Genomic DNA, 1,153,433 nt, shown 5'->3' with positions numbered 1-1,153,433 from the left:
AGGCTACGTGCCAACGCCGCCAGACGGGTGGGAGCAATGCCGACACGTTTCGGTCATCCAGGTAGGAATTTCCTCTTGTACGTCCGCCACCCGAAGTCGTGCACAACATGGTTCGACTCCGTAATGCGAGTTCTACTGCAAACACATACTCCTTAATATTTGACACAAACATATTATTTTGCTAGTGGTTCAACGTCGCACTAACACACTGTATGGTTTGGCGACACAAGGATGGGAAAGAGTAAGGACTGGGAAGGCAGCGGTCATGGACTTTATTAAGGTATAGCATTTCCCTGACGTCAAAACGGGAAATGACGGAAAAGCATCTTCAGGGCTGCCGATGATGGAATTCGAACGCACAATACATAACCCAGATACGCGACCCCAATCGCTCAGCCAACTCACTCGGTAGAAACATGATACTTGGGACATCTTACATTAACTGTAAAATTAGGTAAGACTTACCCAGTATTGGTTGTAGTGTAAAATAATTCATTAATATCAGCCACTGGGAAAACTGCAGAAGCTGCTACGAATCTGATCGTAGAAGTGTAAGATTGAAATCCATTACCTTTTCAGTCATCGATCCTTTCCCTTTACATACAGGTATTTTAAAACCTATGTATGTTCACAGGATTATTGCGTATGTGTGTGTACGTATTTACGTTGAGTCCTCAGCGTAAAGGCTGATTGGAATCTGAAGAGGCGTTGCAGGGAAATGAACAGTGAGATCCGTCCCCGTTACATGTCACATTCAACCAGAAGGTGCCATTAATTATTAGTGGGCCAAACCTATTGAAATACCATCCTCTCAGGTTTACTTGAGCGTACGGCTCCCTCATGCTCACTTGGTAATAATCAGTCATCGTCGTATGCGGATTTAGCTGCATTGAAACGTGAAGTGCAAACAGACCGCCCCGATATCTCGTGATTTTACTCCAAAGTTTTCAGTCTTGTCATGCTTTCCTTGTCAGTGCGTTGTGTTAATAGGTAGTTCATTTCAAGTGATTCATTGAAATGGGCAATCACTATGGCTGAAACGACACCAAACGCATCACATATACCTCAGGAGTTCCAAACTCCTTCTCTTAAATGTATTCGTACTGCCGTGCACAGTGAAGACAGCAATATCATAGCAAAAGTGGCGAAAAGTTTTGACTTTGAGAAGGAGAATCGCCATTTAATTTTCCCGCAACTACCTACCTCTTATACGGTAATATATGTTTGCAATATCAGGAGAATTATAAATCATTTTGTGCCATAACAACGAATCTTCAAACTGAGATTTACTTACTGCTATTCCCCATTCCCCACTCTCCCTGGTTGGGAATCTGCGGTTATGAACCCTAAAGTGGCACTCTCCTCCCTCCCCTGTACCCACTTTCCCGCAAACTCAGCGCACAACAGAACTTATGCGCATAGTGCCTACACCAACCAACCCTATAGGCAACACTTCCTCGCCATTCATATCCGGGAATGGTTGTATACTAACACTCATAACTCATTCTCTTCCATACTGTCAAAGCCAAATGTGACACCGAGAGAGTTCGATAAAAGTAACAAACTTGTTTTAGCCATTACCAGAAAGATAATTAAGTTCAAACACTGTATAATGTTATCAGTCCGACTCCTTGGCTGAATGGTCAACGATGAGGCGTCTGCTTTAGAGGGTTCAGGGTTCGATTCCCGGCCGCGTAGGGGATTTTAATCGCGTCTGATTAATTCTCCTGACCTGAGGGCTGGGTGTTTTTGTTTGTCCCGGCTCTCCTCTTCATATTCAGACAACACGTCACAGTACCATCCACCACAGAAACACGCAATATTGATTGCGTCCCTATATATTGTTCCCTTCAGGACTCTGAAGTTCCGGCCAGGCGAAAGCCGGTCTCGAACCCAGAGTACAGAAGTGAAAGAACTCTCACAAGCGTGAGCTGGTGCACATAGTCTTACCTGAACACATTTCTTCGCTCAGCCGGATAAGAGCGCTCTTCTCAGGGATAACATGGGGATAAGTGGGCAACAAAAGATAAAATACTAGGATATGTGACTAATCAGGTAAGAATTCGCTAAATTAAAATAAAAATATCCAACAGAAAACATCGCTGCATTCAAAGTTTAACAAACAGGGATTTATTACATAAAATTGAATTTATTTACAAAAATAAGAGCTTTTAAAATGCTTGGGTCAAGATAATGTTGAGCCGATGACAACCAGTTCACTGCCTTCACGAAAACAGCTGTGCTGTAACAAGCATGTTACAATTGTGTAAGTAACGACATCTAGAAAAACGGATATCTGCTGAAATACACATCTAACAGTAATTCCCATAAAACTTACTATGCCTCGTACCATCGAACCCCGGTGCAAACAAATATCACCACATAATGTACAGTGTCCTGACTCGGTCACGAACCCTAGTCCCATGAAGATTAAGGCGTATAATATTCATAAACAAACACTATAAAAAGAACACAACCAACATATCCAAGGGTGTCAATATCAAACGGGCCAGTGTAAAAATTAACGTAGAGCAAATAGAACATTAAAAATCTCTCTCTCTGCTTTCAAAACATCAAGGCCGTATCTTCCTCTAAACACACTCGACAAGCTGCAGACGGCAATATGACCAATTCTCAAGACTGTGACGTCAGGCACAGCACCCTCACCCTCCGACCACTTCACACGCGACAGTCCACATAATTTACGAGCTCAGCTGTGCTGCAGGCCAAAAAAAATCTCGCCTTTCAAAAACACCTCACGTAATCTGCTGCTAAAAGCCCTCTTTTAAATATACCTGGGCTATCCGCCCTCATCTCAATATCACCCGCACTATCACAAATCTTACTTCCGCCTCTCATGGGCTCAACCTTGGTGCTATAAAAACACAAATCACTAATCGATAGTCACATGGCCATAATACGGCATCTCCAATACATCAAATACACTCTCTAACTGTGCGGGGCTTTCTCATATCAATACATACAGTTGGCTATATGCTTAATGCTCATATCTCTCACATATTCGGACTTGCTCGCTCTATCAGTGAAGCTAGGTGAATTACGGGTTCCATCCTGGTCACAACTATACACGTCTACGTCTGCAGAGACAAATGCCTGAACGCGACACAATAAAAAGTGCCTGCCTGTTAGACTAATCTACTATGACCAAAGGAGTTCGACCTGACCCAAAAAGATAACACGTACGCTAATATAATACTATCAAAGAAAAAAATAAACACGCCAACAAGGAATCTACAAACAATCATCTACCCTAATGTACGGGGTTCGAGCTTGAGGCCTAGCTCTTTATTACCAAGAAATATTCCTATTCTAATTAATCTGTTGACTGACGGCCCCCCGATTCCTATCTAAATTTAAATGACATGCTTGAAACAGAATTGGAAAGCTCTGACCTTATGTTATTGATGACATGACGGAGCGGCCCTCCCTGTGGACCACTGAATTTACCACATCATGGCAGACTGCGGCGCTTGCATCAGATACTGTTGACCACTTGGAGACATTCTTTCTTGCGTGACTCCTTCGTACAGCTCCTTAGATAGTTGAAAGATGTCCCCTTCGACGTCGCGCTGATCAGGTGCTCCCAGCGTTCCTGGATCGATGCCCGTTGTCGTGTTGGCTTCAGCTCCTGGTTGTTGCTTCCTCGCAATGATGATGTCAAAACTCGTTCTGACTTGATGCTGGGGTAACTGAAAACAAATTCATTCATTACAGACTGTCCAAACTCGATGCCTGTTTCCACTACTATCGTGTCTCACACGTTACATTGACCAAGTCTTGTTCAGAATATTAAACCTGGTACACAATAGTTTCTTCACTACTCTTAGTCACTGTTATTTCATCCCTTCACTCGGACAACATGTAGTTCTTGAATTACTATCCCGAGCCAATATTAATTCTAGCCTTTCGTCAGTTATACCTTGACCTCACAGAAATATGAAGCTACTAGTTCATCAGTCTCTTACAGGCAGTACCTCATCTCCCCATAGCATACCCTCACAGGTAAAATCAAGAGTTCAGCTGAATATTCAAGTTGATTACTTACTTCCTCGCAGTTACAGTAGTACTAGTAGTATGTGCAGCTCGAAGACAAAGCGTTGTTCTCAGTACCAACACGCAGTATGATGACTCGTTCTAGCAGCCTTCCGGTCAAAGAATGAGACTGATATGCCAGGCGGCCTTATTTTTATAATCCAGTTTAGCGTCATCACGCCGCTTGATCGCGTGCAGGATACGCGCGCCCGCGACTCGAAGTTTCCCCGCACAAAGTACGTCCAGTGCTCTATTTAACGAATGCATTTATTATTGCAGCCCTAATGCATATCAAAATTAAGCAGAAATTATGCAGGTTGCAATTCTTGTCTCAAATCCAATGCAACTCTTCCGTAACCAAAGATATTAATTTAATTCTTTCTTCCCTCCTAATGTACGTTTTGCCGGGATCTAGGAAGCGTCCCCAATCTTCATCAAGAGGCTTGGCTTGGGACATAACTCCCTTTAATGAGGTTCTGGAGATTTCTCATAATGACGCTCTAGCTCACTTCACACAAGAACGCTTCTTCTGGACTCTTTTATGAAATATACTCTAAGACAATGACTTCGTGGGTGGTCTTATATAATACCAATATCCAATACTAAAATCAATACTCTTGGCCCATGAACAGTACTGTTCAATATCAAGGGTAGACGTCAGGAAGGGCATCCGACATAAAAAGGGGCAAAATCCTCATGTGTTGGTTTTACGTCCCATTTACGACTTTGATGGTTTCCAGAGTCGTTGAGATGCTGGTAGTTTGTCTCGTAGGATTTCTTTTACATTCATGTAAATGTCACAACTCGAGGCTCGCGTAATTGAGCACTTTCAAATAGCCTACTACCGGACTCAGCTGGGATCGAACCCGCTAAGGTGGGCTCAGAAGGCCAACGCTCGTCCGTCTGAGCCACTTACCACGGCGCAAACAGCGATGTATGTGAGCAGATACGGTCTTTAACAACTCACAATATCATACCGCTATCATAGCTTTCGTCTTCCTTTGAAAACCACTAGTGTGTGTTCGTGCACATGTCAAAGTGAGGTTGTTATCACATATTATACGGCTCAACTTTACTCAGGGTAGCACTACTTTGCTACTGGAGTTCATTAGTTGAAACCACTCACAAGAAGAAAGCAGTCTCGCAAGGCATATATCAGTCCGCCAAGCCCTCTGCCTACGCATTTCATTTATTAGAGGGACTGGGTGAAAGGGTAATTTCCACTGCTCCTAGCAAGGTTAATTTGTCTCTAGATTCTCAACAAGACAGTCACAGATCGAATCTCAGCCAATGCCTTTTGGAATTTTGTAATTAAAAGTCACGTCCTTATGGTTTGGACTCCATGTTAAAATGGAGATCCTATGGCTATGACCAGGATTTTTTTTAAATACTACTGATGGCGTTCGGGCTCGGAAGACCATCCGGCCAGCATTTACAGATCTTCGTGGTTGAAAAAGAGTCATGCCTTATAACTTAATAAAAATTACAAAAAAAGCAAAGCAAAGCAAAGTGACCTCCGTACAGGCCTTGAAGGCCCTTGAAGGAGTGGAAGGTAAAGGCTTCCACCATTGTTAACCTCGGCACGTGATGGGGTAGAGTGGTTAGCTCTACACCCGGCCGCCTTTGCCCCCAGGAATTAACCTGGTACTCATTTTTGGTGTAGGTTGAGTGAACCTCAGGGCCATATGCACATCCGGAAGTGGAAATGTCGTTTCTTAAATTTTACTACTTCCTGACGGGGATTCGAACCCAAGTCCTTCCGGGCGAACCGAGCACACCTTTACCGCCTCGGCCAGGCAGCCCCTTCATAATAAAAATTACAGTCTGATAAATATTGACAATTTACGGCGCATAATTATGGAATTAGGTCTGATAAGAGGTTGGCAGTGGGGTATTTAACTTCACTAAAGAAGAGTACAATTGGTTCTGCTGTTGGGAGTACTTCTTACATGAATGACAGTAGATGTGGTTCAAGTCGGCTATCTCTCTAGGTTCTTCTGAACAGTGAGGGGTGTCTAAGACCTCGATCCTGTGTAGATGACTCGTATAGCGTCCATGACCCAGACGCATTCTTATCAAAGATGAAAGGTGTCTGCGTGTTAGTTCAAATTTCATGAACCAGATTTGCGTTGGAATGGTGGGCTGAATTATAGCGTAGTGCTTTCGTCTTGAATGTCCAGGCTAACAACTGTAACGTAAACTGTAGTATTTTGCTTACTTGCTTAATTTACAATAATAATTTTCTTATTTTAGTATTATTATTTTATAACATTCAGTCAGAATTACTGTCATAGTTTCCTAGGTATCTCTGAAGGGGCGTACTACAGAAATGAGGAGAGAAGTAGTTTCCCGTTGTTTTCCTCGCTGAGGTAGATGTTTCTGTTACATACAAGCCCGCCAAGCCCACTGCCTACACCGTCCGACCGTATGAATGACACCTTCATACCATTTATTACAAGGACTGGGTGATTAAGGATTGGCATTACAGATATCGCTCCTATATCAGTGCTTTCATGTTTACAAAACCAGATTATAAGAAGACTGATCAGTAAGCGCAACAAACTTATTTTAGCCCAAAGTGCATAATAAATAGTATATCTCTCCGAAGTTGGGTCACGGCCTTTGAGTTTTGTATGAGTCTGTAACTATATGGGTAGTGTAATCATTTCGTCCTTGGATTGTGAGAGGTCGCCGGCATATGTGGCACATGCAGTGAGTGAACAAAAGCCGAAAGGGAAATCACAGGATATCAACGTAGTCAGGGATCGAACAAGTCAATTTGAGATCTAACCCGACCGTACTGCAATACGCCTCTTGAAGTCATCAGCAATGTAGATAGATTAAGAATTAAAATGGTAATCTGGTAAGTGAGCGGCTTTGCTGCTCGAGCTCCTTTGTTGAACCCTCTCATGAGAAGAAAGCAGTCCCGCCAGACACATCGGGATGGGGAGAAAGGGAAATTGCTACGGCGGCTGAATCTGGTGCCCCTACGTTCTCTAAACATTTACAACGTGCAAGGATTTCAAAGACACACATACTTATCATGTTCTTCGTCTGACAGTCTATTTACGTTCTTATAACCTGAATAAAGATTTTCAGTTTGGGGTAAAATGTATACAATTTGCATTTAATGTGGTTCATCCAAACAACACTTAAGCCTTTCTGTTGACAAGTATAATTTTTTCTTCTTCTTTCTTAATCTGTTTACCCTCCAGGGTTGGTTATTCCCTCAGACTCAGCGAGGGATCCTACCTCTACCACCTCAAGGGCAGTTTCCTGGAGCTTCGGACTCTGGGTCTGGGGATACAACGGGGGAGGATGACCAGTACCTCGCCCAGGTGGCCTCACCTGCTATGCTGAATAGGGGCCTTGCGGGGGATGCGAAGATTGGAAATGATAGACAAGGAAGTGGGAAGGAAGCGGCCGTGGCCTTAAGTTAGGTACCATCCCGGCATTTGCCTGGAGGAGAAGTGGGAAACCACAGAAAGCCACTTCCAGGATGACTGAGGTGGGAATCGAACCCACCTCTACTCAGTTGACCTCCCGAGACTGAGTGGACCCCGTTCCAGACCTCGTACCACTTTTCAAATTTCGTTGCAGGGCCGGGAATCGAATCCGGGCCTCCGGGAGTGGCAGCTATTCACACTAACCACTACACCACAGAGGCGGACAGAACTTTTTCACCTTTTATAAAATTGTAGTACAGAGTACACGTTGTGCCCATCCCCTTCTTCCCTTTCCCACCTCATCTCCACACTCGCACGCATGGCATCCAGCTCATCTGCGTTCTTCCATTGCAATGTGTCTATGGTACTTGTCCAGCCACTAAATCATAATAAAAGTAAATTGTGAAATGAAGCTACAAGAGACGTGTTGTGCTACATCGATGTGTTGTATAATTTTATAATACCACCTCGTCACATCCAAATTGATAACTTTCTGAAATTCTCGCTTTAAGGAAGGTACGTGCATTTTGTTAAACAAACGCGTTAGTTTAGCCATGTATTTGCAAACTGTTACAACTTTCAATAAATGTTTAAAACTGTTTACTGTTCTACGAAAATTTGAGTTTTCCCGGTACGTTCACGTTATTGACAAACATATTTTGCCCTATTTTCAGAACTTTGCTATGTCTGTACTTACTTTCTCTAAGTTGGGAATAGCTACAACATCGTGTGCTAACGGCAGCACGAGACAATACGTAGAGATCCTTGCAGCAGGGTGGACCTTCCTACACGCATGAATCACGATTGCTGCACAGATGCACACTTTGCACCTGAATGATGAGTACTTGGATATTATATTATATACGGAGAAGCGAGGTGTAGTGTACGAGAAGCACGATGCATGTATTAAGAGGAATTCCTTGGAAGATGACTGCCGACTGTGGATATGTTTAGAAGAGCTGTACGTCGTCTGCATGGAACAGAAGGGTGCTCTAGTTAAGCCTGATGATAACAGAGAAGCTGTGCTCTATATCAGGGCCTCTCAGGGTGCATACGCGTGGTGCATGCACTGTGCACGGTGCAAAGACGACTTCGCTTGGTTGACCAGAGTGCAGACCCCTCCACTCCTCTCTCCCCACACCTGTCTCGCCCGTTCGGCCTGTCTCCGCGTTCCTCACCTTCACTGCTGTTTCTCCTCCACTGCGAAATGTTTACGTGTGGTGAGCGGAGACGCTCAGTTTTATGGGACAAGGTTACCAGTGTTATTAAAAAAGTTTAAAAAAAGTTAATTAGAAATACACATACATGTTTGAGAGGAATGTAAACATAATTTTTAAAAATGCAGAACCCGTAACCAAAATGAAAATGCTACAGTACTGGAACAAACCTCATTTGTGGATATAGAATGCTCTTCTTCAAGATGTTTCAACTTCCTTAATTCTTTCTCTCTGACGTTTCCTATGATTTCACAATAATTTTCCGAATGTAGTCTGTTGTAGTGTCTTTCAACAGACGATTTTCTTACGCACGTAATTATCGTCCCTATCGTCCCACAGATTAAGCATTTGGCGTTATCGTCACGACAGACATAAAAAAAAAAAAAAAATACGAAAGTTCCCAGTTGGATTGAAATGGACTTTCGGAAGTCTTTGCTTTCTTCGAAACAGGTTGCTCTATTATTTTGTTGTCGTGCGCTTATCTATTTCACTGATAAACACGTCGTCTACCACCAAACGCTTCGTCGCTCTCAGCACACTACACCATCCGAGTCAAGCCGAGTTGAGGCGAAGCGTACCGATGCACAGTGCACAGAGCCTATGCACCTCGCTCTGCACGCGTGAGAGTTTGGGCGTTTGAGAGGCCCTGCTCTATATTATAGAAAACAACCCATATACCGGCTCACAGTTCGGCTCCATGGCTAAATGGTTAGCGTGCTGGCCTTTGGTCACAAGGGTCCCGGCAGGGTCGGGAATTTTAACCACCATTGGTTAATTTCGCTAGCACGGCGGCTGGGTGCATGTGCCGTCATCATCATTATTTCATCCCCATCACGACGCGCAGGTCGCGTACGGGAGTCAAATAAAAATACGTGCACTTGGCGAGCCGAACATATCCTCAAACACTCCCGGCACCAAAAGCCATACGCCATTTCATTTACCAGCTCACAGACCCCTGCACATGATCTGAACATCGGCAAGACATTTGAAATAAGAATATGGCAACGCAGTGAGTTCCATCCTTAGAAGATATTCAATGGGCGCGACTTATAAGTACAAGTGTTCGAGGACATTAACTCTGAACTGAGGGCGGGAAAGGTGTTTTATCAATCTCATGCGTTCAGCTGTGGAGCAGCACGACTCGTTGGCTGAATGGTCAGCGTACTGGCCTTCGGTTCAGAGGGTCCCGGGTTCCATTCCCGGCCGGGTCGGGGATTTTAATCTTCATTGGTTAATTCCATTGGCTCGGGGGCTGGGTGATTGTGCTGTCCCCAACATCCCTACAACTCGCACACCACACATAACACTATCCTCCACCACAATAATACGCAGTTACCTATATGTGGCAGATGCCGCCCACCCTCATCGGAGGGTCTGCCTTACAAGGGCTGCACTCGGCTAGAAATAGCCACACGAAATTTTAAAAAGCTGTGGAGCAGACTGCGGAGCTGGTCAAAAAAGTCAAGCACTATATGACTGAGGAAGTCGTTTCAGTGATCACGGGGTACTCCAATATCTCCTGGCCATCTGCCTGGACAGCAGTCATCTGGCTCATTATATGGGCTTTATGTGTCATAAGGTTTAGTTTCTTCAGTGTCCTCCATATGTCATCCTACGTCAAAGGGACTAACCTAGCACTCTCTGACCTGACTCAAGGAATTCTGCACCGTTTCCCTCTTGTTTAACCTTTAAGAATATGCAGTGAAGTCTTACGGTGAGAACCTCCCATTCAGCATTAGATGCGTGATGTTCTCTCAAGAAGAGACATGACGGAATTTTATAAATGTTAGGTTCTTCAGTCTGCCGAAAGTAATTTTAAGTAATAAATTTATAAACTACGTAAAAGAAAAAATTATGGTAACAGTATTACACATGAATAAAGAAACTACTTAATTAAAATAACAACTTCAGATTCTAACAAATCACACTCGCATATTTAGAAAAGTATAAGCATTTATGCTTATTTCTGTTTAAATTCTTATGAACTTGAACATCTGAAACTTTATTTAATGACGTCCTGAAGTGCTGGAGTGGAGAGGGAACTGGACTTCATTAAGATAAGTTCCAGAAGTTCAAGTTCATAAGTGCTGGAGTGGAGAGGGAACAGGGCATCATAAAGATAAGTTCCAAAAGTTCAAGTTCATAAGTCCTGGAATGCTGGAGTGGAGAGGGAACAGGATTTTATTAAGATAAGTTCCAGAAGTACAAGTTCATAAGTCCTGGGGTGCTCTAGTGGAGAGGGAACAGGGCTTCATTAAGATAAGTTCCAGAAGTTCAAGTTCATAAGTCCTGGAGTGCTGGAGTGGAGAGGGAACAGGGCTTCATTAAGATAAGTTCCAGAAGTTCAAATTCATAAGTCCTGGAGTGCTGGAGTGGAGAGGGAACAGGGCTTCACTAAGATAAGTTCCAGAAGTTCAAGTTCATAAGTCCTGGAGTGCTGGAGTGGAGAGGGAACAGGATTTTATTAAGTTCCAGAAGTTCAAGTACATACGTCCTGGAGTGCTGGAGTGGAGGGGGAACAAGGCTTCATTAAGATAAGTTCCGGAAGTACAAGTTCATAAGTCCTGGAGTGCTAGAGAGGAGAGGGAACAGGGCTTCATTAAGATAAGTTCCAGAAGTTCAAGTTCATAAGTCCTGGAGTGCTGGAGTGGAGGGGGAACGGGATTTTATTAAGATAAATTCCAGAAGTACAAGTTCATAAGTCCTGGGGTGCTGGAGTGGAGAGGAAACAGGGCTTCATTAAGATAAGTTCCAGAAGTTCAAGTTCATAAGTCCTGGAGTGCTGGAGTGGAGAGGGAACAGGGTTTCATTAAGATAAGTTCCAAAAGTTCAAGTTCATAAGTCCTGGAGTGCTGGAGTGGAGAGGGAGCAGGATTTTATTAAGATAAGTTCCAGAAGTACACGGTCATAGGTCCTGGGGTGCTGGAGTGGAGAGGGAACAGGACTTCATTAAGATAAGTACCGGAAGTACAAGTTCTTAAGACCTGGAGTGCTAGAGTGGAGAGGGAACAGGGCTTCATTAAGATGAGTTCCAGAAGTTCAAGTTCATAAATCCTGGAGTGCTGGAGTGGAGAGGGAACAGGGCGTCATTAAGATAAGTTCCAGAATTTCAAGTTCATAAGTCCTGGAGTGCTGGAGTGGAGAGGGAACAGGGCTTCATTAAGATAAGTTCCAGAAGTTCAAGTTCATAAATCCTAGAGTGCTCGAGTGGAGAGGGAACAGGGCTTCATTAAGATAAGTTCCAGAAGTTCAAGTTCATAAGTCCTGGAGTGCTGGAGTGGAGAGGGAACAGGACTTCATTAGGATAAGTTTCATAAGTTCATGTTCATAAGTCCTGGAGTGCTGGAGTGGAGAGGGAACAGGGCTTCATTAAGATAAGTTCCAGAAGTTCAAGTTCATAAGTCCTGGAGTGCTGGAGTGGAGAGGGAACGGGACTTCATTAAGATAAGTTCCACAAGTTCAAGTTCATAAGTCCTGGAGTGCTGGAGTGGAGAGGGAACAGGGCTTCATTGAGATAAGTTCCAGAAGTTCAAGTTCATAAGTCCTGGAGTGCTGGAGTGGAGAGGGACCAGGACTTCATTAGGATAAGTTCCCGAAGTTCAAGTTCGTAAGTCCTGGAGTGCTGGAGTGGGGAGGGAACAGGGCTTCATCAAGATAAGTTCCAGAAGTTCAACTTCATAAGTCCTGGAGTGCTGGAGTGGAGAGGGAACAGGACTTCATTAAGATAAGTTCCAGAAATTCAAGTTCATAAGTCCTGGAGTGCTGGAGTTGAGAGGGAACAGGGCTTCATTGAGATAAGTTCCAGAAGTTCAAGTTCATAAGTCGTGGAGTGCTGGAGTGGAGAGGGAACGGGATTTTATTAAGATAAGTTCTAGAAGTACAAGTTCGTAAGTCCTGGGGTGCTGGAGTGGAGAGAGAACAGGGCTTCATTACGATACGTTCCAGAAGTTCAAGTTCATAAGTCCTGGAGTGCTGGAGTGGAGAGGGAACAGGATTTTATTAAGTTCCAGAAGTTCAAGTACATAAGTCCTGGAGTGCTGGAGTGGAGGGGGAACAGGGCTTCATTAAGATAAGTTCCGGAAGTACAAGTTCATAAGTCCTGGAGTGCTAGAGTGGAGAGAGAACAGGGCTTCATTAAGATAAGTTACAGAAGTTCAAGTTCATAAATTCTGGAGTGCTGGAGTGGAGAGGGTACCGGGCTTCATTATGATAAGTTCCAGAAGTTGAAGTTCATAGGTCCTGGAGTGTTGGAGTGGAGAGGGAACAGGATTTTATTAAGATATGTTCCAGAAGTACAAGTTCATAAGTCCTGGGGTGCTGGAGTGGAGAGGGAACGGGGCTTCATTAAGATAAGTTCCAAAATTACAAGTTCATATTTCCTGGAGTGCTGGAGTGGAGAGGAACAGGATTTTATTAAGATAAGTTCCAGAAGTTCAAGTACATAAGTCCTGGAGTGCTGGAGTGGAGGGTGAACAGTGCTTCATTAAGATAAGTTACGGAAGTACAAGTTCATAAGTATTTAAACATGAATAAACATAAATGTTTATACGTTCCCAGACAGTAACATACATTCTTATACGTGTCTAAATATTTGAGTGCGATTTGATAGAATCTAGTATTCTTTTAAGAACGAAATATATAACTCTATTTTAATTAATTTGTTTCGTTTTCAGGTATAATACTGTGACACTATATTTCCTTGCAGGTAGTTTATATATTTATTACTCAAAATTAGTTTCGGTAGACTGAAGAACCCAACAGTTTTAAAATACCTGAGTCGAAACTGAAAAGAAGTAGCTTCACATATTACAAAAAATGTGACGGAATTGATACAAAATTCTTCGAAATTCTTACATTTTTTTGGTTTTCATGTTATAGATAAGAGACAGTCTTTCAGGATAAACCTGATTTTGCATTATATGCTGCCCATTATCAGCTTAGAAATACAGCAGCGATCTGAAGCTACGAAGAATATTGGTCAATAAGTTTTGGATACGAATGTATAATGTTTGAGCCACCAGAGATGCATTTATATTATGATCTACACTAGCAACCAGACCATTGATTGAAAGCGTGATCTGTGGATTATTGAACACCAGGATATATTCCCGCCTCTAGTTTGTGAGCCGGATGTAATTTAAAGCGTAATTGCGAATAACTGTGTGGAAAGCTATTTTCGTAATCGAATATCATCAATTAGAATTTTTCACATGTTATAATGAAGGAGGAGGGGTTATTTTACACAAATAGTCACATCTGTCCTAAAATGTAGTTGATTCTTGTAGTACTGTAAGAATTCAGATCCTTGGAAGATCTACAGGAAATCGAACAAGTAGTTTACAATGAACCCATGACCGAACGTGACGAGCGAGCAGATGCTCTCATCCTACTAAGTGATATACGAAATTTCAGTCAGTTGCTGGTTGAGTGTGGGACATCGGGAGGCACTGAGAATACTACGTGACTGCACGAAACATGTAATAATACGTTGCATGCCTGAAAGGCAGACTTTCCATAATGAAACTACGTTGACTACGCGTCAATTTCGACTTTCCGTTTAGCTCCAAAAGTAAACCGAATCTCACTTGAGGGACCTGTAGCTGAGTTCTGAATTAACTTCATCGGATAAACAATAAATGTGTCACCGCAGATGTTTAACTGTAAATGCCGGCATCGTAGGACATGGAGCAAGGAATTGATTATCTCCACCCTTCGAACATCCGATTACCTATGTCGGGTTTGAACCCGCGATCTTGGTTTCCAGAGGCAGGCCCTCTACAACTGATCTCCAGAGGGAGCTACCGTAATAACAGTGTTGTTAGAATAACCTCATGAACTACCTGATGTTAAAGAGATTCGGTTAGGGGCGAGCAGCTGTGAGCTTGCATCCGGGGGATAGTGGGTTCGAATCCTACTGTCGGCAGCCCTGAAGATGGTTTTCCGCGCTTTCCATTTTCACACCAGGCAAATGCTGGGGCTGTACCTTCATTGAAGCCATGGCCTCTTCCTTCCAACTCCTAGGCCTTTCCTCTCCCATAGTCAGCGTAAAATTTATCTGTGTCGGTGCGACGTAAAGTCAAATGTAAAAAAAGAGAGAGAGATTCGGATTCGATCGTAAAACCTACCTCAAAGACAACGGTAAACCTTCTAACGGCCTTAAAAATGTTTACTGCTACTTATATGGGGACCAGGCGAGTTGGCCGTACGGTTAGAGGCGCGTGGCTGTGAGCTTGCATCCGGAAGATAGTGGGTTCGAACCCCACTGTCGGAAGCCCTGAAGATGGTTTTCCGTGGTTTCCCATTTTCACACCAGGCAAATGCTTGGGCTGTACCTTAATTAAGGCCACGGCCTCTTTCTTCCAACCCCTAGGCCTTTCCTATCCCATCGTCGCCATAAGACCTATCTGTGTCGGTGCAACGTAAAGCCACTAGCAAGAAAAACTTATACGGCGTGATTCTACAATAATTATGCAAACGCGAAAGCGAAGCGATTGATTTTGGGACGTATGTTTATATGACCTGTTTTTTCTTGTTTTGGTGTAAGAAACCCGTCCCTAAAGTTTGTAAACGTATTTTAGAATCATCGTGTCAAATGTCGTAAATAACCTCCACGAGCTACTGAGCCTCAACCGTTTAATTTTATAGGAAGACACTTTCTGAAGTTCCGCTTGTGACACGTTCCTTGTGTTATTGCAGTGCGTGGGTGGTCATGATACACAGCAGATTTTGATACTCCTCACAAATAAATGACAGATGAATCAAAAGTAAGATCAATAAACATTGCAAACCATTGAACTACTAAACACTACTCCAGAATCGCCTTTTTCAACGGCTGTTTACGAACTGATATTGAACACACATAAAGGCCATAACACAATGGAACAACAATGAATGATCGATTCTTCCAATATACCTTGCAGTAAAATTCTAGCAAATCCTTAGTGTGATTCGAATATAAAATCGGCTCTCAAATATGTAAAAATAGGTTCTAAAATATGTTTTAGGCAGCTTCAATTTTACGTATTTTAATAAGCACTTATCAGTTAAAATAATTTTTTTCCTAAATTGATAATAACTCTAAATGCATACAAGTAGTAAGGCAATAACATGTTAATACAATATTTCACATACACAATGGTTCACCACATTTTTGAGTTTTTATCTGTAAATAATTAAAACATTGAATTACAAGCAAGTTACTGCCCATAATTTGATGCACAGTAAATCACCAGCACTTCTTCTAGATTTTCTGTTGTGAAACTACACCGCTTGTCTGAAAACACTAGCTTGTAGGCTGAGAAAGTCTGCTCAACGTCAACAGAGGTTACAGGGTTGTATTTGAATTTTGGTACAAGACGTGGGGAGATGTCACATTCAACGTTGGTTTTGCCAATCAAAACATCGGCCACAGCATGAAGCGTTGACAGTCCTGGGTTCTTCTGCAGTACTTGATTAAGCTTGTCCCGAATTCTATCCCCAGCGGGGCCTGGATCTAAGCTGGTTTTTTTCTTTCACCTCTTCTAACAAATCCAATTGTTTGTAAACAGGTTTCCCGGAAGACTCAAATGCAGAAATAACAGGGACCAAAAAAGTATAATGGGACATAATGTAGACAATTTCTTGAGAAATGGTTACATCCTTTAGAACATTTTTGGCCGAAGTGATGTACATGGCATCTTCATTTAGGGCGAGAACAAAACTTCTGATTGCATCAAAATGTTCGCTGCAGTACACAATGGCCTGAAGCCAAGTCCCCCAGCGCGTAAGGATGGGTTCTGGTGGCAGTGGAAGCATTTACAAAAAATGTCTTAGTGGAGAAGATCATCTTGTTGACTCGAAGAAATTCGGCACGTATCTGCTCAGCCACGCGATTTATAGCATGAGCAAGACAAGTGACGTGAATCAAAGCAGGGTAAAATACTTTCAGCAACTTAACAGCAGCAATTATGTAGTCGACTGCATCAGTAAATACAAAGCACCTTATTTTCATCCATGTTATTCGGGAAAAGCACCTTGAGATCTTTATTTACAAACTGAGCAACTGTCTCCTGATTGGTTTTAGTTAACTGTCTGCTGCAGAGCAAATATGGCGAACACGGCATGTCGGGATCTAATTTTCCGACTATCAAGTGGGCAATATAACGACCTCGAGTGTCAGTAGTCGCATCGACAGAGATCCAGATGTATGAGTCTCCTATATCTTCCCCTATCCGCCTAACTGTGTCTTCGTAAAGAGTGTCCAAGTAGTTTTTTTTCTTAAAGTTGATTCTGATGGAATATTCAGATGACAATATTTTTGTAAAAAACTTTTGAAAGAAGGATTTTCAAGTGAGTTGAAGGGAATAGTTGCCGACACAAGAGCTCTGCATAAGTCCGCATGGAATTCGTCTTTGCTTCCCTTATTTAGCGATTCCGTTGTTAATAATCTTTGTTTAAGATTTGATATTTTTTGCAGATTTTCCTGATGTTTAATCCCCTGGACATGTTGACTAAGATGCGATCGCCTTTCACTCGACACCTAGAAACAACGACAACTATAAGTAGTCGCAAATATGGTGTAAATCGTGCAAGTATTGCCTCCTTTATTCCCGGTCGGCTCAGCCGGAGAGCGAAAGTCCCAGTCGTGGACAGTTCGCTGTCGGGCCTTGCTTGTTTTTAAAGGGCAAGTAAGATACAAGGACTGACGACAATCAAAGAAACATTTTAAAACCACAGGTTTGACATTTATTAAAACTAACACTCAAAGAACACAAATGAACAAAATTTACACATAAATCTTGATGGATTTTGTTCAAAACTCTTCTCCACAAGTTGTCTGATATGTTACACCTTCGTTCTCCACTCATACCGAAGCTTGAATTTAACTGACATATACAATAAATATCCGTTAGCACACATCTGGCTGGAATAAAAAAATTGAATTATGCTGGGAGAACCTCCTCTTAATAATGGTTGGATTATTAACAAATTACAAGAAATTTAAATAGCAATAAGCTTTTCCATGGCTCATAAATTATCCGATGCCATCCTAGGCTATTCTTGACTGTCCAAAGCTTTCGTATACTATCATGATAGCGTCTACATTCACAAAAAGAAAGTTTACATTTTATGAAGAAATTAATTAATTGTGGCGTCATTAACATTCACAAATACTATCAGAAATATTATAACATTGTCGTCCTCCTCGTGGATAGATTCCATTAACATTATTACGTTTATCTAGCGTGAGTCTCACTGAAATATGCTTCTGAAATATTTCATTATATAAATTTACTGAATCATCTGTGTTCAAGGCTTTATCACCATTAAAATACATTCACAAGAATTCGTTATTTCCACGAAACTCCTTCTAAACTGCTCTGAATAATATGTGACATTAATCATTTCACGTTATCTGACGCCTCAAAAATGAAATTAACAATCTACAAAATTTGGGTACCATGCCCATACGATTGAAATATTACGCACTTATTCATTTTCGGCTGGTACCTTAACGTTAATTTTACGTAAATTTTAAATAAAACTCACTAAAGGTTTTAACCATCTCAAACTAAATCATCACAAACAACGTTGGGCCCAACATGGTGAACACGTGGCCAGGTCAGAACCACATTTCAATAAATCACAGAAAAATGTAATTAACTACTACACTCATTCCACACTCACACGAATGATACACGATTATTATTTACATATAGTCAATCAATCACTACTGATCTGCATTTAGGGCAGTCGCCCAGGTGGCAGATCCCCTATTTGTTGTTTTCCTAGCCTTTTCTTAAATGATTTCAAAGAAATTGGAAATTTATTGAACATCTACCCTGGTAAGTTGTTCCAATCCCTAACTCCCCTTCCTGTAAACGAATATTTGCCCCAATTTGTCCTCTTGAATTCCAACTTTATCTTCATATTGTGATCTTTCCTGCTTTTAAAGACACCACCCAAAATTATTCGTCTACTGATGTCCTCCCACGCCATCTCTCCTCTGACAGCTCGGAACATACCACTTAGTCGAGCAGCTCGTCTCCTTTCTCCCAAGTCTTCCCAGCCCAAATTTTGCAACATTTTTGTAACGCTACACTTTTGTCGGAAATCGCCAAGAACAAATCGAGCTGCTTTTCTTTGGATTTTTTTCCAGTTCCTGAATCAAGTAATCCTGGTGGGAGTCCCATACACTGGAACCATACTCTAGCTGGGGTCTCACCAGAGACAAATATGCTCTCTCCTTTACATCCTTACTACAACCCCTAAATACCCTTATAACCATGTGCAGAGATCTGTACCCTTTATTTACAATTATATTTATGTGATTACCCCAACGAAGATCTTTCCTTATATTAATACCTGGGTATTTACAATGATAAAAAAAGGGAACCTTCACCCCATCAACGCAGTAATTAAAACTGAGAGGACTGTTCCTATTTGTGAAACTCAAACCTTACAATCGGATTCTGGAATTTGACTATTACGTTCTGATTTTTTCTCTTACTCATGGAATTTTAAGATGACGGTATCGGGTAAATATCAACTCACGACCCTCACAGAAATGTGATTAAATATGGGCAATCACTTATTCAGAAATAACAGAGTTTTCACAAAGTTGATCATCAAGAATATCAGCGGTTCAATATTCAGAAGAATTGTCGAATACTAACACGCACATAAATGTCGGTTAAACATTAACACCATCGAACCACGAAAAAATTATTATTACTTTTAAATCTTACTCACGTCATTTAACACGTGGTCCAAAATTTTCAGAAGACATGGTTCACAAGACACATACTTCCCAAATAAACTGTACAATTAATCCCTCAGGATTCTGCCGTATTCCAGGCTCATATTCCACTTAATAGAGCACACATCAAACATTACACAATAAGAACGAGTATAATTTATTACTCATGACCCTTAGAAATTAGTTTAATCCGATCTACAACTTTATTATTATTATTATTATTATTATTATTATTATTATTATTATTATTATTATTATTTTTATTATTATTGCTGGATATCAGTTTCACAAAAATCTCAATTCGACATTGAATTTGATGACACTAACTCGCATAAAATCCAATGAAATACGTGAGATGAAATTCACTCTCAATTCAAAGTGTTAAATATGACGTAATTTTGTCCCACATGAGTTCCAACATTTGAAAATGATCCCAAATAAAATCATGTTTTATCGGTGAGGTCTGTCATTTTTAAATAGCACTCTAAACTGTCGGAGGGACATTCAGAACCATATTAGAAGACACACCCAATCTAACTACACTTATAGAATCCAACAAATCACACACTCACAACATAACAACACTACCATTACCCATAGGAAAGAAGAATGGAAATATTGTCAAAAATTTCTAATCTAATAGAAATACTGCCACCAATGAGTAAGTAAGTAATATTTCTACAAAGATTAATAGAAAATCATTATAAAATGGTACTTAAATTTGTGATGAACGTGGATCTCTCCGTCGATGACTGAATCTGCTCACATAGTGATCTGCTTACATTGCAATCTGCTTCCAGTCATTATCTCCCCCATGTCAGATAATGCCTACATCTTAATTCTTCATGTCGACAGCAAAGTCCATATCCATAATCCTGTAGATTGCTCCTTCGGACGATGGGTGAAACATCCTGGCGAAGATTATCGAACACGTAAAGGCCCTCTTCTCTCTTGACTGGATGAGAGCTGAAACTGATACAAAAACTTTAGACTGTGTTCTCACACACTACCACGTGGAAAATATCGAAGAACAGTACGTAACTTAGTTCTCGAAAATCTGCTTCACTCGACTGTTACCAGAAGATTAGACAGCGTTTATTCCTAAAACACAGGTATATGAGCATTTACACCGGGTGGGTGTGTCTCGTAATTGGACATCGTACTTTCACCTGATAGATTCTCATAATTCTAGATATTACTGTCTCCAGAATATTCCATCCGCGCTGCTAATTAGAGCGGCCTTGAAAGTTTCCAAGGAGGTCACATGACTCAGCTGGCCGGTCGATTGAAAAATCAATACTGTGCTCCCAGCCTGTCTGCATGAAGACACGACAGAGTTGGGACAAACTTGTAATATTTCACCCTTAATGAAAGAATGATAACATCCCTTTTCCACATACAATAAAATGTTCATTGTAGGCCAAATTGGAAGGGGACGGTATATAGGCCAGGTGAAGATATGCACAGAAGACTATTCAAATTCATAGGGCCATGTAGCGCTTCCCGATACCTCCAGTAGACATGCACCCTGGACTTTTAAGTGACGCAGTAGAAGTAATAATTCCATGTGACTATTCCTATCCTGGTCCAGCCTTTGTAAGGCAGACCCTCCAAACAGGGTGGGTGGCATCTGCCGTGTACAGGAAACTGCGTGCTTTTGTAGTGGAGGATTGTATTGTGTGTGATTTTCAGAAATGTTCGGACAGGACAAATACACAGTCCCCGAGCCAGGGGAAATAACTATTTAAGGTTCAAATCTCCGATCCAGCCGGGAATCGTACCCGGGGCCTTCTGAACTGAAGGCGACTATGCTGACCATTCAACCAAGGAGCCGAACACAGCGGAGGTGAATTTAATTCACTTCTTTTCCTGTTTTGTTATGTTCGGTTAGATTATGTTGTCCAACAATTTTGTCACTACCGGTACTGATGCCCACGCATGGCTGAATTCCGTGTTTTTTCCTCCCTACATCTACTGTATGCTTATCAAAAATCATTGCTGTATATATTTACAATGTGTGTAATCTGTTACACACTTCCTACAATTGATAAAAATGCATATCTAATTTTTTTTACAATTTCCACCTCGTATTTTTAGGTTCCCTATGGCAGCATGATAATTTCATTTTTCAATAGTTTGTACTATTATTACTCTTCTAAAACCTGCTTGAAAATTTGCCTTTCTCCGACATGAATAGACCTTACAGTACCACATAAACATGGCCAGCTTTTACTATTCTATAAACAAACAAAAAAAGAAGGATCGGGATGCACTACAATCCCCAGTTCATATTTACTGATATACTTCGTTTAGTGTATCTACGCTGAATTGATATATAAAATGTATAAAACATATTACAACAGAGAGATAGAACGCCTACGTATTAAGTACGACTCTCACACCAAAGAACGTACTTCAGAGTGAAATATAAAACAAATTTCACTTAACTCTTTTTTTTAATGCTATTTGCTTTACGTCGCACTGACACAGATAGGTCTTATGGTGACGATGGCATAGGAAAGGCCTAGGAGTTGGAAGGAAGCGGCCGTGGCCTTAATTATGGTACAGCCCCGGCATTTGCCTGGTGTAAAAATGGGAAACCACGGAAAACCATCTTCAAGGCTGCCGACAGTGGGACTCGAACCCACTATCTCCCGATTACTGGATACTGGCCGCACTTAAGCGACTGCAGCTATCGAGCTCGGTCACTTAACTCTTTGCCGCAAACGTCGCAGAATATAATTTTTCAATCCGACGTGAAATGGGGGAAACTCTTGCAACCACTGTTTAATTAAGGATGGCTTGGAAGCTGCCACTTTCGGCATAATGCACACAACCGAGCAAACGGATGCACTGAGAGTTTCTCACAGAATGGAATGAAGAGTTTCGTTTCCAGCAGGTCAATGGACACTGTCCCCCACCTCGTGAGACACAGACTAAGGGACAAAGGGAGTATTCACAGCGGGAAGTTCTTAAGGACTTCCAGGGAGTGGTAATTGGTTTACAGCTTCACTTTTTGTCTGAAAAGAATTTCAAGAAAATACTATTCAAGATACTGAAAACGAGTCGGCAAATATTTAAGTTTCTCCGACTAAATTAAAAGCGTTTTTAGTCGATTTAGTGTAAAAATATAGCAATTATAGGTTCTAACGCAATTTTAGGCATTTTAAGGCACTATAGGACCACCGTTCCTAACCTTATAAATACATGAAACATGTAAATACAAATTCATTTTATCTCTTAAGGAACAAAATAGGTTTTTGAATAAAATCCGAGGTCTAGTAATAACATTAGTACGGAATGTTAGTAAGATACGTTCTGATTGGACGAAAGCAGTAACTGCACCAATCTATAAACAAGGGAGCAAGAAGGATCGGAACAAGTATCGAGGTGTTTTATTGATCAGTATACAAGGCAAGGTATTTATGTTGACAATTGGGCTACAGTAATAATAATGGCGCATGGCCTCCGAAGAGGGCTGGTGGAGGTCTTTTTCTAGTAGACGGCCTATTGGGCGACCTGCATGTCTGTGAAGATGAGAGCCCTACCTATGATGATTTCTAATGTTGAATACGCCGCACATACCCATCCCCGAGGCATTGGAATTAACCAATTAAGGTTAAAATCCCCGAACTGGACGGGAATCGAACCCGGGACCCTCTGAACCGAAGGCCAGTACGCTGACCATTCAGCCAACGAGTCGGACTGGGCTACAGTAAACATTTATGACAGAATGTGTTCTTGTTTCAAGGTACTTACCGGGGTTAGATAATATTGTTTATCCGGGAGATAGTAGGTTCGAATCCCACTATCGGCAGCCCTGAAAATGGTTTTCCGTGGTTTCCCATTTTCACACCAGGCAAATGCTGGGGCTGTACCTTAATTAAGGCCACGGCTGCTTCCTTCCAACTCCTAGGCCTTTCCTATCCCATCGTCGCCATAAGACCTATCTGTGTCGGTGCGACGTAAAGCCCCTAGCAAAAAAAAAAAGATAATATTGTAATTTTGCACCATTGTTGTTTATAGTTTACATTAATCATCTACTGAAAGGTATAAAATGGCAGGGAGGGACTCACTTAGGTGTAAATGAAGTAAGTAGTTTTGTTTATGCCGACGATTTGGTCTTAATGACTGACCGTGCTGAAAACCTGTAGTCTAATATCTTAACGTATCCACACAGACGCACACGAGATGCTGCCAGTTGGTACAATTATCTTATTTACATTGATCTACAAATTAACACACACATAACCTTAATCAGAGTATCAAAACACTTCACTTCGAGAATATCAACAACGCCGCCATTATTAAAAAGAACTGCCAAAACTTCAATATCGAAGTTACAACTTTAAAACACAGTTGAAAACAGATAACTGCGTATTTCAATATGGAGACTGCAAATATTGCATGTCAGCCCGGGATATATACTTGCTACACCATAACTCTACTAAACAAAAACTATCTTTTACCTTCAAGATCGTCCCCTTCATATATGTGTGCCTGGACAGGCTTCTAGAAAGTTGCATTACAAAATATATCTTCGTGAAAATTCTAGAGTGTCTAATACACAGATTACAATGTACAGAATATTCCCAATCACTCTCGTGCATATACCATTTTGGAAGTTACAGTGTGTTTCACAATAAAATTAAGGATTACAATTTATATATACAGGTAAGAATAAATTATAATATTAATTTACAGGTATTCTCATTAACGGAACTGATATAAATGTCCATGTACAACGCATGTTTCATAACATAACCTCACACACAATACGATCATTCAACTACGTAAATAATAATCATACTAATACTAAATGGATGCACATCACTTCATAGCCATACATACAAGTAATAATAATCTAAAATAATAATAATAATAATAATAATAATAATAATCATCATCATCATCATCATCATCATCATCATTCGAGCTCGATATCTGCACTAATTATCCATGGGTAAGGGAACATTGTTTTAAAGTTATACCTGTTATCGCACTTGCGTCAATCTTTCAACTTGAATATAGGTGCAGTAAGTATGATATGAAATTAGCATTTCCGAGACTAAAGTGATGTCAGTAGGGAAGAAATCTAGGAGAATTAAATGCCAGGTTGGAAATGCAAAGCCGGAACCGGTAGATCCATTAACGTATGTAGGATATGTATTCTCCAAGGATTGGTAATACAGTAAGTGAGATTGCATCAAGATGCAGTGAAAGTAATGCAGTGAACTCGCAGTTGCGATCAAGAGTATTCTGTTAGAAAGAAGTCAGATACCGGACGAAACTATCTATACACTGATCTCAGATCAGCTTCGCTGTACGGGAGTAAAAGGCGGGTGAACTCAGCATATCTGATTCACAAGTTAGAAGTACCAGACATGAAGGAAGCGAGAATGTTCACTGTTACAAGCAGGTGGAAACAATGGAAGGATGGCTCTTGGAACAGGGAGGTAAAGGGTAAATTAGGATTGATATCGATACACGTAAATCGGCTTCTGTGGTGGAGTCGTGTGAGGTGAATGGAGGACGAGAGGCTACCTAAGAGGTTCATGGACGTGGTCATGGAGGGTGAAAGAATTAGAGACAGACCAAGTCGGCGATGTTTAGGCTCAGTTTCTAATGTTTTAAAGATAAGAGGTGTTTCATGTAGATAGGATACTAGCATTTACCCGCGGCTTTTGCTCGCGTGGATTTCGTAAAATAATAAAAGTAATCGTTCGTCGGTACTGTACTATGACTTTATCTGAAAATCCCTAAGGTATAAATATTCACCGATAAATTTAGTTTCATTTAGCCCGGAAACTCTTTGTAAATCACGTCTGTGTTATTGCCTTTTGGGGCTAAGATGATCATGCAACATATAACTGTACAAATCGCAAAAAGTTTACTTTTAAAGGAGATTCCAAATATCTATCTCCACGTCGTAACATTTTCAGTTTTTGAGATAGGCTATAAGAATCCCCATAAAAAGAATTTAACCCCTTTATCAGTCCTTCCCATTTTCCAAAAACAAAAGGAAATACATGTCCCTTTACTTTTAAAGGAGATTCCAAATACTAATTTTCGCGTCTGTAACATCATCAGTTTGTGAGATATAAGCCCCCTCATTAAAAATTATTCATTTCTTTTTCACTTCTTTTCACCCCCCGTTAAGTGCCTTTTCCGAGAACAAAAAAGTACGTGTTCCTGTATTTTTTTTGCTAGTTGTTTTACGTCGCACTGACACAGATAGGTCTTATGGCGACGATGGGGCAGGAAAGGACTAGGAGTGGGAAAGAAGCGGCCGTGGCCTTAATTAAGGTACAGCCCCAGCATTTGCCTGGTGTGAAAATGGGAAACCACGGAAACCTGTATTTTCAAAGGACTTTACAAATACGAAGTTTCATGTCTGTAACATGTTAAGTTTTTGAGATATACTGTAGATGTACCGCTATTCATTTCCAAAATTCACCTACTTTTTCAATTCTCTTCAACCCCTTAAGTGGATTTTCCAAAAAGAAAAAGTACGTGTTTCTTTATTTTTAAAAGATATTCAAAATACAGTACAAACTTTCACGTCTGTAACATCTTCAGTTTTTGAGATACAAGTATTCTCACCATAATAATTCAACTCCTTTTTTACCCCAGCCCCGTTAAGTTGATTTCTCCCCAAAATGTGTTTTTTTAAGGAGATTCCGAAAACGAATTTTTACGTCTGTAACCATCAGTTTTTGAGATGTAAGTATCCACATAAAATGAATTTAATTATTCACTTCCTTTCACCCTCCCTCCTTAAGTGAATTTTCCGAAATCAAAAAATACGTGTTTATTTATGAAGGAGATTCTAAATACCAATTATCACGACTGTAACGTCTCCAATTTTCGAGATACGTGTCCTCATAAAAGGAATTCAATTCCGTTTTATCTCTTCCCCCCAAGTTTATATTCCCCCTAAAGTGCGCTTTTCTTTATTTTAAAGGAGATTCCAAATACCAATTTTCACGTCTATATCAACTTAAGTTTTCAAATGGTATAAGTATCCTCATACAAATAATTCAATACATTTTTCAATTCTTTCACCCCTTTAATTGGATTCTTCAAAACCAAACGAATATGTGTACTTTCTTTTTGAAGAGGATTCCAAACACCAATTTTCATGTCTGCAACATCTATAGTTTTTGAGATATAAGTAGACTCATACAAATAATTTAACTAATTTTTCAATTTTTTTACTCCCGACTAAGTGGATTTTCCGAAAACAAAAAATATGCATTTCCTTATGAGATTCCACTTTTCAGTCCTTTCTACACGCCCCTCCCCCAAGTGTCTTTCCCGAAAAGAAGTACTTGTCTCTTATCTTTGAAAGGGATTAAAAATACCAATTTTCACTTCTGTAACATGCTATGTTTTTTATATAAATTGTAGATATGCTCACCCTAAAATTTCACCCCCTTTTTTGTTCCCCTTAAGTGGATTTTCCGAAAAAAGAATTCTATGTCTCTTTACTTTTACAGGAGATTTCAAGTACCCGTTTTCAAGTCTGTAAATGTCAAATGTCTGAGTTATATTTTAGGCCTAGGTATATTTTTTAAATTTCCACCCCGTTTGTCACTCACGTCCACCCCCCTTTTCATTGGATTTTTTCAAAAGCAAAAGAATACGTGTTTCTTTATTTTTTTTTTTGCTAGTTGCTTTACGTCGCACCGACACAGATAGGTCTTATGGCGACGATGGGACAGGGAGGGGCTAGGAGTGGGAAGGAAGCGGCCGTGGCCTTAATTAAGGTACACCCCCAGCATTTGCCCGGTGTGAAAATGGGAAACCACGGAAAACCATCTTCAGGGCTGCCGACTGTGGGGTTCGAACCTACTATCTCCCGAATACTGGATACTGGCCGCACTTAAGCGACTGCAGCTATCGAGCTCGGTTTTCTTTATTTTAAAGGAAATTCCAAATACCAATATTCATGTCTGTAACATCTTCATTTTTTTTAGATATAAGTATCCTCATAAAAGGTATTCAACCAATTTCCCCCTTTTTTCAACCCTCATGATGGGATTTTTCGAAAAAAAACATGTGTTTCCTTATTTTTAAAGGAGATTCCAAATACCAATTTTTACATCTGCAAACTTTTAAAGTTTTAAGATATAGATACACTCATTTTAAAATTTCACCCCCCTTTTTCACCCCCTTAGCGACGGAATTTCCAAAAATCCTCTCTTAGCGAGCACCTACATCTTAGTATGAATGTATTCCCAAAATTTTATTTCTTTATGTCCAGTAGTTTTGGCTCGGCGATGATGAGTCAGTCAGTCGGTCAGTCAGTCAGGACAAGTTATTTTATATATATATATAGATTCTCCAACGATGGTAATACATCAAGTGAGATTGAATCAAGGTGGAGGATTGTGGAGGCGTTTTGTAAATTCACAGAGTCATGCATGGTGAACGCTGAGGGCATGACAGTCTATAATGAAGATGAATGTACGGAAAAGGAAAAAAAGAAAGTAAAAGTTTGGACAAATTTTCACGATTCTTCCAAGGCATAAATTAGCTTGAAGGCTGTAAAAATATTATTAGTATTATTATCATTATTAATAATCACTGAGATTCAGTAATGTTATGGACCAAATGAGAAAAATTGAAAGTAAAATTTTAAAGATATTTTCCAAACTCTCATATGGCAGAATGATTTTATACAGATCATGTTACCATTATTATTATTATTATTATTATTATTATTATTATTATTATTATTATTATTATTATTATTATTATTATTGTGCATTTACCAGAGATCTTCGACTTTGAAAATATGAAAAATCGAATATATGTGTGATGCCAGTAACAATCCTTACGCAGCCAGCCCCATTTTTACATGGTATGAAGGTTTGGCTTGTCGGTTAATTTATATGCCTCAACGAGGTTTGCAGTCCGATATGTAGTATGAAATGGCGTATGGCTTTTAGTGCCGGGAGTGTCCGAGGACAAGTTCGGCTCGCCAGGTGCAGGTCTTTCGAGTTGACTCCCGTAGGCGACCTGCGCGTCGTGATGAGATGAAATGATGAAGACAACACATACACCCAGCCCCCGTGTCAGCGAAATTAACCAATGATGGTTAAAATTCCCGACCCTACCGGGAATCGAACCCGGGACCCCTGTGACCAAAAGCCAGCACGCTAACCATTTAGCCAGGGAGCCGGACTGATATGTAATATAACTTCCTTCTTCAGAGTGGAAAGTGGCGGGAAACTATTTCACACCTGATTTCACTAGCAGCCAGCGTCTGTTCTGGTAGGGTCGGGCTGCATCGGCGCAATTATCTAATTCTTCTATGTCAGGATATACGGGTCGTTTCTTGTCACTTCATTGACTGACTGACAGGGTTCGAAGGAATGCATAACTACTTGAAGTGAACTGCGAAAATATACTAAGTCAAATTCGTTTAACAAAATTGAATTTTAATGAAACCGAATTTACATGAAACATTTGACAACGACAAACTATATCGTCGCTCCTATGCCAAAACCGCGAATGTGACAATGCTCTTCCTATCCATTATTTCCCTTAAGACTGGCCACGCCTCCCAGCCACATATTGACATGTAGTCAATCAGAACTATTTTATTTGAGTTTATCTTCCTGTGCTCTTGTGAAAAGCAAAATGAACCCTTAAAACATCATACTCTAGGAGGGGGTAAATATGTCATCCAAACATACATTCCTGCAGTACGGTGCAGCAAGATTCATGTTCCTTTACACATCAACATAGGAAAATGAACTCAACAAAGTTTGTTCTGATGGACTGCGTATCACGATGTGGCTGGGAGGCGTGACCAGTCTTAAGGGAAATAATGGAAAGGAAGAGTATTGTCACATTCGTGGTTTTGGCATAGGAGCGACCATATGTCACGTGAATTAATATAAGAATTTAAGAATTTAAGAATATAAGAATAACTGAAAATAAACACATCGCTTCTTTAACTTTATTTCCATTTACATACAAAATTATGTGATGTGAAAGCATCCTGAAATGTGAAAAACATGAAAGTCAACTCTGCTTCCAAACGATACCGTGGGTTAATCCGTTTGATCCGTAGGAAATTTTGTTTTCGTAATCGAACTCCGAACTTTCATTTAATTAAGGATGTCTACCGATTTAGGTACCAACGCAGGGGATCATACATGCACCGAATGAACCTTTAATTGAATCTAAACAAACTTTAGTTATCCTGGGCCGCTTGAAGATCATTATCCGCAAAAGTATATGGCTCTAAATGTTAATTTATGTTAATTAGCGAAATAAAATAAAATGGCACCACATTTCGTCACCGTAGTTTAATTAACAAGTGTTTAAATACACATGGGAACTAAAACATGTTCAGAATGAGCAAAATTTCTGATGAAGAAAAATACTTTAATTAACTCTTGAATAAATTAACCTTCATGTTATCTTGAAGTTATTTAACATCAAAATAATTATTTGAAATAAGCAAACGATTTTACAACGACGAACAAAGTAAATATGTATCTTTTTCTCCCTTTTCTATAAAAGTTGTTAATTGAATGGGAGTAAATAAATGTGCGCTTTATTATTATTATTATTATTATTATTATTATTATTATTAAATACATTACTAGCTGCCCCCACGGTGTGGAAACAGCGTGCCTGTCTCTTAACCGGAGGCCCTGGGTTCGATTCCCGGGCAGGTCAGTGAGTTTTACCTTTATCTGAGGGCTGTTTCGATGTCCATTCAGACATTTTCACAGATAATCCCATTTTATTTCACAAATCTATTAAGTTTTCATGTAATCTCTTCCAATTTACCATGATCTCTTTATGTTATTTAACCTTTAATTTATTTCCTATCCTGGCAACAAAAAAACCTGTTACCGTCTTTATTCTTTACGGCTTTGTTCATGAGTGTCTCGGAATATTTCTGCACCTTGTTTCAACTTTGTTCTTCGTACAATTAATTCATGTAAACCGCCTTTAAATATTTACAGCAATTGTAAATATCCATTAACCTGTCATTTACGTATCTTACAATATCTTTGCCACGTGTTCTGATGTTTCTCATGTACAGTTCCCATAGTGCCTTATAACGTTTGAGAAACCCCATAATCTCTCGACACACCGAGCTCGATAGCTGCAGTCGCTTATGTGCGGCCAGTATCCAGTAATCGGAAGATAGTGGGTTCGAGCCCCACTGTCGGCAGCCCTGAAGATGGTTTTCCGTGGTTTCCCATTTTCACACCAGGCAAATGCCGGGGCTGTACCATAATTAAGGCCACGGCCGCTTTCTTCCACTTCGTAGGCCTTTCCTATCCCATCGTCGCCATATGACCTATCTGTGTCAGTGCGACTTAAAAGCAAAATAGCAATATATATATATATCGACTCCGTTCCTTCTTTTCCTAATTTACCATGTTCTAGTGACAGTGCTCTATCACTTTGCTTACGAGATCGTTTTTCGAGAATTATCTGGTAAATTAAATTAATTAATGAAAAAAATTAGTGTGAAGGGGGAGGAGGTACTTGAGTTTTACCTCCGACGTTCCACGAACTGACTAATAAAGTCGGTGGCCATCGGCCTAGCCCTTGAATTCAAGGGGGGGCTACGATTCAGAATTTGTTCAAAATTACTTTCCCGTTTCCCGTAAACAATTACTAGTGCGCTCAGCCATTGCCAGTGGTTCACAAAGGTACGATAATATCATGAATATCTGATTAGGAGAATTCAATAACGTAATAGATTCAATGAGAAACATTGAAAGTAAAATTTTGAGGTTATTTTCCAAACTCTCTGATGGAAGAATTATTCGAGTAGGATACAGAGCATGTTACCAAGCAGATTGTCACTCATCCGTTGAGGACGCAGCGTGCTTTGTAAAGTGGAGTGTAATGTAATCGCTCTATCAGTTTTGTGATAGAAATTGTAAAATTCTTTTCCGCAAAATGTTCTTTCAGTTCGTCATCATTATGTGACCCCCACCACATCAAAACAGGAAGACAATTACAACAACAATTAAGATACACTTTATTCGTTACAACTTAACGATTAACAAAATATTACAAATCTGTTAAATGTGCTTAGTATTTCACTTTCTTAAAGTTTCCTCGAATGTGTTACGATGCATATTCATTTTACAGAGTAAGAACGGTGAACTTAAGTATGCTTGTGATATTCATAGTTAATTAACAATGCCTATGACGTGTAATGAAATCCTGAACCGAAAATAAGTGACTGACCTCAGTGGTGTTTCCAAGTGATTCTGAAGATGGCGAGTTTCGATCCCAGTTTAGGTTGGCGGTAAGTGCATGTGTTTAAATTCAGCTAGTTGGAACGAACGTTAAAACAAATAATGTTACAAACTAAAACAAATTAAGTGCCTAAGATTATGGTTTTAAAATAATGTTTCCCTTTGTAAGAAAATGTATAATCAGTATGTGCACAATAATCCTGCTCAAACTGGCTAAACAGTGCCCACAACAAGGTAATTGGCGCACAGCTCTATACAGCAATGCGCCTCATCACAGGATGCACCCGACCGACTACTACACACTGGCTACCCATTCTGACTAATATTTCATTCCTACCTTTAAGATGATGGCAGTTACTGCTGAACACATGTACAAGAAAGGTAAACAACCTCTTACTATCAATACACTCTAACGTATACGCACCCTCAGACAAGCGGCTAAAATCCAGGCATTCATTATGGTGTACAGCAGGATACCTAATGTCTGGGAACATCGTTGGTAACAGTGTGGAGAAGAGCAGTGGACCACAGAACGTTCGAATGTCTTATCCGAGCTTTTGAGGGCACAGCTCGTCGAGTGAAGCGGTTGCTCGATTGCTCGGCTGGGCTTGGATAACGAATAGTCTAAGGAAAAAGACATTATTTCATGCCATATTTCATAGATGATCACATACGGGATGGACATGGAAGAGAAACACTGCAAATGAGAAGTGTCTGTTCGAAAGGTGCTATTTCCACCTAAAGAACGTTGTGGTGAAAGAGCATGAAACGTAAAATAAAAGGCATATTGAAGGTATCTAAGATCGGGTTTGGTACACCTTTCAAAGAATTGCATTTTTCTGGTCTGGATTGCTCATGGCAATCGATAATATTCAACTAGTGTAATGCATGTTGACGAAATACTGATTTATAAGGGGCGATCAAAAAGTTTCCGTTCGAAGGTCGTACAGTACTGAATCAGCATGCCAATCAGGCAAAATTGCCGTGGGCATTGAGGCACTCATCCCACCGACCCACCAGGTTGAAGGTCCCCATGTGGTAAAACACCGTGTCTTGCTGCGTGAAGAAGTCCGTAACCGCCTGCTGCACATCCTCATCCGACAGGAAGCGTCGACCATTCAAGGCCTTTATCTGAGAAGATCGAAAGCGTGATAATCGCATGGGGAGAGATGAGGACTATAGGGCAGGTGTTCGAGTGTCTCCCGCTTAAGTTGGCGTACCTTCCGTAATGTATGAGGCTGGCCTCTCAGATTGACCGGCGTATTGTATGGAAACACGACCCGCACCGATCTTGGTGCACCATTTCTCAACGGTGGTTTTCGACAGATATGCTGCCCCATACGCAGTCTGCATTCTCCGATGGATGTCCATCGGTGTTTGTACTTCAGCATCCGAAAACAGAATAACAGCATGTTGGTCCTGTTTGGACGCATTTGGTAATTTCGACGCCATAGTCCACGTGGCCGCATTTCACGCACGCACCTCGGCACAATACCACTCCCAAACTATTCCCTTTGCATACTTGTCCGTGCTTATATACCCGCATCGGAGTCGTGATACGTTGCATGTCTGCGCAACAACGCCCTCAAATAGAAACTTTTTGAAAACGCCTTATATTTTATGAAGTAGAAATAGCAGTTTTTGAACAGGCACTTCTGAAATAGAACTGTATGGAAAGAGGAGGGAAATATGGGAAAGCTTCTACACCACAAACGTTATAACTGCTACAGATTAGAAGAAGACTGATTACTTATTTATATTATGTATTTATTTATTTTATTTACTTTTTATTTTATTTTAATTTTATTTATTTATTTATTTATAAAGTGCTGAGATTAGGGCACTTCGCCCTCTCGTACACTTAACCACATGCTAACTTTTTTTTTTTGCTGCATTAATTTGAATTATCGTGGTAATCAATTGCAACTGATGAAGAAACATGTAAGTCAAATAACAAGTAAACAATAATACAATTAATAATGACTACAATTAATATATTACGACACATAATCAGTAGGTTCGCAACTCACGGTTTTCACCATCCAGTGTGTTCCAACAAAATGTCTCACATGCTGAATAGAGAGTGTGTTAGCGAATTGAGATGCAAGACCAGTGATAGACACGTCGTTTCGAACTACGCCAGGAGATGGAACCATACTAACGAAATTTGGTTTATCAACCTAGGTACTAAGAAACGTAAATAGATTTTAATGCAATTTCATCGGTGAATGCTCGGAGAAGGCAATAGAAGAGCCATATCCATCCACCCACACACAACTTAGAACAATAATTCAAACTTGTAGATGTGTAATAAATTCTATCGCAATGCTACTGAAGTGATTAATTAGTTAAACTTGTCATGATTTATTTTGCATTTGGCAGGCTGCATCCTCAACAGCTAACGGTCCGTGAGCATGGAAAATGTAGATTCTGTAGGTGACGTGATCTGAATATATAACTCTTTCTTCAGTGAGTTCGGAAATTATCTTTAGAATTTAACATTCTATGCTACTCACTAGGTCCAGTACATTACAGATTCCTCCTTCTTTGGTGTTCAGTTACTCGGTGCACTAGTAAGTGGTCAAAGTAGATGGGATATCAATCTCAGGCAAATACTCAGTCGTGACTATCCTTATAATCAAGAAATTATGACTACCAAATTAATTATGAGTTCACTCACCAGTATACACAAGTTACCAGACAGACTTCCCACGCACAAAGTACAACATGGGACGGGCCGTTCGAATGAACTTTATTTTCCAGTATCAACTATACAGTACAGTTTAACACTATTAACTATAAGGGGAATATCGTTATTTGTTCATCGTCGGAATCGAAGCACGGAGGTCGGTCGCCGTGTACTACCCGTAGGTAACATACAACTTCAACGCTTAGAATACCAAGCTAAATGTTGAAAATAATAATAATAATAATAATAATAATAATAATAATAATAATAATAATTGAATTCAGTATATTTCCGATAGTCATCAAAACCCGTACCAAAAGTCAGCCACTGCGGCTTTTAATATAAAAAATATCATATTCTGAGATATTTAGTACCAAGATTACAGTAGTAAAAGGAGTTCTTTCGTTTTTCTTGATACAACAGGACTCGCAATATAATAAAATGGAGAAGAATGTGAGTATTAATAAATTCATCAGTAGAGCAGCAGTCAATTGACTGCAAACCATTCGGCAGTGTTCGAAGAGTTACAGTTGTGGTCCGTCGAGTTTCTATTCTAACATGGTGCAAGTCTGCGAAGCGTAAAGATTCCCTGCAGTTTTCCGCTTTCACAAGGTAAAACCTCACAAGATATCATCTGGGCCGTGAAAAGATCATTCCAAACAATTTGAGTTATGATTATGAAAAAAAGAGGCATGTACAGATTCTATACATGAAGCTGAGGTGAGAAGCCATGGAAAGTGACTTGGATTAGAACTCGTTTATGCCCTCTCACGACAGAGTGCAGTAAGTTCCAACCAAAATCTCAGGATTGAAATCCTCGTATCATGACAGAACCGAGATTTGAAATGTGACCAGCAGGTTTTATTAACCCATAGACCAGTTAAGGAAGTTGCTGCTCATAGATCAATATGACATCTGAAACGAAATGGCGTATGGCTTTTATTGCCAGGAGTGTCCGAAGACATGTTCGACTCGCCAGACGCTGGTTTTTAATTGACTCCCGTAAACGACCTGCGCCTCTTGATGAAGATTACACATACACCCAGCCCCCGTGCCAGTGGAATAAACCAATGATGGTTAAAATTCCCGACCCTGCCTGGAATCGAACTCGGGACCCTTGTAACCAAAACCCAGCACACTAACCATTCAGCCATGGAGCCGAACAGTACGACGTCTATCTTCATAAGAAAAAAGTCTGTACTCATGAAATTTTGCCCCATATTTCGTTTTCATCTCATATTAGATTTACAAGTCTAAATTGTATTCAGATTTTTGTCCTTCAGTCTGTCTGTCGATCTAGTCCGGCCCTCGGGCTGAATATTCAGGAGACTGGCCTACGGTTCAGAGGGCCCAGAATTCGATTCCTGGCCGAGTGAGAGATTTTAAATTTGTCTAGTTCACTCCTCTAGCTCAGGGTGTGGTTGTATGTATTCGCCTTAATACACATCTTCAACTACACACAACACATCACTCACAAACATGCAATAGTAAATGCATCCCTAATTATAGAGTTGGCGTCAGGAAAGGCACTCGGCTGTAACATTGGGCAACAAAGGCCAGAAAGAAGAAGTGGAAGAAGGAGAACAGGTGGAGGAAGAAGTCCGTATGTCTGTTTATTTGTTACGATATCACGGGGAAACGTCGCTACAGAATTTCTGGAAACTCTGTATTTAAGTTTAGGGATCGCCGTGTTCTGTACTAGGCTGTAGATTATTTCATCAGTATATACAGTGATGTCTTCTTCTTCTTCTTCTTATTCTACCGCTTTTCCCACAACTTTGGGGTCGCCTATGTGAACTGAGTTGCACATTTGAATTTGGCCCTGTTTCACGACCGGATGCCCTTCCTGGTGGTTGGTAGTGTGATCTGTTGTCTGAATATGAAGCGGAGAGGGTTGGGACAAACACAAACACCCAATCCTCAGGCCAGAAGGATTAATCAGACACGATTAAAGTCCCCGAATCCGCCGGGAATCGAACCCGGGACCCTATGAACAGAAGGTCTCAACGCTGACCATTCAGTCAAGAAGTCGGACAGTATATAGAGTGATGTATCAAAGTAAAATTTACCGACTCGCCCAGGAATCGATTCCTCTGAACCAAAGGCCACTTCGCTAACCATTCAGCCTAGGAGACGGGCTACAGGCAGACAGGCGGACAGAGGGGAACAAAACAGGAAATGCCAAATTTCTCTCTTACTCATAATAATATGAATAATAATGTTATTAGTTTTATGTGCCATTAACTACTTTTACGGTTTTCAGAGACGCCGAGGTGCCGAAATTTAGTCCCGCAGGAGTTCTTTTACGTGCCAGTAAATTCACCGACACGAGGCTAGCGTATTTGAGTACCTTCAAATACCACCGGACTGAGCCAGGATCGAACCTGCCAAGTTGGGGTCAGAAGGCCAGCGCCTCAACCGTCTGAGCCACTTAGCCCTGCCCTATTACTTTTAGATACTCTATATTGAAAACTGCACATAAGTAACATTATAGAAAATGTAATTCCGATCTTAAGTCTCCCATTAATTTTGTCGTTGATGAAGGTGCCTGTAAGTAGTTCTCGTAATTTCTACCCGCAGGAGCACATTGCTGTACGCACGGAGGCTACAGGTCTGAACACCGAGCAAATATTAACTTTTAAGTTTCGGAACCGGTTCGGAAGTCTTCTACTGTGTGGTTTCTAGATTTTTTTTTAATTTCACGTCATTTGCCATGTTTTCTTTTCTTTTGGAACCACAGTCCACATTCGTTTCCGATAACAGGATAGACGGGGAAGTCAAAGAGAAAACCACAGCACACGTGATTATCTCCACTCGACCGTATTGCAACGCACTTCGCTGACAAGCAGTACACTGTACATATTGAAGCAGTCAGCCCATAGAACTACAACAGCGATGACCTTGGCTCACCGCGTACAAATGACAGCACTGCCCAGACCGGTCCGTCCGATGACGTCACGGGCTTCGTATGTTCGAGCCTTTCAAAGACTGTTGCGGTCTATTGCCGAAGCAGCTCTTGGGCTGGGCCGCTGTGCAGGACTCTGCTGTCTGGATCGGTGCTACAATTTCCGTGCGACAAGATGGAGTGGGCTGTTGAAAACACTGTGAATATAATTGAGGATTACCACAATGCTCCGGAATTGTGGAATGTAACTCCGGGTAGTTATAAAATCAATAGCCTTAAGAAAGGATACGTTGAAACGGTTCTCAGAAAAATATGACTGCGGTGTCCAGGAACTGAAGAAAATTAAAAATATGCGTTTGGCTTTCCGCCGAGTGCATAAAGAATTCAGAAAATGGAAACTAGTGGTGCTTCTCCACTGAAAGCAAAAATGTGGTTCGGGTATAATCTACTTACCTTTCTTCTTGACATCGATGCTCCGAGAAAAACTACTTGAACGTCAGGTGACAATGAGGAACGTGAGGTGAATTGATTTTAAGCCACAGTTTTCCTTTAATAAATAGAATAAGTTTACTGCTTATGAACTTTTGTAAGTAAAATTGTGATTTATTCAATGCCTGCCGGGCTGAGTGGCTCAGACGGTTGAGGCGCTGGCCTTCTGACGCCACCTTGGCAGGTTCGATCCTGGCTTGGTCCGCGGTATTTGAAGGTGCTCAAATAGGTCAGCCTCGTGTCGGCAGATTCACTGCCATGTAAACTAACTCCTGCGGGACTAAATTCCGGCACCTCGGCGTCTCTGAAAACCGTAAAAGGGCTTAGTGGGGCGTAAAGCCAATAACATTATTAACATTAGGCCTATTATTATTTAATGCCTGGTTTTACCGTTATTAGCACTGGCAATAATTCGCACTAGAAATAAATAAATTAGAGATAACAATGAAAATAGAATTGAATAATAACAATATTAATCAAACTAATAATTTCGTGTGGCTATTTCTAGCGGAGTGCAGCCCTTGCAAGGCAGACCCTCCGATGAGGGTGGGCGGCATCTGCCATGTGTAGGTAACTGCGTGTTATTGTGGTGGAGGATAGTGTTATGTGTACCGGGCGAGTTGGCTGTGCGCGTAGAGGCGCGCGGCTGTGAGCTTGCATCCGGGAGATAGTAGGTTCGAATCCCACTATCGGCAGCCCTGAAAATGGTTTTCCGTGGTTTCCCATTTTCACACCAGGCAAATGCTGGGGTTGTACCTTAATTAAGGCCACGGCCGCTTCCTTCCAACTCCTAGGCCTTTCCTATCCCATCGTCGCCATAAGACCTATCTGTGTCGGTGCGACGTAAAGCCCCTAGCAAAAAAAAAAAAGTGTTATGTGTGGTGTGTGAGTTGCAGGGATGTTGGGGACAGCACAAACGCCAGGCCCCCGAGTCATTGGAACTAACCAATGAAGGATAAAATCCCGACCCGGCCGGGAATGGAACCCCGGACCCTCTGAACCGACGGCCAGTAGTACGCTGACCATTCAGCCAACGAGTCGGACAGTAGAATTTAATGGCATCATAGTACTAACTACTACAACAACATTAATAAACTGGGTAGGTTCGATCCCGGCTCAGTCCAGTGGTATTTGAAGGTGCTCAGGTACGTCAACCTCGTGTCGGTAGATTTATTGGCGCGTAAAAGAACTTCTGCAGGACTAAATTTCGGCACCTTGGTGACTCATAAAACCGTAAAGATAGTAATGGGAGGTAAAGCCAATAATAATATTGTACAATAATAATAATAATAATAATAATAATAATAATAATAATAATAATAATAATAATAATAATAATAATAATAATAATAATATATCCTACGCACCATATCGTATGAGATTTTCATGCCTATGGATTTCTCGTAAATACGTCGTTTAACAGCATTTTGTAACAATGTTCTAGTTTCTACACTGTTAACACACAACAATTAATCTACTTTGTACTTTGACATCCATTCGCGTCTACTCTAATTACGCAAAGACTTCCAACACTGTTTCATCACAGTCTTTTTCTTCCTCATTATGTCTGCTTATTGTCATAGTTGCCACGAGTTAGCTTTCATTCTCCTGGTACCTATAAGTTTATTAGAAATGTGAACTATAAGGGGGTAAAATAATCAGAATATGGGTAGGGTATTCTACTTAAAACTAATACATTTTTATTTGTAAAAACATGATTAAATTACAGTGTACAAGAAGATTTTAAAACATCCCCTTACCTGTAAGCATACCGATCCTGCCGTGGTACACAGCCTTCATCTGACAAATGTACTGTACTCCATAAACTCATCCCTAATGGCTTTCGTCTTGATAATGCCGACGTGGTTTGTTTGCCAAGGGCTCCATGCTTTTATCAGCCTGGATCACTTCGCGCACTTCCGGGATGATTCATGGGATGCTAGGTTCAGACACTCGAAACAAATACATCAAAGAAGTATAGCTGTCATCAGTAGCAAACAAGTGAAGGGTAAGCAACAGCCTAACTCCTGGCGGTATTGCTTCACAAAAACTGCTATCGGACTGTGCAATCATCGGTCCAATCTTCTCTAACACAAATTCGAAATATTTCTGGCTCATATGTGTAAAACTTTTGAAATGCGCTTTGGTAGTCAGCCAGCAACTTCTCAAATAATTCATGCTGTACTGTACCGTACTTGATTTGATCGAACGAATAATTCCCGCCTCCACAATTCGGGCCGTTTTCTCCTATGGCCGTGCGAATAACAATGTACGCTGCTGCCGCAATAGTCTGCAAAGACATCTTCCTCGGTCAAAGTCGGGTGAGAAACTGTTGCATTGATGGCATAAAGTTTGTAGTTGGCGACACGTCTCCACAAGTGACGCATGCTACAACCGGCAACACATGTAGCATACCATAACTTTCCTGTCCCACTGACAACAAGCCGCATGCTACAGATTGCAACGTTTGTTGCCAGCCGGATGCTACCTGTCACCATTTGCCGCAGGCAGTGGAATCGCACCTTTAGGCTTCGGCCACAGTGCAGGCGGCGAGCAGAGCGTTGCGTTGTGTGGCGGCAAGGATGAGACTCAAACCTGGGTTAGCAAATGCATGTGGCCATAGTGCCAGCGGCGCGTCATTTTGGAGGGGAAGTTGGCTCAAGGACAACGCTGCATGCCGCTAGCCGCTCACTCCTGTTTGAGATTTCAGCTGCGCCGCTCGCAATGACTGTTAGTGAATTAATAAGGGAGGAGATGAAAGTGCTAATTTCTGAAGTTTAAACCTGAACTTTCCTATGGAACGACAGAGAGAAGAATTTCGAAAACCTATTAGTGACAAGGGAAGCCTGGAAAGAGATTGAAACGATCTTAAATATACGAGATAAATTCCGTTAAAAATCAATCACGGTTATGGACATAACAATATGTATTTAATGCAAAATTATTATTATTATTATTATTATTAATATTATTATTATTATTATTATTATTTTACGCCCTATTATTATTGTTTAATTAATATTATTATCCTTTGTCATATATTGCCGATATGAAAACTTGTGTTCGTCATTACATCTGACTTTTATGGGTCTCTGGAAGTTGGTGACTTGCTTCTGCAGTCGCGCCTTAAGTTTTAGAAAGAAGTCAAAAGTTTGAATGGACATAGAAGTTTATTTGAAACATCTTAGCAGGAAATCAATTCAGTTCTCCATATAAGTGATGAAATTCCCCATGCATTTCACGTAATTTATTTACTGGATGATCACGAAATTCTATCTTAGTCCTACGTCGAATTCTTCAGTTTAGATAAAACAAAGACAAACGAGAAAATTGAAACTGCCATCATCTAATCACTACGTGCAGGGGAGACGCCGCGCCGCTGACTGACTCTTGCTAGATGTCCACACAGCCGTTCTCTCCTCCCCACTCTTCAACTTTCCGATAGCGGCAACGCTCCGCTCGCCGCCTGCACTGTGGTCGTAGCCTTAGTCTCTTTGATCACCTGACCTTTTTTCAGCAGGAACGACAGTGGAGGAGTGCTGGTGGTCTAGTGGGCGGATAGTGGTTGATGGGATGAGCGAGACAGAGATAAAGGGATCACGTGAGTTTGAGTAGTGGGGGAAGAAGCTACACATCGGGAGTTCCGTAGTTAGTGTGCATTTGTCTGGCGTGCAGTGATTATTGAATTGTTACGATGTTCCGCAGATCATCATGCGTACTTTCACAAGACTAGTTTTGTTTTGTCTGTGGGTAATTCATTAGGCAAGGGCGAAGAAACATGACATGGAAACTAACGATGATCAATGTGAAGCGTAGAAGTTATATTTTAACACCAATTTAAAGAATTTAGACAAACAATGGGTTCCGAATTACTGCTGCGGCTCGTACAAAACAACTTTGGACAGTAAGTACCTTTGGTATTTTCTAGTGAACGAATCAATAAAAAAGAAAGGGAAGGTTCATTTGAGAATTTTGTTGTCTAAGTTTCTTTTCTTTCGGCATGTTTTAGTGTGGTACAGAACAGGTGAGAGAGCTATGAGATTTGTAGTCAGCAGAGTACCCATGACGATGACTGCTATTCTGGCTCGCGAAGCCAACAGCAGGAATAGAGAGAGTATCCCGATTTGCCTTCATCGTCTTCTTCTTCTGTTTTGCCCGTGCCAATACGCCAGTTCCCTCCTTAACCAACAAGCTAATCTTTTAGCTGCCAGTAAACACTCGTATGCTCACAAAATATTTTTCAGCCGATGGAAATAGAAAAAACACCGTACTTCAGCATGCAACAGGATATAAATTACATGGTGCGAGTTCTAGGTAATACCGAAGACGAAAGCAGAACTTTTGATTTCGAGGCTAAAGAGTGGCATTTGGTGGACGAAAGTGCGTGTCTGAACAGAGGAAGCAGCACACAACTTTTGCGAGTTTCTGCACCAAAGAAGAAGACTTGTATTTATGTCACGACGATAAAGCGTTGTTCGAAGAGATAGGAATGGAATATGAGCCAACTCAATGGCGTCTGTTCATAGACGGTTTCCCTCACAGTTTAAAAGCGGTCCTGCTACATAACGGAAACCAGTACCCCTCAGTCTCTATTGCGTATTCCACTCACCCAGGAAAATTACGACAGTGTAAAGACATTGCTGGAAAAATTAATGTACGAAGACTACAAGTTGGAGGTCATTGGAGATTTTAATATGATATTGTTTCCCATGGGTTTGCAAGGAGTCTGTACGAAGAATCCGTGCTATCTTTGTTAATGGGATAGCTGGGCCGACAACGACCATTACGAGAAGAAGATTGGCCTCAGATATATTAGTTTGCTGTCGGCATCAACAATGTGTATTGTTTAAAGGGTCCTAACAGCTATGTCATCGGCACTTTACTACAACTTTAATGCCGCCACTGCATATTACGCTCGGTCTTATGAATCCATTTGTAAAGGACTGGACCAAGAATCCGAGCCATTTCAGATCATTCGGGAAAAGTTCCCTAAGTTTTCGGAAGCTGAAGTTAAAGCAGGTATCATTGTATGGCCACAGATAAAAATGATCATGAAGTAGGAAGATTTTGTAGAAAAGCTCGATGAAAAATAAAATGCAGCGTGGATAAGTTTTATTGCCGTGACAGAAGACTTCCTCAGGAACATCAAGGCTCAATATTATCACTCCCTGGTCAAAGAGCTAGTGCGCAGTTTTGGTAAAATGTATCTATCTTGGATTCTAATCTTAAGATATTTAACGACAATATGTAAGTAAGTATGCCTTTGCTGGCAAGATGTAGTGTTTACAGTGCTCTATGTCTTCTCGTATGGGCTAGAATAAAATCATTACTTTCATTGACCTGTCTCAGTCTCTTCCTTGGCTTTGACAATATGAAAGTGGCTGAGGTATGAGCGGTGCTAGTAATGCCATTCCTTATGCAGCCAGTCCCTGTTATGAATAGTGTGAAAATATCGCTCATAGGGTCGGTTGGTGTAAGCATTTCAGTGGGCTTGGCAGACTGATGTGCAATAGCAACTTCTGGCTCGGTGAGGAAACAACGGGAAACTACTTCACTCCTCATTTCCCTAGTACGCCTCTTCAGTGACACCTAGGCCATCTATGACAGCTAATGGTGAACCTGTTGAGGATCCGACAAGCCTTCGGGCTGAATACCCATAATACATGTAAGTAAGTAAGTAAGTAAGTAAGTAAGTAAGTAAGTCATTCGAGTTTATTCGTGGCGAAGTTAGGGATCGAGACCCACTCTTACATTTAACCACAACATTTAATTTTTTTAACAGGTATATACTAAATGTAACCGACGATTTCTCATAGGAACAACGAGAAAGGTTCCATAAAGAAATCACGGACATGGAGTGCCGCTATCCAGGATTGTTGTAGAAGAGTATGATTGGAGATTACATTTGGAGACTTCTTCCAGAGAGTCCACTGGAATACGAACGAAAGTTGAAGCCACGTAATTCTGTTTACTTCTCAAGCCAAAGCAGCAATTCACATCTTCCAAATTAAATAATGGTTTTGTTCACTTTTAATTTTCGTTTTTTGCAATGCTAACTTACTTTTATATACATATGCGCAACTAGCCTACTTTGAGTGCACATGTGTAGAATTGTATTAAAATATGTCAAATCTGTCACTCTGTGTAATTTAGGGTCGTAAAAATAAACAAGAACTGTGTGTTGTCATGAAAATGATAAGTCTCGTCCATTATTTGATATGTCCAATATCCTCTAGTTAAAATACGTTGGTAGTTGTCAATTAAAATCTATTTTACTCATCCATTTGCATTTCTTGGGAAAAGTAACAATACTTACAAAAGAGTTATAAACATTTATTTTTCACATCACAACGATTCTACCATGCCTATTCAATTTTAGGGGGACTCCACCTGGCATACTAGACTGCAGATAAGGTTTACTGATCATACGGAGCAAAATTATGGTAAGCAATCCAGGAAAACGCACAGAATTCTAAACTATCAGTGTCCGAACGTAAAAACAAATCAGGATTATTGTGTAATTGATAGAGAGAACCGAGTCATGAACAAAAAGTAAAACATTGTTAACCAGTATAATTATGACTTTCAGTCCAGTATGATTGGAGATTATATTTTATTCGTGGCGAAGTTAGGTATCAAAGCCCTATTTCACATTTAACCACAGCATTTACTTTTTTAACTGGTATAGCGGTATGGAAGTTTGGAAGATATGATTTCACGTTATAGCAAATTCCACATACGTCTAACTGTAACATATAGCAGGAAAACCGGTTTACACTACCCAAAACTGGACTTTCTTTCAGTCAAGTACTAGAAAGAGAGAAATATTCTATAATATCTATCCAGATTAGTGACATTCAGTCTAGTACTAGAAATAGAGGCATGAGGCATATTCTGTACAAACTATCCAGATTTTTTATCTTCAGTCCAGTACTACAATTTGAGATATATTCTGTACAAACTATCCAGATTTGTAACTTTCAATGCAGTACTAGAACTACAAAATCTATCCATATTTGTATCTTTCAGTCCAGTGCTAGGAATAGATATATTCTATACAAATTATACAGATTTGTATCAATCAATCCACTACTAGAAATAGAGACATATTCTACACAAACTATTCAGATTTGTAACTTTCAGTCCGGTAACAGAACTAAAGACATATTCTATACAAAATATTCAGATTTGTATCTCTCAGTCCAGTACTAGAACTAGAGATGCATTCTATACAAACTATTCGGAATTGTGACTTTCAGTCCAGTACCAGAACTTGAGGCATATTCTGTATGAACTATCCATATTTGTATATTTCAGTCCAATACTATAAATTGAAACATATTATATACAAACTATCCAGATTTGTGACTTTTAGTTTGGTACTATACATAGAGATATATTCTATACAAACTATTCAGAATTGTGAATTTCACTTTAAGTTAGTACTAGAAATAGTCATTTTCTATAAAAACTTCCGAAATCATATACTCAGTTAAATATAGATCTGGGTGGTTTTTATGAAAGTGGAGAGCTACCACGTACTAGATGGTCGTCAACCCACATCCTCAAATTCATGCCACGTCTTGTTCACGGAATCTGGACCTTTTGTATTTGCAATCTATTTGTTCTTTGTGCAAAATATCTCCGTGTTCGAGGCCCCATGTGTAAACCGGTTTCCCTGCCATATGTTACAGTTAGACATCTGTGGAATTTGTTATAACGTGAAATCATACCTTCCAAACTTCCATTAAGCGTTAAGCTAACATATTTTCTGTGTTATCACAATCGTTAAATTTTGAAACCATGAAGTAGTGTGAAAAGTATAAACGAGATAAAATAAATTTACGTTACAATCGTGTATTTTTATAGCAGTAACTCGTATAACTTAACGTTATCGTCATGTCGTCTCCGAAACGTAAGTGTGGTATTTAGTTTATAATAATACACATGGAAAGCACCTGGAAATAATGCACGATATCAGATTGATTATATATTAGACAGACAGCGAAATCGAAATCAGATTTAGTCCAGTCACAGCCAGGATCTGATGTCGACAGTGACTAAAATCTTATACTAGCCAAGTGTGACATTAAGCTAAGGATGAATATAAAATCGATCCAGCATAAATGGAACAGGCAAGATTTGAAGAACACTGGCATACAGATTGCATACAAAATGAAAACTAATTATTTAGCAGACGCTCTTCATGACAGTGCAAAATGGGAGGAAATAAGGAATGGTATAACTGAGGCTGCTGATGAAGTGCTGGGAAGGAGACAGTTACAGCCGAGGAAGCCGCGGATGACTCAGGAAGTAATAAACCTTATTCGTGAAAGGAATAAGGAGAGGAGCGGGGAGTAGGGAATAGAGAAAGGTATAAAGAAATTAGAAATTAGATCACAACAAAGTGTCGCGAAGCAAAGGAGAACCATATGGAAAAGACAAGTGAGATTATAGAAAAGGACATGAGTAGAGGACAATCGGAAATTGCATATTTCGATCAGAACCCTAAAACACAAACCAAAAAACCAGAAGCTCCATAGTCAAAGATAAAATGGGAAACGTCCTATTTAACACTGAAGAAATTTGTGATCGTTGGAAAGAATACATTGAAGACCTATACGAAGGAAATTATGTAAGTAATACAACCAGTGTAACCGTCCAGGCTTCTCCAGCCCTACTAATTTAATATAATATCATTTTACGCGATATCATTTGATATCAAGTTTATCCGCCATCGGCAATTATTCGTAATAACATATTTATTCAACGTCAATCATTTGTAATCAAGGCCTGTTGGAATCATATTGTATATATGATAACATCGTTTTATTATTTAAATTATTATATTATGTAGGATAGGAATTCATTATGTTGTAAATACGGTCAATATGTTGAGACATAGTTGTTTTCATTTCATCTCATATTTGCGTATACGGAAAGTTATTCTTAAAGTTGGGATTTTGCGTGACTCATGGGTTTGGCGAAGGCAGTAAACAGCGACCCGCATGCGAGGCTTGCATACCAGCAGAGTACATCATCGCCACGCCTTCTAGACTCGACAAGAACGAAGAGAAGGGGAGATGATAATGCGATCAACGAATCAGATGTTTCGTTATATAGAGATCTGAGATGAAGCTGTTACCTAGAGTGGGGGAGCCCGGTGATATTATCAAGTGCGGAGCGAGATACTTACATTCTCCATCACTACTACTTCTACTGTGAACATCTACTTTGAACGACGTGATTTGATTTTTGAAACAGTGTGTGGTCGCTCCGCGACATAGTTATTTTTGCACAATGTGTTGTCGCTTCGATACAGTATTTAGGTGCGGGAATGTTATCGGATCTGCGTGAGACGAAACAAGCTTACGGCTTGTGTTATTTTCAGTATATATTCTGGACGAAGAACTATGTTTAGTTCAAGTCCACGGAATTTGGTACAAGTCTGTACCGTATAAATAGTATAGCTCAGTTGGATTGAGATTTCTACTAATATGGAAAAATTCATATCTTTGAATTTTCTCCTCTCACGATCAACGCTGATCAGTTTTTACAAGTATAGGGCTAATGTCTAATTTAAAGACTAGGCAAGTAGGGAGTACTAGTCCAGATAGCCCGTACCATATCAGAGAAGGAAGGAAGGAAGGATGTCCATGGAGCATATTCTACATCTAGAAGAAGAGAACGAGTAACCACGGAAACCAGATGACTTCAATGGAAGCTGCAATTGGAGCTTCAATTAGATAAAGCAAGCAATACTATGTTCAGTAAAGTAAATTATAAATTCCTCCACGCTTTAAGGAACTTTTCCGATTCATCTAATTTTTTTGTATAATAAATTCATTTGTATTTTATATTGCGTTAATTTTCTTTCTTAAGCGATACTGAATGGTTAATTATTTAAAATCCTACCCCTGTGATTTAAGTGTAAGTCTCTATGCTAGTAAATATAAATTTTGGTTTACAGTTTTGTTTAAAACTGTAACCCTGGCGCCCAAACATCACATAGAGAAATGGGAAACCATGGAATGTTAATTGTTTCTATTTGCGTGGCAATTTGCGGTCAAGCCACAAATAGTTTATTTGATATTCATGTGTCCCAAGGTAATAACTTTCGTCTCCCCAAGTGTCTTGATGAGGGGTCGAACAGTTACATTTGGCGCCCAACGTGGGGCTCGAAAACCATTAAATATTCGTGGAAAGAAAGCAGTAAAATATAGCCTGTGTTTGTGGGGGTTAAGTGAGTGTCCATATAATTTTTATGTGTGATTTTGGGGGAATCATGGCTGCAGAAGGTGAAAAGGACATGAAAGTACGTAGCGGAAACTTAGTAAAGGGAGGCGAGACGCTGAATTCTAGGAATGTTGTTGATGAAAGCATTGAAGTAGATAAAACGGTAGAGAGTGGTGGGAGCATGGAAAATAGCACAGAATCTGATGTAGCTAGGATGGAGGGCGAGAAAGAAAGTAATACGAATAGTAATAAGAATATTCAACAACTGTTTGTGATGATGCAAGCGATATTAGAGCAAACGAAAGGGACAGATGAAATTAGGAAAGAAACGAATGAAATTAGGAAAGTGATAGATGAAATTAGGAAGGAAACGAAAGGGATAAATGAAATTAGGAAGGAAGTAGTGAGAACGAAAACCGAAATTAGCAGAGAAATAGAACAGACGAAAACCGAATTTAGCAGAGAAGTTAATGCTAAGATGGATGCTTTAAATAGTAATAGTACACGAGAGCACACAAACTATCAGACACCACCCAGAAGACAAGAACACAATCACCGTGGTCAGTTTCAACCGAGACAACAACCTGTAGGTAATTAGTCACACCAGCAAAATAGGAATGTTCAGAGGGAACGCAATGTAGAGGAAGGTACATGCCGAAATCAGGATACAAGGAGACAAAGTAATTTAAACTGATAGTAGACGGTAAAGAGAGATCAGATTATCAGTCTTCAGTACATGTTGCGAGATATTGTGTAATGACGCACATGAATTATGATCTCGATGTTAGAGATGAGTTATTACGGGAGGTGGAAGTGAATCAAGTCGAAGTTGGTAGTAAAAGTGAGAACCCCGTTGTTACGATCGTTGTATGGAGGGCGCAGTGTCAGGCTTTATTGGATTCAGGCAGTCAAAGATCATGTGTAAGTTCGAAGTGGTATGAGGACAGAAAGAAGGAGAATATTGAGATTGAAGAAATGCCTGTTAAATCCACATATATCGTCACTGCTGTAGGTAAAAGATCCAAGCAAATATGTAAACAAGTTGCTATACCTATTTGTATTAACGGGAAGTCGAAAATTAAGATCTGTCTTGTTATTCCGAATCTTATATTTGATGTTATCTTGGGATCTGACTGGCTAAGTTTATACTCAGCTCGGTTAAATTACAATGAGGCGATAATATATTTAAGGTGGGATAATGAGGGTGTTAAAGTCACGTGGGATGCCGAAGTTCAGACGAAAGTGGAGGTTTGTAACATGTGGTGTGTAAATGAGGTTTCAAACGATGAAGAAGAGAGAGCGGATTTTAAGTTGTGTGAAGTGTGGTTAGAGGAGAACCACGATGAGGCTTTGAGAGAAGCGGTAGATAGTAGCAATTTGGAAGAAGGTCAGAGGGACCGATTGTTGTATGTGTTGAGAGAATACAAGGAAGTATTTTCATCGAAACCCGGCAAAACACATGTGTATGAACACTCATTTTCAGTGCTGGATAAAAGTATATTCGCTGGACCGAGATATCCGATACCACATAAGTATGCTAAAGCAGTAGAGAATCAAATTGAAGCCATGTTAGAGGATGGTATTATTGAAGTTTCGAGTAGTGAGTGTGTCAATCTTTTATTGAGAAAAGCGACAGGTCTTAGTTGCAGTAAGATTATTAGTGTCAAGTATGTTCAGGAATTAGGTGTGCCTAGTAGGTTATTATCTGATAGCGGATCTCAATTTACATCGAAGAAGTGGAAGGCTGTGATGACAGAGTTAGGTATCACACATGTTTTTTCCTCAATTAGGAATCCGCAAGGGAATATGTGTGAACGCACGATGAAGGAATTAGGTAGGATGTCTCGATCTTTAGTTCATGACAAGCACACTGCGTGGGTTGGTTCTTTAACGTTGATTGAGGAATGGATTAATATGGTACAGCATGATAGTCCGAAATTCACCCCATTAGAGGTTCATTTTGGCAGCAATCCAAGGAATGAGCTGACAAAAGTACTAGGTATTACACAGGAACCTCAGCGGGACTCTCAGATATATGTCAGATTAGCGAGAGAGAATTTGATTAAAGCGGCTGCGAAGCGAAGCGTAGACGAATGTCAGGTAGGAGATTCTGTTCTGTTACGTGTTCCCATGCTCTCGTCCAGTGAAGAGAAAGTGACGAAGAAATTCTTTTTGTTGTATCAGGGTCCATTCCAGATTCATTGTCGGGTTGGTCCTTGTGCATACAGATTGAAAGATGGTAATCATGTCATGTTGGGCACTTATAATATTCGTTCTCTGAGACGATATATTTCTGCGAATTAAGTGTAATGTCTCCCAGATGTTGTTTTGATAACATTAAATGTACTTGAGTTAGAAAACGTGAATTCATGTATAGGTTGTGAACCTAGACCTGACACCATTGTAGAAGCCATGAGTAACTTGGGATTTTTTTGAAACTGCAGAGGGAAATTAATGCAATAATTTTCTAAGTATATATTTTTTTGCAATGAAAACAAGAAATTGCTTGCGGCCATCTAAGGGAGGTAAGCCACGTGTGATTACGTGTGTGTGTGTGTGTGTGTGTGTGTGTGTGTGGTGTATATATTATGATAACCTGGAACTGCTGAACACTTTGATGGTGAAGTGCAAAGATAGAGTTATTTACCTGTTGTTATGTTGTAAATATTATGAGTGTTGCTGACAAACTTTCGCAAGAAAATTGGCAGGAATTATTACTAATGTTATCTGGTATCGTTGAAACAGACACTCTACAGTGAGATAGAAGATTTGATTATGTATGTTTTTATTAAGTGTTTGTAAGATGTAATGATGTGTATATCAGCCCTTTGGTGTAGTGTGTTATTTTCATATATGTTATATCTGTAAATAACAGGAGGGCGTATGTAACCGTCCAGGCTTCTCCAGCCCTACTAATTTAATATAATATTTTACGCGATATCATTTGATATCAAGTTTATCCGCCATCGGCAATTATTCGTAAAAACATATTTATTCAACGTCAATCATTTGTAATCAAGGCCTTTTGGAATCATATTGTATATGTGATAACATCGTTTTATTATTTAAATTATTATATTATGTAGGATAGGAATTCATTATGTTGTAAATACGGTCAATATGTTGAGACATAGTTGTTTTCATTTCATCTCATATTTGTGTATACGGAGAGTTATTCATAAAGTTGGGATTTTGCGTGACTCATGGGTTTGGCGAAGGCAGTAAACAGCGACCCGCGTGCGAGGCTTGCATACCAGCAGAGTACATCATCGCCACGCCTTCTAGACTCGACAAGAACGATAGAAGGGGAGATGATAATGCGATCAACGAATCAGATGTTTCGTTATATCGAGATCTGAGATGAAGCTGTTACCTAGAGTGGGGGAGCCCGGTGATATTATCAAGTGCGGAGCGAGATACTTGCATTCTCCATCACTACTACTTCTACTGTGAACATCTACTTTGAACGACGTGATTTGATTTTTGAAACAGTGTGTGGTCGCTCCGCGACATAGTTATTTTTGTACAATGTGTTGTCGCTTCGATACAGTACTTAGGTGCGGGAATGTTATCGGATCTGCGTGAGACGAAACAAGCTTACGGCTTGTGTTATTTTCAGTATATATTCTGGACGAAGAACTATGTTTAGTTCAAGTCTTCGGAATTTGGTACAAGTCTGTACCGTATAAATTGTATAGCTCAGTTGGATTGAGATTTCTACTAATATGGAAAAATTCATAGCTCTGAATTTTCTCCTCTCACGATCAACGCTGATCAGTTTTTACAAGTATAGGGCTAATGTCTAATTTAAAGACTAGGCAAGTAGGGAGTACTAGTCCAGATAGCCCGTACCATATCAGAGAAGGAAGGAAAGATGTCCATGGAGCAAATTCTACATCTAGAAGAAGAGAACGAGTAACCAGGGAAACCAGATGACTTCAATGGAAGCTGCAATTGGTGAGCTTCAATTAGATAAAGCAAGCAATATTAAATTCAGTAAAGTAAATTATAAATTCCTCCACGCTTTAAGGAACTTTTCCGATTCATCTCATTTTTTTTTGTATAATAAATTCATTTGTATTTTATATTGCGTTAATTTTCTTTCTTAAGCGATACTTAATGGTTAATTATTTAAAATCCTACCCCTGTGATTTAAGTGTAAGTCTCTATGCTAGTAAATACAAATTTTGGTTTAACAAAACTGTAACCCTGGCGCCCAAACATCACATAGAGAAATGGGAAACCATGGAATGTTAATTGTTTCTATTTGCGTGGCAATTTGCGGGCAAGCCACAAATAGTTTATTTGATATTCATGTGTCCCAAGGTAATAACTTTCGTCTCCCCAAGTGTCTTGATAAGGGGTCGAACAGTTACACCAGGTATATTACAAAAGAACACAAGATAGACGAATGTATATCGGGTCCCTCAATCACACCTTCCGAGTTTAATTCAGCATTACACAGTCTCTGGGAGAAGAAAGCACCCGGCGCAGGTAATATTACGGCGGAACTTCTGAAACGTTCGGGTGACGACATGAAACGTTGCCTTTTTCAACTGATATCAGATTGCTGTGAGAGTGGCATAGTTCCTCCTGACTTGAGTAAAAGCAGAACTGTTGCAATACCGGAAAAGAGGAATGCCACGGACTTTTCAGATTATAACTCTCCTGTCTCATGCTCAACATCATCAAGATTAGGATTAAAGGAAAGTTAGAACGATGTATGGATAATGACCAGTTTGGATTTCGATCAGGGAGGGTTTCTAGGGCAGTAACTCTGGCATTACGTTTAATTCTGGAGAGAACACTTGAGGAGAATAGGAAAGTATACGTGACCTTCATAGACTTAGAAAAAGCTTTTGACCGAGTTGACTGGAAACAACATTTCCTTGCCAAGAAAATGCCGGAATTGATTGGAAGGATATACGCTTCATAATTAATTTATACAGAACGCAGAACAATGATTTTGAAATCACTGGAACAAAGAGAATAGATAAAATAATAATAGGCGCTGGACATGGATGTCAACTCTCTCCGTATCCCTCAATGTGTTCTTCGAAGTAGCTATCTCAGTCATGGAGGAGAAAACAGCTGGTATCAAAATTAATGGTATACAAGCACATTGTATGAGATTTGCTGATGGTATTGCCATAATAGCAGAAACAGGTAAATGTATGTAGGGAATGATCAACATTCGAACAGAAATTTTAGACAAATGGAACCCCAAAATTAATGCAATAAAAAAAACATGGCAATATATAAATCCAAGAAAACACCTAACATACATCAAACTTGGTTCTGATAAAATAGAAGAAGTTTGCCCCTACAAGTATAGTTGTAAATTGAATTTTTAATCGTTTAGGGTTTAGTGTTAACCCTGTAAATAAAGGATATCATTGAATAAATCCAGCTATAATTGCAAATACTGCCCCCCATAGATAGAACATAATGGAAGTGGACAACAACATAGTATGTATCATGTAAAATAATATCAATTGAGGAGTTAGCTGTCTAGAAAACCGAATCAGGAGTGATAATCGAAGCATATAAGAAGCAATGACAAAGAGAGCCTTCCAAGATTAAAAATATCTGCTGACCAACAAACACATAGATATTCAAACTCGGAAGACCTTTGCAAACACCTCTGTATGAAGCGTGTTTATGTGCGGTTTCGAAAGATGGACATTAGGAGAGCGGAAAAAGAAACGACTAGAGGCAACTGAAATTTGGATCTGTCGGAGAATGCAGAGGATAAGTTGGACTGAAATGCAGAGCAATACCGAAGTCTTTAGAGAGATAGGAGAACAACGGCGTCTGATAATTGAATTTGAAAAACGGAATTTTTTCTATGGCGTGTGGCGTCCGAAGATGCCTGGTGCAGGTCTTTCAAGCCGACGCCGTATAAGCGACCTGTGCGTCTATGTGGATGAGGCCTAACTGTGATCAATTCTAATGATGAAAACAGCACACATGCACCCAGCCCCCGAGCCATTGCAATTAACCAATGAAAGTTAAAATCCCCGATCCGGCCGGGAATAGAATCCGAGACCCTCTGGACCAAAGGGCAGCACGCTAACCATTTAGCCATGTATCCGGACAAATGGAAAGTAACATTTTTTGGTCGCATTCTGCGGCGTGAGGAGTTCCTTTGTAACATCATTCAAGGAAGAATTGCCGGGAAAAGAGAAATGGGACGACCCAGAGTGTCTTATTTCGCAAATCTACTTCTGAGGATGAACTGCAAGACCTACGCTGAGTTGAGAAACCTGGCTCAAGATAGACATCTATGGCTAAGGCGATAAGGCTTAACCATTAGAATATAATTATGAACTTCACAAGATACACTGATTATTATTTTGATACTCCCTAAGTGAGAGTGTAGATTTTCTAACATTTTGAAGTGTACGTGACGAACTTCTCAATGAGGCAATGCAAATGCAGCTTTTTAAAATGTTAAGACTATAGTGTAACCCAATTTGCTTATAATGTCGAAGTAAAGGAAAGTGTATCTTCTAGTATCTCTCCTATTCATTCATTACAATGACCCTATGCATTCTCCTCCCTTTTTAACAGGATTGTCCTTTTCTTCATTATGTATTCAGTTGTTCGTCAGATTATTGACGGGTCACAAAATGCCCCACCCTTCTCAGTTCCATTTACTTGACACAAATACAGTTACCTGATATATAGATTTTTCTTTCCGAGTATTCGTGTCCGTATTCCTGATTTATCGAGTTACACTGTTGACTATATATTTTCTATACGTATAGTAATATTGGCACCCGTGTTTTCTAATATTTTGATTCAGAACCATAAGAGACCAGCTATTGCTAATGCTCCGCGAGTACAGTAAACGCTGTGATTGTAACGGTAATAGAGTTCGGACTATTCTGTATGTTGCCTATTACATTGCAAATGTATATTTGGAGTAGTTTTCTCTTAATGGGACATAATTTTTTTTCTCCTGTTGGGGCCTATTATAAAATTGTTTTTCATCTTGAGTTCAGACATCATCTACTGCGGCACAGTACTGGAAAATGTAACATGTATTTGTTGTGAGTGTTTACAACCTGAGCATGACTTATGCCATGTTCAAGAAACTGAGCTGTAAGGGTTACCGCAAGGTAGGCCGTTTGACGGACGTTAAAAATTAGCAATACCAACACTACATCCGGCCATCTCTTTCTTTACCTGCCGGTCTGAGTAGCTCAGACGCTGGAGCCCTGGCCTTCTGAGCCCAACCCGGCATGTTCGATCTGGCTCGGACGGGTGGTATTTGAAGGTGCTCAAATAGGTCAACATCGTGTCGGTAGATTTACTGGCACGTTAAGGAACTCCTGCGGAATAAAATTCGACACCTCGGTGACTCCGAAGACCGTAAAAGTAGTTACTGGGATTTGAAATCAGTAACATTATTGTTAACTTTCTCTACCTGCAACACATTTAGGCAACTAATGATTCCTGCAATAGAGCTGTCTGTTTCCCACTTCATAAATACAAATTCCTTTCATGAACAATTTGTTCTTTCCAGTCATGATTTGATTTTGTGGAAGCAGGTTGTGGTCCATTGTAAATTAAAGGACTGTGGTGTTGTTGTTGCTTAATTTGTAATAGCTAACGAGAAGAGAACTGTTAATAAGGTACTGAAAGCGTATGCACGTGGATTTCGAGACATTGCAACAGACGGGAGCATTTTGTTTTAGAAATACTGTAGCACAGCCGTAAAGGTAACAAGTTCAGTAACATCTTCAAACGACGAAATACAGTCAATGAAGGAGGTGAATTTGAAAACAAAAAAACACTACCCTATTATAACCACAGCTTTAATTCAACCTGGATCAACAGGAAGTAAATTCAGTGAAGTTTTGTGTAAAGCGTTTGTCTCGGCAAACACACCATTGCCCAAGCTAAACAATAAGAACTTGGTAGTTCAGTTTCTGGGGAAGTGTACGAAACAATCAGTCCCAGATGAATCAACAACTGGGAAGAATTATGCTCCTCAGCTTTATAAAGTGATGTTAGTTAAACTGAGAGGAAAGACTGATGGAAAATGTATTAGGGTCTCGTTAGACGAAACAACGGATATGGATCACAGATCCGTAATTAACTTTGAGTTTGGAATGTTTGGAAAGGAAGAAGAGAGAAACAAATAATTATACCTACTAAATATGTATGTGTTACCTAACAATAAGATAAATCACTAAAGCTTTGCTGCATTTCCAATTATTCCTTAGTCTTTTGTGGCCACCACACATTCTTTACGATCATGTCCTCATGGCCTGCACTGATCCTGCACCTTACATCTGAAAAGCCATGGAAGGTCTTGGGATATAATATCCCAAAATGGTGCACGTCGTTAAAGCAGTGCGAGCTTCCTTTCCTGCAGTGAAGGTCGTATTTTCTACTGTGAAAGAGTATTCTGAAGGCTCGAAATCACAAGAAATATTTTAATGGATGATGTTGGTAATGTGCTTCTGCCACCTTCGACAATCCATACAAGATGGGGAAGGTGGCTTGAAGCTCCTGCTATTTATGTCAATGATTTTGAAGTAGTATAAATGGTAGTTGGAGACCTCAATTGTGAAGATGCTGCTTGTTTTAATGAAACACGGAAATTGTTGAACAAAGATGGCAAACGAGGGCAACTTATATTAATTTTCTCCAGTTTGATGGAAAACTACTGTATACACTTAAAATCTCTAAAATATACATGCAAATATGCTCTAAAAGATTGGCATATTCACTAAAAATAAATGGCGGGTTCAGCCATCAAAAAATTGCAAGAAAGAGGAGTGTCCCTTCACGTTAGACTGAAATTGTTGAAGAAATCGAATGATCCTTAAGGAACTTTAAAAATACAAATTTTCCCGGAGAAAATGCAAGATCAAGAATATTTCTTGTGCTCTCCAAGAAAAACAAACCATTGTAGGTGCGTCGATACTAGAAGTTTCTTGGGAGTACATAAACATGCTTGCTGCAAATAGGCCCAACTTTGTGTTTGGCCAGTTGTTGCATCAAACTGTAATAAAGTGTAAACAAGACATACGAATTTCATTGAGAAACTGAAGCATTTAGTTGTAGTACAGTATGTAATTTTATTTTATTTTGACTAAAGTGGTCAGTTAATTATTTTATGATATACATTGCTAACTTACATCAGATTTGTGTTTATTTTCAGTGCATATTTCAATATTTTAGAGCATATTTGCATGTATATTTTGGCGTTTTTAAGTGCATACAGTAGTTATCCGAAGCCTGCGTATAGACAACGAACTGTTTTCGCTGAGGCAACGAGAGGTGAGGATATTTCTATGTACTGTAATCCTCTGGTTAATAATTTCCTGATTGTTTGACCAGAAAATTTATTTCTTAAGTGTGTCTTTCAAATTGTGAATTTTTCTGAGCGAGTTGGATTCGTGATTTGGTCACGTAACTTTCAGCTTGCATTTTGAAGATAGCGGGTTCATATCCCAGTGTCTGCAGCCCTGAAGATATATTCCATGATTTCCATAGTTTCCTTTTCAAACAGGCAGTGAAATAATGCGCAAAAGCGTGTGTTGGTCCTTAATTTTTGTTTTGTTAAATGAGTGGAAATGAGGCCGCGTAAAAAATCTTATGAGAAATGGTATATATAGTAAATTTTGTCTCATATTGCAGACGTCATCACGTAGTTGCTCTAGGGAGCCGGTGTTACTTGCTCCGCTCGGGTCGGGTGTTGGTCACGTGACAAGAGAGCAGCGGACAGGCTGGTTGCATACCGTGTCCGTACTGTACTTGCCGCTCGGAAATGTTACCATATGAACAAAGTTTTAATAATAATAATAATAATAATAATAATAATAGTAATAATAATAATCATAATCATAATCATAATCATAATCATAATCATAATAATAATAATAATAATAATAATAATAATAATAATAATAATGCATTCAGCAGTTGTGTGAGCGAGGTTTACAATATCGTATCGAAATCCAGTGAAGTTGAGATAATTTTGGCATTTGTAAATTTAATTTTTGCGACACCGTGTATTGGAAAGATAAAATCACGGCATGGTATTTTGCTCCTGAGGTCTGGAAAAATTTAGAGAAACTACTTTGAGACCTTATGAAAACTTGTACTTAAAATTTAATCAAACAAGTAGAAATGGATCGAAATTAGGAATGAAATATTTATGAGAATAATTGGAAAGAAAGTTTGAGGCAGAATAAGCCCTTATTTTATGAGTGGAACCTTCCAAGCAGGATGCCGAAGAGAAAAGGCCCTGTAGATTGATGGAGAGGAATTTTTGTCACAGGATGTATGTGTTGATGAGTAATATTTCCTGGACAGGCTGTGTAAGAGGAGCGACATCCTGTAGCGATCCCGAATTATGTTAAACAGAGCGATTGAAAAATGTAAGGGTTGTCAAATCCAAGTGAGTACGTTGTAACGCATATTTTAAGTACAAGTGATATTCGCCCATGATTATTATTTTACGTAAGACAGTAGATAAAGTCAGTTAAGTCAGGTTGACGATTCCCTTTTGATACCAGCGAAAGGCATTTTGTTATAACCGACCTCACGAATAAAATGCACTCTTACGCACGTTCGAGATAATCCTAGCTTATTTAAAATTGAATTTTATTCTGTACATTTTTTGAGGCGAAATACATCGCGAATTGGAAACATAGTGGGTGAGAGGATGAGTTTATCAGATTGAGAGTTTACCCTGCAAATGCTGATGAATGTTTACTTCACTGGAGTGTTTACAATGACACGGCTTGGAGTGTTGACATTGCAGATTATCTGGAGGCTCACACTCTAGGCTATGCCGTGAATATCGTGGAGGGTGTGATTATTGTTTTCAGTAATATGACGTAATATCAGACGAGATTTGAGTCTACTTTTATTTAGCGAACTTCGCTTCATGTGCTTGAATTTTGGTGAGTGATAGACTGAACTATTCAAAACCGTTATTTCATTTTGATTTCACACATTATCGTAGGAAATGGACATAGTTAATATTATTCCAGATTCGAGTTCATTCCTGTAATGGATTTTAATGCATGCGTTCGAATTTCAATGAAAATTAGACTGAAATATCCGGACATTGTTTTAAGTTTTCGATTTCACCCGACAGTATTAGTGATGTATAGATACCATACTGTTGGTTCAACGATAGGTTCGGGATGCCAGATGTACATGATTATAGTTAGAGCTGTGTAGACACTGTAGCGTTGGCTCAACTATAGGATCAGGACAGCGTTCGTACATAGCCAGGTCATAGGTTGGGCATATTCATGAATTTACTTGAACGATGATGGTGACTGTAGTAGTGGATGCAGGTATGGGAGATATTAGCAGGTACTATTTAGGCCACGTTTCGGCATAACCTGTACTAGCTGGAAAATGCTCCCATAATAGCGTTGCATCAGTAGGGGCTTAAATGTAAGGGTTGTCCCACGTGGAAACCTGGCTAATGAAGACTGGTCCCTACTACTAAGCCGCGTGTGTTCTAGCTCGATGAACTGTCATTTTCTGTTTTACATCGTTTTTCTTTCACTTAGAGGTTTATTGTTCGGGCGTATGGTATGTTATGTTAGTACAGTGTGTTGAAACTCAGTTAATAATTTATGTATTGAGGAATTTACACTACGAATGCGGTTTCGATTCGTCAACTGTTATAATATTTGAGTTTACGTTACGTACATTACTTAGGTGAGACGTTGGTATAGTGATCACTTGTAGTTTAGTTGATGGGGATAAGTGTAGGTAGACAGATTTTTAATTGTACTTGTAGTTATGTAGAATTGGAAAGATTTCATGTTGGTTCGTTTTTATACTGTGGACTAGTACTTTAACCAATTTAACGACGTAACTGTTTCACAACCTGAAAGTTGGTTTAGTAAGAAGACGTTTCGTGTGATTTATCACTTTTATTTAACTTCAGTGTTCGGCGTTCCTTCTAAACACATAGTGAGTTTATGATTCGCTGCATTTCGCAGTTGTGTTCCTTCAGAACGATGTAACATAAGATCCTCTCGGATCAAGAGTTGTTGGTTAATTTTGATCATCTGTTTAGGGTGCTGCATATTTCGTTATCGGGATTCATCCGTAATTTAAGGGTGTCACGAGATGACAACACATGGTGTGATTTTATTTCAGATTGTGATAATTGCTGTTAACTTGTAATAAGCATCATGCTTTCAAATAATATTTCGCAACCTATCAGAGCAAATGTTCCATTCGTGGCTTGTTCCGGTATCCGAGAGGATATTGGACTGGTGGATAACCGTAATTAAATGTGAATCTGAAATTCTACTTGTTGAAGATCATATTTTCCACACATCATGTGGGTTAACTCTCAGTTATCGTTAGGGTCAATGTTGCCCGATTTTCAGGTTTTCCGTTCCTTTTCTGGTTTTGCCGTCCACAAATTTCATATTGAGGTTTTGAACTTGAGAAGACGCTAATGTAAATAATTTGAAGATGTTTCCGCCGTTCACGTTATGCAATGTGACTGATTTATAACATTAAATGAAAAATTTAATTTGCTCTTCTTGGTTATTCAGTAAATATGATTGTCATGATTTCGTTCAATAAAATTTTATTAAGCACATTTTTGCTCCTGTTTTGAAATAGTTAAGCTCTCCTCTTAACCCTATCGATCGGTCAATGGAGTGACTGAAAATAATCCTACACAATCCCAAGATCTAAGAATCAATATTGTTCTACCGAAGCAGCCGAGGCAGATGACCGACGAGGGAACGGTAGGTGAAGGGTACAATACTAGTACTGACGAGAACTTTCCTAAATGGGATATATCTACACTTTTTACTCCACAATCACTTCCGATAAATACGGGGATTATTTCTGGTCCGGAGGATCCTAAATAAGTGATACCCTCAACTATGAACAGTGACTAACACTTTAACTAGCTGTGTAGACATTATAGTTAGACACTAGTTTTCTATGCTTAAGGTTTGAGATCGAATTTCAGTGCACCTGGATGAAATTAAAGATAACGTTGAAAAACGTGGGTTAATAAATTTACTGACTCGTTCAGGAAACTCTTTTTAGGTCAAAATTATGACACTGAGGCGAATTTCAAATCGATAATAAGGGGCATTATACACAAAGATTTAAAAGGAAACTGTGAAACTAATACAGACCTCACAATAACGCAAATGATCACACCGATAACACACAAGCATACTCACCAGGAATGAATAAATTGGCAGACGGTGATACGTCATCCTCGAGTGTTCTGTTTTTTCCTATTCATAGAGTTACAGTCGAGATTATCGCGTGTCAACCAGTCGAGTTCGTAGTTGAAGACGTTACGCGAGTAAGTATTCGTTCCGGTTTCTGAAAAAATCGAGAGTTAGATAAACTTTGGTTCAGTCAGCTTTAACAGGCTTGTAAATATGCGGGAGTTACCAATATTTGTTTTCTGTGCCGACGTACAACCTGACTGTCCGGGTACACCAAATGTCCGCTTCTTTGAACCTATGACCTATTTCAATGAATTCATGTGCGGGGTAGGTGCCGGACAGACTTTGAATCTTAGTGAATGTTGATTTTCATATTCACACCTAGGCATACATCTGCAGCGCTCGTACTCATCGGTCTGTGAACTCGAACTATAACAGCTGGGTAAGTACGAGGGCTGTAAATAAAGTAGTGGCAACGTAGTCCAGACACTCGCTGGAGATCAGACATGTGCAAATGCCTTAAAGCTACGAAAGCATAATTACTTTATGTCAAGGAGGATGGTCAACGTGGTCAATTGCTCGACGTGTGGGCCGTAATCAAAATGATGTGGTTCGAACATCGAAGCGATACAGCGAGGCAGGAACTAATGATGATTTGCCTTGCACAGGCCATCCAAGGGCTACTGCATTCGATGACCGTTACTCTCGAATTTCAGCTTGGAGGAACACTGAACGCCAAACATGTTGATTTATAGTGTTCGTGCAGCCACCGGCCACCGGATTTCAACTGAAACTGTGCGATACATCTTGCACGAGTCACAACTTCACTCCTGACGCGCATGGCGAGACTTAGTTCTCAAACCTAGATTTCATGAGGCGCGGTACAGATGGACCCAGCGTTATGCTGAATGGGCCCTTGAGAATTGGCATAAAATTGTCCTTTCCGCCGGTGAGCGTCGCATAAGCCCTGTTATGATGATCACCGGCAACGTGTTTGGAGACAGTCTGGTTAGGCTTCGCGTCTCAGACACACAGTCCAACACGTGCGGTAATGTGGTGGACCCCTGATATTTTGGAGTGACATAAAGTGGGGAACTTACTGCGCTCTTAGTCATGCATGCACAATGCAGGGATGACGTCTTCCGACCCATAATGGCATCGTATCACAAACATTATGGAGGAAAATTTGTCTAAATGGACGATGACGCGCGCATCCATCGTGCCCTTCTCGTTAATGACTTTCCTTGTGATCATGATGTCGCTGGACTACAGTGGTCGCCATGCCTCCCTGACATGAGCCCTATCGAACAGACTTGCGATGTTAGGCCCATTCAAACAACAAGCATCATCATCATCATCATCATCATCATCATCAAATTAAAAGAGGCTATTTATGGACGCTACAACCCATTCACAACTCTGCGACGTCTACACCGAATCACCATTGAGCAGTGGAATAATTTGAACCAACATTACCTTAATTCCTTTCATTGTCTCCTTTAGGCTGCCATTGTTTCCAGAGAAAGTCAAGGTAATAATAACAACATATCGTTAAGATGTGATGTCGTACATCCCGCCTCCAATGTGGTGTTATCATTGCCAAAAGTTTTGACATGTGGTACGTCGTTGTAAGAATCAGTCTGTGTGTGGTACATGTGGAAGGGAAGCTCATGGCTAGAAAGAGTGCACGCCTCCCAACAGATGCACCAACTGCCCTGGTCTTTCCTCGGGATAAAGGCTATTCGGTCTATCTCAGTAGGAATGCACCTATGAAGACACTGGACTTCAGCATGATAGCACAGATTGTATCAGATTCTTCGTTTCATCCTGCAACACCTGAAACTACCGCTGCGCCCAAGGCTGCAGTTGCTCCTGTGAGGAACTCCGCAAAGATCAGAAGCTCGAACGTGGGTTATCCCAGCCTACGACCATAAAGAAGCCTGTGCCGGCTGGGAAATTTAAGCCGGCACAGCAGGGGAGAAAGAAAAAGTCTCCCTCCCACATGAGGTCGACGAAAACCACGTCTAAACCGGCGGAGGTGGCATCGTCGACCTGGGCTGGGAATTCACTTCCCAGCCCATCTAAGCAAGAAAAGAGGGCGGGGAAAGAGGAAGACCTGGCAAACCGCACGGTGCTCCTACAATTTTATAGGACACATATTTTATCCAGCATATGGATCAGCAATGTTAAATGACCTTGTGTAACTCAGTGACATCCACCACAGCATCCCAATGCTAGCCTGCTCACTGAATCTGGTGTGCCGCCTTTACTCCTGAGCTGCCAACAAACGCTATTGTCCTATGCTGCGAATTTGTAACACATACCACTTCACCCAAGCTATCTCTGGGTATTCCGCAATGGAAACCGTCGGCTGTACGCTGCTTATTCACGAGCAACGCAGCCGGTTGGTATACGCTTAGATAGCAGATGTAGATTGTTTGATGTATATACCTTCAATTCTTTGTTTTGTTAAAGGACCAAGTAAGGTACTTTCACGGTTAATATGATGACCTGAAATTCCTGAATCTGCACACTGGCCCAAAAGAGAACACGGATACGTCCAGTCTCTTCCTGTCAATTGTTAGCTGGTATCCAGGTCCAGTAGTTATTTATACGGATGGTTCGAGGGTGGAAACGAAAGTAGGTGTGCGTTCGTTGTCGATAATAAGAGATTTCTTCGTCCTCTACCGGTAACCTCTAGTATGTACATAGCAGATCTCTGTACTATCCCTGAAGATCTGCGGTACGCGCTATCCAATGTACGTCGGCACTTTCTGCTGCATACTGACTGCTTGAACTCGTTAAAATCTACTCATGCAAATTTCCCGCCGCGTATCCAGGACCTGCTGGCCGGGTGTTGAAATGCTAACATCAGAATCAGGTATTTGTGGCTCCCAAGCAAGATGAGTATAGCGGGAAACGATTTAACTGAAAGGGCTTCCAAGGAGGTGGTCACGTTGCCCCCGTTACCTTGCAAGGTTTCAGCAAGTGATATTCGTTCTCAGTTGAGACATTTGGTGATGTCCCATTGGGAGAGGGAGTTGCCACCCCTTTTTCAAATAAACAGAGAACGATTAAAGAAGCTGCGGGGGAATGGAAGACATCCCTTCAGGTTTCACAGAGAGAAGCAGTGGTATTAAAGCATCTTCGGATAGGCCATAGCCGCGTACTCCATCTTAATGAAGGGAGAAGTCCTCCTGCCGTTGTGTACTTGCGCCGGTCATATGAACGTAGTACACGTCCTTACGGACTGCGCGGACCTGACCGATTTGCGCCGTAGTCTAAAACTTTTGAGTACGATCTCCCTCATCCTACTAGATGACGAGCAGTCAGTAGACATTGCCATCCGTTTTATGAGTGGCACTGGCCTGTTTCATCACGTTTAAATGTCAATTATCTTATCGACATCTTCTCGCAGCAAGTGTCCAAACCATCCAAACCGAGTTTCGCGCATTGTCTCCACAATCGGCGTAATGGTAAATTGTTTTCTTATATCAAAATAGAAAATGCGATCCAATCTAGAGCCGCAGGCTGACCATCCGATAATCCTTGTCTCCACGACACTTCTTTTTTACAACTCTTTTACGTCGCACCGACGCAAATAGGCCTTATGGCGGCGATGAGACAGGAAAGAGCTAGGAATGAGAAGGAAGTGGCCGTGGCCTTAATTAAGGTACAGGACCAGCATTTGCCTGGCATGAAAATGGGACACTACGGAAAAACATCTTCAGGGCTGCCGACAGTGGGGTTCGAACCCACTACCTCCCGGATACAATCACACAGCTGCGCGCCCCTCGCTAACTCGCCCGTTCCATGACACTTAACCGATGTTCCGCCTCTAGCTAACGTTCCACATTATAGTGCCGAAAGAATGGTGCAAAGAGAAGGAAATTATCGTATTTCTTGATGCGTCACATACACTATTACTTCTTTCTCCGATTGACTATAGAGCACACAACATATCCCTCTTTATATTCACACAACACATCACACTACTAACCAACATAGAAACACGCAATGCTAAACACATCCCTCAGGCGTCAGGAAGGGTATCTAGCCATAAAACCTGGTCAGATCCACATGTACGACATTCTTCGCACCCGAAACCTCACCATTGTGGGAAAAGCGGTAGAATAAGCATATTTACTTGTACAAATGAACCGCTCTTGAGGGAGAAATTCACGTACTTATGTGTTTCTGGAAACCTACAACAAGTGAACTCACATAAACCACTTAAAGTTATTATTTCCTTCCATTTAATCAAATCCAGTGATAATGCAGTTTTTCACTCATATTAAGGGAGAGATACAAAAATCGCTAACTAATGTGTAGTTAAAGACGACTTCTTTGTAACACAGCAACTCCAAATACTACTTTTTTGCTATTTGCTTTACGTCGCACTGACACAGATAGGTCTTATGGCGACGATGGGACAGGAAAGGCCTAGGAAAGCGAAGGAAGCGGCCGTGGCCTTAATTTAGGTACAGCCCCAGCATCTGCCTGGTGTGAAAATGTGAAACCACGGGAAACCATCTTCAGGGCTGCCGACAGTGTGGTTCGAGCCCACTATCTCCCGGATGCTAGTTCACAGCTGCGCGCTCCTAACCGCACGCCCAACTCGCCCGGTCAAATACTATTTAAGTAAACTTCTGCATGCTTAACATACTTCCATTATAATTTAGAGGTTAATGCTCAGATTTATAGAAGGTGGGGAAGTAACAGACATGGAAGTGGCGAAAACGATCTCTGGTACAAACAGGTAGAAACAATGGCAGGAGGATGCTGAAAGTGAACTCGTGTCCTCGTACCGAGGTGGTGCAGCTCTTTTCAGGCACACCCCCTTTGGAGGTGAGCTGCATGTACCATTTCAACCACATACCAGCCCTCGTGTCATTCTTAAATTTCTGGCAGTACCGGGAATCGAACCCGGGCCCCCGAGGACGGCAGCTAATAATACTAACCGGTACGCTACGGAGGCGGACAGGAGGATGCTGGGAATGAGGAGATAAAGGCTAACGGAATGGATCCGATTGGTGAAGCTGTACTTTAAACCGGCTTCGGTGGTGGGTCATGTGAGGCGAATGGTGGAGGGTAGGTTACCTTGGAGAATAAGAAACAGCCAGGCTGAGTGGCTCAGACGGTTGAGGCGCTGCCCTTCTGGCCCCCCCTTGGCAGGTTCGATCCTGGCTCAGTCCAGTGGTATTTGAAGGAGCTCAAATACGTCGCCTCCTGTTGGTAGATTTACGGGCGCGTAAAGGAACTCCTACGGGACTAAATTTCGGCACTTCAGCGTCTCCAAAAACCGTAAAAAGTAGTTAGTGGAACGTAAAGCAATTATTATTATTATTATTATTATTATTATTATTATTATTATTATTATTAGTAATAATAATAATAATAATCATAAAGTAAAATTAAGCTCGTCTCCTCATCCCGAGGTGGTGCAGCTCTTTTCAGGCACACTCTCATGGAGGTGAGCTGCATGTACAATTTCAACCATATACCAACCATCCAGCCATTCTTAAATTTTTGGCTGTACCGGGAATCGAACCCAAACCCCAAATAATACTAACCGTCACGCTGCGGAAGCGGACATTATTATTAACAATAAGGAACAAATCGTGCTGCCCTCCTGTGGTTCATTTCCAGTTCTATCAGGTAGTCCTCGTGTGGGTCCCATGCACTGGAACCATACCCTAATTGCGGTTTCACCAGATTCATAAACGTCCTCTCCTTTACGTCCTTACTGCAACACCTATATACCCTCACAACCATGTGAAGAGAACTTTAACCTTTCTTCATAACATCGTTATTGTGCTTACCGCAATGAAGATCATTCATTTTGTTAACAAATAAGTACTTACAGTGATCATTGTAAGGTACTTTCACGCCTTCAACACAGTGATTAAAACTGAGAGGGCCTTTCCCCTTGGTGAAACATGCAGCCTGACCTTACATCCCGTTTACCATCATACTGTCTGCTGTCCATCTCGCAACATTGGTGAGGACATTTTGCAGTCGCTCACAATCCTGTAACTGAGTTACTACTCTATACAGTATAACGTCATATGCAAATATCCTTATCTGTAATTCCAGCTTTTCTTACTTATATCACTTATATATATGCAAAAACAAAGGACCAATAATACTGCCCTTTGAGCACCCCACTTAATCATTACAGGATCAGGTAACATTTCACCTACTTAATTCTTTGAGTTCTGTTTTCTTTAAATGTAGCCACCCATTGAACTATTCTTTTGTCTAGTATAGTAAGCCTAATGAATTACCCTATCAAAATCCGCGGATAGGTCAATAGCGACACAGGCCATGTGACCTCCCCAATGTAGAATATCTGCTGTATCTTGCTTGTATTCTATAAGTTGAGCCTCACTGGAATAACATTTCCTAAACCCGAAGTGACTTCTCTCAAGCCAGTTAGTAATTACGCAAGCGTGTCTAGTATAATCAGTAAAAATAATTTCCCATAGCTTACAAATAACACACGTCAAGCTGACTGGCCTCCAATAGTCCGCTTTATGTTTATCACCCTTTCCCTTGTACACTGTGGCTACTATTGCAACTCTCCATTCATTTAGTATCACTTCTTCATGCAAACAGTACACAAATAAGTTATTTCGGATATGACACCATATCCCAACAGATTGCCTTTAGTATATCCTCAGAAATCTTATCAATCGCAGCTGCTTTTCTGACTTCAACTTTTGGATCTTTTTGTAAACATCTTGATTATCATAGGCAAATTACAGTAATTCGCCAGTATTAGTCGCCTCCTCTAGCTGGATATTATCCTACCTATACATACTGCAGACTGAATACTACTGTACCGGGCGAGTTGGCCGTGCGGTTAGGGGCCTGTAGCTGTGAGCTTGCATCCGGGAGATAGTGGGTTCGAATCACACTGTCGGCAGCCCTAAAGATGGTTTTCCGTGGTTTCCCATTTTCACACCAGGCAAATGCTGGGGCTGTACCTTAATTAAGGCCACGGCTGCTTCCTTCCCACTCCTAGCCCTTCCCTGCCCCATCGTCGCCATAAGACCTATCTGTGTCGGTGCGACGTAAAGCAACTAGCAAAAAAAAATTCCTTCCAACTCCTTGGCCTTTCCTATCCCATCGTCGCCATAAGACCTATCTGTGTCGGTACGACGTTAAGCCAATCGCAAAAAAAGGGGGATACTTCTGAGTTCTGGAAGTCCTCACATATGCTCTTCAGTTTTTCATTAACGATCCCTGGAATGTCCTTACTGGAACTTGTTTCTGCCTCAAAGTATCTGTACATAGAATCCCATTCCTCTCGAAAATTCGTCTGGCTGCCAATTAATATTGACATCATGTTATCCTTAGTTGACTTTCCTTTCTTATTAAATTCAATTTCCTATTAAGTTCCTTCAATCTCTCCTTATTCCCGCAACCTTTCCTAACTCTACAACGTTCTAATCTGCAGCTCCTTGTTAATCTCTTTAAATCCCTCTTATAGTATGTTGAGTCCTTACCATTCCTTACCACATTTAAATGTACATACCTGTCTTCACACTCCTCCGCCCCATTGGCTATTTACATTTTTATTTATCATTTTCCACTGATTATAATTGCTTTTATAAAATTACCCTGACCGATCTCGATAGCTGAAGTGGCTTAAGTGCTGTCAGTATCCAGTATTCGGGAGATAGTGGTTCGAACCCCGCTGTCGGCAGCCGTGACGATGGTTTTCCGTGGTTTCCTATTTTCACACCAGGCAAATGCCTGGGCTGTACCTTAAATAGGGCCACGCCCGCTTCCTTCCCACTCCTAGCCCTTTTCTGTCCCATCGTCGCTCTAAGACCTACCTGTGTTGGTGCGACGTAAAGCAACTTGTAAAAAATCCCCATGCAGTCTTATCAGCCGAATGGTATTGCTTAATAGCCCCGCTTTTGCAACATTCCTTTCTTACACATTTATTTTTAACTAAGAGAAAAAACAGCTTCATGATCGCTTATACAATCTATCACTTCAGATTCTCAATAGCGCTCGTCCGGTATATCACAACCACGTCTGGAATATTTTTATTTCTACTTGGTTCCGTCACTTTCTGATTCAGTTGTCCTTCCCATATTAACTTGTTCACCATTTGTCCGATCATGCTTTCTGTCGTTCGCATTCCCTTTCCAGTTAATATTTGATAAATTAAATATCACCTGCTACAATAACATTCCTTTCTTTGTCGTTCCCCACGTAGCTGATTATCTTATCATTTAATTCCGCATCAGCGTCAGTCTGTGCACCCCAAAAACTTCAATTTGCGTATTATCTTCAGAGATAAGCCTTACACCTAGCATTTCATGTTCCTCAGCCTTTACATCTTTGCAGCTTACAAATTCTTCTTTCTCCATTAAGAATACTCCCTCTGCTATCGTTCCTAACCTGTCTCTAAGATAAACATTCCTGCTCCGTGAGAAAATTTTGCGCATCTGTAATAGCACTTCTCAGCCATAATTCAATTCCTATTACAATATCTGGTAAACACACACACATATATGAGTTAATTCAGCATTAACATTTTTATGTCATCGTTACTTGGGTTCATGCTACCCGTACTGCCATCACCGCTCCCTGGTACACTTGTATGTACGTACGTACGTATGTATGTATGTATGTATGTATGTATGTATGTAATTATTACTTGAAAAAATGTTTGTCATGTTTGCGTGTCTTTTCCGCGAAAATAGGAGCTGAACTTTAATTACTGTAATTCATTGAATGTTTATTTTATTGTTTTAGCAAAATTATTTAAAGACTTATGTCAACAACGTACTCTGTAATATACAAGATAATTCTTCAGAAAATGTATTTTCGTTAATCATTACCTTTCATATCAACTTCTCAAATTCCCACGCTACTAATTACAAATCAAATCAGATTACTTCTGAAAGAGGAAAAAGCCTAAAGCATTATGTTCACAAAAGTAAAGTATAATACCATACTAATATCGTCTCTTGTTTTTGAAATTATGATGTGAAGAAAATTCGAGTCTTCGTCACAAGGCGGCGCAGCACTTTGCAGCCTCAGTCTCAGTGGAGGTGAACTTCATGTACGGTTTTAACCATATTTCGACTCCCTTGCCAATCTGCGCTAACCGTTAAACTACGGAAGTTAAAAAGGTGAAGGTCATGTGTAAAATTGTTAAGTTAGCGAAAACGAACAACAAATATGTGACAGAGAGGTACGTAACATGTGATATGCATAATATTCACTAGCATATTTTTTGAATGAAGCCCACAGCTTTGCGGCGATGATAGGAATTGTGCCGGCTGCTGAGGCCTGTCGCACTCCTCTGGAGCAATTATTAATGACTGACAGATGAAATGAAATGATAGTGGAGAGTGTTGCTGGAATGAAATATGACAGAGAAAACCGGAGTACCCGGAGAAAATCCTGTTCCGCCTCCGCGTTGTCCAGCACAAATCTCACATGGAGTGACCGGGATTTGAACCATGGAGCCCAGCGGTGAGAGGCCGACGTGCTGCCACCTCAGCCACGGAGGCTCATGAGATTATTTATTTTTCCCAAATTAAAGACTAACGTATGCTGTATAAGAAAATAAAATGGACAATGCAATTTATTAGCAGATAAAATATACAGTAGTTCAAAAATAGAATGTGCGTGTTTTCTTGTATAAGGTCCTCGCATATAAACTTTCCTCAAGAACAATTAATGAACATATAGACATAATGTTTATTGTAGGTTTGTGTCTACGGGGTTTGTGGCTACACGGAAGGTGAATTATACTTTGATAATAATTAAAATTAAGTCTGATAAAGTATTAAATGCGAGGAACATACAATACTATGCTCTCGTTCGTTTTCTTGAGTTATTATACCTCCTCCACTTCCCCTTCACTTTTGAAGGAACATCTGATGGTTATTCGATCTGAGAATGCATCAATGCAGGGATCTCCTTTTACTACAATGCGGTTTCAAAACAGTAGTATTATCTCATAACTTTTCATGTTTGAAATCTAGCTGCAGAGAACAGGGACTGAATAACATACCACTAAGGACCACACTGTTCGACGAGTTCCGTTGAAATGGAATGTGAACTTTAGAATGACGTTAATGATTAGCCTAATTAAGGGTTTGCTAATTATTTATAGAGGGCTTTAAAATAATAATATTTACATAACTACGACCAACGATTGTTATGATTAACACTAACAAACTGATAGAGCTTATCACGCCAGAGCCCAATTGGCAGCGCTCTATGTTGCACTCCCTTGGATAAGTTCCAACGGTGTGTTCACAGCAGTAATTAGATCGGAGCTTGTGTGTGCATTTGATGTACTTACAACTTTAATAAAACGTGCTATTTTGGCGTCACGACGCGCACAATGCCTCCTGGTTGACACATCAGGGTCATGAAATGTCGAAATTCCGCCAAGGAATGTTTCTTCTTACGCTTGCATCTTCAGCTTTTATTTTGTTGCACTAATAGGTGGTTTTTAACTATTTAGAAAGAGAATTGCGCCCAATCTAAATGCTTAGATAAGCGCCTTATTAATTTATCCATCCTTAGCACTTCGGATTGTCGGTTTTCGTTTAGCGAGAACTGTAACCATACATGTCTAGTATTTACTTAACGTAATACATGTTTTTCTACTTTGATATCTCTTAAACATTGAGGCGTTATCTAAATTTATTAAAAAGTATCCTTCACTGAACCATAAACTGTTATTATTTTCAAAAATTTAATTAAATTTCTCCCAGTTACAGCAGACAAGTTCAGTATGACTGTCCCCTAGATTCTACGGTCGAATCAAAACATTAAATGTTACATGATTGAAAACAGGACTGCAGGAAGATTATGATAAACCCATCTCACTTCAGTGTGGAGTGAGTACAATAATGTTAGCGTATGGGGTCCAAATAGTCCTTGTGAACGTCTAATGAACCAAATTATTAGATGTAATGATATATACCACCTGCAAATGCCTCCGAAACTGCTTTAGAGTCCAAGTATTGAAGTAGGAGGTATATTCACTTTGAAGGTCGTTTTAAGAAGTAGAGGACTCAATGCTCGAGTTTTGTAACTCCTTAGTATGGACATTTTCGTTGTTTTCCCTTTGCGTGTATGAGATTGTATATTTTCACTACGGTAAATTATTCTGTCAGCGGTCTCCATTTGGTCTCATTCAGTGAGGCACGTCTTTAGAAACTTTACTTTTCTTCTAATATTGCTAGTGAACTGCCCCGTAACTCCAACGGTTGGTAACCGGTGAAGATGATATGCGCACACAGCAAACATTACAGTGGAATTAACATATTATATTACTGCAAGTACAAATTAAAGCATTTCAAAACTAAAAAGCCTATAAGTTATAGAGAAATAATTTTCATTTTGTAAACTTAGGAAACAGAATTACTAATACGTCTTCCGCCATTCCAGCATCTAAAGCCAGACCTTGCAGTTGTAAGATACCGATTCATGTTGCAAATACTGCACACGAGTTGTTAAATACTACTAAAAAACCCGCTAGTTGTTTTACGTCTCACCGACACAGATAGGTCTTACGGCGACGATGAGACAGGAAAGGGCTGGGAGTGGGAAGGAAGCGGCCGTGGCCTTAATTAAGGTACAGCCCCAGCATTTGCCTGGTGTGAAAATGAGAAACCACGGAAAACCATTTTCAGGGCTGCTGACAGTGGGGTTCGAACCTACTATCTCCCGAATACTGGATACTGACTACTAAAATGAGGAACAGGCAGAGACCACGGTAGTCTACGAGCGAGGCGCACAGAAATTAGGACCGATTCTCTAGTTCTAGAAAGTAGCAATAAACATTCTAATAATAATTAACTGTCCGCCTCTGTGGTGTAGTGGTTAGTGTGATTAGCTGCCACCCCCGGAGGCCCGGGTTCGATTCCCGGCTCTGCCACGAAATATGAAAAGTGGTACGAGGGCTGGAACGGGGTCCACTCAGCCTCGGGAGGTCAACTGAGTAGAGGTGGGTTCGATTCCCACCTCAGCCATCCTGGAAGTGGTTTTCCGTGGTTTCCCACTTCTCCTCCAGGCGAATGCCGGGATGGTACCTAACTTAAGGCCACGGCCGCTTCTTTCCCTCTTCCTTGCCTATCCCTTCCAATCTTCCCATCCCTCCACAAGGCCCCTGTTCAGCATAGCAGGTGAGGCCGCCTGGGCGAGGTACTGGTCATACTCCCCAGTTGTATCCCCCGACCAAGAGTCTGAAGCTCCAGGACACTGCCCTTGAGGCGGTAGAGGTGGGATCCCTCGCTAAGTCCGAGGGAAAAACCGAACCTGGAGGGTAAACAGATAATGATGATGATGATAATAATTAACTTATATTTTCTTACTCATCCTACAACCCCTTGAAATTCACGAAGTTACGTAACCCGTCTAACACTGATAGTCCTTAAAGTCAATGTTGCTTTGTTTGCGACCAATATGTCAAGAACATAAAGCGAGCCAAACTGGCACAGGAAAAGGCGATTATATACAGTCTTCACGCCAATACGAAATGCCATTTCACACACATGCTGTTATGATACATCCACTGCTAATACCATCACTTTAGCAGGTTGTTCGTCCGGCTCCATGGGTAAATGTTTAGCGTGCTGGTCTTTGGTCACAGGGGTCCCGGGTTCGATTCCTGCCAGGTTCGGGAATTTTACCCACATTTTGTTAATTTCTCTGACACGCGGGCTGGGTGTATGTGTCGTCTTCATCATCATTTCATCCTCATCACGACGCACAGGTCGCCTATGGGCGTCAAATCAAAAGACCTGTATCTGACAAGCCGAACTTGTCCTCGGACACTCCCGGCACTAAAAGCCATATGCCATTTTATTTCAGCAGGTTGTGCATAACGATTTGTTGTGATAGAACCTAAAGGAACGCTGTAAATCATTAATGATTGCTATGTCAGGGACATTTCTAAGTGTAGGTGGAATGCTGAAGTAGTGCGCTTCCTTCTGTCGGCAGCCCTGAAGATGGTTTTCCGTGGTTTCCCATTTTCACACCAGGCAAATGCTGGGGCTGTGCCTTAATTAAGGCTACGGCAGCTTCCTTCAAACTCCTAGATCTTTCCTATCACATCGTCGCCATAAGACCTATCTGTGTCGGTGCGACGTAAAGCCGCTAGCAAAAAATCTTCCTGCGAATAAAATGTATGTTGTTATTGTGGATAAATCGGTAATATACAAGTAAGGTCTTTGAAATCTAAAAATGGATCTACGGTGCGGATCCGAGCTTGTGCAGATGTATTTTTAAGGTATTCGAAGCTTTGCTGTACCTAACTTATTTGTGATAGACTGTGCCCTTTGATGCGATAACACAGTGTTATGTTATGTTATGTTATGTTATGTTATGTTATGTTATGTTATGTTATGTTATGTTATGTTATGTTATGTTATGTTATGTTATGTTATGTTATGTTATGTTATGTTATGTTATGTCGCCTTAACTGCATGGTATTTAAAAATATCTTAAAAGAGAGCTTATTCACTCGTGTAGTAGGACGGAACAGAACTGTTTTTACTGATCTACTGGCGACATATTCCAGTGTTGAATAGGTCTATATATAACTCGTTTATGGAGATACATGCCGAAGTAATTACAGTCACAACACCTGTATCACAAGCGACCTTTTGTGAGAAGAAAACCAACAGCCAATGTGTTCTGACGCCTTGACCGACGCTGTGTTAAACTGGAGCATTTGCAAGGAGACCTCCTGTTAGAGATACTCCTATAATATCTGGTCATAACGGAAAGCTTATTTTAGACGCTGTTCGGAATGTATCTTGTACAGTACACTTGTACATACAACAGACCAGCGTCAGTCGGCCATCTGTTATGCGAGTATTACCTAACAATACACTGTAAATTCCATCCACACCATCCGCAATTACACCATAAGTTTCGCGATCTGATTTGGATGCTTGGGAAATATTATATCAAGTGATATTCCACAAAAGCAGGAGTGATGCAGGCTTTGTATCAATGGTTCTCTTTTCGGATGAACCATGATTTTACAAACATCACACTACATACCATCTAATGCAAACGAATCTTCTCAGGTCGAAGTAAAAATACATTATTTTGAAATGAGTAGATACGTGTCTCCACCACGTCTACAGTTATAGGCAGTACGGTGAAAGAAAATGCTGCCCGGGATTTGAAACTGCCTGTACACAGTCTGGTTTCTTAACCATAGAGGTGCGTGCTTTGTCCACCTTGGCTAGGACCAAGTCTAGCATTCGGTAGGAAGTTCACAGCCCATGTGGTACCTGTTCATAGACTACCGTAAATGTTATTCGCAACTGTGACCGTTTCATACACGTATTCAGTGGTTTCTATTATTGAATTACCCTTGGCGCTAACGATTCTGTCTGTCTTGTCGAGCTTTAACCCAAATATATCGTATTAATCCTGTATAGACACATGGGCATACTGTATAATTTAGGTTGTCTGTAACATGTGGATTGCTTAAAACTAAATTGTAATGGGCTAGTACACCACAATGTACATACTGTACACAGTTCTTATCATATTTTTCGATTAAACGTGTACAGGAATTTTCCGATCTCATAGATACCCATTAACTTGATCCTCTCACAATAAACAGCAAGCGTATGACATAAAAACTGCATTCGTAGATTTACGCAGCTTTTGTCGTTAATATTTATTATTTCTTCTTCTGGGTATCCGTCAAACTATCAACAAATAGCAAGTTCATAATTTTACTTAACCGTTTATATAGTGATCATAGTCATGGGACCTCCAGTTTTCCGTAGAATCGAACCGCTGGAATGTTCTTTTTCATATCAAAAAACTCACATGTATTAGCCTGGATTCAAACTTTGGCCAATTCATGACAACCTGTTGACTATGCCACTCGACTATCACGACCTAACTTATTAAGCGGTACTTACTGTATCAGGATTTTCACCCGTTCAGTGACGTAATAATCCTGCATAGGAACATGGGCATACTGTATAATTTAGGTTGTCTGTAAAATGTGGCTTGCTTAAAACTAAATTTTAATGGGCTAGTAGACAACACTGCACATACTGTGCACAGTTCGTATCATATTTTTCGATCATTTTTTGACAAGGGAATCGGTTGGTGAACAATGGAGATTTTAAAAGTAGGAAAGATCAGTGTATACAGATAAATATGGAATTCAAGTCGGAAAATTGAGTCAAACATTCGTTTATATGAAGAGGAGTTAGGGATTGGAATCATTTACCCAGGAAGGTGTTCAATAATTTTCCAACTTCTTTGAAGTCGTTTAAGGAAAGAGGTAATCAATATTGATAGGGAAACTGCCGTCTGGGCGACAGCCTTAAATGTTGATCACCGGGCGAGTTGGCCGTGCGGTTAGGAGCGCGCAGCTCTGAGCTCCCATCCGGGAGATAGTGGGTTTGAACCCCACTCTCGGCAGCCCTGAAGATGGTTTTTTGTGGTTTCCCATTTTCACACCAGGCAAACGCTGGGGCTGTACCTTAATTAAGGCCACGGCCCCTTCCTTCCCAACCGAGCGAGTTGGCCGTGCGGTTAGGGGCGCGCGGCTGTGAGCTTGCATCCAGCAGATAGTGGGTTCTAATCCCACTGTCGGCAGCCCTGAATATGGTGTTCTGTGGTTTCCCATTTTCACACCAGGCAAATGCTGGGGCTGTACCCTAATTAAGGCCACGGTCGCTTCCTTCCAACTCCTAGGCCTTTCCTATCCCATCGTCGCCATAAGACCTATCTGTGTCGGTGCGACGTAAAACATGTAGCACCGAGCTCGATAGCTGCAGTCGCTAAAGTGCGGCCAGTCCAGTATTCGGGAGATAGTAGGTTCGAACCCCACTGTCCGCAGGCCTGAAAATGGTTTTCCGTGGTTTCCCATTTTCACACCAGGCAAATGCTGGGGCTGTACCTTAATTAAGGCCACGGCCGCTTCCTTCCCACTCCTAGCCCTTTCCTGTCCCATCGTCGCCATAAGACCTATCTGTGTCGGTGCGACGTAAAGCAACTAGCAAAAAAAAAAAACATGTAGCTAGCTAATGTTGATCAGTGGTAAAAGAAAGAACCTAAAAGTCCATTTTAGGCCACCTCTCTTTTTTTAACTTGCACAGGCCTGTCTTAAAATGGCCGGATGAAGTCAGCCATGCTCGCCTGTTCTTTATGCAGGAATGGAGAAGTGTACGGTACTCTTGCAAACACATAGACAGTTATCTTACTACCTCTGAAAAGTGATAAAAATGTGTTCTTTTTTCCACCGAGCGATTCCGTCATTATCGTACCTTGCCGAAAATATTGTGCCAGACAACCTGTTTTGGTCCCGGCTCAGGCAGGTGGTGCTCAAATAGGCCAGCCTCGTATTTGTCAACATATCGACAGGTAAAAGTACTCCTGTGGACAAAATTCTGGCATCCCAACCTCTCCTAAATCCGTAATAAATGTTGTTACTGGATCATAAAGTATTATTATTATTATTATTATTATTATTATTATTATTATTATTATTATTATTATTATTATTATTATTATTATGATCACGACTACCTCTTGTTGCTGCTGCTGCTGCTGCTGCTGCTGCTGCTGCTGCTGCTGAAAGTGAGGGGCTTGGAGCTTCCTGATGATCAGCTTCGTGTTCTAAGTTCATGTGGAATCATCATGCATTTCATTACTCTTACCTTGATAATACCACATCGGCGTATAGGTGAAACGCCTGACAATGTTAAAATTAATCATAAGTTGAGGCAGCCCACACTAGAGGATGTGTTATATATAGTTGTATAGCAAGTGGGATCGGACATCTGCACGGCTAGGGTCAGGTGAAACCCCTGATCTTCCAGATTGGAGGCTCTGAAACAGGTCGTACTCAGCTTAAGAAATACGGGTGACATTATAAAAATGTTAATATCCCAGTCCTGGTTTGCTTCTCCGTCCAATCCCCACTTCGAGTGGTACCAAAGGTGATGCTACAACTGGTTCCCTTTCCAGTTCTAGTCTAATCCAATCCAATCCAATCCCCATGGCACTACAGCCCTTGAAGGGCCTTGGCCTACCAAGCGACCGCTGTTCAGCCCGAAGACCTGCAGATTACGAGGTGCCGTGTGGTCAGCACGACGAATCCTCTCGGCCGTTATTCTTGGCTTTGGAGACCGGGGCCGCTATCTCACCGTCAGATAGCTCCTCAATTCTAATCACGTAGGCTGAGTGGACCTCGAACCAGCCCTCACGTCCAGGTAAAAATCCCTGACCTGACCGGGAATCGAACCCGGGGCCTCCGGGTAAAAGGCAGGCACGCTACCCCTACACCACGGGGCCGGCAAAGTCCTTGTCTAAGCTGATCACAAATATACATATTGAAACGAAGGCCATAATCACACATGTTTTAAATAGATTTCACACCTACTATTTACTCCAGACTATTGAGTATTATTTTCTAAGCTTCATTATGTATCAACAACATATTCTTCACTGAAATCGTAAAGTTTCTTATCCTTACACGACTATAATATAGCGCGATGTCAACATTTGTTTGCCTAGTATTTTTTTTTTTTTTTTTTTTTTGCTATGGGTTTTACGTCGCACCGACACAGATAGGTCTTATTGCGACGATCGGATAGGAAAGGCCTAGGAGTTGGAAGGAAGCGGCCGTGGCCTTAATTAAGGTACAGCCCCAGCATTTGCCTGGTGTGAAAATGGGAAACCACGGAAAACCATCTTCAGGGCTGCCGACAGTGCGGTCTGAACCCACTATCTCCCGAATACTGGATACTGGCCACGCTTACACAGCTACTTAGTCATGTTAACTGAGACTGAAGTTACTCCATTCTAGACCGTCAGAAAAAAAAGGAAACAATAAAGTCATATCCGTTTACACCATGGAGGCTCATGAATGGAAATTAAAGGCATCCTCTAACCATAATCTCGGCATCATTTCCACCGACTACTCATTTCTGTTATAGGCTGGGTGAAATACGGACTCTTTCACATAAATTAAGGTCTGTTCTCTAAATATCTCGTCTTCTTCTCGGCGAATTGAACCCACATTATTTTCAGTGAATCAAACATAGCTTGACTAGGTATTCCATATTCAGCCCTTTACACCATTCTTAAATTCATGGCATGGGCGGTAATCGAATATAAATCTACTATGCTATCCCCTAAACCACGTCGGCGGAGCGATTAACTAGATCGTTACCCAAAAATCCCTTTAAGAACATTATGCAGCTCTCTCCTACGGCGACAGCGCAGTCATGCAGAGCTATTCAGGTAGTGTGAGAACGTCCCGTCGCCTTCCAGCTGGCACCATTACAACAAAGCAGACGTATTATATAAACTTTTGGATTTCTGGGAAGAGAGTGAGTGCTTGCATCTTCTCGAGCTACATCTTGTTTACTTGCATGCATTCCGCGGGACTTCGACGTGCCTAATGTAAAGCAGGTGTTTGACTGATGGCGAGTGGCCGGGCCAGTACACTTGTGGCTTTCATTCGAGATGGCCCACATGGAAGGCTTCTTCTAATCATATAACTGACGTCGCGTTTCTCACCTTCATCGGAGGGCACACTTGGATAGGGTAGAGTAGCCAGTATAAACGGTTCGATCCCCGTTAAGTGGGCTTTCAGTTGAAACTGCGAGCATAGGACTATAGGACGACCACCTCCATCGATGAAAACTGTACATTCTTTATTTTCTTGTGCTTAAAACAGTTTCCCCCGCAACACCATTCATTTCTGTTTTGCTGTTCATATAAAAGTTAAATACTAGTATAATCGGCTGGACCGAGGGACGCGGTGACCGCCATGTAACCGTAAGCTTGCGTTCTAGCCCCTCTTTTAGCAGCCCTGACAAATGGATTTCTGATTTTCATTCCAGACAAATGCTTCTATGTACCTCAATTAAGGCCATGGCCGCTACCTTTCCTGTTCCAGAGTCACTGACAACATACCTACCTGTGTTAGTACAACGTTGAACAAGTGTCAATAAATAAATGGCTGACTTCTTTGAGCAGATGTCTAGACGGTAGCTTCTTGTGATAATATTTGTGGGTTCGGATCTCGTCAATATCAGTAGACGTTTTTGATTCAGTGAGATAAACTACAGTCAGTATCAGCATCCCGAGGCAGTAAAGATGTGCTCGGTTCCCCCAGAAGGACGTGAGTTCGAAACCCGTCAGGAAGTCGTAACATTTAAGAAACGATATTTCCACTTCCGGAGGTGCACATAGCCCGGAGGTTCACTCAGCCTACACCAAGAGTGAGTGCCAGGTTAATTCCTGGAGGCAAAGGCGGCCGGGCGTAGGGCTAACCACTCTACCCCATCAAATGCCTAGATTAAGGATAGTGGAGGCCTTTACCTTCCACCCCTCCAAGGGCCTTCATGGCCTGTTCGGAGATGACTTTGCTTTTGCTTTTGCAGTATCAGCATGTTTATAGACATATTAAAGCATCCATTATAGGGAGATACGTTGGAAGTTCGTCGTTTCCAAGGAGCTATCTGTGTTTCTTTTGCTAGTGGCTTTACGTCGCACCAACACAGATAGGTCTTATGGCGATGACACATTTGTGGTTCAAGGAGCGCTAAACACATAGTGCTTGTAGTAGTAGTAGTAAAAATGGCTTGCCGGGTGTGTCCGACGACAAGCTCGGCTCGCCAGATGCAGAGCATTTTTGAGCTGGCGCCCGTAGGTGACCTGCGCGTCGTTATGAGGATGAAACGATGATGAAGACGACAAAAAAAACAGCCCTCGTTCCAGCGGAATTAACCAATTATGGTTAAAATTCTCGACTCTGTCGGGAATCGAACCTGGGACCCCTGTGATTAAAGGTCAGCACGCTAACCATTTAGCCATGGGAACGTAGTAGTAGTAGTAGTAGTAGTATAACCGAGCGAGTTGGTCGTGCGGTTAGGAGCGCGCAGCTGTGAGCTCGCATCCGGGAGATAGTGGGTTCGAGCCCCACTGTTGGCAGACCTGAAGATGGTATTCCGTGGTTTCCCATTTTCATACCAGGCAAATGCTGGGGCTGTACCTTAATTAAGGTCACGGCCGCTTCCTTCTCATTCCTAGGCCTTTCCTGCCCCGTCATCTCCATAAGACCTATCTGTGTCGGTGCGACGTAAAGCAAATAGCAAAAAAATGTGGTAGTATATACATTTATTCAAAACTAAAGAAATACCTATTCCATAAGGAGGCTGCCAAAAGCAATAAAGCATACTAAAGGCATACCTGAAAAGTCAGAAATATTTACAGGTCAAATAGATGTATGTATACAATGTTTGTCTATTACGCACAGTTGACACTACAAATGCTGTATAGTTGACGTCGCAGAATGGACTGAGATCCTTTCAAGAAATACAGGATCAAATTTCTGTAATATGGATAGGTGCGGGTTAAATCATTGACGGAAAAGGACGAGGCTTTTCGGTATCGTTTCCCTTGCTCCAATCATCAATCCAATTATTTCGACTTTTCCTAATCGATACTTTGGTGGTGGAAGGGGATGATAGGTTCGTAGATATTCTTTTCCTCATTGACCTCATTTGGTTGGATTCCAATTTGACAACTGGATCAATTAGGTAAGCATTCGAAGTATTCGTGAAGGTGATCGTATCGATCCACAGAGAGCTCATTTGACTGATATACGATGTACATCCTCGTGTACGGTGCACCCGAAATCTCGCAGCGTTAGAGCGATGGCGCTACGTATTTGGTAATAACTGGTAATGCGCAAGAATTCCACGTGAGGGCAAGAGCTTCTATCTCGTTGCGATAACGTCAGCAACGGTTATTGTCTGGGGTCCTGCCGGGCATCGCGAGAACAGCTGCCAGTTTCGCTGTCATTTTCAAGACCTACCGCTATTTACTACACGATAGCTCTTCGTGGTGCATTTTCTATTGGTTAGGTGGTGGGTAACCACCAAAAACAGCTATGCCTTCTTCTTTTATTGAGCGATCTCACAACATTTAGTAAACTCAAGATCTCTGTATTAATTTCTAATTTCCTTCGAGTCTAATAATCAATCCCTGGTGCTGTGTGAGTTTTCAGTACGACTTAAAGAAAAGTGCTCTCGTAGAGAAGGTTTCTAGTTTGAACGATGTGTGGGTTCCGGTCCTTACGGAGAGACTTCAGAGCATTATGTTGGAGACTAGACTCCCATTGCGCGCGAAAGAGTCCAAGATCTTTGTACTTCCTATGGCCGTAGATCATACTATCCGGAAGATCAGAAGGAAGGTGAAGAATTTCGTTTCAGCCTGCACAAAGATCGTCCTGCCTCTATCTTGAAGAAATTTACTAAAAAAATTACCAGGAGGCACCGTCTAAAATGGATGCACTAGGGTAGGACGGACTAAAGCGTTCAAATCTGTGACAGTTTTGGTCGGCATGGAGTAAAGGAGAGGATGCAAGAGACTCCAGTTTGATGGGAAGTTCTGTCACTGTTTTGTGAGAGTAACACTTTTCGCCGTCAAGAAAGTTTACTCCAATATATTCGAATAGTTTTATCGGGTGCTGTTCTTCTGATTTCACCATTGTGTGTAGAGAGGTTTCCTTCCTGTATGAAGACCATGAGATGTGGTAGTGAAGATGGACGTTTGAGCATTAATTTCCAAATCAATCTCTCTGAAGACAATAATCACCATTTTACTTAGTTCCGAAGCAGAAGTTTGATCTTTGCCTATGATTAACGTTTTATCAGCAAAACCCAGGACTGTGAGAGAATTCAGCCCAGCTACCAGGGATATTCTCAGAGAAACGGTTTAAAATTTGGTCTGTAGCATGATTGTAGAGCGTAGGCGATAGAGGTGAACTCTGCATGACCCCTCTTTTCAGTTGAATACGCTTCGTTTTAGAATGGTTCACCTCAAACTGCGTCATGTTCCCTTCCTCCAGATATATAATCATTTCAACAAGTTTGGTTGGAGCATAACTCTCAAGTACTCCTCTGTGCTGCATATAGCCAACGTTAACGAAATCTTCTCTAATGTCGTCAAACACTATTGTCGCATCAGTCTTGTCCCTCTTAGCAGCAGTCAGAATAGATTGCAATAAGGACGTGTTGGTGACAGTACCTGGAGATTTTTTAAATCCTCTGTGGTGCCAAACTCTGGCAGCCTGCGAGCGAGGATCCTCTCAATGGCTCTCCTTAATAAACAACATATACAAAATTGGTCTTCAGCTCGAGACGTCAGTTTCATCTCCTGACATGAATGGATCTAGCAAGCTGAAAGCCAGGAGGAAAGTCAGATGATATGTTCTTTCTCGTGGCTATGAATACAATTAATACAGAGACGCAATCGTCTTTCATACTTCGCAGAAGGACGTGGTCTGGTCCAGGCGACCGCTATACCTTTCGAGGCTTCTATAACTTCTTCCTTGGAGACTTTGAGAGGGTAGGTTTCATCTAGAACGGCACGATATTCTCCAGACAAAGCGTTAGGACGGTAATCTCTAGTACATGGGTCGTTGGTTGAATAAGGTTGAGAGATATGGTTTTCAATGTCGCTGGAAAGTAATTCACAGCGACTTCCATCATTATCTGGAATTTTACGCTCTACTTCCTTCTCTGATTATAGAATTTGAAGTGGATCAACTGCTAAGCATACTTAGCCTGCCTTCTGGCCAATTCACCGGCTAGAGATCTCTCGCATTGAGTGACTGTACCACTTACCAACTTCCCTTATAGATCCCAATTAACCATCACCAAAGAAATTCCCTCAATAAACAAATCTACATTTCAGCGGAATTACTCCGTAAACAGAGTAGCTCTTGCTGCTGCAATTCCTTAGAACCGAATTATTCTTTCTTTGCTCTGAATGAATGTCTTCTTCCTGTGACTATTCATTAGAGGCCTGCAACATCTACAGGCATGAATCCCTGTATGGACCCTGTAGAAATGAACGGCATATATCTGAGGCATTGTTATGCTGAATTCGTTTAGGATGTAACATGAAACTTAAGCTTACTTGCCAGAGGTGGGATTTCAGATCTCCACTATATCGTTTCTTGCCATTAACAATTCTCCATTTACCTCTATTTTTCATCAACAGGAAAGACTCTGTTCTCACTTTTGTTCTTTCGGTTTCCATATCTGCAAGCTGGAATTATTATTATTATTATTCTTATTATTATTATTATTATTATTATTATTATTATTATTATTATTATTATTATTATTATTATTATTATTATTATTATTATTATTATATTCATCCGACACAACATATCACCCTACCAACCACCACGGAAACAGACAACAGTGAATATACCCCTCCACACGAGTCTGGCGTCAGAAACTGCATCCGAGCGTAAAATAAGTTTCGGTCCACATGTGCGACACATAACGCACCCGCAACTCCGCCACGGTGTGATAAAAGCACGGAGAAAGAGAAGCGGAAGAAGAAAATTATTATCATTATTGTAGCAGAAGAAGGGAATACGAAGTTGCTGCTTTCAAGTCCCTGTGCCATGGAAGCGAATACCTGGCGATGTCATGGAATGATCTTGAAAGACTGAATGTGTCCGATAATGTTAAAGCAAATCACTTGGAAGGACTCACCCTATTAATTTCACATTCATTTTCTAGTCTGAAATGGATAATGTCAAGGTCAAATCTCACTGATTTGAGATCTGACTGGCTTTCTTTCCGTGCGTTGTGGAACGTTCCGTGTGAATCTTGCTCACACACATCCTGTCAGGGAAGGTAATTCGTGAAGGATAATGATGTTATATATAATGTGAACGTAAATGTCTAGCAGATCTAAGAAGCAATGAAAACTCAATCTTGTTTCTTGGTTGTTTATTTTTAAGGCTTTGTGAACTAGTGTGTTAGAAAGACCACAAGAAAATAATGCCAATTACTCTGTCTGAAGTGTTATGTTTTGAAATAATTAATTTACTGCACGGGTGATGGCAAACTGTAATTATGAGTATGCATCAAGACATAAGCTTTAAGGACAAATGGCTTGCAACAAAACAGCCAGTCACAAACGGATTTCTTTGCTTTCCAAGTGTTGATGACAGTGGTTCTGTAAAATGTTGCTGTCCAATAAATAACCCTCGATACATCACGTTTTGTAGTAAAGAGTTACGTTGTGTTTTATGCACGTGTACTGAATGCATTCCTTGCTATCTCCTGTACTAAATCTTTGTCTACATTAATGTTTGCCACAAAGTAGCATTACGATTGACACTACATTTCTGCACATATCGCTGCACAAAAGATTTCTCTCTACTGAAGGTTACGAGCGACTAATGAATTATACATCTGCGCTGCTAAATCTTGTTGAGAAAGGATAATGGATGGTGTTGATTGGCTAAGAGCATTAACAAACGCCCTGTCTACTTTATTGCATGGTCTTGCGAAGAATTTGCAGCAGGAATGTTGATTGATATTTTATGTTGCGAAAATCGTAAAGGATTTTACTGCTGGTGGAAAATATTTGTGACGAACATAGAGTGTGCCTACGCTCTTCGTGTTGAAAGAGCTTACTCTTTAATGTTGGCTTAATAACACTTGAGGTTAAATAAAAACCAGCCTTTACCTGATTTTTGCCTGTATCCCATGCATAGTCATTAAACAAAACAAGGACAGATTTATGTGTCGTAAGTCTAGATAAGGCATGTGGCATAGTACGGAGGGAAAATATTTTAGTCGAACTGGGGGACTGTGGGATTAAGGGTAGATTATTACGAGCAATCAAAGGCATTTATGTTAACAGTAGGGCTGCAGTGGGAATTAATGAGTTTTTGGTTGAAGATACTTGAATGGGTAAGACAATGCTGTAGTTTTTCACATTTGTTCGTAGTTTACATGGAATATCTACTAAAAGGTGTAAAGTGTTAGGTAGGGATTCAGTTGGGTGGAAAGGGGGTAAGCAGTTTGGCCTAAGTTGACGACTTGATCTTTATGAAAAACCGGGCATTAAATAAACTTGAAAATGTGTACAGTGAGCATGATATGAAAATTAGCATTTCCAAATCTAAAATTATGTCAATAGGGAAGACCAGATTGGGAATATGAAACTGAAAGAGATGGATCATTTCAAGTATTTAGGATGTGTATTCTCCCAGGATGGTGAGATTGAATGAAGGTCTAACAAAGCTGTCGCAGTAAATTCGCAGTTGCGATCAACAACATTCTCTAAGAATGAATTCAGCTCCAGGACGAAACTGTCTTTACACCTGTTACTTTACAAAAAAGCCATGCTGTACGGGAATGAAAGATGAACGGACTCAGGATATCATTCTTATAAGTTAGAGGTAACAAACATGAAATGAGCTAGAAGAATCGCTGGTACAAACAGGTGGGGACAATGTTAGGTTGGTACTCAGTATGAGGAGATAAATGCTCAGTTAGAAATGAACTCGATGGATGAATCAGTACGCATAAACCGGCTTCGGTGTTGGGGTCAAGCGAGGCGAATGTAGGAAGACAGTTTACTTAGAAGAATACTGTTCTCGGTCATGGAAGGTAAGAGAAGTAGAGGGGAAAAAAGACCACGATGGTTGGACACAGCTTCTAATGATTTCGAGATAAGAGGCCACTGAGCTGGTTACAAGTAGAGGATTGTGGAGGCATTAGGGCTTCCATACTGATCATTGAAAAGCGTAACAGTCTGTAATTTATTTTATTTTATTCATTCGTGTCAGTAGTACAAAATATGAAACATCAAAATATAAAAAAGAAGCATGAAATGAACACAGGTACACAAATATGTGTTCATCAAGTGACTTCAAAGAGTTACAGCCCAAAACTTAGCCACTTTGAGAGCACTTGAATTGGTTTGAGTCAAAGCACTCATTGAGTAGTAGGGCAATTTATGTTCTAAAACAATGGGTGCTGAATCAGCATTTTGGAGGTGCCTAACCTCACATGGCCTAGTTTTACTGCCAGATGCCCTTCCTGACACCATCTTCGAGGGCTAACCTCCCATGGTATCGTTTTACTGGCAGATGCCCTTCCTGACGCCGTCTTGCCAGACGCCCTTCCTGACGCTATATTGGAGGGCCTAACCTCACTTTTACGGCCAAATACCCTTCCCGACGCCATCTTGAGTAGTAGGGCTATGGGGATTCGCGGATTTTGCCGACGCCATCTTGAGTAGTAGGTCAATGGGCATTCGCATAAGAGAGCACGCTTAACCTCATGGAGGGGCCAAACTACACAGGGCCCCAGTATTACGGTCAGATGCCATTCCCGTCCCCATTTCCATTCTCACCAGAGGGGGCACATATGACCTAACCTAGTTTTATGACCAGATGCCCTTCCTGGCGACATGTTGGGACCTAACTACACGGGGCAAAGTTTTACGGTAAGATGCCCTTCCCGAAGCCATTCTGGATAGATCTAACTATACAGGTCCCCAGTTTTACGGCCAGATGACCTTCTCGTCGCCATTTTGATCCCCCAGCAGCGGAGGAGCATATGACCTAACCTAGTTTTATGATCAGATGCCCACCCCGACGCCATCTTGAAGGGGTCTAACTACACAGTCGCCATCTTGTCCTAGTTTTACAATCAGATACTCTACCTATCACAATTATTGAGGGGCCTAACTACACCGTCGCCATCTTGGTCATGTTTGACGGTCAGATGCCTTTCCCGTCGCAATTTTGGAGGGGCCTAACTAGACAATCGCCATCTTCCGTCGCCATTTTGTAGGAGCCTAACTACACAGTCGCCATCTTGGACCCAGTTTTACGGGTAGATGCCCTTCCCTCCTTACATACGCCATTTTTGGAGGGCTTAACTACATAAGTCGGCATCTTGGGCCCAGTTTTCGGGAAAGATGTCGCTCACTCCTTACATGCGGTAGTTTGGAGGGGGCTAACTACACAGACGCCATCTTGTGCCCAGTTTTACGGTCATATGCCCTTCCCTCCACATCCTCAATTGACCTAGTCCCCCCCTTGGAGTAGTGACAGAGCTGTGACGTAACAAGCGCGGGTGATTTAAAAATGCACACAACCATCGAGAGGTCTGCTCAAGGCTTTACGTCTCCAAACGACGGACAAATATCCAACAACAACAGCGTTATATGCCATCACTGAGTAGAGGATTAGGAGGCTTTTGGGGCACACAAGCTAGTAATTAGAAATTGTATACTACGACCTATATTACCCTGCTAGGCTGAATGGCACAGACGGTTGAGACGCTGGCCTTTCCGTCACAGACTTTTGCCTTACCTCATACACGACCCTCTTTTTTCCACCACCTCCTCCTAAAATGCATTTCTACTTAGCTGACTACCTGTGGCAGAGTTGTCTCCGACGGGAGTGAGCAAGTGCGATACTAAGGTCATTCCGTTTTAACATGCAGCGATTATGTCGACATGGTTACGCATTTTTAGACTTGTTCGTTATCAATGTAACCCTGTAGTAAACTCAAGTCGTTATAGATGGTATAAGTCTGGATATTTTTCGAATGGTGTAAGGAGGCAAATGGAATGCAATGAGTAGAATAATTTGAAATTTATGAAATATTTCTTGTGTAATTATTTACAAAATTAAACAAACTACTTCCGGTTATAAAACAGTGTTGGTTATGCTGTCGAAAGGTTGCTGTACTCCTTAACAGCGTATTGCGAAGAGGTAGCATGCTTCCAAAATTGTAATGCCCCCTGCAACATTTAAACTAAACAAAAAATTTATTGTTTATGAAATTACATTTTTAAATTTTATCATACTGTGTACCGGTATGTTATGCTTAACAAAGTAGTTAATGCAGTTCTTACCTTGTTGCTATGCATGTGCTTCGTTCGTTTCTGAATTATTATCAGGTACTGTACTGAAGGCAAAAAAGTTCATCCATACACTGTGTACAGTTTATAATCTTCAGATTAGTTCCATCCCAATCATCCGAACCATTTTTACTTCGATGCTTGTAATGACGTTGACAGAGTCTGCATAAAGCTACGTCGATTGACATCTTACTGCGGAGACGAAGGATGTCCCAAAAAGCATCTAGGAAAGGAGCAGCATACGTAGATAATAATCCTGGTGGTAAACATTGAATCAGATGTGTTGGCATCTGATATAATGTTCCATGTTTACAGATAATCTCACTTACTTGCGTGATATAAATAAGATGTCGCGTATTAGTTACACTGGTAGGCGAACAGGATGCACATTCACAGTTTTGTTTGTTAAACAGACGATTGTCTGTAACCGTGTAGACATTTTATTCTTTCTGTTGCATAGTGTATTATGTAGAGTCACACATTAATGTTCATGATAAAGGGCTATCCATATTTATAGTCTTGTAACAATATTCGTTAGCGGATTATAAGTGACATCACTGATATCAATAATTAGACAGTAGGCTGTTGTGTTAGCAGGAATGTTTTGAGATGTTTAAATTATAAACGAATATCGACGAGAGATTCTTTTATAGATTCTTCATGATAAGAGCAGTCGACAACTACAATCGGTGCTTTATTTTTAAATTCTTCAGGTGAAAATAGCGGTCGATCTTCTTTCTTATAATACGTTGATTGGAATTTACAAAATATGTCATAGAGCAATCTAAATTTATTTTTATCAAAATTAATGTCCATATTTTCGTAGAGATACGTAATCCCGTTGAGATATAGTCTAATATTTCTTAATTCACAGTGATCAAACTGTGAGCTATCTTTTTCATGGTTGAATTTTACGATGGGTTTGAATCCACAAATAATATACAATGGCTTTTCAGTAAAACGTGACAATTTAACAGCCCAGCTATGCTTGTTTGTAGGTGGTAACACAGGATAATATTGCAGCTCCCAACTTCAAAAACGTGTAGCTACTGGTGTATCACTTTCCACAATCTAGAGCAATCGAAGTTTACTTATAAATATCAATATAAATAAATATAAATAATGTTACATGTGGTATCCTCCACAATATACGATGAAGTGTAAAATTTCGAGTCTACTCGTGTTTCAGAGAACTGTAATCACTTCGATCACGGATTAGAATTAGCTCCTGTTTTGCGTTGATTATAATACCTCTAAAATTATCTGCATAGCCTAGAATATGTTTTAATGGTAACATACCAGAAAAAGTACCGTCCTGATTAATCGTCCAGTTGTTATTACCTTTCGGACAGCAGCCTGCCATCCGTAAAAGATTACTTTCTTCTCCACTATAAGAAGGCTAGAGTTTCATTGCACTTGTAATACCAACATTCTTCGATCAATCTATTTGCACGTTATTTACTTGATAACGCGCTTCAGAAAAGAGAAAAGCTGGACCATGGTTGTTTATTTGAGGCGTGCTTTGTCCACTTCCATCTGCCTTGTCTAGGCGTCCATCAATATAGAGGTAGCTTTCGTGTGGTAGGGTGTATACATGTTGCTGATTAATGATAAAGCGAATTTCATCATGGTTATTGAGTCCAAACGTAAACGTTTGATCAGAATGAAGCTCACTTCGTACTACACCTTCATGTGTTTCTACTGTGTTCATAACGTCTAGCATTTCTTCCATTTTCTTGTAGTAGCGTATAACTAAAATCTTGGAGAATCTGCTTATGGGCATCTGTTGTGATAGTACATATATCACACCCCCGAATTATATGTAGAAGTTTGAGATATTATTGTCAGTATTCGATTTATTATTATTATTATTATTATTATTATTATTATTATTATTATTATTATTATTATTATTATTATTATTATTATCAGTATTCCATTTGTATATTTTGCTATTTATATTTATAAGCTGGAAGATATCCACATATGTAGGTATGAGTAATTTGTTTTGCATGAGTGGGAAAACATTGCATTAATAACTCTGGTAATTTGAATGAGTCATATGGCTACCCCAGTGTCTGTTGTGATGTACTTGTGTCGGGAAATTCATGAGTCATGTATATATCCCAGCCTGATGAGATGAGCTTGTTGTTGTATTAGGAAAGTTTGGTGATTCATGTAAAACTCCCGAGTGTTTGTTTATCTCTTGGGAGGAAGGAGAAGTTCAGGGCATGTCTTGACAAGAGGTTCACTCATGATTGGCTGGCAAGCACCAATCCAGACGTATCATCTGAGAGGAGGGGGATGTTGATGTCTATAAAGGTTGATCATCCGGCGGCAACCGAGGAGATTGTAAGAAACATTGTAAGGGTGATTGTAGAGGTGATTGTAAAGGAACGAGAAGGAAGACAACTACAACTGACGCACTGTACGGGAAGGAAGTGGTGCTGATACACGATACTGGAGTGACACGGCTGCAATGGACTGGACTTAAAACGTTCGTGGAGCGTAGTCGTGTTATGTTCGTGGAAAGTGGCTGATTGTGGAGAGTGCTTGCGCATTATTTTAGCACTTGTGGCGGCCTAGCATTATATGTTGGTGAAAGCTATCTCAGACTTTCCATAAATTTATATGTTGAGGATCGACAGACGTGTGTATATATCTTTACAACAAATGTTAAAATATGTGAACACAGTAGTACAAGGTACAGTATCTGTGTGATGTGATAACTGCCGATTATGAGAATCGGTAAGTCGAATTAATATAGACACAGTGAAGGGTATTTATCTTCATACATGTACATTGTTCATCGGACTATCTACAAATGGTAGCTTAGTTCTCGCTTTCGTTTTCCCACGATTTTCATTATTTTTGTTGTTGTTGTAAATATGGAGTCTTCCAGCAATATTTTATGTGTGTATTATATGTAAAATGTTGTATGTTGATGAGGTGCTCATGCACGGAATTTGTTCAGAATATAGTTAGCTATTTTAGAATCAGTGTTATTGATAAACCTAGGTGCAGTTCCTACCTAATTAGTCGTTTTCAGGAGGTTAGGTAAGGCCTGCAGCAGATGTACCAGTACGCAGCATTATGTACACGCCCTGGGATATACAGTTTATCATGCTCTTATCTAAATTCGAGGGATCCATTCTGGTGAACTCTGGCGCCCATACTACGGACATTTCGGTTAATTATGCTTATTAATTTTATTAAGTTTTTGAGTGAATTTATTTACATATTTTATTCCTGATTTTAATTATCAGTAGTCATCAACTTATTACACTGTTAACTCGTTGAGTCCTCGCAAATACGTACGTGTGTGGTTCTAAATTAATAAGCAGATTATGTTTATTCACAAGCCTAAGAGTAATGTTACTAATGTGTTTTACAGACACAGGATGATAAAGAACAACTGACGGTTTCTCACGAATAGTATATCAAATTTCCTCTATAATAATAAAGTCGTGCAGGACGTGTGAAGGTTGTTTATTACTATTCATGTCTGTAATAATGTTACAAGTAATGTTTACATGGTGAACATCGAACATTGTTAGAGGTTGATCAGACTCGTAACGTACGTTCGGTATGGGCTCTCTTGGTGAAAATCCAAGGGATGGTCCAATCTAATCGGGTTGTGATTTGAAGTCATTCTTGAATTATGACTCAATAATACATTTATGCGTGATGTTGTTCACAGTAATTGAGAACTTGTAAACATAATTAATAAACTCTCTTCTCTAAACTGTTCAATTAACGTAGTTTTAATGTAGTCAAGAATATCTTCTACTGAATAACTGCCTGATGGAAGCGTCAGCACATACTCATCGTAATAGAACTTATCCATCACGCACATCATAGGATTTACTGTAGCTTTCAAACGACACGAGTCCAAGACTATGTGGCTGATGACCGAGTTCGATCGGTGTATTAAATTAGACAATTTTTCAGGCCTTCTCCGCCTAGAGCGAACGATCTTTCACTTCTGGTCATCACGTGTACATTGTTGCTCTTTGTCTACTGTCTGGATTTGATATAATAACATAAGACGTAATCGCCCGCACATGCGTGTATTGAGATTTCGCACACGGTTTTTGATGTAAACAATGTATGCACTGCTTCCGAAATAACGTATGAGCTCAAATGCAGGAGGTAAGTCTTCATAGGTATCGAAATACCGTACTTTTAGATTTAGGTTTTACGTAGGCAGCGTAATGTGATCCAGGTCCGCGACTGTTGTCTAAGTTAATTACAGCACTTTCACGTTCATATGGGCGCGCTCGTAGTTGATCGCGTATATCCACACCCTGAAAATAATGAATTCCTAGTTGTTTAGCAAACGTAAAAACTTCTTCATGGATTAGATCTCGATGTGGCAGTGCATTCAGTAGACGTTTTTTGGAGATATTTGGATGCCAAACCCCTTTTTGTATGGCGCAAGCTTCATGTGTACGCCTTTGCCTCGTAATTCAATTGCCTCCACTGTCTTGTTACGATGTTCACACTCTTTTAACTCTATCACACCCAGCAAAGACCCTAAAGCTTCTAGTCCAGCAAACAGCGCAGGAAGAAATCCTCCTCGTTTTGGTACAGGAATAATTCGTGCATGTTTACAAAACATTGCTCTGCCCTTTGAGAAATTCTCACTCTTGCTGCTCGTAGTGCCTTAGTAATAGCTACACGCGGATTGTATTCCCCACGTGTAGCTTTCCATGCAGCCTTTACAACTTGTTTCCATCCAACAGTTGTAGTTTTCTTCTTCATAATGTTTGTATATATTTGTTTCACCATTCTCTAAACGACTTTTCTCGTCAAGAGCGAATTATGAACTGGAAGTTACCTATTGTTTCGTTTGATATATATATATATATTATTGCCTGCTTTATTATTCAGTTACCATGAAGATTATAAAACATCAAGACACACTACCTGTTTGTGACATAGTGCCACATCTCTTACCTAGTTCTGGTACAACTACAAAAAACGACATGGACCGTTGTTTCCTTTTTATTATTCGATGTATTATATCTGGCCCATCGGGATGTGGGAAGACAAATCTTTTACTCACACTCATTACCTCTTTAAATAGCATTACGCTTCGAGAATGTTTACGTTTTCGCAAAGTGACTCTATCAACCTCTATATACTGTTCTACAAATTGTAATGCACGATCTGGTTAAAGATGGATTGAAATATTTTCCCTTTAATTCACATGAGCAAGTACCTTCACCATATGATGTGCTTCCTAATTCTCTTATGTTCTATGACGATGTCGCAACAGAACAGCAAAACGTTATTCGTACATACTTTAGTATGGGGCGACGTAAATATGTACATTGCATCTATTTATGTCAAACTTATTCCCGTGTGCCTAAGCAGTTGATACGCGACAACGCAAATATGATTGTGCTTTTTCGACGAGAAAAGCGCAACATGCGGTATGTGTATGATGATCATGTTAACACTGATATGACATTCAATGACTTTAAACGTATGTGTGCTACATACTGGTCATCGCATCGTTACGGCTTTTCAGTTATTGATAAAAAAGTTATGTTCATTTTGGACGATATCGTATGGGTTTTGATCATTTTATATGCATTAACACTGAGTTACAGTCACCGCGTGATCAAAAACCACCACCATATCAAAATCCAGCAAATGGATTAAAAAACATATATTGCGTGCTCGAAAAAATATTCGACGAAAATTTAAATAGCTTAAACGTATTCAGGCAGACACTGATTTATTTTTGAAAACGCAACTAGGTACACCACTGAAAAGAATTTTAATTTTACTTGATTGCCGCAGTCTACTACAAGTTTTATTTCTATGCATTCATCCTATAATAAATAGAAGCGTGAGCTAGAAAAGCTTGATGAAGAAGAAGAGAAGCATGAACAAGAAAAGCATAAAGGAGAAGAGAATCGGAATGAGGAAGAGAAGCAGCATAGGGATGAAGAAGAGGATGAGGAAGAAGAACTTAACGATACTTCATATAAGCGTGTTAACTTTTAAACTACAGATGTTATTGCTGAAAAACCTACTACATCAACACAAGATCTTATTTTTCTGAGAAAATGATCACACCAGAGTATCGTAATCAATTTAAGACTTTTATTTGAAATAGCTACGGATCTCTCTTTGCTCCTTATATAGAAAATCTCTGTACAGGACAAACTGACACAACTACGGTATTCGCCATGAAGACGACTGTTTCTGGATAGGTAATACAAGTTTTAAAACTAATCGCAACAGACTCATCGTAAAAGGTGTTACCTATAAACCTACTAAAGGACTCTTAGAACTTATTTTCTCATAAATACCTGACAAGGATATAATTTTACAAGATTTTCTTCAAAAATATAAACAACGCTTTTTGCTACTGACCCAACACGACGTGTATGAAGCCGTAAATACAAATAAGGGTCACAATTATCGAAAGTTTATTTCTAAGCTGACTCCGTCACATCGACTGACTGCATGTTGTCTTACTGTTATCTTCAAGCCTTTGTTGCCGAATGTAGACGTAAGATACTGGAATCACCCTAACATACTCCTAGAACGTTTACAACTTCTAAGAGTTCGCGCAAGATGCTGGTCACACAGGTTACGAATCAGAAATTCCATAAATAGAGAGAGAATTACGTCATGCGGGTATTATTCAGTAATGGCTCGTCAAGATAAGACTTCGCCTGTAAAGATAAGCATCGCACACGAGTTACATAAACACGCACATCACACCTACTGTCGCAGACGCGTTATTACTCGCGGAAAAGATGATCTCTTAAAAGTAGACTTAGTAGAAATGATTCCATATCCCTCTAGCAATAAGGGGTATAAGTATCTACTTACTGTCATCGATGTGTACTCTAAGTTTGCTTTTGCACAACCTGTGCTTTCTAAGACAGCAGCTCAAGTCAAAAACGTATTTAAACATATTGTTGAACAATCGAAACGCCGCCCAAAGCTTCTTCAAACCGATCAAGATAACGAGTTTTACAACAAGGAGTTTTCTTCTTACGTCAAGTTACTTGGCATTCATCACTACTCTACGTACAGCAATCTCAAGGCAAGTGTTGTAGAACGCTTTAATCGTACACTAGAAACAATGGTGTGGCGAGAATTTGCAGCTCAAGGTTCTTATCGTTGGATTGAACTGCTACCTAGACTCGTATCTACCTACAACGATACACCTCATCGCACAATCGGCACAAAGCTACGTCTTGTTACTAAGAATGCACCACGCTTAGATGCTATTCATCTTGTAATCAAAACGGATGATCCACGCCGCCATCGCTTTAAAAAAAAGGTGATTTCGTTAGCATCAGCAAGCACAAGCCTATCTTTGCCAAAAGATACCCCCCTATCCGGAGCACAGAAATTTTTCAAATCAGGTGTGTTACTAATCCAGTTACGTATTTACTTCCAGATCTCACAGGACAGATTATTGAAAGGATTCTACATCAAAGAACTGCAGAAAACAAAATATCCTGATCACTGTTTAATCGAACGTGTTATTCGACGTTGTGGAAATAAACTGTATGTCAAATGGCTTGGTTTTAATAACATATTCAATTCATGGATTAATAAAGAGCATGTACTTTAAAACTTGAGTTATTTTTATTCTCGAACATCTACTTCTCTTTTTCTTCTATGTCATAAGACAAGATTAAAGTTGCAAGTCAACATTATTACTACAAGTTAATTTAGGACATGCTGTAGGGTAGGATTAATATTGGAAACTTAAACAACACCTTCAATATGTTTCACAATTCGTATTTATTTTAGATTATATATACATTTTTCCTTCTTCAAGTAAATCTGTTCTGTCCTTTCTTACATAGTTTCTACTGTCTTCGCTGTTTAATGCCACCATCCAGTTTTCTTTTCTTTGCACTGGCAATGACAATTGCTGCTATCTTCTCACCAACTGTAGCATTAGGTGACGACACACGCTGCATACCTTTACGATACAGATTTTCATTAGCTACACGTTTTAGTTCAGGATTGTTTTGACGACAAGCAATGTCATGCCCTTTGCAGGCAGCGTCTAACATATTAATACCAGGATCACCACGTGCCAAGCGGACGTCAGGTCGATTTCCAGGGCCACAGTACTGGTAACACGGAAGATGAAGGTCAAAAGGTAGAAGATCAATCACCTTATTGATGAGTCCATGTCCAGCATGCTTCCTCACGTTTCTCCCAGCACGTTTCTTCACCTTTTTTGCGACAGCTTGCTTACTCTTTTCGCAGCCATGATAAGTGTTTATAAGCAAAGACAACTCGTTAGTTTTACGTCACTGATACAGTTTAATGAGTTGACTTGTACGGCACTGTCTCACTGAAGGTCTCCTACCTAAACGTACTTGTTCATGATGTAAACTACACGTTTGAAGCTCTGATAAAACCGGATCTTGAGTCCACTCACGAGGCACCTATCCCAGATCTTCTTTACAGCATTCGCAGCTACATTGATTAAAAATGCCTTTTATAATACATTTAACTCTTCCTCAGTAATGGTGTTTAGTTTCTTTTCGCATGCATAAAACTTTACGATTGCCTTTTCAACTTCGTTAAACTCAGTATCACATAGAAATGGCGTGATGTCTTTACTAATGTTTCCTTCACACTGACGTCATTTTGACACTGCAATTTACATATGTTGTTGACCTCCCGGCATGCATTGCAACACAACCAATCAAAGAGCATGCACATATGGCGTAAAGATTGTGTAATTGTTTCTCCACTACGCTCCTAGTGAAGAGTTTTAAATGACGGACATTCTAATTCATGCATGTCGATAATTTCACATGTTGATGGTAGATACTCTCGCAACCATTCCTTCTTTTCCAATCTGTTTTAAAAACAAGATCTCCTCTCGATAAATGTGCGTTCATGATTATAAATAGAAATCGATAAGGTATTCCTTTTTCTTCCCACTGCAGACACTGACTGACAGAGCAAATGCAACACCAAGAAGGAGTGGTCAGAACTTTATGCCAATTGCAGGGTAGACTGACGTCACTGAGGTATGCTCATGATGTGAAATGCGCCGCTGTGCTGCGCACGTAGCGAACGATAAATGGGACACGGCGTTGGCGAATGGCCCACTTCGTACCGTGATTTCTCAGCCGACAGTCATTGTAGAACGTGTTGTCGTGTGCCACAGGACACGTGTATAGCTCGAATGCCAGGCCGCCGTCAACGGAGGCATTTCCAGCAGACAGACGACTTTACGAGAAGTATGGTGATCGGGCTGAGAAGGGCAGGTTGGTCGCTTCGTCAAATCGCAGCCGATACCCATAGGGATGTGTCCACGGTGCAGCGCCTGTGGCGAAGATGGTTGGCGCAGGGACATGTGGCACGTGCGAGGGGTCCAGGCGCAGCCCGAGTGACGTCAGCACGCGAGGATCGGCGCATCCGCCGCATCCGCCGCCAAGCGGTGGCAGCCCCGCACGCCACGTCAACCGCCATTCTTCAGCATGTGCCAGACACCCTGGCTGTTCCAATATCGACCAGAACAATTTCCCGTCGATTGGTTGAAGGAGGCCTGCACTCCCGGCGTCCGCTCAGAAGACTACCATTGACTCCACAGCATAGACGTGCACGCCTGGCATGGTGCCGGGCTAGAGCGACGTGGATGAGGGAATGGCGGAACGTCGTGTTATCCGATGAGTCACGCTTCTGTTCTGTCAGTGATAGTCACCGCAGACGAGTGTGGCGTCGGCGTGGAGAAAGGTCAAATCCGGCAGTAACTGTGGAGCGCCCTACCGCTAGACAACGCGGCATCATGGTTTGGGGCGCTATTGCGTATGATTCCACGTCACCTCTAGTGCGTATTCAAGGCACGTTAAATGCCCACCGCTACGTGCAGCATTTGCTGCGGCCGGTGGCACTCCCGTACCTTCAGGGGCTGCCCAATGCTCTGTTTCAGCAGGATAATGCCCGCCCACACACTGCTCGCATCTCCCAACAGGCTCTACGAGGTGTACAGATGCTTCCGTGGCCAGCGTACTCTCCGGATCTCTCACCAATCGAACACGTGTGGGATCTCATTGGACGCCGTTTGCAAACTCTGCCCCAGCCTCGTACGGACGACCAACTGTGGCAAATGGTTGACAGAGAATGGAGAACCATCCCTCAGGACACCATCCGCACTCTTATTGACTCTGTACCTCGACGTGTTTCTGCGTGCATCGCCGCTCGCGGTGGTCCTACATCCTACTGAGTCGATGCCGTGCGCATTGTGTAACCTGCATATCGGTTTGAAATAAACATCAATTATTCGTCCGTGCCGTCTCTGTTTTTTCCCCAACTTTCATCCCTTTCGAACCACTCCTCCTTGGTGTTGCATTTGCTCTGTCAGTCAGTGTATTTTCTATCCATTATGTCTGCTTTTTGTTTTAATCTGTTTGCAAACAGTAAGGGAAACGTGGGCTAAATAGTAAACTGACGAGCTATGGTGCCCACAACTCAGTGCAATCCAACACAGCCACCTATTTGAACACAAATTTGTTGCCGTTCACTTTGAAGCCTTGTACATCAACTATTAATGGTTTTGTCGTGATAGAATAAAGCGCACTACTCTCTACTACAGCATCTCAGAGACTAAAGAAATATTCACACTTGCACCATCTATAAAGGCTTCAGTTTACTAGAGAGTGGCCTTGATAACGATCAAGTCCAAATTTGCATAAATATGTCGACGTAATCGCTGCATGTTAAAACGCAATTTTTTAATCGCCCGCGCTTGTACGTCACAGCTCTGTCACTACTCCACGGGGGTACTAGGCCAGATGAGGAGGAGGATGAAAAGGCATCTGACCGTAAAATTGGGCCAAATATGGCGTCAGTATAATTATGCCCCTCCAAAATGGCGTCAGTAAGGAGGGAAGGGCATCTCTCCCTAAAACTGGGCCCTAGGTGGCCACTATGTAGTTAGGCCCTCCAGAAATGGCGTCTGTGAGGAGGGAAGGGCATCTCTCCTTAAAACTGGGCCCAAGATGGCGACTGCGCAGTTAGGCCCCTCCAAAATGACGTCTATGAGGAGAGAAGGACATCTGACCTTAAAACTGTGCCCAAGATGGCAACAGTGTTGTTAGGCCCCTCCAAAATGGCGATCGGAATGGCATCTGTACGTAAAGGTGAGCCTAAGATGGCGACTGTGTAGTTAGGCCCCTCCAAAATGGCGAAGGAAGCTGGCGATTTTGCAGTTAGGCTCCTCCAAAATTGCGACGGGAAAGGCATCTGACCGTAAAACTGGGCCAAGATTGCGGCGGTGTTGTTAGGCAACTCAGAATGGTGACAGGAAGGGCATCTAACCGTGAAACTAGGTCAATGTGGCGACGGTGTAGTTAGACCCCTCCAGGGTGGCATCGGAAAGGGCATCTGATCATAAAACTAGGTAAGGTCATATGTGCCCCCTCTGGTGGTAGGATCAAAATGGTGACAAGTATGGCATCTGAGCGTAAATCTGGGGCCTTGTGTAGTTAAGGCCCTCCATGAGGTTAGGCGTGCTCTCTTATGCGGATACCCATTGCTCTACTGCTTAAGATGGCGTCGGAAAAATCCGCGAATTCCCTTTGCCCTGCTACTCGAGATGGCGTCGTGAAGGGCATCTGGCCGTAAAAGTGAGGTTAGGACCCCTCGAAGATGGCGACTGTGCAGTTAGGCTTGCTCTCTTACGCCAATTCGCATTGTACTACTACTATACTAGGGCTCAATGACCTCGGTGGCAGAACCCGCATAGGTACACTACTAGGGGTCAATGACCTCGTGGGAAAATGCTGATTCACCACCCATTGTTTTAGAACGTACATTGTCCTACTACTTCATTGTACATCTGTATGGGAACAACGGGCAACATGTGAGGTGTTGTATTTTGAAATTCGTCACAATCACATAGAACTCTCTTTGTCGGAAAATGCCACTTATATAAGTTGTCCCTTGTTCTTGTAACTTCAGCTTGCAGTCTGCTCAGGGACTTCCAGATTGGCCAGTTCTCTGTGTGGCCAGGAGGTAGAGAATCCTTCAGTTACATCCATTCATACAAATTACTAGTTCTCTCCTTTCACATAGCAACTCGTGTTTTTGCAACTATTCCTTGTAACGGTTGAGTAGATGCTAGGAAGCTCTTTCTCGATTTTAATCTCTTTTCAGCAGGTTGATATCCGTAGAGCAGGTGTGAGGTCATAGTAGATGATTTTCTCCTTTCATTGTTGGCAGCCACTTCTTTTCTGATATTAGATGGAGCATTCCCAGCCAGATAGTTCACTTTATTGATCGGAGTTGGCTTCAAACAACCTGAAATAATCCTGCAACTCTCATTTAAGGTAAGATCAACCTGTTCTACATGAGTTGACTTATACCACACGGAACAGGGATATTCTACTGATGAATAGCGTAAGGCCAGTGCTGTTGTTCTTAACGTTTGGGAATGAGTGCCCCAGTTAGTCCTTCATGAATTAGAAGCAGCCGCCCGTACATATAAAAATAACAAGGCAGCAGAATTCGATGATAAATGTGTTTAACAAATGAAATACTTTTGTATTATCACGAAAATTTGGTTTCTAAATCTTCACAATCACTGCCTTTCATTCTTGAAGATCCATGGCTAAATGGTTGGCGTGCTGGCCTTTGGTCACAGGGGTCCCGGGTTCGATTCCCGGCAGGGTCGGGAATTTTAACCTTAATCAGTTAATTTCGCTGGCACAGGGGCTGGGTGTATGTGTCGTCTCCATCATCATTTCATCCTCATCATGAAGCACAGGTCGCCTACGGGAGTCAAATCAAAAGATTTGCACCTGGCGAGCCGAACATGTCCTCGGACACTCCCGGCACTAAAAGCCATACGCCATTTCATTTCATTTTCATTCTTTAAGATCCCAAAATTGTAGCGAAAGGCTCGATTAATTGTTATTTTGAAGCCTGATAAAGAATCAAATGACCTCAAAAGTTTTTGACCAACATCACTTCTTTGCCGCCTCTGTAAGATCCTAGAGAGAAATCATCTTGAATCGCTTGAATATTATAGTTGATCATCTTCTCATTCCTCAGCAAGTTGGATTCAGACCAAGGAAAAACTGTACTTCTCAAGTCCTACAGTCTGTAATGAAGATGTATGTATGTATGTATGTATGTATGTATGTATGTATGTATGTATGTATGTATGTATGTATGTATGTATGTATGTATGTATGTATGTATGTATGTATGTATGTATGTATGTATGTATGTATGTACGTATGTATGTATGTATGTATGTATGTAACTCTCTGAAACGAACAGTTTGTAAGGAATAAAGTTTTTTTCAATTCCTGCTACTTGAAAGAATAATATTTCATTCGGTGCAAATATTGTAAATAATTTGAATTTTACCACGACGTAATTTTAATGACAGACTGTAATGACAATTTCACCCTGATGTATCTGAAGTTTAAATTAATTAGCAGCGATCATGACATCCGTTTGGGATACTGAAGTGATGTTGGTTGGGATAAAACTAACATAGTTGATTGACTGGCTGGTACTCAATACTAATTTAGACACAAACGAGTTGTCCATGCGGTTAGGGTCACGTGGCCGTGAGCTTCAATTCATGTGATGGTGGGCTCGAATTCCACAGTTGGCATCCCTGAAGATGGTTTTCCGTGTTTTCCCATTTTCACACCAGGCAAATGTTGGGGATGTATCTTAATTAAGGCTACGGTGGCTTCCTTCACAATCCTAGCCCTCCTCCATCCTTACGTAGGACTTCACTATTCATATAGTTTGTCACACTTGTTCTTAATATCTCCCATTCAAAAACTTTGACAAGTTTGTGTAATAAGAACAATTTTGTAAATGCATGTATACGGGTATTTAAAAGCGATTTAATAGAATATGAGGATGTTCTTAAGAACGAAACATGTCAGCTTGCTATTAACGTATTGTGTTACAGGCATGTTAGAGTGTTGTAAGTTTTATATTTCTTGCTTCGATGGAAGGAAGAATGACTTTCTCGTTAACAACAAGAAATTTTAAAAATCTTGCCAACACTATACTATTACTCTAGGCCAGGCTGAGTGGCTTAGACGGTTGAGGCGCTGGCCTTCTGATCCCAACTTGGCAGTTTCGATCAAGGCTCAGTCGGGTGGTTTTTGAAGGTGCTCAAATACGTCAGCCTCGTGTCGGTAGATTTACTGGCACGTAATAGAACTACCTCGGCGTCTCTGTAAACCGTAAAAAGTTAGTTAGTGGGACGTAAAGCAAATAGCATTATTATTATTATTTACTATTTCTCTATCCCACAGCGGAAAATCCCACCATCCTTGACGTGCCGTATGTTGCCTTCTCTGTAATGCAAATCGTCGGAAATTGTTAGATTTTCATCGTTAAATTTCATAGCTATTCGGAGAATATGCTATGGGTTACTGAACTTAAAACAGAATACGTGGCTTGCTATTCTTGGTAATTTGTTACTTCATTACAATGCCAGCTGTGCATCGCCAACGAAACATTTTGCTACACCTCCTCCATTTCGTCCTATTTCTGACATCTTTGGGTTTTAAACCAATGACGTGCATGTCGGCCTTGATACTGTCAATCCACCGCTTTAAAGGCCTTCCACGTGGTCGTGTTCCTCCCGGATCAACTTGGAGAATTGTTTTAGCAACTGAACCGTCCTACCTTCTTATAACGTTACCGTACCAGCGGAGACGCGCTTCCCTCCCTTTCTCCACAATTGGAGCGACTCCAAGCCCTGGTCGAACATCTTCATTTCTTATGTGGTCACATCGAGTCAGTCCAAGAGTCCATCGAAGCATCTTCATTTCCATCGTATGAAGAGTCTGCTCATACTTTTTTGTCATTGGACGACATTCTGCCCTGTAAATAGCTGCTGGGTGTACCACGGACTTGTAAATTTTTGCCTTTAGATGGTGAGGCATCGCAGAGGATTCCGGTGACTTGTCTCCACTTGAGCCAAACTGCATTCACCCGCGCTCGGGTATCAAAAGTGGCATCACAGTTCGAAGTGACAACTGACACTAGGTATTTAAAATTCATGCTTTTCTGCAAGCCTTGTTTATTGATCCTTATGGTCCCACTAGTTTTGGGGCCAAATTCTAGGTATTCAGTTTTCTGGGTGTTGTGGGGAAGACCATTCTCAGCTAATTTGTCGCTCCAAGTTTATGTCTGGAGTTGGAATCCAAGGCGTGTTTTGGACGAATACCACATCACCCGCATAAAGAAGGGTCTAGGGATGCTATGTCTGTATGTCAGCCGTTGCTGTATCCAAGCAGAGGATAAATAATAATGGTGATAGAGCAGAGCCCTGATGTACACCCACGGTGATATCAAAAGGCGGGGAGATTCCAAGAGATATTCTCTGTTTAATAGTTTTAGTCCTTGTTTAATACTGTTTTTTTACTGGTATGTTATAGTGTAATATTTAAATTGTGTGTTTAACAGACTGGAAGGCTTTTAAGTTACATATAAGCTGCCATCAACCCATAATATGACATGGTGGTCACGTAATGGCTTGGGGCTGCTTTTCTAGAAGTAGACTAGATCCACTGGAACGAACTGAAGGCAATATGGATCAACTTCTACATGGTAGGATCATTGAACAATATACGTACTCTAGCTCAACAAGATATATCATGCGGCTGGTTGTATCAGCATGACAATTATCCTAAGCATACTACCAAAAATGCCGTACCAAGAAGAAATCAGAGTTCTTCACTGGCCTAGTCAACTCCCTGACGTAAATCCTATTCAACACTTATGGAATGAAATCAAAAGGCGTGTTGAACATCATGCGTACATGAACAACAGTGTATATTTCGAAGCTTTAAAAACAGAATTGTCCAAAATACGTGGATTTATGGAGTCCATGTCAACTCGATGTGGAGCAGTTGCACAAACAAATGCAACTGCTGCAGAGCGTATGCTTTCGCAACAAAATAATAGAAGGGATTGAAGTGATTATGAATTTGTAGAATGGTTTTTGTCTTGAGTTACGTTTGTCAAAATAGTTATGGTCTCCACGTATTTTTACTTATATAATATTAGTTGATAAACACATACTTTCTTGCAAATGTAATGATTTGGCTGGGTGTAGAGATGAATGAATTATTTGTCTTGTATAAGCGTAAATGTTGTGCACATAAAGGGGGAGACCAGAGTAATTAAGTATTTTGTCAAAATACTTATGGACGGAACATTATATTCGATAAGGAATATGGCTGAAGGGGAATCGAACCTACTTCTCCCCCGTGACTAAGAGTACTTGTAATTCTGACAGGCACATTAATGTGCTAAGATCCTTGACGTGACTGACAGTGACATGTCTCTAGTATCATAAGTGACATATATTCTCGTGTCTCTGTATGATACCAATTATGCTGATTTAAATGAGATCGAAGTTATATATCTCGAAATGTAATAATGATGATAGAACAATATTTTACGCAATGTTCCTCTTAGCAACGTCGTGATTTATATCTCTTAATTCTCCTTGCAAAGATGTGGACAATCTGGACGCTGTTCTTAAAAGTAGTTCATTTCATCTGTTATTGAGAAAACAGGCTTAATACATTACCTAGCTAAAAGGCTATCGAGATAACCTCATTGTTTCTAATTCTTTCCAGCAGCATAACAGCCGATTTGAGTGAACTAATTGAAAAATGCTCTTAAGCAGATAGATGTATCGAGAAAATAATTCATTTCTGAAATTCAGTTCAAGCACTGGATGGAGAAATGTGCGACCCATAGCACAATTTTCTATCTTACATCGAATGTCAGCCACTTCATGCATGGTGTATTTTTGGTAAATAGTATGGTTAATTGGAAATATGGCGTACTGTTTTTTATCTTCGCTGAATACAGTCTACAGTCTCTACCTAATTATTCAACACATTTTGAGTTATAAGAAAAATGTAGACATTATCATTCACATTTAGTTTTATCTATGAAGAGATTGTGACTAACGAGTTCTGCCTTGCACACACTAATTTCTATTTCCTATTTACTAGACAATGATCACTCCAATTACACAAATAAAGAATTAGTTTCCTGATAATAGAACAGAAAAGACGGGCTTACGTGCCCAGCACAGTCCAGGCGTGTGCTAATTTTCTGGGATGTAGTCAAGAGTACGATCTGCAGGAACGATTTGATCAGTGGCTTAGTTGCTGCCTCCCCACCCGGAAGGCTGAGGTTCGAATCCCGGTCGATTCTGGGCTGAGACATTCATATAAAAAGTCACATGGCCTCAGGAACGGTATCCGGCCTTAAATCCACGACCAAGAACGGGTTATGGTGTTGTTTTTACGTTCAACAGTGGGTGTACGTCAACTGTATGTTAATGAAATTGTTAATAATTTGCGAAGACTAACTTGTTTCAAGCAACAGTAGAATCACATTTTTATTACAGTTACCCTTGTGAATTTCTCACAGAACTGGCCGATACCCCGATAGAGACAGGTGACTCAATTTACACTAAAACTTACTTGTTGAGCAGTATTGATATCATAAATTTTTAGGCTGTTCTACGAGGGATGTAAATAAACTAGTGGCAATACTGACAGAACGCAATATTTAATGAACTAACAAATGAAATTGCATTATATTCCTTCAATGAAGTCGCCTGCAATGTCTATTAGCTTTCCCCAAATGTCGGGAAGCCATTGGGGACTGTTGGCAAAGCGTACTCTGCTGATGATAATGACGGAGCACCCTACTGCGCGGAGTACAGATGCCACGTCAGGAAATCGGCGGCCTCGGAGTGGTTCCTTCAACTTCGGAAACAGGTCAAAGTCACAAGTACTCATGTCTGGTGAATACGGAGGTTGTTCCAAGAACTCATTCCGATCCGCACGAAACGCCTTGACCCATCGTGCAACCGACCTATACAGTAATGCATTCTTATTACAGGCTTCCCGTAATCCCAGACAATATTCTAATGGATTTTTGCCACGAGTAACCTCGATTTTAATCCACGATCGTTGATCACCTTTTGAAAACATGCTTTAGAGCAGTGAAATTGACACTCTTCACTTCAACGCGACACAGCAACAACACTGCCGAATGAATGGCCGTCGAATGCACACTACACATCGATAACAGCGCCATCTGACCGCTCCCATATCCTATCTGCGCATGCCCGATCTCCTGTGCTTGTCTGGACTACGTTGCTACTACTTTATTTACAGCCCTCGTATATTTCCTTTTTCAACATATCAATGTACGTCGTGGAATGTAATTGTAAGTCCTACTCCTGATCGCCTCCAAACTTGCTGTTAACAACTGTTTTCTTTGTTCCAGGTAGGTGCGCTGCTCTCACGCTCGTCGCATCACACAGGGAGAATGAGTGTCAACGGAAGATATCCCAGTCATCATTCTCATTATGAGGTGATACAGTAATTTATCTCGATATTCTAGCCTCCAATAGCCATTTAATTAACCTCTCATGGCTTACACTAACGAAATGCAGCCTTACCTGTCTTTGCGAATAAGAACTTGGTTGCTTGACGAACGAGAATATACCGTTATGAGTATTTAGATCATTATAGAACAGATGAAGGTTAATGTTAAATTTCCTGTGACAGTCATGGTTTTAACACTTAATTTTCTATGTTACTTGATATCCATAGCTCAAATATTCCTAACAATACCTAACTAAGTGTAGTCATTTAAGAGGTACGAACGTAAAAAAGTAATCATAAATGTAGAATTACGCCCTCATTTATTTTAAATTTCAGATAAATACAGCATAATACAATGAGTTCGTCTCCTCTGATAATCAGAAAAGTGAGAAGTAATTTATTTATATTTATTTAAGTAGTTATTTATTTAACTATTTACTTTTGTATTTACTTTTATCTATAGTCTAGTAACTTACAAACACTCTATGATCGTTTCCTACATTACAACATACGTAATCACAATTACGTCGCATTTTTATTGAATTAAAGAATGGTATAGTGATGATAAGTGACTCAGCAAGTGCAGCGTATCTTTGTTCATATTGGCGCAACAGTGTAGGGGCTCCTGGCCGACGCGGTAGAGGCGTGTGCTCAGTTGGCCCGGAAGGACGTGGGTTCGAATCCCCGTCAGGAAGTCGTAAAATTTAAGAAACGAGATTTCCACTTCCGGAGGTGCATATGGCCCTGAGGTTCACTCGGCCTACACCAAAAATGAGTACCAGGTTAATTCCTGGGGGCAAAGGCGGCAAAGAGCTTAATACTCCACCCCATCACGTGCCGACGTTAACAATGGTGGAAGCCTTTACCTTCCAGTCCTCCAAGGGCCTTCATGGCCTGTACGGAGGTGACTTTGCTTTTTGGAGTAACAGTAACAGTAAAAAGGGTGGGCGGAAACAATGTGAATCGGGCATATGAGCTTTAGAGGGTCGGTCATGCTGATAAATAACTTGAAAGAAATATTTCGATATCTCTCACCGTTGTCATTTTACAACCCGGCCAAGTTAGCCAATCAGATCGCTTCGCGGGAGAATTCAAATGGGCTTTGCGCGGTGGTGTTGCTAAATCTGTACATGACACAAACACAGTGTTGGTTTCAACCAGTGTCACCATAACGTATTCGGTCTGGCACGATGCTCTCATCTCGGAGGTCTGTATTCAAACCCCTTCTCTGGCGAAGTTTCATTCTTTGACTGGTGCTCTCCCACCGGTCTTAAGCCACGTACAGATTTATCAAGACAGCCCTCAAAGCCCATTTGAATTCGCCCGCGAAGTAATCTGATTGGCTGTCTCCAGCAGCTGATAAAATGACACGGTGCGAGATATCGAATTATTTCTTTCAAATGATCAATTAGCGTGACCAATCCGCTAACGCTCAAATACCCGGACCATCCTGTATAGCTTGAGCTACGATGTAGAATGGATAAAGAAATTTCTTCACATTTCCTGAGATACGGGATTCATTTTTGGAATCTGTGATCTTCTCTTCATTCTATAAGGTAAATTAGTAGATTGTCCGAAAAATCGTAAAGATTAGTGAGACGTGCATGTTGGAAAATTCTGCATAAAACAGTGTTGTCTACAGACATATTACATTATGTCATCTAGAAACCACCTGCAAGATGTCAGTCAATTAATTTCGATCGCGGACCGCGAAAGCTGAGTGTTCATAATGAGATTCGAACATAGACAAGCAACTGTTGTGTTTGCATCAGACGATGCCTTTTTTCAAATGATAGAAAATACTTTGTAGCTGTGAAAATATAGTTGTGAGAGTTATAAAAATAGCGCCGGTGGTGGATAACAGTTAAGAAGTTGTCAAAGGAGTTATCATACAAAGAATGCTATGAAGTATGTCGTCTGGAAATTCAGCTACGAGCTACTCCCTCACCATCAGACGACCATTTGGATGTGTATTGCTCCCAGAACAGACAGGACTTGGATTGCCGCCAAGAAAACACGAGTCGTCAATGAGTTTGTTGAGTCAGTTCCAGTTATAGAAATGTGTTGATCAAATTAAAGTCCGCCTCTGTAGCGTAACGGTTAGTGTTATTAGCTACCGTCCTCGGGAGCCCGGGTTCGATTTCCCGGTACTGCCAGAAATTTAAGAATGGCAGAAGGGCTGATATGTGGTTGTAATGGTACATGCAGCTCACCTCCATTGGGGGTGTGCCTGAAAAGAGCTCCACCACCTCGGTGTGAGCACACGAGATTGTCCTGCTCCTTGGCTGACTAGTCAGCGCAGTGCTCCTCGGTTCAGAAGGTCCCGGGTTCGACTCCCGGCCGGGACGGAGATTTTAACCTTAAAATATTAATTCATTTGGCTCGGGGACTGGGTGTTTGTGCTGTTCCCAACATCCCTGCAACTTACACACCACACATAACACTATCCTCCACCACAATAACACGCAGTTACCTACATATGGCAGATGCCACCCACCCCCATCGGTGGGTCTGCCTTACACGGGCTGCACTCGGCTGGAAATAGCCATACGAAATTATTATTATTATTATTATTATTATTATTATTATTATTATTATTATTATTATTATTATTATTAAATTAAAGCTGCGAACTTTTTCTTTTAATGGTTCAGTTCCATAAATATTTCTCATATAAATAGTTTAAATAAAACACTATATTTTCATTGTATAAATAATATATTACAAATTTATAAATACTTAAAAGTTATACAACGTCCCCAACTCCTTCAGTTTTGTGCTCTTATTATAGGCTATTTAAATATAAAACAGATAAATTTAACATAATTAATAACATAATCAAATAAATACTAATAATATTATTCAGTCATCCTTGAATCACCTAAGAATACTGAACTGATTGTTTATAAATTATTTGACCACCTCAATCCTTTCTTCAACCCTGATCTAAAGACTTATAAATAAAAAAACCAAACCCAAACCCCATGGCACTACAGCCCTTGAAGGGCCTTGGCCTACCAAGCGACCGCTGCTCAGCCCCAAGACCTGCAGATTGCAAGGTTTCGTGTGGTCAGCACGAAGAATCCTCTCGGCCGTTGTTCTTGGCTTTCTAGACCGGGGCCGCTATCTCACCGTCAGATAGCTCCTCAATTCTAATCACGTAGGCTGAGTGGACCTCGAACCAGCCCTCAGGTCCAGGTAAAAATCCCTGACCTGGCCGGGAATCGAACCCGGGACCTCCGGGTGAGAGGCAGGTACGCTACCCCTACACCACGGGACTTACAAATATGCTTTCCTAATAATAGAGGTAAATATCTCATCCCGTTTTCATACATAGGATATTGTACCATATAGGTGGAGAGATCTTTCTCACTTCTACTAGATTAGTATTCACAATTTACCACAATTCTGTCCGACTCGTTGGCTGAATAATCAGCGTACTGGCCTTCGGGTCAGAGGGTCCCGGGTTCGATTCCCGCCTGGGTCGGGGATTTTAACCTTAATTGGTTAATTCCAATGGTGTGTGTGCCGTATGCAACATTAGAAATCATTACTGGTAGGGCCCTCATCTTCACAGACATGCAGGTCGCCTAATAGGCCGTCTACTAGAAAAAGACCTGCACCAGGCCTCTCCGGAAGCCATACGCCCTTAGTATTACCACAATTCTGAAAATAGAAACATAAAAAAGGGTGAGACACTCGTAGATATAAGGTGTTTCCTAAACCAATGCTTAGAATGAGATATTATTTACAGTACTGACATGGTTTAATAAATAAATAAATAATGTGTAATACATGTACATAAGTTAATTTCCCAAAGTTCATTTATTCTCTCTATCTTCTAGTTAATTAATCAATTCCGGTGACACATTCACTCATTCATGTGCTCACATATTTCCTTTCACTTTGTCACTCAGTCAATATCCCACACACTCATAGGTACATGCGGCAGCTCCTTTACATAGTTTTTTTTTTTTTTACGTACAATTTACATTTTGGAAGAGGTGAGTACTTGGCTGGAAGTTCCATAGCTCTAGCAGCAAAATCGCTTCTGGAAGGCAAAGATGGGAAAAAGGTAACTCCTCCTCCCCTCTGAACTGAACCGTAGGCAAACGATGAGTTGTGGGAGGGATCATTATCTATAGAGGTATTCCAAACAAAGGTACGGTCAGTTTATTTGGCTTGTGTCTCATTCTAAGGGAGACTTTTTGAATGGGATTGGGAATGACGGCCATTTAGCGACATATATTAACGGGATATTGCGCCACCCGTCTCCCATTTGTTTCATTCTCTTCAGAATTATTTCAAAGAAAGGTAATTCGGTTTCATTTATACGTGAAAACACATCATCGACTTCATCAGCTGTAAGTTAGCCGTGCTCTATATGAACCTAAGATTGCAAAGAAGATGGACTTTCAGACCAGTTAAGGTTTACCCTTAACGCTTACCGTATGCCTCCTTTGTGAATAAACCGAGCCCGGTAGCTGCAGTCGCTTAAGTGTGCCCAGTATCCAGTATTCGGGAGATAGTAGGTTCGAACCCCACTATTGGCAGCTCTGAAAATGGTTTTCCGTGGTTTCCCATTTTCACACCAGGCAAATGCTGGGGCTTTACCTTAATTAAGGCCACGGCCGCTTCCTTCCAACTCCTAGCCCTTTCCCGTCCCATCGTCGCAATAAGACCTATCTGTGTCGGCGCGACGTAAAGCAACTAGCAACAACAACTTTGTGAATAATAAAACGCCTAGAAATGCACAGACTACCCAATTTCACAGGTTCTTCGGCGATAAGAATTCATACTCAATGCTGTGCTTAATAGATTTTGTGATCTTCTTTGCCAATTTTGTATTATGTGCAGGTGCATTTTCCCTATTCACTAATTCTGTGATATGATAGATATTATTAAATCATAGCGGAAGAGAATAGAGTATGTTATAAAAATTAGTTTTTCCAAGACTAAAGTGACGTCAGCATGGAAGAAACCTAAGATAATTGAATGTCAGGTTTGGAATGCAAAACTGGAAAAGGTAGATCACTTCAGGCATTCAGGATGTGTCTTCTCCCAAGATGGTAGTATAGTAAGTGAGAGTGAATCAAGTGCAGCAAGCTATTGCAATGAGCTCGCAGTTGCGACAAACAGTATTCTGCAGGAAAGAAGTTAGTTCCCGGACGAATCTGTCTACATACCGGCCTGTTTTCAGACCGACTTTGCTTTATGGGAGTAAAAGCTGGATGGATTCAGGATATATTCGTCTTAAATTAGAAGTAACAGACATGAAACGATCACTGACACAAACAGGTGGGAACAATGGCAGGTGGGTACTCGGAATGTGGAGATAAAGGCTAAGTCAAGAATGAACTCGATTGATGAAGGTTTAAGCATAAACTGGCTTCGATGCTGGGGTAATATGTGGTGAATGGGGCAGGATGGGTTACTTAGGTGAAATATCGACACTATCATAAAGATAAGAGGTATGAAATTAAACAAGGCCACAGAGCTAGTTACAACCAGAGGATTGTGGACGCGTTTAGTAAATTCACAGAGGATTACAGACTGAACGCTGAAAGTTCAAGTATATAATTTAACTAAGTTATTTTCGGCCATTAGCATTAAGGACGTCCGGAGTAGCTGATCGTATACTGCCGTATGTCCACTCTCCAGCCATCAGAAAGAGCAGACTTATCTTCTATGGTCACATAGAATGGACAACAGGAGACTGATCTCAAGAATCTTCAACACCATTTGTACGGGGAAGGGAACAAATGCTAAATGGATGAAACTGGTTCGAAAAGACTTACAATTTTTAAAAATTGATCCCAAGGATATATTCAGCAGGGAATAAATTAAGAATGCTGACCAAATCATCCGACGCTCTCGAGTCACTGGCGGCTAAAACATTGCGTCCTGAAGTGGAAGTGAAGTGGACTCAGGAAAAGAAAGCAACTCACAGTGCAAAGATGAAGGAATACTGTGCTGAGAAGAAAGCTCACTAGAGTTAGGAATCACGTGGTCCAAGGGGCCTCAACGAACACAGAATTCACTCCCGTACAGCGTAGTTGGTCTGGAAATAAGCAGATGTAAAGATAATTTCGTCAGAGCTGTGATGTTTTTCCTAACGCATGCCGTTGATCGCAACTGTGAGCTCACTGCATTGACTTTGCTATAAATTCGGTTCCATTTGACTCACTTTACCACCATTCCAAGAGAATATACATCGGAAATACTTGAATGATCTACCAGTTTCGTATCGCATACCTGACATTCATACCTGTTGGGGTTCTTTCTTGAAACTACTTTAAATTTGGAAATGCTAATTTTCATATCATACTCGCTACATCTCTTTTCGATCTCCAAGGTATTAGATTACAGGCTTTCAGCACAATCTACCATTAATACCAAGTTGTCTGTTCTCTACTATGTTTCCACCCAACTGATTAAGAATTGCGTTAATATCTTATGCTCTTCTCCAACAAACAGTAGGAGAAGAATTTATTTCAATAGATTATGACACGCCGTACTCAACACAGTGGCCACAAGCTTGTATTTGCCCATTCATCTTACAATTCAGTATCGTGGAAAGGTGTATTTCAGAATATTGCTCAGAAATTCTTTAAACAAAGTAATGTTTGAAATACGGCCAAATTACCTACAGTATGCTTACTTCAATCAGGTGGGAGCAAAATGTAGCATCAGTTACAACATTTTATCATTTATATTGTATAAACGGGCTTCCATCATCTGTGGTAGTCTTCTGAATATCACGTTTATTCAATAAATATTACAATCGCACGGTAGGCGAGCACTGTTTGCCGTTCGCAACAATGACGATTCAACTGATTAGATTAAGGTATTATACGCAGCCCTCGACGCCTTAAACTTGGTATATATTCGTCGATTGGTATTAAATATACACATTTCAGTATGTGAAAATGTGTTATGTATTAGTAGGCTGTTGGTAGCACTGACATAAATGAGTTAAGGGAGAATTTTAGTTCTCTAATGTGTACAAATTTTGAATCATATTATTTCTATTATTCAACACACAATTCTGTAGAACTGAGAGTCTGTCTGTTTGGTCATCAGCCCAGAGGCTGGTTGGATCCTCAAATAGCATCACCAAAGGCTATGCAGTTATAGGGAAACCACAAAAACCAATGGCAGTACCAAAATGAGGCGTACTAGGCAAGATGAGGAGTGAGGTAGTTTGCCATTGCTTTCCTCACTGGGCCAGACAGTGCTATTGTAGCACAACTAACCCTATGAGCAACACCTTTCATGGCACTGAGACACACTGGTTGTGCTCTGAATGGCGTTAATCAGCACCATCCACACCCCAGCAGCTTCCATATTGTCACAGCCATGGATGAGACTGGGACTTCAGTGCATGCTACAGTACTGCATCCAACAAGAAATGACAGCAGGCAGGAACTAAGAGTATAAAATGAATATTTCAAGCATACTCGGCGGTTCACAGCACTAACGACTCTATCGAAATGCACAACTTAACGCTTTATTATTATAGTTATAACAATTGTAATTATTAAAATGCATTACGTTCGGGCAAATTGCCTGCGGCAAAATTTGCTTAAAGTGATAAAATTCCTTCTAAAACAGAAAAACTCTAATTTTGAATGACACTACAGCTAACAAAATATAATATTCACATTGGTTAAGACTATGGGAAAAGATTCTAACGAAATGGAAAGAGAAAAATTCTACAATTTTGGGATAAGCCCATATTAAATTACAAGTCACTGAATATACTGTATGTTAGGCAATGCAGTAATTTCTACTTACGTATTTTAACATGAGAACTGCGATATCATTAAAAACGAATTGGAATTACAAAATATTTACACGCTTGTCCATTTTTCTTCTTAATGCAACCTACATTCTTTAAAAGAGAATGAGAGACTACTGTAGATATTGCATTCCAATTTTTAGTCTTCCGATTTTCAATTTTCAAATTTCCAACTGAATATTTACCAAATTTTATCATCTGTCACCTTCCCTTTGTCTTGCGTCCCTATGCTTCTCTCCCTGGCTGTTCAACTCTTTTAGCGTCATCTTATGATCTAAACTGTATACTTGGCATATATTTTGAGCTCTCATCTTTCTAACATTCAATAAATCCCACCAAAGTTTCTCTATCCTTCCTATCACACTACCTCTAGCATTGAAATCACTACGCACGAATCTTGCCACCCTTCTCGGTATCATCTCTCGCTCACTGGCAAGTCTTGTTTCATTTGAGTTCTGTACGGCTGCTCCATATTCCATGATTGGTCCCACAAGTGAGAGACAATTCAGTTTCTTCTCCTTGATACTAGTGTCCCTTAGCACTCTCATTACTAAATTCATGTCCCATTTAGGCCATTTTATTGCGTAATGTATGCTCCAAGATACTAAACAAACCACATTTCACAAGTGGCCCGATCCAGCACAGTACTAAAAACCTTGCTGTATTTTCCTCCTCTTTAACTTTACGAGGCCAGGGGCAGCGTGCTTGCCTCTTACACTGAGTGCCGGCGTTCAGTTCCCGGCCAGTCCAAAAATTGTAAAACTTGACTGTGGGCTGGAACGGGGTTAACTGAGCCTCTTAAAACGAACTGATGTGATGTGATGTGATATAATGTGATGTGATGTGATGTGATGTGATGTGATGTGATGTGATGTGATGTGATGTGATGTGATGTGATGTGATGTGATGTGATGTGATGTGATGTGATGTGATGTGATGTGATGTGATGTGATGTGATGTGATGTGATGTGATGTGATGTGATGTGATGTGATGCGATGCGATAGACAGTGACGAAAAAGTCGAGCCATACGGCTGAGGACCTTGCCAAGCATACCGCGTGGCACTTAATTACCTGCAGACCATCTGGCTAGGCAGCAATATTCGTGGCAGACTAGGACCCTTCATAGGGTATATCTGTCACGGGTTTTCTTCTACACTGAGGAGGCTACATTTTCAAGGTGTTTTTATTTGTTGTCAAGTGTCCACTTATGCAGTACATTTCATTTGGTTTGTAAATCTTAGCCTCTTCGAGGCATGGATCTCTCCCAGTTATGTCAGATAATGATCTGCAAACAGTATGCAGCTACTTCGGATATCGTGGAGCTAATCGGTGTTAAAAGTCGTCCAACGACACAACTCTGTACGACTCCCGACGTTATAGCAACGACGTACTAAATTTGGTGGAAATACAGGGCACTGCACTGCTCGACTTCCGACTTAGAGCTATACGTTTTACGTCACACCGACCAAGAGAGGCCTAATAGCGACGATGGGGTAGGACAGAGATAGGACTGATAACGAAGCGTCCGTGGTTTTAATTATGGTAGAAATTGCAATTCTAAATGAGCAAGAGACTACTAAGACTTAACGATTTCGGTACCCTTATTTATAGCTCTGGAAACCTTGAAGCGTAACTTATAGACTAACAAACTAAAAGTTAGACCTAATACACTGACTGACAGAGCAAATGCAACACCAAGAAGGAGTGGTTCGAAAGGGATGAAAGGTGGGGAAAAAACAGAGACGGCACGGACGAATAATTGATGTTTATTTCAAACCGATATGCAGGTTACACAATGCGCACGGCATCGACTCAGTAGGATGTAGGACCACCGCGAGCGGCGATGCACGCAGAAACACGTCGAGGTACAGAGTCCATAAGAGTGCGGATGGTGTCCTGAGGGATGGTTCTCCATTCTCTGTCAACCATTTGCCACAGTTGGTCGTCCGTACGAGGCTGGGGCAGAGTTTGCAAACGGCGTCCAATGAGATCCCACACGTGTTCGATTGGTGAGAGATCCGGAGAGTACGCTGGCCACGGAAGCATCTGTACACCTCGTAGAGCCTGTTGGGAGATGCGAGCAGTGTGTGGGCGGGCATTATCCTGCTGAAACAGAGCATTGGGCAGCCCCTGAAGGTACGGGAGTGCCACCGGCCGCAGCACATACTGCACGTAGCGGTGGGCATTTAACGTGCCTTGAATACGCACTAGAGGTGACGTGGAATCATACGCAATAGCGCCCCAAACCATGATGCCGCGTTGTCTAGCGGTAGGGCGCTCCACAGTTACTGCCGGATTTGACCTTTCTCCACGCCGACGCCACACTCGTCTGCGGTGACTATCACTGACAGAACAGAAGCGTGACTCATCGGAGAACACGACGTTCCGCCATTCCCTCATCCAAGTCGCTCTAGCCCGGCACCATGCCAGGCGTGCACGTCTATGCTGTGGAGTCAATGGTAGTCTTCTGAGCGGACGCCGGGAGTGCAGGCCTCCTTCAACCAATCGACGGGAAATTGTTCTGGTCGATATTGGAACAGCCAGGGTGTCTTGCACATGCTGAAGAATGGCGGTTGACGTGGCGTGCGGGGCTGCCACCGCTTGGCGGCGGATGCGCCGATCCTCGCGTGCTGACGTCACTCGGGCTGCGCCTGGACCCCTCGCACGTGCCACGTGTCCCTGCGCCAACCATCTTCGCCACAGGCACTGCACCGTGGACACATCCCTATGGGTATCGGCTGCGATTTGACGAATCGACCAACCTGCCCTTCTCAGCCCGATCACCATACCCCTCGTAAAGTCGTCTGTCTGCTGGAAATGCCTCCGTTGACGGCGGCCTGGCATTCTTAGCTATACACGTGTCCTGTGGCACACGACAACACGTTCTACAATGACTGTCGGCTGAGAAATCACGGTACGAAGTGGGCCATTCGCCAACGCCGTGTCCCATTTATCGTTCGATACGTGCGCAGCACAGCGGCGCATTTCACATCATGAGCATACCTCAGTGACGTCAGTCTACCCTGCAATTGGCATAAAGTTCTGACCACTCGTTCTTGGTGTTGCATTTGCTCTGTCAGTCAGTGTATAAAAAAACTGTATATGTCAATGTAAGTATTGTTGAGTAAAACACCTTTAGGGTTAGGAGTATAGTTTTTAGTTCGATCTGAAGATAGGAAACAACGAAAACCCACTTTCGGGGCTGCTGACAGAGCTGACCACTTTCTCCCGAATGTAAACTCACAGCTACATGGCCCAAACTGCGTGGCCAGCTCGCTCTGTCGAGTTATAGCGACAACGTGCTACATTTGGTGAAAATCCTTCAAATGATGTAAGTTTTAGTAGTATCGCTGCTGATAACGAAACTAGTACACTGTACGTTTAATATTTTCTTCCAATTCCATTCTATGCTGGCTTTATTAGTACGTTCAGTTTCTGAGATACGGAAATAACGACGAAGATTTCAGTGACCTCATAAGAACGTACAGGCCGTTTCAAATAGTTGCTAGACGTTAACAGTATCTAAACACACAAGCCTCCTTTCATTTCTCCAGAATGATGAAAGTAGATCAAATAATAATATAAATTGTGATTCGAGCACATGTTTCTGCAATATAGTGCTTTGAATCAACTTTAAGGGCCGGTATTATAATAGTGGTTTAAACTGTTAGTTTAGTTTAAACTTCGGTTTATCTGTTAGTCACGTATTATAAAACTCAATCTTAAGTTTACCTACAGATTAATTTTACTGCCACTCGTCTACCGTTTAAACTGAAGTTTAAGAATACATAACCTTATAACATGGCAGAGCAAATGGATCTCGAAGATATTGAGGTGTTTGAAGAAATACTAAGCGATGATGAAGAAGTGGCTCAAATTATTGAACGACCACGGGCACCACGAGTTTTTCGGGCAAGGGCACGTCACTTTCACATATAGAACGAAACAGTTTTTTTAAATAGGTTTAGGCTTACAAAACAGACCTTCATAACCCTATTTCAGCAAATTGGTGCCGGAATAAAACATGCAACGAAAAGGTAAGAATGTAAAAATGACTTTTTGAGCTGTTTCAATGCCAAAAGTGTAAATTTTAGAAAAATAAAGTAACTTCCTTATATTTCAGAATTCATGCTGTAGAACACCTCAGTCAGCTACTAATAACATTGCGGTTTTATGCCTTCGGTAGTATGTTCATTACAATGGGAGATTTCGGAGGAATTCATAAGGCCACTGTTTCAGAGACTATATAAATATTTCTGTACTAATTGCACAAGCAATTTTATTTCCTTACAAGTAAAATGGACAACGTTTATTTTTTTATCCGCCATTTTGCCTTCAGGAAGTAAACAAAATAGTATCGATAGTCATCTTTTCTCGCAAGTCACTGCAAAACATTATCGATAGTCATCTGTTCTCGCAAGTCACTGCTACCAAGATCGTATATTTCCATCTTCACCTCAGTTTACCTTAGGCCGGCCATTACAAGACTCACCATCGATTTAAACTCAAGTTACAGTTTAACTCAATCTTCAGTTTAAACCTTCATTATAATATTGGCTCTAAGTGGTTTACCATTTAGGAAGTCTCTACTGATGTGGCGTAGTGATGCACTGTAGGTAATAAGCAACTGTGCTTAGAAAATTTTGAAAGTTCAAGAGCTAGTAATTACTGTAGTTGGTTTACAACATCACATACTTGTGTATTTGTCCTAAGACTGCATTAGCAATGTCTGCAGTAGACTGTGTAACTATATATATTTCTGTCTACGATCGAGATAGTTGTTTTGGAACTAAAAATAATATACCACTACAGAGAGAGGAAAATGCCGCCCTCATGGAATCTACCAGAAGTTGTAAGCTTATAAGTTTAACTTTCGAACATGGGCACTGGTACGTGAATACATGATTATGCATACGAGGAGACTATATATATAGTAAATTTTACTGTGAACGCTCGGAGTTATTTTAGTTTAGAGAGACAGCTTATTCGGTATTTAGTACAAAATGCTAGTCCGGCTCCATGGCTAAGTTGTTAGCGTGCTTGCCTTTGGTCACAGGGGTCCCGGGATCGATTCCCGCTAGGGTCGGGAATTTTAACCGTAATTGGTTAATTCCCATAGCACGGGGACTGGGTGTATGTGCCGTCTTCATCATCATTTCATCCTCATCACTACGCGCAGGTCGCCTACGGGTAGTCAAATCAAAAGACCTGCACCAGGCCCCTCCGGAGGCCACACGGCATTTCATTTCATTTCATTTCACAAAATAACATGTTCCCGATTAACGTGATCTATAGCCTTGTAGGTGATACTACTTCCGTGTCACATTGGGCCTGACTGCCTTAATTAGAAAAAGGAATCCAAAGGTCAAGGCTTTTCGGCATTCTTCTATGAAAATTTAAAAGCGAAGCAAAGTATTTGGTAATCGCTCAAACATATTGGAGTAATCGAAATGTACTTTCCGCGTATATCTGCGTGAGATACAGCTCAAAGTAGGAATGGAACTGACAAATAGGGCGGGAAATGACCATATTCAATATATTTAATCGCATCGACCAGAAAGTTGCTGCACTAGAGTAAGGAAAAGATAATAGGTCATATACCATTAGTGCAGTTAGAAAACCGTTTCACCGAGCTCGATAGCTGCAGTCGCTTAATTGCGGGCAGTATCCAGTATTCGGGAGATAGTGGGTTCGAGCCCCACTGTCAGCAGCCCTGAAGATGGTTTTCTGTGGTTTCCCATTTTCACACCAGGCTAATGCTGGGGCTGTACCTAATTTAGGCCACGGCCGCTTCCTTCCCACTCCTAGCTCCTTCCCGTCCCATCGTCGTCATAAGACCTGTCTGTGTCGGTGCGACGTAAAGCAACTTGCAAAAAAAAAGAAACCGTTTCAGTAAGGCGCGTCCAGCTTGCCCCCACTCCGAACATACAGGTGCCTTTCGCCGATGATATTTAATGTCCAAATATATTTTCCTCCATCAGTGACATGCTTTCCATTTCGTAGAAAACGCTGCAATCGGTTCTAGACACGGCATCGCTGAGAAAAGATTGTATTTTTTTCAGGGCAGAAGGCAACACGAGGAAAAATGTAATGGTAATCATGAATGTTGCGGTATGCATAAAAAGACGCAGATTCAGGAATTACAACACAACACAGTAGAGAGGAAACGAGTAGGAAGTTACCTTTTGTGTACTAGCCGATAATGCCTGTAAACTGTCACTGATTGCCTTTTGTGTGTTCACAAAAAATTTAGCCCAGTTACTAGAACGAGATATTCCGGATCAGAAGAAATGTCTACGGAGTGAATTTATCATGGAAATAGATGATACACCCCATGTCTGTAATATGCTAGGCCAGAAGCTAAGTTAAAATATTTTACTGCGCCAGTATCATGATTCAATGATCAAGATGTATTTGCTGTATACAGACTGAGTCAGCTAACGTTACCACCAGCAATATTACTTAAAACACAGGAAATTTTGAAAAACAAGGATTTCATGAAATTAGTGAATAAAATTAATTTAAACATTACTGCGTTATTCGAGTCACGCAGCTCTGAGCTTGCATTCGGGAGATTGTGTGTTCGAACCCTACTGTTGGCAGCCACGAGGATGGTTTACCTTGGTTTTCCATTTTCACACCACGCAAATGCAGGGACTGTAGCATAATTAAGGCCACGGCTGCTTCCTTTCGGCTCCTAGCCCTTTCCTATCCTATCGTCGCCATAAGACCTATCTGTGTCGGTGCGACGTAATGCAACTTCCAACATAAACACTTAATAGTGGATACACCCTTCCACATAGGGTTCAGAGCCGTGGCTCTATGCCTCCGCATTCAGGAGACGGTAAAGGACTGGACCTCACGGCTTTCCCCAACCGTCGGCTGTCCTGAGAATGGCTTTCTGTGGTTTCCCCTTCTCCTGCACAAAGGCCAACGTCGAGACAGTTCCTAGCATAGACCACGGCCGCCAACCCTCGCACCATCTTCGAGCATCTCCTTCACCGTAACAACTCTTCCGGCCTGAGAGACGGCGTTACCGTCTAAGAGGCCCGCCTTCCCCTTCAGGGGAGGAATGAAAACATTTTAGTAGTAGTAGTCCCTGGTTTTATAATGTCCCTGACTTGGCAGGTTCGATCCTGGCTCAGTCCGGTGGTATTTGAAGGTGCTCAAATACGACAGCCCCGTGTCGGTGGATTTACTGGCACGTAAAAGAACTCCTGCGGGACTAAATTCCGGCACCTCGGTGTCTCCGAAGACCTTAAAAAGTAGTTAGTGGGATGTAAAGCAAATAACATAAACTGATTATTATAATGTCCCGGAACGGTATTGATGCAGGTTTTTGTAAGAGAAACTTTCTCACAAAATACTGCAAATCCGTTTTCTTCCTGTTGTATAGTTTAAGAATCTGTCCAAATAATATTATTATTAAATGGACATATTGAAAAAGCAAGGTCTATGGTGGATTACACTCGCTCGAAACTTGTGCACGTCTTTACATTTGAAATATATCCATCACTTAAGCAAGTTGGTCTAGAACGTTATACCTGTGGAACGTAATTGTGATGAGTGTTTAATGTCCCTTCAGGTACTCTTTGCCATAGTAGACACCTACGTGCCGAAATTTTGTTTTGGAAATTGGTATTTCAACCCACTACTGAATCTACTAACATGTTATCTCTCGCAATGAATCATTCTTATATAACTACCGAGTATGTTGCTGTTCGATTACGCAACCTTGAGTGGCGACTAGACTACTTGGCGGAGCATTCACTGTAAAACGAAGGTTCAAGACTGATGAAGGCAGGTAGCTGTGGTTCTCACTGGCGATAATGTTGCGCTCTTAGTCGAACATTACTTTCTTACCAAAATACTCCATGTCCCTCACACAGCTGCAGTAATCTCAAGCTCGACTTCTTACTCTAGGTAATGAAATGGCGTATGGGTTTTAGTGCCGGGAGTGTTCGAGGACAACTTCGGCTCGCCAGGTGCAGGTCTTTTGATTTGACTCCCGTAGGCGACCTGCGCGTCGTGATGAGGATTAAATGATGATGGAGACGACACATACACCCAGCCCCAGTGCCAGCGAAATTATCCAGGTATGGTTACAATTCCTGACCCTGCCGGAAATCGAACCTGGGACCCCTGTGAACAAAGGTCAGCACGCTAACCAATTAGCCATGGAGAGGTAAGATGTGTGCTTGGATCTGTGTTAGCATCTTGGAGACAATCATTGATCGTAAAAATGATAACGTTATTGGTTTTACGTCTCAGTAACTGCTTTAATGGTTTTTGGAATCGCCGAGGTGCCGAAATGTTGTTCTACGGAAGTTCTTTTACGTACCGGCAAATCTACCGAAACGAGCCTGGTATATTTAAGCACTTTCAAATACCACCGGATTGAACCGCCAACTTGTGCTCCGAAATCCAACGCTCTACCTTCTGACTCTCTCAAACCGACTAATGATGACGTCTATTATTGTTATTGTTATAACATTATTATTATTATTATTATTATTATTATTATTATTATTATTACCGAGCGAGTTGGCCGTACGGTTAGGGGCGCGCATCTGTGAGCTAGCATTTGGGAGATAGTGGGTTCGAACCCCATTGTCGGCAGCCCTGAAGATGGTTTTTCGTGGTTTCCTATTTTTACACCAACCAAATTCGAGGGCTGTACCGTAATTAAGGTAACGGCCGCTTCCTTCCCATTCTTAGTCCATTCCTATCCCATCGTCGCCGTAAGACCTATCTGTGTCGGTTCGATGTCAAGCAACTTGTGAAATATATTATTATTATTGTTATTATTATTATTATTATTATTATTATTATTATTATTATTATTATTATTATTATTATTGATGTTGTTTCCTTTCGGCCAACTAAGGATCACGTCATTTCAACTGCTTCCTTTGCGCTGTAATGTTGGTCCAGTATTCCTTCATTCGTAGACGGTGTTGCATTATTATTATTATTATTATTATTATTATTATTATTATTATTATTATTATTATTATTATTATTATTACGGAGTTTCTGTGGAACGCAGAGTTGTAAGAAGATGCGGGCTTGAATGGGTGGACAGCCAAACGACGAGAGCCTCCGTGGCTCAGACGGCAGCGCACTGGCCTCTCACCGCTGGGTTCTGTGGTTCAAATCCCGGCCACTCCACGTGAAATTTGTGCTGGACAAAGCGGAGGCGGGACAGGTTTTTCTCTGGGTACTCCGGTTTTCCCTGTGATATTTCATTCCAGCAACACTCTCCAATATCATTTCATTTAATCTGTGAATTAATCATCGCCTCAGAGGTGTGCGACAGGCTTCGGCAACCGGCACAATTCCTATCCTCGCCGCTAGATGGAGGCTCCAATCATTCCATTCCTAACCCGGTCGAATGACTGGAAACTGGCTGTGGATTTTGTTAATTTAAAACACTAAAATTTGAAATTTTATTTTTTCCTTTCCTTTTTTCTGACGTTAAAGTTGATAAATTACAAGTAACAGTTAAATGGGATTACGATAAGCTCGTCAGCTCTTATAACAATAATGATTTGAAGTCCTTAAAGATGTGGTACCATAGATAAAATTATTAACACAATGAATTCAAAGACATGAGTCTTGTAGCCGAAAAGTTACACTATTTCAAAGAGCACTTTTGTTCCACTCAATTACACTCAAAGAGACTGAGCTGCAGAATTTACAACATTCCAGCCTCTCAAAAGACAAGTTTCTAATGTAAATCTTACATTAGATTACTTTGTAAACAGTTCTTACTGTATTTTCTGCTCGACAGTCTGATTCACAATTGTCTATAATTAATGACACTTTAAACAGAGGCTCATTCTAAATGGCTTTAATGGTCAAAAAGAAAAGGTTTAAGAAATCGGCCATAAACAAAATGTTAGGAGGCGAAACCCTTGCACTCCTTTTCAAATACACTTGAAAACACTTAAAACCCTATATGGGCTTATGGACCGAAGTTACAGAGGCTAAGCCTATACTACAGAGGGTGACTAGATGGTGACAAATATTAAGTTCCAAAAATAGAATTAAAATTTAAAGTTTTAGGAAATCGTAGTCACCCAATACTAAATTGAACGGAAATTGAAGGAGGGTGAACACTCTTTATGAACATTCTTTATTCCCTAAGTTACATCTTTCCCAGCAGGGATTTGAATAGATTCCTTAGACATGCCTGAAAATTACATTTATACGGTGACGTTAAACTTTAGAAATTTACATTAAGAAAGAATTTTGAAACCTTCCCCTGAAGTCAGCTTTCTGGAGCTATCACATATTTAAATGATGTCTACCATTACCTTGAGCTGGTGGGCCTTCCGAGGGCGAATAATTCTCTCCCCTAACTCCACTCTAGACTGGAGCGAAGAGGAGGACAACATGGCCCAAAAGCTCCCAGCTTTTATAGCAGAGGGGAAAGTTCCAGAACTCTCTAGACCGATGGCCTGTACCCACCCACAATTTTGATTGGTTATCAAATACATGTACAAAATTTCTGATTGGCTAATACTTTCAGAAAGAAGAAGGCCTTGTATTGCTGACAACTTCAGCACATTAAAAAAACAATTTACAAGCACTTCAGGTTAACAAACATATAGGATAGGATTTTCCCTTGAAAATTAATTGTCCATCCTTCCACCAGAGGGGGGCAAATAAGTCGACAGTAGAGACATCTGAAGATTAAAGTTCCAAACTTCTTCCAATACACAGTTCAGGGTTTACATTGCAGATGGTTTTCTAAAAGGCGCTCAGTTCAAATGCAAGGAGGTGTACCTCCAATTATTCTTATTCTTATTCTTATTACGGCACTTGTCTTGGACGTAATTCATTCGATCGTGGGTACAACTAGGGAAGACGATCTAGCAGTCTCACCCGCTGAGATGAATAGTTGCCGTGAGAGGATGAAAATTAGCTGGACTGGTCACGAAATTTGGAAGACGAGCATCGTTCCAAAATGTACCAACACTTGGAATTGAAAATTTAGTCTTGGAGAGTGGTATTTTAACCTCTACTAAATCACCTAATATGAAATCTCTCGCAATTAAGCAATCTTATATTCATGTTTTAATGTGATGGAATGTTGTATTGTGGGTACATTTCGAGAATGTTTGGGACAGTACAAATACTCAGTCTCTGACCCTAGGGAATAGACCATCCACGATTAAAGCCGCACGACACGGCGAAGAATCGAATTCAGAACCCCATGTCCCGATAGTCAATAAGCTGAACCTGATGGGTAGTTGTATTGTTAATCTTAGAATGGAAGCAAGCACGGTCTATTGAATTACAATTACGGTACGTTCGTCGACCGGGTTCGACCGTTCGTTTCTGTATTCAACTAATGCACATGCTACGTTCGTTTCGAATACATCACAGTATTTTATCATGGCGGCTGATGTACGCCTCCTGTGTTTGAGGTAAACCGTATCCGAGGCAGCTGTAATCGGCTAAAATCTTTATTTAAAAAAACAAAGAAAATACTACAATGTACCAGAAATGTCTTTAAACTATACATTAGGTACAAAGAAAAATGAAATGGTCGAACCCAGATGAAGAACGTAGTGTTGTTATTGTCATTCACCGGGCGAGTTGGCCGTGCGGCTGGGGACGCGCAGCTGTGAGCTCGCATCCGGAAGGTAGTGGGTTCGAACCCCACTGTCAGCAGCCCTGAAGATGGTTTTCCGTGGTTTCTCATTTTCACACCAGGCAAATGCTGGGGCTGTACCTTAATTAAGGCCACGGTCACTTCCTTCACATTCCTATGCCTTTCCTGTACCATCGTCGCCATAAGACCTATCTGTGTCGGTGCGACGTAAAACAAATAGCAATTTGATCGCCCTTACACCCACGAGAATCTGTTAACCCAAAATAAAAGGCACATATGTTTCCTATGTAGTATCTGCTTGTTTGTCTTGATATTAGCGTATCAGACACGAGCGGTAAACATAACTAATTTAATGAGTTTCAACATCAAAATCCTTGCAGGTAGTTGACGCCAGTTACTTGAGGCTGCCTCCTTCGACCAGACCTTCAGCAACCTGAGTGTTTGTAAGTAATTATATTCTCTGAGTGATTACACTGATAAGAGTGATCGAAATTCGAACAACGCTTTACACGTCAAAAATAAATTATTCTTGCTTTCTATCTGACTGATCGCAAGTTGGACTTATCGCAAATGGGACGACACCGTTGTTTTCGGGTCATCACTCCACAGATTGGTGTGATGCAACACTCCACGCCTCTATTTCCTGTGCTAATCTTTTCGTTTCTAGGTAACTGCTACGTCTTACATCTACGCTGATCTGTTTTTCATATCCATACTGTTCATACCGCGTAGATTTCTCTCAAAATCTTACTGAACATGTCCTGGGTATCTCAGATGTGTCCTATCAGTATTTCTCTCCTTCCGGTCAAATTTTGCCAAACCGTTCTTCTCTCTACACCTCAATTCAACATCTCTTCATTTGTGATCCAACCCACCAATCTGATCTTCCCTGCAGCACCACATTCCAGAAGCTTCTATTTTCCTTCTTTCCAAGCTAAATATTCTCCAGGTTTCCCTTCCATGCAATGCCACGCTCCACAGAAAGGTCCTCAGAAACACACTTCTAATACGCTTAATCTACAGTGGGCGTGGTCAAGATGTGGATGGATTGCCACGCGCTGTTGGTGGGGGGTAAGGGAATGGAGGAGTGGAAAGGAACTGGCCACCCTACCGCACGTAAACTCCAGCTCAGGCACACTTCTGCGGAGATTCAGACCTGCCTTTGGGCAGAATACACCCTTACCTTACTTAATCTACACTACGTTTGATTCTAAGCAACTTCTCACCTTCTGCCTGTGCCAGTCTGCATTTTATGTCCACGTTACTTCTGCTATCGTCAGTTATGTTACTACAACCCGATTAACAAATATTCATCTAACACGTTTAAATTCAATTTTCTAGTCTAATATTTCCTGCATAACTGACTTTATTCGACTATTTTATAGTACATTACCGATTACCTATGAACTGATGTCTCTGTATTTGTAACCCATATATCTTTGCAGTTCCGGTCTAGAAAGCCAAGAATAACGGCCGAGAAGATTCGTCGTGCTGACCACACGCCACCTCGTAATCTGCAGGTCTTCGGGCTGAGTAGCGGTCGCTTGGTAGGCCAAGGCCCTTCCGGGCTGTAGTACCATGGAGTTAGTTAGTTACTGTATATATTTGCAGTTAATTGGTGCTAGTATGTGCAAGTAAATGGTCGTGGGCTATATGTTCAGTACCCTCCCAGCATTGGTCTGGAGCAGAAGCTGGGACACCATGGATGGCTGAGCGTGAGATTTCAACTCACTCCCTTCTCCACTATTATTTGAGCAGTGGCCATTGGTTGGCTATCTACGTCACGCTAGAAAATCCTACATTAAATAAGTCCTTCATCGAATAGATTTTTCTGTGTAAAATTCTTCCCTACAATGATCCTGCATAGGATAATTAAATGGAACACGTAAGGGGAAATGGATTACGTAAAGTAAACATGAATGATTATTATGTTGTCAAGTGGAATAAAACATTACTGTACCTCGAAATAAGTTACTAGATAAAATATTGCAGTTATGTATCCTCTTCATAGTCACAATTTGAAGAAAAGAGCTATTTTCCAGCTGTGATTCTACGCTGCGTTGGGTCCGTTGACCTCAACCGACCACGCCTTTGTTTCTCTATTTAGCCGGGATATTTGATTTTATCACGTGCCGCCCCGCCATTAGGTTTAGCTCGCAGTACAACGTCCTTGCTTGGGAAAGGAAGGAATCCTATCCTCCAGGTTTTTCTGCTCGCTTCGCGTCTCTCCTCCTCCACTCCCCTCGAGGAAACAATGCACTCAAATGACGGGAAGTGGTCGGCATGTGTGCCAAGGAGAAAAGCGCGCTCTTCATGCCGTCACAATACGCACACAAATCAGCCATCGTGTTCATGTAAACAACTTCTCTCTCTGAGTACTGGGTTCGATGTCCGCTTCTCGTCAACATAGTAGCTTTTACCTTTGTGTGAAACAAAGGAAGGACTCTTGAAACTTTCGGACGTTCTATGATATTTAGGCTTACTTTGCTTTCCTTGTGACAGGTCACTTCTCCATGCGTTACTGGCTTCTGCGAGGGCAAATCCGTAAGTACGATTCCTCGTTCAAATTTCCGAAGTTTAAAACTTTCTGCTTTCCTTGGATAGAACGCCTTTCTTTCTTCTCTCCTCAAATATTTGAAATCACGTATAATATTGAAGTCCGGCCACTTTCCTGAATGATCAGAGTAATGGCCTTCGATTCAGAGGCTCTGAGCTCGATTCCCGGCTTGGCCGGGGGTTTTAGCCACTTCTGGCTAATACTTCTAGCCCGGGGATATGTGTTCATCTTCGTCTTAATACATACAGTATATCATCATTCATACACATCATTATCACACAACCAACCACCGCAGTGAAGAGCAATAGTATCAATAGCACATACATCCCTCCACCAAGGTTTAGTGGCAGGAAAGGCACTCGGGTGTAAATCTGGGCTTTATACTCATGAAGTGTCAAATTAATTAATTGGGAAAAGATCAAGATGGAGTAGAAGGGGAAGATGGAGAGGAATTATCATAGCGAAGTAAGTTACATATGTATTACGTTTGAACCTTGCGTGATGGCGCTGAAGGTGTGAAGGTGGGTTCTTTTTTTACTATTTTTTTAATTTTACGCATTGACACACATAGATCATATGGCGACGATGGGATAAGAAAGGCCTAGAAATGGGAAGGAAGCGGTCGTGGCTTTAATTAAAGTACAGACCCAGCATTTGCCTGGTGTGAAAATGTAAAACAACGGAAAACCATCTTCAAGGGCTGCCGACAGTGGGGCACAAATCCACTCTCACCCGGATGCAAGCTCACAGCTGCGCGCCCTTAACCGCACGGCCAACTCTCCCGGTGCCACTGAAGATACACCACGTAAAAATGGCAACATGCTCTCCACGATTATGCAGATGTAACTTAGTACTTGTAATATTCCTCTTGTCCGAAATAGTGAAGTATAGAGTATAGACCTGATGATTCGGTTATCTCAGATTAACAACTGAAATACCCACCTTCTAAATTTTATTTTTATTTTTTTGCTAGTGGCCTTACGTCGCACCGACACAGATAGGTCTTATGGCGATGATGGGATAGAAAAGGCCTAGGGGTTGGAAGGAAGCGGCCGTGGCCTTAATTAGGGTACAGCCCCAGCATTTGTCTGGTGTGAGAATGGGAAACCACGGAAAACCATCTTCAGGTCTGCCGACAGTGGGATTCGAACCCACTATCTCCCGGATGCAAGCTCACAACCGCGCGCACCTAACCGCACGACCAATTCGCCCGGTCTTCTAGACTTACACCTTTATCCTTGTATTGGGCAGAGAATCATTTCCATTTTTCAATATACAGTGTCATGCAACTGACAGGAAACAGAATTGGTTAGAGTCCGTTTACCGAATTGATGTATTCTTCCTGCTAACAGTTCGATGATTTTGTCTCCAACCGCACAGGAATGAAAGGATGGGTAACTTCTATCACCTTAAGCGTACCAATAAAAGGAGGCTGAAAAGGAACAAAAGCTCATTGATCAAAAACAGGAAATTGCAAGCATTGTCGTAGTGAATCCTGTAACTTGGTTTTCTGTAGTTCATTGTTAGTATGGAACAGGAAGCAGTGATAATCACCTGCAATAATAATAATAATAATAATAATAATAATAATAATAATAATAATAATAATAATAATAATAATAATAATAATAATAATAATAATAATAATAATAATTTCGTGTGGTTATTTCTAGCAGGCTGCAGCCCTTGTAAGGCAGACCCTCCGATGAAGGTGGGCGGGATCTGCCATGCGTAGGTAACTGCGTGTTATTGTGGTGGAGGATAGTGTTATGTGTGTTGCGTGAGTTGTAGGGATGTTGGGGACAGCAAAAGCACCCAGCCCCCGAGCCATTGGAATTAACCAATGAAGGTTAAATTCACCGATCCGGTCGGGAATCGAACCCAGGACCCTCTGAACCGATGACCCGTACGCTGACCATTCAACCAACGAGTCGGACGATAATCACCTGTCATATTCATCCTTAATATTTTATGTTTGATGGTGATTTCTCTTGTCCAAGTTCCATTGCAGGAGAAGTAATATACAGAAGATCTCCAAGGAAAGCAAACTGCTGGCATCAGCCTGAAATGAGCACTCCTTGTAATACTATGTAATTTAATATAATCGCTTCATCTTAATTACTTACAGTTTAGGTTTCCCACGATCGTGGTTCATACCCAACTGAGGGAACTGACGGAAGTGTTCGAGATGATTTAGAAAGAAACCTACTAGTCAGACGTCAAGTCATCTCTATTAGCCATGATTAAGAAATATGGGTCATTTAGCTGTACATCTAGTGTATTAATTGAAGCACTTGGTATCATCAGTCATTACAATTGTTAGCTGTCATGGAAGTTACGGATAGTTGCATATCTCTGAACAGGCAGAAACGCTTCTTCTGTCCACTAATTCTTGCTTCTTTTAAAAGTCATGAGGGGGTACATATTTCCATATTTCGGTATAAGTATTATTAAATATCTCGTATTATTTCCATAAATTTTCTATTTCATATAGTACACCCAGTTTGATAATTGCCTAGTTCTTGGCCTAATTCGTCAACTAACGTGTAACCTTACCTGTTCATAAACATACCCTAACAAAAATTAACTTGTTTGTATAAATAGACAAAGAAAATGAATTTCGGAACTGCAAAGTAATCTACAATAAGAACGGATGTTAAATAACTGCCATCATGATCCAGGTGGTAAGATAGTAAATTTCCGCCTTGTTCACCCAGGTTCGATTCTCACCTCTCCTGCGAGTTATACATGATCTGATTGTTTAGAAGGCGAACTCAGTACCTTGATCAAAACTAAGAAGAAAACACTCGTGGCACGTACAGTCCATTTTTTGTCTTGCTTTGCCAAGATGGCTGCCGCCCAGCCAGATGGCCTGCAGTTATTGGAGTGAACGTGGTCAGCGTACCGACATCCTTCATCGTATTGGTTAGGTATCATGACCGGATCCGCTATCTCATACCAGGTACCACCTAAGGCTGAGTGAGCCTCTTTCCAACCCTTAATCCAGAATTAAAATCCCTGAGCTAGCCTGGATTCGAACTCGGTGACTGTGAGTTAGAGGCAGGCACGTTACCCTTATTCCATATACGCTGAGTGGCCAAAAGTCATTGGAAGGGGTGTCCCATTAGAAAATGTGTCGTGTATGAACCCTGAGCATTGCGGCTAGCAGCGGCGTAGCTGAGTAGTCTGTCACAGACACCAGTGTCGTGATGGTGGCAACACGTCACGAGTTAACCGACTTTGAACGTGGGATAATCATCGGCGCACAGCGCATGCGTCATAACATTGCGGAGATTACACGCGAAATCGGATTTCCGAGATCAACAGTGTCGAGAGTGGATCTTCAATTTCGCAGAGAGAATGTTACTACCCGCGTAAACCGCCGCACTGGAAAACCACAGGTGTTTAACGAACGGACATCACGTCGCTTCCACAGAACCATACTCGGCGCTCGACGGGCTCCTGTGAGTCAGATCACCGCCCAGTTGAATTTTGGGATTCAGGAACCCATTTCTACCCGGACTGTAAGGAAGCAACTGCACCGAATAGGCTTCACCAGCCGAGGACCAACTCATGCCCCTTTGCTGACACCTCGACACAGAGCTCAACGATGTGCATGGTCCCGCGATCATCGGCAATGGACCATGGAACAGTGGCGGCGCGTGGTATGGTCCGATGAATATCGGCTCCAGTTGTATCGAGCTGATGGGCAAGTGAGAGGGTGGCGTATGTCCCATAAAGCTATTTATCCTGCGTGTCAACAAGGTTGTGTACAGGCGGTAGGTGACTCAGTTCTGGCCGGGACGACGTTATTATGGTCGCAATTAGACCCCATTGTCCGGCTACAGGGAGCCATGACAGGTTCACGTTATGTAGACGTTCTTTACGACCATCTGCATCCCTTTCTGGCCCTAGAGTACTTTTATGGAGATGCCATATTTCAACAGGACAATGCGTCATGTCACCGCTCTGTGGTGGCACGCAGGTGGTTGGAGGAGCACTCCAGTGAAGTTGTGACCATAGATTGGCCCTCCAGATCCCCCGATCTTAATCCAATCGAGCATTTAGTGGATGCTGTCGATGCTGGTGTACGTTCCATGAACCTCGCACCAACTATACAAGATGCGTGGATTCAGATCCGTCCAGAACGATTCCAACACCTTGTAGAGTTGATGCCTCACCGTATTGCTGCCGCTTTGATGGCTCGTGGAGGAGCAACTCGTTATTAACATCACATGCAGTGTTTGCTCATGGCTTGTGGCCACTCACTGTAAATATACTATAATAATTTACTTCCCAGTCCTTTTTGCTAGTTGTTTTACGTCGCACCGACACAGATAGATCTTACGGCGACGATGGGACAGGAAAGGGCTAGGACTGGGAAGGAAGCGGCCGTGGCCTTAATTAAGGTACAGCCCCAGCATTTGCCTGGTGTAAAAATGGGAAACCACGGAAAACCATTTTCAGGGCTACCGACAGTGGGGTACTTCCCAGTCCTAGCCCTTGATTAATTACAAATGCATATACAACTATAGACACTACAGTCGCTCAGATTATCAGATATACTTCACACCCAATACGTGCACTGGGTTCTCCAAGTCCTTAATATAGGCCAGGCTGAGTGGTTCAGAAGATAGAGCACTGGTTCCCGGAGCCCAAGCGGGAGAGTATGGGTTTGATAATGGCTCAGTCTGGTGGTATTTGGAAGTGCTTGAAATACGCCAGCCTCGTTACGGCAGATTTACCAACTCGTAAAAGAACTCCAGTGGATCAAAATTTCGGCACCTTAGCGTCTCCAAAACCCGTAAAACCAATAATTGTATTATAACTGTGTTATCGTTTACATGAGCAAGAAAAAATATTTAGCCATTTGTTAGTAGGTACAGTCTAGCTTCGAAAACGGCTGCTGATTCCAAGGTTAGATTCCTGGACCTAGCTAGAGTGTAAAGTGAACTAGAACTGGGCAGAACTGAATTTTGAAGATCTCTTTAGGAATCCCAGGAATGTCCAACACGTCAGACGATTCTGTTAAGTATACTAGATGTATCTAAATTAAGCCGACAAAACATCGGGGACGCCCTTCGTGTTATATAAAGAACGATGACTCAATAGGATAGGCGAAGAAAATTGCTCTTTTCGAGAAAAGGAGAGGTTACCTTGTTACTTCCGGGCGTACGATCCAAATTGACGTACTCGCCATATTTGCTGTGCCAGAGCACAAACCGCTGCCCACTGGCGTGCTTTAAAGAAAGGAGGGGAAGTGGAGTGCATGATAAACGGAGACAGAGGTACTGCTCCGCGAGAATCCACAATTTTCTTCGTTCGACTCACAGAGAATTGTATTTGTATGTATCTTACAGACAATATCCAAACAAAACAAACCCAAACTCCATAGCACTAGAGCACTTGAAAGGCCTTGGCCTACCAAGCGACCGCTGCTCAGCCCGAAGGCCTGCAGGTTACAAGGTGTCGTGTGGTCAGCACAACGAATCCTCTCGGCCGTTATTCTTAGCTTTCTAGACCGGGGCCGCTGTCTCAACGTCAGATAGCTCCTCAATTCTAATCACGTGGGCTGAGTGGACCTCGAACCAGCCCTCAGATACAGGTGCAAATCCTTGATCTGGCCAGGAATCGAACCAGGGGCCCCTGGGTAAGAGGCAGGTACGCTACCCCTACACCGCGAATACCTGACCTGGCCGGGAATCGAACCCGGGGCCTCCGAGTAATAGGCAGTCACTCTCCCCTTACACGCAACAGCAAGTGACAGGAAAGTCATTTCATATACAATTCCCTGTGCTTCTCTATTTTTGGTTTACAAATGGAGATACACTTTTAAAAAGCGGTTGACTTCTTTAGATACTTCAGGCGAAGTCTCCAAGACATGAATCCAGTAATCGGTGAATGATTGACATCAGATTGTTGCATGCGTGGACGGCTCTGTTACTTTCAGTTAACAATGAAAACCAACAGCGTAGCGCTCGAATAGTGCAGAGTTAAAAAGCAAGCAGATCCACGTACTGTACACTTCTAAGGCTGTCGGATACATTCTTCGTCCGGTACCACATTGTTCAATTATTTTCTCCGGCAATGAACTAGTCTAGGTTTTATGAAAGCTTACATTTCAAAAATTACCAAGCAATTAGGTGACGAATCGATACCATGCTGTTCTCAGAAAAGGAACAGTAAAATCATCTTGAAATGATAAGAGTTACAATCTTCCTTTATGTGACACGCCACCATTCCGTAATATCCTATGTTAAACTACATCAAGTGTCTTAGTTATTTCATCTATTATCAACAGCCAACCTAAAGAATATCACTTCTTAACGTGGAAAATGTTGTCATTCCTGAGGTGTACGGTGCCATTTATCTCAAGAAATAAACCATGGAAATCTATGTGCAATCCAAGTTTAATCATTTAGTTCGAGTTGCCGTGTGAAAGACGTAAAGTACGGGAATAATTTATGTTTTGTGAAGACTTTGCTCCGTGCCCTCAGAAGAGAAATTCGTCCGACCAGGACTACGACTGTTCAAACCTAAGCAGTTAGATAATGTATTGATAACATGCCATCTATTCCCAGAAGAGGAAATGCAAAATTGTATTCTTCGTAGTTTCCAAATGATATCATGTCCATTAATGCGGGCCGTGAAAGCATCAATCAAAGCATTTTTTTACTTTGTTATGATGAAAGGTTTTCCTTAACCTGATTTCATAAAAAGGTAGAGTTTTGAATGAAGAAACACCTAGCGCTGAGGTGTAGCAAACTGGTCTCGCAGCAGTGACAATTGAGAGATTATGGGACAGTACTGTAACAAGAAATATGGCATTTTTCTGGTGTTTATTTCTTGGAAAGTCTCCCATTGCACAGTAACACAGGACTCTAGGACTTTAGACAGACATTTTACCATTTCCCTTTCTGGTCAGAACGCTTATTAAGATTTTGAAAACTGATCTATAAATTTCGTAATGAAATCAGATTAACCTTTTTAGGAGACCATTAAATCTATCTCTATTCCGCATATAAATGTGAAATACCACTCCCATACTCAATCACTCACTCATCACTAGGACCAGGATTTTGATGACCCCAATAAATGCAAAAAAATAACCTAGCAACTGACCTTAAATATCCTCCAAAATGATTTCAAATAGGCGAGAAAGCGACCCAAAATTATGAAGGAAAATAAATATTTACCCAAAATAATAAAAATGTGCATTGCCCTAATTGCCTTTGACTCGTAATGGAGTGAATACTATTAAAGCCAACAAATAATAATAATAATAATAATAATAATAATAATAATAATAATAATAATAATAATAATAATAATAATAATAATAATAATAGGCACAGAAGGTGCTGCCTGGATGAGACAGTACAGGCGTGCACATGCCCCTGAGGTTCACTCAGCCTACACCACGGCCTGTATGGACATGACATTGCTTTGCTTTGCTAATAGGTACCTACAGAAACCCAAGAGCAATCGACGCGAAATCGGGAGGTTGTGGGTTCGGATCCCACTGGTGTCTGGCTGGCCATTTTTGTTCTGTACTTAACATCTCTTCAACACGTACTACATGTACGTAACACGACCTAATACGTTGAAAGTCTGTTTCGATAATATTTATTACTTTTAAACATGCAATTCTGAAAAGAAAAGTCACTGTGCATCTATATGCAATCGTCATTAGGATATTATGCAATCTCTGTGATCCACTGATATTCTGGATACCACGTGTTTGTCGCGACCTACGTCTTTTATATGCTGCCCCTTTCACATATTTCTCAGAAAGGTATCTGGCGATCTGTACAAAAAAATATCCTCACACAATTGTGAAATAATTTTCCTTCAATGGACAGCTTTAGCTAGTCTTATCATTGGCATTATAACACTTGAAGTGAGTCACACACGAATGAATAAAACTCGCACTATATAAAACGATACTAGCAAGGATGTATATGTATTTTAACACTCGGTCACTTCAACAACCTGACTGAAATGTGCTTTCCTTTTGTTGCTTGTTAAATGATTTATTTAAACATCATCGCAAGCCCTTGCTAACAGGTATAATAATGGCGTGTGGCCTCCAAAGAGGCCGAGTGCAGGTCTTTCGAGTTGACGCCGTATAGGCGACCTGCGCGTCTATGAGAATGGGGCCCTACTTATGATGAATTCTAATGCTGAAAACGACTCACACACCCAGTCCCCGAGCCATTGGAATTAACGAATGAAGGTTAAAATCCCCGACCCGGCCTGGAATCGAACCCGGGACTCTCTGAACCGAAGGCCAGTACGCTGACTATTCAGCCAACGAGTCGGACTGCTAACTGGTAAAGTGTGAAGGCCCTGGTAAGTTCCTTCTCGATCGTTAATAAACAATGGAGTTTGACGCATTTATGGAACTCATAAATATACAAACAAAAACCATTGTACAACGTTCAAAAAATATTAAAATACTGTCTTATATTCAAGGCCACTCTTTGAGTAAAATCTCAAAGGTATGCCATAACTAAGAACCACAATAGAAATATTTTTTCTATTTACAATAGAGTTTGCCGGGCTGAGTGGCTCAGACGGTTGAGGCGCTGGCCTTCTGACCCCAACTTGGCAGGTTCGATCCTGGCTCAGTCCGTTGGTATTTGAAGGTGCTAAAATACGTCAGCCTCGTGTCGGTAGATTTACTGGCACGTAAAAGAACTCCTGCGGGGCTAAATTCTGGTACCTCGGTGGCTCCGAAAACCGTAAAATTAGTTAGTGGGACGTAAACAAATAACAATATTATTATTATTATTATTATTATTATTATTATTATTATTATTATTATTATTATTATTATATAATGGAATCATACTGAAAGTGAGCTAGATTGAAGCCATAGCTCTCAAATCATGGGATTTACCGAGAGATCCTATTTCCACATGTACCAAAAGTACCACAAGAGAACAAAACCATTCCTTATGAGATGTACTTTGCAAATTGAGGTTTATGTTTTGTAGTACAGCCCACCACTTCTCTTGAGGCCAGTAGATGTGTGACTCTTGAGGTTATACGGCATGCTGATCACTGTCTGACAATTTGGACATTGCACGAGACGAGACCTTCACACATGCTTCCGCTTCTGAAAGAGAGAGTGCGGCTAACAATTCGTGCTGCTACTGAGAAATACAAACCATGTGTATAATAGGCGTATTACCCCGCCTTTGCTTCAACCACTGGCACTTGGATCTGTCCACTAGGAACTTAATTCAGGTGCTATAATTTTAAACCTGCACCACCTGCAAGCCTTATAGGGTAAAAAATGGCCTACCGTCAGCTACTGGGAAAGATTTACTGCTTAAACGCACTCTTCCCCTGTTCAAACTCCAATTCGTGCTTGAAGGAAATGTATCACTGTCTGAAGTGTTTGTGTCCCACACTGGCATGAGGAAAGCTTCTGATGATGATGTTGTTTGCCTTGGGTGGTCAGCATATTCTACGATTCACGTTAAATTTGTACCTGCTACAATGATAATACCCACTGCGAGCCCATCCATATTAGAAGCAATGTCTCGTCACTCTCTAGGAATGTGGATTTCCAAAGAGTTCGGATTAGGGTCGTAGAAGGTTACTTTATTTCACAGTTTTCGAACTGAGTACCGAAACTGCTTTAGTTATACACTGACTGACAGAGCAAATACAACACCAAGAAGGAGTGGTCCGAACTTTATGCCAATTGCAGGGTAGACTGACGTCACTGAGATATGCTCATGATGTGAAATGCGCCGCTGTGCTGCGCACGTAGCGAACGATAAATGGGACACGGCGTTGGCGAATGGCCCACTTCGTATCGTGATTTCTCAGCCGACAGTCATTGTAGAACGTGTTGTCGTGTGCCACAGGACACGTGTATAGCTAAGAATGCCAGGCCGCCGTCAACGGAGGCATTTCCAGCAGACAGACGACTTTACGAGGGGTATGGTGATCGGGCTGAGAAGGGCAGGTTGATCGCTTCGTCAAATCGCAGCCGATACCCATAGGGATGTGTCCACGGTGCAGCGCCTGTGGCGAAGATGGTTGGCGCAGGGACATGTGGCATGTGCGAGGGGTCCAGGCGCAGCCCGAGTGACGTCAGCACGCGAGGAGCGGCGCATCCGCCGCCAAGCGGTCGTAGCCCCGCACGCCACGTCAACCGCCATTCTTCAGCATGTGCAAGACACCCTGGCTGTTCCAATATCGACCAGAACAATTTCCCGTCGATTGGTTGAAGGAGGCCTGCACTCCCGGCGTCCGCTCAGAAGACTACCATTGACTCCACAGCATAGACGTGCACGCCTGGCATGGTGCCGGGCTAGAGCGACTTGGATGAGGGAGTGGCGGAACGTCGTGTTCTCCGATGAGTCACGCTTCTGTTCTGTCAGTGATAGTCACCGCAGACGAGTGTGGCGTCGGCGTGGAGAAAGGTCAAATCCGGCAGTAACTGTGGAGCGCCCTACCGCTAGACAACGCGGCATCATGGTTTGGGGCGCTATTGCGTATGATTCCACGTCACCTCTAGTGTGTATTCAAGGCACGTTAAATGCCCACCGCTACGTGCAGCATGTGCTGCGGCCGGTGGCACTCCCGTACCTTCAGGGGCTGCCCAATGCTCTGTTTCAGCAGGATAATGCCCGCCCACACACTGCTCGCATCTCCCAACAGGCTCTACGAGGTGTACAGATGCTTCCGTGGCCAGCGTACTCTCCGGATCTCTCACCAATCGAACACGTGTGGGATCTCATTGGACGCCGTTTGCAAACTCTGCCCCAGCCTCGTACGGACGACCAACTGTGGCAAATGGTTGACAGAGAATGGAGAACCATCCCTCAGGACACCATCCGCACTCTTATTGACTCTGAACCTCGACGTGTTTCTGCGTGCATCGCCGCTCGCGGTGGTCCTACATCCTACTGAGTCGATGCCGTGCGCATTGTGTAACCTGCATATCGGTTTGAAATAAACATCAATTATTCGTCCGTGCCGTCTCTGTTTTTTCCCCAACTTTCATCCCTTTCGAACCACTCCTTCTTGGTGTTGCATTTGCTCTGTCAGTCAGTGTACTTTAGATTGTAAAGATTTCATATGTTTAAATTTTATGTAAAATATACATTGTATATACATGAAGTGGTTAAGTGTAAGAAAGGGCCGGGAGCCCTAACTTCGCCACAATAAAGACGCTTTAATAATAATAATAATAATAATAATAATAATAATAATAATAATAATAATAATAAAAAACTTTTGATGTTTGACCTTTCTCGTTTATTAAGAGTTCCGACGATATTCCTGCTTACTCAATTTACATGCATACAAATAACTAAATATTAGTGAAGAATAATGAAAACCGACTTTTAAAATAAATTAATGTCAAAATAATTAGTAAAAATGAAAAATAAAACATAGCCTAAAAGTAAAAAAGAATTTATGAAAGAATGACTTAATAAATGTTCATTTCTGTTATCATGAGGTCTTGATCAGGATTTATATATAAGTTAGCAATGTGTATGATGGACCAGTTAAAAGATGATATGTCATCAAACTCCAGGCCCTGATTTATCGTTCTCAATGCTATTTTATTTGGTGCAAATAAATATCACACAAGATACATCCACTTCCTTCCTGAAAACCACTGTATTGTCGCTAAGCCTATTCCTTAAGAACACAATTATAAGCAACGCTGCAACACTATTAGGAGAAACACACTGAATCAGTTTGCTGTCGATTTTGAAAACTACAGACATCATCAAGTGCTCATACTGACTCGATCGCTGTAACACACACTCTATGGCCTCTCGGTTTTTTATTTTTCTTATTTTCATGTGGGGGGGGGGCGTCCGACTCGTTGGCTGAATGGTCAGCGTACTGGCCTTCGGTTCAGAGCGTACCGGGTTCGATTCCCGGCCGGGTCGGGATTTTAACCTTCATTGGTTAATTCCAATTGCCCGGGGGCTGGGTGTTTATGTTGTCCCCAACATCCTTGCAACTCACACACCATACATAACACTATCCTCCACCACAATAACACGCAGTTACCTACACATGGCAGATGCCGCCCACCCTCTTCGGAGGGTCTGCCTTACAAGGGCTGCACTCGGCTAGAAATAGCCACACGAAATTATTATTAACGGGGGTGGGGGCGAAGTTCGCTCCCCCCGCGTGGCAATCGACTCAATCGACATTGCCTCCGTATTGCTATTATTTCTAAGAAGAAAAGATATAGCAGGGAAGAGTGGGAATGGTACTACAGGAGTACCTGCCTGTTTGCACGTCAGAGGCGTTACCAGGCAAAGTTTGTGTTGGTAAGGTGGTGTTAAGGCGTGGTATTAAGAGTCAGGGAAAACCACATAGGTGGAAAGAGAAAGAGCCTACTTGTAAAACCTGACAAACTTTGATAGCACATGCAAGGATGTGGTTTCTGGATTTGTCCAGGTAATTGTGTTAGTAGAGAAAAGGAATCATGCACCAGCCATGATCCGTATTCTCGCCATACCAGTTGTCAAGGGATCAGTCCGTCTGGGCACTGCCGTAACTAGCGTGGGCCTTGCCGGTTGCGGAGCCATGCGTCGATAGCCATTAGGGCTCGCTGCACAGCGCCGCCGCCTTGGGGTCCCTCGTACCCAGTCTCCGAACCCGGAGAATGAGGCGAAGCCCGTCCTGGGCGGGGACCTCCTGGATGGGGGTGGGTCATGGCGCCTGACTTCCTTCCTCTCTGCCCGCGCCATGGCCCGGAACACAAGGAAACTGCAATGAGAGGCCGGGTGTCACCCCGCGCAGTTGGAGCACACCGTCGCCTCTTTAAATGTCGCGCAGACCGTGTAGTGGTGATCACCCCTACAATGGTTGCAGCACACTAGGAGGCCACACCTCTCTTGACGGTGGCCCCACTTCAGGCTGCGGTAAAACTGCAAGAGCCGAGGGGGACGTTTCGGTCTCACCTGATTGCCGCTACCCGCTGAGGTCCTCTCCTGACTGGCTCCTCGGTAGACTGCTGTCTGGGGAGCAGTCCTGGGCTGTGTGGCCCTCTCCTGGTCTTCTTTTTCCTGGTGAGTGGGCGGTGCCTGCTTCCTGGCTGGGGTGGTCGCTTCTCGGCTGGGGAGGAGGACTCGTCTTGGTGGCCCTCCTCCTGACCTGACGTCTTTGGGGTTGTGGGTGGTGCCACAGCAGCGCCGGTTTCTCCCTCCTCCTGGATGGTGGCGGTGGCGTCGGTCTTTGTCGACACCTGATTGCGTCCCCTGTCCTCTGGGACGACATCAATATCTGCAGGATGACAGACTCGCCGGCAGGCCGGGCCCTTGTGGCAGCCTCCGAACGCTACGGCACGTCCTCCTCTACTGCCGTGTTGCAGTCCGCCATCTGGAGCGCCTTCCTGGATTGCGCCCTGGTGGTAGGCCCTTCCTGGTAGGCCTTGGTCGGCGTCCACCTCGCAGAGATGGTCCTTGGAGGAGCGGTCTGCATCCATTTCTCAGTGCCGAGCCGCTCGGCTTGGGTCACACATTCGCAGCGTTCTGGTGGCGTTGCTGCTCTTCGGCGTGGTTGGGAGGACTAAGTCGGTATTAACCGCCGTATTCCTCGTCCATCTGTCCTTCCTGGCCGTCTGGGTGGCGGCTTCGCTGGCAGACGGCTTCCATCGGAAGGCCTCGAACATTCCTGGCGCGTCGTTCCTCCCTGGTATCCGGATGATCTGGTATATCTGAGAAGTCCCCCTCGGCATATTGTGGTCTCTGATGATTAAGCCTCCGGGGAGGAAGCTCTCGACGCGCTGGGTAGGGAAGATCCTGTTCCCCTTGGTATAGGGGTGGCGCAACGTGTGCAGGACCATGTCCCGCTCAGTGGCTGCGTCTTGCCCCGGCCTGTAGTACACGAGAAAAGCCTGGTTCACCGGGGTTGCGCAGCTCTCTCGGAACACGAAGCCGAAGGGTGGTGGGGGAGGGCCACACCCGTCCCAAACAGACCCTGTCCCAGCGCAAGATAAAGATCAAGAACTCTTGGTTATCGGAGCAGGCGGCAAGTATCTATGAAGAAGGTATGATAAGTGTTTAAACAAACTTGGCGGCTATGTTGAAAAATGGAGTAATGCATGTAGAATCTGCAAATAAATGCGGTGTTTGAAAATTGTCTTTCCTTGTGTAGTTATTTTCAAACGGCCCTTACTTAAAAAACACGCCTCGTATATACACGCCTTTCCGGGCTAGCGTGACAAAAATATGGCTTCCTATTGAGGTAACTATGTAAAATTCAGGAAACTCAATCGTCAAAAAATTCCAGTGTTTCACCCCAGTGCGACATGGGCTCATCAGTTGGAGATATAACCCTCCTCTAGAACGATGGCACTGCTTTTGTGCTTATCACAAGGTAGCTTGCAGTGATATCACTACCGGCGTGATAACCGGCTAGTGTCTTGGAGAGGTGCGGAGCCCGTGCCGCACTGGGGCGAAAGATTGGTAATTTTTGACGATTTACTTTCCTAAATTTTATTTATTCTTTCTTTCCTAATCCGTTTACCCTCCAGGGTTGGTTTTTCCTCGGACTCGGCGAGGGATCCCACCTCTACCGCTTCAAGGACAGTGTTCAGGAAGTGAGACTTTCTGTCGGGGGGGTACAACAGCGGAGGAGGACCAGAATCTCGCCCAGGCGGCCTCATATGCTGTGCTGGAAAGGGGCCTTGGCTGGGGGGGATAGGAAGATCGGAAAGGATAGATAAGAAAGAGGGAAAGAAGTGGCCGTGGCCTTAAATTACGTACCATCCCGGCGTTTGCCTGGAGGAGAAGTGGGAATCCACGGAAAACCACTTCGAAGATGGCTGAGGTGGGAATCGAAACCCTCCACCCATCCAACTCTACTCAGTTGACCTCCCGAGCCTGAGTGAACCCTGTTGTAGCCCTCGTACCACCTTTCAAAATTCGTGGCAGAGCCAGGAATCGAACCCGGGCCTCCGGGGGTGGCAGCTAATCACACTAACCAATACACCACAGAGGCGGAGTTTCCTTATTCATTGCAATTGATATGTTTGTTCTGGAGAAATGACGAGAATGACGAAACATACTGTAGTTTCAACACTTTCTTCTGTGTCTCACATGGACGCCAGTCTCTTATCTTCTGCTCTCCGAAGTGAAGTGTCGGGGTTTTCTTCTGAAATTGGTGCTGTCACTTTCACCCCAATAGAGAGAGTTCCTGTTGTGGAACCCGAATATTGTCACAGTTATTGGTTAACACACACGCACACACACACACACACACACACACACAGTCATTGGCGTTGGTGAAGCAAGAAGCAGCTTCATGATGTTAAAATGGCGTGCAATTACTTATTAGTAAACTAGCATTAAAGAGGTCTGTTACTTTTATTTTAAGTCTAGAGGCAGGAAATCGTGGCGGTCAGCATGGGTGAGGTCACACTGACTAGTAATTAATGGCATTCAGACAAATAACTATGTTTGTGTCCAGGAGGGCAGAGGTTCGAGTCCGTGATGGCCAGCAGGTACGTTGAACGCTGTCATGGAATTACCTTGCGTTTAATACAAACTCGTGGTCGGTATCCGACTGCATTCCTAGACTCATAATACCGTAGTTCAGTTCATTCTGTGCAGAAACTTAACAGCAAAGAGGGCCACCTTTAAATTTATAGTGTATTTATTAGTTTTTACATAGGGCCGTCCTAGCCGAGCGTCGGTTCACTTGAAAGAACGTGGGTACGATTCCTAGTCAAGAAGTCAAAGCATTTAGAACCACCGGGCGAGATGACCGTGCCGCTAGGAACGAGCAGCTGTGAGCTCGCACCCGGGATATAGTGCGTTCAAACCCCACTGTCGGCAGTCCTGAAGATTTTTATACCAGGCAAATTGTGGGGCTGTACCTTAATTAAGGCCACGGCCGTTTCCTTCCCATTACTAGGCCTTTCCTGTCCCATCGTCGCCATAAAACCTATCTGTGTCGGTGCGAAGTAAAGCAACCAGCCAAAAAAAAAAAAAAAAAAAAAAAATAGAATCGAGATATCCACTGCTGAAAGGCACATGGCCCTCAGGACCAGTCAGCCTACAACAAGAATAAGGTTAATTCCTGGGGACAAAGGCGGTCGAACGTAGCCATACTACGCCACTTTGTCCCGAGGTTTCGATTAGTGGAAACAAAAACCAAGCGTATAGTTTTACGCAACTATATGTATTATGATCATAGCCACGGGATCTCCAACTTATAATAATTAATAGCAATAATAATAATAATGATAATAATAACAATAAGAATGTTATTTGCTATAAGTCCCACTAACTACTTTTACGGTTTTCGGAGACGCCGAGGTGCCGGGATTTTGTCCCGCAGGAGTTCTTTTACGTGCCAGTAAATCTACCGACACGAGGCTGACGTATTTGAACACCTTCAAATACCACGGACTAAGCCAGGATCGAACCTGCCAAGTTGGAGTCAGAAGGCCAGCGCCTCAACCGTCCCAGCCATTCAGCCCGGCGATCGCCAACTTCACGTGTAGTCCGAACCACAGCGAAGTGACTATCCTTTTCAAAAAATCCCACATTCATTGAATAGTGGAAGCCTTTACGGAGAAGGCTATGGCTATACACTATTTATATGTCCGTTCTGTTCCTTGGCTGAATGGTCAGCGTAGTGACCTTTGGTTGAGAGGGCCCCGGGTTTGATTTTCGGCTAGGTCGGGTATTTTAATTGGTTTAATTTTCTCGGCTCAAGAACTGAGTGTTTGTTCTGTACCTAACCTAGTCCAACTCATAACGCACAATACTATCCTCCCCCACGAAAGCACGCAGTCTCCCATACATGGGAAGCACCCCGGACACCGCCCACCCTCGTCGAAAGTTCTGCCTTACAAGGAATGAACCAGGCTAGCAATATGCACAGGAAATTTATATTATTATTATTATCATAATTAATAATAATAATAATAATAATAATAATAATAATAATAATAATAATAATACCAACATGTGAAATTCATCTGTCTGTGCTTCAGGCTTTGAGCAGTGAAAGTCGGACGAGTAGCTTAACGGTTTTCCGATGTCAATTTAACATACATACATACATACATGCGTACATACATACTGAACCCATGACCTACCTCCAAGGGTCTAATACATGCATACATACATACATACATACATACACACACCGAGCAGAGTGGCGACGCGTGGATTCGAACTCCCTTCCAAAACGCAAGTGAATACCTTGACTAGTATACTGACCAATGAAATACCTCCATAGTTGTTGCAGTCTTTCCTGTTCCCTTGCTTATTGAGTGTTTGCTTAGGAGAAATGGAAATAACTTCAAAGGAAAGCAGCACGATGTGTTATGTGTGCTTTCCGACAAAGCAGTAGTGTTACGAAAATGTTGCAAACTTTGTGCAGGGAAGACTTGGGAGTAAGGAAAAGAGATGCTCGACTATGTGGTATGTTTCGAGCTGTCAGTGTAGAGTTGGCGTGCAATGGCATACGTAGAAGAATAAGAGTGAATGGAGCGTTTAAAAGTAGGAAAATGCACAATATTAATTAACGTTCCAGAATTCTCACGAGACAGCCAGGGGGTTTACGTCAGCCAGTGAAGGTAGGATATATAAGACCAAGGTAAGAAACTACACTCGTAGTGTGGTTGCTGCCTGGGAAACTGTTTACCTCCGATCGAGGAGGGGTATTTCAGTCGCCATGACAAAGTACACTGCAATGTATTCGAAGCGTAGGCAAAATGGACGGAATGTTCAGAAAACAATCACAAGATTCAACCCGGAAGGAGATCTAAATGATCATAATATTGGAGTTCAAGAGGACAGAGGGCAAATAATAATTTATAGGTCGATTGGAATAAATTATCAAGGGAAACGTTCGATCATTTTCCCAAGTTCTTTGAAAAAATATATATACACATTTTTTTTTGCTAGTTGCTTTACGTCGCACCGACACAGATAGGTCTTATGGCGACGATGGGACAGGAAAGGGCTAGGAGTGGCAAGGAAGCGGCCGTGGCCTTAATTAAGGTACAGCCCCAGCATTTGCCTGGTGTGAAAATGGGAAACCACGGAAAACCATATTCAGGGCTGCCGACAGTGGGGTTCGAACCTACTATCTCCCGAATACTGGATACTGTGAAAATATTTGGGAAAAAGCTAGATAAACATCTGATAGGGAATCTGCCACCTGGACAACAGCCCTAAATGCAGATCATTGATTGATTGATTGATTGATTGATTGATTGATTGATTGATTGATTGATTGATTGATTGATTGATTGATTGATTGATTGATTGATTGATTGAGGGGAAATTAATGCTTTTGTCCAATCAGAAGGTAATATATTGATTTCCCATCGTAATTAACTGCCACAAATGTCAACAAAAAAGGCGAGGAAGGTGGAGATTGGTTTTACGTCCCACTAATTACCTTTAGGCATACGTTTTTCGAGATGATGAATAGTCGTAGATTTTGTCCCGGTGGTGATGTTTTATGTGCCTGTAAAGCTACTGACACGGAACTTGACACAATTCATCCCCTTTAAATACCACCGGACTGATCTGTGATCGAACCTGTTAAGGTAGGCTCAGAAATCCACCGCTGTACCATCTGACGCACTCAGATCGGCAGTGGGAAGTAAGATAGCAGTCGAATTTGATGTGTCACACGAGTATGGATATAATGGAATAGGCCACGGGACCTGCACTTACCACGTGTGGCCTGAATAACGAGGAAGCGTCTTTTCATTTCGAAAATCGCACACTGGTTGAATGGAATTTGAAATACGGTCGGCTTAGTAAGAAATCAGCGATGATGAGACTGGACAATCATGTCCTCTTATTGACAAGCAGGCCTAAGAAGACTTTCTTTAAGGGCAAAATTCCTGTTCTCTGGTGCATATAGGCCGATGACTTAAACAAAACCTACAGTATCATCACATCTGGTGCACTATATGGCCAAACGTAATTCAAGGGTAATTAATAATAATAATAATAATAATAATAATAATAATAATAATAATAATAATAATAATAATAATAATAATAATAATAATAATAATAATAATAATAATACACAAATTCACAAGGTGATAACTGATAGTGACTTTAAATATTTTGCTTCCTGTTCCCCAAAAATAAAAGAGAAAGGGCTGGGCTGAGTGGCTCAGACGGTTGAGGCGCTGTCCTTCTCACCCCCAACTTGGCATGCTCGATCCTGGCTCAGCCAGGTGGTATTTGAAGGTACTAGAATACGTCAGCCTCGTATCGGTAGATTTACTGGCACGTAAAGCAACACATGCGGGACTAAATTCTGGCACCTCGGCGTCTCCGAAAACCGTCGAAAAAGTTATTGAGACATAAAGAACATTATTATAATTGAAAGAGAAAGGTAATGAAAATGAACATCCACATTCTCTTTCCAGTCTATGAACCGGGTCGGGAATGGAATGAAGGAAGCCGCCATCTAGCGGCGAGGACAGGAATTATGCCGGCTGCCGAAGCCTGTCGCACTCCTCAGGGGCAATGATTAATGACTGATAGATGAAATGAAATTATATTGGAGAGTGTTGCTGGAATGAAAGATGACAGGGAAAACCGGAGTATCCGGAGAAAAACCGGTCCCACCTACGCTTTGTCCAGCACAAATCTCACATGGAGTGACCGGGATTTGAACCACGGAACCCAGCGGTGAGAGGCCGGCGTGCTGCCACCTGAGATACGGAGGCTTGAAAGGTATATTTATTACCGTTCGCAGGAAGGAGAGCTGCTTGCAGACTAGAAGTTGTTGCCCAGTGCTGTAGCTTATGATTCGTGTAAGACTAACCTAACATGTGGGTTAGTCTTTCTCCAATTGCCTTGAGTAATAACACACTGCTGCTTCGTAAATTGTGGGTTGAATTCCAGCACGAAAGCAATCTATCACAGCTTGGTAAAAATGCAAGACTAGACTATTATATAAGGTTGTCGAGCCGATGGTACAGCGATGTTATTATTTTATGCCATTCTACTGGTTCTTTCAGTACAACGGAGTCACAGCAATTCCCACTTCCTGCTCCACGTTCCTTGTAGTTTGTAAAGCTCTAAATCCGATGCTCATTATTCGATCAAATGCTACAGTGCTAAGATTTAAGGATATGCAAATAATTACGTAAAAGTGGTATGAATGTTCAACTATTGTTTAATAACGATTATAGCTAGAAAATGGGGTTTCGATTTTTACAAATATGTGAATTCTTTTCGAGCGTTGTATTGTGAAGAATACCAGGAAATGAACGTATGCTTATATATTTTAATATTTATCACATTCCATTCAAATTGAAAATGAAAAGTTTCCAACTTACATTAGTTCGGTAATGAGCAACGCGAGTGTATATTCTGATATAATAATAATAATAATAATAATAATAATAATAATAATAATAATAATAATAATAATAATAATAATAATAATAATAATAATAATAATAATAATAATAATAATAATAATAATAAATTGATGTTAAAAGGAGTCCGACAAGGAGATGGATTGTCCCTTCTACTGTTTATTCTTGTTTTGGAAAAAGTGATTAGGACTTGGGAGAAATATGTTAAAGGAATAACCCTTGGCAGACTACGTGAAAACAAAATTAATTTGCAGTGTTTGGCCTTCGCTGATGACTTAGCATTGTTGTCCAATAACAGACAGGAAGCGATTGCATCCATTGAAAAAACTCCATGAAATTGCAGCCAAAACAGGACTCCAGATACCGATCAAGTTGGCCGTGCAGTTCAGGGCACGCAGCTATGAGCTTGCATTCGGAAGATAGTGGGTTCGAACCCCACTCTCAACATTCCTGAAGATGGTTTACCGTGTTTCCCATTTTCATACCAGGCAAATGTTGGAGCTGTACCTTAATTAAGGCCACGGTCACTTCCTTTCCACTCCTAGGCTTTTCCTATCCCATCGTCGCCAGAAGACCTATGTGTGTCAGTTCAACGTAAAGCAACTAATAAAAAAAAGGACTCCGGAGATAATACTAGAAATCCCTCTACATGGAAGGATTTCTTCTGTACCTAGTTGAACAACCAATGAAAACCCAGGGAGAAGTCATCCAACCTTACGGACCAAATCATGAAGCAAGGAAAGAAAGGATCTTCAAACTGGAAAGTGTGTACAGACTCACTTGGAACAGATATACAGTAAAACCTGCTCAAAGCGTAACTTGAATTAAACAGAAACTTGTCCACTACACATTGTTTTTTTTTATCCCCGCGAAGCTTATGGCGTTATAATGTTTGTACTTTTGTATCATGCTGAATCTCCTCAACGCGGAACGGAAACGAATAATTAATTACGGTAATATTTTAAAATCTGCTTGTACAGTACAGTGTGGAAAATATTACGAACTGGTGTAGTCCAACTTACAAAATTTGTGCATTGCTGCATAAACTGAAGCATGTGTTTTGACGTCCCTACCATCAGAGCACATGCCTTTCTATTTCTTCACTGTGACACTTCGGGAGCTTCTGTAAGGGAAAGGCCAGTAATCCGTCTTCGAAGATAAACGGGTACAGTGATACAGATGATCGAACGACTGAAAACCTATCGGCAATATCAGACCTGTGTCAAGCAAGAGACGTTCTCTGCGAATCAAGGAACTTTATTCGAAGTGATGAACAACTTACTACACATCACAATTTCGAATCAGCTTCTAACAGTGAGAAGGGCAGAGAAAGAGGAGCAGACGAAAGAAGGAGACGAGCAAGAAGATGAAGATCAAATCAAGATTCGAATCCACGAACAGGCCCTACAATGTATTTGTGACTTACAGCAATTTGCCATTACATCTAGCTCTTCTACGCTTCTTGAAGTGACGGAGTCAGTTCAGGACTGCATTCAGAAAGATATGATTAGAAAGAAGAGGAAACACGTTCCTTTGTTTGATCTGTGGAAGAAAGTTTAGTGCTGTGAAGTGCTGTATAGAGTGTTGCGGTGGAAACAAGTGTATGTGGAATGTGTATCCAGTATTGTTAAATAGTGTATTGTAGTGTTGTGATAGTGTCGAAATGATATACATACTTTGTATCTTGCTGTATGCAATATTAAAGCACTGATAATAATTAACAAATCAGTGTACTACTGTACTACGAACAGCAATCTGGATAGCCGAATGACATTCGTAGGCAGACACAGGTTAGCTCAAAGTAATATGTACAATTTCTGTTTACTGAACCCTTAACTTCCTCTTTGAGTTCTAGACAAGCGACCTGTGTTTCTTGAACCTTAATCTCAACCGTCGCTAGTTGACGTATATTACCTATAGATGCGCTTACAGCCTCAGCTTTGTTAAAGGCAGATCAAAAGTTCATTGTTTTGAACAAAGCAGTTTGCCCTACTCTCGTGTATGCTTTTCAGACCGCCGAAATTAGACAAGTACCGCTTAGCTTCCCGAAAACCGCCGACAAAATGGTAAAGAGCTCCCTAAAGGAAATTTCGCAATTACCCAGGGATACACCCGATCGTGCTCTGTATTCTGATTTAAGATTCAGAGGCCCCGGACTTTTCTAAGCAACTTGGGAAGTACATATGTAACAAATAAGCGCATGCAACGCCCTTCGCCGAGCCAGCAATAGCTACGTTTTAAAGATGCGTGATCTGACACCTGAAACGATGCATTGATCTACAAGCCGTCAACATCACAGATATTAGCCGATTCTCCAATAAAGGCAGTGACCTTCCAAATCCACCGCCAAGAACTAAGAAGCCGAGAAATGGCAAGTTGGTGCTCTTTGCCTCAGAAGGGGTTCGGTGTAGGGTTATATAAAGAGTACACTCCGGCCAATAATTGGATCAGGCATCACTAGGGACTCTCTTGTAGTGAATGGCGAGAGGCAATCAAGATGACATCAAACGTTTCTGCAGTACGAAGTATCCCGGGCAGAACTCAGGACGGAAACCTCTGTCGCAGATGCGTAAGAGAGAAAGAAACACTGGCTCACGTTCTGGGTTCTTGCCCCTACGGCGAAGTACTGAGAAACTCACGTAACCACAAGATAAGGTCAGTGATCGCAGAAGAACTCCGTAGCAAAAACTTCCGTGTACATGAAGAAGTCCACGGTTTGTCTACAACAAGAAGTACAAGACGAATTGACATAATTGCCTTTAAAGATAACGACAAGAAAGGCTTCATTATGGATCCGACCATCCGATTCGAGCACCATGTCGGCCAGTCTACTGAAGCTCATCTTGAAAAGCGAACATTTACGCGCCCACCATCCCGTTCTACATAGAATGAAGTAGAGATTATCGGCCTTATGGTTGGCGCTCGTGGCACAATACCTGCCTTGTTCATAGAATTCTGGAATAAATTTAAAAAATCCGTATCATCGCTATATTTCTATATGATAAAACATTCTCTATCCTGATATGCTTTACTTTGTCCATTGTGGCAACCCGTAATTGCGGGAAGTCGTTGATTCGTTCAATAAATATAATATATATAGAGTCATAAACTTCAAATCCTCACTAGTGTCCTGAATTCTAACCTCTAACTTATGCGTCAAACTCTCACTGCGAACTTTCATGTCTTTCCTCAACTCTCCACTAGAACTCTGCATCCTTGCAGCCAAATCCTTTATCATCTGCTTCAGCAGATCCAGCATCACCTGGGATCCCATTACCACAAACAATACACAAAGAATGAGTATGCTGGCTGTTCAGTGCAGCCAAGATACCCCACACCACTGTAGGGAAGAATTCATTACCGCGTTTTCACATACAAACGCTATTACATTTTAATAAAAATGAAACTCACAACTTTACAACAGTTGTGCTTTTTAAATTTAATTAGTGCGGCTCGTAACATATATTATTTAATTAAATAAAGTTTTGTGATTATAATAAGGATAAATATCCAAAAATTGTTTTATTTCCATGTAATGCATTAATCATTCAACATGCTAACCATAAATCCTGAATGTGATTAAGCAGTATCACTTCCCAGTTTTATAAATGTCATATGGATTAAATTTTAATGAAGCCATAAGTATCGGCTTCCTTAAATGCAATGTGACTGTTATGAATATTAACTAAGTAGTTATGCTCCTCGTTAAACATAATAAATTTTAGCACTCTCAATGGGCGAGCCTGCGTCGCTCAGGTGGCAGAGCGCCGACCTCTCACCGCTGGGTTCCGTTGGTCAAATCCCGGTCACTCCATGTGAGATTTGTGCTGGTCAAAGCGAAAGCGGGACAGTTTTTTCTCCGGGTACTCCGGTTTACCCTGTCATATTTCATTCCAGCAACACTGTCCAATATCATATCATTTCAACTCTCAGTCATTCCTGTCACCATCAAATGACTGGAAACAAGCTGTGGATTTAATTTTCACTCTCACTTGCCATTATTTGCTTAGCTGTGGCTCAGCCTAGTCTTCATCTGGCTTCTATCATTTATAATGTGGCCTTGGCCTAAAATTATTTACTATAATCGTTCTCTTTTTTCGTGACATCAGCCTCCTCATCGTTATCGTGACGTAGGCCTAACTGATGGTCGCCATTTCACTGAACTCTTGAACTTACCGTTCCATAATCGGTCGTCTGCCTCAGCTGCTTCGGTAGAACAATATTGATTCTTAGATGTTGGGGGTGTGTATGGTTCTTTCTTGTCACATCATCGACCGATCGACAGGGTTCAGAGGAGAGTATAAATACTTCAAACGAGGAGAAAAACGTGCTTACTAAAAATATATTGAACGAAATCTCCGTTACTGAATAACCATAGAAGGACAAGTTAAATTTATCACAAAATGTTGCCATAAATGAGTCACATTGCGTAACGTGAACGGCGAAAGTATCCTGAATTATTTACATAAGGGTCTTCCAAGATTAGAAAACGCAATATAAGATATGTGGACAGCAGAAGCGGAAAAGGAAAAAAGACACTAAAAATCGTGCAACATTGTCCCGAACGATAACTGAGAGTTACCCCACACGATCCATGGAAAATCTGACCTTCAACAAATAGAATTCCAGATTTACATTTATTTAAGATTATCCATCAGTCGAATATCCTCTCGGATACCGGAACATCCCCCGATTGGATCCTTAATCGAGCCAAATTAACTAGGCTATCAGTTACTCTGGGTAGGTTATGAAATAATCTTGAAAGCATGGTGTTTATTACAAGTTAACAGCAATTAACAAAGTCTGAAATAAAATCACATCATATGTTGTCATCTCGTGACACCTTTAAGTTATAGATAAATCCCGATGCCGAAATACGCATCACCCCAAACAGATGTTCAGAATGGACCAACAACACTTGATCCGAGAGGATATTACGTTACATCGCTCTGAAGGAACAAAACTGCAAAATGCAGCGAAATATTAACTCACTATGCATTTAGAAGAAACGCCAATCAGTGAAGTTAAATAAAAGTTTGAATCACTCGAAACGTCTTCTTACTAAACCAACTTTCAGGTTATGAGGCAGTTACGTCGTTAAATTAGTTAAATTACAAGTCCACAACATATGAATAAGAACATGAAATCTTTCCAATTCCATATAACTACAACTTCAATTACAAATTTGTCCACCTACACTTTTCCCCTTAAACTAAGCTACAAGTGATCGGTAGACCAACGTCTCACCTAAATAATACAAATAACGTAAAATAAATTAACATATTTTTAACAGCTGACGAACCGAAACCGCATTCGTGGCGTAGATCGCTTATACAAAAAATTACTAAGTGTCAACTCACTGCACTGTTGTAACATACCGTACACCCGAAAAATAAATCTCGAAGTAAAGAAAACAATATAAAATAGAAAATTAGATGCCATCCAGCTTGAAAGCACGCGGCTACGTAGTAGGGACCAGTCCCCATCAGCCAGGTTTCCACGTGGAACAGCCCTTACATCTAAGCCAATACTGATGCAACACTATTATGGAAGCACTTAACAGCTAGTAAAGGTTATGCCGAAACGTGGCCGGAATAGTACCTGCTAATATCTCCCATACCTGCATCCGCTAATGCAGACACTATCATCGTTCAAGTCTATTCATAAAAATGCCTAACCTATGACCTGGTTATGTACAAGCTGCGTGCTGATCCGATCATTGAGCCAACGCTGCAGTGTCTACACACCTCTAACATTAATTCTGTGGCTTGATTCTAAAATGCCAATGTCATTTTTGATCGAAATTGAGATATTAACTGATACAAACGCGTTTTATCCTAAACGAACAGTTAACGTCTAATTAAATAAGCCCTTGCCAATAATGTTAGATTACCAATAAAGATTAGAGACCTGGTAATTTTTTAAGAATACGATAGAAAAAAAATTAGCGTTTAATCAGGTGACTCCCCATAAAGAAGTATAAAGTTATTTAAAGTTAGTTGTTGAAAAAAATAGTTGGAAAACTAAGTAAAACTTCAAATCCTCATAGCTCAAAAACAGGTTTTTTGACATTGGCCCTTTTAGAACCAAGCCACTGAATTATGTACATGGGGCATCCCAAACCGTCGTTGAGCCAACCCTAAAGTGTCTACATGCAGTACCTCCAACACATTCCACGCGCGCCTCGGTCCTATCGTAGAGCCAACATTGAAGTGTCTACACATCTCTGACTGTAAGTATGTACAAGCGGCATCCCGAACCTATCGTTGAGCCAATCCTATGATATTTGCACATCACTGATACGGTCGTGCGAAACCTAAAATACCGGGTGAGTTGGCCTGCGGTTAGGGGCGCGCAGCTGTAAGCTCGCATCCGGGAGATAGTGGGTTCGGATCCCACTGTCGGCAGCCCTGACGATGGTTTTCCATGGTTTTCCATTTTCAAACCAGGCAAATGCTGGGGCTGTACTTTAATTGAGGCCACGGCCGCGTCCTTCGCATTCCTAGGCCTTTCCTGTCCCATCGTCGCCGTAAGACATATCTGTGTCGGTGCGACGTAAAGCAAATAGAAAAAAAACAGACATCGAAAATTTAAAACAAAGTCAGAATATTTAAATTTAATTCTCATTGAAACTGAAACACATGAAGTGAAATCCGCTCCAAAAATTAACTCGAATCTGGAATACTATTAACTGTGCCCATTTCCTACGATAAAGTGTTCGAACAAAAGTTCAGTATATCACTCTTTGAAATCAAACACATGAAGGGAAATTTGCTAAATAAAACTCTAATCTCGTCTGATATTACATGGTACGAATGAAAACAATAATCACAACTACCACGATATTCGCGGCATAACCAATACTGTCAGGTTCCAAATAACCTGCAATGTCAACACTCTAAACTTGTGTCAGTGTAAACTCTCTAGTGAAGTAAACTTTCATCAACATACGCCAGATAAACTCTCAATCTGGTAAACTCACTTTCTCACCCGCAATGTTTCCAATTCGCGATATTTTTTGCCTCGTAAAGATACAGAATAACATTCAATTTACAATAAGCAAATACTGCCTCGACCGTGTGTAAGAATGTGTTTTGCTTGTGAGGTCGATTATAGCAAAATGCACTTCGCTGGTATCAAAATGGAATCATCAACTTGACTTAAATGACTTTAGTTTCCGTACTACGTACAATAAGAATCATGGTAGAATATCGCTTGTACTTAAAATACGCGTTACAACACAGTCACTTAGATTTTACATCTCTTCCATTTTTCAATCGCTCTGTTTAACATAACTCAGGATATTTACAGGGTGTTGCTCCTCTTATACAACCTGTCTCGGAAATATTACACGTCAACCCTGTCATGTATATTCCTCTTCATCAAACTATAGGAATTTTTCTCTTCGACATCCTGCTTAGAACTTCTCATTCAGAAAATACAGGGCTTACTCTGCCTCTAATTTTCTTCCTTATTATTCTCATAAATATTTCATTCCTCGTTTCGATCCATTTCTTCTTGCTTGATCAACTTTTAAGTACAAGTTATCCCATAACCAAACAACTGCATAAGGTCTCAAAGTAGCTTCTCTACATTTTCCCAGACCTTAGGAGCAAAATAGCACGCCGTGACTCTACTACTCAAATTCACGGTGTCACTAAAATAAATTTCTAAATGCCAAAAAGTATCTCACTTCGCTGGATTTCGATATGAAACTGCAAACATCGCTCACTCAACTGCTAAATGCATTATTATTATTATTATTGTTATTATTATTATTGTTATTATTATTATTATTATTATTATTATTATTATTATTATTATTATTATTATTATTATTATTATTATTTCTTCGTTATGCCCAACTAACGCCTTTATTAGCAGGATGCAGTGTTTACAGTGCACTACGTCTTCTGGTATGGGCTAGAATAAATCTGTTACTTTCATCGACCTGACTTAGTCTTATCCTTGGCTTTGACAATATGAAAGTGACCGAGGTATTAGCGATGCCAGTAATGTCATTCCTTATGCAGCCAGTCCCTGTTATGACCGGTGTGAAAATATCGCTCATTGGGTCGGTTGGTGCATGCATTTCAGTGGGCTTGGCAGACTGATATGCAATAGCAACTCTTGGCTCAGTGAGGAAAGCAACGGGAAACAACCTCACTCCTCACTTCCCTAGTATGCCTCTTCAGTAACACCTAGGCTATCTATGACACCTGTTGGTGGAGCTGTAGAGGATCAAACCAGCCTTCGGGCTGAATACCCAACATACAACATACATACATGCCCAACCAAGGAGCACGATTGAACTTATTTAGCTGATGTCGTTGCCTTATTCTTCTCCCAAAATCTCTTCATCTTCTCGCTGTGGCTTTCCTTGCGATCTTCTGACCAAGTTTTGTGGGTGGTAGTGCTTGGATGATGTTTAAAGCAGTGATTGTCGACTAATTTTCTGAACTTAGATCTGTCTACCAAAATGTCATCTGTGATGCCTATTTCCTGAAGTTCTTTTCCAAATTCGAGCAGCCAATTGTTTTCTTACTTTCACTGATAGGGCTTGGTTCAGAATTCTTTTGGTCAATCTCTGATTACTCATTCTGAGAACATGTCCATACAATTTCAAACGTATTTTCCTAAAGGTATCTGAGATTTTCTCCGAGTGTTGGTACAGGTCATGAGATTTCTGTATCATCCAAATTCCAAATGAACAGACTGGTCCAAAAATTTTCCTTAAGATTTTTCTCTCTTGCTTTTACACATCTTTAATTAATTATCTGCCCCCAATGATCAGTGTTTCAGATGCATATTGTGCTTCAGGTTTGATTACAGTGTTATAGTGTCTTAATTTTGCATTTCGGGATATATATTTTTATTATATCTGCCCCAAATGAGTCTGTATGCTCTTTGTAGTTTAGAGACCCTTTTTTTTCTGCACGATTGAATCCTGAAGTTTGGATGACTTATCCCAGGTATTTGTATTCAGACACTTGGATATTTTGCCAGACTGGGTTTTCATTTTTTGTCCATCTAGGTACCGAAGGGATCCTTCCATGTAGTGAGTTTTCTGATATGAGATCTGGATGCAATTTCATGGAGTTTTTCAATGGGTCCAATCGCTTACTCTCTGTTATTGGATAACACTGCTAAGTCATCAGCGAAGGCCAAACACTGTAAATTAATTTTCTCGCGTAATCTTCCAAGGGTTATTCGGTTAACTTCTCTTTCCCAAGTCCTAATCACTTTTTCCAAAAGAAGTATTATTATTATTATTATTATTATTATTATTATTATTATTATTATTATTATTATTATTATCCTTACTTTATCATTATTACATCTATTACCGGCGTGAACATATTTAGCTGATTCTTATTTTAAGATTTAATTTCACATTTTAAGAATGTTAACGCAGTTTTACGCGGCTCGCGGCTACGAAAAACCGAAAATAGGACCTACAGTGTTTCGGAAAACAGTTCCTACAGACATGACAAAATCACCACCGCAACAAACTTATTTTTACACACGCTGCATATACAACGCAGTGTCATGGTTAACTAAGAAATTTAAGAGTACAAGCATTTGCATTTCTAACTACAGAGTATTGGAGCTGTTTTCCGTGGTTTCCCATTTTCACACCAGGCAAATGCTGGGGCTGTACCTTAATTAAGGCCACGGCCGCTTCCTTCCAACTCCTAGGCCTTTCCTATCCCATCGTCGCCATAAGACCTATCTGTGTCGATGCGACGTAAAGCCCCTAGCAAAAAAAAAAAAGTATTGGAGCTAGACAGACCTGTAACTATAGCTGTTGATGTGGTATCATTCTGGCTGCATTTGGCAAGCCAGTAACCTCCGGTACTTAGTGTCTCATGATGATAGGTGGCATTCTTCACTTAGGCCTAAATACTACCTTTCAATTACACTGATTGTGCACTTGTCTTGATGCAACACAAATTCCTTTCTTGACCTTGAACTAACATAATAACAGCTTTTATTATGCACATAACACAAAACAGACCACACTGCTCCGTTCTCGACCAGTCAACTGATGGAAATCGTAGAAAGCTACTACGCCTTGCCATGTGTTTTCCAAACGTAAACACTGGACGATGATACTATTTGTTAGAAGAAACCAACTGTTCTCCCTTACAGATTGTCAAATGAAGCGGGTTAATAACAATTTAAAAGTGCTATCTGGGACTTCACTGTCCCCCTTGAAGAAGTTAATGAATCCTACAAATAGACACTATGATAATCCTACCTGCCAGGAAGAATGTCGTTAATAAAATGTTTTTAATGTTAGAGTGTCTCTATTCCTCCTCAACACTATAACATTTCCATCTCTCAAGCCAACTGGAATTTCAGATTTCCGGGACTATCTTCTAACCACTTTAAATTACTAGGTCCATATCTTGGTGTATATGTCGCAGGTTCACACTCTTGAACTGATGGATTAGGAGTGTGTTCTCTCGTGGATGAGGGAGTATTTATAAGAAATTTAGTGACGCTGGACAACGCGTCCCCTTATTGTGCAAGCTTATCCCATCTTCTTTACCACTAGACTCGATTTTTCTGAACCTCACACCAGAGTTCCGCCCGTATTCCCGATGACAATGGTGTTGTTCGTTGATTTCTCCTGCTTCTTTCACAGGTGTAATTAATTAATTTCAACTTCTCTCCGGACGTAATTAATATATTTTCCTTGTGAAGTGAGCTTTATCAAAATATTCCAGAAATTCTTATTAATTAATTCCTCTCTAATGACATTGTCGAAATATCTCTCAATAGGACTTATTAGCCAAAAATTTAGTATCAATTTCTGAAGTCTTCCGAAATGTTCCATTCTTGCTCCTCTCTCCGTGAATAATAAGCAGGGAACATGAATCTAAATATTACCTGCAGGCTGGCTATTTACCAAAATGGATATGCGCTTCTTCCTATCGCAGCTGGCTCTACATAGCCGTGCGGCGGTTCTTCTGCAATGTAGAATTATGGGCTCAATGCTGTATTGAGTTTTGTGCAGCAATGGTCATGGCTGGTGTTCTAAAGCAAGTAGACGATGTTTTGTGTAATGCAGAAACTTGTCTAATACGAAAATTATATTGTGGCGCCTTGAGATTCCGCTTTGAGCAAGTTGTACTGTAATAAAAAAATCCATATCTGGAAATGCAATTTTTTTTATCAATTTGATTTACGTCGCACCGACACAGATAGGTCTTATGGTGACGATGGGATAGGAAAGGCCTGGGAGTGGGAAGGAAGCGGCCGTGGTCTTAATTAAGGTACAGCCCCAGCATTTGTCTGGTGTGAAAATGGGAAACCACGGAAAAATATCTTCAAGGCTGCCGACAGTGTGGTTCGAACCCACTACATCCCGCATGCAAGCTCACAGCTGCGCGCCCCTAACCGCACGGTCAACTCACCCGATAAATGCTAAAACACTGTAATCAATCCTGAAGCACAACATGCATCTGAAACATTGATCACTGTGGACAGATTGCTGATTAAATATGTAGAAAAGCAAGAAAGAAGGAAAGGAAAATGTTTGGACCAGTCTGTCCAGGAAGAATCTGGATGATAAGGAAATCTCATGACCTGTACGAACACACACAGAAAATCTCAGATACGTTTAGGAAAAGTCGTTTGAAATTTTACCGACATATTCTCAGAATGAGGAGATTGTCCAAATGAATTTTGAAGCTTGTCCTATCAAAGCAAGGAAAAAAATGCGTGCTCGTAGTTGGAAAATATCTTCAAGGAAATAGGCATCATACACATGACAGATCTAAGTTCAGAAAATTAGTCGACCTTCACCGATTTACACATCGTCCAAGCACTACCAGCAACAAAAGCTGGTGAGAAGATCGTAAGAAAAGCCACAGCGAGAAGATGAAGAGATGCCGGGGGAAGAAAAAGCCAACGACATCAGCTAAATAAGTTCAATCGTGCTCCTTAGTCGGACATAACGAAGAAAGGAAGAAATAAAGAAAGAAAAAGAATAATAGTAACGCCTTGCTGAGTGGTTCAGACGGTAGACCAGTGGTTTTCTGAGCCCAAGATGGCGGGTTCGATACTGTCTCAGTCCCTTAGTATTTGGAGATGTTGAAATAATCCAGCCTGAACCGTAATATTGCCTTGAAAAGGTCTTCTTCGTGCTCGTAATCCTATCGTATCGAGGCTGAAGCTTTTGAGCACCTTCAAGAACCACCGGACTGAATTAGTATGGAACGCGCTATCTCGGGCTCGGAAAGTCATCAGTCAAACTTCTGAGCTAATCATCAGGCCCATTCATTTCTAACACACTGATGTTTTCTAAGACAGATATTAATTGAAGGGAAGTCAATCATGTATTACTAGCCTATTTTTTTTTTTTTGCTTTACGTCGCACCGACACAGATAGGTCTTATGGCGACGATGGGACGGGAAAGGGCTAGGAATGGGAAGGCGGCCGTGGCCTTAATTAAGGTACAGCCTGGTGTGAAAATGGGAAACCACGGAAAACCATTTTCAGGGCTGCCGACAGTGGGATTCGAACCTACTATCTCCCGAATACTGGATACTGGCCGCGCTTAAGCGACTTCAGCTATCGAGCTCGGTATTATTATTAGCCTATTATTATTATTATTATTATTATTATTATTATTATTATTATTATTATTATTATTATTAACTTGTGTATTGCTACAACACATATCTTCTACACTGACTGAGCAAATGCCATGGGATAGCGGAGCACTGATGCGCAGGTGTGTTGTCTGCGCATCACACGCCCCCTGTGCCAGCGGCAGTTGTATAGGAGACCTGGTGAGCAGTGGCAGTGCATGTGACAGGTGTAACATGGAACGTTGTCGTGAGCTGCCACCGTTCCAACGGGGTGTGGTGGTCGGTGCCCGACGGATGGGAAGTGCGATTTCGGAAGTGGTGCGGGAATTCGGCTTTACACGATCAACCGTGTCCAGGGTGTATCGTGAATGGTTGAATGCGGGTGTCACCATCCACAACAGAGGAACGACCGGCCGTCCAGCCACCTTCGATGACCGTGACCGGCGACATATGAGACGGATTGTCAATAGTGATAGACGGGCAACCGTGCAACAAATCGCGGCTCAATTCAACACAGGCCGTGCTAGACACGTCTCCCAGTGGACGGTCCGTAGGAACATGGGTTCTATGGGGTATGGGAGCCGACGCCGTACACGGGTGCCACTGGTAACCCAACGCCATCGGACACAACGACGCGCATTTGTCGCCAGTCACCGGGGATGGACACTGGAACAATGGCGGAACGTGATATGGTCGGACGAATCACATTTCAACTGCACCATGCCGATGGGAGGCACCGTGTTTGGCGCAGACCACATGAAGCGAGGGATCCCGCCTGCCTCGAAGGTGTGGTCCAGGGCGCTGGTGTCTCTGTTATGGTCTGGGGTGCATTTTCCTGGTATGGAATGGGCCCCCTAGTTGTTCTGGAAGAGACTTTGAATGGTACGCGGTATGTTGAGCTGCTCGGAGACCATCTCCACCCAATTTTGGCCTTCCAGCGCCCAGACGGTTCTGCGGTGTTTCAAGATGATAATGCGCCGCCACATCGCTCCCACGTCGCCCGGGAATGGTTCCAGGAACATGCAACGAAGGTCCAACGACTGCCATGGCCACCCAGGAGCCCCGATATGAATCCTATCGAGCATATCTGGGATGTCCTGGAACGCAGGCTCCGTGCCATGGATCCTGCACCCACGAACAGACCAGCATTGGCGGCCGCTCTGCAAACGATTTGGTGTCAGCTGCGTCCAGAGGACTACCAGGGACTTGTCGACTCACTGCAGTTCGCACGCTATTAGGTAACTATCCCATGACATTTGCTAAGTCAGTGTAAACGTAACATACAGTAGGCTTTAAGATTCGCTTCAGCTAACAAAATAACCTGATATATTCGCAATACCTTACGACTGCGAATATAACATCTTGGGAAAGCAGTGAGGAAGTTCATAGAGGAGATTAATGATCTCAACTGAAGAGGTTACATTAATACGACGGTTGTTATTTCCAGAAATTAATGTTATCTTTGATTTGGTACCGAGCGGAGTGGCCACGCATGTTAACGCGCTACGGCAATGAAGCCAAGCTCTGCATTCAGGAGACGAGTGGAATGGACTGTCTTGAGAATACTTGTAGTTTTCCGTGGTTCTCATCTTCACTTCCAGCAAATGGCGGTGCAGTTCTTATTCATAGGTCACAGCCGATTCCATGCACCTCTTACCAAATTTCATTCAACATCATTATTTTCATTAGCTTCTCAACTGAGGGTGGCGTCAGGAAGGGCATCCGACCGTAAAAACATTTCATATAATTCCATCTCACCTGAAAACGGGACTAAGAGTCGACATACATCTTTGAACTGGTGGAAGCAGGTGAGATTGCAGTATTACCTGTGAACAAAATGGAGAATTTATTACACTCAGAGATTTAACGAGGAACCCTGAAAGGCGTAAGGGATGTGTACTGTAGATATTATTATTATTATTATTATTATTATTATTATTATTATTATTATTATTATTATTATTATTATTATTACCAATCAAACTTCTTCATCATCATCTTCTTCTTCTAATTCTTCGCCTTCTTCTTATATTCTTCTTGTCCTGATTTACTGCCCTTTTAGCAGTTATCTTGTTCTATGACCGGATGCCCTTCCTAACGCCAACCGCTTTTGCATATTTCTGTGATGGTTAGCAGATTGATATGTTGTGTGTTAATGAAGATGTATATACAGAGATCAAAAATACCCAGTCTCCAAGCTAGAGGACTTAACTAAACGGGGTTAAAATCTCCGACACGACCTAAAATCAAACCTGGGGCCCTTTGGAAAGAAGGACACTACGCTGACCATTCAGGCAAGCAGGCGGACTTCACGACCAAATAGGCCTACCCATGTGCATAAATTAAGGCAGATGTGCGATGGAACGCAATGTTGACTACCTAACATTATTATAATATTACTTTCTTTCTACCTATAGGATTATGTACAACTCATGTCACCATAGGTCGCAATACTGTGCTGTAAAAATGGCCAGAGGCAACCAGTGAATAACGAATCAAAATTGAATCAATACGGGCGTTTCATGTTCTAATTCTTGACTTTCCTTTGGTAAGGCTGAAAGATTCCACGTTATATGAGGTAAAGTCATTCGATGATGGTGACGGTGTTCCATGTTCTTGTAACTTACACGCAACAGAGTATCATTTCTGGGGATATGGAATAGGCTCGGGCTGAGAGGAAATATCAATGGATCCTTCATCAGGAGACTAATGCCATTAGAAGTTTGATATTTTCTCCTAACCGTATGACGAAACCGACGTTGTTGGAATACAGCAAATGACCTTCCTAGGAAATCGAGAGTTACCGCAGCTACGACCATTTTCACGTTCACTACCTACTGATGCTTACATCAAATGCGATTGTACGGCTATAGACTCGTGCTATACAACCTATTGACTGCTGTCCAGGAATTAGTATGAAGCAAGGAACATCAAATTTCGCCTTGTACCATAGGAGCCTCGTACTGTTTATGGACTTGTATAGAAGCTCGGAAACATTAATGAGCCCATAGTATTGTTTAATTTCAATTATTATGATAAACCATGCGATTTGGCCGGGTGGTTACATTCGCACAGCTGTGAGATTGCTTTTGGGAGATAGTGGGTTTAAATCACACTGTTGGCAGCCCTGAGGATGGTTTTCCGTGGTTTCCCATTTCACACCAGGCAAATGCCGGGGTTGTGCCTTAATTAAAACTATTAATTAATTAGCCCTTTCCCATTCTTCCCTCGCCGAAAACCTTCGATGTGTTAGTGCGACGATAAACAAGTAGAAGCAAATATACAGTACATATATACATATATAATTCAAAAACCATCTAGGTACCAGCCCCATGATTTCCCATGACAAACATTATAGGTATAGGTTTAATTGTTTCTGAGAAAAGTGTACTGGTGGGGAACTATTGTCATCATATATTGCATACAATACGAGGCTTTCACTCTTCTGTTTGAGTGACTTTATATGTTCGGTCTCCCATTCTAGTATACAGTAGCAACGGTGGGGAAGAGGTTAGACCAGTCATAATCAATGAATGGAACCATTCTGGAATTGCGTTTTCTTGACCTGAGATGACATAGTGCTGGGTTCACACACAGCCCTCCATGTGTTTGAATCCCGCTGTGTAAGAGGGTGGGTCTGCAGGAAGGATATTCTCCAACATCATACACCACTGTGACGTGGAAACCTTACACCATGTTGTTGGCATCTGCAACCGCGTTGAAGCCCTCCATAAAATAAGACATCCCACAAACCGCCATATGTCAATAAGATTTTTTTCGAATTTAAAAAAAAAATGCCCTTTCTTAAAGTTGTTCTTCTTCTTTTTCTATCGCTTTTCCCACACCTGTGGGTTCGCGGGTGCGAACTATGTCGCACATGTGGATTTGGCCCTGTTTTAAGGCCGGATGCCCTTCCTGACGCCAACCCTGTATGGAGGGATGTAATCACCATTGCGTGTTTCTGTGGTGGTTGGTAGTGTACTGTGTTGTCTGAGTATGAAGAGGAAAGTGTTAGTACAAACACAAATACCCAGTTCCCGCACAAGACGAATTAATCAAAAGCAATTAAAACCTCCGACCCCGGAATCGAACCCGGGACTCTCTGAACCGAAAGCCTCAAAGCTGACCATTTAGCCAATGATTCGGACACTTTTTGCTTTAAAGTTCAATACTAAATAATATATACGCACAAATTATTTCTGTAACTAGTCCTATTCACTTGTAAATTTTAATACACAAAATCAAATTTCATTTGAATGCAAGAAGTATGTCTTACAAAATGTATTTGCATTGAGTGGTGTATCTGATTTTGAAACAATAACGGTGTCGTCTTTCCAATTAAACTGGTATCATCTATTGATTTTTAATGTAAGGGCTAAGTAAAGGAAGAGATGAGTTTCGGCTTTTATTTTGTAATTTGATGTAGATCACCCCACTGAGAAAATCGAGCTTTACAAGGCTTATTCTTGCACTCAAATGGCGATATTCTATGTTACAATTACTTCCTGGATCACCAGCGATACTAAATAACTTGATCATAAATAATCAATCAATCAATCAATCAATCAATCAATCAATCAATCAATCAATCAATCAATCAATCAATCAATCAATCAATCAGTCAATCAATCAATCAATACTGATCTGCATTTAGGCCAGTCGCCCAGGTGGAAGATTCCTTATCTGTTGTTTTCCTAGCCTTTCCATAAATGATTGCAAAGAAACTGGAAATTTATTGAACATCTCCCTTGGTAAGTTATTTCAATCCCTAACTGCCCTTCTTATAAAAGAATATTTTCCCTAATTTGTCCTCTACAATTCCAGCTTTATCTTCATATTGTGATCTTTCGTACTTTTAAAGACACCACCCAAACTTATTCGTCCACTGATGTCCTCCCATGCCATCTCTCCTCTGACAGCTCGGAACATACCACTTAGTCGAGCAGCTCGTTTTCTTTCTCCCAAGTCTCCCCAGCCCAAACTTTGCAACATTTTTGTAACGCTAGTCTTTTATCGGAAATCGCCCAGAACAAATCGAGCTGCTTTTCTTTGGAGTTTGTCCAGTTCTTGAATCAAGTAATCCTGGTGAGGTCCCATACACTGGAACAATACTCTAGTTGGGGTCTTACCAGAGACTTATATGCCCTCTCCTTTACATCCACACTACAACCCATAAATACCCTCATAACCATGTGCAGAGATCTGTACCCTTTATTTACAATCATATTTATGTGATTACCTCAATGAAGATCTTCCCTTATATTAACACCTAGGTACTTACAGTGATCCCCGAAAGGAACTTTCACCCCCATCAACGCAGTAATTAAAACTGAGAGGACTTTTTCAGTTTGTGAAACTGACAACCTGACTTTTAACCCCGATTACCATCATACCATTGCCTACTGTCCATCTCACAACATTATCAATGTCATTTTACAGTTGCTCTCAATCTTCTAACTCATTTATTACTCTGTACAGAATAATATCATCTGCAAAAGCCTTATCTCTGATTCCACTTCTTTATACATATCATTGATATACAGTATATAAGAAAACATAAAGGTCCAATAATACCTGCCTTGAGGAATTATTACAGGGAGAGATAAAGCTTCGCCTACTCTAATTCTCTGAGTTCTATTTTCTAGAAATATAGCCACACATTCAGTCACTTTGTCTAGTCCAATTGCACTTATTTTTGCCAGTAGTCTCCCATGATCTACCCTATCAAATGCCTTAGACGAGATCAATCGCGATACAGTCCATTTGACCTCCTGAATCCAGGATATCTGCTATACCTTGCTGGTATCCTATAAGTTGAGCTTCAGTGGAATAACCGTTCTAAACCCAAACTGCCTTATTTCAAACCAGTTATTAATTTCGCAAACATGTCTAATATAATCAGAAAGAATGCTTTCACAAAGCTTACATGCAATGAATGTCAAACTGACTGGCCTGTCATTTTTAGCTTCATGTCTATCACCCTTTCCTTTATACGCAGTATCTACTACAGAAACTCTCTGTTCATTTGGTATAGCTCCTTCATGCAAACAATAATCAAATAAGTACTTCAGATATGGTAATATATCCCAACCCATTGCCTTAAGTATATCCCCCGAAACCTTATCAATTTCGGCAGATTTTCTAGTTGTAAACTTTTTTATCATACTGTAAATGTCTCATTGTTATCATAACTAAATTTTAATACTTCTTTAATATTAGTCACCTCGTCTATCTGGACATTATCGTTGTAACCAACAATCTTTACATGCTGCTCAGTGAATACTTCTGCCTTTTGAAGATTCTCTCGTACACTTTCCCCTTGTTTGTTAATGATTCCTGGAATGTCCTTCTTGGATCCTGTTTCTGCCTTAATGTACCTATACATACTCTTCCATTTTTCACTAAATTTTTATGACAGCCAATTATGCTTGCCATCATGTTATCTTTAGCTGACTTCCTTGCTAGATTCAACTTCCTGGTAAGTTCCTTCAATTTTTTCTTACTTCCACAGCCATTTCTAACTCTATTTCTTTCCAACCTGCACCTCCTTCTCAGTCTCCTTACTTCTCTGTTATAATACAGTGGATCTTTACCATTCTTTACCACCTTTAAAGCTACAAACCTATTTCCACATTACTCAACAATTGCTTTAAACGCATCCAAGAGTCTGTTTACGTTTTTATTTACCGTTTTCCATCGACCACAGTTATTTTTCAAAATTCCCTCATGCCTGTATTATCAGCCATATGGTACTGCCTAATAGTCCTAATTTTAATACCTTTCTTTCTTTCACAATAATGAATCACCTGGTGACGTATTTCATGGTCATCTAAGGTAATGTGTTTTATCCATTCAACTCTGCATTAAAGAAAGTACTGATAGTAATTATAATGCTCCAAAAAAGAACGCAAAGGCTTAAGAGACATTACAGCAAATAACTACGGTTGTGAAATATGTGTAACGAAATGATAGTTCGAACTGTCGTTCTTCGAATGCAACTGCTAGGCAGCATTGCTGTCGTGGTGAGTTCGCTCCTTTCTCTTGTCTTGGTTTGTCCTGTGAACAGCTTCTTTTTTCATATTCATGAAATATCACAGTTCACTTTAACAGTATTTATAATCTCTTGTGTAGACGTCATAATACACATAACAATAATGAGAAAACTTGGATACTTTATGACGTAGAAATCCAGTATCAGTGATTCTTGGAACATGGATAGTGTCAAAACCGACAACAATCTTTATAAAACATCAAGCCACTTATGGTTACTGCCTTCACAATGCATTCGTATTATCCCATAGCAGTCTTTATTTGAATGCTGCGGATAATTAATTTACGTTGCTAATTCTATACGCCGCAAAATACTTAGTACTCTCCCTTCTTGCTGCCACTACCTCATTTACGAACATTTCATATAATAGCAATGTAAAGTCTCCTCGAATCTAAATATGACGAGGTACAGAGGAGAATCCGGAACTGAACGCTAGATTCAAAGATCAATGTCTTGATGCGTGCGAAGAAAAAGTTATTTTAAGGTGTATCTCACGCAAGATTTGGTTCCGGAAATTAGTTATGAACATTGGTCTGGAACCATTTACTTGAAGGAAAGGTTTGGTATTTTACAGACGGGCCCAGACCTTTCTTAAGACATGAATTCCAAGTTTATCAAACTTTTTGTGACCTCTTTTAAACTTCAAAATTCTTCAGTTCCTTTTCACATCAACAGCTTTTCTTTAAATTTCAGCATGCATACTGTTCTGTTTCGAAGACAGTTATTTAAGACGACGGTTCAGTTTATTTCATTATCACCCCGTGGTTCATGTGATATCAAGTATACCTTTAACCTTCAAGCACACGCGCCAAATTTTAGGACGCAGACACACGCGTGGGGGTGCTTTCCACCCCACATATCATTTTATTGTAAAATATGAATTACTGTATTATTTGGAGATTTTAAGATAGATTATATAAGAATGACTCAGTCTGCGGGGATCCAGCCAGAAAGATATAAGAGCGGGGAGAGCACAGGAGAGTTATTTGTACATTTCACTAGGAAATAAAATGGCCTGGGGTGGATTCCACCCCATACGCGTGTGTTTGAGGGTTAAAAGGAGCTGCCAGATATTTTTTTGATAGTCATAAAGAGGAAAAACATACTGAAGGCTTTCCAAGACATAGAATTTTAAATATATTAAGTAAATTGAGAGAGTTGTACTATAGAATTTATTTTAAAATATGTAGTAATTTCGTTACTTTATGAATGCTGTTGTATGCTGTGTTATGATAGTTTAGTTTGATTTGTATAGAACGTGTCTGAATTAAATTCCCACTACATGCATGCATGATAAGCTGTTGCAATAACCCACCAACGAAGATAATAAAGAGTGGTATAGTACAGCTAAGGGTTTGTGTTCTCAATATTTGTTACCTCTCAGAAGACATTACCTCATAAATTGATGCAATCTGAGTATTTGTCACTCAATGTGATCAGTACGATAATAGTCTTAATTTCATGCTGCCCTAATATAATGAGCAAAGCTGCTAAAGTAATATATGCACAGTCAATTGACTCTGAGCAATACAACAACTTATTTACTAAACAAAACTTCTTTCTAGGAATTAGTCATTCATTCGATGAGAAACTGAAAGATTTTGTCGCAAAGAAGTGTCCACAGTTTGATGATCATCATCTTATATATGAACGGTAATAGAAAGCGATTTAATAAATCAGTATTTGATCAATTCTCTTAGCCTTTACGTGTAAACACCTAACATCTATGGTTGGGGCTATAAAGTATTTGCGCTGAACTTGGGTCTTACTGACATCCTTGTTGATAGAATTCAATAAACTGACTACGTGACACCCAGAACTGTCCAACTGGAAATCAAAATTCGATCGGTCGGACCGTGTAATCTGTTGTGTCAGATACCAATTCAATATTTCGTTTAAATTTGTAGATTATTGACCATTTTAGAAACAATGCATTTATTTATGGATATATTTAATGGTGGAAGAATATAACATTATTCCTCCTAAGGAATGCACACCTGCTGACCATGATCGCTAAGGTCTGACACCGTGGTCAGCCGGTTCGAGTCCCGTTGGTGGGAAACATTTTCACAATCAGGAATTTGGCAGGCAGGGTAAGAGAGGTGGTGGAATACACCAAACGGCGTGCCATAAGCCTGGATTCAATTCCAAACCTCTCCGCAGTTTTCGTATGGAATGCGGGCATATGACGCTCTTGATGATGATTCGTCCTTCGGATGGTGACGTAAAGCCTTGAGCAGACACGTAGGCTGTCTTCCGGCGCCGGGTTTCACCATTTCCCTTCCTGCTATCATATATCGCGTCATTCATTTTATCCCGTTAACTTCTCTGATGAGGTTGACGTCAGGAAGGGCATCCGGACGTAAATACTCGCTAAAAAGATTCATCTCGCTTCATAATCGACCCCATAGAGAAGTGGGGCAACGGTGTACATACTCCTATGAAATCTTCAGTTACACTTTTATTTGCCTCAAAGGCAATCTCTATTAGTGTAAAAGTTATTCTAATTTGCTACCATTTTGATGTAGCTCTATGAAAGTACCTCCAAGAATAATGTTACGGAGATATAATCGGCAATATTAATGAAGCGCAATTACAAGGCAAATTATACTTTTACGTTAAAAAAGTCGTTTATTTATACACTACTTACTTCTACATTCTCACAAGGTAATAATGCCAGAGAAAAGCTAATCAAAAATAATGAACCCCGTTCCAGACAGAACCTTGAAGCTATCTCAAAAGTACTCATGAAATCTACGATGACATTTCTCCCATAGTTACATAGATTTCAACCAAATTTTTAAAAATATAATCTGAGGTTAAGAAAAGAAGAATTCGAAGTTATTGGCCACCGACATCCCATCGCTATCCTCAGTTGTGTACTGAAATTAATGTCAGTGCCCTGTTGAATAAGACGTTCACATATGCAGTGGATCTCCACTTAGGGTACGTCCAAGATGCACGCTGGTTTTCTGAGTCAGACAGTCGGCGCCGAGTCGACATAAGTATGTCCTGTGTTTTTAAGCGGGACTGGCCATAATGCACCTGCGCGCAGGAAGCCTGCGCACTGGTAGTCTGACTCAGATATTTACCGGAATGATTCGTTCATTCTGATTTCAGACAACCTGCCGCGCAGGCTGTTGATTTTCGTGTTGAGTGTGGTAATTCGCCCAGTTCTTCGTAAGCCTGTGTTCAAATTTTAACAAAATAACACAAAACGTATCCGAACTCATTCTGAAATATTCAAAAATCTGTTTTCGTCGACAAGTAACTGTGGAAAAAGGTGTTTGTACTCCCCGTAAATAGATCTTAATTCATTAATTGGATGTATATCACTTCTCATTCGTTTTGTAACATTGTCACTTAGCAGCAATAGAGCTGCAGCCTGTTCTCTTGTTAGTTCCATGCTACACTGATCAGTTGTATTTCATATCTTTTCTTTTGTGGCAGCTCTGTCTGCGCTGACAACCAGCTTTCATAATGGCCACATCCCACCTGCCACTCGGAGTCAGACATTCAGCGCCGACTGTCTGACTCAGAAAACCAGCGTGCATCTTGGACGTACCCTTAGATAAGATCCTCTTTCAATGTGTATGATGACCAAGTGTAGGCATACACATTCTTGTAAACAACTGAACATTTAGGGAAAACTGGAGTGATCAGAAGGGTTCAAAAGGAAGTTTCATGTTTTAACAACTAATTTTCGACTGGCTTCATTCATTTAGAGAATGAATGTGGTTGGATTTGATGAGTGTATGATCCATAAGTTCTCATAAGATCTTTTCTGCTTTAAGGTACATAATTTATCATCTGGTATATGTGCGATCGTACATCACTAGCTACAGATTCAGCGAGTTGTCTGAATTTTTTCATTAGTATATAGCATCAGCGGCGCCTTCGTCATACCTGTAATTTTTGGAAGAATTCTTTCTGCGGATTGTATTGTACCAGCAACGCTGATACAGTAATTACCCTAAGCTAAAACATGAATTATTTCCAGCAATTTGAAGTGCAACAGCCACACAAATTTCAGCGTGGAGGGAATGACGTATATATCACCACTTCCGACTTGCGCCAAGCTCTACGTCACTCTGAGCCAACTTATAAGTCATTATCTTAATATCTCTCTAAAACACACAAATAGAATGAAAACTACACCAGTAACAAGTGCATCCCTACAATACACCTAGGAATTTGAGCTAATTATAAGAGTCCTATGGCTCGTGATTAAATAAATACGAAAGTTGATGCAATACGGACGTGTGGTGATTCAAACTACCCGCCGCCTCACTATAAAATTCCAGAAAGAAGCAGACCTAACACTAGTTCTATCAGTTACTTCTCGCTTATCAAACAGACTGCTGAGGCGATGTCCTAGAGAGACAGCTTTTCATGTGACTATTTAGTGCGTGAGATACCAAGTGGGCGATCCGCCATGCGAATTTAAGGACTTCAACTTAGTACGAAGTGTGACACTCACGAAATTGAATCATTTGCGAAGACAGTATTTGGAGATTTATATTTATTTATGTGCAGTGATATTTGAGAACTTGTGTTATTTATGCAGTTTGAACATTTAACGTACACTATATTCTGCACCATGTGTTCTATAACTTGCCAAAACAGTATTTGGAGACTTGCATTTATTTTTGTGTCGCGAACATTTAAGGGACTTGTAGTTATTTCAGTTGAATGAAAGTTTAAAGGACTTATGTCTATTTCTGCGGCTAGTAATTTAATCATTTTACATTTAAACTACGGCGAGGGTTAAAATAATTTCTACGGTAAACTTAAAGACTTCGTGCTATAGGACATTATTGAGTGTTCAAACAATGAAGTGGGGCCGATGACCTTCGATGTTAGGCCCCTTTAAACAACAAGCATCATTATCATCATCAAACAATTAAGTAGAAACCTCTACACATTCGTAATTCAGAGTGTTCGATGGTCGAAGCGTCGAAGAACAACCTTCGTTAAATGTCTTATATCAACGTAATTCGCCCAGATTTATAAATATTTTGTGAATAGTTACGCCGTGTTTAAAACTGTCATTCAGTAACTTCGCTTGTATACTCTACTCAGAGACGGGTGATACAAGTATAAATGAAAATTGTCATTCAATAACATCGCTCGTGGGCTCTACTGAAATAGACGAATGATGTGAGTATAAATTAACTGTCATTCAGTAACTTCGTTTGTGAACTCTACTGAAAGATACGCGTGATATCAGTGTAAATTGAGCATCTTACCACAGACTGAATACAGTAGCTTGGTGTTTACTTCGAGCAAACTTTGTGGGACGAATTAATCTTCGACAGAGGACCTTCCAGAGAGGGATTACGGCCTAGGTCACCCTGCAACATATCACATGAACATTATCGTGCCCATGTTGGATGGTACTTGCTGTTAGAACTTCATGGTGCCCATGATGCATGGTGATAGAGACGTAGTTAATGTGTCTAGGCGTGTCCCTTCGCAACAGAAGCCAACAGGAAGCGCAATTTTATTGGTGATATTCATTTCAATTTGTTGAGAATAAACAGCTAGTTAAACTTAACGCATGCTCAGTATGAACCAGCTCCAATTACTATACCACATAGGACCCTGCAAACAATTTTTTCGGGCTTTTAAGGCTACCCATTGGCGTGGGCATTTACTGGTTCAGTATGTGATGGTACATCTTTAGTTTTAGGTACAGTGACTCGTTCAGCTCCTGTATTATACATCAAAATGCACATCCATAGTGATAGCAAACTTTCTTCAGTCTAAGTAAGAAATAAGTGAGACTAGTTAAAACTGGACGTGGCTGCCTTGAGAACGTTGGTTTGAAAATCAATCCTGCCTAACCACTGTACAGGAAGAGAACATCATGTGCTCTCTAGCTAGAGCATTTTCGACCGAAATGGGAGTTACGTGACGGCAATCGCAGTTCATGATTTCATGGGTTGGAAAGTGTCATGTCCACAAATATGTGCATCAGAGAAGTCAAAGGAGTTTCCGCTGAAGATCTCTGCCCATCTACTACATGATAGCGAGAGAGAGTAGAGTAGAGCAGAGTAAATGGAGAAAGGAGCGAAAAGTCAATAGTATGGTGAACCAATGATATTCATGTATAAATAGACGACATAGCAATCAAAAATTATTGACAAAGGTGGAATAAAAATATTGTTAAATTATCTAATTAGGTTTGGCCTGCAACAAGTAACTTTCTGCGAATGTTACCCTCATGTTTTAACGATTTAAACTTAAGAAGTGTGGAACTAATCGAGGCCATACACCTTGTTACACATCAATTAGATGGTTGTTTATTTCATTTGCAGAGGATTGCAGTCAACAGTGATAGGCATAAGAGTTTATAATGAAGTCATATGTATCTATTTTCTTTCGCTAGTGGTTTAACGTCGCACTAACACATCGAAGGTTGTCGGTGACGCAAGGATGGGAAAGGGCTAAGAATGGGAAGTAGCGGCCATGGCCTTAATTAAGTTACAGCCCCTGCATATGCCCAGTCTGAAAATGGGAAACCACAGAAAGACACCTTCAGGGCTGCCCGCCCCTAACCGCACGGCCAACTCGCTCCGGATGTATGTATGTATGTATGTATGTTAGGGGTTGTACTGCCCGAAGGCAGGTCCGAACCTCCGCAGAGGTGTTCCTGAGCCGGAGTTTACGTGCGGTAGGGTGGCCAGTTCCTTTCCGCTCCTCCATTCCCTTACCCCCACCAACAGCGCGTGGCAACCCATCCAACTCCTGACCACGCCCAATGTTGATTAACTTCGGAGATCTCACGGGATCCGGTGTTTCAACACGGCTACGCCGTTGGCATGTATGTATGTATGTATGTATGTATGTATGTATGTATGTATGTATATTGAATCCTTAGCAGGAAGAGTGATCTTACACAACAGTTACACTATCAGCTTTCATATAATAATAAGAAGAAGAATAAGAAGAAGAATAATAAGAAGAAGAATTGTTACGGGGTTACCCGTGGAGTAGAAAGAGGTTAAAGAAGGTGCTGAGGTGAATGGGTCTAACTACAGTGTCAAATTTAATTAAAAGCTTAAACTGAAGGTTATATTTTCAGAACTCAAAATTTAACAATTTTTATACCGAGCTCGATAGCTGCAGTCGCTTAAGTGCGGCCAGTATCCAGTATTCGGGAGATAGTAGGTTCGAACCCCACTGTCGGCAGCCCTGAAAATGGTTTTCCGTGGTTTCCCATTTTCACACCAGGCAAATGCTGGGGCTGTACCTTAATTAAGGCCACGGCCGCTTCTTTCCCACTCCTAGCCCTTTCCTGTCCCATTGTCGCCGTAAGACCTATCTGCGTCGGTGCGACGTAAAACAACTAGCAAAAAAAAAACAATTTTTACAGGTACAAGTAGCAAACATTAAACAAGATTGGAAAAAAATCCAAGATTAACAACCTTAACACCTTGGGCTTTAAGCCCTTAGCTTTCCATTTCCTGAGCTACAAGCTCAAATTTACAAAGAGCACAAATTTACTCAAGGGCAGAAATCCCCTAATTCAAAGAACACTTGCTCCCAAAATTTCATCTAGCCTTCAAGAGGCATTCATTAATCTTACAAAAACTTTGAAAGAGAGCTAACAGGCTCTCAGTTTTCCGAGCCTGCTCACGGCAATATCAACTTACAATTTCTGGCCTCTCAAGGCACAACTTACAATTGAAAAATGATTATACAGGGGTATTTAATACCCAACCTACTGGGCCTTCATGGAACAAGAATAACGGTTAAATAAATGGCCCGAACACAAAATGAATGGAGGCGAATACTTGCACTCCTAGATATGAACACTTAAAACCTAAAGGGTACTAGGCCGATGAAACAGGGGCTATTCCCAAACTATGGAGGTGACTCGTATAGGAATTACATTAACCAATTACCGAAAGAAAAATAGTTATGAAATGTAGTCACCTCAAACCAAGATGAAGGGGAGCTCGAGAGGGTACATCACTCTCTATCCCCGATTTACAATTAAAGATTTATGAAGGTTTTTACATTAGCCGGCAGAAAGTTACATTTTAGAAAAGAAGGTTACATAGTTAAAGATTCGGACCTTTCCCTCGGGTTAAACTGCGGAGTTAGCAAGAAAGAAAGAAAGAAAGAAAGAAAGATGTTATGTGGCCATTACCTTGTTGCTGAACTGCCGACCGATGAAAGAGGCCGCCCGCCTCCTGCGTTGACACAAACACTTAGTAAGATGACGATCAATTGGCCAAGAGACGTGAAAAGCCGCAGTTTATATACCCTCAGGGAAGGTTCGAGATCATTCGTGAATAATCAAGACACACCCACAGAATTTTATTGGAAGATTTCAAAAGTAACACTCAAAATCGGAGAAGCAGCCTGTGCTTGGTAGAAAATTAATTACAGAAATTGGAAAATGGCTAGATACAAAACTGGCGGAAAGGAAACGAAAATATTGCCAACCCAAAAATAAATGAACATCAATTAGAAAAAACTTATGAATACAAAACTTCTTTATATCAAAAGTTCTTTCACTTCGCACCAGAGTGCATGATCATAGTTTTTGTAGTGTCATCTGTGGGAAGATGTCCAAACTTTTTGATGTATAGCAAACAAAACTAATAGAAATTCAGTCAGTTCAGGAAACTTCACAATAACAAAATTACATCTTATTTCTGTGGGGACACCTACAGAGTAGAGTTCTAAGTTGGTGTAGTTTCAGTTTCACTGTTTTGCCACTAGAGGAGTTCGTTTAGGCTCTGAATTTAAATGCGCGGCATTGGGGTGTACCTCCCGGTACAATAATGATAATAATAATAGTAATAATAATAATAATAATAATAATAATAATAATAATAATAATAATAATAATAATAATTGCTTTACGTCCCACTAACTACTCTTCCGCTTTTCGGTGACAGCTCTAATAGGAAGCCCAGATTTCATCGAGGATGTACACTAGCTAAATGAAGAGTGAGATAATTTCCTGTTGCATTCCTCGCCGACTTAGGGGGATGTATGTCAATCTCCTAATTCCTGGAATGGCACTACTGTTCTTGCGTCACACATACCTCTATACTGTCAAAGCCAAAGGTGAAACGGGGATGGATTGATGAAAGTAAGAAACTTCCTCTTGACGGATAATACACAAAACGAAAGGGAATAGATTAGCAACACATATGAACGCGATATATATATTTAAAATCCAGTTCCACTGACAATGACCAAGAATGTTTCAATCATTGATAGACTAACCGAAGGTCGTTTACACTGACCATTCAGCCAAGGATACGTTTCGGAACTGTGAAATAATCTACAATCTACTTTCTATTGTTTTGTTACTAATTTAATCGTGGAAGTTATCCAACATTTTTATGGTAAATAATGGGGAAAATTCAGTGTACTTTAAAAAATATATATAGAAATTAAACTATTCACTCGGCATTAAAACCAAAAAGTCACTGTATTGGCAAAGCATGTATCCAGCACTGCTCATAAGTTCAACCTCATAGGTTTATTAGTTTCTGAAATAACTGCAGTCAAAATTCGCCAATTTAACATTGCCAGTATAGGGCTTACAACCTCCCCATCTAGCGCCGCCATGATATAAAGAAAGGCATGTGTTCTCTAAAATTACACTGTAGTAGGCATATTCTTGTTCTTGAGTTCACATCTGACATAAGGCGTTGCGATACCCCAACCCAGGCGCAATGTTCATCATCGCAGAGATGGCAGTGTACTGACAGTACATACAGCCGCTCAAAGAAAGGAATGAGCGCGAGGCATTGTGCAAGTTCCTTGCAGTTACACTTCTCTCAGAAACAATTAAACCTATATATATAATGTGTGTTGTGGGTATTCATAGGATATTTTTCTACACGGGAGGTGAATTACATTGTGCGAACCATGTGACCTTACTACGGCGGGGAGGCCTGATAGCCGAGCCGCACGTGCAACCATATCGGATGGGTGTCTTTTTTTTTTTTTTTTTTTTGCTAGGGGCTTTACGTCGCACCGACACAGATAGGTCTTATGGCGACGATGGGATAGGAAAGGCCTAGGAGTTGGAAGGAAGCGTCCGTGGCCTTAATTAAGGTACAGCCCCAGCATTTGCCTGGTGTGAAAATGGGAAACCACGGAAAACCATTTTCAGGGCTGCCGATAGTGGGATTCGAACCTACTATCTCCCGGATGCAAGCTCACAGCCGCGCGCCTCTACACGCACGGCCAACTCGCGGATGGGTGTCTGTCGGGAGACCAGACTAACGAATGGTTCATCGAAAGAGGGGTAGCAGCCTTACGGAAGTTGCAAGGGCGGCAGTCTAGATGATTGACTGATATGGCCTTGTAATAATACTCAACATGGCGTAGCTGTGTTGATACTGCTACAAGACTGAAAGCTAGTTTTTTTTTTTTTTTTTGCTAGTTGTTTTACGTCGCACCGACACACATAGGTCTTACGGCGACGATGGAACAGGAAAGGGCTAGGAGTGGGAAGGAAGCGGCCGTGGCCTTAATTAAGGTACAGCCCCAGCATTTGCCTGGTGTGAAAATGGGAAACCACGGAAAACCATTTTCAGGGCTGCCGACAGTGGGATTCGAACCTACTATCTCCCGAATACTGGATACTGGCCGCACTTAAGCGACTGCAGCTATCGAGCTCGGTAAGACTGAAAGCAACGGGTCCTACAGCCGTAACTAAATCCCAAGAACATGCAGCTCTCTCTCTCTATCTCACTCTCTCTCTCTCTCTCTCTCTCTCTCTCTGTATGAATGATATACGGAGGATGGCTTCCTTTTGGGTAAAATATTCCGGAGGTTAAATAGTCCCCCATTTCGATCTTCGGGTGGGGGCGAGAGGGCACAATCATCACGGGGACGGATACTGACATACTGCAAATCGGAGCATGAAATGTTAGACGTTTGAATCGTTGTGGTAGGTTAGATCATCTGAAAAACGAGTTGGATAGACTAAAGTTAGATGTAGTTGGTATTAGTGAAGTACGTTGCCAGGAAGAGCAGGATTTTTGATCAGTCGACTACAGAATTATCCACACAAAATCATACAGGGGAAATACCGGATTTGGTTTAATAATGACTGAGGAAAATAGGGCACGGGGTAAGCTACTACGACCAGCATAGTGAATAGATTAATGTTGTCAAGATAGACAACAAACCAATGCCCACCAAAATAGTGCAGGTCTATATGGCTACTAGTTCATCCGACGATGAAGAAATCGATGGCCTGTGACTTTAGATGTTAGGCCCCTTTAAACAATAAGCATCATAATCGTCATCAAGAAATCGAAAGAATATATGAAGGGATAGAAGATTTAATACAATATGTAAGAGGTAACGAAAATCTGATTGTGATGGGAGACTGGAATGCAGTGGTAGGCCGAAGAATAGAAATTAATACAGTAGGAGAATTCGGATTAAGGGAAAAGGAATGCAACAGGAAGTTGGTTGATTGAAATCTGCACCGATCACATTGCTGACCTTGCTAATAGTTAGTTCAAAGAAACAAACCGACAGCTACATACGAGGATGAGACCTGGAAACACTGGAAGGTATCAAATGGACTTCATTTTCATTAGGCAGAGATTGTAAAATCACGTATTGGATTGCAAGACTTTCGCAGGAGAAAAAGTGGACTCTGTCCACAACTTACTGGTCATAAAATGCCGTATGAAGTTGAAGAAATTGAAGAAAGAAAGGAATACAAGGAGATGGGATCTAGACAAGTTGACAGAAAAGAGTGTGAGGTATTGTTTCAAGGAACATGTTGCACAAAGACTAAATGAAAAGGCTGAAGAAAACACAACAAAGAATGGGCAGTCGTGAAGAATGAGTTCAGTAGGGCTGGTGAACAAAAGTTAGGAAAAACGCAAAAAGTTCAACGAAGGTTCTTTGGATAACTCAGGAGATGCTAAACCTGATTGATGAACGAGGTATGTACAAGAACGCAAAAATGAGGAAGGAATTGAAGAATACAGGCGGTTAAAGAATGAAGTGGACAGAAAGTGTAGGACAGCTAAGGAGGAATGGCTCAGAGAAAAGTGTATGGGTACGTCCAAGATGCACGCTGGTTTTCTGAGTCAGACAGTCGGCGCCGAGTCGACATAAGTATGTCCTGTGTTTTTAAGCGGGACTGGCCATAATGCACCTGCGCGCAGGAAGCCTGCGCACTGGTAGTCTGACTCAGATATTTACCGGAATGATTCGTTCATTCTGGTTTCAGACAACCTGCCGCGCAGGCTGTTGATTTTCGTGTTGAGTGTGGTAATTCGCCCAGTTCTTCGTAAGCCTGTGTTCAAATTTTAACAAAATAACACAAAACGTATCCGAACTCATTCTGAAATATTCAAAAATCTGTTTTCGTCGACAAGTAACTGTGGAAAAAGGTGTTTGTACTCCCCGTAAATATATCTTAATTCATTTATTGGATGTATATCACTTCTCATTCGTTTTAACTTGGTTGTAACATTGTCACTTAGCAGCAATAGAGCTGCAGCCTGTTCTCTTGTTAGTTCCATGCTACACTGATCAGTTGTATTTCATATCTTTTCTTTTGTGGCAGCTCTGTCTGCGCTGACAACCAGCTTTCAAAATGGCCACATCCCACCTGCCACTCGGAGTCAGACATTCAGCGCCGACTGTCTGACTCAGAAAACCAGGGTGCATCTTGGACGTACCCTATGGTTGTATGCGCATGCTGCATACAGGAAAATCAAGGAAACCTTAGGATAAAGGTAAACTACGTGTATGAATATTAAGAGATCAGATGGCAAACCACTTCTAGGGAAAGAATGTAAGGCACAAAGGTGGCAGGAATGTATCCAACAGTTGTGTCAGGGTGAAGACGTAGATGACGTGGTTCTGGAACAAGAAGAGGCTGTTGATTCTGATGAAATGGGAGAGCTAATTTTGAGGTCCGCTTTGAGAGACCTAAATAGGAACAAGACACCTGGAATTGATGAAATTTCCTCTAAATTACTGACTGCTTTAGGGGAAGCCAGCATGGCGGGGTTTTTCGATTTAATGTTAAGATGCATGATACAGGAGAAGTGCCATCCGATTTTCGGCAGGATGTTGTTATACCTATTCCCAAGAAAACCGGTACCGACAAGTGTGAAAACTAAGAGTATCACACCTTTAGTTTAGTATCTCATGCCTGCAAAATTGTAACACATAGTATTTCAGAAGAACGGAAAGACAAATTGAAACTGAGTTGGGAGGAAATCAATTTGGCTTCGAGAGGAATGTAGGAACCCGTGAAGCAATCCTGACTTTACGTCTGATCTTAAAGGATCAAATTAAGAAGGACATGGACATTTGATAATGCTGATTGGACCAAGCTATTTGAGAATCTGAAGGTGGGCGGTTTCAGATGTCCAGAACAAAGAATTATCTACAATCTATGTAAGAATCAGTCTGCAGTGATGAGAATCGAAGACTTTGAAAAAGAAGCTGCAATCCAGAAATGAGTGAGCAATGCTGCACTTCGGCCCTCCCCCCACCTTATCAATGTTTGTATAGAACAGTCGATAAAGGAAACTAAAGAGGAATTTGGAAAGGAGATCACAATCCAAGGAGAGGGAATGAAAACCCTGAGATTTGCTGATGATATTGTTATTTTATCTAGAGCCTCCGTGGCTCAGACGGCAGCGCGTCGGCTTCTCACCGCTGGATACCGTGATTCAAATCCCGGTCACTCTATGTGGGACTTGTGCTGGACAAAGCGGAGGCGGGACCGGTTTTTCTCCTGGTACTCAGGTTTTCCCTGTCATTTTTCTTTCCAGCAACACCCTCCATTATCATTTCATAGCATCTGTCCCTTAGGGGACGAAACATGTCCTAGATATTAATAAATTATATGTTGTATTGAATAGGCGGACCACTTAATTATAATATTTAAGTTTATCTTAAATATTCATTGATTTACACATGGTTCATTCATTACATCCATGACCCAGTCAAAGACTGGAAAACAGGTTGTAGGTTTTCATTGTTATTTTATCTGAGGCTGCAGAAGATCTGGAAAAAATTGCTGGATAGTATGGACACAGACTTGTGGCAGGAGTACAGGAAAATGAATAGGTCCAAAACAAAAGTAAAGGTGCGTAGTCGAACGAAGTCAGATGATGCATGAAATATTAGGCTGGGAAATGAAATCTTAAAGAAGTAGGTGAAAATTGTTACTTGGGTATTAAAATAACTAACGATGACAGAAGTACGGAGGACATAAAATGCAGACTAGTGGCCGGTTTCTGGAATGACAGTTATCTCTAGATGCGTAGTTATCAGTGACTTAAGATGGTAATACGTTTAAAATGAGTTTCCGAAACAACAGTTATCGGCTTCTTCACAGTTATCTGCGCAACGACTGGTAACTACAGCAATAGTTACCTCTATGTTAGAACTGATTCCAATAAATACCGATATGAGGCGCAACTGAATACTGTTTCGTACAAGGTCTTCTATTCGTTTCGTAAACACAGTAAGTGATAATTAACTGGTGATCATATATTTACAGTCATGTGTGCTGAAATCGGCAATATTTCGGTCAGTACATTTACTTGCACGTTACCACTGGCTTTAATCTCTGATTCCACTTGTATGGTGTCATCTGCCCCGGCTGTTCCGGTTACAATCTCCTTGGAGCATGACGCCTCTACTGTAGATATATCTTCCAATACGAGAAATGTATCGTCAAAGAAAACAGAACTCGAATCAAAAGGATTTTCATCAGACTCAAATTGGTCTTTCAGTGCAGCTGTAATGTTAAGATTTCTTCCGTCAGGCTTTGAATCATGAGTCCCACCAAGAGTTAGTGAACACCCAATCCGAAATTATGGAGTATTTGCCATTAATAGTTACATTTGTACTAAATAATAAATATCTTAGGTAGCGGTATGCATTTAATATAAGCCTGCTGAATAATAAATACCGATTTTTCGTTGCCTTTTAATGTTATTATATCCTCTAACCGGTGACGTGAGGTCCCAGAGACTCCCAATAAATATAAAACATCTGGGCATCTTTAATTAAAAATCTTCAAAGGAGCTGTAGTTTATGTTGCCTTCTTATCTGTGTCAACACACTTCACAACCTGGGTTATAGCTCGCTACGTTCGATTGAAATTCTCAAGTGTACTTCACGTCAACAGTTAAGAGAGTACTGTATATTTGTCCATGCACGTTGCGTGGCCAGTGTAAGTACCGGTAAAACGTCTCAAATGACTATTCCGTTGCTGTTATTAAGAACTACAAATCCTCAGTTCCAGGAGTACATTATGGAACTACTAATGAAAAATCTAGTGATATGGCTAATTTCTTTTCACCAATGGAGACCGCTGTTTGTAACGCTTTCATGTTGTTCAAGTTGTGCCATGAAAGCTCAGAAAAAATATAACTCTTGAAGGGTTTGGCATCTGATCAGGTAAAATTACATGTCCAAGAAGAATTATAAATGAGCAAGTGCCCAGAGAGATACGAGTAGGAATAATCAAGATTTTGCACGCAAAACTCGGCGCCGAGATACGGAAGAAAAACTGAAGAAACAGCAATCTTGCTGTACATGTCCATCATCCTCGAAGAGAAAAACAGCATTTGCGTGTTTTAAGTGGGAGTTTTCGGTTTGTTTGCAGTCTGCAAAAAAATCTGCAACAGTTGCAGCGAGAACGAATGGATATCGTACCATCAGTGCAGAACTTCAGTGCCGGAATGATAGATTTCAAAATGTGCTGCACGTTTTCATTTATATGATTATTTTTGTTTACGCATGGTGTGTTCTGGATCAGTGAAAAGTGATCAGTTTGGTAATTTCGGTGTATTTGTATAGGCGTAATTTTAGTGACGACAACGATCAACGTGAAACCTAAGATGATGTCTGCGTACTGTGAATAAGAAAGAAGGGGAAATATATCAAATTTTTGCATTATTAGATCGTACATATATTCATATTACGAGAGATTATTACATGTTGAATGAGACTGATTGAGATGACTGTGTACATGTTTGCCATCCAGTTTTCATTATAGAAAATTTCTGCTAGTAAAAGTAATTAGATATTACCAAATTAACCTTAAAACATTCGTGTAGACACATATATTGGAAGACGAGAGATACTAAACATGACTATATCTGTACTGTTTATCACCAGGGCTTATAAATCCGGATTTAATTTTGCGGAAACTCGTTAAAGATAACAGCGCAGTTAAAGTTACAAGCGCATTTAGGTAACTCGTAGGTAACTGTGACGTAACAGAAACCGGCCGTAGGACAATTAGGAAGGCCTTTCTTAAGAAAATGAATTTGCTCACTTCGAGCATTGATATAGCAGTTAGAAATACGTTTTTGAAGACTTTCGTATGGTGCATTGTATTGTATTTAGGTGAAAAATGGACGACAACGTGCTCAGAGAGAAAGGGAATAGAAGCTTTTGAAATGTAGTGTTACAAAAGGATGCTGAAGGTGAGATGGATTGATCGAATCAAGAATGAAGAGATACTGAATCGAATTGGTGATTGGGGATTGATTTGGCTAAATTAATGAGAAGAAGATATAGAATGTTAGGACACATCTTGACATTGGTTTTTGAAGGAAGTGTAGGCTGCAAAATGGTTGGGGTAGACTAAGTTAAGAATATGACAAAGAGATTAGTGCAGATGTAGGATGCAGTAGTTAAGTAGAAATGAAAAGTTTAGCACTGGATAGGGTGGCATAAAGAGCTGCATCAAACCAGTCTATGGACTGATGACTCAAACAACAACGGTAATTAAAAGTAAGTCTAATAAATTGTGAAATGGGAGGAGCGTGATCACGGTTGGCCACAGAGTGCTGACGTTATCTCATACAGTGATACACCGGTACTTGTCCTCTTCTTCTTCTTCTTCCTGTTCTTTATCCCAATTTCCTGAGGTCAGCACCATGAGTGGATTAAGACTAGTTTTACGGTTGGGTCCTATCCTGACGCCATTCCTATGAGGAGGGATGCATTCACTATTGCGTGTTCCTGCGATGGATTGTCGTGTGATGAGTTGATTTGAATATATGTATTTAGATTAACACAGCCGCCCAGTCCCTGAGCTAGTGGAATTAACCAAGCGCAAGTAAAATTCAGGTACAGTTGGGGATCGAACCCGGGGTTGTTCCCCAATTTCACAACATACAAATGCTGGGAGATATACTTTAACTAAGGCCACGGCCACTTCCTTCCCACACCTAGCCCTTTCCTCTCCCATCGTCGCCATAAGACCCCTCTGCTTCGGTGCGTCATAACACAAATTGTAAAAAAATATCACTCACCGACCGCACGCTGAACATTCAGCCAACAGGCCGAACTACCCACCGGCTGATGTGTTAAATGTAATGTATTTCGCATTAAAGATAAGACAGGTGCTTGAAATAAGGCACTGTCTCGACAGTTTTGGAGCCATTATATAAAATCCTCTGTAAAGGTATCTCAGGATTGTCATTATTGGAGCTGGGATTGAAAACCTAGATCTCTTAAGGATGCAGTTTCTAGGCCTATTTTGAAGCGTGAATTAAAGCTCGCAGTTACGAAGTTTGTATGCTGAATGTCACCCTTGTACAAGGACTAATTCATGAAAAGAAATTGAGTCTTAATCCATGAAGTCCAAGGATATCATCTGTGAACGTCCGACTCGTTGGCTGAACAGTCAGCGTACTGGCTTTCGGTTCAGAGGGTCCCGGGTTCGATTCCCGGCCGGGTCGGGGATTTTAACCTTAATTGGTTAATTCCAATGGCACAGGGGCTGGGTGTATGTGTTGTCTTCATCATCATTTCATCCTCATCACGACGCGCAGGTCACCTACGGGAGTCAACTCGGAAGACCTGCACCTGGCGAGCCGAACATGTCTTCGGACACTCCCGGCACTAAAAGCCATACGCCATTTCATATCAGTGAATGCTATCGTTATGTCCCTACATAATGCAGGAAGCTTGCTGATTTGCGTAGTTCACTGTACTTCGCACACACCCGAGGCTTTAACTCCTCAACCACGAATCTGGCAGCGCAGAAATAGAAATGATACATATCACACACATTTAAGCGTTTATTTCAAGTACATTTCAAATTAACTTCGGGAAACAGCTGTTATTTATGTGTCAAGACTCTAACGTTGATAGCTGCTTCATGATAATGGTTATTTATTTCAACCAATTTTATTTATGCCATTAGTTCCAGTCCCATTGCTTACCACTAATCTGAATGGGAGTGCAATCAGTAGGGTATTTCCAACGGAGGCTTGGTGGGCACATTAATACACCTCGAGGTATTCGTTGAATCAGACAACCGAGCTTGCATTCGGGAGGTAGTGGGTTCGAACCCCACTATCCGCAGCCCTAAAGATGGTCTTCCGTAGTTTCCAATTTTCACAACAGGCAAATGCTGGTGGCTGTACTTTAATTAAGGCTACGGCCGCTTCCTTCCCACACCTAGACATTTCCTATCCCATTGTCGCCGTAAGACCTCACTGTGTCGGTGCAACGTAAAACTAATAAAAAATGAGACACTGAGCAGAGTAAATTCCACTAACATTGGCCACGGCTTTACAGCTCCGCATTCGGGAGGTGGTGGGTTGATCCCACCGCCCGCTGTCTTGAGAATGATTTTCCAAGGTTTTCCATTTTTCTCACTAAGGCAGATGCCCCAACAGTTCGTTTTACAATCCACGGCCGTTCCCCTCTCACCTTCTCCGCACCACAAATCACCGCAACACATCTCCTGGCTAGAGAAAGGGCGTCACATTCTATGACGCCCGCCGTGTCACATCGGGGTACGGTATGAAAATACTTTTGCAATAGTAGTTTTAGCAGTGGAATCAGAGCAGAGAGGCAAACGGAATGTCACGTTGAGTAACCGGTGAGAAATACTCGAGTCTCCTTACGGCTTGTGTACGTATGACTTCGAGTGAACCTCTAGCTTAGTTTAGGGATAAGGTGTTGCCATTGATACCGAGATATCATTTGACTGAAAATCTGAGGACAATCCAGGCAACGTGTGTATGTTTATGTCTACTAAAAACTGAGTTCGTAGAATATGAATTCAAAACGGAATGAAATGTTGGTAACGAAGCGAGAAAATTGAGTAAAGAGCAGTGACAAACTTCATATCTTAACAGTATAAGTTAAATGGTTTACGGAACCACAAAGGACGAGGTAGGCCAAGGTGGGACCGATAAATGTCAGTAATAAAAAGTAACTGCAGTGGTCTCGATCTTTGCAAACTAGAGAGTGGCTACGCAGTACGGTGCATGTAACTCTAAGCTTGCAGCAAGGAGATAGTACGTTCTAAACCCACGGCGTCGAAGCCCTGAAAATGCTCTGGATTTTCCATTATCACACCAGGTTAAACATTTCAAAAGACTAGCACCGCTACCTCACCGGTCCTTGCCCTTCCCAACACCAGCGTCGCAGGAAACCAGTACCTGTATCTGCGAAGTTAAAACGCTAAGAAATAAGTCATAAGGTTTCAATATTTCCCAGTTCCTACTTTATTTGTTGCTTTCAGTGGTATTAATTTCTATATTCCTTCTGTATGGGAGGCATATTTTCATTTTGCAACATATAATTTTCATGCCGTTTTTCAAAAATGTGAACCGGGTGAGTTGGCCGTGCAGTTAGGAGCGCGCAGCTGTAAACTTACACCCGGAAGATAGTGGGTTCGAACCCCACTGTCCGCAGTCGTGAAGATGGTTTTCCGTGGTTCCCATTTTCACAGCAGGCAAAAAGTGGAGATGTACCTTCATTAAGGTCACGGCCGCTTCCTACCCACTCCAAGGCCTTTCCTATCCCATCGTCGCCATAATACCCATCTGTGTCTGTGTGACGTACAGCAAATTGTAATGTCAAAAAAGTTATAAAAATGTTGAAGATTCTAAAAAAATATTCATAGTGCAAGAGAGTCCTTAGACCCCTAATTTAAGTCCACACGGGCGCTAATCTTCCTACAATTGAGAAATTAAGTTCTAGTACATCGGAATTTCGGACTGACGATTTTCATAGTCCAATTTTGTGATGACGTCTCGTCTACAAATGTTTATGCGGATGAAAAGTATTTCTTTTATAAAGTTGCAACATTATTTCTTTGTATAACGCTCTTTATTCCGTTCGAACCGAATCTAAATGAAGAAAGCTATAAGCGTTTCAAATTACCCCTGTTTTCGTTGCGCTGAAAGGGTCGATGGGGGTGACAGACTATGGACGCATGTTTTTAATGAGATAACACGCCAAAAATTGAATTTTGTATTCTGATGACTCCAAGTTGGAGACAAAAGGTGTAAAATATCTATTTTCCAGTGCACATTCCCTGCAATGAAACATAGAGTGGTTTAGTCATGATCGGAAATGACTCTGGAGGAAAAATGGCCGGTGATTTTATCAAATGAGAATGGACTGTGACGAAAGAGGGCTTCTTAATTACAACATTATTGATTTTACACTCCAATAACATCTTTTATGGTTTTCAGAGACATCAAGGTACCGAAATGTTGTGCCGCAGGAGTTCTTTTACGTACCAGTAAAACTACCGACACAAGCCAAGTTGGGCTCAGAAGGATAGCTCTGCCGTCAAAGCTACAGAGCCCGGCAAAGAGGACTTCAAACGCATTCCCCAACATCATGGAGCATTATAGAAGAGCCATTTAATTGACAAGTGTTTCTTACGACAGCAAAAGAATGAAATATAGCATTAATCTAAAACTGTGTTGAATTGTGGAAGGGAATGGATTAATGAACATGGCGTGGGCCTCTCAAGTCCCGAATGAAATCTAATTGAACTAATACAAGCTGTCATACAAAAATCATTGATCAAATTAAACTGCTCGTGACCACAGCTTGAAATAATATTGGAGGATATAATACTAATAATAATAATAATAATAGCGAGCGAGTTGGCCGTTCGGTTACCCACCTAAATTGTATGCGGTTGTTGGGAAACCGTAAAAATCGATTGCTTGCTATTGGTCTTTACAATCTGCTTTACCTCGCACCGACCCACATAGGTCTTATGGCGACGGTGTTGTAGGAAAGGGCTACGATCGGGAATGAAGCGACCGTGGCTTTAATTATTAAAATGAACCCACTATCTTCCTAATGCAATCTGACAGCTACGTGACCTAATCCCCGCAGTCACTCACTCGGTGGCTCGCATTTAACGTTCAGAAGTTAGGTATTCGGAGTTACAAGAATGTGGCTAACAGATAGGCTAAGGTGGTTCATCCCCAAATTTCACGTTCGCCACTGTTCGTTTTCCTGAGTCAGTATTTTTTCCTGGTGAAGGCAAGACCAGTGAACTCTCGAAAGGTCATGACATCATCATGTCGTCATCATGGCGTCCTGACCTAATCTCACAGCCACCCCTGGAGGAGCCCTCTCGGTCAGTTTTGTGAGAGAAGGGTTTCCCTCAGTCCACCAAAAAATTGCCGGTATCCTTAACTGTTCTCTTCCTCTTTCTCCTCCTCCTCAGAGTTGATGCCCGAGGGACGGTGGACTGCAGGAGAGACCAGCAGTGGTCACTCCAGTTGAGCAAGCCGAAATGACGGCTTGTATCTTTTATCGGGAGGGGGGCGGCGGAGAATTAACGCCGCTTCTCCGGCGTGGCGTTCATCACAACATACATCGCTTACGACGTGCGCTTAATTCTAAGAGAAGGAGACGGCAGAGGGCGTTGAGAAGTAGACATAATATGGATGTATCGCTTGTCCCCATGTCAAACTTGCTATCAGGCAGATTGGGTACTAGGTTTTGTGGTACTGGAGGTTGTTAGTAAGGCAAAAACAAGACTGCAGAAAAAAGAAAAATGTCTTGATCACTCTGCATATGAATTCCCTCGTCAACGGTGACTTATTAACTCATAGTTACTTCGTGTCTCATTTCTTACATATCCTTATCATTATTTACCTCTTCATTAAGTTAGGATGAATATTATAAAGCAGCAAGACACACTACACGTAAGTGCGTAGTTTCACAGCTCCTACACAATTCTGTTACTCGTGCACAAAGTCGTCATGGAGCTCTGTTTCCTTCTACATTTCGACGTATCATTTCCGAGCCATCGGGATGCGGTAAAACAAATCTTTTGATTACAGTCATTACCTATTAAAATGCCATACTCTTCCAGAATATTTCAATTTTTCATTGTCTCTCTGTCAACCACTGTATTTTATAACCTACCATGCAGTATCTGGTTAGAGCTGGTTTCAGATTTTTGCAATTCGATTCACGTGAGCAACTACTGAATGCAGTTAATGTGCTTCCCAATTCTCTCATGAACTTCAATGGTATCGCTACGGAACCGCAAGACATTATTCGTGCATACTTAAGTATGAGACTTCATGAATAAATAGATTGTTCTTATTTATATCAAACATATTCTCGCGTGTCTAAGCACTTGATAAGTGATACGCCAATATCATTGTGCTTTATTGACAAGATGAACTCAACATGCGCCATGTGTATGGCGATCTTGTTTACGCTGATATGACGTTTAATGACTTCAAACGGCCGTGTGCTACATGTTGGTTTTCACAACGTCACAGCTTCTTAGTTATTGATAAGGAAAGTAATATTCATCATGGACGACATCGCATAGGCTTCGATCATTTTCTAAGCATCAAGACAGCAGTTACAGACTTCACTTGATTAGAAACTGACATCGTGTCAGCATAAGGCAAAGAGATTACGCAACGTATCATTTGTGCACGAAACAATACTCGACATAAATTTAAAGAGCTTAAACGTATACACTAAGATACTAATTTATTTTTAAGAACACAACTTGGTACACTTTTAAAAGAGTCCCTTAATTCTACGTCATCGTCTAAGCCTACTACAAGTTATGAGAACCATGCAAAACATCTCAAGATGCGAAGCAGGGTAAGGAGGAAGAAGAAAAGGAGGATCTCAAGAGCTCTTTAATACCAAAACAAGTTAAGATTTTAATTACAGACGCATTTTATGAAACACCTACTACATCGAAACAAGATCTATTAACCTTGCCCGAGGTTATTATCACACCAAACTATCGTAATCAGTTAAAGCAATTATTCAAAACACCTAGGCCTATGTTTCAATCTTTGTTCTTCATATGGAAAAATCCCCTTACGGGACGAACCACCAGAGCCTATGGTATTCGTTATTATGAAGACGATTTTTTCGATAGGTAATGCTGATGTTAAGATTAATGCCAACAGTCTTATCGTAAAAGGTGTGTGCGTTATAAACCTAACAAAGGTCTCTTAGAACACTTCTTTTCACGGATGCCTGACAAGGATATCATTTCGCAAGATGATCTTAACAAATATACATCGTTTCTTTTTTCTACTGAAGCTAGTCGACGTAATCACAACAGGAAAGATGCTGAAAATGCAGGTAAGAGTCGCAAGTATCGAGATTCTATTTCTAAGCTGTTTCCTTTTCACCAACTTTCTGCACGTGGTCTCAATATCATCTAAAAGCCTTTAATGCCCTGTGTAGGCCTTAGATACTGGAAGGATCTAACCTACTTGTAGAAAATCTACAACTACTAAGGTGTTGGCCACACAGGTCATGAATCACAGATTCTAGAAATAGAGAAGGAATTACATCATGTTCGTGTTATTGAGTAATGGCTCTTCAAAGCAAGACCTCACATGCAAAAGTAAACATTGCGCGTGAGTTGCATAAACCAGCTCGTCGCTCCTACCGTCATAGACGTGTTATCACACGTGCAAAGGTTGATTTATGTCAAGCTGACATAGTAGAAATGATTCCTTATGCCTCTACGTTATTACTGTTGTCTCATTGTATTATATTTAGTTCAGCGGAACCCGTGCGTTCTAAGACAGCAGCTGAAGTCAAAGACGTTTTCAAACGCATTGTTCAACAACCAAGGCGCTGCCCACGTTTTCTTTAAAATGATCAAGGTAAAGAACATGACAACAAATTTTTTCTCCTTACCTCAAGTCACTTGGCATTCATTACTATTTTACGTTTAGTATTCTCAAAGCAAGTGTCCTATAACGCATCTATCGCACGCTCAAAACAATTTTATCTCGAGTATGTACACCCTAAGGCTTTTATCGCTGAATCGATCTCCTACCTAGACTTGTGTCTACCTGCAACGATACGCCTCATCGCACTGTCGGCAAAAAGCTATGTATTGTCACCAAGAATACATCACGCTTAGATGCTATTCATCGTGTGATCAACGCTGATGAACCCCTAGGTCATCGCTTTCAAAAAGATGATGTTTTTCGCAACAGCATGCACAAAAGGATACACCCCTTACTGGAGCACAGAAATTTGTCAAATCAAAACAGTTAAACTTACTAATCCAGATGCCTATTTACTTCACGGTCTTTCAGGACAGCCTGTCAAAGGAGGATTTTACATCTAAGAGGTGCAAAAGACAAACCGTTCTGATCACAACTTAGTAGAACGTTGTAATTCGTTTTCGTGGTATTAAGCAGTATTTAAAATTTCTTGCTTTCAATAACACATTGAGTTCGTGGATTAATAAAGAAGCTCCACAGGTAGCTCAAAACGTTTGGCGCATTTTATTCTTACAGAAAAAATGAACCTATCCTCCCTTTTTTAGCCTAAAAGGAGACTAAACTTGTCGGTCAACATGCTCACTAATGGTTAACTTAGTACTTGGAGTAGAGTAGAATTAGCGTTAAGAGTTAAAAACTAAGTAGCAACTACAATATGTTACACAAATCATATTTATTTCTGCATGTATACATCTTTTTTCATCAAGTGATTCTGCTTTGTATTTTCTTTTATAGATTTTCTGTCTTTGTTTTTAAAACGTCCATCTACCAACAGTTTCTCTTTCATTGCTCCAGCGATGACAGGCGCAGCCATCTTCCCAGCAACTGTAGCTTCAGATGACGTCACACGCTACATAGCCTTACGAAGCAGATTTTCATCAACTACCAGATGTATGCATGAGTATTTGCTGACTTTTGTGGTAAAGAAAACACATAATTTTCGAAGGAATTTCATTTTCCTTTATTAAAATTATTGGCCATCGGCTTCTACATACTTGGCCCATCTTTCAGTAAATTATGAATACCATGCCAGAAAAACTGCTTGTCTTTTGCGGTAAACCATTCGTCGAGCTGTTTTCCAACTTTCTCGAAATTTCTGGAGTGCTGCTCTGCGAGCGCGTGCTCCACTGATGTGAAAACGTGATAGTCAGATAGTGGTAGGTCGGGGCAGTACGGCGGGTGCGGAAGGATGTCCCATCCAAGCGATTCCAAGGTGTCTTTCACTGGTTTTGCTGTGTGAGACGCGCATTGTCGTGTAACAAAATCATTTTGCTATGTCTTCTGGCCCATTCCGGTCGTCTTTCGTTCAATGTGTGATTTAAATTAATAATTTTTTTTGAGATAGCGTTGTGCATTTATGGTTTCCCCGGGCTTCAAGAGTTCATAATACAAAATACCGCTCTGGTCCCACCCGACACAAAGCATGGTATTCGTGCCGGAGCGGTTTGGCCTTGGTGTTGAAGGACCGGCTTCGCCAGGTGACAGTCACGATTTTCTCCGCTGCGGGTTTTCAAAATAAATCCATTTATCGTCACCCGTCACAATTCAACAGAGCAATTATTTTTTGGTGGCGTTGAAGCAGCATTTCACAAGTGGCTTGCCGTTCATTAAAATAGTGTGGGAACCATTTACCGAGTTTATTGATCTTACCCATTGCTCGTAAACGTCTGTTGATTGTTTCTTGTGACAAATTTAATGCTTTTGCCAATTGCTGTTCACTTTGAGTTCAGAGCGTGCACTGCCTTTCACAATGAAATCACTATGTTTAAATTGTCGAAACCATCTCTCACATGCTCTAATCGATGGACGGTGTTCACCATATATTTCTTCTAGCAAACGATGACTTTCCACAGCCTTCTTCCGTTGTTTAAATAAGAAAAGCAATGTGTTCAGCAAATGTTTTTTTCGGGCACAAACGTGGACAAGATCACTCAACGACGCAACGACACACACGCTAGTGTTTGGTGGACTCAACTTCTGTGTGTTGGTAGGTTAATGTAAGGCAAACAAACTTTCATATGTGTCAAATTCATATTCTGCGTACTGTTCGCTGGCGCCATTTCTTTGTGAAATCGGCAAAGACTTATGCATACAACTGGTACATGCCTCAGTTTAGGTTTGTTCTCGTAACAATCAACGTAGGATCTTGGCTGCAAGAAGAATCCAAGTTATTAATACCATGATCACCACGCGCCAAGCGAACATCGAGTCTAGTTTAGGGCCACAGTACTGATACGCGAGAAGATGAAACTCAAAAGAAAGAAGATCAATCACTTTATTGTTAAGCCCATACCCAACATGCTTCCTTACCTTTTTCCCAAGCACGTATCCTCATCCTTTTCTGCGTATGCTTGTCCGCTTTCTTCGCAGCCAAGGTAAGTGTTCACACATGAAGTCAGCTCGTTATTTTTAGAACAGTGATACAGTTTAATGAGTTGGCATGTACAAGACAGTCTTACTGAGAGTCTTTTAGCTAAACTCAGTTGTTGATGATTTAGAATTCGTTCGAAGCTCGACAGAACAGGATCTATTTTCCAATCACGAGGAACCTTCTCCGGTAACTTCTTTACATCATTTGCAGCTACATTCACTAGAAATGCAATTGGTAATGTATTCAACACTTCTTTAGTAAATATGTTTAGTTTCTTTTTGCAAGTATAAAACTTTACGATTGCTTTTTCAATAGCATTGAACTTAGTATCAGATATAAATGGCATGATGTATTTACTCCGAAAAGTATCTTTCTCACAAACCGAAATGACATTTGAACACTGCAATTACTTGTTCACCTACACAACCAGTCAAAGAGCGTACACTCTTGGCATAAAGATTTTTAATCGTTTAATCGTTTCTGCACCGAGCTCTTCGAAAACGATTGTAATGATGGACTTCCTAATCCATGCACATCGGTAAGTCCACATGATGGTAGACATTCGCGCAGCCATTCCTTCTTTCCACAACGTTTAACAAACACTAGATATTTTTCCAACAAATGAGCGTTCATGACCATAGCTAGAAAGTGATCCCCAAATTCTTTTTAATCCATTGCGTCTATCTTTCACATTCATACAGTGAGGGAAAGGCGGGATAAATGCTAAACTGACGACTTTTGGTGACCACAACACAGTACAATACAACAAGGCTACATCTTTGGGTACAGATTTATTCCCATTTACTTCATGACGAAATTAAAAGCATATAACTCTCTAGCAGAGTATCTCATCGACTGAGTAAAAATTCTTGTGCCGGGCTGAGTGGCTCAGACGGTTAAGGCGCTGGCCTTCTGACCCCAACTTGGCAGGTTCGATCCTGACTCAGTGCGGTGGTATTTGAAGGTGCTCAAATACGTCAGCCTCGTGTCGGTAGATTTACTGGCACGTAAAAGAACTCCTGCGGGACTAAATTCCGGCACCTCGGCGTCTCCGAAAACCGTAAAAAGTAGTTAGTGGGACGTAAAACAAATATTATTATTATTATTATTATTATTATTATTATTATTATTATTATTATTATTAAAAATTCTTGCGTATAGCATATTTAAAGGCTTGATTCCATACACACCGAGAAAGAGAGAGAGAGAGAGAGAGAGAGCGGGTGGAGAAAGCGTAAATAAGAGGGAGCAAACAAGACTAAACATTCACGATCGTGTTCACGTGATCATTGCAAGTCAAGACAGCGTGACCATTGTTTGTCACATTTCCTGCCCTGCCATCTTGTCTCACCCACTAGACATAGCTTTTCGTTTCAGGTTTGAAATATATTCTGAACACAAGGGTTCGAACACAGTGCCATGTAAACACTACTGTAGGCAATTATAAAGTTTATTCCATAAGCTCGAAAGTTAAGAACAAAAACTGCGTGTTGGAGCCACCAGAAAAGCATAAAGTCATACGTGAAGGTCAGCCCGGTGGACACATGTTTTCTCCAATAATATGAGTGTAAGGATTAGGATAGCGTCCTTTCCAATAACAGAATTAGCTGACGTTTACAAGAATTGGACCCTTGGACTCAAGCTTAGAAAGCGCTAACCTCTAAACTACTTCAGCCGATGTAAATTCGAGCTTGTAAATTAGGGTTAGTTAAGGAGTCGAACTCAAGTCTGCGAGGTCAGTCAGATATTGTGAGGTTATGTACTTCAGCCGACGATCGAACTAGAACATCTTTCAGTACGAGACTTAGCTGAAGTCTACTAGGCTCCAAATACTCTCTACGTGATCGCAGCAAGTTTTCGATGCACCGCCTCGTGCCATCTAGTTGAGAAACCTGTGCATAGACAAGTCTCTGTCTAGTTCTATGTCAAAGTTCAAAAAAGCGCATTTGGCTGTAAAACCTTGACTTCACCCATGAACACAAACAGAGAAGGGCATGTAGCCGTAACACTGCTGGACTTCTAAATGAAAAATGTACGATCCTCTCTCTCGAAATATAAATAGAGAAGGGCATCTGACTGTAAAACTGGGCCTCATTCATGTACTCAATTAGGAAAGTGTAGTTGACTGTAAAACCTAGACTGCACCCTTGAATGCAGACAGAGACGAGCAACTAGCTTAAAATACTAGGAACTTCATCTGCTCTACTCTTCATCCACAAAACCAGTCAGTTGTAAAAATACGCCTCTTTCATAAAACGCCGCAACAGAGAAGAACTGTAAAACTGTAAAACTAGAGGTTTTCCATGAACTCAAATAGAAAAGGGCATCTCCTGTTAAGACTGCTTCATATTTCCTCAATTGAACCAACTATGTCTCGTTCATAAACCCAAATAGAGAAAGTCAGATGACCGTAAAACTGGGCCTCAAATATCCACACAAATAGGAAAGAGAAGCTGACTCAAAAACCTAGACTTCACTCATGAATCCATGCAGAAAACGGCATCTGGTGATAAAACTGGGAACTTCATCTATGATTCCGAGCTGAGGAAGGTAGCTGGCCGTAAGACCATACGCCCTTCATAATCCCTCAACAGAGAAAGGTATCCAACAATAAAGTTAGAAGAACACGCGTGACATTATAAATCGAGAAGGCTAGCTGACTGTAAAAGTGAGCCTCATTCATCAACTCAAATAGGGAAAGGGGGTTGAATGTAAAAACTACACTTCACACATATACACAAGGAGAGAATAACATCTAGCCATAAAACTTGGAGCTTCATCTATATTTCCAAACAGAAAGAGGTAGCCGGCCGTAAAACTGTAACTCCTTCATAAACCCTCAACAGAGAACAATTAGGTCGGTAACCAGTTATGCTTTCACGTTTGGGGAGTGGGCTAACCTCTACCCTCCAAAATATTGCCAACTGTCGGCCAGTGATCATTCACTGGTTCTCCTCACGGCGAGCTAATAACAAGCTGAAGATTATACCTAGACACGTTATGGCATAGTGATAAGAGCGCCATCTACAACTCCCTCTGTATTCTCCTCCACCTTCCCATTTCCTGTCCACACACCTGCAATAAACTGACTGTGAAATCACTATATGGGAAAATTTGGGGGGACTGGGGGATGGTCCACGGGGGAGGGTCCTCTCCCCCAGTTTATTGGTGATCGGGAGGGTGGTCCAGTCGGGAGAGCCCTGTCCCTCAAACTCGGTCACTAACCTGATCCTTAAGGCTCCTCCGAATCTACATTGTACAGCTGAAGTTGTAGAGAGCGAACTCGTCGAAGACATCCTATCCTGAGCGTTAACCATACGCCCCAAGGACCCAGAGTGCATCGGCTTCTTTGGGAAGAGTCTTTCTCTGTTCCTTCGCATGGCCCCGCTACCGGGAAGGAGAAAAAGCCCAGCAGACACCAGCAGTCAAGAGGCTGCCACCCAGTCGCTGCTGGAGTAGAAAATGACGGCCACCATCGATACGCAGACAGCCAGGAGGCAGAGGCAAAACCAGGTGGGCACGGACTCGGACCAAGGCCGCCTGCCAGGAACGTCAGCCTCCAGCGCGGGCCACCCAGTGCAGGCTCACCATCCGGGCGTAAACCAGGACGGCGCCCCGGATGACGAACTGAAAACGTTAGCTTCTGTCAGAGTCGAGATATCAGAAATGACGACAGACTTATTCGTGTCATTCCACCTAAGTGGTGACATCGTCGAACAACAGGCTCCTGCAATTACTTATGGAGATATTTAAAATTCCTGGCAGCTGTCCCTATACACTCGTAGGTAATACATTTTATAGCTTTACTCCCAGGATTTTTAGCATTTTTTCCCTGGTGGTTTAAAGTCGCCCTCCTGTTGGCCATGGGGTTTGGTTTAGTTTGCTTTGGTTTTAAACGTCGCACAAACACATCGAAGGTTTTCGGCAATGAATGAATGGCCGCGGCCCTAATTATGGTACAACTCTATCACTTGGCTGGTGTGAAAAGGCTAAACAAAAAAAAAAAAAATCATCTTCGGGGCTGCCAACGGTGCGATTCGAACCTGCCATCTTCCGAATATAAGCTCACAGCTACGCGGACCTAGCCGAACGGCTAACTCACTCAGTAGACTTCTTTTCATCCAGCGCAATACTGAGTTTTTCTTTACTATTTTTAGTTTCTTCGGGCTGAGTGTCTCAGACGGTTGAGGCGCTGGCCTTCTGACTCCAACTTGGCAGGTTCGATCCTGGCTCAATCCGGTGGTATTTGAAAGTAGTCAAACACGTCAGCCTCGTGTCGGCAGTTCCACTCGCATGTAACTCTCTCACTTGTTTGGTGTGAAAAGGCTAAACCAAGGAAAATCATCTTTGGGGCTGCCAATGGTGCGATTCGAACCTGCCATCTTCCGAATACAAGCTCACAGCTACGCGAACCTAGCTGCACGGCTAACTTACTCGGTATACTTCTGTGGGATTAAATTCTGGCACCTCGGTGTCTCCGAAAATCGTAGAAGTAGTAAGTGAGACGTAAATCCAATAACTATAATTATTATTATTTTCTTAATAGTAAGGATTTGTAAGGCTGGCGTTAGGAAGAGTATGGGCCGGAAAGAGGGAGAGAGGCAATACAAGTGCTCCGTTTCTCCAAATCCGATGTAATTTCCTGAGTAGTTAGCGATTTCCCTACATTAACTTGAAAAAACTCTGGTACAGTTTCTGACTGCATGTGTCGAGGGATGTGTCTCGTTATTGGGGTCAGATAATTAAGCCCGCTACCACTTCCGGGCCGATAACATTACTGTAGATGTCCCCCAGCCCCAGAAATGAATCAGCAGAAACAACTGAAGTACCGAATAGATCTCCTAGGCCAGGCTACCGGCTAGAACAATTCCGTACACTCACCTCTGGTGGTCAAGGTTGCGGGATGGAATCCCAGCACAGTTGTTTGGCATTTAATACGAGAGACTTGTGTCTGTAGAGTTAATGGTACAATTAAGAAGCCTTCCAGGGAAGGATTCTGATGTTTATTCAGAGGAAAAGATGTTCAATATCCCTGTTGATCAACTGCGGCAGCTGTTGAAGTCTGCAGCTTAAGCTGGCTTCGCGTTGTAGGTTGTGTGTTCGTAAATCTGTATTCGAAAAAATGGCGGCTTCGAACCGTATCGTTAGCAGATAGATTCCCAGAACAACATGTACATTTTTATGAAAGTGTTGATATTGTGTTCATTGCCACGGGATCTCCAGTTTTACGTGGAATCCGAACCACAAGAATGTGGCTTGTCATTTAAAAAATTCCGCATATATTGTCCGCGTTTCGAACTGTCACCACCTTGGTGAAAAGCCAGTGACAATGCCACATGGCTACCACATCGTAGTGTGTTCCTGAGGTTTCCTGTTTGTCTACGAGCAAATGCCAGTCTCTGTCTTAAATAAAGTACCTTTCTACTCCATTCTCACCAGAAGTTCTGCCATAGTTAATGGGTCGTTAAACTGATAGAAATGAATACCGTAGCCTATCCACAGAAGTTCTGGCTCCATGGCTGAGTGGTTAGCGTCTTGACCTTTAGTTCTCAGAGTCCCGGGTCCGATTCCTGGCCGGGTCGAAATATTTTAACTCTAAATGGTAAGTTCATTTGGCTCGGGACCTTGGTTTGTGTGAAGTCCCCAGCATTACTGCAACTAATATATCACACACAACACTATCCTCTACCACACGAACATGCGGTTTCCCATACTCGGCAAATGCCGCCCACCCTGCCGTACATAGGTTGCACCAGGCTACCAGTTATTTTACTGAACCCTTGAGGTCACCTTTCCATTGTTGGTCGGCCACAGCTGCTGAAGTAGAGCAAGATCACATTTAATATACAACCTGTCTCAAAAATTCTTCGCCATCAACAAAATATAGCCTGTCTCAAAAATTCATCTTCATCGCCTATCACAGCGGCATTATTAAATACAGGCTTCCTCTGCCTTCAACATCCATACAACTATTCTCTCAACAAATCATTCCGGCACAATCCATTTCTTCCTGTTTCACAAATTTTCACCTCAGTACTCCCGTAACAAACAACTTTATAAGAATCCTTTCATTTTTATTTTTACTAAAACTTTCGGACCTCGAGAATACAATAACACACCGTGATTTCCTATATCACCGACATACACGATGTCACAAAATTATCTTCCCACGAAAAACATAACTTTATCAGACTTCACTGGATTTCGAGACGAACGCAAATCTTACTGAACATATCTGTTAAATACACTTTTAACATAGAAACATTTTATCCTGTCGTAAATATTATTATTACTATTATTATTATTATTATTCCGACAAAATTTTCTGAACTCATACGATATTCGAAATTAAGGCATTCACCACGACTACATTATCGTTGTCACCTTTCAAACTTTACTCAATTTGAACACTATCTCAAAGAATATTAACGCATTATTTAAACTTCGCATTTTATAGTTTCTCGACGTGAATTTTGCTGTCCTGAAGAGTTCCACACGACGACCAGAACTGTAACACTTTCGCCTGATCATTATTAAATATTAATTCGACACACGCATGGAAAAATTTATTGGGACAAACAAATTATATACTACAACATTGAGGAAAACATGGTCACAGACCTGTAATCGTAGTCTTCCTGGAGATTCCGGCCATATTTAGCCAGGTGTCCTCTTATTCAGCCTTGCATGGCTACAGTAGATATCATCTTCTTATATATATAACTTTAACCACACAGATTTTACACTTGGTACGATTAACACAGCAAGTACCACACCTTCTTCGCGTTTAACATGCGACGAGCACGCTTCTCAACCTGTGACTGCCACTGTTTTCCCAGGACACTGCTTTCGTAACTCTAATGCTGTCCAGGTGTTTCAAATAGATAACAAAAAATCGGCCCTCACCGGCTAGCCTCCAGACTCCCTTTGACAAAAATGAAACACACACAATATTGTAATATGGAGAGAAACTCAGCTACGTATTTTAAACATATTATCTAAACCTTCACAGTTTTCATCGGCGGAAGCTCAGGAGAATTTCTATCACGTTCCATTTAATATTCTACTTGAACCATTGACACGAATATATATGACAAGTTATTTTGAGAACTAAACCTCACACTTTCTTCCAGACGGGCGACGTGGGTTTCACCGTCCAAACCTTCAGACAGTGTGTGTAAAATAGGTGGAGGGGTTTTCTTTATACCTTCTGGGAGGGACGCCACCCTCTGCACGAAGCTCGGTTGTGCAATCTGCTAATTCCACACCCACTGGACCAATTTTCTTGAAATTTATTCCGTAAATTCAGACAGACTTATAATTCATTATGGTGTTAATTTTATATTTTTCCCATACTTGCAACGGGCGTAATTAATTTATTTCTGACATGTAATTTCGCGGTCTTTCTTCAGGAAAATGACCTCTGCACGTGTCGCAAATCCGCGAGTAGGACACCAACTTTCCTCCAGGCTTAACTGCATTTATATTTACCCTGGGGATTCTATCTTCACGTAAGGTTTATTGATAATTTAGATCCTTTATTCCTGGATTTACTATGTCGCCAAAGTCTCTCATTATGAAGGATTTTTCGAAATTGATAAATTATTCAATACTCGAGGTCAACCGAAGTATCCCGGCATTTCACGAGCTCGCGGCTCGCTTGTCACGGCGAGTTCGTTCCCACGAGATAGCGAGGCTCTTGAAATGAAAACATGGCTACTCTCGAAAAAGTTTTTTTGTAGCTGAAAGAAATATCTGGAATTATTTTTCATCGTAGAATTATGGGTTCAATACCTAAAGAAGTTTTAAACAACTGTCCGCTGATGTGTATAGGATTAGCATAGCAGGGGCGAAGCGTCAGGGGAGACAGGGTAGACAGCGTGTACCCTTAATATTCTGTGAAAGAAATATTGTCTAGTTAATTGAACTACTTTTTAGAACATTAATTATTTCCAGATTCGTGACATTATTGTATTCCCCGCTTTTCTTATTTTCGTCTCACTTCGGCAATGCTAAGGCTCGCGTTAGTTACACGAAGAACGTAGGCGAAAATAGACGCTGTCTATTCTGTGTATTTTCCCTTTGATTTTCAAAGCTTTCAGATAGAGCAACACTAACGCTATCTGTAGGTGCTGACTGTGGAAATATGACTTTTCTATAGCGAGATGTCTCCGCCCAGTAGACAGACATACCAGCGTCTCTTCTTGCTCTCATTGGCTAGTATTCAGATCTCTCTTATAAAGGTGCTCTTATTGGCTACCATCTTAGACATGCTTTTAATGTTATAAATTTGAATTTACTTTATTATAAGACACGTCTAAAAAAATTAATAATATTTAAATGTGAAATATAGTAAACTTACACCTAATAAATGAATGACAGCATCAAAACCTTTCAAGTACGTGCATTTTCTTGCCAGCCAATATTAGTTGCGGTATTATAACCCCAACAACTATTGGCTTCCAGTCTTAATAAGCTAGATCAGAGTACGCATACGGAAAAAATTGTTTAACTTGATGCTGCATATTCCGTTAAAGTCAGTTTCTAGTGAACGCGCTATGAATGCATTCAAATGAATTAAAACGTATTTAAGGAATTGGATGACCAACCAGAGACTGTCTAACTTGGGAACTCTAGCTATAGAGAAGAAATTTATGTGGAATTTTAGCAAGACGCCCGACTTCAAGACGAGAGTAATAGATATACAGCATTTGCCGAAATGAAGGACAGGCGGATTAAACTCTTTTACAAGAATATTGTTTAAGGTGACTTGTACAAACGACTATTTATTTCTTATTTATCTTATTAAATCTACATAACAATGAAATATATTGCTATTTTTATTCAAAAAGTATGTTGTTATTTCACAACTCCCGCGGCCTATTACGTCTATATTTAAAAATAAAGCAAGTGCACGTAGGGTTATAGGTTGTTATAAGGTTTGTCTTATTTTCAGAGTCATTAATACACTGACTGACAGACAGAGCAAATGCAACACCAAGAAGGAGTGGTCAGAACTTTATGCCAATTGCAGGGTAGACTGACGTCACTGAGGTATGCTCATGATGTGAAATGCGCCGCTGTGCTGCGCACGTAGCGAACGATAAATGGGACACGGCGTTGGCGAATGGCCCACTTCGTACCGTGATTTCTCAGCCGACAGTCATTGTAGAACGTGTTGTCGTGTGCCACAGGACACGTGTATAGCTAAGAATGCCAGGCCGCCGTCAACGGAGGCATTTCCAGCAGACAGACGACTTTACGAGGGGTATGGTGATCGGGCTGAGAAGGGCAGGTTGGTCGCTTCGTCAAATCGCAGCCGATACCCATAGGGATGTGTCCACGGTGCAGCGCCTGTGGCGAAGATGGTTGGCGCAGGGACATGTGGCACGTGCGAGGGGTCCAGGCGCAGCCTGAGTGACGTCAGCACGCGAGGATCGGCTCATCCGCCGCCAAGCGGTGGCAGCCCCGCACGCCACGTCAACCGCCATTCTTCAGCATGTGCAAGACACCCTGGCTGTTCCAATATCGACCAGAACAATTTCCCGTTGATTGGTTGAAGGAGGCCTGCACTCCCGGCGTCCGCTCAGAAGACTACCATTGACTCCACAGCATAGACGTGCACGCCTGGCATGGTGCCGGGCTAGAGCGACTTGGATGAGGGAATGGCGGAACGTCGTGTTCTCCGATGAGTCACGCTTCTGTTCTGTCAGTGACAGTCACCGCAGACGAGTGTGGCGTCGGCGTGGAGAAAGGTCAAATCCGGCAGTAACTGTGGAGCGCCCTACCGCTAGACAACGCGGCATCATGGTTTGGGGCGCTATTGCGTATGATTCCACGTCACCTCTAGTGAGTATTCAAGGCACGTTAAATGCCCACCGCTACGTGCATCATGTGCTGCGGCCGGTGGCACTCCCGTACCTTCAGGGGCTGCCCAATGCTCTGTTTCAGCAGGATAATGCCCGCCCACACATTGCTCGCATCTCCCAACAGGCTCTACGAGGTGTACAGATGCTTCCGTGGCCAGCGTACTCTCCGGATCTCTCACCAATCGAACACGTGTGGGATCTCATTGGACGCCGTTTGCAAACTCTGCCCCAGCCTCGTACGGACGACCAACTGTGGCAAATGGTTGACAGAGAATGGAGAACCATCCCTCAGGACACCATCCGCACTCTTATTGACTCTGTACCTCGACGTGTTTCTGCGTGCATCGCCGCTCGCGGTGGTCCTACATCCTACTGAGTCGATGCCGTGCGCATTATGTAACCTGCATATAGGTTTGAAATAAACATCAATTATTCGTCCTTGCCGTCTCTGTTTTTTTCCCCACCTTTCATCCCTTTCGAACCACTCCTTCTTGGTGTTGCATTTGCTCTGTCAGTCAGTGTATAATACTGAATAGAGATGTATGCGTCGAAAACAAAATTCCGTATAATAATATGATTAAAAGAGTTTAAATAAAAGAAATCTCTGTCTACCCTCTTACTTAGTTCGCGCTTCGCCACTGTAGCATAGTAACTTTACGACTGGGTGGCACGATTACGATTCGCAACTCTGCCACCTCTGTAAACCAGTTTAAAATGCTCCTCTTGATAATTCTAGAAGTGGATTTTTAATACTTCTCAGTTTAGTTCCATTCATATTGCGGGACGATAGACCATGAAAAATCCTAGCCCAAGTTAATTACAAATACTCAAACCAGCACAGACGTCATAATCAGTCAGACAGATGTCACACACATATGAATTACATGGGCCTGTTGATCATTGTGTCCTAACCCCATGGCATGAAGCAATAACAGTCCTGAGCAAGTGCTATTGCTTCATTTCTTGTGATATTTTGCATTTCCCTTAGGTCAGGTGTCTACTGTCACTGGGAATAAAGGCTGGCACCAGGGCGTTGTCTCAGTCGTATAAATGAAGAGAAAAATTGAAACATAGCCAAATGAAAAGCAGTGCGGTGCTGTAAATATTTCTGGCTGTCTTGCTTGCACTTTCCGGTTTCGAGAATATTTTGTGGTAACGTGAGGAAATTTACTTATGAAAACATAATTCCGCACTATAATGTATTATTTCTCATGGGAAATGTGTCACTAAAATACTAACATGTTTAGATATTAGACATATATATAAGGCGAATTATTTATAAGAAAACTTCTGATATATGGTGCCATACCTTGTTCGTATGTTTAGGAAAATGAAACATTTGTTCCAGCATTTTCATACTTCACTCTGCTGTAAATTTTTTGAAGAATGCTGCTTGTACTTATTGCTGAATATCTAAGATATTTAAATGACTTTTATTAGTCAATCATTGAAAGTGCGTTAAGTAATTAACACACCATTGCATTGTTCAGTCATTATTACAGTATATTCCGAGATTTGGAGATTCTGTAGCCTGAGATGCAAAAAATGATCTGATTGTCCTTATAACGCTCACACTTTATCCCGCTCTATAGACTTGCTGGGCAGGAGCATTAAATTGTGATTCTCCTTTACAAAGTCAGGGCATTCCTCCATGTTCGCTATTATTTTTCTACCTTCGCTGTGCATGGTTGTGTGAGTACATTTTCGAATAGGAGTTTAGAACTCCTGAGCAGTGTTGCCAACTTAGCGGATTTGCAGCTAAATCTGGCGGAATCAGAAGACTGTCGGCGGAGAAATATATCATTTAGCGGACAGCGGATTTTTTTGCGGAATTATAGATTTATTATAGCGGAGTTCAGTGTTTTATCCATATTACGTTTTTTTTTTAAATTTGTAATCCAGTCTGTCTCCGAGCTATTCCATATTTCTTGTCAGGAGCTAGCAGTCACATGAGGAAAGCATGTTATTTGGATTTGATATTATGAGATCATGGTATCATAAATTTGTAATGCGTGGGGAAAGGGTACTTATCTCTTCGTTGACGAATGACGACAGGCAATGACACTGTGAGAGAGTAGCATTTATATTTATGCTATGAAGGAAGACCGTTTAATGAACTGGCCTGTTCTGTGTGTGGCCCTTGAGGTACGGGATTCACCTAGTTTGCACCCGGCGGTAAAACGCCCATAAGTTTTAGCTCGCCGGTTCGCAGGCAGGGGGTTAATCCCAGTGAAACTCACAGAACAGGTGAGTGCAGACATTTACTTTTATTATTATTATTATTTATTATTATTATTATTGCTCATTATTTAAGATCGGATTTCTTGGCGGAATTTTAGCGGATTTTCAGTAGTATTTAGCGGATCTTGAAAATATAAGTTAGCAACGCTGCTACTGAGGTACATGTTTGGTGTCCCTTCAGTCATAGTGATATCCAGTTCACTTAGTCACTTGAAACGATCTAAGGAGAATAAGCTATTAACACTACCCTACGCATTAACATGAAAAGCATAACAACACTGAAGGCTTTGTAGTAAAACCACGAGATTTTGGGGCCGTCAAGGCGCACTTTACGTATCAATGTAGCTAACATCACATACGACGTTGACCGAATATAACCGAGTGAGGACTAGGAAGCCGGGTGCTTAAGAAAACGTGCGCGGATAGTACGCAGCTTTCCGGCGGGGTAAGACACCTCGCACTAGTCTCTCCTGTCTTTTCGTCACATCTCGAGTCCTGCATAACCGACTATGAAGACCATAGATTAATGAAATAGCCTGACTATATCGGCAAACCACCAAACGTTTCTGTGAAGCAACCAAACAAGTATGAAAACCCACCAAATTCTGCTTATGTTTGGTCCTTTCTGTCAATGAGAAATGTGTCCTTTCTGGCTTCCATTGTTTGCCGTAGAATCATACCACCACTATGAGTGAGAATTGTTTTGTTTCATTCATTATGCACTAGTCATTAATTAGTATAATTATGTTAGTTAACACAATATAATAATAATAATTTCGTCTTTCTATTGCTTGCCTGGTACAGCCCTTGTAAGGCAGACCCTCCGACGGGAGTGGGCGGTTTCTGGCGTGTATGAGTACTGCATTTTATTTCATTGAGAATTGTGTTATGTGATGTGTGAGTTGCAGGGATTTTGGAGACAGTACCCAGTCCCCGAGCCAGTGGAATTAACCATGTAAGATGAAAATCTCCGGCCTGGCCGGGGCCCTCTGAACCGGAGGCGACTACGCTGACCATTCAGCCAAGGAGCCGAAGAGTTAACACATTGAAACACTGTGAGAATACAACATGTGCTATATTTAAACCATTTAGAACAAGAATAGATCCTTACGCGTATAGCATTCATGTTATGAGTTACAAATTGCAAATACCTAAGGACACCACCCACATCGTCGCTTAAGACCTAGCACCACGTAAGGTCAAAATACAAATTTTACATCACAAGGGATAAAAACATATAAAACTGTTAAAATGGTTCAGAAGTCTCAGGAATTCGTCTTTTATAATGAAATACTTCAGCTAATGAAATGAAATGTCGTATGGCTTTTAGTGCCTGGATATCCCAGGACGGGTTCGGCTCACCAGGTGCAGGTCTTTCTATTTGACTCCCGTAGGCGACCTGCGCGTCATGATGAGGATGAAATGATGATGAGGACAACACAGACACCCAGCCCCCGTGCCATTTGAATTAACCAATTAAGGTTAAAATCCCCGACCCGGCCGGGAATCGAACCTGGGACCCTCTGAACCGAAGGCCAGGACGCTGACCGATCAGCCAACGAGCCGGAAATACTTCAGCTAATTTTACTAAGAGAAGAAATACAATTCTGTATGCTAGTTACGCACTGTTGAACCACCACATTTGGCTGTAACGCGGTAGTATATCTCTAGCTACGTTATTCTCAGGGGCAAGTTCGGTCCACTATGAAACGTGCGGCCGAGTACATCCAACGCCGCACTAGATATTTGCCCTTGGTACAACCGTCGCATATTCGCCGCTCCAGCCTGCACAGTGCGATTACCGGCCATGAAGAAGGTAGTTGGACTTGTCTATCCAGGTTTACTTACCCTGAAGAGGTTGTGATTTGCACGAGTGATTGTTTCATTACGCTGTTTTGATGATGATGATGATGATGATATTTTTAAAGGGCTTAACACCTAGGTTATTGGCCCCAAAAATGTATGTTTCCACTGTTATAATTTAAAATGGAAGGTGCTGAAGTGAAGGTAGACAGCAATTTTTCTAAAAAGTTATTCTTTGTTTACATTGCCGAATGTTCACCCCACATTAGTAGTATCCTTAAGAGTATATTTTACCGAACGAATTGGCCGTGCAGTTAGGGGCGCGCAGCTGTGAGCATTCGGGAGATAGCGGGTTCGAACACCAGTCGGCAGCCCTGAAGACAGTTTCCCGTGGTTTCCCATTTTCACACCAGGAAAATGCTGGGGCTCTACATTAATTAAGGCCACGGCCACTTCCTTCCAACTCTTTGCAGTTTCCTACCCCATCGTCGCCAGAAGAGCTATTTGTGTCGGTGTGACGTAAAGCCAGTTGTACAAGAAAAACGAACATAATTTGGTCGTAAATATGACTGGAGAAATAATGGATGTGTAGATGGTCTTAGAAGATGGCTACGGAAATCAGTTAGTTGAAATTGCACTGTTGACTCAAGGCATCGTTGACAAATCCATTCGTTCATAAAATAGAGTATATTTAAACCGTTTCTCGGGAACAACATCGGACAATGAAGTACTGATCAATATTTTTCTACCACGCCAAGGATCTATTCTGTATAATAAGAAGACAATATAAGAGAATAACAGATATATTTACCGTATTTTAGCTATCCATAATTCTTTTTCTAGTGCTTTCCTTGGCATCACTTAGGAGCCGCGAAGCCGAAGACGATGATCCGACCACGCACTTGTTTCAGTGATCTTCTTTATGGCACGAACTATATCAAAGAGCCTCCGAGAACAACGCAGAAGAAGAAAACAGCATTGTGACCATTTATTTCTTCGGTCATTCATTTCACTAGTCCTGGCTGAAGCTGTTATCTCTACATATTTGTGGGTAATATAATGAGCTCTTATAACTTTACTAATTTTTCTTAATTTTCTCGCCGGTGAGTGAATATGGGAAAAACTGGATTATCACACTCAACTCTGAGATTCGAACGTCAGACTAATGATATTTGTAGCCACAGACGTATACTGTATATCACCACCTGTACTACCCCTATTCAACTACAGTGTTATGAGCATTATTATTTACACATCACTCCACAGCACCTTGCCTTAATTCATTTTACAATTTACGAATTAATTGTTCAGACATCTTAACTCAAATAACTTAGGGACACTTATAGTTGCAAAATTTAAAACTCAGCAGATACTGATGACACTGAAAATAATGAAATGCTAGTACACCGGCGCGTTAGTACCGCTCTTAATCCTCATATGTTGGAGTAAATTTTCTTCTACATACTTACTCTTAACTTTCTGGTTTGACGTCATCCTCGTACAACGTGTAGGGTACTTTACATCGCACATTCAAAAGAGATTTTCTTGGTGATTACTGTTTCGATCCAGAATACCAATCCCGACGAAGATTAATATCAGTCTCACTAAGATAACCTCGCCTGCTGTATGGAAACGAGGACGATATGACCCCAGGAGTAGTTACTGTTAAGGTATGGAGTATAAGGCATTTGCCGTCCCACAACTATCTGGAGGTCGAGAGAGGAAACTACGAGAAACCATTTACAGTCTGATCGAGGATAAACCAGCATGTGGAGGCATGAACATATCTTGTTCGTAATACGATCGTACATAATTGCAAACACTACTACAGACACCACAGTACTACAAGCTAGCACTCGAATACACAGTGTTGGTGAACAAAAATGCTCCTGATGTTTGTAAATGAACCAATATCACCAATAAGTTCCGGCTCCATGGCTAAATGGTTATCGTGCTGACCTTTGGTCACAGGGTTTCCGAGTTCGATTCCCGGCAGGGTCGGGAATTTTAACCATCATTGGTTAATTTTTCTGGCAGGTGGGCTGGGTGTATGTGTTGTTTTCATCATTTCATCCTCATCACGACGCGCAGGTAGCCTATGGGAGTCAAATCGAAAGACCTGCATCTGGCAAGCCGAACATGTCCTCGGACACTCCCGGCACAAAAAGCCATATGCCATTTCATTTTTATCAACAAGATTCATTTATTGAAGACGCTGAGGTATTTCCAGTAGCCTTTTAAAATATATTACGAAAGTAAACATATATGAATGAACAGCCACAGAACGATCTAATTATCATGTTTAGATCATTACAAACGGCAGACGTTCGTTCGCCTATTCACGTGAGGTCACTGTATGAAACACGTTTACCCGGTGAAATGTTACTTTGAGGACGTGATTTAAGCCAGATTACTTTTCTGACACAGGTGGTGTTTAGATTTGAAATTTTACAACGGTGAGAGAGTTTAAACTGTTGTTCCTCCATGTCTCCATCTGACCGTTGTTTTTAGAAAAACCTAGCATTCTTTAGACTACATAGCTTTTATATTACAAAATACCTTACGATTTTTATCTTACAGTATAGTTCTGCCTAAGTCAGCCATGTGCAAGTTGGAACAGGGGCTGGCCCGATCACAGAGGTCTTACTGGCGTCGCGGGACGTACGTGACAATGTGCAGTAGCCTATAACATTTTTACTAGAATTTTTATAGCCACATTCAATGAACATACACTAACATCACAACAACACAAAAGAATGTTATAACATTAACCAAACTATTTACTTACTAAATTAAAGCAGGAAAATGTACATTTACACAGTGGGAAACTTGGCCCTTCATGCTCTGAACAGTCTCTCAGTGTTCGGTGGTGCCCTAGAAGTTCCAGCAGGGAGGGCATCAGTTATCCTTGCCCTCTCTTTGGATTGAATCCACTTCAGGCATGAGAGAAGTTGCTCACGTAGATACGTGCTGTCATACAATATCATTCTCCTGTTGAAAGTGGATACGTTAGGGTGCTTCTGGGATGGGAAGTATTTCATACAAAATTCTTTTAAGGCAGGTGTCCGTAAACACTCCTTTTCAAAATCCAAATTCAACAAGTTAGAGTTGCAAAATGCCAAAGCACCACTCACGTCAGTGCTGAATGATGAGGAGGAAACAATGTAATTCACTCCCTTTTTACTGAAGTCGCTAAATCTGACATTAAACTCTTCAAACAAATCGGCCAATCAGTCCGCGTAGAAAACGCATTTATAGAGCGATTTATCCCGGTGAAATAGGTTTGGGTCCGCCTCTGTGGTGTAGTGGCTAGCGTGATTAGCTGCCGCCCGCGGAGGCCCGGCTTTGATTCCCGGCTCTGCCACGAAATTTGAAAAGTGGTACGAGGGCTGGAACGGAGTCCACTCAGCCTCGGGAGGTCAACTGAGTAGAGGTGGGTTCGATTCCCACCTCAGCCATCCTGGAAGTGGTTTTCCGTGGTTTCCTACTTCTCCCCCAGGCAAATGCCGGGATGGTGCATAACTTAAGGCCACGGCCACTTCCTTCCCTCTTCCTTGTCTATCCCTTCCACACCTCCCAACCCCCACCAAGGCCCCCCCCCGTTCAGCATAGCAGGTGAGGCCGCCTGGACGAGGTACTGGTCATTCTCCCCAGTTGTTTCCCCTGACCCAATGTCTCATGCTCCAGGACACTGCCCTTGAGGCGGTAGAGGTGGGATCCCTCGCTGAGTCCGAGGGAAAAACCAACCCTGGAGGGTAAACAGATTAATAAAAAAAGAAATAGGTTTGGAAAGTGACAGGATGTTTTATTTCTCTTTTTATTTCTCCTCAGATTCAGTTTTCTTTGATAGGATTTCACATGTTCGTGAAGTTCATGAGCAAATTTACATTGTGTTTGCAACTTTGAATTCTGATCACTCAAGTGACAGGTAATATCCACAAGGAACGCAAGGTCACACAGCCATTTTTCATGGCGTAACTGTATGACACATTTTCTTTTCATGTCCAATAGCCTCCTTTATCAGATTATATAAACGCTGCAACATCTTTCCCTTGCTCAACTATCATACTTCTCAATAATATATGAGATATTCTTCCTCTCTTCACAGTCAGTCTCCCGTTTTGTTGTTTAAAGGGGCCTAACATCTAAGGTCATCGGCCCCCAAGTCAGTCTAGAAATGTTTTAAGTTAGTGGTGATTGAGACCTTTTGACTTGATATAGTTGACACAACACACCATTGTATTCATAATGTGGGAAAATTTCAGTGTTTTGGCATAAGGATTCCCCTGTTCTAAATTACAGTGTAAAAAAAACACACACACGTCATTATATCACTTTCTCTGCTGGGTAACACTCCCTTTAGTTACTATATACGAGTATACAGCACCTATATTTGGTCCAACCATTAGAGCCTCCGTGGCTCAGGCGGCCACTTACCGCTGGGTTCCGTGGTCCAATTCCCTGTCACTCCATGCGAGATTTGTGCTGGACGAAGCGGAGGCGGTACATGTTTGTTTCCGGGTATTCCGGTTTTCCGTCATATTTTATTCCAGCAACACTCTCCAATATAATTTCGTTTCATCTGTCATTCATTAATCATTGCCCCAGAGGAGTGCGACAGGCTTCGGCAGCCGGCACAATTCCTATCCTCGCCGCTAGATGGAGGCTTCATTCATTCCATTCCTGACCCGGTCGAATGACTGGAAACAGGCTGTGGATTTTCGTTTTCATTTGGTCCAACCATTGACGGAGCTCCCTCAGTCTGTATTCCACATACCTTTTCCCATTGCAGCTGTGAAATCAAATGCATGTTTCACCTCCTGGAAAATGTTCCCTACCTTTCATAGGTTGCAAGGCAAGCATTTCATCTGCGCACTAGAGTTCTTTATCCAAACCTCGTACGAAAATAGCCAACTGAGTATGTCCGCGATGTCACAGCTTTCATCCAAAGCTATACAGAATGCCTCGAATTGATTGATAATGTCCTTCATTTTTGATACAATATCGTCTGTCATGTTACCTGTTGGCTTACCAACTGTGCAGCGTGACAAACTGATTTGCGTTAACAAGTTGCTTTTTTGGGGGATATAAAACATCTGCAACTGACACTAAACACTCGTTCATAAGTCAGAATAAGACATGCAACATTTAGCAGTTCTTTCACTTACAATGAAACTAGGACGAATAGTTTCATTAATATCTTTGCTTTGCATTTTAAAGGGCAGTTCCTGATCACGAAAGTTTTTCTTCGGGTTTCTGACTTTGTCTTGGATAAACTGCCCTTGCAAATAATCAAAGCTAAACAAAATAATAAAAACATTTTTTCTTGCTAGTTGCTTTACGTCGCACCGACACAAATAGGTCTTATGGCGACGATGGGAGAGGAAAGGACTAGGAGAGGGAAGGAAGCGGCCGTGGCCTTATATATGGTACAACCCCAGCATTTGCCTGGTGTGAAAATGGGAAACCACGGAAAAACATCTTCAGGGCTGCCGACAGTGGGGTTCGAACCTACTATCCCCCGAATACTGCATACTGGCCACACTTAAGCGACTGCGGCTATCAAGCCCGGTAATCAAAACATACGATATTCCATGTCCACTTTCCTTTTCTTATGTGACAATAGCGTTATTTATGACGATCTAGTAAGGTAGCATCACGCCGCACAGCACACAGCACAGAAGGAATTCACAAACAACAGTAAGCAGACGCTTACACACACGAGGAAACAAAACGAAGGTCATTCCTTTCCGGAGTGCGCGTGTGAACTTCACTTCTGCCTATGTTTGCAACACAATGTGACAAGGCCGGGTTGGTGTCAGAATTTATCTTACAAGCGTTGCCAAAACGACAGAGAAACGTTTCACACTGTGCTATCAAACAAAGAAGAAGAAAACTCCAGTTTAACAGAATACGTAAGAAACAGGCCTACATTTTCAATAACTGATCAGGCGGGCCGGATGGTAGGGTTCAGTGGGCCGGGCTCGGCCCGAGAGCCCGCTGTTGCACTTGGCTGGTCAAAGTGAAACGTAACATCTACACGTTCGTGTGTGCAGTCTGGACTGACAGAGCAGGTCTGTCACATTTACTGGCAACCAAAGTTGTTCACTTCTTTCAATAATGTGTCCTTGGGTAATAACTTCCAAAAATGCCAGTCTGTTTCCTTCTTCATCACACTAATTTTGAATTGTCTCCGCTGGCTTCTCTCCAGTGCGATAGAGGTTGTAATACTGGCCAATGCACAAAGGGTCCCTGGTCAGATTCCATGTCAGGACTATGGTCACGGAACCTACAGTCACGTAAAACTACAGCCTAGCTAGATTCTTTTAGAAACCGAGCTAGTGGCCGCGTGGTTTTGGGCACGTAGCTGTCAGATTGCATTCGGGAGATAATGGGTTCGAATCCCACTGTCGGCAGCCCTGGTTTCCCATTTTCACACCAGGCAAATACTGGGGCTGTATCTTAACTAAGGCTACGGCCGCTTCCTTCCCGCTTCTATCCTTTCCTATCTCCTCGTCGCCTTAAGACCTATGTATGTCGGTGCGACGTAAAGCGAATTCTTTAAAAAAACTTGTAGAGAATAGAACAAGCCAGAGAAACAGCAAACGTTAGCAATTTCATTAGATTTTTTTTGCTATTTGTTTTACGTCGCACCGACACAGATATATCTTATGGCGACGATGGGATAGGAGAGGCCTAGGAAGTGGAAGGAAGCAGCCGTGGCCTTAATTAAGGTACAGCCCTGGCATTTGCCTGGTGTGAAAATGGGAAACCACGGAAAACCATCTTCAGGGCTGCCGACACTGGGGCTCGAACCCACTATCTCCCGATTACTGGATACTGGCCGCACTTAAACGACTGCAGCTATCGAGCTCGGTAATTTCATTAGAAGAATGTGTGGAAGTAAATAGAAGGAAGAGTGACGGTGAAGGCTTGGAAATATGCAAGGGAGGCATCTTACAATTAGACTCTTCAACATAGTTAAATACTAGAAAATACTCCCTAAATTCCATGTATGATTGATTATTATAAGATATTTCCATGAATGTTTGTAAACATATAGAAGTAAATTATATTATAATTACTTTTAAAAACATTTCGTTTTATGTGGTAGACTATATTATTGATTTAGAAGTAACCAACTGTATGTATCAGTAGCCTACTCCATAGGCATTAAAATGATTCCTATGTTAACGTAAAACTTCATTGCTTGCTTTGTAAATTCATAAGCACAAAAATTTTCTTACTCTCTCTCTCTCTCGCCTGAAATTTATACTGCTGGAAATATCTATTTTTATTTTTTATTTTTTTGATCTTTCCTTCCAAGTAATTTTGACTAACAGAAGATATCGTGAGATGCTGTATGTACTGCAGGAAGGTAGATAATGTGACGCTGTGTGTTAAGAAAAGCAAGTGGGGAATGGGTGACGTGTGAGTGTGTCTGATGTTTACTTGCATATCAATCGATGGGCGCCGTAAGCTGAAAATAGTCTTACCGTCCGGCTCTCCGGTATTGTTGAAGCTTGGCAGAGCGGTGCAGCACGCTTGCTGCAGACGCGGCTGTCTATTCTCTCTCTCTGGCGCGGGCTCGCCTCCCAGTTGTGTAACGCGCCAACTCGCGCTGCACTCGGACAGTTTCGGTTTATTGCTACAAATAGAGCCTTGAGAGAAGTGACGACCTCCTCCGGAATTCGAATCTACTCACGCTGCAATTACGAAAGGATCCCACCATCTACCTTTCAATTGACATGAAAGTGGCATTACTAACGTACGTAGGCGTGTGAAGATGCCATAAATGTTAGGGTCAACGTAACCGTTGTTGAATTTCCATGCCTAAACGAGGATCTTACGGAAGAGCTCACAACACTTGAGAAGCACACTTACCCACTATTTGTGTGTTACAGGTTGGCCATCTCCTATCCATTCGTCATGTAGGACGAGACAAGTTATTTGTTTTGAGAAATTCTTGATGTCGAACCGGCGATAATGGGTCGAGAATTTGCAGCGTACTCCTTGTGTTATTATTATTGACCTAATAATCAAAGAACGATATTCTCTGAAAATCAAGTCACCTTCAGTTTATCACTTCCTCTTTTGTTATAAGCGATGGGCTGAACGGCTCAGACGGTTGAGGCGCTGGTCTTCCGAACCCAACTAGACAGGGATTTTTTGCTATTTGCTTAACGTCGCACTAACACATCGAAGATTTTCGGCGACGGAAGGGTGGGAGATTGGGAAGGTAGCGACCGTAGCCTTCATTAAGGTACAGCCCCAGCATTTGCCTGGTATGAAAATGGGAAACCACGGAAAACCATCTTCAGGGCTGCCGACAGTGGGGTTCGAACCCACTATCTCCCGAATGCAAGCTAACAGCTGCTCGACCCTAACCGCACGGCCACTTGCTCGGTACTTGACAGGTTCGATCCTGGCTCAGTCCGGTGGTATTTGAAGGTGCTCAAATACGTCAGCTTCGTGTCGGTAGATTTACTGGCACGTAAAAGAACTATTGCGAGAATAAATTCCGACACCTCGGCGTCTCCGAAAACCGTAAAACGATTATTATTATAATTATTAAGTAGTATTAGGTAGTAGTTCCGGAAACAACACACAGTACGGTGCACTAGGAGGAAGAACCAAGAATATTACTCATTGGAACTAATAGTTATGATGGAAGGGGTTAGGTGTAATTCTACTTCTTTCTTCTTGAATCAGTGCTGACATATTACGTAAAAGTTTGTTACTTGGCATTGCTTGACATTCAGACATACCTTTTAAGACAATACCTTACCGGTATCAGACACGATACTTCTCTGTTCTCTTCATACGTCTCTATAATAATTCTTAAACCGGGCGAGTTGGCCGTGCGCGTAGAGGCGCGCGGCTGTGAGCTTGCATCCGGGAGATAGTAGGTTCGAATCCCACTATCGGCAGCCCTGAAAATGGTTTTCCGTGGTTTCCCATTTTCACACCAGGCAAATGCTGGGGCTGTACCTTAATTAAGGCCACGGCCGCTTCCTTCCAACTCCTAGGCCTTTCCTATCCCATCGTCGCCATAAGACCTATCTGTGTCGGTGCGACGTAAAGCCCCTAGCAAAAAAATAAAATTCTTAAATTACAATGAAGCCGCAAGAACAAAGACAACCTGATTCTCTCTCTATGAACAGACTATTCGTACCAACCCACAGTAGACTGAAGTCGTAAAAATTAGCAATCAAGGTTTCTGCGGATGGTGATTTCAAATCTGTAGCAAATCCCTTGGAAGGAAATATATGTTTTAAGTAATCAAGCAAATGAAACAGAATGGTTTGAATTCAGAAGCATTGTTAAGTAAATTTTACTCAGACAGGCTACTATGATAAATAAAATGTGTGAACATTCACGCATTACCTTCCGGAAAAATGATAAAATAAAATAAATATATCCTGATACACGTTGAGTGTTTGAGTTGTGGCTGTAACTAAAAACAAAGAACGCCTGCCTGGTACGCAAAAATCTTTACTGTGAAGGCTGTAATATTCCAAGCAAGATGTCAGTATCAAGATATTATATAATACCCAGGTCTTTATTTTGGCATTTTCATTAGACATCAGTGCATCAAGGTCACCTCTTGAAATTTCTGTCGTCTCGCTCGTCGTTATTTTGTCCACAGCTGTGAACGATTAATGGACACGATCTGTTATTATTGTATTTAACCTAGAGTTATGATAATTAGAAAAGGTTCATATTTAATCTGGAACAGTTTCTTGGACTTCTAGCGGTGTAAACTGGTCAAAATACTACGGATGTGGTTTATAAGTAGACTAACTCCTTCGGCACTGTCTGATGGGATGGAGGCCATGATCTGCTTCACTGTGGGTTAATTGCCCATTAGACCATACCCCTCAGTGCGGAGTAATTAAGTTTTTCGATTTCAGTAATTAAAAAATAGTGTAAATATTTGCCGTCACTGAACTTCTTTTTTTTTTTTTTTGCTAGGGGCTTTACGTCGCACCGACTCAGATAGGTCTTATGGCGACGAGAACTTCTTTGACTTGATACCAACACCTCTCCTATCCTGCCCCCCAACGGTGAACATTCTTTCCACCACTTGGACTCGAACCAGTTAACCACGGTTTCGACCATATAGACTTCATGCCTTAAATATCATGGCAACCAGGTGGGATTTGGAATTGGTTGTATTACTTTTATTGACCCTCGAGTCGTGTAATGCCTTTTATATATATCACCTGATTGGATTATTATACACAGTTCAAAAAATTAGGGGAACATGTTTTTGAACGTATGCAATGCTCTACAAAACAATACCTCACACCCAGGTATATTACCAACTAAACCTTCATTCTTTACCGTTGAAGTATACAAAAGAACATCGATGGATTCGCGATCATTTTCAGAACACAAACGGAAATGTCCAGATAGCGGTGAAAACAAAGTGGTGGATATTTACCACAGTTGGAGAGCTTCAGTATGGTGTATGTTCTCCACAAGCATTTATCACATCTTGTCACCTACGTGGCATGCTCCTTATAGGTCGACGGAGGTCACGTATCAGGTCCCATTCTTCAATGAGAGCCTCTTCCAGGTCTTGGAGAGTCTGGGGTGGAACAGGACGCTCACGAACATTTCTGTCAAGCATATCCACATATGCTCGATGGGATTACGGCCGAGACTCGCTGCTGGCCATTCCGTCTCTTGAATGTCCAGTTCTCGCAAGACAGCTCTGGTGATACGCGCTACATGAGCCCTGGCATTGTCGTGCATGAGTAAGAATTCAGGGCCAACACCGTATACAGCAACCAACAAATGCTGTAGCAGAATCTGATCGATGTACCCCGCAGTGGTAAGATTAGCACGGACGACGACAAGATCCGTACAGCCATCAATACTGACGCCACCCCACATCACACCATCACATAACCTTGCACTAATCGGTCGCCTTCCTGGACAACATTTGGCATGTACTGCTCACCACGCCGTCTCCATACACGTTGACGTCCATCACGCTGTATCAGGGGAAATCTGGACTCCTCTGTGAACAACACAGGTCCCCATTGGCGAAGTTGCCAGTTGACGTGGGTACGGGCACACAGAAGGCGAGCTGCGCGATGTTGCTGCGTTAAACGGGGCACTCGAACAGGATTTCTGGGTCGTAAGGACACGTCTCTTAACCTGTACCTTACTGTCTGGTCAGACACCGTGACTCCAGTGACCCTCCTGAAGTCTTGTTGCAGTTCTCTGGCAGTTTCTGCACGCCGCAACGCTCAGATGTTCAGATATCGGTCATCTTGTGGGGTTGTCATGCATCCACGACCTTGCCCAACTCTCCTTGTGAACTGGCCTGTCTCATTGTAGCGATTCCACAAGCGGTGAATAACTGACGGAGAGACATTGAGATCCACAGCAACACGACGAAACGTCCATCCTTCCTGGTTCAAGGTGACGGCCCTTGTCACTTAAACCTCGTTAAGATGTCTCATGGGATGTGCTGGTTGACGTACAACGTGCTCAAATCACCGCAGTAGTCTGTGTACCTCACTACAGCACACGGACGTACCGCTATTCACTTTGTTTTGAGGGATCACCTGACAGTTTAATGCATGGCTACGCCTACAGATTGAGTATAACTTCGATTTGACATACCCTGAGCAGCTAAGATCTCAAGGTACGCTGTACGACCATTGGAACCCCATCTACCAAATTAACGTTCACATACCAGATGTTACAAAACATGTTCCCCTAATTTTTTGAACTGTGTAATAAGGATGAACGCACTACACTTTATTCAATGATTCAAAAGGGAAATTGATAAGTAAACTTCGGTGTATATTTCTGCCCTTTGTAGATGTTTACATATTTTCCATTTTAGATTAACAATTGTTGTACATACTACGGATTTTTTTAAATACATAAATAAATATACTGTATACTAATATTGATTAAAACTTCCATTATACTTAATGAAACTAAGGAAGAGCCACCATGAAGGAAAGAAAGAAAGAAAGAAAGAAATTTCAATCTGAATTTAAATATACTCTGCTGTATAGCAAACTAAAGACTTAGCCAATGTGGCGAGTACCCAAGGATTATGGATAATTTCGAACATCTATCGCCAAATCTTTGTATGGCTTTCTGTGGGTACATCTTACAGAAGTGTGCTGATATAGCATCTTTCTCACGATCTTGAAGAATTATTTTCACCGTATCCCTAATAAATGGAAATACACTCTGGATAGCATGTACTGCACCCTTCATAGATGGATAGCAGCGGTGTCAGGTAGTGGTTCTTGCTTCGGCTTCCAATAAAATACTTACCGTTTAGAGACTTCTCTTCTGCGCGTGTGATCAGTCCAATGTCGTCTTGAGTGTATCTATATAAGGATTACCAAGACGAGGGTTGCACTATACTACTAAATAAATAATGCTCGGATACAGACTGATAGTTTCAAAATACAAGAAATTTATTAATGAAATTAAATATTTCCTCACCCATATATGAAAATAAAGGATAAAGTTAAAAAGTGTCTCTTTATAGAGACAGTGTAGCTAAGTAATCAAAGCATGGAAGTTGTTCTAACATCTAAACTTCACAAAAGTTACACAAAAACTCATTAATAAATATTATTAATCTCACTACTTAATTAACTTCCAAGACATGGATTCGCATACACTGATTGTTCATCAACATGACGATTACCGCTTATATGACGTGTTTACATGACATGAATCCCAAACAAGCAAAGTTTCAAAATTGATGTAATAAAAAAGTGTTAATGACAGTTGCAGTAAATTCGCTACTAAAATGACCCATCACCTGGTACAATGTGGGTGCTAGAATTTTAATACCTCAGAACATTCAAAATGATGGAGTCATTGCTCCCAATATGAATTCTTTTTATTACATAAAACATTATTAAAACCTGATTTCCAATTAAACACTGTCATCACTGCATAAACCCAGCGCTCGGAGATTTTAATTTTTCTTATATTAATAAGAATAATAATGTTATTTGCTTTACGTCTCACTAACTACTCTTTTACGGTTTTCGGAGACGCCGAGGTGCCGGAATTCAGTCCCGCAGGAGTTCTTTTACGTGCCAGTAAATCTACCGACACGGGGCTGACGTATTTGAGCACCTTCAAATACCACCGGACTGAGCCAGGATCGAACCTGCCAAGTTGCGGTCAGAAGGCCAGCGCCTCAACCGTCTGAGCCACTCAGCCCGGCACTTACATTTCTAATTTTAACTCTAGGTTAACTGAACAGCTATAATTGGCATTCGTTAATTGACATAAATTGGTCCTATTATTCAACCTTATAAATTTAATTATAAATATTCTGTTCAGTAACACATTAACTGTTGTGATTGTTGCTTGAGAAACATCAACTAATCTAAGAAGCTCTTTACCTAGTTTTACGCGAGCTGTCTTATTTCCTAACACTAAATGGAACACTGTGGGCGACTCTCTCACTCAAGAAAAGAAAGAACAAACTATATTACACTGGGAGTCACAGTCAAACATCATCTACACTTGTTTATTCAAAATTAAAAATACAGCTGGACTAAAAGACATCTAATTTCTAACGCTACACTAATTGATTTACACACAGGTTATTCACGCACATGTCTGTACATAAACACTCTACTGCCGAATTGTTTAAATATCTTATCCTACGAGGCTTGTTAATTTCAGTTTCACCGGGCGAGTTGGCCGTGCGCGTAGAGGCGAGCGGCTGTGAGCTTGCATCCGGGAGATAGTAGGTTCGAATCCCACTATCGGCAGCCCTGAAAATGGTTTTCCGTGGTTTCCCATTTTCACACCAGGCAAATGCTGGGGCTGTACCTTAATTAAGGCCACGGCCGCTTCCTTCCAACTCCTAGGCCTTCCCTATCCCATCGTCGCCATAAGATCTATCTGTGTCGGCGCGACGTAAAGCCCCTAGCAAAAAAAAAAAAAAAAAAAAAAAAATTCAGTTTCCATGGAATTCTAATCACTGAAATTAGCACCTGCCATGACCAAGAGTGTTGTTTTATGGCTGTTCTCTGGGTTTGCAATAATGAGATCAAATTGCGTTACTACTCTCAAATGAAATAAATATGCTTACGACACAACAAAATATATAAACGGGCGATGTCAGCAAAAATTTACATGGTAAAAGGATTAAAAACGTTGTCATGATTAATATAAAAATCCCTACTCAAAATATCCTGGTAAACTCAATTGGGTATTCTGAATAACTCAACCAAGTTACCGTGATTGCTAATATCTATCGGACTAGGTGTGTAATCACACTAAACTGCGATGTTGCGTTAAATTTGTTTTCTTTCTCTTGATCACACGTTCCTTGTATGTGTCTGTGAGCACTTACTTTACATTGTTTCCATTAGCTTATCCGCTGGCATGTAAGTTCGTTTGGTTCTCTCATATAATGACATTGTTTCCCACAGCTTATTCGCTGGCATTATTATTATTCCCGTCAGCTTGTCCGCTGGCATCGAAATTCCTCTTTCTTCTCTCTTATTTCCCTCGAGAAGATTTCATTATAATGCTCCGTAAATCAACTTATATGGACCTCTTCCACAGTCAACAAACCTTGTCACTCAACATCGCACCTATAAGCAGATTAAATGACTCCTTATATAACATTTGCTATCTCAAAATTGGTTTTTGCGGATATTTTCCTAAAAATAATGCACATGATATAATTTACTAGATATTCGCTTGTTATACGGTTCATCCGGTGGTATCATGAATCAATTATCTACTCGGACTGTTCCGTATTATTTTAAGCATCTGAATATTTATCATCAATATTTAATTATGAAATATGCAATCGCTGTATGATGATGACTGTTACCGGCGATCCAAATTATTGTTTGTGATTGACCAGAGCGCCACTGCATTGGCGCTGCGCCACTTCCTGGGGTTGTTTTTATGTCGGAAGTGGTCGGGTACCTCCGCGTGCAATCGGGTGAGTGAGTGAGTGACTAAAGAAAGCAACATGGCTGCCGGACTATGTTAAAATGTACTATGCGGACAAGTTCTGTAAATATCTAAACCATCACGTGAGCGACAGGTTAAACGAATGTATCACGATGTGTATATAGTGTAATAAACCTAGTATACGTGTAATTAACTACCTTTCATCTTTCTAAGTGTATGAACCAGCATGTGGTTCCTAGGACCACGTGTTCTCAGGGACATGTCCGTATGAGGTCGCAACATGGTCATACCGGGCCGGATTCTTGAAAATGTCGTAATGCTATAATATTACGTGGTCCTCCGGTGTTTGTGAGTGTATGTTTTGAGTGCTGACAACCTGTGGAGAGAATTTTTGAGCACGTGTATCATCATCCTTGCGGCATTCTGAACTAGACGAGGCGGACAAAGGATAAGTGCACATCAGAGCAGTATACCAGAGGTCAGTCATTCCTATCATTTTTCCTCTCTTTCCTAGCTCATATCATGGAGTCTAGTGATAAAAACCTGTTAATGAAACAATGAGTGGCCATTAAAGGGTCACTGACACGTATCAGTAAATATGTTGACAAGTTTGTGGCGGGCTCCGATATTAATGCATTACGTAGCAGGTTGAAACAACTGCCTTCACTCTGGGAAGAATATAAGCATGTTCAATGTAAACTTGAGATTAATGACGACGAGAACCACAAAAATCATGAACGGGATAGGGAACAGTTCGAAGAAAACTATTACGATTTGGAGGCGAGGATGACTACACTGATAGAAAAGAGCACAACCCCCGAGCAGAATATCGATGAGTTATCTCAGCATTCTTGCGGTAATTCCAACAGAATTCCATGGAAATACGATTGCCCGTCATTGACCTCCCTACATTTCATGGGCAGTATGAGACTTGGACTCATTTTAAGACACTTTTCAGGCTTTAATTGTTGACAATTTAAAACTATCAAACGTTCAGCGTTTTCGTTATCTACTTTCGGCATTCAAGGGCGAGCCTCATCAATTAATTCAGAACATTTCTGTTTCTAACTCTAACTTTTTAGTAGCTTGGGAAATCGTATGTAAGAGGTACAACAACAGAAAACTGATAGCAACACAACATATCGAGGCTCTATTGTCATTACCTACATGTCAGACCTTAGGAAGTTGAACAACCACTTAGTAAGCAATTTAAACGCTATTCAAAACCTCAACCTTTCAGTGCCTTTACACGAAGCCTTACTCCAGCAGCTGATGTTAGACAAGTTAGATCCCGCTACCCGTAAAGAGTTCGAAATGAAAGCTCCCAGCAATGATTTTCCGAGACTCGCTGAGGTATCCACCTTCTTGGAAGAGAGGGCACAAATGTTGGAATTGATGATGGCAACACGGGAACAGAGGGGGATCGTGGCAAATCCAGCTAAGCACCAGTATGTGAGAAACAATGAAAGCCCAATTCGAGTTAACTCATACGTATCTACAAGAGGAAATTGTGACTTTTGTGACTTAGATCAACCGTTACATCGGTGCGCAGGATTTCTGCAAGCTAACACAAGACAACGGTATGATTTTTTCAAAAGGAAGGGTTTATGCTTTAACTGTTTCAGGCATCATAGTGTCAACGTGTGCAAATCTGTTAGCTGTAAGACTTGCCAACGTAGACATCACACTTTGATTCACTTCGACAGTGCCACACACAATCAAACGACTACGAACAAAGATACCCAAGCTAGTAGAGGTGCTGGTATTAGAGACGACGAACAAGGTCAGAGTAATGCTAGTTACTGCACTCTAAAATTCAAGCCACAGTATCAAGTAATGCTGTCCACTGATATAGTAAGTGTTGCAGACAACAATGGTCGAATTCACCAGTGCCGAGCTCTACTTGACAATGGATCGCAATCACATTTCATAACTGAGTCGCTTGCAAGTAAGCTGAGGCTGCAGCGACATAGAAACTGCATTCCAATTAGTGGTATAAATAACACTGCTGTCACCGCATCTCAAAGTGTTGACATTCGTATCATTTGTAATGTGTCCAGATTTGAAACTGTTATAACATGTTCTATACTCCCTCACATAACGGGCAATATTCCAGTAAACCATATTGATTGTAAATCGTGTCCGGCTCCATGGCTAAATGGTTAGCGTGCTGGCCTTTGGCCACAGAGGTCCCGGGTCCTATTCCCGGTGGGGTCGAGTATTTTAACCATCATTGGTTAATTTCGCTGGCACGAGGGCTGGGTGTATGTGTCGTTTTCATCCTCATTTCATCTTCAACACGACGCGCAGGTCGCCTACCGGAGTCACATAAAAAGAACTGCACCTGGCATGCCGAACTTGTCCTCGGACACTCCCGGCACTAAAAGCCATACGCCATTCCCATTTCATTGTAAATCGTGGAACCTGCCTGAGGATATCACATTGGCGGTTCCACATTTCAACGAGCTAGGACCAGTGGATATGCTCATCGGTGCTGAGATTTTTATGCAGCTGTTTCAAGAAGGGTGGCGGAAGAACTGTGATGAGTTACCCATCTTGAAGAATGCGGTGTTAGGATGGATACTATCAGGCCCAATAAAGTCCCAGGCTCGGACTAGTGAGAAAGCAGAAACTCCACCCATTTCATCATTTTTCCTCAGACAGGACGATGACCTCAACATGAAGATGGAAACATTCTGGTCAATAGAAGAAGTGACAACTAGAAAAATGCCCCTAACTAGGGAGGAGCCGTACTGCGAGGAGCATTTCATAACCCACACCAAACGGGACAACAGTGGACGTTTCATTGTGAGGTTGCCTACGAAGGCAGAAGGTCTGCGACTTGGAAACTTACAAAATAGCGGAGAAACGATTCAGACTACTGGAACAGAAGCTTGAGAAGAGACCTGATCTGCGGGCTGATTACGTGAACTTCATGGAGGAGTATGAGACCCTGGGTCAAATGAAGCTGGCCCCAGATATATGCAAGGATGAAGAGGCATTCTGCTATCTCCCACACCATGCAGTTTTGAAGGCAGAGAGTACCACTACTAAGACACGGGTTGTATTCGACGCGTCCTGCAAAACTGACAACGACGTTTCCCTTAATGACACTCTCGCGGTGGGACCTACTGTTCAACAAGATCTACTATCAATTGTGACAAGGTTCCGCACACATCAGATTGCGATGACGGCAGACATTACAAAAATGTACCGTCAGATCAGAGTAGACGGCAAGGATGTTTACTTATAGCGCATAATCTGGCGAAAACATCCATCCTCAGCGTCCTTCCTAGCCATAAGGTGTATAACTCAACTGGCTGAAGAAGAAGCCCACGTGTTTCCTACAGCATCTCGCGTGCTGAAGCGGGACTTCTACATGGACGATGTAATGTGTGGTAGCGATACAGTGGAAAATGCTATACAGCTGCGTGAAGAACTACAACAGTTGCTGCAAAAAGGAGGCTTCCCGCTCCGCAAGTGGACTTCGAATCACTCTGCTGTACTTGAGACGATACCAGAAGAACTGAGAGAATCACAGTTACCCCTACGATTTGATAAGTAAGACAATATTAAAACGCTAGGATTTCTGTGGCATCCCTTTCTTGATAAGTTCCAGTTTGAGGTTCACATAAAAGAGAACAATGGAGGCCATACGAAACGGAAGGTGCTTTCAATTACAGCCCCTATATTTGATTCACTAGGGCTAGTAGGACCAGTAATCGTAATGTGTAAAATTTTCATACAGCAGTTGTGGCAAGAAAAACTAGGATGGGATTAACCACTACCATCTCCTTTACTTGAGGGCTGGATTAAAATCATTACTGATCTTCCAGCACTGAACAACATTCGTGTCGACAGGTTGATTCTTTGCACGGGAAGAGTCGTCCAAATACAGGTTCATGACTTCTCAGACGCTTCTGAACGGGCCTACGCAGCGTGTGTGTATATCAGCAGTACCAATCAACACGGTGAAGTTTCGGTATATTTGGTATGTTCGAAATCCAGAGTTGCTCCTCTGAAACAACAGTCTGTACCTAGATTAGAAATGTGTGGGGCTCTTTTGTTGGCACGTCTGGTGGATAAGACTACCAACACCCTGAATTTGAAAATCGACAACACTTTCTTGTGGACTGACTCGACAATACTACTATCGTGGCCCGCAGCTGAACCGACAAGATGGAAAATGTTCGTCGCAAATCGTGTCTCTGAGATACCGCAGTTGACTGGAAGAGCCGTGGGGTAATGTTATGCCAGAAGACAACCCGTCCGATGTTCTTTGAAGGGGAGAAGGACCACTCAACCTACAACATAATGAACAATGGTGGCATGGACCGGCATGGTTAGAGCAAGACGCAAGTACCTGGCCCACTAAGGATTCAAACGATTCTGCAAACTAACTTCCAGAAAGAAGGGATACGGTACAATGTTTAGTTAGTGCCACTCCATCTGACGAAGTCACGACACGGTTCTCATCTCTCCGTCGTCTACAGATGGTGATGGCTTATTGCAACAGATTTGTTTTCAATTCCAGAAGACACAACGAAAGAAGAACGGGACCATTATCTGCAGAAGAGCTAGCAATGGGACTTATCAAACTTGCTCAACGTGTGACATTCGCAAGGGAAATTGGTGAGTTGAAGTCGAACTCATCAGTTTCACCGCAAAGTTCAATAAGAAATATGAACCCATTCCTAGATGGGAACGATGTATTACGAGTAGGTGGACGCTTACAAAACTCTTTGAAACCATTTGCAGAAAGGCATCAAATCATATTACCTCAGCGTCATAATGTAACCAAATTGATTGTGGCTTACGAGCATATTCGGCTGCTACATGCTGGTGCAAATCATGTAACAGCTTCTCTTAGGTCCAGATATTGGGTAGTGAGCATAAAGAAAGTGGTACGGACTGTAATTCACCAATGTGTGAAATGTTTCAGACTACGAGCCTCAACAGAAACGCAGCTCATGGGGCAGCTACCTTCTCCTTGAGTGACTCCATCGCGGTCATTCTTGAATACGGGAGCTGATTACGCTGGCCCGTTGTACATTAAACAGGGTACAACCAGGAGCAAGGTCAAGGTAAAATGCTACGTAAGCATTGTTCGTTTGCCTTTGCACCAAGGCAATACATTTGGAATTAGTTCGTGACTTGACCACACAGGCCTTTATTGCCGCCTTACGGAGATTCGCAGCCAGGAGGGGGAGGTGTACAAACCTATACAGTGACAATGCTACTAACTTTGTAGGAGCTAGAAATGAATTGTTGAAGGTGCACAAGTCGGAACAGTGGAAGGCAGAAATGCTGAACAACGCAGCGCAAGAGGGATTCACTTGGCATTTCATTCCTCCTGATTCGCCTCACATCGGGAGACTCTGGGAAGCTGGAGTGAAATCCATGAAACATCATTTGCGAAGAACTGCTGGCAATGCCTGCTTGGCATATGACGAGATGTATACCCTACTTTGCCAAATAGAGGCATGCCTGAACTCAAGACCGCTCGTTAGACTCTCAGACGACCCTGATGAATCCTCATACCTAACTTCTGACCACTTTCTGCTCGGAGCTCCCCTGCTATCCTTCCCTGAACCTGACCTTAGTGATGGTATGCACTGTTATAATTCCAGATGGCGCTACATTCAGGCGCTGCAGCAGAACTTTTGAAGACAGTGGTCTAATGACTATCTAAATAGCTTACAACAGCGGTAGAAATGGTTGACGGGTGAGCCCAAACCTCAGCCTGGAACTATCGTCTTAGTTAAGGACGAGAACATTCCTCCACTCTCTTGGCGACTTGCAATGGTCGAGGAAACTCATCCTGGGAAGGACGGACGAGTGCGTACAGTTACAATTCGGACCAGCAATGGAATTTTGAGGCGTTCTGTACATAAGTTATGTCCATTGCCAGCTCAAGACTGATACTTGCAAATACATTCAGTGTCTCATTTCGTGTTGGTGTTAAATTCTTTGCTCTTGTATTGTAAGATTTTAATTATGATCAGTGTCCTTTATTGTTTGTGTTTAGTGCTGTACTTTTTATTGTAGGATTTGAATTTGTTCATTCAGGTTTCATTATCTGAACATCTGTGTATATTTTTGCTCAGTTATTTTGGTTGAAGTTGTGCGTGTCTCGTATCGGCATAGGTATTGATGGTGAAAGAACTTCATAACATGACTATGTGTTCAATTTAAATTCAACATTTCTTGTAATTTTTAAATGTGATATATTTAGGTGTGGGGTGTGTTTGTGATTGACCAGAGCGCCACTGCATTGGCTCTGCGCCAATTCCTGGGGTTGTTTTTATGTCGAAAGTGGTCGGGCACCTTCGCGTGCAATCGGGTGAGTGAGTGAGTGAGTGAGTGAGTGAGTGAGTGAGTGAGTGAGTGACTGGAGAAAGCAACATGGCTGCCGGACGATGTTAAAATGTACTATGCGGACAAGTTTTGTAAACATCTAAACCATCGCGTGAGTGACAGGTTAAACAAATGTATCACGATGTGTATATAGTGTAATAAACCTAGTATATGTATAATTAAGTACATTTCATCTTTCTATGTGGATGAACCAGCATGTGGTTCCTAGCACCACGTGTTCTCAGGGACCTGTCCGTATGAGGTCGGAACATTATCATAACCAATAATTAGCTCCAGTTGCCTGTCTACATCACTTAATTGATCTCATTGAACACACACAAAAAAGACATGTCCATTATTATTATTATTATTATTATTATTATTATTATTATTATTATTATTATTATTATTATTATTATTATTGTCCATGACGCGATTCGCCTGGTTTAACCTTCATCAAGTGTATCACTGAATTTAAAATCAAACGTTATTCATCTCCACAATCGCGTCAAATAAACACTTACAGCACATTATTTAGACTTAAATGCAGGCCTATGCATTAACTTCTAAATTAGTGTTGCTAAAATTATTTAATCTTATTACCATATTTGTGCGTGAATAGGGAAATATTATTACACAAAGATATTGACTGCGCTCCTAACTATGACACAAAACAAAGCACTAATAAATCTTTATTACCGACAACTCGCGTAATGATAATACACATTTAGTGTAAACTACATCATAGGTTTTTCATGACTTACTCGTTAGATGCAATCCTGTTCACCCCATGGTTCGGCGGCGTCCGTCCTGGTGAATTAGAACATGTTGATATCAATGATGGACATTTCAATGATCTTGCCGTATCCACACCTGGCCTTCATTAAATTGATTTTACACTCTCTACACATGTCTTGAAGCCTTAAATCTAACACACATCTTATAATATACAATATTAGAAGTTATACTTCTTAACACCTTTAATTCTACACTTAGCGATTCTACAGATTCTAATATTGTTAACGCGGATATGTTCTTTCTGCGTTACCGTTTTGGGTCAGCTGTCTTATCCTAATTTCCGACCAGAAATGCGAGTCTGAGTTTCCACATTTAGCTTGCTTCTACTGCAAGGTCGCCTCGTAATATCTCTGTTGTGTCCGGTCGTTACCATGACTTCTGGGAATTCCTCCCCTGCTGGCTTACTTACATTCCATAGACAACGTCAGAAACAGCTTGTACGATTGTTTGCATGACACTCCTCGGCTCGTTTCCTTCTCCAAGAATGAAATGGAAAGACGTTACCTATTACCGGCTGGTTAACATTCAACATGTGTCCCGTCTGCCAGTGAGAAGTTTATGATTTGAGATTATTGTGATGTTTGGGACATCACTGCATGTATTCAATTATTGGACTGTACAATTAATTGATAAGATGTATATATTCAATCACTGGTAGGTCATTTTAAATTAATATGTATGTACGAGGTTTGTCCGGAAAATACGTATAAAAGTTGAATAATAACTTTATTTGACAATTATTCAGGTATTACAATATGGTCCCCTTCAAAGTACTCTCCCTGAGACAAGATGCACTTCTGCCAACGCCGTTTCCACTGTTGATAACATTGTTGAAAGTCTTCAGTTGTGATGCTGTTCAGTTGCCGTGTCGTTTCTCCCTTGATGGCTTCCACATCACCCAAGTGCCGTCCCCGAAGCACCATTTTGCATTTCGGGAACAGGAAGAAGTCACAAGGGGCTAAATCGGGTGAATAAGGCGGGTGGTTTGTCACGGTGATTGAGCTTCGGGCCAAAAACTTACGCACAACGAGCAACGTGTGAGCGGGCGCATTGTCGTGATGAAGGATCCACCTACCCCCTTGTGCCAAATCCGGTCGAACTCGGGCCACACGAGCTCTGAGACTTGATGTTGATGCGCTGTTCCTGAATCAGAGAGAGCTCCATACCGACGGCAGGTGAAAACGGGTAACTTTCAACAAGCAGCCGCACACTGCTACTGACACGCAGAGCTCTCCGACTCGAACTGAGCGTTGAGAAGATTGGCGACAACAGCAGTGCCACCTGGCGGCGCCTCCACGATACGTGATACGTCACCCCGACGGATTTATACGTATTTTCCGGACAAACCTCGTATATATAGGGGGTTTTAATCATCCATTTCACATCATCATTTCGTTTCTTTGTATCGCGGCTAAAACATATTGTGAACGAACAACTTATTGTGTAAAGTATTTCAAAATCATTCGTATTTATAGCTTGCAGTAAATTTTCCAGTAGCCGTAGTGAGGGGACCAGAGTCAGCAGGCTAATTTCAGCCCATTACCAGGAAATGTACGTCATCAAGCTTACGAGAAACCTTACCCTCTCCACACTCTGAGGAGACAGTTGAAGCCTTATGAACGCTTACTTTTCGAAGTTCGCTACCTGACGCTTTATTTCCGCGGGAAAGTTCAGCCTATGTGAATGGACGTAATGAAGCAAGATGATGGATTCACAGCAATACATAGGAGAAGGTATGAGACCTCGAATCTTACTGGACCATGTGATATGGTTGATGGAGGGAGATTTTGAAGGCTATATACTCGACGACAAGAGCTGGTGAGGACACTCGGATTCACATTCAGATTCACATTCACACTCGTACTCGTACTCTTGGAAGACACTCTTGCGACGATTCTACGTCTGGACATCGGGGAAGATTTTAACTTACTTCGCTTCGCATCTGAGTAGTATACTACTCAAACGTTACTCTCATTGGGACCTGTTATCTCAATGACGAGAGGTAAAATCAACGGGCGACCGGTTTTGACTAGTATAGGGCAGGAGAGCTTTTGTTATGAATTTAGTTACGCTACTGTCCCGTAATACAGAAGAATACAAATGTATTCTCTCCATGAACATAACCCATGGTGGTTTTGTTTTTTAAATTAGCACTCATTACGACTTTATGTAAGAAGTACAGTAGGAAGTGTTAAAGGCAGGATAAGTCGTAGTACAGCTAGTGTACTATGCACAAAGCAGAAGTAGGACTGGAATCCACAAGAGATGACGCCGCCTGTACGAGAGATCCATGAATCATCAGCTTCTACATAACAAAGTCTACAAATGGTGAGCTAATGGCATAAACTACTGGGCCGATGACCTTCGATGTTAGGCCCCTTAAAACAACAAGCATCATCATCAAGCATAAACTACTGCAAGTCTTCGCGCAGCAGTTCATTTTTTAGAGTTAATTTCATTCAATTTTTCGTTTGCTTCCGTAAATTCAGATTTCGTTAATACGCCGTTACGTCAAGTTTTTCATCCTAATAAATAGCTGTTTTAATTTGCATCTTCTGAAATTATTATTAATGATCCTTAAATTCCAAGTTAGTGTACTTAATGGTTAGTGTTCCGTCACCCCACCCCTGGGAGTGTTTAGAGTCTCATTACGTATTATTATTATTATTGTTATTAATTATCAACTATCGTTTTCAAGCCATAAGCTTGAAGGCTGGCGCCCATAGGATATTGTTTATGGAGAAACAATGAGATATCATTTATTTATATTAATATTAAGGTGACCTGCCACGTCACAATTTTGTCACACATCTGTGGGCAGAGTGGGTACGTCACATTATGATATAGCAGAATACTGAAACACAACTTGAAGTGCTAATTTCTCCAATGAGGTCTCAAGTTTATCATAACTCTGTTATTCGAAATTTTTCCTTTTATTCATAAAATCATTCGTGTAAAATGAGCAGTGCCGTACAAAAATCAAAACCGCTAGACATTGTCTTGTGTCTGTTCCCCAAGATATTTTCTAAGTATAAAACAACTTATTCACTTGGCGGAGAGCGATTACAATTCACGTCTTAACATATTGACAGTTCCAAGCACGACTGATCTGACAGGAGCTGGTGTTCTCTCAACCTCCCCTCGAATTATGGCGGAAGGATACCACCACAATGTTGTGAATTGAGCTACTTAGAGCATCATTTGTCCATACCAAAAGTCGTATCACTTCACTTCCTGTCTTGCGTAACTCATAAAATCAGTGTGGTTCGGTTGAGATATCTTGACTCAGAAATCGATCGTCTACTTTTTTATGACTTTGATGGCTGGGGTAGTGATATATTTCTTCGCTGACTTGTTTATGTGGCCATGGTACGGCTGTAACCTCCAACCTGTGCATCGGTACAACGCACTATCTAATTATTAATTTCCTGTTACACGATTAACATTGTCACTTGCTCCTAAATTTTCATGTTTAAACCTAGTGTTATGATCACACAAAATCTTCTTTAACTTATCTCACATTTCACAGATCGACTGAATATTTCTGCCCGCTAGTTTTAAAATGGGAAAAATGGTGAACTTTCATTGGCCGAGAGGTGTTCGACGTTCCTCTGTCTGTACGATTCCAAGACAAAATAAGTGGTGTTGGATAGGTTGTTTGGAACTTCTTTCTCTGTCCAACTTCTGTTTCTTTGTCAACCGTCTTGAGGAATGTTCCCCCGTGTGTTCGTTGTTCCTAAACTTTCCTTACAGGTGCAGCGGATGTGGAAAGCTTTCTTTTCAAAGATAATACTTTTATGATCATAATAAACCGTGACATTTGGAGACTCGAGTGGCTTGACACTCCACTCCGGAGGTCTATGCAGTTATTCCGCTGTGTTCGAAATGAAATCTGCTGTACTGGCAGAAATCACATTTAATATTTATTGAAAAAAATATTTAATTTTAATCAGACTCGATCAGATGGGTGCAGTACAGAGCTCAAAACAAATGTTTTGTATATTGTGATTTGACCATGTTCACGTAATGCAGTGTAGTTCAGTGTCCGAGACACATAATGACATTAATCCTAGATTATGTTCGATATTTTTCCGAGAGGAGGCATTTCCTGTCAATCTGTTTAACATAGGATTTATGTTCGGTGGTGTATAGATAAGCACGTGTAGGACTGACCGCGTTCAAATTGCGACATTGCTGCTAGATGGAAGGTAACAAGTGGATATCATCGCTCGAGTGAGACTGACTCCAGAGTATGGAAACCAGGGGGTGAAAGTCTAATGGGGCTTATGGTTCCAATATGTAGCTAGCTTCAGGTAGTTTTAGTCTCTCCTTTTAGATGGCGCTGGAGGTCATTCATAACGTGTAAATAGTTATATACAGGTACACAACCATATATACAGGTTCTGTAGATGGCACGCAAGTAAGTATGAAATGAGCGATGTTAATAATTAAAGGCAGTTTGTCTCGAAGTAAAGTATTTCAAGTATTTCAAGTCTAACCTCAATCAGTGGGCCCTTCTAACAAATTAATTAGTCATATAACGTCAAGCATTGTGGAGATAATATTGCTGCATTGCATCGAATTCGACTTTACCCAATCGATTAACCTTATTCGAACTTATATCGATTTTAATCGATAGTTCCCATGATGCTACAGTATTTGTGTTGTTTGAATTCCAAGTGCTCATGTGCTTGTGATGTAAATCTTTGTTCCTTGTGCTTGTTTATTTGAAATATATCTTCGCCAATCCTCCTGAAATCCCGTATTTCCTATTTGAGTACACATCAGGGGCTGAAAGCTGAATGGTTCTATTAATGTAGTTCTATATATTTCCTGTCTCAGTGCATTTAATTCTGTTATTTTTATTTTCATGTGGTACTTGGATATTGATGTGATACCCCATTCTCTTGCAGATGGTGTCCTCTGCTGTCTCGCTTTCGAAGGGATTTCTTATTTGTTATAATATCAGCTTTGTGTTAATGTGTCAATCATTCATTTGAAGTTAAAGCTGCTTTGAGGTGTGTGGTTATGTTCTTAGTAACATAGTATGCCATTCGAACTAGGGGTATCAGATCATTATTTACAACAGAGTAAGTACTTGGAAATAAAAATATATGAATTACAGTGTGTTGGGCATGGAAGTAGTAGAACTGAATTATTATCGCCGACGGGAGAGGGGGGTGGCGTGGGGCAGGGAAAGGAGGGGGAGGAGCTGTAAGCATACCCGAATGTGCGTCACTGCGCCGGATGTCGCTTCTCTGCGCTATCTGTTAATAATAGCGGTAAGATAGTGCACAAAATGCGCACTGTGGCGCTATCTCTGGTGAGAGACTGAAACCACTAACGCCGAGTGGCTTGGTACCGAAATTTATCATTGAGTTTCATCTCTATTCTATTCTATCCTCTTTGATGGAAACAGTTCAGCTAGACACAAACGGTTGCTGAGCGAGAACGGATGGACACGTCCACGCAAAACAACTCGCAGGGAGGAACGGTATTTGTTGCTTTCATCACGTCGTAAGCCCACTGCTACTGCCACCTCGTTCCACGAGGGCCACGGCAGTAAATGTGTCGGACAAGGCAGTGCGAAATCGGCTACCGAAAGCACCTGATAGGTTAGCGGCTAAATATATAGCCACCGCTGTTTTCTCTCTATGCTCAACTTATATTTTCTGCGTGATCTGAACGATTTTGTGCTGGTGTAGTTTGTGTGGGTGTAATTTTAATCAGACAAGTGTATTTTGACTGCTTATTATCAGAGTTGTTCCCGTACTGGGTGGCTAAATATTTAGCCACTATTCATCTAGGTTCCTTATGGGGATCACTGTAAGTACCTAGGTGTTAATATAAGGACAGATCTTCATTGGGGTAATCACATAAGTATGATTGTAAATAAAGGGTACAGATCTCTTAACATGGTTATGAGGGTGTTTAAGGGTTGTAGTAAGGATGTAAAGGAGGGGGCATCTGAGTCTCTAGTAAGACCCTAACTAGAGTATGGTTCCAGTGTATGGGACCCTCACCAGGAATACTTGATTCAAGAACTGGAAAAAATCCAAAAAAAAAAGCAGCTCGATTTGTTCTGGGTGATTTCCGACAAAAGAGTAGCGTTACAAAATTGTTGCAAAGTTTGGGCTGGGAAGACTTGGGAGAAAGAAGGCGAGCTGCTCTACTAACTGTTATGTTCCGAGCTGTCAGAGGAGAGGTGACGTGAAATTACATTAGTAGACAAGTAACTTTGAGTGGTGTCTTTAAAAGTACGAAAGATCACAATATGAAGATAAAGTTCGAATTCAAGAGGACAAATTGTGGCAAATATTCGTTTGTAGGAAGGGGAGTTAGGGATTGGAATAATTAATTTCCAACATCTTTGCAATAATTTAAGAAAAGATTAGGAAAACAACAGATAGAAAATCTGCCATCTGGGCCACTGCCCTAAATACAGAGCAGTAGTGATTCGATTCTATGCGATATGAGTATGAACTGGGTTTTTTGACAATATGGATGCTGGTGGAACATAGAACAAAAGTTGCATCTGAATTTTGAGAAATTTTACTATGCTAGAAATACAGAATGAATTGGAACAATGGCATGCACAAATTAATAGATGGGTAAAATTTTCGTGAACACTGGCTTACGGACTACATTTGAATAAGTAGAATACAATACATATGAAGGATACACGGGAAAAAGAGGGAATGTCATATTTTCTACAAACGGAGGTAATTAAATTTGAAAGTTTCAATCTTTAATACTGTCTACAATAATACATGTACATAAAGTATTATATTATCTAACGTTAGCCTAATATATTGGTATTGTAAATAGATAATAAAGAAAATATAGAATTAAATTTTATAATTGGAAAAAATGGAAAATGAAGTAAGTACATGTGTGTCACGAAAATAAAGGGGAATGTCGGTCTTATGAACACATTTTCATGGAAATAAAGAGGAATGTCACTTTTAGCAAAACTTAACAAATAACCTGTCAATTAATTGTGAGGAAGTGTATCAATGAATGATCTTCCCTCTTGTCACAAAATGATCTAAGGACGCGCAATTCAGAAAATTTTGCTGCACAGATTGGATGTAAACCTGAAATAGAAATAAATTACAAATTTAAAATCTCAATATTGCCAGCATGTTTGCGAATGTAGAGCAACTTCATGTGCACTAGCTTTTGCACATACATTCATATAATGCCTCTGGAAGAACAAACTCGCTAACTGGTGTTTCTGGGAAGTGTGGAGTTAATTTTGGAGCATTTATAACAGGTCGTTAACAATGGCCACATTGCAACTGCCTCTGTATTCCATGAATCGTAGATGCTCAATGGAGATGGCAAGTTCCCTTACAGGTCTTGTTTTAAAAGTTAAAACGTTTCGGTACAATGGAGTCAAAAACTTGGTCCTCTGACGAATCAACTTCGATTACATGGAAAGGGAAGGGTTTTTTTCTGGCACTCCTAAAATGATCCGCCCATTCTTCTGGCGTTTCAGCTGCAAATTTCTGGTTAGTTAGTGCCATGTTTCTATCGCACCTCTAAGTATGAGTGCCCACGAGTTCGAAATACTATTTTCTCAGACTCGAGGCGTTTGGTATGATGTACTATAAAGTGGAGAAATCTGAAAACAGTCCAGTTCTTGTTCTGTCCACATGCAGAATCACAGAAGATTGCCAAGTGTTTTATCTCGTCCCCAAGTTCACAAAATATAAAATGATGTAACATAGAACACACTTCATCTGCTGCTTTATGTGCAACTGTCTCTGGGTATGTATAGAATACCGAGTGTCCACTAGACAATACATGTATATTGAAGGAGAACAGTGACAGCTGTCTACGGTAACACACGTCGTTAGTGGATAAATTAGGTATGCATAAATTCTTTTGGAAATCCATCGCTATTGCCACATACCAAACTGACATTCCCCCTTTGTTTCTTCTTCTGTGGTGACATTCCCCTTTCATCAGTTGTACATGTATTCATAAACTTGTTATATTTCCGTGAATATTCCCTTTACTTGGTTGTATATTATCTTAAACTGTTCTCCTGACCATAAAGTATATATGGGTAGTGTTAATTCATTTTTGTTTTACATTGACATTCCCCTTTTTTCCCGTGTACCCTTCATATATACCTAGAATGATAGATGAACTGAGGTACATTGAATATGGAGAATATGATATAACAGATGGTACAACTGAGAGGTCAACGGTGAGGAGATCCAACAGGTTGTCTGAGCACATAACTGTTATCAACTGACGACCATTGCTGGGGAGGGTGTACTTGAGGGGGGATTTTGGATAAGGTTTATCCTAGTGCAGCGTGTTCCTGTGGAGGTGGCCGGTCTGTGGGTTCGGTGAGGATGCGGTGATAGTGAAGTGGGGATAGGGTATATAGGCGGGATCGTAGGGTGGGTTGTAGGAACAAGTATGTGACAGGGTTGTTAGGATCTTGGCAAGGATTTTGACGAGACAGATGGGGCGGTAGGAGTCTTGGTTGGATCGGTCTTTTCCGTGTTTTGGCAGAAGGAACATTGTTGATCTCTTCCAGGAGGTGGGACAGAAACCGGAGGTGAGTAGGAATGTTTAGAGGGATGCTAGGAGCATGTGGAGTTCGATAGGGGCTTTACGGGTATGGCGGTACCTAAATTGGTCGGGACATGGAGCGGTGTCGTAGATGTGGACTAGGGCGTTAGTAATACCGGAGGCAGTTATCGGGGTGTTTAGAACGTGGGATGCGATTGTGTGAGTAGGAGAGGGTTAAATGGTAGGCGGAGAAAAGGAGATTCTGGTAAAGGTCGGAATCGGGCTGAGATGAGTAATGGTAGAGAGAAGAAGTGAACCGTTTGCGGAAGTGAGAGGTGAATATCTCCAGATTTTCCTGGATGTTCGAGGGAGATGTTCCATTATGGATGATTGGGTATGGAGGGGTGCTGTGTTGACCGAAGAGGGAGAATAGGTTGCACGAGAACTCAGAATATGAGGCATGGAGGGAATTGAGATACGTGCAGGATTTGGACTAGGTTATCCACCGGTGAGCTTTCAGGTATTTGTAAACTGTCCGCATGGTCTGACGGTGGAGGCGAAAAGAGTAGGGGTCGAGTGTACGGGAGAATTCGGATAGGTAAGACTGGGAGAGTGTCTGGAGGTGCAGAAACGTGGGTGGAGACGGGGTTTGGAGGGCGTATGGAGTGAGGTGGCAATGAGTGTCTTCGGGGCATTTGTTATGGTGGTATGAATGAAGTTGGATAAGGTGTCTACGGACTGGGCATCGGTAGGAAGGAGAGGTGATTGTGCGGGTGATTTGGTAATATGCTCACCGTAGCCGGTCCAATTAGCTTTGGTGTATTTCGGTAACAGACGTAGGGAAGGAGGATTAGGACGTGAGGAGTGTGAGGGTATTTGGAGGAGGATGGGAAGTGATCGCTGCCGGTGCTGGGAAGGTAGGAAATGTTTAGAAGGTGGATTAAGGAGTTGTGAGATATGACAGCGTCGGGGGTTGTTTGGGAAGAAGTGCGGAAGGGACCAGGGAGTGGAATTAGAGAGGAGTTAATATGGTTGAGGAAGTTGTGGAAGCGTAGGTCTCGCCAGAAGAGCGGCTATGTAGGTTAAGATATGCAAGCATCATGAAATGACGGAATGTGTTGTGAATACAGACCATGAATTCTATTGAAAGGGGGTTGATGTTTTGCGTGTAGATGGTGGCGAAGTGCAGGATTCGGGAACGGAAGTATATGGTAGCAATGATGGACTCAGTATAGGAGTGTGGAGGTGGTGGTTTGTGGACGCATATGGGGAGGGAAGAGCGAACCGCATTGGCTGCACCCCCACGACCGTTACCATATGGGTGGTCCGCTCTGTGGAGGGTGAAGCCGGGTAGATGGGCGGGCTGAGTGTCACGGAGCATGCTTTCATTGAGAAGAACTTTGTGGGCAGGGTATTGTAGGAGGGTCTGGAGGAGTAGGTGCTTAGATGAAAAGGATAGGATATTAAGAAAACCAATGGAGATGGGTAGAACGGATCGTCATCTCTCGGTTGTACTATCCATCAAACGAGGGTCTCCAGGCGGTGAAATTGAAAATGTGTATTTAAGATCGAGTGAGTGGTCTGAAAATGGAGGTTGAGTGGTTGATTGGCGGCTGCCTGGTTGTGGGTGAGGACGAGAATGCGGTGATACGGAAAAATGTTGAGAAGGGAAAGGGTGAAGAAGCGGACTATCTCCTCTATGCAAGGTGGTTCTAACAGGGAGTTGGCAGGTTGGGTGGGTGGGTCCACGGTTTTGATGGGAGCAACCAGGTCCGGGCGATTTTCTGGAGGTGGTGGACGGGAGTTACATAGATGGGAGTAGGTTGGGTGGGCTTCGCCTCAGGTTTTACAACGGGGTGGGGACTGGGTGTTAGGACACTGGTTGGTAGCGTGTGGTTGTGTACTGTGCCCACAGACCGGATTTTGGGTCCGGCATTGAGCGGTGCTCTGCTGGTTATATGCCAGACGCCGCTCGCAGCGAATGCGCTGTGGTGGATGGGCCTTGGAGAGTTCCACTCTGAAATGCTGTTTAAATATGGAGGCTCCGGTTTTCATCAGACGATCAACGTCGGCAGTGATTGGCAGAAGTGCGCGGACCATGAAGGTCGGCCCGGTCACATTTTGATGCGAGACACTTTCTGTGCAGGAATGTTCTCAGCGTTTAGTTAATATAACCTCATCAGAAATGTCCGGGTCAACCTCCTGATCACACAGCTGAATAGACTGTGTCTGGGGGGCGGTGGTGAGATCTTATTCTGGGGTTGTATGAGGCGTTGGAACGGGGAGGATGAAACAAGTTGGGCGTCCGGTGGTTAGTTGGGATGCAGTCTTTTATATTGAACACTGCGTGAATCTCAGTGGATTGGTGGTTGTGGAACAAGTAGATGTCGTTGAATCGGCTGATCTTCTGAAGAACACATAATGGCGGTGTTGTGAGCTGGGCTTTCAATTGTAGAGTCTATAGTGTTATTGGTGGTGGTGGTGGTGGCGTTGGTAGTGGTGATCATGGTGGTGGTGGTGGTGGTGGTGATGGTGGTGGTGATGGTGGTGGTAACGGTCATGGTGTTGAAAGAAAGCATGATGATCACTGTCACTTAGAAACAGATCTTGTTGTAGGCACTCGGCTCTTCGGGTGAGCCCTTGAGAGTAAGGGTCTCACAGAACCTAAGCCTTTTGCGCATCAAGTAGTTATCAGATGCGGGAAAACACCCAGCGTGATTTAAAATAAACCCACTGCCGCGGATAATTACTCCTCACTGGGGTGAAAACCCCTCACTCGGGTAGCAAGGCACTCCACTTCGAGGCTGGTACGGCGATGATAGCCTGAGGTGACACCCGTCGCTAATGAACTCAGTCCTCCTCTCAGATCAACTTTTTAAGGAGTAGTGCACTCTCGTGACTGATTACGGTGTAGCATTACCGTTGGACGATGAAGATGACGAAACCACTGAGAGTTATACATGTGATAAGCACAATGGCTTGGAGCGGGGAGGATGAACCAAGTTTTGGGGCCTCGATAGAATTTACTAGCTTGTGAGCTGCTTCCTCACCTTTGACCTGTATGATATAAGAGGAGCAGTGAGGAGCAATTATCCGCCGCAGTGAGTTTATGAGGTAAGATGTTGTTCTCCCCTAGCATGTCGGCATTGCATTGTGCTTATTACATGTATAGCTTGCAGTGGTGTCACTACCGGCGTGCTAGCCGGCCAGTGTCCAGTGTCTTGGGAGGGTGCGGTACCCAACTGATAAGCCCATGCCGCACTAGGGCGGAACACTGATGATATTTTACGATTGAGTTTCCTGAATGTTATTTAGCTATCTCAATTGGGAGCCATATTTTTGGTCATGCTAGCCCGGGAGGGCATATATAGCAAGTAAGATGCAATTCTCCCCTAGTACGTCGGAACTGCATTGTGCTTATCACATGTATAGCTTGCAGTGATGTTGCGATCTTTCGCAGTCCAACGGTTTTCAGCACTGCAAGTCAGGCACGTATTGGAAAGGTGAACTGAACAGATGGACACAAGGAAATCCGGGAGGTTTCACCTCAGGACGAGCATATCGCCAACAACTACCGCAACACAGGTGGAATAATCTGCCCTGAAATCTCTCCAGTCTACTTGGACAGACATAATTATCATGTACCCATATTCGCCTCACTGTCTGGCCACCATAACAGCAACAACTAGTACCACCACAACTACCACCATCACCGAACTCAGCCAATCAGCCGCAGTTGCCTACAACTCGGTGGTAATGTCCAGTTACGCTGCACCCAATTACCAAGCCAGATCCATCCCAGCGCCACCAGCTCCACAATGGGACACCTCCAAATTCCAATTTCAATTTACGAGATTGGCGTCACATTCTACGGCAGCAGAGGAACGGTCTCAACACCAATGGGCACCTCCAACAGCGACGACAATTGACCTTCCGCTACCCATGGACACCTCAGTTCAGAATATTCCTCATAATGCCACAACCACCCGCACTACCTACACTCCTCCCAAACTTGCATTTTCTGCTTTATCCGGTACTAGACGCCCGATCAGTCGTTCCCATTTCCTCCAACCCGCTCCAGCAGGAACACATTCATTCTTACTTTCCAATCCCTTCCCTGACTTCCAGTCACCCCATACCATTTTCTCCACCCTACTCAGATACAACATGCGCTAAGAAGACATAGCGGACATCAGAAGAGCTACAAATGGAGCCATCATACAGGTCAACACGGACGCTGCTGCCAATCTTCTCACCACTGACATAGGTTCTCAACGTCTAGGATCCAGTACCATACTTCAACCCCTCCCAACGCCACCTATAAAAAAGTCCACCTCCTCTCCACGCTACAGATTGCTCTGTTGCGTCATACGAGGGGTCGACCCCTCTACTGCTGAAGACACCATACTCTCCGAGCTCAACACAGAAGCCATCCCTGCAGAACGAGTATTCCGGATCAAGAATACAACGGGTCCAACATACATGGTACGAATTCTTCTACCATCAACAGAAGATATACCGGGTAGAACGGGTACTGGCCAGCGGAGTCTCCATTCACCGACACCACCATAAAGTTGAACCATCTCGTGCACCCCCTCCCTAACCATTAGATGCGAAAAGTGCCTCGTCTACAACTATCATCCCACTACTCACTGTACTGTTCCAAGTCCAGTATTTGGACACTTTAATCAACAACACATTTCGCCCAGATGTCCCAACACACACCAACCAACCCAGTGTCACAACTGTGGAGGCGCTCACCCAGTATTCTCACGCCATTCCAGAATCCGAAATCCACCTCTCCAAAATCGATCAGAACTTATAAACCCCTATTAGGACCATTGAACCACCCACATCGCCCAACCGTTCCCTTTTCTCACCTCCCACACCTGAAGATTTCATCCGTTTCCTAACTAAGTCACTGATCAATATTCACCCCTACAACAGGTCCCTAGTCCTCAGTCACCTACGGGCCGCAGCAAATCAAACATTAAACCTCCATTTTTCGAACACCCATCCCGGCTTAAATTCTCATTTCAACTTCACACCTCTGGAAACGCTGGTCTAAGCTCCCAAAGCTCTCTTGTTTTGTAAATAAGTTCCATCTTCTACGAATCTGCACAACCGACAATGTTGCTACTCGTAGTATGCTTATAATAGGTTTGTAAGTTTATCAAAAGAACAATAATTATGTTACATTGCAGCATCATTACAACGTTCGCTGTCTGTTTCCATATCTGGAATTCCAGGCGTAGGATACAATGGAAAATAACCAAAGCTTTTGTTAAAACTGTAGAATTATAGTAGTTCCACACCAAGATCTGCTTAAAAAAGTGTTGATATATATGATGCAAGCAAACAACTAGTGTCCTTCTTCTATATAACAAATAAAATACAATAAAGATGTAAACCCTTAACCAAACGGCCACAATCTCCCTCCCATCTCTTCCTTCTTCACATACTTTTACCCACTTCCTTCATAGTTCATATCTCCCCAACCCGCCCGCATCTCTTGGCCAGGGAGAGGACGTAACACTCTAGGTGGCCCGCCCCGCCCTTCAGGGTGGGGAATGAAAACATTTGATGTATGTATGTGAGTACTGGTGTTGGTCGGTAGATGCAGAGTGGGTCTCGGTCCGTAAGTGGCCAGGGCTGGTCCATGGTCCAACAGCTCTGCACCCTGAAGGGCCAACCGAGTAGAGAAGGGGTGGCCACGGCTCTACCGTGAATCTACGGCTCTGCATTCGGGAGATGGGATAGTGCTGGATCCCACGGCTGCCCTCAACTCTCAGCTGTCCTGAGAATGGTTTTCCGTGGTATTCCATTCTCCTGCACTAAGGCGAATGCCGGCAAAGTTCCTTGTACAGGCCACGGCAGCCAACCCCCTCACCTTCTCCATGCACCTCCTTCACCGTAACAAACCTCCCGGCCTGAGAGACGGCGTCACCGTCTAAGAGCCCCACCCCCCTCCGCTTAAGTGGAGAAATGAAAACATTTTAGTAGTATTAGTAGCAGTGGTGTCGCTACCGGCGTTCTAGCCGGCCAGTGTCTTGGGACGGTGCGGTATCCAAATGATGAACCCACGCCGTACTGGGGCGAAACAGTGGTAATTTGTGAAGATTGAGTTTCCTGAATGTTTTAAAGAGCAAGTTCAGAAATAATTTATTACGAAACACAATAACACGGGGTGAGGTACGCAAAGTTTCACGCTGATTCTTCCCTGCAAGTGTCCGCTCATTTTCTTATGTAGGAAGTGTACACTAACAACTACTGGAATCAGCATTCTTACTTCATAGTAAAATTTTGACCTTTGAATTTATAAATTGAGATAAAATTTTGCTGATAATTGTGTATTCCTCGGCTTTCAAGCTGGCACTGTCCTGTAGAACTGAGGGACGTGATTAATGCTGAGCCAAATTCCAAGTTTATTTCCTCCTTGTCTTATGCAATATTAGCAAGTGACGTGTGATGCTCCATATTTCCCCAGCTAATGTCAGTCCTGCCACGTATACCAACGACAAAAATAATAAATGAATGTCACTCGCAGTTCCGCGTCTGACTTCAAGCTCGGTATCGTAGCGGAGACTTGCCAGACGTGTTCAGTTTTCTTGGCATCTTTTCTCAGTTACTTCATTTACTCTCGTTTTCTCTTCTCATTCGATCAAATCTATCCACATTGCATGCATACGACACGTAAAATGGAAGCACTTCACAAACACAGTCGTATGTATTGAAGTCAGCATAACTCCTAGTTTTCATTTTTGTTCTTCAAAGCAATACGTTCTGGCGAAGAAATTCACGAAGTGGCATAGCACTCTAATCTTCGTAAGTAGACTGAGGGAAAAATTAATTTCCTATTTATCAAAACACTGGCATTCCGAGGTAATAATCATAATGGCGTATGACCTCCGGAGAGGCCAGGTGCAGGTCTTTTTCTAATAGAGGGCCTATTAGGCGACCTGCATGTCTGTGAAGATGAGGGCCCTACCTAGGATGAATTCTAATGTTGAATACGCCACACCCACCCAGCCCCCGAGCCATTGGAATTAACCAATTAAGGTTAAAATCCCCGACCCGGATAGGGAATCATACCCGGGACCCTCTGAACCGAAGGCCAGTACGCTTACCATTCAGCCAACGAGTCGGACATTCCGAGGTATTAACAGGCTATAAGTGAGCGAGTATATCATACAATCCGCATCACCATTTTTTAGCTCCTGTCTGATACTTCCCAGAGAATCTCGTATAACACTGAGTGTCAGAGAAAGATTAAAGGCTGTTTATAAGTAGACTATGCAAACGGTTATCAATAATAATAATAATAATAATAATAATACAGTCATAATAATCATAATTCAAACCAAACCAAAAAAACCAAACCCCATGGCACTACAGCCCTTGAAGGGCCTTGGCCTACCAAGCGACCGCTGCTCAGCACGAAGACCTGCAGATTACGAGGTGTCGTGTGGTCAGCACGACGGATCCTCTCGGCCGTTATTCTTGGCTTTCTAGACCGGGGCCGCTATCTCACCGTCAGACAGCTCCTCAATTCTAATCACGTAGGCTGAGTGGACCTCGAACAAGCCCTCGGGTCCAGGTAAAAATCCCTGACCTGGCCGGGAATCGAACCCGCGGCCTCCGGGTAAGAGGCAGGCACGCTACCCCTACAACACTGAATAATAATTCAAATAAGCCAAATTCAAGCACTACAGCACGATAGTCAAACCTGAATGTTTATACGCAGCTGAGACAATAGCCACGAAGGGACTCCCAGATTAGGAAAAGAAAGAAAGGAGGTTCCTTTGAAAGATTCTGTGACCCAGAGAATCATCAGACAAGTTTACGTTTCTCTGAGACGAAACCAAGAACTATACCAACAATCAATTGGAAAACATCACCACCACAGTGAAACAGAGCAGATTGATGTTCTACGGACGTATTAAAAGGAAGAGATTAGAGAGACTCGCCAACAGGGTCCTCACCTTCCAGGAGAACAGGAAGACACAAGTCCCACGGTAAAAGAAGTCCACCGAGATTTAGAAAAATCTGGGATCACGGCAGAAGACATAACAAACAGAAAAATCTTCAGACAGGGAGTTGCGGGAGTGAAGGACCTAGCTGATGAGAAAACAAGGAAGAATAGGGATTCTCGCATGAGCATGAGCAAGCCAACGGGTGAAGGAGAACTGGCGGAAGGTGAAGGAGAAATAACTTGAGAAAACAATGGAAGTTGCGTGATTGCAGTCAATAGATGGCTGTAACGAAAAGAATATTAGTAGACAGTACTCCTTAGCCGCAGAGAAGGCAACCTGTCGAGGGGAGGGAAAACCATGAAATGAAACCACCTTTGCAGCGTCTGACCCGCAGTGGGCGGCTGCAAACAGCGTCTGTACCCCGTGTTAGGGGCGGCTGAAATATCATACCTGGCTGTGGGTTGAAAATGCACGCCGATCAAAGATAGAGACAAGAAGTGAAACGAGAGCTCGGAGAAAAAAGCACTGCCTGGAGCCGGTGCTGGATGTGACAGCAGACGGACCATCAGTGGTCAAGCGGTGTACAGGTGGGCCTTGCTCGGGCAAGATCGAGAGAAATCTACAGCTGACGAAAGTTTGATCAGTCCCACAACAATTCCACAATTCGACTGACTGCACCTGCTACACGTGTTTCAACTGCAGATGAGCAGTTCACCGCTCATCCTGGAACAGTAAGGCAACGCATATGTAGACTAGTAAAATGAATGAATGCGTTGTTTATCGCAGTCTATGAATGTGAAAGTGGAGAAAAGAGGATACAGTAATAGATTCCATCTCTTTTTCTTTCCCTTGAAGAGCCTCGCTGTGTCGTCTACTGCTCTGGAGTTACATCCTTAGGAGTACAGACACGGCCTCAGAAAACTCAATACAGAAAATGTCATGGTAATGATCCTCCATGGAAGAGGAGAATCTACGGAAAGGTGGAGAGCAACAGGGTAAATGTAGGAGGTCTCTCTCAGTACAGGAAGAACAACAAGAGATCAAAGCAACCGGTGAAACTAATCAAGAAAATCACTCCAGCACTCAAAATACGGGAGCGACAAACTGACAGACATCACAGACCTTAATATCCAGCGAATGAAAGTGCTTTCAAGTAGACTGCCAAGATACAGAGTAAGCATGAGTGGGTAGCAGACAAACAGGATATTCCAGACCAATAAGAAAACACTCTATAGATCTCTGCTGACAAAAAGTTCAGAAACACAAGAATACGTTCAAGCCAACCCAAAGTTGAAAAATTCTGTTCAGACATCTGGTAAAATCCTGAAAGTTATCAAAGGCATTCTTTTTCTATGTATAACGAAAAACTGAGATCTCAGACCATTGATGATGTGCCAAGTGTGAGAATAACACCTGAGGACTTGAAAGAGTGTCTCCAGATACTAGCGAGCTGAAAATCGCCAGGTTCAGATGGAGAGCATGGTTGCTACTATAAAGTCCTCACAAGCACACATCAAGTGGTATGCAGTCATCTAGAATATCTCCTTGAGAGCCCAGAAGGTGCATCAGACTTCCACGTACTGCCTAAAGACGACGATACCAACAGTCTCTCCAAGTACAGACCATTCACCTGCCTGTCAACTCTGTTCAAGGTACTCACATCCATAGTGACCATCGATATCTACAGTCACCGCCTAAACACTGGAATCCTGACCCACCATGGCGCAGATTCCCCGAAGGGCCATGACCTACCAAGCGACCGCTGCTCAACCCGAAGGCCTGCAGATTACGAGGTGTCGTGTGGTCAGCACGATGGATCCTTTCGGCCGTTATTATTGGCTATCTAGACTGGGGCCGCCATCACAGTCAGATAGCTCCTCAATTGTAATCACGTAATCTGACTGGACCTCAAACCAGCCCTCAGATGCAGGTAAAAATCCCTGACCTGGCCGGAAATCGAACTTGGGGCCTTCGAGTAAGAGGCCGGCACACTGCCCCTACAACGCGGGGCCGGTAGAATCCTAACAGAAGAAAAAAGGCTCTTACAAGGATTCCAAAGAGTGCAAATAACAACTGATAAAAATGACAGTGTGCTACTTGCCCGAGCAACCCACTAGAGGAAAAAATACCACATGTATTATATTGACTAAGAAGGCCTTCGATTCAGTGCCACATAATTATCTCATGGAAATCCTCAGAATTTAAAATGTACATCTAACTATTGTTAACTACCTGTAGTCAGCAATGTCGAAATGGGCAAAACGTCTCCAAATTGTAGAGCACTTTCAAACGAACGAAGAAGTGAACGACAAATGCAGGAGGTGCAGAGAAACAGCTGAGACGGTGGAGCATATCGTGGGTTCGTATAAGGCCATGGCAGGTAAGAAATATACTCATCGGTATGATGAAGTAGCAAAAACTGTGCACCAAGAACTGGGAATCAAGTCGGGACGTCCGGATGAGACAATCTCATATTCTGATCACATACCATCTGATAAGCTCAAAAACGAAAAATTCAAGCTGTACTGGAACCGACAAACATCTTAGAAAGTCTGGTCTGCTGGATGTGATGTCCATCAGGCCTATGTCCAAAAGATTGAAAGGTACACTGACCTCGCAGCAGAAGTTCGAAAACTTAGTCATCTCTGCCCCAGAACTTGTGCTTCAACAATACATGCAGGATCTGGATATCGCCTACAAACTACTACAAATGCAGAAGGCTGTTATTCTGAACACCTATCGCATGACAAGAACCTTCCTGTCACTGCAATAGAGGTCGGAAGAACTGGACAACGGTCCGTCTCTTGATCGGTGAACCACCATGGCGAGTGAAATGTGAATACTAACACTAATAATAATAATAATAATAATAATAATAATAATAATAATAATAATGTTGGTTTTATGCCCCTATCACTAAATTTACGGTTCTCACTGACTGATATTTTCACCAGTGTTTGGTCTACGAGTCTCGGCGAGTAAGATCAGCTTCACTGCGGATTCCTATTTGCAGCTAGCGCTCCAGTATTATCACGTTGTATCTTGAAATACATAAACAGCCATTCTACTTTCGTTTGTTCCGGCTTATACACTGACTGACAGAGCAAATGCAACACCAAGAAGGAGTGGTCAGAACTTTATGCCAATTGCAGGGTAGACTGACGTCACTGAGGTATGCTCATGATGTGAAATGCGCCGCTGTGCTGCGCGCGTAGCGAACGATAAATGGGACACGGCGTTGGCGAATGGCCCACTTCGTACCGTGATTTCTCAGCCGACAGTCATTGTAGAACGTGTTGTCGTGTGCCACAGGACACGTGTATAGCTAAGAATGCCAGGCCGCCGTCAACGGAGGCATTTCCAGCAGACAGACGACTTTACGAGGGGTATGGTGATCGGGCTGAGAAGGGCAGGTTGGTCGCTTCGTCAAATCGCAGCCGATACCCATAGGGATGTGTCCACGGTGCAGCGCCTGTGGCGAAGATGGTTGGCGCAGGGACATGTGGCACGTGCGAGGGGTCCAGGCGCAGCCCGAGTGACGTCAGCACGCGAGGATCGGCGCATCCGCCGCCAAGCGGTGGCAGCCCCGCACGCTACGTCAACCGCCATTCTTCAGCATGTGCAAGACACCCTGGCTGTTCCAATATCGACCAGAACAATTTCCCGTCGATTGGTTGAAGGAGGCCTGCACTCCCGGCGTCCGCTCAGAAGACTACCATTGACTCCACAGCATAGACGTGCACGCCTGGCATGGTGCCGGGCTAGAGCGACTTGGATGAGGGAATGGCGGAACGTCGTGTTCTCCGATGAGTCACGCTTCTGTTCTGTCAGTGATAGTCACCGCAGACGAGTGTGGCGTCGGCGTGGAGAAAGGTCAAATCCGGCAGTAACTGTGGAGCGCCCTACCGCTAGACAACGCGGCATCATGGTTTGGGGCGCTATTGCGTATGATTCCATGTCACCTCTAGTGCGTATTCAAGGCACGTTAAATGCCCACCGCTACGTGCAGCATGTGCTGCGGCCGGTGGCACTCCCGTACCTTCAGGGGCTGCCCAATGCTCTGTTTCAGCAGGATAATGCCCGCCCACACACTGCTCGCATCTCCCAACAGGCTCTACGAGGTGTACAGATGCTTCCGTGGCCAGCGTACTCTCCGGATCTCTCACCAATCGAACACGTGTGGGATCTCATTGGACGCCGTTTGCAAACTCTGCCCCAGCCTCGTACGGACGACCAACTGTGGTAAATGGTTGACAGAGAATGGAGAACCATCCCTCAGGACACCATCCGCACTCTTATTGACCCTGTACCTCGACGTGTTTCTGCGTGCATCGCCGCTCGCGGTGGTCCTACATCCTACTGAGTCGATGCCGTGCGCATTGTGTAACCTGCATATCGGTTTGAAATAAACATCAATTATTCGTCCGTGCCGTCTCTGTTTTTTCCCCAACTTTCATCCCTTTCGAACCACTCCTTCTTGGTGTTGCATTTGCTCTGTCAGTCAGTGTAATAATAATCATAATAACATTGGTTTAATACCACTGGACTGAAAAAGGATAAAACTTGTACTTCGGAAATCCAGGGAGCTAACGTCTGAGACATTCAGCCCGGCGTTAAGTAGTAGGCCTATTGAATACGATGGAGGAGGAAAGAAGTACCTACCTATACTCCTTTTCTCTTCTGACCTAATTCGTCTTCTTTAGGGTTACTGATGACAATATGTTTCCCAGCCCTTATAGCAGAACAATGGTTGTGGGAGACATATATTCTTTTGTGGTGGTCAAGGTTGCCGGCCCCGCGGTGTAGGGGTAGCATGCCTGCCTCTTACCGGAGGCCCCGGGTTCGATTCCCGTCCAGATCAGAGCTTTTAAGTGAATCTGAGGGCTGGTTTGAAGTCCACTCAGCCTACCTGGTTACAACTGAGGAGCTGTCTTACGGTGAGATGGCGGCCCCTGTCTAGAAACCCAAGAATAACGGACGAGAGGATCCATCGTGCTGACCGCATGGCACCTCGTAATCTGCAGGTCTTTGGGCTGAGCAGCGGTCGCTTGGTAGGCCATGGCCCTTCGGGGCTGTTGCGCCATGGGAGGGGGGTTCAAGCGTAAGGTCGCTCAATAGAAAAGAAGACTGGAGTTGAAGTTTGAAAACGTTATTTGCACAGTTTACGACTTAAAAGAAAATCTGCTCAATGAATTACTTACCGAGAACTCTGAGTTCGATGCTAACATTAACGATGCAATAACACGCCGCTCCTGGGTAACTTACTCGATGAGAAGGTATCACACGTCCAAGACCTGAAGAATGCTCTGACAGATTTTATTAATCATTCTGAGTGATGTTTCACGATGCGAGATGAATCTCGACATAAATAACCTCAAGTTGGAGGCACACTCAACAACCTTGTTCTACTTGGCAAGTGGCACATCAGGTCTTTGACTATGATTGTTCTTTTTTTAATTAAATATAATGGAGATTGCTGGGTATTTCAAAAATATCTACATTAGAAAAGGCATTCATTTGCAATATGGACTGATATTTTCCCCAGTGTTTGGTCTACCAGTCTCGGCGAATAAGATCATCTTTACTGCGGATTCCTATTTGCAGCTAGCGCTCCAGTATTATCACGTTGTATCTTGAAATACATGAACAGCCATTCTACTTTTGATTGTTCCTGCTTATAATAATAATCATAATAACATTCGTTTAATGTATTTTCAGTTGCTGTATATTTCGATGATACGCCGGAAGTGGACAGTTTTGTAACGTGTCGGAAGCCAGTGACAATAATAATGGTGTGTGCCCTCCAGACAGACTTGGCGCTGGTCTTTCGAGTTGACACGTGACACCTGAGCGTCTGTGAGAATGAGGCCCGACCTATGATGAATAATAATGTTGAAGACGGCACAGACACTATGTCCCCGATCGTTCCGAATTAACCAATGAAGGTTGAAACTGCGGCCCGTCCGGGCATCGAACCCGGTGCCCCTTGGACCAAAGGAGAGCACGCTAACCCTTTAGCCATGGGTCTGGACACCCAATTACATGCAGATATCGCATTTGAACGCCCTCGAATATCACTGAACTCAGCCGGTACTGAACCCGCTACCTTAAGAAGAACAGGGCAATGGCTAACCAGCTGCACCACTGAGCTCAGCCTTCTTCTTCTGAAAAGTAGTGTCTACATTTTATACTTACCAGTTATTTCTGAGGACCCAGACCTATTTGAAGTTTTGGCCAGCGGTTTAAGGCCGGATGCACTTCCTGATGCTACGTGATTCTCGGATGAAAATATCAACCGAGGATCCGCCGAGATTTGAATCTCGGACGTCTTGTTTGAAAACCATCAACGCCCTCAACAATTAATGAGTTATTCAAATGTTAAAATTATATTTCTCTTTCACGGAATTAAAACACTTTTTTTACATCATCTTGCATTCTATCTATCCAAAATGTATAATCCTGTAAATGGAAAGAAGAAAAAGTTTAGTTGATATTCATTTGATTTCTTAGAGTGCTTTCTACTAGTATTGCATTTGAAAAAGGTGCATGAGAATAGGAAGGAAGAGAAAGAAACTAAGCGGACAAAAGAACAAAGCATAAACACAAGTGAATAGTCAACGTGCTAAGAAACAGTTCATGTCTTGCAGTGAAACTAAAATATCATATTATGCATAAATGAACCAAGTCCGAGAAATCAAGTGCAGTTTATAAAAGTATCTCAAGTTACGAGTCAGAAATAAGAAAGGCACACAGAATTGTAGATAAAATGAAAAAGCAATATTTACCAATGTTTCCCTTCACTCAGATTTTGTTGAGATGTCTTGTATATCGTAGCACGACGAACGTCGCATGCATGGTCCATTAGATATATTCTGTTCTCTTTTACTTGGTCACTGTTTCTGGACCAGGTACATCTGAATTCGCGAGTAGTTTTAGGCTTATTCTTTTGAAGAATAGAGCATTTTCCACAACAACCTGCCAAAGAATTTGAATCCCCTTTTTTCGGATATATAGGGAGAACTTTTTGTCTTTTCGACGAATTCATCGTCTTTATATCTGAGGTCGTCATTCATATTTTGCCATAATGATACGTTGCCCTGCCACACCACCTTGCATATTTTATTAAGTAGCCAGCTCTCCTGTTTCAGTCTTATAACATGTACAGCTGTGGTACAGCATTCAGAGAATGTATGTGGAATGAATGGTACTAGGATTAAGGAGAAAAATGCCGAGGCCTATATGTTATGTACTTTCCTGGCATTCGTCACAGCTTAAAGTGGGAAGTTCGTTCTAGGATTGTTAAGAGTAAAATTTTAAACCCTTTTCTCTTGGATGATGTTCCATGAAGAGTATTACTGGGGTCTTTCCATATTTAGCTCATTCAGGAGTAAGGCATTCGCATACTGAGGCACGGAATGTTGCTTGTATGGAGCTATTTTCGGGATATACTCTTTTACTGCCTGCTATCATTTCTCGATGGATACAGTACTTTTGTATCCATCTCTTGGCACAGGCCAGAGTAAAGTGTAGCTTCCACTGAAGTCCCACTCTCATCCATGGCTGTGAAAATATGGAAGCTGCTGGGGTATGGATGGTGCTGATTAATGACATTCAGAGCACAACCAGTGTGTCTGAGCGTCATGAAAGGTGTTGCTCATAGGGTTAGTTGTGCTACAATAGCACTGTCTGGCCCAGTGAGGAAAGCAATGGCAGACTACCTCACTCTTCATTTTGCCTAGTACGCCTCATTTTGGTACTGCCATTGGTTTTTATGCTTTCCCTATAACTGCATAGCATTTGGTGATGCTATTTGAAGATTCAACCAGCCTCTGGGCTGATGACCTAACAGACAGATACTCTTTCAATATGAAGTAGTTATCCCGATGTATTTTCGTTAAGTGTTTGATATATACATAAAGACTCCGTTACTAGGTCCAGCAGTACCGTGCACAAACCGTTGCAATGTGCAGATAAATTATGTTACATTTTTCCTTCTGGTCAATCTTTATAACATCCGCCCCTGTTTGTTTCTTATGTCTTCTCCTGTCTCATTTCTCTCTCCAGCCTCCACGTGGACACTAACACCTACATCTTGACCGCCTTGCCTCACTTGCCTGTAACTACCTCTCCCTTCCAATACTGCCGTCAATTTGCTTCTGCCATTATTGAATCAAATTCCTGTCGAACACCCTAATTTGTGAATGAAATAACTTGAATTTTCCTTCCTGCCTACGTATAGAATTCTAAGTTACAATAAGGCATGATGAATGTATAATTCAGATTTTATGTAAAATTTATTCTGCAAGGAAATTGTGACTACCATTGACTATTTCTTCAATTATTCCTCGATAAAAAATGGCATTATGAGGTCATACTCCTCTATCAGGTAAACTTTAATGTAACTTGAGAAAGTATAGATGCTTTTTTCCTTTAGTTTATTGAGGAAGGCTATATTAAATTGCTTTCTTATTGAACTGGCTATATTAAAGGAGCTAGTCCCGTTAATTGCCACAGACGGCTGTGTCGTACATCGTACTGAATTAATGACATCGGATTCTGCCACTAGAGAGGCAGCCATTGGTCAATGGGTTAAGGGCCCATAAGGCATATACGGTAAAGATCATTTTTAGAACTGCGGTACATTAGGCATAGTTCCCGTTTCTGCATGAATATTTCTATTAAAAATTCACTCACGGACATCAGAAACGCCTACCATTTAAGTAATTTTCTGTATCGGTTCCAGGTACTATTTATTCTGCAGTACTGAAGTGTTTTGGATGAATTAATGAAGCAATACTTATAATATAAAACTTCTATCAGCACTTCAGTATAAATGATTGTTATAGGTAAGTTTTTACTCCTTAGTGCAAGTGTCGTCGTTTTCCAAACAGCTCCGTTGCATTTCTCCACTTACCCTTTACCATGAGGACTGTGTGGTGAAGTGCGACTGGTGGCTATTCCATGAGCAGTCAGGAAAGCCTCGATCAGAATGAATGTACGCTGGATTTCCGAATACGGCGAACAGATTGCATGAATGCTTCAACACAGTCGTGGAAGGTATATCAGGGTACGAAAGGAAATCTTGAATGTACATTCGCATATTTACAGTAGATGATGTTACAGTTTGTGGAGCTGAACATGATGAAAACTTGGAGAAATTTCTCATCGTGGCTTCCAAGTATAGACTGTCCTTAAATGAAACCAAGTGCAAATTTCGTGGGACTACAGTAAATTTTCTTGGGTACACTATTACGGAGAAAATTATCGAACCGAATCCAGAGCTTGTTCGTCCTCTGCTTGAATTCCCGATCCCTGATAACACGACCTCACTTCGGCAAGGAATGGGTATGTCTGCGCCTTATTCTAAGTTGATTAAGAACTTTTCTCACAAGATAAAACAAATTTCTGTACTTTCCTATTGTAGGTGTCTAATGAAAGACATCGCGGCGAACTCTGCATTGAACTCCATAGATGAAAAAGTTCAGTTAACAGTAGAAACTGATGCGTCAAGCTCTGCAGTCGGTGCGACACCCTCTCAAATGGCAAGACCGGTAGCATTCTTTTCCCGAACTCTTCCTAAGACTGAGCAAAGCCAATCCGCCACTGAAAAACAAGCCTATGAGGTAGTATAAGTAATAGTAGCGTTTTTTTACAACCATTATTTATTCATTCGTTAATGAAATGATATTCGCTATTAAAATATTCCAGATTACGTACAACAGTATTTAACTCGCCCTCCGGTATTACACAACTAGAGGTAGTCGTATGTAGTGGGAACGTGCGGAGAGCTTATGCGAGGGAAGACAGCAGCCAGCTGTGAGCTCTGAGGTGTACCGGCTCGCTTAAACTTTCGCGATCAGTTTTAGCGATGAAATCTGATGTCACACAATTGCACAGTTAACATGACCTATCTCTACATCACATGAACTACTGTAGTTCACTAGAAATGATATTTTCTATTAAAATTTACTATGCAGTTAGAAAACTATATGCGCTTGATGATGATGATGATGATGATGATGATGATGATGATGATGATGTTTGTTGTTTAAGGAGGCCTAATATCTAGGTCATTGGCCCCTATATATGCTCTTAAGACATCCAGGATATCCTCCACCTCGCCAATATATTTAATAGCTTATTTTTGCATGGGGGAAAAAGAACGCCAAGATCGAAAAGAAAGAATAATATTTTGAGATTATAAAACACCATTTGCAAAGTCTATATTCAAAATATGAGAGGTAGGAACAATGAGGGTCAAAAGTTCGCACGATCGGATATAATAGTTCCTGATCATCAATTCACTCGACCGCTTCAGTAAACGCGAAGTGGATGGAAGTTACTGAACACATGAATGCTGGTACTGGGCACTCGGCTGCAATGTGGCGGATTGATAGCTGAACAGTTCAGGAGTTGAAATTTGATAAAGTAGCCCTGTCCCATTCGTGCACCAGATATTTACATCTACCTTGTCCTGTTCGAATCCCATTGACAATCCTCTATTGGTGTCTCCCAAGAACGAAACAATACATCTGCATGGAAGGAGTTTCAATTAGGTATCTGTTAAATACTGAAAAGTGCTCCATCTAAGATGAATATGCTTCATTGATGACTCTACAGAATGGACTGCTGTGCGCTAGGGTGGTTTGTATGATTTCGGTCGTTGGTATTCTGTCCTGGGTATATCCCTCTGTGTGAGTAGCTAGGGGTTATGAGGCATATTTCTCCAGATCTTTAAAGAACCTTCTAATCTTCTTAAAGCTGGAAGTAAATAGTCAACGAAGCCTACGAATTCATTACTTTGGCAAAGAAGGTCCATATTTTCAACTCAGAGATGATACTGGTAAGCTGAAATTGGTATTTCGACAAGTGTTGTCAACAAATGAGAAAACAAAATATGGTATATTCAGACTATTTTAGAAACAAACTCACCATAAATCTAGGAGTGAGGCAGATTTGTAATTTGTCTCTTACTCCATTTATGATGATGATGATGATGATTATTATTTTTATTATTATTATTATTATTATTATTATTATTATTATTATTATTATTATTATTATTATTATTATTATTATTATTATTATTAATGGTTCATGGTGTGGGTTACTGTAGTCATGTCCTAGTTCGTGAACCATGGGCAACGGCAGAGTGGCCTAGTAAGTGGTCCTGAGTGTCGGGATACCAGTTGCTATGGAATGGGAGTGTGCATCTCGGACATATTCTGAGTCATGGCCCCCTTTATGCTCAGACGGCTAGGACTAAACAATTCACCGGTGGTACCTAGCTCCTTAGGGGAGAGATCCTCACTTGGACTATGTGTAGGTAGGGTAGCATCCTGCTTCATGAATTTACCGAGCACAGAACATTTTAAGCTAACCTCGGACCTAAGGGAGTAACGGAGTCCCAATCTCATTTGACAGGCGAGGGACTCCTTGGAAACAACTTGACCAACGAAGTGAAATTCGATGGGGAGGTATCAATATTGATGGAGCTTATCGAAGAAAGAAAGTAGAACTGGCTGAGTCAGCATAGAGGATGCATCTGGATGTGCTAGGAGTAAGTGATATTCGGGTAAGGGGAGATAACGAGGATGTGCTAGGAGACAATAAAGTGTACTTGATAGGTGTTAGAAAGGGAAGGGCGGAGTATGAGGTAGGGCTGTTTATCAGGAATATCACTGCAGGCAAAATAGTTTCTGTTAGGCACGTAAATGAGCAAATGATGTGGGTAGATTTGGCAGTTGGAGGAATTACGACGAAATTTGTCTCAGTGTATTCACCATGTTAGGGTGCAGATGAGGATGAAGTTGACAAGTTTTATGAAACATTGAGTGAAATCATAGTCAGTGTCAACAGCAAGGATAGGATAGTTCTAATAGGCGATTTCAATGCGAGAGTTGGAAATAGAACTGAAGGATACGAAAAGGTGATTGGTAAATGTTACGAAAACATTCTTCAAGCATAAGGCTATACACCGCAACACATGGGAGGCTAGGGGTACCAGATTCATAACAGAATATATCTTAACCGACTTCGAATTCAGGAAGTCTGTTAGGAATGTACGAGTTTTCCGGAGATTTTTCGATGACACAGACCACTATCTGATCTGTAGTGAACTAAGTATCTCTAGGCCTAGGATAGAGAAAGTGAAATATGTCTGCAAACGAATAAGGGTAGAAAATCTCCACGACGAGGAAATTAGACACAAGTACATGGATATGATTACTGAGAAGTTTCGAACAGTAGACAGTAAGCAGGTTCAGGATATAGAAAGTGAATGGGTGGCATAGAGGGATGCTGTAGTAGAAACAGCAAGGGAATGTCTAGGAACAGCTGTGAGTAAAGATGGGATAAAGCGAACATCTTGGTGGAATGATGAAGTGAGAGCAGCTTATGAACGTAAAAGAAAGGCTTATCAGAAATGGCTCCAAACAGGGCCGATGCAGACAGAGGGAACTGTACGTAGATGAAAGAAACAGAGCGAAACAAATAGTTGTTGAAACCAAAAAGAAGTCGTGGGAATATTTTGGTAATAACCTGGAAAGGCTAGGTCAAACAGCAGGGAAACCTTTCTGGACAGTAATAAAGAATCTTAGGAAGGGAGGGAAAAGGAAATGAAAAGTGTTTTGGGTTATTCTGGTGAACTCACAATATATCTCAGTTAGTCACTGGAGAGGTGATGGGAATATTTTGAACATCTTCTCAACATAAAGGGAAATCTTTCTGGTGGTGTTGCTAACAACGCAGCTCATGGTGAGGAGGAAAGTGATGTTGGTGAAATTACATTTGAGGAAGTGGAAAGGATGGTAAATAAACTCCATTGTAATAAAGCAGCAGGAATAGATGAAATTAGATCTGAAATGGTGAATTATAGTGGGAAGGCAGGGATGAAATGGCTTCATACAGTAGTAGGATTAGCATGGAGTGTTAGTAAGGTACCTTCAGAATGGACAAAAGGACTAATTGCACCTATCTATAAGCAAGGAAACAGGAAGGATTGCGACAACTATCGAGGTATCTCATTGATTAGTACTGTAACGGTTCAAATGCCGTTACAAGCATTCATCTGTATTATTATTATTATTATTATTATTATTATTATTATTGTTATTTTTATTATTATTCGTATTATTATTATTATTGCTATTATTATTATTACTGTACTATTATTGTAACTGTTATTATTGTTTGATTCAATTCTATAATCTGATTTCGCTATCTATTAATTATCGCTTGTTTCATTGTATATAATTTATTGTGTACGCGTATGTGTGTATGTTAGCATCAAAATTATGTAGAGCGAGACTTACTGTCTAACATCAGAAATGGATAACTGTCGAGTCATCGCTCTGTCATTGTATGCATTTAGACTATGGGATAATTCCTGGGAGTTTCTACTTTGCCTGAGGCTATTTCAACCTATATGTAATACTTTGGAGCAGGGTGGGAGTTACAGTATATCACATTCTCTTTTAGAAATGACGTGTGTGTGACAACTTATGTCTATATAAAGGGCTGTATCCTATAGCGGCTGTTCAGTTGGTTGGAAGGAGTTGATGGAGAGACTTGCCATGAAGTCAATTGGAAGGAGACGGATGGCGAACAATGATATGGATACGTAATCGTCAGTGACAAAATGGATTATATGTTCGGAGTGTGTTTCGTGTATCTGTTCGATCGAGTTCTTGTGTCAGTTCGGTGACAGCCGAATATTGAGTCGTCGTAATACAGGCTAACAGTAATCAGTGAATTACTTGTGAAGTTGATTGTGAAGTGTGAATATAATTTCAAGTCATGCAATAACTCGTTTATGAAACTACATCACCAAATTAGGTTTGAGATACCTACAGCTGATACCAACTCAAAGGAATACGTCGTAATAACTCTCAAAGTGTTGAAAGTACTGTTATGTGAGCCAGTGAGGGATGAATGTCTTGTACAACTTTTAAATGTTCGGTCAAAAGGACGTCAAATTTAATGCCTACAGTTTTTTTCAGTTGCACTTTCAGAATTTTATATTATATCAAGGACTGTCAGGATCAGATTTTCAGTATGCACCAGGTAATTGAAAAATGCTACGAGATGAATAAACAGTTGTGTTTATGCTTCTTAGAACTAGGGAAAGCATATGACAGGGTACCGAGGGAAAAGATGTTCGCCACACTACGGGACTATGGAATTAAAGGTAGATTATTAAAATCAATCAAAGGCATTGATGTTGACAATTGGGCTTCAGCGAGAATTGATGGTAGAATGAGTTCTTGGTTCAGGGCACTTGCAGGGGTTAGACAAGGCTGTAATATTTCACCTTTGTTGTTCGTAGTTTACATGGATCATCTGCTGAAAGGTATAAAGTGGCAGGGAGGGATTCAGTTAGGTGGAAATGTAGTAAGTAGTCTGCCCTACGTCGACGACTTGGTCTTGATGGCAGATTGTGCAGAAAGCCTGCAGTGTAATATCTTGGAACTTGAAAATAGGTGCAATGAGTATGGTATGAAAATTATCCTTTCGGAGACTAAGTTGATGTCAGTAGGTAAGAAATTCAACAGAATTGAATGTCAGATTGGTGATACAAAGCTAGAACTGGTTGATAATTTCAAGTAGTTAGGATGTGTGTTCTCCCAGGATGTTAATATAGTAAGTTTGATTGAATCAAGGTGCAGTAAAGCTAATGCAGTGAGCTGGCAGTTGCGATCAACAGTATTCTGTAAGAAGGAAGTCAACTCCCGGACGAAACTATCTTTAAATCGGTCTGTTTTCAGGCCAACCTTGTTTTACGGGAGCGAAAGCTGGGTGGACTCAGGATATCTTATTCATAAGTTAGAATTAACAGACATGAATGTAGTGAGAATGATTTCTGGTACAAACGGATGGGAACAATGGCAAGAGGGTACTCGGAATGAGGAGATAAAGGCTAAGTTAAGGATGAACTCGATCAATGAAGCTGCATGCATAAACCACCTTCGGTGGTGGGGTCATGTGAGGCGAGTGGAGGAGGATAGGTTACCTAGGAGAATAACGGACACTGTTATAGAGGGTAAGAGATGTAGAGGGAGACAAAGACGACGGTGGTTAGACTCAGTTTCTAACGATGTAAAGATAAGAGCTGTAGAACTAAATGAGGCCACAGCACTAGCTGCAAATAGAGGATTGTGGCGACATTTAGTAAATTCGCAGAGGCGTGCAGACTGAACGCTGAAAGGCATAACGGACTACAATGATAATAAATGATTGAATGTTGTTGTTGTTATTATTATTATTATTATTATTATTATTATTATTATTATTATTATTATTATTATTATTATTATTATTATTATTATTATTATTATTATTATTAACGACACAACTACAGGTATTCGTATCGGGAAATATCGCGGTGGCAATGATCACTTAAAGTAGTGTGTTAATAAAGTAAATTTAAAACATGATTACCCAACAACAATCTCATAAGAGACCATCTCATGAGAAACTGGAGAGATAAGTTTCATGCAGCTATCTACGTATGTCCTCGGTCAAGAAAGTCAAGCAGTATGACTGAGGATGTCGTCATACTGACCACATGGCGCTCTGATATCTGGATGGGCAGCATTAGTGTTGGCAGGCCATCGCTCTTCATGAGCTGTACGTACCACGGATTTGTTTCTTATTAAAATCAAACAACAATAATACTGAAACGTAGTACTGCTTGATGGTTTGAGGGCACCTGGGCCTGCGTGTTTTAAGGCCCACTTTGTAGGTTCATGTCTAAGAAGCTATTTGTTCTAGACTACCGAATTTTGCTCACCTTATACAATGAACTTGCAAAATGAACTAGGGAAAAGTACGTACATAATATCAACTGCCTGTCTTCCTTAGCTGATCAACATGTACATGTATGTTCAGTCCGTCAGCGATTCCGCTGGTGGGATCCTCAACAGCTGTGCCATCAGCTGCCATAGATGGCCTAGGCATTACCGAAGAGGCGTACTAGGGAAATGACGAGTGAGGTAGTTTCCCGTTGCTTTCCTCACCGAGCCAGACTTGCTATTACATATCAGTCTGCCAAGCCCACTGAAATGCATACACCAACCGACCCTATGTTCAAAATTTTCACACCATTCATAACAGGGACTGGCTGCATAAGGATTGGCAGTACTAGCATCGCTCATACCTCAGTCACTTTCATATTGTCAAAGCCAAGGATAAGACAGAGACAGAGCTGATCAACAGTGATGCAAATAGTAACAAATCACATTTAAAAATTGAATTCGTCGGTGGATGCAGAGTGGGTCTCGGCCCATAAGTGGCCACGGCTTGTCCCTGGTCCAACAGCAATGCACTCTGACCGGCCAACCGAGCAGAGGAGAGGTGGCCACGCTCTAACGTGGCTTTACGCCTCTGCATTCGGGAGATGAGACAGGGCTGGACCTCATGGCTGGCCCCAATCGTTGGCTGTCCTGAGAATGGTTTCCCGTGGTTTTCCATTCTCCTGCATTAATGCGAATGCCGGGACATTTTCTAGTATAAGCCACGGCCGCCAACCCCCACACCTTCTCCGAGCATCTCCTTCACCATAACAAATCTCCTGGCCTGAAAGACGGCGTCACCGTCTAAGAGGCCCGCCTCCCCCTTCAGGGGAGGAATGAAAACATTTTAGTAGTAGTAGTAGTAGTAGTAGTAGTAGTAGTAAATAGAAATTTCTGCCACGGAAGATGCGTCATATTTATGCGTCATATTGAACCCGAGTGACTTAGGCCCATAATCAATCATGATTTGATCGGTAAAATAATATGGTACATTTATTGAAATACAGAGGAGTGTATTTGAAAATATTTCGTTTAGGTAATGTCGAAATCGGAGCGAAGGAAGGACGACAGAGTGGAGCCTGACGGATTAGCTCAACCCGACAACTTTTAGCTACTTCACAGCAGGGAATATCATTAGTTGGCGTACAAGGAAATACAGAGTCCACAAATAAGTCTTGGTCAGAAAGAGGAAGGGGGAGAATCATACAAAGAAAACCCACCACATGAGTAAGACCTTGGGATATTTTTGGTAGGACGGAAATTCCATGACCTCATGGAAAAGTACAGCGGCTGAGTGTACGTTCGCTAGCCTAAGTTCGAGCAGGTGGAGATTTAAATCACGTGACCGCTTGCCGGCCAATAGTAAAAATTTGATGGGAGACTCAGTGATACCATCTTAAGGAATGATGGATGAGATATTTTCGTAATTACAAAAGTATTCAGTAATAAATTAATATGAGTACGCGGATGAATGTAATGAATTTATTAGAGGTCATGCATGGAAAAATAATCAATACTTATTGGCAAATTAAATAAATTGAAGGCTGGATTTCTTGGAAACCGGACAGCTTGAATCTCATTGGCTGAAAGAAGACCACGTTGTCAGGGACGCTTACAAAGGCGCGAAATGTGAGGAGCGAAATCCACCCATATCTCCTAAATCTGTGATCACCTGGAGTTCATATTTTATCCAGCAGATATGCTAGCGGAGTGGATTAATTTGATGTAAATTTTAACTTCCAATTCGGAGTGCAAGTACCGATATTAAAAATCCACCCCCTCCCTAAGGGGCATGACGTCAACAAATCCGCGGGAAAAAGGCTTCATCCATATATACGGAGCTGAATTGACGGTAGCCAGCCACTTGTCTTGAATCGTTGGAGCTGAATTGACGGTCGCCAGCACACGTGAATTGAATATCGGGAGTTGAACTGTTGGTCGCCGGTAACTTAGAATTCTACGGACGTACAGTCATTTAATGGCGCGAGCATCCGCCGGTGTTTGTAAAATGTGATAGCGCTCAAGCATCAGGAATTAGATAATGTTAACGTAGGATAGTGTTTGTTATTTATGAATAATCAGTGACGTAAAGTAATTACCCTGCAAGAGAGTAGTATAAAATATATCACCATAAGTACGTACATAATAGACTGTGTGACGAACAGTACTTTAAGGAAGTAGTAGCCTGTACTTAGCTATACCGAACCGATGTAATGAACACGTCAAGAATGCCGTATAAATCGGGCGTATCGCGACGGGCGAAATAGTTGACACCACGTCGTACGTGTCCAGGTCCATTGTGCGGTAGGTGGACGAAGATTAAATAGTGTAAATATATTAAATTCTTGGGTCTAGGATAGAAATTTGTTGTATCCAAATTAAAGTATACAGTGTTAACGTAGTAAATGGTGAAGGTTTGTGGTAATCAAGATATGAGAGTAAAATAATAATGTGCCAGGAAATCTTTTGTGAAACTACGCCATCAAGGATGGAGGAGTAAAACGCAGAGAGGGGCTGGATGAAGCCTCTCGTCTGCAAAGCTGCAATGGAATACCGATAACTAAGATGAGTACTAAACTGTAAAATATATTTGGGAAATGTTATCGTGATGGGAAAAATGGGAATAATTTGATTATACTTGGTTACCTTCTGTAACAAGATGGGTCGCTTAACGACCCCATCCTAAATTTGTAGCACGGACAGTAGTAAATCATAATAATGTAAATAATCGGGTCTTTTATGTATTCAGTTTGTTGGAGATGTAAATTTGTATATATAGTGTAGTACGTTAAGTCATGCATGCATTCATATTTTCTTTGTAGTCGCTAATTTTCTTTACATTCGATTTTGGTTATGCTAGTTAAAGAAGACCCGATATGTGCTTTTATGTTTTGTCAATTTTAACGAGCCATTTAATGACATGGAAGGAAAATCCAGCTTCGCCATACCAAGAGTGTTTTGTTGAAATTAATATGGTCATATTTTCAAAGTGAAGTTGTTAAATTTGTGAGATGCGATTAATATAATATTTCCAAGTAAATCATATCTGGAGTGTTTAGTGCCAGAATAAATCGACTTTGTACAAGGGGTTATGCGTTAAACATATTAAGAGTGGACTACCGAGTTACAGGCGAAATTATTATTTTTTTTTATAAATAATAATAATAATAAATAAATAATATAACTATTTTTTTTAAAGAAGATATTTTTTTTTAATATGATTTGGAGATAATAATAATTCATGTGATCAAGTGTTGAGTTTATTGGGAATCATTTAATGACGGGAGGTCGTTTTTTTTTATTCGGAATTAAAGTGCGTGATAATTTAATTTGATCGATTAATAATATTGAAATGTAGATCGGTGTTAATAATCCGTACATGTTAATGAACGTGAGGTTTAAATTACGGTCCAATTTTTTTTTACGTATAAATGTCGCGTTTTGAAGTTGCGATTCATTAGCCGGAACATGTAGTGCTAATATTACGAGACCATGATTGTCAAATTTTGGTAAATATAATTTCAAGATGTTACGATTATTTGTGGAGAATGAACTAAGGCATAGATCCAAATGAGATAGAAAATGTGAAAGAATCTGCAGTCAGATAATAAAAGGTCGTACGATGTCCGAAATGAATAAATAAGTCAGTTGATAATTCTGTGAGGAATTAATAAATGAATCGAGGAATATTGAGATAGAGAGGAAAATAAATTCCGTACGAGAGACACTTAGGATATTGATATGAGTGTAAAATGTACGGGCAGTGTCACAGAGAAATACTGAGTTACGCAGCGGGTAGAATTCGAACCCGTGACAGCATGTACGAAATAAATAGACTGCACAGTTATTCGTTGAAATACAACGGATCTAAGGATAATGAGAGTTCAGATTCCACAGAAATGGTCGTATATTGTATTCATTGTAATAACGAGTGAGGACAATCATGATGTCGTGATAATAATAATAATAAATATTGCAGATAAAGGATTGGACCGCCTTAATTAATTGAGCGTTGATAACGATGTTAAACGGGAATCTAAATGATAATATACAACCGATAATAATAATAACAATGTAAGGACGATGTTAAATCACCGCGGTCGGATTAATAATAATTGTCATAATAATAACTGTAATGATGTCGTTGGTTGATCAGTGAATTAATTTGTAATTGCGACCGATATCTTAATATATAATTTGGCGGAAGTGACCGGTTCATTAATGATAATGACCTTTTTAAGTGACGTGAATAATAATAATATCTTGGGTCACCTATTCATTAATAATAATAATAACCACGAGAGGGATATAATAATAATAATAATAATAATAATAATAATAATAATAATAATAATAATAATTTCGAGGATGATAATTTCGTGGATTAAATTGTTTGGTGACAACATCCCTCTAATCGTATGTTGAATAATGAGAGTGATAATATTAGAATCATTTTTTTTTACCGCGTTATTGTACGGTTTCCGTATGGGACGATGTGACAGTCATACTTGCGTGTTTGTTTACTTCGCTCGCGATGCGAGGGGGGTCACTGGCACGGTATTTCCCACCGCTTCTCGTTATCTCATCTGTGTCAGTAGTCTACTAAGGCTAACTGGTGACAATTCAGATCACATGTAAATAAAATGTAAATGCTAATTCATTGGTATGGCATCAGCTGGATATCGTAAGATAGGAACTGTCCGTGGAATCCAGTTTTCGCACTTCACGAGAAACATTACCCAGTCCGAGTACCGGTCTCGGAAAAATGTATATAGCCGGAGTACATCATCTTAGTTAAATCGGGAAGCCGACCGTAACATGGGTTATGCTCGGGCTCCCGATAGAAGGAAGCTATATCCTTGAGTAACGGTTCGATTCAAATGGAATCGATCCGTAAATTATACCTCCAAAATGTCATTTTATTTCAGAAGCAACGCAGCAAGATATTGATACCACTTGCGGTATGGCAAGTGATTTATATATGTAACATGTGTGTAAATTCAAATATTGTTGCCACGTGTATCAAAGTTTTATACGTCAAATGGCGTAATAAACCGCTCCTTCTGGCAAATTATTTCAAAGGAAACCACTCTCATAATCTTTTTATTGTAGTTAGATGATGCCCTTTTTAACGTAACAGTCACTTCCTAGTCCTATCATGGAGTCCTTAAATTCAAGTTACAATCGAGCCTTCCCCCTCTTAATTTTAAGTTGCTCCGTTCATCCCCGTGTTCTATTATGCCGTTATATTTATATTTGATGATTTAAATAATGAACCGACACCCCTGAGATGAATGCTAGTCTGGGACTCGGGAGGTGGACGGGTGCAAAATGGCGCCCAACATGGGGCTTTAAGAACGGCAAAGTGTTGCTTTAAGAACGGCAGAGAGGCAAATTCTATTGCTAATCAATTTTTATATTTTTATACTTTTTTTCAAAATTTTATATTTTTTTAATTTTTGATTTTTATTAATTGATGACCGCATCACGGTCAAGTGTGTGTTCACTTGTAACGTAATATCATGCTAGAATAAGGTTAGTTTCGAACGGAGCTAGATTTGACTAGTGTATTATTATAATCCATTGCTAATCTCTTCAAGTTTGGCAATGATTCAAAATTCAATAAGCTCGAAGATTTGATGTTTCTCTTTTCCCATATGGAATTTAATATTTTTTTTTTGTTATTCAGGACTCCATTTAAATGTCATTGGACATGAGATGAATATTATAAACAGTTGTTTAGGAAGGCTTGAAATGGTAAAAATATTACTGAGCACCAGTTCAAGTTGTTATTTAAAAAGAGGTTGAGATGGTATAAATTAAAATTAACGTATTTCAGGGCAGGAGATTTCCAACTTCATCGTTTTTTTAATGTTGTTGTTGTTGTTATATTGGAGCGGTTTATTGTGAAATCTTAGGCGCAAGCCAGCATTCAAGTTGAATGACCTGCAAATGTAAACAAGTTTAAAAGTCAAAATTTTTTTTTGTCAAATGAAAGTTAGTGTAGGGGTATAATGTTATAGGATAGGGCCTAGACCCAATAGCGTATTCCTTCGTGTGCAGCAAGGCGAGAGGCCGATCGGCCCTTTTGCTTTCTCAAGAAAAGTTATAATGTCTGACGACGGTGGGGAGCAATCCCAGGACATAGTGGTAGAAGGACAGGGAGAGGTGAAAGCTCTCACGTTAGAGGACTTAATGCAAGCGTTGGCTTTGAATAATGTTGCAATGGAACGTAGGTTAGATCAATTACAGGCCGATAGCGTGTCAGTTAAGCAGACAAATGACAAAATCATAAATAAAGTTGATCAAGTACAGGCTAATAGTGTTTCATTAGAAAACAAAATAGATCAAGTACAGGCTAATAGTGATTCATTAGAAAACAAAATAGATCAAGTACAGGCTAATAGTGTTTCATTAGAAAATAAAGTTGATCAAATGCAGGCCGATAATGTTTCAGCTAAACATGAACTTGTTGACAAAATCGACCAAGTACAGGCTGCGAGTGTTTCACTAGAGAATAAGATCGACCGAGTACAGGCTGCGTGTGAAATAAATAAATCAGAACTTAAGGCACAAATAGATGCAGTTCAGGCCGCGAGCGTAGCGATGGGACAGGAACTTAGGGACCAATTAACTCAAGTCCAGGAAGCATGTCACTTCGCGAAAGACGAATTAAAAGTGCACATGGATGCGTACATTACCATCGTTAATGAAAAGGTTGACCGCGTTAGAGATGAGGCTCAAATGGAACGCGCAGAAATTAAGGAAAAATTGAACGCTAGTGTCAAGGAACTCGCCGCTCTACGAGTAATTGATAAAAAAGACATAGAATCACACATAGAGGAAATTCGGGATGAGTGTAGGAAGGAGAATGACATCGTCCGGGGACAAGTAGAAGAAAAATGCGCGCAGATAGCTGGCACCTTGGACAAGCATGACAAGGGCATGAACGAGTTACGTGGGGAAGCCGCACGTACACTTGTCATCGTAGCAGGACTGAAAAACAAAGTCGAAGAACTAACTATAAATTTAGAAGACCGTAGCCAGAGAATAACCAAGTGCGAAGACGCAAACCTAGCGTTGTTCCAGCGGACGGAAGACTTAATTGAACAGGGCCAATCATTCGCCGACACGGAAGTTCGCTTGTTAGAACAATGCAAGGCGTATAATGGGCAAAATTCCGGCACAAAAGAAATGTCAAGTTGTAATCCCGACGGAATGGATGACATGCGAAAAGACTTGGAGATGTTGAAGGCTAGGTTGGAACCATCAGCATCTAGCCAAGATTGTAACCTCCAATATCGCGAATACGAACCCCATGATAACCAGGGGATTCATAAGGAAGGAGGCCTATCCCATGCTGATACACACGGTTTCAAGTTTGAAAACAGAGATGGGTCATCTACGTCATCAAATGCTATCCCGACATCGGTGGTACACGTCATTAAGATGTCTGATGACAAGCCACCAAAGTTCGATGCCCGTGGGCATGTCACCCCGAAAGGTTTCATCCGGGAAATCGCCGGTTATATAAGTGAGAATAAAATACCAGTAGAGCGACAACTGCGAACGGTCGAGAAATTCCTAGACGGAGCACCAGCGGTATGGTTCAGGGCTTTCTTGTATACTTTTGAAGATTTTGAAGGATTTCGGCGGGCTTTTCTCCAAAAGTTCTGGAGTATTCAGGAACAGCAGGAGTTAAGGCTGGAAGTATACTCCAGACGATATTCGACATCTTCACCCACGAAATTCTCTGATTACTTTGTGGCACAATTTCACAAGCTACGGGAGCTTGATAATCCAATGAGCGAAACAGAATTGATTAGCGCCATTGGAAAGCAATTGCCATTCGAGGTCCAACGAATGATGATAGCGTCAAATGTCCAGACAGCTGTCGATGCGGAGGCTTTATTACGTCAATTAGACCTCACAACGCATCATTCGAACCCAAGACAAATTAGGAGCAGGGACCAACAGGTGAATAATATCGAACGGACAATCGAACCGAAGACCACTAGTACGAAGAACCAGGGAACTAGTACTGATCCGGAACCTCGTCGAGCATATAATACGGAGTGGAAGCCGCGACAATGGACGGGACCAAGGAATTTTGCGGAAGGCAACCGGCAAACCAACCAAGGGAACTTTCGAGCTGACAGGGGATACCGTGGATTCCAGAGAAGTAATTATAGGCCGTATCCAGCTAGGAATCAAGGGAACCCGAGATATTACCAGGGAGGATCTCGTCAGGAGAAGGATGACAGATACCAAGAGTCTAGGCGGTATATAGAAGAGCTGAACAAGAGAAAATGGAAGGAGGCGATCCATGATCGGGGCCGTGATGAGGAAGCGACAGGAGCGGAGAGCTTGCAGTTCCAAAGAGCAAGGAAAGGGGGCAGCAACTTAAACCCGAATGCACCGACGTTCGATTCGGGACAAGGAAACAAAGAGATGTGACTGGAAGCAGAGGATGAACGAGAGGAAGCAGATGACGAGCCGGAAGAAGATGATGTCGAAGAAGAGGATGAAGAAGATGACGGAAGGGAAGAAGAAGTCCAAGTAATCCATACACCAATTGAAGCAAGGCCATGTCCAGAGTGTGGAGAGATAGACAGCGACGTGCAGGAATTTGTCAATACGATCCATGAAATCGAAAGACAGAACGAGGAATTAAGGTTCAGGAACCAGATGTTGAGAGACGAAATCAACAGCCGTCGCAGAACAGAGGATCCGATGTCAAATCATGATAGTGATGATATGGACACATCATAAAAAAAAAATCTCATGATGCTCACTAGATTTTTTTTTACCTGGGCAAGAGGAAGATGAACCCGAGTGACTTAGGCCCATAATCAATCATGATTTGATCGGTAAAATAATATGGTACATTTATTGAAATACAGAGGAGTGTATTTGAAAATATTTCGTTTAGGTAATGTCGAAATCGGAGCGAAGGAAGGACGACAGACTGGAGCCTGACGGATTAGCTCAACCCGACAACTTTTAGCTACTTCACAGCAGGGAATATCATTAGTTGGCGTACAAGGAAATACAGAGTCCACAAATAAGTCTTGGTCAGAAAGAGGAAGGGGGAGAATCATACAAAGAAAACCCACCACATGAGTAAGACCTTGGGATATTTTTGGTAGGACGGAAATTCCATGACCTCATGGAAAAGTACAGCGGCTGAGTGTACGTTCGCTAGCCTAAGTTCGAGCAGGTGGAGATTTAAATCACGTGACCGCTTGCCGGCCAATAGTAAAAATTTGATGGGAGACTCAGTGATACCATCTTAAGGAATGATGGATGAGATATTTTCGTAATTACAAAAGTATTCAGTAATAAATTAATATGAGTACGCGGATGAATGTAATGAATTTATTAGAGGTCATGCATGGAAAAATAATCAATACTTATTGGCAAATTAAATAAATTGAAGGCTGGATTTCTTGGAAACCGGACAGCTTGAATCTCATTGGCTGAAAGAAGACCACGTTGTCAGGGACGCTTACAAAGGCGCGAAATGTGAGGAGCGAAATCCACCCATATCTCCTAAATCTGTGATCACCTGGAGTTCATATTTTATCCAGCAGATATGCTAGCGGAGTGGATTAATTTGATGTAAATTTTAACTTCCAATTCGGAGTGCAAGTACCGATATTAAAAATCCACCCCCTCCCTAAGGGGCATGACGTCAACAAATCCGCGGGAAAAAGGCTTCATCCATATATACGGAGCTGAATTGACGGTAGCCAGCCACTTGTCTTGAATCGTTGGAGCTGAATTGACGGTCGCCAGCACACGTGAATTGAATATCGGGAGTTGAACTGTTGGTCGCCGGTAACTTAGAATTCTACGGACGTACAGTCATTTAATGGCGCGAGCATCCGCCGGTGTTTGTAAAATGTGATCGCGCTCAAGCATCAGGAATTAGATAATGTTAACGTAGGATAGTGTTTGTTATTTATGAATAATCAGTGACGTAAAGTAATTACCCTGCAAGAGAGTAGTATAAAATATATCACCATAAGTACGTACATAATAGACTGTGTGACGAACAGTACTTTAAGGAAGTAGTAGCCTGTACTTAGCTATACCGAACCGATGTAATGAACACGTCAAGAATGCCGTATAAATCGGGCGTATCGCGACGGGCGAAATAGTTGACACCACGTCGTACGTGTCCAGGTCCATTGTGCGGTAGGTGGACGAAGATTAAATAGTGTAAATATATTAAATTCTTGGGTCTAGGATAGAAATTTGTTGTATCCAAATTAAAGTATACAGTGTTAACGTAGTAAATGGTGAAGGTTTGTGGTAATCAAGATATGAGAGTAAAATAATAATGTGCCAGGAAATCTTTTGTGAAACTACGCCATCAAGGATGGAGGAGTAAAACGCAGAGAGGGGCTGGATGAAGCCTCTCGTCTGCAAAGCTGCAATGGAATACCGATAACTAAGATGAGTACTAAACTGTAAAATATATTTGGGAAATGTTATCGTGATGGGAAAAATGGGAATAATTTGATTATACTTGGTTACCTTCTGTAACAAGATGGGTCGCTTAACGACCCCATCCTAAATTTGTAGCACGGACAGTAGTAAATCATAATAATGTAAATAATCGGGTCTTTTATGTATTCAGTTTGTTGGAGATGTAAATTTGTATATATAGTGTAGTACGTTAAGTCATGCATGCATTCATATTTTCTTTGTAGTCGCTAATTTTCTTTACATTCGATTTTGGTTATGCTAGTTAAAGAAGACCCGATATGTGCTTTTATGTTTTGTCAATTTTAACGAGCCATTTAATGACATGGAAGGAAAATCCAGCTTCGCCATACCAAGAGTGTTTTGTTGAAATTAATATGGTCATATTTTCAAAGTGAAGTTGTTAAATTTGTGAGATGCGATTAATATAATATTTCCAAGTAAATCATATCTGGAGTGTTTAGTGCCAGAATAAATCGACTTTGTACAAGGGGTTATGCGTTAAACATATTAAGAGTGGACTACCGAGTTACAGGCGAAATTATTATTTTTTTTATAAATAATAATAATAATAAATAAATAATATAACTATTTTTTTTAAAGAAGATATTTTTTTTTTAAATATGATTTGGAGATAATAATAATTCATGTGATCAAGTGTTGAGTTTATTGGGAATCATTTAATGACGGGAGGTCGTTTTTTTTATTCGGAATTAAAGTGCGTGATAATTTAATTTGATCGATTAATAATATTGAAATGTAGATCGGTGTTAATAATCCGTACATGTTAATGAACGTGAGGTTTAAATTACGGTCCAATTTTTTTTTACGTATAAATGTCGCGTTTTGAAGTTGCGATTCATTAGCCGGAACATGTAGTGCTAATATTACGAGACCATGATTGTCAAATTTTGGTAAATATAATTTCAAGATGTTACGATTATTTGTGGAGAATGAACTAAGGCATAGATCCAAATGAGATAGAAAATGTGAAAGAATCTGCAGTCAGATAATAAAAGGTCGTACGATGTCCGAAATGAATAAATAAGTCAGTTGATAATTCTGTGAGGAATTAATAAATGAATCGAGGAATATTGAGATAGAGAGGAAAATAAATTCCGTACGAGAGACACTTAGGATATTGATATGAGTGTAAAATGTACGGGCAGTGTCACAGAGAAATACTGAGTTACGCAGCGGGTAGAATTCGAACCCGTGACAGCATGTACGAAATAAATAGACTGCACAGTTATTCGTTGAAATACAACGGATCTAAGGATAATGAGAGTTCAGATTCCACAGAAATGGTCGTATATTGTATTCATTGTAATAACGAGTGAGGACAATCATGATGTCGTGATAATAATAATAATAAATATTGCAGATAAAGGATTGGACCGCCTTAATTAATTGAGCGTTGATAACGATGTTAAACGGGAATCTAAATGATAATATACAACCGATAATAATAATAACAATGTAAGGACGATGTTAAATCACCGCGGTCGGATTAATAATAATTGTCATAATAATAACTGTAATGATGTCGTTGGTTGATCAGTGAATTAATTTGTAATTGCGACCGATATCTTAATATATAATTTGGCGGAAGTGACCGGTTCATTAATGATAATGACCTTTTTAAGTGACGTGAATAATAATAATATCTTGGGTCACCTATTCATTAATAATAATAATAACCACGAGAGGGATATAATAATAATAATAATAATAATAATAATAATAATAATAATAATAATAATAATAATAATAATTTCGAGGATGATAATTTCGTGGATTAAATTGTTTGGTGACAACATCCCTCTAATCGTATGTTGAATAATGAGAGTGATAATATTAGAATCATTTTTTTTTACCGCGTTATTGTACGGTTTCCGTATGGGACGATGTGACAGTCATACTTGCGTGTTTGTTTACTTCGCTCGCGATGCGAGGGGGGTCACTGGCACGGTATTTCCCACCGCTTCTCGTTATCTCATCTGTGTCAGTAGTCTACTAAGGCTAACTGGTGACAATTCAGATCACATGTAAATAAAATGTAAATGCTAATTCATTGGTATGGCATCAGCTGGATATCGTAAGATAGGAACTGTCCGTGGAATCCAGTTTTCGCACTTCACGAGAAACATTACCCAGTCCGAGTACCGGTCTCGGAAAAATGTATATAGCCGGAGTACATCATCTTAGTTAAATCGGGAAGCCGACCGTAACATGGGTTATGCTCGGGCTCCCGATAGAAGGAAGCTATATCCTTGAGTAACGGTTCGATTCAAATGGAATCGATCCGTAAATTATACCTCCAAAATGTCATTTTATTTCAGAAGCAACGCAGCAAGATATTGATACCACTTGCGGTATGGCAAGTGATTTATATATGTAACATGTGTGTAAATTCAAATATTGTTGCCACGTGTATCAAAGTTTTATACGTCAAATGGCGTAATAAACCGCTCCTTCTGGCAAATTATTTCAAAGGAAACCACTCTCATAATCTTTTTATTGTAGTTAGATGATGCCCTTTTTAACGTAACAGTCACTTCCTAGTCCTATCATGGAGTCCTTAAATTCAAGTTACAATCGAGCCTTCCCCCTCTTAATTTTAAGTTGCTCCGTTCATCCCCGTGTTCTATTATGCCGTTATATTTATATTTGATGATTTAAATAATGAACCGACACCCCTGAGATGAATGCTAGTCTGGGACTCGGGAGGTGGACGGGTGCAATATTTCCTTTTATAATGAAACTTTCTGCAATAAGACTTACCAAAACGTATTTGAACCTACAGAAGTGGACTCTCAAAAGAAAAATATTTGTTCCCACAAATATTTCGAGGTGCTTAGTGCCATACTACACACTTATATTTTAGAGGAAAATATACTTTTGCAACTCTTCCCTGTAGCTTTCTCTCAGTTATAGTACGACTCGTTGGCTGAATGGTCACCGTACGGGCCTTCGGTTCAGAGGGTCCCGGGTTCGATTCCTGTCCGGGTCGGGGATTTTAACCTTAATTGGTTAATTCCAGTGGGTCTGGGGCTGGGTATGTGTGTGTGTGTGTGTGTGGCGTATTCAACATTATAAATAATCCTAGGTAGGACCCTCATCTTCACAGACATGCAGGTCGCCTAATAGACTAGAAAATGACCTGCATCAGGCCTCTCCGGAGGCCATACGCCATTATTATAGTAAGTTAAAGATGAGTACCGGAACTAGTTTAATTCATTTAGCTGTTATGGTTCCTTAGAAAAGTACACCGTACGTCTTGTAGTGAAGTGGTTAGTGTGATTAGCTACCTCGCCCGGAGGCCCGGGTTCGATTCCCGGCTCTACCACGAAATTTGAAACGTGGTACGAGGGCTGCAACGGGATCCGCTTAGCCTCGGGGGATGGTTTTCCGTGGTTTCCCACTTTTCCTCCAGGTAAATGCCGGGATGGTACCTAACTTAAGGCCACGGCCACTTCCTTCCTTCCTTCCTTCCTTCCTTCCTTCCTTCCTTCCTTCCTTCCTTCCTTCCTTCTCTATCCCTTCCAATATTCCCATACCCCACAAGGCCCCTGGCCAGCACAACAGGAGAGGCCACCTACTGGTCCTCCTCCCCAGTTATATCCCGCCGACCGCTCCAGGATACTGCCCCCTTGAGTCGAGTCCGAGGGACAAACGAATCCTGGACGGCAAACGAATTAAGAAAGAAAGAAAGAAAGAAAGAAAGAAAGAAAGAAAGAAAGAAAGAAAGAAAGAAAAGTACACTTAAAAATGATAAAAAGGTCACTTATGTTAACAGACAATTAAGAGGGATTGGCAGTGGTGCCGTCTTATTTAAATTGCTATTTAAAATAAACTTTAGTTGCTAGAACGTGCATATATTATATATCTTTGGTTTCAGTAAACTTACAATATTCCAACTTATCCAGCACAAATACAACATGCTTTCACCTAGGTTTGAACCTGGTATCCGGCTTTTAATAGCCGGCGTCTAATGACATGTCCCTCGGAGTGGCATTTACTTTCAAGTACACAAGGTTAAACCTATGGTGCAAGAGAACATGCCGCAATCTTAGCAACGGCAGTGGTAGCTTTCTCCTCTAGAAGGCATGGTTTCGAGCACTGAACGCTACGTTGTAAGCTGTGGTCTACGTACACTAATACAGAACTTGACATAAAGAGGTCTGTCAGAAAATATACCCGTCATCTGTGTAACATATGATTAATAGTGCTTACGGATAGAAAAATACTCTTTCAGAATTAATAAGAATAATAACGTAATAAGTTTTAAGTCTCAATAACTATTTTGGCGATTTTAGGAGAGGCTGAGGTGCCGAATTTTTCTCTCTTAGGTAAATCAACCGAAACGAGGCTGGCGTAATTGAACATTATCACATACCACCGCACTGAACCACGTTCAAGCCAGCTAATTTTGGCTCCGAAGGCCAGAGATCTACCGTCTGAGCTACCCACCGTGGCAATAAGAATAAAGTTGTGCGTTTTAGACGTCCCACAGTGGTCGGATCGGGCCATTTAGATGGCCATGGAATATGGATTCCTGACGCTCAACAAAGCGTTGATGGAATCCTTGTTCCTCATATTCTAAAGTAATTATTTTGAACGTGGGATTAAGGGAGGTGTTACAAAGGAAGTGCGAGGGATACCAAGCAGCTGCATATCGCGGGTTTTACTCAATCACGTATTCGGCCCCTTGACTTTATGGCCAGCGTTGTGACATTCTCTTCAGAGGGGCCGGGCCTGATTCCCCGTTCGAACGGCGATTTTAATTATAACTGATTAATTCCTTTGGCTCGGGGACTGGATGTTTGTTCTCTCTCCGACATCCCTGCAGATCATAAACCACACACAACACTATCCTCCACCACAATAACATGCATTTTCCCCACACAGGGCAGATGCCGCCCACCCTCGCCGCAGGGTCTGCCTTACTAGGGCTACATTAGGCTACTATCTTCTTCGTCTTCTTCATCTTCTTCCGCCGCTTTTTCCAACAAATGTGGGGCCGAGATTGCGAACTGTGGCGCACAGGGTATATGGCCTTGTTTCACGGCCTGATGCCCTTCCTGTCATCAACCTTATACGGAGGGATGTTATCATATTCCGTGTTTCTGTAGTGGTTGGTAGTGTAGTGTGTTGTCTGAATATGAAGAGGTAAATGTTGGAACAAACCCAACACCCCGTCCCCGAAGCAGAAGAATCGATCAGACGCGATTAAAATCCCCAACCCGACCGGGAATCGAACCCGGGACCCTCTGAATCGAAGGTACCAACGCTGACCATTCAGCCAATGCGTCGGACTGCATCAGGCTACAATAGCCACACGAAATGAAGAAATCGACTCATTCAAGTGATCAAATGCAGTTTACTGAAACAGTACCTGTTTCTAAATGTTTCACGAAGAATTTACGCTCCGATTCAAAGTACTAAATCGTGGAACTCATATTGTTACTCAGCATTATTATGTATACTTATGTATCAAAACAAAGTTTACAATTAGGACAACCGTACATTATGAACACAGTCAATAATTAATAGTCAACAAATTTTATAGGTTTACTAGACTCCGAGTAATGCAGGCTTACGTCCGATTAAGTGATTTAATTTAATTAAGTGATTTAATTTAATTTCAGTTGGTAGAAATACAGGGTTGAAGAGTATCTGTGTTTAGAACGAGATGAAGAAATGGACCTTCTCAAGTTCAGGACGTCATACCTTCCACAGCCTGAACTTAATGTGTTCATTTGTTTCAGTAAATTATGTTCTGTTCATTTCTATATATTTTCCCGCCAGTTTTGAACGATTCCAGTGAAATTCACAGAATGGCCATCTAGTTAGGTCGATCGACCACTGTGCGTCATTTTAACACCTTTAGGATTTATAAAAGCCAAGCTGTTGGAACTGATGTACTAAAAATGAGTTCCGCAATGTTCCAGTAATCTATTAAGACGGGTCCCTTGCATTTAAGTACTCGTAAATATCAATCAATTGCCCTGGGATTCGAATCTCTCGATCTTGAGCATATAAGGCAAACGCCTGAAGAAATTCGCAACTCAGTCAGTTAGATGTAAAAAGATGCATATCATTCACAATAACTTCAACAGGGTGCTCTCCAATCAAATTCAAATTCATATTTCAGTTATGAGCAATGTTAACATTAATGTCATAATATACTATTATTATTATTATTATTATTATTATTATTATTATTATTATTATTATTATTATTATTATTATTATTATTATTATTATTATTAAGGCGTGTGGCCTACGAAGCGGTCTGGTGCTGGTTTCTCTAGTTGAAGCTGTATAGGCGACCTGCGAGTCTGTGCAGAGTTAGCGCAAATAACCTAATGAAAGTTAAAATCCCCGACCCGGTGTAGAATCGAACTCGGGACCCCTTGGAAAAAAGGTCACCATGCTAACTATTTATCCATGGAGTCGGGTATAATAATCATAATAATAATAATAATAATAATAATAATAATAATAATAATAATAATAATAATGTATGTTCAGTCCTCAGCCCAAAGGCTGGTTGGATCCTCAATAGCTCCACCATCAGCTGTCATAGATAACCAAGGCATCACTGAAGAGGCGTACTAGGGAAATGAGGTGTGAGGTAGTTTCCAGTTGCTTTCCTTACCGAGCCAGAAATTATTATCGCATATCAGTCTGCCAGGCCCACTGAAATGCATGCAACAACCGACCCTAAGAGCAACATTTCCACACCAATCATAACAGGGACTGGCTGCATAAGGAATGGCATTACTAGCATTGCTCATACCTCAGTCACTTTCATATTGTCAAAGCCAAGGATAAGACAGATCAATGAAAAGTAACAAAATTGTTCTGGCCTATACCAGAAGATTTAGTGCACTGTAAACACTAGGTTCCGCCAGTAAATGACAATAATAATAATAATAATAATAATAATAATAATAATAATAATAATAATAATAATAATAATAATAATAATAATGGCGTATGGCCTCCACCGAGGCCTGGTGCACTTCATTGGAGCTGCCGTCTGTGGGCAGCCTGTGTGTCTATGAGAATGAGGTTCTATTTAAGATGAATTCTAATCCTAAAGAAGCCACAAACACCGAGGCCCTAAGCCAGAAGAATCTACAACTCAACCGAGAATCGAACTCTTGTTTCCCTAGAACCAAAGGTCAGCCACGGAGCCAGAAAAACACACGTGTACTTGCCCCGAGGTCCTGCAGCTCTTTCTGGGTACACTCCAAGTGATTGCATATACCATTTTAACCACATGCCAGGACTCATGCCATTCTTAAGCCTCTGGTCGTATCGGAAATGTGCATTAAAATGAAAATATCCATAGGCTAAAAGTAGTATAATACAGGGATTCGGGCGCCGCCACCGCCACCGGGCTCCCAGAGGCCACCTCCACCACCACCACAGCCAGAGGCCTCCCAGATGCCTCCTCCACCACCACCACAGCCAGAGGCCTCCCAGAGGCCTCCTCCACCACCCGCGGGAAATTTGAATTTGTAAACAAAGCCACGTGCTTTTTGACAGCTGTCATGGACAACAACGCATCGCTAACCTCAGTACTGCCATCTTTATCGTAGTAGATGTAAAATTCGTCACCTGTCATCGGCAGTGCTGCCATCTTGGCGGGCCTAAACCTTAGTGCTACCAACTTAACCGCACTAGCGTGAGATAAACAAATGCACGTGCAGCTGCCATCCGCCATCTTTAATCCATAGAGCACAGTGCTGCCCTCTTTAGCTACTTACCTTTGAAATGTGGTACGTCACAGCTGTCATCCGCCATCTTGCATCCGAAACCTCAGTGCTGCACTCTTTAGCTAGATACCTTTGAAATGTAGTGGTGGCAAATTCTTTATGCTCTTGTTTGGAAACAAAGCCACGTGCTTTTTTGACAGCTGCCATCCGCCATCTTTAATCCAGAGAGCACCGTGCTGCCCTCTTTAGCTACTTACCTTTGAAATGTGGTACGTCACAGCAGTCATCCGCCATCTTGCATCCGAAACCTCAGTGCTGCACTCTTTAGCTAGATACCTTTGAAATGTAGTCGCGGCAAATTCTTTATGCTCTTGTTTGGAAACAAAGCCACGTGCTTTTTTGACAGCTGTCATCCGCCATCTTTAATCCAGAGAGCACCGTGCTGCCCTCTTTAGCTACTTACCTTTGAAATGTGGTACGTCACAGCTGTCATCCGCCATCTTGCATCGCAAACCTCAGTGCTGCACTCTTTAGCTAGATACCTTTGAAATGTAGTGGCGGCAATTTGAAAAATTCTCTATGCTCCTGTTTGGAAACAAACCTATGCGCTTTTTTGTCAGCTATCATCCGCCATCTTTAATCTAGAGAGCACCGTGCTGCCGTCTATGTGGTGGTGGTAAATTCTACACGCTCTTGTTTGGAAACAAACCCACGTGCTTTTCTGACAGCTGTCAACCGCCAGAGAGCACCGTGCTGCCCTCCTTATGCCGGTGGCAAATTCTACGTGCTTTTTGACAGCTGTCATCCGCCATCTTTAATCAAGAGAGCACCGTGCTGCCATCTTTAGCTAGATACCTTTGAAATGTGGTGGCGGCAAATTCCACGTGCTCTTGTTTAGTAAACAAAGCCACGTGCTTTTTTGACAGCTATCATCCGCCATCTTTAATCAATAGAGCACTGTGCTGCTATCATGCGGGTAATTTCGTCAGCTGTCATCCACCATCTTTAATCTACAGAGCGCCGTGCTGCTGTCTGTAGTAGCGGGCAATTTGAAAAGTTCTGTTACTTGTCATCCGTCATCTTTAATCAACAAAGCTTCGTACTGCTATCTTTAGCTACATACATTTAACATGTGGTGGCGGATAATTTGAAAATAAAAAACCTTCCGTTAGGTATCATCCGCCATCTTTATTCAACAGAGCATCGTGCTACTATCTCTAGCTACATACATTTAACATGTGGTGACGGCAATTTGAAATTCTATCTAGATGCCATCTTTAATCAACAGAGCACCGTGCTGCTATCCCTTTGAATTGTGGTGACGAATAATTTGAAATTCCGTTAGCTATCATCATTAAACATTAGTGCATTCGCTAACCTAACCTCTCATCTACTATCTTGAAGGAGATTATACGACACCTCCTCTACCTCCTGCTCTTCCTCCTCCTCCTCCCCCACTACCACCTCCGCCTCCTCCTCCTCTGTCAAGGCATAACTTTATCGAACACGCATCGCGAAGGCAAGAGTGTGCAGCGATATGCATGTTTAGACTTGCGGATTACGAAAGAAACATAACAAGACTTGAATCGAACACTGCACTCGATGTCGTTAACTTCAACATGTGATTAAAACATTGTCTGGTGTGTTCAGAACACTACATAAGTAGAATCGAACGCTGTACAACATGTTAGGGGATACCTTTGTTCTAAGAAGATCAGATTGAAACATAACAAGACTAGAATCGAACACTGCACTTGATGTCGTTAACCTTAACATGTGATCAGAACATTGATTGATGTGTTCAGATCACTAAACAAGTAGAACCGAACACTGTACAACATGTTAGGGGATACCTTTGTTCTAAGAAAATAAGATTGCAAAATAACAAGACTAGAATCGAACACTACACTCGATGTCGTTAACCTTAACATGTGATCAGAACATTGATTGATGTGTTCAGATCACTAAACAAGTAGAACCGAACACTGTACAACATGTCAGGGGATACCTTTGTTCTAAGAAAATTAGATTGAAACATAACAAGACTAGAACCGAACACTGTACAACATGTTAGGGGATACTTTGTTCTAAGAAGATCAGATTGAAACATAACAAGACTAGAATTGAACACTACACTCGATACAACATGTGATCAGAACATTGATTGATGTGTTCAGATCACTAAACAAGTAGAACCGAACACTGTACAACATGTTAGGGGATACCTTTGTTCTAAGAAGATCAGATTGAAACATAACAAGACTAGAATCGAACACTGCACTCGATGTCGTTAACCTTAACATGTGATCCGATACAACATGTTAGGGGATACTTTTGTTCTAAGAAAATTAGATTGAAACATAGCAAGACTAGAATCGAACACTGTAAGAACATTGTTTGATGTGTTCAGAGCAAAAGTACAACTTCAATGATTTACCTAGTGTAAAAATCAAAAACACACACTGTGCACATATCGCATAGCTATCTCGCCTATCACTTACCTAGTATGAAAATCAAAAACACACTGTGCACATATCGCATAGCTAACTCGGCAACACTTCAAATGATTTGCTTAGTACGAAAATAAAAAATCTATACCGCGTAGCTAACTCGTTCATCACACTGCTAAGACGCTTAGTAATTGCAAATACACTGATATATGTCATACGAAAATCAAGAAAGCACACTGCGTAGCCAACTCGCTCGGGTCACTCGCTTAGTAATTGCAACACGACTAGAACACTGATACACGTTACTTTTTTTTCTCGAAACACACACACGGATAAGAATATTCCGAGGTACTACATACTTACATGTTTTTTTTAAAAAAATTGGGGGATGAAAGATCATAAATTATATGTACACATGTTGTCTCCTCCAAGTTGTAAGACGAAATAGACGCAGTACTGCGAGTTTCCGCTCTAGCTGGCGAACGGAAGTAGCATGATATCTCAGCATAAAAAAAATACGCGTGAGCTTGCATACACGCAAGTCAGACACAATGATGGATACCGCGATTCAAATCCTGGCAACTTATGCCGTCAGGAAGGGCATCCGGCGAGCATCTAGCTGTAGATCCACGATTCTCGTGTTAAAAAGAGCATCTAGTTGTAAAACAGAATCTTAATCCGAGTTCCTTGACGTCAGGAAGGGCAACCGGCCGAAAACAATAGTGTATGATGTAAGAGGCTAGATACTGCCAGTTTTGCGTCAGGAAGGGCAACTAGTCTTAAAACAAATTCTTGTGATTTAAAATCTTAGTTTTGCGTCAGGAAGGGCATCCGGCTGTAAAACAATAGTTCGTGATACAGCGATTTAAAATCTAAGAAGTGCATCTAGCTGTAAAACCCACATTCTCGTGTTAAAAAGAGCATCTAGTTGTAAAACAGATTCTTAATCCTAGTTCTTTGACGTCAGGAAGTGCAACCGGTCGAAAACAATAGTGTATGATGTAAGAGGCTAGATACTGCCAGTTTGGCGTCAGGAAGAGCAACTAGTCTTAAAACAAGTTCTTGCGATTTAAAAATCTTAGTTTTGCGTCAGGAAGGGCATCCGGCTGTAAAACAATAGTTCGTGATACAGCGATTTAAAATCTAAGAAGTGCATCTAGCTGTAAAACCCCGATTCTCGTGTTAAAAAGAGCATCTAGTTGTAAAACAGATTCTTAATCCGAGTTCTTTGACGTCAGGGAGGGTAACCGGTCGAAAACAATAGTGTATGATGTAAGAGGCTAGATACTGCCAGTTTTGCGTCAGGAAGGGTAACTTAAACAAATTCTTGCGATTTAAAATCTTAGTTTTGCGTCAGAAAGGGCATCCGGCTGTACAACAATAGTTCGTGATACAGCGATTTAAAATCTAAGAAGTGCATCTAGCTGTAAATCGCCGATTCTCGTGTTAAAAAGAGCATCTAGTTGTAAAACAGATTATTAATCCGAGTTCTTTGACGTCAGGAAGGGCAACCGGTCGAAAACAATAGTGTATGATGTAAGAGGCTAGATACTGCCAGTTTTGCGTCAGGAAAGGCAACTAGTCTTAAAACAAAACAGATTCTTAATCCTAGTTCCTTGACGTCAGGAAGGGCAACCGGTCGAAAACAATAGTGTATGATGTAAGAGGCTAGATACTGCCAGTTTTGCGTCAGGAAACAAATTCTTGCGATTTAAAATCTCTGTTTTGCGTCAGGAAGGGCATCCGGCTGTAAAACAATAGTTCGTGATACAGCGATTTAAAATCTAAGAAGTGCATCTAGCTGTAAATCCCCGATTCTCGTGTTAAAAAGAGCATCTAGTTGTGAAACAGATTCTTAATCCGAGTTCTTTGACGTCAGGAAGGGCAACCGGTCGAAAACAATAGTGTATGATGTAAGAGGCTAGATACTGCCAGTTTTGCGTCAGGAAGGGCAACTAGTCTTAAAACAAAACAGATTCTTAATCCTAGTTCTTTGACGTCAGGAAGTTCAACCGGTCGAAAACAATAGTATATGATGTAAGAGGCTAAATACTGCTAGTTTTGTGTCAGGAAGGGTAACTAGTCTTAAAACAAATTCTTGCGATTTAAAATCTTAGTTTTGCGTCAGGAAGGGCATCCGGCTGTAAAACAATAGTTCGTGATACAGCGATTTAAAATCTAAGAAGAGTATCTAGCTGTAAAACCCCGATTCTCGTGTTAAAAAGAGCATCTAGTTGTAAAACAGATTCTTAATCCGAGTCCTTTGACGTCAGGAAGGGCAACCGGTCGAAAACAATAGTGTATGATGTAAGAGGCTAGATACTGCCAGTTTTGCGTCAGGAAGGGCAACTAGTCTTAAAACAAATTCTTGCGATTTAAAAATCTTAGTTTTGCGTCAGGAAGGGCATCCGGCTGTAAAACAATAGTTCATGATACAGCGATTTAAAATCTAAGAAGTGCATCTAGCTGTAAATCCCCGATTCTCGTGTTAGAAAGTGCAAGTAGTTGTAAAACAGATACTTAATCCGAGTTCTTTGACGTCAGGAAGGGCAAACGGTTGAAAACAATAGTGTATGATGTAAGAGGCTAGATACTGCCGGTTTTGCGTCAGGAAGGGCAACTAGTCTTAAAACAAAACAGATTCTTAATCCTAGTTCTTTGACGTCAGGAAGGGCAACCGGTCGAAAACAATAGTATATGATGTAAGAGGCTAGATACTGCTAGTTTTGTGTCAGGAAGGGTAACTAGTCTTAAAGCAAATTCCTGCGATTTAAAATCTTAGTTTTGCGTCAGGAAGGGCATCCGGCTGTAAAACAATAGTTCGTGATACAGCGATTTAAAATCTAAGAAGAGCATCTAGCTGTAAAACCCCGATTCTCGTGTTAAAAAGAGCATCTTGTTGTAAAACTGATTCTTAATCCGAGTTCTTTGACGTCAGGAAGGGCAACCGGTCGAAAACAATAGTGTATGATGTAAGAGGCTAGATACTGCCAGTTTTGCGTCAGGAAGGGCAACTAGTCTTAAAAAATTCTTGCGATTTAAAAATCTTTGTTTTGCGTCAGGAAGGGCATCCGGCTGTAAAACAATAGTTCATGATACAGCGATTTAAAATCTAAGAAGTGCATCTAGCTGTAAATCCCCGACTCTCGTGTTAGAAAGTGCAAGTAGTTGTAAAACAGATTCTTAATCCGAGTTCTTTGACATCAGGAAGGGCAACCGGTTGAAAACTATAGTGTATGATGTAAAAGGCCAGATACTGCCAGTTTTGCGTCAGGAAGGGCAACTAGTCTTAAAACAAATTCTTGCGATTTAAAATCTGTAAAACATATTTTTATTCCCAAGAGAATCGAACCCGAGACTGCCGGGTGAGAGGCATGCACACTAAACCAAACTGTAGGCTATAAGTTACATTTTTTTTTTTTGTTTTACAGTCTTTGAAGTTGTATCGGCGCAGTCATTCAGAGCGAGGTGCGGAATGCATGTGTTGGCTGAAATTGTACACGCATCTTCCGGCTGTAGTAACTTGAACGAAGACACTGCGTGGTGATAAGCTACTTGTAACTCACGGAACGTCTTCTTAGCTGTGTACAGCATTCAGCCCGTGTAAGCTCCTAACATAAAATATCATGATTGTACGGAGAGGTTAAAACACAGTGCCAGCATATAGCCCACTCCTATCGAAAGAGCCTGCACGGCGCCGGCATGTAGGCTACTCCTGTTGAAGGGGCCTGTACAAGGTTTAACACATCTCCATCAACAGCCCCTACTTAATGCTGGCTTTTTGCACGCCCTCGAAACTACCTAAGAATGTAATATACAATAGTAGGGAGAGGGTAAAACCCGGTGCCGGCACATAGCCTACTCCTACCGAAGAAGCCTGCACACAGCTTAACGCCTCCATCCGACAAATGAATCAACCTCAACACTCTTGTACTCACAATCATTTTCGAAGGAGTCTGCATAAGGTTTAACGTCCCCATCAACAGCCCTTACTTAATGCTAGCTTTTTTGCACACCCCGCCTCTTAGATCATACACCATAGTTTTACGACCGGTTACCCTTCCTGACTAGGATTTTAAATCGCAGTATACGCGATAAATTTGTTATAGCGGGTTTTATAACTAGATATCCCGGTACCGGCACATAGCCTACTCCTACCGAAGAAGCCTGCACAAGGCTTATTGCCTCCATCCGACAGATGAATCACATTCAACGTCTTGTACTCAAAATCATTTTCGAAGGAGTCTGCACAAGGTTTAACGCCCCCTATCAACAGCCCTTACTTAATGCTGGCTTTTTTGCGCACCCCGCCTCTTAGATCATACACCATAGTTTTACGACCGGTTACCCTTCCTGACTAGGATTTTAAATCGCAGTATACGCGATAAATTTGTTATAGCGTGTTTTATAACTAGATATCCCGGTACCGGCACATAGCCTACTCCTACCGAAGAAGCCTGCACAAGGCTTATTGCCTCCATCCGACAGATGAATCACCATCAACGTCTTGTACTCAAAATCATTTTCGAAGGAGTCTGCACAAGGTTTAACGCCCCCTATCAACAGCCCTTACTTAATGCTGGCTTTTTTGCACACCCGGCCTCTTAGATCATACACCATAGTTTTACGACCGGTTACCCTTCCTGACTAGGATTTTAAATCGCAGTATACGCGATAAATTTGTTGTAGCGGGTTTTATAACTAGATATCCCAATGCCGGCACATAGCCTACTCCTACCGAAGAAGCCTGCACACAGCTTAACACCTCCATCCGACAAATGAATCACCCTCAACACTCTTCAATCATTCCCGCTACTTCGGGAGATATCAGGTTCGAACTCCTACTGTCGGAAGCCGTAAAAAAATAGCAAATGCTAGGCGAGGGACCTGCGCGATCGTCATAACATGATCTAGCCGGATGCCCTTCCTGACGGCATAAGTTGCCAGGATTTGAATCGCGGTATCCATCATTGTGTCTGACTTACGTGTATGCAAGCTCACGCGTATTTTTTGCTGAGATATCATGCTACTTCCGTTCGCCAGCTAGAGCGGAAACTCGCAGTACTGCGTCTATTTCGTCTTACAACTTGGAGGAGACAACATGTGTACATATAATTTATGATCTTTCATCCCCCTATTTTTTTTTAAAAAACATGTAAGTATGTAGTATCTCGGAATATTCTTATCCGTGTGTGTGTGTTTCGAGAAAAAAAGAGTAACGTGTATCAGTGTTCTAGTCGTGTTGCAATTACTCAGCGAGCGACCCGAGCGAGTTGGCTACGCAGTGTGCTTTCTTGACTTTCGTATGACATATATCAGTGTATTTGCAATTACTAAGCGTCTTAGCAGTGTGATGAACGAGTTAGCTACGCGGTATAGATTTTTATTTTCGTCCTAAGCAAATCATTTAAAGTGTTGCCGAGTTAGCTATGCGATATGTGCACAGTGTGTTTTTGATTTTCATACTAGGTAAGTGATAGGCGAGATAGCTATGCGATATGTGCACAGTGTGTGTTTTTGATTTTTACACTAGGTAAATCATTGCAGTTGTACTTTTGCTCTGAACACATCAAACAATGTTCTTACAGTGTTCGATTCTAGTCTTGCTATGTTTCAATCTAATTTTCTTAGAACAAAGGTATCCCCTAACATGTTGTATCGGATCACATGTTAAGGTTAACGACATCGAGTGCAGTGTTCGATTCTAGTCTTGTTATGTTTCAATCTGATCTTCTTAGAACAAAGGTATCCCCTAACATGTTGTACAGTGTTCGGTTCTACTTGTTTAGTGATCTGAACACATCAATCAATGTTCTGATCACATGTTGTATCGAGTGTAGTGTTCAATTCTAGTCTTGTTATGTTTCAATCTGATCTTCTTAGAACAAAGTATCCCCTAACATGTTGTACAGTGTTCGGTTCTAGTCTTGTTATGTTTCAATCTAATTTTCTTAGAACAAAGGTATCCCCTGACATGTTGTACAGTGTTCGGTTCTACTTGTTTAGTGATCTGAACACATCGATCAATGTTCTGATCTCATGTTAAGGTTAACGACATCGAGTGTAGTGTTCGATTCCAGTCTTGTTATTTTGCAATCTAATTTTCTTAGAACAAAGGTATCCCCTAACATGTTGTACAGTGTTCGGTTCTACTTGTTTAGTGATCTGAACACATCAATCAATGTTCTGATCACATGTTAAGGTTAACGACATCGAGTGCAGTGTTCGATTCTAGTCTTGTTATGTTTCAATCTGATCTTCTTAGAACAAAGGTATCCCCTAACATGTTGTACAGCGTTCGATTCTACTTATGTAGTGTTCTCAACACACCAGACAATGTTTTAGTCACATGTTGAAGTTAAGGACATCGAGTGCAGTGTTCGATTCAAGTCTTGTTATGTTTCTTTCGTAATCCGCAAGTCTAAACATGCATATCGCTGCACACTCTTGCCTTCGCGATGCGTGTTCGATAAAGTTATGCCTTGACAGAGGAGGAGGAGGAGGAAGCGGAGGTGGTAGTGGGGGAGGAGGAGGAGGAAGAGCAGGAGGTAGAGGAGGTGTCGTATAATTTCCTTCAAGATAGTAGATGAGAGGTTAGGTTAGCGAATGCACTAATGTTTAATGATGATAGCTAACGGAATTTCAAATTATCCGTCACCACAATTCAAAGGGATAGCAGCACGGTGCTCTGTTGATTAAAGATGGCATCTAGATAGAATTTCAAATTGCCGTCACCACATGTTAAATGTATGTAGCTAGAGATAGTAGCACGATGCTCTGTTGAATAAATATGGCGGATGATACCTAACGGAAGGTTTTTTATTTTCAAATTATCCGCCACCACATGTTAAATGTATGTAGCTAAAGATAGCAGTACGAAGCTTTGTTGATTAAAGATGACGGATGACAAGTAACAGAACTTTTCAAATTGCCCGCTACTACAGAGAGCAGCACGGCGCTCTGTAGATTAAAGATGGTGGATGACAGCTGACGGAATTATCCGCATGATAGCAGCACAGTGCTCTATTGATTAAAGATGGCGGATGATAGCTGTCAAAAAAGCACGTGGCTTTGTTTACTAAACAAGAGCACGTGGAATTTGCCGCCACCACATTTCAAAGGTATCTAGCTAAAGATGGCAGCACGGTGCTCTCTTGATTAAAGATGGCGGATGACAGCTGTCAAAAGGCACGTAGAATTTGCCACCAGCATAAAGAGGGCAGCACGGTGCTCTCTGGCGGTTGACAGTTGTCAGAAAAGCACATGGGTTTGTTTCCAAACAAGAGCGTGTAGAATTTACCACCACCACATAGAGGGCAGCACGGTGCTCTCTAGATTAAAGATGGCGGATGATAGCTGACAAAAAAGCGCATAGGTTTGTTTCCAAACAGGAGCATAAAGAATTTTTCAAATTGCCGCCACTACATTTCAAAGGTATCTAGCTAAAGAGTGCAGCACTGAGGTTTGCGATGCAAGATGTCGGATGACAGCTGTGACGTACCACATTTCAAAGGTAAGTAGCTAAAGAGGGCAGCACGGTGCTCTCTGGATTAAAGATGGCGGATGACAGCTGTCAAAAAAGCACGTGGCTTTGTTTCCAAACAAGAGCATAAAGAATTTGCCACCACTACATTTCAAAGGTATCTAGCTAAAGAGTGCAGCACTGAGGTTTGCGATGCAAGATGGCGGATGACAGCTGTGACGTACCACATTTCAAAGGTAAGTAGCTAAAGAGGGCAGCACTGTGCTCTATGGATTAAAGATGGCGGATGACAGCTGCACGTGCATTTGTTTATCTCACGCTAGTGAGGTTAAGTTGGTAGCACTAAGGTTTAGGCCCGCCAAGATGGCAGCACTGCCGATGACAGGTGACGAATTTTACATCTACTACGATAAAGAGGGCAGCACAGTGCTCTGTAGTTTAAAGATGGCGGATGACAGCTGTCAAAAAAGCACGTGGCTGTCAAAAAGCACGTGGCTTTGTTTACCACGCGCTATTTAGGTTAAGTTGGTACTACTGAGGTTTAGGCCCGTCAAGGTGGCAGTACTGAGGATAGCGATGCGTTGTTGTCTGTCAAAAAGCACGTGGCTGTCAAAAAACACGTGGCTTTGTTTATCTCGCGCTAGTTAGGTTAAGTTGGCACTACTGAGGTTTAGGCCCGTCAAGGTGGCAGTAATGAGGTTAGCGATGCGTTGTTGTCGATGACAGCTGTCAAAAAGCACGTGGCTTTGTTTACAAATTTGAATTTCCCGCGGGTGGTGGAGGAGGCCTCTGGGAGGCCTCTGGCTGTGGTGGTGGTGGAGGAGGCATCTGGAAGGCCTCTGGCTGTGGTGGTGGTGGTGGAGGTGGCCTCTGGGAGCCCGGTGGCGGTGGCGGCGCCCGAATCCCTGTATTATACTACTGCTAAAAAATGTAAAATATCTTTGAGAGTTCAGAATCTATTTTCGACTTCTTTTCTAAGATCATAACATGGGTAACATGACAAGATAATAATAATAATAATAATAATAATAATAATAATAATAATAAGAATAATAATAATAATAATAATCATCATCATCATCATCATCATCATAAAATTATATTACTGCGTCCCACTAACCACCTTGACTGTTATCTGAGACGCCGAGGTGCCGAAATTTAGTCCCGCAGGAGTTCGCTTTCGTGCCAGTAAATCTACCGTCACGAGGCTGACGTATTTGAGCTCCTCCAAATACCACCTGACTGAGCCAGGATCGAACCTGCCAAATTGGAGTCAGAAGGCTAGCGCCTCAACCGTCTGAGCCGCCAAACCTGGCAAGTGAAGAAATATCACATTTTTTTATATATTACAGACCGTGCGAGTTGGGTGTGTGGTTAGGTGCGCGCAGCTGTGAGCTCGCATCCGGGAGATAGTGGATTCGAATCCCACTGTCGACAGCCCTTAAGATGGTTTTCCGTGATTTACCATTTTCACACCAGGCAAATGATGGGGCTGTGCCTTAATTAAGGACACGGACGCTTCCTTCCCATTCCTAGGCCTTTCCTGTCCCATCGTCGCCATAATACCTATCTGTAACAGTGAGGCGTAAAGCAAATAGCAAAAAAGAAAAAATACAGTAATTATCCTTGACTGATTATTCATCGAATAAAGATTAGTAATTAGTATATTGTTTAAAATATGTTGTTCACTTTCAGTGAAACACTGGCAGTTTCTCCAGTTCAGCAATACCTCGGATTTTGCAGAATATACATTTGTAGTGTTGGAGAACTCTCTGCATGTAATTACATTTTCTGAGAACCTAAGGATATCAACCTGATCCGAGGAGTATAAATCGAATCTGTGCACAACCTTCATAGCTGGACCCATTAAGTCATGCTCCACAATAGAATTATTATTGAGAGATCCGAGATCCGACTGCGGACAGTAAGTTTGCGAAACCTTTCCCTTCAGAGGTCGGAGGTCAATCTTCCGAGAGTAGCGTTACTCTTCGGAGATCCGAGATCGACTTCTAGGACCAGAGCTGGGAAATTTCACTGTTCATAGATACTAGATCTCACTATTTAACACTGCGCTGCTATACTTCACTTTTTAGAGATCCCAAATCTCACTTTTAACATTTGTGCTTGTACATCTCACCGTACAGAAATCTGACTTCCAGCACTGCTGCTGTTCAGATATCTGAGTTCTGACTTCTAACACTAGTGCTGGTAAATTTCACTGTTCAGAGATCCGAGTTCTGACTTCTAACACCAGTGCCGGTAAACTTTACTGGTATTAGAAGTCAGACCTTCGATGTTAGGCCCCTTTAAACAACAAGCATCAAGCAAACTTCATTGTTTAGATATCCGAGACCCGACTTCCAGCATTAGTGGTGATAACTTCACTGTTCAGAGATTCACGATCTGACCTCTAACAATAGAGCTGGTAAACATCACTCTTCAGAGTCCAAGATCTCACTTCCAGCACTATTAGAGGTAACTTCACTGTTCAGAGGTCCGCGATCTGACTTCCCATACTAGTGTTAGTAGACTATTTTCAACGCTTCCAATTTTCCCTCTTCAGCGATCCAAGGTGTAACTCCTGAAAGTAAAACAGCGAATCATCACAGCTAAGAGATCCAATAATACCGAGCGATTTGGCTACTTGGTTTGTTGCATGTAGCTTTTAGTTTACGTACGGGAGTTAGTGGATTCTAACCCCACTGTCGGCATCGTATAAGACAGTATTTCGTGGTTTTCTACATTCACATAAGATGAATGCTCGGTCTATACCTTAATTAAGGCCATGGTCCTCCTTCCCAGTCCTAGCACTGACCTGTCGAATTATTGGCATAAGACCTGTCTGGATCGGTGCAACGTAAAACAAATATAAAAGCCGATCCAGTAATGAACATAATAATTCATGTTTTAAGGAGCTTAACATCGTGATCGGAGATTTAACTCTCGAATGTAGCACTGAGAAACTTCGACATCAGAGACAGGAGTTCTACCTCCCAAAAGTACAGCTGAGAAATTTCAATGTTCAGCAATCTCTGACTCTTGAGATTACAACGGAGAAACTTCTGTTTTCAGAGATATATATTTCTTGCGAGTAGTACTGATAAACTTCAGTGTTCAGCAATATCTGACTCTTGAAAGTAATGCTGAGAAACCTGAGTGTTCAGAGATATATGCCTTCCTAGAGTAGCACAGAGAATCCTCAGTGTTCAGAAATGTCTGAGTCTTGAGACTAGCACTGAGAAACTTAAATAATCAGAGATATCTGACTCTTGAGATTAGCACTGAGAAACTTCAACGTTCAGAGATATATGGCTTTTGAGAGTAGCACTGAGAAACCTCAGTGTTCAGAGACGTCTGACCCTTTAGAGTAGCACTGAGAAACCTCAGGGTTCAGAGATATATGGCTTTTGAGAGTAGCACTGAGAAACTTCAATGTTCAGAGATATCTGACTCTTGAGAGTAGCACTGAGAAACCTCAGCGCTCAGAGATATATGGCTTTTGAGAGTAGCACAGAGAAACCTCACTGTTCAGAGATGTCTTACCCTTTAGAGATATCGGACTCTTTGTAGTAGCACTGAGAAACCTCAGTGTTCAGAAATGTCTGACCATTTAGAACAGCACTGAGAAACTCCAATGTTCAGAGATGTCGGACTCTTCATAGTTGCACTGAGAAACCTCAGTGTTCAGTGATATATGACTCTTGAGAGTAGCACTGAGAAACCTCAGTGTTCAGAGTTATCTGACTCTTGAGAGTAGTACTGAGAAACCTCAGTGTTCAGAGTTATCTGACTCTTGAGAGTAGTACTGAGAAACCTCAGTGTTCAGAGTTATCTGACTCTTGAGAGTAGTACTGAGAAACCTCAGTGTTCAGTGATATATGACTCTTGAGAGTAGTACTGAGAAACCTCAGTGTTCAGAGTTATCTGACTCTTGAGAGTAGTACTGAGAAACCTCAGTGTTCAGAGTTATCTGACTCTTGAGAGTAGCACTGAGAAACCTCAGTGTTCAGAGTTATCTGACTCTTGAGAGTAGTACTGAGAAACCTCAGTGTTCAGAGTTATCTGACTCTTGAGAGTAGTACTGAGAAACCTCAGTGTTCAGAGTTATCTGACTCTTGAGAGTAGCACTGAGAAACCTCAGTGTTCAGAGTTATCTGACTCTTGAGAGTAGTACTGAGAAACCTCAGTGTTCAGTGATATATGACTCTTGAGAGTAGCACTGAGAAACCTCAGTGTTCAGAGTTATCTGACTCTCGAGAGTAGCACTGAGAAACCTCAGTGTTCAGAGGTATATGGCTCATGAGAGTAGCACTGAGAAACTCCAATGTTCAGAGATGTCGGACTCTTCATAGTTGCACTGAGAAACCTCAGTGTTCAGTGATATATGACTCTTGAGAGTAGTACTGAGAAACCTCAGTGTTCAGAGTTATCTGACTCTTGAGAGTAGTACTGAGAAACCTCAGTGTTCAGAGTTATCTGACTCTCGAGAGTAGCACTGAGAAACCTCAGTGTTCAGAGGTATATGGCTCATGAGAGTAGCACTGAGAAACCTCAGTATTCAGAGATGTCTGACTCTTGAGAGTAGATTTGAGAAACATCAGTGTTCAGAGGTATATGGCTCATGAGAGTAGCACTGAGAAACTCCAATGTTCAGAGATGTCGGACTCTTCATAGTTGCACTGAGAAACCTCAGTGTTCAGTGATATATGACTCTTGAGAGTAGCACTGAGAAACCTCAGTGTTCAGAGTTATCTGACTCTCGAGAGTAGTACTGAGAAACCTCAGTGTTCAGAGGTATATGGCTCATGAGAGTAGCACTGAGAAACCTCAGTGTTCAGAGTTATCTGACTCTTGAGAGTAGCACTGAGAAACCTCAGTGTTCAGAGGTATATGGCTCATGAGAGTAGCACTGAGAAACCTCAGTATTCAGAGATGTCTGACTCTTGAGAGTAGCACTGAGAAACATCAGTGTTCAGAGGTATATGCCTCATGAGAGTAGCACTGAGAAACCTCAGTGATCAGAGATGTCTGATTCTTAAGAATACACTGAGAAACTTCCGTGTTCAGAGATGTCTGACCTCTGAGAGTAGCACTGAGAAACTTCAGTGTTCAGAGATATCTGACTCTTGACAGCAGCACTTAGTAACTTCACAATTTAGAGGTCCGTGATCCGTCTACCATAGAGAGTAGCGCCGAGATACTTCAATGTTTAGAGATACAAAATCCGACTCCGAACAGGAGGACGTATTGGCTATTGCCAATGGGATTGCCAATCACGATTTCATACACAGTGCGTTAAGTTTATGAGGCGTCACTGTCAAAACTTCTATCCATCCCCTCGCATTGTTTCGACTAATACAATCTCTGCCTAGACCTTTGTTGTTCACACATGCGGACACTGTAGCACAACAATGACTTATAACGAATATTGCAGTCTATCCAGGGTTAAAATGTAGGGTACATACACAGGGTTATTCAGCTAAAATGTCCATATCATATAACTCATGACTCGTTAAAGATATGGACATTCTGTTTTCACCTTCACTAATGTTACCATGGGGCTCGTAATTAAACTTGCAGTAATTTTTTAGGGCGAAAATATCTACTAAAATTATGGTACTTTGTTTTCTTTGATTAACATTAAAACTTCGGTCAACGCAAATTCAGCGCTGTAATTATTTTGAAAATCGGACAAGTAGTTCTCGAGAAAATGGAATGTATTCAAAAATACGTCCTTTGCCAGCCGTGGTCAGCCCTTTTCTACAGATCACAAACCATGTGGCTAATGGGATGCGCTACATATGAAACATAAAATTCCTTCACCTTATCCTGACAGCTAAGTATTCGCTTTATCCACCTCGATGGTGTAGTGGTTAGTGTGATTAGCTGCAAGCCCCGGTGGCCGGGATTTGATTCCACGAAATTTGAAAAGTGGTACGACGGCTGGAACACGGTCCACTCAGTCTCGGGAGGTTAACTGAGTAGAGGGGTTTTGGTTCCCACCTTAGCCTTCCTCGAAGTGGTTTCCGTGGTTTCCCAATTCTCCTCCAAGCAAAAACTGAGATGGTACCTAACTTAAGGCCGCGGCCGCTTCCCTCTCTATCACTTACAATCTTCCCATCCCCATACAAGGTCCTTGTTCAGCATAGCAGGTGAGGACGCCTGAGCGAGGTACTGGTCTTCCTTCCCAGTTGTATCCCTCCGACCCAAAGTCTCACGCTCCAGGACACTGCACTTGAAAGGGTAGAGGTGGGATCCCTCGCTGAGTCCGAAGGGAAAAACCAACCCTGGAGGGTGAACAAATTAAGAAATAAAGAAAGAGAGAAAGAAGAAGTATTCACTCTACTATGACCATAAGTACTGGAGTACACCAGTACTTCTACACTAGGAGAAGAATTTATGGGATCAACTCATTGTAGCTTGCATTACCAGTCCATCGACTGTTTTGATGTACTTCTCCGTGCACTCTATCATGTGCAAACCTAATGATTTTTGTGTAACTACTGTGGCTACATCTGTTTCAAACCAATGTCATATTTCTACCCACAACACTTGAATTAAGCCATTCCTGAGACACTGAAAAAGCTCTGAATAGATGGCCGTGAAATACAGTCTAGGAAATGTCATTACTCGTGGAGACGTTGAATGAAAGGAAGAGTTATAAATAGTCATACATATTATCGAAGCCTGAGTTGAAGGGTGTATATTAACTTCTTGACTGCGAAATAATTCAAAATATAGATTTGATGTGGATCATTCACTTAAACTTTTAAACTATACTCCCTCAGTATTAAATAGGATAAACATTTATGTGATTACATTCATCCACCTTTTATATCACGGCGCTGCAATATCTTTATGGCGAATTTTTTTAATTTTAGTTTTGACAAACAAGGAATTTGAAATTCTAGACGACTTCCATAAATCCCATAAACGATGGGATGCTGAAATTGCGGGGAATAAGACCTCTGGTTTGTTCTATACGTTAGCCAGCTCGCATGATCAAAAGAGTCCTTCTGGTTACAGAGGTTATGTCTAACTTTCGATGCTTACCCAGAGAACTGCGGTTAACGTTTTTGAAGTGAATGATTCGTACCTTCTAAATGAAAAGTGACCAACAGTAATATCTATATATAAAATAAGAGTTTTGTCTGTACATTGCTCAGAATTTGAAAAGAATGGCATTTTTGTGCGGTCATGTCCACAGTAACAAGGAAATGCACTTTCCGTAATGTCTGTCTGTCTGTCTGTCTGTCTGTCTGTCTGTCTGTCTGTCTGTCTGTCTGTCTGTCTGTCTGTCTGTCTGTCTGTCTGTCTGTCTGTACACGCATCACTATAAAACGGCTAAAGGGAATTTAATGAAAATCGGTATGAAAAGTCGAAGAGTAAGTCGCTACAATCTAGGCCATAAATAATTTTATTCACGCTGATTGAAATGGTAGTTTAGGGGAAGGCCTAAATTTTAATTTTCAAATATTTATATTATTAGCGGTCTTATCTCATTGAAAATTGGTATACAAAGTCGGAGAATGAGCCACTACAATCTAAGCTATAAATCATTTAATTCATGCTGAGTGAAATGGTAGTTTAGTGGAAGGCCTAAAATGTAATTCTCAAATATTTATATTTTTAGTGGTCGTATCGATAAATACTACATCACCATATATGGAATTAAATTTCCGACCATTTATGTCTTATACATTTTTACCGTACCGGCTATGATAACACAGATATTCTCGAATTTGTATTTTTGTTGCTAAGTCCATGTCAACGCCGAGCCACGAGAAAATGGGTTAACAGAATTTAATGAAAATTGGTATATAGAGTCGGGGAATAAGAAACTACAGTCTAAACTATAAACAATTTTATTCACCCTGGATGAAATTGTAGTTTAGGGGAAGGCGCTTTAAATGTAATTTTTAAATACCTATGTTATTGTCGTATCGAAAAGTACTACATAACAAAAGTTATAGAGAATACAATTTCCCGCCATTTATGTTTTATTCTGTTTTAACGTACCGCCTATGGTAAGAGTGGTATTTCAGAGTCGGAAGAAAACTAAATGTGAAGGCCTACAATATTGAAAGCGCATAACATTGATCAACAATAACATTACATTGACCATTGTTTGTTGTGATGTTCTTTGTCTCTTATGCTGCCTCCCAACTCCGATAGATGGGATTACTGCTGCGTACCGAGTATAATAGCCTGACTGAATATTGGCGGGAAATAGCCGGGGAGTTAGAAAACATTCTTCTTTAGCATGCCATTCCTCTGGTTCATACATTTTCTGATACAGCTGGTACGTAACACACTGGTTCATCATAGTATTTCAGCTATTTGATCCCTACTCTGACGCGCTGTTTTGAATGAGCAGTGGGCATACTTAAGGCAGAGGCTCACTTAGTAGAGTAGTAGTAGTGGTAGTAGTAGTAGTAGTAGTAGTAGTATGGCCTGGTCTAGAATAACAATTAGGGCTATTCCAAATTATAGCACCACAATTCACTAAATAACTGAAAATTCAACCCTTAAAAGAGCCGTTTCTTAAGAAAAGCTTCTTCCTCTTCATTTTTATTAAATTCTACATTCATTTTCCGACCCATCGCTTACTCCTAGGAAACAGATCAGTAAAAGGGCATAGGTTTTGCCCTGGGAGTCGCCATTATTCGAACCCCTCCCCGCCGAAAAGGGATGAAGAGTGTTCACGGCTCACGGAAGTCTGCGGCTTGGTCATTCCAACTCTGGAACTTTGAACTGTTAGATCGGCAGCTTAGTCCTGTTCGTTACAAGTAAGAATATGTGTGGTTTTCATTTTATCGAGTATTTCATATGAAAGCATTGCTTTTAATCGCGCCATTCCTACTGACGTCATTGTAATGTATGTTCATTTCAGTTGGGAAAACCACTAAGACAGTCTTTTTGAGGATGTAAAAAGGCAGATGGAGAGTGAGTGTCTACCATTATAATGAAAGCTCTCCATCCTGATTGTGACTGATGGCATGCAAGCGGGTCTACCATTACAGTGAACATTCCCTAACTCAGTCTTCATATGAGAAAAGATGTTTGGTGACTTCCCCGTCGCGTTTCTAGGGTAACGTTAAGAGATATGCAATTTTATACAATCTTGTTCACAACGTGTACACTACCTAACCTGGAATTCTGTATATATAGTAGAATTCCGTAGCGAAGCACGGGTACATCAGCTAGTCTAATATATACAATAACATGTCCTGACTGACCGACTGACTGACTGGCTCATCATCACCGAGCCAAAACTACTGGACATTAAAAATAAAATTTTGGGGATACATTAATACTAGAGTGCAGGTGCTCACTAAATGAACATTTTTGGATATTCAGTCGCTAAGGGAGTGAAGGGGGGGGGGGTGAATTGTTCAAACTAATACTTCTATATCTCAAAAACTCAAACATTTACGGACATAAAAATAAGCATTTTGAATCTCCTTTAAAAATAAACAAACAAGTATTGTTTTGTTTTCGGAAAATTCCATTAAGAGGGGTGAAAAAAGTTGAAAAGTGGGTTGAATAACTTTTATGAGGATACTTATTTCTCAAAAACTGAAGATGTTACGGGCATGAAAATAGTTATTTGTAATCTTTAAAACTAAAGAAACACGCACTTTTTGTTTACGGAAAATCCAATTAATGGGGGGGGGGGGGGAGATGAACAGAAGTGACAAAGGGGGTGAATTTTTAGAAAAACTAATTCTACAGTATACGTCAGAAACGTAACACGTAACAGACGTAAGAATTGGTATTTGGGATCTCCTGTAAAAGTGAACAAACTTATATAATTTGTTTTCAGAAAATCCACCTAAGGGGAACTAAAAAGGGGGTGAATTTTTAAAATGAGCTTATATACAGTATATCTCAAAAACTTAACATGTTACAGAAATGAAAACTGGTATTTTTAATCTCTTTTAAAAATAAAGAAACATGTTTTGTTTTGTTTTGTTTTCGGAAACCCACTTGGGGGAGGGGTAAAATGTACTGAAAAAGGCGTTGAATTTTTTAGGATACTTATATCTCAAAAATTGAAGATGTCACAGACGTGAAAATTGGTATTTGTAATCTCCTTTTAAGGTATGCGTATTTTTTGGTTTTAGAAAATCCACTTAAAGGGGCCGAAAGAATTGAAACATTGTTGAATTATTAGTATGAGGATACTTAGGCCTACATCTCAAAAACTAAAGATTTTGCTGACCTGAAAATTGGTATTTGGAATCCCCTGTAAAGGTAAAAAACACGTATTCCTTTGATTTCGGAAAATCCAATTAAGGGAAGTGAAAGAATTGAAAAATTATTAGAATTATTTGTATGAGGTTACTTATATCTAATAAAAATTAAGTTGTTACAGAAGTGAAAACTGTTATTTGGAAGCTGCTTTAAAAATACAGAAATACGCATTTGGAAGGGGGAGGAATCAACAGGTGTGGTTTGAAAAAATATGTGAATTGTTTTTATGAGAATATTTACATCTCAAAAAGTGAAGATGTCACAGACATGGAAATTTGTATTTGGAATCTTCTTTCAAAGTAAAAAACACGTATTCTATTGTTTTTGATAATCCTCTTAAGGAGGGGGTGAGTGAATTGAAAAATGAGTTGAATTCTTTGTATGATGATAGGCTATATCTCATAAACTAAAGATGTTACAGGCGTGAAAATTGGAAAATGTCATTCGCCACAACATGCACTATTGGAGTCCGGACAATCCCCACTGGATGGGACAGGCGGCCCATCAAGTACGATGGGGAGTGAATGTTTGGTGCTGAATTTTGGGGGATCGCCTGAGTGGACCTTATTTCTTTGAGGGCCATTGGATGGGCCCAGGCTATCTGAACTTTCTGCGTCAGGAACTCCTGCTGCTGCTGGATGATGTGCCCTTGCATGATCGTTTGACGATGTGGCTGCAAAAGGATCGAGCTCCACCATATTCGACTTTGCCCGTTCGTAACCATCTGAACGAGGAACTGCCAGGGAAATGGATAGGACGAGGAGGCCTAGGTTCTTGGCCCGCCAGATCACCGGATTTAACGCCGTTAGACTTATTCTTGTGGGGACATTTGAAGAACGTCGTTTACACTCAAGCGCCGGAAAACCCCTACCAGCTCCGGCAACTCATCACGTACGCCTGCCGAGCAATTACACCTGGAATGCTTCAGCGCGAAGAAAAATCTATTGGACAGCGGGCCCGAATGTGCATAGACCAAAATGGTCATCACATCGAGCATTTGCTGCGATAAAACATTGTCAGGGCAGTTGTGTTCCTATTATTTCAGGTCTGTATGTGTCCGGCCTGCTAACTAATCGGCTCTTCTTAGGGACACAAACGCATTCATTCACATACAATTTGCATGAAAGCGGGTACTGAATTTACATTGCGTGCGGTATGTTTTAAACAAATATTTCAAAAATTTTTAAACATCGCCCCGGACTCGAACCTCCCACCGGACATGTAAACCCATCCGCCACGCCTTTAACTACTACACTACGGTTCTCTACAGCACCCTGCGCAGTTTATAGCAAGTATTACGTTTACTGCGGTCACAATATCAATTTAGTGGTTCGCCGGCGTGTCTGGCTCATATGATCTAGAAAGCACACGCATGTCTTCCAGTGTTTAATTCGAGTATAATATTACGGCGTCCTATCTTGGTTAGGCGCTATATACCAAGATATCCGGTTGTGCTGTCTGAGCATACCGGCAGGGCAGATGTTTTCAGGACGGAATTAATATTGTGGGTTGCATAAAACTACATTGGAAGGGACGGTTGAATCACGCTGTATACATACACTAGCAATTACCAGCGGCTTCGCTCGCGTGGATTTCGTGATTTGTTAAAAGTAATCGTTCTTACGTACTGTATCAAGACATTATCTGAAAATCCCTAAAGTATAAAACACGCCGAAAAATCGAGTTTCATTTACCCAGAAACTATGTCTATACCACGTTTATGGTATTGTCTTTTGGGGCTAAGGTGACCATGCATCATAGAACTGTAAATGTGAGGAACAGTCTTCTCGCAAGTCGAAAAAACAAAAATGTTTCTTTATTTTTGAAGGAGATTGCAAATACCAATTTCCAGGTCTGTAACATCTTCAGATTTTGAGATGTAAGTATCCCCATAAAAAGTATTAAACCCCTTCATCAGACCTTTCCTCCACCCTCCCCCAAGTGATTTTTTCGAAAACAAAAATACATAATTATTTTTATTTTAAGGAGATAGAATATGTCCATTATTACGTCTGTGACGTCTTCAGCTTTTGAGATATAAGTATCCGCATAGAAATTCAACTCTTTTTTCTGTTTTTTCACCCTCGTTAAGTGATTATTCCGAAAACAAAAAAATGCATGTTTCTGTGCTTTTAAAGATCTTTCCAAGGTCCAAGTTCGACGTGTGTAACACGTTAAGGTTTTGACATATACTGTAGATATACTCATTTTAAAAGTTCACACGCTTTTTCAATTCTGTTCAGCCCCTTAAGTGAATTTTCTGAAAACAAAATATTACGTCATTGTTTACTTTGAAAGAAAAATCCACATACAAATTTTCATGTGTGTAACATTTCGGTTTTTGAGATGTAATAATCCTCATAGAAGAGAATTCACAAATTTTTCAGCCCCAACCCCCGTTTTGTCGATTCCACCTCCCCCTTCCCCCCTAATGATTGTTTCTTCATTTTTAAAGCAGATTCCAGGTATAAATTTTCATGTCTGTAACATTTAGGTTTTGAGATATAAGTATCCCCGTATAAAAACAACAATTTTTTACTTCCTTTCACCTTTCCCCTTAAGTGAATTTTCCGAAAACGAAAAATACGTGTTTCTTCATTTATAAAGGAGCTTCCAAATACCAATTCCACGACTGTAACATCTTCAGATTTTGAGATATACGTATCCACATTAAATAATTCAATTCATTTTTCACAAACACCTTCACCCCTAAATAGATTTTCCACAAAATTGCGAGTTTATTTCCAAAGAAGATTCTAAATACCAATTTTTACGTCTGTAATATCTTTACCTTTTTTAGATATTAGTATCTTAATACAAATAATTCAACTAATTTTTCAGTTGTTTCACCCCCATCAAGTGGATTTTCCGAAAACAAAAGAATGCGTGCTCCTTTATTTTTGAAGGAGATACCAACTGCCAGTTTTCACGTCTGCAGCGTAATTAGTTTTCGAGATCTAAGTATCCTCATACAAAGAATTCAACTGGTATTTAAATTCTCTCACCCCCTCCCCTTATTTGGATTTTCCTAAAACAACGAACTGCATATTTCTTTATTTTCAAAGGATACTCCAAATACCAATTTTCACGTCTGTAACATCTTCTCTTTTCGAGATATCACTATCCTAATAAAAAGAATTCCACCCCTTTTCAGTCCTTTTTACACCCTACCCTTAAGCGCGTTTTTCCGAAAACAGAAAATACATGTTTCTTTATTTTCAAAAGAGATTAAAGATATCAATTTTCACGTCAGAACCTGTTACGTTTCTGAGATATATTGTAGATATAGTCTTTTTTTAAATCACCCCCTTTGTCACTCCTGTTCACCCCCCACTGATTGGATGTTCCAAAAGAAAGAAGATATGTGTTTCTTAATTTTTAAAGTAGGTTCCAAATACTGACTTTCATGTCTGTAACATCTTCACTTTTTAAGATGTAAATATCCTCATTAAAGTTATTCAACCCTGTTTTCACCTTTTTTTCACCCCTCTTAATATGACTTTGGAAAACAAAAATACGTGTTTCTTTAATTTTAAAGGAGATACCAAATACTAAATTTTACATCTGTAAACTTTCAAATTTTTGAAGTAGAGATATACTCATTTAAACAATTCCCTCCCCTTTCCTCCCCCTAGCGACGGAGTATCCAAAAATCCTCCCTCAGTGAGTACCTACACTCTAATATAAATGTATCCCCAAAATTTCATTTCTTTATGTCTAGTAGCTTTGGCTCTGCGATGATGAATCAGTCAGTCAGTCAGTCAGCTAGGACATGTTATTTTATATAGAGAGATTACTGCTGAACGAATAAAAGAAATTTTAAGTTTTAATGGAAATACTGTCATTCCAACCAAGGAAATGTGAAACGTAGCTTATACGCTTGAACCCTGTATCTTCGTAAATTTTAACTGAAAAATTGTAACGAGTCAGTCTTCTTTAAATGTATAAATATAAAAAATGAAACTCACTCTTTATATCGATTGCAGAAAAAATCAAGCCGGAGATCTTGAAAAAGTCTATATATTTCCCATTATCGCGTTTTAAAACAAACAAATACTGCACCCTACTTTACATTTCACTGAGTAGTGGAGGGGAACTCCGCAGTCACAGTCGGTGCTTCCTTCCCTGCAAAGTGTGTTCGTTCTCTCGCTTCTCTGTGGCAATGCTTGCTAAGTAAGCTGCCAGCATTTACGTCAGACCAGCCCGGTCGCACTGGGCTAGCCTCAACGGGCGCCCAGATGAGCACCTCTGGTTTAGTCCAAGGCTTCATCTATTATCGACAGAAGTTCTATTAAGATATCCTCACTTCATCTAACTTTATAACACGGCAACATTTCTTTTCTGAGCTTCCTGAATCCGACGGCTTTAACTGGATATGAGGAAGAAGAATTTGAAGAAATGCTTTTCTTAAATAACTTTATACGTAATATTTCTTCAATATTTATTACATCAAAAATTATGAATGGGTTAAATAATTACAAAAAAAGTGTTATGTCCTTCTAATGCTATGTACAAGTTTTATTTCAGAATTTCATTATTCTAAACAATTTCGACACACAGTCTGGAATGTAGCAGACACAAAGTGGCTATAATGTTCATTTATTCGATAGGCGTGCTTCGATTCGTGTAAAAGAAGGCAGTAACTGCATTTTGGCGCATTAAGTTCAATTTTCTTTTGGATGTTTGGTAATCATTTCTTGAAGAAATTGCGACATAGTCTTCACTTCACTAATATTTAATTTTAAGTTAAATACTTCAGGATTGCAATGTGCAATAGAGTATTCAAGACGGTACAACGAAACTACATTGTTCAGATTAATACATGTCACTGCTCAGTGATGCAAACAGTTCAGCTTTCTAATGTAAGACTTGTGAGGTGGGAAGTTTGTACATCCCCCTTAATTGTATTCTTCCGCCAACCATGTTCGTTCACGAACTGGCATATTTGTGACAAACTAGCAATTACCGGCGGCTGCGCTCGTGGGGATTGTGTAATTTGTTAAAAGTAATCGTTCCTCGGTACTGTACTAAGACATTACCTGAAAATCCTTTAAGTATAAAAACCACCGAAAAACTGAGTTTCATTACTTCAGAAACTCTACACATTTAAACAATTCACTCCACTTTTCACCCCTCCCACTTCTTCTTCTTCTTTCCGAATTCGTCCGCCTATGGACAGCATTGATATTAAGGCTTCTTCTTCTTCTCCTCCTCCTTCTTCTTCTTCTACTTCTTCTTCTTCTTCTTCTTCCTCTTCTCCCAGAACCTCTTCATCCTTTGACTTCTGATCTTCCTTTCTTTCTCAGATATGACCAATTTGGGTCTAAATTTTGGTGGTTTCTCCTGGAATGTTTTTTGATGCTGTCCACTCGGCTTCTAAATTCTTTTCTGTTGTGAATAATATGCATTGTAATTCCACTTTCTAATGCATCTCTTTTTACCACTTCTACCTACTTCGTCGAAGCTTTCAGTCCAGTGATGTACTTGAATATTTTCTTAGTTAGCCGTTTCTCATCCATTCTTTCTAGATGCCCATACAATTTTAGCCTTCGCTTTCTCATGGTGACAGCGATTTTTTCGGTGTGTTCGTAGAGATCATCATTTTTTTCTCTTCATCCACTCCCCATCAGCATTTTTCTGTGGTCCTAAGATTTTCCTTAAGGTTCTCCTCTCCTTTTTTTGGAGATCTTGAAGCTCACCCCTTTTTTTTCATTGTCAGACTCTCTGAAGCGTAGAGACCCTCTGGCTTTACCACTGTGCTGTAGTGTCTAAGTTTTACCTTGTAAGATATTGTTCTTTTGTTGTATCTTTCCGGCTTAACCTGTAAGCTAATTCTAGTTTTCTAATTCTTGCTCTATTTGCCTCTTAATACAATCCGTTAGGTTCTATCCATTCCCTAGATATTTAAATTTCTCAGTTCTTTTTACAGTCCCATGCTTCACTTCTAACTGTCTCTCCCGTTGATGTCCATATTCCATGTATTCCTTCTTCTCATATGAGACTTTGAGACCCATTTTCTCAGCGATCTCATGTAGAGTATTCAGCATAATTTGGGCATTTTGTCGGTTGTGAGCCAAGAGGGCAAGATTATCTGCGAAAGCCAAACACTTAATTTCTAAACTATGTCCTTTCTTCCCTAAATGTATTCCCCTTATTCCTTTCACTTCCAAGGCTTTTTCCTAGGTTCTAATAAGTTTTTCTAGGAAAAATGTTAAAGAGAATTGGTGATAGGCAGGCCCCTTGTCTGACTCCCGTTTTTATTTCAAATGGTTCAGAAATTTCACCGAAGAATTTGACTTTTGAGAAAGTTCCTGTCGGGGTTTGTTTTCTTAACATTCCTGTCCCTGATATGGCCGGAAATAGAACCCGAGGCCTCCGGGTAAAGGACAGGCATGCTACCCCTTCACCGCGGGTCCGGTAAAGAAAGTAGTGCCTCATCTAAAACTTGACTTGGGCCGTGACGAGGTAGCTGGAAGGCTACAGAGTCAATAAAACATGTCAAATAACTAGAAGTTTACAGTGTCAATACAAATGTGAATTAAGGAAGATCGAAGATTTACTGAAAATTGATTTCAAGTGGATTGTTCTGCTCTATTAATGTAACATTACTTACCCTATTGTGAATGTGTGCGTAAAGCGAAGTTTGTCTGCTTTAATCACTATGGAAGCTATGCCACTTTCAAAATTTGACATTTATTCAGGCAAGTTTTCCCGACAGTTAATTTTCAAGTACAGTAGTTGGACGTGAAATTTCTCTGTTGAGATCAACTGCGCCGTGCGGAATTTCAGCATGTCATGAAGAGTATAGGATAAAAGTAAACATGAATTTCAATCTTGTCCTCGAATTTCCTTTTCCTACAAAACAACAGTATTTTGTTGCCTTCGTAAAAGTCAGTTGATTTACAGATAATTTATAGGTCTATATCCTAATACTTGACTGCTTACAACTTTTACACCCTAGGAATGAAAGCTATTTGACTTCTAAAATTGTATGCATATGGCGAGCTTCGAATTAACGACTCTTTCTTCTTTCCACGAGCTGGTTCAATAAAGGGGAACAGGCGCTCTTCACCCTTTCCGAAAAATCTTCCTTAGTTCCATCTGTATTCATTATTCGGTCATTACTGCACTGAACCACTATGATATTAGCACCATGTAATGAATGAATGAATGAATGAATGAATGAATACACTTCTCTCCCAGTCACGGATGAGCACCAACTGGGGAGAGCGTATTCCTTTATTGTAATCTAAAACATTACATGTAGTTAATTTCAACGTACTCCAAACAAACCAATAAACGAAAGGAAGATACAAAAAAATCCAAAGATATTCAAATTCGTTAACAGTTAGATAATGTTAATAAATGTTGCATACCCCATACATATTATACATCCTTAAAAAAACAGAGAACAGACCCCCCCAAGTCAAGGACAACCGCCCACCGGGAAGGGGAAGAAGGTCCGCCCACCGCGACCATGCCACTCACATGCAACCAGAATTATTAATTACGGTAAAACAAATAAATTTAACTCCACACGACCGATTGGAAACAAAGAACGGACATCCCACTCCCCCAGCCAGGGATGGCCACTAACCCGGGGGAGAGACCGTCCGATCATCTCATCCATCGCTATCACATGCCACTGGTTCTGTTCAGTTTCGAAATGCAACTCACTTTACTCCATTGTTTGCAGTACAGTTTGGTAGTCCCAAAATTATTTTGGCAAATTTACTAACGATTACCTCTAATGCTATAATTCCCTGATCTATTCCCCAAATTTCTGGTCCATACAATACCTTACCTTTAACTACTGCATTAAATATGTTTTCCTGAACTTTGTATTATATGTTAGGCATCTTTTTATCTAATATTCTGATACTAGCCAAGGCACTTATTCTCTTCACTTTTGCTCTTTTTATTTGGTCTGACCATCTACCATTACTGCTTATAATCGTCCCTAAGTACTCGATTTTTTTTACCACTTCTTACTTTTACTTACCCATCCACCACTGTTCACTCTTACAAAGCTTTAAGCCATTTTTACAAACCATTACTCTGGTTTTCTGTGGGTTAACCTTTAAATCCCACTCTTTACAGTAGTTCTCTACCTCATTAATACCATTTTTCATCTTGTTGGGTGTTAATGCGAGTAGAATGATATCGTGCGCAAAGATTAGGCCAGGAATATCTTGATACTCGAGACATGGATAAGCTCCTTTCTCAAATTCTTTCGAGTGGAAAATGTCTTTAATAAACAATAAAAATAATAGAGGGAACAGTTTACCCCCTTGTTTAAGACCCACTTTAGAAGTTATCTCTCCCACTACTAAACCATTTTTAACTTAGACAGTACATTTAAATTCCGAATATATGTTATCAATTGCTCTTATAATTTTAGCTGATACTCCGATCTGCCCCAGCTTGTGGACGACAGGTTTTCTACTCACCTAATCGAACGCTTTTTCTAAATCGATTACAGTAATGTACAACCTGCCTCTGATCTTCTTAATATATTTATCTATTATTGTTTTAACTTGTCCTCATTCCCTTTCTGAATCCTGCTTGTAATCTCGACAGAATCGAGTACTTCTCCGCCCAATTCATTAATTTTTCGCCAATATCCCTGTGTATATCTTACTTAAAGAATCTAGCAACGTAATCCCTCTATAATTACTTGGGTTAGATCTATCTCCACGTTTCTTGTATACAGGACAGATGATTCCTGCTTGCCATGATTTAGGGAATCATGCTCCCTCGAAGATCTTGTTAAATATTTTGACTATACTTAATAGGATAAAGCTGTTTTTGCCAGTTTCCTTCCAGAATTAATTGTTTATACCCGAAATTGCTCCTGATTTCCCCTTCCTCCCTTTCTCTAATATTTCCTTTACTTCGTCGGCTGAAATTTCCTTATCTAAATCAGGCAGGGTGCACTCCAATCATCTCGAGACTCTCATCTTCTGTACATCATGCTTCCAACTATCTTCACCACTTAATAATTTACTAAAGTATTCTGTCCATTCACTACGACTTATATTTACACGAGTTATATTTTTTATAGCCGGCCCCGTGATGTAGGGGTAGCGTGCCTGCCTCTTACCCGGAGGCCCCGGGTTCGATTCCCGGCGAGGTCAGGGACTTTTACCTGGACCTGAGGGCTGGTTCGAGGTCCACTCAGCCTACGTGATTAGAATTGAGGAGCTATCTGACGGTGAGATGGCGGCCCCGGTCTAGAAAGCCAAGAATAACGGCCGAGAGGATTCGTCGTGCTGACCACACGACACCTCGTAATCTGCAGGCCTTCGGGCTGAGCAGCTGTCGCTTGGTAGGCCAAGGCCCTCGAAGGGCTGTAGTGCCATGGGGTTTGGTTTGGTATATTTTTTATCTTTTACAAATTTGATTTATTCTATGCCATACTTTCTTAATATCGTTATTCAGTGCATCTCTGTTTAAGTTGACAGTTGGTTTCTTCTGCCACAAATCTTTAGTTCTTACCAATAATTCTTTGTACTATTTTCTTTTGCTACAGAATGCAGTTCTTGGTTCATGCCCGCCTATTTTTCTGAATGTGTCTAGTGCTTTCATTACTTCTGCTTATTTCGTCTGCATTCTTCTTTGTACCATCCACTATTTCTTTGTATTCTTACCTCCCGAGCCCGCATCTTATGTCCTGCCATCAGTATTGTGTTTTCTATTAGCTTTATCGCCTCGTCCATTTTATTTTCTTTCATTGCGGTCTTAATTCCTGTCAATAATTTCAAAGGACCTCTCTTCGAAGTATTTCTTGAATTCTGCGCTAAGGTCTTCTCTCCATATAAACTTTGTCACTGATCTCTCTTTAATATTACTTTGATAATTCCCCCCACTATTCTCTTCCATGCTTACCATATTTATAATTGAGGAGTGGAAATGGAAAACGACGTAAGTGCCGCAAATGTCATTTTGAGGTTTTTGTTACGACATGAGTCTGTGTGTTGTGGTGATCCCTCTGGAAAGGATTCATGCACCAGAAACATTTATATTCGTTCCAAGCACGATACATAGATAGTGTTAGCATTTCGAGCAGACACTAGTGCCAGAGACCTTGGCCTGGAGAGTGATGCAAGTACCTAGGGAGGTCCGGTCGTCAATGTGTGTAGTGCCGCAGCTCGCACCGCATTGCATCGTACTAGCCAGTGCTGTTAGAGTGGTTGTGTGATATGTTATTACATTGTGTATATGTGTAATGCAGATGAACTGACATGGAACCTCATACGTCTCGGAAGGTTTACAAATCAACGATAAACAAAGAGCGTAAGGAGAAACGTACCACTGGTAAACCGTACACAACATCTACACGTCATGAGATACCTGGCAAAAAAGCGCAATCAGAGCAACTAACATGTAAGTGTAAATATGCTTATAAGACGTCACTACGCGATGCAGGGAGTGTCTGTTCACCCAGTTCTACACTTTGAGCGAAAATGAGCAAGGTACATACTGGAACTTGTGAACGTAAACAGAAGACGACACGGAACATACCACCATCCGTCAGAAAGTAAGAGACTCGTAACAGTGTACTATAGTGTCCAGTGTCCCTAACGAAAGAGGTGAGCATGTGCAAGTGTGCAGTAACCCGTTCAAGGACATTTTTGCTGTGACAAATTGGCGGCTTCGGACACTTCAAGAAAAGAAAAAGGAATGTGTTGTGGTTTATGAAGACGGAAGGGGGAAAAGTGAAGGCTCAAACAGGCATAAGGTTAAGTTCACCACAAATGACAGGGATCCGGTGAAAACCATATAAATTCCTTTCCCCAAGAATGCAGTCATTACGGTAGGAAGAAATCGCAGAAAGAATATCTCAGTCCGGATTTAAGTTAGCACCGGATGTTTACTGCGTTCAAAAAAGTATCCAGACAATAAGATGACATACAAATACTATTGCGGCGTCTTCAAGACCGATTTTAAGACACTCTCCATTGCTAAACCCACAACAGACACTTGCCAGCGTTGTGACAAGCTGCAGGCCGCTGTGAAAGCCTCGTCTTCAGAGTCGGAACGACATAAGACCAACAGTGAACTACAGCTACATGTAGAGCGAGCGGAAAAATCACAAACACTAATGAAAAGTGATATCTGTGATTCTCAGTTACCCACAGTGAGTATGGATATGCAACAGGTTCTGTTTGTTCCGACCCTCACGCATTCCAGTATGTTTTACTCACGACAACTAGCTTGCTATAATCAATGTATACATGATTCAGGTACCAATGACTGTTTCATGTGCTTGTGGGATGAAGGAAGCGGAGGTCGAGGGGGTTATGAAATATCATCTTGGTTATTCGAAGTGATGACGTCCGGATATACAAACAAACGAAGCGTTGTTATGTGGTGTGACAACTGCGCATCACAAAACAAAAACAGGATAATGATAATGACACTCATTTATTTAGTTGCTAAAGACAATTTTGATACTACTGATTTAAAATTCTTAGTGTCCGGACATAATTTCATGACATGTGACAGGGACTTCCGTCTCATTGAGAAAAGCAAACGAGTAGTGAAAGCCATGATCCCAGATGAGCTAGAGGCCGTTATTAAGTCCGCAAGACCAAAAAAAAACATTCAAGATAGTTAAAATGGGTAAAGGTGATTGGTTTGACTTTGGAACTCTTAACAACGAGTACATCAATACTACCAAGCTGCAGCTCAGTAAAGCCTCACATATTAGAGTGAGTAACCGACACCCTAAAGTAATACATGTCAGAACGTCGTTCGATAGTGATTGGGTGTCCTACAAGATATTTAAGAAAATAAAGAAAATGTGGGGGTTTCCTCCCCCATCACTGCTTCCGCGTGTGCAGAAGCATCATTATATCAGTGCAGAACAGAAGAAGGATTTGCTGGCGCTCTGTGACTACTTAAATGTAAAGTATAGAGATTACTATCGTCAGTAGTGTCGAGAAGAAACCGTGTGTTCATAATCATGTACAGTGGAACACTCATAAGCATATATTACCCACTTCATAACACGTCCTGCACGTATTGTATGTTTCGTTTCATAATGATGATTACAGTGTTCTTTAACATGTCCTATGCTGTATTGAACCCATAATTCTACGGTGAGAAAAATATTTTTTTTCTCCAATATTTATTTGGTATTAAGAAAGTACTTTTATGTTTGAAGGCAGCCATGTTGCGCTCCTAAGAGCCCCGATGTCGCGTGGGAAGGTTCTCACTCACGGCAAGCTCGTGAATTGCCGGGACACCTCGGCGGAACTCGAGTGCCCGACAATTCTTTCAATTCATGGAATTATCCACAAAGGAGGAACCCTTACTGGAGGCGATACGATGGGGGCGGAGAAACCCAGAGGAATTTCAGAAATGGATATAATAACCGCAGGGACTGGCGAAATAATCGAACCCAGAACTTCCGCCGTGATGATGATGAAAGGTACCGTGAACGTGCTCAGTACACCGAAGGGTTAAGGAAGGACCACGAAAGGGAAAAATGGAAGGGGGCTATACAGCGCCAGGAAGTCAAAACCGATTGTTTCGGGGCTGAAGGTCTGGAATTCCAGAAGGCACGTAGGCAAGATCAGCGAAACTCCGGTCTGAACCCCATCGTTTGGTTAAGATCGTGACCGAATTTATTCCCGCAACGACCCAGGATTTAAGAGTTCTAAATTGTTCTACTGTAGCAGCCGTGGCCGACCAACGATGGAATGGTAAGTTCAAGGGTTCAGTATAGGAAAGATACTTGGTGTGTCGTTCAGTTACGAAAGGTGCACAATCGTAAAACTTAACTAGAAATGTGTCGTTTGTGTACCCTATTCACGTTAGATAGATTGCAGACTTGCATCACAATGTATGAGAGATAAAATGTGATGAATACATACATATACCACTTAATATAATGTTCCTAAATGCACTGAGCACGTTCCAAAAAAAATGATAGGTCATTCATTATTGTGTTGCGTAACGACCTGGAAAACGTCACATGTGCCAGTAAAGGGAAATGGAGAACAACGTAAGTGCCATATTCGTGACAGTAATTGTTTTGACCGTATTTCTCCACTAGGTACTTTCCGGCACTTAGGTCGTTGTCCATTTCCACTTCTCAATTATGGGTAAGTGATCCAATTCTCCACAACGTTTAACATTTATCATCTTAATGAGTGGTAATGACTCCTTAGAACATAATACTAGATCAATTGCACTACCACCCGTTTCTGTTATAAACGTTAAATTACCCCTTTCACCTCTTGGCCACCACCCATTTAAAATATAGAGTTCTTCTGTTCCACATAATTCTAACAGTTTTTCGCCATAGTTATTGCAACGTTTATCTTGACTAGTTCTTTTTCAAACTATTAATTCCTCAGTCTCTTTACAATAAACTGGTTTTAAGTCTGCAATCCTCGCACTGAAGTCCCCCGTTATTACAATACCTATGTCCTCATGTATATTCTTTAATCCGTTTACTTCTAATGCTAACTCTGTGAAGAATTCCTTGTTTGCCAATGTCGAGCCCTCGGGAGGATTGTATACAGAACCGAAACATAGATTAACATCCCTCTTCTGTTTTACCCTTGTTATCACCCAAAGTATTTCTTCTATATCTAATTCTATTATTTCAATTTTCTCCTTTACTTCTTCCCTTATCAAGGTTAGTATACCACCGGGATATCTACCTTTACGAGCATTCCTGCCCCTTGACTTGCTATACGTTATAAAACCTTCAATATGTACTTCATATCCCGGTGCTATCCAACTCTCAACAAAGGTAATGATATCCATTTCTGCCATTAAAAATTTCACCTGTTCATTTCCCAACTTGTTCAAAAAACCTTCAATGTTGACCATACCAATATTCCATTCTAGCTATTTCTTACTTTTACCCTTAGACGGGTTATTTGTCTTACTTCTAGTTATTCTCTTTTCTTCAGTTCTAGAATACCACCCTCTGGTGAACTAATATTTTCTTTATCTAAATTGTCCTCCTGTCCTTTGACCTTTTCGACCCAGAAGTCTATTACACTCAAGGATTTATCTTTCCCAGCCGTCTTGGTTCTGTCATCAGTTGGGCCGCTCCCTGGATTCGTGTCTACTCGACAGTCAGCTGTTTGTCCACCCTTCTCTACTATGCGTTCGTCACTCTGCAGTCTTCTGTTCTTCTGTAGAGTATGAAGGTCGCTGTTGTCATCAGATTGTACGTTATCAGCCACCGTACAGACAGCTGACTGGCACATTCCTTGCTCTACAGACAGTTGCACTTCCTGGTGCAATGAACTCAACTGTCCATCAATTTCCCGTAGCCGTGCAATTGACCAAATACGCGACCAATTACTGTCACCTACTGTAAGACGTTTGCCTTTAGTCCATAGTCCCTAGCTTTTACTAGATGAAATCGCAAGACTCTCTGTCCCATGACTGTCTCTTTATCCATATCTCATCTCACACAAATCCTTTCTCCTTTTAAGTTCTTCCCATTGAGGATAATTTTGTTCGCCTTCAGAGCCGGAATCAACTTAACTTTAATAGGTCTTTTCCCTTTAACTCTCCCCAGTCCATAAATTTCATCAGTATCTTCTTCTTTACAACTTATCTTTATATGATTATTTATAATACCCAACACTTTACTCGTTAGATCATTCAAATCCTCCTTTTCGTTGTCCGGAATTCCGTATATGAAAATATTTTTTCCTCTTTGCGTCCTGGATGGTCATTTTCTGCTGCCACTTTAATTTTTCCATTTTCCCTTCAATGACCTTCATTTTCGACTTCAATAATTCTATTTTCCGAGAGTTTTCCATCACCTTTTCTGTCATAATACTTATATCTTCTTTTATACAGTCTTTCTCATCTCGCGAATTAGCTCCCTCGTTTGCTCAATCTGGCAAGCACCTCTGATTATTTCCCAAATCTTCTCTATGTCCCCCCAGCTCAATGATCCCGTTGGTCCAGGGTTCACTTCTACGACTCCTATTATCAGAAGAATTGCCACTACTGCTGCCACCATCATAGTTCCCACGAGCCCAGATTGTCGTAGGTTCACCTTACCACTTGCCGTACACACACACTTCACTCGCCCGTGCCATCGCCCTAATGGCCGCGCGATATTGCTCTACAGCGATATTTATTCTTCTCACTCAGTCCTCACTGAACAATACAACCTCTCTCTTCGCTAGCTCGATTACAACTGACCATGTAATGAGAACATGCCTTTGTCTCCGCCAAAGGCAATTTTATACGCAAACGGCGTAGATTTCCCTTAAAATGTATTAAAAAGGCACAGAACAAAAAGGTTTGTTATTGCGGGTAGAACTTGTACGTACTTTGACCTTGCGTAACTCCATAATTCCACATGCCATGCCCTATAGTTTTTCCGAACATATTTACAAAGGTACCTAATTGTATTGATAGACTAACAAATCCACTGTGAATATAATACACTAATTAGAGATATTCCTGGAGGTAGAGAAATTCACGAACTGATAATTTAGGAGCATCCAGTCCAAGTTGTTGTTGTTGTTGTTGTTGCTGCTGCTGCTGCTGCTGCTGCTGCTGCTGCTTGAGTTATCAGTCCAGAAACTGTTTTTATGCAGATCGTCATGCCACCCTATCCCTCTCTAATCTTTTCATATATACGTAACAACTGCATCATACATCTACTCTAATCTGCTTGTCATCTTCATACCTTGGTCTACTCCTATCATACTTACCGCATATACTTCTCCTGTACCATACATCTTACACAATAAATGGAATAACCTCGCTGTGCTGGTTTCTCCTACGGCAGTCAGTAATTCAGAGGGAATGTCATCAACTCCAGGTGCCTTGTTTCTATGTAGGTCTCTCAAAGCTCTATCGAATTATGACCTCAAAATTGGCTCTCCCATTTCATCAGCACCAACAGCCTCATCTTGTTCCACAACCATATCATCTCCGTGGTCGATAGATGCAGAGTAGGTCTCTGCCCGTAAGTGGCCACGGCTGGTACGTGGTCCAACAGTTCTGCACTCCGACCGGCCAACCGGGCAGAGTAGGGGTGGCCACGGTTTTAACGTGGCTCTACGCCTCTGCATTCGGGAGACAGGACAGGGCAGGACCTCATGACTGGCCTCAACCGTCGGCTGTCCTGAGAATGGTTTTCCGTGGTTTTCCATTCTCCTGCACTAAGGCGAATGCCGGGACAGCACGGCCGCCAACCCCCTCACCTTCTCCGAGCATCTCCTTCACCGTAACAAATCTCCCGGCCTGAGAGACGGCGTCACCGTCTAAGAGCCTTCCCCTTCAGGGGAGGAATGAAAACATTTTAGTAGTAGCAGTGTGCGTTTACTCAGATATCCAATAATGCTATGCTACGCGATTTCTCTTGTGTGTTTAACGACACAGTCACTCAGGTTTTTGTGACGATAGGAAAGGAGAGGTCTAAGTCTGGGAAGGAAGCGGAATTAAGGTACAGACCGACAATTTATCTGGTTTGCAAATGAAAAACCGCAGAAAATTACCTTCGGGGTGGCTGATGGGGTGATCGAACTCACCATCTTCCGAAATGCAGAATAAAATTAAGATTTTCATGCAACGAGGGTACTTATTCTGAATACAATTGCCACATTAAGACGATATCTGCCTTGATATTTTGTACACAAAGAACGGACACCTAGGTCTAAAATCGGATAAATAGGACTTACATACCATTAGAAAAAAGTAATATCCGTTTCACTACCTTTACTACTACACCTGACTGTTCGGTATATATGTGAACGATTGTTATCGTTTGTTGAAACACGCATGCTTGTTCTAGGGAAGGCTAGCAGGTTACTGTGAGAACTTCACCTAGTACTGCAGCGACGCTGAAATTCAACCGTTATTTGGAAGGATATGTAATGGTCCCGTTCCATTTCAGCTATGTAAAAATTGTAAAACAGTGTTAAAACAATGGGTTAACTGTCGGAAAGATTTGCGTAGGTGCCATCGTGAACCAGTCCTGTGGTTAATTATTCACCCTCTAGACGTTCACTAAACTGGACGACATTAAAAGCGAGTTGTTATGTGCTTCACAACATACTCAGAAAATCCGTCAATAGAAATTAAAATGACCAGAAACAATAATGTAGCTCAGTCAACTGACAACACTGCCGTTGATCAACATTTGCGTATGAATCCTAAAACTCGTATAGATGACAAGCGACCGCGGTATGAGAGACCATCCCTCGTAGACTGTAGAGTACGTGCCAATTATATTGAACGAGACGTACATTTACCTGCCGTATTATAAATATGTGCCATTACCTACCACAATGTCGATGCAAACGGATTTAACGAATGAGCTCTGACAGCGCAGGTGGAAGTTTTCGAAATGTAAATCCATATTGTTGTGATTCGAATTTCACGTAAAACTAGTTTCTTCTGTGGTTTCTATTCACGTGATTAATAGCCATGTAAAACGTGAAGCATGCTTGATCTGTACAGAAATATATATCAGGTGGCCCGCCAGCGCCATACATTCTACTTGTAAGTGTCCCGTACGCACTAATGATGAGCGGGATGGCTAATAACTGATTTTCACAGGGGTACTACTGTCTGCAGGTAAGTTACGTCAGAACGCGAAGAGATAGAAACGGACGGCCGCTCGCTGGATGTTCCTCAGTGCTGCCCGCGTAATGCGCCTTTGCGTTAGTAACTCTCGCTTTCAGACAGAGAGTAGTAGGCTGGTATTTTTTACAGTAGCACTACAGCCTTTGTCAGCTTATCGACAATGGCTGGTGTATTCAGCAACGACGAATAAACAGGCATAATTTTAATCTATGGAGAATCTGGTCGAAATACAGCCGAAGCTCGCAGATGGTATGCGCAAGAGTGAATTGTACAGTGATTAGTAAGAGACACCAGAGTGCCGGAATTTCGGCTACAAGAGGCTCGACTTGTTCTGCAAGAAATCTTGCACAGATGTCGGTCACATAATCAAAGAAGGCGCGCTTGTAGTTTTACGTAACCGTTGATATAGTTATCATAGCCACGGGTTCTCCAGTTTTACGTGGGTGTTACGTTTCATTTCAAAAATTCCACAAACATTGGCCTCTCAAGCACCTAACCAGCTGCATCATAGAGATGCGCATGGAATGAGAATTGCGTTAGTGTAAACAAAAAAATAAATAAACGGTACATGGAAAAACACACTGAACCCATAATTAAGTTCAAGGGTTCAATACTTCATGAAAGACTGGAAGTTCTCCATCTTGCAATGTGGATTAGAGCCTTAGCCGTAAGGTTAGAAAGGCAATGCTTCTGGACTAATTGTACAGTCCAATGTCGAATGAAGAAATCAAACATTGAACTGGAAATAAAGTAATGTATACTTGCATTGTAATTGGTACGTAATTATACGTTGCTTCTAGACCCCATGTGTTGCACTATATATGCTGATACTGTGAGGCCAAGAAGTTGCGTGTTGTTTGAAGTGACATTAATTGTGAAAGGGAGAAACGGGAACAGGAGTACAAAAACTTTAGTACGTAGTACACGTGTCGGGACGATTTTACAAGTTGCTGAGAGATGATTAAACTATTGGGTTACCTGACAAATTCGAAGCGGTTTATATATTGGTAGTGAAGCAAATTAATTCATCTAAAATTGAGGAACTTCTAGTAATTATTTTTCCACTTCATTTCATGGCTTTAACCCATATTTCTGGCCCATTTAAAATTTCCTCCGCGCTAGAAAAGTGTTCGCTTGGAGGTGAGGAAGTTACGGAAGTGCCAGTTGACAGCGATAATTTCAATAAATGGTAATCTGTTCAAATAATTCTGCAAAAAAGAAGAGGAAGTTGGATGGAGAAATGTCCAGTCAGTGTGGTAAATGTAAGTCATCCCAACACATCTGGCGTGTCAAACTGCAGGTATACGTGGGGTCTTGTGCTATCTTCAAAGAACGCATCGTGGGCTTACAGGAAAAGGATATTCAGTCCAAAAATGCAACCTAATGATATATTACCTGTGGTAAGTCCAACAAATTATTCTCTACATACATAGAAAGTTAGCTAAGTCCTATCTTTGACAGTTCCTCAGCAATGAAGCATTCAGAAATATCTAAGTCCATTAGGCACTAAATTATTTATGCAAAGAAGCATTAAGTAAATTTAATACCATTTGCCAGCATACTTTAGTATTGATTTTTAAGTATGCTAGATGAAACGCGCCAAGACATGACGGTCAATGGCGTAAATATTTATTGAAGGATTTCCTTATATACGACATACCTTGTACTTATTTTTTACATTTTTCTATCTGTCGCACTGACACATATAGGTCTTACGGCAACGATGGGATAGGAAATGGCTAGAAGTTGGAAGGAAGCGACCGTGATCTTAATTAAGGTAGAGAACCATCACTTGCCTGGTGTGAAAATGGCAAACCACGGAAAACCAACTTCAGGGCTGCCAACAATGGGGCCCGAGCTCACAATCTCCCGAATGCAGGCTGATAGCTATGTGACCCAAACCCCGCAGTCACTTGCTCGGTGCATTCCCTGTACAATTATCTATCGGCACCATAGTTGCTTTAAAATATCGCTCATTTAACTGGCCATGTCTGAAAACTGGCTGAGGTAAATAGAGACCTTCACTTCCCTTGAGATGTATTGATCGTGATACAAAATACCAAACGAACTGGAAATTGATGCCTCTTGAAAAAGTGCAAGTGTTTTATCGGGTGATTCAGTTCGAGGGACTAGAGCTGTCTGTCCAGCTTTATTTCCAAATCTACACAACTTTCCTACATACTTCTTACAATTAGGCCCTGGTCTGGTTCCGTCTAGGAGGCGTTGGGAAACGTTCAGATTTCTAAGGGCCTGTACTACGACTGTCAGGTAAACAGCCAGATACGAAGGCTGCAGTTTTGCAGACTAGAAGTTAAATATTTTCTTACGTACTACCAACGGATTTTAACGATGGTATTGTAATACGGAAGATGTAGTAACATTTTTATCGAGTTGGTAATAAGGTTACTGAAAATATAGTGACATTTAGCGCGGTGTTATACGTGTTCCCTGGTGTTTTCGTTTGTTTAGCTCTATTCCTTTTGAGATTGTATTACTAGAATCCAATATCAGACTCTTATTAAGTCCATTCGACACTCCATGTCGTACGATGTCGGCATGTAAAAGATCTCTGGTGATACATTTGGTATTTACCCGACAAAATTAATTAAATCTCAGCCATAGACGCCCAAGAGAGATCCGGTTTACTCTGTCTGCCATCTAGCGGACCTAGAGTAAAACGGAACGTCGAAATTGACGAGCAGACAGCCAGATGGCGTCAAATCGAAATGTCTGCACACGGTAGCTGAGGCCATACGATTATTATTATTATTATTATTATTATTATTATTATTATTATTATTATTATTATTATTAAGCTATAATGTGGAAGTTCAGGTAAAAAACAGAATTAGGACTGAAATATACACATACGAAGAAATGTTAAAATTAATTAACTGTATAACGAAACTGAAACTGTTATAGAAAATAAAAACACTAAAAATGTGACCTGGACCCAAAAGTTGAGATTCAGGTTATGTATCTTTTTTTTTTTTTTTTTTTTTTTTGTACTATTTACGAGGTTGCGCGTTACGGCGAAAGTAAAGTTTATATTCGTGATTAATGCCACTGATCCAGCGTAGGATAATTGATTTTAGCCTATTATTAATTCAATTTATTGTTTGCTTATTGAATAAGTAGTTAGTTTCTTTCTTTCCAATACAATGTGAGAATAGTAACTGGCAAGCATTTATCTCACTTTAGCGTAAATACTTTTGTAGCAAGTTGTTATGAAGTAAAAGAAATATAACCTCCTTAACATCCTCATTCGACGGACGAATCGCCATGAACAACGTCGTATACCTTTACTCCGTATGTGCATCGCGGATAGATTTGGAATATAACCCACGCTTTTGACACGCATTTTAATGATGAGGAAATATGTGCTATTACCTCTAGTACCCTACCACCTATCATTTAGAAGGTAAGAAAATTGGGACTCGAACCCACGAAAAACTGCATACCAGCAAACGATGATGTCCTAACGACCACATCTACCCATGAATCTTCCTGCTGGCTGCTTGCGTGTTAGTGATATAGTCAGTAGCAACAACTCGCTAACTTGGGAAATCTTGAAGAATTCTGTGATAGCTGGACAGGAAGTATGACATACTTTATAAATATATACATAGATTACATTATAATAACTTAATTTCGCACAGCATCATACAGATGTGGATTCATCTTGATGTGTAGCCATCTCGATTCTTTACAGTAGCGTCCCCGATAGGAGAGAAGTCCCAGATAAGAGCGTTAACAGCCTCTCCAACTTCGGCATAGCTATACTCGAGAATATATTCCCAGATTGCACATAAACGAAAGTCGTAGTACGCATTTTCAACCGAACTTCCAGATAAATGCCCAAACTGCCAAATAAATTTATACCGCACTTTTATCTGGCTGTCGTAGTACAGGTCCTAAGGAGTATAACTATGGCTCCGTTTTTTAGAATAAGAATATGTGGGGGCAAAACATTAATTCCAAGGAGTTCAAGAATTACCCAGGAAACGTGTTGATGTTAGTGTATGGTTTTGAACTACCAGATATCAGGCCAATGACTTTCAAGTTAATTATTTAATTAATTAAGAATTAATTAAGAATGGCTACTTTCGAGAAAATGACATCTTTCGCAGGAGTGAACGTTTTGCAATAAATGTTATTCACGACACCATCATGTGATAAAATTCTGGCTGGTAGCGCGATAACATTTGATCCGTCAACATCTAAAGAGCGGTAGCCGCCCTTACCGATTTTTTGTAAAAAATCAGCGAATTCCATTTTTTTGGTTTGCCCGTATATTTTTATGTAAGCGGCGTATTTTGAAAAAGGACCAAAGAGGAGAGTATTTAATACAATTATAAGTCAACATTTGTTTGGCGATAAGGTCCGACTCATTGGCTGAATGGTCAGCGTTGAGACCTTCGGTTCAGCGGGTCTCGGGTTCGATTCACGGCCGGGTCGTGGATTTTCATAGCGTCTGATTAATTCTCGTGACACGGGGACTGGGAGTTTGTGTTTGTCCCAACACGTTCCTCTTCATATTAAGATAACGCACTACGCTACTAACCACCACAGGAACAGGCAATAGTGATTACATCCCTCCACGTAGGTTTGGCGTCAGAAAGGGCATCCGGCCGTAAAACAGAGCCAAATACACATTTTCTACACAGTTCGCACTCGCGACCCTAAAGGTGTGAGAAAATCCGTAGTAGTAGTAGTAGAAGAAGAAGACCTTTTTTGCGATAGACATGTGGCAAAATAGGCAAAACCTCTATGAAATCTCCCTCAAGAACAATAATTTTTCATCCAAAACTAATGGAATATCGTTTACTTAGAATGTATTTTAGAAGACGATTCACACACATTAATGAATGACTATTTGCCATTGGGGCTTTAACCCATATTGAGCGGTGCTAATCGGGATATTCGATAAAAATTCATTCTTGACTTTTGTGTTGTTTTGCTGGAGCATATCAATGATTTAACTAATAACTGAAAGTTGTCCCTGGTTTGTTACGTGTACCATACTGGCCAAATCACAATTGGAAATTAGTACACTAGTACTGTATGATGCAGACTATCGACTCACTTCGCTAACTAAAGGAATGGAAGAAGTTCACAGTCTCAGTGTTAAAATTTCTCCAAAATCACGCAAGCCAACAAATACAGGGTGAAGTGACGTGGAGAAGGATACGTTTAAATTAGTAAAATTGCGCTGAATAGCTTCTTCTCGGCCAAGTGACTAGCTGGCTGGTGAATTCATTTAAAATATTCCGGAGCTGAAATCTATATATATAAAACTAGCAAGATACCCGTGCTTCGCTACGGTATTATACTGAAATTTATAATTGAATGCTTATTGTTTTATATAAAATCCGCCGAAATTCGCGATGTGACACGTATTCTGAGAGAATCCGCCAAAATTCGCGATCTGACTCGTGTTCTAATAGATTACGGCAAGTTTCCTCCCATTTTTCAATCTTTCTTTCCAGCAATCGATTTCGTACTTCCCGGGCTAGGCCCAGGTATTCTACCCGGTCAGTTGGGTCCCTAAGTCTTTGTCATCTTTTCCTATAAGCATTTTTAATATGGATCAAATCCTTCAGGAGATTCGGCGTGGTGTCGTCTTGGGTGCCTTGGCGATACCGAACCCTTGGGCCGGACTGAATTAGTTATTACCCGTCCAGGAACCGTTTCCAGCACGGTCCGCACATTTGACGACTGTCCAGAACATTATTATTATTATTATTATTATTATTATTATTATTATTATTATTATTATTATTATTATTATTATTATTATTATTATTATTAGATGTTGTGGACTCCACAGCAAGATGCAAGACCGCTACTTGGCGGTAAATTACATCTGCCGCCATTGTCATTGTTTCCAGTCATTCTACAGGGTCAGGAATGGAATGAATAAAGCCCCATTTAGCGGCGACAATAGGAATTATGCCGGCTGCCGAAGTACTGCTCTGGGGCAATGATCGATGAATGACAAATGAAATGAAATATTGGACAGCTTTGCAGGAATGAATGATGACAGGGAAAACCGGAGTATCCGGAGAAAAACCTGTCCCGCATCCGTTTTGTCCAGCACGAATGACACATGGAGTGAACGGGATATGTACCACGGTACCCAGCTGTGAGAGGCCGGCGCGCTGCCGCCTGATCAACGGAGGCTCCTTATAAGTACATTATGAACAGTAAAATCAATTGGTCTCACCTCCTTTTACACCCCACCGCCGTTAAGTTTATCCCCCCCCCCACTAAAAAATAAAAATTAAAAGAAGGCGTGTTTCTTTATATTTAAAGGAGACTGAAAACACCAATGTTCACGTCTATTACCTTCAGTTTTGAGATATAAGTATCCCCAAAAAAATAATTCACTTTTTTCACTTCCTTTCACACTCCTCCCACCCTAAGTGAATTTTCCGGCAAAAATACTTTCTTTTATAGTAAAGGATCTTCTGAATACCAATTATCACGACTATAACTTCTTCAGTTTTTCATTTATGTATCCTCATGAAAGGAATTCAACACCTTTTCACTCCCGGGCCCCATAATGGTTCCCCCCCAAACTTCATTAAATTTTCCGAGAATACGTCTTTCTTTACTTTTAAACCAGATTCCAAATATCAAATTTCACGTCTGTAACATCTTCATTTTTGAGATATCAGTAGCCTAATTAAAAGAATTCAACACCATTTTCAGTCACTTTTACACCCCCCTCCACCCAAGTGGTATTTCCGAAAAATAAAAATACACGTCGCTTTATTTTTAATAGAGATAAATAATACCATTTTTTACTTCTTTAACTTGTTAAGTTTTTTGAGATATACTGTAGAAATTCTCATTTTGAAATTTCACCCATTTTTAGTTCCCCTTAAGTGGAGTACTAAAAAAATCACAGATTTTTCTGTTTAACCGCAGTTAGTTGTATTTTCCAGAAACAAAAAATACGTGTTCCTTTATTTTTAAAGGAGATCCAATATACAAATTTTCAGTTCTGTAATATCTTCAGTTTCTGAGATATATGAATCCTCATTAAAGGCATTCAACCCATTTTTCAACCGTTTACGCCCCTCCTATTGGGATTTACAGAAAACAAAAAAATACGTGTTCCTTTCTTTTTTAAGGATATTCTAAAGACCAATTTTTACATCTGTAAACTTTTAAAGTTTTAAGATGTAGACACACCCATTTTAAAATTTCACTCCCCTTTTCACCCCCCATTATTTGAATTTTCCAAAAACGAAAAACTACCTATTTCTTTATTTTTAAAGTAGATGTCAAATACCAATTTTCAAGTCTGTAGTATCTTCGGGTTCTGAAATATAAGTAGCCTCATTAAAGGCATTCAACCCGTTTTTCACTCTTTTCCACCCTTCCTATTGGGATTTTTCGAAAACAAAAAAATAAGGTTTCTTTATTTTTATAGGAGATTCTAAATACCAATTTTTACATCTATAAACTTTAAAAGTTTTGAGATATGGAAATATTCATTTTAAAAATTCACCCCCTTTTCACCCCCCATTAATTGGACTTTCAAAAAACAAAAAAGTACGGGTTTCTTTATTTTTAAAGTTGATCCCAAATACCAATTTTCAGGTCTGTACTATCTTCAGGTTCTGAAATGTAAGTAGCCTCATTAAAGACATTCAACTCATTTTTCACCCTTTTCCACCCTTCCTATTGGGATTTTTCGAAAACAAAAAATACGGGTTTCTTTATTTTTATAGGAGATTCTAAATACCAATTTTTACATCTATAAACTTTAAAAGTTTTGATTATAGATACACTCATTTTAAAAAGTCACCCCTTTTCACCCCCCATTAATTGGATTTTCAAAAACCAAAAAATACGTGTTTATTTATTTTTAAAGGAGATCCCAAATACCAATTTTCAGGTCTGTAATATTTTCAGTTTATGAGATATAAGTATCCTCATTAAAGGCATTCAACATTTTTTCACCCCTTTTCACCCCTCCTATTGGGATTTTCTGAAAACAAAAAGTACGTGTTTCCTTATTTTCTAAGATTCTAAATACCAATTTTTTACATCTGTCAACTTTAAAAGTTTTGAGATATAGAGGCACTCATTTAAAAAATTCACCCCCTTTTCTCCCTTCCATTAATTGGATTTTCCAAAAACAAAAAATACGTGTGTCTTTATTTTTGAAAGAGATCAAAAGTACCAATTTTCAGTTCTGTAATATCTTCAGTTTCTGTGGTATGAGTACCGGTATCCTGATTAAAGGCATTCAACGCAGTTTTCACCCTTTATCACCCCTCCTATTGGGATTTTCTGAAAACAAAAAAATACGTGTTTCTTTATTTTTAAAGAAGATGCTAAATACCAATTTTTACATCTGTAAACTTTTAAAGTTTTGAGAAATAGATACAGTCATTTTAAAATTTCACCCCCCTATTCACCCCTTTAGCGACGGGATATCCAAAAATCTTCTCTTAGCGAGCACCTACATCTTAATATCAGTATATCCCCAAAATTTCATTTCTTTATGTCCAGTAGTTTTGGCTCGGCGATGATGAATCAGTCAGTCAGTCAGTCAGTCAGTCAGGACAAGCTAACTGACTGACTGACTGACTGACTGACTGACTGACTGACTGACTGACTGATTCATCATCGCCGAGCCAAAACTACTGGACATAATGAAATGAAATTTTGGGAATACATTTATATTAAGATGTAGGTGCTCGCTAAGAGAGGATTTTTGGATATTCCGTTGCTAAGGGGGTGAAAAGGGGGGGGGTGAAATTTTAAAATGAGTGCACCTATATCTCAAAACTTTAAAAGTTTACAAATGTAAAAATTGGTATTTAGAATCTTCTTTGAAAATTAGGAAACACGTATTTTTTTGTTTTCAGGAAATCCCAATAGGACGGGTGAAAAAGGGTGAAAAACGGGTTGAATGCCTTTAATCAGGATACCGGTACTTATATCTCAGAAACTGAAGATATTACAGACCTGAAAATTGGCACTTTTGATCTGTTTTAAAAATAAAGACACACGTATTTTTTGTTTTTGGAAAATCCAATTAATGGGAGGGGGAAAAGGGGGGTGAATTTTTAAAATGAGTGTATATATATATATCAAAACTTTTAAAGTTTACAGTTGTAAAAATTGGTATTTAACATCTTCATTAAAAATAAAGAAACAAGTATTTCTTTGTTTTCGGAAAATCCCAATAGGAGGGGTGGAGAGGGGTGAAAAAGGGTTGAACGCACTTAATGAGGATACTTATATCTCAGAAACTGAAGATATTACAGACATGAAAATTGGTGTTTTTGATCTACTTTTAAAATAAAGAAACACGTATTTTTTTGTTTTTGGAAAATCCAATTAATTGGGGGGTGAAAAGGGGGTGAATATTTAAAATGAGTGTGTATATATCTCCAAACTTTGAAAGTTTACAGATGTAAAATTTGGTATTTAGAATCATCATTAAAAAGAAAGAAACACGTATTTTTTTGTTTTCAGAAAATCCCAATAGGACGGGTGAAAAAGGGTGAAAAAAGGGTTTGAATGCCTTTAATCAGGATACTGGTACTTATATCTCAGAAACTGTAGAAATTACAGTCCTGAAAATTGGTAATTTTGATCTCTTTTAAAAATAAAGAAACATGTATTTCTTTTGTTTTTGGAAAATCCAAATAATCGAAGGGTGAAAAGGGGGTTGAATTTTTAAAAAGAGTGCATCAATATCTCAAAACTTTAAAAGTTTACTCGTGTAAAAATTGGAATTTAGAATCTTCGTTAAAAATAAAGAAACACGTATATTGTCGTTTTCGGAAAATCCCAATAGGTGGGGTGAAAAGGGGTGAAAAGTGGGTTGAATGCCTTTAATGATGATACTTATATTTCAATAACTGAAGATATTATTAACCTGAAAATTGGTGTTTGGGATCTCCTTTAAAAATAAAGGAACACGTATTTTTGTTTTTGGAAAATCCAATTAATGGGGGGTAAAAAGGGGGTGAATTTTTAAAATGAGTGTATGTATATATCAAAACTTTTAAAGTTTATAGATGTAAAAATGGGTATTTAGAATCTCCTTTAAAAATAAAGAAACACGTATTTTTTGTTTTTGGAAAATCCCTTTAGGAAGGGTGGAAAAGGGTGAAAAAGTGGTTGAATGCCTTTAATGAGGCTACTTATATTTCAGAACCTGAAGATATTACAGACCTGAAAATTGGTATTTGGGATCTACTTTTAAAATAAAGAAACAGGTATTTTTTCGTTTATGAAAACTCCAAATAATGGGGGGTGAAAAGGGGGTGAATTTTTAAAATGATTGTGTCTACATTTTAAAACTTTAAAAGTTTACAGATGTAAAAATTGGTATTTAGAATCTCCTTTAAAAATAAAGGAACATGTATTTTTTGTTTTCCGTAAATCCCAATAGGAGAGGTGTAAAAAGGCGAATATTTTGTAGAATGCCTTTAATGAGGATACATATATCTCAGAAACTGAAGATATTACAGAACTGAAAATTCGTATATGGAATCTCCTTTAAAAATAAAGAAACACAGTTTTTGGAAAATTCAATTAATGGCGGTTAAACAGGAGTGACATTTTGGGGTGAATGTTTTGAAAGACAGAATATATCTACAGAATATCTGAGAAACGTAAAATATTACAGACGTAAAAAGTGGGTATTTGGAATCTCCTGTAAATGTAAAGAAACATAGGTGATTTGTTTTTGGATACTCCTCTTAAGGGGAACTAAAGAGGGGTGAAATATTAAAATGAGAATTTCTAGACTTTATCTCAAAAAAACATGTTACAGAAGTGAAAAATGGTACTTTTTATCTCTATTAAGAATACAGAAACGTGTATTTTTAGTTTTTGGAAATACCACTTGGGTGGAGGGCAGGTAAAAGTGACTGAAAATGGTGTTGAATTATTTTAATTAGGCTATTGATACCTCAAAAATGAAGATGTTACAGACGTGAAATTTGATATTTGGAATCTGCTTTAAAAGTAATGAAACACGTACTCTCGGAAAATCCAAAGAAGTGGGGGGGTGGGGTGAAAGAATTGAAAAATTAATAGACTAAATTGTATGAGAATACATACATCTAATAAAAACTAAAGTTGTTACAGATGTGAAAATTGGTATTTGTATTTCCTTTAAAAACAATGAAAAACGCGTTTTTGGGGGGAACATATTGGGGGTGGCGGGAGTGAAAAGGAGTTGAATTCCTTTCATGAGGACACTTAAATCAATAACTGAAGAAGTTAGAGTCGTGATAATTGGTATTTAGAAGATCCTTTACTATTAAAGAAACAAGTACTTTTTGCCGGAATATTCACTAGGGGGGGGGGGAGTTTGAAAGGAAGTGAAAAAAGTTAATTATGTTTGTGGGGATACTTATCTCAAAACGGAAGGTAATAGACGTCAACATTGGTGTTTGGAACCTCCTTTAAACATAAAGAAACACTCCCACTTTTAAATTTTTTGGGGGTGTAAATAAACTTGGGGTGTAAAAGGAGGTGAGACCAATTGATTTTACTGTTCACAACGTACTTATAAGGAGCCTCCGTTGCTCAGGCGGCAGCGCGCCGGCCTCTCACAGCTGGGTTCCGTGGTTCAAATCCCGGTCACTTCATGTGACATTCGTGCTGGACAAAACGGAGGCGGGACAGGTTCTTCTCCGGATACTCCGGTTTTCCCTGTCATCATTCATTCCAGCAATATTTCAGTTAATTTGTCATTCATCAATCATCGCCCCAGAGGTGTGCTTCGGGAGCCGGCACAATTCCTATTGTCGCCGCTAGATGGGGCTTTATTCATTCCATTCCTGACCCTTGTCGACTGACTGGAAACAGGCTGTAGATTTTCGATGTACTTATTCTGATCATAAACCGATCATTTTTTATCTTTCCTGGGTTCGTTTTCAACAGCCATCTTTTCCTTCGGAGAACATTCTTAGATTACAGTAGGTTCTCTTGACATATAAATAAAAATTTAAACACATTTGAAATAAACAATAGGAATGAGATTGCCCGTCAAATTGTTCACCTCTATAATAAGGCCAATAATACACGGAAGTATGTCATTCGTATTGCCAGAAATCCCGCACACTTGCCCACGCGCGACAATGGTGCTGGTCAATTGTCAAGAATGACAATGGCAGCAGATGTAATTTACCGCCAAGTAGCGGTCTTACATCTTGCTGTGGGGTCCAGAACATCTATAATAATAATAATAATAATAATAATAATAATAATAATAATAATAATAATAATAATAATAATAATAATAATAATGTTCTGGACCGTCGTCAAATGTGCGGACCGCGCTGGAAATGGGCCCCGTGACGGGTAATGACTAAGAATGCAGTCTGGCCGCGGGTTCAGTACCGCCAAGGCACCCAAGACGACACCACGCCGGATCTCCTGAAGGATTTGATCCATATTAAAAATGCTTATAGGGAAAGATGGCAAAGATTTAGGGACCCAACTGACCGGGCGGAATACTTGGAACTAGCCCGGGAAGTACGAAATCGATTGCTGGAAAGAAAGATTGAAAAATGGGAGGATACTTGCCGTAATCTATTAGAAAACGAGTCAGATCGAGAATTTTGGCGGATTCTCGCAGAAAACGAGTCAGATCGCGAATTTCGGCGGATTATATATCTAAAACAATAAACATTCAATTATAAATTTCAGTATAATACCGTAGCGAAGCACGGGTATCTCGCTAGTCTATATATATAAAAGAACTTGTCCCGACTGACTGACTGACTGACTGAATGACTGACTGACTGACTGACTGACTGACTGACTGACTGACTGATTCACCATCGCCGAGCCAAAACTACTGGACATAAAGAAAGGAAATTTTGAAGATACATTTGTAGTACAATGTAGGTGCTCGCTAAGGGAGGATTTTAGGATATTCCATCGCTAAGGGGGTGAAAATGGGGGTGAATTTTTAAAATGAGAGTATACATATCTCAAAACTTTTAAAGTTTACAGATGTAAAAATTGGTATTTAGAATTTCCTTTAAAAATAAGGTAACACGTATTCTTTTGTTTTCAGAAAATCCCAATAGGAGGGGGAAAAAGGGTGAAAAACGGGTTGAATGCCTTTAATGAGGATACTTATATCTCAGAAACTGAAGATATTACAGACCTGAAATTTGGTATTTGGGATCTCCTTTAAAAATAAAGAAACATGTATGTTTTTGTTCTTGGAAAATCCAATTAATGAGAGGGTGAAAAGGGGGGAAATCTTAAAATGAGTGTATCCATAACTCAGACCTTCTAAAGTTTACAGATGTAAAAATTTGTATTTAGAATCTCCTTTAAAAATAAAGAGACACTTTTTTTAAATCCCCTTAGGAAGGGTAAAAAAGGGTGAAAAGAGGGTTGAATGCCTTTAATGAGGATACTTATATCTCAGAAACTGAAGATATTACAGACCTGAAAATTGGTATATGGGATCTCCTTTAAAAATAAAGAAACACATATTTTTTTGTTTTTGGAAAATCCAATTAATTGGGGTGAAAAGGGGGGTGAATTTTTAAAATGGTATCTATAATCCAAAACTTTTAAAGTTTACAGATGTAAACATTTGTATTTAGAAAATGGTTATAAATAAAGAAACACATTATTTGTTTCGGAAAATCCCAATAGGAATGGTGTAAAAGTGTGAAAAGGGGGTTGAAGGCCTTTAATGAGGATATCTATGTCTCAGAAACTGAAGATATTACAGACCTGAAAATTGATTTCGGGATTTACTTTGAAAATAAAGAAACACGTATTTTTTGATTTTGGAAAATCCACTTAATGGGGTTAAACAGGAGTGACAAATTGGGCTGAATTTTTAGAAAGACTATATCTACAGTATATCTCAGAAACGTAAAATGTTACAGACGTAAAAATTGGTATTTGGAACCTTCTGTAAAAGTAAAGAAACATAGGTGATTTATTTTTCGAAACTCCAGTTAAGGGGAACTAAAAAGGGGGTAAAATTTTAAAATGAGCATTTCCACAGTACCGGTATATCTCAAAACCTTAATATGTTACCGAAGTCAAAAATAGTATTTTTATCTCTATTAAAAATGAAGAAACGTGTATTTTTTGTTTTCTGAAAAACCACTTGGGAGAACTGGTAAAAGCGAATGAAAATGGGGTTGAATCTTTTAATTAGGTTACTGATATCTCAAAAACTGAAAATGTTACAGACGTGAAATTTGGTATTTGGAATCTGCTTTAAAAATAAATAACCACGCATTTTTTTTGTTTTCGGAAATCTATTTAAAAAGGGGGGGAATTGAAAAATTGGTTGAATTATTTGTATGAAGATACTATTATCTCAAAAAGGAAAGATTTTGCAGACGTGTAAATTGGTATTTTTAATCTGCTTTAAAAGCAAAGAAACACGTATTCCCGGAAAATCCAATTAAGGGGGGGGAGGTGAAAGAATTGAAAAATTAATTGAATTAATTGTATGATGATACTTACATTTAATAAAAGCTATAGTTGTTACAGACAGAAAATTGGTATTTGGATCTTCTTTAAGAACAAAGCGAAACGCGTTTTTGCGGGGAAATTATCTTGGGGGCGGGGGTGAAAAGGAGTTGAATTCCTTTTATGAGGACACATATCTCAAAAACTGAAGATGTTAGAGTCGTGATAATTGGTATTTAGAAGATCCTTTACTATTAAATAAACAAATACTTTTTGTCGGAAAATTCACTTAAGCCGTGGGGGGGGGGTAGTGTGAATGGAAGTGAAAAAAGTGAATTATTTTTATGGGGATACTTCAGAACTGAAGGTTACAGACGTGAACATTGGTATTTGGAATACCCTTTAAACATAGAGAAACATGCCTTCTTTTATTTGGGGGTGGGGGGTGAGAGAGTAAATGAACTTAACGGTGGTGGGGTGAGAAAGGATTTGAGACCAATATTGGTTTTACTGTTCATAATGTATTTATTCTGATCATAAACCGATCATTTTTAATCTTTCCTGGGTTCGTTTTCAAGAACCATATTTTCCTTTGTAGAACTTGGTTACATTACAGTAGATTCTTCTGGCATATAAATAAAAATTTAAACATATTTGAAATAAACGTTAGGAATGACATTGACCGTGCAACTGTTCACCTCTATAATAAGGTCAATAATGCACGGAAGTATATCATTCGTATCGCCAAAAATCCCGCGCACTTGCCTACGCAATGGCAATGACAGCAGATGTAATTTACCGCCAAGTAGCGGTCTTGCATCTTGCTGTGGGGTCCAAAATAATAATAATAATAATAATAATAATAATAATCGTAATAATAATAATAACCAAAATTCAACTAATATCACCCACCCTAATAATAAAAAAGTTCTGGACCGTCGTCAAAATGTGCGGACCGCGCTTGAAACGGGTCCTGATCCGGCAATGACTACGATTACAGTCCGGCCGCGGGTTCAGTATCGCCAAGGCACCCAAGACGACACCACGCCCGATTTCCTCAAGGACTTGATCCATATAAAAAATGCTTATAGGAAAAGATGGCAAAGATTTAGGGACCCAACTGACCGAGTGGAATACCTGAACCTAGCCCGGGAAGTACGAAATCGAATGCTGGAAATAAAGATTGAAAAATGGGAGTAACTTTGCCGTAATCTCTCAGAAAACGAGTCAGATCACGAATTTTGGCGGATTCTCTCAGAAAACGAGTCAGATCGCGAATTTCGGCGGATTTGATATACAACGTTAAGCATTCAATTATAGATTTCATTATAATACCGTAGCGAAGCACGGGTATCTCGCTAGTAGCCCGTATTTGGATCTCGAGGGTGGGGGAGCACAGCACGAGAGGGAGTAATCATCAAAACCAAAACCAAACCCTATGGTGCAACAGCCCCGAAGGACCATGACCTACCAAACGACCGCGGCTCAGCCCGAAGACCTACAGATTACGAGGTGTCGTTTGGTCAGCACGACGGATCCTCTCAGCCGTTATTCTTGGCTGTCTAGACCGGGGCCGCCATCTCACCGTCAGATAGCTCCTCAACTGTAATCACGTAGGCTGAGTGGACCTCGAACAAGCCCTCAGATGCAGGTAAAAATTCCTGACGTGGCCGGGAATCGAACCGGGGGTCTCTGTGTAAGGGGCAGGCGCGGTACCCCTACACCGCGGGGTTGGCGTGAGAAAACACCAGGAAGGTGAATACCGACATTCTGCGAATCGGAGCATGGAGTGTTCGAAGTTTGAATCGTTATGACAGGTTAGAGAATCAGAAAAGGGAAATGACTGGGCTACAATGTGATGTAGTTGGTATAAGTGAAGTCCGTTAGCGGGAAGAGCAGGATTTTTGGTCGGGCGACTACAGAATGATCAACATAAAATCAAACAGAGGAAATGCAGGTGTAGCTTTAATAACGAGTAAGAAAATAGGGCAGCGAGTAAGCTACTACTACCAGCGTAGTGAACGGATTATATTCTCACGGTGGATACTAAGCCAATGCCCACTAAAACAGTGTAGGACTTTTTGCCTACTAGGTCAGCGGATGATGGAGATATCGAAGGAATTTATGAAGAGATACATGAACCAATACAGTAAGTAAAAGGATATGAGAATCTAAATTATGATGAGAGACTGGAAAGCAGTGGTAGAGCAAGGAAGAAAAGGTAATGCAGGAAGAGATTTTGGACTGGGACAAAGATAAAGAACAGGAAGTCGCCGGTTAGCATTCTGGACCGATCACAATGTAGAGTTGCTTGGTTCAAACCTGGCTGTGTACGTAGACATGGCCTGGAGACAACGGAAGGTATCGAATAGTCTTCATTATGATTAATCAGAGATTCAGAAACCAGGTGTTGGATTGCAAGACCTTCCCAGCAGCAGACGTGGACTCTGACTACATCTGAAGTTGAAGAAATTGAAGAAAGGAATACAAAAAGATGGGGTATAGACAAATTGAAGGAAAAGACAGTGAGGATTTGTTTCATGGAAGATGGTGCATGAGAATTAAATGAAACGGCCGAACGAAACATAATAGGTGAATAGTAGATAGTTCTGGAGAATGAAATCAGTAGTAGTGTTGAAGAAGTGTTAGGAATAAAGGCAAGATCAAGTAAGGTTCAGAAGATACTAGACCAGATGGACGAACGGAGAAAGCACAAGAATGCAAAACATGATGAGGGCAGAAAAGAATACCGGTGACTAACGAATGGAGAATAAAATATAAGACGGGTAAGGAAGAATGGCTGAAAAAGAAGTACATGGATGTTGAAAGTTGTATGGTTGTATGTTGCTGCATATAGCAAATTCAAGGAAACGTTTGGCGAAAAAACTTGGCATGTGATTATTAAGAGCTCAGATGGAAAACTACTTCCAGGGAAAGAAGACAAGACAGAAAGATGGCAGGAACATAATCATAAATTGTATCAAACGTGCGAAGAGACGATAAGGTTCTGGAACAAGAAGAGACTGTTGATTATATGACATTGTAGACCCAATATTGAGGTCAGAATTCGGCGGAGCCTTGAGAGACATAAACAGGAACAAGGCACCTGGCATACATAACCTCAAACTTACTGGCTGCCTTAGGAGAAGTCAGCAGGAGAAATACCATTCAGTTTTAGATAGAATGTTGTTATAACCATTCCCAAGAAAGCAGGTGCTGAAAAGTGTGAAAACTAACCGCTGCATTAGTTCAGTATATAACGCTTGTGAAATTTTAACACGTGTTACAGAAGAATGGAAAGACAAGCTAAAGGGGAATTTGGAGAACAGCTTGAATTCAAAAGGAATGCAGGAACACGTGAACCACTACTGGCTTTACGTCTCATCTTAGGTGATCGAGTTAAGGAGGACAAGTCCATTTCGTAGAACTACATCATGTTGATCTAGACCAAGCTGTTTCATATTCGCATTCGAGATCAGATACCGAGAAAGAAGGATTATCTACAATATGTAAAAATCATCAGCCTAAGGCGATAATAATCGAGGGATATGAAAAAAGCATCAATCCAGAAACAAGTGAGGCAAGGAGAGGAAATCAAAACTCTGTAATTTGCTCATGTTAATGTTATTTTGTTTGAGTCTGCTGAATGCATTCTTGAAAAACTACAGGCCGAAAATAAATAAATCCATAACAAAAGTAACGGATTGCTGTCGAACGAAGTCAGGTGATGCAGGAAATGATGTCTCAAAGGAAGTAGATAAATGGATAAATATTTACTTACGATGGCCGATGTAAGAAGGATATATATTGGAGACTAGCACAAGCATGGATGGTATTTCGTTCTTTCTTTCTTTCTTTCTTTCTTTCTTTCTTTCTTTCTTTCTTTCTTTCTTTCTTTCTTTCTTAATCTGCGTACCTTCCAGGGTTGGTTTTTCCCTCGGACTCAGCGAGGGATCCCAACTCTACCGCCTCAAGGGCAGTGTCCTGGAGCGTGAGACATTGGGTCGGGGATACAAATGGGGAGGATGAACAGTACCTCGCCCAGGCGGCCTCACTTGCTACGCTGAACAGGGGCCTTGGTGGGGATGGGAAGATTGGAAAGGATAGACAAGAAAGAGGGAAGGAAGCGGCCGTGGCCTTATGTTAGGTACCATTTCCTGGAGTAGAAGTGGGAAACCACGGGAAACCACTTCCAGGGTGGCTGAGGTGGGAATCGAACCCACCTCTTGTCAGTTGTCCTCCTGAGGCTGAGTGGACCCCGTTCCAGCCCTCGTACTACTTTTAAAATTTCGTGGCAGAGCCGAGAATCGAGCCCGGGCCTCCGGGGGTGGCAGCTAATCACACTAACCACAGGCGGACCTGCGGTAGTAAAATTAAAAACATAACACTGAAGGTTGATTATCCAGAATTAGTTACGAATCTAAATTTCCGGACCTTTATTCTTCAACTGTCCTAGTGATCCCTGTAGCCATGGGCAAATCTATTGTTGATGTTCATTTATTTCAGGGACTTGGGACATCGTTACCCATCAAACTTGTGAACTTTCTGAAACATCCGTTTTTTGTAAGGTCTTTAAATGTAATTATTCGGCTTTCGAAGAATTTTCCTTTTCTTCTACTCAGCGAGCTAATTACCTAACTCTGACGTCGAATTTTTGAGGAATTTCGCATATATTTTATGAGGTAATCACTGTCACTAGAAATGATCGACCCTCTCAGACGGGTAAACCTCCAACTCTCCTGGGAATAGACTGGACTTAGTAGTACAAAGCGTTGTGAGGAAATGAAGATGTGTATTAAGAAGAACACAAACACGCAGCACCCGAACGAGAGGAATTAACTGGACGTGATTAAGTATTCCTGGACCGGCGGGGAATCGAACCCGGGGCTCTTTGAACCAAACCGAAGGTCACTATGTTGGCAATCCATTCAAGGAGCCGGACCATGAAAACTCAAAGAAAATTATAACAATAACATCGTGATTCCGAAACTTTCTGTATCGTAGTGTCTAACCTCTCAGATATTCCCCTAATAATCTTTAAATAGACGAGCGTTATTGGAGCTTGAATCTTAACTGAGAAACTCACCTGAATTTCTATACCGAGCGAGTTGGTCATGCGGTTAGGGGTGCGCAGGTGTGAGCTTGCATTCGGGTGATAGTGGATTCGAACCCCACTGTCGGCAGCCCTGAAGATGGTTTTCGTGGTTTCCCATTTTCACACCAGGCAAATGCTGGAGCTGTACCTCTATTAATGACACGGCCACTTCCTTATAACTCCAAGCCATTTCCTTTCACATCGCCGCCATAAGACCTCTCCGTGTCGGTGCGACGTAAAGCCAACTGTAAAAAATGACGTTAACGATTTGTACTTTCTGTGCTAAGATTGTATTTGTAATTTCTTAAGCAATACAGATACCTTTCTTAAGATAAAGTGTAAATTATTTATTTATTTATTTATTTATTTATTTATTTATTTTATTTATTTATTTATTTATTTATTTATTTATTTATTTATTTATTTATTTATTTATTTATTTATGTATTTATTTATTTATTTATTTATTTATTTATATGCTATTCATGAACGGGAATGTGCTGAATAATGAACCGACGTCATTTCTCACGTGAATTATTAGAAATAATTGATGCTGACCCTTTTGATGCCTCCGAAACCACCTCTCACGTTCTAACTTCTGTCAAAAATCTTACTGAGTAAGAATCGCAAAATTTTTCCACAGTCTCCACATCCCAACAACCTTTGTCCTCATACTCTAGAGCTTCTCATGTACTTCATATTAATTCTCAATATCTCATATATCACCATAGCGAAGTAATATCCTGTGTGCATCAAATTCATGATCTTCTTCCCATCAGTGAATCTTGGTTACGGCTTACACTTTCAAATAGTTTGGTAGACCTGCCCGGTACAGATTGTTCAAAAATGACAGGGTTCTACGAACAGGTGAAGGATATAACAGCTTACATTAAATATGACTTAGAAAGTACATCTACATTTGATGACCGTGTAGACCCTGGGTTTAATTGTATGTTTCTAGAAATTGAAACCTGCCAGAAGAAGTGTTTGTTTGCTGTAGTTTATCGTCCACCTGAAATGCCTTTCCTTACAAAATTAGAAAACCTTCTCCAGGATCTCGTAAGCGAGTATAAACATGTGATTACAATGGATGATTTCAATTGCAATATTCCTCCGAATACCAGGGAGGTCCAACTACTTTGCGACATGCTACAGTCATTAAACTTACATTTTATAACCTCGAAAGCTACCCACTTCATCACAACCTTTGTTGGATTTAATGATTATAAACCGTCTCCATAAGTTCTTACTGCATGGATAGCTCTCGGTACCAGGTATATAAAATCATTACTTAATACACACATGACATATACGTTGTCTTAAGAACAAACCAAAATTAGGGACCTAAAAAGAATCAATATCGGTGCACATAAATGTGACACCATAAGTGTACCTTGGCAACGTATTTATGAATTAAATTCAATAGACGACAATATTGAGTTAGTAAATTCTCTCATGTCTGTCTACCGAGCTCGATAGCTGCAGTCGCTTAAATGCGGCCAGTATCCAGTATTCGGGAGATAGTAGGTTCGAACCCCACTGTCGGCAGCCCTGAAAATGGTTTTCCGTGGTTTCCCATTTTCACACCAGGCAAATGCTGGAGCTGTACCTTAATTAAGGCCATGGTCGCTTCCTTCCCTTTCCTAGCCCCTTCCCATCCCATCGTCGCCATAAGACCTATCTGTGTCGGTGCGACGTAAAGCAACTAGCAAAAAAAAAAAAAAATGTCTGTCTGTCTGTCTGTCTGTCAGGCCATCAGCCCAGAGTCTGGTTGGGTCCTGAAAGAGCACCACCAAAGGCTATGTGGTTATAGGGAAATCGAAAAAACCATGGCAGCACCAAAATGAGGCGTACTAGGCAAGATGAGAAGTGAGGTAGTTTAGGATTTTATGACAAGCACACTCCAATACGAGTGCCATGAGTTAAACGTCAACGAGCTGACGGGTTATATGCAGAAATCAAGGACCTTGTGGCTCAACGTGATTGTGTTTTCAGGTACTTACAAAACTGGCGAGTCATGCGAAGCGTATAGATTTCTGAGAAATACAGCTAGTCAGTCAATCAGAAATATTCAAAACGCCATACACACAATCTACAGAACACCGATAATTCATCAATATGATGGCAAAACTTACGGAACCTTGGGATAACTGAGAAAGGATGCAGCTGTGAAATTGAAGCGTTATCTCTCTACTCTCTGAATACAAGTTTCATTATTCTCCCCTCACACAGAATTACCCCGAGGCTAAAAACGCTATAATTCCCAAGCGAAGTACACAAAAAATGTGAGAAATTTATAATGAATACCATTCCCATTAATCGAGTGAAATCAGCGTTGCGCAACGGTAAGGAAATATGTAAAAGTAGTTATGGTGTCACTTCTGAAATGTTTGATGTAATCTTGGACGAAACTCTTCTCGTAAGGAGGCATATCTACAATTACTCGTTGACAAATCGTACGTTACCAAAGCAATAGAAGCGTACGACTGTTCATTCCATTCCTAAAGTCACTACTCCCACCACGTTCTCATATTATCGAACCATTAATATCATATCAGCTCTCTCCATGTCTTGAACGGATCATCCATATTCAAATGTTAGAATTTCTACACTGACTGACAGAGCAAATGCAACACCAAGGAGGAGTGGTTCGGAAGGGATGAAAGTTGGGGAAAAAACAGAGACGGCACGGATGAATAATTGATGTTTATTTCAAACCGATATGCAGGTTACACAATGCGCACGGCATCGACTCAGTAGGATGTAGGACCACCGCGAGCGGCGATCCACGCAGAAACACGTCGAGGTACAGAGTCAATAAGTGTGCGGATGGTGTCCTGAGGGATGGTTCTCCATTATCTGTCAACCATTTGCCACAGTTGGTCGTCCGTACGAGGCTGGGGCAGAGTTTGCAAACGGCGTCCAATGAGATCCCACACGTGTTCGATTGGTGAGAGATCCGGAGAGTACGCTGGCCACGGAAGCATCTGTACACCTCGTAGAGCCTGTTGGGAGATGCGAGCAGTGTGTGGACGGGCATTATCCTGCTGAAAGAGAGCATTGGGCAGCCCCTGAAGGTACGGGAGTGCCACCGGCCGCAGCACATGCTGCACGTAGCGGTGGGCATTTAACGTGCCTTGAATACGCACTAGAGGTGACGTGGAATCATACGCAATAGCGCCCCAAACCATGATGCCGCGTTGTCTAGCGGTAGGGCGCTCCACAGTTACTGCCGGATTTGACCTTTCTCCACGCCGACGCCACACTCGTCTGCGGTGACTATCACTGACAGAACAGAAGCGTGACTCATCGGAGAACACGACGTTCCGCCATTCCCTCATCCAAGTCTCTCTAGCCCGGCACCATGCCAGGCGTGCACGTCTATGCTGTGGAGTCAATGGTAGTCTTCTGAGCGGACACCGGGAGTGCAGGCCTCCTTCAACCAATCGACGGGAAATTGTTCTGGTCGATATTGGAACAGCCAGGGTGTCTTGCACATGCTGAAGAATGGCGGTTGACGTGGCGTGCGGGCTGCCACCGCTTGGCGGCGGATGCGCCGATCCTCGCGTGCTGACGTCACTCGGGCTGCGCCTGGACCCCTCGCACGTGCCACATGTCCCTGCGCCAACCATCTTCGCCACAGGCGCTGCACCGTGGACACATCCCTATGGGTATCGGCTGCGATTTGACGAAGCGACCAACCTGCCCTTCTCAGCCCGATCACCATACCCCTCGTAAAGTCGTCTGTCTGCTGGAAATGCCTCCGTTGACGGCGGCCTGGCATTCTTAGCTATACACGTGTCCTGTGGCACACGACAACACGTTCTACAATGACTGTCGGCTGAGAAATCACGGTACGAAGTGGGCCATTCGCCAACGCCGTGTCCCATTTATCGTTCGCTACGTGCGCAGCACAGCCGCGCATTTCACATCATGAGCATACCTCAGTGACGTCAGTCTACCCTGCAATTGGCATACAGTTCTGACCACTCCTTCTTGGTGTTGCATTTGCTCTGTCAGTCAGTGTATTTTAACATTTTTTATTACAATTTGTTTAACGTCGCACCATCACAGATAGGTCTTATGGCGATGATGGGTTAGAAAAGAGCTAGGAGTGAGAATGTTAGAACTTCTACTTTAATATTTTTGTTACAGTTTGTTTTACGTTGCACCATCACAGGTAGGTCTTATGGCGATGATGGGATAGGATGGAGCTGGGAGTGAGAATGTTAGAATTTCTTCTTTTTTATATTTGCTTTACGTCGCACCGTCGCAGATAGGTGTTATGGCGATGATGGGATAGGTACGGGCTAGGAGTGAGAAGGAAGCGGTCAGGGCCTTAATTAAGATACAGCCCCAGCATTTGTCTGATGTGAAAATGGGAAAACACGGCATACCATCTTCAGGCCCGCCGACAGTGGGCTTCGAACCCACTATATCTCGATTTTCAAGCTGATAGCTACGTGACTGAAGCTGCGCAGCCACATACCCGGCTTAACATAAGGTACTAAACCTTCTCCACTCGGGATTTTAGACCAGTATGCCTTTGCTGGCAAGACCTAGTGTTTACAATGCACTATGTCTTCTGGTATGGGCTAGAGCAATTTTGTTACTTTCATAGATCTGTCTCTGTCTTATGCTTGGCTTTGACAATATGAAAGTGACTGAGGTATGAGCGATGCTAGTAATGCCAATCCTTATGCAGCCAGTCCCTGCTATGAATGGTGTGAAAATGTTGCTCATAGGGTCAGTTGGTGTATGCATTTCAGTGGGCTTGGCAGACTGATATGTAATAGCAACTCTGGCTCGGTGAGGAAAGCAACGGGAAACTACCTCGCTCCTCATTTCCCTAGTACGCCTCTTCAGTGATGCCTAGGCCATCTATGACAGCTGATGGCAGAACTGTTGAGGATCCCACCAGAGGAATCGCTGACGGACTGAACATACATACATACATACATACATACATAGTATTTGTAAAGCCCTTGTTAAAGTCACCGATGACTATGCTATGGATAAGAGAAAAGTAACTCTAATGTCTCTAGCCGATTTCAGTCGTGCATTTGCTAGCGTACATCGTGATATACTTATTACAAAGCTCAGAAACCTCAACATAGCCAATGGTGCGGTGCAGTGGTTCAATTTTTACTTCAGACATAGGCATCAGAGAATAATTCTGGCCAGAGGTCCGTCTTTCTGGAGTGAAGTAACCTGTGGATTTCTTCAAGGTTCTTTGCAGGGCCTCTTATTCTTATTATTATTATTATTATTATTATTATTATTATTATTATTATTATTATTATTATTATTATTATTATTTTCACTTTATATCAACGATATTTTCAAGACATTGACAACCTGTAGTTACCATATTTATGTCTAGGATCTGCAGGTTTACGAACACTCTGACCCACGTAATATCTCAGAAACAATCCTAGAACTAAATTCTGAACTGTTCTCTATGAAACTGGGCTACACAAAATGGAATCATAATCAACCCTGATTAGACAAAGATCATCATAATAGAGCAATAAAAAGCTTTAATTCCTTTTAGAAGTGGAAACCTGCCTCACATTGTGTTGAACTGAGTAAAGCAGTAAAACGAAACCTTGTTTATTTTTGACAAAGGCCTCTCATGGGCAGAGCATGTAAAATTCACCTATGCAAGAATGTATCGGTACCTCCATCCATTGCAAGGACCCAAAAAATTCCTATCTCTAACAACAAAATTTAACTTAATTAACACCCTAATAATGTCCCTATTTGACTACTGTGACGTGTATAACGACCAAAATTCACAGTTAGCTATAGCCTGGCAAATACAAGTAAAGTTGTGGACCACCGGGACCGGCCCTGTGAGCGCTCACTCCACCCGTGTGTAAGAGAGAACACTGCGACTTCCGAGAGAGACAACAGTACTAACGCGCCGTTGCCAAGTCAACAAATGGTAACAGAAAACGCGTCAATCACGGTAAAACGATCGTGTATTAAATGAAATAATAACATGGCAGTTCGAATAAGTGTTGTGAAATGCATTGATTTAAACAGATTTCTGAGGACTGCTGTGTAAGGTTATGTTACTCGTGTAAGGATTCACGTAACACTGACGGGTCTCGGGGTGACATAAGGAATATCCGTCAAATACTTCAGTGAGAAAATAATGTTGTTTAAGCTGTTTGCACCAATATCACCGTCACAATAGGCACTACTCATTGCATAATAGGCAAAAAACAAAAAAATACATATGTATCAAATGAGCACGTAAATAAATATTTCATACAAACATACTTTAATAATTCCCTCAATGGTTTAACCATCTATCCCGACTGTTAGTTTCGTCTTCCCTTGATTGATTGATTGATTGATTGATTGATTGATTGATTGATTGATTGATTGATTGATTGATTGATTGATTGATTGATTGATTGATTGATTGATTGATTGATTGAAAGAAGGGAAATGAACACTTAACGCATGGATCGAATATAAAGCGAAATACTTGTGTGTCCTAACCTTTATGAAGCCATGCATTTTAGGGCGGAAATGAACTACGACCAAGTAAAGAGCATTACTGCTCTATTCCGAAGATGCAATGCCTGAGATTTGGCTGGCAACCGAATCGCTGCTGCTGGAGTCATTTTCGTCTGGTCCGGTACTGCTGTCTGAATCCCTGTCACTTCACCACTAATTCTAACGATCAGCCGTTCATATACATCATCATGCGGCAAAACATCGTACTTTCAAGGAATAGCTCAAAATTTATCCACATGCTCACAAGAATCTTCCACCCATCTGCTTTTACACTGTCAAATGCTTCCATGGTAATCGTTTCTATCTCTGCATTTGACTAGTTTACTTTTTATCAGCGATTTATTTCACGCCACTTTAGAGGTATTATATTAGGTTTAAGTCGCAGTGGTACGGGGTCAACCTTGTAACAGTATGCTCAATAGATTTTAAAAGCTCGTTCACAGCGAACGTTGGAGTACGCCGAAACTCGCACTTTCTTGCATCTGGTGGAAAATCTATGTTATTTTGAGATAGCCACGTCTTCATTCCCTCTTTTCTGCTGCTCGAAGTGGATGGTTTATTTATTTGCTGGCTGTGATACGGTGCGTTTTCCATAACAATAATAGCGGTCTCAGGAATGTTCGACAGTAGCTGGACCTGGAGCCATTTCATGAAGTTTGGCTATTCATCCCGTCATGATAGTCCTCTAATTTTGTCTTCGACTTGAACATTTACAGTGCTCCGGAGACAAAACCTTCCGCACTGCCAGTGTGAACAATGATCCAACTTTGACAGGCACTATCAGTTGTTAAAACACTGGTAGTGTCATCATCCTGCCAATAATTTTTGACGGTGTAAATCGGGTGGAAATAAGTTTCGTCGAGATATATGACTAGTGTCTTGTATTCTCCTAATCTGTCATTTGCCCGCATAGTTCTTGGGAAATATGAACGCTTGAACACGACGTCATTTCGTTCCATAAGAATGTTTTTCTTCTGAGATTTTTAAAATAAAAAACCGATCGAATGCAATGTTTGGCTAAAGATGTTCTTGCTCCCTCCGCACTCAATGTCTTTTTGCAGTACAGCGCGCAAAATTTATAAAGACGGAACCTCTTTCTTCACGGTATAAAATTCCTGTTTTATTTACACTGACTGACAGAGCAAATGCAACGCCAAGAAGGAGTGGTCAGAACTTTATGCCAATTGCAGGGTAGACTGACGTCACTGAGGTATGCTCATGATGTGAAATGCGCCGCTGTGCTGCGCACGTAGCGAACGATAAATGGGACACGGCGTTGGCGAATGGCCCACTTAGTACCGTGATTTCTCAGCCAACAGTCATTGTAGAACGTGTTGTCGTGTGCCACAGGACACGTGTATAGCTAAGAATGCCAGGCCGCCGTCAACGGAGGCATTTCCAGCAGACAGACGACTTTACGAGGGGTATGGTGATCGGGCTGAGAAGGGCAGGTTGGTCGCTTCGTCAAATCGCAGCCGATACCCATAGGGATGTGTCCACGGTGCAGCGCCTGTGGCGAAGATGGTTGGCGCAGGGACATGTGGCACGTGCGAGGGGTCCAGGCGCAGCCCGAGTGACGTCAGCACGCGAGGATCGGCGCATCCGCCGCCAAGCGGTGGCAGCCCCGCACGCCACGTCAACCGCCATCCTTCAGCATGTGCAAGACACCCTGGCTGTTCCAATATCGACCAGAACAATTTCCCGTCGATTGGTTGGAGGAGGCCTGCACTCCCGGCGTCCGCTCAGAAGACTACCATTGACTCCACAGCATAGACGTGCACGCCTGGCATGGTGCCGGGCTAGAGCGACTTGGATGAGGGAATGGCGGAACGTCGTGTTCTCCGATGAGTCACGCTTCTGTTCTGTCAGTGATAGTCACCGCAGACGAGTGTGGCGTCGGCGTGGAGAAAGGTCAAATCCGGCAGTAACTGTGGAGCGCCCTACCGCTAGACAACGCGGCATCATGGTTTGGGACGCTATTGCGTATGATTCCACGTCACCTTTAGTGCGTATTCAAGGCACGTTAAATGCCCACCGCTACGTGCAGCATGTGCTGCGGCCGGTGGCACTCCCGTACCTTCAGGGGCTGCCCAATGCTCTGTTTCAGCAGGATAATGCCCGCCCACACACTGCTCGCATCTCCCAACAGGCTCTACGAGGTGTACAGATGCTTCCGTGGCCAGCGTACTCTCCGGATCTCTCACCAATCGAACACGTGTGGGATCTCATTGGACGCCGTTTGCAAACTCTGCCCCAGCCTCGTACGGACGACCAACTGTGGCAAATGGTTGACAGAGAATGGAGAACCATCCCTCAGGACACCATCCGCACTCTTATTGACTCTGTACCTCGACGTGTTTCTGCGTGCATCGCCGCTCGCAGTGGTCCTACATCCTAATGAGTCGATGCCGTGCGCATTGTGTAACCTGCATATCGGTTTGAAATAAACATCAATTATTCGTCCGTGCCGTCTCTGTTTTTTCCCCAACTTTCATCCCTTTCGAACCACTCCTTCTTGGTGTTGCATTTGCTCTGTCAGTCAGTGTATAATATACTCACTCATGCCACACAGTGCGATGCATTTATTAAACATTTCGCTTCTTAGCCGGGGTGCTTAATTTTATTCCACTCAGCTCCTCTCTAATTTTCTTTACAAAGCTTACCGACTTGACGGTTGCTTCCTCAGCTCGGTTTGTTGCTTGCAAAATTCGTTAGCTCCGAAATATTTTGATGACTACCAATAAATAAATATATATAAATAAATAACATTACTTAAAACTTCATAAAATACTTGAAATAAATTAATATTAATCAAAATAATGTATCGAAATGTCCGTAGTATGGGCGCCAGAGTTCACCAAAATGGATCCCTCGAATATTGATAGAGCATGATAAACTTTATATCCCAGGGTGTGTACATAATGCTGTGTACTGGTACATCTGCTGCAGGCCTTACCTAACCTCCTGAAAACGATTAAATAAGTAGGAACTGCACCTAGGTTCATCAATAAATCCACTGATTCTAAAATTGCCAACTATATTGTTAACAAAATCCGTGCATGAGCACCTGATCAACACACAAAATTATACATATAATACACACACAAAAGATTGCTGGGAGACTCCATATTTACAACAACAACAATGAAAACAGTGGGAAAACGAAAGCGAGAACTAACTAACATTTGTAGATAGTCCGATGAACAATGTACATATATGTAGATAAATACCCTTCGCTGTCTCTGTATCAATACTACTTGCCAATTCTCATAATCAGCACTTCTAACATCACACAGATACTGTGCCTCGTAATACTACGTTCACAGACTTTAACACTTGTTGTAAAGATATATACATTTAAGTAACACACGCTTATCGACCCTGAACATAAATTACGGAAAGTCTGAGATAGCTTTCACCAACATATAATGCCAGGCCGCCACAAAGGTTACAATACTTAATGCGCAAGCACTCCACAATCCGTTGATCAGTCAGTTTCCACGCACATAACAAGACTACGCTCCACGAACGTTTGAAGTCCAGTCCAGTGCAGCAGTGTCATTCCAGTACCGTGTATCAGCACCACTTCCTTCCCGTACAGTGTGTCTGTTGTGGTTCACTTCCGTAGTGATGACGAAGTTTATATAAACATCCGCTTCTCCCTTCCTCTCAGATGATACGTCTGGATTGGTCCTTGCCAGCCAATCATGAGTGACCTTCTCGTCAAGACCATGCCCTGAACTCATACTTGGTCTCAAGACATAAACAAACGCTCGGGTTTATTACATGAGTCATCGAACTTCCCTAGTACAACAACAAGCTCATCTCATCAGGCTGGGATATATACATGACTCATAGAACTTCCCGACAACAAGTACATCTCAACAAACACTGGGATGTCCGCATGAGTCATACAAATTACCAGAGTCCAATATAGCAATGTTTTCCCAGTACAAAACATTACTCATACCCACATATGTGGATATCTCCCAGCTTACAAATATAAATGACAAAATATACAAATGAAATACTGATAATAATAATAATAATAATAATAAATCGAATACTGACAATAATATCTCTAACTTCTACATACAGTGCGAGGGTGTGATATATGTACTGTCACAGCTCTACGAATTTATCTCTCTCTCCAAATCGCAAAAATGATATAACAGTTGCCACAATTTCTCTCCCTTGACTGTGAGCAACTTTATTCTTGCCGGCGGAAGTGGACATTGTGATAAATGACAACTAAAACAAACAGATTAGTTTAACGAACGCAGTCAGCAGAGAAACACGCACTTACGCTGCCGTCACATTCGCTTCTCACATCGAACAAGGATTACAAGCAACAGATACTGCCTAACCTAACCCCATGGCACCACAGCCCAGAAGGGCCTTGGCCTACCAAGCGACCGCTGCTCAGCCCGAAGGCCTGGAGATTACGAGGTGTCGTGTGGTCAGCACGACGAGTCCTCTCGGCCGTTATTCTTGGCTTTCTGGACCGGGGTCGCTATCTCACCGACAGATAGCTCCTCAATTGTAGTCACATAGGCTGAGTGGACCTCGAACCAGCCCTCAGATCCAGGAACAAATCTCTGACCTGGCCGGGAATCGAACCCGGGGCCTCCGGGTAAGAGACAGGCCCGTTACCCCTACACCACGGGGCCGATAAGAAATACTGCGGTAAGTACTGCACTTGTCCCGGGCTCGGCAGGGCATTATTTAGCCAACTCAGTTTCAGAAATAAATATCTGAATGATCCGCCTCTGTGGTGTAGTGGTTAGTGTGATTGGCTGCCACCCCCGGACGCCCGGGTTCGATTCCCGGCTAAGCCACGAAAACTGGTACGAGGGTTGGAACGGCGTCCTCTCACCCTCGAGAGGTCAACTGAGTAGAGGTGGGTTCGATTCAGCAGGGAATTTAATTAATACAACATTACCCGCTGAAGTATATAAATCATTGTTTGCACCCCGAGCCGTTTTTTCTTCTTTGAATGGTCAGCATCCTTAAGATAAATGGAATAACTGGGCGCATGCACTGAATTGTGAAGCATTGAAACAGAATATATTTGAAATATTGTGATGACCCATATCGACTAGTGAACTAGGAATGGATTATGACGTATGTCGGAGTGTTAATTCTACCCTTAAAATGCTTCACACACAAAATAAACACAAGGGGCCTTACGTACAACTTCATGCAAGAAAAATCCACGAATAAGATTTGTGATGATCCTTAATCACGAAAGAAAATCCGAGTAAAAATCAACGTAATAACAAGCTTTACCCCCTTGAAACACTCATATAGCGTTCACCTAAGCTTTACATGCTCTAAAAAGTTATATATACAAATTCTAAAATTTAAGCAGTTTTCATGATTTCCGTGCAAAGTAAAATGAAGTGTACTCAACGTTACTGCGTGAAGTCGTGATGTCATCCAGGGGTACACCTTCGGATTTAAGCCTCCATCAATGAAGCCTCGTTAGCGGAGGGTCTTTGGTTCATCTTCTTCTGGGTCGCGTACATGATGTCTCCAACTGTGGTCTCCTGTGTCGGAAATTCTGGATGGTCCCTGAAGAGATGAATGCAGATACAAAGGCGCGTTCTGGTAGGTTCCTCCCTGTAGATGCTGGCACAATGGCGCATTCTGGTAGGTTCCAATCAATGGTTCGAAGAGCAAACACGTACATATGGGCAAATGGGAAACTGGTTAATGAAGTACTGTCTATGCGTCTTCAATTAACATACTATAGCTAGACCCACTCATTGAACTCAAATGGACTACCCGACAAGCGGTGAAGTCCCTTTATATCGCTACTCATATCCCCTTTTTTGTCATACGACACAATTAATGATTGCCCTTATTTGTATGTGAGCGCTACTCGATCATCAGACATCAATCTTTAGCTAACCTAGCACTTTCTATTAGTTCGGCTAGCGTCCCCTATTACTGCTCCTGCCTTACTTCCGGCCAATAATTATTAATAGAATGTAGTCAGTATCTCACTACGTCCGAGCTATTATCATAAGGTCACCCGTTCTTTAAACATTATTCATGTGAGCCGCCACTGAGTTTAACATTCTGCATCCCCTTAATATGTGAATACTGGAATTACAGGTGCTTATATTCGCACACCACAATCGTTATTTTTCACCATAAGGCCTGGCTACGTTATACGTGTATCGGTTTCACACGACACAGACTTCTGTCTAAGACCTAGAAAATAAATAACACTAAATATTCTTCAGTCGCACTGAATCAAAATATCTGAGCACAATGGTTCACACCGGCCGAAAAAGTTTCTCGACGAGCAAGTAAAGACTGCGGTAGAATAGATCAAACTGGATACTAGGGCGAGTTCGGGGATTTCTGTTATAGCGAATCCGGCCTGGCGGCTGGAGAGGTGTTAGGCTCCGCCCACCTGTGAGAAGTCGCACTGCTAATAATAATCCCTCATAGCCGTGTGAATAGTCATTTTGTAGCTCTTGAATCCTAGTTTCCATTGATCTAGTTTGATGCAGATCGCATCGCTGGATCTCCAGTAATCTTATGAACTTCCTTTTATACATTCGCGCTCCAATCTTTATCAAATGGGGATTCCCTCGCTTCCGTCAGGCGACGGGCATTCAACATCTGTCTAGGATGCGTCATTACCGATACATTTATTAAGTAAGACATCTTCTGACAATTGAATAGCAGAAACTACGCAGATTCCAACGAGTCCTTAAATTTCACAAGCTTGTATCAATTTTATTATTATTATTATTATTATTATTATTATTATTATTATTATTATTATTATTATTATTATTATTATTATTATTATTATTATTTGCGCACCTGAATTGTGGGTTGACACTAATGAACACACAGGGAATCGGTGAGAACTCCAACTCTTGAGTTAGGACACTAGAAAACAGAACCCGCCTCCTGACCTGGATGTTCTCTGTGCTTGGCTTGATGTTTGCTTCTCGCTCTGCAAATAGACAGCGCGATTTCAAGGTTACGATGTAATGAGCTCCATCTTCGTCCGTACGCATACCTCCGAGCTCGCGCAACGTCGCTCGTATCCCGGACTGGGCGAAAAATGCTAATTACGACCAAATATGTCGTAGAATGACGCGGACAAGGGCATATATTTCTTGTAGGACCTCATGACATATCTATTAGCATGGTAGTGAACGGTTACAGTACCTACAAATTTCAACATTGGAAAAGTATTTCCATTCGCAGACTCAGCGAGGGATCCAACTTTCGCCGCCTCAAGGGCATTGTCCAGGAGCGTGAGAATTTGGGTTGGGATACAGCTGGGGAAGAGGACGAGTACCTCGCCCAGGCGGCCTCATCTGATACGCTGAACAGGGGTTTTGTGGGGTGGATGGAAAAATTAGAAGGAATAGACAAGGATGAGGGAAGGAAACGGCCGTGGCCTTAAGTTAGGTACAATCCCGGCATTTTCCTGGAGGAGAAGTGGGAATCCACGGAAAACCCCTTCGAGAATGGTTAAAGTGGAAATGGAACCCCCGTCTACTGGGGCCTGGCCGAGGCGGTATAGGCGTGCTCGGTTCGCCCGGAAGGACGTGGGTTCGAATCCCCTCCAGGAAGTCGTAAAATTTAAGAAACGAGATTTCCACTTCCGGAGGTGCATATGGCCCTGAGGTTCACTCAGCCTACACCAAAAATGAGTACCAGGTTAATTCCTGGGGCAAAGGCGGCCGGCCGTGGAGCTAACCACTCTACCCCATCACGTCTCGAGGTTAACAATGGTGGAAGCCTTTACCTTCCACTCCTCCAAGGGCCTTCATGGCCTGTACGGAGGTGACAAAAATCTACTCAGTTATACTCCCGAGGCGGCTAGGACTGGGAAGGAGGTGGCTGTGACCTTAATTAAAATACAGTCTCAGCATTTGCATGGTATGAACATGGGAAATTACAGCAGACTATCTCTAGGGCTGCTAATCGCGGGATTTGAACTTGCCATAGACCGAACGCAAGTCAACAGTAATATGACTTGTACAACACAGCCAATTCGCTCAATATATTATTATTATTATTTTAATAACAACTAGCCGATGTACCCGTGCTTCGCTACGGAATTCTACATTTGCTAAAGAAGAAAGTTATCTAACTCCCCAGCTATTTACCGCCAATGTTCGGGCAGGCTGTTGCACTCGATACGCAGCAGTAATCCCATCTATCGGAGATTTTTGGTAGCCAAGGACACAAAGAATATCACAACAAACAATGGTCAAAGTAATGTTATTGTTGATCAGTTTCATGAGCTCCTACCCTGGAATACCACTCTTATCATACTCGGTATTGTAAAACTGAATAAAACATAAATGATCGGAGATCATATTCTCTATAAATTTTGTTATGTAGTACTTTTCGGTAGGACCAATAACATAGGTATTTAAAAATTAAATTTTAAGTGCCTTGCCCTAAACTACCATTTCATCAAGGATGAATAAAATGTTCATAACTTAGACTGTATTTTCTTATTCCCCGACTCTATACAACGATTTTCATTAAATTCTGTTTACCCATTTTCTCGTGGCTCGGCGTTGATATGGACTTGGCAGAAAAAATACAAATTCATGAATATCTCTCTTATCATAGCTGGTACGGTAAAAATGTATGACCGAGCTCGATAGCTGCAGTCGCTTAAGTGCGGCCAGTATCCAGTATTCGGGAGATAGTGGGTTCGAGCCCCACTGTCGACAGCCCTGAAGATGGTTTTCCGTGGTTTCCCATTTTCACACCAGGCAAATGCCGGGGCTGTACCTTAATTAAGGCTACGGCCGCTTCCTTTCATTTCCTAGGCCTTTCCCATCCCATCGTTGCCATAAGACATATCTGTGTCGGTGCGACGTAAAGCAAATAGCAAAAAAAAAAAAAAAAAAACAAACAGTATGACGTAAATGATCGGAAAATATATTCTATATAACTTTAGTTACGTAGCATTCATCGACCACTAATAACATAAATGTTTGAGAATTACATTTTAGGCCTTCTCCTAAACTACCATTTCACTCAGCGTACATTGTAGTGGTTCATTCCCTGACTCTACATTGTGATTTTCATTAAATTCATCTCAGCCGTTTTCTCGTGATGCGCGTACATAAAGGGAGACAGAAATTACGGAAAAGTAAAAAAGTCCATTTGCTAGTTACTGTGGACATGACCGATACATAAATACCATTCCCTTTAAATTCTGAGCAATGTACAGATAAAACTCTTATTTTATATATATAGATTATGTTTACAGCTTCCTTCCGGGGTAAAGAATTAATTTCCAATTGTTTAATAATAATAATAATAATAATAATAATAATAATAATAATAATAATAATAATAATAATAATAATAGTAATAATAATAATAATATTGTTTTTATGTCCCACTAACTACTTTTCACGATTTTCGAAGACGCCAAGCAGCCGGAATTTTGTCCCCCACGAGTTCCTTTACGTGCCAGTAAATTTGCCGGCATGAGGCTGATGTATTTCAGCACCTTCAAATACCACAGAACGGAGCCAGGATCGAACCTGCCAAGTTGAGGCCAGAAGGCCCAGCGCCTCAACCGTCTGAGAAACTCAGCCCGGCATTTCCAATTGTTTAAGTCGGGCTATCGCCCAAAATAAGTTGAGTTCTTTTAACGGATTAACCGGCTGAAAAGCACAGCCATTACGTTACTTCGACTTCACCCTACCTATATTGTATTGTCCAAGGGGCGTTGTAACTGCGTTTACTGGAAAAGGGTATGCGATTCGGCCCTCAAATTGTGAGGACTACAAATGTTTTCTGTTCAAAAGCACCCTTCAAAGTATCAGGCAACGTCTAGAACTCAAAATAGAAGAGCAAAAAATGGGGACATGAAATGTTCAAACTGTTGAATATTAAACGCCCATTTCGGTAAGTCTTGTCACTTAATGGATCCACTATTTCAAGACGAGAAGAATGTTTGAACCCACTGTATATGGAAGCAGTTTGTTCGCGGGTTTCTGTCAGAAACAAGGACTGGAGCAAAGAAGAGTGTTGAACGAGATCAGTGCGGTGGAGGGTTAATGCTGTGGCTGTCTTGATGCACCTGAGAGCTGCGCGCAGTGGGGGCGGTTAGCGCACATTCCAGGCCGGTCACTGCCAGCGATGTTGCAATGTAGCGCTCGGCCAATATTAGACTGACTGGCACACGCAGTCGGGCCTGGGCGCCGCTATTCACTCCCCCTCTACAGCAGTCCGAGTTCAGTTTGGGCCATCTTAGTTTTCGGCTCTCATGAGTGCTCACAGACATGGTGCCTTAGAGCAGAAGAGGCGTAACAGGCATAGTAACTGGTTTACGAAGATATTCGCGGTTCGAATTCCGGACAATGCATGTGGGTTTGTTTAAAACTGAGACCCACGTCCCTATGTCTGGATTCTACAAACATGTGAGAGCGCATGACTATGATCACGATATGAACAGTGAAGAAAAGCCAGCTCTTTTTGTTTCTTGTTTGAAAAATTGTTTGCATTAACTCTTCGTAGTGGAGAAAATGTCCATTCCTTGTGGCCCATCATGCACGGAATAGTTCAATTTCTCTTCTTAATTACACATCACAACTTGTCCCTTACAAAAATAATGCATTAAAAATACATGGTTTTGTGTTACTACATCAGTATACATGAACAAAAATGAGTGGTTAATAAGGCGACCACCATGGAGATGTTACACTGAATGAAGCAGGTGGTTGTCCGCCTCTGTGGTGTAGTGGTTAGCGTGATAGTCTGCCACCCCGAAGGCCCGAGTACCATTCCCGGCACTGACACGAAATTTGAATAGTGGTACGAGGGCAGGAACGGGGTCCACTCAGTCTCCAGAAGTCACCTGAGTAGAGGTGGGTTCGATTTCCACCTCAGCCATCTTCGAAGTTGTTTCCCGTGGTTTTCCATTTCTCCTCCAGGCAAATGCCGAGATGGTACCGGTACCTAACTTAAGGCAATGGACGCTTCCTTCCCTCTTCCTTGCCTGTCCCTTCATAGCTTCCCATCTCCCAACAAGGCCCCTTTCAGCATAGCAGGTTGAGGCCTCCTGGGCGAGGTACTGGTCATCCTCCCTAGTTGTATCCCCCGACCCAAAATCTCGCACTCCAGGACACTGCCCTTGAGGCGGTAGAGGTGGCATCCCTCGCTGAGTCCGAGGGAAAAACCAACAGATTAAGAAAGAAAGAAAGAAAGAAAGAAAGAAAGAAGCAGGTGGTCACTGACGATAACCACCATGCTGCAGAGAGTTAACGGAACAGCCAAAGAGTATATTTCATATTATTATGTTACAAAAAACAAGCTTTCTTCAGTTTATCCCAGTTACTCCTGGGGTCGCTGGAGCTACCCAGGCTCATTTTTGTTTTGGCCGGGGATTAAGGACCGGATGCACTTTCTGATGTCACTTGATTCTTGATATGAAAAGCTCGACGCAGGATTGACCGGTATTCGAACCTCAGCCTTTCGATTGGCAAGCCAGCACCTAAGCCATTCAGCTAATCACGCCCCCATAATGTTACTCTGGCGACATTTTTTAAATTTTCGAAGGCTTCTTTGAGGAGCTCTGATTTTTTTCATTCCAAAATATTTTTTATATCTCTTGTCTTCTTCTACTTCTTTATCTATTTACCCTCCAGGGTCGGTTCTTCCCTTGGTCTCGGCGAGGGATACGACCTCTACCGCCTCAAGGGCAGTGTCCTGGAGCTTCAGACTCTGGGTTGGGGGATATAACTGGGGAGGATGACCACTACCTCGACCAGGTGGCCTCACCTGCTATGCTGAACAGGGGCCTTGCGGGGAGATGAGAAGATTGGAAGGGTATAGATAAGGAAGAGGGAAGGAAGCGGCCGTGGCCTTCAGTTAGGTACCACAAACGATATCTATCTATCTATCTGTCTATCTATCTATCTATCTATCCCGGCATTTGCCTGGAGGAGAAGTGGGAAACCACGCAAAACCACTTCCAGGATGCCTGAGGTGGGAATCGAACCCACCTCTACTCAGTTAACCTCCCAAGGCTGAGACGACTCCGTTCCAGCCCTCGTACCACTTTCTTTTAAATTTCTTGGCAGAGCCGGGAATCTACTCCTTGTTGTTTTATGTCGCACCGACACGATAGGTCTTATGGCGACGATGGGATAGGAAAGGGTTAGGAATAGGAAGGAAGCGGCCGTGGCCTTAATTAATGTACAGCCCCAGCATTTGCCTGATGTGAAAATGGGAAACCACGGAAAACTATCTTCAGGGCTGCCGACAGTGGGGTTCGAATCCACTGTTTCCCGAATACTGGATACTGGCCGCACTTAAGCGACTGCAGCTATCGAGCTCGGTAATGCCGGGAATCGAACCTGGGCCTCGGGGGGAGGGCAGCTAATCACACTAAGCACTACACCACAGAAGCGGACCTTTCTTGTCTTTCCGGCAATTTTAAACATGTTGGACCGATTGCAGAAACGGTATTTAGATTATGTTTACTGTTAAACAATGCCTGTCGGGCTCCGTAGCTTGGACGGTAGACCGCTCACCTTCTGAGCCCAACTTGGCAGGTTCGATCCTGGCTCAGTCCGGTGGCATTCGAAGGTGCACAAATACGTCAGCCTCGTGTCAGTACATTTACTGGTGCGTAAAAGAACCCCTGCGGGACAAATTTCCGGCAGATCGGCGTCTCGGAAAACCATAAAAATGTAGTTGGTGGGATGTAAAACAAATGGCACGATTATTATTATTATTATTATTATTATTATTAAAGACTGCCTAAGTATGACTGCCGCACTGCGAAGACGTTAATTATCTCTTAGACACTGTCTAAACTCGATGTTTAACAGGCGATGTTTAAACACCACCGAGGGCACTGTTTAACCTCAAATTTTAGTGGTTAATCACGATCAGGTTTACCTATCATGAAACATATATAATTTGTATTATCTTTTTGAGACGATTCCCTGAAGAAAGGTTAGTTCGATGGCCTCCAATTCGCAGCAATTCATTTGAAATATACCGGGAGGTACAGTTAAAAATACGATTTCGCTTTTCAAGAGATAATATCAGGGATTTATTTCTTGAGCCTGACACAAGTAGCCTAAGTGCACATAATAGCTACACTACAAAGAGGGTTGTTGGGCTGGGGGGGGGGGGCACGGGGAGGGGTTGAATTCTCTTCGCGCTAATTCAGGTAAGTTAGGAAAAGGCAAGGACTGAGAAAGAAGGGCCGTGACGTTAATAACAGCCCTAGTATTTGCCTGGTCAAAAAATGGGGAAACTATGGAAAACAATCTTCCGTGCTGCCGAAGGTGGATTTCGAACCTATGATCTACAGAATGCAAGCCTACATCTACATGGCCCGTACAGCTCGTTCGGTTACATATTACTATAGATTCATCTTTCCTTCGTCAATGTTGCTTAGATTACACTGACCGTAAAGACAACACTGCAATTAAAGCTACACTTAGCCGTACTGTGAGTGTCGCTTTACTCTCGATAATAATAAGAGATTTCATTTCCACGAAAGCGATTAAATGAAATGGGGTATGGCTGTTAGTGCCGCGAGTGTGCGAGGACAAGTTCGTCTCGCCAGATGCAGATCTTTTGATTTGACGCCCGTATGAGTCCTGCGCGTCGTGAAGAGGATGAAATGATGATGAAGACGACGCATACACCCAGCCCCCATGCCAGCGGAATTAACCAATTATGGTTAAAATTCCCGACCTCTGTGAACAAAGGCCAGCACGCGAACCATTTAGCCATGGAGCCCCCGAAGGCTTATCGGTGGGCAACTTCTGCTCGTGTTTAGCCATATTCGTGTAATATGTCTGTCAGACGAAAGACGACTAACGTTTGACGCGCGCACCGACGAATTTCATTGGTTGCGACAAGCAAAGAATATGATAGAATATACTTCTATTTACATTTTCGAACCAATATTGAAACTTAAACGACGTCTATCTAAACACCGGCTGAACATTTTTGATGCAATGGAACATTCTGCGTAACTTAGACGTTACTTAGTTAGACATTGTCTACGGCTTAAAACTAGTCATCGTTTCTTCAATTGGCCCATTCAGTCCTATCAATGTCACCGAGAAACCCACATCACAGTATAGGTGAAACGTCCGACAGTACCAATCAATTGACGCGGTCCACACAGGAAGAAGCATTACATAATTTTAAACATAGTTTCAAGCTACATTTTAAGTATACTACATAAGCAAATCAGTATCTAATCCTTGATATCGTGAGAGTACAGGAAACATACTTTTTATGTTGTCTAGTTTGAGTCCATAATAAACCATACTTTTAACTCGTACATGTTAAATGTCCGCCTCTGTGGTGTAATGGTTAGCGTGTTTAGCTGCCATCCCCGGAAGCCCAGGTTCGATTGCCGGCTCTGCCACGAAATTTGAAAAGTGGTACGAGGGCTGGAACGTGGTCCACTCAGCCTCGGGAGGACAACTGAGTAGAGGTGGGTTCGATTTCCACCTCAGCCACGACCGCTTCCTTCCCTCTCCCTTGTCTATCCCTTCCAACCTTTCCATCCCCCCCCCCCCCCCGAAGGCCCCTGTTCAGCATAGCAGGTGAGGCCGCCTGGATGAGGTACTGGTCATTCTCCCCAGCTGTATCCCCGACACATTTTCTCAAACTTTAGGACACTGCCCATGAGGCGGTAGATATGGGATCCCTCACTGACTCCGATTGCAAAATCGAACCTGGAGGGTAACCAGGTAAAGAAGAAGAAGAAGTTTTATGTATGATACTATAAAAAAAATCACAAGTAAAAAATGTAGAACTTGCTTCATAATACATTGGTGAATAAATGTACTATTACTGTATATTGTTCATTTCATGATATGAAATGTGGAAAGCTCTACCACCAGATGTGCCGCCTGAACAGTCTCCATTAGAAAATCTAGTTCTCTGAAGTAATGGCCGCTTTTTAATATTATTTCTTGATACAAAACCATTTAATACGTTCTCCAGATTCAACGCCTTAGCAGCCTCTAAAGACTACTGAACTCCACGTATTAAGGGGACTTAACATCTAGGAGGAGAAATTTTGGAGGGGCAAACTGGCACTCTGCACCCTAAGATAATTTTTGGAGGTCAGAAAACGTCTTGCCCCCGCCCTCAAAGTCGGCGCCATTGATGTTAACGATTATTGTTGTCTGTGTTCCGTGGTATGTATAATAAACCTATACTAGTTCAACATTTCTCAACTGATGGTTGATGTCACTTGGTAGTCTATTACATAGGACGGGTACATAAGTTATTTTTCAAAAAGTCAACAAATCTTTGAAATATAGTAGGTATATACATGTTTTATATATGTTCACCTCTGTGGTATAGTGGTTAGTGTGATTAGCTGCCACCCCCGGAGGCCCGGGTTCGATTCCCGGCCCTGCCACAAAATCTGAAAAAGTGGTACGGGGCTGGAATGGGGTCCACTCAGCATCGTGAGGTGAACTGAGTAGAGATTGGTTCGATTCCCACCTCAGCCATCCTGGAAGTGGTTTTCCGTGGTTTCTCACTTCTCCTCCAGGCAAATGCCGGGATGGTACCTAACTGAAGGCCACGGCCGCTTCCTTCCCTCTTCCTTGTCTATCCCTTCCAATCTTCCCAATCCCCCGCAAGGCCCCTGTTCAGCATAGCAGGTGAGGCCGCCTGGGTGAGGTACTGGTCATCCTTCACAGTTGTATCCCCGAGCCAGTGTCTGAAGCTCCAGGACACTGCCCTTGAGGCGGTAGAGGTGGGATCCCTCGCTGAGTCCGAGGGAAAAACCGATCCTCGAGGGTAAGTAGATAAAGAAGAAGAAGAAGAAGTTTTATATCTTAGTCTCGTTTCTTGATGCGAGGTCGGGGATGAGGTGAGATGAAATTATACGGCATGTTTTCACAGCCGAATGGCCTTCCTGACGCCAACCTCAGTTGAGGTGTTTATAATAATTTTGTGTGGCTATTTCTAGCCGAGTGCAGACCTTGTAAGGCGGACCCTCCGATGATGGTGGGTGGCATCTGCCATGTGTAAGTAACTGCGTGTTATTGTGGTGGAGAGTAGTGATATGTGTGGTGTGTGAGTTGCAGTGATGTTGGGACAGCACAAACACCCAGCCCACGAGCCATTTGAATTAACCAATGAATGTTAAAATCCCCGACCCAGCCGGGAATCGAACCCGGGACCCTCTGAACCGAAGGCCAGTATGCTGACCATTCAGCCAACGAGTGGGACAGTTGGGGAGTTAACGAAAATGAAATGAATGATGGCGAACGAAATTGGGTAAGGAGGTGGAAGGAATCAGCTGTGGCCTATGAACAGGAACTGTCCCGGCATTTGCCTGGAAGTGAAAATGGAAAACCACAGTAAAAAATTCACATGAAATATGTTCCACTATTTCATTAAAACTGATACATATATTCGTGCATGTTATGAATCTCATTATAAAACCGTATCGGATTTCAGAGTGTAGAGGTACAACATTAATTAAAACCACCTTTCCAATACATAACAAGAATCTTGTTTTAATTAATGTTTTTAATGGTTTTAATTAATGTTATAACTTCTACATTCGTGCATGTATGCCCACATACATTCAGATTTTTCACAGAGCGAGTTAGCTGCGTGGCTAGGGCCGTGTAATTGTAACCTTGCATTCGGGAGATGATGGGCAGAACCCCACTGCCTACAGCCGGGACCCCTGTGACCAAAAGCCATTACGCTAACCATTTAGCCATGGAGCCGGACATTACACCATTTTAAGGATATATACGAAGACACTGACAGTCCGACAGAGTGAGCACAGCAGTCACCCAAATAAAGTGCTTACCTTGTGAATCTGGAAGTTAAAAAACGCGTTGAATCCACAGTATCTTCCTTGTAGGAGTGTTTACCACATACACAACAATTAATTAAACAACATTTCACTTTGGAGAATAGACTGATTGAATAATAAAATAAAAATGAACGGACTTTGTATTTCTTCTTAAAAGTAAAGTATGCGTTCAATCAACAGCCGGAAGAGTAACTTCCTTGCAGAAATGTTTATCACATACACAACACTTAAATAATTAAACAAAATTTCACTTTGGGGAATAGTCAAATTAAATAATGAATAACAATTAACGGACTTTGTATCACTTCTTAAGCAAATGTTTGGAGATTTCCGTTTAAAAACATTATTTGTTCCACGCTTTTCCCGGTCAAGCGATTCCTTCTGTCGGTTATAAGGTGTCCGGCCTTCGAGAAAACTCTTTCGCATGGCGTGGAGGTTGCAATAATACACAGCCGCATTTTAGCAAGTTCAAAGTGTTCTGGGTACACTGACTGCCGTTCAGACCACCACTGAAGTGGATTTCCTTCCCTCTGTAGTAGGGGTTCCTGAAAATATGTATCCACTTCCACTATCGCAGCTGCTCTAGGGTGTGGATTACAATGCAGCCTGGAGACAACCTCATCGAATTCAACCCAGAGACAAGAAGTAGATTCGGTGATTGAAACTGAGTTTTCTGCAGTGGCAGTGGATGTGTCCGACACGTATCCTTCACAGTACCCGACCAGGTTTTATTTTGATTTCTCAGCAGAGTTTTTGTCACAAAAATTCATGTAATTTGAACTGGGGGCCCAATAAAGTTGCTTCTGCGAAAATGGTTCTCTCTTCTATACTGCGAAAACGCCGATTTAGCTCTTCCACTAGCTTCTCGGCCATCTGTTTCACATCACCACGAATTTCAGTGTTATTGGCAAATCTGCAACCCAATCTTTTCAACGACCGACTAAGGGGTATAACTTTCGACGCAGTGACAAGCCTTTCACTGCTCATTTCCTCAATACAATCTTTGAAAACTTTCAGCACTTCGCAGACTTTTGTTATGCTTGCAATGTCGTCTGTGATCAAATTTGGAAGATCCGAGTAATTTATGGTTATAACTGACATCAGGGAATTCTTGCCATCAACCATTCTTTGCAGCATGTTAAAGGTTGAATTCCACCTTGTGATAGTATCCTGTTTTAACGTTAGTACTGGCTCTTTCAACTGTCCCTGCATCTTATTGAGCTTCATGCTGGCCTGCGAAATTCTTTCAAAAAATTCTACAATTATTTTCACTTTGTTCGGAATGGGCTGAATGTATTATCGGCACACTTTATCTTGGTGCATTTACACCCTGGTGCTGAATCGGTCGACCTCGGCAATCTTCGAGATTCGTACTGGCAACCTTTGAAACACAAACTATGAATCGCTTGAGCATCGTTGTGCGACATCTGGCGTACACCTTACGTACTAATACTGTTGTTGTTTACACAGCAAAGCCAAACTATAGAATTCATGCTAGGAACAAGATTCGCATCGAGAAATGCTATATAATGTTATATAATGTGTATGTGACATAGTTGTTGGCTTAAGATAATAACGGTTTAGAAACTTCATATCGATCGATCATATTCTCGATTCAATTCAGATTTCATTTTCATTCAGTTGGCAGCACTACCGGAACCGGGTCAGCTCCCTCCTTACTCCTAACCCCCGTACACAAATGCACCAAGACAAAGTGTGCCGATAATACTGCAGCCGATTCTGAAATCAGGGTGTTTGCAAAACAGAGGATGTGTTTCCAGGCTGTGAGTCGTATTGCTGCCACAATATTAGCAGCATTGTTCACTAACTATACACACAACTTTCCTTCACTGGCCCATTCCATAGTAACACGTTGCAGTTCTTCGGCGAGATTTTCTGAAGTGTGTCTTTCGTCCTACTTAAAGCACTCTGGGAAGGACGATTCCAGCTCCAGGTCTTTAATATAGTGTGCTGTTACTGACAAGTAGCTCTCATTTTCAATTGTAATCCACCCATCCATTGTCAATACAACCACTTCTGCAGACTGAATTTTGGTTTTCACCACTTCCTGTGTTATGGCGTGTTGCTGTTAGAGAAGTGTGTTGGAAATGGTCTTCCGCGCTAGCATTTTATAAGGCCCATTCAGTTTACCCAGGAACTTTTGAAAGTGTTTGCTCTCACCTATGCTAAAGGGAAAATAATCTTTCACCACAGTCTCTAGGAGTGTGAAATCTATCTCCTGATTGCTTTTGTTAGACTGAGGCTTCGAAAAATACATAGACAGTGTTCCTCGATTCTGGGGATGGCTTACTGTTGTTGAAGTGCCACAGTTATCCCGTGTCCGGCTCCATGGCTAAATGGTTAGCGTGCTGGCCTTTGGTCACAGGGGTCCCGGGTTCATTCCCTGCAGGGTCGGGAATTTTAACCTTAATTGGTTAATTTCGCTGGCACGGGGGCTGGTTGTATGTGTCGTCTTCATCATCATTTCATCCTCATCACGACGCGCAGGTCACCTACGGGTGTCAAATCAAAAGACCTGCATCTGGCGAGCCGAACATGTCCTCGGACACTCCCGGCACTAAAAGCCATACGCCATTCCATTTCAGTTATCCCGTGGCACAGACTGCTGTTCGGTGCTGGCAGTCGATGTTGTTAGGTGTGGATCATCCTGGTTATCTTCTGGAGAAATACCGACAGGTGCGGTACTAGGAGGTGCTAAATGCCTGGCAGATAAAGACACTGTTGGGTGCATCATGCGAACATGACGAGCAACATTAAATGTATTTCCTCCTTTGTACGAAATTTGCTTCGCAGAAAAGTTACACTTAGATTTCCCATCACCTAAATCCGCGAAGAAGCCCCAAATTTCATACTTTTCCGCGATCGCGAGTTGCTAGCCATTGTATAACAGTGAAGAGATACAAAAACTGCTTTCGGAATACAACAAAGAGATATTTTACCTGAAATGGTACCAATGGCCCAACATGACAATTTACTTTTTGAATTTCCTGACAAAAATAAAATCGAAAATGAAATTAATGAAAGATTCATCAAGGTAGGTAAATGGATATTTATGGCAGTGGTAATCATATTCATTCTATTTTTGATTGAATTTTAAGAGAAAAAATGTTATGATATGATTGAATATCGTTGGTAACCCTAGTGTTTTCTGCCAGGGTACAGCTAAAAAGGTATGATATGGCAGATAACGACTCTGTTGAGTGCATCATACGAATAAGGCGAGTCCAGATTACAAGTATTTAAATATATTACCTTCCCTATCAACCATCATCTAGATGCTGTAAGCGAGTAACCCATTAGATGTCCAGAATTACATAGCTCTGCCATCTGTTGTTAATATTAAGTATTATGAAGCTTTATTGAGTAAGTGAGACGCTGTGAACGAAGTCCTTGTTGAACGACATACTTAGCAGCTTCGTCAGCCCTGATTACTTCATGAACGAACTATTTCATTTGAACGATTAACAGTAAAGCGTGCAATGAGTGAAGTAGCTCATAGGAATGAACTGGTTCGACCCATCGCTACCTATGGGTGTAAAATCAAAAGACCTGCACCTGGCGAGCCGAACATATTCTCGGACACTCCCAGTACTAGAAGCCATACGCCATTTATTTTGCGAATGAGCAACATGCCTCCATTTTGAGAGTAGTTCAATGGCTTCTTCCACTTCGTAGATGACCATGCAAGTTAGCTGCGTGGTATGAGCTGCATAACTGTAGATTTTCATCGGGAGATGGTAGGTTCGAAACCCGGCATTTGCCTGGTGTGAAAATGGGAAACTATGGAAAATCATCATCACGGCTGCCGATGGTACCTCCCCATTCCGGGCGAGTTGGCCGTGCGTTTAGGGGCGCACGCTGTGAGCTTGCATCCGGGAGGTAGTGGGTTCGAATCCCACTGTCGGCAGCCCTGAAGATGGTTTCCCATTTTCACACCAGGCACATGGCTGCTTCCTTCCAACTCCTAGGTCTTTCCTATCCCATCGTCGCCATAAGATCTTTCTGTGTCGGTGCGATGTAAAGCCGATAGCAAATAAAAAAAGTTCTTCCCCATCCCACCGTCGCCGAAAACCTAACTGCGTTAGCGCGATGTTGAACGCAAGCAAAAGGAAAATCTCATGAGAGTTTAGCATTTAAACGCTACTATAGTCGTAAGAACATGTACTGTAGATCGTTATACTTAACTTTAACACAAATCCTACATCTTCAAACTAAAATGAAGCTTTAGTGCAAAATATGTAAATACCCACCGTACTTTTACTGTACTGTTGAATGTAATTGTCAAAGTGGAAAACAAAGAGCTCACATTAATATTATTTTCCCTACTTCAGTGGACGAAAAGCCCGTGAGTGACAATGCTTTCTAGGTGACTGCCGTCAGGCCCATCCCCCTAGCGACAGGTCGACTCGAAGTCAGTCAAACAGCTCACTATGTTACCAACCTGGGCATCGCGACCAACGGCGCTCTATCTTATGTTCAGTAGCTTCATCCATGATCCTCACAAGCCTGTTTCAATTGCACTCTAGTCTACGTGCCATTTTGAGCAGTTATGGCAAGCTCAAATGCCACCAGAACGCATACAGTGCAGGCGTGAACGTTCTGGTGGATGAGGCAACAACAATACGTTCCCAAAGAGACTTGTAAGCATAGCAGGGCAGATACAGCATAGGTTGGCGACAACACGGCTATATCCGAATGCAAAATTTTACTCCCTTACGTAATTATTTACATAATAATAATAATAATAATAATAATAATAATAATAATAATAATAATAATAATAATAATAATAATAATAATAATAATGTAAACTCATATCCATCATCCTGAGGTGGTGCAGCTCTTTTCATGCACTTCCCCAATGGACGTGAGCTGCATGTACCATTTTAACCACACACCAGTCCTCTTGCCATTCTTAAATTTCTCTGTCAGTACCGGGAATCAAACCAGGGCCCCCGAGGATGATGACTAATAGTGCCAACCGTTATGCTACAGACACGGAAATAATAATAATAATAATAATAATAATAATAATAATAATAATAATAATAATACCGGGCGAGTTGGCCGTGCGGTTAGGAGCGCGCAGCTGTGAGCTCGCATCCGGAAGATAGTGGGTTCGAGCCCCACTGTCGGCAGCCCTGAAGATGGTTTTCCGTGGTTTCCCATTTTCACACCAGTCAAATGCTGGGGCTGTACCTTAATTAAGGCCACGGCCGCTTCCTTCCCATTCCTTGGCCTTTCCTATCTCATCGTCGCCGTAAGACCTATATATGTCGGTGCGACGTAAAGCAACTAGCAAAATAATAATAATAATAATAATAATAATAATAATAATAATAATAATAATAATAATAATAATCGCATTCTCTTTAGTGTGTGAAACTGAAATAGAGAAATACATGCTGATCTGATCGCTTCTATTTTATAATCATTCGAAGAAGAATAATACATACTATATTACATGAGGTCCCGGTCTAGAAAGCCAAGAATAACGGCCGAGAGGATTCGTCGTGCTGACCACACGACACTTCATAATCTGCAAGTTTTCGGGCTGAGCAACGGTCGCTTGGTAGGCCAAGGCCCTTCAAGGGCTGTAGTGCCATGGGGTTTGGTTTTTTTATATTACATGAGGACTGAAGGAAAATATTTCGACAATTCTCCGTTTACAAGTCGACAAGGAAATGTATGACTTCAAGGGCCTAATTCAAAACAAAAATGAGTGGGTGATTCATTTTACAAACTATCCCAGCCACTGAAACAAAACCGTAGTGATTCGGCATGTTTAGAATTATTTCAGTTCCTCAGTTAGTTGTTGCAGATCTCAGGTAGGGATGTCAAACATTTAACTAAGACAAAAGCTAGTAGCGCAAGAGGACTATGTTTCCCACGGAAAAAACAGTTTCCCTCTGAATGAAAGTGGCGATACCCGTCCACCTTTCACTAAGACCTTGATGGCTTCTATCCTATCAGAACAATCACCACCACCAGCAATAGCAACAAGGCAACGACAGCAGCAGTTTCATACACGTATTATTTAAATCCCTCTTGGAAAATGGTAGTCTCAGGGAAATAGTTGACAGTAATATCGGTCAAAGAGTCGTACAGCAGATTAGCGTAGCTCAGGAGCAAAGTTTTCTTATGTTATTTAATTTATTCTACGGCTCTTGGCCATGCTGACCATACAGCCAACTACATACTAGTAGTGACCATAATTGATATAGGCCCACTGCTAGTAACATCTTCTTATTCTACCGCTTTTCCCACGCTCGTGGTGTCGCGGATGCGAACTGTGAAGCACATGTGGAATTGGCCGTTTTGCGGCTGGATACCCTTCCTGACGCAACCCTTTATGGAGGGATGTAATCACTATTGCATATTTCTGTGATAGTTTGTAGTCTAATGTATTGTCTGAATATGAAGATGAAAGTGTTTGGACAAACACAAAGACCGAGTTCCCGAGCCAGAAGAACTAATCAGATGCTATTATAAACCCCGAACCGGCCGGGAATCGAACCGGGGACCCTCTGAACCGAAGGCCTCAACGCTGACCATTTCACCCAGGGAGTCAAACATATACTACTAGTAACTTAGTAGACTGAATTTGGAAGTTGTTCGCAGTTATTTTTATATTTTAGCTTTTTCTCTATTGTGACAAGAAGGCACTGAATGTTTGACGGGAGGAGTTCTGTGTTTAGCTGCTGTATTCTTTTAACAAGTATGGTTTGTTGAACTTGATGGCATGTACAAGCCAAAAACAGGTGGGTTAGGTCATCCAGTGACTGGCCATCGCAAGAGGAATACAGGGACTTCGCGACACCAATCCCGAATAGACGGCTCGTGGAATATCCGTGATTAAACAAGTCAGCAAAACTAAGGAGACTGCTCAACAGACCGGGAGGCAAATTCCGTACGTCTACAATACCAGGTTAATACCAGCGGTCCATTGCCCCTTGTACCGGTCTTATTCGTGGAGGAGAGGAATTAAGGATAGGAGACGGCCGTTCTTTCCTTCCACTTGGCTGAGTTGCGAACTCGTCTTGGCTCCTTGCTTTATCAGATCGTCAAGCACGCAAGAAAGCAGACAGTGGCGCGACTCTAGTAATTAAAATACTGACTTTAAACCAGCCAGCCGCAGGATACTTTGCACGCACCAGATTTGAAGATATGTGCATAGATAAAACAAACAACTTTTCCAGATGAATTCTGGACGGGTGTTTGTGAATATTCTGACAGTCTTTGATGCTAGGCCAACTTCTAGAGCCTGAGGGAATCTCTTCTATAACTGAGGTATGATCGTCGCTGTTTTACAAAAAACTGATGGAACCTTTTTCAGAAATAAATTAATACATTTGAATTCGAATATGAATATAGGCCTGAATAACAAACGTCTCTGTGATTGCCGGGATGAGTGAATGCTGGCCTTCTGAGCTGAAGTTGCCAGGTTCGATATGACTCAGTCAGGTGGTATCTGAACTTTTCAAATACGTCAGCCTCGTGTCGGTAGATTTTCCCGGCACGTAAAAGAACTCCTGCGGAATAAAATTGCTGCACCTCGGCGTCTACGAAAGCCGTGCAATTAGTTAGTGGAATTTAAAACCAGTAGCATTAATTAATCGTCTCTATGGTATAGGACTTGAGTAATAGCTTCTTACCAGGTAGACCCACTGCCACAAATTTAAGCCTAGCGTGGAGTCTTTTAACTTAAATAGCCTATAAGGTGCTGTATGATTTTTCCCCGCTTAACTCAGCTAATTATATTCTATCTACTTTATGTATGTGATCTCCGTCAACATATCATTTTTAAAATAGTATGCAAAGTCCCTTTTTACCATCGCCTACCCGTTAGTGTAACAGGTCATCGAGGGCTAAGTGTTAGTACATTTTTTGACACGGTCCTTCGAATTTAGGTGGTCTCAAATGTCGAAATGCTATGCCAGAATGCGATTCTACTGCCTTTAACGCAAGTAGTGATAACGTGACATGGAGCCAGAGTCGAAACCATGGTAGGCTGCACATATGCATCTATTCAAACTGGAGAACTTCAGTACTAGGCATCACTTATATTTAAAGCTGCTGGGAATGTATGAGCATTCAAACAATTACCACAGTTGTAATGATTTCGTGTGGCTATTTCTAGCCGAGTGCAGCCCTTGTAAGGCAGACCCTCCGATGAGGGTGGGCGGCTTCTGCCATGTGTAGGTAAATGCGTGCTATGGTGGTGGAGGATAGTGCTATGTATGGTGTGTGAGTTGCAGAGATGTTGGGGACAGCACAAACACCCAGCCCCCGAGCCATTGGAATTAACCAATGCAGGTTAAAATCCCCGATCCGGCCGGGAATCGAACCGGGACCCTCTGAACCGAAGGCCAGTACGCTGACCATTCAGCCAACGAGTCGGACACTACAGTTGTAGTAAAGTGAATAAGGGATGGCAGGACAAGATGATACGCGGGACAAGATCATAATCCACTCCAGGCTGATTTTATCACCCTCCTCATAGCTTAAATGGTTTTCTATCGAGCAAGTGTGATCCTGTTGCCATGAAACGTTGCCAGAAAACAGGTGAAATAAGTTTTGTTTACGACTTCAGCTGTACCAAGTGTAATTGAGATAGTTTTAGTCCGTAAAGCTGATGATGAAAGACGCCACTCTATGCAAATATCTTAAACAATTAGCCTCCAATCGTTACTGTTCTAGGAGACAAGACACCACCAAACGTCTCACAATGTTCTTGAAAGGTCTGCAGCGAAGCATGAACAGTATGTACAAACCCCACTTTACCTTGCGCTCGTTCAGTCCTTACGACACGTGCTCTCTCCTTCCGTGCGGGACGTTTGTATGTTGTCTTCAGGTTCATGATGTCAGACAACTTCAGTTCAGATACGACGAACACAGTGAATTAGTGAACATGATGGCAGGCTTCTCGAGCAATGAAATGGGTGACATGTTATTAATTTACGTTCAAGTAAGAGGTGACAGTTATTTTTAAATTTTAATTTCGTGTGGCTATTTCTAGCCGAGTGCAGCCCTTGTAAGGCAGACCCTCCGATGGGGGTTAGCGGCATCTGCCATGTGTAGGTAACTGCGTGTTATTGAGGTGGAGGATAGCGTTGTGTGTGGTGTGTGAGTTGCAGGGATGTTGGGGACAGCACAAACACCCAGCCCCTGGGCCATTGGAATTAACCAATGAAGGTTCAAATCCCCGACCCGGCCGGGAATCGAACCCGGGATTCTATGAACCGAAGGCCAGTACGCTGACTATTCAGCCAACGAGTCGGACAGAGGTAAGAGTGCAAGAGCAAGATGACTGTATCGAGAACGTTTTCCTAATCGAAGCTTTCCAAGTTACCCATATTTCGTCGCAATGCTTCAGAGACTTCGAGACACGGGACGACTACTGACCAATTTTGAGTGTAGAGGCCGCTCACGTAAGCAACGTGTGCTGGCATCCAATAAAAAACCTGGATATGGCCCACGTTGGTCCCAGAAGGAGCACCAGGGTCATTGCATGTGAGATGGATGTGTCTCACTCTATTGTACACCGAACATTTCAGGAGCACCTGTATGTTCCGACCTACCTTTCGTTACTTCTACCCAATTGCTCGCTACTGTATGGTAGCACCCTTCAGCGTAGTCATTTGAAGGTCCAACAATGATAATTGCTTCCCCATTAAATTACTTCTGTCCACATCCTTGAGGAACTGATCCCTCTGACTATAGTCCACAGACATGTGACACAGATTTACCTGTGACGTTCCCTCACAACCCACATTTAATTCAACATCGTAAGCAACCTGGATACACATAAATCATGAATAAAAATTCCTTCATCAATCTTATACTCTAGCTTCATCAGTTTACGGGAACTACCCGAAAAGAATCGAACTGTCTCACTATCGTAATCTAACTTAACCCCTTGACTACCCAACCAATCAGCTCAAAACATCACAAGATAGCCTATACTAAATTAGGCACTAATAAACTTACCTGAAAACAAGCCTCACTACCTGTCTTAATGGAATTGCCACTCGACTCATAATTATATCTGATTTACTGCCTATCGCAGACAAAATGAACGTGTTACTAACTCAATGATATACCCTGTCTTCTTGGCATCATCATAAAACTTCAGATTAACACAAGACTTTTCACTACCTGAATATAACAAAGCCTTGACCTTCTTCTCCCAAATTTCAACTTCAATCACAGACGTGATCATAATAGCTTCAGCTCCCTCGAGATCACAAAACACTTGGTCACACAATAATTTCTCTGATTCTATATTTCACAAATTCACAAACATAAGAACATACCCACTCCGATTTAAAACTGAAAAATTAAATTAAACGCTTCATATAAATGTTGTCTTTTATGACGACTAGCATTAAACACTCTTATTTTCAATCGGCAGTCTTTCATAAAACATTCTATACTTAGGCAAAAGAAATGAACATGTTCATAAGATCCTTCATTTTAGCTGTTCTTTTGGGAAGTGATGTCGAATATGCTGCTTGTAATAGTGTAATATCTATTATTGTAGGCAAGACACGCCTATCCACGATAGTAAGACTTTATAGGTTTCCCTTGTCTGCTAGTTGTTTCACGACGCACCAGCACAGATAGGTCTTACAGCGACGATGGGATAGAAAAGGCGTACGAGTTGAAAGGAAGTGGCCATGGCCTTAATTTAGGTACAGCCCCAGAATTTGCCTGGTGTTAAAATGGGAAACCACGGAAAACTCTCTTCAGGGCTGACGACAGTGGGATTCGAACCCACTATCTACCGGATTCAAGCTCACAGCCGCGCGCTCCTAAACGCACGGCCAACTCGCCCGGTCCCTTGTCTGAACTCGTATACGGTTATTATTGGTCATTTGTAGCCACACGACTTGAGCGATTTTCAGTGATGGATCTCATTTGATCCATGTTTCAATTTGTGAGAAACCATTAAAATAAATAAATAAATAAATAAATAAATAAATAAATAAATAAATAAATAAATAAATAAATAAATATAAATAAATAAATAAATAAATAAAATACTCGTCTAACGCTTGGGCATTAATTGAATTTAGTACTTAAACAGAATGTGGATTTCTTATACTTGGTCATTTAAACAATAAGCAGCAACAAGTACCTTATAATGAATTGTTAATGAAAGTTATGTACTCCTGTAACTATACACTTCTGTGCTATTATCTACTATTTAAATGAAATTAAGATCATATGAGAGACGACAGTAAAACGTGCGTGATTCGGAATTATATGTGACGTATAAAAGGCTGCCGAAGTTTTTCTATGTGTTTCTGTGAGATACTTTCATTTTTACCAAAATATGTTTACCAAAATATGTGTAATCCATAAAATCAGCTCACCGGACAAAAAATTAATAACCGTAGTGCGCACGCACAGATAGATCATTAGCCCTGTACAGATGGCGCAGCGAACGAGTCCCGTGCTCAACCGAACGCGTACTGCCACTACGTGAGCATAAGGCAGTAGCGATCAGCTGTCGAAGCGGGCAGTGAACATCAACATGGGTAGATGTAAGAATGTGACAGAGTGGAAAAAAGGAGCAGTCGTGTTTGGCCGTGCCCATGGCCATACGATGCGTGAAGTTGCTGGATTTGTTGGTGTTTCGCAGCGGACTGTTCAACGTTTCTACAAGCAGTGGTGTACTACACGTGGCCACGAAACACGTCATCAGAATAGTGGTCGGAAAAAGATCCTGACTGAGAGGGACCAGAGACGCGTTTCACGGCGTGTAAACCGAAATCGCTTCCAAACCCGATAGGAATTGCTACAGTCAGTGAATGAACGTCCATCCCAACATGTTAGTGAGAGAACATTGTGACGGGAACTGTGTGCAATGAAGATTTGGAATAGGTCACCTCGCAAGAGGCCATTGCTCACAAAGGCACACAAAACTGCGCTTCTTCAATGGGCTAGAATTCATCGAAAGTGGACAGTAGCTGACTGGCAGAACGTGTACTAACGAATCACGTTTTTGCCTATATTCCAGTGACGCACGTCGTCGAGTGCACGGAAGGCCAAATTAAGTATTTCATTCCGGATGTGTGCAAGGTCATGTTCAGGGCGGAGGTGGGTCTGTGGTGTTTTCCGTGTGTCGTTCGTGTCATAGATTGAGACCGCTCACTGAGGTGACCATTAACATGAACCAGTCTGTTTATTTAAACGTTCTGGATGATGAGGTGTTGCCTTTCAGTCAACATCTGCATGATGAGTATGCTATTGCTACCCCGAATTTTCAAGAGGACAACAGCAAAGTTCATCGGGCTGGACGCATATGTGACTGGTTTTATGAACACTCCCCCACCCTATTATATCTCGATTGGCCTCCAAAATCACCTGACCTTAACCCCATTGAAAATCTGTGGGGCATTTTGGAACAGCGGGGAAAATGCCGACATCAGCATCCCCGCAATTTTGTGGAATTGCGCGATCAAATCCTCAGCGAGTGGCTTAACCTGGATGCGACGTATCTGCACACCCTTGTGGACTCACTTCCTGATCGAAACCAGGCGGTTATCAAGTCCAGAGGCGGAGTTACACGGTGTTAAGTGATGCTTGTAATGATTTCTTCTGGGGTGACTAATTTTTTGTCCGATGAGCTTATATTTGATATTATTTTGTCTGCTAGAACCTGATACCCTCATGTATGTGTTTATTTTTCTCTAGGGAGGTGACTAATCGTGTCGCGAAGAGCTCATAAAAAGAGGTTTTCTGAAATATTACGCGCTAACTACGCAAGAACGTGTACCGGAGAATTAATACAATGAAACTGATGAGTTATGCGTAATTTTTTATAACTGGTACCCAATACTTGTAACTCTTCAAAAAATTTTGATATACAGACCATCAGTAGTTACTGATCAGTAGTTTACTACCAATCGGACAATTGTCTGAAGATGTCCAGAAGTCTTGACACAAAGAATTCAGAACATTTCGTTCGGAATGAAAATGAAATGAAAATCCACAGCTTGTTTCCAGTCATTCCACCGGGTAAGGAATGGAATGAATGAAGCCCCCATCTAGCGGCGAGAATAAGAACGGTGCCGGCTGCCGAAGCCTGTCGCACTCCTCTGGGGCAATGGTTAATGAATGACAGATGAAATGAAGTGATGCTGGAGAGTGTTGTTGGAATGAAGTATGACAGAGTAAACCGGAGTACCCGGAGAAAACCTGTCCGGTCTCCGCTTTGTCCAGCACAAATCTCACATTGAGTGTTTGGGATTTGAACCACGGAACCCAGCGGTGAGAGGCCGGCGCGCTGCCGCCTGAGCCACGGAGGCTCAATTCGTTGGGAATATTCAATGAAAATTTAAGAGTGGAAAAACACCAATGTATTCCGTAGCTTATTAGTATTTAATTGCTTCGTTAATGCCAGAAAAACCCTTGAGGCTAAAAATACGAGCGGGGGCGTCAAATACAAACGGAATTTTATTTTTATTCGAATTCATTTATTGGAAAACACAAGGCAATTACAATTTCTTTTTCCACATAGTTTTATGCTTTGGAAACGCATGTGTCCCAGAGTATGGGCAGCTTTTTGATTCCCTCATCATAAAAGGAACAGGGTCGTGTCACCAGCCAGTTGCGCATGAAGTCTTCCACACTCTCGACATCTTCAAATCGTTGCCCTCCTAGAGCTTCTTTAAGCGGTCCGAACGAATGGAAATCACAGGGCGATTCGTCCGAGCTGTAAGGAGGATGATCAAGTGTAGCCCAGTGTATTTCTTGTAGCTTGGACACAGTTAGAGCTGCAGTATGGGGCCGCGCATTGTCGTGGAGGAGGATGACCTGTCGAATCGGTTGATCTCGTCTTTTGCGGTGATATGCAACCCTCTCCTTGTTCAACAGCTCGCAGTAGTAAGCAGAAGTTATTTTGTGACGCTCATGCAAACAATCAATCAGCAAAATGCCTCGCCAATCGAAAAAGAAACGGTTGCAAGAACCTTGCCCTAGCTGACAGTCGAGTCTTGGCTTTCACTGGTGCTGCCTCCCCTTTCCTCCGCCATTCCTTACTGGCTTGTTTGGGTTTGAGAGTGTAGTGGTGGACCCATGTTTCGTTGCAGGTGACGATACGACTCAAAAATGCATCACCTTCTTCCGCAAAACTTGCTGTAAACCTCTGACAGACCTCCAAAGGTCTCAACTACAGACTTTCGGTCAAAGGGCGAGGAAACCATCTGGAACACACTTTACGGAACTGTAGGTCGTTTATGATGATTGCTTGACAGGTCCCATAACTGATTCCGACATGTTCCGCAATTTCTTATACTGTCGACTGTCGATCGTCGTCAATAATGTCTTTAACCGTACGAATGTTTTCGTCTATAATGCTGGTCCGAGGACGGCGAATGTGTTGCTAATTTTCCACACGTTCTCGTCCTTCCTTGAACGTTTTATGCCAGGCAAACACACGAGTCCTTGACAATACTTGATCACAGAATTGTGCAGTCAATCTCTGGCAAATTTCCGCCGCTATAACTCCTTCACGAGCAATAAATTTTATAATTATGCGTTGCGCAGTGGACAGTCCGATATCGTGAGCGTTACTGACGAAACGGCGGGAAATATCTAACAGCACGCTCTCGCCACTCCTAATGGTCCCGCCTAAGCATAGCAGAAGCGCGGGGCCAGTCCTACCAACTGCTGATGTTCAGGTATAAAAATCCCTTTTATATTTGATCGACCTTCGTACTAGATCATGAAAGTAAGGAATTGTTAGGGGTGTTAGATCAGCCATATACTTCTTCAACAAGTAGCCAAGAGAACACGACTTCAGCCCATCATCATGTCACACAACATTCCAGTGACCGTGAAAGTGATAAAGATGACAGTGCAGTTTCGGATTATACTGACCAGAATGAGGGCCTGGACACTGTAAATTAATTTGTCATGCATCGACATCTAAGTTCATGACTATCTATAGTTCTATTTTAGTTTACTTCATTTTTAGGTTTAGACTAACATTACGACGAGTCACGAACAAAGATACTATTAATATAAATGTGATTGTGCAGTATTTTAACGGCTCCTAAGATAACGAATACCGAGCTCGATAGCTGCAGTCGCTTAAGTGCGGCCAGTATCCAGTATTCGGGAGATAGTAGGTTCGAACCCCACTGTCGGCAGCCCTGAAAATGGTTTTCCGTGGTTTCCTATTTTCACACCAGGCAAATGCTGGGGCTGTACCTTAATTAAGGCCAAGGCCGTTTCCTTCCCACTCCTAGCCCTTTCCTGTCCCATCGTCGCCGTAAGACCTATCTGTGTCGGCGCGATGTAAAACAACTAGCAAAGAAAGAATTAAAAGATAACGAATACATAAATGTATAGTTCCTAATCACTGCATTGACTCATTTTTCTGTTTTATGGTATGAAATAACTTTGTCTCGGTGGATTACAATAATCCCGGTCTAGAAAGCCAAGAATAACGGCCGAGAGGTTTCGTCGTTCTGACCACATGACACCTCGTAATCCGCAGGGCTTCGGGCTGAGCAGCGGTCGCTTGGTAGGTCAAGGCCCTTCAAGGGCTGTAGTGCCATTTTGTTTGGGGGGATTGCAATAATGGACCACTGTGCGAGGCTCAGCGAACCCCGTTCCAGTACTCAGTTCAGCATTCAAATGTCTCGAGGAGCTGAGAATAGAACCCGCGGCCACCGTGTAAGAAATTGACACGCTTCCCCGCATAACACAGGGCTGGTCGGGTGGATGTACAAGGTATAATAAAACCAATCTTGCATTTTATATGACTATTGATATCATGATCGTAGCAACGAGACCTCCTGTTTTACGTGAAATCCGAACCATACGGACGTAAATTTAATTAAGAGTGTTTAATCACCGGCAGCCATAGTGTGAAGCAACTGATGATGTCACACAACTGTCACGTCCTCAAAGACATAAAAATTGGTAATGAAATAATGTATGAATGCATTTATGTATGTATGTATCATAATTCTCTGCTCTAGCGGTAACCGTATCGTTGTTAAAGAACTGGTGCGAGTGGCAGAGAAAGTGCATAATATAGCCACTCAATGAAGTATGTAGTTGGTGGTGTTTTATGTTCGGGGTAAATTATCTCACTTCGTAGTGCAGTACAGCGGTGTAGCACAATCCATTCTTGTACTTCCTTTATATGTGTAAGCTGAAGCGGAAATGAAAAAACGCTGCTATCCTACTTCCGGATTGACACTGGCTGGATTTGCAATAAACGCTTTATTTTAAAGCTGCATAACTTTTCAAACAATAATTGCCACAACTGAAGTGCAAGAAAAGGTTCTTCATAAGCGTTACTAACATTAAAGCACAGAAAACCAAGGTAGTAAAACCTAGCTGCAAATGAACAGCGCTGGTTATAAACCACGGTCAATTGCCACTAGAACAGTTTATGAGGGTGCAGTATATAGTCACTCAGCGTAGTGTATCAAAGCTGTACGCTAACGTGGATTGATAAAGCTTATGTTCCGTGACTGAAAAACATCCGAACAGAAATTTTAGTATAATGCTTGACTCATGAACAGTTGTGTAATTAAAACTAGTGGAAATCTAGTCGGCACTCTAGAACGTCTTAGTTATCAGACATCGGAATTATTACCGGAGTCGTTACTCATCCAGAACTAATTGTACCAGATAGTCAAAAGGGAAGCTTTATTAATTTAATACGCACATAGAAACCTTGTCGTGGACTATGAAAGTGAAATATCTTCTTAAATGCCCATGTTTTATTTTGCTTTGCAAATATTGACACTCAATGTTCAGTCTACTTGGATGAATTGACGATGTCCGGCTTCTTGGCTAAACGGTTAGTGTACTGACCTTTGGTCACAGGGGCCCGGGTTCGATTCCCGGCAGGGTCGGGAATTTTAACCATAATTGATTAATTCCGCTGGCACGGGGGCTGGGTATATGTGTCGTCTTCATAATCATTTCATTCTCATCACGACGCGCAGGTCGTCTATGGGCGTCATTTTGAAAGACTTGTACCTGGCAAGCCAAACTTGTCCTCGGACACTCCCGGCACTAAAAGCCATACGCCATTTCAGTTGATGATTATGTTGAAGAATTATACGCGAAAATCTTATCATAAAAGGTCATACTGAAAATAATGATCAACACTTTCTTAAGAATCACAGTTCACCAATAGTACAAACAAGAGTGCATCATCGCAATCTACAGACTTAACGCAGCGCGTTGATTTATTGTGACACAATGAGCTTTGATTGTATGAGTGCAGGCAGGTGTTACAAAATGACTGGCAGTGGTGTTCCGTTTCGGCAACGAGCTCTCATTGAATACCTTGTTAACGAAAAAATTTCTCCTGTTGAAATACTCACAGATGTCAGCGTGTAAACGGATGTGAGTACATGGGAACCTGCTGTGTTACGAGTTAGGATACAAATTCAAGGATGAAAATATTACCATTCAAGATCAGATTCATAGCGGACGCTCTTGAACTGCTTCCACTGAATGCAGTATGGAAAGATTTGACATCATGGGCGCCCGCAGGATCTTTTCCAGGGGGGGAGGGGCACATTAACAATTTTCTTGAATATAAAATCCAATATAACGTCAGCAACATTAAATTGTTTACGGAAACTTCCAGTTATAACATATGCTAGATGACTGTCAGTAATTTCAGTTTATGAAATAATCTGGTATGATATTAAACAATTGAACATCAACATCTTTAGAATTCCAGGGGGGGCACAAAGGGGGGGGCAAGTGCCCCCCCTTGCCCCCCCTTGCGGGCGCCCATGTTTGACATTATCATTAAATAAGAGGGACGTATCACTGAGGATACGATTTAAAATTTGAAGTAGGTCATAGTGCAGTACAGGAAATGATTGCAAGCTTAGACTTAGTCAATGGGTCCCACGTTTATTGATAAAGACTACAAAGCTCATAGAAAAACCATCACTCAATGCCTTGTTCTGAGATATAGAAACCTGATTCCATCATCATAAACCCGGAACAAAACAGTGGAGTCTGGAATGGCACCATCGTATTCCGCCGATAAAGAAGAAAGTAAATATAGCGCAGTCCACGAGGAAAGTTTTGAGCACTCTCTTCTGGGATGCACATGGGTGCATTACGGTTGAATTCCTTGAGCCTGTGGAAAACATACATGCTCGCCGTTATGTCCAAACACCGTACATGGTCCGTCTTGCACTACACGTTAAACATCCTGGAAATAAGATCATCCTCAACACGATAATATGCACCCTCGTTAGGGAAAAGAGGTGTGAATCAACGCCGTACGCAGCCTACAGTCGGGACATGACACACTCTCACTATCAGCTGTGAGGTTTTGTTAAGGAACAGACGCGAGCCAACGGTACGGAACGACGAAGGACAAGAAGAAAGCAGTGCATCTCTGTCTGCGGGCTGTTAGAACAGGGCATTTTCAAGCTTGGAGCATGTTAGGGAAAATGTGTTCAATGAAATTTATATGTTGAAGAGCGCAGAAAAATCTGTAGAACAAGGTAGTGTATGTCATCATCATCATCATCTGTTTACCCTCCAGGGTCGGCTTTTCCCTCGGACACAGCGAGGGATCCCACCTCTACCGCCTCAAGGGCAGTGTCCTGGAGCTTCAGACTCTTGGTCGGGGATACAACTGGGGAGAATGACCAGTACCTCGCCCAGGCGGCCTCACCTGCTATGCTGAACAGGGGCCTTGTGGAGGGATGGGAAGATTGGAAGGGATAGGCAAGGAAGAGGGAAGGAAGCGGCCGTGGCCTTATGTTAGGTACCATCCCGGCATTCGCCTGGAGGAGAAGTGGGAAACCATGGAAAACCACTTCCAGGATGGCTGAGGTGGGAATCGAACCCACCTCTACTCAGTTGACCTCCCGAGGCTGAGTGGACCCCGTTCCAGCCCTCATACCACTTTTCAAATTTTCGTGGCAGAGCCGGGAATCGAACCCGGGCCTCAGGAGGTGGCAGCTAATCTCGCTAACCACTACACCACAGAGGCGGACTGGTAGTGTATGTACTTTTACAATAAAGACAAGTCTTGTCCAAATAAAATTTGTACATTAGTTTCAATACAACCTTACACAGACTTTCATTCCGATTTCCATTTCCAAGAATGTCTCTTAATAACTCCTAACTCATGTGGGAAACTTCACTAGGTGACGTGTTTTTATATCTTAGTGAAACTCCATCCCCGATGATAATCGGAATCATGTTCGACTCGTTGGCTGAATGGTCAACGTACTGGCCTTCGGTTCAGAGGGCCTCGGGTTCGATTCATGGACGGGTCGGATATCTTAACCTTCATTGCTTAATTCCAGTGGCTGGGGAGCTGGGTGTTTGTGCTGTCCCCAACATCCCTGCAACTCGCACACCACACATAACATTAACCTCCACCACAATAACACGCAGTCTCCTACACATGGCAGATGCCGCCCACCCTCATCGGAGAAATTGCCTTACAAGGGCTGCACTCGGCTGGAAATAGCCACACGAAATTATTATTATTATTATTATTATTATTATTATTATTATTATTATTATTATTATTATTATTATTATTATTATTATTATTATTATTATTATTATTATTATCGGAATCATGCCAGAGTGCCTCGACTTGAAAGGAAAATGTCTCTATTAGCGAGCGAATATGAAAACGCTGTTACTTCTTATGTAATAAGCCACATTACAAAATAACAATTAACATGCAGCTCATAACTTTTCCAGTAAATTCTACTACCTTTGCTTTCTTCTGTATTGACGAATTGCGATACAATGCTCCGCCGTTTTGTTTCTTCTTCATAATGATGAAGTAAGCTTCCATCACCTGTTACAATACTCAATAATAATGAACGGGCGAGGTGGGTAGATTTGGTGGTTGCGTTAATTAGAACTAGGGTAGTTCCAGTGTATTGCCCGTGTGAAGGCTGAAATTAGGATTGGTAGATGAAATGTTTGAGACACTGAACGATGTAGTAGTGATAATTAAAAGGAAAGTTAATGTACAGGTTTATTATACGAAAAGAATCGTATAGGATTGATACTTCTGAAGAACTATGAACTCGACATTTTTTTTCTCACAGACTACAAATATGCAACGTGTGTCTCTTTGGTCACATGACATACGTCTAAGCCGTAATGGATTTCGTTTCCTACATTTTGAAAAACTTGTCTGTCAATGATCACCATAGCAACAGTTATATGTTCCCCGTCTAGTTGGAAGACGTAATTCCCGAAATCACTATCTGGTTGTGGAAGCAATCACAACTGCAACCTATCTAGGTAAGAGGGACTCAACGCAGTCTTCTCACCGAAGAAAAACGGCCCATAGAGCTTTCTTTGTGACAGCACACAAACAATATTCATCTTCGGATAATCCCGTTAGTGTCACAAATTCATGAAACTTTCCAGTGCCCCAGTGCGATTAACATGCCCTGATAAATGGAAAATTGCTTCGTTGCTGAAGATTACGTACCTGGTAACCTCTTAGTCCACCAATGCTTCCTGCTTTTCGATACATAATTCTGACCGCAGACCATAATCTTGCGGCTTGAATTGTTCCGCGAACTGCAGACAGTAAGGTATGAAATGTATTAGCCGTCGCAAAATCGTCCACACTATCTGCAGCGGAAGTTGAAGTTCGCAGTTTGCGCGTCCAGTCGATTTTAGTGGACTGTGCATGAACGTATCTCACTCTCCCCACTGTTGAATCAGATACGCTTCGTTGAACCGTGCGCTTATCTTTACTTACACAAGTGTCCTTAAAACTGCCGATACTACACGACAATGCTCTGTTTACAGGGTGTTTCTTCTCTGTACACTCTTCGGAATACATGATGCACGCTAACAACATACGAACTTCTCACATATAGGCCTACTAACACACAAGACTCTTTTTCCCACTTTGTCAATATAATGCATGGTACTGCACTATTGCTACCGACTGGTGTGTCACGACGCAAACTTGTCGCGTTTACTCCATCTTGTGCAGCACTGCACTTGTGCTACCGACTGGTGTGTCACGAGGCAAACTTGTCGCGTTTACTCCATCTTGTGCAGCACTGCACTTGTGCTACCGACTGGTGTGTCACGAGGCAAACTTGTCGCGTTTACTCCATCTTGTGCAGCACTGCACTTGTGCTACCGACTAGTGTGTCACGACGCAAACTTGTCGCGTTTACTCCATCTTGTGCAGCACTGCACTTGTGCTGCTGACTGGTGTGTCACGACGCAAACTTGTCGCGTTTACTCCATCTTGTGCGGCACTGCACTTGTGCTACCGACTAGTGTGTCACGACGCAACTTGTGCTACCGACTGGTGTATCACGACGCAAACTTGTCGCGTTTACTCCATCTTATGCAGCACTGCACTTGTGCTGCTGACTGGTGTGTCACGACGCAAACTTGTCGCGTTTACTCCATCTTGTGCAGCACTGCACTTGTGCTGCTGACTGGTGTGTCACGACGCAAACTTGTCGCGTTTACTCCATATTGTGCAGCACTGCACTTGTGCTGCTGACTGGTGTGTCACGACGCAAACTTGTCGCGTTTACTCCATCTTGTGCGGCACTGCACTTGTGCTACCGACTAGTGTGTCACGACGCAAACTTGTCGCGTTTACTCCATCTTGTGCGGCACTGCACTTGTGCTACCGACTGGTGTGTCACGACGCAACTTGTGCTACCGACTGGTGTATCACGACGCAAACTTGTCGCGTTTACTCCATCTTATGCAGCACAGCACTAGTGCTACCGACTGGTGTGTCACGACGCAAAATTGTCGCATTTACTCCATCTTGTGCGGCACAGCACTAGTGCTACCGACTGGTGTGTCACGACGCAAACTTGTCAGCACTGCACTTGTGCTACCGACTGGTGTGTCACGACGCAAAATTGTCGCATTTACTCTACCTTTACGGCACTGCACTTATGCTACTGACTGGTGTGTCACGACGCAAAGTTGTCGCGTTTACTCCATCTTGTGCAGCACTGCACTTATGCTGCCGACTGGTGTGTCACGACGCAAAGTTGTCGCGTTTACTCCATCTTGTGCATCACTGCACTTGTTCTACCAACTGGTGTGTCACGACGCAAAGTTGTCGCGTTTACTCCATCTTGTGCAGCACTGCACTTATGCTGCCGACTGGTGTGTCACGACGCAACTTGTGGCACCGACTGGTGTGTCACGACGCAAAGTTGTCGCATTTACTCCATCTTGTGCGGCACTGCACTTGTGCTACAGACTGGTGTGTCACGATGCAAACTTGGCGAGTTTATGGTAATCTTCGCCTATTAATCATAACAGTATATGTAATACATTGGAAAATACAGCGGTTTCAAATCGAATGATTCTTTTATAGTAGCCCTCTAATGTTAATGAGAGATTTCAATGCAAAAATTGGAAATTGAACAAAATTAAATTACTGGTAAGTGTGGGCAAGATGTGGTAGTTCTCAGAAATGGAAGATCTTTACTAGGTTTCTGTGTTAATATAGCATTAAAGAAGAGCGTAATCCCGTATTCAAACCTGGATAATGGTGACCTAGTCACTCCCCCCCCCCCTCCCCCTACCCGCAACTTAGCCACGGGACAGCGATTAGCCGTACCAAGCCGGTGATTCCTTGCGGTTGTGTAGCTAGAGCCTTTCTTCTTCTTCTCTGACCATCAACACACTGTCTAACCAACCAAATCCTGACCACGCTTCACGTTGCTTAATTTCAGAGATTTCGCGGAATTCGGTGTTTCAAGCTAGTTTGGTGGATGCTCATTCTTCAAACATGAAGCACCACGGCTCACATTCTTTCAAGGTGTGCCTTCAGTGAACAGTACTACCTCAAATGATTGTGACGACACGGGTTGTGTTCCAGATCCATAACAGACTTCGGGAATCAGTAAAGATTATACGGCAATTCAGGTGATTTTCAGGCGATGTTGTTATCTGTTTATCAGTGACCTCGATATTACGAGGCTTAAGATAAAGGAAGTGAAGTCTGTTCAAGGATGAGGAGGACAAGTAACCTTTAGGGTAAGTAAATTGGAAAGACGAAAAGATGGTAATTAATGAAGAGTACAAAAGAATTGACCGTTAGCAGGTTCAGAAACGGCAAGAACTCATCTTGAAACAACGGTGAGTAAACATTTGAAAACTGTGCATCGTAATGGAGCGATGGAGTATAGCACAACTTGTAAATGTAAAACGAAGGGTTACTCAATAGCTTCAGACGAGCAACAGGCCCATTTGAGGTGAGAAACTTCACAATGAGCAGGGAAATAGAATCAAACCAATAACTTTTGATTTCTAAAAGCAATTGTGCCTGGACTTCGGAAATAAAAGGGTATTCTAGGTTATGTTGCGGAGGCAACCCACTTGAGATATAAAAAGGCACCTTAGAAATAGGGAAAAAGGCTCATTCGAAATGCTGCTCGATATAAAAGAAAATTATTACCGGTATCATAAGAACATGGATCACATACCATTGGGGTGAGCAAGTTGGGCGTATGTTTAAGGTCGCGAAGCTATGAGCTTGAATTCGGAAGAGAGTGGATTCGAATCCCACCGTCAGCAGTCCTGAAAATGGTATCCCGTGGTTTCCCATTTTCACACCAGGAAAATGCTGGGCCTGTACCTTAATAATGCCACGACGACTACCTTCCCAACTCTAGCCCTTTCATATCCTACGATCGCCGAAAACCTTTGATGTGTTAGTGCGACTTTAAACAATAGAAAAATACCAACATATAATTGGAATGAGATTAATAATAGTAACAGAATTAACCTGGTATCTTGAAAACACGCGTCTTTTCGAAATTCGCTCATAAATTATTAAATATTGCAGCAAGACAGAGAGTAAATTGCTCCTTTGTATTTGTATAGAAGGAGTATTTATATTAAAGAATTGATCATTTTCACCTCAGTGAACTTACAAGATGTTCAAGTACTGTAATGACACCATGGTTGATATCAAATAATTTAGGCTATAGTTCTTTCCGCGAAATCGTTTTAAACTTGAAAATCACTTTGGGTTTCTGAACTTATATAATAATACTAAAGCATTTCACTTCCTTACGGAATAAAACATGCATTAATATGCAATTTTTTGAGAACATTGGGCCGATGTAATTATTCAAAACTTAGATACACAGTGCTCGCTTGTATGAAAAATATTAAGACGCAATTTCCATATGTCACGACCAGAATATTGCAAGAGTTATGATATGGCAATTAGTATTGATGTCGAGGGAGCACTTGAAAGCATGGACTTCCATCGTAGTGAGAGGAAGGGGTAACCAATTAAAGAGAATTTCAGGATTCTAGCTGCAGAATTAATCAAGAGCCCTTACAGAGTGCCAATGTAAATGTTCCGTTATTGGACATTATAAATTTTCCAGCTAACTCATTCCTGGTTGCCAGCGTTTCACCCCAGTGTGCTAAGTTGGGCTCATCAGTTGGTAAATAGCACACCCACCAAGACGCAATGCTAGTGCATACCGTGGAGGCCACTGTGTAGGCTACTTGGAGCCACCGGCAGTGCCAATGCACTATAAGAGACTTTGTCTCTCACCAAAAATTGATGCCTGCCTGGCCATCAGATGATATAAATGTTGATTCCCATAGGGACAAGTATTTCAGATTCCCTATGGGAATCAACATCTATATTACCCTTACAGAGTGTCACGTGTGTGGGAGAATATTTTTCTGGTGCTTTAGAGACGAAAGGATTTCGAATAAAGAAATATCTATTAATTAAACCGCTGTGTAATGCTTACAGCTTTCAGTATTATAAGTGCACTTGTACTTGATGAGACGGAGTAGTGTAGTTTGATGATACTAAGATTCCGTTTAAATTTGGATGAAAATAACGAATGTGAATGTTATTACCGTAAAATATGCTTCTTAAGCTCTACGCCGGGCTTAGTATATTTTCAGATCACTCATTCTATCGACAACACCGACAATGACTTACTTTTGTAACCATTTTCTCTCCAGCAAGTAAGCAGAGAAGACTCCGACAATCATAGAGGTTTTATAAAGAGTACGAGAAAGCAGCACCTTCTTCCTCAGGTAATAGTAATCACGTAGTTCGGTTTAGAAATAGTGGCAGTGAAAGCTTATGAGCAAGAATGTCGTCGTTTCTGCCTTTGATAACAATGGTGTTTATTTTACGTCCCACCAACTATTTCAACGCTTTTCGGACGCGGCGAAATCCCGAAATTTTGTCCCTCATAGTACTTTTACCTGTCAGTAAATCTACCTTTACCAGTCTGACATATTCATAGGACTGAGGCAGAATCGAAGCTGCCAAGTTCGGCTACTCAACCCGGCATTTCTGTTTCTGTGAAGTGTAAATTCCTGCAAGTGTCTCTTACGTACTTCTGATTTGTATGCTCTTATGTTTTTGACATAATTTGGAATGTATTTATGGAGGTAATCCTGTGGCTGCAATTCTGTCCCAGTGGAAGCGTTGCTTTCAAACTGTGGAGCTGGAGGTAAAGGGTTAAATTTGTCTGATGCCAAGTTCTTCCACCCGTCCTGAACACATCCCTCCTCATGGGGTTTGGCGTCAAGAAGATTATCCAACCGTAAAACTGGACCAAGTCCACATGCACAATATCCTCCGCATTCCCGACCCCACGAGTGTGTGAGAAAAATGGTAAAAGAAGATGAAGTAGAAAAAAAGAAGAAGGAGAGCCGTTATTAACCCAGTAAGGCCTAAATTTTTCTCCATGGAAAAAGGACCTTTTAACTGAAAATTAATCCTTATAAAGGGCACAAAACGAGCCTTATCACCGAAAGAAAAACATTTACTTTTATATTAACATGTTGAGTATGTTCAAGTTGAAATGGAAGCTGTCATTATTTTCATCACAAGGTATTCAAGTAAATTACATCCAGGATGAGGATCTCTTCTACGAAGTTATTTTTTTTTTGCTAGTTGTTTTACGTCGCACCGACACAGATAGGTCTTATGGCGACGATGGGATAGGAAAGGCCTAGGAGTTGGAAGGAAGCGGCCGTGGCCTTAATTAAGGTACAGCCCCAGCATTTGCCTGGTGTGATCTACGAAGTTAAGTATCGTTTGTGTGTACAAGCGAAAGGATTAGGATCGTCTTACCTGGAACATATTCAGCATGCCTAGAAGCTCTAAATCGTATATTGTAAAATGAGACGAAGTATTAGGAAACTTGCTTACAGTAGGTTCAAGAAAATGTGTAAAGAAGCCTTTAAAAATTGCATGTAAATTTGACGTGTTCTGTGGCATTTTCAAATACGTAAATTATGGATTAAGCACGGAAATTATGTAGACGGTACTGCGATTTACCTGGGTGAACCTAGAACAGCCCAAAACCCCTGGGTAAATGTGTATGATTATACTGAGAAACAGCTTTAGCCGGCTAATGTGCGGTCATCCAGCCCTCTTTGGATAAACATTTCAAGTTTTCCACACAAATACTTGCTTGTTTTTAAAGGGGGTGTGATAAGCTTAGTGGCATAGCTACTGGCTGCCCATCGGAAAGGCTGAGGTTCTAATCTCGGTCGATCCCATGTCGAGACTTTTATCCCAAAAATCACGTGGGGTCAATGAGACATCTGGCCTTAAAACTCCGACCAAAACCTAAATGATACTTGGTGGCTGTAGCAACTCCAGAAATACACAGGGCAAACTGAGTCCGACCCCTTGACATAATGGCCAGCGCACTGGCATTTGGTTCAGAGGGCCCCGGGCCCGATTTTAAGACGATTCAAGGGTTTAACTGAGTATAGTTAATTCCGCTGACTTGGGGACTGGGTCATCGTGGACGTCTTCACACTCATCTTAGCCTACGCACAGAACATCACACTGCCAACCACCACAGACACACGCAGTAGCGAATTTATTTATCCCTCCACATCAGATTGGCGTCAGGAAATATATTATATTATATATTATTATTATATAATTATACATTTTAAAATTCTCTTTAAAGGAACTCAAGTGTTACAAACAAGTATTTAAATATGTGTACTAAATCACATATGAATTGTCAGCATACTTCGAACTTAAACCTTCTGTCAGAGATTGAGAATATAAGTCGATTAAGGTTAAATAATTTGGAACAAAAGAAGGGGTACTAAGGCGTATCGAGCAAGTTAACAAATAACGAGAAACAAGTGAAATAGCAAATAAACTATTGTTTATGCCTTGTTCGCTTAAAAAGATCACTGCTCTTCTTGACTTATACAGGCAAGATAACCTGGAGGTGTAAAGTGTTCAGCAGCTCGACAGTTACATTACTTTGTTTGACACTTGAGTTTGCAGTTACACCTTTTATATCACTGTCCCACTGCAGTTGACTGAATAGTTGCTAATTGGTGTACCGTTTCTTTATTGACTTCCTTGAGTTTATTGTGACAACGCGAAAAAGTTTCCTTAAAAACATTTTGTTTCCTAGCTTATCCAATATATTTCCACAACCACCAAAAGAATATTTCTTAATTTCCGCCCCCCCCCCCACTGTTAAACACAGCGCATGAGCAGAATCCTAAGAAGGAAATAAACTGGCGTAACACATATATGTTAGTTCACGCTTTACCCGACTCCTTGACATAATGACCAACGTACTGGCATTTGGTTCAGAGGGCCCCGGGCACGATTCCAAGACGGTCTAAGTGTTTAGCTGAGTATAGTTAATTCCGCTGAATTAACACTGTGTGTACTGCCTTGGAGTACTTTAATTACTAGGCCTAATACTGGTCATCATGACTGTCGAAGCCACCTTTGTTGCCACAAAACTAATTCTAACCATAATTCTGTAGTAAATGCTTCAAGTATTCTAGTCAGAAACCGATTTCAAAAAAATTCAGGCTGGATGGAAACGAGGATATTTTAGGAAGTAAAATCAAAGCAATAGACTATTAAAAAATCCAATTTCGACATTGAAATTGAAATTATATTACGTGATTTATCAAAATTTATCAAGAAATTATATCTCGACCCAGTCTCCTTGCTTTACCCCTAGCCTGTATATACCGGGTGAGCCGCTTGCCCCTTATTATTTAGTTTTATGAGTTTAGTTTATTGTTTTACAGTTTCCTTTACGTCACACACACACACACAGGTAGGTCTCATGGCGACGATGGGATAGGAAAGGGCTAGGAGTGGGAACAAAGTCACCGTAGCCTTAGTGAAGGTACACCCCCAGCATTTGCCTGGTGTGAAAATGGGAAGCCACGGAAAATCTTCAGTGCTGCCCACAGTGGGGTTCGAAATTACTATCCCCAGAATGTAAGACGATGACTACGTAGTTTTATGAAACTCAGCCAAAATTGAATTTCTCCTTAATTTCGATATTGCTCTGCATCCTGCATGCGTGTCAACAATGAAAATGAGCGATGGAAGTAGCAAAGGAAAAAAAAAGACTATGCACAATTTTCCCGCCCAATCCTGCGGACCATTGTACAAATACGGTATGCGAAGTATTGCTCTCTGAAATAACACATGTACCCGTAATACTGTCGAATTAATAGGTTATGCCACGTGATCTGTAATGGTAGAAATATAAATGAAGGCCGTAATCGATGGATGGAAACTCTGGCATAGATATTGACTTCCTAGAGGGAAGGGCCGTAGTTTAGTACTACACTTCTAGTGGTTATAATGTACTTTATATTTGTGACTGAGTCGGTAATAAGCCGGTCGCGTGTGGTATTTGAACATCGGTTCGAATCCAACCTTTTATTAAAACGACGTCGTGCCTCATTGTAACGGGGACACCTACTAGGCCATATCACAGCACTCACTGGTATTCATTCACTCACGGTGTATTCCAGAGAAGAGTGCGTAGATATGTTGCTAATTTATAGAGAAACAGCAGTGCCTGTGTCAGAAGCGGTTTCATGACCGAAGACTACAGGCTAACCATTAGATCTTGCGTAGTCTGGTAGAAGAAACTTCAAATTATGAAGTTGTAAAAACTATCACCTATAATTTTACGATGGTAACTGCGTGTAATTTTAATTACTAATACTGGTCATCAAGACTGTCGAAGCCACCTTTGTTGCTACTCAACTAATTCTAACACCGAGCTCGATAGCTGAAGTCGCTTACGTGCAGCCAGTATCCAGTAATCGGGAGATAGTGGGTTCGAGCCCCACTGTCGGTAGCCCTGAAGATGGTTTTCCGTGGTTTCCCATTTTCACACCAGGCAAATTCCGGGGCTGTACCTTAATTAAGGCCACGGCCGCTTCCTTCTAATTCCTAGGCCTTTCCTATCCCATCGTCGCCATAAGACATATCTGTGTCGGTGCGACGTAAAGCAAATAGCAAAAAAAACCTAATTCTAACCATAATTCTGTAGTAAATGCTTCAAGTATTCTAGTCAGAAACCGATTTCAAAAAAAAAAAAAATCAGGCTGGATGGAAAAGAGGATATTTTAGAAAGTAAAATCAAAACAATAGACTGTAAAAAATCCAATTTCGACATTGAGCATAATGGTTGTGTTACGAAATAAACATGGATTTCCAGTGAAACAAATTGATCACCAGTTATTTTGGTTTCGTTACCACGTGCATAAATTATGTGGAAGATATGGAGGCTCTTTTACAGTGCATGACCTGTTGTATATAAATGCATAAGTTACAACATGCTGTTTCATGCCAGCCCTGTCGTCGCCCCCTTCGATACTTCCTAGAGGGGGTTAGTGAGTCACTTGGCAGCTGGTTTTACCTTGTACCTTCTGGAGAACAAAACGGGAATGGTCTGTCTCTAGTCGAGCCCTGAATATCCTAGTAAACCATCATCAAGATATAAATACAAGGCAGCCGCGAACGAAGAGCTGTTGTAGTGTTGCCGTCTTACTAATAAAAAGTCCTTATACAGTTGTTTAACACTTGTATAGTTTTACAGTGAATAAACCCTGTATAAGCGTTGTATATTTTTCTTACTAATAAACGCGGTATACGAATTGTATTACTATACAGCACGTATACACTCGTTCAAGTCGTATGAATCTCTTCCTGCAGTTCACTGACGTATTTCGCACGTTCCCGCCTTTATAATCGCTTCTGTTGGTTATCTACGAGCAAAACATTCCGGAAAGTCGCGCAGTAGCACGGCATATCGAAAAGGCAGTGGTAACACAAAGTGAGACAGCTGGAAATTGGCTTATATTGATATCAACATTTCTTCAGCTTGCTTGTGTAATGAACGCCATGAAAGAAATGGAAAAGCTTAGGAAAAGATCAAGAGCTCCTAACTGGGGTAGTACGGAAAATTTAAGCAATTGTCATTGAATCGGCGAGTTGAAAAAGGGTACACATTCCAAAATTCTCACTTTTCAGGAGAAAGGATAAACTGCTTTGTAGCTGAAAGAAAGGTTTGATCAAAAAAGTTTCTATTAGGCATTTATACATCATATATCTGCGTATTCAACTACAAAGTCTGGAAATCATATTACGTACGGTTTTCAAGTTATACCATTTTTATGTCAAGAAATATGTCCCTTTTTATACTCAAATTTGAGAAAGATCTTGTACGGGCAGATAACTCGCAATTTCAAAAGTATATATATATATATATATATATATATTTGCTATTTGCTTTACGTCGCACCGACACAGATATGCCTTATGGCGATGATGGGATAGGAAAGGCCTAGGAATTGGAAGGAAGTAGCCGTGGCCTTAATTAAGGTACAGTCTGGTGTGAAAATGGGAAACCACGGAAAACCATTTTCAGGGCTGCCGACAGTGGGGTTCGAACCTACTATCTCCCGAATACTGGATACTGGCCGCACTTAAGCGACTACAGCTATCGAGCTCGGTCAAAAGTATATTAAGCAGTAACGCATTATTACACACAAATACGCCCAACCATCATTTCTTTTATAGTTATTCATTGTCATTCCGTCTCATTAAAGTGTTTTACTTTACGAAGATGTGTAGCCTCCATAACCTCTGAATGGTGTATGTCTTCTATGTTTAAAATATCATGAAGATCATCAACGTCATCGTCCATTCTTTCAATGTGTGTTCAATGTTAAATGGATAAGTCGAATATTTTACCATGATTATATTACTACAGACAGTAAATACCACGAAAATAAACTGCTCTCTCGTTTCTTTTTCCGCTACTCGCTGCTAGACATCGCTTATACAAGGGTCCTGATCTCTATACCGTAAGCAATTCAATGAATAGCTGTAACAGATGTATACACAGAAGGCTTATACACGGTTTATTACTAACGAATTTCACATAAACGGTGTATAAACCTTGTATAAAAGTTATACGCCGTTTATTAGTAAGACGGTTGGAGGGTCGAGTACATGGTGGGCGTTCTACCAGTCATTGTTGGAGTTCGGTAGTCGGACTGGGGTGGCAGCCGTGTTGGTTGTCGCCTGCGTCATAGTACGTGAGTAGAGTACAGTGTGTGTACTGCCTTGGAATATTGACTGAAGTACTGTATGTGTACTGACGTCGAGTGAACGATTAGAGCTTGACGACAGTAGTGTTGGTGGTTGTCTGTTCCCCGCCGCAGTCAGAGTATCGTCGAGTACGGACCAGTGTGTGTAATTGGAACGGTGTTAATTGTCGTTGTTGTGAGGAGTATTGTCCTGGTTATCACTGTTAAGCTGTTGCTGTGTAATTGTCACTGTCTAGTTGTTCACTGTGTTTGACTCTGTTAATTACTAGACTGTCTCTGCAGTGGAACCAATGAAGAGCTGTCGTGTGTTGTAGTGGCCAGAACCTTTTTTTTCGAGCCTGTCTGGGAAAGGCTGCTGTGTGTAAAAACATTGAGTTTGCAGGGCTGTCATTCAGCATCACCATCTTCCAGGTAATACCACCGAGCCGGACTACCTACTGTGTGAAGAGGACAGACACTCGTAAATAGGCAGCAATTAGTGAGTGTGGTCATTCGTGGCTAAATGGAATATTGTGTGTGTGTGTGTGTGTGTGTGTGTGTGTGTGTGTGTTTATTGGAACATCATGAAATAAAATAGGGTGATGAAAGAGATCGTGTTTTATTCATAGCAATACTATCAGGCCTGTGGCCCAATGCACTTCGTATTCTTCGACGAAATTCACTGTGAAGTCGAAGTAGTTCAGCAATTCTTTAGTCCAATATCTTCCAGCCGACCCTGTAGCTTGCGAAGATACAAGAGATAATAATGTTGCTGGTTTTACCTTCAGCTAACTACATTTACGGTTTTCGGGAGACGTCGAGGTGTCGAAATTTTGTCGCGTAGGAACTCGTTTACGTGCAGATGAATCTACCATCACCAGTCTGGTGTATTTGAGCACCTTAACATACCATAGCTCTGAGCCGGGATCGAACCTGCTTGCTTGAGCTCAGCAAACCAGGACTCCATCGTCTGATCCACTCGGCCTGGCAGATACAAAATCGTACGTATTTTGTATACTCGTACGTTCAACTCATATCTCCGCATGATATCAAGAAAGTTTCGTTCAAAAATACTGCCGCTAAAGCGTTACGTTCACGATTATTGTTTACTTGATTGTGAAAATTCAAACGCCATATTGAAACAATTAGTTTATCCTGACGAATCGATCGTTGCGTTAAACAAGTTGAAATCAATCACTAATATTTACCTGAATGCGGACAATGCGGAAACAGCAGATACCGATCGTCAACTTTTCGAGAGGCATGCAGAAACTATTCACTATTTTCCAGCTAAAAACTCAACCCTTAGCCCCAGATCAAGTGCTCAGTAATTATCATGTGTTCCTGAGCCTGAAAAGTTCCTCGAAGAAGGCAACCGAAAAGAAGCCGAGGATATGTGGCATCATTCTGCGAGGCAAGGTCATAATAATCTCAATATTATCAATGTCTTAATAACGCTAGAAGCATGGTTACAAGCCTGAGGAATTCAACAGATTTTTAAAATATAGTTTTGCTCTTTGAAGCAATCCTGTTCAGCTATTTCCTGAGTGCATCTTGTATTGATGAAACAGAGTAGTTAACTCGCGGGTGAACTCATGATCCATTAAGGAAGATTTCTCTCAAATTATTGACACAGTAATTGTTTCTGATCCATGTTAGAAGCTTGAGACATCGTTGGTCATTAGCCCCAGTTATTTATGTGTGGACATTATCTGATAAAACGTGTTATTGCGAGTTTAGTGTTAATGCCAGGAAGTGTAATTATTATGCTCGTGGGCAATATTTAAGGACATTTTTAAATTACACTGCAATTATGAACTAAAAGTTTGTACCGATGTTAAAAGTCTGTCATGTAATGTTCCTTACCTGTCCGTATTCCTCAATACAGAGCTGTAAACAAGATCAAGGAATGACAATGTGTAGCACACCGTTGTCGGGTAGAGAGGATCGTTCAAAGTGAAGCTGGTTCGCATTTCATAGCTTTAGGTCAAAGCACCCATGTTGAAGGTGTTATGCGATGAAGAATCGTCGGGAAACTTGACACTGACCATAGTCGGACGTCAGTGACCCGTGTTCTATGCGTCTCACAAATTATCATCTCCAGAGCCTGGCAGAGGTTCAAACAAGGGGAAATGTCAGTCAATACTTCAGCAGTGGATGGTGTCACACGTTTGGACAAAGTAGCCTGTTCTCTTCTTTCAGCCATACATCTCCACGGACATCATAAGCCACGGGTTGTTTCGGTCCACCAGTGGGACTCCATGCACCGAGTACCGATGGAGTACCTTGTTCACTATATAGGAGTCTATTGTCCTGCATGTGTTGCTTCTCTTGTCTATGGAAATACAATATTCTTCATTATCCCTTATTTTTGCAAGTCACTTAATAGATCTCTAGAACTGCGAGAATTAAGATAAGGTTGTTCCAGCATCCTTCTGGAGGAGGGTGGAGAAGCCTGAGGATTAATTTATACTCGTGCTAGCCCCAGTGAGGACGATGATTAGAACCTTACTGAGTTAGTTGGCTTCGTGATAGGGGCCGTATAGCTGTAAGCTTTAATTCAGCAGGGCGTTTTCCGTGTTTTCCTGTTTTCACACCAGGCAAGTGCGTGTGCTGTAACTTAATTAAGTCCACAACTGTTTCCTTCCCAGTCCTAACCCTTTCCTATTCCTTAATCGCAGAAAAACTATTCGCGTTAGTACTACCTCAAACCACCACAAAAAGAAAAAATATATTTGAACATTAGAGTCCAGATATTCTATCGTAACGTCAACTTAACGGTGTACGGCTGATGGAATCTCAGTGTACGAGGAGGGACCCAAAAATAACCGGACGTAATTCACTATGCGCGTCGCTCTTGTAGTTCGGGCTTCTTCCTCTAGGAGGGTGTTACGAAACCCTTTGCATTAGTATGCCAAGACGCGTGGCTTGATGCGGTTGTAGCGAGTTCCCTCTGGCAGTTTTCGTGCGACGTCTTTTTCGACCTCTTCGATATTTTGTGATTTTGTGAACGGTGAATCAAGTCTTCTCCCGGACTGTTTTGAGGCGGTTGCACGAGAGTGTTCGGTTGAAACGGCCCGATTTATGGCAGAGTGGGGACTGGTTCTTCCACCATGACAATGCTCCAGCTCACACAGCCACTTGTGTGCGTGCTTTCCTTGGTGAAAACTGCATGACACCGCTTCCGCATTCACCATACTCACGAGATCTCGCACCTCGTGATTTCTTTTTGTTTTCCCGGATGAAAAGGGAGCTTTGTAGACATTCGGATGGTGAAAATAGAATCGAAGGCGGTGCTGAAAGGGCGAGTACAAAAGGCGTTTCGTGTAGTGCAAAGAACGTTTGAACAAATGTATTAGTGTTAATGGGGTACTTCGAAGGAGACTAACGATTGTAACTCGAAAAAATAAATTCCGCATGTTTTAAAAATGGTGTCTAGTTACATCTAGGTCCTCCTTCATATTAAAGCCTCATCCAGTGTGGCGAGGATCCATGTACTCGCAAGCACGTTGGTCTAACTCGCTCGGTGGCCATACGTAAAACCGCTGTCCGTGGATTCCCATTTCATTTCCAGACAAACTTTAGGATAGTCCTACTGAAGAGCACGGGTTCATTCTTCCTTCCCAATGTTCTCGCCCACTAATGCACGCGCCGTAATGGATGCCACAGTGCACAGGTTTTTATCAGGCAGTATTTACACATTCAGTAAATATGATGCCCCGCGTTATTAAATGAAACGTCTTTGACACATGTGGTCCAAGTGATCTCAGCATATGTGGTGCAGAGATAATGAGGTTATTTACCGATGAAGGCTACGAACCTTGTGAACTCTTAGTCGTAGCCCAGGTATGGGACTGAGCAACAGAATATTTCTGACAAGGGAACCGTTCGGACTTGATGAAACCGACTGCAATGAGACTTAGGAGTAAGATCAATTAATTAACATATACTACACTTGACGGCAATACTCATTTTGCCGTGAAGTCAGCGATAGTGATATAATTGATTGCTGAAGCTGGATGTCTCGGAGCAATTAGCTGTTGATGACCTTGCGTATGCACTGCAGAAATAAACTGATATTTCTATTATAAATTTGCATAAATGAAATAGCGTATGGCTTTTAGTGCAGGGAGTGTCCGAGGACATGTTCGGCTCGCTAGGTGCAGGTTTTTTTATTTGACTCCCGTAGGCGACCTGCGCGTCGTGATGAGGATGATATGACGATGATGACAACACATAAGTCCAGCCCCGTCCCAGCGAAATTAACCAATGCTGTTTAAAATTCCCGACCCTGCCGGGAACCGAACCCGAGACCCCTGTGATCAAAGGCCAGCACGCTAACCATTTAGCCACGGAGCCGGATAATTTGCATAAAAGACTTCATATCGAAAATGAGGTCTTGACAACATGCACAGAACTCCATGTTCAACAAACACATTTTACTAACACGTAAGCTACAATAAATGAATATATTAAAATACTAATGGTTCAGTACTAGTGCATTCTTTGTAATGGAAACGAATATATTATGTGATATGAAATCTGAGTCACCTTCCCCAGCTCCTCGGTTTGCATATATGGTGCAGAGATACTGATATTATTTCCCGGGGAAGGCTATGGACCTTGTCAACTCACAGTCATAGCCCAGGTATGGTGCAGAGATACTGACGTTATTTCCCGATGAAAGCTACGAACCTCACTACAGAGTTATTACAAATGATTGAAGCAATTTCGTAAATTCACTGTAGCACCATGAATTGACGTATGGTCACGAAACTCAACAGTCATGTAGAAAACTCAAAAAGTTTTGGTCTGCTGAAGTCGCACTTTAGACTTCTGCCACGAGAGCGCAGCAGCAGTGAGCAGTGCGCTGTGAGACAAGATGGCGACAGGAGCTGAGAAAGCGTCCGTTGTACTTGAAATGCACTCACATCAGTCTGTCATAACAGTGCAACGACACTTCAGGACGAAAGTGCACGGCCTCTTTTTCTTCTGCAAAAAATCCGTTACAGGACACGTGTATCTGAACATGCTGGAAAATTGGCTCATGCCGCAACTGGATTTCATATTCCAACAGGTGCTCCACCCCACTTCAATGGTGATGTTCTTCAGTTCTTAAACAGGAGATTGCCAAACCGATGGATCGGTAGTGGTGGAGGTGATGATCAGCAGTTCATGTCATGTCCTCCACGCTCTCCTGACCTAACCCCATGCGATTTGTTTGTGTGGGGTTACGTGAAAGACTCAGTGTTTACACCTCCTCTCCCAACAAACCTGCCAGAACTGCGAGCTCGCATGAACTGTGCTTTCGAATCTGTTGATAAGGACGTGCTGCGCCGAGTGTGGGACGAACTTGATTATAGGCTTGATGTCTGCAGAATCACTAAAGGGGCACATATCGAACATTTTTAAATGTCAAAAGAACTTTTTGAGTTTTTCTATGTGTGTGCAAAGCCTTGTGAAAAAATGTCAAATAATAAAGTTATTGTAGAGTTTTGGAATCGCTCAAATCATTTGTAATAACCCTATACTAACATTCAGCAACTGACTGATGCTGCAATCCAAGAGTGGAATAATCTTTCCTAAAAATAGTTGATTTATTCTGTGCTGACAATGAGTAGACACAGTCGTACTCAAGCGTGCCTCAGGGTCCGAGGTGGCTATACGCGACATTGCTCTGCCAAACAATGAATGTTAATTATGTGTTCAAAATTCGACATCACCAACATTGTGCTTTCGCTATGTTTCTGTTGCTTTTGCATAATTGACAGCATGTTGTTTTTCTTTGTAAATACCCTTCATATTGTATAATGTACATATACATACATAAACCAAACCCCATAGCACTACAGCCCTTGAAGGGTCTTAGCCTACCAAGCGACCGCTGCTCAGCCCGAGGGCCTGCAGATTACGAGGTGTCGTGTGGTCAGCACGACGAATCATCTCAGCCATTATTCTTGGCTTTTTAGACCGGGGCCGCTATCACACCGTCAGATAACTTCTCAATTCTAATCATGTAGGTTGAGTGGACCTCGAACCAGCCCTCATGTCTAGGTAAAAATCCCTGATCTGACCGGGAATCGAAACCGGGGCTTACGGGTAAGAGGTAGCCACGCTATTCCTATACCACGGGGCTGGCGTAATACCGTTCGTTCGTTCGTTCGTAATCTGTTTACCCTCCAGGGTCGGATTTTCCCTCAGACTCAGCGAGGGATCCCACCTCTACCGCCTCAAGAGCAGTGTCCTGGAGATTCAGACTTTGGGTCAGGGATACAACTGGGGAGAATGACCAGTACCTCGCCCAGGCGGCCTCGCCCAGGCGGCCTCGCCTGCTATGCTGAACAAGGGCCTTGTGGAGGGATGGGAAGATTGGATGGGACAGGCAAGGAAGTGGGAAGGAAGCGGCCGTGGCCTTAAGTTAGGTACCATCCCGGCATTTGCCTGGAGGAGAAGTGGGAAACCACGGAAAACCACTTCCAGGATGGCTGAGGTGGGAATCGAACCCACCTTTACTCAGTTGACCTCCCGAGGCTGAGTGGACCCCGTTCCAGCCCTCGTACCACTTTTCAAATTTCGTGGCAGAGCCGGGAATCGAACCCGGACCTCCGGGGGTGGCAGCTAATCACGCTAACCACTACACCACAGAGGCGGACGCTGGCGTAACATACATAGCAAAATAAAAAATTCACTAAACCACAATATGCAAAATGTTTTTCAGGGTTGTAATATTTTCTGATCACAATGGAGGAAACTGCCGGATTCCTATTCAGAATCCACTTTTTGTCACGTTGTTAACGGGCTTGCAATGACGTTCTGATGACTTTTACTACAATCTATTCCCTCAACTCACCATGTTCCTTTTAAATGAGGAGCAAAAAGTTTTTTTTATACGTGAAAATTACTTTACTGGAGAATGACTGTTTCCATTGAATGCATGTTGTCTTAATTGATCAACCTACCAAATTTGATTGCAGTCAGTCCTGTCCGACCCAAACAACTTCCTTGTGAGATCCGAGGTTGAACTTCCTGCTTCAGCAAGGGGCACTAACTTCTCTTCACAAACACATCTGTCCTAGAGCTCAGGAACTGTATCTACACGTATTGGATATCTTACAATAACGCAGCATATCAGATAGTTCCCACTTACGCAAATATACTTCGTTGATGATCAAAAAGGTTCCATACCTTTCACATGAATCAGTAGAAACGTAATCTTAATAACCGAGTGAATTGGCCACACAGTGCAGGTCGTGTAGCTATAAGCTTTGCATTCAGAAGGCGGTGGGCACGAAATCCCATCGTCGGCAACTTTGAGATTGTTCGTGTTTTCACATTTCTGCTCAGGCTACGGCTGCTACCTTACCCCTCCCTAGCATCCCGGAAAGGCTGTCACTATTTATGCAACGTTAAACCATTAGAATTCTTCTTACGTCATTAACTTTATCTCAGTTTTACACTACATCCGACTGAAATTAATGTTTTTTTTAGGTGTCATTCATTATCCAAAAAGAATTTAATTAGTCTAAATTAATGTGTCATTACAAGTCACGTATGGCTAAAGAAGTTATATCGTTAGCCGCAGGCGTGTTATAATTGTAGCATTGCTTCTCCCTTGTCACGTATCTCGGTCGACAGATGGGAGGTTATGATTCTCCTCAGTAGCGTCTGCTGTGCACGGAGGCAAAATATCTGGAGCCCGGTCCACGCGGCCATGAAGAGCGAGTAGCCTGTCTCTCCCCATCAAGTGAATTCAGCTTTATAACCAATGAAATCTCATGGTAATTACTTGAATGTTCTGTGATCCTTACATAATATATTTAGTCGAATGACTGAGGCAGTGTTTAAAGCCAGTCTGCACCCTGGTCTAGCAGTGTACCTTCACGTCCAGTTTGCCCGTAATCAATTACCGGCTTTGCCTTGAATTTACTACTGGTTGAAGGATTGCAACAATACATATTTAGCTAAAGTGTACACAATTGAGGTGAGAAGGTGGTCAGTGCTAGGGTTGGATTAAATCTTAATCTTGGCCATTCTATAATTTTGGTCTTTTCCTATGGATAACAAATACAGGGATCGGCCGTTTCCTTATCCATGGCATTCGAAGGTAGGCTCCTATCATTAACAACCATGACATTTTTCTTAATAATAATAATAATAATAATAATAATAATCCACTGTCCTGCGATGGTTTAATTGCCGCCATCCTGTATTGCTTTTTAGGATGACTTCTGCATCCTGAATCAGGATCCTATGTTAATTTTACCCCCATCACATCACATTTTCTGAAAAATCCTATATTATGTCTATTTAACCACATGCACTAATGCACTTCTTACGTTGTTAGGAAGAGTGCTGCTTTAATTTAGATTTCCATATTAATTTATTTTATTATTTAATTAATTCGACGTCCTCCAGCCATCTCATAGTCCTGTATTATGACGCTCAGAGTGTAGAGCCGGCAACTATGTACAACATAGCCGGCAACGCGCGGTATTGGCTGAGTGGCGTCATTTTCTCGTTGTGCATCGTCCGCGATATTCTGAGTTTTGTTTCGCTTGCTAGTGAAAAGACACTTTTGTCTTCATACGCGTTCTATATGTGAGTGACTTGTGTTGTGTTTGAGTCATTTTTTTTTGTTAGGGGCTTTACGTCGCACCGACACAGATAGGTCTTATGGCGACGATGGGATAGGAAAGGCTTAGGAGTTGGAAGGAAGCGGCCGTGGCCTTGATTTAAGGTACAGCCCCAGCATTTGCCTGGTGTGAAAATGGGAAACCACGGAAAACCATTTTTAGGGCTGCCGATAGTGGAATTCGAACCTACTATCTCCCGGATGCAAGCTAACAGCCGCGCGCCTCTACGCGCACGGCCAACTCGCCCGGTATTTGAGTCATCAGTCCATAGACTGGTTTGATGCAGCTCTCCATGCCACCCTATCCTGTGCTAACCTTTTCATTTCTTCGTAACTATTGCATCCTACATCTGCTCTAATCTGCTTGTCATATTCATACCTTGGTCTACCCCTACCGTTCTTACCACCTACACTTCCTTTAAAAACCAACTGAACAAGTCCTGGGTGTCTCAAGATGTGTCCTATCATTCTATCTTTTCTTCTCTTTAAATTTAGCCAAATCGATCTCCTCTCACCAATTCGATTCAGTATCTCTTCATTCGTGATTCGATCTATCCATCTCACCTTCAGCATTCTTCTGTAACACCACATTTCAAAAGCTTCTATTCTCTTTCTTTCTGAGCTAGTTATCGTCCATGTTTCACTTCCATACAATGCCACGCTCCACACGAAAGTCTTCAAAAACATCTTTCTAATTCCGATATCAATGTTTGAAGTGAGCAAATTTCTTTTCTTAAGAAAGCTCTTCCTTGCTTGTGCTAGTCTGCATTTTATGTCCTCCTTACTTCTGCCATCGTTAGTTATTTTACTACCCAAGTAACAATATTCATCTACATCCTTTAAGACTTCATTTCCTAATCTAATATTTCCTACATCACCTGCCTTCGTTCGACTGCACTCCATTACTTTTGTTTTGGACTTATTTATTTTCATCTTGTACTCCTTACCCAAGACTTCATCCATACCATTCAGCAACTTCTCGAGATCTTCTGCAGTCTCAGATAAAATAACAATATCATCGGCAAATCTCAAGGTTTTGATTTCCTCTTCTTGGACTGTGATTCCCTTTCCAAATTTCTCTTTGATTTCCTTTACTGCCTGTTCTATGTAAACATTGAAAAGGAGAGGGGACAAACTGCAGCCTTGCCTCACTCGTTTCTGGATTGCTGATTCTTTTTCAAATCCCTCGATTCTTATCACTGCAGACTGATTTTTATACAGATTGTAGATAATTCTTCGTTCTCGGTATCTGATCTCTATCATCTTCAGAATCATAAATAGCTTGGTCCAATCAACAATATCGATTGCCTTTTCTAGATCTACGAATGCCATGTACGTGGGCTTGTCCTTCTTGATTCGATCCTCTAAGATCAGACGTAAAGTCAGGATTGCTTCACGTGTTCCTACATTTCTTCTGAAGCCAAACTGATCATCTCCCATCTCAGCTTCAACTTGTTTTTCCATTCTTCTGTAAATAATACGTGTTAAAATTTTGCAGGCATGAGATACTAAACTAATGGTGCGGTAGTTTTCACACCTGTCATCACCGGCTTTCTTCGGAATAGGTGAAACAACAGTCTGCCGAAAATCGGATGGGACTTCTCCTGTCCCATACATCTTGCACACTAAATGAAATAACCTTGCCATGCTGGTTTCTTCTAAGGCAGTCAGTAATTCAGAGGGAATGTCATCAATTCCAGGTGCCTTGTTCCTATTTAGGTCACTCACAGCTCTGTCAAACTCTGACCTCAAAATTGGGTCTCCCATTTCATCAGCATCAACAGCCTCTTCATGTTCCAGAACCAAATTATCTACATCTTTACCTTGATACAACGGTTGGATATGTTTCTGCCATCTTTATACTTTGTCTTCTTTCCCTAGAAGTGGCTTTCCATCTGAGCTCTTAATATTCATACTCCTAGATTTCCTTTCTCCAAAGGTTTCCTTGATTTTCCTGCATGCAGCATCTACCTTTCCCAGGACCATACAGCCTTCGACATCCTTGCACTTCTCCTTCAGCCATTCTTCCTTAGCTACCTTGCACTTTCTATCTACTTCATTTTAATCGCCCGTATTCTTTTCTGCCCTCTTCATTTCTAGCATTCTTGTATTTTCGTCGTTCACCAGTCAGGTCTAATATTTCCTGAGTTATCCACTGATTCTTAGTTGGTCTTTTCTTCCTTCCTAACATTTCTTCAGCAGCCCTACTGACTTCATTTTTCATGACTAACCACTCTTCCTCTATAGTGTTTCCTTCAGCCTTTTCATTTAGCCCTTGTGCAAAATGTTCCTTGAAACAATCCCTCACACTCCTTTCTTTCAACTTGCCTAGATCCCATCTTTTTGCATTCTTTCCTTTCTTCAATTTCTTCAACTTCAGATGGCATTTCATGACCAACAAGTTGTGGTCAGAGTCCACGTCTGCTCCTGGGAAAGTTTTGCAATCCAACACCTGGTTTCTGAATCTCTGCCTAATCATAATGAAGTCTATTTGATACCTTCCAGTGTCTCCAGGTCTCGTCCACGTATACAGCCGTTGTTTGTGGTATTTGAACAAAGTATTGGCAAGGACTAAATTATGGTCAGTGCAGAATTCAACCAGCCGACTTCCTCTTTCGTTCCTTTGTCCCAATCCAAATTCTCCTGCTGTACTTCCCTCTCTTTCTCGGCCTACCACTGCATTCCAGTCTCCCATCACAATTAGATTCTCGTCACCTTTTACATATTGTATTAATCTTCTATCTCCTCATATATTCTTTCGATTTCTTCATCATCCGCTGAACTAGTAGGCATATAGACCTACACTATTGTGGTGGTCATTGGTTTGGTGTCTATCTTGACGACAATAATTATTTCACTATGCTGGTCGTAGTAGCTTACCCGCTGCCCTATTTTCTTATTCATTATGAAACCAACTCTTGCATTTCAACTGTTTGATTTTGTGTTGATAATTCGGTAGTCGCCTGACCAAAAATCTTGTTCTTCCTGCCAACGTACTTCACTTATACCAACTACATCTAACTTTAGCCTATCCATCTCCCTTTCCAGATTCTCTAACCTACCACAACGATTCAAACTTCTAACATCCACGCTCCGACTTGCAGAATGTCAGTATCCATCTTCCCGATGATCGCCCCCTCTCGTGTAGTCCCCACCCGGAGTTCCGAATGGGGTCTAGTTTACCTCCGGAATATTTCACCCGGGAGGAAGCCATCATCAGTGCATCATTCATACAGAGAGAGCTGCATGTCCTCGGGAGGTAGTTACGCCTGTAGTTTCCCGTTGCTTTCAGCCGTGTAGCAGTATCAACACAGCTAAGCCATGTTGAGTATTATTACAAGGCCGTATCAGTCAATCATCTAGACTGCCGCCCTTGCAACTACCGAAAGGTTGCTACCCCCCTTTCGATGAACCATTCGTTAGTCTGGTCTCTCAACAGATACCCATCCGATATGGTTGCACCTGCGGCTCGGCTGTCGGCATCATTGGGACACGCAAGCCTCCCCACCGCGGCAACGTCACATGGTTCGCAGAGGAGGGTGAGTGACTTACTGTGTTAATATTCTTATTGGACTTACATCTATCAACATGCCACGACGTGGCTGCAAGAACAATCCAGATACATTCTGCTATGTATGTGGAAGTTTCGTGCCGATGAAACAATATAACTAAGTTCGTGAGAAAGACCTACTGTGCCTAGTTTGGTTTGAAACTTGGAGACCAAGACAAGCCGTGGGCAACACATAAGGCTTGTAGAACCTCTATAGAGCAGTTACGGCAATGGGTGAACGGTAAGCGAGAGCCCCCAGACCACAGTATTCACTGCTAATTCTGTTCTGTGAATGTGAAGGGATTTAACAGCAGCAACAAAGGTAACATTTTGTATCCAAGCAATCTTCGATCTGCAATTTTACCCGTTCCTCATGGCCCTGATACACCAGTACCACAGCGTCCAGAACATTTACAGGATTGTCTCTCTTCTGAATATGACGCAGAAATGGCGGGCACTAACTCTGACTGTGATTTCTTCCCTGAATGCGTTGAAAAAGAACCGATACTTTTCGAGCAAAGCGCATTAAATGAATTCTTTCGAAATCTTAGCCTTACAAAGGACTCTGCCGAGTTACTCGGGTCTAGACTTCGTGAAAGGAACATGTTGGCACCAGGGACGACATTGGTACAGACATCGCGAACAAGAATTCACACCCTTCTTTTCTGAAGAATCTTAAATCTTAAAACTAGGAGCACCACAGTATGACCCTATTGACTGGAGACTTTTCATCGACGCCTCCAGGCGTAGTTTGAAGTGCGTCCATCTTTACAATGAAAACAAACTTGCATCCATTTCCGTTGCTCATTCAGTTATTGTGCGAGAAACATATGGAAATCTCGAAATGCTGTTGTGTAAACGGAAGTACCAGGGACACAAGTGGCTAGCCTGTGATGATTTCAAAGTGATAGGTATTCTGTTAGCTTTACAAGAAGGTTACACACTGCACCCCTGCTTTCTGTGTGAGTGGAACAGTCGAGCAAGGTTACATCACTGGACTCAATAAGAATGGCCACGTGGACAATGGATTGTAGGGTCAAAAAAATAAAACAAGAAACCCTCGTTCACAAGAGCAAAATACTGTTACCTCCGCTTCATATCAAACTAGGGCTTATGAAGCAATTCGTTAAGGCCCTAAAAAATGAAGGTGAATGCTTTCAGTACCTGTGTCATCGATTCCCAGGCATCAGTAATTCCAAAATCAAGGAGGGTATTTTCACAGGTCCAGATATCAGAAAACTTCTTTCTGTGGCTAATTTTGAAGACGTTATGTGCGCTGCAGAGCGATCAGCATGGACAGCATTCCGGAATCTGGTCAAATACTTTCTTGAAAACACAAAGGATTCAGACTACAAACAAACGGTGGATAGATTGCTTGTTTCTTTCCAAGATTTAGGCTGAAAAATGAGCTTGAAAGTGCACATGTTACATTCAAATCTGGACTACTTCCCTGAGAACCTTGGAATGCTGAGCGAAGAGCAAGGAGAAAGATTCCGCCAGGATCTACAGGAAATTGAACGCAGATATCAAGGGAAATGGAACAAAAACATGCTGGCAGATTACTGCTGGTTACTAAAGAGAGAACGTCCAACTACTCCTCACACACGAAAAGCAAGGCGAGGACGTTTCTTATACTAAGGTAGGACATTATAAAATTCAAACCGTAGACTTACCATTCTCAGTACGTTATGAGGCTTAATGCGTGGTAAATTTTGGTCCATGTGGCTGTGTTTTTCTACAGATATGTTACCACCATACACTACATATTTTTATATTATGTTCATAAGTATATCAGTGTTAGATAGGAGTGTTCAGATGGGTGAAAATAATAAGGAAGAAGTGTTCTTTACATTAACAATAGTAATCTTGCATGTGCGCATGCTGCATATTTAACAAATTTTCATTTTGAATTTGCACAAAAACCTGATGTGATAGAGGAAAACTGAGTTTAGTTCCGGAAGCAGCATGCCCAAAATATAAAAAAAATCACTATGTAAACTTCATGCAATGATCGGAAAGTTTGAATTCGCAGGTTGGTGATAATTCTGACACTTTTGGGGTCGCGGGCGTGACCCTGTGTCGCACATGTGGATCTAGCCCTGTTTTATTACACCCGGATGCCCTTGTTAATTGTACCGGGCGGTACACCTCTACTGTGTTTATTTAAAAGTTGCGCCAGTTGAAACTCCTCTTCTGGAGGAAGGTTGAACTTTATCTATTCTATTAATTCTCTACTTTCTCAGAAGATGTCACCACGTGGAAAATTTTGAGTTTTTGAACTGTGTCACTTTTGATGTGTTTTTGTTTCGCTTGAAGTAAGAAGTGTGAACTTTCTCTTCTAGAGGACACTACTGAAGAATTACAATAGTGCAACCTAGTGCGAAATCAAAGAACTAGTTTGTTGGAGAAATTTTTATTTCAAAAGTTTGTTTCTTGTTAAATTTCTTTCTGTTATTGTTTAAGTTGGCTGTATACCCCTCTTTTTCCCCTTAGTTTGGATCTAGCCAATCCCGAATTTCTTTAATTAATTTTCCACCAATAATGTGTTTCTTTTTCCTCTATGTAGGGGTTTCTTTTCCCGAACCAATAAAGATTTTGTGGGAGGGTGTTTTATTTCCTCTAACGCCTAGAATCTTCCGCGAGAGGATATAAACTGCTGATTTTGGGGTCTCCGGGCCACTTCTGTTCCATCTTTCAGTGTATTAAGTACATTGCAGGAGGCGGGAAGCGCCTCTTTCCTCGGCAGCGATCTACTACCAGGTAATGGCCTATTAATATCTTCTTTTCTTGCTAGGTCGGCAGTTTAACTCTCGCGGCGGGTTCAAAGCGTTTTCCATCATGTAACCTTTTCCTAAAATGTAACTACTCTTTTCTTCTTTTCTTGTAAAGTTACATATTGGGATAGAGAGTGCTAACCCTCTCGAGCTCCCACTCACATTTGTTTTGAGGTGAACTTATTTTCTCAAACTTTTCTTCGTTTATGTAATGTAAAGTGTTCTTCTCTAAGTCACCTCTGTAGTATGGGATTAGCCCTTGCGTTAGTGGCCCAGAGCCAGATTAGGTTTTAAAAGCAAAGTGTATTAGGAGTGCAAGTTCGCCTCCTCTCAAGTTGTATTTTAGAGGTCATGTATTAATCTTTTCTCACCTAATAGACCTCAGTAGGTTGGGTATTTTACCCCTGTGTATATGTCCTTTGAGGACGACTTGAAAGTTGAGTTTGGTGTGGCCTGGGAGAGGCTTAACTTTAAGAGCGAGTGGCTCTTTTCTAAAACTGAGAGTTGTATGCCTCGAGGAGGCTTTGCTGTGTAATTTGGAGCAAGGGCTCCAGGGTTTGATTGGGGTCTTCTGCCCCTTTTGTTGAAATTGGTATATCGTAAAGTTGAGCTAGTTGCTCAAGAATTGTATTTTCAGGGCTCGAAGCCCAAATTCTTTAATCCCTGTAATTGTACATTTCAAGTTGTATTTCGGCTACTAAGTACCTGTTCTATTTGTTGTTACCTAATTTTGAAAAGAAAATATAACCTTGTTAAATTTTAAAATTTAATTTCTCTTTAGTAGCTTGAGACCTATTCACCACCCAGCACCTTCTTTCATGCTTAACTACCACAAAAACGCGGTAACAAGTGGTAGCAGAGCGTGGTTGAATGGGTCTCAATTTAGCCCCTTTTGACGGCTAAACATTGCTTTGATTCGAACTCTAATAATTGTCTCAGTTGCTGGAATTTTTTGAGTTTTTCAAAATTGTTCTGTCATCATGCCCGGCCCTCGCGATGTTCTCCTACTTAACTATTTGCGCAAAGAGGAGTTGATATACGAGTTAACTATCAGAAATGTGCAATCTGGAGGCACGGTTGCAACCGACACCAACAAGCTTAGAGAGTCCCTTGATTTGCCCATTTCCATCCCCAATTTGGGAGAGAAAGAAATTGATGATTCTCTTTCCACGATCGTCGAGAATATTACTGGGCTAGCATCTGTAGTCAGCTTTTTTGATGAAAACGATCCGTCTCCTAATCAAATTAAGCGTGTGTAAGGCAGGCTATATCACTTTTCAAATAGAGTTAATGATCTGTTGTCTCTGAAGGTGAATGACGTTCAGAGGAAGCAAGCTAATACGCTCCTTGAAACTATCTCTGAATTGTCTAGTAAAGTCACTCAATTGTTAACTGGGGAAGTTCCTCCCAAATCTGATCAGCCCACCGTTGTGAATGTAAGTAGTGAGGAAGATCCTGCTAAGGGAGAAGGCAATAGGATAACCGTTGCTGCTCAAACTATCTCTGCCCCATTGGACAACGAGTCTGAACGCCGCACATCGTTGAACAATGTACGTGCTGAATTAACTTCCTTGCCATTGAAACCTTTACCTACTATGTCGCCCGGGTTTAGCAGCTTGCCTCATCCATTGGCAATGTTGCTCAGAGGTATATCCAAGTTTTCCGTTAATACCACCAGTGACGTAATTTCATTTTTAAGATTTCTAGTGGAATTTCAGGATCATGCTCTTGTTTTTTCTCTTTCGCCATGTCAAATTTTGCAAATTATCTATCCGTATGCTATTGGTATTCTCTCTGATAAAATCGTAAGAGCCATTGCCGAGCAATCATCTATTGAGGATTTCCATGCCCATTTGCTAGCTAACTTCATCCCGGCTAGGGCCAGGTCCTCCCTGATTCAGAAGTACTATTACCGTGTACAGCGCTTGGATGAAAACTTGGCTGACTTCATCCAAGACATTAAGTTTTATACTAGGGTGTTTGCTCTTCACTTCCCTGAGGATCAAATTGTACAAGCTATTGTGGAAGGTATTTCACCATCCTATAGGTCATATTTGTGTTTCGCGGCGTGCCCGCAAACGTTCTCGGAACTTGAAGCATTGGCAGTCTCAGCGGAAGGAGTTAGATACGCCGATTCTTTGCGTGTCGCGAAAGAACCCCCGCCTTCCTTTAGTAACACTCGGCCTCCACCTCGCCGACCAGTCAATCCCCGTAAATGTTATGCTTGCGGGTCGCCTGACCATCTGCGGAATAAGTGTCCTCTGATCAAGTCAAGTGGGACAAGGAATGGAGCAGGGTCATCACAAGGCTGTTTTAAGTGTGGGGCCTTCTCACATATCGCCAAGAATTGCCCAAACTCAAATAGCACCCCCTCCTGCTCAACTTCTGGTGCAAATTCCAGTTATGCCAATAATAAAAAGTGACTAGTGGCGTCGGCTGAGCCGACTAATCCATCTTCCCGAGACTCAGCCCCTAGTAAACAGGTTGTAAATGCAGAGAACGACCAGCCTTCAAATTCATCGTTTGAATGCCCTAAAGAGTGTCTTAGGATTGCGGCGGATACTCCCGCACCTGTTCCTTTTCTTAAGATTGAGTTAAATAACGAGCCTATAACAGCTCTCTTAGATTCAGGCAGTGTTTGTTCCCTTATTTCGGCTGATTGGTATTCTAAATTGAAATCTGTTTGTAAACTCCCTGACTATGTCTCTTCTCCTGTTCAATATGTTTCGGCTAATTCATCTCCATTAGAAATTCTAGGTTCCATACATGTCAAAATTCGGGTTTTTAAGTTTACATGGAAGATCAAATTGTTTGTGGCCAAGCGTTTGTCTTGCCCCATCATATTGGGAGCGGACTTCATTTCTCACACTGGTCTTGTGCTCGATCTCCAGTGTAGGTCGTGCATATTCAAATTTGCGTCCAATTGTAGAATTCCCTTGTTAAAGTGTAATTCTGTATCATGTTCATCTATTTCGCCTACCCAGGATGAGATGTTGTTAGACCTTAGACATCTACCTGAGGAGCAGGCTGATAGTATTCGGAAACTGTGTCAGTCGTTTCCCGAGGTGTTCTCTGATACTCTTGGTGTTACTGACCTTATTGAATACAAAATTGAGGTCACGGATTCAATTCCTGTCCGTTTTCCACCGTATAGGCTATCTCCACCTAAAATGAAGGCTCTGAAAGAAATCATCGATCAGATGTTGAGGGATGGTATTATTAGGCCCTCTAAGTCAGCGTATTCTTCGCCTATTTTTCTAGTCCCGAAACCCCAAGGAGGCTTCAGGCCGGTCATTGATTACAGGGCTCTCAATCGGAAGGTGGTGTTGCAATCTGTGCCCCTTCCCGACCTTCATTCTTGCTTTTCATGGTTTCGTAAGGCCAAGTTCTTCACCATCTTGGACTTGAATCAGGCCTATAATCAAATTCCCCTTGCCGAAGAGTCTAAACATCTTACAGCGTTTGCCACGGACTGGAATTTATATGAATACAACCGCGTACCTTTCGGGCTCCCCACGGGGGCAGCTGTGCTCACTAGGCTACTAGATAGGGTCTTCTCCGACATCAAATTTGAGTACTTATATCACTACTTGGATGATGTCGTCGTATTTTCCGAAACCTTTGAAGAACATCTAGATCATTTGCGAGAAGTTCTCAATCGCCTTCGTAAGGCTGGGTTAACTGTTAAGTTGTCCAAGGTTGCCTTTGCTAAGCCCTCTATGTCATTCCTAGGGCATATTGTGTCACCTGATGGTGTAGCAGTCGATCATTCTAGAACACAGGCCATCCGTGATTTTAAACCTCCCAAGGACATTAAAGGTATCGCCAGGTTCATTGGCATGGTGAATTTCTTCAGGAAGTTCATTCCTAATTTTGCTAATAGAGCGGCGCCCTTAAACCTTCTTCGTAGGAAAGGCATCAAATTCGAGTGGGGACCTTCTCAACAAGCCGCTTTCGAAGATCTTAAATTAGCTCTCTGTAATGCCCCTGTACTTGCTATGCCTGATTTCTCGAAGAAATTCATCGTCCAAACGGACGCGTCGTCGTCAGCTGTAGCTGCAGTCCTTCTTCAAGAGACTGAACTAGGGAGGCGTCCCATCGCCTATGCATCTAGGACTCTATCGGTTCAAGAAGCCAAGTATTCCATCTATGAGCTCGAAGGGTTGGCAGTCTTATTCGCCTTAGAAAAGTTCCGTCTCTATCTGGAACATGTCAAATTCGACCTGGAGACAGATAATCAAGCCTTAAGCTGGGTCTTAGGTAGGCCGCGTCGTACTGGTCGTATAGCCCGTTGGGCCATCCGTATTTCTGCCTTCCAATTTGATGTACGACATATCAGAGGTACCGAAAATGTTGTTGCTGATGGACTCAGCCGTATGTTTCATAACGACGTCGAGACCCACGAACCGGTCGATAGTTCATCACCTTCCGAGTCCATACTATCTGGTGTTAATGCCATCTTAACAGGTGCTCCCATGCTTTTTAGGGATATTGAGAAATACCAACGTGAAGATCCGACGCTGGCTCCTATAATGGAAACCCTTTCTTCTGGGGAACATGTTGTCCCTTATGTTCTGAGGAATGGTGTTCTATGTTGCCCTTCGAGGCATGATAAGTTGATGAAAGTTGTTGTTCCAGCGGTTCTTGTACCTATGATCTTCAAATACTATCATGAGACCCCATTGGGGGGGCATCTTGGAATCTTTAAAACTCGTGAAAAGATTCGTGAAATGTTCATATGGAAAGGTATGGACGGTGAAATTCGAGAACTTGTAAAAGCTTGTAAATCTTGTTTGATCAGTAAACCCACCATGTCCTCTAAAGTAGGCCTTTTGTCTTCTCATCAAGCGTCGCGCCCCATGGAACGCCTGTATATCGATTATGTGGGACCCTTCCCCCAGTCAAAGGGTAATGCCAACAAGTTCATCTTTGTGTGTGTAGATGGTTTTACAAGATTTTCCTGGTTATTTCCGACTAAGCTGGCTACCGCTCAGTCCACCATTACTTGCCTAAATTCTATTTTTGCTTCTTTTGGTCCGTGCCAATACATTGTATCTGATAATGCTAAAGCTTTTACATCAAATCTGTTTCGTAAATTCTGTTTTGACTTGTCCATCTCTCATGTAACTACATCTGCTTATTACCCTCAACCATCTCTGGCTGAACGGGTTAACCGCAATCTCAGGTCCGCACTTATTGCCTATCATCATGAAGATCATTCTAGGTGGGACACGTCCCTGCATTGGTTAGCTTTTGCTTTGAATTCGGCGGTTCATGAATCTCACAAGTTTACTCCAGCTTCCTTGATGTTCAAGTTTGTTCCCAACTCGCCGCTCTCTAACCTCTGGTCTTTGAATGACATTCTACCCGAGACAATAGATCCGGATAACATTAAAGATCTTTGGAAGAAGGCTAAAGCCAATCTTAAAGTGTCTCATGAAAAGGTTAGGGAAAGGTATGATCGTGGACGGAGACCCACCACTTTGAAGGTAGGTGACCAGGTGATGGTCAAAAATTTTGTTCCCGCGGGCAAGCTTGCCCCCAGGTTTCATGGGCCTTGTATCATTCTCGATTTTCTTACGCCGGTTACCTTATTGTTAAGTAATCCAGCCACCGAGAGGATATTTAGAGTTCACCTGTCCCAGGTGAAACCGGTGTAATTTCTGTGTTAACTTGCTTCATAGTATTTTGAAAGGATATGAAGGTTATATTTTTTTTTTGAGTTTCACTTTTAAGGCATTCTGCCCCTTCTGTAATATTTTGGTTTTAGATGTAAGCCTTATGTAAAACCTGCCCCGACCCGTTAAACTGCCATCCTGTTCTTGCCACGGCCATTACCACGCTCCCGTCTCCTGCTCCACTCTACACAGTGGCTTAATGAATACCATGAATATCTGCACGCCGCTGGCCCCTCACTCTCTCTACAAGCCTGTACCCTCAAAGAAAATGATTGTCCAACACAATTCTGCCGCCTAGCTTTAATGTTTCAGCGCCCCCGCAGCCGCGCAGCGCCGTGCAGCGACTGGGGAGGGGGATGGGCCCCCTCCTCTCCAGCGAGGACGACATGTGCACGGCGAGCCGGAGCTCACCTCCCGGCCAAGGCTGATGTGCGGCGCACGACCTGCTACATGCCCGCAGCCTGTATCTGTTCACCGCGGGCGCGGCGTACTTCAACACCTCTGCTCCCCTCATAGTGCGGGCGAGCGGTATCTCAGGGTACTTGAGGGGTCCGAGCGGCCCCCGTTGGACGCAAGCTGCAATGGCCGGTCCGGCCATTCGACTCAATCTACATCAACTACATGGACAGTCACCTTAAGCGATAACTACATATGGGAATTTAACAACAATATTTGGTGGACATTGCAAAACTTTTCTTCACTTTTAAGCATTAAAGGTTTATCTTCAGAAATTCAACTTCTACAAACATAAAAACTTTACTGCACCTGCAACAACAAAATTTTGAAATTGCAACCAACCAAATTACTAAAATCTTATAAATGCTTCCGCAATTAATCTTAATATACACATCAAAACTTGGACCTTATTTTGGAAACAAAGCTTATGTTCTTCTGTGTTACCCCTTGGAGGAACTTTTGGGGGGGGAGGTCTGTACCGGGCGGTACACCTCTACTGTGTTTATTTAAAAGTTGCGCCAGTTGAAACTCCTCTTCTGGAGGAAGGTTGAACTTTATCTATTCTATTAATTCTCTACTTTCTCAGAAGATGTCACCACGTGGAAAATTTTGAGTTTTTGAACTGTGTCACTTTTGATGTGTTTTTGTTTCGCTTGAAGTAAGAAGTGTGAACTTTCTCTTCTAGAGGACACTACTGAAGAATTACAATAGTGCAACCTAGTGCGAAATCAAAGAACTAGTTTGTTGGAGAAATTTTTATTTCAAAAGTTTGTTTCTTGTTAAATTTCTTTCTGTTATTGTTTAAGTTGGCTGTATACCCCTCTTTTTCCCCTTAGTTTGGATCTAGCCAATCCCGAATTTCTTTAATTAATTTTCCACCAATAATGTGTTTCTTTTTCCTCTATGTAGGGGTTTCTTTTCCCGAACCAATAAAGATTTTGTGGGAGGGTGTTTTATTTCCCCTAACGCCTAGAATCTTCCGCGAGAGGATATAAACTGCTGATTTTGGGGTCTCCGGGCCACTTCTGTTCCATCTTTCAGTGTATTAAGTACATTGCAGGAGGCGGGAAGCGCCTCTTTCCTCGGCAGCGATCTACTACCAGGTAATGGCCTATTAATATCTTCTTTTCTTGCTAGGTCGGCAGTTTAACTCTCGCGGCGGGTTCAAAGCGTTTTCCATCATGTAACCTTTTCCTAAAATGTAACTACTCTTTTCTTCTTTTCTTGTAAAGTTACATATTGGGATAGAGAGTGCTAACCCTCTCGAGCTCCCACTCACATTTGTTTTGAGGTGAACTTATTTTCTCAAACTTTTCTTCGTTTATGTAATGTAAAGTGTTCTTCTCTAAGTCACCTCTGTAGTATGGGATTAGCCCTTGCGTTAGTGGCCCAGAGCCAGATTAGGTTTTAAAAGCAAAGTGTATTAGGAGTGCAAGTTCGCCTCCTCTCAAGTTGTATTTTAGAGGTCATGTATTAATCTTTTCTCACCTAATAGACCTCAGTAGGTTGGGTATTTTACCCCTGTGTATATGTCCTTTGAGGACGACTTGAAAGTTGAGTTTGGTGTGGCCTGGGAGAGGCTTAACTTTAAGAGCGAGTGGCTCTTTTCTAAAACTGAGAGTTGTATGCCTCGAGGAGGCTTTGCTGTGTAATTTGGAGCAAGGGCTCCAGGGTTTGATTGGGGTCTTCTGCCCCTTTTGTTGAAATTGGTATATCGTAAAGTTGAGCTAGTTGCTCAAGAATTGTATTTTCAGGGCTCGAAGCCCAAATTCTTTAATCCCTGTAATTGTACATTTCAAGTTGTATTTCGGCTACTAAGTACCTGTTCTATTTGTTGTTACCTAATTTTGAAAAGAAAATATAACCTTGTTAAATTTTAAAATTTAATTTCTCTTTAGTAGCTTGAGACCTATTCACCACCCAGCACCTTCTTTCATGCTTAACTACCACAAAAACGCGGTAACATTAATAATTATATTATTTGCTTTACGTCCTACTAACTACTTTTACGGTTTTCGGAGACGCCGAGGTGCCGGAATTTTGTCCCGCACAAGTCCTTTTTACGTGCCAGTAAATCTACCGACACGAGGCTGACGTATTTGAGCACCTTCAAATATCACCGGACTGAACCAAGATCGAAAGTGCAAAGCTGGGGTCAGAAGGCCAGCGCCTCAACCGTCTGACCCACTCAGCCCGGCGGATGATCTTATTGACGCCAACTCTACTGTATATGGAGGGATGTATTTACTATTACGTGTTTCTGTGGTGGTTGGTAATGTGGTGTGTTGTGTGAATATGAAGAGGAATTTGTTGGGACAAACACAAACACCCACTCGCAGAGCCGTAGGAATTAGCTATACACAGTTATAATTTCGGTCCCCGCGAGGATCGAACCCGGGGGAGGTTCCTCAGCAGTTCTTTTACGTGCTGATAAATCTACCTGCATGAGGCTGACCCACCTGAGACTCTTGGGATACCATCGGATCGAGCCGGGGTCTGAGCCACCTTGAGCTCAGAAAGCCAGCGCTCTGCCGTCTGAACCACATAGCCCTTCGGTTAACTTTCTAATTCTAGTCCTGCTTTAAAAAAATTCTTCAGGTCATCCCAGTTATTTATGGGGTCACTGGAGCCACTCAGGCTCATTTGGGTTTTGGATTAAGGGCGGGTGGCTTTCCCGGCACCACGTGATTTTTGAGATGAATATCTAAGTCCCGGATTGACCTAGATTAGAACCTCTGCCTTCTAAGTGGGAAGCCAGTAACGAAGCCACTGAAATGATTATGCTACCCAAATTCTAATCCTACTTATTTAGATAAACACTTCTACTCTATACTGGCTGTCAGACAGACTTCTCACACACGGGGCTGTTGACGACGAGATCTAAACACCCTCCATTGAAATAGCGACAACAACTAAAAACTGATCCAAACCCATTTTCTCCAAATAATAATATTATTGGTTTTACATTCCACTACTTGTTCGGTTTTCGGAGATGTTGATGTGTCGAAATTGTGTTCTTTTACGGGTCGGTGAATGCACCGACAGGAGTCCGTTGTATATGAGCACCTTCAAATACTGCCGCACTGAGTCAGGATTAAACCCGCCGAATTGGACACAGAAGATTAGCACTCTGCCAACAGAGTCACTTAATATTTGCCCCGTATGCTTCACAGTGCCTGGGACTTATTGTTTCTAAACACAATCGATTGCACGGAATCTTGCCGATACGTAAAGCGTGATTATAGTTGGTAATCTCAACCCAGAATGCCTCTGCCCCGCCCTTATCTGGTTCTAGCAATTCCCATGTGTTGTTTGGCTGTATAATCTTACCCTTTGTTCACAGCATCGAACGAGGTCAAGATAGCTGAACAATCAGGTTACAAGGTAGTCCGTTTCATTCACTTGAGTTCACTTTTCTTTATTTCTCCCCTTCCGTTTCTTACATATACTTGGGCCCATAGGAGCTGGACTCTGAATTTGAGTGTTGAAAGCTATAACTACGATGTATTTTGTGTTGCCATTCTTCCCTCTACCCGCGGTATACCAACCATGCTTTAATACAGACTGAGTGTTTGTTTTTTGCTATTTGCTTTACGACTCACCAACACAGATATGTCTTATGGCGACGATGGGATAGGAAAGGCCTAGGAAGTGGGAGGAACCGGCCGTGGCCTTAATTAAGGTACAGCCCCGGCATTTGCCTAGTGTGCAAATGGGAAACCACGGAAAACTATCTTCAGGGCTGCCGACAGTGGGGCTCGAACCCACTATCTCCCGATTACTGGATACTGGCCGCACTTAAGCGACTGCAACTATCGAGCTCGGTGACTGAGTATTTAATAAAACGCGTAGGCCTAATAGAATTCAATAAACTTTGAACCGTTCCTAAGCTTGCGGCAACAATGTCAACATTTAAGGTCGGGCTGCAGTGGCTCAGACGGAAGAGCGCTTGCCTTCTGAGCCCGGCTTGGCGGATTAGATCTCGGCTCATTCTGGTGGCATTTAAAGGTAGATTTACCAGCACCTAAAAGAACTCCTGCGGGACAATATTCTGGCATCTCAGCTTCTCCAAAAAATCTTTAAAAATGAGTCAGAAGTGGGTAAACCCAATAACAATATTATCAACATTTAAGACAGATATTGCTGCCGATAAATATTATATCTCAATCATCAACAATAAAATGATCAACTGCCCATATTGGTAGTTGTATTATTTAAAGCCGATTGTTAACGGTACACTTCAAGAATTAATTAACATAGGAAGATAATACATTATCGAGAAAAATCACAATCGTTCAGAATATGTGTTTAATGTAAACCTCATCGCAGTGTTTTTATGGAGTCAGAGTATATGACGCTGTTAATGGTGATAGAAGCGTTAAGGTATCAGCAGACGGCCTTAGTGCTATTCGACAGGAGTAGGCTATGTGCCGGCAGCGGGTTTCATCATCTCCCATCCTACTATCATATATCACGTCATTCAGTTCATCTCATTAACTACTCTGATGATGTTGACGTCAAGAAGGGATTCTAGTCTTAAAAACTCGCCTCGAAGTTTCATCTCACTCCATATCCAACCCCATACAGAAACGAGACAAGGGTTGAACATACGCACCTGGAGTGCATTTCTCCTTTGAGACCCTCCAAACAGAATTTATGCTTACTCCCATGGCTGTGGTAGTATGTTCCTGAACTTTGTTAAATGGGATTTTTTTACGATTTGCTTTACGTCGCACCGACACAGATAGGTCTTACGGCGACTATGGGATAGGAAAGGTATAGGGGTGGGAAGGAAGTGGCCGTAACCTTAATCAAGGTACAGCCCCAACATTTGGCTGGTGTGAAAATGGGAAACGACGAAAAACTATCTTCTGGGCTGCCGACAGTGGAGCTCGAACCCACTATCTCCCGGATGCAAGTACACAGCTGCGCGCCCCTACTGCACGGCCAACTCGTCCAGTGGAGAAATTGTATAACTAGCCACTGACTAATTAACAGAAATAAACCGAAAACATCAAAAACAATATTCGGAAAACAAACACGTAAAGCAATAAATAGCAGCTAACATAGTACCACTCCGAATGATATCACAAAAGCGATCGAGAGCGAGGTAAGCCACGTGGCGACAGCATCCGTAAAATGGGATCGTTGCCATGGCAGCAGACCATTCACGAGCAGCGTCAGTCAATTTTTCTCGCTGTTAGCGCTAAATGTCAGACACGAACTCTCGTGGGCCCAAGTATAGAATAGACCTTTGTTCTTATGTTCGTGTGTGTGCACGCGCGCCGCAATTTACGTTAAGCAATAGCAGACGGGCTAATAAAGGGGTTAGTGTGGTCAACAAATGTTAATAATAATAATAATAATAATAATAATAATAATAATAATAATAATAATAATAATAATAATAATAATGATAATAATAATAATGTCATTTGCTTTACGTCCCACTAACTGCTTTTACGGTTTTCGGAGACGCCTCAACAAATGTTAAGGGAGGTTCTGACAACATTGAAAAACCTATTTTGACAACTACTGGAAGCAAGATGCATCGGTGCAATTCCGTGTTTTGGACTGGACCTTCCTCTAACTGCACTAGGTGTCTCATCTGATGGTTTTTACCAATGAAAACGTCAGCTTTCGTAACATTTTCACAACTTTTTTTTCTATCTGCCTTACGTCGCACCGACACAGAGAGGTCTTATAGCGATGATGGATAGGAAAATGCTTAGACTGTGAAGGAAGCGATCGTGGTCTTAATGAAGGTACAGCCTGGTGTGAAAATGGGAAACCACAGAAACCCTTCTTCAGGGCTGCCGACAGTGGGGTTCGAAGTCACTATCTCCCGAATGCAAGCTCACAGCTTTCTAGTACAAAGTAGCTCACCAGTTGTTCTCGTAAGGCGGAATCACCTCCTCTCCTGCCGTAATATCAGTACCAATAGCTTGGCGAGAATAGATCTGGGAACGATCGGTACAACAGTAAGCAACAGGAAAAAGTAGACAAGCACGGGAGTGAAATGATTAAGAAAGTGCAATTACCTTAACTGAGTACCCACGAAATTACAGTTCAAAATATCTGAGTATCAATCAATCAATACTGATCTGCATTTAGGGCAGTCGCCCAGGTGGCAGATTCCCTATCTGTTGCTTTCCTAGCCTTTTCCGAAATGATTTCAAAGAAATTGGAAATTTATTGAACATCTCCCTTGGTAAGTTATTCCAATCCCTAACTCCCCTTCCTATAAATGAATATTTGCCCCAGTTTGTCCTCTTGAATTCCAACTTTATCTTCATATTGTGATCTTTCCTACTTTTATAGACGCCATTCAAACCTATTCGTCTACTAATGTCATTCCACGCCTCATTGTCTGTTTCCAAGGCATATAAGATCTCATATTAGGAGAGCAATGGTTGTACACCTCTTTGAGGTCATATGCATTAACTTACTCTCCAACCTAGAATTGGAAATATGTGAAATTCGAAGATCTAGGATTTTAATCCAAATGATAATAACGGTTTTCGTAAGTTTGGTTTTTCCTACGTCCCCACACCTTACCTACAATGACTTTAGATAATGAAAATCTTATTCCAGGACTGAGGACACATATCTTAATCTTGAGCCCATAAGGGACTACGAACATCATCACAACAAAACAACGAACAGTTTACATATGCATAGATACAAGGGGGAGAGGAACCAAAAATGCCTCAGTATCAAAACTCTACTCGGAGTTATTCCCCTTATGCTCCCAACTAACAACATCGTGTTTCTTTTTTTAAATTATAGACCAAGGGAAAAGGACAATTCTGTCTTCCATACAACTTGTACCTGTGCGCCATTACGTTGGAATGGACAAGGAACTGGAAAGGAAGTTGGCGTGCAATGACGAGAGCATCACATCGTTTTTTGAAAATGAAATGATAAAACCGGACAAAATCATTGTGAGGATGACTGACAGTAGCATTCGAGCCCACTGTCCAGACCCCGCACTTAATGAACACACTGTTTCTGTCGGTACTATTACTAAATAAATAAGGGAAAAATTTCAGCGCCCCAGACGTAGTTACCGAGCTCGATAGCTGCAGTCGCTTAAGTGCGGCCAATATCCAGTATTCGGGAGATAGTAGATTCGAACCCCACTGTCAGCAGCCCTGAAAATGGTTTTCCGTGGTTTCCCATTTTCACACCAGGCAAATGCTGGGGCTGTACCTTAATTAAGGCCACGGCCTCTTCCTTTCCACTCCTCGCCCTTCCCTGTCCCATCGTCGCCATAAGACCTATCTGTGTCGGTGCGACGTAAAGCAACTAGCAAAAAAAACCAGACGTAGTTTAGTACACCAGTATCGAGAAAGATGCAGGAAGATTAAATGAAGTGAAAGCAAGATTTCTAAGTCTGGAGAGGCACATGGCCCTGAGTTCCACTCAGCCAACCCCAAAAATTAGCACCAGGTTAATTCTTTGGGGCACTTAGTGCCGAGGTAGATGCTCCACCAAGAGCATTAAGGGCCTGTACAAGGATAACTAGGATTATTATTATTATTATTATTATTATTATTATTATTATTATTATTATTATTATTATTATTATTATTATTATTATTATTATTATTGTTATTATTATTATTATTATCCGACTCATTGGCTGAATGGTCAGCGTTGAGGCCTTCGGTTCAGAGGGTTCCGCATTCGATTCCTGGCCGGGTCGGGGATTTTAATAGAATCTGATTAATACTTCTGGCTCTGGGACTTGGTATTTGTGTTTGTCCCAACACTTTCCTCTTCATACTTAGACAACGAGCTGCACTACCAACCACTACAGAAACACGCAGTACTGATTACTTGTCTCCATATAGGGTTGCGTCAAGAAGGGCATCCGGTCGTACAACAGGGCCAAACCCACCTGTGCGACACAGTTAGCACCCGCGATCCCACAGATGTGAGAAAAAGGGTAGTAGAACATTTTTATTATTCTTTCTTTACAAGTTGCTTTACGTCATACCGACACAGATAGGTCTTATGGCGACAATGGGGCAGGAAAGGACTAGGAGTGGGAAGGAAGTGACCGTAGCCTTAATTTATTACAGCCCCAGCATTTGGCTGTGTGAAAATTGGGAACCACGGAAAACCATCTTCAGGGCTGCTGACAGTGGGGTTCGAACCCACTATCTCCCGAATACTGGATACTGGTCGCACTTACGCGACTGCAGCTATCGAGCTCGGCATTACTATTATTATTATTATTATTATTAGTAGTAGTAGTAGTAGTAGTAGTAGTAGTAGTAGTAGTAGTAGTAGTACTTCTTCATTTTCTTTCATAATAGCACAACTTCTTGCTGGTACATTTTAAAATCTTTGTAGGACACCTTTTTTTTCGATATAGAAACATCGTTTACTTTCAGTACCGGTAGTAGAACTTAACGCGCGAATTCCGGACATCTCGTACTATGAGGCAAATATTTTAGAAATAAACGTACAAGTGGCAAGAAGGTACTGGAGCCAAGAAAACCATTCACGTGTTCATGTGAAACTCCCATATTTAACTTTTATTGACGGCGTGCTTTATGATAATATACCGGCTCAGATTTAACTGGTACAGGGATGAAACCTCGTCATGGGCACTGGATTATTGAGCGGCCTTCATTCACGGTCAGACAGCACAATAAAGAAATTTGGGGACGGACGTGGAAGCCAAGCGAGAGAAATATGAACCAAAGAGGCGAATGACCGACAGGAAGAGAGACAGCTGGCTGTGCAGCCTGGCCGCAGAGGTTTTTACTGCACCTTCGTTGGACGTTGATGTTCCAGCATTGTAAAACTAACTGCAGGTTCTCAACTCACTTGGGATTTGACACACTCGAGTGGCCTGGCCTGGCCTGGCCTTGACTTTGTGTCAAGCAGGATTGGATGACAATAATTATATTCTCTTGTCGACCGAAGAAAATCTAGCATTAACAAATAGGCTGTACTGTTTTTAAAACACGTGTATTTCAAACATTCCACTCTTGTGCTGTTTCTTCATTTAAAGTGATTAGTCTGTCTGTCTGTCTGTCTGTCTGTCTGTCTGTCTGTCTGTCTGTCTGTCTGTCTGTCTGTCTGTCTGTCTGTCTGTCTGTCTGTCTGTCAAGTTATGAGCACAGAGGCTGGTTGGATTCTCAAATAGCACCACCGCAGGTTATACAGTTATAAAGAATCAAAAAACCCGATGGCAGCGCTAAAATGAGGCGCACTGGACAAGATCAGGAGTGAGGTAGTTTGCTTGGTAAATCATAATAAAACAGCTCGGTGTGTTATAACCTGTGTTGTCGTGGATTTTGTACAGTACTGATCAAATTAAATTGGTGCTAGGTTTGAAAACAAAGGGTCGGTGACCGTGCCACCCTAATGTTTGCCTGAGGTTGAAGTGCGTATCCACGCGAGGAACCTCCCCTAGGACGACTGGGGGTGGAATATAAATTAATATTTTCGTCACTGCTGCGGTAATTGAAGTTGAGTTTACCCTTTGTCATTTTCTCAAACTAGTCTTAAATTTGTAGCAAAGCCGAGAATCGAAACCGACAGTGTAAAATGGAGCATGTACCAAGGAAATATGTTACTTATTTAGAGAAAAAGTTGAAGTCGTCAAAAATCAATTAAATTGCAGGCAAGGAGAGCCGAATGACATCGCCCCTCGCTTCCCATCAAAGTAACCGTGGTTCAAATCCCACCCAATATACATATCATTTTTGAAATGAAAAGGGACATCCGTGGATTGGGTTTCGCGTAAAACTGGAGGTCCCGTGGGAATGATCACGATATCAGTTGCTGTTATTATTATTGTTATTATTATTTACTGTAGATACTTTTGGTTTTTATACCAGTAAGGTTTTTAAATATGTAATTTGTTGAGGGAAATAACCGGATAAATTATTATTCATTTTTCGCATTTCAGTTCTTGAAGATTGGAAACGCTTTATATTTTTCTTCTTTCTTAATCTGTTTACCCTCCAGGGTTGTTTTTTTCGCTCGGACACAGCGAGGGATCCCACCTCTACCGCCTCAAGGGCAGTGTCCTGGAGCGTGAGACATTGGGTCGGGGGATACAACTGAGGAGAATGACCAGTACCTTGCCCAGGCGGCCTCACCTGCTATGCTGAACAGGGGCCTTGGTGGGGGATGGGAAGATTGGAAAGGATAGGCAAGGAAGAGGGAAGGAAGCGGCCGTGGCCTTAAGTTAGGTACCATCCCGGCATTTGCCTGGAGGAAAAGTGGGTAACGACGGAAAACCACTTCCAGGATGGCTGAGGAGGGAATCGAACCCCCTCTACTCGGTTGACCTCCCGATGCTGAGTGGACCCCGTTCCAGCCTTCTTACCACTTTCCAAATGTCGTGGCAGAGCCGGGAATCGAACCCGGGCCTCCGGGGGTGGCAGCTAATCACGCTAACCACTACACTACAGAGGCGGACTTTATATATATATATATATTTTTTTTTTTTACTAGACGTTAACGACGCATTGACATACATAGGTTTTCGAATACGATGGGATGGGTTTAGGACTAGGAAGGAAGCAGCACTAATTCAGTTACACGCCCGGTATTTGACTGGTGGGAATATGGGAAACATCGGAAAATCATGTTGAGGACTGCGGTTGGTGAGGCTCGAATAAACCATAACCCGGTCACGACTACACGACTTGTAGCTCGTAGCCAGCCACTCGGTATTGAGAGTGCAGTGGTAGTTGTCTCTTTACTGTAAGACCGGAGGCGAGCCTTGGTCCGGTTCCTTGGCTGAATGATTAGCCCTTCAGTTTAGAGGTCCCTGGGTTTAATTCCGGACTTGGTTAGGGATTTTTAATTGCATTCGTCTTAATACACTTCTCTTCACACACGCGCGCGCACACACACACACACACACACAATACCAACCACAGTGAATACACTCTTCCACTTACATTTGGTGCTACGAAGGACATGCGGCCGTAAAACTGCGGCAAATCCACACCAAGTGCCGACCCCAATAAATTGGGAGAAAGGCACGCAAGGAGACTGGAGAGAGTATTGATTCATACTCTAAACTGGATTCCGTGAGAAAAGGGACTACATATAATGTACTAATAATCGTGTGGTCTCAGATACTGGGTTCCGGGCCATTTTAAATGTCTGCAAAGTGGGACTCTACCGAGTTCATTTTTGCGGGTAGTTGCAGATTGCACCACCAGAGGTTTTGAACATATCAACAATTGTAGCATGGAGTGCCAAACTTAATTTCCCACCCTTCAAAGACGGGCTTCTTGAATTTGGGGTCATTGTAAGACTGAAGGTAATTTGGACCAACCATTATCAAAGTCATTACTGGTTGTAAATTGCACATTTCTGCCCCCGAATAGGGAGAGGATTAGGCTACAGTGAAAAGGGAAGTCCGAGTGGTGACTGAAGACTAATAATAATAATGTTATTTGTTTTACGTCCCACTAACTACTTTTTTTAAGGTCTTCGGAGACGCCGATGTGCCGGAATTTAGTCCCGCAGGAGTTCTTTTACGTGTCAGTAAATCTACCGACACGGGGCTGTCGTATTTGAGCACCTTCAAATACCACCGGACTGAGCCAGGATCGAACCTGCCAAGTTGGGGTTAGAAGGCCAGCGCCTTAACCGTCTGAGCCACTCAGCCCGGCCGACTGAAGACTAATCTGCTACAGCGGTGAATGGTAAATCATGTGTAGTCGGAGTGTCCACTGGTTACCACCCCAGCATTTAAGCGAGCAGAAGGTCTTTGAAACAAGATCGTACCAACCTCTGAGTGACTCAAGTGTTATACGAAATAAGCGTGTTTGCCAGATATCTTCATATCCAGCGAGGCAACTAGGAATTCAGATTATCACTCTGTGAGAATTATGTTGTATAAGTGTCACCTCGTGTGTAAGTTATTTGGGCTAAAATTTTTAATGAATTGGTCAAGATCTTCATATGGACGAATAAAACTGAAATATAACATAGAACCATTCCAAGAATGGCTGACAGGAGGATTTGAACCTATAGCCAGTGTGACTTCATGATGGTATCTAAGAAAGGAACGCCACCATTTTTATCGTTACTACGGTGTAGTTTGTGCTTTAGAGTTATTTTCTACCTGTTGCGTTGCATTCTGCGTTACCACTCACACTGTTAATGGACCTTGCTCGCGGATACATCTTGCGGTTTCATTTTGTCTCGCATCATGACAGCTTGACGTGATTTTCGAGGAGTTGAACTATTGCACCGCCTCTGTGGTGTAGTGGTTAGCGTGATTAGCTGCCACCCCCGGAGGCCCGGGTTCGATTCCCGGCTCTGCCACGAAATTTGAAAAGTGGTACGAGGGCTGGAACGGGGTCCACTCAGCCTCGGGAGGTCAACTGAGTAGAGGTGGGTTCGATTCCCACCTCAGCCATCCTGGAAGTGGTTTTCCGTGGTTTCCCACTTCTCCTCCAGGCGAATGCCGGGATGGTACCTAACTTAAGGCCACGGCCGCTTCCTTCCCTCTTCCTTGTCTATCCCTTCCAATCTTCCCATCCCTCCACTAGGCCCCTGTTCAGCATAGCAGGTGAGGCCGCCTGAGCGAGGTACTGGTCATACTCCCCAGTTGTATCCCCCGACCAAGAGTCTGAAGCTCCAGGACACTGCCCTTGAGGCGGTAGAGGTGGGATCCCTCGCTAAGTCCGAGGGAAAAACCGAACCTGGAGGGTAAACAGATGATGATGATGATGATGATGAACTATTGCAGATGTTCATAATGCCATGTCTTAAAAATCATTACTGGTGCATTTCTGTGGGTAACTGATTAATTATATCACATTACTTTGGGATTCTAAAGCTAGCAAGTAAGTAGAACACAGCGATGAACGAGTAATTTGGAGTAGGATTACACCGTAAGTTGCGCAGGCTATTCGGTTAAGCGATTCTACTTTATTTCTGTTTGAATTGAGACACTGTCCGTCCTGGAAATGTTTGGAAATTTTCATAAGTAACTATTCAAGTTGGCAGCAGTGATGGATGCTACTTAGGTCGGACATATTTGCTTTCTAAGGACTAATTTTACACGATTTCAACTGTACCTATTTCCCAAGTTCATGGTTAATCTCATCACGCTGGCTAACACATGAAAGTGATAAATTACACTGGTTGGTCATGAGAAACACCTCCCTGTTGCAAAGCCGAGATGCATCTTGAGAGATGTCATCAGAGAAGTGGCCTGCCAACACAGTTATTTCTGGAGGTAATTTGCACATTTCTGCCCCCGAGTAGGGAAAGGATTAGGCTACAGTGAGAGGGGTAAGTCCAAGTGGAGACTGAAGACTATTCTGCTACAGCGGAGAATGTTAAATCACGTGTAGTCGCAGTGTCCACAAGTTCTCAACTTAGCATTTAAGCGAGCACAAGGTCTTTGAAATAAGATCGTACCCACCTCTGAGTGATGCAAGTGTTGTACAAAATAAGCGTGTTTGCCAGATATTTTCGTTTCTTCGGCGTTTTCTACTATCTAAAGCAGAACGCACGAGTCTTAGTTCTCTTCAGCGCTTGTAAGTTTTTAATTACTAAGTGTGTTGTGGAGTGTTTTGAAAGCAAATTTTCGAAAGTGAGAAGTCAAGGCCCGGCATGGGAAGAACGGGTAAAATTAATCACAGGCACGCACCGTTAATGGATTTTAAGAGTGTTAACGGATAAAAGCAAGAGCTTATCTACAAGTCAACGGCTGCCAGTTGGCAATCCAATAGACGTGATGAGTAGGAAGAGTAAAGCTTGATCAAACACAAAGGGAGCTGGATCAGCATTTTCCCCATAGGTGTCAGGATACATCCGGGGTCAATGACCTCTGAGGGCATCAAGGTCACGGTGAGACGTCATAACCAAACTACCTTTTTTAACCTAACATAACTCTGCCCATCCTAATCTAAAAATCCTAACAAACCTCACAGATTCCATGGAAGAGACTATCGGTCAGGTCAGTGACCGGTTTTGGAGCAGACGGGTTCTCCCTGAACCGGTTTGCTTTGCCGGTTACCAAGTCATGCCGCGATAAATCCTAAGACCTCTGAACAGTTTGATTTCCTGGAGGTCCCTGGTACCCAGACTCCGGTCCCGGAAAATGCGGTCACGTCAGTCGAGGTCTGGAGGGTGTGGGCACATGGCGACGGGCCTCCTTCCTCTCTGCCCGAGCCATGGCTTTGTAAACTGGGCAACTGCGATGAGAGGTCGGATGGAGCCCCGCGCATTTGGCACACACCGGTGCCTCCCTAGGTGCCGTGCAGACTGTGTGGTGGTGATCACCAGAACGCGATTGCATCGTACGTGGAGCCCACAGCTACCCTATCCTTGGCCCCATTTCATACAACGGAAACGCTGCAAGAGGGAGACATTCCGATCTCACCTGACGGCCGCATCTTTTTGCTGAGGTCCTCTTCTGATTGGCTCCTCTTCTGGCTGCCTCCCTGGGTGCAGTCGTGGGTCGGGGCTGGGTAGCCCTCTCCTGTCGGGCCGGCGTCTTCTTATTTCTGGTACGTGGCCGGCGTCTTTGTCCTGGCGGCGACGACGGTCTCTTCTCGGCATAGGATGAGGCCTCGTCCTGGCTGTGGCCCTCCTCCCAGCCTAGGGACCGTGGGGAGCCAGATAGCTTCACTTCGGTGCCGGCTTCTACTTCCTGGCCTGTGGCGGCGTCGGTGGATGCTGGCACCTTCGTGTTTGCCCTGTCCTGTGGGGCACACATGCATCGTGAAGCTGGTGCTTTCAGGCCGTGAAGCTTAGGTAGCAACTTCGGAATGCCAGGCGTCGGTCTCACCACTGCCATGCTACCATCCGCCGTCCGAGGCGCTTTCCTGGGATTCCTGAGATTCTTTGGACCTAATATTGATTTATCAACGTATCTCTTACACCACCACCGCTAAATCAGCGCACGTAGGCCAATCAATGTGACGCAAAATATTATTTTATACGCACTAAAATGAATTTAAAAGAAATGAAATGATGCGCCATTGCCCATTATGAACCACTCTGTGTAACCATAAGCTGCACACGAGACTGGTATTTTCCTTCAGATAAGTATAGGCCCTATACTTCAGTTTATCGGGAAGCTCCAGTAGTGACAGTGCCAAACAGTCCACCGTTTGCCAAACAGTGCGCTTGCTCAACTTCGCATGCCACTGCAGCGCCATTGCGATCTCTAGTGGATATTTCACTTACTTTATGGATACAGGTCTGTGACCTTGATAACGTCTGATGTCATTGACCCCGGATATAACCTGACGCCCGTGGGAAAATGCGAATTCACCTCCCATTGTGTTTAACCCGGCTTTGCCCTTACTACTGTGTGACTATAACTAGAGGATGAACTGTTCTGCTTGTTTGGTAGTGAGCCGACAGGTTATGGATACAGTACTTGGCGGAATGCGTTGCACACAAGTATTGATATGAACAATAAATTAAGGACAAGAACTCGGCAGAATACAGTAAGGAGTGATTAATTAATTAATTAATTAATTAATTAATTAATTAATTAATTTCGTGTGGCTATTTCTAGCCGGGTGCAGCCCTTGTATGGCGGACCCTCCGATGAGAGTGGGCGGCATCTGCCATGTGTAGGTAACTGAGTGTTATTGTGGTGGAGGATAGTGTTATATGTGGTTTGTGAGATGCAGGCATGTTGGGGAAAAGTACAAACACCTATCCCCCGAGCCACTGGAATTAACCAATTAAGGTTAAATTCCCCGACCCGACCGGAAATCGAACTCGGGACCCTCTGGATAAAATGCCAGCACGCTAACCATTTAGCCATTGAGCCGGACGTAAGGAGAGATGAAAAAACGCGTCGGAAACATCTACTCTATGTATTGCACGTAATTCATTGCCATGAAATTAACTCTACTTCAAACCTCAAGTACTACGAGCATATTTTACACAGGAATGCCAAATTAATACATTCATTCTTTTTAATTACATTACTCTCTTTTAATTCAACGAAACATTGCAGTCTTTGTTGTTATTAGATTATTAATTAGAACAGATCCTGCCAACCTGCATTTGACAAAGAATAGCTCTATATTTGACCACTGATAAAGATTTTGCAAAAGTATGAAGCCGTGATTACGTTTTCCAAGTCAGGCTTGTGTAACACTGACAAGTAAGTCATTTAAGATTGGTGAAGTATGATAATTTATCGTATTTTTGTACGAAAAATTTACGTTGGCTACACTCTTGCTTGTAGCAAACAGGGAAAATATTAATAACATTATCGGTGTTACCTCCCACTAACTACCTTTAGAGTTTACGGAGACTCTGAGTTGCCGGAATATTGTCCCGGAGGAATTATTTCACGTGCCGGTAAATCTAATGAGACACGAGGCTTGCGTATTTCAATTATCCCTGGACTGAGCCGGGACTGAATCCTCCAACGTAGCCTCAGATGGTCAAGTCTCCACCGTCCGAGCCCACTCAGCCCGACGATAAATTGTTAAATATCCATACGTAACTCTGTTCATATCTTTTATTTTCAAAGTTTTGCAATGAATAGATTTGATTTAATATCATTTGTATATCAAGGCAAGTGGTAATATAAATTTGTATAATAAATAATACTAGTATGGGACCCTTTTCTATATTTGAAACATATAGGCCTAATGTGTCTTTAGTTGTATTTTCATGTCGTTATATCATCATCATCATCATCTGTTTACCCTCCAGGGTCGGCTTTTCCCTCGGACACAGCGAGGGATCCCACCTCTACCGCCTCAAGGGCAGTGTCCTGGTGCTTCAGACTCTTGGTCGGGGATACAACTGGGGAGAATGACCAGTACCTCGCCCAGGCGGCCTCACCTGCTATGCTGAACAGGGGCTTTGTGGAGGGATGGGAAGATTGGAAAGGATAGGCAAGGAAGATGGAAGGAAGCGGCCGTGGCCTTATGTTAGGTACCATCCCGGCATTCGCCTGGAGGAGAAGTGGGAAACCACGGAAAACCACTTCCAGGATGGCTGAGGTGGGAATCGAACCCACCTCTACTCAGTTGACCTTCCGAGGCTGAGTGGACCCCGTTCCAGCCCTCATACCACTTTTCAAATTTCGTGGCAGAGCCGGGAATCGAACCCGGGCCTCCGGGGGTGGCAGCTAATCACGCTAACCACTACACCACAGAGGCGGACATGTCGTTATATACCTGAGGTATTTCCCGAATTGCAAATTTGTGATGATGGTACACGCAGAAAGTGTTTTTGCTCATCATGTACTTTTTACACTCATTCTTTAAATGTTATTGTTGCAATTAGAAGTGCCGTAACAGTTTTATAAATGACGAACCGTTGTCTTAGCAAATGTGCCTGTACTTTTGGAAACAAAGCAATGCCATCTCTATACTGGCCATGAAGGCTCGTGGAGGAGTAGATGGCAAAGGCTTCCGCTGTTCGTAACTTCGGCATTAAGTGGCTGCGCGGTTTGGGTCACGCAGCTATCAACTTGCATTTGGGAGATAGTGGGTTCGAACACCACTGACGGAAGCCCTGAAGATTGCTTCCCATGTTTTTCCATTTTCACACCAGGCAAATGCTGGTGTTGTACCTTAAAGCCACGGTCGCTTCCTTTCCACTCCTTACCCTTTCCGATCCTATCGTCTCCATAAAAAAATTTCTGTGTCAGTGTGACGTAAAGCAAATAATAATAATAATAATAATAATAATAATAATAATAATAATAATAATAATAATAATAATAATAATAATAATAATAATAATAATAATAATAATAATAATAAGTGTCATCCTCCTGTTGGCGAATAGAAATCAAGTCTCTCAGGCTGATTCAAACACGGCAAGGCAGCTCCCTCCTACTGTTGTCCGACGAATAATTTCACAAGTACGCAAGGTGAATATTGCTAGCGGGTTCTACTAGTTGTGCGACTTTTCTCATCAGCTCGTGTCGGTAACTACGTCATCTGGCTATCTGCTGAGGGCTGCAGATATCGGATATATACCGTATAGAGGCCCTTGAATGCCCATCGTGTTATGCCAGAAGACAAAAATTACTTCTTGTGTATACTCGTAGAATAGCACGGGTAGATGACATGCTCATACATTCCTGTTTCCAGCGACGCGGCGTGACTGCGGACACAACTGCTGGTGCTCGTAGAACATGTTTGGAATTTATGACAGATTCTCTTAATTGACTTTCAGTCCGTTCGGTTGGAATCCTAGTCTTCCTCCTTAAGATAAGATTTATTAAATTTCTACTAACACAGAGACTTGATTCTGATATTGGAACAAGCCGGTGGCAAGGTAATTTGTGTACGTAGTGCAGTACCGTAGCCGGGATCGAACGATGGGGGCGCACAGTGGGGTGGTTATTGTTACGAAAGTCCGCCTCCGTAGCGTAACAGTTAGTGTTATTAGCTGCCGTCTTCGTGGGCTCGGGTTCGATTCCCGGTACTGCCAGAAATTTAAGAATGGTATGTGGTTGAAATGGTACATGCAGCTCACCTCCATTGGGGAGTGTGCCTGAAAAGAGCTGCACCACCTCGGGATGAGGACACGAGTTTACTTTTTTATTATTATTATCATGGTACTGTATTATTAATACTATTATTATTAATCCGTTTATCCTCCAGAGTTGCTTATTCCCACGGACCCAGCGAGGGATGCCACATCTACAGCCTCAAGGGCGCTGTCCTGGAGCCTGAGACTTTGGGTCGGCAGGAGGACCAGTACCTCGCCCATGCAGCCTCACCTGCTATGCTGAACAGGGGCATGTGGAGGGGAGGGGGAGATCGGAAGGGGCAGACAAGGAATTGGGAAGGAAGCGGCCGTGGCCTTAAGTTAGGTACCATCGCGGCATTTGACTGGAGGAGAAGTGGGAAACAACGGAAAACCACTCCGAGGATGGCTGTGGTGGGTATCGAACACCCCTCTACTCAGTTGACCTCCCGAGGCTGGGTGGTCCACGTTCCAGCCCTCGTACCACTTTTGAAATGTCGTGGAAGAGTTGGGAATCGAACCCGAGCCTCCGGGGGTGGCAAGTAACCACACCAACCACTACACCACAGAGGCGGATATTATTATTATTATTATTATTATTATTATTATTATTATTATTATTATTATTATTACCGGGCGAGTTGCTCGTGTGGTTAGGTGCACGCGGCTGTGAGCTTGCATCCGGGAGATAGTAGGTTCGAATCCCACTATCGGCAGCCCTGAAGATGGTTTTCCGTGGTTTCCCATTTTCACACCAGGCAAATGCTGGGGCTGTACCTTAATTAAGGCCACGGCCGCTTCCTTCCAACTCCTAGGCCTTTCCTATCCCATCGTCGCCATAAGACCTATCTGTGTCGGTGCGACGTAAAGCCCCTAGCAAAAAAAATAGCTTCCTTCCCACTCCTAGGCCTTTCCTATCCCTTCGTCGCCATAAGACCTATCTGTGTCGGGGTGACGTTAAACAAATACCTTCAAAAATTATTATTATTATTATTATTATTATTATTATTATTATTATTATTATTAAAATGAAGTGTGATATCAGAAACAAGAAGAATCAATACAACACTTTGTGCTAGAGAGTGGCGTGCTTTCCATGCTTCTTCGTTCTTCAGCTCACTTGTGCTAGGAATGAAATCCCTGAGGTACTCTAATATTCTCCCCCAGTGAGGTTATCTTTCAACCTCGCAGCCGAATAGTGTTACTTCCTGTGGTACAACCGAAGTGGGTGAGCCGAGAATGTCCATGAACCTTTCTGCAACTCGAGTCATTGCCAAGGTGAAGGAGAGAGCACCACCTGCACTCCACATAGCTAGTGAAGTGAAAATGACAACGAAAAATGAGTAGAGTAGAATATACTCAGGAGATGGTGCGGTAGAACAAACGCAGAAAGCAGGGCCAAGGATCCCTACAACCAGCTTATATTGTCATGACTAGGAGTGCGTTCTAAAGATACTCAATAATTACATAAAATGACATAAATTACACAAATTTGCACAGGAAAGAAATTTGCTTTGCCTTTGCTGGCAGGACCTAGTGTTTACAGTGCACTATGTCTTCTGGTATGGCCTAGAGTAATTTTGTTACTTTCATTGATCTGTCCCTGTCTTATACTTGGCTTTAACAATAGGAAAGTGACTGAGGTATGAGTGATGCTAGTAATGCCATTCCTTCTGCAGCCAGTCCCTGCTAGGAATGGTGTGAAAATGTTGCTCATAGGGTCATTTGGTGCATACATATCAGTGGGCTTGGCAGGCTGATATGTAATAGCAACTTCTGGCTCGGTGAGGAAAGCAACGGGAAACTACCTCACTCCTCACTTCCCTAGTACGCCTCTTCAGTGAAGCCTAGGGCATCTATGATAGCTGACGGCGGAGCTGTTGAGGATCCAACCAGCCTTAGGGCTGAAGACTGAACATACATACATACATACATACAAGAAATTTGCAGACTAAGATTGTTCTTAAATTTAGTTGCTTTTGTTCTTCTTCTTGTTTTATCTGAATGTAAGGGACTTCTCGGTTAACAGACATGAGAACACATGTTTGGTGTACCTAGCGACTTAGCTAATCTGTGGGATTCGTGTAGCAGCAAGTTTTCAATCGGGAGACGATGGATTCGAACTCCACCCTGAAAATAGATTTCCACAACAGTTTCCTTCCCAGCCCTAGCTAGACCTTTCCTATCCCAATGTCACTGAAAATCTGTGCTAAAATTATGTTAAACATATACTATGTCTGTTCGGAGCATTGCATCGTATAATAATAATAATATTAATAATAATAATAATAATAATAATAATAATAATAATAATAATAATAATAATGCCAGACCAAGTTTAACCATATACGCACAGGTTATTATCAGTATTTTGTTCGTATGTGCATTGTCGTCCGCCTCTGTGGTGTAGTGGTTAGCGTGATTAGCTGCCACCCCCGGAGGCCCGGGTTCGATTCCCGGCTCTGCCACGAAATTTGAAAAGTGGTAAGAGGGCTGGAACGGGGTCCACTCAGCCTCGGGAGGTCAACTGAGTAGCGGTGGGTTCGATTCCCACCTCAGCCATCCTGGAAGTGGTTTTCCGTGGTTTCCCACTTCTCCTCCAGGCGAATGCCGGGATGGTACCTAACTTAAGGCCACGGCCGCTTCCTTCCCTCTTCCTTGCCTATCCCCTCCAATCTTCCCATCCCTCCACAAGGCCCCTGTTCAGCATAGCAGGTGAGGCCGCCTGGGCGAGGTACTGGTCATACTCCCCAGTTGTATCCACCGACCAAGAGTCTGAAGCTCCAGGACACTGCCCTTGAGGCGGTAGAGGTGGGATCCCTCGCTAAGTCCGAGGGAAAAACCGGACCTGGAGGGTAAACAGATGATGATGATGATGATGATGATGATGATGATGATGACGTGCATTGTCCATGGACGGTGGAATAGTAAGTTAGGTTGAATCCTATTGTAGCAAAGTGAAGGTGGTAATTGCTTGCAGCTGGGCTGAGTGGCTCAGATGGTTGATTCGCTGGCCTTCTGATTCCAACTTGACAGGTTCCACCCTGACTCAGTCCGGTGGTATTTGAAGGTGCTCAAATACGTCAGCCTCGTGTCTGTGGAGTTACTGGCACGTGAAAGAACACCTGCGGGGCAAAATTTCGGCACCTCGACGTTTCCAAAGACTATCTAAAAAGTACTGCAGTTATTGGGACGTAAAACTATAAAATTAATTCATCAATGAATTTGCTTGCAGCAATTATTGTTTATTGAATGTTCGTTTCTGACTCTCGTAATTAGGAGGTAACAAACGCGAAACTAGCGAGAATGATTGCTGATACAAACGAGAGAGAACAATGTCGGATAGTCTTCTCTATGTGAAGAATTAAATGGTTACATGTTGGATATTCAGCCCGAAGGCTGATTTGATCTTCCACAGCTCCGCAAATAGCTATCAGAGATAGTTTAGGCGTCACTAAAGTGCCATTCTAGGGAAATGAGGAGTGAGGTAGTTTCCCGTTGCTTTCCTCACGAGCCAGAAGTTGCTATTACATATCAGTCTGCCAAGTCCATTGAAATGCATGCACCAACCGACTCCATGAGTGATATATTCACACCATTCAAAACAGAGACTGGTTGCATAAGGAATGGTATTACTAGCATCGCTCATACCTCGGTCACTTTCATATTGTCAAAGCTATGGATGAGACTGAGACAGGTCAATGAAAGTAACAAATTTATTCTGACCCATACCAGAAGACATAGTTTGATGTAAACACTACATCGCGTCAGCATAGGTATATTAAACGGTTATTTAGTTAGAAATACGTTGGACGAAGCTGTATGTGCGAACCGACTTTGGCACCGCATGTGAGGGAAAATGGAGGATGATTAGGTTGCCTGCAAGAATCACAGACTTGATCATGGAGGGTAAGAGAAGCAGACAGATACACAGGAGACGTTTATCAGATTCATTTTCAATGATTTCAAGGCTTAGAAGCATGGAAGAAGTAAGGCAACTCTGGTATTTGCAAATAAATGGTCGGACAGTCACAGGAGCTTCAGACTGAACACTGAAACGCATGATCCAGTGCAGAGATCATTTATGTCAGTAATGCTATGTATCACAAGTAGTAGGGCAAGATGGGTTCTAAAACAATGGGAGCTGAATCAGCATTTTCTCACGAGGTCATTGACCCCTGGCAAGGTCATTGACCCCATGACGTCTCGGTCACGTGACCATAACGTCACGAGCATCTGCTACTGTTTACAAACCTGGCCACGACCTCGTGACAGACCCTAACCCCACTTATGAGCACGTGGGCACGACTAACCTCACTGCCGCCATCTTGACAGGTCCAAACCTTACTTTTTGTGAACAAGTGAACGTGGCTAAACTCACTGCTGCCATCTTGACAGGTCCTAACCACGTGCACTTGTTTTAGCGCAGAATTTTGAACGTCCCTTACCTCACTGCTGTCATCTTGACAGGTCCTAACCACGTGCTTTTGACAGGTGTGTGGCGCGGAATTTGAATAAGTGCGTATGGCTAACCTCACAGCCGTCATCTTGACGAAGGCCAAAGGCGGGCACAATTCTGCTCAATGAGCTCCCGCGCAGGCAGGTAAAAGAGCCTTTATACCTGTAAGTTAGATTTTAGTTTCTTAGACACGAATGCACCACGCCCCGGGATGTCGATAGTCAAGATCATGGACGCAGAGAAGTGTGCGTTCGAATCCCGCACAGGCTATGGGGCTTTGTCACGTAGTTTATCAAGGCTTCACTGGCTTTAGCCATCGAGGTGGGATTGAACCCCAGGCTAGAAAGGGTTCAACACGAAATTCAAGAATGTAGTATTTGAGGCTCTTCCCAGTACATCTTCGTTTCATTTCAGTGGCGAGCCTTCCTGCTTGCGAAGATCAAGGTTGATTATACTGCATACTCTAGAGATCTATTGATATCAGAGCAGAAAAGCCTAGTTCTTGCAAATATGTTAATAGAAATACCAGTATGCGCCCCGATGACCTTCTTGAACTTATAAGAATAGTATTAAGGAGGACATTGACCTATATCAATTAGTAATCTCTCGTCCGAATCGTGACTAACTGGTTAGTATTTCGGCGTTTGGTTCCAGGAGTACCCGTGTTCGATTCCCGGCTGCGTAGAGCTATTTGGAGCTTCATGGGTTAATTCTTCTAGCTCAGGGATTGGGTATTTGATCTGTCTTCAGTATAAGATTTCATCCTAGTAAGGGCCACATCTAACGCCGTTTCCACTTATGGAACCAGTCCTGGTAGGCAATTCGATGGATTACGTGTGGTTCTTTCTGCAATATCAGTCTCTTCATTTGACTAAAATTGTCGTCTTTTCGGGGTGAATTTCAATTTGGGTATATAGAAGAAAATCTACCGAGAATATGCCGGGCAAGTAAAGTGGGTGGGGAAGCACTGTTGGCTTCGCGTTCGTCAAGAATTCACGAATCAACAGCGACGCATGAGCTAGCTCGTTTTTAGGCTCCAGGAGTTATTTCTCCTCAAGTTTGGTCTTTTTCTCCTGACATGTTCTCTGTAACCTCTCAGTGATAATACCAGTGGTTCGCCGTTTGACCACCAGGTAAGAATTCATTGTGCACAACAGCTTTGATGTCGAAAAGAGTCCATCTACAACACTTTCACGTTCGACCTGACCAGCTACGCTATCTTCGGTCTCGAAGAGTCGCCATAAACTACAAATATGTCTCTGTTAACGGTTAACGTTTTCCCCAGTTTGCAGCAGAAGCGAATGTTGAAACAATGCTCGTAACACTCAAATATTTCGGCAGTCATAACACATACTCAACACACATGCAAGCTAACAGCTGTCGAGCGATAACTAATTGTTTCAGAAATGAACGGAGAAGAGCTAATTGCTTAAGGATACCGCTATACAGTATCACTTTGACAAAACTGCTAAGACTTCGCATTTGTGTGGTTGTTACGAAATTCTGTTATCTTGTGAGCAGGCGTAGGTTACATAGTACAGAGTGACCTAAAAGTCCGTTAACACCTGACGAGGCAGTACTTCACGGAATATTGGCGGTAGAGAGGTAATAATTGACCCACATGATTGATATGGCATGAGGTTTTATTGAGATGAAAATAAAGTACACAAAGTGACCAACGGATGGCGCTGCACAGCAACACGTCAGTTACAAATGGCCACACATGCTTGCCATGACATGGGGTTTTATTGAAACCAGTAACGGGTGCACAGACATGCCAACAGATGGTGCTGGAGAGCAACACGTCAGTGATGCAGCATGAGAGCCGTGTACGGTATGAAAGGTGCTGTCGTGAGATAGGGGGTCAGATGCGCCTGCAATAGCGGCATGTTGTCGTTACCAGAAAAGGTACTGTTAGTGAAGATTTATTTACTTTATTTTGGTGTTAATAAAACCCCATGACATGCCAATCATATGTGTCAATTATTAGTTCTTTACTTCCAATATTCCGTGAAGTATTGCCTTTTCAAATATTAACGGACATTTGGGCCATCCTGTACTTTTGATGATGATCATGATGATGACTGTTATTTAAACGGACCTACCATATAGGTCCACTATTTTTGCATCTGCTTACTAAGATAGGGCTGAGAAAAATGTACTTTCCACTAAAGTCTCTATCTCAACTGTGACAGTATGGATGTTGCTGAGGAGGGAGTGGCGCTGAGTACATTAGAAGTACGACTAGTGCTTTTGTATTCTATGAATGGTGCTGCTCATGAGATCACTCGCTAGCAATACCACTTTCCATCTTGCTGAAGAAAACAATGACGAAGTTTGTCACACTTTATCGTACCTAGAACGCCTTAATATGGCGCCACCATCAATTTTTGGATTCCCTGTAACCGTATGACCATAAGTGGTGCTTTTTGAGGATTTAGCTAGTCTCTGGGGTGATCATTTTGGAGAGAGCACAAACGATTGCTGTCTATTAAATCATCTCTTACATTCTTCGCGTGCCTTAGGAGGTAACGTTGGGTTGAACACTACTGGGAAATACTTTCCTCTCGGTGAATAAACCTGACCGAGCGAGGGCTGCGCGGTTTTGGTCACATAGCTGGCAGTTTGCACCCACTGTCGGCAGCATTGAATATGATTTTCAGTGGTTCCCCATTGTCACACTAGGCAAATGATTGGGCTGTACCTTAATTAGGACCACGGCCTCTTCCTTCCCACTCCTGGCCCATCGTCGCCATAAGACCTATCTGTATCGGTGCGACGTAAAGCAAATTAAAATTGTGAATATATCTGTATCTTCCTGTATATCACTAAAGGTTCTTTTTCGAATAGAAATCACATAATTTGTTATATTTATTTATTGCGCGTTTTTACATATCCGTCGATAAGAGGGTGAAACATAATTGTTATAGGACGACTAGCTAAATTATGCACGAGGTTAAAAATTATTATTTACAGCCGATGAAACTGAGTAAGGAAGAAAAATCAAGCTATTTAGCAATTTCTTATTTTGGTTTACCTCCGTTGTTCACAAGGTTGCATTGCTGGTAGCTTAATGTGAATACCATTCCAAGAAAATGCGTCCATGTATGGTTCGTTGAAATAGACTTGTAGGACATGAACATGCAAGCAGTATAGTAGTTGTCCGTTTGTGGTTCCTATTTGAGATGTATTGAGTGTATTTACCCGATAATACAGTCCTTACCACGTTAGTGAACGGGATATCTCAACGTAGGCGTATTCTCCAACTCTCGGGCGCAGTTGGCTTAAAGTCCAACCAACGCAAGTTGCGTCTATTTTCACGACCAAATTCAGTCTCTTTCTAATCCTATCCTCCAAAATAATTTAAAATACACACACACGACTACAGAAAGCAATACTCGTAATTTAGGTAATCGAACATGCACAGTCGAGTGACATTATTGGGATCACCTCCTGCCTTTCCATCGGCGGGCATGAAATACATCACGTTTTCTAGATTGTGCAAGCCATACGTTTCGCTGTGGACTATTTGTACCTATATCATTTGCTGCGGTCATGGTTAAAAGGGACGAGTTGCAAAAAGTGATAATCATCGACGGGGTAGTTTGTGACTTTTCGCGCACTGGTGTGGTGAAAATGTACCGCATTGTGAGTGGCAAATTGTACTATTGTGAATTACCAATGTGGAAACTACGTAGCACCACGTGCCATTCAAGTGAAGGTGGATTCGTGGATACGAAGGGGAGCGAGGGCCGACCAGCATGCTAGAGAGTAGAATTTCGTCGACAAAATAAACCAGGGACCTATGAAACTCGTATCTAAAGCGATAGTTCAGCAAACGCTGCTGCGTATGGGACTCCAAAGCAACCGGATGAACGCTGCATGTATATTAAACTCGGTGCATCGGGGAAAAAGGCTTCAGTTTGCGAGAAATTTTTAGAATTAGACGTCTGCTGCTTAGCGAAGGGTTGCCTTCTCCGATGAGTCCCGCTTTCTGCTGAACCGAACTGATGCACATTGGCTTGCCAGGCGAGAAACAGAGAAAAAGCGCCCTGCGACCATTGCTGGAAGATCATGCTGGTGGCTGCAGCGTTTTGTCTGTGGAATGTTTTCGCGATTTTCTCCAGGACCAGTTATCCCTGTGTAAGTCACTCTTTATCCATTTGGTTATAAATCCATCCTTATAGATCACATACACTATCCATACCGATTGTGTTTTCTGTGCGGATGAGATCTTCCAGCAAGACAATATAACATACCACGTGACTGCAAATGTCCGACTGTAGTTGGAAGAGCATGACTTAAGACTTCCAAGTTCTTTCCCTGCCCTTAATTCTCTGACTTTACAGTATCTAGGGAACCACCAAAATCGCCGTGTCCGCTCTATGGGCCCTCCAGCAGCTGCGGGATGCCCTTAAGGTAACACGACTCCAAGTAACTGTTACAGTCTACCAATACCTAACTGAGATATTCCCAGCCCGTCTATAGTCTGTCCCTACTGCAAATTTCGGTCACTCTGTACATTAGCAGGTAGTCGTAGTAATGTGGCTCGAATATTTATTGAACCATGCTGTTAGTAGTTGAAGATTTTCAATAAAATAACTTCATTTTTGCAAATCTCCAGCGTAAAATCATATCCCGTACTTTAACATCAGAGCTTATCTGTTAAATCCATCCTATACTGGAAAACAACGTGGTGATATTAAACTTAGTGTTCTCTTGTTTCAGGTGAGCTATTCCATCAGTACATCCAATCATCCAGCGTCTATGAGGAAGTAGGGACGAGGAAACACGGGAGTCACAGGTAAGACTAAGGGAATATTGTGAAGAACTTCTCAGCAAGTCATTGCAATAACCGGACATTGTAAGACGAGCTTGCTGAAAGTGTAACACACCATAGTCAAGACAATGATTTAAGGCCATTAGAATTTGAAAAATATGCAATGGAGAAAAGGCATAGGCAGTGTAATATTCTTAAGATAAGCACGATACCAACTGCTGTTTTTGTCTTCTGCGGGATGAAACACTTTCATTTTTGAAGGTAAAAGTGAGTCTTGAATTAGACAAGATAATCCGCAGATGGTGGAAATGAAAGTAATGAAAAGGATATTAGTAAAGTAAGTAGGAGGAGATGAGTAAATTAATGAAGAGAACATTAGTTGATAAGTCACGATGTGTGGAATAGCCGATATCAATTATCAATAACGGTCGATTTGCAAAATTCTCACACAAAACCACCGTATTATTGTGGGTTTCTTCAAAAGATTGTACTTGCTATCAAGTGTTACATTGAATAACAAATTCATCCTTCTTGTAATTTCTTGTTTTGGAGTCTCTCAAGTAGGATACAACTGTTCGATTTCACGAGGTAATTAATAACATTCGCCATATGACTTCAGCACAGTCACGCTGATTTCATTCATTTAACCCTTCGTATTTGTCGATACTACACTAAATGGAATAACACAAAGTATAGCTGGTTCTCTCCCAAAAGTATTAACCTTCTAGCATTTTCCGTCACTCAAACTGAGCACTTTTCCACGCAGTGTGACACATACGATGAAAAAAATTCTTTAAAAAAATTCACTTCCAATTCGAGAATAGTTCATATGTGATTCAAATTCTTTCACAAGGTAATTGTGTGTAGTTTATTTTGACGTATCGGGAGAAGCAACTTCCTTTTTCATGATCACTTTGGGAATAGTCACGATTTAGACCCTGGAATCAAAAGAGGAAAATACAAAAGAATTTGTGCTCCGAGTAACGCTGCTTCTGAAGATGTATTCCCGGATAGAATAATTGTAGATTGTTTAGTAATGACAGTAAGTTCGGTAATATCGCATGCATCAAAAGTAAATGGGAAAATATTCAGTACTACTCTTGAATTATTAGATCTTCTCATTTGCCATTTGAAAGCCATCTATGAGAATTCGGCAGTAGGACACTCCCATAATTGTAGCAGGCTTACGCAGGATCATACTATACAAGATTACTTTCTGGTATAATTCGACCCAAGAAAATGACGACGGTGAAGTTATTTGAAGCACATTGGCTTCTAAGAATAATGGCCTAGAAATCTACTACTATTCGATGAACTTAAAATATGAAAACAAATATGTGTCATTCCTCTACGCTTCCTGAAAAGAAAACCTACGACCTGTTTCCCAGTCAGTGACCGGGTCAGGAGTGGAATGAATGAAGCCCCCATCTTGCGCCGAGTATGGGAATTGTACAGGCTGCCGAGGTCTGTCGCACTACTCTAGGGCAATGATTAATGACTGACGGATGAAATGAAATTATAGTGGAGAGTGTTGCTGGAAAGAAAGGTTACAGCGAAAACCGGAGTATCCGGAGAACCCTGTCCCGCCTCCGCTTTATCCAGCACAAATCTCACATGGAGTGACCGGGATTTGAATCACGGAACCCAGCGATGAGAGGCCGATGCGCTGCCGCATGAGCCACGGAGGCTCCCTCTATGCTTCTCATTCATACCTATAGAGAAGGCTGGATTTCAGCGCGGTATTTCAACACAGTGGCCCTGAATGAAAGAAATACCATTTATGGCTTACCCCTCCTTTTATCGGAGGCTCTTCCTGTCCGTTGTTGGCCGGTATCCAGATTCAGTAGTTGTTTACACGGATGGTTCGAGAACAGAAGCGAAAGTAGGCTGTGCTTTCGTTGTCGACAATGGCAGGTTTCTTTTTCCTCCCCGGGAAGCCTGCAGTGTGTACACAGCAGAGCTTTATGCCATCTTTGAAGCTCTGCTGTACATGCGAGCACAGAAATGGTGTCCCGGTATAAACAAAGCATGGTATACCCCCACCTCCACGCTTAACGCATTGCTGCAGGTAGACAGCCCGCTACAAGACTGTTGTGATTGAAATAGGCACAGTGGTATATGTATAGCAATACACACACCCTGCCTTCAGCACTACCCGTTCACTCCCTCCCCTCGTTCTCGGTACTGGATTGGCCTTCGACACTACCCCTTCACTCCCTCGCCACCTTTTCAGTACTGGAGTGGGGCAGTGTTGATTGTTTACGTCGGGACACCATTTCTGTGCTTGCATGTACGCGCTGTCCAATAAGCGCCGACACTTTCTGCTGTGTACAAACTCCTTAAGCTCGCTACAATCTATTGATGTATGTTTCCCTCGGCACCCTCTGGTGCAGCGGATTCAGGATTTGCTTGCCGGGTGTTGGAATGTTAGCAACAGAATCACGTTCATGTGGCTCCCAAGTCAAAAGGGTGTAGAGGGAAACGAATTAGCTGAAAAGGCTGTCAAGGAGGCTGTCACATTGCCCTCGTTGCCTTGTAAGGTTCTAGGCAGTGATATTCGATATCAGCTGAGACATTTTGTGGCAGGCCACTCCTCTCCCAAACAAGCTGAGAGTGATAAAAGTAACTACGAATGTATGGAAGACTTCCCTTCGGGATTCTCGGAGGGAAGCAGTGGTATTATGTCGTTTTCGGATCAGCCACGCTATAGCAACGTACTACTATTTACTGAAGGGAGAAGCCGCCCCAGTGTGTACTTACGGCTATCATCTTACCGTGGTACACATCCCTACGGAGTGCTTGGATGTGGCCGATCTGCGCCGTAGTCTAAAACTTCCGAGTACCATCTCCCTCATCCTACGAGATGATGAGCAGTCAGCAGATCTCGCCATCCGTTTTATGAGTGATAGTGGCGTGCTTTATCGTGTATAAAAGTGTATTTTCTCTTAGTTTTTATTTTATTAACTACGTTTTATTCTCTTGACTCTGTTTTAGTCTGTGTTTGTGTACTTTAATGTGTGATTTTAACTTCTAATTTGAATGATATAAGGCAATGCTTTATTCTACCCTAATCTAGATTTTCTATCATTTTATCAGAAAATAAGGCATTGCGAATTAGATCCACTGATTAATTTAAAGTCGTAATCATCTTTTATCATAATTTGTTTCATATTCTAGTCAGTGGACACATTTTAAAATTTTACGTATCATTACATTTCGTCCCATCTCGTATCACTAGAGACCGATGACCTGAATGTTAGGTCGCTTTAAGCAAGCATCATCATCACCGTCGTCATCATCATCATTTATGGCTTCTTCCAACATACCCGTGTGTTCCTCAATGTCAGAGACCCTGTTTGCTTGCTTATATTATTATAACTCTTCAAACGAAAACATTAAGTGGTATTTAATTTTCTATGAAGATCATCATCTAATTAAAACGACGCGTTTTCAGGAAATTAGTCATCTAGTAATTTAGTGATAGTGATTTAGTCATCTAGTATTGATATTGTAAAATATTGGCAGGGTGTTACTTCAAAATAGTATATTATTAGATTAATACACCTTCGAAAGTGTTCGACTTTTAATTTCATCTTGAGGTAACTGGGAGTCTCTCATCATCTAGATTATTAATTTTATTAGACATAGGCAATTTCAGATTTAAGTACTATTTTTCTCATCTACCAGAGATAAGTGTAAGTTTTTAATTTCAACTTGATGTATTTGGGATATCGTAGGAACAGTCGCAAAATAATTTGAGCATCTTGGAATGAATCTGCATCTTTATTTCTTGTTAGGGCACTGTATATCTAGGTCTAACCCCTGCCCCATTTTCCCTGATATGGGGTTGGGGATGAGGTAATATGAAATTATTTGGCATTATTTTTTGTGGTGTCGGTATTCGAATCCCGCGCGTGTGTAAAGGAAAATGAACCTTACTGTACCGTATTGTAGGAATGTAGGTTTGCATGACATATTTACCCTCTCCTATAGTACGATGTATTTAAGGTTCGTTTTCCTTTACACACCCGCATAGGAAAGTGAACCCAGCAAAAATTTTCTGATGGACTGCATATCAATATGCGGCTGGGAGGAGTGACCAGTCTTAAGAGAAATAATGAATTGGAAGAGCATTGTCACATTCGTGGTTTTGACATATCTAGGAGCGACTATATAACCATGTAAGTGCACAGGTGATGCAAAACATGCTGTAACTTATTTGCTGTACCATAAGTTTTCATAAATGGTACTGGGCAAGATATAGTGTTCAAAGAAGTAAAGTTTTCCATGTTACGAATTCATGTGGTATATGTGACGGTACCTCAAACATTTTTGGAGGCATTTGCATGTCGGTTAGTTTAGCAATATCACTTGTAAATTTTGTGATAAATAGACAGCATGTATAGGTAAACATGGCAAGAGAATCCATTTCTGCTATTAACCGCATTCGAATTGTCACATTGTTTTAAGAAGGATGGTGACTAGTCGATGTCGCCACTCGTGTTAGAGTGTCAGAGAGATGTCATCAGAGTTTCGAAAAAAGTTGACGGAGACGCAATCTGTTGTTGATCGGTATTTGTCACATTCAGTACGTAGTATGCCCACTGCTTCTGCCACTTAGGTCTTCGGAGGGGCACCGGAAATGTGTGTAAGATCACCTACATGATGAAAGGAGGCCTATGCAAAAAGCTTCACCTACACCTCACCATAAGACAGCTCGTGCGAGGTATACAATATCAGGAATAGTAGAAGCGTACGTTCTTTCCTGATGAGGTCACTATACAACAAGATCATTAGAGTTTGGTGACGCGCTGTTGAGAGACAGAACGAGACTTTCTTTCATTCTGGAGCGCCATCAGCAGTGTACCGCAACAGCCAGCTACCTAATAGAGTAGCAGGGATAATATGGCCGCTATTGTTTGTTCAGAACAGATGGAAATGCTGTCTGGATTCAGGCTCTTAGGACATATAATAAACATCAACAAACTATTCTACTTCATAGATAAACAATGAGATGAGGCCGAACATATTCATTAAAGGAAGGGGAAAACAATGCATACACATGAAATTTTGTGAAGAAAAGAGTGCCCAGTAATTCAATAAATTAATATAGCGGTATATGTTTAAAAGAAGATATGGCGCATAGCCCGTAAATACGGGTCAATTACACACACGTGGACACTATAAAGGATAGAGAACAGAACATAGGTACACAGGTTAATGGTACAAACAGAGATCTTTTTATTCTGCAGAGCTTCCCAATTATCATAAAAAATTCAGTTTAATTTCTCCCTCTCAAAATCACTCTTGTGATACGCCGTTAAAACATCAATACACTAAAATATACTCCTCCGTAACTTTTAGTTTTCTTTCTCAAAACACTGTTTACTATCCCGGTTGACATGATAATTTTCAGGTGTAGAGCCTTTGGGACGGGGCCAACATAGCGTCAAAATAGAAAAAAAGGGCAAAGAATACGATAAAGGATGGTTACGTCTACCTGGGTTGCTTGCGCCACGATACCAAAATGTCCTCACACAACACGGAAAGTGGAAATAATGTACAAGTACACCAGAACAAGGGATTAATAAGCTAGTAGAAGAAAATACCAAATGAAGCGTGATAATCACACAATCGTCCAAAGCTCAATCGCTCAAGACATGATATACCAATAGTGGCGGGAGAAACAAACGTAAGGAGACTCTATATTGCCATAGTTGTGCTTTTATTGCGTTCCTGTTACTTTTGCATAGTTGACAGCATGTATTTGTAGTATAACCATCGGAATGTTGAGTCCAACCTTTCGTAAGGGTGTAGTGGCATCACGCGACAAGCCTTTTGGTGATCTACCTCCAGGAGTCTGTGCTTTGGGCATGGTAACTTGCTTGCTGTAAGCTCAGCCTGGTCAAGCTCTTGATCCGGTCCATCCATCGTAACGGTGCACGTCCCATAGGTCTTCGGCCGTCGACTTTTCCCTCTAAGTATTTCCATTGCCTCCTGTCTTCTGGCAATATGACCAAAATATCTGAGTCTTGTTCTAATGCCGAGCTGCTTCAGGATCGATTCATTAGTACGGTGTGCTGTCCATGGTATTCGCAGTAACCTCCTATAGCACCACATTTCTAGAGCATCAATACTGCTGCGATACGCTATCTTCATCATCCAAGTTTCTGCTGCATAGGTCACGATACGGAAGATCAGAGTTCGAATAAGGGTGAGTTTTGCCTTGGAAGTGATGGAGGTGTCCTTCCAGATGCGAGTAAGTTTTGCTGTTGAAATTATCGCATTCGCAATGCGCTTACGGATCTCAGGCTCACAGTCTCCGGTATTTGTGACAACAGATCCCAGATGCTCGATGAGACTGACAACCTCATAATCAGCAATTCTTGTTATGGCAGATCTGTTTTTAATTAACGCGATCTGCAATCACCACTTTGGTCTTTTTATTGTTAATTTCAAGACCGTATTCTCTGCTTCGCTTGTCTAACCTCCCCATGATGGTTTCTAGTTCATGATCATCTGTTGCAATTATCACAATGCCATCCGCATATCTGAGATTGTTAATTTTCCTGCCACCAACTCTGATGTCGTCACTCCAATCCTCGAGAATCTCCCTCAAAATTTACTCACTGCATACATTAAACAGGAAGGGGGAGAGAATGCAACCTTGTCGCACTCCAGCAGTAGTAAAAATATGTGTGAGAACTTGCTATTAACCCTCACTGTCGCAGTGTTCGAAGAGTACAATTGTTGAATCAGGTACACTAAATATGTCGGTGTCCCCATCTCAATGAGTATAGCCCAGAGCTTTGATCATTTCACCTTGTCGAAGGCTTTCTTGTAGTCCACGAAGCACAGGAACATCTTGACATTGTACTCCCTTGTCTTCTCTATGAGCTGCCGGATGTTTAGGATCTGCTCACGAGTTCTTTTGCCAGGACCAAACATGGGTTGTTTCTCTGATATTTGTGGAAGTAAGAAGGTCTTCAGCCTCTCGTTCAGCACCGTGACATGATTTTGCTGGCATGAGAGATGAGGGCTATCGTACAATAGTTTGCACACTCAAGTGGAGAATCTTTCTTGAACAGTGGTACGAAGATGGAGTGGCTCCACTGGTCCGGCCAATTTCCAGATGTCCGTATCTTCTGACATAAATTGTGGAGGATGTCGACACCTAGGTCACCCATGTTCTTTAGGATTTCAACAGTCATTCCATTTTGGCCTGGTGCTTTCCGGTTCCGGAGCTTTTTTTTTATTGCACATTCTGCATCTTCTCTAAGAATTGAATCGTTGGTTCAATGTCTGTTGGGTTCTGATGACCTGGCATTGGTAGTGGGTCATCAGTGAACAGCTTGATGTAGTATTCTCTCCATACTTCAGCGATGCCCGCTACATTTGTGGTGATATTCCCTTGGTCTTCTTTAATAATCTGAGTCTTAGGCATAAACTCTCGTGCTAAGTATTTTAACTTGTCGTACAGTTCTGCGCTGTGTGCACTGCCTGATAGAAAAGAAAATTGAAGCAACCAGAAGAAATGATCCGATGCCAATGTAGCTTCGTGCACATACATACCATGGGTGGGTGTGCAAATGATTAGAGTTGCAATTCTCTGTGACACGTAGAACGGCCACTAGAGTGCATTAGTGTTGTCCATGTTTAATGTTGTTACCGAGCCTGGTAGGTTATAGAAGTGGCGTGGATAGCGTCAGATAGGGTCGGTAGATGCAGAGTGGGTTTCGTCCCTTAAGAGGCCACGGCTTGTCCGTGGTCCAACAGTTCTGTACTCTGACCGGCCAACCGAGCAGAGGAAAGGTGGCCACGGCTCTACCGTGGCTCTACGCCTCTGCATTCGGGAGACGGGTCTGGGGCACAGTGCCGGACTACATGCCTGGCCCCACCTGTCGGCTGTCCTGAGAATGGTTTTCCGTGGTTTTCCATTCTCCTGCACTAAGGCGAATGCCGGAACAGTTCGTAAAGTGGGCCACGGCCGCCCACCCCCTCACCCTTTTCGCACATCTCCTTCACCGTAACAAATCTCCCGGCCTGAGAGACGGCGTCACCGTCTAAGAAGCCCGCGCCCCATTCAGAGGAATGAGAACGATTAGTAGTAGTAGTAGTAGTAGTAGTAGTAGTAGTAGCGTCAGATATTGAGTGATCACTGCGAAGGACACCGATATGCCACGTAATCGTGTGAGACAGCGTTATCAGCACATGCCAGAGTTTGAAAGTGGCCTCATTGTAGGTCTCCATTTGACTAGTTGGTCGAATCGTACAATATTCATCTTTTTGGGGTATTCGGATGTGACAGTGGCCCGATGTTGGACTGCATGGAAAGGTGAGGGCAAGCAAGGTTCCAGTCGACCACGTCTGACCACCAAAAGGGAAGATCGTATTGTGCACCTAGCACATTGTTCATAACAGATTATTAAACGGTTGTTGCACTGTTTATTGGGATCAATTTCTCCATTATGTAGACTACTTTATTCAAAATCCGTTCTCTAAATGCAAACCTACACAAAAGATCACCTGGTTTAAGTTCTTGCACCACAGTACAATTATAGGGTTTAAACTCAATTAACTTCGTATCACTAGTCAATTGCCGTTTGTTGAGAAAGACGGCTAACAGATTTCTTAGGAGAATTTTTCAGGCGTTGTCCACTGTCATCAAGATTTTCTTCTGTTGGTACTATCCGTAGCCTTCTTCGCTTCTTATTATTGATATTACCCATTTCACGATATTTACTAACTAATCTATGAACCGTCCGACCAGGAATTCGAACACCTGGGAATTTCTCTTAAAATAATCTCCTAACAGCACGAGCGGATTCGATATACATACGAATCGTAAATATAATATTTATTATATAATAATTATTTTCCATTTCTTATCACTTCACTTTGTACGCAGGTGTTGATCTCACTGAAACACCAAACAAACTGCGTTGCGAGACAAAGCCGGAACCGGTAGTCCCGACAGGCTCCCCTCCGTCCCAAGCAGCTGTCGGCTTAGTCACTCCCAGCCAGTGTTCCGGTTCCAGGATATTTGTATGACCCACTAATAATTATGATTTTATCTAGAATTTGTTTTACGTCGCAACGACACAGGATAGGTCTTATGGCGACGATGAGATAGGAAAGGCCTAGGAGTGGGAAGGAAGCGGTCATGGCCTTAATTAAGGTACATCCCCAGCATTTGCCTGATGTGAAAATGGGAAACTACGGAAAACAATCTTCAGGGCTGTCGACAGTGGGACTCGAACCCACTATCTATCGGATGCAAGCTCACAGCTGCGCGCCCCTAACCGCAAAGCCAAATCACTCGGTGATAATGATAATAAACATACATACACACAGTGTTTTTTCTGCCGATGTACGCAACGGTACACAGTACCGGCACCTTCTATTCTCAAGTTTAAAAAATGAACTGCGAGTTATCTAGATATAGATATATAAAATAACTTGTCCTGACTGACTGACTGACTGACTGACTGACTGACTGACTGACTGACTCATCATCGCCGAGCCAAAACTACTGGACATAAAGGAATTAAATTTTAAGAATACATTTATATTACAATGTAGGTGCTCGCTAAGGGAGGATTTTTGGATATTCCGTCGCTAAGGGGGTGAATTTTTAAAATGAGTATATCTACATCTCGAAACTATAAAAGTTTACAGATGTAAACATTGGCATTTAGAATCTCCTTTAAAAATAAAGAAACCCGTATTTTTTGTTTTCGGAAAAAACCACTAGGAGGGGTGAAAAAGGGGTTAAATGCCTTTAATGAGGATACTTATATCTCAGAAACGGAAGATATTACAGACCTGAAAATTGATATTTTGATTCTCCCCTAAAAATAAAGAAACACGTATTTTTTTGTTTTTGGAAAATTCAATTAATGGCGGTTAAACAGGAGTGACAAATGGGGTGAGTTTTAGAAATTTCTAAAATTAGTGTATCTATATCTCAAAACTTTAAAAGTTTATAGATGTAAAATGTGGTGTTAGGAATCTCCTTTAAAAATAAAGAAACACGTATTTTTTGTTGCTATAGGGATGAAAAGTGTGGGCGAAATTTTTAAATGGGGATATCTATATCTCAAAAACTTAAAAGTTTACAGACGTAAAACTTGGTATTTGGAATCTCCTTTAAAATTAAGGAAACACGTGTTTATTTCGCAAAATCCCATTAAGGGGGTTGAAGAAAGGGGGAAAATTGTTTGAATACCTTTTATGAGGATACTTATATCTCAAAAACTGAAGATGTTACAGACATGAAAATTGGTATTTGGAATATCCTTTAAAAATAAAGAAGCACGTATTCTTTTGTTTTTGAAAATTGCAATGAATAGGGGGTGAACGGAATTGAAAAACGGGGTGGAAATTTAAAAAAGTATCTTTCATTGGTTAATTCCAGTGGTTCGGGGGCTGGGTGTTTGTGCTGTCCCCAACACCCGTGCAACTCACACACCACACATAACACTATCCTCCACCACAATAACACGCAGTTACCTACACATGGTAAATGTCGCCCACCCTCATCGAAGGGTCTGCCTTACCACGGTTGTACTCGGCTAGAAATAGCCACTCGAAATTGTTATTATTGTTATTATTATTATTATTATTATTATTATTATTATTATTATTATTATTATTATTATTATTACTTATTATTATTATTATTATTATTATTATTATTATTATTATTATCATTATTATTATTATTATTATTGTACCGAGCGGTACACCTCTACTGTGTTTATTTAAAAGTTGCGCCAGTTGAAACTCCTCTTCTGGAGGAAGGTTGAACTTTATCTATTCTATTAATTCTCTACTTTCTCAGAAGATGTCACCACGTGGAAAATTTTGAGTTTTTGAACTGTGTCACTTTTGATGTGTTTTTGTTTCGCTTGAAGTAAGAAGTGTGAACTTTCTCTTCTAGAGGACACTACTGAAGAATTACAATAGTGCAACCTAGTGCGAAATCAAAGAACTAGTTTGTTGGAGAAATTTTTATTTCAAAAGTTTGTTTCTTGTTAAATTTCTTTCTGTTATTGTTTAAGTTGGCTGTATACCCCTCTTTTTCCCCTTAGTTTGGATCTAGCCAATCCCGAATTTCTTTAATTAATTTTCCACCAATAATGTGTTTCTTTTTCCTCTATGTAGGGGTTTCTTTTCCCGAACCAATAAAGATTTTGTGGGAGGGTGTTTTATTTCCCCTAACGCCTAGAATCTTCCGCGAGAGGATATAAACTGCTGATTTTGGGGTCTCCGGGCCACTTCTGTTCCATCTTTCAGTGTATTAAGTACATTGCAGGAGGCGGGAAGCGCCTCTTTCCTCGGCAGCGATCTACTACCAGGTAATGGCCTATTAATATCTTCTTTTCTTGCTAGGTCGGCAGTTTAACTCTCGCGGCGGGTTCAAAGCGTTTTCCATCATGTAACCTTTTCCTAAAATGTAACTACTCTTTTCTTCTTTTCTTGTAAAGTTACATATTGGGATAGAGAGTGCTAACCCTCTCGAGCTCCCACTCACATTTGTTTTGAGGTGAACTTATTTTCTCAAACTTTTCTTCGTTTATGTAATGTAAAGTGTTCTTCTCTAAGTCACCTCTGTAGTATGGGATTAGCCCTTGCGTTAGTGGCCCAGAGCCAGATTAGGTTTTAAAAGCAAAGTGTATTAGGAGTGCAAGTTCGCCTCCTCTCAAGTTGTATTTTAGAGGTCATGTATTAATCTTTTCTCACCTAATAGACCTCAGTAGGTTGGGTATTTTACCCCTGTGTATATGTCCTTTGAGGACGACTTGAAAGTTGAGTTTGGTGTGGCCTGGGAGAGGCTTAACTTTAAGAGCGAGTGGCTCTTTTCTAAAACTGAGAGTTGTATGCCTCGAGGAGGCTTTGCTGTGTAATTTGGAGCAAGGGCTCCAGGGTTTGATTGGGGTCTTCTGCCCCTTTTGTTGAAATTGGTATATCGTAAAGTTGAGCTAGTTGCTCAAGAATTGTATTTTCAGGGCTCGAAGCCCAAATTCTTTAATCCCTGTAATTGTACATTTCAAGTTGTATTTCGGCTACTAAGTACCTGTTCTATTTGTTGTTACCTAATTTTGAAAAGAAAATATAACCTTGTTAAATTTTAAAATTTAATTTCTCTTTAGTAGCTTGAGACCTATTCACCACCCAGCACCTTCTTTCATGCTTAACTACCACAAAAACGCGGTAACAAGTGGTAGCAGAGCGTGGTTGAATGGGTCTCAATTTAGCCCCTTTTGACGGCTAAACATTGCTTTGATTCGAACTCTAATAATTGTCTCAGTTGCTGGAATTTTTTGAGTTTTTCAAAATTGTTCTGTCATCATGCCCGGCCCTCGCGATGTTCTCCTACTTAACTATTTGCGCAAAGAGGAGTTGATATACGAGTTAACTATCAGAAATGTGCAATCTGGAGGCACGGTTGCAACCGACACCAACAAGCTTAGAGAGTCCCTTGATTTGCCCATTTCCATCCCCAATTTGGGAGAGAAAGAAATTGATGATTCTCTTTCCACGATCGTCGAGAATATTACTGGGCTAGCATCTGTAGTCAGCTTTTTTGATGAAAACGATCCGTCTCCTAATCAAATTAAGCGTGTGCAAGGCAGGCTATATCACTTTTCAAATAGAGTTAATGATCTGTTGTCTCTGAAGGTGAATGACGTTCAGAGGAAGCAAGCTAATACGCTCCTTGAAACTATCTCTGAATTGTCTAGTAAAGTCACTCAATTGTTAACTGGGGAAGTTCCTCCCAAATCTGATCAGCCCACCGTTGTGAATGTAAGTAGTGAGGAAGATCCTGCTAAGGGAGAAGGCAATAGGATAACCGTTGCTGCTCAAACTATCTCTGCCCCATTGGACAACGAGTCTGAACGCCGCACATCGTTGAACAATGTACGTGCTGAATTAACTTCCTTGCCATTGAAACCTTTACCTACTATGTCGCCCGGGTTTAGCAGCTTGCCTCATCCATTGGCAATGTTGCTCAGAGGTATATCCAAGTTTTCCGTTAATACCACCAGTGACGTAATTTCATTTTTAAGATTTCTAGTGGAATTTCAGGATCATGCTCTTGTTTTTTCTCTTTCGCCATGTCAAATTTTGCAAATTATCTATCCGTATGCTATTGGTATTCTCTCTGATAAAATCGTAAGAGCCATTGCCGAGCAATCATCTATTGAGGATTTCCATGCCCATTTGCTAGCTAACTTCATCCCGGCTAGGGCCAGGTCCTCCCTGATTCAGAAGTACTATTACCGTGTACAGCGCTTGGATGAAAACTTGGCTGACTTCATCCAAGACATTAAGTTTTATACTAGGGTGTTTGCTCTTCACTTCCCTGAGGATCAAATTGTACAAGCTATTGTGGAAGGTATTTCACCATCCTATAGGTCATATTTGTGTTTCGCGGCGTGCCCGCAAACGTTCTCGGAACTTGAAGCATTGGCAGTCTCAGCGGAAGGAGTTAGATACGCCGATTCTTTGCGTGTCGCGAAAGAACCCCCGCCTTCCTTTAGTAACACTCGGCCTCCACCTCGCCGACCAGTCAATCCCCGTAAATGTTATGCTTGCGGGTCGCCTGACCATCTGCGGAATAAGTGTCCTCTGATCAAGTCAAGTGGGACAAGGAATGGAGCAGGGTCATCACAAGGCTGTTTTAAGTGTGGGGCCTTCTCACATATCGCCAAGAATTGCCCAAACTCAAATAGCACCCCCTCCTGCTCAACTTCTGGTGCAAATTCCAGTTATGCCAATAATAAAAAGTGACTAGTGGCGTCGGCTGAGCCGACTAATCCATCTTCCCGAGACTCAGCCCCTAGTAAACAGGTTGTAAATGCAGAGAACGACCAGCCTTCAAATTCATCGTTTGAATGCCCTAAAGAGTGTCTTAGGATTGCGGCGGATACTCCCGCACCTGTTCCTTTTCTTAAGATTGAGTTAAATAACGAGCCTATAACAGCTCTCTTAGATTCAGGCAGTGTTTGTTCCCTTATTTCGGCTGATTGGTATTCTAAATTGAAATCTGTTTGTAAACTCCCTGACTATGTCTCTTCTCCTGTTCAATATGTTTCGGCTAATTCATCTCCATTAGAAATTCTAGGTTCCATACATGTCAAAATTCGGGTTTTTAAGTTTACATGGAAGATCAAATTGTTTGTGGCCAAGCGTTTGTCTTGCCCCATCATATTGGGAGCGGACTTCATTTCTCACACTGGTCTTGTGCTCGATCTCCAGTGTAGGTCGTGCATATTCAAATTTGCGTCCAATTGTAGAATTCCCTTGTTAAAGTGTAATTCTGTATCATGTTCATCTATTTCGCCTACCCAGGATGAGATGTTGTTAGACCTTAGACATCTACCTGAGGAGCAGGCTGATAGTATTCGGAAACTGTGTCAGTCGTTTCCCGAGGTGTTCTCTGATACTCTTGGTGTTACTGACCTTATTGAATACAAAATTGAGGTCACGGATTCAATTCCTGTCCGTTTTCCACCGTATAGGCTATCTCCACCTAAAATGAAGGCTCTGAAAGAAATCATCGATCAGATGTTGAGGGATGGTATTATTAGGCCCTCTAAGTCAGCGTATTCTTCGCCTATTTTTCTAGTCCCGAAACCCCAAGGAGGCTTCAGGCCGGTCATTGATTACAGGGCTCTCAATCGGAAGGTGGTGTTGCAATCTGTGCCCCTTCCCGACCTTCATTCTTGCTTTTCATGGTTTCGTAAGGCCAAGTTCTTCACCATCTTGGACTTGAATCAGGCCTATAATCAAATTCCCCTTGCCGAAGAGTCTAAACATCTTACAGCGTTTGCCACGGACTGGAATTTATATGAATACAACCGCGTACCTTTCGGGCTCCCCACGGGGGCAGCTGTGCTCACTAGGCTACTAGATAGGGTCTTCTCCGACATCAAATTTGAGTACTTATATCACTACTTGGATGATGTCGTCGTATTTTCCGAAACCTTTGAAGAACATCTAGATCATTTGCGAGAAGTTCTCAATCGCCTTCGTAAGGCTGGGTTAACTGTTAAGTTGTCCAAGGTTGCCTTTGCTAAGCCCTCTATGTCATTCCTAGGGCATATTGTGTCACCTGATGGTGTAGCAGTCGATCATTCTAGAACACAGGCCATCCGTGATTTTAAACCTCCCAAGGACATTAAAGGTATCGCCAGGTTCATTGGCATGGTGAATTTCTTCAGGAAGTTCATTCCTAATTTTGCTAATAGAGCGGCGCCCTTAAACCTTCTTCGTAGGAAAGGCATCAAATTCGAGTGGGGACCTTCTCAACAAGCCGCTTTCGAAGATCTTAAATTAGCTCTCTGTAATGCCCCTGTACTTGCTATGCCTGATTTCTCGAAGAAATTCATCGTCCAAACGGACGCGTCGTCGTCAGCTGTAGCTGCAGTCCTTCTTCAAGAGACTGAACTAGGGAGGCGTCCCATCGCCTATGCATCTAGGACTCTATCGGTTCAAGAAGCCAAGTATTCCATCTATGAGCTCGAAGGGTTGGCAGTCTTATTCGCCTTAGAAAAGTTCCGTCTCTATCTGGAACATGTCAAATTCGACCTGGAGACAGATAATCAAGCCTTAAGCTGGGTCTTAGGTAGGCCGCGTCGTACTGGTCGTATAGCCCGTTGGGCCATCCGTATTTCTGCCTTCCAATTTGATGTACGACATATCAGAGGTACCGAAAATGTTGTTGCTGATGGACTCAGCCGTATGTTTCATAACGACGTCGAGACCCACGAACCGGTCGATAGTTCATCACCTTCCGAGTCCATACTATCTGGTGTTAATGCCATCTTAACAGGTGCTCCCATGCTTTTTAGGGATATTGAGAAATACCAACGTGAAGATCCGACGCTGGCTCCTATAATGGAAACCCTTTCTTCTGGGGAACATGTTGTCCCTTATGTTCTGAGGAATGGTGTTCTATGTTGCCCTTCGAGGCATGATAAGTTGATGAAAGTTGTTGTTCCAGCGGTTCTTGTACCTATGATCTTCAAATACTATCATGAGACCCCATTGGGGGGGCATCTTGGAATCTTTAAAACTCGTGAAAAGATTCGTGAAATGTTCATATGGAAAGGTATGGACGGTGAAATTCGAGAACTTGTAAAAGCTTGTAAATCTTGTTTGATCAGTAAACCCACCATGTCCTCTAAAGTAGGCCTTTTGTCTTCTCATCAAGCGTCGCGCCCCATGGAACGCCTGTATATCGATTATGTGGGACCCTTCCCCCAGTCAAAGGGTAATGCCAACAAGTTCATCTTTGTGTGTGTAGATGGTTTTACAAGATTTTCCTGGTTATTTCCGACTAAGCTGGCTACCGCTCAGTCCACCATTACTTGCCTAAATTCTATTTTTGCTTCTTTTGGTCCGTGCCAATACATTGTATCTGATAATGCTAAAGCTTTTACATCAAATCTGTTTCGTAAATTCTGTTTTGACTTGTCCATCTCTCATGTAACTACATCTGCTTATTACCCTCAACCATCTCTGGCTGAACGGGTTAACCGCAATCTCAGGTCCGCACTTATTGCCTATCATCATGAAGATCATTCTAGGTGGGACACGTCCCTGCATTGGTTAGCTTTTGCTTTGAATTCGGCGGTTCATGAATCTCACAAGTTTACTCCAGCTTCCTTGATGTTCAAGTTTGTTCCCAACTCGCCGCTCTCTAACCTCTGGTCTTTGAATGACATTCTACCCGAGACAATAGATCCGGATAACATTAAAGATCTTTGGAAGAAGGCTAAAGCCAATCTTAAAGTGTCTCATGAAAAGGTTAGGGAAAGGTATGATCGTGGACGGAGACCCACCACTTTGAAGGTAGGTGACCAGGTGATGGTCAAAAATTTTGTTCCCGCGGGCAAGCTTGCCCCCAGGTTTCATGGGCCTTGTATCATTCTCGATTTTCTTACGCCGGTTACCTTATTGTTAAGTAATCCAGCCACCGAGAGGATATTTAGAGTTCACCTGTCCCAGGTGAAACCGGTGTAATTTCTGTGTTAACTTGCTTCATAGTATTTTGAAAGGATATGAAGGTTATATTTTTTTTTTGAGTTTCACTTTTAAGGCATTCTGCCCCTTCTGTAATATTTTGGTTTTAGATGTAAGCCTTATGTAAAACCTGCCCCGACCCGTTAAACTGCCATCCTGTTCTTGCCACGGCCATTACCACGCTCCCGTCTCCTGCTCCACTCTACACAGTGGCTTAATGAATACCATGAATATCTGCACGCCGCTGGCCCCTCACTCTCTCTACAAGCCTGTACCCTCAAAGAAAATGATTGTCCAACACAATTCTGCCGCCTAGCTTTAATGTTTCAGCGCCCCCGCAGCCGCGCAGCGCCGTGCAGCGACTGGGGAGGGGGATGGGCCCCCTCCTCTCCAGCGAGGACGACATGTGCACGGCGAGCCGGAGCTCACCTCCCGACCAAGGCTGATGTGCGGCGCACGACCTGCTACATGCCCGCAGCCTGTATCTGTTCACCGCGGGCGCGGCGTACTTCAACACCTCTGCTCCCCTCATAGTGCGGGCGAGCGGTATCTCAGGGTACTTGAGGGGTCCGAGCGGCCCCCGTTGGACGCAAGCTGCAATGGCCGGTCCGGCCATTCGACTCAATCTACATCAACTACATGGACAGTCACCTTAAGCGATAACTACATATGGGAATTTAACAACAATATTTGGTGGACATTGCAAAACTTTTCTTCACTTTTAAGCATTAAAGGTTTATCTTCAGAAATTCAACTTCTACAAACATAAAAACTTTACTGCACCTGCAACAACAAAATTTTGAAATTGCAACCAACCAAATTACTAAAATCTTATAAATGCTTCCGCAATTAATCTTAATATACACATCAAAACTTGGACCTTATTTTGGAAACAAAGCTTATGTTCTTCTGTGTTACCCCTTGGAGGAACTTTTGGGGGGGGAGGTCTGTACCGGGCGGTACACCTCTACTGTGTTTATTTAAAAGTTGCGCCAGTTGAAACTCCTCTTCTGGAGGAAGGTTGAACTTTATCTATTCTATTAATTCTCTACTTTCTCAGAAGATGTCACCACGTGGAAAATTTTGAGTTTTTGAACTGTGTCACTTTTGATGTGTTTTTGTTTCGCTTGAAGTAAGAAGTGTGAACTTTCTCTTCTAGAGGACACTACTGAAGAATTACAATAGTGCAACCTAGTGCGAAATCAAAGAACTAGTTTGTTGGAGAAATTTTTATTTCAAAAGTTTGTTTCTTGTTAAATTTCTTTCTGTTATTGTTTAAGTTGGCTGTATACCCCTCTTTTTCCCCTTAGTTTGGATCTAGCCAATCCCGAATTTCTTTAATTAATTTTCCACCAATAATGTGTTTCTTTTTCCTCTATGTAGGGGTTTCTTTTCCCGAACCAATAAAGATTTTGTGGGAGGGTGTTTTATTTCCCCTAACGCCTAGAATCTTCCGCGAGAGGATATAAACTGCTGATTTTGGGGTCTCCGGGCCACTTCTGTTCCATCTTTCAGTGTATTAAGTACATTGCAGGAGGCGGGAAGCGCCTCTTTCCTCGGCAGCGATCTACTACCAGGTAATGGCCTATTAATATCTTCTTTTCTTGCTAGGTCGGCAGTTTAACTCTCGCGGCGGGTTCAAAGCGTTTTCCATCATGTAACCTTTTCCTAAAATGTAACTACTCTTTTCTTCTTTTCTTGTAAAGTTACATATTGGGATAGAGAGTGCTAACCCTCTCGAGCTCCCACTCACATTTGTTTTGAGGTGAACTTATTTTCTCAAACTTTTCTTCGTTTATGTAATGTAAAGTGTTCTTCTCTAAGTCACCTCTGTAGTATGGGATTAGCCCTTGCGTTAGTGGCCCAGAGCCAGATTAGGTTTTAAAAGCAAAGTGTATTAGGAGTGCAAGTTCGCCTCCTCTCAAGTTGTATTTTAGAGGTCATGTATTAATCTTTTCTCACCTAATAGACCTCAGTAGGTTGGGTATTTTACCCCTGTGTATATGTCCTTTGAGGACGACTTGAAAGTTGAGTTTGGTGTGGCCTGGGAGAGGCTTAACTTTAAGAGCGAGTGGCTCTTTTCTAAAACTGAGAGTTGTATGCCTCGAGGAGGCTTTGCTGTGTAATTTGGAGCAAGGGCTCCAGGGTTTGATTGGGGTCTTCTGCCCCTTTTGTTGAAATTGGTATATCGTAAAGTTGAGCTAGTTGCTCAAGAATTGTATTTTCAGGGCTCGAAGCCCAAATTCTTTAATCCCTGTAATTGTACATTTCAAGTTGTATTTCGGCTACTAAGTACCTGTTCTATTTGTTGTTACCTAATTTTGAAAAGAAAATATAACCTTGTTAAATTTTAAAATTTAATTTCTCTTTAGTAGCTTGAGACCTATTCACCACCCAGCACCTTCTTTCATGCTTAACTACCACAAAAACGCGGTAACAATTATTATTATTATTATTATTATTATTATTATTATAATATATACACCAGGCTGAGTAGTTCAGACTGCAGAACACTGGCTTCCCGAGCCCAGGTTGCGATGTGCATACATACACTATACGCCTCTGTCGTCTGTTTTATTGTTTCCAAGGAAGCCACTTGCCAGCAAGTTAAGCTCTGAAAAATAATAGTGGACCAGGTTCTGGTCTATTACACACTGAGATTTTAACTCGTATTGTTTAGGGACTGCTGGTTGTTAGGGTAGCCTTAGCCGCATGAGCGTAAAGAGAACAGGATTCACACTATTCCTGAGATATGCGCTCCTATTCCGACTCTCAAAATCAGTAGGCCACGCGCCCTATATCCATGGTTTATGAATTAGGATGTTACTGTACGAACATAAGCCATCATGGAAATGTAACTACCAACTAAAAGATCATCTTCGTGCTGCACCATCATCCAAAATATGAGCGACTCTGGATGAATTCTGTCCAGACACTCTCATCCCCAGCGGAGCAGGGGATGTTCTTTTCACATTCACATTTATGGTTGGAAGTTATGGCTCGTAAACCTAACCGTCAATGATCTTTTTTGTGGGGTTGTGGATGGGAGAGAAGGAGTTTAAATCATATACAGGCATGCCATGTTAAAGGAGAGAGTAAAATCGAGTCGAAATCTTACAAACTTACAAAAATGTGTATAGAAAAAACTCAGCATAATTATTTCAGAAATGAAAAGAAGATAATCTCGAATTGTTAAAAATAGGCCTATTGGCAAAGCATGGAGTCAAACTAGAGGAATGTGAGCAACAAAGCTTACAAGCGAAGGAAGTTATTTTGGAGTTGCATCTTCAACTGAGTCTCAAAACGAGCGCTATCTACACTTCGTCGTTGAGCATGAGAAAACCGCTATGTGAAATATTTCAGCATAGAAAGGTTCTGTCGTCTAAGGTTCAATAATGTGCGAGTTATGTGACAGAATTCTCGCTCTCGGTAACATGTGTGGTGCGGGTTATTCTTTAAACGATATTTGTTCGTGGCGTCGACCTCTGTAGATCTTTTGCTACTACTTTCACCATATGATATGAACCTGGGTGTAAGTGGAATTGCGGAAGTGTAGAGTGTTGAATGTGAGGAAAGGAACGTTAAGGACGACAGAAACACCCAATCCCCAGGCCAGGGGTATTAATCATTACAATTAAAAGCCCCTGACCCGGCCAGGAATCGAACCCGGGGCCGCCGGGTGACAGGCGGACGCGTTGCCCCCTACACCGCGGGGACGGACGTGGTGCGGGTTAGTATTTCTCCCACAACACTATCACATAGCGGTTTTTCCAGGCTTAACAACGATTTTGCTTTTAACCTTAAAAGTCAAATAAGATTGGCTAGTTGCATAACAATTATCCTATATTTACTCGTATTTCTGGAAACAAGTATTTGTTTAACTATCTATTGTCAAAAGAAATGAGTGTTTCTCCTTCTTTCCTTATTCTGTCTGTAATAACGCTCAGCACAGACCCTTTTAATCTTCTGAGTTTATGCGTTTGTTCATTATTAGTGGTCTAACAAGTGTAGTACTAATGTTGCCATTGATTCCTTCACGGCCTGTACTTATAGACACGATACTGTATAGGCTTTTGGGCTTATGCCGTGTCCCAAAAGCCTATACAGTATCATGTCTAAAGTGTAGTACTAGCCAACTCATCAACTGACGTACATGATACTTATTACGTTTCAGCCCATTTCCAACATGCATTATCAATAGGAGAAGTACTTCCTATTATGATGGGATTTATCCAATGATACTCATTTGGTTTAACAGTTGGTTTAAAATGAATTTAATAAAGGTTAATAATGGTTTAGTAACGAATAAGAAAATAGGGCAATGACTAAGCTACTATATCCAGCATAGTGAAAGGATTATTGTTGTTAATATAGACACCAAACCAAGGCCCACCATAGTAGTACACGTCTATATGTCTACTAGTTCAGCAGATGATGAAGAAACTGAAAGAATATATGAACAGATAGAAGGATTAATACAATGTGTGAAAAGGTGACGAGAATCTAATTGTGATGCGAGACTGGAATGCAGTGGTAGGCCAAGGAAGAGAAGGTAATACAGCTGGAAAATTCGGATCGGGGCAAAGGAATAAAAGAGGACATCGGCTGGTTGAATTATTCATATAGTCCTTGCTAACATTGATTCAAACACCACAAACGACGGCTGTATACATGGACGAGACCTGGAGACACTGGAAGGTATCAAACAGACCTCATTATGGTTAGGCAGATATTCAGAAACCACGTGATGGATTGCAAGACCTTCCCAGGAGCTGACGTAGACTCTGACCACAATTTGTTGGTCAGGAAATGCCATCTGAAGTTAAAGAAATTGAAGAAAGAAAAGAATGCAAGGAGATGTGATATAGACAAGTTGAAGGAAAGGAGTGTGAGGGATTGTTTCAACGAACATGTTGCACAAGGACTGAATGAAAAGGCTGAAGGAAACACAATAGAGGAAGAATGGACAGTGTTGAAGAATGAGGTTCAGCAGGGCTGCTGAAGAAAGAGTAGGAAGAAAGGAAAGATCAACTAAGAATCAATTGACAACTCAGGAGATACTAGACCTGATTGATAAACGACGAAAGTACAAGAATGCAAAAAATGAGGAGGCAGAAAAGAATAACGGCGATTAATGAATGACGTGGATAAAATGTTCAGGACAGCTAAGGAAGAATGGCTGAAAGAGAAGTACAAGGATGTAAAAGGTTGTATGATCCTGGTAAAGGTAGATGCTACATATAGGAAATCAAGGAAACCTTTGCAGAATGGAAAACTTGGTGTGTGAACATTAAGAGCTCAGATGGAAAACCACTTCTAGTTAAAGAAGACAATGCATAAAGGTGACAGGAACATATCCAATAGTTGTATGAAGGTAAAGACGTAGAGGATATGGTCTTGGAACAAGAAAAGGCTGTTGATGCTACGAAATGGGAGACCCAGTTTTGAGGCGAGAATTCGACAGAGCTTTGAGAGACCTAAATGGGAACAAGGCACCTGGAATTGATGAAAAGCCCTCAGAATTACTGACTGCCGTAGGAGAAACCAGCATGGCGATATTATTCCATTTCCGATTTTCGGCAGAATATTGTGATACCTAATCCTAAGGAGGCTAATGCTGACAAGTGTGAAAACTACCGCACCATTAGTTTAGTAAGAAATAAACGGACACATGCTGTTAAATTTTTTCATACAATAAAACATGCAACTGTCACACCAGCAAAGTTCTCAAATTTCCGAGAAAGGAAATAGGGTAAATTACAATCCCGGTCAACATTGTTCCCTGTGATCATCTATAATGCCTCAAGTTGCTCAGCGGATCCCAGGCGTATTCACTCCGCGGCAAATAAAATTATTCCTAATTTAAATGACACCTTGGATGTAAGTGATGGGGAACCTATATTCTTAATAATATGGACAAGACAAGGACACTTGTATTATTAATTATAATAAGCAGTCCACGATGTAGGATCAATGAAATATTTATTAAATAAAACTTGCCATGGAAAGACCAGAACAATAAAACGGAAATAAATAAAATTAGTCTTCAAACAATCTCTTGATAAATTCCATGTTGGAAACAAGCTCTTTATGCGCGACGCACGCATTTTACATTAAATTAACTGAGTTTGAATTATCACTTTTATAGATGGAGACTTGGTTTAGATTAAAATGAGTACTCGTATTCCATGTCTGCGCATAACATTGCACTGGAGGCGCTAACCTTAAACCTTACCTGATCGTTTCGGGGAAAATCCTACAAGTAACTATACACAACAGCCTAAGTTACTCCCTCTGGAGCAAACAAATATAAATCGCACATGGATTGAAACGAAAATCACATATCAACAAAACGTCACAAGAAATAAACGGACACATGTTGTTACATTTTTTCATACAATAAAACATGCAACTGTCACACCAGCAAAGTTCTCAAATTTCCGAGAAAGGAAATAGGGTAAATTACAATCCCGGTCAACATTGTTCCCTGTGATCAAATAGGCCTACATGGCACTCGAGATGTATATGACATCGGACTTCACTTCAAGCATAAACTCAACGTTGTTGCCCGAAATAAATGACATGGCAGCAAAAAGTCACACTGAGGGATTAAATTCGAACAGAAATTCAACGTTGTTTCCTGAGATAAATGACATAACTCTTGAAATAAAATGTATCCCTGATGATTTAAATTCAACCACAAATTCAACGTTGTTTCCTGAAATGAATGACATGATATATAATAACACATTGCACTTGAATCCTCACTGAATTGGGAGAATAATAATCATGAATACTGCACTTATGAATCATGAAGCATTGCAACATCTGTGAACGTGGGTGAAATACACAATCGGCCGCTTAAACAAACAATACCCTCCTTGGTAAACAAATATTACCCTCGGCGGACAATAATTCTACGGCGAAATAACACCTCGGAGATCCACGCTCCTAATACAACTAAATAAATCCGGGATTCCAAACCCCAAATGAATAAATGACGCGCTGGCCTCCCGGGTCCAGGCTCATACAAGTATGCTGCAAATCATAACTACCCAAGGCAAGACTATATCGACTAAGCGATATATACGCGTATATTACGCTGGATTTTACTTAAAGAACAATCTTCCGTTTAACTCACAGAATCAAATAATCCCAGTCCTAAATTCGTTTATTTGATTACCAATAGATGACGCTTCACAACGTCCGAATCTCCCAATAATAACTTCGAATGTCTCCTGAAGACCATACTCGCGTTTATTAAATTTCTATAATTATGACAATTAATCTACGTTGATTTAATTAAATCTGAAACATAACCGTAGTGAACTCAAACGGACATATTAAATCAAGATCGTTACTGATTTACATTACTGAAATCTTCCAAATAATAATTATTTTTATTATTATCCAATTGATGACTGAAAATCCAATTAACCTCTGAATAAACATTTACTACGAAATTGAGATCCTGCTCTTTCATAAAATATTCCTCCACCCGAAATTATGACAGCATGGGAATTCATGGAAAGAGTATACCAATTTGTGGATCATGAATCTCCACGAAATGAACATGCACACTCGTACAACAAATTTACAGGAATCTAGACAGCCCTGGCCTGGCATCAAACCTAAGATCCCATGGATCTAGCACACACAAACACGCACACACATATGCATGCGTGATAAAATCTGACTGCATGTTTGCCCTTACAAGTCCCTTTGTTTTGTTACTGAATTTTATATAAATCGTATTACTTAAACTATTTCTCATTACATTTACTTTATATCCGAGATGTACAATGAATCTCCATAACAAACAAGATAAAATAGAAAAGTAAGCAAAGATAATCAAGCAAATTAAATTCACGGTAACCCACTCGGGTTAAACAATGAAATGACAAACACAATGAATTCATGCAATAGTTATTATTTACTGTACTTATACGGGGACATATAATTGGCGCCCATATTTGCGACAAAATTAGCGGTGTTTTACACAACTTGGTGATGTCACAATATTCAATGATTGATTGATATACCACGTCAGTTTAGCGATTCATAACCTTGATAGGAAAATCTATTCCAGAGACAATGGACTGCTACTTTATAGACGTGACATTGCCCAAGAATACTAAAAAGTTCAAATGCAGCCGTCAAAACATGGCTGCTCTTGGATTAAATATGTGTCATATATCTTTTTGCAAGTGCAGGTTTTCGATGACGATGAGTTGGGAAGGAGCTAGGAATGGGAAGGAAGTGGCTGTGCCCTCAGTTAAGGTACAGCTTCAGCATTTGCCTGTTGTGAAAACGGAATACACGTAAAACCATTCTCAGTTCTTCTGTTCATTCGGTTCAAATCCACCATCTCCTGGATGCAAACCTTCATTTATGCGCCCTTTACCACACATATGTCGGAACACTTCTGACGTTCAGCAGGAGACAGAGATGTCGCAACATTTCCGACTTACGAGCGCAAAAGTTACGATTTCTCAAAATTGAATATTTCAAGTTTAGTTCTCAAAACAGAGATATCTAGGAATCCAAAAATCTGTATTGTGTATATCACGCTTAGCTGTTCAGTATTCTGGCCAAAAAACCAAATTAAATTAAATGTTTAATCTTCAAATGAATCTCAGTTTGATTACTTACGTTTATTGCGTAGTTATTTTTAGCAAAATCTCTTTCAGGGTCAGAATTTAAGCATACCTAATGCGGAATGTTCTAAATATTAACTCAAACCTAGTTATTGAAAACGTCACACAATAGCAGAACAATCTCAAAACACTTCCTCCTCATACTCTTCTACGAAGTAACAGCTTGATAAATTTTACTGATAGCGTGCAGAACTTAACGCTGCACTCCACAATCTCGTATCGAAAATTGTCGAAACTTGGGAAGAATAATTCATATACACTAATTTCGTTATCCGCGAGCTGTTTCACTTTACACGCAAACTAGTACAGTAGTAGTTATCACTGAAGTAAAATGGTATTCAAGCTCAAAAACACTGCAATACCAATAGCATAATATTATCAATGTGATATCAAATTGTGCATCTTCGGTACAAAATGTATGAAATCAATGCAAGCATGTCACAGAAAGGTTTTTTTTTAGCTAATGGTTTAACATCGCAAGGACACATTAACGTTTTCCGGCAACGCAAGGATGGGAAAGGGCTACAATTGGGAAGGTAGCTGCCATAGCCTTCATTAAGGTACATCCGGAAGGATATGGTGTCCTTATTCCCGAGCAGAGGGATTCTGTCAATATACGATTAATTCAACGTCATAAACGTAAATCAGGTAAGATGTATAGTCGCTCAAACAAAGAATGAGCAGTCTACATGGTATTGTCAATTCCTCGCATTTAATATAATATGCCCGGCTCCACGGCGAAGTGGTTAGCATGCTGGCCTTTGGTTCAGGGAGGCCCCGGGTTCGATTCCCGGTCTGGTCGTGGATTTTAACTTTCGTTGGTTAATTCCTCTGGCTCGGGGGCTGGGTCTTTGTGCTATCTTCATCATTACAATTCATCTAGGTAGGGCTCCATACTCACAGACGCACAGGTCGATTATATGGCGTCAACTCGAAAGACCTTCTTCGGTTGCCAAACGCCATTTTTATTAGTATATTGTGTATGTATGTTCAGTCCTCAGCCCGAAGGCTGGTTCGATCCTCAACAGCTCTGCCATCAGCTGTCATAGATGGCCAGGCATCACTGAAGAGGCATTCTAGGGAAATGAGGAGTGAGGTAGTTTCCCGTTGCTTTCGTCACCGAGCCAGAAGTTGCTATTACACATGAATCTGCCAAGCCCACGGAAATGCATGCATCAACCGACCCTATGAGCAACATTTTCACACCATTCATAGCGGGGACTGGCTGCATAAGGAATGGCATTACTAGCATCGCTCATAACTCAGTCACTTTCACATTGTTAAAGCCAAAGATAAAACTGAGACAGGTCAATGAAAGTAACAAAATTATTGCTCCAGCCTATACCAGAAGACATAGTGTACTGTAAACACTAGGCACCGCCAGCAAAGGCATATTAGTATATTATCAGACTTGATTTTTATTATGATCAAAATGTATTTCACCTCTCTTATATATACAAAACCTGTGAATACCCAAAATAAACATTATATCCACAGTTTCAATTGTTTCTGTGAGAGTTGTAGAGCGAGGAACTTATATAATATTATCTGCTCATTTTTTCAGCTACTGTACATTTACATTTTTGACAATGTAGCCAACTCTCAGACACTTAAACAAGCACTATACTAAAACAATTTCTTAAATCATATTCTGTTGCACAAACCCCAATTTATCACTTAAATGCTTTTTCCTTAATGCGTATGTTGATCTTTCATTGTTTCTTTGATTTTTCACTAGGATGTTAGCAAAAATCATCTCATTTGCATTCTTTTTTTAACGCTAATTTGACAAATCTAGACCCTAATATTCGTAACCATAATGTTTTTGAAAACATGGTCCTCAAAACTGATGAATAATTTCTTACGTCTTTTGAGACAGTGCGATGAATGACGCACATTGGTGAGGAGTAGAATTCTTAATGACCGTAACTTTCTCATCGTTAGAGTGAAGGGTATGCATGACTTTACCTTGCCTCCAGCCTGTAGGTGAACGAGGTCATTAATCTCTCGGTGTCTGTATTCTACTTCTTGACCTCTGTGAAGAGCTATTGCATTGTAACTGCCTGATAGGAGAATCTATCTTTGTCTTCCATAATCTGAAGATTCTATCGATAAACGTGAATTATCCTTTCCCTCGCCAATGTGAAGGCGACGATCTGCCTACACTAACCGTGCAAGACAGTTCTTATAAAATTACAAGTACAACGTCGTGAAAGTATGAGGAGTATTGCTGCAAACCGTGCTATCTCCACAGAGCAGAATTTTACAGGAACAGTAAAAAACGTATTGCGAGCAGACAGTGCAAGTTATCTCTAAACACTCAAACGGAAGTATAACTAAGTTAAGCGTGTATCAAGAATCCGCTGAAAGTGAAATTACTTAAAAATTGATTTTTATGAAAATTGGAAAAACGTTCTGTATATATCACGGTTTGATTCACATAATATGGTAATCGGGTTGTAACAATAATAAGGAGACATGTAATTTGTCAAATTCCCATGTAATTAAAAGAAACCACTGTTGCTATTACATGAACCATAATACAGCTTTATAAGGATTTTAAAGTGAACACCGTCACTTTTAACAGAAACTTGAGGGTACACTCTTTCCTTTGACAAACTTAAACATTTTGTTTGTGCCTCCGTCTGGCTCCAAGCAGTGGCTCAAAAGTAGTCATGTAATGGTCTACATCGCAATTTCTGTAAAAAAAAAAAATTAAAAAAAAATAAAGACATACCAATACATTATTTTGCAAGTTGCTTTACGTCGCACCGACACAGATAGGTCTTACGGCGACGATGGACAGGAAGGGCTAGGAGTGGGAAGGAAGCGGCCGTGGCCTTAATTAAGGTACAGCCTCGTGTGAAAATGGGGAAACCAGGGAAAACCATCTTCAGGGCTGCCGACAGTGGGATTCGAACCCACTATCTCCCGAATACTGGATACTGTATTCGGGAGATACCAATACTAGAACGTACAGTGTGAACATTGCGTCCCCATTTAAATAACTGATATGACCTGGATTGAAACATGTTTGATAATGCACTTCAATATTATAGGCTCGTATCGTAAAATAAATTGCCATGGTTTCTGCCCTTCATACGTACCTTGCCTCGGATTTTAGCTTCTGTGCTTTCTTTCCTTTCTTTTGTCTCTTTCGGCTCCCTTTAGAATGCTCCCCTACACTAATATCGTGCTCCACCTTGAGACTAAAATGCATGTACTGTTCTATAGTGTTATTGTTAGAGACTGGCGCTTAATCTGCACAGTAGCCAACATAATATAACAAAACTTCCGCTGTATTCAACGTGACCCACTTTGGTTTGATGCTTCTTGTTTTAAGGGGCCTAACATCGAAGGTCATCGGCTCCCCAGTTTGATTTAACTGCATGAAAGGTCACATGCGAAACTATATGAAACAGCATCAAACTCGATTTTACCCAAAGGCTGGCATAATACGGTTTGCAAAAATAGCCCTCATATTTTAAGATATTCCTATTTTATTTGTAATAATCCCCCTCTCCGGATCAGTTGCAGAAGGTTGGACTCACAGCCCCAGGTTCGCGGGTGCAAACTCTGCAGAGGTAGTCCGATTTTGAAGGGCAGAAAAATGTCAGATCGGCACCTCTTGTCATATGATGTCCCCATGTAAAATATCTCTGTTGATACATGTGGTGCTTGAATATCCACATTCTGTTTCCAGTCATTCGACCGGGTCAGGGATGGAATGAATGAAGCCCCCATCTAGCAGCGAGGATAGGAACTGTGCCGGCTGCCGAAGCCTGTTGCACTCCTCTGAGGCAATGATTAATGAATGACAAATTAAATGATATGATACTGGAGATTGTTGCTGGAATGAATTATGACAGGGAAAACCGGAGTATTCGGAGAAAAACCCGTCCCGCCTCCGCTTTGTCCAGCACAAATCTCACAGGGAGTGACCAGGATTTGAACCAAGGAATCCAGCGGTGAGAGGCCTGCGCGCTGCCGCCTGAGCCACGGAGGCTCACATGTGGTGTTTATCCGATAAAATTAATAAAAAATCAGCAAATGGTCGCATCCAGTAGAGTAAAACGAACAGTCGATATTGACATTCAGGCAGCCTAAATGTGGTGAAATAAAACTCCCTGCACACGATAGGTGCGACTATGGCATTATTATTATTATTATTATTAATAATAATAATTTTCGTCTTACACATATCCGTGTTCGTGTCACATTTTTTACACTATAATGGATGCTACATACAAATCTTTGACGGAATATATTATCCTCTTCCACAAAGTGACTTGAAGAGCTTTCATCTACATATAATAGCAATAAATTCAAATCTGCATTTCTTACAATGTTCAGAATTGGGGAAACACGAGGAAGTAGCGTTCAAATCTGATCAGTGCATGTGGAATTTTTGAAATGGAAATTCAGGTCCCCTAGGTTCGGATTCCACATAAAACTAAATGTCTCGTAGCAGTAATTACAGTATCATGTAAAACTATAAAATCCTCATAATTTTAAAAAGTTTGGTCTAGATTTTGGCATAAAGAAGTGTTATAAAGCACTACCTGAGCATTTGCTTGGAGATAGCAAGTATAAGTTTCGGAAATCGGACTACAAATCTCCGAACAGTGCAGCTTTCCAGTTCCACCTTGAAGAATTAGTTTCATCTCTTTCTCTCTCTCTCTCTCTCTCTCTCTCTCTCTCTCTGCTTTTATCCCACCGTATAACTAGGTTCAGTTAATGAAGTAGGAAGAATTCTTAAACACAGCATTCCTGGCTTCTGGACACTCCTCGACCTTACATGTGCATGTTTCATCTCGTTCTCACCAAGCAACAACCACTTGATATCTCAATCCTATTTAACTCCAGATTTATCGAATTAGTTATTGCTTTTTATTGAAGCGAGAAAAGATTACTGAGCTACGTAATTTAAACAACCTCTCGCAGTGCTTAATTGCAGAAATATTGTTTAAATGCATCTTTCACTTCTGAAAATTAAAACTGTGTAGTTAATCACCCATGTGTAATAGTAAACATGCAGACCATATGTTGCACACTAGCCACTGTTTTACCTTTGACCAGTCAGTGAACTCACAGCAGCACGTTTCTGGAATGTGATGTGCGCTCGAGATGCAGAAACCGGACTATTTTAAGGTCTAACGTCGGCCTCACTCGATGGATGGTACAAGCACATTACCTCTCATCATCCATACATTCACTCCATGGAGGACACGAGTACACCATCCCCCAGAATCTACATGTTCCCCTCAGCTATATTACCTTCCAGCGTCTGAAAACTGTAACCGTACTCTAGTTAGTGGGCCATAAAACCAATAACATCTCATTTATTGTTACCTTTCAGTACCAATACGTTCACACCGTGCATGACGGACACAATGACAATGGCCATATTAATGGTAGATTTTTTATATTTCAGTCTTCTTCTTCTTCTTCTTCTTCTTCTCCTTCTTCACTAAGTCACTATTGTTTCTAGTCTCCATCTCCGTACACACGGCATTGCAGTTGAATATCTTGAACTGTTTACTTGATTCTTCTTCTTCTTGCTATCTTGATTAGGCTATTATTACTGGTCGCAGACCTTTTTTACAATTTGTTCTACGTCACACCGACACAGATAGGTCTTATGGTGACGATGGGAAGGGAAAGGCCTAGGTGTGGCAAGGAAGCGGCCGTGGCCTTAATTAAGGAACAGCCCCAGCATTTGCCTGGTGTAAACTGGGAAACCACGGAAAACCATCTTTAGGGCTGCTGACAGTAGGTTCGAATCCACTATCTCCCGGATGCAACCGCACGGCCAATTCGCTCGGTGCACTAACTAATTTGGTGGTGTTTGGAGATATTGAGGTGCAAGAATTTTATAGCATGAGTGTTCTTTAACGTAGCGGTAAATCTACCGACAACAGATTGCCCTACTTGAACACCTTCAGATATTAGCAAACTAAGATGAGATCGAACCCGCCATCTTTAGCTCAGAAAGCCAGTGCTCTGTCGTATGGGTCACTCAGCCTGGAACATGTGTTCAGTACGTACGTTGAAGTCTAAACATTTTTATGATAAACCTACTTATAATCGAATGAATCCATTCGGATACCTTCGAATTTTTAAGATGACAGGTCTATGGGGCTCTTAACATAGACTTGGAACATTTCCTTCTAAACGTGTCTTGTTGTTCTGCCCTCTTATCGTAGTTTCCAAACTTTTCGAACTTATACATGTAAGACCACCATTTAAAAATTATGGGATTAGTGCAAATTATCGCAGTGACTTTTGAGTAGATACTTCAAACAAACCCTTTCGTCGACGACTGCCTCTTATTGTAACCGGTATGTAGTATTCCTTGTCGCCGGGCCGAGTGGCTCAGACGATAAAAGCGCTGGCGTTCTGAGCCTTAAGGTGGCGGATTCGATCCTGGCTCAGTCCGGTGGTATTTGAAGGTGCTCAAATACTTCAGCCCCGTGTCGGTAGATTTACTGGCACGTGAAAGAACTCCTGCGGGACAAAATTCCGGCACCTGGACGCTTCCGAAATCATAAAAGTAGTTAGTAGGACGCCAAACCAACATTATTATTCTTCTTTGTTCGAATCGGCCTACCAAGGACCGTGTTATTTCAGCTGTCTTCTGTGGGCTTTGATCTTTGCCCAGTGCTCCTTCATTTGTTGCCGGTGTTCTTCTTTCCTTTCCTCCTTCCCCGCCTTTCCCGTCTTCAACTTTGGCCTTTCTTGAAAACCCTGGAGGTCTTTTAGTTCCCACCTGAGTAGGTTGCGTTTTTGTATATCTTCTTATGTGGTCCCTATCTCCTGTACGTCCCTTTTTATCTCCTTGAACCGAATTGGATGGGCCCTCTACGTTAAAATAGGTAAATCATTATTATTATTATTGGTGAGCCTCCGTTGCTCAGGCGTCAGTGCACCGGCCTCCCACCACTGGGTTCCGTTGTTCAAATCCCGGTCACTCCATGTGAGATTTGTGCTGGACAAAACGGAGGCGGGATAGGTTTTTCTCCGGGTACTCCGGTTTTCCCTGTCATCATTCATTCCAGCAACACTCTCCAATATCATTTCATTTCATCTGTCAGTCATTAATCATTGCCCCAGAGGAGTCCGACAGGCTTCGGCAGCCAGCACAATTCCTGTCCTCGCCATTTGATGGGAGTTTCATTCATTTCATTCCTGACCCGGTCTAGTGACTGGAAACAGGCTGTGGACTTTCATTATTATTATTATTATTATTATTATTATTATTATTATTATTAGTAGTAGTAGTAGTAGTAGTAGTAGTAGTAGTAGTAGTAGTAGTAGTAGTATTCCTTTTCACGTGTGTAGGTTCTGTTCACTCACTTCTAGAGAAGCATCTGGTCCTGAGGTACACTCGGCCTACACCAAGGATTAATTACCCAGGTTAAATCCTGGGGGCAAAGGCGGGCGGGTATAGAGTTAACTACTCTACCTCTCTTAGTGTTGAGGTTTAGCGTAGTGGAAATATGTACTTCCGTTCCTCCAAGGACCTTCCCGGCTAGTAAGGGGACGGCTGTAGATTTAGATTCTGTTCAATACAGAAAACTGAGTATAGTATAACCACAAACTTGCCGAGGACAAAGGGAGCGGTTTACCGTCAACACAAATTCTGTTAGCGTAGGTTTCACTGTTGCTCGGAACAGTCCGTACAGTTACCAGTGATAGAGAAAAATTGTGGCGCGTGTACTCCACAATATGTTCATACAACTCTCTCTCTCTCTCCGCGCGCGCGCGTGTGTGTGTGTGTGGAGTAAGTTCTCCCCAACGTATAACAGATGTGTGTCTTAAAATAACTGCTATGGACCATGTGGCACCAATAGGCTACTCTTACTACAGTACGAGCTACATACCATCTCACCACAACTTAAAGAGTATGAAATGTACCACGACCGTTCAGCTGCCTCCTTGCCTTCATAGCTGTGCGAGCGGGCTTGATACCGTAGTTCAGAAACTTTGTCACTAGCTTCCCAAGAAATTCACTTTGGTTCGAATTCCGATCAATACAAGCGAGATTTTCAAAGTGGAGAGTCAAATTCCACTCGTTTCTATTTCACATAATACAGTACTGTACGTAAGATCCAAGCTTGCTTTTCTTTAGTGCCGTGAAAATTTTTGTCAAGCACCATGGGAGAAACTAGGAAGTCAGGGATGAATGACTCGGTCAACCAACGACTAAGCCTTGTGGTTTCTACCCGCAGTTTCTTCTCTTTGTCCAAGAAGGAGTACTAAGAAAGTGACTTCTTTCATGTGCCAGTCTACTGTTCTGTTCAGCCCTGAATGAAACACACCTCAACAGCACAGATCCTTGGACCACTTTGGTACTCACGCGGACAGTAACCATGTTACACGCATAAGCAGCGAACGCCTGTACCGACTCTTAGCTTTTAACACAGAACATCAACGAGTACAGTCCATAGAACATACTGATTGAGACTTCGCGATAATTTCTGGATGACAGAGACAGAGACATGCCTGCTGCTATTTGTGGATGAATGCACAATACCACCTGACCGCACCACAAGATACACAAACTCATTTGTTATTTCTTCTGCACGACAGCAGAATACTCTACCTGTCTCTGTCAGATGGGCCTCACTTGCTAGTTTCAGGCTACGTTGTCACCAATATCTAGTGGGTATTATTATTAATAATAATAATGCTAATAATAATAATAATGCTAATAATATAATAATAATAATAATAATAATAATAATAATAATAATAATAATAATAATAATAATAATAATAATAATAATAATAATAGGGCCTAATAATAAAATTGTGTGATTCTATTTCTAACCGGGTGCAGCCCATGTAAGGCAGACCCTCCGTTGAGGGTGGGAGGCAGCTGTCATATGTGGGTAACCGCGCGTTATTGTGGTGGAGGATAGTGTTATGTATGGTGTGTGAGTTGCAGGGATGTTGGGGACACCACAAACACCCAGCCCACGAGCCATTGGATTTAACCAATTAAGGTGAAAATCGTCGACCCGGCCGGGAATCGAAAACGGGACCCTCTGTTCTATTCTATTCTGTCCTATTATATCCCAATCTATTATATTATATATCTGTTCTATTTTTGCATCTGTCTCTTAAGACGTAGTCCAGAGTAAAATATAGCTCCCGCTGAGTTCTCAGTCTTATTTTAATAGCTGTGGCAATATGGAAGCTGCGAAGAGTAATGACGTTCCGAACAACATTATTGCAGTGGGTTTGGATACTATACATGGGTCAGTTCTCAGTGGAGAAAGCAACGGCAAAATACCTCAAGCTTCATTTTGCCGAGTACGTCTCATTATAGCATCGTCATCAGAGTTTGTAGTTTCCCTATAACGGCAAAACTTTCGGTAAGGACCCAACCAGTCTCCTAACTCATGTTTGTAACAGACAGACAGGGAATTTTTAAGATCGGCCAGGAAGATAGTGCGTATGGGCAAATTCAATGTGAAAGTTGGAAATACAACTGAAGGATATGGGAATTTGATGGATAAATATGGGGAAAATATGGAAGCTAGTAGGAATGGGAAGCGCTTACTGGTCTTCTGTGCTAGTATGGGATTAACAGTTACGAATATATCCCTCAAGCGTAACGATTGGGAGAGTAGAGGCATCAGATCCATAATAGACTAGGCCTATATATTAACCGACTTTGATTCGGTTTCCAAAAACAAACAGTCCCTTTTCTCTAAAAGAGCTTCCAAATACCAGTTATCACGACTGTAACTGCTTCAGTTTTTGAGATATATGTATCCTCGTAAAATGAATTCATCTCCGTTTTCATCCCCCCTAACAAATTGATTCACTCCCCCCCCCAAATGCGCGTTTATTTTTAAAGTAGATTCCAAATACCAGTTTTCACGTTTGTAACATCTTTAGATATTTTTGGTATATATATATTCTCATACAAATAATCCAACTGAATTTTCCAATCTTCCACCCCCACCTCCCGTTAAGGGATTTTTCCGAAAACCAAAGAATACGTGTTTCCTTATTTTTAAAGGAGACTCCAAATACCAATTTTCACATCTACAACATGTGAAGTTTTTGAGATATACTGTAGATACGCTAATTTTAAAAATTCACCCACTTTTTTAGTTCGCCTTAAGTGGATTTTCTGAAAAAAATATTTATGTTTCTTTACTTTTACAGGAAATTCCAAATACCAGTTTTCAAATCTGTAACTTTTTACGTATCTGAGGTAATTATCAGATATAGTTTAAAAAAAAGAATTTCACCCCGTTTGTCACCCCCTGTTCACCTCCTATTCATCGGATTATCGAAAAACGTAAAAATACGTGTTTCTTTATTTCCAAAGAAGATTCCGAACACCAATTTCATGTCTGTAACATTTCCAGTTTTTGAGATATAAGTCTCCTCATAAAAGGTGTTCGAACCCTTCCCTTCTTTTTTCATCCCCCTTAATGGGATTTCCCGAAAACAAAAAAACACATATTTATTTTAAAAGGAGATTCCAAATACCAATTTTTACGTCCGTAATTTTTTTTATTTTTTGAGATTAGATACAACCATTTTAAAAATTCACCCCCTTTTCACTCCCTCAGCGATGGAATATCCAAAAATCCTCCCTTAGTGAACACCTACACCTTAATATAAACGTATCCCCAAAATTTAATTTCTTCATGTCCAGTACTTTTGACTCGGTGGTGATGAATCAGTCAGTGAGTCAGTCAGTCGGTCGGTCAGTCAGTCAGTCAGTCAGTCAGTCAGTCAAGACATGCTATATTATATATATATGGATTGCTTGCGCTGAACTGCCACTAGGGGGTGTACATGTCCTCTCATTCATAGATGCAGGACATCAAAGAAGGCCTTACAATCAATGTGAGCAGTGTGCATCACACCGAGAAGTTCAGTGAACACGCAGCATGCCCGACGGCACATTCAACATGCCTTTGACCAGTCAGATGAGTTTAAGAAAAGCCGCACCGTCAGACTAAGAGAGGTAGGTTAGACTTTTCGGGGCATTGAACATTTCTTACTACACTGTGAGTCGGTGTTGGACACGTTGAACGTAAGCGTACACATACGCGTCTGAATAGCTCGGGTTTATGCCGGCGGACCACCAGCTGGGGGGACCTTTTCATCGTGCGACAGGCTGTAAATATTCCACGGGCGTTGCTGTGCACCAACCACAGACAAGTCACAGCAGCAGTGGATTCGCCTGTATCCACCAGTACCCTATCCAGGTGGCTATCAGAGCAGGAGCTGTCGTCGCGGCGTGCCTTATGTCGTCTACCATTTGCGACCTGAGCATCGTCGAGTACGTTTGAACTTCTGCCTTCCACGCGTTGTGTACAGCCGTTGCGTACAAATCTCGTAAGCAACGATTTTATTCTGCTTTCGTGAGCGTACTGGACAGGTTGAGCCGCCCAAGCTCTTCGCAAGTGTTTATGTATGCGTCCCGTGTGAACATATCACAGTACTTGTAGTTTGTCTCGTGTGTGGTTGCATTACGTAAGATAATTTTCTTGTGCTGTTAGTGAAATACAGGGGACACAGTGAATAGTTAATAGGTCTACTGATAGACAGTTGTGCATATCGGGAGGGAGGCCCTCCCAAAGATCAACAGAATAATGGAACAACTCAACATAACTTGCCTCCCCTTAATTCTACTGTGACATCAGCTTTATTAACCTTCAACGAAGAATCAAATTATGACGCAAAAATGGAGATGTGTAATTCCCCAGGAATGGCAGGCCATAAAGGGACAATATTAACTTAAGTGTCACCTTGCGTTTGTTTATCAAATTAGTGCAGATACATCGGATACCTCCTCTACATCCGGTTCAGGAAGTACGATTAAGTCACATCCACTGCAATATGTGAACAGCAAAATGTAATAGATACAAGGAGGATTCTCCTGGCCCATTCAACATCTACGTCAAAGTACAGAAGGGAATGTAGGAAAATTACAGCCTGTAACATTAGGGAAAATGTTATCCTCTAGTATTCTATCTTGCAAACACATGTGGTGAAGGTCATATTGGGAATTAACACAGCTAATGGTTTTTGACGTAACATAAGAGTCAAATAGGCAGAATTCAGATATATTGCTAACTTATTACCATATTTTAGAATAGTGAGAAAGTAAGAAATCATTAATAGTAATAAGGAGAAAAAATAAGCAGAGTTCGGGTAGCCAAAAAGGACAGTCTACTAAAGGAAGATTATGGTGGAGATACTACACTTATTGCTCTCTCGGAAACTTGGATTCAGCCTGAACTGGAACTGTGATTCATAGATTTCAGTATACAACGAGATGATCACCTCGATGGTTACGGTGGTGTAGTCATTCATACTGCATCTCAAATTCCGTATAAATTGATTGCACCACACTTGAACCGAACCCAGTTAGTTCAGGTAGTCACAGTACGTATTAAAATAGCCCCTATACCATTTACGCTGTTCTCGATATACTACATTCCACGATGTGTTCTAATATTCAACGATTGGCTTAATCTTCTGTAACAAATAAATCCCCCTACCTTGTTTGTGGTGACCTAAATGCACATAGTACTGTATGGAGATACACATTTACTGTTGATGCAGGCAATACACTGTTTGATGCACTAGATTAATTCAATTTTACCATCCTAAACGACGGCTCTCCAACCCTGATCCCTCGGACCGGACATCATCCTTCTGCTGTCGACATTACACTATGCTCTTCTATTCCCTACGATATTCTGTCTTGGAAACCTTTAGCTTATCCTGTAGGCTTCAATCATTTTCCAGTTGAAATAACATTCCATAACTGTTGCATCTCCCCGCAGACTATATCGATGGTGTGTGCCAAAGAGGGAGTTATCAACAAATAAGAAGAATATTCAATACGTAGGTGGATCAAAAGGTTAGTTGCACTAATGCGGCGCAGCAGCGCGCTGTGTGTCGCAAACGTGGGCACAGCGGAGAAAGGGACAGATACTGCCCACACGCCTGTTAGGTAGGTCGCTGTGGTGTCTCGTCTTGTATTGTGTGAATAGCGGCCAAATGCAATGGCGCGTCAACTGGACGTTCACTCTAAAAATGAGGTGCCTGCGACAATCCGTTTCCTATGGGCCAAAAGGGAGAATTGCACGGATATTCATCGTGAAATTAGTGCTGTGTATGGGGAGCGGGCATTTCCCGGCAAGGTATCGTAAAGTGGTGTCAGTAATTAGAAGCCGGACGCACGGATATCACGGACAACCATCGCGAAGGCAGGCCCGAAACGTCAAGGACCCGTGCAACGGTCAACAGTGTGAATGCGATCATTAGACAGAACCGGCGCATTAAACTGAGAGAAATCGCGACGCAGCTGAACATGTCGTATGGCAGTGTGTTCGCCATTGTTCACGAGGACCTTGGATATCTTAAGTTGTGTCAAAGATGGGTCCCACGTCTTCTCACCGATGAGCACAAGGGACAACGTTTCCAATCCTCCCTGGCATTTTTGCAACGCTATGCTGCAGACCGCAACGGGTTTCTGCGGTGAATAGTCACAGGCGATGAAATGTGGGTCCACCACTTCACCCCCGAAACGAAGCGAACATCAATGGAATGGGTGCACCCCTCATCATCACAACGAAAGAAGGCCAAGGTTCAACCTTCAGCCGGTAAGGTTATGGCGACAGTGTTCTTTGACATGGAGGGTTTGCTGCACGTGGAATTCATGCCGAAAGGAACGGCGATCAACGCGGCGTCGTATTGTCAAACGTTGCACCGGTTGCGTAAAGTAATTAAAGAGAAGCGCCAGGGGAAATTGGGCGCCGGTTGATTTTGTTGCACGATAACGCAACACCTCACAAGGCCCGCCAAACGAGAGAACTGCTGCAGCGTTTCAAGTGGGAGGTCTGGCAACATCCACCCTACAGTCCCGACCTAGCGCCATATGATTTTCATCTGTTCGGTAAGCTCAAAAGGAGCTCGGTGGTCGACATTTCCAGACCGATGAGGAGGTGAAGGCCGTTATCTCCGAGTGGTTGCAGAACGCTGGAGGAAATTTCTATGCATCCAGCATCGACAAGTTGGTTGTGCGTTCGGAGAAATGTTTGGAGTCTCTTGGAAACTATGTGGAAAAGTGACGTTACAGTGTATGTCATTATAGTCGTGTTGCTGTTGTATAGGTGGTGTAATAAATGGCCATAACTGGGAAGTGCAACTTATTTTCTGATCTGCCCTCGTATATACATCATTTAGATAGCGAGTGGCAAACCTGACTGTCCTTCCACTATGTGATTTTGTTACCACTTTCTCCTTGCTGGGTTTGTCATGGGAATCCATCGTTGATCCATTAGAGGGGCAGAGTCCTTGCAAGACACCTGGGCGCTCTTCATAACGAGCTGTAGAAGACTCGTCATCTGCTGCTATGGAGTAGGCTGGTTTCAGGCGATCAATGGAGACATTCACAGATTTAATTTTTATGGTAACCGTGAAAAATTTATCCGTTTTGGCAGTTACCTGGAAATGACCTTCGTATGGGGTTGCATTGGTTTTTCACTCTATCGATTCTCAGAAATACATGAGTACATTTATTCAAGTCTTTATGGATGAACACAGTTTGGGAAGTTTTGTGCTTAACTTCCACATGTCTGCGTTGCTGTATGTGTTGCTGAAGTTTGGAGACAAAAGTGTCTGGTTCGATCTGAGATTGAGGGTTATCGAGGAATTCACCTGGAAGCCTAATATGCGAGCCATACACCATTTGCGCAACTGAACTGTTCGAGTGCTCCCAGAGAGATGCGCGTTGACCTAGTAACACAGTCGGAAGTGTTTTTGTCCACTTTATAGAGTTGTGAGCTTTGTTAGCAGTTTTATTGTTCGACGCAGACGTTCAACTTTTACCATTGCTCTGCGGGTGTCGTACGTTTAAGCTTCACACCACACAATTCGAAAAAATTCTTAAGGAGCTGACTTTCGAACTGTCGGCTTGGTCAGTAACTAGATTTGCTGGGACTCGAAATCGTGTCAGCCAATGATCATAAAATGATTTTGCTACAGTCTCTGCTGTTATATTTTGCATTGTCATTGCTTCCATCCAGTTGGTGAAGCGATCTATACAGGTGAGGCAGTGGAGATAGCCATCAGAAGGTGAAAGAGGGCCAACAATATCTATGTGAACAGTGCTGAACCTCTCATCAGGTTCATAAAAATGGCTGATTGGCGATTTTGTATGTCTCGTTATTTTGTTTTCTTTTGACATCCCATGCAGGCTTGCGTCCATTTTCTTACGTCATTCTTGATACCAGGCCAGATAAACTGGCAAGTCATCAGCCTAACAGCAGACCTTTATCCATGGATCTGAAGAAAGAATTGTTTGCAAATTCCTTTGGAATATATGGCCTTTTTGAGGTATCGCACCACAGTAACTTTACGGAAGGCAGTGGGTAGCTCATGAACTCGAGTGACTGACTTTCCTCTAGAAGCTGTTTAAGTTTACTGTCTTGACGTTGGCTGTCAGCGACTTTGTCGTAATCGATGACAGTCATAGATGCAATCCGTAACATGTTATCCGCAACGATATTGTCCTTGACACTAATGTGTTGGATGTTTGCTGTAAACTGCGAGATGTACTGCAGATGTCGCAGCTGCCGTGAAGATTCCTTCTCCTGTTTTATTAAATGCAAAAATGAGTGGTTTGTGGTCCGTATATATTATGAGGTTTCTTCTTTCGAGAAAATGTTTGAACTACTTGACAGAGATGTAGATTCCTAGCAGTTGATGGACATAGGTGCTATACACTCTCTGTGTATCACTTAGCTTCTTCAAAGGAATACACTAGGTTTCCAACCTTTTTCTTCATATTGTTGCAGGACACTTCCTACTTCAAGGTCACTTACATCTACTGCCAGGACCAGCTGGTATGTTGGGACTGGAAATGCAAGCAGTGCTGCATTTGCCAAGTCCTGCTTTCATTTTTCAAATTTTATGATAGCTTCTGGGGTCCAGTTAATTTGTCGCTTATCTTTCTTCTTAGCACCTTTCAGACAAGCATGCAAAAGAGAATGCGTTTCTGCTGCATCCTTGAGGCATCGTCTGTAGAAATTAACAGTACCTAAAAATACACGAAGGTCATGAACTGTCAGTGGTAGTTTGTAGTCAACAATCGTTTTCACTTTATCCGGCAAGGGTCTAGAGTCTTCCGTGGTGATTACGGTCCCAAACTTCCGATTGTTCTACACCAAGTACATACTTGGAGACATAAATTCGGAGGCCAAATGCATGTAACTTCTCAAACACAATCTTCACATGCCCACGATGTCCCTCTACTGATGATGAAGCAATTAGGCAGCCGTCAAGATATTGAGAAATAAAGTCTAGGCCTCTAAAAAATCCACAGCCTGTTTCCATTAATTTCACCGGGTCAGTAATGGAATGAATGAAGCCCCCATATAGCGGCGAAGATTAGAAATGTGCCGGCTGCTGAAGCCTGTCGCACTCCTCTGGGGCAATGGTAAGTGGCTGACAGATGAAATGTTAATGGAGAGTGTTGCTGGAATGAAAGATAACAGGGAAAACCGGAGTACCCTGAGAAAAACCTGTTCTGGTTCCTCTTTGTCCAGCCCAAATCTCACATGGAGTGACCGGGATTTGAACCACGGTATTCAGCGGTGAGAGGCCGGCGCGCTGCCGCCTGTGCCACGGGGGCTTCTCTAGGCTTCTAAATACCTCATTAATGAAACGTTAGAAACTGCTTGGTGCAATACGGAGTCCAAATGGCATCACATGAAATTCATATAACCCAAACGAAGTGATAATAGCGGTTTTGGGTTTGTCTTCCTCTGCTACAGGGATTTGGAAATATGTCTTGAAGAGGTCGAGCTTGCTAAATATTTTCTAACACCTCAAATTATGTTGAAAATATTCAATCCGAGGAATCGGATATCAGTCTAGGATAGTTTGTGCTTTCAGTCGACTGTAATCACCACATAGTCGAAAAGTTCCATCCATTTTGAGGACCAGTTGGAGAGGACTAGCCCATTGCGACTTTGATGATCGAATAATTCCACTGTTTTGCATAAACTGGAATTCCTGTTTAGCGATGTGTAGCTTCCGAGGATCCAGCTGCCTGGGCTTGCAATATACTGGTTGGCCTTCGGTTGTGATTAAGTGTTGAATATTGTGTTTAATTTGAGTAGGTGGTAAATTTGGTTTCGTTAAATCTGGGTAACTGGATAACAGATCGGCCAATTTTTGGGATTTTGCCATTGTGCTAACAACATTATCAACTGTGATGGCTGTTACTTCACCCGTGACAGAGAGTTTAGTCTCGCCATGAATTAACTGCTTTTTGTTTAAGTCAATTAGTAAGTTGAACTTCTTCAGAAAATCAGCACCGAATATGCTCCTGCCAATTTTAGCTACTATGAAAAGCCACTGGGATTGTCGACGGAGTCCCAAATAAATATTGAGTGTTCTAAGTCCATAAGGTGTGATTTGTGTGCCATTAGCTGCACATGATTTAAAGTCTGGGTCACAGCTTCTGTTACTGGAAGTGACAGGTATTATTGAAACATCGGCTCCACTATCCACTAGGAAGTGCAAACCCGTGTTTTTGTCACGTACAAATAAATGGGGTTTGCAGAAATCCTTACTATTTTCAGTAGTGGAGATTGCTACCAACTCTACTACTGTTTGGAGTTTTCCAGATTTTTCCACGAGCATGGAGGCTTGCATTTGTCAGGGAAGCACTTATTACCAAATCTGAAGTGGTAGTAACAGTACTTTCCGTTTAGATCGTACTTCTTTTTTCTTCGGTTTCGGCTCGAACTTCGACTGCTGGACCTAAAAGGGCTCATTGAAGCTCTTAGGCAGCTATCTGTGCAGAAAGTTTCGTGATATCGTCCTTAATTGTGGACGCATCAGTGCCGCTATTTTCTACATTGTAAAGTTTACTGCAGGGATTCATTTCAATGATTTTTGTCAGCCATAATTGCAATCTTTTCCACGTTTTCGTCAGATACGATTAGAACATGTTTGATAGAGTCCGGTTATTTCTCAATCCACAAGGTACAAAGCACTTTTTCGGAAACATTCACGCCTGATAAGGACTGAATTTTCCTTAAAAGCTGTGTAGGTTTCAGATCACATAATTCTAGGCCTGTTTCGAACCGTTTTATTTGTTTATCTTTGCATTCCTTAAAGATATTTAGAATCTTCAATCTTCAATATCTAAATATTAACCGCGGAATATTCATTCAGTTCCGAACTTTTAATAATGTCCCAAATGTTTTCCAGATATTTAGGTTCGAGGTGAGACACGAGGTAGTTAAATTTAGTGTCCTCTTGGATAATTCTTAAGATAAAAACTGAGCTTCCACTAAAAATAACAATATTTCCAGTGTTTCTATCTAGAAAGGAGGGATCTTCATGCTTACGTTGTTAGCTTCATCCATCATGTGTCCCGAATGAGATTCATTTGCCGTCGGCGCACCCGTTGTATTGTTTTCATCCATTGTTCTTCACACTTACACTACACTTACGCACTTCGCGATGTTTATTACGCACTTCCGTCACTGAATCACGTCGGGGTCACCAATTATGTAGTGAAGTACACAAAATACGTAATGAAGTACACAACACTCTGAATCCACCTTAGCTACACTTTAATTTTGAACCAAAATTCAGTCGCTCAGAACCATAGAGGCTCAAGTGACACTGAGAAAAATGGCTTCCAAGTTTTTGACATTATGAAATATCATGTAATTATTTTGCCAAAGAGGATATACAAATTGTATTATGTATCTGGACTGATATTTTAAAGAACTTTGAAAACACTGTTTCGAACTTTACATTTATGTATTTATTTTCATTTTAAATGGTACTTGAGTCTCTTTTGGATTTTGAAAAGTTGCCTATAACTGTCACTTGAAGTCCCTTTCTTTGGTACTTAAGTTGCTTTGGCTTTCAGTCACCTTTCTCTTAAAATGATTTTAAAACATTAGAATAGAGGCAAAGTTTAACACAACCTTCAAAATATATAATTCATTTTAATTTAATTTCGTGTGGCTATTTCTAGCCGAGTGCAGCCCTTGTAAGGCAGACCCTCCGATGAGGGTGAGCGGCATCTGCCATGTGTGGGTAACTGCGTGTTATTGTGGTGGAGGATAGTGTTATGTGTGGTGTGTGAGTTGCAGGCATGTTGGGGACAGCACAAACACCCAGCCCCCGAGGCATTGGAATTAACCAATGAAGGTTAAAATCCCCGACCCGGCCGGGAATCGAACCCGGGACCCTCTGAACCGAAGTACGCTGACCATTCAGCCAACGAGTCGGACATATAATTCATTGTAAGAATATGATTTTGTACATAGTTATGACAAGTGTTTCACACATTAACCCAAACACAGTTTCAGAAAATAAGACTATTTGTACTTAAGCTACTATGGCACGATTGCTTCAGATTTAAATGATCATCTGGGTGGGTACATAAGTCGCACCCAGTTTAAAAACCATGATAACAACAACAAATATTACGAAAAACACAATACAGATTAGAACATTTTGGTATTAATACTTAATAAAGAAAAATATCAAATCAATCATCCTCATCACTAGTAAAAAGTCCTCCATCTTCAGCATCCATAGTTGAGTGCAAATGTTTGATAAAATTGCTGTGATGCTGGTGGAATGAAAGGCATCAAGTCATTGAGGTCCTTCAATTTTTGCCTCAATTGGTCTACCACCAGGATTATAAAGTTGCTAATTCTATTGGTAGAGTAAGAAAGCACAGCTTCTTTCTTAATTCTGCTGATTTGAAGGATTCGCTTTCTCGGTGGCTGAACGTAAAATTATTTTTTTCTTCTTCTCCTGCTTTTATATCGACGTGCAAAATGTCGAAACATTTCACCTTTTCACCATCGAGGGTTTTCTTTCTATTAGCTACTCTTCATTCTAAATCATTTGTTGTCTTAACGTCCGTGTCCTTCATTCTAAATTAAACGGTTTCTTCCTGCAGATAACTTTACTACAGAAATCCAATCTGAAGGTGTGTAAATGTGGTTGTGAAACTTCTTACGTTTCTCAATTAATCCCAAGTCTTGATCAGACGGTAGGTAGGAATGGCCAGACATTAAAAAATTATGATCTATTTCCTTCACACTAGTATTAGGATTATTTACAATAAAATCTAAGACAGAAACCGGTTTAAAATTCTTGTTCTGCCAACCACACTCATCACTATACATAATTAAGTGACCTGTTTTCACAAAGTTTGTGACATAATGTAGTAAGCACGATGAAATCTCTTGTGGACCACGTGAGGCGATGCTCTCATTCGAGATGTTGGGATGTCCATCATCAGTCCTCATTTCATGAATATCCAATAAATAACTCTACAACTGTCGCGTGTAATAGCAAGTTCCAACTGAAAAAAAAATTAAATGGCTTGTGGTTCTTAGTGACGGGAGTGTCCGAAGACATGTGCGGCTCGCCAGGTATAGGTCTTTCGATTTGACTCCCGTAAGCGAGCTGCGCTTCGTGATGAGTATGAAATGATGATGAAGACGATACATACACACAGTCCCCCTGCCAGAGAAATTAACCAACGATGGTTAAAATTCCCGACCCTGCCGGAAATCGAACCCGCGGCCTCTGTGACCAAAGGCCTGCACGCTAACCATTAAGCCATGGAGCCGGACGAGTTCGAACTGTAAGTACTGGAGCGGGCAATGTCTTCACTAAATCAAATGCTATGACATGTGCACTTGCATTCAAAGCATCGTTATTCATGGACTGACGAGCTTCTTCTGCCTTTGAATGATGTTCGGCTAACTCTTGTCATAAATGCCTTTTGTTTTCTTCATTGTCAGCAGTCTTAATTTGACTGTTCAATGGGTTATATTATTACAGGTGGGTTAATGGTTCATGATGTGGGTTACTGTAGTCACGTCCTAGTTAGTGAACCATGGGCAACGGCTGAGTGGCCTAGTAAGTGGTCCTGAGAGTCGGGATACCAGTTGCTATGGAATGGGAGTGGACATCTCGGACGTATTCTGAGTCATGGCCCTCCTTGTGCTCAGGCGGCTAGGACTATGCAATCCACCGGTGGTCCATAAACCGGTGGAGGAGAGATGCACACTTGGACTATGTGTAAGTAGGGTAGCATCCTGCTTCATGAATTTACCGAGCTCAGAACAGTTTAGGCAAGCATTGGACCTATGGGAGTAACGGAGTCCCAATCTCATTTGACAGGCGAGGGACTCCTAGGAAGCAACTTGGCCAACGAAATGGGATTCGATGGGGAGCTATCAATATTGGTGGGGCTTATGGAAGAAAGAAAGTAGAACTGGCTGATTCAGCATAGAGGATGCATCTGGATGTACTAGGAGTAAGTGATATTCGGATAAGGGGAGATAACGAGGATGTGCTAGGAGATAATAAAGTGTACTTGATGGGTGTTAGAAAGGGAAGGGCAGAGAATGCGGTAGGGCTGTTTATCAGGAATACCATTGCACGCAACATAGTTTCTGTCAGGCACGTAAATGAGCGAATGATGAGGGTAGATTCGACAATTGGGGGAATTAGGACGATAATTGTCTCAGTGTATTCACCATGTGAGGGTGCAGATGAGGATGAAGTTGACAAGTTTTATGAAGCCTTGAGCGACATCGTGTTCAGGGTCAACAGCAAGGGTAGAATATTGCTAATGGGCGATTTCAATGCGAGAATTGGAAGTACAACTTAAGGATACGAAAGGGTCATTGGTAAATGTGGGGAAGATATCGAAGCTAATGGAAATGGTAAGCGTTTGCTGGACTTCTGTGCTAGTATGGGTTTAGCAGTTACGAATACATTCTTCAAGCATAAGGCTATTATTCACCGCTACACATGGGAGACTAGGGGTACCAGATCCATAATAGACTATATCTTAACTGACTTCGAATTCAGGAAACCTATTAGGAATGTACGAGTTTTCCGAGGAGTTTTCGATGATACAGACCACTATCTGATATGTTGTGAACTAAGTATCTCTAGGACTAGGGTAGAGAAAGTGAAATCCGTCTGCAAACGAATAAGGGTAGAAAATCTCCAGGACGAGGAAATTAGACAGAAGTACATGGATATGATTAGTGAAAAGTTTCGAAGAGTAGATAGTAAGCAGGTTCAGGATATAGAAAGAAAATGGGTGGCATACAGGGATGCTGTAGTAGAAACAGCAAGGGAATGCCTAGGAACAACTGTTTGTAAAGATGGGAAAAGGCGAACATCTTGGGGGAATTATGAAGTGAGAGCAGATTGTAAACGTAAAAAGAAGGCTTATCAGAAATGACTCCAAACAAGGGCCGAGGCAGACACGGATTTGTAAATAGATTAAAGAAACAGATCGAAACAAATAGTTGTTGAATCCAAAAATAAGTCGTGGGAAGATTTTGGTAATAACCTGGAAAGGCAAGGTCAAGCAGCAGGGAAACCTTTCTGGACAGTAATAAAGAATTTTACGAAGAGAGGGAAAAAGGAAATGAACAGTGTTTTGAGTAATTCAGGTGAACGCATAATAGATCCCAGGGAATCAGTGGAGAGGTGGAGAGAATATTTTGAACATCTTCTCAACGTAAAAGGAAATCTTCCTGGTGGTGTTACGAACAGCCAAGCTCATGGGGAGGAGGAAAATGATGTTCGTGAAATTACGCTTGAGGAAGTGGAAAGGATGGTAAATAAACTCCATTGTCATAAAGCAGCGGGAATAAATGAAATTAGATCTGAAATGGTGAGGTATAGTGGGAAGGCAGGGATGAAATGATTACATAGAGTAGTAAGATTAGCATGGAGTACTGGTAAGGTACCTTCGGAGTGTACAAAAGCAGTAATTGCACCTGTCTATAAGCAAGGGAACAGGAAGGATTGCAACAACTATCGAGGTATCTCGTTGATTAGTATAACAAGTAAAGTATTCACTGGCTTCTTGGAAGGGAGGGTGCGATCAGTAGTTGTGATGAAGTTGGATGAAAACCAGTGTGGTTTCAGACCACAGAGGGGCTGTCAGTATCATATTTTCAGTATGCGCCAGGTAATTGAAAAATGCTACGAGAGGAATAGGCACTTGTGTTTATGTTTCGTAGATCTAGAGATTGCATATGAGAGTGTACCTTGGGAAAAGATGTTCGCCATACTGGAGGACTGGGGAATTAAAGGTAGATTGTTAAAATCAATCAAAGGCATTTATGTTGACAATTAGGCTTCAGTGAGAATTGATGGTAGAATGAGTTCTAAGTTAAGGGTACTTACAGGGGTTAGACAAGGCTGTAATCTTTCACCTTGCTGTTCGTAGTTTACATGGATCACCTGCTGAAAGGTTTAAAATGGCAGGGAGGGATTCAGTTAGGTGGAAATTTAGTAAGCAGTCTGGCCTATGTTGACGAATTGGTCTTAATGGGAGATTGTGCCGAAAGCCTACAGTCAAATATCTTGGAACATGAAAATAGGTGGAATGAGTATGGTATAAAAATTAGCCTTTCGAAGACTAAATTGATGTCAGTAGGTGAGAAATTAAACAGAACTGATTGTCAGATAGGTGATGCAAAGTTAGAACAGGTCGATCATTTAAAGTATTTAAGTTGTGTGTTCTCCCAGGATGGTAATATAGTAAGTGAGATTGAATCAAGGTGTAGTAAAGCTAATGCAGTGAGGTCGCATTTGCGATCAGCAGTATTCTGTAAGAAGGAACTCAGCTCCCAGACGAAACTATCTTTACATTAGTCTGTTTTCAGACCAATTTAGCTTTACGGGAGCGAACGCTGGCTGGACTCAGAATATCTTTTTCATAAGTTAGAAGTAAAAGACGTGAAAGTAGCGAGAATGATTGCTGGTACAAACAGGTGGGAACAATGTCTGGAGGGTACTCGGAATGAGGAGATAAAGGCTAATTTAGGGATGAACTCGATGGATTTTGCTTTATGCATAAACCGGCTTCAGTGGTGGGGTCATGTGAGGCGAATGAAGGAGGATAGGTTACCTAGGAGAATAATGGACTCTGTTATGGAGGGTACGAGAAGTAGAGGGAGACCAAGACGACGATGGTTAGACTCTTTTTGTAACGATCTAAAGATAAGAGTTATAGAACTAAATGAGACCATAGCACTAGTTGCAAATAGAGGATTGTGGCGACTTTTAGTATATTCACAGAGGCTTGCAGACTGAACGCTGAAAGGCATAAGAGTCTATAATGATAATGTATGTATGTATGTACGTATGTATGTATGTATGTATGTATGTATGTATGTATGTATGTATGTATGTATGTATGTATGTATGTATGAAAATGCAAATTCAATTCGGTATTGAAGATGGCACGAAAAATGTATAAACTTGGAGGGATAACCTGAGGATCTTTTTCATAACAATGAATTTTATACAAATCATACATTATTTTAACATTTAAATTCGGAGACAAATATCGCCGGTTGGGATTTTTATGTCTGCTGTAGTGTGATTCATAGGCGGAAAATTTTTAATGAAATTCTTGATATTATTAACAGAGTCACATATTGTTTTGTTGTGAGGTACATGCTTACCCCGTCGATCTTGTGGTGTTACCTTTCCCAGCGCTCTAGCAATCCTTGAATCTGGTATGCGCGAAGTCACTTTAAAACACCCTTGCAGACCTCTTTCTCTACACTATTACCATCAAAAAACGAGTAATGCCTTGAATGCTGTCCCCTTTTGTGCGCTTCCTCGAAACATTCACAACTCTTACTCTTCCATGTATGCAAAGTTTGCGGATTCCAATCACCTAAACTGTAATACTGCTGATGAGTTTTGGAACGTTGCTCTATTGGAAAGTTTACAGAGCATTTATATAGGCATTTACATTGTTAATATAAAAATTCTTTTTCATGCATAATTCTTCCACTAACAGTGGTATATTCTTGCCCATAATTATTTAACCTTTTCCTCACAATCTTTCTCAAAATTGTTTCAAATTTCCGCCGTTTTCGTCCTCGTTGATTTTTCGACTGATTAATATTTTCATTTCCATATACTACATCTTTACCATCAAGGCCTACATGTTCTACTATTTCATCAACAATATCACAAAGCACAGAATTTACTCTTCCATCACTTATGGTGTCTTCGTTTTGATCACCAAGAACGTGATACTTAATATAGTGTTTTCTTTTATTCAGAATGCTTTATTGGGCTTCAGTAGCAGAGTGTGTCCACTAAATTCATATTAGCAATAACCACGGTCTTGTGACACGATTAGCTCTGGAATTGTACATTATTGTGTTCATTATCCACTATATCTAAAGTCAGTTTGAACAGATAAAGGAGACACACGAGCTAATAATTATTCGGTTAAAACATATCCCCACCGAGCTCGATAGCTGCAGTCGCTTAAGTGCGGCCAGTGTCCAGTATTCGGGAGATAGTACGTTCGAATCTCACTGTCGGCAGCCCTGAAGATGGTCTTCCGTGGTTTCCCATTTTCACACCAGGCAAATGCTGGGGCTGTACCTTAATTAAGGCCACGGCTGCTTCCTTCCCAATCCTAGCCCTTCCCTGTCCCATCGTCGCCATAAGATGTATCTGTGTCGGTGCGACGTAAAGCCAATAGCAAAAAAAAAATTTAAAGAATATAAAATTAACCTCAATTTTGATCGTATTATTGAATTTTTATATTGAAACTTGCTTATAATATATGCTAAATGACTTTATCAAGCACAAAATGTGAGTTACTGACTTTTTTTCTGTATTTCTGTTGATATCCACATCATTTTCACTGTTCTTGCAGTTTAAACACATATTCAAAATCCGTTTGCCTCTACTAGGCCACTTATTCAGCCACATATTCACAAATAATACAACTCAACAATCAGCCGTACATTCAAACTTCCAAACAGACCTTATTATTTGGTCGGTTGAGTTCCTTTCGCATAAAATTGGAATCCATTGGTTTTTAGAAATTTTCAGTTGAGTAATCTGCATAAAGTCTTTTTGTCTCATTGTAATGTGTTCAAAATAATAAATCCAATTAATAGGTGTTACTTTATCATTTACCTTTAAAAAACTTTAATTGTTAACTGATATAGTGCATTAATGATAATGATATAGTTCATGGAAGTGCTTGCTATCTTCGTAATAACAATAACTCTGTTACTAACTGATCAGTTTAGATATTTATTTTTCCACTAGTATTTCACATCTTAAGCAAACAACTACTCTATTATTTAAACTATCTCATCATTAAATCTTTCCTGTCGATATGAACTCTCAAAAAAAAAATTACGCTGTTATCCCTAAGGTAACTTTATCTTATAATCGTTATTAACGGATCAAATATTCATAAATCAATGTTTATATAACAAAGAGTTACGTTTATCTTTGTGTCACCCCAACAAAATACGGTAAAATACATAATAACAATACCACTAGGAAGAAGGGCGGTATCAACAAAACCTCACACGTATCAGGATATCACTAATTTGTATTTTAATTTTTTTATGCTAGTTGCTTTACGTCGCACCGACACAGATAGCTCTTATGGCGACGATGGGACAGGAAAGGGCTAGGAGTGGGAAGGAAGCGGCCGTGGCCTTAATTAAGGTACAGCCCCAGTATTTGCCTGGTGTGAAAATGGGAAACCATCTTCAGGGCTGCCGATAGTGGGGTTCGAACCTGCTACTTCCCGAATACTGGATACTGGCCGCACTTAAGCGACTGCAGCTATCGAGCTCGATATTTTTTTTAATTTATCCGTGTCCCGTTAATACGAATAGACTTCCAGAAACTTTCTGCAAATATTGATGTATTGGAAGTTGGTGAAATATCAAAAGCTGATTTTCAGTAACAATAAATTGGTAGTTTATCTCTGTCAAAGTTTGGATGATCAGTCATTTAGGGAAGAACCCGAGGAAAAGTGGGAACCTCCCCCTAGAGACAGAAGAAGAAGGAACATGCTGGATTTTGTTATACAGTCATTTGTGATGGAGCTCCTCATTAGAATGACTTTCACTGTTACTACTCGATTCAGTAAGATCAATTGTTCTCCGGCCAGGCTAAACTAAAACTGGAGAGTAAATTCTCTTAACAATTAATTACAAATTACATTCTTTCTCGCACTCGACAAAGGCCTTGAAATGAGATGGTTAAAGTCTTGGAGAGAGTAATTTATGATTCCTCACGCAGTCCATGCGTGATCTGAGAAAGTCGTGCATCAGGTGTGACCTCGTGATTGTGATCTCTGGTACTCGCCGTCTTGTTGAGCAGCGTATGGTGCTCCGGGGTAACCAACTAGTATTCTGTTCTTCTTCTAAGCCTCCGACTTTTGCGTTCTTCTGCTACCTTTATTTTAGGCATGAAACTCCGCAATCATTTCTTGCAGTTCTAATGCATTATTGATAAATAAACTGTATATCGTGCTCTGCCATGATATGTACATTTAGATAGCTCTCCATTATTCATTAAGTATGGCATATCAAGGCTGTCATTCCACGGTTACCCATGTTCTGAGTAGAAATGCCGATGAAATGTAAGCTATTAAATCAGCGAACTGCCCGGGGATCCGAAAGTTTAGTTCCATCTCATTGTGAGAAACCGAATCTCACTACAGAATGAAATCTCAAACATTTTTTCCGAAAGCTTTCATATTAATAAACTGTATGCTTCAGAAATGAAACATTGCAAGTCAAAATAATGAGTCCAACGCCTCCATTTCACTTTTATTCCATTTCACCAAGAGGAAATGCCCTCTTTGTCTTAATTACTGCATTGATGGGATGATAGTACGTCAGTTTAAGTACCTAAGTGTTAATAAAAGGAAAGATCTTCATTTGGGTGATCGCAATAACAACATTGTAAATAAAGGTTGCAGAACCGAGCGAGTTGGCCGTGCAGTTAGGGTCGTGCAACTGTGAGCTTGCATTCGAGGATAGTGGGTTGAAATCCCACCGCCGGCAGCCCTGAAGATGTCTTCCGTGGTTTCCCATTTTCACACCAGGCGAATGCTGGGGCTGTACCTTAATTAAGGCTACGGCCTCTACCTTCCCAAGCCTAGCCCTTTCTCATTCTCCCGTACCCAAAACCTTCGATGTGTTAGTGCGACGTTAAACAAGTAGCAAATAAATACATGTTACAGTTCTCTTGATATAGCCATGAGGGTGTTCAGGGGTTGTAGTAAGGATGTATAAAGGAGAAGGCGTTTAAGTCTCTAATAAAACTCCAATCAAGATCTGGTTGCTGTGTATAGGATCCACACCAAGGTTAACTGATAAGAAAAATGGAGAAGATCCATAGGAAATGAGTTCGACTTGTTCTGGGTGATTTCCGACAAAAGAGTAGTGTTACGAAAATGTTGCAAACATTGGGCTGGGAATTCTTGGGAGTAAGGACACGAGCTGCTCGACTAAGCGGTATGTTCATAGCTACCAGTGGATATATGGAGTTGCATTACATTAGTAGACGAATAAGGCTGAAGATAATTTTGTAAATTAAGAGGGCAAACTGGGTCAAATATTAATGGGAATAACTTATCAAAGTTATGTTCGATTAATTATCACGTTCTTTGAAATTATGTAAGAAACGACTAAGTAAACAGCTGATAAGAAAATTCCCACTTGGGCGACAGCACTAATAGCAGATCAACGATGATTTATTTATTTATTTATTTATTTATTTATTTATTTATTTATTTATTTATTTATTTATTTATTTATTTATTTATTTATTTATTTATTTATTTATTTATTTATTTATTTATTTATTTATTTATTTATTTATTGGGCAGTAATTTTTTTCTAACATTAGCTATTCATGCGTTACAAGGTTTAACATTTTTTTCATCTTTTACGTCATTTTGAAACACGTTCAGAGTGGTTCAAATTTTTTGCTGTACATTCATGATGAGAAAATATCTAGTCTTTATATTCTTAGATTGCTCCGAAAACAGATAATGAAAATATTAGGTAGGTACAATTAAATATCATCAGTGAATACTTTTTCACCAGTCCGGCACCGAATACCTACGTGAATCGTAGAAGAGTAAACATTTCTGTGTCTGAGCTGTTCCTCTTTATTGAAATGTACGATTCGAAACACCAGTCCGAGAAGAACAGCTTAGTGAAACAGCTGAAAAGCTATGGCCGTTGTTTATTGTCGAGGTAATCTCCCAGCAAAATGAGAAAGAGGAGAAGCATTGTACGTTAGAAAACAGTCACCTGTTGTTATCACAAAAAGAAAAATAGATCGAAATTTTACTTGCTTTTCAGTATATATGGTCATCTTGGATGTCTTGGATTATGGAAGCTCTAAGATGCCTGAATGAAATTAACGCGATGGTGGATGTATTCCACTCTTTTAATGAAATCCGTAGACTTCTGTTCTCACATTGCATGCATTTAGAAATTAACGGTATGGTAAAAGGACAATCTCCGAACAGGTTATGGAGGCCCTTGGAGGAATGGAAAGTAAAGGCTTCCATTTCCTCTAACCTGGGCTCTACGTAGGGTAGAGTGGATAGCTCTATGCCTTACCACCTTTGTACCCGGAAATTAACCTCGTACTCATTTTTGGTCTGAGTTTCCAGAAGTAAGAATCTCATTTCTAAAGGTTTCGACTTCATTTCGTGGCGAACCCACGTTCTTCAAAGTCAACCGGGCACGCTCTAATTTCCTTGTTTAAGCAGCCTTTAAAATTCGAGGCTATATTGTCTTATTCTATCTGTCCGACTCGTTGGCTGAATGGTCAGCGTACTGGCCTTCGGTTCCCAGGGTCCCGGGTTCGATTCCCGGCCGGGTCGGGGATTTTAATCGCTTCTGATTAATTCTTCTGGCTCGGGGACTGGGTGTATATGTCCGTCCCAACACTCTCCGCATCATATACAGACAACATACTACACTACCAACCACCACAGAAACACGCAATAGTGCTTACATCCCTCCATAGAGGGTTGGCGTCAGGAAGGGCATCCGGCCGTAAAACAGGGCCAAATCCACATGTGCGACGCAGTTCGCACCCGCGACCCCACAGGTGTGGGGAAAGCGGCAGGAAAAGAAAGAAAGATTGTCTTATTCTATCTGTCAACCTTTTCGAATGTATATACGGTATGGAAGGTAACTGATGCAGCAAATTAATGCAGCGTTAGATAGTGAGTACAGGATTACAATGCCGGAAGTTTCAGCTCTGTAGCTTGCACCGTTACGCTATAAATAACAATGAAATCAGCGATGTAGAGGGTTAATGGCTCGAAACGCAAGGCGATGGAGTGTACAGACATCTAGGAATAGGTGCGCGAACAAATGCTTATTAGTAATTTGTCTTGTATTTCGATACGTTTAGCGGTAAAAATTAAGAAGTTATGATTTGAATGGTAACAAAGAACATGTGGCGACGCAGCTACGATGAAGTCGGCAGCCACATTAAGAGGGTAGAAAAGACTTATGACATAATGCTTACAAGCCGGACAAGAATGGACAGTAGCCAGTGAACACATACCGTTCAGCCGTGGCATAGTTCACATCGAGAGAACATTTAGATATGATTTTAATTGACGACGAAGTACAGCAGAATAGTCGTGCAGCTGCGGAGATATATGCTGAAAGATTTCCACACACAAAAAAAGAGCTACATATCAGCGTACGTACGATCAACAAACTACCATTGATCTGTATTTAGTGCTCTCGCAGATTTACTATAAGTTTTTACCTAGTTCATAATTACACTTTCTATAACGAGAATTTGTTCCATTGTTTTCCCATTGTTTTCCCCTTGAATTCCAAATTTATCTTCATTTTACGATATTTCGTAAATTGATATCAATTTTTCAATCAGTTTCCACAGATCTGAACTTAGGGTTGCCGCCCAGGTGGCAGATTGACCATCAGTTGTTAAAGTACAATTTCCTTAAATTATTTCAAATAAGTTGGTAATTTATGGAATATCTCCCTTGGTAAGTTATTCCAATCCCTAATTCTTTTTCCTATAAACGAATATTTACTCCAGTATCCTGTCGTGAACTCCAGCTTTAGATTCATAATTATGAATGTTCTTACGTTGAAAAATTTCATTCAGGTATATTCGTCTACTAATGTAACTCCACGCCATCTTTCTAATAACAGCTCGGAACATACCACCTAGTCGAACAGCTCCTCTCCTCATTTCCAAATCTTCCTAGCCCAATGTTTGGAACATTTTCGTAGAAGCCAAATCTTATTTTCGTCTCCAGCTGCCGCAGCTCTGTGCAGGCACTCCTGCTTTGGAGTACTCTACATACCAGCCCTCCTGCCAATCTTTCAGAAAGGTACTGGAAGTACACCCTACCACATGCCCTTAACGTGCCAGGCTGGCTACCTCAAGGGTGGACCGTCAGAAGAGGCCCTGGAAGTTTATTCTAACTAAAATCAATAATAATGGACAGGGACGGAAGGTACATAAACTACGAATGAGAACTAGAGTTTATCGAGTAAAATATAATTTATTTTGCTCAGGCAAAGTAATGAAATCCCAAAGAAATGGTAACACAAAAGTAACAAGATGTAAAACATGAAAGGAAAACTCAAAGGGGTCTTACGTCCCTCGCAAATTATTATTGCAAATTACAAGGACGGAAGTCTAGTACGTTGGCCATTTAGTTATGCCGCAAGAGAGTTGTGTTCTCATTATGGTATCATTTATTAACGGGTTGACCAACCCGAGCAGCATGGCGCATTTGTCAGCAGTACGCTATTCCGGCGAGTTTGGATTGAATCCCGTTGGCAGCCGTCTTGAAAATAGTGTTCTCTGGTTTCGCATTTTCATCTTTAGGGTATAAATAAGGATCGGGAATCATCATTATTATTGGAATAAATCAAGTTACACGTAATGTCATATCACTGAATAGTTACCGAACATTCATTACGATTGGTTTAAAGCGTGAAATTACGCCATGTACTGAATTGTCACAAAACTCCGTCAATGCATTAGTATTAGTCGTTCCCCTGGAAAGTGGATATACATTTTGTCATTTTTTATAGTGGACGCTCGACCTTAAAGATAAAACAGCAGGCAGCAACCAGTTTAAACACATTCCCACGTTCTCCGTCAGGCTCATCGGTAGCTACCGTCAGTCGCTGCGCTACATTTCGTGCAATTCCCAAAACACAACTTTCCTCGAGAACGATCCAAGCTACAGCCCTAAAACTTGCGACATCGTGATCCTCGCTCCAATTTGGTGTGTCAGTTACCTTCCATCCCGTACAGTTCTCCGTTCGTGTTATTTTCCTCCATGGTGGCCTTCAGTGCTCAAGATTGCAGGCTCAGTTCGGTGATATTTTAAGGGGCTGAAATATGCCAGCCTCGTGTCGGTAGATTTTCCGGCACGTAAAAGAACTCTCCGGCGGTAGACTGCTGGCCTTCGGAGCTCAAGTTGGCGGATACGATCCCAGTTTAGTCTGGTGGTATTTGAAAGTGCCTAAATACGCCATCTTCTTGTCGGTAGATTTATTGGCACGTTAAATAACTCTTGAGGGGCACAATTCCGGCACCTCGGAGTCTTTGAAAATCATAAAAGTAGTTAGTTGTACGTAAAACCAGTATTCTTATTGTTATTGTTAATATTTTGATATCCTGTAACTGGAATAGTAGGCCTATTGACTCTCTCTGCGATAAACGCACAAAATCTGACTAGGTGTATTTTCCGCCTGATTCACTTGGACAGAATGTGGATATATGTGACTGTCACTCGAGTAACCAGCGACATCAATACCGGGTAGTTTGAATACTTTTCCTCATTCAAAAACATTCTGACACCTTGGTTTGTAGAAAGACTGAAGGAAACAAGAGATGATATAGTGGAATGATACTGCACTGTTAATCCTCGAAATGGTAAGGAACTTATGAGTCACCAGTTCACTTACTACTGCAAGATATTTTAGAAGATTGACGGGCGGAGTGAAACAACTTGAAACCCAGACATACAGCGCTGAACCCCGGAACGCGTGCTTTAAAACCATGGCCGCAATGTCGTTTCGGAAGGTGGATAGATAGACGTCACAAGTTGCTGTACGTCGCACCGACACAGATAGGTTTTATGGCGACGATGGAACAGGAAGTGGCTAGGAGTGGGAAGGAAGCGGCCATGGCCTTAATTAAGGTACAGTCCCAGCATTTTCCTGGTGTGAAAATGGGAACCACGGAAAACCATCTTCAGGGCTGCCGACAGTAAGGTTCGAACCCATTCTCTCCCGAATGCCGGATAGTGGTCGCACTTAAGCGACTGCAGCTATCGAGTTCGGTATATTTCAGTTTTAGGAACATACTGTATATAGTTATAGAAGTCCGTTCGAAGGTTCTGCACGAGGCATTACCGAAGGCCATACGCCATTATTATATTTTGTACAGTGGATTTAATCCTGGAAATCCCTTGAAAGAGCTAGGCGTTGATTGGATAAAAGAGGTGGTCCTTGAATAGAGGTACAAAATATATTGCCTTTATTGGGTTTTCAATCAGGTTTTGGTAAAGTCGTTCGCTAATAAAGGTGCTCTTCTTTCATCACATCTGAGACAAGACAGACACTTTGACACATCTCCACGCAGGGTCTCATTTTTTTTCGGCCGGGTGATTCCACACCTCTACTATTTCACCCCGCCGACTCCAAAAACGCATATCGGCCGGACATCTCGTTGGAAGTCGGCCTGCCACCATGTATACCTGTATCATCGAAGAAGTCAACCTTGCGCTCTCCTAAGACGACAACCAGACCGCCCTCCGTGGGACCGGCGTCCATAGTGCCATACGGCTCTATGACGGCCCCGACCCATCTACTGCTGTCCTTCTGTGTTTCGCCTTTGAAGACGACTGCAATCGCCTCCAAGCAACCGGAGCGCTCATCCAACGCCGCCGACACCGAGTGACTTCTACTCCATCATATGTATTAGACCAGCTGCCAGAAGATGAACCTGCTACGCCTGTTACAACTGCTTCGCCCGTCGTAACTACGCCCTCGCCTCCGTCGCCACCGCCACCGTTGTTCCCTAGTCATACAAACCATGTTACTACCACAACTACTACTACCACCACCACCACTACCTCTGCATCCACCTCCCCAACCATCCCTATTACCACTACAACTCTATCCCATCCTTTACCCCTTATGATATCTACATTCCCCATCCCTCCCACCACTGATCAACCAAGACCTCAGTGTACAACCCCCAGCCACCTGCCGAGGGAACAAACACCGGGACTTCAACAAACATGGCCAATCCACCATCACCACCACCGTCGCCCACCCGCACCAATAACTACAGCTGTGTTGCTTGCGGTGTGGACCCAAGGATTCCTACTGACGACATCGCTACCCACCTCCGCCAGGCAGGACTACCCGTACAACGAGCGTTTCGGATACACAACGCTGATGGTCCAACGTTTGTAGTTCGCGTCCACCTGCCAACGCCCGAAGACGTGAACCTACTCATCACTCATTTGATCCAGGTATATGGCCGTCACCATCGTGTGGAACCCTCCCGTTCATCTCCCCAACCTACGACCCGATTTACTTCTCCTCGTCGCCGAACCCGGCCGGACCCTCCTCTTGTTTACCCATCTCCACCAGTTTGTCCTCCCTTTCCTCCAACTGGTTTCATCCCCCCAACCCTCTCAACGTTTGAACTCCTTCGTCTTCTCATCGCTTCTCTCAATCATATGACAGCCAGCCTCTATCTCCTCATCTTGCACCTTTACCCCGGCACTTCCTTCTAAACTTCATCTCTCCCCCTTGCACACTACCTTTTCCCTCACACCCTTTCGTAAATCATCTATGTACTTATTATTATGTACTTATGAATTAAATAAGGCGTTTGTTCAATCCTTAGGCATACACATAATTCCTATCCCATCTCCTACTTCTTCACATCCTTTACCCACCTCTTTCTTCCATCACATCTCCCTAACCCGCCCGCATCTCTTGGCCAGAGAGAGGGCGTTACCCTCTAGGTGGCCCGCCCCACCTCTTCAGGGTGGGGAATGAAAGCATTGTTAGTTAGGTGATCTTCAGGAGAGTTTCCACTCTACACAGGTGTTGTCTGCTTACTAGTTATTTTAGAATTCAGATACGACCTTCCTACCCTTTAATCAGCGGTGTACCGGGAGAGTTGGCCGTGCGGATAGGGACGCGCAGCTGTGACCTTGCATCCGTAAGATAGTGGGTTCGAACCCCACTGTCGGCAGCCCTGAAGATGTTTCTTCCGTGGTTTCCTATTTTAACACCAGGAATATGCTGGGGCTGTACCTTAATTAAGGCCACGGCCGCTTCATTCCCACTCCTACGCCATTCCTATACCATCGTCGCCATCAAACCTATCTGCATCGGTGCGACATAAAGCAAATTGTAAAAAAACTCAGCAGTGCGCCATTATATAGCATTTTCCACCTTCTATTTTCCGTCTGTATCAATAAGTCCCACTTCATGGCTAAATGATTAGCGTGCTGGCTTTTGGTCTAGAGAGACCCTGGTTCGAATCCTGGCAAGGTCGGAGATTTTAACATTCATTGGTTAATTCCGTTGGTTAGGAGGCTGGGTGTGTGTGCCGTCTTCATCATTGGAATTCATCACATGCAGGACAGCTTCCTCATAGACGCGCAGATGGCCTATGTGGCGTCAGCTCGAAAGACCTGCACCAGGCCTGTTCGGAGGCCACTAGCCATTAATTAATAATAATCGACAATATTACATAATCAGACACCAAGTGTACGCTGATAACATACACTTATACGCGTATCTGCACGGTGAATTGGCAAAACTAACTGATGAAATTAAAAATTACAAGACAAACTAACAAGAAATATGTATATATAAATGGACTGATGCGCATGGACTAAGAATATTCTAAATAATCTAAAATCCCATTCTTTAAATTTTTTTTGCCCACGAATCATAAAACATTTCACTTTACCAAACCTCTACCCAGAAAATCCATCAGTTGAGTTCAGTGAAGCAGTCAGTGATCTTTGTAATACCATAGATGAACATCACTCATCCAAATCACAACGTTATCAAAGTTTCCAGAAAATTATTTGCGACAGTTAACTCACTTAGAAGATTTCGCAGAGTATTTTCTCGGGTAGGCCTACTGAAGGATCGCCTCGTTTGCACTTTGGTATTACCTCCTTCCGATTACTGTGACATCGTGTACAACTACTCTTAATGACAAATCACAATACGCGCAAAACGCGTGTATTCGCTATACATGTGACCTACGATATTTTGTTACTTTGACCGTGTTACACCCGCCTACAGTGAACGTGTTTGATTAAACTCCTAACGGTACCGTCATCTTCGTGCCTTATGCCTTCTTAATCGAATATTCCCTTCGTGCTCACCTCCCTACTTATACTGCCATTTTCACCACCTCTCATCTATTCACATTTTCGGACACGGTCAAAACCTGGTACACACTTATCGATACCACCTCACCGCACATCATCTGGTACACTCTCATCGATACCACCTCACCGTACATCATGTCCGGCTCCATGGCTAAATGGTTATCGTGCTGGCCTTTGGTCACAGGGGTCCCGGGTTCGATTCCCAGCAGGGTCGGGAATTTTAACCATAATTGGTTAATTTCGCTGACACGGGGGCTGGGTGTATGTGTCTTCAACACCATCATTTCATCCTCTTCACGATGAAAAGACCTGCAACTAGCGAGCCGTACCTGTCCTCTGACACTCCCGGTACTATAAAAGCCATACGCCATTTCATTTACCGCACATCATGACACACAAAATCATCGTCATCATCTCTTCAGCAAGACAATAGAATACACCACCCGTCTCTCCCAGACGGGCCTCACATACTAGTTTCAGGCAACGTTGTTACCAATTTCTAGCGGGCAATAGTTAAAGTTCAGGTTTGTTTCTTATATCTACTGTATGCGTTATTTTGTTTTTTACAATTTTGCCTTACGTCGCACCGACAAAGGTAGGTCTTATGCCGACGATGGGACAGGAAAGGGCTAGGAGTGAGAAGGAATTGGCCGTGGCCTTAATTAAGATACAGCCCCAGCATTTGCCCGGTGTGAAAATGGGAAACAACGGAATATCATCTTCAGGGCTGCAGGCAGTGTATATCTGTATGTTATATTAATTGTAGATCTGCATTTCTTCAAGTTTTGTGCTGTGTATAAGTTAGTTAAGTTAAAATTTCGTGAATACTATAGTCATGTTATAATAGCGTACATTATTCTTTTTTGTATTATAATTAATTTGGTTTAGTGGTTGTACGATGTTCCGTTGATAGTTTATTTTAATTGCACAAGTTCAAATATTGATGGATGGATGGATGGATGGATGGATGGATGGATGGATGGATGGATGGATGGATGGATGGATGGATGGATGGATGGATGGATGGATGGATGGATGGATGGATGGATGGATGGATGGATGGATGGATGGATGGATGGATGGACGGACGGATCGTCCTAATGACTTAATCTTTCCAGGTAATCATATCTGTCCTAATCTATCATATTTCCAGCGTATGGCGTATAACATGCTGCATATTCATATCTTTGCCCAGCATTCATAATTACGGATAGGATTCTAAGGCATGCAACATAGTTTCTATCGCGTGTAAATTAGCGGATGATGTGGGAAGATTTAGCTGTTGGAGGAATTAGGACGAGAATTTATTCAGTCTACTCACCATGTGATTGTCCAGATGAGGATGAAGTTGACAAGTTTTATGAAGCACTGACTGACATCATAGTCAGGGTCAACACCAAGGATAGGATAGTGCTGATGGGTGATTTCATCGTGGGAGTTGGCAATAGAACTGAAGGATACGAAAATGTGATGGGTAAATATAGGAAAAATATGGAAGATAATAGGAATATGAAGCGTTTAATGGACTTCTGTGCTACTATGGGATTAGCAGTTACGAATGCATTCTCCACCGCTATGCATGGGAAGGTAGGGTCACCAGATCCATAATAGACTGTGTCATAACCGACTTCGAATTCAGGAAGTGTGTTAGGAATATGGGGCTATTCAAGGGATATTTTGATGAACAGACAACTGTCTGATCAGTAGTGAAGTAAGTATCTCTAGGCCTAGGATAAAGAAAGTGAAATATGACTACGGACAAATAAGGGTAGAAAATCTCCACGACGAGGAAATTAGGCAGAAGTACATGGATATGATTCGTGAAGAGTTCCAAACAATAGACAGTAAGCAGGTGCAGGATAAACGAGAGAATGGGTGGTATACAGGGATGCTGTACTAGAAACAGCAAGGGAATGCCTGGTAACAACTGTGTGTAACGATGAGAAAAATGCGAACATCTTGGTGGAATGGTGAAGCTTGTAAAAGTAAAACGGCGTATCTGAAACGGCTCCAAACAAGGACTGATGCAGACAGGGAATTGCACGTAGATGAAAGAAACAGTGAAACAAATATTGAATTCAAGAAGTCTTGGGAAGATTTCAGAAATAACCTAGAAAGTCTAGGTCAAGCAGCAGGGAAACATTTTGTAACGTGAAGTTTTTAATTCCGGACGTCAGAGGAAAACTATCGTATGTGGCATTTCATTAACTTTACCGGAGAGCAGAAAGAAGCTGCTGAGGCGCATATTTATTAAGGCAGGTCGAATCCACAGTTCTGACCATGGTACTGACTGGACCGGCGTATGGCTTTTAGTGCTGGGAGTGTCCAAGGACAAGTTCGGCTCGCCAGATGCAGGTCTTTTGATTTGACGCCCGTAGGCGTTCTGCACGTCGTGATGAGGATGAAATGATGATGGAGACGACACACACACCCACCCGCCGTGCCAATGGAATTAACCAATGATGGTTAAAATTCCCGACCCCGCCGGGAATCGAACCCGGGTCCCCTGTGACCAAAGGCCAGCACGCTAACCATTTAGCCATGGAGCCGGACCTGACCACGGTAAACTATCCTAAGAGCAAATACGATATGGAGTGCGGCGGACGGTAACGTTGAACTGTTGTATGATCGCTTACCATTGTTTATCGCTAGTTTCCCTTTGCACATACGATTGTACCACAGCTTATCTTAATTTCTGAGAAACGTACACTTATAATAATCTACCCAACAGAAGACACGACGAAACTAAGCCACATACGATAAAAACCTCAAAATGGTCCTTTTTGCATTTACGATTTTTTACTACTGACATCCAGAATTACAAGCAGTGAAAGCAACTTAGCTAGACCCATAAACATAGATGTCCCATGGAATCGATACGAATAACAACATATATTATAGCAGTGTTAATAATCGCAGGCAGTCGGATCGAGTAGGGGTATTTCAGTCGCCTTGACAATGAATACTGCAATGTATTCGAAACGTCGGCAAACTGTACGTGATATGCGTACAAGTACAACACGGTTCAACCCGGAAAATAAATTAAATAAATGAAAGATAAAGGGATTTTAAAAAGGTATCAAAATCTGAACTTCGATGACTAGAATATATTGAAGAGAATTTATATCAGCTAGGCCTATAACACTTTAACACACGTAAAGATACTTTTCTCCAAAAGGTAACAGAAAATACTACTACTAAAATGTTTTCATTCCTCCCCTGAAGGGGCAGGCGGGCCTCTTAGACGGTGACGCCGTCTCTCAGGCCAGGAGATTTGTTATGGTGAGGGAGAAGTGCGGAAAAGATGAGGGCTGGGCGGCCGTGGCCTATACTACGAACTGTCCCGGCATTCGCCTTAGTGCAGGAGAACGGAAAACCACGGAAAACCATTCTCAGGACAGCCGACAGGTGGGGCCAGGCGTGAAGTCCGGCACTGTGCCCCAGGCCCGTCTCCCGAATGCAGAGGCGTAGAGCCACGGTAGAGCCGTGGCCAACTTTCCTCTGCTCGGTTGGCCGGTCAGAGTACAGAGCTGTTGGACCACGGGCAAGCCATGGCCTCTTAAGGGCGAAACCCAAGGGCCGAAACCCACTCTGCATCCACCGACACCAACAACAAATTAGCAATCACTGCTTAAGCATGACGAGTGAATCATTAACGGGGTAACAGTTGACAACAATGAGCATGACCAACCTTACAATTTTAAAAAGGAAATAATAACAACAATATTTGGAAAGAACCTAATACAAAGAACAGAGCAAACATCGACGTTAGGCGGAGAAACTTCATTTAAAAAAAATTGAGAACCAGATCCAAATATAACGAAAGCTAATATTCATTGTCATCTAGCGGCCAGCGCTAACACTAACTAACTGACTAAATAAATAAATAAATAAATAAATAAATAAATAAATAAATAAATAAATAAATAAATAAATAAATAAATAAATAAATATCCAACTAACAAGTTTTCATTTCGTACACTGAATGAGTACGGCGGGCCCCTTAGAGGGTAACGCCTTCAGGTCAGGAGATTTGTTACAGTGAAGATGTTCGGAGGTGAGGGGGTTGACGGCCGTGGCCTATACTCGGAGAACTGTCTCGACATGCGCCTTAGTGCAGGAGAATGGAAAATCACGGTAAACAATTCTCAGGACAGCCGACGTTGGAGATCCAGCGCCTCTCCATCTTCCGAATTCAGAGGCGTAGAGCCATGGTACAACCATGGTCACCCCTCCTCTGCTCGGTTGGCCGGTCGGAGTGCAGAGCTGTCGGACCATGGACCAGCCGTGGTCGTTTGTGGGCCAAGACCCACTCTGCATCCACCGATCCACATTACAAACCACGTACGGCTGTTTTATATGTCCGAGTATGAGAGAAGGCCCAAACACAAACATGCTGACATCACTTGAATGTTCCAGAGCATTCCAGACCCGTCATACAACAGGTGACGTAGGCTAAGGTGAGATGTTTTATTTATTTATTTATTTATTTATTTATTTATTTATTTATTTATTTATTTATTTATTTATTTATTTATTTATTTATTTATTTGATTTATTGTTCAACAGGAATTTCTACCCACTTACAGAACATTTCCATTTCTTATTTATAATGTTATAAATAATTTAGAGTAAAAATTAAAATATGAAACATAATACTATACTTATGAACTATGGACAGTGGTAAGTATGCGTTACAACTTAATATTTTAATTTCTCCTAAAATATGCATTGTTACAATGAATTAATCTAAGGACTAAACTATTCATGATACACAAGTATGTTGCTCTATTTACTTTACATGTTCTCTCTGTGTGAGTCCCCCTCTGACTGACTTTAAGAAGACACTCTCCTCGTGAAATATGTCCACGTTTGGCGTTTTATTAACTGAGGGACATAGTCTGTTTAATAGTGAATTCATATGGTGATATATGTTTGACCTTTTAATAAAGAAAGTTAAATTGCTTCCAAATGGTGCATACAGGTTTATTTGGTGGAGTAACTCTCGGTTATCTGCGATAATGTAGATATTTTACATTCGTTATCGTGCAGCTGTGAGCTCGCATCCGGGAGATAGTGGGTTCGAATCCCACTGTCGGCAGCCCTGAAGATGGTTTTCCGTGGTTTCCCATTATCATACCAGGCAGATGCTGGGGCTGTAACTTAATTAAGGCCACGGCCGTTTCCTTCCCATTCCTAGGCCGCTCCTGTCCCATCGTCGCCATATGACAAAAAAAAACCCATTCGTTAATGTTCTCCTAGTATGAAACTTAGCTATGCCAAAATTTGTTTTTAAGTCACTATATGCCACATATTTCGCACTAGGTTTAGAGGTACAGAAATGCAGATATCTTAGAAATTTAGCTAGAACATTTTCCATGTCCTTTATACGTTTATTACAAGATGGATTCCAGACTATAGATGCGTATTCTATTACTGTTCTAACTAGTGAATTGTATACCTGTTTAATAGCTTTGATATTTTAAAATTTGTTTGAGTTTCTAATTAGAAATCCTAGGTTCCTATAGGCCTTACTTAAAACGTTATTGATGTGTATATTGAACTGAAGTTTACTGTACTATCAAATATTACTCCTAAATCCTTCTTTTCTTCAATTCGTTTTAGGCTGATACTGTTCATCTCATAAGAATGGATTTGTGGTTGTCTATTTCTAGTGAAGATCATTGATTCACATTTCTCTTAACATTGACTTGAAAGAAATTGTGTTTTCCCCATTCAGCAAGTGCTGTGAGGTCTTGTTGTAATTTTTCGTTATCCTGGTTTGAAAAAATCTTCCTGTAAATTTTGATGTCATCGGCATATAACTGAAATTTAGAATTCTTCAATGCAGAACCAACATCATTAGCAAACAGAATGAAAATCAGTGGACCTAATTTTGAACCTTGGTTTGAAGTTACCCTGTATGTGGATGAAGCTACTCCTTTGAAACTAACAAATTGAAATCTATTCCTCAAGTAGAAGTTAAAGAATTCGACCAAGTTAGGGCTAAAACCAAAACTGTGAAGCTTGTTTAGAAGTTTATTATGACCAATCCTATCGAATGCTTTTGTCATGTTGGTGTATATGACATCCACTTGTCCTCCTTGATCTACAATTGGTGACATATACTTTGTAAAGTTCACTAATTTTTTTTTTTCTAGGGGCTTTACGTCGCACCGACACAGATAGGCCTTATGGCGACGATGGGATAGGAAAGGCCTAGGAGTTGGAAGGAAGCGGCCGTGGCCTTAATTAAGGTACAGCCCCAGCATTTGCCTGGTGTGAAAATGGGAAACCACGGAAAACCATCTTCAGGGCTGCCGATAGTGGGATTCGAACCTACTATCTCCCGGATGCAAGCTCACAGCCGCGCGCCTCTACGCGCACGGCCAACTCGCCCGGTCACTAAATTTGAACTTGTTGATTTCCCTTGCTTAAATCCATGTTGTTGTTCTATGATGACTTTCTCAACATGTCGATAGATACTACAGTAAAGTATATCCTCAAACACTTTGCATAAAACTGATAGTATTGATATTGGTCTATAATAATTTATGTTTTCAATATTACCATCTTTGTGAATTGGATACACTCTTGCTATCCCCCACAAGTCAGGAAATATTTTTGTTACAGAGATTTATTAATAATTATACAAAGTGGATAGGCAAGAGCATCTCCGCATCCTTTCACTACATATTGGGGTATATTATCTGGACCAGCACTCCTTTTAGACTGTAATCTTTTTATGGCTCATTTAACATCATCATACCTCCGAAATGTTTAACATGTCAAGTTCCTTATATTGCAGTTTCTCTAAAATGTACTGCGCACTGTTTTCGATGTTAGATTTTGTGTATGTCTTTTGAAGTACGAGGTAAATCCATCGGCGATTTCTGTCTTAGAAGTTAAGGTGCTGTCATTCAGTACATATCTGCGACAATCTTTAATAATGGTCCTCTTTTGCTTTAAAAGTGCCAAAAGTATTTGCTTTTACCAGCTATACCACTTTCTATACCTTGAATATATTCTATATACGTTAATTTTATTTTATTTTTAAGGCTTGTTCTCATTGTTTTGAACTCTGCCATACTATATCCACTACGATGTCTTCTTATCCTGTGATACACCTTATTTCGAATTAGTTGTATTATTTTTTTAATATGTCATATTCAATAAGATCCTTTACTATACTTGGTCAGAGGAACGCAGTAATCAATAATCTCAGTGAATTTATTATAGAAGCACTCTAAAGCACTGTTAACGTCCTCAGTGTCATTCAGTTATGACCAATCACAAGTGTTTAGTAATTCAAAGATTAATTAAAAATTAGCTATATTATAACGATGCCTAAATGTTGATTTACTGTCCAATGTACTCAATTTTCTTAGATTAACTTCTGTTGAGAGAATCAGTGCAGGATAATAGTCATCTTCATGTAAGAAAGGCTGGTCATCTCGCTCAATGTGATTTTGCTCTGTTGTAGAGGCCAGAACTAAATCTAAACAGTATCCAAATTTATTCGGGATAGTATTTCTAAACGTTAGATTCATGAGAACGTTTTGAAGCTGCATTGCTGCCGATCTTGCTTTACTTGTACCAGCGTCCTGATTGTTTCTCTCAAATTGAAGTCTCCTACAATACAAATAGGACTTTTATTTCCTGGATTTATTGCTGATTCATCTATTTCAAAAAATTTACAGTATTGATCAAGGTTAGAATTTGGTGGAAAATACACTACTCCTATAAGACATGACCTACATTTAATCTGAACTTTAACCATTACAAATTCGAATTCACGAGATTAAGAAATAGGCCCTAATCTGATCAGCTTCAAACATTTCATCACCGGCTATAACCACCCCACCTCTCCTCCATTTACCTGTTACGTTATGTTCACTATCTGCTCTAAACAAGCAGTAAAAATGAAATGGCATATGGCTTTTAGTGCCGGGAGGTGTCCGAGGACTTCGGTTCGCCAGGTGCAGGTCTTTTCATTTGACGCCCGTAGGCAACCTGAGCGTCGTAATGAGGATGAAATGATGAAGACGACACATACACCCTGCCGGGAATCGAACCCGAGACCCCTGTGAACAAAGGCCAGCACGCTAACCGTTTATCCATGGAGAAGGACAACACACAGTAATTACTAGGGATGATTTCATCATCATATACAGACTTAGTGAGCCAACTTTCGGTTATGTAGATTATCTTATGGTTATTTTCAGAGGTAGCTAAAAATAGTTCTTGAGTCTTTGTCCTAACTCCTCTCACATTCTGATAACTAATAGTTACCTCTTCTTTACTATTCTACCTGTCTATACAATTATTCCTCACCCAGCAGAACTGGTAACTGGCCGCTTTCCTCTTTGCTCTTATCTGTGCAAAGAGCTTCTTCGTGCCGTAATATACTGCCGGGATCGAAAAAGATGGACACTTCATAGGCGAACTAAAGAAGAGAAGGTACGAGTCCGTTATACTTTCTGGACAGTAATTTAAAAAATCATAGAAAGGGAGGGAAAAGGGAAATGAATAGTGTTTGGATAAATCAGGTGAACTCATATCCAAGGGAATCACTGGGCAGATGGAAGGAATATTTTGAAAATGTTCTCAAAAGTAAAAGGAAATCTTGGGGTGACGTCGCATTGAAACGAGCTTATGGGGAGGGCACAGAATGTTGAGGAAGTAGAAGGATGATAAATAAACTCCACTGTCATAGAGCATCAGAAATAGATGAAATTAGACCTGAACTGGTGAAATATCGTGGTGAAAATAGATAAAATGGCTTCATAGATTAATAAAATTAGTATGGAATGATAGTAGGGTACCTCCTGACTGAACGAAAGCAGTAATTGCACCTATCTAAAAGCTAGGGAACAAGAAGGATTGTAACAAAGGTATTTCATTGATAAGTATACCAGGTAAAATGTTTGCTGGCATTTTTGAAGAAAAGGTGCGATCAGTACTTAAGAATAAGGTGGGTGCAATGCGTGTAATATGAAAAATAGCCTTTCCAAGATTAAAATTATGTCAGTAGTTAAGCAGCCTAAGAGTATTGAATGTCAGATTGGGAATACAAACCTGGAACACGTAGATAATTTAAAGTTTCAGACCGCAGAGGAACTCTCAGGATCAGATTTTCAGTGCGCGCCAGGTAATTGAAAAATGCTTCGTGAGGAATAGACAGTTATCTTTCGCAGATGTAGATAAGGTACATGATAGAATATCAATACAATAGATGTTTGGCGTTCTGGGGGAGTGTGGGATTAAAAGTAGATTAAAAGCAATCAAAGCCATTTGTGTTGACAATTATGCTGCCGTGAGAATTGTTGGCAGAATCACTTCTTGGTTCAAGGTACTTTACAGAGGTCACAAGCATACGAGGCTGAAATCTTTCACCTTTATTGTTCGTAGTTCATATGGATCATCTCCTGAAAGGTATAAAGTGTCAGGGAGGGATTCAGTTAATAAGCAGTTTGGCCTATGCCGACGACTTGGTCTTACAGCAGATTGTGCTGAAAGCCTGCAGTCTAATACCTAGAACTGGAAAATAGGTGAATTGAGCCTTTCCAAGGCTAAAGTGATGTCAGTAGGTACGAAACCTAAGAGAATTGAAGGTCAGGCAGGGGATACAAAATTGGAGCACGTAGATAATTTCAATTATTTAGGGTGTGTATGGTAGTGTAGTGAGATTTAATCAAGGTGCAGCAAAGCTAATGCAGTTGCAATCAGCAGTATTCTGTAAGAATGAAATCAGCTTCTGGACGAAACTATGTATCTTTGTACCAGTCTGTTTTCAGCCAACTTTGCTTTATGGGAGCGAAAGCTGGGTGGATTAAATACATATTATTCATAACTTAGAAGTAACAGACATGAACGTAGAGAGAATGATTGCTGGTAAATACAGGTTGGAACAATGGCAAGAGGGAATGACAAGATAAAGTTTAAATTAGAAATGGACTCGATTTATGAAGCTGCACGCATAAACTGGCTTCGGTGGTGATGTCATATGAGGCGAATGGAGGAGGATGGGTTACCTAGGAGAACGATAAACTCGGTTATGGAGGGTAAGAGAAATAGAGGAAGGCCGAGAAGACGATGTTAAGACTAAAATTTTAAAGACTTAAAGATAAGAGGAATCGAAATAAACGAGCCTAAGAGCTATTTAAGAATAGAGGATTGCGGCAGCGTTTGGTATATATTCAGAGGCTTGCAGACTGAACTATAAAAGTCATAAAAGTCTACAATGAACATGTATATAATAGGTTAGAATGCATACGACCGAGCAAGTGGCTGTGCGGCTTGGGTCACTAAGCTATCAGCTTTTCTTCCGGAGATAGTGGGTTCGAACCCCACTGTAGGCAGCCCTGAAAATGTTCTATTTTCCGGGGTTTCCCATTTTACACTAGGTAAATGCTGGGGCTGTACATTAATTAAGGTCACGGTCGCTTCGTTCCTACTCCTAGCCCTTTCCTATGCCATCGTCGGCATAAAATCTATCTATGACGGTGCGACATAAAACAAATTGTTTTTAGAATGCATACGTATTTGATCAAGTCGCAAGTACTGCGCCCTGGTGGGGGTGTGATAAGCGTCATGCAATTATAATTAGTTATGGAGGAATATATATTTCATTTTCAGAAGCAAGAAGATCGTACTGTACATACAGTAAGAACAGGCCAGGCCGAGATGGTATGGTGAAACATGCACAGAATATTGTCTCCATTGAGATTAACAAAAACAATGAACAGCAGAATTAGAATCCTCAGAAATCGTGACGAGGGGGAAAGAGAAAGGCACGAGTTGTTGACTAGTTGCGGAAGGTTTTCATAGCCCCGGGCAGTCTAGGTAGTCAAAAGAGCGCAGAGAGCCGGGTGCAAATTTCTGAGAAATGATGGCGGGGTATCTCCATGTAACTAGCGGGAGTTGAACGCGGGGTTGGCACTGGAAGAAAAAAATATGAGCCTTCCCGGTCACGTGGTTTAGGTGGACCAATGGAAAAATTCACTTGACCAAAGCAAGGCGACAACTTCGTATTGTAAGAAGCACTAGCGAGGCTAACTCCGTGGATTAAACTGATAGAAGGAAGGGAATTATCAATTCAGAATAAAGTGGAATTTAGGAGCCTTACTATATCATAAAACTTATAAAAAGTTAATAATTGCGGGAGATTGCATGGTGTAATTCTGAGAATTCATGGACGCTATTCGTTGATTGGCTGAAGGCAAAGGAAGCCACAAAAGAGCGCGAAATCCCGAGCCGGGATACGGCAGCTAAATTCGCGAATATATCCATTACCAGCGAACGATAATAGTTGAGAATTGGTATAGAGCATTTGAGAACATAATTACATCATTGGATCATATATTAAAGCCACGGGCCAAACCGCAAAGTGTCGTATGAAGATATCGGGACTGCGCGTCCCAAGATGAACTCCGTTGAACTCGGAAGAGAGGGGATACAAGTATAAATATGAGGTCGTGGACAAGGACTGGTAACTACTTCTGACAAAGTGTTCGGGCGGATACCACGCCAGGGGTGCGTAACTACTTTTGACAAAGCGTTCGAGCGGTCACCACGCCAGGGGTGCGTGACAACTTCTGATATTTTGTTCGAGCCGTGATTACGCCAGAGGTGCGAGTGTGTACTTACTCGTGGAGTAGGGTTCGAAGTATTATATTGTTACATAGTACAGTGATTCCTGACGTGATGTAGCTCATATTACAGTCTTGAGCAGTCTACTAGTATGAAGTGTTTCAAATAGACAGGACTCAGTAAAGCATAACTTACGGAGTGTGAGATTCTACCAACAGATTAGGAAGTGCGTTACATGAGAACGGTCACGAGTGTCACCTAGTGAACAGTAGATTCTAAACTGATACCTGGTCAGCTACACGAACGTGAGACGGGAAATTCAAGTGCGCGCACGGACAGTTGTAAAGGGAATCCCGAGGTATCCCATGTTCCTAGTGTCCGGGAAAGGAATGAAGAATGTATATCTACATTAAGTGGGCTAGATACAAGGCCGAGAGTGTAAAATTTGTGAGTAGAATTTAGGGTGGAAATTATTCCAAAGTGCAACAGTTATTTTATTCGTTTTCATTCAAAATGTGTAAAGTTGAAAAGGGTCAAGGATTAATTCTTCAAGCTGGCATGAATACCAGTGGAATGCAGGGCTAAAGACTGGACGGGGCCTGTGCTTCTCGTCCGGTTTTAGCAGACTACAATGGCAGAGATGAGTAACCTTTTAAAATATTTGTAGATTGCTATCGTTAGGGGGAGGAAATCATATTATTTTATCATGGTAACTTGATTGTGAAACGAGCCGCTTCCGGCTCGTATAAATTCAAAGATAGATAGACAAAGGGACAAATTAATATGTACATGATTACATCGAGCACTCATCATAATTTTGGTTATTAAATAGAGTATAGTAGGGTTGAGTTGTTCATTCAAGTGCTTGAGTTGTTTGATATGATATGGAGCACGTTTCACGTAAAGATAATGTTAATATTCATTTACAGTAGAAGTGCTTCCAAAGTGTTTTTCCGTTATCGGAACTTTTATAGATATTAAGGCATGTTGTTAAGATAATCCAAAGGTAGGATTGCCAAGTGATTTAAATTGTTGTGGGACGGAATGAAGTCCATTGATTTGTTTGTAAATATCGCGAAGTTCGCCAGTGGACAAAATAATAATAATCTGTACAAGTGTCGAAGTAGTACATTAAAATTTGGTAATGTGTAAAGGCGTGTTTAATAATAATCTTTGAGAATAAAGGCACGGACCTAGTTGGATAGAATGATTGTAAATTAAAGTAATTTAAATGTGGAGATCACATGTGCCGTGAATAATTAATTTGGGCATTGAATCCGATTTTAAGACTAATTGTTGATTTAACGTTGTTGGACTCCATAATAATCATAAATAATTTTGGTAGAAACGAGATAGGCATTTTGATAATATGGTCACGCTATGTTTGAAGCCCAGAGTGATTTGAGCCACAAGTTGAGATTTGGAGTTTTGTGGGACAGAAATCCGGCCCGAAATGAAAGTGAATTGTACTGATGTTGATGAAGAAATAGATGGATCTTAAGGCCCACATAGAGGTTGTATTTATATACCGGTGTATTGAGTGGCAGAATAGAGTCCACACACCGAGGGTTAATTAGTGAAAATGTTTTGAAGAGTTCCAATGGATAAATGGACTTCAAAATGGAAAAGGAAGGAATAATTTAACACTTGCAGAGATTGGAGGTATTTGCCCATCTGCGAGGTGTTAGGGGATTTGAGAATTGTCTTAGGAGCATATGGTCTCCATGAATTAACGAAAGTACGAAAATAAGGTTGCGGGTTCGAACACTATTATGTCCCGACCGATGTGAATTCGGATCTTGGTGATTTCTGTTTGGGAGAGAACGTATGTGACTAAATTATAAAGATGGGGAATAAAAATAAAGATTCTCGAAAGAATAATAATACTATTAATAATAATAATAATATTCCAAGTAAATCATATCTGGATTGATTAGTGCCAAAATAAATCGAAATTGTAAAAGGGGTTATGCGTTAAACATATTAAGAGTGGACTACCGTGTAACAGGCGAAATTATTTTTTTAATTAATAATAATAATATATTAAAAAACTATTTTTTTGAAGAAGATTTTTTTATATTTTGGACATAATAATGATGTTGGGAGTTGAAATGAAAAATTTGAGATTTTTAACTAATAATAATAATGAGAATATTTGAAGAAGGAGAAGAAGAATAATCAAAGAAGCTACTTTTATTTATTTCAGATGAAAATAAAAATCGCGAAAAGTTGAAATATTATTCCGAGGATGATTACGGGTTACGATAATCATGATCTCCACAAATAATAATAATAATAATAATAATAATAATAATAATAATAATAATAATAATAATAATAATAATTAATAAAATATTTTTTAAATTTTATTTATTTTTCCTATTATTTCGGATGATGATGATGGATGATACTAGGGAAGTCAGCTGGCGAATTAACGTAATAATATCAATTGGTTGTAAATAAGAAGTTAAGTTAATACTTGTAAAATGAAGGCAAATCCCTACATCTGGACCATTAGGTTAGAGTCCCTTTGTCGTATTCCTTCAACTAACGATTAGCATATCTTGGTTAGGAACCCGGGGAGAGTTTGTAGTTTCCCGGGTTGGTCTCATCTAAATCAAAGTGGAGGCGATAACATGGTCCATGTGATCGGGCCTACTTAGCCAACAGGTAATTGGTCCATGATCAAATATGGTCATGGTGTTAACGAAGGTAAATCTGATACCTTCAGATATCAACGGTTCTACCACCCAAATGGAAGAGTGGTCAAAAGTGATAAATATTATGTAATCATTTTTCAGGAATAATTTGCCAAATTGCCGGCAAATCAAGGGTCAACAGATTTTGTTGTGTGTAAAAATTATTTTGTTTACTTAAATAAAATGCTCCTTTAGCATTTGCAAGGAAACAGTTCCAGGTTCTTGTTCTTGTAGAATAGTAAACCCATGGTGACCGTTTAAATATCCGTCCCCATCCCTAGGATGGAGCCTTCATAATTTCCCTTTGATCTGAATATATATATATAATTTGTGTGTTTTATGATGAGCCTTAAAGTTAAAGATTAGAGTGTCCCGTTCAACACTGTAGTACTGATTGGATGGCGCCCTTACGTTTAGTTTGAGATCTTATATCTCAAAAATATTTTTTATTGTTTATGAGTTGCGATAGATTCGGACCGTAACACTCCCTGAGATAAATGCTGGTTGGGACTCAGGCTTTGAGCGGGTACAGTACCATCTAGCACTTTCTACAGTCACGTAGGTGAGTTACATATATTTTACGGCTTCTCATGGTCCATATTCCTAATAGTTTTGCAAAATCTCACTGTAGAACCGTTGTGTGGTCTAGATGATGCTTTGCATTCTATACTATTGTTATTGCCTAATAATAGTTTTCCCACTCATAATCAAATCAAGGAGGTAGGCAGTGCTATAGTAACCTTGGGCGGTGTCTTACACGATTCGATGTGACAGAGGAAGTGACAGGTTCAAGGGGCTCGCTGTGTACGAAGAAAATACCACTATGAAAACATTGCGCAAAACGCGCTACAAAAAAACAGACAGTGGCGAGGGGTTTGTGGGAAAGATGGGCCGGATGTTCGCTGTTTTTGTTTTGACTCGACGCGCAGGCTCATCCCTTCTTAAACTCCTGCGAGCCTGGCTCATTTTCAGCTGCAGTACCCGTATCACATCTTTCACCCCGTGCAGTGCTGTAGGTGGGCCGGTAACGACAGAGACAAAAACATGCAGTGTACAAGCAAGAAATTATAAAACTCAAAATATGCCTTTTATCTTCATTAAAAACTGAAGTAATTGCTTTTGAAACCTTTATGATTAGTCTAGAGTTATTATAATTACTGGTTTAATTTAAGTATATTACATTTTATTCCTTCGGTGAAACGTTTGTCCGATGATTTCATTCCTGGAAAACTATTGACAGCCCTCTCAAGAGATATTGTGATATCATCATCATCATCTGTTTAACCTCCAGGTTCGGCTTTTCCCTCGGACTCAGCGAGGGATCCCACCTCTACCGCCTCAAGGGCAGTGTCCTGGAGCTTCAGACTCTTGGTCGTGGGATACAACTAGGAAGAATGGCCAGTACCTCGCCCAGGCGGCCTCACCTGCTATGCTGAACAGGGGCCTTGTGAAGGGATGGGAAGATTGGAAGGGATAGACAAGGAAGAGGGAAGGAAGCGGCCGTGGCCTTATGTTAGGTACCATCCCGGCATTCGCCTGGGGGAGAAGTGGGAAACCACGGAAAACCACTTCGAGGATGGTTGAGGTGGGAATCGAACTCACCTCTACTCAGTTGACCTCCCGAGGCTGAGTGGACCCCGTTCCAGCCCTCGTACCACTTTTCAAATTTTCGTGGCAGAGCCGGGAATCGAACCCGGACCTCCGGTGGTGGCAGCTAATCACGCTAACCACTACACCACAGAGGCGGTGTTGTGATATATTTAGTTAATTTCGAAATTTTGCGGCTTGCCCTCGAATTGGTTATTTCACACTAAACTTACCGTGTTGCGCTCCAGGAATTCCCCAGCAGTGATTCGCTTATTAAAAAAATTGTAAAGGTGCTGTATTGCCAGTTTCTGCCACAAAATTTATTTAGCATTGAACTAAAAATATATTACTTATCTCATTCAAAATTGTATTTTGCCACTAAAGTGAGAGATTTCATCACTGTTAATAAATGAGTTTAGGCATTTTCATTTTTGCAGTAACGATTCGTAGTCTGAAAATTTCGGCTTGTCGGTGTAACATAGTAAATGTCTCAAAATAAGTGAAGTAGACTACCAGCTTATCTGGAGCCTCCTTTAACGTAATGGTAAGTAATATTAACAGTACCCCTAAAGAAATGTCCAACTACAGCACTGTTCCCGTGTGTTACCCATCTTGGACGACGAACGGAGAGCGTTTGAGTCTTCCGACTGGTTTGTAGGATAATTAATTTCCTGGCTTGGACAAGAAAGTAGCCTACAATAAGTTGTGGTGAGTTTAGGAACCAATGCTCTTAATCGAACGTTTATCAGCGATTTCAATCTATTAGGTAAACATTTTTTTTTGCTATTTACTTTACGTCGCACCGACACAGATATGTCTTATGGCGACGATGGGATGGGAAAGGCCTAGGAATGGGAAGGAAGCGGCCGTGGCCTTAATTAAGGTACAGCCCCAGCATTTGCCTGGTGTGAAAATGTGAAACCACGGAAAACCATCTTCAGGGCTGCCGACGGTAGGGTTCGAACCCACTATCTCCCGATTACTAACATAAAATGTAGAGCGTTAGGTGGGGTGGGGGGGGGGAGGATCATCACTGGCTTGTCACCAAGGTGGCCGCGGTTCGAATTCCGGCCAAAATATATTCGATTTTTCGAAAGTAAAGGTCACGTCCCTGTAGATCGGATTCCATTGTTGTAATCACATTAAGAGTCACATAAAATACAGGCTTGTTTAAGAATGTATGATGCCCATTTTCAGCTGCAGTACCCGTATCACATCTTTCACCCCGTGCAGTGCTGTTGGTGATAGACGGATAGGTTAGGCTACATAAATGAAATGGCGTATGGCTTTTAGTGCCGGGAGTGTCCGAGGACAAGTTCGGCTCGCCAGGTGCAGGTCTTTTGATTTGACTCCCGTAGGCGACCTGCGCGTCGTGATGAGGATGAAATGATGATGAAGTCGACACATACAACCAGTCGCTGTGCCAGCGAAATTAACCAATGATGGTTAAAATTCCCGACCCTGCCGGGAATCGAACCCGGGGCCTCCGTGACCAAAGGCCAGCACGCTAACCATTTAGCTATGGAGATGGACTAGGCTACATAATTTCACAAAGATAGAAACAAGGCTGTCAGTTCAGTACTACTTAATACATTGGCCGCTGCCAAGGTCTAGGGGCTAGCACAGTACATTCTCACCTGCTTGGCCTATGCAATCTAATGTAATTGTTTTAGCTACTTATTTAACGTGCACTAACACATCGAAGGTTTTCGGCGACGGAGGGATGGAAAGGGCCGAGGGCTGGTAAGGCAAAGGCCGTGGCCTTCATTAAGGTACACGTGAAAATGGGGGAACCACGGAAAACCATCTTCAGGGCTGCCAACTCACTCAGTGTAAAATTTAATTCAACATGAATATGCACACAGTAATGTTGATTTAATAAACCGATAATTTAATATACCGTTATTACATACACGGCAATGTTGATTTCATAACCCATGACCAAGGGAGTCTATGGATGGTTCTGGGATTCTCAATAAGTCCGCTTCACAACTTGGTAGCTTGAAGACTCTGGATTGTTACGTGGTCAGCATAACGACTTCCGCAGACATGTTCATTCCCTTTCGTGGCTGTATTCACTGCATCTCATATCATCTAGCTCCTCAGTTGACTTCACGACACGGAGTAAAACCATTTCAATACTCGGACTACGATTGAAATACTTAAACGTGCAAGGAATCGAACCCAGGGCTTCCAAATGATGCGCAGAGGCATTAGCGTTATACATCGCAATTGGGAAATATCCCGGTGGCAATGGTCACTTACAGTAGTGTGATAATGAGGTAAAGTTAAAACATAATTATCCAACAATAACAACAACAAAAGTACAACAAGCAGTTCCTTGGAAAGAAAATATTACAAGAAATATTACTAGTTAAACATTCTTAAGAATATCCAGTGCTTAACATTACGGCTTGCAATACTATAGGTTGAGCTTACTACTAGCTTAACATTACAAGTGATAATAAAGTAAACTTAAAATATAGCTACCCAAACACAACAGCAGTACAACAAGCAATTCCATGGAAAGAAAATATTACAAGACATACTACTATTTTAACATTCTAAATCCAGTATCATTATTTACAAATTCTCACACAACTTAAGTATTTCCAGGTCCTAACACTACAGCTTAGAATACTACAGGTGGAGCTTACTTCTAGCTTAACATTACAAGCGATAATAAAATTAAAAATATAGGTAATGACCCAACAACAACAACAACAACAACATGAGTACAACAAACAATTTCCTGGAAAGAGAATACTGCAAGAAATACTACTAATTTAACATTCTAAACCAAGCAGAAAGTTACAAATTCAGTGTCCGTAATTTACAATTTTTATTTTTCACTTTACACTAGCACTAATGATCTTCTTAAATGACTTGATACCGGAAGGAAATGTATCAAAGACTGCTGCAGGTAGTTTATTCCAATCCCTTATGGTCCTGTTTACGAAGAAAAACTTGCCCAGATCCGTATGCTAGTTTCTGGTCCTAATTTTATGTTTATGATCATTTCTCGACAAGTACGAGGGAGGTTCCAACCTATTACTAATACGACTCCAACCAGCCCTTTCCGTATAGCTCATATAAAGACCACACAGGCGAGCTCTAGTTCTTCTAGATTCAAAACTTTCCCAATTAATGGTATTCATCCTATTCCCGGTTATGAAACGCATCGCTCTCCTTTCAACTTATCCTAGGGAATTTATTAAACCTATCCTGTATGGATCTCAGCACGCAGATCCATATTCAAGAATTGGTCTTCTTCTTCTTCTTCTTCTTCTTCTTAATCTGTTTACCCTCCAGGGTCGTTTTTCGCCTCGGACTCAGCGAGGGATCCCACCTCTACCGCCTCAAGGGCAGTGTCCTGGAGATTCAGACTCTGGGTCGGGGGATACAGCATAGCAGGTGAGGCCGCCTGGGCGAGGTTCTGTAATCCTCCCCAGTATCCCCCGACGCAATGTCTCACGCTCCAGGACACTGCCCTTGAGGTGGTAGAGGTGGGATCCCTCGCTGAGTCCGACGGAACAACCAACCCTGGAGGGTAAACAGATTAAGAAAGAAAGAAAGAAAGAAAGAAAAAGTTATACAAAATATTGGGAATAGAAGTATTAATTTTTCAAACAGCTCCTGTACGATTTTTAGAACAGTTTTCCTGTTAAAGAAATAATTTATTGGAATTGATTCGAAAATGAACATTACTGAAGACACCTTAATTTGTGAGAGATCGGCATGATTCGATCCAACGATCTCGCGCTTGAGAGGCGGAGCGCTTGCCGCTGCGCGCGCGCTCGTTGTTACGCAAACATAGCTTGCACATAAGGCGCTGAAATTTGTCATTAATTAATTTCTTGGAAACGGCTCAGAATTGCGCCTAACTACTTGAACCTGTTATACACCTGTACATGTACCAAAGGTGGATCGAATCGGTCGCCCATGTACCATAGCCTCCCTTGACAGTGGCACAGCTGGTTAGTCGTTCCCGACTGAGGTCGGTGGCATTTGTGGGTGTTTAAATGCGACTCCTCCGCGTCGTATGCTTCTGGCTAATTAAAGAACAAAATTATCTTATTATCTGTAACACCTCACACGGCTCGCCAAACGTCCGAACTGCTGCAGCGATTCAAGTGGACGATATGGCAACATCCTCCATACAGTCCAGATTTAGCGCCATGCGATTTTCATGTGTTCGGTAAGCTGTAAAAGGATCTCGGTGGACGATGATTCCGAAACGATGACTAGGTGAAAGCAGCTATCCCCAGGTGGTTACATCGCGCTGGAGGCGATTTCTACGCATTCGAATCGAAAAGTTGGTTGACCGTTCCGAGACGTGTTTAGAGTCTCTTGTGGAGTTTGTAGAAAAGTGAACTTACATTGTATGTTGTCATAGCCGTCTTGCATATGTGTAGGTGGTATCATAAATGGCCATAACTTGAAAGTGTAACCTACTTTTTGATTCGCCCTCGTATCTGCCCTACCGAAAAGAGTAAAATTGTTCTTTAGATTTTCCCGTTACCCACCTTGAAGTGACATGCGCGACATGTCCCACGGGCCTTGGAATAAAAATCCAATTTTTCGTAATGATCTGCGTTATTGTCCGTCGTACGATAAATACGTACATGGCATAAAGCAACGGAAATAGCATAGGCCTATATTTAAACTTTTGTTATACACAGCCTTTTGATAGACCTAATATCAAGGAAAATATTTGAGAGTAATCTTCCTATAAATACCAACTCCACGTGATTACCGTGATATCATGTGCAGCTGATAACACAATCCGGAGTGAGATTTGGTTGAAATAAGTCCACCAATTTTCCATGTTTAGGAATATCCAAACGGACAGACACCAAAAAGAAAAGTTCTACCTCATGTTTCCTCGGTGTTCAGATACATTACGTGGTGATAATTTACAAGCCGGGAGAAATATTATGCATCCTCTGATTTTTTCCAATTATGGATCCTTCAAATAACTGTAGTTGTGCGAGTGTGTATGTCACTGGCTGCAGAGCATGAAGCCCGTAGAAAATAGAATTTTTCTCCGTCATTTGAAGATTAAGTGAAATTACGAACATAAAAATAATTAAAATAAAGGGGCGTTTCACATAATATAGTACACAGATTTTACATTTAATCAATAGTGTAAGAGGAAATTAAAAAAACCTTTTTTGGTCTTCCTATGAAATCCCATTCTATGTAGTGATTTTAAATGATATGCATATCGAAACCTGCTCCTGGATGAGTAGACTCTAAACAGGAAGTTTGGTCAGATATATTCAATAGTGTGAAAGAAAATTGGAAAAATCTCCTCTGGTCTTCCTATAAACCCCCAGCCTTTTCAGTGATTTTTAAATATTATGCATATCTAAACCTGATCCCGGATGACTGGACTCTAAATATAAAGTTTGGTCGAAATATAATCAATAATGTAAAAGAAAATTGAGAAAACACTTCTAGTCTTCCTATAAACCCCCAGTCTCTTAGGTGATTTTTAAAAGATATGGATATTGATACATGTTCCTGAATGATTAGACTCTAAATGTGAACTTTGGTTGAGATATAGTAAATAATGTAAAATAAAATTGAAAAAATCTCTTCTAGTCTTCCTATAAATCCCCTGTCTGTTGGGTGAATTTTTGAAAGATATGCATATTGAAACATGCTCATGAATGAATATACTCTAAATATGAAGTTTGGTCTGCCTTTGCTGGCAAGATGTAGTGTTTACAGTGCACTATGTCTTCTGGTATGGGCTAGAGCAATTTTGTTACTTTCATTGATCTGTCTCAGCTTTATCCTTGGCTTTGACAAAATGAAAGTGACTGAGGTATGAGTGATGCTAGTAATGCCATTCCTTCTGCAGCCAGTCCCTGCTATGAATGGTGTGAAAATATTGCTCATAGGGTCGGTTGGTGCATGCATTTCAGTGGGCTTGGCAGACTGATATGTAATAGCAACTTCTGGCTCGGTGAGGAAAGCAACGGGAAACTACCTCACTCCTCATTTCCCTAGTACGCCTCTTCAGTGATGCCCAGGCCATCTATGACAGCTGATGGCGGAGCTGTTGAGGATCCAACCAGCCTTCGGGCTGAGGACTAAACATACATACATACATGAAGTTTGGTCATGCAATCAATAGCGTAAGAGAAAACTGAAAAATGTCTTCTAGTATTCCTATAAACCCATAGTCTAACTTATTTAGAGATTTTTAAACGATGTGCATGTCAAAAACCTGCTCCTGGATTAGTAGACTCTAAATATGAAGTTTGGTTGAGATCTATTCAGCCGTTTACCCGAGATGGTGGAACAAACAGACAAACGGACAAATAGACAAACAAACAAACAAACAGACAAACAGGCACGAATGCTAAAAGCTACAGATATGATCTCTAGTTGACCTAAAACGGATAAATATATCAAAATTTGGCGAAATAAATGATATTACAGACAGCGGAATCCCTAGAATTTTATTTATAAGATTCACTGAAAGACTTGCCATTAATGTTATTTTATTTTAGGTACATAAATATGTGTGTTATTTTATTTCTGTTTTATTTCACTAAAGCAATTCCGGTTTATTTCTCTTTGCTTTACGTCGCACCGACAAAAATAGGTCTTAAGGCGATGATGTGATAGGAAAGGCCTAGGAGTGAGAAGGAAGCGGCCGTGGCCTTAATTAGTAGTGTAATTAAGGTACAGGCCAGGAATTTGCCTGGTGTGAAAATGGAAAACCACATAATTCCGGTTACGGGACGGGTGACTTTACGCTGTTAATATCGGCCATGAAAATTTTTATTATGATTATTGCTTCCTATGGTAAATGAATTTCTTTTCTGCACGTTATGTATAAAAGTTATCGGTGCCTTTCTACTACAGTACATCTTTTGTATCTGCTCTACGTCCCACTCTCATTCGTGCGTTTTCGGGCACTGATAAGCAAAAGGATTAGGTCAGGGAAAATATTGGCATTAGCCGTAATTAAAGTGCAACTCCAGTGCTGGTGTCATGTTAGAATGCAAAGTTACTGATAACCATTTGCCGACGGTGGGGTTCGAGTTCACTCTCTCGGGATTGAAAGTCTACAGCCACATGACCGTACCGCGCTGCCAACTCGCTTGGCGAATAACATGATTATGAGTAAGACAGTTCGAAAATCTCCGTCGCGGTTGATGTGATCGTAGCCCAGGTCCTCCATTTCTACTTGTAATCCGAATAAAAATCTCACATTCATTGACCACGATTCGAATCAAATGCGCCTTCTTCAGAGGCCAGTGACGTAACACGACGGTACACAAACAGTACTTCAATACACATATAAAACATCTGGCATACATACTTCCTTTGTATTCCCTGTTAATAGCATTGAACTTAATGACACACAGTCCTTTGATGCAAGTGATATTTCACATACCTATTAATTTTGTCACATTGTTCACTTTGCCTACGTTTGATTTAATGCAAGTCACATTTGGCATGCTACTTCCTTTGAAATATTTAAATGTATAAATTGAGGTTATGTCCAGAAGTTCGTAGGTAATTTAATACACGACCTTCATCCTTGTAAATTTGATATGCCTCATGTTTACACTTCAATAACTAGCTCGCCGTTTACCTTGTATCATTCTTCCAGTATCAGCTCCCGTAATTATTTGTTACATATTCTCATGTTTCCTTTTCCTTCCTTACTGTGAGCTCGCATACGGGAGATAGTGGGTTCGAATCCCACTGTCGGCAGCCCTGAAGATCTTTTTCCGTGCTTTCCCATTTTCACACCAAGCAAATGCTGGGGCTGTACCTTAATTAAGGCCACGGCCGCTTCCTTCCCATTCCTAGGCCTTTCCCGTCCCATCGTCGCCGTAAGACCTATCTGTGTCGGTGCGACGTAAAGCAAAATAGCAAAAAAATTAAAATTTCCTTCCTTAAGGAGACTTTATAAAGATGAGTCGTACTGTACATTCCCAATATTTCCTGAAATACGGTATGTCATCCTTCCCTTTGGTTGTTAGTTCTCGGATTATTATTATTATTATTATTATTATTATTATTATTATTATTATTATTATTATTATTATTATTATTATTATTATTATTATTATTATTATTATTATTATTATTATTATACACAACTACTATACAAAAAGAACCAGTAGAATTGCAGTAAACACTCATCACCACCACTACCACCAAGTGCAATTCTCAATTAACGTGTACAATAATTGTGTATTACGTCAAACTTGTAGTGGTGGTTAAGCTTTCCGTCTACCGATGCAGTGTATCAAACGTCTGGCAATGGGCAGTGACGAGTTCCTTCTTCTCCTTCATCTTTTCTTTTCTTTTAAATCTACCGACACGAGGCTGACGTATTTGAGCACCTTCAAATACCACCGGACTGAATCAGTTATCTGTATTAATCTCATAAAGAGAGAAATTTGTTAGTTTGCATGTGGACGGTAATCTGAGGATCTATTCAGCCAATTTCAGTTGTATGGGTCATCAGTCTAGAGACTACCGAGTGAGTTGGCCGTGCTGTTAGGGTCGCGCATTCGGGAGATAGTGGGCTTGAACCCCACCGTTGGTATCTCTTAGGTGATTTTTCTGTCGTTTCCCATTTTCACACCAGATACGGCTGCTACCTTCTCATTCCTAGCCCTTTCTCATAATTCCGTCACCGAAAACATTCGATGTGTTAGTGCGATGTTGAAGAAGTAAAAAAACATTCACGCCCTGGTCTACACCCCTACCATTCTCTCCGCTTACACTTCCCTCAGAATTAACTGAACAAGTCCTGCATGTCTGAAGATGTTTCCTATCATTATACCTCTTCTTCTGGTCAAATTTCGCCAGATCGTTCTCCTTTCACCAATTCGATTCAATATCTCTTCGTTCGTGACTTTATTTACCCATTTCACCTATAGGATTCTTCTGTATGGCCACATTTCAAAATCTGCTCTTTCTTTCTGAGCTAGTATCCGTCCATGTTTCACTTCCATGCAATGCGTTGCTCCGGACAGAAATCTTCCAAAACTTCTCTGTAACATTGTACTGTATATCAATGTTTGAAGTGAAAAATGTATTTGGTTAAGAAAGGCTCTGATTGTGCTAGTCTACATTTTACGTCCTCCTTTCTTCTCCTATCGTAAGTTATTCTACGACCCAAGTAAAAATATTCATTCATTTCCTTTAAGAGTTCATTTCGTATCTAATATTTCCTGCAACACCTGACTTCAATTGCACTCCATCACTTTTGATACGGATTTCTTTATTTTCTTGTACGCCTTCTCCAAGACTGTGCCCATACCATTCAACAATTTCTCCAGATCTTCTTCAGACTCAGGTGAAATAACAATGTTATCAACAAATCTGCGTGTAATAATTACTTGCATACACCCTGAATATAGTGTACGATGATGTGGAAGAAATAAGTGTTCACATGTCTGCGCAAAAGTTAGGCTAGAGTGCTAAGAACCGAGGGCTATGAAAAAAAAAACATCAATCCAGAAAGGGGCGAGACAAGGCTGTGGTTTGTTCCCTTTTCTTTTCAATGTTTGTAGAGTATAGAACATACGGTAAAGGAAATCAAATGGGAATTTGGGGAAGGAATCGCAATCCAAGGAGAGGAAATCAAAACTCTAATTTTTTTCGAGTCTGCAGATGATCTGTACAACTTGCTGATTTAAAGGGGCACAGCCTTGGAGATGGAGTACAAGGTGAAAATGAGTAAATCCAAAACGAAAGTAATGGAGTACAGCCGACTGGAGTCAGGTAATGCAGGGAATATTAGATTAGGAACTACTGTATTAGTCTTACTAAAAATGGAGCCCACCAAGTCCGCTTTCCATTTTCCATTTTACAAAAAATGTTCATGCGATTTTTCATCCTAAATTCAACGGTCAGGAAACCATGACTTTCTATGTGTTTTAGCACTTACTAAAACTAAATTGACAAATAAACTGTTATTTCTATTTTAAAAACGGAGCCTACATGCAGGATTTAGATTTACATTTCTTACAAAAAATGTTCATATACATTCGTAACTCTATCAGTTTGCCAGATAATTACGCTTTTCCGTCTTAAAGGAGAATGTCAAGCATACATCTGTTACGTCGAACGTGGTACTGCTAAGTGATCAGGGTGAAAATTGTTACCGATATCCATTACTAGTGCAAGTCCAACAATCGTTAATTTTTTCACTATGTAGAAGAAACTTTGTTAAGGTGGAATACAAGGCGGAAAAGCATGAAAGAATGGAGAAAACGGAAGGAAATGTATCTCTGAGGCCCTTAAAAGAGAATAAATTACCTGATCTATTAGAAATACACGCAATATTTCCTGGCTACGGGAATTGACACACAAAGTAATGTAAAATAAAATAATGCCAATTTCAGAATCATCCGATTAGGGGGAGGGTATCGTTTATTGTACTGTTTTATTTTGATACATGCAGTTTTAATAATCATTTTATACCATATGGCATAGTAGAAAAACATGCAGTAGTAAGACAAATAAGAAATAAAATGTAAAGAAAACAGCGTTAACGTACATTATAACCAAAATTTAACACTTTTAAGTGGTTAGAAATTGAGCAGAGAAATAATAGCCTGAAAGGAGTATTACATTCACTATTGTAAAGAAATCAAACTTGTCGGACGTGCTATAGAGGCCCATCAGATACCCCGAAAACGTGACCCCCCCGAAGTGAATATCACCATAGCAGTCATTCTCAGTCCCTTCATACCAGGCCTGACACCTGAAGCGAATATTAATATTTAAGGGGCGGATTTTAATGAAATGTCATATTTTTGCTTGAAAAGTCATATTTTGGACAAATTTATGACATTGGTCACATTTCTGCTTGACGCGCAATAAAGTCATATTTCCTGACATATTCTAAGGATTTTCATATTGAGCGAATTTTTGTGGTCAGCTATTCAGCGAGGGAATCTTCCTGTAATAGTTAGGGAGTCCATTTGTGGTCTGATTATGACTCTGTATGCGGGAATGGGCAAGTAGCAGGTAACTGGGATTATGAACAAGGGATCTAATGAGGATCACAAAGTGATTGACAATACTCAGGAGAAAGGCATCCTGGGGTGCATACGTAGCTAATGAACTGGTATTTCTGCTTGCTAGAAAATAGAGGACTATCTGGCTTGTTTTGAGACCACTTATTCAGTGTAGTTTCAACGTGCCTAAAGCGAAGTGTTCAGAGAGTGTGACATTAAGGCAGTTTGTTAAGGAATTTGGAGAGCAGAATTCTAGTAGTGATGATGTTATTTCGTACTGTAAACTATGTGAAGTGAAGGTATGTGCTCAGAAACGTTTTAATGTGCAACAGAACTGCGATACAACTAAACATCAGAAGTGCTCAATAAAATCTTCCGCGGCAGAGAATAGGCAGCATTAAGGCCTCATGTGCAGCTACTGCTCCGTCAGAGAACAGATCGGAATTCTGTAAGTATCTCTGCAGGATGATGGTTACTTCAAATATTCCCTTGGAAAAAACTGAACAGTACAAACTTTAGGTCCTTCTTAGAGAATCAACGAATCAATGTATCAACTTTGAGGACATTTTATATCTCGAGTCTCTATGAAGATATTTTAAAGAAGATAAGATCTGAAGTTCTCAATCACAAGATGAGTTTCATTGGACGAAACAACTGACGTAAATGGGAGGTACGTAGCTAACGTATTTATTGGCATTCTGAAAGATGACAATGTGTTTCTCCTGACGTGTGCGGTTTTAAAGGAAGTAAATCATTCCTACATTGCAGTGCTGTTTGATGATGCTATGAAGTTACCGAGGCCAGAAAAAGTAAAAAGAAATAACATACTATTTCTTGTAACTGAAGCCGCCCCGTATAAGAAGAAGGCAGCCAAAGGACTAAATCTACTTTATCCGAAAATGGTCCACGTAACGTGCCTTGTCCATGCTTTGCATAGAGTGGCCGAGGAGATTCCGATCAACTACCCTGAAGTAGATAAGTTAATTGAAAATGGCACGAAAGTATTCCCGAAGGTTCCCCATCGACTTCAATAGCTGAAAAATGTGCTCCTACTCAGCCTCTTCCACCACAGCCTGTCATTACTCGTTGGAGAACTTGGCTCGACGCTGTTCAATACTACTGAAGCAATTATGATTAATTCAAGACGGCTGTTCAGGAATTTGATCCTTGCGATTCATCATCTGTCAAGATTGTGCAAAATTTGTTTACTTCTGCCAGCTTGGTCGGAAATTTGGCGTTCATATAATCGAATATCGGTGTGATACCAAGTGTATTCACTCGTCTTGAAACTGTGGGGCTTCTACTACGTGACACGTTAGATATTGTGAAGAACATTGAGTGTGATTTAAATAAATGGAAGGGTGAAGGAGGCTGAAGAAATATTCTGAAAAACTGCAAAGAGTGTTGTTCTCAAATGAAGGTTATTCTGTGCTTTGTAAGATAACTGACATTCTTTGTGAACACCATACAACATTGGGGGATTTACAGCAGCAGTTTTCTCCGGAGGACATAACCTTGTTCAAATTTGCCCCCATAAAATCGTGTGACGTCAAGGGGAGTTTCTCCAGGTACAGAAACATTCTTTCTTACTACCGAAGAGGTTTCGAGTTCGACAATTTGAAAATGCACGTGATCATCCAGTGCAATTGCACCGCCGGAAAGGAATACCAAGACCTGGTATGGATATTTTCATCGTTATTTTTATAGAAATTTGCCCATTCAGAACTAGTTAAATCATATCATCATCTATTGCTAATTATTTCTTGATTTTCAGGATAAGTGTGCTGCCATATATGAAGAAAAAAAGAACTTTATGATTAACAGAAATTGAATGTAACAAACAAAACTGACAGATGTTCATTTTTTGGCCTAAATTAGTCAATTATAATGTGAGGTCATATTTTTTCCTTTTTCGGTCATATATTAAAGATATTTGGTACATATTTGCTTGCATATTTTGAAGAATTTTAGGTAATTAAAATCCGTCCCTTATTAATATTATACTGTTAAGAATGTGGAAGCTAATACAACGGTGATTTAATTATATGCTATAACTATAATCTACGTACCTATTTGTTCTGGACTACAACAAAATTTATTGTTTAGGTTTCCTTAGCTATATTTCCGCTTCTAACATGTATCTCATGAGATGCTGTATTTTCTAAACATGGCTACACTGATAACCCAACAAACATCTGCATCCACTTTCTGTTCAATACCGTAACAACCGTATACAACTGAGTTGCGTTTATAATTTTCTTCATATCCTCATCCATACATTTTCCTCTAATTTCCTTCTTCTCTAAACAGTTTTTGAAAGATGTGCCAAACGCATTTTTTAAATCATAGTAAACATTTTCATCTTCATTTTGCCTGAGGGCTTCATTTTTGTGTACCCCCATTAACAACCATATTATACCTCTCATTTCCCTTTTTACCATATTATCTTTTAGTCTTCATTCTCCCAATTACACTGCAAAATTCTTCCAGGGTCCTCTTATTTTTGTACTGTGTAGCAATTTGTTGCTTTTAATTCTCCTTAACTCTTAGAATTACTTCTTTTTTTTACATATCCCTTGGTGTTCTATACAATCCCTCTCCCAGCAGTATCCCATTCCTACCGTTTCCACACAAATTGATCTAGAGTTCATAAAGTACATGATGCTCTCCCTCTTTTACCCATAAGTCCTCCCGCACAGCAGTATGCTGGCATTGCTAGAGTTATCTCAAGTTTTCGTAATAATAGCTTGATTGCTTTGTTGCTATTCATTTTCAATGTGGGATAAGAAAGGGCTAGGAGTGGGAAGGAAGTGGCCCTGGCCTTAATTAAGGTACAATCCATTTGGCTGGTGTTAAAATGGGAAACTGGGGAAACCGTTTACAGTAATGCCAACAGTGGAATTCGAACACACTATCTCCCAAATGCAAGCTAATCGCGCGGCCAACTCACATGGTCCTCTTTTCCTTAGTCGAGTCTTATGTGCACGGGTTTACTTAATAATCATGTCTTTTATCCATCTCTGCAAACCCCAGCATTTGCGAGCTAGCTTGGCCAGAGCAATCTCCGGCTCTCACATCTGTACAGAAGTTTGCTAGTCTTATTTCAAGCTGCTGCTTACCTTCTAAAACCGCAGGCTTATTGTAGGAGTGAGTACCTTGAACAGAAGAGTTATGTAGCTGGGAGAAAAGAGCAAGGACTAGGAAGATATCCGTACTGAGTAGTTAAGAAGGACATAAAGAATCCTAAGCGAGTTGGCGAGTTCCTAGTTTTATGAGTGTTCTCCTTTTGCCTTAAATGCACGCGTTTATTTAATAATAGTGTCTTATAAGTTTTCAATCACCTCTATAAACCCCAATATTAGCCTGTAAATATTTTAGTTGTATGTGTCATAGTTTTACTAATCTTCCACTTCATTTTAAAGATTCTGTCGAACTGTGATGCAAGATTAACTCTGCTTTCTACACAAGTTCGGTTTCTAGATGCGAGGCTAAGTGCTGGGATTTCTAAATTTTAAAGTGTTCTCCCTTCTGCTTCTTCTTCTTCTTCTTCTTTTCCTTAGTCGAGTCTGTACGCGTTTACTTATTAATCATGTCTTACGCGCTTTTAATCCCCTCTAAAAAAACCAGCATATGCAAGCTAGCCTGGTCAGGGCAATCTCAGGCTCTCACAACTTCACATAATTTGGCTGGTCTTGGTAGGTTGCAGAGCTCAAATTACTGTGTTCGATCCCAGCGCGACGAGAAAAAAGTTCTAGTTATACGATTTTCCCCTTCTTCAATTCAACGTTGACAGCAATGTTATAAAAAAATTGTAAGTCATGGCATCAATTCCCGTTTACTTAATAATCATGTCTTATATCTTACGCATTTAATCACCTCTACCCCAGCATTTGCTTGTGCAGTTCCTTAGTCAGTGCTGTGAGTCCTAGTTTTACGAGTGTTCACCCTTCCTTACTTGTTTACAATTAGCTTTACCTCACACCGACACAGAGATGTTTTACGGTGAGATGGGACAAGAAAGGGCTAGAAGAGGGAAGGAAGCGACCGCGTCCTTAATTAAGGTACAGCCTGGTTTGAAAATGGGAAGCAAACTTCAGGTCTGCCGACAGTGGGGTCCGAACCCAGTATCTCCCGAATGCAAGCTCACAGCTGCACGCCCCTAACAACACTGCCAACTCACTCGGCCTTATTTATTTTAACTACGATTGTAAAACGACAAAACATTAAGACAGGACGTCATTCCCCCCTGTGGGTGGGGGCGGTAGAATAACACCCACGGTATCTCCTACCTGTCGTAAGAGGCGACTAAAAAGGGCCTCAGGGGCTCTGAACTTTGGAGCGTGGGTTGGTGACCACGGGGTCCTCAGCTGAGTCCTGGCATTGCTTCCACTTACTTGTGCCAGGCTCCTCACTTTAATCTATCCTGTCCGACCTCCCTTGGTCAACTCTTGTTCTTTTCGACCCCGACGCTATTAGGTTTGCGAGGGCTAGGGAGTCTTTCGTTTTCACGCCCTTCGTGACCCTTGTCTTCCTTTGGCCGATATCTTCATTTTTCGAAGTGCCGGACCCCTTCCCTCTTTTTTCCCTCTGATTAGTGTTATATCGAGGATGGTTGCCTAGTTGTACTTCCTCTTAAAACAATAATCACCACCACCACCACCACCACCACCAGGACATCATTCCCGTTTACTTCAAAATCATGTCAGTCTTTATACGCTTTTAGTCGCCTCTATAAACATACATTGCTTTATAATCACGTCAATCCTTATGCGCCTTTAGCCACCTCTGCCAACAAAGGTATAACCCCATAATTTTCCTACAAAATTTGTTACGAGCGTTATCTCAAAGTAGCTTCAAACCAGAAATAAAGAAGATACGTTACGCTGATCATGTGATAGCCTATTGTTTTACTCTTATCAAATAGATCTGTTCGAAGTTCTACGACATAGAAGAGATGTCATTCTAATAACACGATTGTCAAGCAAATGCCAAGGTCGTAATTTAATGACATGATCGCTTCTTTCTATCAGTTGTTCGTTCGTTCGTAATCTGTTTACCCTCCAGGGTCGGTTTTTCCCTCGGACTCAGCGAGGGATCCCACCTCTACCGCCTCAAGGGCAGTGTCCTGGAGATTCAGACTTTGGGTCGGGGATACAACTGGGGAGAATGACCAGTACCTCGCCCAGGCGGCCTCACCTGCTATGCTGAACAGGGGCCTTGTGGAGGGATGGGAAGATTGGATGGGACAGGTAAGGAAGAGGGAAGGAAGCGGCCGTGGCCTTAAACTAGGTACCATCCCGGCATTTGCCTGGAGGAGAAGTGGGAAACCACGGAAAACCACTTCTAGGATGGCTGAGGTGGGAATCGAACCCACCTCTACTCAGTTGACCTCCCGAGGCTGAGTGGACCCCGTTCCAGCCCTCGTACCACTTTTCAAATTTTCGTGGCAGAGCCGGGAATCGAACCCGGACCTCCGGGGGTGGCAGCTAATCACGCTAACCACTACACCACAGAGGCGGACTTCTATCAGTTGTCTAGATGAATATCTTACGATAGCTTCAATCCTCCAGTTAAGAAGATAAGGTACGCTGACAATACGATATGTATCATTTTTTTACACTTATCGGGTAAGTCTGTTCAATGTTCCAGCTATATACCACAAGAATGGCACAGGTATATCAGATCAGTATAAAAAGATTTCTTTCAGTAGAAAAGTTTCCGGCACTTGACTAAAATTAAAGAAAATATCAACTGAATGTGACGTGATCACTACAAGAATTCAGTGTGCATCAAGTGCACTGAGCGTCAATGATAATTAACAGATGATTCACATATGTCGATAGACCTAGTAGTGTGGACGACTAGCTCTTTAACCATCTCCTCCTCATAGATCTAGTAGCGTCCACATGTATGGCCTCTTCGTCTTCTTCTCCCTCCACCTCCTCTTCCTCCTACCTCTAGTAGCGCTCACTGTCCTCATCTGTAGACCTAGGAACGATCCAAATATGTGAACGGACTTCGTAGTGCAGAATACAAGAACTTTTTAACCTCCTCCTCTTCATCGTAATAGATCTAGTAGTGTGGACCGTACTTGCCTGTTGAACTAGAGATGAGTTCTCACATATGTGGACGAACATAGTAGCGTAAATAGTCTCCGATTCTGGTGTGTTCTGAACAAAATATATCGATCGCCGATTGTAGTTTGCTAGAACTCATGTGTTTCAGTCAGCAAAAATAGTGAGTCGAAAGTCAGCCTGGAGTTGCATGACTAGACCACGTAATCACCGCGAGAGTTCGCTCTGAGCACGAAGAAAACCCGTGCACAGGCACGTGTTCTGTGTTGATCTGTCAAATTCAAACACCGTGCGCGCTCATGCTCACACATATGATTAACTTGGACTCTAACTGCGCACGCCCTTGGCAGCTCTCTACATTCAAAGTACATGCTCCCTGTTCCAAAACATACCACAATCTTGAAACATGAATTGCCCTCTATCAACTAACTAGAGAACACTCTCACCTGTCAACATTCTAAACACGCACTCTCCGTTTCAACACATACCACCAGTTTTCACACGAAGTGCGCTCTGTCTGCTATCTAAAGAAGTCTCTCAGCTGTCACCATTCAAAACATGTGCTCTCACTCTCGCCATATCTGACTCGTTGGCTGAACGGTCAGCGTACTGGCCTTCGGTTCAGGGGGTCCCGGGTACGATTCCCGGCCGGGTCGGGGATTTTAACCTTAATTGGTTAATTCCAATGGCACGGGGGCTGGGTGTATGTGTTGTCTTCATCATCATTTCATCCTCATCACGACGCGCAGGTCGCCTGCGGGAGTCGCATAGAAAGACCTGCACCTGGCGAGCCGAACCCGTCCTGGGATATCCCGGCACTAAATGCCATACGACATTTCATTTCTTTTCATTACTCTCGCCATCTTCCATACAAACTCCTATCAGCTATACAATGAAAGCTCTCAGCTGTCAACATTCAAAATATGCGCGCTTCCGTTTAAATCGTAGGTTAATACTGCCATCTTTGAGATGAAGTGCGCTCTTTCAGCTAACTAAAAAATTCTCTGAACTGTCAACATTCAAAATACGCGCGCTCCTGTTCAAAACATTCAGCTGAGCAATAGTGACGGTCTCTATATCCCCTCCAACTTCCCATACCGCCATGTGCTGCCATCTGAGCGAAAGTGGCGGTCTCTATATCCGCTCCACCTTTCCATACCGCCATCTTAAGATATGTGTTGCCACCTGAATGAAAGTAGCGGTCCCTATATGCCCTCTTCCTTTCTATATTGCCATCTTGGACGATTAGCGCCATCTCATACCGCCATCTTATACTAGTAGTGCCATTTATATCACCACCACCTTCCCATAATTCAATCTTATGACATATGATGCATTCTATTACTCCTCCTCATTACCATCGCACCCCCCCCCCCCCCTCCTCTCCCACTCGCTATTTCAAACTGTCTATAAAAGAGCTATCTATGTTATGCCAGGTTTTACATGTAGGCATTTTCTATTTCTGCCTAAGTGGTTTTGCCCTGACCCTTATTCCCGATTACACAGGTATGATACCTTATCACTACATCTGGCCTGGTAGCATGCATAGCATGGGGACAGGCAGATACTACCACAGTATCACATATCCCAATCCTCTCTGCTGTCTCTTTGCTATTAGAATTAATGGTATGTCGGGGGCGATGTAGATTTGAGCTGATCGCCACGTGGGGGGTGCGGCTTCGGGGGACCCCCACCAAAAACAAATACATCTCCGCATTCTGTTTTCAGACGGGGTGCCGTCTGCTGGTCTCTCCAGTGGTCTACCGCTCTCGGGCATCAAGCCTGAGGGGCACTGGAGGACGGATGAGAGGGAAAGCAATGTTTAGGTGGAGCAAGGGACGGTGCAGGGTTAATCCCACTCCCCTATTGTTGTGGGGGAGGGGGAGGTCCATGACCAGCCCCTAACCTAACCGATAGGCTTCTTCATGGGGCCTGTGTGGTTATGACTGAATAAAGGAAATTCAAATCGTCTACACTGTGTCTGTAACCCTGTTGCTCTACTACTTTCGGGCTGAGGGGCGGTCACTTGACAGGCCAAGGCACTTCGGGTGCCATTGGCTTTAGTTTTAGATAGCTGACAAATGAATTCTTTAATGAAGGAAAGTTATTGGTGAGGAGGACCATTATAAAAAATGTAATGGACTAAATGATAATACCGAGCGAGTTGGCCGTGCGCGTAGAGGCGCGTGGCTGTGTGCTTGCATACGGGAGATCGTGGGTTCGAGCCCCACTGTCGGCAGCGCTGAAGATGGTTTTCCGTGGTTTCCCATTTTTACACCAGGCAAATGCTGGGGCTGTACTTAATCAAGGCCACGGCCGCTTCCTTCCAACTCCTAGGCCTTTCCTATCCCATCGTCGCCATAAGACCTATCTGTGTCGGTGCGACGTAAAGCAACTAGCAGAAAAAGATGATGATAACAATAATAACAACAAAATGAATAATTGTTTACCGTTCCTTCAATTGATATAGACTTAAATAGATGTCGGAATGTTCCGAGGACTCATTAACGAAGCCAACGGCATGGAGTTAACCCATTTAAACACCCTCAAATGTCACCGACCCCAACTTGGATTGAACTTGCTATCTCAGGAACAGAAGGATAATGACTAACCGACTGTGACGTGGTTTAGATTGACAGTAAAATCTGAGTCGCAATGTGTTCTTACTGTCACGTAGAAGAAGTTTGAAATAAGCTCCGTGAGGAAGATTAACGTTGAGCACTCACGGGTTTGTTGCGGCGGGGCTCGAGGCGAGGCCCTGCTAGGGCCAGCCACATCGATCCACGACGAAAGCAAATCTGCTGCGCCAAGCTAATTGCCTCATTTACACACAGACAGATACCAGACAGCGACAGAGAGGGGGAAAGTCAGTTTCAATGCCAGCCGCTGCGCCGCGAGACTCTGGAATAGAACACTCTCCTTGCAATTACTTGTCACATGTATTAACTTCCATTTAAAGTAGCCGAGAACTACGGAAGTGTGATGCTCTGCAATAACAGACTTCGTTTATATTCTGCGGGGTTCCTAAACCTCATTCACTTCCACAACAGACGTCACACATACTTACCTATTGACCACTCGTTAATTCGACGCCTCTTAAGTAGTTATTTCTACAAAATATCCTGACTTAAGGTCCAGTCGAATGTCAGGATGAAGGAGAAGCACGTTTTCATGAAGAATTGAAAAAGACTTGCAATTTGTCCAGTCTCCTTTCATTCTTTATATAGCACATGCAAACAAGGAAATAAAAAGTATTTGGATTAATCAAAATTAAAGGAGAGGACATCAAAACTTGCCGATAGCCCTGACACACCAATAGCATTTTGACCTTGGCTTGCCATGACGACTGTTGTCCAACCGTTTGTCCTGCAGATATTGGAATGTGACGTGGTCAGCGTAACAATATCCTCAGCCGAACTGTTTGGCTTTTGTGACCGAGTTAACCGCCTCTCGTATTAGATAGTTCCTAATTTGATTTCACGAGGCTGAGTGAACCCTGTTCCAACCCTCACTTTAAAGTTACCATATCCGGACCGGCCGGGAAACGAACCCAGGGCCTCCAGGTAAGAGGTAAACACGCTACCCCTACACCACAGGGCTAGCAATGTTTGCTGGTGATACTGCTATATTATCCGAGTCTGTAAAAGATTTTGTGAATGGAATGGACATAGTCCTGGTGAAGGTGTAAGTAAATCCAAACCGAAATTAATGTAATGCAGTCATGTGAAGTCAAAGATGCAGGGAATATCAGGAAAGGAAGCCAGGAAGTAAATTAACATCGTGACTGGGCGGTAGAATAACCAATGATAGCACAAGTAAGAAAGACAAAATGTGAAGATATCCAAGCTACGGTCTTCCTTAAGGAAATAATTTTGCTCAATTCAAACGTAGAAATTTGTTTTTGAATACTTTTGTTCGAGTGTGATACTGTAATAATAGTTCAAGATTGCACTCGGCCATGCCATTATTTCCCAAAACTTAACTACCTTTCTTCTTTCTCTGCTACTTTCCCCATACCCCAGTGGCATTGCGAGTGCGATCCGTGTCTCACATATGGGCAAAGATGAATTATACAACCAAATAACCTTCCTGACACCAATCCCATGAGGAAGTACGTATCCGACTTACAACAACTTCAGTGGTTAGTGTTGTACATAATTGGAAAGTTGTGTTTAAATACAGGCACTTAGTAAGAGGGCGACCGTGAACTGAACCCGATACACTACGTATTGTAGGCCGTTGCATCGACCATTCAATCAAGGAGCAGACAACATTCAATGTGTATTACTTCCGCACATGATTGCTCACTGTGTGTACAGCTAACAATTCATACACGTGGAAGAGAAGTTATTTCGAAACCCACCACGGGCGAACCAATATCTTCCCGTCCACAGCAGCCACCTCCTTCGCTGTTGTTCGTCTAACAGGACTTCATGTAGTCATGAGTGATGCTGCGTGGTTGTTAGGCTCAAGGTCGTGGTTTCGATTTGCGGCATAGTCCGTTGCCCTTTAAGAACGCCTAAATGCGAGGCATTCGTGTCAGTGTACGCGGTAAAGAACGTCTTTTCGGGGCGAAATGTGTCAGTCCGGCGTCTCATTAAAACCGATGATGGTTGAATTAACATCAAATACACAGCTTTATTCTCCATACGAAAGCTTGAACGGTGGTGTTATTGATATACAATACTTCTTCCTAGTTAGATTATTGATGTCAATGGTTATACCACATCAGTGAATAGATTGGAACGTATGACATTGTAAATAATGTTAATATATTGGCATGGTCCATTATTATTATTATTATTATTATTATTATTATTATTATTAACACCACCATTTTCATCATAATCACCTGCCCCATGGTGTAGGAGTAGTATGTGCGTTTCTTACTGGAGGTCTCAGATTAGACCTCCAGGTTGTCCACGCTCCTAAGTCCTGGACAGTGTACTAGACTGGTTTCACTCACTCTCATGAGTTAAACTGACATTCTATCTGACATAAGAGGTACCCGATCCCGTCATGAAAGCCAAAGAATACAACTATGAAAGTCACGCTCGCCACAACACTTCAATATCCGCAGACCAGTTGGACGGAAAAAAGTCCATTCGACACTCCATGTCATACGATGTCGGCATGTAAAAGACCTCTGGTGATACATTTGGTATTTACCCGACAAAATTAATTAAATCTCAGCCATAGACGCCCAAGAGAGATCCGGTTTACTCTGTCTGCCATCTAGCGGACCTAGAGTAAAATGGAACGTCGAAATTGACGAGCAGACAGCCAGATGGCGTCAGATCGAAATGTCTGCAAACGGTAGCTGAGGCCAAACGATTATTATTATTATTATTATTATTATTATTATTATTATTATTATTATTATTATTATTATTATTATTATTATTATTATTATTTAGTTGGACGGGAAGCATTTTTCTTAGTGGGCCAAGTCCCTTAGTGGGCTGTAGGTACCACATGATTTATTATTATTATTATTACTATTATTATTGTTGTTATTGTTGTTGTTGTTGTTGGATTTAAAATGACGGCAGAAAGACCTACTGGTAGAGGTTACAGGAAAAGGATCACTCTCCTGCTCACACCGCGAATGAACGTAATTTTGCAGGGTATACAGTTATTTCTCGGTTGAGGCGCTGGCCTTCTGACCCTAACTTGGCAGGTTCGATCCTGACTCAGTCCGGTGGTATTTGAAGGTACTCAAATACGTCAGCCTTGTGTCGGTAGATATACTGGCATGTAAAAGAAATCCTGCGGGATTAAATTCCGAGAACTCGGCGTCTCGGAAAACCGTAGAAGTAGTTAGTGGGACGTTAAGCCAGTAACGTTATTATTGTTAACAGTTACTTCCAACTCCTCAGTTTCTGGCCGGTGGCAAAAATGGACGCACGTTCTTGAGGTGGTGCCTGAGAAAAGAAGTTACAGATCCACGGGCTCTTTTTGCCGGAGAACGTTGATGGCAATTAAGCGTTTAAAAGTAATTGTTTCAAGAAATTGTATACAGAGATTGGGGTAGCTAGTTTAATGCTGCTATGAAGGCGTATGATGCAAACGTCAGTGCCCCTACAATAAAGTAATGTAGTGCAAGCATTCCGATGTTTTATTTGTCACCGAGGTGGTGGCGATTATTGTTTTAAAAAGAAGTAGAATATGGCAAACTAGAAAACTAAATTCTTAAAAACATAAATAAAACGAAGAATTTTGGAAAAGAAGGAAAAAAATATACATAATAGGTTTTCAAAAGACGAAATGGACACTAACAGGCACTAACACATCGGAAGGAAACCCAAGTCCCCTGATTAACAGAACACTTGAAATATATATGTACTGGTACACAAATAGTCCACTCGCACACAGAGCGAATAACGAGATCAGCAGTATTGTCGTTCTCGACTAGTATGAGCTCGAGTGCGTCCAGCAGACCGTCGTCCCATCTTAGGCCAGAGATATCGTCGAATGCAGTGAAGAAGTGGACAATGGTGAAATAGGCACCACATGAACACCCTAGGAGGTATTTCCGCTTTAGGACGTAAGAGTGCGTGGATCTTCCATGGTCTGGTTTCTAAACTACGGTCTCTCTCCTTGAAGACCGGGGAGAGGAACACCTCAGCTTGTTGGGAGTTCGGATTGCAACCCACGCCGAATCCCAGGATGCCAAGACAGTTCGGTGGAGCTGAGAATAAAGTATCCCTAATAGGTACATTCATAGGTCTACGTGGTAGATGAACCGATTCTTTCGTAGCTTGAACCGCCAGTTCGTTTCCTGCAATCCACACATGGCTAAGAAACGACGCGAGGGTGATTATGGTGCCAGCATCCCACAACCTGTCGGTAAAGATGATAGTAAAAACAATTTACAGCGGGAAAATATGAAAGTAGCAAAGGCACCATTGTATTATTTATATGGCCCCCTAAGATGTAATCATTAAGGGAAAACTTTCGCGGTCACTAATTCTCGCTCTTAGAAGAAATGCTTCTCTATTTTCCCCGCTGGTGAGGTGGAAGATCTCTTCGAAATATCTTACAACGGACAAACAAACTCACTGCAAGATACTTCGTTCGCTGGCTAATTGTCAAAGAGGAAAATATTTGCAGGTCGAAAATGAATAAACATCTAAAAGTAAGTCATAAAAATATATGGACATTGTCTCTTTTTTCAGTCAAGACATGACAGTAAAATAATTTTATTTAAATTAACGTGTTCTGTGGACAAAGGGCCAATTATTTGATTCTTTAAACAAAAACCAAACAACGTTGCTATTCATTATTTCACAAAACTCGGTAAAGGACTGTTACTGAAGAAATTTTTAAGGTATACTTATGTTCATAAAAAACAGAACACCTTGAAAGACTAGAGGTAGGAAGTTCATATTCAGAGGACATGTTCATTAGTGTGTTCTGCAGAAACGATTAGCATTTCAGTCACCTAGGTTCAGCATGTATCCTTTTACCTAGTAGGCACTGGGTCCTCCATGGGCACTGGTAACTTGTTCCATGCGTGATTGCATCGACGCGTATAAGGCGCGAATGGCATCCTGGGGTATAGCCATTCATGCTGCATTCACCTGGTCCCACAATTCATCTTTGGTGGTTGGCACTGGGGGAAGCGCGCACCAGTCGTTTCACCATATCCCAGCCTGGCTCCATGGCTAAATGGTTAGCGTGCTGGCCTTTTGCTACAGGGGTCCCGGTTTCGATTCCCGGCAGGGTCGGGAATTTTAACCATAATTGGTTAATTTCGCCAGCACGGGGGCTGGGTGTATGTGTCGTCTTCATCATCGTTTCATCCTCATCACAACGCGAAGGTCGCCTGCGAGCGTCAATTCAAAAGACCTGCACCTGGCGAGCCGAACATGTCCTCGGACACTCACGGCACTAAAAGCCATACGCCATTTCATACCATATCCCACACATTTTCAATTGGCGACAAGTCCTGTGATCGGGCGGGCCAGGGCAAAAGTCTGACATCCTTTGATAACAAGAAGGCACGTGTTCGTGTAGAAACATGTGGTCGCGCATTGTCCTGCTGAAATATGGCGTCTGGGATGTCGTGCAGAAAGGGTATGGCTACGGACTACGGGTCCCAGGATGTCATTCACGTAGGTCAATCTGGTCACAGTGCCCTGGACACGTACCAGCTGTGATTTGGCCTTGAGTAGTCACTGCATGTCTTGTGCGAATGCAGTCAGTGTAATGCCTCTCCCCCTGTCTGCGGCGAACCACAATGCGGCCATCATTTTCAAACAAACAGAACCTGGATGCGTCCGAAAACACTATCTGCTGCCATTCCTGTCCTCAGCGACGTCTTTCCACACACCATTGCAGTCCAGCATGTTTATGCACATTAGTTAAAGGTGGGTGATGAAGTGAACGATGCACCGGTATCGCAGACCGTAATAAACGGCGACGGACTGTCACTCCTGATAGTGTACGATGTGTTACACTGTTCCACTGTTGCGCCAGAGCCGAGGAGGACGCAAATCTCTCCTGCAGTGCCATTCGGATGAGATGTCGATCTTCTCGGAGGGTGGTGTGGGTGGTGCGACCAGACCCGTCTCGTCGTGTTTTCGCCCTTCTGTGAACAATGCTGTACAGACCCGTTGCACTGCCGACGCACTTCGTCCCACATGAGCAACAATTTCCCGGATGGATGCATCACGTTCTCTCATGCCAATAATGCGCCCTCTTTCAAACTCACTCATTTGACGGTATGTTTCTCGCATACGTGTGCGAGGCATCCTGGACATCTGCTCAAGTCACACTGATCCATTACCTTCGGTTTGTACTGACAACGAGAGCCGCAGGCACATTTTACCAGTCGTGGTGGTGCGCCGAGATATCGATGTGGACTTTGAATCTGAGGGCCGACATGTTCCAATGCTAATCATTTCTTCAGAACATACTAATGCATATGTCCTGTGAATATGAACTTCCTATCTCTAGTCTTTCAAGATGTTCTGGTTTTTATGAACATGAGTGTATTTGTGTGGGTAAACGTGCCTTTTTATCGGAACAGCATAGATTAAACAGAAGGACAAAGAGTAACAACTGCGTCACTTATAATATTGGTAATAAGTTTCTATTATTATTATTATTATTATTATTATTATTATTATTATTATTATTATTATTATTATTATTAGCAGAGTCTCGGAACGTGAGTGGCATAGTCAATGGCTTCTCATCAAGGTGGCCGTGGCTCAAATCCCGGTCAGTGCATGTGGTAGAACTTCAGATTCCAATTAAAACTGGAATTCCCATTGCTATGATCATAATATCAAGTCACGAGAAACTACAAGCTTGCTTGCTTTTTAATAATAATACCAAGCAAGTGGCCGTGTGGTTAGGAGTCGTGCAGCTCTGAGCGTGCATTCGGGAGATGGTGGGTTAGAACCACACTGTCGACAGTGCTGAAGATGGTTTTCAGTGGTTTCTCATTTGCTCACCTGGCAAATGCTGTTGTTCCTTAATAAAGGACACGGCCGCTTCCTTCACACTCCAAGCCTTTTCCTATCCCATCGTCGCCATAAGGCCTATCTGTGTCGGTGCGCCGTAAAGCTTCCACAATCCGTACCATCGGCACAAAGTGGAACGGAGTAGTTATCTCCATGCCCTGCCACCTTTGCCTCCCGGAATTAACCTAGTGCTTACTTTTGGTGTAGGCTGAGTGAACATCAGGGTAATATGTCACTGCTGAATTGGAAATCTTTTTTCTCAAATTGTTCTACTTCCTGGTGGGGAATCGTACCCACGTTCTTCCGGGTAATGTGTTCAGCATCTTTTCAACTGCCGAAGGTCTTCAGAAACCCCAAAGTGCTGAATTTCAGGCCCGAATAAAATGTTATTTAACCTGCCATTATATTAACGTACGTCTCAAACGTTGAAGACAATTGGCTCCGTCAGAATTCGTAATAATGTTATTTGCTTTACGTCCCACTAACTACTTTTACGGTTTTCGGCGACGCCGATACGCTGGAATTTAGTCCGGAAGGTCTCCTTTACGTGCCAGTAAATCTACCGATACGAGGCTGACCTATTTGAGCACCTTCAAATACGACCGGACTGAGCCATGATCTAACCTGCCAAGTTGGGGGTCAGAAAGCCACTGCCTCAACCGTATGAGCCACTCATCCCGGCCCGTCAGAATTCGATTCTACGGCCTTGAGTATAAGAGGTAGGTGTATTAGCAAGTAATCTACACTTGCAGTCGTTTATAAAAGGTTACTTCAAAGTTGAGTCTGTTAGTTAAATATCCACCCTGGAGCCCGGTGAGATTTTGTTGGTAATCACGCAGCTTGGAATTTGAGTGTGACTTAGCTTCTTTTAGTAAAGTTAAATGTCAGCTCTTGACGTTTCATGCGCGAACACTTATGACGAAATATTGTTTTCTTCCCACTTCAGTATTCTAAGCCGTGTGAATGCTAACACCATGTGTGGTTGGGTCATTGGTGACAGTTGTTACTTAACCCATCAACTAGCTTGTGATGTTTGGTTTGATGCATCAATTTTGAAGCATTCCTTAGGTTGACAGTGCTGATCTCTTATTTAATTCATCCAGAACTTGTCCCAGTCTGTGCATGTAGTTATTGTTAAACTGTTTAAAAATATTAGTTGCCGGGTGATACTTCTATGAAAAACACAGATTCTTCAACCTTTGTTCACCTCCATGTTTAGAAAAGCTGTAAGTCATATTTCTTATTGTATGTCATACTAGTTTTATAGTCCATACTTAGATTAGAGACTATATTTGGTGGAATTTTGTTTTGTCAACTGATCTCTGGCTGCTGTAGTATTGAAAAGTGAGTTTTACAGTCAGTTGCTGATGTAGCGAGCTATCGTAAATCCGTCGTACCATATTGATATTGCTTCACAGGACGACTGTAAACTATTCCGTATATGTTTCGAGTGTAAGCTTATTATATTTATGTTGACTGAATGTGCCACGTGACCCTCCAACCCCGTACATTCTACTTATAAATGTCCCGCATGCAATAATGATGAAGGGGATGCCTAATCGCTGGTATTCAAAGGAGTGGTACAACGTGCTATATTTCGGATGTCAAACAAATAGCAGTCATTTTACTAAGCAGGTTTTGTAACAGGATGCACTTTTATACACGCCATATATGCAGAAACAAAGTACCCTGTACTTGCTGGTAGGCTCAAGATCAGGCGGTCGGACCGATCTGGGCTAACCTGTCCTCCACAGTGTGTAGGATGTTCTTTTATATTATCAAAGCGAACTTCTACATCCTCCTCGAATGTGGATAGACGTTTTCTTTCGAAGTACAAAAGCGAACTCCTATATCGTCCTTAAAATTAGAAATACGTTCCTCAACCTTTTTCACTCTGCCATCAACTTGTTCAACATGTCCTGATATCATTTTACTGTCGGATATATGTCCTGTCAAATTAGTATTGACATCTTTTTTACAAGTTGATTTACGTCGCAGCAAACAGATAGGTCTTATGGCGACGATGGGACAGGAAAGGGCGAAGAGTCGGAAGGAGGCGGCCATGACCGTAATTAAGGTACAACCCCAATATTTCTCCAGTGTAAAAATGGGAAACCACAAAAAACCGTCTTCATGCCTGCCGACAGAGGGATTCGAACACACTATCTCCCTACTACTGGATACTAGTCGCACTTGAGCGACTGCAGCTATCGAGCTCGGTAGAATTGCCATCAGAAAGCTGGGAATTAACTTGCAAAATCTGGGGCGAGAGTTGTGCATTTTGTGAACTTAACCTCTGGACCACGCTACAGCCTCTCCTGACATTGATGATTCTCCCTCCTCCTATGCTTGATGTAAAATTTGTCTGGATGTAATCCATCAGCGATCAGCTTTCCTTGGAGTCTAATTAGGTTCGATTTTTTGCCGCTAGTAGGAAGTCTGCGCTCCTGAAACTGTTCCTTTGTTTGGCCGACTGTGAAATCTTTGAAGAACATCTTCATGATTCCACTACCTTAAAAGTTGTCTCAACGGGCGAGTTGGCCGTACGGTTAGGAGCGCACAGCTGTGAGCTCGCATCCGGGAGAGAGTGGGTTCGAACCCCACTGTCGGCAGCCCTGAATATAGATTCCCATTTTCACACCAGGCAAATGCTGGAGCTGTGCCTTAATTAAGGCCACGGCCGCTTCCTTCCCATTCCTAGGCCTTTCCTGTCCCATCGTCGCCATAAGACCTATCTGTGTCGGTGCGACGGAAAGCAACCAGCAAAAAAATAACGTTGTCTCACATAATACTTAAAATCGCACTTTACCATCCGAAATAATCGTAACCTCAACGCGAGCAGCACACTTTATGTTCGTACACAATAATCCTGTCACGGACGCCAATTCGACTTAGATACAGCGATGTAGTTAAATATAATAACACCACCACTATCACTGATTACACTTATAGAGCCTGTGTATATTTTCACTCAGTCCGACTCATTGGCTAAATGGTCAGCGTTGAGGCCTTCAGTTCAGAGAGTCTCGGGTTCGATTCCCTGCCGGGTCGGGGATTTTAATCGCCTCGGATTAATTCTTCTGGCCCGGGGACTGGGTATTTGTGTTTATCCCAACACTTTCCTATTCATATTCACACAATACACTACACTACCAACCACCATAGAAACAAGCAATAGTGATTACATCCCTCCATACAGTGTTGGCGTAAGGAAGGGCATCCGGCCGTAAAAGAGGGCCAAATCCACATGTGCCATACAGTTCGCACCCGCTACCCAACGGGTGTGGGATATGAGGTAGAATGTGGCGAGTCGATGCGATGTAAAGCCAATTGCAAAAAATAATCACCTCCGTGTTTTGAAAAGCTGTAAGTCATATTTTTTATTATATGTAGTACTAGGACATTTAATTTCTTATAGTTTAATACATATTGGTTGAGGAGTGATAATTCTATGAGGAACACATTCTTCAAGGTTATTCGCCTCCGACCAGGAGAGTTGGCCGTGCGGTTAGGAGCGCGCGGCTATCCGTGAGATAGTGAGTTCGAACCTCACTGCTGGTAGCCCAGAAGATGGTTTTCCGTGGTTTCCCATTTTCACACCAGGCAAATGCTGGGGCTGTACCTTAACTAAGGCCACGGCTGCATCCTTCCCAATCCTAGGCCTTTCCTATCCCTTCGACGCCATAAGGCCTATCTGCGTCGATGCGACGTAAAGCCAATTGAAAAAAATATTCACCTCCGTGTTTTGAAAAGCTGTAAGTCATATTTTTTATTATATGTAGAACCAGGAGATTTCATTTCTTATAGTCTATACGTGGATTAACGACTATATTTGATGGAATTTTGATTTATCAATTGAATTATGGTTGCTGTAGGATTTAAGAGTGATCTCAATGTATTCGAAATATGCACTTGGTGTAATTTTTCACATTAGGAAGGAGTTCAAAATTACATGGAAATCGTAGAATTAAGCGATTTGTAAACTTGATTTATGACATAAACGAGGTACAATCAATCAATCAATCAATCAATCAATCAATCAATCAATCAATACAGATATGCATTTAGGGCAGTCGCCCAGGTGGCAGATTCCCTGTCTGTTGTTTTCCTAGCCTTTTCTCAAGTGATTGCAAAGAAATTGGAAATTTATTGAACATCTCTCTTGTGTAATTGTTCCTAAGTCGCTGACTAAATTTACAAACATATATAAATCTGAATTTAAATTGAAAAATCTGAATATCTGCATTTAACATGGAAATTATGAAAATTAATATTCATTGAATAAAATACACAATCGTCGAACCTTGTACTCACACTTACTTGTTACCTGCTTACTTACACATACGTTATTTGAAGGGCGCCAGCTACCACTCAGTGCAGCAATAATAGAATGAGACTCTTGACTATCTCTAGGGTGTGGGGTAATAAGCTTACTTTTGACAACATACCATATACTGTAAGTTCTGGGAAAAGGAGATTGGCGTTCGGTTTCCCCATTAATTTTGAGGTTAAGTTATTTTACTGTTATTGAAATAAAACTATGAATTCGTTTGATAGAACAAAATATATTCTTTAAATAATATATAAAAAATAGTGAGTCTTGTTGCGATAAAACAGATGAGAATATGAAATTATGACATTGCAATTGAAAGAAACTAGGCATGAATTTGAATTCTTCTTGACCGGACATTTAACAATTTATACGAAATATTTCCTTCACTGTTTCACTTGACTGTACCTTCAACACTTATGCGTAATTACGACGTATTCTTTGATCTGGTGTTTACTGTAGATGTGTCACGCCTAACTTGGTGATACATCCTTTTGACTGCTTCTTCTCCATATCATCTGACTTCTTTGTAAGTCAATATGGTATTACCTCATAGCAGGTGGTATCCACCTCTGACTCCATGGTAAGCCCTTGCGTCCGTGTCTTCAACTAAGTGACCGACCAACCTTGGCCTCACCTCTCAATGACCAATAATTAATGGCTCACTGAGTCTTCTCCATCTCTCGTTCACACTCGTTGACTGACCGACTGAGGCCTCTTCATCTCGTAGACTTCTTCACTGTTCAGCTTCCGTTTAACTAATGACTGACGCTACAATATGCATCCACCCTTTATAGACGTTGGTTGACTCATCTACGTAATCTCCAGAAATAACAATGACATACTCCCACAACGCCTCAAACCGTTGCATGTAACGGTGAAATCCCCTGGGGCGGCTGAGTCTCTGAGCGAATTGCTAAAAGCTCACGATGACGTAGCCATGACGTAGCAATGACTTGGCAGAATCGCCAGTAGTGCAAAATATAACAACGTCACATCCACATCTGATATATTGAAACTCTCACTGTACAGGTATTTAATGTTAATCTACATATACGTATATATGCATAAACTCAATTACAAATACGCAAGCGACAAGCAATGCATAATCGAATTGAATAATAATTATAACAAAATAATAGTAATCTCACAGATAAAATTATAATAATACGGACATAATAATAATAATAATAATAATAATAATAATAATAATATAGATAAAATAATAAAAATACTGATATCATCTTGTAACGGGATATGAACCGTTACAATTCGCCTCCCTCATAAATAAATCGAAGAACAAAGAATCGATTGATTTATGAACAAAATTATATATATAACACTGACACAGATAAACACTTTAAATGAGTATACAACAATAATTTTCTTTTTCAACATCCATACATTTTATAAAACACCACATATATGAGAATTTTTCTCGCACATTGCCATCGTAGATAACTGTCCGGTGTCCCATTCTCTTTTTCTCTCATACAAATCACAAGAGTATAGCACTTGATTAAATACATACAAATAATTTTACTTGATTATACTACATTCTTCTTTTTTTTTGCTAGGGGCTTAACGTCGCACCGACACAGATAGGTCTTATGGCGACGATGGGATAGGAAAGGCCTAGGAGTTGGAAGGAAGCGGCCGTGGCCTTAATTAAGGTACAGCCCCAGCATTTGCCTGGTGTGAAAATGGGAAACCACGGAAAACCATTTTCAGGGCTGCCGATAGTGGGATTCGAACCTACTATCTCCCGGATGCAAGCACACAGCCGCGCGCCTCTACGCGCACGGCCAACTCGCCCGATATTCTTCTTTTTTTAACATATCAAAACATTTTGTGAAAATTCACTTATATGAGAACTTTTCTCGCATATTGTTATCGCAGATAACTGTCCAATGTCCTGTTCTCCGTTTTTCCACACAACACATGACAATGTAGCACTTGTTCTTCCAATACTCCAATACGACACTTGGTTCACACGCAAATTCATATATGTTAGTTTTATTTTGCCAGTTTCTCACAAAATCATCTTATTATTATCTCAACAAATCTCACGTGACGAACTCCTTTACACATATAATACTATAAATACCGACAACATCCCCTTCCTGATTTTAAAGGCTATGCACTCTTCCCGATAAGGTTCACAATAGTGAAATACCCCTGATACAAAAGAATAACTTCCACATATTTCCCCCCTCTGCAGATGATGAAATGGAACTCTGAGTAGCACTCTGTCACCCAAACTGAATCAATTTTGCCCTTATAAACTTACATATCACAATAAATCACATCCTGCTTAGCAACAATAATTAAAGAATCAACACCATGGCTACAAGATTGTTCAATTATTCCGTAATCCAGCATAATGTTTATTTGTTCTTAGACGTCACTAGCATATTTAAGTTGAATGGGGTACTTACCTCCCACAAATGATGAATGGTCATGTACTACAAATTTATGTTCATATACGTGTTCTTCCTCACCACTAAATACATCTCGATGCTTACCTAACATCGAACACAATTACTCCTCCTGTAATTCACTCAAAGTACCTCACGTCACTGCCTCATACCGACGATCCCTCAGATCCTGGTCGTTATAGACACGTAACACACACTAATATTTCCTCTCACTAGGAACAACTTCACTTACGTCTCACCTATCTTTAAAGAACACACGTTACCAAATACTTACCTCAGACCATCATAATTAACACGTACTTCTTTGCTAGTTTTATCCCAGAACAAACACACACTACCTAAATCAAAGTCTACTCTACTTCCATGATTTGCAACCAAGTCAGCTCCTAAAATAACCGAATACACAAGATCTGGTACAACAAGGCGTGGCTGAAACTTACAATTATCTTCAATTGACTGGTACCGCTATCTTATTTACTCACTGTGACTTACCCAACGGCTGATATAATATCTAATAGTATCACAATTTCCATCGTCGGAGTTATCACCTCACTACTTACATCACATTCCCAGTATTACAAGTACTTACATCACTTTAACAGATCACTTCATACGTCTAACTTACTGCTACCATTAATTACTTCATTATCTACGACTACGTCACTACTTAAATATCTCACTTAACGTTACTTAGGTCACAATCACACTATTCTCTTAAATCTACTTTCACTACCTAACTACTTATACTACATACCTATTCATCTTCTACCTTCGGCCTGTCCACTTAAATTACCCGATTCCCTGTGAATCTGAAATACTCTGGCTCGATAAAGACACCTGGATAACATTCATATTAAGACTATCATAGTCTCTCTGATAACTCAAACCCGTACGCCTCCCATCTTCCGATTTTCTCTGATTACTCTTCTGACCTTCTCTTTCATAACTCAAATCCATACGCCTCCCATCTTCCGATTCTCTCTGATTACTCTTCTGACCCTCTCTCTCATAACTCAAATCCATACGCCTCCCATCTTCCGATTCTCTCTGATTACTCTTCTGACCACTATCACCATCAATACAACTATTAATCCTCTGCGGATCATGATCACTACCTCTCCTCTGATACACGGCTAACATTTTTCCCCCTCTCTCTACTATACTACTTTCCCCAGATGGCATGCGCTCTCTCTCTCGCACGCGCCCTTGCACACATTCCTTCCAAAGCCTATCAATGAACTTGCCTTTAATCTCTCCTAAATTAGACATATTATCCAAGTACACGTGAAACGATATTTTACTTTCACCAATAAAAACCCTCGACAAGATTTCCAGCACATATTCCCATTCAATATTATTATTCCTCAACGTACTTGCAAATCTTTTCTCAACTACTTTTACAACTTCTATACAATTGAACTGTTTTCCAGAAAACCTAGTTAAATCACGATCCCTACTGAACAAACCACTCGCTACTATCACCTCACCCGCCGACTCACCTCTGATTTCCTGCCGTATCACTCCCTGGCAACTCAAAATTTCTTCTTCCGCTACTCTCTCAGCATTCTCTTCCTCTATTCTCACTTCTTCCTGAAATTCTTCCTCTCTCTCTCTCTCTCACCTGCTGTGATAGCATTCCCTGTTCGTTTCGTAGTTCAGTGACCTCCACAAGTTTGCTTTCAATTTGTTCATTTCTACTAATCTATTCCCTCGTCTCTTCCCCAACTGCATTGTTAATCTTGTCCAATCTTTTCTCGACTACCTCATGAATTTCTTCCCGATTACTAGAAATTTTATTCCTTAACAGTACGACCTTATCTGTACATGTTCCTTTGACATGTTCAATTTGAGTATGAAGATCGCTCCGACTCGACTTAATTTCGCCTCCCATTTCTACGCACTCTTCATTTGACTTATTCTAACTTATATTCCGACTTAGATGTTTGATTATTTATCTCTAATATCTTAGCATCTATTTTAGAATTTAGTGATTCACTTAACCTATCTATTTTCTCATTGATCACATTAAAATTTTCTTTATTACTGCCAATTAATTCTTCCATCTGTTTCTTATCATTTTCATTACTAATACCAATCATTTCTTCCGTTTTATTACTTATCTCTTTTTTACTATTTTCGTTACTACTAATTATTTGTTCCATTTTACTAGAGAGTTAATCTGTTTATTACAATTTTCATTATTATTGTCAATTAATTCTTTCATCTCTTTCTTATTATTTTCACTACTAGTATCAATCTTTTCCTCCATACGTTTCTGACTATTTTCACTACTACTAAAAAATTATTTCATCTCTTTCTTATTATTTTCACTCAGTTTTTTATTTTCATTACTGATCACGGTAAATCTCGCAATCAGCAAATTTAGAATATCTTGGTTCATTGCCCCCGCGATTTCCTTTTGGGTTTCAGTGTACTTCCCAATTTCTGCACTTTCCTGAATTACCTCAGAAGCTTCCATCGTATTCACCTGCTCTATACTTTACACTTCACCTTGGATGTTCTTAGAAGCAGCAACCTCATCGTCACATGACTTGTTATTGTCTTCCTTGTCCATCTTTGGTTCACTAGTGATAGCACGCGATCTCAAATTAATTTCCCTCTTCAAATCCCTTGACATATCCCCAAAATACAAATATATATCACAAAGTTACACTCCTGACATTTACCGGTAATAACTCCGTTGGCTTAAATATGCATACTCTTCCCAAAATGAACCTATGATATGCTGTCATTCAGACCAAGTTCTGAATTTATTCGTGCACCACGTTGTGGGGCCAAATGTAATTGTTCCTAAGTCGCTGACTAAATTTACAAACATATATAAATCTGAATTTAAATTGAAAAATCTGAATATCTGCATTTAACATGGAAATTATGAAAATTAATATTCATTGAATAAAATACACAATCGTCGAACCTTGTACTCACACTTACTTGTTACCTGCTTACTTACACATACGTTATTTGAAGGGCGCCAGCTACCACTCAGTGCAGCAATAATAGAATGAGACTCTTGACTATCTCTAGGGTGTGGGGTAATAAGCTTACTTTTGACAACATACCATATACTGTAAGTTCTGGGAAAAGGAGATTGGCGATCGGTTTCCCCATTAATTTTGAGGTTGAGATATTTTACTGTTATTGAAATAAAACTATGAATTCGTTTGATAGAACAAAATATATTCTTTAAATAATATATAAAAAATAGTGAGTCTTGTTGCGATAAAACAGATGAGAATATGAAATTATGATATTGCAATTGAAAGAAACTAGGCATGAATTTGAATTCTTCTTGACCGGACATTTAACAATTTATACGAAATATTTCCTTCACTGTTTCACTTGACTGTACCTTCAACACTTATGCGTAATTACGACGTATTCTTTGATCTGGTGTTTACTGTAGATGTGTCACGCCTAACTTGGTGATACATCCTTGTGACTGCTTCTTCTCCATATCATCTGACTTCTTTGTAAGTCAATATGGTATTACCTCATAGCAGGTGGTATCCACCTCTGACTCCATGGTAAGCCCTTGCGTCCGTGTCTTCAACTAAGTGACCGACCAACCTTGGCCTCACCTCTCAATGACCAATAATTAATGGCTCACTGAGTCTTCTCCATCTCTCGTTCACACTCGTTGACTGACCGACTGAGGCCTCTTCATCTCGTAGACTTCTTCACTGTTCAGCTTCCGTTTAACTAATGACTGACGCTACAATATGCATCCACCCTTTATAGACGTTGGTTGACTCATCTACGTAATCTCCAGAAATAACAATGACATACTCCCACAACGCCTCAAACCGTTGCATGTAATGGTGAAATCCCCTGGGGCGGCTGAGTCTCTGAGCGAATTGCTAAAAGCTCACGATGACGTAGCCACGACGTAGCAATGACTTGGCAGAATCGCCAGTAGTGCAAAATATAACAACGTCACATCCACATCTGATATATTGAAACTCTCACTGTACAGGTATTTAATGTTAATCTACATATACGTATATATGCATAAACTCACTTACAAATACGCAAGCGACAAGCAATGCATAATCGAATTGAATAATAATTATAACAAAATAATAGTAATCTCACAGATAAAATTATAATAATACGGACATAATAATAATAAATAAATAATTTATAATTTCGTGTGGCTCTGTGTAGCCGAGTGCAGCCCTTGTAAGGCAGACCCTTCGACGAGGGTGGGTGGCATCTGCCATGTGTAGGTAACTGCGTGTTATTGCGGTGGAGGATAGTGTTATGTGTGGTGTGTGAGTTGCAGGGATGTTGGAGACAGCACAAACACCCAGCCCCCGGGCCATTGGAATTAACCAATTAAGGTTAAAATCCCCGACCCGGCCGGGAATCGAACCCGGGACCCTCTGAACCGAAGGCCAGTACGCTGACCATTCAGCCAACGAGTCGGACATAATAATAATAATAATAATAATAATAATACAGATAAAATAATAAAAATACAGATATCATCTTGTAACGGGATTTGAACCGTTACACTTGGTATGTTATTCCAATGCCTAACTCCCCTTCCTATAAACGAATATTTGCCCCAATTTGTCCTCTTGAATTCCAACTTTATCTTCATATTGTGATCTTTCCTACTTTTAAAGACGCCACAGAAACTTATTCGTCTACAAATGCCATTCCACGCCATCTCTCTGCTGACAGCTTGGAACATACCACTTAGTCGAGCAGCTCGTCTTCTTTCTCCCAATTCTTCCCAGCCCACACTTTCCAACATTTTTGTAACGCTACTCTTTTGTCGGAAATCACCCAGGTTGTAAATGTTAGTTACAGATCTAGGCCTATCAGTGTACTTGTAGTAGGGGTGTGAAGGGAAGGGCGTATGTCACTAGTAAGACACCGGCTGGTATATGGTTTTCCACTCTAGTGGACCCTCACCATGTTTACATAATTCTGGAAAAGATCCAAAGAAAAGAAGCACGGTTTGTTATGGGTGATTTCCGACAACAGTGTAGTGTTATGAAAATGTTGCAAACTTTGGAATATTGGAAACTGGGAGTACTTGGGAGTAAGGGGACGAGCTGCTCAACTACGCGGTGTGGTTCAAGCTGTCAGCGGAGAGATGGCATGGAATGAAGTTAGTAGACCAATAAGATGGAATTGAAGTTTTAAAAGTAGGGATGATCATAATACAAATCTACACGCGGTGGTCCGAAACAATATGAACCGTGTATATGAGCGTAATAGGGTTGGTCATGATGGTAAATAATTTAAAAAGAAAAAATCGATATACCGCGCCCTTGTCATTTTACCAGCTGCTGAAGTTAGCCAGTAAGATTAATTCGCGGGCGAATTCAAATGGTCTTTGCTGTTGAAAAAAAAAATTTTTTTTTTCTATTTGCTTTACGTCGCACCGACACAGATATGTCTTACGGCGACGGTAGGATAGGAAAGGCCTAGGAATTGGAAGGAAGCAGCCGTGGCCTTAATTAAAGTACAGCCCCGGCATTTGCCTGGTGTGAAAATGGGCAACCACGGAAAACCATCTTCAGGGTTGCCGACAGTGGGGCTCGAACCCACTACCTCCCGATTACTGGATACTAGCCGCACTTAAGCGACTGCAGCTATCGAGCTCGGTGAAAAATTGATAGAGATGGCGTGTGGCTTTTAGTGCCGGGAGTGTCCGTGGACATGTTCGGCTCGCCAAGTGCAGGTATTTTGATTTGACTCCCGCAGGCGACCTGCGCGTCGTGATAAGGATGAAATGACGATGAAGATGACACATACACCCAGCCCCTGTGCCAGCAAAATTAGCCAATGATGGTTAAAATTCTCGACCCTGCCGGGATTCGAACCCGAGACCCCTATGACCAAAGGCCAGCACGCTATCCATTTAGCCATGGAGCCGGACCTCGATGTTGTTAACCCTGTACGCCACTTAAATCCGGCATGAGAGCACCAGACGAAGAATAAAGTTTACCAGGGGAGGGGCTCGAATACAGAACTCCGAGCTGACAGGATCGCGCCAAAGCAAATACGGTACGGTGACACTGGCTGAAACCAACGGTGCATTTGTGTTCGATGCTGATTTCTTGGCGCCGACGTCAGCGGTGCCCCCAGTAGCGAGCCCGGCCCCCGTCGCTAACGGTGCCGATCCAATACATTTCCCAGACAATCTCAGCTTATGCCGCCTCTGTGGTGTAGTGGTTAGCGTGATTAGCTGCCACCCCCCGAGGTCCGGGTTCGATTCCCGGCTCTGCCACGAAATTTGAAAAGTGGTACGAGGGCTGGAACGGGGTCCACTCAGCCTCGGGAGGTCAACTGAGTAGAGGTGGGTTCGATTCCCACCTCAGCCATCCTCGAAGTGGTTTTCCGTGGTTTCCCACTTCTCCTCCAGGCGAATGCCGGGAGGGTACCTAACATAAGGCCACGGCCGCTTCCTTCCATCTTCCTTGCCTATCCCTTCCAATCTTCCCATCCCTCCACAAGGCCCCTGTTCAGCATAGCAGGTGAGGCCGCCTGGGCGAGGTACTGGTCATACTCCCCAGTTGTATCCCACGACCAAGAGTCTGAAGCTCCAGGACACTGCCCTTGAGGCGGTAGAGGTGGGATCCCTCGCTACGTCCGCGGGAAAAACCGAACCTGGAGGGTAAACAGATGATGATGATGATGATGATGATCACAATTAGGAAATCTACAAAAGTTCACTTCACGCATAGTTAACAGGTAATAACAATCCTAGAGGTAAACATTAAAAAACCTACTCGGACAGGGATGGGTACTACAGGTAGTATGAAGATAAAGTTGGGATTCAATGGAAGAAATTGGGGCAAATATTCGTTATCAGGAAGACGAATTAAATATGGAATATGTGCGGCCAGTATCCAGTATTCGGGAGATAGTAGGTTCGAACTCCACTGTCGGCAGCCTTGAAAATGGTTTTCCGTGGTTTCCCATTTCCACACCAGGCAAATGCTGGGGCTGGACCTTAATTAAGGCCACGGCCGCTTCCTTCCCACTCCTAGCCCGTCCCTGTCCCATCGTCGCCATAAGACCTATCTGTGTCGGTGCGACGTAAAGCAACTAGCAAAATAGCATTTCCATCTTCTATGCAATCATTTAAGAAAAGGGTAGGTAAACAACCGGTAGGGAATATGCCACCTGACCGACAGTCCTAAATGCATTGATTGATTGTTTTTTTTTAATTTCGCGTGGCTATTTCTAGCAGCCCTTGTAAGGCAGACCCTCCGATGAGGGTGTGCGGAATCTGCCATATGCATGTAAATGCGTGTTGTTGTGGTGGAGGATAGTGTTATGTGTGGTGTGTGAGTTGCAGAAATGTTGGGGACAGCACAAACATCCAGCCCCCGAGCCATTGGAATTAACCAATGAAGGTTAAAATCCCCTACCCGGCCGAGAATCGAATCCGGGACCCTCTGAACCGAAGACCAGTACGCTGACCATTCAGCCAACGAGTCGGACATTGATTGATTGATTGATTGATTGATTGATTGATTGATTGATTGATTGATTGATTGAAAACTAGGACTGTGTCACCTACAGCATTAAGATGTCTTTCCTTCCTCTCTCTTTCAGTATCAATTACAGTCCCTGAACGAGAGTGAACTGATAACTGCCCCCCCCCCCCCCCTCAACAGCAAGGGAATCTCCGATGAGGCTTTTTGAACCAGAGTGTACGTGCTATTGCCTTTCCATGTTTCCGTCTGCTGCAGCATCGGACTCTACCAGACCATAGAAAAGACTTCCCCGGAATTCTTACACTTGGTAGGATAACGATTTGATCCGAGGTCATTGGTCGGCAGTAGGTTACTACGTCATGCCCTTGGACGTATTTGGAAGATTATTGTATTCTCTAAAATAACACATGCAAAAGAACAGTTGGCAGATATTGGAAAAAATATATGTTCATGAGACATTGCACAAACATGTGTATGACCTTGAACTAAGCCATTTCAATCAACATATATGAATTACACATTGCTTGACGAATAACCTGTTCACGTTCGCACATAGAAACGCCTTCCACTATGTAGGGCATTTCTTTTCTTTCTTTCTTAATCTGTTTATCGTCCAGGGTTGGCTTTTCCCTCGGACTTAGCGACGGATCCCACCTCTACCGCCTCAAGGGCAGTGTCCTGGAGCTTCAGACATCGGGTCGGGGGATACTACTGGGGAGTATGACCAGTACCTCGCCCAGACGGCCTCACCTGCTATGCTGAACAGGGGCCTTGGTGGGGGATGGGAAGATTGGAAGGTATAGACAAGGAATAGGGAAGGAAACGGCCGTGGCCTTAAGTTAGGTACCATCCCGGCATTTGCCTGGAGGAGAAGTGGGAAACCGCGGAAGACCACTTCCAGGATGGCTGAGGTGGGAATCGAACCCACCTCTACTCAGTTGACCTCCCGAGGCTGAATGGACCCCTTTCCAGCCCACATGCCACTTTTCAAATTTCGTGACAGAGCCGGGAATCAAACCCGGACCTCCGGGGGTGGCAGCTAATCACACTAACCACTACACCACAGAGGCGGACAGGGCATTTCTTACGGTTTAGAACTAATCACGGTATTCTTTTGTTTCGGGCGTGGACCTAGAAAGATCTTTTGCCCTTACTTGCACCATATGTTAGGAACCTGCGTGTATTTGGAAATTGTGGAACTATAAAGTGTTGAATGTGAGGAAAGGAACTGATGTTAACGATATTATCTTAATTAGACTAATTTCTTCCTTGGGGAGGAAATCGATCACGAATCTTTGTTTTATACGGGTATCTGATACATTCAATCGTTTTGAAATATTACAACGCAGCATTCGCATTTCCGCTTGGTATGGTGAATCTGAAGACATGTGGTATATATGACAGGAGCAATTACATTCGTCATCATCATCATCTATTTACCCTCCAGGTTCGGTTTTTCCCTCGGACTTAGCGAGGGATCCCACCTCTACCGCCTCAAGGGCAGTGTCCTGGAGCTTCAGACTCTTGATCGGGGGATACAACTGGGGAGTATGACCAGTACCACGCCCAGGCGGCCTCACCTGCTATGCTGAACAGGGGCCTTGTGGAGGGATGGGAAGATTTGAAGGTATAGACAAGGAAGAGGGAAGGAAGCGGCCGTGGCCTTAAGTTAGGTACCATCCCGGCATTCGCCTGGAGGAGAAGTGGGGAATCCACGGAAAACCACTTCCAGGATGGCTGAGGTGGGAATCGAACCCATCTCTACTCAGTTGACCTCCCGAGGCTGAGTGGACCCCGTTCCAGCCCTCGTACCACTTTTCAAATTTCGTGGCAGTGCCGGGAATCGAACCCGGGCCTCCGGGGGTGGCAGCTAATCACGCTAACCACTCCACCACAGAGGCGGACCAATTACATTCGTACCGCAGAATATGTACTACAGCTTAGGGACTGAAGAAAAGGCCGTTATTTATCTCGATTTTCTTTCAACCTGGCAGCAAGCATGGACTAAATTTTAGACCCAGCAATACGCCTTGAGTCATACATCGGTCAGTCACTTGAAGAGGATGTTGAAATCAGAGATATCTACCAGCTAACCGTGCCGTACTACGAAAGAGAATATAATCTGGTCGACATCTCTCTACATGGAATCATGGTCAGCGCTCCGGTGACGGTTACCTAATTCCTTGCGGAATTCGGGGATCGCCTGAAGCTCAACCGGGCTCCCTTGTATGAGACTGCCGTGAGTGCCATCAGAGGGACCCCGACAATACTCCGACATTATCTGTATAGTTTGCCCGCAATAGTGCACAAGTATCCTATTATTATTATTATTATTACAATTTGCTTTACGTCACACCGACACAGATTGGTCTTATAGCGACGATGGTATAGGAAAAGACTAGGTGTGGGAAGGAATCGGCTGTAGCCCTAATTAAGGTACAGCCCCGGTATTTGCATGACGTGAAAATGGGAAACTACGGGAAACCATCTTCAGTTCTGCCGACAGTGAGGTTCAAACCCACTATCTCCCGAATGCATGTTCACAGCTGCGTGACTCTAACCGCACGGCCAACTCGTTCGGTGTATTTTGTTCTTCTTCTTCTTCTTCTTCTTCGGAGGAAGTTGTAATAAAGGAACAACGTCCACTATCGCACAACCACACGCAGATTTTCGGCGACCATGGGATATAAAAGTGCTGGGACTGGGAAGATGGCCTTCATTCAGGTACAATCCTGGCATTTGCCTGGTATGCAAATAGAGAGAATCACAGCAAACTATCTTTAGGGATAGCGACGGCAGTGTTCGAACCCACCATCTTGCAAGCTTACATCTACGTAACCCAAACAGGTGTTACCTCAATGTTTGAATGTCTCCCAGTTGCTTGTGTTACTGTAACATTTGAGTTGGTGTGTGCAATTCTCATGACAAAAACCGTGGAAAATAAATCCAACACAGATTTTATTCTCATCTTATAAACTCATGTTTCCAGAACGAATTGTCTCAAGCCCTCTGCCGATAAGTATCTTCAAATGTATCTCCTAGCCCAGTGCTTTGACCACATTTCAACAGGTTTGTGGGGCGATGTTAGGCCCGTTCATCAGCAAGCAAACAAGTTTCTGTCCCAATGTGCCCCATTTTGAATTCATAAAGAAGAATCACTCACAACTCACCTCTTCCCTCTTGTAGACGGACCAGTGTCATACGACTGATAGTTGCAGGTCACCAAAGTACCACATGACAGGGGTTCAGTTAATTCAACACTGAGTCTATACTGCGGTTACGGTGAATGTAGTACCTCCCAATATAGGAAATTACTTACCGCAATGAAAGGAACTGAATTAAATATTAGGCTAATAGAAAGACACCGAATACAAATATATGCCTCGGATAATGTGTTATTGGAAAGATAAAGGAATATGTTTCTAATCCTACAAGAAAGAGCAAATGTTCCTCGATAATATCAGGTTTGACTGAAATTCACCGGTTCTAGCGTATAGTAATATTTTCTGCGGAAGTCCATAATTGGCTGTGTTATTTGTTGGCGGCCAACATCTTTTTTTTTTTTGCTACTTACTTTACGTCGCACCGACACAGATAGGTCTTATGGCGACGATGGGACAGGAAAGGGCCAGGAGTGGGAAGGAAGCGGCCGTGGCCTTAATTAAGGTACAGCCCCAGCATTTGCCTGATGTGAAAATGGGAAACCACGGAAAACTATCTTCAGGGCTGCCGACAGTTCGAACCTACTATCTCCCGAATACTGGATACTGGCCACACTTAAGCGACTGCAGCTTTCGAGCTCGGTACCAACATCTTAAGTAGCCTGATCACCATCTGCAAAACATCAAACTTAACGTGAACGAAACAAACAAAAAACAAACAAACCCCATGACACTACAGCTCTGATGGTCCTTAGAGTACTAAGCGACCACCGCTGCTCAGCCCGATGGCCTGCAAATTACGAGCTGACACGTGGTTAGCGCGACGAGTCCACTTGGCCGTTATTCTCGGCTTTCTAACCCGGGGCCACTATCTCACCATCAGATAGCTCCTCAGTTGTAATCACATAGACCGAGTGGACCTCGAATCAGCCTTCAGATCTAGCCAAAAATCCCAGACATGGCCAGGAATCGAATCCAGTGCCTGCGGGTGAGATGCTGGCAAGCGCAATCGAAACAATGCTACAAAATCAGGAAATATATATACTTCTTGACAGAAAATAGAGGAACCTTGGTTATTTCTAGCGAGAGCATATATTTCTCTCATTATTAAAAACCGTAGTTATGTTCCTGTTTCAGTGTCCCAGTGAGATCACGAGTGTTCGTTAATTGGAGATGCATTGTCGGCAGTCTCATGAAACTTGGATATACTCTGTTTCAATAAGGCTTGTCGGAGATTGAAAGGAGTAACAAAAGTGAGGTTAATGGTTGTAATAGTTGATTGAACGACTGGCTGTTCACTTTAAGAATCATCGGTCTCATAATTAAAGAAAAGAAGAAGAATGAGAACTCTGACCCCTTGAAAATGAACGTGTCGTGCAAAGACAGGCAAGGCCAAAAAAGTTGCGAAAATGGAAGATAATAATTGTACCAGGGATCCACCTTTCACGGCTACATAAACTGCGCGCCTTCTCAATGGACATCTATGTCAGTGAACACGAACTTTTAAAATCTTTCTGAAATTTTCTTCACCGGTGGTGAGATGGTTCTGCCATCTATTTTCGATGATATCTGGTGAACTAAAAGCTAATTGCTGAAGATATTTTTTGGTTTCATAGCTGGTAAACCTTTCTTCTGATGATTCTTTTTTAATGTACCGAAATTGGCAACACTTCATTGACCTGGTTCCTCATCTAGTGTAATCTGCCTATCATATGTTTGTAACTAAGTTTTCTAGCCAATCAAACCCGGGAGTGTGTATGAAAATTTAGCCTATCCCTATATTGTACTTTAATTTAGTCTGGAACTTTCCCCTACGGAACTATTTAAGCAGAGCATTTTGGGCCCGACTTGTCTGCTTTGCTCCAATTATTGAGAGTGCGACCTCACGGAGGCCAAAGAGGGCTAGGGGGCAGGATGCGGCCGGGTTGAAGAAGATCCAGCGCTATAAGGTAGTGGCAGAATTTACCTGACCATGTGATTGTGCCGGCAAATAGTTCGAGGGGAAGTTTGCAGCAGTTTTCTTAACAACTAATATGTAATCTTTTGTTTGGGATAAAATATAGGACCTTCTGCGCAGTTTTCGGACTCTATTTATATTCCCTACTGAAAAAAAAACATTTAATGCAAGGGAGCACGAGTGGTGACCTCAGATCTATCCCCTTCAACTTTTGAGCTGGATGACTCCAAATTTTGGAAATCTTGTCTCGACTTATGAATTTTCTCCCCATTTAGTCACCCTTTTTAGTATGGGATTAGCCTCTGCATCATTTGGCCTTAAGCCCACGTCTCTTCTGGACATTTGACAGGGTAGATCATAAAAGACTACTGGCAAAAATGAGTGAATTGGACTTGACAAAAGTGTGACTGAATGGGTGGCTATGTTTCTAAAAAGTAGAATTCAGAGAATTAGAGTAGGCGAAGCTTTGTCTCTCCCTGTAATCATTAAGAGGGGAATTCTTCAAGGCAGTATTATTGGACCTTTATGTTTTCCTGTTTATCAATAGTGTGTGTAAAGAAGTAGAATCAGAGATAAGGCTTTTTGCAGATGATGTTATTCTGTACAGAGTAATAAATAAGTTATAAGATTGTGAGCAACTGCAAAATGACCTCGATAATGTTGTGGGATGGGCAGTAGGCAATGGTATGGTGATAAACGGGGTTAAAAGTCAGGTTGTGAGTTTCACACATAGGAAAAGTCCTCTCAGTTTTAATTACTGCGTTGATGGGGTGAAAGTTCCTTTTGGGAATCATTGTAAGTACCTAGGTGTTAATATAAGGAAAGATCTACATTGGGGTAATCACATAAACATGATTGTGAAAATGAAAGAGCGTATGTGTTTTAGTGCCGGGAGTGTCCGAGGACAAGTTCGGCTCGGCAGATACAGGTCTTTTGATTTGACGCCCTTAGGCGAGCTGCTCGTCGTGATGCGGATGAAATGATGATGAAGACGACACATACATCCAGCCCCCGTGCCAGCGAAATTAACCAATGAAGGTTAAATTTCCCGACTCTGCCGAGAATCGAACCCGAGACCCCTGTAGTCAAACGCCAGCACGCCCAACCATTTAGCCATGGAGCCGGACAATCTGACTGTAAATAAAGGGTACAGTTCTCTGCACATTGTTATGAGGGTATTTAGGGGTTGTAGTGAGGATGTAACGGAGAGGGCATTTAAATCTCTTGTAAGACCCCAACTACAGTATAGTTCCAGTGTATGGGACCCTCACCAGGATTACTTGATTGAAGAACTCGAAAAAAATCCAAAGAAAAGCAGCTCGATTTGTTCTAGGTGATTTCCGACAAAAGAGTAGCGTTACAACAATGTTGCAAACGTTTGGGCTGGGAAGACTTGGGAGAAGGGAGACGAGCTGCTCGACTAAGTGGTATGTTCCGAGCTGTCAGTGGAGAGATGGCGTGGAATGTCATCAGTAGACGAATAAGTTTGAGTGGTATCTTTAAAAGTAGGAAAGATCAAAATATGAAGATAAAGTTGGAATTCAAGGGGACAGATTGGGGCAAATATTCATTTATAGGAAGGGAAGTTAGGGATTGGAATAACTTGCCAACGAAGATGTTGAATAAATTTCTAATTTCTTTGCAATCGTTTAAGAAAAGGCTAGGAAAACAACAGACATAGAAGCTGCCACCTGGGCGACTGCCCTAAATGCAGATCAGTAGTGATTGATTGATTGATTGATTGATTGATTGATTGATTGATTGATTGATTGATTGATTGATTGATTGATTGATTGATTGATTGATTGATTGATTGATTGATTGATTGATTGATTGATTGATTGATTGATTGATTGATTGATTGATTGATTGATTGATTGATTGATGTTAGTTGAAAGGAGTACTGGTGTTTCGCCTCCTTGCCTTTTGTTAATGGCCTGCTTTGTGTAGTCTTTTATTTTTATTCTTAAGGCCTTGTAGTATGGGTAACTACGTCCCTGTTTATTGTTTATTATCCTTAGAGTAACCGTGTCTACGTTTGGGTTCTCTTTGGGAACAGTACTTAAATTAATTGTGGAACTTGGTAATAGATAAGCCCACCATTGGGCAACCAGTGTGCAGTATGAACACTATGAAGTGGGATCGCCGTAGAGGTTGCCGTGTGTGAGTAAGATTTTGAAAAGCAACTGATTGCCTGACTGAGGCTAGCCTCTTGTATCTTGGAGCTGAGACTCAAAAATTGTACTCGTTCGGAGCAACTATGCTCTTTTGTATGTAAGTTAATGATCGGGAGTTTCTTCCAATTTATTTTGTACCTGATTTAGGACTTCTAAGTCCAATGCATTGTTGGAGCTGACGAGCTCGTTGTTAACATTTCAACTGTCCATTGTTATGTTGTTGAATTGCTCTTTCTAAATTTTAAGAAAGGAAAGAAAATTTCCAGATTTTGTTAAAGTCAACCCAGGCGCTTCCTATTCTTCTGCGAGCCACGGAATATACGTAACAATAATAACATAAATAATGGCCTCCGGAGAGGTCTGGTGCAGGTCTTTCGAGTTGACGCCTGACAGGTGATCTGCGCGTTTGTGAGAATGTGGCCCTACCTATGATGAATTCTAACGCTGACGACGGCACACGCACTCAGCCCCTAAACTATGTGAATTAACCAATGAAGGTTAAAATCCCCGTCCCGACCGGTAATCAAACCCAGGACAGGCATGCTAACCATTTATCCATGGATCGTGAATAATAATAATAATAATAATAATAATAATAATAATAATAATAATAATAATAATAATAATAATAATAATAATAATAATAATAATAATAATAATGTACTCGTTTAACATCCGCTCTATCGACCATCAGTCGCAACGTGCGCCAAGGTTGTCCTTTTTAAACACTTTTAAATGCCGCTGGATCGAGCCCACCCCCTTGAGATGAAAAATCCAAACCAAACCCCATGGCACTATAGCCCTTGAAGGGCCTTGGCCTACCAAGCGACCGCTGCTCAGCCCGAAGGCTTGCAGATTGCGAGGTGTCGTGTGGTCAGCACGAGGAACCCTCTCGGCCGTTATTCTTGGCTTTCGAGACCGAGATCGCTATCTCTCCGTCAGATAGCTCCTCATTTCTAATCACGTAGGCTGAGTGGACCTCGAGCCAGCCCTCAGGTCCAGGTAAAAATCCCTGACTTGGCCGGGAATCGAACCCTGGGCCTCCGAGTAAGAGGCAGGTACGCTACCCCTACACCACGGGGCCGGCTTGAGATGAAAAAGACAACGATTCGACTGCTTAAGTGGGACCGAGCAAGTGGCCGTGCGGTTAGGGGCGCGGAGCTGTGCGCTTGCATTCGGTTGTTAAGAAAAAGTAAGGTGGGCACAATTGAAAGACTCCGTACGCTTCGTAAATCTAAGACAATCGAGATCGGGAAAAATCACGAGTTGACCGAGAGAGGTCGGCCTGGCACAAGGAAGTGGGGATGACCACCTTATGCGTCTTCCAAACTGGATGTATATGACGCCAGAATGTACTTATGATTCAAGAAACTGACAGTGCAAGCAAAATATCTAAATCATAGTTCATCCAACAGGCGAAAGTTTCTGAAATTATCATATCTTAGAAAAATAGCGCCGCAATACATTTCAACTGTTGCTCTTACCCATTCAGTATTAACACTTTTGACTCAAGAAAGCTACACGATCAGGTAGACGTTCTATATTATTTTATTCTACAAATGGGAGTCTTTATATTACCTTAGCAGCATTTTTATTAAGTAGATCACAAGTAGATCACAGATGAATACGATTGTTTAAGCTGCACATCTTAACACAAAAACTCCTACGTTAGATAGGCCCAGTGTGAAACCAAAGAAGGACGAACCAGTCATGGTACATCTTTCTGTGATTTCATTCAATTCTCGAGCTTAAGTTTGATTTGTTAATTTCTTAGCTCACCGTACTCGTTCACGAGTGATTCAGTAACATTCCAAGGCCATTCACTGAATACATAAATCATTTCAGCCATTAAAATACCACATTCCATTCGCTCACCGCTGCTTATTACATCATGTCGATTAGCATTACGTCGGATTGTGTAATATAATTAGTCTCTGCTAAGACTAGCTGAGAGAAGCTCTAAGCTCTTTCAGACTATTCACGAGGCTGGCACGTATTTTCTCAACACCGAAAGCTCATCTTGATTGATGGAAGGGCAATACATGGCATCGAGTAGAGCAGTCCTGAAGAGCGGCTAGTTTGACTAGCCTTGCAGCTTTTCATTCGGGAGGCTGAGGGACTCGTCCTCACAGTCGGCTATCCTGAGAATGCTTTTCCTTGGTTTTCCATTCTTCTCCACAAAGGTGAATGCCGGGACAAATCATGGCAGTTAACCCCTCATCTTCCCCGCACCTTAAATCTCCTTGGGCCGGACTTGGCGACTCAGACGGTTGAGCCGCTGGCCTTCTGACCCCGACTTGGCAGGTTCGATCCTGGCTCAGTGCGGTGGTATTTGAAGGTGCTCAACTACGTCAGCCCCGTGTCGGTAGAAAGTCACTTAATGAGGTGGGTGAATCCGTGGACATTTTTCATTCACCCCCGTCTAAAATTAGACGCGCCCCAACCTCATGAATGTATGGTACCGGTACTCCATTTAAAATATATAAATATGTGTACGTAAATATCTCTAGATGTAGTTTAATCATGGCAATTATTTAAAAAGATTCGTTTTTATTTATTTATGTATGTATTTACTTATTTAATATGTTGTAAATATGTGTATATACACGTTCATAGGTTTAGTTTAAACTTGATTATTATTTTAGGAAAGTAGTGCGATTTTTTAAAGCATAGGCCTACTTGTTGTATATATTGTCTTATTGAGTCATCTATAAGGGGCTGCCTGGTCGAGGCGATAAAGGCGTGCTGAATCCCCGTCAAGAAATCGTAAAATTTTAAGAAAACGATATTTCCACTTCCGGAGGTGCACATGGCCATGAGGTTCACTCAGCCTACACCAAAACTGGGTACCAGGTTAATTTCTGAAGGCAAAGGCGGCCAGGCGTAGAGCTAACCACTCTACCCCACCAAGTGCCGAGGTTAAGGATAGTGGAAGCCTTTACCTTCCACCCCTCCAATGGCCTTCATGGCCTGTACGGAGATGACTTTGCTTTCGAATCATCTTTAATTGGGCAAATAACCTGTTTATGATCTATCTATGTGTGTATGTATATATATATGTGTGTCTATCTATTTATTTTCTGGCACATAAAGAAACTCGCGGGGAACAAAATTTCGACACCTCGGCTTCTCCAAAACCATGAAAAGTAGTTAGCGGGACGTGAAAACAATAGCATTATATTATTATTATTATTATTATTATTATTATTATTATTATTATTATTATTATTATTATTATTGTTGTTGTTGTTGTTGTTACGGGGTTACCCGTGGAATGCAGAGGTGAAAGAAGGTGCGGGCTGGAATGGGTCTAACTACAAAGCCGAGAAATGAATTAAAATTTCATTAAAGGTTATATTTTCAAAACAGCCAAACTTAACAGTTTTGATATAGAATTTCCAACTTTAACCAATAACAACAAGTAATAAGGTACCAGTAACAAAATTTAAGTCTAGGAACGACAAGATTTGGTGGTATAACAGACCTTAGGCTTCAAGCCATCACTTCACATTTTCTGAGCTCTCAGCTCCCAAACACATATTTACCAAAGGGCAGAAAACCCCTAATAACACGGAGCACTTGCTCCCACCTTCGAATATCAAGCCTCTCTGAGGCACTTTTACCACAAATAAAAAAGCTAACCCGCTCTCAGTTTTCAAGCCTATTAAAGGCAATACCAAATTCTTTACACTAAATTGCCATCAAGGCACCGCTTACATCAAATGAAACGGGGGTATCTCGTACCCAACCTACTGGGCCTCAGTGGAAAAGAACAGATTACTTAAATGGCCCAAAATACCAAGATGAATGGAGGCGTTGCTTGCACTCCTACATGAAACCTTTTAAAACTTAAGGGGCACTAGGCCGATGACACAGGGCCTATTCCCAAACTAGGGAGGTGACTCGTATAAGAAAAAATTTTAACACATTAAGAAGAGAAGAAAATCTGTTATGAAAACGTAGTCACCTCAAATCAAAAATGAAGGGGAGCTCGAGAGGGTAAAGCACTCTCTAACCCCGATTTACAGTTAAAGTAATAAGAAAATTTTACATAAGCCGACACTAAGTTACATTTCTAGACAGGTAGGTTACATTGAAAAGGTTTCGGACCTTCCCCGAGGGTTAAACTGCTGAGCTAGCAAGAAATAAAAATGTTAAACGGCCATTACCTTGTTGAAGAGCTGCTGCCCGAAGGAAGAGGCGCTACCCGTCCCCCTGCTACACGTCCATACACTAAGCTAAAGGTTGAAGAAGTGGCGACGAGCCGTGAAAACCAGCACTTTTTAAACCCTCGGGGAAAGTTCGAGACCTTTCATGAATAATTAAGACACACCCACTCAACTTTATTGGCTGGCTAAAAGTTACACATCAAAATTGAAGAAGAAGAACACGATTGGTCAAAAATTAATTACAGAAATTCTGGATTGGCTAAGTTCAAAACTGGCGGAAAGAAAAGATTTATATTGCTAACCCACAAGTGAAAGAATAAAATTTAGTTATAGGATAACTTATGAGTACAAAATATCTTCAAGAAAAGTTCCTTCACTTCGCACCAGGGTGCATGATCATAGTTTTTTAGTAGAGACATCCGTAAGAGAATGTCCACACTTCTTGATTAATGGAAAACTAAACAAGTTGAACTCCACACAGTATTGACAACTTTGTAATCAAAAAATTTATGGTAGTGCCATCTTCTGAGAAAACTTATAAGTTGATACAGTTGTTAAAGTTCAGAGTTTCTCCTGTAGAGGAGTACTTAACGCGGAAAATTCAAAGGTGCGGCGTAGGGGTGTACCAACCGATACTATTATTATTATTATTATTATTATTATTATTATTATTATTATTATTATTATTATTATTATTATTATTATTATTCCAAGGATTGTGCGGAACGTACAGGAGAAAGAATCTTGATTGATTTAAGACTTTAAAATTGGCAGTTTTATTTCTTTCCCACACTTTTCGTTTTCAGATGTCAACTTTTAACAAAAATAATTCGCTAAGCGAATAACAGAATCTGAGGTACTACAATGAGCTGGAGAACGAATATAATGAATTCATGTAACAATTAAATAATATTAATTAACAATACGAGCCTCATGCTCCTACTTTGCCAATGGGACAAGAGCGACCACTGATCCATTCGATAATATTTCTTACAAGAGCACCTTTGCTCCACAAAATTATCTAGGAGACTAATCTCCAAACCTTATACTATTCCAGCCTTCCAAAGGCACCATTCAACCTTTACATTAGTCCCTTTACATTGATAGGAAAAGCGTCTTTGCTCTAAAATTTTACGCTTAGGAATCTATTTCCGAAAATTTACGCTTTTCAGGCCTATCAAGTCACAACCTACATTTAACAAAATTTCACTGACATAATTGTTCAACAGTCTGGTACCTTTAACATGAAAAGGAATGACATTGATTGTAACAGGGGTAGCACGTACCCATTCTACAAGGCCTTTTCTAAAAACAAAAGGTTAACTTACTGGCCCAAAAGCCAAAATAGAGAGGAAGCCATCTCTTGCACTCCTAGAAAGTTACATTAAATGCATAAAACCCTAGTTAGGCGTGTGGCCCGACGTTACAGAGGCTAAGCCTATACTACTGAGGTGACTAGATGGAGAGAATGTTTAAGTTAACGGAAATTACAACATAGAAAAGGTTACAAAATCATAGTCACCTCAAAAGCCAGTTGAAAGGGAATTCGAGAGGGTACCTCACTCTCTATTCCCTGATTTCGGTTAGGTTCTTTCGACTAGTTTGAAATTTTCATTTAAAGTTTGAAATTTATACTCGAGAAATGAAAAGTTACATTACTATGACTGGAAACCTTCCCTTCGAGCTAGTTTTCAAAGACTATCATATGGTTATACTGAATCTGCCATTACCTTGAGCTGGTAGACCTCCCGGAGATGGATGAAACGCCCACACCTCCTTTATAAACACACTCTAGACTGGAGCGATCACTAGGAGAACCTGGTCCGATATTTTTTTTCTAATTGCTTTACGTCGCACCGACACAGATAGGTCTTTTGGAGACGATGGGACAGGGAAGGGCTAGGAGTGGGAAGGAAGCAGCCGTGACCTTAATTAAGGGAAACCACGTAAAACCATTTTCGGGGCTGCCGACAGTGGGGTTCGAACCTACTATCTCCCGAATATTGGATACTGGCCGCACTTAAGCGACTGCAGCTATCGAGCTCGGTAGGTCCGAAAATGTGCCAGCTTTTATAGCCGAGGGGAAAGTTCCAGAAAACTCTGAGCCAAGGCCCTGACACACCCTCAATTCTCATTGGATAATCAAATAAATACCAGAAGGTTTTGACTGGCTGAAAAATAAAAGTACAAAATTTTTCATTGGCCAACATCTTAAGTTGGCGGGAAGAGATAGAAGAGTTGCAATCTTTAACACACCAGAAAAAAGTATAAACAATTCAGTTTAAGAAACCTCGACATTCAGAATTTATCTAGAATTTTAATAGTTCATCTTTACACCAGAGGGCACAGACATAAGGTTATAGTAGCGACACCTGTTGAGAAATGTTGAAACTTCCTGCACTAGTCGTTGCAAGTCTTATATCTTAGATGTCATTCTCCAAGGCGCTTAATTTAAATGCGCGGGGCGGGTGTGCCTCCGGTACAATTATTATTATTATTATTATTATTATTATTATTATTATTATTATTATTATTATTATTATTATTATTATTATTATTATATCTCCTTGGCCTGACGTAAGGCGTTACAGTCTAGGAGGCCCACCGTACCCCTTCAGAAGGAAAGAAAGGTTGCTAAATATACCTTGGTTACGCACGGAATGTCTCTTTACTGAACTAAAGACCAGCATCATAACCAGTTAGCCAGGAACTGCGACTCTCAGTAATTTCATATAAATAAAGTAATTCTAAAAAAAAGCGTGTTGTGTTAAGTGGCATTTGACGAGATCATGGTCACCGGACCTCAAATTTTCAGTAGAATTCGAACCAAAGTGACGTAAGTTTTCAGTAATCCTACAGCATTACCTGGGATTCGAACCAATGACAATACCACTAAGGTATCATCCCCCTGTGCAATTGCTCCAGTCCATTACGCACCAAGAAGCTGACTGAACGATCTATGGGAAACAAAAGGTAGATCTATTACTTTAAATTCAGTAAAGGCCACCCATTCAGGGGGACAAGGCTAGATTTTTCGTGTGTTTGATTAAATGATCAGAAATAGGAGATGTCTAACTGAACCAATGAAGGCAACAAAGTATTAAATACCAAGAAAAGCCTAATGTACCGTAGGTTGTAACAGGATTATCTCATGGATATGTCCCATTTAAATAAATGAAACATATTACTCGCACTTAGTGATGAATCGGTCGACCTCGGCAATCTTCGAGATTCGAACTGGCAACCTTTGAAACACAAACTATGAATCGCTTATGCATCGCTGCGCGACATCTGGCGTACACTTTACGTACTAGTACTGTTGTTGTTTACACAGCACAGCTAAACTATAGAATTCATGCTAAGAACAAGATTCGCATCGAGAGTTGTTATATAATGTGTGTGTGACACAGTTGTTGGCTTAAGATAATAATGGTTTAGAAAATTCATATCGATCGATCATATTATCGATTCAATTCAGATTTCATTTCCATAAACTTGGCAGTATTACCGGAACCGGGGGAGCTCCCTCCTTACTCTTCAAGCCTGTATACAGATCTATCACTAAAAAGTGTGCGACTAATACGTATGGCTCCTACGTGTAAAGTTTATATGAAGGAATTTTGCTACTTTTTAAATTGTATTTTTGCTTTTTTGCTAGTGGTTTAACGTCACATTAACACATCGAAGGTTTCCGGCGACGTAAGAATGGGAAGGTGTGAAAATGGGAAACCGCGGAAAACCATCTTCAGAGCTGCCGACTGTGGATACTAAATATGAATTTTACTATTGAGAGACCATGAAGGCCCCGAGAGGTTTAGAAGGTGAAGTAGTCCACTACCCGTAACTTCGTCACTAAGTGAGATAGTATGATGGATCTAGGCCTAGCCACCTTTTCCTCCAGGAATTAATCTGATACGCTTTTTTCGTGTAGACTGAGAGATAGGAAAATCTACAAACATAATACAGAGTGTATCTGAAACACGTTTAATGAATTTCAAGACAGTCATCCTTGAAGGAATATAAGTCAGACTGTGTAAACGGCATGGCAGTAGTTCGCTTCAAAGAAGTATGTGGTTGTAAACAAGTCACGAATCTTCTGAACTAGGCAGTGAAAATGACTGGGCGTGCGGCCTTACGGCCACACGTGCGTACTTTCACGCGAAGTTACTGCGTGAAAATACGCCAAAAATTGACCACAGTAACTTGAATGAAACCGGCTAGACATAGCGTGGTATCCCGCAGGAGAAGAGGAAGGGACACGCGTCTTCAAGGTCACCCACTGGACAGTGCTCCCGGGTCACAGTTACTGTCGATTTGCAACTCCTTTGTGTGTCAGTGAAGAGGGCATTCCATTCGTTGACTGGTTTTCACTCCAGCGTTTCAGCTTTTTCTGGCCATACGCACGGGGAAACACGTTGCATTGGTTTGTACTGAAAAGTTACATAGCAGACACCTACAGCGAACTCAATTTTTATACACCGTGTGTTATCTTTATTATCTGAATGGTCAGCGTACTGGCCTTCGGTTCAAAGGGTCCTGGGTTTCGATTCCCGGCCGGGTCGGGGATTTTAACCTTCATTGGTTAATTCCAGTGGCCCGGGGGCTGGGTGTTTGTGCTGTCCCCAACCTCCCTGCAACTCACACACCACACAACACTATCCTCCACCACAATAACACGCAGTTACCTACAGATGGCAGATGCCGCCCACCCTCATCGGAGGGTCTGCCTTACAAGGGCTGCACTCGGCTAGAAATAGCCACACGAAATTATTATTATCTTTATTCAGTTAATTCACAGCTTTTAATTATTTTGAAACAATCTAGTGCTATTTGGAAAACTGAATATTTTTAGACAGTGAACTGATAATTGTGGAGGTTCAAAAATACCCATGAGCTGACACACATCCTATAGGTAACACTCAAAACACTTGCAAGGACGCAATATGGGATGGATCCAGTATTTTCTTGGACATCGATGCTGCCACCGCCGAGAAACAACTTACGCAGTACATAACGCAACAACTGCATTCTTATTTAATGAAATTCTGTTCATAGTTATAACAATTGCAAACAAAACGGGTGAAACCAGTAAACACTCCGAATGTGAACTGCAACGTGAAATCACGCATGTTTAGCAATGGCAGTTTACGATTTCAAGCTGCGTAAAAACACGCTTGATCAACAGTGTGAAAACACGCACGTATCGCCGTAGCCTAGTAGCCACGACAGCGAGTGCGTGGCCAATAGTGGTAGCTTTTTAATACATTTAATCTTCACCGATGTATGACTTCTGCCAAAAAAAGAAAAAAAAAAAAAAAAAAAAGAATACTTTACGAGCTGCTTCCTGGATGAATACAACAAAAGACATTCATTAACGCAGAGTGCATTTGCATAGTATGTTCGCTTAATCGTATAATTTTCCACACGCCGTTGTTCTTCTTCTTATTATTATTTTTACCTTCTTTATTCTTAGTAATTTCATTCCGTTTTAAATTGATTCCTTCCTTTTGCCAGCATTTCAAATAATTACACTAAGTCCTTGTCAATCAAAGGCATAGCTCCTTATTGCAATCAATTTAAGCAATTAATTAATGATGATGATGCTTGGTGATTAAAGGAGCCCAACATCTAGATCATCAGCCCCACCCAATTTAATTGTTTTTAATACATAAGATTAACAACTGTACATGTTTATGTAGTTTGTATTCATAATGTTTTCAAACTTCAGATTTTACTTTAATTTTCTTCCTCCATTTTCTGTAATAATTGTTCTGTGTATCGTTTTCAATGTAGATGCTACATAAAGGGGCTCATTATCCTCAGTGGCAAATTCTAACCAATAAATTCAATCAGTTCAGTTAAATTCAATTCATTTCAATCAATAAATAACAGGAGTAGGTTACAATAAACGGACAAAATCCAGATAACGTAAAAAAACATGATGATACATACTGGTAAAATATATTCTTGTACTACACAGTATGAAAATGACAGAGAAGCAAGCAAGGGAATAATAATAATAATAATAATAATAATAATAATAATAATAATAATAATAATAATAATAATAATAATACTTCATTAAATTATGCCGCGTCATGTTAGAGAAATACTTCTTAAAATTACTGAATGGAAAAGTTTATTATGTTTAATATATAATTTACAGTGTATAAGCATGTATGTCATTAAGTACACTAAATGAGTTCACCGGGCGAGTTGGCGGTGCGGTTAGGGACGCGCAGCTGTGAGCTTGCACCCGGGAGATAGTGGGTTCGAACCCCATCGTTGGCCCTGAAGATGCTGTTCCTTGGTTCCCCATTTTCACAACAAACTGTACCTTAATTAAGGCCACGGCCGCTTTCATCCCACTCCTAGCCCTTCCCTATGCTATCGCCGTCATAACACCTATCTGTCAGTGCGACGGAAGTTAAACCAAATTGTTAATAAGCTAAATGAATTCTACACCGATAGCAATGACGAAATCTGCGATGTTACTGACCGAATGTGAACTACGGCAGTTTATGATAGGAATTAGTCATATAAGTATGATACAGTAGCCCCTTGCTGCGATTCTGTATACAGAAATGACCAAGCTTGTATCATGTTCTGCAGCCCTTAACGAACGTATTGTCCTCGTTGCCCCTTCCCACTTGCCCACATTCCTCTCCAGAAACGTAGAACTAGGCCCCAATTACACTCTGGGGAAAAACATGGGATTTCGCACTAATGGGTTCATTCGCCCTGAAGTAACGGTAGTAACTCACTTACAAAGGTATGTCTTAGCTGAGAGATGAAATTCTCGTGTATGGCGCGCTAGTGGACAAGCATTTAAGCTTATTTTATTCCTTGAGACTGCAATGATTCCTTTCAAAATAAAAGAATTTTAAAGAATATTTCCTTAAGAGAAGAAAGGATCCTTTTTCTTTGATGAAGCCTTCGCTTTTCTTCGTCTTTGGGCATAATGATACGCAGCTCGGTACTAGTTAAAGCGATTTGTATCATCAAATATCCTCTGGATTAAGTTATTACATATTTCTGTCCGACTTAATGGTTGAATGTTCGGCGTTGAGGTCTTCGGTTCAGAGTGTTCCAGGTTTAATTCCCGTCCGGGTTGGGGATTTTAATCGCGTCTGATTAATTCTTCTGGCTCGGCGACTGGGTGTTTGTGTTTGTACCAACATCTCCTTTTCGTATTAGGACAACACACCACACTACCAACCACCACAAAACACGCAATAGTTAACCCTCCACATGGTGTTGGCGTAAGGAGGGGCATCCGAGCGTAAAACAGGGCTAAAACATGTGCTACGCAGTTCGCACCCGCGACCCCACAGGTGTGTGAAAAGCGGTATAAGAAGAAGATTCTGTTTACATATTTCTCGTCAATTTAACAATGTATGTATCTCTACCCCTTAGTCTATTATATACAGGATGGTCCATATGTTTTGTTACCCCCATAACTTTACGTGGGTTTATAATAATATCATGACGAATAGAATACCAAGTGTGATCACTCCGCTCTCTCAACATTGTCGTTGGCGGCCCCGCCGGTGTGTGGCGCTGCAGTCGCAACGCACCAGTTGCATCAACACGTGCGCCAAATTGTCGAAGGTAATAGCGTGCGTGCGTAAAGTCATGGTGATAATTTTAAGGCTTATCGAGGGAATTTGCTTGTTTTGATATTTTCCGAAAGTCTGTTAGTATGTGTGCAGTGTTTTTGTGTGCAATCGACTAGTTTTCTATCATTTCCAGAAAATGTTCTTTTTCGTTCCTAGTTGTAAATCGCGTTACGGAAGGAAGCTTGACGGTAGAAGATTTCTTACACCACCAAAAGAAAATAAAGTTTAAGAAGTGGGCGAGACTTATCCGCGGAAAGATAAGAAATTGTCGGCCAAAAGCAGAATATGTGACCTGCATTTTCCCGCAAATTTAATAATAAATATTACGGATCCGGCAGTGGCACGAGGTTTCTGACACGTCTATCTACAAGTGTGAGTGACATTCTTTTCCAGACTGAAAGGAAAATTCATGAACAACTGTGCTCATTTTGGTCGATGTGGTGCGATATTCTTTACGAGTGTCTTGACTTGATGCGATTTCAGCTGTGCCATCAGGAGCTACCTGTTGTATTTAATACATCTTGGACATTATTCCTAAACTGATCCACGGACTATTTAAAGTGCCAATTCTTCTTCAGACCGAGAAAAATCCGAAGAGATCTACAAGCTCGACAATCTGCTAAGTTTACTCGTAAACTATCTAAATTGGCCTCAAACTAGTTATGGTGGGTAATTTGCCATTTACTTTACTTGAGGAATGAGTCAAGTGTTATTTGCAATCTGGTGTACAGGTGTTTAATGTTTTATGTGCTCTGTTTAAAATGTCTTTTAAGTATGTGAACCAAAATATTGCTTTCGCTTTTCGCTATGTTCCATTTTAACTCGTGTGTTCTCTTATAAAAATCCAAAGATATTTCTTCGTGGGGACTAAGAATAGTATTTACAACTCTCTGAGAGCATTATTCATAAGTCTAAGGAATTAAGCGTTGTCTGCGGGAGCGCGCTTGAACTCGCTGAGTGATCTCACTAGGTATTCTATTCGTCATGATAATATAGTATGATATCAGGTAGTGTGGATTCAACGTCTACCAGGCTTATGTTTATTTTCGTGGCACAAAATTAGGCATCCAGAAGGTCAGTATGACCACCATTATTTTCGTGGCACAAAATGATGCGGCGCCATGTCCTGTGTGATATTTTACGAAGCAAACCTTTGTTGATTGTATGAAAGGCAGCCCTAACAGCATCCTTCAATTGTTCTGTTGTTTGGTATCGTTGTTGTGATATCTTCGCCTTAATAATGCCTCTGAGCGCACTGTCACCGATCCGCGTCGTATCCGCTTATTGGGAAACACTTCATTTACATTTTCCCTGACAGCAATGACATAGTGTGACGGTGCACTATCCTGCTGAAACTACGAATGTAGAAAATTCACTCAGTGGAGCTGTGGAACAAAAAATTCCTGTAAAATGGCGAGATGGGCGTGCTGATTGACTATGCCATTAAAGAAATAGGAGCCTATCAAGAGTTTAGCGGACATAGCGACCCAGAGCATTATATGTGGGGGTTAAGTTCCAGCTCTTCGTGGATTGCAGAGGTGTAAGAAGATGTCGGCGTGAATGGTTTTACAGAGAAAAGATTGAAGTATAATTTAAAACACTAAAATTGGAAATTTTAATTATTTCCATTTTTTCTGACTTTAAACTTGATAAACAACAACAATAATTCAGGAGCTCGTCGGCTCAGATAACAGGAAAGATCAAACTTCAGGTACACAATAATTTTGCAGAATGAGCTTGTAGATCCAAAATTACACTATTCCAAAGAGCACCTTTGCTCCACTCAATTTACAATCTCGGAGGCTGCACTCCAAGACGTACTACAATGTAGCCTCTCCAAGGCGAAATTTTCTTATCCATACACTAGACAAACCTAGAAAACAGAGTTCCCTGTCTTTTCTGCTCGACAGTGTGATCCACAATAGACTATAAGTAAGTAGAAATTAAACAGAGACAATAAGTGCCCATTCTAAATGACATTAGTGGTCAAAAGAAAAGGTTTCAGAAATCGGCCATGAACAAAATGCTAGGAGGCGAAACACTTGCACTCCTTCTGAAATACACTACAAAACACTTACGGTCCTATCTGAGCTTATGGCCCGAAGTTACAGAACTTAAGCCTACACTACAGAGGATTACTAGATGAGGAAAATATTAAGTCCAAAATAGGGTTAAGATTTAAAGTTTTAGAAAATCATACCTACTCCAATACCAAGTTGAATGGGAATTAAAAGAGGGAGAACACTCTCTATTCTCTACGTTACATTTTTCTCAGCAGAGATTTGAATAAATTCCTTAGAATTGCTTGGAAATTTACATTTAAAAGATTATATTCAACTTTAGAAATTTACATTAAGAATGAGTTTTGAAACCTTCCCCTCAAGTCAGCTATCTGGAGCTATCATATATTTAAAATATGTCTGCCATTACCTTGAGCTGGTGGGCATTCCGACGGCGGGCAAGACATTTCTCTGCCTCCAATATGTATGCACTCTAGACTTGAGCGATTAAGAACAGAACATGGACCAAAAGCTCCCAGCTTTTATAGCGGAGGGGAAAGTTCCAGAACTCTCTAGGCCGATGGCCTGTACTCAACCTCAATTTTGATTGGCTAAGCGAATAAATACAAAAATTTCTGATTGGCTAATACTATAATGAAGAAGGAGGCTATGTAGTGCTGACAACTTCAGGACATAAAGAAACAATTTTACAAACACTTCAGGTTATTCAACTTAGAAAATATAAATTTATTTGAAAATTAATTGTCCGTCCTCCCACCAGAGGGGAGATGTCGACAGTAGAGACATCTGGAGATTGAAGTTCAAAACTTCTTCCAATACACAGTTCAGGGTTTACATCACAGGTGGCCTTCTAAAAGGCGCTCAGTTCAAATGCACGGAAACGGTATACTTCCGGTGCAGCACTCCACCCCATAAGTTTTTACTACAGTTACACAGTTTTGAAATTTGGCATTTAATAAATCTTGTAATTTTGAAAGTAGAAATCAAGGTTAGCAAATTTTGTGATGGAGAGTTCATTCTTGAAGTGTTTATGAAGTCTTAGAAGTCCGGTCAGTTATGTCCAAGGTTTAAGGCAAGAACGGCCGCCACTGCCGATGCCAGGGTGGGGTCCTCGGAAACCCCAAGTACTCTCAGATACCTCTCTCCCACTACCTTGAGAGGGGTAGCCATGGTGATAGTCAAGAAGGACCAATTATCATAGTTCTGCCCAATGATGGAGTGGCCGGTTGTGGTACAGCATCCCAGCAATTACTTCTGATGATGGTGCCCAATTTGGCCGTTGAGAAAGAGAATGGGCCGGAACGAGGCGGGCCCTTACCCCGCGCCGTCATCTCTCGCCAGTTGTTACGACATAGCCGCAGATGAAATCAGGGCACTGCAAAAATTAATTCCAAGGCAACAGTAACTGATTTTATGGAGAGTGATTCTTTGTTGGTGGTGCAGTTAAGGTTGGTGGCAAGTAGGATGAGTGCACAGAATTCAGGCTCAGGCTTGGAGGAAGGGGAAATGTAATGGCAGACGGGAAAAGAAATTACTGAAGGGAAGGTTTTTAAGGAAAAAGAAATACAGTTTGAACCAAACACAAACACAAATTTTCATCATTAACAGGGGTAGAAGGCCTCCTCTTTTAAACTTACTTGTAAAAAACGTAAGATTCTAAGCTGCTAAGGATAGATATATAATTAAATTGCCGATGCCATCACTTGGTGGTCTATACTGAAAAGCACAGATTTTATACAGGTTTTACATGGGACAAGTGAACCCTAAAAATCCTCTCCGTCTCTGGACTACTCACCAAGCGGGTGACTGGTTTTAGAAATTCAAGAATTATGCACCGTCCATGAAATCTAGGGGCAAGCTTGCCTGCAGGAACGAAATTTTTTATCATGACTTGATCTTCAATCTTTAAATTGGTGGGTCTCCGTCCACGATCATATCTCTCTTTCACATTCTCATGAGAGGCTTTAAGGTTATTTTTAGCCTTTCCCCACAGATCCCTGATATTATCTGGGTCTACTATCTCTGGTAAAATCTCATTGATTGACCACAAATTGGACAACGGAGTGTTAGGAACGAACTTAAACCTAAGAGATTCGGAAGAAAACTTGTGTGACCCGTGAACCGCCGATTTCAATGCAAAATATCGCCAATGCAGTGAAATATCCCACCGAAAATGGTTTTTATGATGATAAGCAATTAAGGTTGATCGAAGATTACGGTTAACCCGCTCAGCATGAGATGTTTGTGGGTAATAGGCAGATGTAGTTACATATGAGATGGATAGATCAAAACAGAATTTGCGAAATAAATTAGAGGTGAATTCCTTGGTATTATTAGAGACTATATATTGGCAAGGACCAAAAGATGCGAAAATAGCATTAAGGAAAGAAATACTGGACTGAGCGGTGGCAAGCTTAGTCGGAAATAGCCGTGAAAACTGTGTGAACCCATCCACACACACACACACACACACACACACAAGGATGAATTTGTTCCCGCCCCCGTTAGATTGAGAGGAAGGCCAGACATCATCTACTGTATGTATAAATGCTCCATAGGGCGAGATGCTTGATGAGATGACAATAGCCCTACATTCGTAGACAACGTGGGCTTGCTAACCAAACAAGATTTACAAGCTTTAACCATTTCCCTAATGTCGCCGTCCATACTCTTCCAGATAAACATTTCTCTAATTCTTTCTCTAGTTCTGAAGATGCCTAAACGTCCACCTAATGGGATCTCATGGTAATATTTGAAGATCATAGGTACAAGAACAGCTGGGACTACAACTTTCATCTTTTGATCATGCCTAGAAGGGCAAAACAGAACCGCATTCCTCAGAACACAAGGGACAACATGTTCCCCAGAAGAAAGGGTTTCCATAATGGGAACCAGCACTGGATCTTCACGTTGAAAATTTGCTGTATCACGAAATAGTATAGGGGCATCAGTCAAAATGGCACTAATTTCAGGGGGTATAGAAATAGAAAGAGAAGAGCTTTCCTCCGGGTCGACAGAATCGACCTCATCAGAGAACATATGGCCAAACCCCGAAAGGCAACGAGGTTGTATTCGTACAAGTTCCAATCGTAAGCGAAATCAGTCAGATATTTCGATTCTTATGCCAGAGGTATTTGGTTATATGCTTGGTTCAGATCTAGGATGGTGAAAAATATAGCCTTACGAAACCAAGAGAAACATGGATGCAAATCAGGAAGGCGAACTGATTACAATACAACCTTTCGCTTTAACACCATTTTTAGATAACTGGCCTGAAGCCGCCTTGAGTTTTCATTTCAAGAAAATGGGCGATGAATACGCCGACTTTGAGGGCCGAATGATATCAACCTTCAACATTTGATCAATACTTTCTTTAAGGGCCTTCATTTTAGGTGGAGGTAGCCTGTATGGAGGAAACCTTATAGGGATCGAATCCGTTAACTCTATCTTATATTCGATTAAATCACTGAGACCAAGGGTTTCCGAAAATACATGGGGAAATGACTGACATAACTTGCGAATACTATCAGCCTTATAGTCAGGTAGATGTCTAAGGCCTAACGACATCTCACTCTGAGTAGGCGTAATCACAGAAGATGATGCAGAGTTACTTTTTAAGAGGGGAATATGGAAATTACTCTCCAATTTGAATGTGCACGATTTACTTTGAAGATCGAGCACAAGACCAGAATGTGACATAAAATCTGCCCCTAGCATCACAGGGCATGACAAAAAATGTTTGAAAAGAACAACTTAAAATTCCAAGTGAATTTAGAATTACGAATTTTGGTCTGGATAAATTCTAAAATCTCTAGAGGTGAAGAATTCGCCGAAACACATTTAACAGAAGAAAAACTATAATCTGGGAATTTACAACAAACTTACGGCTTTTAGTGCCGGGATATGTCCGAAGACTTCGGCTAGCCAGGTGCAGGTCTTTTGATGTGATGCCCGTAGGCGATCCCCTAGTCGTGATGAGGATAAAATGATGATGAAGACGGCACATACACCCAGTCCCCGTGCCAATTATGGTTAAAATTCCCCACCCTGCCGGGAATCAAACCCAGGATCCCTGTGACTAAAGGCCAGCTCGCTAACCATTTAGCCATGGAGCCGGAATTTGCCCTAATGATGACATAGCTCTTGCAGGAGTGAAATTAGCTAAGAGATCAGCTTGGAATATTTCTATAGAACTTCAATCCACTATGGCCTTTACAATCTTGTCGGACAGGACACCAGCAGTGTATGGGTTAATAATCTCTAAAATTTTGGAATGCGAGATCCTGAAACTCGACAAGAAACCTTAGAAAAGCAATTACATCGTTAGTAGAATTGACTGAGAATTTCGAAATGCCCCCGAGCGACATGGCAAAGGGGTGAGGCAAACTACTAAAACCTGGTGATATTACCTGTGAGGGCACTGGAGGTTGGGGAGGTCAACGGTTGCGTTACTGATGAAGAAGGTTGGAAGTTGTGGTGGATGAATAAAGACTTGTTCAGATAGGGCAGAATCTTGTTTTGGGTCAACAGATTCCCTACTCTCAGAAGACTTAATAGAGTGCTCTTCAGTTTGTACATTTAATGGCGTAAGATAGTCACTCCTTGCACCAGCGGCTCCGGGCAACAGTTGATTAACCTTATTGGACAACTCAGAAATGTGTTCAACCAGAGTGTTAGCCATACTAGAATGATCCTCATTAAGTTTCAGAAACAATAGGTCCCTCGCTCTTTTATAGAAATAGAATAACCTAACTTGAACACGCTTAAGTTGATTTCCTGAGAGTTCACCTCCTACAAAGAAGCTGAAAACAGAGGCAAGATCAGTAATATTGACAGTGATGGTGGATAGAGCATCACCAATTTCTTTCTCCCCATACACCGGAATGTTGATATGAAACCCTAAAGAATCTTTAAGTCTAGCTGCATCTGTTCCAACCGTGCCACCAGACTGGAACTTTCTAATTAAGAGTTCGTAAATTATTTCTTTCTTGCGCAGATACCACGGTGCAAGGACTTATCTAGGAAGATGAAACAAAATTTTGACAAAATTGGAAAAATCCGGAAACAGAAATTTTTTAAGAGTTCGATTCCAAATTCTATGAAAAGCCGTCAAAAGGGGCTTTGTCCAAACCCATTCAACCACGCTCTGCTACCACATGTGGATTGCAGAGGTGTAAAAAGGTGCCGGGGTGAATGGTTGGACAGAGAAAAGATCAAAGTATAATTTAAAACAATAAAATGTGAAATTTTATTTCTTTCTTTCTTCTGACTTTAAACTTGATAAACAACAATAATTCAGGAGCTCGTCGGCTCATATAACAGGAATGATAAAACTTCAGATACACAATAATTTGCAGAATGAGCTTGTAACTTCAAAGTTATACTATTCCAAAGAACACCTTTGCGCCACTCAATTTACACTCTAGCAGGCTGCGCTCCAAGACGTACTACTATCTATCCTCTCCAAGGCAAAATTTTCTTGTCCACACACTAGACAAACCTAGAAAACAGAGTTCCCTGTCTTTTCTGCTCGAAAGTCTGATCCAGAATAGACTATGAGCAAGTAGAAATTAAACAGAGGCAATTAAGTACAAATTCTAAATGACCTTAGTGGTAAAAAGAAAAGGTTGCAGAAATCGGCCATAAACAAAATGTAACACTTACGCTCCTATCTGGGCTTATGGCCCGAAGTACAGAGGCTAAGCCTATACTACAGAGGGTGACTAGGAGGTGAAAATACGAGGGGCGTACTATATTGTTTTACACTTTAGTTTGTGTACGTCTGGGTATGGTTCACATTTCACTTTTGAAGGTGGTGACGTATAACTAGTGTCTTGTTCCACCGTTTTGTAGCAGCACACGGGCAGGGGCCAACGAATGCACTGGTCATAGCCATTTCATAACAACACTGTCAGCGTAGGAGCAGACAACATGGAAAGCAACCATCAGGGACATTGCTTTACGACTTGGTTCCTGTGGAAAAAAGGCGTGACCACTGCAGAAATTCATCGGCGCTTGGTGGCAGTCTGTTGAGAGCATGCGCCGTCACGGAAAACAGTTTAAAACTGGGTGGAATGTTGGAAAACAGGGCGCATATCGGTGGACAAGGGAACCAGTTCTGGAAAGAATGTGGCAGTGTCAACACCAGCCAACATTACACGGGTCGAAACACGCCACCCAAGGAAACAAATGCATCACATTTACGGAAATGGAGGTAGCCACGGGAATTAGCGGAAGCACCCTGCAGCGGAACGTGCATGGCCACTTACAGTTGGGGAATGTGTCATACAAGTGGGTGCCTAGACTCTTGTCTGCAGACGAAAAGCAGAGGCATGTGGACGTGTGCAGAGAACTTTTGCAACGCCATGATCAAGATCCAGCCGACTTCATAGCTAGGCTTGTGACTGGTGATGAGCCGAGAGATCACCGCTGCCATTGATCAGATGGGATTCAAGGTGCTGCCAAACCCACCATACTCTCCCGACTTGGCACAATGTGATTTCCACCTGTTCGGGAACATAAAGAAACATCTGCGTAGTCGCGGTTTTGCGGATTTTTCATAACTGGACTCAGCTGTCAAGGCATGGGTACGCAGCACTCCGAAGGAATGGTTTCAGGAAGGTCTGGAGAGACTGGCAAAAGATGACCTGGGGGTCAACCATACCATACCTCTCGAGTACATTTCAAATTAAGGATATTAAGGTGACTGGTGGAATTTTCGGCTCCAGGGGTGAATAATGATGAAATTTTTGTTAACTGGAGAACATTATATAAATTGGAACAATGTGTTCAAGACAATGTTGTGACCACATTTATAAGATATTCTGTAGGCATACTAAGAAATCATTTAAATGGATTGCATGGCATCATTAACTATCTTAGTGGTATTATTACCTACAAACTCAACTACAATGTCAAACAAATCTATTTAGTTATTCTGTGTCGCTTTGGTACTTCCACTTGGATCAGATTAGATAAATACCAAGTAAGTGACCGTGCGGTTAGTGTCGCGCAGCTGCGAGCTTTCATTCCGAAGATAGTAGGCTCGAACGCCACTGTCGGCAGCCCTGAATGTGGTTTACCGTGATTTCCCATTTTCACATCAGGCAAATGCGGGCCACGCCCGCTTCCTTCGCACTCCTAGCTCTTTCCTATCCCATCGTCGCCATAAGACCTACATGTGTCGGTGTGACGTAAAGCAAATTTTAAAAAAAGAAGATTAGATAAATCAGATTTGACAAGTCAACCGAGGGCTCAATCTAATGAAGCCAAGTGAGTGCTTTTCGGTTTTCCAATTCTACAAACTTAGACAAGCATTTGGGACAAAATCCTTTCTTGTACGTTTGGTCCTCCGGGTATAATATTTCAAAGAAATAAGGTTCCAGCCTACACTGATTTCTGAGCATGTTTTGAACGTGTAAAAAAACATATTAATATATTTAATTGATTTTAATGTACTTAATGTATATTTAATTATATTTAATGTATTCCTGCAACATTTGCGATACGTTTGGTGAAAAATATAGGAAATCTGAAGTACCAAATGTATTGTTTACCTTGCTTTTCCATTCTTAGAGACATTTGAAAAATGTAGGTAATGTGTGTGACTTAATCTAGTAGCATCGATCGAGCAAACAATGCCAGCTTGCAATTATCCGTTAATTTGTTTGGTGCTCAACAGATCGTAAAGGACATACGATTGTAAATCGCCGGCCTCTTGTGTATAGACGATTAATTTTCTCAGCATCTCTCTGAGCTTAATTGCGATGTATCTTTTAGTCCATGAATAGGGGCAGGATATATTATAGCTGATTAAGTGGCATATAATTGTTAGGGGTAGGTTACGTGGAACAATTCCAATAGAGTCAGCAATTCTTGTTGTCTAACACACTGGCTTCTTGACGGGGAATCGAACCACGTCCTTCCAAGAGAAACGAGTACGTCTTTACTGCCTTGCCTTGTCAGTCCTCTCCGAGGGTTCGTAGGGACAATAAAATAAATGTATAAATTGTGAGACTAACAGCTGACGAACCTAGACAAACTACAAACTACTTTCCTAACATTTTAGGAGCATCATATTGAAACAATTTAACGGTGTGATCCAAGCACTTCAGGAAACTGACACTAAAGTTATTGATGGTATACGTAACTGAGAAATGGTGTAACCTACTCTCGAAGACTGTGAGAAAATATGCCATGAATAGGACCATCAAGGTTCCTAAAAGAAAGTAAAAATCGTGGAACCTCTATACATTTTGGTATATTTTGATATAAGCACAGAAGAAAACTTACGAGCAGCCGAGAAGTTAAAATAGACCCCTGTTCGTCGATCACAAATTCACTAGTAACTAGCTTGGATACCCAGAAAAAAATATTTAAAATACGGATTCTAGAAAAGAATACTTCAGACGACTCTGAGATTAAAACTCCACGAAATGTCTCCACATAGGTCATATATGACAATGGATTCTAAGTGAGTAATGGAAGCAAGCAAAGATGACAGCACACCCACGATGACAGAGGAAAGACACTTGTAGAATATGTCGCTTACGTTTATTCATGATCATTTGAACAACACCTTCTTGGGTCGCAGTGGAAAATAGAAAGGTGGAATGCTCCATCCTGCTTCCCAAAGTTCAATAACAATAATAATTATAAGAAGAAGAAGAAGAAAAACAAGGAAAAAAGGCAGAAAAGAAAGATATAGAGTAGAGGATAGGAAAAGAAAGGTGGAACAGCGTCATGGGAGGGAGAAAAGGGAGGAGGAAGCAACTTCTGCAGCCGTCAGGAAAGATAGTGGAGACCAGGAGGTGGGTAGAGCTGAGGCTCTGGCCATGGGGATACCATTGTTAGACATGTGGGGAAAGTATTGTGGAGAAAAGGGAACCACGGTAGAGTGCTATCCAGGAATTAGGTTAAGGCAGACGTTGAATAATGTAGAAGAGAAGGAGGAGGAAAAGGAGAAGATGGCAGTTTTTCACGTTGGTATCAACAACGTAAGGCAAGCAGGTATAGGTACCAACATAGTTGGAGATGTGTGGGATCTGGTAAATACAGTACGGGTGAAGTCTATTTTTTAATGGTATTTGTTCGGAGCGTCGACCTATATAGATCTTTTGCCCCTACTTGCACCATATGATATGAACCTGCGTGTAATTGGAATTGCGGAAGTGTAGAGTGTTCAATGTGAGAAAGGAACGTTAAGGACGGCACAAACACCTAGCCCCAGGCCAGGGATATTAATCATTTACAATGAAAAACCCCTGACCCGGTCGAGAATCGAACCTGGGGCCGCCGGGTGACAGTATAAGTAAGCGGAGATTGTTATCAATGGAATACTGTGTAGGAGGGATACTCATTGGGAGATGATCGGGGATTTAAATGTGATTATGGATTGAGTGTGTGGGAAACTGGGAATGCGATTTCTAGACCCTAATGGGTGGTTGGGAGATACGAATCTGCGGTCAGATGGCTTTTACTTAAACCGCAATGGTACGTGTAAGTTAGGAAGTTGTTTTAGATGGGTTATAGGGAGGTACATTCAGGGATACGGGGTGGACTACCGAGCGATAATAACGGTACAGGGATCTGGAAGTCAAGTCGGTTTGACATGAAAATGTTAGTGTTGAACTGTAGGAGTATTGTAAAGAAAGGAATAGAATTTAGTAATTTAATAGATATGTACTTACAAGATATTGTAATAGGAGTTGAATTCTAGTTGAGAAATGATATAATGAATGCAGAAATGTTCTCACGCAACTGGAATGTTTATCGCAAAGAAAGGATAAGAATGGTACGAAGGGGAGTATTCATTCTTTAATTATGGTAAAAAAAGAATTTGGAAGTTACGAAAAAGTTAAAGATGACAAACATGAAATTCTAGGTGAAAAACTCATCTCTAAAGAAAACAGGCAACTTGTGGTTTTTTAAATGTACTGTGAGATGTTCCTAACTGTCTGACTAACTTTTGAAACATATATTAATCTGGATTAAATTGAAAAATCTGAACATTTGCATTTTTAATGGAAATTATGAAAATTAACATTCATTAAATCAAATACACACTTGTTGGACCTTGTACTCACACTTACTTGTTACCTGCTTACTTACACATACGTTATTTGAAGGGCGCCAGCTGTCACTCAGTACAGCAATAATAGAATGAGACTCTTGACTATCTCTAGGGTGTAGGGTAATAAGCTTACTTTTGACAACATACCATATAAGTTCTGGGAAAAGGAGATTGGGCGTTCGATTTCCCCATTAATTTTGAGGTTAAGATATTTTACTGTTAATGAAATAAAACTATGAATTCGTTTGATAGAACAAAATATATTCTTTAAATAATATATAAAAAATAGCGAGTCTTGTTGCGATAAAACAGATGAGAATATGAAATTATGACATTGCAACTGAAAGAAACTAGGCATGAATTTGAATTCTTCTTGACCGGACATTTAACAATTTATACGAAATATTTCCCTCACTGATTCACTTGACTGTACCTTCAACACTTTTAGTGTAATTACGACGTATTCCTTTGATCTGGTGTTTACTGTAGATGTGTCACGCCTAACCTGGTGATACATCCTTGTGACTGCTTCTTCTCCATATCATCTGACTTCTTTGTAAGTGAATATGGTATGACCTCTTGGCAGGTCCAGGGTTGCCCTCTCTGACTTCATGGTAAGCCCTTGCGTCCGTGTCTTCCACTGAGTGACGGACCAACCTCTTGGTCTCACTCTCTCAATGACCAATAATTAATGGCTCACTGAGTCTTCACCATCTCTCGTTCTCTTGATCTAGTAGACTTCTTCACTGTACTGCATCCGTATAACTAATGACTGACGCTACAATATGCACCCACCTTTTATAGACGTTGGTTGACACAGCTACGTAATCTCCAGAAATAACAATGACATACTCCCACCTACGCGACAGATATTACATCCAGTGGTGAAATAGCCCGCCGGCTGACTCTCTGAGCGCATATTCTAAATAAATACAATGACGTAGCCATGGCGTGGCGATGACTTGGCAGAATCGCCAGTAGTATAACAATATAACGACGTCACATCAAATCTGTGATATATACAACAATTCTCACTGTACAGGTATTGAGTGTTATTCTACACATACGTATATATGCATACATCTAAGTACAATCTTGCAAGCAACAGGCAATTGCAAAATCGAATTGAATAAAACGGATAATTACAATAATAGTAACAATATCACAGATAACATAATAATACGGACATAATAATAATAATAATAATAATAATAATAATAATAATAATAATAATAATAATAATAATAATAATACAGATAAAATAATAAAAATACAGATATCATCTTGTAACGGGATTTGAACCGTTACAGTACAGAGCTGGAAAGGGTGGCGCAGACGCTGACTCGGAAATATTTCATGAGATGATCAGCTAGGGGGCAAACGACACGGAAAGGAACGTAGTTGTAACGGGTGATCTAACTTTATCAAATATCAATTGTCCGGCTCTATGGATAAATGGTTAGCGTGCTGGTCTTTGGTCACAGGGAACATGGGTTCGATTCCCGGCAGGGTCAGGAATTTTAACCTTAATTGGTTAATTTCTCTGGCACAGGGGCTGGATGTATGTGCTGTCTTCATCATCATTTCACCCTCATCACGATGCGCAAGTCGCCTACGGACGTTAAATCAAAAGACCTGCACCCGGCAAGCCGAACATGTTCTCAGACACTCCCGGCACTAAAAGCCATACGCCATTTCATCAAATATCAATTGAGAGGCTAATGCGGAAGACATGAATCATGGCCAACAAATGGCAAATAAGTTAATCTGGGAGGGCAGCTGAATCAGAATGTGATGGAACCAACTAGAAGGAAGAATATCCTGGAAGTGGTGCTGATAAAACCAGATGAGCTCTATAGAGAAACTGAAGTCACAGATTGTATTAGTGATCACGAACCTGTTTTTGTCGTAGTTAAAAATAAATGTCCTGGAAAGGAAGGTCGTAAAAGTAGGACTCTCAGTCAGTACCATATGGCTGATAAGACAGGCATGAGGGAGAATTCGAAAAGTAATTATGGTAGGTGGAAAATGTAAATGTAAATGTAAACAGACTCTGGGATGGTTTTAAAGAAATCCTTGAGGAATGTGAAGAAAGGTATGTACCTTTAAAGGTGGTAAGAAATAGAAAAGATAAGAAAAAAAGACCTGCTTGATTATAATAGAGAAGCAAGGGGACTAAGAATGAGGTACAGGTTGGAAAGAAATAGAGTTAGAAATGGTTGTGGAAGCAAGGAGGAACTGAAGGAACTTACTAGAAAATTGAATCTAGCGAAGGAGTCATCTAAGTATAAAATGATGGCAAGCATAAGAGGCAATCATACATATTTTAGTTAAAAATGGAAGGGTATAAACAGGTACTTTACAAGGCACGAACAGGTTCCAAGAAGGGCATTCCAGGAATCATTAATGAACAAGGGGGTGTGTATGCGAGGATCTACGGAAGGCAGAATTATTCAGTCATCAGTATGTAAAGATTGTTGGTTACAAGGATAATGTCCAGATAGAGGAGGTGACTAATACTAACGAGGTATTGAAATGTAACAAAGATATTTACAATAAGATACAAAGCTGAAAACTAGAAAAACAGCTGGAATTGATCATGATTTCTGGGGATATACTAAAAGCAATGGGATGGGATGTAGTACCATATCTGAAATACTTAACTGATTACTTTTTGCATGAAGGAGCTTTACCAAATGAATGATAGTTGCTGTAGCAGCCCCTGTGTATAAAGGAAAGGGTGATAAATATAAATCCGCGAATTGCAGAGCAGTCATTTTGACGTGCGTTGCATGTAAGCTTTGGGAGAACATTCTTTCTAATTATACTAGACATGTTTGCGAAATAAATAACTGGTTCCATAGAAGACAGTTTGGGATTAGGAAAGTTATTCCACTGAAGCTCAGTTTGTAGGATTCTGGCAAGATACAGCAGATATCTTAGATTCAGGAGGTCAAATGGACAATATCGCGATTGACCTCTCTAAGGCATTTGATAGGGTAGATCATGGGAGACTACTGACAAAAATGAGTGCAATTGGATTATAAAACAGAGTTACTGAATGGGTGGTTACATTCTAGAAAAGACAAATCTCGATAATTAGAGTAGGTGAAGCATTACCTGATCCCGTACTCATCAAGTGGGGAACTCCTCAATGCAGTATTATTGGAACTTGACGTTCTTTATACATACAATGTATGAGTAAAGAAGTGGAATCAAAGATAAGGCTTTTCGCGGATGATATCATGATGTATAGTGTAATAAATAAGCTACAAGATTGTGAGCAACAGCAAAAAGACCTGAAAAATATTATGAGATGGACAACGGGCGATGGTATGATGATAAATGGAGTTGAAAGTCAGATTGTAAGTTTCAGTAATAGGAAGAGTCCTCTCAGTTTTAATTACTGCGTTGATTGGGTGAAAGTTACTTGTGGGGATCACTGTAAGTATCTAGGTGTTAATATATGCAAAGATCTTCATTGGGATAATCACATGAATATGATTGTAAATAAAGAGTACAGGTCTCTGCACATGGTTATGAGTAGGGGGCGGATTTCTATGACCTAAAAATGTATGAAATATGTATGCACTTATGACCTAAAAAATATAAAAATATGACGTATAAAATTCAAAATATGACTTAATGAATAGCATCTACGTTACATAGAAGCACTTTTATTACGATTGCTACAGGCTGCAATTAATTTACAGTTTAAAAAATGTTTAATTCTTCGAAATCTTTAAACCCAAAATCAACTAAAATGATGAATATTCCATGATCTCGTTAATGTTACACTGCATACTCCTAGGCAAGGACGGACTCTGTGGAAGACATAAACGCTACAGTTAAGTTCACTGTTCAATATTCAATCAGTTTTAATTTATACACAAAACATATGTTATTTGAATGAAACTTTCATACCTGATCTATTCTCCATTATCAGAATTGTTGCAATTTATGACCACATGCATCTTAAGATTGTTGAATGAGAATCCCCTCCTGTTGTCGCTGAGTATCGTCTTGTAGCGAGAAAAACTTATTTCGACATCACATGATGTAACGGTAGCGTACTTGAATAGAGTTAAATCACTGGGAGAAAATTCCTGGAAATCTGCAGATGAAGGGTTTCCACAAAGAATGCCACTTATTCCACGCAGGTACACAAGTCCGCTATTTTTTTTTCAGTATATTTTCTAATTTTCTACACACCCTAGATGCTATTGTTCCTTTCGCATGCTTTAATTCCTGTTCAATGCACTTTACAACATCCAGTGCATCGCTTAGTTCTGCACCTGAAACTTCCAGTTGCGTGACTGCTCCAGATAAAGAATTAAAATTGGACTTTATGTAAGCCAGGTCCGCTTTTAATGTAGTGCTTGAAAATAAATCTTGAGTGGTTTTTATGGAGGACGATTCTGTAGGATCAAAAGACTTCACGATCTTCTCCACGACATCTAAGTTGTTGCAGTAGTACACTGCGGCATCAAGTCAAGTCTCCCATCGCGTTGTAACTGGCTTGGGAGGTAGGGGTGGAGAAGGTGCTTCTTCTTGAAATTTCTGAACGCGAAGTGGAGCTTTGACAAACACTTTCTTACAGTTCGATATTAATTTATCAACTTCAGGGTAGCTACTTCTAACTTCTTCAGCTGCCCTATGTAAGGCATGTGCAAGACATGTCACATGTATCATTTTCGGGTATAGCATTTTAAGTCCCTTGGCTGCCTTCACCATATACGGAGCAGCGTCAGTTACAAATAGAAAAATGTGCTCTCTCTTTGCCCCGTTTGGCCACAACAGATTCATTGAATTGTCGAAGAGAACTGCAATGGTGGAATGGTTTGTCTTCTCTAGCACTTCACATGTCAGGAGGAATGTATCTCCAGGCCGGTCGTCCTTCAGCGTGCCAACGATCACATTTGCTACATATATTCCATCCACATCTGTGGTCTCGTCTATTGAAACCCATATCTTACTGTCTCCCACGCCACGCCTTATTATATCCAACATCTCTTCATAACAAGGGGTCAGATAGTCCTTCCTGAGAGTAGATCCGTTGGGAACAGGATGCTTTGTATATTTTTCAAGAAACTGTCGGAAGCTTCGACTGTTAAGTTTCTTTAAAGGGATGTTAGACGTAACCATCATCTTGCAGAGATCTTGTGAAAATTGTGAACTCTGAGAACTTGATGTCGGGGTTTCGAATAGCAGACGTTGCCTATTTTCGAGTGCAGAATATCTAGTTACACAATTCTTATGTTTTACAGTATTACAGTGTTGTTGCACAGAGAAGCGTTTTTCGGCAGTAACTTTTACCTCACACAATTTACAGAATAATATCACTCCATCCGTACTGAATATGTTTTCACCGAACTCGCGAACAAAACTTCGCAACTTTCAACAAATTGAGACTTTCGTTTTAGGCATATTGAAAGGAACTGAATGACTGAAGCTCCCTAATGACCAAGGTCATTCAGTGTGTTGAAGGTGGAAGAGGGAAGGGGAAGGGGAGAGATAAGAACAATGACAAATAACTGCAGAATTACCTCTGCTTCCGTGTAAACGATTGCCCGGTTTCCAGGAATTGACCCAGCTAGCAAACAATAGCTCCTACCTGTTAGAAACATTCCATACACTACTTTATAATGGTTCTTCAGTAGTATATCCCAATCTATCCTGAAAAATAATTTCTAGAGCTTATTCTGATTTTTATAATACGAAATTAAAATGAAAATTACCAAAATATGCCGTTATAATGATATTTTGTTGAAAATATGCCATAAAACTTAAGAAAGCCTAAATATGCATTTATATGCCCAATAAAACATGTTTAATTTTGATCATCATGCTTGGAAACGTGTTGAAAATACAAGACTATAAGATATAATGTTAAGGGAAAAAATATGACTGGTCATAGAAATCCGCCCCCTAGTTATGAGGGTATTTAGGGGTTGTAGTAAGGATGTAAAAGAGAGGGCATATAAGTTTCTGGTAAGTCCCCAACTATTGTGTGGATCCAATGCATGGGACCCTCACCAGGATTACTTGATTCGAGAACTGGAAAAAATCCAAAGAAGAACAGTTTGATTTGTTCTGGATTATTTCCGACAAAGGAGTAGCGTTACGAAAATGTTGCAATCTTTGGGCTGGGAAGACATGGGAGAAGAGAGACCAGCTACTCGACTAAGTGGTAAGTTCCGAGCTGTCAGTGGAGAGATGGCCGTCATATATTCACAATCTTACAGAACAATTATGTCCTCTGTAACATAAGCTTGCCTTCTTTGGAGTTATCCAGGAAGTTCCGAGCGATTTTTACAAGTGCATGTTGGAGTATTCCGTATCTAGTCGTACTGTTTGAAAACATGTTTGAAGTAAACGCTTACAAGGTGACATTTGCCTGCGTGCGTTCCTCGGTGAAGTTATTTACTTAATTTCATCGAGTTGGCCGTGCGGTTAGGGTTGCGCAGTTGTGAGCTTGCGTTCGGTGGGAGGTGGTGGGTTCGAATCCTGCCATCGGCAACCCTGAAGATGATTTTTCGTGCTTTCTCATTTTCAATACAGGCAAATGCTGGGGCTGTACCTTAATTAAGGCCACGGCCACTACCTGCCCCATCGTAGCCACTTCCCATCTATCCGTCGCCGAAAACATTCGATGTGTTAGAGTGACTTTAAGCCAATTGAAAAAACTTATTGAGTATGGTAAATAGGTGAATAATACTTTTGAAATGGAATGCTAGTTTTCGGCGGTCCTACAGTCTAGGGATAGTAAGTACCAGGAGGCCCTGGTTCGATCTCCAGCTAAGTCAAAGACTTTTACCTGGATCAGAGGACTGGCTCCTGGTTCACTCAGCCTAGGTGAGAAAGATTGAGGAGTTGTCTGACAGTGAGATAGCGGCCAAGGTCTCGAAACCCAAGAATGACAGCCGAGAGTATTCGTCGCGCTGACCACGAATCACCTCGTAATCTGCAAGCCTTCGGGCTAAGGAGCGGTCAATTAATAGGTCAAGGCGCATTAGGGCTCTAGTACCAAGGGGATTAGGTTTGGTTTGATGCTATTCTTCTATTGGAAGATGAGAAGCGGTGCACAGGCGTATGCAACATTTGTTATGCTTGTAGAGAGAGAGACCCTTCGTGATGTATCAACAGTTCGAGAAGTTATATTAACTCATTTTAAAGAGTTCGTACAATTATAGAAAAAATTAAACGTGGTAAAATTCAAATGTCCTAGAACTAGCCATCAAAGATGCCTCTGGATCATAGACGTTATTCAGTAAAAACACCAGCAATATCAGTGGCTTCGTTACTCTTACGTATTTAGTTCAAGAGGAGGCACAACCTGCCATTACGGGTGACTTTTTAAAACATGTCCTTCAACCAGTCATGTTGTCAGAAACAAAGCTGACACTGCTTTCAAACCCACCGGCATGATGAACACAGTCGTCAATTGCTGCTGAAGATGCAGAGTAGAGGTTTTTCCAAAACATTCAGAATTTGTAAGAAAAGTAGTCATTTATATTATTACAACCGTAGAAACCTCCCATAAGTTATACAAATATTATGCTGATCTATGGCAGTCTCAATGAAACAAAACAAAACAAAACAAAACAAAACAAAACAAAACAAAACAAAACAAAACAAAACAAAACAAAACAAAACAAAACAAAACAAAACAAAACAAAACAAAACAAAACAAAACAAAACAAAACAAAACAAAACAAAACAAAACAAAACAAAACAAAACAAAACAAAACAAAACAAAACAAAACAAAACAAAACAAAACAAAACAAAACAAAACAAAACAAAACAAAACAAAACGAAACAAAAAAACAAAACAAAACAAAACAGGAATATATTCCATGAAAATGTCAGGGACTCAATTCACACATTCATTACACAAAATAGTCCACTACTGCTTTATATTTCTCTAGGAACCTCCCAAAAGAGAAACACAGACCGTCAGCCGGTTTAGAAGAGTCTCAGCAAATTACATTAAAATCAGTAGCGAAATAAACAATCAGATGCCACTTTCATCAGGTGTTTCACACGCAAACACTCTAAGGAAAACAATATTAACTTCTGGCAAGACAGCGGTGTGTGGGGGATTCACAGCATTCTATTTTGCTTTTGCCAACAGCTTATATCATAATGAGTGAAATTAGCCAGATGCCTTTATGCTTTTATGCTTCTGTCATCTCGCTTGGATGCCGTCTACCACATTTTCTCTTATATTCATTCCTTATTGAATGACTTAATTCCTAAAATATTGGAGTCAGGAGAAAAAATACTTGGTCGCAGTCCATCCATCGTCACTGAATAGAGATACTCCTTCTGCCATTCGGTAAGTGGACATTTTTCAGCACTATACTGCGTGTTAGAATACTACTCACATTAGATTGGAGGATCACTCTCTGTATGTCCCTCTGAATGTCTTCACTTGACAGCACCCTATTTAGTTGTCGCATAGCCCATCTTACCACGCTTATACAATAATCTAGATTTTTATCACCACTACCGAATGGGTGGGTAACTGGTTCAAAAGATAGGAACTACGTTACTAGAATATAGTGTATATCCGCCGTTATGCCCAGATTCATTTGTCTTCAGGAATCAACCTGGTACTTATGCGTATTTTACGATAAGTGAATCCCGCCTTTAGACTTCCTGGCGGGGAATCGAACCACGTCCTTCCAAGAGAAACGAGCATGGCCTTGCTTTGTCAAGGGTTCGTGGGGACCACAAAATGAAGAAATTAACTGGAACAGCTGAAGACCACAGGCCTTCAGCTAATTCGCAGAGAAAGCTAAGACAGACTGTACACAGTGTGTAAGGAAGTGGTAGATAAGAGAATCATATGGAAACTTGAGATATAACGAAGGAAAAAGTGAAGAAAACTATTTCCCATGGCGTATGAGTTCTCTATTCAAGATATTGTTTTCTTTCCACCGAGTGAGCTGCTGCGCGGTTTGCTTCACGTATCTGTCAGCTTGCATTCGGGAGATAATAGGTCCGAACCCCACTGTAGCCAGCCCTGAAAGTGCTTTCCCTTGATTTCCCATTTTCACATCTGGAAAATGCTGGGGTTGTACCTTAATGAAGGCCACGGTCGCTTTCATCCCACTCTTAGCCCTTCCTGTCCTATCTGTGTTGGTGCGACGTGAAGCTTATTGAAAAAAAACAGCTTTGCGCGACATCGCGACCTATTTTTAACGCTTTCACCATCACTGTTTCACATACACTGCAAGGTGCACCGTTTAAAATAGTCGTTCCCACTTTTCTCCTGGAGGTGTACACAAACAACCCACTCAGGATAGACATGGTTGAGAACATGTAAACACGCATTTTTGAACAAGAAGCTCAGGTATACCTTAAAACAATGGTTTTAATCGAAGTTATTTTAAATTATCATTTCTAGAAATTAGTTTTAATAATCTTTTAGTTTCAAACATTTCAAACAATACATGTTCTAGTCTTAGTTATATGGTATCAATTTAAACACAATCCTGTTATAAACCTATCTTAAGTTTGAAGTTTGATTTAGTTAATCTAATCTGGGACGGGGATACAACTGGGAGGATGACCAGTACCTCGCCCAGGCGGCCTCACCTGCTATGTTGAACAGGGGCCTTGCGGGGGGATGGGAAGATTGGAAGGAATAGATAAGGAAGCGGGAAGGAAGCGGCCGTGGCCTTAAGTTACGTACCATCCCGGCATTTGCCTGGAGGAGAAATGGAAAACCACGGAAAAACACTTCCAGGATGGCTGAGGTGGGAATCGAACCCACCTCTACTCAGTTGACCTCCCGAGGCTAAGTGGACCCCGTTCCAGCCCTTGTACCCTTGAAAGTTGGTATTTTGAATTTCCTTTCAAAGTAAAGAAACACGTATTTTGTTTTTCTTCGTGGCAGAGCCGGGAATCGAACCCGGGCCTCCGGGGTTCATGATGATACTTATATCTCAAAAACTGAAGATGTTACAGACATGAACATTTGTATTTGGAACTTTCTTTCAAAGTAAAGAAACACGTAATATTTTGTCTTTGGAAAGTCCAATTAAGGGGGGTGAATTAGTTGAAAAATTAGTTGAATTCTTTGTATGAGGATACTTATGTCTCAAAAACTAAAGATGTTAAAGATATTTGACCTCAAGGGAGAACATATCCTATAAAAGCTGTTCCTATAACTAAAAATAAGATTACGAAAATTAGTATTTGGAATCTCCTTTAAAAATAAAGAAACACGCATTTGGTTTTTTACGGAAAATCGACGTAAGGGGGGGGATGAAAATTAAGTATATAAGGAGTTGAAATATGTTAATCTTAGAAACTGAAGCTGTTACAGACGTGAAAGTTGGTATTTTGAATTTCCTTTCAAAGTAAAGAAACGCGTACTTTTTTTGTTTTCGTAAAGTCCATCAGGAGAGGGGTGGAAAGAAGTAAAGAAGAAGTTGAATTATTGTTATGAGCATACATTTATCTCAAAAACTGAAGGTGTTACAGACGTACAGACATTAAAACTGGTATTCGGAATCTCCTTTAAAAATAATGAAACACGTATTTGTTTTGTTTCAGGAATATCCATTTAAGGGGCTGAAAAGAATTGGAAAAGCGAGTGAATTTTTAAAATCAGTACCGGTATATTTAGGCCTACATTATGCGTCAAAAACTTAACATGTTAGAGACAAGAAACTTGGCATTTGGAAAGTCCTTTAAAAATACAGTAACATGGACTATTTTGCTTTCAGAGAAGGCACATAACTGGGGGTGAAAGGTAGTGAAAAATACTTAAATTATTTTTTGTGAGGATACTTGTATCTTAAAAACTGAAGATGTAACAGACGTGAAATTTGGTATTTGGAATCTCATTTAAAAATAAAGAAACATGTGTTTCCGCTTTTGGAAAATACAGTTAGATGGAATGGGGGTGGGGGAAGGACTGATCAAGTGGTTGAATTCTTTTTATGGGGATAGTTATGTATATCTCAAAAACTGAAGATGTTACATATGTGGGACTAGGTATCTCGAATCCCCTTTCAAATTAAAGAAACATGTATTTATTTTTTCGACTTTAGAGAAGACTGTTTCTCATATGTACTCTTCTATGTCACATGGTCGTCTTAGCCCCAAAAGGAAGTACCGCAAACATGGTTTACAAAGAATTTTCCGGGGTCAATGAAACTAAATTTTTGGGTGAGTTTTTATACTTTAGGAATTTAGATATAATGTCTTAGTATAGTGCCGAGGGACAATTACTTTGATCAAATAACGAAATCCACGCGAGCGAAGCCGCGGGTAATTGCTAGTATATTATATTAAACGGGTTAATATATAGGCCTACTTATTACCATCGTATCTTATGTACACGCAGCATAAAGAGGCTTTACACTTTCAGCAGTTTGTAAACAATAAATCAGTTCGATTCCGTTCAATTCTGCGTGTGTATTAAATGCATCTTTTCATCAGAGACGTAGCTCTACACCAAATGCAGATGAATGAACATGGTGATGATTGCAATTATTGCTCCCCTGAGGCTCTCAATAATTCATTTATTTGCTACTATTTTCTAGGGGTTAACTTCATAGGTCCATGGCTGGGATTCGATCTTCGACTCCTGACACCGCCATGGGTTTAGGACTAATTTGTAATGTGAAATGTTATTCACTCAGGCTCAGGCAACAAAACAAGGAAGAGGATTGGGTTGAAATTCTACTGTACAGCATCTTAGAACTGGTTTTTCTGTAGTTTCACGATTCAGCTTGAAGCAAATTCTGGGACAATACGTAAAATCTGGGCAACGGCCAGTTCTTTCCCACCCTTAGCTCCCAATTAATTGAATACACAAGTACAGATACCAGATCCACCTGACTCATATAAGTAAACGGTGTTGCTGACCAGGATGCCATAGGCCTGTGCAAGCAGCGAATGGCGCCCTTACGTGGTATTTGTGTAACGCACGTTGGATCCAAGGAGAACCTCAGAGGAACAGATATGCACGTTCGGAGAGCGTCAGACAGGACGTAGAGAAGTGGGTGTGTTGACACGAGTATCTACCTTTGCCGTGAATCACATCCTGTGGTCTTGAATTCTACTCGCTACGATGCTAACCTCTTCCGAGAACTCACGAAATTAGCATTTTCTTACGAATAGAGACTGGTAATAATTACCGAGTATTTCGTCTGCTTGGCAATGGTTACTTAATTGTCTACGCTCGGCTACCCACACATGTTTCCAATGGAAAAAAATCATGAAATGTAATGGATTTAGACTTTATAAAGCACATAATAATGACGTATGGTCTCCGAGGAAGCCTGGTGCAGGTCAATCGAGCAGACGCCGTGTAGGCGGCCTGCGCGTGTGAGAACATGGGGCTGTACCTAATATGAATTCTGATGTTGAAGACGGCACAAACACCCAGTCCCCAAGACAGAGTAATTAACCAATTAAGGTTAAATCCCAGATCCGGTTTGGGAATCGAACCCAGACCCCATGAACTAAAGGCAAGTGTGTCATGAAGTAATGGAGCCGGACATGAAACCCACATGACCATCTATTGAATATACAGTATGTATATATCTACGTATATATCTGCGGTATAACTTAGGGCTCTTATTATCTGAAGCATTTCTGAGTGTTCCATCGTCATCACTAATCACATTCTATTCCTCAACTTGTAACTTCTTACCAATGTCCTTGGGAAGGAATTCAGTTGAGCGCTTACAAGAACTGCCATTAAATGCATGGAAAGTATGACTGAAAATGTGTATTATTATTATTATTATTATTATTATTATTATTATTATTATTATTATTATTATTATTATTATTATTAACAAAATAACATATATTAAAGAGTTCAGTCTAGTTTAGTTTTGAGTTCAGTTCTGTTTAGTGTATTTATATTAAATTTAGTTCAAATAAAAACCACAGCCGCTACCTTTCATTCCTAGCCCTTTCCCATCCTTCCGCCGCCGAAATCCTTCTACGGGTTAGTGCGACGCTAAACCACTGGCACCGAGCTCGATGACTGCAGTCGCTTAAGCCAGTATCCAGTATTCGGGAGATAGTGAGTTCGAACCCCACTGTGGGCAGCCCTGAAGATGGTTTCCCGTGGTTTCCCATTTTCACACCAGGCAAATGCTAGGGCTATACCATAATTAAGGCCACGGCGACGTAAAGCAAGTTGTAAAAAAGAAGTTCTCTTAGCTGCAACTAACTGCCCACTACTACTTAAATCAACCTGTTGGTGCAAAATTAAATTATAGGTAAAAATACACGTAAAAGAAATTAAGATATATTCTCATAATGAAAATAAATTAGGATTCAATCTTAACATCTAACATACACCTAGGATTTCGTATTTTTTTTAAATATTTCAGAATCGTATTAGTGTAGTAAAATTTACGTTCATTTACAGATTTTAGACATCTTCTCTGAGCCTTTACACGTATTAGGAGTATTTCATTCAGTTTAAAATGATGTATAATCAACGGACAGCTATAGCAAATAATTTACTGAACTTAACTGTTCGATGCTGAGGAACCTAAAGAGTGGTTGTTGTAAATTTCTTGTCACGATCACGCATTTGATTAATTTGAACAAAGGGCATGGCCAAATCCGAGAGAGTGTTAGATTTTGAAATTCTAACAGCTAACAAAGCAGAAACGTCTGTCTCTTAGTTTCGGCCACCTTGTGGTCTTGTATTCCGATGTTACATGACGGTCTTTACAGTTGTTGGAGACGAAACGAACACAAGCATTCTGCTGATGATGATGATGATGATGCTTGTTGCTTTAAGGGGCCTAACATCGAAGGTCATCGGCCCCACAAGCATTCTGAACTCGCTGTATCCTCGTATTATATTTCTCTGAAATACTGCTGTTGATTAAAATACCGTAATCCAGAATGAAAAATGCCACGGTTTGAATCAGCGTCTTTCTCATAGGGAAAGGTAGATGGCGAAAATTTCCACATAAGTGATGCAATATACCAGACAATAATTTGCTCAAACGTTTAGCGTGGTGCAACCAATAGATTGCATTATCCATAAGAACTCCTAAATTATTAACATTTTTCTGATACTTCAATGTAGATCCCTTCACAGTGTTTGATTAATAGAAAATAATCGGTATCCTAAGAACATAGCAAAGGTTTTACCCTCATTTAATAAAAGTAAGGCAAGTGTTCTTTAACGAGAAGCTTATTACACATACAGGGAGACCTCGCTAGCATGTCCTCGGAGATATGATCCAGCTTCAGTATATTTGGAGGCCATGGCGAGAACTTTCACTGGTTCAAATTTACCGGGTGAGTTGGCCGTGCGGTTAGGGGGCGCGGAGCTGTAAGCTTGCATCCGGGAGATAGTGTGTTCGATCCCAACTGTCGGCAGCCCTGAAGATTTTTCCGTGGTTTCCCATTTTCATACCATGCAAATGCTGGGGCTGTACCTTAATTAAGGCCACGGCCGCTTCCTTCCCACTTCTAGGCCTTTCCTATCCCATCGACGCCATAAGACCTATCTTCAGGGCTGCCGACAGTGGGGCTCGAACCCACTATCTCCCGATTACTGGATACTGGCCGCACTTAAGCGACTGCAGCTATCGAGCTCGTTGTTAGGGATCTCCTGGCTCACGAATTCTCTGAGGTAAACAAAATTCCATTTGTGTTATCTTAACTCCTTAAAGTTAGAAGATTGTTAATTTTGTAATATACTAGCGACCCCTAGCGAGTTCGTATGCAAGGTAGAAGTAAATGCGCACTTGTAAAATCGTAAAGCAGGTATAATAAGTAAATTCTCTTTTGCATACATGCAATGCTGTGCATTTAAGGGTTAATATTTCGAGAGTGCTTTGAAAGACCAACCTTTCTTATGGTCACTGATTCGTGGGGGACTCGGCCAAGCAGGCTGGGTGGTCAATTGTAAGAGAGGTTTGCATGTCTGTCGTATAAGCTTTAGAATGTATTGAGGAGAAGGTCGAGTGTTTGCTCATTATCTCATCAGGCCATGCTTTACGACTCATAAGCGAAACAGTATTCTTATGAACATATCTATATGAAATTTTGAACTGCTAGTAGCGTCATGTGTACGCCCTCTGTGCCATCTGGCGCAATGACAATGATAAGATCTCTTGCTTCGTTGGAATGAGGCGGGGCTCTGTTGTCTGGGATACTCACACCAGTACGACCTTGAGGCAATTGGAGTGTTGTCTGTATGTCAATACAAACAATAACACAAGACCATCTGGTCTGGATTTCAGCGACTGTGTTACGCGATATTTTCCACTTCTCAACCGGAAACTTCCCCAAGCTACCCAGCTGTATACACACCTGATTCTTTATACACACTTGATTATATTAAATTACTATCGACCACACCTCTTTTTTTCTTTGCTATTCGCTTTACGTCTCACCGACACAGATAGGTCTTATGGCGACGATGGGATAGGAAAGGCCGTGGCCTTAATTAAGGTACAGCCCCAGCATTTGCCTGGCGTGAAAATGGGAAACCACGGAAAACCATCTTCAGGGCTGCCGATAGTGGGATTCGAACCTACTATCTCCCGGATGCAAGCTCACAGCCGCGCGCCTCTACACGCACGGCCAACAATCTTACTTCGTATGATACGGAAGAAAGATACAAAGCCCCTGCTCAGGACCCACCAACTTGCCCTAAGAAGCTGTAGTGAATTTCATAGGTATATTCAAGTTCCTTTCTTCTGGGCATCCGGCCGTAAAACAGGGCCAAGTCCACATGTGCGACGCAGTTCGCATCCGTGGGAAAAAGCTGTAGCAAAAGAAGAAGATTCAAGTTCCTTTCTTCTGTTCGTGGCTCTGAGACGTAGGGGTGGTATACGAATGCTTAGTGCATTGTAAGTACACATTTTTGTAGGAATACTTATCTCGTCATTAATTGAATTGGATACAAGCATACTGATGTTACTTTCTTATTACAAAAGCTTCCTTTATCGGCCGTACTTACAGGTAAATTATGCTCTGGTTTTGGACTTTTAAAATGAGACGATGCCCTTGTTTTGGACTTCTAGATAATGGCAACCATATTACCAATGATAGTAGGTTCATTTGGTACATCATATACGACGCGTTAATGCAGTCCTGCAATTACTGCTTAACATACATTATCTTCCAAACGCACATCTTTACGTATACAGTTTTCTCTACAGGCATCAAATCTCCGGAAGGTAGGAATATTCTTTAGAAAGGGACCATACGTACCCATAACACACTTGCCATTGTGAAAATCGAGTTCCTGTACACCGGTAGGACTTGTTATTCCTGCTGATAACATGGTTCTGTGTTCTCTTCTGAGGCTGCTTCAACAACGGTACCTTGTTTGAGTTACCTAACGGAAGTTTGGGAAATTCTACATTTTCTCTGAACTTCGCGTCATGAGTTTTCGTGGGACGTAGAGGTATAGTTCACCAGGCAAGCCACTGGACACACACATTTGCTTGGTGCGGGACGGTGAGTACGTGTCCAGTCGCTCCGAGATATAGTAGTTCCCAGTAGAGTACTTATCCGAAAACTCGATAGTTCAGTAACGAGAGGAGTTAAGCTCTGATCTTAGTAATAAGAAGAGTTGTGTCATATATCAGATTTCCTTCATGTGAGGAATATTATCTCATGCAGTTGTGAAGATCTATCCAGTTATTATGTATATATGTATTCCCAATTCCCAAGCAGTATTAATAAAAAGAATGGAAGTTTGGATGACGTATAATGAAACCATGATGTCTGTTGGAATGATGATGATCGGCTAAACACAGATACGCCGGCTACGTGAGCCATGGCCAGAGTCCAGATGGAAGTCTGTAAATCTTTGTTAACTATTACGTAGACATGTGCTGCTTACCATCTTAACTTTTTTCCTTTATAATATTATATATGTGCATATTGTAAATAATGAGTCAGACAGCTTGTGGAAAGCGTGTGGATAAATTTTTTTGGTTAATGTATTTTGGATTATGCCACTAAATGTCACATTGGTGAAAGGAGTTATGTAAAAGGGGGAGAGATTCATTTTCGTGTGCAAACAATTGTCATGATGTCTCTACATTCTAGCTTGGGAATTGGGAATTATTTCGTTTACTGTGCATTAATCGGGGATGTAATAATAATATTAGTTGGGGAATGGAAGTTTTGCGTGCTCACAAAATTTTAAAGTAAGACAACAATGATGGTAACGTTTTTGGGGGGGTGATTGTTTATTTTATAATCTACGACTTACTTGAACCCCGTACGGAAGAATCTGAATGTTTTAAACCATATCTCATTCAACATCTAGGACGTAAAAGCGACCAACCTGTTAAATTTTGATTTTGTACATCGAACAGTAATGGAGGAATGAATACTTTTTTAAGGGGATGAATGTTTTGAAATATTTATTAACATCACTATTATAATAATAAAGTACGAAATCGATGATAACAGTGTAACGGGACCGGTCATAGACCTATAGGATATTTCACGGGTGCAGCGCGAGCAGTCATCAGGGGGAAGTTAGGAGCCGTGTGTTTGTTGTCGTCACGACATTCTGAGAATGTGGGATTTGCATTAGTGGCGAGATGTGGTGAAATGTCGAAGTTATTTTGAGGTACTTGTCCTGAAGAAGGAAATTTTATTCTAGGCATTTGTCCTGAAGAAGCTAGTGATATTCCAGGTTCGTGCACTGAGGATTCAGCATGTTTGTAGAGATATTATGGACATGACGTTTCCGTGGCTTCGCATTGTCGACCGGATTATGGATAGTGATCTACAAGGTCGTATCGCTCCCCTGATGCATTGCTGACAGTTGTCAAGTAAATTGTTATGTAGGTATTGTTAATATAGGTTTCGTGTTGGTCAATAGAATGAGATTTTCATGTTAGAACTAGCAAAATACCCTGTGCTACGGCTTTAAAATGCATGTTATTATTCACACTTTTATATTTTGGAGAGGCCACTGTCAGCTGAGCCTGTAAAATACGTCCTTTCGTACGTCAAACGGTTTTGGGGGAGTGATTGTTTATATTATAATCTACCACTCACTCGAACATCGTACGGAAGAATTTGAATGTTTTAAACCATATCTGATTTAACGTCCAGCAGGTAAAAGTGACCAACCCGTGAAATTTTTATTTTGTACGTCGAACAGTAACGGAGGAATGAATACTTTTTTAAGGGGTGTATGTTTTGAAATATTTATTAACATCTAGAGTATAAAAGACCACCCTTCAAAAAAAGTTATGTTCGTTCCTGAAACGGTTTCGGAAGAATGGATATTGTGTTTTTGTGAGACGACTACCATCTAAATCTCACAGGGGGAGACATGTTTTGAAGTACCGGTATACGGTATTGTGCACCTAGGACATAAAAGAAAACCCTTCTCGTAAAATTACAACTTTGTACGCCAAAAGGTTTTGGAGGTATGAATAATTTAGTTTACACTTTACACTTCAGCGGTGGAGGGCTTAAAAATATTTCCTATTTCACAGCTAGGATTTAAAATATATACCGCTATTTGGAATTTTGTCTTCGTACGTCAAACCATTTCGGAGGAAGGAATTAATATATTTTTTCGAATCCTAACCCCCATTTAACGCTCTGAGAGTTTAAATTTGTTTCAAACCTTCTGTTATTATTTAACTCCTAGGATATCATTTGACATTTTTACTTCGTAATTCAAACGGATTCACATAAACGTATATTTCTGTAATCATTCCTCATCCCCCAGTCAAAAGCCCTTAACGGTGTATTGTTTTAAGTTCACTTCTTATTTGTATCTTCATAAAAATAATTTGACTCCTTTTACACCCCCTTATGTTGACACCCCCCCCCCCCCAACGAAAAATGCGTGTTATTTGTTTTTAAAGGAGATTCAAAATACCTATTTTCACGTCCGTAACATCCTTCGTTTTTGTTATATAAGTATCCTCATACAAAGAATTAAACTAATTTTTCAATTCATTTACCCACTCTTAATTGGATTTTCCGAAAACAAAAAATACGTGTTTATTTTAAAAGAAGATTCCAAATACAAATTTTCATCTCTGTAACATCTGAAGTTTTTGAGATGTAAGTATCCCCGTAAAAAGAATTCAACCCCTTTTCAGTCCTTCTTACACCCCCTTTAAGTGGATTTTACGAAAACAAAAGAATAAGTGTTTCATTATTTTTAAAGGAGATTCCAAATACCAATTTTCACGCCTGTAATATCTTCAGATTTTGAGATTCCAGTATAATAATAAAAATAATTCAACCCCTCTTTCAGTCCTTTATACCCCCCCCCAAGTGATTTTTTCCGAAAAGAAATACGTATACGTTACTTTATTTTAAAAGAGATAAAAATACCAACTTTTACGTCTGTAACATGTTCCGTTTTTGAGATATACTCATTTTTAAAAATCACCCTCTTTGTCAGTCCTGTTCTCAACTCCCCCCACTCTTCAAGAAGATTTTCCAAAAACATAAACAAATAGATGTTTCTTTATTTTTTAAAGGAGATTCCAAATACCAATTTTCATGTAACATCATCAGTATTTGATGTATAAGTATCCCCATAAAAAGAATTCAACTAGGTTCAATTCTCTTCATACTCCCTACCCCCTTAAGTTGACTTTCCGAAAGCAAAAAGTACGTATTACATTTATTTTTAAAAGAGGGGTTCCTATGAGTCTTGGATCAGGTAATAAATAATCATTCCCTCAAAACCGTTTGTTGTACGAACTGAGGGCGTATTTCACAGGCTCAGCTCACCGTAGACTCTCCAAAATGTAAAATTTTGAATAATAACTTTCAGTTTAAAACCGTAGCGAAGCACGGGTATCTTGCTAGTTTTATATAGAGAGATAGATTGTGTCTGTAAAATAATGGGTTTCAGTTCGTATTTGGTTCGCAGAGAGATCTCAGGTATAAAAGGGTCAATTGAGGGTAGCCTGTTGTAGGTCATGTTTGGTACCGGAATTGATCCGACTGAGTGCTTTCCCCATGTGAATCAGGAACCTCAGCAGTTTAGCATAGTGGTTATCACACGAGAGCGTATTGAACGGGTTGATGATAGAGCGAGAGTCTGGGTTCGATATCACACTTGGACACTGTAGCGTGTTACATTTATTATTATTGAGGGTTTCATATTTACGTTCGACCGTATCCATACGTTTGGTTATGAATCGTGTAAGAATTTTTATTTAACCTTTAAGTAACGTAAGGTAACAGTTAGGATGGCAAGAGGTTGTAGGAGCACATGCATTTCTTTCAGGAAGCTGCAGAGAAGTGTGACGTCATGCGAACAACCAATCATTCAAGTAACAAAACCAGACCGATTAAAACTTTCATTGTAATGAAATTTTAGGACAACCATCGTTCTTTTCTTTAATATTCTACTTATTGAGGGCATGCAGATCAGCGTAACATTCTATACTTAATAATTAGATCTTATCAAGCATAAATTATGATAGTTACTAAAAGCCAAGTGTCGAGTGGTCGTTAACCTGAAAGTTATTTTATTTTCGTTGTGGAAGCTTCACTTTCAAATAATTAATTGTTTCATCAGATTTTTTTGTTGTTGTTGAAATATGCACTCGAGCATTCTCTTAATAATTAATGTTTCATTATTTAATTTTGTTTTCTGGCATGATGATGAAGATGTATATTTGGGACATTCAATCCAACGTTGAGTCGATTTCACTTATCCTTTGGCCATCAGCCCTGGTAACATAAACTCGCAAATGATAACAGTCGATCCACAATGACATCGGAGGTCAATCCGATTCGATTAAGGGCTCTTGTGACTACCAATAATCCTGTGCGATGTTGAAGTTAGTGAGCGGTCCTAACAAGACAAAGTCTGGTGCTCGAATCTTGGGAGCTATACTTTCCAGAATCTTACGGAACAATCCATGGTTGTCAGTGGAATTCGACAGATAGGCTTTCAGGTTGTTGTTATTGTTTTAGGATATCAGGTGTGTTTACGATGGTTTTTCCTCTTATTCAGCCCTTCGGGCAACACTGTAAGGACCGGGCGAGTTGGCAGTGCCTTTAGGGGCGCGCAGCTCAGAGCCCGCATCCGGGAGATAGTGGATTCGAATCCCACTGTCGGCAGCCATGAAGATGTTTTCCCGTGGTTTCCAATTTTCACACCAGGCAAAAGCTGGGGCTGTACTATAATTAAGGCCACGGCCGATTTCTTCCTATTCCTAGACCGTTCCTCTCCCATCGTCGCCATGAAACCTATCTGTGTCGGTGCGACGTAAAGCAAATCGCAAAAAAAAAAAAAAAAAAAAAAAAAAAAGCACTGTAAGGGAACATGGCCATGCGACTCTGAAATACTGAATGAAATTTAGCCCAGTGTGATCATCAGAAATGATGACTTAAAATTTTGATTCTCTGTTCTTTTTAATACATAATGTTTTAAAACATCTCCAAGCCATTACTTGCCTTTAATTTTACATAGTTAGGCACTTAATTGTTCCCGTAGTCATGTCAGCAAGTGACGAAGAACCAGAGAACCACTGAGGAGGTGAGAGCGCTCGCTGAGCCCACCGAATTAGCACGGCGAAGGATTTTATGTGCTGACTGGTCATATATAAGGGTTCAGCATATACAGATTTATTCACCTAAGAAGTTACACAGAAATAACGTCTAAACCATGAAAGATATCGGTATTCTGTCTTCATATTCGTAAATGATACCCAGGGGCTTGTAAAATAATGTGCTACTTATTCTGATGGGGTGATTAATAACCGAGATATTTGCACTAACTAATAGTTTTAAATGGAAGGGCACGAATACATACAGCTGGCCCAAATGTTCAACTGCGTACAAGTTCAAATGTGTAAGTATTTTCAAAATCGTATAGTTACATTTTGAGATACCAATAAAAACTTCATATAGGCTTTTGCGTGCCGCATCAGACAGCGTGCGTTTGGCCAAGGACGTACTGGCACGCAAGCTGTTTCTTGGCATTGATTCCAGCCACAAAACGGATACCAGGCATGTATTGTAAACTATCGTGCTCATAATGTGATTTACCGTAACATACCCTGTGTGTGCAACGTTATTGTATGACTTGCGAACACCCAACGGGGAAGGAAGATTTAAGTTCTTTTGTTTTATTTTGAAATCCACGTGTAACAGGTTGCGCTCAGTTTGGCGTCTTTCTCCACGGATGGGAATAGGAAGGATTTGGAAAGGACGTCCGCCGTGGCCTATCTCAAAGGTATCAAGTCAAAATAATTATTTTATTCCTTTTAAAAACATCAACCCTCCCTGTAATGTCATGAGTTCGCCTGTCATACACACTTTGCAAACTTATCACATGTGTACGAAATGCTTACATAACCGGTATCCATTCTATGGCTGGAATCACACCCAGGAAACTGTTTGCGCGTCAATATGTCCTTGCCCGCCTACACGCTGTCTAATGCGGCATGCTAAACCGCGCATGCTGTTCTTATTGATATCTCAAATAGTAACTGTCCATTTTTGAAAATACTTGCATATTTGAAATTGTACGGAGTTGAACTTTTAGTCCAGCTGTATGAATTTATGCCATTCCATTTAAAAATATGGAGTTAGTATCAATATCTCGGTTACGAATGACTCCATGAGAATACAGTGGCTCAAATAAGTACTGGTCCATTGAGATATGCTGCATGTGAGGATGAGGAATCGAAGGGAATGATGATAAAAATTGACTTATACTAAAATCCTTGATTATTTATCATCTTGTGTAACATGTACATAGTAAGAAAAACATAATTCTTCCATGTCCATGTAACTAAGAAACCATAATTTAAAACAATCATTTTCATTTGCCACCTAAAAGGTATTGATCTGAATTAACATAACGCAGTTTTTTTATCCTTCTGGAACGTTTCAGTACTTCGTAGGTCCTACTTTCCTCTTTATAATCTCAGCTAACCTATTTGGCATCGATCGTACCAATGTCTCCGTAGTTTCCTTTAGTATGTTATTTCATTCGGTGAGTAAGGCTTCTGTCAGGTCAGTTTTGTTTGATATTGCATGTTTTCTCACGTTTTGCTCCAAATAGTACCACAAATTCTGGATGGGGTTGATGTCGGGAGATTTTAGTAGAGATTTTATCCAACGTGGTGTGTTATATACCATCCATAGATTCGTGTTCAGGGCTGTGTGTTTGGGGTCGTCATCTTGAGTAAACGTATACCTTGCTGAGAGTCCATATTTTGTACACTTGATCGAAGATATGTCTTGAGGATGTTAATGTATGCTTTGTGATCCATAGTCTTTTCAATAAAGGCTAATTCACGCACACCATTCGCACTCATGCAACCCCACACCACCAGGGAACCACCTCCATGTTTCCCAGTAGCTGTCAGGTTCTTCTCTTCATGTTCAGAATTCGTCTTCCTCCACACAGTCACTCGTCTGTCTGACCTGAAGAGGGTAAATTTACTCTCATCGGTAAAAATGACGGTCTTCTAATCGTCATATCTGTCATTTCTGTGCTCTTTAGCGTACGCAAGTCTCTTCTCCCTGTTAGCCTTACTGATGTACGGCTTTGTACGGGCTGGTCTGCCCGCATATCCTCTTTCGCGTAGCACATTTAAGATGGTTTCAGATTACATTTGCACTCCTACATCTTGTTGTAATGCAGCTGCTATCTTCGGCGCACTTAGCTGAGGATTTTGGGCCACTTTACGCACAATTTGCAGTTTGTCTTGTACTGATAACTTTGAGGGGCGGCCACTTCTTGGTTTACTTTCTATTGTCTTTGTTCTTTTGTACCTGTGCACAATATCTTTAACAGTTGTAACAGCCCATCCAATAATTTCACGTATGTCCTTGGAATATTTACCTTTTTTTGAAATAGTCGTACTACAATTCTCCTTTCTTCCCCTGTTGTTTCTTTCATTTTCCTTCCCATTGCTAGCTGAACGCGGAATCAATGCTGAATATTACCTTCCAACGTGTCAGGACAGACACAATGAGCCCGAATTGCGGCAGACAACGCTATGTCACGATGATATTGTTTACTAGACCAATATTTGCTTGGCGCGTAATAGCGCACGCCGTGATATTACTGGTCCGTTTGCAAACAGAGTGGATCTCTTTGGCTCCATATTCAACCTACGGATGTACTTGACTGTCCTACTTATCTACATACGTGTAATTCCATTATATGCACCATTATTTGTACTATACTATTCCTTTCATACCACGGCTAGGGGCAGACTAATACTTTTCTGAGCCACTGTACGTAGCACATTATTTTACAAGCCCCTGGATATCATTTAAGAATATGAAAACAGAAAACCGATACCTTTAATGGTTTAGACGTTATTTCCGTGTAACATCTTAGGTGATGATCAACTCCTTTCTAAGGGTGTAATTTAACGTTGTGCATCAATATTTTATTCCTGGATACTAAATAAAATGTAATCTACATGAAACATTAACCGTTAAACACCAGTAATTACATTTCCTTCGAAGTGAAACTACTTTGAAGGAGCATTATGAATTTAGCATGGTATGGAACTTGGTTTACGCAGTGGCTTAACTATTGATTTTCCACCCGAGTGGCCAATGTTCGAACCCTGGTGGATCCTGGATTGAAAGCTCACCTAGCATCAGGAGTAGAATGCGGTATTTAATCCCTTCCCAACAGCCAAAACTAACCAACGCTTCTTACACCCGCATGATTGCAAGTGGAGTTTGAAAATTCTGGAATCAGACTACTTCTTTCGCCACTTTCCTACACCCTGGAGGTTTCCCGGGTGTCGCACACGTGGACTTCGCCCTGCATGGCAGCCGGATGCTCTTGCTGATTGAAACGTGTGGAGGGTTGTACTTATTAGTACGCGTATCTTTAGTGGTTAGTAATGTGGTGTGGTGAGTATGAAAAAGTATGCGTTGGGACAAACACAAATAGCCAGTCCCCAAGTAAGAGAAATTAACCAAAGCTAAAATCGTCGAACCCGTCAAGAATTGAAATCGAAGTCCACTGAACTGAAGGTCGCGACACTGGTTATTCAGCCAAGGAGCCGGACTTCTAAATTTATGGAAAGCCGTGGCTGATATTTCAGTACCAAACTGTGTGGCAGTCCGCCTCTGTGGTGTAGTGGTTAGCGTGACTAGCTGCCACCCCCAGAGGTCCGAGTTCGATTCCCGGCTCTGCCACGAAATTTGAAAAGTGGTACGAGGACTGGAACGGGGTCCACTCAGCCTCGGGAGGTCAACTGAGTAGAGGTGGGTTCTATTCCCACCTCAGCCATCCTGGAAGTGGTTTTCCGTGGTTTCCCACTTCTCCTCCAGGCAAATGCCTGGATGGTACCTAACTGAAGGCCACGGCCGCTTCCTTCCCTCTTCCTTGCCTGTCCCATCCAATCTTCCCATCCCTCCACTAGGCCCCTGTTCAGCATAGCAGGTGAGGCCGCCTGGGCGAGTTACTGGTCATTCTCCCCAGTTGTATCCCCGACCCAAAGTCTGAATCTCCAGGACACTGCCCTTGAGGCGGTAGAGGTGGGATCCCTCGCTGAGTCCGAGGGAAAACCGACCCTGGAGGGTAAACAGATTACGAACGAACGAACTGTGTGGCAACGGAAGTTCTAGAGAATGGCCAGAATTTTCCGGACGAAAATAACTTTTGGCAATTCGTTGACTATCAGGTTTCCCTCTATTTTCATTATTTATTAAAAAAAGCATGAATTTCCACCTTTTAATGAAACGGATTTATAAAAAGAACTTCTCAACTTGTAAGTCAAGTTTGAAAGGGCGGTATCCATTGGCATAAATATCCTTTTTTAACAAAAATATTCCGAAGTGGGGGCCTCCGTGGCTCAGACGGCAGCGCGTCAGCCTCTCACCGCTGGAGACTGTGGTTCAAATCCCGGTCACACCATGTGAGATTTGTGCTGGACAAAGCGGAGGCGGGACAGGTTTTTCTCCGGGTACTCAGGTTTTCCCTATCATCTTCCATTCCAGCAAGACTCTCCATTATCATTTCATAGCATCTATCAGTCATTAATAATTACTTTGGGAGTGGCGATCCCATCATATTAATAGCCTGTATATGATTCATTCATTACATCCCTGACCCGGCCAAAGACTGGCAAACAGGTTGTACGTTTTCATTTTTTCATTTCGAAGTGCTTATAGGCCTACATGTTCGTCACTGCGGAAAGGGACCCTACATAATTTAGTACAGGAGTGGTTGTCTTCGACAGTAACAGTTCAATCGTGGATAGTCATGTCGTCCAGGCACCATGTAGAAAGAAACCTCTTTCACGGGAAAAACCGTGTCACGACCAAAACTCCATACATATTAATAATAGCTTACTTGAAGCAATATCAGCAATGATTACGAGAGCAGTGCGCTTCAACATTGAATTTAAGAAAGCCAGGCAGAGTGACAACTGGTAGAATGGTTGCTTCCTGTGCTCAAGGTTCCAGGTTCGTTTCCTGCTGAGGGTGGTGGTATATTTATATGAACTAATACGGCATCCTCGTGTCCGCAAATTTAACGACACATAAAAGAATACCTGTGGCACCTCAAATTATTAAAAAAACCGTAAAAGTAGTTACTGGGACCTAAAATTATTATTATTATTTTATTATTATTATTATTATTATTATTATTATTATTATTATTATTATTATTATTATTATTATTATTATTATTATTATTATGGCTAAATATCAATTCCAGAAGCCTCCGTGGCTCAGACGGCAGCGCGTCGGCCTCTCACCGCTGGATACCGTGGTTCAAATCCCGGTCACTCCATGTGAGATTTGTGCTGGACAAAGCGGAGGCGGGACAGGTTTTTCTCCGGGTACTCCGGTTTTCCCTGTCATCTTTCATTCCAGCAACACTCTCCATTCTCATTTCATAGCATCTATCATTCATTAATAAATCACTTTGGGAGTGGCGACCCCATCGTACTAACAGCCTATATCTGCTTCATTCATTACATTCCTGACCCGGTCAATGAGTGGAAAACAGGTTGTAGGTTTTCATTTTTTCATTTTTCATCAATTCCAGATGGAATTCGAACCATAGAGAAGTGACTTTTCATGTCCGAACTCGGTTTTGAAATTGTGGTGGTGGTGGTGCATGTTCAAAGGGGCCAAACATCAAGGTGAGATATTAATGATGATATCACTCAGCTATAACATGTAAACAATTACAATGAATTGACTTTTCTATTAGACCAATGAGCTGGTCCCGCGGTCTATGGGTAGTGAGCCTGTCTCATAGCGAGTGGTCCCGGGTTCCATTCCCGGCCACAGGAATTTTTACCTGGATCTGAGGGCTATTTTGAGGTCTTGTGTACCTACGTGGGAACGGTGTCCGGACATTTGCGGTCATCACAAAATCACGGACATTTGCGGTCACTCAGATAAACTTGTGTCCACACACAGAAATTCCCCAGTTGTCACAGGATATTTTCAGTCACTGCCTCATTAGCTTCATCTCGGGTTAATCCTGCTAACCTGCCTGAGCTCCTGCTCGCTGCTTGCAGATCAAAATTTTTCTCTCGCGGGCACTATTTATAGAGACTGATACTTTCAGACACAAACACAATTCTATATCCAAACTTCCCGGTGTAAGTATTTACTGTTTTGTGCTGTAATGGATTTGACAATTACTAATAAGGAAAATGGTTATATGTACAGAAAGTATAGGTAAAGTAACATAAAATCGTCACCTGTGTGTGTCTGAAGAGGAAGAACAAGTCATGCCATTTGGTTGGCAGTAAATTATATATTTTAAAATACTGATTCCCATCACACTTTACCCGGGCTTTGGACTGGCATAATGATTGTATTAAAATCAGCTGTAACTAAGCTTCTTTAATTCTTTTTTTCGGCTTTCTGTAAGCGTCGTTATAATTTTGTTCCTTTGTACATGCCTATTATTACATTAGGAATACCTGAAGCAGCAAGAAGATTACGCTAGTGTTTCTATGTAAGAAATTGTCTTTAAGTAGGACCTGGTGTCACAGGTTTCTTCATTTTTCTTAAAGGTTCTTTCAGTCCTGTCCTCTTTCTTCACATATTTCGTCTTCCTACTCTTACCTTCAAGACTGAGTTCCAGTTACAGGTACATGCAGTTCCTCGCTTCTGCTTCCTTCTTTAAACAAACCACCAAATCGTCGAATCGAGGATGTGGATTTCCAACGAAAGAGCTGATCTTGTGATGACATCCCTCTACAGCATTTGTTGTTCGATGTCGCTTTTTATAACAGGTCCATATAGCGATTGGTATCTCGCTGTTTTCAAGCCATGCGTCTACAAAATAGTCGAAGAAGCCAGTAAGTTTTCCAAAAATGCTAGAGCAGTGCACATTCGGATGTGGAGACGTATATCTTCATACTCCCTGTAGCCGCTCGCCAGGCCAAGTTCCTGTACTTTTCTCCACAGCCACTTAACACTGCTGACGGAAATACTTCTCGTAGGGCTTGTATCATAGCTGCTTCGAAGTCAGTAGTGATTGTCTTAGGATTCCATTGGGGAACCGCTTCCATGATAAGGTGAAGGAAACGAATATAATTTTCTTTGTTTTTGTTATGCAGGAACGCAAAGACGACTGGATAAACGTTGCTTTCATCACTCCGGCCTCCAAGGTCTGCGTGAATGGTGTATATCTGGGCGAACTGTTTGCTGCAACTCTTGAACGTGCCATCAATAAAAAATTGCACACAATGCCTAAGACTTTCTCTACCTTTTTCGGCACTAACAATTATAATTCTTTCTCCCATGCCGTCGTCAGCTAAAAGAAACGGGCTGCCATTATTCATCCTTAACGCCTCTTCATTAAGAATTATCTGAGCACTTGTTTTTTGCTCTACTTGAAGACCGCGTGCCTGATTTCGTTGCTGATGCATTGTTCTTCTTAAAGTTTCTTGAGGTGGCACATCAGTGACAAAGTCGTAGCCCCTGTTATGCAGATCATCCAACTCCTGCACGTAAATCTGTGATAGTGGAATACCTTCTTCTCTTGCTCTCTTCTTTGCCTCTTGAACCTGCTTTTTCACTGTGAAGGCCGCTTCTTCAGGTGGTCTACAATGATGAACGATGGTGTGAAGTATTTCTTCGCCTCTTGTCCTCAGCCGTCCTTTACACTTGTTCTTCTCCTTCAGACACAAACCAGGTGACCATACCAGGTTGACTCTCCCTATACTGTCTGTACAAATAACGTTTGTAAAGTGCACAACGATTTGCCTGATTAGTAACTGTCAACTCCATTACAGCACACAATAGTAAATACAGTACTCACACCAGGAAGTTTCAGTATAGAATGGTGTATGTGGCTGAAGGTATCAATCTCTAATGCCCGCGAGAGAAAAATGTTGATCTGCAAGGAGCGAAAAATGTTCAGGCAGGTTAGCGTGGATACCCCGAGATTAAGCTAATGAGTCCCACCCCCTGCTGCAGTGACCGCAAATGTCCTGTGACAACTGGGGAATTTCTGTGAGTGGGCAGAAGTTTATCTCAGTGACCGCAGATGTCCGGCGACCGCAAATGTCCATGACCGCAATTGTCCGGCAACCCGTGGGAATGACTCAGGAGCTATCTAATGGTGAGATAGAGACCCCGGTCTAGAAAGCCAATAATAATGGCCGAGAGGATTCATTGCGCTGACACGCGTCACCTCGTAATCTGTCGGCCTTCGGACTGAGCAAATGTTGCTTAGCAGGCCATGGCCCATTAGGGCTGTAGCACTATGGGATTTGTTTGCGTTTTTTTTTCTTTACGTCGCACCGACACAGATAGGTCTTATGGCGACGATGGGACAGGAAAAGCCTAGGAATGCGTAGAAAGCGGAAGCGGCCGTGGCCTTAATTGAAGTACAGCCCCAGCATTTGGCTGGTGTGAAAATGGGAAACCACGGAATACCATCTCCAGGGCTGCCGGCAGTGGAGTTCGAACAAACTATCTCCCGCATGCGAGCTCACAGCTGAGCAACCCTAACCGCACGGCCCGGTGTGTTTGTTTTCACTAAACCTGTGAAATGTGAATAAGAGAATGAAATATTTAATGCAGATTAACCTTCTTCCGATATTTCCAGCACCAATACCTAGTATGGAATTCTCACAGCACATTCATTTACTTTAGTGTTTCGTGTTCACTGCGTGAAATGCTGGACTAGAGGGACGCACAACTTATAATTTATTATTTACGTTGTAAAAATCTGTATGGCATTTCTCATTTGAAAATATCTTGAGGACATGATGTTAGACAACTGCCGAACTACTTATTAGCAGACGCCGAATCAGCACCCACGGGTATTATTATACGGTAATTTCATTTTTCCTGAGTCACTCCGCGGCGCCTATGGGCTAGAAAGAAGCAACGTGCCGGGTCTATGAATCGTGAATGGAATTTAATGAAACCGAAGATCTCTGAATTTCTTGTCGGTGAATGTGAGTAGGCGCTATATTTGAATTCATAAATAATAATAATAATAATAATAATAATAATAATAATAATAATAATAATAATAATAATAATAAAAGTGGTAGGCCCTATATATCAATGAATACTGTAAGGATGCGAATACAATTATCAGAGTACGGAGTTCAACTGGACAATGCTTAGCTGAATGGTCAGCGTTGATATCTTCGGTTCGGAGGGTCCAGAGTTCAATTTACAACCGGATCGGGATTTTAATCGCGTTTGATTGAATCTTTTGGCTCGAGGATTGGATGTTTGTGTTTGTCCCAACACTCCCCTCTTCATATTCAGAGTACACACCACACTACCAACCACCAAAAAAATACGCAATTATGTTTATGTCCCTTCTTATAGGGTTGGCGTCTTGGGGCATCTGGTCGTAAAACAGGGTCAGATCCACATGCCTGACACAATCGCACCCGCGACCTTACCAGTGTGGGAAAAGCGGAAGAAGAAGAATTTCAACTGGACAGTGCACCTTAAACATACCCCAATGGAAGTTTCCCACTCACCACGGATATCCCAGATAACTCTGGTAATGACTTTTTTAATTATACAAATTCATATTATTCAAAACGCATGTGCTAAACGGACTTCCAGATCCTATGTTTCTATAAAGCGCTGGCGTATATTGAAAATAAGCTCGTATAGATATAATCGAAAGGTAATGATTTAACAAGGTTAGGAAGTAACATGTGTTCACAGCTATGTAAATTGTAGGAGTAGGTTAGAATGCCTTTGGCTCTTATATGCTGTTTCTGCTGACATTTTCATACGAACGAATCACGAAAAGTTTTATTTCTGCGGAAGTACCGATCACTTTTACAAAGACGACAATCTTATTATTATTATTATTATTATTATTATTATTATTATTATTATTATTATTATTATTGCCAGCCCATTGTGTAGAGGTAGCTCTCCTGCCTCTTACCTCTAGGCCCTGGCTTCTTATCCCGACCAGTCTGATGATTTTAATTCTTGACTGGGAGCTTCGTTCAGCCTGTTGGTATCCGCTAAGATGCTTCCTGATAGCCTATAAAGAGCAGCTGACCCGGTCACTAATACCAAACAATATGGCTGAGTATGTCGTCTCGCTGACCATGTGCACTTCAAAATCTGGGCAGCAGTCGTTTGGGCTGATCAAGGCCCTCAGTGGACTGTACATGTCAGGAGATTTTACTGTTATAGCTATTCTTGACACTTCATGGAATCGTCATTATCATTCACATTAAAGTAATTGCAATTCAAACGTTAGTAAAAACAGTATGAAACTTCCAGCATGAAAGGAGAGTGTTGAATTAAGGATTGATTACGTGAAAGAAAGGAAATGTTCCACTAACTAAAAGGATAGATATTAATATTCATCTATCTATCGTCGCAGAATATAGGACAGTTAGAAGTCAAGGAAGGACAGAAGCTCGACTCTGCATGGCTCACTCGGAAACAGAAATCGCCTCAGATTAGAATTACGTTACCATATAAGGTTTGTCGCTCGGGTCTCTTTCATCTGACGGATCTCGGCGAATGTACAGAAGCTATGTAACGAATGGTATATCAAAAGCAGCGGTACCACACCGTAACGTCATCTCGATAGCAATCTCTGTAGATGACATTCAGGACCTCACACATTGGTTGATGGCAAACCATCATGAGTTTTGAATTCGTAACAATTATACGAAATCATTGGTGGGTTGATGATGATGATGATGATGATCGTTTCATGAGATAAACAATGAGCAAGTCACACCCTGATAACATTACTCGAGGATTGGCCAAAAAGTGGGAAAATTAAGAATTGCCTAGGCCTCACAAACGCAACACCATAAGAATAACAAAAATGACAGTTTAATCCAGTTTGGGTTGGTAGAAAAGATAGAGAAACCTTGCGCAAGTGGGAGCTATGCTACAATCAGTTAAAGCCGTGTGTCTGTAACACAGGTCTTACTAATTATAACTCCCCTAGAATACAATACGGATTAATTTCAAATAATAATAATAATAATAATAATAATAATAATAATAATAATAATAATAATAATAATAATAATGTCCGCCTCTCTAGTGTAGTGGTTAGTGTGATTATCTGCCACCCCCGGAGGCCCGGTTCAATTCCCGGCTCTGCCACGAAATTTGAAATGTGGTACGAGGACTGGAACGGGGTCCACTCAGCCTCGGGAGGTCAACTGAGTAGAGGTGGGTTCGATTCCAACCTCAGCCATCCTCGAAGTGGTTTTACGTGGTTTCCCACTTCTCCTTCAGCAAATGCCGGGATGGTACCTAACTTAAGGCCACAGCCGGTTCCATTCCTTTTCCTTGCCTGTCCCTTCCAATCTTCCCATTCCTCCGCAAGGCCCCTGTTCATTATAGCAAGTGAGGCTGCCTGGACGAGATACTGGTCCTCCTCCCCAGTGTATCCCCCAGACCCAAAGTCTCATGTTCCAGAACACTGCCCTTGAGGCGGTAGAGGTGGGATCCCTCGCTGAGTCTGAGGGAGAAACCGACCCTGGAGGGTAAACAGATTAAGAAAATAATAGTAATAATAATAATAATAATAATAATAATAATAATAATGATGATGATGAAACATCACTGTAATTTAAAAGCATTCGATTGGCCACAGGTTAGGAAAAACGTTTACTTTCTTCTGGCTGAACTGATGTTATGCTTTTAATTTCATATTATGAACTTGAACATTGTTGGAAATAGTTCTGCATGTTTAGTAACTGCTCTGTCGAATAAACTATGTGACTGTGCAATCTGTACATTGTACCTTTAACTAACTGGGGCTTAGGTATTACATTCAACTCTTGGAATTCTAAGGTGTTACGGGCCTTTATTTGTCACTTCGCCGACCGATCGACAGGGTTCAAAGGAAGGGATAACTAATTCAAATGAGAGGCAAAGTGTGCTTACTGAAATGTATTACACTAAAGGTTTCTGCTTGATGATGATGCTTGTTGTTTAAAGGGGCTTAACATCTAAGGTCATCGGCCCGCTAAAGGTTTCAATTGAAATGTTATTTGAAAAGTAAGTAAAATTTGACATTAAACAAAAATATAACAGTCACATTTGATGAAACATATTTAAAAAGAGCCGAAACAAAGGAGGGGCCTACATTACATTATTACAGTCTTCTTTTAAATATAGGAGTGAAATGTGAGTATGCCAAAACCATGAAGAAAACGGAAAAAAATACTGAAAATCGGAAACTCAGATTCCAAATTCTGTGAATTAATCTACACGATCCGCTGCACACCAAATTTACGTTCAATTAAGGCTGTCCATCGGTTATAAATACCAGTGCACGATATCATACAGCTCCAGAACGGACCCTTGATCGAACTAAACTATCTTCTAGTTACTTTGGGTCGGTTATAAAATATTTATTTGAAATCATGGTGCTTTTACAAGTTGAGCTGCAATAACTAAGAAAAATAAAAGGAAATAGTACAATGTCACAACAGGACACCCTTAAATTACTGTTAACCCAATAATGCTCAAATAAGCATTATCACTAAATATGTTCGGAAGGAATCAATAAATAATCAAGAAACGATCTTACTTGATATGTTCAGAAGGAACAAAATGAAACTGAATAAATGTTTAATTACCCACATGTTCAGAAGGAACGCCAAAATAATGAAGCTAAAGAAAAGTGTCAATCGCTTGAAAAGTATTCTTAACAATTCACTTTCAGGTTGTGAAGACTTACAGTCATTGAAATTTATTTAACCACAAGCACACGGCTTATCGAAACAAATAAAAAACGCGAATCTCTTTCTTTTAAATCCTACAACTACAGGTCTGTCTAACGAAGTTGTCTCTTTAATCTACAGTTAAATCTATTAAATTAACATCCAAACCTAAAATAAAATGAACACACGCGGAGAAAAATAAAAATAGTCATAAAGTGCTGATGAATCGAATCCGCATTCGTAATGTCTAAACAATGAAACTCAAGACCAAGTGTCAATGACAACGCATAACCTATCATAAATCCTTATACTAAGCACATAGAAAGAAAAATATATAAAATGTGGAAAGAAAATATAACAACTTGAATACGCGTGGCTTAGTGGTGGGGACTAATCTTCGTAAGCTAGGCTTTCCTGCGGCATGACTCTTACATTTACGCCGACTAGTGCAGCACTACTACAGAAGCACTTCGCAGCTAGTATGAAAGTCAGTCCGCAATATGACCGAATACTGAGTCCTACCAACTCTTTCTATAAACCTAGTCCACCACTTCAAACACTACCATCGTCCAAGAATGTCGATGCTAAAACGAAAATATTTACAGTACCCTGGCCCTATCGTCAGGCCTACATTCACTATTCACAACGTCTGAAAATATCAAATGTAAATGGAAGATAATCGCAATACTGACTGTTCAGTCTGACTATAATTCTATGTCCACTCGGCGAAATAATATTATTAATTAATGTTTTCCAAACACGATCTAATAAGTGGTCGTAATTATGCATACTATGAGTTCAACTAATACAAAACCGACCGAGCTCGATAGCTGCAGTCGCTTAAGTGCAGCCAGTATCCAGTAATCGGTAGATAGTGGGTTCGAGCCCCGCTGTCGGCAGCCCTGAAGATGATTTTCCGTGGTTTCCCATTTTCACACAAGGCAAATGCCGGGGCTGTACCTTAATTAAGGCCACGGCCGCTTCCTTCGAATAGCAAATAGAAAAAAAATACAAAACCGAAATATTGAGCATCCGGAATACCTTTTATTGTTACAACCACCAAGTGACAACTCGACTAGTCAGTAAAATTTATCCATGTTAAAACTGTAACGCAACAACAACATAATAGTGGCTTTCTCAACTCAACCAAGCTCGCCATGCGAATGTTCCTACAGTGAATTTAATCACCAACGTGAAATTAAAACGAATGAAATGTACATCAAAATGTGACCAGCTACATTATTACTGCAACGAAGTCATTATTCACTCTTGAAGTCAGTTTAAAAGCTACTTCTCGAGCTCTTTACAAAAAAACTTTACGTAGACATAACCCGACATGGACCTACAGTTTCACATGTGACCATTCTTTGGGGGATCAACATCACTTGCATTTAAAATGGCACAACCGTGCACTCACTTAAGACGGGCATTTCTTTATTCTTAAGCCAGAACATCTCGCGTTACGGGGCTGCCGTGTCCACACAGCCTATCCCAAAAGTCTAATACATCAATCATCCGCTACAGGGACTTTTTCCAGCACAGCCTGTCTCAAAACTTCGTCATCGTAAGTACAGGGGCCCTCTCATAGCACAGCCTATCTTACGCATTCTCATCATCATCATCATCATCCATTCAGAGGGCATTCTACCTCCTCCTAGTATCTCAGAGCTCATATATTCTAACTACAAATGATCCCAATGAGACAAAAAATCGTCCATATTCCATAAAAACCTGACTATAACATCCATTATTACGTATCGACACTCCTATTTCTCAACTTCGTGAAACACCTCTCAATATGACTACTAATAATATTATTACACTCAAGATGTATATTTCCATTATAAGTGTTATTATTATCTTCATTATTTTAGCTAGCACAACTACATTACGAGAATTTACCATGAATATTAACTTCCAAATTTAGTAATATTTAATTCACAAAAGACGTGGACATATATGACCTGAACCAAACTCCTACTATAAAACACTTGAAACAATCCACACGCAGATGGAAATGCCGCTGACATTATCTACAAGTTAGCATACGGAAAATGACGCCGTTTCCCGTCATTCACAAATTAAGGAGACAAAGATTTACATTCTCACTACAAATATATACACAAAAGACACAGACCTGTTTAGCTGCATGAGGATTGTGAAGCCTGCTTGACTACATCTTAAGCCAGCTGCCTCGGTATGGTTTAAGTCATGGTGCTAATTACTGTAAACTCTTTCATACCTACCTCAGTCACGGTGAGTTGTGATTCATCTTACACAGGCTTTATACACTCTTAAATTACACAGGCTTTATACACTCTTAAATTACACTGACTTTATCCAAAATATGTTGTAAAGAAACACTTCAACTAATTGTTATCATACAGGCTTTTCACCTGACACATAACGTACTTTGCGCCCGACAAATGCTAGCACAACGTGCGCAGACTCCGAAACTAGCATACCACTGAAGTGGTCATATGCTCTTATCACTCGCGGCTGTGGGAATTTGTCGATTCTCTCTTCCCCTAACTGAAAAAACAAAACAATATGATATATCCCAGGTAGCAAAATAACGTTGACTGTCCGCTAACCTGATCGACTGGAGAAATATTCTCCTCTCGCAGAAATTCGTATTATTTATTCACGAAGTAGATATTTCAACGCTATGCTGTTGAGAAGATATTGTTTAACCTATGATATCACGTTGACCAGACGATATTCAGCACCTTATATAAATCTTCCAATTTTGACTACACATTATAGAGTTCATCACCTCAAACACAAGAAATCTCATAAATAATATTCCAGGGGGTCCGTTGTCTGTGATGTCATTTATTTCGCCAAATATTGATATATTTATCTGTTTCAGGTCAATTTAAGATCGCATCAGTAGTTTTTAGCTTTCGTGTCTGTCTCTGTGTCTGTTTGTTAGTCTGTTTGTTCCACCACCACGGATAAAAGGCTGAATAGAGCCCGAACAAACTTCATCTTTAGAGTCTACTCATCCAGGAGCAGGTTTCGATATGTATATACATTAAAAAATTACTTAATAGACTGTTTTTTTACGAAGACCTGAAGAGTTTTTTTTTTTTCATTTTCTCTTACAAACTTCCTATTTATTGTCTAGTCATCACGGAGCAGGTTTCGATATGCATATTATTTAAAAATCTCTGAATAGGCTGGGAATTTATCGGAATACCAGAAGAGTTATTCTTCAGTTTTCTCTTACACTATTGATTATATATGTAATCTGTAGACTATATGTGAAACGCCCCTCCATTTTAAATAATTGTTGTACATAATTTTTCTTACTCTTAAAATGACGGATAAAATTACTATTTTCTACGGGCTTCGTGCTCTGCAGCCAGTCGTACAGTTATATGTAGGTTCCATAACAGGAGAAAATCAGAGGATGCATAATATTTGGCTCGGTTGAAAATTAGCCCCACCTAATGTTACTGAACACCGAGGAAACATGAGGTAGAAGTTTTCAGTTTTTTTGTTTGTCTGTCTGTCTGTCTGGTTATCTATCTGTTTGTAAATTCCTAAAAGTGAAAACTGCTGGACTTACTTCAACCAAACTACGTATTTGGAATCTATCCACTCAGCATTGTGTTATCAGGTGCTTTTGAAGTCATGGAATTGGTATTTGTAGGAAGATTATTCTCAAATATTTTCGTTAACATTAGGTCTATCAAAAGACTGTATATAACAAACGTTCAAGAATATGTTACTACCGTTCCTTTATGCCATGTACGTATTTATCGTACGATGGATAATAACACAGCTGATTACGAAAAAGTGGATTTTTTGTCCCAAGTCCCGTGGGACATGTGCATGTCACTTCAAGATGCGTAATGGGAAGAACTAAAGAGCGATTTTACTCTTTTCGATGTGGCAGATATTTAAGGAAGGTATCATCAACGTCAAAGCGCCACGCCATTGGTCAGAGATTCAATATACAACCTGAGAACCACGGAGAATATTTCGCACAACATCGGACCAGGAACTGTACCGTACAGTAAATTCGGAAATCGTCATCATTCTCTCTCGACTTTGTTCAGCTTCATAATATTTCACGTTACTGCCCAGCGCTTTAGTAGGAAAATATCATTTTAGCATGTCGCATTAAACGTGTGCATAGAGCCATGTTACATCGCATACATTCCTGAAGGAAACATGTAGTCTACTGCAAATTACCGTGCGAAGAACGGGTACAAATGCTAGTTTTAGATAAATTATCTCCGCTCCTGGCAGTGGACGACGTAGATTCGAACTTCTTGGCCGATCAAGATAGAACGTATAGGTCCTCAAAGAGTGAGATATGTATAGAGTGTGCCGAGAACGCCAGCAAAAGCGTCTATTGTTGCACAATAGACGGTCTCTTTTTCACCGTTGGTCCTTTTATGCAGATTTTAACTCCTCAATTTTTGCTAATTGTGATGGTTATATTCTCAATTTTTCCCATCCTTCCAGTAATAATAATTTCGTGTGGCTATTTCTAGCCGAGTGCAGCACTTGTAAGGCAGACCCTCCGATGAGGGTGGGTGGCATCTGCCATTTGTAGGTAACTGCGTGTTATTGTGGTGGAGGATAGTGTTATGTGTGGTGTGTGAGTTGCAGGGATGTTGGGAACAGCACAAACACCCAGCCCCCGGGCCATTGGAATTAACCAATTAAGGTTAAAATCCCCGACCCGGCCGGGAATCGAACTCGGGGCCCTCTGAACCGAAGGCCAGAACGCTGACCATTCAGCCAACGAGTCGAACATCCTTGCAGTGAACGTAGTTACAAAAGCGATGTCAAGAGTACAATCCTAACCTACTATTTCTCTCAGCTATGTTTCCAAGGTTGAGTACAGCTCCACAGACTTTGGGAATTCACAATCAAATCGAGGACTTCTGGTGGAGAAGTAATTTGGACTAAAAATTTATTTTGAGAGAACTGAAGTGAAAATTTTTCTATCCGAATGTTATTGGTGTTCCAAAAAATAACTCCTGTTTTTATCAATGTGATTGTTTAAGGCGCCAACGGTTCATTTAAATCAGTATATTGGCTGAAGGGCCTCTCAGAATTACAGATACTTTAAATAAAAAATTTAATTCAAGCGTTATGGGCCCTTTTTGTACATTGCCATTTTTAGACACAATGTTGAGAAAAAAAGCAATCAGATCAGTTGCTAAATTGTCCAAGATATACTTAAGCAATTATAGAAACATGAGAATAAAAATTATCATTAAACATTAACATGCATTACCATTTTCACCGTTTTTATCACTGTTTTCCATCCCTGTTGCAGGACTGAATGGGCGACATTCATTTTATCGTTATATCTTCAATATCTTGCTTTTAAAATTTTCTTCTCCATACATGAAAGGGAGCTATAATGTAGGAACAGTATGAAATGGAACTCAGTAGCAACCCCATCAGACTTATATATTACTATGACGTAGCTTTGACTCTTAAATATATCCTTTCCTTCAGGTGCCGTTAGAACATATGTTTGCAGTGCTTTTTCCGTATTTCGGATGATTTATCTATCATAAAGAACTTCAAAATAATTGTTTTCATTTTCGCGTATCTACTTCATCCTACTAATCTGCTTGTCGTATTCATACCGTTCTAAACGCCTACACTTCCCTCAAAAACCAACTGAACAAGTCTTAAGAAAACATAAAGGTCCAATAATACTGCCCTGTGGGACACCCCTATTAATCATTACAGGATCCGATAAAGCTTCACCTACTCTAATTCTTTGAGTTTTGTTTTCTATTAATTTAGCCACCCATTCAACCACTCTTTGTCTAGTCCAATAGCCCTCATTTTCGTCAGTAACCTCCCATGATCTACCCTATCAAAATCCGTGGATATCTCTATAGCGATACAGAGTATTAGACCTCCTTAATCTAAAATAGTCTATCTGCTACATCTTGCTGGAATCCTGAAAGTTGAGCTTCACTGGAATACCATTTCCTAAACTCGAACTGGCTTCTGTCAAACCAGTTAGTAATTTGGCAAACGTGTCTAATATAATCAGAAAGAATGCTTCCCGAAGCTTACAAACAACACTTGGGAGGAGTGCTTTAGTGGTGCATGTTGTAGTAAATTTTAAGGTAGTAATAGGGTTCATCCCCCCCTTTGAACAGCATTTGCTGACACATTAAATTTATTAATTACATATTTACTAAACACACTCGTATGTATATACTATATTATAGATAATTCAAAATTGCTATCACCTGCAGGGAACGCCAAAGAATTAATTCTAGGCAGACAACAAAAGTATGATATTGTTCGCATATCTGACCACAGAGAACACACAAAAAAATGACTTGATGGCTGGTGTTATACAGAATCTATGGTGGAAACCATGAACGACCACCCTGGTGTATACGTGTCGGAGAGGACATTCTGATTGCTTCCATTCGTCAGTCGATATTCATACTTGGCTTCTGAATGTGAATATCATATGCTGAGGTAGATTCTATGTTGGAACTCAATGCCAGTTCCTTAATAAAGAAATCTGTGTCTGCTAGTAAATACGCTAGACTGGTCCGGATAGTTTCGGATAACCGGAGTGCTCTTTTAATATAGGTGGGTAATTTTCAAACACTTTAAATTTACAAATATTCAACAAAATGGCGAGAATTTTGAAAATAAAAACGATGTAATAACAATGTGACGAAGTAGAATTTGCAAAGGGAAAGAAGCAGCGCGTTGTTGCAGCGTCGTCGTTTTGGTGCATCTTAGTAGCAGAGCCATCAGCTACGAGTTGTTTTATCCGTAACTTAGCTAAACTAAAGGAGTCTTTTTCTATTCTCTCCAACGTCAACCAGGTCTCTTGTAGGAACAGACGGCGAATATTCTATCCCTTTTTCTTCCGCAACCTATCCTCCATAGCAGCTTACCATTGGTCAGCGCAGGTTGTATCTCTACTTGAGTGCAAGGATCACGGGACCCGGGTATTAAGAGGGGTCACGTAACTAGAAACTTAGCTTCCATCTCAGCACATTTCTCGATTTTGCTTAGAAAAATCCGAAATTAAGGGGAATAACAGCATTCGGAGTAGACATAAGAACCCCTCGAAATTCCAAACTGGGATATTCAATTTGCATAGATTCTCAATCCAGTCGTGGAGCAAATCGGAAGTGGACGATAATTTCGATTATTTGAATGTGTCGTCGCATTTGCGGAGGGCACCTACGTAATAAAGAACGTATTTTCTCTATAATATTGCCTTCAATAATAATGTTATTGGTTTTACATCCCACTAACTACTTTTACGGTTTTCGTAGACGTCGAGATGCCTGAATTTAGTTCCGCGGAAGTTGTTTTATGTGCCAGTGAATCTACCGACACGAGGCTGACGTATGTGAACACGTTCAAATACCACCGGACAGAACCAGGATCGAACCTGCCAAGTTGGAGTCAAAAGGCCAGCGCCTCAACCGTCTGAACCACTCATCCGGGAAATATTGCCTTCACAAAGATATCAATAGCTTAGAACCTATTTCATTTTTACCTAATTCTCTGTACTTTATATTGTTATGAGTTATTAGTATTCTGCAATTTTTCACAGAACTAATTGGATCCTCTGAGAGGTGACTGATAGGGGAAGCCCCAGGGCCTCTCAACTTGGGAACGTCGTTTGGTGACCACGGGGCTTCTAACTTATGCCAGCCTCCTCATTTTCATCTCCCCTATCCGACCGCACTTTCTCTTTCGACCTTGGTTGTATTAAGTTTGCGAGGCCTTCATTCTTCGAAGAACATGAACTCTTTCTTTTTTCCTACTAATTAAGAGAAGGTGGTGGCCCAGTTGTACTTTTTCTTAAAACAATTACCAGGAGCCTTAGATGTTAGGCCCCTTTAAACATCAATCATCATCATCATCATCATCATCATCATCATCAAACAATTACCACCTACACAACTATGAGGGCGATCAACCACGTAATATGCGTCGTGTAGATCTGACCTTTCTTTCGAAAGGTATGAATTTCACCGTTAGTAGCCCTGAGTAATTTTTTTTCGCAGTTTCTCATTTTCACGTTAGGCAAGTGCTGACTGTAAATATTGTTTAATAGTATGTATTTTTATCCCCTGTCCGTTTCCATGGCTAAATGGTTAGTGTTCTGGCATTTGATCACAGGGGACGCGGGTTCGATTCCCGGCAGGGTCAGGAATTTTAACCATAATTAGTTGATTTCGTCTTCATCATCATTTCATCCTGATCACGACGCACCGGTCGCCTACGGGAGTCAAATCAAAAGACCTGTACCTGGCGAGCCGAACATGTCCTCGGACACTCCCGGCATTAAAAGCCATACGCCATTTCATTGATCTCTTGTTTAATAATGTGTCTTCTTACAGGTATGTTGTAGTAAAATCATTATACACTGACTGAGCAAATGTCGTGGAATAGCGGAGCACTGATGCGCAGGTGTGTTGGCTGCTCACCACACGCCCCCTGTGCTAGCGGCAGTTGTATAGGAGACCTTGTGAACAGTGGCTGTGCATGTGCCAGGTGTAACATGGAACGTCGTCCTGAGCTGACACCGTTCGAACGGGGTATGGTGGGCGGTGCCCGACGGATGGGAAGTGCGATTTCGCAAGTGGTGCGGGAATTCGGCTTCACGCGATCAACCGTGCCCAGGGTGTATCGTGAATGGTTGAATGCGGGTGTCACCGTCCACAACAGACGAACGACCGGCCGTCTAGCCACCCTCGATGACCGTGACCGGCGACATCTGAGACGGATTGTCAATAGTGACAGACGGGCAACCGTGCAACAAATCACGGCTCAATTCAACACAGGCCGTGCTAGACACGTCTCCCAGTGGACAATCCGTAGGAACATGGGTTCTATGGGGTATGGGAGTCGGCGCCGCACACGGGTGCCACTGTTAACCCAACGTCATCGGGCACAACGACGCGCATTTGTCGCCAGTCACCAAGGATGGACACTGGAACAATGGCGTAACGTGATTATGGTCTGACGAATCACGATTTCAACTGCACCATGGCGATGGGAGGCACCTTGTATGGCGCAGACCACATGAAGCGAGGGATCCTGCCTGCCTCGAAGGTGTGGTCCAGGGCGCTGGTGTCTCTGTTATGGTCTGGGGTGCATTTTCCTAGTGTAGAATGGGCCCCCCACTTGTTCTGGAAGAGACTTTGAATGATACGCGGTATGTTGAGCTGCTCGAAGACCATCTCCACCCATTTTTGGCCTTCAAGCGCCCAGACGGTTCTGCGGTGTTTCAAGACGAATACGCGCCGCTACATCGCTCCCACGTCGCCCGCGAATGGTTCCAGGAACATGCAGCGGAGTTCCAACGACTGCCATGGCCACCCAGGAGCCCCGATATGAACCCTATCGAGCATATCTGGGATGTCCTGGAACGCAGGCTCCGTGCCATGGACCCTGCACCCACTAACAGACCAGCATTGCCGGCCGCTCTGCAAACGATTTGGTATCAGCTGCGTCCAGAGGACTACCAGGGACTTGTCGACTCACTTCCACGGCGTCTCACTGCAGTTCGCAGGGCCAGAGGAGGCACCACACGCTATTAGGTGACTATCCCATGACATTTGCTAAGTCAGTGTATTTAACCTGTGTGTTCGACAAACTGAAGAGCTTATAAGTTACATTGAACTGCAGGGTCCATAGAATTGTTCGGTTATATATAGGCTACTGCATATGGCACATGACATAGTATATACTAGCGAACGTGTTGGCCGTGCGGTTAGAGTCGCTCAGCTGTGAGCTTACATTTGCTAGATAGTGGGTTTGAACCCCACTGTCAGCAGCCCTGATGATAGTTTTCCGCGGTTTCTCATTATCACATCAGACAAATGCTGGGGTTGTACCTTAATTAATGCCACGGCCGCTTCCTTCCCACTCCTAGGCCTTCCCTATCCCATCGTCGCCGGTGACGTAAAGCAAATTATATGTATATACTATATATTTTTTCATTTGTTGGTTTGACAACCATTGTAATAAATAGTTGTAGCCAAACTGTGAAAATGGGATGGCTTCGTTCATTAGTGCTTACATAGAAACTGAAAGGTAATGAATGGCTTGCTGTGTTCCATGCTTGTTGTTTACAAATAGGTTTTAAATTCTGAGAATGAAGGAGTGCTGTGTGTGGCGGTTAGGGGTGTGGCCGTTTCTGAGGTGCACCTAGTCATCGTAGAATGCAGGCGAGTGCATTGCAGACAGCCATGATAATGCAAAACGAAAGCAGAGGAGTAGGGGAGAGGAAGGAATGGCGAATGACAGACAAGGACACCGACTTAATGAATTCTGCACACTGCATTACCGGGTGATGTAATATGTGTATTCAAGGGTTTTGTGTCTGGGTTGCTAGACGAGGCCAGACTAGACTCCTGTCAACAGCTACGCCCACCCATGGTCCTCTACAGCATTACCATATCAAAGAGTTCCTACACTTGGTAAACACCTTATCAGAATCTGAAAAGTATGTCACAACTTTCCAAAAACCTACTTCATATTAACTAATAATGATGGATTTACGAAGTCATCGAGCAGTGGTTTGTGAGTTCGACCTATCGACAGAATTTCAAATCCAATATTATTGAGCGAAATTCATGACTGTTCTTTCTCAGTTATGTTACCGGTCTACTAAAATTACGAGCACTCTCCTTACTTGTTTACGTTGTTTTTGTTGTTGTTGTTGTTGTTGTTGATGGTGGTGGTGGTAGTGGTGGTATTAATATGTTATACTAGAAACTTACCGTATTCTGTGAAGGGGCGTGGGTTCTCACCAAGGTAGGTGCGGTTTGAATCCCGGCCAATGCATGAGGTACTTCCGAAATGAAAATTCATGGCCGCGTGGTTCCGATTCCACGTAAAACTGGAGGTCCCTTGTCCATTACCATGACATAAACAGTCCCGTAAATGGAGCGAGTTGGCCGTGCGGTTAGGGCGTAGGGTGGCGTAGCTGTGAGCTTGCATTCGGGAGATAGGGGGTTCGAATCACACCGTCGCCAGCCCTGGAGATGGTTTTCCGTGTTTTTCCTTTCTCACACCAAGAAAATGCTGAGGCTGTACCTTAGTTAAGGCCACGACCGCTTCCTTCCCAACCCTAGCTCTTTTCCAACGTTGCGTCGCCGAAATATGTCAATGTGTTAGTGCAACGTCCACCAGCAAAACAAACAAAAATGAACAACAGTCACGTAAAACTACAAGCTTGCCCATGTTGTTTTTTATGTTATCAGTTTCGTAAAATGTCCTTCTCTTTATTCACCTCGATATTAAAGGCGATATTTGGGTAAAGTTCGTATTTTGGTTATATTTTATTTAGTCAATTTATTTCCATTAGATAGTGTTATTTTAAAATTACTACTATTTGTATTGTAACTATTATTTAATTTGTTTATTTATAATAAGAAGGGTCTGCCTGGCCGAGGCGGTAAAGGCGTGCTCGGTTCGCCCGGAAGGACGTGGGTTCGAATCCCCGTCAGGAGGTCGAAAAAGAATTTAAGAAACGAGATTTCCACTTCTGGAGGTGCACATGGCCCTGAGGTTCACTCAGCCTACATCAAAAATGAGGACCAGGTTAATTCCTGGTGGCAAAGTCGGCCGGGCGTAGAGCTACCTCTCTACCCCATCAAGTGCCGAGGTTACGAATAGTGGAAGCCTTTACCTTCCACCACTCCAAGGGCCTTCATAGCCTGTACGGAGATGACTTTGCTTTGCTTTGCTTTGCTATAACAAGTACGTACAATACGATTCTGTTTTTAATATCATTAGGTTAGATTATTCTACCAATATGATTTTTATCATATTTCTTCTTATTGCTTGCATTATTTAAGTATAGTTGTTACTAATAATAGCGTATTAGATTAAGACTGAGTAAGTGTAAGAAAAATGGAATACATATCTAATTTCGGTAGAATGTGTAAATCATCTTACACTTGTGTATACCAGGTGTAACATATATTTTGTGTTATTGTGATGTCTACAGTAACTGTAAATATTTGTATCTGGGACTGGGATAATTAGTTCGAGGCTAGAAACGAAATGTGATCTCAGAATTTGTCTTGAATAAGTACAGGCACACTCGGGGATAAAGTTCGCACGTAATACCTAGGTACTCTCTGAATGTCACTCTTTTACACCAGCATTCCATAACTTACATTTAAAATATGACTTAAACTAAGCTGTTATGGATGTACTGCAGGTGTATTTACTGGTACTGTGTTCATGTTTTATTTAGTAAATCATGAAGTGAGTTAATAAGTCCATTTTTATGTATTCAATCACAAAGGAGGTACATAGAAAAGTGTATCAACATAGACTCTTAAACTATGTGTAGAACCGTATAATGCTCCGCATGATGAAAATCTGTTAGTGTTTTTAGGTAAGGGAAGAGGCATCCTGAACCTGAGTTCACTACTACTACTACTACTACTACTACTACTACTACTACTACTACTACTACTACTAAAATGTTTTCGTTCCTCCCCTGAAGGGGGAGGCGGGCCTCTTAGACGGTGCCGCCGTCTCTCAGGCCGGGAGATTTGTTCAGTGAAGGAGATTTTCGGAGAAGGTGAGGGGGTTGGTGGCCGTGGTCTATAGTAGGAACTATCCCGGCATTCGCCTCAGTGCAGGAGAATGGAAAACCACGGAAAACCATTCTCAGGACAGCCGACGGTTGGGGCCAGCCGTGATGTCCAGCCCGATCCTATCTCCCGAATGCAGAGGCGTAGAGCCTTCGGTGGAGCCGTGGCTACCCCTCCTCTGCTCGGTTGGCCGGTCAGAGTGCAGAGCTGTTGGACCACGGGCCAGCCGTGGCTACTGAAGGCAGAGACCCACTCTGCATCTACCGACGCTGAGTTCACCAGGCCTGGTGTGGGCCTTTCCTCTTCGTTCGACAACTCGATAAATGTGGCTAAGTGTTGATTGCACTTAACATTGCTTGACATCAAAAAGTTTTGCAATCCAGCGTTTCAGCTTGGACCAGACAGTCTCCTGCGCAGACTACAAAATCACTCAAGATTCAGAGGTTTTAGTAAAGGCGAAAACTTAGAACGATAGCAACATGGAGGTCTTTCAGAATGGTTCATGGTCACGCGTGTTATGTTCGCACGGTTGGAGCAGCGGGTGATTCATCGGCTTTAGGTGAAACTCATACATAACGTGTCATTTCAGCGCCTTCAACCACCATCCGACTGAGCCGGGATCAATCCTACTACCTGAGCCACTCAGCCCAGCGAATAACATGTCCGAGGACGTTTTTCGGATATTTATAAGTGTGTCAAGTAGTTGCCGACAGTGATTGAATGTCGTGTTTTGCAACATCGTTGACATAAATGAAGCTGTTCATGTAAAAGACCTTGCTCGTGTCCACCACCGTAGTCTGGAGTTATCATAGTAGCCTCCCGCCCAGCTGGCCTCATTACCACGAATTACAGACTGATTTGAGGTCATACAATGGATTGCCCTCAGCCTCAGATATGAGATAACACAACTGGGAAGAGAGTTGTGCTAAAATCCCATATTCAACTATTCCACTAGTCTCCCTTGTTTCCCTTCTTCAGTTTCAGAGAATGCTAGGATGGCTGTTGTTGTTTTGGTTTGGGTCATCTGTCCATAGATTGGTTTGATGCAACACTCCACCCAACCCTATCTTGTGCTAACCTTTTATTTTAACGTAACTGCTACATCATACATCTGCTCTAATCAATGTGTGATATTCATACCTACCTACACTTGCCTCAAAAACCAACTGAACAAGTCCTGGGTGTCTTAAGATATCTCCCTATCATTCTGTCTCTACTTCTGTCCAAATTTCATCAAATCCTTCTCCTCACACCGCATCAAGTCAGTAATGAAATTAAATGTCGTATGGCTTTTCTTAGTGCTGGGATATCCCAGTACGGGTTCGGCTCGCCAGGTGCAGGTCTTTCTATTTGACACCCGTAGGCGACGTGCGCGTCGTCATGACGATGAAATGATGATGAAGACAACACATACACCCAGCCCCCGTGCCATTGGAATTAACCAATTGAGGTTAAAATCCCCGAACCGGCCGGGAATCGAACCCGGGACCTTCTGAACCGAAGGCCAGTACGCTGACCGTTCAGCCAACGAGTCGGACATCAAGTCAGTACCTCTTCATTTGTAATTCGATCCATCCATCTCACCTCCTGATTTCTTCTGTAACACCTCATATCAAAAGCTTCTAATCTCTTTCTTTCTGAGCTAGTTATCGCCCATGTTTCACTTCCATACAATATCACACACCAAACGAAAGCCTTCAAAACCATCTTTCTGATTCCAATATCAATGTTCGAGGGGAGCAAATTTCTTTTCTTTAGAAAGTCCTTCCTTGCTTGTGCTAGTCTGCATTTTATGTCCTCCTTACTCCTGCTATCATTAGTTATTCAAGTAACAATATTCATCACTTCCTTTAAGGCTTCACTTCCTAATCTAATATCTAGGATCGTATCCGTGCATATGTCATGATTACTTTCTTCCCTATCCTAGACCCAATAAATTACAAATACACAAATCAGTACAGATATATTTAGGGTATAAACGTTGTCATACACACTTAAGAGGCTATAAGCACATAGGGCTGTTAGCCAAGATGTCCCAAGCAGCGGAAGCAACAGTAACAGCTCCGCTTGTTGAGAAGGAGGAGAAGGGAGCGAGCATTTCCCGATAAATGCAGGAGGGGCTGCTTGACGAAATCCGCTTGGCACTGAAGAACATAGGTAAATAAATGACACATAGGCCTAGGCCATAAAGGCCCTTGACCTCCAAAGACGGCTGCTGCCCAGCCAGACAGATACAGGTATTGGAGAGTCAGGAGGACAGCGTGACGACAAGGTCAAACATAACGGTCGGCTTCCGCGACCAGATTCGCTGTCTCTCGTATCAGACCGTCCTTAATTAGTCTCAAGGGGCTGTGTGAAGCTCGTCCCGGCCCTCAGCCCAGATTTAAAATCCTTGGACTGGCCGCGGATGGGACTCGGGGCCTTTTGGCACACTACCTCTACACTAGGGTACGGTAGTGAGATAGTTTCCCGTTTCTTTCGTCACCGAGCCGGGCTGAGTGGTTTACACTGCAGACTGCTGGCTTTCTGAGCCCAAGGAGCCGGGTTCGATCCATGCTCAGCCCGGCAGTGCTCGAGGGTGCTCAGCCTCGTGTCGGTAGATTTACTGGCACAAAAAAATACTCCTGCAGAACAAAATTATTGCACATCGGCGTCTCTAAAACACCGTACAAGTAGTTAGTGGGATGTAAACCACCTACATTATAGATTGTTATGCCTTCCATCGTTTTGTCTGCAAGCCTCTATGAATTAACTAAGCGCCTCTACAACCCTATATTTGTTACTAGCTCTTGGTTTCGGTTAATTCCTCACGTCTCATCCCTAATTAATAACCGGGTATAGCCATCGCTTTGGTTCTTGCACCCCCCGTGACCGCGTCCATCATTCTCCAAAGCAGCATATCCTCACTCATTCGCCCCACATTACCCCACCACTGAAGCCGGTTTATGCTCACAGCTTTAACCGCGCAGTTCATTCCTAACTTAGGTTTTCGTAGCATACACAAGGAATATTCATTCTTACAGACGTCCAAAGTGTTATACAGCGAATACAATACCCTCAGTGGACCTTAAAATGTAATCACTACGTTTTCGACATTTTGCAGTTGGCATAAAATGCAAAAATCACCGGCAGAGATATACATTTCCTTTGCCTGAAAATACATGCTGGCATAGAATATAACGAAATCGTTGATCAACTACCAAAGCAGAGCATCTGAGATGGAACCTATAGCGCTATGGCGGTTCCACATACGGACTTTATACCATTAATACGCAGAAATACTCACGACGATTGCAAAAATAACTGGAACATAACGCAGGAGAGTAATAGACAACACTAAGCTGCTCATCAGCCTCACATACCAACAAGACTCTCGCTGGACAAATTACGTCTTAATAGGAGACACCTTACATCCATCATACACATCCGTCTCGGTCATGGCTGCTACCCAAATCATCTTCATCGAATTAGAGTAGTGGATTCTCCTATGTGTTACCAGTACCAAGAGGAAATTGCCGATCTTAACCACATCATTTTCGGTTGCAATAAATATCGACAAGCACAAGGTATGTTTTAGTGAACCCTTGAACTTACCGTTCCATCGTTCCATCTGCCACGGCTGATTCAGTAGAGCAATATCGTACTCTTGGATCTTGAGGTAGTTGCGAGTTTTTTCAGTCACTTCACCGACCAGATGATAGGCCTCAGAGGAGAGCATAACTACTTCAAATGAGGAGCAAAAATGTGCTTACTAAAATATTTATTCAATGTAAATCACGATAATTCATTTACCAAAATAGGCAACAAATGTTACTTAAAATTTTCACATGCTTAAAGGCAGTCACAATGCATAACGTGAGTGGTAAAGTTTTATTGAAATTGTTTATGATTGTCTTCCAAAGAATGTAAAAGCAATGGAAAACTCGTGGACAGCAAAAACCAGAAAACGAGAATTTAAAAAAAAAAAACGAAAATCGGGCAACATTGATGCAAACGACAACTGAGAGTTAACCCACACTCTCCGTGGAAAATCTGACATTCAATAAGTAGAATTCCAGATTTACATTCAATTAATGTTAGCCACCAGTCGGCTATCCTATCGGATATTGGAACATCCACCGAATGGATCCTTAAGCGAACCAAATCGAATATCAGTTGCTTTGGATAGGTTGCGAAATATTACTTGAAAGCATTGTGTTCACTACAAGTTAAGAACAATTGTCACAATCCAAAAAAAAAAATTACACCATGTATTGTCATCTCGTGAGTTACAGAGAAATCGCGATGCTGAAACACGCATCACGCCAAATAGATTGTTCAGAAGGAATCAACAACACTTGATCCAATGGGATCTTACGTTACATCGTTCTGAAAGAACAGAACAGCGAAATGCAGGAAAACATTAATTCATTATGCATTTAGAAGAAATGCCAAAACTGAAGTTAATGAAAGATGATAAAACACTTGAAAATGTTCTTAGTAAACTAACGTTCAGATTATGAAACAGTTACGTCGTTAAATTTGTTAAAATACAAGTCCACAATATAAAAAAACAAAAGGAAATCTTTCCAATTTTCTATAACTACGACTACAATTACACATCTGTCTACCCACACTTGTCCCGTTAAATTGAACTACACATGGACGGTAGATCAACTTCTCACATAAATAATGCGAATAACGAAAAATGAAAATAAAATATATTAACAGCTGACGAATCGAAACCACATTCGTAGTGTAAATCCTACAAATATCGACTAAGTGTCAACACACGGCTCTATCATAATATACCAGACACCGAGCTCGATAGCTGCAGTCGCTTAAGTGCGGCCAGTATCCAGTAATCGGGAGATCGTGGGTTTGAGCCCCACTGTCGGCAGCCCTGAAGATGGTTTTCCGTGGTTTCCCATTTTCACACCAGGCAAATGCTGAGGCTGTACCTTAATTAAGGCCACGGCCGCTTCCTTCCAATTCCCACGCATTTCCTCTCCCATCGTCGCCATAAGACCTATCTGTGTCAGTGCGACGTAAAGCAAATAGAAAAAAAATATATATACCAGACACCCGAACAATAAATCTCAAAGTAAAGAAAAGAAAATTGGAAAACGAGAGTTCATTGAACTTGAACTCACGCGGCTAAGTAGTAATCAATCACCATTTGCCAGGTTTCCATGTAGGACAACCCTTACATTCATGCCGCTACGGATGCAACACCATTAATGGAGCACCTTCCGGCTAGTAAGAATTATGCCGAACTATGGCCTAAATATCATCTGGTAATATCTTTCACACTCGTATCCACTACTGCAGACACTAACATTGTTCAAGTCGATTCGCAAAAATGCCTAACTTATGACTTGACTATGTACAGACGACGCCCTAATCCTGTCATTACCGGGCGAGTTGGCCGTGCGCGTAGAGGCGCGCGGCTGTGAGCTTGCATCCGGGAGATAGTAGGTTTGAATCCCACTATCGGCAGCCCTGAAGATGGTTTTCCGTGGTTTCCCATTTTCACACCAGGCAAATGCTGGGGCTGTACCTTAATTAAGGCCACGGCCGCTTCCTTCCAACTCCTAGGCCTTTCCTATCCCATCGTCGCCATAAGACCTATCTGTGTCGGTGCGACGTAAAGCCCCTAGCAAAAAAAAATCCTGTCATTGAGCCAACGTTACAGTTTCTACTCATCCTTAAGTCGTATAATACACGCGACATCCTAAATCTATCGTTGAGCCAACATTATGGTATCTAAATATCATTCATACCGCCAGGCGAAATCGAAACATTAACACAATGTCCGGATATTTAAATCTGATCCTTGTTAAACTCTAACACATGAAGTGAAATTCGCTACAAAAATTAACTCGAACCTGAAAATATTTCTATGTTAATTTCCTACAATAAAGCGTGAAATCGAAATGAAACCTGTCCGAATAAATTAATCTGTCCCTCAATACAACCTCAACACATGTAGTGAAGTCCGCTAAATAAAAATAAACTCAGCTCTCGTTTGATATTACGTAATATCACTGAAAATAATAATCACTACCATCACTATAGTCACGGTATAACTCGAGTGTGAGGCTCCCACTGACCTTCCATGTCACCACTCCAAACATGTATCATCGTGAACTGTCCAGTGAAGTAACTTCCCATCGATCTACGCAAGCTAAACTGTAACTCTAATAAAATTCATTTTTCACACCCGCAATGTTTCCAGTCAGCGATATTTTCGTCTCGTAAATATACTGAATAGAATTCAATTTACAGTAATTAAGTATTATCTTGACCGTGTGTCAGAATGTATTTTGTTCGTGAGGTCGGCTGTCACAAAATGCACTTCGCTGGTATCAAATAGAACCGTCACATAGAATTAACTGCCGTTACCTACGGTCTTACATAAAATAATAATCAAGGGAGAACATCAACTTGTACTTGAAATGGGCGTTACAACGTGCTCACTTGGATTTGACAACTTTTACACTGACTGACAGTGACAATGCAACACCAAGGAGGAGTGGTTCGAAAGGGATGAAAGTTGGGGAAAACACAGAGACGGCACGGATGAATAATTGATGTTTATTTCAAACCGATATGCAGGTTACACAATGCGCACGGCATCGACTCAGTAGGATGTAGGACCACCGCGAGCGGCGATGCACGCAGAAACACGTCGAGGTACAGAGTCAATAAGAGTGCGGATGGTGTCCTGAGGGATGGTTCTCCATTCTCTGTCAACCATTTGCCACAGTTGGTCGTCCGTACGAGGCTGGGGCAGAGTTTGCAAACGGCGTCCAATGAGATCCCACACGTGTTCGATTGGTGAGAGATCCGGAGAGTACGCTGGCCACGGAAGCATCTGTACACCTCGTAGAGCCTGTTGGGAGATGCGAGCAGTGTGTGGGCGGGCATTATCCTGCTGAAACAGAGCATTGGGCAGCCCCTGAAGGTACGGGAGTGCCACCGGCCGCAGCACATGCTGCACGTAGCGGTGGGCATTTAACGTGCCTTGAATACGCACTAGAGGTGACGTGGAATCATACGCAATAGCGCCCCAAACCATGATGCCGCGTTGTCTAGCGGTAGGGCGCTCCACAGTTACTGCCGGATTTGACCTTTCTCCACGCCGACGCCACACTCGTCTGCGGTGACTATCACTGACAGAACAGAAGCGTGACTCATCGGAGAACACGACGTTCATCCATTCCCTCATCCAAGTCGCTCTAGCCCGGCACCATGCCAGGCGTGCACGTCTATGCTGTGGAGTCAATGGTAGTCTTCTGAGCGGACGCCGGGAGTGCAGGCCTCCTTCAACCAATCGACGGGAAATTGTTCTGGTCGATATTGGAACAGCCAGGGTGTCTTGCACATGCTGAAGAATGGCGGTTGACGTGGCGTGCGGGGCTGCCACCGCTTGGCGGCGGATGCGCCGATCCTCGCGTGCTGACGTCACTCAGGCTGCGCCTGGACCCCTCGCACGTGCCACATGTCCCTGCGCCAACCATCTTCGCCACAGGCGCTGCACCGTGGACACATCCCTATGGGTATCGGCTGCGATTTGACGAAGCGACCAACCTGCCCTTCTCAGCCCGATCACCATACCCCTCGTAAAGTCGTCTGTCTGCTGGAAATGCCTCCGTTGACGGCGGCCTGGCATTCTTAGCTATACACGTGTCCTGTGGCACACGACAATACGTTCTACAATGACTGTCGGCTGAGAAATCACGGTACGAAGTGGGCCATTCGCCAACGCCGTGTCCCATTTATCGTTCGCTACGTGCGCAGCACAGCGGCGCATTTCACATCATGAGCATACCTCAGTGACGTCAGTCTACCCTGCAATTGGCATAAAGTTCTGACCACTCCTTCTTGGTGTTGCATTTGCTCTGTCAGTCAGTGCATATTCATCAATCGAAGATTGGGTGAATCCACAGATATTAGCAGCAAAGTGTATGCAGTTACAGGGAAACCTCAAACAGCTATGCCGGCACCAGTTGAGGCGTACTATATAAAATGAGGAATGAGATATTTTGCGATTGCTTTCTTCACTGGGCCAGAAAGTGCTATTGCTACACGATCAGTCCTATGAGTGGAACCTTTCGTAACATCCAGACGCACTAGTTGTGCTTGGTATGTTATTACTCAGCACCACCCATACCTCTGCAGCTTCCTTGCTATCAGAGCCGTAAGTTATAGGAGACACAGACTTCAATGATACCTAAATTTTGCTGTGGCCTGTGCCAGGCAGCAATTGCAAAAATACTGTATTGATCAAGAAAGAGCATCAGGCGGTCCACTACAGCTAAACACAAGTAAATTTGATACTATATCTACAGTAAGTACTAATTAGTATACATACAATATATATTATTTTGAGCTATAGACTAATCAAAATTATAATAAGAATTCTTTCTTTCTTTCTTTCTTTCTTTTTTCTTAATCCGTCTAGCATCCAGGGTTGGGTTTTCCCTCTGAGTCAGCGAGGGATCCCATCTCTACCGCTTCAAGGGCAGTATCCCAGAAAGTGAGACTTCAGGTCGGGGCTTACAACAATTTTCACGACAGCCAACGAACCAACTCGTCCCCTGAATGCAGAGCTTGGCTCAATAGCCGTAGCTCGGCCACTCCGCTGGGTTGCACCAATATTGAGTACTAGGTTAATTTTCGTGAACAAAAATGACTGGGCATGGAGCTAACCACTGTGTTCCTCTTAATGTCGAGGTTACAAATAGTGGAAGCCTTTACATTGTATTCATGTAGTGTTCATAGCCTGTACAGGGAAGATTTTCCTTTCTTTCCTTCTTTCTTTCTTTCTTTCTTTCTTTCTTTCTTTCTTTCTTTCTTTCTTTCTTCCTTAATCCGTTTACCGTCCAGGATTGGTTTTCCCCTCAGACTCTGCGAGGAATCCCACCTGTACCGCCTCAAGGGCAGTGTCCTGGAGCGTGAGAATTTGGGTTGGGGATACAATTGGGAAGAATGACCAGTATATCTCCCAGATTGCCTCACTTGCTATGCTGAACAGTGGCCTTGTGAGGGGATGGGAAGATCGCAAGGGATAGACGAGGGAGAGGGAAGGAAACAGCCGTGGCTATAATTTAGGTACCATCCCGGCATATACCTGGAGGAGAAGTGGGAAACCACGGAAAACCATTACGAGGATGGCTGAGATGGGAATCGAACCCTCCTCTATTCAGTTGACCTCCCGAGGCTGAGTGGACCCCGTTCCAGCCCTCGTACCACATTTCAAATTTCGGGGCAAAGCCGGGAATCGAACCTGGGCCTCCTGGGCTGGCAGCTAATCACACTAACGACTACACTACAGAGGCGGTAGAAGGTTTAAAAAACACAATTGATTATTAACAATGTATAAACCTTTGTATTCAATGGGCTAATCTCTGAAACAGGATAGAGTCTGAAATATCCTCAGGAACACAATCTTAATCATGTAAAACACCCATTGCGTTTAGCAATAGTGCGTAACTTGAATTTGTGTGAGCATTTTCAGGAGCGGGTTAAAAACCTTGCTTATAATTAACTAGTTATGATGTCTGTCAGAAATATTTTATTTATCAGCTGGTTTGTAGGAAATCTAGGAGAAAATATGGTTGAGAGAAGCATGAACACTTTAGATTTGAACACAAACACACATACACACACAACCCTTCAATATATTGACGTCACCTGATCGATTTTTTACTTTGTGTTTATAAACATAACGAAATTCCAAAGCCTCCAATATCCCTAACAATAACAACACTAAGTGCAATAGAATTGTTTGCTCTGAGTCGAACCGTCTTAAACCCGAACACTTAACCTGGTACTTATTTCTGTTATAAAGTGAATGAAAAGTACCAAGAGTATAAGTCAAGGAGAGCCATTTGAAATTTATATTCGTCATCAGAATCCGCTTCACACTTTGTTATATCACTGTAATATAGTTCAATAATGGCACACAACATTGACTTGTACTCCTAGGATTACAAAAGCCGAGAAGGTTAACTCACAGCTACCATAATCAAGAAATGGGTAAATTCTGACTTATACTCTTAGTACATTGCACGAAAGAATGAACCTCAGAACCTTGCGACACTCCAGAGTTAGTTGACGCATTTCTAAATTTTCAACTTCCTGTCGGGAAATAAGAGTTCACTTCCTTCTACATGAGCCGAGCTCACTTTTACCACCCGTTGGCCAGGCAAGCCTCCATGAAGAAATGTTTAACTGAATAAAAGACTAAAGGATTGTCCAAACCCAAGGTTGGTAGAACATCAGTGTTGTTCCCCCGTCACGCTGCACTGGGCACGGAGGACGATGCCACCGAGTGAGTGGCTGCGTGTAGCTGTCAGCTTGCATTTGGGAGATAGTGGGTTCGAAACTCACTGTCGGCAGTCCTGAAGATATTTTTCCATGGTTTCCCATTTTTACACCAGGCAGTACCTTAATTAAGGCCACGGCTACTTCTTTCGCGATCCTGGCCCTTTCTTATCCCATAGTCGTCATAATACCTCTCTGTGGGAGAGTGGCGAAAAGAAAAGAAAAAAGAAGACGACGCCGTGTTATTGTTAGTGGCTACGTCACTTGGGCGGACAATACTACCAACCGTTCAGGTAAATCCTCGGGGAGATTGTGAGATTGCTCTGCCGACTTCCAGGCTAGCACAACGAAATCATTGGTTTAACATATCAGGGATGCTTAACAAAGAACTTCTCGGGGCCACTGTTTCATGACAGACTGTTAGTCGAAGTAATAATAATAAAAAATGCATAACTTACAACCATTCATAAGCATTCCTTCCGACTTGCTATTGTATCACAGTTGGTAATTAAATATGTGTGTTGAATTACGAAAGTGACGGCATGCTGAATTCATAACAGCGTACCTCCACCCGTTTACTTCGGAACACTTCGGCAGTTCAATGATACTTTACTACAAAATTAAAGTTACTTCTTAGGGCAAGTTGGTGGGTCCTGAGCAGGGGCTTTGTATCTTTCTTCCGTATCATACGAGGTAAGATTGTTGGCCATGCGTGTAGAGGCGCGGCTGTGAGCTTGCATCCGGGAGATAGTAGGTTCGAATCCCATTATCGGCAGCCCTGAAGATGGTTTTCCGTGGTTTCCCATTTTCACGCCAGGCAAATGTTGGGGCTGTACCTTAATTAAGGCCACGGCCGCTTCCTTCCAACTCGCCATAAGACCTATGTGTGTCGGTGTGACGTAAAGCCCCTAGCAAAAAAAGAATTCCGTATCCTGAGTTATACATTACCACCGGGGACCAGTGGCGGTTCGTGACATTTTACAGTTTTCACTGACCGGCATCACGATACTTTTAGATGAGTAATAATAATAATAATAATAATAATAATAATAATAATAATAATAATAGCTGAATAGAAATCTGCTTGCATTACAATATTAATTAATGAATTAACTACACTACAATGGCATTTATGCACACACATTAATAAGCTAACAGCTAATGCAATCCCGACTATTATGGAACTGCATTCTTTCACTGATCACAATCACAAGTGATAATAACAACATTCATGAAAACAAATAAGCAGTGCACTCCTGAATTTCTCTCTCCTTGCTCAAATTTCAAAGCCTGACAACGTATTTAACAATTCGATCATACTACAAATAGTGCCGTCACGTTATGGTTACATTTTGAATCTTTATTTTAGCTTCTTTATAGAACTGAATTGTTTAAATAGTCACTATAATGGAATTCAATGTTTTGTAAAATGTTTTGGAATTAATCCCTAACAACAATTATTATAAGACGTGGGGGGAAAATCTTAGGTACATTGTAAAGTGGTTGGCGATGTGCTGAGGGCTCCGCCGTTCAGCACTTACACCCGCTTGCGCTCTTCCTTCCCCTGTCAAGCCGGTATCATCCCTCCAGGCTCCTCCCGCATCCCGCACCCCGCACCCTTGCTAAACTCGAAGAACCTACTGAGGGCTCTGCCGGACAGACCATATACCCGCCTGCACTCTTCCTTCCTCTGACAAGCCCTCATCGTTCTTCCAGCCTCCTCCCGCACCCCGCACACTTGCAAAGTGTGGGACCTGCTCAGGGCTCTGCTGCCACAGTCCCAACGCCTCACGGCTAAGGAGAAAACATCGAGCGTGCTGGACAGCGGCCACGGTCTGAAGGCCGTTGCCATTTTCTTGAAAATAGAAAAGCAAAATGTTTACAGCCGAAATAATAAAGATAACATTGTATAACTGAACAGCACACCACTATAAGTTCGACTTCGCTACATTTGCCCATCTCCTTATTAATCAATTACAGAGTGATATAACGATAAATGTTTTTGAAAAGGAAGTGGGGCGACGCCCAAAAGCCCTTCATGCACGAACTGCCACTGTGGGGGACAATACTGAGGTTCTAGGTCCAGGTAAGATTTATTTGAAGAAGGGGAACGGAAAAGGAACTGCAAGTTTTTACCCTGTAGATCACTCGGTGGATCTGTAGTAGAGTGCCCACCGTGACTTCTGATCCCGAGTTCGCGAGTTCCATGCTGCCTGAAGTAGTCTATTTTTGAAGGGTTCTCAACGGTCTTGGACGAAGCGAGTTCTTACGCGGTTCGAAACGTATAACTGTTAGCTTGCACTCGGCAGTGTGTTCAGTCGAATCCCACTGTCGGCAGCCCTGAAGATGGTTTCTCATTGTTTCCTATTTTCACACCAGGCAAATTAAGGCCACGGTCACTTCCTTGCCTGTCGTAGCCCTGTCCCATTCTAGGGTTGCTATAAGACCTATTCGTTTCCGTATGACGTAAAACAAATGCCAAAATCCTCGGTACTACACGCCGTTGCTGTTTGCCTTTTAAAAATCTCTGGTAGTACACTCAGTGTCACTCGGCAAAATTACATTAACTCGGCCATAGGAACCGTCCAGTACAATTCTGCTTTCGTTGCTAGATAGTAGCACAATCAGAATGTCGAAATTGGAAAGCACGCTGCCTAGAAGGTACCGTTTGGGAAGGTATGACAATCGGTAGCAGAGGCCGTACGATTATTATTATTATTATTATTATTATTATTATTATTATTATTATTATTATTATTATTATTATTATTATTTTACATCGTTATGCTCTACTCAGGAGCACGGTTGAACTTGCTTAGCTGATGTGTTGGCCTTCTTTTCTTCCCAAAATCTCTTCATCCTCTCGCTGAGCTTCTTCCTTCGTTCTTCTGTCCAAGTTATAGTAGCTCTGGTGCTGGGTTTGTCTTCAAAGTGGCGATTGTCGATTTTGGTTCTGAATTTACATCTGTCCTGTACAATGTCTTCTGAGGTGTTGATTTCCTGGAGATCTGTTTCAATTTCACGAAGCCAGCTGTTCTTGGTTTTTAATGAAAGGGCCAGGTTGAGAATTACTTTAGTTAGCCTGTTAGTGTTCATTCTGATAATGTGTCCATAAAATTTCAATCGTCTTTTCCGAAAAGTGTGAGAATTTTTTTCAGAATGACAATATATCACCTGGGATGATTTTTTCTCCATATTCCATCTATACAATCTGGGCCAAAAATTTCGTAAAATTTTCCTTTCTTGTTTCCCAATGTCTTTGGTTAAGGATCCGCCACCAGTGATTAAGGTTTCTGAGGCATATAACGCTTCAGGTTTGATCACTGCATTATAGTGTCTAAGTTTTGCATTCCGAGATATTGATTTTTTTATTATACCTGTTCCAAGTGATCCTGTATGCTTTGTGTAATTTGGAAATTCTTTCTTTATTTGCTTCGCGGTTTCAACCAGAGGGCTGAATAATTTCTCCCAAATATTTAAATTGGTTCACTTGAACCATTTTGCCGAATTTAGTTATCATATGTTGTCCATCTAAGTATCGTGAGGTTCCTTCCATGTACTGAGTTTTCTCATACGAAATCTGAAGTCCCGTTTTGATGGCAATTTCATGTAGTTTTTCAATGGAATGAATTACTTCATGCCTATTATTGGAAAAGATTGCTATGTTATCAGCAAAGGCCAGACATTGCACGTGAATTCTGTCTTTATGTAGTCTTCCAAGGGTTATTGCTTTAGTTTCCTTTTCCCAGGTCCTGATTACTTTCTCAAGTACCAAGTTAAACAGCAACGGCGAAAAACCATCCCCTTGACGGACCCCGGTGTTAACAATAAAAGGCTCAGATATTTCGCCTAGGAATTTAACTTTTGAAGTAGTGCCAGTTAATGTTTGATTAATTCTCTTGTTTTTTTATCCACTTGAAATTCTTCTAGAGTATTGAAAAGTGTTTGAAGGTCTATAGAGTCATATGCTTTTCTGAAATCTACAAAAGTAATGAATGTTTGCCTGGTTTTGCGCATTTGGAGGATAGTTTTGAGATTAAGGATTTGTTCTGTATAAGATCCTCCTTTTCGAAAACCTGCCTAGTATTCACCAATTAGATGGTCTGTTTCTCAAGTCTAGTGAGCAGGGCTTTGGGAAAATGTTGTAAGCAACTGGTATCAAGCTAATTCCTCTATAATTATTGATGTTCGTTTTATCCCCTTTTTTTGTGTAGTGGATGGATTAGCGCACATTTCCAGTCTTCCGGGATTTCTTCATTGATCCAGATGTTCTCAAGAATCGAGTGGATTTTTCGGGCTACGTTGTCGGCAATTATACCATCTTCCCCCGGGGCTTTGTTATTTTTGAGTCCATGGATTATTTCTTTGACATCTTCCAGTGTTGGGGGTTCTGAATGTTGATTAGATAAGGGTTTTTCAAATGTGAGTTGTTCTTTAGGGGATTCACAGTTTAATAGATCCTGAGAATAAACTGCTAGAAGTTTGCAGTTCTCTTGATTATTCGTTTCCAATGACATATCTGGGCGTTTGAAGCAAAGACCAGGTGCCTGATAATTTGATCATTCTTCTCTGAAAATTTTTTAGAAGTTTCGTGTATTGCTTTTGTAAAACCTTGATCAATTTCTGCCAGTCTGTAGTGTTCGTATTTGCGTTTTTCAGACCTGATAATTTTTTATGTTTGTTTCTGTATTTTGGTGAATTCCTGCCAGGTTTGTTCAGTGTTATGAGAATTCCAATTCTGCCAGGCTTTAGTTCTAAAGTTTATGGCGTTGTCGTAGGTTTCATTCTACCACCTATGTTTGCGTTTCCTGGGTGTTGTGCCAACATTTCGAGAAGCCTTCAAAAGTATGTCTTTGAGTTCTCACTAATTCGAAGGATTGTGAATAGGAATACTTTCAAGAAAAGTAATAGTGTTCTGTTTAAGTTTATTTTGCACATAGAATGTATTTTTTAAATGCTGGTAAATAAGAAAAAATAATACATTTTAGAAGAAAGAAATAAACTTAAAGAATCCAGTTACTTGGGTGTGTTCGTCTTCGTACATCACATTTCAGCGTTATTTTTGTTCGAAGAATATTTTTCTTATTATTTCGACAACATTGAAAACAGCGCTGAATCAATTTCACACAAGTATGAAATACCGACTGAAATCATAAGGTACCAAAATATTCTATCATAATTTATGTATCTTCGACACTAACCTATTACCATAATAATAATAATAATAATAATAATATTAATAATAATAATAATAATAATTTTATTTGTTTTACGTCCCACTAACTACTCATTTACGATTTTCGGAGACGCCGAGGTGCCGGAATTTAGTCCCGCAGGAGTTCTTTTACGTACCAGTAAATCTACCGACACGAGGCTGACGTATTTGAGCACCTTCAAATACCACCGGACTGAGCCAAGATCGAACCTGCCAAGTTGGGGTCAGAAGGCCAGCGCCTTAACCGTCTGAGCCACTCAGCCCGGCCAACCGATTACCACGTCAAATTCCACGATTTAAGATTGAAAGTAACCTATATCAATACCACGGTGTCCCTCATCATTTTATGTGACGGTACTGGGGCGTATAGCTTACGAACAACATATTCTACTTATCAATATAATAATAATAACAATAATAATAATAAACCAATTTATTAGTAAGCTATTTTTTCTGATATTTCTCCAGTGAGAGTACATGCCTAGTTTGTTTATTAAAAGGCAAATTATCAACGACACTCAACGTCTCGAGTAAAATTTTCATAATAATGTACGAAATATACTATTATTTAAGTTGAGTAACCGTTTGAGTAATACTGAGAATGAGTATTTTTACAGTATATTATTTTCTAGCGTGGAGAATAGTAAAAAAGGAGGGATATACAAGGCTGGGGCGGTCAACTGACTTACCAACGTAGTGCACGAATGAACCATAACGGCGGGAGAGCATACCTAGTCTTTAGAGAGCCCTAGACACGAGGCTGACGTATTTGAGCGCCTTCAAATACCACCGGACTGAGCCAGGATCGAACCTGCCTAGTTGAGATCAGAAGGCCAGCACCTCAACCGTCTGAGCCACTCAGCCCGACAATTATCTAATAATAATAATAATAATAATAATAATAATAATAATAATAATAATAATAATAATGCAATCCAGCAGCTCAGATCTAGAGTAATATGTGCTAACACTAACTGCGGAGTTGATATATGTTATTCTGGTATAATTGCGGATATATGAATCACTCTACAGCCATTTGGAATGACTTTTTACTTTCTTTTCTCGAAATTACACGTGTCTCGCAGTTGTCAGTTTAACGACTTGAGGCGTTGTCTGTTAAGTGTCGCTGCTGTCATGAATGCACGAGTGTTGTGTAGTGTGAGAAGAACGTAAGAAGCAGGCACTGCCCCGGCCTTTTCCCAGGTTATATGCCGCTCAGGTAGCTCGGTTGGCAACGATATGACTTCCCGAGTGCAAGGTCGTGAGTTAGAATCCGGGTTCCGCTACCTCCGTTCAGGAGGTTCGTTGTTCCTATGGAGCACACACTTCGATACGTCAACAAAGGTATTCAAAATGAATTAGGTTACCAATAGGTGCGCTGGATGTTCGGTAAATAATATTGATGACATTTATTTAAAGAACATGAGTGGTAAAGGAAATGAATTTGCGATGTTTCTTTGAACCAGGAATTCTGTGTTATTAAAAGTAAATAACATTCTGACTACCGGCGTCACCAAAGCGGCCGCGGTTCGAATTCCAGACAATTAGTTTGGGATTCTTTGAAATGAACAGTTATATCCCTGTGATTCAGACTGCACAAACAACTGCAACTGAAGGTCTCTTGACTATAATCAGGGTATCAACTGTCACGTAAAACAGCAAGCTTACTAGCTTTAGTATAATAAAGGCTGTATTGAAAAAAATCTTCTTTTCTGGCCTTTTCCTAATTATTTGGAATTATTTCTATAGGTGTATATGGATTGAACCCTGCTTTACGGCCGGATGCCTTTTCTAACATTATGAGGAGGATTGTATTCACCATTGCATGTTTCTCTAGTGTTTAGTAGTGTGGTGTGTTTTGTGTAAGTGAATGTATGGGTATTAAGACTAACACAAACCCAGTCCGGAAGAATTAACGAGGAGCGTCTAAACTCAACGGCCTTATCGAGAATCGATCCCGGAATCTCCTGAACCGAAGACACCTACTCTGATCAAAATTTAAGAATGATGTGTACGTTATTAAACAAAACACTTTATTTGGAACTACTGCCAATTATTATCTATAGTTTACGATCGGAGGCGTTGTTACCATACATTTCGTTGTTTATTTTAGGGGCTTTGGATGTCCTTGATCATCAGTCTCGTGTTCCACTTATACGACTAGATTCGTTGTGGACGTGTCTAAGAACTCGCCTGCTATGCTCAAGGTTGCAGATTTAGTTCCTGCGCAGTCAGTTGGCAATTTTGAGTGCTTAAATATAAGAGATCCCTGGCACATTAAAGAACTTATGTTTTAGCAGCGAAGCACATTGCTGTCTACGATACGGCATTGGTTGAATGGTCGTTAAATTATTATTAGGCCTATTATTATTACATACATACAGACATTATCATTATAGACTGTTATGCCTTTCAGCGTTCAGTCTGCAAGCCTCTGAGAATTTACTAAACGTCGCCACAATCCTCGATTATTATTATTATTATTATTATTATTATTATTATTATTATTATTATTATTATTATTATTATTATTATCCTTTTTCCCAGTTATTTGGGGTCGGCCCTATTTATGGATTTAGCCAGGTTTTACGAACCGTCAACCCTGTTGGGAGGAATGAATGGACTCTTGCATACATCTGTGATGGTTTGTAGTGTAATGTTTTGTTTGCAAATGAATTTGAGAGTTAGACAAACACAAATACACAGACCCCGAGCTGGAGGAATTAAGCAAAGTTAAAATCCGTGACCCGGTTGGGAATCGAACCCGGGGCTCTCTGAACCGAAGGCGGCTATGCTGCCCATTTAGTCAAGGGCCCGGATTATTATTATTATTATTATTATTATTATTATTATTATTATTATTATTATTATTATTATTTACTTGGCGAGCCGACATGTTTAATGTGTGTTTGTTTCACCCAGAAGTACGCGAGTACGTTTCCTCATCAGAAAGTGAGACTTCAACTTCTGAGTATAAAAGCGGCAGGGCATTGAAATAACCACATTATTCCACTTTTTCAAGGTTATGGATAGTGGAAAATTACAATTCCCACTATAGTTTCTATATATTTTTTACATAATAGCAAAGATCTATGGCTGAGTTAAAAAAAATTGCATATAAACACCAAATGCGTCGAGAGAGATCCTTTACATACCGACATCGTGCGAAGTGTAGGGTAGGAAAGGTCTAGGAGTGAGAAGGAAGCGACCTTGGCTTAATTAAGGTACACCCCGGAATGCAAGTTGATGTCTACGCAATCTGAACCACTCAGCCACTTGCTCGGATCTTCGCAGTTGGTGATTATGATTAAATATAATCCTAACTCAGCATTTGCACAGAGCTTATCAGGGTAGGATATATTACACTCTAGGAATAATTGAAAATCTCCTGGGCCCAAATTCTCAAGCTCGATAGCTGCAATCGCTTAAGTGCGGCCAGTATCCAGTATTCGGGAGATAGTAGGTTCGAACCCCACTGTCGGAAGCCCTGAAAATGGTTTTCCGTGGTTTCCCATTTTCACACCAGGCAAATGCTGGGGCTGTACCTTAATTAAGGCCACGGTCGCTTCCTTCCCACTCCTAGCCCTTTCCTGTCCCATCGTCGCCATAAGACCTATCTGTGTCTGTGCAACGTAAAGCAACTAGCAAAAAAAAAAAAAAATTCTCTAGCTGGGTGTCCTTTGGCATCATTAGTACGCTGTTAGTAACAATGCAAATAGTTGATAAAGGACCAGGGTCGCACACTGTGCACTCTAGATACATGGAACAGAGGCGCTTTCAGCACCAACGTCTTGCACATATGTACTGTACATGGAAATGGAGTCGTTAAGGTGCCGACTTTGCTCTAGGCGAGTGTCTCAGACGGTTAGACATTTGAAACGCGGCCTTCTGAGCCCAGCTTGGCGGGTTCTATCCCCTCTCAGTCCAGTAGTATTTGAAGGTGCCTAAATACCCCAGCCTCGCCTTAGTAGACTTATCGGCACGTAGGACAACTCCTGCAAGACAAAATTTCGACATCTCGGCGTATCTAAACAAAAACTATTTAGTGGGATGTACAATCAATAAACCAAACCATACCCCATAGCCCAACAGCCCCGAATCCCTATGGCCTACCAAGCGACAGCTGCTCAGCCCGAAAACCTGCGGATTACTTGGTGTCGTGTGGTCGGCACGACGAATCCTCTCGGCCGTTATTCATGGCTTTCTAGACCGATGTAAACTCAATAACACTATTATACTTTTAGAAATTGATTTTCTATAGTTCGATTTTCTTGAAAGTATAGGCTACGTCTAAGCGACTAAGATGCATAGGCTGGCGAGTAGCTGAGGAATAAGACGATGGTCGTGCGAACAGGGGAGATTTTTATATTATGGACACTACTTTCTTTTGGCCCAGTCTCAGCCAAACGTTGCACGGCAACAATCATGCATGGCACCAAAATAATAATAATAATAATAATAATAATAATAATAATAATAATAATAATAATAATAATAATAATAATAATAATGTTATTGGTTTTACGTCCCAATAACTACTTTTACGGGTTTTGGAGACGCCCAGGTGCCGGAATTTAGTCCGTCAGGAGTTCTTTTACATGCCAGTAAGTCTACCGACATGAGGCTGACGTATTTGAGCATCTTCAAATACCACTGGACTAATCGAGAATCGAACCTGCCAAGTTGGCGTCAGAAAGCCAGCGCCCCAACCGTCTGAGCCACGCAACCCGGCAATATCACAAAATGAAGCAATAATATACCAATGAAATCCTACATAGGCAACATATGGTTTATATCGAGTCCATTGGGTGGCAAATGCAATGAGTAAATACGTAAAATGAAGGTAAATAAATCAGACTTACTGTCTCCACTCGTCGTTGATAGTTTCTATGACTTTTTGATCGTCACCTAAACTACCTCTGCTTTGCTCAAATAAAATTATTTATAGCCTATAGTGCAGTCCCTGTTTCTCATAACTCAAATACAGACTTTAGTAGAATTACAGTATGTTAAGTCCTTTGTTCATAATAATAATAATAATAATAATAATAATAATAATAATAATAATAATAATAATAATAATAATAATAATGGCGTGCAGATTTCCCGAGTTGACGCGCATATGTGACCTGTGCCTCTCTGAGAATGTAGCCTTACCTAGGATGAAATCTAATAATGAAGATGGCATACATAAAGTTTTGGAACTTTGGTGTCTCCAAAAGCCGTAAACTTAGTGGCACGTAAATCCAATAGTATTATGTCCGTTTTCGTTCGTCGTGCAAAAAATTAGCATAGACATACAAAATCACGAACTTGATTGTCTACCATTTGTTACTGTGTAAAATGTTTCAATAGATGTAATATTAATATAAATATTTCAAACCTATGCTGCGCACGCAGCTTGTAGGCTGCCACGAAATAATGATCTATAGGGTAAATGTCTCAGCAATAATAATAATAATTATTATTATTATTGTTACTCAGCAATGATAAACAGATATCAGCGCAACAAGACGGTTAAGACCGAACCCGTCGGAAGGGTGGTACAGAATGTTTAGCTCGGATTAAAAAAATATATTTATTTTATTGGCTTTAGGTAAAAAATACTGGTAGCTAGAAATACATTTAGGACAAACGTAAAGATAAGAAGTAAATTTTAACATGCAATGTATATATACATATTAGAAGTCCATGTTAGTGCATTTGGGTTTCCACAGTTTTAATATTTCTACAATCATAGATTATACTCTGCTCACACAAACACCAGCACCACCACCAAAAACCTAAATGCACTGCAACTACAACCTGTTTTTTTTTTTTTTTGCTAGTACTATATACAGTAACTGCAGATCTTATATTTGTAAACTTTTTTTCTTTTATGAACTCGTACTAATTGCTACATACACCTCTAGTTGCGGGGATGAAAAAACACTGTACGTTCAGTGGGAGTTGAGTTTAAGAAAAATGGTTGTTAATTTTTGACGATGCACATGATAACGACGACGACGACGACGAAGGAGGGTGGCGGCGGGCCAATTAGAGGGTTACGCATTCTCTCTGGCCAAGAGTTACGGGCGAGTTGGGGACGAACGAGGTGGGTAAAAGGATATGAGGGAGGAGATGGAAGAGGATTTGTGGCCTCTTGGCATAAGTGTTTTGTAAATTTATTTTGTTGTTTACAATAATGAATATACATTTTCATACCTTGGTCATGGTTTGTTCAATACAGTAATAGTACTACACTCTCTCTCTCTCTCTCTCTCTCTCTCTGTGTATACAGGGTGAAGCGAAATTCGCGCACTCGGGCGTCGGAGCGCGACTCCTCACATGCCAGCAATAAAAAAATGTCTCTCACAAAAGTTCGTCCTGCGAGTATATCCGGCAGAAAAAGAACGTTGAAGAGTGGCAATCTGGCAACACTGTAACCACATGTAGGGTAACTATCTCTGTCAGCACGTACTAGTCGTGATGTACAGTTGGTGCAGTGGATAGAGTTTTGAGTTGGCATGCAGGAGTTCCAGGGTTCGATCCTGGGTTAAGGCGCACTTTTCATTTGCTAATTTCCATCGGACATTACATACTGTAATACAGCAAGACACCGTTTCTTGGGTCACATGTATCCTACATTTACAAAATTTAGTAACGCTGAACACGTTGTGACGCATCTAGCAGATGAAATGGTGCGGATAAATTCACGACCACGACGTGGAAAGGGCGTCTTTCAAAGGTGACCAATGAAAACGAATGTTCGTCCATTTCTAGGATCGTAGTATGTAAGTGCAAATGGTCTCTAGAGGACCCTCTGCAATCGCTGTGATGACGATTAAGATGCCAGATACCATACCACCTGGACTACATTTACGAAATAAAAAACATACGCCACAAACCAGGATCGACCCCTCGACCTCCTGCATGCTAACCCAAAACGCAATCCACTGCACCAACTGTACAGCAAGACCAATGTGTGCTGATAGAGGTAGTTACCCTACATGTAGTTACAGTGTTGCCAGATTGCCACTCTTCAACGTCCTTTTTCTCCCGGATATACTCGCAGGACGAACTTTTGTGAGATATATTTTTTATTGTTGCCATGTGAGGAGTCGCGCTGCGACGCCCGAGTGCGCGAATTTCGCTTCACTCTGTATATACAGTATATCCGATGGGTTACGTGGTTCAAATTCCGGTCACTCCATGTGAAATTTGTGTTGGGATAGTGGAGGTGGGACAGATTTTTCTCCGGGTACTCCGGTTTTCCCTGTCATCATTCATTTCAGCAACACTCTCCAATATCATTTAATTTCATCTGCCAGTCATTAATCATTGTCCCAGAGTAGTGCGACAGGCTTCGGCAGCCGCCACAATTCCTATCCTCACTGCTAGATGGGGGCTTTATTCAATCCGTCCCTGACCCAGTCGAATGACTAAAAACAGGTTGTGGTTTTTCATATACCAATGTTATGGTGTGCCACTTGTCATAAGAAAAACATGTGTATATCTGTAGAATTAATTTTAAATTTGAATCGGAATGTGAGACTAGTGCTATACTGTGTCACCTGTCGTTAGAGCATGTGCATGAGTGTAAACGTTGTTTAATGAGCTTGCAGGTATGTGAGAGTTTAATGCTATAATGTATCACTTATCGTTAGATGAAATTGTGTTTTATCGGTAAACATTTTGTGACACTAGATCACCTTAAAAACCAGGAATACTTAGTGAATAAGCGATAGTGGTATGGGTTAGGACTTCTTCCTAATACAACAGGGAAGCCGAGAATGAATGTTATTAAAAGAAAAGAAAAGAAAAGAAAAGAAAAGAAAAGAAAAGAAAAGAAAAGGCTTGCTCTTTTTTTGCTAGTTGCTTTACGTCGCGTCGATACAGATAGGTCTTATGGCGACGATGGGAGAGGAAAGGGCTAGGAGTGGGAAGGAAGCGGCTGTGGCCTTAATTAAGGTACAGCCCCAGCATTTGCCTGGTGTGAAAATAGGAAACCACGCAAAACCATCTTTAGGGCTGTCGACAGTGGGGTTCGAACCCACTAACTCCAGAATATTGGATACTGGCCGCACTTAAGCGACAGTAGGCTTACTGAGAGATGGCTGGATTCATTGTATTCTGTATCACTTACACAGCTAGTGAGGAGCATCGGAGCTAATTTATTCCCTGTACATCATCATGGGAGGTGGGATGCCCATCCAGGGCGTCCTCGGTTCAACCGGGTTCAACTTGGTTCGATTCCCCATCAAGAAATCGAAATGTCCAGAGGGCGTATGGCCCTGGGGTTCACTCAGCCCACACCGAAAATGAGTACAGAGGTAATTCTTGAGGGCAAAGGCTCCTTGGGTGTTGCGTGAACCACTCTATCCCGAGGTTATATATTTGCTGTGAAGCCTTTACGTTTCTCTCTTCCAAGGACCTTCGTGGCCTGTACGGCGATGATTTCGCTCTTTTTTTAGATGCTCTATAAATTCAGAAGTTCAAACATAGCCCAAAACGCCTTGTTTTAACTTGTCTTCTCCTACAAATCTCCCGAGTGAAAAACGGATGATTGGTGACAAAGCCTTTACGTAATGTAAGTAGCCGATACAGTTGAGAAGATATGGCGTGACTAATTCTTCTTTGCCACAGACATTTGGCCGAGTCGCCCTGACGAACCGAGAGAAAACATACTTCTGTCACCGACCATCCGGACGAGAACCAGACAGCAATGATTCTACGTCATTTTCTTTTGGGAAGGAAGCGTATGATTTAAAACTACATCAGAAAGGTGAACGACCAAAAACCTTGCGGAATAGAAACCTTGACGGTACAACATAAGCAGCAACACAGTTGGTATAATGAACGTCAAGTATGATAGAGTTGAGCGTGCTTGCGAACGGAATTTCAGCCATTCTTGTCATTGTCGTTTGGGAGCCAAGGACGTCATGGTAATCGGCCTACTGTATGTTACCAACTTGGAAGTGCAATTGGTTGGGTATTTGTCTTCTGGCATTCAACAGACCCGGGAGACCCAAGTCTATAGATTCTCTGATACATTAAGGATGTCTTCAGGAAGATCGATATAAGTGGAAAGGACGCTGATCACTTATTATTATTATTATTATTATTATTATTACGGCAATATTGTGGTTTACAGAGAATAAAGAAGGTGCGGGTATGAATGGGTGGATATACGAAATCGAAAGATCGATTAAAAACTTTAAAATTGGCAGATTTATTTCCTTTCTTAACTTTTGCTTTTTTTTTTTTTTTTTTTTACTTTAAACTTTGCCAAGCAAATAACAATCAAGTACAAAAGTTTAGCTCGCAAGCTTGAATAACACTTTTAGAGAGGTCTAGAATAATCAGATAACAAAATTTAACAACCTGAGCTTGAAGCTCCCTAAATACAAATGTTACTTGAGCACTATTGCTCCATTCAATCAACAGTCAAGGAGACGGATCTCCGAATGTTTTACATCACTGGAAGAGCTTCTTCGCTCTAAAAATGTACATTTTAGGAGGGTATTCTTGAAATTTACAAGTTCCAGGCCTATCAAAGGCACAACCTACATTTAAAAAAATTAAACATTACTCACTGTTTTAACAGCTCAACAGTCGGATTTGCCTTAAAATGAAGTGAATAAAGTTGAATTTAAAGGGGCAAAAAGTACCCATTCTACCTGGCATTTGGAAAAAACAAAAGATAAAAGTTACTGTCCGGAAATCAAAATGGTGAGGAGGCGAACACTTGCGCTCCTTGAAATTTACATGAAATGCTTAAAACCGTATTTGGGCTTATGGCCCGACGTTACAGAAGCTAATCCTATACTACGGAGGTGACTACATGGAGATAAACGTTTAAAATACAGAATTACTAGATAGATTTTAAAGATTACACAATCATAGTCACCTCAATATGAAATTGAGAGGGAATACGAGAGGGTACCTCACTCTCTATCCCCCGATTTCGGTTAAGTTCTTTCGACTAGTTTGAAATTTACATTTACAGTTTTAAATTTACATTAGAGAAAATACAAATTACATCCCTTAAGATCTGAAACCTTCCCCTCGAGCTAGCTCAGAACGACTATCACATGTTAAGCAGGATCTGCCATTACCTTGAGCTGGTGGACCTCCCGAAGATGGATGAGGCAGCCTCCACCTCCGTTACGAACACACTCTAGATTGGAGCGGTCACAAAGACAACATGGCTCACCAGCCCTCGGCTTTTATAGCGGAGGGGAAAGTTTCAGAAAACTCGGGGACAAGGCCCTGAAACACCCCCGATTCTTATTGGTTAATTTAAATAATATCAGAAAATTTTGATTGGTAGATAAATAAATGTACAAAATTTTTCATAGGTCGCCTTACGTTGGCGGGAAGAGATAGAAGTGTTGAAAACCTTTCAACATCAAAAACAAACACCAAAGACTCCAGTTTAGGAAACCTTAACACACAAAATGTATCTTGAATTTTAATAGTTCAACCCCAGTTGAATAGTAGCGACATCTGTTGAGAACTGTTCACACTATGTCCAAAATCAGTTTCCTGATCTAGATGGCCTTCTTCAAGGCGCTCGTTTTAAATGCACGGGACAGCTTTACCTCCGGTACAATTATTATTATTAACTCTTTAATATGTCCGGGCCCGCGGTGTAGGGGACAACGCGTCGGCCTCTCACCCGGCGGCCCCGGGTTTGATTCCCGGCCGGGTCAGGGTTTTTTAATTGTAATGATTAATATCCCTGGCCTGGGGACTGGGTGTTTGTGACGTTCTTAATCTCCCTCTCCTCACACACAACATTCCACACTACCGCCATCCAGTTACACGCAGGTTCATACAATATGGTGCCAGTAGGGGCAAAAGATCCACATGGGTCGACGCCCCGAGCAAATAGCATTTTAACTTTTAAAAAACCATTTAATATCACATTGACATAGAAGGATGTTATCGACGCTACATAGGAAGGGGATAGGACTGAGAACGTATTGGTCGTGACCTTCAGTAAGGTAAAACCTTCTGAGCCCAAGTTGGCAGCTTTGATTGGAACTCAATCCAGTGTTATTTGAAGATGATCGGATACGGTAGCCTCGCGTCAGTAGATTTACTGGCAGGTGAAAAAACTCTTGCTGGACAAAATTCTGACACCTCTGCGCCTTCGACAATTGTTGAAGTATTTAGTCGGACGTAAAATCAGTATTATTATTATTATTATTATTATTATTATTATTATTATTATTATTATTATTATTATTATTATTATTATTATTCACATACGCCTTTGGTAAATACGGCTGATGACCTTGATATCCTAACCTTAGAATAAAGTAATATATATATAATTGATTATTTTCTTCCATTTATAAATGTGTTTTCAATACTCATCTTCCCTAATATCAGCATATTCTGTGGAATTAATTAGCCGTCGTAATTGACCTTTAAGTTCATAACTGTCGAAACAATTTAGTGGGGTTCTTATGAAGATGAATATCCTCACAAAAGCATTCCTAAAGGAAGCGTTTAACCGGTTCTTGTCAGACGGCGTCGTGTGCTCCAAGACCTTACTAGATATTGTCAAGAAGCCGTCAGCAGTTATTGCTGAGGACGTCTTTTGCACTTAAATAAACCAAATTATGGTTGAAACTGTGTACTAAGGTGTCTTAAATATTGCACTAAAATTGTTAAAATATGACCAGAAAATAAAGTGATTACTTCTTACTGAAGGCTACATTAGAAACTTCCATAAAGACAGCAGTGGAAACAGTGACTTGCAGTTCAACATCGTTGAGAAGGTGTATCTCTTACACGGACTATAAGACATCCCACTCCTTACTCATTCCTCCATTGTATATTATTTTGTCCTAGAAATAGTTTACCGTGGGTTTTCAGGTCTCCGTTGAGAAAATCGAATATGAATATGTGATAGCGTATACTGAGGAGAGAAATTAAGTTTACCAGAAACGTATGTTGGAGAGCTAGGCACGAGTTAAAGAGCACGGAAATAGACGAAGAAAGTTGATATGACGTGGTCCTTAGCTGGCCAAAACGGAATAATAATAATAATAATAATAATAATAATAATAATAATAATAATAATAAATTTATAAATGCAATTCTAGCGGGTACGTTGTCTGTAACGTCATTTATTTAGCCAAAATTTGATTTAAGTTATTTATCCGTTTTAGGTCAATTCAAGATCGTATCAGTAGATTTTAGCTTACGTGTCTGTCTGTCTGTCTGTCTATTTGTCTGTTTGTTCCACCATCACGGGTAAACGGCTGAATAGATCTCGACCAAACTTCATACTTAGAATCTACTCATCCAGGAGCAGGCTTCTATATGCATATCATTTAAAAATCGCCGAATAGACTGGGGGTTTATAGGAAGACTAGAAGAGATTCTTTTTTTAATTTTCTCTTACACTATTGAATTTATCACAACCAAACTTCATATTTAGAATCTACTCATCCAGGAGTAGGTTCCGCTATGAATATCATTTAAAAATCACTGAATAGACTGGGGGTTTATACGAAGAGCAGAGGAGTCTCTTTCAATTTTCTACCGGGCGAGTTGGCCGTGCGGTTAAGGACGCGTAGCTGTGAGCTCGCATCCGGGAGATAGCAGGTTCGAATCCCACTGTCAGCAGCCCTGAAGATGGTTTTCCGTGGTTTCCCATTTTCACACCAGGCAAATGCTGGGGCTGTACCTTAATTAAGGCCACGGCCGCTTTCTTTCCAATCCTTGGCCTTTCCTGCCCCATCGTCGCCATAAGACCTATCTGTGTCGGTGCGACGTAAAGCAAAATAGCAAAAAGAAAATTCAATTACCTCTTACAGTATTGATTATATCTCGACTAAACTTCATAGTTACAGTCTGCACATAGGTTTCAGTATGCATATCATTTAAAAATACTAAATAGAATGGGGATTTACAGGAAGATAAGAAGAGCGTTTTCTTCAATTTTATCTTACACTATTGGTTATATCTCGGCCAAACTTTATATCTACAGCGTACTCACCCAGCATCAGGTTTTGATACGTGTATCATTTAAAATTCATTGAATAGACTGGGAGTTCATAAGAAACCAGAAGGGGTGTTTTTTTTTCTTTCAATCTTCTCTTACACTATTCATTACATGTTAAAACCGTAGACTATATGTGAAACGCCCCTTCATTTTAAATGTTATTTGTTATTACATAATTTCGCTTACTCTTCAAATGCAGGTAAAATTTGGTATTTCCTATTGGCTTCAGGCTCTGCTGACGTTGACGTATACCCTCGCAGACGTACAGTTATTTGAAGGATCCAAAACAGGAGAAAATCAGAGGATGCATCATATTTCTCTCTGCTTTAGAATTACCCCCACCTAATGTATCGGAACACCGAGATAACATGAGGTAGAACTTTTCCCTTTGGTGTCTGTCTGTCTGTCCGTCTGTCTGTTTGTATATTCTAAAAGTGGAAAACTGCTGGACTTATTTCAACTAAACTACGTATTTGGATTCTACTCACTCAGGATTGTGTTATTAGGTGCATATGTTGTCATGTTAATCACTTGGAGTTGATATTTATAGGAAGATTATTTTCAAATATTTTCGTTAACATTAGGTCTATCAAAAGACTGTATACAACAAACGTTAAGGAATATGTTATTTCCGTTCCTTTATGCCAAGTACTTATTTATTGTACGACGGATAATAACGCAGATGATTACGAAAAAATTGTTTTTTAGTCCAAGACCTGTGGGTCATGTCGTGCATTTCACTTCAAGGTGGGCAAGGGGAAAAACTAAAGAGTCATTTCACTCTTTTAGGTAGGAGAGATATTAAGAGAGGTAGCATCAACGCCAGAGCGCCGCGCCAGTGATCAGGGATACAATATGCGACCTGAGAACCATGGAGAATTTCGCACAAATTCTGACCAGGAACTGTACCTTACAATAAATTCGGAAATCGTCACCATTTTCTCTTGACTTTGTTCACCTTCATCACATTTCACGTTACTGCCATGAGTTTTCGTACGAAAATACCATTTTAACATGTCGCATTAAACATGTGAATAGAGCCATGTTACTTCGCGTAAATTACTGAAGGTAAGATGTAATCCACTGCGAATTCCCTTGCGAAGAACGGATAAAAAGGCTAATAATAATAATAATAATAATAATAATAATAATAATAATAATAATAATAATAATAATAATAATAATAATAATAATAATAATAATTCTCATTGTTGTTATAAACACATGAATATTTAAAACTATCTTAGACTCTATGTATGTGGTATATGTGTGCGCATATTAAGTCCGCAGCCCGAAAGACTTGAAGGCACTGAAGGATATAGATCTTGGATGCATAGGGAAAGGTGTAACTACTTACACGTTGTCAAAGTCAAGGATGGGACTGAGGCAGTAATAAATTTGTTCTAGCCATACCAGAAGACAGTGTACTTTAAACACTATATATAAGCAGAAATGAGCCCAGAATTGTATTGAAATGTAGCATGAATATACGCTACCATTAAAGCTAAGTGAAGAGTTTTACTTTAAAGCTGGTGCTGGAAATCTTAGACTTTCTCTCCCTAACAAGCAGCATAAAGCGATAGATATTCTCATCTACTTGCCTGTGTTCTGCAAGAGGAATTCTACTACCAATTGGTTAAAAGATATAGTCATCATTTTTATCCATGCACTAAATGGGGGTTGTGATAAGTTCAGTGGCTTAGCGTTTTATTTCCTATCCAGAAAGCTGAAATTCGAATCTCGGTCAATTTCAAAAATCACCCGGCGTATGGAAGGGCAGTCGACTGAGATAAGCTGAAGGAAAGTTTATTATTTCTTCTAGAGCGATTCTAATTCAATAATTATGCCCGAGATACCAAAGTTATTCACTAAGTATTTGTGGTCTTGAAGGTGTTCTTGTATCACGAAATGTTTACGGATAAAGCACTCTGTTATCTAACGAAAAGTGAAACAACATAGAATTAATCTCCCTTATACCTACAAGTTCTCTTTAAAATAACGTTTGCACTTATGCGCATGTTCTAATATCAAGTGACACAGCATAACACTAGTCCCGCAGTCAGTTACGATTAAAATATAAAATTAATTCTACAGACATACACATGTTCTTATTATGACAAATGGCACACCGTAACAATGTTGAACTAGAAGCTAACCGTCCAGTGTCAACTCTCTCACCGTCAACTTGTATGCCGGGGATGGATAACGCACTAAAAGAAGGTCGTGTGCTCTCTCGGCGTTCTCATGGAGTTGTAGTGTGAAAGGATAATAAATCTCTTCTCAATTCTGTTCCCGAAGATGAAACCAGTCTTAAATACTTGGCAAGCTTGGAGTCGAAGCCGGGCCGACCTCATGACTACGGTAAAGACTTAACAGGAAAGACTGCACAAATAAACCAGCAAAAGTAACTTGTGATGGAAATACGTCAGGTGTATCGATGTTGTACTTTAAAGAGGACATCATGATTATAGTCTATGCAGAGTGTCTGTGATGTACTGTACCGGTTGTTCATTACACTCAGGATGAGCGATAGACTGATAAACTTAATATTAATTCAATATAATCGTGCCATCATCGCATATACTCTCCTTTCATTGATATAAAATCAATTTAATGCTGTGTTGCGCACGTTCGTTGGAAGTTTAATCAGAAAAGTTTCCTTAGAAGAACATGCTACTTTTATGGTAAACTTTAACATCAACATACTGTAGACATTGCTAAATCACTGTATAATACCGAGTTACCTTTTTTGCTTACATTAGATTGGTCATACGATATACTTAATCACACACGGCTTTCTTCGCTGTACTATAGAAAAATCTTAAGGGAGTAGGCCTAATGCATTAAATCTGATTAATGGAATAATTTCCCTCTAGTAATACTTTAATGGTAAACCATTGCATTAATGGCCCAAGTACTCTTTGGCGTTATCTTAAACTCATCAAGTTTATTTCATGTAATGATGAACGTCTCCGTCCAGTGAGACTGGGGCTCCTTCTTCACATGTTCTTTAATACGTTTAAGATGCAAATAGTTAAATGGTTGAATTACAGGTAACTTGAAAGATACTTGTGTACAGAGTAGACGCCCAGTACATTGGAGAGTCATACAGCAGAACCTCATAAAGAAATTTACTAAACGAGTATCCCTCCATATCTGTATGATCTCCAGCTGTTCGCGACCGCATATTTTCACTACTTGAAGTGTTGTGTCTTCGTCAGTTCTATATTGGTGTGTAGTAATGCGTAAAAGATTATCTGTATTACTATGGTAATTTGTGAAATTGTAATTATTTCAGCCGAGGAATACGTCGGACGCAGCCAGACTTCAAATAATATCGACTTCTATGCCAATAATTGCGAAAATTCACTATCGAAAGCCGCGAACTACTACGGGACAAAATTCTGGCATCACGGCATCTCCGAAAATCGTAAAAATATTAGTTATCCGGAAATGAAAACAATATGATTTTCAATATTTCCATGAAATTTCTTTCAAGACGTGCCGAATTGCCTGAATACTTTTTTTTTACATAAGTTTATATAATTTGCACGTGAATCAAACGACATGGGTTTTTCACACCTAAGCACTCTTAAATGCTAACTTTGACCGGAATTCGATTTCACAGACTTCTGTTCAGAAGGCGGCCTCACCTATCGAAGATTAGTTTTCATGAATAATAATGATAACAATAAAAATAAGAATTATGTTTCTAATGTCCGTGTAACTAGAGTCTGTCTTAAGAGCCAGAATTTTGCCCCAAAAGGGTTTTTTTCTAGGGTTGGTGAAGATACTGACAGGGGTCTCTGGCACTGCATTCTTTGGTGCCAACCGACTTTGTCGGTAATCGTTCCTGCAACATTTGGCGTAAGAAACGAGCTCCTAAAGAGCTACGCCACCCTTCCGGCCTTATTTGTGTTCGTGTTAACAAATAAATATCCAGCCTAGAATTATTTGATCTTCAAAAGTAAAATTTCCATCCTAAGACCGAGAAACAGGACTTAGGAATATGATAACTGCATAATATGCTCATTAGTAAGATAAGATAAGATCATGTGTCCTCTGCAGCACAGCGACCAACAGGGGATATGGAAAGTAAAGAGTCTGCTCTTTCTTGACTGATCCAGGAGATAATGGAGTAGGCAAGCACTACGCAACAACCGAAATGTTCTCTAGCTGGAATCGGTCGAAGTTAGAAATCACAAGTCGCCTGGAATTTGAGGGACAGTTTAAAAATACCTTCCCCAATGCTGTTTCGAACCTCGATCTTTCTAATTGGAAAGCTAAAGTGTGTCCGATAAGCCACTGCCTGATTCTGCCCCGATTTATTTTTCTACAATTGATATTGCTGGAGTACATTCGTTAACGCGATTGAGGAGATTAACAAATATATAAAATCAGTGTAATATTTAATTTCACTATCCAGTTTAGTAATTTAAGATGAATAGTGAGTAACGTATCTGGAGGTATGCTCGTAGGAAGTGTTTATAACCTGAAGTTTTTTATGATACATGGTGACATATTTGTGGCCGTGTGATATTTCAATTTATTGGTCATCTCTAACAGCGTTAAGGAAAGGAATGCACTAATGTGTAAAACTCTTGTTGGCGATGCACAGCAAGGCCAAGGTCTATTGGTGACGTAACTTAAATTACATGTGTGGTTATGCCGCCAGCAATATCCAGTCTATGCAGGACGCACATCATTTCCGAAAAGTTGTTTTCATAGCACATTTCTTAGTTCATATACTGCATATGAATAACTTTCTTTGGAATCACTCTCTTTTACGAGTACAGGGCAGAAATGTAAAATAATAATGATGATAACAATAATAACAATAATAATAATAATAATAATAATAGTGGAGTGTGGCCTGTGAAGAGGTCTGGTTAAGGTCTTTCTAATTAGAAGCTTGAACCGGAGGACTGTCTTTCCAGTATGGAATCGTATAGGAACATTTGTTTGATTAATTAAACGCCTTGTTTCTTCAGTGTCAGCTTCTTTGCAATGAGAATATGAAGAACACATTTTGCAACACAAACGAAGTACTAGAACATAAAAGGACTATCGATACAAACCGTATTATGTCCACCTCTAGGCAAAATTGAGTTTGGTACGTTTCATATTTTTATGTGCTCTTTCATGCAGTTAAATCAAATTGGATCAGACCGCGTTTAGTCCTAGTGGAAATTAATCTGAAAAACTAGCTGTCTTTGTAAGCCGTATTTTGTCCACTAAAGTATTCGGCGCAAATCTTGTTAAGTCCAGGAATACAATAGAAGTTGTTGTTGTTGTGTTATGTTGGCTACTAGGCAAATTACGCGCCAATCTCTAATAATAACACTATAGAACCGTACATGCACTTTAGTCTCAAGATGGAGTACAATACTGATGTAGTGGAGCATTCTAAAGGGAGCCGAAAGCGACATTACTTACTTCAATGGAGATGCAATATTCACTGTTCTTTCTAGTATTGCCAATTAGTTTTATGTCCGACTCGTTGGCTGAATGGTCAGCGTCCTGGCCTTCAGTTCAGAGGGTCCCGGCTTCGATTCCAGGCCGGGTCGGGGATTTTAACCTTCATTGGTTAATTGCAGTGGCCCGGGGGCTGGGTGTTTGTGCTGTCCCCAACATCCCTGCAACTCACACACCACACATAACTCTATCCTCCACCACAATGACACGCAGTTACCTACACATGGCAGATGCCGCCCAAACTCATCGGAGGGTCTGCCTTACAAGGGCTGCACTCGGCTAAAAATAGCCACACGAAATTATTATTATTTTTATTTTTATTTTACAGAAATTGTGATAAAGACCCTTACATGACCACATTTGAGCTACCATTCCAGCAAAGAGACGGTCGATTTCTTTGCTGTAGCATACCAACACATTTCCTCTACAAAGCTAAAGAGAGTAGGCCTATATGCTACTCACAACAAAGCTGAGCAAGATAGGCGACTTTCACTAATGGTAGCATTTTTCACCAGTGTGCTAATTTTTGGGAAACTTTTGGGTTTGTGTAGAGCGGACTAAATACTATTTCTAAATCACTTCAGTTTGGTGAAGGATGTAGGGAGTGAAGAGGTAGTGATCGCACAAAAGATAAATTTGAAGCAAAGTGGAAGGAAGTAACTGCCTTCATTTGTAATCGAAAAGCCAAAGAAAGTCACTATTCGATAAAGAAATGTGGACGACTGCATCTTTCAACGGAACTAACCATTAACAAACTCTTCAGAGTGTACAATAGAAGTGTGCCGCAGGAACTGTAAGTGAAGAAGTGTTTTCTCAACGTATATTTAATACAAAATTCAACCTAGGATTTGGAACTCCTGCCAAATATACTTGTAGTTATTGTCTTCAAATGTGGCACAAATTCGGTACTGCAATAGGGAAGGAGAAGTATAATTTCATCGCCGAGCTGGGCGGTCACAAATTCAGAGCTAAAACATTCCACAGACTACTGCGCTATGATCCATGACCCATTAGCATGTGATTCGACATGCAGCAAGTACAGCAGCTTAAAGAATTATCCATCAATGAAGCCTGTTGTTTGGGGTAAATAAGTTACTACGCGTTTTGCATTCCAGACGTTAAAAATAAAACTTCTCATTTTTATATCTGGACAGAGAACGAGGCCTGTCGGTAGACAGTATAGGTCGCTTCATGCCTGTACAGTTTTCTGGAAAAGTATACATTCCCACCCTCCATCCTCCATCCCTTCTAGGACAATCGATACTGCGATGGTTTCCGGATGGCTGTGGCAGCCAAGAATTTTATCTACTTAAGAAAGCTCCGCAGCAGTTAAAGAACGTCACAGTTTACTTCCCTATCAGGGCCTTTCATTCCTACCTGTAGATAGAGTTTTCGGTGCTGTTGAGAAACAGCTCCAAAAATAATCTGAGCTATTGACACCTCGGGACTATCAAAATATGTATAAGTCAGTGGGCGAAGTTCATTACGTAGGAGAAGACTGAGATGTGAAAGATTTCAAGTCATTGAGTGAATATTTCAAGAAATCAGAAGGAATTAATAAAATTACCCCTCAATAAATTCATGCCCGTCCTGGAAAGAGGGAAAACGATGATTCTTGCGTCAGATCCATTACAAATTGCACCTACCAGCAGAGTGAATGAAACGAAGATTGAATGACTTGAAGAATATCTTGAAGAAAAGGTTCGGAGGCAACTGGAGACACAAGTACAGTATTTAGAGCTTAACTCGCATATTGTTGATGCACGAACTGCTGTTGGTGACAATGAACAAGATGTCAATAGAGACGTATGTGACTGCTTAGAGCCAAAAGGAGGCTAAAAGAGAATGTGAAGTTTGTCAAAGGAAAGAGTGTACGCTCTTGCTATTGTTAAAAATGTCAATGTGATTTTACACTTTAAATACCTTATCAATCAGAATGATGAAATGTATGTAATAACAACAGTGGTTTCGTATTATGTACATAAAAATTTGGCAAGTTACAAGTCTTCTTATTATAGTTACAAACCGATTACGAGATTGTGTGTATCAAACCGTGTTATGTCCAGAATCGTTTTCCAATTTTAATGAAAAAACAATTTTGAAGTGATTTCATTTTCAGTGGATTCTTGACATACGCCTAACGTAGTTACAATTCTGTTTGAGTGTTTATAGATAACTTGCATTGTTTGCTCGCAATCAATGTTTTGCTGCTCCAGTGAAATTCTCTTCTGTGGACAAAGCGTTGTTTGCAACAATACTCCCCACAATATCTGAAATGAAAGACGTTGTATGACAACAGAGTAACACATGTTGTCCAGTTAAGTGGACATTGTTAGTTTCCTCAAATTAAGATAACAAATCGCATTGGAAAAAAGCATATGTGTTATACAGAGATGCGTTTACTAATTGTGAACTTGTTAATTTGCTTGCGAAGAAAATTTGTTCTATCTGGGGTACGACGAGAGGACGTACCACAGGAACTGCAGAATAAGTTGAGGGCTCCAACAACCCACACACTAATTATAGGCCTACATATAATATATAGCCATATAATCCAACTTTCTTTTCCAGCACATTAACTAGTTTACAGTTCGTAAACGCTTCTCTGCATTAGGCTATCCTTGTATATATTTTCCAGCGAGGCCTTATGAAAACTCAATCAGTCATTTAAGAAAGGGCACTTGTCCAAAAATGCAACCTTTCAAGAGCAGCTTGAACCTGATTTTAAAGCGGAAATTGCTGTGTATATTAACTGTAAATGTTCTAATTATTAGTACTGGTGGTTGTGACTAGGCCACTTGTTAAAATATAGGTGAAATGGCAAGATCGAAATGTCGTCAACCGATAATATAATAAGACATGTTAATTATACAATGAAATAATACGGTGAGTTTATCACATCGGTTGGCCGGCGGGCGCGCCCAGCTTATCTGGGCTCATCACTCTCCGCTCCGCGGCGTGGCAACAAGGACAGCACTTCGCACACTTTATCCGTGTGTGACATGGCATAACAATTAAAATTTAAAAATAAGGATTAAGAAAATTAGTAATTAATAATTAATAAAATAAGCTCGTACTTTATGACAGGAGATGTCGGGAATGTTCTCCTCCTGCATCCACAAACTTCTGGCATCGTTTTAGGAAACCCCGATTCACACGCATAAGTCAGTCTTCCATAACTGAGGCTGTTCCTCTCTGGATATCTTCTTTCGGTTCGTCCCACGTGTGACGGTTTCTTGCATACACTTTGTTTTTTAAGCTTCCCCATAAATGATAGTCACGAGCAGTAAAAGGCCATAAGTCCGTACTAATAACACGATCTTCAAAACTTTTATGTTTTCAATTTTAACATTTTAGTATCCCGCCATGCTGAGCTCTTCGAAACCCCGGCTTCTTGTCCAAGTCGTCTTAGGGATTTTGTAGGTTTATGTTCTAATCTTCCTACGATTTCATTTATTTTTTCCTCGTTAAGTACACGTTTTTTAACACTTCGCTTCTTATCGAGTAAAGACACAGTTCATCTTAATTTGTTTACGAGTTTCCGCACGGTCTCTCTATGTGGAAGGCGTACACCTGGAAATTGTGCTACAAAACTTCTCTGCAAGACTCTGTTTTTGACATAATTATCGTACAAAATTACAGTTTCCTCTACTGTGTGCACATGTCCCGAAGAAACACTTCACAACTCGAAACATTTCGAGCAATAGATCAACACTTAATACGTGTTCTAAGCACGGATCTGAACTGCTAATTGCGGTCATTCCCGTGCTGTCGCTGCGCTGTGTAACAGGAAGTGATGAGTCAACGGGAGGCATATAAGCTGGGCGCTCCTGCCGGCCAACCGATGAGAGAAACTCACTGTAGGTGTAAAGACATTTGTAACAAAAATATATTTTTCAATCACTACACTATACTGAGCACTTGAACTTAGAATTATGGGCTCAATACCATTTTAAAAAATTGCAGTGGTAATACCAATCACCATTAGACAAAGATCATTCATTCAGTCTTCATCAGCACGAACAATTGGCTATGCGAGAAATTCATTGGAAATGCCTGTAAAAATTCTTCACGAATGTTTACCTCCGGACGTTTTAGGTCCCTGATTTATTCAAGTTTATAAGATATTGTTCTTATAGGGTTTTATTTTCACGAAGGCCATTGATGAAATGTTCTGTACATTCAGTTTCTAGTTTTCCAGCAGATTATACAAACCACATGAAGGTTGTGAGATGGAGACGAACTTTCATGCTGCAGGACACTCCCATTCCTCGAGATTCGTCTGATAACGTTACCCTCGTGTAAAACTTTGATCATCATGCAGAAAAGTTAATATTATCACTGGACTTTTCGTGAGTGATGTTGAATTTTCTATGACGTTTCTCTCCTCGTAAGATAAGTTCACAATACTTCCTAACAAACAAATTCGATCAATTTTCTCCGGAGGTAAGTGCCACTTCAAAAATGAACTTTGGACATGCGACAGGCTGGATAAACGCTCTTTGCCTTGCGAGAAAATACACCAGGATATTCACAATATTAATGATAAAACAGATAAATCGGCAATTTGGATATGTGCCCTTTCCAAAATGACCGATCCAGTTGTGATCTGAGGAATCTGATTATGTCCACATGGTTGGAGGAATCTAGCCATCGAATATTTAATAACGTCTTTTATTCACCGATTATGTTATAACTTTTATTTGTATTATTAATTCTGATCGACCGACTGGAAAAATTTCTCACACTCTCTCCGTCAATCAGTTGGATAAGTACTCAAATACGAAATACTCAAAGTGGCTAAATACCAAGTAAGGCGCAATTAGAGTATTCTCACGAAGTTAAATAATAAATTTTTAAAGGCAAGCAGTCTTACTAAGTATCCGATACTTTGTGACTTTTCCTTACCTTGAGTGGCAATATGTAAAATATAAAACGCAATTTCATGTCTAAGTAATGCTTCTACTTTCGTTTTCTCTCAGTGAAAGCTTATAATTACATGGAAGGACAATATCATACACAATGATAGTGTGACAATGACTCTTCTGATTTTGATTCGTGCTCTATTATACCATTTTTCGAACTATCTCTCCCACATCTCCTATACTTTCCACTATTCCCTTTTTGCAAATCTGCCGTTCTGTTAGAAAGTTGATACTAGAAGGAGTAGTTCAAAATAATTGAGACGACATAAGAATGTATTCCAGGTCTAGAAAGCCGAGAATAACGGCCGAGAGGTCTTCGGGCTTAGCAGCGGTCGCTTGGTAGGCCATGGTCTTTCGTGGCTGATGCGCCATGGGGTTTGTTTGTTTGTTTTTGTTTTAAGGATGTACTGTGTTTTTTGCTAGTGGCTTTACGTCGCACCGACACAGATAGGTCTTACGGCGACGATGGGATAGGAAAGGTCTAGGAGTTGGAAGGACGCGGCCGTAGACTTAATTAAGGTACAGCCCCAGCATTTGCCTGGTGTGAAAATGGGAAACCACGGAAAACCATCTTCAGGGCTGCCGACAGTGGGATTCGAACCCGCTATATCCCGGATGCAAGCTCACAGCCGCGCGCCCCTAACCGCACGGCCTACTCGCCCGGTATGTACTGTTTAAGAATGTAGATTTATAAGACAACTAAGAAGAAGACCACGCGAATAGATTATTAATATTAATGTTTGATGTTATATGCCTTACGTCCCAATAACTACTTTTACGGATTTGGAGACGCCGTGGTGCCGGAATTTAGTCCCGCAGGAGTTCTTTTACGTGCCAGTAAATCTACCGACACGAGGCTGCGTATTTGAGCACCTTCAAATACCATCGGACTGAGCCAAAATCGAACCTGCCATGTTGGGGTCAGAAGGCCAGCGCCTCAACCGTCTGAGCCACTCAGCCCGGTAATAGATAATTCGTAGTATGGATTATTGCTATATATTCTACATGTGACAGTTCTTTGTATTTCAATTTAAAATACACTGATGGATATGGAAATATGGACGCTGCCGGGAAATAACCTCCTATGTGAAATATTTCAGCTTAGAACTTTGGCCGGTAAGGTTCTGTCATCTAAGGTGCAATAATGTGTGAGTATGGTCGGTCAAGGCATTCTCGCTCTTCATAATGTATGTGCTGCGGGTCAGTATATCTCCAAAAATATTATCACATAGGAGGTTTTGTCCCGGCAACGACGATATGCTACACCCTTTCCCTACTTGAAACTGAATACATGATCACAGGGTGATAGATCATATTACAAAACGGTGGGATTTGCTTTCCACACACACGCGACATATGCGATATGCGACAAGACATTCCTTCATACAGCTTCCGAATAGTCTCCTGAGGCACACGCGCAGACATCGCCCGATCACATCCCAAGATTTTCAATTAGTGAAGGTCTGGTGACCTTGCCGTCCATACATGGGCACGAGTCTTCTCTTCCTGCATAATTTCATTTGTGTCCGGCTCCATGGCTGAATGGTTAGCGTGCTGGCCTTTGGTTACAGGGTCGGGAATTTTAACCGTAATTGGTTAATTCCGCCGGTATGGGGCTGAGTATGTGCTCCATCTTCATCATAATTGCATCCTCATCAAGACGGGCAGGTCGCCTATGGGCGTCAATTCGAAAGACCTGCACCTGGCAAGCCGAACTTGTCCTCGGACACTCCCGACACTAAAAGCCATACGCCATTTCATTTCATGGCACTTGTTATGCTGCGCACACATGGCAGAAGGTGAGGCCGCTGAACCTCGTTGACTTATCACTAGAAACAGGTAAAATACGGAATTTCATATTCTATTTGCTTTACGTCCGACTAACTATTTTACGGTTGCTAGGGCTAAGGGAACAAGGTTATTTTACAATTTGCAATGTGCAGAATTCAGTTCAGGACAAATATATTCATATTTCATTATATTTGGATAAATGTTCATATTTCTGGAAAATATTTGTATTGATTAACATTGTGTACGATTTTAGAAAGTCCTTTAAATAATGTAATTTTTATATTTTTCATATTTTGCTATTCTTTCTCCTTCCGTTTGTGTTTCCATTAGTAATGAACCGTGCTTTGCAGATGTCGTATCAAGACAATTCTCCAGAAAACACGTCTGAAAAATCTAAATCACTCTTTCCAACAACAGACTGGCAACATCGACTAATTATCTCTTTTTAACTCCTTCCAAGCGGCCCAGAGCACCTGACCAGTCTACTACAAACTAATCAGAACATGATGTGACATTCAATTGTTGCTTCGTAATTTACGGTGATCTGGTTAAGCAGGAGGCAGTGTTAAATCCAGTCAACATAACAAATGATTTATTTTGTTCTCTCAGTGTTAAACCGGGTCGGGGATGGCTGTTTGTATCGTATTCATTCACTGGAATTCATCTTAGATAGGGCCCCATTCTCACTGACACGCAGGTCACCTGCAGGCCATCGACTCGAAAAAAGACCTGCACCAGGCCTCTCCGAGGTCATACGCCATTATTATTATAGTGTAAAGATTTCATGATGGTTTCCCATTTTCACTTCCAGGCAAATGCCGGGACAGTTCCTTTTCAAAGGCCACAGCCGATTCCTTCCATCTGCTAACCCAATTTAATTCACAATCATTCAGTTCACATCTGCATTAGCTCCTCAACTGAGGTTGGCGTCAGGAAGGGCAATTAAAATACAGGAATTTTATCCATCTTATTCTATACACGATGTTGTTAAATCTAAAATTAACACATGGATAGTTTAAAGCATCAGTACATTTGGATCGTCATCAGTAAATAAAAATGTGTTAAAAAGCTATCTATATACAGTGTATGTAAAATAACTTGTTCTGACTGACTGACTGACTGATTGACTGACTGACTGACTGACTGACTGACTGACTGACTGACTGACTGACTGACTGACTGACTGACTGACTGACTGACTGACTGACTGACTGACTGACTGACTGACTGAGAGATTCATCATCGCTGAGCAAAAACTACTGGACAAAAAGGAATGACATTTTGGGGATACAATAATATTATAATGCAGGTGCTCACTATGGGAGGATTTTTTGGATATTCCGTCGCTATGCGGGTGAAAAGGGGGTGGATCTTAAAATGTGTGTATCTATATCTCGAAAACTGAACAGTTTAAAGACATGAAAATTGGAATTTGGAATCTTCTTCAAAAATAAAGAAACACGCATTTTTTGTTTTCGGAAAATCCCCTTAAGGAGGGTGAGAAAAGGAAAATAGGGGTTCGATTACCTTTTATGACGATACTTATATTTCATAAGCTGAAGATGTTACAGATATGAAAATTGGTATTTGAAATCTCCTTTAAAAATAAAGAAACACGATTTTTTTGTTTTCGAAAAAACCTTAAGAGGGGTGAAAAAGGTAAAAGAAAGGGGTTGAATACCTTTTAGGACGATATTTATATTTTAAAAACTGAAGATATTATAGACATGAAAACTGGTATTTGGAATCTCCTTTTAAAATAAAGAAACACATATGTTTCGTTTTTCGAAACTTCACTTAAGGATCGGGGGGGGGGGTTAGCGGGTGTGATAAAAGGGGGTGAATTATAAAAATGAGTGTATCTGTAGTATATTAAGAACGTAACATGCTTCGGACATGAAAATTGGTATTTAGAATTTCCTGTAAAAGTAAAGGAATACGCATAATTTGTTTTCGGAAAATATTCTTAAGGGGAAGAGAAAACGGGGGGAATTTTTAAATTAACATATCTACAGTATATCTCAAAAACTTAACATGTTACAGACGTGAAAATTGGTATTTGAAATCCCCTTTAAAAAGAAAGAATCACGTATTTTTTTGTTTCGGAAAAACTCTTATGTGGGGGATAAAAGGGACTGAAAAACTGGTGGAATTATTTTTATGAGGATACTAATATCACTAAAACTAAAGATGTTAACAGACGTGAAAACTGGTATTTGGAATCTCCTTTAGAAATTAAGGAACAGGCATTTTTGTTTTCGGAAAATCGGCTTAGGTGGAGAGCGAAAATAGGTAAAGTAAGGAGTTGAATTCTGTTTGTGAGGATACTTATATCTCAGAAAATGGAGATGTTACAGACGTGAAAATTGGTATTGTTAATCTCTTTTAAATATAACGTAACACATACTGTTTTCGGAAAAATTACTTAGGAGGAAGGGGGTAAAAAGGACTGAAGGAGGGGTTGTATTATTTTTATTAGGATAGTGGTGTCTCAAAATCTGTGAAGGTATTACAGACGTGAAAATTTGTATTTGGAATCTCCTTTAAAAGCAAAGAAACATGCATTTTTGTCCGGGGAGGGGTAATCAACTTAAGAGGGGCTAAAAGGAGTTGAGTTATTTTTATGAAGATACAAATAATAAGTTGACTTATATCAATACACCCCTCAGGGGTTTTGACTGGGGGATGAAGAATGATGACAAAAAATATACGTTTATATGGAACCATTTGAATTACGAAGTTAAAATATCAAATGATATCCTAGATGTTAAATAACAGAAGGTTTGAAAAAATTAACCCCTCAGAGAGTTAAATTGGGGTTAAGATCCGAAAAATGAAAACCTACAACCTGTTTTCCAGTCAGTGACTGAGTCAGGGATGGAATGAATGTAGCAGAATTGCACCGGCTGCCGAGGCCTGCCGCACTCCTCTGGGGCAATGACTAGTGACTGACAGATGAAATGAAATGATATTAGAGAGTGTTGCTGGAATGAAAGATGACAGGGAAAACCGGAGTACCCGGAGAAAAACCTGCCCCACTTCCCCATTGTCCAGCATAAATCTCACATGGATTAACCGTGATTTGAACCACAAAACCCAGCGGTGAGAGGCCGACACGCTGCAGCTTGAGCCACGGAGGATAAGATCCTAAAACAAATATTTTAATTCCTTCCTCCGGAACGGTTTAACGTACAAAGACAAAATTCAAGATAGTGGTATTTATTTTAAATCCTAGGTGTGAAATAGGAAATATTTTTAAACGTTCCACCGCTTAAGTGTCAAATGAGGATAGCTCCGTAAACTGAATCTCTCCAAAACCGTTTGGCGTACAAAGTTGTAATTTTACGAGAAAGGTCTTCCTCTATGTTCTCGATGTAAAATAGCGTATACTTCAAAACATTCCTCCCCTAAGAGGTTTAGATGGTAGTTGACTTTCAAAACACAATATCCATTCTTCCGAAACCGTTTCAGGAACGAACATAACATTTTTTATGAAGGGTGGTCTTCTATATCCTAGATGTTAATACATATTTCAAAACATACATCCCCTTGAAAAGTATTCATTCCTCCATTACTATCCGACGTACAAAATCAAAATTTGACAGGTTGGTCGCTTTTACGTCCTAGATGTTAAATCATATATGGTTTAAAACATTCAAATTCTTCCGTACGGGGTTCAAGTGAGTGGTAGATTATAAAATAAGTAATCATTCCCCAAAACTGTTTGACGTACGAACTGAGGACGTATTTTACGGGCTCAGCTGACTGTGGACGCTCCAAAATGTAAAAGTTTGAATAATAACTTTCATTTTAAAGCCGTAGCGAAGCACGGGTATCTTGTTAGTTAAAATATAAAGACACTCGTGTGAAAAGTTTATTTTAAGAGTTTAACTTTAAGAGTTTCTTTTAAGAGGCCATCCGACCGTAAAAATGTGCCATATAACTTCTTCTCACCTCGTCCCCGACCCCGTATCAAGAAACAGTACTAAGGGACACACACACACACATACACAGTGTAAAGATTTCTTGATGTTCAAAGACTGTAATAAAACTATAAAATCATTGTGATTTACTGTAATTAATTCGGTACCGGATTATTAAATATAGGCAAAACTTAATCTACAAAGGCTTACTTTTTAAATAATGATATACACTTGATCGAAACGATTTAGTGGCATAGATATTTAGCACTAAAATATGTACTTCATATTTGTAAATTTTACATCTTTTTCTTCCTGGCCTTTTTGAAATTTATTTGAGTCGCATTTGTCTTGTACTTGACCCACATTTATGACCGGATGCCCTTGCTGACGCTAATCATCTGTAGAGAGGTGTATTCACTGTTGCGTGTTTCTGTGGTGGCTGGTAGTGTGGTGTGGTGTGTTGTGTTGTGAGAGGTGAAAAGGAATGGATTAACAAAAACAAACACCCAGCCCCAAGCCAGACGAATTAAACATGCGCAGTTAAAATCCTCGGCAAGGTCGGGAATCGAAACCGGGGCCCTCTGAACCGAATGACAGTTTGCTGACCATTCTGCCAAGGAACTAATTATTAAAATTATTTTTCCTATTTTAGCAAACTGAATTTCTTATTTTGACATTTTCTTCTTATTGCTCCCGTGTCTACTTATCACTGTGCTGTGTTCTTACCTTCAAAAAACACGACAGATAATCCATAACACTTGGTATCCGGGACGTATGGCGTTGACGAATGAGAGCTGGATTGTTGTTTATCCTCATCGGTGTTAAACCCTGATTCGACCATCATCTACATTGGAATCGACGTGAAACTCATCACAGAAAACAAAAAAAGTGTTAGGCCTACCATTCTTGCGACGTAGATTGCACCACAGAAAATGTGCAGGGGTCAAATGAAAACATTATAGAGGACGCCGTTCCCACAGTCCAGGCTCATTCGATTGGCGACGGATTGTTGTTATTACGACAGGCAAATCCAGTGCAGACCTCTCAGACTTCAAGATTCATCTAGGTGAGATGCCATTGTCTCCTATTGAACGTGGGTGGATATGACGATCGTTCCTGTCTCTAGTATGTCTGGAGGGGGGGGGGGGGGCGTAAATACATTGTCTACGTGACTTACGATATGTACAGTCGACAATTATAAATTGACGCATGAAACGTTTTAAAGTCCTCTATCGGGAATCATCGTCCTCGGGTGAGGAAGTACAGCCATCACAAAAAGTGATGCTTCTCGCTCATTGTTAAATGACACGTTTCTGGCGAAATGCGACTGTAAGTACACAATACACTCCTCAAAAACTGCTTTAAACCCATCCCAGAGTCTCTTTACATTTTTATTTACCGTTTTACACTGATCATATTTACTTTTTTTTAAACTCCCTCATGCCTGTTTGATTAACCATATGGTACTCCCTAATAGTCCTACTTTTAAGACCTTCCTTTCTATCATATTTATTTTTAACTACGACAAAAACAGCTTCGTGATCACTAATACCATCTATTACTTAGGTTTCTCTAGAGGTCATCTAGTTTTACCAGCACCACGTATAGAATATTCTTCCCTCTGGTTGGTTCCATCACCTTCTGAATTAGCTGTCCTTCCCATATTAACTTATTTGCCATTTGTTCGTCATGATTCCTGTCGTTAACATTACCTTCCCAATTGACTTTTGGTAAATTGAGATCCCCGCTACGATCACATTCCTTTCCATATCGTTTCCCACATAGCTGATTATATTATCAAATAATTCTGAATCAGCGTCAGTGCTACCCTTTCCCGGTCTGTACACTCCAAAGGCATAAAGATGCCTATAATTTTTAGAAATGAGTCTTACACCTAGAATTTCATGTTTCTCATCTTTAACTTTTTCGTAGCTTACAAATTCTTCTTTCACCAGAATGAATACTCCCCCTCCTACCATTCCTATCTTATTTCTGTATCGTAGAAGGGACGACATATAAAAAGGAAAATCATCTTGTAATTTAATAGATATATACTTACCAGATATTGTAATAGGAGTTGAATCATGGCTGAGAAATGATATAATAATCTTATTTCCGTGAGAAAATTTCTGCATCCATTATTATATCATTTCTCAGCCATGATTTTCCTTTCTTTACAATACTTCTGCAGTTCAACACTAACATTTATATGTCGTCCCTACTTGACTTCCAGATCCCTGTAACCTTATCCCCTCTCCCGAGACCTCCCCGCTTCCCTGGATGTACCTTCCTATAACTCTTATAAACAAACTGCCTAACTTATACGTACTACTGTGGTTTAAGTGAAGGCCAGCTGAGAGCGGATACCTATCTCCTGCCCACCCATTAGGATCTAGAAATCTCACTCCCAGTTTCCCACATACCCACTCCATAGTCTCATTTAAATCCCCAATGACCTTCCATTCTGTATCCCTCCTACACAGTATTCCACTGATAACAATCTCCTTTTCCTTAAACTTCATCCGTGCTGCATTTACCAGATCTCACACATCCCCAACTATGTTGGTACCTATACCTGCTTGCCTTACATTATTGGTACCAACGCGAAACACTACCAATTTCTCATTTCCCTCCTCTTTCTCTTCTAATTTCCTCAATATCTGCCTCAACCTAATTCCTGGATAACAATCTACCCTGGTGCCCTTTCCTCCACATTCTTTCCCCACATGTCTAACAATGAAATCCCCCTTGACCAGGGCCTCAACCCTACCTACCTCATTTGATTCCCTCCCCTCCTGGTCAGCCCTATCTTTCCTGACAGCTGCAGAAGCTACTTCCTCTTCCCGTTTCTCCCTCCCATGACCCTGTTCCACCTGCCTTTTCATGTCCTCTACTCCACATATCCTTTTCCGACCTTTTCCCTTCCTCCTACTTCCACACTTCTCAGCAACAGTTCCCTGTTCTACATCTTCCCTCGCCGGGCTGAGTGGCTCAGACGGTTAAGGCGCTGGCCTTCTAACCCCAACTTGGCAGGTTCGATCCTGGCTCAGTCCGGTGGTATTTGAAGGTGCTCAAATACGACAGCCCCGTGTCGGTAGATTTACTGGCACGTAAAAGAACTCCTGAGGGACTAAATTCCGGCACCTCGGCGTCTCCGAAGACCTTAAAAAGTAGTTAGTGGGACGTAAAACAAATAACATTATTATTATTATTATTATTATTATTATTATTATTATTATTATTATTATTATTATTATTATTATTATTATTATTATTATTATTATTATTATTATTATTATTACATCTTCCTTCTGTTGCTCTACCTGCAGTGACTCGTACCGGTTTCTCACAGACACTTGCCATGAATTCTGATCCTGATGACGACTACTTTGTTTTAATGGCAGATTGTGCTGAAGGCCTGTAGTCTAATATCTAGGAACCTGAAACTAGATGCAGTGAGTATGATATAAAAATTAGCCTTTTCACGACTGAAGTGATGTCAGGAGGTGATAAGGGAACTGAATGTGGGATCGGAGTACAAAATTGGATTAAGTAGCTAATTTCTTCTTTTTAGGTTGTGTATTTTCCCAGGATCTTAGTATAGTAAGTGAGGTTGAAAAAAGGTGCCGCAAAGCGAACGCGGTGAGTTCGCAGTTGCCATCAAAGGAAGTCAGCTCCAGGACGAAACTACATTTACACCGGTCTATTTTCCGACCAACTTTGCTTTACGGGAGTGAAAGCTGGGTGAACTCATGATATCTTATTCATAAGTTAAGAGTAACATACATGAATGTAGCGAGAATGATCGCTGGTACAAACAGGTGGGAACAATGGAAGGAGGAGATGAAGGCTAAATTTGGAATGAGGTCGATTGATGGAGCTGTATGCATAAACTGACTTCGGTGGTAGGGTCATGTGAGGCGAATGGAGGACAATAGGGTACCTAGAAGAATAATGACTCGTCGCAGTGGGTATGAAAGGTAAAGGGAGATCAAGACGACAATGGTGACACTCGGTTTATAACGATTTGAAGATAAGAGGTATATAACTAAACGAGGCCACAGAACTGGTTACAAATGGAGGGTTGTGGTGGCTTTTAGTGAATTCACAGAGGCTTGCAGACTGAACGCTGAAAGGCATAGCACTCGCTTTCCCTTGTAATTAGGAATATTAATTTCGTCACTGTGCCACTGAGGAGAATGCATTCCAATTTACAGTAACTAGACAACAGTGAAAAATATATTTTAAAAATAATTTGTGTACATATTCACGCACACAATAACTGAGAAAGATAAGGGTGAGAGGGGATAAGATGTATTCAGAGAATCTTAATTTATCAGAGTAATTTTTCCGTTCCAAATTTTTAAACAGCATGTTTAGGAATGACCACGAAGATTACAACATTAATAAATAGAGCTGTACTTCCTGTGGCTAACATTCTGGAGATCAAGATTGTAGAGGATTCGAGGCATCGTATAACAGTTTACAAAAGTGTTCTTGTCTCTAAAGCCCCGAAAATACTTAGCTTCCAAGCCTTATGTTATAAAATGTACATAAACAAACGTTAAGTCCACAAGAATAGAAATATTTGTAAATAACCTGGGTTCTTGCTTATAAAATAAGCACGAATAAAGATCTTTGTTGGAATGCTAGTTGCTTTACGTCGCACCGACACAGATAGGACTTATGGCGACGATGGGAAAGGAAAGGGCTAGGAGTGAGAAGGAAGCGGCCGTGGCCTTAATTAAGGTACAGCCTCAGCATTTGCCTGGTGTGAAAATGGGAAACCACGGAAAACCATCTTCAGAGCTGCCGACAGTGGGGTTCGAACCTACTCTCTCCCGAATACTGGATACTGACCGCACTTAAGCGACTGCAGCTATCGAGCTCGGTAATAAAGTTCTTTAGAAACGTAAAACAAAAGTAAGACTGACAAGCTTCATGTTAATTGAGATTCGTAGAGTAGGGGACAGAAAGTAGACTTCTTCTTTATTTATTTCATGTGTTCTGTCTCATCTTGTCTATTGTAATGATAATGCTATTCTGTTACCAGGAGCGTAGCCAGGATCGGGCGGGAGGGTAGCGGGGGTATAGTTATAAAATTATGATAGAACACAATGAAGGTGCTTGCAAGACTTGTCATTGTAAGGACTCTGATAGTATACAAGTGGATTATGTTGATATTCAGACTTACATTAACATACAGAACAAGAACAATACGATCAATATCAGCGAATGGTATGTTCAGTTTACTGTCTAAAATCCAACTCTACCGGGCGAGTTGGCCGTGCGCGTAGAGGCGCGCGGCTGTGAGCTTGCATCCGGGAGATAGTAGGTTCGAATCCCACTATCGGCAGCCCTGAAGGTGGTTTTCCGTGGTTTCCCATTTTCACACCAGGCAAATGCTGGGACTGTACCTTAATTAAGGCCACGGCCGCTTCCTTCCAACTCCTAGGCCTTTCCTATCCCATCGTCGCCATAAGACCTATCTGTGTCGGTGCGACGTAAAGCCCCTAGCAAAAAAAAAATCCAACTGTCCAGGATTCTTACAAAATATATTCAACGGATCTGTTGGTTCTACAATTATGTCTCTGAATCTATTTATTTTATTGTTTATTGTCAGTTTCTGTTTATTTTCTTTCCGTAAAATTTCCATGCGGGGAATCTAACACCCAGTAACCTCCGTTTGCTACGCCCCTATCTATTACCATTAATTTGAGCTAATTTATCCTAATTTCTCTTTATATTTCGAGACTTACATGATACTACTTTTATTTTCCCCTTCTTGAAGGAAGGATTACTCAGGTACATGTTCTCAAAGAGGTTGTTGCTTGTGCCAAACCTGGAGGACATGGGAGGTGTATATCAACATAAATTACCATACAAACATCGTAATTTACATAAGAAAACGTTACTCTAATAGCTCATAAAAGAGTAAATAGGATCTGATAATTCAGTGATACTGTCGCTACCTTACTTCCAAGGCAGCCAAGGCTCAAATCCCGGTTAGTGCAAGTTAAATGGAAATTCTTATCCTAGAGGTTCACTATCGTTTGCAACTGCCGGGCTAAGCAGCTCAGACGGTAAAGCGTTGGTTTTCTAAGCCGAAATTGGTGGGTTGCACCCCTCCCCATTCCAGTAGTATTTTTACAACTTTCTTTACGTCACACCGACATAGATAGGTCTTATGGCGACGATGGGAGAGGAAAGTCCTAAAAGTGGGAAGGAAACGGCCGTGGCCCTAATTAAGGTACAGCCCGAGCATTTGCCTGGTGTGAAAATGGGAAACCACGGAAAACCATCTCCAGGGCTGCCGACAGTGGGGTTCGAACCCACTATGTCCCGGAAGCAAGCCCACAGCTGTGCGCCCCTAACCGCACGGCCAGCTCCCCCGGTTCCGATAGTATTTTAAGGTACTGAATTACGCCAGCCTCGTGTCGGTAAATTTACTGGTGGGTGAAAGAACTTCTTTGGAACAACATTCCGGTAACTCGGTTTCTCTCCTAACCGTAAAAGTAATTAATTGGACTTAAATCAATTATTATTATTATTATTATTATTATTATTATTATTATTATTATTATTATTATTATTATTATTATTATTATTATTATTATTATTATTACGGGGTGAATGGGTGGACAGGGAAATGACCAGAGCATAAGTTAAAGCACTAAATTTTGAAATTTTATTTCAGTCCTTCTCCTCTTCTACTTTAAAATTTGATAAATAGGTCTGAATAAACAATAACAATACAATAATGAGCTTGTCAGCTCCAATAACAGTGACTTAAAGTCCAACAATCAGGTACAAAACTAGAGAGAATTATCAACATGATAATATACGAAAAGCATGTTTGCTCTCGTAACTAGTTTCAATTTTAGCGGAAAAATCAGCCTCGGTTACTTCTTTCCCCCTGCTTAGTTACCTAAACTCGCCCATTGGTTATGTCCGAAGAAGATGTAGAACCCGCCAACGAAATGAGTAGGCCCACAATTAATGTTTTCCATCGGAAATATTTAAAGATAGAGGAGGAGGGGGAGAGAAGGGGTTCTAAATTTCATTCAATCTTGGACAATCATATTGACCTTAAAAATAAAATTCGGATGTAAATTTTATAAGGGGTTCAGTGAACCCATGAACACATAGGACGAGCCGCGTTTGTACATTCCTCCATTCAACTCACATGAACCCACCACCGAAGCTGGTTTGTATGCACAGTTCCATCCATCTAGTTAATTCCGAACTTAGCTTCTATCAACAAATTCCCAGTACTCTCTGCTGTTATTGCCATCTATTAATACCACAGTCATTCTCACTACCTTCATGTTTGTAACTCATGAATAATATATCCTGCGTTCAATCAGCTTTCAGCTTTCACTCCTGTACATTAAAGTCCGCCTGAGAATAGACCTATATAAAAAAGAATACTTCTCACATAATAATAATAATAATAATAATAATAATAATAATAATAATAATAATAATAATAATAATAATTGTACCGGGCGGTACACCTCAACGCCGCTAGTTAAAATATTGCGCCAATTTAAACTCCTCTACAGGAGAAGTTTGGAACCTTGAAAACAGAACTAATTCTACTGTTTCTTAAAAGATGTCACTACGGTAAATGGTGTAATTTTGAAATTTTCTGAACTGTGTCTATTCCGACGTGTTTTTGTTTACTATCTAGCAAGAAGTGAGGACGTCCTCTTCTAGATGTCACTGCCTAAAAACTATAATTATGCACCCTAGTGCGAAGTGAAGGAACTGTTTCTTGAAGAAATTTGGTATTCATAAGTTTGTTCTTTGTTAAATTTCTTTCATTCATTTTTTGGGTTGGCAGTATAACCCTTCTCTTTCCGCCAGTTTTGAATTTAACCAATCAGTAATTTCTGTAATTAATTTTCCTCCAATCATAGCTTTCTTCCTCAGGTTTCCATGTGTAATTTATAGTCTACCAATAAAGTTGAAGGGGTGTGTCTATTCATTCTTGAAAGGTCTCGAATTTTCCAAGAGGGTATAAAAACTGCTGATTTTCTCGTCTCCGGACCACTTCATCGACAACTTGCTTAGTGTGTGATTATGTAGCAGGGGGCGGGAAGCGCCTCTTTCTTCGGGCGGCAGTTCATCAACAAGGTAATGGCCTATTAACATCTTTATTTCTTGCTAGCTCAGCAGTTTTAACTCTCGGGGGAAGGTTCGAATCCTCTTCAATGTAAACCTCACTATATTCATGTAAATTAACCGCAATTTGGGATAGAGAGTGCTTAACCCTCCCGAGCTCCCACTCATGTTGTTTTGAGGTGACTACGTTTTCATACCCGATTTTCTTCTCTTCTTAGTGTAATAAATTATTCTTCTACGAGTCACCTCCCTAGTATGGGATTAGCCCCTGTATAACTGGCCGAGTGCCACCTAGGTTTTAAGAATTTTCATGTAGGAGTGCAAGCTACGCCTCCAGTCAATTTGGTTTTTTGGGCCATTTAATTAACCCAGAGTTTGTTTTCTTCATGTGAAGGCCCTGTAGGTTGGGTACAAGATACCCCTGTTTCACTGTATATGTGCCTTAAGGGCAGTTAGGAATGAAGTTTGTTGTAGCCTTTGATAGGCTTGTAAAATTGAGAGCGGGTCTGCTCTTTTTCTCTTAACATTGTAATTAGGAGCAAGTGCTCCTCGGACTTAGGGGTTTTCTGCCCTTCAGCTATGGTGGTTGTGAGCTGAGAGCTCAGGAAATAAACTTGGGGCTCGAAGCCCAAATCTTGTAACGACTGTAATCTGTAAATTCTTAAATTGTTGATCTGCTACTTGGTACCTATTACACCTTTGTTATTTGTTGTCATTTGTTGATTTTGGAAAAGAAAATATAACCATTGTTAAAGTTTTAAATTAACTTTAATTCTGCAGTTGAGACATATTCCCGCCCGCACCTTCTTTCACCTCTAACTACCACGGATAACTCCGTAATAATAATAATAATAATAATAATAATAATAATAATAATAATAATAATAATAATAATAATCGTATGGCCTCAGCTACTGTGTGCAGACATTTGGATTTGACGCCATCTGGCTGTCTGCTAATCAATTTCGACGTTCCGTTTTACTCTAGGCCCACTAGATGGCAGACAGAGTAAACCGGATCTCTCTTGGGCGTCTTCTCACAGAATACTGTTGACTGTAACTGCGAGCTCACAGCATTAGTTTCTATTTGATTCATTTAACACATTACTGCCATCTAGTAGAAATTACATTCTCAGTACTTGAAATGATCCACCAGTTCCAGGTCTTTATTTCCTGACATTTAATGCTCCTTGGATATAAAAAAATGTACAGGTTAAGCACTTTAGAGAAATGCTAAATATTAAATGAAATCACTCGTGTTGAAATGTCGTGTGACCGCGCTACAATTAATATCAGTATCTATACAAACGGACGAGAAATTTGGCGGTACGAGCATACTGCTGATTCAATATCAGTAGTACGTAGCACCCCTCGGACCTGGGTACATGCACTGATGAGTGTTTTCTTATGTTTATAAAGGATATGTGTAAAGAAGTGGAATCAGAGATAAGGCTTTTTGCAGATTATGTTATTCTGTATAGAGTAATAAATAAGTTACAAGATTGTGAGCAACTGCAAAATGATCTCGATAATGTTGTGAGATAGACAGCAGGTAATGGTATGATGATAAACGGGGATGAAAGTCAGGTTGTAAGCTCCACAAATCGGAAAATCCTCTCAGTTTAAATTACTGCGTTGATGGGGGTGAAAGTTCCTTTTGGGGATCACTGTAAGTACCTAGGTATTAATATAAGGAAAGATCTCCATTGGGGTAATCACATAAATGGACATGATTATGTGTTTAGGGGTTGTAGTAAAGATGTAAAGGAGAGGGCATATAAGTCTCTTGTAAGACACCAACTAGCGTATGGTTCCAGTGTATGGGACCCTTACCAGGATTACCTCATTCAAGAACTGGACAAACTCCAAAGAAAAGCAGCTCGATTTGTTCTGGGTGATTTCCGACAAAGAAGTAGCGTGACAAAAATGTTGCAAAGTTTGGGCTGGGAAGACTTGGGAGAAAGAAGACGAGCTGCTCGACTAAGTGGTATGTTCCGAGCTGTCAACGGAGAGATGGCGTGGAATGACATTAGTAGACGAATAAGTTTGAGTGGTGTCTTTAAAAGTAGGAAAGATCACAATATGAAGATAAAGTTGGAATTCAAGAGGGCAAATTGGGGCAAATATTGGTTTATAGGGAGGGGAGTTAGTGATTGGAATAAATTACCAAGGGCAAAGTTCAATAAATATCCAATTTCTTTGAAATAATTTAAGAAAAGGCTAGGAAAACAACAGATAGGGAATGTGCCATCTGGGCGACTGCCCTAAATGCGGCTGGTGTAACCTCTCCTGAAGTAGCTGCTCCTCGTAACTGTAACTGAGTCGCAGTTGACGTCCGAATTGATCCCCCACATGTTGAATACGACACACGCTACTTGTCATCCGTCCATGCCTCCGGGATATTTCACCAATTCACACGTAGCCGTCTCAGTTCTGGTGTTAACGGCAACCTATACAATGAAACGGTGAAACCATAGTCCGACTTACGCCACCAGTCGTCGAGACATGGAATGAGATCACTTCCGACATCAAAGGGGAAAGTAATTGTGATTGTATCATAGATAATAAAAGCTCAGCTTAACTGCACTTGAAAGTACATAACTCTTACACCACTCAATGGATATCCCGCAAATTTATATGCAATTGCAATTCATTTTAATATAGGAATGTAATTAATATTGGTAAGGCAATCATTGTAGTCAACTATAAATGGGACACATTACAATTTCCCCAACTTAATACATGTGAGGCCAGCATGCCTGCCTCTTACCCGGAGACTACGAGTTCGATTCTCGGCGAGGTCAGGGATTTTTACCTGGATTTGAGGGCTGGTTCTATGTCCCTCAGTCTATGTGGTTACAGTATTGTGGAGCTCCCCTGACGGTGAGATAGAGGCTCCGGTCTAGAAATCCAAGAAAACGCCCGAGAGGATTTGTCATGCTAACTACACGACACCTCGAAATCTGCAGTCCTGCAGGCTGAGCAGCGGTCGTTTTGTAGGCCATGGCCCTTCGGAGCTGTTTGTTGCGCAATGAGGTTTGTTTTTTGTTATATGTGAGCCACGTGCCATAGAATGGCTTCGAACATAAATCGTTTTTCTTTGCTATTTGTTTTACGTCGCACCGACACAGATAGGTCTTATGGCGACGATGGGACAGGAAAGGCCTACGAATGGGAAGGAGGCGGCCGTGGCCTTAATTAAGGTACAGCCCCAGCATTTGCCTGGTGTGAAAATGGGAAACCACGGGAAACCATCTTCAGGGCTGCCGACAGTGGGGTTCGAACCCACTATCTCCCAGATGCGAGTTCACAGCTGCGCTCTCCTAACCGCACGGCCAACTCGCCCGGTCGAACATAAATCTTACTGCATACAATGCAGATGTATTTCTTACCTTACTCCGTGTATATTTCGTACCATTAAATGGATTTCACCCAAATTTACATTCCTGTATGAACATCAAGGAATGATAATATAATCACTTGTGTATGTAAGTTCAGTCCTCAGCCCGAAATATACTTCAATCCTCAACATTTCCAGCATTAGCTGTCATATATAGCCTAGGCATCATTGAAGAGGCGTACTAGGGAAATGAGGGGTGAGGTAGTTTCCCGTTGCTCTCTTCACTGACCCAGAAGTTGCTATTACATATCAGTCTGAAATGCATGCACCAACCGACCCTATGAGCAATGGTTTCACACCATTCATAGTAGGGACTGGCTGCATAAGGAATTACATTACTAGCATCGTTCATGCCTCAGTTACTTTTAAATTGTCAAAGCCAAGGATGAGACTTGAGACAGATCAGTGAAAGTAAAAACATTGCTCTAGCCCATACCAGAAGACATAGAGCACTGTCAACACTAGGTCTCGCCAGCAAAGGCATTATGTAACCACTGTATTTGAAACTCCATAACTCACTCAAAATTTTACATAGCTCTCAGATCATTCAAATAACTCCCTTCTCATATGAAATGTATCAAGGAGAATTTACATATTGTCAAGTCATTTTTTGCAATTGCTGGATCCTACGCGTAAACTTTCAGCTCAGAAAGTTAGTTTCAAATGGAATGTGCTAATATCAGTGCTCTGACTGTTGGGACTATGTGTCTGAACTGTGATATAAGAAACGATAAAACTCTGCTCGGTTCATCCAGAAGTATAATAGGTGTGATTAACTGTCAGTAAGTGGAATAGTCGAAGCATTTACCTTCTATTCCTCCAAGGACAATCATGGACTGTACAGAGATGGATTTGGCTCTGTGACAGAGGAAGCTCAAACGAAAAGAATGGCTGTATAAATTGTAAATAGCGTAGGTAAATTTAGAAAATATTTTATTTATTTATTTATATCATGTACGAATACTTTCAGTTTTATTATGTGCTAGTTACTGCTAGTTTCCAGTGCACAACTCCTTACTCCTTTCACAAATTAGCACTTAATAATATACTGGGTATGTCGGATGCAAATTTGATTCTTCTCACGCTTCCCACTCCTTTCGTTTCCATTTCTCACTTCATAGAACTTATCTGTAAAAATTTCAGGTAACTTCAGTATTCAACTCAGAATGCTTCCAATTTCTAGAGGAGCGCGGTCGCCATTAATGCTAGGAAATCAACACACGTGAGACCTTTATTATGAATACGACAAATGAAGAACTGTTCACTTACAAAAACTGCTTTCCAATCAAAATTGATACACGTTCAGAGCTTAGCATTCTCCGATATGTACGGGAACTTACAGTTATGGGCTACTTACATTCTGTAGATGAAGAGAAGGCTTACGGTAGATTACGGTAGACGGTAGATGCCTATACAAAGGCATTATGGGATCAGTGGCAGGTTATTACAGTCAATCAAAGACATTTACAGTATATTGATAATCGGGCGACAGTGAGAATTGGTCGAATGAACTCTTCGTTTCAAAGCAAACAATTACAACTTCAGAAAAGAAAGTAATACGTAATTTACATGGATAAGTATAAAATGGTGAGAAGTGATTTAATTGAGGGTAAATGTGGTAAACAGTTTGGTCGCAGTTTGATCAATGCCGACGATTCGGAATTAATGACGAACTGTGATGAAAACTTTCAATCTAACACAGTATCTTGATGTTTGAAAACAAAATTAATGCATGAAATATGATAGGATAATTGTTATTTCTAAGAAGAAGGCGATGCCAGTTGGAAGAAACCCAAGAGAATTCAATATCAGGTAGGGAATATAAAACTGGAGTTAGTGGCTCATTTCAAGCACTTTTCATGTGAATTCTCCCAGTAAGTCAGGGCCTCTCAAAAGCCAAAAATCTCACGCGTGCAAATCGAGGCGCAAGAGCTCCGTGCACTGTGCATCGGTCCCGCTCGGTTCGCCTCGGACCAACGCTTCGTCTCTGGGCTACTCGGCTAAGCTCGGCTCAACTCGGCTCGGATGTGGAGCGCTACGGAGCAAGTGAGGAAGAGGGAGACAGGGGGAGCGCGCGAGACAGGCGTGGGGAAAGAGAGAGACAGCGCTGTTGCTCCAAATCGAGAAGTGGGGGTCTGCACTCTGGTCAACCAAGCGAAGTCGTCTTTTGCACCGTGCACAGTGCATGCACCAGGCGCATGCACCCTGAGAGGCCCTGCAGTAAGGTAATACAGCAAGTGAAATCGAATTCATCTGATGTAAAGCTAAACCAGTGAACTCGCAGTTGCAATGGCCGGTGTTCATTAAGAAAGAAGTAAGTTCCCAAAACAAATTGTCATTTTATCATTGTTTTCAGATAAACCTTTCTTTACAATTTTGTTTTACGTCGTACCGACACAAATAGGTCTTATGGTGACGAAGGAATGGGAAATGGCTAGGAGTTGGAAGAAAGCGGCCGTGGCCTTAATTAAAGTACAGTCCCAGCATTTGCCTGGTGTGAAAATGAGAAACCATAGAAAACCATCTTCAGGGCTAGCGACAGTGGGATTCGAACCCAGTATCTCCCGAATGGAAGTTTACAGTTGCGCGCCCCTAACCGCACGGCCATCTCCCTCGGTTTGCACAGGAGTAAAAGCTGGTGTGTTTATATTCGGGAGATGGTAAGTTCGAATCCCACTGCCGGCAGCCCTGAAGATAGTTTTCCATGGTTTCCAATATTCACATCAGGCAAATGCTGGGGGCTGTATCTTAATTAAGGCCAAGGCCACTGCCTTCCGTTTCCTAGTCCAATGCCTTCCTTGCGTCGCCGAAAACTTTCGATATGTTACTGCGACGGTAAACTACTGGTAAAAATGGGAAAGCTGGGTGGGGCGAACTTCAGGATATGGTGATTGATTGATTGATTGATTGATTGATTGATTGATTGATTGATTGATTGATTGATTGATTGATTGATTGATTGATTGATTGATTGATTGATTGATTGATTGATTGATTGATTGATTGATTGATTGATTGATTGATTGATTGATTGATTGATTGATTGATTGATTGATTGATTGATTGATTGATTAGCAATTTACCGGTGTTACAATGGAAAACCATGGAAAACCATCTTCAGGGCTGCTGACAGTGGAGTACGAACCCGCCTTATCCCGAATGTAAGCTCACAACTCCGTGAGCCGAATCGCGTAGCAAATCCGTTCTGTGAAGTAGATTTATTGACATGTTAATAAAACTCTTTCCAGAACAATATTCCGGTACTCAAGCATTTCGTGAAAGGCATACAAATAGAAGGGGTGATTACCCCTGACACTGTTTTTACATATCACTTGTATGACTTAACCCTCATAAGCCTGTCTGAATTATGTGCTGTATTAATAATAATCTATTTATTTTGATGGTAGAAATATGAATTATGTCAGCAAAAATAGAATTATAAGATAAGGATTATAGGACGCTACATCCAGTTTATGCAACGAAACAGCTATGTTGCACTTCTGTCCAAACGAAGACTATGAATATATCTTGACTCACTCTATCAGTTACCAAAATCCTATTCGAAAGTTCGAAAAATAATATGGACAGCATTATAAACGAGAATATAAATTGGAATGAGCATGTCTCTCGTATCTGTGAAAGAGAATATGACTCACTCCACTCCCTAAAGTACTATTAAAACCTACTATGGGGACGTGGCAGCCGAGTGACATGGTTTCTCACCAAGGGCGCGCGGATCGAACCTGAGCCTATGAATGTGGGATATTTTCAAGGAAAAGTTATGTCCTTGTGGTTCGGATTCCACATAAAACTGGTGGGCTTCTGACTGTGAACACGATATTGCCAACAGTCACGTAAGCTACAAGCGTGCTTGCATTTTAAGCGATTACAGTTTAAAATCGGGCTAATAAAACATTAGTCCTTCCGAAATTTTGTGACCGTGATGCTATAATCCTTTACGTAACCAATGAACAAATTGGGAAGGTACAACGAACCATGAACTCTTGCATCATTCGCATTTCCTTTACGCTATGATACACATGTCATTCCCCATTACAAGCAACTTTTTCTCCTGAAATTTGAACAACTAAGAAATCTCCATGCAGCCGTTTAGGTGTTCTGATCCTTAACTGAGATATCTCACCATTACCTGTCCTCAGCATTTAATTACCCGTGTTCTCATTTCCAGCATTATGCATGTTATGTTACCGTCCTTACCATTCCCTTTAGCGGATCAGCTGCTTATAATCGTTCTATTACTGTAGCGGAAACGATATTATGAAACTCAGTTCCGAAAAACCATGAATTATTTAGTCTCCTGTAAGTTTCAAGTCTTTAAAAGATTCCAAACAAGATTCAGAATCAGGTAAACAATAATTACTTGTGTTTGAGCACCGCACTATTCGGCTGCAAAGAATAAGAACCATTTGCAGCAGTTCTTGTAACCCATATTCAGCTTATAAGTGGGGAGAATTTGCCGAATTCAGACCAAGTTTAGACAAAATTTAACCCTTGTAGACTGATACATTGCTGAGTGTTACCTACGTTATAATGTAAGTTTAGGTAGAAGTGCGTTCACAGTATTTATTTTTCCTGGCCGCAGCTCAACACCGCAGTGACTCGTACAAGTTCTCGCGACAGTAGATGGGAAAAGGTTAGGACTGGAACGGTAGTGACCGTAGCCTTAACTAAGGATCGAATTCAAAAAGAAAACTTGGAGCGAATACTTTACAAAGTGTACTTTGTTAGGAAAGTCTAACTATACTCTGAGTGTGTCTCATAGACGCTACTTTCACAAAATTCGAGATTTTATGAACTGTATTTGAGGTTGGCAATGATGATGTCTGTAAGAAGAGAAAACAAGCGAAGAGCGGCTTCCGTCAAGCACTTTCTGTTATTTCCGATCAGGCCTAGCGTTTCGTGATTTTTCTTCTTTCTTTCTCTCAGTTATAGAAAAATCATATGTTCAACTTGTGGAAGCGTGACAAACTGAGGCCTTATCCTGGCAATTAGTACAGATATCCTTCCAATTATTCTGCTGACAGTTGGCTGGCTTACACTTCGTAAGTCAGAAGAAACTAGTTGAAAATTGTCTATAACAAAAACTAAATTAGGCCTATAACTAGAATATTGCACTTATTTATTTAACATAACCTCAATCAGTTACGTCTAAAAACATTAAAGTAAATAATACATTTATAAGTCTAGTAAATCACATTTACGTGGCATAATAGCTGAAAGCAATTAGCAGCTGAATTGGAGGAATATGTAGTCCTCTTTGATATTCTGTCATTAGTGCACCTTCGAACATCACGAAGATGTCTAAAACAGTTCGTTTATCGACTTTGTACCTAATTTTGAATTCGCTAATCCCTGTAGAACTCAGTCGGGTTTTGTGCATCTCATATAACTCGACGAAGAGTATATGGGGCTTGGATAACCTCCTGGACGTATTCAAAACCTTCCACAAACTGGATTATGTTTATCCTCTACAGTCGACTTTGTGAAGTCAAAGTACGGGCCATTGGCGACGTTGAAGCAAAGTCTACTTTCCTCAAAGTCTCGACTATAAATGGGAAAGTGGTACTTTGGGGGATACAAAGTCGACTTTGCCTCAAAGTTTTGTTTTTGAATACGACCCTAAGGTGTAATATTGTGTGAAAATGGGGAAAGAAAGAAAATCACCTTCAGGGCTGCCAACGGTGGTGTCGAATCCACCATCTTAGCTTGCAGCTACATTGCCCATACAGCGTAGCTTACCCGCTCAGTTTAACAGAATTTGTAGAAAACACTGAAATACACTTCGGTCCTGCAGACCATATCGACAACTATAAATATATGAGGGGTATACGTAGAACTACTAACACTGAGAGTCAGTAATTGAAACTTTACATTCTACTGTACAGCACGAAGACAAACTAAATGAAAATGAATGGCAAAATAATAAAAGTGTTTGCTTCTATTTTACAATTCGTTTGTGCCTTTCTTTGGTCTGGGTCAGAGGAGGTCGTGGTTTTGAAGGGCGAGGAAAAGGCTCATTCAGCACTACATGTCGTAAGATGTTGACCATTCAGTGGTTTACTACAGTTCTGGCTAATTGGCATGCAGACATCCTAAATGGCGTCCAATCAAGCAAAGCTAAAACAGTGAGCTCACAGTTGCAATAGCCGGTGTTCATTTAGAAATAAGTAAGTTCACAGAACAAATTGTCCTTTCGTCATTGTTTTCAGGTAAACCTTGTTGCACAGGAGTGGAAGCTGGTGAGCTTATATTCGGGAGGTGGTAGGTTCGAATCCCATCGCCGACAACCCTGAGAATGGTTTTCTGTGGTTTCGCGTTTTCACACCAGGCAAATACTAGGGCTGTACCTCAATTAAGGCCACGGTAGCTTCCCTCCCATTCATAGCCCTTACCTATCCCACCGTCGCCAAAAGACCTATGTGTGTCAGTGTGATATACAGCAAAATGTAAATATATATAATATAAAGTCAAAGTTATCTCCATACAGGCCATAAAGGTCCTGGGAGGGATGGAAGGTAAAGGCTTCCACTATCCGTAACCTTGGCACTTGATGGGGTAGAGTGGTTAGCTCTACGCCCGGCCGCCTTTGCTCCCAGCTACTGCTCCCTGCTACTCATTTTCGGTGTAGGCTGAGTGACCTCAGGGCCATGTGCCCCTCCAGAAGTGGAAATCATTTTTCTTAAATGTTTCGACTTCCTGGCCGGGAATCGAACCAACGTCCTTCCAGGTGAACCGAGCACGCTTTTACCACCTCAGCCAGGCAGCCACTTGTACACACACACACACACACACACACACACACACACACACACACCAATCGAACAACATATGGGCTATAAATAATCATGTCAAGCATTTTAAATGGGAAATATCAGCCATTAATTCCATTTAGTAATAGGTTTATAACCATTATTTAAATAACTGTTGTAAATTTGACGGCCTTTATGCATAATGTCTCTATTATAATCATCTAAAATTCGAATTACATGTCAATGAGAAAAACTAAGTTCATTTAAATTACTAAGAGTCGTAGAACATTAACTAAATTCCTTATTATACAGAACCTCGCATTTCATCGATTTCTCAACCAACCAATCAATCAATCAATCAATCAATCAATCAATCAATCAATCAATCAATCAATCAATCAATCAATTTATCTATTCATCAGTCAGTCAATCAATCAATCAATCAATCAATCAATCAATCAATCAATCAATCAATCAATCAATCAATCAATCAATCAATCAATCATCAGTGATATACATTTAGGGCATCACCCAGGTGGTAGATTCCCTATCAATTGTTTATCTGGATCTGAAATATCAAGGAATGGACATTACTGAAAGAAACCACGGAGAAGAAGAAGAAGAACAAGAACAAGAAGGCCGAGAGATTAGCTGCGTGGTTTAGGTCACGTAGCTGTCAGCTTGTATTCGGGAGATAGTGGGTTCGAACCCAATTGTCAGCAGATCCGATCACTCGGCCGTTACTCTTGGCTTTCTATACCGGAATCGCCAACTCACAGTTAGATAGCTTCTCAATTGTCCAGACAAGTAAAGGAGAGCTAGTAAGAGAAGGCTAGAAGATGAAATGGAAGAAGATACAGATAATCTAAGCTATGGAGCAGGCATGCACTAAACCTGTGACTTTAAAGGCCATTTCCTGAAGGTAATTGTAATCATGTAGGCTGAGTAGACCTCGAGCTAGCCCTCAGATCCTGGTAAAAATCCCAGATCAGTCCGGGAATCGAACCCGGGGCCTCCGGGTAAGAGGCAGGCACGCTATCCCTACACCGCGGGGGCCGGCACTATAGTAACTAGAGAAAATAATAGCAATATTTCGTTACTTCACAAGCTATCATAGTGGTGCTTATTATTACAGTAGTTCATTGATAAAAGTAATGTAACTGGCGACTGCAGTTTATAGTAGAATTCTTTAATCACTTCTAAGCCGTGAAACAGACAAGGGCTGAGTGCACTAGATAGTGGCCCTAAAGATACGGATGTAAGTTATTACGAAATGGAGTGGAGCATTTTGAACATAATAAGTGTCGTGGATCTACGGGTGCTGGACTGTCGAATTCTCGACTATTCAAATGAATAGTTAGACGTAACATTTACTGGGTCTCACGTTCATTATGTACATGCTCTCTCACAAAAATGAAAAGCCGTCCCTGAAAATGTTTTTCCTTGGTTTCCCATTTTCACACCAGGCATCTGCTGGGGGTGTACCTTAATTAAGGCCACGGCCGCTTATTTCTCACTCCTAGGCCTTGCCTATCCCATCGTCGCCATAAAACCTATCTGTGTCAGTGCGACGTTAAGCCAATTGTAAAAAAAAAAAATGAAAATCAATTTTGAATCGTATCGCACTAGAGTGATGAAGTCCCTCTTCCGCTTCAGGGACTTTCAAATAAGGGATCGTTTGCAGACATGAATGCAATCAAAACGACATTCGTCTAAACATCGTCAACAGTAAGAAGTACCGTGAAAGAAAGAAAGAAAGAAAGAAAGAAAGAAAGGAAGGAAGGAAGGAAGGAAGGAAGGAAGGAAGGAAGGAAGGAAGCTGAATTGTCTGAGTCAGTAGGCAGAATGGTAATGAATGTATAAGGCATTAGTGATGTTTGCGTAAGGGAAAATGTTGTAAAAATGACAGCAGATTTTAAGGTGATTCTTTTGAGTGTCACAAGTAATCGAGCACATTGGATTTCCTGCTTATCAATTAGGAAACTTAGCGAATCACACCACAGTTACTGCTAAATCAACTGCAGTACATTCACATATGGAGATATCTGGTGACTGCTAGTATTAGGGTTATATACACTGTTCAGAAAGTATATAAACAAAAATGACTACTGTGAATAAATGTTGCAGTTACAGTATAACTGTTTAAACGTAATCATAGTGCGATTAATAAAAACAATATTGATTTTAAATCATACTTCTCCGGTTTTTTGAGGACACCGAAATGCCAAACTTTTTTTTCAGTTGAGTTGCTTTACTTACCAGCAAATCTTCCAACACGCGGCCAGCGTAACTAAACACCGTAGATCACCATCAAACTGCGCCGGGATCGAACTTGCCAAGTCGGGCTCAGGAAGCCGCCGCTCTACCTCTGAGCTATTCTGCCCTGCGACGGAAAGAAGGTCTGGGCGAGAAAAAAAATTCCGTAGAGTACTGAATCATGTTGTTATGCTGCGCGGTATCATTATGAGTGTAGAGCAGATTTCAACTCCAGGATACCATAAAGTGTAGAAGCGTATGGGAAGGTAATGAACAAATTTAAAGCAGATAAAGGATCTAATAGAAACGAGAACTATTAAAGAATTTGTATAATCTTCTTCTTTATCCATTCGCCCTCTAGGGTCGGTTTTACCCTAGGACTCAGCAAGGGATCCCACTCAACCACCTCAAGGCCAGGGTCCTAGAGCGTGAGACATTTGGGTCGGGAGATACAACTGGGAAAGAGGATCAGTACCTCGCCCAGGCTGCCTCACCTGCTATGCTAAACAGAGGCCTTGTGGGGAGATGTGAAGATTGGAAGGCATAGACAAAGAAGAGGAAAGGAAGCGGGCGTGGTCCTACGTTAGGTACCATCCCGACATATGCCTGGAGGAGAGGTGGGAAACCACGGAAAAACACTTCGAGATTGGCTGAGGCGGGAATAGAACTCCCCTCTACTCTGTTGACCTCCCGAGGCTGAATGGACCCCGTTCCAGCCCTCGTACCACTTTTCAAATATCGTGGCGGAACCTGGAATCGAACCCGGGCCTTCGAGGGTGGCAGCTAATTACGCTAACCACTACAATATTGAGGCGGACTGTTAATGCATTGGTCGCAATATCTCTCTGGTAGACTGGGTTGGGTCCAATCATCATCACGAGGAGGTTTCTCAAGCTTTCTACAAGTACTGTCTACACGATTAAGTAGATTTTAGGCATTTTCACGGCCCCCCTTACACATCATTTCGTTAAGTTCAGACTGGCCCAGATATGCACATAGTCGTCTGCTGCTGAATGTACTTTAGGGTGATCTATGTTCTTCTAATCTAGTAGATTGCTGGGTCACTATTCCCAGTTCAAGGACGAGGTATTTACCTATGTACATACCTTGGTACGCACTAAACAACTATCAAAGTAACAAAGTATGTCACATTTGTTTTACTAATAATCAAGTATTGGGAAGTCATGACAACATTATTCATAGTCTTTCAGAAGTTTACCAACCTAATCTAATCAGTAAATTTAAAATATGCATCTTCCATTTCTCTTGCCTTGTACTTTAACTAGCATTCTTCTCAAGAAGTATGAAAGCGGGCAGACGGGTTCTGAAGGAACATGCACAGTCATTAAAAATAAAGAAACACTTGCTGGACATGTATTGCCAAAGGGCTTCATCGTCAAATGGAAAGCGTTTTTGTAGTCCACTTCCCTGAGTGACCTATAGCGCATGTTCGATGGCTTTATGCGCAGGTGAAAACTGCGAGAGAGCGATTTTCAAACGGCGTGGAAAGGACGTTATGTCTATTTGTCGGAAAGTAGAAAATGCGTTTTCCTATTCTTATAGAGCAAGTATAACCTTTAAAAATTTCACATCGTACCTATGTCTTTATAATCCAGCAGATTGCTGGGTCACTATTCCCAGTTCAACGATTAGGTATATACGTCTCTAGTATAGCGGTTAGTGCGGTTAGCTGTCATCCCCGTAGGCCCGAGTTCAATTCCCGGCTCTGCCACAAAATTTGAAAAGTGGTACGAGGGCTAGACCGGGGTCCACTCAGCTTCGGGTGGATAACTGAGTAGAGGGGAGTTTGATTTCCACCTCAGCCATCCCCGAAGTGGTTTTCCGTGGTTTACCACTTCTCCTCCAGGAAAAAGTCGGGATGGTACCTAACTTAAGGCCTCTTTATTTTCTATCCCTACCAATCTTCCTATTCCCCCCACAACGCCTCTTTTCAGCATAGCAGGTGAGGCCGCCTGGGTGAGGTTTTGGTACTCCCCCCAGTTGTAATCCCCTCCGACCCAAATTCTCACTATTCAGGACACTGCCCTTGAGGCGGTAGAGGATGAGGGTTGGTTTTTCTCTCGGAATCAGCGACAGATACCACATCAAGGGCGGTATTCTGGAGCGTGAGACTTTCGGTAGCGGGATACAGCTGGGAAGGAGGACCAACATCTCGCCTAGGGCGACCTCACCTGCTATGCTGGAGAGATGGGAAGATTGGAAGGGAGAGACAAGGTAGAGGGAATGAAGTGGCCGTGTCCTTAAGTTAGCAATCATCGCGGCATTTGCCTGGAGGAGAAGTGGTAAACCACGGAAAACCACTTCGAGGATGGCTGAAGTGGGAATCGAATACCCCTCTACTCAGTTGACCTCCCGAGGCTGAGTGGACCCAATTCAAGCCCTCGTACAACTTTTCTGATTTCGTGGCAGAGCCGGGAATCGAACCCGGGCCTCCGGGGATGGGATCAAATTACACTAACCACTACACCAGAGAGGCGGACCTTCTCTAGATTTACGAAACGCAAATATAACTATTTCCCTCCTAGCATTCTTTTCACTTATACTGAAAATCTAATCATGACAGCCCCTCTGTGATCTCAAACCTAACTGCTGTTCATCTAACTTACTGTCAACCATGGATCGCACTCTACCTTCCAAAATTTTGGAAGTACCTCGATAGTTGTTGCGATCCTTCCTCTTCCCTTACCGATATTCCATTCTAATCGTAGTACTGTGTTAAGCCTCTCCATCCCTTCCATCCCACTATAGTTCACCATTTCAGGTCTAATTTCATCTATTCATGCTGCTTTATAACAATGGGTTTATCTACCGTTAAGGGGACACGGAGCGAAGGAAATGAAAAATCATTTTTTTGTTATTATTTTGAATTTTGTATCTGTGACCATTTTCCTTTCCAATGGTGTATAAATTATGATAAGCCTCCTGTAGGAAATATTTTTAATTGACTTTTTTGTAATATGATGCATATGTTCAATGCTCACACAAGACAGAAAATTTGACATTTAGACTGATGGGAGCAGTATTTTTGATATATATGCCAAGAGAGAGGTAAATGTAAGTAGATGAGAAAAATAATTGCTATGGAATTTCTGTGTTGCCAGCATTGTCATGGATTTGGTTGTTGACCGTCATTTGTTTGCTTTGTTTATGGTTGATGTTATAACACGTGTTTCTGTTTTCTTCTGTGTTATTTCTGTATTCAGATGATCCATTATGCCTCGTTTTAATACTTGAGTGTTCAAAAAGCGTGTTCATTGGACGAAGAAGGCCAGAGTTGAAGTGGACTTTGCTGCTGACCGTTTAATACCCAGTCCTTCTACTTATAATGTTTGCCATAACCTTGCAACCCAACCAGAGAACTCCAGTTGTGAACCCAGTGTGCTTGTAAATTCTGGGAGGAAGAAACTGGGTGAAGCTAGGAAGAAATATGACAGTTTGAACACCGGAAATGAAAGCTGTGAGATAATTGATATATCACTGTTATCAAATGTACTTGGAAAACATGTGTTGTGTAAACAATGCTTGAGAGAGAGGATGAGTCTGAATGTCAAGAAACACATAGGCTTAGCTGCTGAGCTAGAACTGTTTTGTAAATATTGTTTATATAGTACTACATTCTTCAGTTCCTCTAGTGTTAAAATGGGCAACAGTGAGATCTACAGCAAGAACAGTGGCACATGTTACAGTGTAAATTTAAGGTTGGTTTATGGACTAAGAGCAATTGGTAAAGCAAAGACTGCAGGTGACATGCTGTGTGGTGTGATGAACCTACCAGGTCCTCCTACAAAATTTTACAAATATAATATTGTGATAGGGTATGTTGTTCAGGATGTGGTCCTGAAGTGTGCATGAAGGAGGCTGTAGAGAAAGCTGTTGTTGAGAACAACAATGTGCGTGATTTGACAGTTGCCTTTGCCGGTTCCTGGCAAAAAGGAGGTCACATCTCATTGAATGTGTTGTTTCAGCCACAGATATAGACATAGGGAAGGTTATTGATGTGGCTGTAATGTCCAAACATTGTAGTTGTACTGATGTCAACAATGACCATCCAGAAACCTGTATGGCTAATTACAGTGGATCTAGTGGAGGAATGGAGGTGGCTGGAGTGAAAACTATTTTTGAGCGTTCTGTGTCATGGCATAATGTTAGATATGTAAATTATTTGGGAGATGGAGACTCAAAAGCTTTCAAAGCTGTTGAGGAACTAAAACCTTATGAGGATTATGTCAATATTAGTAAGTTGGAGTGCGTATTCCATGTCCAGAAGCGAAGGGAATGTGGTCCAAACTGAGGCGACTGAGTATCAACATGAAAGGGAAGAAGTTGAGTGATGGCAAAACATTGGGTGGTAAGAAGAGACTGACAGATTCAGCTATTGACATTATTCAAAATTATTATGGACTGGCCATTAGGCAGAACACTGACAGTGTTGAGAAAATCAGGAAGGCTGTCTAGACTCTATTCTGTCACATGTCATCAACTGATGACAAGCCCCAGCATGGACTGTGTCCACGAGGAGTAGACAGCCGATGTAAGTTCAACAGGGGAATAGAGACAGGAGAAACTTACAGTCATCCTCACAGCCTGCCGTATGCTATTATGGAGGACATAAAACCTATTTTCAGGGATATATCAGACATTAATCTTTTGATACATTGTCTCCATGGCCGCACACAAAATTCTAATGAATGTGTAAATAGCATTATATGGAGTCGTTTGCCAAAAACTGTGTTTGTGTCAATAAGGATACTTCATTTTGGTGTATATGATGGTGTGGCATCATTTAACCAGGCAAATATCACAAAATGTGAAGAGCTGCAAGACTGGGGCTGAGCATTGGCTCTCATACTCGTGACGCCATACTGCGAGTCGACTTGGAAAGACTGAGATATGCTGAAATAGCAGTTAAAAATTTGCATCAGAAGACCAGACAAGTCAGGAGAGCTAGTAAGAGAAGGCTAGAAGATGAAATGGAAGAAGATACAGATAATCTAAGCTATGGAGCAGGCATGCACTAAACCTGTGACTTTAAAGGCCATTTCCTGAAGGTAATTGTTTCTAATACATAAGGAACATTTTCTCAGGTTGTGTGAGATATAGATGATTCACATTTTCAGGGTTCCTTTCTAATGTTGTTGCGCACATGCTGAAAGAATTATTATTGTCGTAGGTCAGATATTAAGTATTTTATTAGAGTCAAAATTGGCAGAACTTGCCAAAATTGTAATTTCGAAATTCAAAAATCAGGAAGTATTTCATACCACTCAAAACCGGTTATTTCAGTACCAAGCCAAGATAATTAGATACATGCTGTACAATTTTCAAGTTGATAGCTGTAATAGGTTTTTAGACAGAGTACCTTTGTGAAGCATGATTTAATATTATAAGCATAGGGCGTTCCGTGCCCCCCCCCCCCAGAAGTTACCATACCGACATTCCGTTCTAATCGTATTACTGTGTGAAGCCATTTCAATCCTACCATCTCACTATATTTCACAATTTCAGGTCTAATTTCATCTATTCATGCTGTTTTATAATAATGGAGTTTACCTACAGTACCATTAATTCTAATTCCTCAAGCTTATTTCCACTAACATCATTGTCCTCCTCCCTATGAGCTCGGTGGTTCGCGACGTCAACAGAAGGATTTCCTTTTACGTTGAGAATATTTTCGAATTATTCCTTTCAACTGTCCCATGACTTCCTGGGATCTATCATGAGTTCATCTGATTTTCCCAAAACGCTATTCATTTCCTATTTCACTCCATTTCATCATTACTGTCCAGAAATGTTTCCATGCCGCTTGGCTAAGCCTTTCCAGGTTATTACCGAAACCTTCCCATGGCTCCTTCTTTGGATTCTACAATTCAAAATTTCACTACAATTGACGAAGTATGAAATACTGTACATAGCTCTAGCAATTAACATCTGATTTAAAATGGTCTAAGGAACTATGATACACCACAATTTAAAGTGGAGATTACGAAAAACTTTATAAAGTATGTCACTAGGAAGGTAATTACATACAGACAGATAAATATCAGCAGTTAATGTACTGTTGCATATACTGTACTATACTGTCAGTAAACACATCCTCGTCAAATATCTCCAGATCCGTTAAAGACATCAGTATTACTTTTCATATTCTTACATGATATTTTATCAAAATGCAATTCACGTTTCAGTGGGGTTATTAATAATGCAAGTATCAATACAAACTACGTACGTTACATCCGTCAATACGGCTGTGTTCAACATTAGACAAAATGCAGTGATGTGCATGCTTTTATCGTAAGATCATTTCATTGGTAGCAAATGAATCTTGCACAATATGCTCGTTGAAACGTGGCGCGTATGTTGGATGTTACTCAAACGCGGCGTCTCCTTCAAGCTCGCTACGTAGGCCCTATACAGTTTACATTTGTTTCATCAGTAGGACATGTCAAAAGCTTCAAATGTTTCCGTGCAAACTAGTATTGCACAGTTTTCATAATAAGTAATTATGTTTCTTTTACGTCCCACTAACTACTTTGACGGCTTTCGGGGACGCCGAGGTGCCGGAATTTAGTCCCACAGGGGTTCCTTACGTGCTAGTAAATCTACCGACACGAGGCTGACGTATTTGAGCACCTTCAAATACCACCAGACCGAGGCGGTATCGAACCTACCAAGTTCGGGTCCGAAGGGCAGCGCCTTAACAGTTTGAGCCACACAGCCCGACACAGCTTTCATATTTTATTTATTTATTTATTTATTTATTTATTTATTTATTTATTTATTTATTTATTTTTACAATTTGCTTTACGTCGCACCGACACAGATAGGTCTTATGGCGACGATGGGATAGAAAAGGCCAGGAGTGAGAAGGAAGTAGCCGTGGCCTTAATTAAGGTACAGCCACAGCATTTGCCTGGTGTGAAAATGGGAAACGGTGGAAAACCATCTTTAGGGTTGCCGACAGTGGGGTACGAAAGCATTATCCCCGGGATGCAAGCTCACAGCTGCGCGCCCCTAACCGCACGGCCAACTTGGCCGGTTTAAATAAATTCCTATTCCATTTCCACTTATCAACCGTGACAATGGATTTCTTCTAATAGTGGAATGCATCGTACTATATTTTTACACTATGATGAGTGAGATTTATATAATTACACTCGCTCCATCCGGGTAAGACACAACCACGTGCTTATCAATACGGCGTGACTCATGCCTACCTACCACGACCACGCTGCAACGTACGCGCCACGTTTGGAATACTGACTTGCTCTCAAAGGAATGATTGTTCGTTAACAGCAAGTGCAACGTTGAACTTGTCTAATTTAATACGCCAGTGATGGTGGATGAAATCAGTATAGTTCAACTTAGAAAACGAAGTTTTTATCGATATATCGTTAGGAATAATAGTATGAAACATAGGAACATATTGTTTTACGAATACCTAAATTTCAATTAATATACAAACCTAACGCAGATACTGTAAATTTTAGGCCTGTATATATCTGAGGTAGAGGTTCTTCATGGCTCGTCCTGCATGCAAACAGCTGCAATCGCCAAAATCAGTTTTCTACACAAAGGTCATCACTGCCACACATCCGAGACGTTAAATTTGGATGTTCATGTTAAAAATCCAAACCACGCCTGAGGCTGTAGCTGTATTCAAGTCCTCCAAACTTCTTGCTTAGGCACGAAGGGGGCGTTCCAGAACTATAAGCGGCAATCAAATTAAAATGGGTCACCTGCCAAGAAGTAACGTGTGTTTCACCAGCCTCTTGCGAAGTAGTTTTATGCATCCCGCTGCTTTTACTACAATTTTCAATACATCAGTCCCTCTCTTTAAACCGGGATAATATAACGAGACATGTGTTTGCGGGCTAGAGGAGAGCAGAAATCGTGAGCGCCACTATTATGTCTTTTCACGAGAGTTTAATCCTGATGTAAAGGTGGTATGTCCACGCCTCCGCCAAAGAAAGAGTTGTGATTCGCTGAGCGTGTAGTACCGACCACCACCCCGTCAACGTCTCGTGTTCGGACGTACAGGGCTGCGCATCGCATACGACAACAGTGCGAGGATCTGAACTTCCGAATAAACGACTAAACCTGGATTCTGTTCACTTAGTTTATTGAACACATTCACGATACACTCCTGTGGTCACTCCTGAGTGGTTTTCCTCTTTTGTGCTTCACTACACGCGATGGTCCTACCTCTTGCTCCATTTCTCTCACTATGAATACTGACTCACTGACTGCTGCAAGATGCAGCACCTTGGGACCTGTATTACACCACACCTTGTGCCTTCATTTCTCGTTATTTAATCACTATTTTATTAACACAAAACCATATATATACACCGGTATATATGACACCATTTTTAACTTGATTACGTACTCTTCCAAACTCTCTAAATGTAATACACTAAAATAAAATAAATCAATGCGACGTACTACTTTTCTTCGAGCCACATACAGTCGAGTGAGTGCGACGGTTGCTTCTCCAATCAACTACGTCCATGTCCACGTGCATAGGCAAGGTGCTCCGCCCATTTGTTTACATCAGGATTAAACTCTCGTGAAAAGCGGTATAGTCATTTAATACGGGTACCTCGAAAGAGCCCGTAAAACAAGCACAGATACGAAGAACACGTACCTTACAACAGGAGGTGCACACACAGACTGGAAACTGCGCGCTGTGGAAGTTGTGACCGTGGACGGTGCTCGCATGTTCGAATCTCACGCAAGTATTTTTTATTCTGCCGCCAATTGCCTGGGATGTGATAAGGCTGCATCCTTGATTGCTTAAACAGACATATTTGTTTATTTGGCCCTGTACCGAGCTTGATAGCTGCAGTCTCTTAAGGGTGGCCAGTATCCAGTATTCGGGAGAGAGTGGGTTCGAACCCCACTGTCGTCCGACTTGTTGGCTGAATGGTCAGCGTACTGGCCTTCGGTTCAGAGGGTCCCGGGTTCGATTCCCGGCCGGGTCGGGGATTTTAACCTTCATTGGTTAATTCCAATGGCCCGGGGGTTGGATGTTTGTGCTGTCCCCAACATCCCTGCAACTCACACACCACACACAACACTATCCTCCACCACAATAACACGCAGTTACCTACACAGGGCAGATGCCGCCCACCCTCATCGGAGGGTCTGCCTTACAAGGGCTGCACTCGGCTAGAAATAGCCACACGAAATTACTATTACCCCACTGTCGGCAGCCGTGAAGATAGTTTTCCGTGGTTTCCCATTTTCACGCCTTAATTAAGGCCACAGACGTTTTCTTCCCATTCCTAGGCCTTCCCTATCCCATCGTCGCCATAAGACCTATCTGTGTCGGTGCGACGTAAAACAACTTGTTTTAAAAATGGCCCTGTAATGGGCCGTATGGTCCGCCTCTGTGGTTTGGTACTTAGTGTGATAAGCTGCCATCCCGGATGGGGGACCCACGTTCGATTCTCGGGTCTGCCACGAAATTTGAAAAGTGGTACTAGGATTGGAAGTGGGTAGAGGTGGTATCCCTCGCTGCATCCGATGGGAAAATAACCCTGGAATTTAAATGGATAATGAAATGAAATGGGAGGTGTGTATTGTGGCATAGGGTATTGAGCTAGGTTGACGGAGGATGAGGTCTGTGGTTAGGACACACGCAACCAATTAGATACGTCGTACTTGTTTCAAGCTTCGTATACTACAAGTAGGGCAAAATGTGCCATATTGGAGTGATAACAACATGTGATGGCAGGTAGGTACGTAGCTGCTCGAACTCCCCTCCATCGAGGCAAGTCACAACACAACATAACGGCTTATTCCCTGCCTCGAGGTGTATTCCAGCGACGAGTAGGTGGACATGTTACTCATCTATGGAGAAACTTGACAGAATGCATACCAGCCACAACTCTTGTATCATGAACGCAATCCCAATTGACGACAACCGACAGGCATGGCATTTTCGAGTGTCCAAAGATGTCTGCGGGTTACTGCGTCCCTGGGAAGGATACGGCCTGTTCGAGATCATCCCATGATGTCTGCTCAATGAAGAGGTTGTGTTGGCATAACCTTCATACTAGCACACGGGCCATTGCACAGCAGACGAACATCAGCTGGGCGTCTGTTATGTATGGACTGTATCGCGATTGACCTATCTAAGGCATTTTATAGGGTAGATCATGGGAGATTACTGGCAAAAATGAGTGCAATTGGACTTGACAAAAGAGTGACTGAATGGGCTATGTTTCTAGAAAATAGAACTCAGAGAATTAGAGTATGCGAAGCTTCATCTGTCCCTGTAATAATTGAGAGGGGAATTCCTCAAGGCAGTATTATAGGACCTTTATGTTTTCTTATATATACGAATGATACGTGTAAAGAAGTGGAATCAGAGATAAGACTTTTTGCAGGTGATGTTATTCTGTACAGAGTAGTAAATAAGTTACAAGATTGTGAGCAACTGCAAAATGACCTCGATAGTGTTGTGAGATGGACAGTAGGCAATGGTATGATGATAAACGAGGTTAAAAGTCAGGTTATGAGTTTCACAAGTAGGAAAAGTCCTCTCAATTTTAATTACTGTGTTGATGGGGGTGAAAGTTCCCTTTGAGGATCATTGTAAGTACCTAGGTCTTAATATAAGGAAAAATCTTCATTGGGGGTAATCACATAAATATGATTGTAAATAAAGGGTACAGATCTCTGCACATGGTTATGAGGGTGTTTAGGGGTTGTAGTAAGGATGTAAAGGAGAGGGCATATAAGTCTCTGGTAAGACCCCAACTAGAGTATGGTTCAAGTATATGGGACCCTCACCAGGATTTCTTGATTCAAGAACTGGGAAAAAATCCAAAGAAAAGCAGCTCGATTTGTTCTGGTTGATTTCCGATAAAAGAGTACCGTTACAAAAATGTTGCAAAGTTTCGGCTGGGAATATTTGGGAGAAAGGAGACAAGTTGCTCGACTAAGTGGTATGTTCCGTGCTGTCCGTGGAGAGATGGCGTGGAATGACATCAGTAGACGAATAAGTTTGAGTGGTGTCTTTAAAAGTAGGAAAGATCACAATATGAAGATAAAGTTGGAATTCAAGAGGATAAATTGGGGCAAATATTCGTTTATAGGAAGGGGAATTAGGGATTGGAATAACTTACCAAGGGAGATGTTCAATAAATTTTCAGTTTCTTTACAATCATTTAAGAAAAAGGCTAGGAAAACAACAGATAGAGGATCTGCCACCTGGGCGACTGCCCTAAATGCAGATCAGTATTGATTGATTGATTGATTGATTGATTGATTGATTGATTGATTGATTGATTGATTGATTGATTGATTGATTGATTGATTGATGCGGATATCACATACCCAGCGGTTTCACCCGTATCATCTGCACTTACACCAGGAGCTCCATGGTCATGATTTCGAAGCACGGGTGGCTTTCTGTTAATGGTCCCCTACAGCATGTGGACACTGATCCTGCCTTTTTATCGACCCCTTTTTTTACGTCGCACCGACACAGATAGGTCTTATCACATGTAAAGTTAAGCTAGTAGTAAGCTCAACGTATAGTATTACAAGTACCGGGCGAGTTGGCCGTGCGGTCAGGGGGGCGCAGCTGTGAGCTTGTATCCTGTAGCCCCACTGTCGGCAGCCCTGAAGGTGGTTTTCCGTGGTTTCCCATTTTCATACCAGGCAAATGCTAGGGCTGTACATTAATTAAGGCCACGGCCGCTTCCTTCCCACCCTAGGCCTTTCCTATCCCATCGTCGCCATAAGATCTATCTGTGTCGGTGCAACGTAAAGCAAATTGTAAAAAAATAGTATTATGAGCTATAGTGTTAAGACCTGGAAATACTTAAGTTGTGTGTGATGATACTGGATTTAGAATGTTAAACTTTTAGTATTTCTTGTAATATTTTCTTTTCATGGAATTGCTTTTTGTAGTCTAGTTGTTGTAGTGGTGTTGTTGGATAGTTATGTTTTAACATTATTTTATTATCATTGTAATGTTAAGCTAGTAGTAAGCTCACCCTATAGTGTTGTAAGCCTTAATGTTAAGCACTGGATATACTTAGGAATGTTAAACTAGTAATATTTCTTGTAAAATTTTATTTCCTTGAAATTGCTTGTTCCACTTTTGTTGTTATACTTTTGTTTTGTTAATTATTATGTTAATTATGTTAATTTTATTATCACACCACTGTAAGTGACCATTGCCACCGGGATATTTTCCATTTGCGATGTGTTTGTTAATAATAATAATATTAAATGTAATAAGACCTATCTGTGTCGGGTCGTCGTAAAGCCATTTGTGAAAAAAATAATTTGTCACGACAACGTCCGCTCTTACACTGCCAATTTCGTGAGATATGCCCTTCAGAAATTTGGGTGAGAATATCTTTAATAACCTCACTAGACCCCAGATTTCTCCCCGTGTGATTTTTACATCTTTAAGGAGCTGAAGAAAGACTTTCGTGGACATCGCTTTACATCGGACGACGATGCGTGTTTACTGGGTACAGATCTGGTTCCGTCAACAGCCCACCAGCTGTTTCGAGAATGAGATCGGCGGCCACTTCACCCAGACGGATAAATATCTTAACAGTTCTGGTAATTACTTTTGAGGCACGAAATGTTATAAGTTACTATATATTTGAGTGCCCCTAACACAGGGTGGTCGGAAACGACGTGAACCAAGTATATGAGCGTTAGAGGGTTGGTCATACTGATAAATAACTTGATATCTCACGCCGTTGTCAATTTTTCAGCTGCTCAAGTTAGACTTCTTCACGAGCGAATACAAATGGCCTTTGGGAGGTGGTGCTGCTAAATCTGAAAGTACCGAGCTCGATAGCTGCAGTCGCTTAAGTGCGGCCAGTATCCGGGAGACAGTGGGTTCGAAACCCACTGTCGGCAGCCCTGAAGATGGTTTTCCGCGGTTTCCCATTTTCACACCAGGCAAATGCTGGGGCTGTACCTTAACTAAGGCCACGGACGCTTCCTTCCCATTCCTAGGCCTTTCCAGTCCCATCGTCGCCGTAAGACATATCTGTGTCGGTGCGACGTAAAACAAATAGCAAAAAAAAATCTGAAAGTCCCTTAAGCGCGGCTTGAATGCCACGTCAATAAATCATCATAAAACACAAACACTTCGTGGGTTTGAGCCGGTGTCACCGTTGCGTACTTGTACGATGCGATCCTGCCTATTCGGAACTCCGTATTCAAATCCCTCCCCCGGCGAAGTTTTGTTCTTCGATTGGTCCTCTTAAGCCGCAGCTGATAAAATCACAACTGCGCGACATATCGAATTATTTTTTTCTGTATGACTGCCTCTTGAGCTCTTATACCCAGTTCACGTCCTTTCCAATCATCCTGTATATACAGTATAGTCTGTGGAACCTCACCGCAGTCACAGCAGACTGATTCTGTTCAACCCCGCCTCTGAAAACCAGAAGCAGGTTTTTCCATGCCACATTCCACGTGGTAATGTTTACTGCGGGAACAAGAGGACAGACTGAATCTTGCCAGCTCTGAGGATGCCCGCGGGTTAGATCATGTCCACTCTGTTCGTTATCTGAAGTGGCAGGATATCACTTCCCGAGCAGTTTTTTATACCGGTTTGCAGGATTGATTTCTCTGTTCATAGCGACTGGTAGGGGAGGGTTACGAAAAGATCCGCCGCGAAACTTCGAAGTTACTGTTGTTTCTTTATTTTAGTAGTTTATTCTCAAAGAAATAGAATGTCAGGTAGAGTCATAAATGTGGAGATAATTTAAAAATACATTTCGATAACAGATTATATTAGTTCTCTCATGGTGGCTTGGTGTCATCGTTCACTGTCTAGTCTCTACGATAGGAGCCAATCAATTTGCAAATGTAGTGTGGGGTAAGGTAGTCCAGAGGAATGTTGAAGTGGACTCACTTCTCCCAATGGCGTCTGAACTAACTAAAACTTTTAAATGATATACTGATATCTGACGGGCAGTCATCTATGAAAAAAAGATTATATTAAACGTGTTATACCATTAAGAACATTACGTTCCAGAATTAATCGAAGCACTCTCTGACGTTACCTGAAGCTTCCTCAGATCAAAAGGTGACTACCCATAGAATACTATTTTTCTAACAAAAATCGAATAATTACTCAACGCCTCAGTCCTTAAAGTGGAAACTAGTTTAAAACTTCCAATATTTAATATTCCTTTTGTAGAAGAGATTTGCATTTGAGTTCGCTGAAGGAAATGGACTTATTCAGAACAGGAAGATGGCGAGAAAAGACTGGTGGCAAGCGTTTCTGCAAAGGCGGGGATCTTTGAATGTACCGAGCTAGCTATCTGCATTATACGGTATTCTTACAAGAAACCACAAAAACAACCCGTCCATATATTAGATAAATGTCTTTGTTGGCGTAATTAAGTCCACTAGGCCTTCTCATACACTAAACCATAACATAATTGGTTGAAGAACTTCTTTGTTAACACCGTGTTTTCAGGTCGTTATTTGCAGTTTTATGTATATATATAATTTTTGTGTAAGCCTAAAAGTAAGTGGATTATGTCCGGCTCCATGGCTAAATGGTTAGCGTGCTGGCCTTTGGTCACAGGGGTCCCGGGTTCGATTCCCGGCAGGGTCGCGAATTTTAACCATCATTGGTTAATTTCGCTGGCACAGGGGCTGGGTGTATGTGTCGTCTTCATCATCATTTCATCCTCATCACGACGCGCAGGTCGCCGACGGGCCTCAAATCAAAAGACCTGCACTTGGCGAGCCGAACTTGTCCTCGGACACTCCCGGCACTAAAAGCCATACGCCATTTCATTTCAGTGGATTATCCTGATCAATAATCAGTAGTAAAATGAGACTCACTTGCCCCGCCCTAGTAGACGCCTTTACTCCGTTAGTAGGGGCAACTGAGTCCATGTGATAAATGTTATTGAAGTTATTGTTTCAAGCACACGTATGGTTTATTTACTTCTTTGGATTGTTGAGTAGGTTTAAGAATGTCTTAAGCTACGTTTACTATATTTATTATTAATTTCAAATAATTTTTTCTGGTCGTTTTGCCTTAACTTCACTCACTTGCCCCTCTTTCTCGTATCCTCATGGATCGGGAGTGTTTCGTTCTTGTGCATCTTGACCACAGATAACCAAGTGCCTTCTATCATCTTACAAATAAAGAAACAATTGATAGGTATGTATTCCCGATTCAATTAATTGCCAATGGTATTACGTATGAGTATTCAGAATATGGAGGAAGGATAACCATTTATATGTGATTATGTTATATTTTTAATTAATTGAAGGTAAAATGGTACCTTTCGCGCAGAACTGAATATGAGATTATCATTTTTAGCATGTAAGTTTACAATGAACTTTAACAAGAGCAGCGACAGAACAATCGCTATATAATAAAGTTTAGCAACATTCATACTACCGGGCGAGTTAGCCGTGCGGTTAGGGGCGCACAGCTGTGAGGTTGCATCCGGGAGATCGTGGGTTCGAACCTCACTGTCGGCAGCCCTGAAGATGGTTTTCCGAGTTTTACAACTTTCATGCCAGGCTACGACCGTTTTCTTCCCACATTTAGGCCTTTTCTATACCATCGTCGTCATAAGACCTATCTGTGTCGATGCGACGTAAATCAAATAGTAAAAAAAAGCATTCATATTAAATCGTTGTAAAAACAGAGAGCATGTATTTTGTAATATTTTAGTTCCTATAGAAATATTAAGATAGCCCATTTTTATTCACGTCTTTGAATCGTAAACTTACATGCTCGAGCATTCGAAATTTAGAAATTCTCAGTGTTCTGTTCTATTTTATTCTATTTTACACACCTCTCTTGCGTACTTTACCACAAACAAATTTCCTCCACGCATGTTTTACTTGTGTTACAGGGGGCAACTGCTGGTCCGTCCGCGTACGCAATGGACGCTGTACCGAGCTACTCAGCGAGAAGGTGACAAAGGAGGAATGCTGCGCATCGAACAGCGTTGCGACGGCCTGGAGTACCGAAGACATGGATCCTGGCACGCTCTTCTTCTGGCGAGTGTTAGGCGGAGGAGTTCCATGTTATGCCTGCAAGGGTAGGTAAAGGTCAACTGTTCTTAATTACGAGTATAATCTGTTAATTGTAAGTTAGATAAAATGAACATGGAATTGCATCGTTCCTGCAATTAATTTGAAATATTTATGTAACGAATAATTACACGAGAATTGTACAACTAGCGGCATACGAACATACATTCTCTAGGCATACATTTTTGGTAACTGTTAGTTGTATTCCACTGACTAGCAACATGCATATGTCACTCTCACCCACGTTCCTGGCGCTAGAGCCTATGAAGGGCCCTGGGCTCTGCAATAGCATTCGCCCACTACTTTCGGTTCAGAGGTTTCCTTCTCCAGCCACGGTTCTAGATTTCTTGAGATATTGTCCATCCATCTTGTCCTTGGTCTCCCCGTCTTCGGCGCCCGCCAGGATGTTGGTCAAGGATCATCTTTGTTGCTCAGTCCTGGTCCATCTTTACGATGTGCCCGAGATTCCGAAGTGTCCTCTTTTTGGCCTCTGCGACTATCTCGAGGTCACCATACAGGGCATAGACCTCTTCGTTGGCCCTGATGTGCCACTCGCCTCGATCGTGAACCGCGTCGAAGTCTTCCTCAAGATCTTTCTCTCCCACACCCGTAGAAAGTTCTTGTCGCGCTCGTTTAGGGTCCATGTCACTCATACAGCACAACTGGACGAATTATAACCCGGTACTCGGTGAGTATCAATCTTCTGGACAACGTTGCAGTGTTTAGTAACTTCTGGAAGGCGAAGTAACAGCTGTTCTCAGCTGCCACCCTAGCCTTCATTTCCTCGCTGACCTTGTTGTCCTCGGTCATGAAGGTTCACAGGTACTTAAATTACTCCACTCTGTCGTAGGTGTTACCTGCAAATTCCAAGCCTCTCATGCCGTGAATCTCGCTTTGTCTCAGTTGTTCACCATGTACTTGGTTTTGTCCTTGTTGAACTGCAAGCCCAGATGTTGTGATCCCTCGCTCATGTGCTGCAGAGCTTCCGTCAGGTAGTTCGCATTTCTCTCGAGCAGGACAACATCGTCCGCGAAGGCCAGGTACTGGAAGGTGCTGTTGCAAATGGTACACCCTGGGATCAGTGGTATCACCTTACGTATATCTGATACAAAGCGTTATACCCATTTATTAATATCAAATTGAAGCAATCTGTTGCTTTACAACGTGCATCAAGGTGGTGTTTTGAAGCCCGTCATAACATTTAAAAAGGAAACAGGAAACGGACTGTCCGTGCGGACGAAATGACCGCAGGCCGTTGCGGACTGGGCTAGTCAAATACAATGCGGACAAGTCAAGGCGAACCAGTGTGAAAGCAGTCGTAATCAAGTGCGTACCGACTCATTATTTCTTGAACTGGTGTTATCATTTTGTTGTTTTAATCAAAAGTTCAGCACCCCGTGTGGGTGGGGGACGCAGACGAATAATACACCCGCTGTATTCCCTGACTGTTGTAAGAGGCGACTGAAAGGGGTGGCCATGGGATGATGACATTAGAACCATGAGTCTACTTGTGATCTTTGTAATCGACGTGCCGTGTGTCGTACAGGTGTTCATGACCACGCACTAGATCAATTAATTTCTCCGTATCTTCGGGAGACATTGTTCAGTATTTCCCGTGCGAACTCTGTGAACATTTACCACTGTCCGCCAATCCGCTGCGAACTAGCCTGGTCTGCTGCGGTAGGCCGCCTTCCGTTTGACCAGGATGATGTAATATCGCAGCGTACAGAGTCCGCGCGCACAGTCCGCTTCCTGTTTGACAGAGCCTTATAAAAATCCTCAAAAATGTAGCATAGGAAATGTTGGACAATTATTTGGAAACAATGAGTCTCTTATAACTTTAGGTTTTCTTATGAGAATTGGTCACCAAGTAGATATACGTGCCAGTCTTGAACTGCGATGTACATTATTATTTGAAACGACCACGTAGTTATTTATGGTGATGCTGTGCATAATAAGAATCCTCATAGAAGCACACAGGTGATGGAGTTTGAAAGTTACTATAGTTTAAATGAAATGCAGACTATTAGGAATGTAATACTTGAATATCAGAGAAAAAAGGATATGGAAATCTGAAGTTTCTTATAACCTGACGCAAAGAACCGATGACTAGTGGAATGCCTGCAAGAGTGTATAAGCACGTTGCTAGTCCGACAATGAAATGCAAAGTTATCATATAGGATAGATCAAGAAAATGTAGGCACCAGGTTTATAAGTGGAATAAATTAGATTCGTCATATATCCAAGCTAGGGGCTGCCTGGCCGTGGCGGTAAAGGTGTGCTAGGTTCACCGGGAAGGACGCGTATTTGATTCCCCGTCAGGAGGTCGAAAAATTTTAGGAACGAGATTTCCACTTCCGGAGGTGCACATGGACCTGAGGTTCACTCAGCCTACACCAAAAATGAATACAAGGTTAAAAACCTGGGGGCAAAGGCGGCCGGGCATTGACCTGATCACTCTACTCCACGTAGTGCCGAGGTTACGAATAGTGGAAGCCTTTATTTTCCATTCCTCCCAGGGCTTTCATGGCTTTCTGAAGATAACTTTGATTCATATATCCAAGCTAATTAAGATATCACTCCTTTGTATAGCAGTTGAAGGTGCATGGACGTATGGATCAGTGCGATGGACATTACATGATAGACGAAGCAGCCCATCTGAATCGCAGTATGAGAGTTACCCTTGCATATTTACATAGTGATCAGTGCAGAGAATCGATGCTCGGACACTCAGATAATGGACATGCTCCGTGAAATAAGAACAGCAATGAGCCCAGTGGGATGTCAAATGGTCACCACATCAGGAAAGGGCGACAGCAGATAGGACAGGAAACATTGTTTAAGTTTCATTTTGAAGAAAACGTAACAGAATAGACAATGTGGAATCTTAAAGCATAAAACCGATTACTATTGGAGCGCCTGCAAAGTTATATAAGCATACTGCTAGTCAGTGGAATGAGACTAGCAGTACCAAAATCTCAAGCTCAACAAAAGATACTGTGCCGAAACAGTAGTCACTAAGTTCTAGCGGGAGCTCAGTTCCATGGGATATAACATGGGCCCATGGACCTCAACGCGGCAGCGACGGCGAAAGTGGAGTCCATCAACAAGGTGTGGAGCTGGCGCAAGGGGCAACCGCTCTTGTGCAGGGAGTAAAGGCAGAGGAACCTGCTGCCTTGTAGGAGGTGGAGGGATCCACAAAGGCTATGGGACCACCCAGACAGTACGGAGAGTCATCCCGAGGGCTGCAAGGGGGCAACACCCCCCCCCCCCCCGCTCCAAATATACGGGCACGTTGCTAGTCAATGGAATATGACCCGCAATTACCAAAACTTCGCATGTAGCAGAAGTACATAAGCAGGTTGCCATGGAGGCTAGAGTCAGACAGTCTCCTTAACACAGTCCAGAGACATCATAGAGGAAAATGTCTGAGTCTACACGGACAACTCTCGCTAGCCGCGTCCATATCGCTACGATATGTTTATGTTTCGTAGATATACCCCAAACCCCATGGCAGGGCCTTGGCCTACCAAGTGACCGCTGCTCATACCGAAGGCCTGCAGATTATGAGGTGTCATGTGGTCTGCACGAAGAGTCATCTCGGCCGTTATTCTTGGTTTTCTAGACCGGGGAGTCTAATCTCACTGTAATTGTAATCACGTAGGATGAGTGGACCTCGAACCAGCCCTCAGATCCAGGTAAAGAATCCCTGACCTGGCCGGGAATCGAACCTGGAGCCTCCGGGTAAGAGGCAGGCACGCTACCCTACACCGCGGGGCCGGCGTTTCGTAGATCTAGGGAAGGGATATGTCAGAGTACTAAGGGGGAAGATGTTAGCCTTAATGGGGCTTTGTGGGATTAACGGTAGATTATTCAAATCAATCAAAGGCATTTATGGTGACAATTGGTCTGCAGTGAGAACTTATGGTAGAAAGAGTTCTTGGTTCAAGGTACTTACAGGGGTTGGACAAGGCTGCAAACTTTCACCTTTGTTGTTGATAGTTTATAAGGCGTGATCAAAACGTTTCCGTTTGAGGGCGTTGCTGCAGCGGACATGCACCGTAGCGCTACTCCGATGCGGGTATATAAGCACTGATATATAGGCAGAGGGATTAGTGTGGTAGTCGTGTCGTGCCGCGGCCGGTCAGTAAGGTAGTTATAAGGGGGGCGCTCACATGTGGATAGGTTTCCCGCTCATGTGAGCGTCGACATAGTAGAATTAGTTTATTTTTATTTTCGGTCCACATGGTAGATTTAGTTCATATTTTTCTTTTCTTTTCTCTTTGTAAGGGGAACATGTATTTGGGCCGAAAGCCTGTAATGTTCTTCAATAAATATCAATATTGCGTCGTGCCGCGGTGCGTGCGTTAAATGCGGCCACGTGAACTATGACGACGTTATTACCAAATGCGTCCAAATAGGACCAAAGTGCTGTTATTCTGTTCTTGGCTGCCGAAGGACAAACAGCGGTGGACATCCATCAGAGAATGAAGACTTTGTATGGGGCAGTATGTCTGTCGAAAATCACTGCTGTGGAATGGTGCATCAAGTTCCGTGCGGGTCGCGTTTCGACACAAGACGCCAACTCATGTGGGAGACACTCGAGCACCCACCCTACAGTCCTGATCTCTCCCCATGCTATTATCACGCATTCGGTCAACTCAAAAAGGCCTTAAAGGGTTGACGCTTTCTGCCGAACGCCGTTACCGACTTCTTCATGCAGAAGGACATGGTATTTTAAAACTCGAGGATCTTCAACCTGGTGCGTCGGTGGCATGAGTGCTGGAATGCTCTCGACGATTTTGCCTGATTGGCATCCCGACTCAGGACTGTATGGCAGTCGAACGGAAACATTTTGTTCGCCTCTTATACATGGATCATCTGCTGAGACTGAGAGGTATTAAGTGGCAAAGTGAGAGTCAGTTAGGTGAAAATGTAGCAAGCAGTTTGATCTATGTTGACGACTTGGTCGTAATGTGCCGATAGCCTGCAGTTTAACATCATGGTACTTGAAAATAGGCGCAATGAATATGTTATGAAACTTAGCTTTTCCACGACTAAATTGATGTCGTTGGGTAAGAAATCCAAGACAATTGAATGTCAGTTAGGAGATACAAAGCTGGAACAGGTAGATAATTTAAATAACTGAGGATGTGTGTTCTCGCAGGATGGTAGTAGACTATAGTGAGATTGAATCAAGGTGCAGTAAAGCTAATGCAGTGAGCTGGCATTTGCGCTTTAACAGCATTTGTAAGAAGGAAGTCAGCTCCCGGACGAAACTATCTTTACATCGATGTGTTTTCAGACCAACTTTGCTTTATGGGAGAGGAAGCTGGGTAGACTCAGGATATCTTATATATAAGTTAGAAGTAACAGACATGAAAGTAGCAAGAATGATTCCTGGTACAAACAGGTGGAAGTAATGGCAGGAGAGTACTCGGAATGAGGAATTTATTTATTTATTTATTTATTTATTTATTTATTTATTTATTTATTTATTTATTTATTTATTTATAGCCAAAGTTAGGTCTACTGTAGTGTTTGCTCCTTCAAGACAGTTCTGTTGTAGCTATTACACAACCTCTAAATTGGTGAATTGTCGTGAGAGGTAGTGTCGGGGTTTTCCACAATACTGTAAATATTTTTGTGGAGGAATTTAGCATCACACATTTTTCTAACGTCTTTCAGCCCAATTATTATCATATTCTGTAACAGCTGATTGTATCACACCATAAAAGGATAAACAGCATTTATTTCATAGTATAAACATGTTACGAAACGCCTCTGTACAATTTCAATTAACCTGGTAGATTTTTCACACCTCGGGCTCCACACTACGTTCGCAGACTCTAGATTTACTCTTACATGTGTGTTGTAGATGCGCAATAGCTATTCCCCCCTTTTATGTCTCTAGTGGGATCTAATAGTCATTTGCTTACAGTATCTCACGAAGTCGCCGCGAGTGTGGACTGTTATGTCTTTAGCGGGATCTGATACTAATTTTATTACAGTAACTCACGAAGTCGCCGCGAGAGGGCACTGATATGTATCTTTTTTTTTTTTTTTTTGCTAGGGGCTTTACGTCGCACCGACACAGATAGGTCTTATGGCGACGATGGGGTAGGAAAGGCCTAGGATTTGGAAGGAAGCGGCCGTGGCCTTAATTAAGGTACAGCCCCAGCATTTGCCTGGTGTGAAAATGGGAAACCACGGAAAACCATTTTCAGGGCTGCCGATAGTGGGATTCGAACCTACTATCTCCCGGATGCAAGCTCACAGCGATATGTATCTAGCGGGATCTGATAGTCATTTGCTTACAGTAACTCACAAAAGTCGACACGAGAGTGCACTGTTATCTCTCTAGTGGGATATTTGTTTGTAGTAACTCACGAAGACGCTACAAAATCCCCCTGATATGTCTCCGCTCCCCCCGCACTCAGTAACTCACCAAGTCGCCACCAGAGAAAAGTGAGGCACACTACCGCATGACCATGCTATAAAGTCCGGAGCAGACGAATGATCCCTGTCAGTCTTCCCGCGAGGGAAGGCGGCCATGCCTGACTGAGAAACTGGCAATATTTTTGGTCGAGGACCGGGAGGTTGTCCTCTGGGAATGAGCAATCTCTCACTCTCACCCTTCCCCTATTTTTGTTAGTGGGCTGAGAAATAGCCCCAGGGAGGGAGGAGAGGACACCCTCCCAAAAACCAAAGCCTCGGTCCCTAACCTAACACAACGAAGTTAGGTTTAGCGTCCGTTGTTCCAGAATAGCTTAAGACGTCATCGTGATGTCATAACCTTACCGACGTGAGCTTAGGCCTGCTCATGTAGGTAAGATTTGACATCCCAATGACGTAATTGACCTGACGCCATTGACTAGGAGTCAATGACCTTGCCTGCACCAAAAACGCTGACTCAGCAAAAATTCAAATTTCCCGCCAAAAGCGTGGGAAAATGCTATCGTATAACCCATTGTTTTAGAATATGCACAGCTCACACTACTGCTGATTTTTTAGTAGACGCACATTGTAATGCATTTAGTGAATTCCCCCGATCAGTTTCCCTCTGGCGCTTTTCTAATTTAATGGATTGCACTTCTCGTAACTTGCTTAAAAGTGCAAGTACATTACTTACCGAATACGATTTTTTTTAGAGACGCATTCCTTACCGATCCAGCAACTGTTCTTTCCATCAACACCGGCGCACTTCCCGTGATACCAGTTTTTGCATTCACCACATTGGACTCTTCCGACTTCCCCAGCTCTTTCTTACACTCCGCACACGTAATCAAGTTGAGGTGAGAGCCCCTGTATTTATTTTGGAAGTTTACCCCGCCTCAGAACTTTTCACTTGATTATTAGTCCATACAACTATTTTCTTAAACGTTACTGTTTGCTATTATTGCCCAACTTCCAATACACTAGGTTATATATACAAATTATCAGGAGATCAACCTTCGCGTTCTACTCACTCTGCCGCCATAAAGGATTAGTTAGGAATGAACTCGATGGATGAAGCTGTACGCATAAACCGGCTTCGGTGGTGGGGTCATATGAGGAGAATGGAGGAGGATAGGTTATCTTGGAAAATAATGGACTATGTTATGGTGGATAAGAGAAGTAAAGGAAGACGAACACGACAATGGTTAGACTCAGTTTTTAACGATTTAAATATAAGAGCTATAGAACTAAACGAGGCCACAGAGCAAGTTACAAATAGAGGATGGTGGCGGAGGTTAGTAAATTCACAGTGGCATACAAACTGAACGCTGAAGGACTTAACAGTCTATAAAGAAGATGTATGTATTATGTATGTATGTATGTAAAATGTCACCTTTCATAGTAATGCTGACGGTTTTTTTAACGTTGTTCTTCACAAAATATTTACTACCACAGAATTTGAAGTTACTTCTAAAAATTCGAGATTTTGAAAGAGATTATTTTAAAAAACGTCCCGACTTACTTAATCCCTAGGTGGATCATAGGGCTTCAACGAAATTTCTCCACAGTGTTCTATCTACTGACAACGCTTTCACGTCTCTACAGGTCTTGTTGACTTCAGCTATATCCTTGTCTGTGGTTCTCTTCCAGGCGATCTTCGGTCTGCCTTATCTGCGACTACCTTGCGGATTTGAGTTCAATGCCTGCCTTGCGATATTTTCTTTTGGTCTTCTCAGGGTGTAGCCGATCCACCTACATTTTCTTCTCATTATCTGTTGCTGTATGGGATTCGCCTTATGGCCTTCCAAAGATCTTTGTCTGAGATGGTCTTTGGTCAATATATTCTCATAATGTTCCTCAAGTGACGATTTATAAAAAAATAAAAGAAATACTTTTAGTTAACATTTTTGTCAATAATTGGTAAAATTAAATTTCTCTCTAACCTGTGCTTATAATTAATATAAGATTTCATCAATACAAATTGGAAGGTTTTGTACCAACATTTATTACAAAATTGTAAGTTAGTGCTTAATCAAGGTACATTCCCAGCATTGCCTGGTGTGAAAATCACGAACGAACTGAAAATCTTCTTTAATGCATCCGGCGGAGGAGTTCGAACCCACCGCCTCACGAACTACGTACCAATGGAAAATGTTCATATTTTTGGAATACTTTGACCTACATTTTGTCAGTTATTCCTAGATACAAATCTGGAAGCAATGGATTATACAGATCGATTTACATAAGTACAACAATGGCTAATGATAACTGAATTTCTCGCTCAATGGCGTACATTTTACTATTATTATTAAATGAGTTTGGATATGATACTGCTTCAAAAGAGGGCACTTGAATCTGAGCAAATGTATGTTGACTCATGTGTTACATATGTGTTGAATGCTATTAAAGGTCCAAATTCGTCTTGAAAGTAATCCGAATTACTTTGGTTTAATCATTCTATTTACCAACCAAACTTGAGTGAAGGCAGCTGAACTGCACCACTGTACTGGAATAAAGGAATAACATACACAGGGAAGTGATAGCTTAGCAACTATCCCTCAAAATTATTTAAATACTGTATTTTTCCACGAGTTATCCTTTTCATAAATTGTAAATAACCTTCGCTGTTCTGTGAGCGGGAAATTTTAGCTTCACCCATGTTACTCACGTCAGAAGAACGTTATGTACCATAACCCTTTCGGGATTAATTTGTAATTCTGTTCACTTTTCCTAACTGATGATATAAATACGTAAGATATGTAACCTGAAATGTTATGACACTAATTTATTTGTACTTCATTCGGAGTACAAAATTTGAACACTGCGAGGCATAAAATTAAAAAGAAATTTTCATTTTAATGGAAGCTACAACTCACAATAGGTCAACGTACATTTATTTTTCTTGCTCTGGCATATTTCGGAATGGTTTTATTTAATTTAATTTTTCTCGTAAATTTGCAAAGCGTGGTACAGGTAATGCAAGTCACTTTTGACGTCTTTTCCTTTCCAGTAGTAAATCAGTACCAATATCTGCGTCATTTTTTCAGTTTTAGCTGGCACATGCCTACCTATATTCACTAGCCTAAAACGATTAGGAACAGCAAGAATTCCACTCTGTATGCAACAGAAATCCCCTTCGTTTCTTTAACGTATAGACCACGGTAAGTTGTCGAGCTAAATATTATTAATAATGTTATTGGCTTTAGGCCCACTAACTACTTTTACGGTTTTCGGAGACGCCGAGGTGCCGGAATTCAGTTCATCAGGAGTTATTTTAGGTGCCAGTAAATCTACCGACAGAGGACTGACGTAATTGAGCACCTTTAAATACCACCGGACTGAGCCAGGATCGAACCTGCCAAGTTGGGGTCGGAAGGCCAGCACCTCAACCGTCTGAGCCACTCATCCCGGCAGAGCTAAATGAAGTCGGTATATGATCATTTTAATCATTTCGAATTATTGTGCATGAGTATGTCTAATCCAATCCAAACCAAACATCATAGCGCAAATGCCCCGAAGGTCCGTGGCCTGCCAAGCGACCGCTGCTCAGCCCGAAGCCTGCAGATTATGAGGTGTCGTGTGGTCAACACGACGAATGCTCTCGGCCGTTTTTCTTGGCAATGTAGACCGGCGTCGCCATCTCACCGCCAGTTAGCTGCGCTATTGTGATCGCGTAGGCTGAGTGGACCTCGAACCAGCCCTTAGATTCAGATAAAAATCCCTGACATGGCCGGGAATCGAATCTGGGGCACCCGGTTAAGAGGAGGGCGCGCTACCCCCTACACCACTGGCCGGCCGAGTAATGTCTAATATACTTTGTAAATAACATGTATTTACTAGGCTTATATTGTTATTCATTGATTCTCATTTCCATATATCACAGAATGAATTCAGACACTGTGACGGCATCACCCACCCAATGACAGTGACACTTGGAATACTTCCAGAGCAGCTGACGAGAGAAAAATTATTCCTTTCACATTTTCCAAAGTCTTCACCAGATGGCTGCATAAAGCTATACTGGAAATTATTACCGCCCAGTATCCATGAGAAGAACTGACATGCTTGTTCAAATTGTAGCACTTAGATACCGGAATTTCTGAGACTGGTTTGGGAATACTTGAATAGGGACTTGTAAATTAGTACCCAATGTAGCCTGCAGCGTGCTAGTACGCAGGCTTGAACTTTCTCCTTATTGTCTCAATACGTAAAAGGAAGTGTTATGTAAGGTACTCACACTACCATGCCCAAAAGAACAGTTTTTCTTCATTGTGGGGTGGGATTGGTATTGGCCATGCAGTCAGCAATTTTTTTTTCTTTTTTTTTTTTTTTGCTAGTTGTTTTACGTCGCACCGACACAGATAGGTCTTACGGCGACGAGAGCAAGTTGTTAACAACCTGCCAATACTCAAAGAAAAGCACTATTGTTATGGCCGAGAACCTCTTCTGACGTATTGACTGATTGCCTACCAAACTGAAATTAGGAGTATAAAAGTCTGTCTGTCAGGTCAACAGTCCAGAGGCTGGTTAGATCCTCAAATAGCACCACCAAAGGTGTTATAAGGAAACCCCAAAAACCAATGGCAGCACCAAAATGAGGCGTACTAGGGAAGATGAGGAGTGAGGTAGTTTGCCATTGCTTTCCTCACTGGGTCAGAAAGTACTATTGCAGCACGACTGACCCTGTGAGCAGCACCTTTCATAACACTCAGATGCACTAGTTGTGCTCTGACTGTCATTACTCAGCACTACCCATACCCCAGCAGCTTCCATATTGTCACAGCCATGGATGTTGACTGGGACTTCGGTGGAAGCTACACTTTACTCTGGCCTGTGCCAAGCGATGGATGCAAAAGTACTGTATCCATCAAGAAATGACAGCAGGCAGAGTATAAAAGTATAAAAGTAAGACCTAAAAATGGAGTGCCTAAAACGATGTGGGGGAAGTTGCAAGACAATAACTGTCGTAATAGCTTCTTGGATGTAGATCGACAATTTATCTCGTCTATCCTAGAGCAAGGAAATTACGACTGAGAACAGGTTGTAGATCGAATCAAGGAGGCTCAAGGGAACCTGCTCTGGCGATCGTCAGGTAGGGTGAAAGTAAACAAAGAGACCTGGAGGTGGTAGCCTGAAGTACAGGATAAAATCAAAGCCAGAAATGAGGCAAATAAAAGATGGGATACAGTTAGATGGGATGTGTACCGTAACCCAGAGAGCCCGAAGAGCTTTGGAGTTAGCAAAACATAGCCCTTATTCGAATATACATATGTGAAATTGTAAGTAAGTGAACTCGTGTCCTCATCCCGTGGTAGTGCAGCTATTTTCAGGCACAACCCAAAATGAGGTGAGCTGTATGTACCATTTCAACCACATACCAGCCCTCCTGTCATTCTAAAATTTCTGGCAATATCGGGAATTGAACCCGGGCCCCCGAGGAAGGCAGCTAATAACACTAACCGTTACGCTACGGAGGCGAACGTTTGTACTTGTAAACAGAGGAGTAACAGAAGAAGATATTCGAAATCACGAAACAGAGAAGAGAAGGTACAAGGAATTTGTACCAATCAAAATAGATAAGGGACGAATATGGTGAACTTCTGACTAAGGAACTGGACATTATACAAAGATAGATGGAATATTTACAGAAACTTGATGAACGAAGAATTTAAGAGGACAGATCGAACAGTTATGCTAGAACTGAAAAATCCTTCGAACTTAATGGATCAAACTAAAATAACTCGAGCACTATCGAAAATAAAGAACGGAGAACCTGTTGGCTTTACAATGTACCCATCGAAGTGTGGAATATCTTAGACAGTATAGGAGTACATTTCCTTGAAAGTTAATGCAAACACAGTGGATGTGAGATGAATTGGGAGAAAGGAGACGAGGTACACGACTAACAGTAAGCCATATGTTTTGGGCTGTCACTGGAGAGATGGCATGGAATGACATTTGCGGACGAATAAGCCTTAGTTGAGTTTTCAAAACTAGGAAAGATCATAATATGGAGGTAAAGTTGTAATTGAAGAGGACTATTTGGGACAAATATTCGTTCATAGGAAGAGGAATAATTTATCAAGGTAAGTGCTCGATAAATTTCCAACTGCTTTGAAATCATCATCATCATCATCTGTTTACCCTCCAGGTTCGGTTTTTCCCTCGGACTCAGCGAGGGATCCCAACTCTACCGCCTCAAGGGCAGTGTCCTGGAGCTTCAGACTCTTGGTCGTGGGATACAACTGGGGAGAATGACCAGTACCTCGCCCAGGCGGCCTCACCTGCTATGCTGAACAGGGGCCTTGTGGAGGGATGGGAAGATCGGATGGGATAGGCAAGGAAGAGGGAAGGAAGCGGCCGTGGCCTTAAGTTAGGTACCATCCCGGCATTCGCCTGGAGGAGAAGTGGGAAACCACGGAAAACCACTTCGAGGATGGCTGAGGTGGGAATCGAACCCACCTCTACTCAGTTGACCTCCCGAGGCTGAGTGGACCCCGTTCCAGCCCTCGTACCATTTTTCAAATTTCGTGGCAGAGCCGGGAATCGAACCCGGACCTCCGGGGGTGGCAGCTAATCACGCTAACCACTACACCACAGAGGCGGACTGCTTTCAAATAATTTAAGAAATGACTGGGTAGACAAGTGATAGGGTATCTGCCACCTGGGTGATAGCCCTAAATGCAGATCACTTGTAAATAAATAAAATATAAATGGCGAAGGAGTGTGCTAGTTCCCATCTGCAAAAATAAGGGAGATGTTGCCTCATGCAATAGCTGCAGAGGGATCAAGTTGATCAGCCACACAATGAAATTGTTCCAGTGGGTCCTCGAGAGAATTATCAGGACTGAAGTTGTGATAAGTGAAGAACAATTCGGATTCATGCCTGGAGGAGGAATGACAGACATCACCTTTGCCCTGAGTCAGCTGGTGGAATGTTACCGTGAAAGACAGAAATTGTTCCACTATGTGTTCGTCGACTTGGAAAAATCATACGATAATGTTCCACGACAGGAGATATGAAACTGGTTGCGGGATAAAGTAGTGCCAGAGAAGTACACCAAGAAAGTCTAAGATATGTACACTAATAGCCGTGCACCTGAAAGATGGGAGACTTGAGAATCAAAATGTTTCAGAGTTGAAATCCGACTTGATCAGCGTTCATCACTTTGTTCACTACACTTTTCCATCCTTATGGACTCAATATCTGAAAGGATCAGATCAAAAGCCCCTTCGATTATGCTGCATGCCGGCATTGTATTGTGTGTTGAATAATCTGGAGAATTGAAATGTCACCGTAAAAATAGTGGCCTGCACTGGACAGCAGAGGTATGAGACTGAGTAGGACAAAAACTGAATATATGCTGTGTGTAGAACTGGAATGGTACTTCTCCGAGGGAAAGCTGTGTCATTGGCAGAAGCCTTCAGGTATCTCATTTCAGTGGTGCAAAAAGGTAGTGAAACAGGAGTTGGGATCAGCAGAAGAGTCGAGTCCAGCCTGGCTGGTATGAATCGAAAGCGGCTAGGGGAGTCCTGTGCGACAAGACGATATTAACAATTTCAAGGGTTTTATTTACAACATATGGTTTGGAAACAGTGCCAATGACAAAAACCTCCGAAAGAAAGCTTGAGGTGGTAGAAATAAAAATGCTGCGATGGGCATGTAGACAGTCAAGGAAGGTTTGAGTCAGAAATGAAACTGTACGGGACTAGGTAAGTTGACCACCGTTAAGGACAGGAGCCAGGAGTCAAGACTAAATAAATTAGCTGCCTGAGGAGATCGACTACCTCGCATCGAGTAGGGGTATGTCAGTCGCCTTGACAGAGAATACTGCAGTTTATTCGAAACGTCAGTGAACTGTACATAAGGTACATAAAACAATATCACGGTTCAACCCAGAAGAAATATACATATAAGACGTGTACCTTTACTTGACTCTAAATCCTGTTACCGCAAGTAAACGACAGCTGGAGAGTTACGTGATCTTAAACGCAGACATAAATCTTTACGTACATTTACGTGACCCTAAACCTCATTGTCACAAGTTATGCCATCTGTAGTTTGCGCAAGCTGACTTGCTAAGACTAAATCGGTGGGTTCTATCCCGGTTCAGTTCGGTTGTATATCAAGATGTTCAAATGTGCCAACCCGCGTCCTTAAGTGTATTAATTAAACCTTGGTATAAGCCATAGTACCTATAGGATTATAAACCTTGGGTTTATAGTCTTATGTGACTTCCAACAGAGAGTGTGACGACCATCTTCGTAGCGTAGTTTGTCAGGTGTTCATCTTTTATGCCCAACGTTGCAGGAACGAATCTTGGTGCAGTCGATTGCCATTTAAGGGTATGCATACGCGAGAGACCCGTATCAGTTAGTTAAGGAACATTATTTCAGGTGAACTTCAATATCGGACCGGTGACCTAGATGTTAAACCCCTTTTAACAACAAGCAACATCATCATCAATGAACCTCCATAGCAGTTTAGGAGACTTTTTTAACACATGGCATTATTTCATTACCGGTACTCAGTATTCTGAGCATGTGTTACAGGATCCACCGTTTAGATCAGAGGTGCTCAGCTGTGCGCCCGCTGAGGCTATCCCAGTGCGGCCGGACTGGCCTGACGTAAATGCATGCAGCTTACGTAGCAAGCATGCCTGACAGCGAAACGAGAGAGCGAACTCACTTGAGAGGGATGTGGAGCGGTGACGTTCGATTGTGACTACGAAGTGGAATGTTGACTGCAATACCGTACAGTATTAAAAAATCTTTATAATGGCCAGAAAGCCTACCTTTTCAAGATATTACGGTTTGATTTATACAGCGCTCGATGTAGTCAGTTTTATTTTCTTATATTTACACAATCAAAGAAAACTGGCACCTTATAATTTTTTGTGTTACAGTTTACACCGATACAGGGTTTAAGCGTAAAAGCTACGATTTGCAATTCCTTGGATGTAAATGAGAACATTTCCATTTTTGAAATGTAAAATTCCTGTTATTCATTCAGCAAAACGTAATATATTTACATAATTCAACAAGTTTACTGCTTGAATTTGCACAGTGTTGTGTGACTCACTATACACTGAATTTCTGAAAGTAGTATTTAAATATTATCATGAGCCCGCCTGGTGGCCATGGTAGTTAAGGCCTTGAAGTCTAAACGGCCTGACACCGTTGTTAGACGGTCCGAGTCCCGTTGGTCGAAAAAATGTTCACCATCAGAATGTTGGCCGGCAGGGTAAGGGAGGTGGTGGTATACGATTTCTAATCACTACGTTGCGTGCCAAAAGCCTGGATTAAATTCCAAACCTCTCCGCAGTGCTCATATGGAGTGAGGACATATGACGCTGTTGATGGCGATTCGTCCATCCGATGGGGACATTAAGCCTTGAGCAGACTCCTTGGTGCTATTCGACAGGAGTAGGCTTAGTACCGGCACCGGGTTTCACCCTCTCCCTTCCTACTGTCATATATCTCGTAATTCATTTCATCTCATTAACTCCTCTGATGAGGTTGACGTCATGAAGGGCATCTGGTCATTAAAATCCCCTACCTCACCTCATCTCACCTCATACCCGACCCCGTAGACAAACAAACAAGTATCTAAATATTATCAGGCGTCCGATGACAATAGCTAGCCTCTCAATGGAGAAGGAGTTTCATCACTAGTGAGGAAATAGATATTTACCATCCAGAATCAAAATAAACAAATAAATAAATCTATCTACCAAATAAATGTACAGTATGCCTTCACATAAATAATCAAACTGATAACTGATGTTATTCCCGGTAAGCATGATTGGATTTTCGGTGAGTTTATCAGATAATTTAAATCCAAGCAACCACAAGCCACAGCTTATCCACCTTAACGTATAATAGAGGTGTTTCTAAAGTAACCTCTTAAATATAATAGTGAATACTGTAATTCATTACGTACGGTACAAAGATTTTTGAGTTTGTAGGCCAAACTCCGGTCAGAATACACAAACGGCAATGAGCATCAATAACTTATTCCTTACATCGTAAAATGATTGCCCTCTTTCATTATCTTTTTGCCTCCATTTCAAACTCGGGTATCGCCGCAGTGATCGAGAATGACTGGGAGAACTTCAACCAACCTTCACGGCCTGTGATGAAACCACATCATCACTGTGATTGAATAGCATGCGCTCATCGCCTGCCTGCCCGCCCGCTTAGAGTGCTGGGTGCCCGCGGGACGTAATGCCCAGCGTGAGCACCACTGCTCTAGACCTTGTGTTAATCCCACTATCCCAGCTCAACCGACTCAAGGGGCAGGATCCTGGACCTCGAGACTTTGTGCGGGGGGGGGGGGGGGGAATTGGGCGGATAGACAAGAAAGAGGGATGGAAGCGGTCGTGGCCTTAAAGTTAGGTACCAACCAGGCATTTGCCTGGGGGAGAAGTGGGGAATCACTCCGAGGATGGCTGAGGTGGGAATCAAAACCCCTCTACTCAGTTGACCTCCCGAGGCTGAGTGTACCCCGTTCCAGTCCTCGTACTACTTTCCAAATTTCGTGGCAGAGCCGGAAATCGAACCCGGGCCCCTGGGGGGAGTAGTGGCAACTAATCACACTAACCACTATACCACAGTGGCGGACTAGTGTTTTCTTGCTCTAAATATTATTAGTATTAGCCACGTCAAGTGTAGTTTTCAGTGTACGTTAACTGTTGAGATAGCACATGAGACCCACAGTTTTACATGTAATGTGAACCACAGGGTCATGCATTTCCTTATCCATGCATTGAACCAAGGCCTTCATGAATAGCCGTTAGCGACATTGTGACCTACCTATGATACCCGCAAGAAATTCTCCCATTAGGCTGAACACAGTTGACTGTATTCACAAACTTATAATAATAAGGAGCTGCCGTAAGTAGGAACTCGAATGGTAGCCACACCTTACAAGACTACGCAGAGAAAGTTTGCTGGCCAGCCACTAGAAAAATTGTAAACTCATTGATCGGATAAATCACAAGAACATTTCATCACTAATTTATGACATAGGCCTAGTATTCCTATGACTGTAACATAATCTGGCCGTAAACATCCAGTGAAAGAAGTGATAGAACATTTTTCAAATTCCGCAAGCGCGCTTTCTTTACTTCAGGTACAAAATAATGAGGTCACATGGAAGTACACGTGGATCATTTATACCATGTGCATACAGCAAAACGCACTGTATGGCTCCGTGGCTAGCTGGTTAGCGTGCTAGCCGGTGGTCCAAGAAGTTCCGGGCGCGATTCCAGGCCGTGTCCGGGGATTTAACCTTCATTGGTTAATTCCTCTAGCTTCGTATTATCATTACCATTTGACTACTCAACACTTCCCAATATTTGTACTATAGTAATGTCCTTTTAAGGGCCCGGCTCCATGGCTAAATGGTTACCGTGCTGGCTTTTGGTCACAGGTGTCCCGGGTTCGATTCCAGGCAGGGCCGGGATTTTAACCATCCTTGGTTAATTTTGCTGGCACGGCGATGGGTGTATGTGTCGTCTTCATCATCATTTCATCCTCATCACGACGCGCAGGTTGCCTACGGGAGTCAAATCAAAAGACCTGCACCTGGCGAGCCGAACATGTCCTCGGACACTCCCGGCACTAAAAGCCATACGCCATTTCATTTCATTTTTTCCTTTTAAGGGAATAGAACTGAAACATATCCTCTTCGGTCCTGAACTTGTTTTTTCATTCAATATGATTTTGCTAAAATAACTAAAAATATTATTTCTTTCTTCTTTCTTTCTTTCTTAATCCATTTACCCTCCTGGATTGATTTTTCTCTCGGACTCAGCGAGTAATCCAACGTCTACCGCTTCAAGAGCAGTGTCCTGGAGCGTGAGACTTTGGGTCGAGGGATACAACTGGGAAGGAAGACCAGTACCTCGCCGATGGCGCCTCACCTGCTATGCTGAACAGGGCGTTTGTGAGGGGATGGGACGATCGGAGGGATAGACAAGGAAGTGGGAAAGAAGCGGCCGTGGCCCTAAGTTAGGGGTACCATTCCGTCATTTGACTTGGAGGAGTAGTGGGAACCACGGAAAACCACTTCTAGGATCTCTCAGGTGGGAAACGAATCCCGTCTACTCAGTTGATCTTCCGAGGCTGAGTAGACCCCGTTCCATGCCTCGTACCACCTTTCAAATTTCGGGGCAGAGCCGGGAATCGAACTCGAACAAATACGAAAAGTCCTCTCAGTTTTAGTTACTGCGTTTACGGGGTGAAAGTTCCTTATGGGGATCACTGGAAGTACCTAGGTGTTAACATAAGGAAAGATCTTCATTGGGGTAATCACATACATGGGATTGTAAATAAAGGGTACAGATCTCTGCACATGGTTATGAGGATGTTTAGGTGTTGTAGTAAGGATGTAAAAGAGAGGGCATACAAGTTTCTATTAAGACCCCAACTAGAGTATGGTTCCAGTGTATGGGACCCTCACCAGCATTACTTGATTCAAGAACTGAAAAAAATCCAAAGAAAAGCAGCTCGATTTGTTCTGGGTGATTTCCGACAAAAGAATAGCGTTACAAAAATGTTGCTAAGTTTGGGATGGGAAGACTTGGGAAAAAGAAGACGAGATGCTCGACTAAGTGGTATTCCGAACTGTCAATGGAGAGATGGCGTGGAATGACATTAGTAGACGAATAAGTCTGAGTGGTGTCTTTAAAAGTAGGAAAGATCACATAATGAAGATAAAGTTGAAATTCAAGAGGACAAATTAGGACAAATATTCGTTTGTATGAAGCGGAGTTAGGGATTGGGATAACTTACCAAATGAGATGTCCAATACATTTCCAATTTCTTTGAATTCATTCAAGGAAATACTAGGAAAACAACAGATAGGGAATCTGCCACCTGGGCGACTGCCCTCAATACAGATGAATAGTGATTGATGTTTGTTGATGATGTTGGACCTCCAGGGGTGGCAGCTATTCACACTAACCGCAACACCACAGAGGCAGGCTTAAAATATTCACCAAAGGGAATACTGTAAGTACGTTTCGCTAGGTTGTTCTTTGTCTTGTAGCATATATGCTACATCAGGACTCAGAGTTTATTTTCCTACCATTATTATTTGCTTCCTTGTATTGTATTCTTGTAAGTTAACAAAACCACATGTAGAACCTTGCATATGCTACATACGGACTGAGGACTGTATATACTGCATATAATTATTAGTCAGTTTACCCCCCAGGGTTGGATTTTCGCTCGAACTGAGGGAGGGATCCATCCTCTATCTCCTCAAGAGTAGTGTCCTGGAGAGCGAGACATTTGATCGGGGATACAACTGGGGTCGAGGACCAGTACCTCTCCCAGGACGCCGCACATGCTATGCTGAACAGGGGCCTTGTGGGGGATGGGAAGATTTTAAGGGATAGTAAAGGAAGAGGGAAGGAAGCGGCCGTGGTCTTAAGTTAGGTACCATCCCGGCATTTGAAGAGAGAAAAATTGGGAAACCATGGAAAACCAATTCGAGGATGGCTGAAGTGACAATCGAACTCCCTCTACTCGGTTGACCTCCCAAGGCTGAGTAGACCCCGTTCCAGTCCTCGTAGGCTTACCACTTTTCAAAGTTCGTGCCAGAGCCGGGAATCGAACCTGGGACTCAGGGGGGTTGCAGCTAATCACACAAATCACTACACCACATAGGCGTACATCTGAAAAACAATCTTGAAAAAAATTGTTTACGTCCTATCAACTACTTCTACGGTCTTTGAAGACGCCCCGAAATCTTATTCATTAGGAGATCCTTTGCGTACTGATAAATCTGTCAACACGAACCCAGCGTATTTAAGCACCTTCAAATATCACCGAACTGAGTTGGAATTGTATCCGTCAACTCGAGCTGAGATGGCCAGCCAGCACTTTACTGTCTGAACTAATCAGTCCGGCAATAGACCTGAAATTTACGATTCTGTTACTCTCAGGAACTACCTAACACTGTAAGCTATTTTCTTCCTTTGACGCGTCCTTACTATTTATACTTGTGTCTGGTTGATCATCAAATCTGACTGCAGATGTTATTTCTGTGGCTCCGTTACGGTTCTCTCTCGAACATTATTTTTCCGCTGGTTCTCATTCAGCAGCTCGTTCAGGAAGATGCGAACATTTATTAGCACTTGTATTGTCTGAAAGATTACTTTAAGAGATTATTTGTATCAAACTACGCACATGTTAAAACACTTTATCCAGTTGGATATAAAGCAAAGGTGCATTTTACATGGAGATTTGCAACCAAAATTCATAAATAAGAAATTTAACACACTGGAAACAGATGTTAATGAAAAATTCAAAGCAAAATTAACGATGAAAATTACGTAAAACTGGAGTGAACGAAGGGAAACAGAGATAATAATAATAATAATAATAATAATAATAATAATAATAATAATAATAATAATAATAATAATAATAATAATGTTATTTGATTTACGTCCCACTAACTACTTTTACGGTCTTCGGAGACGCTGAGGTACCGGAATCCCCATCTTCAGGGCTGCCGAAAGTGGGATTCGGACCCACCATCTCCCGATTGGATTGCCCACAGTTACGCGACATTAACCGCACAGCCAACCGGCTCGGTGAATAAGAGATGAAAAAATTAGACCCCAAGGCGCGACAGCCCCGACGGGCCTTGGCCTACCAAGCAACCGCTGTTCAGCCCGAAGACCTGCAGATTACGAGGTGTCGTGTGGTCAGTACGATGAATCCTCGCGGCCGTTATTCTTGGCTTTCTAGGCCGGGAAATTACAGATGAAACTGATGTAAATTAGGTTATTAGCGTTTAATTCTCTTTCAGTGTAAGTGCACTTATTCGTGTTGTTGCTTCCTATAGGAGACTACAAGTAAGAATAGAATAGATCCAGCTCCTTGACTGAATGGTCAGCGCACTGGCCTTCGGTTCAGAGTGCCCCGGGTTCGATTCCCGCCCTGGTCGGGGATTTTCACTGCATATGGATTCATTTGGCTCGGGAACTAGATGATTGTGCTTGTCTTATTACATTTTTCTTCATCATATAACACACCAATCACCGTAGAAATACGCAAGAATGAATACATTCCTCGCATCAGGAAAGGCATTTGCTGTGAAAGTGGGCCAAATCGACATCACTCGCTACCCCCATAAATTGAGAAAGGAGGTCGGGACGGTGAAAAAGCAGAACAGATTAGACTTCGCTCTTTCTCTAATTTCGGATCACCAGAAACTGGGGAGACAGTATTATAAATTGTTAGATCCATGAATTCAAAAGCTCTTTGGCTCAATGGTTAGCGTTACGGCTTTCGGTTCAGAGAAACTTGGGTTCGGATCCCTCCTAGTGGGTGGATTTTAGCCACACCTAGCAAATTCCTGTAATTCAAGTACTGGGTGTTTGTGTTTGTCTCGGTATATAACTCTTCGTGTCCGCCTCTGTGGTGTAGTGATTAGTGTGATTAGTTGCCATCCCCGGAGGCCCAGGTTCTATTCCCGGCTCTGCCACGAAATTTGAAAAGTGATAAGAGGGCTGGAACGGGGTCCACTTACCCTCGGGAGGTCAAATGAGTAGAGATGGGTTCGATTCCCACCTCAGCCATCCTGGAAGTGGTTTTCCATGGTTTCCCACTTCTCCTCCAGGCAAATGCCGGGATGGTACCTAACTTAAGGCTACGGCCGCTTCCTTCCCTCTTCCTTGTCTATCACTTTCAATCTTCCCATCCCCCCACAAGGCCCCTGTTCAGCGTAGCAGGTGAGACCGCCTGGGCGAGGTACTGGTCATTCTCCCCAGTTGTATCCCCCGACCCAATTTCTCACGCTCCAGGACACTGCCCTTGAGGCGGTAGAGGTGGGATCTCTCGCTGAGTCCGAGGAAGAAACCGGCCCTGGAGGGTAAACAGATTAAGAAAGAAAGATATAACTCTTCGTATAACCACAAAACAACACACTACCAATCACCATGGGATTACACAATAATGAATCCAACCCTCCAAATCTCCAAATAGGATTGATTTCAGGAATGGCATTCTTATTCTTCTTCCACCGCTTTTCCCACCTCTGTAGGGTCGCGGGTGCGAACTGTGTCGCCCATGTGAATTTGGCCATATTTTACGGCCGGATGCCCTTCCTGACGCACGCCCTACATGGAGGGATGTAATTACTATTGCATATTTCTGTGGTGGTTAGTAGTGCAGTGTGTTGTATGAACATGAAGAGGAAAGTGTTGGGACAAACACAAACACCCAGTCCCCGGGCCAGAAAAATTAATCAGATGCGATTTAAATCCCCAACCCGACCGGGAATCAAACCCGGGACCCTCTGAACAGAAAGCCGCATCGCTGACCATTCAGCCAATGAGTCGGACTCAGGAATGGCATCCTTCCGTTAAACAAAGGCAAATCTATACGTTCGCAGCCAAGACCCCATCAGGGTGCGTGAAAAGCGGAAGCAGAAAGGGAAGATTCAATAACAATCCATATTTAATTATTGTTTGTGCTTTTTAATGCAAAGCAAAGTCATCTCCTTACATGCCATGAAGGCCCTTGGAGGGGTGAAGGGTAAAGGCTTCCCCTATCCGTAACCTCGGCACTTGATGGGGTAGAGTGGTTAGCTCTACGCCCGGCCGCCTTTGTCCCCAGGAATTAACCTGGTACTCATTTTTGGTGTAGGCTGAGTGAACCTGAGAGCCATGTGCACCTCCGGAAGTAGAAATCTCTTTTCTTTCTTAAAGCATTATAAATTATAAATCGAATCCATTTAGTTTAATTATTAAGTCCTAGATGTTAAAGAGGGCTATCGTATATTGAGAGTCATTGAATGTTCGCTTGGATTTGAATTCGAAAATCATGATCAACAACTTCTGGGATTGTCAAGACAAGGATATGAATTCTCGACCCTTCTCAGGCTGAACTAACTCCGTTCCAGATTCAAATCATAGGAGTGGGTTTTAATACAATTCACATTACATTCTACTGGTTAAAAGGCTACGGAAGGCTTCATGACACGGAGCCAAAGTTCATCGATTGAACTCACGACAGAACGATTATCGGCGATCATTCTAAGTGTGCTTTTCAATTATTTTCTGCCGTTACTTAGTACCTGTTTCAATGTGAAGTCAAAGGAATAACAGCCACATTCTACTGTAGACACCACTCCTCGATCACATACTGTACTCTACTCCACCTTTAATATTGAACGTAGTAATTTTTAAGACTTTCAGAATTCAGCGTGATATCAACTTGCTTTTAGCCTCCTCGTCACGCATTCTCGTTAGATTGAACATGATAATGCTTGCCTCCAAGTGAATTATATTTGTTCGTTTCTTAGGTTTTTTAAATGTCAACTGCTTTACGTCCCACTAACTACTTTTACGATTTTCGGAGACGCCGAGGTGCTGGAATGTAGTCCCGCGGATGTTCTTTTACGTCCCAGTAAATCTACCGATACGAGGCTGACGAATTGGAGCACCTTCATGTACCACCGAACTAAGCCAGAGTCGAACCTGCCAAGTTGAATTCAGAAAGCCAGAGCGTCAACCGTCTGAGCCACTCAGCCCGGCTCTTAGGTTTTTATAGTCTGACATTGGTCTTTCATTCAGTGGCTGACAGTCGTCGATTTTCTTTCAAGATATCTATTTTTTTTTCTATTTGTTGTACGTCGTACCGTCTCAGAGAGGTCTAATAATAATTTTAATGCTATATGCTTTACGTCCCACTAACTACTTTTACGGTCTTCGGAGACGCCGAGGTGCCGGAATTTAGTCCCGCAGGAGTTCTTTTACGTGCCAGTAAATCTACCGACACGGGGCTGTCGTATTTGAGCACCTTCAAATACCACCGGACTGAGCCAGGATCGAACCTGCCAAGTTGGGGTTAGAAGGCCAGCGCCTTAACCGTCTGAGCCACTCAGCCCGGCACAGAGAGGTCTAATGGCAACGATGTGATAAAACAGAGACAGGACTGGGAAGAAAGTGATTGTTGCCTTGATTAAGGTACAGTTCAGCATATGAAATGGGAAACCACAGAATCCACCTTGAGGGCTGCTGACAGTGGGGATCGAACTCAATGTTTCCGGAATGCTAACAGCTACACGCCTTGAACCGCGTAGCCAACTCCCTTGCTACGTTATCTAGTACATGATCTCAAGCGTACCTTTAAGCTTCGGCTGAGGATACCGAGAGAGTTGGCCGTGCAGTTACGGTCGCGCAGCAGTGAGCTTGCATCCGGGAGATAGTGGTTTCGAATTCCGCCGTCAACAGTCCTGAAGATGGTTTCCAGTGTTTTCCCCATTTTCACACCAGGCAAATGCTGGGGTTGTACCTTAATTATGGCCACGGCCGCTACCTTCCCAATCCTAGCCCTTTCACGTCCTTCCATCGCCGAAAACCTTCGATGTGTTACTGCGACGTTAAACAAGTAGGGAAGAAAATCGGACGAGGACGCTCTAATTTCTACCCTTCCTTTACACAGCACGTACGCGAAGTGCCTGAAGGTTAACGGTATAAAACTGAGTAAGAAGTTCATCAGAAAACCGTGTTTATGGCACAGCAGTAGTTAAACATATTTATGAGCACTGATGAAGAAATCTTCCAATCATAAATGAATGAGCCGAATCCATAATGTCATACGGAGCGATGTATGCTATGTATTCACAGAAATATAAATGTATACATTTCAGCACTAATGTTTGTTTAAAGGGGCCTAACATCTAGGTTATCAGCCCCTTTAGGGAATTGTGTTTGGCAACGCCTGAAGAAACATCTCCCAAGCCCTACTGGCTGAAGCAGTAGATCATTGGAGATCCCAACTTCACTGCTGATGGAAACGTAGTCTTCCGCCAGGCTTGCAGTAAGGAGATCCCTTTTATCATTTTTAGGATTGAATACTACGATCGAAGTTAGTTGTAGAATTTAAGGGCCTATTAATTTATGTATTGTGGCAAGTTGTTTCCTTGCAACGCTATATAATTTAGGCCAGGGACAACGAGGATGCAGTTTACATAACAGAAGCCAAAAATGTCATGTCCCGCCCATCGGTGTGATCAGATTTGGCATTTCCAAAGGTAACTTCAGTAAGCTTCCGGGAGTCATCACAAAGTTGGAGAGAAGTGGCAATTCCCTTATGGAATCTATTAGTATTGTGAAAGAAGTTAAAGGAAGTCTTGAGCAAATACCTGCGAAAGTAGCCGCTATCTGGAAAAAGTTAGATAGGATCATGCAACGAAATCCAGGGTGGAAAGAGATAGTACAAGTACCACTTCATGTGATGTGATGTTGGGAGATCCTTCTCACAATACGGAAAAAATCTTGCAATGTAAAGAAAATTGAAAAAAAAGAAACAGTCTTCATGACAATAGAACACGATTGTTACCTGAAAATATAGAAAATTTGTTAGCTGAAAATTCTTTCCTTAGTTAATAAGTGTACTATTAAATTACACGCAATGTTTTCATGCCTATTTGCTTGCCTATGTTGGCTATTTTAGTGCCTATAAATCCTGACCCTATTGATGACCTCCAGCCTGAGGACGACCGCTAGTTATACGTGGCTGGTGCTCGGTACTCAATGTCGAGCTCTAAAGGCCCGGCCTATTACGTCAGGAAATCTAAATACGGTGAGGAATATGTTTAATTGTAGGGAAGTAGGTTAGTGAAGACCACTGTCGCTACCTCCGTCCCAGCCCTTCCCCATCAGATTGTCACCGGAAACCTGTGTTTTGCAATGACGTTATGACATTTGCAAAAAGAAAACTTTCATGTAAGTTTGACAATGTTGCAGGGATGTATCTGCGCCCGAAATTTGAACAAAATAGAAATTAAGTACAATGAACTGATGTTAGGTTCTCGAAAATGGTGCTTATTAGAAAGCACAAGTAACAAAAAAATAGTATTTCTTGTTTCTACCACATACTTGCAACAATGGTACAAACGAGTTGTACAGAGAACAGAATATATGCTCTGAGTTACACCTAACAACATGCAATAAAAATAAAACCCTGGGGAAAAATTTATAACGTGACGCCACTAGTAATAGAAAAGCGTTACAACTTTCTGTCAGTGGAGGAAGCATGCAAGCACTGATACACGGTGAATTCGCGGAGAGTTTGGCGAAATTAATTGCTTTTTAATTCTCCGAACAATGCACCTATTCTTTTCTCTATGATATGTTTTGTTCACTAATAATAATTTCGTGTGGATATTTCCAGCCGAGTGCAGCCCTTGTAAGGCAGACCCTCCGACGAGGGTGGGCGGCATTTGCCATGTGTAGGTAACTGCGTGTTATTGTGGTGGAAGATAGTGTTGTGTGTGGTGTGTGAGTTGCAGGGATGTTGGGGACAGCACAAACACCCAGCCCCCGAGCCAATGGAATTAACCAATGAAGGTTAAAATCCCCGACCCGGCCGGGAATCGAACCCGGGACCCTCTGAACCGAAGGCCAGTACGCTGACCATTCAGCCAACGAGTCGGACTTTTGTTCACTAATGAAGGGTTATCACGCTAACCACTACACCACAGAGGCGGACATGTAATAATTTTACGAATGTATTTTGTATCGTCATCAGTTATTTATTCATACTACTAGGTGTATAAATTTTTTTCCGGTTTCACTAAGAGATGGCGCCAGCGAACAGTATGCAGCGTATGAATCTGACACGTCAGTTTGTTTGTCTGACATTTGAAAGAGAACATTTGCGGCACGCATTGCTTTTCTTCTTTAATAAAAAAAAGAAGACTGCGAAAAGTCATCGTTTGCTGGTAGAAACATAATTATGGTGAACACGCTGCATCGATTACAACACATGAGACATGGTTTCGACAATTGAAACGTGGTGATTTCAATGTGAAAGACGATGCTTTGTGTCTGGTGGGACCAGAGAGGTATTGCGTATTATTAACTCTTGAAGCCCGGCGAAAACATTAATGTGTACCGCTATCGCCAACAAATGATTCATTTAAATCACGCATTGATCGAAAGACGACCGGAATGGGCCAGAAGACATGGCAAAGTGATTTTGTTACACGACAATGCGCCGTATCACACAGCAAAACCAATTAAAGACACTTTGAAATCGCCTGGATGGGACATCCTTCACGCACCCGCCGTACTACCCCGACATGGCACCATCTGACTATCACCTCTTCGCATCAATGGGGCACGCGCTCGCAGAGCAGCACTTCAGCAATATCGAGGAAGTTGGAAAATGGCTCGACGAATGGTTTGCCGCAAAACACAAGCAGATTTTCTGGCATGGTATTTATAACTTAACTGAAAGATGGGCGAAGTGTGCAGAAGCCGATGGCTATTATTTTGAATAAACAATAATGAATTTCTCTTGAAAATTACCGTGTTTTCTCTACCATAAAATCCGGCAAAAACCTATGCATACAACTGATATACCGGGGCATATTTCACAGGAAATAAAAATACTGTATGGACTTGCGATTGCTTAAAAGTGGCGCCTGAAAGAATGGGAATCCGATCTAAATTATGAGGGAACACTTTAGCGTGGCTGGTGAATCAACACAAGTGTTTCGCAAATAGGCCTACTGTCATGCAGCTTTGTACATATGCTAAAAGGACTAATGCATCAAAACAGGAGCTTAGTTTTAAGCCTTCCACTGAAGATCCATGACGAGTTGCAGAGGGGAGTTTATCACTGTTCCTTCCTGAACATTGTTCATTTCTAACAACAGACCACTTACGTGAAATATGTAAGACTGTATTCACTGCTTCCCAAGCAACCAGTCATTTAAAACTGCGTGAATCAAATGAACAAAAATTGTTAGTTTCCTTAGTCACCCGTAGTATGGCTTATCTACTGAAGTTTCGTTGAAGACATATAATTGGCTATGTTGATTGACCTTTATTACGTCAGTCAGAGCGGGAGAAAATATAATCCAAGTGGCGCTCTCGCAATTAGGATCTTTTAAAATGTAATGCAAATTGTGTGATCATGAAAAACGTACCAAACTAAACCCCATGGTGCAATAACCCCGAACGGCCTGGGCCTACCAAGCGACCTCTGCTTAGTCCGAAGGCTTGCAGATTATACGGTGTCATGTGGTCAGCACGAGGAACCCTCTCGGCCGTTATTCTTGACCTTCTAGACCGGCGTCGCTATCTCACCGTCAGATTGTCAATTGTAATTACGTAGGCAGAGTAGACCTCAAACAAGCCTTCAAAATCAGATGAAAATCCCTGACCTGACTAGGAATCGAACCCGGGGCCTCCGGATAAGAGGCGGGGCTGGTTTAATGAAAAACGTAATGGCTGGAAATTTTAGAAGATTGTGAACCTGAAGATCAATTCAAAACCCAGCATATTGATAAAATATTAATAGTGGTGAAATAATTGCATCCGTTTTCGCGCCATCCAGGATTACTATAAAAGGACCCTGCGGAGATAACTTATTACTCATTCTTTGCGCAGTTCCTAATTAGAAACTGCATCCCTCGGGTTCGGAGTATGTGTGAAATACTTAGTCGATTTTACTTACTTGTGGAACTCTAAAATATTTCAGTAAGATGACTCTAGGGACTTAGCCTAAATTTCTGGTTATGATCCCAAGACTTGTAAAAGATTCATCAAATGATGATTGACTCTAATTAATTTTAACAGTAACAGGAGACTTCAAAAATCTCAGTTGAAATTTCATGTCGAAATTTCCATCGTATAATATTCCTCATTCACGTGGAATTCAAGCTTATAATACGTAGGTCGAATCATAAGTCATGGCAACTATTTTTTTCTCGCGAACAGAAGACAACACGGAAAATCTAAGCTATGCATTTGGAAACGTGTGGTATGTACTTGCGTATGATGTCACTAGATGGTGTATGTAAACAACAGTGTGGGTCTAAGCATGTCCCCAAGTTCAGTGTGTGAGTGAGAGCGTCACAAAATGGAAGTCAACAAGCAGGAGCAAAGATCGTATATTAAAATAGCAGTTCTCCGCGGCAGAAATACACGCCAATGCCATGCAGAGCTGCGGAAAGCCTTAGGGGTGCATGCCATGCCCTATAGAACAGTGGCGAGGTGGGTGGAGACGTTCAAACGAGGTTGAGTATCAACTGCCGATTTGCCTCGCCGAGACCGTCCAGTGTCTATGGACAAAGAGGTACGGATAATGGTGATCGATCAGTGTTTACATGAGGACAGGCGCTGGACTCTAGCTATTACGTGGAAAACGGTTTGCTAACAAATAGGACATCGTAACAGCATTTCGGAGAGAGGTGTCACACGTTAGCGATACACATGGAACGAATGGTATTCAGCGCCGGCCCCACCGCTGGCAACGCACAGTGGAAACCTTGGGTGATTATTTCGAAGGTCTCTAACCAGTGGAAACCTGTCCTTTGTACGTAGTCTTCTGTATTTGCTGTCTGTGCCATAATGAACCAATGTTTACCAATGGCCTGTGTTCTGTCACTTTCCTACGAGAATCTCCTGAAGTCAGAATCTGACTTCAGGCACTATGCATAAGTACATACCCTATATTTCCAAATGCGTATCTTAGATTTTCCGTGTTGTCTCCTACTCGCGAGAAAAAAAAATAGTTGCCATGACTTATGACTCGACCCTCGTATTTCCTAGCAAAGTATCACGACATTGGTTGAATTAATTCTACCGTTGAGAATTATCGTCCAGATAACTGTCGAGATAAAAGGAGACTCTCTGTGAATCGTATCTTCGCCAACAAGCAGAAAATCACGTATTTGTATGTCTGACTTCTGTTTTAGTATGACCAGTTGTTCGAGAGTAGCTTTAGGGTGGCAGATGATCGTCAATCCTACTTGTCGCTTGAGAACGAGAAATAACGGAATTACGTCATACAGACGCAACTGAAAGGCTTGTTTCCAAAGTGACGCATTTCTAAGAAATGACATTTTTCAGGAGACGTGTTTTTAAATAAACAGATTGCTAATAAGATGGGATACTTAATTTTGTCTATGCAGCAACATCACTCTAAACAAAATATGCTCACCATGGTGGCTAAAATCCTAGTACAAAGAATACTATCGGAGGTGGGGGGGGGGGTGTCTTGAATTTACGTCACTTTGGAAATTTTGTCCTTATTTTTCTGCCATTCTGTTGGTATTTGTTTCCTTTTCCGCGCGTAATGATTTGCCTGCTTCTCAATTTCTTCATCAAACGTCGCCATTTGCATTAACATTCGCCACTGTTACAGAAAACTGCAGAGAACTTACGAAACCACGAGCGAAAGAGCACAGTCCCGCCACAATCGGTAAGCGGTCACGTCATATGCGCGCGGCGGGCTATTGGTCGTGTGGAGTTGCGGCACTTTCGAAATAAAAACAGAAGGGAGTTGCATCATTTTGGAAGTAAATACAACTTTTAGATCCCATTTTATCCAAGTCATACTCCACTTTGGAAATAAATACGTTTCCACATGTTAAAGAACTATTGTGGGAATACATTCCCACGTTCAGCTTGATATACGAAAATAGTGGAGTTGCGTCACTGTCAGATACATTTGGCTGTAAGGTCCTCGTAAAATAATCCTTGTGGAATAAGGTAGGATTGTGTCTGCAAAGAATTGCAATTACTCAGTGAAGTGTTATAAATGTATTTCTTTGCTGTATATTATGTAGTTCTGTGAACCACGAAGGGTTAATATGCAAGTAGCTGAGTGGAAACATCAGTAAGGTAAAATGTCTGACACAATGTCTGGTTAATATCCCAAGGGAAGCCGGAGAATTGCGATGCTAGGTTGAGAATGTCTGCCACCAGCTTACATAAGGTCTGTATTTTTATTTTTATTTCATGAAATGAGCATTATCTTGCCTTGCTGACGTGTGTTTGATGGCAAAATTACCCTCAAAGGTCGGTTTTTCCCTCGGACTCAGCGAGGGATCCCACCCATACCGCCTCAAGGGCAGTGTCCTGCAGCGCGAGACTCCGGGTCGGGGGATACAACTGGTACCAGTACCTCGCCCAGGCGGCCTCACCTGCTATGCTGAACAGGGGCCTTGGTGGGGGATGGGAAAATTGGAAAGGATAGACAAGGAAGAGGGGAGGAAGCGGCCATGGCCTTAAGTTAGGTACCATCCCGGCATTTGCCTGGAGGAGACGTGCGAACCCACGAAAAAACCACTCCCAGGATGGCTGAGGTAGGAATCGAACCCTCCTCTACTCAGTTGACCTCCCGAGGCTGACTGGACCCCGTTCCAGCCCTCGTACCACTTCTCAAATTTCGTGGCGCCGGGCTGAGTGGCTCAGACGGTTAAGGCGCTGGCCTTCTAACCCCAACTTGGCAGGTTCGATCCTGGCTCAGTCCGGTGGTATTTGAAGGTGCTCAAATACGACAGCCCCGTGTCGGTAGATTTACTGGCACGTAAAAGAACTCCTGCGGGACTAAATTCCGGCACCTCGGCGTCTCCGAAGACCTTAAAAAAGTAGTTAGCGGGACGTAAAGCAAATAACATTATTATTTAAATTTCGTGGCAGAGCCGGGAATTGAACTCGGGCCTCTGGGGGTGGCAGCTAATCACACTAACCACTACACCACAGACGCGGACAATGTTAAGTATTCTCTCGTATAAAATACTGAAAAACCTTGTGCCAATAATATTTGAGATTTTTCTAACTAAAATTTCAGGTCTACAAAACGTTATTTACTCTTCAATTTACCCAGTCAATCTGAGCTACGTGCGACTCGTTGGCTGAATGGTCAGCGTACTGGCCTTCGGTTCAGAGGGTCCCGAGTTCGATTCCCGGCCGGGTCGGGGATTTTAACCTTCATTGGTTACTTCCACTGACCAGGGGACTGGGTGTATGTGCTGTCCCCAACATCCCTGCAACTCACACACCACACATAACACTATCCTCCACCACAATAACACGCAGTTACCTACATATGGCAGATGCCGCCCACCCTCATCGGAGGGTCTGCCTTACAAGGGCTGCACTCGGCTAGAAATAGCCACACGAAATTATATTACCTGAGCTACAATTAAGCTATAATTCATTAATGTAGCAAGACAAAGAAACAATGGTACAAATTTAAATGGTATAGAATGTTTATTTTTACACATTTCTACATTGAATAATACAGTGTATAAAAATTACCTAAACACTCTTCTCGCCCAGGGGTTTTTCTTCGAATTCTGGAACGGAGTTCTTTCAAAAGCTCTTCCAAAAATTCATTTTTTCTACTTTGTCTGCGCAAGTTTCAATGCTGGAATCTCAAATGGCTGGTTTTTTTCAACCACAAAAATTAATTCTTCAGTATTTATTCGACTTTCTTTCTTTTTTTTGTTTTGTTTTACAATCTGCTTTAAGTCGCACCGGCGACGACGGATGGGAAAAGGCTAGGCGTGGGAGGGAAGCGACAGTGACCTTAATTAAGGTACAGCCTGGTGTAAACATGGGAAACCACCGAAAACCATCTTTCGGGCTGCCGACATTGGGGTTGAACCCACTATCTTCCGAATGCAAGTGGATAGATACGTGATCCAAACCGCACAGCCACTTGCTCGATCAGTATTCGACTTTCAAATAGTTTTGTCATCTCCTTCTTTTGAAGTTCTAGTTTATTTGATGTTTCCATGTTCGTTAAAAGAACTATCACAATATGGTAATGCACATAAACGAGTAAAATATTCACTCTACCACCAACAAACTAATGAAATACGTGGGTGGAGAGCACAAGCTCGAGTGATGTTCCGTATGCGCGCGCAGCTACATCGGGCGACTAGTTGCGCCACTAGTCGCCCACGGCTAATAGGTTACATTTACTGCAGTGCCCCATCACGCATTTGAGCAACTACGAGTCGCCAGAGCGGTTGCCGGCTCAGATGACGGCCAGCGACTAGTTGCTCAGTTGTGCAACTAGTCGCCCGCGGCTAATAGATCCCATAAGATCCAACGGTCCATGACTCGCCAGAGCAACTAGTTGCGCCACTAGTCGCCCAAGGCTAATAGCGGCCTTACAGTGCCAAAGCATACGTTCGGGCTAGGGGTGGTTACTTTTTACACCTCTTGTAAGTAAAGAACTTGCTTAAGAGTCTAACATCGCACAATTTTCTTTCATCATTTAGTACTCAGTGCAGTGAGGACCTTTATTATCTTTCGTTTCATTCCTTAAATCTCAGTACAGTAAGGAACTTTATTTTATTTCATTTCTTAACCATCAACACAGTGAGGTGCTTTATTTTCTTTTACTTCATTCCTTAATTCTAAACAGTAAACACTGAGGGGAGCTTTATTTTCTTATACGAGGGCAGATCGGAAAGTAACGCATGCTATTTGTTTCAAAAAAGTTTAATATGTACCAAAACCAAACAAATCACAAATTAACTTACTGTACATCTTTGACCTACTTTTCTACATAGTCACCAAGTTTCTCGTGGTACCAGTTTCAATATGCTCTGTTCGTAGAAGTCTATTTTCTTGGAGTATAGCCATCTGCGGACTGCTGATTTCACTTCCGAATCTGTCGCAAAGTGTTGGCCGGCCAGGGATTTTTTCATGGGACCAAACAGATGAAAGTCCGACGGTGCCAGGTCCGGACTGTATGGTAAATGCTGGAGCACCTCCCACCCAAATTTGGCGAGTTTCACATGAACAGGAGTAGCAAAATTAGGACGGGTATTGTCATGAAGAAGTGTGACACCGCCAGCATTAATGTTGCGGCGTTTATCACGAAGGACACGACACAACTTAACCAAAGTTTTAATGAAGGCTGCAGCAATCACAATGGTCGCATGTTCAGCAAAGTCCACCAATAACACACCAATCATGTCCCAGAACACTGTCACAAGCACTTTCCTAGCAGACTGAGTCACTTTGAATTCTTTTCGTATTGGGGAACCAGCATGATTCCACTCCAAAGAGGCCTGGTTGGTTTCGGACGTGTAGTGGTACGCCCACGACTCATCACCAGTGACGATTACTTTCAGAAAGTCATGACCTTCTGCGGAGTAACGCGTTAAGAGATCCATGCTTGTCATCATTCGCTGGCCCTTGTGCTTTACAGAATTTCAACGTGTCATGAACAATGTCGTACACCACACCATATGGAAAGTCTGCAATATGGTTTGCAGGTGCACACGCTGGTCGTTCGAAACTGCTGCCTCAATGGCACGGACATTCTTCGGAGTTGAAGCTGTTACCGGCCGCCCTGTGCGTAACGAATCACTAAGGTTCACACGGCCCTCTTGGAAGAATGCACACCACCTGGAGACATTGCTACGGTCTGTAAACAGTTGCTGCATACACGCCACGCATATCCCTGTGCCCTTCACCCACAAATATCAAACTACACTTCGCTGTTCTTCACACGTGGACGACAGTAATATGCTCGCCATGTTTGTTTCGTAGTTCATGCTTCTCTCGCTAGAGCTGCACATGAAAACAAAATGCCCCCTGTCCCCTGTAGTGCAAACTTAGAAATATATCGTCGTGAAATTTCAATATTCCAGCTACAATACCAAGGGAGAGGAAATTATTGTGCGTTGCTTTCCGACCTGGCCTCGTATTTCATGCTTTAACTCTCCGCATAGAGAAGAGCATTCCTTTTGCTCCTAGTCATCCTCCATTGAGCCCTGCGTTCATGTTTCGATGGGATCATGTTATATGCATGCAAAACAGTCCTTGACAGACAACGCATTATCATACGTTTTCAAACATATCGAAAATTCCACACAGGGGCTGATAATCGAATTCCTTTGTTATTTAAAAGACATTGAATGATTTACTAGGTAGGCTAGGTAGGCTGCACACCACAACCGGTTTAAATATCCCAATCTTTTATGTGAAGTTCCAAGAACAACAACATCAACAGCAGCTTGGATTACGCAACAACCTCCTTTCTGTGATCTTGCCACATCCTAATCCCTCCAGCTGCATTAGACTTAGTTTGCCACTGCTGCCTGAAGAGTTACTAGAAATAAAATTTTAAAAAATAAATTTAAAAAAATTAGATTTAATTTTAAATTTAATGATAGCTGACAATTTCTTCGCACAGGTTGCTTAGAATAGTCCCATCTATCACCGGCTAGACGAACGTACCTTATTTTAATTACACTCTGTATATATATTCACCTTACTCAATAACAATGATTTCAGTACCTTGTAAGCATCGTTAAGTATCAAAGCAAGTTCACAGTTTAACGAGCCTTCACCGTATTCATAATCACGGTAGTGCCAATTTTACGTAGAATTCGAACCACCGGTACATGATTTTTCGTATAAAGTATTCTACGTGCATTGGTCGGTGTGAACCATGGCTCCCTATGTGAGAAGCCAGTGACAACGTCACTAGGTTATCATGTCTGGTCATTAAGAGACGGGCTGAATGGTTCCCACGGTAGACCACTGACCTTTGGAGCCCGATTTGGTGTGTACAACCCCAGCTTATTAATGTGCTCAAATACACCAGCCTCGTTTGTGAAAGAATTCTGGCACCTCACGGTGTCCGCAAAACTTAAAAATAGTCAATGAGACGTACAACCAATAACATTTTTTCATTGGCGTAATATCTAACAGATACAAAAGACACATAGGGTATCAACCTTTTCAACAACATCACAGTCAGTGAGTTCAACACCCACACTTTCGCCCCAGAGTTTCGAAGTGCACTAATCGACACAAAAAAAAAATCACTCAAAAGGAGGACTTATTTTCCTGCAAAACTCGACATTCAGTTACATCTCAAGCTGGTAGGCAAACGATTAGCTTAGTAACGTGATTAGATGCATCACAGTCTTACCACCTGAGGCCTGTGGCCTTAGTAAAGGCTCACAGAAGCTACTCGTAAGCAGAAGAACGCTTGCTTTGTTGTGAAATGCGCGTCGACTACTCGACGTGACTCTACATCGAAGTGATTTTGTCCAGTTATCAAGAGTTTGAGAAGGGGCGCACGGCTAACTTGCGGTCATTGGCGTTCGAGCGTGACTTCGAAGTGAGAATTGCTCTGTTGTCCGCTTCTGATCGCAGGAGAGCTTCCCAATCGAACTCAGGGATTGGGATATTTTTTTTTTTTTTTTTTTTTTTGCGTCGCACCGACATAGATAGGTCTTATGGCGACGATGGGACAGTGAAGGGCTAGGAGTGGGAAGGAAGCGACCGTGGCCTTAATTAACGTACAGCCCCAGCATTTACCTGGTGTGAAAATGGGAAACCACGGAAAACCATCTTCAGGGCTGCCGACAGTGGGGTTCGAACCTACTATCTCCCGAATACTGGATACTGGCCGCACTTAAGCGACTGCAGCTATCGAGCTCGGTGGGGGTATGTTTTAACCGAATAATTATTAGCTCGTGTGTCTCCTTTATCTGTTCAAACTGACTTTGGATATAGTGGATAATGAACACAATAATGTACAATACCAGAGCTAATCGTGTCACAAGACCGTGGTTATTGCTAATATGAATTTAGTGGACACACTGTGCTACTGAAGCCCAATAAAGCATTCTGAATAAAACAAAACACAATAATAAGTATCACCACTAAACAAGCAAGCGAACGAAAGAACGAACGAAGGAACAAACAAACAAAAACAGTGTTGTTACGATAAAGTGAATCTTACCAGGTTACCGGCAAGTCGGCCGTGAGGTTAGGGGCGTGCAGCTGTGAGCTTACATCCGGGATATAGTGAATTCGAACCCCACTTTCGGAAGCCCTGAAGATGATTTTCCATGGTTTACCATTTTCACACCAGGCAAATGCTGGGGCTGTACCTTGATTAAGGCCACGGACGCTTCCTTCCCACTCCTAGCCCTTTCCTATCCCATCGTCGCCATAAGACCTGTTTGCGTCGGTGCGACGTAAAGCAAGTTGTAAAATAAACATAAAAACAGGTTAAGTTTCTTTGTTGTCTTGACGTTTCCCCCACCCTGATCCCCCTCTTCGATTATATCAATATGCTGATGACCTGGCTATCCTTCCCTTACGCCCACCGTCCGAACCCTCACTCGCAAACTCCAGAGCTATCTCGATACCCTAGTTACCTGGCTTAACTCCTGGCACATCACAGTCAATCCCACTAAAACTCAGTTCATTGTTTTCCGCCGTAAATCCCGCCTCTGTCGCCCTCGCCACCGCGCCCCTCTAACGATGTACAATTTCCCACTAACTGAAACTAACCCTCTCAAGTATTTAGGAATAACCTTACAAAATAATCTTAAATGGCTCCTTCACCTCAACTCCGTATATAAAAAGCTCTTCACCGCTTCCGAGTTCTCCGTATTCTCACTGGGAATAAGTGGGGACTTGGCCTTCCCAAATCCTTCACGTTTATCAAACCTTCAATCGCCCCGACGTTACTTACGCTTCCCTGACTTGGCTGACCGCTGACCAATTACAATACACACGTTTGTTTAAGGGGGGACCTACACCTATAACAACCAAACATCATGTATATTTCACTTTTTTATTCCTCAGAAACAGAAAGTGCTAAAGAATTGTAATTTGGTCTGCCAATCACACTATGCTTTTTCAATATGTTCCTGTATTTACAAGTCATATGGCGAATCCATTTCATGAAATTCGGCATTTAAAATGGCGGCTGCATGTTGTGCACTGTTCCACCGTTTCCCTAATATTTTACACAAATATCATTGTTTTTCAAAAATTCTTATTTCATTGTATTTAGTAATGCAATAGCTAGAGATTGACCTAGAATCATTGGAATCTATAAAGAAAAATATTTTTTTTAAAGCTTATATTAAAGTGTAACTTTTTGCACGTTTTTTCACAGATTAATTTTTAAAAAACCGAAACTATGACATCTACAGCAACAGTTCTAGGTCGTGTTGTTCTTCCCTATAAGATACACATGTATACTAAATTTCGCTTCATTATCTTGAAAACTTTGGCAGTTACTAAGGAAACGGTTTTGAAAATCCAAAGTTTCGGGAAAGGAGCAACAGAGTTACCAATGTGTAGGAAAACGTCGGCGACAGTCCTGCACGTTGTTGGTCATAACTTCAAAAGTATGATACCTATCAAAGAAAGTGTTGCAGTGATTTGAAGAGGAAGGATCAATAAACGTAGAAAAAATAAATTGAAAATTGACAAACTTTTATCCTTATAGGTGTAGGTCCCCCCTTAAGTTAGGCCGCCACGCGATACGCATAGCTTATCACCTTCCCTTTGATACCCCCTCTGCCACTTTCAACCGCTATACTCCTTCCCTTCTATACTCACTCACATTCACGATCTCCGTTTCAGTTATCTTACCAAAGGTCTTCAGAATCATAACCACCGAGCTCGATAGCTGCAGTCGCTTAAGTGCGGCCAGTATCGAGTAATCGGGAGATAGTTGGTTCGAATCCCACTGTCGGCAGCTCTGAAGATGATTTTCCGTGGTTTCCCATTGTCACACCAGGTAAATACTGGGGCTGTACCTTAATTAAGGCCACGGCCGCTTCCTTCCCACCCCCAGGCCTTTCCCACCCCATCGTCGCCATAAGACATATCTGTGTCGGTGCGACTTAAAGCAAATAGCAACAACAACAAAATCATAACCATCTTATCTCCGAAGCGCTCCCTATATCCCCCCTACCTACTGCTATTCACCAACGTGTTCGTACTCCTCCTACATCATACCTATTTCCCCCTCGCATCACTTAGCTTCTCCCCCCATCCCCCCCCCCACACTGCCCTCCCTGGAACTTTTCTTCATTCACACTTATGGTATTCGGTTGCTCCTGGCAGTGGTAATTATAGCCTACCTCTGCTATATTACTGATCTTTAGGCATCACAAGTGCTATCTACTATTTTGATCTTTTTCTGTGATGTATTTAATGCTTCATAACCCCTTTTCTCTTAAACTTGTCTTGAAGTGCATTTTCTTTTGTCTTTATGTGTCTAGTGATTCTATTTTTGTTTTCTTGGCCTCGATATAATCTTTACGGACGATTGTGCGGGACTATGGCACATACATAATTGTCCTCTTCTAAGTGTTACTATTGTCTTATCGATATTGTGTTCTTACAAGTGTTAGTGCTACTTACTCGGACTCACGTCAAGCAAAGTGTTTCTATTTTCTAAGTTCTTATTGTTAACAGTGTTTCCGGATATCTTATTTTATTTCTTATCAGTGCTGCAAGAGACTGGCATGGACATTCTTGTGTTATTTTATCTTATCCAGTGTATTATCATCTCTTGTATGATACTCTTTGCCCAACCGGGCGAGTTGGTCGTGCGTGTAGAGGCGCGCGGCTGTGAGCTTGCATCCGGGAGATAGTAGGTTCGAATCCCACTATCGGCAGCCCTGAAGATGGTTTTCCGTGGTTTCCCATTTTCACACCAGGCAAATGCTGGGGCTGTACCTTAATTAAGGCCACGGCCGCTTCCTTCCAACTCCTAGGCCTTTCCTGTCCCATCGTCGCCATAAGACCTATCTGTGTCGGTGCGACGTAAAGCCCCTAGCAAAAAAAAAAAACTCTTTGCCCACATCCTGATATTTCTGAATTTTCTTGTTCTGTACATACTTTCCTGCATCACCACTTCATGTACTCTGTACATATATGTCTGTACTTTGGAATTTCTAATAAACGGTGGGCTAGCGGGGGCCAGCTATGGTGGGTGTGGTGTGGGATCATCCTGTGGGCCGCTCTGTGGGGTCGCGGTTGCCTCTGCGCCAGACACTCTCTTACCTTCTCCTGCAACGTATGTACTACACATACTCTCCTTCCCTTTTCCTTAACGCGATTTTCTTTTACTTCTATCGGCCGAAGAGCTGCTTTGTTCAGCTGGTGGCCCACCTTCCCCTCACGGGGACGGAATGAAATATCTTAATGATGATGATGATGATGTCTTGACGTTATCCTCCGTTTGTATACACGAGCATATGCCCTGATGTGCCTTTGCTGGCAAGATGTAGTGTTTACAGTGCACTGTGTCTTCTGGTATGGGCTAGAGCAATTTTGTTACTTTCATTGATCTGTCTCAGCTTTATCCTTGGCTTTGACAAAATGAAAGTGACTGAGGTATGAGTGATGCTAGTAATGCCATTCCTTCTGCAGCCAGTCCCTGCTATGAATGGTGTGAAAATATTGCTCATAGGGTCGGTTGGTGCATGCATTTCAGTGGGCTTGGCAGACTGATATGTAATAGCAACTTCTGGCTCGGTGAGGAAAGCAACGGGAAACTACCTCACTCCTCATTTCCCTAGTACGCCTCTTCAGTGATGCCCAGGCCATCTATGACAGCTGATGGCGGAGCTGTTGAGGATCCAATCAGCCTTCGGGCTGAGGACTAAACATACATACATGCCCTGATATTCGTAAACGTGGCTACCAGATCACTACTTAAGTTAGGATCATCAGCTGGGCTAAGTGGCTCAGACGGTTGAGGCGCTGGCCTTCTGACCCCAACTTGGTAGGTTCAATCCTGGCTGAGACCGAAGGTGCTCAAATACGTCAGCCTCTTGTCGGTAGCTTTTCTGGCACATAAAAGAACACCTACGGAACTCCATTCCGGCACCTCGGCGTCTCCGAAAACCGTAAAAGTAGTTAATGGAACGAAAACCCAATAGTCTTAAATTAGGATGACTTGCACATATTAAAGAAACCATGTTCTGTATTACCCTCGGCCCTCTTCAGATTATAAGTCATCGTTAAGAAAAGAAACGTTTCTCCATATCTCGTACAGTGATCTCGTGAAGTGATCTGATCTGTAAGATCACATTATGACAGGCTTTGAGCCCAAGACCCTTAACAATACGAACTCTGATCGGTTCCTCCTATGCATGTTCGGTCAACTAAGTGTGGATGAATGCTTTTGTGTATTTAGTCATCCAAACTGCAATGTAAATCAAACCTTCGACCTCCATTTCATTGCCAGGTTCACCCGAAAATGTTGGAACAGTTTCATATGTTCCTCCTTCAAAATAGCTTTCAACAGAAGAATTTTCCAACTCACGACACCTTACTGTGCACTTCCGTAGCATTTGTTATTCATTAGTTTCTATTCGCGTGTTCTTGTGTTGCACTATTTACCGACATTATTACCGAGAACAATCATCTGAAGACGATGAAAGAGCGTTCAGCGTGGTAGGGTGAATCCTCCTCGAGAACGGATCTGGGAAAGCAAATTCTCGAGTGAAACTTGGTTCAGTCGGTGGGTTTAAATGTACATCACTCCTAGATTCTGATCTTCTGAGATCAGACATTTCAAGGAGGGGATGGTCACAAGGAATAGCTTTCTGGAACACTTGCTTAACTTTCCTTTCCCCCTTGCAGGTCATACTATTAATAAGGCCACACATGTTATTTAAAAGTTTGTCTTGTTGTTTTAACTAAAGACCATACCTTTTTCTCTAGGGACTATAAATGGCCAGACTGTAACAATTCGTCAGATCGTACCATATTTCACGTTTTCTTTCACTGTTTGCTTATGGTGACGATCGGATAGGAAAGGACTATAAGCTGGAATAAAGCGACCGTGGCCTTAATTATTAAGTTACAGTCCCACAATTTGCAGAGTGTGAAAATAAGAAACCATGGAAACCATCTTCAGCGCTGCCGACATAGGGATTCGAACCCGCAATCTCCCGATTGCAAGTTGGCAGCTACGTGTCAAAACAACATAGCCACTTGTTCGGTGTACTACTTATAAAAGTTTCAACGAATACACTCGTGTTTTCAGCGACAGTTGCATCGTCTCCTAATTCGAAATGACTTAATGCTATAGATATGTAAACTGTGTGACATTATTATGCACCTTTTCTTATGTTCATTCTTTCAGTACCCCTACAGTTTAGATGACTGAAATCGATTTTGTGGCATACTTTAATTTTGTAGCTGTCATTCTTAACTAGAACTACTACAGGTTCTTTCGAGACAACTTTATCATCAGAAATTTCGAAGCCGGTGTCGAGAAACCAGTTCCGTTACTAATTAGTTTCAAGAGTGAGGAGTATCTGCAAAGAAGTATACATTTTCGGACGCTCGTGGGTTTAAAATCCATGTTTATTTCATTTTTGTTTTTCACCGATTCTATGTGCTTTCCACAAGCCTTGATTCGCCACCCCCATGTTACAGAGACACGCTATTTACTTCCTATCCTATTTCTGAAAGACGTGAAATCAAATCTTCTAGTATGTCTCCTGACACTCTTTTATCGAAATCAGCGTTAATTACATCCTTCCAGTTATCGAATAGTCCTCTCACAGTCACAGCTGGCAATTGTGAACTGGGGCCTATATAATTTCATCCTTCAGGGAGGCATATTCGAAAGCACTCTTGACACGCATTTCGTCAAACTGGAGATCTGTAATTTTCACGTAGTGTTTATACAAGACAGCAACTATCTTCAACATATGCAGAATATATTCCAGTGTTCCATTTCTGTTTCGCTTGTCAATTTACTTATAAATAAGCTGCTTTCCTATCATTTTCTTTCCGCTGCCTCTAATTTCAGTTTGAGAACATCATTAATTTTTACCTTTCGTCATATATTTTTCAGCCTTTCAATTTCTTCAATCAGGGCCATAGTATTATCACAGACCTGGGGGCTGGCGGAAGTCGTGTTACGTTATGTTCTGAATATTTTAACAGTTCGTCATTGTCCCTCTTTTCCTTCCTTCTTACTCTATCAAGTAACACTTTCTGTATGTTACTCGAAAACAGGCAAAATTATACAGGGAACAGCGTTTTTATTAAGCATACGTTTGGAAGAAAGCCTTAACAATTCGCCATTTAGATCCAGTTCAAAATCGCTATCAGAAAAATGTTCGAAACACAACCGGTACGAATCTGCCTTCCACTTTCCAGCACGCCTAAGTCTTTGGATCCCACTGCTTCCTTAGCTCCTCGTTTTATGGTAAACTGAAGTATTTCGTGTGACTTTTGAAGGGATATTTCCTTGCTTTTGTCCTGCTGTTGTTGCACACAAGAACTGTATACCTCATACCAGGCATGCACCCCGAGACCTAAATCAAATCAGGTCAAGTAGAACTCAGAATATTACTGGAATAAGAAAGGAGCTATTCACCACAGGACTAGTCGCTAACTCATAGACAGCACCATAAAACTATAAAAGCAGAACTACAACTTACTTGCACATATTAAAGAAACTCGCACACTACTCACATGTTACTGCATAGACTCTAATTAAGGCTACATCCAGACAGGATCCGTTCCGCTGCGTGCAACACGTCATGACACGTTTTATACGACAGCATCTTATCAGTCATATACGGCGCGACTGTACATGATCAGTCGTACGTATTGACAGTTTTCACCATTCCACTGAGAAGGATAGGCTGTAAGTTATTGCTTTGTGAAAATGTTGAACTGAAATGAAGTTTGTGTGAAGAGGGAATTTGGTGTCATGAAATAAATAATAACAGACGAAGTTATGGCGAATACCATATGTTGTTTCCGAAACTTTTGCAGCACGATGGAACATTGTCTGAGTACTTCAGGATGTCGACATACTGTTTAGATATTATTCATGAGAGTATTCGAGACAGACTGTCAAAGGTGAAATTAAGTGACCGTGATCCAATTTCTACATGGGAAGGCGAATAGATACATTAAGGTAAGATTTTCGTTTACAGTCTCAATTACTGATTTGTTATTAAAAAGAAAAATTTAAGTGCAGATAGTCAGATAACGTCTTCTTTGGATGGCTCAGTACTCACTTTAGACACTGCGTCTTGTCCGTTCTGCGTCCAGAAGCAAACAAAGGTTAACCTTGCACTCTTATTCGGTTAGCCCGGGTGTCGAGCTTTGAGTCTGTAAGGTTCGGCGATTACGTCGGCTGTTAGGTTAAGCTTGCATTCTTGGGCATCGAACTTGGGTCTTTAAAGTTGGCGACTCTGTAAGGTTAAGCCTGCACACGTAGCCAGCAATCCATATTTCAAATCTCCCGCCAAATGGCATCATGTAGGGTTAAGCATGCACTGTTTGTCAGCACATCCGTGAGGATGAGGCTTCCTCAGGCAAGAGGAGTTAGGAGGCGGCAGAAACACTCAAAATATACTACTTGCTCTGATCACGCCCGTGTCCGTATCTGGAGGCCTTTAGAATAGCACCTCAATCCTGCCTTTGCTGTGGCGCGACAAACCACCCCCACTGCTGGTGTGCTCGTCGGAGGTGGTATCGTATATGACAGTCAATCACCCCTAGTAGTGATACGAGGGACATTGTCAGCCCAGTAATAGGTGCAGGATATCCTGTAACTGCATGTGTTGCCCTTCATGGAGGGGCTCTCAAGAAGCGTTTTCCAGCATTGCACTCAGTAATGGTATCTCATGAACGACTTTGCAACATTGCCACGTTTCCGTGGCCTACCCAGTCATCAGATTTATTGCCCATCGAAGACGTCTGGGACCAAGTGGGGCGCCAACATCAGCAGCCTAGTAATTTACACGATATAGAGGACCAGTTACAGCAAATATGGACGCTGCAAGAAATCTGTACGGTTCCATGCCCGCTCTTATCACACCTTGTATCCAAGCCAAAGGCGGAATCACGGGATATTACAGTCTCTTTTCAGTTGTTTAGTTTTTCGCAATAAACTATCCTTTCGCTCTGATATTGTAATCACGCATTTATACCAACGTTGCAGTCACTCTATCACGTTTCGTGCGATGCCGACAACTCTTTGTGCGTGATTCTATTTTTCTCTTTGACAATAAGTGTAGATAGATGAAGACTATAATGGTTTTCCTTCTGTTATGAACATGGCCTTACTTTCTTACCTTCCTTAGGAATTAGATGCCATTTAAATATTAAGGTATCATTCCCTTTGTTGTCTTAAATAAACGCGATATGTTTTGTGTTCCAGAATCATGCACCGGTGTACAGTGCGGCGAGGGACGCAAGTGCGTGGTGCGACGCGGACAGCCCAAGTGTGTGTGCTCGCCAGACTGCCGCAAGAATCGCCACAAGGGCCCCGTGTGTGGCAGTGATGGCCGCACGTACAGGACAGTGTGTCGTCTGCGCAAACGCGCATGCAGGAGAAAGTCCAGCACCCTTTCTGTGGCCTACGACGGTCACTGCCAAAGTAAGGCTCGACATGCCGTTAGTTTGCACGTGCATCTGTACGTAAGCCAAATAGCTGTATTGTAACACACGGGCTCTAGTGATGGAATGAAGCGTACAAAAATGGTGCAAAATAATTGAATCTAATTTCTTTAGTGACAGGAAATAGGATACGAAGAATTCTTCATTCACTGTGTCACCCTCTCTCAAGTAACCTAGCTTAGTTGGTGTATGTCTGATCACGTCAGATCACGTCTTGTATCCTGAAAGGATTGGGTATTCAACTCATTCTGACTTACGTCCTATCTATACCATTCAAAAATAGTGTATTCACCTCATTCCGACTTACCTTCTATCTATACCAATCAAAAATAGTATATTCACCTCATTCCGACTTACCTTCTATCTATACCACTCAAAAATAATGTATTCACCTCATTCCGACTTATGTCTTACCTACACCAATCAAAAATTGTGTATTTATCTCGTTTGAATTATATTTTCTACATCAATCAAAAGTTACTTGGATAATCTTATAATTATTATAATAAGATGTAATACTTTGAAAAATGTGGCTACAATGAAAACATATGATGGAATAGAAATGCCAATAAGCATGCGGGCATTAGTATTAACCTAATAAAAGTACAGAATTTATGAAGCTACTGCACTTGCTACGTACGGTATTGCACGTGGTTCTGTTTTATGGCTGTTTGGGTGGTCTAGAAACTACCCACCAAATCGGCCTGGGTTCAAATTCCAGCTTTGACTAGAATGAACGAATTCTGGTATGAGGGTTAGAATGAGGTATTCTTAGTCTCATGAAGAAGAATGAAACGAGAAGATTCTCATTCTTAGCCATCCTTCAAACGTATTCCGTCGTTTCCCGCATCTCTCCATGAGAATGTCAAGATGGTACACATTCTTCTAAATTCTAGCCCCAAATACACTGGTGGAAAATGAAATCCTAACACCACAACGGAGTTGTGCTAGATAAACGAAATTCGGGAGGCGTGTTTGCATATCTGATAACGCCTACTAAACTTTGCGCGCTAGTCGACGAAGAGTGGTACCAGTAGCGCCACTATGACCTTGCAAAGCAATTTTGCTTCAAATATGCGCTCTACACCTCGTGAGCGTTAGTCACCGTTCGGTGTTGACGTTGTAAAGTAGATGTGAGTCAACCATATCTTTAAAGAGAAGAAAAAGACATTACCAGCAGCTTACTGAGTTTGACCAAGGCCGTGTAATAGGGCTACGAGAAGGTGGATGTTCTTTCCGCAATATTACAGAAAAACTTGGCAGGAATGTAGCCACAGTGCATCGGTGTTAGCAACAACGGTCATGGGAAGGCACTGTCTCAAGAAGACCGGGGTCCGGCCGCACACGGGCCACTACCGAGAGGGAAGACCGCCGTATTCGCCGCATGGCTGTGGTGGATTGTACTGCATCGGCAGCAGCCATTAGAGCTTCAGTTGGCACCAGAGTGGCACAGCGATTACTTGAGAGACAGCTCCGAGCCAGACGTCGTGTAGCGTTCATGCCACCAACTCCGAATCACTGCCAACTAAGACTTCAGTGGTGTCAAGCTAGAGCTCATTGGAGGGAGGAGTGGAGATCTGTTGTGTTCTCAGATGAGAGCCGTTTCGGTCTTGATGCTAGTGATGGCCGTAGGTTGGTTAGAAGGAGGTCAGCAGAGCGCTGGGAACCAAGCTGTCTGCAGCGTCGACACACTGGGCCTACACCAGGAGTTATGGTCTTGGGAGCGATTTCTTTTGACAGCAGGAGCAATCTCGTCGCTATCCCAAGAACTTTGACAGCGGATTTGTACGTCAGGCTGGTGATTGAAGCGGTTCTGTTGTCACTCGTTCGCAGTAATCCAGGGGAGTGTATTCCAACAGGATAACGCTCGTCCTAATACCGGTGCTGTTACCCAGCATGCAGTACAGAGTGTCGACCAGTTGCCTTGGCCTGCGAGATCACCAGACCATTCTCCCATTGATCACGTATGGGACAATAAATCCAATATCATCCAATACCAGCATTAACTGCTGCTGATTTGACTGACCAAGTGCAACAGAAATGGAACTTCATCCCAAAAAATGACACACGGCACCTATAATGACACAAAGTATGCACGTTCATATGCTTAAATTCAAAATCATGGCGACTACAGCGGTTATTAAAGTACCACCATGTCACATGTCTTTTCACGCGTAGGCCTTCTGAACCTGGAAACTTCAATCAAATAAATATGTTGCCCAGACATATGTTTAGCATAAATTGCATTCCTCTAAACTAATGTCTTCTTGGTATTTGGATTTTATTTTCCACCAGTGTAATTAGAAATATTTAGTTTAATGCAGACACCACATCCATACAGGTTATCGAACAGATTTCTTACACACTCGATACAAACTTTAACAATATCTCTGAAAGACTAATTCGCCTACTTTCCTCGTCAATTAAGAATTGCATTTGCTCTAGCCGACCTCATTGACGCAAGTCGATAAGTCATTCGTCCTCTGTTCGCAAGATAGCAAGTTTGATTCCGGCTGGTGTCAGTGGCATTGGAGGATTATTAAATGCGTCAAACTTCGTGTCATTGCTGTGGTCTTCCAGGACAAACTCACAAAATTCCGCCGTCTGTTAAGACTTTTAACAGGCGGTCCGACTCCCTGGCTAACTGGAGAGCACCTTAGCCTTCGGGACTGGGGCCCCGCATTTCAATTCCCGCCCGGACTGTTGAATTTTAGCCATCGTCAGTTGATCCCATTCACTCGGGTGGACGTGTTTGTTTTCCTGAGACTCACATATCGCACTAACAGGCAGTTTCTAAACACGACAGACGCGGTTAGGGACGTGTAGCTGTCAGCTTGCATACGGGAGATTATGGGTTCGAATCCAACCGTCGTCAGCCCTGAAGATGGTTTTCCATGGTTTCCCATTTTCACACCACGCAAATGTTGGAGCTGTACTTTAATTAAAGCCACGGCCACTACCTTCCAAATTCTAGCCCTTTCGCGTCGTTTTGTCGCCAAAAAGCCTTCGGTGTGCCAGTGCGACGTTAAACTACTAGAATAATAATAATAATAATAATAATAATAATAATAATAATAATAATAATAATAATAATAATAATAATAATAATCATCATAATAATAATAATAGTAATAAACACGACAGACGCCGTCCACCCTCATCGGAGGTTCTGCAATACAAAGGCTGTACCTGGCTATAAATAGCCATCGATATTATTATTACTATCATTTTTATTATTATTATTGGTCCCACTAACTACTTTTACGGTTTTCGGACGCACCGAAATGCCGGAATTTTGTTTCTCAGGAATTCAGCATATTTGAGCGCCTTGAGTTCCACGGACTGTGTCGGCACCGAACACACCAACTTGGGGGTAAAAAGTCAGCTGTCTACCGTCCGAGTCACTAATCCTGGTTATTATTATTATTATTATTATTATTATTATTATTATTATTATTATTATTATTATTATTATTATTATTATTATTATTATTATTATTATTATTATTATTATTATTGTATGTCTACCTATTAGATCCGATCCCTGATACAGGATCGGGTGCGAGGTGACATAAAATTATGTGGCATGTTTAACGGCCAAAGGCCCTTCCCGACGCAAACCTCTCCTGAGGATTTAAGGAGGATGAAATGAAAGATGGTGAATTGATTTGTGTAAGGAGGTGGAAGGAATCTACTGTGGCCCATGAATGGGAACTGTCCAGGCATTTGCCTGGAAGTGAAAATAATAATAATAATAATAATAATAATAATAATAATAATAATAATAATAATAATAATAATAATAATAATAATAATTTCGTGTGGTTATTTCCAGCCGGGTGTATCTCTTGTAGGGCATACCCTCCGATGAGGGTGGGAGGCATCTGCCATGTGTAGGTAACTGCGTCTTATTGTGGTAGAGGACAGTGTTATATGTGTTATGTGAGTCGCAGGGATGTTGGGGATAGCACAAACACCCAGTCCCCGAGCCAAGGGAATTAACCATTTAAGGTTAAAATCTCCGACCCGGCCGGGAATCGAACCCGGGGCTCTCTGAACCGAAGAGCACTGCGCCCACCATTCATCCAAGGAGCCGGACAGTGAAAATGGGAAACGACAGAGAACCATTCTCAGGACAGCTGACGGTGGGGTTCGAATCCACTGGCCTCCCTAATGCAGAATTCGGCTCCATAGCAGTAGCGCTTTAACACGCGCCGAAACTTTCCTCGTTATTATTATTATTATTATTATTATTATTATTATTATTATTATTATTATTATTATTATTATTATTATTATTATTATTATTATTTTAGCAGAGAGAACGGATAATAAAAACCTTAAAGCATTTACACTTGAGTGTATTCGGCAAAGGCGATCTAGTGAACTTGTTTTATAAAAGTGAATTAAATGATAGCGTGGACGTTAGCTGTTATCCCTGTTTCCTCCCAGTTTGTATGACAGGCACATAACCGACACGGTAAAAACCGATCAGAGGTAGCTAGTGACAATCGAAGTCAGTATAGTATCCCCCCCCCCCCTCACACACGTAAGTAGACGCATACGTGCAGCTTTGGGCACAAAATCAGTCTGCCCCAGTATTCAGACTGTTGTTCGTGTGGTATGACCATGTGAAGATATTCTTTACCAAATCTGTCCCTTACAAAGTACCAATATTATATAACTATGGGTATATCTGTCTCTTAAGTCTTCATCCCAGACACTAATTGGATCCTCAGGCAGCACCAGCAAAGGTTATGCTGTTATCGGGAAACCGGAAAATCCGATAGCGGAGCTACAATAAGGCGAATAAGGCATATTGAGGAGCTTTTTAATACTATTTGTTCGGGGCGTCGACCTATAGAGATCTTTTGCCCCTATATTGAGGAGTTAGGTTGTTAGCCTTTGCTTTCCTCATAAGGTGATAAAGAGCTATTGACACAACAGGTCCTATGTGTAGCACCTTTCATAACATCCAGTCCCATTAATCGTGCTCAGCACAGCATTCATACAGTCACAGCAACAAATGACACTCAGATTTCGGTGGAAACTATATCTTCTCTGGCCTGTGACAGGTGACAGATGCAAAAATACTTCATCCATCGAGAAACAGCAAGAGGCGCGTAGGTATATCTGCTTAAACTATTTTTACGAAATTCTGGATAAGGAGTTGAAGCTCTAAATCCCGCTGAGATACAGGGTCGTGGTGGCTAGCGAGGTCTGTCACACACCATCAGAGCAATGACAAAAACATTTTTGTGGCGTGGAGATCCTGGAGGAACCCTGGTCCTCCTCCTCTTTGTGCTGCTCAGCTTCTTATCTGGAGTCTACGAGATTTTAATTCGGCATACGTGGTGAAAGGCTGACCCCTAGCAGCCTATAAAAACAAATTTAGTTCTCTATGCACGTAACAGAGACGAAGTCAAAAGTGCGTTTTTATTGTTATTATGATTAGAATACTTTATTTTTGTTATCAAAATTCGTTATTTAAAGTGAGAATATAGATAGAGACTGGAAATAATCGCTTAGACATCTTGTATGCTCCTCACATTGTAGAGATATATTGTAAAGTAGGTAACTGTGTGTCGTAGAGCACAAGCCTTAGGGTCCTCGAGTTCTTGACGTAAAATCCTAAGACAAAGGCAACTTCTACAGCAGGCGTGCAAAGTTACGATGACGTGCTGCTTACCATGCAGTAGTACAGAATACCACAGAGAGCAAACCTTCCAGTACATCACATGGCACGGGAGATGGCAGAACTGAGCAAAGAACAATTCTGCATGTATATAAAGAAATGTACTAATAAGCACATCTTATCTCATATGTCAAACTTATAACATTGATGGTGATTATTGTTTTAAGGTACTTGTACGCACTACTAACGATGAATTTAATCAAAACCTGAATATATACTGAGCGAGTCAGCTAAGACGTTAATCTTAAATGGCTCATAAACTGTTAAAGATATCAAACACCTGACTTCACTTTCAGTAATGTTACCAAGGCGCCTCTAATCGTATTTGTGATACTATTCCAGGGTGTAAATATCTGCTGAGATAACGAAATTAACTTTATTTTTTAAAACAGAACTAAACTGTTGTCTACACCTAGCCTTAAATTTATACATATTACAAATTCATCGCTGTGATTATTTTGAAAATCGGACAAGTTTACATCGAGAAAATGGAATGTATTCAAGCGCGCTTTATTTGACAACCCTGAAGCAAACCGTGCGCCCAGAAGACACACTACGTGTTACACCCGTCCCCTACTCATGAAGGTCTCCAGTTATATACCTACAGGGTAGTCAACTGGGTTGTACATCAAGTGAGCATAATATATATATATAAAACCTAGCTTCGCCCGGAAGGACGCGGGTTCGAATCCCCGTCAGGAAGTCGTAAAATTTAAGAAACGAGATTTCCACTTCCGGAGGTGTATATGGCCCTGAGGTTCACTCAGCCTACACCAAAAATGAGTACCAGGTTAATTCCTGGGGGCAAAGGCGGCCGGGCGTAGAGCTAACCACTCTACCCCATCACGTGCCGCGGTTAGCAATGGTGGAAGCCTTTACCTTCCACTCCTCAAAGGGCCTTCATGGCCTGTACGGAGGTGTATTTGTCTTTGTCTATGTATAACCTAGCGGCTTAAAGGGCAGGAGAATACGGGTGTCGTATCACTACACAATGAGTGAGAATATTATTCAAAATTGAAAAATAAAGGGTTTATTATTCTCCTAGTGATTATGGAATCTGATGCGAAATAACCATGTTGAATATACATGAATAATTACAAATTTTGCAGCTAACATGTTGAGAATAGTTTAAATCTGTTGACGATGAGACTAAATACAACCGCTATACCTACACGTCATATACGGAATAATAAACAAATAAACTCGCTCAAACTAACCCCATTGATAGTGGGGTACCATTACACAGCGTACAGACATGTCTGAGTGAATCCTAACCTAGATCTAACCTGTCACCCTACGAAATAAAGTATATCATCATATATATATATATATATATATATATAAACAAACATTACCATAAAAAATGCCACGGGTCAAAAATTAATCCGTGACTGGACACATAACATAAATTGACCGTTATGTCAGAACCAACGTCATTCCAGAACACAGTCAACAAATAAAACACAGGACACAACCAATACACAAAAGTACACTGAATACACCTGGTTGCCGTGGGAAAATCCACCCGCTCTTGGCGGATGCTACCGAGATCTGAACTCATATCCTGCGACGATTGAACATGATACTAAAATTCCTAACTACGTATAATAACAAAAATAATGTATTTCTCAAAAGGATCGAGCTCGATAGCTGCAGTCGCTTAAGTGCGGCCAGTATCCAGTAATCGGGAGATAGTGGGTTCGAACCCCACTGTCGGCAGCCCTGAAGATGGTTTTCCGTGGTTTCCCATTTTCACACCAGGCAAATGCTGGGCCTGTACCTTAATTAAGGCCACGGCCGCTTCCTTCACATTCCTAGGCCTTTCCTATCCCATCGTCGCCATAAGACCTGTCCGTGTCAGTGCGATGTAAAGCAACTTGCAAAGAAAATCTCAAAAGTTTTACTGGCCTCTGCTGGTAATTAACTTCAGCTGAGGTAGATGGATGGTTTATATTCCATAATGAAACAATTCTAAAAAGCCGCCGTGTTCCTCAATAAATGGGACACTATGTCCTCGCCAAATGGACTGACACGAAGCAACGACCACCGTCCCTCCTAGGGAGAAAAAAAAAATACGCGCGGGCCTCTCTCTGTCTGGTTTACAGGGGGCGTTCCCAGCCACATAAATCACAGTTTCTTGGGGAGTCTCTCTGCACCTTCCTTAACACGTCGTCTCTTTAAATCTTAAATGATACTTTCTGGACTTCATTCACATAACTTAATTCGTTCACTCATTTCAATGGGGCAACACATAATTCATCAGTCACTATCTCGACCCACCACATGAGTTTTATACTTTCCACCAGGAGTCCCGGCTTCAATACCTTCTGTCAACATGGTCTAACCCATTTTTCAGCTGACGAGGTGGTTCTTTCTCTTCAGCTCTCACATAACACGGCAAATAGGTAATTTAAAAAGGAACAGAAGGGGCTTAAAATCTAGGTCATAACGAAACATGATACCACTCCTACGTGATAATCCTAATCCATCTTTACTACCAATTCTTAAAAAATATGGAATGAAATATTACTACATAAATAAACACAAATGTGTGGTCACCTCTAAAATCCAAAGAAAACAAGGGCCTAGATATTATTCAATGGACGACGATGGTTCGGATCTCTGAATATTCACAACAGTTCTCCTTCCATCCGTGATGACTAATCTACATTAAATATCACATGCATGATAATACCACTGGCTGAGTGCCAATCAACTTAAATGAACATTCCAGTGGAAACTACTGGCACTAACCATTTTACACAAAGTCGAACTACGAAGAACAGATCCGAGAAAATTCCCGAAAATAAAATAAAAGAATACATTCCCGAAACAAAGCTTCCCGTATTTACAAAAATCTAATTCATTCAGAATTGTTATTGTGCCCTTGATTTAGCACATTTACGTTTTAAACAAAGAGACCCTATCAGTTATTATTTACAAATTAATGAACTTTAAATAGAAATTCTGTTATTATACGAGTCATGCCGGTAAAATGGATGTACTCATCCTCATTCTCCATGACACCTCGGGTAATTCCGGGGAATCCATTGGTCGGCTTGTTACTTCATTGCCTCCAGACAGACCGCTATGATGATCCGATGTGAACCGAACTCCTAGGATGAAATTCCATAATCCTTGGCACTGGAATCTCCTTCGGTAACTACGGCACACAACACACACAGTTAAGCCCGTTACGCACGTCTGCTTTGAACGCGCACTTTCCGGCCCGATTTTGGATCAATGACCCGTGATCAGAAATACTAATACAGGGTTATTAATTAAACAAACGCATTTAGATTTGCAGTTTGGTTTAATATTTTACCTCTGCTCACTCTATTAACTGTTATGCGGGTTCCAATAGCTCCTTCTTTGTTTCCGATAATAATAATAATAATAATAATAATAATAATAATAATAATAATAATGATAATAATAATAATAATAATATCAGTTCAAGTTCGAGCTCTGAATGATGACGGTCAAATAACTCGAACGCACACTCTATTGTTTTTCACCAGTATGAGTTCTTCTCATACGAAACTTGTTTTAAGTCATTTTAACTATTCTTCAAATTAAAAGTTCACACACAGACGAAACTGTAGCCCGGGACTGACACACGTCTGTCCCTCACGAGATAAAAGCGAGGAATGCCCTAGGGCAGGGATGGCGAACCTTTTCCAACTAGTGTGCCATTTTAAGTTTGCTTTATTATTCTCAACTATCAACTGTGCCACTTGTTATTTTCCTTTAAGAAATTGCTACAACCTAAAACCCCCCTCCCCCAACTGCGACTTCCTTTCCAAATTCCAATTATGTTTCATAATATTCATTTATTTTATTTATTTACTGATTTATTTACTTTTAGATATATATTTTGTAAATACATTTGATTGCATGTTCCGTGGTCGTATTTTGCAAATACCGCAAAACATATATTTTTAAATATGTAAGATTTAGAATACCTAATATTATTTGTAAAAATATAAATAATAAGCTTCCATTGTAACACACTTCATCAATAAATATTATTACAGGGCGAGTTGGCCGCGCGGTTAGGGCGCGCAGCTGTGAGCTTGCATCCGGGAAATAGTGGGTTCGAGACTCCCTGTCGGCAGCCCTGAAGATGGTTTCCGTGGTTTCCCATTTTCTCACCAGGCAAATGGGGCTGTACCTCAATTAAGGCCACGGCGGTTTCCTCCCTACTCGTAAGCCTTTCCTCTCCTATCGTCACCATAAGACCTATCTGTGTTGGTGCGATGTAAAACAAACTGAATGAAAATAAATATTAGATATAAAAATGAAAAAACTAATATTGCCAATGGACTTCACTTCCTCCTTTGGCTTCATTATCTTTCCATGTTTATAGTTCGTAGGCTCAACAATTTTACTTATTTTTCCCTCATCACATCTCCACAAGAAAATCGAACAAACAGCTATCCTCGCTTGTAAGGTCACATCCATGCTTTCATCAAAACATACTGCATACATCTGGGAGTTATCCAAATTAACTTTCAATTGCTCAGAAACTTCTTCACTCATTCTTATTATTCTATCCTTGACAGCAGTTCAGCCGGCTGGCATTCCTTTAATTCTGTTAATTATTTGTTGTTTGCTAGGGAATTTTTCAAATAATGTGTCGGACGTTATTTCAAGAACTCACCGTCAGAAAGCGGTTTTCCATGCATGCTGTACTATCCAGTGAGACAGATATAACAGCCGCACTGATCTTATTCCTAGGGTGGATGTATGATACAAAAGAACTAGTTTGTTTTGTGTAAAGTTCGATATTTTGTGAAACGAACTCTCTTTCTTCATTTGGCATGGAACAAACATTTGAATGATTAGTCTCGAAATGGCGCTTTACATTAAATGGGGGGAATACAATTGTTTTTGAACGCATGGCAATACATCTTTCTATTATTCCGAATTCCCTTGTCCACGGTTCTTGAAAAATCCGGTCATTACCTTTGTTAAGTTGCTGTTCTTTTCGGCACTGAAAACATGTTTGCAAGATCCGTATACAAAACCACCAGAAAACGACACTTATCTCACTTGACTTTCAGATCTATCAGTGTAGCAGTGTTGCCATATTGCACGTCAGAATGGAACAAGTATTTAGATTTTCGATATTTATTTCTTACACGTGAAGCACTATAAGATATTATTGTCTGTAGAACAAGACGTATATTAAAACATTATTATGTTCATGTGGCGTGCCACCGAAATCATGTTCGCGTGTCACCTAGTGACACGCGTGGCATAGGTTCGCCATCCCTGCCCTAGGGTGACGCTTCCCGCATCTTATATCAACTAGGAAGATTTCCCCTCTCAACATTTCCACACAACCTATTGATGGGGAAACAGAGGCACAATAGTGCGATAATCATGTGACAAGCGATCTTACAAGATGGTTAAGACTCGCCCGGACGAAATCAGGTCGCACAATACAGAGTAATAAATAAATATCTGTTGTCATTTTCAACTCACTCAATGGACTTACCCCCATCAAGTGGATGTCGAGAAATTAAACGCATGGCCTCTGTGGCTTCCCATTCGTACATAACAACATATTCCTACTTTTTCAGACATTTGTCGCTATAAAGGACTTCACAAACCCTAATAAAATTCATTGTGATGACGAACAGCTCTTTCGGATTCCTGTGCAATGAAATATTACTATTACTAAAATTGTTAATTTCTCTGATATCAAAAACGAAGTTGGCCATGCTGTTTTAAAGATGGTTTCGATATTACGATGGTGAAGAGTTTACTTTTCCCCCTCACAAATGATTTGTGGTCGGGATAATCCCTCCCCTGTTTTCATCCTGGGGTTCCCTGGCTCAGATCAGTGGAAACATACCCTAGCTTCACGCTTGCCGTTCCACGCTTGGAGTTCTCGCGTACTTGCTTCCAGACAAATAAATGCGCGTTCTCTTGATCCCTAGTCCTTGCTTCATGTCCCTGTCGGGTACAGTGTGAAGCATGAGCTGTGGGCATACAGAGTTTCTGCGCTTTCCTCTGACAGATGGGCATTTGCTCTACTACGGCCATAAACGCTGTATGATATTTCTAAGATTTATCACTTCAATATCGTTGTAGGTAATGAGCTTTATTCAGAGTCTTCCTGTAATATTTCATTTTAACAGATGTTATCCTGCTTTGATGTTCTTCGAGCAAAGGACAACTTTCGATTCCATGTTAGAGTGGAAGTGAAAACTGTTTTCAGAATTTGATATTTTGTTGTCTTTACTGTTTTCTTCTTTCCTCATATAACGTTGCTTTCTTGGCAATAGGCTCACTTCGCTTTCATAACACTCTTCATAACAACTTCATCAATATTTTCATTCGCTGTAAGAATCGACTCCTGGGCCGATGGCCTCGATGTTAGGTCCCTTTAAACAACAAGCATCATCAAGCAAGCAGAATCGACTCCAAATTTCATACGTATTGATATGTTCTAGTACTACTTTATAAAGGCTTTTAATTACAGCTGTCCCCACTGTCGGCAGCCCTGAAGATGGTTTTCCGTGGTTTCCCATTTTCACACCAGGCAAATGCCGGAACTGTACCTTAATTAAGGCCACGGCCGCTTCCTTCCTCTTCCTAGGCCTTTCCTTTCCCATTGTCGTCATAAGACATATCTGTGTCGGTGCGACGTAAAACAAAATTGCAAAAAAAAAATACAGCTGTCAATTTGAGCGGTACCTCTTACTTCTGGAAGGCATTCCATATCTCTTATCTTGAAATCATGTGAAAAGCTGGCCTCAGGTCAATGAATATCAGAAACAATCATCATCAATGTCTTTGTCTGTTACGTTTCTCAGTCTGATTTTCATTATTGTTGTTACCGTGGTTTGGTGGATCAGCAGAGGTGAAAGAAGGTGCGGGGGTGAACAGGTCTCAGAATACGAAATTAAAGTTAAGATAAAATTTAACAAGGTTATATTTTCTTTTCAAGATTAAGAAATAACAAATAGAACAGGTACTCAGTAGCCGAAACACAAATCGATAATGTACAATTACAGAGTTACAGAATTTGGGCTCCGAGAGCCAGCCACACAATTCTTGAGCTATAAGCCCAACATTACGATATACAGAATTCAACAAAGGGGCAGAAGACCCCAATCATGCCCAGGAGCACTTGCTCCCAATTACACAGTAAAACCTCCTCGAGGCGCGCAGAAAACAAAATTTAAGAAAGAGCGACTCGCTCTTAAGTTCAAGCCTATCAAAGGCCACACCAAACTCCACATTCAAGTTGACCTCCAAACACAAATAACACGGGGGTAAAAATACCCAATCTACTAAGGCCTATTCGGTAAAGAAACAGGTCAATTACATGGCCTCTAAAATACCAACCGGCGTTCTTGCACTCCTAATACACTTTATATCAAACCTACTTGGCACTAGGCCGTTACTGCAAGGGCTAATCCCATACTAAAGAGGTGACTTATAGAAGGAGACAATTTACATTACATTAAGGAAGAAAAGGTTGTGAAAATAAGTTCACCTCAACGCAATATGAGTGGGAGCTCGAGAGGGTTAAGCACTCTCTGTCCCAATATGTAGTTTAAAAAGATAGAATTGGTACCAAGTGTCTTTACATTTTAGAGAAAGTTACATGGTAAAAGGCTTCGGACCTGCCCCGAGAGTTAAACTGCTGAGCTAGCAAGAAAAGAAGTTATTAAACGGCCATTACCTGGTGGTTGAGCTTCTGCCCGAAGAAAGAGGCGCTTCCCGCCCCCTGCTACGTACTTTACACACTGATAGATGTTACTGAAGTGGCCCGGAGACCCGAAAATCAGCAGTTTAAATACCCTCGTGGAAAGTTCGAGGCGTTACAGGAATGAGAACACCCGCCCACAATCATTTTATTGGCTAACCACAAAACCCCTACACTCGATGAAGAAGAAACACATTATTGGTGGAAAATTAATTACGGAAATTCCTTATTGGTCGAATTCAAAACTGGCGGAAAGAAAGGGATAATATTGCCAACTTAAACAATAACTGAAAGAAATTTAACAAAGAACAAACTTATGAATTAAAAATTTCTCCAAAAACACAGTTCTTTCACTTCGCACTAGGGTGCATAATTGTAGTCCTTCAGTAGTGCCATCTGGAAGAGAATGTCCAGACTTCTTACTACAGGCAAAACAAAAATACATCGAAAACGACCCAGTTCAGAAACTTCAAAATTTACAAGTAGGGACATCTTCTGAGAAACTTGAAAATTAACACTGTAGATAAAGTTCAGGCTTCCTCCAGTAGAGGAGTTTCAACTGGCGCAAAGTTTGAATTAGGGGCGTGGAGGTGTACCGCCCGGTACAATTGTAAAGCACTTCATTGCCACACTAGAGAGGAAAATAGCTGTTCAACTCCCTTTCTTGTGAATCGGTGTGATTATATTCCTTTCCCGTCGCTACGGATTTCGTCTGTACCCCGTACCTCTCGGAACAACTCTTCCAGGAACTCCCCCAAACTTTGTGCCTCCATATTTCAACAATTATGGGTAGATACCCTCCCAGCCTGCAGGCTCTCCATTTTACTGGCATTAATTGCCTCCTTCACTTGCTTCTCGAATTCATTGATTTTTGTGTTCTTCGGCTCGCGGTTGCCTCTGTGTTCCGTCTCTTCTCTCTTCCTGTCTCTCAGTTTCATTTCCAAATTTGTGATTATAATGCTGTTTCCATGTTTCTAGGGCCCCACTTATTGAAGTGACTAGTTAGTCGTCAGTACATCTCACACGTCCATTTTTTAACGTGTAGGAGGATAGCACGTAAATAAATACAGGACTGGTAGTGTTTACTCTAAAATTTATTGACTAACACTGATTACTATACAGTTACATGGACACACAGTCACTCTAATTTGCGCTCTATCTCTGTGGTCTCCCTGTTCAGTGGGGCCGATGACCGTCGATGTTAGGCCCCTTAAAACAACAAGCATCATCATCATCATCATCATCATCACTGTTCAGTCACGTGAGTATTCACTCAGATACTTACAAGGTAAAACATTAAAACTACGGCCACTTCTGCAACTGTTATTTGGACCCCATGGCAGTTCACGATAAAGTTCACAGTACAAATATTAGCAGCCGCACACGTACAGTTCGCATTCGTATAAACACAGTCTAGAAATCACATTCACACAGGATAATCTTCGTTCTTCACAGCCCCACCTCGCTCATCTGCACTCTTCCGTCTTCACCGGCAGTTCAAAGACAGCTCTCCATCGACACTGTAGCATGCTGATCCAATATTCCACAGCAGTACACACACTTCATAGTACTGTATTTCTGACTGAATCACTACCACTCCTTGATAGCAATCGCTTTCAGACTGAGCTCACACTGAACCCTTGACTATAGCATTCCTCTCTCGCAAGCACTCTTTGAGTTCCCGCTGCACCGTCACAATCTATCTTGGTCTGTCTTTTATAGGGAGGCAAGCCCTTCCAGATTCCTCGCACGAGAAGAAATTCCTGCATCTCTCGGGAAATCGAAGGCTCTGTTTATACCTTCTGGATGTTTCTCTCGCGCTATCGGGGAGGCCTTGGCTGAGATCACATAGCGACATCAGTAGTAGGGGCGAAGGCTGACCAATGCGTGCTAGATTCGTCTGTAACTGGTTGTCTGTGGTGACGAGAGGGCGGGACCATAACTCTGTGATTTAGTACGAACGCCTGTGCGGAGTCAGGCTGACATGCTCCATCAAAGACCCCATGTAAAAATGGCAGAGAGCGTCACGATATTTTCCTTTCAGGCTCTTGAGCGTACTCCAGATTTTATTTTTATTGTGTTTCAAACCGTCTTGTACTCTTCCTAATTGAATCTAAGGCTGTACCTTTCGTTCCCGTATCATCCATAGTGTTTCGATGTCTAATGTATTCTTGTCAGTTTCTTCCCTTCACTTTCCTACAGATTCTCTGCTTTCATCTTCCCACAAACTTGCTGTGTTTGTGTGTGTTTGTTTCATTCAGTTCCAATACTCATTTACTCCCAGGTGTTTCACTCTCTTCCTATCGTTCACAGACCTTCAATTTCTTACCTTCTTTGTTCAGCTTTGTGACTTTCATGACACAGTCTTGGATTCAATTTGGAAATGTAGAAGCTAACTTTAAATACAATAAAAAGAAAATTTAGGGTACCCTCAAAAGCCTGAGAGGCAAATATGGAAAGAAATATAGATTCATCAGAAGTACTAACAACCAACTAACTACTTCAATAGGTCTCCCTCAGTCAATGTACAGAATACGTTAGGTAGGTAAGAGAGGGGGAAAGAAGGAGAGAAGTTGTGGAAGACAGGTGGGCTAATGTTTTTAAGGGGAAGGAAAATCAGGGCTAAGGGTTCTCACCAGGTAATCAGTTCAGGATAGGTATCGGTAAGGAAATGGTATGAGTCACTGCAGTTAGAACAGCAGGGGGATGGAGGAGATCAGGAAAATGTTACAGAGAGGGACGAGGCAAGAGGAAACGGAACAGTAGGAAAGGGAAACGTCCAGTAGAGGATAGGAAGAGAGAGAATGGAACAGGCTTGTGAGAGGGTGAGAATGGGAGGAAGTAGGTTCTAAAAAAGTCAGGCGAGTTAAGAGAGACCAGGAGAAGAGGGGATCTTATGAGGTGGGTGGGACTGAGGATCCGGTCTTGGGTGACTCTGAAGTAAAGCATGTGGGAAAGTGTGTGGAGGAAAGAGAACAAAGGTATTATGTTATCCAGGAATTAAGTTAAGGGAGATGTTCAGAAAAGTAAGAGAAGGAGGAGGGTAAGATGAAGGTGTCAATCTTCCACGTTGGTACCAACAACTTAAGGTAACCCGAAATATGTACCAACATAGTTGAGGATGTGTGGGATCCGGGCATGACAGCATGGGAAATGTTTAAAGGAGTGGAGACTGTTATCAGTGCGGTACTGTGTAGGAGGGATACTTACTTGAGGGTGATCGGGGATTGAAATGAGACTATGGAGTGGGAAATATGGTGTGAGATGTGTAGATCTTAGTGGGTGGGTGGGAGATGGATATCTACGGTCAGATGGCCTTCATCTGAACTGCAATGGATCTTTTAAGTTGGGGGTTTCGTACAGAAGAGTTATTGGGAGATACGTTCAAGCAAAGAGGCTGGACTAGGAGCGGAAATGGGAGTGTAGTAAAATGACGGAGTTGTTGATGTGAAACTATAGAAGTATTGTAAAGAAAGGAATAAAATTAAGTAATTTAACAGATATATGTTTACCAGATATTGTAATAGGAGTTGAATCATGACTGAGAAGTGATATAATGGATGCGGAAATTTTCGTACGCAACTGTAGAACTGAGTGTATTCATACTGGTGAAAGAAGAAATTATAAGTTATAAAACGTTAAGGATGAGAAACATGAAATTCTAGGTGTAAGGCTCTTCTATAAAGATAATAGGCAACTTGATACTTTTGGAACGTACAGGCCTAGAAGGAGTGGCGCTGACTTATTTGATTCTAATCACGTACATGGGGAGCGACACAGAAAGTAAAGTGATTGTAGTGTGTGATCTCATGTTATCAAATGCCAATTGGGAAGACAATGCGAATGACAGGAAGCACGACCAACAAATGGCAAATAAGTTAGTTTTGGAAGGACAGCTGAATCAGGAAGTGATGGATCCAACTAGAGGAAAGAATATTCTGGCCATGGTGCTGGTAAAATCAGATGACCTCTACAGAGAGAGTGAAATGATAGATGGTATAACTACAAGTGATCACGAAGCTGTTTTGTCGTAGTTAAAAATAAGTGAATAGAAGGGAAGGTTGTAATGATACGACTGTTAGGCAAGACAATATGGTTGACAAGAGAAGCCTTCGTCAGTCCTATTCCATACCATCTGTCAATTTTCTACCTGCGGTGAATCTGCATGGAACAAGCCATTTCAATTGAATTTGTCTCTCATAACATCTAACCTTCAGAGATCACATGATTCCTAAAACCAAACGATTCTCGAACCCTGGACATTGCACATGCCTCCCACGGCATTCTAATACATTCTTTCCTCGGGGCATTACATCTGCCCGGGATCAACACATCCTGAGTTCGATTCTGCCTCGGAGCATTTCCATCCCGGAATCTAACTGAACTCATTTATTTTAACATTGTCTCTGCTGGTTCGTCCTTTCTCATCATTGCTATTAGATGTCTATATGATCTCAGATTAAATTCTTATACAATGTTATACGGCCTATGTTGATCATGATATTTCATTTTAAATTCGTGGCTTATTTCATGGATTCAACATAGTACTGTAATTATGTAACTCTTGAAACAAACTTCTATCAAATATTAAACATTAAATGATAGGCTTAACTTAGACACTATAATATCTCTTATCCGATACCCACAAAACCAACATTTTCCAACACTCAACTATATTTTACATTATGCATTGACATGGAATCTTGACACACAAATTCTATAACGACAGACTGGCGTAAAACTTAGCTTTATCCGATACCTTCTTTAGCCCGATTTAACATAATCGTCCGAAATATTATGATTTCAACATTAAATGTGCGTAGATTTCTCATAACATCTCTGTGCCACAAAACACTTAATATTTAAACCAAAGCAAAGAAAAACAACAAACTATCGGCCTGAAACTCCGCCCCTTATTTACAGAGAACATAACGATGCAGAATACACTTTAAAGAATACAAATCATCTCACCCACCTGGATTTCTGCTGAACAATGGCATGTTCTCAAACATCGCCATTCGTCGACCACCGAATTAAGGCTTAACACACCATGTTGATACAAACCATACACACTTCACACATTTCTTCTCGGAGATTCTTAATTAACAACATTATTTACTTTTACACACTTAACAAACATATGTGAATCTTCTAGTTTATCTCACACGCTTCTTATTGAATGCTCTTACCTTTATATAATATTTATATGATTTGATATATTTATATTTACCGCACATAAACTATTATCGATTCACTTCTTATTCTTATTTCAATATTTACATCTGACACATTTAACAGGCAAAGGAATGTATTTAATTTATCGTTTCATTACCGAACGCGGGCAAGTTTAATATTCAGACGAATATGAGTATTTATTTTATTTCACACTCCCCCAGTTCTTACCATGGACTGGTATTTCACTCTTAACAATAATCAATCCTGAACGTTCAATTTTCCACCTCACATGAATAATTTGCCCAGAGCGACACAGATCTGGACTCGTGTACCACCAATGAAGGACTTTTAATATATTCGGTCTTTTCGCGCGCGAAAAGTGGTAAGAAGATTGCATCACATTACACAATTTCAATATCCCACGGGTCTCATCTCTGGTACTGGTAACCCCAATGTCCAGAAAAATTCGGGGAATATGAATCTCGTGATTTTATAATTTTAATTTGCCTCTAACTGGTCTAAAACACTGAAGCGTGGGTTGAATAAATACTTTTCCACCCTCCATTACGACATACACGTGTAGCTTCGAATCTTCCCACGGTCTAGCACAATCTTTCCATTTTTGCCAGAAGAGGTTTGATTACATGACAATTTATTTCAATTAACTGGGCGTTCCACTGTACCAGTCCAAGTTTTCATTTACTTCTGGACAATAATCGTATTTTAGAAATTAGCCACGAGTATGCTCGAATCCATCCGAACTTCTCCCCTAGGGTATTATAAATCTGGATTCCTTTCCTGCCCAACGAGATTGCAATTCAGCTTCAGCGCTCTTGTGTCGTGGGTACGAAACATGAAGAAGACACTGGGCGTTCATGAAGTAATGATGCAAAAATGGATGCTCCTTTTACAACAACATATCTCGCGGCTAAGTTGACTAGTAAAATTAGGTATCCCTTTGGACGACTGTGAATGATGGGTTCAGTACCTGAAATAGTTATTTGATTACTGTTTATATGAAGGAGCTATACCAAATGAATGGAGAGTTGCTATAGTAGTCTCGTTGTACAAAGGAAAGGTTGATAAACATAAAGAGGATAATTACAGGCCAGTCAGTTTGACATGTGCTGCTTGTAAGCTCTGGGAAATCATTATCTAATTATATTAGACACGTTTACCAAATTACTAACTGGTTTGATAGAAGGAAGTTCGAGATTCGTTAATGTTATTCCAGTTAGGCTAAATTTCTAGGATTACAAAAAAATATAGCAGATACTTTAGATTGAGGAGGTTTTTGATCGGGTAGATCATTGGAGACTGCTGACGAAAATTGGGCTAGATCAAAGAAGTGGTTGAAGGGATGGTTAAATTTCTAGGAAACAGAATTAAGAAAATTAAAGTAGGTGAAGCATTATCTGATCTTAACCATGTAATTACTTAGATAGGTGTCGCGCAGGGGAATTCTTACGCATATAAAAGATGCGAGTAAGGAACTTGAATCCCAGATGAGGCTCTTTCTTCAGATGCAGTTATGCAGTTATGCTGTACGAGGTAGTAAATGAGTTATAGAATTATGAGAGACTTCAAAAAGACCTCGCCGGGCTTAGTGGCTCAGACGGTTAAGGCGCTGGCCTTCTAACCCCAACTTGGCAGGTTCGATCCTGACTCAGTCCGGTGGTATTTGAAGGTGCTCAAATACGACAGCCCCGTGTCTAGATTTACTGACACGTTAAAGAACTCTTGCGGGACTAAATTCCGGCACCTCGGCGTCTCCGAAGACCTTTAAAAAGTAGTTAGTGGGACGTAAAGCAAATAACAAAGAAAAAAAGAAAGAAAAAAGACCTCGACATTGTTGTGAGATGGACAGCAGAAAACGGTATGTTCGTATACTGGATGAAAGGTCCGGTTGTATCTTTCATCGAGAGGAAAAGTCATCTCGGTTTTAATTACTATGTTGATGGGTGGAAGTATCTCACAGGGGTCATTGAAAGCAGTTACGTGATAATATAAGGAAAGATCTTCAGTGGAACAATTGCACTAACGAGGTAATAATGTTACAAATCTCTTCACATGGATATGAGGGTATTTAGAGGTTGTAGTAATGATGTAAAGGAGAGGGCGTAGAAGCCTCTGGTAAGATCCCAATTAGAGTAAGATTCCAGATTATTTCATACGAGAACTGGAAAAGATCCCAAGAAAAGCAGCACGATTTGTGTATTTTGTGATTTCCGACAGAAGAGTAGTGTTACGAAAACGTTGCAAACTTTGGACTGGGAAGACTTGGAAGTAGGGAGACGAGTTTCTCGACTTAGTGGTAGGTTCCGAGCTATCAGCGGAGAGATGTCGTGGAATGATATTATTCGACAAATAAACTTGAATGGAGCTTTTAAAGGTAGGTTATATCATAATATGGAGATAAATTTAGAATCCATAGGGAAAATATTCGTTTATAGGAAGAGGAATTCGCGATTACAATAATCTATATATATAAAGTAGCTTGTCCTGACTGACTGACTGACTGACTGACTGATTCATCATCGCCGAGCCAAAACTACTGGACATAAAGAAATGAAAGTTTGGGGATATATTCATATTAAGACGTAGGTGCTCGCTAAGAGAGGATTTTTGGATATTCCGTCGCTAACGGGGTGAAAAGGGGGGTGAAATTTTAAAATGAGTGTGTCTATATCTCAAAACTTTAAAAGTTTACAGTAGTGAAAATTGGTATTTAGAATCTTCTTTAAAAATAAGGAAACACGTATTTTTTTGTTTTCAGACAATCCCAATAGGAGTGGTGAAAAAGGGTGAAAAAGTGGTTGAATGCCTTTAATCAGGATACCGCTACTTATATCTCCGAAACTGAAGATATTACAGACCACAAAAATGGTACTTTTGATCGCTGTCAAAAATAAAGAAACACAATTTTTTTGTTTTTGGAAAATCCAATTAATGCCAGGGTGAAAGGGGGGGGGTGAATTTTTAAAATGTGTGCATCTATATCTCAAAAGTTTTAAAGTTTAGAGATGTAAAAATTGGTATTTAGAATCTTCATTATAAATAAAGGAACACGTATTTTTTTTGTTTTCGGAAAATCCCAATAGGAGGGATGAAAAGGGATGAAAAATGGGTTGAATGCCTTTAAAGAGAATACTTATATCTCAGAAACTGAAGATATTACAGACCTCATAATTGGTACTTTTGATCGCTTTCAAAAATAAAGATACACATATTTTTTTTGTTTTTGGAAAATCCAATTAATGCGAGGGCGAAAAGGGGGGTGAATTTTTAAAATAAGTGCATCTATATCTCAAAAGTTTTAAAGTTCAGAGATGTAAAAATTGGTATTTAGAATCTTCATTTAAAATAAAGGAACACGTATTTTTTGTTTTCGGAAAATCCCAATAGGAGGGGTGAAAAGGGGTGAAAAATGGGTTGAATGCCTTTAAAGAGAATACTTATATCTTAGAAACTGAATATATTACAGACCTCAAAATTGGTATTTGGGATCTACTTTAAAAATAAAGAAACAAGTATTTTTCATTTTGGGAAAATCCAAATAATGGGGGGTGAAAAGGGGGGATGAAATTTTTAAAATGAGTGTCTATATCTCAAAACTTTTAAAGTTTATAGATGTAAAATTTAGTATTTAGAATCTCCTTAAAAAATAAAGAAACACTCATTTTTTGTTTTCGGAAAATTCCAATAGGAAGGGTGGAAAAGGGTGAAAATGGGTTGAATGACTTTAATGAGGCTACTTATATTTCAGAACCTGAAAAATGGTGTTTGGGATCTCCTTTAAAAATAAAGAAACACGTATTTTTTGTTTTTGGATAATCCAATTCATTGGGGGGGGGGGTGAAATGGGTGTGAATTTTTAAAATATGTGTATCTATATCTCAAAACTGTTATAGTTTATAGATGTAACAATTGGTATTTAGAATCTCCTTTAAAAATAAAGAAACACGTATTTTTTGTTTTCGGAAAATCCCAATGGGAAGTGTGGAAAAGGGTGAAAAATGGGTTGAATGCCTTTAATGAGGCTACTTATATTTCAGAACCTGAAGATGTTACAGACCTGAAAATTGGTATTTGGGATCTACTTTAAAAATAAAGAAGCAGGTATTTTTTCGTTTTTGCTAAGTCCAAATAATGGGGGGTGAAAAGGGGGGTGAATTTTTAAAATGAGTGTGTCTACATCTTAAAACTTTAAAAGTTTACAGATGTAAAAACTGGTATTTAGAATCTCCTTTAAAAATAAAGAAACACGTATTTTTTGTTTTCTGTAAATCCCAATAGGAGGGGTGTAAAAGGGTTGAATGCCTTTAATGAGGATATATATATCTCAGAAACAGAAGATATTAAAGAACTGAAAATTTGTATATGGGATCTCCTTTAAAAATAAAGAAACACATATTTTTTTGTTTTTGGATAATCCAATTAATGGCGGTTAAACAGGAGTGACAAATTGGGGTTAATTTTTCGAAAGACAATATCTACAGAATATCTGAGAAAGGTAAAATGTTACAGACGTAAAAAGTGGGTATTTGGAATTTCCTGTAAATGTAAAGTAACATAGGTGATTTGTTTTTGGAATATCTCCTTAGGGGGAATTAAAAAGGATTGAAAGAATTGAAAAATTAATTGACTAAATTGTATGAGAATACATACATCTAATAAAAATAAAGTTGTTACAGACGTGAAAATTGGTATTTGGATTTCCTTTAAAAACAAAGAAAAACGCGGTTTGGGGGGAGGAGGAACCATCTTGCGGGGCGGGAGTGAAAAAGAGTTCAATTCCTTTCATGGGGACACATAAATCAAAACTTAAGAACTTATAGTCTTGATAATTGGTATTTAGAAAATCCTTTAGTATTAAAGAAACAAGTAAGTTTTTGCCGGAATATTCACTTGGCGTGGGGGGGAGGGGGGAGGGTGAAATGAAGTGAAAAATGTGAATTATTCGTGTGAGGTTTCTTATATATCAAAACTGAGGGTAATAGACGTGAACATTTGTGCTTGGAATCTCCTTTAAAAATAGGAAACACTCCTTCTTTTAATTTTTTGGGGAGGGAGTAAATAAAATTAACGGCGGTGGGGTGTAAAATGAGGTGAGACCAATTGATTTTACTGTTCATAATGTACTTATAAGGAGCCTCCGTTGCTCAGGCGGCCTCTCACAGCTGGGTTCCGTGGTTGAAATCCCGGTCACTCCGTGTGACATTCGTGCTGGACAAAACGGAAGCGGGGCAGGTTTTCCTCCGGATACTCCGGTTTTCCTGTCATCATTCATTCCAGCAACACTGTCCAATATTTCTTTTCATTTGTCATTCATCGATCATTGCTCCAGAGGAGTGCTTCGGCAGCCGGCAAAATTCGTATTGTCGCCGCTAGATGGGGCTTTATTCATTCAATTCCTGACCCTGTCCAATGACTGGAAACAGGCTGTAGATTTTCGATGTACTTATTCTGATCATAAAACGATCATTTTTATCTTTCCTGCGTTCGATTTCAGCAGCCATCTTTTCCTTGGGAGAACGTTCTTAGATTACAGTAGACTCTCCTGGCATATAAATAATAATTTAAGCACATTTGAAATAAACGATAGGCATGAGATTGACCGTCAAATTGTTCACCTCTATAATAAGGTAAATAATGCACGGAAGTATGTCATTCGTATCGCCAGAAATCCCGCACACTTGCCTAGGCGCGACATTGGTGCTGGTCACATGTTCAACAATGACAGTGGCAGCAGATGTAATTTACCGCCAAGTAGCGGTCTTGCATCTTGCTGTGGGGTCTAGAATATCTATTAATAATAATAATAATAATAATAATAATAATAATAATAATAATAATAATAATAATAATAATTTTCTGGACCGTCATCAGATTGTGCGGACCGCGCTGGAAACGGGCCGTGGTCTGGTAATGACCACGAATATAGTCCGGCCGCGGGTTCAGTACCGCCAAGGCACCCAAGACGACACAACGCCGGATCTCCTTCAGGATTTCATCCATACTAAAAATGCTTATAGGAAAAGATGGCAAAGATTTAGGGACCGTGTGGAATACCTGGAACTAGCCCGGGAATTTCGAAATCGATTGCTGGAAAGAAAGATTGAAAAATGTGAGGAACATTGCCGTAATCTCTCAGAAAACGAGTCAGATCGCGAATTTCGGAGGATTATTTATAAAATGTTAAGTATTTAATTATAAATTGCAGTATAATACCGTAGCGAAGCACGGGTATCTTGCTAGTATATAATATAATTGTTATCAAGGAAAATATTCGACAATTTTCCGAGTTCTTTGAAATTATTTAAAAAAGGACTGGGTGAACAACTGGGAGGGAACCTGCCACCTGGGCGACAGCGCTTAATGCAGATCTATGATTGATTGATTGATTGATTGATTGATTGATTGATTGATTGATTGATTGATTGATTGATTGATCTCTTCGTAGGTCTTAGTTCTTTCAGTCTCTGGTTTCTTGAGCCTTAGGACTGCTATTAGCAGCCTGCGTTCCGTTGCCAATTCTTCTCCAGTTATAACTTTGACATCAATAACTTTTTTCCTCATCTGCATAGAGTAGACTATATTTCTACCTTCAGCTTGGAAGATAAACTGATGGATGTTCTTATGTGGAAACCAAGTATTTGCTATGAGCAGTTGGTTGAATATAGCAAGTTCAATCATTCTTCTTCCATTTTCATTCGGGGTTCTTTCCCCTCCGGATCTTCCCATGCCTCAATACCCAGTCCAACTATTTTGTCCTATTTTTTCTGTTAATGTCCACCATGATCAATACCTCCTTATTTGCACACTGAGCCGTGAAGCTCAGAGCAGAATATTTCATTTCCTGATACATCTGCTTCCTCTGTTGGGGCATATGTTTGAATCACTCAGATTTTCTTATCCTTAAATTCCATGTTCACCATAACGATTCTTGAACTGATAGGCTTCTAGTCCGTCGTACACTTGCCAAAGTCTTCATTTAGTATTATGCCAGCACTTTCATTTGCTCTTCCTGCTATCACCGTAGAGGCGCGCGGCTGTGAAGCTTGCATCCGGGAGATAGTAGGTTCGAATCCCACTATCGGCAGCCCTGAAAATGGTTTTCCGTGGTTTCCCATTTTCACACCAGGCAAATGCTGGGGCTGTACCTTAATTAAGGCCACGGCCGCTTCCTTCCAACTCCTAGGCCTTTCCTATCCCATCGTCGCCATAAGACCTATCTGTGTCGGTGCGACGTAAAGCCCATAGCAAAAAAAAAACCTGCTATCACACCGGAGAATCTTAATATATATCATCCTTCCTGCTGTAGTCCTTTTCCCTCTCTCTTATTTTCACTAATGCCTAGAGCGTGCATACGATACCTGTTCATTTCCTCTACCAGTTCTACTTATTTTTCACTCAGATGTGTAATATCGCATGTATTAATTCGTATGTGCTTTTCCTTTTCAAGTTGTCTTTGTGAAATCTTTCCGGATACTCTTTGTATTCCTTGAATCATGATATAGCCTCTGTTAATGAATAGCCCAACGAGAGGTTTGCCAGGCTGGGAGATGCCCCCTTGTTGTCCGGCTAACAAGACCAGTAAGTTCGAGGCTTTGAGTAGACATATCCTTCCAACCCAGTTAGGTATGGTTTTTTCGCCGGTCCTTAGGTAAGTGACCAGTGGGTTTTCAGTGCGTGACGGGATCTCCTCATCCCTATGCCGGCGCAATTTTTCTCCGCCAGTGTATATTTGAATGCGTCTGTTATGTGAAAAGTAGCCTACATCATAGTGAAAAACTACAAGAATTGCAACGTGCACTTCTGAAACATAACCAGAAGAACAGGAAATATTTCCCACAACCGTGAACTCCTATTATATTCTCTTCTCACTTACGATCAAGGATATAGTAGTTGTTCTTGTTATTTATTAACCTGCCTGAAATCACTGTTCCAGAACACCATATTTTTACATTAATATCCGAGAGTAGTTATTAATAAAGGGAATACCATATACATTTTCAAATCAGTTTTACTGTAGTGTCTGCACCAAAGCGTTTACTTGTAATTTATTGATGCTATTATTGGGTCGGTGCACAAAGTAGTTTGTTAGGGGCTCGCTTCCTGTGCTCAAGGTTTCAGATCGAATGCGAGGGACTGTGTCAGCAAATTTACTAGCACCGGGCGAGTTGGACGTGCGCGTAGAGGCGCGCGGCTGTGAGCTTGCATCCGGGAGATAGTAGGTTCGAATCCCACTATCGGCAGCCCTGAAGATGATTTTCCGTGGTTTCCCATTTTCACACCAGGCAAATGCTGGGGCTGTACCTTAATTAAGGCCACGGCCGCTTCCTTCCAACTCCTAGGCCTTTCCTATCCCATCGTCGTCATAAGACCTATCTGTGTCGGTGCGACGTAAAGCCCCTAGCAAAAAAAAAATTTGCTAGCACGTTACAGAGGGCATATCTTTATATTAACTGTATGTTTACCGACAATTTCTATTATTCACACCAGACTTTACAGAGGAAAAAAATGTTATTAAGAATATTTTTGGTTTTAAGTCCCTGTAATTTCCCTTAGCACTTTCTTGAGATGCCGAGATGCTAGAATTTTCTCCAGCAGGAAATCTTTACCGTGCCATTAAGTCCACCGACACGAGACTGGTGTTTTTGAGTTCCCACAAATACCACCGGTTTGAGATAACAGGATAACAGCCAGTTTCATGCAGAACTGTGTTAGCGTTCTGTTAATACGATGCATGGAATTACTACGAGCAGTAGCTTGAAGCTTTGCTCTTATGAACCTGCACAGTTACATTCGCTATATACAGTACACTGTCATGTCTGCTAGGGTACGTCCCAACAGACACTGCCGATCCTACAGAGACTCATCTGAGGAAACTAAGCCCAGAGAATTAGAGTTTCAGTTTCACCCAGGTACCGTGGAACCGTGACCTCTTTAGCAGCATCTGCTGCACAAGCCACTAGTTTCTGCTATATTTCATTAAGAGGTTTCCATTACTTCTCACTGTCCCATTTTTGGTACTTTAATATTACCATCCTTAATTTTTCTAGGCTTTCCTGTACAGCAGACAATGTAATTTTAAACGTATTCAGTTGATTCTCACGAAGCGTCAAATGATAAAATGGCACTGTATGTTTTTATAGTTTCGAATTCGGAACAACATTTCCCAATGAAATTTTCTCCTTCAAAGACATAAGAAAAACGCAACTTGTGTGTTACACTTGACTTTTATACCAACAGTTATTTATTTACTTATTTATGTATTTATTTATTTAGTTATTTGTTTATTTATTCCAGTTTAGTAACAGTTCTGATAACGAGTAAAATACTGCATTAACAGAAAATCGTTCTATTTCACAGTCCTACAGTTCACAGTGCCCTCTTGCATTTGTTGAACAATGTATTGTTTTAGGTATTCAAAGTAAAATCGTCAAGATAAAGAGAAGTAATACTTATACCATCAGCATACTGTGTTCTTGACCGCCCATATAATTATTTTGAAAGTTAGATCCTTTCCTAATAAATTCAGTTGCTACGAATCACTTTTAGATATGATCAAAATCTCAAAATATCTTGCACACACATGGGTTAGGTTTCAGAAACACGTATAAATGGATCAATCTCATGTCTTAATCATCGTCCAGTTTTAATAAATTTAGAATGTCTCACTGCCATGTGAATTTTGGTTCCCAGCCCTGTCTCAGTTTTCCTTTCGCATCCAGAACTGAACAATGGTTCACCTTTCCTCGCGGGGACAACTGAGAAGCTATCTGTCCCGAATGGTAATAATAACATATTTCTCAAACACTGACTTTAAACGATGGTGGGATTCATCACACTGTTTACAAGACACCTAGTCCTTTCTCAAGCAAAGCAGCCGTCAGTTGGTAGTTTAAGAACACGAGATCTCTAGTGCTATGATAAGTGTATATTGATTGTTTGTGTTAGTTTGTTACAATAATTTAGATTGATTCCTCTCTTTAAAATCTGAATAATTTATTTCTTGCCTTTACTGTGACTAACTTCCTTCATATTCAAACAATCTTTGTATCTCTTACCCGAATGTGAGGCCAACGGTACTATCAGAATGAACCTTAACGTACTCCTTCCTCCTAACCTTCTTCATTCACAGTACATTCTATGCTACTGTCTAGATCCTTAATCTTATTTGAACGAGACGATTCCTTTCAACTTCCTCTTCCACTTCCATTGTGAGAGAGTAGAGGAGTACTGCCTGGGTAAAGACGGATGAGAAAAGTGCTGCAGATTCTTGATTATAGCTACCGGTAGAAGTTCACGGGGAGTAATAGGAAGAGAATTAGTGGATATCAGTGTACACTCAATGATCAACTGTGGCCCTATTATTTGTCGTATGACTTCTACTGCCGAGAGTGTCCAAGGACATGTCCGACTTGCCTCATAAGGCAGACCCTCTAACGAGGGTGGGTGGCATGTGCCGTTTATGGGAACTGCACGTTTTGTAGTGGAGGATAGTGGTGTGTGAGTTGCAGGAATACTGGGGACAGTACAAATACCCAATCTCCGAGCCAATGGGAAATAACCATTTAAGATTTACATCTCCGACTTGGCCGGGAATCGAACTCGGTGTCCTCTGAAACGAAGGCGAGTACGCTGACCATCCAGCCATGGATCTCGACATTTGTGGCCTGAAACTAATGTACAATAACCATACAAGCCACTGAGTGGTACATAAAATTTTACAGGGCATAGGATGGAAAGTGACAGTTTCAAAATGCAAATGGCATAAATATAATATTCAACGCCTATCTCTCTATTGTCATGGTTTCTAACTGAGAGGAATGTCTTCATTTAGAAGTATTGTTACAGTGAGACGCGGAGTTTTCCCACCCCAAAACCTCACCACCACCACAAAAGGCTGAGTGGAAGCATCGAAAAGGTGTGTATAACACTTGGTAGTTCAATGAGTAGTCAATAGCTTCTCACACAAAATCGATAGCAGTTCGAATTTTCGTCAATATACGTGGGATTTTAGAAACGGGAAGTCACACATCTTCAGTTAGAATTCCACGTGAAACTGTCCAATACTTGGCTAATGGTTTAAATTTCGTGAAAAATGCTAGCTTTTGTGGCTACATGGTAATTTCTCCTGCTTCCTGTAAATATCTTCGTTCATATATTATTCATATGTGTATCATTCAATAAGTGTGCTGTTGATTTTCCGAATGACGGTGTAAATAATCTGTCATTATGCTATAGTGGGATTGTAATAAGTTGATATATGTTTTAATTGTGGGGCCACATTTGATCACCGTCCATCACTCACGCAGTCTCCTGTGTTAGCCTGTGTCTCTTGAACAGGGGTAATGAGAATAGTGTCCCAGCTTCAGTAATAATATTATTAATAGCTGTAATGGAAGATGTTGGTGTTCAGTGTGTGTGTGTGTGAATGTGCTCCTCCTTGTGTATTGGGAGTGCTACTTGGAGTCACTCCCTCCCTCACTCACGCAGGCTCCTGCGACAGGATCCACTGCCCGGCCGGCATGCACTGCCTTCTGGACCAGAACTTGATCCCGCACTGTGTAAAGTGTGCGCAGAAGTGCCCAGCGCGAGGCCAGGCGAATCGTCATGTGTGCGGGACGGACGGCGTCACCTACTCCAGCTCGTGCCATCTGCGAGTGGCGGCGTGTCGCAAGGGAAAAGCCATTCCTGAGGCCTACAAAGGACGCTGCAAACGTAAGCATATATTCTCCCATTTATATGACTGTTAAACCTTACTTACATTATAAACTTAGTGTTGTGCAGTCGTGAACCAATCAGTGTTTTTACCAGGTAACCACAAATATCTTTGTCGTTGTGGACATACTTGACGTGAACAGGATGTGGTCGAGATGACGCCCCTGGTACAGTGACAGATAGATTTGGCGTCGTACCTATGAACTGTCCACCACCCAGAAAACAAGCAATGCGTTGCAGCCTATGATTCTCATCTCGTATCACACAGGTATGAACCATCCTTGGACGAAATAGTGATCTGCGATGAGAAGTGGATAAAGTACAGCAATGCCAAGTATCGTCGCCCAGTGCTTCCACTCCTATCTTCCCTCCAGGTCCGCCATTGCATGTGAGAAATACTTTGCATTGTGTGTACAGTAGAAAGGAAGAGTTGGGTTGCTTCCCAGTGGGCAAACCTTTCATGTCAACATTTTGCTGAGCACAGCTTAAAGGAACTGGTGAGTCGTAGGGGAGCGTCACTTTAGAGGACAATGCTCGCCCATACGTGGCAGAAGTCACCAAGGAAACTCTTACAATTCTTCACTCACCCATCTCTCATATTCTCCTGCATTAGTAACTCTTTTGGGCACCGGACAATTATCTCCGAATGGAGCCTTCAATGACAATATCCTACTGTGGAACGCTGTGCGGACCTTTTCTGGTTCAAAGGACAGAATCTTCTATCTAAAGAATATTTATGAGTGTATTCCATCCGAGGAGAAGTCATTGAGCTGAACGGTGCTCATTTCCCTGATAAATATGCGTTACATAGAATATCAGGACCCTGCATTCACACACATCACAACGGCAAAGACTTTTGTTTTTACCAGGTAAGTTGCGTTGAGGTTAGTTTCCTTTTTCCCCGAGTACTTGACTGATATGGAGGAACTCTTACGATTTTCTCCAATATTTATGATCTATAAATTTCAATTTCTTTGAAATAAATGTGACGTGTTTATTCTTCACTCCACAACTGTGCAGATTCAGAACAACTTCGATGTACCCTTTTTTCCGTCGTGTGAATAGTTTGGTTTTTCTACATTTACCGCTGATCGACCCTGCTAACACGCAGTTCATGATGAATGGGCATTTCACAGTTAGCAGGTTCAGTTTCGAGCAACGGTAATTAGCAAGTGGCTGTCATGAATGAGTTTCTTACCCCTTTATTTCCTGGCATATATAGCATTGTATCTATATCTAAGCCCAAATAGATCTCTGGGCATATCTAGTGTTTAGAGTGTGCTATGTATATCTTCTGGTATGAACTAGAACCAGTTTATTATTTTCATCGACCTGACATTTGGCTCTGACAATGTGAAAATGACTGAGGTATGTGGAATGCTAGTAATGCCATTCTTTATGCAGCCAATCTCTAAGGTGAATGGTGTGAAAGTATGAGTGGATGGATTGGTTTGTGTATCCGTATGTTTCAGTGGGCTTGGCTATGTAATATATGTATAGGTAATAACACTTTCGAGTCAGTAGGGAATGCAACTGCAAAGCACCTCACTCCTCGTTGCCCTTGTAATGTCTGGTAGTGGGTTTATTGGAGACTCTTCGGCTGAAAAATCAACATATTTATACATATCATTACCAGTTCCAGGGCTTTTGTGCCAAACTCTCACCGAAACAATACAACGTAGTAACTTATTTCTAACACCACAATTTCAAGGCTACCACACAGGTTGCACATACACATGGACATGGTGATGATTGCCAAGGATGTGCCCAGTTTCTTAAATGAATCACTAGCACGTTCAATCATAATTTGAACTCACCTGTATTTCACCTAGATTTTTATATTACTTTTAACAACTGCGCGTACTTAATGTATCACGCGATTACAATAAAAATAAAGTGTCTCGTTTTTGTGTTCGCTGTCCGAAGACTTATTTAAGTGAACAAAAAGAATGTGAAGATTTTTGCTGAGAGGTATTAAACTATTAACTGATGCAAATTCCCTCCCCCCTCCCTCCAAACATTATAAATTTCATATTTCGAGGAGGAAAGGTCGTTGCATTGCTGGAGATATTGTCAGGCTGTTTTGGTAAAATGCTGGTAAGGAGAGGAAATCTTTCCTAATATCGAGAAATATATTGCCACTAGCTCATTCGGAGTACTTAATCCATAATAATTATGCAACTGAATTATATTTTAGATTATATTTTGGTCTCTAGAAGAAATTTTAATCACAATTAAATAGTTTTCAAAAGTTAAAAAAACTTCAGTATTAGTCATTTGAACACGTCTGTATTTTACCTAAATCTCGAGATAGCTTTTAACAACTGCGCGTTTTTAATACGTATCAAAGTATTAAAATACAATGTTGTAAATAGTTACTGTTAATTACAAAATTGTGGGAGAACTGAGCGTATGATTAAATATGGTATAATTGTTTGATTTTCCCCTAGTTGTTCCCCTAAATTTTACTTTAAATACGCTAATAGTTCCAGCAATTGCTTACGTTTTCCGTACTATCCCAGTTAGGAACTTTTGATCTTTTCTTAAGCTTTTCCATTTCTTTCGTGGAGTTCATTACACAGGCAAGCTGAAGAAAAGTTGATATCAATATAAGCCAATTTCCAGCTGTCTCACTTTGTGTTGCCACTGTCTTTTCGATATGCCGAGCTACTGCGCGACTTTCCGGAAAGTATTGCTCGTGATAACCAGCAGAAGCGATCATAAAGGCGGTGAACGTGCGAAATAGGTCAGTGAACTGCAGAAAGAGATTCCTAAGACTTGGAACGAGTGTATACGTGCTGTATAGTAATACAATGCGTATACCACGTTTATTAGTAAGAGAAATATACAACGCTTATACAGGGTTTGTTCACTGTATAACTATACAAGTGTTAAACAACTTTATAAGGACGTTTTATTAGTAAGACGGTTAAATTCCACGTAGCATATTACATCAACGTTAGTTCTCAGTAAATATTGGTACTGGTGTTAATAAATGCTATTGTAAGGGCATTTAAAGTACATTTTTAGTAATATGAGGTCCTGCGGACAATCTAACTTTGAGTTTTCTGTTCGGCTGTTCAACACCTTGCCATTCAGTAGGGTGGAGTGGGGAGAAAGGGTGATGTGGCTTATTTCCGCATGAATAAGGTTACTAAATGGTGCTAAAGAAAGCCTTAGAATTAAACATGGCTTCTAAAAGGGGGAAATTTCTCAGTTAGATCGTTTCAAGTTTGTTGCTAAAGATGGAGGTTCTGCTAGATAATTTTGAAAAGAAAATTATGTTTTCTTTGTAGACTTTTTTACCGATTGTTCAATTTGTTAACTTCAAGTTTAAAGCGGAAGTTCATAGGTGTCCGTTTTTCATAAATTCTGTTAAAAAGAAGCCAGTGTTTATCGAGTTAGTAGGCCTACCTAGAAGACAGATGCAGAATACGTGACTATAGGAACAAGAGCGCATGTTCAGGCTCCTGCCTGCCACTCCAACCTCACGTACCCACCACACGCCTCGCTCGTAGATGTCCACTCTCCTCTTCACTTGCGCATTCATCGCGTTACTGCGTGTTTCTTGCTGCCGCAACCTCCGTTTATTTCCCCCTAATAAAACTTAAGAAGTCTCAACTGAGATAAAAGCCTATTGACATAAACTTTTAAGACTTCTTTTCCTGTAATAAGCTCAAATTCCCTCATATCCAACGCTGGAACATTAGCAAAAGGAAAAGCGAAGAAAGACGTCTAACTGTAAATGCAAGTCCCCCTATTCCACTATTTTCCCTGTTGTCATATCAATACTGAAAACGTGATCATTAGTTCTGTCACTATTCTTGTTTTCAATTTCAATTCTTGATCGGCAACTTTTATATAAAGGCGTCACCCAATAAGAGGTAGTACGTTCTGAAAGGAATTATACTTTTCAAATTTACCTTTTCTTTTTAAGTTGATAATTGGAATGTATGTATAGTGTAATGACAGGTAAATGAAATTGAACATACAAATTACAAAGCATTTTCATTGCTTTTATACACAAGCACCAGACTTATCCGACACAAACAGTACGCATTGCCACTGAACTTGGTAATGCTGAGCCAGCCAGCTTTGCAAATAAGGTAGCTCTGCACGATTCGGTGTTCGGCGAGTGTGTAGTTAACACGTTGCGACGAAACGGGAAGTAGGTTTTGTCCTTGGATAAGTAGTAGTGTGTTGTCATTGTGATTAACGGTTTGTATTCGAACGTAGCAATTCGAGGGTATTTATCCAGGCTGATAGTATAATTAATCGGTAGAAAATGCCGGTAGACAGCGCGCTCCAGTGAGCAGGAAACGTCGGTAGACCTCCATACAAGATCGGGCGGGATGATATCAACACAGAGAAAGTGTCTATGGAGGACATTATTATTTCCCAAATAAGGCCTAAACTATTAGTCAAGGTAGCACTAAAAATGATCCGTCCACAAACAAAAAACCGTCCTAAAGAAATTAAAATCAATAAATACTCAACACACTGCCTAGGCCCATTCATTATACATGTTGATTCAAACGACGCTATCCACAAAATAGGACACTTATATCCTACGAAAAGAAAATACCATATATGAAGGCAATCCACAGAGAAAGGTAGGAATAGGTTTCAAGTCACTGTCCTTTCCACTTCCCCAAGTATCATTTCACCAACATCATTGTCCTCCTCCTCATGAGCTCGGTTGTTTGCGATGTCACCAGAAAGATTTCCTTTTACGTTGAGAAAATTTTCAAAATATTCCTTCCGCCTGCCCAGTGATTCCCTGGGATCTATTATGAGTTCACCTCATTTACCCAAAACACTATTCTTTTCCTTTTTCCCTCTCTTTCTAAGATTCCTTATTACTGTCCAGAAAGGATTCCCTGCTGCTTGACCTAGCCCTTCCAGGTTATTACCGAAATCTTCCCACGATTTCTTGGATTTTACAACTATTCGTTTCGCTCTGTTTCTTTCATCTACGTACAACTGCCTGTCTGCAGAAGTCCTTGTTTGGTGCCATTTCTGATAAGCCTTCTTTTTACGTTTACAAGCTGCCCTCACTTCATCATTCCACCAAACTGTTCGCTTTTTTTTCATCTTTAAACACACAGTAATTCCTTGGCATTCCCTTGCGGTTTCTACTACAGCATCCCTTCATGCCACCCATTCTCTTCCTATATCCTGTACCTGCTTACTGTGTGATGTTTAGAACTTTGCCTATTACTCCACGAGTTAATGCCGCATTGTTTTTTTAAATTTTTTTTTTTTTGCTAGTTGCTTTACGTCACACCGACACAGATAGGAAGGAAGCGGCCGTGGCCTTAATTAATGTACAGCCCCAGTATTTGCCTGGTGTGAAAATGGGAAACCATGGAAAACCATCTTCAGGGCTGCCGACAGTGGGGTTTGAACCCACTATCTCCCGGATGCGAGCTCACAGCTGCACGCTCCTAACCGCACGGCCAACTCGCCCGATCGTATGTTTTTTAACTTCCGCTTAGTATTTCATGTTAGGTACAGTCTCCTACAGTTCCGTTAGCAACAGCACCAGTTACTGTTTTTGACAATTGCCAGTTATCTATATAATGGATATTTTTGGTGGGTTTGTAGAAAAATATTTCAAAAATGTGACCCGGCCATGTTTTTCAGCTTATGAAAGGGAACATATCGTTAAGAATAAGAATCTTGTGTCCTAGTCTCAAGGATGGAAAAAATAAACTAATTAATCTAAAGTAAGGTAATATCATTTAATTTATTGTTATATAGTGGTGATGGTGGTGGTGATTATTGTTTTAAGAGGAAGTACAACTGGGCAACCATCCTCTATAAAACACTAATCAGAGGGAAAAATGGGAGGGATCCGACACTTCGAAAAATGGTGGTATCGGCCAAAGTAAGACAAGGGCCACGAAGGGCGTGAAAATGAAAGACTCCCTAGCCCTCGCAAACCTAGTAGCGTCGGGGTCTGAAAGGAACAAGAGTTGACCAAGAGAGGTCGGATAGGATAGATGGATAGATAGGATAGATGAAAGTGAGAAACCTGGCACAAGTAAGTGGAAGCAACGCCAGGACTCAGCTGAGGGCCCCGTGGTCGCCAACCCACGCTCCAAAGTTCAGAGCCTCTGAGGCCCCTTTTAGTCGCCTTTTACGACAGGCAGGGGATACCGTGGGTGTTATTCTACCGCCCCCACGCACAGGGGGATATTGTTATATATCACAGAAATTGTTTCTATTCCATAAACTAGAAAGACTAACCAAAGTTCTTCCGTTAAGTAGCCTAGAGTCTGGTCGCAGTGCTTACGCAGTGTCCATCTAAAAACCAAGAATATGAAGAAGAAGAAGAAGAAGAAGAAAAAGGAGAAGAAGACGAAGTAGAAGAAGAAGAAGAAGAAGAAGAAGAAGGCATCTCCGTACCTCACAGTCCTACGGAAGGTATAGCGGGGACTGCTTTTTATACTTTTTAGAACATTCTTGAGTTATGGAGTACAATCTAACGCACTGCTCTAAAAGCGCCCATATTTTACAAATGACAAATGGACTTTTATTGTTCAACTGTACCAGTGGTTGAAAAGTATGTGACAGCGTCTTTGGAAAGAAGTTAAGTAAGACTTGTCGTAACATCTTACGCTGACAATTCAAATGATTTTGTGAAGTGAAATTACTGTAGTACTCTGTGCCAATGGCATTCATTACTTCACCGTCATCACCTTCATAAGTACAGTAGAGTGAACTTCCACGGATATAACGTATATGTATATGTATATGTATATGTATATGTATATGTATATGTATATGTATATGTATATGTATATGTATATGTATATGTATATGTATATGTATATGTATATGTATATGTATATGTATATGTATATGTATATGTATATGTATATTATTTGCCTTTCTCTTCAACATACATTACCCTAAGTAGACGATAGAACTGATGAAGACCTTTAACATTAGTACCAAGGAGTTCATCGACTGGGGGCTGAAAGCGCTCAGGGGTTCTCTTTCGATACTCAGACACCACTTATACTCGCCAGACTGAGACATAATTTACTTATTTTTATTTTTGAATGAAATTGTTTGTGTATTCTTTGTCTTTGGTAGCCTCCAAGTGGAGGAAGATTTTGAAAATAAAAATTAAAAAATAGCATTGTGGCATCCAAACAGTGTAATGTTCTTAAAGTAGTCCGTGAGTGGTGTACTGGACACGTAACTGATGCTCAAAAGTTTTCACTTTTCATAAACTAGAAACGCTAACCAAACCGCTTCCGTCAAGTAACCTACAGACTGCTCATAGTGCTTACGCAGTGTCCATGAAAAGATTTTGCGAAGTGAAATTATTGTTGTAATCAGTGCCGCTTGTATTCATTACCTTACCGTTATCGCCTTCATAAGTACAGTAGAGTAAACTTCCGCACATAGCCAATCTGTATGTATAGAATTTGCCTTCCTATTCAACATAGAGTACATTGCAGCACTTACGGTACTTTACGTTTGGAATGGCATCCAAGCACTATGAAGAAAATGTAATGTTCTTGAAGCAGTCCGTGAGTGGACTGATCTCTAATGATCTCTTACAACTCATTCTTATGTTTTGCACTGAACACCTTTAAAAACAATATTTTTTCCAGGACCTAATTTTATAAATTTAGCAATTTTCGCACTTTTACAGTGGAGATCACACTATCATCGAAAATCAAAATATTTGCACTAGTAGTGGTTTTTCACTGGCAGTTCTTGTAACCTGTATCTGGTGCAGTTGAACCGTTCTCGTTTTTCATGAGCGATGTGACAGACAGACGGAACTAGAAATTTTATGTAGGCCCACATACAGTAGATTAAATCTACAAGGTTGTGTGGAGGAGAGTATCACTGTTTGTCAAACATTCGCCTCCATCTGCTCTCAAGAAACCCGCTGACATCCCGTAGATTAGCGAAACCTATCATCCCAGAGTATAATATCTCACAGAACAATCCGCGGGTGAGTGAAGTCGAGCCTGTGAATTAGTGAGAAGAACAGCTGAATTAAACCATACTTGTATAATTTAGTATTGCGTTTTTCTAGACCATTTACAATGGAGGAAGGCCAGACTGGACGTAAGTTCACCGCACAAAGTTATCTTTATACGTACCGCCCTTCAGTTCACTGTCCAGACAATTACCGCTGCTCAACCGGTCACCGTACAGCCTACTTATATTGGTGACGACGACGCTTCTTTTGTACTCGTACCAGAACTGGATTTACGTACGAATGATCTTGTTCCCGGATTCAGTATTCGAGATCTACGGGATGGCCCTCACAATACTGCCATTTCAGCCGACATCCCTTTAAACCTAGCGATCCTAATACAGTATGAAATTAGGGGGGGGGGGGAGGGGGGGAGCCGCTAGGGATACCAACAAAAGCCGACGGGTTTTGAACTTCCTTGTTTAATCATTTCGACATTCCGAAGGATAGCTATTGCTAGATTTTCTTGCAATGAATACAAGCCATCTTTATTACTCCTCTGCCGAGATGAGTAGCTCAGACGGTAGAGCTCTGGCTTTCTGCCTCTAAGTTGGCAGGTTCGATCCTGATGTCGGTAGAGTTATCGGCACGTAAAATAACTCCTGTGGGACAAAATTCCTTCACCTCGACATTTTCGAAAACTGTAAAAGAAGTTGGTGGGACGTAAAACCATTATTATTATTATTATTATTATTATTATTATTATTATTATTATTATTAGCGGAATAGTCGGCCGTGCGGTCAGAAGCGCACAGCTGTGAGCTCGCATCCGGGAGATAGTGGGTTCGAACCCCACTGTCGGCAGCCTTGAAGATGGTTTTCCGCGGTTTCCCATTTTCACACCAGGCAAATGCTGGGGCTGTACCTTATTTAAGGCCACAGCCGCTTCCTTCCCATTCCTAGGCCTTTCCTGTCCCATCGTCGCCATAAAACCTATCTGTGTCGGTGCGACGTAAAGCAAATAGCAATATATATATTATTGGAGTCAGGATTTATAAGCACTACAATTATCCAAAATATGTAAAACAGACAGGCATTAACTTTTTTAAAAGATATTTGTTCGGGCCGTCGACCCATGTGGATCTTTTGACTTTACTGGCACCATACTGTATGAACCTGCGTGTAATTGGAATGGCGGTAGTGTGGCATGTTGTGGGTGAGGAAAGGAAAGGAAGATTAAGGACGTCACAAACACCCAATCCCCAGGACTGGGATATTAATCATTACAATTAAAAACCCTTGACCCGGCCGGGAATCGAACCCGAGGCCGCCGGGTGACAGGCGGACGCGTTGCCCCCTACACGGCGAGGCCGGACTACTTAATAGTATACTCAATGACTATGGAAGGAATTTACAACAACTTATCAACATTTGCATTTAACAATCGTGATTATTGTGAAAACCTGAGAAAATTCATAATTATAACCTATTCCATACGCTATTACATGCAATGGTGAAGGAAGAGTAAGCTTGTTTCGAATGAATAGTTTTTCTATGAAGTGATGAGACAAAACTTCCATGAAGCCAGTTTTTTTTTTTTTTTTAATTTGCTCTACGTTGCACCGACACAGAGAGATCTTATTGTGACGACGACGATGGGGCAGGAAAGGACTAAGAGTAGGACGGAACAGCCCCAGCATTTGCCTCGTGTGAAAATGGGAAACTCACTATCTCCTGAATGCAAGTTGACAGCTACGTGACCCAAACAGCGCAGCCACTCGGTAGCATACTGGCTACGTTTGCTACCTCTTTCCAACCCGGATTTCGTTACAGGACTCAATCACACCTTTCCTGACAACAGCTACCGTATCAGATGTTGTCTCAAGCACATGGCTTTCTTGGCTTCTCTTAAATGCTGGATGCTCCAGCTTTCGCAGTGGGATATAGGTTTCCACCATTACCGTATACAGATCTGAAGTAAATTGTTGCTTGTCGTTGTTCACAGTGGTGTGGTAGAAAGGCTGCGTTGGTACAATCTTCTGCACTCGTTTCAGATGCATTGCTGTTATTTTGTGCTGATGTTTGCTTCCCTTAAGTTCTTCCACAATCCTAACGGACTCCACAATGGGCATGCCACTCCTCTCCAACTCTGTAGTGGCTCCCGGCAGCTTGCTGAAGTTTGTCTTCAGGAACGCCATATCTGATCGAACTGATGGGCAGGCCATGGCTTTCTTGACTTTTCTTAAACGTTGAATGTTGTCATGAAGAATGTTTCTGTATTGTGAGAAGGATCTCTCAACATCACATGCAATGATGGGACAGAACTTCAATGAAGACAGTTCATATGGTTTTAGGTCTACTGCTTCACCTTGTAACCTATTGGCTACTTTCACCATCTCTTTCCAACCTGGATTTCGTTGTAAGGCCCTATAAACGTCTTCTCTGACAGCGGCTACCCTCTCAGATGTTTACTAAAGACTTCCTTAACTTCTTCCACAATCCTAATGGAGTCCACAACTGGGATGCCATACCGTTCCAACTTTGTGGTGGCTCCCGGCAGCTTGCTGAAGGTCGCCTTCAGGATCGCTGAATCTGATCGAATTGATGGGCACGACATGGCTTCTTTGGCTCCTCTTAAATTCTGGATGTTCCAGTTTTGCAGTGGGATATTGGCTTCCACCATCGCCGTTGTTCACAGCGGTATGGTCGAAATGCTGCGTTGATACTATCTTCTGTACTTGTTTCAGACGCATCGCTATAGGTTTGTGCTGACATATGTGGTATTTTTTCACGTTTGACTTGAAAAATAATTAAATTGACTTCAGTTGCAGTGTTCCTATTGAACCCTACAGGTTAATTGCCAATAATTTATTTCGTGAGATGATTGGTTAGATCATATTAAATTTATTGCATTTTTGTTTGTTAGTATGATCCAAGAGAGAAGGCGTCCGGCCTGGAGCAGAAACTCACACGCGCGGTCGAGCTGAAGTTGTTACAACATACCGGTGCGCCCTTCCCGCGTCCAGGTACGACACAGCTAAAATTTCCCGACAGCCGGATGTAATCTCAGGGTATTTCTTCTCATAAGAAAAATATTTAATTTTTCTTCTTGGCTAGGATTAACGTGAATTCAGAGAAAAGGGTAAGGACCGCTCGCGACAATTATCGATGAACGTCTCCATCTTATCGCATTCAAGAATAAATTTATCATTGACCGCTTAACTTCGACGCAAATCATATGAGAAACATCTTAGAAACTAATTCTATCTACACTCAACTGCTACAAATTATCACTCACTTAATAAGAAAATAATAAGAGAAAACATTTATTAATTTAACCATAAATTAAAGAATTGAGAACTCGTATTATCAAGAACTTTCATAATCGACGATTAAAATCAATAATCATTCATAATATTTTACATTTAAGTCAGCGCTGGCTTGCTAATAAAATAAAATAATAGATTGAATTCACTGTTTCTGACATGAACTTAAACTTCCTCACATATAATCATGTTTGAGAATTAAATCAACCATTCAATTATTATGTAAGTAATTAATTAGCTTGCAAGAAAATTAAACAATTCAAATCAATCACTATAACAGAATTACTTTGTTACAATTGACAAAATTTAAGTTTTTGCTATCTGAATTCGTTATCAAAGTTGTTCTCTGGCGAAGAAATGTTTTATGACGACTGACGGGCTAAGGTTTCCATCCCTATTGCCTTCTAAATCTCGGCTCCTAATTTACTACCTTCTCATTTAAAATTACTACATGAATTATAAATCAACACTCAAAATATAAAATAATCTACCTCACTATTCTATCTAAATAATTCTTAATTTGCTGCTATACGGTTCAATATGCATCCACTCACTAAGCTTATATTTAATATATCATATGTGCAAGTAATTCCATAAATATTTACGTTATGATATCTCGGTACTATTTTTCTGCGTCACTTCTAATATCTATACCGCCTTAACACATCTTTCACTTCACATATGTTACGAGAATACATCATAAGACATGAATATTTTAATATTAAACAGCTGTATTTGACGTTACGTTAACTCTCTAATCTCAACTATACATATATATCCTCCATTCATACCTAACTTTGTGTTATTCCCACGGTGTATCTCTTTCCTTGTGCTTGCATCGTCTAATTGATCCAACATATGAATATCTCAGCAACTACCATCAATATATATATGCATGCACGTCTTATAATCACCGAAACCCACATTATCATACACAAATTATTCCATATAACTTCTTTCTTCACTATTAAATATTCAATCAATTCCATTTCGTCTTTCTCAATACCATATTTCATTAGTCATAACCTCCTTCATAATAAATGCAATTACTAAGACGTACCATTCTTCTTTACGTAAAATACTCCCTTAAATAGATCAATTCTCTTTCAATATTACGATGCTTAACCTTAAATATTTCTTTCGTGCATTTAACAACATTACAGGGAATAACTCGACTATATCTTTCACTTCCTCTCATGCGATCCACCTGTGGCGTAATCATTGATTGAATGGTTTCACGAGATCCGTAGATAATATTTAAAATACGCTAATCCTTATATTCAGCTGTTCGATAGTTCTTCTTCCTTCTCGTATTTTCAGTTACCCTGGTAATTCACTTATTTTATGCATAGCCATACTCCACGAGATATCAGTCTAATCCCTACATACTGACTTAATATAGTATTAGCAGATCACATGTAACACATTTCACTTCACTGTATCACTTGCACTCATAAATATCTCACACTTAGAATACTTTATACTAATGCATATGCCTAGATAAATTAAGAATTATAATACTTATGGTAAACACTTAGCTCGTCTTTCATCATATCAGCTGTCAGTTGCTCTCCTCCTCATCTCATTTTAGGTAGGGTCTGCTGGTTGGATCATATCTGCCTACAGTTTGGTCCATCTCGAGTTTAGTAAGACATCTTCTTCATTGTATAGCTGCCAATATGATCAAATAATGTCGACAAGTAAATGTTCATTTTAATAATTTCTTAGAATTTTGAAAAATATTCTATTAATTTTCTCTTGCATTCTAATTAACGAATTCTCTATATCTGCGTAAGATCTTCAGTCTCGTCTTAGAAAAATCTTCTATTTTAAAATTATTTGTTTTCTGAAAATTCAATTCCTTCCTCGATTCTTTTTCGGACGGAATGATTCTTTTCTATCCTTCTCTTTTGCACAACTTCTAATTAATGAGTTCCGATGTATCGCTAATCTTGAGCATCGGGTCTATCAGCGTACGTATTTGAATAAATTCTCGTATATTACGCTGTACCTATATTTTTACAGTGCTTCATCAAGTATCTTGCCGTCTTCTCTTAATTCAGAACAGTTATTCTTCAAAAATTCCGCCCTAATCTTGACTATTTCTCTTCTTCGATGCAGCAACAGCAGTTTGCTTCCTCTTGTTCAGGTTTTCAAGTATATCTTTTAATAATATGTAATATTTTACTTGTTTTCTTGAAACAATTCCCCTGACATTGCTCTGTTCTGCACCGCCTTTTAAAGGTAGACGATCCAAGTTAATCATGGCCTCCTAATGTATTCATATGTCAAGACTCTCTTGTATATTATCTTGGTCTGAGTGGTCTATACCTTTTCTGGACGCCATTTTGCAACACGTCCGAAAATGCAATGGGCACACCGGTCATAGAAAATTCTATCAATAAGATGGGAAAGAATGGTAAGTGTGGAAGAGATAGAGATATTTTGAACTTCCAATGCTATTATTTAATTGGCCTATCAAAATGCGAATTGTACTTCAGCGGGAGATATTCAGGTTTACCAACGTGATGCTGAATCATTAAAATGCTCTTATTTCTGAAATGAGCCATGTATTAATAAAGAAGAAAGCTAATTAAAACGTGCCAAGATTTATGTAATACCGCCATGCATTTATTTCAGTTAATTAACTGAAAATTACCTAAGACCGGGCCGTTGCGAATTGAATTGGCGGAATCACATATATACTCCCAAGCTATGAGGAAGAGAGCAGCGATTCACACTCTCTTATCGCCAAAGTTGGAAATAGCGGACGTGTTTGAGAATTCTCCGTGGTTAAATACTGAGGATTTCTATATCATGTTAGGGAGATCTAAGAATATCATATACAATATAGCGGTGGACAATTAATTGTGCTGAGACTTAATCCGCTGGGATTTATATTTGGAGTAATACTCATAAAATTGTTCGTCATAATTTCAGACATTCGGGAGTGTGTTAGAAAGGAAACTAGGATATGTCAGAAGGGTTGCTTTCCTCTTACCAATTGAACGGCTCATGTGAAGTAGTGGAAAGTGTGTGTAGTAGAAATACAATCTCAAATATTCACAAATTGCTCTTTCAGGTACCAAATGAACGGAATGCAGCCGCATGGTAGCTGTATTTATGAAAATATGTCACCTGTATATAGTATAATATATCCAGTGTTCTATTTTAGTGCGAAATGCGAATAATTACGCGCGGGTATTGTCGGGTAAGGTATGGTGTCGAACCGTGGATTTCGGATCCCAGAACTAACTCATATGGAGGACTGGAATGAAGATATTTTGGAAGATTTCAGCAGCCTCGAGGTTATAATAGAAGCCATGGTGTAAACGCAATGTTGGGTCTATCCAATGCCCAATTGCAATGACGGAGATGGCTACACACACGGGTGAAGGATGAGTACCACATGCTTTTATATTACTGAACAGAATGGAAAAAATACATAATTTTTGTACAGTAGTATATATTAAAGTAAGCATGAACGGTTTGAATTTTTTAATTCACGTTACGTATAGCAAGGGCCAGTTAGGGATATTTTTAGATTTCTTTGTTTGTGCTAATGCCTGGTGGGGAAATTAGTTATTTTGATGTGTTTTTGTACACATGTGTTGGTGTTCGATTCGTCAGTTTTGTTATTTCCAAGAAGTATTACTTATTTCTTCTATTATTTGATTGAATTTAGGCCTAGGTGTTATTATCGTTTGGGATATTAAGATGAAAAGATGAAATGGCATAACTTATGTGTTAATTTCAAGACAGCAGCTAGTTATTCCCTGTTCACCTAATTTAAACAGTGATATTCACTCGTGGAGTGATTAAATAGAATCATATGTGCTTAACCGGTTTTAGTCATTAATTAATAATAATGATTCGAATTTTGAATTTCGAATCAACGACTCTTCAAGTCATAAATCCAGTCATTCATAAGCTTAATCCGTCTGGGATGTTAATATTTTCAGACATGATATTTCTTTTTGTGGTGCAATAGTTTGATTTTTAAATCCTTTGATTTCTTTTATTGATTATGATTTTCATTTATCTGCAAATATTTAGAATATTTATTTTAGTTTGTTTGTACGGTTGCTTTCATTCATGATATTAATTCTTACCTCTTTACTGCCTTGTCATTATTTTAGGTATTTCGAACCTATCATCCAGGGTAAACCTGGGAAGGAGCAACCAGAAAAGATAAAAGGCATCTGCAAAAAATAGAAATATTTGAAATAATTAAGTGCCCATAAGTAATTTTGACTTACTTCATTACTACCGTCCCGGTCTAGAAAGCCAAGAATAACGGCCGAGGGGATCCGTCGTGCTGACCACACGACACCTCGTAATCTGCGTGCCTTCGGGCTCGACAGTGGTCGCTTGGTAGGCTTTGGCCCTTCAGGGCTGTTGCACGATAGAGGTGGGGGAGTTCATTAGTACTGTATTTTTGTTTTAAAGTGGGGGAAAATAGCATCAGTGAACATGTGCAGATTTTTCCAATGAAAAATAAAATTGATACGTGTAATTTTGTTTGAGAATACATACACATATTAAACTTGAATATTTAATAAGAGCAAAATCTTCTGAACAGTAAGTTCTAGGCACTGAATGAAATACATAAGAAAAGTTACTTAAAAAAAATGGCGTATGGCTTTTAGTGCCGGGAGTGTCCGAGGACATGTTCGGCTCGCCAGGTGCAGGTCTTTCGATTTGACGTCTGTAGGCGACCTGCGCGTCGTGATGAAGATGAAAATGATGATGAAGACGACACATACACCCAGTCCTCGTGGCAGCGAAATTAACCAATGATGGTTAAAATTCCCGACCCTACCGGGAATCGAACCCGGGGCCCCTGTGACCGAAGGCCAGCACGCTAACCATTTAACCATGGAGCCGGACAGAAAAGTTACTCAATCATACGCAAACGAATGAATATGAATGTGGACTATGGCAAGTTAAGTCGACATGAGCGGAATTTTTATTGGTGTATTTTTTACTCTATCAAAATTATGCATTTGTACTACTTGCACACTTTTGATCTGGTGATACCTTCTCAATAAATTGTGCTAGGAATAATGAAGTTCTACTCAGAGGTGGAGAAAATCTATAAATAAGTAATTATGCACTTTTATCCAAGTGTCACAGAAATATCAATGTTCCTTTTTATAGTGCTATTGACTAATGTCTTCTGATGCGCTGTTGGACTCAACTATGCGAGTTTCATACACTTCGTTTGTTACACGGTGTTACATATATTATCTTGCACATGAGCCTGTAACTAATTGTGAAATGATTCACAGCTTCTTTCTGTAGGTTTCTACAAATTGAAACATGATTTCGAATCCCCAGTTGCTTTCTTCTTGTGACTAGTGAGACCAATAGTAACACCTGGTTATTTAACACTCCGCTAGCAGCCATATGGTGAACAGATTCAGGTTTTATATCCCCTTGAACCACATTTTATCGCCAATCATTTGTTTAGTACCAAGATTGCAATGAAGAAAAAACCAATATGGTGCACGCATTAACTTTTATGGCTCTCCGTACAACTGCTCCTATAAGGGGATTTTATACTCTCCTTTCCAGTAGGGTAGAAAATTAGTGAGATGCAGTAGTTCTAGAGAGAAAAAGAACACATCTGACGATGAATGAAAGAATCAGTTCTTCTCAGAATTCATTCAGTCAGATTCGGTCGCTAAATATGAAGTTGGTATAAGTCAGTACGTGGGATAGAATAAAACAGACAGTATTATATCTTTCGTGCCAGGGAGTAAGAGTATCAGTCATGAAAATCATGTTTTTCTTACATAGGTATTATTCAGAGCAACAGTTTCATATAGGTCTAAGAATACAAGTCTCATTCAAGCATTTTCCATCTTATAGCACTTTGAACCTAACAGTATAAGTGAAATAATGGACTTTATGTTGGGTTTAAGAGTATAAGTTTACTTTACTCTTTTATTCCTATCAAAATATGTTAGTACCGCTGCTTGTTTACTGACTTATACTCTTTGGACCAGTACACTTTGGTAGCAAGTAACTTTTCTTTACAATTTGTTTTCCGTCACTAGCAAGTAACTGGAAGGTTGCTAAACATACCTATCGGTGAATCATTATATTGTATGGGTATAATTAATCCTAACTTTCATGATGAACACCTACATCAGAGGAAGAAAAATCCTGGAATATCTGTATGTTAAAGTAAATCAAGCAAGAATCAGACAACGATGGATCTACAATTTAACTATTCACGAGACAAGAAAATCTTCCGTACGATGTTACATGTGTCATGAAGCAGAAGGTGATCGCGGGGCCTATCAGATTGATACGTGTATCTTGAGAGAACTTTCTAAGGTACTTGAAGACATGAGACAGGTTACGTAGGCCATCCAGAAATTAAATTTCTCCATTTCTTTCTTTTTTTGCGAAATAAACGTATTTAAACAGGAAATATGGGCATGCGCGAGAGATCATTGACGTAGCAATCATATACCGGCCGGAGAAGTCCCGCCTGGTGTCAGCAGCACAGCAGCATAGGCTCGAAAAGGTGGCTCATATTCTTTTCCCGCCGCCTGCGAGGTTCCGTCTGTGATAAAGTTTCTACGGAAATTGCGATGTGCCACTCAAAACAGGATGCGCGGAATGCTCAGTGGAATTGTTGTGCTGATCCATGACAATACTCGTGCACATACGCCTCGGCGCTCCTGCAGGAGCTCGGCTGGGAAGTGATTTATCATCCGGATCACGCTCGCAGTTATTTTCATCTTTTCTTGCACCTCAAGAAATTCCTGTCCTCCTGTCAGCATTTTCACACGGACGGTAAAGCTGAAGACAAATGTCACTCGCTGGTTCCATTCCCAGACAGCAGACTTCTACCACACTGACATACAAAAGTTGATACCACAATATGAAAAGTGCCTCAATTCTGGTGGTGATTGCGTCGAAAATTAGCGTCAACACTGCTGTATCGGGTGCCAATAAATTTTTTCATGTAACTATGTTGTATTTTATTTTAATAGGGAAACTTAATTTGTATTCAGATTCGTGTGCTCGGAATCGTAACTCGCTAGTCTCAGATACAGTTTCTGCGTTTGATGCAGATTAATTCTGATCTAAATTTGGTGGATCATAAATTCTTGGTGAGTGTGAACCGTCATTTATAAAGTGACACAGACAATGTAGTTACTGAAAAGCAGAAGAAATCTGCGTTTGGCAATATCACACCCTCATGACGGGTATCAGCTTGTCAGAAATGTAGGAAAGAAAAACAAATTTGGAGTCGGAGAACTTAGTCATGCGGACTTCCTCAATTTTGCTGACCTTTACGAAACCAGAATATTTCTCAAAAACAAGGACAGTAAAGGTGAACACTTCAAGTGGACTTAGATCGGACGGATCGGGTACAGTCGAGACTAACGGACCATTCAATTTAAACACACACTGAATGATGATACGTCTTACAGAAAAATATGTTTTTATCTAAGAAACTGTCGCCAAGAAGAGTCGTTATAGCCGAAGAAATATGAAAACACCACACTTCCTACCTCAAACGAAACGAAGAAGGATCTATTCGATCTTTTACCGCGGATTGACACAGTTTATCACAGTTTTTTTACGAAAACTTGAAGACCACTGCAGAAGCTAAAAATACACTTCCTAATATAGACGAATTCAAGGATCAATGAAGCTGTGCGCAGTCAGACTGTGCAAACAATCTACACTTGTATTCTTGTAAAATGTATGACATATTCTTTCCAGATACGTGATCAAGAACCTCCCGGTGTTATAAATTACATTTTTTGCTCATTGTTATAAATTTGTGATGTGTACAGCAAAACTGTTGTCAAGTGTGAAAAGAAAATTTATTTTCCTGAAATGTTGTAATTATATCGTTATCCTCCGGTGGTCCTAGTAGTGTAAGTCATGCGACATGTACAGTAGGCCCTCACAGTTTAAGTCATTGATTTAAATTGTAGCGATGTGTACTCAAGAAACACCGTTACAGGGCTGAGAGGCTCAGACGTTTGAGGCGCTGGCCTTCTGACCCCAACTTGGCAGGTTCGATCCTGGCCCATTCCAGTGGTATTTCAAGGTGCTCAAATACGTCAGCTCGTGCCGGTAGATTTACTGGCACGTAAGTGAATTCTGCGGGACTAAATTCCGGCAGCTCGCCGTCTCCGAAAACGGTATAAGTAGTTAGTTGAACATAAAGCAAAATAACATTATTTATGAAAAAACAGTGTTACATATAAATTAAATTTCTAAAGTATATTTCTATTCTATTTCTAATGTTTATAATTTGATATTGCCACTAATTTAAAAACTTCATAACTCTCTCGTGTAAACTACAGTAGCTATTTTTTACTTATACCCTTACTCCCTGGCATGAAAGACATCAAATCGTATATTTCATTATTATTATTATTATTATTATTATTATTATTATTATTATTATTATTATTATTATTATTATTATTATTATTATTATTGCTGTTGGTTTATTTTAGAAGCTAGGGCCGGGCTTGTCTTAATTCCTATACCCTTATGTATGTCTTCCCGTTAGTAAGTCCAATCTTTCGATACGGGGTCAGGAATGAGGCGAGATGAATTCGCATGGCGTGATTTTACGGGCGGATGCCCTTCCCTTCGCCAACCTCAGCTGAGGAGCTAACAAAGATGAAAAGAAGTATGTTCAACGAAATTGGATACGGAGGTGGAAGGAATCAGCTGTTGTCTATGATAAGAACTGTCCCGGCATTTGCCTGGAAGTAAAAATGGGGACCTACAGAAAACAGTTCTCAGGAGAGCCGACGGTGGGTTTCGAAATCACGCATCTCCCGCACGCAGAGCTTGGCTCCGTAGCCATTGCGCGTTAACACGTCCGGCCATTATGCCCGGTATTCCTATACCCTTATACAGGGTGGTCGGAAACAACGTCAACCGAGTATATGAGCGTTACAGCGTTGGTCATACTGATAGGTAATTAAAAAAAATACGTCGATATCTCGCCCCGTTGTCTTTTTATCAGCTGTTGAAGTTAGCCAATGAGATCGCTTCGCGGGCGAGTTCAAATTAGATTTACGAGGCGGTGTTGCTAAATCTGCACTTGGCTTGGTCGGGTTTGAAAGCTATGACGAAAAATGAACATCAAACACTAACACACCGTGAGTTTCAACCATTGCCACCGTAGCATGGTTGTTCGAGTCCCTCCCCTGGAGAAGTTTATTTCTTCTATTTGTGCTCTCAAGCCGGTCATAATCTGCGTGCAGATTTAGCAAAGGCCATCTGAAGTCACCCTCGAAGCGATCTAATTGGCTAACTTCAGCAGCTAATAAAATGACACCGGCGCGGGATAGCTAGTTTTTGCAACCACTTATCAGCATGACCGACCCCCCATCGCTCATATACCCGGTTTACGTTGTTTCCGACCACCCTGTATATGAATGATGGTAATTTTCATGGTGGCTCTGCTAGACCATGCTTGACTGATGATGATGTCTGGCCTGTTGAGAGGCTTGGTGCAGGTATTTCTAGTTGAAGCCCATGAGAGGGGGCGAGTTGGCCGTGCGGTTAGGGCTCCCAGCTGTGAGCTTGCATCCGGGAGATAGCCGGTTCGGACCTCACTGTCGGCAGCCCTGAAGATGGTTTACCGTGGTTTCCCATTTTCACACCAGGCAAGTGCTGGGGCTGTACCTTAATTAAGGCCACGGCCGCTTCCTTCTCATTCCTAGGCCTTTCATATCCCATCGTCGCCATAAGACCTATCTGTGCCGTTGCGACGTAAAGCAACTAGCAAAAAAAGAATCCCATGAGTGACCTGCGCGTCTGGAGTGTGTGTGTGTGTGTGTGTGTGTGTGTGTGTGTGTGTGTGTGTGTGTGTGTGTGTGTGTGTGTGTGTGTGTGTGTGTGTGATGCTGATAATGTGGCACGAAGAGGGTGAAACCCGGTGTCGGCACGTAGCTTACGCCTGTCGTATAACACCAAGGGGTCTACTCAAGGCGCATCCGCCTGACGAATCACCATCAATAGCGTCATATGCCACAACTTCATATGAACTCTGAGGAGAGGTTTGAAACTGAGCCTATGTTTTTGGCATTCGATCTAATGATTGGAAATTGTATACCATCACTTCTACTAGGCCAGCCAACTTTCTGATGGTGATATTTTTCGACCACGGTGTCAGACCATACATATTTTACGCCTTAACGATAAGGCCACCAGGCTATACTACTTGATTGCATTTACTTTAGACGGCCATTTGGGATCTGCTCCAGGATTTGAAATGAAAGTCCCGTCCTATTATTTCTCTCTTTTCTTCCGATCTTAGAAAAATTTTACATAGCTTATACTGAGCTCCAGTACAACCTGTAGTGTACGATGAACACTTTCTGACACAAGCACCGAGCAGACTCTCGTACAGAAGAATCAGCGTCAAAGTCTGCATACCTTGTCCCATGCTATGGCCTTTCACAATAAAGCATTCCTTGTTTTTCTCTATAATATGCGCTGTTTTATTGTAGGAAGGGCAGAAAGAGTGATACGAGAGCATTCCGAAATCTAATGTGCAGAAATACCCAATTGACATCGGTAACTTGGAGGACGTAGCTTCTGGTCATCCGATGTGGAGACGTATAATGCACGGGGCCGACAATACTTTGACAACAGCGGCGAAGGCACGAGTCCGATAAAAGAGATCACAGAACAGAACGAGGAATCAACTAGACATGACGAAAGTCGCCAGAACGGCTGGGAATCGAACCAGGAACCATCTAAGCGCAATTTTGACACAATGACCACTCAGCCAAAGAGCCGGACATATTCGAAATCAGAAACTTACAGCGGCTATATAAAAATTTTCTGCTGGATTTTTCCATACTTGTTTCGAAAGAAGAGCTGAGATACTAATATTTTAACTAGGATAACCAGATGCAAATAGATTAAGAAAGAGGACAAACTATTTAAAAAGGAGAACAATGCCGGAAAAAAGGGGACACAAAAATCCTCCATTGAGAATGTGAATTTATAATTATATTCTAATTTTTACATACATAAACAAAATGTATCCATTTACATAATTATATAGTAAACTTACAAAAGTTAAGCAATGAAACTAATTTACACGACTTGCTGGTACTCTTCTGAAGACTCAGGTGCCTCCATGATTTTTGGCGTGTCTAACATATATTTATAAAATGATACACATGTAAATTCCTTTAGATTATATTGAACCATTAAGAGGATTTTCACATATTATACTTTGAAACGGTTCCTATTATCAGTCCATTGTGTTGATATCAATGAAAGTAGTCTTTCTACATTTACATTGTGCCCTAGTATAGAATAAAATTTCTGCAAGTTTTAATAATTGTGAACTATAATCAACTGGCTTACGTGAATTGAAATACTTTACCAATTTCTGATTGCAAGGTAATTTGTTAAATTCAGGATCATTACTAACCTCATTCAGGAATTGTTTGCAATTGCAAAAATGATCAAAATATTTCATATCATCAATTTGAAAGCCAAATACAAAATACATTTTTCAACATCATAATAATAAATAACATTTCTAGCGCCATCCATTTAAAACCAGCTTTCTTCAAATCCCGATTATCTCCTGTCACTTGTGACGTTGTCATCTGTCATACAATAATATATACCGCTTTTCACGAGAGATGAATGCTGATGTAAACAAATAGGCGGAGCACCTTGCCTTTGCACGTTGACATAGACGTAGTTGATTGGAGAAGCAACCGTCGCACTCATTCAACTATATGCGAGCACGAAGAAAATTAGTACGCCGCATTAATTTTATTTTATTTTAGTTTATTACATTTAGAGAGTTTGGAAGAGTACGTAATGAAATTAAAATATGGTTGTCATATATACCGATATACACATATGCTTTTTTTTATAAAATAGTGATTAAATAAAGACAATTGAAGGCACAAGGCGTGGTGTCGTACAGGAAGTCTTCACGTAGTGAGGAAAAATCTCAAGCTATACAGCGTGGAGATAAGGTGTTGCATCTTGCAGCAGCAGTCAGTGAGTCAGTATTCATAGTGAGAGAAATGGAGCAAAAGGTAGTGAAGCACAAAAGAGGAAAACCGCTCAGAGGTTACCATAGGCAAAACATTGTGAATGTGTTTAATAAACTAAGTGAACAGAATCCAGGTTTGGTCGTAAAAGAGGTAGAGAATCTAAGTGCAGAGTTGTGTGGTGCGTCAGCTACTTCGGTTCATAACGTGCGGACACAGTTTAGAAAGACAGGGAAATTAACAACGCCGGGAAAGGAACGTAAACGACCTCAAAGAGTCGAGAAGTACGACGATATTGTCAAAAGTGGTATTAGAAGGAAAATTCCTGAAATTGTTTTCGGAATGAACCACCTACTTTACTCACTGTTGTCGTATGCGATGTGCGGCCCTGTACGTCCGAACACGAGACGTTGGCGGGGTGGAGGTTGGTACTACACGCTCAGCGAATCACAACTCTTCTTTTTTGGCGGAGGCGTGGACATACCATGTTTACATCAGGATAAAACTCTCGTGAAAAGACATATAGCAGTGTTCTGACGGTGTATTGCTGAGAGAGAGAGAGAGAGAGAGAGAGAGAGAGAGAAGCATGCAGTATACGGAGTGGTAAAAAGCGTCTATTATAAGAATACAAGGCATGCATAGAATAATCGCGTGTACTGTATACCTATAGTCACATTTCTGTATATCGATACGATATCGATGATGCCGTTACGTAATGAAGAATACTTGTAAAAAATGTATAAAACAGATTACCCCCAAAATAAGCAGATTCACATCTAAATGGTTAGCGTGCTGGCCTTTGGTCACAAGGGCCCCGGGTTCGATTCCCGGCAGGGTCGGGAATTTTAACCATCCTTGGTTAATTTCGCTGGCACGGGGGCTGGGTGTATGTGTCGTCTTCATCATTTCATCCTCATCACGACGCGCAGGTCGCCTACGGGAGTCAAATCAAAAGACCTGCACCTGGCGAGCCGAACTTGTCCTCGGACACTCCCGACACTAAAAGGCATACGCCATTTCATTTCATTTTCAGCAGATTCACTTAACAAAGGAGGACATTTCGGGTTTTTAAATAATCCACCCGGATCCCGGACAATGGTCTAGAAAGGACGGTATGTCCGGATAAAAGAGGACGTCTAGTCACCCTATTTTTAACTATCTATGCCCGTATCCTAACACAACACCCGACTCATTACATAACAACATATGTTGTCTGACAATTCCTATGGCCACTTGAGTGAAACGTGATTAGCAATGCTATCTCACACCATTTATATGAAAGAATGACAAATCTTGATAATTTTTGTCTTCAGAAGATCAGAGGTAATTACAAAAATGGGTACACGTCTAGAATGCCAAACTTCGGAAGAAGAAGGCGTTCGGAATTTCCAATATTGATGTAGTTGTAAAAATATAATGCCTAATGAAGATCATAAAGCAGATTTAGCTACAGTTTTCAACGAAAGATAGAAAGTTGTATTTATATCTTGGTGGAGTGGAAGACAAAGGCTTCTACTATATGCATACCTCTGGGTGGAGTGGTTAGCTTTATTAATATCTATATACACTGACTGACAGTGACAATGCAACACCAAGGAGGAGTGGTTCGAAAGAGATGAAAGTTGGGAAAAAAACAGAGACGGCACGGACGAATAATTGATGTTTATTTCAAACAGATATGCAGGTTACACAATGCGCACGGCATCGACTCAGTAGGATGTAAGACCACCGCGAGCGGCGATGCACGCAGAAACACGTCGAGGTACAGAGTCAATAAGAGTGCGCATGGTGTCCTGAGGGATGGTTCTCCATTCTCTGTCAACCATTTGCCACAGTTGGTCGTCCGTACGAGGCTGGGGCAGAGTTTGCAAACGGCGTCCAATGAGATCCCACACGTGTTCGATTGGTGAGAGATCCGGAGAGTACGCTGGCCACGGAAGCATCTGTACACCTCGTAGAGCCTGTTGGGAGATGCGAGCAGTGTGTGGGTGGGCATTATCCTGCTGAAACAGAACATTGGGCAGCCCCTGAAGGTACGGGAGTGCCACCGGCCGCAGCACATGCTGCACGTAGCGGTGGGCATTTAACGTGCCTTGAATACGCACTAGAGGTGACGTGGAATCATACGCAATAGCGCCCCAAACCATGATGCCGCGTTGTCTAGCGGTAGGGCGCTCCACAGTTACTGCCGGATTTGACCTTTCTCCACGCCGACGCCACACTCGTCTGCGGTGACTATCACTGACAGAACAGAAGCGTGACTCATCGGAGAACACGACGTTCCGCCATTCCCTCATCCAAGTCGCTCTAGCCCGGCACCATGCCAGGCGTGCACGTCTATGCTGTGGAGTCAATGGTAGTCTTCTGAGCGGACGCCGGGAGTGCAGGCCTCCTTCAACCAATCGACGGGAAATTGTTCTGGTCGATATTGGAACAGGCAGGGTGTCTTGCACATGCTGAAGAATGGCGGTTGACGTGGCGTGCGGGGCTGCCACCGCTTGGCGGCGTATGCGCCGATCCTCGCGTGCTGACGTCACTCGGGCTGCGCCTGGACCCCTCGCACGTGCCACATGTCCCTGCGCCAACCATCTTCGCCACAGGCGCTGCAACGTGGACACATCCCTATGGGTATCGGCTGCGATTTGACGAAGCGACCAACCTGTCCTTCTCAGCCCGATCACCATACCCCTCGTAAAGTCGTCTGTCTGCTGGAAATGCCTACGTTGACGGCGGCCTGGCATTCTTAGCTATACACGTGTCCTGTGGCACACGACAACACGTTCTGCAATGACTGTCGGCTGAGAAATCACGGTACGAAGTGGGCCATTCGCCAACGCCGTGTCCCATTTATCGTTCGCTACGTGCGCAGCACAGCGGCCCATTTCACATCATGAGCATACCGCAGTGACGTCAGTCTACCCTGCAATTGGCATAAAGTTCTGACCACTCCTTCTTGGTGTTGCATTTGCTCTGTCAGTCATTGTAAATAAAATTGTAGGGGGTCCGCTGTCTGTAATTTCTTTTGTTTTGCCAATTCTTCAGATATTTATCCGTTTTAGGTCAACTCAAGACCGAATCGGTGGTTTTTACTTTTCGTGTCTGTTTGTTTGTCTGTTTGTCTGTCTGTTTGTCTGGTTGTCTGTTTGTCTGTTCCACCATCACGTCGAAACGGCTGGATAAATCTCAACCAAGCTTCATATTTGGAGTGTACTCAACCCGCGGAAGGTTTTGATATACATATCATTTTAAAATCTTTGAATAGACGGGGGTTTATAGGAAAACCAGAATGGTTTTCCTCCATTTTCTCTTATACTATTGATTTTCTGTAAACTTCGTTTACCGTACGTGAAACGTCTCTTTATTATAAACAACTTTCGTTTTGTTCATAATTTACCTTACTCTTCACATGACGGAGAAATTTACAATTTTCTGCTGGTACCATGCTCTGCATTGAGTGACCGACAGACCGACAACGAACCTACATGTTACCATGGCAACGTCTCTGACTGCATGCCAGCAGGGAAGTAACGTATTGCCATTTTCCTCATCATGCTTTTAAATTCGTGGTTGTTCCTTGGGTAGAAGGCAATAGAGGCGTCAATCGGCCTATCTGCGGGATATTGGCGGAATATCGTTGGAGGTTATAACCGCCCTCGGATAGATTAAGTAATAACACCATTAGTCATCTTCTTATTATTTGTTTACCTAAGAATCACTGGACCTAAATTTCTCCTCTGTTGCCGCTTTATTATATCCATAACTCACACTAGCATAATTTATTGAGGGGCATTTGATTTTCCAATACATTCACTTGGCATTTACATATTTGTCGTTATCCGGCTGTCCTCAGTTATAATCAATTTTCTATTACTTTCGACTTTCTTAACTGTATTATTTTTTTCCTTAATTACGCCGTATGTACGCGAGTGCTAGAAACTACTGGATGTATTTCCACCAAGATTCATATTTAGAATACACCTGTCCTTGATAGGTTTTAGGGCAAATATTGTTTCTAAATCCCTGAACTGACTGGGGGTTTATACGAAACCGAAACAGTGATTTTGCACTTCCACAAAATATACACAACCACACTTAATGGAAATCTACCTACCTTGGTAGAAATTAATTTCTAAACCTTTTTTCTCATGTGCATCATTTTGATACGAGGATTAATAAGGGAGACTTAACTCAAGAGCGGGTGCGTGTAAAGCGTATTCCTTACAACTTGAAAACTACTGAAGACATTCGAACCAAAATTTATATTTAGCATCCACCTGTCCAAAGGTAGGTTTTAAACGTAAATAACATTTCATGTTCCGGAATGGACTGGCGGTTTATAGGGAACCGAAATGGTGATTTTACTCTTCCACAATATATAGAGAACAAGACCAACCTGACTGGAAATCGACCAAACGTGATGGAATTCCACCTCTAAACCTTTTTTCACGTGCATTTTTTTCGTCAGGAGGATTAATAAGGGGGATATCATGAATGGTCACTTTTGCAGGTTAAGTCCAGCGGACATAGCCCAAAAGGTGTTTTACATGGAGCAGATTCCTTATCTATATAAATCAAATCGTAACGACTGTGTGCCTCTACACTGACTATTTTGGCGAAATTTTCGTACAGCTTTCCGTTTAAGGGGTAATAATGACCATCTCCATAATTTTTGGTTTAGTTTCCTGAAAGTCCTAATTTTTTCCCGCCTCGCCCAAAATCCAGATTGCGGCATAATCTGCCAGAAGAAAAAGAAGATAATTGAAATTTGACACAATTATACGTTTTAGCCTGTAACGAACGGAAAACATCCAAGATCATTAAATTTTTCACTTTTTATCCGCGAAGAATATCGAAATATGCAGGCAATTTTAATGATGGTGCAGACCTTCGGAAATTCCTATCACATAACAGATTGCGCAATCTCCGTTCAATTTGGAATGATCTACAACCTTGGTCTTATGACTTTTGCCGTATCTGTATCCCTTTACGTTTGATTTTTCTCTATTAATCGATGTTAAGTCAATTTGGAATTTTCACATGCATAATTCATACTTTCAATTACTTATATCAAATACAGAATCATCAAACTCTTCACGAAAATTGGCCCACCCAGTAGCCATATATGAGCCAAATGCTATGTATGTAGCTGTCACATAGTTATCCGAAAAGTAATGTAATGTGAGATAATCTTACAAAACCTTTACCCTGTTCCACGTTTCTAACTCAATCTGACCCAAGAATAGATGACATATGATAGGACCAGACATTTAGGCCACTAAATCCGGCGTGTCTTATGGTATAATCCTTTGTCGATATGACGTACGTTTAGTAGCAGTTAATCTGTAAATGAAGGTCTTCAATATTGTAAACACGCATATACTTTCGTATGTCGATCTATATATATTCACTGATGTCGATTTGTAGCGATCGAGAAAGGGTGGGTCTGCTATTGTAATCAGTACTCCCCACACCGACTTTGACTGGCAGTAGGAAAGGGTTCCTTCTCCAACTCCTGTGTAACTGTCATTATTAGTAAGGAAGGCCTACAATTGTAATGAATAGTTCACTTCTCGATTTGACTTGCAGAAGGCAAGTGAGCATGCAGTTTTGTTTAAAACTCCCCTACCCGATTGTGTTTGGCAGTAGGCAAGGGTGCCCGCCATTATAAAGAAATGTCCTCATCTAAAATGTGACTGGCATTAGGCATAGTGGCCTGCTATTTTGATGGAAACTCGCCAACTTGGTGTGATTGGCAGTAAGCTGGCTGGCAGTAGGAAAATGGGCCTGGCATTATAATGATAACTGCACAACTCAATTTCGAGTGATAGTAGGGTAATTGCCTGCCATTATAATAAAAACTGTAATCTGTCTGGAAGTAGGAAAGGGAGGCTGCTATTTTAACGAAAACTCCCCAAATCGATTCTGTCCGCGTAGTAGGCAATGGGGCCTGCAATTATAATGTAAACTTCCCAACTCGATTGTGAATGGCAGTAAGCAAGTGAGCCTGCCGTTATATCACAAATCCGTAACAAACACTTTACATTGGAAACAACGTACGGGGACCTCCCCATGCTCTTTCTCGGATAACGCTAAGAGACATGCAATTTTAAAACAATCTTATTTACTGCATGTACACTATTTACTTCGATATTCGAATACAATGTAGAATACCGCAGCGAAGCACGGGTACATTCGCTAGTTAACAAATACGTTGCAATTGGGGAATATCGTGGTGGCAATGGTCACTTACAGTAGTGTGATAATAAAGTAAAGTTAAAACACAATTAACAACAACAACAAGTACAACAACATGAATTCAACAAGCAATTCCATGGAAAGAAAATATTACAAAAATGCTTCTTGTTTAACATTCTAAATCCAGCATCATCATATACAAATTCACACGAATCTTAAGTATGTCAAATTTTACACTATGGCACAGTAGATTACTATTATCTTAACATTGTAAATACGACAGGTACAAATTCACACATACCTTAAATAATTCAGATGCCTTAATACTACAAACCGGGCGAGTTGGCCGTGCGGTTAGGAGTGTGCAGCTGTGAGCTCGCATCTGGGAGATAGTGAGTTCGAACCCCACTGTCGGCAGCCCTGAAAATGGTATTCCGTGGTTTCCCATTTTCACACCAGGAAAATGCTTAGGCTGTACCTAAATTACGGCCACGGCCGCTTCCTTAGCATTCCTAGGCCTTTCCTCTCCCATCGTCACCATAAGACCTATGTGTCGGTGCGACGTAAAACAACTAGCAAAACAAATTAATACTCTACAATCTACAGTGGGTTGAGCGTTGCATTAAAATATGACACCATCATATAGAAATTTACACACAATTTAAACCTGGTCACATTTACTCCTAGAAATTAATCCGATGTAGACTTGGGCCATGCGCATCTTCAAAATTTTAAGTCTCGTCTTTAAACTTTTCAACTTCCAGGCGGAGAATTTAACCCCAGTCTTTCTGGATAAAACACGTACTATTTTATCGCCTCAACGAGGCAGGCTATGTATTGAATAATGCACATGTATAAATAAATGAATATGTAATATTCTTAATAAATTATATGAGGGGTGGGCGCATAAAATTGTCAACCCTGACAACATACAACTCTAAATATTTGATTCTAAGGTGTGCTCGTTTCACCGGTAATGGCGTGAACTCTATTCCCCATTAGGAGGTCTAAATAGATTATAGCGCACATAGCCCTGAGGTTTACTCAGCTTACAACAGAAATGATTACCATGTTAATTCCTTGGGTCAATGACGGCCGGGCATAGTCTATCTCACTTAATGCCGAGCTTATGGAAAGTAGAAATCTTTGCTTTCCACGCCTCCAGGGATCTATCAAGATCTGTACTGAAATGCCTTTGCTGTTTCGCTAATGTTAAATTGTACGGCCCGTATCATGACGCAGACTCTGGATACTTGGCGGAAGTCACCGTGAACTAGTATCAAAACGTCAATTTTTGGCTTCCTAATTATGTGCTGTAAAGCGTCTCGGCTTCGAAAGTGTGTTAAAATTCATAATTTGACTATAACTTGAAATACATTTTGTTTCTGATCTTCCCTGACAGTAGCGGCGACTAAGGGGCGCGAGGGGGCAGTCGCCCCACCCCAACTTTGTAGAGAAAACATTACATTTTTATTTCATTTTAGCCGGCTGAAACTAGGAATTATAGCAATTATTAAAAAACAGTTTGTGCAAACTTTTAATTATTAACAAAATTATTATCGAAAATAGGCACAAAGGTCGTTCGTCGCGGCTAACCGATTTGTATAGCGCCACAGCAAGTAGTGGAGGGGCTGCCTGTCCGGGGCGGTAAAGACGTGCTCGGTTCGCCCGGAAGGATTTGGGTTCGAATTCCCGTCAGGAAGTCGTAAAATTTAAGAAACGAGATTTCCACTTCTGGAGGTGCATATGGCCCTGAGGTTCACTCAGCCTACACCAAAAATGACTACCAGGTTAATTCCTCGGAGCAAAGGCGGCCGGGCGTAGAACTAACCATTCTACCCCATCATGTGCCGTGGTTAACAATGGGGGGGGGGGGGGGCGGGCGAGTTGGCCGTGCGCGTAGAGGCGCGCGGCTGTGAGCTTGCATCCGGGAGATAGTAGGTTCGAATCCCACTATCGGCAGCCTTGAAAATGGTTTTCCGTGGTTTCCCATTTTCACACCAGGCAAATGCTGGGGCTGTACCTTAATTAAGGCCACGGCCGCTTCCTTCCAACTCCTAGGCCTTTCCTATCCCATCGTCGCCACAAGACCTATCTGTGTCGGCGCAACGTAAAGCCCCTAGCAAAAAAAAACAATGCTGGAAGCCTTTACCTTCCACTCCTCCAAGGGCCTTCATGGCCTGTCCGGAGGTGACTTTGCTTTTCACAGCAAGTAGTGGAGACTTAGCAAAAGCTATGAGGAAAGGTAACAAGGGTACTTTTTTGCCAAGGTCCTGGACACTGAGATATGATTCACCTGCTTGCCGCGTGTATTCGTCAGTCGGGCAGTCTCTATAATATTGACTGTTAGTTTCTTAGAGTGTAGTCAAACACTATTTTAAAAAAAAAAAAATTATAATCACGCCGTACTTTATTTAATTGCCATACGTGTGTAATATTGTTTCTTTGGCGAAAGTTTTATTTTATAGTATTGAATCAAAATCTCAAAATATTATTATTGCCGCACATAAGTTAGTAAACTGCCAACCTTTACCTTTCTGTCGAAATTCGCTCAAAGAGCATAAAAAAATTACCCTTTTGTAGCTTTTTTGTTCAGTTTTGATGTGTATAACCCGCTCCCTATATCCCTCAAACCGGCTACTTTCTGCTCTCTGTATATTTTTTGCTTCCCCCCCCCCCCACTTCTGATTCCCAGTCGCCGCTACTGTTCCCTGACACCAAAAGCCAGTCTAAAGTACTGAGTTCAGGGAGAAATGCTGGCATTTGTTACCCAGAGATACTTAATGGAGAAGTCTAGTCGGTAAACAAGCAACATTGACTAAATTACAGCAGCCTTTCAGGGACAAGTGTGTTAAGATAGTATCTGAGACAATGAGTTACCGTAAAAAATTCCCCAAGAATATAGCACAACATCGTTCAAATAATGTTGTACACATATCCACACCGCCATCTCATCTCATATGTGAGAGAAATTTTCTCATGGTTTATTTGTACGGCTATTGAGGTTAAGGCTAGTCGAATGGTCACCGGAAGTGGTTGCAACGGCTACGCTACCACACCCATCACGTAACTCCGTGCATTTTTGTAATATTGCAATGTACGACAAATTATACATTTCTTTATATGGCAGCTCTTGATATACGCCTTTCTTTTAAGGCTGTAACGTCAGGTTCACATCTTTATTTATGACATAACCTTCTACAGTAGCACGTTGGGTTGGGCCGTGTTCTGTGAACATTATGTTGGGTGCGGCTTTCTAGGTGCGAGTTTGATTCATATGTACCGCCCTACTTCACGCTGTGACCCACCCTTCCCCCTTGATATCCTCCATTAGTAGGAAAGCGACGGCAAACACACTTAAGAATAAGGAGTGAACATAACGCCCGAATGAATGTGTCCTGAAATTACCGTCTTGTTCTTATCTTTCAATAAAGCAAGTTTGACCTTGACAGGCTGCATAGGATACTAGGTAAAACGCTCACCCCCTATATGAAAGGTTGCAGGATCGAATCCCATCTCAATCGATAGTGGTTCAAGGGCGATTAAATGTAAAAAAGAATAATCCTTGTCACCAGAGAAGGAGCATTTACACTGAAATAAATTCGCGAATATGTCAGTATCTTATGTCGTAGGCCTATGCGACGGATTTAATTATCGAATGCTTCTTTCGGTGTGGACCTCGTCAATTTATCAACATTGTCAAGATAAATCATTGAAAATCCCGTCCGGCGTACTAGCCTTCGGTTCAGAGGGTCCAGTGTTCGATTCCCGGCAGGGTCGGGAATTTTAACCATTATTGGTTAATTTCGCTGGCACAGGGGCTGGGTGTAGGTGTTGTCTTCATCATCATTTCATCCTCATCACGACGCGCAGGTCGCCTGCGGGAGTCAAATCGAAAGACCTGCACCTGGCGAGCCGAACATGTCCTCGGACACTCCAGGCACTAAAAGCCATACGCCGTTTCATTTCATTGAAAATGCCACATCAAAGCAAAGGTGGAACGTCGGGCTGAGTAAACAAATTGATCCGCTCCACACCTGAAGAAGCACTAGATACTATGTAAGTCTAATGACAGAGATCATTCAAATTTTTACAACCAACTGTGCTGATTCAGCCACTAATAATAATTTCGTGTGGCTATTTCTAGCCGAGTGCAGCCTTTGTAAGGCAGACCTTCCGATGAGGGGGAGCGGCATCTGCCATGTGTAGGTTGCTGCGTGTTATTGTGGTGGAGGATAGTGTTATGTGTGGTGTGTGAGTTGCAGGGATGTTGGGGACAGCACAAACACCCAGCCCCGGAGCCATTGGAATTAACCAATGAAGGTTAAAATCCCCGACCCGGCCGGAAATCGAACCCTGAACACTCTGAACAGAGGGCTAGTACACTGACCATTCAGCCAACGAGTCGGACATTCAGCCACTGAAGTCCAGAAAGTGAACAGTATTCGAGCATATCACTATTTGTCTGCTTGCTGATTCTGAGTAATGGCGAATTTACGGTACTTATCAAAATTTAGGTTCTACTATAATTCTTTGGAACTAGCAATAATGGAACATCAATATACCGGGAAATTTTGCTACGTGGTACTCATCGTGTAGCTGTAAACATGCATTCGGGCGATAGTGTATTCGTCGGCAGGCCTGAAGGTAGTTTCCGTGATTTCAGTTTTCACATTAAAGCAAAGTTCGTGGCTCAGCCTAAATGGAAACTACGACCGTTATCTTCCAAGTCCGACTCAGCTTTGCCAAAAACCACCCTGTGTTACTGCGACACTAACCATTTATGACTTGAATTTTTCCCTAAAGTATAAAATTTGCTTTTAAACAAAAATTGATTCCATGGAGAGACACAACGTTAATACCACTCTTCCAAAAATTGACCTACTGTTTTATTTAGTGTTATCTAAAATTTTTACAAAAGTCCGTCTTCAATGATAAGAATCGAGAGCTAAGAAAAAGAAGCGGATATCCAGAATGGAGTGAGCCAGAGCTCCATCTTGTCCTCCTTTTCAATGTTTATATAGAACACGCAGTAAAGGAAATCGAAGGAAAAGGAATCACAGTTACTGCAGAGGTAATCAAACAAATTATAGCAGAAGTACATAAAATTCCGACTAGCCCAAGCGTGGAAGAGAAAAGAAGCATCAAGCATGGATATGCATATTAGAAACATGTTTTGAAGAAGTTTGTGTGGATTACGGCACTGAATGTAAGGAAAACAGACAATAACCAGTGCAAAAAAGAAGAGAATAGAAGCTTTGAAGTATGATGTTACATGAAAGTTATAAAAGTGAAGTGGGTAAATTGTACCACAAATGAAGAGATTCTGAATCCAATTTGTTGACCAGAGAATGATTGACGAAGTTTGACCAAAAGAACCTACAGATTGATAGGACACACACTGAAACACCCAGAACTTGGCCAGCTAGATTTTGATTGAAGTGTAGTGGTTAAGAACAATAAGGGTAGACCAAAACATGAATATGACAAACAGATTAGAGCAGATCTTCAAAATCAAATCAAAATCTCTTTATTTGCAAATGTTCTCGTCACTCAATCATAACGCTCAAACTACAGTATCAATAACTGAGATATGAAAACTGTGGATTTAATCACTTAGATAAAAATTAACTTCAAGTAGAAAATTAATTAAGAATGCTTAAATATGCTCCTGAAAAACTGGCCTAGGATAAGGAAAGAAAATATCCAGAAAGAGGAAATTAGACAGAAGTACATGGATATAATTAGTGAAACGTTCCAAAAAGTGGACTGTAAGCATATTCAGGATATATAAAGAGAATGGGTGGTATACAAGGATGCTGTAGTAGAAACAGCAAGGGAATGTCTAGGGAGAACTGTGCTTAAAGATGGGAAAAATCGATCATCTTGGTGGAATGATAAAGTGTAGAAACGTAAAAAGGAGGCGTATCAGCAATGGCTCCAAACAAGGACTAATGCAAACAGGAAATTGTACGTTAAGGAAAGAAACAGAGTGAAACAAATAGTTGTTGAATCCAAGAAGGAGCCGTGGGAAGATTTTGGTAATAACTCGGAAAGGATAGTTTGTATGTACCGTATTCATTGTTAAAAAACAAATATTTTCAGCTGCTCAGGATAAAAGTGCAATAAAATACTTAATTGACAGTGTATGTTAGTAATTGAGGTTCATTTGTTGATTCATATTTAATACACAATTTTTAAAACAGAAAGAAAATTTCTTATAAACTTGGAATATATAAGGGCAACATTGATGCATGGTTTAAAAGGCAGAACATTTTAAAAATTGCATAAAAATCTATTGTAATTGGAACTATGAAATTATAGAAGTTGCTTTTGGTTGCCAAGAAGCAAGCCATTACTGGGATATGTATTTGTATGTATGTATGTATGTATGTATGTATGTATGTATGTATGTATGTATGTATGTATGTATGTATGTATTTGTCCGAAATATTTACAGCATGTTCAGCAATCGAATGAATACCGACATCTTATTACTCTGTTAAGCGGGAACTCCCCCCCTTAGATACGTAATTTATCCTCACCCAGGATCATAGAATTAAATTACAAAGCGTTCTATATATTACTATACACAATTTACATACAATATTGTCCAAGTCACTTGATTAGCCATATATCAGTCTCCTTCTGCCTGCGGACTGATTGCGTATCTGTAGGAAAATACTTCGGTCGCGATTCTTAAAATTCAGTGCTTAAAATAATCATAGTTTTCTGTCTATTTGTCCAGTTGTTCAATGAGATTCTTATAAAGTAACGAAATAACTATGATGGCATGATAAGAAATCTCAGGGGTGCTGCGTTTGTTTTAGTCACTTCATCGAATGATCGACAGGTACGAAGGAAGTCATAACTACTTAAGAGAATATGGCTTTAACGACTCGTATTTATTGGAAAATGTATTGCACATTAGAAAAAAGTTTAACAGACGAAACATTTACAATGCATTTAATGGAATTATATGTTAAATGAAAGCATGAAATCAAACAGATCAAACATTATGAAAATCGGACAATTAATAGATTGGTTCCCTCATAAATTTTGTTTTTGAGGCTTTTCTTAGACAGTATTTCCTTTAAAACAACGTTACACAAAATATAACCTGAAAACAGAAAAGACGTTTTTAAGACAAACCGTAGATCGCATCCCTTGAACTGTGAAAATCTTAGACTCTCACGACCGATCTCCAAACTTTCCTCTTTATATAAGGTTATCCACCGAATAAATATCTCACACGATACCTTTCTTTCTTTTTTTTCCTTGCTAGTTGCTTTACGTCGCACCGACACAGATAGGTCTTATGGCGACGATGGGACAGGGAAGGGCTAGGAGTGGGAAGGAAGCGGCCGTGGCCTTAATTAAGGTACAGCCCCAGCATTTGCCTGGTGTGAAAATGGGAATCCACGGAAAACCATTTTCAGGGCTGTCGACAGTGGGGTTCGAACCTACTATCTCCCGAATACTGGATACTGGCTGCACTTAAGCGACTGCAGCTATCGAGCTCGGTCACACGATACCATACACGCCGAATGGACCCTTAATCTGAGACGCAATGACTTTCAGTCCAATTTTGAAATTAATAAGCTATCATTTGATGAAGCCAAATGTTCTCGTCACTCAATCATAACGCTCAAACTACAGTATCAATAACTGAGATATGAAAACTGTGGATTTAATCACTTAGATAAAAATTAACTTCAAGTAGAAAATTAATTAAGAATGCTTAAATATGCTCCTGAAAAACTGTGATCAACTGAACAAGTAAACAAATGCTAAGCTATTTTACGTTAAAATCACAAGGCTTAATTGAATAATTACAGTTATTTAATTTTCAGATTATAATAATTATAATTTCGTGTGGCTATTTCTAGCCGAGTGCAGCCCTTGTAAGGCAGACCCTCCGATGAGGGTGGGCGGCATCTGCCATGTGTAGGTAACTGCGTGTTATTGTGATGGAGGATAGTGTTATGTGTGGTGTGTGAGTTGCAGGGATGTTGGGGACAGCACAAACACCCAGTCCCCGGGCCATTGGAATTAACCAATGAGGGTTAAAATCCCCGACCCGGCCGGGAATCGAATCCGGGACCCTCTGAACCGAAGGCCAGTACGCTGACCATTCAGCCAACGAGTCGGACATTTTCAGATTAACTCCGACAAAAGAAAACAATTATTGCTTCACTAAGCGCATAATATTGAAGATAAATTTGATATTGACGAAAAGTTGGTGCTGTATTTTGTTAACACCATCAGGTATCAAAAGAAATGTTGCACAATCACTGAATTATTATATTAACGTCTTTAAACTAAATAAAACGCCCATGCCTAAGTGAAGTTCCATCATTGGTGGAATCTAATGCATTATATCGGGATGCTATATTGAGTACAGCTCGTAACTCTAAAACAAAACAAAATTAAAAATACAAAGCAGAACCTAACAATTTTAGCTGTAGACGTATACCACACGATATTCAGCACAACTATAACTTACAAATACAAATGTATGAAAAACAAGTAATTACTTGTGCGAAGTACTGTAGATTAGTGGTAAGACGATCAGCTGCGACGTCACGCGGGGACATATCTACATTTAACTAGCTTATGCAACACTATTGTGGAAAGAATGTACAGTTGACTCGATCAAGTTCACCTAACATGACCCTGATGTATCCTTACTAACATCACTCCTTGACCAGGCTTCAACCACTAACTAAGTAAAATCTGGAAACGATATCTCCGTTCCATAAACAACTCACACAAGAAAAAATAAATTAGCAAATTACTAAGACCAAGGACTAACTTCCAAGAAGTATCGTAGTGATAATTAACAACGTTCACAACACCAAGAATGAAGTTCCAAGACCTATGGTCGCCGTAACTGACCAAACTTCTAACACCAAGAATGAATTTCCAAGACATATGTTCGTGGTAAATGGCACTGTTTCTAACACAAAGAAAAACTTCCAAGACTTATTGTATCGTATCGGCTAAATATAATTTCGCCGTATTTTTTTTTGCTAGGGGCTTTACGTCGCACCGACACAGATAGGTCTTATGGCGACGATGGGATAGGAAAGGCCTAGGAGTTGGAAGGAAGCAGCCGTGGCCTTAATTAAGGTACAGCCCCATCATTTGCCTGGTGTGAAAATGGGAAACCACGGAAAACCTTCTTCAGGGCTGCCGATAGTGGGATTTGAACCTACTATCTCCCGGATGCCACAGCCGCGCGCGTCTACGCGCACGGCCTACTCGCCCGGTAATTTCGCCGTATGTCCTAACTTTCTACCAAATGTATCTCCCCATACTGATACTTTTCAACTAACTAAACTAACCCCTTGGTACTAGAGCCCTGAAGGGCCTTCGCCCACCAAGCAACCGCTGCTCAGCCCGAAGGCCTGCAGATTACGAGGTGTCGTGTGGTCAGCACGAAGAACCCTCTCGGCCATTATTCTTGGATTTCTAGACCGGGGCCTCAATCTCACCGTCAGATAGCTCCTCAATTCTAATCACGTAGGCTGATTGGACGTCGAACCAGCCCTCAGATCCAGGTAAAAATCCCTGACCTGGTCGGGAACTGAACCCGGGGACTCCGGGAAAGAGGCAGGCATGGTACCCCTAAAACGCGGGGCCGGCACTTTTCAACTACCCACGATATTCTCAAATTAAATAATAGCTCGAAACGATGTTCTTACCATGAACAAATTCTACTGTAATATTTGAAATTAAACCTTCCTTCCCAGTTTCCAACACTTCAGACCTTGAGGCCTAAGGAAATATACACATGGTATTCACATTTTAAATATGACGAAATTTATCTTTAACTTTCTATTATTATTATTATTATTATTATTATTATTATTATTATTATTATTATTATTATTATTATTATTATTATTATTATTATTATTATTATTATTATTATTATTATACTGGAGTTGATTACTAAATTTTGAGTTAATATCCTAAACAGCACTATCCAAGAATGAATGCTTCAAAAAGATTTTAAAACGGTACGAACTTCCTTTTTAACTGTTTTATTATTGTACTGGTGTTGATTACTAAACTTTTAGTTAACATCTTAAACAATACTACACACGAATGCATGCTTCTAAGACATTTTTGAGCGATACGACATTTATTATAACTTTTAGCATTTTTTTGTGTCGATGACTCAACGATCACAACAATCATCAGTGACCTGCATTTAGGGATGTCTCCCAGGTTGCAGATTCAATATCGAGTGTTTACCTAGCTTTCCTTAAATGTTTTCAAAGATCTTGGAAATTTGTTCGAACATTTCCCTCGATACATTTTTCCACTTCCTTACTCCTTGTGCTATAAATGAATATTTTCCCCAATTTTCCCTCTAGAATTCCAACCTTATCTTCGTATTATGATCATTCCAACTTCTAAAAGCTCCACTCAGGGTTATTCGTTTACTAATATCGCTCGACTCCATCTGCCCACTGATAGCTCGGAACATATCACTTAGTCGAGCATCTGGTCTCCGCACTCCCAAGTCCTCCCAGCCTGAACTTTACAACATTTTCGTAACACAACTCTTTTGTCAGGAAACACCAGGAACAAATCATGCTGCTATCCTGGGGTGGGTGGCATACACTGGAACCATACTCTAATTGGGGTCTTACCGGAGACTTACATGCCCTTACCTTTACATCCTTAATAAGAATAATGTTATTTGCTTCACGTCCCATTAACTACTTTTACGGTCTTTGGAGACGCCGAGGTGCCGGAATTTAGGCCCGAAGGAGTTCTTTTACGTGCCAGTAAATCTACCGACACGAGGCTGACGTGTTTGAGCACCTTCAAATACCACCGGACTGAGCCAGGATCGAACCTGCCAAGTTGGGGTCCGAAGGCCAGCGCCTCAACCGTCTGAGCCACTCAGCCCGGCCTTTTACATCCTTACTACACCCCCTAAATACCCTCATAACCACGTGAAGTGATATGTAACCTTTCTTAACCTCGTTAATGAGATTACCCCAATGAAGACCATTCCTTATATTAACACCCAGGTATTTACAGTGATCCCCATGACGAACCTCATCAACATAGTAATTAAAACTGAAAGGAATTTTCTTCTTGGTGAAACATACAGCCTAACTTTTCATTCCATTTACCATCATACCATTGTCTACTCTTCATGTCATAACATTGTTGAAGTCTTTTTGTAGTTGTTCACAATCTTGTAACTTATTTACAGTATAACATCATCGACAAATAGTGATAGCGATAGTCTGATATCACAATAGTCTGTGATTTCTATTTCACGTACTTTATATATACAAAAGGGAGCATAAAGGTCAGTAGTATAAGTCAGGGATTCTGCCGCCTCCTCCTCCTCAGGCCCTCCTCACAGGCCTCCTCCCGTGGGAAATTTGAATTTTGGCGCGATATTTGAATATGTAAACAAAGCCACGTGCTTTTTGACAGCTGTCATCCGCCATCTTTAAACAACAACGTATCGCTAACCTCATTGCTAATATCTTGACGGGGCTAAGCCTCAGTGCTGCCATCTTTACGGCACTAAACCTCACGGGCGGGAAATTTGAATCTTAGCGCGAGATTTGAATTTGTAAACGAAGCCACGTGCTTTTTGCGACAGCCACGTGCTTTTTTGACAGCTGCCATCCGCCATCTTGCATCGCTAACCTCAGTGCTGCCATCTTAGCGGCACTAAATCTTATAGGCACGTGGTGGCGGGCAATTTCCACGTGCTTTTTTGACAGCTGACAGCGGCCATCTTTAATCAACAGAGCATCGTGCTTCCATATTTAGGTACATAACTTTGAAATGTAGTGGTGGGCAATTTAAAAAATTCTACGTGCTTTTTTGACAGCTGTCATCCGCCATCTTGGATCGCTAACCTTAGTGCTGCCCTCTTTATAGCAAACCTAATCGTGGTGGTGGTTGGTAATTTAAAATCCACGTGCTTTTTGACAGCTGTCATGCGCCATCTTCCATCGCTAACCTTAGTGCTGCTATCTTTAGCTACTACCTTTCAAATGTGGTAGTAGTAGCTTCCACGTGCTTTTTGACAGTGGCTATCTTTAATCAACACAGCATCACGCTGCTATCTTTAGGTACATACCTTTCAAATGTGGTATCGGGCAATTTCCACGTGCTTTTTTGACAGCTGTCATCCGCCATCTTTAATCAACAGAGCACCGTGCTGCTATCTTTACGGCACTGCGGGCAATTTGAAAAATTCCGTCAGCCGTCATCCGCCATCTTTAATTAACAGAGCATCGTGCTGCTATCTTTAGCTACATACAAATGAAATGTGGTGGCGGCGATTTGAAATTCTATCAAGGTGCCATCTTTACAGTACAAATCTGCAAACCTTTGACTATATGCGATGCAATTGCTAACGCTACAGACATACATTAATATATTTTTGTTTTTTGTTTTTTCTAGGTACATCAAGAATTATCGTCGACATTTATTCGAGTTACAGTTTTAAAGGCTTGAACGTGCACATTTTAAGAATTATACTACTAAGGTCCAATAATACTCTTCTGTGGAACCCCATTTTATTAATTGCAGGGTCAGATAATACTTCACCAACTCATATTTTCTGAGTTTTGTTTTCTAGAAATTTAGCCACGCACTCAACCATTTATTTGTCTAGTCCAATATCCCTCATTTTCCTCAGAAATCTCCCATGATCTAACCTATCAAAAGCCTTGGATATGTCAATAACGATACAGTCCATTTTACTTCCCGAATCTAAAATATCTGCTATACCTTTCTGCAGTCCTACAAGTTGAGCCTCACTGGAATAACCTTTCCTTAACCCGAAATGCTTTCTACCAAATCAGTTAGTATTTTTGCAAACGTGTCTAATATAATCAGAAACAATATTTTCCTACAGTTTACAAACAACAAGCTGACTGGCCTATTAATATCTGCTTAATATTTATCACACTTTACATTCTGCACTGGGGCTACTGTTGCAAATTTCTATTCATTAGGTATCGCTCTTTTCTGCAATCAGAAATCAATTAAGTATTTCAGAAAGGCTCTATCTCCCCATCCATTGCCTGTAAATAAAGGAGTGGCAACATAGTCCAACATTCGCAGGAGCTCGGGCATGCGCAAATAGGATATGAGAGCGGTCAGGTGGAGCTGTTATCGATGTGTAGTGCGCATTTGACGTGCATCCAGTTGGGAGTGTTGTTGCTGTGTGGCGTTGAAGTGAAGAGTGTTGATTTCACCACTCTAAAGAATGTTGTCATAAAGTGATCAGCGTTCGTGGATTAAAATCGAGGTCCTGAGCAAAAATGCATCAGAATGTTATCGAGGATTACCAAAAGTCTGTGGCGAGAATGCATTACCTTATAGGACAGTTGCACGATGGGTCACGGCGTTTCGTGCGGGTCGGAATGAGACTACGGATTTTCAACGCACAGGTCGGCCGTCCACTCCTCAAGATCAGGTTGACATTGTGAGTAGTCTCGTTTCCGTAGACCATCGATGGACTGTCCAAGAATTATCCGTAGAGGTTGGTCTCTGTCATCAAATGGTGTGGCACTTACTGACAAAAAGTCTTAACATGAGGAAAACTGCGTCCCATTGGCTTCCACATCAACTCACAGACATACAGAAATGGCACCGGTATGCACTGGCTCGCATCCACCTGGACATACACCGCAACGAAGGAGACGCATTTCTGCAGTGTGCGAGTATTGTCGTCATTGATGAGACGTGGGCACGAGTCTACGATCTTGAAGTAAAGCGTCAATCGAATGAATGGCATAACCTAGTTTCCCCACGTCCACAAAAATTTCGATAGGAACCCAGTCGTGGTGCTGGTGGTGGTGGTGATTTCTGTTTTAAGAGGAAGTACAACTAGGCAACCATACTCTATATAACACTAATCAGAGGGAAAAATGGAAGGGATGCGACACTTCGAAAAATGAAGGTATCGTCCAAAGAAAGGCAAGGGCCACTAAGGGCGTAAAAATGAAAGACTCCCTAGCCCTCGCAAACCTAATAGTGACGGGGTCAGAAAATAACAAGAGTTGACCAAGGAGGGCCGGATAGGATAGACGAAAGTGAGGAGCCTGACACAAGTAAGTGTTAGCAATGCCAGGACTCAGCTAAGGGCCCCGTTATCGCCAACCCACGCTCCCAAGTTAAGATCCCTGGGCCCCTTTTAGTCGCCTCTTACGACAGGCAGGGGATACGGTGGGTGTTATTCTACCACCACCACCACGACCCACAGGGGGAAGGAACCCATTCGGGTGAAGCTTATTCTGACTATGGCATACAAGAACGAGGGTGTTATTCTTACATATGCTGTACCTGAGAGACAAACCGTCAACACATTCTACTATTGCCGATTTCTGGAGCGACATCTGCGTCCGGTTATGCGGCGCAAACGTCCACGTTTATTGCGAGACGATCACCCCACAGTGTTGCATGGCAACAAGCTCTTATTGCAACGCTGGCATTGTGAGGTTTTGGAACAGCCTCTGTACTCACCAGACATGAGTCCTTGTGACGTCGACCTGTTTCCGAAGTTGAAGGAACCCCTCCGAGGTCACCGATTTCCTGACGTGGCAGCAGTAGGGTGCTCCGTCGCTGTCATCAACAGAAAACACCATGCTAGCGGTCCGCAACGGCTTCCCGATATTTGGCACAAAGTAATTGACTTCGCGGGTGACTACATTTAAGGAATGTAATGCAATTGTACTTGTTAGTTCATTCAATATTACCTTCTGTCAACATTGCCACTACTTTATTTACAGCCTTCGTATATGTCCAGAAACCTTATCCGTCCCGGCTGCTTTTCTAGTTAACAATTTTTGTATCTTTTTGTGAATGTCTTTATTATCAAAGGTAAATTTCAATATTTGACCAATATTAGGCGCTTCTCTATCTGGACATTATCCTTTTATCCAACTACCTTTGCTTACTGCTGACTGAATACGTCTGTCATCTGTAAGTCCTCACATATACACTCTCCTTGTTCGTTAATGAACTCCCTCGAACGTGTTTCTGCATTATAATATCAATACATACCCTTCCATTGCTCCCTTAAATGCATATGGTTGCCAATTATTTTTACTGTCATATGATCCATAGCTGACTTCTTTGCTAACTTCAGTTTTCTAGTAAGTTCCTTTAATTTCACCTCTGTGGATCAGTGGTAGAGTGTCGGCCTCCGGATCCCAAGATAGCGGGTTCAAACCCGGCAGAGGTAGTCGGATTTTTGAAGGGCGGAAAAATGTCCATTCCACACTCCATGCTGTACGATGTCGGCATGTAAAAGATCTCTGGTGACACATTTGGTCTTTATTCGACAAAATTCATTAAATCTCAGCCATAGACGCCCAAGAGAGTTTTGGTTTACTCGGCCTGCCATCTAGTGGGCCTAGAGTAAAACGGAATGTCGAAATTGACGAGCAGACAGCCAGATGGCGTCAAATTCAAATGTCTGCACTCGGTAGCTGAAGCCATACGATTATTATTATTATTATTATTATTATTATTATTATTATTATTATTATTATTATTATTATTATTATTATTATTATTATTATTATTAATATTATGTCCGACTCGTTGGCTGAACGGTCAGCGTACTGGCCTTCGGTTCAGAGGGTCCCGGGTTCGATTCCCGGCCGGGTCGGGGATTTTAACCTTAATTGGTTAATTCCAATGGCCCGGGGGCTGGGTGTTTGTGCCGTCCCCAACATCCCTGCAACTCACACACCACACATAACACTATCCTCCACCACAATAACACGCAGTTACCTACAAATGGCCGATGCCGCCCACCCTCATCGGAGGGTCTGCCTTCCAAGGGCTGCACTCGGCTAGAAATAGCCACACGAAATTATTATTATTATTATTATTATTATTATTATTATTATTATTATTATTATTATTATTATTACCTCACTCCCGCAACCATTCCTAACTATATTTCTTTCTAATCTGCACCTCCTTCTTAATATCTTCATTTCGCTGTTATAATATAATGGGTCCATACCGTTTTTAAAGGTACCTGTTTTGCACTCCTCAGCAATTGCTTTAAATCCATCCCTTAGGACGTTGTCATGTTTATTTAATATTTTCCACGGATTATGATTGCTTTTAAAAGACATACCCACGCCTCTCTTTTCAAGCATACGGTATTGGTTAACAGTGTTAGTTTTACAATAGTCTTTTCTATCACATTTACTCTTCACTATCACAAAAACTGCTTCATGATCACTTATACCATCTATCACTTCAGTTTCCCTACAGAGCTCATCTGGTTTTATCAGCACCACGTCTAGAATAGTTTTCCCTCTAGATGGTTCCTTTACTTTCTGACTCAGTTGTCCTTCCCGTATTAACTTAATCACAATTTACTGATCGTGCATTCTGTCGATCGCATTCCCTTCCCATTTAATATTTGGTATATTAAGATCACCCGCTACAATAACGTTCATTTCTGGGTCGTTCCCCACATAACTGATTTCCGTATCAAATAAATCAATTTCAGTGTCAGTGCCAATCTTGCCAGTTCTCTACACCCCAAATCTTCCAGTTTCCTATCATCTTTAAAGAAGTCTTACACCTAGAATGTCATGTTTCTTGTCCTTAACTCATTCGTAGCTTACAATTCTTCTTTCGTCAGTTCGAATACTCCCCCTCCTATAATTCTTAACCTTTCTCTACGGTTAATAATCAAGTTCCCTGAGAAAATTTCCGCATCCATAATATCACTTCTCAGCCATCATTCAATTCATGTTACGATACCTGTCAAATTTATGTATATATTAAATTACTTAATTCTATTCGTTTCTGTACATAACTTCTACAGTTTAACACTAACAATTTTATGTCATCTTTACTCGACTTATTGCTTCCTATACTGTCATCACCGCTCACTACTCCACCCCGTTTCCCTGAATGTACTGTCTTATAACTCTTCTGAACAAACCCCCTAACTTGAATATAATATTGCGGTTCAAGTGAAGGTCATCTGAACGTAGATCCCTATTTCCTACACGCCCATTAAGATCTACAAATCATACTCACAATTTCCCACATACCCACTCCATAGTCGCATATAAATCCCCAATTACCCGACAGTCGGTATCATTAATACACAGTATCCTAGTGATAACAATTTCTGCTTCCTTAATCTTCTTCCGTGGTGCCGTAACCAGATCTCACACATCGCCAATTATGTTAGTACCTATTCCTGCTTGCCTTATATTGTCGGTACCAATGTGAGAAATTACCACCTACTGCTTACCCTCCTCCTTCTCTTCTCTTTTCCTTAACATCTTCTTAAGCTAACTCCTGGATAACACTCTACCCTGCTTTCTTTTCCTCCACTCACTTTCCTCACATGCCTAATAATTGAGTCACCCATGACCAGAACCTCAACCCCACCCACCTCATTAGATCCTTATGACCGGACTTGCATAAATCCACCAAGTACCGCGCCCGTGAACCGCTCCGAAATCGACCGTTGAGACTGTTCTAATAACATGGAAGAAATTGACGCTGATTCTCTCCCACTCTCTGGTTATATACCCACGCTACCCTATGGTGATATATGGTGCAATAATAGCGTCTCCGGAACCATTAACTTATGACTTCGTAGGGATTATATAAAAAATTGTACTCAAAATAAAGCAGAAATTCAGGCCACCATATCTCACTCACAAAATAATTTACAAGTCATTTTAAATGCAAGAAATGCCGTTGGCGCCACTTGGGCTATTTTTCCTCCACTGAGCTAGGTAGCTTCCAACGTGGTGTACCTGTTACATCATTGGTTTCACACCTGTTCCTAATGACTTCGACTTTATTTCAGTTTAACCATAAGCCTATATGATATTTAACAGACATGCCACGTGGGAAAATTGTTTTATGTTTACAGCATTCTATCTGTATAATTTGGACTTTCTAATGCCAGAATGGTTCCAATTTTCTTCAAAATACAGCTTCCGAAGAACTTCAAATTACGAAGCATTAGGCGACTCGGGCATGGAGATTGACATTCCCGAAGCTGCACGCTCTTCAAAGAGATAGCACTCCGTCATAAATCCATCTGTCCACCTCACTTGAAACCTCACACCAGGAAGGATATTGCACATCACAGAGAACGATGGCGAGGCACTGATTTCGACCACTAAAACTATAAAACGCAAAATGGTGGCCTGAAATGTATTCCTTCCGCTCTTTAATATACAGTACCATCACCATTCTCCTTTTGTTGAAGTAACATCAAGACGACGGCATGTTGTTCTGATTTCTTTTCCGTAACTGGATTAGTGCTTCAATATAGTATTTCTGTTTTGTTTCTTCATATGAAGAAACATTTCATTTGTGTCTGCTGTCTACTCATTCTTTCCATATTTCTCGTATTTTGTAACATCAGCGAAGAAATGATAAGCAGCAGATTATTTTTGTTTCATTCTCTGAGAGGGTACCGAATAGGAGTGACATTTCGTCCAACTACAGATCTCACTGACGAAATATCTACAAATGAATCAGGAATTTCATCTTATAATAATTCAAATGCTTCTACAACAACCTTTGTACCCAAATAAGACGGGAATTTATAGGAACAGCGGCCTTTGATGACGATAAATTAGAATCCTAAAATATAAAAGTGTACAATAACTACTAATCAGCAAAAACCGTGCCCAATGTAAAACTCGCTGATGTTAAATTAAATAGCAAGTATTTTTAACATGACACGCTTAAACTAGCATAAATGCAGTGTAGTCCTTTATTTCCGTGCTATTTTGGATGAAATTCAATAAGTCAAAATGTCATGACACTACATTCTATGTGTCCCTTTTCTTTCGAAGCCATTAATCATATCTTCCGCATCTGTAGTTATAATGATATACTTACATCATCAGAACTGTAGACATTTAATTACAATGTAGAATGTTCCAGTATGACACCGAGAATTAACTTTTTTTTTTAAATCATGTCGCCTGCAATATATTCGCATAGGCAACTTGCCAAAGCTCAGTGCTGTAGAAGTTGCCGAGCAGTGCGGCGTTGGTCTCATCCGCCAGAATGTCTTCGGCATTTCCATTTTAGAACAAGAATGTAAATTTCAGAGTCATCTCTTAGTAGATTAGTAAGGTCCTTATAGAAGTGAAAGGTAAGGCCTCCACTATTCTCAATTTCGGCACTGAGTGGAATGGAGTGGTTAGCTCAATTCTCACCCACGTCTGCTACTGGAATTAACTTGGTTCTCATTTCTGGTGTAGGCTGCAGATACCTAAAGACTTCACGCTTCTCTAGAAGTACAACACTAGTTTTTAAACAATTCTGCTTCCATAATAAGGAAATGAAGCTACGTCATTCCAGGCTAACATAGCACAGCTTTACCATCTCGCTTTGATAACACCTCTAAACAGGAACAGGAATCGTTCATATATTCTCAATGTGGACTGATTCTTGCAGGCCTATGTAGTTGCATTAACGTTCTCTATATAATTTATTATAAATATTTGAATATTATGAGATGGTATTCCATTTTTTCACTTAACCCATTATGAAACCAAACCAAACCAAACCAAACCCCATGGCACTACAGCCCTTGAAGGGCATTGGCCTACCAAGCGACCACTGCTCAGCTCGAAGGCCTGCAGATTACGAGGTGTCGTGTGGTCAGCACGACGAATCCTCTAGGCCGTTATTCTTGGCTTTCTAGACCGGGGCCGCCATCTTACCGGCAGATAGTTCCTCAATTCTAATAACGTAGGCTGAGTGGACCTCGAACCAGCCCTCAGGTCCAGACCTGGCCGGGAATCGAACCCGGGGCCTCCGGGTAAGAGGCAAGGACGCTACCCCTACACCACGCATTATGAAACCAGTTTCATAAATTACAATTCAATGTTAGTTGCCTGATTTTGTAATCTTTTTTAGAGGATAACCTTAATTTGATTAATCTTTTGAACTCCACTAACTGAAGACATTTCATGATTTTATGACATATCACATATAAAACTTATATCTCAATCGAATTAAATACATGCACATTGAATGGTTTGAGATCCGAGGTGGTTGAACAACTAAGATGTTGGCCTTCCAAAGAGAAGAACTGAGGTTCAGTTCAAGGCGTAATGCTGTGTTTCTAACCTTTTAACAGGGGTTCTAGTTGATTCATTCAGCTGTCCAGATGGGTAGTCCAGAGATTTCCTCCCTTGGTTCACTTCGTGACGACATGTGTTACGTCCTCCAGATCAGAGGGGGCATTTTATCCTACCTTTACCTTAATCGATCTGCTCATATTATGAGAAAGTTGCACAGTAGTGCAAAACACTGGAGAAGCCTTCACAGTCAGATGGAACGAAAGCAAAGCAAAGTCAAGTCACTTCCATACAGACCAGTAAGGCCCTTGGAGGAGTGGAATGTAAAGGCGTCCTCCGTCCGTAACCTCGGTAATAAATGAGGCAGAGTGGTTAGCTGTATGCACGGCCACCTTCTCTCCCAGGATTTGTCCTGGTACTCATTTTTGGTGTAGAATGAGTGAATCTGAAGGTCATGCGCCTCTGCAAAAGTTGAAATCTCATTTATAACTTTTCCGGCTTACTGATGACGATTACAACCCACTATTTCCGATTAAACCGAGCACGGCTTTACCGCCTCGGCTAGGTATAACCTCGACAAATGCCGTGGGCAGGAAACATAACATTAACGCTCCAAAGAAAAAGGAAAGAGAATTCGAGGGTGTACAGACATAGGTGGGACACAAGTACACACGCAGCCACTTGCCTTTACAGACAGCAAATTCGCTCTTTTGATTTTCTCATTGCGTTTGCCGCTCTAGTTCTGACAAACAGAGAAGTTTCCTTCTTTCTACACTGTGTCTAACCATCCCTAAGTCAACGTAGTAATTCAATTTTCAATAGGCCTGGGACATGACATCGGATGGTTTTAAAGTTATTACCACAAACTATACTATACACCGCTCTTAAACAATGTTCCAAAAATAGAAATATATTATGTGCTTTCCACACTTCTCGTTGCAAACTTGCCCACAAACCCGCAATTTTCTCCTGCTTATAAATCAATGAGTAAAGATTCTAACTTGATAATAAATATATGTTATCGCTTTGAGCATTACTATAAACTGTACTATTACTATAAACGTTTCGTAAACATTCGCCAATTGTTAAGAAGCTTGCTAATTGTCCCGGCACCAGGTGAGTTGGCCGTGCGGTTAGGGGTGCGCAGCTGTGAGCTCGCATCCGGGAGAGAGTGGGTTCGAACCCCACTGTCGGCAGCCCTGAAGATGGTTTTCCGTGGTTTCCCATTTTCACACCAGGCAAGTGCTGGGGCTGTACCTTAATTAAGGCCACGGCCGCTTCCTTTCCATTCCTAGGCCTTTCCTCTCCTATCGTCGCCATAAGACCTATCTGTGTCGGTGAGACGTAAAGCAAATAGCAAAACATTTGTCCCGGCATATCAGATAAGAGTTGCTGTGGAATCTCACTTATAATGAGCTGTGGCCTGTCAGACTTCATATGTTCCGTCACCTGCATTTACATTCCCATCTGCTGGTCTGTAACAAGTAAATCTCGCGAGCATTTGTATAGCAACTACTTCACTCGTTCTTTGTTCTCGAACATGTTAACAATATGCGAACAAGCCTTGGACATATGCGAATGAGATTCCCACTTCCATTTCATTCAGCGAGTCATGGGAACGGATTTGGAAGAACAAATGTGGACGTATTCGAGCCAAATCTACAATGAGGTTCAAAGATAAACAATATAATAGGTACGGAACAATTAATCGTTCCTGTGAGGTATCAAACCCCCATGATGAGACACAGCTATGTCAAGATATTCGTAATGTTATATGTGCGCAATGTACCCCTTTCAACACCACACCTATGGACAGAAAAACATCTACACTGAGTGAATTGGCCGTGCTGTTAGAATCTCGCAGCTGTAAGCTTGCATTCGGGAGATATCGGCAACCCTGAAGAAGGTTTTCCGTGGTTTCCCATTTTCACAAGCGGCAAATGCTTAATTAAGGCCACGGCCGCTTCCTTTCCAGTCCTACCATTTCCTATCTCATTGTCGCCATAAGCCCTATTTGTGCCAGTGCGACGTAAACCAGCTTGGAAAACAAGCGTCCACATATATTATGCAGAAATGCTACACCTGTCGTTGAGGCATCCGGATTTCTCACTTTTCCCCATCAATTCGCAACGATCGTTAGGCTGATATTTTTATTTGGCAATATCTTATGAGTAACTTTCAAAAAATATTATCAATACAGTGAACGTATCACTTTCGCGAAATGTTCAAAATGAATGCGAGAAGTAAATACGTTTCGCCAGCCCTGCAGTCTAGGGATAGTGAGCCTATCTCTTACGCGGAGGCTCAGATTTCGTTTCCTGGCCATATCATGGATTTTTACCTGAATCTGAGGGATGATTCAAGGTACAATCAGCCTACATGAAAACAAATTTTTGAAGCTATCCAACGGTGAGATAGTGGCCCAGGTCCGGAAAGCCAGGAATAATGGCCGTGAGGATTCTTCGCGCTGACCACGCTACCTCGTTATCTGCAGACCTTCCGGCTGAGCAGCGGTCACTTAGTAGCCCAAGACCCATCAGGACTGCAGCGCTATGGGTGGTAGGTGAACTACATGTTCCTTTCCTCTAGATATCGGCACGAACCTAAAAAAGGTAAATATCTGATAGCACCGTAAGTCGAACTCGAATTTCTGAGCTGAACAGCGGAACGTAGTAGTAGTAGCAGTAGTAAAAGAGGTGTAAAATGGAGTTATTATCATTATTATTATTATTATTATTATTTTTATTATTATTATTATTATTATTATTATTATTATTAAATGGGGAATGCCTAGACAAGGCAGTAATGGTGTACCGGTACTCGCTTTTCCCGGAATACGCAGGTTCTATTCCCTATAAGGAAGTCGAGACTTTTAGAAAAGATTATTTCACTCCCGAAGAGGCTCATAGTCTGCAGTAGAAATGATTACCAGGTTAATATTGGACGCCAACGCAGTCGGGAATAGTGCAAATCACTCTATTCCATTTAGTGCCCAGGTTACGGACAGTGGTGGTCTTCACCTTACCAGATGCCATAAGGCAATGTTTTTTCTTTTGCATTTAATATTATATTTATGAGGGCTGTAAAAAAAAAAAGTAGTGGCAACGTAGTTCAGACACTCGCAGGAGACGGGGCATGCGCAAATACGATATGGGAGCGGTCAGATAGCGCTATTGTTGACGTGTAGTGTGCATTTGAAGGGCATCCAGTTCGGAGTGTTGTTGCTGTGTGGCGTTGAAGTGAAGAGTATCAATTTCACCGCTCGAAAGCATGTTTTCAAAAGGTGATCAGCATTCGTGGATTACAGTCGAGGTTGTCCGTGGCATAAATGCATCAGAATGTTATCGAGGATTACTTGAAACCTGTGGCGGGAATGCATTACCCTACAGGGCAGTTGCACGATAGGTCAAGACGTTTCCTGCGGGTCGGAATGAAACTGCGGATTTGAACCGCACAGGTCGGCCGTCCATTCCTCAAGATCAGATTGACATCGTGAGTGGTCTCATTTCTGTAGACCATCGACGGTCTGACCGGGAATTATCCGCAGTGTTTGGTCTCAGTCATCAAACGGTGTAGCATATTCTGACGAAATGTCTTAACATGAGGAAAACTGCGCCCCGTTGGGATCCACATCAACTCACCGACATACAGAAATTGCGCCGGTATGCACTGGCTAGCATCCACCTGGACACATACCGCAATGAAGGAGGCACATTTCTGCAGCGTATTGTCGCCACTGATGAGACGTGAGCACGAGCCTACGAGCCTGAATTAAAGAGTCAGTCGAATGAATGGCGACACACAGGTTCGCCACGTCCACAGCAATTTCGACAGTAACCCAGTCGGGTGAAGCTTATGCTGATTGTGACATGCGACTACGAGGGTGTCATTCTTACGCATGCAGTTCCTGAGGGACAAACCGTCAACAGTGGCTACTATTGCCCATTTCTGGAACGACATCTGCGTCCGGCTGTGCGACGCAAGCGTCCACGTTTATTGCGAGACGATCGTCCTATCGTGTTGCATGACAATGCACGTTGTCGTGTCTCAAACAATGTCAAGCTCTTATTGCAACGGTGGCAATTGCGGGGTCTTGGAACACCCTCCGTACTCACCGGACATGAGTCCTGTTTCCGAAAATGAAGGAACCTGTCCAGAGCCACCGATTTCCTACCGTGGCATCTGTACTCCGCACAGTAGGGCGCTCTGTCGCCGTCATTACCAGAGAACACCTTGCCGACGGACCCCAACGGCTTCCTAATTTTTGGCAAAAGGTAATAGACTTTGCGAGTGGCTATATTGAAGAAATGTAATGCAAGTATACTTGTTAGTTCATTAAATACTGCGTTCTATCATTATTGCCACTAATTTATTTACAGCCCTCGTATTTTAAGCATAGTGGCCTTCAGTTTAGGTGGCAGCAGGTGTTATACGTTCAGCTGATATATAAGCGCTAGTGTGAGAAGAGTGAAGTTCAAGTATATATTCTCTTTCTATAAATATTACGTAATTCGGTGTAAAACAAAGTAAAAGAATGGACTGTTGGCTCCCTTATTGTAAGTAAGTTACTAGTTGTTTTACGTCGCACCGACACAGATAGGTCTTACGGCGACGACGGGACAGGAAAGGGCTAGGAGTGGGAAGGAAGCGACCGTGGCCTTGATTAAGGTACAGCCCCAGCATTTGCCTGGTGTGAAAATGGGAAACCACGGAAAACCATTTTCAGGGCTGCCGACAGTGGGGTTCGAACCTACTATCTCCCGAATACTGGATACTGGCCGCACTTAAGCGACTGCAGCTATCGAGCTCAGTAAGTAAGTTATATGTTGACATTACTTACATGAAGGGACGCTTTGTTGCTTTAAATACGTTACTCTTCATTCCTTTTGCTGATTGGTTAGTAATATAATGAGGTTGCGAACACCAAGAATTGAACCATTACCTTTGTCAGGTTTTTTCAACGTATTAAAATTCTTTCCTTAGTTGCAGGTGTGTAGCATGGTGCATGAGAAACTATTCCGCTCTGCTGTATATGTTTGATGTGCAGCTACCTTATAGGCTTCTTTACCGCAATATGATAAACACATCTATACATATTGATGAGGCATATGAACCATGATAGAGCTGACGTGATATGTAAGACAAATATAGTGCCCTTTCACTAGCCTATGCTCGGGAAGAACTAAGCAGCGGCAGATCCTTTCCTTCGCCTTTCTTTAAACGGCGAACAATACGACGTTGCTTAGATTTAGAACCGTAACACATCATATCGATTAGAACAACTCTTATTTTGAGCTAAAATCGGTGGAGAAATTGACAAAACAAAAATCAAACGTTCATTAGGTACTGTATAATAGTGGATATCGTGATCGTATCCGCAGGACCTCCAGCTGTACGTAGGATCTAAACCATAGGAGTGTGAAAATAATTTCAAAAACCTTATGTGCGTTGGCCGGGATTCAAACCTGGCTATCATGAAGAGAAACGTTTTGTCGCCGTTAATGAGATGTGGGCACGAGCATTCGAGCCTGGATTAAAGCGTCAATCGAATGCATGGCGTCAACCAGGTCCATCGCATCCACTAAAATTTCGACGGAAACCCAGTCTGGTGAAGCTTATGCTCATTGTGGCATACAACTACGAGGGTGTTATGACACTCGGATTTCACGTTATTAAACAAATAACTATTGTATAAATGATGGTGAAATATTTAGTCAACATCACTACGATGTCAGCTTAAGATGTGAATTCACCACGTAAGTAAATCGAAACAATATGATGCTGTTTACATTCCTCCAAGCGTCTTCCTAAGCTGCAGTCCGATAGGCGCCAAGAAAGTTTTGCCTTAGAGTATAGTGAAACAGATGGTAGTCCTAGATTTCTGTGCCCAAGAAGGGCTGACTAGCTCAGACGGTGGAGCGCTGGCCTTCCTAGCTTAAGTTGGCAAGTGCAGTTTGATGATATCTGAAGGTGGTCAAATAAACCAGCCTCGTATCAGTAGATTTGCCAATGCATAAAAGAACTCCTGCGGGACAACATTTCCAGCGTGTCTCCAGAAACTGATCTATTCCTTGAAAACTATTCTCGAAAGCTGTGAATAACATGGAATAATGCATAGCCTTAGACAGGAAGCGTCTGCTGGCTCCAGCAACACAGAAGTAGCCTCTATATTTCTGACACATTCTTTACCTCATTTCCTCGCTATCTCACCCCATAAGTGTCAAGAATGGGGTCTATCGTGGTAGTAAACTAAACCCTCCGGAACCTCCTTGTCTTAAGAAGCACATGCAAATATTTGTTAGAATTTTAATGAGTTATAACTAATTTCATCAAATACCTTTGCTGGCGAGACCTAGTGTTTACAGTGCAATATGTCTCCTTGTATGGGCTAGAGCAATTTTGTTACTTCCATTGATCTATCTCAGTCTTATCCTTGGCTTTGACGATATGAAAGTGACTGAGGTATCAGCGACGCTAGTAATGCCATTTGCATACGGGAGATAGGGGGTTCGAACCCCACTGTCGGCAGCCCTGAAGATGGTGGTTTCCCATTTTCCACACCAGGCAAATGCTGGGGCTGTACCTTACTTAAGGCCACGGCTGCTTCCTGCCCACTCCTAGTACTTTCCTGTCCCATCGTTGGCATAAGACCTGTCTGTGTCGGTGAGATGTAAAGCAACTTGTAAAAATAAAAAGTAATGCCATTCCTTATGCAGCCAGTCCCTGCTACGAATCGTGTAAAAATGTTGCTCACAGGGTCCATTCGTGCATGCATTTAAGTGGGCTTGTCAGACTGACATGTAATAGCAACTTCTGGCACAGTGAGGAAAGCAACGGTAAATTAGCCCACTTCTCATTTCCCTAGTACGCCTCTTCAGTAATGCTTAGGCCATCGAGCTAATGGTGAAGCTGTTGAGGATTCAACCAGCCTTCGGGCTGAGGACTAAACATACCTACATTGTCAGTTCATTTTATAATTACTCTTTATCTAATAAAGTTAACACACTATTTTATTCATTTACAAACGCAGCATCATGATTGCACAAATCCTGAGGTTTTTTCTCAATTCGCTCCTCAGTGGAATGTCTCAGCACAGGTTTCTGTAGAAATATTTATTAACTATGCTTTTGCCTTTGAAGACACCCCACTTAATATTTTCTTTTTCACTTCTCACTCTTAACTTCGTTTCACCGGCCTCGTTTTTAGAAGTAACAAAAAAATTGTCAAAAGTTGTCAGTGATTGTTACAATGTCGATGCATACGATTTAAATGTGTCCCCCTCCATGGCTGAATGGTTAGCACACTAGCCTTCGGTCCAAGGGGTCACGGGCTCGATTCACGGCTGGATCGTGGATTTTAATTTGCATTAGCTGATTCCCTTTGCTCGGAGGCTGGGTGTTTGTGTCGTCTTCAGCATTAGAATTCATCTTATGTAGGACCCTATCCTCAACGACGCGCAGGTCGCCTGTTCGGTGTCAACTCCAGAGACCTGCATCGGGCCTCTCCGGAGGCCACATAGCATTATTATTGTTATGACTTTTCGTGAGCAATAAGACGTTTATAGTCACACCATTAGACGTATCAAGGAAAGAGAATGTTATCCATCGTTCAAGCAGGTTTGACGAATTGTCAGGCCTTCATGAGAACACGACACTGACAGGTTGGTTTTCTCAAGTAATAAAACACCCATGAAGACGTCTTCATGTAAGAAGTCTCCATAACTAACTCTTACATAATCCGTTGAAGCTAGGGGGTGTTCTATGTTCCCTCTTTATAATGAAATACAAAATTGAATTATTTTGAAATTAGATTTCGATTAAGGTAGTCATGAACAATTTACCATAAAGCGATTGTTTTAATCTCCCTTACGAGCTGTCCCACCTTTGGAATTAATCACTTTGTAACAATTTACATCCTATAACCTATTAATGGAGGCTGCTTAGCTCAGAGAGTAAAGTTGTACTCGGTTTACCCAGAAGAATATGGGTTCATTTCCCCGTTAGGAACTGATGATGATGATGCTTGTGGTTTTAAGGGGCCTAACATCGAAGGTCATATGCCCCCCGTTAGGAAGCGAAGAAATTTAGAAACTGGACTTCAGCTTCTGAAGAGATGAGTTTCGGTCTTGGGACCACTTAACCTACAACCAGGTTAATATACCAGTTTTCTCTATTAAATTTTGCCTTTCATACTCGTTGAAACATTGCCAGCTCCAATTTGCTCCATTGACGAATATTAAAGAAAATCGTTTTCACCCACAATACCCAATGGATGTTCAGGAACAATGATTGGGACATGATGAAATTAACTTACAGTCAAAGATAACGCAAACGCCACAGCACGCAGCCGAACTCGATCCGGCAGCAGACACATCACATAGTTCACAGTGGCGTAACTTGTCCCGCTACAACTTATCGGCGGTATGGGTGAGGGATAGTGGAATCTCTAAACCTCCTTACTCCAGGGGCCCCATGACTAGTACGGAGATTGTTTTGTTTTATTTTATACATAGCCTAAAATGAAATATCAAACATTCTAAACATGAAATGTTGTTGAAATATGAACTCCGACAAACCTCAAAATCCCACAAATTTTTATTACACTGATTGACAGAGCAAATGCAACACCAAGAAGGATTGGTCAGAACTTTATGCCAATTGCAGGGTAGACTGACGTCACTGAGGTATGCTCATGATGTGAAATGCGCCGCTGTGCTGCGCACGTAGCGAACGATAAATGGGACACGGCGTTGGCGAATGGCCCACTTCGTACCGTGATTTCTCAGCCGACAGTCATTGTAGAACGTGTTGTCGTGTGCCACAGGACACGTGTATAGCTAAGAATGCCAGGCCGCCGTCAACGGAGGCATTTCCAGCAGACAGACGACTTTACGAGGGGTATGGTGATCGGGCTGAGAAGGGCAGGTTGGTCGCTTCGTCAAATCGCAGCCGATACCCATAGGGATGTGTCCACGGTGCAGCGCCTGTGGCGAAGATGGTTGGCGCAGGGATATGTGGCACGTGCGAGGGGTCCAGGGGCAGCCCGAGTGACGTCAGCACGCGAGGATCGGCGCATCCGCCGCCAAGCGGTGGCAGCCCCGCACGCCACGTCAACCGCCATTCTTCAGCATGTGCAAGACACCCTGGCTGTTCCAATATCGACCAGAAGAATTTCCCGTCGATTGGTTGAAGGAGGCCCGCACTCCCGGTGTCCGCTCAGAAGACTACCATTGACTCCACAGCATAGACGTGCACGCCTGGCATGGTGCAGGGCTAGAGCGACTTGGATGGGGGAATGGCGGAACGTCGTGTTCTCCGATGAGTCACGCTTCTGTTCTGTCAGTGATAGTCACCACAGACGAGTGTGGCGTCGGCGTGGAGAAAGGTCAAATCCGGCAGTAACTGTGGAGCGCCCTACCGCTAGACAGCGCGGCATCATGGTTTGGGGCGCTATTGCGTATGATTCCACGTCACCTCTAGTGCGTATTCAAGGCACGTTAAATGCCCACCGCTACGTGCAGCATGTGCTGCGGCCGGTGGCACTCCCGTACCTTCAGAGGCTGCCCAATGCTCTGTTTCAGCAGGATAATGCCCGCCCACACACTGCTCGCATCTCCCAACAGGCTCTACGAGGTGTACAGATGCTTCCGTGGCCAGCGTACTCTCCGGATCTCTCACCAATCGAACACGTGTGGGATCTCATTGGACGCCGTTTGCAAACTCTGCCCCAGCCTCGTACGGACGACCAACTGTGGCAAATGGTTGACAGAGAATGGAGAACCATCCCTCAGGACACCATCCGCACTCTTATTGACTCTGTACCTCGACGTGTTTCTGCGTGCATCGCCGCTCGCGGTGGTCCTACATCCTACTGAGTCGATGCCGTGCGCATTGTGTAACCTGCATATCGGTTTGAAATAAACATCAATTATTCGTCCGTGCCGTCTCTGTTTTTTCCCCAACTTTCATCCCTTTCGAACCACTCCTCCTTGGTGTTGCATTTGCTCTGTCAGTCAGTGTATTTCACACAAAATGGATAACAGTCAGAAGATGTTATCAAGTCATGCAATGCTGAAGGCTCGTGGTGGCAAGTAGTTCAACGTCACACTAAAATCTACAGGTTATACATTAACGTTCAGCCCCGGCATTTGCCTTGTGTGGAGAACCGTCTTCATAGCTGACAGTGAGGGAATTTGAACCCACCATCTCCCGAATGTAAATGTACAACTACACAACCAGAATCGCATAGCCAGTTCGCACGGTACAGTCACGTGGCCGTCCCGAACAGCCAGCAGGATCATATTCCTTCCTTTAGGGGCTGTGCATATTCTTCTCCTTATGCATGACATTTTACTAATGACTTAGAATCGACTTTAGATGCGGATTTGGTCCAGTTTTACTACTGGGTGTTCTTCCTACCGCCAACGCTATATGAACATATGTATTCAGTTTTGCGTGTTTCTGTAGTGGTTGGGTGTATAGTTTTTTGTGAACACATGAAGAGGTGTGTGTCAGGACGAAGACGAACACCCGTCCCTGGGCCAAACGAAACAAGACGCGACTAATAACTCCGACCCGACCGAGAATCAGACCAGGACCCTCTGAGCTGAAGGTTGTTACGCTGATCATTCAATCAAGAAGCCGGACGAGCTACAAATAGTATGATCACGCACTTAATGTTTGAACTTCAGCTGTTGTTGGGGGCGAAGAACGAGAACCTTTCAATTGACTGTCTAGCATTTGCAGATATCTCGCGGTTTTCGCTGATTCCTTGGATGTGGCCACGAAGCAGATCAACCAGCTTCAAACACAAGCTGCAAAGGCGGGCCTCCAAATCTCCTTTGAGAAAACGAAATTCATTACAAACATCAAACTGGCGGCAAGTGAGCTAGAAGGGACTCACGGAAAAGTCAAGCGAATTGAAAAATTTAAGGATCTTGGTGAATGGATAGAACCTAACTTGTCCGAAAAAGAAGCCTTTTCTTCACGCATGAATAAAATGGAAATGGCTTACCATCTGACTAAAAATGTCTATAACAAAAGATCTATATCTCTGAATGCAAAAATCAAACACTATTGCACTGTTATCCGGCCAGAGGCTCTATATGCTGCGGAATGTCTCGCCATGAACAAAAAAGGCATGATGGAGAAATTGGAGGCCAAGGAAAGAAAGATTTTGAGAAAAATCTTAGGTCCAGTCAAAGACAACGGCGAGTTTAGGAGACGGCACAACCAGGAGTTGTACTCGCATGTGGAGAAAATAACTGATGTGATGCGAAAAAGGAGGATTACTTTTTATAGACACATGGCCCGAATTAATTCAACACGGTTAACCAACCGCATTTTCACTTTCCTCCAAGAGAAAAAGGTAAAGGGGGCGTGGTTCAGTGAGGTTCAGAAAGATCTGCAGGAGATTGGGATCTCATTTGAAGATATCCAGGAGCGTGTCCCACTTAAGAAAAAACTCCAAGAACATCAGAGTTTCCTACCAAAGCCGAAGATGAAAACTGGAAAGGCATGGACAAAAGAGCGAAAGGAGCAACATCGTATACGAATGAAGGAGTACTGGACCAACATTAAAGCTCAAGGGAAACAGTTGAAATGACGTGGTCCTTAGTTGGCCGAAACGAAACAAGAATAATAATAATCATCATCATCATCATCTGTTTACCGAGCTCGATAGCTGCAGTCGCTTACGCGTGCGGCCAGTATCCAGTATTCGGGAGATAGTAGGTTCGAACCCCACTGTCGGCAGCCCTGAAAATGGTTTTCCGTGGTTTCCCATTTTCACACCAGGCAAATGCTGGGGCTGTACCTTAATTAAGGCCACGGCCGCTTCCTTCCCACTCCTAGTCCTTCCCTGTCCCATCGTCGCCGTAAGACCTATCTGTGTCGGTGCGACGTAAAGCAACTAGTAGCATCATCTGTTTACCCACCAGGTTCGGTTTTTCCCTCGGACTTAGCGAGGGATCCCACCTCTACCGCCTCAAGGGCAGTGTCCTGGAGCTTCAGACTCTTAGTCGGGGGATACAACTGGGGGTATGACCAGTACCTCGCCCAGGCGGCCTCACCTGCTATGCTGAACAGGGGCCTTGTGGAGGAATGGGAAGATTGGAAGGGATAGGCAAGGAAGAGGGAAGGAAGCGGCCGTGGCCTTAAGTTAGGTACCATCCCGGCATTCGCCTGGAGGAGAAGTGGGAAACCACGGAAAACCACTTCCAGGATGGCTGAGGTGGGAATCGAACCCACCTCTACTCAGTTGACCTCCCGAGGCTGAGTGGACCCCGTTCCAGCCCTCGTACCACTTTTCAAATTTCGTGGCAGAGCCGGGAATCGAACCCGGGCCTCCGGGGGTGGCAGCTAATCACACTAACCACTACACCACAGAGGCGGACAATAATAATAATAATAATAATAATAATAATAATAATAATAATAATAATAATAATAATCGTATGGCCTCAGCTACCGTGTGCAGATATTTCAATTTGACGCCATCTGGCTGTCTGCGCGTCAATTTCGACATTCCGTTTTACTCTAGACCCACTAGATGGCAGACCGAGTAAACTGAAACTCTCTTGGGCGTCTGTGGCTGAGATTTTTTTTTCTAGGGGCTTTACGTCGCACCGACACAGATAGGTCTTATGGCGACGATGGGATTGGAAAGGCCTAGGAGTTGGAAGGAAGCGGCCGTGGCCTTAATTAAGGTACAGCCCCAGCATTTGCCTGATGTGAAAATGGGAAACTACGGAAAACCATCTTCAGGGCTGCCGATAGTGGGATTCGAACCTACTATCTCCCGGATTTTTAATTTTTAATTAATTTTGTCGGGTAAACACCAAATGTGTCACCAGAGATCTTCTACATGCTGACATCGTACAACATGGAGTGTCGAATGGACTTTTTTCCCGCCCTTCAAAAATCCGACTACCTCTGCCGGGTTCGAACCCGCTATCTTCGAATCCGGAGGCCGGCACTCTACCACTGATCCACAGTGGCAGCTGTTGGGGGGCGTGATAGCCTAGTAGTACTTTTAATGGCTTCTCACAATGGTGACTTTGTTTCAAATCCCAGCCATGCACGTGGAATACTGAACTGAAAAGTCACGTCCCTGCGGTTCCGATTCCTCGTAAAATCTGAGGTCCCGTAGTTATGAATACGCTGCCAACAGTCACATAAAACTACAAGCTTGTTTTGTTGTGTGTAGTGACGTGTACATCTGTAATATTGTGGACGATGTTGAAAATCTTGGAAGCCAAGGATTTTCCATTGTAATCGAGTGTGCTAACTCATAGCGAAATAAAAAGAAAGTGTAGAATGCTACGCTTTTCGAGGATCCAATGTTTGAATTCTGACAATGATCTTGGCCATCATGGGAGATGCGGTATTGAATTATTCTACACTCACTCTTGGGAAATGCTTGAGCAGTACCTTATTTCACATTCCAGACTGCTTACGTAAACTCTTCAGCTGAAGGCCGATATAACATAAACTATTACAAACATCACTGTACTGTAACATAGGTTACGTCAGACAAGTATACGGAACGGATGAACAAAGACAACTCAAACCTCTGATATGTATCAACGATAACAGATAATCCGGTAATATCAATGGAATTTCTCTGCATCAGACGAACGGATGTAATTCTCTCACTCTTCTGCCTTCACATCTCCACAACGCCAGCCCGGAAACTCTCTAAGGAAACATCTGGGCTGAATAATTGCTTCGCTAGAGACGCTTACAAATATATGTTCATATTTATCTCTGTATTGCTAGTAATTCGGTTTCTTCTTCTTTATACTCCTAGACGAGTGCACTGCTGCAAAAGCTCCCCTTACATATTATGCTTCCAACGTACTTGGTAATCAGTATTCTGTTTACTGACCAGTGGCTCCCCTCGTCTGTCTGAGGAACACATGATAGCAACTTAAGTGAGCTCAGAATATTACACTCGTTTAAAGTTGAAAGCGCTAAGTGCCCTGATAGCATCAAGAAATGCAGCAGTGATTGTCCAGTTCTCAAGCACAAGCCCTATGTTGTAGAAACATAGCTTTGAAGGATGATGAGCAGATGGAAGAGGAATGTTGTTCCTGATAAACGCTACAGCATTGCCAACATTACTGCTGCACTTCTAATTATGTGGTTAGTATCATATCGACGAATAGGCCTACCTATGAAATGCATGAATATCAAGTCACCACATAACTCTGAGCACTGACGCATGTCTTTATCTTCCTGCAAAAACAGTTCGCGGTTACTTATTCATACTCTGAAAAAGAACTGACTTGTCATGTATGATCGTAATGTGCGTATCTATTGGAAACGCGGAGGAAATGGATCGTACTACACAGCAGTGTACTGTCACTTGCCTGGCTAGCGTATTGACTAGGGATGTCTTCCCATTCGGGCACGATGCTGTATGAAATATTTGAAAAATACAAGGGAAAGCCATCCGAACATATCGTGAAAGCCTCTGTGAGGGTGGAGGGTAAAGGCTTCTATCATTCGTAACCTCGGCACCACTGAAGAATTCATGGGGAATTTCTCAGAGGAGGGGACTCTCCCTCCCGAATTCCACGAAGTTGCCCCTTCCAGATTTCCGACCTCTCTTTTTAACAAAAAGCTTATTCATCTGAGATACTATTCATGTTGCTACGCTTTCCTGCGAATGTAATAATCATACTGCAACGTTACACTATTATTTTCTTGATGTCAAAGAGTCTCAGAAACCACTCCAGTCAAAATGAAGTGGGAAAAACTACTTACCAGTAATCTGTCAGTATTTTCCAAATGACAAATTCCTCCACGGGAATTCAACGCTGCTTCTCGGCACTGAGCAGGATGGTGTAGTTAGCGCTATATTTGGCCGCTTTTGCATGCACACACAGCTGGTAGGGGAGTGATAGCCGTGTGTTTTAATCACTGGCTTCTCACCAAGGCGACCGTATTTGGAATCCCTGTCAAAGCATGTGGATCTTTAAAATGAAAGTCCCAGTCGTTCGGATTTCATGTCAAACTGGAGGACCTGTGACTATGGTCACGATATCAACAGTCACGTAAAACTGGAGGTCTATTGGCTATGATCACGATATCAACAGTTACGTAAAATTACAACTTGCTTGGATTATCCTGGTATTCGGCGTTGGGTTATGTGCTTCTCCAGAAATAGAAGACTATAGTCCTAACATTTAAAAAAACGTTCTGACAGCTACAGGCCTAATATTGAAAGGAGTGATCTGACAGCTACAGTCCTAATATTAAAAGGAGCGTTCTGACACCTACAGTCCTAATATTTAAAGGAGTGTTTCTGACAACTACAGTCCAGTATTAAAAGGAATGTTCTGACAGCTACAGTCCTAATATTAAAAGAAGCGTTCTGGCAGCCACAGTCCTAATATTAAAAGAAGCGTTCTGACAGCTGCAGTCCTAACATTAAAAGAAGCGTTCTGACAGCTGCAGTCCTAATAAAAAAGAAGCGTTATGACAGCTACAGGCCTAATATTAAAAGGAGTGTTCTGACAGCTACAGTCCTAATATTAAAAGGAGCGTTCTGACAGCTGCAGTCCTACTATTTAAAGGAGTGTTCTGACAGCTACAGTCCTAATATTAAAAGAAGCGTTCTAACAGCTACAGTCATAATATTAAAAGGAGTGTTCTGATGGCTACAGTCCTAATATTAAAAGAAGCGTTCTGACAGCCACAGTCCTAATATTAAAAGGAGTGTTCTGACAGCTGCAGTCCTAATATTAAAAGAAGCGTTCTGGAAGCCACAGTCCTAATATTAAAATAAGAGTTCTGACAGCCACAGTCCTAACATTAAAAGAAGAGTTCTGACAGCTACAGTCCTAATATTAAAAGAAGCGTTATGACAGCTACAGACCTAATATTAAAAGGAGTGTTATGACAGCTACAGTCCTAATATTAAAAGGAGCGTTCTGACAGCTACAGTCCTACTATTTAAAGGAGTTTTCTGACAGCTACAGTCCTAATATTAAAAGAAGCGTTCTGACAGCTGCAGTCCTAATATGAAAAGGAGTGTTCTGATGGCTACAGTCCTAATATTAAAAGAAGCGTTCTGACAGCCACAGTCCTAATATTAAAAGGAGTGTTCTGACAGCTGCAGTCCCAATATTAAAATGAGCGTTCTGGCAGCTACAGTCCTAATACTTAAAGGAGTGTTCTGACAGCTACTGTCCTAATATTAAAAGGAGTGTTCTGACAGCTACATTCCTAATATTTAAAAGAGTGTTCTGACAGCTACAGTCCTAATATTAAAAGGAGTGTTAAGACAGCTACAGTCCTAATATTTAAAGGAGTGTTCTGACAGCTACAATCCTAATATTAAAAGAAGCGTTCTGACAGCTGCAGTCTTAATATTAAAAGAAGAGTTCTGACAGCTAGTGCGGGAAGGGCTACTGTGGTGCCGTTGCTGAACAGTGAAAGCTTTGGCAGCTCCAACCGGACTGCAGGCTCCTCTCCATCGACCGCAGTGTGTCTGCCCATGTTTCCATGGTAACCATATCCCCACCCCCTTCTGTCCAATGAGGTAGGCAGTAAACGTCCCCTCCTACGCTAGCTGTCAGAACGCTTGTTTTAATACTAGGACTATATTTCCTCAATTCGTGCGACTTCCTTGCGGGAAACCAAACCCATGTCCCTCTGTGTGAATGTTTATTGCTTCAGCGAGCTAGCCCCGCATCTAAAATATACAAGAATGTCATTCAAAATCAATGTGTTTATGAGAGCCGGGAAAATATTTCATAATGTTCCTTGGAGCCCGGATTCGATTCCCGGTACTGCCAGAAATTTAAGAATGGCAGGAGGGCGAGTATGTGGTTGAAATGGAAAATGAAGCTCACCTCCATCGCGGGTTGCCTGAAAAGAGCTGCACCACCTCGGGATGAGGACACGAGTTTACTTTACCTATTTGATAATGTGTAAAGCTTTTAGTTTTACGTGTCAATATCGGAGTCCTAGCCACAGGACTGCATCACTGAAACGTGACTTTTCATTTCAAAAACCCCTCGTACATCGGCCAAGATTCAAACTGCGGCTGCCTGAGTGAGAAGCCAGTGTGCTCCTCACCTCAGAAACAGTTATAGTAAAACTTCGTTGAGATGTTTCCACTTAATAATTTCTACCTTGCGAACACTTGAAGAAGCTCGGCAAAAATCTTTGCTTAACACACAAACCTGAGTAAAGAATGATTATTGGCGGTGACGGGGGGACGGGAGTTTTTATTCCGTACACGGTACGGCGGGCGTCTTACACGGTAACACTGTCTCTCAGGCCTGGGAGATTTGTATCAGTGATGTGATTTGCGGAGAAGGTAACGAGGGTGCGGCCGAGTCTTAAAATAGGAACTGTCCCGGTATTCGCCTTAGTGCTGGAAAATGGAAAACAACGGTCCTTCAGCCTCCCGAATGTAGAGCTGCAAGGCTAGTACAACTAGCCGCTGTTAAGGTGAAGTCTACTCCACTCAGTTTAGAAAAGTATGCCTTGACAGTAGGGTAGCCAGGATCGACAGTTTTTAACGTTCGCAAAAGATGTGCTGGGGACTAGCAGTTGCCGGAAGTGGACAGCTAGGAAGAACAGAGTGTCTGAAAAGTGGAGTGGAGTGGAGTGGAGTGGAGTGGAGTGGAGTGGAGTGGAGTGGAGTGGAGTGGAGTGGAGTGGAGTGGAGTGGAGTGGAGTGGAGTGGAGTGGAAAGCAGTGGATCGTGTGAAAAGGGCCTAATGCTAAACCAAACAGGGCGATCTAACTGACGACGCAAAGCAGTACAGGAGATGAATCTGCCTACTACTCCACAGAGTGGCAGAATTCCCGAAAAAGAATGTCTATGACAAAGTGTTCAATGTTGTGAAATCCTATCTAGGGATAGACTTGATATCAGACAATTTAGATGGGATTGGAAAGCTAAAGAAAACCACAGCTGAGGTAGTGACGAGAGTTAAAATGCTCACTATATTCAAGTTCACGCGATGTCACGAACGTGATCGTATCTTGTGTGCGAAGAAATCGCTTATAAAGGGATCGAGCATGATAACGAAATCGCTTACAGCATCGAGAAAAGATATACTCAACGGCGTGCGTAACCATTTCGGACAGAAATGTGTATGCATTCAGGATGGACGAACAATTATTATAAACTCTGACGGGGAGAGATTACAAGTAACCACACGAGTTGACCTTAACAACGTTATTAAACAGCGATGGCGTGGAACAGTGTAGAGAATTAATGGCAATGTGGATTGTGTGTGTGTGTGTGTGTGTGTGTGTGTGTGTGTGTGTGTGTGTGTGTGTGTGTGTGTGTGTGTGTGTGTGTGTGTGTGTGTGTGTGTGTGTGTGTGATTGCTGGTAGCAGTTCTCACAAACAACAGGTGTATTTGTCAGCATACTAGAGCTTGGGAGTACCCGGCGAGTTGGCCGTGCGGCTAGGGGCGCGCGGCTGTGAGCTTGCATCCGGGAGATGGTGGGTTCGAATCCCAATGTCGGCAGCCCTGAAGATGGTTTCCCGTGGTTTCCCATTTTCACACCAGGCAAATGCTGGGGCTGTACCTTAATTAAGGCCATGGTCGCTTCCTTCCAACTCCTAGGCCTTTCCTATTCCATCGTCGCCATAAGACCTATCTGTGTCGGTGCGACGTAAAGCCACTAGCAAAAATAAGCGCTTGGGAGTACTGAAATAATTTGTTCCACAGAGAGTGATGACCGGCACCGCTCTCCCGCCCGACTCATCAATGAGGTAGCCTCATGCATTCCCTTCCTCAGCTGAAGACCACCCCTCACAGATTGCCCTTACCCCACCCACTAGTCCATTAGCTCATACATTCCTTGAGAATATACAGTATGTGCAAACCTGCCTACCTCTTTGTTTTGAGTTCTGATCAGCGCTCAGTCTATTCCTGAAGGAGGCAAAGTTCATGTTCTTGCAGTCTCCGAGTCTTGGCTTCGCAACTCTTTGTACTCTAGGAATAAGTTCCCCAGTAAATTATTTATAAATCTCTTCGTTTGAACGTCCAGAATCTGAATTTTTATTCGTGGAAATCAGAAAATCTAATAAGAGTGGTATACAGACAGGAAATTTCTTGGAATTAGAAGACAGCCTACGAAGATATTACCAACCTGCGAACACGGTATACTGTTTGGTGACTTCAATACGAGTTTACTTGTATCTGCGTATGACTCAAGACAGTTACTTAATATATTTGAATCCTGTAACATGACGGTACTTACCCTAAGCTCTGTTTTTAAATTTTTTAGTCCCTATTTTACTGATATTTACTTACTTTTCTCATTCTTTCCTTTTTATTTTCTATTTAAGGACGGCACACACACACACACACATACCCAGTCCCCGAGCCAGTGAAAACCAATTAAGGTTAAATTCGCCGACCCAGCCGGGAATCGAACCCGGGGTCCCTTGAACCTAAGACCGGCACGCTAAGCATTTAGCCATGGAGCTGGACTGTTCACCACGTTCATTCAACTACGTGTACATCCGATACCCTAATTGATCTAATGATAACAAATAATCCAGACAAAAGTTTGACTCGCGGCCAGTTCCCAGTTCCGGGTATGATATCATTTATTTACCTTACGATGCACACCAAACTACATAATCTTTAGAGATACGAAACACATTGAGTGAAGTGAATAAAATAGTTGAATCTAAGTCTTAAACATTTTTGAGATGTATCGCTGTTTCAAGTAAATAAAAAGACTAGAACCTAATACACCCAGATATATCTTGCTTTTCCCGGGTAGGCTAGATATATCTTCATTTTAGTGTGAATAAAGAGTATATTCTACTTCTTTTGTTTAGATGCATCTCAATTTTTATAAGGCTGTGGTGGAGCTTTTTCCTTGCTGCTTGTCAGTTCTCATCATGGCGATGTTCATGCCGGTTAGACAAGAGAAAACATCATGTTCGAAGAGATGTGAGAAAATGTAAAGAACTGTTACGTTTTGATAGCGAAAATGTAGACTTTTTGACAGCGGAATTTTTGGCAGTAAGTGAAGAAACGTGAGGGGAAGTCCTATCTCCCAGAAAACGGATGGACATAGTTCTTCGTTGTACAGGTGATCCTGGCTTCTAGGGTGGAGTAGCAGAGGACTTCGGAGTTGATCGAACAACAGTATGTAAACTTAATTTTTTTATGGATCGTGTTCTTGACAAAGCAAACAATTGGATAAAATTACCTTCCGCAGTGCAGGGGATGAATAATGCTGAGTTACACTGGCAAACTCGTTTTCATCTACCAACCGTCGTAGGTGCATTGGACTGGACTCAAAGAGAAATAAAGAAACCATTTGTGCACGGCGATGAGTAAATAAATCGGAAAAGGTATGTCACTTATCAATGTGCAAGCTACTGCCAATGTCGATCGCAGTTGCCGGTTGCCTTTATGTCCGTTTTCTTCTTTACCTGGCTCTTCATATTTATGAATAGGTTATTCAACTGAGCGACACTTAACGTTTTTATCCGCAATGCATTCTTTTTCTTGCACTAACTTAGGCTAATCTAGATTTTTCAGGAAAAATAATATCTTCTTCTTCTCCTACCACTTTTCCCACATCCGTGGAATCGCGGGTGCGAACTATGTAGAACATATTGTTTCGGTCCTGTTTTACAGTCAGATCCCCTTCCTGACGCCAACCCCACATGGAGGGATGTAATCACTATTGCGTGTTTCTGTGGTGGTTGGTAGTGCAGTGCGTTGTCTGAGTATGAAAAGGAAACTTTTGTAACAAACATTAACACCCAGTCTCCGAGCCAGAAGAATGAATCAGACGCGATTAAAATCCCCGACCCGGCCGGGAATAGAACCCGGGACTTTCTGATCCGAAGAACTCAACGCTGACCATTCAGCCAATGGATCGGGCCTCAAAAACAACAATATGTTCTGATACTAATTTAACTAATATTTGTTTGTTTCCATAATTTTTATTACAATCTTCACCTTCACTGGACGACAATCTGCAGTTGTGAATTTGCGTCCTGTGTGTTATACCAGCCACGTGAACTATCCACTATCGGCTGTGCTGTATCAGATGACAGGGACAGAGAAGGGGAAGTGTTGAACCAAGATGTATCTTCTTTTCCGGGTAAAGAGGATACAACTATCTAGACTTACTGTAGCTTCTGTTTATTCACCTCAAAATTAACTGACGCTCAGTCTAGGCACTAGTTCCTACCACGTAGATTCTACCTTTTACTCACTTCACCCAAACATGAAGAAGACGCCTATGCCTTCCCGTGGCATAAAATTTTATTTATAAATGATCTTGACTCTAAAGTCGAAATATTTAACTTCCTTCTAAACAGATTTGACGACAAACATGCCCCAGTACGCAAAGCTAAGGTAACGCGTAAACCTGCACCTTGTATAACAGACGAAATCAGATCGATGTTTGCCCTTCGAGAGGCATTGTATCAGCAGTAGCGACGTAGTGCCTCGTTAACAATTTGGAACAGCACCGTGTCGAGAGAAATGTTTATATGACCCTGTAATAATTAAGAGGGGAATTCCTCAAGGTAGTATTATTGGACCTTTATGTTTTCTTGTATACATCAGTGATATGAGTAAAGAAGTGGAATCAGAGGTAAGGCTTTTTGCGCATGATGTTATTCTGTATAGAATAATAAATAAATTACAAGATTGTGAGCAACTGCAAAATGGCCTCGATAATGTTGTGAGATGGACAGCAGGCAATGATATGATGATAAACGGGGTTAAATGTCAGCTTGTGAGTTTCACAAATAGGAAAAGTCCTCTCAGTTTTAATTACTCCGTTGATAGGTTGAAAGTTCCTTTTGGGGATCATTGTAAGTACCTAGGTGTTGTTATAAGGAAAGATCTTCGTTGGGGTAATCACATAAATATGATTGTACATAAAGGGTATAGACCACTGCACATGGTTATGAGGGTATTTAGGGGTTTCAGTAAGGATGTAAAGGAGAAGGCATATAAGTCTGTGGTAAGATCCCCACTAGAGTATGGTTCCAGTGTATGGGATCCTCACCAGGATTACTTGATTGAAGAACTGGAAAAAATCCAAAGAAAAGCAGCTCGATTTGTTCGGGGTGATTTCCGACAAAAGAGTAGCGTTACAAAAATGTTGCAAAGTTTGGGCTGGGAAGACTTGGGAGCAAGGAGACGAGCTGCTCGAATAAGTGGTATGTTCCGAGCTGTCAGTGGAGAGATGGCATGGAATGACATCAGTAGACGAATAAGTTTGAGTGGAGTCTTTAAAATTGGGAAAGATCACAATATGAAGATAAAGCTGGAATTTAAGCGGACGAATTGATCCAATTATTGGTTTTTAGGAAGGAGAGTTAGGGATTGGAATAACTAACCAAGGGAGATGTTCGAAAATGCCCAATTTCTTTGCAATCATTTAAGAAAATGCTAGGAAAATAACAGATAGGGAATCTGCCCCCTAGGAGACTCCCGTAAATGCAGATCAGTAGTGATTGATTGATTGATTGATTGATTGATTGATTGATTGATTGATTGATTGATTGATTGATTGATTGATTGATTGATTGATTGATTGATTGATTGATTGATTGATTGATTGATTGATTGATTGATTGATTGATTGATTGATTGATTGATTGATTGATTGATTGATTGATTGATTGATTGAAGCTATCAGAAATAAAAAAATTGCTTATTTTCAACAGCCTACCGGAAATTTGAATACCTGGCGTCTAATACGTTCAACCAGCATTGGAAAACCGATAACAAACCCTCCGAACCAAATATTATACTAGATGAGATAAATTCGTTTTTCTCTGCTGATAAGAGTACCTCCGAACCAAATATTATACTAGATGAGAGAAATTCGTTTTTCTCTGCTGATAAGAGTACATCCAAATCCCTTAACAACACACAACTCGATCAGTGAAATACTAAAAGAGCAAATAACGCACTGTCCACCTTTCACGTTTTGCACTATCACCCAGCACGAAGTAAAGAAATCCATATTTTCCATCAGTTCAATTGCCAGAGGCAGCGATGATATTCTTACATCTCTTCTAAAAAATATTACGGATGCGGTACTCCCAATCATCGCGCACATATTTAATTATTGTATACACACAGGGATCTTTCCATCACTGTTGAAATACGCTTTAGTAAGCCCCTACCGAAGAAACTCTGTCCTAACCTAACATCTGATTACCGCCCCGTTTTAATTATTGCAGCGTTGTCTACAATCCTTGAAAAGCTGATTCCCCAACAGCTGATGGAATACTTGAACAAATATAGCCTTCTCGATCCTTTTCAGTCTGCCTTTTAAAAAAGGACACAGTACTGAAACAGCCTTGCTGAAGATTACAGATGACGTACGACAAGCCATGGATCGAAGATAACTGACAATCCTTACCCTCGTTGACTTTAATAGTGCTTTCGATACTGTAAATGTACAGTAGACATTCTTTTAGCAAAATTACAAGCCATGCATTTTAGCCAGATGGTCTTCAGTTCTTCCCTTCTTATCTCAAAACTCGCAGGCAACGTGTTGTCATTAACGACAGTAAATCTCAATGGAGTGTAAGGAATCCCTCAAGGCAGTGCCATAGCCTTAATTCCGTTTAGTTCATATTTAAATGGCATCTTAAAACGACTTAAATTTTGCAAATATCATATGTATGCTGACTATCTCCAAATATACTAGCATTCACCGAATGAAAATGTAAACATTTAATAAAGCAAATTAATGACGATCTCAACAACTTAACGCATTACACTGGAGAAAATTTTCTCATTATTAATGGGGAGAAAACGCAAGCAATAATACGTGGATAAACTAGACTCATAACAAAGGCAGCAAAATCCCCAACTTACAGCTAAGTGGTACTAATATTACCTCCTCAAACGCAATAAACATTCTTGGTATGACTGAAAATCTAAACAGGAATGAACACATAACGAGTGTATGTAGGAGAGTATATGCTTCTCTTCATCCTCCAAAACAGAGGTGCTCAAGCCGGGCATTTCGTCCCACGGGTGCCCAGCACTGTACTCGTAAGCGGGCAGGCAGTCAGGCGATGAGCTTATCGTCGCTGCCGGGACAAAACCTCCTATGTGAAATGGTATTTTAGCTTAGAACTTTGGCCGGTAAGGTTCTGTCATCTAAGGTGCAATATTGTGTGAATATTGTCAAGGCATTCTCATTATCACATAGGAGGTTTTGTCCCGGCAACGACGATATGCTATTCCACCACAATGACGTTGTGGTCACGTCACAAGCCGTGAAGGTTGGGCGAATTTCTCCCAGTCACTCTCGAACACTGTGGTGATACACGAGTTTGAAATGGAGGCAGAAAATAACGAAAGAAAGAGGACAGCAATGCACGTCATTTACATTGTAAGAAATAAGTTATTCATGGTCATTGCAGTTAGCGTACTTTGACCGGATACAATAAAGTTTTAGGCCTACAACCTCCAATAATTTGTAATGTACGTATTGAATTACAATTTTCACTATTAAATTTTAAGATGTGTTCTGCTTGCTTGTTGTTTAAAGGGGCCTGACATCTAAGGTCATCGGCGCAAGATGTGTTTTAGAAGCATGTCTAATATAATACGGAATTAAGCTGGATAAGCTGTGGCTTGTGGTTGCTTCGGTTTAAGTTATCTGATAAACTCACTAATAATCCAATCATGCTTATCGGGTATAACATCAGTTACATTTACATTGTTGTTGTACTTTAATCTTAGATAGTAAATATCTATGCCCCCACTCGATATGAAACTCCCTCACCATTTGGAGGCTAGCTATTATCATCGGATACCTGATAAGTTTTAAATACGATTTTCCAATTCAGTGAACAGGGAAATTCAAACAATACAGCAACACTGTGAAAAATCAAGCAGTAAACTTGTTGAATTATATAAATATATTACTTTTTGCTTGAATGAATAACAGGAATGTTACTTTCTAAGAAATGGACATACTGCGATTCCCATCCAAGAAATTGTAAATCGTAGCTTGTACGCTTAAACCACGTACCTTTGTAAATTGCAAAACAAAAATTATAACGTGTTACTTGAATGAATGATTGAATTTGAATCAGTCACAACCGTACTACCTTTCTTCTTCGTTTAACTCACGTTTCTCCTTTCAAGATCGTAATACACGCTAGAGCTCCCATACCATTCCCATTCTCAACAACAATTCAACCGGGCATTCCAAGTGTCGGGTGCCAGACACTGGAACTCTGTTCCATTGAATATTAGAACATTTTACAAATTTGAAGACCTTTAGGTCTACTTGCCGAAATTATTTCCTAAACTATTGAACTGCCTGAGTGAATGATGTAGCCTATGATTGTGTGAGTAAATGGCTATAGCTGTCCTTAAAATTTTAACTTAGGCTATATAGATATACCTACAATAGTTAAATTAATAAAGTTGCATTTGTAATATAAGATTGTTGCCGTAGTTAGGTTAAAAAATGCTTGCAATATATCATAATTCATATTTTCATAGTATGGTTAAGTGGAAGAGAGGGCCAGGAGCCCTAACTTCACCATTAATAAAGACAATAATAATAATAATAATAATAATAATAATAATAATAATAATAATACCGGGCGAGTTGGCCGTACGCGTAGAGGCGCGCGGCTGTAAGCTTGCATCCGGGAGATAGTAGGTTCGAATCCCACTATCGGCAGCCCTGAAGATGGTTTTCCGTGGTTTCCCATTTTCTCACCAGGCAAATGCTGGGGCTGTACCTTAATTAAGGCCACGGCCGCTTCCTTCCAACTCCTAGGCCTTTCCTATCCCATCGTCGCCATAAGACCTATCTGTGTCGGTGCGACGTAAAGCCCCTAGCAAAATAATAATAATAATAATAATAATAATAATAATAATAATAATAATAATAATAATAATAATAATAAAGCCATGTTCGGTTCACCCGGAAGAACGTGACTTCGATTCTCCGTCAGAAAGTTGAAACATTTCGAAAAGAGATGTCCACTTCTGGATTGGCACTTGGTCCTAAAGTTCACTCAGCCTACACCACACATGAGCACCAAGTTAATTCCTACGAGCAAAGGTGGCTGGGCATAAAACTGACCTACCCGTCCCATTTAGTGTAGGGATTATGAGTAGTGGCAGTCTTTACCTCACACCACTCCCCCAAAGAGCATTCGTGGCGTAAACGGAGATATTATTATTATTATTATTATTATTATTATTATTATTATTATTATTATTATTATTATTATTATTATTAGGTGCATAGGTGCTCTGCACCCTTGCCTGCTAACGTCACTCGTTACAGCTTATGTTAGCTTGTGCCTACACTGGCATTAGTCATCTTTGTGGACACATCGCTACAATTGAAAAATATTGAAATCTCATTCAAAATGCAACATTCGAAAGAATGAAATGTAATAATCACAAGTAAATTATAAATCACATTAATACCTTCATCAAAAATAATATTACCCCATGCATTATTTTTTCCTATAGGACCTAACTTGTATTCTACACTTTTACCCGGATAGCACAGTAAACAATTGTTCTCTTAAATCGAAAGTTTCATCTTATGATTTCCTGACTGTCGTCACAAAAGCAACCGCCCTGGGAACAGCATAGTCTTAATTATTTTAAAAAATCCATAGTATTTATAACTCCTCCCATTTCTAACGCGATTCGTACAATGCGTTCAATATCCCTTTTCTTAACACTAGTCACGGTTTCGCAATGCAATATTTTTACATCAATTCTTCTTACAATTCTTCAATACCTATGTAAAGTCGGCCGCGATATATAAATTTCTCAACAGTATCAGTATGCATCCTGGTTTTAAGGTCAATTCTGAAGGAGGAGACTCGAAGGTGCCACTTAGTCGCAGATATTTGCTCCAATACTACAAACTGATGTTTTTGTATTTTAGGCTTCATCACACGTTTGAGATTCTGCCTGATCTGTTGAAACTATAGCTCCTGGCAATTTTTCTACAGTATAATGTGCATATTGATTGTTTTACTTCATCGTCTAGTGGGTAATAATGAACTTAATATGCACGCATTACCGGAGGTCTGTAACCACCACACGCAAGTATCGTCAGAGAACTGAAACCTTCTGGGTACGCTTGCAGTGGGGAACGCGCAAGGCTTGCCAACGTGACAAATGTGGGTAAGCAGACGGGAGATATAGCGAAAGTCCTCAAGGCCAGGCCAGACGACATGACTAATGCTTCTTTTTAGACATAATATTATACAATTTGAAGAACGTGGTGGACTTGGCTCACCTATTTATTATTATTATTATTATTATTATTATTATTATTATTATTATTATTATTATTATTATTATTATTATTATTATTCTTTGTCGTTTGGGCCTACTGAGGACCACGGGGCTCGTATCTACTCTTGGGTAAAGTTGTTGCTTTCTTCTTCTTCCAATACTCCTTCATTTGCTGACTATGAGCCAGCTTTCTCTCCTCGGTCCACTTAGTTCCTGTAGTCTTCTTACTTGTAAGGGACGTTGGGAAAACTCCGCGTCGGATGGCTTGACGGAACAGTAGTCGGTCATGAGTTTGTCCCGGTGGGATATTATTATTATTATTATTATTATTATTATTATTATTATTATTATTATTATTATTATTATTATTATTATTATGTAATAACGTCTTAACCTTTGGTCATACGCGTTTATCGTTGAACTTTTCTCTTTAAACACATTGAGATTTGTATGTGCAGCAAAGCGTACGAATTCTTCTAATTAATTATAAAAATTTGATTATTATTATTATTATTATTATTATTATTATTATTATTATTATTATTATTATTATTATTATTATTATTATTATTATTATTATTATTATTATACACAACCAGGTTTATTGTTATGTAATACACGTTGTATTCGCTTGTTTTCATCGAATATGTCAAAATTTGAATCTCAGTCCATGCAAGAGAAATAGAAAAATAAAAAGACATGGCTCTGTAGTACGGATTCCAAGTATAACAGAGTCTTATTAATAAGATAAGAAGTTACGTTCCAATCCTACCTTTAGTTCTTTGTAAGAACACAATTTTCAGGGACCCAGCACATGAATTGAAATATTCCTTTTATCCACGACTCTCTCTTCAGAATGTCAGAAACCTTTTAATAATCAGAATTTTCCACTTACGAAGTTTTCTAAAATTTAAAGCGCCGTATATTCGTGTTGCCTGTTCAACTTTTTCTTCTTCTTTATCTGCTTACCTTCAAGGGTCGGTTTTTCCCTCGGACTCAGCGAGGAATCCCACCTCTACCGCCTCAAGGGCAGTGTTCTGGAACTTCAGACTCTGGGTTGGGGATACAAATGGCGAGGATGACCAGTACCTCGCCCAGGCGGCCTCACCTGCTACAGGGGCTTGGGGGGGGGGGGGTTATGGGAAGTTTGGAAGGGAAAGACAAGGAAGAGGGAAGGAAGCGGCCATGGTCTAAGTTACGTACCATCCCGGTATTTGCCTGCAGGAGAAGTGGGAAACCACGGAAAACCACTTCCAGGATGGCTGAGATGGGAATCGAACCCACCTCTACTCAGTTGACCTCTCGAGGCTGAGTAGACCCCGTTCCAGCCCTCGTGCCACTTTTCAAATTTCGTGGCAGAGCCGGGAATCGAACCCGGGCCTCAGGGGGTGGCAGCTAATCACACTAAACACTACACCACAGTGGCGGACTGCCTGTTTAACGACGCACTAATATTTGAAGATTTTCGGCTACGGTGGAAAGGAGGAGGCCAATACTGGGAAGGTAGCTCGTAGTTTTAATTAAGATACAGACGTAGCAATTAACTGGTGTGACGTTCGGCTCGATGGCTAAATGGTTAGCGTGCTGGCGTTTGGTAAAAGGGTCCCGGGTTCGATTCCCGGCGGGGTTGGGGATTTTAACCTTCACTGGTTAATTTCTATGGCTCGGGGGTTGGGTGTGTGTGCCGTCTTCAGCATTAGAATTCGTTATAGGTAGGGCACCATTCTCACAGACGCGCAGGTCGCCTATTAGGCTTCTGTTCGAAAGACCTTCACCAGGCCTCTTCGGAGGCCACATGCTATTAAATAGTATTACTGCTGTGTGAATTTTGTCCCACAGGAGTTATTTAAATGCCGATAAATCCATCAGCACGAAGCTCGCGCATTTGAGCACCTTCAAAACATTTCCTCGTCTTGTAAGTCAGAGTGTGTGACGCCTGCCTTGTGTAGGAATCCGCATGTGTAGTGTGATGGAGGATGGTGTGGTGTGGTGTGGTGTGGTGTGGTGTGGTGTGGTGTGGTGTGGTGTGGTGTGGTGTGGTGTGGTGTGGTGTGGTGTGGTGTGGTGTGGTGTGGTGTGGTGTGGTGTGGTGTGGTGTGGTGTGGTGTGGTGTGGTGTGGTGTGGTGTGGTGTGGTGTGGTGTGGTGTGGTATTTGAGGGCATGTTTAGGTCAGCACATACGCCCAGTCCCCGAGTTTTAAGAATATGCGTTTACGATTGAAATCCCACGTCCCTGCCGGGAATGGAACCCAGGTCCTCGAGACTTGAAGTCCGTGACGCTAACCAAGGAGCAACACATTCGGACCTGTTACCTGATGGGAGATGGCGTTGAGGACATACATTGGTGGGCATTCTGTATAAACTGCAACGTTAATAGCAGTGATATAATTCAGCAAGAAAAGGTAGAATTTTTATAACTTAACCTTCGACAGCAAACTATAAGAACACGGAATAACGTTTCCTAACTTCATCAGTAATAATCTATGAAATTCTCTTGCAAATCACTTTTAGAAGCTTGAAGCTTATTTTAACCTTATATTCGCGAAATGACTGGAGTGGTTGGCTGATTGCCACCTTGAGGGTGAATGCTGACAGATAGACAGACAGGCAGACAGGCAGGCAGGCCAGGTTCGATGTTCCTCCCACGACCTTAGCTAGCTAGTCCAGCTTGTTGTGGCCTGAGGCTTGAATCTTTCTGGCGTGAACACACCTGCTAGATCTTTCGTGCAATGCTAATGATACCCGCATTCTCACTTACCGACCACATTACAGATGCGCAATACGTAACATTGAAACTTAAGTCAAAGTATGGACAGCAATTCGTTTGTTGGCGTTTTCCTTCACATTAGTTAGATTGGTTACGACACACACATACAGAACAAATTATATGTTAAAACCTGGCTGTATTATGTGTTTGTTTTTCATTAGACCAGAGAAATTGTTCGTTCTACACCGGTTTCCTTTGTTGGTAATAGTAATAAAAGCAAAGAAAAGTCATCTTTGGAGAGGTGGAAGGTAAAGGCTTCCACTGTCCGTAACTTCGGCACTTGGTGGGGTAGATTGGTTAGCTGTACGCCCGGCCGCCTTTGCCGCAGGAATTAACCTGGCACTCATTTTGGGTGTAGGCTGAGTGAACCTCAGGGCCATGTGCACCTCCGGAAGTGGAAATCACGTTTCTTAAACGTTTCGATGTCCTGACAGGGAATCGAACCCACGTCCTTCCGGGTGAACCGAGGACGCCTTTACCGCCTCGGCCAGACAGCCCCTTGATAATAATAACGGCGTGCCCATAAGACCTATCTGTGTCGGTGTATATTTTTTTAAGTGGCGTGTGGCCTCCGGAGAGGTCTAGTGCCGGTCTGTCTTGCTGAGGCTGCGATCTGCGCGTCCATGAGGATGGGGCCCTACCTTAGACGAATTCCAATGCTGAAGACGGCACAAACACACAGCCCCCAAAGCCATAAGAATTAACTAATGAAAGATAAAATGCCCGGTAAATTCGGTAATCGAACGCGGTTCCCCTTGAACCAAAGGCCAGAATGCTAATCACTTAGCCATGGAGTTGGACCTTCCGTTGATAAAAATGTTTGAGTTTCTTTTGCATGATATGTGGTTTACTACTCTCTCTAACCTCTTGGCTACGTTTGTCCATGCATTATTTTAAATGAGAAAAACGAGAAGAAAGGCAACCACTGTCTCCCCTCACAGCCACCACGCATAGGGGAACCTCTACCCCTTCAATAAATACACATTCCATAGATAATGGATTAGCACATTTGTGTGACATCAAACATGTAGATTTCTTCAATTTCAACAAACAGGACAAAACAAGAAGCAGACCTGCCATCTGCTCCTCAACATGTCGCCCGTCAACCACTGCAGAGAAATCCACAGCAAGAGATATGAACACTATCAAGAGGAATGAAAATTAAATATTATAACAGCCTGTTTTCGGGAGATAGTAGGTCCGAACCCCACAGTCGGCAGCCCTGAATATAGATTTCCGTGGTTACCCACGGTCACTTCCTTCCCACTCTAGACCCTTTCCTATCCCATCGTCGCCATAAGACCTATCTGTGTCGGTACGACGTAAACAAATTGTAATAAAGGTATATAAAATAACAGCCCACGACCTATAACTCCGAAACTTCTATTTGTCGTGCTTTAATTACACATGTTATAAGAGTAGTAAATAAACAATTAATAGTAAATAAACAATTAAAATTCGGTACATTGATGGAATCTTATGAGACTGATGTGGTGACAGGAGTGGAACCGTGGTTGAGAGAAGGGGTGGGTAATAGAGAAGTATTTCCAGAAGGGTACACAGTCTATCGTAGAGACCGAGGAGATAAAAAGGGAGGGGGGGTGTTTATTCTGGTGAAGGAAACTTATTGTTCACATGAATGGTTTACCGATGAAAGGGATGAAATATTAGGGATAAAATTAGTTTGTCATAATATGAAGGAGGTGGGAATTATAGGAACATACAGGCCTGGAAGAGAGGAAAGAGACATGGAAATATTTGAGAAAATAATAGATTATACTCATAAAAACAATAATAATGATATGGTAATAATTGGGGGAGATTTAAACTTGACTGAAGTTGAATGGAATGGAGCTGCAAGTGAAGCCCATGAACAGAAACTGGCAAATAAGTTAATTTGGGAGGGAGGATTTACACAAGTAGTACAAGAACCGACTCATCTCAATAACTTACTAAATGTATTCTTGGTTAAACCATGGGAAATTGTTGATAAAACTGAGGTAATTGAAGGAATAGGTTACCATAAGGCTGTAATAATGCATGTAGGACTGGTACCAAAAAGGCTTAATAAGAGGGTCACACAAGACAAGAAATTGTACAGAAAAACTAAAGTTGATGAATTTGGGACTTACCTTAAATCACAATTCAGTTGTTGGATAAGTGAAGGGAGTAATGTGGATACACTTTGGGCTAAATTTAAAGGAATCATTTGGGAAGGAGAGAAGAGATTTGTACCTGTTAAGAAGGGTAAAATGACCTCAGACCCCGTTTATTATACAAGGGAAATAAGAAAATTAAAAAGAAAATGTAGAATAGTAAACAGGAAAATCAAAGAGGGTAGGGAGAATAGAGAAACTAGAAAACAGCTAATGAGGGAACTGAATAGAGTGAAAAAGGAAGCAAAAGAGAATTATATGAATGGCATTCTTCAAGAGGGTAATGACCACGAAGGGAAATGGAAAAAGCTGTATTCATATATTAGGAATCAAAAAGGAAAAGGAATCCAAATTCCTACAATGGTGGGAGAAGGGGGTGAGCAGTATTTAACAGATACTGAGAAAGCAAACCTCTTTAGTAGGGAATTCAGAGATTCAGTAGAAGGTTGTCAGGACTTGGAAACCATAACAGAAGATAGAGAGGGAGAGACACATAGGGAAACAAGAAGCTTCTCATTCACAAATGAAGATATTTTCAGAGAAATCCAACTGCTTCAGCAAGAAAAAGCAGCAGGAAGTGATCAAATTACTGGGGAGGTATTAAAGACAGTGGGGTGGTATATAGTGCCTTATTTAAAATTTCTCTTCGACTATGTCATAAATAATAGTGTAATACAAAAGGAATGGAAGGAATCTATAATAATACCAATTTATAAAGGAAAGGGTGATAAAAGGAAACCACAGAACTACAGACCAATCAGCCTGACCAGTATAGTTTGTAAAATACTGGAGAGTTTAATAGCAAAGTACATCAGAGGGATATGTGATGATAAAAATTGGTTCATGAGGAGCCAGTATGGATTTAGAAAGAAATTTTCTTGCGAGGCACAACTGGTTGGATTTCAGCAGGACATATCAGATCAGTTGGATTCAGGAGGCCAGTTAGATTGCATAGCCATAGATCTTTCCAAAGCCTTTGATAGAGTGGAACATGGAATATTATTAAAGAAATTGGAGGGAATAGGATTGGACGTAAGCGTAAATTCAAGGGTTCAGAAAGTCAAAGTAGGAAATAATATATCACAGGAAGAGAAAGTTTGGAAGGGAATTGCACAGGGTAGTATAATCGGTCCGTTACTTTTCTTAATATACGCAAATGATTTAGGGAACAATATAACATCGAAAATAAGATTGTATGCAGATGACATAATTGTTTATAGGGAAATAAATAACATTGAGGATTGCTCAGAATTACAAAGGGACCTTGAGAGTATCCAAGAATGGGTTGAAGAAAATAATATGAAGATCAATGGAGGTAAATCAACTGTTACAACATTTACAAACAGGAGTTTTAAAACTGAATTTGAATATACTTTGGATGAGGTAGTTATCCCTAAAGATGGCAAGTGCAAATACTTAAGTGTGAGATTTGAAAGTAATTTGCACTGGAAGGGTCATGTTGATGACATTGTTGGGAAAGCATACAGGTCGTTACATGTCATAATGAGGCTACTTAAAGAATGCAACAAAGAATTAAAAGAAAAAAGTTACTTAAGTATGGTTCGTCCATTATTGGAATATGCAAACAGTGTTTGGGATCCTCACCAAGAATACCTAATAAAAGAACTAGGTGGTGTGCAGAGGAAAGCAGCAAGGTTTGTAACAGGGGATTTCAGGAGAAAGAGTAGTGTATCAGAAATGTTAAAGGAACTTGGTTGGGAAACTTGAAGTAAGAGATGGGAGAAAACTAGACTTATAGGATTATATAGAGCCTATACAGGAGAAGAAGCATGGAGAGATATCCGTGAGAGGCTTCAGTTGGAAAATAATTATATTGGTAGAACTGACCACAAGTACAAAATTAGAAGGAATTTTAGCAGAAGCGATTGGGGTAAATTTTCATTCATTGGGAAGGGCATGAAGGAGTGGAAGAGTTTACCAGGGGTAGTGTTTGATCCTTTTCCAAAATCTGTACAGATATTCAAGAAGAGAATAAACAACAACAGAGAAAATAAATGAAATGTTAGATGGCATTCGACCAGTGCAGGATATTGTAAATAAAAAATGTGTGTGATTAAATTAATTCCATCCCCTGGTCTATGGAGTTTGGACAGCCCAAGTAGGGGACTGCCTGTAGGGGTGAAGTACAGTGGGGACTTCGAGGGCCCTGGGACCACTAAGGTAGCTGTGAAGGCCCTTCAGGAACTCTGAAAAGTGGTGGCAAAAGGGGCTCTGGTTAAGACGCAGCAGGTCGTTATGCTACTTAGGTTCCAAAGTGGGTAAAATATAAATATGTAAATAAATTCAATGTTAATGTTAATCTTATACCAGTTGTATATTATTATTAGAAGTAATTTCACATACTGTATATGAGTTGACTATGTTTGTAAGATGTTATAAGTAGAATTTTGTAAACAATATAAATTTATTAAGGATGATGTGTGTGTTTAATAGAACAAATTATTAGCGTAAATTGTAAAATATTGTATTCTAGGAAAATTTTCTTCGTAGCTTGTTAATTTAAAATTTAGTGCTTGACAATAATGTATTTTAGTGTACCATTTGCCACCGAGGTAGACACCTCATTTGCAAATAAAGAGATTTTGATTTGATTTGAAGAGTTTCTATAATTAGGTAAGAGCATTCCAAATTAATTAATGACACTTTAGGTCACCAAATAAGAGCATTTAAAACTATTAAAGCATTTCTATTATACCTTAATATCGTCATTCACAATTCATATCTACCCACTTGCATTCTTTCTTTATTAATTTTATACGTGCACGAGATTTTTTAATACTTCATGTGATTGGAAACTGTCGTGTCTCGGTGGGGAGCCGAACTTCGCTGCGGGTGAGACATACAGAGCCATAGCACACTGAAAGTATCGTACGCAATCACGGCTCAGTGAGACACAAGACACACACGGTTCATATTGGCACAGTGGACATTGGCGGGGAGCCGAATTTCCGCAGCTGCGAGACATACAGAGCCATGACACACTGAAAGATTCGTACGCTAAGACGGGCTCTCGCTCTCAGCTCATTTGAAAATAATACCTATTTGCATTCACTGTCCTCTTCATACAGTGAGGTTTAAATAATATATGAATATATTTGCAGTGTTAAAAAAGTCAAAATATAATTCCAAAGTAACTGGCTAGTAAATAGCCTATTAGGTTCTTCTATTTATTAGTTTAATGAATCAGTACTATAACTTAGTTGGCATTCAACAGTTAATTCAAGTCAACTCTCTAGCCTACCGTATGACTGTCAGTCATGCTCGTGACCACTCGAAATTGTCTGTTTTAAATTGGGAAGAACCGCTCAGTATTTTCTCAGTTCGTATGTCACATCATTGCGCAGAACTTCAATAATCGAATCACGAGATCACCGGTGTACGTGGACAGTGGGTAAGTGAGTCGACAGAAGCAAGAACTTAAATAAAAGGATGCTGAATCAGAAAACTACAGGGCTACTCTGCATCTCGGGTAGCCTATACAAAATATGATGATTTAAAAAAATCCTCTACTGATAGAAAGAGACACATTTTCAAAGATGACCGAGCGAGTTGGCCATGCGGTTAGGGTCGCGTAGATATGAGCTTGCATTCGGGGGGTGGTGGGTTCGCAACCTACCGTCGGCAGTCGTTAAGGTGGTTTTCCGTGGTTTCCTACTTTCACACCAGGCAAATGCCTGTACCTTAATTAAGGCCACGGCCACTTAATTTCCAATCCAAGCCCTTCGTCGCTGTAAGGCCTGTCTGTGTCGGTGCGAGGTAAATCTACTTATTTGATTTATATTTAATATGTAGGTTACTCATTGCGAACACAGGTATTTTACATATAATTATGTATACCGTAAATAATAGAGTTGTGACTTTCAGAGAACTCAGGAAGAAACATAAGTTAGTGTATAAAATTTGAGTGATGTCAGTTTCTCTTCTTCTTCTTCTTCGTCTTATTATTATTATTATTATTATTATTATTATTATTATTATTATTATTATTATTATTATTATTATTATTATTATTAGTATTAACTACATAAGCTTTGTACTGTAATATAACGAGCATGTATAGTACCGCACATGTGCCTATTTTTTCCCTGCATTTTATATTTAACTTTTTTGGTATTGTGTAGTTACCGTGAATACAATGAAATGTCCATGTCCTTTGCAATCATTTAAGAAAAGACTGGGCAAACAATTGATAGGGAAACTCTCACCTACGCGACAGCTCTAAATGCACATCACTGATGATTGTGCGTACATGTATTCATTTCATCTAATTCTATATACTTATTTAATGGAGTTGCCACTGTGGGAGGAAGGCTTTGTAACATCAAAATTTGATGCGAGGAGGTAGCTGCCAGGAGAAACCTGAATCTGAAAGCTAGATGACGCATAAGAAAGCAGTTCATAGAATGAAGACCAGATGACATCAGCAAGCTTTGAATGTTGTTGCTGTCTTATCAGTAGACACTACACAGATGTAATAGGAACGATGATTCTAATGTGCCGTGAATTGGATCACTGTATCGATTCAGTAACGTGAACGTAATCAAATTAATCGAGTCAGTAAAATGAATCGAATATCCAATCACTACTTGGCACTCAATTTCCACACAGGCTGTTGGTTTCAAACTTCTCAGCAAAGCTGTTGAAAAACTGTCGATGTGAATCTTCCATATATTTATTTAAATATGCTGTTCATGAAGTGAAAGTCGGTAGCTCTGAGAACGAGGTACATGTCCAGGCAATTTTTTGATCAACCTCTTTCGTTTGTTGGAAATATACTGTTCGCTTTTATTGGAAAAAATATTCTCACAGCACTATTTGCGTCATATTGCATAGCATTCCCGTTTGTGTTTCTGAACATGTATTATCACAACTTTCTGGATAAAAGTTTTCTGATGCTTTGTTCCTTAATATTTCAATAATATCTCATATTAAATTAAGATGTCCATCTCTGTGGTGCAGTGGTTAGCTTGATTAGCTGCCAGCCTCGGAGGCACGGGTTCGATTCCCGGCTCTGCTACGAAATTTGAAAAGTTGTGCGACGGCTGGAACGGGGTCCACTCAGCCTCGGGAGGTCAAGTGAAGAGAGGGGCATTCGATTCCCACCTCAGCCATCCTCGAAGTGGTTTTCCGTCGTTTCCCACTTCTCCTCCAGGCAAATACCGGGATGGTACCTAACTTAAGGCCACGGCCGCTTCCTTCCCTCTTCCTTGTCTATCTTTTCCAATCTTCCTATCCCCCTACGTGGCCCCTGCTCATCATAGCAGGTGAGGCCGCCTCCCCAGTTTTATTAAAGAAAGAAAAAAGATTAAATGAAGATAAATAAACCCTTCATGGCGCTGACTTTGGTCTGCGATAAAAACTCCACAACTCCAATTTAGTTAGGATTTTGAGGTTGTATGCGAGATTCTGGAAACACCTCCTGACAGCTGTGAACATTCCTAGTGGCATTAGGTGTCAAGTGTTGAGTTGGTAACTGCTGAATTACATACACCTCTAAGAGGTAGTAAATCAGGGGAATTGGAAGGCTATGGAAGAATAGCTTCGTCTCCAAATATTGTAATTACGCTTAGCATACAGGTCTATTTTGCTGAAATAAGGCCTGGGAAGCAGTCTTTAAGTGTACACGAATTATGGGTCGTCGGCGGCTGAAGATTATGCCATCACTTACCAAAAAATCAATGTTGAGTCACTCATTGCACCATTAAAGACGTTGGGGACGATTAAATATAGACTCTCGAGAGTCGATTTGCAAATGTATCGAGAAAGTGACCGAAATTCCCTTAAATTTTGATAAACGCTGGCACTCTCATACAAGGTACTTAATGAACAATATAGCTTTCGAGTGCTGAACTAATACGAACAATGAAGGAGACAGATCGGTGCCAATGAAGTTGCCATGTAAGCAACGTTTAGAATCTCGTGTCCGACTTGTGTGCCTATATTCCTACCATTCTCTGAACGAGCTATGTTTTTCAGATGAATAACAATTACCCAGAAAGAAATATGTTCATGTCAATAGTACGACATTAGGCAAAATTTCATAGTTGAATGTAAGGTTCTTGCTCAACCGTATAGAATCTTTAACGTCTTCTCATCAAACAAGGACACGATGAACTACTACTCCTTCTGCTAAGACGAAAGAGGGTGTACTATTTTTATTTTGTACATTCTAATTTCTATCTGGTCAATACCGAGTAATTACATCATTGATGATAATAATAATAATAATAATAATAATGTTATTGGCTTTACGTCCCACTAACTAGTTTTCCGGTTTCCGGAGACGCCGAGGTGCCGGAATTTTGTCCCGCAGCAGCTCTTTTACGTGCCAGTAAATCTATCGACACGAGACTGACGTATCTGACCATCTTCAAATACCAGCGGACTGAGCCGGGAACGAACCTGCCTAGTTGGGGTCAGAAGGCCAGCGCCTCAACCGTCTGAGCCACTCAGCCCGGCCATCATTATTCACTTGATTGATGTGTGTCCTTAATACTACAGTATAAAATAAAAACCTCAAATTACAGCAGAATCAAAACAGCAAAGGAGTGGTCAGGAGCAGTTAGAAGAAAGCTATTCAGTTTACTTCGATATATCGTAGAGAATATTGAGATCGCTTTGTGTGGTATAGCGTGTTCATATAGAGATGCGATGTATGGAATGGACTGCAGTAAATCAGAGATGGATAAAATAAACTTTCTGGAGTAGTTAACTGCAATCACTTGAAAACATATATTACGTGATAACGATTACACTTTTCGTCCGGGTAACTAGAAACACTGTGCTAACGTGTAATGCGAAATATGAGAACGTGACAGGTATCATGCTGTTCATATCGGTTCTAGGAAAATGGATGAGGTGCGGTCGGTAATGACAGTGAAGGCCACCCCAGGCTACCTCATTTGGAACTGGATGGAGTTCTTCAGCATGAAAATACTATGATTTCTAGAAACACGTTCCAGAGAACGTAGTTCATTACCGCAAACTTTTCCTGTCAATATTAAGAAGTCTTGTGGCTTATGTAGGAGATATCAAAGCAGCATCGTCTTAATCATCGTCTTAATTTGTGAAACCAAAGATTTTCAAATATTCCTTGAAGATTAGTTATTCTTCGCAGACATCCAAACCTAAAAGCAGAGAATGACACACAGGACCTTGGATCATTGGAAGGGTGACATCTATCTGTAGTAACCCCTTTCTTTCTTGTTTGTGGCTGCAGTATGTGCTTCGGGAAAATAAAGTCGTTGGGGATGGGGGGGGGGTTGGTTATCACCGAAGATATTAACATACCTTCATCACAAAGCACATTCATTCATTCATGTAAAAGGACTCTCCGGTAATAGTGGCTACTTTTAATATAATACACTCTGGTGTGCTACGTGTATCATTCAAGAACTGTTTTAGAAACAGAGTTAGACATTCAAGATTGGCATTTATGTGGCTCAGATGCCAACCCAATCTTATAAAAGCACTACCCGTTCTTCGGATGGGAATTTGCAGTGAAATGCATATTACCTTCAGGAATTTATGCGAAGTAACATGGCTCTGTTCACACGTTTAATGCGACATGTTAAAATGGTATTTTCGTACGAAAACTCATGGCAGTAACGTGAAATACAATGAAGCTGGATGAAGTCGAGAGAGAATGATGACGATTTCCGAATTTATTGTACGGTACAGTTCCTGGTCCGAAGTTGTGCGAAATTCTCAATGGTTCTGGTTGCATATTGTATCTCTTTTTACTGGCGTGGCGCTCTGATGTTCTTGAACGTATGTCGTAATAAGTCTGTTGATAGACCTAATGTCAACGAAAATATTTGAAAATAATCTTTTTGTTAATACCAAATTCATGTGATTACTATGACATCATATGCACCTGATAGCACAATCCTGAGTGAGTATAATCCAAATACGTAGTTTAGTTGAAATAAGTCCAGCAGTTTTCCACTTTTGGGAATATACAAACAGATAGATAACCAGACAGACAGACAGACAGACAGACACCAAAGGGAAAAGTTCTATCACATGTTACCTCGGAGTTCAGATACATTAAGTGAGGGTAATTTTAAAGCCGAGAGAAATATGATGCATCCTCTGATTTTCTCCTGTTATGGATCCTTCAAAAGACTACACGTCTGCGAGGGTATCCGTCACTGGCTGCAGAGCATGAAGCCCATAGAAAATAGGGATTTTTCCGTCATTTGAAGAGCTATTTCTTTTATTTTTTATTTTTTGCTAGTTGCTTTACGTCGCACCGACACAGATAGGTCTTATGGCGACGATGGGACAGGGAAAGGCTAGGAGTGGGAAGGAAGCGGCCGTGGCCTTAATTAAGGTACAGCCCCAGCATTTGCCTGGTGTGAAAATGGGAAACCACGGAAAACCATCTTCAGGGCTGCCAAAAGTGGGGTTCGAACCCACTATCTCCCGAATACCATTTGAAGAGCAAGCAAAATTATGTACTTAACAAAAATTATTTAAAATGAAGGGGCGTTTCACATATAGTCTGCAGATTTTACATATAATCAATAGTGTAAGAGAAAATTGAAATGAACTCTTCTGGTCTTTCTATAAACTCCCAATCTATTCAGTGATTATTAAAAAATATGCATATCGAAACCTGCTCCCTGATGAGTAAACTATATATATGAAGTGTACTGATAGGCTGGATTCCCATACACACCTCCGGTTTTAATTGGCTCAAGAAGATATATCTAAAAATCAGACAGATCGATTAAAATCGAGGAGGAACCAGTTGGAGTGTTGACAAATTCGCTACATTAGAAAAACAATCCTAAGAACCAGGTTAATAAACATTGAAAATTAATATTCCTTTATGAAATAATTAGAGTTTATCCCGCCAGAGGGATCAATTAAACCGATGGTAAAGACATCTAACTGTTGAAGACCAAAGTATCTTGTAGTATACCAGTTCAAATTTGTTGAAACAGATAGCCCTACAGAAGGCGCACAGTTTAACTCGCCGAAGAAGGTGTACACCCGGTACAATTATTATTATTATTATTATTATTATTATTATTATTATTATTATTATTATTATTGTTCAGTAGGTTTTTATGTTGCCATATAAGCATACAAATTCACAGGAAATAACTGAATAAGGAAATCCATATGTATGTCAAGATAAGTTGCTAACCAGAATCAAGAGAACAAACAGACCGGGCGGGCTGGTTACGCGGTTCTGGTCATGGAACTATGAGGTTGCATTCGAAAGATAGTGGGCTCGAAGATGATTTTCGGTGATTTCTCATTTCCACAAGCTAATGCTGTGCCTTTTGGACAAATAGAACAAAGAAACAAATCTAAGATTTTTTACTATTTGCTTTACGTCGCACCGACACAGATAGGTCTTATGGCGACAATGGGATAGGAAAGGCCTAGGAATGGGAAGGAAGCGGCCGTGGCCTTAGTTAAGGTATAACCCCAGCATTTGCCAGGTATGAAAATGGGAAACCACGGAAAACCATCTTCAGGGCTGCCGACAGTGGGGTTCGAACCCACTATCTCCCGGATGTAAGCTCATAGCTGCGCGCCCCTAACCGCACGGCCAACTCACCCGGTAACAAAAAACTAACATACAGTATGCTACTTCATTTCCAAGTAGCAAGTGCAACTAATCTTCTGATCATTTAATGGTTAGAAGTCCCATCACCTGTCAATCATACATTAACATGATAAGCAATAATCATAAAAAAGTTTATGATCTCTACTGTAAATGCACATGAGCAATGACTGGAATTTTTAGTATTTCAAGGGTTGAATATTTGGATTTGTTGTAAGTTTTACCTGATATGAAGTTTGTTTAGTGAATTTTGGTATTTTTCACATTTGTTTATTTTGGATTTTTTGAAATTTGTATTTGAAGGGCTTGGGTTGGGAATTGGTAGAACTTTGTGTAAAAACGTAAAAGGATGACAATTTAAGCGTAAAAGTGTAAGAATTAACTAATTTTTTGATGTTTTTAATGTAAAACTGCGTTGGCGTTTGGTTGGATGTTTGGAATTCGATGATTTTTAGACGTTTGGCATTTGAAGCGACTGAATGATAATCTGGTATTCATATTCTGTTCGGTTTTTCTTATGTGATGGTTAAAATACAGTCGGTCCGGCAGCTAGGATTCGAATCTAGGCTGAATCTAGTATAGTTAATGTCCAGAATCGAACACCCCTTTCTCGCAGTAGCTCTTGGTAAGGGTGGGGTGTATTATTTAAATAATTATCAGGGTCAAGAAATATAGCTGTCAGTTCCGCACGCTCGCAAACGTTTGCTTTCAAGAATTTATACTCCGAAAGACAACAAGTAAAAACTATCTCGATGGGGATTCGAAAATTGTTTGTATCTGCTGGCATATTTGATGGTTGCAGCTGCGAAGATACTTGTACCATATTGACAAACCTCGTGTGTTACATCAAAAATATCAGGCAATTTGTGGATCTTTTTTGTTGAAGTACTCGTCCTTTATGCATTTGTTCATGTTGCTAGAAGGTGGTTGTCGTGTTCTGATTATATACTGTGCAGAATTACCTTAAAAGAGAAGAGCAGTTCGTTGAAATGTCTAAGTCTTTTAAGGTGTGCGATGGTCTCGCTTTTTTATATTTTTTATTTATTCCTGAAGTGGTAGTTACAAACAGATCATGATAGTTACGTGGGATCTAAAGATTAACAAACTAACTCCCAGTTTCGACTGTAGTGATTATTATATCGTATAAGTTTCTTTAAGTTTGTATTTCCACATAGTGAGGTTAAAATTTGAACAAAAACTAGTCCTATTTTACGGTGGTGTAATCGTATTAAGTTGGTTAAGGTGATAAATAGCAAAAAATTATGTAGAAGCTCTGGACAAATACAGCTGATACATTGAACAAAATCTCTGTGTCTGATGTGTGTTACGCTATAAGAACATGTAATGATACCAAAATCGAGTTGGCAGTGGATATGATATCTAGTGTTTAACGAGACACTCGTCGATGGGTAAATGGATTTTGATGAGACTACGGGAGTAATACCCACTTTTTGTACTAGTCGAGAACGGAAAGTAGCAAACCAGATTCGCAAAATGCCTGATATTTTGGGTATAACGCACGAGTGTTGTCAGCACGGCCCAAGTGCCTTCGCAGCCGCAACCCTCAAGTACACCAGTAGATACAAACAATTCTCGAATACCCCATCGAGATGTTTTGTTGTCTTTCGAGGAATAAGCTCTTGAAAGCAAACGTTTGCGAGCGTGAGGAACTCACAATATATTTCCTGAACTTGAAAATTATTTAAAAAATGAACCACACCTTAACCAAGAGACACTGTGAGAAAAAGGTGCTCGATTCTGGACTAAACTATACTGGATTCAGACCAGATTCGAATCCTAGCTGCCAGACCAACTGTATTTTAACCGTCAGTTCAAAAATATATACCAGAATATGAATACCAGATTATCATTCAGTCGCTTCAAATCCCAAACGTCCAAAAGTCACCAAATTCCATACATTCAACTAAACGCCAGCGCAATTTTACACTTAAACACCACTGCTCCATGTCACAAGTAAAAAATTCAACATTTTTCACTTTTACGTTTAGATGTCCATCCCTTTACGTTTTTACGTCAAATGCTACCAGTTCCAAAACATCCAGCCCTTCAAATAAAAATTCCAAAAAATTCCTAAAATCCAAAATTCAAAATATTCTAAACTTCACTAAATACACCTGAAATCAGGTAAAACTCAGAACAAATCCAAACATCCAACCCTTCAAATGCTAACGTTGTTCATATCTCATTGCTCATGCACATTTACATTTTCCCCTTTTTCCCTACTACTTAAGTTATTTGAACAAAATCTTGAGGTATGCTTCTTCGGCGAAAATTAACTACTGGGAGTATCATTCTGCAGTATTTTTCTTTCTTATCTTCTTTTATATCTAAAACCAATCCCCTTTTGCTGTACAAGTCTTAATGCTTACTGTATGTGATCAAGTGAACAAAAATATTACTTTGAACTCAGCATGGCTTCGATAAAAAATAAACCTTAAATAACTTCAGAAGACTTTTCTTACAAATTGGGTTTTTCCTGTGGTATTTTTCTTAATTCATTAGAGAGATTACTAACATGCTGTAGGAGATTGGTAAATATGCGTATTATCGTTGCTGTATACCGCTTTTTATAGAAAATGTTATATTGAATTATATACAGCAAGGGCGGGAAGTTATGAGGAGGATGATGATGATTATGATTTCCTTTTCAGCGTCTAACTTCAAAACCATCGCCTCCTAAACCAGGAGTTCAGTACCGTATCAAGAAGTGATTAAAAAATCAAAGAAATTCCGGTTACTTCACTGATGAATGTGATGCCTGTCCAGATGATGAAGAGAGGAAGCAGAGAGAAGCTTGTCAGGGGCTTTAAAGAAATGGAGCCAGATGAACTGGGATTGAAGACATCAATACGTGATGTCGTTGTCTCTCCTTACTATTGCTCCCTCATCACAAGTCACATGTATCGTCAATCCAGCATCATCTCTCTCACGTGCATTTACGACTACTATACGTTCCGAAATTCTCGGGAATTTCAGAACATACAAATGTTCCAGATATGATTAAATTTGACAACAAAATACCGGTTCTTACTTCATGCAACGGGTCGTTAAAATTTTACCAAAATTACGTCTCTTATATACTGGCGGAAAATGAAATCTCAGCACCAAGGAGACATCAGTTTAGAAAAATGCAATTTAGGATAAGCAATTGTCCAGGTAACATTTATTTGATTAAATTTTCCAGGTCACAGGTTCAACTATGCGCGAGAAGACATGTAACATGGTGTCGTACAGGTGCCACATATTATTTTCAGGGATGCAATTCCAGACCCGTTGCATTTGGTCAGTCGAATCAGCAACGGTTAATTCTGGTATTGGATGACGCTGGACTTGTCGCCCCAAATGTCCTATACGTGTGCAAAGGGCGAAATGTCTGGTGATCTCGCAAGCCAACTGGTCGACACCCCGTAGAGCACGTTTGGTGACAGCAGCAATATGAGGACGAAAAACACCCCCATTGAATACTGCGAATGAATGGCAGCACGATCAGTTCAGTCACCAGTCTGACGTACAAATCCACTGACGTAGGTCCAGTGTGCCAACGCCGCAGACAGGTTGGTTCCAAACGTTCACCTGGCTTCCTTCTTACCAAGCCACGGCCATCACTGGCACCAAGACAGAAACAATTCTCATTTGAGAACACAACATACTCCATTCCGCCTTCCAAATGACCTCTAGCTTGACACCACTGAAGTCTTAGATGAAAGTGATTCGGAGATATTGGCATGAACGCTACAGGACATCTGGCACGGAGTTGTCCCTCAAGTAATCGATTTTTTACAGTTCGCTGTGTTACTCTGGTGCCAATTTAAGCTCTAAAGGCTGCTGCAGATGCAGTACGATCCACCACAGCCATGCGGCGAATACGGTGGTCTTCCCTCTCGGTAGTGGCCCATGTGCGGCCGGTCCACGGTCTTCTTGAGACAGTTCCTTCCCCTGACCATTGTTCCTAACACCGATGCACTGTGGCTACATCCCTGCCACGTCTTTCTGCAGTATTGTGAAAGAATATCAACCTTCTCTTAGCCCTAGTGCATGGCCTCGTTCAATCCCAGTAAGCTGCTGATACTACCTTCTTCGAAAACTTAAAGGCATGTTTACTCATGCCAACTTCACAACGTCAGCACCGGATGATGACTAGCGCTCAAGAAGTGTACAGCGCGGATGTTAATCAAACTTGCTCTGTTTGGTCATTTTGGCGCTACTAGCACTACTCTTCGTCGATTAGCACGCAAATTTGAATGGGCGTCATCTTTCAGGTGTGCAAATACGCCTCCGAATTTCGCCTTTCTAGCGAAACTCTTTCCTTTTGATGGGATTTCTTTGTATTACTGTGCTTCGAAGATTCGGAAACGAGTCTTTTTATCGAACTATCGTAATACGGAATCTTAAAATTAATTGGCTCGTTTGCGAACCAGCTGTTATTTCAATTTGAATTTATTCAAACTGCACAACAAACACGGACAATTAACAGCATTTTGGCGATTATTGAAATGTTGAAACTTTCAGTTTTGTGGTGTGGCAAGTGAAAGAGTTTGGATTTGGCTTTTTTAATGTGTTTTGACTTTCGTAATGGCCCATTAACAGAGTGTAAGTTCAATGGCAAACTACAATATGAATTTCTGTAATTAAACATATACAAGGTGTGTCTAAAATGTACGGTGAATGGACCGACATATCAATGGCGGCGTGTGGTAACGTTGTTGTGAATATTTTATCGCCATATGCCATGTAGAAAGTCGCTCACGAGTTAGAAAACGCGTGATTTGTGCACTTAACGATTGACAGTTCTATTCATAAAGCTGAGGAAAAATACAGGTTTATTTAATTTTTGGAGATTTAAACCATTTGTAGGTTACAGGATACCTATCAATTTCATTTACACGCGTTCTTTAAAATAACTCTTGCAGATCGCAGTTGACCAGTTTAATTTAGCAATCCCATGTATATTTAAACCCTATGTTGTTTCCTTTCAATTACTAGGTATGATAAACTAGTGGTGGAAGAAATGTGTGTGATTATCCTTTCGTTATGTTCACAGAGGCAGCAACTTGTGGTAGCGTACAGTGTCGTGAGCGTCAGTCATGTCTCATCGAGCCACACTCAGGCGCTCCTCGCTGTGTTACATGCAGCTATCGTTGTCCTAAGGCTGTTGCACGTCGTGATATGGGTGGGCCTATCTGCGGAACCAATAATTTGACATACGATTCCTGGTGTCATATGCTGAAGGATGCTTGTGATACAGGCTATGTTATTGAGACCAAATTTTCAGGCCATTGTGAAACTGGAGGTGAGTGAGGTGACAACCACTATCATGAAACTTGTCACAGGTAAGATTAACTGAAGGGACTGCCTGTTGCTTATGAAATAAGAACAGAATGGTACTCCCAGTCTCTGTAATCTGATACTAATCAAGGCTATGGTGCTCAGATTATACAGTCAATTACTAATATCATGAAACTTGTCACAGGTAAGGTCAACTGAAGGGACTACCTATTGCTTATGAAATAAGAACAGAATGGTACTCCCAGTCTCTGTAATCTAATACTAATCAAGGCTATGGCGCTCAGATTATACAGTCAATTAATAATATCATGCACATTCGTTTACAAATTACTAAACAACAGTAATCTCGAAAGCTTGGAAATATACACAAATCCACAAAATCATATTGAGGGCTCAATACTGAAATGTCCTAAATACACACTTCGACTATTTTCATTTTCTTTCATACGACTGTACAGAAATATGTGTTGTTGGCTTTTTTTTTTTTTCGAATGGTGTGTCCATCATGTCACTAGCTTGTCTAATACGATACGCAACTACTGTAACTCCACTTTCCTCCTAACCTTGTTAAGGAAATACATCTCGATTTAAACTGCTCACAATTTAATAATTTGATTAACGGAATTTATTGCTGCAGATACAAATAAAAGTATCTCATAGGCAAACAGCCTACGCCACAGCCAAAATGACGAGTTTGTCCTCTTTCACTCCAATATGAAATCTAGATTTGATTACCTCACTGAAGGAGCTAAATACCGAGTGTTGCCACAAATGTGATTTTCATCCAGCAAATAAAGCATATTAGGTGGTTGTTGAAAACAAGAAAAAGCTGAGTCTCTACTCTCTGTTGTTTTAAAAGTAGTAATGAGTAATCTATTGATGCGGATTTCTATACTGTTTAGAAACATGAAAAAAGTTTTCATAAGGAAATTTTCAATAGTCTTCACTAATGACACCTGTGATTTATTACTTTAGGTTATAAAATTCTATAACTCCATATAAACTTGAACATAATTTAGTATTCTTTTCGGACTGCAAATATTCCACTCTGAATAGACATACTGTGTAGTCGTACTCTGCGAACCATTACACCTTGTTCTTATGGTTAGCAACTCTACCAAATATATTTTACCTATAGCATATTAATTGCTTTGGAGATAGGGCATTTAAGCAGTAAGCCCTTGTTCTGCAGTTTAGTGATATTTGTGTAAACAACCGTTGAACTATTCAATGAATGTTTTGTTTAGAGGTAGTAAATTGAAAAAGATGAACATCAAAATTTCTTGCATTAAATGGATAAACTTATCTGGGGAAATGAGTACAGTTTAAACATAGAAAAATTATAAAACTTGCCTACTGTTTGGACATAATAATTTCACAAAATTAACAAACGTGTCTATTGTGAAGTTCTGAAATAAGTGAATTTTCTCCAATTATAAGAGTATATTGTACATGTAGAAATTCGTGAGAATTTCCCTCTCTTTATTTGATAATATTTTCATACATCAAAGCAAATACTAGACCTTCTAAATTCTGTACACTAATAGAACATATAGATTTTCATCCTTGGTACAAAATTAGATAAATGCTGAATAAATTATATGGTATTCATTTCGAAAGTTGTTTATAATGACTGGTGTTCAAGCCTCTATCCACTCACGCTGTACAGTTAAACTCACCTCATTACTTGACTGAAAATTTGCCCAACAACACTCAATGACCAATGAATGAATATAATGTTGTGTATAAGAAAACGGCGGAGAACAGATAAACTAGAGAACAAAGATATGCAGGCCTTCTGAAGCCTTTAAAAATAATTGGTTGCTCTAAAATACAATTTCAAATTCATGAACCTTAGAAATTATTTTGTGGCAATATGATATATTTAGCATAAACAACATTACTACAGCTTACTAGTGTCCACAATTACGCACAAATATCCAAATATTTTATGATAGCCTACAGCATTCAGTCCGTGGTTATGTCCTTGGTTTGTTCAAATCCGTTCTGAATTCTGTGATCTCAGTATTCAAACATTTCCATCATCAGTACTGGAATATTATACCATGATCGTACTACACTTGAAATAAATGAGTTCATTGTGACTAGATAGTAGACAAATATTTCATTAATCTTAGGTCATGTTTATGTGTGTAAGAGCCATATCATAACCTGGTGGCATGGTCTGTAAGTATAGATTTGTTACAACTGATTGAGGACGATGTTCTTTTCTTCCTCTTCAGTATAAGTCACAGTGAACCTCTATTTGGTCGTCATATGCTTGGTCTCATGCACTAGGAATCCCGTACACCGTGGCATGAAACTATGAAACTCTGGAGACAGTTTACCTTTGTTTGACCCCAAAACATTCACTATTTTTATCTTCAAGTATATTTTATTGATGTTCTCCGGTAATTTAATAAGTTACATCTCAGCATTTACATAAAGAGAGAGTGATAACCCAGTGAAAAACCATATTCACAGTAGCTACATCATGAGCTGGAATTCAAACCTAGGTTCTCTAGATGATAGGAAGTTAATTACCTATTTATGTAATTTGGTCACTGAAGAGTTGATACTTCAAAATTATATTAGCTCCTCTAGCTCTTTTAGTAAGTTTCAAAGCCGTTTTATCTCAGCAACATTTCTGTTAACTTTATTTCTATCACTCACTTCAAGCAGAAAATGAAAACTACAGAAATTCAGCAATGAAGAATTTCTTCCCCATTGGTGATCAAAAGTCCTTCATAATAATCTAATGGCTATGGCATGGTGTTTCTGGCTGGAATCTAAACTTATCATCCTTGAAAATATTGTGCAGGGATGTCACAGAATAAAATAATAACAAGAAACGTCAGCACTGAAGGTTAAATTCGACCCAGAAAACTATTGTCCGTTTCTTTGTTTGGCTCACTTTATTGATGCTGATGGGGTCTACTGAATATTGAACAATGTACCAACCATCCAACAAATTACAAAGAATTCGTAGCATATTTAAACTTGTTTGTGAGGAAGTTGTTTTCTGTTGACAGTATCTATTATATCTCATTAGGCTGGCTTTGAGAATTAATCAACAAAAAGAACTGAACTAGACATATGATCCTTTCTCTATGTTTACTGTAAGAGGATCTGTGACGGGTCATTTAAGTTATATCATCTGCAAAGTTACCGTTAGAAGTTCAATGATTCTTCACGGAAGCAAAAAGTTAAAAGTATTCTCATAGCGCCCTAAAACTCTGAAATCTTATCCAGCTTCAGATCTTGGGATATTTTGAGGTATAGCGCCTTAAACTCAAGATTCCCTAATAATCATCACATTCAAATTAAGTAGCATAATATATTTCACATTTGAGCGAATGTGGGGGAGAGGTCTTGGTATGATTAGCGTCTTGGCTTAGCTCCTCTAGCTGAAGTTTGAATCCCATTTCGCGATTTTTCACCCGAAAAATCCTGTGATGTCAGGAAGGGTTAAAAACCCCGGCCGAATCCAGAATGAGCAATTATTTCTGTGTTAGATAAAGTTATACCAAAAACGTGAGGGTTATATAGTAATTGAGGAGTGGAAATGGAAAACGATGTAAGTCCCGCAAATGTCATTTTGAGGTTTTTGTTAAGACATGAGTCTGTGTGTTGTGGTGATCCTTCTGGAAAGGATTCATGTACCACAAACATTTAAATTCGTTCCAAGCACGGTACACAGATAGCGTTAGCATTTCGAGCAGACACTAGTGCCAGTGACCGTGACCTGAGAGTGACGCAAGTGCGTAGGGAGGTCCTGCCGTCAATGTGTGTAGTGCCACAGCTCGGACCGCATTACATCGTACGCTGTGAAAGCCACGGAACGACATAAGGCCAACAGTGAACTACAACTACATGTAGAGCGAGCGGAAAACACAAACACTTATGAAAAGTGATATCTGTGATTCTTCGTTACCCACAGTGAGTATGGATATGCGACAGGTTCTGTTTGTTCCGACCCTCACGACAACTAGCTTCCTATAATCAATGTATACATGATTCAGGCACCAATGACAGTTCCATGTGCTTGTGGGATAAAGGGAGTGATGGTCGAGGGCGTAATGAAGTATCATCTAGTTTATTCAAAGTGATGACATACGGATATACAAACAAATGAAACGTTGTTATATGGTGTGACAACTGCGCATCACAAAACCAAAACAGGATAATGATAATGACACTCATTTATTTAGTTGCTAAAGACAATTTTGATACTACTGATTTAAAATTCTTAGTGTCTGGACATAAATTCATGACATGTGACAGAGACTTAGGTCTCATTGAGAAAAGGAAACGTGTAATGAAAGCCATGATCCCAGATGAGCTAGAGGCCGTTATTAAGTCCTCAAGACCACAAAAAATGTTGAAGATAGTTAAAATGGGTAAAGATGATTGGTTGACTTTGGAGCTCTCGCCAACGAGTACATCAATACTACCAAGCTGCATCTCAGTAAAGCCGACACCCTAAAGTAATACATGTCAGAACGTCATTCGATAGTGATTGAGTGTCCTACAATATATTTAAGAAAACGAAGAAAATGTGGGGGCTTCCTCCACCGTCACAGCTTCCCCGTGTGCAGAAGCATCATCATATCAGTGCAGAGAAGAAGACGGATCTGCTGGCGCTCTGTGACTACTTAGATGTAAAGGATAGAGATTACTATCTCAGCTGTGTCGAGAAGAAACCGTGTGTTCATAACCATGTACAGTGTAACACTCATATGCATATATTACCCACTTCATAAAACATCCTGCACGTATTGTATGTTTCGTTTCATAATGATGATTACAGTGTTCTTTAACACGTTCTATGCTGTGTAGGAAAGATACTTAGTGTGTCCTTCTGTTACGAAACGTGCATGAGCCAGCAGATCCTTCTTCTTCTCTGCACTGATATGATGATGCTTCTGCACACGGGGAAGCTGTGACGGTGGAGGAAGCCCCCACATTTTCTTCGTTTTCTTAAATATATTGTAGGACACGCAATCACTATCGAATGACGTTCTGACATGTATTACTAGAAATTTGTCATTTGTTTACCCTTTTCACGTTAGATAGTATGTAGGCTTACATCACAATGTATGAGAGATAAAATGTGATGAATACATACATATACCACTCAATAAAATGTTCCCAAATGCACTGAGTACGGTCTAAAATAGAATGATAGGTCATTCATTATTATGCTGCGTAACGACCTGGAAAACGTCACATGTGCCAGCAGAGGGAAATGGAGAACAACTTAAGTGCCATATTCTTGAAAGCAATCCTTTTGCCCGTATTTCTCCACTAGGTATCTTCTGGCACTTAGGTCGTTTTCCATTTCCACTCCTCAATTGTATTTGATACAGTATGATGCAGCTGTCAACGTTCTGTTACTGTCCAGAAAGATAAAACTGAATGTTTTCCGTTTTGCTTTGCGTCGCACGCGTGGCGAATGCTCGTAAACACATACGTACTCACTGCATACGGGTGATCGTCAAACAAACATAATACTGATCAGTCTGCGTCTATGACAGTGAGTGGTTGTAAACATTAAGTTACATAACCAGTTCGTGTGCTTGATGTGATTCGTTCTGCTGGTTTGACCTTTGTCCAGGTGTGTTCTGGCTGTTACAACAGGTCACTTGCCATTGCGACAGGAGTGACTCGCAGATTATAGAAGCAAGCCAGTGAACTGCGGTGCATGTTCTTGCCCTTGCATTTCTTTGCATAAAAATATTGTGTCTTACAACGTACCATAACCGTACCTACAGTACGTCCGAAAATCAATATAGTTTTCATGTATACCTTGCAAATATCATTCCCATTACCCTGTATGATGGCGGTACAACATTCCCTTACATTCTGTATATGAAAAATTATTCATTTTGAATAGCGAAGTAATGTTATGCAGAATTAGTACCAATCACTTCATTCTATGCAGGAAAATATATTAACTTTCAATACATATTTTGTACTATAATGAAAACCTATTAATTTCTGCTTCACACATCACCAATGGCTCTCATTATTAAGGTGAGATAAGTCGTAACATAGTAGATGTACCTGGACGTGTATCTAGAATGCAAAACAGAGCTTGAATTGAAGCACTTCATTTACACTGAAAGGATGTCCGTGTGATCAAATTATTATGTGGGACTTCTAAAATAGTTAAGTAACTTTCATATTGAGTATACACTATAAATAGAAGAAATTTATTTGTAGGAAAGTAGAATAATATTGTTCCTTGTGTATCAGGCTTTACTCAAATTTAATATGAATTTATTTTTCTGAACTGAAAGGATAATGTGTTATGTTAGTTAATATGTTTTCATTAATAATAATAATAATAATAATAATAATAATAATAATAATAATAATAATAATAATAATAATAATAATAATAATAATAACTTTGTAATGGGATGTTAGTCGCTTTTTAACATATCTAGTCTTCTGAGAATAATTGAAGTCAGCTTTTGGGGTAAATTTGTGGATTTGAACAATAATTAATAAATATAATAGTTTAAAGTACTGTGTAAGCTTTAGAATAGTAGCCTAATCACAATTATTACAGTTGTATTTATAAGGGTTGTTCAATTGAAACATGGATTGATGTCTAGAAACCTACACTATAGTATATATTGGACAACAAACTATATCAGAACGACAGCGTATTGATGATAGTTTGAGAGAGAGTACAGATAATCACCGCCACCATTTAGGCTTCTGTCCCAACGGTGTACAAGTTTATGTATACACTCCACAATGAAAGACCAAGTTGCTGATTGATGGTGAACCGCTTACTCTATAGAGTTTTCTTCACCAGGCCAAAGACCTGATTGTTGCAAGGGGAGAGATCTTAGCTATAAGGCCACAAGACCCCAGCGACAACAGCAACGAATGTCCATTGCTTCATTAGCAGCGTGTGGCGTGCGTTTTCGTTGAGAACAAGCATACTTCGTGACAGTTCTCCCAGTCAAAGAACCTTGTTTGCGCAAGGATTGAATCATGCCACATTGTAGTTGTTATGCCTCAGATTGACCACGTTCTGAACTGTTACTACAACCACCAAAAAGTGAAATGTTGCCACTTATTGTCTGTCCCATCAGTTATTAGTGGAGTTGCCAGCTCTGTGTATGTTCCTGTGAACAATCCTTATAGAAATGTAGACTTATACTTAGCCACTAATTGGACAATGTTATACATTGTTTTATGGTATTATGATTTTAAAATAACATTTTATGTTCTGCTGATCTTCAAGACATTTATTTTTAATTTTGCTTTTGAAATGGTGACCTACTCAGTGTTTATTACAGTACCGGTAATTAATATATTTTTTCCAATCATATTTATGTTTCAGTTCCCAAACCTACAGTTGCTAACACTGTGCTGGATGGTGCCGCAAACACTAACAGGTACTCATGAGACTATGAAACACAGACCTTTCTTGTAGAAAACTCTAGGCTGTTTCAAAGCCTGTTCCCTGTGATGTGAACTCTAGCATGTAGCACCCAGTGTGATGGGTACACGGCTCCAATTATCTTAAGTCAGTAAAGTAGATATCTGTGTCAGATGTTTGCCTACCACACAGAGGATAATGAGGTATGACGTGGTAATTCGATAACTGATGCAGTAAAATGCACAGAACTACTCGAAGCCGTTCTTTGGCTTGAAATATGTGTTGATATTTTCTACAGTGAATGATTGGAAATTCAAATAATGAATTGATTTTATACGTAGTGTGTTCATCATTAATATGTACTTGATTTTATCGCTAAGTGGAACAACAAGAAATGGGTTACAATGAAATAACTCATACATAATTGAACTGAATAAGTTAATATTGCAAATGAGTATGTAAAATTCAAACTTCAAGTAGTACTCACAAAATCAAAGGGATATATCTATCCATACAAAATGTTGATCCTGAAAGGCAGAAAAGAATGATCTCTTTCTCCTTTACTTGTGAAAATTTTCTGTCATGTATTCTAACTGGGACACTTTCGTAAGATATCATACAGATTTCACTGCATATTGGTATTAATATATTTTAATTCAGAATGTCACTGAATGATCTATTAATTCTATCAATAAAGTATATTTTAAGTCAACGTGTTTACTTATCAGGTTATTTTGTAGTGCTTTATTTTCTTCATTGTAAACTTCTCAGAAAATGATACGTAAATGATCTCAGAGTGTTTTATTCCTAAAATATACTGTATAAATAACAGAACTTCGGGTTGTTAAAACATTTGACCATTTGTGACTGGAATATAAGGCTTCTATCAAGATATTATTTGCATTTGATTAGTATGTAGCCTATGTAGATAGGTCCTAACAGAACTCTCCTCATTAAATTAATAACAGAGTAGAGTTAGAAAAATTACTCTTTTTAACTTCAATAACCAACAAAAAACTCCATAATTATGAAGTGCATCACACTTTCCATAATGCTATTCAAAATATGCACAGAAGTTTGCCGTTTCTTTACGTTCAGTTATCTGCAAACATTTAGAACAGCTTTCTACATTACTGACCAGCTGTATTGGACAATCCCTAAGAGTAGTACCGGTGCACAGGAAGATGTTAGTAACCACAATATCTTGTGGGAGAAATTGTTATTTAAGTAGCAAGGTCCCAGCAATGAGGAAGTCTAGATCTCCTTAATTTTATGGCATACATTGAATTTAATTTCAGTGAAAAGTAGTCCTCAAATATGACATCTCTTGTCAACTTTTTTATTATTGTTAAGTAGATATATGTATGAATCAGTATAGATGAAATGAAAATAAAATTAGGTTGAAGTATAGTTATATTTTAATTTATACTAGTTTAGTAGGATTTTTGGGAATATTGGTTTGTTTACATCAAACTGATTAAAAGGCTTTAATCCTATTCTTCCCGTATGGAATTGATTTTAGGGGGATTAAAAATACCAACTTCATTAGTTATATTTTAACATACAGCAAACCCTGAAAAGGGAAATCAACAGTAAAGGATATTTTATAGAACATTTAAATATGTTATGGAGCACTGTACTTTGATAGAAATTTGAATACAAACATTTCTGATGACTTAAGTGATAATGGATACTATTTATTGTATACTAAATGTCAGTGAATATCATCATAGAAAGAGTTTATCTTAATTTAACTGTGTGCCATGAATTAGAGGAATTCAATAAATTATTGTAGGAGACTGACTCCATAAGGGTCCACAACAGCTAATATATTGCACTTTCACATGCTGCTGGATCTGTTATACTGGTGACATGAAGATAGCTGACTTAATGAAAATAACAATTTGTTGGTGTATGTGAATAGCAAGTAGATCAGATAGAATCATGCACTCTTTTGTTCTGTGTGTTCCCTTTTATTCTCACTATTTAGTGTTAATTATCATGTACAATCATTGTTCTGTTGTATATATTATTGTTCATAAGAATTGTAAAAATAGTCTAAGTCAAATCATTGTCAAATAACTGGGGTCTATATACATTTTTATGCTACTTATGTTACTACTGAATTATAGGTTGAAGTCAATCAGCTTGATATATTATTGTACTTCCAAACAAATACTATTTTACGGGTCCAGAAAAAAATAAGTTGATAATTTTTCAGGCTGTGCCAATTATGAATGTCATGGTGGAAGAGCAGTCTTAATTTAAATATCAATGGAGTGTGTATTATTGGAAAATGGAAAGAGTACACATTACTTAAAGAGCAGCAAAATCTTATAGCTGACTATGTTGTAACACCTCATGAACTTCATGAAACAGGATATCTATTTGGTGCATAGAGAAAGGTAATAAATATAACTGTGTACTGATTGGATACTGCACACCATTCAGTTTTAAATCTGGCAATAATAATCAGGACAATAATACACTAATTTTGAAATAAGCTTCCCTGACTACTGAATTAACAGTATAACCTGTGCTGAGTGTTTGCTGAAATTGTGTAGAGCTCAAATTTAGTTATATATAATACAGGTTACAACAAAATAACTTTTAAACATGATCTTTTGTTCTTGTAATAAAACAGGTTGAAGTAATCAATAAATTCCAACCAAACATGTGTTACAATAGGGTGAATGTTGTTTAATTCTGTATTATTCATATACATAGCATTGAATCAAGAAATACTTTTAGAGGATAGTAATTTGCAATTTTGTAATTTTCAAATTTAAGGATCCTCTAGTGTGCCTATGTGTTACTTCAATAGTGTACTACACATTAAGAAGTGAAGTTACATATAATATAAAGTGCTTAATAAAACATTTTATAGTCCAGTACAATTTGAGCAAATTGTTGAGAGAGGAACATACTTTAATTTATCTTTGAACTATTTATAAACCTGAAAATATGCCTGGTATAACTTGTAGTAGTATACATTTCATCAGAGTAAGAATAGCCACTGGCTCTAAAAGAAATACCCGTGATTAGTCCTTAACACATGAAAATGGCACTTATTTATGATAAAAGTACACTTTAGCATATCATGTTAAAATATGGTAAAAGGAGCCTCCTATACAAAAGAATTGATCATTTAATTGCATATCTCATTAAGGATACCCTAACTTTAGAATGTCTAAATCAGTGGATTAAAAGAAAACATCTGTTACTGTGAAAATTATAATCACCTTTTCTTTGTCTGAAATTTTGAGGAGCACTCCTTGAAATTAATTCCATTTCAACAAAAGCACTTGCATTCATGAATTGATCATTACAATTTTAAATAAGAACTTACCGAGTGTTCAGCAAAGTTCTTAACTTTAGAATGAAAACACAAAACTGTCTCCAGATACTAGCTCTTCACATATATACAGTAGGGCAGACATTTTTGATGTAGTATGGTTTCAAAAGAAATGTTAACTGCTCACAGGAGGAATTACTGCAGGCTCTGCCTTTATATGAATAGTTAAGTTTATTTTTTGTCAATTTACAATGTCAGCAAAGTATCAAAAATGTATTTCATTTTATCCAAATTGTCATCCTTCTTCACTGCCATGTATTAATCCAGACCACTGGTGGTTTCTGGCCAATTTGTTTCAAATGTTAGGAACATTTCTCTGGTAGAAAATCTCTGATTGGAGATCAAGTGCACACATATCAGATTATATCACAATTTTATGCCTTTACTGTCATGTCCTAGTGTTTACAGTGCTCTGTGACTTCTGGTACAGACTAGAACAAATTTATTACTTTAATTGATCTGTCTCAGTCTCATTCTTGTCATTGACAATATGAAAGTGACTGAGGTATGACCAATGTTAGTGGTGCCATTCATTATGCAGCCAGTCCGTATTATGAATAGTGTGAAAATATTGTTCATAGGGTTGGCTGCTGCACTTCCTTCAGTGGGCATGGCAGACTAATATGTAATAACATCTTCTGGATCAATGAGAAAAACAACGGGAAACTACCTCAATCCTCATTTCCTTTGTGCGGCTCTTCAGTGATGCCTAAGCCATCTGTGAAAGCTGATGGCAGAGCTGTTGAGGATCCAACCAGGCTACAGGCTGAGTACTCAACCAACTAAGCAACCAACCATACATACATACATACATACATACATACATACATACATACATACTTCACAGTTTTACAGTGCAAGTTTTTAACTTAATGCTGAAAGTTTTGCACACAATGCATGGTAGGAAACAAAAAAGGGTGGACTAAAATCTCATATTTTCTAAAATTATAAAACTGTCCTGGAGTGTTCAATGAAGCATTGCATTGCAGTACAAAATTATACATAAAAATGTTGTTTTCAGTTTTACAACTATACCTAGCAAGGCATTCAAAGCAAATTTTAGCAGTTCAGTGAATCATCAAATACATACAATGAGTCACCAATGGTTCAGAAGCCATTTTCTTATTGCTCACTTTAGTCAGAAAGAATGCCATTCTTATAAGGGACTTAAAATGTACACATCATTTAATAATCCCAGAACACTAACTACAATTGCATCATAAAATGATGGGCAGATTTTTCAACAGATTAACAAAATATAGTAAAAATCTGCATTTACACGAGAGAACATTCTTTATTTACATGCAGTAACATGGCAATTAAAAACTAATAAATATTTGCAGGGATGTTTCTTAAGAATTCAAAATGGTCAACTGATTTTTTCTAATAAGATTATGCTTTTAATAATCTACTGAAGATAGCACAGAATAATTGTTTAAGATATCAGTGTTATATGTTGAATGTTTTAATGCTTTATAATTCGTATTATTAATAGTATCTACATTTTAGTGTCCTCTGTAAAGAATTTTAATTCTGAATTTTCAGACTAATGTTAACTTCTTTGTTGAAGAGTAAAAATGGATTACATTTAATTTCTTATGAGAACTTGGATTATTCATTTTATCTCATAACATAGTTCACACTTTATTCAAGTTTGCAGCATTGAACAAAATGCAAAGAAGAAAGGCAATACAATGATCCAATAAAACAGCAACAAATATCCGAGAGACGTATTAACTCACCATTTGGAAACTAATTAAATAGACAAATCCCATCACAACTGAAAAATATTTTACTATGAAACACGCATGACAGTTCCGAACAGGAAATGAAGGGTCCCGGAATTATAATACAAAATATTTTATTTCTGACATAGCTCACCATACAGCTTCCAACTTGTGCTTGATAGTTTTACTCACAAACCTTCAGGCTACAAATTGTGTTTAAAATGTTGCTCATATGGAACTAGAACAGCTTGGAAGTCCATAGTAGCTCGTCAGTGTTGGGATGTTTGATACCATTATTGATCTACTCCGATATGCTCCTCTTCAGATGATCATATGAGTGAATGCCCTAATGACAAATCTGCCCTTCAGATATCCTGAAAATGAAAAAAATACAAGGTTTTGCATCAGATCATTTGGGTTACTGAACAGTATCCAGTCACAATTATAGTTAACTCTTTGCCATTATTGGATTAACAGGTCTCTGGTTTCAACCTGAAGCAATTACCAAAACGCTGATCTTTTTAAACTTAAGAATTATGTTCTTCAAATCAGGCCTGGAAGAGGAACTCTCCAGAATCATAACAAAATATTGTACTTCTTTTCCCGGCTGCTCTCCTAGGGCGCTGAAGGGTCGTCCCTGGACGATAGGTTCGATAATGAATAACTTAAAATATTTACTAGGCAGGAAAGAGGTCATAGAATCCTTATTCTTACGAATGAGAACACTCGTATTGCCAGCTTAATGTATCAAAATGCCTTTTGGTAAGTTAACAAATCTCAAATACAAAACATTAAAAAAAACATAATAACACAAGTATAAAATAAAAATAGGTTCCGCTGGCTTACAATGACTTGACGTGTCCAATGTTCTTTAAATACTGCCGGAAAATGAAATTCCAAAACCAAGAGGATAGTCTAGTGGAATGCAATTTAGGCTAAGTGTCCAGGTAACATTTATTTGATTAAAGTTTCCAGGTCACCGGTTCAAATATGCCCGAGAAGACATGTGACGTGGTGGTACATTAATAACCGCTGTAGTCGCCACGATTTTTAATGCAAGTAAGCAGACGTGCGTACATTGTGTTGTGTGGTGTGGAATTACACTTGGTCAGTCAAATCAACAACGGTTAATGTTGGTACTGGATGGCGCTGGATTTGTCGTCCCAGTAATGCCCCATACGTTCTCAATGGGCAAAAGGTCTGGTGATATCGCAGACCAATCCAACTGGTCGACACGCTGTAGAGCACGTTTGGTGACAGCAGAGGTATGAGGACTAAAACACCCTGTCCAATACTGCGAATCAATGGCAGCACAATCACCAGCCTGACGTACAAATCCGCTGTCAACGTTCTTGGGATAACTACGAGAGTGTTCCCTCTGTGAAAGGACCATGACTCCTGGTGTGGGTCCAGTGTGTCGACACCGCAGACAGCTTGGTTCCAATTGCTCACCTGGCCTCCTTCTTACCAAGCTACGGGCATCACTGGCACCTAGACAGAAACGGCTCTCATCTGAGAACGCAACAGACCTCCACCCCGCCCTCTAATGAGCTACAGCGTGGCATCACTGAAGTCTCAGATGGCAGTGATTCGAAGTTAGTAGCATGAACGCTACAGGATTTCTGGCTCGGAGCTATCCCTCAAGTAAACAAAGACAACATTTCGGCAATAATTTATTTGTTGTTGTTTGAGTCACCAGTCCATAGACTGGTTTGATGCAGCACTCCATGCCACCCTATCCTGTGCTAACCTTTTCATTTCTACGCAACTATTGCATCCTACATCTGCTCTAATCTGCTTGCCATATTCGTACCTTGGTCTACCCCTACCGTTCTTACCACCTACACTTCCTTCAAAAACCAACTTAACAAGTCCTGGGTGTCTTAAGATGTGTCCTATCATTCTATATCTTCTTCTCGTCAAATTTAGCCAAATAGATCTCCTCTCACCAATTCGATTCAGTATCTCTTCATTCGTGATTCGATCTATCCATCTCACCTTCAGCATTCTTATGTAACACCACATTTCAAAAGCTTCTATTCTCTTTCTTTCTGAGCTAATTATCGTACATGTTTCACTTCCATACAATGCCACGCTCCACACGAAAGTCTTCAAAAACATCTTTCTAGTTCCTAGATCAATATTTGAAGTGAGCAAATTTCTTTTCCTAAGAAAGCTCTTCCTTGCTTGTGCTAGTCTGCATTTTATGTTCTCCTTACTTCTGCCATCGTTAGTTATTTTACTACCCAAGTAACAATATTCATCTACTTCCTTTAAGACTTCATTTCCTAATCTAATATTTCCTGCATCATCTGCCTTCGTTCGACTGCACTCCATTACTTTTGTTTTGGACTTATTTATTTTCATCTTGTACTCCTTACCCAAGACTTCGTCCATAACATTCAGCAACTTCTCGAGATCTTCTGCAGTCTCATATAAAATAACAATATCATCGGCAAATCTCAAGGTTTTGATTTCCTCTCCTTGGATTGTGATTACCTTTCCAAATTCCTCTTTGATTTCCTTTACTGCCTGTTCTATGTAAACATTGAAAAGGAGGGGGGACAAACTGCAGCCTTGCCTCACACCTTTCTTGATTGCTGCTTATTTTTCAAAGCCCTCGATTTTTATCACTGCAGACAGATTTTTGTGTAGATTGTAGATAATTCTCCTTTCTCGGTACCTGATCACGATCACCTTCAGGATCTCAATCAGCATGGTCCAATCAAAAATATCGAATGCCTTTTCCAGATCTACGAACGTGCGCTTATCTTTCTTAATTCGGTGCTCTAAGATCAGACGTAAAGTCAGGATTGCTTCACGTGTTCCTACATTTCTTCTGAAGCCAAATTGATCTTCTCCTAACTCAGCTTCAACTTATTTTGCCATTCTTTATTTCCTTTATTTACCTTTATTTACCTCCTCAAATAGTTCTCGTAGAGCTGTAAATCTGTCGGTGGCTTTACATTCTTCCCATGTTAATTTATCATAAAATTTAAGTAATTTGGTGATTTGTTTGAATTTACTGCGTCTCATAGTACCAGAGTACACAGGTCGGCCATATAGTGCAGACCACACCTATCATAATAAGAAGCTCTTTATAAGCTAACAGTTACTTCTCAGTAATTGGTGACAAATTTCTGTTGACAGCCTCTTGATTAGTATGCTGTAGAATAATAGTGCTACGAGTAAAACAGCATCTGTTTTAGCACTCTAATTCATTCCAAGATGACCCAATAAATGCACACAAACAGAAACAAGCATACACACACAATTCTATTTAGCCATAAATGACTACACTCACGAATTGCTGTCTGTTTACAAGTCTGACTTCCTTTTACATATCAGGCGGTCCAGCCTATGGGTACTACCTGGGGACGGCTATAATCCTTACTTCCGCTTCTCCAGATCCAATCACCCCATACAGCAGCTGTGTGCAGATCGCTGGGTTTGAACACAGTGCTACTGGCTACACAACACACGATGACTATTCCTTGATTTGCCTCCAGAGACGGTCCAGTAATCCACACAGTATGCAGTGAATAACCAAACAGTATTCAACAGCAGGACGATACTCACAACAGCGAATATTAACACAGGTCCAATTACTCTCATACGCAGGATAACTGATTCGATCGCTGACTCACGGCAGTCCTCCGTCTACAGAAGTACACACACACAGTGCTCTCAGGCAGTACACAATCTTCCGTTCCGCATGCCGTCTTCAATCCAGCCACACGCTGGGCACGCCGACACAACAACAGCTCCTCTTTCAGACCTTGGAGGGGCACTAGCGACAGCCAACAGCTCTGTCGCCCTCAGCCCAGCCACGGAACCCCAACACACTGAGTCTCACACTGACTCCACCACGGAGCCCAACACTGACTACGAGTCCAGCACTAACTGACTGTTCGCGGTTAGCCTCCCTTTTCATAGCTCGTGCGATGTGCACCAGAATATTCGCGATGTGACCAGAGTCGGATTATCCTATTTGCTTCTCCAAGAATCTTACAGGTAAGCCGTCCGACGAGAATAAAACGCGGAACTGCCAGCCATGCCCTCCAGGCCGGCTGGGAGCTCCCCAGTCAGCTGACTCACAAACCCTTTCCAAGAAGTACCGAGAGGGGCTACGACAGGGCTGGCATGCAACAATCTGTATTACTTCTGGAGTAAAACAATGATCAAATAATTCTTTATGATTACAGTCCCTGGCCAAATTAATATGACCACCTATGGAAACCTAGGAAAATAAACTTTAAATTGCCTTTATGTATTTAATTTGTGTTTTATTTATCTTAACTGTGTGAAATGTGACTAGACTTATACATATACACACAGAATAACACAACTAATCACAAAACTCAGACTTGAACCTTCATTTAATTGTTAATACTAGTATTTTGTCAGTTCTCCTTTTGCTGCAATAACGGCCTGCACTCTGTGAGGCATGCTATCTATGCATCGTAAGCTCATATCCTTCAATTGCTGGTTGTGGTTCCAGTGGAATAAGATCCGTTCAAGTAAATGTATCCTCGTAGTGACATTGTCTTTTGCCACTTCCCTCTTTAACAGTTCCCACACATTCTCAATTGGGTTGAGGTCGGGAGAGTTACCTGGCCAGTCCAACAGAGGAAATTCCTTTTCCTTCAAGAATCTTTCGACAGTCTTTGCCGTATGGCAGGGCGCACCATCATGCATAAATATTTTCTTTTCATCTCCTTTGTACCAATCCCGGAGTTGTGGAAGAAGTCGAGTTTGCAGAACATTGACGTACTGTTGTTGTTTCATCGTACCTTCAACGATATACAGCCTACCCAAACCTCTGCCACTGATCCCTGACCATATCATCACCGAAGTTGGATGTTTGATAGTCTTTATCACACGATCTTCATTGAACTTTTCCGATGGCCTTCTCTTATTAAACTGAGCCTTGTTCATTAAAATCTGGAAGGTGCTTTCGTCACTAAAACATGCCTGAAGCACAAAAGCACTTTTTAAAATTTTTTAAACTATGGATAATTTTCAAATCAAAATGAAGAACTGGAAAACATACTGATCTCCAGTCTTCTACAGTGAAGTGTTTGTGCGCCTTAGCCCATTCCAACCGTTGCTTCATCATCCTTGGATTAAGTCTTGATTTGCGAGCAGGTCTGCAGCTTTTGTAGCCCAAGTCTGCCAGTCTCCACCAAACTGTTCTGGTAGACACTGGAACTCCTGCATCGTTTAATTTCCTTCTTGTGTTGCTATTCGTTGCTGCTCTATCTTCTATTATTATTTTTCTCAAATTCGTTCACCGCGAGGTGACAGCATCTTTTTTCTGCCACATTTGACCTTACGATTAGATGCCAGAGTGTTGTTCTTTTCACGTAACCTACGACTGATATTAGCCACTGAAGTTTTTGAAACTCCAACTTTTTTGCTATTTCTCGCTGTGAAAGATTAGTTTCAGCCAAAAGACCTTGAATTACTCCCCTTCTGTTTGGTGGCAGGTCCTTTTCTAAGCCCATTTCTGAAAACATAACGATTTGAGGTTAGAATTGGAAAATTTTGTTAATTTTCTCCCAAAGGAGCATAAACTTATCGTGAACGGGCGTGAAATATATGTACATGCAAGCGGAAATGAAAATAATTGATTAGGTTTAAATTACCATTAGAATTTTACCTTTAAAAATCAACTTGTGTGCAGAGAAGATGAATACAAGAGCGACACGCATTTCCCTCCATAAGTATAAATTGGCGCCAACATGTAAACAGTGTGAGCAACATACAATATTTTTCACAACTCCCCCTTAAATGTTTCCTTGATATATAAATGCACTTACAGTCTTTCTAAAAACACTTTCCAGTGTCGAAAATGGTTAAATGAATCCATAAAGAGGGGTGGCAGCTAATCACACTAACCACTACACCACAGAGGAGGACGGTTGTTTAATTAATTAATTAATTAATTGTCCGCCTATGTGGTGTAGGGGTTAGTGTGATTAGCTGCCGGGTTCGATTCCCGGCTCTGCTACGAAATTTGAAAAGTGACACGAGGGCTTGAACGGGGTCCACTCAGCCTCGGGAGGTCAATTGAGTAGAGGTAGGTTCAGTTCCCACCTCAGCCATCCTGGAAGTGGTATTCTGTGGTTTCCCACTTCTCCTCCAGGCAAATGCCGGGATGGTACCTAACTTAAGGCCACAGCCGCTCTTCCTGTCTATTCCTTCCAATCTACCCGTCCCCCCCCCCCCGCAAGGCCCCTGTTCAGCATACGAGGTGAGGCCGCCTTGGCGAGGTACTGGTCATCCTCCCCAGTTGTATCCTCCGACCCAGAGTCTGAAGCTCCAGGACACTGCCCTTGAGGCGGTAGAGGTAGGATCCCTCGCTGAGTCCGAGGGAAGAACCGACCCTAGAGGGTAAACAGAAAAAAGAAGAAGAATTAAATAAGCCAGGACGTGAGGGCATTCGGATACATTGGCTCTGTGGATGATTCTCGAAACACAAAATGCGAATGAAATTTGCAGGCTCAAGTAGGATTCGAACCCACCTAACACACGCAGCTGTATTAACAGCAACACACTTTACCTATGACACCACCGCGACTCTATCTGCTCTGTTTCCCGAAAGCGTACTAGATGGACTACTACTTCCACTTCACAAATGCACACACGTTTTCTATCAATATGCCATCGCTTTTAGCGTTCATTTCATACCCTTCTGAAAGACCATAATTGTCACGTACTTTTTACATAACCGTATGGCAGTTTGATGCATTGTGTAAATGCCTGTCATATACGGTACATGTTTTTGCATTGGTAATGGTATACAAGGCTGGGACATAGCTACTAATTTGCCGCTGAAGAGACGGCCCGACCGTGTTCACGGTTTGGCCGCTAGATGTCAGGTTTCTGTTCTGTTCTTGGAGGACTTTAATATTGTGAGGTACGGAGTAATTGTGATGTTGTGTTGATTTTATGCAATTTATTGTGCGTATCGTTTCTGTCGGCCCTCCTCTGTGGTGTAGTGGCTAGTGTGATTAGCTGCCACCCCCGGAGGTCCGGGGTTCGATTCCCGGCTCTGCCACGAAATTTGAAAAGTGGTACGAGGGCTGGAACGGGGTCCACTCAGCCTCGGGAGGTCAACTGAGTAGAGGTGGGTTCGATTCCCACCTCAGTCATCCTGGAAGTGGTTTTCCGTGGTTTCCCACTTCTCCTCCAGGCAAATGCCGGGATGGTACTTAACTTAAGGCCACGAGCGCTTCCTTTCCTCTTCCTTGTCTATCCTTTCCAATCTTCCCATCCCCCTGCAAGGCCCCTGTTCAGTATAGCAGGTGAGGCTGCCTGGGCGAGGTACTGGTCATCCTCCCCATTTGTATCCCCCGACCCAGAGTCTGAAGCTCCAGGACACTGCCCTTGAGGCGGTAGAGGTGGGATCCCTCGCTGAGTCCGAGGGAAAAGCCAACCCTGAAGGGTAAGCAGATTATGAATGAATGAATGAATGAATGAATGAATGAATGAATGAATGAATGAATGAATGAATGAATGAATGAATGAATGAATGAATGAATTGTTTCTGTCGGTGAGTGTCCGTGAGGTTGAAAAGCATGGTGCACTGTTGTGTACCTCTATGTACTTCGGATACCGCTAAAAAGCAAGAAAATGTGACGTTCCATAATTTGCGGTTTAAAAGAGAAATTCAGGCAAGCTATTTCGAGGCACAAGTATGTAGGTAGCTTGCAGTTTAATACATCAGATTTCAGTGTGAACATATCAATCAAGCGAATTCTCCCCAACGAAGTTTCCTTCTTTAGTGTATATCCTGTTCACAACAGAAAAGTGTGAAACGCAGGAAGGCTCCAGCTCCATGAAATGGCGTATTGCCATTAAAATATAGTAAGGGTAAAATTTCTGATTCAGATAACGATGAACATACCATATCTTCAGCACATAACTGATCTACGTCACTCATAAACAAAAAAGAAGTACCTGCAAGTCTCGTTTCTTTGTCAAGGAGAGGCTACGAGAAGGCTATCTATGTTAAATCTAAATATATATTGATGAGATTTCAGATGCCAGATTACGGAAAACAGTCTTTATATTGAGAAGTAGGATACGGTAATGAAATCAGAAAAATGATTTAAGGTATCTGAAGTTGACCAAAATGAAAATAATGGTACAAATGATTATTTAGGAGCTTTATTCCTGTTAGAACAAACTGAATCTGACGGGAAGAAAGAGTGAAATACGGAGAAACGACGCTAAAAATTTGCGTCCTCTGGCATAGGAAAGCACCTACGGGCTAACAGATTTGAGATCCTGGCACTGCCTAACTGTACCACATCAGAAGATGCTGAAAATTTGTATAGGGTTTTCTAATGGCGAAACGGGCATAACATCGCTTTCCAAACAGCGGCTTCAATACGAATGTCGCAACATCAGATGTGTGAAGGAAAAGGCAGGATAGCTGATAATTTATAAGATGGTGATTAAACCCAAAGTCATTTATGACCGCAATCTCGATCAGTTTTTCGGATACACTGAGGCAGAATTAGGGAAAACGTGAAGAAGTGACAAACTCGCAAATAGACTGCTCTGCTTATGTCGTCAATTACTTATTTCGTTTAAGCAAAGTGTAAGTCATACAACTGCTCTTGGTCTATTTTTTTATCTCACATCTGTTTGGTGTCTTGTGAAATTGCTAGTTTTAATAAATTTTTATAGGTTTTCGTACTGGAACGTGTTGCAATGAATGGGCGAGACAATTCAGTAACGAGAACTCTAGCGGCGCTTGTCGGAAGTATCTCGAGGCCAAGTCCAAACCCAAACCCCATGGCACTACAGCCCTTGAAGGGCCTTGGCCTACCAAGCGACCGCTGCTCAGCCCTAAGGCCTGCAGATTACGAGGTGTCGTGTGGTCAGCACGAAACTTCCTCTCGGCCGTTATTCTTGGCTTTCTAGCCCGGAGCCGCCATCTCACCGTCAGATAGCTCCTCAATTCTCGAACCAGCCCTCAGGTCCAGGTAAAAATCCCTGGCCTGGCCGGGAATCGAACCTGGGGCCTCCGGGTAAGAGGCAGGCACGCTACCCCTACACCACGGGGTCGGCGATGCCGAGTCTAGTGTGCTGTATTTCCCGGCCTTATATATCTCGTAGACAATGGGCTGACTCACCCCGTATAGTACCTTCCACTTTTACATATTATATCAATCACTCAATACTGATCTGCATTTAGGACATATACCTAAGGTCACTAGAATGATGAGGCACAGTACCTGCTTTTCGCTGTTGGGAAAGAGATGTACACTTGTCCTCCTCACTTCCATTATCAGACAAAATTTCTTCAACATTGTTCTCCATTTCACATTCTTTGTCTGAAGAATCAAAAATATTTTGCTCCACATCATCTTCTTCCACAATTCCGTTTATTTCTTGAACACTAAATTTTCGACTCGTGTTGACTCACAGCGTATGCATCACTTAAGGAACAATTCTGTAACAGTACAAGCACACACTAACTGCTAATCTAACAAATACCAATCTTGTTGCTTCAATAATCTGTTTGCTGTCAGTCTTGATTTTATTACCATTGTTGTCATTTTTATGCATTATTGGAACCTACTTGGGCAAGGCTGATGCAAGAATCAATGGCATACATACACAGACAAATTGGTCTTCTCTTGGACCAAGGGAGGGCCTCGCAGGCCTATAGCGTTTATGATTACCATTTTTAGGCAAAAAGAAAGCTTCAAAATTATTTAGTTTACTATGATAGTTAACATAATATATGCCGACTCTGTGGTGTAGTGGTTAGTGTGATTAGCTGCCACCCCCGAAGGCCTGGGTTCGATTCCCGGCTCTGCCACGAAATTTGAAAAGTGATACGAGGGCTGGAACGGGGTCCACTCAGCCTCGGGAGGTCAACTGAGTAGAGTGGGTCCGATTTCCACCTCAGCCATTCTGGAAGTTGTTTTCTGTGGTTTCCCCACTCCTCCTCCAGGCAAATGCTGGGATGGTACCTAACTTAAGGCCACGGCGGCTTTCTTCCCTCTTCCCTGGCTATCCCTTCCAATATTCCCACCCCCCACCAAGGCCCCTGTTCAGTATGGCAGGTGAGGCCGCCTGGGTGAGGTACTGGTCCTCCTCCCCAGTTTTATCTCCGACCCAATATCTCACGCTCCAGGATACTGCCCCTGAGGCGGTAGAGGTGGGATCCCTCGCTGAGTCCGAGGGAAAAACAGACCCTGGAGGATAAACAGACTAAGAATGAAAGTTAACAAATGACTCAAACAGCAATATTATTTCTTTACAACCAATGCAGAGAGTATCTCTCATAATAAAAAGCAATTTATTCGCACTGTGGGCCTCGGAGCCTCCCCCAAGCTGACGTTGTAGGGTTAAATTTTGTTTCAAGGATTTTGATCCTTCGTTGCGTATTATTTCGCATAGCCCGCCTGGTGGGCATAACCGTGAATGCGAGTCTATATGGTCTGGCACCGAGGTTAGACATTTCGAGCCCCCTTGATGGAAAAAAAATCATCATCAGAATGTTGGTTGGCAGGGTAGGAGAGGAAGAGTTATACACTATTTTTTTTACTATTTCTTTAACATCACACGTACACAGACAGATCTTATGCCAACGATGGGATAGGAATGGGGTGGACTAGGATATAAGATATTTTTTACAAGTAGCTTTACGTCGCACCGACGCACATACGTCTTATAGGTTACGTCTCAAAACTCACGAGTTTCAAAACTCACGGGCTTAAATTAGTGACAAGTAGTATCAAAACTCATGACTACAAACTGGTATCTAAAGTAAACATGCTAATGAGTCTCAAAATTCACAACTCCGGACAGCAGGAGCTTGCGGTGACCGCAGGAGGGATGAGGTGCGCGGTGACTCACGCTTCCCTTTTTAGTCGCCCCTTACGACGGGCAGGGAATATTGTAGACGTTATTCTGCCACCCCAGCCCACAGGGAGGAAAAACGGCTGGTGAATGAAAGAGGTCCGCCTCTGTGATGTAGTGGTTAGTGTGATTAGCTGCCACCCCCGGAGGACCGAATTCGATTCCCGGCTCTGCCACGAAATTTGAAAAGTGGTACGAGGGCTGGAACGGGGTCAGCTCAGCCTCGGGAGGGCAACTGAGTAGAGGTGCTTTCGATTCCCACCTCAGCCATCCTGAAAGTGATTTTCTGTGGTTTTCCACTTCTCCCCCAGGCTAATGCCGGGATGGTACCTTACTTAAGGCCACGGCTGCTCCTTTCCCTCCTCCCTGTCTATCCCTTCCAAACTTCTCATCCCCTCGCAAGGCCCCTGTTCAGCATAGCAGGTGAGGCCGCCTGGGCGAGGTACTGGTCATCCTCCCCAGTTGTATCCTCCGACCCAGAGTCTGAAGCTCCAGGACACTGCCCTTGAGGCGGTAGAGGTGGGATTTCTCGCTGAGTTCGAGGGAAAAACCGACCCTGGAGGGTAAACAGATAAAGAAGAAGATGAATGAAAGAGACCGAGGTGTAATATTATTGTTTAAATATTTTGCTCTTGTCTTAAAGCTAATACAGGGCGCCAGGAAATGTTCTCCGCAGCGCCTACGCGCCGATCTGCGAGGCTGCATCAGCAGTTAAGTTGGCACCACGGCTGCTGCCGCTTGTATCAAAACAAACAAACAAACAACAAACAGTAAACTTTGTACTCACCACAGCAATTCATAACAGATGCTGGAAGTGCTGTCCTTGTGTTCGAAGACACACTTCAGCACGTCTAGACATATTGACCAAGACTTTCACTAAAGTTTCTTGTGTAATGGACTGATTTACTTGGACTTCGCAGCATTATATCGGAAATGTCATAAAGTTTATCGTCTGTTAAAAGCGTAGGCCTGCCTGTTCCCAGTACATCGTGGACTGAGCCGGTCACACGAAATTTACTTATCAAATCCCGAACGGTATCACGGTTTGGACACTGAATTAGAAGACCGTGCCTGAAATTATAGTTTAACATTTTCTGTAAACCGATTGCCTTCGCGAAAAATGCATTCCACCAAGAAACTTTCTCTTCAGTAGTAAACATAATAATAATATACCTGTCCGACTCGTTGGCTGAACGGTCAGCGTACTGGCCTTCGGTTCAGACGGTCCCGGGTTCGATTCCCGGCCGGGTCGGGGATTTTAACCTTAATTGGTTAATTCCAATGGCACGGGGGCTGGGTGTATGTGTTGTCTTCATTATCATTTCATCCGCATCATGACGCGCAGGTCGCCTACGGGAGTCAAATTGAAAGACCTGCACCTGGCGAGCCGAAACCGTCCTGGGATATCCCGGCACTAAAAGCCATGCGACATTTCATTTCAATAATCCATCTGAACGTTCGCTCACTGCAATACACACTGAAGATTTCGACAGCCCACGGCTAACACGTGTGGCTTTTCCTGTACTGCTACCCTGTTGACCTTGGCCTGTCGGCGAGCGAGCGAGCGTGGGTGACAGATGTGACACCGTGCTGCCAACTAAACTGCTCATGCTATCTTACCCAGCAGCACGCAGGCACTGCGGAGAACATTTCCTGGCGCCCGTTATAATGCATTTTTACCTTTCACATAAATTTATAATAATGAAATGTGGTGCAGGTCTTTAGAGTTGACGCCGTATAGGTGACCTGTACGTCTGTGAGGATGAGGCCCTACATAAGGTGAAGTATAATGCTGAAGATGGCACGAACACCCAGTCCCCAAGCCACATGAACTAACTAATGAAAGTTAAAACCTCCGACTCGACCGGGAATCGAACCCGGGACCCCCTAGACCCCTTGGACCAAAGGCCAGCATTCTAACAATTTACGCATGCAGCACGACGACACAAAATTAAAGTAGGCATATTGCCCGCTGCTAGTTAAAAGAAACTGTCAGTTGGTGGTGCTGGGGCTTATTTCCATTATGCAGCCAGAAGGCGACATTTACTTGAATAAGGATTTTTTTTTTTTTTTTTGCTACTGGCTTTACTTCGCACCGACACAGATAGGTCTTATGGCGACGATGGGATAGGAAAGGCCTAGGAGTTTGAGGGAAGCGGCCGTGGCCTTAATTTAGGTACAGCCCCAGCATTTGCCTAGTGGGAAACCACGGAAACCATCTTCAGGGCTGCCGACAGTGGGATTCGAACCCACTATCTCCCGGATGCAAGCTCACAGCCTCGCGCCCCTAACCGCACGGCCAACTCGCCCAGTGAATGTTATTTACAGATATTAAAGATCAAGTCATTTAATTCACTCATTTCGTTTCAGTACTTGGAGATTCATTTGAGAAAAAAACAGGCGTATTTCTATTTTTCGTAAGAGTTCATCTATTTGCTTATTTCAATAGATTGTCTACCCAATACACTTAAACCGAAAAAAAATTCATGACGCATCCGATTATTCTGTGCGATATTACTGAATGATATATGAAACTCATTCGATTATTTTTGGTGGACATTTATCCATTCAAAGAAGAACTGGCCCTGGTCGTGCGTTCTGAGACTCGTGAGTTTGAGACGACACGGTCTTATGGCGACAATGCGATAGGAAAGGGCTAGGAGTGGGAAGGAAGCGACCTTAGCCTCAATTAAGTACAGCCCCAGCATTTCCCTGGTGTGAAAATGGGAAACCACGGAAAACCATTTTCAGGGCTGCCGACAGTCGGATTCGAACCAACTATCTCCCGAATGCAAGCTCACAGCTGTGCGCTTCTAACCGCACAGCCAACTCGCTGGATGGGAAGGAAGAGACCGCGACCTTAATTAAAGTAAATCCCCAGCATTCCCATGGTGTGAAAATGGGAAACCGGGGAAAACATCATCAGATCTGCTGACAGTGTTGTTAAACCCCTCTATCCCCGTAATGCAAGCAGACAAATACATAAACCGAACCACGCAGCCACTCGCACGGTGCATATACACAATTTTGTAATCAGTAGATCGTGTGCCAAAAGCCTGGATTTATTTCCAAACCTCTCCGCAGTGTCCATATGGAATTACGGCATATGGTGACTCGTCTATCGGATGGAGACGTTAAGCCTTGAGCAGACTCCTTGGTGTTATTCGAAAGAATTGGGCTATGTGCCGACAGGGGATTTCAACGTTCCTTACTTCAACATCACCTCCGTCCCATCCGCCTCCGTAGCGTAACGGTTAGTGTTATTAGTTTCCGCACTCGGGGGCCCGGGTTCGATTCCCGGTACTGCTAGGTATTTAAGAATATAATTTTTTTCTCAAGCTGCTTTACGTCGCAACGACACAGACAGGTCTTATGGCTACGATAGGATAGAAAGGAGCTAGGAGTGGGAAGGAAGCGGCCGTGGCCTTAATTAGGTACAGCCCCAGCATTTGCCTGGTGTAAAAATGGGAAACTACGGAAAACCATCTTCAGGGCTGCCGACAGTGGGGCTCGAACCCACTATCTCCCGAATACTGGATACTGGCCGCAATTAAGCGGCTGCAGCTATCGAGGAGACCTGGCATGTGGTTGAAATGGTACATGCAGCTCACCTCCAATGGGGGTGTGCCTGAAAAGAGCTGCCGTCCTCGGGGGGGCCGGGTTCGATTCCCGGTTCAGCACGAAATTTAAGAATGGCAGGAGGGCTGGTATGTGGTTGAAATGGTACATGCAGCTTACCTCCATTGGGGGTGTTCTGTAAAGAGCTATACAACCTCGAGATGAGAACACGAGATTACTTTTCATCTCCACCCCGCCGCGCCGTTAGGACCTGCACTAGGCGAGAGGAATATGTTTTCGAACAATTCCGATACTAAAAGTCATACGATAAATAAAAGAATCCACCTTCATCCACTACGTTATATATATTTTCCACGTTTTTTTTTTGTTTTTTTTATTTTATTTTTTTTGCTACTTGCTTAATTTCGCACTAATACATCGAAGATTTCGGTGACGTAAGAATGGGAAAAGTCTAGGATTTGGAAGGTAGCGTTCGTGGCCTTAATTAAGATAGAGCCCCAGCATTTGCTTACTGTGAAAATGGGAAACCGCGAAAACCATTTTCAGAGCTCCCGACGGAAGGATTCGAACCCACTATATCCCGAATGCAAGCTCAAAGCTGCACGATCACAACCGCACCGCCACCTCACTCGGTATTACACGGTTGCTAACAATGTCAACAATATCACTATCATTCACTTTAAAGTGGTCATCATCAAGAGGTCTTCACCTGTCATATCTACATATTCAGAGTTTTGTCTCAACGTGTTTTCCGTGCTGATTTCTTCCTTTATCAGAATATTTCTCCGACTCTTCGCTTAACAAAATTGTCCATGGGTTTGCAATTGTGCCTGTACCAATATTTTCCCAATATTGTGCAACTAAGTAATCCACATCTTACAGCTTAAATTGACGCAATTTCGTAGTCATATCTTCTCCTTTATCAATAGTGTCAATCAAAGATGACAAAACACCTTGACGGTGATTTATTTTTACCACCTCCAACACCTCTTGGTCCATTGGCTGACAAATAGCTGAAGTATTTGGTGGCCGAAACGATGGTTTTATTTCTCCTTCTCGAAGTTTTTGTGTGGAATTTTAGCCGAATTATTTTTTTTTACAAACGTGTCGGATAAAACGGAATGTAGACTAAGCGAAGGTCGGTTAAGCGTGACTCTTCTGTGTAAGCAATTTCACTATTAAAATTGTATGAACTTAAAACATGAAAACAGTATCTTTACTGGAGACCCTGGAGACAATATCAATAAAAGACAAGAGCATATTGGAGTCAGGATTAAATTTAGATGTCAAATGCTGTATTTTATAATAGTCACATTGTCGGCATACCTGAAGATGGTATTCCTTTCCTTTTTTCACACCAGGCACATGCTGGTTCTGTACATTAATTAAGACCACGGCCGCTTCCTTCCCACTCCTAGCCCTTTCCTATCTATTTGTGTCGGTACGACGTAAACCCAAGTGTAAAAAAATCAAAATTTTTAAACTTGAGCATTAAGGCGTCAGTTTTACCTATTGCACACTGTTTTGTTAAAAACATATTTATGTGTTATTTTCTATTCATGTTTGTATCGCACTTGTACTACAAAACAGCAAAAAAAATGCCGATGGCTTTGCTGTGCTGAAGCAACAGATTAAAGGATAAGGTAAGCCTATTGGATATTATTATTACTTGGCTGGGTGACAAATTTGGATAAAACAGTGTAAAATGAGAGTGAAGGAAGAATAAGTGAAAAGAATAATTGAAGACCTCCCCGGAATAAGGATGTAACCAACAAATTAGTAATTTTTCAGGAGAGAGGAAAATAGTTTTGGGGTTTATTCCATGATATACACTGCTTGAACCAACTGCATATGTAAGTGCACAAGTAAAAATAATACTTCACTGTTATAACTTAAGGTTTAAAACGAATGTATGAATTAGAGGTGATTGAATGGAAAATATTCTGCAAGCATGTCTTCCGTTTGTATATAACAGAAGAGAATCGAATCACTACCACTAGTGTGGTAGGCGGGCCATCAGCCGTACAAGCGGCTCTTGCACCTTGTGAGAAGGAAAGTAAAATATTCATTAGATTGTTAATCTACATTGGAAGGATGTATTGCACATAGGTTGAGGATACATTTGTCGAATATCCTGGCTCAGGGAGCATCCACAAGCAGAGACGCGCATCGCAACCGCCCCCCATAGTCACCCCCGCTATCCCCCGTTTATCTCTTCAAAAAATCAAGATACATGAGTTGATTACATTAATACATCGTGGACAAAATAACTAAAAATAAACACGAGAGTATGTTGTGCTATTTGAAAATGAAAACCTACAACCTGTTTTCCAGTCATTGACCGGGTCAGGGATGGAATGAATGAAGCAGATATAGGCTATTAGTACGATGGGGTCGCCACTCCTAAAGTGATTTATTAATGACTGGTAGATGCTATGAAGTCCGCCTCTGTGGTGTAGTGGTTAGCGTGATTAGCTGCCACCCCCGGAGGTCCGGGTTCGATTCCCGGCTCTGCCACGAAATTTGAAAAGTGGTACGAGGGCTGGAACGGGGTCCACTCAGCCTCGGGAGGTCAACTGAGTAGAGGTGGGTTCGATTCCCACCTCAGCCATCCTGGAAGTGGTTTTCCGTGGTTTCCCACTTCTCCTCCAGGCGAATGCCGGGATGGTACCTAACTTAAGGCCACGGCCGCTTCCTTCCCTCTTCCTTGTCTATCCCTTCCAATCTTCCCCATCCCTCCACAAGGCCCCTGTTCAGCATAGCAGGTGAGGCCGCCTGGGCGAGGTACTGGTCATTCTCCCCAGTTGTATCCCCCGACCAAGAGTCTGAAGCTCCAGGACACTGCCCTTGAGGCGGTAGAGGTGGGATCCCTCGCTGAGTCCGAGGGAACATCCGAACCTGGAGGGTAAACAGATGATGATGATGATGAAATACACTTAACACACATAAAGAAAAGTACATTGATATTTAATAGTAAAATGAATGGAACTAAAAATAACACAAGAGAAATTACGACGGTGGAGAACGCGTAGTACACTTGCCTGGATCATGTCAGTTCCTCGCGCGATTGCACGGGAACTAACATACGGATCTGTACATCAACAGCAGCTGTGGCGTTACTTTCACCCTCTTCTCCAGTCATTCGTTTGTTTCTGTTACGTGTTATAGGTGTTACGCCGCCAGTTTCACGCAATTGGTGAAGAGGTTCACAAATAATTGTGAAATGAAATGAAATGGCGTATGGCTTTTAGTGTCGGGAGATCCCAGAACGGGTTCGACTCGCCAGGTGCAGGTCCTTTGATTTGACTCCCGAAGGCGACCTGCGCGTCATGATGAGGATGAAATGATGATGAAGACAACACATACACCCAGCCCCCGTGCCAGGGAAATTAACCAATGATGATTAAATTCCAGACCCTGCCGGGAATAGAACCCGGGACCCCTGTGACCAAAGGCCAGCACGCTAACCATTTAGCCATGGAGCCGGACACAAATAATTGTCGAGATGGGTGACGTCTTTTGGGTTATCGTTCCGCTTACAGAGCACAAGAACGAAAAGCATTCTTCCCACATTTTCCATACACCATTAACATGTCGGCTTTATTCAGCACAATCCATCACGTCCTACTTTTTGAATTAGCACAAAGTAATAGACAAGGAAGACGCAATGCAATCAGTGTACTGTTAAGGAAACAAACATAAGAACATCATAGCCTCGTAACTAAGCATTTTGATGCAGCAGACAACTATTCCGTCGGAAGATTCCATCACGTATCTATGCTGTGGTGTCATCTTATGTTTTGGCTGGTTTACAGCCAGCAGAACTTTGTCCTGCGTGGTGTGAGGATGGAGTATCAGTCACGATGGTGGACTGTGCTTGTGTTGGTTCATCATCAGGTGTAATTTATCGTTGAAATAAAGGCCAAAGACGTAATAACACCCTAATTCCACTGGAATCTCACTTTTCAAAATGTTATTGGTTGCATCCTTATTCCGGGGAGGTCTTCAATTGACGTCCTTACCACAAGTAGAGTTGGAATGTAGAAACCTTGTATCAGGGTTAGAAAACTTCCTCAACAGGCTGTAGAGCACATTAACCTATAATCTGTGACCTCGGCACTAAGTAAGATACAGTGGTCCATTGATATTCTAATTTACTCTAGTTTTGTTTTTGTTAAATCCCCCAAGCAACATTTGCAAATTACGGCCAAGTAAATCTCCGAAGCATGCACTACTGGTCCTCAAAAACTTCGTCTGGTGGAACGTCAGCGTGGTGTGGAATAGTGAACCATCAGCTCACAGACCTAGCAGGAACGGTATCTCTGCCTCCTAACAGACCCCACAGAAGTTAGAAAACATTCTACTGCAGACTAGGAGGAACATGTGGTATCAGCATAGGGCACGACCTACGACCGCTTGCCTTCACCGATTGTTTCCAATTGTTGGATTGGACCAAAGAGACATGTACCTAGTCCGGCCCGTTCACCAGATTTGACCCATTTAGACATTTTTCTGGGCAAAGCTAAGATACATTGCTTTATAAGGACATACCAACTACACCAGATGAAATGAAATGTCGTATGGCTTTTAGTGCCGGGATATCCCAGGACGGGTTCGGCTCGCCAGGTGCAGGTCTTTCTATTTGACTCCCGTAGGCGACCTGCGCGTCGTGATGAGGATGAAAGGATGAAATGAGAATGAAGACAACACATACACCCAGCCCCCGTGCCGTAGAAATCAACCAATTAAGGTTAAAATCCCCGACCCAGCCGGGAATCGAACCCGGGACCTCCTGAACCGAAGGCCAGTACGCTGACCGTTCAGCCAACGAGTCGGACACTACACCAGATGATACGAAACGACGTGTTACTGCTTTCTGCGCCGAAATTTCTGAAGAAATGCTATAAAGTATTCATCAATCTTTACATGGCAGACTGGAAGCTTGTATTGCTGCTGGTGGTCGTCATTTTGAATACAATCTGTAAAGGCCAATTCTCTTCCTTTTTCAGAACCCAAAGAATTTGTTTATTCACTTTTTTCTTAACTTAGTAAACTACTTGTACTAGAATTCTAAAGAAAAACCTCTGACATTCTGATTTACTATAGTTGTATGTTTTAATGCCAAAAGTCATTGTTCCATTCGAAAAATTTAAGTTTCTAAAATAAATACACATTCTAATAATTATTAAAAACTGTGTATGGGCTACTATTATGACCCGTCGGTTACACTTCATTTCTGTAAAAACAGCACGTTCTACTTCAGAAATATTTGGGGTGCAAGTTTTAGGTAGCCTAATTCATCCTGTATATTCCTACACGTAAAAAACGTGGGATATGAGGCTAAATATGTCCCAACATCAGGCGTAATGTCATAATCATTGTCACCACATATTACAGAGTTGAGCGAAACTTATAATATTAATTAATTCAGGAAAATATATTTATTAATTCGTGTTATGGGGTAGCTTGTTCAATAATATTTTTAAGATGTACTTGTCATACCTTTCAGGGGTATGGTAGATTCTGTAACATGGGTAAAATCTTTAAATCACAGGCTGACATCTGGTCATCAATCTCACATTTACTGTATGTGTGAAACTCGTCCGGTAATCATGTTGGTGTGTTACTGAACTAGTGTGTATCTATAGGATGTATCCGTGATCATGTTACAAACGTTTAGGGATGATGGAGGACGGCAAATAGATCAATTTGAGGTAAGGAACCATATTGCGGAAACGATGGTGTCAAACTGTATATTACCGAGCTGAATAGCTGCAGTCGCTTAAGTGCGGCCAGTATCCAGTAATCGGGAGATAGTGGGTTCGAACCCCACTGTCGGCAGACCTGAAGATGGTTTTCCGTGGTTTCCCATTTTCACACCAGGCAAATGCTGGGGCTGTACCTTAATTAAGGCCACGGCTGATTCCTTCCAATTCCTAGCCCATTCCTATCCCATCGTCGTCATAAGACATGTCTGTGTCGGTGCGACGTAAAACAAAATAGCAAAAAATATATTATATTTTAATATAATATTTTAATATTTTAATTTTGCTGAAAATTATTAAAACTGTAGTACACTTGTAATACATTCTTTAAATAATAAAAAAGAGGCCCGTGTAGATTTCATTCTGATTGTCTCGCCATCTTCCTTTACAGCTAATGCGATCGCTCATACCGAGCGAGTTGGCCGTGCGTGTAGAGGCGCGCGGCTGTGAGCTTGCATCCGGGAGATAGTAGGTTCGAATCCCACTATCAGCAGCCCTGAAAATGGTTTTCCGTGGTTTCCCATTTTCACACCAGGCAAATGCTGGGGCTGTACCTTAATTAAGGCCACGGCCGCTTCCTTCCAACTTCTAGGCCTTTCCTATCCCATCGTCGCCATAAGACCTATTTGTGTCGGTGCGACGTAAAGCCCCTAGCAAAAAAAAAAAAACGATCGCTCTTACCTATCAAGCGGTCGCAGTGTTTACGCTGTCTACCTCCGTAGTGTAAAGGTGAGCGCGAATGGCTTTCGTCCTCGGTGACCCTAGATCGATCTCCGGTACTGTAAGAAATTTGAGTTTGGCAGGAGGGTAGGTAGGTGGTTTAGAAGGTACATGCCGCACACCGCCATTGGAGGTACGCACGGAAAGAGCTACACCACCTCGCAACGAGGACATACATTAATTAATATTCGTTCTCTTTGTCTTACTGACGTCAATTAAATTCGTATCTGTAATCCTTACTCCTTACAGTTCTGATTGCGTACGTAATAGGTATAGAATTGAAGGTTTGCGCTTAGTGGTATTGGTTCTCTAAGTTATATTCTCCTGAGGGGGATATTGACACCTAAATTGACTTCTTAGCTGTAATTCTTACCCTTATATTTCTGATTACGTACATCACAAGACAAAATTGAATAATGTTGCTTTGTGGTTTTCATGCTATAACTACTAGGACATTGCGCCTTAAATTGAGTTCTCAGCCGTAATTCGTATATTTTGTGATTTTAAATGTAATTATTTTGTTATTGGTTAATACTGCAGTCTTGAAGTCAAAAGAATGGGTTTTCCAAATGGAGAGATCGCAGTTCGTGTAGGAATGCGTAAGTTCAAGCGCGATTTTCGAACAAATAAATTAACTTTCAAACAACCACATGAAAACTCCAAAAAAGTTCTGTGAACGCAGTCTGTCTCCCGCTTTGAAGAGGAAATCGTAGTGCCTTTAAAACGAAGCATGTCATTCATTCATTCATTCATTCATTCATTCATCATTCATTCATTTCACAGATATGTTTATAGTGTTATAATTTATTTGACATTTTTGCGTGTTTGACAAACTAAAAAGTTTTTATGTTACATTTTACTAAGTCTACACTGGAAAGTATGGCTTCCTTCTTAACAAATACTGATTTAGTCACTCTTCCAGACATGTTCGAGGTTCGCTGGACAGAACGCAATTGTGGAGACTGTACTTAACAAGAAAACGTGCCGATAGCTCGCCTGAAATGTATCTTTTTTTATTTTCCTAGATCGATCTTACAGCGACAATGGGATAGGAAAGGGCCAGAAGTGGGAATAAAGCGGCCGTGGCCTTGATTACAGTAGAGTCCCAGCATTTGCCGGTGTTAAAATGGGTAAACATGGAAAATCATCTTCAGGGTTGCCGACAGTTGAGTTTGAACCCGCTATCTCCCGAATGCAAGCTCACAGCTGCGCACCCTTAACCACACGGTCGACTCGCTTTGTCTGAAATATGTCTACGTGGAGGATAACTTGAGATGCTTATTAAGGGAAGGTATTTGGATATTCCGACGCTAAGGGGATAAAAAGGGGGATGAATTTTAAAAATGTGTGTATCTATATCTCAAAAAATTAACAGCCTAAAGACGTGAAAATTGGTATTTGGAATCTTCTTTAAAAATAAGGAAACACGTATCTTTTTTCGAAAAATCCTCTTACGGAGGATGAAAAAGAAGAAAAGGGGCTTGAATACCTTTCATGAGAATACTTAAATCTCAAAAACTGAAGATGTTACAGTCATGACAATTGGTATTTGAAATCTCCTATAAAAATAAAGAAACACGATTTTTTTGTTTTTAGACAATCTACTTAAGAAGGGTAAACAGGAGTGACAAAGGGGGTGATTTTTTAAAATGAGTACATCGACAATATATCTCAAAAACGCAACATGTTACAGACGTGATAATAAAATTGGTATTTGGAATCTCCTGTAAAAGTAAAGGAACACGCATAATTTATTTTCTTAAAATTCACTTAAAGGGAAGTGTTAAAGGGGATGAATTTTTAAAACGAGCTTATCTACAATAGCCTATATCACAAAAACTTAACATATAACAGACGTGGAAATTGATATTTTTAATCTCTTTTAAAATAAAGTAACATGCGTATGTTTGTTTTCGTAAAAACAATTGAGCTAAAGTGACTGAGAAAGTGGGTTGAATTATTTTTATTAGGATACTGATATCTCCAAAACAGAAGATTTTACGGACGTGAAAGATATTATGTGCAATATCCTTTAAAAATAAAGAATCACGTATTTTTGATTTCGGAAAATTCATTTAAGGGGGTTGTAAAAAGAACTGAATAAGGGGTTGAATTCTTATTATGTGGATACTTATAACTCAAAAACTGAAGATGTTACAGACATGAAAATTTGTATTTGGAATGTTATTTAAAAATAAAGAAAAACGTATTTTTTTCGGAAAATCCACTTAAGTATTGAATTATTTTTATGAGGATAGCCTACTTATATATCAAATACTGAAGATGTTAAAGACGTGAAAAGTGGTATTTGGAAACTCCTGTAAAGGTAAAGGAACACGCATAATTTGTTTTATGAAAATACACTAAAGGGGAAGTGTTAAAAGGGGCGAATTTTTAAAATGAGGGTATCTACATTAAATCTCAAAAACTTAACATATTACAGATGTGAAAACTGATATTTTAATATACTTTTAAAAATAAAGCAACACGTATTTTGCGGCAGGAGTAGAAGGGGGTGGGTGGAATAAACTTAAGGGTGTGTAAAAGTTGTTGCATTCTCTTTATAAGGATACAAATAAGAAGTTGGCTTAAAACAATAGACTTTTTTTGCTACTTGCTTCACGTCGCACCGACACAGATAGGTCTTATGGCGACGATGGACAGGAAAGGCCTAGGAGTGAAAAGGAAGCGGCCGTGGCCTTAATTAAGGTACAGCCCCAGCATTTGCCTGGTGTGAAAATGGGAAACCATGGAAAACCATTTTCAGGACTGCCGACAGTGGGGTTCGAACCTACTATCTCCCGAATACTGGATACTGGATACTGGTCGCACTGGTCCAAAACCGTTTGACGTACAAAGTTGTAATTTTATGAGAAGGGTCTTCTTTTATGTCCTAGGTGTAAAATATTGCATACTTAAAAATATTTCTCGCCTAAGGCGTTTAGGTGGTGGTTGGCAGTCAAAAACACAATATCCATTATTCCGAAACTGTTTCATGCACGATCTTATTTTTTATGAAGGTTGGCCTTCTCTACCCTAGATGTTAATAAATATTTGAAAACAGTCAACCCTTAATGAATTATTCATTCCTTCCATTACTGTTCGACGTACAAAATCAAAATTTCACAGGTTGGTCGCTTTTACACCGTAGAATTTAAATAAGATAGAGTTTTAAACAGTCAAATGAAGCTCTCAGCGATACACTGCAGAAGTTCTATGCACCCGTTGGGGCTAACATGGTGATAATTCACGTCAGTGCACTCATAAAGCACTGAAAGGAAAAGCGTGAGCTGTATTGTTTGTAAAGATGCGGGTGGGAAACGTGTTTGCAATTAGAGTGAGCATTTTTGCATCATAATATACAGGAATAATCAAGAATCCTAAGAAAGAGGTCTGTGGTAGTACTCGATCAAGCGCTGATTGGCTGTTACGCATGGGACGTCACAGCGCGGTGGGGGTTTGAAACCTGTGCGGTATTATTTTGTTTGACGTCACCCGACTGACGTTTTAAAAAGTGGGCTCCTGGCTACGTGTGCAAGCTTAACCTTACAGGCTTGGATTCGACCCCAACATTAACCTCACAGGGGCGCTCACCTTACAGATGTAAGTTAAATTACCGACATTGCCCCATATCTGAAAACCGCTATCTTTTATATGGGAGATAAGTATTATCAAGATTATTCTATGTGTCCTTATTTAATATTTTTCCCCTACACACACCATGGGTATTTGCTCCAGATACAGAAAATAATTATTAAATGGCAACCGTAGGCGGCTTCTATCCCAAATCCAAAAGCCCATATATCGTATATGTAAATAAGCATTATCAAGTATATTCTTTGTTTTTATCCTATATATTGTCCTCCCAACGTACACGAAAGTGAATGAATATATTAATCCTCTGTTTTATGGGGCAAAAATTAAATAAAAATAGATTTACATTAAATGGCAAGTCTTCACGACCTACCTGCGAACTATCACAAATATCCTGTGACGTCAGGAAGAAAATGTAGGCTTACGGGTATTTACTACCGCGCCAGAGGCCTACAGTAGACTTACGGGATTCCAATCCACCCCAGAAGTCTTTGTTGTTTGTTTTCTTTTTCTTGGACTTAAAGGAGATTTTACATCTCCACCAGAGGTTCATCACTGGGGAGCGAACTTTTATGAGCCAAAAAATATGAGAACTGTTCATTTTTATGTGCTACTAAACCTAAAATTATTTGATAGAAATTTAAAAATATTCTGCTTTAAATATCGCATAACCACTCGCGTTCAAGATGCAAATAAGGAAAACGTTTTGTATTAAAATATGGTGCGCGGCTGATGACCTAGATGTTAGGCCCCTTAAAACAACAAGCATCATCATCATCAAAATATGGTGCTACTAAACGTGCTCCTTAAGGCAAATAGATGTTTGAATATGGAAAAGTACAGTATGATATATTCATTTTTGATGTTGCAGAGTAGATATTATGGCATTTATAAGAACGGTTTGTTTAAATATCGCAGAAACAACCTATGATCTTTGAAAAATATTGTACCAGTTTGTACAACTCGCCAATCACACGCCGAATATTAGTTCGTAGAATTAGTCTCTGAACTGCAGTGAACAACAAAGGTCATCCCCAAACTGTCCATCACAAATACATGCCGGTGACTTCTAAAGAATGCCATACACTGCTAAAACGATCGCTCCACCTCACAGGACGTCAGATGTGCATAGAGGAATGTCACGACCACTAACGTCATCAATTTAACCAAGATGGCCACCCTCCAATATTTCAACAAATTCGCAAATTTTTTAAACCCACTGTTTTTAGAACAAGTTTGTTATTTGACCTTTAAAAGTCCCTTACATTATTTACAATGTTCTTTTAAGTCGCACCGACACTGATAGGTCTTATGGCGATGATGGGATAGGAAAGTGCTAGAAGTTCAAAGGAAGCGACCGTGGCGTTAATTAATTAAGATCCATCACCAGCATTTGCCTGGTATAAAAATGGGAAACCAGGAAAACCATCTTCAGGGCTGTCGACAGTGGGGCTCGAACACACTATCTCCCGAATGCAAGCTGATGGCAACGTGCTCCAAACTGCGCTACTTGCTCCCTGTACCTGCGAAGCCAAGAGTGAATCTAATTTATTTTCAACAGCTCGCACTTCCTTCACTGTTTCAGACAACAGGTTAGTGGATTTTTCAAGTATGTCTATGGCTTTACACAAGAAGCTTAGAATGTCAGGTATAAACGCGAAATCATTTTTCAAATAGCTGAAATTCTTGAAGAATCTCAATTTACGCGTCGTTTTTAAGCCAGGTACCCCACCGCGTGATAATAGGCAGAGGAGGAAGCGCAAGACCTGGGTTTTTCTCTTTAAACAGATCGATTCTTGGGGGTGTTTTTAACAAATAATTTTTTGCCATTAGACACTAATTTATCCACTTCAGGATACATAACCTGTGTGCTTCCTTTTTCATGCAAGCTAGACTACATCATCGTATTTTACACTTTTTGGCCAAAGTAACTGCATGGCTTCATTAAACAACCTAGTTACAGTGACATGGTTTGTAGCAGGCAGTTCTTTACACGCTAGCAAATAAGAATGTCCACAGGCAGTTTTGTCATTCTTCAACACTCCAATTACATTTCCTACTTTTCTGCGACCTAAATCAATGCTCACCCACACTATCTTCGTAACAAAATACACATTAAGGAAAAACTATTTTGGACGATAGTTTTTCCTTAATGGGCATTTTGTAATGAAATTTCTAAGTCCGGGAGTAATATCGGCGCAAACAAATGCTCTAGATATATGTAAACAATACTGGGAGTGTTTGGATGAGCCTACATTTGAAGTAGCTGGTTCATCTTTTAGTAATTGCCACGAACGCACCAACGAAGCAGCCGCAGTGTTTTTATTTTCAGACAAATGCTGGGTTACTTGAGAAAGTTGATCTATACTTACTGTGTTATTGCGCGGTTGGCAAAATAATACTCTCCCGTCGGTAGGGAAACTGTTTTTAAATTCCTCTACGTATTTTTGAAGACGCGATCTTGAACTCGACTTCACTTCCGGCATTGTTTGCAGGTTATGACACACGCATTTACGGTAAATCACAGTTTCGACAAAACAAAAAACAAAAGTATATCAGCAACACTGAAAGAAATGTTTCTTCTACCTTAGAAATTCAGACAAAATCACAGGACCACGAGAATGATACATGGTCCCGAACAACCAATTTACTCTTAGGAGTGACATAAACCCACTGCCTGCTGTCGGGGGAAAAATATCTTCCCAGTCCCCAGTGTGCAGTTTAATCCACGGCAGTGGCGGCCGGTGGACTGTTAGATCTGTGGGGGGGGGGGCATGTACTTTTTCACACACCTCTTTCTTGATGACAACTTTGACAGAAAGGAGAAGAGCAAATAGAGATCTTAAAGCTGCTCTTATCAGCTGTTTTTTTCCATTTGGATATACAATGGTGATTACACCATCACTAAGGATCTGATGGGAAAATTACGTATACAGGGTGAACCTAAATTCGCGCATTCGGGCGTCACATCGCGACTCCTCACATGCCAGTAATGAGAAAAAAGGCTCTCACAAAAGTTCGTCCTGCGAGTATATCCGGGAGAAAAAGGAAGTTGAAGAGTGCCAATCTGGCAACACCGTAACCACATGTAGGGTAATTACCTGTCAGCACTTAATAGCCGGCTGTACAGTTGGTGCAGTGAATGGAGTTTTGAGTTACCATGCAGGGAACAGACGGATTGGTTTGGATAAATTTGGGTAGAGACGTTCTGTCCACATTCCGTTCCGCAGGTTCAAAAGCCTTTGGTGTTCAATTGGAGGCATATGCATGAGCATTGGATAGGGTATATTATCAGGGCCTGGAGATGTATTTGAGTTTGTTTTGAGGACATTGAACTGTTCGTCCACGTTATAATAATTTCGTGTGGCTATTTCTAGCCGAGTGCAGCCCTTGTAAGGCAGACCCTCCGATGAGGGTGGGCGGCATCTGCCATGTGTAGGTAACTGCGTGTTATTGTGGTGGAGGATACTGTTATGTGTGGTGTGTGAGTTGCACGGATGTTGGGGACGGCACAAACACCCAGACCCCGGGCCATTGGAATTAACCAATGTAGGTTAAAATTCCCGACCCGGCCGGGAATGTAACCCGGGATCCTCTGAACCGAAGGCCAGTACGCTGAACATTCAGCCAACGAGTCGGACTTCGTCCACGTTGAACGGCTCTAAGAGGTCATTTTCAGATGTATCGTGAAAAACTGGAAATGCAGGATTGATTGAAAGAGGTGCCATCTTCTCTAGAAGTTCTTCCTTGAATGGTAATGAGCGTGCTGTTGAAGGATGTTATGAGGTGAGAGATCCTCGAAGTCGTTTGATATTGTTCCGCACGGTAGAAGCAGGTGTTGATGGAGAAATAGTTCTACAAAATTGTCTCCAGCTCTGACGTTTTTGGTACTTCAACAACTGCTTATCTAGCTTCTATTGCAGCACTTTTTTAAGTACGGAGAGTTTACGTCTCTCATTTACTACAGCCTGCCCTCTACATCCCACCGGGTAGTAGCCTTCAGTTTTCCAGGAATAGATGGTTTATTTTGTGGAATCTTAAGACTAGCAACAAGATTCAAACAGTCGAAAATGGAAATATACTCTTGGCCTAAGTCGTTGTTTTCGCTGGAAATTCCCATTATATCCAAAAGCACTCACGATAATCTTCCCAGTTTACCTTCCGGGCGATAGGCGGGAAATATTTTGAGCGATGGGAAAGGCGTGCTTTTAAAAGATAACAATGGAAAGTGATCAGAACCGAGAGTGTCATCTAGGACTTGCCAGCCCATATCCACTGAGAGTGGAGCGGAGACAAGACAGAGATCAACATCAGAAGGTGTCTGAGACGTGAGCGTCGCACGAGTGTGCCCTGAAAACGGTGAACTTCCAGAATATTAACATTAGATTTTATTTCTGATTTAGCTCGTTCTCAGAAATGGACGTGTCAACCCCACACAAAAGGCCACTTTTGACAGTTAAATGTTTAGGAATATCAAATTTTACAGACTGTGACTGACACTTGGCAAGTTCATTAGCACTATTAGTATTTGTAAATTCCATTTGCACACGGCTATGGCCTTTATTTAGTATATGTGATATATCTGAATGAATGTCTGGTAAGTTATTGAAGAACGAATTTTTCTCACAGGTATAAGATGTAATCGACTGAGGTTTCGAGGTGTCTCGCCTGATACAGAAGGTTGATGTGCAGCAAATACGGCAAAACGCCCGTTATCTTCAAGGCTGTAGTGAAAATAGCTGTCAGTAGAAAATGCTGAAGGCTGAATTTGTCCCGGTAGGGTTGGAGATGGAGACATGGCTGGCTGGGCAGCTTAATGCACGTTCAAAGTAGGTTCAATGGAGCCAGTGTGCTGCGTTGGGGAAGCACTTCGTGACAACCATACTTAGCTAATTGGGATGCCAGTTTCTTGGCGCTAACACTTCGTTGCATTAATCACCAGTCATATCAGGAAGGCAACACTCCCGCAAATCTGGATGTAGCGGCTGAGGTTCAATTGTATTCAATATGTCATTTCCACCTGAGTAACATACTTGAATTCAATCCAGAATTAAACCACTCGTACCCGATAACAAATACTAGAGCCATCTGAAGTGGCTGTCATAGTTCGGTTTAAAGGGATCTCTGTTGATCACAGTCAGACACTAAGTTTCAAACAAACTAGTATTAACGTAAGGTACGGCGTCTTTTACTGTTTATATTCAACTCCAAGTCAAGCAAGACATCACTCACTAGCAGCGCATCGTGTACACAGTCACTAGACAATCGCACAGGGTGAGAGCTAAGCGTTACAGACTGTTATTCCTTCCAGCGTTCAGTCTGCAGGCCTCTGTGAATTAATCACATTACACTCTAATTAATTTAAATCTTCCTCTATTTGTAGCAAGCTCTGTGGTGCCATTTAATTCCATAACTCTTGTTTTTAAATCGTTAAAAATTGAGCCTAGCCATCGTCGCCTTGGTCTACCTCTATTTCTCTTATCCTCCACTGCCGAGTCCATTATTCTCCAAGGTAACCCACCCTCCTCCATTCTCCTCACACGATCCCAGCATCGAAGTCTGCTTATGCGTACAGCCTCATCCATTCGTTCGCCGCTAACTAAGCCTTTATCTCCTCATTCCGACTACTCACCTGCCATCGTACCTTCCTGTTCGTTTTAGCAGTCATTCTCTCTACTTGCATCTCTGTTGCTTCTTTCTTTCTTTCTTTCTTTCTTTCTTTCTTTCTTTCTTAATCTGTTTACCCTCCAGGGTTGGTTTTTCCCTCGGACTCAGCGAGGGATCCCATCTCTCCCGCCTCAAGGGCAGTGTCCTGGAGCGTGAAACATGGGGTCGGGGGATGCAACTGGGAAGGATGACGAGTACCTCGCCCAGGCGGCCTCACCTGCTATGCTGAATAGCGACCTTCATGGGGGATGGAAATATTGGAATGGATAGACAAGGAAGAGGGAAGGAAGCGGCCGTGGCCTTAAGTTAGGTACCATCCCGGCATTTGCCTGGAGGAGAAGTGGAAAACCACGGGAAACCACTTCTAGGATGGCTGAGGTGGGAATCGAACCCATCTCTACTCAGTTGACGTCCCGAGGCTGAGTGGATCCCGTTCCAGCCCTCGGACCACTTTTCAAATTTCGTGGCAGAGCCGGGAATCGAACCCGGGCCTCCGGGGGTGGCAGATAATTACACTAACCACTACACCATAGAGGTGGACCTGTTGCTTCTTACTTATGAATAAGATGTCCTGAGTCCTCCCAGCCTTCACTCCCATGCAACAAAGTCGGTTTGAAAACAGAACAGTGTAAAAATAGTTTCGTCCGGCAGATGACTTATTTCTGACAGACTACAGTTGATCGCAACTGCGAGGTCACTGGTTTAGCTTTGCTGAACTTTGGTCCAGTCTCACTTACTACACTATCATCCTGGGAGAATACTCATCCTATAACCGAGCGAGTTGGCCGTGCGGTTAGGAGCGTGCAGCTGTGAGTTTGCGTTCGGGAAATAGTGGGTTCGAACCCCACTGTCGGCAGCCCTGAAGATCGTTTTCCGTGGTTTCCCATTTTACACCATCAAATGGTGGAGCTGTACCTTAATTAAGGCCACGGCCGCTTCCTTCCGATTCCTAACCCTTTTTTATCCCATCGTCGCCATCTGTGTCGGCGCGACGTAAAGCCAATTGTAGAAAACAAAAAAACATATCCTAAACACTTTTTGTGATCTACTTCCACTTTTGTATTCCCCTTAGATTTCTTCCCTACTGACTTCACCTTGGTCTTAGAAATGCTTATTTCAGTATCATACTCGCTGCACCTATTTTCAAGTTCCAAGATATTAGATTGCAGGCATTCAGCACAGTCGGCTATTAAGACCAAATCGTCGATATAGATCAAAATGCTTACTGCGTATCCTCCTAACTGAATCCCTTCCTGCCATTTTATATCTCTATGAACAACAAAGTGAAAGATTATAGCTTTATCTAACCCCTGTAACAACTTTAAACCAAGAACGCAATCTACCACCAATTCTCAGCGCGGTCCAATTGTCAACATGAATGTCTTTCAGGGGCGTATTCTCCTTGAATGCAAGGCATTCACTGCATGCGTTATGATAACACAAAGAACTGTTTGATGTACGATTTTAGGTTGTTTTAAGTCAAATACTAACGATTTCATCTCTCAGAAGTTCAAAAGGTCCGCGCAACTGTACTAGTTCCGTTGCTTGACTACGTGTGGTGCTGGTGTAGTCTCGCCGTCTACTCCTCTCTAGGAAGAAAGAGACAGCATGGCGGAGTTAAGGATGCAAGGCATTCAATCTTAAAATTGCATTCGGTGGCAGACGTAGTTCTGAAACCCTCCGAACGATGTCGCTGCAATTGAAACGTGGTCAGAATTTGTCACCCCACACCCGTGCTACCCTCTGCCATCTGTTAGCAACTTGGAGAAAGTCGACATGTTTACAGCGAACGGGACCCACAGATTATCCCCCAGCGAGAACCCAACGTGACGAAACTGACCAATGCCACTGAGGTGACTTTCCTCCAGTGCTTCAGTTGTGGCTAACTAGTGAGTTAATTCATTGTGTGTTTTGCTGATTAGTGAGTTCATTCTGTGTGTGCTGTTCCTGTGCTATTCGTCGTTTTCGGTCTTTTATTATATTTTGCGCTTATTGTGGTATTAACGATGGATGAGTCTAAAACGGATATAATTGTAAATCAGTTTACTGGCCGTTCGTTTGATGAAAAGATTCAAATTATTCAAGTCGGGAGACCTCTACCTTCCCTCGTATATTTCTTCTTTACCGGGCGAGTTGGCCGTGCGTGTAGAGGCGCGCGGCTGTGAACTTGCATCCGGGAGAGTAGGTTCGAATCCCACTATCGGCAGCCCTGAAGATGGTTTTCCGTGGTTTCCCATTTTCACACCAGGCAAATGCTGGGGCTGTACCTTAATTAAGGCCACGGCCGCTTCCTTCCAACTCCTAGGCCTTTCCTATCCCATCGTCGGTGCGACGTAAAGCCCGTAGCAAAAAAATTCTTCTTATTCTCCTTCTTCTTAATCTGCTTACCCTCCAGGGTTGGCTTTTCCGACTCGGCGAGGGATCCCACCTGTACCGCCTCAAGGGCAGTGTCCTGGAGCTTCAGACTCTGCGTCGGGGACAAAACTGGGGAGGATGACCAGTACCTCGCCCAGGCGGCCTCACCTGCTATGCTGAACAGGGGCCTTGCGGGGGATGGGAATATTGGAAGGGATAGACAAGGAAGAGGGAAGGAAGCGGCCGTGGCCTGAAGTTAGGTACCATCCCGGCATTTGCCTGGAGAAGTGGGAAACCACGGAAAACCACTTCCAGAATGGCTGAGGTGGGAATCGAACCCACCTCTACTCAGCTGACCTCCCGAGGCTGAGTGAACCCCGTTCCAGCCCTCGTACCACTTTTCAAATTTCGTGGCAGAGCCGAGAATCGAACCCGGACCTCCAGGGGTGGCAGCTAATCACACTAACCACTACACCACAGAGGCGGATTCTCGTAAATTTAAAAATAGAAAACAAGAATTGTGTACGCACGTTCAATCCAGGAACTTACAGTAAAACTGTTTGGCTCGAGTTCACTTACATGTAATTAGGGTGAGTAGAATTGAAATTTACTTAATACATTGTGTTAACTGCATGGTTACTAGTTGCATGCCTCAGTGGAGATTCCAGGATACGCCACTGATGTCTTTGATTGCCTGGAATGACTTATCACTAATCGCTCAATACGACTAACATCTTTTCCCTCGATACTCTGTCATATGCCTTCTCTATATCTACGAAACATTCTATTTCTCTCACATAATTTGTCAGTTACTTGGAGCAAACTGAAAAGTCTGGCCTTGACAGCCCCTCCGTGGTCTGAAACCACACGGGATTTAATCCAATTAACTTTCAACCATTAATCGCACTCTCCTTTCCAAAATGCCAGTGAACACCTCGCCTGGTACATTGGTCAATAATATACCTCGAGAGTTATTGTAATCCTTCCTGTTCCCTTGTTTATTGATAGGAGAAATGACTCCTTTCATCCAATCAGTAGATGCATAACTAACATTCCAAGCTAATCCTGTTACTTTTTGAAACCATTTCATTCCTGCCTTCCTAATATATTTCAATAGTTTAGGTCCAATTTAATTTATTCCTGCTGCTTCATGACACATTGACCAACCCGTCCCAGGTTACTACCGAAATCTTACTTCAATTCCTTCATGGACTCTACAACTACAATGATTTGTTACGCTCTGTTTCTACCGTTTACGCACGATTCCCTATCTGCGAATTGTTTGCAGCCATTTTTTATAGGCCTTCCTTTTACGTTTAAAAGCTGCCTTGAATTCATCTTTCTACCAAGATGTTAGTTTTTTCTTGTCTTTACACTCTGTCGTTCCTCGGCATTATCTTGCTTGTTCTACTGCAGCATCCCTGTGTGCCACCCATTCCCTTTCTTTATCATGAACCTGTAAGAAAAGCAACGGGCAACTACCTCACTCCTCATTTCCCAAGTACGCCTCTTCAGTGACACCTAGGCAATCTATGACAGCTAATGGTGGACCTGTTGAGGATCCAACCAGCCTTCGGGCTGAATACCCAACAAACAAAGAAACAAACAAACAAACATACATACATACATACATACATACATACATACATACATACATACATACATACATACATCCTGAACCTGATGACTTTCTATTCTTCGGAACTTTTCACTAATCCTATCCAAGAACTTCTGTCTTTTCCACCTTCCGGAGATTCTCTAACCCTATTCGTCAGCAGACAGATTTCACTTTCTACTATTCTAGGCCTGGTGACGTTTAGTTCACTCCAGATCAGATATTGGTCTGTACCCTCGAAAAATCCTCACATTACCCGTGCATTCCTAAATGATTTCCTGAATTCATAGTCGGTTATGCTATTATAGATCTGGTGCCCCTACCCTCCAATGAGTAGGGAATAGCCTTACGCTTGAATTAGTTTGCCAGGCTGAGTGGCTCAGACGGTTGAGGCGCTGGCCTTCTGACTCCAACTTGGAAGGTTCGACTCTGGCTCAGTCCGGTGGTGTTTGAAGGTGCTCAAATACGTCAGCCTTGTGTCGGTAGATTTACTGGTACGTAAATGAATTCCTTCGAGACTAAATTCCGGTACCACGGCGTCTCCGAAAACCGTAAAATAGTAGTTAGTGTGTCGTTAAAATCAAATAACATAATTATTATTTTAATTAATTTGTAACTACTAATCCCATATTAGCGCAGAAGTCCAGCAAATGTTTCCCATTTTCCATAAGCTATTTTCCCCATATTTACCCATCACCTTCTCATATCCGTCAGTTCTATTTCAAATTCTCGCATTGAAATCGTCCATTAGCATTATCCTATCCTTGCTGTTGACCCTGACAACTATGTCACTCAGTGCTTCATAAAACTTGTGAAATTAATTCTCATCTGCAACCCTACATGTTGAATGCATTGAGGCAATTCTCGTCCTACTTGCCCCAATTGCCAAATCTACCCTAATCATTCGCCCACTTACGTGTCAAACAGAAACTATGTTGCCTACTATGGTGCTTCTGATGAAAATTCCTACCGCACACGCAGTCCTTGCCTTTTTCATACCTATTAAAAAACTTTTAATTTCCTCTCTCTTCCTCAGCATCCCGCCCTTACCTGAATATCATTAATTCCTAACACCAGACACATTCTCCCTGCTGACTCTTTTTTCAACAAGCCCCGCTGATGTTGATAGCTCCCCAACGAATTCCTTTTCGTTCACCAAGTTGTTTCTAAAGAGTCCCTCGCCTGTCAAATGGAAGTGGGACACCGTCACTCCCATAGGTGTAAGGCTTGCTTAAATATTCTGAACTCAGTAATTACTGTAAAGTAGGATGCCACCCTACATACACATAGTCACAATGACAGTCTCTCCTGTAATTAGTTAGGGACCACCGAAGGGTTGTAAAGTCCTAGCCGCCGGAGCACAAGGACGGCCATTACTCAAAATACAGTGTATCCGAGATTGATTGATCAATCAGTCGATCAATTCATCAATCAATCAATCAATCAATCAATCAATCGATCGATCGATCAATCGTCAATGAATGATCTGCATTTAGGGCTGTCGCCCAGGTGGCAGATTCCCTATCATTTGTTTATCTCATATTTATATTTATTTGTAATTGTTTACCCAGCTTTTTCTGAAATATTTTCAAAGAACTTGTAAATATATCGAGCATTTCCCTTGATAATTTATTCCAATATCTTACTCATCGTTCTATAAATGATTATTTTCCCCAATCTTTCCTATTGAATTCCAGCTTTATCTTCATATTATGATCTTTCCGACTTTTAAAAGCTTCACTCGAGCTTATTCTTCTACGAGTGTCATTCCACGCCAACTCACTACTGACAGCTCGAATCATACCACATAGTCGAGCATCTCGTCTCCTTACTCCCATGTCTTCACAACCCAAAGTCTGCAACACTTCAGTAACACGACTCCTTTGTCGGAGATCACCCAGAACAAATAGTGCTGCTTTCCTTTGAATTTTTTCAGTTGCCCGCTCCTTCTCCATAGCAACTGGCATCCCGAATCTCAGGACTTGGCCACTCAGCTGTAGCCCATGGTTCACGAATTAGGACGTGACTACAGTGACCCACACCATGAACCATGGAGTTGTCAACTTGAGAGAATATATTGGTAAGCATCGTACTTATTCAAAGGGAAACGACTCTCAGCTCGTCTTATTCAACCTTCGCTACGTAACGCATAACGAGCCAGTATCTTCTCTCAGTTCAGGAAGTTGCCAATCCTTGATCTTAAGTAGCCTACACTCGCTGGTTACAGGGATTGGTCCAGTGTGTTCGGATGGCTATCTTGAGCTAACAAAATAAACTGAAACTTCGAATATAACTACTTCCACTAAATCATATTTTCTATGTGTTTACATAAAATGATCTGCCTGCTGTCATTTCTTGATGGATACAGTACTTTTGCATCCATCTCTTGGCACAGGCCAGAGTAAAGTGTAGCTTCCAACGAAGTCCCAGCCAACATCCATGGCTGTGACAATATGGAAGTTGCTGGGGTATGGGTAGTGCTGAGTAATGACATTCAGAGCATGACTAGTGCATCTGAGTGTTATAAAGGATGCTGCTCATAGGTGCTGCAATAGTACTTTCTGACCCAGTGAGGAAAGCAATGGCAAACTACCTCACTCCTCATCTTGCCCAGTACGCCTCATTTTGGTGCTGCCATTGGTTTTGGGGGTTTCCTTATAACCGCATAACCTTTGATGGTGCTATTTGAGGATCCAACCAGCCTCTGGGCTGATGACATAACAGACAGACAGACATAAAATGATATGTCCGTTTTTACTCACTACGAATTGCCTGTGCTCTGTTAAGAAAAAGAATGACAAGCAACTCCCGAGGAATAGCTACGGTGAGTGCGAATAGAACATGGGTAAGTAAAATACTATTTTTTTCATTCATGGGCTCATAGTATAATAAAAGCATACTAAAATTGCTGCTGCTGCTGCTGCTGCTGCTGCTGCTGGTGGTGGTGGTGGTGGTGGTGGTGGTGGTGGTGGTAGTGATAATGATCTATATGTGAACAGGATCATCGTATTAACATTGTCACAGTTTACAATTCAGTTCTAAGAAATAGTATTGCTTGGGGTTCTCTATGTTCATTAGCTTAGCTTAGTTATAGACGTTGCCGATCCTATTAGTGCACCCTTCCCCCGCGAAGCAGCATGTGCCCATCCGTACACGTATCGAAGTCGCTTAATCTTATTTTCGGAGATCTCGTAGGATTCGGTGGTTATGTTGCATGCTTACCGTTACAGAGCTCATAGACGACTGCCGCAGAACTAAATTAATAAACGTTTAACACTAATTTTGTGGTTGTCATTTTTTTAAAATATGTCACGTGTTATTTTGAATCTCCAATCTAGTGGCTTGATATCAATATTACTTTGTCTCTACGAGAAGAACAATCCCGGAGAAATTAAAAAAAAATCTAAATTTAATATATGCCCGAAGTTCCATTTGGTTCATGGTGTGGGTTACTGCAGTCACGTCCTTGTTCGTGAAACATGGGCAACGGCTGAGTGGCCTAGTATGTGGTCCTGAGAGTTGGGATACCAGTTGCTACGGAATGGGAGTGGGCATCTCTGACATATTCTGAGTCATGTCCTTAATCGTGCTCATTTTCACACCAGGAAAAACTGGGGCTGTACCTTAATTAAGGCCACGACCGCTTCCTTCCAATCCCTAGGCATTTCCTAACCGATCATCTCCATAAGACCCACCTGTGTCGATGCGACGTAAAGCCACTAGCGGTAATCGTGCTCAGGCGGCGAGGACTATACAATCCACCGATGGTCCCTAACAAGTTAGAGGAGAGATCCTCACTTGGACTATGTGTAAGTAGGGTAGCATCCCGCTTCATGAACTTACCGAGCTCAGAACATTTTAAACAAGCCTCGGGCCTACGGCAGTATGGAGAGTCCTACTCTCATTTGACAGGCGGGACTCCTTGGAAACAACCGAGATGGAATTCGATGGGGAGCTATCAGTATTAATGGGGCTTATAGAAGAAAGAAAGTAGAACTGGCTCAGTCAGCAAAGAGGATGCATCTGGATGTACTAGGAGTAAGTGACATTCGGGTAAGGGGAGATAACGAGGAACGTATAGATTATAAAATGTACTTGACGGGTGTTAAAAAGGGAAGGGCAGAGTATGAGATAGGTCTGTTTATCAGGAATATTATTGCACGCAACATAGTTTCTGTTAGGAACGTAAATGAGCGTATGATGTGGGTGGATTTGGTAGTTTGAGGAATTAGGACGAGAATTGTCTCAGTGTATTCACCATGTGAGGGCTGCAGATGAGGATGAAGTTGACAAGTTATATGAAGCATTGAGTGACATCGCAATCAGGGTGAATAGCAAGGATAGAATAGCGCCAATGGGCGATTTGAATGCGAGAGTTGGAAATATTGAAGGATACGAAAGGATCATTGGTAAATGTGGGTAAGATATGGAAGCTAATCAGAATGGTAAGCGTTTGCTTGACTTCTGTGCTAGTATAGATTTAGCAGTTAGGAAAACATTCTTCATGCATAAGGCTATTCACCGCTACACACTGGAGGGTAGGGGTACCAGATCCATAATAGACTATATCTTAACCGACTTCGAGTTCAGGAAATTCGTTAAGAATATACAGTTTTTTCGGGGATATTTCGGGGAAACAGACCACTATCTGATCTGTAGTGAACTAAGTATCTCTAGCCCTAGGATATAGAAAGTGAAATCTGTCTGAATATGTATAAGGGTAGAAAATCTGCAGGACGAGGAAATTAGACAGAAGTACATGGATATGATTTGTGAGAAGTTTCGAACAGTAGACAGTAAGCAGGTTCAGGACATAGAAAGAGAATGGGTTGCAAACAGGGATGCTGTAGTAGAAACAGCAAGGGAATGTCTAGGAACGACTGTATGTAAAGATGGGAAAAGGCAAACATCTTGGTGGAATGATGAAGTGAGAGCAGCTTGTAAACGTAAAAAGAAGGTTTATCAGAAATGGCTCCAAACGAGGGCAGATGCAGAGAGGGAACTGTACGTAGATCAAAGAAACAAAACGAAATAAATAGTTGTTGAATCCAAAAAGAAGTGGTGGGAAGATTTTGTTATTAACCTGGAAGGGCTAGGTCAAGCAGCAGAGAAAACTTTCTGGACAGTAATAAAGAATCTTAGGAAGGGGGGAAAAAAAGAAATGGACATTGTTTTGGGTAATTCGGGTGAACTCATAACAGATCCCAGGGAATCACTGGACATGTGGAGGGATTATGTTGAAAATCTTCTCAACGTAAAAGGAAATCTTCCTGGTGGTGTCGCAAACAATGAAGCTCATAGGGAGGAAGAAAATGATGTTGGTAAAATTACGCTTGAGGAAGTGGAAAGGATGGTATATAAACTCCATTTTCGTAGATCTGGAGAAAGCATATGACAGGGTACCGAGGGAAAAGTTTTTCACCATACTGGGAGACCATGGAATTAAGGGTAGATTATTAAAATCAATCAAAGGCATTTATTTTGACAATTGGGCTGCAGTGAGAATTGATGGAAGAATGAGTTCTTGGTACAGGGTACTTAAAGGGGTTAGACAAGGCTGTAATATTTCACCTTTGTTGTTCGTTGTTTACATCGTTCATCTGCTGTAAGGTTTAAAGTTTCAGTTAGGTGGAAATGTAGTAAGCAGTCTGACCTATACTGACGACTTGGTCTTAATAGCAGATTGTGCCCAAAGCCTGCAATATCTTGGAACTTGAAAATAGATGCAATGAGTGTGGTATGAAAATTTGCCTTACGTAGACTAAATTGATGTCAGCAGGTAAGAAATTCAACAGAATTGAATGTCAGATTGGTGATACAAATCTGGAACAGGTAGATAATTTTAAGTACTCAGGTTGTGTGTTCTCCCAGCAACGTAATATAGTGAGATTGAATATCATTAAAAAGCTAATGCAGTGAGCTGGCAGTTGCGATCAACAGTGTTCTGTAAGAAGGAGGTCACCTCCTGGACGAAACTATCTTTACATGGGTCTGTTTTCAGACTAACTTTGCTTTACGGGTGCGAAAGCTGGGTGGACTCAGGATATCGTATTCATAAGGTAGAAGTAACAGACACGAAAGTAGCGAGGATGATTGTTGGTATAAATAGACAGGAACAATGGCAGGGGGGTATTCGGAACGAGAAGGTAAAGGCTAAGTTAAGAATGAACTCGATTTATGAAGCTGTACGCGTAAACTAGCTTTGGTGGTGGGGTCATGTGAGACGGATGGAGGAAGATAGGTTACCTAGGAAAATAATGGACTCTGTTATGTAGGGTAAGAGAAGTAGAGGGAGACCAAAACGACGATGGTTATACTCAGTTTCTAACGACGTAAAGATAAGAGGTATAGAACTAAATGAGGCCACAGCACTAGTTGCAAATAGAGGATTGTGATGACGATTAGTAAATTCACAGAGGCTTGCAGACTGAACGCTGTAAGACATAACGGTCTATAATGATAGTGTACTGTATGTATGTATGTAGGCTTTGTATGTATGATTGTATGTTCCAAATATACATCTTACTGGAAGACATTTTCATCGAACACGGCCACACTGATGTGATCGTAGTAAAGTGAACACGTACAACAAAGCTGACGATAAAACCGATGAACGGAAGAATTCTGGCTTGCACGTAAATGAGAAGATCTCTCTCTCTCTCTCCCTCATGGTGGTGTAGACGCGAGTGTGAGCCTCACCAGTATTTATCTTTGTGAAGGTGTCATAAGACGGTGTTAGGCATATATCAAGTGTGCATTCAGTGGTGTTTTAACTTGTGCATGTGCAGAAGTACTTTACTTGGAAGAAGGTATCGTGATTCGTAAGTAATCTGTAAAAAGTTTTTTTTAAATTACAATGGGTAACTCACGTAAACAAGTGAAAGCTAAAGCTCGTATCGCCCAGCCCGCGAGCAGGAGTGCCACCCCACTCTCTAAAGGCAAGGAAATAAACAGTGACAGACCACGCTCTCATGTGGCAACTTCTGAAACTACGCGGGAACAAGTGAAGAACATCAACCGTCCTCTAAATTCACAGAACAGTGCTGCCAACATCTTGACCTGCGCTGATCAGTGCACCCCATCGGACACGTTGCGAACCAGCGTAAGCAGGGAGGTTATAGATACTACGGTGTCACTAACGGTGGATAACCTCATTAAGAACAGTTCACTCCTCGACGAACTTGTAGACAGAGTAGCCGATAAGGTCATACAGAAACTTAAAGGAAGTATTGATCTTAATACTGATGTAATAAGAGAATTAAAATGTGAACTCACCAAACGTGACGAGGCAATAGCTGATCTTCAACGGCAGTTAGACGATAGGACAGACGAGTTGGAAAGTTATCAACGTCGGAACAGTTTACGTATATTTGGAGTACCTGAAACTTCAGGAGAAGACACGGACAAGCGCATTCAGGAGATTGCCACCCGGATCAATGTTCCACTTAATCCCGCGATGAACGACCGTTCGCACAGAGTTGGTACCAGAAGTCACAACAAAACCAGGCCCATCATTGTGAAATTTGTTTCATACGCCTACCGAAATGCAGTCTTCAAATCAAAGAGGCTGTTAAAGAAAAGTGGTATAACCATACGGGAGGACCTAATTAAGACCCGTACTGACATTCTCAAACGTGCTGTAAGCCACTTCGGACTAAATTCAGTGTGGACTATGGATGGTGTCATAATGGTGCGCGTTGGTGACGTGAAAAATCGAGTGAAGACGGAACGACCTCGAGGAACTGAAGAAACGCTACCCAGCTCCACTGAAATGATGCGGCGTGATAATTCGTTTTCCTGTGCATCACTCGATTACTGGAATTACTTTGGACGAAAAGTAAAGATAATTCTAGTGAGGCTAACAATTCAAAAGTTTCTCTTTCGCAACCACTCTATTTAGTGTAGTATATTAGTTATAATTCCTTTTACATTTAGAAATAATTGCTAACGCGATTAATTTTATACACATTTTCTACTTATTTATTTATCTCACTTCATCACATAATTTATAAATCCTTAAATTATTCTTATATTGATATAGGCTACTAAAAACATCATACTTCTTGAACGATCTGTTACTTATCTATTGTATTTAACCTTTTGTACTATACAGTATTGTACTCATGACAAGTAATGAGTGTGTCTTATCTGACTTACTATACGGTGTTAGTGTGAGAAACACAAGAAATCTTCAGGTCATTCATATAAATTCTCAGTCTCTTGTTGACTCCTCCCATATATCTGAGTTCCGGCACATTTTTGGCAAAAGTTCGTTTGATATTATTGCAGTAAGTGAAACATTTCTTGAACCTTCAGTACCAGATTCTGCCCTCTGTCTCGATGGGTATAATATTTTCCGTAATGACAGAATAAACAGAGCTGCTGGTGGTGTTGCAGCTTACTTGAAGAACAGCATAAAATGTAGTGTACTTAGCAAATCTCCTGGAGAGTACAGTAAGAAACCTGAGTAAATAATCCTTGATATAGCCCTTTCAGACACTAAAATTATTTTCGCTTGTATATATCGTCCACCAAAAGTAGGGTTCATGGATACATTCTTGAACGATATGTATTCTCATGTTATGAATTATAAATATGTATTCGTTGTGGGCGATGTTAATGCTCGTTTCGGATCTGGGACATTTGAAAGCAAAAACATAAACGATGTGCTCAACGCTTGTAACCTTGACCGCCTTCCATTCAATCCAACCTTTCATACTGCCACTTCCGATAGCACTCTTGACATAATCTCATCCAACTGCAATGAGTTGGTAGTAGAATACGGACAGGAACCAGCTGCCGGTTTTTCTGGTCATGACTTGCTGTATGCTGTATTCTCTTTATCCACGCCAAAACAAATTCCTAAAACAATTCTTTTTTTTTTTTGCAAGGGGCTTTACATCGCACCGACACAGATAGGTCTTATGGCGACGATGGGATAGGAAAGGCCTAGGAGTTGGAAGGAAGCGGCCGTGGCCTTAATTAAGGTACAGCCCCAGCATTTGCCTGGTGTGAAAATGGGAAACCACGGAAAACCATCTTCAGGGCTGCCGATAGTGGGATTCGAACCTACTATCTCCCGGATGCAAGCTCACAGCCGCGCACCTCTACGCGCACGGCCAACTCGCCCGGTAAAACAATTCTTGTTCGAGACTTCAGTAAATTTGACGTGAACCAGTTTCGTGCTGACGCTGAATTACTACCCTGGAATGTGTTTTTGCAGTCTAATGACATAGATCAAAAAGTCTCTCTCTTCAACAGCTTTGTACTTTCTCTTTATGACAAGCATGCTCCCCCAAAAAGAATTCTCGTAAAACACCTGTCAACACCATGGTTCAATAAGCGTATTAAGGAATTGATAAGTAAACGGGACAGAGCTAGGAAGAAATTTATTAAATCAAAACTTCCAGATGATTACGAGCAATTCAGGGTCTTGCGTAATGAGACAAAACAAGTCATTAGAAACACTAAAGTGAAGTATACGTACAACATCTTCCGTAACTCTAAGAGCACCTCAGCTTCATTGCGTGCTACAAAATCACTTGGTATTGGAGTCAGTCACTCTCTAGATAGCCCGATGCCTGTTACTCCATCTGAATTAAGTGAATATTATATGGCATCAGTCTCTAACTTCAACTCTCCGAAATGATCAGAAAACCGGGCGAGTTGGCCGTGCGCGTAGAGGCGCGCGGCTGTGAGCTTGCATCCGGGAGATAGTAGGTTCGAATCCCATTATCGGCAGCCCTGAAGATGGTTTTCCGTGGTTTCCCATTTTCACACCAGGCAAATGCTGGGGCACGTCCGCTTCCTTCCAACTCCTAGGCCTTTCCTATCCCATCGTCGCCATAAGACCTATCTGTGTCGGTGCGAAGTAAAGCCCCTAGCAAAAAAAAGGATCAGAAACTGCCAAACATCTCTCACTCCAAATAACAGAGATAAATTCTATTTCATGCACGTACACCCTTCACAGGTAGAAAAAGCGGTCAGATCAATTCGAACTAAAGCTAAATGTTCAGATAATATCTCAATATCCATGATTTCTAATTGCATTGACATATTAATTCCTGCCCTTGTGCATTTATTTAACTTCTCTCTACAGAATGGAGTGTATCCTTCAGAATGGAAGCATGCCAATGTACGCCCTCTGCCCAAAAAGGAAATCTCAACAGTCTGTAGTGATTTTAGGCCTATCAACATCCTCTGGGGACTTATTAAGGACTAGAAAGAATTGTTCATGAGCAGATATGTGAATATCTGTCTAAATATCACATTCGAAATCCCTACCAATCTGGCTTCAAGAAGGGCCATAGTACTACTACGGCTCTGCTGAGAGTTACGGATGATATACGCGCGTCCATCGATAAGAGGCAGCTTACTATCTTGTGTCTCTTTGATTTCTCTAGGGCATTTTACTCTGTTAATCATGAGCTGTTTCTTGCAAAGTTGAGATTACTTGGTTCCTCGCAGAGTGCTCTGTCGTGGTTTGCATCATATCTATCAAGTATATCACAAAGAGTCACGTTTGTTGACGGACGATCCTCTATCTGGGAATCAGTAAACTGTGGAGTACCACAAGGATCAGTCTTCGGTCCTTTATGTTTTCCTATTTATATTAATGACATTTCTGAAGTCTTTAAAAGTAGTACCTTCCACATGTATTCTGATGACTTCCACTTCAGTCCCAATAACGCACCTTCTAGTATAATGCATTTTAACCATGATAACTCTCGATTGATCGAATGGAGCGCAAATCATAATCTCCAATTAAATGTGGCTAAGGCCCAGCTTATTTGCATAGGTTACTCAAAACTCTTGAAAACTTTCGACCTCAAGTCCATCCCAGGAATAAAAATTCTAGATACAGATATCCAATATAGTGACACCTTTAACAATCTAGGACTCATTTTCGACAGAACTCTATCCTGGTCTGATCATACGTCAAATGTGATCAAAACAGTTGTCTCATCCATGCATATTTTGAAACGTAACGTGTCATGTACACCACCTTTTATGCGAAAATTACTTGTTCAAAGTCTTATATTCCCCATAATTCACTATGTTCAGTCGTATACAACGACTTATCTGAAACTTTGAACATACAAAAAGCATGTGTTCGTTACGTGACAAATGCCAGGCGTGATGAACCCACAACACCCTATTACATACAGCTGCAATGGTCGAAACTCCATGAACGACGGGAAATCTCAGTAGCCGTTGCTACGCGGAAAATTCTGAAACTGAAGACCCCACCCTACCTTTATAATGCACTTAAACCTATGGAGTAAGTACATAACAGAGATAATAGGTTTACAAAAACTACCCTTTAAATTCCCCTTCATCGTACCACTAAATTTAACAAATCCTTTGTTTGCACTGCATCCCGTATCTTCAATGTCTTTAATCTTCACCGTTTCGCAAATGACAGGAACTGTACCAAACTAAAGCAGTCCTTAACATCTATCTTCCTGGAGGAGTACGCAAGGGGCTGAGATCAGGCATTCTTGTGTCAAACAATCAGAAATATGTATATTTCTAAGTAAATTGTTTATGTTTTTTATATTCTTTAGATTCTTGTAGTCTAAAGTATTAAATAAGTTGAATGAATACTTTATTACTTCTTATATAATTTATGTTTTAATTTTACTGGAATTGGTATCTGTATTTTAACTTTTAAATTTAATGTTTAATTTAATATTTTAATATTATAAAATTTAGTTAGTATATTCATAAACCTGTACTGTGTTATAAGGAGACGCTACATAAAGGGGCTTTTCAGCCTCAGTGGCATGTAAATCATCATCATCAGTAAATTCAATTCAATTCTCTCTCCCTCTGCCAGCTACTATCTTGCCTCGTTCGTTTAAACTTTCCCAGGACATTCCCCAAAAATTAACTATCGTAATCAATAGACATTTCCACCTCTATTAGGACAGGCAAGCAAGTACATGTCCATGGCCTAAGAGCTCCTCGTAAGGCTAACGACCCACTCCCATAAAGGGAGAATGAAACAATATATTGAAATGAAATGAAAATTGAACATACCCTTGTGCACTGTGGAGCGTTTGGCCACCACTATGTTAGGTCTCATGACACAGCAATGACCCTAGTATGGAATGAGAATAACGTATATATGTATGTACGTATGTACGATTCCTGCTGTCTCGTAGTCCGTAACCACACATCTCGTTACACCAGGTGTATGCATAAGTCTTTTCCGGTTTCACTAAGAGATGGCGCCATCGAACAGTACGCAGCGTATGAATTTGAAACATACGTCAGTTTGTTCGTCTGACATTAACCTACCAACACACACGAGTTGAGTCCACCAAACACTAGTGTCTGTATTGTATCGTTCAGTGATCATGTCGACGTTTGTGCCTGGAAAATAACATTTGCGGCAGGCATTGCTTTCCTTATTTAATCAAAAGAAAAAGGCTGTAGAAAGTCATCGATTAGAATATGTGAGACATGGTGTTGACAATTTTAACGTGTTAATTTCAATGTGAAAGACCGTCCGCGCTCTGGATGATACCCAACTCAAACTCAACAACAATTGGCACAAGCATTAAATGTGTCTCAAGAAACAATTAGTAGACGTTTGCGAGCAATGGGGAAGATCAGTAAACTCGGTAAATGGGTCCCACGCGATTTGAATGAACGGCAAATGGAAAATCGCAAAGTCATTTGTGAAATGCTGCTTCAACGCCACGAAAGAAAATCGTAGAGCAGCACTTCAGCAATTTTGAGGAACTTGGAAAATGGCTCGACGAATGGTTTGCCGCAAAAGACAAGCAGTTTTTCTGACATGGTATTCATAACTTACCTGAAAGATTGGCGCAGTGTGTAGAAGCCGATGGACAATATTTTGAATAAACAAAAAATGAATTTCCCTTGAAAATTACGCGTTTTCTTCACCACAAAAACCGGCAAAAACTTATGCATACACCTGGTATTATCCCTGTTTAGGGAGAGGGACCTATGTACGGTATTTCAGAATTGTAGTAAACGCAGTGGTTTGCATAAAACTAGATCACATGTGGCGGGTGGACCACCTGATATATTGAGTCCCAAGCCCGACAGGTGGTTGAATTCCCTAGAGTTCCACCATCAGCTGCCTGGAATGCCTGGGTATCACGGAAGAAGATATCTTCCTGTTGCTAACACAACTCAAACTACTCAGACTAGAAGAAGTCGTTATCAGTGTCTTGCAGATTCTAAAGTTGCATTCCTTAGCTAAGACAAACACACACCTTACATGGAGTTTATTTAGTTCGAAGGAGGCCATATTGTGCGATTACGAGAAGGCTATTGGTAAGTTCGAAACACTGCGAAGCACATTTTATAAGGGGTGTCGTCTTTTGTTCGATGTTACCAGTTATGATTAAAGGAAAGTTTTCATAAAACGTGTCCATTCCCACTGTTGTAATTCTAGATGGTAGAGACATACAATGCAAGTCGAACAGGACTAGACTGCAAAGGCATAGGGAGCACAAAGACGTGGGAGACAAAGGAAGACATGGAGGAGGTCCTTGGAAGAGGATATTGCGGACATGGAAAGAAATAGAGAGGCTGTCAGGCAACAGAAAGACATAGAGAGACTTCAGCACTAAGCACCAAGAGGAACAACAGGCCATGAATGAGAGTACGTGTTTCTTATGTAGACTTGGTGAGCTGCCTCTTCCTGTGTGAATGTGCTAGCGACCCACAGTTCAGTCTATTGGTATCGCGTTGACGGACACGCCTAGTTGCAATTCCTATGCACCTGTTTCTGGTATGCAACAAATAAATTGTGAGCTTCCTCACCAGAAAAATGTCCAGCCAAACAGGTGATGTACATTTCAGGTAGGAAAACATCAAACGTATTCAGAAGTATCATTTCTTCACGCTTCTCCGGGAGTTCCTCAACTCTTGTATTGGTACATCCCAAACTTCCTGCTTGTCAGCAGAGAGTAACGAATTTAGCATCTTTATTTTTTTGCTAGTGGCTTTACGTCGCACCGACACAGATGGGTCTTATGGTGACGATAGGACAGGAAAGGCCTAGGAGTTGGAAGGAAGCGGCCGTGGTCTTAATTAAGGTACAGTAATAGCATTTTTCTGGTGTGAAAATGGGAAACCACGGAAAACCATCTTCAGGGCTGCCGACAGTGGGATTCGAACCCACTATCTACCGGATGCAAGCTCACAGCCTCGCGCCTCTAACCGCACGGTCAACTCGCCTGGTAGCATCTACTTTTCTTCGAATTAATTGGCACAATGCGTTCAAATACGAGTACACAAAAATAGTTTTCAAATTTTCTCTTCGATACTTATGAAAATTTACTGACCAAACAAAAATATCGATAGCCTATATATATGTACGCATTTTTATACGTGCGTATGTATGTATTGTACCCATCCCGGGCGTATTAGGGCATCAATTAAATAATTCGGCTTCACAAATAAATATATAAATGGAGTTCCTGGATGAGAACCTTCGGAAATCACTTCCCGGGCTCGAAGTCCCATCCTCCTACTTTCATTGCATCAACGGCTAGAGCTCAAGAGCATACGGGTAATGGAATGTTCGTAAAAGAAAATGCGCACTACATTAAATATAACCAAAGTAGGATTCTCTATAATGTAAGAGGAATACACAAATATTAATAAATGAGAAGAGTTTTGTTCCCAATATTTACTAAGAATTTTATTAAACTGATAGAACCACATGATAAAATGCACGAGATAATGCCATTTATTACACATCAAAGTAAAATAATAACGAAGAAATCATTTGTATATAGTATGCCTCAAAGTCTTTGTCAGTTCATACACTGTTTTGGCTATCGATTGGCATACTTTGAATATGATACAGATGTTGATTCCCATAGGGAACCTGAAATATTTGTCTCAAATGAGTAAATTTGTAATACCAATATAAATGGTCCGTTATTGGACATTATAAAATGTCCAGCTAACTCATTCCTGTGCTAGGTACCAACTGATGAGCCCAACCTAGCACACGGGGGCGAAAAGCTAGCAACCAGGAATGAATTAGCTGGAAAATTTATAATGTCCAATAACGGACCCTTTATATTGGTATTATAAATTTACTCATTCGGGACAAATATTTCAGGTTCCCTATGGGAATCAACATCTATATCATCTGATGGCCAAGCAGGTATCAATTTTTTGGTAAAGAGACGAAGTCACTCTTAGTGCATTGGCACTGCCCGTGGCTCCAAGTGGCCTACACAGTGGCCTCCACGATATGCACTAGCCAGCGTCTTGGTGGGTGTGCTAGATACCAACTGATGAGCCCAACCTAGCACACGGGGGCGAAACGCTGGCAACCAGGAATGAGTTAGCTGGAAAATTTATAATGTCCAATAACGGACCATTTATATTGGTATTATACTTTGAATAACCTTATTAGCGCGCACTAATACCATGAACATTTTACACAAATGCAAGTTTATTTATCTCTGAGCAATGGTACTCGATTGTATCTAATATATGAATGGAATGACCACAAGGTCGATCCATGTCATTATCTCATTAAGCCATACTATTATTTGGCCATCATGGTTATGGAATTTAGGCAGATAAATTCGTACATTTTTTACGCACGAGAACACATCGCCGCATATCAAACACGTGGTCTATTTGACCACATCAATTAGATCTTATACTGAACACATACACGTATTCTGGGTTTATCTGACCCTGTTATATACGATGCGGATCAACACAGCGTTGGTTTCTTACCCATCACCATAAAAACTTATGAACAACAGAAGTACAGGAATACATCACACAAAGAAATATTAAACACATTAGCAAACAATACGTCTTGAAGATATGGCCTAGTCAAACCATATGATGTCAGCTCAAATCCATCGTCCTAACGCGGGTCGAACCCGCGTTCACCAGCTTCCGAGGTGCAAAAATCTGAAACTCCTATCACGAGCTAGTTTAATAAATAAAAAAGGAGGAATACGTCCTTCACAGAATCATAAAATTATCAACGCTAGTCATAATATACCATTAGCATGGGATTGATATTGCAGTGGTGAATAAAGGGGACTTACTAAGACTAAAATTCTGAAGGCTTTTAGACACAACTCCGTCCGCACATGGGACCAGACAAATCCCTTTCATCATAAATCTGTCTCTCTTGTTGTGGTCAGTGTTCTAACTTGCGACCACAAAGACACTTTCTATTTTCTTTCTTTCTTTCTTTCTTTCTTTCTTTCTTTCTTTCTTTCTTTCTTCTCATTTTGGCTCGTTTCCAAGTACACATTTATTTAAGGGCCACCAATTCTTATTTCTTATTATTCCGGCCATATACAGCCTAATTCAAAACGTCGCGATAGCCACCATTATTCTAATTCTTTGTCATTATGTCATCTCAAACATTTCACAGGTCTCATCTTCCCCATGGGCATGCTACTACATCTCAAACCCACCTTGTTCATTTATATAGAAGACTCTATTCTCACAGGTCATTTAACTAATTCATCTCTCTTGTGTATCTGTATAATTCACAAGTTGCACCTCGGGCTTGAACATCTTCAATGATCATATTCTTAATTATTATGGGATTCAAAAAATACATGCATTACCATGTGAAGCGAATACGTAATCTATATTCAAATTATTATGAAGATCTATACCAGTTAGAAGCATTAGGAAGAAATTATAAATTTAACTGAAGTGTAATTCTCCCTTAAAATATATGCTTCACACGCACTTAAATTTTTATTTGACCTTATATATTAATTCATGCAAATAAGCCCGCTGAAATATAAGTGATTACCCTTAAATCACAGAAGAAATCCTAATTCAATTAATAATATAACCTTTCCCACCCACACGCGTATAGTGTTCCCTACATTTAATATTATAAATTACATAAAATCAACAAACTGCTATTTACAAATATGTCGTTATGTAAACGAGTAGATCTCATGCTTTAGTATATTTTTACAAAGATGTACTCATCGATACGGGGTGTGGTTTTTGCTGTCATCTCGACGGTACACCTGGGGTTTTAGACCTTCATGACGATAGCTTCACTCTTAAATAGTCCATGGTTCCTTTCCCTTGTGGTACCGCCCATGCCTTGAATGTGGTCTTCTTCTGTTGAAATCTCTAGACGTTCCCTGAAGAGATGAATGCTGACACTAGGGGCGACTCTAGTTGATTCCAATCCTGGGTTCGACGATCACTCACGAACATAAGGCAAAAATAGGAAATTAGTTAATGAACACTGTTCATGTGTTTTCTAACAAGCATAACAAGTTGCTTTACATCGCACCGACACAGATATATCTTATGGCGACGATGGGGCAGGAAAAGGCTAGGAATGGAAGGAAGCAGCCGTGGCCTTAATTAAGGTACAGCCCCAGCATTTGCCTGGTGTGAAAATGGGAAACCACGAAAAACCATCTTCATGGCTGCCGACGGTGGGGCTCGAACCCACTATCTCCCGAATACTGGATACTGGCCGCACTTAAGCGACTGCAGCTATCAAGCTCGGTTTATGTGTTTTCAAAGAACCTACTGGTGATTAGATCCACTTATTGATTCAAATGGACTAACCTGAACAGCAGTAAATGTGTATAAATCACTATTAATTTTCCTTTTATCACACAGCCTGCCTAATAGTTACTGTTATTTAACAAAAGTGTCCATGGAGTACAAAAACATTTTCCTATCACCAACACCGTTCTTCTAATTTACTGAGCGTCACTTACTGTCCAAATGCCTTAAAATCGGCCACTATTAATTACTGAATGTAATCGGCTGTCCCACTAATTCTAAGCAACCTGGTGCGTTTGCCCGTTCTTTGATAATTGCATCATAAGCCGTCATTGAAGTCACAGATATTTAAAGGATTAAATGTTGAAATAACACCACTATTAATCACTACTGTACTTTGTCTCTACCACACGACTTATTTCGCGATATTTACACTGCACTGATCTGTTTTTCTTCGACACAGCACTTCACACACTGTTATCCATTTTTGCATAGTTCATCACTGACACGTGAGTACTGCGGCCGCACAAATTACAATGGGTTCCTGCATCTAGGTCCGGGTTTTATTTATAGTATTTTGGCTGAGTGATCGGAGAGGTGGTAAACCACGCCCCTAATGGAAATTCCGCTCCGCTAAACGTAATCTTTCAGCGACGTGAGAGTAATCAAATTATAGCTCTTGACCCCTGTTTTATACTGGTCTAGTTTTACGTCCATCCGAGCAGTGGGTCGTTCACAATCTCAAAAGCGTCCTTTTATAAATTCATGCGTCATGGTTTATCTCGTAACAACTCCCACCTTTTTCCTCATGTTGCCAAATCTTATTACTTGGCTTCACCACAGCTATATAACGTGCGTCATTACCGATCCACTATTAAAGTATTGCGTTTATGTGCATCAACAATTTGCATTAAATACGCCCGTTCGAATGAGTCCTGACTTATAAATTTCCATAGGTTATATTAAAAGTATTCTTCTTCTTATTAATTAGATACAGTTAATTGGCACCAATGAATGCGGTGTTGAATTAGTAAGCATTTTTATTTCTTAGGGGTTAACACACTTTAATTTACCCCACTCTCTGACAAAAAAACACTTTCACGCGTAACGTCATTTCTTCGCCTTTCTCGCACCGAGTGAGAGCGCATTTTCAAGGTTCCGCGGTATCCTTCTGTAGATACAGCACAGAAACCTGCTAACTTAGAGCTCGCGTATTCCAACTCGTGTCCCGGTTTTGGGCGTGAATTGCTAACTACGACACTATATGTCGCAGAATGTTGTGGAAAACTGCGTATATGGTTGATTAAACCTCCTAACATGCCTATGGCATGGTGATGAGCGGATACAGTATGTATGTATGTATGTATGTATGTATGTATGTATGTATGTATGTATGTATGTATGTATGTATGTATGTATGTATGTATAAACCCCATAGTTTTGTTCCTGATAGGAGTCGAGGAAGAGGTGAGATAAAATTTACGGCACGTTTTACGGTCGGATGCTCTTCCTGACGCCAATCTCAGGTGCGGAATTAATGGAGGTTAAATGAATGAGGGTGAACGGAATTTGGTAACGAGGTGGAAGGAATTTGCTGTGGCCTATGTATAAAAACGGTCCCCGAATTTGCCTGGAAGTGAAAATGGGAAACGACAGAAAATTATTCTTAGGACAACCGACGCTGGGATTCGAACCCACTCGTCTCCTGAATGCAGACTTTCACTCCGTAAGCCGTAGCGCGTTAACAAGCGCAGCCACTCTGTTGGGTAAAAGAAAACATCAAAGTAGTTCAGCATTGCTTTACCTTAAGTCCCATCTTCTGCCGTAACAATACATACATACATACATACATACATACATACATACATACATACATTATCATTATAGACCGTTATGCCTTTCAGCGTTCAATCTGCAAGCTTCTGTGAATTTACTAAACGTCGCCACAATACCCGATTTGCAACTAGTGTTGCGGTCTCATTTAGTTCTATACATCTTATCTTTAAATCGTTAGAAACCGAGTCTAACCATAGTCGTCTTGGTCTACCTCTACTTCTCTTACCCTCCATAGCAGAGTCCAATATTCTCTTGGTAAACTATCCTTCTCCATTCGGCTCACGTGACCCCACCACCGAAGCCGGTTTATGCGTACAGCTTCATTCATCGAGTTCATTCCTAAATTAGCCTTTATCTCCTCATTCTGAGTACCCTCCTGCCATTGTTCCCACCTGTTTGTACCAGCAATCATTCTTGCTAATTTCATGTCAGTTACTTCTAACTTATGAATACGATATCCTGAGTCCACACAGATTTCGCTCCCGTAAAGCAAAGTTGGTCTGAAAACAGACCGATGTAAAGATAGTTTCGTCTGGGAGCTGACTTCCTTCTTACAGAATACTGTTGATCGCAACTGCCAGCTCACTGCATTAGCTTTACGACACTTTGATTCAATCTACTTACTATATTCCCATCCTGGGAGAACACACAACCTAAATACTTGAAATTATCGACCTGTTCTAGCTTTGTATCACCAATCTGACATTCAATTCTGTTGAATTTCTTGCCTACTGACATCAATTTAGTCTTCGAGAGGCTAATTTTCATACCATACTCATTGCACCTATTTTCAAGTTCCAAGATATTAGACTGCATGCTTTCGACACAATCTGCCATTAACACCAAGTCGTCAGCATAGGTCAGACTGTTTACTACATTTCCACCTAACTGAATCCCTCCCTGCCATTTTATACCTTACAGCAGATGAACCATGTAAACTACGAACAGCAAAGGTGAAAGATTACAGCCTTGTCTAACCCTCGTAGGTACCCTGAACCAAGAACTCATTCTACCATCAATTCTTACTGAAGCCCAATTGTCAACATAAAAGCCTTTCATTGCTTTTAATAATCTACCTTTAATTCCATAGTCCTCGGTACCCTGTCATATGCTTTCCCTAGAACTACGAAACATAAACACAACTGCCTATTCCTCTCGTAGCATTTTTCAATTACCTGGCGCATACTGAAAATCTGATCCTGACAGCCCCTCTCTGGTCTGAAACCATACTGGTTTTCATCCAACTTCCTCTCAACGACTGATCGCACCGTCACTTCCAAGATGCCAGTGAATACTTTGCCTGGTATACTAATCAATGTGATACCTTGATAGTTGTTGCAATCCTTCCTGTTCCCTTGCTTGTAGATAGGTGCAATTACTGCTTTTGTCCAATCTGAAGGTACCTTACCAACACTCCATGCTAATTTTACTACTGTATGAAGCCATTTCACCCCTGCCTTCCCGCTATACTTCACCATTTCAGGTCTAATTTCATCTATTCCTGCTGCCTTATGACAATGGAGTTTATTTACCATCCTTTCCACTTCCTCAAGCATAATTTCACCAACATCATTTTCCTCCTCCCCATGAGCTTGGCTGTTCGCAACATCACCAGGATGATTTCCTTTTTTCATTGTGAAGATGTTCAAACCATAACCATAACCGTAACCATTGTAATATAATGGAATAAAATGCACTCGCTATTAACATAGTTTGTCGGGGTCCACAATAAATCAAAACAAGATTCGACAAGCACGTTCAACTTGGACTGGAGTTAATTCAGCATGAAGTCGCATTGTTCGTTTTCATACACCAGGTTTTGGATTTCATTCTTCAGGGGAACTACTGTAATTGAATTCTAGAGGGAACTGTAGCCGGATCAGAATTCCTGATTTGAAAGTTTACAGGCATCATAAGGTTTTTAAATCTTGTCTGTGTTTTCATTGTTAATTTAAGGTTACATTCATAGGATATCTTGAGATGATGCAACAATATCCTCGTTATTTGAGCCATGCAGATCCATGCCCTTCTTCTCCTTCTACAACTTCTACCAGAGGGTGCGATCTTTGTCGCACTTGTGGACCTGGCCCAGCTCTGCAGCCGGATACCCTTCTTGATGCCAACCCTATGTGGAGGGATTTATTCAGTATTGCGTGTTTCTGTGGTGGTCTGAAGTTTCGTATACAGTATTGTGCGTGTATGAAAAGTGCATGCAGCTTATTCTAAAGGAGTTAAGAGCCAATACATTATCAGTTGGTGTAGAATATTGCTATTCGTAAATACACTGGTGTGCAAAACTTAAGGACGAAAGTATCTTTTGCAGGTTGTGTCACTGTCGAGTAACATACCTCGATGAAACTTGAACCATACATAGGAAGAACTGCTACAATATGCGATGATACTGCGACTCAAGATGGTCCCCTGGACATCACAAAGGAAGGAACATCGTCATTAAAATGGTGTGTGATCACTACGGACAGCGCTGCATTCTCTGAAACGTGTTCCCATGCTGGCAAGAAGATTGGTAAGGAGTTCTTCTGGTACGACGGTCCATTCCTCCAACAGCGCGGTTAACAACTGCTGGATGGTCGTTGGTGCATGTGGACGTGCTGCAATACGAATGTCCAACATTCTCCACACGTGCTCGAAGGGATTTAAGTCGGGGGAACGGGCAGACCAGTCCGTTAGCCGAATATCCTTTCGTTCCTAGAGCTCCTCCACCTGCGCTGTTCGATGCGGTCGTGCATTGTCATCCATAAAACGAAGTCAGAGCCGAATGCACCCCTAAACGACGCACAAGGGGAATACGTACACTGTCACTGTCACTTTGACCGGTGAGTGTACCCCGTTCAAAGATTTAGACGTCAGTACGCCCAAGCAACATTATGCCTCCCCACACCGTAACACTTGGACCACCAAAGTGATCACGTCCGACAATGTTTCTGTGTGCATTACGTGTTCCCACCTCTCGCCAGATGAGAGTAGGTCTAGAATCACTACTCAGACGGAATCTGCTCTCCTCTGAGAAGAGCATGCGACCCCACTCCTAGTGGGCTCTTGGCACCATCGCAAAAGTTGCCGCCAATGTGCGGGTTCAACGGAACACAACATAATCGTCGTCGGGCAAACAAACCACCCCCATACAGTCTCCGTGCCACTATGAAGCGTGAGAATTGGTGCCTTGCAGTCCTGTGAAATGCGGTTGCAATTGCACCAGCTGATTGACGTGAGTCTCTTATTACCTGTTGCACAATGTAGCGGTATCTGCTACTATAGTTCACTGTGGTCGACCCCCTCCTCTCCTTCGGGCAGCTGTGCCTGTGTTTCGGAATACTTCCCATGCACGTGAAACAATGCTGTGAGCAATACCAAACTCCTGGGCTACACTCGTCGCACTTCGTCCTTCTTCCAGTTTCCCTATGATTCTTCCCCGTGTGAAGTCATCCAAATGTTGTCTCCGGAACATGTTGTAATGAATAATACCTCCATAGTGCACCGTAACAGCTCGCTGATTGGCTCACGCTGTCTCGTCCCGTTCCTGGGACACCCTCCTTTTGGGTTGCCAGACCCTATTGACCCTATAGTCGCGCTGACATCACGCCAGGTTTCTGTGCACGTGTGGGAGACCTCTGGGAACATATTACCTCACATTCATTCATTTCCACCGACTAGTTGATATGTTATGTTGCTTTAACTACCTCGTCCTTAAGTTTTGCACAGCAGTGTGGCAGGAAGAAGAACATCTAGACTTTCAAGTTTTAGATAGAGAAGGTCAGAGGTACGATACTGAAACCCTAAAAATAGAGTAAGGAGCTCAACTAGTATGATCCATCACGAAAATTTTGTAACTGAATTTTACTGATATCTCATTTGGTGAGGTCTCGTATCTAGGCTATATAGTAGCTAATCTTTCATATCCAGCAACTTGAAAATAAATATCTCCGCAACCGTTTCACAAATAGAAGTCAGCCCGAAACCAGCTATTCCATCGACTAAGAAAAGGTGACGGAAAATGGTTTGCTCTTGTTCAGTCTCCCTATTGCGACTATGAGAAACATTGATATTTACACTTCATAATATCCTAGAAAGCTGACTTCACCAGTCCCTTTACTTGATTTCAATTGGACGTTACCGTCCCCAACAATATTATCAATCAGGTTGAGTTCATGTGCTAGCAAGGTTATAATTTTATGTGACTGTAGATACCGTGTCCGAGGCGTAGCCGTGTTAAACATTGAATCCCGTGAAACCTCAGAAGTTAAGCATTACCGGGCAAGGTTACCACTTGGATGGTAGCTCACGTACTTTCAGCTAGAGGAGAGGTGCTCCCGTTGGGCATTCCGTCTCACGGGTGCCCTGCGCTGTAAGCGGGCGGGCAGGCAGGCGATGAGCCACAGTGACGTCGTGGTTACGTCACAAGCCGTGAAGGTTAGGCTAAGTTCTCCCAGTCACTCTCAAACACTGCGGCGATACACGAGTTTGAAATGTAGAAAATAATGAAAAGGAAAAGGCAGAAATCAACGTCATTTTCAATTTACGTTGTAAGAAATAAGTTATTTATGTTCATTCTCGTTTATGTACTTTGACCTATACAATAAAGAGGCCTACAACCTCAAATACTTTTGTAATGTACGTAATGAATTACAAATTTCACTATTAAATTTCAAGAGGTGCTTTAAAAGCATTTCTAATATAATACAGAATTAAGGTGGATAAGCTGTAGCTTGTGATTGCTTCGGTTTAAATTATCTGATAAACTCACCAACAGTACAATCATGCTTACAGGGAATAACATCAGTTAGGTTATTTATTTGAAGGCATACTGTATATCTACTCGGTAGGTACATTTACATTGTTGTTGAACTTCATTCTTATATTTCAAATTCAGTGAACAGGATGTTGTATACAAGGAACTCGATATACAAAGCACAACACAAAAGTTTATTATTTGTAAATCTTTATACATTATGTACTGAAACAGGAACGCCCGTACTTCAGTTTTTCGGAGAGCATGGATAACGCCAAGGCGTGTACGGTTCATGCTATAGAGAGTATGAGAGAAGGGTAGTGAAATAAGTTCATATTTAAAGTGGAACTTGCAGTTTATTCAAAAGAAATGCATAGAAATTATATCACCTTTTACAGACGAATAGTTTGAATACCCTTGAACATGTGGAGGAGGCGTCGTTATGCGGCGTCGGCGTCGTCCCACGTCGTCTAAGTCGTCCCACGTTGTCGGAGTTGACCCACGGCTGTTGTCAGCCCTTGATGTTGACGGAGACTCGAACCTGGGGCGGTCGTCTGATGATAGTGCAGCGTGAAATAGTTGTTAAGCTTTGTTTTCCACAAAGTCCTATGAAAGGAGCAGAGAAATGTAGAACTTTCGCACAGAATGTCAATGGAATCTGATACGACACTTCTCTACCGCACTGCACTGCGAATTAAGGCGAGACACTATTTGTTGGTCGAATAGGTTCCACCGTAAATGGTGTTGGACGCACTTTTGAAAAAAGATGAATTCAAAGTCACAGTTCTGTGAGAATGATTAATATTGTTCGTGCAATAGTCACTATCGAACTTGAAATGATAAGCAATGAAAATAATCTGGAACATTCTGAGATGCGATAGTTTAGCACTTCACTCAATCTCAAAAGAAAATAAATTAAGTTCTTTGGACACAGTCTCTGCACTGTTTGCTATGAGTACATGCAATGTCCTAACACACACACTCGTAGAAATAAATTAAAGCTTCTGCGAAGACAGAAAGAAGCAGTTTATGAAAGTCTTGTGAAAGAGAACCAAGTTCTGTTACGACTTACAGTAGTCTTAACAAAATTCACGTAATTTATCAGAGGCAAAGTTTTCACTGAGGCACAATATTACACGTAAATTTAGACCGTCTTTATGAGGGAAATTGACATAGTCCCTCGAAAAGAAATAAAGGTACCGTATTCCACGAATCAGCAGTGTCCTTGAAGGGAAATATCGGCACAGTTTTATGAAGTAAATATTAGCACAGTTCTGTGAAATGGATTGACACAGTCTTTTAGAAATGAAGATTGGCACAGTTTTATGCAAAGGAAATGTTGACACTGTTTTTCTCACGGAGTGATTGACACAGTCTTTGAAAGAAAAGTAGGCACTGTTCTTTACGAAATAAAGTGACACTGTCCATAAAAGAATTGTTCATTCACTAGGGCACAATTCTTACGAAATAGCCTAACACAGTCTCTTGTAGAGGAAACAACTAAATCACAGTCTTTATGCCCTAAGTCCTTTAAACACAGCTTCAAAATGTACAGTCTCTTCAATTACATAATTCACAAAACGAAATGAAGTTACACGGCTCGACAAACTGATATTAACGAGAATAAGCTTTCGCTTACACGCGAAGTTAGAGTCCACAGAGAAGGCTTTCAACACTAGTATTACGTACTTTCGAACCCCGGTCCTCAGCTGGACAAAGTAACGAACCGTATCACATAGCGAGGCGACTGGTTCACGACGATGTGCTCGCTCGAACACACACACTGAGACATCCAGTGACACACTGACTCACTCAAGGTGGTGACTTCCTTTTATTGCCGAAGGTCGGACGGCGTGACTGTAAATATGAGTACCTTAAAAAAAATCATATCTCGGCCATCCTTCCGCCGATTTTAATAAAATTTTGCTTAGCAGCATTTATTGTCCAGGCCTACAAGGTGACGTTCTCGAAATTATGATTTAACCTTCCGTTCGTGATGAAATGCCATAGAACAGAAGAGAACATTCAGTGCGACGTCACTTGGCCTTGGCTAGCACTCTGGAGCAGCGCTTGCTTGCCTGCTGTCCCCCACAATGCCTGCGCGCTCGGCGCTCGTTTTGAATGCATACAGCCGGGTGTTAGCGAGTTCCTCTCAAGAAATACGTGAACGCAAATGCTCGCAGGGCATTCCCGTTTCAATACAAAAAAGGAACGGAAACTGCCTTGATGCTTGAAGCACTGCACACGTTAAATAATGACATAAGCTAGTAGACTGATGGTCTGAGAAATACGTACAATCATACATATATATATGTACAATGCTGTCTATCTTGATAAGATAGGACGCTTGAAGGAACGAATGTCCGTGATAGCTGATGACTACCTGTAGTTTTTAGAATCATACAGGGAACTTGGATTAAAGTTCGTGGTAGCAGAATGCTAGGCATAAGTTGTAGAACTTGCAGGGAACTTGTGGTAAAGTTCATGAGTAGCAGAATGCTAGGAGAGGACGCATGTCGGTGATAGGGGAGGCAGGATACTTGAGGCGGAGATGTCCTGAGGTGTCCCGACCAGAATTAGTCCACCTGTTCAGAACACTTTTTAAGAGGTTACCTCCGTGTCTGACATACGGTGTAGTCTGATCGCTGGACACTGTGAAAGTGCCCGCAGTGGAGAAGACGTCGCCAAATTTATACCCGCTGACTGACGTTACACACGATTACGTCAGCGCGCTGCAGTCTATATCTCGTGGTATCTAGAAGCGTCGATGCTGGGCGGGTTGCGGAGCTTGCAGGCGTCGGAGGACACACACACACACAACACAGGGAAATTGAAACAACACAACAGCATTGTGCAAAATGAAGCAGTAAACTTGTTGAATTATGTAAATAACATCCATTTTTGCTGAATGAATAAAAGGAATTTTACTTTTTATGAAATGGAAATAATATTATTTCCATCCAATGAATTGTAAATCGTAGCTTGTACGCTTAAATTCTGTAAAGCAAAAGCAAAGTAAAGTCATCTCCGTACAGGCCATGAAGGCCCTTGGAGGGGTGGAAGGTGAAGGATTCCACAATTCGTAACCTCGGCGCGTGATAGGGTAGAGTGGTTAGCTCCACGCCCGGCCGCGTTTGCCCTCAGGAATTAACCTGGTACTCATTTTTAGTGTAGGCTGAGTGAACCTCAGGGCCATATGCACCTCCGGAAGTTGAAATCTCGTTTCTTAAATTTTTACGATTTCCTGACGGGGATTCGAACCCACGTCCTTCCCGGCGAACCGAGCACGCGTTTATCACCTCGGCCAGACAGCCCCTCTTAGATTCTGTACCTTTGTAAATTGTAATACAAAAATTATACCGTGTTAGTTTTCTGTTTTCTGACTCTTTATATCGAGCGCAGTATTAATCAGACCGGAATACCTTGGAAAGGTCGGTTTTCTTGCGAATATAAGGTTTCTTTTCATTTCGCTGAGTAGTGGAGAAGAGTTTCTTAATGACAAGGGAACGTCAGTGTTCCCTTCCTGCAAAGTGCGTTCTCTCTCTCGCTTCACTGTGACATATTGTGCCCTTCAGGACTCTGAAGTTCCGGCCAGGCGAAAGCCGGTCTCGAACCCAGAGTACAGAAGTGAAAGAACTCTCACAAACGTGAGCTGGTGCACATAGTCTTACCTGAACACATTTCTTCGCTCAGCCGGATAAGAGCGCTCTTCTCAGGGATAACATGGGGATAAGTGGGCAACAAAAGATTAAATACTAGGATATGTGACTAATCAGGTAAGAATTCGTTAAATTAAAATAAAAATATCTAACAGAAAACATCGCTGCATTCAAAGTTTAACAAACAGGGATTTATTACATAAAAATGAATTAATTTACAAAAATAAGAGCTTTTAAAATGCTTGGGTCAAGATAATGTTGAGCCGATGACAACCAGTTCACTGCCTTCACGAAAACAGCTGTGCTGTAACAAGCATGTTACAATTGTGTAAGAACGACATCTAGAAAAACGGATATCTGCTGAAATACACATCTAACAGTAATTCCCATAAAATTTACTACGCCTCGTACCATCGAACCCCGGTGCAAACAAAAATCAACACATAATGTACAGTGTCCTGACTCGGTCACGAACCCTAGTCCCATGAAGAGTAAGGCGTATAACATTCATAAACAAACAATATAAAAAGAACACAACCAACATATCAAAGGGTGTCATTATCAAATGGGCCAGTGTAAAAATTAACGTAGAGCAAATAGAACATTAAAAATATCTCTCTCTGCTTTCAAAACATCAAGGTCGTTCCTTCCTCTAAACACACTCGACAAGCTGCAGATGGCAATATGACCAATTCTCAAGACTGTGACGTCAGGCACCGCACCCTCACCCTCCGACCACTTCACCAGCGACAGTCCACATAATTTATGAGCTCAGCTGGGCTGCAGGCTAAAAAATCTCGCCTTTCAAAAACACCTCACGTAATCTGCTGCTAAAAGCCCTCTTTTAAATATACCTGGGCTATCCGCCCTCATCTCAATATCACCCGCAATATCACAAATCTTACTTCCGCCTCTCATGGGCTCAACCTTAGTGCTACAAAAACACAAATCACTAATCGATAGTCACATGGCCATAATACGGCATCTCCAATACATCAAATACACTTTCTAACTGTGCGGGGCTTTCTCATATCAATACATACAGTTGGCTATATGCTTAATGCTCATAGCTCTCACATATTCGGACTCGCTCGCTCTATCAGTGAAGCTAGGTGAATTACGGGTTACATCCTGGTCACAACTATACACGTCTACGTCTGCAGAGATAAATGCCTGAACGCGACACAATAAAAAGTGCCTGCCTGTAAGAATAATCTACTATGACCTGACCCATAAAGATAACACGTACGCTAATATAATACTATCAAAGAAAAAATAAACACACCAACAAGGAATCTACAAACAATCATCTACCCTAATGTACGGGGTTCGAGCTTGAGGCCTAGCTCTTTATTACCAAGAAATATTCCTACCCTAATTAATCTGTTGACTGACGGCTCCCCGATTCCTATCTAAATTTAAATGACATGCTTGAAACAGAATTCGAAAGCTCTGACCTTATGTTATTGATGACATGACGGAGCGGCCCTCCCTGTGGACCACTGAATTTACCACATCATGGCAGACTGCGGCGCTTGCATCAGATACTGTTGACCACTTGGAGACATTCTTTCTTGCGTGACTCCTTCGTACAGCTCCTTAGATAGTTGAAAGATGTCCCCTTCAACGTCGCGCTGATCAGGTGCTCCCAACGTTCCTGGATCGATGCCCGTTGTCGTGTTGGCTTCAGCTCCTGGTTGTGGCTTCCTCGCAATGATGATGTCAAAACTCGTTCTGACTTGATGCTGGGGTAACTGAAAACAAATTCATTCATTACAGACTGTCCAAACTCGATGCCTGTTTCCACTACTATCGTGTCTCACACGTTACATTGACCAAGTCTTGTTCAGAAATTTAAACCTGGTACACAATAGTTTCTTCACTACTCTAAGTCACTGTTATTTCATCCTTTCACTCGGACAACATGTAGTTCTTGAATTACTATCCTGAGCCAATATTAATTCTAGCCTTTCGTCAGTTATACCTTGACCTCAAAGAAATATGAAGCTACTAGTTCATCAGTCTCTTACAGACAATACCTCATCTCCCCATAGCATATCCTCACAGGTAAAATCAAGAGTTCAGCTGAATATTCAAGTTGATTACTTACTTCCTCGTAGTTACAGTAGTACTAGTAGTATGTGCAGCTCGAAGACAAAGCGTTGTTCTCAGTACCAACATGCAGTATGACGACTCGTTCTAACCGCCTTCTGGTCAAAGAATGAGACTGATATGCCAGGCGGCCTTATTTTTATAATCCAGTTTAGCGTCACCACGCCGCTTTATCGCGTGCAAGATACGCGCGCCCGCGACTCGAAGTTTTCCCGCACAAAGTACTTCCAGTGCTCTATTTAACGAATGCATTTATGGTTGCAGCCCTGATGCCTATCAAAATTAAGCAGAAATTATCCAGGTTGCAATTCTTGTCTCAAATCCAATGCAACTCTTCCGTAACCAAAGATATTAATTTAATTCTTTCTTCCCTCCTAATGTAGGTTTTGCCGGGATCTAGGAAGCGTCCCCAATCTTCATTAAGAGGCTTGGCTTGGGACATAACTCCCTTTAATGAGGTTCTGGAGATTTCTCATAATGACGCTCTAGCTCACTTCACACAAGAACGCTTCTTCTGGACTCTTTTATGAAATATACTATAAGACAATGACTTCGTGGGTGGTCTTATATAATCCCAATATCCAATACTAAAATCAATACTCTTGGCCCATGAACAGTACGGTTCAATATGCTTGCTACGTAAGCTGCCCACATTTTTGTCACCTCAGCCTGGCCGCACTGGGCTATACTCAACGGGCGCCCAGCTGAGCACCTCTGGGCTAGTGGGCTAGAGGAAGAGCGGAAATAAACTGACCATCCTACAGCAAGTAAACTTCGACTTGGAATGATCATTATCCCCTAGCCTAGCTGGGGGCAATGACAAGACCCCTGCCCAGGTCTGGATAAAAGAGTTGTTATTGTTGTTGTTGTTGTTGTTGTTGTTGTTGTTGGTGGTGGTGGTGGTGGTGGTGGTGGTGGTGGTGGTGGTGGTGGTTAATATAGCGGTCGTAGCCATTGGACCTCCAGTTTTACGTGGAGTACAAACTACAGCGCCGTGACTTTTAACTTTTAAAATCCCACGCGCATTGGCCGGGATTCGAACCACTGATAAGATGCCAGTGACCATGCCATTTGGCTGTCACGTCGTCATGTGCCCAGCACTGCACAACGTTTCGTAACGCAGGGACTTATATGGAGCACCGTCACCGACGCACAGCATCGTGTGACATATTGTAAAGAGTGCACAAGGTATTTGAGTACACATTAAAAGCAGTACGATAAACAACTATAACGAATCGTACTGTTACAAAATTTAGTACACAGATACAGTAATGGATGTAGTATATCTTTATTCGATGTGACCACCTTTAGCCACAATGACGGTTTCAGTGCGGAACCGGAAACGTTAATATGCACGAACCACGTGGTCTTTATTGATGCTGGACATCACTCGGATAATGGCGGCTCTTAGGGAATCGGTCTTATTGCGGAAATGTTGACTAGTCTCCCATTCAACAAAATCCCACACGTAATAATCTAGCGGTTTTAACTCAGGCGAGTTAGATGGTGACATGTTTGGTTAGATGTGATCGTGCAGATTGGCTGTCATCAAATCTTGTGTCGTCAAAGCTATATTTTCTTCTCGGTTAAAGCTTCTGTTGTCAGTCTTTGTAGAACAACATGTGCCTATCGCTATAATAAAGGAAACTCTAATATAATTTTCTCTTGCCTGATAAAGTTTCTCACATAGCGGTTTCGTGCATGGCAGATTGAAAAATCATAAATTTGTTATCGTAATTGTTGGTTTTCAAGCTTTTCCACTTGTTTGTTTGTAGTATGTAAACACCTCAGTTGCTTTCGAGAAATGGTATATATCTATTTTCCGTCACTGACAGCTCACAAGCTTTAACTGGCATATTTTCGAGCCGCTTCGTAAGCACATTTCGTCGGGCGTCCCGTAATACCACCAATTTCATTCAAAACACATTTACATTGCAGCTCATTCGCAGTGAGGTTCGGAAAAGGTAAAGAACGTAAAATCGAAAAATAAGTCGTCTCCCGCATCGTCTCGTTCTATTGGGAACAATGACCGTGGTACTAAATCATCTTCAAGGATACTGACGATGGTGATCGAATCCACCATCTACAGAATGCAAGCTTACAGTTACATGACACGTACCGCGCAGTCAACTCGCTCGGTCATCGGTTGCCTCATAAAGGAACTAGTGCGTGACTCACTCCCGGGGTTGAATGACGTAGTTAACGACACCACGAACTGGCGTAATTTAGTCGTATTGTTTCCTTTTGTGCAAGATTATGAATAGTAAGGGGCATTCAATACATCAATTCAAATGAAAGTAGAAGTCGCTATCCTCGAGTTTCAAATACATCTCAAATTACTGTGTTCAGGGACCTTATACGTAGTAATGTAGTAGAAAGCTACCATTCACAGTTACTCTCATTGATAAGGATCGGCCATTATGTGAACCGAAACAAATCTCCCGGGACATTTAATTTCGCGGTGAGTTAGTTTATCGCCTGTCAATATGCACGTTCCCGACCTTCAGCGGAAAGAAGCCGTATCGTCATTGCAGGCGTACGGCGAGAGATATAATATTAATAATAATAATAATAATAATAATAATAATAATAATAATAATAATAATAATAATAATAATAATAATGAAATGAAAAACGTATGGCTTTTAGGGCCGGGATGTCCGAGGACTTCGGCTCGCCAGGTGCAGGTCTTTTGATTTGACTTCCGTAGGCGACCTGCGCGTCGTTATTAGGATGAAATGATGATGAATAAGACACAGACACCCAGTCCCCGAGCCAGGCGACTTAACCAATTATGGTTAAAATTCCCGACCCTGCCGGGAATCGAACTCGGGACCCCTGTGACCAACGCCCAGCCATTTGGCCATGGAGGCGGATATAATAATAATAATAATAATAATAATAATAATAATAATAATAATAATAATAATAATGGGCCGATGACCTTCGATGTTAGGCCCCTTAAAACAACAAGCATCAATAATAATAATAAAACAATAATAATAATAATAATAATAATAATAATAATAATAATAATAATAATTTTTTTTGTGTGGCTATTTCTAGTCGAGTGCAGCCCTTGTAAGGCAGGCCCTCCAATGAGGGTGGGCGGAATCTGCCATGTGTAGGTAACTGCGTGTTAATGTGGTGGAGGATAGTGTATGTGTGGTGTGTGAGTTTCAGGGATGTTGAGGACAGCACAAATACCCAGCCCCCGGGCCACTGGAATTAACCAATGAAGGTTAAAATTCCCGACCCTGCCGGGAATCGAACTCGGGACCCCTGTGGCCAAAGGCCAGCACGCAAACCATTTGGCAATGGAGCCGGACATAATAATAATAATAATAATAATAATAATAATAATAATAATAATAATAATAATAATAATAATAATAATAATAATAATAACAGGTGTTAGCCAGGGAGATGGACTCTCAGCACTCTAGTTCAACTGCGTGCTGGAGAAAATAAGACCCGAGTGTTTTTCTTAATTCTTCTTCTCCCTCTTTTGTTGCCCTCCCCCCCCCCCACCCTCCCACCAAGGAGCGTTGCGGTTGCGAACTCTGTCCCACATAGTAACATGGTCCTGTTTTATGACCGGATGTCCTTCCTGACGACAACCCAATCGAACCCAGGTCACTGAGGACAGCAGATAAAAGGGCTAACCGTTACTCTACGCATGTGCAAATAATAATAATAATAATAATAATAATAATAATAATAATAATAATAATAATAATAAAGAAAGGCATCAGTGTGGCCTCAGATCATTATATGTCTCTTATCAAATTCAAACCAATTCCCGCAAGCACAAGGAAGAAAATCAAACAGATTACACGCTTCGACAATGATAAACTTCGGCAAAGGGTCGAGGAGTTCCAGGAGAAGGCTAGACCAAATGACTGTGACTTTAACAACGCCAAAAGTCTCCTTGTTGAGGCCGTCAAAGACGTTGCAGAAATCAAGAGAAGCAAAAAGCATGCCTGGTGGAATGGTACCTGCGAATCCAAGAGAGACTCAATGCGTGGAAACAGTACTACTCTACGAAATCAGAAAATGATTGGGAAACCTACAAAACCCAGCGTGCCCAAGCAGCTAGGGTGTTCAGAACTGAGAAACGTAAATACGAAAAATCTCTCAATGAAAAGATAGAACAAAACTTTAAGAAGAATGAAAGCAGAGAGTACTACAGAGCCTTCAAACGCAAACTCAGTGGCTATAAACCACCATCTCTATACTTTGAGCGAAAGGAAGGCACACTGGCGACGTCAAATGAAGAAAATTGCAGCATTCTGGCAGATTACTTCAAGAATTTACTTAATTGCTCTAAACCGCAAAGCGCCATTGAGACCAAGGAACCCTTACTCAGGTACCCAGATTCCAGACCACCCGACAGAGATGAAATCAAGCGCCACATTGCCTGTCTCAAAAATAACAAAGCGCCGGGTGAAGACTCAGTAGTAGTAGAACTATGGAAATATGCCCCAGAGGAATCACTTGATATCTTGCAAAAGCAAATAGAAGAAATTTGGAACAAGGAGACCCTACCCGAGGATTGGAAAATAGCTTTGATCCATCCATTACACAAAAAAGGCAGCATGAAGAACATCAACAACTACAGAGGAATATCTTTGCTACCCGTGACTTACAAAATTCTATCACTTGCCATCCTGGAGCGTTTGGAAGCACAAGTCGAATATCAAATAAGTGAATACCAAGGAGGGTTCAGAAAAGGTCGCTCAACAGCTGAACAGATCCAAAATCTCAAAACGATCATCAGATATTGTACACTAAGGTCCAAGCAGTATGTGTCTGTCTTTGTGGACTTTAAGAAAGCGTACGACTTCATTGACCGGGAAGTCCTGCTAAACATCTTAAATGAATCTGGAGTTGATTTGAAACTGCTGGCATTAATTAGAGCCACCCTGACCGATACAAAATCCAAGGTGAAGTTCCACGGATGTCTCTCGCATTCCTTTGACATCAAAACAGGAGTCCGACAAGGTGATGGGCTATCCCCGATACTCTTCAACTGTGTTCTTGAAAAGATCATCAGAACCTGGCTGGTGAGATTACAGGAAACCAACTACAGTCCATTGAGAATAGGAACCAAATCCAAGGGGATCGCAACAGACTGCTTAGCATTTGCCGATGATATTGCTGTTCTCTCAATCGACATAGAAACCGCTAGAGCTCAAGTTGAAATTTTAAAGGAAATTGCCGAACAAACTGGTTTGCAGATATCGTTTGAGAAAACAGAAGTAACGACTAACATCAAAGAGGCTCCACCAAAACTCCATACAAAATACGGGGACATCACCCGAGTAGACAAATTCAAATACCTGGGTGAGATCATCGTGAAAAATGGACTGGACAAAGAAGCTCTTCAGGAGCACAATCTACAACAAGAAATGCCTTTCCTAAAACAAAAAGATACGTCATTATGAAACAGTTCTGAAGCCAGTAGTTCTATATGCAGCCGAAACCCTGTCTCTAAATGCCAACAAAGGACTCCTTAAAGAACTGGAGAAAAGAGAACGCAAAATTGTGAGAGGAATCTTGGGATCAAAGTACAGAAATGGAATCCATCAAAAGAGATCCAACAAGGAAGTCTACAGCAAAACAGAGAAAATTACCGACACAATCAGAAAAAGACGGGCACGATTTTACGGTCATCTGAAAAGAATGGACAGAAGAAAGTTAACTAAAGAAATCTTTCACTTTTTTTATTCAAACCCCAAAACCACAATTCCCTGGTTTAGAAATACCAAAGAAGACTTGCAAATGCTACATATCTCAGCTGAAGACGCCCTTAACAGAGATCTCTTCCGCAAGAAAATATTGACGAACGGGCTAAACCGAGATGAGCAACCGAAGAGAAGACACGGTGCCCCTTGGACAGAGGAGTGTAAGCAGGCCCACTCACAAAGAATGAGGGAAATTTTGGCTCTAAAGAAGGCCAAGTTCAGTGTCAAATGCAACAAGACTTAAAGTGGTCCTTGATGGCCCCAGCGAATTATATATAAATAATAATAATAATAATATTAATAATAATAATAATAATAATAATAATAATAATAAGTTTGGGTAACTGTAGTCACGTCCTAGTTCGTGAACCATGGGCAACGGCTAACTGGCCTAGTAAGTGATCCCGACAGTCGGGATACCAGTTGCTACAGAATGGGAGTGGGCATCTTGGACATATTCTGAGTCATGGCCTTCCTTGTACTCGGGCGGCTAGGGCTATACAATCCACCAGTAGCCCCCAACCCGTTAGAGGAGAGATCCCTACTTGGACTAGGTGTAAGAAGGGTAGCATCCTGCTTCATGAATTTACCGAGCTCAGAACATTTTAAGCAAGCCTCGAACCTATGGGAGTAACGGAGGCCCACTCCCATTTGACAGGCGAGGGACTCCTTGGAAACAACTTGGCGAACGAAATGGAATTCGATGGGGAGCTATCAATATTAATGGGGCTTGTGGCAGAAAGAAAGAAGAACTGGCTGAGTCTGCAAAGAGGATGCATGTGGATGTGCTAGGAGTAAGTGATATTCGGGTAAGGGGAGATAATGAGGAAGAGATAGAAGATTATAAAGTGTACTTGACGGGTGTTAAGAAGGGAAGGGCAGAGTATGAGTGAGGGCTGTTCATCAGGAATACTATTGTACGCAACATAGTTTCTGTTGGGTACGAAAATGAGCGAATGATGTGGGTAGATATGGCAGTTAGAGGAATTAGGACGAGAATTGTCTCAGTGTATTAACTATGTGAGGGTACAAATGAGGATGAAGTTGACAAGTTTCATGAAGCATTGAGTGACATCGTAGTCAGGGTCAAGAGCAAGGACAGGATAGTGCCAATGGGCGATTTCAATGCGAGAGTTGGAAATAGAACTGAAGAATACGAAGGGGTCATCGATAAACATGGGGAAGATATGGAGGTTAATAGGAATGGTAAGCGTTAGCTGGACTTCTGTGCTAGTATGGGTTTAGCAGTTACAAATACATTCTTCAAGCATAAGGCTATTCACCGCTACACATGGGAGGCTAGGGGTACCAGATCCATAAGAGACTATACCTTAATCGACTTCAAATTCAGGAAATCTGATAGGAATATACGGGTGTTTCGGGGATTTTTCGATAATACAGGCCACTGTCTGATCTATAGTGAACTAAGTTTCTCTGGGTATATGAAATAAAAAGTGAAATCTGTCTGCAAACGAATAAGGGTAGAAAATCTGTAGGACGAGGAAATTAGACAGAAGTACATGGATATAATTAGTGAGAATTTCCGAACAGCGGACAGTAAGCAATTTCAGGATATAGAAAGAGAATGGGAGGCATACAGGGATGCTGTAGCAGAAACAGCAAGGGGACGCCTAGGAAAAACTGTGTGTAAAGATGGGAAAAAGCGAACATCTTGGTGGAATGATGAAGTGAAAGCAGCTTGTAAACGTAAAAAGGAGGCTTATCAGAAATGGTTCCAAACAAGGGCTGTTGCAGACAGGGAATTGTACATAGATGAAAGAAACAGAGCGAAACAAATAGTTGTTGAATCCAAAAAGAAGTCGTGGGAAGATTTTGGTAATCACCTGGAAAGGCCAGGTCAAAAAGCAGGGAAATCTTCCTGGACAGTAATAAAGAATCCTAGGAAGGGAAAAAGGAAACGAACAGTGCTTTGGGTAATTCAGGTGAACTCATAATAGATCTCAGGCAATCACTGAACAGGTGGAGGGAAAGTTTTGAAAATCATCTCAACGTAAAAGGAAATCTTCATTGTGGCGTCACGAACAACAGAGCTCATGATGTTGGTGAAAATATGCTTGAGGAAGTGGAAAGGATGATAAATAAATTCCATTGTCGTAGAGCAGCAGGAATAGATGAAATTAGACCTGAAATGGTGAAATATAGTGGGAAAGCAGGGATGAAATGGCTTTATAGAGGAGTAAGCGTAGCATGGAGTGTTGGTAAGGTACCTTCAGATTGGACAAAAGCAGTAATTGCACCTATCTATAAGCAAGGGAACAGGAAGGACTGCAGCAACTATCGAGGTATCTCATTGATTAGTATACCAGGCAAAGTATTCACTGGTATCTTAGAAGGGAGGGTGTGATCAGTGGTTGACAGGAAGTTGGATGAAAACCAGTGTAGTTTCAGACCACAGAGGGGCTGTTAGGATCAGATTTTCAGTATGCGCCAGGTAATTGAAAAATAGTACGAGAGGAATAGACAGTTGTGTTTATGTTTCGTAGACCTAGAGTAAGCATATGACAGGGTACCGAGGGAAAAGATGTTCTCCATACTGGGGGACTATGGGATCAAGGGTAGATTGTTAAAAACAATCAAAGGCATTTATGTTGACAATTGGGCTTCAGTGAGAATTGATGGTGGAATGAGTTCTTGGTTCAGGGCACGAACAACTCCCTTAATCCATATTGGGTGAAAGGGTCATTTGTTATGTAATCTTGATTAGGAGTATATGATAGTACTAATCAAGATTACATAAGGAATAATGAATGATTATCAATATTGTTTCTTTTTATATACAGTGGCTCAAAAAAGTATTGGTCTGTCCAGATATGCTACATATGAGGACGAGGAATCTAAGGGAATTATGATAAAAATTGACATATACTAGAATGCCTGATTATTTATCATCTTGTATAACATGTACATTGTAAGAAAAACATAATTCTTCCATGTCCATATAACTAAAATGCCATAACTTAAAACGATCATTTTCACTTGCCACCAAAAAATTACTGGTCTCAATTAACATAACACAATTTCTTGATCTTTATTGAACGTTTCAGTACTTGGTAGGTCCTCCTTTCCTCTTTATAATCTCAGCTAACCTATTTGGCATCGATCGTACCAAGGTTTCCGTAGTTTTCGCTGGTATGTCACTCCATTCGTTAAGTAAGGCTTACTTCAGGACAGCTTTGTTTGATATTGCATGCTTTCTCAGATTTTGCTTCAAATAGTGCCACAAATTCTCGATGGGGTTGATGTCGGGAGATTGTGGTGGAGTTTCCATCCAACGCGGTGTATTATATAACAGCCATAGCTTCGTATTCAGGCTGTGTGTTTGGGGTCGTTATCTTGCGTAAACGTATACTTTGCTGAGAGTCCCATCTTTTGTACACTTTATGGAAGATGTGTCTTGAGGATGGTATGCTTTGTTATCCATAGTCCCTTCAGTAAGGGCAAATTTACCTACACCATTCGCACTCATGTAATCCCACACCATCAGGGAACCACTTCCATGTTTCACAGTAGCTGTCAGGTTCTTCTCTTCAAGTTCAGAATTCATCTTCCTCCACACAGTCACTCGTCTGTCTGACCTGAAGAGGGTAAATTAACTCTCATCAGTAAAAACGACTGTCTTCCAATCCTCATAGCTGTCATTTCTGTGCTCTTTAGCGTACCTTCTTTCTGTTAGTCTTACTGATGTACGGCTTTCTATGGGCTGTTCTGCCCGCATATCCTCTTTCGCGTAGCGCATTTCGGATGGTTTCAGATGACACTTGCACTCCTACATCTTGTTGTAACGCAGCTGCTATGTTCGGCGCACTTAGCTGAGGTTTTTGGGCGAGTTTACGCACAATTTGTCGTTTGTCTTGTACTGATAACTTTGAGGGACAGCCAGTTCGTTGTCTATTTTCTATTGTCTTCGTTCGTTTGTACCTGTACACAATATTTTTAACAGTTGTAACAGCTCTTCCAATAATTTCACTTATGCCCTTGAAAGATTTATCTTCCTGAAATAGTCGCACTACAATCCTCCTTTCTTCCACGCTTGTTTATTTCATTTTCCTTCCCATTGCTAGCTGAACACGGAAAAAGTGCTGAATATTACCTTCCGTCGTGTCTACACAGACACACTGAGCCAGATGCGGCAGACAGCACGATGTCACTATGATATTTTGTACTAGACCAATACTTGTTTGGCGTGTAATGACGCACGCCGTTGTATTACTGGTCCGTTTGCAAACAGCGTGAATCTTCTTGGCTCTATATTCAACCTACTGATGTATTTGACTGTCTTACATATCTGCGTATGTATAATTACAGTATATGCACCATTATTTGTACCATACTGTTCCGTTCATACCACGGCTATGGGCAGACCAATACTCTTTTGAGCCACTGTATCTATATTTCACATAAGCAATTCACAAATCACACGAATCAGACTTTCTATGAACAATTTTAAAAAATGATTACAGCGAAATTCAAGCGATGTGCCAAGACCTAATTATCAAAATAACGCGAAAAAAATGTTTTATTTTCACGAAATCGTACATAAATGAATGCGAAAAAGTCATGCCTCTAGCTATCACTAATTCTTCTCGTACAAATTGGGAAAATTTGCAACTTGTATACGATTGATCGTAAGGCATATGTTAATAGGGACTGCTTGTGTTGTTTTGGGGTGTACTATCCCCCCCCCCCCACAAATATTACTTCCCAAGTGTTTGAGAACACTCTGTATAATAGTATAGACATATAACAATACAGACTAAAAATTTACAAATTGACATGTATCTTAGTACTAACCTACATATCATCCGGCTTTATGGCTAAATGGTTAGCATTCTGGCGTTTGGTTCAGATGGTCCCGGGTTCGATTCTCGTAGGGGTCGGGGATTTTAACCTTAATTTATAATTCGTCTGGCTGGATGTGTGTGTGTGTGTGTGTGTGTGTGCAGGGCCCAATCCTCACAGACATTCAGGCCGCCTTTAGGCCGTCTGCTAGAAAACAAAACCTCCACGGCAGAGTGTGAGAGTGTAAGAGAGTCAGGTCACGGCAGGAAGATGCTGTGCAACATCAGACCTTAATGCAGCAGCAGTGGTGGTTCGTTTGCCTTGTAGCAAAATACTGAGTTAGTTATTATTATTATTATTATTATTATTACCTACATATCTGCCTCCATAGTGTAACTGTTAGCACTATTAACTCCCTTCCTAAGAGGCCCGGGTTCGATTTCCGATACTGCCAGAAATTTAAATACGGCAGGAGGCTGGTATCTGGTTAAAATGGTACATGCAGCTCACGTCCACTGGTGTTGTGCTTGGAAAGAGCTGCACCACCTCGGGATGAGGACATGAGTTTACTTATTATTTCTCGACTGATGCTACAGAACTACTGTACGCGTTGTGACAAATTCAAAATCTCTTTATGATGATAACTGATTGCTACCATTAAGTCTGACGCAGTTAGTTCTAAGCTGCATTAATGTATTTAATCAGTACACTTGTTGCTCACCAGTTAAATAGCGTTTTACAGTGTTGGGATTTGAGATTGTGGTGCTTAGAATAAAGGTAGGATCTTACTAAGGTTTAGCATGTCAATTGTAAAATACTCGATAATAACGGCAGCAAGATCCTGTGCAACATCAGAATGCAACATCAGTGGTGGTTCGATTGCCCTGTAGAAGAATAGTGAGTTAGTTAATTGACAACGACACATCCGATTCAATTTTCGCACGTATTTTTTAAGTTCTTGTTATACGTTCTACTGCTATCCTTTAATACCCAAGTTCGGGTCGTGGTAGACCTGATTCTTTTGCAAGTAATAGGTCCTCGTAATTTAGCGTTCTAGTTTGTACATATCTCGGTGTTTTTCTTTTTTACTTTACGTCGCTCCGACACAGATAGGTCTTATTGCGACGATGGGATAGGAAAGGCCTAGGAATGGGAAGGAAGCGGCCGTGGCCTTAATTAAGGTACAACCGCAGCATTTGCCTGGTGTGAAAGTGGGGAAACCACGGAAACCATCTTCAGGGCTGCCGACAGTAGGGTTCGAACCCACTATCTCCCGGATGCAAGCTCACTGTACATATCGCATCTGATTAATTTAACTTACTCTAACTGGCAAATCACACACAACAACACGTTAATATTCACAAAAATCCTTCTCTAAAACGCATCGAAGAGCGACGTGCACAGTAACCGCACGTTAGGATAAACAGTAACTACTGTATGTGTTAACTTCCCGGTTATTACTAATCTTGTGTTTGGTTCAACCTGGCCAATACAATTATATGGAAACCCGAAAAGCACGAAAAGAAAATCTGCTAAATTCCTTTATCATAACTGAATAAAAAGCAGTTTCTATGGTGCTAGAAAAAGTTGAAATAACCACTAAATCCCTACATGAACGTGCATCTTATTTTAATTCTCCCTCCTAAAAACATCTCGAAATTACTAGGTTCAGTCAAAAAATTGCTACATCGGCACTCGAGGTCTGCAAACGAACCAGTTCGTTCGGTCACGTTCATTCGACCTTCATACGGTCGACTGTATCTCGGTCGACATTGAGTGGGTTGGCCAGCAGCATGTGGCCTAAGGTAAGGCGACCGATGCGCTTACGGACAGAATCAACGAAGTTACGACGAACGAACCTAAAAGGAGCGAGGAAAGGAGAGTGGCTGACTATAAAATGTTTGACACCATGCACATACTTTCTTATTATTGTTGTTGTTATTATTATTATTATTATTATTATTATTATTATTATTATTATTATTATTATTATTATTATTATTATTATTATTATTATTATTATTATTATTATTCTGAATCCTCCACTTTTTCCACATCTATAGGGTCGTGGGTGTGAACTGTGTCGCACATGTGGATTTAGCCATGTTTTACGGCCGGATGCGCTTCCTGACGCCAACCCTGTATGTAGGGATGAAATTACTATTTCGGGTTTTTCTGTAGTGGTTGGTAGTGTAATGTGTTGTCTGAATATGAGGAGGAAAGTGTTAGGACAAACACAAACACCCAGTCCCCGGTCCAGAGGAATTAATCAGAGGCGATTAAAATCCTCGACCCGCCCGGAAATTTAACCAGGGACCCTCTGAACCGAAGGCCTCAACGCCGATCATTCAGCCAATGAGTCGGACACCATGCACATACTTTCCCCCGTGGAATTTTTACAAAAGGAAAACACAAAACTAACAATAAAGTCAGTCGACTCAAAGGGCTCTTTTGAATATCCATAGTGGAAACATTGTAAAGCCAACAGGTCTCTTGAATCTGTTTCCTAAGAAGCCTCCAAAGTTGGATTTTGGATTGTAATCTGAACATACCGTTCGCCCTAAAACTATTCACTTTGATCATATTGTTCTCGTTTTGCATTTTAATACAAAAACCGGTACTGCAGTCTGAACATCAACATACACTGTGTGGCCAAAAGTCACCGGATGTGGTGTCCCATTAGAAAATGCTTTTTTTTTTTTTTTTTTTTGCTAGTTGCTGTACGTCGCACCGACACGGATAGGTCTTATGGCGACGATGGGACAGGAAAGGGCTAGGAGTGGGAAGTAAGCGACCGTGGCCTTAATTAAGGTACAGCCCCAGCATTTGCCTGGTGTGAAAATGGGAAACCACGGAAAACCATTTTCAGGGCTTCCGACAGTGGGGTTCGAATCTACTATCTCCCGAACACTGGATACTGGCCGCATTTAAGCGACTGCAGCTATCGAGCTCGGTCATTAGAAAATGTGCCATGTATGACCCCTGAGCATTGCGGCTAGCTGCGGTGTAGATGAGCAGTCTGTCACAGACACCAGTGTCGTGAGGATGAAAACACATTGCGAGTTAACCAACTTTGAAAGGGGATGATTATCGGTGCACAGCGCATGGATCATAACATTGCGGAGATTACACGCGAATTCGGGTTTCCGAGGTCAACAGTGTCGAGGGTGGATCTTCAATATCGCAGAGAGAATGTTAGCACCCTCGTAAACCGCCGCACGAGAAGACCACAAGTGTTTAACAAATGGACATCACGTCACCTCCGCAGAGCCATACTGGGTGCTCAACGGGCTACTGTGAGTCAGATCACCGCCCAATTGAATGTTGGGAGTCAGGAACCAATTTCTACCAGGACTGTAAAGAGGCAACTTGCACCGCACAGGCTTCACCAGCCGACGACCAACTCGTGTCCCTTTGCTGACACCTCGACACAGAGCTCAACGATGTGCATGGGCCCGCGAACATCCGCAATGGACCATGTAACAGTGGCCGCGTGTGGTATGGTCCGATGAATCCCGGTTCTAGTTGTATCGAACTGATGGGCGTGTGAGAGTGAGGCGTGTGCCCCATGAAGCTATAGATCCTACGAGTCAACAAGGTTGTGTCCAGGCGGGAGGTGGCTCAGTTCTGGTCTGGGCGGCGTTCTCATGGTCGCAATTAGGCCCCATTGTCCGGCTGCAGGGAGCGCTGATAGGTGCGCGTTATTTGAACCTTCTTTCACACCATCTGCATCCGTTTCTGACCCTAGAGCACCCTGATAGAGATGTCTTGTTTCAAAAGTACAATGCGCCATGTCACCGCTCTGTGGTGGTACGCAGGTGGTTGGAGGAGCACTTAAGTAAAGTTACGACCATGGATTGGCCCTACAGATCCCGAGATCTTAATCCAATCGAGCATTTATGGGATGCTGTCGATGCTGGTGTACGCTCCATGATCCCCGCACCAACTAAACAAGACCATTTGTGGCTAGCAGTGCAAGATGCGTGGGTCCAGATCCCTCCAGAACGATTCCAACACCTTGCAGAGTCGATGCCTCGCCGTATTGCTGCCATTTTGAGGGCTCGCGGAGGAGCAACTCGTTATTAACATCACATTCAGTGTCTTCCCATGACGTTGGGCCACTCAGTGTAATTTAGTTGTATCAGTGTCCTTATAATTAATGACACTCGTGCATGCGCGCACCACACACGGACAAGCACCTTCATTATGCTCTATCATCGTTTTGTAACTATAACCACCCCCCCCCCTCACAATCAATCGATCCTGGCTACACTACTGATGTAATTACCTACTTAGTATAAACAATGTGAAATCAACTTGTCACATTGGTAGACACGGAACAGTAACTTGCACTGTCTTTCACATCGTCTGAGTCATTAGTTATTGTGTTGTCTGTCTTAGCACAGAGTGAATCAAGAGAGCATCATTTACTGTAGCTTACCTTGGTTAAGTGATCTCGTTTTGTCACTAATAAAACTACCAGCAGAACTGAAATTCCTTTCACTTGGATACTCCGTGTTGTTATTTCTCCGCAGTGGGAGGAGATCGCCATCCTTTCTTAATTCAGTAATCCATATTGCTTCCTGTCAGGTATTACTTTCACCCTGCTTTTGGACTCCCGTTCTATGTTCGCAACGAACTTTCGTAGTGACCAAAGAGTATGAGTGATAGGGAGTGTGAATCAGTCGGCCGAACGTGGTGCGTTCGCTCGGACTGTCGCGCTCCAAGCGGTCGGCCAGGTCACTAGCCGAGTAGGACTTAACTACACGACCAGCCTCGTTCGACCGACCGTAAACGGGGAATGCAGACCTTCAATTGGCATCACTGGCTGTGTTGAGGAAGCTGTTCTTCGTTGAAGAAAGTGGATTGAAACTTTCTAGGAAAAGAAGATATTTCCTTCGACCTACCAGACTGTCCTAAAGAAAGTTAACAAAACTATTCCTGTCACCATCTCGTGGACAGAATGTCAATTATGCGGAAGATTTGTAATACAACGCCGAAGTGTCCAGTCTCAAAATCTTCGTGACCTCAGTCAGTGGATTTCACCGTAACCCACCTTCCTCCCCTCAGAGTTGTAAGTGAGGGTATGCTGCTGCCGAATGGGAGAGGAAGTTTTTCTCGTCGCACCGACACAGATAGGTTTTATGGAGACACTGGGATAGGAAAGGCCCAGGAGTGGTAAGGAAGCGACCATAGCCTTAATTAAGGTGCAGCCCCATAATTTACCTCGTGTGGAAACAGAAAACCACGGAAAACCATCTTCAGGGCTGCCGGGAGAGGAAGTCCACAACTAGTACGCAACCGCTGCCATGTTGCCAGGTTTCTTCCAATAGGTCTCTAAGAGAAAGCGTAGCGCATAAATGATACAAAAAGCATCATTTAAACAAAAAATAACGTCATAAATAGGTTTTCTCTTAAATGTTTCGTTGATGGTAGGGCAGCCATGTTCATTGTGCATTAAGGTCTGATATATTGTAGACGGTCTTGATATTGGAATGTGTTTGGTGGGAATAATATACAATCTGATTTTGTCCAGCACCTTTATTGAATCGCCAGTCTTCAGTTCAGAGGGCCCGGAGTTCGATTGCGAGACGGGATGGGATTTTAATCGCGCATGGTAAATTCCTCTAGCTCGGGGATCGGATGTTTTTGTTCGTCTTAACACACTTCATCTACACGTATTACCAACCAACACAGTAACATCAAATAGAGAATATGATACATCTTTTCATATAAGGTTGGCGACAGGAAGGGCTGCCTGTCGTTACCGTAGACAGTCGTAAAACAGGGCTAAATCGACATCCAGTGCTGAGCCCAATAAAATGGCAAAGGACCGTTAATAATAATAATAATAATAATAATAATAATAATAATAATAATAATAATAATAATAATAATAATAATAATAATTGTGACAGTAGTACGACCACTGCCTGAGTTTAGGCAAACATCTGCTGGTGTAAAAATCTCACGGAGACAACTTGAACTGGACTATGACCACTTAATTTACTGTTGTGTTTTCTAAGTTGAGTATTGTTTCTATATTAGGTAGCCCACATTGGGCGATTGTCTTTTGTTTCCAAGTTATCACTACTGTTATGATCAACCAACCAGCCAACCTTATGATGTCACTATCAACCAATCAAAAGATTAATTACGTCGTTTTCTAAACCCGCATCATTGAGTCTGTCCCTTTGTATAGAGACTGCCATGATCTGAACTTCGAGAGTGCAACATTGAGTGGGGTCTCCACCTGGAGGAAACGAACGAGGTTGCGGCTAGCGGCAAATGGGCGGCAGCTAGGTAAGGCAGACTTTTCTAACATGTAACTTCATCTGCGTGTGGCGAAGGGAAAATACCAGCGTTCCTCTTTAGCATGTAACAGTTAGGACGTGCTGCGATTACCTGCAGTTCTAATGTAGGTTTCTAGTCAGATTTATGTAGGTTTCCTAGGCTGTCTACGGACATGGTGTAAACCCCTTATGAGGACTTGGTAGATGTAAGGACGCAGGAGTGTGTACCCCCGTTTTCCATATTCACTTTACTTTCTGGTGACTAAGGTTCCTAACTCTAAATTTCTATCCTGTATTTCGTACTTTAACTTTTCTGTCTTAGGGCCGGTTCTACCACTACGGGTAAAGCAGTGCGTAAATTGCCCTCCGCGTAAAAGGATATTTCCGTTCGACCACTCCCGCGTTGCGCTATCGGCTACATAAATCGCAGGTAGCCGGCGCGTACTTTATCGGCCACCCACATCGAGGGTCCGAAAAGTCTACACCTGCCGGGCAAGTTTAGAAAGCTGAACATTATTAGTAGTAGAGCAAAGAGAGTTCTACGGCCACGGAGGGTCTGACCTTGAATTGGAAACTGCATTGCTCCCCTACTAGAGGTTATTGAGTCCTAGTAGTGTACCTAGGCCGGTTCCAACTCTGCGGTTATTGACCGCTAGTATAGTAGTAGGGCAATGACGATTTGCGGATTTATCATAAGAGAGCGAGCCTAACCTCACAGTCGCTACCTTGAGGGGCCTAACTACACTATGACGACTAGTAGCCCTTCCTGACACCTAAGAGAGCAAGCCTAACCTCATGGAGGGGCTTAACGTTAGTTTTACGGCTATATGCCTTTCTCGACGTGGACAGTCGTTATCGTGGAGGGGCTTAACCTTATAGGACGTAGTTTTACGGCGAGATGCCTTTCCCGATGCTATCTTGAATAGTAGAACAATGATGATTCCCTCTGGACGTTGTTTTATGTAGTAGGGCAATGGGGATTGACATAAGTAAGCACGCATGGAGGAGTCTAACTACACGGGGCCGTAGTTTTACGGCAAGATGCCCTTCTTGACGCTAATTGCACAAGGTGATGGCTATACACAGCCCTTTATGAGAAGGCTTAGGGGCGCTTGTGCAAGATGGCGCCTGCTTTTATAAGACGGCCTAGGGACACTTGCGCAAGATGGCGGCTATTTAATTGCACAAGATAACGGCAATACACAGCTTCTTATGAGACTGACTAGGGACGCTTGCGCAAGATGACGGCTATGGGTGATTACGAAAGATGGCGGCTATACATAGGCTCTTATGGTAAAGATCCCGGACATGGGCGATTGCACAAGATGGCGGCTATAAATGGGTTCTTATGGAGAAAGATGACGGCCATGGGCGCTTGCGCAAGATGGCGGCTATACACAGGCTTATATGGCGAAAACTAGCTTAGAAGTTACTGCGCAAATGGCGGCTGTTCTTCTGAGATGGCTTAAGGGCACTTGAGCAAGATGGCGCCTATACGCAGGCTCTTATGGAGAAAGCTGGCCCAGGGGCCTACTGAGCAAGATGACGGCTATACAGTCTATTATGGAGAAAGCTAGCCTAGAGGCTACTGCGCAAGATGGTGGCCATACACAGGCTCTTATGGAGAAAGCTGGCTCAGGGGCCTACTGCGCAAGATGGCGGCTATACATGGGCTCTTATGGAGAAAGCTGGTCTAGAGGAGACATAGGATTTAAGGAGACGGCTTAAGGGCGCTTGCGCAAGATAGCGGCTATACACAGGCTCTTATGGAGAAAGCTAGCCCCAGGGGCTACTGCGCATGATGGCCGCTATACATAGGCTTTTATAGCCTCCTCCTCTGACGGGACAGAGCCGCTCTCCTCCTCCTCCTCCTCATCCGTATAGCAAAAAGGCAAAAAGGCACGGGACAACGCCGTCCTCCTCGCCCTCCTTATCCGTATAGCAAAAGGGCAAAATGGCACGGGACACAGCCGCCCACCTCCTCATCTTTATCCGTATAGCAAAAGAGCGAAAGGGCTCCTCTTCCTGGCAAAAGGGAAAATGGGCAAAAAGGAAACCTCCTCCTCATCTGTACGGCAAAAAGTCATAAGTGCTCTTCTTCCTGGCAAAAGGGTAAAAGGGGTCCTCCTTATCCGTTTGACAAAAGGGCACCTCCTCCTACCGTGAAAGCATCAATGTTAACAAGGATGTACTATCTACGCACTTTTTAGCGATAGATTTGTGTTTGAGGAGTAAGGAGGGAGCCTTCCGGTTCCGTTAGTACTGCCAACTGAATGGAAATTACAACTGAATTGAATCGATAATATGATCGATCGATATGAATTTTCTAAACGTTTGTTATTTCAAGTCAACAACTGTGTCACACACACACATTATATAACATTATATAACATTTCTCGATGCGAATCTTATTCCTAGAGTGAATTCTATAGTTTGGCTTTGCTGTGTAAATAACAACAGTACTAGTACGTAAAGTGTACGCCAGATGTCACACAGCGATGCATACGCGATTCATAGTTTGTGTTTCAAAGATTGCCAGTACGAATCTCGAAGATTGCCGAGGTCCACTGCTTCAGCACTAGGGTGTAAATCTATCGCTAAAAAGTGCGCACCGGGCGAGTTGGCCGTGCGCGTAGAGGCGCGCGGCTGTGAGCTTGCATCCGGGAGATAGTAGGTTCGAATCCCACTATCGACAGCCCTGAAAATAGTTTTCCGTGGTTTCCCATTTTCACACCAGGCAAATGCTGGGGCTGTACCTTAATTAAGGCCATGGCCGCTTCCTTCCAACTCCTAGGCCTTTCCTATCCCATCGTCGCCATAAGACTTATCTGTATCGGTGCGACGTAAAGCCCCTAGCAAAAAAAAGTGCGCAGATAGTAGTTTGTCACCTGCACTTGTCAAAAAGTACATAGATGACCTGGTGAGGAAGCGGAAATAAAAAGACATGGATTGATCCCACATAGAGAATATAAACAAGCCTCCTCCCAAAATGTGCCCCCAGCATCAACCTAGAAGTAAGAGAGGATGCTTCGCCCCATAAATGATGACTAAATACGATGCCGGAACTGACTGAATGCCCTAGTCCATGAGGGAAGATGAAGTTTATAAGTTTATATAAGTGCTCATATCGAGGTAGGGATGGAAGAAATGTAACATGATGGTCCCCAAGGAATAATTTTTTGTTTTTTTGTTTTTGCTAGTGGTTTTACGTCGCACAGACACAGATAGGTCTTATGGCGACGATGGGATAGGAAAGGCCTAGGAGTTGGAAGGAAGCAGCCGTGGCCTTATTAAGGTACAGCCCCAGCATTTGCCTGGTGTGGAAATGGGAAATCACGGAAAACCATCTTCAGGGCTGCCGACGGTGGGATTCGAACACACTATCTCCCGGATGCAAGCTCACAGCCGCGCGCCTCTAACCGCACGGCCAACTCGCCCGGTCAAGGAATAATTGCCCTACGTTGCATTCCGCTTCATCTTGTTGGGAAGTCACGGGAAAGATGTCAAATATAGCTAGCCAAAACAGCTCAGAGATGAAAGTATGGCTGGTAAATACCTATAACAGGGATGCTTACCAAGTGCAAGTGGGATAGGAGTCAAATTGCTCGCCAGACACAGCTGTGGTCATATCTGCGCTGCAGACAGAAGCTGGATTAGTCGTGAAAGGGCGATAAGGCAATCAGCCTCCAATGCATGATGTAGACTACCAGGTACATTGCAGCTGCAGACGCCTATGCTGTCCTGATAAAAGTAGCGGAAGCAAATAGGATACTGGAAAAAAAATCCCTCTAAATGCTAGATGGCACGTTGCCCTCGCAGTTGGAGAGAGGGCACTGAAATTCATCAAGCAGCGTCTGTTCTCATTGCCAGGCTTGGCTGTAAAAGGCATATGTCTGCATATTACGAGCGACCTAAATAAAATCCGAAAGAAGACATGATGAATCTACGGTAATACTAGCCTATCTGAAAATCACTACAAACATGGTACCTCGGGGAATGCTAGATTGCCCATTGGAAGCGGCAAACAGCTCTGCGGATAGTGGGGATTTTTGAAAAGGGAGTGATCAATGCCAAATCTCACCCATATGCGAGGTCATTTAGCTGGTTAGAGTCAATTCATGACACTGTCACATAACACCGAAGAAAAAGCCGTCCTTAGGAGAAATGAGAGCAATTGGAAGAGTAGAGGAGAAAGGGCACTGAAAGACGGATACACCGGTTTAGAATGAAAGACTAGTAGCAAGAAATAAGGTGGGTACTATCTAGAGGAAAGATATACCAGAATGGGTGGAAGAGGTTAAGTATGGACATGACAACACACTTTGGATGGAAGATTGGACAAATGAATTGTTTCAAAAATATACACCATAAATTGGAGAAAAAGAAAAGGTTCAAGAAGTGGAGAAACGCATTCATGATAAGAAAACAATAATAATAACTGTGTAGGGCTAATACTTGCCCGGCGCAGCCCTTGTAAGGCAGACCCTCAGACGTGGATGGACGGCGTCTGCTGTGTATGGGAACTGTGTTATAATGTAGTGGAGGATAATGTTGTGTGTGATGTGTGATTTTGCAGAATATTGGGGACAGCACAAAAGCCCAGTCCCCAAGCCAATGGAATTAACCGTTTAAATCCCCCGACCCGGCTGGAAATCGAATCCGGGGCCTGAGGGCTGAACGCCACGACGCTGACTACTCATTTGTGGAGCCCAACAAGTAATTATAATTAGAGATAAGAGTGCGAAAGGTCGAACAGATGCAAGAAACAGCATTCTAGTAAAAAAGGCAATATGTTTCAAATTCTCTTCTCATTTGCTTTTACTTCTAGTGACTTGTTGATCGAACAGGCATGACAATGAAGACCCCGATATAAGCTCAATACGACAATAACCTATTTTGTGCTGAAATAATGCTACTTAATATCTTATTCAATGGACTTGTCCACCTGAGCTCAGAATCTTAAACCATTAAAGGCGATCCCAAGAGCAGTTGAAAGAAGAACGGGAGAAAATTAAGGCAACGGGATCTGGACCAGAATACGGTAACGGATGAGAATTTGATGAAAGATGTATAGAATGAACAGGAACTACATTTGCCTCGACACGTCTGCATCTAGACAAAGTCTTTATCAGTATCAGAAGAATCAAATATCATTCGGCCACGAAAGGTTGTACTTTTGTTCGGCTGTTTGAATAAATATCTTGAATACATAAACTGCATGTGTCATTCCTCATCCTTCCAGTCCAGTAAGATTCTCTGATTATGTAAAGAGCAATTTTAGGGCTTCTATATAATGGTAAAAAACAGTTGATTAGTATCATAATAGTCAAATACTGTCAGAATGCAAATAGTTAAATAAATACCATTTACGCTTCTTCAGACAGCAGAGTGAGATACAAAATTGATACGCACATTTCTCATCAGAGATAGCTCTTACCACACTGCGATTTCCTGGATCGTACAGATAATAAGTAAGGAATATCTTCTTAAGACACCGTAAGTTCCAGGGCTCCGGTAATTTTCATATGCATCTTAATATTATTATACAGGCTATGCCGAAAATTTTAGCAGCCCGAAAGCCGTAATTCTGAGGACAATGGGATTCTTTTCATTTGAAAGAGCGATGTTTCTCAACCTTGGAACATGCGCGCGGAACCCCTCAAAGCGGTGGCTCCTCCACAGCGCAGGAAGAAAGCACAGGCAGTGCTGAGTCAGAAACGGTGCAAGATGGATCTGTCGCGCCACGATTTCCGCGCAATGAATTTTTACATACATACATACATACATACATACATTATCATTATAGACTGTTATGCCTTTCAGCGTTCAGTCTGCAAGCCTCGGTGAATTTACTAAACGTCGCCACAATCCTCGATTTTCAACTAGTGTTGTGGCCTCATTTAGTTCTATACCTCTTATCTTTAAATCGTTAGAAACTGAGTCTAACCATCGTCGTCTTGGTCTCCCTCTACTTCTCTTACCCTCCATAGCAGAATCCATTATTCTCCTAGGGAACCTATCCTCCTCCATTCGCCTCACATGACCCCACCACCGAAGCCGGTTTATGCGTACAGCTTCATCCATCGAGTTCATTTCTAAATTAGCCTTTATCTCCTCATTCCGAGTACCATCCTGCCATTGTTCCCACCGGTTTGTACCAGCAATCATTCTTGCTACCTTCATGTCTGTTACTTCTAACTTATGAATAAGATATAATGAGTCCACCCAGCTTTCGCTCCCGTAAAGCAAAGTTGGTCTGAAAACAGACCGATGTAACGATAGTTTCGTCTGGGAGCTGACTTCCTTCTTACAGAATACTGTTGATCGCAACTGCGAGCTCACTGCATTCGCTTTAAGACATCTTGATTCAATCTCACTTACTATATTACCATCCTGGGAGAATACACAACCTAAATACTTGAAATTATCGACCTGTTCTAGCTTTGTACCACCAATCTGACATTCAATTCTGTTGAATTTCTTACCTACTGACATCAATTTAGTCTTCGAGAGGCTAATTTTCATACCGTACTCATTGCACCTATTTTCAAGTTCCAAGATATTACACTGCAGGCTTTCGGCACAGTCTGCCATTAAGACCAAGTCGTCAGCATAGGCCAGACTGCTTATTACATTTCCACCTAAATGAATCCCTCCCTGCCATTTTATACCTTTCAGCAGATGATCCATGTAAACTACGAACAGCAAAGGTGAAAGATTACAGCCTTGTCTAACCCCTGTAAGTACCCTGAACCAAGAACTCATTCTACCATCAATTCTCCCTGAAGCCCAATTGTCAACATAAATACATTTGATTGATTTTAATAATCTACCTTTAATTCCATAGTCCCGCAGTACGGCGAACATCTTCTCCCTCGGTACCCTGTCATATGCTTTCTCTAGATCTACGAAACATAAACACAACTGCCTATTCCTCTCGTAGCATTTTTCAATTACCTGGCGCATACTGAAAATCTGATCCTGACAGCCTCTCTGTGGTCTGCAACCACACTGGGTTTCATCCAACTTCCTCTCAACGACTGATTGCACCCTCCCTTCCAAGATGCCAGTGAATACTTTGCCTGGTATACTAATCAATGAGATACCTCGATAGTTGTTGCAATCCTTCCTGTTCCCTTGCTTATACATAGGTGCAATTACTGCTTTTGTCCAATCTGAAGGTACCTTACCAACACTCCATGCTAATTTTACTACTCTATGAAGCCATTTATCCCTGCCTTCCCACTATACTTCACCATTTCAGGTCTAATTTCATCTATTCCTGCTGCTTTATGACAATGGAGTTTATTGACCATCCTTTCCACTTCCTCAAGCATAATTTCACCAACATCATTTTCCTCCTCCTCATGAGCTTGGCTGTTCGCAACACCACCAGGATGATTTCCGTTTACATTGAGAAGATGTTCAAAATATTCTCTCTACCTCTCCAGTGATTCCCTGGGATCTATTATGAGTTCACCTGAATTACTCAAAACACTGTTCATTTCATTTTTCCGTCCCTTCCTAAGATTCTTTATTACTGTCCAGAAAGGTTTCCCTGCTGCTTGACCTAGCCTTTCCAGGTTGTTACCAAAATCTTTCCACGACTTCTTTTTGGATTCCACAACTATTTGTTTCGCTCTGTTTCTTTCATCTACATACAACTCCCTGTTTGCCTCGGCCCTTGTTTGGAGCCATTTCTGATAAGCCTTCTTTTTACGTTTACAAGCTGCTCTCACTTCATCATTCCACCAAGATGTTCGCCTTTTCCCATCTTTACACACAGTTGTTCCTAGGCATTCCCTTGCTGTTTCTACTACAGCAACCCTGTATGCCACCCATTCACTTTGTATATCCTGAACCTGCTTACTGTCTACTGTTTGAAACTTCTCACTAATCATATCCATGTACTTCTGTCTAATTTCCTCGTCCTGGGGATTTTCTACCCTTATTCGTTTGCAGACAGATTTCACTTTCTCTACCCTCGGCCTACAGATACTTAGTTCACTACAGATCAGATAGTGGTCTGTATCATCGAAAAATCCGCGAAAAACTCGTACATTCCTAACAGATTTCCTGAATTCGAAGTCCGTTAAGATATAGTCTATTATGGATCTGGTACCCCTAGCCTCCCATGTGTAGCTGTGAATAGCCTTATGCTTGAAGAATGTATTCGTAACAGCTAAACCCATACTAGCACAGAAGTCCAGCAAACGCTTCCCATTCCCATTACCTTCCATATCTTCCCCACATTTACCAATCACCCTTTCGTATCCTTCAGTTCTATTCCCAACTCTCGCATTGAAATCGCCCATTAGCACTATTCTATCCTTGCTGTTGACCCTGACCACGATGTCACTCAATGCTTCATAAAACTTGTCAACTTCATCCTCACCTGCACCCTCACATGGTGAATACACGGACACAATTCTAGTCCTAATTCCTGCAACTGACAAATCTACCCACATCATTCGCTCATTTACGTGCCTGACAGAAACTATGTTGCGTGCAATGGTATTCCTGATAAAGAGCCCTACGCCATACTCTGCCCTTCCCTTTCTAACACCCGTCAAGTACACTTTATAATCTCCTATCTCTTCCTCGTTCCTAGCACATCCAAATGCATCCTCTTTGCTGACTCAGCCAGTTCTACTTTCTTTCTTCCATAAGCCCCATTAATATTAATAGCTCCCCATCGAATTCCATTTTGTTCGCCAAGTTGTTTCCAAGGATTCCCTCGCCTGTTAAATGGGAGTGGGACTCCGATACTCCTATAGGTCCGAGGCTTGCTTAAAGTGTTCTGAGCTCGGTAGATTCATGAAGCAGGATGCTACCCTACTTGCACATAGTTCAAGTGAGGATCTCTCCTCTAACGGGTTATGGACCACCTGTGAATTGTATAGTCCTAGTCGCCTGAGCACAAGGAGGTCCGCGACTCAGAATATGTCCGAGATGCCCACTCCCATTCCATAGCAACTGGTATCCCGACTCTCAGGACCACTTACTAGGCCACTCAGCCGTTGCCCATGGTTAACGAACTAGGACGTGACTACAGTAATCCACAAACATGAACCATGTGAATTTTTTATGATTATAAAAATAATTTAAATGCCGAAGCATGTCATTCTTTCCTGCGTTTTTCTAGGGCCACAGTTGGAAATTGGTTTCGCGAGTTTTCAAGAGGTCGGCAATCAGTTGAGAATGAACCTCGTCCCGATACCCCAGCAACAGCTATGACTCAGGATAACATTGATGCTGTGAGGAAAATGATCAAAAAAGATCCACATCTTACATTTTGTGACATTGAAGGGACCCTAAATATTGGGTCAACAGCAGCGCAGACCATCGTTCACAGTTATTTAGGCCTTACCAAGAGATGTGCCCGTTGGGTGCCACATTCCCTGACAGAAAGCCAAAAGGAGGCGAGAGTGAACTGGTGCCGTTTTATGCTAAAGACATTCAATCGAGGGCAGTCCCAAGATACCTACAATATCGTCAAAGGTGATGAAACATGGGTCTACCATTATGACCCTGAAACGAAGAGACAGTCTTCTGTATGATGCTTTACAGGGGAGGAACCACCCACAAAAGTTCGACGAAGTCGGAGCTCTGGAAAGAAGATGGTGGTAACATTTTTTACGAATATGGGGTGTCGCACCTCTGTAACCTTAGACACACGTCGTACAATCAATGCTTAATGGTACGTGAATAATTGTCTTCCCAAAGTCCTCGCCACATGAAGGTCACAGCACCTTAATTCCAAGAGTATCTTCCTTTTTCAATCGCTTTTCCCACATCTGTGGGGTCGCCGGTGCGAACTATGTCGCACATGTGGATTTGGCCCTGTTTTACGGCCGAATGCCCTTCCTGACGCCAACCCTATATGAAGGGATGTAATCACTATTGTGTGTTTCTCTGGTGGTTGGTAGTGTAGTGTGTTGTGTTGTGTTGTGTTGTGTTGTGTGAATATGAAGAGGAAAGTGTTGGGACAAACACAAACACCCAGTCCCCGAGCCAGAAGAATTAATCAGAGGCAATTAAAATCCCCGACCCGGTCGGAAATCGAACCCGGGGCCCTCTGAACAGAAGGCTTCAGCGCTGACCATTCAGCCAATAAGTCGGACAAATTCCAAGAGTATATTATATATATACTAAGCATCGTAATATTTTTATATGAGTTTCAGACGTATGCAGTTCACATTTACATATTTCTAACGCATGTTCATTTTTATACGTTATACATTTTGTACATCGTTAGTCACATTTTACATTCATAGAAATACAAATATTCCTTACATCGAAGGTCTCCCCAGACAGCGATGAGGAATCTCGTCTTCTTCTATCTTGCTGTATGACTCAGTCCACATCAAGTCCCCTTCTGGGGACACTATGACCTTGACGTCGGAGTGGGACTTGTGTGCTCGTTGATCCCGAGGGCTGTGCAAGCTCAGGGTTACCCGTGCTGAATTGGCCTCGGAGTAGTGCCAGACTAACATAGTGTCGCCCCGAGTTGCCTGAGAGGTTCTGTGCTCTTTCTCTTCATTTCTGTTTCTTCCTTTTCTATCCTGACCTACTTCAATTTCGTTTCCCTAACTGTCTAGCCAACCTTTCTGCTCGGGTAGTAAGGCTGTCTGGAGGTTTCTTCCTCCCCCAATCACAAGTTTCGGGTCGTGACGAGGTAATGTGCGGCTACTAGGAGAGTTGACTCTAGCGGTTCACCTCCAGATACCGGGCGCTCTCTGGAGTATTAAGCCTTATCTCGAAATGCGGGGCTCTGCTGTGTGTTGACCGAATATTTCCCTGGAACTTGAGCATTTTAAATTTAATTGTAAGGCTACCGGCCTTTAAACGGCGTCCTTTAAAGTTTCTTCTAAGGAACGTAAGTGTTTCAATCGTGCTATTGATCTCTTCATTCAAGAAGTAGGTGAAAGTACTCTACCTCGATTCCTCGTTGCCTCCAGGAACGATGGACAGAGCTTCCTTCCAGAAAGCCCGTTTTTAAGTATTAAAGCTGTTGAAAATATTGTTCGCGGAGAGGCTGGTGAGATGCAGGAGCTACGCGACGGCTCCATACTTATCAAGACCACTACGGTTGGGCAGAGCAGAAGGTTACTGGAGGCTACAATATTCAGACAAGTGCCTGCTAATGTGGAAAAGCTTAAGTCCCTAAAATCCTGTAAAAGTAGTCATCCTTCACAAAGCCTCTGATGAAAATATCATCCAGAGCCTTGCTCGTCAGGGAGTTTCTGACGTCGGACGGCTCTTCACGACACGGGTGCCTTAATACTCGCCTTGGACTCAAACACTGCCTGAACGGATTAAGGTTTCTATGTACCGACTGACTGTTCGACCATATATACGAGCACCTATGCGGTGTTATAATTTCCAAAGATGTGGCCACTTTTCACCTCACTGCCAAGCCTCAGCAACATGTGGAATAAATGGAAAAAGTGGAGCATGCCGGTGAAGAATGCACACCACCACCCGTGTATGTAAACTGCAGTGGTGAACATGCCCCTCGCTCCAAGGATTGTCCCATATTCAAGGAGGAAAAAATCCTGGAGATAAAGACACTGGACACTGGATAGGCTCTCACTGAGCACGTTATTGCGGAAGTCAACTGGGAAGGCATCTTCCCATGAACATTAACCTCGTAAGTCATTGCCCACCAGGGAGGGGTTAAATTTTTCCCCAACTCCGGCTGAAAAATCTTCCTCCAGCCCTCGTACCAAAACTCAGAAAACAAAGGAGGAGATGGGGAAGCATCAGCGCTCCCTTAAAATTGGAGAAGAAGCCTTCTCCAGCCCGATCAGGTGTCACCGCATTCTTAAAAAGATCTGGCAAATCATCCTCCGGATCTCCTCCAAAGAGTACGAAAACGGTAAGAGCAAGAGGCTCCGGCACTCTCTTGCTTGATCCATTTCCGGGGAACCTAGTTCTCCCAGAAAGAAATTCTCACCATTCCAAATCGAGGAGTTCACCATCTACAGATTGCTCAGTCGCCAAGTCATCCTCTACTGAGAAGGCAATGGAGACTGACCTATTCATTTTCGCAAATGGTGACGACGACAAAAGGGCAGATAACTAGGCGAAAAGAGCTGAGCTGAATCAACTGAGATAATAATAATAATGTTATTTTCTTTACATACTATTAACCACTTTTACGGTTTTCGGAGACTCCGATTTGCTGGAATTTAGTCCACCAGGAGTTCTTTTACGTTCCAGTAAATCTACCGACACGAGGCTGACGTATTTTAGCACCTTCAAATACCTCCGGACAGAGCTAGGATCGAACCTGCCAAGTTGGATTCAGAAGGCCAGCACCTCAACCGTCTGAGCTACTCAGCCCAGCAGAGTCAACTGATATCCGTCTTTCGGCCACCATAATATGTCTACAACAATCTCGCCTGAAACCAGGACACGACATGACTATTCGAAGATATCTTTTTTATTCTAAGGACAGAGTGGCTGTGGATGGTGGACCGGCTAGGCGTTTGCGCCTAGTCCGTTCCGACATATTCAGTGAAAAGAGGTGTCGCTTTTAGCTGAACTGGACGCAGTTGCAGTTCGTACTTCGTTGCCAGTAATGACAACGGTGTATAACGTGCCGTTTCCACCAAACTACGATCTTAAGATACATGAACTCCAAGATCTGGTCGCTCAATTGCCTAATCGTTTCCTATTGCTAGGAGACGTGAACGTCTGTAATAACCTCCCCTACGCACTTCAGTAGCGAACATGGCACATTCTCCCACCTGGATAACTGGATAACACTGGGCAGCCGTGCACTAGTTCTCTGTTACGGTGACAAGTAAAAAATGGGCTCTGTGATAGTGACCATTTCCCGATAATTCTCACGCTCTTCAATCAAAGACAGTCCGAAATACCCAAGTGCTGGTTACTTCTTTGGGAAAATTGGCCGGAGGTCTCAACACGCGCAACGATGGCCAATGAGATGCTTGAGTCTGTCGATAACCACGTTAGTTCCATTACAATTGGAATTCTGGCTGCTGCAGAGGAACTAATACCTTCCTCGTCCGGCATCCCGCACTGGAAGTATGTCCCATGGTGGACCGACGTAATTGCAGCGGCCATACGTGATCGTCGGCGGTCTTCGCAGCATTATCGTCGTAATCCTACGTTAGCCGACCATATTACATTTAAGCGTCTGCGCTCTAAGGCCCGTTTATGACTCGAGAGAGTAAAAAATCTTAGGAAAAGTATGTAGGCCTACGGTACATACTCTGTCATCGCAAGTGTGCCGAATTTTCGGAGTAGAGAACGTACTTCAGCACCCTGAATCTCCATTAATGGAGATATAGTTACGATTTCTTCAGTGATTGCAGATCATATCGGGTCACATTTCACAGATACGTCCAGCTCTGGGGGAAATAACCCTGCATTTCTGCCCATAAAGCGTGAGGAAGACGCTCGCTACTTCTCCTTCGGCTCTAGTGCTTCATACTCCTATAACGTGTCTTTCACGGAGGGGAACTGCGGAGTGCACTCGCACTGTACAGAGACATGGCTCCTAGGCCGGACAAAATGTATAATCAAATGCTTAAGTATTTAAGTGGCAGATGTCTCAAGTGATGTCCTCACCCTATTCAATAGAATATGGAGTAAGGAAGAGTTTCCATCTCAATGGTGAGGGAGAATTTTAATACTATTTCCAAAACCAGGTAAAGATATAAAGCTTTTGGATAGTTATAGACCAATATGCCTTATAAATGGCCTCTGTAGGTTATTTGAAAGGATGGTGATCCGCCGACCTGCCTTGGAAGAGAGAGGTATGCTGATTAACTACCAGTGTGGAATTCGCTTTCATCGGACTACCTTCGATCATTTAGTCGGACTGGAGAGCGCCATTCAGGAGTACTTTCTTCGAAGGGAACTCCTCTACGCCGTGCTTTTTGACCTGGAATAGTCTTACGAAACTGCCTGGCGGTATGGGATTATGTCCACTCTACAAAATGGGAATTTGCCAAAGATTACTTTTTTTGCAAGTTGCTTTACGTCGCACCGATACAGATAGGTCTTGTGGCGACGATGGGACAGAAAAGGCCTAGGAGTGGGAAGGAAGCGGCCGTGGCCTTAATTAAGGTACAAGCCTGGTGTGAAAATGGGAAACCACGGAAAACCATCTTCAGGGCTGCCGACAAGTGGGGTTCTAACCTACTATCTCCCGAATACTGGATACTGGCCGCACTTAAACGACTGCAGCTATCGAGCTCGGTCCAAAGTTTACTGAGAACTTCATGTCCCTCCGTCTCTTTCGATACCGTGTGTGGAATACATATTCTCAGTATTACTTTCAAGAAAAAAGTGGAGTTCTGCAAGGATCTGTAGTAAGTGTCACAATATTCGCAATAGCCATCAACGGCATAGTTGCCCTACTGGGCAAGCAGTCATTCTGTTGCAGTATAGAGACGATTTAACTCTATATTTCAGCTCCGGAAGGATGGCGGTTGCTGAGGGACAGCTACAGCAAGCTATTAACTAAGTCGACAAACGGGCCTTACAACACGGTTTCCGATTTTCAGTGGCGAACACCTCAGCTATACACTTCTGTCGCCGGGCTGAGTGGCACAAACGGTTGAGGTGCTGGCCGTCTGACCCCAGCTTGGCAGGTTCGGGCTCAGTCCAGTGGTATTTGAAGGTGCTCAAAAACGTCAGCCTCGTGCCGGTAGATTTACTGGCTCGTAAGAGAACTCCTGTGGGACTAAATTCCGGCATCTCGGCGTCTCCGAAAACCGTAAAAGTAGTTAGTGGTAAGTAAAGCAATTATTATTATTATTATTATTATTATTATTATTATTATTATTATTATTATTATTATTATTATTATTATTATTAACAATTCTGTCGACGTCGGTTTGTCCATCCCGAGTCAGAGCTCCGCGTGCAAAACAGTTTCCTGTCAGTGGCAGACACCTACAAGTTTCTGGGTCTCCATATTGATAAGAGACTAACGTGGTGGCACCAGATAGGTCTGTTGAAGGAAAAAAAAAAAAGCAAAGTCACCTCCGTACAGGCCATGAAGGCCCTTGGAGGAGCGGAAGGTAAAGGCTTCCACCATTGTTAACCTCGGCATGTGATGGGGTAGAGTGGTTAGCTCTACGCCCGACCGCCTTTGCCCCCAGGAATTAACCTGGTACTCATTTTTGGTGTAGGCCGAGTGAACCTCAGGGCCAAATGCACCTCCTGAAGTGGAAATCTCGTTTCTTAAATTTCACGACTTCCCGACGGGGATTCGAACCCACGTCCTTCCGGGAGAACCAAGCACGCCTTTACCGCCTCGGCCAGGCAGCCCCTACGTCTGTTGAAGGTTGACCGAAAATACTTAAAATGCTTAAGTTTTTCAGCGGCACTTAGTGGGGGCTGACCGTATGGTCCTGCTATGTTTGAACACGGCAATGGTTCTATCCTGAAGGGGCAGTGGTAGTACGGCGTACAGTTCAGTGTCAAGGACTCTGTCGATTAATTTAGATAGTGTACACAATAGTTGAGTTAGGCTGGCAACCGGAGCAGTCCACACCAGCCCGATTCCCAGCCTACTCGATGAATCAAGAGTTCCGCCTTTACGAAGAAGGTGGCTTCAGAAACTGCTCACGTACGCTGCCTAAATTCGTGAAATGCCGCAATATCCAAACTATCAATGCCTCTTTAATATCTGATATCACCAGAGGTACGAAAACCGGCCGAATGTCACACAACCGGTTGGGATTCGAATTAAGAACTTGTGCCGTGAGTTGAATGTGCCTATTTGTGGTTGTCTTGAGAAGACCCCCTAGCGAGGTTCCTCCGTGGCTAGTTCCGCCACCGAATGTCTGGCTTGTTCTACTCCGTGGGTCTAAAGTGAACACGGATGCCTCTGTTCATCGGATGTATTTCCAGGACTTCGTTCACCAGTATCCGGGCGCACGATATGTCTTCGCGGACCGTTCTGAGACTGGAGAAAATGTTGGATGCTCTTCTATATCCGATAATGTTAGCACGAAGATCTCGCTTGCTTGTGTGTAGCGTGTATACTACGGTGCTCTTCGCTCTCCAGTTTGCGCTGAGTGACGAATGAGACCATTTTCTCGTGTACACCGACTAGTTTAAGTTATCTGCACCGGGCGAGTTGGCCGTGCGGTTAGGGTCGCGCAGCTGTGAGCTTGCATCCGGGAGACAGTGGGTTCGAACCCCACTGTCGGCAGCCCTGAAGATGGTTTTCCATGTTTTTCCATGTTCACACCTTAATTAAGGCCACGGCCGCTTCCTTCCCACTCCTAGGCCTTTCCTGTCCCATCGTCGCCATAAGACCTATCTGTGTCAGTGCAACGTAAAGCAAATAGCACAGTTATCTTCATATCGATTGATATTTGTTTCCCGCAGCATCCACCGGTGCAGCAGATATCATGACCGTCTCCTATCCTGGTTGTGCGATGGTGCCACCAGAATCACATTCACGTGGCTACCAAGCTACGTGGGCATTAGTGGGGAGCGGGGAACGAATTTGCGGATCAAGCTTAAAAAAAAGCGGTAATTTACCACCTACAGCTACGAACATACCTGCTAGGGATATTTGTTCTCAGCTACGTCGAACCATCTCGGTGTCTTGGGAATCCGAATGGAAGATCTACACACTCTCACCTACTAAGGAAGGAGAATCTGGCCTAAAGCGGAACCTTGGCCTTCAGGAGACACTCAAAGTCATACAAACCAATGACGAGAATACAGCTGATCTCGTCCTTCGCTTTATGTGTTAGAGTGCATCAGTCAAGGGCATATACATTCCAAGTGTTCTGTTACTAGGGAACTTACGATTACTTTTGAAATTTTTATGTCCTTTTTGGCTTAATGAAATAATCTTTGTTTTTTTAATTATTTTACAATTTCCTTCTTGAATAAATTATTTTATTTTATTTTATTTTATTTTATTTTATTTTATTTTTGTTTCCACCTAATTTTATTCAGAGAGGATGGTTACCTAGTTGTACTTCTTCTTAAACAAAAATTACGTCAAGTACGGTTCATAATTTATTTATTTTTTCCTAGTGGTTTAACTTCGCACTAGCACATGGTAGGTCTTCTTTGACGCAAGGATGAGAAAGAGTTTGAAATGGGAAGGCAGTGGCCGTTGCCTTAACTAAGGTACAGCTCCCGTATACATGGTGTAACAATAAGGTAGGCCAAACTTTCAGGACACATTTTTCACACGTAGAAGAAAATATAGCATATAGACATGGGTCCGGAAACGCTTTACTTCCATGTTAGAACTCATTTCCTACAACTCTACATTGTGCATTAATCACGGGAAACACACAGGAATACAACGTACCAGCATAGCACATGAAACTCTTCCTTACATGAAATGCTTAAAATGCCCTCTGTTAGCAATGATACATACACTGACTGACAGAGCAAATGCAACACCAAGAAGGAGTGGTCAGAACTTTATGCCAATTGCAGGGTAGACTGACGTCACTGAGGTATGCTCATGATGTGAAATGCGCCGCTGTGCTGCGCACGTAGCGAACGATAAATGGGACACGGCGTTGGCGAATGGCCCACTTCGTACCGTGATTTCTCAGCCGACAGTCATTGTAGAACGTGTTGTCGTGTGCCACAGGACACGTGTATAGCTAAGAATGCCAGGCCGCCGTCAACGGAGGCATTTCCAGCAGACAGACGACTTTACGAGGGGTATGGTGATCGGGCTGAGAAGGGCAGGTTGGTCGCTTCGTCAAATCGCAGCCGATACCCATAGGGATGTGTCCACGGTGCAGCGCCTGTGGCGAAGATGGTTGGCGCAGGGACATGTGGCACGTGCGAGGGGTCCAGGCGCAGCCCGAGTGACGTCAGCACGCGAGGATCGGCGCATCCGCCGCCAAGCGGTGGCAGCCCCGCACGCCACGTCAACCGCCATTCTTCAGCATGTGCAAGACACCCTGGCTGTTCCAATATCGACCAGAACAATTTCCCGTCGATTGGTTGAAGGAGGCCTGCACTCCCGGCGTCCGCTCAGAAGACTACCATTGACTCCACAGCATAGACGTGCACGCCTGGCATGGTGCCGGGCTAGAGCGACTTGGATGAGGGAATGGCGGAACGTCGTGTTCTCCGATGAGTCACGCTTCTGTTCTGTCAGTGATAGTCACCGCAGACGAGTGTGGCGTCGGCGTGGAGAAAGGTCAAATCCGGCAGTAACTGTGGAGCGCCCTACCGCTAGACAACGCGGCATCATGGTTTGGGGCGCTATTGCGTATGATTCCACGTCACCTCTAGTGCGTATTCAAGGCACGTTAAATGCCCACCGCTACGTGCAGCATGTGCTGCGGCCGGTGGCACTCCCGTACCTTCAGGGGCTGCCCAATGCTCTGTTTCAGCAGGATAATGCCCGCCCACACACTGCTCGCATCTCCCAACAGCCTCTAGGAGGTGTACAGATGCTTCCGTGGCCAGCGTACTCTCCGGATCTCTCACCAATCGAACATGTGTGGGATCTCATTGGACGCCGTTTGCAAACTCTGCCCCAGCCTCGTACGGACGACCAACTGTGGCAAATGGTTGACAGAGAATGGAGAACTATCCCTCAGGACACCATCCGCACTCTTATTGACTCTGTACCTCGACGTGTTTCTGCGTGCATCGCCGCTCGCGGTGGTCCTACATCCTACTGAGTCGATGCCGTGCGCATTGTGTAACCTGCATATCGGTTTGAAATAAACATCAATTATTCGTCCGTGCCGTCTCTGTTTTTTCCCCAACTTTCATCCCTTTCGAACCACTCCTTCTTGGTGTTGCATTTGCTCTGTCAGTCAGTGTACAAACAATCCACCGTCACATTGAATCCCGGATGCGCTGATGTATCCCTGTGATGGTAACTGATCTGTGGAAAAATGGGTTACCTCTGTGGACTGCGGCTGCAAGTGTTGGCCGAAATGCATTTAGGATAAAACGTGAGTAGCAGTAGTGGTTAAATGAAGGCACACATACTGGCATTGTACACCTCACATAGAACCAACCCGACGAAGAACAGTGTGAGGAGTTCACCGTATCTTGCGATGGTCCTGATGGAACTCTCAGTAACATCATCGCATATTCGAGTAACTGTTCCATTACACATTACGCGATAGACAATTGGTAATTATATGCGTGCAGCTGAATTACGAGCGTGTGTTTTGCAGAAAGTATACTATTGACCTCAAAACATCGTTGTGTAAGTCTGGCCTGGAGTAGGAAAAGATTACGCTGGTTCGACGAATGGTATATTGTCGTCTTGACAAATCATGCCTTAGTTTTGGCATCACTGTTTATTGGAATCGCGCTCGACGTCCTGCTGGGGAGTAAGTCCAAGTCCTTCTGGTTGCCGAGAGATAAACGGAGCCAACATCACGTATTATGAGTCTGGGAATTTATTGTTTAAAGCAATATAACTGCTGGACTGTGCACTGACAAGATACTCAATCCAGTAGTTCTCGCTTGGGTAGTGAACATTGCAAACGGGATGTTTCAGCTAGACGATGACCGTGTTCACACTGCACGCATCTCCGGGGAAGTTTTATATGGCATTACAACTTTAGAATGACCCGCAACTTTCCTGGTCCTAATCACTATTGAAAACGAGGCGGACATTTTGGGTAGACGATTGAACAACTCCGCCAGGAACTGCGGAATTCTTGACCTTCGTAGTGCAGCAAGAGTGAGCCACAATTCGCGTAGGAAATATTCCAAGTTGTTATTCACTCCATGCTTTGAAGAATTCATTCACATACTTCAGCTTGAGGAGATCACATCCTGTACTGACTTCTATCGAAACGTGATCACAAAGAAATCGGAAAGTATCACCATTGAAAGCCTAGCTCTTGCCCTCTATGCTCAATTGCAGCTTTGTGGTTCACACATTATGTGTTGCAATTTCTATTGAGTAACAGACTGATAATAATGGGTGTCTAATCAAACTCTCTAAAAAAGGGATGACGTCAACTGATGGAAAGGAAATTCATGAAAGAAAATGAACAAATAATATCGACCCAGCTCACCGAGTAAAATACCACAAAGTCCTCTCCCAAGGATTTGTAATAATTAAATGCCGGGCTGAGTAGCTCAGACGGTAGAGCGCTTGCCTTCTGACTCAAAGTTGGCAGGTTCGATCATGGCTCAGTTCGGTAGTATTTACAGGTACCTCGTGTCCGTAGATTTATCGGCACGTAAAAGAAATCCTGCGGGACAAAATTCCGAAATCTCGACGTCTCCAAAACCGGTAAAAGAAATTATTGTTACGTAAAACTTCAATGTTGTGTACATTGTGAAATAAATCCGTAGAATGGTTTGATGCAGCTCTCAATGCAACCCTATACTGTGGTAAACGTTTGATTTCTACGTAACTAACAATTCTACTAGCCTACTACATATACTCTATTCTGCTTATCACATCAATACCTTAGTAACGTTCTTACCGCCTAAAATTCCTTCAAAAACCAACTGAACAAGCCATGGGTGTCTTAGGATGTGCCCTATCATTTTATCTCTTCTTCTGGTCAAATTTCACCAAATCGTTCTCCTCTCGCCAATTCCATTCAGTATCTCTCTATTCGTGATTCGATTTACCCATCTACCCATCTCATCTTCAACATTCTTCTGTGCCACCACATTTCAGAAGCTTCTATTCTCTTTCTTTCTCAGCTAGGTATCGTCCGTGTTTCACTTCCATAGAATCCCATGCTCCAGATGAAAGTCATAAAAATAGCTTTCAAATTCCCATATCAATGTTCGAAGTGAGCAAAGGTATTTTCTTAAGAATGGCTTTCCTTGCTTGTGCTAGTCGGTATTTTATGTCCTCCTTACTTCTGACTTCATTAGTTATTCCACTACCAAAGTAAAAATATTCACCTAATAATTCCTCCGTCACTTGACTTCGTTTCACTGCACTCCAATACTTTATTCTTGGATTTATTTTAGTCTTGTATTCCTTCTCCAAGACTGTATTTATACCATTCAGCAATTTGTTTTCCAGATATTCTGCAAACTCAGATAAAATAACGATATCATCGGCAAATCGCAGAGTTTTGATTTCCTATCCTTGGATCGTGAATCCCTTCCCAGATTCCGCTTTGATTTCCTTTACCGCCTGTTCTACATCAACATCAAAAAGGAGAGGGAACAAACTGCAATCTTGTCTCGCTTATTTTTCACAGTCTTCGATTTTTATCACTGTACACTGATTTTTTTTTGTATAAATGGTAGATACTTCCTCTTTTTCGGTATCTCAAATACACTGACTGACAGAGCAAATGCAACACCAAGAAGGAGTGGTTCGAAAGGGATGAAAGTTGGGGAAAAACCAGAGACTGCACGGACGAATAATTGATGTTTATTTCAAACCGATATGCAGGTTACACAATGCGCACGGCATCGACTCAGTAGGATGTAGGACCACCGCGAGCAGCGATGCACGCAGAAACACGTCGAGGTACAGAGTCAATAAGAGTGCGGATGGTGTCCTGAGGGATGGTTCTCCATCCTCTGTCAACCATTTGCCACAGTTGGTCGTCCGTACGAGGCTGGGGCAGAGTTTGCAAACGGCGTCCAATGAGATCCCACACATGTTCGATTGGTGAGAGATCCGGAGAGTACGCTGGCCACGGAAGCATCTGTACACCTCGTAGAGCCTGTTGGGAGATGCGAGCAGTGTGTGGGCGGGCATTGTCCTTTTGAAACAGAGCATTGGGCAGCCCCTGAAGGTACGGGAGTGCCACCGGCCGCAGCACATGCTGCACGTAGTGGTGGGCATTTAACGTGCCTTGAATACGCACTAGAGGTGACGTGGAATCATACGCAATAGCGCCCCAAACCATGATGCCGCGTTGTCTAGCGGTAGGGCGCTCCACAGTTACTGCCGGATTTGACCTTTCTCCACGCCGACGCCACACTCGTCTGCGGTGACTATCACTGACAGAACAGAAGCGTGACTCATCGGAGAACACGACGTTCCGCCATTCCCTCATCCAAGTCGCTCTAGCCCGGCACCATGCCAGGCGTGCACGTCTATGCTGTGGAGTCAATGGTAGTCTTCTGAGCGGACGCCGGGAGTGCAGGCCTCCTTCAACCAATCGACGGGAAATTGTTCTGGTCGATATTGGAACAGCCAGGGTGTCTTGCACATGCTGAAGAATGGCGGTTGACGTGGCGTGCGGGGCTGCCACCGCTTGGCGGCGGATGCGCCGATCCTCGCGTGCTGACGTCACTCGAGCTGCGCCTGGACCCCTCGCACGTGCCACATGTCCCTGCGCCAACCATCTTCGCCACAGGCGCTGCACCGTGGACACATCCCTATGGGTATCGGCTGCGATTTGACGAAGCGACCAACCTGCCCTTCTCAGCCCGATCACCATACCCCTCGTAAAGTCGTCTGTCTGCTGGAAATGCCTCCGTTGACGGCGGCCTGGCATTCTTAGCTATACACGTGTCCTGTGGCACACGACAACACGTTCTACAATGACTGTCGGCTGAGAAATCACGGTACGAAGTGGGCCATTCGCCAACGCTGTGTCCCATTTATCGTTCGCTACGTGCGCAGCACAGCGGCGCATTTCACATCATGAGCATACCTCAGTGACGTCAGTCTACCCTGCAATTGGCATAAAGTTCTGACCACTCCTTCTTGGTGTTGCATTTGCTCTGTCAGTCAGTGTACATCGGTCCAATCAATATTATCGAATGTCTTTGTTAGATCTACGAATGCCATGTACGTGGGCTTGCCCTTCTTAATTCGATCCTCTAAGATCAAACGGAAAGTCAGGATTGTTTCATGTGTTCCTAAACTTCTTTCTAAGCAAATCTGGTCTTCTCTCAACGCAACTTGTCTTTCCATTCCTACGTAAGTAGTACGTGTTAAAATTTTGCAAGCTTGAGATATTAGACTAATGGTGCGGTAGTTTTCACACCTGTCAGCAATTGACTTCGTGGGGATAGTTATAACAACAATCTGTCTAAAATCGGATGGCAATTCTCCTGCATCATATATCTTAACACACTAAATGGAATAACCTCGCTATACTGGTTTGTCCTAAGGCAAGTCAGTAATTCTGCGCGTATGTTATGTTCCAGGTGCCTTGTCTCTTTAGGTCTGTCATATTCTGACCTCAAAATTGGGTCTCCCATTTCATCGACATCAACAGCCTCTCCTTGTTCCAGAACATTATCATCTACTTCTTCCCTTGGTACAGTTGTTGGGTATGTTCCTACCATCTTTCTGCCTTGTCTTCTTTCCCTAGAAGTGCTCTTCTCTTTGAGCTCTTAATATTACCGTCGAGTTGGCCGTGCGGTTCGGTGCACGCAGCTGTGAGTTTGCATCCGGGAGATAGTGGGTTCGAACCCCCCTGTCGGCAGCCCTGAAGATGGTTTTCCGTGGTTTCCCATTTTCACACCAGGCAAATGCTGGGGCTGTACCTTAATTAAGGCCACGGCAGCTTTCTTCTCACTCCTAGGCCTTTCCTATCCCATCGTCGCCATAAGACCTATCTGTGTCGGTGCGACGTAAAACAAATAGCAGAAAAATGCTCTTAATATTCATACACCTAGTTTTCCTTTCTCTAAGCGTTTCCTTGATTTTCCTGTATGCAGCGCATCAGCAACCATCCAACATTCAACGTCCTTGTACTTTTCTTTCAGCCACTATTCATTAGCTGTACGGCAATTTATATCTAATTCGTTCTTTAATCGCCTGCATTCTTTTCTGCCCACCTCATTTTTTTTTTGCATTCTTGTACTTTCACCGTACAACAATCAGATCTAGTATCTGCCGAATAATCCACTCATTCTTACTTGATCTTGCCTTTTCCCCTAACATTTTTCAGCAGCCGTACTGATCTCATACTCCACTACTGTCCGCTCTGCATTTATTGCGTTTCCTTCAGCCTTTTCATTTAGTCCTTGTTCAACCTGTTCCATGAAACAATCTCTCACAGTCTTTTCTTTCAACTAATCTAGATCCCATGTTCTTGCATTCCTTCCTATCTTCAATATCTTAAATTTCAGACGGCATTTCATGACCACCAATTTGTGGTCAGAATCCACGTGTGCTCCTGGGAAGGTCTTGCAATCCAACACCGAGTTTCTGAATCTCTGCCTAATCATAATATAGTCTATTTGATACCTTCCAGTGTCTCAAGGTCTCGATCTCGTATACAGCCGTCGTTTGCGGTGCTTGAACCAAGTATTAACAAGGACTTGGTGATGATCGGTGCAGCATTAAATCAGCCGACTTCCTTTTTCATTACTTTCTCCCAGTCCGAATTTTCCTACTAAATTATGCTCTCTCCCCCGGCTCACCACTGCACTCCACACAATTAGATTCTCGTCACCTTTTACGTATTGTTTTAAATATTATATCTCTTCATACGCTGAACCTGCACTATTGTGGTGGGCATTGGCTTGGTGTCTATCTTGACAACAATAATCCATTCACTACACTAGTTTTAGTAGCTTTCCCACTGGTCTATTGCTTATTAATTATTAAGCCAACTCCTGCATTACACATGTGTGACTTTGTGTTGATAATTCTGTAGTCGCCTGACCAATAACCGTGTTGTTCGTGCCAACGTACTTCACTTATAGCAAGTATATCTAATTTTAGTCTATCCATCTCCCTTTTCATATTCTCTAACCTACCACCTACTTACTTCTAACATTTCCCGCTCCAACACACAGAATGTCAGTATTCATCTCGTGTAGTCCCCACCCGGAAATCCGAATGGGGGACTACTTTATCTTCTTTATATTTTACCCTGGAGGACATCATTCATTCATTCATTCATTCATACAGAGAGAGTTGTGTGGCCTCAGGAGTTAGTTACGGCTGTAGTTTACCGTTGCATTCAGCCCTGTAGCAGTATCAACATAGATAAGCCATGTTAAACGTTATTACAAGGCCATATCAGTCAATCCCCCAGACTGCCGCCTGGCAACTTCCAAAAGGCTACTACCTCCTCTCTTTCTCCTCTTTCGATAAACCATTCGTTCGTCTAGTCTCTAGACATATACCCATCCGATATGGTTTTACTTACGGCTCAGCTATCTACTTCATTGGGACGCACAAGATTCTACACCGCGGCAAGGTCACATGGTTCACAGGGGAGGATGACATTGGTATTACTGTAATGTTTAAGGTTATTTTCAATACGTTGTTAAGTGGTATCTCCATGCTTTGAGAACCTGCATTCATAGAAATGTAATGCTGTTGAAACTTTGCCAGAATTTAAAGGTGAAAAATACCGATAAGTTGGTAATTAAACTAAATTGGATTGGAATGTTCGTTGCGTTGTAAAAATATAGATTTATAGGGCAAATGATCCATCATAGAGCTCCTATTCGCGGATACCATAGTAGAAGTATAAAAGTTTGGGAAATACAGATTCTGCTTACCTAACAAAAAAAGAAAATTGAGATCTTGGTGGCTCCCTTGGCATCCGTGAGACATGCAAAGTTTTATATACATCCAGCAATCTATGGTTGCCATGTATTTTTCTTGAGAAAATGACCAACTTGGTTGACATGGTTTCCTCTACTACAAGACCCACGAGCATTACTGCAACAACGTAAAAAATAATGCCTGGGAGGGAATAAGCAAGGCTATGAAAAAACAAACTTATTAGAATATTCAATTTTGTGATAGGTTACTGTAGTCTATATATAATTAACTTCATCATTTTTGTTGACTTGATCACAAAATCATGTTATGTTCGTTATTTATTTGAAGATATCTATTTGGTAGATATATTTACATTGTTGTTGTACTTTAATCTTGAATAGTAATATCCACTCGTGATAAAACTCCCTCACCATTTAGAAGCTAACTATTATCAACGGACGCCTGATAAGTTTTAAATACTATTTACAATAAACAGGCATACAACCTTAAATATTTTTGTGATGTACCGTACGTAATGATTTTCAATTTTCACTATTAAATTTTAAGAGATGCTTTAAAAGCATTTCTAATATAATACAGAGTTGAGGTGGATAAGCTGGTTGCTTGTGTTTAAATTATCCGATAAACTAACCAACAATCCATTCATGCTTACCGGGAATAATACCAGTTCGGTTATTTATTTGAAGGCACACTGTATATCTATTTGGTAGATGTTTTTACATTTTTGTTGTACTTTATCTTGGAGAGTAATCCACTCGTGATGAAACTCCCTCACCTTTAAGAGGCTAACTATTATCATCGGACGCTTGATAAATTTCAAATACTATTTTCAAATTCAGTGAACAGGGACATTGAAACATCACTGTAACTCTGTGCAAAATCAAGCAGTAAACTTCTTGAACTGGGCCGATGACCTAGATATCAGGCCCCTTTAAACAACAAGCAAGCATCATCAAACTTCTTGAATTATCTAAATATTTTAAATTAATATTTAAATTACAACATTTTAATTAATGGAACTAGTTTCAACGCTTTTTCTGCATCATCTTCAGCCAAAAAACGTAGAAAAACAGACATTGACATATATAAAATAAACATATAAAGCAATGCACAATACAATTGAACATATGACTAAACTGTAAATGAATTAACGTGATGATCACTTCTTACAACACTAAGTTACAGATTAATTAAAAGTATAACACCATTTCTTGAATCACTGCTTAACGTTTTTTTAAGATAGCTCTCTTTAAAATGACTGTTTCTGCTACTTTCTTATAGTAGTAGTAGTAGTAGTAGTAGTAGTAGTAGTAGTATTTATTCATTCATCATGTCGTTTACATATTTACAGGACTCTGTTTTATATATACATAACTCTTCTAATAATATTATTACTTGAGAAATGTTATAACTAAACCACATATATTACATAAGTAGTAGTATTATCAACGTATTAATACTTAAAATAAATTGAACTTCTAACTATCTCTTGCACACATTAAATAAATTATTATTATTATTATTATTATTATTATTATTATTATTATTATTATTATTATTATACAAAATCACACCAACCTCAACAGAGTCGAGTAGATATCAGTAAAATACCACGTAAGGTGAAACCTTGTGTGTGGTAATTTAGAATATTAATTACATAGTGAGAAATATATTTTAAATGATGCCCGAAATATGAGTATGGGTATGAGTGAATGACGGATATGATCAACAGCACATGGTGGAGCATTGAATAGAAATTAGATATGGTGACGTGATATTCTCATTTAGTTATTTCTTCCATAACAGTTTTATTATCCCTGACAAAGGATTTAAGACACTTCAGACTCATTTTCTGACCTAATAAAGTAGTTTGTAAAGAACCGGGAAGGACATTAAAGAATGTTGGAATGAAGTACAAGAAATTGCGCTTTGTTATGCTAAGTTTGGATCTGTATAACATACAGCGGTGGTTCATCTTACTGCGTGTTGAATATTCATGTTTAATGTTCTCAATTATATTTTTGTTTTTGTTAATATATTTGTATATTTCAAGGGCATAGAGCTGTTTTACATTAAATATATTTGCTTCAGCATATAATTGACTACTTGGGTATAATCTTCCTTTCTGGTACATTATTCGTAATATAAGGTTTTGAACAACCTGTATTTTATTGATTACATTTTTGTAGGCTCCTCCCCATGCCAAAATTCCGTAGCTAAGAATAGACTGAACTAAAGCGTAATAAACCTCTCTTAACAATTTTATACTGGATATGTATTTTAAATTATGAAATATATAAACATTTCTTCTGATTTTCTTTCTTAAATCGGTAATGTGACTTTTCCATTTCATGTTCGAATCAATTAATAATCCCAAATACTTAACATTATTTACTTTATAAATTTTGTAGCAGTTACAATTAAATTTACAGTTGATGTTTTGTACAATTAATTCATTAAAATCGTTTCGTGTATCTGTTACAGAAAAATTCATAAATTTTGTCTTTTTGATGTTTAGAAATAATTCATTATTATCTAACCATGCTTGAACTTTAAGCAGTGCTCGAGTTGCTCTCTGTCTGACGAGATTCCAGCTATCACCATCAACATAAATGACTGTATCATCTGCATATGTTACGACGTGCGTATGTTCGGCATTTGCTATTGTTTTCTCTAGATCATTAATAAGTATAATAAACAATAAAGGACCTAATACTGTGCCTTGTGGGACACCCTTTATTATCCTCATTGGTGTGCTTAGATGTTGATTAATTTTGACATACTGTACTCGATCTGTCAAGTAACTCTCAAGTAAATCCAGCACATTACCCCTAAAGCCGTATTTTTCCAATTTCTGGAGGAGCAAGCGGTGTGACACACTATCGAATGCCTTTTCAAGGTCGAGAAATATCCCTGTGGAGAGCAGAGAAGAATTAAGATTTTCGTATATTCTCTTTGTTAAGGCGGATATAGCATCAGTCGTTCCGAGATTTTTAATGAATCCAAACTGTCTGGGCGAAAGTATTTGGTGTTTTTCTAAAAATTGGTAAATATTGTTCTTTAAGCATTTCTCGAATATTTTTTATATTGTTGTAGTTATCGAAATGGGTCTGTAATTTCTCATGTCACAAATATTTCCAGACTTGTGAAGAGGTTTTACTATTGTTGTTTTAAGCTGTTTTGGAAAGTAACCTAAGGTGAAGGAATCATTGATAATATTCAGCAACGGTTCCTTTAATGACTCTATATTTTCTTTAATAATTCGAGCCGAAATATTGTCTATTCCTACAGCTTTGTTTTCATGTACTTCACTCAAACATCTCTTCAGATCGTATTCTGTTACCGGTGCAAGGAAGCAGGTATGAGGGTTGCGAGCGATATTTAATGTGGAGTCGGAAATCTGTCTGTGATGCTTTGCTTTCTCAGTGGTTTCGTTAATGAAATAATTGTTAAATTTATTAGAAATATTTATGTCATCTTTCCAGATTTCACCTTTATATCTGATTTCCTTGATCTCTTCTTTTCTAACTGACCTTTGTGTTATTTCATTGACTATGCCCCAGACCTTACCCCGGTTATTTGAATTGCGATTGATCAGATTCCTATAGTACTCAGTTTTCGTTTTCATAATTAGATCATTTAGTTTGTTCCTATATTTCCTGTACTGTTCTTTAATTTCCAAGTTATCCTTATTTTTTAAATATTGTTGATAAAGTCGGTCTCTTGTGTGAATAGATTTTACCAAACCGTAAGAAATCCATTCTGTTCTTTTGACTTCCTTTGATTTCAATTTAACAGTGGACAGGCTCATGCAGCTTTTAATTGTATTCACGAATTTATCAAGTTTGATATCTAAATCACTGCTGTTTAAGATGTCTCCCCAATTTATTTTACTTAAATGATTTTTAAGCTCAAAATGATCTATTTTAAAACAGTTACGTCGAAAATTTGGTATATTATTAGGGACCGAGGCATTTTGAATGTTGAGACTTACTATTATAGGATAATGATCTGAAATTTTACTTTGAGAGATGATAGACAGAATGTCGTCATTTCTCAACCTATTTTTAATCAAAGCATGATCAAAACAGGATTTACTTGTACCAGATACTCTAGTAGGATTGTTTATTAAAGACTGAAAATTTCTTTCTTGTACCATGTTGAGATATTCGTCACAGTCGTGTTCATTTAAAAGGTCTATATTTGTGTCCCCTATTATCAGTTCGGATTCAACATGGCATCTATCTTGGATATAATGATCTAACGCACTGAGAAACCACTGTTTGTGATATTCATGTGACCGATATACTCCTGTAATAGCTACTTTCTTGTTGTCATAGTTAATTACTACTCTGAGAAATTTAAAGTCATCGTACTCAATAATTTCCATTTCGTGCTCCAAACCATTTTTTACCATTAATACAACACCATCACATTTGTTAACTGAACCCTCATTGTAATAAGATTTATACAAGGCATGGTTACTTATATTTACATCATTTTTTGCTGAATGAATAAAAGGAATTCTACTTTTTAAGAAATGGAAATAATGTTATTCCCATCCAAGGAATTGTAAATCGTAGCTTGTACGCTTAAACTCTGTACCTTTGTAAATTGTAACATAAAAATTATAACGTGTTAGTTTTATTTGAACTTTTCTGTTAAATTCTACTATCTTAAATAGTTGTAGAAATTGCAATATAGTAATTCTGAAGTAGGTCTACCGTCGAGACTTAGCTTAATCGCGCAATAAACATTCAAATAAGATGGAATACTCTCCGTTTGGCTCTCTTCTTAATTTCATTCACCCACAAACTTCTCCGATCTCTCGTAATTTTCTGCCTCCTTACACCTTCTATCAGACCGTCCATTTTAAGCCTGAAGTTTCCCGTAGAATCCCGTTCGATTCTCTTCCGCCAGATGTCAGCGGTCGAGTGGAAATTTCGGCTGTTCGGTTCGATTCGATTCCACAAGGTGCGAGCGAGCCTTAAGCGGGCGGGCAGGCAGGCGATGAGAGTACTCTATTCAGCCAGTAACATGGTTACGTCAGCCATGAGGTTGGCCGAATTTCTTCCAGTCACTCTCGACCACTGCGGCGATACCCGGCTCCATGGCTAAATGGTTAGCGTGCTGGCCTTTGGTCACAGGGGTCCCAGGTTCGATTCCCGGTAGGGACGGGAATTTTAATCATCATTGGTTAATTTCGCTGGCACGGGGGCTGGGTGTATGTGTTGTCTTCATCATCATTTCATCCTCATCACAACGCGCAGGTTGCCTACTGGCGTCGAATCGAAAGACCTGCACCTGGCGAGCCGAACATGTCCTCGGACACTCCCGGCACTAAAAGCCATACGCCATTTCATTCAATCCATGGAGGCAGAAAATAATGTATGAAAGCGGGTAGATATCCACGTCATTTTCAATTTACGTTGTAAGAAATAAGCTCTTTATGTTCTCTGCAGTTTATGTATTTCAACAGAATACAGTAAAGAGGCATACAACCTCAAATATTTTTGTGATGTACCGTACGTAATGAATTCCAATTTTCACTATTCAATTTTAAGAGGTGCTTTAAAAGTATTTCTAATACAATACAGAGTTGAGGTGGATAAGTTGTGGCTTGTGGTTTCTTGGGTTTAAATTGTCCGAAAAATTCACCAACAATCCCATCATGCTTACCGGGAAAAACATCAGTTCGGTTATTTATTTGAAGGCAAACTGTATATCTATTTGGTAGATAATTTACATTGTTGTTGTACTTAAATCTTGGAGAGTGTGACTATCACTCACTGATTTAAAATATGAAACTGAATTAAAATGAAATACAATAAAATGCTCATGAAATAAAATACTCAATCGTCGGACTATGTACCGTACTCACACTTAGTAGGCCTACTTACCTGATTACTTACACATACATTTGTTGATGGGCACCAGCTACAAATAGATGTAACGATAATGGGATGAGAGTCTCGAATATCTCTAGGGTGTGATTTACAGTAATAAGCTTACTTTGACAACATAACATATCGGTTCTTGGAAAAGGAGATTGGCGTTTGGCTTCCCCATTAAAATGTGAGGTTATCTGATCTACTATAGAAATGAAACAATCAATTATCTTCGAGACTAAACAAAATGTATTCCTTAAAAATTGACTAGCGGGTGAGATTTACTGCGATATTACAACAGAAAATATAAAACTCTGACATTGTAGCTGAAGGAAACTGTAGGCATTAAATTTGAAATCTTCTTGATCGGACATTTAAAAGTTATACAAGAAATTTATCCCTCACTGTTCACTTGACTGTACTTCGAACACTTTGGGTGTTATTACAATGTATTCCTTTGAGTTGGTATCCGCTGTATGCATCTCAAGCCTAATTTGGTGATGTATCCTTTTAGTTTCACAAACGAGATATAGTATGGCTTGAAATTATATTTACACTTCACAATCAAAATTACAAGTAATTCACTGATAACTGTTAGTCTTCATTACGACGACTCAATATTCAGCTGTCACCGAGTAGACACAAAAACTCGAACGAACAGATGCACGAAACACACACCGCACATTTAATCCATTTGGTCACTGACGATTACGTATCCATATCACTGTTCTCAATTCGTCTCCTTTCAATTGATTCCAATTGATTTCATGGCAAGTCTCTCCATTCATCTCCTTTCAACCACCTGCTTCCATCCAGCTCAACTATCCAACTCACTTCTCCAACTGACTGACCGACTGAGGCATCTCCATCCAAATGACTGACATTATAATATGCTGGTCCTTGTATATATATATAGGCACTAGTTGTCACACCTACGTAATCTCTCAAATTAACTATGGTGTCATTCCCACCCGGCTACAAAAGTTACAGGCTGTTATGAAATAGCCTAAGGCGATATAAGTGTTCCCTGAATATGATCTCATCTCCAAAAGCATACAATGACAGAGCGATGGCTCGACAGTTACGGTAGCAGTATTGCACCATATGTTGCAATGTTTTAAAGTTATTTCACAAAATATACATCCATATCTGATATTAGGCAGTAATTCTCACTTTACAGTATTTTCATGCTAACATACACACATACACACACACACATATATATATAATAAATGAAATACCATAAGGCAAGCGATAATTAATTAATACATAGCGAAATCAGATTACAGAATTGAATCAAACACTAATAATAGTTACAATAATAGTAATAATACAGACACAACATTAATGAAAATCCACAACCTGTTTTCCAGTCAATGACCGGGTCATGGATGGGATTAATGAAGCCCCCAACTTACGGCGAGGATAGGAATTGTGCCGACTGCTGAGGCCTATCGCACACCTCTGGGGCAATGATTAATGACTGACAGATGAAATGAAATGATAGTGGAGAGTGTTGCTGGAATGACAGATGACAGGGAAAACCGGAGTACCCGGAGAAAAACCTATCCCGCCTCCGCTTTATCCAGCAAAATTCTCACATGGAGTGACCGGGATTTGAACCACGGTATCCAGCGGTAAGATGCCGGCGCGCTGCCGCCTGAGCCACGAAGGCTACATCTATTTAGGACGGCTCGGCTTGTGCCGATAACACAATGGGCTGACTCGGCCTAAGCAAGTAGTCCTCCTCTTGATTACGAAACTATACAGATATCTACAAATATTTACAAAAGATTATTATTATTATTATTATTATTATTATTATTATTATTATTATTATTATTATTATTATTATTATTATTATTATTATTATTATTATTATTACTGGGGTTTGGTGGTTCGCAGAGAGGTGAAAGAAGGTGCTGGGGTGAATGGGTCTATCTACAATATGAAAATTAATTTAAAACTTGAACTGAAGGTTGTATTTCTTCAAAACAACAATCGTATCGTAATCTATTTACCCTCCAGGGTCAGTTTTTCTCTCGGACACTGCGAGGGATCCCAACTCTACCGCCTCAAGGGCAGTGTCCTGGAGATTCAGACTCTGGGTCGTGGGCTACAACTGTTGAGGATGACCAGTACCTCGCCCAGGCGGCCTCAGCTGCTATGCTGAACAGGGGCCTTGTGGAGGGATGGGAAGATTGCAAGGGATAGACAAGGAAGAGGGAAGGAAGCGGCCGTGGCCTTAAGTTAGGTACCATTCCGGCATTTGCCTGGAAGAGAAGTGGGAAACCACAGAAAACCACTTCCAGGATGGCTGAGGTGGGAATCGAACCCACCTCTACTCAGTTGACCTCCCGAGGCTGAGTTGACACCGTTCCAGCCCTCGTACCACTTTTCAAATTTCGTGGCAGAGCCGGGAATCGAACCCGGGGCCTCCGGGGGTGGCAGCTAATCACACTAACCACTACAGCACAGAAGCGGACTCAAAACAACAAACTTAACAAATTTTCACTAGGTGACAATAACAATGATATCTCAGGTACAGTGCCAAACATGGCTGGAACACCTCAGAATAGGGAATTTAACAATTTTGGGCTTCAAGCCCTCGATTTACAATTTCTGAGCTACGAGCTCAAGTTTACGAGATTCACAAATGAGGAATAATTTAGGCAAGCGCTGAAATCCTCTAATTCAAGAGCACTTGCTCCCAAAATTACAATATCTAGCCTTCCAGAGGCACCCTTCACTATTACAAAACCTTGAAAAGCGCTTACATGCTCTCGATTTCTTACGGCCTACTCCAGGCAACATTACATCACAGTCTTACACACTCTGGCCTCATAAGGCACGAATTACAAATGGAAATAGTTTTACACAGGGGTATCTCGTACCCAGGGGCGAATGCTGGTCATGAAAGTCAGGCTTGCTCTTCCATTCGTGAAAGTTGGTAGGGTGGGACATGCATAGTTCTGAATGAATAAAATTTATAAACCCAATAATCGCTAAATCACATGAACATGCATTCAAACTGGTTACATCACACCTTCAAGAATGGCCAAAAGAATAACAAACAGACACATTTTATAATCATTAACAAATCATGACAAGCCAGTGATTATATAATTTAAACAAGTAAACGTCAAACTATGTACACAGAAAAATTGCAACTATTTATTACATCTTCCTACTTGAAAACAAACTCTACTCAGCGGCTTCTCTTTACAAAACCATCAATAACTTAATCATAGAAAGAGGACTGTAATCTATTTTTTCAAGCAATCCTTTTTCAATCGACAACATAGCTAATGATGATAGCCTCTCCTGACCTTGAGTCGATCTGCAATATGTATTAATGCATCTCAGTGTTGAAAAAGAACGTTCTGCAGAGGATGTAGTAGCAGGAATTGTTGCTACAAGTTTGATGAGCTTGAAAATTTCTGGCATACTCATGTACAATTTATTAATATGTATAAACTGCATTAAGTCTGAAACACTTTTCTCTTTAAAATCAGAAAATGAATACATCACACTTAATTCGGTTTTTAAGCGAACAATGTCGAAAAATGACCCATAGGTCTTTTCTAGGGCAGTAACATTAGTGTCTGAAAACCTATTTCTGTGCTTCTCAAACAAATCACAATCCAACAACGCGAGGAACACAAATTTCTTTATGCATTTAAAACGCTCTCCTATTTGGACAAGTACATTGTCAATAATTTCATTGAATAGATGTTTGTATTTTGATTTTTCTGGTTCATCACTAATTCTTCGATTTTTAGAGCACGGCTGTCCTCCATAAACGTCAATTTCAGTATCAACATGTCCATACAAACTATCAAAATCTTCATCTCTCACAGACTGGATATTTAAAAACAGCCCCTCAACCTTCTTGCCACAGTACTGAATATCCAGACTTTTTGTTTGTAAAATATTAACACAGTATCGGAGAATGAAAAAATCTTGGAGAACACTGCCAGCAGAAATCTAGTGTTGAACTGAAGTAAGAAGAAGAAAAATCCTTGTGCTTTAAATGTAGTGTCTTCATCCCAGTCGTCTGAAGTATCCTGTACATGTTGAAAGAATTTCACCAGCGTATCATAATATTCCTTCACAGTATTAATAAGATGTGAAGCAAAATTCCATCTCCTTGGTGCTACTGCTGGCAACTTCTTCTGAACAAAATCTCGAAGAGCAGCTGATCTCCTTGTAGACTTTGAGAAAAAAGCAACAAGTCCTGACATTGTTTGGAAGAAAATTGTACATTCTTTGATTTTTGAAGCAGACTGTTGTAGTGTTAAATTCAATAGGTGGCTATAACAATGCACAAATGTCGCATATGGATACTGGTCTTGAAGTAGTTTATTAAGCCCATTCACATGACCGGCTAAGATAGCAGCACAGTCATATGTTTGAGCCACAATCTTTTCCTCACAACTGAACTCTTTTAAAATAGCACGAACATGATTTAAGAGGGCTCCAGCAGTGCGATCTTTACTAACGTCAGCAAAACCAAGAAACCTCTTTTGAATTTCACCACCTTCGTCTACAAAACGGAGTAAAGTAGAGAGTTGTGACTTACTAATAATATCGGACGTTTCCTCCAACATCATTGCCACAAAAGTTGCTTGTTTAAGCTCCTCTTTTATTCTTCTCACAATTAGGCCTACTGAACTTATTTCTGCTATTAAATCATTTTGGATTGCAGACGACGTCCCTCTAAGAATGGTGGAGTCTTTCAAATGAGCTGCCAGAAGAGGATCATATTCACTTATAATTTGTGGAAGTTCGATGTAATTCCCTCTGTTTACGGAAGTTGCAGACTCGTCATGTCCGCGAAATGGTAGCTCCTGTTTTGCTAAAAAACACACTGCATCGATCAGTCGTTTAGGTATGTCATGATTTTTCTTTACCTTTTCATTATGAAGTTGGTCACTGATGCGTTTCTGTTCATCCAGCTCGTGGTCTATCCTTGAACGCCCAAAGCTATATTTAACTGCAAGAAACACTTCATATGGTTTGAAGATTTCTCATGTCTTGTAATGGACAGTGTCAAGGTTTTCAAATGGTCAAAGCCACTTTTACACCATACACCGTTATCAGCAGAAAATAGTGAACACGGCCAGCAAAACAGTCTATTCAGTTTCTTGGACCCTGTCAACCAGTGCGTATTATTATATTGAGATACAGAGAACGAACGTACATATTCTCTATTTTCCTCCCTGCGCTGTGTCTTTAAATCTAGCAGCGCCGGACAGGGCCTGCCATTCTTAATAATGTCTGTTTTCTCTTGGATAGTCCTCCGAGGAAATGGATTTGATAACAAGCTGTCAATAATGCTCGGTTCGGAACCCATTGCAGCACGTCAAATCATTCAGAATAGATGATCAGGAACTTACAGTACACTGCTCACCGACACAACACACTAGATCTGTAGCTCTCAGACCAGAGCTTCCAACTACACATTATAAACGTGACAGCTTGCAACCGGCCTTGGAGAGAAGAAACTTGCGCGCGCATACATTTCTCGCTGTGTCGACAGCTCCGTTGAAGCTCCTAAGACACGAGCAAGCCTCGCTGGACTCGCCAAGATATACCCAACATGCGATTTGTATAATGCAGATCTATTACAGATACGGTACATATTGTAATTTTTTAACTCGCCTGCTTTAGAAAAATATTGTGCTTGCGCAGCAAGCGTAGCATGCTCGGAGAAACCCTGCTCGTACCCAACCTACTGGGCCTTTGTGGAAAAAGAACAGGTTAAATAAATGGCCCGAACACAACCTGAATGGAGGCGTACACTGCGCTCCCAGATAATTAAATATTTTAAACCTACAGGGCTCTCGGCCGATGAAACTGGGACTAGTCCCAAACTACTGAGCAGGCTCGCATGGAAATAACTTTAATATATTACAGGAAAGAAAAGTTGCGAAATCGTAGTCACCTCAAACCAAGATGAAGGAGAGCTCGAGAGGGTAACTCACTCTCGGTGTCCGGTTGGCCATTTTTGTTCTGTACTTAACATCTCTTCAGCAAGTACTAAATGTACGGAACACGACCTAATAGGTTGAAAGTAGGTTTCGATTACAATGCGGTCGTGAAAATTCAATATTCTTTGAAAAGGAAGAAGTTTACATTAAAACGGTTACATAGTTAAAAATTCGGACCTTCCCCTCGGATAAGTATGTCGAAACAGCAAGAAAGATTGATTTACGTGGCCATTACCTGGTAGATGTTCTGCCGGCCGAAGAAAGAGGCGCCCCATCTCCTGCCTTAACACACACTCAGAAAGACGACGATCAATAGGCCAAGAAACTCGAAAAGCAGCAACTTATATATCCTCAGGGAAGGTTCGAGAGGATTCTGGGCTAATACGTACATACCCTCTCATTTTTATTGGTTGAACCCAAACGTTACACTCAAAACCGAACAAGAAGCCTGTGATAGGCTGAAAAATTAATTACAGAAAATTTTCATTGGCCAGATTCAAAACTGGCGGAATGAGGCAGAAGTGTTGCCAACCTAGAATGATAGATGAGAAAACCTATGAACACAAAATTTCTTTCAATAACACTTCCTTTAACTTGCACCAGAATGCATGACTATAGTTTTCTGGTAGTGACATCTGTGGAAAAACGTCCAAACTTCTTGATGTAAACAAACACACAGCAAATAAAACCAGTCAGTTTAGGAAACTGCAAAATAACACAATTACTTAATTCTTCGGTAGTGACATCTTCTGACTAAAGTCTCAACTTTATGTAGTAGCAATTTCACATTCTGGTCGATATAGGAGTTCATTAAGGCGCTTATTTTGAATGAACGGAGTTGAGGTGTACCTCCCGCTACAATTATTATTATTATTATTATTATTATTATTATTATTATTATTATTATTATTATTATTATTATTATTCCGCAGTCCATCACAAGCAGGCTAACGCCAACAAATACACATCGGAAGGAAGTTACCTCTGTATCATACATAAAAGAAATGTACATAAAAACAACAGGGGCGGCCCTACCGTATGTGCTGTAGTGCTGCAGCACATTGCCTATTTGAAAAATAAATTACTTTAAAAATATTATCTGCAATCAAATACAGTGCTTTGAAAAAGACGTCAGCAAAAGAATAGGAAATTATTCAACTCGTCTCACAACAGGTAACTAGTCGCGTGCTCCACGCCGGGTGGCTGTGCGATCACAGCTCAGCGAGAATTTCTAAGCTTTTTGCCAGAAAGCAGGAACTCTGCCTTTTACGCATGCGTGCCCAACTTTTCCGATAGGCTGTGGAAACAACAGCCAAGACCGGCAAGACATCACTTCACAGCGATTCTTTGTTCGACCACAGAGAGGCAGCACTAGTCACACTGTGACGTACCCTCTTGGCCCATAGATGTATGACAAAATTATAACGTGGCGGGTCACTTTAATATTAAAATAAATAAATGATATGTCATTGTTTCTCCATAAACAGTATCCCAAGGCCGCCAGTCTTCAAGCTTATGGCTTGAAAACAAAAGTAGATAATTAATAATAATAATAATAATAATAATAATAATAATACGTAATGAGACTCAAAAACTCCCAGGGGTGTGGTGAACGGAACACAAATCATTAAGTACACTAACTTGGAATTTAAGGATCATTAATAATCATTTCATAAAATACAAATTAAAACAGCTATTTATTAAGATGAAAAACGTGACGTAACGGCGTTTTAACGACATCTGAACTTACGGAAGCAAAAGAAAAATTGAATGAAATTAACTCTAAGAAAATGAACTGTTGCGCGAAGACTTGCAGTAACTTATAACATAAGCTCACCATATGTAGACTCTGTTGTCTTGAAGCTGAAGATGGGTGGATCTCTCATACAGGCTGCCTCATCTGTTGTTGGATTCCAGTCCTACTTCTACATTTCCTGTCCTTAACACTTCCTACTGTACTCCTTACATAAAGTCGTAATGAGTCCTAATTTTAAATGCAAAACCACCATGGGTTATGTTCATGGAGAGAATACACTTGTATTCTTCCGCATTACGGAACAGTAGCGTAGCTAAGTTCATAATAAAAGCTCTCCTCCCCTATACTAGTCAGAACCGGTCTCCCGTTGACTACCTCTCGTCATTGAGATAACAAGTCCCAATGAGAGTAACTTTTGAGTAGAATATACTCAGATGCGAAGTGAACTAAGTTAAAATCTTCTCCGATGTGCAGACGTAGAATCGTAGTAAGAGTGTCTTCCAAGAGTGAGAATCAGAATCAGAATGTCCGAATACAAGTGACAATCTGCTCACGAGTAAGAATAAGAGTATGAATGTCCTCTCCAGCTCTTGTCGGTGGTATATATCGGTTCAAAAGTCTCCTTCCAGCAGCCATATCACATGGTCCAGTAAGATTCGAGGTCTCATCCCTTCTATGTATTGCTGTGAATCCATCACGTTGCTTCATTACGTTCATTCACATAGGCTGAACTTTCCCGCTGAAATAAAGCGTCCCGAAGCGGAGTTTGAAAAGTGGGTGTTAATAATGTATCAACTGTCTCTTCATGAGGTAGAGAGGGTAAGGTCTCTCGTAACCTAGATGACGTACTTTTCCTGGAATTGGGCTGAAATTAGCCTGCTGACTCTGGTCACCTCACAACGGCTATTGGAAAATTTACTGCAAGTTATAAATATGCATGATGTTGAAATACTTTACCGAATAATTTGTTCGTTCAGAATACGTTATAGCCGCGATACAAAGAAATGAAATGATGATTGAAATGGATGATAAAAACCCTATATATATATACATATTAATTTAAACATGACCTATCAGTGATTAAATATGCACATCTTATCAATTAATTTCATAGTTCAATAATTAAAAACATGCAGTGATGTCCCAAACATCACATTCGCCCCTCTGAGCCTGAAACAAGTAGTACTTCCGTTGAGGGCTCACACTTACACTTTGCCACTTACGTTTCACTTGTTTTCAAAACAACTGTACATTCATTCATTCATTACTGTATACAACATAACACTATTTTACAAAATTACAACTTGATGATTCCACTTACAACTTAATAACAAATAATATATAACACTTCAAAATTTCCATTAAAACACAATATTACAACTTAGCGAGTTTCTGATGTCTCACTTTCTCAAATGTTCGTCATCTCTTGTTGATTTCATGAATCCAGTGTATGCAACACTTGACAATACAATTTATATCTGTACAAAATTTACACAAACAAAATGCAGCGTATTACTCTTTCAAGTGTTTATACGTTCTTGCTGTATGACTCACTTCACACACGCCAACACATTCACGTGGTTTTAGCCTAGGGTAAAATTATTGCAAGTCTTTATGATGACTTCATATAGTCTACGGGGAATTTACAAATCTTAAACTGCAATATTAATGATCCTCGTTATATAAGATCCAATTACTAGATAACCCATACATGGCATTACGTAAATAGAACAGACGTAACCTTGGTAATGAACTCGTGTCAATCGTAAACACACACATCGTGTAGCAAGCAAAACAAAACTTGGGAAACTCCACCTACCAGAGAGCAGTCACTCCACGCTGCGACAGGTGTATATTATATAAGAGATAAGCGTGGCCTGGCTCACTGACCTATATACGAGCTCTACGGGAAGTCCACCGGACTCGTAATATATTCGTAAACTCCGAATGTTGTATGAACCCAATAAAATGCAATCGCCCTCAGATAATTTATAAGCACAAGGTCCTAGTTTCTTATGTATACGATAAGGTCCTTGATATAAAAGGAAAAACTTTTTTGTGACTTTATCTTCACTGTTAGATAACATGGGGACTCTCAAAAGAACAAGGTCACCTACCTCAAATTCATCCAATTCCTTACGTTTTTGCTGCTTCTTTCGAAGGTTGCCAGCTTTTACTAGGTTTTCTCTGGCCAATCTAACATAAAATTCAACATTACGCTGCGGCACCTCAGTAATACCCAATACTCTCACCAATTCATTTTGTGGCTTAGTACCGAAATGAACTTGCAAAGGTGTCAATCTAGTGCTTTCGTGCTGTACGGCATTGATCCATGTCTCAATAAGGGATAATTTAGCTACCCAAGCGGAATGCCTCTCATGAACTAGTGACCTAAACATGCGCGCCAGTTCCTTCATCACCCGTTCACACATATTCCCCTGAGGATTTCTGATGGATGAATGGACCTGGGTAATACCTAATTCACTAATTACGGCTTTCCACTTCTTCGATGTAAATTGTGGTCCACTGTCTGACAATATTCTCTGAGGAGTACCTAATTCAGGGATATACTTCTCTTGGATTATACGACTACAGGATTTTCCTGTTGCTTTCCTCATAGGGTATACTCTGACCAATTTAGAAAAAGCGTCTATCAAAACAAAAATATATTGAAAGCCGTATTGTCCTTTTACAATAGGCCCGAAAAGGTCGATACACACCAAGTCACCAGATTTTTCTGCAATTACTGCCTGACGAGGTCCCTCTAAATAACGGTTCGGTATCTTACTTCTCTGACATAGATCACAAGTGGCAAGAACCTTTCTCATTTCTCTTCCCATCTTGTCCCAGTTAAAATTCTGTTGGATTTCAAACAGAACCTTGTTAGCACCATAATGCTCTAATTCCCTGTGGATGAACCAAATTAACTCCACACGTAGCGATTTGGGTACACATATAGCCCATTTATGTTCGCTACATTTTCTAGCTAGAAATCCGTCTAACAATTTAAAAACGTGTCTACCGCGAGTCACAGTAACCTGCTCACCTCCCTGAAGTACAGACAAAGGTTCCCTACATTCTTCGTCCACAGACTGTTCCACCAACAGGTTGCGTAATCTGTTTAGAGCAGGCTTATTGTCCTTACTAAGGCATGCACAAATTAAAATGCCTTCCTGTGTTTTCAGGACACTTCCTTCATCACACAATTTCTGATCTCTGGACAACAGATCAGCAAGGACATTGTCTTTTCCTTTTATATGCACTACAGAAAAATCGTACCCCTGTAAGGCCAGTATCCACCTACTAACCCTATTGGATGATAGCTTACATGTAGGTATAAATGAAAGAGCATGATGATCAGTCCTAATCTCAAATTTTACACCTAAAACATACATCCTAAATTTACTTAAGGAATACACAATAGTTAAGAATTCAAGCTCGGTAATAGAATACCGTTTCTCCGGTCCACTTAAACCTCTAGACGCTAATGACACAATTCCTAAGTCTCCGTTGTCGTCCTCTTGACATAATACTCCAGCCAGACCATAGTGAGATGCGTCAGTGAGTAACACATACTTCTTATTTGCCACGGATACTTAAGAACAACTGCTTGCCTGAAACCTTCCTTTAAATCATTAAAAGCTTTGTGGTGACCTTCTGTCCATTTCCACTTACTGCCGGCTTTTAACAAGTCTCTAAACGGCTCAAGTAAGTTTGCAAATCTTAGTACAAAGCGTCTAAAGAAATTGCATACTCCAATATACGACCTTAATTCCTTGATATTTCTAGGTGTACTGGTATTCAATATTTTCTCAATCCTTGTACTCTCAAGCGTAACCCCTATCGCAAATACACGGTGTCCCAAAAATGTGACCTCCTGTCTACCAAAAACACACTTATCTAACTTCAAAGTAAAACCAGCACGCTCTAACTTAGTAAACACCTTCTCTAAGTGACACAAATGCTCTTCAAAGGTCCTAGACGCAATCACCACATCAGCAATATAAACCGTGGCGAAATCACCTGTATCATCACCTAATGCAATATTTAATGCTCTAATTAAGGCTGCAGAACTTGTCTTCGTCCCGTAGGGAACGCGCTGAAACTGATACAAGCTGTACTTATGACTAAATGCTGTCAGAGGCCTGTCCTCTACTCTCAAAGGAATCTGCCAAGAACTACTTCTTAAATCAACAGATGAAAACCATTTTTACCCTCAAAGCCCTGAATTAACTCTTCAATAGTCTGCGATTTTAACTGGTCAGCACAAGTACGTCTATTCATATCTCTCCCATCAATGCAAAGTCTGACGCTCCCATCACTCTTAGGCACAGCGATTAAAGAATTTACATACTGGCTATTAGACACTTCAATTATCCCATCAGCTAACATAGCTTGTATCTGATCGTCAACTGCCTTGGCATATTTGTGTGGGATAGCATACCGTGGCCCGCTGAAAGGACTGCCATCCAGCACTGAAAAAGAATGTTCACAAACATGTGTTTTACCGGGTTTCTTAGAAAAAATCTCAGCGTGTTCACATAACACTGCCAACAATTCTTCCCTCTGTACTTCCTCTAATTTACTGTTACTCGCAGCTTCAAATAAGGCATCCTTCTGATCCTTTTTTAACCACAACTGGCATAAATTAAACCCCTCACTGGGTTTCTCCTCATATCTAGAAACCTCAATAACACTCCACATAGCACAAACATTCGTTTTTCTCTGAATTCCATTTCTCAGTTCGAGTTTGACATACTTGTTATCCCACTTCAGATTTACCATTGCATCATCGTAATCTAGCTGAGCCGATTTTAAAGTCAGCCAGTCACATCCCAAGATGAGATCAAATACAAGGTGAGGAATAACCAAACATACCTGTACTGAAATGAAACCCTCTATACAAATCGGCACCGCAACCTGCCTGCATATTTGTTTCGACTTTTTACCAACAGCTGTAATAATGAATGTAGACTTAACAGGCATCTCTTCTATCATAGTACCCTGTTTAACTAAAGAGTCATACCATTCTGAACTAATACATGATTTCTGACTTCCAGTATCAATTAACGCGTTAACATACGCCCCCCAAACTTCTAATTGAACCACAGGATTAATCACTTCATCACCCGAATCTAAATAATTATTATCTGGTTCACACATAAGATCTTCCTTAACATCTAGGTCATATGGCAATAGTTTCATAACACAATTCCTAACTACTTCCTGGTAAGGCTGGAATTCTGACCCATCATTACAGCCTGCATTTAGTTTAAAAGTTGCGATCGTGTACCTACACTTGGCTCGTTAGTAACTTGTCCTCTGACTTGTTGGGTATTTCCCGTTCTATTTTCAGGTGCGCCACTCCTACCGTTATGCCTTGGCTGAAACTGATTACGATTCTCGTAGTTTGGCTGTCTCCTATTGTCCCTTGGTTCACTATGAGGAACAAAATTATGTGAGTTTCCTGTTCTATGCCCAATGTTTCCTAGTGCATCAAAACTCCCTAATAACTGCTTCATTTCCTGAATAGTTTTAATACTTTGCATACACGCTGCTTCGCGTACCCTGTCTGGAAAATGTCGTAACAGTAATCTGACTACATCTGAATCAGCCGTGATTCCGTCTAAATTCTGGAAAATCATAACATGTGACAAAAAATACTCAGTCATAGAGACCCCTTCATTTTGTTTGAATTTCCCAAATACTACCCTTTCTCTTTCACGGCTTTGAACGTTTTCGTTCCAGTATTTGTCTGTGAACTTCGTCTTAAATTCCTTCAGACTTGTCATGTTACTTTTATAGACTGAAAACCAGGAACGCGTCTCTCCCACAAAAGCATGATCAATAATGTCGATCGCCTCTTCCCAGTCCATAAACCCTTCCTCAATCCGTTTCCCAAACCGTTTTTCTACTATTTTCAGAAATTCTAGTGGGTTAGTTTGTTAGTTTGTTTCCCATTGAACTTCGGTAATTCGATTTCCTTACTGTAAATCCCTCCATGACTTTGCCTCTCAGTGTTACCTTGCCTTTCTCTTACTTCTCGTCGTATGCGTGCTTCTGCCATCGCTATGCGGTTCTCTACATCTTTATCTCTTCTTTCAATTTCATTCACTAATTCACTACAGTGTTCTGTTTTTCTTTCAATGTCTTAATTTCCACTGTATTGCCTTCTACCATCGCAAACTTTTCTCTTTGTTCCCTAGTGTTGTCTTCTATTATACACTTAACCGTATCGATATTGCTTTGTACCTGATCTTTAAATTCGTTTATTTCTTCCGTTTGGGTATCAACTTTATTATTAATAATTGTCACCTGTGTCTCTAACTCCTTTCTGGTGTTGTTGCTTTCTTTTTCCATTAATCCCAACAATTCACTCCTTTGTTCTACAAATTTCTTTTCTACCTCTTGTTTATTTTGCTTAGTTGTCTCTTTCTGTTCCTCTATCTGCTTGTTAAATCTTTCATTTTGTTTAAATAATTCTTGTAACTGTTTGCTATGTTCGTCCATCCTTTTATTAGCTTCGACCTTGTGTTCATTCAATGCCTTACTTAATTCTCGTTTAGTTTGTTCTACTTCATTTTTAATTTCTGATTTAGTTTGTTCCAATTCCTTTTTTATTTCAGATTTATTTTGTTCCATTTCATTTTTTATTTCAGATTTATTTTGTTCCATTTCATATTTTATTTCAGATTTACTATCATCTATCTTACTTAACATTAACTGCATCATTTCAAGTAACTGATTATTATTACCCTCACTGTTAGGGCTAGCCTCGCCCCTCATCGTACTATCGTCTGAATCTAACGTAACTTCATCATTCCTACTCTTATTCCCTTCGCTATCTTCGCTCCTAATATCAGTTTCCTCCTCTACACATTTATCTAACTCTTCCTTAGAATTACTTAAAGTACTACCCTTCAGCACGTGTCCACTACGCAGCGTCATGTCTTTCTCATCTTGCTCAGCCATGTTACCCCCAAAATCAAACACACTAGAAAAATATAATGTGGATACACAACAGTTACCCCCAAACTACTGATTTTATCCTTCTATACCAGTACTTAATGATTTACGAGCCCCTCAGTTGTGGCGACAATATGTGACGTACCCACTTGGCCCACAGATGTACGACAAAATTATAACGTGGCGGGTCACTTTAATATTAAAATAAATAAATGATATGTCATTGTTTCTCCATAAACAGTATCCCAAGGCCGCCAGTCTTCAAGCTTATGGCTTGAAAACAAAAGTAGATAATTAATAATAATAATAATAATAATAATAATAATAATACGTAATGAGACTCAAAAAACTCCCAGGGGTGAGGTGAAAGGATCATTAATAATCATTTCATAAAATACAAATTAAAACAGCTATTTATTAAGATGAAAAACGTGACGTAACGGCGTTTTAACGACATCTGAACTTACGGAAGCAAAAGAAAAATTGAATGAAATTAACTATAAGAAAATGAACTGTTGCGCGAAGACTTGCAGTAACTTATAACATAAGCTCACCATATGTAGACTCTGTTGTCTTGAAGTTGAAGATGGGTGGATCTCTCGTACAGGCTGCCTCATCTGTTGTTGGATTCCAGTCCTACTTCTACATTTCCTGTCCTTAACACTTCCTATTGTACTCCTTACATAAAGTCGTAATGAGTCCTAATTTTAAATGCAAAACCACCATGGGTTATGTTCATGGAGAGAATACACTTGTATTCTTCCGTATTACGGAACAGTAGCGTAGCTAAATTCATAATAAAAGCTCTCCTCCCCTATACTAGTCAGAACCGGTCTCCCGTTGACTACCTCTCGTCATTGAGATAACAAGTCCCAATGAGAGTAACTTTTGAGTAGAATATACTCAGATGCGAAGTGAACTAAGTTAAAATCTTCTCCGATGTGCAGACGTAGAATCGTAGTAAGAGTGTCTTCCGAGAGTGAGAATCAGAATCAGAATGTCCGAATACAAGTGACAATCTGCTCACGAGTAAGAATAAAAGTATGAACGTCCTCTCCAGCTCTTGTCGGTGGTATATATCGGTTCAAACGTCTCCTTCCAGCAGCCATATCACATGGTCCAGTAATTTCGAGGTCTCATCCCTTCTCCTATGTATTGCTGTGAATCCATCACGTTGCTTCATTACGTTCATTCACATAGGCTGAACTTTCCCGCTGAAATAAAGCGTCCCGAAGCGGAGTTTGAAAAGTGGGTGTTAATAATGTATCAACTGTCTCTTCATGAGGTAGAGAGGGTAAAGTCTCTCGTAACCTAGATGACGTACTTTTCCTGGAATTGGGCTGAAATTAGCCTGCTGACTCTGGTCACCTCACAACGGCTATTGGAAAATTTACTGCAAGTTATAAATATGCATAATGTTGAAATACATTACCGAATAATTTGTTCGTTCAGAATACGTTATAGCCGCGATACAAAGAAATGAAATGATGATTGAAATGGATGATAAAAATCCTATATATATATATTGTACCAGGAAAAGTTTTTGGGTAAAGAGCATGAGTAGGACCTCAGGGAGTGGAACTTGGTTTTGGAGCCGATACAGAGTAGGATAGACTCGCAGAGCGAATAATAGATGGTTAAAAAAATTTTTCAAAACAATTTATTAATTCTTCACCCTGCAATATGATTATTGGACTCAAATCTGGCATTAAAAGTTTGAACGTAATCTTCCTGAATAAATATCACTGATTCCAAAGTCTTTCATATGTGAGAATATGAGGTATTGAATTTCCACCTAAAGTCTTTCCAAACCTAAGCACACACTTGTAATTGTAAGTTGATATGAGAAATTAAATTTCTGTTAAAAGTTTTCAGTTTTCAGTTTGTAAACCTTGATATATATATAGCACACTTGAAAAGCCTAAAGTCTTTCTGTGAGATATAAAAATGAAATTTGAAATTAAATTAATCACTTCTGAGAAATTATGAGAACTCTGAAATATTTGTTCACACGCGGCACTGAAGTTTCCACTGTTCAAAATTAATGAAAAAAATTTTAGTCAGTTTGTTCCTACTCACTTACGGGCAGAAATGTTGCTACAAAATGTCGAAGGATGGACATCTGGAATGTTCCGTGGAGAATCAGGATCGGCGATGTTCCCTTAACCCACCATGTTGACGTTCCCGATGAGGTGATGACGGCTGGAACTGGATCATGTAGAATTGCAGCTTGTTAGGGTGATTTTTCGCACACGAAAAATTCACTTAGTGCGAGTAGTTATCACTGACACTGTCATTCACTGTTGAACACTATTTATGGCGTAATTGAATTTCAAGACGTTAAATAAAGAATCACAGTCCTTCCTGTATGAAATACTATTTAAAATCGTTACTGAAACGTTCATAATTACACAGTTCACACTTGAAAAGGCAAATCATAGTCGATAATCACAGTCTTTGAACACAGTCATTAAGTCACTAAGGATTATTTTCTGCTTATCTTGTTATTATAACGTCATATTACCTCAGAAAAAGTTCTTAGTTTTCACTCAAATTACTACTGTAAGTCGTATACTGATGTGGCGTGAATAAAGAAATACAGTTCAATACTCGAAAAGAAATGAGTTCTGGTGATTCTACACATTAGTTTCTGTAGAAGTTCAATATCATTTGAAGTAACCTAAGTCTACACGTAATGACATATTCTGTGAACGTTAAATAGTTGATATTTGCACTTCAATAAGTTCACTCGTATTATATTCTTAAATGTCTTTAGGATTAGACTGTAGTCGCGACGCGATGTACTAAACACAGTGCGACGTCTTTTATAATTCTGTCGGCGATATAACTTCGTGTTCCGGAAATGCGACGGCAAGTACTTTCACCGTGACTGCGCGAACATACTGTACGCGGGTCGGTCTCTCCTCTGTCTCATTCACACACAGCTGTATACTCGTCCTTGTACTGGCCTGCTTGCTGGCTGGCCTTGACATATATAGATACCAGCGCTGGGAGGGGTAGCATCTCTTGGCCATGTGACCGTGAGTGCGTAATATCTTTTAGACTTTAAATTATTTTAACTCAACAACCATGGGATGAATTAATTCGAAATTCACAGGGATTAACTTTTATGACGTCGCTACGATTCAGCGTTTGTCCCGTTGAAATTGGTTAAGGCGTTGAAAAGCTGACAAAAGAAAATTCTTTTCGAGAAATATCTCTAGGGGAGGTGAGCTTCGAGCGACAGGTGACGTCACTTGACTCCGCCTAGTGCACTCGTGGGGTCTGGCACATACTGGAACATTCTTTACATAGATGTTCGTACGTCGGTCGGATCTTTTATGCTGGAATAACGTTTCTTTCGATTAATATGGACCGGGACCTAGGCTTTCCTGGTACATCTTCCCCTTGGTTGGACGAAAAGAAAATACGCAGGATTTTCTTTTCCAGGCTTTACTCTTCCTGTGGTACATATTGTTTTAAATTGGCTGAGTTATAAATACCCTCGAAAGTGCCGTCCAATTTTACAATTTCATAAGCCCCGTTTCTCAATACAGTGCGGACACGGTAAGGACCTACGAATAGTGGACAGAACTTAGCGTAAATCCTTCTCTCAGGGTTGGAAGTAGCTGGTCTCCGTATTAAAATAAGGTCTCCAGGATTCAATGATCTTCTGAACTTCCTATTACGCTGGCGTCGTTATCTGAGGGCGGCTGCATGTCTTAACCTGGTCAGCGCGTCGTTGATCTTAACTTGCTGCGGCACAATAGCATTTGGTAGAGCTGGTAAAATTCTGTCCCAAGGTCGCTCTGGTTTTGACCCATGATGTAGGCTGAGAGGAATGTCATTAGTAGATTCATGCACAATAGAGTTTATAATTTTTTGCATTACTGGCAAGACCTCGATCCACTTCCAGTGATGTTCACTACAATAAATTCGACAGAATTTGGCGAGTTCTCTCATTATTCTTTCAGCAGGGTTAGCTTCCGGATGCCTAATAGAATTCATGATATGTCGAATGTTGAGTTCTTCCAAAGCCTGTTGGAATTCTACGGAAGTGAATTGCGTTCCGTGATCCGTCAGTAAGTATTCAGGCTTTCCCATTTCAGGGATGATGTTCTTTTTCAGCCTCCTTAAGATGTTACCAGCGTTAGCTTTCTGGATAGGCAATAGCATAGTATATTTGGAAAAGACATCCACAACTACAATGACATGTCTGTTCCCCCTGGTCGCCTTTGGCAAAGGGCCGTACAGATCGATTGCCATTATTTCCCCGGGCTTTTCCGGGATCAGCGGTTTGGGAAATTCCTTGAGGAGATAATTATTCGACTTGATCCGCTGGCATAAATCACAGGACCGCAAAATTCTCCTAATGTCCCGCCTAAGATATTCCCATGTAAACCTTTCCTTAATAAGGTTGAGAACTTTATCCGTACCAGCATGACCTGAAATTGAGTGACAATGCCATATGATAGCCTTCCTGATTTTAACAGGTGCATAAATCCTGCATTGCGTCTTGGCTAAGTCAATGTATTTCATAAGAATCCCATCCCGTAAACAGAAGTTTGAAGAAAGTCGTTGGAGACATGGGAATTCATCATCATCGGCGGGAATCGAACCTGATAAAAATCGAATTAATTCCCTACAATTGGCGTCTCTTCGTTGCATCTGGGCAAGGTAACGAAGTTTGCGAAGACATTCTTCGTCATCATCAGTCATTATGTTAACCTCGTGAACTTCAATAACTTCAGCAGGGTTGCGGCTGAGGGCATCTGCTAATGCATTCTTCCGGCCAGGCCTATGTATTAGTGTGAGGTCAAATTGTTGAATAAAAAGAGCCCATCGGGAAACTCTCTCATTCGTCATGTCAGATGACAGTATGAATGTCAGAGCTTTATGGTCTGTGTAAATCGTAATGGGATAGCCGTAGATGATTTTCTTCCAATACTGGAGAGAAAAAACCACAGCCAGAGCTTCGAGTTCAGTTATGGTATAAGACTTTTCGTGAGGTCGTAGTTTTCTACTTAGAAACGAGATGAAAAGTCTGTAATCGGGATCTTCAGGTCTCGCTTGATACAGCACTGCGCCTATTCCTACAGAGCTGGCATCACACTCTATGAAGAATGGAAGAGAAAAATCCGGATAAACTAGTTTAACAGAGTTTTTCAACATGTCCTTGGTGGCAAGGAAAGCTCGTTCACATTCTTCGGTCCACTTCCATCTATTATTCTTAAGTAGTAGTTGCTGAAGAGGAGCTACCGTCTCAGTGTAATCTGGACAGTGTTGAGAAAAGAACTGACAAAGTCCTAGGAACTGTCTCACGTTTCTAATGCGCTGAGGTCTAGGAAAGTCAATGATACTCTTAATCTTGGCAGGGTTGGGTTGAATTCCATCACCACTAATTACATGTCCTAAGAATAATACTGATGTTTGGAAAAGTTGACTTTTCTGGGCATTTATCTTGAAATTCTTCTTCTCCAATTCCTGCAGGACCAGATTGACATCTCTCACGTGCTCTTCGAAAGTTCTCGAGGCAATCAAAATGTCGTCAACATAAATCGTAGTTATGTCCTTTACATCATCTGATAAGTGTTTTTCCAAGGCTCTGATCAGAACAGCTCCCGAGTTTTTAATACCAAAGGGCATTTTGTTGAAAACATAGGTCCTATTTTCAAATAAGAAGCCTGTGAATAGTCTACTTTCAGCATCCAATTTTATGTGATAATATGAAGAAGTTCCGTCAAGGCAACTAAAGAAATTCATGCCGTGGAATCTTCTGATGATATCCCTAAGTAGTGGAGGACGGTCATATTCTAAGGTCAGTCGGTCATTTAGGACCCTCGCGTCAAGGCAAATTCTGATACTGCCGTTAGGCTTACGCACTATGGCCAATGGATTCAAGTACTTAGTTACGCAAGGCGAAATTATCCCATCATCTGTCATTTTATGAATTAAGTTACGAACTTCTTCTCGATATTTCTCGGGGACGGGATATGGTTTCTTCTGATAAGGAGACAAGTCATTTACATCAAGATGATATTCGTAGCCAGCTATCTCTCCAGGCTTGTCATCGAATACACATGCAAATTTTTGTAGAACGTCATTTTTAGCCTCCTCCAAATTTAATTTAATTTCCGGGTCTTCAACCACACTGGCTATTGACATTATATAGTCCGGACCTATGATGGAGTTCTCATTGAATAGGGACTCTGCATCGTCCTCACTTTGGTCACCCTTTCTACTTTCTGCTACGGCTGGCGCAACCTCGCTTACAGCGGGCTTAATAATGTCACCACCGGCTTCTTCGAAACGGGCTCCCTTCTCTTGAACTTCCAGGTCACTTCGTCCTACCAGCTGTAGTCCTACGGAATTATTGTTTAATCTTACGAGGTTGGCATCATAGTCAATGGTTCCTTTGTATTTGATCATAAAATCTGATCCAAGTATTAAGTTGAAGTTAAGACGTGATACTACCAAAAATATGTGTTCGAATGTCTGACTGTTAATTTCAAACTCTAAAAATGCCTGGGATTTACATTTAACAATTTTATCAGGAACTATCCCTCTTACTTTAATCTGAGCTGCAGGCAATAACAAAACATTGTTCTGATTTTTAAGCGAGTCTACAAGACTATCAGAAATTAAAGAAGCTTGCGCTCCAGAATCGATGAGCGTAATCACCTGTAGGTTGCCTGTGCGTACTGTTATGACAGGTAATGAACGTGTAATAATTGGCCTTAGTGTTTGTGCGTCTTCGAATAGTAATTCGGAATCGTCAATATGCCAGTAATTGATAACAGCAGTACAATAATTTGAAATCTCGTCCTCATCGTGTTCTGTAGTTAATCTCCCTATTGCGAGATCGGCGTTTTTTTTATAGCGCCTGTTGGTTCAGGATCAGGGGATCTTTGTTCTCTTGGTCCGAATTGACGTTGGTATTCCAGGGATGTAGCTCCAAGCTCATCAGGATTACGATTTCTCTCCCTTATGTATTCTCGTGTATCCTTCCATCTACTTTCAAGTTCTCGTCGTCTGGACTCACGATTTTCTTCAGGAGTGCTTTCGCGCTGTCTCCATAAATTCCTAGGTTGGTAAGGGTGTCTATCCTGATTCCTCTGACGTCTAAAATTCCGGAATCTGGTTGGGTTGGTAGGGCTTAATCTGCCTTCTTCACGTGTCCTGGGTTCCTCTCTCTCCGGCGGTTTTATTTCCGCAGAGTTCGTATTTATTTCTCGACTCCTGTTAGTTTTCGGACTAGATTGGGTATTAGCCGTATCTAACCTACGCAAAGTAGCGTCAAAATGCTCCAATGTTTTAATGTTGGCAGCGACTAGTATCTCTTGAACATGAGGCGGATATTGAAGTGTCAGGATCTGAATAAGTTCGATATCTGGCAAAGGTGGATCTAAAAACTGTAGCTTCTTTAATTGCATTAGGCAATAATCGGAATATCGGGAAGTATTGACTGAAGTATTGTATTTACTAGAGTAGAGTTGCATCTTGACAAGGTGCTGTCTTTCTGAATCCCAAAAGCGTTTAAGAAGTGCCTTTTTAAAGTCGTCATAGTTTTTAAAGTTGCTCTTAAAAGCTATGAACCATGATAAGGCTCGTCCTTCTAGAAGTTTGGATACTACTCTAAGTTTCCTATCGTCATCTACCCTATTCTCTTCCAGGTAATCGTCGACATTTAACAAAAATTCTCGAGCAGTATACTCGTCACGTCCTGAAAATTTGACTGGTTTGTCATCTGGTATTTTAATAAGGGTTGTTGTGCTGTGTACTTCCCTCGACGAATCAGGAATTGTGACGTCAGTCGTATGTTCTTTGAGTTTAATTTGATTCATTTCTTCAGACAAACTTTGAATTTTAGAATTAATTGAGGTGTCTAAATTTGTTATTTCATTTCTCAAGTCAGTTTTAATGACTTGTACGTCTTTACAGAAAGCAGCTATCTGGGTATGCGTGCTATCTAGCTGTCCTGTAATACGCTTGTCGAGTTCTCCTTGCGTGCTCTTAATTAATCCTATCTCGCTTCGTAATTTACCCACATCGTTCTTTAATGCATCCCGCAAGGTTTCCTGCACCTGAGCTAGCTTTACTTGAGTTTGTGAGATGTTACCATGGGATTCTTGAAATTCAGTCCATAAATCTTTGAGTTCAGTGGAAAATGCTTGAACGGAAGGAAGAACATTTCTAAGATCTTTGTCTAAAGACTTGACGACCTCTGTCTTTATTTCTTCCTTAATAGACTCTAAGTTTTCAACAAACTGATCCCGCATGTTTTTCAATGTGGCTTCGACTTGTGCACTAGAATCAGTAAGTTTCTTTTCGAGGCGAGTTCCAGCTTCACGGAATCGTTGCTCGATAAGGGCACTAGATTCAGTGAGCCTTTTATTGATGACTTTATCCGCTTCAGCAAACTTAGTGTCCAAGGTCCTGTCAATTTTAGAAGTTAAGTCTTCAACCTTACTATTTGACTCAGTTAACTGCGCCTGTAGTTGAGAATTAGAATCAACTATCTGTGACTGTAGTGCGGTTATTTGTGTGTTTATTTGAGCCTGCAATTGGGAATTAGACTCTACCATTTGCGTATTAATTCGATCTATTTGCGTGTTCATTTGTTGTTGAAGTTGAGTATTTTGAGTCTGCAACTGGTTATTAGACCTATCAATCTTGGCATTCTGATCGTTAATGCTAAGCCTGAGAGCTTCGATTGCTGCAAGTAAGTTATCCATGTTTCCGGAATATTCGAATAAGTCAAATACAACAAGTTCTTCGTGTTCGTAATAGTTGCAGTCGGATCCTGTGCTCACAATACAATTTATTATGACTTGAATCGAACCCTGAATGTTGCGATTATTATTGGCGCATCATCTATTATTATGGCACGGCTCCAAATCGAGCCCTACGCTGGGCGCCATCTATTATTATACTATCCTCTCTGTACCAGGAAAAGTTTTTGGGTAAAGGGCATGAGTAGGACCTCAGGGAGTGGAACTTGGTTTTGGAGCCGATACAGAGTAGGATAGACTCGCAGAGCGAATAATAGATGGTTAAAAAAATTTTTTCAAAACAATTTATTAATTCTTCACCCTGCAATATGATTATTGGACTCAAATCTGGCATTAAAAGTTTGAACGTAACCTTCCTGAATAAATATCACTGATTCCAAAGTCTTTCATATGTGAGAATATGAGGTATTGAATTTCCACCTAAAGTCTTTCCAAACCTAAGCACACACTTGTAATTGTAAGTTGATATGAGAAATTAAATTTCTGTTAAAAGTTTTCAGTTTTCAGTTTGTAAACCTTGATATATATATAGCACACTTGAAAAGCCTAAAGTCTTTCTGTGAGATATAAAAATGAAATTTGAAATTAAATTAATCACTTCTGAGAAATTATGAGAACTCTGAAATATTTGTTCACACGCGGCACTGAAGTTTCCACTGTTCAAAATTAATGAAAAAAATTTTAGTCAGTTTGTTACTACTCACTTACGGGAAGAAATGTTGCTACAAAATGTCGAAGGATGGACATCTGGAATGTTCCGTGGAGAATCAGGATCGGCGATGTTCCCTTAACACACCATGTTGACGTTCCCGATGAGGTGATGACGGCTGGAACTGGATCATGTAGAATTGCAGCTTGTTAGGGTGATTTTTCGCACACGAAAAATTCACTTAGTGCGAGTAGTTATCACTGATACTGTCATTTACTGTTGAACACTATTTATGGCGTAATTGAATTTCAAGACGTTAAATAAAGAATCACAGTCCTTCCTGTATGAAATACTATTTAAAATCGTTACTGAAACGTTCATAATTACACAGTTCACAATTGAAAAGGCAAATCATAGTCGATAATCACAGTCTTTGAACACAGTCATTAAGTCACTAAGGATTATTTTCTGCTTATCTTGTTATTATAACGTCATATTACCTCAGAAAAAGTTCTTAGTTTTCACTCAAATTACTACTGTAAGTCGTATACTGATGTGGCGTGAATAAAGAAATACAGTTCAATACTCGAAAAGAAATGAGTTCTGGTGATTCTACACATTAGTTTCTGTAGAAGTTCAATATCATTTGAAGTAACCTAAGTCTACACGTAATGACATATTCTGTGAACGTTAAATAGTTGATATTTGCACTTCAATAAGTTCACTCGTATTATATTCTTAAATGTCTTTAGGATTAGACTGTAGTCGCGACGCGATGTACTAAACACAGTGCGACGTCTTTTATAATTCTGTCGGCGATATAACTTCGTATTCCGGAAATGCGACGGCAAGTACTTTCACCGTGACTGCGCGAACATACTGTACGCGGGTCGGTCTCTCCTCTGTCTCACTCACACACAGCTGTATACTCGTCCTTGTACTGGCCTGCTTGCTGGCTGGCCTTGACATATATAGATACCAGCGCTGGGAGGGGTAGCATCTCTTGGCCATGTGACCGTGAGTGCGTAATATCTTTTAGAATTTAAATTATTATAACTCAACAACCATGGGATGAATTAATTCGAAATTCACAGGGATTAACTTTTATGACGTCCGCTACGATTCAGCGTTTGTCCCGTTGAAATTGGTTAAGGCGTTGAAAAGCTGACAAAAGAAAATTGTTTTCGAGAAATATCTCTAGGGGAGGTGAGCTTCGAGCGACAGGTGATGTCACTTGACTCCGCCTAGTGCACTCGTGGGTTCTGGCACTTACTGGAACATTCTTTACATAGATGTTCGTACGTCGGTCGGATCTTTTATGCTGGAATAACGTTTCTTTCGATTAATATGGACCAGGACCTAGGCTTTCCTGGTACAATATATATATACATATTAATTTAAACATGACCTATCAGTGATTAAATATACACATCTTATCAATTAATTTCATAGTTCAATAATTAAAAACATGCAGTGATCTCCCAAACATCACAACACTTGCATTACCACATGGCAGGTGCCACCCTCTTGGCTCAGCGGTAGTATTTCAGAGGGGAACGCTCAAAGCAAACGGGAAAACAAAATACTGTAGGGATGTTCCTGCCAGGTCCTTTAATATCAAAAAGGATGTAATACTCCCAACTTGCCTATTCCATAGCCACCTTTGTAAATCGATGAACTATAAAAATTGTACATTTTATCTTGTCAAAATAAGGACATGATATTGTGACTTTCTTTAACAAAAATGTCTAGTTTATAAGTGACACTATAAAAACATAACATGTAATTTTGCATTACGATGTTGCTGGTTTTATTATGTCAATGATTTTGGTAACATTGGGAAATTCTGTTTTTGCGTGCTCACACCCAGTGTTTGAGTTCGTGAATATTTTGCCATTGCAGGTGTTCTTGTATGTTTAATTATATCGTTTTATTGTGAGGAATGTGTATATGTGTTGGGGTTGTTTGCGCGTGTGTTCAGTATAGAAAACTCAGTGGAGAGCCTCTTGAAAACCACGTACCGATATGTTTCTCAATGTTTTTAATTTTTGGAGGGGGGATGGGTTACAGCACACAACTGATTTTCTGCACCAGCCGCCACTGAAAAACAACATAAACCAAATTTGCTCGTAACACAGTAACATACATATTTACAGTGGATCTGTAGCGATGTAACATGGCGGCGGCCGCAAATTTCCGGCTTCACTAGCACCAATGCTACGAGATACAGCCCTGCCAGTCTATTTACTATATGTCTGGGCTTAATACGGGAAAGGCCATCACACGAGACTCGGCACCCTAAAATTCGTAAATTGAGATAGATTTCACAGGATTTCGAGTGTTCAAACCCGGCCGCGTTCCTTATAACTGCAAACGAAATACTTAAACAAACTTGTACCAAAGCGTCAATCACAATGTAAGTTAACCCTCGAAGTGGCGGTCATTTATCCTGTAATGGCAGCGATATTTTACCGGTGTTGCAGACTCTTAGTATAAATTGTGTTAAAAATCGTTGACTTGTTATACATACATAAACAGCACACCCTTTTATCCTCAAAAGTACAAGGAATAAGATGATGATGATACTAAAGCTGTTATTTATCATCCACAAAGTGTAAGACCAAAAATATGTTGAATTTGTTTATATTATTTATTTTTGCAAAAGTTTTGCTATATATAAAATGTTTATATTTAGGTAAATTTAAAAAAATGACATATACAAAAGAAGCACCAGTTCATAGTAAATAGGTGCGTACCAGTATATAGTTCATAATAATATTCTTAGGTGGAAAAATTATACAACAATGTATACAACGATTGTATGCTGCCACTTGTAGGCCTACATTTCACTCACAGTCACTTGGGTGGGTCTTTCTTTTTACTCCCTGATTGTGAGGCCTCCAGAAGTGCACTAGTTTGTAACACCCCTGGTGAATACCACCATTACATCCTCGACACCAGAATGTAGACTTCTTCTCCTTCTTCTTCTTTACTTTCAAGCACACAACACATAGGCGATTGTTATTCTGTGGCAATATTTCGAGAGCATGAGAGGGGCCTCCTGCATGACCTGTTGGCCTCACAACTGGAATTGGGAACTGTTCATTTAGCAATCTCCTAACTATAGTGATCATGAAGTCTCGTCTTGCTAAAGGCTTATCAGTGTTCTTTATGTACAGGACGTATGTGTCAAATAATGTTATATCTAGAAGATTTGAAAAAAACTACTTCCAGTACCTTCTAGTGGGTCTGGAACAAGTGGCGTGGAAAATGCACTTACCTTTATTATATACACCTCCCATGAAGTTATTGTACTTATGAATCAGTAGCGGTTTCAACCCCTCATTTCCCTCAGTGTAACATCCCGTTGTAAGACAATAGACTGGTTTCCTTGTTTTCGTCTCTTTATAAGCAACCAGTAGAACGTCACCTTGCCTAAAGTAAACGGTTTGCCTAGGTTCAAGTTTTGTACCTAAAACAATCTGAGACAGTCCCTTTGAAGATTTATTCACTGTTCCTGTGAGGAAATGATTCAGTATTGCTGAGATTAGTGCATATCAATACTTCAGATTGATATCAGAAGGAAAACTGGCGACTAAATATAGCTGGCTCAGCTGAGACATTCGTGTGGCTGGCCGCTGAGTATGTAGCAGCTAGCAAAAGATAGCGGAATTATGACGCTACGTTGGCAACGATTTACACTAGATTAGTGTAAGATGTTATTATACAAAATATTTCATGATTATGGCCGAACATTTCTCCTTCAATTTATTCGTAATTAGCACATTTCGATGGATAATAATAAGATTATCGAAATAAAATAAAGAGCATGTCAAAACGCCTAATATCAGGCGTTGCCACTGGGCAAACGCATAAAACGCCTGATATCAGGTGCTTGCCACTTGGAGGGTTAAAGACACCATCCAAACTTATTCATCTACTGATGTCCTCCCACGCCATCTCTCCACTGACAGCTAGGAACATACCACCTTTTAGCATTCTACACATACCACTTAGTCGACCAGCTCGTCTTATTTCTCCTAAGTCTTCCCAGCTCAAACTTTGCAACATTTTTGTAACGCCAGTCTTTTGTCAGAAATCACCCAGAACAAATCGAGCTGCTTTTCTTTGGATTTTTTCCAGTTCCTGAATCAAGTAATCCTGGTAAGGGTACTATACACTGGAACAATATTCTAGTTGGGGTCTCACCAGAGACAAATATGCTCTCTCCTTTACATCCTTACTACAACCCCTAAATACTCTCATAACCATGTGCAGAAATCTGTACCCTTTATTTACAATCCCATTTATGTGATTACCCCAATGAAGATCTTTCCTTATATTAATACCTAGGTATTTACAATGATCCCCAAAGGGAACTTTCACCCCATCAACGCAGTAATTAAAACTGAGAGGACTTTTCCTATTTGTGTAACTCACAACCTGACTTTTATCCCCGTTTATCATCATACCATTGCCTACTGTCCATCTCACAACATAATCGAGGTCATTTTGCAGTTGCTCACAATCTTGTAACTTATTTATTACTCTGTACAGAATAACATCATCTGCAAAAAGCCTTATCTCTGATTTCACTTCTTTACACATATCATTGATGTATATAAGAAAACATAAAAGTCCAATAATACTGCCTTGAGGAATTCCTCTCTTAATTTTTACAGGGACAGCTAAAGCTTCACCTACTCTAATTCTCTGAGTTCTGTTTTCTAGAAACAGAGCCACCCATTCAGTCACTCTTTTGTCAAGTCCAATTGCACTCATTTTTGCCAGTAGTCTCCCATGATCTACCCTATGAAATGCCTTAGACAGGTCAATCGTGATACAGTCCAATTGACCTCCTGAATCCAGGATATCTGCTATATCTTGCTGGAATCCTACAAGTTGGGCTTCAGTGGAATAAGCTTTCCTAAACCCAAACTGCCTTCTATCAAACCAGTTATTAATTTTGCAAACATGTCTTATATAATCAGAAAGAATGCTTTCCCAAAGCTTACATACAATCCATGTCAAACTGACTGGCCTGTAATTTTCAGCTTTATGTCTATCACCCTTTCCTTTATATACAGGGGCTACTATAGCAACTCTCAATTCATTTGGTGGAGTTCCTTCGTGCAAACAATAATCAAACAAGTACTTCAGATATGGTACTATATTCCAACCCATTGTCTTCAGTATATCCCCTGAAACCTTATCAATTCCAGCTGCTTTTCTAGTTTTCAAATTTTGTATCTTACTGGAAATGTCTTTGCTGTCATAGGTAAATTTTAATACTTCTTTAGTATTAGTCACCTCCTCTATCTGGACATTATCCTTGTAACCAACAATCTTTACATACTGCTGACTGAATACTTCTGCCTTTTGAAGATCCTTGCATACACACTCCCCTTGTTCATTAATGATTCCTGGAATGTCCTTTTTGGAACCTGTTTCTGCCTTAAAGTACCTATACATACTCTTCCATTTTTCACTAAAATTAGTGTGGCCACCAATTATGCTTGCCATCATGTTATCCTTAGCTGACTTCTTTGCCAGATTCAATTTCCTAGTAAGTTCCTTCAATTTCTCCTTACTTTTACAGCCATTTCTAACTCTATTTCTTTCCAACGTGCACCTCCTTCTTAGTCTCTTTACTTCTCTGTTATAATATAGTGGAACTTTACCATTCCTTACCACCTTTAAAGGTACAAGCCTATTTTCACATTCCTCAACAATTGCTTTAAACCCATCCCAGAGTCTGTTTACATTTTTATTTACCGTTTTCCACCAATCATAGTTACTTATTAAAAACTCCCTCATGCCTGTTTTATCAGCCATATGATACTACCTAACAGTCCTAATGTTAATCTCTTCCTTTCTTTCACATTTACTTTTAATTACAGTACCACAAAAACAGCTTCCTGATCACTAATACCATCTATTGCTTCGGTTTCTCTATAGAGCTCATCTGGTTTTACCAGCACCACATCCAAAATATTCTTCCCTCTAGTTGGTTCCATCACTTTCTCTATCAGGTATTATTACACAGTTATTATTACACTTTCCTCACTTACTTTTTGTTGAAATCTACCCTCTTGCCTTTATTGACATTCATAAGGAGCATAGAGATGATTTTGAGAGGTATTTCATCTTTTTGGGGGTTGGCAATCATGAATTTGTTGTGTTTTTGTTTGAAGTAGTTACTTAGATAACCTGTATCACTCTGGAACCTGGCCTTCTGGACATCTATATAGTTTGTCCTTGTTTTGTTGTTGGTGAAGCACTGTTATGTTATGTTATGTTATGTTATGTTATGTTATGTTATGTTATGTTATGTTATGTTATGTTATGTTATGTTATGTTATGTTATGTTATGTTATGTTATGTTATGTTATGTTATGTTATGTTATGTTATGTTATGTTATGTTATGTTATGTTATGTTATGTTATGTTATGTTATGTTATGTTATGTTATGTTATGTTATGTTATGTTATGTTATGTTATGTTATGTTATGTTATGTTATGTTATGTTATGTTATGTTATGTTATGTTATGTTATGTTATGTTATGTTATGTTATGTTATGTTATGTTATGTTATGTTATGTTATGTTATGTTATGTTATGTTATGTTATGTTATGTTATGTTATGTTATGTTATGTTATGTTATGTTATGTTATGTTATGTTATGTTATGTTATGTTATGTTATGTTATGTTATGTTATGTTATGTTATGTTATGTTATGTTATGTTATGTTATGTTATGTTATGTTATGTTATGTTATGTTATGTTATGTTATGTTATGTTATGTTATGTTATGTTATGTTATGTTATGTTATGTTATGTTATGTTATGTTATGTTATGTTATGTTATGTTATGTTATGTTATGTTATGTTATGTTATGTTATGTTATGTTATGTTATGTTATGTTATGTTATGTTATGTTATGTTATGTTATGTTATGTTATGTTATGTTATGTTATGTTATGTTATGTTATGTTATGTTATGTTATGTTATGTTATGTTATGTTATGTTATGTTATGTTATGTTATGTTATGTTATGTTATGTTATGTTATGTTATGTTATGTTATGTTATGTTATGTTATGTTATGTTATGTTATGTTATGTTATGTTATGTTATGTTATGTTATGTTATGTTATGTTATGTTATGTTATGTTATGTTATGTTATGTTATGTTATGTTATGTTATGGTCCTGGCTTACAAGACTAGAGTTGGCTGCTTTGATCAACAATAGATCATTAGTAGGTTGTCAGAAGATATGTTTATGTGTAATACAGTGGCCAGGTATTGTTTTGGAAGACTTCAGATCATAACCAATGCAAAATAAGTATAAATAAATAATACAATATTGCCCCTTTGTAAACACCTTTATATACCTGCATGCGAAAGTGCAGAATGATGGAATGTGGAAATAAAAGCATCTGTAAATCTCAGATTTCTTGATATATTGGCAATTAGAATAATGTAGTAATTTTTACGACCACCATGCTTTCTTGGAAGAGCAGTTTCATTCCTTTTATATATTCCCTGAGTTCGATTCTTACTATTACTGGCATTTACAAACGCAGTTATGAACCATAAAGGGATCTGGGATGACTTTGATCGAGAGTTGTAGCTTTCTTGGAAGTAATGGGCTTGCTAAAGAACATTCAGGCTTGTCGAGAATCAGTGAAATATGATTCAAGGACGTTGTGATATGAGCATTGTTCTAGGTCGTGGGTTACAAGACTAGAGTTGGATGACCAGACACACTGATTCAACTAAGGCTTGATATTTATATATCTTTTATGTTTTTTGTTATAATTATATTTCTTCCATTACAAGCTAGCAGGAGAACTCTGTAGAGCTATAGAAGAAATAAAGGTGTAGCCTACTTATAACTTGAAATGGGCTTTCTAACTTAATATTTACTTTATACGGACTTATTCAATAAAAATTTTGTCTTTTATAAGTAATGTATCCTTTTATACATAATAACATTTTTATAATCACTTAGTATCCAATTACCCTAGAAACAGTAACTGATTATTTATGTAACCACTATTTCCTTTTGTAGGTTACCGGCTGGGTACTTGAATGGATAGTGGTCACTCAAGTAACCACACATAATTTGATGATTTTTTGCCCAGAAATACTTGAGTGGACTAAAAATAGGTAACGACACTCGGAATTCGTTATTGTGGAAGCTATAAAATTAAAAAGAAACAAAAAGTTGAAAAAATAGCTTTGCGCCTTGAAAGGTAAAAGCTCCAACTTATTTGCGCTTATTTATCTACTAATATCTTCCACGCCATTTTTCCACTCACAGCTTGGAATATCCTGCTTTTAGTCGAACAGCTCGTCTCCTTATGCCCAGTTCTTCCCAGCTCTAAGTTTGCAACATTTTCATAATACTACCGTACTCTTTAATCGGAAATCACCCACAAAAAGTCATGCTGCTTTCCTTTGCACTTATGATAAACCATAGAATGTATTTTTGTTGTTAATAATATTTTATCATACTTCTTTTCTTGAACTCACTAAAATGTAAATAATCAAATTACAGTAAGTTCTTCAATGTTACAGTAAGACGGCCAATCAAAGTGCTCCAACGTCGTAGCACATTTACCTTAAAAAGCAGCAGTAAGGTTGTTATCATTCATTTTTAATAATCTTAAGCCCACAAAAATATTTTTTACAATGCCTAAAGCAGTGTAGACTACATCAAGTGTCTGAACGGATACACGACATTTCAGACACAACTCTATTAGTCAAAGTTCATCTTCCCAGAACTCGAATAAGACTAGGCCCTCTCTTTCTTGTCAGGAATAAGCACTTCTTTTAGTCTTTGTCAGGTGTGATCTTGCGTGAGTTTAATCAGCTCGCATCAGTGAAAATACTCCATCTTTCTAGCAATTGCTTCACTTTCTGGTCGGAAACTCCTATACTCGGTCCAGATCAAAACTTTTACTTGACGTTTGACGCTATGTTGGAAAAAGGAGCAATTCTATTGACTCAGACGACCCTCTGTTGTCGATTACGTTTATTGTTTACAGCACGTGACTTTATTTATGCTGCTGTTTGTGCTGCTGGCGCCTTAAAAGTAGAAAAGATCATAATATGAAGATAACGTTGGAATTCAAGAGGACAAATTGGGGCAAATATTAGTTTATAGGAATTTCGAATTTCCAATTTCTTTACAATCATTTAAGAAAAGGCTAGGAAAACAACAGATAGGGAATCTGCCACCTGGGCGACTGCCCTAAATGCAGATCAGAATTGATTGATTGATTGATTGATTGATTGATTGATTGATTGATTGATTGATTGATTGATTGATTGATTGATTGATTGATTGATTGATTGATTGATTGATTGATTGATTGATTGAAATAACCAGTAAGCCTTAAAGGGTTAAAATAATAAATATAATATGAAGACAAAGCTGGAATTCAAGAGGACAAATTTGGGCAAATATTAATTTAAAGGAAGAGGAATTATGAAATGGAATAATTTATCTGTGAAAATATTCAATAAATTTCCAAGGTATTTGAAATCATTTACAAAAATGTACAGTTTGCTTTACGTTGCACCAACACAGAAAGGTCCCATGATTCTTTATCAGTCCATCCAGTGATATCCAGGTCTTCTTATGAATGTCTTTGTGGAAGAAGCAGGTACTTTTGATTGTCATTCCTTTACTGAAGGCGAAGTCAATCAATTTCCATCAATTTTCATTTGTTTCTAGATGTTTGCTATGAAGACCTGCAACAGGCTGGGGGCCTCTTTGCCTACTTTAGCATTACTATCCCCGAGGACAATTTTTTTAACATCATACTTTGGTAAAGTGCTCCAACTTTTCATAAAATACGGTGTTTCTTTATATTGTTCAGTTGAGTCCCCAGTGGGTGCATGTACACTGATTAATGAGATTTTAGAAAAAGTCCCTCTCAGTCTTAAACAACGTATTCTGGGGTTTACTGTCTCATATTCCATCATGCTATGACTGATTGACTTCTTCACCATAAATTCTATTCCTAGTCTATGTTTTTTCCCCTACTGTTGATCAATAGATATTGTTGTAGTTCTACCAGCTCTGTTTCCTTCCATCTTATCTCCTGCAGTACTATTTTCTCCACACTCTACTTCAACAGCTCTTCCTCCAATTTTTTGCTGGCTCCATCCTGAAATATACTTCTCACATTCTATGTTCCCCCAGTACCAAAACATTTTCCACTTAACATGCACACATAATCATAGGTTTAAGACTGTCTGGTTCTCTCTGTGATTAGGTTTTTGAACAATATGCTTTTTACATTGTGGTGGGGATAGCCTGACACCCAACCTCCAATCTAGAGGACCAGGGTATCCCATTTAGTCTGAATTGACTAATTTAACCTGTCCAGTTTTGGAGACCCTATCAGAAACTAAGCAACCACCAGCATAGCTCTCAGAACCATTTGACCACACAACCAGGGGTACCAATGTGGGGGGGGGGAGTTGCCCAACAATCACCAACTGTTATTACACATTAAGCCTAGAGTATAATGCCTATAGTGTTGACCCTGTACACCTCAGACCAAGCAAAGTAGCTTTGGCTAACAGTGGCTTCACAGCTTTGCACTCAGGATGCAGTAGACTGCTTCCATTGTTGGCTGTCCTGATGATGGTTTTTCATGGTTTTATATTCTCCTCAGTAAGGCAAATGCCAGGACAGTTCCTATTAAAGGTGAGGGCCACTCCCCCTCGCCTTCTCTGCACCTCAAATCACTACAACACATCTCCCAGCCTGAGATAGAGCATCACCTCTAGGAGGCACCTGCCATACCCCAGCAGGATATGGAATGGAAACATTTTAGAAACAAGAAAAGTAAACTCGTGTCCTCACCCTGAGGTGGTGCAGCTCTTTTCAAGCACACCCCCAATTGAGGTGAGCTGCATGTCCATATACCAGCCCTCCTGCCATTCTTAAATCTCTGGCAGTACCAGGAATTGAACCCGGGCCAACAAGGATGGCAGCTAATAATGCTAACCGTTACACTACGGAGGTGGACATTTTAGTAATAGTAATACACGTCACTACAATAAGATTGGCTTGGCCTCCCTCCCTGGTAAACCATTGGACACAATTGTGACAACCAGTGTAGCCAAGGCAAAAAGTACAGCTGATCACTGAAGATGACAATATGCTGTTCATTGGCCTTGCATGATATTCCTGATGCAAGACTAGGTTTACACATCGATGTTGTGGGATCAATTAAGTTCTTGCTACAAGGACACAGGCTTGTAAGCCAACAGCACGCAAACGATTACTAATTGTTTGTTGTGTAACACAGTGGTGGTTCAGTTGTTGGAATATACAATGATGTGGATCAGGGCCCCTCAGGATCATCTGAATGTCATAACTGTCCATGGATGCCCAAGATTGGTGTAAAATGATGGTAAAGTTTGTCTTGTGAACAAAGATTCTCATTGCATGCAGTAATCTTAATTCAGTTCAAGTTTTCATTGCCAATCAAAGTCGAGTTCAGATGGGAATGCATTTCAGAATTTGCTCACCTGCAGCCTGTACTCAGTCCTACATGATGATACCAGTAATATAGATAATTGGTAAAATTTTATTGCCTGTGTTTCTCCTGTCTTCAGAATCCATACTAAAATATCCTACTTCGTCGCCATAAGACCTATCTGTGTCGGTGCGACGTAAAGCCCATAGCAAAAAAAAAAAAAAAAAAATCCTACTTGCAAGATGGGCTTGTTTGTATTGAATTCAAAGATATGGAAGATTGCTGTATAGGTAGCTACACACACTATATTAGTTTTACCACACCCAGGAAACTGGAGATGATTTAGGAAGATGATGATGACTATTAGTTTCAGGACAATTTGATATTTTTATGGCCCTCCCCTAGTGATTGGTTGTGGACAAACCAGCTCTAGTATGCAGCTTAGTTAACTTGCAGTCTATGAAGTGAAGTGATCACCTGCCAAACATGGCTTGATGACAGAGAAAAGCACAATATCAACTATTACTGTAGTGTGAGATGGCTCAGATAGTCTGTCTGTCTCGAAAGTGGGTATCTCTAGGTACTGTAGTTACGGTACATATACAGGTCAGAATACATCTACAGTACATCCATGGACAGTTAAGAAACAGTGTGGGCAATTTTTTGTGATGCAACATTACCATTTTCTTTCAATTTCCTTATCCATCATGGAGAAGTTTTGAAATGAAGAGTGTTATTTGGATCCAATTCGTTTGTTTTGTTTATTACCTACATTCTAAATATCCAGTCATGAATATCCATTCTGGATTTCTTTGAAAAGTTGTAACACTTCTCCATTTACACTAGGGAAAATAGAAATTGGAATACTGAACCATAAAACAGTATGACCTCAAGCCCCAAGTATGCATGATGGAGGGGTGTGAGGCAGCAATGTAGTGATAACATTTTCAGGAACCCCCATGCACATGTGTGAACACAAGTCAGAATAGGATATGCCCACCCTAAGCTGCAATACACTGTTTAATCCTGCGCTGTATGAAGTCAGTATGGCTCTCAATTACATTAATGGAATTGCAGCCCATTCCTGCTTCACTGTGAGAGTTTCTTTGTCCACAGTTTGGAGTTTAGCTTACGGTTTACACTACTGGACCTCAATGGTAATCTTATTTGTAAGGCAAGCACTGATTTCAGATGAAAAAATAAAACTTGTCCTTTGCATATGAGGTACTTAAGGTCAATCATGTAACTGTCTGCAGCTATTTAGAATCTGGTGTTAGAGAACTGTACTGGTACTTAATAACTTGGAGGCATTGGTTTGTTGGTTGATGAAGACCTTTTAAAGAATTGGCTATGCTAAAAGAAGATTCCTAGGTTTGCTCTGAGTCTCTTTATTATCAAGAATACATATAGGAGATCATTTATTGTCCCATTCCATTTCCCTACATCCCCTGATATATGTCCCCCATTGTTATTCTGACTTTATTGTTAATGAAAACTAATAATTTCCCTTTTTTTTTTTTTTTTTTTTGCTGCAATTTCAGGTATGTTTCTGTCCACCATTCTGGATGAAGGCCAAGGAAATTTGAGTCATCTGCATTAACATTGGCTCCCTTTGTATTACAGCCCTATGTATCAGTGTTACCGCATTCCATGTTAGGCTAAAGGAAAGACCTCCCCATCATGTAAACATGTTCAGTGTCTTGTGTGCGTACTGAGTGTTTCAGAGTCTACATGTTCAAGAGATATAGCTACAAAACATTTTATAGACCATGAGGGCAAAGTGTAACTAATATGTAGAAAAGTCTGTAATATATATGTCAATAATATTCATGAGGTCAGGTAGAGAAAAGTGCTTCTAGAGAATTAGTAAGAGAGGAAACCTGTAATTCCAAGCATTCAGGACTAGGGCCAAATAAAGAGACGATTGATAATAATTCATTACTAAGTCAGGGTACAATACAATGTGTGTGAGAGAGAAAAAGGAAGCTTATTTTAGAGTTGTATGACTACTTTAATTCACTGACACTCACAGATTTTAATGTATGGTATATCCAATGTAAGAGTTTCATTGTTCATTTTATGAAAATAAAAAAATCTTGGTATTTTTAATAAGTTCACTTAGAAGAATAAAAATCCACCAGAACTCCTTTCCTTCTCAAAAACATGTGTAATGTCAGTAATTTACAACAGATATCTGACAAAGAAAGACTTCCCAGTGATGTTAATGAGGGAATGTTATGTCCCTTCTTTCTAAAATGTTATTCATTTTCACCAGCAATTTCATCCATGGTGATGAAAAGTTAAAAATGTTGGGTACCAGATAAATTTATTAAAACCTTCCCATTTGAGCAAACAATTTTTTTCTTGTATTAATCTCTTCTCAAATATATGAAACTGTGGGCTAAAATGTAAATATGCATAAGGGAAATGAAAAAAAAAAAAAGTTTTTTCTGAAAACATTCATGCCACCATGGTTCCACTTACAAGGGACACCTTTGACCTCGAATGCTCGGAACCATACGCAACCATGCTTAGAATGACAAGCAATCATAAACAAAACAGTGGTGTGTGTCATTTCCATGCAAAACGTTGCATTCTACCTCAAGTAACATTTTAATAGAGGGAAACAAAGAACGGTAACAAGATACCAGTACCATAGGAAGAAAATTATATGTAATTTAATGGTGTCAGTGTATCATTACATTTTCAATCAGCAGCGCCAAAAACTCTCTGCTTAAAGTACTTATAATAGCGCAAAACACACATATACAGCAGTGCCACACACCTGAAAGTGTTTATATTAGTCCTCAAAGTGCAGATGCAGCATTTCGATGAAGTGGTTAAAACAAAGTGGGAGAGAACAATGTGCACACCTTACTAAAGCCATGTCCGACTCGTTGGCTGAATGGTCAGCGTACTGGCCTTCGGTTCAAAGGGTCCCGGGTTCGATTCCCGGCCGGGTCGGGGATTTTAACCTTCATTGGTTAATTCCAATGGCCCAGGGGCTGGGTGTTTGTGCTGTCCCCAACATCCCTGCAACTCACACACCACACACAACACTATCCTCCACCACAATAACACGCAGGTCCCTACACATGGCAGATGCCGCCCACCCTCATCGGAGGGTTTGCCTTACAAGGGCTGCACTCGGCTAGAAATAGCCACACGAAATTATTACTAAAGCCATGTTATCACATTCCAAATCACTTTTGCATTCACGCAGTCCAATATCAAAAGCCACACTAATTACATTTTCAAATGATGATGTTGGTATGTCAATGTAATAACCTGCATTTTGCAACATAGGCTTATATGTAGGTGCAGCAAATTGATTGTAAATCACAGAGTGAAGTTTCATGATGAAATAATGATCATGTACCTTCATTTGTGGTTTGGCACCTTGTAGTCTTACAAAATCAGTAATCCTTCTGATATAGAGTTTATATTGCTGAAAGAAGTAAACATCAAGGGATTGGCAATATTTTGTTGTTTTCGGTGGCAATATCTTCAGCGTAACATTTTTGTTTGGAAAACTTGTATCTAGAAGGGTATTATCTGTATGAGCTGCCCAGAAATCATAAAACAATAGGGTCTTTTCATTTGTTACATGTTCGCCAAGGACTGAAATTAGAAAACGTTTCATGTGTTCTTTAGTCATTTTTCCACTTTTGCTTGCCTCCACATGAATGTTTTGTGGACAGGTTGTTGCAAGTTGTTTAAAATATTTGGACCAAAAGTGCCTTGTGTCTCTTGAAAACAGATGTACAACTTGTTTGCTAGTTTGCCTGCCATTGATAAAGCCACATCAATTGTGTAGCTGTGGGTAGAGCTATATACAGACTGCAACACACTACCTGTAGTTTTCACTCCTCTGTAGGACAGTGTTGATGCTGAAGACATTTCATACTGGAACTGACTCTGATCACTGTTCCAAACATTACCTTTCTCCACACCCTCCTGTATAATAAACATGTTCACTTCTTCCACAAACTGTTGTGCCTTCTGACGTATAATATTATCGTCTTCCATGTCCTTACGCATGACAAATGTAGTAATATGCCTGGATGAAATGCATATTCAGCCTTGAGATGGTTGATAAAGGAAATGGAAGCTTTGAAATTGACCAAGCCAACCAGTTTAGCCCATTCTAGTGCCCACATCTGCAGATGCCAATAGTGAACTTTAGATCCATACCTCCTTGCACCATCAAATTGTGATATTACATACTCTTTTATAGTTTGTAATTGCCACAGTCTGTTTCCTTTGAAACGAGCACCTGCTCCCTGTTTCCTAGACACATAATTTAGAATTAATGTGCAATTTGATTTACTTTTGATGCACTTGTAGCGCTTCATTAGTTTGCTGTAGGAATTGAAGCCACGATTGTAATAGTCCTCATAAATGTTCTCTAGTACGCTGTCATCAATACCTTTTAATACTCTGGACCTCATCTTTTCGGGTGGAGAGAGTTCGTACTCACTTTGACTTAACTGTTCCTGTTGCTCTGGAGATGAATGTCATGTACTGCTTGAAGAGTCACCTTCAGGTTCAGGTTCCTCCTGTCCTTCAAAATTCGTATATCTATCCAGCATAACGTCATGTATTTCTGTGTCAGTGCCATTATATTTCTGAATTATTATGTTACATAATATATCCGCGAACTCCATATCCTTGGCCCCAATGTCATTTCCATATTCAGCACGTCGCAAGTTGGTCCCTAACATTTGGACCACATGCGTAGGATTAATTCTCTTCATGATATCACTGCACTGTACACAGTTTACATAGTAACTCGCTTGCAAACACTGCAGCTACACTATGCCACCATCTAGTGGCGCTAGCAGACAAGTGTGGAGTTTTGTATGGAAATGAAGCACACCACTGTTTTGTTTATGATTGGTTGTTATTCTAAGCATGGTTTTGTGCGGTTCCGAGCGTTCGAGGTCAGAAGTGTCCCTTGTTAGTGGTCAAGGAACATTTCTAGGAAATACTTCATTTTAGATACCTTTGGGGTCATCCATGCTTGAACACCTAGCAAGATCATTGTTGTTCTTTTATACAATATGCAATTGCGCACTTTTATGTAATCATTTTTGTAGAGTGGCATTTCTGTGTATGTCAGATATTTAGTGCTACTATGATCATAAAAATGTCTGAGTTCCAACAGAACAGTTGAAATGGTGAAGGAAATGACAAAGAAAATGATACCAGGTATGGATCAGGACCACCACGGTCCCTTCAAAAGAATGTTCCACTAGGACTAGTGGTTCCACATAGCAATCTGAGCAATATTCTTATTCCCACCCCAGTCATACCAAATATTCCGCAGGGACCATAGCAGTCTATAGCATAACTTATTTCCATTTGGCAGTGGTCCTCTGGTCTACAAGAAACAATAAGTTCAGTGATTACTCAGTGGTCCCTGCGGACTGCCGTGGCCTGACAGAAAATTTGGCCGGCAGTCTTAGTGCTATTATGATCGTAAAAATGTCTGAGCATTCCAAGAGAACAGTTGAAATGGCAAAGGAAATGTTGCCGCATATGGACAGGGACTGCCATGGACCCATCACAAAAATGTTCCACTGGGAAAACAGCCCCTTCTAGTGATGCTGGCAAATATTCTCATTCCCACCCCAGATGTATTGAACTTTCAGTAGGGACCACAGCACTCTATTGCTGAAGTCATTTCCATTTAGAAGCAGTCTTCTTGCCCCAAGGAAACAGTAAATTCAATGTGTTCACAGTGATCCCAATGGACTGCTCTAGCACTTAATGTGTTAACTGTCTATTGCATATGTTACGGTTTTAATTTAGTTCTTCAAATCTGGTTTCCAACAAGGTAAAATCATAGTGAACCAGATATTTATTCATTCTCCATATCATTCTAGGAATGATTTACAATTTTTTTTTAATGAATTATTGCTATAGAAGTGTTATATGAGGGAAATTAAATCAAGAGAAACCTGAGCTATTCACTTTGTTGAGTTGCTTACTGTCTCTTAAACAGCTTAAGTAGGGGAAATTGTGTAATATATTAAATAAATGAGTAACTGGCATTATAACTTATATACACCACTGAAGCACAACAGGAAGTTAGAACTTAGTCTTACAATCCCTTGGGGATTTCTTAACATCTTAACATACTTTCTGCAGGTATGATTCATTAAGAACAGAATAAATACTCCAAATCGATGGGAAAGAAGAAGGAAAGAACTCAATATTGATCTGTTGTTGAATTTACCACCTTGGATATTTCACTTTCCAGCATGTTTTCAGTTTTTACAAACGTATTTATTTCCTCTGAACCAGGCTATGACATATGGCATTTGTTGTGGTGTGATTTTTGAACTTGTGCCAGCTAAGAGCTTGAGCGCTGCATGGTGTGATGGTGCCGCCGGCATGATGCAATTGCAGCCTGGCAGAGTAGATTCCCCACCTGTGAGTGGTATAAAAGATGGTCCTCCAGCTCAGTTGAGGCCAGTTCACCTCTATGTGGCAAACTGCCATCGCTATTTTATCCTGCTACTTGACAGACTTCACGGACTGAATATAGACTAACTTGTGTTGGTGGGCAAAGGAGTCATCCGAACTGTGAATAAGTTATAAACTGGTGTGTTTTGATATAGTGAAAGCAGAATTTGCTGTTGTGAATTATGTAGACTTGTGTTTAAGTTGAAGTTTTGCTGTGAAAAAAAAACAGTTTTCTTTACTTTTGTTATCTAATTGTGTTAATAATAAAGATATGTTGTGTGAAAGCTGTCTATATTTATTCTGGACACAACAGAATCATCCTTTATGTTGGTGCTGGCTGGGTCACCATTCCCTGATCCAGCACTTCATAGGATTTGAGTCAAGTGCAGTAACTTCCTCCTACTGTGCCATGCCATAATATGCAATATCATACTAAGATGTTCATCAGGAATGTAAGAATTAAAAAGCTATTTTTAGAAACATTTCCAGAAATCTAACAATATACTGAAATTAATGAGCAATAAGTTCACCACTTATGCAGGCTTTTCAATAGGTTGCTCTAACTACACCTACATGTGTCTAAAAAGAAAATGATCATGTAGGCCTATGATAATTTTTCACGTATTTTGAATTCTCTGCTGCTTATTTATATAGCTGAATGTAGAGTCATAGAGCAAAACTGGGCGGGAAATCCTCGTTATGGTAGGCCCTTCAGACATTTGTAAGAAACATCTATTGCTCCACCCACACCATTCAATAAACTTATATCTGAATAATCCAAGAACTGCTGCACGTAACAGTTTTACATGCAGATAAATGAAAAGTGAGAATTTATCTCATGTCACATAAAAAATAAGAAAAACAAACCTCATGGTGCTACAGCCATCACAGGCCTTGGCTTACCAAGCGACTGCTGCTCAGCCCAAATCCCTGCATATAATGTGGTGTCACATGGTCAGAGCAACAAATACTCTCGACTGTCATTCTTGGCTTTCTAGACCGCAGCCACTATCCCATTGTCAGATAGTTCCTCAACTGTTCTCATGTAGGCTAAATGGACCTTGAATCAGCCCTCAGATCCAGGTAAAAAGTCCCTGACCTGGCCAGGAATCAAATCCCCTCATGCCATACCAGCTTCAATAAACTCAGAGACTGCCCTCAATTGCAGAGGTATCCATGTATGAAACAAGTATTCATATACCTGAGCCTAACTATAGAACCTCTGCTGAATTGTTGATTAAAGAGCTCAATCTTTTTATGGCAACTGAATATCATACTAAGATGTTCATCAGGAATGTAAGAATTAAAAAGCTATTTTTTGAAACATTTCCAGAAATCTAACAATATACTGAAATTAATGAGCAATAAGTTCACTACTTATGCAAGCTTTTCAATAGGTTGCCCTAACTACACCTACAGATGTCTAAAAAGAATATGGAAACATTCTGAACCAGGGATGACAAAGAATCTCACCTGGTTACATTACTGATATTTGGTATGCAACCATATGAGCTTGGCATATCAGCTCTGTATACCAAAAGGTATGACACATGCAAGCATTTTAAATATTGTTGCTTCTATGGGGATGAGAGAGTCACATTTGTTCTTAACCATAAACCGAAGCACTGAAATAAATAACAGATCTTCACTATGATCCGTAGAGCCTCTGTGGCTCAGGCGGCAGTGCACCGGCCTCTCACCGCTGGGTTCCGTGGTTCAAATCCCGGTCACTCCATGTGAAAATTGTGCTGAACAAAGTGGAGGCAGGACAGGTTTTTCTCCAGGTACTCCAGTTTTCCCTGTCATATTTCATTCCAGCAACACTCTCCAATATCATTTCATTTCATTTGTCATTAATTAATCATTGCCCCAGAGGAGTGTGACAGGCTTAGGCAGCCAGCACAATTCCTATCTTTGCCGCTAGATGGGCTTCATTCATTCCATTCCTGACCCGGTCCAATGACTGGAAACAGGCTGTGGATTTTCATTTTCACTATGATCCAAGTTCATTGGGGACTGTGTGTCATGAAGTGGTATAGATTCTCCTTTCTTTTTTTTTTCCCCTACTGGTTTAACGTCATACCAACCAGCATTGTAGTGGTAACAGATATAGGTTTCAGACTCACTGGAGAAATGATAAAATGGAATACGAACATGCATGTAACGGGTTGCTTAGAAGCAGTTTGGACCAATTAAAACAGGAGGATATTGTACAGTATTGCATTAAATTAGTTGTAAGTATTTACATTTCTTAAAATACCACTATTTCTTTTAAGAAAATGAAAAAACAGAAAGGCAAGAAAACTGCACAGCACAGGTATAGCACAATATTGTTGTGCTTTGTTAACTTAACTTGAGGGTTGATCATTTATTTAAAATAGTTGTGTAAGTTGTAACTGGTTTCTATATTAAGGCATAGTTACCACTAGTTTTATCAATTTGTTATTATATACCTTACTCATTTTCTAGGGGATGTTGTAAATAATAATAATAATAATAATAATAATAATAATAATAATAATAAATCATTAATGAAGAAAATTTTCAAATTCAAATGAAAGTTCTATTTCAACTTACATGACCTATACCGGTTGTGGGGTTCTGAGCTTGTGTTCGGGAGATGGTGGGTTCTAACTCCGCTGTCAGGAACCCTGAAGACAGTTTTCCATGGTTTCCCATTTTCACACAAGGCAAATGCTGTGGCTGTACCTTAATTAAGACCATGGCCATTTCCTTCCCACTCTGAGCCGTTTCCCATCCCATCATCACCATAAGACCTATCTGTGTCGGTGCAAGGTAAAGCAACTTGTAAAGAAAATATACATATCTGACCTATAATGCACATTTTTTCTCATGAAAATTTCATATGAAAAGTGATTTATGAACAGCCATAACATTCAAACTCTTACAAGTCAAAAGAGCTTCCAGAGAGTCTTGTATCTTTCATTTTCTTGAAACTGATGCTGCCTGATTTTTAATGTCATCAGCGTCCTACCATTCTTATACATAAGGTGTTGGATCCCACAAGTGAACTGGTGGCCTCAATACGTTGATGAATATCAAACTAGATATATTTTCAATGACAAGATTGTTCCTGGATGTTCTGATGATGACATTCAAAGTGATAAATCCCCTTTCAGAGTAAGCACTAGTGTAACGGTTCAAATCCCGTTACAAGGTAATATCTGTATTTTTTTATTATTATTATTATTGTATTCTCCGGCTCCACAGCTAAATGGTTAGCATGCTGGCCTTTGGTCACAGGGGTCCCGGGTTCGATTCCCGGCAGGGTCGGGAATTTTAACCATCATTGGTTAATTTCACTGGCACTGGGGCTGGGTGTATGTGTCGTCTTCATCATCATTTCCTCCTCATCACGACGCGCAGGTCACCTACGGGTGTCAAATCGAAAGACCTGCACCTGGCGAGCCGAACATGTCCTCGGACACTCCCGGCACTAAAAGCCATACGCCATTTCATTATTGTATTATTATTATTATTATTATTATTATTATTATTATTATTATTATTATTATTATTATTATTATTATTATTATGTCCGTATTATTATTCAATTGTCACTTGCGTATTTGTAATTGAGTGTACGCATATATACGTATATGTAGATTAACATTAAATACCTGTACAGTGAGAGTTTCGATGTATCAGATGTGGATGTGACGTTGTTATATTGCTATACTACTGGCGATTCTGCCAAGTCATTGCCACGCCATGGCTACGTCATAGTGAGCTTTTAGAAATTCGCTCAGAGACTCAGCCGCCCCAGGGGATTTCACCATTACATGCAACGGTTTGAGGCGTTGTGGGAGTATGTCATTGTTATTTCTGGAGATTGCGTAGCTGTGTCAACCAACGTCTATAAAAGGTGGATGCATATTGTAGCGTCAGTCATTATTTAAACGGAAGCTGAACAGTGAAGAAGTCTACTAGATGAAGAGGCCTCAGTCGGTCAGTCAACGAGTGTGAACGAGAGATGGAGAAGACTCAGTGAGCCATTAATCATTGGTCATTGAGAGAGTGAGGCCAAAGTTAGTTGGTCACTTAGTTGAAGACACGGACGCAAGGGCTTACCATGGAGTCAGAGAGGGATACCACCTACTATGAGGTAATACCATATTGACTTACAAAGAAGTCAGATGATATGGAGAAGAAGCAGTCACAAGGATGTATCACCAAGTTAGGCGTGACACATCTACAGTAAACACCAGGTCAAAGGATTACGTCGTAATTACACTCAAAGTGTTGAAGGTACAGTCAAGTGAATCAGTGAGGGAAATATTTCGTATAAATTGTTAAATGTCCGGTCGAGAAGAATTCAAATTCATGCCTAGTTTCTTTCAGTTGCAATGTCATAATTTCATATTTTCATCTGTTTTATCACAACAAGACTCACTATTTTTATATATTATTTAAAGAATATATTTTGTTCTATCAAACGAATTCATAGTTTTATTTCAATGACAGTAAAACATCTTAACCTCAAAATTAATGGGGAAACCGAACGCCAATCTCCTTTTCCCAGAACTTATATGGTATTTTGTCAAAAGTAAGCTTATTACCCCACACCCTAGAGATAGTCAAGATTCTCATTCTATTATTGCTGCACTGGGTGGCAGCTGGCGCCCTTCAAATAACGTATGTGTAAGTAAGCAGGTAACAAGTAAGTGTGAGTACAAGGTCCGACGAGTGTGTATTTTATTTAATGAATATTAATTTTCATAATTTTCATGTTAAATGCAGATATTCAGATTTTTCAAATTAAATGCAGATTTATATGTTTGTAAAGCTAGTCTAAGAGTCAGGAAAGTTTCTCATTTTGGCCCCGCAACGTGGTGCACGAATAAATTCAGAACTTGGTCTCAATGACAGCATATCATAGGTTCATTTTGGGAAGAGTAAGCACATTTAAGCCAACGGAATTATTACCGGTAAATGTCAGGAATGTGACTTTGTGATATATATTTGTATTTCGGGGATATGTCAAGGGATTTGAAGAAGGAAATTAATTTGAGATCGCGTACTATCACTAGTGAACCAAGGTTGGACAAGAAAGACAATAACAAGTCATGTGACGACGAGGTCATTGCTTCTGCGGACATCCAAGGTGAAATTCAGAGTAGGGAGCAGGTGAATACGATGGGAGCTTCTGAGGAAATTCAGGAAAGTGCAGAAATTGAAAAGCACACTGAAACTCAAAAGGAAATCGCGGGGGGAATGAACCAAGATTTTTTTTAATTTGTTCATGGCCAGAATGACCGACCTCAGTGAAAATAGCCAGAAAAGAATGGAGGAAAAGATTGATATTAGTAGTGAAAATAGTCAGAAACGTATGGAGGAAAAGATTGATAGTAGTAATTAAAATAATAAAAAAGAGATGAAAGAATTAATTAGTACTAATAATGAAAATTGTAATAAACAGATTCACTCCATAAGTAGTAAAATGGAAGAAATGATTGGTAGTTGTAAATAAAATTTTAATATGATCAATGGTAAAATAGATGGGTTAAGTGAATCATTAAATTCTAAAATAGATAGGTACTAAGATAGTAGAGGTAACTAATCAAATATCTACGTTAGAAAATAAGTTAAACAAAGAGTGTGTTGACCTTAGAGGAGAAATGGAGTCGAGTCGGAGCGATCTTCATACTCAAATTGAGCATGTCAAAGGAACTTGTACAGAGAATATCAAAGAGTTAGGTAATAAGATTTCTAGTAATCAGGAAGAAATTCACGAGATCATAGATAAAAGACTAGACAAGATCCATGTTGCAGTGGGGCAAGATATGAGGGAATGTGTCAGTAAGGTAGAAACGTTTGAAAAAGAGCTTGGGCAGGTCAGAGAACTAAAGAACAAACAAGAAACTTTGTCTCAGAAGGTTACAGAGAAAGAGGAAAAATTACAGGAAGAATTGAGAATAATGAAAGAGAATGCGGAGAAAGTGGCGGAAGAAAAAGTTTTGAATAGCAAGAGGGTACTACGGCAAGAAATGAGAGAAGGTCAGATTACAAGAGAAATAGTAGTAACGAGTGGTTTATACAATAGGGACCAAGATTTGTCTAAGTTTACTGGAAAACAATTTAATCCTATGGAATTTGTAACATTAGTTGAGAAAAGATTTGCAAATAAGTTGAGGGATAATATTATCGAATGGGAATACGTGTTAGAGATCTTGTCTAATTCCTTCATCGGTGAAAGTAAAACCTGGTTTCAAGTGTACCGTAATAATATGTCTAATTCGGAAGAATTTAAAGAGAAGTTCATTAATAAGTTTTGGGATGAGAATGTCCAGGGTCATGAGAGAGAACGGATTATGTTTGGTAAATATAGACACCAGGAGGGAGTGTCTATGACAGAATACTTTCTGGCACACGTGCTTATCTGGAAAAATCTTAATAGTATTGGTTCAGAGTAGTATAATAGGACAGTTCGGCGGCCTCCTCCTCCTCCCGCGGGAAATTTGAATTTTGGCGGGAAATTTGAATTTTGGCGCGAGATTTGAATTTGTAAACAAAGCCACGTGCTTTTTGACAGCTGTCATCGACAACAACGCATCGCTAACCTCACTGCTGCCATCTTGACGGGCCTAAACCTCAGTGGTAACAACTTAACCTAACTAGCGCGAGATTTGAATTTGTACACAAAGCCACGTGCTTCTTGACAGACAACAACGCATCGCTAACCTCACTGCTGCCATCTTGACGGGCCTAAACCTCAGTAGTACCAACTTAACCTCACAAGCGCGAGATTTGAATCGGTAAACAAATCCACGTGTTTTTTGACAGCTGTCATCCGCCATCTTTAAACTACAGAGCACCGTGCTGCCCTCTTTATCACAGTAGCTGCAAATTCGTCACCTGTCATCCGCAGTGCTGCCATCTTAACGGGCCTAAACCTTAGTGCTACCAACTTAACCTCACTAGCGTGAGATAAACAAATCCACATGCTTTTTTGACAGCTGTCATCCGCCATCTTCAATCTATAGAGCACAGTGCTGCCCTCTTTAGCTACTTACCTTTGAAATGTGGTGGCGGATAATTTGAAAAATGCTTTTTCACAGCAGCCATCTTTGAGCACCGTGCTGCCCTCTTTAGCTACTTACCTTTGGAATGTGGTGGCGGTAAATTCCACGTGCTTTACAAACCTATGTGCTTTTCTGACAGCTGTTATCCGCCATCTTTAATCCAGAGAGAACAGTGCTGCAATCTTTAGTTGAAATGTGGTGGCGGCAAATTCCACGTGCTCTTGTTTGGAAACAAATCAACATGCTTTTTTGACAGCTGTCATCCGCCATCTTTAATCAACAGAGCACCGTGCTGCACTCTTTAGTTGAAATGTGGTGGCGGCAATTTGAAAAATTCTATGTGCTCTTGTTTGGAAACAAAGCCACGTGCTTTTTTTGACAAGTGTCATCCGCCATCTTTAATCAAGAGAGCACTGTGCTGCTATCATGCGGGTAATTTCGTCAGCTGTCATCCGCCATCTTTAATCCACAGAGCACCGTGCTGCTCTCTGTAGTAGCGGGCAATTTGAAAAGTTATGTTAGCTGTCATCCGCCATCTTAAATCAGGAGAGCACCGTGCTGCCATCTTCAGCTAGATACCTTTGAAATGTGGTGGCGGCAAATTCCACGTGATCTTGTTTAGCAAACAAACTCACGCGCTTTTTGACAACTGTCATCCGCCATCTTACATCGCAAACCTCAGTGCTACACTCTTTACGTACATACCTTTGAAATATGGTGGCGGATAATTTAAAAGGAAAAATTCTACAGCAGCCATCTCTCGACGCTAATTGCACAAGATGGTGGCTATACATGATTCCTTAAAGGTGCTTATGCAAGATGGCTGCTATACATAGGTTCTTATGAGACGCCCTTGGGATGCTTGCGCAAGATGGCGGTTATACAAGGCTCCTTATGAGACACCCTAGGGATGCTTGCGCAAGATGGCGGTTGCTCTTATGAGGCGGCTTAAGGGTCCTTGCACAAGATGGCTAGAGACGCCCTAAGGATGCCTGCGCAAGATGGCGGACGCAAGATGGCGACTATACACGACTCCTTATGAGACGCTTTAAGGGTGATTGCGCAAGATGGCTGCCGCTCTTAGCTTAGAGGCTAACGTGTCGTGCTAGTTCGATTCATTAAATTTAGGGCTTAAACGCAAAATGTTAAATATCTCGAAAACGGTGCGCCGTAGAGCAAAACGGACAAAATTGTTCTGCCCAATACGTAGGTTCACAGTATGAGGAACAAGAAAAACATAGTCTAATGATGGGATCAACGGTTCGGTTCCTACTTAGGCCCTTTGGCATTTGCTCTGTTTTAGCTTGTATTGAAGCGAGTCTTCGTAACATGATCAGATCCAGCTATGGTAGAAAGTATAACGTACCATGCTGGTTCAATTCATTAAATTTGGGGCTTAAATGCAAAATGTTAAATATCTCGAAAACGGTGCATCATAGAGCAAAACGGACAAAATTTTTCCGCGTAATACCCAGGTTCGCAGTATCAGGAATAAGAAAAACATAGTCTAATGATGAGATCAACGGTTCGATTCCTACTTAAGCCCTTTGGCATTGGCAGGTATCTAATTCTACAAGATGGTGGCTGCTCTTATGAGACACAAGATGGCTTGAGACGTCCTAGGGATGCTTACGCAAGATGGCGGACATTTCACATAGTTGCACAAATTTGTTCTCTCCCTCAAGCCACCGAGTATCTACATCTGCTGGCCATGGGACAGCCTAGGGGTGCTCGCACAAGATGGCGGCTACTCTTATGAAGAAAGCTAGCTTAGAGGCTACTGCGCAAGATAACGGTTGCTGTTATGCATGCGGTGGAGAGCAATTTGAAATTCTATGTGCTTAATCAACAGAGCACCCTGCTACCCTCTTTAGCTGAAAAGTGGTGGCAGATAATTTGAAAAATTATTTTGACAGGTGTCATCTTATATGGTATGTTGTCAAAAGTAAGCTTATTACCCCACACCCTAGAGATAGTCAAGATTCTCATTCTATTATTGCTGCACTGAGTGGCAGCTGGCGCCCTTCAAATAACGTATGTGTAAGTAAGCAGGTAAGAAGTAAGTGTGAGTACAAGGTCCGACGAGTGTGTATTTTATTTAATGAATATTAATTTTCATAATTTTCATGTTAAATGCAGATATTCAGATTTTTCAAATTAAATGCAGATTTATATGTTTGTAAAGCTAGTCTACGAGTCAGAAACATTTCTCACTAGTTACTGACAAATTTCATATAGCCATTTTCGGTATACTCAACTTGTCTTTCACACATTAATCATTACTGTCTGTGAAAGCCCTGATGTCCTTACGAACCATGTCGAATGGTATGCAGAACCTTTCACATAGTTGCACAAATTTGTTCTCTCCCTCAAGCCACCGAGTATCTACATCTGCTGGCCATGTAGAAGGTTCCAGTACTTGGAATAGTTCAATCAGTGGTTTGAACTCGGATATGTTGGTAGCAACACCTTGAGAATTACAGTCTGAGGAAATTGTTGTCAGCAATCTAGATTTCAGTTTCTCAGACCATCTAGGGAGAAATTACTTTGATCTCTTGAACTCCGGTGGCAGGTGTCCTGTGCGTTGGATGGATGAAAAGAAGTCAGCAAGCCATTTCCTAGTGCTTTTACCACAGTGAACGAGGAACTCATTATTGATGTTGTCAAAGCCCGGTGCCTTTCCCATTTTGCAGCTTTGAGGGGCTACTGTGACTTCCTCTGTGGTGAATGGTGATGCTAGCTCCGGTATAGAGGAACATGATTTTCGTAGTTTTCACAGGTCTCTTCTGATTGTTTAGGAGTGTGCTTTGTCTGATTTATCCTGGACATCTGAATGATTTGGTCTGCTATTCTGTCTGGTTTGACTTCTTGAGGTGTTTGTGGTTTGTGCGAGTGGCCTCCTAGTTTCTTTAGAATGCTTCAGGCTTTTTTACTTCAGTGTTTAAAGTCTAGTTCCTCAACCATTTTAGTCCATCTTTCCCTTCTGTCCTTATCCAGATTGCTAATGAGATCGTCTGCAACTTCTGTCTGACCACTCTGTAGGAATTCTTGATACAGAAGCTCACTAGTGTCGCTCCAACATGGTATGTACTGTTTTTAATGCCTCTGGGTATGTGTTTTTGGCCATTGAGAGTACCATCCTGATGAACTTCTGGTAATTACCAGGGGTGCGAGCGATCCATCGGATATTGCTGTCTAGGTCTTGAGAAAATTGGTCTCAGTTGGCTTTGGAAAAATTCTATCACGGATATGGTGAATTTTCAATGATTGGTATCTGCATTCCTTCTTCTAGGATGATAGGCCGATGTTGACTATGTGGAAAGATATCTGGTGGTCCGCGCAGCATCTTTGTGACTGCTGGCGCCGGTTCACCGCCCTTGCCCCGTGACCAAGCTCGAAAGTGTGTGCTGTGTGTGTGCAGCGACCATACATTTTGTGCGACACGCACAAACCAAACACGACCTCAGAGCAGGCGAGACCACCCGCTGAATTTAAGCGTATTATTAAGCGGAGGAAAAGAACCTAACAAGGATTCCCTTAGTAGTGACGAGCGAACAGGTATATTTTCGTATCTAAAAGTTATTTTACCACCGAAAAGATGCATTAAATTCCTACAATTCTTCAAACACGCAATATTTCTGCCCATGTAGTATATTTTGCTACTGCAATGCATATAACTACAGCAAAAGCATAATGATAATAACAATAATAATAAGAAGAACAAATATGGTTTCTAAACGAAATCTATATATATAAAATAAGAGTTTTGTCTGTACATTGCTCAATATATAAAAAGGATGGTATTTCTGTATCAGTCATGTCCATAGTAACAAGGAATTGCATTTTTAATTTTCTGTCTGTCTGTCTGTCTGTCTGTCTGTCTGTCTGTCTGTCTGTCTGTCTGTCTGTCTGTCTGTCTGTCTGTCTGTCTGTCTGTCTGTCTGTCTGTCTGTCTGTCTGTCTGTCTGTCTGTCTGTCTGTCTGTACACGCATCACGAGAAAACGGCTGAAGAGAATTTAATGAAAATCGGTATGTAAAGTCCGGGAATATGTCGCTACACTCTAGGCCATAAATAATCTTTTTCACGCTGAGAGAAATGGTAGCTTAGGGGAAGGCCAAATATTTATGTTATTAACGGCCCTATCTTAATTAAAACCGGTATGTAAAGTTCTAAAATAAGTCGCTACAATATAAACTATAAATAATCTTATTCACTCTGAAAGAAATGGTAGTTCAGGGGAAGGCCTAAGATTTTATTCGCAAATATTTATGTTATCAGTCTTCCTATCTTAATTAAAATAGGTATGCAAAGTCGGCGAATAAGACGCTACAATCTACGCCATAAATAATCTTATTCACGGTGAGAGAAATGGTAGTTTAGGGGAAGGCCTAAAATTTAATTCTCAAATATTTGTTATTGGTTGTCCCATCGTAAACAAAATCGGTATGCAAAGTCGGGGAATAAGTCGTTACAATCTAGGCCATACATAATCTTATTCACGCTTAGCGAAATGGTAATTTAGGGGTAGGCCCAAAAGTTAATTCTCGAATATTTGTGTTATTAGTGGTCTTATTGACAATCCATATATATAAAATAAGAGTTTTGTCTGTACATTGCTCAGAATTTCAAAAGTTGTATTTCTGTATCGGTCATGTCCACAGTAACAAGAAAATGCACTTTTTACTTTTCCGTAATTTCTGTCTGTCTGTCTGTCTGTCTGTCTGTCTGTCTGTCTGTCTGTCTGTCTGTCTGTCTGTCTGTCTGTCTGTCTGTCTGTCTGTCTGTCTGTCTGTCTGTCTGTCTGTCTGTCTGTCTGTCTGTCTGTCTGTCTGTCTGTCTGTCTGTATGTACCCGCATCACTAGAAAACGGCTGAAGAGAATTTAATGAAAATCGGTATGCATGGTCGGAAAACAAGTCGCTACAATCTGAGCTTTAAATAATTTTATTCACGCTGATGAAAATGGTAGTTTAGAGGGAGACCTAAAACTTTATTCTCAAATATTTATGTTATTAATGGTCCTATCTTAATAAAAATCAGTACGCAAAGTCAGAAAATAAGTCGCTACAATCTAGGTTATAAATACTCTTATTCGTGCTGAAAGAAATGGTAGTTTAGGGGAAGGCCTAAACTTAAATTCTGGAATTTGTATGTTATTAGTGGCCCTATCTTAGTGAAAATCGGTATGCAAAGTCGAGAAATAAGTTGCTACAATATAGGCCATAAATATTTTATTCACGTTCAGTGAAATGGTAGTTTAGGGGAAGACCTAAAATTTTATTCTCAAATATTTGTGTTATTAGTGGTCCTATCTACAAATACTATATTACTAAAGTTATATAGTATTAAATTTCCGATCATTTATGTCTTATACATTTTTACCGTACCGGCTATGATAACAGAGATATTCATGAATGTGTATTTTTGTTGCTAGGTTCATATCAGCGCCAAGTCACGAGAAAATGGGTAAACAGAATTTAATGAAAATCTTCTTCTTGCTAGGGGCTTTACGTCGCACCGACACAGATAGGTTAATGAAAATCGTTATGTGAAGTCGGGGAGTAAGGAACTACAGTCTACATTATAAGTAATTTCGTAAGATGCCCTAATATCACAGTCGAAAGAAAACTAAATGTGAAGGCCTACAATACAGAAAGCTCATAACACTGAACAACAATAACATTACATTGACCATTGTTTGTTGTGATGTGCGTTGTGTCTTTTGTTGCCAGTTATGTCCGATAGATGGGATTACCGCTGTATACCGAGTATATTTTTAATATGCTTTACGTCGCACCGACACAGATAGGTATTATGGCGACGATGGGATAGGAAAAGGCTAGGAGAGGAAAGGAAGCGGCCCTGGCGTTAATTACGGTACAGCCGCAGCATTTTCCTGGTGTGAAAATGGGAGACCATGGAAAACTATCTTCAGGGCTGTCGACAGTGGTTTTCGAACCCACTACCTCCCGGATGCAAACTCACAGCTGCGCGCCCCTAACCGCACGGCCAACTCACCCGGTCGTACCGAGTATAACAGCCTGCCTGAATATTGGCGGGAAGTAGCTGGGGAGTTAGATAACTTTCCTCTTAAGCATGTCATTCCTCTGGTTCATAAATTTTCTGATACTGCAGGTACGTAACAAAATGGTTCATCATAGCAGTCAGTCCCTACCCTGAGGCACTGATTGGAATGCGCAATGTGTATATTTAACGGAACAATGGCAGAGTCGTGGCTGTCTGCGGCCTGGTCATTCCAGCATTGGAACTTTGGACTGTTAGATCGGCATCGTAGTACTGTTCGTTAAAAGTGAGAACATGTGCGGTTTTTCATTTGATCGAGTATTTTATATGATAACATTGCTTTTAAACCCTACATTCCTACTGGCCTAAGTTAACTGTAGTTAGGAAAACCACAAAGACAGTCTTTCTGAGAATCCCGTAGCGAAGCACGGGCACATCAGCTAGTAATAAAATAATTATCAAAACGTGTTAGGCAACGTGTAAGAATGTAAGCTTTTCATGTTTCTTCTTAAGTAAGATCGAAAACAAAGAAGATGGAATGGTGCAGGAAGGTCTTAACATACGCGCTCCTCCTCTCCTCTTCTTCTACCTTTTCGTTCACTTCTTCTCCTTGTTCCTCCTCTTCTTAAGGAAGATGGGAGAACAAGAAGAGAAAGGTGTAGGAGGGACCTAAAATACTCTTCATGACAACTCTTCTGTGGAACTCCGTTAGATTATGTTGTCAATTCGAAACTCTATGGCATGTTGTTAAAATGGGCAAGTTTCTAAAAATCTTAATATTTAGCAAATCTAACATGACAAGAGAAACGGAAGACTAGTATTTAAAATCTACGATGGCAAGTCTTCCAGCCATCGATGTTGTTATTGTCAAGTGAGATTGTCGTTTAATGGAGTGCGTGCTGTTGCTTGCCCTTAGCTGTTACTAGTGAGGGGAAGCATGTATGAAGGAGAAGTCGTTAACATCATGATATTACTTTTTAGGAAGATTGGAGAAGGAGAGAAAATATACACTAGGGTCTTAAAATTCTGCTTCACCTTGTCTTTTTCTCTTCTTCGTTATCTTCTTCTTAAAGAATATTGAAGAACAAGAAGAGATAATAGGGAGGAGGTCCAAAAGTATTCCTTCCTCCTTGTCTTATTCGTTAACTTTTTCTTATTATTATTATTATTATTATTATTATTATTATTATTATTATTATTATTATTATTATTATTATTATTATTATTATCTTCTTCTTCTACTTGAGGAAGGTTGGAGAACAAGAAGAGAAAAATATACAGGAGGGTCTCAAAATTCTGCTTCCTCCTTGTTTTTATCTCCTTCTCCTTCTTATGATGATTATTATTCGTTAACTTCTTCTCAGGAAAGATTGGAAAACCAGAAGAGAAAACATACAGGATGGTCTTTAAATTGTCCATCCCCTTCCCCCTCTTCTTATTCTTCTTCCCTTCTACTCCTTCGTTAACTTCTTTACTTTTCTCCTTAAGGAATACTGAAGAACAAGAAGAGAAAACATACAGGATGGTCTTTAAATTGCCCATCCCCTTCCCCCTGTTCTTATTCTTCTTCCCTTCTACTCCTTCGTTAACTTCTTTACTTTTCTCCTTAAGGAATACTGAAGAACAAGAAGAGAATGCTATACAGGAGGGTCATAAATTCTCCATCCTCCTCCTCTCTTACTCTGCTTATTCTTATTCCTTATCTACACCTACTCCATAGGGAAGATTAAATAATAAGAAGGAATTAGCGGGTCTTAAAAATTCCTTTCTCCCTCTTATCATCGTTTTTTTCCTTTTAATTCCTCTTAGCATGTATCCCGCGAGCGTGTAGTTTCCGCATTGCAGAGATAGTATTTACAGTGTTAATAACGATTCGTACGGTGATGATGAGATTTTTCGAGACGATAGTAAATGCAGAGAAGTACCAAGATGACATTTTGACGCCGTTCTTCTATCAGTTAACGGAAGAAGAAATATCATGTGGATGGTTTCAACAAGATTCAGTCGCATGTAAAAAAAAAAAAAAAAGAAAACAACCTCATCAATTAATGAAGTCAAAATTAAATACTTCAAGTAGACACAATTAAATTGTCCCCATCAGAAATGTATTAATGAGGTTTCACTGTAATTTAAAGGTGGCAACTCTCAATTAAAATATTAGGATGTAACATTCATAGCCCCATGTCTCATTTCTTCTTAGTTTTTCTCCAGGAATTCAGACCACTCTTTGTTCTTCTCACTTTACCTTTCTTAACAGGAGTAATATTCTTTGCCATTCTAATACACTGTATTCAGAGCACAAAACTGCATGAAATACTTCCATAGTTCAAGAACACCTGATATAAACTGCGGGTAACTTTCAGCATAAAGTCACTTGCTGAAAGTGTCCTTTTCTATTGCCTGATTGTGTAAAGGCGAGTTTTGGAATGACAGGTGCCATGGATAAGGTGAGTTATGGTGAGTTATGGAACAATAGCCTAACTTTGGTGACAGTTTTATGTGGGAAAATGGAAGTTTTGACCTAGAATTATCACAAACCTAACCAAGAAGGCACGGTGTTTGTACTCTGCTCTACAGCAGCTGCCTCAGCTGAATTTATGTTGTGCGTGGCCGCCCTGCTTTAAGCATGTATACAATCTTATAAAAGATGCTGGAAGTGTCGTCGTTCCTCGGTTATACAGGCATTGTGTCTGGTAACCACATTCTGGCTGACGCGCGTGAGTTCTGCCACGGTAATGTTTCTGATTTCATTCGTAACGTTTTCTTTCATTTCCTTCAATGTGTGATGAGTTGTTCAATACACTTATTCTTTGTTTATCCCACGAGTAAATATCATACACTGTTAGTTCTGGAGAACGAGGGGGAAATAGACCAGCACTGATCACTGATTCTGGCGCATGTCCATGTTTGATATTAGGCGCTTCACGTCTTCTTTTGTTTTCGAAAATCCACTTACGGGGGGATAGAATTGAAATATTCGTTGAATTATTTGTATGAGGATACTTATATCTCTAAAGGATAAAGATGTTACAGACGTGAAAGTTGGTATTTTGAACCTCCTTTAAAAGTAAAGAAAAGCATATTTTTTGTTTTTAGAAAAATCCACTTAAAGGGAGAGGGGGTTCAAAGAAGGGAAAAAGAAGTTGAATTAATTTTATGATAATACTTATATCTCAAACACTGAAGATGTTACAGACGTGAAAGTTAGTACTGTATTTTGGATGTCTTTTAAAAATAAAGAAACACGTACTTTTTTGTTTTTGGAAAATCCACTTAAGGGGTTGAAAAAATTGAAAAATTAGGTGAATTTTGGAAATGAGTACCGGTACATCTACAGTATATGTCAAAAACTTCACATGTTACAGACATGAAACTTGGTATTTGGGAAGTCCTTTAAAAATACAGGAACACGTACTTTTTGTTTTCGGAAAAGGCAGTTAACGGGGGGGGGGGGGTGAAAAGAAGTGAAAAAGAAGTGAATAATTTTTAATGAGGATGCTTATATCTCACTAACTGATGATGTTACAGACACGAAAATTAGTATTTGGAATCTCCTTTAAAAGTTAAGGAACATGTGTTTCTTTTCATTTTTTCGAAAATGGGTAGGGCTGATAAAGGGGTTAAATCCTTTTTATGGGGATTCTTATGGCCTATCTCAAAAACTGAAAATATTACTACGTGGAGATAGATATTTGGAATCTCCTTTAAAAATAAACTTTTTTTCGATTTGAGAGAAGACTGTTTCTCATATGTACAGTTCTATATTGCATGGTCATCTTAGCCCAAAAGGCAATAACACAAACATGGTTTACAAAGAGTTTCCAGGCTAAATGAAACTCAATTTGTCGGTGAATGTTTATATTTTAGGGATGTTCAGATAATGTCTTACTACAGTACCAACGAACGATTACTTGTATTATTTTACGAAATTCACGCGAGCGAAGCCGCGGGTAACTGCTAGTAAATAAATAAAATTGATTTTCTCACTGGATGATCCTAGTCTTATCCAAAATACAAATTTAAGATATTGATGTTATACTTAATTATATTTATAACTCCTCAATAAGATGACGCTCTGACCTTAAAATTGAATGCACGGTAATACAATTAAACCTTTTTGGCTTTTCCTGAAAAATGCACTTATGGTGGATAAGACTAGTTTTGTAACAAACCACCTCATATAGGAATAAGGTACTGTCTACAGTGATTTATTATAACCTCTTACTTAGGGAGCCAAATTGGTTGCTAGACACAGATAGGTCTTACGGCGACGATGGGACAGGAAAGGGCTAGGAGTGGGAAGGAAGCGGCCGTGGCCTTAATTAAGGTACAGCCCCAGCATTTGCCTGGTGTGAAAATGGGAAACCACGGAAAAACATTTTCAGGGCTGCCGACAGTTGGGTTCAAACCTACTATCTCCCGAATACTGGATACTAGCCGCACTTAAGCGACTGCAGCTATCGAGCTCAGTTCAAATTAGCATTCAAATGATTTTGGAGGATCTGGACAGTGTGAAGGTAGTTACTCTTCCAAGAGTCTAGGTCATCGACTCCTAATGGCACGAAATGAGACAAAATGGAATGACAATTTAAAAAGCCATAACCCTCCAATGACCAGAATTCTAAACGTGAGAACAAAGAATGAATGGATGGATTTGAAGTTAAAACAATCAGTGGTTCCGACCCACAATGCTCCACATTCCCAGAAACTAGCATTAAACAATAGTATTAATGACCAAGGGACTGTCAGAATTTCAGAGTTCTGAATCTGAAACTACAGTATTTTCTGAGACCAAAGAAAAATGTTTGTTGAAGTATATGAAAGCAGTTGCAAAATTACACTCTGGTTTAACCAAAAAAGGGTGTTAGGGAACTGGCAAAAAAGTTTGCCCTTGCCAGCAATAAGAACCACCCTCGATTTATGGAATGAACACGAAATAGCTGGAGAGGAACAGATGAGGATGTGCACAAAACATCACCCTGACCTGTCCAGAAGAACCCCAAGAGCTACAAGTTTAAGCAGGATAACCATTTTAACAGAAGAAATACAACATTGTTCTCCAACAAATTTTATCATAGCTTGAACCTGAACCTGAACAAATTTAGAAATGCAATGAGATTGGAGCATCAAAAGTGCAAACACCAGTAAAAATACTACTTCTAAAAGGAATAACATAGATTGGGGGTGCAACATCTGACAAAACTTGGGAGCCTTGTTGCAACTATTGTGGCAGTCTCTAAGTATAGGAAAAGAGCAAACAAATGTCAAATCAAATCACATGTAGAGAGACATGAGTAAGAAAAGGAACATATAACAGGACAAACACAATGGCAGGTCCGTGTGAGAAGAGGAAGCAACGGAAAAGGAAAAAAAAACACGAAAGGAAAGAACAAGGACAATCTCCACATCTTCATACACTGCCGTCTTCAAAGGGACAGACTCCATCCTCATCAAGTTCAGTTTTTACATCCATTTCATCAGCCCCCGATGAAGTTATTTCTTCTTCCCGGCTTCATCAGGAGGGTAGGAATCAACACTCATGGAGGAGCCACCTTGAAAGATGTGGGAAATGTAGGATAAGAAGAAAGTCAAGTCAAGTAAGTATAGGAAAAGGGAAGAAAAATGAGACAAAACTAAATGCTGGTGGGCAACATTAGGAATACAGGACAAATAAAAAAGGGGAAAAGAATCCTGATGGGATAATAAAGTATTGGAAAAGAACAATCAGGTCATATATTGAGAGATAGGAACAACAAAAGGAACATATAATAGGATGATGATGGTGATGATGATGCTTCTTGTTTAAAGAGGCCTAACATCTAGGTCATCGGCCCCTAATGGCATGAAATGAGACAAAATGAAATGACAATTTAAAAAGCCATAATCCTCCAATGACCAGAATTCTAAACGTGAGGACAAAGAATGAATGGATGGATATGAAGTTAAAACAATCAGTGGATCCGACCCACAATGCTCCACATTCCCAGAAACTAGCATTAAACAATAGTATTACTGACCAAGGGACTGCTTCTAAAGCACAATACTGAATCGAGGATGCTTGTAGTCTAAACGGGTCCATAATCCAGGTCATCGGCCCATCATAATGGTATTTATCGCTAGGAAAATAGAGCCACGGTATTTGTCACGTTGTGGTACTAATCAAAAGTAGCGTAGACTCGCGGTATTCCACACATTATGGTACTACTCACAGGTAATATAATGCACACATGCAACACAGACCTATGGTGTTTTGCACATTGTGTCGCTATTTACAGGCAAAGCAAACCTATGGTGTTCTTCACATAAGTTGACTAACCACAGTGATTCGCACTACCCCGTGGTGTTCCTCACATAGTGGGCACAAATCATAGGCAAGGCAGAACCATGGTTTCGCTCACCCATGGTGTCGCTCTTACAGTGGTACAAAACACAGGTACTGTAAAATGCATCCTGAGCATACACTGGCGCTACTAATCACAAACCTATTGTGTACCTAACATAGTGGTCCTAAAAGCGACCCATGGTGTCCCCTTTGTGGTGGTACTTCTAATTACAAGTAGTATTATGGTTCTAGTAGCTTCCGTGGCTAAGGCGGCAGCGAGTCAGCCTCTCACCGCTGGGTTCTGTGGTTCAAATCCCGGTCACTCCATGTGAGATTTGTGCTGGACAAAGTGGAGGCGCGATAGGTTTTTCTCCGGGTACTCTGGTTTTCCCTGTCATGTTTCATTCCAGCAACACTCTCCATTATCATTTCATTTCATCTGTCAGTCATTAATCATTGTCCCAGAGGAGTGTGACAGGCCTTGGCAGCCGGCACAATTCCTATCCTCGCCGCAAGGTTCATTCATTCTATCCCTGACCTGGTCAATGACTGGAAAACAGGTTGTAGGTTTTCATCATGGTTCTAATTTGATCATCCCTTCGTCGCCCCTTTTAGTCGCCTCTTACGACAGGCAGGGAATACCGTGGGTGTATTATTCATCTGTATCCCCCACCCACAGGGGGTTGTGTGTTTGGTCCGCGAGAGGTATTTTATTTCCCTCAAGTCCGCCGGAAAGATGGTTAGGACCCCCCTATCCGCCACGTGGGAGTATCACCTCTCCCCCTGCTATGCCAGCATGGTAGGTTCGTGGACATATAATAGGATGAACATAATGGAGAGCTGCTGTGGGAAGAGAGAGCAACAGAAAGAGGCCACAAGTACAAAACATGAAAACACAATAGGACAAGGACAACCTCTACATCTTCATACACTATCATCTTCAGATAGACAGAATATCATCTCATCAAACTCAATTCTTGTACACCCATCTCTTCTCAACTCCTGACAAGCTCATTTCTGTTTCCTAGCTTCATCAGGATGGCAGGCAACGACACATGTTGAGGGGCCATCTTGACAGTTCTATTTGGGAACTGTAAGGTAAGAAGAAAGCTGAATAAGTACAGGAAAAGGGAATTAACATAAGACAAAGATAAATGCAGAAGGAAAAGATCAGGAACACAGGACAAACAAAAACGAAGAAAAGGGCCCTGACAGGATAATATAAGTATTGAAAAGGAACAAACAAGTATCAAATTAAGTCAAATATAGAGTGTGGAACAAGAAAAGGAAGATACAATGTGACTGATACAATAGCAGGTCAGTGTGGGAAGAGGGAGCAAACTCTTGATTGTTCCTTTCCAATACTTATATTATCCCATCAGGATCCTTTTCTCCTTTCGAGTGTGTCCTGTGTTTCTAATCTTTTCCACCTGTACTTGTCTTTGTCATACGTTTCTTTCCTTTTCTGATACCTGTGTGGCTTCTTCCTATCCTACACTTCCCACATCTTTCAAGGGGGCCCCTCAATGAGTGTTGATGCCCACCCTCCTGATGAAGCAGGAAAGCAGAAACGAGCTTGTCAGGGGCTGAGAGGAGATGGATTTAGAAGAAAGGAGATTGATGAGGAGAGTGTCTACCTTTTGAAGATGGCAGTGTATGAAGACGTGGAAATTGTCCTTGTCCTTTTGCGTTTCAAGGTAGCCTTTGTTTTCTTTGTTTTGTTGCTTCCTCTTCCCATACCGACCTGCCATTGTGCTTTTCCTATTGTGTGTTCCTTTTCTTGTCTCTATCTCTGCGTATATGACTTAATTCTGTCATCCATTAGGGTCATTTCTAACTTTTAGTATAGCAAGGGGTCTGATGGCCTAGATGTTAGACCCCTTTAAACAACAAGCATCATCATCATCGTCGTACAACATGCTACATGTGTCTTGCACTGACTTTTATAAACTTGTGTGCAGTAAAAAATGTACCTTTACAAAGCACAGTCTTCTGAAAAATGCAATCGATATAATAACGAAGCTTGTAAATTCACGTACCACAGCATCATCAATTCATGTATTTAGTTTGAAAGATTTGTTTTTACCATTGCCATTTTATTATGTTTCTTTTAAGTAAATCCCTTTTGTTGGTAATCTACAGTTGTTTTTCTTTGTCATGTATACTTCTGTCCTGGTTTTGTGGACGAGAATTATTGCAACCCTGACATTGGCACATTGTAATCATATACATAGTTTCAAGGCACCCTGCAGAAAGTTCTGTTCATGATGGCTTTATAGCTTTCAAAGCTTCTATCATATCCACAGAACCATCTGAACACAGTTTTCAAAGCTTCCTTCAACTGATAGAATCATTCACTCTTTTTTTACATTCAGATGAAGATTCTTGATTTTATCAGTTTTGCTATCAATTCAGGATTGATTTCTTGTTGTAGGGGGTTCAAACAAAGATGTCTATTCCAATCTTGCTCTGCTGCGGTCAAAAGAAATCAGTGAACTCAGAATTTCAGAAGTTCACAAAGTAACCTGCATAAAAGTCAATTTTGCCACTGATGCTTTTGTGGCATCAGAGAGTACCCAGTCCGAAGAATGGTTGCATCCCCAATAGCTCTGTCATCAGATGTCATGGATGACCGAGGTATCAGTGAAGACACATACGAGAGAAATGAGCGAAAGCGTTTACCGTAGTCTTCCTCACTGAGCCAGCCATTGCTATCATGTACCAGCTCACCAAGCTCACTGAAATGCGTGCACCAAAGAATCCTATAAGCGATATTTTCATAATATTCATAACAGGGACTGGTTGTATAAGGAATGGCGTCGCTAGTAGTGTTCATACCTCAGTCACTTTCATATTCGCAAAGCAAATGTTAAGACTGAAAGTACCTAACAAATTTGTTCTAGCCCATACCAGAGGACAGTGCACTATAAACACTACTGGATAGGCATGCATCAGATATAAAAGCAAATTAATTGTGTTTTCAAAATATACATCATTTTGGATACGTCAAGGCTGTTCTTACAATACTTGAGGTTTTTTCTTAGAGGTATGTGAATTAGGAAAATATTAACTTGCAACTACACAAAAACAAAGAACTGAATACTTCAGTTCATGATGTTTTTTCACGTGGCATTGAAAGTGCACTTTCTAACCTAAGAGTATATATGGACTCATCACTTGTTGCACCAAAGAGTAAATATCATTCACGTTCAAGTTAGCGATGATAAGTAATGACAATATTCAGAATCCATCAGACCTATTTGGTGACATCTCCTCATTCAAAATGGTGCTTTCATTTCAAACATTCTCAAAATACTTCAAAAGCTCACAAAATATATAAAAATTTGCATTATTCATGCAAAAATGTAAAATTTGTCTTATATTAAAAGTGCAAAATTCACATAAAAATTTGCTTTAATCACAAACATAGAAATTGGAGGTCCACAATCATAATCCATAATGCATGTATATAATTGTGGACATCAAGTGTTTTAAAGCAAATTAGAAGAATAGCTGAGACAAAGACATTGTAATCATCTTCATATAACATACAGTTGACCTGGTATCTTCACTCTTCAACTTAAAGCCAAGAAGCCTGGAACTTATCACTGGAGATATGTCTCATGAGCTTCTTAAGAACACTGGATATGCTTCTTATCTCAAGTGGTACACTGAGAGCGATAACATGTTTTGACGTCTCAGTCAAGTGGACAAGTGGTTTGGTCGTCAATTTGTAGCAATAGCTTAGATGGCAAGAAAGGTGGAGGTCTTATTTATTCCCAATCAACCCATGAGGAGAATCTGCCATTTTGTTTGAGCCTGAGCCTCTTTGATTTATGGCGGGTGAGAGAGATCTGCTCATATGGATGAATGTAATACTTTTAGTGTATATTTTAGCTATCAGAAGAAAGTTATGCATCTGGATGTATTTCACAGAAGTCTCAGAAAAAACTGCAATGTACCACTTTTTTCGACCGTAAGACCCACTTTTTTACTCAGGAGATACAACCTGAAACATCTCTCCATCTTATGGTCTGAAGATATTTGTCGCTGATTATGCAGACATGCACTTGTTTTAATACCATGGCCTTGGAAAAGCTACAGTGGTAAATAGGGACAAGGGTAGTGACCGGCAAAAAGGATGGGGGAGAAAAGAATATGGAACGTGATAATTTTGTAAATTTTGTGAATTATTACGTGAATAGTCTATAGATAACATGTGAAGAATGAATACCGCGTAACTGACAAAACTCAAAGTTTACAGGAGAGACAAAAAACCATTTATTTCCAAAATAATACGAACTAATAGTTATTTTTAGATACTGTGATGTAAACGGGCCACTGGATACCGTACTCAGATAGTGCTTTTAAACGTTTATATTTTTTAATCTGTAGCATCAGTTATGTGGTATTGGATCAGTTAAATTTTCAAAAAACAGTGAGTTACGCGGTATTCGATTCCATAATAAAATTGATAAAATCTAATTGCTTAAATGATTTTATTCCAATTTTTACCATTAAATTTAAAATATAACCTTAAAATACAAAAGTCCAACATCACTGATTTTCATAACAACCAAATCGGGCCACATGAAATGAGTCGTTAACTGTGATTATGAATCACAATTAATACCTTGTATTCATTCTTGTGAGCGTGGAATGTTGTCGCAATAGGAGTGGCTTTAGGAATTACACTTTTGAGTTGTTGAAGATGATCCCATTTTGTATTCTTGATCTTTAAGTGCTCTTGGTAAACTTTTGTAAGCTCTTGTTCACTTACTGGTCTAGGTCTCCTGGGCATCTCCACAAAATCATCCTCAAAATCCAATTTGTACAAAATGACTCCTGTCGGATCGTATTTAGTAACTCTAAGATCCGTAACAGTTGGGTCATAAGCCTTTCGTCCGGGATGAATGTGAATGTTTGCGGGAAGATGTGAATCTTTTACGGCATAATCGGTGAAGAATGAGCAGTTAAGATAAACTGCACTGTATGGTTGGGGTTTTCCTCGTGCTTCTTTCGACACTGAAGCATATTGGCTAGGAAGTGTGATTTCACGGTTCTTTAACTTACATTCACTATGGACTGAGTCATATTCCATTTAGGTGTGACCCTTTTCTAGGAATTTCTGGAAAATCGCAACCCCAGTTTTCTTGGCTAGATTTAACAAAGCGTTAGGTGCATCCGCCGGAATACAAGATGATAGGAATTCGTGACGATTCCAGCTGCTTGCATATTATATCGATTATGCAACAGGCAAAGACTGCAGCCACCAGCTCAGCTTGACATTCATCGAACCAATAGCATGTTACATCATGGGTTCCTAAGTTATATACAGTAAAGTTACGTACTGCAAGCTTTGTCTTGTAATATAACGCACGAACCCTCAGAAACGGCTCTACCTTTACTGCCTGAAGGTCCACGGTGAATACTGCACATGTTCCGGCTTTTGCATCCTCTTCGTCTTTCATTTTATCATTTCTGGCTTTGGCCTTCATCACAGGTTGTGATTTTCATTTCCGTGTTGACGTATAACTAATATAATAGAGTTTGAGGGATTCCACCATTCAACACAATGTAATATGTTTGAAATTTATTAAGTGAAGACCGGTTTCGACTCCCTTGGAGTCATCATCAGTTCTTTTAGATAATTACATCAATGGGAATCTGATAACAATCATCATGGGGATTGCCTACATACATCTCTACAGGTTGACAAAAAATCATGACAAAATTATATACACAATGGCGATTGCCTAAATACTTATCAATAGGTTGTCCTGAAACATAATGACAAATTATGTACACAATGACATGAAACACTTGGCACTTTCAGAAAGATCTTGGATCTGGGTTTAGAATATACTGTCGTGTGTATGTAGAACACCGAGCAGACTTGTCAGTTTTTTTACAATCAACTTGAAAAACCTTTCTTAAAAAATGAAATAAAATGTCTACACAAAAAGAAAACTTAAATACACAATTATATTGGTCACATTTAAACGCTTCCCAACTATTAGCTCCCATAGAATGGAGCTCGTTTCAAAGGCACGTAACTAATAAATTAGAAACAATATTAAATAAGAAACAAAAACACTAGATGGGAAACTCATACGCCTCAAAAAAAAAACTAACTCGAAAACAGCAAACCAGAATACTAAAATTAAAAAATTCAACCCACCTTTAAACAACACTCCACTTACAGTAAATAAATAAAAATACATACGGTATATATAAATATATAAAATACATATAAAATATATAAAAATATAAATAAAAATGCAATCAAATACACAATTTTCAGAGGAGGAATTAAATTTACTCAATAAAGGACTAAAGTTTAACTGGCATAGTTTTCACAAAGAAAAAGATATTATTACAATAGCAGAAGTTGAATCCAACATATCCAAGCCTTCTGTCGAACAGCAAAATGATACTAGACATGAAATCAAGAAAAAACTCACCAACTTGGCAAATGAAATAAACACAAATTCCAAACTTACTAATCACAAATTAAACAAAGATCTACAAATTAAAATAAAACAGAATGATATCGGTCACTGAAGCCGACAAAGGAGGAACCACATTTATAATGAATAACAATGAATATATTAATAAAACTGAAGCTTTCTTTACAGATAAATCCTTTTCCATAATAAATAAAGATCCCATAGCCCGAGTTCAACGAAACTTCAAAACTTTACTTAAAAATTCAACTTTTTATTAAAAGAACAAAAATCACAAAAACTAATAAATATGAATCCAAACATACCTATGGCGAGAGCACTACCAAAAATTCATAAAACAGAAATTCCTATAGGCTCCGTGCGCTAAAGAGAGGAATGCACCGCTGCAATGTTAGTGGCAACAATTGTAAGTTAATGCGTCTCGCCGTGTGTTTCCATGGCCGACTAAATAATAAAAGCGGAATTTCAGAATTTTTTATGCAACAACAATCGGCCAAATTATTCCAAACTTGCAGAAAGTGGTCATGTATTAAATTTACAATAAAAAAACAGTTCGCAGGAAATAGCAACATAGAAATAACAGCAAATGTGATCCAAGAGAGAAAATTGGTTCAATAGATACCCTACCATTTCACGATTGAGGCTACGTGGTAATTTATCAGTTAATGGTGGTGATAAAGAGATTAATGCTCATGTACACATTCAACAATGCTGTCTTCAGAAAAAATATTTGGCGTATTTCTAATACAATATCATGTTAACAGAGGTTAATGCTGCTGGACAGAAGATTAATTTTAAATTTTAATTAATTTTAAACATAATCACATTTTCTAAGGAAGACCTTCGTAACAATTTAAATTATTTCTTAAAGGCAAATAACTGGTTCCGTGAAATGAAAGCATATTTCAGCAGTTATACACTGACTGACAGAGCAAATGCAACACCAAGAAGGAGTGGTTCGAAAGGGATGAAAGTTGGGGAAAGAACAGAGACGGCACGGACGAATAATTGATATTTATTTCAAACCGATATGCAGGTTACACAATGCGCACGGCATCGACTCAGTAGGATGTAGGACCACCGCGAGCGGCGATGCACGCAGAAACACGTCGAGGTACAGAGTCAATAAGAGTGCAGATGGTGTCCTGAGGGATGGTTCTCCATTCTCTGTCAACCATTTGCCACAGTTGGTCGTCCGTACGAGGCTGGGGCAGAGATTGCAAACGGCGTCCAATGAGATCCCACACGTGTTCGATTGGTGAGAGATCCGGAGAGTATGCTGGCCACGGAAGCATCTGTACACCTCGTAGAGCCTGTTGGGAGATGCGAGCAGTGTGTGGGCGGGCATTATCCTGCTGAAACAGAGCATTGGGCAGCCCCTGAAGGTACGGGAGTGCCACCGGCCGCAGCACATGCTGCACGTAGCGCTGGGCATTTAACGTGCCTTGAATACGCACTAGAGGTGACGTGGAATCATACGCAATAGCTCCCCAAACCATGATGCCGCGTTGTCTAGCGGTAGGGCGCTCCACAGTTACTGCCGGATTTGACCTTTCTCCACGCCGACGCCACACTCGTCTGCGGTGACTATCACTGAAAGAACAGAAGCGTGACTCATCGGAGAACACGACGTTCCGCCATTCCCTCATCCAAGTCGCTCTAGCCCGGCACCATGCCAGGCGTGCACGTCTATGCTGTGGAGTCAATGGTAGTCTTCTGAGCGGACGCCGGGAGTGCAGGCCTCCTTCAACCAATCGACGGGAAATTTTTCTGGTCGATATTGGAACAGCCAGGGTGTCTTGCACATGCTGAAGAATGGCGGATGACGTGGCGTGCGGGGCTGCCACCGCTTGGCGGCGGATGCGGCGATCCTCGCGTGCTGACGTCACTCGGGCTGCGCCTGGACCCCTCGCACGTGCCACATGTCCCTGCGCCAACCATCTTCGCCACAGGCGCTGCACCGTGGACACATCCCTACGGGTATCGGCTGCGATTTGACGAAGCGACCAACCTGCCCTTCTCAGCCCGATCACCATACCCCTCGTAAAGTCGTCTGTCTGCTGGAAATGCCTTCGTTGACGGCGGCCTGGCATTCTTAGCTATACACGTGTACCCGATGCATTTACTGGACGTATTAAAAATGGCGCCTACGGAAGGTAGAGGCTAGCCAAGGCAAAGAAATGTGTAATAGGGTATCGAAATTGATGTATGCTAGAAGGCCATGACTAACTTAAACCTACCACTATGAAGGCGGTGTACAATGGTGTAGAATCGATAGAATTGTTTTTAAAAAAATAAGAAGGATCAAACAGATTATTATAAAAAACTTACTTAAAAAATTGACGTGGTAAGGACAAGATATCCCGAACATCGCTCTCAAAAATAAGCAAGATTTGAAATATCTAACGTGAAATTTTAAGCTGAGAGGACGGAAATATTGAACGAAACGAAGAGATAAACGTTGAAATACCGTAAAGAGGGAATAAAATCCGGAAATTTTGAAAAGTCCTTCCAAATACTTAGACGCAAAATCGTTTGAAAACAAGAAGTTGATTGAGACGTGAGAGCTCGAGGTTGAGCTATATTAAGTGGAAATAATCGCAAGGACAGCCTAAATAAAGAAGCAATCACTATAAAAAATATATATATACTACGCAGAACCATGATGAATTCATATTTTCCAGAATCGACGCATATTGTCTACTGTGTTCCTGAACAGATGATGGCTTGCTAAATCGGCATAGACCAACCTGGAGGGAGATGTCATCCTGGCTGTTAAAACCACCCGACCCGTGTGGAGGAGGTCACTCTACCTGAGATACCAGTGGTGGAGATCCTGCCCAGTTCCCAATCCAAGGCCTGCGACCAGACCGAAGAGCAACTAAGGCCCGAGATATTGAATGGCGAGCTAAGTAATAGTATTAAGTAGTATAATTTCTTATGTAGAGTATTAGCAGTATATGCAATAGATCTGAATAGCCTAAGCGTGAGATAATTAAGTGTGCAGTGAATATAAGAAAGTGCAGTGTGAAATATTTAAGACGATATCTTGTTACAGAATGGTGACGAGTTTACTACATTATTTTATCCAAGGATGAAGGGATACGATTTAAAATGCGACATAGTGTAACAGCTGTTTTCAAGGAATCCCGGTTAGTTAGAAAGATCCATGAGTGATGTAATACCAGTCAAACCCAGTTACGTCACAGAGGGATGCATGTTTGAATTGGTTAAGTTAAATTACCATACTCTTTGCTGTGTGAATATATTGAAAGAATAGATACTGAATTTGGGGTTATATGTTGAATTGTATGACAAAATGCGTTTTGAGGAACGAATTCTGCGCTATTGAAGAGATACGTATCGTTGTGTTTAATTAATATTGGAGGTTAAACGCGGTAATTATAGATGTTAAATGAATTAAATATGGGTTGAATTGAAGGTTAATAATGAAATAATGGAAGTATATATGGTATTTTAAATGATATATTGCGCAGATTAACAGGAAGTAAAACGTATATGATTTATATAATGTGCGAGGTAGGAGCACATGTAAAGCGACTACGGAATATAAGTATGCCCCAGGGAGGAACTATAGCAAGGTATGGACAATAAAATTACGCATATTTTAATGAAGTGTGAAAGTGGTTTGACAATAATAACAACCGGTGATGGGTAAATGAATACATGATTGTATCATATTCTGAATGAATGGTAATTGCGTGGAAGATCAAACTTGTATGCAACTAGTATGATAGTGTAGTGTTGAAATATCTTTATGTAGGCATTTGCACATCTATATATGAAAAATGCTTATTGGCTATGTGTATATTGAACTGGAATACGTTACATAAGAAATTATCTAGCTAGAGTAGGGAAATTATTTGAGATTTACGTAGGATATCATCGATGTTTTGTTAATCTGAAATATTATTAGAGCGAATATTTAGTTGGGAGCCGTAATTTAAGTGGCAATCGGACCGAGAAACTTAGTGCGTCATTCAGTATTTCATTTTCTTCACTGTAGTCTGCACCAACGAACTCAGATAATTTTCAATGTAACTTAGGTCACTGATATTTGTATTCAGGACACTTTATTCAAATTCAGTTCATTTCCGCGATAACTTGAACAATGTTATGGTTGTATTTTAATGAGGGTGTATAATTAACACCGTGAGTGATGGAATAACTTATTGATATACCGAATTTTGACCGTGGTCTGAAGACTTTGATGTAATATATACTTAAGTGACCAGATGTAAATTTTAATAGGAAGATGAAACAAAGCAACAATTCATTTCAGGAATACGCGACCCAGAATGTTAAGATATGTAAACTTAGTTTAGGAGTAAGGCAGCGCTGACCTAGAATATTTGATTCAGTAATTAAAATATTTATTTATTAGGTTGGTAATTGGAAGATTATGAGCAATATTTGACATTAACCATTTCTTTTGCGAATCTTGATAGTTTAATAAATGTGTTTCTTGATTAATTTTTATATGATGGAATGAGTTTTCATTTATAATGGTAGTCAGTAGTTGTACTTAGTGAGTAAGGTTCTCGTTATGCGGATATGTTTTTCGAAAGATTGCCTGAAGTTTACGTTCGCAAAATCCACTACTGAGCGTTAAATTACGTAATTCTGAACCGCGTATGATACCGTTACTTTCTCTTTAAACGCACGTTAAACCAAAACATAGAAAAATTAACCATTTTTCTGGAGGCATGAATACCCTGAGATATGTAACTGACTAGTTGGGAAAATACTGTGGTTACCCTGACCCGTAGGGTGCAGTTATAAATTGTCGCCCAACAGTGAGGCAATTGAAGAGAAAGACACCGCGGGACCGATTATTTAATTGAGAGTTAGACCCGAGAAAATAGCCCGATAACTTACTGCTGAACCAACATGGGGGTCTGAAGAGAAAGGTAGTAGTTGATAAAGAGATAGATGGAGAAAGGTACCGAAGACTGCAATGTAATGGGCATCCAAAAACAAGCCAGTTATTTTTGACATTCTGAGCTGAGGTCAAAAGAGAATGATATTGCGGAAAGTTGTGGGAAGCAAAAGAGCCCAACATGCGGTTGGTGAAGGAGATACTTGGAGATTTGTCAAGAAAATAGGCTCGGGTGAGAAACTGATAATTAAGTATTGAGAAAATGATGTTTAAGTATGAATATTTTCCAGAAGTAGATTGTTAGATGGAGTGATAGGAGGATATTTTATCCTTTTTATTGAAATAATTGTAGGTCTTCACATTTCATTCTTTATTTTAAAATATGATTGAATTTATTCTTGATATTTGGATTAATAGTTAGTATGTAAGCAAATGACGAATACCACATGGTGGGTAATAATTTTTCTCTTTTTGGGAAACTATTTCTGAAATTAATTCAAAGGAAAATGATCTGATTTCGTTGGGAAGTTGCTCATACTTTAACTGGTAGGATGATATCGATCTTCAGGAAGGTCTATATTTTAAATAATTTGAGAAACTAAGTGAATATTTAGTATATAAGACTTGATTGCTAGCTTTAAGGGTATTTTAGATTTAGAAATTGAAAAATATTTCATATATTTATTGACACTGTGTGATATTAGAGAACTTGGAAAATTAGAGTTGGTTAGGAAATTAGAGAATTATTCGAAATATTACTGAAATTGACGAGATAATGGCAACTCAGGGAAGAGTGCAAACCAGAAGGGAACAAGAAGAAGAAATGAAAAGAGCACAGGAAAAGCATGAAGGAATGCCGTGGTGGTTCCTAGAATATATAAAGAAACAAGAAGAAGAGAGACACAAAAAAACCAAGAACGAGAGGACGAAAAGAGGGAAGAAAAACAAGAACGTGATGAGAAAGAAAAGAAACAAGAAGAAGAGAAGGATAGGAGACGGGCAGAGAAAGAACAAAAACAACGTGAAGAGAGGAAAAAGGAACAACAAGAACTCTTAAAGGAGTTCCGTAGAGAACAAGAAGAGAAACTGGAGGAGTGGCAACAAAAGCAACGTGAAGAAAGGAAAAAGGAACAGCAAGAATTGTTGCAAGAGCTGAATAGAAAACAAGAGGATAAACAGAGAGAGTTGACAGAAGAAATCAGAAAGAAACAGGAGGAAATAAAGGAAGACAACACAAGAACTCGATTGGAAATACAGAATAGGCTAGCCGAAATGACTCAGAGTATGGAGAATAGAAACAAGCAGATACACGAAGAAATGGACAGAATTAAAGGACAGGTTACAGAAAGCCAGAAAATCATCAAGAAGTTGAAGGATGAGGAGATTAGCAAACTGACCAGCGATCTCCGAGAACTAAAAGTCAGTAATGAGAAGAAATGGGACGAATTGAGTGAAATAACAAGCGGCATGGAAGGATTGAAGGTCAGACATCAAGAATTGGAGGAGAAATTCGATCAGGCTGCTGGCACGGTGGCCGGTAAAATTAATGAGTTAAAAGAGAAGATCGAGAGCGATAAGAATGAGGCGGACCAGAAGATGGAGAAGACGGAAGAGGAGTTAAGGCAGATTAGGAAGGAGATGCAAGAAATTAAGATAGAAAACCAGACAACGAAATCCGTTATTTCAAATTATAGTGAACGGCAAAAAGCGATAGGGATTCAGATTAATGAGAGGGAGACTACACCGTCAAGAACACTGGATCCAAGTAGGCAGAGCATAGATTTGGTAAATGGAAGCAGTCAAAATGAAAGTCCAACCATAATAAACGTCATAAAAACTTACGACGATCGCCCAAAGCATTTTGACAACACATCAAAAATCTCACCTAAGCAATTTCTCAGAGATATTGAGGAACATTTTCGCGAAGGTAGAATTCAAGAGGATAAGAAGCTGCGCGTGATAGAAAAACATCTAGACGGAAACCCGAACATCTGGTTCCAAGCTTTTAAATATACTTTCCACAGCTATGAGGAATTTAAGGCTGCGTTCCTAAGAAAGTTTTGGAGTCCAGAAATTCAACAACAACTAAGAATCGAACTTTACGCAAGAAACTTTTCGTCAATGGGTCAAACCCGATATAGTGACTACTTCTCTTTTCAGTTTCACAGATTTCAGGACATAGACTCAGCTCCAAGCGAGCTAGAGGCCATAAAAACTATTCAAAGACAATTCCCACCGGAGGTGCAGAGGTTATTAGCAGCCTCAGATGTTGAAACCGCAGTCGATATGGAGAGTAAGCTAAGGCAGATCGATATGACATCCTCATATCCATTGAATAGAAATATACTGAACCATACTGTTCATGGGACAATTGTATTAATTTTAGTATTGGATATTGGAATCACACAAGGCCACCCACGAAGCCATTGTCTTACAGTATATTTCATAAAGGAGTCCAGAAGAAGCGTTCTTGTGTGAAGTGAGCTAGAGCGTCATTATGAGAAATCTCCAGAACCTCATTAAAGGGAGTTATGTCCCAAGCCAAGACTCTTGATGAAGATTGGGGACGCTTCCTGGATCCCGGCAAAACTTATATTAGGAGGGAAGAAAGAATTAAATTAATATCTTTGGTTACGGAAGAGTTGAATTGGATTTGAGACAAGAATTGCAACCTGCATAATTTCTGCTTAATTTTGATATGCATTAGGGCTGCATTCATAAATGCATTCGTTAAATAGTGCACATGATGTACTTTGTGCGGGAAAACTTCGCGGGCGCGCGTCTCTTGCACGCGATCAAGCGGCGTGATGACGCTATACGGGATTATAGAAATAAGGCCGCCTGGCATGTCAGTCTCATTCTTGGACAAGAAGACCGCTTGAACGAGTCGTCATACTGCGTGTTGGTACTGAGAACAACGCTTTGTCTTCGAGCTGCACATACTACTAGTACTGCTGTATCTGCGAGGAAGTAAGTAATCAACTTGAATATTCAGCTGAATTTAAGATTTTACCTGTGAGAATATGCTATGGGGAGATGAGGTACTGCTTGTAAGAGACTAATGAACTAGTAGCTTCATATTTCTGTGAGGTCAAGGTTTTACTGACGAAATGCTAGAATTAATATTGGCTCAGGATAGTAATTCAAAACGACATGTTGTCCGAGTGAAGGGAGGATATAACAGTGACTAAAAGTAGTGAAGAAACTGTGTACCAGGTTTAAAACTCTGAACGAGACTTGGTCAATGTGACGTGTGAGACACGATAGTAGTGGAAACAGGCATCGAGTTTGGACAGTCTGTAATGAATGAATTTGTTTTCAGTTACCCCAGCATCAAGTCAGAACGAGTTTTTGACATCATCATTGCGAGGAAGCCACAACCAGGAGCTGAAGCCAACACGACAACGGGCATCGATCCAGGAACGTTGGGAGCACCTGATCAGCGCGACGTCGAAGGGGACATCTTCCAACTACCTAGGGAGCTGTACGAAGGAGCCACACAAGAAAGCATGTCGCCAAGTGGTCAACAGTGTTTGAAGCAAGCGCCGCAGGCTATCATGATGTGGTAAATTCAGTGGTCCACAGGGAGGGCCGCTCCGTAATGTCATCGATAACATAAGGCCAGAGCTTTCCAATTCTGTTTCAAGCATGTCATTTAAATTTAGATAGGAATATGGGGGGCCGTCAGTCAACAGATTAGTTATGGTAGGAAAATGTTCTTGGTAATAATGAGCTAGGCCTCAAGCTCGAACCCCGTACATCAGGGTAGATGATATTTTGTAGATTCCTTGTTAGCGTGTTTATATTTCATTTCGATTGTATTATTTTACGTACGTGTGATTTTTTATGGGTCTGATCGAACTCCTTTGGTCATAATAGGTTAGTCTAACAGACAGGCACTTTTTATTATATCGCATTTAGGCATTTGTTTCTGCAGACGTAGATACGTATAGTTGAGACCAGGATGAACCCGTAATTTACCCAGCTTCACTGACAGGGCGAGCGAGTCCGAATATTTGAGAGATATGAGCATTATGCAGATAGCTGACTGTATGTATTTGAGATGAGAAAGCCCAGCACAGTTTGAGAGTATATTGGCTGCATGAGAGAAGCCTGATTAGGGCCATGTGATTATCGCATATTGATTTGTGTCTTTGTCTTATCAAGGTTGAGCCCATGGGAGGCGGAAATAAGATTAGTTATATCGCTGGTGATATTGAGATGAGGGCGGATCGCCCAGGTGTATTTTAAAGAGTACTTTTTAGCAGCCAGGTTACGTGAGGTATTTTGAGAGGCGAGATGCTTTTGCTGGCAGTCAGCTGAGCTCATCAATTAGGTGGACTGTCGCTGGTGAAGTGGTTGCAGGGGTGAGGGTGCGGTGCTTGACGTCACAGTCTTGAGAATTGGTTTTTGCCGTCTGGAGCTTGTCAAGTGTGCGAAGGGGAGGAGGACCTTGATGTTTCGAAAGCAGGAAGAGATCTTTTTTATGTCCTATTCGTTCTACGTTAATTTTTATCACTGGCCCGTTTGATATTGACACCCGTGGATATGTTGGTTGTGTCCTTTTTATATTGTTTGCATATGAATATTATACGCCTTACTCGTCATGGGACTAGGGTTCGTGACCGAGTCAGGTCACTGTACATTCTGTGTTGATATTTGTTAGCACTGGGGTTCGATGGTACGAGGCATAGTAAAATTTATGGGAATCACTGTTTGATGTGTATTTCAGCAGATATCCATCTTTCTAGACTTCGTTACTTACACTATTGTAACATGCTTGTTATAGCACAGCTGTTTTTCGTGAAGGCAGTGAACTGCTTGTCATCGGCTCAGCATTATCTTGACCCAAGCATTCTGAAAGCTCTTATATTTGTAAATAATTCCATTCTATGTAATAAATCCCTATTTGTTAAACTTTGAATGCAGCGATGTTTTCGGTTAGATATTTTATTTTATTTTAATTTAGCGAATTCTTACCTGAGTAGTCACATATCCTAGTGTTTATCTTTTGTTGCTCCGTTATCCCCATGTTATCCCTGAGAAGAGCGCTTATCCGGCTGAGTGAAGAGGAATGTGTTCAGGTAAGACTATGTGCACCAGCTCACGTCTGTGAGAGTTCTTTCACTACTGTACTCTGGGTTCGAGACCGGCTTTCGCCTGGCCGGAACTTTAGAGTCCAGTAGGGCACATAGTATTTATGGCGCCGAGCAGCGTGTTGGCCGAAATTCCGTAAAGGGCTAACCATAGCGACATAGTATTTTTGTCGCCTAAGCAACTGTGGGGCTCGATATGTCTGTAAATGAGGGCTAACCATAGCGCCATGGTATTAATGACGTCGAGTAACGAGTGGCCCGATATTTCAGTAAAAGGGACCATAGCGCCATTGTCAACATTGTGAACTTGGTGTGGCTAACTGAGGACCCGATATTGCAGTAATGAGGGTCATACAGCTTGTTTTATTATGCCGTCAGGTGATGCTTGATATTTGTGTAAACGAGCTCACACAACCAAGTTGTATTTTGCTAATTTTCCCCATAGAATAGGGCTATAGGTCGTAACTTGTGTCTATAAATGCAGGACCTGATATTTCGGTAAGTAAAGGTCGTGCAAGGCTTGATTTCAGGCAGAGGTTATGACAGCTGCATTCAATTATGTGTAGTGCAGGTATACCAAGTTTGGTCTTTGATCTGTACTGTTAGCTTAGTGATATATTAGGAGTATTTTGTTGAGACTTGTGATGTTTTTATGACTGCCAGTTCAGTGAGGTATTTCGTGATTTATTTGTCCCTTGGTCGTACCATTAGAATAGGGATATTGCTGTTGAGGTTGATTAGCGAGGCTGTGCTGATTTTGTGGTTTCCGTGGAGTGATGATGATAGTCGTGTGGGGATTTGACCTGCAGGGTGTTGTGTTTCACAGGTGTATAATCAGCTTTGATTTTTGCATGTTGTAGTTTTTTGCTGTTTTTATGACATTTGTTGGAGGATTTTGTGTTTGTGTTGTATATATTTTGTATCATACTGTTGTGCTGACGGTTACCCTATGTTTGAATGACATGATGTTATAGTGAGGTAGCCAACTTAGGCTTTGGAAGTTCGAGAGTTTAGCAGTTAGGAACATTTTGATAAATTAGAATTGAGGGAAATTTATGGTAGATGAAATTTAATCGATGACATGCGGAGCGGTTTTTCCGCCGGACCTTATGACGAGTGAGTTGAATGTCGGTAGACATGGGTGAGGTGCTGAGGCACCTGAGCGATTAGCTAAAGGAGCTATTAAATGAACAGCTTGGGGCTCTTTGAGAGGATGTAGGAGTTATTAAAGGACAACAGACTAGGGATAGTGAGCGATTCAATGAACAGTTTGTGGCGCTTAAAGAGGAACTAGGAGAGGTTAAAGGACAAGCGGATAGGAACGGTGAACGTTTGAACGAGCAAGTCAGTAGAAACTTTAAAGAACAGGAAATTAGGAACTCGGAACAAGTGACGGGACTTAAAGAACACTTAACCGAGCAACTTACGGAAAAATTCGCGGAGTCCGAAGAAAAGGTTACACAAACCATGACCGAGAAACTCACGGAAAAATACGCGGAGTGCAAAGAAAAGGTGACCGAACAATTAGTACTCACAGAAACACGGGTAGCTAACCAAATAACTGAGCTAAAGGAACACCCTAGCATTCGTTTGGAGCAATTGGCCTCTGAAAATGAAGCGACTAGGGAAACCATAGCAGAATTAGATACGAAAATAGAGAATGTACGGCTGTGCTGTGTCACCACGACCGAGAAGTTGAGTCAACAGGTTGAAGAATCGCACAGAACGGTAGAGAAGCAAATTCGGGAAGTAAAGAACTGTATCGAGGGATTAGAACAGCGTATGGAAGAAAAAGATAAGGAAACCCAGTCCGAACTAGGAACATTTAGAGAAAATCTGGTGGCAGTAGTAGTTCGTATGGACCATACTCAAGAAGAGCTAATAAGAATAGAAGAGAAACTAGAGGCTAGGACTCAAGAAGTAGTAGACAAATATGAAGAGGTGACCGAAAAAAATAAGGCTAAGATTGCTGGACTAGAATTGGGTTTACAACAAACTAGGAAGGAAATCAGCGCTGAGGTCCAGGGTTTGAAGAAGTGCCGAGAGCAGGATCAACGGACAACTGAGAAGCGGATACAAGGGTTAGAGCATGAAATGGAGAATATGCGTGATAAGTTGGACCAATTAAAAATTGAGGAGGAAAACGGAGTAAAGAAGCGGAAGCTGCGTAGGACTCACAGCCCGATAGAACGCCAGTATGCAGATGACAGCCTGAATGAAAGTCAGGATGAGGGACATGAGATACTAGGAGAATCATTTAGGGCTAAGCCAAGAATAGGAAATTCAACCCTATTCAGTCAGGACAGTGTTTTACCGGGTTATCATTGGATTAGGGCACCCGAGGAGAAACCCAAGAAATTCGAGGGAAATGGAGAGGTCACGCCCCGTTCATTCCTTAAAGAGTTAGACATACATGGACGAAGGCCAGATACCACCAGAGCGCAGACTACGCACGGCAGAAAAGTATCTTGGAGGGATTGCTGGAGCCTGGTTCAAGGCGTTTGGGCAATCATTTAAGAATTATGATGAGTTTAAACGCGCATTCCTGAATAAATTCTGGAATCAAGGGCATCAGCTGGCGCTTAGAATGGAGCTCTACGCTCGTAGGTATGCAAATAGTACTCCCACAAGACTAAGCGAGTTCTTCATTTCCCAATACTTACGTTTGCAAGAGCTAGATCATCCGCCCGAAGAAATGGAGATCGTAACGACCATTATTAGGCAGTTGCCTGTAGAGGTACAAAGAGCTCTAATCGCTGCAAATGTTACGACGGCGGTAGCCGCTGGGGAAATGCTTAGGCTCTGGGACCAGACGTCTGCACTGCATCAGCCACGTATACGGGCCATAGAGACTGTCCATAATGTGAATGTCCAGGCGGAAGAGCAGATTGGAGAAAGAGGCCACAAGGAGTGTCAAAATCCCGGCACTCAAACGCCTACCCTAAGGGAACGAGATGAAGAAAATCCTAAACCCAGAGGAGATACGAACTGGCGACCTCGAAGATGGAGCACATGGCAGGAGGAACCGGACCGATGGAGAGGAGAAGAACGCCGAAGGAATTCATTTGAACAGCGGAGGAATGACCGGCCGTACTGGAGACGAGACGATGATCGTTACAACCCCAGAAGTAACAGCCAGCGGTGGAATGGGAACCGAACGAGATATAACAGGCCTAGGGAGAGTTCACTGCGCCCGAGAAATGGTGAGAGACAAGAGGGCGCCTACCACTCAAGAGTAAGAGAATCGGGGGATGTATCAACACGTGACACATGGCAGGAAGAATTACGAACTCACAGTGCTGCCAACTCTCCTGGAGCTACGAGCTTGGCTTACCAAGAATTTCACAACGGAGCCAGGCAGAAGAGTCTCAACCCAAATGCACCCAGTTTCGCTGAGATCGAGAGGGAGGATAAAAAAAACGAGAAATTTAGTGCGAGGAGATAGAATATTTCGCGAGGATGCCGGTTGGATGACTGTAGCTATTCATAATTGGGTTATCACTCCAGATGATCTACTAGAGGATCCTATTAAAAGTAACTTGCCCCGACCTAAAGAATTACCTGTAATTTATACGAGAATTCACGGTTTAAACGTATGCTCTCTGGCTGATACAGGAGCCACGGTCAGTGTGGTATCACAGGCCTTAGTATCGGAAATTCAAAGCCGAGTTCGTATCCCGTCCATACCAATTTCAAAGGTCAAAATTAAGGGTATTATACCAGACAAAGTAACGGCCTGTAAGGAGCAGGTATTACTTGACATCCAGATTGGAGACTTACTGGTGTCCCATCCATGTATTGTGCTTCCTAAAATGGAATACAATCTTATATTAGGAGCCGATTTCTTAAGGGAATACGAAGCTGTTATTGACATGGGTACAAACTCTATCCAGTTAAAATTAAATGGTAACCAGGAACGAATAGAGTTAAACAAGAACCAGGATTACCAACCCGGTGAACGTATTTGGACAATGGACATGCAGACGGAAGAATTGATTCAGAAGGGTGGCTACAGGGTCACGAAGAAATTATTCCGGAGTTCGAAATTATGGTATCCGAATTGGAAGAACAACGAGAGAGAGAAAAATTTTTGGATCTGTTGCCGAGTAAAATCGAAGAAGAGAAGATTAGTCCGGAAGACAAGGGGCGGCTGCAGGAGTTATTGAAGAGGCATGAGACGGTCTTTGGTTCGAGGCCTGGAAAGATCCCGAATTCACGGTTTAAACGTATGCTCTCTGGCTGATACAGGAGCCACGGTCAGTGTGGTATCACAGGCCTTAGTATCGGAAATTCAAAGCCGAGTTCGTATCCCGTCCATACCAATTTCAAAGGTCAAAATTTAGGGTATTATACCAGACAAAGTAACGGCCTGTAAGGAGCAGGTATTACTTGACATTCAAATTGGAGACTTACTAGTGTCCCATCCATGTATTGTGCTTCCTAAAATGGAATACAATCTTATATTAGGAGCCGATTTCTTAAGGGCATACGAAGCTGTTATTGACATGGGTACAAACTCTATCCAGTTAAAATTAAATGGTAACCAGGAACGAATAGAGTTAAACAAGAACCAGGATTACCAACCCGGTGAACGTATTTGGACAATGGACATGCAGACGGAAGAACTTGATTCAGAAGGGTGGCTACAGGGTCACGAAGAAATTATTCCGGAGTTCGAAATTATGGTATCCGAATTGGAAGAACAACGAGAGAGAGAAAATTTTTTGGATCTGTTGCCGAGGAAAATCAAAGAAGCGAAGATTAGTCCGGAAGACAAGGGGCGGCTGCAGGAGTTATTGAAGAGGCATGAGACGGTCTTTGGTTCGAGGCCTGGAAAGATCCCGAATTACCAATACAAATTATGTGTAAATAACTGGGAGCCTTTCAAACAGAGACCATATCCGATTCCAGAGAAAATGCTACCCCAGGTCCGGGAGGTAATCGAAGACATGGAGAGGAACGGGATAATCGCCAAGTCCCCGAGTCCGTTTTTAAACCCCTTGTGTGCAGTGCCCAAAGCAAATGGAACTGTGCGCGTGTGCCTAGACGCACGATCTTTGAACCAACGCCTAGTCCCCGAGTATGAGAGACCTCCAAACCTTAAGGATATTCTTAAGAAGTTCGGAGATATGGAATTCTTCAGCACGGTAGACATGACGTCAAGCTTTCACCATATCGTCTTGGATCCAAGTGCAAACATGCTAACCGGATTTTTATTTGATAATCAGACGTATATTTTCCTACGTCTTCCATTTGGCCTGGCCTCAAGTTGTGCCGCTTTGATCCGGGCACTGGAATCGAACCTCAGTCCCGAAGTAAAAGAGTTTACGATTCAGTACATCGACGATATACTAATTTGCACTAAAACCCTAGAAGAACACCTGGAAAAATTGAATTTACTCTTTCAGGACCTCGAGCGATGCAATTTCAAGGTTAATTTTGAGAAATCACACTTCTGTCAGCGCAGGGTACTGTTCCTGGGACATGTTGTCGACGGTCAAGGCATTCGGCCTAACCCAGCTAAAATTGCAGCATACAGAATTTTCCTAGGACAATCAAGATTAAACACGTTACACAGTTCTTGGGCCTAACGAACTTTTTCTCCAATCATTGTCCCGTTTACACGGATACCGTGGCGCCACTTCAAGACATGTTAAAGACCAATAACCGATGGAAATGGGGAGAAGAGCAAGAAAAAGCTTTCGTAAACACTAAAGTACTTTTAGAAAATTCCGTAAAATTGAGGTACCCTAGCTTCGATAGAAAGTTCATAATACAGACGGACGCTTCTGCAGTAGGAGTCGGAGCAGTGCTTTACCAGGAAACACCCGAGAAGGAGCATAAAATATCATATTTGGCTTTCATGAGTAGAAAATTACGAGGACACGAGTTGAAATACACTACCACCGAGTTGGAGATGTTAGCCATAGTTACTGCCTTAGCACACTGGAGAAAGTATGTATATGGGTTCCCAGTAGTGATTAGAACAGATCACAAAGCACTTACCTTCATTCTTAAGACGGACATGGCTAATGTACGGGTCAGTAGATGGGCACTTTACGTCCAGCAGTTCGACCTCACGGTAGAACATTGCCCAGGGAAATTGAACGTACTAGCTGACGCGTTGAGCAGAAATCCTAATCCGGAGGAGCTTACAATACAGTTAACTATGTTAGACCAAGAGGATCAGAATATACTGGAGAGACTTCGGAATATTCATGAGGAACAGGCAAATTACCCAGAGACCGGACGGCTGATCCAGTACTTTCGGAAAGAACTCCAACCCGGGACTCCACAGTACGCTGAAGCGGAGCGCAAAGCGGCAAATTATCACTACTTTAATAATATTTTACATAAATTTGTGGATGAGAATCACACGAAATTTAGAATTGTTGTACCTCCTCGATTACAGATTGACTTGGTGTGGATAGCTCATCACTCTACAGGACATTCAGGAATTGATAAAGTGGTAGCAATACTGCAGGAAACTTTTGTGTGGCCTAAAATGAGGACGATGGTACAGAAAATCCTGCGTACCTGCGACATCTGTCAGAGGGTGAAACCAAATACGTACCTTCTGAAGCAACCGCCACGACCACTGATACCTACGGGACCACGTAAATTATATGCAATAGACTTCATCGGTCCCTTACCCTCTGCTACTAGGGGCTTAAAGTACATCCTTGTCTGTATGGATGTGTTCAGTAAATTTGTTACATTATGCCCTATTCAGAAGGCGAATACTCGCTCAGCACTATCGCAGATCAAGAAGAAGATAATACCCATTATGGGTAAGCCAGAGAGTATTTTAAGTGATCATGGGAGCCAATTCACTTCTGCAGGATTTAAGCGTGAATTAGAACGACTGGGAATTAAGCATGTCTTATCCAGTATCAGACATCCGCAAGCTAACCCGAGTGAGCCTGTCATGAGGGAAATATCTAAGTATTGTAGGATATACTGCCCGAGAGAACATTATAAATGGAACACTGTAGTGGAACACAACCAGACACGAATCGACCGCTATGATTCCGGCATGGATTCACAATAATGAGCTGCCTAAACGTCCTTGGGAAAATGTAATTCCTTGCCCTAGGGATCCTCAACTAGCCCGAGAGATATATGTTAGTAACGTTGCGGAACACTTAAAAGCACAGGCTGAAAAACGGCTGCGGCGAACAAGGAACAAGAAATTTCATAGACCCCTACAAGTGGGCGAGTTGGTTTTAGTTAAGACACCCACTGTCTCCAACCCTACAGAGAGATACTACCACAAGTTTGCTGAGCTATATACTGGACCGTATAGAATAATTGGACGCTACGGTGACTAAGGTCTTTAACTCAGCAAATATTAAGCCCTTTTTCAGACCAGACCAATACCAATTAAACAATCAGGAAGAAGAAGAAGAAGGAGGCGAAGAAGAGGAAGAGGAACTTGGGGAGGAAGACTCCGAAGATATTGCAGGAGAGGAGGTTGTCATTCCGGAAGAAGATGAACATGACGGCGAAGAAGAACAACCAGAGGTACCCAGTGGTGAAGAAGAAGAAGAAGTAAATATGATTTCTTCAGGAAACCATCATAAACAGCTATCTGAGCAGCTAGAAGAAACGGAATGTCAAGGCTGCGAGAGTAACCACCGGAGATTTCTAGCTCTGCTTGATGCATATTACCAAGTTAGGAAGGATAGGGAGGCTATTATGTCGGTAGCTGAAGATAGTCCCGTGCCATGAAGTTTTGAAAATTTACAGCAGAAAGGATTGCAATGAGAAGATGATCTCGACATTGAGGAAAATAAAATTCTTGACAAAATTTTATTTTGTCGTTCACGGGGGGATGAACCATACTGTTCATGGGACAATTGTATTAATTTTAGTATTGGATATTGGAATCACACAAGGCCACCCACGAAGCCATTGTCTTACAGTATATTTCATAAAGGAGTCCAGAAGAAGCGTTCTTGTGTGAAGTGAGCTAGAGCGTCATTATGAGAAATCTCCAGAACCTCATTAAAGGGAGTTATGTCCCAAGCCAAGCCTCTTGATGAAGATTGGAGACGCTTCCTGGATCCCGGCAAAACTTATATTAGGAGGGAAGAAAGAATTAAATTAATATCTTTGGTTACGGAAGAGTTGCATTGGATTTGAGACAAGAATTGCAACCTGCATAATTTCTGCTTAATTTTGATATGCATTAGGGCTGCATTCATAAATGCATTCGTTAAATAGAGCACATGATGTACTTTGTGCGGGAAAACTTCGCGGGCGCGCGTCTCTTGCACGCGATCAAGCGGCGTGATGACGCTATACGGGATTATAAAAATAAGGCCGCCTGGCATATCAGTCTCATTCTTGGACAAGAGGACCGCTTGAACGAGTCGTCATACTGCATGTTGGTACTGAGAACAACGCTTTGTCTTCGAGCTGCACATACTACTAGTACTGCTGTATCTGCGAGGAACTAAGTAATCAACTTGAATATTCAGCTGAATTTAAGATTTTACCTGTGAGAATATGCTATGGGGAGATGAGGTACTGCTTGTAAGAGACTAATGAACTAGTAGCTTCATATTTCTGTGAGGTCAAGGTTTTACTGACGAAATGCTAGAATTAATATTGGCTCAGGATAGTAATTCAAAACGACATGTTGTCCGAGTGAAGGCAGGATATAACAGTGACTGAAAGTAGTGAAGAAACTCTGTACCAGGTTTAAAACTCTGAACGAGACTTGGTCAATGTGACGTGTGAGACACGATAGTAGTGGAAACAGGCATCGAGTTTGGACAGTCTGTAATGAATGAATTTGTTTTCAGTTACCCCAGCATCAAGTCAGAACGAGTTTTTGACATCATCATTGCGAGGAAGCCACAACCAGGAGCTGAAGCCAACACGACAACGGGCATCGATCCAGGAACGTTGGGAGCACCTGATCAGCGCGACGTCGAAGGGGACATCTTCCAACTACCTAGGGAGCTGTACGAAGGAGCCACACAAGAAAGCATGTCGCCAAGTGGTCAACAGTGTTTGAAGCAAGCGCCGCAGGCTATCATGATGTGGTAAATTCAGTGGTCCACAGGGAGGGCCGCTCCGTAATGTCATCGATAACATAAGGTCAGAGCTTTCCAATTCTGTTTCAAGCATGTCATTTAAATTTAGATAGGAATATGGGGGGCCGTCAGTCAACAGATTAGTTATGGTAGGAAAATTTTCTTGGTAATAATGAGCTAGGCCTCAAGCTCGAACCCCGTACATTAGGGTAGATGATATTTTGTAGATTCCTTGTTAGCGTGTTTATATTTCATTTCGATTGTATTATTTTACGTACGTGTGATTTTTTTATGGGTCTGATCGAACTCCTTTGGTCATAATAGGTTAGTCTAACAGACAGGCACTTTTTATTATATCGCATTTAGGCATTTGTTTCTGCAGATGTAGATACGTATAGTTGAGACCAGGATGGAACCCGTAATTTACCCAGCTTCACTGACAGGGCGAGCGAGTCCGAATATTTGAGAGATATGAGAATTATGCAGATAGCTGACTGTATGTATTTGAGATGAGAAAGCCCAGCACAGTTTGAGAGTATATTGGCTGCATGAGAGAAGCCTGATTAGGGCCATGTGATTATCGCATATTGATTTGTGTCTTTGTCTTATCAAGGTTGAGCCCATGGGAGGCGGAAATAAGATTAGTTATATCGCTGGTGATATTGAGATGAGGGCGGATCGCCCAGGTGTATTTTAAAGAGTACTTTTTAGCAGCCAGGTTACGTGAGGTATTTTGAGAGGCGAGATGTTTTTGCTGGCAGTCAGCTGAGCTCATCAATTAGGTGGACTGTCGCTGGTGAAGTGGTTGCAGGGGTGAGGGTGCGGTGCTTGACGTCACAGTCTTGAGAATTGGTTTTTGCCGTCTGCAGCTTGTCAAGTGTGCGAAGGGGAGGAGGACCTTGATGTTTTGAAAGCAGGAAGAGATCTTTTTTATGTCCTATTTGTTCTACGTTAATTTTTATCACTGGCCCGTTTGATATTGACACCCGTGGATATGTTGGTTGTGTCCTTTTTATATTGTTTGCATATGAATATTATACGCCTTACTCGTCATGGGACTAGGGTTCGTGACCGAGTCAGGTCACTGTACATTCTGTGTTGATATTTGTTAGCACCGGGGTTCGATGGTACGAGGCATAGTAAAATTTATGGGAATCACTGTTTGATGTGTATTTCAGCAGATATCCATCTTTCTAGACTTCGTTACTTACACTATTGTAACATGCTTGTTATAGCACAGCTGTTTTTCGTGAAGGCAGTGAACTGCTTGTCATCGGCATAGCATTATCTTGACCCAAGCATTCTGAAGCTCTTATATTTGTAAATAATTCCATTCTATGTAATAAATCCCTATTTGTTAAACTTTGAATGCAGCGATGTTTTCGGTTAGATATTTTATTTTATTTTAATTTAGCGAATTCTTACCTGAGTAGTCACATATCCTAGTGTTTATCTTTTGTTGCCCCGTTATCCCCATGTTATCCCTGAGAAGAGCGCTTATCCGGCTGAGTGAAGAGGAATGTGTTCAGGTAAGACTATGTGCACCAGCTCACGTCTGTGAGAGTTCTTTCACTACTGTACTCTGGGTTCGAGACCGGCTTTCGCCTGTCCGGAACTTTAGAGTCCAGTAGGGCACAATACGGAGTACGGCCCAAGAAGAAGTAATAAATACCATTAGTCCCGAGGAAACAAACCATAGGGAAAATCACAAGTCAAAGAATAGGCCAGAGGACCATGACGAACAAAGAGAGAAGGGCAGAAAGAGATGTTGTTGCCAATGCAGCGGAAATTCTAATGGGGAATATGGACAGAGTAATAGTAGACATAACCCATATTATACAAATAATCCAAGGTTTCGAGGCAGTAGGAACCAACAGCATTTTAGAAACAGAACATGGTTTAATAATCGGAAAGGACAGAATAATTATCGTAGGAACGAAAAAAACCGAAGGGTTATACAACAACTACGAGAGGAAAGACGAAATAAGAACAGATGGGAAGAAGCAATAAAAGATAAAGATATAAATGGAGACATCGAGGGAACGGAGAGCCTCGAATTGCAATCATATAAACGAAGGAAAGCAGAAGAGGGGAGACTCAATCCAAATACTCCTGAATTCGTAGGAAATTCGGAGCCACCTGAGAAAAAAACTCCGATTTCCAACTGAGAAGTGAGGAGATATCAAGTAGCGAAAGAAATGGTAAATTCGACAAAATTCGTAGTTGGATAATTGCGCAAGTAGACCACTGGGATATTCGACCTGATGACCTGCTTGACGAAAATGATCGTGGCAAGGAAAGAACAAAATTTAGTTTACCCGTAATTGTAGTAACAGTGGCCGACATAAAGTTGCATTGCTTGGTGGACTCTGGAGCAAGTATTAGTGTAATGGCATTAGCATTTTTCCAAGAGCTTACTAAAAGAGTCTACATACCGACAATCCCTGTATCAGGAATTAAAATAAGAGGAATAATCCCAGATAAAGCTGTTGACTGCAAGCTGCAAGCATATGTTACAGTCATGATAGGAAGGCGCAGATTTGAACATCCATTCATGATTATGAAGAGGATAAAATATAATATCATCTTTGGTATAGATTTCATGTTAACGACACGAATGACCATTGATATGGAAAGACGACAAGTCCGGTTCCCAGAAAGTGGTGGAACGCAATCTATAGAAACCATACATCTTAATAACCTTACGGACGAAAGGGAACACTTGAAGATTATGGTGGAGAAAATTGATCCTGAAATCATGGAAGGCCAAGGTCAAAATAAAGACGTATATGAACAAGAGATAGGTTTAGAACTAATTGAAAAGCTCGAAGAGATAATGGCTATCGAAGAGGAGGAGGAAGAGAAAACTGAAATTTGGAAAACTATGGCCGAAACTACAATATCATCCACAGAAAAGCGGAAGATCTATGAAATTTTGAAGAGACATATCGAAGTTTTCGACAATAAACCGGGTCAAATACCCAACTTTAAATACAAAATATTAGTCAACGACTGGACGCCATATAAGGGAAAGTTATACGATGTACCAGAAAGGTATTTAACAGAAGTAAGAAAAATTATTCAGGAAATGATGGCTGACGGAATAATAGTAAAGACAACCACACCTTACTTAAATCCGCTGGTAATAGTAAAGAAAAACAACTGAAAACTCAGGCCGTGTGTGGACGCCAGGGTCCTCAATGAAAGCCTTATCCCAGAGTACAATAAGGTCCCAAGGATTAAGGATATAATAAAAAAAATTAGAGGTCTGCAGTACTTCTCAAGCTTAGATTGTACATCGTCCTTCCATCACATCGTACTGGAAGAAAAGTCAAGGATACTAACAGGGTTTATGTTTGATAACCAAACGTACGCCTACTGCAGATTACCCTTTGGTTTGAAGAATAGTTCTGCTGTTTTGATAAGGGCCTTAGATAAGAACCTAACAGATGAAGTAAAAGGATTTGTCAACTGTTATGTCGATGATCTAGTATTTGGCAGTACAACTTTCGAAGAACACTGTGAAAAATTAGAAAAATTGTTGAGTAACCTGCAGAAAACCGGATTTAAAATTAACCTAGCGAAATCAAAAAACTGCCAAAATAAAGTGCTTTTCCTTGGACATATAATAGACGGCGAAGGAGTTAAGCCAAACCCGGTAAAAATTAAAGTAATTTGGAATTTCCCACGTCCTTCTAAAGTGAAGCACATAAGACAATTCCTAGGTATGACTGGATTCTTTTCAGACCACTGTAGAGGTTATACAGAGATAGCTGCACCGCTCCAGGAACACTTAAAGGCAAATAACCGCTGGAAATGGAACAAGGAAGCCGAAAACGCATTCATAAGAATGAAAGAATTGCTTAGGCAAAGCATCAAACTAGGGTACCCTGATTTCGAAAAAGATTTTATTGTCCAGGCAGACGCGTCAAATATTGGTGTTGGAGCATGTTTATACCAAGAGGAAGAGGAGAATAAGAAACGAACGTACTTAGCCTTTACGAGCAGAAAACTGCGAAAACACGAGCTACATTATACAACGACGGAGCTCGAACTCCTTGCCATAATACATGCACTGCAGCAATGGAGACGAATTATTTATGGATACCCCGTGATCATCAGAACGGATTATAAGGCATTAACCTTTGGGTTAAAAGCAATGATGACCAGCGAAAGAGTAGTTAGGTGGATGCTTTACACACAGCAATTTAACTTCAAAATTGAACACTGCAGCGGGAAAGAAAATGTATTAGCCGATGCATTAAGCAGGAATCCAGCAGACCATGAAGAGAATATTTTACAGTTAACGTTGGATAGTCAAGACGAGGAGTTGCTATCAAAACTGGAAGACCTTGCTGAATATCAGAAAATGGATGAAAAGTTAAAGATCATCATTGACAAGTTAATGGCTGATGAGAGGGAACCATTGATAGAAAATAAATATGAGATGTTGAGCGGCATATTAACGAAGGTCGTGGATAAGACCACGCACAAGAAAAGAATAATAGTACCACGAGCACTGCAATGTGAATTAATTTGGCAAGTGCATAAAGTAACAGGACATGCAGGAATTGATAAAGTCATTGGAACGCTATCAGAAAAATTCACATGGACAGGGCTGAGGAAATCAGTCAGAAGCACAATTAAAACCTGTGATATTTGTCAGCGGGTTAGACATAACAATTTTATCACTAGTAACCAACCTATCGCCATATTGCCATCTAAAGTAAGAGAAATATATGCAATTGATATTTTTGGAAAGTTACCGACAGCCAAAAAGGGAAACAAATACATATTGGTAGTAATTGACATCTTTTCAATGTATATATCGCTACAGCCAATACAACGGGCAAATACAAAGCAAGTTCTACACAGACTAGTGGAGAAGGTATTTCCTAAAATGGGCAAGCTCGAAAGAATATTGTCAGACAGGAGAACACAATTCACATCTATGCTGTTCCGAGAAAAGATGAAAAGTATGGGCATAAAACACACATTATGTTCAGTTCGGCATCCGTCGGCAAATCCAGTGGAGCGATACATGAAGGAAATAGCAAAATTCTGTAGGATATACTGCAATCATTGTCACTGGAAATGGATTGATGTAATAGAGATAATAGAGGAATGCCTAAATAACACCATAAATGAATCAATTGATCAGGTCCCAAACCTGGTACATCACAATAGAGAATCACGAAGAACATGGGACAATATAATAAACATATCACTTGAAGAGAAACCAGACATCCAGCAGATCAATAAAATGGTCCAAGAGAGGCTAAAACAACAGTCTGAGAAGAGACTAAGAAGATTACGAAAGACAAGATTTCGCGCACCATTTAAGAAAAACGACCTCGTTTTGATTAAAAAGGCACCAGTAACGAACGCACCAGCCAAAATATGCGCTACGTTTAATCGTTTATATGAAGGACCGTACGGAATTGAGCAAGCTTATGGAAATAACGCATATCTTATTATAAGCATGGACGGAAAATACAAAAACGTTCACAATGCATGTAACATGAAGCTATATTTCCCAGAAAACAAAGCTGGAGAAACGATAATATAAGTCCCACAGAAGTACGAATCAAGTTCAGAATAAATATATTCGTGAACCAGCTGATATGCAAAGAGATAGGCTTGTAGAAGCTAAGAAAACATCAGTTATAATAACAGAATAATCGATACGATTCCATAGAGAAATAAAATCCATTAATCGATCAAAGAACCATGGAGAAATAGCGGAAATGAATCGTCACATTTGTCAATCATAGTTCAAGAGAATAAATATATCGCAAGCAATATATTTAATCTGTACTGGGGGAATAAAATGTACCCGATGCATTTACTGGACGTATTAAAAATGGCGCCTAAGGAAGGTAGAGGCTAGCCAAGGCAAAGAAATGTGTAATAGGGTATCGAAATTGATGTATGCTAGAAGGCCATGACTAACTTAAACCTACCACTATGAAGGCGGTGTACAATGGTGTAGAATCGATAGAATTGTTTTTAAAAAATAAGAAGGATCAAACAGATTATTATAAAAAACTGACTTAAAAAAATTGACGCGGTAAGGACAAGATATCCCGAACATCGCTCTCAAAAATAAGCAAGATTTGCAATATCTAACGTGAAATTTTAAGCTGAGAGGACGGAAATATTGAACGAAACGAAGAGATAAACGTTGAAATACCGTAAAGAGGAATAAAATCCGGAAATTTTGAAAAGTCCGTCCAAATACTTAGACGCAAAATCGTTTGAAAACAAGAAGTTGATTGAGACGTGAGAGCTCGAGGTTGAGCTATATTAAGTGGAAATAATCGCAAGGACAGCCTAAATAAAGAAGCAATCACTATAAAAAATATATATATACTACGCAGAACCATGATGAATTCATATTTTCCAGAATCGACGCATATTGTCTACTGTGTTCCTGAACAGATGATGGCTTGCTAAATCGGTATAGACCAACCTGGAGGGAGATGTCATCCTGGCTGTTAAAACCACCCGACCCGTGTGGAGGAGGTCACTCTACCTGAGATACCAGTGGTGGAGATCCTGCCCAGTTCCCAATCCAAGGCCTGCGACCAGACCGAAGAGCAACTAAGGCCCGAGATATTGAATGGCGAGCTAAGTAATAGTATTAAGTAGTATAATTTCTTATGTAGAGTATTAGCAGTATATGCAATAGATCTGAATAGCCTAAGCGTGAGATAATTAAGTGTGCAGTGAATATAAGAAAGTGCAGTGTGAAATATTTAAGACGATATCTTGTTACAGAATGGTAACGAGTTTACTACATTATTTTATCCAAGGACTAGCAATATACCCGTGCTTCGCTACGGTATTATACTGAAATTTATAATTGAATGCTTATTGTTTTAGATATCTAATCCGCCGAAATTCGCGATTTGACACGTTTTCAGCGAGAATCCACCAAAATTCCTGATCTGACTCGTTTTCTATTAGATTACGGCTGGTTTCCTCCCATTTTTCAATCTTCCTTTCCAGCAATCGATTTCGTACTTCCCGGGCTAGGCTCAGGCATTCTTCCCGGTCAGTTGGGTCCGTAAATCTTTGCCATACCGTATTTTCCTATAATCATTTTTAATCTGGATAAAATCCTTCAGGAGATCCGGCGTAGTGTCATATTGGGCGCCTTGGCGGCAATGAACCCGCGGCCGGACTGCATTCTTAGTCATTACCCGTCCAGGAGCCGTTTCCAGCGCGGTCCGCATATTTGACGACGGTCCGGAACATTATTATTATTATTATTATTATTATTATTATTATTATTAATGTTATTCTTATTCTTATTATTATTATTACTATTATGTGTTGCTCGGATGAATGATGACAGGGAAAACCGGAGTATCCGGAGAAAAACCTGTCCCGCCTCCGTTTTGTCCAGCACGAATGTCACATGGAGTGACCGGGATTTGAACCACGGAACCCAGCTGTGAGAAGCCGGCGCGCTGCCGCCTGAGCAACGGAGGATCCGTATAAGTACATTAAGAACAGTAAAATCAATTGGCCTCACCTCCTTTTACACCCCACCGCCGTCAGTTTTTACTGCCAACCCCCCCCCCCCCCCCAAAAAAAATTAAAAGAAGGCGTGTTTCTTTATGTTTAAGGGAGATTCCAAACACCAATGTTCACGTCTATTACCTTCAGTTTTGAGATATAAGTATCCCCATAAATATAATTTACTTTTGTCACTTCATTTCAAACTACTCCCCCCCCCCTAAGTGAATTTTCCCGCAAAAAAATACTTGTTTCTTTAATAGTGAAGGATCTTCTAAATACCAATTATCACGACTCTAACTTCTTCACTTTTAGATTTATGTGTCCTCATGAAAGGAATTCAACTCCTTTACACTCCCGCCCCCCAAGATGCTTTCCCCCCCAAAACGCGTTTTTCTTTGTTTTTAAAGGAGAACCAAATACGAATTTTCACGTCTGTAACAACTTTAGTTTTTATTAGATGTATATATTCTCATACAATTAAAGTCAATTAATTTTTCAATTCTTTCACCCCCTCCCCCCGCTTCATTGGATTTTCCGAGAATACGTGTTTCTTTACTTTTAAAGCAGATTGCAAATATCAAATTTCACGTCTGTAACATCTTCATTTTTAAGATATCAGTAGCCTAATTAAAAGAATTCAACACCATTTTCAGTCACTTTCACCCCCCCTCCACCCAAGTGGTATTTCCGAAAATTAAAAATACACGTTTCTTTATGTTTAATTGAGATAAAAATACCATTTTTCACTTCTGTAACATGTTAAGTTTTTTAGATATACTGTAAAAATTCTCATTTTAAAATTTCACCCCTTTTGGGTTCCCCTTAAGTGGAGTTTCCAAAAACAAATCACCTATGTTCCTTTACATTTACAGGAGATTCCAAACACCCACTTTCTACGTCTGTAACATTTTACGTTTCCAAGATAATCTTTCAAAAAATTCACCCCAATTTGTCACTTCTGTTTAACCGCCATTAATAGGATTTTCCAAAAACTAAAAAAATACGTGTTTCTTTATTTTTAAAGGAGATCCCATATACAAATTTTCAGTTCTGTAATATCTTCCGTTTCTGAGATGTATGTATCCTCATTAAAGGCATTCAACCCATTTTTTAACCTTTTAATCCCCTCCTATTGGGATTTACAGGAAACAAAAAATACGTGTTCCTTTATTTTTAGAGGAGATTCTAACTACCAATTTTTACATCTGTAAATTTTAATGTTTTTCGATGTAGACACATTCATTTTAAAAAATTCACCCCCCTTTTCACCCCTCAATATTTGGATTTTCCAAAAACGAAAAAATACATGTTTCTTTACATTTAAAGTAGATCCCAAATACCAATTTTCAGGTCTGTAATATCTTCAGGTTCTGAAATATAAGTAGCCTCATTAAAGGCATTCAACCCATTATTCACCCTTTTACACCCTTCCTATTGGGATTTTCCGAAAACAAAACAATGCGTGTTTCTTTATTTTTAAAGGAGATTCTAAATACCAATTTTTACATCTATAAACTGTAACAGTTTTGAGATATAGATACACTCATTTTAAAAAATCACCCCCTTTTCACCCCCCCCCATTAATTGGATTTTCCAAAAACAAAAAATACGTGTTTCTTTATTTTTAAAGGAGATCCCAAACACCAATTTTCAGGTCTGTAATATCTTCAGTTTCTGAAATATATGTAGCCTCATCAAAGGCATTCAACCCATTTTTCACCCCTTTTCACCCCTCCTATTACGATTTTCCGAAAACAAAAAAATACGTGTTTCTTTATTTTTAAAGGAGATTCTAAATACCAATTTTTACATCTATAAACTGTAACAGTTTTGAGATATAGATACACTCATTTTAAAAAATCACCCCCTTTTCACCCCCCCATTAATTGGATTTTCCAAAAACAAAAAATACGTGTTTCTTTATTTTTAAAAGAGATCAAAAGTACCAATTTTCAGGTCTGTAATATCTTCAGTTTCTGAGATATAAGTACTGGTATACTGATTAAGGGCATTCAACCCATTTTCCTCATTTTCACCCCTTTTCACCCCTCCTATTGGGATTTTCTGAAAACAAAAAAATACGTGTTTCCTTATTTTTAAAGGAGATTCTAAATACAAATTTTCACATCTGTAAACTTTTAAAGTTTTGAGATATAGACACACTAATTTTAAAATTTCACCCCCCTTTTCACCCACTTAGCGACGGAATATCCAAAAAACCTCTCTTAGCGAGCACCTACATCTTAATATGAATATATCTCCAAAATTTCATTTCTTTATGTCCAGTAGTTTTGGCTCGGCGATGATGAATCAGTCAGTCAGTCAGTCAGGACAAGCTACTTTATATATATACTAGCAATATACCCGTGCTTCGCTACGGTATTATACTGAAATTTATAATTGAATGCTTATTGTTTTAGATATCTAATCCGCCGAAATTCGCGATTTGACACGTTTTCAGCTAGAATCCACCAAAATTCCTGATCTGACTCGTTTTCTATTAGATTACGGCTGGTTTCCTCCCATTTTTCAATCTTCCTTTCCAGCAATCGATTTCGTACTTCCCGGGCTAGGCTCAGGCATTCTTCCCGGTCAGTTGGGTCCGTAAATCTTTGCCATACCGTATTTTCCTATAATCATTTTTAATCTGGATAAAATCCTTCAGGAGATCCGGCGTAGTGTCATATTGGGCGCCTTGGCGGCAATGAACCCGCGGCCGGACTGCATTCTTAGTCATTACCCGTCCAGGAGCCGTTTCCAGCGCGGTCCGCATATTTGACGACGGTCCGGAACATTATTATTATTATTATTATTATTATTATTATTATTATTATTATTATTAATGTTATTCTTATTCTTATTATTATTATTACTATTATGTGTTGCTCGGATGAATGATGACAGGGAAAACCGGAGTATCCGGAGAAAAACCTGTCCCGCCTCCGTTTTGTCCAGCACGAATGTCACATGGAGTGACCGGGATTTGAACCACGGAACCCAGCTGTGAGAAGCCGGCGCGCTGCCGCCTGAGCAACGGAGGATCCGTATAAGTACATTAAGAACAGTAAAATCAATTGGCCTCACCTCCTTTTACACCGCACCGCCGTCAGTTTTTACTGCCAACCCCCCCCCCCCAAAAAAAATTAAAAGAAGGCGTGTTTCTTTATGTTTAAGGGAGATTCCAAACACCAATGTTCACGTCTATTACCTTCAGGTTTGAGATATAAGTATCCCCATAAATATAATTTACTTTTGTCACTTCATTTCAAACTACTCCCCCCCCCCCCCCCTAAGTGAATTTTCCCGCAAAAAAATACTTGTTTCTTTAATAGTGAAGGATCTTCTAAATACCAATTATCACGACTCTAACTTCTTCACTTTTAGATTTATGTGTCCTCATGAAAGGAATTCAACTCCTTTACACTCCCGCCCCCCAAGATGCTTTCCCCCCCAAAACGCGTTTTTCTTTGTTTTTAAAGGAGAACCAAATACGAATTTTCACGTCTGTAACAACTTTAGTTTTTATTAGATGTATATATTCTCATACAATTAAAGTCAATTAATTTTTCAATTCTTTCACCCCCTCCCCCCGCTTCATTGGATTTTCCGAGAATACGTGTTTCTTTACTTTTAAAGCAGATTGCAAATATCAAATTTCACGTCTGTAACATCTTCATTTTTAAGATATCAGTAGCCTAATTAAAAGAATTCAACACCATTTTCAGTCACTTTCACCCCCCCCTCCACCCAAGTGGTATTTCCGAAAATTAAAAATACACGTTTCTTTATGTTTAATAGAGATAAAAATACCATTTTTCACTTCTGTAACATGTTAAGTTTTTTAGATATACTGTAAAAATTCTCATTTTAAAATTTCACCCCTTTTGGGTTCCCCTTAAGTGGAGTTTCCACAAACAAATCACCTATGTTCCTTTACATTTACAGGAGATTCCAAACACCCACTTTTTACGTCTGTAACATTTTACGTTTCCAAGATAATCTTTCAAAAAATTCACCCCAATTTGTCACTTCTGTTTAACCGCCATTAATAGGATTTTCCAAAAACTAAAAAAATACGTGTTTCTTTATTTTTAAAGGAGATCCCATATACAAATTTTCAGTTCTGTAATATCTTCCGTTTCTGAGATATATGTATCCTCATTAAAGGCATTCAACCCATTTTTTAACCTTTTAATCCCCTCCTATTGGGATTTACAGGAAACAAAAAATACGTGTTCCTTTATTTTTAGAGGAGATTCTAACTACCAATTTTTACATCTGTAAATTTTAATGTTTTTCGATGTAGACACATTCATTTTAAAAAATTCACCCCCCTTTTCACCCCTCAATATTTGGATTTTCCAAAAACGAAAAAATACATGTTTCTTTACATTTAAAGTAGATCCCAAATACCAATTTTCAGGTCTGTAATATCTTCAGGTTCTGAAATATAAGTAGCCTCATTAAAGGCATTCAACCCATTATTCACCCTTTTACACCCTTCCTATTGGGATTTTCCGAAAACAAAACAATGCGTGTTTCTTTATTTTTAAAGGAGATTCTAAATACCAATTTTTACATCTATAAACTGTAACAGTTTTGAGATATAGATACACTCATTTTAAAAAATCACCCCCTTTTCACCCCCCCCCCCCATTAATTGGATTTTCCAAAAACAAAAAAATACGTGTTTCTTTATTTTTAAAGGAGATCCCAAACACCAATTTTCAGGTCTGTAATATCTTCAGTTTCTGAAATATATGTAGCCTCATCAAAGGCATTCAACCCCTTTTTCACCCCTTTTCACCCCTCCTATTACGATTTTCCGAAAACAAAAAAATACGTGTTTCTTTATTTTTAAAGGAGATTCTAAATACCAATTTTTACATCTATAAACTGTAACAGTTTTGAGATATAGATACACTCATTTTAAAAAATCACCCCCTTTTCACCCCCCCATTAATTGGATTTTCCAAAAACAAAAAAATACGTGTTTCTTTATTTTTAAAAGAGATCAAAAGTACCAATTTTCAGGTCTGTAATATCTTCAGTTTCTGAGATATAAGTACTGGTATACTGATTAAGGGTATTCAACCCATTTTCCTCATTTTCACCCCTTTTCACCCCTCCTATTGGGATTTTCTGAAAACAAAAAAATACGTGTTTCCTTATTTTTAAAGGAGATTCTAAATACAAATTTTCACATCTGTAAACTTTTAAAGTTTTGAGATATAGACACACTAATTTTAAAATTTCACCCCCCTTTTCACCCACTTAGCGACGGAATATCCAAAAATCCTCTCTTAGCGAGCACCTACATCTTAATATGAATATATCTCCAAAATTTCATTTCTTTATGTCCAGTAGTTTTGGCTCGGCGATGATGCATCAGTCAGTCAGTCAGGATAAGCTACTTTATATATATATAGATGAAGGAATACGATTTAAAATGCGACATAGTGTAACAGCTGTTTTCAAGGAATCCCGGTTAGTTAGAAAGATCCATGAGTGATGTAATACCAGTCAAACCCAGTTACGTCACAGAGGGATGCATGTTTGAATTGGTTAAGTTAAATTACCATACTCTTTGCTGTGTGAATATATTGAAAGAATAGATACTGAATTTGGGGTTATATGTTGAATTGTATGACAAAATGCGTTTTGAGGAACGAATTCTGCGCTATTGAAGAGATACGTATCGTTGTGTTTAATTAATATTGGAGGTTAAACGCGGTAATTATAGATGTTAAATGAATTAAATATGGGTTGAATTGAAGGTTAATAATGAAATAATGGAAGTATATATGGTATTTTAAATGATATATTGCGCAGATTAACAGGAAGTAAAACGTATATGATTTATATAATGTGCGAGGTAGGAGCACATGTAAAGCGACCACGGAATATAAGTATGCCCCAGGGAGGAACTATAGCAAGGTATGGACAATAAAATTACGCATATTTTAATGAAGTGTGAAAGTGGTTTGACAATAATAACAACCGGTGATGGGTAAATGAATACATGATTGTATCATATTCTGAATGAATGGTAATTGCGTGGAAGATCAAACTTGTATGCAACTAGTATGATAGTGTAGTGTTGAAATATCTTTATGTAGGCATTTGCACATCTATATATGAAAAATGCTTATTGGCTATGTGTATATTGAACTGGAATACGTTACATAAGAAATTATCTAGCTAGAGTAGGGAAATTATTTGAGATTTACGTAGGATATCATCGATGTTTTGTTAATCTGAAATATTATTAGAGCGAATATTTAGTTAGGAGCCGTAATTTAAGTGGCAATCGGACCGAGAAACTTAGTGCGTCATTCAGTATTTCATTTTCTTCACTGTAGTCTGCACCAACGAACTCAGATAATTTTCAATGTAACTTAGGTCACTGATATTTGTATTCAGGACACTTTATTCAAATTCAGTTCATTTCCGCGATAACTTGAACAATGTTATGGTTGTATTTTAATGAGGGTGTATAATTAACACCGTGAGTGATGGAATAACTTATTGATATACCGAATTTTGACCGTGGTCTGAAGACTTTGATGTAATATATACTTAAGTGACCAGATGTAAATTTTAATAGGAAGATGAAACAAAGCAACAATTCATTTCAGGAATACGCGACCCAGAATGTTAAGATATGTAAACTTAGTTTAGGAGTAAGGCAGCGCTGACCTAGAATATTTGATTCAGTAATTAAAATATTTATTTATTAGGTTGGTAATTGGAAGATTATGAGCAATATTTGGCATTAACCATTTCTTTTGCGAATCTTGATAGTTTAATAAATGTGTTTCTTGATTAATTATTATATAATGGAATGAGTTTTCATTTATAATGGTAGTCAGTAGTTGTACTTAGTGAGTAAGGTTCTCGTTATGCGGATATGTTTTTCGAAAGGTTGACTGAAGTTTACGTTCGCAAAATCCACTACTGAGCGTTAAATTACGTAATTCTGAACCGCGTATGATACCGTTACTTTCTCTTTGAACACACGTTAAACCAAAACATAGAAAAATTAACCATTTTTCTGGAGGCATGAATACCCTGAGATATGTAACTGACTAGTTGGGAAAATACTGTGGTTACCCTGACCCGTAGGGTGCACACGTGTCCTGTGGCACACGACAACACGTTCTACAATGACTGTCGGCTGAGAAATCACGGTACGAAGTGGGCCATTCGCCAACGCCGTGTCCCATTTATCGTTCGCTACGTGCGCAGCACAGCGGCGTATTTCACATCATGAGCATACCTCAGTGACGTCAGTCTACCCTGCAATTGGCATAAAGTTCTGACCACTCCTTCTTGGTGTTGCATTTGCTCTGTCAGTCAGTGTATATATGCAGATTACTAAGAACATGTCACCTCGCTTACTGATGAACCCCACGAATAGTCTCGACCTCGGATCTCAAACGCGGGGAAAGAGAAATACAACAAGGGTAAAAGATTAGAGGAACTTTTTCTAATAAAAAAGGCACAGGCTTGATGTCGGATCAATTGAAATTCCTGATTTTGAAACCGCATGCAAACTTTTAAAAAAAATGCATGAGAAAGAAATTTGGAATCACTTTAAAGTTGCCAATAAATGATTAATTATATTATGTGTCTGTATTTATAATATGAAGAATTCCACCGCTGTAACGTAACGGTTATGGAAGCGCTACTAGCTTCTTTCCTCGGAGGCCCAGGCTTCATTCCCGATACTGCCAGAAATTTATGATTGGCATAAGAACTGGTATCTGGTTAAAACAGTACATGTAGCTCATTTCCATTAGGGGTGCGCTTGAAATACATGCACCACCTCGAGACAAGGACATGAATTTATGTATGTAAACTTCGGTATTTCTGTGAACTATTGATGTTGTGCAATGGAGGCCTATTTCTGTAATTATTATTATCTTTTTCTACTGCATTTCCAAAACCCTTTCGTGAGGTTGTGACGGAATATTATAACATTTCACACTTTGGTCTATAGTACAGTACAGTATATTATTATTATTATTATTATTATTATTATTATTGTAGTTGTTGTTGTTGTTGTTGTTGTTGTTGTTGTTGTTGTTGTTGTTAATTTCCATAATGATCAATATTCAGGTTCAGGGATTTATAAGCTTGCGTGTGCTCAATGCTTCGTATCGTATATCGGACAGAGAGGACGTAGCTTTTCAACAAGATATTTGGGACATTTTAACGCAAATAAACACAATAAATTTTCCGCTATGAGCATACACAATACAGCAAGATAAAACAATTCTCAAAAATTTAAGAAAAGGCAAACTAATGAATATGAAAATATCTACAAATGTAGACCAGCATTTCAATATAAACCTCAATTTCAATGATACAATGAACACTAAAAACCTGCTATACGAACTAATTCCGATTTTTTTTTTGTATTTGCTTTACGCCGCACCGACACAGATATATCTTACGGCGATAATGGAACAGGAAAGGCCTAGTAATTGGAAGGAAGCGGCCGTGGCCTTACTTAAGGTACAACCCCGGCATTTGCCTGGTGTGAAAATGGGAAACCACAGAAAACCACCATCAGGGCTACCGTCAGTGGGGCTCAAACCCACTATCTCCCGATTACTGGATACTGGCCGCACTTAAGCGACTGCAGCTATCGAGCTCGGTACGAAATTATTACAAATATTAAAAATAAAATAGAGTACCTTTGAAAACATCAACAAAGCTCCCCTGATACAGGTTCCACCCCCAGTAAAACCTCCTCCAACACCAACCAATACATCGCCCACCCGCCCCTTCCCTACCCACACCCCTCCACAGACCGCACACAGATACAACACTAGGCGTACAGGTTCAGCGACAGTCAGTCTATCCGGTAGTGCCTCCAAGACAAGCCGGCCACAAGAGAGACGAGGGAGTAAGTAATAAAGCTAACACGATTCCCCATTGAATTTATAATACACACTTCAATATTCAGAAATACATTTTTATTTTCGTTACAGACAATCAACTTAATTCTTCAAATCAAAGCTACCGGTACTGAATTCCATCATTAACACAACAAACTGAGTAGTCCCCAATCGATCCTCGCTAACGACAAGCAGCCCGCCAGTACAACAGCTAAACAACAACAAGCAACTCAACAACTCGATAACATCCAATTAGTACGCTTGCTAAAATTTCAAAAGTGACACCGGATTTCACAACATGATAATAAAATCAAGAAATAATGACTTTTAAGGATTTCTATAAAAATCGACAGGCCTAGTGTTTAAACAATCTTTAAACACTAAAATTATTGTTCTGAACCTAGCCAGCATCTTTTAACAAGTTACAAACATAGCTATTAGTTTATTTAATGTTATTGGTGTTTGCGTACGTTTGTTAACAAAACTTGCTAGACATTTAGCTAATATAATAACTTTGCTATAGAATTTTCAAATCTATATATTGTGCCCGTTGCATTTTCTGACGTGTTTCAAAATGGCGTCAAGTAGAGGTATGGAGCGCACAGGCCGGAATTGTAAGGACAAGAATATTAAGATAGAAGTTTATAGGAGGCCATGACCAAGTTGGAACATACAGTTTTAAAAGTCAGAACAGTATCAAATGAATTGTTTCGAAAAACAAATAAAATATAATATATTATCACACTTACCAGACGTGTATTAATTCTGCTGCGACGAAAGAGGAGAATAATTGCCAGGATAGTTGAAATTACGAAGATATTACCTTAAGTAAAAGGGAAAATACAGCCTAATACCTGTTATTCGACATTGAAGAATGTAATCCAGGCGTGAAATACGAAAACTCATTTCAAATACGTTCACCAGTTGGACCGATTCCAAGTGAAACGATACGTCGGAGCTCATCCCAAACAGAGCTTAAAGAAGAGAAAAATATACAGAAATCATTTTCTGAGAAGAAGAATAGTGAAATAATTAAGCTTTCTAGAATAGAAATATCGTAAAATTACAGATACTTTTAAAAATAAGATCGGAGATACTGAACCCAGAATAAAATATTTGATTGTCCGAATTGATAAGAAAGACGTAAGAATATTGAGAAGAGATTATTATATTAAGAAGTCTTAAAAAAATTAACGATTACTCGTTAGATTTCTTGGAATTTATCATTAGCTCAAGAATGAAGAAGCAGATGTCTTGCTATCGTCGAGGTGGACCGACCTGGAGATGGATATGAACCGGCTAAGAGACCAGACCTGATGAAAGGAGAGATTTCAGCCGTTCCACAGACCGCAGCCAACCGAGGACCAAAGATGTGACGCGGAGAGCAGCAGAGGACGTCTTGCTTCCTGAATGACGAACTAAGTTTGCTAGATATTAGTTCTTAATTAAGCTAGATATAATTATCTAATGTAATTTACAATACATGTGAAATATTTAAGAAGTGAACTGACTCAGTGAAGTGATACATTTGAATGATATCATACTAAGTTAAGTTATGACAAGATTGATATCTCGAAAGAAGTGGCTATACATATGTCAAGTGGATTATGACAGCAAATTAGAATACGATTATTTGCGAGAAGGAATGTAGATTATACACAGCTGGATATGAGTATTTGCGTGCATAGATTTCATTAATGGGTTCTGTGAAGCCATTCGTTCTAGGTTAGAATCATTATGGGATGAAATAGAGAGGAATTATGATTGATACGAGTTATTCCTTGTCGATTCAATCAATCAATCAATCAATCAATCAATACCGATCTGCATTTAGGGCAGTCGCCCAGGTGGCAGATTCCCTATCTGTTGCTTTCCTAGCCTTTTCCTAAATGATTTCAAAGAAATTGGAAATTTATTGAACATCTCCCTTGGTAAGTTATTCCAATCCCTAACTCCCCTTCCTATAAATGAATATTTGCCCCAGTTTGTCCTCTTGAATTCCAAATTTATCTTCATATTGTGATCTTTCCTACTTTTATAAACGCCATTCATATTCGTCTACTAATGTCATTCCACGCCATCTCTCCGCTGACAGCTCGGAACATACCACTTAGTCGAGCAGCTCTTCTTCTTTCTCTCAGTTCTTCCCAACCCAAACATTGCAACATTTTTGTAACGCTACTCTTTTGTCGGAAATCACCCAGAACAAATCGAGCTGCTTTTCTTTGGATTTTTTCCAGTTCTTGAATCAGGTAATCCTGGTGAGGGTCCCATACACTGGAACCATACTCTAGTTGGGGTCTTACCAGAGACTTATATGCCCCCTCCTTTACATCCTTACTACAACCCCTAAACACCCTCATAACCATGTGCAGAGATCTGTACCCTTTATTTACAATCCCATTTATGTGATTACCCCAATGAAGATCTTTCCTTATATTAACACCTAGATACTTACAATGATCCCCAAAAGGAACTTTCACCCCATCAACGCAGTAATTAAAACTGAGAGGACTTTTCCTATTTGTGAAACTCACAACTTGACTTTTAACCCCGTTTATCAACATACCATTGCCTGCTGTCCATCTCACAACATTTTCGAGGTCACGTTGCAGTTGCTCACAATCTTGTAACTTATTTATCACTCTATAGAGAATAACATCATCCGCAAAAAGCCTTACCTCCGATTCCACTCCTTTACTGATATCATTTACATATACAAGAAAACATAAAGGTCCGATAATACTGCCTTGAGGAATTCCCCTCTTAATTATTACAGGGTCAGATAAAGATTCACCTACTCTAATTCTCTGAGATCTATTTTCTAGAAATATAGCAACCCCTTCAGTCACTCTTTTGTCTAGTCCAATTGCACTCATTTTTGCCAGTAGTCTCCCATGATCCACCCTATCAAATGCTTTAGACAGGTCAATCGCGATACAGTCCATTTGACCTCCAGAATCCAAGATATCTGCTACATCTTGCTGGAATCCTACAAGTTGAGCTTCAGTGGAATAACCTTTTCTAAAACCGAATTGCCTTCTATCGAACCAGTTATTAATTTCACATACATGTCTAATATAATCAGAAAGAATGCCTTCCCAAAGCTTACATACAATGCATGTCAAACTTACTGGCCTGTAATTTTCAGCTTTATGTCTATCACCCTTTCCTTTATACACAGGGGCTACTATAGCAACTCTCCATTCATCTGGTATAGCTCCTCCGATCAAACAATAATCAAATAAGTACTTCAGATATGATACTATATCCCAACCCATTGTCTTTAGTATATCCCCAGAAATCTCATCAATTCCAGCCGCTTTTCTAGTTTTCAACTTTTGTATCTTATTGTAAATGCCATTGTTATCATATGTAAATTTTATTACTTCTTTGGCCTTAGTCTCCTCCTCTATCTTGACATTATCCTTGTAACCAACAATCTTTACATACTGCTGACTGAATACTTCTGCCTTTTGAAGATCCTCACATACACACTCCCCTTGTTCATTAATTATTCCTGGAATGTCCTTCTTGGAACCTGTTTCTGCCTTAAAATACCTATACATACCCTTCCATTTTTCACTAAAATTCGTATGACTGCCAATTATGCTTGCCATCATGTTATCCTTAGCTGCCTTTTTATCCTTAGCTGCCTTCTTTGCTTCTTTGCTGGAATTACGAAGAGGTGCTAGGGGTTAAGCATAGTTCTATGAGAAGAAAGATGATCCAAATAAGCGAATATAACTGCAACGGAGTTTTATACGTCTTAATAGATGTGTTTATTTATGAAGAGGTTATGATATAAGAAAAATGGTTGTGTTGTTGGTTTAACTGAATTGATTGAGCAATAGAGAGACGAGAATGGATTTAAATGAAGCGACTGAAGTAAAGTAATAAGAAGATATGTTGCAATAAGACGTAAATAAGGATGTTAAATCTATACATATAAAATAACTTGTCCTGACTGACTGATTCATCATCGCCGAGCCAAAACTACTGGACATAAAGAAATGAAATTTTGAGGATACATTCATATTAAGATGTAGGTGCTCGCTAAGAGAAGATTTTCGTATATTCCGTCGCTAAGGGGGTGACAAAGGAGGAGAAATTTTACAATGAGTGTATCTTTATCTCAAAACTTCAAAAGTTTACACATGTTAAAATTGGTATTTAGAATCTTCTTTAAAAATAAGGAAACACGTAATTTTTGTTTTCGGAAAATCCCAATAAGAGGGGTGAAAAAGGGGGAAAAAGAGGTTGAATACCTTTAATCAGGACACCGGTACTGATATCTCAGCAACTGAAGATATTACAGACCTGAAAATTGGTACTTTTGATCTCTTTTAAAATAAAGAAATATGTAATTTTTTGTTTTGGAAAATCTAATTACTGAGAGGGTAAAAAGGGAAGTGAATTTTTAAAATGAGTGTATCTATAGCTCAAAACTTTGAAAGTTTATAGATGTAAAAATTGGTATTTATAATCTTCATTAAAAATACAGAAACACGTATTTTTTGTTTTCGGAAAATCCCAATAGGAAGGGTGAAAACGGGTTGAATGCCTTTAATGAGGATACTTATATCTCAGAAACTGAAGATATTACAGACCTGAAAAGCGGTGTTTGGGATCTGCTTTAAAAATAAAGAAACCTGTATTTTTTGTTTTTGGAAAATCCAATTAATGGAGGGATTAAAATGAGTGTATCTGTATCACAAACCTTTTATAGTTTATAGATGTAAAAATTGGTATTTAGAATCTCCTTTAAAAATAAACAAACACGTATTTTTTGTTTTCGGAAAATGCCAATAGGAAGGGTGGAAAAGGGTGAAAAAGGGGCTGTATGCCTTTAATGAGGATACTTACATCTCAGAAACTGAAAATATTACGGATCTGAAAATTGGTATTTGGGATCTCCTTTAAAAATAAAGAAAAACATATTTTTGTTTTTGGAAAATCCAATTAATGGGGGGGTTGAAAAAAGGGGTGAATTTATAAAATGAGTGTGTTTATGTCTCAAAACTTTTCAAGTGTAGAGATGTAAAAATTATTATTTAGAATCCCCTTTAAAAATAACGAAACACATTTTTTGTTTTCGGAAAATCCCGACAGGAGGGGTGAAAAAGGGTGAAAAAGGGGTTGAATGCCATAAATGAGGACACTTATATCTCAGAAACAGAAGATATTACAGACCTGAAAATTGATACTTGGGATCTCCTTTGAAAATAAAAAACACTTATTTTTTGGCCTTTGGAAAATCTAATTAAGGGGACTTAAACAGGAGTGACAAATTGGGGTGAATTTTTAGAAAGACTATATCTACAGTATATATCAGAAACGTTAAATGTTACAGACATAAAAATTGGTATTTGGAATCTCCTGTAAAAGTAAAGAAACATTGGTGATTTGTTTATGGAAACGCCACTTAATGGGAACTAAAAAGGGGGGTAAATTTTAAAATGAGCATTTCTACAGTATATCTCAAAAACTTAACATGTTACCGAAGTGAAAAATAGTATTTTTGTCTCTATCTATATTGTACCAGTAAAGCCTAGGTCCTGGTCCATAGTTATTAAAAGAAATGTTGTTCCAGCATATAAGATCCGTCCGACGTACGAACATCTAAGTAAAAGAATGTTCCAGTATGTACCAGACTCCACGAGTACGCTAGGCGGAGTCAAGTGACGTCACCTGTCGTTCAAAGCTCACCTCCCCTAGAGATATTTCTCGAAAATATCTTTCTTTTCGCAAGTTTTCAACGCCTGTACCAATTTTAATGGAACAAACGCTAAATTGTAGAGGACGTCATGAAAACTAATCTCTATAAATTCCAAATTAATCCATCCTATGGTTGCTGAGTTACAATGATTTAAAATCTGACAGAAATTACGCACTCACGGTCACATGGCCGAGAGAGAAACTACCCCTCCCAGCGCCAGCTATATATGCCACTGGGTCAAGGCTAACAGGTAGTTGTGTTGTGTGTTGAGTTGAGTTCAGTTCATTGCAAGCAGTCCAATCTAGCAGTGCAGTATGTGTATGAGTAAGAGAGAGGGGAGACTGGCCCTCACATAGTATGTTCGTGCAGTCTCGAAGACAGTACTTTTCGTCGTGTTTCGCGGAGACGAAATTACGGGCTAGTAACTCGCCATCGTACTTGAAAAAAAAAAGACGTCGCACCGTAAGTAGTCTATTGTGCCGCGACTACGATATAACTTACAGACATTTCGAAGTATAACACGTACGAAATCAGTGAAATTCGAAGTTATATATTGGACAGTCACAACATGACGTGTGGACTTAATTAATTGCACACAATATTAAATCACCAACAGAAACTGTCGTGTACAGTAACTTTAACTACTCTAGAACTTATTTTCTAACATAGCACATCCTTGGACTGTGTCTTTTTATTTATGTGCCATATTAGGACATGACGTGTTACAGTGATAAACTTAGTGAAAGTTAAGAACGTTTTCTAAAATAATATAGTTCTATCAACATTAGAGAATCAGTGTTATCTGTCAGGACAACGATTCAAAGACGGTAATGAGAAATATTACGTGTTTGCACTGTGTTGGACGTTCTCAGTGACAGCTTAAAATAGTTTTTTTTTTGCAACAAGGACTGTGATCACTCATTTGAGGTCCTAAAATTAACATAGCATCTGTAAATACTACTTGCATGTTCCGTGTGTTAAGATCATTTTCACGAGCAGCAGAAATCTTCAGAAAATTCTACAAGATCCAACTACCTTCAACATCATTTCATCTATGACGTCAACGTGGTTTCTTCGTGGAACTTCAAGTTCGAGTCATCATCCGCACCCGCGGAATGTTCCAGATTCTCATCAGTATTCGTAAGCCAAGTTTTTTAATAAGTGAGTAGTCACAAACTGACTTTCTTTTTTTTTTTCTCTTTCTTACCAATCGTGAACAGTGGTTTACCCAGTGCTGCGTGTGACGATGCTTTATAGTTTTTCACCATTACTCAAAATTCATCTTTTAATGATAAATCTATTTTCAAAATCTATTTCACATAAGAAAGACTCTAGGAGTTTCAAGTGTTCTATGTTTCAAGGCTCACAAACTGAGAAACTCTCAACAGAAGTTCAAATTCTTATTTTCAATTATAAGTGTGTTCATGTCATGTCATAATACTTAGAAAGACTTTAGGTGAAAACTGACACTTTATGTTTACGCAAAAGACTATTGGATCTGTGATATTTATTTATTTTCACAAATTGCATTCAAGAAGATTTACGTTAACCCTTTTGATTTCAACAAATTATTTGCATTCTATATCGACATTGCAGGGTGGTGAATTGATTTACATTATTAATAAATTGTTTGAAAAAAGGGTATAACCATCTATTATTCGCCCTGCGAGTCTATCCTGCTCTGTACCGGCTCCAAAAACCAACTTCCACTACCTGAGATCCTTCTCATGCCTTACGCCCCGAACTTTTACTGGTACAATATATAAAATAACTTGTCCTGACTGACCGATTCATCATCGCCGAGCCAAAACTACTGGACATAAAGAAAGGAAATTTTGGGATACTTACATATTAAGATGTAGGTGCTTGCTAAGAGAGGATTTTTGGATATTCCGTCGCTAAGGGGGTGACAAAGGGGGTGAAATTTTACAATGAGTGCATCTATATCTCAAAACTTTAAAAGTTTACACATGTTAAAATTGGTATAAAGAATCCTCTTTAAAAATAAGGAAACACGAATATTTTGTTTTCGGAAAATCCCAATAGGAGGGGTTAAAAAGGGGTTGAATGCCTTTAATCAGGATACCGGTACTTACATCTCAGAAACTGAAGATATTACAGACCTGAAAATTGGTACTTTTGATCTCTTTTAATAATAAAGAAACACGTATTTTTGTTTTTGGAAACTCCAATTAATGGGAGGATGAAAAGGGGGGAGAATTTTTAAAATTAGTATATATATGTCTCAAAACTTTTAAAGTGTAGAGATGTAAAACTAATTATTTAGAATCCCCTTTAAAATAAAGAAACACGTATTTTTTGATTTTGGAAAATCCCAATAGGAGGGGTGAAAAAGGGTGAAAAAAAGGTTACATGACTTAAATGAGGACATTTATATCTCAGAAACAGAAGATATTACAGACATGAAAATTGGTATTTGGGATCTCACTTGAAAATAAAGAAAGATGCATCTTTTTGATTTTTGGAAAATACAATTAATGGGGGGTGAAAGGGGTATGAATTTTTAAAATGAGTGTATCTATATCTCAAAACGTTTAAAGTTCATATATGTAAAAATTGGTATTTAGGATCTCCTTTAAAAATAAAGAAACACACATTTTTTGTTTTTGGAAAATCCAGTTAATTGGGGGTTGAAAAGGGGGTGAATTTTTAAAATTAGTGTATATATGTCTCAAAAATTTTAAAGTGTAGAGATGTAAAACTAATTATTTAGAATCCCCTTTAAAAATAAAGAAACACGTATTTTTTGATTTTGGAAAATCCCAATAGGAGGGGTGAAAAAGGGTGAAAAAAGGTTACATGACTTAAATGAGGACATTTATATCTCAGAAACAGAAGATATTACAGACCTGAAAATTGGTATTTGGGAGCTCACTTGAAAATAAAGAAACACGTATCCTTCTTCTTTAGGAAAATCCAATTAAAGTAGGGTTAAACAGGAATGATAAACTGGGGTGAATTTTTAGAAAGACTATATCTACAGTATATATCAGAAACGTAAAATGTTACAGACGTAAAAATTGGTATTTGAAATCTCCTGTAAAAGTAAAGAAACACTGGTGATTTGTTTAAAGAAACTCCACGTAAGGGGAACCAAAAAGGGGTAAATTTTAAAATGAGCATTTCTACAGTATATCTCAAAAACGTAACATGTTACCGAAGTGAAAAATAGTATTTTTATCTCTCTTGAACATAAAGAAACATGTACCTTTCGTTTTCTGAAAAACCACTTGGGTGGAGGGTTAAAAGTAACTGAAAATGTGGTTGAATTCTTTTAATTAGGATACTATTATCTCAAAAGCTGAAGATGTTACAGTCGTGAAATTTGGTATTTGGAATTATCTTTAAAAATAAAGGAATACGTATTTTTGTTTTCGAAAATCCACCTAAAGGGAGAAGAGAAATTGAAAAATTAGTTGAATTATTTCTATGAGGATAATATTATCTCAAAAACGACAGATTTTTCAGACGTGAAAATTGGTATTTGGAATCTGCTTTAAAATTAAAGAAACACGTATCCTCTGAAAATGCAATGAAGGGGGTGGGGGAAGTGAAAGAATTAAAAAAATAATTGAATTAATTGTATGAGGATACTTACATCTATTAAAAACTAAAGAGTTTACAGACGTAAAAAATGATATTTGGATCTCCTCTAAAAACAAATAAAAAAGCGTTTTTGGGCGAAATCATTTTGGGAGGCGGGGGTGAAAAGAGTTGAACTCCGTTTATGTGGACACATATCTCAAAAACTGAAGATGTTAGTGTCGTGATAATTGGTATTTAGAAGATCCTTTATTATTAAAGAGACAAGTATTTTTAACGGGAAATTCACTTAGGGGGGGGGAATTGTGAAAGGAAGTGAAAAAGTTCATTTTTATGGGGATACTTATATTTCAGAACTGAAGGTAACAGGCGTGAACATTGGTATTTGGAATCTCCTTTAAACATAAAGAAACACGCTTTCTTTATTCTTGGGGTGGTGGGGGGTGTAAATCAATTTAACGGCGGTGGGGTGGAAAAGGAGTTGAGATCAATTGATTTTACTGTTCATAATGTACTTATTCTGATCATAAACTGATCATTATTAATCTTTCCTGGGTTCGTTTTCAAGAACTATCTTTTCCTTTGGAGTACATAAAGTTAGATTACAGTAGATTCTCCTGGCATATAAATAAAAATTTAAACACATTTGAAATAAACGATATGAATAATATTGACCGTGCGATTGTTCACCTCTGTAATAAGGTCAATAATTCACGGAAGTATATCATTCGTGGCACCAGAAATTTCGCGCACTTGCCTATGCGCGACGATAGTGCTGGTCACATTGTCAGCAATGACAATTGCAGAGGATATAATTTGCCGCCAAGTAGCGGTCTTGCATCTTGCCGTGGGTTCCAGACCATCAATAATAATAATAATAATAATAATAATAATAATAATAATAATAATAATAATAATAATAATAATAATAATAATAATAATAATAACTACGATTGCAGTCCGGTCGTGGGTTCAGTACCGCCAAGGCACCCAAGACGACACCACGCCGGATCTCCTCAAGAATTTGATCCATATTAAAAATGCTTATAGGGAAAGATGGGAAAGATGGGAAAGATTTAGGGACCCAACTGACCGGGTGGAATACCTGGACTAGCCCGGAAAGTACGAAATCGATTGCTGGAAAGAAAGATTGCAAAACGGGAGGAAGTTTGCCGTAATCTCTCAGAAAACGAGTCAGTTTAAGAATTTTAGCGGATTCTCTCAGAAAACGAGTTAGATCGTGAATTTCGGCGGATTATATATAAAAGTTAAGCATTCAATTATAAATTTCAATATAATACCGTGGCGAAGCACGGGTATCTTGCTAGTCTATATGTATAAAATAACTTGTCCTGACTGACTGACTGACTGACTGACTGACTGACTGACTGACTGACTGACTGACTGACTGACTGACTCATTCATCATCGCCGAGCTAAAACTACAGGAAATAAAAAATGAAATTTTGGGGGTACATTTATATTAGGGTGCAGGTGCTCACTAAGGGAGGATTTTTCGATATTCTGTCCCTAAGGGGGTGAAAATAGGGTTGAATTGTAAAAAGAAGATATCTATATCTCAAAAACATAAAAGTTTTCAGATGTAAAAATTGGTATATGGAAACTACTTTAAAAATAAATACGTACTTTTTTGTTTGTGGAAAATCCCATAAATGGGGGATGAAAAAGGGGGAAAATGGTTGAACACCTTTTATGAGGAGACTTATATCTCAAAACGTAAGATGTTACAGGCATGAAAAATGGTATTCAGTACCATTCGGTATTCCTTTGAAAATAAAGGAACACGTAATTTTGTGTTTTTGGATAATCCGATTAATAGGAGGTGAAGATGTGTGACAAACGGCGTGAATTTTTAAAAGGATTATATCTGCAAATCACCTCAGGCACGTAACATATTACAGATCTGAAAACTGATATTTGGAATTTCATGTAAAAGTAAAGAAACAAATATTTTTTCGGAAAATAAACTTAAAGGGAACTGGAAAAACGGGTTAATTTAGTAAATTAGCATATCTACAGTATATCTCAAAAGCTAAACATATTGCAGACTTGAAAATTGGTATCTGGAATCTTCTTTAAAAATAAGGAAACACGTATTCTTTTGTTTTCGAAAAATCTTAACGGTTATGGGGGGCGAAAGAATTGAAAAAATACTTTAATTACTTGTATGAGAATATATATACCAAAAAATCTAAATCTGAACGTGAAAACTGGCATTTGAAATCTCCTTTAAAAATAAAGAAACTCGCATTTTGGGGGAAATCAACTTGGTAGCAGGGGGAGGGGGTTGAAAACGCAGATGAATTCCTTTTACGGGGATACATACATCTCAAAAACTGAAGATGTTACATTCGTGATAATTTGCATTTGGAAGCTCTTTTAAATAAACGGGTACTCTTTGATTTGGAAAAGTCACTTCAGTGGGGGATGTGAAAGGAAGTGAAAATAATTAAATTCTTTTTCTAGAGAAAATTATATCTCAAAACTGAAGGTTACAGACATGGAAATTGGTATTTGGAATCTCTTTTAAAAATAAAGAAACACGCATTTTTTTGGGTGGGGAGAGGGCAACTTAACGGGCGGTTGTGGATTGAAAAAGGATTTGAATTATTTTAATGAGGATACTTATATCTCAAAAATTGAAGATGTTACAGACACGAAAATTTGTATTTGGAATTTTCTTTCAACGCAAAGAAACAAGTAATCTTTTGTCTTTGGAAAATCCACTTAAGGGGGTGAATTAATTGAAAATAAGTTTTATTCTTTGTATGATAATACTTATATCTCAAAATCTAAAGATGTTACAGACGTTAAAACTAGTATTTGGAATCTCGTTTAAAAATAAAGAAACACACATTTTCGGAGGGGGAGGAATCAACTTGGGGCGGGGGCGGTGAAAAAAGGAGTTTAATTCATTTTTATGAGGACCTGGTATTTGGAAGTTCCTTTATATAAAGAAATAAGTATTTTTTGTTTTGGGAAAATTCATTTAAGCGGGGAGGGTGAAAGGAAGTGAAAGATTTAATTCTTTTTATGGAGAAACTTATATCTCAAAACCTTAAGGTTACACACGTGAACGTTTGTATTTGGAATCACCTTAAAAATAAACATGCATTTTGGGAGGGGCTAATCCACTTAACGGGTAGGAAGTGGGCTGAAAAAGGAGCTGAATTACTTTTATGAGTATACTTATTGTTCCAGAGTATCTGTGGAACGCAGAAGTAAAAGAAGGTGCGGGCTTGAATTGGTCTAACGACAATGCCAAGAATTGAATTAAAACTTTAACAAGGTTATATTTCTTTCATTATAAAAAACAAACTTAACGAATTTCCATAACAATGAAACATCAGTTACAATGACAATTTAGAAACAAGTCTAGGAAAATCCAAGATTAGAGAACTTTACAGATCCTGGGCTTCAAGCCCCACGCTTCACAATTTCTGAGCTCCCAGCTCAAATTTACAAAAGAGCACAAATTTATTCAAGGGCAGAAATCCCCTAATTCATGGAACACTTGCTCCGAAAATACAATTTCTAGCCTTCTAGAGGCACTCGTTAATCTTACAAAAGCTTTGAAAGAGAGCTAACAGGCTCTCAGTTTTCCAAGCCTACTCAAGGCAACATCAACTTACAATTTCTGGCCTCTCAAGGCACAGCTTACAATTGGAAAATGATTTATATAGGGGTATATATTACTCAACCTAAGGGGCCTTTATGACAAAAGAACAGCTTAAATAACTGGCCCAATCACAAAAGGAATGGAGGCGTACACAGCGCTCCAAGATAATGAAAAACCTAAAGGGCCCTAGGCCGAAGAAACAGGGGCTATTCCCAAACTACTGAGGTGACTCGTATAGGAATTACTTTATCACATTACAGAATGAAAAACAGTTATAAAACGTAGTCACCTCAAGCTAAGATGACGGGGAGCTCAAGAGGGTAATAAGCTCTCTATCCCCGATTTACAGTTAAAGATTTTACGAAGTTTTTACATTAGCCGAAAGAAGATTTACATTTTAGAAAATTTGGTTACATAGTTAAAGATTCGGACCTTTCCCTCGGGTTAAACTGCGGAGGTAGCAAGAAAGAATAAAATTATTTGGCCATTACCTTGTAGATGTTCTAGCTGCCGATGAAAGAGGCCGCCCGCCTCCTGCTTAACACACACACACACTCAGAAAGATGACGATGAATTGGCCAAGAAACGTGAAAAGCCGCAGTTTATAAACCCTCAGGGAAGGTTCGGGATCATTCAAGATGAATCAGGACACACCCTCTTAATTTTATTGGCGAATTTCAAAAGTAACACTCAAAATCAAACAAGAAGCCTGTGATGTTGGAAAATTAATTACAGAACATTTTCATTGGCCAGATTCATAACTGGCGGAAAGGAAAAGGAAACATTGCCAACCAAAAAATAAATTAACATCAGTCAGTAAAAAAAACTTAGAAATACAAAACTTCTTTAAATTATAAGTTCTTACACCTCGCACCAGGGTGCATGATCATAGTCTTTAGTAGTGTCATCTGTGGAAGAATGTCTAAACTTCTTGATGGATAGCAAACAAAACTAGTAGAAATTCGGTCAGTTCAGGAAAATTTACAATAACAAAATTACATCATATTTCTATGGTGACATCTCCTGAGTAAATTTCTAAGTTTTTGTGGTTTCAGTTTCACTGTTTACCAACAGAGGAGTTCATTTAAGCGCTCAATTTGAATGCGCAGTATTGGGGTGTACCTCCCGGTACAGACCTCCCCCTTCAAATGTCCTTCCTTGGGGTGACGCAGAAGAAACTTTGAGAAAACATATCCAGTTGAAAAATGTATAAGTTTCTTCTGAAAGTGGATTTGTAGGAAAAATACTTAAATCCAGTACCTGCCGCCACTGCCGATAGCCGGGTGAGGTCGCCCTGACCCCCGGAGTACTCTCAGATACACCTCTCCCGTTACTATGAGAGCGGTAGTCGTGGTGATGGTCGCCGCAGATTAGAAGTATATGTACAGTCCCCAGATGAGTTGGCGGTAGGGTCACCGCACTTCAGCCTTTGCCGGGAGATGGACTCCGGCGCGCCGTTCATAAGGCCTTACTGGAGCGAAGTGGGCCCTTTCTTCTCTCTTGCATCCCTCGCCAGATGTTACATTACGGCGGCAGACAGCTGAGGGGCACTGAAACAGTAAGATCTAGGCGACAGAGAAGTGTTGTTGGAGACTTGAGAGTACGATCTTTATTGGTGATGCTGAGGGTCGGGCGGCGTCGAAGGTTCTCGTGTGCCAATAGTGCGGAGATGAAGGAGACGGGGGTTGGTAATGGCCACTAAAGAATAGACAGCAGGAAAACCAGAGGGGAAGATCCTACATACAGATTATATATATAACTAAATAAAATAATTTGGGGCAGAAGGCCTCCAATAGGAAAAAAATATAACCTTCAAACTCCTGCTAAATTTTAGTGGCAAAGAAAGTACTGTAATTGTACTGGTTTCACTTGAAAGAGGTGCACTCTAAAGATCCTCTCTGTGGCTGGATTGCTTACCAATAATGTAAATGGCGTCAAAAATTCTAATACAATGCACGGCCCATGAAATCTGGGGGCAAGCTTGCCCGCGGGAATAAAATTCCTAACCATGAATTTATCTCCGACTTTTAAATTGGTGGGCTTTCGTCCACGATCATATCTTTCCCTAACGTTTCCATGGGACACTTTAAGATTGGCCTTAGCCTTCTTCCACAGAGCTCTAATATTATCGGGATCTATTGTCTCTGGTAAAACATAATTGAATGACCAAAGGTTAGAGAGCGGCGTGTTAGGCACAAATTTAAACATAAGAGAAGCTGGAGTAAACTTGTGGGACTCATGAACCGCCGAATTTAAAGCAAAGGCCAACCAATGCAGGGACGTATCCCACCTGGAATGATCTTCATGATGAAGGGCGATAAGAGCAGATCTAAGATTACGATTGACCCGCTCAGCCAGAGATGATTGAGGATAATACACCGAAGTAGTTACATGTTAAACAGACAGATCAAAACAGAATTTAAGGAAGAGGTTGGATGTAAATGCTTTAGCATTATCAGAAATAATATATTGACAGGGGCCAAAAGAAGCAAATATAGTATTTAAACAAGAAATGGTGGGCTGAGCGGTAGCCAGCTTAGTCGGAAATAACAAGGAACATCTTGTGAAACCATCTACACACACCAGAATGAATTTATTTGCGTTCCCCTGTGATTGGGGGAAGGGTCCGACGTAGTCTTTATAGAGGCGCTCCATGGGGCACGACGCTTTATGGGAAGATAATAGACCTAGCTTAGTGGACAAGGAGGGCTTACTAAGCAAGCAAGTTTTACAAGCTTTTACCAATTCACGAATTTCGCCGTCCATACCTTTCCAAATGAACATCTCTCGGATCTTTTCCCGAGTTTTGAAGATGCCTAAATGCCCCCCTAAAGGGGTCTCATGAGAGTACTTGAAGATCATAGGTACAAGTACGGCTGGAACTAATACCTTCATCTTTTGGTCATGCCTCGACGGACAGCACAAAACCCCGTTCCTCCATACATAAGGGACGACATGTTCCCCAGAAGAAAGGGTTTCAATAATAGGGGCCAGCACCGGATCTTCACGTTGATATTTCTCAATATCCCTAAACAACATGGGGGCATCAGTTAGAATTGCATTAATACCCGAAGGCATGGGCGTGGGAAGAGAAGAACTATATTCCTGTTCGGTGGTCTCCACATCCTGAGAAAACATGCGGCTTAGTCCATCCGCAACAACATTATCGGATCCTCTGATATGCCTCACATCAAACTGGAAGGCAGAAATCCTGATGGCCCAACGGGCTATACGGCCAGTACGACGCGGCCTAGCTAAGACCCAACTTAAGGCTTGATTATCCGTTTCTAGGTCGAACTTGACATGTTCCAGATAGAGTCGGAACTTCTCTAATGCAAATAAAACTGCCAAACCCTCAAGTTCATGGAGAGAATATTTGGCCTCTTGGGCCGATAATGTCCTAGACGCATAGGCGATGGGTCGCCTTCCGAGTTCAGTTTCTGAAGAAGCACAGTAGCCACCGACGATGACAATGCGTCGGTTTGAACGATGAATTTCTTCGAAAAATCGGGCATCACAAGGACAGGGGCGTTGCACAGAGCTAATTTCAAGTCTTGAAAAGCGGCTTGTTGGGAAAGTCCCCACTCAAATTTGACGCCTTTCCTACGAAGTAAGTTCAAGGGCGCCGCTCTGTTAGCGAAGTTAGGAATATATTTCCTGAAGAAATTTACCACGCCAATGAAATTGGCAATATCTTTGATGTCCTTAGGGGGTTTGAAATCACGGATGGCCTGTGTTCTGGAATGATCGATAGAAACGCCATCGGGCGACACAATATGCCCTAAGAATGACATAGAAGATTTAGCAAAAGCTACCTTAGATAACTTCGCAGTCAACCCGGCCTTACGAAGGCGATTGAGTACTTCCTCTAGATGCTGTAGATGTTCTTCAAAGGTCTCAGAAAATACGACGATTTCATCAAGATAGTGATACAAGTATTCAAACGTGATGTCGGGAAAGACCCTATCTAGCAGTATAGTGAGCACAGCTGCCCCCATGGGAAGCCCGAAAGGCACGCGGTTGTAATCATACAAGTTCCAATCCGTGGCAAAAGCTGTTAGCTGTTTCGATTCTTCAGCTAGAGGGATCTGATTGTACGCCTGATTGAGATCAAGGATGGTAAAGAACTTAGCTTTCCGAAACCATGAAAAGCAAGAGTGAAGGTCGGGAAGAGGCACAGATAGTAACACCACCTTCCGATTAAAGCCCTATAATCAATGACAGGCCTGAAGCCGCTTTGCTGTTTCGGGATCAGAAAATGGGCGAAGAATACGCCGACTTAGAAGGTCGAATAATACCGTCCTTCAACATTTGATCGGTAATCTCTTTGAGAGCCTTCATTTTAGGTGGAGACAGACTATAAGGCGGAAATGTAAATGGGATCGAGTCCGTAACCTCAATCTTGCATTCAATAAGGTCAGTAACACCAAGAGTATCGGAAAGTTCATCCGGAAACGACTGACACAACTTACGAATACATTCAGCCTGCTCCTCAGGTAGATATCTAAGGTCTAACAACATCTCATCTTGGGTAAGCGAAACAGATGAATATGACACAGAATTACATTTTAGCAAAGGAATTTTACAATTATTAGCAAATTTGAAGGTGCACGACTTGCTCTGAATGTCGAGCACCAGACCAGTGGAAGACATGAAATCCGCTTCTAATATTATGAGGCAAGACAAGTGTTTAGCCACAAACAATTTCATTTTCCAAGTAAATTTAGAAATACGAATTTTGGCGAAGATGAAACTTAAAATTTCTAATGGAGAAGAGTTAGCCGAAACGCATTGGACCAAAGACGAACAACAATCAGAAAATTTACAAACAGTATTTAATTTGGAATACCATTCAGCCAAAATTAGAGAACAAACACTCCCAGAATCTAATAGAGCCGTGACCGGTTCATTATTCAACTCAATTTTAAGAAATAGTACGGGTGCCGGGGGTAACCGCTGCAACTCTGAGGCATTCTTTAGGGCATTCAAATGCTTGATTAGAAGAACCTTTTCCCTTACCCGAGCTTTCGGTGGGTTTGACAGGGGCTGAGCCCTGGGAGAATGGACCTGCCGACTCAGCCAATGGCACTAGTCACATTCTATTATTGGGGTTCGCAAAAGTTGCACCAGAAGTTGAACAGGACGGGGTGCTAATAGCGTTAGGGAAATTCTTAGCCAAATGTGTAAAAGAGCCGCATTTGAAACATCCTTGTGATGAGCCTGCTCCATTCTTTGTCCCACTCGATTTTATCACTGTGCACTTGTTACGTAGATGATCCGTAGACCCATAAGCGTAGCACTTACGGGTGGTGAAAGCTCGGCGAGGTGAAGGCTGAAAATTACTAGAAGATGGAGGGGGTTCCTTAGGTTTGGGGACGAGACTCAAAACATAAATATGATCTTTAAGGTGGTGAGATCCCTTCAACAATAATTTGCACTATTTGGTCTTCGAAAAAAATGCAGGGCGAACACTCGGGTATAAAACTTGATATCTTGGATGTAATTCGCAAGATTTTCGTCCAGTCACTGCACTCTGAAATAGTACTTCTGTATGAGAGAGGACATTGCCCTAGCCGGAATGAAATTTGCCAAAAGGTGACCATGGAAGTCTTCTATGGAAGATTTATCAGCTATAGCCTTAACTATTTTGTCCGATAGGACGCCTACGGAATATGGGTACATAATTTGGAGAATTTGAGAGTTAGAAAGGGAAAACACTAGTGCATGATCCTGAAATTCAACTAAGAATCGTAGAAACGAAATGACATCATTAGTGGAGTTTACGGAAAATTTCGAAATTCCCCTAAGCAACATAGCAAATGGGTGAGGCAAACTACTAAAACAAGGTGACGAAATTGGTGACGGCCTAGATGGTTGAGAGGCTTCGGACACAGCATTGTTTAAAAAGAACGGTGGAATAGGTGTACGAAGATCAGACTCGTTTTCTAATGGGGCAGCAGTTTGTTGAGTTGCCACAGATGTTCTACTTTCTACACCCTTGGAAGAATCCTCCTCACTTACAATATTTATAGCAGGGACTTGGTCGATTTTGGGAGCCGCTGCCCCAGTTAACAATTGACTAACTTTATTTGATATTTTTGATAGATGATCAAGTAAATTACTCGCCTACTTAGCATGAACTTCTTTTAATTTTAGAGACAATAGGTCCCTAAACCTGTGATAAAAATGAAACAGTCTAGCCTGCACTCTTTTAAGTTGATGAGGAGATGGATCACTTACTTCAAAAAAACCAACTACCCCAAGGTCGGGATACAAATAGGTAACTCTAATGACCCTAAGTTTGGTGGTATCTGCCGCAACCGTGCCTCCAGATTGAACATTTCTAATTAGTAATTCATAAACTAATTCCTCCTTTCGCAAGTACCCGGGGTGGAGGACTTCACGAGGGCCAGATGTGACGAAAGAAAATTTACAATTTCAGAGGATGAGAAAAAATTCCAACGACTGAGAAAATTCTTAGAGTTCGAATCGTATTCAATGTTTAGCCGTCAAAAGGGGCTTAATTGAGACCCATTCAACCATGCTCTGCTACCACTTGTTCCGGGGTATCTGTGGAACGCAGAGGTGAAAGAAGGTGCGGGCTTGAATGGGTCTAACTACAATGCCAAGAATTGAATTAAAACTTTAACAAGGTTATATTTCTTTCATTATAAAAAACAAACTTAACGAATTTCCATAACAATGAAACATCAGGTACAATGGCAATTTAGAAACACGTCTAGGAAAATCCAAGATTAGAGAACTTTACAGATCCTGGGCTTCAAGGCCCACACTTTACAATTTCTGAGCTCCCAGCTCAAATTTAGAAAAGAGCACAAATTTATTCAAAGGCAGAAATCCCCTAATTCATGGAATACTTGCTTCGAAAATACAATTTCTAGCCTTCTAGAGGCACTCGTTAATCTTATAAAAGCTTTGAAAGAGAGCTAACAGGCTCTCAGTTTTCCAAGCCTACTCAAGGTAACATCAACTTACAATTTCTGGCCTTTCAACGCACAACTTACAATTGGAAAATGATTTATACAGGGGTATTTAATACCCAACCTAAGGGGCCTTTATGACAACAGAACAGCTTAAATAACTGGCCCAAACACAAAAGGAGTGGAGGCGTACACAGCGCTCCAAGATAATGAAAAACCTAAAGGGCCCTAGGCCGATGAAACGGGGGCTATTCCCAAACTACTGAGATGATTGGTATATGAATTCCTTTACCACATCACAGAATGAAAAAGTTATAAAACGTAGTCACCTCAAACCAAGATGACGGGGAGCTCAAGAGGGTAATTCACTCTCTATCCCCGATTTACAGTTAAAGATTTTACGAAGTTTTTCATTAGCCGAAAGAAGATTTACATACATACATACATACATACATACATACATACATACATAATCATTATAGACTGTTATGCCTTTCAGCGTTCAGTCTGCAAGCCTCTGAGAATTTACTAAACGTCGCCACAATCCTCGATTTGCAACTAGTGTTGTGGCTTCATTTAGTTCTATACCTCTTATCTTTAAATAGTTAGAAACAGAGTCTAACCATCGTCGTCTTGGTCTCCCTCTACTTCTCTTACCCTCCATAACAGAGTCCATTATTCTCCTAGGTAACCTATCCTCCTCCATTCGCCTCACATGACCCCACCACCGAAGCCGGTTTATGCGTACAGCTTCATCCATCGAGTTCATTCCTAAATTAGCCTTTATCTCCTCATTCCGAGTTCCCTCCTGCCATTGTTCCCACCTGTTTGTACCAGCAATCATTCTTGCTACTTTCATGTCTGTTACTTCTAACTTATGAGTAAGATATCCTGAGTCCACCCAGCTTTCGCTCCCATAAAGCAAAGTTGGTCTGAAAACAGACCGATGTAAAGATAGTTTCGTCTGGGAGCTGACTTCCTTCTTACAGAATACTGCTGATCGCAACTGCGAGCTCACTGCATTAGCTTTACTACACCTTGATTCAATCTCACTTACTATATTACCATCCTGGGAAAACACACAACCTAAATACTTGAAATTATCGACCTGTTCTAGCTTTGTATCACCAATCTGACATTCAATTCTGTTGAATTTCTTACCAACTGACATCAATTTAGTCTTCGAGAGGCTAATTTTCATACCATACTCATTGCACCTATTTTCAAGTTCCAAGATGTTAGACTGCAGGCTTTCGGCACAGTCTGCCATTAAGACCAAGTCGTCAGATTTACATTTTAGAAAATTTGGTTACATAGTTAAAGATTCGGACCTTTCCCTCGGGTTAAACTGCGGAGGTAGCTAGAAAGAATAAAGTTATTTGGCCATTACCTTGTAGATGTCCTAGCTGCCGATGAAAGAGGCCGCCCGCTTCCTGCATAACACACACACACTCTCAGAAAGATAACGATGAATTGGCCAAGAAACGTGAAAAGCCGCAGTTTATAAACCCTCAGGGAAAGTTCGAGATCATTCAAGATGAATCAGGACACACCCTCTTAATTTTATTGGTGAATTTCAAAAGTAACACTCAAAATCAAACAAGAAGCCTGTGATGTTGGAAAATTTAATTACAGAAAATCTGCACTGGCCAGATTCAAAACTGGCGGAAACGAAAAGGATATATTGCCAACCCAAAAATAAATGAACATCAATTAGTAAAAAATCTTAGAAATACAAAACTTCTTTAAATTATAAGTTCTTACACCTCGCACCAGGGTGCATGGTCAGAGTCTTTAGTAGTGTCATCTGTGGAAGAATGTCCAAACTTCTTGATGGATAGCAAACAAAACTAGTAGAAATTCAGTCAGTTCAGGAAAGTTCACAATAACAAAATTAGATCATATTTCTGTGGTGACGTCTTTTGAGTAAATTTCTAAATTGGTGTAGTTTCAGTTTCACTGTTTTGCCAATAGAGGAGCTCATTTAGGCGCTGAATTTGAATGCGCGGCGTTGGGGTGTACCTCCCGGTACACTTATATCTCAAAAACTGAAGATGTTAGATGCATGAACATTTGTATTTGTAATCTCCTTTAAAAATAAAGAAAACAACGTTTGTTTTTCTCGGAAAATCGACGTAAGGCTTGTGGGGTTGAAAATAAGTACAAGGAGTTGAAATTTGTTTAGGAGGATACTTCATCTTAAAAACTGAAGCTGTGACAGACGTGAAAGTTGGATTTTGAAATTCTTTTCAATATAAAGAATCGCGTATTTTTTTGTTTTCGTAAAGTCCACTTACGTTGGGAGAGGGGTGGAAGGAAGTGAAGAAGTGGAAGTTGAATTATTTTAATGAGTATACATTTATCTCAAAAATAGAAGGTGTTACAGACTTACAGACATGAAAACTGGTATTTGGAATATCCTTTAAAAATAATGAAACACGTATTTTTTTGTTTTCGGAAAATCCAATTAAGGGGCTGAAAAGAATTGGAAAAGCGGGTAATTTTTAAAATGAGTACCGGCACATCTACATTATATGTCAAAAACATAACATGTTAGATACAAGAAACTCGGTATTTGGACAGTCCTTTAAAAATACAGGAACATGTACCTTTTTGTTTTCGAAGAAGGCACTTAATGCGGGGTGAAAAGAAGTTACATGTTACAGACGTGAAAATTGGTATTTGGAATCTCCTTTAAAAATAAAGAAACATGTATTTTTGTTTACGGAAAATATACTTGGATGGGGGTGGGCGTGGGGTAAGGACTGAACAAGGGGTTGAATTCTTTTTATGGGGATACTTATGTATATCTCAAAAACTGAATATGTTACAGATGTGGGAACAGGTATTTGGAATCTCGTTTAGAAATAAAGAAACATGTATTTATTTTTTTATTTGATATGAAGACTTCTCACATGTGAAGTTCTATGTCACATAGTCGTCTTAGCCCCAAAAGGTACTACCACAAACATGGTTTACAAAGAATTTCTGGGTGAGTTTTTACACTTTAGGAATTTTCAGATAATGTATTAGTACAATGCTGAGGGACGATTACCCTGATCAAATTACGAAATCTACGCGAAGCCGCGGTTAATTGCTAGTGGGAACTAAAATTAGATCTTCAAGAGTCAAAAATAAATCAACAAAAAAGTGGACAATAAGACTGAGTGCGAAATCCTGCCAATGTTGTTTCAACAATTTTTAAATTATAGTGTTTTAGTGTTATTCCAATTTTTTATTAGGTTTAGTGTCACGCTTTATATAATTTATATATAATCCCACTGGGCATCATTATCTAGTCAAATGTTTACACTTACGTAATGCAATAAGCATATCTTAAAAAACTTTAATAATATTACCTTTTATAGAATACTACAAGATTAATATAAACAGGATACTGAATATACACTACGTGATCAAAAGTATCCGGACACCTGGCTGAACATGACGTGCAAGTTCGTGGCGCCCTCCATCGGTAATGCTGGAATTCAACATGGTGTTGGCCCACCCTTAGCCTTGATGACAGCTTCCACTCTCGCAGGCATACGTTCAATCAGGTGCTGGAAGTTTGCTTGGAGAATGGGAGCCCATTCTTCACGGACCGCTACACTGAGGAGAGGTAGCGATGTCTGTCGTTGATGCCTGGCACGAAGTCGGCGTTCCAAAACATCCCATAGGTGTTCTATAGCATTGAGGTCGGGACTCTGTGCAGGCCAGTCCATTAGAGGGATGTTATTTTTGTGTAACCACTCCACCACAGGCCGTGAATTATGAACACCTGCTCGATCGTGTTGAAAGATGCAATCGCCATCCCCGAAGTGCTCTTCAGCAGTGGGAAGCAAGAAGGTGCTTAAAACATCAATGTAGGCCTGTGCTGTGATAGTGCTACGCAAAACAACAAGGGGAGCATGAAGAGCTCCATGAAGAGCACGACTACACCATAACACCACCGCCTCCGAATTTTACTGTTGGCACTACACACGCTGGCAGATGACGTTCACCGGGCATTCGCCATACCCACACCCTGCCATCAGAAGGCCACATTGTGTACAGTGATTCGTCACTCCACACAACGTTTTTCCACTGTTCAATCGTCCAATGTTAACGCTCCTTACACCAAGCGAGGCGTCGTTTGCACTTGACCTGCGTGATGTGTGGCTTATGGGCAGCCACTCGACCATGCAATCCAAGTTTTCTCACCTCCCGCCGAACTTGATGCAGTATGGAATTCCTGTGTGATGGTCTGGATAGATGCCTGCCTATTACACTTAACGACCCTCTTCAACTGTCGGCGGTCTCTGTCAACAGACGAGGTCGGCCTGTACGCTTTCGTGCTGTACGTGTCCCTTCACGTTTCCACTTCACTATCACATCAGAAACAGTGAACCTAGGGATGTTTATTAGGAGTGTGGAAATCTCGCGTACAGACTTCTGACACAAGTGACACCCAATTACCTGACCATTCTCACGATGTCGAATGTCGAATGAATGCTAAGGTCGTTGTTATGGAGTACCTGGCAGTAGGTGGCAGCACAATGTACCTAAGATGAAAAACGAAAAACGAAAGTTTTTCGGGGTGTCCGGATACTTTTTATCACATAGAGTATTTTTATTTTTTAGAGGTAAGAAACATGGCTGATGATGCCCAAGAAATAAGGGCAAAACATGTCCCATTAATAGAATCAACAATAATATAAATGTTCTAATGTGGTAAGAAAATATTGTATTGAAAAGGTGGACAATTTTCTAATAAAAGTTAGATTTTAATGATACATACCACTTAGTCGAGCAGCTCGTCTCCGTTCTCCCAAGTCTTCCCAGCCCAAACTTTGCAACATTTTTGTAACACTACTCTTTTGTCGGAAATCACCCAGAATAAATTAAGCTGCTTTTCTTGGGATTGTTTCCAGTTCCTGAATCAAGTAATCCTGGTGAGAGCCCCATACACTGGAACCATGCTCTATTTGGCGTCTTACCGGAGACTTGTATGCCCTCTCCTTTACATCCTTACTACAACCCCGAAACACCCTCATAACCATGTGCAGAGATCTATACTATTTATTTACAATCCCGTATATGTGATTACTCCACCTAGGTACTTACAGTAATCCCCATAAGGAACTTTCATCCCATCAATGCAGTAATTAAAACTGAGAGAACTTTTCCCATTTGTGAAACACACAACCTTTTAACCCCGTTTATCAACAGACCATTGTCCGACTCGTTGGCTGAATGGTCAGCGTACTGGCCTTCTGTTCAGAGGGTCCCGGGTTCGATTCCCGGCCGGGTCGGGGATTTTAACCTTCATTGGTGTTTGTGCTGTCCTCAACATCCCTGCAACTCACACACCACACATAACACTGTCCACCACCACAATAACACGCAGTTACTTCCCCATGGCAGATGCCGCCCACCCTCATCGGAGGGTCTGCCTTACAAGGGCTGCATTCGGCTAGAAATAGCCACACGAAATTATTATTATTAACAGACCATTGCCTGCTGTCAACCTCACAACACAATTGAGGCCATTTGTGCAGTTCCTCACAATCTCGTAACTTATTTATTGCTCTATACAGAATAACATTACCCGTAAAAAAGCCTCATCTCTGATTCCACTTCTTTACTCATCTATACAGGGTGAAGCGTAATTCGCGCACTCGGGCGTCGCAGCGCGACTCCTTACATGCCAGCAATAAAAAAATGTATCTTACAAAATTTCATCTTGCGAGTATATCCGGCAGAAAAACGACGTTGAAGATTAGCAATCTGGCAACACTGTAACCACATGTACGGTAACTACCTATGTCAGCAGACATTACTCGTATTGTACAGTTGGTGCAATGAATAGAGTTTTGGGTTAGCATGCAGGAGGTCGAGGTGTCTTACTGTATCACAGTAGGTAATGTCAGATGGAAATTAGCAAATAAAAAATGCGCCTCAACCCAGGATCGAACCATCGACCTCCTGCATGCCAACCAAAAACTCTACCCACTACACCAACTGTACTGCACGACGTGGATGTGCTGACAGCGGTACTTACCCTACATATGGCTACAGTGTTGCCAGATTACTACTCTTTAACGTCCGTTTTCTACCGGATATACTTGCAAGACGAAATTTTGTAAGAGACATTTTTTTATTGCTGGCATGTGAGGAGTCGCGCTGCGACGCCCGAGTGCGCGAATTACGCTTCACCTGTATATATAAAATAACTTGTCCGGACTAACTGACTGACAGATTCATCATCGCCGAGCGAAAATTACTGGACATAGAGAAATGAAGCTAATTAGAATTTCTACAGTACATCTCAATTCAACACCATTTAGAGTCACTTTTACCCCCGTCCTCCACCCAAGTGGTATTTCCAAAAACGAAAAAATACGTGTTTCTTTATTTTTAAAGGAGATCCCATATACAGATCTTCAGTTCTGTAATATCTTCAGTTTCTGAGATATATGTATCCTCATTAAAGGCATTCAACCCATTATTCACCCTTTTACACCCCTCCTATTGGGATTTACAGGAAACATGTTACATGTTGAGGAAGTGAAAAATTGTATTTTATCTCTATTAAAAATAAAGAAACGTGTATTTTTAGTTTTCGGAAATACCACTTGGGTGGAGGACGGGGGTAAAAGTGACTCTAAATGGTGTTGAATTCTTTTAATTAGGCTACTGATATCTCAAAAATGAAGATGTTACAGACGTGAAATTTGATATTTGGAATCTGCTTTAAAAGTAAAGAAACACGTATTCTCGGAAAATCCAATGAAGGGGGAGGGGGGAACGAATTGAAAAATTAATTGACTTAAATGTATGAGAATAAGTACATCTAATAAAAACTAAAGTTGTTACGGACGTGCAATTGGTATTTTGATCTCCTTTAAAAACAAAGGAAAACGTGTTTTGGGGGGAAAACCATATTGGGGGGGGGGCGGGAGTAAAAAGGAGTTGAATGCCTTTCATGAGGACACATAAATCAAAAATTGAAGAAGTTAGAGTCGTGATAATTGCTGTTTAGAAGATCATTTACTATTAAAGAAACAAGTATTTTTTGCCGGAAAATTCACTTGGGGGAGGGGAGTGTAAAAGTGAAAAAAGTGAATTATTTTAATCTCAAAACTGAAGGTAATAGACGTAAACAATGGTGTTTGGAATCTCCCTTAAACAAAAAGAAACACGCCTTCTTTTAGTTTTCTTTGGGGGGGGGGGTAAATAAACTTACCGGCGGTGGGGTGTAAAAGGAGGTGAGACCAATTGATTTTACTGTTCATAATGTACTTACACTGACTGACAGTGACAATGCAACACCAAGAGGAGTGGTTCGAAAGGGATGAAAGTTGGGGGAAAAACAGAGACGGCACGGACGAATAATTGATGTTTATTTCAAACCGATATGCAGGTTACACAATGCGCACGGCATCGACTCAGTAGGATGTAGGACCACCGCGAGCGGCGATGCACGCAGAAACACGTCGAGGTACAGAGTCAATAAGAGTGCGGATGGTGTCCTGAGGGATGGTTCTCCATTCTCTGTCAACCATTTGCCACAGTAGGTCGTCCGTACGAGGCTGGGGCAGAGTTTGCAAACGGCGTCCAATGAGATCCCACACGTGTTCGATTGGTGAGAGATCCAGAGATTACGCTGGCCACGGAAGCATCTGTACACCTCGTAGAGCCTGTTGGGAGATGCGAGCAGTGTGTGGGCGGGCATTATCCTGCTGAAACAGAGCATTGGGCAGCCCCTGAAGGTACGGGAGTGCCACCGGCCGCAGCACATGCTGCACGTAGCGCTGGGCATTTAACGTGCCTTGAATACGCACTAGAGGTGACGTGGAATCATACGCAATAGCGCCCCAAACCATGATGCCGCGTTGTCTAGCGGTAGGGCGCTCCACAGTTACTGCCGGATTTGACCTTTCTCCACGCCGACGCCACACTCGTCTGCGGTGACTATCACTGACAGAACAGAAGCGTGACTCATCGGAGAACACGACGTTCCGCCATTCCCTCATCCAAGTCGCTCTAGCCCGGCACCATGCCAGGCGTGCACGTCTATGCTGTGGAGTCAATGGTAGTCTTCTGAGCGGACGCCGGGAGTGCAGGCCTCCTTCAACCAATCGACGGGAAATTTTTCTGGTCGATATTGGAACAGCCAGGGTGTCTTGCACATGCTGAAGAATGGCGGTTGACGTGGCGTGCGGGGCTGCCACCGCTTGGCGGCGGATGCGCCGATCCTCGCGTGCTGACGTCACTCGGGCTGCGCCTGGACCCCTCGCACGTGCCACATGACCCTGCGCCAACCATCTTCGCCACAGGCGCTGCACCGTGGACACATCCCTACGGGTATCGGCTGCGATTTGACGAAGCGACCAACCTGCCCTTCTCAGCCCGATCACCATAACCCTCGTAAAGTCGTCTGTCTGCTGGAAATGCCTCCGTTGACGGCGGCCTGGCATTCTTAGCTATACACGTGTCCTGTGGCACACGACAACACGTTCTACAATGACTGTCGGCTGAGAAATCACGGTACGAAGTGGGCCATTCGCCAACGCCGTGTCCAATTTATCGTTCGCTACATGCGCAGCACAGCGGCGCATTTCACATCATGAGCATACCTCAGTGACGTCAGTCTACCCTGCAATTGGCATAAAGTTCTGACCACTCCTTCTTGGTGTTGCATTTGCTCTGTAAGTCAGTGTATAAGGAGCCTCCGTTGCTCAGGCGGCAGCGCGCCGGCCTCTCACAGCTGGGTTCCGTGGTTCAAATCCCCGTCAATCCATGTGACATTCGTGCTGGACAAAACGGTGGCGGGGCAGGTTTTTCTCCGGATACTTCGGTTTTCCCTGTCATCATTCATTCCAGCAACACTGTTCAATATTTCACTTCATTTGTCATTCATCGATCATTGCCCCAGAGGAGTGCTTCGGCAGCCGACACAATTCCTATTGTCGCCGCTAGATTGGGCTTTATTCATTCCATTCCTGACCCTGTCGAATGACTGGAAACAGGCTGTAGATTTTCGATGTACTTATTCTGATCATAAACCGATCATTTTTAATCTTCCCTGGGTTTGATTTCAACAGCCATCTTTTCCTTCGGAGAACGTTCTTAGATTACAGTAGACTCTCCTGGCATATAAATAAAAATTCAAACACATTTGAAAAAAACGATAGGAATGAGATTGAACGTCAAATTGTTCACCTCTATAATAAGGTCAATAATGCACGGAAGTACGTCATTCGTATCGCCAGAAATCCCGCACACTTGCCTACGTGCGACAATGGGGCTGGTCACATTGTCAACGATGACAATGGCAGCAGATATAATTTACCGCCAAGTAGCGGATTTGCATCTTGCTGTGGGGTCCGGAACATCTAATAATAATAATAATAATAATAATAATAATAATAATAATAATAATAATAATAATGTTCTGGACCGTCGCCAAACGTGCAGACCGCGCTGGAAGCGGGTCCTGGACGGGTAATGACAAAGAATGCAGTTCGGCCGCGCGTTCAGTTCCACCAAGGCACCCAAGACGACACCACGCCGGATCTCCTGAAGGATTTGATCCATATAAAAAATGCTTATAGGAAAAGATGGCAAAGATTTAGGGACCCAATTGACCGGGTTGAATACCTGGACCTAGCCAGGGGAGTACGAAATCGATTGGTGGAAAAAGATTGAAAAATGGAAGGAAAATTGCCATAACCTCTCAGAAAACGAGTCTGATCGCGAATTTTGGCGGAATCTCTCAGAAAAAGAGTCAGATCGCGAATATCGGCGGTTTATGCATAAAACGTTAAGCATTCAATTATACATTTCAGTATAATACCGTAGCGAAGCACGGGTATCTTGCTAGTCTATATATATATGTATACAATAACTTGTTCTGACTGACTGACTGACTGACTGACTGACTGACTGACTCATCATCGCCGAGCCTAAACTACTGGACATAAAGAAATGAAATTTTGGATATAGATTCATATTAAGACGTAGGTGCTCGCTAAGAGAGGATTTTTGGATATGCCTTCGCTAAGGGGGTGTAAAGGGGGTTGAAATTTTAAAATGAGTGTGTCTACATCTTAAAACTTTAAAAGTTTACAGATGTAATAACTGGTATTTAGAATCTCCTTTAAAAATAAAGAAACACGTATTTTTTGTTTTCTTTAAATCCCAATAGGAGGGGTGTAAAAGGGTTGAATGCCTTTAATGAGATTACATATATCTCAGAAACAGAAGATATTAAAGAACTGAAAATTTGTATATGGGATCTCCTTTAAAAATAAAGAAACACGTATTTTTTGTTTTTGTTTTTGTTTAAACAGGAGTGACAAATTGGGGTGAATTTTTCGAAAGACAATATCTACAGAATATTTGAGAAAGGTAAAATGTTACAGACGTAAAAAGTGGGTATTTGGAATTTCCTGTAAATGTAAAGTAACATAGGTGATTTGTTTTTGGAAACTCTCCTTAAGGGGAATTAAAAAGGGGTGAAATCTTAAAATGAGAATTTCTACAGTATATATCAAAAAACTTAATATGATACAGAAGTGAAAAATGGTAATTTTTATCTGTATTAAAAATATAGAAACGTGTATTCTTAGTTTTCGGAAATACCACTTGGGTGGAGTGGGGGGAGGGTGAAAGTGACTGAAAAAGGTGTTGATTTCTTTTAATTAGGCTACAGATATCTCAAAAATGAAGATGTTACAAACGTGAAATTTGATATTTGGAATCTGCTTTAAAAGTAAAGAAAGACGTATTTTCGGAAAATCCCATGAAGCGGGGTGGGGGTGGGGGGTGAAAGAATTGAAAAATTAATTGACTTAATTGTGAGAATACGTACATCTAATAAAAATAAAGTTGTTACAGACGTGAAAATTGGTATTTGGATTTCCTTTAAAAACAAAGAAAAACGCGGTTTGGTGGGGGGAGGAACGATCTTGTGGGGTGGGAGTGAAAAAGAGTTGAATTCCTTTCACGGGGACACATAAATCAAAACTGAAGAACTTAGAGTCGTGATAATTGGTATTTAGAAAATCCTTTAGTATTAAAGAAACAAGTAAAGTGTGAATGGAAGTGAAAAAAGTGAATTATTCGTATGAGGTTTCTTATATCTCAAAACTGAGGGTAATAGACGTGAACATTTGTGTTTGGAATCTCCTTTTTAAAAAAAGGAAACACGCCTTCTTTTAATTTTTTTTGGGGGGGGGAGTAAATAAACTTGACGGCGGTGGGGTGTAAAAGGAGGTGAGACCAATTGATTTTACTGTTCATAATGTACTTAGAAGGAGCCTCCGTTGCTCAGGCGGCCCCTCACAGCTGGGTTCCGTGGTTGAAATCCCGGTCACTCCGTGTGACATTCGTGCTGGACAAAACGGAAGCGGGACAGGTTTTTCTCCGGATACTCCGGTTTTCCCTGTCATCATTCATTCCAACAACACTGTCCAATATTTCATTTTATTTGTCATTCATCGACCATTGCCCCAGAGGAGTGCTTCGGCAGCCGGCACAATTCGTATTGTCGCCGCTAGATGGGGCTTTATTCATTCCATTCCTGACCCCGCCGAATGACTGGAAACAGACTGTAGATTTTCGATGCACTTATTCTGATCACAAACCGATCATTTTTTTAATCTTTCCTTCGTTCGATTTCAGCAACCATCTTTTCCTTGGGAGAACGTTCTTAGATTACAGTAGACTCTCCTGGCATATAAATAATAATTTAAGCACATTTGAAATAAACGATAGGAATGAGATTGACCGTCAAATTGTTCACCTCTATAATAAGGTCAATAATGCACGTAAGTACAGTATGTCATTCGTA

At 41.1% G+C, this 1,153,433-nt stretch overlaps 1 protein-coding gene across 2 annotated transcripts; it reads left to right on the top strand.

Moving 5' to 3' along the window:
• The first annotated feature begins 195,982 nt into the window (after positions 1-195,982).
• Fs (Follistatin) lies at positions 195,983-1,055,967 on the top strand. Of its 2 annotated transcripts, XM_067140803.2 has the most exons (8): positions 195,983-196,043; positions 443,177-443,252; positions 720,919-721,107; positions 766,301-766,519; positions 796,641-796,865; positions 893,332-893,580; positions 900,940-900,994; positions 1,055,475-1,055,967. In XM_067140803.2, the coding sequence occupies exons 3-8, from the start codon at positions 721,041-721,043 to the stop codon at positions 1,055,500-1,055,502; spliced, it is 843 nt and encodes a 280-aa protein (XP_066996904.1). In that variant the 5' UTR covers positions 195,983-196,043; positions 443,177-443,252; positions 720,919-721,040; the 3' UTR covers positions 1,055,503-1,055,967. The 2 variants fall into 2 exon arrangements, with proteins under 2 accessions (XP_066996904.1, XP_066996905.1); XM_067140804.2 differs by lacking the exons at positions 195,983-196,043; positions 796,641-796,865 and having other exon boundaries at positions 443,188-443,252.
• Positions 1,055,968-1,153,433: the final 97,466 nt, after the last annotated feature.

The sequence above is a fragment of the Anabrus simplex genome, chromosome 2 (assembly GCF_040414725.1).
Source record: "Anabrus simplex isolate iqAnaSimp1 chromosome 2, ASM4041472v1, whole genome shotgun sequence".
NCBI lineage: Eukaryota > Metazoa > Arthropoda > Insecta > Orthoptera > Tettigoniidae > Anabrus > Anabrus simplex.
The sequence above is the reverse complement of the archived record's forward strand: the minus strand, read 5'-3'. Positions and strand labels throughout refer to the sequence as shown.

Bases quoted from the DNA above. Each gene is read 5' to 3' on its own strand.
- Fs (XM_067140803.2), top strand. From the start codon at position 721,041: ATGGATCCTGGCACGCTCTTCTTCTGGCGAGTGTTAGGCGGAGGAGTT. The intron at 721,108-766,300 runs GTAGGTAAAGGT...TTTGTGTTCCAG, and splicing joins TCCATGTTATGCCTGCAAGG to AATCATGCACCGGTGTACAG. The intron at 893,581-900,939 runs GTGAGTGAGGTG...TTTATGTTTCAG, and splicing joins AGGCCATTGTGAAACTGGAG to TTCCCAAACCTACAGTTGCT.